Source organism: Pseudophryne corroboree, chromosome 2 (assembly GCF_028390025.1).
Source record: "Pseudophryne corroboree isolate aPseCor3 chromosome 2, aPseCor3.hap2, whole genome shotgun sequence".
In the NCBI taxonomy this organism is placed as follows: Eukaryota; Metazoa; Chordata; class Amphibia; order Anura; family Myobatrachidae; genus Pseudophryne; species Pseudophryne corroboree.
This window is the reverse complement of record NC_086445.1, coordinates 459,594,025-460,747,457: the sequence shown is the minus strand read 5'-3', so window position 1 is coordinate 460,747,457 and position 1,153,433 is coordinate 459,594,025. Positions and strand designations below refer to the sequence as shown.

The 1,153,433-nt window shown below is 43.6% G+C and overlaps 2 protein-coding genes, 1 long non-coding RNA gene and 2 pseudogenes across 6 annotated transcripts in view; 4 read left to right on the top strand and 1 right to left on the bottom strand.

Annotated features, from left to right (window-relative positions):
• Positions 1-19,485, top strand: part of CALN1 (calneuron 1) — a 596,934-nt gene extending 577,449 nt beyond the window's left edge. The window contains exon 6 of the mRNA XM_063953758.1: positions 16,079-19,485. Within this exon, the coding sequence (XP_063809828.1) occupies positions 16,079-16,206 (128 nt within the window). The 3' untranslated portion in view covers positions 16,207-19,485. The remainder of the gene's footprint in view (positions 1-16,078) is intronic.
• A 301,311-nt stretch (positions 19,486-320,796) lies between these two features.
• Positions 320,797-652,401, top strand: LOC135028121 (uncharacterized). Of its 4 annotated transcripts, none has more exons than XR_010224495.1 (5): positions 320,797-320,988; positions 489,044-489,206; positions 533,167-533,332; positions 536,642-536,688; positions 538,361-539,388. It is a non-coding gene; the product is annotated as an uncharacterized LOC135028121 (long non-coding RNA). The 4 variants fall into 4 exon arrangements; XR_010224479.1 differs by lacking the exon at positions 320,797-320,988 and adding an exon at positions 474,310-474,433; XR_010224491.1 differs by lacking the exons at positions 320,797-320,988; positions 536,642-536,688; positions 538,361-539,388 and adding exons at positions 474,310-474,433; positions 652,126-652,401.
• GALNT17 (polypeptide N-acetylgalactosaminyltransferase 17) lies at positions 440,000-1,113,197 on the bottom strand. Its single transcript, XM_063953757.1, has 11 exons — positions 1,111,626-1,113,197; positions 873,589-873,772; positions 866,602-866,768; positions 761,670-761,844; positions 700,713-700,910; positions 597,244-597,361; positions 476,641-476,826; positions 476,411-476,548; positions 468,375-468,470; positions 464,827-464,994; positions 440,000-441,425 (listed from the first exon to the last, which is right to left on the bottom strand). The coding sequence occupies exons 1-11, from the start codon at positions 1,111,861-1,111,863 to the stop codon at positions 441,297-441,299; spliced, it is 1,797 nt and encodes a 598-aa protein (XP_063809827.1). The 5' UTR covers positions 1,111,864-1,113,197; the 3' UTR covers positions 440,000-441,296.
• Positions 463,736-463,854, top strand: LOC135051754 (5S ribosomal RNA; annotated as a pseudogene).
• LOC135052159 (5S ribosomal RNA) lies at positions 733,267-733,385 on the top strand (annotated as a pseudogene).
• Positions 1,113,198-1,153,433: the final 40,236 nt, after the last annotated feature.

The window sequence follows — 1,153,433 nt, the reverse complement described above, 5'->3', positions numbered from 1 at the left end:
TAACTTCCAATGAATTCCAATTATAGCAATATTTATCAGTTGTCTCTTAGATTCTTTGAAGAAAGACATTATTTTCTTTCAAATTACTCAAATTAAAAAAAATTGCATTGACAGTGAGAAATTTGAAGAACAACCAGAAATATTTAATATTGTTTTAGGTTTTTAGAAAGAAAATATACTGAAAAATGTACTACTATAAGTAAGAGAGCATGGAATGTTGATCAAAGGAACTTTTGACTTACAAATAAAGAGATGGCAATATAATGAACAGAACAATACAAAATAGAAACAAATGTAATCTATCCTAAACAAACATTGGGAAACTCTACAACTAGACCCGATACTTAAGGCCCGTATTCACGGGCAGATGTGGGAGAGATGTGTGCTGAGCGAACCGCTCAGCATACATCTCTCCCACCGCTCAGCACAGCGCGATGTGTGCTGAGCGTGCGGGGGGAGACGGTGGGGCCGCTCATTTCACCCAGCGGGTGAAATGAGTGACCTGCTAGATTGACCTGCATGGCAGGCCAATCTAGCACCAGCGATAGTGATGCGCTGGGCTGCGCATCGCTATCACTGTGGGGGGTACACACGGAGTGATCATGCTTAAAATCTAAACAATCTAGTCAGATTGCTTAGATTATCGCTCCGTGAGTACCCCCCTTTAGAGTTACTAGTTCTCTTCCAGTTAATCCCCAAGTATTCATTAGTAGAGTTAGGATATTAAAAAGCACTGTAGCACCAATAAAGTCCGTTTATAGCCTCTAATACATTTAATAATAATTAGTTATGCAACCTAAAGGTTTGTTCCTGTGTTCCTATTGTAAAATATACAAATCTAAAAAAAAAAAGTTTGTGTCACTCTGGCAATTGTAATGAAAGATATATTAAACATTAGAAAAAATGGCAAACATCTTTCATTATTTATGTGTCTGGTTGCAAAAAATATATAAGAAAAACAAAAAAGCAATTTAAAATTAAAATATTAGAGCCCATGTGAAATATTAAGTAGAATATAAATAATGATAGTGTTCCAAGACACTATGCAGCTCACAATCATGCAAATGTGGCGTGTGAGTGTCTAAGATGCATGTGCGCCCCATATGCACATGGTCGTGCCTAACAAGGCGCAATTGTGACATGATATAGCCACAATGAGCATGGCTATGTCTGCAGGTATGGTGAGGACAGGCAGAAAAAAATACTCGGCATACGTAAGTTAGGGTGTCATATCTGCTCTAAGGCAAAGACATAATTGAACAAGTATTGCATGCAAGTTTGGCATCAAATACTCATTATTAGGTATAAACTCCAAGGGGCCTGGGCCTTATCAACATGAAGCTGTGACAAGGCTGACACAGGAAAACCACAAACAGTGGGGACAGAATGATAAGAAATAGATTGGTAGCTGATTCATACAAGTCTGCGTGGCAAATAGCCCAATAGATTAACTCTTAGATGAACAATTGTTACCATTTTGCGAAACAGTGTTCCAGAATGATTCAGGACTATGTTTACAATAAGAGAATCAGAGTACTGGCGTGGCAATGCCAAACTCTTTACCTAAGTTCAGTTGTGCACTTGTGGGTAGACCTAGTGAGGACCCAAAGTACTCAAGTCAGGACACTTTTTTCCTTGCATTATAAAGGGACTGGACAAATATTTCTCAGCAATATGTTATTAACCAGTTGTTGTTGTTGTTTTTTTGTGTTTTTTTTAGTGAATTAGGTGAAAAACATATATTTAAACTTATCCAAAACGATTTTATAAAAAAAATACAGTATATATATATATATATATATATATATATATAATAATTATTATTATTATAATTTTTCTTCAAACATTGGAACATCGGGAACATCGCGACCATCGTGACTATTAGTTTAACAGCTGGGACAGCCACCAGATACACAGGGGGTACTTGGGGGGGGGGGGGAATTTACAGTTTCCCAACGCCTGCTATTGTATGCAGCTGCTGGGTGACTGATCAGCAGTTATTGGTAGCATGGCAAACACTGGGGGTGGGTGCAGGGAGGCAGCTGGACCTTCCAGTCCCTCTGAGAGCAACCTCACATGCTGTTTATCTGACTGGTTGCATCCTGTGCGACTAGATCAGATAAGATACTTGCCGGTGTGGTCGCAACTGATGCAATCTTGTTGAATTTATGCCCCATCTCTGCTACACCGTAGTTTCAGCAACTGGTTCTGTGAAAAAGTACTAGTGCATTTGCCTTGAAATATATGTGTTATTTTGCTGCGGGCTATGTATTTAATGAAAAGTTTTGTACTGTCAAAACACTTATGAGCCTCAGGATAATGGGGGTAATTCTGAGTTGATCGCAGCAGCAAGTTTGTTAGCAATTGGGCAAATCCATGTGCACTGCAGGGGGGCAGATATAACATTTGCAGAGAGAGTTAGATTTGGGTGGGTTATTTTGTTTCTGTGCGGGGTAAATACTGGCTGCTTTATTTTTACACTGCAATTTAGATTTCAGTTTGAATACACCCCACCCAAATCTAACTCTGTCTGCACATGTTATATCTGCCCCCCCCTGCAGTGCACATGGTTTTGCCCAACTGCTAACAAATTTGCTGCTGCGATCAACTTGCCTGCTATACTTAGGATGCCAGTGTCAGTGTCCTGTGTCCCTGTCGGGATTTCGGCATCGACATTCTGACGGGTGTTGGTATTCCAGCGTCGGTATTCTGACTGCCGTGATCCCGACAGCCTGCCTCTTAACCGCATTCCTGGGGAACAACAAAGAAATTTATAGAGAACTATATGCTGTAAGTTTAGGTTGCATTTTTCATATTTCTTGTAAAAATCAATAAAATGATATACCTTTTTAATAAATAATAAATAGGAAATAAAATTGCTCACAATTGACCACTACAGTATAAACTATTTCTAAACTAACAGGACTATTTTGCTTTTCTTCTGCTTTTACCGCTATCATGTAGCATGGATATTTGCCCATGAATCTAATAAGTTGTTTCCACCTAAACTCCTATGCAGAAAAATGTTTTTAATAAAATCATTGTAAGAAATTGAAACCCTTATTTGTGGCTTACACGGCGCATTTGTGGCTTATAAGGTACATTGGGGACCCCACTGCTTTACCTGCCCCCTTTCTTATTTACCCCTTCTTTGATTACTATCTAACCACCCTTCTTTTTTATGCACTGGCTGTGCTAATTTTTTCTTCATAAATATTTTATATGTGATCTTAATTGTATTTGGGACTGTCTTGGGCATACTTGTAGTATCTGTACTTTTATTTTGATTACACCTTATTTATTGGGTGCTGCTAACAGTGGTGGTGTTAACAGTAAGACAGTAAAATGTAAAACAGTACAGGAGACAAGTTACAATAGGGCAAATATATTAACTTGGAGAAGGCATAAGGAAGTGATAAACCAGTTATATGTATAAGGTGATATAGGCACCAGCCAATCAGATCCTAACTGTTAATTTACATATTGGAGCTGATTGTCTGCTGCCTTTATCACCTTGCACATATCACTGGTTTATCACTTCCTTATGCCTTCTCCAGGTTAATACATCTGCCCCACTAAGCCCTGCAACTCTCAATACAGCCACTAATGCAGTGGGCACAATGGAAATATTCAGCGTAAGCTGGAATCTATACCTATTAGTGCGGGTGCAGATAACTGGTCTAAAGACACAAAAACAATGAAGTAGTGGAGTCTGTGGGCAGAGCGCCAGAGGAGGAGTTGTAGAGTTAAACAGAAGCTGGTGTGTAAGAGAAGTAGGTAATGAGAACAGGAAGGAGGAGGATCCTGCTCATGAAGCTTATAACTAAAGGGAAGGGATGACTGTAGTCAGGAGTGTGCTATTGCGGTTATTGAACATACATTTATAAAGCAATCCAGTGTTACATTTTTATCAGCAAAGGCATACCTTTCAAAAGAATATTAGTAAAGAAAACGATGATTTCTGTTTTATGTAAGAAATAATAATATATATGAAATATCTGGTTTGAGCTTACAGTAGGTCCAATACTAAAACATTCAATATAACTCCTACTGAGGAGAAGCATCAGTACTGAGACCAGAGCTGGCATGGCGGTGGTGCGTGATCCATCTGTTTTGGCGGATGGCATGGTGGCGATGGTGGGAGCTGGCGTAGACATGGTGGTGGGACTGGTGGTCATTACCTTATTGCAGAATTTGGCAGCAGACGCCAAACATAAGGGTATGGTTCATTAGGTCGACAAGATTTAGGTCGACAGTAATTAGGTCAACCACTACTGGTCGACATGCATTAGGTCGACAAGGTGACTAGGTCGACATGGTCATTAGGTCGACATGAACAAGGTTGAAATGGAAAAAGGTCGACATGAGGTTTTTTTACTTTTTTTTGGTGTTGTTTTCTTCGTAAAGTGACGGGGAACCCCAATTAGTGCAATGTGTCCCCTCGCTTTGCTCACCATGTCGTAAAGTATGAAAAAGTTAAAAAAAGAAAAAAAAATGAAAAAATTCATGTCGACCTTTTCCATGTCGGCCTTGTTCATGTCGACCTAATGACCATTTTTATCTAATGACCAGGTCAACCTAGTGCATGTCGACCAATAGTGGTCAACCTAATGACTGTCGACCTAAGTCTTGTCGACCTAATGACCATAATAACAGCTGGTGCGGCTTCCAATTTCAAATATGATGCGATAGCACTGTTTTAAAAATTCTAAAGAGCTGCAGTATCTCCCTGCCCACATGTGCCAGATAATATTAGTCAGCGCAAGGCAGTGAGTGTAAGTCCAAAGGAGGAGGAACGAGGAAGTGCTCCTGAAAATAGAATACGCTGAGAAAGTCCTGGATGGGCGGTGGTCATGCAAAAGAACTTATTGGCTGCTGTTCTCCAGGTGAAGATGCCGGGGAAGTTCTGAAGGACTGGATGCCATGTAAAAGAGCTTATAGGCGACTGCCACCCATCCAGGTGAAGGTGCTGGCTAATAAACTTTTAAAACATTTGGTGTCCTGTCTTTATTTTAATATTTCTTTTACAGGGGGTCTATAAAATAAATATCTGTTGGTACTCTAAGTAACTGAATTTGGGGAGACTTGCTGGGACCTGTAGTCCTCATGTAAAAGAAATATTAAAATTTTATTATTATTTCATAAGGATTATCAACTTGGCACCCACCGCCCAGGGGTGCCGGGGATAGCCTTTATTGGGGGTCCCCACTTTCCCCATAAATCCTTCGCCTGGCCTGACTAGGGGGGGAAAGAATGTTTTAGCCATGGGACACCGTCAAGTGTGTCCCCTGGTTGTGTCATTACCCCCTGCTAGAGGAGCCCGGTTCTGAAAATATAGGGGACCCCTACTTGTTTTGTTCCCCATATTTTTAGAACCAGGGCTGACACCAAGGGCCCGGTCCTGGTTCGTTAAATACTAGAGACCCCCTAAGCATTTTGTTGCCCGTATTTTTTGGACCAGGGCCAGCTCAAAGAGTATGGGGCTGGTCAGGCGTTTGGGGGTGACCCCATGCATTTTTTTTGGGGGGTGGAACATTAAAATCCTGTCCCTATCCCCAATGATGTTATTGATTATCCATCCCCCCATTCACCATTAGAATTAAGTAAACTCCTCATTAATAACTCCCCCTTCCTCCACAGCTGGATGTGTTTTTCAGCAGACTGTCTCAACAGATGTAGATTGGTGGTCTGCTGTAAAATTGGACAAGTGTGTAGCGAAGATTGGATGTAGAATCTGCGAGCAGGTCCGCAGTAGGATTGTGTAAACAGTCTGATCTGGAGTCTAATCTGACGAGGATTGGACAAGTTTTTACTCCGTTTAAGAGTACACTTTAGTGGATGTAGAGGGGACCCTCTGTGGGTCATAATGCCTCCAAGGCCCTTGCTAGTCTCCTCACCGGCTTGAGGCACACACTCTGCTCTTAAAAGACCACTGTGGTGGCCTTCTCTGAACATTCACTTGTCCAACAAATGCTCAGTAGAGGCTTCCAGTCTGCTCTTTTTTGAGCATTACAGGGGGACAAGGCCATTACTCAAATTTCCTAGGGGGAACTGACAATGCACTCTTCTGCCCCTTCATAAGAATACATACTGTATAATGATTGCGGTTGATACAAACTATACTGTACAATGGAAAATGTTTTGTAGGTGTAGAAGTGAGGTCTGGTACAATTGCATTTGGCTTAATATCCAAATGCAATTGCAAAGCAGCCGGTAATCACTGAATAGAGCACATGGCATCTAAACAGTGTGGGGAGTTGAGTAGGGGGCTGCCCAGCTGCTCAGGGAGCACTGGGCACGCCCCCAAAGTGATGGAAACGGGGTCATGTGATGAGGCTGCGCCGTCTTCCCTAAGGCCCCGCCCATCTTCTCGAGGCCCTGCCTCAGGCACAACAGTTCCCGTATCCATCGCTACACAAGTTGTGAGGTATGCCATTCTAAGCCTTGTGGTTCTTTAGCTATATAAAAACTATCACCCATGGGCTGCAAAAGTTGAAAAATATGTCACATGTTTACAAACTATAGTTTGTTCTCAAATAACTGGAACAATAGATGACATAGCAGTGTTTAGTACATCTCTTACATCCTCAGGGGCTGGCTGGACAGGGGGGCAGGGTGTCATCTGCCCCCTGGGCCAGTGCAATTTAAATGTTCCAGGGCCATTTTTGCATTGCATTCCCTGTGAAAAGCTAGTTCATTTGCTTGAGTCTGCCCCCCAGGCTGAAAGTTGACAGCCAGCCCCTGTACATCCTGCATGGGTTCTGAAATTATGTTCCATTAAGTTACCATTATACTGTACAGTATATACTGTACTTTACAATATAAACAGACATAGGAAACTCGTTATTAATTAACTGTATACTACAAGCAATAAAACATTTCAGTAAGTACTTGTTTTATTTTAAGATTGTTCATTACATTTAAAACAAAATGAATGCTAAAAAGAGGCTATCTACATTCTAACATGTTCTACTTTTCGGTGAATGTTTGTTATAACAGACTATTACAAAGGGCTGTATTTTTACAGGGTTCTGCTGACTTGATGGATTATTTCATTGTTCTGAAGGTCTGTGGTTAAAGTGATTTTAAATTTTCTTTTTAAAGATCTAATAAAGGCTTTAAATAAGAGGCCAGATAGTGCTGTGATGGAGGACTCAGTGTAAGTAGAACGACACTATTTGATTTGGATGGATGGAACGTATAAGTCACATTGGTAGTGGATAGTTGGTTTAAAAAATATCCTTCATAATCAGATGACAGCAAGAAAACTATTTTTTAGATGATCAACATGACCTTCAAAGAAAGTTAGCAGCAATTCCTTTGTAAACGAACCAGTAGCATTGGATTCTCGTGTTGCATTCACATTGATTACACATAATTGGGACATACGGAGGCATAGTGTAAATGGTTCTGTCCTGTTATCACATCTCAGTATGGTAGCAGTGGCGCCCTTGCCTGCAACTCGTAGGCTATTACATAAGTCCATGATATGAATTCTTATTTACTATGTGCTGTCTGTTACATTTATGTAACTGTTCAACAACTCTTTTCTTCTTCTTTTTTGTATATTTTGTGTTGTATTTGCAAATAGTGCTATATTATTATTATTATTATTATTATTATTATTAACTATATTAACATTCCCTATACAAGTAATATAAATATACTTATTTTTTTTATAAAAAAAATAATATTACCAATTTCGCTTGGTAAAATCTTTTGTCTTCATTATCCAGCACACTATGGGGCTAATTCAGACTGGATCGCTACAGCGGCAGCGGTGGCAGTCTGCAGCCCTATGTGGAGTGCCCGGGGAGATGCTAACAGCATCTCAGGTCGATGATCGCCCCCCGCCTGATTGACAGCTAGAGGCGGTCATGGGGTGGAAGGGGGCCGCTGTGCGATGCTTTTGCACCCTTGTTCCGGGGGGGGGGAGGGAGGGGGGCGTAGGGCCTGACATGCGGGGCAGACTAGCCCTTTGCTGGGCGTCCCCCCACATGTCTGAGAAACTATTCGTAGATGTGCTGAATTTAGCATATCAAGGATCAGATCTGAATTACCCCCTATTTTTTATCTATTGTCTTTTAATATTTTGGTCAGGATTTTTTTAAGTTGTAAGAAATTTAACAAGTTGTACAATAAGTATAGGATGTGGTTACAAACCTATTCTAGAATTTAGTAGACAAACACGTGCGATTCATGTACGGTGCTCACGTCATTGATAGATGCATGGTTTTGGGGTGTTCTCTTCATCATTAGTTTAAGCTCTCATTAAATCATATTTTAACTGCATAAGGTTTGCAATAAACCTGACAAACACTTATTGATATTTGCCTGTAGATACAACTGACTATCCAGCATGATCAAGTGGGCAGTACGGATGGCGTAGTGGTTAGCATTACTGCCTCACAATACTGAGGTCATGGGTTTGATTTCCACCATGACCCTAACTGTGGGGAGTTTGTATATTCTCCCCATGCTTGCATGTTTCCTCCGGCCTCCGGGTACTCCGGTTTCCTCCCACAATCCAAAAATATACTGCTAAGTTAATTGGCTCCCAATTAAATTAACCCTAGCGTGAATGTGTGTGTGTGTACATGTTGTAAGGAATATAGATTGTAAGCTATGCTAGGATAGGGACTGATGTGAATGACCAAATATTCTCTGTAAAGGGCTGCGGAATATATGTGCGCTATATAAATAACTGGTACTAGTAATAAGTAGTTGCTATTTGGGAAGAAAAGCTCTGCATACATTATTGTTTAAACTAAATACATTAACTTTTTTGGTTTCTGTAGTGTACAACTTAAAGGTGGCCATCTGCCATCACCTAACTTAAAACGTTATATTTGTAAAAATATCTTAAGTTGACTAAATAAGAAATGTTGTTAGCCATTCAGGACAAAGTAGCATTTTCAGTACATGTCCAAATAATAGCACTATTGGGAAAAAAATATTAAATAGATTTTATATGCCTTTTAACTCTTTCTGCTGCTATGCTTTGCCAGGTATTTTTTATTATGTGAACGCAAAGATGAATAGACATATGGGAGGCTATAGTCACAACATCCTAGTGCTAAATCAACTGTGACATATAACTAAGGATCTATAACAGCAATCAGTTCAGTACAGAGCATCAATTGTTTTGTGACTTCCAAACATCAAACTCTGACTACTTCTATTTCTAAATATAAAAATAAATTCTGTAAAGTTCTGCCTACCACTTTAGGACCTCCCTTTTAATTAATTTTAACTGTTTAATTTTTATACTATAAACTTCTTGGTTTAGCATTATTTACAGTATGTCTTAAATAAATCATGAACACTAGCTGATGTGCTCGGTTTCAACTGGGTAAAGGATTGTTGGGCGGAACAGTTTACCCCTTTTTACCTCCTTAGGAGTCAAGTTTCGAATACTCCCTGTTTAGTTGGTAGCTGCAAATAACTGTCACTGTTTCCAGCCACCCAGCAGGTCACATGTTCCAGGTCACCCTCTCAGGTGCACAAGGAGAGTTCACCAACTGTCATATTTTCCAGAGCACAGTGGTGATGCAGTATAAACGACAGGGAGACGTTTTGCCACATAACTCCGAAACAAAGCAACCAACAACACCAATATTTTTTTGCAGATATACGAACCAAGACCTTTAGTTTGGTAAATGTAAAGTAAAGTAAATGTGCCCTGCTCAGACAACGGCATCATAGAAATATGTCACTCATAAAAGTCGTCCTTCTGCTATTAGTATATAGATATGGGATCTGCAGTGCCCAATTACAGAGTACATAAATAAGCAAAACAAGAAAACAGTGACTTACAATTCAAGACAATATTGGACAAGTACAGAGAATATAGACATAGCTGTGTCAGCAGATGACACTGAAATAAGTATGTGCCAATTTTCAGGGACTTTCACTAATCAATCCCTTAATCCAGTATCTGGAAGGAGTCTGTAGAATTTGAAAGGAGGAAGTTTGGGAAGATTTGAGGCAGGGTTTTGCTTGTCAGTAGATTTGCATGTTTTCCTAATCTGGAAAATGCCCGTACCGATAAAAGATTACAATTTTTATTTGTGTATTTGCATGTCTATGCAGGGCCGACGACAGGGGTGAGGTCAAAGGGGACAACTGTACCGGTCCCCAAAGATCAGAGGGGGCCCAAAGATATAACACTTAGTGCCCGTCAGGAATGTGAGCCATCTTGTCCAAATAAGGCAGTGAGCTATAGACGGTGGAGGCGCAGCCTTAGAGTGACAGAAGGTTCTCAGGCAGTCATGGGACATGGCAACAGCTCCGCTGGCCAGGATTCCCTAGCCCTGTGCTGGCCTCTTCTGGTGGGGTGTGGACCGCATGGTACCTACCTTAGAGGTGTACAGGTCTGGATAATGGGGAGTGCAGCGCAGGTGAGTCTCTCCCCAGGGTAAGAGTGGGTTGGTGAGGGGATACAGGAAATTGGGATGGGGTGAGGGAGCTGGGAATGCAGCATGGAGTCATTGGGGAGAGACAGGGTGTTGGGTGTGTGGGAGGAAGGAGAGATATATTTATATATGTGTAAAGATAAATAAATATATATATTTATCTATTAACACTTATACAATATATATATATATATATATATATATATACAGTATATATATATATATATATATATATATATATATATGAAATCTGAGGTGGCCCCAGATATATCACTGTACCGGGCCCCAAGATTTCTGTTGCCGGCCCTGTGTCTATGTATAACATTCGTGTGCTTAGCCCTCAAAGAACTTGATACACCCAGATCTTCCCATTAGATTATACAGGCCTGCTACAGAGGTCAACACAGTTGTTTAATCAGATGCAACCAGCCTATGCTTTCAGTCTGCACAAGCATCCCCAGAGAGGCAATTTCAGTGGGCTTTCCTATGAAGTAACGGGCAAAGTAAAGGCAATTGGCGGGCAAGTCACCTGTTACGCCGTTGTTCTGATTTTGGCGGCCTTGTTCAGACTGACTGGTGCAGCTGCATTAGTGTCTACCTCTGAATCCAGTCCACAGACTTTGGAAACTCCTCATGCACAAATACATGCTTTTGTCCTTATAAATTCTGCAAGAGGCGTACATTTACCATTTTCTTATATGATCTTCAATATACGTAATTGATAAATATTAACTTTTTTGCCTAATTTTTTATTGACCAATTTTTTTCAAATATATTTTTCTAGTCCCAATTAAAGTTCTTTAGGTTCATATTAGCCTTAATATATCAATAAGGCATAACAATTCTCTGCATAATCTCTCAACCCACTTATCCTGCCTATCAATATTCTTGACCTTGGTTACCATTCACATCAGCTACTAATCAGTGGTCTTCTGCTGATCATTACAATCAGATGTCTTCCAAGTTGGCTTTGTGATCTGTGTAAATATGCATACACACTGGCCAGTATTTTGGCCGTTCTCTTGAACAGCAGATATGTTGCAGGTCTGTCGGCCACTGTGTACAAGCGATATGTCTGTGAACTCCGTCGTTCAAAGACATATCGCGTCGGCCCTGCTGCACATCCAACGCCGAATATATCGTTAGCTATAGTTGCACGTCGTTGTGTGTGTACGGGCAGTCAGCCGACCGCTGAACTGGACGGGTGTGTGTAAGTGCCCGCCCAGCTCATGACGTCAGTCCCCGACCATTCGGGCAGTATATATGCACAGCACACTGCCCGATCCGGCTTTAGAAATATCTGCAGATCAATTGATCTGCAGATAAATCTGTAGGTGTGTACCCAGCATAAGGGACCATAAGATGACTGTCCTAAAGATGTGAGAGAACCTGCAATAGTGTCTAGTTAAGTGGAGATGTAATTCTTTACTTTTAAACAGAGGTGCAGTGAAGTGGTTTGCGTACAGGTTACTATTCTCTTCATGTGCAGATCAGTGCATGAGATGATGGTTGCAAGATGGGGGTACGTTGTCCCTATATTGTAGGCATGCTGCGGCCATGATCTGCGTTTATGATGCAGACTTCTTGTCCTCTGCTGCATGATTGCATCGGACATCCTGAGTAAGCTGAGGGTTACTTATCGCAGATGATCCAATGCTGCGGCTTGGTACACAGCAGCAGATCAAGGAACACAACAGGAGGAGTCTATTTACAGAAGATACCTCCTACGGTATTAGCATATTTCTGCACAGTAGATGTGTCCAAAGATGCAGCCGCTGTGTGAACGGTGTCCATAGTTGAATCAATCCCAATGTTTTTTACTTACATGAAGCTAAAATTTAATTTGCGGAGTTCAGTGAAACTTTAAGCCTGAACAATGTCATAAAGATTTGTCATGTCTATATAATCAGTTAGGTATTGTCAGCATCAAATATCTAATAGATTGGAAAACAACCAGTGGTTGCTGCTGTCCGTGGGCTGCAGCTCAGACCACATATAGCGTATGTTAGAAAACGTGTGCTGGCAGTCCCTGGGGATCAGCAGTACAGCTGTGTGTATCACAGATACCGCTTCATCGGCCAGAATAAATTTCTCATCTTCTCCTCCCTCTATAACCCACTCCCAGACTCCCATTGGCTAGTTTCGCATGAGTCGGCGGCAGGATATACAGGAAGCAGAAGCTGAGAGCTCTGGCTGCTGAAGAGGTGGCTGTTATACACACATAAGCACTGCTGATTCCTGGATACTGCCAGCAGAAGTTTTATAACAACAGCAGCCACCACAGAAAACAACTCATAGCGGGTATTCAATTGTTTGAAATGTCAGTTGGGCGTCTGTTTTTTCCTATCTAATAGACAGGAGAAAACGGACACCCAATTGATTTTTGAAACAACTGATTATCCCCCATTCTGTTATTTTTATAAAATGTCCATAGAACACACTAAAAATTTCCAAAGCTATCTGACGTAATAATTCACAGTAAGATTTTTATGCCATTTTTTTTTTATTATTATGTGTTGATAGTTTTCTTTTTCTTTAATCAATTTGATAAAATTGTCTAAAAGTTTTCTTTCAGTTGGTTTTAATAAGTACTGTAACAGACCATACTCTTATTTTATTTATTTTTTTAGTCTGTGACAGATTATTTCTCTATTTTTTGCTTTATCTGTTAACGTATTATCCTGATTCTGGCTTTCATTAGTTATCTGCCTTGATTTTAATTAATCTGTCTTTAGCTCAGTTTTATCCTGTGGGATTATCTTTGCTTTACAACATACTGAGACGATCTGTAGCAGTAAATGTGGTAAACCACATACTGTATGATTTGCAAAATGTAGTGGTAAGCAGGGAGAATGTGGTTTTATGATGAAACAAGTCTATTCAAGAAAGAATCTGGTAAATTGAACTAGCTATAATAAATATATTATGCATATGGTTTTCTTTATAATCTGTAGTACATGAATACATTTGATGTTATAGCAGACGTGACATTATTTCAGTGTCAAGTGTGGTTTGTTTTAGAATATTCATGCCTCAACCAGATGCATCTAATGTTTTTTGCTTGACCTGTATATTTAGGTGTTTATCATATAAGGGGAGATGTATCAAGCCTTGGAGATAGATGAAGTTGGGTAGGTGCCCAAAGTAACCATTCAGCTTCTGTCATTTCAAAGACTGTTAGATAAATGACAGAAGCAACATATCCCCCATAGCATTTATTAAAAATTATTGGTGATTTTGATGCCAATTTCTAAAACACCATTTTTATAAAAAATAAAAATAATCATGTTTTACCTGTAATAAGGTTGCCATTTGAACAAAAACAGCAAAATCACAGAAAATATGCTATTTAATAAATAACTGATTAATAAATATAACTATTAATTTTTCCTTTACTGTAATTTTAGCATGAACCAAATATTTTACACATAACCAGCTAATGTTTTAGCATGAAAGGTGAAGAGGTCTGACAAACAAAAAAAAGTTTTTTGTTTTTTTTCAGTTATGACAATATGGCTTTTGTATACATCTACATGCACATGACACTTCATTTAATGTGGCCCACTATCCATGCGGTTATACACTTACTAGTATTTTGGACCTGTCATTGACCGAGTCTCTAGCTATTGTACCTGGCATGGCAGATGTTTGCTTGCCTCTATCTTCTCCTACCTAATCAACTCTGTCCCCCTCTGTCTATCTATGTACTGTATCTCTCATCTCTGTCCCCCATGTCTGTCTATCTCTGACCAATGACTGTATATGCTACATACTTGGCGGTATTCTGGCTGCCCCATGTGGGAGGGGGCAGCCAGGTCGGCACAGGGAGGGGCATCGCACAGCGTCAGAGAGCGTGGCAGAGTCGAATGATGCCTCATAGGGGCGTGGCCATGTGATCGTAGTTACCGCCATTGAGAGGCAGGGGGCAGGGCTATGATGATGCGATTCCATGCGTATCAAGTCATCTGACACCCCTGTACCACCCACTGTGGAAAAGCGGTGTAGGGGTTTGCTGGGTAATGTGGGGGTGGGGGGAGGTTGCATGCTTACAGCACCCAGCCGGGAGACTTAACCACTCTTTCTGGAAGCAAGGAGTGCCACCAAGTTTTTGGGAGCCTGACAGCCATTCTGGATGAGTAAGGAAGTATGATATCCTACCCTAAAATGCACACCACCTTTTACCCTAATACTCACCCCATAAGCTCCAGGCTGGATCTGCTTGTACTATTTATATGTGCCTACCGGCAGTAACCCAAGGTTACCCTGCATATTGTTATCTGCCAGTTAATAAACCAATAAGCCTGCTTAAGTATTCTGCTATGTTAATTGACCCAGTGTTGGACTGGGGCATGGCGGGCACACTGGGGAAATGTAGTGGTAGGTGGGGTGTCCAGCCATCACAGAGGCTTAGCTAACCATTAGAGAGTGAATTGTCTGGGGCCCTTGGTAAATATATGTTGTAAATATACTGCATAGTGCATACATGATAATGTACCAGATTAATGGCAGGAATGTACTGTATAAAATACAACATAGTACTGAGCAGTGTAAATGTATAAGTTAAGTGCATAGTCTGGACCTTGATCCCTAGAGGAGAGGGTGGGCCCACAGGCAGTGGAACCCACCGGGGGATTCCTCTGTACCCCTGTGGGCCAGTCCGGCTAACTGGACTAACCTCCACTGCACACTGCTAACACCTATTACACCATAGGTTTTGACAATAATATATGCTAATATATAAATAAATAAATATATATATATATATATATATATATCTTTTTAAAGCTACCAACTTTCATTATGGCTCCAAATCCAAGTATATGGCTGGTGCAATTGTGTGCTGATAGTATAGTTATAACAGCTTCTTTCACATGGCTCTGCAGGGTGTGGTTCAAAAGGTCAACAGTAAAAGGGTCAATCCCAAATGTTCGACATGCACAAAGTGGACATGTGAATATTGTCGACACAATGAAAAGGTTGACATGGAAATGGTCAACACATGAAAAGGCCGAAGTGAGTTTAAAAAAAAAATTGTGTCAAATTTTAAGCACATGGAACCCCTATAGTGTACTGCGTCCCCTCGCATGGCTCGCAAATTTCGGGCAGGTTACCGTTCCCAATTGTAGTCCACATGGATGATAATGTATGAAAAAATTCTAAAAAATTCCCAAAAAAATGCATGTTGACCATATGATGTGTCGACCATTGTCATGTCGACCATTTGAACCTGTTGACCACATGCATGTCAACCATTTGGTGTCGACCTATTGCCTGCCAATCCTTTGACTGTTGACCTATCATCCGGATACCATGGCAGTGTGGCTGCCAACTCTAAATGCCGGCAGAGATAGGGGCAGTGTGGCTGCCAACTCTAAATGCCGGCAGAGATCTGTTTTCTTTTCCAAGCACACACACAGCCCCATCTTTCAACAACTTGCAATCAGCCCCTTAGCTTTTAAAAAATATATCCAACATTTAATAAATAGATTAGCATTTAAACTTTAGTAGATTTTTGAAATGTCTGAACGATACTTTTACTATCATATACAATTGCATTATTAAGTCTCTATGTAAATGGATTGAACAATGCATTGTTATGTACTGTATTATATTTATATTGCTTATACCAACTCTACTGTTTGTTTGTTTGTTTGTTTTTGCAGTACATTCCCAGAAGCAGAACAGGCAAACCTGTGTACGGAAGAGCCTTATATGTGCATTTGCCATGGCCTTTATTATAAGTGTCATGTTGATTGCAGCCAATCAGATTCTTCGGAGTGGCATGGAGTAGGTCTGTCACTATAGCACTGTGAACACACAATTAACCATGCATGCGCATGCCTAGGTGAACATTTTTATTAATGAATATTTAATGGAAACTGCTGCGAGAAGAATTGTTCTGCAACCCGTACAAAGCCAGCAGTTCTGAAGTGATGTGCGGAACAATTGAACCTTCTCGGCAGGGACACAAAAAGGGCTGTCTTAATGCTTTAACAGTTTTTGTTTCCTAATGCAATAAACCCGCAGGAGTTCTGAATTATTACTTCAAAGTTAAGTGATAAGATCACCGTGCTGAATCTGTGCACAGATGCCTATGAACACTGACAGATAAAATGTGAATGGTGTTTAACTGTGTAAGCATTATTGTCAATCCGCACCTGGCGGAATTTTCCATCCTAGCTGCAACAACTATTTTTCAGGAATACATCAATTTAGATTTTGCACTAAGCTGTTTTAAAATGGCCAGTGGCAACCAAGGAAGCATTGTGTGCAAATCGCTCATAAAAGGATTCCATGTTCTATTTCTGTCCATACCTTAACATAAGTATTTTACTATGTATATAAGCTACTCTGATGAAATGTGGTGTTTGAACTTCTGAGTTAAATCTCTTGGCAGACACTGGACAATGATGAATAGTCTGGGTTAGTGGAACATTCTGGTGATTCAGTAAGTTAATTTTTGAAAATAACATTGTTTTATGTAATTAAATACATTTCTTTCTATAATGATTAAAGCAATAATAACAATGGCACAAAAGATTTGGAATAAATCCATTTTGGAGACATTGTCTTGATCTTATTGACAATATTATCCATCTAATGCATTGACCTCTGGACAGTCATGCATTAGATGCTCATGAAAAACAATCCTCATACTGCAGTAACTAATATTTGTCCATATAATGAATTTAGGAGAGCCAAAGCCATACCAATATTTTTCTGTAATTCCATACCAAAATCAACCATTCTTGAATTTTATCTTTGTACAATTGCCTATTCAAATCTGGCATGTTTTATATTGGAAGCTGGAAGATGAAAGTATTGTCAATTTTTCAAACTTTAGACGTGCATTCTAAATGATTGTTCTGTAAATATAAGAAAACATTTACAATGAGCTATTGAGAGGTTTTTATGTGGACCTCAATCATGTACGTAGTGCGTTGTGCATTTGCACCAGTGGATGGGTCACCCAGCGCACATGCGGGTGTATACTTACCTACAGTAGGTGTGCCAAAAGGTAGAAAAATCTGGAGAGAATCATTGTGCCAAATTGAAACCATCAAATCAATGGTCCATCCTCATACTGCTCTAGTACCATCTCTTTCATTACGTGGACTTTTCAGTTTATCTCTTAAAGTACTGCTTGCTTTAAATTCATTTATGGTATAAGCAAATCACACGTGTGAAACTTTTAATTACATTACTCAGAATGCACCTAAAATCTGAAGTGCAACATGGAAACACCAAATTTGTCCCATTAAAGTAAAGGATGATACAGTACCTAAAGATTATCAAATCTGAGCTGAAGAATACTGCTTTTGTGGAGTGTAAATGAATGTCTGAGCCTCTGCACAACACATTTCTAAAAATGTGACCTCTCCATTAGAGAGCAATAAAGAACCAACCAATCAGCTAATAATTGTCATTTTTTTCAAACAGCCTGTAAAATAATAGAAGCTGATTGGTTAGTGCTTTATATCGCTCTACTTTGTCTCTCTCTAAGCTTTGATAAATACCCACCTAACTGTCATAATCGTGCTCTACCTAAGAATATCTCATTTTTGCACTGCTCTGCAAATTGAGGATTACCAGTGCGCATACTCCGTGTTTTGCAAAGATTAACCTCCCCATGACCAACCGCACCCTCAGACTGTACAACAGTCTGCTTCTTTGCAAAAGCAGCTATGTTTCCCCTCAATCCTATGCCCTTAAGCAGAGAATTGTGCAAATGAAAGTGCACACTGGGACCAATGCTAGTTTTGGATGCGCATAAGTCATTTTGTACTTCGCAATTAATCTCTATTGCGCTTTTTTTAAAGGTTGTTGCAGAATTAATGTCTGCAATAAGCAGATTGTGTTTTTCAGGTATGCTTTCCCTTTTCAAGTATAAACTAAATACACGTTTTAAAAATAAACTATATTTGGTTTACTGGGGAAACAAATATGTTTATTAAACGTAAATGTTGTACTGCTAGTTTCAATTCCCACAAGGTAACTGGCTATTCATAGTCTGCAAACATCAGAATTGTTCTTTTGAATGAAAAATAAAGTGCCAGTATTCTTTGGTAGAACATAAAGAAATATACTGAGTGGTTACAACTGTGCTCACAAAGTAAGAATTCAATGCCAGAAGCTGCTGGTTACTGCTGATTCCTACCCTTTACATTTGGCAGTTAATCTATTGTGATTTTCATTTTCACTTCTACTCTGCATAGTATGAATGTAATAAAGATATATTTGAATACTTTATGCACAAAAGCATTGTAGACTATATAGATTTTTTTCTTTGTCTAAGGCAAAAAAACACACAACAACAATCAACTAATTGTATGTGATTTTGTAGAACATGAGCAGGGTGCTAACTGCTAATGGACATTTGTTCAGAAAGCAGCCGTGGGAGGCGAAGGACTGGCAAGACATATCAATTTTGAAAGAAAAAAAAAATACTTTAAAGCAATTGAGTCACTGTGTTTGTGTGGTAATCTGCGACTTTCTAGATGTTGTTTAGCTACTTTTTTAATTTAAAAGCTTTACTACTGTGCTAGCATTTAGAGGGGACTTAGATTTGAATATTGTAAACTTTAAGAGTTTCTTGATCCCCATTGTATGCCTTTGTCTGTATGACCTAATGTTTGCCTTTACTCTCCAGGTGAATATATATAATTTTGAGTCTAGTCGTTTATATTGACGGGTTCGGTGTGAATTACCGATGTCCATATCCCGACAGCGGCATCCCGCCCACCAGAATGCCGGCAGAGGGGCGAGCGCTAAGAGTCTCCTTGCGGGCTCACTGCGCTCACCACACTCACCACACTGTGGGCTCGGTCGTTTGCTGCTTTCGCCACAGGATCTATTCCCACTCTATGGGTATCAGGATCACCCACAAGTGGGCATAGCCCTGGAGGTTAGGATTCCAGCTGGCGGCATTGTCGGCTGTCAGGATTTTGGCAGCGGACAGCCATTCACTGTATGGCTGCAGGCTGGGAGTCTAGGAAAAGAATGCTGCCTTGCTGCTCTGATTGTGTGACCACAACCCACCACGGCTCAGGGGCCCCTAGAATTCTGGGACCCTGTGCAGATGCAACAAAGGTTGTATATGTATTTGCATTTTCTGTCTATCTAAGAGATGAGTAGGTGGTCCCTCTGCTCAACAAATACATTGAATTAAGGTGCCATAAAAGTCAATAGTATATGGTATAAAGATGCAAGGCACTCCAATGTTTGCAGAAATATACCAATGTGTTTATTAGGCTTAAAGCATAGCCAAAGGCACCAGCAATGTTTTGGGCATAGCTCTGCCCTTTATCAAGCACTGCTTGTAATTGTGTAGTGTACAGGTCTAAATCCCATTATGTAAAAAAGCTAAGAAAGAAACAAATGAGAAGCTGTGAAGTTAGTAGCTTAGAACATTTTTCAATCAACTCTCAACATAGTCGGTGTAAACCAAGTTTTCATCCCATGCTCTCATTTTGCTATTTTTGATTCCAAATATTGATATTTTTAGGAATTAGCATTTATAAGGCCACTGTAAATAATGCTTTGGAAACAGTCAAATGCTGGACATGGACAGAATGGCACCATTCATTAAATAGTTTTTAACATTGCCATATTTTCCCATAAAAATTTGAACTGTGCTGTATATAAAGAAAATTTGGGGGTGAGGCATATTTTGTTAACTTGAGAATGTCAACATTGGCCACGTCAACATTCATCACATCGACACTTATAAAAGGTTGACATGATTAGACTGTTGGCAAAAGGTCCCTGGGGGTCTAGCGTGACTTAACCGGTGCAGCGAGTATGGCAGCTCTTGCGGTGTCTTCTGAGTCCTGTGATGATGTCAGTATGACTTCAGGGCTATCCTGCAGCAGTTCTGGTGGTAAGTATCCCTAACCCTCCCCCTAACACCTAACCCTAACCCTTCCTGCTGCCTAATCCTAACCTTCCCCCTAGTGCATATCCCCAATATGCTCCTCCTGTATCCTAACCCTAATCCTCTGCTGCTACAGCCTAACCCTCCAGTCATTATGAACATGTCAACATATTGCAAATACCGATATAGTCAATGTCGATATTTCAACAATGTCCGCATCATAATTGCCATCATTTGGCGGTATCCTATTATCCCCTGTGTGATTTCGTATGATCAAAATGGCCAGATTAGTGGCTGATGGTCATTATTGCAGTATCCACTTAGAGGTTGTCATGATTGGCTGAAATTGGACCCGCGATCTCACAAAAACACATGAGATCTCATGCGTTATCGCAGCTGTGGCGGCCCCTTATCACATATTATGCTTTGGGTGCCTGAGGTTGACAATACCGCTTTCCAGCTGCTGCAGATGTATACCTTTATACAGTATCTAAGAAGTCAATCAGATGCTGATACAGCAAAGAATGCCCCTAAAAATGTGCCCTCTTCTCCAATTTATATCACTTTAATAATACCATATAGTGAAATGTTACACCCTCATTATATCTAGCTCCTCTCCTTGCCCTATGCAAATATCTGTTTCTCAGCAAACACGACATCTTGCTCTTTCAAGCCTAAAACTAAGCACTCTTGTACAAAGCAAGACAGGACCAAAGCTGATATTACACTCCATACATAACCTATAATGTGTGCACTCTACCTTTACTCCTATGATTTGCCATCTCAGCCCATTACTATAGGCTTTGGCTATGTACAGTGGTGGAATACAAGCCCTAATTTGAAACACAAAGTGTTGTGCCTGGTGCAACTCGACAAACTGCAGTGAGAAGCATATGCCTGATGAAGTTGCTGGGAGGGTAGTGTCTAGTTGCCCTTCGTGGAAAGGACCTTTCCCATAAGCCTCTGGGTCCATGTCACAAACTATTTGGAATAGTTACATGTGGCGAGTGGAGTGTAGCGAGACACTGAGCACGAAGCATGGCGAGCGGACAATGGTACAGAGATAAAACAAAATAACCTCAGACGAACGGAGAAAGGATAAAAATTTTAGGTGTCTGTAAGGGCGGACGTTATCTACTGCCCTCTCATGCTGTCACTTACTGGTCCTGATCACGAAGGGAACATAGACACAACCGTGCTGGGAGGTACTCTGTTTTTAATTTTACACATACTGTAAAGAAAATAATCTCTGTACAACTTTCTGAGCAAAGAGGTTACATGTAAAACCAATCCCCAAAATGCAACAGAACAAAACTCGTTTACAGTAAGTGTTCCAAACAACACTGCTGTATAGTGGTATCATAGTGTAAAGAGGAACACAAGTCAAGTTAGAAAAGGACAGAAACTGTCACTAAATAATTGTAATTTAACCTTAGTATGTATATATATATATATATATATATATGTGTGTGTGTGTGTGTGTGTGTGTGTGTGTGTGTGTGTGTGTGTGTATATATTTATATATATATATAGTATAATATATATTCTGTTATTTCTTTCATAGATTTCTATCTGACAGTAACTTTATGAACAGTAACGCCTACAAGCTTTTAATTGTGGCATCTTAAAGAACATCAGCAAACTTGTAATAAATAGTAATTAGAAAAGATGCTGACTTGTTATGTACATTATGTAACATTTAGAATCCTAGCTCTGTTGTAATCTTTATTAAATGAATGCTACACAACATTTTTCATATACTGTATGCACATAGGATGTATGTGTATGTATTGTGCTACACAGTATACGTTTGGAAAAGCATACAATTCATACAGTATCTGGTACAATACAGTAGTGCTCCAGACTGATTGACTATTGATTATATAGCCTACAGTCAAGTGCATATTAGGACATGTCTGACTACTGACCTACAGAGACAGTTTGGAAAGGCTGCTGTTGCTGCTCCACCTGCTGGATAATAGTGGTAAAGCCATGATGCTTTAAACAAGTCAGTATTGTTCAGTAACTCTACAGATGCAGTATTGGTTTGTTGTGATGAAATTCTCTAACAAGCTTAGTATAAATGGAGACACCTTTGATATTTTAATTTATCTGCAACAATTTGACAATGTTTATTACTCTGTGGATCAGTTTAACATTTTTAATATGTTGTATTTTGTCGAAAAAACCAATGTGTTTAATTATTTACCACTTTTTACAGTTTGTATTTGTAGGATTTCTAAATTGTTATTTATATAACAGTCACTTTTCTATTTTTAACAAGCATCATTTAACTCAACACCTAAAGAAAGCTGCTGTCTTTATATATATATATACTTATTGCTTAGTATCTCAATCACCTTGAAAAGAATGATTTAAAAGATTTGTGTTCATACAGTACATGCACAAAGAGCAAAATGATGTTTAAATATTCTAGATCCTCCAACCGTAAACCAGATTAACAATAATTCTAAGGTGAGGTCATGAGATGTCAAGTGGTGGGTCCCAGCAAGCAAACATCATTTGCAAGGCGTGGAGTTTTAATAATATATGCACTTTTCCATAGTAAATGTGTACAATAAAGAAATAAAATAAAATGGTTCAACTATTTTATAGAGGGGAATCCACAATGCATTCACGGGTGCGAGTAAGTGCATACCGCACTTACAGTACCGCAAACTAGCAGACTTGGTTTTCGAGTTTGATTGCCATTGCTGACGTTTAAATGCAGCCTTCTTGGGGAATATGATTTAAGCTTAAGTTAAGCTTGTCAATAATAAACACATGAGTGTAAACATAATCCAAGGAACACAATGGGTTTATCCAATTACCCATGGTCAATGACAGCGGGTAATTGTATCGCTGGGGGCTATCCTATTAGCCCTGCTGCAGCACGCTCCTCCCCCGATGCCGGCACAGATTTCTAATTATGCTTCGGGTGCCTCAAGCACCTGAAGCATAATCCACGATAAGCAGACTCCAGGAGCTGTGATAACACATGGGATCTGGGACTTATCCCCGATCCCATGTGTGATCGCGCTCCATTTTTGGCCTATGAAAATGGCCTGTAAGAGGATACTGCGTTCCGGCTCCCATGTGATCGGGTGCCTGGTGTGAGAGCTCCGCTGCTACCCCGGCCAGCACGCAGCGCCGCGTTCGCGGCCACAATCCCAGCGGTTCCCGCAGCCTTGGTGAGGGGAAGCTCTTCTCCACCTTATGGAGAAGTTTCTCACCTCTCCCATGCCGGCAAAGCAGCAAAGATCCCACTCTGATCGGCGCCGGGCGGAATCCAACATGGCCGCCGTACTGGACACACTGGAGGGCACGCAGCCACGGGATGATGGATCTCGGCCTGCCTCTCCTGACCCTGCAGCTCCTGTTTCATATGAAGATGAAGTGAAAGCAATCCAGGTAACAATGGGGCCCCTCATGGACGTGCACGCTGCTTAGCTGACGCAGGTGGCACAGGACATTAAGTCTCAGATGAAACAGCTGTCCCAGAGGGTATTATCCACTGAGCAAAGATTGGGAGAAGTATTCCAGGACGTGGCAGAATTAAAAACGAATACTGACACTATGCAGAGATTTTATTACCAAGTTATGAATAAATTAGACGACCTGGAAAACAGGTCGAGGTGGAATAATCTCAGGCTCATGGGCCTAGCAGAATCTCTTAAAGGGCCAGACCTGTATCGTTTTTTACAAGTGTCCCTCCCAGAGTTGTTGGAAATCCAAGACGCATGTGCAAACATAGTAGTGGAAAGGGCCCACCGGTTAGGACTGCCCAGGACGGGTCAGAACGTGTGGTGATTTTTCGCTGTTTAAACTTTCTTCATAAAGAAGCTATTTGGTCTGCTTCCAGGAGACACAGGACTCTTGCATGGGATGGTGGGGACATTCGTCTCTTTCAAGATTACTCTGCAGAAGTATCCCAAGCTCGCAAGGATTTCTCTCAGATTTGCTCTCGCCTGGTCCAGGAGGGCAGGCAGTTTGCACTGTTGTACCCTGCATGTGTTATGCACACCAGTGCCTGCAGGAAAGTACTGGTGTCAGAACTGTTATGCACTCCAGTGCCTGCAGGAATGTACTGGTGTTTGAACTGTTATGCAAAACAAATGGACTCACAGACAGACTGGGGAATATGACATAACGTACACAGAAGGTGATAGGGTAACAAAATACACACAAGGTGAACAGAGAAGCACAGAGGCTAAGGAACTGGGTATCTCCCTTGTATTAGAACTGCTCAGATGGGAAAAGCAAGATGTTGTGTTTTAATACGTAGAGAACCCGAAATGCTGTTGCTAAGGGCAACAGCCAAACCCTAAAGGGTTCCCAACGGGTGTGGCAGTAAACTCCTTGGTCAGAGATGGAATGATAGACACAAGGAGAGTCTCCACAATCCTAATTCTCACTTGCAGTGCACAGGTTCAGCTTACTGCCACTAAACTGACCCCTGACACCTAGCACAGTGAGACAGGATTAGACAGGCAAGTCTTAGAATACAGCCGCAAACTTGCTAAGTTCACAGAGTAGTAACAGAACCCCAGCAAGCTAAACGACTGACTCCAGTCTTACTGCTAGGTCTGGATTGGCAGAGTGTAATACCAAATCCCCAGGCCTATTTGCAGTAAGCAACAAACAAATACAAAGCTACACAGTACTGGTTAACTTTCAGGAACTGACTAACCAACAAAGATTCAGCAGCATCTGCTTACCCTGAGAAGAGGCCTTATAAAGCAGGTGCTGTCCACGCCCCACTCAGACCTCACAGACTGTGAGCACAAAAACCAGCACCGGATCCCCTGCCGTGCACAGAGCCTATAACCACTGCACAGCAAAAGACCCGAACCGGAGTATCAGCTGCGCTCAGGTTACTCCGCTAGCACTTGTCTCCCGGTTGCCATGACGATGTGGCAGCACAGGGCAGGAGACCCTAACAGTACCCCCCCTCTGACGAGGGGTCAAAGAACCCCTACCACCGGGTTTATCGGGGAACTGCGAGAAGAAAGAGCGTATCAGTCTGGGGGCATGAAGATCACAACTGCGCACCCACGACCGCTCCTCCGGGCCATACCCCTTCCAGTGCACCAAAAATGACAGCCGACCCCGAACCACCTTGGAGTCAAGAATCCTTTCAACAACAAACTCCCTCTGGCCACGTATCAGAAGAGGGGAAGGTCTTCCACTGGAAGAAGGATTACTAATCGCCCGTTTTAAAAGGGAACAATGAAATGTTTTATTGATACCCAAAGAACGGGGCAGATCTAACTGAAATGCCACCGGATTGATAACCCTGGTGATCTTATAAGGGCCGATGAACCGGGGGCCTAACTTATGAGATGGCTGTCTCAACTTCAAATTCTTGGTAGACAACCAGACGAAGTCTCCTAATTTGAAGCTGCAGGGTCTTTTCCGCTTATCAAAAACCCTTTTGGTCACTAATGACACAGACACAAGGGCTTTCTTCACTTTCCGCCAAATACCTCTAAGGACCGAAACCACAGAGGAACCACCAGGCGTGGAGTCCAGGGGGTCAAAAGAATTGGCCTTAGGATGATGCCCATACACACAAAGGAAGGGAGAGATCCCTGTAGCAGAGTGAGCCGCGTTGTTATAGGCAAACTCCGCCATGGACAGATGAGCAACCCAGTCAGTCTGACACTTGGAGACATAACACCTGAGGAACTGCTCCAAGGACTGGTTCACCCTTTCAGTCTGCCCATTAGACTGCGGATGGTAGCCTGACGACAAGCTGACAGAAATCTGGAGATCGGAACAAAATGCCCTCCAGAATTTGGCCACAAACTGGGATCCGCGGTCAGAGACCACATCAAGTGGCAACCCGTGGAGACGCACAACATGCAGCATAAATAATTCAGACAGGCGTCTGGCCGATGGCAGCCCAACCAGTGGAACGAAGTGCGCCATCTTCGAAAACCTGTCAACGACAACCCAGATGGCTGTCATCCCCAAGGATTTGGGCAAGTCCACAACAAAATCCATTGAAATGTGGGTCCATGGCTTAGATGGGATAGAGAGTGGATGTAATGGGCCAACAGGAACCCCTCTAGGAGTCTTATTTCGGGCACAGATGTCACATGCCCGAACCCACTGATCCACATCCTTAGCCACCGAGGGCCACCACACCGCCCTAGATAGCAACTCCCGAGTTCTGGCAATACCCGGGTGACCTGCCGACTTCTTGGCATGGAATTCCAGGAACACTCGCTGTCTTAACCTAGGAGGCACAAACAAAAGACCTACCGGAAGGTCTGGAGGAGCCTGCTCCTGTGCTCTAAGGACTAATGATAAGAGGTCCTGGGTAATGCCCACTTTAATACATGATGGGGAAACAATGGGCAACGGCTCCTCGGTGGTCTCCTGGATTGGAGCAAAACTCCGCGAGAGCGCATCAGCCTTCATGTTTTTTGACCCAGGGCGATATGTTATCAAAAAATTAAAGCGAGCAAAAAACAAAGCCCATCGTGCCTGCCTGGCATTGAGACGCTTTGCTGACTCTAAATATGCCAGATTCTTATGGTCAGTGAGAATTGAGACCACAAACTTAGCCCCCTCAAGCCAGTGTCTCCACTCCTCGAGTGCATCCTTAATAGCCAACAATTCCCGGTTACCCATGTCATAATTCATCTCGGCAGGCGAAAATTTATGGGAAAAGTAAGCACAGGGATGAAGGCGATTATCAGACACTCCCATCTGAGAAAGCACTGCCCCAATACCCATCTCAGAGGCATCCACCTCCACCACAAAAGGACGCTCTGGATCTGGGTGTTGCAGCACCTTGGCCGAAACAAATGCCCTTTTGAGACGGGCAAAAGCCGCTTTAGCCTCACAAGACCAGTGAACAACATCCGCCCCTTTCTTAGTGAGTGCCACCAAGGGCGCCACTATAGACGAAAATCCAGCGATAAATCGTCTATAAAAATTCGCAAAGCCCAGGAAACGCTGAAGCGCCTTCAAACTAGTGGGCTGCACCCAATCCAGGACTGCCTGTACCTTGGAACCCTCCATTTGGAAACCTTCTGGGGAGATCATATATCCTAGAAATGCGATTTGCTGAACTTCAAATTCGCACTTCTCCAGCTTCGCCCCAAGCCGGTGGTCTCTGAGTTTCTGGAGGACTAAGCGTACATGCTTCCGATGTTCATCCAGGGAATGGGAGAAGATTAGGATGTCATCTAAGTATACAACTAAGAATCTATCCAAATATTCCCTGAGCACATCATTCATGAAATCCTGGAAGACTGCCGGGGCATTACAGAGCCCAAAAGGCATCACCAAATATTCATAATGCCCTGAGTGGGTATTAAAGGCAGTCTTCCATTCATCCCCCTCTCTTATTCGGATTAGATTGTACGCACCGCGTAGGTCAATCTTAGAAAAAATGGTGGCAGTACGAAGCTGGTCAAACAAGACCGAAATGAGAGGCAGTGGGTATGAGTTTTTAATCGTGATACGGTTCAATTCCCTGAAGTCGATGCAGGGTCGCAACGAACCGTCCTTTTTACCCACGAAGAAGAACCCCCGACCCAACTGGAGACTGTGAAGGTCTGATAAATCCCTTAGCCAAGTTCTCCTGAATGTACTCTGCCATAGCCTGAGTCTCAGGACGTGACAGGGAGTACAACCTGCTCTTGGGAAGCTTAGCATTTGGCAACAAATCAATGGCACAGTCATAGGGGCGATGGGGAGGTAGTACCTCTGCAATTTTTTTGGAGAACACGTCCGCAAAATCTGCATAACACCCTGGCAATCCTGGCAAACTTAGCTGCGAGAGCCTGACTGGAAGGCTCAAGCAACTCCTGAAACAATCAGTACCCCAACTAAGAATCTCCCCAGAGACCCAGTCAAATTGAGGATTGTGGGCCCTTAACCAGGGTAACCCCAACACCAATGGGGCAAAAGTACAGACAGTCACATAAAAGGACAATTTTTCAGAGTGTGTGGCTCCAATAAACAAAGAAATCTGGCTAGTGCAAGAGGTAATTTTACCTTGGGATAATGGTTCCCCGTTTAACCCACAAATCTCAATTTCCGATGCCAAGGGTACTAAGGGAACAGAGTGTTTCAGGGCGAATTGGCGGTCCATAAAAACCCCGTCGGCCCCACTATCCACAAAGGCCTCAGTCTTGACAGTTTGACCGAGGATCTTCAAGGTCACCGGAATGATAAAAGTCTTCTTGGGAAATTCTGACTTCTGGCCTGACAGGATATTTCCCATCACCCTCAGGCCCTGAAGTTTTCCGGCTTTTCTGGGCATGATACTACCACATGACCTTTATTCCCACAGTACAAACACAACCCCTGCTGTCTCCTCCGCGTCTTCTCACGCGAGGAGAGGCGGGTAGCCCCAATCTGCATAGGCTCCTCGGAAAATTCCTCAGAGTCTGAGGTTCCCTTGGGAAGGAAGGAAATCTCAGTCTCCCTTTCAAGCCTACGCTCTCTCAGCCGTCTATCCACCCGGATGGATAACTGCATGAGCTGATCCAAGCTATCAGGCAAGGGATATTGTACCAGTTGGTCCTTTATCTGGTTAGAAAGACCTCTTCGGTACTGGTGTCTCAGGGCTGGGTCATTCCACTGGGTATCATGGGCCAACCTCCGAAACTCCGTACAGTAAACCTCAACTGGCCTTCGCCCTTGCTTAAGGATCGAAATCTTAGCCTCGGCTGAGGCCGTCTTGTCAGGGTCATCATACAACATGCCCAGTGCCGTAAAAAAAGCATCAACACTTTTAAGCGACGGACAGTCAGGCTGCAACCCATATGCCCAGACCTGTGGGTCTCCTTGTAGCAAGGAAATCACTATGCCCACCCGCTGAATCTCCGACCCAGAAGACTGAGGCCTAAGCCGGAAGTATAGCTTGCAGCTCTCCTTGAAACAAAAGAACTGCGAGCGATCTCCAGAAAAACGATCCGGGAGATTTACTTTCGGCTCCTTAACCCCTGCAGGTGCTGCTGCTGCGGGAGCTCCGCCAGCAGCCTGGGAGGTGTGCATTTTAATGGACAAATCATTAAATTGTCGAGTCAGGACCTGCACCTGATCGACCACCTGTTGCAACGTATTTTGAGGGGTATGCTCCATGTTCCCACAAAATTTCAACAGGAGTATTAGGCTGCTGAATATGTTATGCACACCAGTGCCTGCAGGAAAGTACTGGTGTCAGAACTGTTATGCACTCCAGTGCCTGCAGGAATGTACTGGTGTTTGAACTGTTATGCAAAACAAATGGACTCACAGACAGACTGGGGAATATGACATAACGTACACAGAAGGTGATAGGGTAACAAAATACACACAAGGTGAACAGAGAAGCACAGAGGCTAAGGAACTGGGTATCTCCCTTGTATTAGAACTACTCAGATGGGAAAAGCAAGATGTTGTGTTTTAATACGTAGAGAACCCGAAATGCTGTTGCTAAGGGCAACAGCCAAACCCTAAAGGGTTACCAACGGGTGTGGCAGTAAACTCCTTGGTCAGAGATGGAATGATAGACACAAGGAGAGTCTCCACAATCCTAATTCTCACTTGCAGTGCACAGGTTCAGCTTACTGCCACTAAACTGACCCCTGACACCTAGCACAGTGAGACAGGATTAGACAGGCAAGTCTTAGAATACAGCCGCAAACTTGCTAAGTTCACAGAGTAGTAACAGAACCCCAGCAAGCTAAACGACTGACTCCAGTCTTACTGCTAGGTCTGGATTGGCAGAGTGTAATACCAAATCCCCAGGCCTATTTGCAGTAAGCAACAAACAAATACAAAGCTACACAGTACTGGTTAACTTTCAGGAACTGACTAACCAACAAAGATTCAGCAGCATCTGCTTACCCTGAGAAGAGGCCTTATAAAGCAGGTGCTGTCCACGCCCCACTCAGACCTCACAGACTGTGAGCACAAAAACCAGCACCGGATCCCCTGCCGTGCACAGAGCCTATAACCACTGCACAGCAAAAGACCCGAACCGGAGTATCAGCTGCGCTCAGGTTACTCCGCTAGCACTTGTCTCCCGGTTGCCATGACGATGTGGCAGCACAGGGCAGGAGACCCTAACAGTACCCCCCCTCTGACGAGGGGTCAAAGAACCCCTACCACCGGGTTTATCGGGGAACTGCGAGAAGAAAGAGCGTATCAGTCTGGGGGCATGAAGATCACAACTGCGCACCCACGACCGCTCCTCCGGGCCATACCCCTTCCAGTGCACCAAAAATGACAGCCGACCCCGAACCACCTTGGAGTCAAGAATCCTTTCAACAACAAACTCCCTCTGGCCACGTATCAGAAGAGGGGAAGGTCTTCCACTGGAAGAAGGATTACTAATCGCCCGTTTTAAAAGGGAACAATGAAATGTTTTATTGATACCCAAAGAACGGGGCAGATCTAACTGAAATGCCACCGGATTGATAACCCTGGTGATCTTATAAGGGCCGATGAACCGGGGGCCTAACTTATGAGATGGCTGTCTCAACTTCAAATTCTTGGTAGACAACCAGACGAAGTCTCCTAATTTGAAGCTGCAGGGTCTTTTCCGCTTATCAAAAACCCTTTTGGTCACTAATGACACAGACACAAGGGCTTTCTTCACTTTCCGCCAAATACCTCTAAGGACCGAAACCACAGAGGAACCACCAGGCGTGGAGTCCAGGGGGTCAAAAGAATTGGCCTTAGGATGATGCCCATACACACAAAGGAAGGGAGAGATCCCTGTAGCAGAGTGAGCCGCGTTGTTATAGGCAAACTCCGCCATGGACAGATGAGCAACCCAGTCAGTCTGACACTTGGAGACATAACACCTGAGGAACTGCTCCAAGGACTGGTTCACCCTTTCAGTCTGCCCATTAGACTGCGGATGGTAGCCTGACGACAAGCTGACAGAAATCTGGAGATCGGAACAAAATGCCCTCCAGAATTTGGCCACAAACTGGGATCCGCGGTCAGAGACCACATCAAGTGGCAACCCGTGGAGACGCACAACATGCAGCATAAATAATTCAGACAGGCGTCTGGCCGATGGCAGCCCAACCAGTGGAACGAAGTGCGCCATCTTCGAAAACCTGTCAACGACAACCCAGATGGCTGTCATCCCCAAGGATTTGGGCAAGTCCACAACAAAATCCATTGAAATGTGGGTCCATGGCTTAGATGGGATAGAGAGTGGATGTAATGGGCCAACAGGAACCCCTCTAGGAGTCTTATTTCGGGCACAGATGTCACATGCCCGAACCCACTGATCCACATCCTTAGCCACCGAGGGCCACCACACCGCCCTAGATAGCAACTCCCGAGTTCTGGCAATACCCGGGTGACCTGCCGACTTCTTGGCATGGAATTCCAGGAACACTCGCTGTCTTAACCTAGGAGGCACAAACAAAAGACCTACCGGAAGGTCTGGAGGAGCCTGCTCCTGTGCTCTAAGGACTAATGATAAGAGGTCCTGGGTAATGCCCACTTTAATACATGATGGGGAAACAATGGGCAACGGCTCCTCGGTGGTCTCCTGGATTGGAGCAAAACTCCGCGAGAGCGCATCAGCCTTCATGTTTTTTGACCCAGGGCGATATGTTATCAAAAAATTAAAGCGAGCAAAAAACAAAGCCCATCGTGCCTGCCTGGCATTGAGACGCTTTGCTGACTCTAAATATGCCAGATTCTTATGGTCAGTGAGAATTGAGACCACAAACTTAGCCCCCTCAAGCCAGTGTCTCCACTCCTCGAGTGCATCCTTAATAGCCAACAATTCCCGGTTACCCATGTCATAATTCATCTCGGCAGGCGAAAATTTATGGGAAAAGTAAGCACAGGGATGAAGGCGATTATCAGACACTCCCATCTGAGAAAGCACTGCCCCAATACCCATCTCAGAGGCATCCACCTCCACCACAAAAGGACGCTCTGGATCTGGGTGTTGCAGCACCTTGGCCGAAACAAATGCCCTTTTGAGACGGGCAAAAGCCGCTTTAGCCTCACAAGACCAGTGAACAACATCCGCCCCTTTCTTAGTGAGTGCCACCAAGGGCGCCACTATAGACGAAAATCCAGCGATAAATCGTCTATAAAAATTCGCAAAGCCCAGGAAACGCTGAAGCGCCTTCAAACTAGTGGGCTGCACCCAATCCAGGACTGCCTGTACCTTGGAACCCTCCATTTGGAAACCTTCTGGGGAGATCATATATCCTAGAAATGCGATTTGCTGAACTTCAAATTCGCACTTCTCCAGCTTCGCCCCAAGCCGGTGGTCTCTGAGTTTCTGGAGGACTAAGCGTACATGCTTCCGATGTTCATCCAGGGAATGGGAGAAGATTAGGATGTCATCTAAGTATACAACTAAGAATCTATCCAAATATTCCCTGAGCACATCATTCATGAAATCCTGGAAGACTGCCGGGGCATTACAGAGCCCAAAAGGCATCACCAAATATTCATAATGCCCTGAGTGGGTATTAAAGGCAGTCTTCCATTCATCCCCCTCTCTTATTCGGATTAGATTGTACGCACCGCGTAGGTCAATCTTAGAAAAAATGGTGGCAGTACGAAGCTGGTCAAACAAGACCGAAATGAGAGGCAGTGGGTATGAGTTTTTAATCGTGATACGGTTCAATTCCCTGAAGTCGATGCAGGGTCGCAACGAACCGTCCTTTTTACCCACGAAGAAGAACCCCCGACCCAACTGGAGACTGTGAAGGTCTGATAAATCCCTTAGCCAAGTTCTCCTGAATGTACTCTGCCATAGCCTGAGTCTCAGGACGTGACAGGGAGTACAACCTGCTCTTGGGAAGCTTAGCATTTGGCAACAAATCAATGGCACAGTCATAGGGGCGATGGGGAGGTAGTACCTCTGCAATTTTTTTGGAGAACACGTCCGCAAAATCTGCATAACTCCCTGGCAATCCTGGCAAACTTAGCTGCGAGAGCCTGACTGGAAGGCTCAAGCAACTCCTGAAACAATCAGTACCCCAACTAAGAATCTCCCCAGAGACCCAGTCAAATTGAGGATTGTGGGCCCTTAACCAGGGTAACCCCAACACCAATGGGGCAAAAGTACAGACAGTCACATAAAAGGACAATTTTTCAGAGTGTGTGGCTCCAATAAACAAAGAAATCTGGCTAGTGCAAGAGGTAATTTTACCTTGGGATAATGGTTCCCCGTTTAACCCACAAATCTCAATTTCCGATGCCAAGGGTACTAAGGGAACAGAGTGTTTCAGGGCGAATTGGCGGTCCATAAAAACCCCGTCGGCCCCACTATCCACAAAGGCCTCAGTCTTGACAGTTTGACCGAGGATCTTCAAGGTCACCGGAATGATAAAAGTCTTCTTGGGAAATTCTGACTTCTGGCCTGACAGGATATTTCCCATCACCCTCAGGCCCTGAAGTTTTCCGGCTTTTCTGGGCATGATACTACCACATGACCTTTATTCCCACAGTACAAACACAACCCCTGCTGTCTCCTCCGCGTCTTCTCACGCGAGGAGAGGCGGGTAGCCCCAATCTGCATAGGCTCCTCGGAAAATTCCTCAGAGTCTGAGGTTCCCTTGGGAAGGAAGGAAATCTCAGTCTCCCTTTCAAGCCTACGCTCTCTCAGCCGTCTATCCACCCGGATGGATAACTGCATGAGCTGATCCAAGCTATCAGGCAAGGGATATTGTACCAGTTGGTCCTTTATCTGGTTAGAAAGACCTCTTCGGTACTGGTGTCTCAGGGCTGGGTCATTCCACTGGGTATCATGGGCCAACCTCCGAAACTCCGTACAGTAAACCTCAACTGGCCTTCGCCCTTGCTTAAGGATCGAAATCTTAGCCTCGGCTGAGGCCGTCTTGTCAGGGTCATCATACAACATGCCCAGTGCCGTAAAAAAAGCATCAACACTTTTAAGCGACGGACAGTCAGGCTGCAACCCATATGCCCAGACCTGTGGGTCTCCTTGTAGCAAGGAAATCACTATGCCCACCCGCTGAATCTCCGACCCAGAAGACTGAGGCCTAAGCCGGAAGTATAGCTTGCAGCTCTCCTTGAAACAAAAGAACTGCGAGCGATCTCCAGAAAAACGATCCGGGAGATTTACTTTCGGCTCCTTAACCCCTGCAGGTGCTGCTGCTGCGGGAGCTCCGCCAGCAGCCTGGGAGGTGTGCATTTTAATGGACAAATCATTAAATTGTCGAGTCAGGACCTGCACCTGATCGACCACCTGTTGCAACGTATTTTGAGGGGTATGCTCCATGTTCCCACAAAATTTCAACAGGAGTATTAGGCTGCTGAATATGTTATGCACACCAGTGCCTGCAGGAAAGTACTGGTGTCAGAACTGTTATGCACTCCAGTGCCTGCAGGAATGTACTGGTGTTTGAACTGTTATGCAAAACAAATGGACTCACAGACAGACTGGGGAATATGACATAACGTACACAGAAGGTGATAGGGTAACAAAATACACACAAGGTGAACAGAGAAGCACAGAGGCTAAGGAACTGGGTATCTCCCTTGTATTAGAACTACTCAGATGGGAAAAGCAAGATGTTGTGTTTTAATACGTAGAGAACCCGAAATGCTGTTGCTAAGGGCAACAGCCAAACCCTAAAGGGTTACCAACGGGTGTGGCAGTAAACTCCTTGGTCAGAGATGGAATGATAGACACAAGGAGAGTCTCCACAATCCTAATTCTCACTTGCAGTGCACAGGTTCAGCTTACTGCCACTAAACTGACCCCTGACACCTAGCACAGTGAGACAGGATTAGACAGGCAAGTCTTAGAATACAGCCGCAAACTTGCTAAGTTCACAGAGTAGTAACAGAACCCCAGCAAGCTAAACGACTGACTCCAGTCTTACTGCTAGGTCTGGATTGGCAGAGTGTAATACCAAATCCCCAGGCCTATTTGCAGTAAGCAACAAACAAATACAAAGCTACACAGTACTGGTTAACTTTCAGGAACTGACTAACCAACAAAGATTCAGCAGCATCTGCTTACCCTGAGAAGAGGCCTTATAAAGCAGGTGCTGTCCACGCCCCACTCAGACCTCACAGACTGTGAGCACAAAAACCAGCACCGGATCCCCTGCCGTGCACAGAGCCTATAACCACTGCACAGCAAAAGACCCGAACCGGAGTATCAGCTGCGCTCAGGTTACTCCGCTAGCACTTGTCTCCCGGTTGCCATGACGATGTGGCAGCACAGGGCAGGAGACCCTAACAGCATGTTTACGGCTCTTTGAGGGGGACTCCTTTCGTGACTTTTCTAATGTAGCTGACGCAGCTGGTTATCTGTCTGAAGGAAGGAAATCGGGACATTCGTCTTCTCTTACTTCTCCACGTTCCACATCATAGGCCCTGAGCTGGGGGTTGCACGTGTTACTTGATGGATGGCCTGGGAGTTCCTGCCGGGGCTGCTCATATGCTTGCTATTTGTATGGTGCCCATGAATGGGGAAAAATTCTCATCTAGTTTATAAGTACCAGACACCCTCTTTTCCTAAGCCTTAGTTTAATCTGTTCAGTTGGGCTGGGTGGAAGCTGGGAATCTCATTTATCTCTTTAAATGTCGTTATTGGCCGGGGTGTGCTAGGGGTAAGCACGCCAAGCTTGAAGTTAGTCTTACGGATTTCTAATTCTATATGGCTGGAAGTTCCTATTTCTTGGATGGTAAGGCGAGTTATTGCCTCTTGTCCTGTTCTGTCTTTTTTTTCTATGTGTTGTTACCCTCTTTGTACCTTGTCTTGTCCCCCCTGTATGTTTGCTCAAGTGTCGCGGTGGATGGAGCAGCGGTGGCTGGACCACCACTTCCTTTATGTACTCGTCATCTCTTCATTGGGTTTATTTAGATTAGCTGCATGTCGTCTCTAACAATCAGCACATGGAATGTGGGGGGTATAAACTCCCCAGCTAAGAGGAAAAAAATTCTTATGTATCTAAACAAGCTCCGCATGGATATAGCATTCTTGCAGGAAACGCACCTCCTCCCTCTAGAGGTAGCCAAACTTAACACACTTCGGTGGTCAGTATTGGCCTCGGCCCCATACTCCTCTAAGGCACGGGGGGTGGCCATACTGATTAGACAGTCACTATCTCACACTGTTCATTCTATAAAGGTTGACCCGCAGGGTCGGTACGTTATTGCAGACGTCACAGTAGATTGCACACGCTTATTGCTATGTAATATATATGCTCCGAATAACCGCCCCAAAGTGTTTTTCTTAGATATGCTGAACAAACTATATGGTCATATAGACTTCAACATTGTGGTGGGGGATTTAAATTTGGTTTCGTCTCATGTTTTGGATAGGAATGTGGCTTCGAGTCAGGGGAATAGCACCCCGAAAGTGGGTGTTCAGTTTCTAACACGCCGACTGCGGGTGGTGGATGTGTGGAGGGCGTGCTATCTGCTAGAACGAGATTATACCTGCTTATCTGCTGCATATGGTACGCTCTCCCGCATTGACTACCTGTTGTTGTCAGAACACATGTTCCCCAAGGTTATGGACGCTGGGATCAAAGCTATTAGTATTTCGGATCACGCCCTATGTTGGAGTAAACTGTCGGTACACGTAGATAAGGGCACGGTGAGGCAGTGGCGGTTCCCGGCACATCTGGCTAATTCATTGAAATTTCGTAATATGTTGGAAGCGGCATGGCTAGATTACAAGAGTAATAACGCTAGTTGTGAGTCCGAGAAGCCTCTGACGTTCTGGCAGGTGTCTAAGCCCGTCATGAGAGGGGTTATTATGTCTTACTGTGCACACAGGGATAGGCAATTAGACGGCTCATACTTGGAAGCCCAGGCGAACTTGACGACTTCCTTTCAAAGGTTTAAGCAATCACCAAGCCCAACTAATAGGGCTGATTATAATAATAAGAAGGCCGTTTTTGATAATATTCTGAATCACTTGGAAGCCAAGCACACTTTTTATAGGAATGCCTCCTTTCATAGATATGGTAATAAACCGGGTAAATTAATGTCCTTCTTATTGAAAGGGCGCCACTCTTCTTCGATAATTAAATCCCTCTGCACTAGTGACGGTACTAGGGTCCGGACTAATGCCAAGATAACGGAGGTGCTGAGCTCTTTTTATTCCCAACCGTATTCTCAGCCTCCTAGTAATCTGCCCAATAAAGAGGCCTTTTGGGCTAATATGAGTTTACCTCAGATGTCTGACAGCCAGGCCTCATCCCTTATGGCACCCATATCGGGGGAGGAGGTAGAGAGGGTGATTAAGGCACTGAAAACTGGAAAGGCGCCGGGACCGGACGGCCTCTCCAATGATTATTACAAAATCCTATTGCCCCACATCCGGGACACATTGCAGGTATTTTTTAATGAATTACTCTCAGGTCAGGCCCTGCCTAGTTTCTTTAATTCAGCGTTCCTTAGGGTGTTGCCGAAGCCAGGTAGAGATCCAGAACTCCCGGAATCTTATAGGCCTATCTCCCTGCTTAATACGGACTATAAGTTGTTTACCAAGATATTAGCTGACAGGTTGAAACTTGTATTGCCCTCTATTGTCCACCCAGATCAGTCGGGATTCATTTGGGGCCGTCAGGCGGTTGTAAATGTTAGAAAAGTTTTAACAGTGATGCAGAGGTTACGGTACTCCTCATAACGGGCACCAATGTTATCCTATCACTTGACGCCGAAAAGGCATTTGATATGGTGACTTAGGACCATTTATTTGATACACTACATAGGTTCGGGGCCCCGTCTGCCTTTGTAGAGGTGTTGGTCCGCTTATACAAAGACCCTGCCACGCAGGTATTAGGAAATGGCTATATTTCTTCCCCCTTCTACATTCAGAGATGCACCCGTCAGGGCTGCCCCCTATCCCCACTGCTGTTCGCTCTGGCCCTGGAGCCACTGGCGATAGCCCTCCGTGACGCGTCTTCCTTTAGAGGCATTTTTGTGGGCAGGCTGGAGGTTAAGATAGCACTGTTTGCTGATGATATGTTGCTGTTTATTGCTGACCCCAGCAGATCAATAGGACCTATAGTTTCCTTCATTGACAGATTTGGATCCTTTGCGGGTTACAAGGTTAATCTTTCCAAATCGGAACTAATGCCTCTATCTGGAGATGCGTCTTCTTTCAATATGCACCCGGTTTTATCCCAGTTCCCTAGGACCCAGAGGGCTCTTAAGTATTTGGGGATAATGATCCCCACGTCACTGGAACTGTTATATGCAGTTAATGTTGCACCGGTCCTGACGGCTGTTCGGGTCCTCCTAGATGGGTGGGTAAATTTGCCTTTGTCCTTGATGGGTAGGGCCACGGTCCTTAAAAGCGTGGTGTTCCCGAAACTCTCATATGTTTTGCAGATGCTGCCATTTTGCCTTACAAAAAAAGACTGTAAGTCGGTAAACTCCATGTTCTCTAATTTTTTATGGGGAGGGAAGAGACACAGGATTTCTTATGCTAAACTTCAGTTGCCACGGGCAGAGGGGGGGCTGGGGATTCCAAACTTGGAAGCGTTTAGTAGAGCAGTGATGTTCCATTATGTCACGAACTGGTTATGGCAGCGTTCCTGCTTTACCAATTACACATTGGAGGAGGAACTGTTTGCCCCCTTCTCTCCCAGTGCCCTCCTTCACACCCCAAAGAACAAACTGCCAGCATCACTTAAAACGAATATTATCCTTTCTGATACTTATGGAGCCTGACACTATGGCAATTCTAAATTACATAGACACCCGACCTCCTCCCGTTACACAACTTTCTGGGGGAACCCTTGCTTCAGCCCAGGGCTGGAAAATGCTAACTTTAAGCAGTGGCGGGAGCGGGGAATTTCGTCTATTAGAGACGTATTTGACCCTGGGGGACGGCATATGCTGTCCTTTGAGGATTTGAAGTCCAGATATGGTATAGCAAATTCCAATTTTTATATGTACCTGCAAGCCCGTCATTTTGTCACTACTATGGCTGGCCCTATGTCCTCGCCAGACATACAGGATCCGATAGCCATTCTCCTCACTCTCACAAATGCCTCTACTTATCGTCTATCATATTATTATGATCATTTACCGGTGGTGCAGGCGGAAAAGCTATAGAATTGCACGATTTCAAATTGGGAGGGGGATATACCAGATTTCCCGGCGCAATCAATCCTACTGAAATCCTGTCAGTATACATTTAAATATTTACACTCGGCTCAGCTTCAGGAAGTGTATTTTAAGTTATTACACAGGGCCTATGTAGCCCCAGCCCAAAGAGCACATATGATCCCGGACAGGACAAGTGAATGCTTAAAATGTCATGTGTCAAGGGCCTCCTTCTTTCACTGCTTTTGGACATGTAGGAAGATTGCTACGTTTTGGAACAAAGTTATTGTATTCATTAATAAAACTCTCTCATTGGGGGTTGCCAGAGACCCCATAGCTTGTTTATGCAACTGTTTTGAGGGTTGGCCTCTTGGCCCAGATATGAAGCGAGTCACGCCCATTCTCACGGTCATCCTCACGGTGGCTAACAAAGTTATTTTGAATCATTGGACGAAAAAGTCATCTCCCTCTTTAGGGGAATTAAAAAATGTGCTTTTACGGGTTCTCTATTTCGAGCGCCAAGCCACCTTGCCAGACATTGAGAGGGGGGTTGCTCGCTTTTATTTGAAATGGGAGCTTTACATTGACAGTCTAGACACTGCAACACAGGGCCATATTGAAAGGCTCTTTGAAAATACCTCCTGGATTCTTTATAAACGTGTGGATGCTAATTGATATATTTAACTTTGTGTTATACACACCAGTGCCTGCAGGAATGTACTGGTGTCTGAACAGAGAGGGATGCAAAACAAATGAACTCACAGACAGACTGGGAAATATGACATAATGTACACAGAAGGTGATAGGGTAACAAAACCAACACAGAGTGAACAGAGAAGCCCAGAGGCTAAGAAACTGGGTGTCTCCCTAGTATTAGAAATGCTCAGATGGAAAAAGCAAGATGTTGTGTTTTAATACGCAGAGAACCCGAAATGCTGTTGCTAAGGGCAACAGCAAAACCCTAAAGGGTTACCAACGGGTGTGGCAGTAAACTCCTTGGTCAGAGATGGAATAATAGACACAAGGAGAGTCTCCACAATCCTAATTCTCACTTGCAGGGCCCAGGTTCAGCTTACTGCCACTAAACTGACACATGGAGGGCGCATAGTGAGAGAGGATTATGCAGGCAGGTCTGAAAGTACAGCCACAAACCTGCTGGGTTCACAGGATAGCAAAAGAACCTCAGCAGGCTAAACGACTGACTCCAGTCTTACTGCTAGGTCTGGATTGGCAGAGTGTAGTACCAAATGCCCAGGCCTATTTGCAGTAAGCAACAACAAAATACAAAGCTACACAGTACTGGCTAACTTTCAGGAACTGACTAACCAACAAAGATTCAGCAGCATCTGCTTAACCTGAGAAGAGGCCTTATAAAGCAGGTGCTGTCCACGCCCCCCTCAGACCTCACAGACTGTGAGCACAAAAACCAGCACCGGATCCCATGCCTGTAACCACTGCACAGCAAAAGACCCGAACCGGAGTATCAGCTGCGCTCAGGTTACTCCGCTAGCACTTGTCTCCCGGTTGCCATGACGACGTGGCAGCACAGGGCAGGAGACCCTAACAGTACCCCCCCCTCTGACGAGGGGTCAAAGAACCCCTACCACCGGGTTTATCAGGGAACTGCGAGAAGAAAGAGCGTATCAGTCTGGGGGCATGAAGATCACAACTGCGCACCCACGACCGCTCCTCCGGGCCATACCCCTTCCAGTGCCCCAAAAATGACAGCCGACCCCGAACCATCTTGGAGTCAAGAATCCTTTCAACAACAAACTCCCTCTGGCCACGTATCAGAAGAGGGGAAGGTCTTCCTCTGGAAGAAGGATTACTAATCGCCCGTTTTAAAAGGGAACAATGAAATGTTTTATTGATACCCAAAGAACGGGGCAGATCTAACTGAAATGCCACCGGATTGATAACCCTGGTGATCTTATAAGGGCCGATGAACCGGGGGCCTAACTTATGAGATGGCTGTTTCAACTTCAAATTCTTGGTAGACAACCAGACGAAGTCTCCTAATTTGAAGCTGCAGGGTCTTTTCCGCTTATCAAAAACCCTTTTGGTCACTAATGACACAGACACAAGGGCTTTCTTCACTTTCCTCCAAATACCTCTAAGGACCGAAACGACAGAGGAACCACCAGGCGTGGAGTCCAGGGGGTCAAAAGAATTGGCCTTAGGATGATGCCCATACACACAAAGGAAGGGAGAGATCCCTGTAGCAGAGTGAGCCGCGTTGTTATAGGCAAACTCCGCCATTGACAGATGAGCAACCCAGTCAGTCTGACACTTGGAGACATAACACCTGAGGAACTGCTCCAAGGTCTGGTTCACCCTTTCAGTCTGCCCATTAGACTGCGGATGGTAGCCTGACGACAAGCTGACAGAAATCTGGAGATCGGAACAAAATGCCCTCCAGAATTTGGCCACAAACTGGGATCCGCGGTCAGAGACCACATCAAGTGGCAACCCGTGGAGGCGCACAACATGCAGCATAAATAATTCAGACAGGCGTCTGGCCGATGGCAGCCCAACCAGTGGAACGAAGTGCGCCATCTTCGAAAACCTGTCAACGACAACCCAGATGGCTGTCATCCCAGAGGATTTGGGCAAGTCCACAACAAAATCCATTGAAATGTGGGTCCATGGCTTAGATGGAATAGAGAGTGGATGTAATGGGCCAACAGGAACCCCTCTAGGAGTCTTATTTTGGGCACAGATGTCACATGCCCGAACCCACTGATCCACATCCTTAGCCACCGAGGGCCACCACACCGCCCTAGATAGCAACTCCCGAGTTCTGGCAATACCCGGGTGACCTGCCGACTTCTTGGCATGGAATTCCAGGAACACTCGCTGTCTTAACCTAGGAGGCACAAACAAAAGACCTACCGGAAGGTCTGGAGGAGCCTGCTCCTGTGCTCTAAGGACTAATGACAAGAGGTCCTGGGTAATGCCCACTTTAATACATGATGGGGACACAATGGGCAACGGCTCCTCGGTGGTCTCCTGGATTGGAGCAAAACTCCGCGAGAGCGCATCAGCCTTGATGTTTTTTGACCCAGGGCGATATGTTATCAAAAAATTAAAGCGAGCAAAAAACAAAGCCCATCGTGCCTGCCTGGCATTGAGACGCTTCGCTGACTCTAAATATGCCAAATTCTTATGGTCGGTGAGAATTGAGACCACAAACTTAGCCCCCTCAAGCCAGTGTCTCCACTCCTCGAGTGCATCCTTAATAGCCAACAATTCCCGGTTACCCACGTCATAATTCATCTCGGCAGGCGAAAATTTATGGGAAAAGTAAGCACAGGGATGAAGGCGATTATCAGACACTCCCATCTGAGAGAGCACTGCCCCAATACCCATCTCAGAGGCATCCACCTCCACCACAAAAGGACGCTCTGGATCTGGGTGTCGCAGCACCTTGGCCGAGACAAATGCCCTTTTGAGACGGGCAAAAGCCGCTTTGGCCTCACGAGACCAGTGAGCAACATCCGCCCCTTTCTTAGTGAGTGCCACCAAGGGCGCCACTATAGACGAAAATCCAGCGATAAATCGTCTATAAAAATTTGCAAAGCCCAGGAAACGCTGAAGCGCCTTCAAACTAGTGGGCTGCACCCAATCCAGGACTGCCTGTACCTTGGAACCCTCCATTTGGAAACCTTCTGGGGAGATAATATATCCTAGAAATGCGATTTGCTGAACTTCAAATTCGCACTTCTCCAGCTTCGCCCCAAGCCGGTGGTCTCTGAGTTTCTGGAGGACTAAGCGTACATGCTTCCGATGTTCCTCCAGGGAATGGGAGAAGATTAGGATGTCATCTAAGTATACAACTAAGAATCTATCCAAATATTCCCTGAGCACATCGTTCATGAAATCCTGGAAGACTGCCGGCATTACAGAGCCCAAAAGGCATCACCAAATATTCATAATGCCCTGAGTGGGTATTAAAGGCAGTCTTCCATTCATCCCCCTCTCTTATTCGGATTAGATTGTACGCACCGCGTAGGTCAATCTTAGAAAAAATGGTGGCAGTACGAAGCTGGTCAAACAAGACCGAAATGAGAGGCAGTGGGTATGAGTTTTTAATCGTGATACGGTTCAATTCCCTGAAGTCGATGCAGGGTCGCAATGAACCGTCCTTTTTACCCACGAAGAAGAACCCCGACCCAACTGGAGACTGTGAAGGTCTGATAAATCCTTTAGCCAAGTTCTCCTGAATGTACTCTGCCATAGCCTGAGTCTCAGGACGTGACAGGGAGTACAACCTGCTCTTGGGAAGCTTAGCATTCGGCAACAAATCAATGGCACAGTCATAGGGGCGATGGGGAGGTAGTACCTCTGCAACGTTTTTGGAGAACACGTCCGCAAAATCTGCATAACACCCTGGCAATCCTGGCAAACTTAGCTGCGAGAGCCTGACTGGAAGGCTCAAGCAACTCCTGAAACAATCAGTACCCCAACTAAGAATCTCCCCAGAGACCCAGTCAAATTGAGGATTGTGGGCCCTTAACCAGGGTAACCCCAACACCAATGGGGCAAAAGTACAGACAGTCACATAAAAGGACAATTTTTCAGAGTGTGTGGCTCCAATAAACAAAGAAATCTGGCTAGTGCAAGAGGTAATTTTACCCTGGGATAATGGTTCCCCGTTTAACCCACAAATCTCAATTTCCGACGCCAAGGGTACTAAGGAAACAGAGTGTTTCAGGGCGAATTGGCGGTCCATAAAAACCCCGTCGGCCCCACTGTCCACAAAGGCCTCAGTCTTGACAGTTTGACCGAGGATCTTCAAGGTCACCGGAATGATAAAAGTCTTCTTGGGAAATTCTGACTTCTGGCCTGACAGGATATTTCCCATCACCCTCAGGCCCTGAAGTTTTCCGGCTTTTCTGGGCATGATACTACCACATGACCCTTATTCCCACAGTACAAACACAACCCCTGCTGTCTCCTCCGCGTCTTCTCACGCGAGGAGAGGCGGGTAGCCCCAATCTGCATAGGCTCCTCGGAAAATTCCTCAGAGTCTGAGGTTCCCTTGGGAAAGAAGGAAACCTCGGTCTCCCTTTCAAGCCTACGCTCTCTCAGCCGTCTATCCACCCGGATGGATAACTGCATGAGCTGATCCAAGCTATCAGGCAAGGGATATTGTACCAGTTGGTCTTTTATCTGGTTAGAAAGACCTCTTCGGTACTGGTGTCTCAGGGCTGGGTCATTCCACTGGGTATCATGGGCCAACCTCCGAAACTCCGTACAGTAAACCTCAACTGGCCCTTCGCCCTTGCTTAAGGATCGAAATCTGAGCCTCGGCTGAGGCCGTCTTGTCAGGGTCATCATACAACATGCCCAGTGCCGTAAAAAAAGCATCAACACTTTTAAGCGACGGACAGTCAGGCTGCAACCCATATGCCCAGACCTGTGGGTCTCCTTGTAGCAAGGAAATCACTATGCCCACCCGCTGAATCTCTGACCCAGAAGACTGAGGCCTAAGCTGGAAATATAACTTGCAGCTCTCCTTGAAACAAAAGAACTGCGAGCGATCTCCAGAAAAACGATCCAGAAGATTTACTTTCGGCTCCTTAACCCCTGAAGGTGCTGCTGCTGCGGGAGCTCCGCCAGCGGCCTGGGAGGTGTGCATTTTAATGGACAAATCATTAAATTGATGAGTCAGGACCTGCACCTGATCGACCACCTGTTGCAACGTATTTTGAGGGGTATGCTCCATATTCCCACAAAATTTCAACAGGAGTATTGGGCTGCTGAATATGTTATGCACACCAGTGCCTGCAGGAATGTACTGGTGTTTGAACTGTTATACACACCAGTGCCTGCAGGAATGTACTGGTGTCTGAACAGAGAGGGATGCAAAACAAATGAACTCACAGACAGACTGGGAAATATGACATAACGTACACAGAAGGTGATAGGGTAACAAAACCAACACAAAGTGAACAGAGAAGCCCAGAGGCTAAGAAACTGGGTGTCTCCCTAGTATTAGAAATGCTCAGATGGAAAAAGCAAGATGTTGTGTTTTAATACGTAGAGAACCCGAAATGCTGTTGCTAAGGGCAACAGCAAAACCCTAAAGGGTTACCAACGGGTGTGGCAGTAAACTCCTTGGTCAAAGATGGAATAATAGACACAAGGAGAGTCTCCACAATCCTAATTCTCACTTGCAGGGCCCAGGTTCAGCTTACTGCCACTAAACTGACACATGGACGCCCTGCACAGTGAGAGAGGATTATGCAGGCAGGTCTGAAAGTACAGCCACAAACCTGCTGGGTTCACAGAATAGCAAAAGAACCTCAGCAGGCTAAACAACTGACTCCAGTCTTACTGCTAGGTCTGGATTGGCAGAGTGTAGTACCAAATGCCCAGGCCTATTTGCAGTAAGCAATAACAAAATACAAAGCTACACAGTACTGGCTAACTTTCAGGAACTGACTAACCAACAAAGATTCAGCAGCATCTGCTTAATCTGAGAAGAGGCCTTATAAAGCAGGTGCTGTCCACGCCCCCCTCAGACCTCACAGACTGTGAGCACAAAAACCAGCACCGGATCCCATGTCTGTAACCACTGCACAGCAAAAGACCCGAACCGGAGTATCAGCTGCGCTCAGGTTACTCCGCTAGCACTTGTCTCCCGGTTGCCATGACGACGTGGCAGCACAGGGCAGGAGACCCTAACACTTTGCTGTTTTGAGGCTGATGAGTTCATAGGTTGTTTGTACTGTATGTACTCCACGCGACTACGGAGTGAATTGTCTTGTCTTGTCTCCCCCTTCCCACCTCCCTTCTTGTTTTTCCCCTTATTATTTTGTGATGTTTATAAGTGGGTGATAATAGTTTACAGTTTACAGTGTATGAATGCAGGATATGCGGAATTAGGTGGCACAAGTTGCAAGGCACTGCGATACCCGCAGTTCTGCTATAGCGGGGATGTATGTATGTATTCATGCCTTACCTATAATTTTTCATTATGAATCACCACTGTATGTAACTCTTTACATTATGAAAATAAGAAAATAAAAACAGTTTGAAAAAAAAAAAGAGGATACCGCAATAATAACCATCGGTCATTAATTGCGATATCAGGCTGTTTTTATTGTCAGAAATCAGATCGGGGCTAATTGGATACCCCCAATGACTCAAAACAGCACAAGGAAGCACAATATGAAATAGTTCCCAGAGAATATAATAATAGTCGCCTCAGGAAATCCATGAGGAATGTTGTGAGCATCACAGATATCCAGAACAAAAGGAGACCCAAATTAGAACTCACTGAAGTCACTACTGAAAACATTTGTATTACATCAAGTCGTGGAACAAAAACACTGCGAGATATGCTCCTCTTTAGAACTTGACTGAACAGTAATGAAGGTATCCCAGGTATCCAAAAGACACTGAGCGCGGCTCTCCCTCTGCAAGGAAGCCCTATTCCCTAATCTGTAACATATGGAAGTTTTTCCTGAAATATTGCTAGAGTATGATAAGTCTTCTAGACCCACATCTGGAGCACTCTTTTGCATACCACAGTAGAGATTTCTACCATCCTTAAATCCCTTAGCTCTCAAAGTTAGAATGTCAATAATGGCCCAGTCATCTATTAAGAGAAGATAGTTAACCAAATAGTTATTGGTAATTCACCAGACAGTGGTTCAGAACTGCTTAATTAGTAAGTAATCCCAGAGGCAGTGTAGAAGGTCTGCTCTTGGGTATTGACAGTTTTGGCAGGAATAGCCTAGAGGCAATCAGCCAGGTAGACTCAGCAGAGAGCTGCGGAAACTTTTTCCTTTAGAAATGATGGTTAGAAATGATGCCAGGAGACAGAAGATGACTAAGGAATAGGGAGGCCAGGGGCTTAGTCCAATCACAACTTCAAAACATTTTGTGCTTCTGTACATTGCTTTCATTGTGTCGGACCTGTAAAAATGCAAAATTTAATCAGGCCATTACTGTGAAAGCTGCAATCGCTGATTGAAACATGAGTGTTTACATTGCCAAATTACAGGACCATCTTAACAGAATTGTAGGATCTGGGCAAAGCAATGCACTGGGGCTCCTACCAATCCCTTCTAAGGAATAAAGAAAAAAATAATCATAACGTACCCCTCCTGTGGTCACACACTGTCTCCCCACATTCTTCCATACAGTGAATGGCTTTCACCACTCTGATTGTTGATTAGCTCCAGCCATCCACCAATCAGCTTGCTGACAGCCATTAACTGGCTGCAAGCTGGAATGCTGCCTGGCCTCTCTGTGTGTAATTCTCAATCAGAGCCACCAGGCAGCATCCTCTACCTGCCTCCCAAGAAGCTCCATACGCACCAACCACCAACCCAGTCTTTCCCTGCTCTAAGGCCCCTAGAAACATGGGGCCCTGGGCAGCTGCCTATACGTTAAGATTTTCAATGCACAATTGTATGGATACCAGCCTCCTTCCAAAAACACATATTTTAATTTAATATAATCTATGTTCAGTACTCATAGTCTGTGTATTTACTGTATGTATGTGTGTAACAATTTGAGCACTGATGATTGTTGTCCTAATTACTGAGATCTAAAGTCTTTTAATAATCAGTGTTAATACTACAACAAAGAAGTAATCAAGGAAAAGATTATTAAATATTTACTTAAATATTAAGATTAATCTTATTTTAAATATAATGGACAAAAATAGATGATAAATGTTTCTTCATTGAAGCAATTCCATAAATAGAATGAATAAATACAAATAAAGTGAACACTGATTTATCAGCAATATAAGGACTGTCCCCTGGAGGTTGATGAACAAAATTATGTTTTCCTGTATTTAGTCTGACAAATATGCATAGACTAGACCAGGGGTGGCCAACCAGTCAGAGACAAAGAGCCTAAAAAAATGTGTTAGATACATCAAAGAGCCGACATCGAACCGAAGGCGCACATGCAAAGATGGGGTGTGGCCTTGTGCCTTCTAGGCCACGCCCCTGGTATAAAATACATTGAAAAAGCCAGATCCAACATAAAATACATTGAAAAAGCCACTTTCACATAAAATAATTGTAAAAGCCAGATCCACATAAAATATATTGAAAAATCCAGATTCACATAATACACTTCAGCTCCCCCATGTGTCACTTCAACCAGCACCCTCTTATCACTCCAACCAGCACCCTCTTGTCACTCCAACCAGCACCCTTCTGTCACTTCAGCCAGCACCCTCCTGTCACTTCAGCCAACACCCTCATGTGTCACTTCAGCTTCCCCCAATTCATGACATTGCAGCAGCCCCTTATGTGTACTCTGTTTGCTGGTGGATATCTCATCTTTAGTATCTGGCTCCCTCAGTTCTAAGTCCCCGTAGTGCTGCTGCGTGTTGTTCTGGAGAGAAGTGGTTACCAGATCTGTTGTGGTCATGTGACTTTGTGTGTTAGGAGCCACATTTGAAGAAAGAAAGAGCCGCATGTGGCTCAAGAGCCACAGGTTGGCCACAGCTGGACTAGACTGTCAGTGCTATGAGGGATGTATGAAGAATTGTTTGTATACAGTAAATGTTTGCATTGGTTTATAGTAGATAGGTGGATAAGGAAACAGACACAGGAATATTCAAAATTATACTCCTTTAGTATTTTCAAAGTAATTTTCTGCTTTGTACTGTAGACAGTATGCATTGTGTGTTACTCAGTATATGTAAGAAGATAAAATGTATTCTAAATATCCATGTGCATCGAGTGAGTGCATCCTGAAAATAATCCACAGCTCTCCCTCTTAGGAAAATTCTTTAAAGATGTTACTAAATCTTAAAGTTAAAATGGTCATTAATTCTGTAAAATGCGATCTTGCATATTTCATAGGGACAAAAGAAAGCATAATACAGTGGAATTGAGAATTACTATAACCATAACCCTGATTTTGCATTATACAGTATAGTATGCAGATGGATTTTGTTGCCAGCTTTCCATACTACCATAATTATTATAAAAAGATACTGAAATAAGATGGGAGCTAATATTATTTAATAATTTTAAATATTCATACCTTCTTAGTCTAAAGGAGAAACACCTGTTGTTATTTCAATTGATTTTAACTACAGTATTTGCACAGTGCATCAATTGCAAAGTACAGTACACCTTTATTTGTAACTGTCACCATTGTTTAATAAATATGTACTGTATTGGGGATTGTAGTGTTTCCACGTTCTATGTGGATAGTACCTCTTAGAACATGACATCCACCTAACAGCAGCGTATCTCTGGAAAAGTTTATACGTTGACAACAATGAAAAATTCAGCATTCTGCATTGGAAAATGACCTGTGCAATTTAATGTACTGTCAGCATGAAGATAGGACTGATGCCATAGAGATCTGTGTGTTCTCTTTTTCATCATGTTCCCAAGCTGGAAGAAAACGGCATAGATACAGTATGCTGTTACTCTTATATGGGAAATTATAATAACAGTTCACTACAAAATATTCTGACATGCAAAATGTCAGCCTGTTGTTAAATTCTAACATAAAATATTACTAACCTATTCTACATTATTCATTTATTATCAATTATTCTTTTTTCCCTTGTCCACACAGGTAAATGGGAACCTTTTATTTAGGTCTGGCCTCTGGTAGTATCTTTACAGTATAATGCTATTGTATTTTAATAAATCATTGTAGATTAATTTGTTTAAAATAGCACTATATGTAACAGTTCTATATAATATACATAGATAAGGGTGAGCTTTGTGGTAGTAATGGAATTGTATAGTTTAGGAGAACACTAGCTAGAGACACCCCAGCTCTGTTGTGGCCCTCAGCATCATCTACATATCATCTTCAGTCTTGCAGTGTGCTAAATAATGAATGACTCAAATAATGCTTATGTGTGGGTTTGCAACATCCTAGAATTCAGATAACTAGCGGTGTGAAATGTATGGAGGTACCACTGCCATCCTGTAGTGTGAGTGCGGTTGTGAGCGTCATGGAGTCAGTATAATAACCAAGCAACAAAAAACACAAATCAAATAGATACTGTAGCAAAAGCTCTATTGAAATCATTTCAGTAGAAAAGTGTTTTGCTTGGTAGAAGTGTATCGCTAAAGTTTTTGTCAATGTATGGAAATTTGAATTTAAACATTGTTTTATTCACTTTTTTTGGTTTAGAAATCCTAATGTATGACGTGCAACCAGTTTTATTAATTTTATACTGTCATGTTTGTAAAATGTGCAATTTCAACATCTCTGCAACAGTAAGGGGTTAATTTACTAAACAGCGCCATTTCAAACTGCAAAATAGTTCCTTTTCTGCCCTCAGAATTGACACAATACTATTACACACCTGGTTTTGTGCTTAATTGTGCTGATGTTTTTAATTCTGCAGGCTAAAATGCAGTTTACTAAATAAATGCAAAAATCATCTCTTATTATGAATTAGTACATGGAATGTTTTTAACAATTTTATGGACTCCCCTTCAATATGTATGAGTTACTACTAGGAGTTTCTGATGCTTCCACTCTAGCTATGCCATTCACTAATCTCTTGTTGACAATCACTTAATGAACTGATTAACACAGCTGAGTGTTAAAGAAAGGATATGAACATACAATTTTATAGGTTGTTATAAGGGATTCTGTAATGTGCAGGAGTTGTTTTGTTACAGTATTGTATCTGCATTTCAACACGGATTTTGGTTTATCTATGGGAAGTATTATGTACACTGTATAAGAATGGATGCAGTACATTTAACGAAGTAGCACAAAGACATTACTGTTACAACCCATTTTAACAGACATTTTAAAAATAAATGTTATATATTTAATAATAAAAAAGTTGACACAGTCTTGTTTCTCTGACTGTACTGAACCGTATCAAAGGAGAACATAATCTTACATTTCCAGGTTAAGCATTTGTCTTCCTTGGTTGCCTGCAGATCAAATTTCACTTAAATCTGATACTGTATGTATTATTGCTTGTATTAACCTTGGCAAGAGGATTTCAGTGTCATTAGGTGATTTTCTTTTTTAATCTTCTTAGAAAATTGTCTCCTTAGTTCGCTGAAATCGGTAGCTGGAGGACGATTCTTGATAAATATCCCGTCACAACACAAGCTTTTACATTTATTTATATACTGTATTATTAAAGTTTACTTTTGCCATGAATTAAATAATAAGCCTACTGGACGTTGCGGTGGCATGGCGGTTAGTGTTACTACCTTACAATTCCTAACCAAGGCTCTATCTGTGTGGAGTTTGCATGCCCTCTCCATATTTGCCTGATTACTCTCCATGTGCTCTGATATCGGCCTACACTCCAAAAACATACCGGTAGGTTAAATGGCTTTTAAAAAGGAAAAAAATATATATCCTAGTGTTGTTTTTTGTCCATATGGAAGGAAATATAGATTGTAAGCTCCACTGGTGCAGGGACTGATGCAAATGATTATAAGGGGTACATTTACTAAGATGGGAGTTCTATTTGCCCATAGCAACCAATCAGATTTTACTTCTCATTTATCTAGCACCTTCTAGAAGGTAATACCTGGCATCTGATTGGTTGCTATGGGCAACATCCCATTTTAAATAGAACTCCCATCTTAGTAAATTTACCCCTAACTGTCAAGCACTGTAATACGTGTGCACTATATAAAAAATGTTAATAAATAAATAATTTTTTCCCACTTTGGAAGATTTTAGGACAGTTGCTCAGTTCAGACTTTGTAATATAGCAAATTAACCCAATACAATCATATTGAAAGATCAATTTCTGGCATTCAATAGATATTTGACAAATAGAAACCTTGTGGAAATGAAATGTATGCAATGTACGTAAGTGACATCTTAAATGTATTTATGGTATGACTAAGCAAATAATTTTAATTAACAGATGCACTGTGCTTTGATTTAAATAATTAAGAACTCCTGTTTAATAAAAAAAGAAGAAAAAACGCAAATATACAGCACATTTCATATAATGTACATGATGTTATTTACCATTTCATACTAACTTATGTAAATCATTGTTTTTCAGTCATTGTTGCTGCATCCAAAATGAGGAAAATAACTTTCAATTGATTGCCAGCAACACAATACTGTGTACCCCTTTTCTTACAGACTTCTGCAGAGCCTTATTGTCCATAAAGCCTTTTGTGACAGTCTACATGTGCTTACATAGCAGGGATGGGCAACAGTTGTTGCTGGTCTACCCATAGTTAACAGCCACTCGATGACCATCCCTCATGCAAGCTTATTATAGAATAGTTACAAAGTGGCTTTTATGGTTGAATAACTCTTGTGTAAAATAAACATAAATACTCATATGTAAATATTCCCGATAATAAAACTCAGCATGCAACTGTACTTATTTAACTAAACAGAACTATATATAGATATATATATATTTAAAGTATCTCTGCATATAAAGGAAAATATGACTGCCATATGTACTAGAAATTTACTATAACCAAACAATATGTAAATATAGAATATGTATAAAAATTTAATTTTGTCATTATTTCTGAAATAGAATAAAGTTTTTTTTTCTTTTGGATATTGTGATTATTTGTGAAAAACACTGAACTGCTCGGAAACATGTATTGCAAATGTCTTTTAAATGTATTTGCTTTTGTACTTCACCTATCCAAAACCCTATAGATACAATTATACCATATTTTCTCTTTGCCTTGTATACTGTTCACTATTTACATTTACCATTCCCGTAAGATCATACAAACCATTGACATGTAGGAAAAGTTCCTAGCTTTCATTAGCGTACATAGGCACTACAGTGCTCCATTATAGCACTATTACCTTTATACCACTAGCTATATTACACTACCCACCAATTATTCCATAATTGGGGGCCTATGTACTAAGCCTTGTAGATAAATAAAGTGGTGAGAGATAAAGTATTAGCCAATCAGCTCCTAACTGCCATGTTACTGGTTGTGTTTGAAAAATTACATTTTGAGTCCTGTTGGAGAAAGAGCGCTATATAAATAACATTATTATTATTATTATTATTATTATTATAGTAGCTGGTTGGTTGGTACTTTATCGCCGTCCAAATTAACTCTCTCCAAGGCAGAATACCCCCATATTATGTCATGAATTTTCACAAATTTGAAACAGAAGTTTTAATAAGAAATGACAACTGTTTTTGAGAAGGTGGTCTTGCATGGTTGATAAGCAGGAAAAGGGCTTGGTCATTTGAATTGCTTGGATGGGATTTAGACAGTAAAAAATATAACATCTTTTGTTATACCCCACTTAAAAAAAAAGTTTTTTTTATTCTTGTCTTATTCATATTCTATGCATCTACCTAAACACAATGATGTAGATGTATCAAAGCTTGGAGAGAGATACAGTGGGGAGAGATAAAGTACCAACCAATCAGCTCCAGCCTATAAAACGACGGTTACAGATGTGTCCTTATCCAGCCTTGCCACAATGCATACGAATCGCGGCAGGTGACTCGCGACTTTCCCAGCAGAGTGTATACACTGGTACCCGCGATCCATACACATTGCATATGTACTCTGCAGGTGCTTGCGTACGCAGTCGAGCGCACACATTGGGGCAACACTGGAAGAGGACACATCTGTAGGAGCTTATTGATTCATACTTTAAGGGATATTCAATTTGGCCCGAAGAGACATCAGGAGTAAAAAATCCCAATGCTTCTTCGGGTACTGCGGTCGGGCTATCTAATTAGCTCGGCCGGTAACAAGTCCTTTTACACCCGTAAACACACAGGTTCAGTGAAACCTGTGTGTTTTCGGGTGAAATAGCTCAGTTTTCGGATGAAAATGGGGCTGTTATCGGGCATTTTGCTTCGCCTGCTGGAGGCAAGTGAAGCATAACCTTAGATAAGCCGCGTCACGCGCCGGCTTATCGTGGCCAATTAAATAGTTCCCGGTGGCGAGATTTATCACCCGCCAGCTTTGGGCCCAATTGAATATCCATGTTTATGTCTCTCCACTTTATCTCTCTCCAAAGTTTGAAACATCTTCATCTATATATATATATATATCTTATAATATATGCATGGATCCTGGATTGTGGATGGTCTTACTCTCCATTAATGAGAAGATAAATTATATTTTACTTTAAGCCCTCAACCCCTGACATTACAATTTTACAGGACACTCAATAGAGACTCTCTAAAGGTATTGTTTGTCCTTTCAAGACTCCTGGATACAAACAGTTGCTATTTTTTTCAACCAAAACTTACAATACTCTATAAAAGGCTCAGTAAAAGGGGGAAGATATATTCACATGATCAAATAATGTCTCACTTAGTTATTGCAAAGAGCTACATTCAATTTGATATTAGGAGGCGGTGTTTACACTGTGGATGGCCCCAAACTACTGTAGGTAAATCTGTCTAAATGTCTTGAAAGATCTGCATAGCCTCTCTGATCCCAGCAGGCTCTTGAACCCCACAGACAGAGCCTATACCTATCACACACAAATACACAGACATTTCTCTAGAAGAGATTATATTTTGGCTCCTAACCAAATATGCCCAGTTATTGTCACTTTTAATATTAACAGTGTTGTCATCTCAGATCATGCTGTTATCTCTTTTTTAATCAAGATAATTTAACCACTACCTTAATTCCAAATTGGTGGAATTTGTAGACAGTAACATGGACTATTAAAATGTCCCTGTCCTTTTTGTGAAACCTCAGAGGCATTACTTAGGGGTCATATTTTTGAAGATAAAGCCAAGTGGAGAAGGAAGATCAGAACAAATACATAATACTCCATTAAGCCATGAGTAGGGCTTTCATCATCTACAGTATGTGCACAAGTCTGTTCCAAGCTGCATCTTGTGTTCTTTCCACTGAATAGTGTAACTGGGTGGAATCAGCACCTATATGTTTAACCACATAAAGAAAGGTCTTGAAACATACATACATAGGGAAAGATACAGTAACTTAATGTGAGATAGGTGACATCTGATTGGCGTATTGTTATTAATGAAGTGTAAGAGAATAATACTAATATTTAAAGTTGAATTTAAAGTTTAATTGATGCATTAATGTAAAATATATTAGGAGATATTCATATTTATATTTTTATGAATGAGGCATCCATATTTAGGATTGTGGACAACATTATTTATCTAACATCCAGGGTAACAATTGTGGCACTACATGTAATATTATGCACATCCGCCCATGCATGCAAGAACGGTCATGGCCTTGCACTGTATTACTTTTCTTTCCCCGGTACCCACTCTCCATGGGTATCAGGAGCTACTTCCAAGTGCACCTCAGCATTGGCCTGGTACTCTATAGGTCCAAAACCCCATCATTTGTTCTGGTGCCCTCTTGTGGACTAGGTCTTATGTTGGGTGTGCTGAGAATTTTCATAATGTAACGGGTCAAAGTGGAATTTTCCCTAAAGGAATCAGTTATATTATAAATAAAAAAATTCCCTGCTTAAAGGGAGCGTTAAAAAACACACACACAAGCCTGTCAGTTCAAAGACCACGCAACCAAAATGTTATTAAATGGAGGTTAATAAGACAAAAACAGTCAAGATAAATGGTGATAAATTAACATACAGAAATAGTAAAGCAAAATAGTTTTCTTAAAATAAACTAGGGATGTATTGAGGCAACGCTAACAAATGTTGGGATGGTAAACGCCAAAGCGGTCAGCATGCCAATTGCTGGAATCAATATTAATACAAAAGCCATGTGTCCAACAACTGAGACAAAGATAGAGGAAATGAAGGGAGTCCCTTATCAAAGTGCTATTGGAACTTTAATGCATAAAAGCACTGGCACACATTCGGGCATCACGCTGTGAGCCATGTAAACAAAGATACAATTGACTTGTCCTCCAGAACCAAACACCTTGGGTATTTTAAACATATTGCCATTAGACATTTTATCCGTGAGATGGTAGATGGTAATCTAATCAGTGTAAATTATCCTAAACAAAGAATGTATGTATACCACATGTTAATTGTCTTCCTGCAAAAATGTGGACTGGAATACATTTAAAATGTTGATATGTTTTGAGTATCAAAATACCCTGTGTTTTGGTTGCAGGTACAACATCCAAGGTAAGGAAATGTTTTGTTACTGTTACAGTCATGTAACCAGAGAGTCTGGGGTGTGTGAGATGAGGATCTGCTCCGCGTGCAGTCTCCTCTTTGCTTACATTTCTGGCACTGACTGCTGGAGCTGCACCAATGCGACTTCCAACCCCAGACCGTGCTCTGCATGTCTTCTCCTGTAACCTGCAGGGTTTATGGAGGTGCCCCACCAGGGCTGGTGCTAGAGTGTTTGGCGCCCCCCTGCAAATTATAAATTTGCGCCCTCCCATCTGTAAAAAAGGGACAGGACGTGACGCAAAAAGGGATGTGGTCACACAAGAAAGGAGCGCGTGGCCCACAATTCAAATTACACCACACAGTATTACAATCTTATTCACTTTACCCCAAACATAGTGCCCCTGATTCATATTATACCCTCTAGTAGTGCCCCTTATTCATGTTACGTCACACAGTAGTGCCCCTTATACACGTTACACCACACAGTACTTATACACAATGCCCACAGTAGTGCCTCTTATTAGAGGTGTAGATAGGTGCCATGATGCCCGGAGTAAGGGTATGTTTCAGCACCCCTTCCCTGTGTTGAATGTATGTTACATTTGAAAAGAAAAATATATTTTAAAATAGTGACATGGCCTGTTTTAGACCTTGAGGAGCTCAGGGCAAAAGTTTCCTTTGGCGTTAGCTGTGCTCGAGTCAGGGACAGTGCGCCTGAAGGCACGCACCAAAAATATAGGGTTGTGGACACAGAATAGTAAAAATTCAGATTTGACATTACACCGCACAGTAGTGTCCGTTAGTCACATTACACCGCACAGAAGCGTCCGTTAGTCAAATTACACCTCACAGTAGTGTCCGTTAGTCACAATACACTGCACAGTAGTGTTCGTTAGTCACATTACACTGCACAGTAGTGTCCGTTAGTCACATTACACTGCACAGTAGTGTCCGTTAGTCAAATTACACTGCACAGTAGTGTCCGTTAGTTACATTACACTGCACAGTAGTGTCCGTTAGTCACATTACACCTCACAGTAGTGTCCGTTAGTCACATTACACTGCACAGTAGTATCCGTTAGTCACATTACACCTCACAGTAGTGTCCGTTAGTCACATTACACCGCACAGTAGTGTCCGTTAGTTACATTACACCGCACAGTAGTGTCCGTTAGTCACATTACACCACACAGTAGTGTCCGTTAGTCACATTACACCGCACAGTAGTGTCCGTTAGTCACATTACACCGCACAGTAGTGTCCGTTAGTCACATTACACTGCACAGTAGTGTCCGTTAGTCACATTACACCGCACAGTAGTGTCCGTTAGTCACATTACACCACACAGTAGTGTCCGTTAGTCACATTACACCTCACAATAGTGTCCGTTAGTTACATTACACCGCACAGTAGTGTCCGTTATTAACATTACACAGCACAGTAGTACTCTTATACATGTTACACCACACAGTAAAAGCTACTTATACACATTATGCCAGGTATACCCCAACCACGTCATACCTACCACCCTGCTACTGTAAATGTAGTACCTTCTGCTTCATTACTTTGTAGGCATAACTCTGATTGATGCTCTGCCCTGGAACCACACTTGGGCGCTGCTCCTCCTCTACCCTCCTGGAGGCTCTGTTACTCCAGCAGCAGCAGCTCTGGAGGATGTCAGCAGTTTTGGCAAGAGGGGAGGGGGCAGGTACAAATTACGCAGGCCTGGGACTGATGAAGGGGCTCAGCGGGGGCCCTGGTCCACTGCACTCCTTCCTCCCTTCTTACTGGGCAGCAGCAACAGCATAAGTTCTCATCATGGCAGAGTGTGCTGTGCTGCAGTGCCAGAGAGGCTGCTGCTTCGGAGCTTCTGCCTGTTCCTGTATGGGTAGGTGGAGAGTGATCACACTCCCCACTCGAATTACCACTGGCTGAGGGGCTCCTCAAGCCCCCCCTACCCCGCTGGACTCTGCAAAGTTATAAAAATAAAATTCCAAAAGGGGGCACGGCCATGCCTCCCGCGATTAGGCCACGCCCCTAAAGTCTACCCGGCCTGCAAAACGCTCGGAATTTGTCAGCAGCGCTGTGAAGAGGAGCCTGGAGGTGGGAGGAGGAGGATAGGGGAGGAAGCTAGAGGGACCTTGTACTGAGAGCCTCGCTACACTAGTGATGGGAAATCTAGTTCAGTTTGGTGATTAGTTCATTATGCAGAGGTGGAACTACCGCCAGTGCAACCAGTGCATTGCACTGGGGCCCGCCACTGTCCAGGGGCCCAAAGCATGTAATGAGTCAAACTGACTCATTACATGCCGCTGTGTGCTGTGGGCAACCGCTGCCCGCAGCACACAGTTGCCCGGACAGAGAGGAGAGGAGTGCAGCGGTACGGGAAAGAAGGAGGAGGAGGGAGGTGGAGGAGGGAGCCGCAGCAGCGCTTTGCTACTGGTTGAGGCGCTGCTGCTGCTGTCCCGCTGCTTCACTATAGGCTGTCTTCCGAGAACAGCCTATAGTGAAGCAGAGGGACAGCAGCAGCAGCGCCTCCACCAATAACACAGCGCTGCTGCGGCTCCCTCCTCCACCTCCCTCCTCCTTCTCTCCTGCCCAGGAATCGTGATCTGCCAGAAGCTGCACCGAGGAGCCTGAGCCAGCGGAGAGGGTAAGTATAATTCTTTCTTTCTCTCTTTCTTTCTCTCTTTCTTTCTTTCTTTCTTTCTTTCTTTCTTTCTTTCTATGTGCAAAAAGGGGGACTGTCTGCCGCAATGTGTAAAAAGGGGGAATCTGCCTGCCGCAATGTGTAAAAAGGGGGAATCTGCCTGCCGCAATGTGTAAAAAGGCGGAATCTGCCTGACGTAATGTGTAAAAAGGGGGAATCTGCCTGACGTAATGTGTAAAAAGGGGGAATCTGCCTGCCACAATGTGTAAAAAGGGGGAATCTGCCTGACATAATGTGTAAAAAGGGGGAATCTGCCTGACGTGATGTGTAAAAAGGGGGAATCTGCCTGACATAATGTGTAAAAAGGGGGAATCTGCCTGACGTGATGTGTAAAAAGGGGGAATCTGTGTGAATCTGCCTGACGTGATGTGTAAAAAGGGGACAATGTCTGCCGCAATGTGTAAAAAGGGGGAATCTGCCTGCCGTAATGTGTAAAAAGGGGGATGCTGTCTGCCGTAATGTGTAACAAGGGCACGCTGTCTGCCGTAATGTGTAAAAAGGGAACGCTGTCTGCCGTTATGCGTAAAAAGGGCACGCTGTCTGCCGTTATGTGTAAAAAGTGTACGCTGTCTGCCGCTATGTTTAACAAGGGCACGCTGTCTGCCATTATGTGTAAAAAGTGTACGCTGTCTGCCGCTATGTGTAACAAGGGCACGCTGTCTGCCGTTATGTGTAAAAAGGGGACGCTCTCTGCCGTTATGTGTAAAAAGTGCACGCTGTCTACCGCTATGTGTAAAAAGGACACGCTATCTGCCGTTATGTGTAAAAAGGGGACGCTGTCTGTCGTAATGTGTAAAAAGGGGACGCTGTCTGCTGTAATGTGTAAAAAGAGGAATCTGTCCGCCGTAAGGTGTAAAAGGGTCTCTACCTTGTGTAGTGGTGCTAATGTGCGGCGTAATTTGAATAATGGAGACTACTGTGCACCGTTTTATGAATTGGTATTATTTTGTGGCCACACCCCTTCCCCACGAAGCCACGCCACTATGTATTTTTGCGCGCGCCTATGGCGCGCACTGCCCCCGTTTTGCATGCAGGAGTGGGGCTCCGATGACATTTCTTGCACACAGTGCTAAAATGTCTAGTTACGGCACTGTTGCTAGGTATCCATTTCTCTGGCCCTGAGCAGGTCCCCCTCACCAGATCCTCTCCAGGGGTGAGGGGGTGGACTTGGAAGGGATGGGGGGGGGTGCCCAAAGCATTTTGTCGCACCTGGGCCCACCACTAGCTAGTTCCGCCACTGTCTTTATGATCTAGTTCACTCAAAAGATTAGTTCAGAAGATTAGTTCATGTAGTTCATCAATTCACTCACTGACTCTGAGACTGAAAGGAGTGATTAGGAGGGTAATTCCAAGTTGATCGCAGCAGGAATTTTTTTTAGCAATTGGGCAAAACCATGTGCACTGCAGGGGAAGCAGATATAATATGTGCAGAAAGAGTTAGATTTGGGTGGGTTATTTTGTTTCTGTGCAGGGTAAATACTGGCTGCTTTATTTTTACACTGCAATTTAGATTGCAGATTGAACACACCACACCCAAATCTAACTCTCTCTGTACATGTTATATCTGCCTCCCCTGCAGTGCACATGGTTTTGCCCAATTGCTAACAAAATTGCTGCTGCGATCAACTCAGAATAAGGCCCATAATGAATATAATAACCAGGGTGGATGTTTATTACCCGGCAGCAACAGATGCAGAGTAACACATGGTTGATGAAGATCTGATACCTCAGGTATGCACACGGTACTGTGTATGCAGAATACAGATGCAGGCATATGCAGTGTTAATAAAGTGTGCGATATACACAGTGGTGTTAGTGGAATATTAAAATACACAGTAGTGGTGGTATAACTGAATATGCAGATGTTTATATGATATGTAGTTTCCACTATGGTGAGGCAAGGTGGGGCACAGAGCCGGCGCTACCCGCTCAGCAAGGGTATGCAGTGCAGGGAGGCGCTCAGCTGAAGAGGTGCTGAGCTCTCCCTGCTCTGCTACCCTTTACTTTACGCAGAAAACGACACCAAAAAAAGTAAAAAAACTCATGTCAACCTTTTCATGTGTCGACCTTTTATGTGTCGACCATTTTCATGTGTTGACCATTTGTCCATGTCGACCATGCCAATGTCGACCAATAGTGGTCAGCCTAATGAGTGTCGACCTTAACATTGTCGACCATTTGTACCAGAACCATCTTCGGGCATGACCACCATATATGTAAAATGTACCCACATCGCCACAGCCCCTCCACCACTGGTCCAAGACAGAGCTGCACATTTTAATTAGACTAGAGGGTACCAGGTACCACCTATAGTGCATCTTTTAAGCATTCTCCTTAACCGAGGAGGAGATAGAGGAAGAGACCATCTCCCACATCACAGACCAAGGGGTACATTTACTAAGATGGGAGTTCTATTTAAGATGGGATGTTGCCTATAGCAACTAATCAGATTCTACTTCTCATTTATCTAACACGTTCTAGAATCTGATACCTGGAATCTGATTGGTTGCTAGGGGCAACATCCCAATTTAAATTAAACTCCCATCTTAGTAAATTTACCCCCAAGTGTTATCATCAGGTGGTCTCTCCATATCCACTGAAGCTCATGACCCAGGGATACTGGTTGTTTGACATGGAGTAAAAAGTTGTAAAGGACAGAGACGATACCCTTTAAAAGAGAATTACAGTATGAAGGTAGAGTCGCAAATAGAGTCAGAGATCTAGTGATAGAGGGAGAGAGTCAATAAAGTGCCGGGCTTGAATGTAGGCAAAACAACTAATAGTAGGTATCCCAAACTTGCTCTGCTAAGAACTCAGAGAGGCACATTGACCAGAATCGAGAAGGTCAGATACCAAACTAAAGCCTCCATTAATCCATGAGGAGTAGTGAGTTTGACTGAAACCTGGAGATAATTCCTGATTTTGCCAAAGAAGAGTAATGGTAGATGGATTGCAGATGATTTTGTGATGGATTTTACAATGGTCCCAGATAGAGCATGTAACAGCAGTAACTGGGTACTATTACATCAGTTCAGGTTTATCAGAGGCAGATATGCCAACAATGGAAGACATACTGTAGAGAATATACTATAGGTGTTAGCTTCTACAGAGGCACGCTGAGGATGTTAGACAGTTGACCACTCTGTGGTCTGTCTCCATTCCCAGCACTAGAGGCAGCTTCCCTGCTCTAGTGTTTTCCCCCCTAGTGTTATCTCAGTGCAGTAGGAGGTGTTTAGTGCACAGTCTGAGAGAGTTCTTCCTGGGAGAGTCAATTGCACTGGCATGCAGCTTTTGCTCTCCTGAGTGTGTGACCTTGTCTACCCCTCAGCCTCACCCTGTGTGTATACAGCCATATCCTGTGTGTACTGAGACGCTGTGTTACCGGTGTACTGCTTCACATGTATACTGTGAGTTCCTGCTGCTGCAGACCATCTTCTATATACTACAAGCTGCTATCTCTGTTATATGAATAAACCTAACATCCTAGTTAAGTGCCGTTGTGTGGACTAACATCCTTATCCGGCACCGCAATACTTTGCCACCAGAGGAACCCATGAACTTACAAAACAATTTATTGTCTGGCTTATATTGGTTGCATAATAATAAAGATGTATGTCTGGGAACCCATTGCCACCATTGGTGGTAGAGCCAAGATGGATGAGAAAGATAATGCAATGTGGTTTGAGTCTCCAAACAAGCTGGATAAACCATCTGTGTAATTGTAGCAGCATCAATTTTGGGACTGTAACAAGGAGGGTCTGGAAAAGGTAGAGTAATTGTGAGCATGAGGTTCAACTTAACCACAACTATCCTGCCCAACCAAGAAATAATGAGGTCCTTGTTGGCAGAGTGTTCTGGGCTATCTGGTGCAGTAACGTCAGTCCACACACTAGGTGACTCAAACAGTAATGCAGGTTTATTTAGTGAACACAGGTGACTCAGATGTAACACTGATAGTGGTAATCAGGAGCCCATATATCACACAAGGTAACAGCATTAGGTAGTGGTACTTATCAGGAGATGTCTGTGGTAGTGAAGCATGGAGGACTGCACAGCCATGCAGTCTGACTCCTGCTGTAGCTGAGATCCGCTCCCAGTCTCAGCTCTGCACATTTGCACTCCAGGACTCTCAGTCACTGTGTGTCACACTCTCCTCACTCTCTCCCTGAGATGGAGGAACAGGAACTTACAACATACAACTCCACCTCCCAGTGACTCCTGGCATAGACTGGAACACAAAAGGAGACAGGTACAGAGCGCACCATATCCTAACAGTGCTGGCATTGGAGAAGGTCTAATCTAATACATAGTTTTAAGCAAAGGGGGGACATTTTCTGCATAGAAGGAATTGTAACAACTCATTATATAGACTACCAGGTATTTGAGTTTAGAGTAGGCCAGGCAAAGTTATAATTATGGTGCAGCAGATCTATGTATGGTATGTTGAGGGTGAGAGGCCTAATCATAGAGGTTTATCTTATAGCCTGAGAGAGTACTGAAGACAGCCAGGTTCTGAAAGAGTTTGGGGAGAGACGTATGAGGAGTAGTTAGAGTTAAACGTACATTAAATGAGGGACACTTTATATTTTTCATTACCTCTAATATCCGGGTCAAGGCAGATCTGAGCTACTAGTGGTTCTAAGGCCAAATAAATCCGAATGTACCACAATAGTGTGTATCAGGATTCACACAGTATATATACCCATCACAAATGTTGTGATCATTTTAAAAGTCTTAGGGGCCTATTCATGAAGCAGTGAAAAGTGTGGAGAAATGAGCCTGTGGAGAAGTTGCCCATGGCAACCAATCAGCTGCTCTGTACAATTGTATAGTATGCAAATTATAAATGTTACTTCAATGCTGATTGGTTGCCATGAGCAACTTCTCCACTGGCTCACTTATCCACACTTTTCTTCATGAATAGACATCTTAATTCTTTACAAAGACAATTTGGTGGTAGATAAAATCTCTAACACTAGACAGATAATATCGCTGTACTTTTGCATCCAGTCCTCATCAATTACTGTGTTTATCAGATTTCAATGGATGTGGATGCAGATGGTGATCTTTTACAGCTTTTCACTTACAGATTCTTATCACAGATCTGTATATAATGGCAATCTCAAAGTAAACAGAAAAACAAAGCAGCTGTGCAACACTGTTTAACCAGGAGAGTTACACCTTGTTACTCCAACACCCTTATATTTACAACATGTATAAAAAGCCTATAAATCACTATGAGGTGAAAAATCCCCTGGGAATGACATGCTTCTGGTGTCCCTACATCTAACCTAACTGGATGGAATAAGTATGCAGATCTTAGGTCCCGCAAACCAATAACACGGGACCTGAGATCTGCACAGCAATATTCTTTGATCCCAGAGATTTTATCTACTACCAAGCTGACTTTTAAAATGATTTAAAAAAAAATTGTGGTGGTGATATATGCTGTGTCCTAGTACGCACAATTTTGGTACATTCGTATTTTAAGATAATAGATAAAATAACCTTGGTTAGGACACTGAGAGTTCATATAATGGAAGTGACAGCTTAACGTGTTTCTGACCTATTGGTCCTTCCTCAGAAGCATCTGACCATACTTTTTGCAGCAGTGGGTACCTGATTTGTACTTGGGTATCTGGAGCCAATGTCCAATTATCCCTACATATCTAGGATTTACCTGGTGTGTGCTGTGTGCAACTGAGTAGTCTTTATATACGCTTTCTGTATTCATTATATTGTAATGGGGATGTAATTATGTGACCGACAGTCAGGAGACAATTCCTCCCCCTGCATCCCGAACACTGACAATCCCAACAGTCGGTATGCCGACTAAAAATAAATATTCCCACTCGTGGGTGTCCATGATGTGACTTCATTGCGCTCGCCCCGCCACCGGCATTCTGTGGCCGGGATCTGGGCATCGGGGTGCTGATTACCCGGGTCACATACCCAACCCAGTGCAATGTATTATTAAATATTTCCTTTTAAAATGGATTTCTGCATTATTTCTCTTCTCTTCTGCGTCTCCCCTGACTAATGATGCTGGAAAAGTGCATGAGCATGGGTGGACACCATTTTCAGATTATTTGTGGAGGAAAGAGGAGGAGTACATCTAAGCTGCATTCATTAAACCACAAAATACATTTCTTCAAACCTTTATGTAAAGAGTTCTGAGTGGATTGAAACTCTCAGGATTTTAACCTGATGCTGACTATTTCATTTGTGTGAAAACACCGGTAGTGACTGTCATTATACCCTTGAGTCTTATATGTACTTGTGTTTATTTGGAGAGCACTGTACACTGGTGTAAAAAATTAGTTTTTCTATACATTCAAATTTTATTGTGCATGCTTATTTGGGAGATCGTGGAAGCTCTATTTTGTCATCATAGGCTGCCACCTGGGTCTGTTTGCTCACATAGTTTGGATCATTCTTAGTATATTGGTTCAATGACCAAATAAGAGATGACAAAGGTGCCTGTCTGGTGCCATTTGTTATAGAAAAAGGGGATGATAGAAGCCTGTACAGTAAGACCTTGTATGAAGGTATAGAGTATAATGCCTGGACACCCTGGAGATAGTTATCATCAATGTTGAATGCATGCAGTATTTGTAGCATGAAAGGCCAGCTAATCTGATCGAAGCCTCCTCAACATTGAGGGAGAGCACCAAGGCTGGGGTGCGGGTAGTATTAATAGAGTGGGTGAGACTAATCACCCTCTCTGGCCAGCCTCCCAGATTTAAAACCCACATGATCACTGTTTACTAGGCTGGGACTGTGTTCAAGCGATCAACAAGGATCTTTGTGTAAAACTTGATATCAGTCTTCAACAATGAGTTGGGACTGTAGCATGGGTGTACAGTATATCTACAATGTCTGGATCCATTTCCTCTATCAGACAGCACAGGGACTAGGGGCACACTGACACACACACAAGGCCAGGATCAGTGTCAGTCTATACACACATACACATCATTGTCAGCATACACACATGGACGATCACCTTGGGAGCGGGCAGTCCTGCTCCTCCTCAGTCTCTCCTTTGAGCTTCAAGTCACCTCCTCAAACTCCCTGCCAGAGGTGCTCTGCTCTCTGCACTGGGCCAGCTCCTCCATCGCTCCCCCTCCCGAGTGGGTCCCTATGCACTACTTGCATGATTTTGGCTGGGAAGAGAGGGGTAGGGATCCACCGCTGTTGCCACTGGAGAGGGGCACTGTGATGTTCTCAATGGCTCCCTGCTTGCAGGCTGTGCTGGGCAGCTGACTGCCTTCAGTGCAGACCCGCGGTGTGTGGGTGGCCTAATTTGTATGTCTGCGCCCCCATTGAGGCGTCGGCGGTGGGCTGGTAGTACCGCGTACCGCCACCATATTTCTTAATGGTACTCCGTACCACCCTACTTTCAGCACTGGTGCAGCCCCTATATACATTCCTCCATTCATCCACAGAGAGTGCAGACTCTCATTCTTCTATTTATTATATAATTAACTGTAGTTGAAGTTAAAATATACACAGTAACACTGAATTGTGTTTGATTTGTAACAATATCTAGAAAATAAATGTGTTATTGGTTACCAATACATAATATGTACTGTGTATCTTGAGTTAACTATGTATCCAGTATCTATCTATCTATCTATCTATCTATCTATCTATCTATCTATCTATCTATCTATCTATCTATCTATCTATCTATCTATTAATACATTCTGTCTGCATTACATTCTCATAATAAAACAGCATTAGAGAACAAGCAGAAAATGAAGTTACATGGAATGAGGCTAATCAGTGTATGTTGGCACAGAATGGCTATCAACTGATTGCAACTTGACAAGGCTGATTAAATATAATTCAACTCATTTGCATGTGCCGAAAGATGTGGCATGAATAGCAAAGACCTGAGCATTCACATTTTTAAAATAAACCCAGGCATATAGCACAGCGATTCTTCTGATCTGTTGTGTCATTCATGCTAATCAAGTAAATATAGCACTCTACATCAGAGAAATAGTCAAATGGATATAATCGGAGTGTGCATGATGGAAATTATATAATAATAATAATAATAATATTCTACAAAAACAAAAGTGGAAATGTGAAAACACACATACATATATATATATATATATATATATATATATATATATCCAAAATTTGCCCCGGCACTCCTCCTGGTAACTGGCTGAGTTGCCCTTCCTTGTGGACATGCTAGTCCACCAACATGCAGCAAAGAGAAACAGGTGGCACTCACAGACTTGAAAGAAATGTTGAACAAACTCCACTCCGTGAAGCGTTTAATGGAAACAACAGGTGACGTTTCGGGGACACATCCCCTTCCTCAGACATCAAAACAGTGCAAACAAAGTGTATATATAACATAATATGACCCCACTTACCCCCACAGTCACGACTCCCAGCTGCGTGGACCACGGAGTGCCCAGGCGTCTCCCGTCCCGCACTTCCGGTCTCGGCTCCACGGCCCGGCCGGAAGTGACGCAATCAGGCCTGCTGGTTCCTATGGCAACGCGCTGGGAGCCCTGAAGTAAACAAAACAAGACAGAATATCATAGTGACTCCATAAAATAATACCAAACAGGCACACAAAAATGTATTGCGCTCAATAAAGCTGGAGTGTGCCTAATAAAACTAGTTATAACACATGTGCAAAACTACAATAAAGGATGTTATATGTTAAAAGTTAAAATCGACCTGTGTGTCATCCGCAACCCTGGAAACAGCATGATCATAATATCTATAATATTTAAACCCTCTAGTATATAAGGAGAATACATTTTTATGTCAACATCTCTAGAGGCCATTTAATCTGGGAGGCAAATCAACCAAGGGGATAATAAATAAGTACACCGTCCCCTACCTGGTGTAACCTCTCAACTGGACCCTAGCCTGCAATAGATATAAGAAATGATGATGGGGTGAAACTACACAGCATTTGTGGTCCCAACCACTATGTACATAGTTTGTAAACGACACTCTACTATGACACTTATACACGACAGTGCCAGGTGCAGTGGCATCAACAAAATGTTTTTTATAGAAAATTAATGAGTCCCAAGGACTCATTTAACCCCCTAGGGGCCAGACAATCGAGGCGAAAAATCCACCTGGATTCAAGTTGGAGTAATTTTCTCCCCCTGTCGCCCCCCCGTATAGATGCTGGCACATAGTCAATGGCCCTGTATCTCAAACTAGCCAAACTGTGTTTATGTGTGGCAAAGTGTCTTGCCACTGGCTGCTCGCTAGTCCCTGTAATCAGGGCTGCACGTATGGCCGACCTATGTTGAGTTAGCCGTACTTTCAATTGGCATTCAGTTTTGCCCACGTAGTAGAGCCCACATGGGCAAACTATCACATAGACTACGAACCGGGATGTACATGTTAATGGCCACCTGATATATATATATATATAATTATTATTTTTTTCCATGCAATAAATGTAAAGTCTGTAAATATATCAGTAAAGATAGAAGAATTGGAATGCAGACAACACCAACTCATAAGATATTAAAGGGTTAATAAATTGTCAGACGACAAGTGCAATGTATATGCTGGAATGTGGTTGCGGAGCAAGATATATAGGTAAAACTAAACGTCAATTGAAACTTAGAATACTAGAACACACAAGAAATATTCTGAATAGATTAACAACCCATAGTGTCCCTCGACATTTTGCCAGCTGTTGTAACTCTACATTTAAGGCGTTGGAGCATGTAGTTTTAAATGACAGAGGAGGAGATCTTTTAAGTAGAGATGAGCGGGTTCGGTTTCTCTGAATCCGAACCCGCCAGAACTTCATGGTTTTTTTCACGGGTCCGAGCAGACTCGGATCTTCCCGCCTTGCTCGGTTAACCCGAGCGCGCCCGAAAGTCATCATGACGCTGTCGGATTCTCGCGAGGCTCGGATTCTATCGCGAGACTCGGATTCTATATAAGGAGCCGCGCGTCGCCGCCATTTTCACACATGCATTGAGATTGATAGGGAGAGGACGTGGCTGGCGTCCTCTCCATTTAGATTATAAGAGACTGAGAGAGATTTACTGGAGCTGACTAGGAGGAGTACTGTTACTGTAGAAGTGTAGAGACTGAGTGGAGAGAGTTTACTAGTGAGGACAGTGCAGTTTACTTTATAATCCGTTCTCTGCCTGAAAAAAGCGATACACAGCACACAGTGACTCAGTCACATACCATATCTGTGTGCACTGCTCAGGCTCAGGCCAGTGTGCTGCATCATCTATTATCTATATATAATATTATATATATCTGTCTGACTGCTCAGCTCACACAGCTTATAATTGTGGGGGAGACTGGGGAGCACTACTGCAGTGCCAGTTATAGGTTATAGCAGGAGCCAGGAGTACATAATATATTATATAGTGAGTGACCACCAGACACACAGTGCAGTTTATTTAATATATCCGTTCTCTGCCTGAAAAAAGCGATACACACAGTGACTCAGTCAGTCACATACCATATCTGTGTGCACTGCTCAGGCTCAGGCCAGTGTGCTGCATCATCTATTATCTATATATAATATTATATATATCTATCTGACTGCTCAGCTCACACAGCTTATAATTGTGGGGGAGACTGGGGAGCACTACTGCAGTGCCAGTTATAGGTTATAGCAGGAGCCAGGAGTACATAATATATTATATAGTGAGTGACCACCAGACACACAGTGCAGTTTATTTAATATATCCGTTCTCTGCCTGAAAAAAGCGATACACACAGTGACTCAGTCAGTCACATACCATATCTGTGTGCACTGCTCAGGCTCAGGCCAGTGTGCTGCATCATCTATTATCTAGAGATGAGCGGGTTCGGTTTCTCTGAATCCGAACCCGCCAGAACTTCATGTTTTTTTTCACGAGTCCGAGCGACTCGGATCTTCCCGCCTTGCTCGGTTAACCCGAGCGCGCCCGAACGTCATCATGACGCTGTCGGATTCTCGCGAGGCTCGGATTCTATCGCGAGACTCGGATTCTATATAAGGAGCCGCGCGTCACCGCCATTTTCACACGTGCATTGAGATTGATAGGGAGAGGACGTGGCTGGCGTCCTCTCCGTTTAGACACTTGATTTACTAATTTTGGGGAGCATTAGGAGTACTCAGTAGTGTACAGTGCAGAGTTTTGCTGATAGTGAGCAGTGACCACCACTTTTATTTATAATCCGTTCTCTGCCTGAAAAAAGCGATACACAGCACACAGTGACTCAGTCACATACATACCATATCTGTGTGCACTGCTCAGGCTCAGGCCAGTGTGCTGCATCATCTATATATATTATATATCTGTCTGACTGCTCAGCTCACACAGCTTATAATTGTGGGGGAGACTGGGGAGCACTACTGCAGTGCCAGTTATAGGTTATAGCAGGAGCCAGGAGTACATAATATTATATTAAAATTAAACAGTGCACACTTTTGCTGCAGGAGTGCCACTGCCAGTGTGACTAGTGACCAGTGACCTGACCACCAGTATATAATATTAGTAGTATACTATCTCTTTATCAACCAGTCTATATATTAGCAGCAGACACAGTACAGTGCGGTAGTTCACGGCTGTGGCTACCTCTGTGTCGGCACTCGGCAGCCCGTCCATAATTGTATATACCAGTGACCTAACCGTGGTTTTTTTTTCTTTCTTTATACATACATACTAGTTACGAGTATACTATCTCTTTATCAACCAGTCTATATATTAGCAGCAGACACAGTACAGTGCGGTAGTTCACGGCTGTGGCTACCTCTGTGTCGGCACTCGGCAGCCCGTCCATAATTGTATATACCACCTAACCGTGGTTTTTTTTTCTTTCTTTATACATACATACTAGTTACGAGTATACTATCTCTTTATCAACCAGTCTATATATTAGCAGCAGACACAGTACAGTGCGGTAGTTCACGGCTGTGGCTACCTCTGTGTCGGCACTCGGCAGCCCGTCCATAATTGTATATACCAGTGACCTAACCGTGGTTTTTTTTTCTTTCTTTATACATACATACTAGTTACGAGTATACTATCTCTTTATCAACCAGTCTATATATTAGCAGCAGACACAGTACAGTGCGGTAGTTCACGGCTGTGGCTACCTCTGTGTCGGCACTCGGCAGCCCGTCCATAATTGTATATACCAGTGACCTAACCGTGGTTTTTTTTTCTTTCTTTATACATACATACTAGTTACGAGTATACTATCTCTTTATCAACCAGTCTATATATTAGCAGCAGACACAGTACAGTGCGGTAGTTCACGGCTGTGGCTACCTCTGTGTCGGCACTCGGCAGCCCGTCCATAATTGTATATACCACCTAACCGTGGTTTTTTTTTCTTTCTTTATACATACATACTAGTTACGAGTATACTATCTCTTTATCAACCAGTCTATATATTAGCAGCAGACACAGTACAGTGCGGTAGTTCACGGCTGTGGCTACCTCTGTGTCGGCACTCGGCAGCCCGTCCATAATTGTATATACCAGTGACCTAACCGTGGTTTTTTTTTCTTTCTTTATACATACATACTAGTTACGAGTATACTATCTCTTTATCAACCAGTCTATATATTAGCAGCAGACACAGTACAGTGCGGTAGTTCACGGCTGTGGCTACCTCTGTGTCGGCACTCGGCAGCCCGTCCATAATTGTATATACCACCTAACCGTGGTTTTTTTTTCTTTCTTTATACATACATACTAGTTACGAGTATACTATCTCTTTATCAACCAGTCTATATATTAGCAGCAGACACAGTACAGTGCGGTAGTTCACGGCTGTGGCTACCTCTGTGTCGGCACTCGGCAGCCCGTCCATAATTGTATACTAGTATCCAATCCATCCATCTCCATTGTTTACCTGAGGTGCCTTTTAGTTGTGCCTATTAAAATATGGAGAACAAAAATGTTGAGGTTCCAAAATTAGGGAAAGATCAAGATCCACTTCCACCTCGTGCTGAAGCTGCTGCCACTAGTCATGGCCGAGACGATGAAATGCCAGCAACGTCGTCTGCCAAGGCCGATGCCCAATGGCATAGTACAGAGCATGTCAAAACCAAAACACCAAATATCAGTAAAAAAAGGACTCCAAAACCTAAAATAAAATTGTCGGAGGAGAAGCGTAAACTTGCCAATATGCCATTTACCACACGGAGTGGCAAGGAACGGCTGAGGCCCTGGCCTATGTTCATGGCTAGTGGTTCAGCTTCACATGAGGATGGAAGCACTCAGCCTCTCGCTAGAAAACTGAAAAGACTCAAGCTGGCAAAAGCACCGCAAAGAACTGTGCGTTCTTTGAAATCCCAAATCCACAAGGAGAGTCCAATTGTGTCGGTTGCGATGCCTGACCTTCCCAACACTGGACGTGAAGAGCATGCGCCTTCCACCATTTGCACGCCCCCTGCAAGTGCTGGAAGGAGCACCCGCAGTCCAGTTCCTGATAGTCAGATTGAAGATGTCAGTGTTGAAGTACACCAGGATGAGGAGGATATGGGTGTTGCTGGCGCTGGGGAGGAAATTGACCAGGAGGATTCTGATGGTGAGGTGGTTTGTTTAAGTCAGGCACCCGGGGAGACACCTGTTGTCCGTGGGAGGAATATGGCCGTTGACATGCCAGGTGAAAATACCAAAAAAATCAGCTCTTCGGTGTGGAGGTATTTCACCAGAAATGCGGACAACAGGTGTCAAGCCGTGTGTTCCCTTTGTCAAGCTGTAATAAGTAGGGGTAAGGACGTTAACCACCTCGGAACATCCTCCCTTATACGTCACCTGCAGCGCATTCATAATAAGTCAGTGACAAGTTCAAAAACTTTGGGTGACAGCGGAAGCAGTCCACTGACCAGTAAATCCCTTCCTCTTGTAACCAAGCTCACGCAAACCACCCCACCAACTCCCTCAGTGTCAATTTCCTCCTTCCCCAGGAATGCCAATAGTCCTGCAGGCCATGTCACTGGCAAGTCTGACGAGTCCTCTCCTGCCTGGGATTCCTCCGATGCATCCTTGCGTGTAACGCCTACTGCTGCTGGCGCTGCTGTTGTTGCCGCTGGGAGTTGATGGTCATCCCAGAGGGGAAGTCGTAAGCCCACTTGTACTACTTCCAGTAAGCAATTGACTGTTCAACAGTCCTTTGCGAGGAAGATGAAATATCACAGCAGTCATCCTACTGCAAAGCGGATAACTGAGTCCTTGACAACTATGTTGGTGTTAGACGTGCGTCCGGTATCCGCCGTTAGTTCACAGGGAACTAGACAATTTATTGAGGCAGTGTGCCCCCGTTACCAAATACCATCTAGGTTCCACTTCTCTAGGCAGGCGATACCGAGAATGTACACGGACGTCAGAAAAAGACTCACCAGTCTCCTAAAAAATGCAGTTGTACCCAATGTCCACTTAACCACGGACATGTGGACAAGTGGAGCAGGGCAGGGTCAGGACTATATGACTGTGACAGCCCACTGGGTAGATGTATGGACTCCCGCCGCAAGAACAGCAGCGGCGGCACCAGTAGCAGCATCTCGCAAACGCCAACTCTTTCCTAGGCAGGCTACGCTTTGTATCACCGCTTTCCAGAATACGCACACAGCTGAAAACCTCTTACGGCAACTGAGGAAGATCATCGCGGAATGGCTTACCCCAATTGGACTCTCCTGTGGATTTGTGGCATCGGACAACGCCAGCAATATTGTGTGTGCATTAAATATGGGCAAATTCCAGCACGTCCCATGTTTTGCACATACCTTGAATTTGGTGGTGCAGAATTTTTTTAAAAACGACAGGGGCGTGCAAGAGATGCTGTCGGTGGCCAGAAAAATTGCGGGACACTTTCGGCGTACAGGCACCACGTACAGAAGACTGGAGCACCACCAAAAACTACTGAACCTGCCCTGCCATCATCTGAAGCAAGAAGTGGTAACGAGGTGGAATTCAACCCTCTATATGCTTCAGAGGTTGGAGGAGCAGCAAAAGGCCATTCAAGCCTATACAATTGAGCACGATATAGGAGATGGAATGCACCTGTCTCAAGTGCAGTGGAGAATGATTTCAACGTTGTGCAAGGTTCTGATGCCCTTTGAACTTGCCACACGTGAAGTCAGTTCAGACACTGCCAGCCTGAGTCAGGTCATTCCCCTCATCAGGCTTTTGCAGAAGAAGCTGGAGGCATTGAAGAAGGAGCTAAAAGGGAGCGATTCCGCTAGGCATGTGGGACTTGTGGATGCAGCCCTTAATTCGCTTAACAAGGATTCACGGGTGGTCAATCTGTTGAAATCAGAGCACTACATTTTGGCCACCGTGCTCGATCCTAGATTTAAAGCCTACCTTGGATCTCTCTTTCCGGCAGACACAGGTCTGCTGGGGTTGAAAGACCTGCTGGTGACAAAATTGTCAAGTCAAGCGGAACGCGACCTGTCAACATCTCCTCCTTCACATTCTCCCGCAACTGGGGGTGCGAGGAAAAGGCTCAGAATTCCGAGCCCACCCGCTGGCGGTGATGCAGGGCAGTCTGGAGCGACTGCTGATGCTGACATCTGGTCCGGACTGAAGGACCTGACAACGATTACGGACATGTCGTCTACTGTCACTGCATATGATTCTCTCAACATTGATAGAATGGTGGAGGATTATATGAGTGACCGCATCCAAGTAGGCACGTCACACAGTCCGTACTTATACTGGCAGGAAAAAGAGGCAATTTGGAGGCCCTTGCACAAACTGGCTTTATTCTACCTAAGTTGCCCTCCCACAAGTGTGTACTCCGAAAGAGTGTTTAGTGCCGCCGCTCACCTTGTCAGCAATCGGCGTACGAGGTTACATCCAGAAAATGTGGAGAAGATGATGTTCATTAAAATGAATTATAATCAATTCCTCCGCGGAGACATTGACCAGCAGCAATTGCCTCCACAAAGTACACAGGGAGCTGAGATGGTGGATTCCAGTGGGGACGAATTGATAATCTGTGAGGAGGGGGATGTACACGGTGATATATCGGAGGGTGAAGATGAGGTGGACATCTTGCCTCTGTAGAGCCAGTTTGTGCAAGGAGAGATTAATTGCTTCTTTTTTGGGGGGGGTCCAAACCAACCCGTCATATCAGTCACAGTCGTGTGGCAGACCCTGTCACTGAAATGATGGGTTGGTTAAAGTGTGCATGTCCTGTTTTGTTTATACAACATAAGGGTGGGTGGGAGGGCCCAAGGATAATTCCATCTTGCACCTCTTTTTTCTTTTCTTTTTCTTTGCATCATGTGCTGATTGGGGAGGGTTTTTTGGAAGGGACATCCTGCGTGACACTGCAGTGCCACTCCTAGATGGGCCCGGTGTTTGTGTCGGCCACTAGGGTCGCTAATCTCACTCACACAGCTACCTCATTGCGCCTCTTTTTTTCTTTGCGTCATGTGCTGTTTGGGGAGGGTTTTTTGGAAGGGACATCCTGCGTGACACTGCAGTGCCACTCCTAGATGTGCCCGGTGTTTGTGTCGGCCACTAGGGTCGCTAATCTTACTCACACAGCTACCTCATTGCGCCTCTTTTTTTCTTTGCGTCATGTGCTGTTTGGGGAGGGTTTTTTGGAAGGGACATCCTGCGTGACACTGCAGTGCCACTCCTAGATGGGCCCGGTGTTTGTGTCGGCCACTAGGGTCGCTAATCTTACTCACACAGTCAGCTACCTCATTGCGCCTCTTTTTTTCTTTGCGTCATGTGCTGTTTGGGGAGGGTTTTTTGGAAGGGCCATCCTGCGTGACACTGCAGTGCCACTCCTAGATGGGCCCGGTGTTTGTGTCGGCCACTAGGGTCGCTAATCTTACTCACACAGCTACCTCATTGCGCCTCTTTTTTTCTTTGCGTCATGTGCTGTTTGGGGAGGGTTTTTTGGAAGGGCCATCCTGCGTGACACTGCAGTGCCACTCCTAGATGGGCCCGGTGTTTGTGTCGGCCACTAGGGTCGCTAATCTTACTCACACAGTCAGCTACCTCATTGCGCCTCTTTTTTTCTTTGCGTCATGTGCTGTTTGGGGAGGGTTTTTTGGAAGGGACATCCTGTGTGACACTGCAGTGCCACTCCTAGATGGGCCCGGTGTTTGTGTCGGCCACTAGGGTCGCTTATCTTACTCACACAGCGACCTCGGTGCAAATTTTAGGACTAAAAATAATATTGTGAGGTGTGAGGTATTCAGAATAGACTGAAAATGAGTGTAAATTATGGTTTTTGAGGTTAATAATACTTTGGGATCAAAATGACCCCCAAATTCTATGATTTAAGCTGTTTTTTAGTGTTTTTGGAAAAAAACACCCGAATCCAAAACACACCCGAATCCGACAAAAATAATTCGGTGAGGTTTTGCCAAAACGCGTTCGAACCCAAAACACGGCCGCGGAACCGAACCCAAAACCAAAACACAAAACCCGAAAAATTTCAGGCGCTCATCTCTACTATTATCTATATATAATATTATATATATCTGTCTGACTGCTCAGCTCACACAGCTTATAATTGTGGGGGAGACTGGGGAGCACTACTGCAGTGCCAGTTATAGGTTATAGCAGGAGCCAGGAGTACATAATATATTATATAGTGAGTGACCACCAGACACACAGTGCAGTTTATTTAATATATCCGTTCTCTGCCTGAAAAAAGCGATACACACAGTGACTCAGTCAGTCACATACCATATCTGTGTGCACTGCTCAGGCTCAGGCCAGTGTGCTGCATCATCTATATATATTATATATCTGTCTGACTGCTCAGCTCACACAGCTTATAATTGTGGGGGAGACTGGGGAGCACTACTGCAGTGCCAGTTATAGGTTATAGCAGGAGCCAGGAGTACATATTATATTAAAATTAAACAGTGCACACTTTTGCTGCAGGAGTGCCACTGCCAGTGTGACTGACCAGTGACCTGACCACACTGACCACCAGTATAGTTAGTAGTATACTTATATTGTGATTGCCTGAAAAAGTTAAACACTCGTCGTGTGACTTCACTTGTGTGTTTTTTTTTTTTTTATTCTATAAAAATAAAACTCATTCTGCTGACAGACAGTGTCCAGCAGGTCCGTCATTATATAATATATAATATATACCTGTCCGGCTGCAGTAGTGATATATATATATTTTTTATATCATTTATCATCCAGTCGCAGCAGACACAGTACGGTAGTTCACGGCTGTGGCTACCTCTGTGTCTCTGCACTCGGCAGGCAGTCCGTCCATAATTGTAATACCACCTAACCGTGGATTTTTTTCATTCTTCTTTATACATACATAGTTACATAGACATCTTCTCTTTATCAACCAGTCTATATTAGCTGCAGACACAGTACAGTACGGTAGTTCACGGCTGTGGCTACCTCTGTGTCTGCACTCGGCAGGCAGTCCGTCCATAATTGTATACCACCTAACCGTGGTTTTTTTTCATTCTTCTTTATACATACATAGTTACATAGACATCTTCTCTTTATCAACCAGTCTATATTAGCTGCAGACACAGTACAGTACGGTAGTTCACGGCTGTGGCTACCTCTGTGTCTGCACTCGGCAGGCAGTCCGTCCATAATTGTATACCACCTAACCGTGGATTTTTTTCAGTCTTCTTTATACATACATAGTTACATAGACATCTTCTCTTTATCAACCAGTCTATATTAGCTGCAGACACAGTACAGTACGGTAGTTCACGGCTGTGGCTACCTCTGTGTCTGCAGTCGGCAGGCAGTCCATAATTGTATACTAGTATCCATCTCCATTGTTTACCTGAGGTGCCTTTTAGTTGTGCCTATTAAAATATGGAGAACAAAAATGTTGAGGTTCCAAAATTAGGGAAAGATCAAGATCCACTTCCACCTCGTGCTGAAGCTGCTGCCACTAGTCATGGCCGAGACGATGAAATGCAAGCAACGTCGTCTGCCAAGGCCGATGCCCAATGTCATAGTACAGAGCATGTCAAATCCAAAACACCAAATATCAGAAAAAAAAGGACTCCAAAACCTAAAATAAAATTGTCGGAGGAGAAGCGTAAACTTGCCAATATGCCATTTACCACACGGAGTGGCAAGGAACGGCTGAGGCCCTGGCCTATGTTCATGGCTAGTGGTTCAGCTTCACATGAGGATGGAAGCACTCAGCCTCTCGCTAGAAAAATGAAAAGACTCAAGCTGGCAAAAGCAGCACAGCAAAGAACTGTGCATTCTTCGAAATCCCAAATCCACAAGGAGAGTCCAATTGTGTCGGTTGCGATGCCTGACCTTCCCAACACTGGACGTGAAGAGCATGCGCCTTCCACCATTTGCACGCCCCCTGCAAGTGCTGGAAGGAGCACCCGCAGTCCAGTTCCTGATAGTCAGATTGAAGATGTCAGTGTTGAAGTACACCAGGATGAGGAGGATATGGGTGTTGCTGGCGCTGGGGAGGAAATTGACCAGGAGGATTCTGATGGTGAGGTGGTTTGTTTAAGTCAGGCACCCGGGGAGACACCTGTTGTCCGTGGGAGGAATATGGCCGTTGACATGCCAGGTGAAAATACCAAAAAAATCAGCTCTTCGGTGTGGAGGTATTTCACCAGAAATGCGGACAACAGGTGTCAAGCCGTGTGTTCCCTTTGTCAAGCTGTAATAAGTAGGGGTAAGGACGTTAACCACCTCGGAACATCCTCCCTTATACGTCACCTGCAGCGCATTCATAATAAGTCAGTGACAAGTTCAAAAACTTTGGGTGACAGCGGAAGCAGTCCACTGACCAGTAAATCCCTTCCTCTTGTAACCAAGCTCACGCAAACCACCCCACCAACTCCCTCAGTGTCAATTTCCTCCTTCCCCAGGAATGCCAATAGTCCTGCAGGCCATGTCACTGGCAATTCTGACGAGTCCTCTCCTGCCTGGGATTCCTCCGATGCATCCTTGCGTGTAACGCCTACTGCTGCTGGCGCTGCTGTTGTTGCCGCTGGGAGTCGATGGTCATCCCAGAGGGGAAGTCGTAAGCCCACTTGTACTACTTCCAGTAAGCAATTGACTGTTCAACAGTCCTTTGCGAGGAAGATGAAATATCACAGCAGTCATCCTACTGCAAAGCGGATAACTGAGTCCTTGACAACTATGTTGGTGTTAGACGTGCGTCCGGTATCCGCCGTTAGTTCACAGGGAACTAGACAATTTATTGAGGCAGTGTGCCCCCGTTACCAAATACCATCTAGGTTCCACTTCTCTAGGCAGGCGATACCGAGAATGTACACGGACGTCAGAAAAAGACTCACCAGTGTCCTAAAAAATGCAGTTGTACCCAATGTCCACTTAACCACGGACATGTGGACAAGTGGAGCAGGGCAGGGTCAGGACTATATGACTGTGACAGCCCACTGGGTAGATGTATGGACTCCCGCCGCAAGAACAGCAGCGGCGGCACCAGTAGCAGCATCTCGCAAACGCCAACTCTTTCCTAGGCAGGCTACGCTTTGTATCACCGCTTTCCAGAATACGCACACAGCTGAAAACCTCTTACGGCAACTGAGGAAGATCATCGCGGAATGGCTTACCCCAATTGGACTCTCCTGTGGATTTGTGGCATCGGACAACGCCAGCAATATTGTGTGTGCATTAAATATGGGCAAATTCCAGCACGTCCCATGTTTTGCACATACCTTGAATTTGGTGGTGCAGAATTTTTTAAAAAACGACAGGGGCGTGCAAGAGATGCTGTCGGTGGCCAGAAGAATTGCGGGACACTTTCGGCGTACAGGCACCACGTACAGAAGACTGGAGCACCACCAAAAACTACTGAACCTGCCCTGCCATCATCTGAAGCAAGAAGTGGTAACGAGGTGGAATTCAACCCTCTATATGCTTCAGAGGTTGGAGGAGCAGCAAAAGGCCATTCAAGCCTATACAATTGAGCACGATATAGTAGGTGGAATGCACCTGTCTCAAGCGCAGTGGAGAATGATTTCAACGTTGTGCAAGGTTCTGATGCCCTTTGAACTTGCCACACGTGAAGTCAGTTCAGACACTGCCAGCCTGAGTCAGGTCATTCCCCTCATCAGGCTTTTGCAGAAGAAGCTGGAGACATTGAAGGAGGAGCTAACACGGAGCGATTCCGCTAGGCATGTGGGACTTGTGGATGGAGCCCTTAATTCGCTTAACAAGGATTCACGGGTGGTCAATCTGTTGAAATCAGAGCACTACATTTTGGCCACCGTGCTCGATCCTAGATTTAAAGCCTACCTTGGATCTCTCTTTCCGGCAGACACAAGTCTGCTGGGGTTGAAAGACCTGCTGGTGACAAAATTGTCAAGTCAAGCGGAACGCGACCTGTCAACATCTCCTCCTTCACATTCTCCCGCAACTGGGGGTGCGAGGAAAAGGCTCAGAATTCCGAGCCCACCCGCTGGCGGTGATGCAGGGCAGTCTGGAGCGACTGCTGATGCTGACATCTGGTCCGGACTGAAGGACCTGACAACGATTACGGACATGTCGTCTACTGTCACTGCATATGATTCTCTCAACATTGATAGAATGGTGGAGGATTATATGAGTGACCGCATCCAAGTAGGCACGTCACACAGTCCGTACTTATACTGGCAGGAAAAAGAGGCAATTTGGAGGCCCTTGCACAAACTGGCTTTATTCTACCTAAGTTGCCCTCCCACAAGTGTGTACTCCGAAAGAGTGTTTAGTGCCGCCGCTCACCTTGTCAGCAATCGGCGTACGAGGTTACATCCAGAAAATGTGGAGAAGATGATGTTCATTAAAATGAATTATAATCAATTCCTCCGCGGAGACATTGACCAGCAGCAATTGCCTCCACAAAGTACACAGGGAGCTGAGATGGTGGATTCCAGTGGGGACGAATTGATAATCTGTGAGGAGGGGGATGTACACGGTGATATATCGGAGGGTGAAGATGAGGTGGACATCTTGCCTCTGTAGAGCCAGTTTGTGCAAGGAGAGATTAATTGCTTCTTTTTTGGGGGGGTCCAAACCAACCCGTCATATCAGTCACAGTCGTGTGGCAGACCCTGTCACTGAAATGATGGGTTGGTTAAAGTGTGCATGTCCTGTTTTGTTTATACAACATAAGGGTGGGTGGGAGGGCCCAAGGACAATTCCATCTTGCACCTCTTTTTTCTTTTCTTTTTCTTTGCATCATGTGCTGATTGGGGAGGGTTTTTTGGAAGGGACATCCTGCGTGACACTGCAGTGCCACTCCTAGATGGGCCCGGTGTTTGTGTCGGCCACTAGGGTCGCTAATCTTACTCACACAGTCAGCTACCTCATTGCGCCTCTTTTTTTCTTTGCGTCATGTGCTGTTTGGGGAGGGTTTTTTGGAAGGGACATCCTGCGTGACACTGCAGTGCCACTCCTAGATGGGCCCGGTGTTTGTGTCGGCCACTAGGGTCGCTAATCTTACTCACACAGCTACCTCATTGCGCCTCTTTTTTTCTTTGCGTCATGTGCTGTTTGGGGAGGGTTTTTTGGAAGGGACATCCTGCGTGACACTGCAGTGCCACTCCTAGATGGGCCCGGTGTTTGTGTCGGCCACTAGGGTCGCTAATCTTACTCACACAGCTACCTCATTGCGCCTCTTTTTTTCTTTGCGTCATGTGCTGTTTGGGGAGGGTTTTTTGGAAGGGCCATCCTGCGTGACACTGCAGTGCCACTCCTAGATGGGCCCGGTGTTTGTGTCGGCCACTAGGGTCGCTAATCTTACTCACACAGCTACCTCATTGCGCCTCTTTTTTTCTTTGCGTCATGTGCGGTTTGGGGAGGGTTTTTTGGAAGGGACATCCTGCGTGACACTGCAGTGCCACTCCTAGATGGGCCCGGTGTTTGTGTCGGCCACTAGGGTCGCTTATCTTACTCACACAGCGACCTCGGTGCAAATTTTAGGACTAAAAATAATATTGTGAGGTGTGAGGTATTCAGAATAGACTGAAAATGAGTGTAAATTATGGTTTTTGAGGTTAATAATACTTTGGGATCAAAATGACCCCCAAATTCTATGATTTAAGCTGTTTTTTAGTGTTTTTTGAAAAAAACACCCGAATCCAAAACACACCCGAATCCGACAAAAAAAATTCGGTGAGGTTTTGCCAAAACGCATTCGAACCCAAAACACGGCCGCGGAACCGAACCCAAAACCAAAACACAAAACCCGAAAAATTTCAGGCGCTCATCTCTACTTTTAAGTCAACTTAGCAGAAGAGAGGCATTTTGGATCTATAAATTAAATACATTGTCACCTTTCGGTTTAAATGAGACTTACGAAATAACACTGTTCTTACAGGGTTAAACTTGTGCTAATTGTTTAACCTTTTATATGGATGCAGTGTTTATCTTATATATAGGTTATAAAAGATAATGCTCTCTTGTGTCCTCTCCTCTGCCTAGCCTAAAGTCTCTTGATTAATGTAGTTTATTTGTTATCCAATAGTACTTTATTTTAATAATTTCCTTCTTAATTATGAAGTGAACATTTAGATGCTAGTCTCTATACCAATACAGATGGTGAGACGTGATTGTGTGTGTAGCGTTGCCGGTGTCTGATGTGAGGTTGGAGGGGTGGGTGTCCGTCTCGGGAGGCTTTCATCGTTGCGGGGTTATCACTGCGTGAGTAACCTGGGGGGACGCTTGCACCACTGATGCTGCATCTGGCGCTGGTCACGTTGGATAAATCACACCACAAAATGGCTGATGATCTTTTATGTTGTAGATACTTCAATGGGGGATAGTTTAATCTTTAATTTTTAATTATTTTTATATATAGTAATAAAAATTAGATTTTTTAGAAAAATTAAATGTAGAAGTATGTATCATATGGATGACCCCCTTTAAGTGTCTACATATTTGAGAAATGTAGTGACAATGTTGAGTATTTGTAATAGTACAAAATTAAGACTGGCATGTAGATGTATATTATTTGTTGCCATTGTATTGGAAGCATTATAAGTCTTTTTAAAACGTCTTTTAATTGCTGTTAAAATGAAATGGCTTAATTAGAACATTTGCTATAAATATGGATTCTGAATGGTATAGACCACACCCCTGACAAAGTCCAACAGTAACGAATGGACAGTGGAGAATGCTGCTTGCTGCTAGCCGGAGGCGCTGGTGAATTATCCACATGCTTATGCTTGTAAACTGAGATGTATGTGAGGTTGTTACTTTTAGTAAAATTGTCTGATACGTGATCTCACTGAGTGCGCCCTCATTTTCTTTTGCTTTTATGTGCCTTGGAGCCAGAGCCGGATTAAGGCTTCGGGGGGCCCGGGGTACTTAAAAAAAAGGGGGCCCTAAAGTCTAAAATTAAAATCAGAATACATATATATATATATATATATATATATATATATATGTATATATAGTATATATATATTAAAAAAAATGACACACGCTGTACAATTTGAACTAGGGGAGGATTGGGTAGCTTGGATATTTTATCTTCTACATATGATATGTATATATATATATATATATATATATACATATATATATATACGGCTCCGAGGTCTGCCACTCCATAGTTATCATTAATGAACAGTGCCGGTGCCCTCGCAAAGGTAGGTAATAAATAGACTCGGCGGCGCGGCACTCGGCTTCTCAGCAAATGAAAGACGGACAACTTCTGCCTATCTCAACGTTTCATTGTATTGAAACATTCGTCCTGACGAAAATGTGAACAATACATTGAAACGTTGACATAGGCAGAAGTTGTCTGTCTTTCAGTTGCTGAGAAGCCGAGTGCCGCGCTGCTGAGTCTATATATATATATATATATATATATGGTGGGTATTCGGATCGGCACTCTCCCTGCAGGTTCAATGGTGCTCCGGTGCCATCTGGAACTTGGGATGCATATGCTATCAAGACAGAGCAATCAGCGGCACTCAGAGACTGTAGATACCAAGGCTAAGATACAAAAGATTTTTAATCCATATTGGCAAAACAGGGGTGATCCAATGTTTCGGGGCGCGAACGTCCCTTTGTCAAGGTGAACAAGCACAGAGTAAGTGAACAGTGTAAAAGCATTACCTTTATGGTGTAGAAGACCCGGAAGGCGGGAGTAACAGCTGCGTTCAGGAGAGCGTGGTGCTTCCGTCCCGGTGTGTGTGTGATGCAGAAACCTCGATCACGTGGTTCCGGCGCGTCATAGGGATCCGACAGTGCCTTGGCAACCAGGCAAACTGTTGCCATGGTTACCCGGCGATCTGTGGCTTCCCCATCGCGGGGATCCCGTGCGAGTCTGTGATAAGGTGCAGTGTGTAAAAAAACATCAGTGAACAGAGCACGAAATAGGGACATGATATAGGGACATATGTGGCATGTTTTCAAAATAAAACTTATTATGATCCACATATAGTTGTGCAATGCAACAATGCGCCATGCAGTATTGGTGACATTTCATTGATATAACCAGTCCAGATTTAATAGCCGGCTATTGTAGAGCCGGCAAAAAATAGAAAAAGCAAAGTCACAGAATCATGCAGTTTTTTTAGTCAGCTGTCAGTCTGAGGCTTTAAAAGATATTCCATAGGATTCTTTCATTCAGGCCATTCGGTCGTACCGTATTGAGCCTGAACATCCAGGTCGCTTCTCTTTGGAGGAGTGTTCCAGCCCTGTCCCCTCCCCGTATGCTGTGGGGGATATGATCTATAATTTGAAAGCGGAGGTCGTTCAGAGAATGCTGATTTTCAAAGTAGTGTCTGGCCACCGGTTGTTCTGATTTTTTCTGTGTCAGAGCTGCCTTGACGGCCGACCTATGTAGGGCAAAGCGTTCTCTGGCATTCCGTATAGTTTTGCCTACGTACTGATACTTGCAGGGACAGGTTATGAGATAGATGATATGGGTAGTAGTGCAATTTAGCACATGCTTGATCTTGTATGTTTTCCCAGTAGAGGTGGAGATGAAGCTGGGTCCTGGGTTCATGTATTTGCAAGTTTCACAGCCGAGGCATTTGTAGCATCCTGCTGTCTTGGTTAGGAAAGTGGTGGCTGGTGACTGGTCAACGCCTGTGATATCCGTCCGAACGACATTATTTTTAATGCTTTTGCCCCTGGTGTGGCATACCATGGGTCGTTTGTTCCGCAATGTGCTGAGATTGCTATCTGTTTTTATAATTGGCCATAGTGCCTTGAGAGCCCGTGGAATGACTGGGCTCGAGGTATTATAGCGGGAAACAAATGTTACTATGTGCTGGTCGGTCCTGGTTTTCTCTTTTAACAGGTCATTTCTGTCCATCGTCGACACTAATTGTTGCTGCAATTGTAAAGATCTTCTTCTGTATCCTCTACTTTGAAAACGACTGGTAACATCAGTTAGTGCATCATTGACTGAATCAGGATTGCTGGTGATTCTTGCTGCTCTTATATATTGCGACTTCGGTAGGCCTTTTTTGAGAGCTGCTGGATGGTGACTGTTATGTCTCAGTAAAGTATTTTTATCTGTTGGTTTGTGATATACTTCAGTGAATATTTTATTATCTTTAATGATGACGTTTACGTCCAAGTAGCTCAATTTATTGGAATCATACTGTGCTGTGATTTTGATGGGTGAGTCTCTCATGTTGATGCTGATAATTAATGCATCTAATGTAGTCTGGCCTCCGGTCCATAGTATAAAGACGTCGTCTATGTACCTGCAGTAGAACGCGATATGTTGGGCGAACTCGTCGTTGTTGAAGAACATGGCTTGTTCTTCCAGGAACATGTAGACGTTTGCGAAGGATGGGGACACATTGCTTCCCATGGAACATCCACTGACTTGGCGATAGAACTTCCCATCGAATAGGAAGTAATTGCGAGTTAAAGTTAATTTTAATAATTGCAAGAATAACTTATGATCCAGGCTGGACATCTGTGTGTTGGTAAGAAACGTTTGCATTGCTGTCAGCCCTTGATCGTGTGGTATGCTGGTGTAGAGACTACAGATGTCCACTGTGCAAATAATGGTGCCAGTTGGTATGTCGTTGATGGAGTGGAGTTGATTGAGGAAGCTGGTGGTGTCCTTGGTGAACTTGGGTTGTTGACTAATAAGAGGCTGTAAGATGCTGTCCAGGAATTTGGAAATGGGCTGAAAGAGCGCATTATGTGCAGAGATAATCGGTCTGCCAGGTGGACTGTCCATGCTTTTGTGGATTTTTGGTACCAGAAATAATAGCGGCACAGTGGGAAATTGTTGTTTCAATGCGTTACATAATTTGGTAGAAATTAAACCTGTGGTACATGATTTTTCCAACAGGCTATCCACTTCCGCCTTGTATTGTTTAGTTGGATCCCCCTTTAGTGCTTCGTACACAGTGGCATCTGCCAATTGCCGGTAGGCTTCTAATCTGTAATCGGTTAAGTTCATTATGACTATCCCGCCCCCCTTGTCGGCGGGGCGGATGATGATGTCTTTGTAAGATCCCAAGTTCTTAAGTGCTTGGAACTCAGAGCGCGACAGATTATGATGTATATTATGGTTGGCTGCTGTATACTTTGTAATGGACTGGTCCAACAGTCTGGTGAACGTTTTTATCGACGAATTGGTCGAAGTCGGGTCGAATTTGGACTTTCGTGCAGAATTGATGAATGTCTGGTGTGGTTCTGAACTGGCTATGGGTGGATGATTCTGAAAAAATTCTTGTAGACGAAGTTTGCGGGTGAATTTGTTAAGTTCCATTTGCCAAGTGAATTCATCGAAGTGACTGGTTGGTACAAAAGATAAACCATAATTAAGTACTTTCATTTCTAAGTTGCTGAGGTGGCGTTCAGAGAGATTATAGATCACTGTTTCTTCTTTGCGGTTACGTTTCTGGAGCCTCGTGTTCTGTTGGCCCCTGCGGGTGGGCGTCCTTTTGTTTTTGTGCCTGCCCCTGTGGCAGGCGTAGCCACTAAGGGGGGGTCATTGGCTTCTGACGGACCTTCTGAATCTGCCATCATAAAGTCGCTGTCGCTGTTAGATGTAAGATTATCTCTAGCTCTTTCTTCTCTGCGATTGCGCCAAGCATGCTTAGAGCGGTAATTATATGGTTTGTGGTCACCCGGTTCCCCGCCAGAGAGCCACCGATAGACGCGATTGGTTTCGTAGTCCTCTTGGACTATGTGTAATTTCATCCGTTTAAACTTAATCAGCTCTTTCTTGTGATTGTTACATATGGTGTTGATTTTCTGTATGGTGATTTGGTTCTCCTCTTTGGCTAATAGCATCTGATGTTCATGTTCAACGGCTTTGATTTTATCCCGTGTATTTTTTAATTCTTTCCCGGCTTCCTCAACCACTAATAGCATTAGATCCATGCTGCATTTGTTCAAAATGCCGATCCACCGGTTGCAAAAATCTGTGTTGAACCGGCCTATAGTGGGTACATTGCGGACCCGGAAGCCTCTGGGAATCATCTTGTCTCGATGGTAGTTGGACAGGGATATGCCGTGCATGAGAAAGTCTATTTCTCTTTTTTTCAGTTTAATTAATTGATGGTAAATATCATCCATATTGAGCTGTTCATCTACTTCAGTGAGGTCATCAGTGAAGAGTAAGCGGTCTGCGTCAGCGTCGGTGAAACTATAGAGGTTAGTTTGGGTAACCGCAGTTGGTACGTGCTGTGTCATGGCGTCTTTAGAATAAATGACACTTACTGCAATAAAAACAATATAAAGTGCATACGTGCCAGAAATGTCCTGTGGTGCTCCGGTGCCGGTCTAAGGTGCATAAGCTGTGAGTGCAGAAAGGTGACTGGAGCGTGCTGTGACTGACTCCGACGGGTCTGTTCCTCCACAAAGGGGGCTGGTAGTTGAAGGTAAAGATAAAGTGCAAAAGTTGGGGTGCCTTATCCCAGACGGACCACTGTGCCTGTGCAGGGCCACAGTTTCCTGGAAATATGGTGGGTATTCGGATCGGCACTCTCCCTGCAGGTTCAATGGTGCTCCGGTGCCATCTGGAACTTGGGATGCATATGCTATCAAGACAGAGCAATCAGCGGCACTCAGAGACTGTAGATACCAAGGCTAAGATACAAAAGATTTTTAATCCATATTGGCAAAACAGGGGTGATCCAACGTTTCGGGGCGCGAACGTCCCTTTGTCAAGGTGAACAAACACAGAGTAAGTGAACAGTGTAAAAGCATTACCTTTATGGTGTAGAAGACCCGGAAGGCGGGAGTAACAGCTGCGTTCAGGAGAGCGTGGTGCTTCCGTCCCGGTGTGTGTGTGATGCAGAAACCTCGATCACGTGGTTCCGGCGCGTCATAGGGATCCGACAGTGCCTTGGCAACCAGGCAAACTGTTGCCATGGTTACCCGGCGATCTGTGGCTTCCCCATCGCGGGGATCCCGTGCGAGTCTGTGATAAGGTGCAGTGTGTAAAAAAACATCAGTGAACAGAGCACGAAATAGGGACATGATATAGGGACATATGTGGCATGTTTTCAAAATAAAACTTATTATGATCCACATATAGTTGTGCAATGCAACAATGCGCCATGCAGTATTGGTGACATTTCATTGATATAACCAGTCCAGATTTAATAGCCGGCTATTGTAGAGCCGGCAAAAAATAGAAAAAGCAAAGTCACAGAATCATGCAGTTTTTTTAGTCAGCTGTCAGTCTGAGGCTTTAAAAGATATTCCATAGGATTCTTTCATTCAGGCCATTCGGTCGTACCGTATTGAGCCTGAACATCCAGGTCGCTTCTCTTTGGAGGAGTGTTCCAGCCCTGTCCCCTCCCCGTATGCTGTGGGGGATATGATCTATAATTTGAAAGCGGAGGTCGTTCAGAGAATGCTGATTTTCAAAGTAGTGTCTGGCCACCGGTTGTTCTGATTTTTTCTGTGTCAGAGCTGCCTTGACGGCCGACCTATGTAGGGCAAAGCGTTCTCTGGCATTCCGTATAGTTTGACGGCAGTCAGTGGGTGAGCAGGGAGAGCATCGTCGCAGATCGGATCGGTGATAGAGATCCGATCTGCGGCGAGTGACAGGGGGCCCTCTCACAGCATGGGGCCCAGGGGTACTTATCCCCAGAGCCCCCCCCCCCTTAATCCGGCTCTGCTTGGAGCTATAGTTTATGGTTAAACTGCCTGGAGGTGCCTGTATTCAAATCGTTCAGAGAACGGACTTATATTGAAATTGAAAAAGAACGGAGGACGTTGATTGCACAACCATATCCTATATTATATATATATATTGTATACTCTTCCTGCTCACGGAGGATCAGTAAGGGCACCGGACCACTCTTGTTACATCTATCAGTGAGTGCCAGACCATCGCAACATATACAGGAACAGTGTCTTTGCCATACACTGAACCAGGTCGCGGCACCCTGCCTTATACAATGACTGTTTAAGACTTTATCTCTCCTCCATTGATGCAATCCACAAGTTGCATTTAAAGATAGCTTGCATAGCTTCGTTGCTTTTAATTTTACAGCATCTTTTTATGTGCATGGTCTCCGGCTTGTACTCATAACAGGTGAGATACTTTTCACCGTTCAGGTTTAGGACATGGCAGAATCATTACAGACAAACCAGGAACCATTTAACCCTCTACTGATACCTCTCCATGAATATTTTAGTTACTCTGAAACGGAATCAGAGGCTATCCTGCACAAGGAACAGCTTTTTTCTCAAACTGAAGCACTTGCACCTGACATCATTTTCAGGGATTTATTGCGCCTAAAGAAAAAAGAGATCGATTTTAATTATCACGCAATCTCGTTGAGTGACTATTTCCGCTCTAAAAAAATCCCTCGAGGATTTAGAGTTCGGAATTGTCCCACCATAGGCCGGTTTGACCCTGTATTTTGTCGCAAATGGATATCCATTTTAAATAAATGTTCTCTAGACCTTATGGTGCTAGTCATAGAACAGTCCACCAAAGAGGTTGAGAAAATTAAAACCAAGATTGACATCATGGAGACAACTCATCTACCAGTATTAACCACTGATGTGGAGAATGAATGGTTAACCAAACTCACGACCCTATTATCTACTTACAAAAGGGACTTGATTAAATTCAAGAAAGAAAAATTCCTCAAAGTAGAAAGAGATTACGAAAACCATCAGGTTTACCGGTGGCTCTCAGGCGGAAACAACAACGGAGAGAACAGACAGCCGTTCTTTAGACGGCGCAGATATCCTCAGACCAGATTAGACACCGATACCTCTGCTGAGAACTCCAGCACAGGCAGTGAACAAGAACGTACTGGTACACGCCGTAAGAACCCCAAATACCCCTCTGGCCCTTTAGGGGTTACAACTCGCACCAAGGGCCCAAAAAAAGTGGTCCTACTAGACGGGGAGGACAACACAAACGCTCCCGCTCATGGAAGGAAACCACCCGCAACCGGAATAAAGAAATAATATTCAATTTATCCAGCTTTGACCTGACTGACAACGAAACCAGTGTTTTAGCTAAGGGTTTATCCTTTGTGCCCTCCAATAGCTTTGACAAACTGAATTGGCAGGTTGAGACTTATCAATTACAACGCAAATTAAAGCTTAAAGAATTCTTCAGGGACAAACCAGATAGCCAAATCTGTCCTATTCCCGAGAAACTTCAGAAATTTAAACCGCCTTCCTCCTTTGACCCCCTCTCTAACAACTCCAGTATAAAAACGTACATGAGAATTATGGACCAGGAGGTTAAGGCTCTTCATTACGAACCTATACATTCAAATCTATCTAAATCTGAACAACAAGCTCTTCGTTCATTAATGAATAATGATCAACTGATAATTCGCCCTGCTGATAAAGGGGGTGCCATAGTGCTGCAGGATCTCCCTGATTATATAGCAGAGATTCAGCGGCAACTGAATGAACCGGGCACGTACAGCCAACTGAAGAGTAATCCCACCCTCTTGTTTAAACAAGAACTAAAAGAAGCGTTGTTGCAGGCTCAAGATGCTAAAATCATCACGGCTGAGACATTTGAATTACTATTACCATCTCACCCTTTGGTACCGGTCCTATATACGGTGCCCAAAATCCACAAAGGTATATCCCCTCCACCAGGTAGACCGATAATATCAGCTCGTGGATCACTGTTTCAACCAACAGCAGTTCTATTGGACTCCATATTACAACCTTTGGTGTCGGCACATCCTCGCAGCCTTTTGGACACTACAATGCTGCTTAACAAACTAAAATCAATTGGCCCCCTTCCTAGTGGCACATGGCTGGTGACAGCTGACGTCACCAGTTTATATACCATCATACCTCACCAAGAAGGCTTAGCAGCGGTCAAGACAAGATTACAGCAAGATAACCAGTTTGAGGCTGCGCAGATTAATATCCTGATTTGCTTATTAGAACTCATTCTAACCAGGAATTTTTTCCTATTTAACAATAAGTATTACCTACAAGAACGGGGTTGTGCGATGGGGTCATCGGTGGCCCCCACGTACGCCAATCTATATATGCTTGAAATAGAAGAGGACATATTCTTCAGTAATCCCTCTGTGGCAGAACATATAATATTCTACTCCAGATACATAGATGATCTTCTATTATTATGGAAAGGACCCAAGGAACTGTTGGATAAAACTATCATTGAACATAATACATCGAAAAGTCCAGTTAAATTAACTATGAAAATGGATCCAAACACCATTGATTTTTTGGATGTCCGCATCTCTATCACCGATTCTGCCATCACCACTACGGTATATACTAAAGATACGGACCGCAATTCCTATTTACACTGGAACAGCTGTCACCCCAGGAGCCTTAAAGCTGGCTTGCCGTACTCGCAGATGCTGAGAATTCATCGGATTAATAGTGACCAACGGATGGCTGCTCAGCAAATTGACGAACTCATGAAACGGTTCGTACAGAGAGGCTATGATCTTAACAACCTGCAGTCCACTAAACAAAAAGTCCTGCGTCTGGATAGAGAATCTCTTCTTCTCCCTAAAGCTAAAGCCTCTAACCATTCCAAACTTCCTTGGGTGACTACTTACAACACATCCTCTGAGAAGACCATGCGGGTTGCCAAGAAACACTGGCCTATAATCAAGTCTGATCAACATCTACCTCTTCAACAGACGGACCTTATGCCATGCTACAAGAGATCGAGGAACTTACGTGATCTTTTAGTAAAAGCAGATATCTCAGAATTAACTAAATCTTCTACAATAGGCCGTATAGCGCCTTTAAAAACGGGCTGCTTTAGATGTACCTGCGTTACATGCAGCTACATGATTACAGGCAATACATTTTTCCACCCTCACTTAGGTACCAAATTTTACATTAAATATCATCTGACCTGTGATACCACCCACACAATATATCAGATAATTTGTCCATGTGGGTTGGTATATGTGGGTAAAACCACTCGTAAATTCAAAGAGCGTATGACCGCTCACAGGTCCTCCATTAGATTAGGTTTACAAAAAGGCAGCAGTGACCAGCCTGTCGCTCGTCACTTTATACTAGCCAAACATGCCCTGGCAACCATCAAATACAGGATGATAGACCACATACCCCCGTCTCTTAGAGGGGGTGATCGTGGCAGTGCCCTATTAAGGTGTGAATCCAAATGGATTCACAAATTAGATACAGTAAGCCCCAGGGGTCTTAATGATATGGTACCTTTGTCCTGCTTCATGTAATGTCTGCAACATGTAAACTCCACACCCTTATTGTTAACATCATTTAACATTATTTACAGTATGATTTTACTGGGTTTTCTGTAATTTGTCTATATTTTCTGCTTCTCTTTAACTTTTGAACTGCATTTCTATATATGGGCCATGACAAGTCATTTATATTTATATCTGTTGATATATACTTTTACCATGCTGATATGTAATTACCGGCTATATACATTTTTTGAAATGCCCTTAAACATCTGGTCGTATAGTGCAGAATTTCAATGTACCACTAGTATCTGCTTCTGTTATTGTTTACAGCTGGTTTCCATGTCACTTGACGTGCACCGCGTTCAGCGCGATGACGTCACTAGCATGCGCCACAGCTGACGGGAGATTGCCGCCCGACGGATTTCGGAGGGAGGCGGTCCCCGCTCCGGCCCGCGCAACACACACCAGTGGTGAGGGGATATAAGGTGAGTGTTAGTTTGTTATTAATGTATGTCTTGAAGAAAATTAAATAAAATTGAAACGTTGACAGCTACCCAGGGCTCCCGTTCAGTCTACTGTCAGAGTCTGAGTGCCGTACCACGCCAGCTCTATATATATATATATATATATATACACACACACATATATCTTCCAATGGCGGCACCCAGGAAGGGAAAAAAAAGACTCATACAGCAGCTTGTTAGGCAACGTTTCAGCACTTCCTTGCGCTTTTATCAAGCCAATTGATTGCAATACAAACATGCATGGGTTTATATACCCACAATCCCAATTAACCCCACAAAACACACCCACATTTCCTAAACAATTACACAAAAAAACAGGAAGAAAAACCCCGTAACCATAGTTACAGAAAACACAATGGTTTAAAAACAGTGTAAGGACAGAGACACATTACAGTATTAAAAACAACACATAATTATACAGGCTCATGGACATATAATAATCATATATAAATGTCTACGTGTGACTATATATAATAACCTTACATGTTATTACATGAAGAAATCAATGTATTCCATATGTACGAATATATATATATATGGCTGGAGAAAAAGGTACAGGTGCGCTGGTGATCCTATAATGAGAGTTTGTCAGTCCACAGTGAATGAATCCCTGGGCTGTAGCACTGGTGTAACCAACACCGCTGCAAATCTCCAAATGAAGCTCAGAACTCCTTGAGCAAATTGTGTCTTGAAAAAATCAGGAGAATGCGCCCATAGTGCAGATAAATTTATTTCACACATAAATTAAAAACAGGACATTCCATGGATTATAAAAGACTCGTACCATAAAAGACCCACTCTTTGGGCCAGTTAAAACACATGAAACAATCCACCAGGCTATCCACCAAACCTGCTGCAGTCAAAGACCGGACCATGCACCGCGCCAGTAGAAGCCGAACTCGTCAGGTCACTCACAGTGAAGCAGCCGGGATGTGTGAGCCGGGTGGGAGAAGACGCACGTCTGGCAAGCCCCGCCTCTACGCGTTTCGTAGTTACTTCGTCAGGAGGCTGGCTTGTCAGACGTAATAGGAGCTATATATATCACAGCAAGATATTTTACAAGCTGTATCCACTAATTAGCAGCAGTTATATTGGTTCTCCTCAATTACAGCCTTAGCATGAAACAGTAATACACAGATAATTACACAGATAATTAAACATCTACCGGGCAAGCATATATCAATAAATACCCAGTAGCCCACATACTCAGAACATTTTAAGAATGGATTATACATTTTTATCAGTAAAACACACTTATCTAACCTCAATTAAACTAATTAATTTCCACATTGATGTTTAGTTTTTTAATCATTAGGTGTCTGCCAAATAAAGTGCTAGTGCAAACTTCATACAGGAATATGCTACCATCCATCTATGCTAATTATACAGTTTAATAATAATATCTAGTTATGGTCTAGCCCTACATTTTTTCATTTCACATAATATCCGAATGACAGCCAGCCACAATCAAAAGCAATAAGCGGCTTAAGCAAACTGTGAAAAAACATGCAATTATAGTTATAATAGACAGTAATGCAATAAATGTATCTATCAGTTTCAAATTGCTCACAATATGTTGTCAGATTATTCCCATTGATAAACAAAGCTATTCGCTTCTATTGCACAATCCTCCTGCATTTAGAAACCCATTTTCTCACATCAGAAAGATCAGAGTATGACAAAAAATATATATGTAACAAAAAATGTCACTATCAGAGTACCATACATTGTTAATGAGAGTTACATATAGCAGCCATTCTCCTGGAGCCCTGATTAGTGGCTCCCCATATTTGAGGAAATCTATAGACAGAAAAAGTCCAGACAGAGTATATTATCTGTCTCTAATAAACGGAGTGATCTCATAGTTTTCATTGAGACCATGAGGGATCAGCGTATTAAGTGTTAATATCCAGAATGTCTCCCTCTTAAGTAAACGTTCCTCTCTATTTTCTCCCTCTTTAGTGAGTGCCACATGTTCGATACCGGCAAATCTTAAAAGGGACGGATCTGCGTTATGTCGTTCTAGAAAATGCCTTGGAACGCTGTGATTCATAACTCTATTCTTAATATTTCTACTATGCTCAAGTATTCTAGTTTTCAGTACTCTTTTGGTCTTTCCAACATATCTAAGACCGCAGGGGCACATGAGAACGTAAATACAGAAGCTAGTATTACAATTTATAAAAGATTGAATAATGTGATTATGACGTAGGGAATTTTTCTCCATGATCTTTTTGGCCCCTTTATCAGCCAGATTACAAACTTTGCACCCCCCACACTGAAAAAAGCCTTTCACGGGTGCAAGGAAATGAGCATCCTTTTCCACCTGAACCTTCTCAAGTTTACTTTTTGATATCATAGTTTTTAGGGATCTTGCCTTTCTATAGATAATGTCAGGTTTTTTGGGGAGCTCAGGTCCCAATACGGGGTCCAATTTGAGAATCTTCCAATTTTTTTGGGCTATTCTCTCCAAATCCCTAAAACCCGTACTAAATTGTGTAACCAGTGGGCAGAAAATCTTACGTTCTCCTTATCTTTATTCTTATATACCAATAACGAATCTCTGTCCCTATCCCTAGCTTTAAGCATAGCCTTCTGTGTAAGATCTTTAGGGTAGCCCCTCTCCATGAATCTGTCTGAATATATTTCTGCTTGTTCATCAAACTTGGAGAGGTTGGTGCAATTTCTTCTTAGTCGAGTATATTGGGAGTACGGTATATTCTCCTTCCACTGAGGAAGATGACAACTCTTAAAATCCAAATAGCTGTTGCTATCTACCTTTTTAAAATGTGTAAAGGTCTCTATCTGACCTGTATTTAAAAAGTCTTCAGTGGATATGACTAGATCCAAGAATTCTAGCCTATTTGGATCAAACGTACCAGTGAATCTCAAATTATATGTATTCACATTAATTTTTCCCAAAAATTCAAGCCACTCCATTTCATTCCCATCCCAGACAATAATCAAATCGTCTATGTATCTTTTATACATGACAATTTTGGATCTCATCTCACCTTTCAACGTTTCAGCCTCCCATTGGCCCATGGAGATGTTAGCTAGGCTTGGGGCACAAATGCTCCCCATGGCCGACCCGCATACCTGTTGGTACCATTCTTCCAAAAATGTAAAGTAGTTATACTTAAGCACAAATTCTAAACACTGGCAAATTAATTTACACTTTGTATCACTGATCTCAGGGTCTTCCTTGAGTTTGCCCTCTACTGCCAGAATTCCCTTGTCATGTGGAATCGATGTGTAGAGCGATTGAACATCAATCGAACACCATTTATAAGATTCCTGCCATTTTAATCCCTTTAGTAAGTGCAAGACCGCAGTAGTGTCTTGAATATAAGAATCTAGACTAGAAACATATTTCTTAATATAACAATCCACAAACTCAGAGACTCTAGATGTAAGTGACCCAATGCCACTAATGATGGGTCTTCCTGGGGGGTGGGATAGACTCTTATGGATTTTGGGAATATGATAAAAATGTGGCCATCCGTGGATGCCGATTGTATAAATAATTATATTCACTAAGTGAGATGCTATTAGTGGATAGACCATCCTTCAGGATACCCTCCAGGATAGATAAAAATCCAGTCGTAGGGTCATCCTTTAACTTCAAATATGATTCAGAATCATTGAGTAACCTATGTGCTTCTCCCACATAATATTCCCTATCCATAAGCACTATCCCACCCCCCTTGTCAGCATTTTTTATTACTATATCCCTATTTGTGGTTAAACCCTTCACATATAGGCATGGGCCCTACAAATAGTAGCCCAAAATACTGTTTCAAATGACACATCTTCCATTATACAAAAACTTGCATTCCTATGTTTTCATTAAGCCCCCTAGTGGTCAAATAGTCCAGCTGTAAGATCCACTCGGCCTCCCTCTGTAAAAGTTTAGTAGATCTATCCCCACCCCTAACAAGGGCGGGTATATGATCTATGATCCTATATCATAGGGATGAAAGATTGTGTTTAGCTTCTAGGGGTAATAGGTTCTTAAACATGCTAAAAGATCACTACTTGTCTCAGGTAATCGGGGAACCAACTAGGCATAGGGCTATACTGGACATAGTACTAACTAATAAGGAGGAAATAATATCAAATACTAAAGTAGGGGAGACCCTAGGAAATAATGATCACAATATGATCACATTCGATATCAGCTTCCAATATGATCACATTCGATATAAGTGTCTAACTAAAACTTTTAACTTTAAGAAAGCTAATTTCATATTGCTGAAACAAGCAATGAGGGACATCAATTGGGAAATTGTATTGCATGGTAAAAATACTGCTGAAATGTGGGATGTTTTTACAACTATGCTCAATAAGTACACTCATATGTATATTCCCATAGTCAACAAAAACAGGAGTAGGAAATTCAAACTGATGTGGCTTAATAAGATGGTCAAGGAACAAATGGATAAAAAAAGGCGTGCTTCCAAAGCATTTAAGTCTGACGGAATGGTGGAATCATTCCAGTCCTTTAAGGAATGTAACAAAAAATGCAAAAAAGAAATCAGCAGCAAAAATAGAAAACGAAAAACAAATCGCAAAGGAGAGTATAACAAACCCCAGTATTTAAGTACATAAATGGAAAAAGGTTAAAAAGGGAGAAAATTGGGCCTTTAAAGGGCGAGTTGGCTGCCTTCATTAATGATGATAGGGATAAAGCGGATGTATTTGATAAATTATTTTCATTAGTATTCACGAATGAGGACAGGTTGACAAGAGAAGAGCATAACATATGCTATGAAAGCGATCCGATGCCAGGTACTTGGATAAATGAGGATGTAGTCTGGGAGAGACTAAGTAAAATTAAGATAAATAAATCTCCGGAGCTGGATGGACTCCACCCCAGGGTTCTTATGGAACTAAATTTAGAGATATCAAGAGAGTCAATTAGATCAGGAACGATACCAAAGGTAGTCCCAATATTTAAAAAGGGTATTAAAACTCACCCTGGCAACTATAGACCGGTAAGTTTGACATCTATAGTGGGGAAATTATTAGAAGTTATATTAAGGAACAGCATACTTGAGTACTTGGATACCTCCAAGGTTATTACTAGGACTCAGAAGGGTTTTGTGAAGGACAGATCCTGTCAAACTAACATAATAAGCTTCTACGAGAAAGTGAGCGATAATATTGATCAGGGTCATGCAGTGGATGTGATCTTTTTAGACTTCGCTAAGGCCTTTGACAAAGTTCCACATAAGAGACTTATTCTCAAAATAAGGGAGCTTGGGGTAGGGGACACTATTTGTACTTGGGTGAATAATTGGCTGTTCAATAGGGAACAGTGAGTGGGGATTAATGGGCTGTACTCTGAATGTGCTTCAGTGCTCAGTGGAATACCACAGGGTTCAGTACTCGGACAATTGTTGTTTAACATATTCATTAATGACCTAGGAGAGGGCCTGGAAAGCACAGTATCAATTTTCGCAGACGATACTAAGCTATGTAGAGTAATTAATTCAGACAAGGATGTTGAGTCTCTACAGAACGACTTATCTAGACTGGAGGTCTGTGCGGATAAATGGGGAATGAGGTTCAATACAGGCAAATGTAAAGTTATGCACTTTGGGACTAAGAACAATCAGGCAGCCTATAAACTAAATGGGGAAAATGTAGGGATAACGGTAGTTGAAATAGATTTGGGAGTGCTCATTGATAATAAACTTGGTAGCAGTTTGCAATGTCAAAATGCAGCAACAAAGGCTAATAAGGTGTTAGCATGCATTAAACGGGTAATGGAGACAAGGGATGAGAGTGTAATCCTGCCACTGTATCAATCATTGGTGCGGCCACACCTGGAATATTGTGTACAGTTCTGGGAACCTCACTATAAAAAAGATATCTTGGAACTCGAAAAGGTTCAGAGGCGAGCCACTAAACTGGTTAAGGGGTTAGAGGCACTGGATTATGAGGGAAGACTTACAGTAAAAGGTTGGATTTGTTTACACTGGGAAAAAGGCGAATGAGAGAAGACATTATTAATATTTTTAAATACATTAAGGGACAATACAAGGATTTATCAAATGATTTGTTTATAATAAAAAAAAACACTACATAGGACACGAGGACACCCCCTGAGGTTAGAAGAAAAAAAAATTCGATACACAATGGAGAATAGGGTTCTTCACAGTAAGAGCAGTAAAGATTTGGATTTGGAATTCTTTGCCAGAGAAGGTAGTGGTGGACTCAAGCAATAAGTTTAAAAATGGATTAGATAGATTCCTAGCGGAAAATAATATCCAAGGATACAGCATTTAATTAAGATAAAAAAAACAAAACAAAAACATTTATTATACAGGTTGAACTCAATGGACATCTGTCTTTTTATAACATCTACAACTATGTAACTCTGTAACTATCTCAGAGTAAGCTCATGCTGATTGGGGCTCTAAGGTTTCTAGTGAGGAACATCATTCCCTCACTTACCTTGCTGGGCCGAGCATCTTTTGAGTAGGATTTCATTTTTGGGACCTAAAATGCTGGCTCCCATGGGATGTTTTGTTCTGTTCTCATCACTATTTTATATTGCATTAGTCAGTGGTGACAATAGAGAGGAGCAGGGAAAAAAGACTATGGGTGGCAGCTACATGGGGCTGAGTATCTGAGGAGTCATGCCCAATGATCTTGTTGTCATTCAGAGCCAAGTTGTGTGAAATGGGAGTTCAAACACTAGCACTTACAGTTGTGCTGTAAAAATCTTTTTAGCACAATATGTTAGTACATTTGACATTCACAATCTTACTACTACTCATGTACTGTATATATAATACAGGACAGAATTAGTTACTTTCACTGAATACATTGCTAAAAAAAAAAGTAAAACAAATATTTATTTAAGCACACTGGTCGGCAAAACCACATTGCACTGCAGGTGGGGCAGATGTAATATGTGCAGAGAGATTCAGATTTGGGTGTGTTATATTGTTTCTGTGCAGGGTAAATACTGGTTACTTTATTTTTACACTGCAATTTAGATTTCAGTTTGAACACCCCCCACCTAAATCTAAATCTCTCTGCACATGTTACATCTGCCTATCCTGCAGTGCATCATGTTTTTGCCCATTGGTGTTCTCTTTTGGGTTGTTAACAAATCTTAATAAAGCCCTTTATTCAGACATTTTAAAGTACAGGTGAGATTATATACTTTAACTATCGTTATGTGGGAATGAAATTCTATCAACTGCTGTATCTACAGTACAGTTTACATGTGTGCATAAAGTATAATGACATATACAGGGAAATTTGCTGCAGATAGTGGGCCTGATTCATATTTGTAAGTAAAGCAGAAAATCAAGCAACTGGGCAAAACCATGTGCACTGCAGGTGGGGCAGATGTAACATGTGCAGAGAGATTTAGATTTGGGTGGGGTATGTTCAAACTGAAATCTAAATTGTAGTGTAAAAATAAAGCTAACATTTTAGGGCTACATGCAAAAGCAGCCAGTATTCATCAAGCACAGAAAAATTATTAATGTATTCGCTCCACTTCCAAGCCCAGTGTAAGCTCAATATACATAGTACTGAAATAGCCACACCTTACTGTACATCTTCGTACTGTACTGTAGGTTGCATTCCCTTTTGTCATGTTAAACTTTGTACATCAGGAATCTGAATGATGAGAAAACACTTATTGTCAGGTAAAGATATTGGGGCATATTTATAAAAAAATATTTGTGGGATACGCATAGTTATTAAGCATCCCCTGGATGTATATATCTAATATTACTGTGACCCTTCATATTCAATTGCAAAAGCAGCCTCCAAGTTTCTGTGTATCTTCATATGACATTAGCCATTATAACGCGGTACGTACTTATTGCTGGCAGACAGGATCCCGGCTGTCATGATCCCGACAGTGGGATCCCGGCTGCCAGAATTCCAGCAGCGGGGCGAGCATTAGAATGCCCCTTGCGGGCTCACTGCGCTTGCCACGTTGCGGGCACGGTGGCACACTGCGCTCGCCACAGGTTATATTTTCCCTCTATGGGTGTCGTGGACAACCACAAAGGGAGAATAACCTGTCTCTCCGGTATTCCGGTGGCTGCATTTCACCCTCTGTCGGGATTCCGGCATTGGTATTGTAACCACTTCCCATTATAACCTACAGTATGTTCTACAATTGCCAAAAGTTTCCAGTAGAAGGCTCCCACCCCTCTTCACTTGCACACGTGCAGTCTGAAGACCACGCATGTGCATTAGCGTGTCCGTGTCCCAAACCCGGTAGCAAAAAGATGGCACTGTCCCTGAATGTGATTAATTTTCCTTTGTTTATTTATTGCAACAATAAGTAGCAAATAATAAACTACATTTACTGGGATCAGTTCCCGATAATGAATTAATATGTCTCTTGGCATGGGGAAATAAAGGCAACTGTCCTGGGAATATGGAAACTCACTATATCCAGATTATTTCCATCATAATTCTGCTCTTTCTCAGCAGGGATTGTGAGGCTTTTACTGGCTAACTGCGCAATAATTGAATTACAGTGATTGAAACAGCACATACTGTAATTAGCACATGCTTTCCTTCTGAGATCTAGCGGGACCCCGTCCATTGGTCTTAATGCAAGAGCTACCCTCATTAAAATCCTATAGCTCTTTCCTAATAAATAAAATCTACCTGCAGCTATATGAATTTAGATAGCAGTAAAATGTTTCTCTCTCCTGTGTGCTGTCTATGGTTTATTCTCACTACCAGGCTGCTTTTATAGGGAAATAGCCTAACTTGTTTCAAACCATTTTATTGCTTGTCAAGCTGGTCTGAGTCTAGCAATAAATGATTCATGTCTCGTTATAATCAGCCTGTCTTAATTTCTGTCAGGGGGTCAGTTTAATACTGTAAAATGCTGCTAGCCCCACTCTTATTAGAGTACAGAGAAATAGTTAATAGCCCGAATAGTTTGCATGCTAATGAAGCTGTATTTTTACATTTCAAATTCTATGATGCCTGTCAAGTTACCACCTCGGTGGTACTTTTAGACGTCCATCAGTGGAAACCTCTGGAGCTGAAGGAATTGCTTTGCAGAAGGGGTTTTCATTAGACTAGAAACCTTAGGAAATTTGATGTGATGGTTTTTATATGGCTCTTTATGTGACCATAGTGATATAAAAACTACAGCAGCTTTAGAGCTGTTTGGACAGATGTCTTAATTAAACAGTAATTAATTTGTGTCCCCTTGGAATGCGTTTATCGTCACTAGGCTGCTGTTTTAATAGGAAGCAATTGCATATCTATAATGGGTGTATGATGTTCAGTGAACATGGGTCCATGAGACAAGGGGGCACTACCCATTTTGCATGAAGAGCAAGATCCAAAATATGACTCTGGCTGCACAGTCGGGGGTGCCGAGAAGGGTGCGGTACTGCTTACCTGGGCCAGTTGGAGGGGCCTAGCGGGTGAGAAGGACATTGTTCCAATTTGTAGCTTTTGCTGAGGGGGGATATTTTTTCCCCTTTTGCAGTGGACAGTCCCGGTATCATAGTGAGACAGGAGCAAAAGAGGAGAGTGAGATACGCTGTTGCTGAGCTGGCTGGCTTCTCCACATTGGATGGCCAGAGCTGCTAGCATGCTGTCAGGGCCTGGAAGCAGGGAGCCCCATCAGGTGGCAAGAGGATCCAGGAAGGCGCAGAGAGATGGGGCAGAGTGTGGGGGTCCCGAACCCATCAGATTTTTTTTACTACTTTTTTGTTCCAATAAGATTCATTAGTGTAATATATACTTACCTATAAGCAGGGCCAATGGGGCAAATGGAGCTCCACATAAATATAGCATGATGATGACCAGCCACCAGTTGGCCACATGGTTGGCCATAAATTAGAAGTATTAAATTGTATTTGTATTTTCCACACAAAATGATGCAATTTATGTACTTTTACATATTCAGGGAGACAGTACTTCTACATGGCACTGGCCACACCCACACAGCACTGGTCACACCCCCTCTGCTTCTCATAATAGGCCCTTGAACATTTTCAGCCCCAATCCCATGAGGCCCTTAATCCAGCACTGCCTATAAGTATTTACTAGATTTTTATTGGCACCTTCTCCTACATTTATCTTATTTAACTTATGTTTATTTATTGCCTTTATTCTTTGAGGTAGGACTATTACAAACGTACAGTAAGTGGCAGCAAGTTTTCTGGTTACCACCCTTTACTTCATATTCATTATATAGGTATGGAAATAGCCTCCATGGGTGAGGGGGAGAGGGGGGGGGGGAGTGGACGCAGTAGATTGGAAAAAATTCCATGTCCACAACGGGGGAGCATGATCTGTGGAGAAGTTGCCCATGGCAGCCAATCAGCTGCTCCATACAATTGTATAGTATGCAAATGATAATTGTTACTTCAATGCTGACTGGTTGCCATGGACAACTTATACACTGACACACTTCTCCACACTTTTCACTGCTCCATGAATAGACCCCTATGAATCCTGTAAGGTACATTCTTAAGATAGAATAAGGTCAATGGAAGTATTATGTATAGATGAAAAGAAAGTATAATCTCGCTCTTTAGGTGCTTGGCCCACCATTAACATTACATTAAACAGCAAAAATGCTGCCTGAGTGCCTGTGCGGCTGCTTCACAGCTACGATGACCATGGCTACATCTGTATGTTATATAGGTTAAAGTCATCTGAAAGTTTGGAACGCCAAGGAGGGACCCACATTTTCCTGAGAAGGGTGAACAGCAAGTGGATTAGATTTGTAAAAATGTAGGGTCCATGACAAGGTTAAAGTCACCTAGCAGAAAAGATTACCTTTCTTAATTTTTTGAACTGCTTCACACAGAGACCTAAGAAAAGGGACTTGTCTAGAATTAGGGGAATTTAAAAACACCAGGGTAACCCAACTATTGTCAAGTTGGTCTCCTAATATAATAAAATGCTAATTTTTATCCTCAGCTTTAGAGTGGATAGTGAATGAAACCCAATAAATAAAGAGGAAGGACACATCATACCTTTTACAAGGTCATATGGCAGGGGTTGGGTACGAAATACCGGGAGACAGGATTCAGACAGTCAGATGACCAACAGCAAGATCCCGATGTCCAGTATCCAACATTTCCCAGTAAGAATTTCTACCCTAACTCTAATCCTAACCCACACTCCCCCTCCCGCAGCCTAACACGAACCTCTCGTATGCTAATCCTAACCTCCCCCTCCTACATCCTAACCCTAACCTCCCCCTCCTGCATCCTAACCCTAACCTCCCCTTTCCGCAGCCTAACCCTAACTACCCCACCCCACCCCCACAAAGACCCTGAATGCAGAGTCAAACAGTAAACATACTCATGTCTATGTGAGCAAACAGGAATATAGGCCCTCATTCCGAGTTGATTGCACGGTAGCAGTTTTTTGCAGCCGTGCGATCAGATAGTTGCCGCCTATGGGGGAGTGTATTTAAGCATAGCAAGTGTGCGATCGTTTGTGCAGGGGAGCTGTGCAAAAAGTTTTTGTGCAGTTTCTGAGTAGCTCTGAACTTATTCAGCCACTGCGATCACTTCACCCTGTCAAGTCCCGGAATTGACGTCAGACACCCACCCTGCAAACACCTGGATACGTCTGCGTTTTCCACGGCACTCCCAGAAATTGGTCAGTTGCCAGCCAGAAACACCTTCTCGCTGTCAATCACCTTGCGGTCACCGCTGCGATCGCATTCTTCGTAAGGTCCCACGCTGCCCAGCGTTTCCCGTCGCCGGGCAGCGATGCACCTGTGTATTGCGGTTGCGGCGCATGCGCAGTTCAGACCCGATCGCGCTGCTGCGAAAAACTGGAGCCTGTGATCGTGTCGGAATGACCCCCATAGTCAGGCTCACATCTCAGCCATAGGCAACAGTCACAGAGTCAAAAGAGAGATAGTTGGAGGAGAACATTAAATCCAAAGGAAAAGCCCAAGAAACAGTACTCCAGGTACTCGTATAAACACTAAAGAACAGACATAAAGAATCGCCCACTGAGAAATGGGTAAATCATACTGGTATGACCCAGGGACGTGCAGTCAGGGGAGGCAGTGTTAAAATAATACAAAGAAGATAATTATGACACATAATCTTTGTCATAAGTATCTGCTTTGTATTATATCAACCATTTTGGTTGGGACCAGGCAGGGATAGTTGGCATGATGGCAGGCCTGGACCAAAGAGGATCCAGTCCCTGCCGGTCATTTTGCAGAGTTCGGCAGCGGAGCGGAGCGTTTCCTATTTAAAAAATGGTGTTGTTAGCGACATTTTTGAAATCTAAGATGCCACCATGAGCCAATCACTGCTCGCCGCATCATCGTTCTGCTTATAAAAGCCAGTGCAAGGAAGTGGCTGTCAGTCCGCCAGTGGGGAGGGAGCATGCAAGAGCTTCCGAAGACAGAAGGCGCTGGGAATCCCAGGGGAGGTGGCGGCCATGGAAAAGAGCTGTCCAAATGCCGCCGCCCCCTAGGTGAAGACAGAAGACTCCAGAAGTCCTGGGGAGGCGGTGGACATGGAAAAGAGCTGCCCAGGTGAAGACCCTGTACAATAAACTTTTTAAAATAAAGTGTGTCTTGTATTTATTTTAATATTTGTGGTTCTCCAAGTGCCGGCATGCTGGGGCAGGCTTTCTGGGACTGTAGACCATCTTTAAAGAACAATATTAGTATGTCATGAACCCCGCACCCACCGCCACCAGGGGTGCGGGGCATAGCACTGGGCTTTCAGCCCAATGCTGGTTGTTGCTTGGGAGGGGGGACTCTTTTTTTTCTGGGTTCCCCACTTTCCAAGGAATTCCAGCTCTGGGCTGACTGGTTTGGGGGGAGTTTAATGTGATGGCAGGGGGACCCCAGACTGAGTGTCTCCCCTGCTATGGCATTACTCCCCATGGCTGGTTCAGCCTGGTGCTGGTTTTGTTTAAGCATGGGGAACCCCAATTGTTTTTATTCATTCATTTTTCTTCTCCATGGGGGGGGGGGGATCACCCAGTGCACTTACCTCACCGTACTTCACTGATATGACCAGAAGTGGTTGATGAAAAATGTGAAAATAGCTAGAGCCCTCACAGAATATAAATAAATACCCTCTGCCTCTCTGGCAGCTCACAGGATATGTTCTTTGACAGGGAAATCTTGAACTCATAACAGTGTATCCCTAGTGAAGGTGAAAGCAACCTTCTCTCGCCCTGGGAAGTAGGTGGATATGGCCACTGAGAAGATCTCGGTCATCAAAATTAGGAAAAAGGCTGTGTAATAGGATAGCAACTCTGCATTAGCTTTAGTGTCTTGAATACTTCAGATCATGCAAATGTTCTATCAAAGCAGTCTTCCAAATCTGCAAATTTATTACAAAGTGATGGAACCTGGGTCAAAATGCTGTATTTGGCCGAGGTCAAATCATTATCGGAAACCAGCAGCTCCTCCATCTTATGTTCAGCATGCTCACGCAGCACAGATACTTCTGTATGAAGATCTTTAATTGAAGCCCTCATTTCAAACTTGAGATCTGCCCGGAAAGTATTAGCATTTTATATAAGGAGCAACCTACTGTAAATATAGAGGAAAAAGGGGGCACTGGACTGCACACCCTATTTCTAAGCATATTCAGAGGTGCTATCACGCTAAGGCTTGAAGTACTATGCTGGAGAAAGAAAAATGCTGATGCACTCTCTAAGCACTAAGAACACAAATAGTAAAAATAATTTTGATAAACCCTCACAATTAACATGGAGTATAAGTGAAGTTCTTAGCACACATTTACACAAACATCTGGGCCCATGTACCATGACCAGGTGACTTCATTACATGGGTCCCTAACATCTCTAATACTCTTACATTATATAAATGTATCTAGGTCAGCCCTTCAAATAGAGCCCCTATTAATGTGTGGTCATCAATGTAGGAACCTGTGCTAATTAAAAAACCAGAGGGTAAATGGGAGGGGTACCAATACCAGAGTGAAGAAGCTTTACCTTCAAGTGTACAATATACACAAATATAGAGCAGCTACCATAGTTTGTGTTTGCATGTGTGAGAAGGCATTGCATGGAGTAGCATTTGGAAGGCTAACTGGTCCCTGTGGTGCTAATGGGGGATCCCGTGGGTGTCTCCTAAAGAAAGCTAGCCCTCAATCTGGATGTATTTCTGTATGGGCCTTTATCATGAGTTCTTACTAGAGACAATTACATAGCCCTTAGTGGGCACTATTACCATATAGTGTAGGGACTGCCGATAATCAGGGTAGCCATGAAGGGGCTCAGTAGCTTATTGTGTATTTGCAAATTTATGTAACAATTAATTCTTAAATTCTATCACCATAAAATTTTCAATTATTGTTACAAGTATTAGTTGGTGTGCAGGGGGATCCCAGTTTGAAAATGCACCCCCATTTCTGTTTGCTGTGACCCCTCTTCTTTTATGTACCTGATAAGTACTGCCAGAGTGATTGAGCAGCTACCACTCTGTTTGCATATGTGAGGAGGCATTGTATGGGATCAGCATTTGGAAAGAATGCTGGTCCCTGTGGTGTTAATGGGAGATTCCGGGAGTGCCTCCTAAAGTAAATTAGCTCTCAATCTGGACGTATTTCTGTATGGGCTTTTATCATAAGGCCTTACTAGAGACAGTTACATGGCCCTTAGGCACTATTATCATGTAGTATAGGGACTGCCGATAATCAGAGAACCCGTGAAGGGACCTAGCAGCTTATCATGTATTTGCACATATATGAAACAAATACTGTATCTCTGAAATTCTATCAGTATACAGAGACTCTGTATACAGAGTATACAGACTCTGCATATTAATAAGTGTTATTTGACATTTGTAGATAGACTCATTATTGGTTTAAAATGCACAATATACATTTCAATTTTAAATACAGGGGGATATCCAATTACCCATGGGACATTACCACGGGTAATGATATCGCTCAGGGCTATCTTATTAGCCCCAATAAGCTGGCACAAGCTATGGCTTATCAGGGCTTCTGTTGCTGCACCGGTGCTGGCTACGGACAGCTCCCGGTGCAGTGCTGACCTCCGGCTCCCCGGTCAGATGACCTCTCCCCCCGTCATGTGACTGCCCCCGGGTCAGGGGAAGAGGGGTGCTGCGGCACTGCTCCGGATTTCCTTCCGGGGGTCTCGGCACTGAGTGCCGGCTGCCTGGCCACGGCACCCTCACTGCAGTCCCACGGTACCCTCGATGCTGCAGTGGGCATGGGAAACTGGACATCGCTGTGGCTTCTCTGTAATTGGCTAAACTAAATTCCCGGAAACAGCCCTGTTTTCAAGCGAAAACAGGGCTTTTTCTCACAAAAACACACAGCTTTCACTGAACCTTTGTGTTTTCGGGAGGAAAGCTGTTTTTAATGGAAGATCCTAATTGGATAACCTGTAAAAAGAAACATTGGTGAAACATCGGAAAAAACTGACCCGATGTTTCATGTCCTTTAATAGGATACTGCCCTATATAGCTAAATTTACAAACATATTATATGGCATTAATTCTTAATTCAGTGGCAAACAACATTAATTCATACATTTTCACTGATAAATTTATGCCAGAAAATGTATTTATATAGATATGTTAATCACTATCTGCCGAATCCATAATTCTTCTCTTTTGCAGAGTATGTTGTATTGGTCTGCACTGATGGTGGGATTTGTCCAATTCCTTGGATACTCTACATTGGCATCACCATTATGTTAAATTACAACATGTTGAGAGAAGCTGTGTGTTTTTAAACCTATTAGGGCATTATTTCTATAACACTGCTCAAAAAAAAAATTTTTTTTATAATCAAGGATATTTGAATGAATTTAGGGTAATTTGATGGTGCTGAGTCCAAATAGGCTCTATTTATTGAGATATTGCATGTACCCTAAAATTGCATTTTTCCCATATGTGCTTTAGACCTGCTTGTTTTAGTAGTTGTAGTTTGATCTTCATTGTGTACTTACTGCATCTGATTCTTTTAGTTACTTGTTTCTTCGTTCACAAACATCATTAGCGAGCCATTGATTGATCGAGAAAAGATCAATCTTCCACCTCTCCATTTAAAGTTGGGATTAATGAAGCAATTTGTTAAGGCCCTGAATAGAGACGGTGATTGCTTCAAGTATATTTGCAGGTCATTTCCAGGATGAAGCATTGAAAAAATAAAAACTGGTGTCTTTTAATGGTCCACAAATTCGAAAACTTGTGAATGATTCTAGTTTTATAAAATCTATGAATCCTGTTGAATCTTCTACCTGGACCAGTTACAGTTACAGTATGTTTCTGTCATTAAGAATTTTTTTGGGAAATCACAAAGCAGAGAATTAACAAGTATTGGTTGAAAACATGCTAAAAAAAATTGCAGAAGATAATGGAAAATATGAGCATAAAGGTGCACTTTCTTCACAACCACTTGGACAGATTCCCAGTTAATTTAGGAGACTACAGTGAGGAACAAGGTGACAGATTTCATTGGGACATAAAAGTGACGGAGGAGAGGTAGCAAGGTAGATGGGACAGGCATATGATGGCTGACTACTGTTGGGGTTTTATACGTGACTGTGACAATCACTTCTATAAAAGAAAATCATACAAGCAGCGGTTTTTAAAGCAATATATGTCAAAAGTTTATCATGTTTATATGTTGTTTCATCAAATAAATATTAATTTTGACTGTCTTGAGTTTCTTTATAAGTGATTTGTAATAATTTCTACATGCTCAACTGCACAGTTCTGCATATCCAAAACTTAATACTGTATGCGTTTAACTGTTTTTCATGGGGTTCCCAATTATCTCAAAAAGTAGAGCCAGTCTGGGAAAACCAATTATTGACTATAGGCATAGTGTTGACCAGTGTAATCAAGAAATCTTATATCGAGACTTTGTGAGGTACATCTCATATATTGCGCCCCACAGATACAGATGACATATATATAATAAAAGATGAATGACAATTAATAATGCTTCTCTGCTAAATGTACGAGGGATGTGCAATAAGTTTCTGGATGTGGGTAGACATAATCTGTCTGGTTGTGAACTGTATTCTCTGACTAAGGATCTTGTGAAATGTCAAGGCACAGAACCGTATATACGCAGCACTGCACACTGAAGAAGTCAGCATGTTCACTTCCTTCACAAATTTAATATTGAACTCAACAGAGTCCACTGGAGAGCCATAATCTTCTGTGACTACAAGAGCGGTCTGCAACAGCAGGAGAATTTTGACTGACTGTGTGCTTCTGTTAGGGACAAATCACCATCCCAAACCACTGTCTTTGAGTGGTTTGCAGATTTTGGTGCGGGAGATGGTCCCTGGAAAACAAGGAGTGCTGCGGACGACCTGTGTCTGCCTTCACCGAGGACAAGGAGTGCTGCGGAATACCTGTTTCCGCCATCACCGAGGACAATGTTGCTACTGCATGGACCATAGTTGAGGAGGATTCCAGGGTGACCATGGCCCAATTCGAGAAGGAAATATGCATCTAATCAGGATCCACATGCTTGATACTCTTTGAAAAATTGGCATGAGTAAGGATTCTGCACACTGGATGCCCCATCTGCTGACTCGAGAGCAGAAAGAGGCTCAGATGACTTGGTGCTGCAACATGCTGGGCAGGTTTGATGGTGGTCACTCAAACTATCTCTTGGAGATCATCAGTGTTGATGAATCTGGATCTACAGTTTCAACACCTAGAGAAAAGAATAGTTGGCCCAGTGGGCCCCAGTTGGAAATGCATCGCCACAGAAGTTCTGATGTGAGCGCAGCATGGCCAAGCAGATGTTGGCTGTTTATGTGGCCAAGACTGGTCATGTAGCTACTGTACCACTTGGGCAGCAGTGCACTGTCACTTGGTACAGGTACACAAACAAATGCTTGCTGCAAGTGCTGGAAACCATTTCCAGACACTGTTCAAGAATTTGCTTTCATGGTGCCCTTCTCCATCATGACAATTCACCTGTCCACAAATCCAGGAAGTGGTTGGTTTTCTGGCCCATGAACACATCCAGGAGCCTTGTCATCTGCCATCAGTGTCAGACTGGGGCATGAAGGGCCCACCAGCGGAATACAGTTATAGGGTCCCATACTTAGGGGTGTTGCCAGCCTACAAAGGGGGTGTGGCCAGCCTCCACAGAGGCTTGAAATATGCAATAGTTTAGTGCAGTGTAATGCAACATATCTACCATGTATAATACAAGTGCACAGTCTGTAGCCTGATTCCTAGAGGAAGGAGTGGGCCCTCAGGCAGTGGGGCTTACCGGTGGTTTCCCTGGTACCCCTGTGGGCCAGTCCGACTCTGTCAGCCATACAGTCCAGACCTGACCCTTTGTGACTTCTTTGTGTTCCCACAAATAAAGCATTAGATACGTGGTATTAATTTTGAGTCACCAGAAGTGCAGTGGACTTTCACTTAGCATGTACAGATGGAGCCACGCTCATCTATAGTGGCTCCATAGCAAACATGCACTCCCGGCATGACTAGGTAATCTGGCACCTAGGTGCGTTACGGGAGTGCACTGAGATGCTCCATTACACCGAATGGGGCGTGTACACGTCATGGATGTGCACATGGCCCAGACGCTGTGATAGGCGCACCTAGGTGGCCGCGCCCCAGCACAGACAGAGCCACGATTGGAGTGGCTCCATCTGTAGAAGACATACCTGCTTCGGGCTGCTCCAGCTGCTTGAACAAGTGGCTTGAGTGCATGTAACTTTGCGTTGAATCCACTGGTGCATACTTTGAAAAAATGTAATGTTCGCGTTGTAAATAAAGTACTTTTTGTGCATCTGGAAACTTATTGCACAACCTTCACAGTTCCAAGTGAAGATAAATAAAAATGATGGCTATTGCATTTAATATGTTTACTACACAGAAGAAAAGTGCTATACTGCTATTTGTAGCAGCCATTTTTGCCTTTCTGGTAGCTAGTTTAAAGCCTGATCTTCAGATAGCATAGGAAGTCTATATGTTCTAGGCTATTTTTTAGATTACTGCCCTTTGAAAACCTAATCTAGGGTGAACACCTAAACTGGGAGCCAGTACCTTTACCATCTTCAATATAGGGAAGTTATTTCTAAAAATCCATTTAATATTGAACAGCCATTGTTCTTAGATAAAAAACAGTAAACGCTAATAATTGATCTTTCATTTCTGAAGTTTTAGAGACAAATAAAACATCTCTCTCCACCAAGACAACAACACTCAGAGCTTTGTTTTAAAACACAATTTATTGAAAGGTTGACATGCAATAAAATACATGGCAGAGTCACATTATTATGACCACCAGCTAATAGCCAGAGTAACCACCATGTGCAGCAGGGACAGCAGCCGGACGGGCTGAACTGTAATTTTAGATACAAGTCTGGTAGCCCCCATGTTCATTTTGATGGTGAGATGCTCCACTCTAGCCTATCAGTCATTCCTCATGCACTTTTGTAGCCGACGTTCACCTCTAACATCAACGGCACGTGGTGCTCCACAGTTTCCACGTAAGTTAATCATGATGGTGCCATTTGTCCAGTCACGATACACCTTCACCACAGCAGCACGTGAACAGTTCACAAACTGCGCTGTTTCAGAAATACTGCCACACTTGGCCCGAAAGCCGATAATCATCCCTTTTTGCAACTTGGGTAAATTGAACTTTTACCCATGACAGCAATGAGTGATATGTGTGCAGATAGCCTATCGCACACCTTATATACCTATCAAGCCTTTGCACAACACGTGACTTACTTCATGGGCTATGCGCTTCCTGGGCTTACTTCATGGGCGACATCAAATGTAGTAGGTGGTCATAATAATGTGACTCGACCAAGTACAATTGAGTTGCAAGTTTAAAAACATAAAAATAGAATAAAGACATTTCCAGGAAATAGTAAAGTTCACAATGCACATATGAAACCAAAATCAGGGTTAATGAGATCACTAAGTGGAAGGGCAATTCCTGTTTGGAATGGAGTAGAAGAGAATCGTTTGTGGCACAGCGCTTTCAAGGAAAAAGGGTATCAATAAATTGTAATACAACTAAACCAGCAATCCAATGTTATCAGTACTCTCAACAATAGCGTACACATGAGTGATTGCATTCATAGTTGAAACATAGGACCTGATTCATGTTTGTAAGTAAAGTAAATTATCAGGCAACTGGTCACAACCATGTTGCAATGCAGGTGAGGCAGATGTAACAGATGCAGAGAGATTCAGATTTGGGTGGGTTATATTGTTTCTGTGCAGGGTAAATACTGGCTGCTTTTGCATGTAGCCCACACATTTTAGACAGCTATATTTTTACCCTGCAAATTAGATTTCAGTTTGAACACACCACACCCATATCTAAATCTCTCTGCACATGTTACATCTGCCCAACCTGCAGTGCAACATGGTTTTGACCAGTTGCTTGATAAATTGATTATTTACAAATATGAATCAGGCCCACATTACCAAAATATTCAAAAAGGGGTACCATGAGGTAAATTGAAAGCATTTTCTTGTTGATAGAGTATGTAAGTAAGGTAGCCAGGTATTGTTAAGTAGAGAGCAAAAATAGGAATATATGTAGAAGGTAGAGAAGGGTCATTCAGTGCATGTAATATTTCTATATACATAACTTATAAAAATGGAAATAGGGTGATTGTTAATGCAGAGAATTGCTGCTGAAGCTGGGAACGTGTGAGTGGCTGTTGAGTATGAGCATGGAGAATTGATAACATACTGTACCTTAGACCACCCACATGCCAGAGATTAAAATATGGGGACATTCTATTAGGTATAAATGTTATTAGGTATAAATGAAGGGTTACCCCATAACAATAGATAAAGGAGTGAATAACTCGCTACACCACATGTAGTAAGTAGTCATATATTATTTTAAGTGATGTGGGAGGAGAGGAAGGTGAGTGTGTAGAAAAGTCCATGTGTTGAAAGAGGCACAGCAGGGTGACACCAACGCGTTTCGGCACTTGCCTGTCCCTTTATAAAGGCAGTATCAAATTTAAAAAATACCAAAAGTAATCTATTTCAATCGATTTGGAAGATTCATAAAGTCCTTCCTAAAATCAAGTTTTAGTAAATATGCCCCCTAATCTCAATCCAATAGTTCTGTAACACAAGATAGAGGGTGTGATTCAGTGGTACATCTGCACTAACCGCCTTTGCCAGATTTGCAAGTGCAACAATATGCAAATACTAGTTTCTGCTTTCCCTTTGTGCACTAGTGAATTGGGCAAAGTGCAAGCACTGAGACATATATTCTCTACGATCCCACACACAGTAGCACCACCGGTGGTTCTAGATAGCCCACCATCTGTACAGCATCATGTTCACCATCCACACTGGCATCAGCCTAAATATGACTTCTGTGAAAGCAACTATGCATCTGAGAACGCAGCCCACTTGCAATAACATGCCCGCCACACTACCATGACTGAATTTTTTTGTGCTTCCTTCAGGCCACCTTCCACGCATCATCCACAAGAGCCCATCACTTTGCCTCTACAAGCCTTATACCAGTTCTCTGTAAGCAATAGAGCATTTGTGCATACACTCAGGATAACGCATGCACCCATTGGCATGGGCAGCACATTTTATTAAGGCTTGCACCATCTGAGGGGTGTGTCTATCACCATCTATTGAGTGTGTCTAGCTCCACCTATCGGGCTTGTCTAGCACTGCCTATTGGCAGATACATTGTCAGATGTTGTGGTGTGCACCGAACAAAACCCCTCTGGAAAGCACTCACTGCAACACTGTACTCCACCTCAGGCTGGCAGCTAGCATCCCCCCCCTTGCCCTGTACAGTCACCCCCCCAAGGGGCATGGCCACTGAAAATAGAGACATCTCAAAATGACACGCCACCTGTTTCTTGTCACTCTGGGAGAAATTGGTGGTACTGTGTGCGCACACCAAAGGCACCCCCCCATGAGCATGGCCTGCGAAATGGGGCACGTCAACATGACACACCCCTATTTCTTGTCACTCTGAGAACATTCATTTCCATTCCATATGCACCTTACCTATATAGTAGTTTCTCACAACATGGAACCTCTGAAGAAATGTATCCTCCCTGGGCAGACAGTGTCTTCAGTCAGTATTCACTGGTCATGTAGGAGATAGCTATTTGTATAGGAATATAACCAAGGTCACCTGTATCACCTCCTCCCCCTTGCATCTCTCAGCCACATCATCATCTACCACCTGCATCTCTTAACCACACCATAATGTTCTTCGTGTGTTGTCTCCCATCCACACCATAATTTCCTGCTTGCAGTGTCTCTCAGCCACACTGTCATCTCTTACCTTCAACATCTTACAGTAAACTATCATCTCCCCCCTGCATCTCTCATACATACCATCATCTCCCGCCTGCATCTCTCATCCACACCATCTCCTCCCTGCATTTTCTCTCAGCCACACCATCATCTCCCACTTGCATCTCCCTGCCACACCATGATCTCCTCCCTACATCTCTCTGCCACGCCATCATCTCCATTCTGCCTCTCTCACCATCCCCCTCACTTTGTGTCTCTCAGCCTCATCCCTTCACTCTGTGTCTTTCAACCTCCCACCCTTCACTCTGTCTCCCAGCCTGCCCTCTTCATTCTGGGTCTCTCAACATCCCACCATTCATTCTGTCTCTCAGCATGCCCCCCTCACTCTGTTTTTCTCAGCCTGCCCCCCTTCACACTGAGTCCTTCAGCCTACTCCTTCCTTCATTCTGTATCTCTCAGCCTGCTCCCATTACCTCTGTGTCTCTCAGCTAGCCTCCTTCAATCTGTATCATTCAGCCCCCCTCCCTCCATTTCGAGTCTCTCTGCCTGCCCCTTTCACTCTGTCTCTCAGCCTCCCTTCCCTTCATTCTGTGTCTCTCAGCCTCCTTCTCCCTTCATTCTGTGTCTGTCGGCCTCCTCCTCCCTCCATTCTGTGTCTCTCAGCCTCCTCCTCCCTTCATTCTGTGTCTCTCAGCCCCCTCCCCCCTCCCCTTCACTCTGAGTCTTTCAGCATCCGGTAGATCTGTGTGAGCTGGCGGATGGTGATGGTATGGTCAGGAACTGCAAGAAGAACAGAGAAGGGACACTTCTTTGCAGGAGACAGCCCAGGCAGCATGTCGGAATCACATTCCCGCCTCCCAGCAGACGTGGCAAAGTGGGAAGTGGCGGTAATGGCGGGGCAGGTCACAGGTCAAAGTGTGCAATGGGTGATATGGCATAGACACTGCCAAATTCTTAAGGTAATGCCGTACCCGAGCGTACCTGCACACTAGCACCATTGGCGGCTCTCCCCAGGCACACACCATACGCATGCCTACACATCCACCGAAGGGGTCTTCAGAATACTTTGCACATGGTAAGTAACAAATAATTGCACAAGCCACAGCATTGCGTGCAGTTACCATTCACCTCTGATTTAGGCCCAAAATTAGCTATTTTGAGTACAGATCTTAAAGCAACTAAGGCCCTCATTCCGAGTTGTTCGCTCGGTATTTTTCATCGCATCGCAGTGAAAATCCGCTTAGTACGCATGCGCAATGTTCGCACTGCGACTGCGCCAAGTAACTTTACTATGATGAAAGTATTTTTACTCACGGCTTTTTCTTCGCTCCGGCGATCGTAATGTGATTGACAGGAAATGGGTGTTACTGGGCGGAAACACGGCGTTTCAGGGGCGTGTGGCTGAAAACGCTACCGTTTCCGGAAAAAACGCAGGAGTGGCCGGTGAAACGGTGGGAGTGCCTGGGCGAACGCTGGGTGTGTTTGTGACGTCAACCAGGAACGACAAGCACTGAAATGATCGCACAGGCAGAGTAAGTCTGGAGCTACTCAGAAACTGCTAACTCGTTTGTAATCGCAATATTGCGCGTACGTCGGTCGCAATTTTAAGAAGCTAAGATTCACTCCCAGTAGGCGGCGGCTTAGCGTGTGTAACTCTGCTACATTCGCCTTGCGAGCGAACAACTCGGAATGAGGGCCTAAGTGAAAAATGGACAACAATACATGTGCAGCAGTTTTGGTGACTCCGCTGATAGGGAACCATGTCATTGCTAGGTAGGGAAGTGGTTACTCATGATATAAACAATTAAGTAGATTGCAGCTTTTGTAGTTAGAGTATTTTTAAAAACGTCAAACCCAGCTGTATTGCCACTTCACTATAAAGCAAGGAATTTCACCTCTTCTGTTATGATAACATTTAACTATTTTCCTATTCTTAAAATTCTCTTTGAATGCATTTCAACTTGTGTGAATAAATTGTCCTTAACAGAGCTAACAATTTATTAAAAGACCTACTAATAGAGAAACACACAGCTAGGTAAAATAGTTCTTTGTAGTATACTGACCTTGACTGTTGAAAACAAATATGACATGTTCAAATGATTCTGAAGCTACAAAGAGAAAGTCCATAAATCACTTCTGCTTCCAGCGTTCAATGAAACATAATGAATGCTTCTTGCATGTATACTGTGCAATTCCTCAGCTAATATTATCACAGCATTGTAGTTGGAGTGTTTTATTACTGTGGCTGCAGCCCAACAGGGAAAGTCACAGTTAAATTGTTAACTCAAGAGGCTTTTTGTATGGCGCAAATCAATCTGACAAGTTAACTTTGGAGATTCTATTTTTTAACACTCTGGAAAAACACAATACTTTGACTATTTTTACTTCAGCTACTTTTTGCTGGCAGTGTACCTGTTCCATGGGTGTATAGGTGTTCTTGGGACGGTGAAAGGGCTGATGAACTAAAATGATTGTGGTAGCATAAAATGAAAGGACAGAGTCAGGAGGTGATGGGGCAAAAGGATACCATGATCAAGGGCGTAGCTACCATATGTGCGGCCAGTGCAGCTGCTATGGGGCCCAGAGCTGAGAGGGGCCCTCCTTCCTTGTCAAAATTATATATATTTTCCACTATTGTCTGTACATAGTGGCACTTACAAACATTTGCCTTGGGGCCTACAAATATCTACTTTTAGCCCATGGACCTTCTCTTTGTAATGTGGTTTAAAATAAATTGGAGGGCACTATATTGTGGCAAAATATGAACTGGGGCACTCTAATGTGGCATATTATGAACTGGGGACACTATGGGGGTCATTCCGAGTTGTTCGCACGCAAGCTGCTTTTAGCAACTTTACACACGCTAAGCCGCCGCCTACTGGGAGTGAATCTTAGCTTCTTAAAATTGCGAACGAAAGATTCTCTAAATTGCGACCACACACCTCTTAGCAGTTTCTGAGTAGCTCCAGACTTACTCGGCATCTGCGATCAGTTCAGTGCTTGTCGTTCCTGGTTTGACGTCACAATCACACCCAGCATTCGCCCAGACAGACACTCCTCCGTTTCTCCAGCCACTCCCGCGTTTTTCCCAGAAACTGTAGCGTTTTTTCGCACACACCCATAAAACAGCCTGTTTCCGCCCAGAAACACCCACTTCCTGTCAATCACACTCCGATCACCAGAACGAAGAAAAAACCTCGTAATGCCGTGAGTAAAATTCCTAACTGCATAGCAAATTTACTTGGCGCAGTCGCACTGCGGACATTGCGCATGCGCATTAGCGACTAATCGCTCCGTTGCGAGAAAAAAATACCGAGCGAACAACTCGGAATGACCCCCTATGTCATAATGTGAATTGGGAGTACTGTGTGGCATAATGTGTACTGGCAGCACTACAATGTGACATAATGTGAATTAGGGCACTACTATGGCTCATAAAATAAACAAGGGCACTACTATGGGGCATAAAATAAACTAGGGCACTACTATGGGGCATAACATTAACTAAGGCACTACTATGGTTCAGAATATGAACTAGGGCATTACTATTGGGAATAAAAATAACACCTTCTGTGGAGAGTTGCCTCTCTAGCAGCATTGGGACAAGGGCCCCTTCAAAATATTGCTAATGGATCTACAAGGTTCTGGCTACACCCCTGACCATGATATATACCCCTGACCATGATATATATATATATATATATATATATATATATATCTATATATAGCTATACACTCATATATATATATATATATATATATCCAATACAATAAGACCAGCACTCCCACAAACAGCCATACTTGGCTCCGGTGCCCTCAGTTCCAATATTGCAAACAGAGAAATAGAAATACTGCGGCACTCGGAGACTTGAATACAACAAGTATATTTCAGTTTGCATACTGAAATATACTTGTATTCAAGTCTCCGAGTGCTGCAGTATTTCTATTTCTCTTTTTATATATATATATATATATATATATATATATATATAAACGTCCACCAGATGCCGGCACTCACAATCCTTTAGTACAACTTGCTCCAGTGCTCAGAATCCAAAACACAATACTACCATATAATGACGGCACTCGGGGACATCCATGATGCAAAAACGTACTGTGTTGGACAATACAGTACGTTTTTGCATCATGGATGTCTCCGAGTGCCGTCATTATATGGTAGTATATATATATATATATATATATATATATATATTTAATAGAGATGCGCTCGTGTTTTGGATCTGGATTGGGTTTGCCAAAACCACCCTTTCGAGCTTTGGTTTTGGATCTGGATGGCTGGGTTACTAAGCTAAACAACACACGTGTGCGGAACAAACACCTGGCCCATCTAGGAGTGGCACTGCAGTGGCAGACAGAATGGCAGATTTAAAAAACAAGTCCCAAACAGCACATGATGCAAAGAAGAAAAAGAGGTGCAATTAGGTATCTGGATGGCTAAGCTAAGTGACACAAGTGTGTGGCACAAACACCTGGCCCATCTAGGAGTGGCACTGCAGTTGCAGACAGGATGGCACTTAAAAAAACTAGGCCCCAAACAGCACATCATGCAAAGAAGAAAAAGAGGTGCAATGAGGTAGCTGTATGACTAAGCCAAGCGACACAAGTGTGCGGCACAAACAACATGGGATGTGCTTGAATTTGCCCAGATGTAATACATGCACAATATTGGTGGCACAGGAGAGTGTACCCCTAAACCCCACACACACATGGCAAAGCCTGTAAAATTAATTTGCATAATAATAACCCTTTTATTTGCAGCTATTATAATAATATGCAGCACAGGCGAGCATACCCCTACACCACACAGGGCAAACCCTGTAAAAATTATTTGGATAATATTATAAGTAATGTATATGACCTTTTTATTTGGAGTAAATAATAATCAGCACAGGACACCACCACTGGACTGGACTTATACGGCAGTACCCCTGGACTTATACTGCAGTACCCTTGGACATGTACTGCAGTGTCAGACAGGATGGCACTTTAAAAAACTAGTCCCCAAACAGCACATGATGCAAAGAAGAAAAAAAGGTGCAAGATGGAATTGTTCTTGGGCCCTACCACCCACCCTTATGTTGTATAAACAGGACATGCACACTTCAACAAACCAATCATTTCAACGACAGGGTCTGCCACACGATTGTGGCAGAAATGACTGGTTTGTTTGGGCCTCCACCAAAAAAGAAGCAATCAATCTCTCCTTGCACAAACTGGCTCTACAGAGGCAAGATGTACACCTCATCATCATCTTCCGATTCCTCGCCCCTTTCAGTGTGTACATCCTCCTCCTCACAGAGTATTACTTCGTCCCCAGTGGAATCCACCATCACAGGCCCCTGTATACTACCTGGAGGCAATTGCTGGTAAAGGTCTTCCCCGAGGAATTTATAATTCATTCAATGAACATAATTTTCTCCATATTTTGTGGAAGTAACCTCCTACGCCGATCGCTGACAAGGTTACCGGCTGCACTAAACACTCTTTTGGAGTACACACTGGAGTGGGGGCAACTTAGGTAAAGTAAAGCCAGTTTGTGAAAGGACATCCAAATTGCCTCTTTTTCCTGTCTACTTGGATGCTGTAACTCAATCATTCTTTCAATGGTGACAGAATTATATGCAGTGACAGTAGACATGTCAGTAATCGTTGGCAGGTCCTTCAGTCTGGACCAGATGTCAGCACTCGCTTCTGACTGCCCTGCATCACCGCCAGCGGGTGGGCTAGGAAATCTTATCCTTTTCCCCGCAGCCCCAGTTGCAGGAGAAAATTAAGGAGGAGCTGTTGACGGGTCACACTCCGCTTGAGTTGACAATTTTCTCACCAGCAGGTCTTTGAACGTCTGCAGACTTGTGTCTGGTGGAAAGAGAGATACAATGTAGGCTTTAAACCTAGGATCGAGCACAGTGGCCAAAATGTAGTGCTCTGATTTCAACAGATTGATTGACCACCCTTGAATCCTGGCAAAGCGAATGAAGGGCTCCATCCACAAATACCACATACTTAGCAGAATCGCTCCGTATTAGCTCCTCCTTCAATTTCTCCAGCTGCTTCTGCAAAAGCCTGATGAGGGGAATGACCTGACTCAAGCTGGCAGTGTCTGAACTGACTTCACGTGTGGCAAGTTCGAAGGGTTGGAGAACCTTGCACAAGACGGAAATCATTCTTCACTGCGATTGAGTCAGGTGCATATCCCCCCTCCTTTGCCTCGTAGGTGACTGTATAGGTTTGAATGGCCTTTTGCTGCTTCTCCATCCTCTGAAGCATATAGAGGGTTGAATTCCACCTCGTTACCACCTCTTGCTTCAGGTGATGGCAGGGCAGGTTCAGGAGTGTTTGCTGGTGCTCCAGTCTTCGGCATGCAGTGGCATAGAGTTGAAAGTGTTCCGCTATTTTTCTGGCCACCGACAGCATCTCCTGCACGCCCCTGTAATTTTAAAAAAATTCGACACCACCAAATTAATTGTATGTGCAAAACATATGCTGGAGTTTGCCCAGATGTAATGCACGCACAATATTGGTGGCGTTGTCCGATATCACAAATCCCCAGGAGAGTCCAATTGGGGTAAGCCATTGTGCGATTATGTCCCTCAGTTTCTGTAAGAGGGTGTCAGTGGTGTGCCTCTTACGGAAAGCGGTGGTACATAGCGTAGCCTGCCTAGGAACGAGTTGGTGTTTGCGAGATGCTGCTACTGGTGCTGCTGCTGTTGTTGCTGCAGGAGGCAATACATCTACCCAGCGGGCTGTCACAGTCATATAGTCCTTAGTCTGCCCTGTTCCACTTGTCCACATGTCCGTGGTTAAGTGCATTTTTTAGGACACTGAGGACACTTTTTTTCTGACGTCTCTGTACATTCTTGGTATCGCCTGCCTAGTGAAGTGGAACCTAGATGGGATTTGGTACTGGGGACACATTACCTCCATCAATTCTCTAAGTCCCACTGAACTAATGGCAGATACCGGACGCATGTCTAACACCAACATAGCTGTCAAGGCCTCAGTTATCTGCTTTGCAAAAGGATGGCTGCTGTCATATTTAATCTTCCTCACAAAGGACTGTTAGACAGTCAATTGCTTAGTTGAAGTAGTACAAGTGCTCTTCCGACTTCCCCCCTGTGTTGATGATTTACTCCCAGCAGCAAAAACAGCAGCGGCAGCAAAAGCAGCAGTAGGAGTACTACTCAAGGATCCTCCGGAGAAATCCCAGTTAGGAGAGGACTCCTCAGTCTTGCCAGTGACATGGCCTGCAGGACTACTGACGTTCCTGACTGAGGAGGAAGTTGACATTGAGGGAGTTGGTGGTGTGGCTTGCAGGAGCTTGGGTACAAGAGGAAGAAGGGATTTAGGTGTCAGTGGACTGCTTACGCTCTTACCCAAAGTTTCACAACTTGACACTGACTTCTGATGAATGCGCAGCAGGTGATGTATAAGAGAGGATGTTCCTAGGTAGTTAACATCCTTACCCTACTTATTACAGATTGACAGAGGCAACACACGGCTTGTCCGGATTTGTGGAGAAATAATTCCACACTGAAGAGCTGGCTTTTTTGTTTTTTGCCCAGGCATCACAATGGGCTTATTCATCTTATGGACAACAGATGTCTCCCCCAGTGCCTGATTTAAACAAACCACATCACCATCAGAATCCTCATCATCAACTTCCTTCTTATCACCAGCAACACCCATATCCCCATCCTGGTGTACTTCAACAGTGACATCTTCAATTTGAATATCAGAAAATGGACTCTGGGTGCTCCTTCCAACACTTGCAGAGGGCGTGCAAATGGTGGAAGGAGCCACCTCTTCCAATCCAGTGTTGGAAAGGTCAGGCATCGCAACTGCCGACACACTTGGACTCTCCTTTGGGATTTGTGAGCGGGTTTGGTTCTCTGAGAACCGAACCCTACCGGACTTTACCATTCAAGTCCGGATCCGAGTCAGGCTCGGGTTTTCCCGCCTGACTCAGAAACCAGAATGAGGCAAAACGTCATCATCCCGCTGTCGGATTCTCACAGGATTTGGATTCCATATAAGGAGCCGTGCGTTGCGGCTATTTTTACTCCAGTCTCAGAGAGTGTAGTGAGAGGACGTGTCTCCGTCCTCAGTGTCTGTGTGGGCGGGAAAGTGGGGTGGCGATTCTAGTGCATTCTGTGCTGCTCAGTCCAGCTAGTCACAGTGTTGGTGTCCTCTACTGCTATATGTCCTCAGTGCTGCTGATTGCTGTTTAAGTCCCTTGCAGTTTTGCTGTGTTGTCTTGCATCAGACCAGGGGTAGTGTCTCTCTTGTGCAGCATCAGTCCAGTGACCAGTCACAGTGGTGGTGTCCTCTGCTGCTATATGTCCTCAGTGCTGCTGTATAAGTCCCTTGCAGTTTTGCTGTGTTGTCTTGCATCAGACCAGGGGTAGTGTCTCTCTTGTGCAGCATCAGTCCAGTGACCAGTCACAGTGGTGGTGTTCTCTGCTGCCATATATCCAGTGTTACTGGCTTATAATACCAGTGATATTGCCTTATAATTCCCATGATACTGGCGTATAATTACAGTGATATTGCCGTATAATTCTTGGGATACTGGCGTATAATTCCTGTGATATTGCCGTATAATTCCAGTGATATTGCCATATAATTCCTGTGATACTGGTGTATAATTACAGTTATATTGCCGTATAATTCTCGGGATATTGGCGTATAATTCCTGTGATATTGCCATATAATTCCCGCGATACTGGCGTATAATTACAGTGATATTGCCGTATAATTCTCAGTATACTGACGTATAATTCCTGTGATATTGCCGTATAATTACAGTGATATTGCCGTATAATTCCTATGATATTGTCGTATAATTCCCGTGATACTGTCGTATAATTCCTGTGATATTGCTGTATAATTCTCGGGAGACTGGCGTATAATTCCTGTGATATTTCCGTATAATTTTAGTGATATACCCGTATAATTCCAGTGATATTGCTGTATAATTCCTGTGATACTGCCATATAATTCCTGTGATACTGCTGTATAATTCCTGTGATACTGCCGTATAATTCCAGTGATACTGCCGTATAATTCCCGTGATTCCGGCATATAATTACAGTGATATTGCTGTATAATTCCTGATATTGCTGTATAATTCCTGTGATACTGCCGTATATTACCGTGATATTGCCATATAATTCCTGTGATACTGACATATAATTCCAGTGATATTGCCGTATAATTCCTGTGATACTGCCGTATAATTCCAGTGATACTGCCATATACTTACAGTGATATTGCCATATAATGCCCGTGATAGTGGCGTATAATTACAGTGACATTGCTGTATAATTCCTGTGATGTTGCCATATAATTCCTGTGATACTGGCGTATATATATATATATATATATATATATCTATGCAAGAAAAAATGATGTCTAAGGGAGCTGTGTAATTGTAACTTTAGATATAGGTTCTTTTCCAAGATTATTTGACCACAGAATCATTAAAATATATTCAATTTATTCACATATGGTCCTTGAACAGTACATTTGCAGTGAGTAATGTGTACCTGACAAAGTTTAAAATACAGACTTTGATACACAACCTGACATAAAATTTCTAAATGTATTCATCCAATAATGTCTTTCAATGAATGTCTGATGTTCTCACATCTGAACCCACAGCATTACTGGGAACAGCATTACTGATAAATCGGTTATTGATCCCATAGAGCTCTTTCAACATCTATTGGTATGTAAATAATCATTATTCCTTGAGTTGACCGCTATGGCAGTACATACAAATGTTCTTAATATATTTTATTATGTATAATATTTTCATCCAGATATGAACCCCTGATGAAGTCCTTCGGGACGAAACGCGTTGGGTTGAGGTTCAGATGTGAGAACATCAGACATTCATTGAAAGACATTATTTCCAGTGGACTGGAAAATTGTGGGCCACTTTCGACATTCATCCACTGCATGCCACTACTAGATGGGCCAGGTGGTTGTGTTGCTTAACTTAGTCATACAGCAACCTCGGTACACTTCTTTTTCTTCTTTGCATCATGTGCTGCTGGGGGACTAGTTGTTTAAAGTTCCATCCTGACTGCAACTGCAGTGCCACTCCTTGATGGGCCGGGTGTTTGTGCCGCACACTTGTGTTGCTTAGCTGAGTCATACAGCTACCTCATTGCAACTCTTTTTCTTATTTGCATGATGTGCTGTTTGGGGCCTATTTTTTAAATCTGCCATCCTGTCTGCCACTGCAGTGCCACTCCTAGATGGGCCAGGTGTTTTTGCTGCACACTTGTGTCACTTAACTTAGTCATCCAGCTACCTCGGTGCAACTTTTAGGCCTAAAAACAATATTGTGAGGTGTTCAGTGTTCAGAATAGACTGGAAATGAATGTTATTGAGGTTAATAATACCGTAGAATCAAAATTACCCCCAAATTCTGTAATTTTAGCTGTTTTTATGTGTTTTTCAAAAATCATACATACTGTATCCAAAACCAAAACGCAAAAGGGTGGTTTTGGCAAAACCAATACACGAGTGGGGAATTAGAACCAAAACCAAAACACGAAAAGTTTCCGCAGCACATCTCTACTTAGAATGCACAGTTCTTTGCTGTGCTTTTGCCAACTAACCTCTTATCATTTTTCTAGTGGGAGGATGCGGTCTTCCATTGTCATGTGAAGCTGAACCACTAGTCATGAACATAGGCCAGGGCTTTAGTCGTTCCTTGCCTCTCCGTGTCGTAAATGGCATATTAGGCAAGTTTACATTTCTCCTCAGACCATTTAAATTAATTTTTTTGGGTCTTGTTACTGAACTTTGGCTTTTTATATTTTACATGCCCTCTACTATCACATTGGGCATCGACCTTGGCAGACGACGTTGATGGCATTTCATCGTCTATGTCATGACTAGTGTCAGAAGCTTCAGTACTAGGAGGAAGTGGTTCTTGATCTTTCCCTATTTTATCCTCCAAATTTTTGTTCTCAATTATTTTTCTGGAGTTATATAACAATGGGGGTCATTCCGAGTTGTTCGCTAGCAGATTTCAGTTGCAGCGCAGCGACCAGGCAAAAAAAGGCACTTCTGTGCATGCGTATGCGTCGCAATGCACACGTGCGTCGTACTATTACAACGAATGATGTAGTTTCACACAAGGTCTAGCGAAGCTTTTCAGTCGCACTGCTGGCCGCAGAGTGATTGACAGGAAGAGGGCGTTTCTGGGTGTCAACTGACCATTTTCAGGGAGTGAGCGGAAAAACGCAGGCGTGCCAGATAAAAACGCAGGCGTGGCTGGGGAAACGTAGGCATGGCTGGCCGAACACAGGGCGTGTTCGTGACATCAAAACAGGAACTGAATAGTCTGAAGTGATCGCAATCGCTGAGTAGGTCTGGAGCTACTCTGAAACTACACAAAATTATTTTGTAGCCGCTCTGCAATCCTTTCGTGCGCACTTCTGCTAAGCTAAGATACACTCCCAGAGGGCGGTGGCTTAGCGTTTGCACGGCTGCTAAAAGCAGCTAGCGAGCGAACAACTCAGAATGACCACCCATATGCGGTACAGGAGAGTGTACCTCTACACCACACAGGGCAAACCCTGTGAAAATTATTTGGATTAAATATTAATAACCCCTTTATTTGAAGTAATTAATATAGAGCACAGGACAGCACCACTGAACTTATATGGCAGCGCCACTGGACTGGACTTATACGGCAGTACCACTGTTATTATATGTCAGTATCACTAGACTTATACAGCAGTACCACTGGACTGGATTTATATGGCAGTATCACTGGATTTATATGCCAGTACCATTGGAATTATATGGCAGTATCACTGGAATTATACGCCAGTATCACTGGAATTATACAGCAGTACCACTGGATTTACATGGCAGTACCACTGGACTGGATTTTTATGGAAGTATCACTGGGCTTATACGCCAGTACCACAGGTATTATACGGCAGTGTCACTGAAATTATACGGCAGTATCACCTGAATTATATGGCAGTATCACTGGAATTATATGGCAGTATCACTGGAATTATATGGCAGTATCATTGGAATTTTACAGCAGTATCACTGGAATTATACTGCAGTACCACTGGATTTATATGGCAGTATCACTGGATTTATACTCCAGTACCACTGGAATTATACGGAAGTGTCACTGGAATTATACGGCAGTATCACTGGAATTATATGGCAGTTTCACTGGAATTATATGGCAGTACCACTGGATTTATACGGCATTACCACTGGACTGGTTTTATATGGCAGTATCGCTGGATTTATACACCAGTACCACTGGAATTATATGGCAGTGTCTCTGGAATTATACGGCAGTATCACTGGAATTATATGTCAGTACCACTGGATTTCTACGGCACTACCACTGGACTGGATTTATACGTCAGTATCACTAGATTTATATGCAGGTACCACTGGATTTATACAGCAGTATCACTGGAATTATATGGCAGTATCACTGGAATTATACAGCAGTATCGCTGGATTTATATTGCAGTATCACTGGAATTATTCGGCAGTGTCATTGGATTTATACGGCAGTACCACTGGACTGGATTTATATGGCAGTATCACTGGATTTATATGCCAGTACTACTGGAATTATACAGCAATATCACTGGAATTATACGGCAGTATCACTGGATTTATACGCCAGTACCACTGGATTTATACGTCAGTACCACTGGACATATATGGCAGTATCACTGGAATTATATGGTAGTACCACTGGACATATACGACAGTATCACTGGAATTATATGGCAGTACCACTGGACATACACGGCAGTATCACTGGATTTATACGGCAGTACCGCTGGACATATATGGCAGCACAGGGACACCACCACTGAATTGATGCAGCACAACACAGCTCCACTGGACTGGACTTATACAGCAGCACTGGACATATGGCAGCAGAGGACACCACCGCTGTGACTGGACTGATGCAGCACAAGACACTACCACTGTACTGATGCAGGACAACGCAGAACCACTGCAATGGACTGAACTTATACAGCAGCACTTGACACACGGCAGCAGAGGACATCACCACTATGATTGGACTGATGCAGCACAAGACACTACCACTGTACAGATGCAGGACAACACAGCACCAGTGCAATGGTCTGGACTTATACAGCAGCACTGGACACACGGCAGCAGATGACACCATCATTGTGACTGGACTGATGCAGCACAATACACCACCACTGAACTGATGCAGCACAACACAGCACTACTGGACTCGACTTATACAGCAGCACTGGATATATGGCAGCAGAGGACACCACCACTGTGACTGGACTGATGCAGCATAATACACCACCACTGAACTGATGCAGCACAACACAGCACCACTGGACTGGACTTATACAGCAGCAATGGACATATGATAGCAGAGGACACAACCACTGTGACTGGACTGATGCAGCACAAGACACTACCACTGTACTGATGCAGGACACTGAGGACGGAGACACATCCTCTCGCTACACTCTCCAATGCTGGAGTGAAAATGGCGGCGACGCGCGGCTCCTTATATGGAATCCAAACCCCGCGAGAATCCGACAGCGGGATGATGACGTTTTGCCTCATTCTGGTTTTCGAGTCAGACGAGAAAATCCGAGCTTGACTCGTATCTGCACTCGGATAGAGAGGTTCGGGGGGGGTTAAACTCTCAGGGAAACAATCCCGCTCATCCCCAATATATATATATATATATATATATATGTGTGTGTGTGTGTGTGTGTGTGCATGTGTATGTACAGTATGCACGTGTATGCTAACAATTAATTTTTTTTAATTTTTTGCATACTTTTTTGTTATTGATTTTATTATATTATACAATATTTATTTTTCAACTGATAAACAATGTCTAGGGAGTTTAGATGAGAGGTGACTTATGCCCTCGAAAAATCTTAGCCTATAGGTATGCCTCTATCTTTGTGTGCCAATACCTTCTCCTATCTTACACACTTCTGTACTAATTAGGATGCACCGGTGCTAACTCCAGGTGCCATGGCTACACCACATTGCTACACATGGCTACACAACATTGCTGGAACACTCAGGGCCGGTGCAAGGTTTCTCGGCACCCTAGGCAAAACTTTTGCCTACTGCCCCTACCCACCCTTCAGGTGAAAGGCATGCTGCAGCTGTCCCCCACCCCCAGTCTTTTGCATAGCTGCTCTCTTCTCCCCATCTTCCCAGTCTCTATAGCTGCCTGCTGCTCTCACCCCCCCCCCCCCCCCCACTCTGGTAAATGTCTGCTGTTCTATCCCCCCACCATCTGTGTGCATGCTTCTGCTCATCTCCCCCCCCCCCCCCCCCCCCCCTGGAATGAAGAGCAGCTCCACATGTCACCCATGGCCAAGACTCCAGGAGCTGTAAAGGTTAATGCCTGTGCTGAATGGAGGCGGAGCTGAGGGCTGCAATAAGGGAGCTTGGCAGTCGCGGCAACTGTAAGATAAGAGTGCCGAGGAGTTTTGCAGCGGCTGTGAGAGGTAGGACCACGCTAATTTTTTCAGCTAGCTGTAGCAGGCTGCCCCCTCAGGACCCGGCGCCCCTAGGCAGCTGCCTAAAGCTGCCTAGTGGAAGCTCCGGCCCTGGGAACACTGTAAGCACTATAATGAGATGATTTTGAATTGAAGACAAAAGTGCGGGTTTTTGTTGGACGGGGCACCAATGGAGCTTTCATTTTCATTTTATCAGGTTTTAAGGACACGCTAAGGACTTTCATGTTTCACTTGAGGTTTTGCACAGATTGTCGTTTAAAATTTTTCCAGCGCTCTGCAAGAAAATTAAATCAGTAGTGGTTTACAAATAAAGAAACTGTCCAGATAGAATTAGATAGGAAAGGAATGCATCCAAACTGAAATAAAAAGTGCAGTGTAAAAATAAAGCTGTCCAGTAGTTGCAGGCTACATGATAAAGCAGTCAGTATTTTTAGCCTGTATGCAAAAAATAGTTTGTTCCAGATACAAAGTTAATAGCCCTTTTTGATTTGTAACCAAAATCAACCCCTAGGTATGAACCATGTTATGTACTGAGTGGACAATAAAGGGGGTCATTCCAACCCGTTCGCACGATGCTGTTTTTTGCAGCTGTGCGAACGGGTTGGTTCTGCGCATGCGCGATGGCCGCAATGCGCAGGCGCATCGTTACTCAGTGACTGCCGTTGCTGGGCAACAACAAGAAGAACGAAGAAAGAGATCGCTGCTGCGATCACAAGAAGATTGACAAGAGGAAGGCGTTCTGGGGCGTCAACTGACCTTTTTCAGTGAGTGGTGCGGCAAACGCAGGTGTGTCCAGGCGTTTGGAGGGTGGATGTCTGATGTCAGTTCCGGGACCTGCAAAGCTGGATTCATTGCACAGGGTAAGTAACTATTACCCTGGTCTTGTTCTACACAAAACTTTTTTTGCATAACAGGGCTGCACAAGCGATCGCAGCCTTGCTGTGCAAAAATACACTCCCCATAGGCGGCGTCTAGTTGATCGCACGGGCTGCAAAAATTTGCAGCATACGATCAACTCAGAAAGACCACCAAAGTGCATAGAAGTAACCAATAATAGTAAGTGTTATAATACTGTGGTTGAGTAGAAGTATGGGCCTGATTCAGATATGGTTGGAGTAGTGGCGTATGCCACAAAGTACTGATGTTCAGTACTTTGCGCATGCGCTGGGCCCATACTGCGCATGTGCAGGGCCGTCTTAACAGCAGTGTGGGCCCCTTGGCACAGCAATGTACTGGGGCCCCTACCCATCCTCAAAGGGGGGTGGGGGGGCTATCAGCGGCAGCTTTGATGTCCTGCGGGGGTAGGGGGGTTCTATCTTCCGCTCAGCATGTAGAACCTGGAGCAGTAATCTGCTAATTACTCCTTTACTGCACAGATGGGGCAGGATGGAGAACACTAAACTGTAGAAGGTGGCATTGGGCTGAATGAAGGGGCCCGGTACATAACCTCCAGGGTGGCAGGGAGTGTTTAATACACAGGGGAGGTGTGGATAGCGGAGTGGGCTTAATATTCATCATTTTCTGGCGAGAGAGCAGCTTGCATGACTGTAGATATCTCAAGTTCCTGGAAAATGATTTCTTAGATTTGAATGGGATAAAAATGAGAAAGTCTCACCTGTCAGGAGGTTCTGGGGACTTGGGGATCAGAGTTCAGGAGCCAGAGCAATCCACCAATGAAAATATAAAACTGCATCCCAGGCGTGTGGAGCTGTAGCAGGGACCAGCTGCTTGAAGGCTGATATCTCTGGTTCTGGACATAGTAGAGACAAGCTGCCAGTGTCCACCAAAAGTGGAGAGTCCCAGCTTTTGAAGTGTACCCTCAGAAAAACTCTACATCATACAGAGCCCGAGATATCTGGCTGGCAAGAGCAATTAATAGGCTTGGATGGGGACCACTGCTTTGAAGTCGGATATCTCTGGTTCCATATGGCCGATTTTCAAAAATGTGGTACCTCTGGAAAGAGGGGACCCTCAGCTATCAGCCTAGGGCCCTTATACTCCTGGGGCCCTTGGGCAAGAGCCCATTGAGCCCATACAAAAAGACGGCCCTGCGCATGTGCAGTTCAGGTCTGCGATGCCGGTCGCACTATGACATCAGACTGTCAGTGATTGATAGTCTGATGGCATTTGGGCCCAGGGAAGGGTGGCGACGGCCTCCATTTGTCCAAATTATTGGGGAGGGATGAGGCCAGGATATCTGACAGAGGACGGAGATTTCCTAGCCTCTAGGTAGGATTTGCTGCAACCGGCTTGCGCGACCCATGCGTCACACAGCCAGCCAGTGATGGAAGATAGAAGATCTTATATTGTGTCCTTGGTCTCAGTTAGGATCATTAATGCAGCAAGAAGCAAGACGCCTTACCATATTGATTCTATGTAAGCAGCAGCAGTGGCGTGCAGTGAGGTCAGTGGCTGGGGAGGCACAAGCAGCTAATCATCCCCCCCCCCCCATAGAGTGGGGGGGGGGGAATTGTAGCCCCCTCATACATTGGTAAAACCAGCACCAGGCAGAACCAGCCAGGGGAGATAATGCCATAGCAGGGGAGACACTCGGTATGGGGTCCCCCTGCCATAGCATTAATCTGCCCCTCCCAAACTAGTCAGCCCAGGGCTGGAATTCCTGGGAAGTGGGGACCCCAAAAAATAAAAATGGGGTCTTCCTCCCGTGCTGATAGCACAGTGCTATGCCCCGCACCCCTGGTGGCGGTGGGTGTGGGGTTCATTGTTAATATTGTTCTTTACAGGTGGCCTACAGGTCCCAGCAAGCCTGCCCCAGCATGCTGGCACTTGGAGAACCACAAGTGCAAGTATGCCCGGACATAAATGGCCCGCTGGCACCTGTAGTTGACCTGTAAAGAATAGTAATAATGATCTTTACAGGTGGCCTACAGGTCCCAGCAAGCCTGCCCCAGCATGCTGGCACTTGGAGAACCACAAGTGCCAGCATGCCCGGACTTAAATGGCCCGCTGACACCTGTAGTCCACCTGTAAAGAAAATATTAAAATAAAAACACCACACTATCTTTAAAAAAAAAGTTTATTAGTCAGGGTCTTCACCTGGGGGCGGCGGCCTTTAAGCTCTTTTGCATGGCCCCCGCCTCCCCAGGGCTTCCGGCGTTTTCACCTGGGGGGCACCACCTCCCCAGGGCTTGCAGCGTCTTCCTCCGGCGTCTTCACCTGGGAGGTGGCGGCCTTGCTGATACACAAGGAAAAGTGCTAAATATTGCATATAGAATTTAGGATCTACTGCAATAACACTAAAAAATCTTATAGGGAATATACCGAAGGAATGCTGGTTGCACTTTGTGCTAGGAGTAAATGGTTATTATTTATTTTAGGGTCTTGTCCCTAGAACAGTAAATGAAAATATAGTGCTGAAAAATTAATCTAAGCTGTAATATGTCATCAGTGAACAGCATTCATAGTTTCTGTACTCAGACCTTATAGCACCACTGTGTGGTAAATACAAGTATTTACACTTCGCCTGTTCAACTGCTTCTCACTTTAAAACCACAAAGCACTTTCCAGAATATTGCTGGAAAATATGTTGTGCAGTATGCACATATTAATATTTATATGGCAGAACAGCATTTCCCAAATCCCCAGAGCATCCTAACAGTGCATATTTTCCATATCTCCTTGCTGGGGTATAGGTGTATTCATTACTAACTGACAAATATGAAAACACACATAAAACAAAAGAAGGTACCGTAATCTTAGCAGAAAGGAATACATATTATATATTATAGAAATGTATCCAGGACTTACCATTCATAGTGCCTGTGTCAATACGTACATGGGCCCATGTTTGTGGGCAACATTATGAGATGAGATTATGGGGGTCATTCCGAGTTGTTCGCTTGCTAGCTGCTTTTAGCAGCATTGCACACGCTAGGCCGCCGCCCTCTGGGAGTGTATCTTAGCTTAGCAGAATTGCGAACGAAAGAGTAGCAGAATTGCGAATAAATAATTCTTAGCAGTTTCCGAGTAGCTCGAGACTTACTCCTACACTGTGATCAGCTCAGCCCCTTTCGTTCCTGGTTTGACGTCACAAACACGCCCTGCGTTCGGCCAGCCACTCCTATGTTTCTCCAGACACTCCCGCGTTTTATCCTGGCACGCCTGCGTTTTTCCGCACACTCACAGAAAACGGTCAGTTTCCGTCCAGAAACACCCACTTCCTGTCAATCACACTCCGATCACTTCAACGATGACAATTCTTCATTCGGACGTGAGTAAATCTACTAAGTTTTGTGCTAAAATACTTAGCGCATGCGCGCTGCGTACCATGCGCATGCACATTTTTGCCTTAATCGCTCCGTTGCGAAAATCGTCAACGAGCGAACAACTCGGAAAGACCCCCTATGAGAGATGACGTCTCTCCCAGTCTGCCCCCAGCCCAACCACAGTGCCTTGTACTGTGAAGAGCCACAGCATAAGAACAGGTAGGAAGAGAGGACTGGTGTCTGGTCAAAGGAAAGTATAACACTCTCTCTCTCACTCTCTGTAGAAGGCTGACTCTGCTGCTGTAATGTGTCAAAATGGGACTCTGCCTGCCTATGGTGTAAAAAGGGGGACTCTGCTGCCGTAATGTGGAAAAGGGAGCTCTACCTGCCGTAATGTGTAAAAGGGGATTCTGCCTGCCGTAATGTGTAAAATGGGGCTCTACCTGGCGTAATGTGTGACGGGGCTCTACCTGGCGTAATGTGTGACAGGGGCTCTTCCTGGAATAATGTGTAAAAGGAACTCTACCTGGTGTAATGTGTGTAAGTGGCACTACTGTGTGGCATTCGCAAGGTGATTGACAGGAAGAGGACATTTGTGGGTGGTAACTGGCCGTTTTCAGGGAGTGTCAGAAAAAACGCATTCCCAATCATTTTCAGGGCAGGCGTGTGACATCAACTCCGGACCCAATCAGCCTGTTTCTGTCACACTGTAGGATTAAGTATTGGGCTACATATGACTGGAAAAATAATTTGATGGTGAGTGAGTTGCGAACGGATTTGCAGCTGTCTGCTGTCTGGTGGAATTTTTTGCACGACGTACACATGCATTTGCACACTTGCACAGGGAGGGTTATCACTCCCCCTTCGTGGCGACTATCTGATCGCAGGTCTGAATTAGGCCCTATACACACACACACACACACATACACACACACACACACACACACACACACACACACACACACATATAGATAATAGATTAATAGATCGATAGATTGATAGATCGATAGACAATTGGTGGGTGAGAACCAGCACTCCAGACCAATAGATAATACTGTGCTGGAGGACAGAGGGAGCTGCAGTCACAATAGGTGGAGGTGCTATCGGCTTGACAAGGCAGCAGGCGGTGAGTATGGGCTGCAGGAGGTGGGGGCGGGCATTCCAGGCCATCAGCAAGGCTTGTGCTATGCTGACCTTTAACACCATGTCACACTGTGCAGTGCACACAGCTGCACAGCCAGGTGCAGGTGGAGTCAGGCTGCATCTAAGCTGTATGCTGAAGTGGCTCAGACGCTGGCTGGCATTCAAAAATAGCATTGGCCCAAATCCCAGGATTGGAAGCTCCAATCCCAGCCAATTTTAGGCCACCATAATCGCAGAGCCATTATTTGAATCCAATATAGCTGATAGCTGAAAGTGCTGTGCTCAAATAAACCACCTTCACATTGCCACCTTGGATTCAAAACGAGGCTGCCTCTTCCGTGAGAACTGGTTTAGCTGAAGGGAGGAGACAGCAACTGCTGACCAGTAGGGGCAGTAGGAGACAGATAGTTTATGTCACAGAGGAAGAGCATGGATAGTCTAAGACCCAGGAGGTGGGTTTGATTGGGATGCCAAGGGCCCATAGAATTCAGTGTGTATCCCCTTTAATGATATACTCTATTAATCACCTGTGCCTATTTTAACTAGAGATGAGTGGGTTCGGTTCTCAGAGAACTGAACCCCCCCGAACATCTCGCTCGGAGCCAGTTTCTGAGTCTGGCTTGGGCCTTCCAGCCAGACTAGGAAACCAGAACGAGCCAAAATGTAATCATCCCACTGTCAGATTCTCGCGGGTTTTGGATTGCATATAAACAGCCGCGTGTCACTGCCATTTTCACTACGGACTTGGAGAGTGACAGACATCTGTCTCTCCATGGGTGGTGACAATGGGTGGGGTCAGTGTGTGCTCTGTAGGGGTGCTGTTCCTGTCACTGTGGTGTACCTGAGCTGTTAGGGGTGCTGTCCTGGCTGTCACTGGTGTTTCATGTGCTGTTAACGGTGCTACAGCTGTACATGGGTGTTGCTGTCCTGGCTGTCACTGTGTTGTAGAGGGGGCAGGGGCACTGTCCTCCTGTATGCTGTTAAAATACAGGGTTGCTGGCAGTAAATATCTGGCTTGCAGTGAAAATAAATGTACACTGGCCCTGTCTTGCATGCTGTAAAATTTTAGGGGTGCTGCTGTTAAAATAAATGTACACTGGCCCTGTCTTGTATGCTTTAAAAAATCTGGGGTGCAGTGAAGATAAATGTACACTGGCCCTGTCTTGTATGCTGTAAAAAATCTGACATGCAGTGAAAATAATTGTACGCTGGCCCTGTCTTGTATGCTGTAAAAAATCTGACATGCAGTGAAAATAAATGTACGCTGGCCCTGTCTTGTATGCTGTAAAAAAATCTGGGGTGCAGTGAAAATAAATGTAGACTGGCCCTGTCTTGTATGCTGTAAAAATACAGGGGTTCTGTTGTTAAATAAATGTAAATTTTGGAAAAGAGAAAAAGAGTGTATCTGCACACTATACGCACAGTCAGTTATTTGTATCGACTAGATGGACCCCATTGAGATATCTCACTCTAATACTAGAGGTAAGCTGTGGGGGTGCAGCCCATATGCAACTCAATTTAATGCAACCAAAAAAGGGGAAAAATGGGGGGAGGGACTACAAGTAGTTGCTTAGTTGGGCGCAGAAATGAAATTCATATTAATTTTATTACCTTTAAAACTTAGCTTTTATTGCTTCACCTTCTAAAATGCCCCCTTTATATGGGGATTACACAGCAAAACATAGAGGTTAAAATTGATACCAACAAACATAAACGTGAAAAGAAAGAATATAAGTGTGAAAAGATTTAAAAGGCGGTACTTCCACTATTACTCTGGCAAGGTGTAGGAACAGAGTTGTTTATCTAGCACATAAGTGTCTCAAATACATTGAATGGGAAACCCTCTAATATAGTGCAATTTTAATCATGCACGGGACAGGAAATAATTCTCTGGGTGTATATGATGATATTACAGATTTATAAATGCCATATGTTGACAGGTTCAAATGTGAGGACTCATTGTAATAAATCACTGCTCTGAATCCATTGTGTGTTTGTTTGTGTTTTCACTTATGTAATCAAACTTTAGTGTTCATTGCATCAATATAATGCACACATTCAATTGATATTCTGTGTCACCAAAATATAGTGAGATGGACAGAGATAAATATTGTTGGGGTGAGATTTCTTTTATTCAGAAAAGATTCACATATTCATCATACTCCCTGAATTGATATGGGTAACGAGCTAATCAGTCTCGCGGTTGTCAGTGTCTCTAATTACACTACTGTTATCACTGAAATGCTACAGTGGTCTGTATTTCCTGTGCTATATAGCAGGAAAATATCCGTTACAATGATTTTTATCTTTATCTCAGACTCCACCTGTGTTTAGATATATTGTATCAGGATATAAGAGTCAGTACTTTTGCTAAACGTATCCCTGATTTGTAGCAATAGTGCAATGTAACAACCTGTGTTTACTGTTTTGTAGCACAGAATAACTATTCGTTACTAAAGATCTTTCTTCAGATTACAACCATGCTAATTGCGCTATATCAGAATATATTAACCAGTTCCCTTCCTTTGCGTGTCACTAAATCATATACAAGGGCTGGCAATTCTACATAATCATTTGTACCATTTCAGGATATTAATATATGTGTGCAATTAAGAAGCTTAACAGAGCGATGTTATTATGATATTAGTGTTGCATTACCAACTATCATACTAAATCTGACACAATGGCTAGACTCTGCTGACAATCTCACAGTGCTGCTGCTGGCGACAACAGCACGTGTTAATCACTTGGATACAAAGTTACCCAGAGAAATTGTATACAATCTATGTGCTACCTAATGACCTACACTGACACTTGTTTAATTATCCTCACTATGCGAGGGTGCCAGTGGAGGACTGTTAGTATATCTTTCTACATAAATAATTCTACACCATTGCTTAATTAAGAGTGTGGAAGGCCGCCGAAAAAGGCCAATTGCACTATTGCTACAAATCAGGGATACGTTTAGCAAAAGTACTGACTCTTATATCCTGATACAATATATCTAAACACAGGTGGAGTCTGAGATAAAGATAAAAATCATTGTAACGGATATTTTCCTGCTATATAGCACAGGAAATACAGACCACTGTAGCATTTCAGTGATAACAGTAGTGTAATTAGAGACACTGACAACCGCGAGACTGATTAGCTCGTTACCCATATCAATTCAGGGAGTATGATGAATATGTGAATCTTTTCTGAATAAAAGAAATCTCACCCCAACAATATTTATCTCTGTCCATCTCACTATATTTTGGTGACACAGAATATCAATTGAATGTGTGCATTATATTGATGCAATGAACACTAAAGTTTGATTACATAAGTGAAAACACAAACAAACACACAATGGATTCAGAGCAGTGATTTATTACAATGAGTCCTCACATTTGAACCTGTCAACATATGGCATTTATAAATCTGTAATATCATCATATACACCCAGAGAATTATTTCCTGTCCCGTGCATGATTAAAATTGCACTATATTAGAGGGTTTCCCATTCAATGTATTTGAGACACTTATGTGCTAGATAAACAACTCTGTTCCTACACCTTGCCAGAGTAATAGTGGAAGTACCGCCTTTTAAATCTTTTCACACTTATATTCTTTCTTTTCACGTTTATGTTTGTAGGTATCAATTTTAACCTCTATGTTTTGCTGTGTAATCCCCATATAAAGGGGGCATTTTAGAAGGTGAAGCAATAAAAGCTAAGTTTTAAAGGTAATAAAATTAATATGAATTTCATTTGTGCGCCCAACTAAGCAACTACTTGTAGTCCCTCACCCCATTTTTCCCCTTTTTTGGTTGCGTTAAATAAATGTACACTGTTCCTGTATGCTGTAAAAATACAGGGGTGCTGCTGTTAAAATAAAAAAATCCATCGTGCACGTCTTTTCTTTGCCACTTCATTCCAGGGGTGCTGTCCTATATGGGGTGCTGCCCCTCTGCCCTATCAGTCCATGGATGCTGGTCCACTGCCGTTTAAGTCCAGGGGTGCTGTTGCCTGTCTGCTGTGCTATGTAATTCTCCAGGGGTGCTGCCTATGCTGTATAAATTCAGGGGAGCTGCCATATAATTACAGGGGTGCTGCTGTACTTGATCCTAGGTTTAAATGAAAGCCTACAGCAGATATGAAACAAGTTTCAACATCAGAAACAGATCTGTGAAAACATAGCCGCAAAGGTGGAAATGGAAATTGCAATTTTGACGAAGTGTTTTCTAATGAGACCACATTTGTGGCCAAAGTCAGTCAATCTCAGAAAAGACAGAATCATAATCCAGCACAACTGCCGGAGAGGTAAGAGAGAGATTTTCTGCTGGAGCATTAGACAGAGGTTCTTCTCAATTATTTTATGTTAGGGACTCACTCAAATGAATGGCTCCAATTAGGCAACCTTAATTTTTATTTATTATTGATGTTCCACATTTTGGGATTATTTATTTAGAAGATGCGCATTTGTTGTACAGGGATCTTCTTTTCCTAAGGGCTGCTTAGGGTTATCGCAAGACCTTGCGGTGTTAGAAGAACAGAGTTTCAGTGATCTTGCATTGCATCAGCTTTCCATTGCACTGCAGCACTAGATGGGCCAGGAGCTCCAGTGAGGCACAAACAGTTACTGAATAAGGCCCAGTATGGAGTCTAATGGTGGTTTACAGCTTGGAAGATGTCTGGCTTGCCAGGCTGAGGCATGCTTTGTGCACAGAGGTTAGCAATGATTCCCCCACAGTCCTACTTATAGTATGAAATACTTTTTGACTGCTTGTAAGCTCCACTAGGGCAGGGGCTGAATAACAAAAAATTCACTGCACAGTCCTGCTTAGTACTGTACCAAACCCACCCTAACTCAACTTGCCCCATCCGGGGCTACTGTGGGGGCTCAGGAGGGACTGCTTTATTTAAACATTAAATATGATAAAAATAAACAAGACACACAGGTATGCTCACATGCATGTAACTGGGTCACACAGGTATGCCCACATGCGTGTAACTGGGAGCTGTGAAAAACAAAAATAAGGCATCTACCACAAAATATGAAAATAAAAATGTAATAAAAAATGGAAAATAAGAAACACACAAGATTTTCACAAAGTAAGACTCCAGACTCACATCCATGGAGGGGAAAATATCCAATCTTGATCCTGTGGTATACACCAGTTTATTTGCATCCCAGTATTACATCCGAGATTATCTTAATCCCTGAACATGGAGAAGTGGGTACAAATTTGGAGGATTTGGCCCCTAGTTTTTTCAGTTTGTGCAGTAATGTGGTAATTATATATTTGCTCGGTTGAAGTCCTTTCCATTCCACACCAATATAGGAGTGGAGGTGAAAGCCTGTGTGCTGTTCCTGATTGCGTGTGCCTCTCTAATTTTTAATCACCTTCTTGACACTGTCCTCTTCCTCTTGCCTATTCTCATAATGTGAAAAGTCATCAAAGAAGGTGGTATGTTAGTAGCTAGCTATGATTCAGAGAACTTGGCAAGCTTTTTCCAGGGGGACCGCCTTTCGCTGAAATTATGGGTTTATTTAACTGTACATGTCCTGTTTAAACAAAATAAAGGTGGGTGGGAGGGCGGGCCCAAGACAGTTCCATCTTGCACCTCTTTTTTTCTATGCATTATGTGCTCTTTGGGGCCTAGTTTTTAAAAGGGCCATCCTGTCTGCCAGTGCAGTACCACTCCTAGATGGGCCAGATGTTTGTGCCGCCAACTTGTGTCGCTTAGCTTAGTTATCCAGCTACCTCGGTGCAACCTTTTGGCCTATTGTGAGGTGTGAGGTATTCAGAATAGACTGGAAAAGAATGTTATTAAGGTTAATAATACCGTAGGATCAAAATTCCCCCCAATTTCTGTGATTTTAGCTGTTTTTATGTTTTTTTCAAAAATCATCCAGATCCAAAACAAAAACAAAAACCAGAAAGGGTGCTTTTGGTAACACCAATCCAGAACCAAAGCATGAGCGGAGATCCAAAACCAAAACACAACACACGAAAAGTGTCCGCTGCACATCTCTAGTTTTAAATAATAGTAATAATCTGTGCCCCCTTTAGTCTACTAATAACAAAATCTGTGCTTGCCTTTATCAAAAAGATAGTAATCTTAGCTCCTATAGTTAGTAAAATTAATATACTGTATATTCCCTTTATTAGAATATTAATAATCTGTGCCACCTTTAGTTTCTAAATATAGTTTATATTCCCATCAGTATAATAATAAATATAAAGTTCCATTTAGTATACTAATAAATATAATTTGTTGAACCGTTTTTTTACATTTACCTTTCTGATGTACATGTGATGTTTCCTAACTAACTCATTGTGCTTTCATCATACTACACTGTATGCCAGGCATGTCCAAACTGCGGCCCTCCAGCTGTTGTGAAACTACACATCCCAGCATGCCCTGACACAGCTTTAGCATTCTCTGACAGTAAAACTGTGTCATGGCATGCTGAGATATGTAGGTTCACAACAGCTGGAGGGCCGCAGTTTGGACATGCCTGCTGTATGCACTCCCTACAGTACTGTATTTCCTTTGTTTTAGAGATATATATGTGCGCTCCAGCTCCCGTCGGGATGTCATCATCTCCAGTACATAGAAAGTGTCATTCCCCTTTTCTCATTCCCCATGAGTTTTACTTACTGCTGCTTTTTAGAGAACGCGTATCCGCACTGGAGCAATGCTGAATTGCTCCACTGAAAAGAATCCCCTACTGTGAGTAAGATACTTATTCACTTGGGGATGTACAGACCACAATGATGAATTGACCCCTAAATCACAAAACAAACACATGGATAAGCTCATTAACACAGTGCTGGAACTAATGAGTGGGTGCAACAATATGCATTGGGCCCCACATTTTAAATATGGACAGCACATTTTTGGGGTATGGCCTTACTGAGATGGGGTGTGGCCTCACTGAGAAGGGGCATGGCCACGCAATTGTAGCCCCAATTCAAATTACGCCACATAGTAGTGCAACCTTATTCACATTACACTGCACAGTAGTACTCCTTATACACGTTACACCACACAGTAGTGCTCTTTAAACACATTATGCCACACAGTAGTGCTCATTATGCCACACAGTAGTGCTCATTATGCAGGTTACACCACACAGTAATGCTCCTTATACAGGTTACACCACACAGTAGTGCTCCTTAAATACATTCTACCACACAGTAGTGCTCCTTTTACACATTACACCACACAGTAGTGCTCCTTATACATGTTACATTGGTGTATGGTGTGCACCCCAACATTTACTACCAGGAAAGTGAGTGCACTATTTATATCAGTGGTGGGCTGGTCCAGAGGGCAGGGTGCCATCTGCCTCCCAGACTAGTACAATTTTAGTGATCCAGTGCCGCCTGCTGCAGCCGCCATCTATGAGCAATACTGATGGGTCATGCTGGCTGCGGGAGGGAAGCAGAGCGGCAGCGGATGCTCGCTGGACCCTGGCCACTCTAGAAGCAGCCACACAGCTCCACCTCTATCAGTTCCTCTGTGTAGGGATGCATGCCGCTGTTAGAGCATTTGTAGATCAGGAGACAGACAGGTAAGTTTGCTGACTATGCTGGGGATGATGACATGAAGGGGCCAGAGGGGCTGCGAGGTGGACATTTAAGCAGCCGAGGAACCACTGATCCGAGGCACTTCAGGGTGCCATGACACCTACTGTAGTTTGGAAACCACTGGTTTAAACACATTTCTTGAAGGACTGTCTGTATTTAAAAAGTTCTACATTTTGATGCTGTACATTGTAAAATAATTCCTCACAGTCCCGCATGTATTATATTAATGAACCTTATATTAAGATGTTTGGTTTGGGTGTTTATATTTCTGTCTCCAGCTCTGTATTCCACTACTTAGTCCTACAGACTGCATATCTTGTATACATTCTACATTGTATTAACACTGTTCTGAACCCTACCCCTCACCCGTTATCCTAATACCCTAATACTAATACCCTAACCTTTGCCCTTAATCCTAATACCCTAAAACTAATACCCTAACCCTCCTTATACCCTAACACTAATACTTTTATCCTCACCCTTAAGTACCTTGAGTCCTACTGGAGAAAGTGTGCTATATAAATAAATTTATTATTCCTAACCCCAAACACTAATACTCTAAAACTAATACGCTAAACCTCACACTTAATACTCAAAACCCTTACAATGAATCTTACTACTCTAACGCTAACACCCCATTCCTTACTTATTCCGAACCCTGACCCCAATATTCTAATAATAATATCCTAAACCTTAATCCAACTTTAACTTCTAAACCTAATAACTGCATCCTAAAAGGGCAGACTAGATGGGCCAAATGGTTCTTATCTGCCAACAAATTCTATGTTTCTGTGACATTGGTGGTGGGGATGGGGATGGAGGGTAGCTGCGAGGTGGCCATTGGGGGCTCCAGAGGTTCTCAAAATGTGCTCATTATCCTGACTTCCAAACTTTGTTGTAGTCTGGTTTTCTCTTTCATAGGCAGAGGACCCAATATAGTCTCATTTTCTCTCTCCTGTGTTAGGCTGACTACACATCAGAACAATGTGCAACCAGCCAATCTGGTAAGTGTTGGGAACAATCATCAGCAAGTGCAAACACACTAGCTGATGCAGGGGAGTGGCGGAGGATGCCATGCTACATTCGGCAGCTGCCATCGTTAGCGATGTCTTCTGGTTGACCCTGCAGCTAGAGAATCGCGCAAAGATTTGCGAACTTGGTTCGAGAATATTACAAATTCCATGCTGGGATTTGCTTCATTATAATGTGGTTTTCTACTCATCTGCTTATTATACATCTCCATATGCACTCCCAGTAAGGATTATTTTTTATTTTTCCATCATTTTATGCAATTTGCTGAGCTCATCCTATCTGTTCTATTGCCCAGGCCACCTCTGTGTTGCCCTATCCAGCACTTTGTGAAATGTCATTGACATCTTGTTATGGAAACCATAAAGCTTGCCCACAGGACCATGTTTGAAGGCTTTGTCCCCAAATATGGTCACCACCCTTAATAAAATCTACCACACTGGCAGATTTTTTTTCTCTTACACAGATCTGGTATGAATGAGAATACGTATTTTGTATCCATGTACAGCTCTCATTAATGCCCAAAATTACATGATATGGTATGATTCTGTGTCATATTGTACCACACTCCTTTGTGCTTCTTTACCCTTACCAAAATATGTTATGCCAAGTGTGACATTTGTTGTTGAAGCAGCTTTAAGATGTTAGTCAGCAAGTGGTAATATGGAGTACAGCAATAGCACCACATTTCCATGATGTAGCACTGCAAATAATACTGTACATTTGTATAATTTGATTTTTAACACTAGTAAACATTTAAATTTTTTAAAGAAAATATCTTCACAACATGATATTATTTGTTTTGGGGAGGGGGGCGGGGTCCTGAATTCATTCATACAATTTGTCAGTTTTAGGGATGAGTTTGGGGTGTTGGTAGAGTGTTTCCTGTGTATACACAGGAGACAAAGGTACTGAGTGCACTATACTCCAACACCCCCCCTTGCTCAGGACTGTCTCCAGTCACATATAAAAGAACATGACATTTTATCAAAACTTTTCAATAAAGTCATACCTGTAACCGAAAACATGGTTATGAAGCAAAAAACCATAAGAACAAATCAACATCAAATATATTCTAGTCCACATTCTTTCAAGAACACATTTAGCAGGTATGAGGACAGTCCCTTTGTTAACATGTCGGCAACATTGTCCTCGCCACATATTCCACATTCGTGGACTTATTCTACACTAATTCATGAATTAAGTGATGTCTTATGGCAATATGCTTAGACTGTCCATAATGCTTGGTGTTAGAAGACAAATCTATTGCTCATTTGTTATCACATGTAATGTTGATGGTCTCACTGTGACAAAGAAGACCTAAGTCACACAAAGTCTCCTTTATCCATAGTGCTTCCTTTGATATTTTTGTAAATGCCATATACTCCACATCTGTAGTAGAAAGGGCAACATTGGGTTGCTTCCTGTTTGCCCAGCTGATTACTGCACCTGCCAATGCAAACAGATACTCTGTGTAGGAACGATGGTCGTCCTCATCTGACCCCTAGTCGGCATCACAGAAAACTTTAAAGCTGGAATCTTTATGCTTTGTAAATCCCAACTTTAGTGAACTAGTACCTTTAAGGTATCTTAAAATTATTTTAACTGCAATCCAGTTTTGCCTACCAGGATTGATTGCAAACTGACTTGCCCAACTTACTGCATGTGTGAGGTCAGGACGAGTCCCAATACTTGCTTTCATTAAGCTACCAATGGCATTCTAACAAGTAATCTCTTTCATTTCCTCTATCTCTTCCTGGATGCTTGGTGACATGGTCTTTACCATTTTTACACCTTTGTCAATGGGAGTGCTTACTGATTTTGTGTCAGAGAAATGTTCAGATCCATCTAATATATAAATCTCCATATAAATCTCCTCAACTAACTCTCCATTCAGAAATGCAGAATCAAAGTCCAGCTGGTATAACAGTAAATCATGTAGTGTAGCTATAGCAACCACTAACCTTAAGGTGCTGTACCTTGCAACAGGTGAATAGATCTTGAATATATCTCTACATAATCAATTCCGGATTGTTGGGTATAACCCTTGGCAACAAGGTGGGCTTTGTAACCAGCAATTGTCGCATCTGCATTTAACTTCTTGCAAAAGACCCACTTTTTCTTGATCGTTTTACGGATGCTTAACCTATCAACTACAGTCCATGTACTATTATCATAAAGTGCTGACAGCTCTGTATCAATTGCTGACATCCACTCTGTCCAATCACTGCTTGACTTTGCTTCCTGTATGTTTGGGGTTCACAGTAAGCTATGTTTGCATATTCCTCACTGTATTTCTTGGCTGAACACCTTTGTTGCTCCTCATGGAACTCCTGTTTCCTGATTGGTTGTGTACAGTGACATTCTCAGTTTCAGACACGCTTTCTGCTGCCTGTACATCCAATGATACATGTTGTTTTTCTTCTTGCTCCACTGCACCAGTTAGTGGTGCTATTCCATGGAACACTACATCTCTGGATTTAAGAAGACATTTGTTTGTAATATCCCAAAGTCTGTATCCTTTGCTTCCTTCACAGTATCCGAGCATAATACATTCTATGGATTTTGGATCTAACTTTCTCCTTTTCTCCTTAGGTATATGTGCAAAAGCTTTGCTCCTGAAGACACAAAGATGACTGATACTTGTCTTTTTATTGGGCCACGCCTCCAGTGGTGTTTTACCTTTTACAGCTACTGTAGGTGCACTATTTTTTAGGTATACTGCAATACATACTGCTTCTGCCCAAAATCTTTTTTACATGCCCACTTCACTTAACATAGGCCCTCATTCCGAGTTGTTCGCTCGTTCTTTTTCATCGCATCGCAGTGAAAATCCGCTTAGTACGCATGCGCAAAGTTCGCACTGTGACTGCGCCAAGTAACTTTACTATGAAGAAAGTATTTTTACTCACGGCTTTTTCTTCGCTCCGGCGATCGTAATGTGATTGACAGGAAATGGGTGTTACTGGGCGGAAACACAGCGTTTCAGGGGCGTGTGGCTGAAAACGCTACCGTTTCCGGAAAAAACGCAGGAGTGGCCGGAGAAACGGTGGGAGTGCCTGGGCGAACGCTGGGTGTGTTTGTGACGTCAACCAGGAACGACAAGCACTGAACTGATCGCACAGGCAGAGTAAGTCTGGAGCTACTCTGAAACTGCTAAGTAGTTAGTAATCGCAATATTGCGAATACATCGGTCGCAATTTTAAGAAGCTAAGATTCACTCCCAGTAGGCGGCGGCTTAGCGTGTGTAACTCTGCTAAATTCGCCTTGCGACCGATCAACTCGGAATGAGGGCCCTAGTTCGTGCTCTCTCAACAATTGAGCAGTTTGCCCGTTTGCTAATGCCATTTTGTTCCAGTGTGTAGGCAATTGTTAGTTGATGCTTTATGCCATATTTTTTTAAGGAATGCAGCTACCAGCTTGTTGTCATACTCTCCACCATTGTCGGATCTCAAGACCTTTAATTTCAAACCTGTCTGAGTATCTACCAAGTTTTTGTATTCCACAATGTTGTTGACAACTTCACTCTATACATGTCATCCTTCTGGTGTCATCAATGAGAGTGAAATATCTGTAGCCACTGATTGATTCCACCTCCATTGGACCACATACATCGGTGTGCACTAGGGCTAGTGGTGTCTGTGCTCTACTAACTGACTTTGGAAATGGGTTGCAAGTTTGCTTTCCTTTTATACAGCTCTCAAACATAGGTCTTTCATCGTAACTCATAGTGATCCCTGTTACCATTCCATCTAGCAGTTTCTGGATGTTGTCATATTCTAGATGACCCAAACATTTGTTCCACAGCTCGATTGATTAGTTTGCATCAGTTGCCATCATTGCAGAACACTCCTCAGTGTCCAGGACATATAGTTGCTTGCACCAGGTTGCTGAAGCAATTACAGTCTCTCTTTTATTTTGCACCATACACTTGCCCTTTGCAAACTGGACTATATAACCCTTTTTCTCTAGGATGCTGATAGCAATGAGATTACTTCCCAAATCTGGCACGAATAATACATCTTGGATATATGTAACAACTGTTTCTCCTCCAATTCTTAAACGCACTGTGCAGTAAGGATTTTATTTCCAATCCCTTTTACTGTAGTGGGTTCACACAGTGTTAAAGAACTGAACCAATGCTGATTGCAACTGAAATGTCCAGTGGCCCCGGAGTCCATGTACCAGCAATCTTTCTTGTGACTATTTGTTACATTCAGTGCTGACTCGTTTGGTTTGTCATGCTGTTTCTGAGCACCACTGGTATTTCTCATCCTACAATCTGAAACCTTATGCCCCAACTTGTGACACACAAAACTCCTGAACTTGAGCTTTTTGGACTTTGTCCCTTTTGTGAGTAAGGCAGAACCCTCAGCTTTAGTCTTGACAGGAATACATTCTTGGAACTGTAATATCTTGGCCCTTACAATTTTTTTTGTTAACTTGGTATCATTAGACTCCAAAGCAACCACCAAAAAATAAAATTCTGGTCAGATTTTGTAACATTGCCACTTCCTCCTCATCCACCTGTGCCCCCACAGATGCCAACTGCTGAGCTATTGACAATATCTTACCAATGTAATCATTTATGTCCTGGCAGGCACTCAATTTTGTCCCATATAGCATGCAATTTTGTCCCATATATCCTTCTCATCAGACCTCTGTCCTCACATGCCTTTTGTAGGGCTGTCCTTATGTCCTTAGCTGACACTTTCCCACTGATTATAGAATAAACATGCTGCTCCACAGCTAAGCCTATTGTGCCGATGGCGCTGTCTACATCATCTGGGTTAGGACCTGCTCCTGGGTCTATTGTGACATTCCACAATTTTTCCTGCTTAAGCTGCATCTCCATGGCTCACTTGGATGTAGTGTAGTTCTCTGAACCTTTTAATGTGCAAAGTTCATGCTGTGCCCTGTGCTATGCATCTTCTCAGTGTTTTAATAAAATGTTTCTTTAAATTAATCTGTTGTATTTATGTTCTGTGTCCCATATCACTGTGTAGCCCATATCACTTAAATACGTGGGGCTGGGCCCATAACCTGTTGGCAGAGTGTTGCAGTGTTTGACAGTGATGTTAATCTACACAATTGATAGTTAACCAGAATGCTGGTTTATTAACATACAAAGACAACACTTGTTAATGCAGAAGATGTTCTGCAGCAGCAGCAGCAAATCACTAATATATATGACAGGCTGGTACAGTGAAAGCGCGGTACGTATCGCTATACATAATGCGGCTGTGGTAAGGTAGTGACTCTGACAGTATGGGATGGAAGGCTGTACATCCATGCAGACTGACTCTCCATTCCGCTCAGGCAGAGTGACACATGCTACAGGAGGAACTGTCTCTCTCTCTCTTCACTGCAGGAGGAACTGTCTCTCTCTCCACTGCAAGAGGAACTGTCTCTCTCTCTACACTGCAGGAGGAACTGTCTCTCTCTTTCTCTCTACACTGCAGGAGGAACTGTGTCATCAGTCTTCGCCTCCCTGACGCTTCAGCACTAGAGGGTAAACACCGGAGGATGCGCACCCAGTGTAATGTATACACAGGAGACAACGTACTGAGTATACTATACTTCAACATGGGACACAGGGGTCCCCTGGGTTGGTGTGGCCTTGCTGCTGTGGGGTATCACATTGTAATTTTCAATCTAGTAACTTCTATAGGACTTCATTATTTTTATATTTTTACCAATGTAACACCTTTAACATTCTAATTGTTACCTCTCACCTATGTAACACAATTAACACATAGCTTTTGCTTCTTACTTGCATAACACTAAGGGCTAGATGCATGATTGCTTGGAAAGTGATAAAATGGAGTGTGAAAAAGTGCCAGCCAATCAGGTCCTAACTGCTATGTCACAGGCTGTGTTTGAAAAATGGCACTTAGGAGCTGATTGGCTGGTACTTTTTCACTCTTCATTTTATCATTTTCCAAGCGATGATGCATCTAGCCCTAACACTTTAACTTCTCACTTATGTGATGCCTTGGGGTGGTTGGCCTATACTGGCTTTAGCGGTCCTATGCCCTGGACTTGAACCATAGTGTTAGGGACTCACCAGATGAGGATGCCTGTTGTGGTGGGTGGGCTCTGTATTTTTGGCCAAAAATAATGCTAAGCACCTCAGTTTTGCTCTATGTCAGATTGCAGAGTTTATTACAATTATTCTGATTAGCAGTGCTTAGTACTATAGAGTGTGCAACTGCATTTTTATTTTTTTCTTCACATATGCTTTAAATAATGTGAATACATACAGTATATAGTATTTCAAAGCCATTAATTTTTCAGTAATTTAACAATGTTTTATTAGTATCATCATAGGTATCCATTTACATGGTCGACATTTACCATGTTAACATTTGTAATGTAGAAACCACATTAGAATGTCAACTGGATCAACAAGCTAACAGGCACCAAGTTAACATTCTCAGATTGTCGACATGTTCACAATGTCAACATCGAAAAGTCACCATGTGAAATTTTAATGCTGGCACATCAGAATACCCTGATGTAATTCATGATGAATATCGACAAGGACATGTGTCAACATGCTAAGCCTATCGACATTCCGACCATGTTGATATTCTCATGTCAACCTAATGCATGTCAGCATGAGAACTATTGACCTGACATACCAAGTTGAACAAAATACTGTAGTCAGCATTGTTAGTTTTGTTCTTGCTTAAGAATCTTTCCCACCATAACTTTATATCTTCTTTTTATTCTATTTACTTTTATGACTCTTGTAGCCAAATAAATAAAACCAACTGATAAGATAAAATACAAAAACTGAAGTATGTCTGTGGAAAAGCAGATTGTTAGGGTCTCCTGCCCTGTGCTGCCACGTCGTCATGGCAACCGGGAGACAAGTGCTAGCGGAGTGACCTGAGCGCAGCTGATACTCCGGTTCGGGTCTTTTGCTGTGCAGTGGTTATAGGCTCTGTGCATGGCAGGGGATCCGGTGCTGGTTTTTGTGCTCACAGTCTGTGAGGTCTGAGTGGGGCGTGGACAGCACCTGCTTTATAAGGCCTCTTTTCAGGGTAAGCAGATGCTGCTGAATCTTTGTTGGTTAGTCAGTTTCTGAAAGTTAGCCAGTACTGTGTAGCTTTGTATTTGTTTGTTGCTTACTGCAAATAGGCCTGGGGATTTGGTATTACACTCTGCCAATCCAGACCTAGCAGTAAGACTGGAGTCAGTCGTTTAGCTTGCTGGGGTTCTGTTACTACTCTGTGAACTTAGCAAGTTTGCGGCTGTATTCTAAGACTTGCCTGTCTAATCCTGTCTCACTGTGCTAGGTGTCAGGGGTCAGTTTAGTGGCAGTAAACCGAACCTGTGCACTGCAAGTGAGAATTAGGATTGTGGAGAATCTCCTTGTGTCTATCATTCCATCTCTGACCAAGGAGTTTACTGCCACACCCGTTGGTAACCCTTTAGGGTTTTGCTGTTGCCCTTAGCAACAGCATTTCGGGTTTTCTATGTATTAAAACACAACATCTTGCTTTTCACATCTGAGCAGTTCTAATACAAGGGAGATACCCAGTTCCTTAGCCTCTGGGCTTCTCTGTTCACGTTGTGTGTATTTTGTTACCCTACCACCTTCTGTGTACGTTATGTCATATTCCCTAGTCTGTCTGTGAGTCCATTTGTTTTGCATAACAGTTCAAACACCAGTACATTCCTGCAGGCACTGGAGTGCATAACAGTCCTGACACCAGTACTTTCCTGCAGGCACTGGTGTGCATAACATATTCAGCAGCCCAATACTCCTGTTGAAATTTTGTGGGAATATGGAGCATACCCCTCAAAATACGTTGCAACAGGTGGTTGATCAGGTGCAGGTCCTGACTCAAAAATGTAATGATTTGTCCATTAAAATGCACACCTCCCAGGCTGCTGGCGGAGCTCCCGCAGCAGCAGCACCTGCAGGGGTTAAGGAGCCGAAAGTAAATCTCCCGGATCGTTTTTCTGGAGATCGCTCGCAGTTCTTTTGTTTCAAGGAGAGCTGCAAGCTATACTTCCGGCTTAGGCCTCAGTCTTCTGGGTCGGAGATTCAGCGGGTGGGCATAGTGATTTCCTTGCTACAAGGAGACCCACAGGTCTGGGCATATGGGTTGCAGCCTGACTGTCCGTCGCTTAAAAATGTTGATGCTTTTTTTACGGCACTGGGCATGTTGTATGATGACCCTGACAAGACGGCCTCAGCCGAGGCTCAGATTTCGATCCTTAAGCAAGGGCGAAGGCCAGTTGAGGTTTACTGTACGGAGTTTCGGAGGTTGGCCCATGATACCCAGTGGAATGACCCAGCCCTGAGACACCAGTACCGAAGAGGTCTTTCTAACCAGATAAAGGACCAACTGGTACAACATCCCTTGCCTGATAGCTTGGATCAGCTCATGCAGTTATCCATCCGGGTGGATAGACGGCTGAGAGAGCGTAGGCTTGAAAGGGAGACTGAGATTTCCTTCCTTCCCAAGGGAACCTCAGACTCTGAGGAATTTTCCGAGGAGCCTATGCAGATTGGGGCTACACGCCTCTCCTCGCGTGAGAAGATGCGGAGGAGACAGCAGGGGTTGTGTTTGTACTGTGGGAATAAAGGTCATGTGGTAGTATCATGCCCAGAAAAGCCGGAAAACTTCAGGGCCTGAGGGTGATGGGAAATATCCTGTCAGGCCAGAAGTCAGAATTTCCCAAGAAGACTTTTATCATTCCGGTGACTTTGAAGATCCTCGGTCAAACTGTCAAGACTGAGGCCTTTGTGAACAGTGGGGCCGACGGGGTTTTTATGGACCGCCAATTCGCCCTGAAACACTCTGTTCCCTTAGTACCCTTGGCATCGGAAATTGAGATTTGTGGGTTAAACGGGGAACCATTATCCCAAGGTAAAATTACCTCTTGCACTAGCCAGATTTCTTTGTTTATTGGAGCCACACACTCTGAAAAATTGTCCTTTTATGTGACTGTCTGTACTTTTGCCCCATTGGTGTTGGGGTTACCCTGGTTAAGGGCCCACAATCCTCAATTTGACTGGGTCTCTGGGGAGATTCTTAGTTGGAGTACTGATTGTTTCAGGAGTTGCTTGAGCCTTCCAGTCAGGTTCTCGCAGCTAAGTTTGCCAGGATTGCCAGGGTGTTATGCAGATTTTGCGGACGTGTTCTCCAAAAAAGTTGCAGAGGTACTACCTCCCCATCGCTCCTATGACTGTGCCATTGATTTGTTGCCAAATGCTAAGCTTCCCAAGAGCAGGTTGTACTCCCTGTCACGTCCTGAGACTCAGGCTATGGCAGAGTACATTCAGGAGAACTTGGCTAAGGGATTTATCAGACCTTCACAGTCTCCAGTTGGGTCGGGGTTCTTCTTCGTGGGTAAAAAGGACGGTTCGTTGCGACCCTGCATCGACTTCAGGGAATTGAACCGTATCACGATTAAAAACTCATACCCACTGCCTCTCATTTCGGTCTTGTTTGACCAGCTTCGTACTGCCACCATTTTTTCTAAGATTGACCTACGCGGTGCGTACAATCTAATCCGAATAAGAGAGGGGGATGAATGGAAGACTGCCTTTAATACCCACTCGGGGCATTATGAATATTTGGTGATGCCTTTTGGGCTCTGTAATGCCCCGGCAGACTTCCAGGATTTCATGAATGATGTGCTCAGGGAATATTTGGATAGATTCTTAGTTGTATACTTAGATGACATCCTAATCTTCTCCCATTCCCTGGAGGAACATCGGAAGCATGTACGCTTAGTCCTCCAGAAACTCAGAGACCACCGGCTTGGGGCGAAGCTGGAGAAGTGCGAATTTGAAGTTCAGCAAATCGCATTTCTAGGATATATTATCTCCCCAGAAGGTTTCCAAATGGAGGGTTCCAAGATACAGGCAGTCCTGGATTGGGTGCAGCCCACTAGTTTGAAGGCGCTTCAGCGTTTCCTGGGCTTTGCGAATTTTTATAGACGATTTATCGCTGGATTTTCGTCTATAGTGGCGCCCTTGGTGGCACTCACTAAGAAAGGGGCGGATGTTGCTCACTGGTCTTGTGAGGCTAAAGCGGCTTTTGCCCGTCTCAAAAGGGCATTTGTTTCGGCCAAGGTGCTGCGACACCCAGATCCAGAGCGTCCTTTTGTGGTGGAGGTGGATGCCTCTGAGATGGGTATTGGGGCAGTGCTTTCTCAGATGGGAGTGTCAGATAATCGCCTTCATCCCTGTGCTTACTTTTCCCGTAAATTTTCGCCTGCCGAGATGAATTATGACGTGGGTAACCGGGAATTGTTGGCTATTAAGGATGCACTCGAGGAGTGGAGACACTGGCTTGAGGGGGCTAAGTTTGTGGTCTCAATTCTCACTGACCATAAGAATCTGGCATATTTAGAGTCAGCGAAGCGTCTCAATGCCAGGCAGGCACGATGGGCTTTGTTTTTTGCTCGCTTTAATTTTTTGATAACATATCGCCCTGGGTCAAAAAACATCAAGGCTGATGCGCTCTCGCGGAGTTTTGCTCCAATCCAGGAGACCACCGAGGAGCCTTTGCCTATTGTTTCCCCATCATGTATTAAAGTGGGCATTACCCAGGACCTCTTATCATTAGTCCTTAGAGCACAGGAGCAGGCTCCTCCAGACCTTCCGGTAGGTCTTTTGTTTGTGCCTCCTAGGTTAAGACAGCGAGTGTTCCTGGAATTCCATGCCAAGAAGTCTGCAGGTCACCCGGGTATTGCCAGAACTCGGGAGTTGCTATCTAGGGCGGTGTGGTGGCCCTCGGTGGCTAAGGATGTGGATCAGTGGGTTCGGGCATGTGACATCAGTGCCCGAAATAAGACTCCTAGAGGGGTTCCTGTTGGCCCACTACATCCACTCTCTATCCCATCTAAGCCATGGACCCACATTTCAATGGATTTTGTGGTGGACTTGCCCAAATCCTCGGGGATGACAGCCATCTGGGTTGTCGTTGACAGGTTTTCGAAGATGGCGCACTTCGTTCCACTGGTTGGGCTGCCATCGGCCAGACGCCTGTCTGAATTATTTATGCTGCATGTTTTGCGTCTCCACGGGTTGCCACTTGATGTGGTCTCTGACCGCGGATCCCAGTTTGTGGCCAAATTCTGGAGGGCATTTTGTTCCGATCTCCAGATTTCTGTCAGCTTGTCGTCGGGCTACCATCCGCAGTCTAATGGGCAGACTGAAAGGGTGAACCAGTCCTTGGAGCAGTTCCTCAGGTGTTATGTCTCCAAGTGTCAGACTGACTGGGTTGCTCATCTGTCCATGGCGGAGTTTGCCTATAACAACGCGGCTCACTCTGCTACAGGGATCTCTCCCTTCCTTTGTGTGTATGGGCATCATCCTAAGGCCAATTCTTTTGACCCCCTGGACTCCACGCCTGGTGGTTCCTCTGTGGTTTCGGTCCTTAGAGGTATTTGGCGGAAAGTGAAGAAAGCCCTTGTGTCTGTGTCATTAGTGACCAAAAGGGTTTTTGATAAGCGGAAAAGACCCTGCAGCTTCAAATTAGGAGACTTCGTCTGGTTGTCTACCAAGAATTTGAAGTTGAGACAGCCATCTCATAAGTTAGGCCCCCGGTTCATCGGCCCTTATAAGATCACCAGGGTTATCAATCCGGTGGCATTTCAGTTAGATCTGCCCCGTTCTTTGGGTATCAATAAAACATTTCATTGTTCCCTTTAAAACGGGCGATTAGTAATCCTTCTTCCAGTGGAAGACCTTCCCCTCTTCTGATACGTGGCCAGAGGGAGTTTGTTGTTGAAAGGATTCTTGACTCCAAGGTGGTTCGGGGTCGGCTGTCATTTTTGGTGCACTGGAAGGGGTATGGCCCGGAGGAGCGGTCGTGGGTGCGCAGTTGTGATCTTCATGCCCCCAGACTGATACGCTCTTTCTTCTCGCAGTTCCCCGATAAACCCGGTGGTAGGGGTTCTTTGACCCCTCGTCAGAGGGGGGGTACTGTTAGGGTCTCCTGCCCTGTGCTGCCACGTCGTCATGGCAACCGGGAGACAAGTGCTAGCGGAGTAACCTGAGCGCAGCTGATACTCCGGTTCGGGTCTTTTGCTGTGCAGTGGTTATAGGCTCTGTGCATGGCAGGGGATCCGGTGCTGGTTTTTGTGCTCACAGTCTGTGAGGTCTGAGTGGGGCGTGGACAGCACCTGCTTTATAAGGCCTCTTTTCAGGGTAAGCAGATGCTGCTGAATCTTTGTTGGTTAGTCAGTTTCTGAAAGTTAGCCAGTACTGTGTAGCTTTGTATTTGTTTGTTGCTTACTGCAAATAGGCCTGGGGATTTGGTATTACACTCTGCCAATCCAGACCTAGCAGTAAGACTGGAGTCAGTCGTTTAGCTTGCTGGGGTTCTGTTACTACTCTGTGAACTTAGCAAGTTTGCGGCTGTATTCTAAGACTTGCCTGTCTAATCCTGTCTCACTGTGCTAGGTGTCAGGGGTCAGTTTAGTGGCAGTAAACCGAACCTGTGCACTGCAAGTGAGAATTAGGATTGTGGAGAATCTCCTTGTGTCTATCATTCCATCTCTGACCAAGGAGTTTACTGCCACACCCGTTGGTAACCCTTTAGGGTTTTGCTGTTGCCCTTAGCAACAGCATTTCGGGTTTTCTATGTATTAAAACACAACATCTTGCTTTTCACATCTGAGCAGTTCTAATACAAGGGAGATACCCAGTTCCTTAGCCTCTGGGCTTCTCTGTTCACGTTGTGTGTATTTTGTTACCCTACCACCTTCTGTGTACGTTATGTCATATTCCCTAGTCTGTCTGTGAGTCCATTTGTTTTGCATAACAGTTCAAACACCAGTACATTCCTGCAGGCACTGGAGTGCATAACAGTCCTGACACCAGTACTTTCCTGCAGGCACTGGTGTGCATAACACAGATGTGGATGGCAAATGCCTCCAAAATTTGTGGCCCAAGGGATAAAGCTATTCAAATTGGCATGGTGGGATCGAACCCTCATATCAGGACTGTCCAACCTAAATTGAGACAGATGGGAGTCTCACTACTAACTTTACCACACAATCAACAATCTCTGCATATTATCACATCCCACTGTCAGCAGTATGAGCACAATGGGGGGAATTCAATTGTTTCTGCCCACGGCTGCCACTTGATGGCGACAAACGGTGCAATTTAATTGTTGCTCCAATTGAGCGCTCAAGCTGAATTGTGTGAAAAGTGACTTGATTAGGCGTACAAATGGCACTTTTCACAATCATACCCATTAGTTTAGTCATGTTTAGCTAAAACTTGACACTAATGGGCGCAAAGGTTGAGATAAACAGCATCAATTGAATATCGCAACTGCGATCTTCCGTTACTTTAGATGGGAGATCGGGCAGCGATATCAACTGAATTCCTCCCAATGAGTCTTTTTAATTGCTGTCCTGCAAAAAAAACCTCCCTTATTTCTTAATTTGTTCTATCCACTTTTCATAATATTACCTAAAATATCTACATAGATAACACATTCAATTCATACTGCATGTAAAATACTGTTTTATTCTGTTCCCAACTGACCATCAGCGCTGCAAGTATGGTGGTACGGGGTGGTACGGCGTACCGGTAAGAAATTCCCAGCCAGTGCGCCGTGCCATCGGGCCATCCACCATACTTCATCCCGCTGGCTTCATTCTGTGTGAGGGGAGGAAAGCGCAGTGCCTCTCCTGCCCCTCAATTCTCTGTGATGCCCGGTCTCACCATTTCACTCTCCACCGGCGGTGACGACGTCAATCTGAATAAGGCACCGGTTTGCTAGCCAATCAGAGCTTGCGGACCGGCAGCCGCGGGTCCTGATTGGCTGCCGGTCTACGAGCTCTGATTAGCTAACAAACTGGCGCCTCATTTGAGATACCCACCGCCGGAGACCTCACTGGATTTCTGGAGCATTGAGGGGCAGGCGAGGCACTGTGCTCTCCTCCCCTCACATTGAAAAAACAGAGCCAGTGGTGAGGGGAAGGGGCAATGTATATCTGGCACTGTGGGGCATTGTATATCTGGCACAGGGGGACAATGTATATCTGGCACTGTGGGGGCAATGTATATCTGGCACTGTGGGGGCATTGTATATTGTATATCTGGCACTGTGGGGGCATTGCATATCTGGCATAGTGGGCGCACTGTATATCTGGCACTGTGGGGGCATTGCATATCTGGCATAGTGGGCGCACTGTATATCTGGCACAGGGGGGCAATGTATATCTGGCACAGGGGGGCAATGTATATCTGCCACTGTGCGGGCATTGTATATCTGGCACTGTGGGGGCATTGTATATCTGGAACTGTGGGGGCAATGTATATCTGGCACAGGGGGGCAATGTATATCTGGCACTGTGGGGACATTGTATATCTGGCACTGTGGGGCATTTGTGTATCTGGCACAGTGGGGCAATGTGTATCTGGCACAGTGGGGGCATTTGTGTATCTACCACAGTGGGGGCATTTGTGTATCTGACACAGTGGGGGCATTTGTGTATCTGGCACTGTGGGGCATTTGTGTATCTGGCACAGTGGGGCATTTGTGTATCTGGCACAGTGGGGGCATTTGTGTATCTGGCACAGTGGGGGCATTTGTGTATCTGGCACTATGGGGCATTTGTGTATCTGGCACTGTGTGGGCAATGTGTATTTGGCACTATGGGGCAATGTGTATCTTGCACTATTGGGGCCATATGTGTATATGCCCCCCCATATGTGTATCAGGCCCCCATTTTAATTGGCCATGCCCCATGTGGCATTTGGTCATGCCAGTTTTTGGGCGCGCACGCTTTCGACCCGCGCACACAGTACCTATAAGACATTTTTTCTACTTGCACCACTGCTGACCACAAAATCCACTTTATCACACAGCTATCTTTACCATTATCTGCAATCTACAGTATATGCCAATTCTAAATAATTGAAAACATTTAATGGTGGGCCATGGGCAACTTTTCCACTGGCTCACTTCTCCACTCTTTTCTCTGCTTATTACATCTCCCCCTTAACTACAGTAAGCTACATTTGGTCTGCACATGCACTTTGGGAATTGAGCCGTAAGCTTGGTACTCACTAAAAGATATGTTGTCCGATACGGTGAATCAGACCGACATATTGGGTACATCGACTAGTGTGTACTATGATGCGCGGTCCGGCGGGTCGTCAGTGACAGGCGACATTGCTAGTAGAGATGAGCGGGTTCGGTTTCTCTGAATCCGAACCCGCCCGAACTTCATGGTTTTTTTCACGGGTCCGAGCAGACTCGGATCCTCCCGCCTTGCTCGGTTAACCCGAGCGCGCCCGAACGTCATCATGACGCTGTCGGATTCTCGCGAGACTCGGATTCTATATAAGGAGCCGCGCGTCGCCGCCATTTTCACACGTGCATTGAGATTGATAGTGAGAGGACGTGGCTGGCGTCCTCTCCATTTAGATTATAAGAGAGAGAGATTTACTGGAGCTTAGGACTAGAGATGAGCGGGTTCGGTTCCTCGGAATCCGAACCCGCCCGAACTTCAGCTTTTTTTACACGGATCCGAGCGACTCGGATCTTCCCGCCTTGCTCGGTTAACCCGAGCGCGCCCGAACGTCATCATGACGCTGTCGGATTCTCGCGAGGCTCGGATTCTATCGCGAGACTCGGATTCTATATAAGGAGCCGCGCGTCGCCGCCATTTTCACACGTGCATTGAGATTGATAGGGAGAGGACGTGGCTGGCGTCCTCTCCATTTAGATTATAAGAGAGAGAGATTTACTGGAGCTTAGGACTAGGAGGAGTACTGTAGAAGTGTAGAGAGTGCAGAGAGTTTACTAGTGAGTGACCACCAGACAGTGCAGTTTATTTAATATATCCGTTCTCTGCCTGAAAAAAGCGATACACACAGTGACTCAGTCACATACCATATCTGTGTGCACTGCTCAGGCTCAGCCCAGTGTGCTGCATCATCTATATATATTATATATCTGTCTGACTGCTCAGCTCACACAGCTTATAATTGTGGGGGAGACTGGGGAGCACTGCAGTGCCAGTTATAGGTTATAGCAGGAGCCAGGAGTACATAATATTATATAGTGAGTGACCACCAGACAGTGCAGTTTATTTAATATATCCGTTCTCTGCCTGAAAAAAGCGATACACACAGTGACTCAGTCACATACCATATCTGTGTGCACTGCTCAGGCTCAGCCCAGTGTGCTGCATCATCTATATATATTATATATCTGTCTGACTGCTCAGCTCACACAGCTTATAATTGTGGGGGAGACTGGGGAGCACTGCAGTGCCAGTTATAGGTTATAGCAGGAGCCAGGAGTACATAATATTATATTAAAATTAAACAGTGCACACTTTTGCTGCAGGAGTGCCACTGCCAGTGTGACTGACCAGTGACCTGACCACACTGACCACCAGTATAGTTAGTAGTATACTTATATTGTGATTGCCTGAAAAAGTTAAACACTCGTCGTGTGACTTCACTTGTGTGTTTTTTTTTTTTTATTCTATAAAAATAAAACTCATTCTGCTGACAGACAGTGTCCAGCAGGTCCGTCATTATATAATATATAATATATACCTGTCCGGCTGCAGTAGTGATATATATATATTTTTTATATCATTTATCATCCAGTCGCAGCAGACACAGTACGGTAGTTCACGGCTGTGGCTACCTCTGTGTCTGCACTCGGCAGGCAGTCCGTCCATAATTGTATACCACCTAACCGTGGTTTTTTTTTTCTTCTTTATACATACATACTACTACGACATCTCTTTATCAACCAGTCTATATTAGCAGCAGACACAGTACAGTACGGTAGTTCACGGCTGTGGCTACCTCTGTGTCTGCACTCGGCAGGCAGTCCGTCCATAATTGTATACCACCTAACCGTGGTTTTTTTTTCTTTCTTCTTTATACATACATAGTTACATAGACATCTCTTTATCAACCAGTCTATATTAGCAGCAGACACAGTACAGTACGGTAGTTCACGGCTGTGGCTACCTCTGTGTCTGCACTCGGCAGGCAGTCCGTCCATAATTGTATACCACCTAACCGTGGTTTTTTTTTCTTTCTTCTTTATACATACATAGTTACATAGACATCTCTTTATCAACCAGTCTATATTAGCAGCAGACACAGTACAGTACGGTAGTTCACGGCTGTGGCTACCTCTGTGTCTGCACTCGGCAGGCAGTCCGTCCATAATTGTATACCACCTAACCGTGTTTTTTTTTTCTTTCTTCTTTATACATACATAGTTACATAGACATCTCTTTATCAACCAGTCTATATTAGCAGCAGACACAGTACAGTACGGTAGTTCACGGCTGTGGCTACCTCTGTGTCTGCACTCGGCAGGCAGTCCGTCCATAATTGTATACCACCTAACCGTGGTTTTTTTTTCTTTCTTCTTTATACATACATAGTTACATAGACATCTCTTTATCAACCAGTCTATATTAGCAGCAGACACAGTACAGTACGGTAGTTCACGGCTGTGGCTACCTCTGTGTCTGCACTCGGCAGGCAGTCCGTCCATAATTGTATACCACCTAACCGTGGTTTTTTTTTCTTTCTTCTTTATACATACATACTACTACGACATCTCTTTATCAACCAGTCTATATTATTAGCAGCAGACACAGTACAGTACGGTAGTTCACGGCTGTGGCTACCTCTGTGTCTGCACTCGGCAGGCAGTCCGTCCATAATTGTATACCACCTAACCGTGGTTTTTTTTTCTTTCTTCTTTATACATACATAGTTACATAGACATCTCTTTATCAACCAGTCTATATTAGCAGCAGACACAGTACAGTACGGTAGTTCACGGCTGTGGCTACCTCTGTGTCTGCACTCGGCAGGCAGTCCATAATTGTATACTAGTATCCATCTCCATTGTTTACCTGAGGTGCCTTTTAGTTGTGCCTATTAAAATATGGAGAACAAAAATGTTGAGGTTCCAAAATTAGGGAAAGATCAAGATCCACTTCCACCTCGTGCTGAAGCTGCTGCCACTAGTCATGGCCGAGACGATGAAATGCCAGCAACGTCGTCTGCCAAGGCCGATGCCCAATGTCATAGTACAGAGCATGTCAAATCCAAAACACCAAATATCAGAAAAAAAAGGACTCCAAAACCTAAAATAAAATTGTCGGAGGAGAAGCGTAAACTTGCCAATATGCCATTTACGACACGGAGTGGCAAGGAACGGCTGAGGCCCTGGCCTATGTTCATGGCTAGTGGTTCAGCTTCACATGAGGATGGAAGCACTCAGCCTCTCGCTAGAAAAATGAAAAGACTCAAGCTGGCAAAAGCAGCACAGCAAAGAACTGTGCATTCTTCGAAATCCCAAATCCACAAGGAGAGTCCAATTGTGTCGGTTGCGATGCCTGACCTTCCCAACACTGGACGTGAAGAGCATGCGCCTTCCACCATTTGCACGCCCCCTGCAAGTGCTGGAAGGAGCACCCGCAGTCCAGTTCCTGATAGTCAGATTGAAGATGTCAGTGTTGAAGTACACCAGGATGAGGAGGATATGGGTGTTGCTGGCGCTGGGGAGGAAATTGACCAGGAGGATTCTGATGGTGAGGTGGTTTGTTTAAGTCAGGCACCCGGGGAGACACCTGTTGTCCGTGGGAGGAATATGGCCGTTGACATGCCAGGTGAAAATACCAAAAAAATCAGCTCTTCGGTGTGGAGGTATTTCACCAGAAATGCGGACAACAGGTGTCAAGCCGTGTGTTCCCTTTGTCAAGCCGTAATAAGTAGGGGTAAGGACGTTAACCACCTCGGAACATCCTCCCTTATACGTCACCTGCAGCGCATTCATAATAAGTCAGTGACAAGTTCAAAAACTTTGGGTGACAGCGGAAGCAGTCCACTGACCAGTAAATCCCTTCCTCTTGTAACCAAGCTCACGCAAACCACCCCACCAACTCCCTCAGTGTCAATTTCCTCCTTCCCCAGGAATGCCAATAGTCCTGCAGGCCATGTCACTGGCAATTCTGACGATTCCTCTCCTGCCTGGGATTCCTCCGATGCATCCTTGCGTGTAACGCCTACTGCTGCTGGCGCTGCTGTTGTTGCTGCTGGGAGTCGATGGTCATCCCAGAGGGGAAGTCGTAAGCCCACTTGTACTACTTCCAGTAAGCAATTGACTGTTCAACAGTCCTTTGCGAGGAAGATGAAATATCACAGCAGTCATCCTGCTGCAAAGCGGATAACTGAGGCCTTGACAACTATGTTGGTGTTAGACGTGCGTCCGGTATCCGCCGTTAGTTCACAGGGAACTAGACAATTTATTGAGGCAGTGTGCCCCCGTTACCAAATACCATCTAGGTTCCACTTCTCTAGGCAGGCGATACCGAGAATGTACACGGACGTCAGAAAAAGACTCACCAGTGTCCTAAAAAATGCAGTTGTACCCAATGTCCACTTAACCACGGACATGTGGACAAGTGGAGCAGGGCAGGGTCAGGACTATATGACTGTGACAGCCCACTGGGTAGATGTATGGACTCCCGCCGCAAGAACAGCAGCGGCGGCACCAGTAGCAGCATCTCGCAAACGCCAACTCTTTCCTAGGCAGGCTACGCTTTGTATCACCGCTTTCCAGAATACGCACACAGCTGAAAACCTCTTACGGCAACTGAGGAGGATCATCGCGGAATGGCTTACCCCAATTGGACTCTCCTGTGGATTTGTGGCATCGGACAACGCCAGCAATATTGTGTGTGCATTAAATATGGGCAAATTCCAGCACGTCCCATGTTTTGCACATACCTTGAATTTGGTGGTGCAGAATTTTTTTAAAAATGACAGGGGCGTGCAAGAGATGCTGTCGGTGGCCAGAAGAATTGCGGGACACTTTCGGCGTACAGGCACCACGTACAGAAGACTGGAGCACCACCAAAAACTACTGAACCTGCCCTGCCATCATCTGAAGCAAGAAGTGGTAACGAGGTGGAATTCAACCCTCTATATGCTTCAGAGGTTGGAGGAGCAGCAAAAGGCCATTCAAGCCTATACAATTGAGCACGATATAGTAGGTGGAATGCACCTGTCTCAAGCGCAGTGGAGAATGATTTCAACGTTGTGCAAGGTTCTGATGCCCTTTGAACTTGCCACACGTGAAGTCAGTTCAGACACTGCCAGCCTGAGTCAGGTCATTCCCCTCATCAGGCTTTTGCAGAAGAAGCTGGAGACATTGAAGGAGGAGCTAACACGGAGCGATTCCGCTAGGCATGTGGGACTTGTGGATGGAGCCCTTAATTCGCTTAACAAGGATTCACGGGTGGTCAATCTGTTGAAATCAGAGCACTACATTTTGGCCACCGTGCTCGATCCTAGATTTAAAGCCTACCTTGGATCTCTCTTTCCGGCAGACACAAGTCTGCTGGGGTTGAAAGACCTGCTGGTGACAAAATTGTCAAGTCAAGCGGAACGCGACCTGTCAACATCTCCTCCTTCACATTCTCCCGCAACTGGGGGTGCGAGGAAAAGGCTCAGAATTCCGAGCCCACCCGCTGGCGGTGATGCAGGGCAGTCTGGAGCGACTGCTGATGCTGACATCTGGTCCGGACTGAAGGACCTGACAACGATTACGGACATGTCGTCTACTGTCACTGCATATGATTCTCTCAACATTGATAGAATGGTGGAGGATTATATGAGTGACCGCATCCAAGTAGGCACGTCACACAGTCCGTACTTATACTGGCAGGAAAAAGAGGCAATTTGGAGGCCCTTGCACAAACTGGCTTTATTCTACCTAAGTTGCCCTCCCACAAGTGTGTACTCCGAAAGAGTGTTTAGTGCCGCCGCTCACCTTGTCAGCAATCGGCGTACGAGGTTACATCCAGAAAATGTGGAGAAGATGATGTTCATTAAAATGAATTATAATCAATTCCTCCGCGGAGACATTGACCAGCAGCAATTGCCTCCACAAAGTACACAGGGAGCTGAGATGGTGGATTCCAGTGGGGACGAATTGATAATCTGTGAGGAGGGGGATGTACACGGTGATATATCGGAGGGTGATGATGAGGTGGACATCTTGCCTCTGTAGAGCCAGTTTGTGCAAGGAGAGATTAATTGCTTCTTTTTTGGGAGGGGTCCAAACCAACCCGTCATATCAGTCACAGTCGTGTGGCAGACCCTGTCACTGAAATGATGGGTTGGTTAAAGTGTGCATGTCCTGTTTTGTTTATACAACATAAGGGTGGGTGGGAGGGCCCAAGGACAATTCCATCTTGCACCTCTTTTTTCTTTTCTTTTTCTTTGCATCATGTGCTGATTGGGGAGGGTTTTTTGGAAGGGACATCCTGCGTGACACTGCAGTGCCACTCCTAAATGGGCCCGGTGTTTGTGTCGGCCACTAGGGTCGCTAATCTTACTCACACAGTCAGCTACCTCATTGCGCCTCTTTTTTTCTTTGCGTCATGTGCTGTTTGGGGAGGGTTTTTTGGAAGGGACATCCTGCGTGACACTGCAGTGCCACTCCTAGATGGGCCCGGTGTTTGTGTCGGCCACTAGGGTCGCTAATCTTACTCACACAGCTACCTCATTGCGCCTCTTTTTTTCTTTGCGTCATGTGCTGTTTGGGGAGGGTTTTTTGGAAGGGCCATCCTGCGTGACACTGCAGTGCCACTCCTAGATGGGCCCGGTGTTTGTGTCGGCCACTAGGGTCGCTAATCTTACTCACACAGCTACCTCATTGCGCCTCTTTTTTTCTTTGCGTCATGTGCTGTTTGGGGAGGGTTTTTTGGAAGGGACATCCTGCGTGACACTGCAGTGCCACTCCTAGATGGGCCCGGTGTTTGTGTCGGCCACTAGGGTCGCTTATCTTACTCACACAGCGACCTCGGTGCAAATTTTAGGACTAAAAATAATATTGTGAGGTGTGAGGTATTCAGAATAGACTGAAAATGAGTGTAAATTATGGTTTTTGAGGTTAATAATACTTTGGGATCAAAATGACCCCCAAATTCTATGATTTAAGCTGTTTTTTAGTGTTTTTTGAAAAAAACACCCGAATCCAAAACACACCCGAATCCGACAAAAAAAATTCGGTGAGGTTTTGCCAAAACGCGTTCGAACCCAAAACACGGCCGCGGAACCGAATCCAAAACCAAAACACAAAACCCGAAAAATTTCAGGCGCTCATCTCTAATTGCTAGTGAGCCACTCCGTCGTGTGTATGCACTTGCCGATGCCGCCCCACCCCCTCCTGGGTCCCCGCGATGTCGTGCTGTGTACACATTGCTAAGTGTGTACCCAGCTCTACTTTGTAGCACTTATTTGTTTAAACTATCCACCATCTACACAGTATGGTTATGCTGAATTTTTGCTTGAGTATTTTGCCATCTAGTGGTAGTTTCTATTACTTGGTTGCGCATTAAAATAATATTTATGATGAACAATGTGTTTTATTACTACAAATAATATAAATGTGACAGATGTTTGATCTCTGCTCATTATGGGGCATATTCATCTTTAAAAAATTGTGAAATGAGAATTTTTAGTTTTCAATTCTCACCCTCTCATTTCACAATTTTTTCACTATTCATCATGCAGCCCATATAAAAATATCACTTCTGAAAAACTGTTAATTTTGAGAAGCAGTTTTTCGTGAATATGATATTTTCCCCCTGGAGCTAAGGCGTCCATAAAGACTTCCTCACACTGCAAATGCCACAGTTGTCGTCTGTACGACACAATCACGGGGGGCTGTCTGCAGCGCCGTACCCCCAAACCCCCTTCCCCGCCGGGATAATCAGCCAGGTGCTCCCCGCCTCTGTAGTACCAGGCTGGCCGCAGCTGCAACGGCGGCCACCCGAACCCTATTTCCCGCTGCTGGCACTTGTGTACGGGGGCTGGCTGGCTGCTGCATAGGCAGTGAAGCACCCCCCCCCCCCCCGCGCTGCCGGCACCTAATTGGTGTCCCCGCTGCAGAGCCACACCCCCCCTACACAAGCTGCCGTTTAAATCAGGGATGGGGAACCTTCGGCCCTCCAGCTGTTGTTGAACAACACATCCCAGCATGCCCTGCAACAGCTTTAGCATGGCCAAATAGCAAAACTGTAGCAAGGCATGCTGGGATGTGTAGTTTAACAGCAGCTGGAGGGCTGAAGGTTCCCCATCCCTGGTGTAAATGGAAGCTTGTGAAGGGATTAGGATGCAGTTTGTCATCTCATGATGGCGAAATAATTTCACAGAGCAAACTCCAAAAAAATGCTTTTTTCAGAGTTTGAATGTCACAATTTCTACATCTCATGCGGAGTGTAGAAATTGTGACATTTTAGTGATGATCAATAGACCTCTATATCCCTTATTATTGGAAATTGACACTGTTTAATATAAACACTGGCAAAATAAACTTAAGTATGTGAAAATAATACACAAAAAGCCATAAATGAGGGTGGTACAGCAGTTAATATTTCCTCTTCACAAAGCAGGAACCATTTATTCAGTTCTGACTACGGCCCTATGCATACTTACCTAATTATTTTCTTTCCTCCCCAGTAGAAAGATGGAGAGAAGATGATGCAGGCCACTTCAGGGAGAGGAGCTGGACTTTCAGGTCATTATGTCCTGCCCCAACGTGGGAAAATGCCAGTGATTTGCAGGTCTGCCAGCATAGGGCACAGGCTAAATTATTAAATTTGCTTGATTTAGCCTCGTCCCTCCAAAGCAGAACTATGATTCTGGTGAATATCTCCCCAACCTGCCTGCTTCACAAGGGAGTAGGCAGGATGTGGGAGAGCCGCCTATTTTTCCGGCGGTGTTGAAGACTACCCGAGAAACCGTGAGTCTCCCGCAACTTCCTGGAGAGCAGGCAACTGCGTCCATTTCTGTGCTAAGGTTGTACTTTCTTATCATGTTTTCTTCTGTGTTTCGGTTATCCTGCCCAGTCTAAAAACATTCTAATAGGAATGGCTTCTGACAAAATGAACAGTAGCATGTTTGTGTGGTGGAGAATTTAGAGGTACAGTATATTTATCATGTTGATAATAAAACATACCGTATATACTCGAGTATAAGCCGACTTTTTCAGCACTTTTTTTTTTGCTGAAAAAGCCACCTCGGCTTATACTCGAGTCAGTGGCAGTGCAGTGTGACAGGCAGAGCAATGTGAAGGAGGGACACGGAGCGCACAGCGCGCGCCTCTCCTGTGTCCCTCCTGCATCTCCGGCGGCAGCGGCGCCTGTCTCTGAATCTTTTCTAGTTCCAGGATATCCCTTTTGTAGTAAGGTGCCCAAAATTGTGCGCAGTACTCCAGATGGGGCCTCACTAGGGATTTCTATAGTGGGAGTATGACACTCTCATCCCTTGCATCAATACCCCTCTTTATGCATGCTAGTACCTTGTTTGCCTTTTTTCTGCGATCCTACATTGGGTGCTGCTGCTAAGTTTGTTATCTATGTGAACACCTAAGTCTTTTTCCAGTACAGAGTCCCATAATACCACTCCATTTAGTATGTAGGTGTTATTTTTGTTCTTGCTACCAAGGTGCATTACCTTCCACTTGTTTGTATTGAAACTCATTCTCCATTTTGCTGCCCATGATTCCAGTTTGAATAAATCATTCTGGAGAGACTCAGCATCTCCCTACGAATTTATAACATTACATAGTTTGGTATCGTCAGCTAGATCGTTAATCAAAATGTTGAACAATAGTGGTCCAAGTACAGACCCTTGTGGCACACCACTTAGTACTTCAGTACAATTTGAAAAAGATACATTTACCACAACGCGCTGCTCCCTATTATCTAACCAATTTCTAACCCAAGTGCATATTGTGCTCCCTAGCCCCAATTTTTGTAATTTATAGTTAAATCTCATGTGTGTCGAAAGCCGTAGCAAAGTCTAAAAAGATTACATCCACCACCTTACCCTAAATTTGTTTGACATAATCTATCCTTCACAAATCCATGTTGGTTCCTAATAATAATAATAATCTGGTTCAGCTTATTATCGGTCACAGACTTCCTCCTCACTTAAATAAGCAGTTATCAGTGGGATATATCCTTATTGAGGTTGGGTGTAAGTTCATGCATCTGGTGCTATATTGTAAATACCGATGAGAAAAACTCATTTAATTTATCTGCTATGTCGTTATCATTTTTGATTAAGACTCCCAGTTTGTCCTTTAAAGGGCCTATACTCTCCTTCTTTAATCTTTTGCTGTTGATATATTAAAAAAAGGGGTTTGATTTACTTTCCTTTGCTACTAGCTTTTCAGTTTCTACTTTAGCTGCTCTTATTTATTTTTGCATATTTTGTTGCAAACCTTATAGTACTGGAATGACTCCGCCTTCCCGTCTGATTTGTATTTTTTGTATTGCTCGCCTTTTTTTGCCCCTTAGTTTCTTGATATTTTTGTTAAGCGACATTGGTTTGGAGTGTCCCTTAAAGCTTCTCTCATCATGTCAAAGTTGGCTTTGCTAAAGTTCAGCGTCTTAGTTGAACCTATGTAGGACTGCTTATGAAAATTGATATTGAATGTGACTATATTGTGGTCGCTGTTTACTATGGGTTCCCCTACAATAATATTTGATATCAAATCCCCATTGTTTGTCAACAACAAGTCTAAGATTGCATTGTACCTAGTTGGCTCCTTGATTAGTTAAAGTAAGTAGTTCTCATCTAGTGTGTTTAAAAACATATTACCCCTAGCAGTATCACATGAATCGATTGTCCAATTTATCTCTGGATAGTTGAAATCCCCCATCACTATTACGTCACCTACTCCCGCCGCTTTATAAATTTGCTTCAGCAACATTTCCTTGGCAGACACATTAATACCAGGTGGCTTGTAGCATAGCCCCAGTACTATCTTTTTCTTTTCCTTACAGGCTATTCTATTACTGAAAGTTACAAAAAAACTACAAAGCAGTGGAGCAGTGCATATACCCCCAGCCATACTGGTTGGCAGCGGTAAGAAGAAACTGTACCACTTTTCTGGCCAGTTCTGATCTCTTCTGGCTCTGGCAGGTCACATATGTGCAATGCACTAAAAGAAAATAATGTGACAGGAGCTCCGGGCAGGACGGGATGGTGCTAAAAATCTCATAGCATCGGCAAACGCAAGGAGATTGACAGGAAGAGGGCATTTGTGGGTGGCAGCCGACCATTTTTGAGAGGTGTCTCGAAAAACGCAGACGGGATCAGGCGTTTTGAGGGAGGGTGTCTGACGTCAGCTCCGGCCTCGATCTTTGCACTGGAAGATTAAGTCCTGGGTTGCACAGAGACTGCACAAAATTAGTTTGTGCAGTCTCTAAAACACATCTGAATGCGAACTTTACACAGCAATTTCCCCTCCACCTGTAGGTGGAGACTACCTGATTGCACGGCAGCAAAAAACACAACCCAGTTTCTGGAACTACTCAAAGAAATGTTCTCATAAGACATGTGGCCTGATTCAGTGATGCACACATTGTCAAAGTCAGACACAGTGGAGCTTTTTCTTGTCCCTGCTCCAAAACCACACTGCGTATGTGCAGCGATTGATTTGTAATGGAACGGACACATTAAGGAAATTATTTGCAAAGTGAGTGATAAGTATCTTTTGGGGTAGGTAAGAGGGGGTGGATAGAAAAACTCTGAAGCTGGAAAGTCCGCCTATCAGCGGGATGTGGGAGTGTCACCTATCCTTCGGGTGCTACGGGGGACTTCCTGAAAAATTGGGAGCCTCCCGCAGCTTCCTGGAGGGTAAGCAAGTATCTATCTATCTATCTATCTATCTATCTATCTATCTATCTATCTATCTGTCTGTCTGTCTGTCTGTCTGTCTGTCTGTCTGTCTGTCTGTCTGTCTGTCTACCTATCTCTCTCAGTGGTGGAACTTGTGCCGGTGCAAGTGGTACAATACACCAAGGCCCAGCACTATGAAGTTGTCCACAGCTGGCAGCAGTGTAATGAGTCACACTGACTCATTACACGCTGCCACCACTGCACCATGGGCCCTAACACAGAAGGTAGCCTGGACGTAACCCCCAGCGCCAGCAAGTGAGAAGAGTGAGCTCATCAACTTTCATCTCGGCACCTTACTGCTGCTTCTGCAGCTTCCTCCTGGTCTCTGTCACCACTGCATACTGGCAGAAAGGGGAGGGAGGAGGTACAGTCATGGCAGCAGTGTGTGTACAGTAGAGTGAGGAGACGTCGGCTCAGCTGCAGTGAAGAGCCTTGCAGGAGCTAGGAGGTGCAAAGTGTGTTGTACACATGTAAAAAATAAGAATTTACTCACCGGTAATTCTATTTCTCATAGTCCGTAGTGGATGCTGGGGACTCCGTAAGGACCATGGGGATTAGCGGCTCCGCAGGAGACTGGGCACAACTACAAAGAAAGCTTTAGACTACTGGTGTGCACTGGCTCCTCCCACTAAGACCCTCCTCCAGACCTCAGTTAGGATACTGTGCCCGGAAGAGCTGACACAATTAGGAAGGATTTTGAATCCCGGGTAAGACTCATACCAGCCACACCAATCACACCGTATAACTCGTGATACAATACCCAGTTAACAGCATGATAACAACTGAGCCTCTCAACAGATAGCTCAACAATAACCCTTTAGTTAAGCAATAACTATATACAAGTATTGCAGACAATCCGCACTTGGGATGGGCGCCCAGCATCCACTACGGACTATGAGAAATAGAATTACCGGTGAGTAAATTCTTATTTTCTCTAACGTCCTAAGTGGATGCTGGGGACTCCGTAAGGACCATGGGGATTATACCAAAGCTCCCAAACGGGCGGGAGAGTGCGGATGACTCTGCAGCACCGAATGAGAGAACTCAAGGTCCTCCTCAGCCAGGGTATCAAATTTGTAGAATTTAGCAAACGTGTTTGCCCCTGACCAAGTAGCAGCTCGGCAAAGTTGAAGAGCCGAGACCCCTCGGGCAGCCGCCCAAGAAGAGCCCACCTTCCTCGTAGAATGGGCTTTTACTGATTTAGGATGCGGCAGTCCAGCCGCAGAATGTGCAAGCTGAATCGTACTACAGATCCAGCGAGCAATAGTCTGCTTAGAAGCAGGTGCACCCAACTTGTTGGGCGCATACAGGATAAAGAGCGAGTCAGTCTTTCTGACTCCAGCCGTCCTGGAAACATAAATTTTTAGGGCCCTGACTACATCCAACAACTTGGAAGCCTCCAAGTCATTTGTAGCCGCAGGCACCACGATCGGTTGGTTCAGATGAAAAGCTGATACCACTTTGGGGAGAAACTGGGGACGAGTCCTCAATTCTGCCCTATCCATATGGAAAATCAGATAAGGGCTTTTACATGACAAAGCCGCCAATTCTGAAACACGCCTGGCCGAAGCCAAGGCCAACAACATGACCACTTTCCACGTGAGATATTTTAAATCCACGGTTTTCAGTGGCTCAAACCAATTTGACTTTAGGAAATCCAACACCACGTTGAGATCCCAAGGTGCCACTGGAGGCACAAAAGGGGGCTGAATATGCAGCACTCCCTTAACAAAAGTCTGAACTTCAGGTAGTGAAGCCAATTCTCTCTGGAAGATAATCGATAAAGCCGAAATTTGGACCTTAATGGAACCCAATTTAAGGCCCATAGTCACCCCTGACTGTAGGAAGTGCAGGAACCGGCCCAGCTGAAATTCTTCCGTTGGGGCCTTCCTGGCCTCACACCACGCAACATATTTTCGCCATATGCGGTGATAATGGTTCGCGGTTACTTCTTTCCTAGCTTTTATCAGCGTAGGAATGACTTCCTCCAGAATGCCCTTTTCCTTCAGGATCCGGTGTTCAACCGCCATGCCGTCAAACGCAGCCGCGGTAAGTCTGGGAACAGACAGGGCCCCTGCTGCAGCAGGTCCTGTCTGAGCGGTAGAGGCCATGGGTCCTCTGCCATCATTTCTTGAAGTTCCGGATACCACGCTCTTCTTGGCCAATCCGGAACAATGAGTATAGTTCTTCTTACTCCTCTTCTCCTTATTATCCTCAGTACCTTTGGTATGAGAGGAAGAGGAGGGAACACATAAACCGATCGGTACACCCATGGTGTTACCAGAGCGTCCACAGCTATCGCCTGCGGGTCTATTGACCTGGTGCAATATTTTTCTAGCTTTTTGTTTAGGCGGGACACCAGTTTACAATCATTTGAAAGACTTCTGGATGAAGTCCCCACTCTCCCGGGTGGAGGTCGTGCCTGCTGAGGAAGTCTGCTTCCCAGTTGTCCACTCCCGGAATGAACACTGCTGACAGTGCTAACACGTGATTTTCCACCCATCGGAGAATCCTTGTGGCTTCTGCCATCGCCGTCCTGCTTCTCGTGCCGCCCTGTCGATTTACATGGGCGACTGCCGTGATGTTGTCTGACTGGATCAGTACCGGCTGGTTTTGAAGCAGGGTTTTTGCCTGACTTAGGGCATTGTAAATGGCCCTTAGTTCCAGAATATTTATGTGCAGGGAAGTCTCCTGACTTGACCATAGTCCTTGGAAGTTTCTTCCCTGTGTGACTGCTCCCCAGCCTCAAAGGCTGGCATCCGTGGTCACCAGGACCCAGTCCTGTATGCCGAATCTGCGGCCCTCTTGAAGATGAGCACTCTGCAGCCACCACAGCAGAGACACCCTTGTCCTTGGAGACAGGGTTATCAGACGATGCATCTGAAGATGCGATCCGGACCACTTGTCCACCAGGTCCCACTGAAAGGTTCTTGCATGAAACCTGCTGAATGGAATCGCTTCGTAGGAAGCTACCATTTTTCCCAGGATCCGCGTGCAGTGATGCACCGACACCTGTTTTGGTTTTAGGAGGCCTCTGACTAGAGATGACAGCTCCTTGGCCTTCTCCTTCGGGAGAAACACTTTTCTCTGTTCTGTGTCCAGAACCATCCCTAGGAACAGCAGGCGTGTCGTAGGGACCAGCTGTGACTTTGGAATGTTTAGAATCCAGCCGTGCTTTTGCAGCACTTCCCGAGATAGTGCTACCCCTACCAATAACTGTTCTCTGGACCTCACCTTTATCAGGAGATCGTCCAAGTACGGGATAATTAAAACTCCCTTCCTTTGAAGGAGTATCATCATTTCCGCCATTACCTTGGTAAAGACCCTCGGAGCCGTGGAGAGACCGAACGGCAACGTCTGGAATTGGTAATGACAATCTTGTACCACAAACCTGAGGTACTCCTGGTGAGAATGGTAAATGGGGACATGTAGGTAAGCATCCTTGATGTCCAGCGATACCATGTAATCTCCCTCGTCCAGGCTCGCAATAACCGCCCTGAGCGATTCCATCTTGAACTTGAATTTTTTGATATATGTGTTCAAGGATTTCAAATTTAAAATGGGTCTCACCGAACCGTCCGGTTTCGGTACCACAAACATTGTGGAATAGTAATCCCTTCCTTGTTGAAGTAGGAGCACCTTTACTATAACTTGTTGTGGATACAGCTTTTGAATTGCCTGTAACACTGCCTCCCTGCCTGAGGGAGTGGTTGGCAAGGCAGATTTGAGGAAACGGCGGGGGGGAGACGTCTCGAATTCCAGTTTGTACCCCTGAGATACTATTTGAAGGATCCAGGGATCCACCCGTGAGCGAGCCCACTGCTTGCTGAAATGCTTGAGACGGGCCCCCACCGTACCTGGCTCTGCCTGTGGAGACCCAGCGTCATGCTGTGGACTTAGAGGAAGCGGGGGAGGACTTTTGCTCCTGGGAACTGGCTGTATGCTGCAGCTTTTTCACTCTACCTCTGCCTCTGGGCAGAAAGGACGCGCCTTTAACCCGCTTGCCCCTATTGGGCCGAAAGGACTGTACCTGATAATACGGTGCTTTCTTTGGTTGTGAGGGAACATGGGGCAAAAATGTAGACTTCCCAGCTGTTGCTGTGGAAACGAGGTCCGAGAGACCATCCCCGAACAATTCCTCACCCTTATAAGGCAGAACTTCCATGTGTCGTTTGGAATCTGCATCACCTGTCCACTGCCAAGTCCATAACCCTCTCCTGGCAGAAATGGACATTGCACTAATTTTGGATGCCAGCTGGCAAATATCCCTCTGTGCATCCCTCATGTATAAAAGTGCGTCTTTTATATGCTCTACGTTCAGCAAAATAGTGTCCCTGTCTAGGGTATCTATATTTTCTGACAGGGAATCTGACCACGCAGCAGCAGCGCTGCACATCCAGGCTGAAGCTATAGCCGGTCTCAGTATCACACCTGTGTGTGTATATATAGATTTCAGGATAGCCTCCTGCTTTCTATCAGCAGATTCCTTTAGGGCGGCCGTATCCGGAGACGGTAGTGCCACCTTTTTTGACAAGCGTGTGAGCGCTTTATCCACCCTAGGGGATGTTTCCCAGCGTGACCTATCCTCTGGCGGGAAAGGGTACGCCATTAGTAACCTCTTAGAAATTACCATCTTTTTATCAGGGGAAGCCCACGCTTCTTCACACACTTCATTTAACTCTTCAGATGGAGGAAAAGCTACTGGTAGTTTTTTCTCTCCAAACATTATACCCTTTTTTGTGGTACCAGGGGTAACATCAGAAATGTGCAACACATTTTTCATTGCCTTAATCATGTAACGTGTGGCCCTACTGGAAGTTACATTAGTCTCTTCGTCGTCGACACTGGAGTCAGTATCCGTGTCGACATCTGTGTCAACCATCTGAGGTAGCGGGCGTTTTAGAGCCCCTGATGGTTTTTGAGACGCCTGGGCAGGCACAGGCTGAGAAGCCGGCTGTCCCACATTAGGTATGTCGTCAAACCTTTTATGTAAGGAGTCGACACTATCACGTAATTCCTTCCACAGCACCATCCACTCAGGTGTCGACCCCGCAGGGGGTGACATCACATTTACAGGCATCTGCTCCGCCTCCACATAAGCCTCCTCATCAAACATGTCGACACAGCCGTACCGACACACCGCAAACACACAGGGAATGCTCTGACAGAGGACAGGACCCCACAAAGCCCTTTGGGGAGACAGAGAGAGAGTATGCCAGCACACACCAGAGCGCTATATAACACTGGGATCCCACTATCAATGAGTGTTTTCCCTATAGCTGCTTTTTTATATTTATTACATATATATGTATGTATACTGCGCCTAAATTTAGTGCCCCCCCTCTCTTTTTTACCCTTCTGTAGTTTTCTCAGACTGCAGGGGAGAGCCAGGGAGCTTCCTACCAGCGGAACTGTGAGGGAAAAATGGCGCCAGTGTGCTGAGGGAGAAGCGCCGCCCCCTTTTCGGCGGACTTTCTCCCGCTTTTTCTGTGATACTGGCAGGGGTAATTTTACATCTATATAGCCTCTGGGACTATATATGATGTATATTTTGACAGCCAAGGTGTTATCTATTGCCCTCAGGGCGCCCCCCCCCCCCAGCGCCCTGCACCCATCAGTGACCGAAGTATGAGGTGTACATGAGGAGCAATGGCGCACAGCTGCAGTGCTGTGCGCTACCTTGGTGAAGACTGAAGTCTTCTGCCACCGATTTTCCGGACCTTCTTCGTGCTTCTGGCTCTGTAAGGGGGACGGCGGCGCGGCTCCGGGAACGAACACCAAGGTCGGGTCCTGCGGTCGATCCCTCTGGAGCTAATGGTGTCCAGTAGCCTAAGAAGCCCAACCTACCACCTGTTAGGTAGGTTCGCTTCTTCTCCCCTTAGTCCCTCGCTGCAGTGAGTCTGTTGCCAGCAGATCTCACTGAAAATAAAAAACCTAAATATACTTTCTTTCTAGGTGCTCAGGAGAGCCCCTAGTGTGCATCCAGCTCGGCCGGGCACAAGAATCTAACTGAGGTCTGGAGGAGGGTCTTAGTGGGAGGAGCCAGTGCACACCAGTAGTCTAAAGCTTTCTTTGTAGTTGTGCCCAGTCTCCTGCGGAGCCGCTAATCCCCATGGTCCTTACGGAGTCCCCAGCATCCACTTAGGACGTTAGAGAAATAAGAGTGTGTATGTGTTTAGCTGTGTGTGTTTTGTTATGGGGTGTGTTTATGTGTTTTTCTATGGGGGTGTGTATGTATTTTGCTATGGGTGTGTGTGTGTATACTGTATGTGTTTTGCTATGGGTCTGTGTTTGTGTGTATATGTGTTTGCTATGTGTGTTTAGCTGTTTGTGTGTTTTTCTATGGGTGTGTGTATGTATATGTATTTTGCTGTGTGTGTGTTTTACTAAGCGTGTGTATACAGTATATATCCGTATCTACAGATGTAGGCCCGCTCATGACTAGTGTGCCCATGTCTATGAAGTGTGCGTATGTATGCATGCACACCATAGACTTCACGCATTCACTGCAGCTTATCGCAATGCGTATGCATGTGCCTACGCATCGCGGCAAAGATGAGGCTGACTACATCTGTATCTATCTAGCTCACATTCCTGGTAGTTTATGTTGGTGTGCACATCAGGTAGACACCGGCGTAATAACTATAAGGAGCTCCCCCATGTGGTGCTGTAACCTGTATAAGGGCTGGATGTAACAAGCAATTGCGGTACATCCCGCCACTTACCGCATTGATACTAATCGCATATGTGCTAACATATGCGATTAGTATTGCAAAGGACAGCTCTCCCTGAGAAGAGCTGTCCTTTGCAGTGATGGGTAGTTCATGAATGATTAGTTCAAAATGAACTAATCTTCAAAGTGAACTAGTTCGTTCAGTTCACAGCTTTGGCAAAGGTTAGTTCATCAGGAAGGAGGAGTTAGACACAGACAGAATAGAGTCAGCATTAGGCTAGTCACTGTCTCATTCACTGGATTTTCACTTCCTGAATCTGATGCTGTAAAATGAAAGTTAAAAGTACAACACAGCCCAGCAATACAGATGTAATAAATAAATAAAATAGCATCTGCTCTGCCTAGCCAAAGTCTATGGGGGAAATTTACTAACATTCGTATTTTTCGGAAACAGGTCAAAGTTCAATCACGAATGACATCGAAAGTGTAAAACTGCAACTTTTTGAATTTGTTACGATGGATTTACTAAGCTGTCGTATTCGGGATTTTCTTTTGTTCCGATGTCGATGTCATTCGTGGTTTTTTTCTCATTTTTACGGCAGTGATTTGCAAAACACTGCAGACTTTTTTTACAATGAATCTCGGCCGGATCTGTGTGATCCGTGCTGGGGTTCATTTTTTTTTTTTTTTGTAATTAACCAGTGTAAAATTTAAAAAAAAATTGCGTGGGGTCCCCCCTCCTAAGCATAACCAGCCTCGGGCTCTTTGAGCCGATCCTGGTTGCAGAAATATGGGAAAAAAATTGACAGGGGTTCCCCCATATTTAAGCAACCAGCATCGGGCTCTGCGCCTGGTCCTGGTTCCAAAAATACGGGGGACAAAAAGAGTAGGGGTCCCCCGTATTTTTAAAACCAGCACCGGGCTCCACTAGCTGGACAGATAATGCCACAGCCGGGAGTCACTTTTATATAGTGCCCTGCGGCCGTGGCATCAAAAATCCAACTAGTCACCCCTGGCCGGGGTACCCTGGGGGAGTGGGGACCCCTTCAATCAAGGGGTCCCCCCCCCAGCCACCCAAGGGCCAGGGGTGAAGCCCGAGGCTGTCCCCCCCCATCCAATGGGCTGCGGATGGGGGGGCTGATAGCCTTTGTTGTCAAAGAAAAGATATTGTTTTTAGTAGCAGCACTACAAGTCCCAGCAAGCCTCCCCCGCATGCTGGTACTTGGAGAACCACAAGTACCAGCATGCGGCGGAAAAACGGGCCCGCTGGTACCTGTAGTACTACTACTAAAAAAATACCCAAAAAAACACAAGACACACACACCGTGAAAGTATAATTTTATTACATACATACACACATACATACATACTTACCTTATGTTCCCACGCAGGTCGGTCCTCTTCTCCAGTAGAATCCAAGGGGTACCTGTTGAAAAAATTCTACTCACCAGATCCAAGGTCCCAGGGTCCTCGGAGAAATCCTTTGTAATCCACGTACTTGAAAAAACAAACAAACCGCATACACGAGCCACGAACAGAAAGGGGACCCATGTATGCACATGGGTCACCTTTCTCCGAATGCCAGAAACCCACTTTGACTTCTGTCTAAGTGGGTTTCTTCAGCCAATCAGGGAGCGCCACGTTGTAGCACTCTCCTGATCGGCTGTGTGCTCCTGTCCTCACTGACAGGCAGCACGCGGCAGTGTTACAATGTTGCGCCTATGCGCTACATTGTAACCAATGATGGGAACTTTCTGCCCTGCGGTTGACCTAAAGTGACGTCACCGCTGAGCAGAAAGTTCCCATCATTGGTTACAATGTAGCGCATAGGCGCTACATTGTAACACTGCCGTGTGCTGCCTGTCATTCAGTACAGGAGCACACAGCCGATCAGGAGAGTGCTACAACGTGGCGCTCCCTGATTGGCTGAGGAAACCCACTTAGACAGAAGTCAGAGTGGGTTTTCTGGCAGTCGGGAAAAGGGGATCCATGTGAAAACATGGGTCCCTTTTTAGTGCGTGGCTCGGGTAAGCGTTTTGTTAAGTACGTGGATTACAAAGGATTTCTCCGAGGACCCTGGGACCCTGGATCTCGTGAGTATAATTTCTTCAACAGGTACCCCTTGGATTCTACTGGAGAAGAGGACCGACCTGCGTGGGAACATAAGGTAAGTATGTATGTATGTGTGTATGTATGTAATAAAATTATACTTTCACGGTGTGTGTGTCTTGTGTTTTTTTGGGCATTTTTTTAGTAGTAGTACTACAGGTACCAGCGGGCCCGTTTTTCCGCCGCATGCTGGTACTTGTGGTTCTCCAAGTACCAGCATGCGGGGGAGGCTTGCTGGGACTTGTAGTACTGCTACTAAAAACAATATCTTTTCTTTGACAACAAAGGCTATCAGCCCCCCCATCCGCAGCCCATTGGATGGGGGGGGGACAGCCTCGGGCTTCACCCCTGGCCCTTGGGTGGCTGGGGGGGGGACCCCTTGATTGAAGGGGTCCCCACTCCCCCAGGGTACCCCGGCCAGGGGTGACTAGTTGGATTTTTGATGCCACGGCCGCAGGGCACTATATAAAAGTGACCCCCGGCTGTGGCATTATCTGTCCAGCTAGTGGAGCCCGGTGCTGGTTTTAAAAATACGGGGGACCCCTACTCTTTTTGTCCCCCGTATTTTTGGAACCAGGACCAGGCGCAGAGCCCGATGCTGGTTGCTTAAATATGGGGGAACCCCTGTCAATTTTTACCCCATATTTCTGCAACCAGGATCGGCTCAAAGAGCCCGAGGCTGGTTATGCTTAGGAGGGGGGACCACACGCAATTTTTTTAGTAAAAAAAAGCACTTTCCCACCCCTTCCCACTGATATACATGCACGGATCTCATGGATCCGTGCATGCCTATGTTATCACGAATAAAAAAAAAAGGTCTGTTTTTTTTTAGCACTTTTTTACGAGTTGTAATTTTTCACGGCAGTGTTTGTGTTTTTTTTGCTTTGCACTTCTTAGTAAATGACCGAGATTCATACTTAAACAGCCGCGTTTTGACCGATGGTGTATTCATTCGTGATTTTTTCCTAGGACTTCAAAATATTACGAATGCCCTCATCACTGCCGTGATTATTGCTTAGTAAATTACCGAGATGACACTTTGATGAAAAAACGGCATCTCGGTCAAAATCGGGAGCATAGTAAATTTACCCCTATGTGTTTCTGTGAGGGAGCATGTGTGGTCATGCTGCTCACCTTTTTGTGATGCAATCATTGTACTATTAGTCCAGATGTTCAAACACTTGCTACATACCCTCCAACTGTACCTTTTTAATAGGTACAGTACCTTTTTTTCATGGTCTGTACCGATTTTTGGCTCTCCAAACTTCCATTAAAAGTATAGGAAAAGGTGCATGGCCACGCCCCCTTTACCCGCGGCCACGCCCCTTTTTCAGATTTGTACCGATTTGTCTGTGTAAAATGTTGGAGGGTATGTTGCTGCTGCTTCTGGTACTACTGGCTCCAAGTCCTGATCATACTGCTGGGTGTTGTCTAGGTGCTGCTGCAGCAGAACTGTTGTTATTCAGCTCTCATTCAGCAACATTCATGAGTCAGTACATCTCTGCTGCCACAGGGGTCACTGCTGTGCTCAGACATGGAGTGGTGGACTCAATATGTGGAGCTGATTGAGCTACATTGTCCTGATGACTCATGAGTCATTCTCCTTGCAATTAGTTCAGCAGTTCAGTGATTCATTACAGATCACTGATCAGCTCACTGACTCAATGACTCATACAGCCATAAGAGTCAGTGCAGTACTTCTAACCTACCATGTGTGGCACTGCTGTGCACAGGCTTATGCATTGTATGGAGCTGATACTGAACTGCATATAGCCATGATTCCTTCCCCCAGTATATTAGGTGACAAGCTACACTCCCAGTCAGCTAAAGGCACAGTGCTGAGTGCTGCATGTTATCCTGTAGGGTCTGATTACTCCACACAAGATACAGGAGGATACTATGACCCTTCAAGTGACATAAAGTAGAGCAGTTGCCCCTAGCAACCAATCAGCTTCTGTCACTTTATATACTGTTGAAGATAAATTACAGAAACTGATTGGTTACTTAGCAACAGCTCCACGTTATCTCTCTCTAAGGTCTGTTACATTGGGGCAAAGGGACTTTTTTTTCTTTTAATTACTGTATTTTAAAAGCAGAAAAAAATATAAGTGACTTATTACATCACTCTGAATTTGGGTCTTTCACTTACATATTACGAAGTAAAAATGAGTACCAACAATGGTATTAATATTGCAGAGATAAATATGTCACTATAAGGTTGCTATATAACATTGCTTTTCTTAAATATAAAAAAAATCTGACATATTCAACATATCTGATCATTTGAACAAGATTTTAACTCCTACAATGAGCTAGTATTAGAAATACCTACTCTATGTGTAATAGTCTAGACTAGTTCTAAATCTAATCACTCCTTTCAGTCTTAGAGTCACTGAGTGAAATGATGAACTAAATGAACTACATGAACTAATCTTCTGAACTAATCTTTTGAGTGAACTAGATCATAATGAACTAATCACCAAAGTGAACTAGTTTCCCATCACTAGTCCTTTGCGATGCCGGCTGCTGGTGCTGGGGGAGGAAGAAGGCCGGTTAGCGGAGCCGTGTCTCCGGAGATTGGAGGGACACACACGTCGGCTCCACCCCTGCTGCTGTCACTGCAGGCTCCACCAACCAGTGCAGCCTGGTGCCAGGAGACGAGATGCCTGTAACTATGTGGCCGGAGGAAGTGGCGGCTGGCGGGCAGGATGTGGCTGCTGCTGCTGGTCTACACGGCACTGATGCTGCATGAAGACTGGCTGCCTGGCGGGCTGGAGGAGGAGGGTGGCTGGGGCAGGACATCTCGCCGGCGGTGCCCAGAGCTGGACGCCTCCCTGTGGATGGAGCTGTGGATGGAGGAGGCGCCCCACCCAGAAGTACACAGGGGCAAAAGCTGGTGTTACCCTTCACACTGTAAACCAGACGGCCAGGCAGTAGTACATATAAAAATGTGGTAAAAACCCTGTAAACTTTTAAGCGCATTTTCCCTTTAGTACATCCCGCCTATAAAGTCTTATAATATGGTATGCAGAACTCAATGAAAATACAGCACTAAGCACTTATTGATTATTAAGGATCGTTATCACCACCCCTTCAACTCGCTGTTACTATTGTGATTCTTTCTTTTTTGTATGCTGCTAAACTGGGGTCTGAGTGATTTAGATTGGGAGGACTCTATTTTATATGCACGTGAAAGCTACACTAGACGGAATACTGAGTGGTGGAAAGAGCACACAAAAGCCAACATAGAAAATGATGGTACTGTAATTATGGATGCAGACTATTTAGTAACGCCAAGCACCTTATTGTTGGCACTTAACATTGCTCCTTACCCCACTATTGTTGAATTTACTATACTATTGTGAGTTTTCATATTCTATATGCATCGATGTATTGGAACAGTGATGACATCATCCATATCAATTAAGCAATATCATTCAAACTGAAATGTAATATAAATATATATATATATATAAATATATATATAAAGCAAAAAGAAAAACTACTTTTCCTGTGCTAGAAATAAGCAGCACTACTGAAAGTGCCCCTGTTAGTGGGAACTTAAAGCTAGATAAAAAACAATAAGGAACAGAGTGCGCTAAAATACACAATGAATGAATAATATTCAATTTCACAAATCGTAATCGAAGATTTCTTTAGATGTCATTCCTCTTAGTGGCTCCCCAATTCGGGCCTACAGAGAAACCCACTCACCAGAGAAAAGTACACCCGACAAAAAACAACTGATTAATAATAAGTCTTAGTAAAAATAAGTATTTTAATACATGATCTTGTATAACATAGCTTTTTTTTATAAACACATAGTCGATTGGGCACACACCAAATCGCTTAGATGGTATAAAGGAATAACCTCCTCACCTTAACGATGTGAGCTCAAGCGGATTATTTCAAAGCAAATGGGTAGTGTACAATAATCTATAAACCCTACGCGTTTCATCCTAACGGACTTCTTCAGGGGATAAAATAATTAAATGTCTAAAAGATTTTTTTAAAACAAACTGGGGACCACATAAGGAACTGCCCAGGTTATTTCAAAGAGGGATGCGTATTATCCAATCTAAATCTCCAATATAGATTGTTTGTGTCCAATAAATTCGTTCTATTATTCAAATCTTAATGATTTTGGAGGTTGATTATCACCTCGATAAGTGATCCACACTAAACGTCACCGACCGTTAATATATTTCAAACCAAGTGGAATAAGTGTAGGGGAAACCCTTTTTCACTGTAAATAAAAAGAGTCCATGACCATAAAAAGAAAAGTCAACATTGGACCCTGCACAAAATCTAAAGCGAATCTCTCTTCTCCAAAGTAAGGAGAGAAACCAATCTCTCTTCTCACAACAAGAGTGACTGTATGCATACAGGGATAGGTATAAGAAAGGTCCGTTGGCTAACACTTTCACTGCGCCTAACCCTGGGTCTTATGTGTGTATTTATGAAAAAGAAATCCCGGCACTCAGCCTGATAGCGGTGTATAGCTCCGGTGCACTCCTCGGGTATGGCAGCCCAGTAGTATGCAGGAAAGTAGGCAGGCGGCACTCAGGAGTCTCGTAAAGATGCTCACATTTTATTGAAGAGAATCCAACATATGTTTCGGGCTTTGAGCCCGTCATCAGGGATCAACTGTGCATGCCCACCAAACAGACATATATACCCCCCAGGTGCCTCCCACCTCGTCATTTTTCCGTTGATCATACTCAACTGTGCCCACCGTGAAACCATCCCGCTGCGCCGAACTTGCTGGATCCCAACGCTGAGCGGTGTTGTCATCGGCTAGCGTGGTCGCAGGTCAAACGAGTCACCATTCACCATGACAACCCGCCCAAGCCGGAAATGCCTCCTGCCGATTTGTTCGCTCCAGCCATCGTGCACATAACGGTGGTATCTTCAGCGTTCGGGGACACTGGCCAGTCAGATCACGGAACCCATAACAACCTACAACAATAACATTAAAAGACATACATTTAAAAACATATGGGGCCAAATGTAATGGAGTGAGAGTTTCAAAAAGTGAGAGATTTGGTAAGGTTTTTGCAGTTTTTTTAAAGTGGCAATCATTTACACAGCAAGATCAACCTGATTTTGTAGTGTAAATGATTGCCACTTAAAAAAACCTTACCAAATCTCTCACTTTCTGAAACTCTCACTCTATTACATTTGCCCCATATAGGGATCTAAGTAATTACCAAACTCAATCATTAAAACATAACTAGCTGTTATGGTCCTGAATCATTCCAAAATTAATAACACAATGTGATATATAACATATTAAATGCCAAGTAATGGGACTGTTTGCCTACTAATTAATATTAATAAACGACATGTTCTCACAATGGACTAAAGGAAGCTATGTAGGCCTTGTGTCTCATTTAAGCCTCTTGGGGCTAGCGTGCCCAGCTGGTAGATCCAGCGGCTCTCCAATTTATCGTTTGCCCCTATTTCCACCCCTCCTAAGTGGTGGCTTGTGATCGATCATTTTACAATGAATACTGGCCACACTGTGTCCCACCAAGGAGCAGTGTCTCACCACCGGCTGGTCACTGTGGCCACTATTGATAGCTGCCCTTATTGCGGTGCGATGGATGCCCACGTAGAGCAAACCACATGGGCAAGACAGAGTGTATATCACATCTAGAAGTGCACGTAAGTGCATACTTAATGTAAAATTTAGCCCCTGCATATGGATGCCTAGAGTGCCAAGTGCTTTTGAGATACCAGGATATACTCTTCATTCAATCTGATGGTTGAATACTTTGGAGATTATCCTATGCAATTTCCATTGTGAATCTGAACCCTTGAGTATCACAAGATCTTCTGTAGTAAACATCAGGCACAATTGTTCACATGCACGTGGGTTTAATGCCCATCCGGTTGTTGCGAGTGTTTAAAAACACTATCTTATGATAAAATCCTTAAATGATAAACTGCTTAATTAAAATACATATATATTGGTAGATGCTCAATAAGCTTAGTGATATCATTCAGGTGCTCGAAAGGGAGGGGTATTTCTAAGCAAGAAAAAAAGGCATTTGTTTCCCCCAGCACCCTGAATGATAATCGTAACCAGATATAAATTCCACATAATAATAGAATTCAGAGATCTTCGTTCTATTATTCTATTCTATTATTATGTGGAATTTATATCTGGTTACGGTTATCATTCAGGGTGCTGGGGGAAACATATGCTTTTTTTCTTCTTAATTAAAATACACCCTGATGAAGTCTCGGCATGAGACGAAACGCGTTGGATATTCTATCTTGTTTTTGATGTGACCTCCAATCTACATTTATCGGAAGGAGGATATCACAAGAGAAGTTTATGTACATCTATGCTAATTTGTACCCCCATTATATGTGACAGAGGGTTATTGTACCAAAGAGTATTTTCATATGTATGGACATTGCTGCCATTTTTATGAACTTTTAAAATATAACCTGTGTATTGGAACTTACAGTTTTTTCTTACAAAGTACCAAGAAGTTATATTTTACTATTGTCTGATGGTCAGCAAATGAAATTAATAGTTGCTTGGGGTGCCAATTCCACTTCTGCTACATAAATTGTCCACTCTTGTTCTTTCTAACAGGGAACATAGCGGAATAGGGCAGTCCATTAGTCTTATACTATTTTTCCCATTTTCCAAATAGCGCAACCAGGGAGTCTGTGTTATATATATATATATATATATATATATATAAAAACAATCTCAAATACTACATACACTATTAGGCACATGTCCCTTGTCTACCATTGTAGATTTTAATGACTGGTCTACATTACCTGATCATTTTACTGAAGGACAAGCTGCCACCCAAACACCTAAAGGAAAAATGCACCATAGCTTGGGCCAAGAAGCCCCTCTCTGCACACTAGCTCCCATGAGATTGTGTTAACATTGAGCATCTTTTTTGCAAATGCATCTTATTTGTAATGTGATGTTACTAGGTCGCACTAGGAGACAGTGCTGAACAGAACTGTAACTATACTGTGTGGTGCCCTGTATCAGAAAGAGAATTGCCCTGCCAACCCCCCCCCCCCCCCCCCCTCCTAATTTTCCAATAGGTACAAACTGTACAGTGCATGCCCTTGAGGGGAAGGAAGCAGCAGTAATAGCTAGTCCATCTGCACCTGAATTACCCCCTTTTATGCTTGCTGCATCTTGCCCACTCATGCAAATTGTTCTACTTCGAACATTTTTTTAAAAGTTCCATCGCTGTCATTTTCTGCCAGACACACGTTTAACACCAGGTTCACCTTGCACCAAAGCTCACCCTGCCCCTTTACACTCAATACTGAAATCCTGAGATGTTTAAATGCAAATATATTAATAAAAGCTTATTATATTAATGTTATCACAGTGCTCATAATGAAATCCTTGATTGAAGAGTCTTGAGGCCTGATAAGCTGACTGGCAATGTAAAAAAGGGCAAACTAATTAATAATATTTGATTAAATGTTCATAATTCGTCTAGTATAAAAGATGCCTAGAGTATGGGCTGAATTCATTTTAAGATTAAATTGCAAATCTAAAATATACAGTATGTAAATTTTAAACTATTGTTCTCTTGCTTTATTTTTTTAAAGTTCCAATTCAAATTTACCCTAGCACACAGAACGTGTAAGTTACATGGAACGCTACAGCAAAGATGTCAACATCATCATTTTACTGTAGAGGGATTGTAAGGTACCATGGATATACTCTCTGTCAGACTGAGGAGGTAATTCAGATCTGATCGCTGCTGTGCCTTTTTGCACAGCGGGCTATCAGATCCTAACTGCACATGCGTATGCACCGCAATGCGCAGGAGAGTTGGAAAACAGCAACAGGCATCGCCGGCCAGCAATGGGATGGTGCAAAAAAACCAATAGCATGGGCGTTCGCAAGGTGATTGACAGGAAGAGGCCATTTGTGGGTGGCAACTGACCGTTTACAGGGAGTGTTCTGGAAAAATGCAGGCGTGTCCAAGCGTTTTGAGGGAGAGTGTCTGACATCAGCGCCATCCCCGATAAGCAGGAATCAATTGCACTGGAAGAGTAAGTCCTGGGCTGCACAGAGACTGCGTGAACTGATATTTTGCAGCTCTGCTACACATGCGATCGCACACTTGCTTGGCAAAAATACACTCCCCCAGTAGGCGGCGACTATCTGAATGCAGGACAGCTAGAAAGCCCAGCAATCAGATCTGAATGACACCCTGAGTCAGACTGACAACTGGACCTGGTTCAATAAGGTTTCTGTTGTTACTTAAAATTACTGAACTATACAACAATAATTTTAAAGGCCATACAGACAGGGCTGTCTAGCATAATAACATACAGACAAGGGGGGAGCAAGTATGGACCTTGACTGTTAGTGTACCTCGAGGACCGAGGTGGAGTTTGTGTTATCAAAGGTTTGCAAATATTTATTTTGATCTATTTTTTGTTAATAAATATTCTGTTTTTTTCCCCAATATTTGTTAGAAATGGGAGGGATAGACCTGGAAGTCCAGCAGCTGCAGTGCATTGCGAAGGACAGCTCTGTTTGCAAGAGCTGTCCTCTCTGATTGTAATAGCTGTCCTTCGCAACACTAATTGCATATGTTAGTACATATGGGATTAGTGTCGGCGCAATATGTGAAGGATGTACCACAACAGGTAGGTACATCCCACCCTGTTTTTCAAATATGACAGGAGCTGATTGCTTGGTACTGTATCACCGTGCAATTTATCATTCTCCAAGGCTTGATAAATCTGGTCCTTAGGGGTCTATTTACTAAGCCTTGGATAGAGATAAAGTCACTGTAGATAAAGTACCAGCCAGTCGGCTCCTAACTGCTATGCCACAGACTGTGTTTGAAAAATGACAGGAGCCGATTGGCTGGTACTTTATCTCCAGCGACTTTATCTACATCCAAGGCTTAGTAAATAGACCCCAATATATTGTAAAAATTACTATCCTTCCCAAATCCTCTATTTGAATCAAATCTTTCCATTTTGGATGCTGTTGAGGTTCTTTGGGGAATACAGAATACAGGAGTGTAGTCACATAGGACTTGAGATCAATGTAGGCATGCTGAATTGCAGCCTCATTGCGTGCAAGTCAGAATCAGACCCTGCATAATAATGGAACACTGATGTTTATATCCAACACATTTTCACTCTGACAAATGGGGCCCTGTCTAAAAAATGTTAACTTCAAACAGCATTTCCTTCAAAAAAGCACTTGAAAAAGAACAGTACATAGTTTTCTTGCGCCACATTATTAAACAAGAAAGAACTAAAATGGATAGATTGATTTACCTCATGGAACAGAATAAAAATGAATGTTCTAAATGTAACAACAGTGCATGTTGAAGTAAAATACATACATTTTGGCCCTGGAGATGAGCAAAACTTCATATAAATCAAGTTTCTCAACAGAATAAAGCTGCAAAGGTAGTTTGATACAATTTGTATTTGCTTCACATTTGTATGGAATGTCTTTATGCTCTGTATTGTACATTTGTACTTCTCTGAATTTTTAGAGCCGGGATGACAATGTTGAATTCATGGTGTATAAATGTGTGATAATGTTCAGTACCAGATTGTGGCATTTATTTTGGGTGATATCAGAACCAAAATGTCTTTAGTTTACAACAGATAATGAAGTGAGGACATGAATGCAGGGGCACACAGGCCTGTGGGTCCAGGGAAGACCAAACTGTACAACCTGCACCCATACGATTATATTTACCTTTCCGTAGTTCCACAGTATGTGGGCGGCTGGAGACACAGACAGAAGTCACTAGAAAAATGGAGCAATGGCCATATTCCTTGAGATTTGCGTATGCGCATATAGACACGTACCTGGGAACAGGGTGCGGGTGCCATTTTTCAAGAGCCCTGCGTATGCGCAATAGTCTCTGGCACAGAGCCAACTACCAGAGTCTACAGTGATATTGCTGGAGAGGAGGCTACCCACATGGAGCCTGCACACGGTCCCTTCCGCTCTAAACCCCCCCTAAGGAAGGATAATGTGGTACAAAAAATTAGAAAATGACAACAAGAGGAGCTTCTAACACTGAAACTGCTTTAGGAAAACCAATTGGGTTCAAATATTCCAAAGTTCCAGCGGCACAGTAGCATCCATATTATCCACTTTGCAGGAGTTGATTTTCTCATGCTTATGCAAGGCCTTTTTTGCCAGTTTACACAGTGCCCATACAGTTTAAAGTATACTTGTCATCTTTTTCAGAAAATTCTATTAGTCTGTTAATAACCCTGACACAGCAAAGAAAATCTACACAAAAGAATAAAAAGTATTTTTTTATCAAAATTGAAAATAAACTAAAATAAGACATGTAAGTTTTTTTTTAAATACTTTAGAGAAATAAGTTATATTTTTTTGTTTTGCATTACTCTAACTTTCCAAAATAAAATCTGCCCTTGAAAATTGTGATGCATTATTTATGTATTTTGTTGGTTTCCACGCAAAAAAATGTATACCACTTAATTGGTTAATTCTTTTCACAAAACTTCAGATTTAAAAATCCAAATTGTCAATTTGTTTTTTTTTTAAATTAGTGAGTTGGGTTTGGATCATCTATTTCCCAGGCCTGGTTTTCAACAATGTGGAACAGGACTGGTGATACATAGGGGGCCTACTTGCAGAGCCCATTTGGTATACCATGGCGCACAAGCAGCTTCTGCTGAATAAAATGATATGTGGCATGCTTATATTCTGTGTGTGACTGCGGCTATATCTGCACAAAAAATGCTATGTTATAGTGTATTCCTGGAAATCACTGTAACGTAAAGTAGCATTTCATATACAGATACAGCCACAGTCACACACAGAATATAGGCATATCGCATATCCTTTTAATCAGCAGAAGCTGCTTGTGCATCCTAGCCACATAGTAATGCAAATAAGATGCACTTTCATTAAAAAAGGCGACCAACGTTATCAGAGCTGCCAGCTGACTCACACCAGGCATCTACTGCACATCTGTATCCAAGCACAGGCAGTGGTCACAGTGTTAGCGGACATGTGAGTGCTGTGTGCGGGTGGGTTGATTTTACAGTAGTGTTCAGCATATCTGTAAGGGGCACTATGTGTGTCATGTATATAAATGCATTAATAATGTGCAGCATATTTGTAAGGGACACTATGTGTGTCATTATGTGTATAAGTGCATTAATAATGTTCGCCATATGTGTAAGGGACATTATGTGTATAAATGCATTAATAATATGTGGCATATGTGTACGGGGCACTATGTGTGTTATTATGTGTATAAGTGCACTAATAATGTGTGGGATATGTGTTAGGGGCACTACAGTATGTGATATCACCGCCCATCGTCACGATGCTAAGCGCATATGTACTTACATATGCGCTTACAATTGCGAAGGACAGCTCTTTCGATAAGAGTTGTCCTTCATGATCCCAGGGGTCTCCCTGACTTCCGGCCCCCTGTGTCATGCGCATGTGCAGAATGACGGGGGCGGCCACGGGGCATGCTGGTAGGTATCTGATTGGATCCCTCACACCAGCGCTGCAGAAAGAAGCCCATAGGCTTCTATGGGGTATCGCCAGAAAAAGCTGGTGAACCCCTCCACGGCGCTGACCCAGCGGCTTGTGGCTTTGTACATTTGGAAAATGCGGTATACGGGGGTTTACCACATTTTCCATTTAGTACATCCCGCACTGTGTGTGCCATTATGTGTATAAGTGCACTAATAATGTGCAGCATATGTGAAAGAGACATTATGTGTGTCATTATGTGAATAAGGGCATTAATAATGTGCAGCATATGTGTAAGGGACATTATGTGTATAAGCACATTAATAATGTCTGTCATCTGTGTAAGGGGCATTGCTAATGTGTGGTATTATGAGTATGAGGTGCTCTACACTGTGGCGTAATGTATAGAAAGGGCACTACTGTGTGGTGAATAAAGAGCAATATGGTGAGGTGTAATGTGAATAAGGGGCACTACTGTGAGGAGTAACGTTTATAAGGTAAATTGGTACTACTATGTGATATAACGTGACTAAGGGTCACTATTGCATACTATAATGTGAATAAAGTTGTACTACTGTGTGGCATCATTTGAATTGGGGCTACTGTAGTGTAGCCATGACCCTTCCCTGCAAGAACACAACCCTTTTTGGGCTGTGAGACGAATGTGCACACTGTACCTATTTAAAATATAGGGGGTAGGAACACCAAAATGAGGACCGCTAAGGGTGAGGGTGCTGGGAAACGGACACAGTGTCAGAAGTGGAACTAGCGGTGGTGATAGGGCATCATATTGGTTAGTGCTCTGCCTACCTGTTGCCACTTACCTTTATGAAAAGTTATCCAGTTATCTAAATATCCTGTTGTCCTTTGCAGCTCAGCCATTCTACACAGTGCAATGCCCAAGGGCATTGTGATCAGGGCCTGCAGGGGATGGGTGCGGGGGTCATTGTAATCAGGAACAGCATGGAGAAGCATTGCTGTGCTACAATGTTTAACGCAGGCAGGCATGAATGAGGCAGAGGTGCTTCACACAAATAGCAGCAGTGGAGAACCTGGGAATGATGTCACAGATCTCCACTAATCAGAGATTGTGCTATTTTGCCTATCCGTATGTGAAAAAAGGATCCAGCAACATAAGGCAAGTAAAGGAGAAATAGGGTAAAGATCTTTGGGGCACATAAAACTAAATAAGGATATCTGATGGACAAATTGGGGGTATGGGGGCATCTATTGGGCATATAAGGGCCATGGGCATAAAAAGTGCATGAGGAACATGTAATGGGGACATCTAATGGGCAAATAAAGGGCTTGGGGGCATCTGATGGTCACAAAAGGGCATGAAGGGATATCTGATATATAAGGGTTATGTAGGAACTTCTGATTGGCATACAAGAGGCAAAGCGGAAAATCTAATTGGCATATATAAGGCACACGAGATATGCTGGTGGTTGTCTGATGGTCATGTAATGGGCAATTGGTGCTCTCTGATGGTATTTAATGGGCATTGGAAGATGTCTGATGTCATGTGGGGGTTTAATGGGTACCTAAGGGGAATGTGGCAATGTCTAATGGCATGTAAGGGGTATGTTGTCTGGACAGAGCTACCCATACAACTTCCATAAGCTATTCTATTCAACTACCTCCCTTTTATACAGTCCATGCATAACTTTACATGCAGTACTGTATATTGTATTTCTACACTCACACAACCCACTGATCTCATGACAAAGGGGGTAATTCAGATCTGACAGCAGCAAATTTGTTAGCAGTTGGGCAAAACCATGTGCACTTGCAGAGAGAGTTAGATTTGGGTGGCGTTTGTTCAAACTGAAATCTAAACTGTTGTGTAAAAATAAAGCAGCCAGTATTTATCCTGCACAGAAACAATATAAGCCACCCAAATCTAACTCTCTTTGCACATGTTATATCTGCCGCCCCCACACCCCCCCCCTACAGTGCCAGATCTGCACAAAATATATGAGCCAAAGGGTACATGTTGGCATTATACAAAGGTTTAGCAGTATATATTGCTGGAAATTTGGTGAGTTGATTAAAGATGTGGGGAAAAGATAGGCAGGGGAGGCACTGCTTTACCTGCCATAGACTTTTTACTCCAGAGTTTTGACTATAAAAATGATTAGAATAATACAAAGAAGATATTTCTAATATATTCTTTGTATTTTTCATATACTTTATATAATCAAAACTCTGGTATGTACGTTAGTATGACAGGAAAGGCTCTGGCTCACCTCACCACACTTTCCTGGACAAAATTGCGTGGTGACTGGATCATGAAGCAACCTTTTGCAATATACAGTATTGCCCTTATCCTAATGTACTGTATCAAATTTCTATTTCCCTATAGATTGAAAACTTACAAGCAGGGCCCTCATATCTATCTGTCTATTATTAACCAGTCTTATCTTATTAATGTTTTCTTCCCTGTTGTAAAGCGCAACAGAATACACTGGCGCTACTTAAATAATTGTTAATAATTATAATAATAATGTGGGGATTTGATGGCCTGCAAGGCCAGTTGGGAGGTCTGATAGTGTCTGATAGGCATGCCAGGGGACTAGAGGTATTGAGAGATTTTTTGCACAAGGTTATAAAAAAAAAAAGTGGAAGGTGTCCATGTGTAGTGTTGTTCATACCTGGTCTCTGGAGGCTCTTCTTCCTGTCCTAACACGGTAGAGGAATAGAGAACCACCAAATCCTCAATGCAAGGACGAGAGTAAAGTGAAATTTGATTTATTAAACAGGAACGCTCTGTCACTATGAATCTGCTCCAATATAAAAGGGTCAATAACAGACAATGTAAAACAATCTTTCACTTGTTGGACCCAATATCATAACACTGTAGAATACTGGACCTTGGTCATTGCTATTGGCAACACTATAGAGCCTTAATGTTAGTTTAAACTGTGCAATATCAATACCTCTGTAGTATTTAATAAGCTTGATACTGTTAGCTTAACAGTACACTGAGTACTTTAAATAACTGTCACAGGACCAAAGGCCAACAGTAATGTACACTGTGGTCATAATCCACTATAACTGGAATATATGTAATCACATACAGTATAATAAGCGAGAATGTAGTCATACAAAAATATTCTCAATCTATCATAAATAACATTCAATGTAAACAATGCAATATAAGTCAAACAAAACCAAAATATATACACAGGAAAAAAGAGTCACATAATTTGTATAATGGGGCAGCCTATGGGGCAGTGTGTGTGGCTATGATTGCAGACTATGGGACAGTGTGTGAGGCTATGAGGGTAGACTATGGGACAGTGTGTGAGGCTATGAGGGTAGACTATGGGACAGTGTGTGAGGCTATGGAGCAGTGTTAGAGGCTATGGATGCAGGCTATGGGGTAGTGTGTGTAACTATGGGGCAGTGTGTGAGGCTCTGGGCAGTGTGTATGGCAGCTATGGGTGCAGTGTGCATGTGTGAGGCTATGGGGCAGTGTGTGTGTGTGGGGCATATATTTACTGGAAACACTACAGTATGGCATAATAGGTACTACTATGGTGTAGCATGTGTATAATGGATACTGCTATGGTGTAGCATGTGTATAATTTGTACTACTATGGTGTGGCATGTGTATTATGGGTACTACTACTGTGTGGCATGTGTATTATGGGTACTACTACTGTATGTGGCATAATGTGTATAATGGGCACCACTACTTTGTGGCATAATGTGTAAAATGGGCACTAATACTTTCTGGCTTAACATGTATATGGGGTACTTCTTTTAATCTGCAAAATGCATCATGCACTTATCACCGCACTCCACTAAAGCAACCTGACCTGTCCCTTCCCCAACCGTCTGCACAGTGTCCCGTGGGTGGAAACAGTTGCGGTTACCAATCACCGTCGGAGGAATAGATGCCATACACATGTGTACGGCATCTACTCACAGTGAGGGGAGAGCTTAGGGGCAGCCCAGCATGTCCGTAAATCCATTTTTAATCTTGCCCTGGGTGTCAAAAACCCTAGTTATGCCTCTGTACCTGATAACCACTTTAATGATTTAAAAGCCTCTGTTGTATGGTTATTTTCAATTAGCAACTGGCAAACTCCACTCTAAACTGTAGATGGTTTTTGCCAATTTACTTTTTGTGAATTAAATAATACTGTTCACAATTGCTTGGCCCCATCGATGGGTAACAGTTTTACATAAAACATCTTACCTTTCTGCAAATTATGGGGTACTGTAGTTCATCAAATGTTGATTGGCACAATCGACTCCACCGACTGTGATATTATAGTCAACCACAGCCTTTGGTTTGACTGTGGTTGCATAGGTTTTCTGAATTTACACAACTTCTGTGTTGTAGACTGTTGACAAAATGCGTATGTCCTTTTTGTCCTTCCACTTTAGCTTATTTTCTTTAGAGCATCTGAGACTTCTTTCCTGTTCATCCATAGGGTCACTTATGCATCGGTTTGAGAACTCCAAAAGTCAATGTGGAACAATTAACTTTAATAAGTGATGGTTTCATGTGCGTCATGAGTGAAGTTAATGACAACTCTCTGTATTCTTCATTTAATACTGAACCATATAAAGCGTGATTTGGGTCAACAAACCAAATATATTTTGATTCCAAACCAAGCTCTTTCAGAAGAAATTTATTATTTTTACTGTACAGTAATTTACGTATGTACAATGGCAGACTTTTGTAAATAGAGATGTCTCATTCCAACGTCAGCCTTTTTACAAATGTTAATTTAAGTACTCATAAGTGTGACATATTTCTTTTATTAAGATGGACATCTATTTCTGCCTGATTACTCACAAATGTAAATATCTGTGGGACATCACTGACCCATAAATTACATTGCCAGGGAATTCTTCTTCCTCCAGTTACACTGCAGCATGGTTTTTTTTTATCCAACATTAACAGCACTATCAACAAAAATGAATGTTAAAAAAATTGGCAGTCATAATTAGTTGTAGTGCTTACAAAAAAATAAATGAAAGTAGCCCAAAATTTCACTTTGCAATGATGCTGCACATTGTTTGCCTGTTAATACTAAATGCAGTGGCACCACTCCAGTTTTGTAAGTCTATTGTGCAAAACTGGCGCACATCTGCTTAATCAATTTCTTTATCAGAATACACATCCTTCAACATATCTTCTTCCTCACTGGAATTAATACTGATTTTCTGGTATCAGCAATGATGTTGCTAATGTAAAACATTGTTTCAGGTACCGGGAAGTTGATTTGTATGATTCATGAAAGCTGGTGGTAATAAGAAAATAGTGTTCTGAACCTCAGGAGAGGTGGTCCTGTCAACAGAATTAAGTTGCAAGGGAAAGAGCTCAACATCAGGTACTTCAAATCGAGTGATGAGAATACCACTGGAGACGCAGGGCCAGTCTGCTGCCTGATGATTGGACTCTGTCATGTCATCTGTCAGAGGGATGTGTCTTAAGCATGGCTAGCATGTTGACATTGACCATGTTGTCATTGATTTTCAACATGATTAGAATGTCTACAAACCAGTCAATCGATCATTTACTTGGTCTATGGCCATATGGTCATGAGTAATTCCCCTAACCCTAACTGTAACCCCCATTTAATGCATAACCCTAACCCTCTCCTCAGGCAGCATAGCCTTAACTATGCCTCCCACAACCTAACCCTTTTCTGTCCTCTACCACAGCCTAAGCTGAATCCTCCTATTTTGCAGCCTAAACCTAATGTTGGCATTTTGCAGAATGTTGACATTTAACGTTTTGACATTTTGAACATGTCAGCATTCTGCACGTGTTGATGTGCTCCATGTCAACATATCAACTATGACAGACATCATAACTGTCGACATTTTGTCGACATTGTGCCTGCATCTCATACATTGGAATCACTAAAATATGTAAATGTGTGTCAGCTATGCAATGTAAGGTTATGCAAGGGCGGCTAGTAGAACCTATTACCCATACTACATACATTTAAAAAATATGTACTTGCATATCTGCTGCATGTCTTTGTTTTCTGTATGGTAAATAAGTAAGTTGCATCATATATTAGAGATATGCACTTGAAATTTTTCGGGTTTTGTGTTTTGGGTTCGGTTCCGCGGCCGTGTTTTGGGTTCGACCGCGTTTTGGCAAAACCTCACCGAATTTTTTTTGTCGGATTCGGGTGTGTTTTGGATTCGGGTGTTTTTTTCAAAAAACACTAAAAAACAGCCTAAATCATAGAATTTGGGGGTCATTTTGATCCCAAAGTATTATTAACCTCAAAAACCATAATTTCCACTCATTTTCAGTCTATTCTGAATACCTCACACCTCACAATATTATTTTTAGTCCTAAAATTTGCACCGAGGTCGCTGGATGACTAAGCTAAGCGACCCTAGTGGCCGACACAAACACCAGGCCCATCTAGGAGTGGCACTGCAGTGTCACGCAGGATGGTCCTTCCAAAAAACACTCCCCAAACAGCACATGACGCAAAGAAAAAAAGAGGCGCAATGAGGTAGCTGTGTGAGTAAGATAAGCGACCCTAGTGGCCGACACAAACACCTGGCCCATCTAGGAGTGGCACTGCAGTGTCACGCAGGATGGCCCTTCCAAAAAACACTCCCCAAACAGCACATGACGCAAAGAAAAAAAGAGGCGCAATGAGGTAGCTGTGTGAGTAAGATAAGCGACCCTAGTGGCCGACACAAACACCTGGCCCATCTAGGAGTGGCACTGCAGTGTCACGCAGGATGGCCCTTTCAAAAAACACTCCCCAAACAGCACATGACGCAAAGAAAAAAAGAGGCGCAATGAGGTAGCTGTGTGAGTAAGATAAGCGACCCTAGTGGCCGACACAAACACCTGGCCCATCTAGGAGTGGCACTGCAGTGTCACGCAGGATGGCCCTTCCAAAAAACACTCCCCAAACAGCACATGACGCAAAGAAAAAAAGAGGCGCAATGAGGTAGCTGTGTGAGTAAGATAAGCGACCCTAGTGGCCGACACAAACACCTGGCCCATCTAGGAGTGGCACTGAAGTGTCACGCAGGATGGCCCTTCCAAAAAACACTCCCCAAACAGCACATGATGCAAAGAAAAAAAGAGGCGCAATGAGGTAGCTGTGTGACTAAGATAAGCGACCCTAGTGGCCGACACAAACACCTGGCCCATCTAGGAGTGGCACTGCAGTGTCACGCAGGATGGCCCTTCCAAAAAACACTCCCCAAACAGCACATGACGCAAAGAAAAAAAGAGGCGCAATGAGGTAGCTGTGTGAGTAAGATAAGCGACCCAAGTGGCCGACACAAACACCTGGCCCATCTAGGAGTGGCACTGCAGTGTCACGCAGGATGGCCCTTCCAAAAAAATACTCCCCAAACAGCACATGACGCAAAGAAAAATTAAAGAAAAAAGAGGTGCAAGATGGAATTGTCCTTGGGCCCTCCCACCCACCCTTATGTTGTATAAACAGGACATGCACACTTTAACCAACCCATCATTTCAGTGACAGGGTCTGCCACACGACTGTGACTGAAATGACGGGTTGGTTTGGACCCCCACCAAAAAAGAAGCAATTAATCTCTCCTTGCACAAACTGGCTCTACAGAGGCAAGATGTCCACCTCATCATCATCCTCCGATATATCACCGTGTACATCCCCCTCCTCACAGATTATCAATTCGTCCCCACTGGAATCCACCATCTCAGCTCCCTGTGTACTTTGTGGAGGCAATTGCTGCTGGTCAATGTCTCCACGGAGGAATTGATTATAATTCATTTTAATGAACATCATCTTCTCCACATTTTCTGGAAGTAACCTCGTACGCCGATTACTGACAAGGTGAGCGGCGGCACTAAACACTCTTTCGGAGTACACACTTGTGGGAGGGCAACTTAGGTAGAATAAAGCCAGTTTGTGCAAGGGCCTCCAAATTGCCTCTTTTTCCTGCCAGTATAAGTACGGACTGTCTGACGTGCCTACTTGGATGCGGTCACTCATATAAACCTCCACCATTCTTTCAATGGGGAGAGAATCATATGCAGTGACAGTAGACGACATGTCCGTAATCGTTGTCAGGTCCTTCAGTCCGGACCAGATGTCAGCATCAGCAGTCGCTCCAGACTGCCCTGCATCACCGCCAGCGGGTGGGCTCGGAATTCTGAGCCTTTTCCTCGCACCCCCAGTTGCGGGAGAATGTGAAGGAGGAGATGTTGACAGGTCGCGTTCCGCTTGACTTGACAATTTTCTCACCAGCAGGTCTTTGAACCCCAGCAGACTTGTGTCTGCCGGAAAGAGAGATCCAAGGTAGGCTTTAAATCTAGGATCGAGCACGATGGCCAAAATGTAGTGATCTGATTTCAACAGATTGACCACCCGTGAATCCTTGTTAAGCGAATTAAGGGCTCCATCCACAAGTCCCACATGCCTAGCGGAATCGCTCCCTGTTAGCTCCTCCTTCAATGTCTCCAGCTTCTTCTGCAAAAGCCTGATGAGTGGAATGACCTGACTCAGGCTGGCAGTGTCTGAACTGACTTCACGTGTGGCAAGTTCAAAGGGCAGCAGAACCTTGCACAACGTTGAAATCATTCTCCACTGCGCTTGAGACAGGTGCATTCCACCTCCTATATCGTGCTGAATTGTATAGGCTTGAATGGCCTTTTGCTGCTCCTCCAACCTCTGAAGCATATATAGGGTTGAATTCCACCTCGTTACCACTTCTTGCTTCAGATGATGGCAGGGCAGGTTCAGGCGTTTTTGGTGTTGCTCCAGTCTTCTGTACGTGGTGCCTGTACGCCGAAAGTGTCCCGCAATTCTTCTGGCCACCGACAGCATCTCTTGCACGCCCCTGTCGTTTTTTAAAAAATTCTGCACCACCAAATTCAAGGTATGTGCAAAACATGGGACGTGCTGGAATTTGCCCATATTTAATGCACACACAATATTGCTGGCGTTGTCCGATGCCACAAATCCACAGGAGAGTCCAATTGGGGTAAGCCATTCCGCGATGATCTTCCTCAGTTGCCGTAAGAGGTTTTCAGCTGTGTGCGTATTCTGGAAACCGGTGATACAAAGCGTAGCCTGCCTAGGAAAGAGTTGGCGTTTGCGAGATGCTGCTACTGGTGCCGCCGCTGCTGTTCTTGCGGCGGGAGTCCATACATCTACCCAGTGGGCTGTCACAGTCATATAGTCCTGACCCTGCCCTGCTCCACTTGTCCACATGTCCGTGGTTAAGTGGACATTGGGTACAACTGCATTTTTTAGGACACTGGTGAGTCTTTTTCTGACGTCCGTGTACATTCTCGGTATCGCCTGCCTAGAGAAGTGGAACCTAGATGGTATTTGGTAACGGGGGCACACTACCTCAAGAAATTGTCTAGTTCCCTGTGAACTAACGGCGGATACCGGACGCACGTCTAACACCAACATTGTTGTCAAGGCCTCAGTTATCCGCTTTGCAACAGGATGACTGCTGTGATATTTCATCTTCCTCGCAAAGGACTGTTGGACAGTCAATTGCTTGGTGGAAGTAGTAAAAGTGGGCTTACGACTTCCCCTCTGGGATGACCATCGACTCCCAGCAGCAACAACAGCAGCGCCAGCAGCAGTAGGCGTTACACGCAAGGATGCATCGGAGGAATCCCAGGCAGGAGAGGACTCGTCAGAATTGCCAGTGACATGGCCTGCAGGACTATTGGCATTCCTGGGGAAGGAGGAAATTGACACTGAGGGAGTTGGTGGGGTGGTTTGCGTGAGCTTGATTACAAGAGGAAGGGATTTACTGGTCAGTGGACTGCTTCCGCTGTCACCCAAAGTTTTTGAACTTGTCACTGACTTATTATGAATGCGCTGCAGGTGACGTATAAGGGAGGATGTTCCGAGGTGGTTAACGTCCTTACCCCTACTTATTACAGCTTGACAAAGGCAACACACGGCTTGACAAATGTTGTCCGCATTTCTGTTGAAATACTTCCACACCGAAGAGCTGATTTTTTTGGTATTTTCACCAGGCATGTCAACGGCCATATTCCTCCCACGGACAACAGGTGTCTCCCCGGGTGCCTGACTTAAACAAACCACCTCACCATCAGAATCCTCCTTGTCAATTTCCTCCCCAGCGCCAGCAACACCCATATCCTCCTCATCCTGGTGTACTTCAACACTGACATCTTCAATCTGACTATCAGGAACTGGACTGCGGGTGCTCCTTCCAGCACTTGCAGGGGGCGTGCAAATGGTGGAAGGCGCATGCTCTTCACGTCCAGTGTTGGGAAGGTCAGGCATCGCAACCGACACAATTGGACTCTCCTTGTGGATTTGGGATTTCGAAGAACGCACAGTTCTTTGCGGTGCTTTTGCCAGCTTGAGTCTTTTCATTTTTCTAGCGAGAGGCTGAGTGCTTCCATCCTCATGTGAAGCTGAACCACTAGCCATGAACATAGGCCAGGGCCTCAGCCGTTCCTTGCCACTCCGTGTGGTAAATGGCATATTGGCAAGTTTACGCTTCTCCTCCGACAATTTTATTTTAGATTTTTGAGTCCTTTTTTACTGATATTTGGTGTTTTGGATTTTACATGCTCTGTACTATGACATTGGGCATCGGCCTTGGCAGACGACGTTGCTGGCATTTCATCGTCTCGGCCATGACTAGTGGCAGCAGCTTCAGCACGAGGTGGAAGTCGATCTTGATCTTTCCCTAATTTTGGAACCTCAACATTTTTGTTCTCCATATTTTAATAGGCACAACTAAAAGGCACCTCAGGTAAACAATGGAGATGGATGGATACTAGTATACTTATGGATGGACGAGCGACTGCCGACACAGAGGTAGCTACAGCCGTGGACTACCGTACTGTGTCTGCTGCTAATATAGACTGGATGATAATGAGATAAAATTAAAATATATATATATATATCACACTAGTACTGCAGCCGGACAGGTATATATTATGTAATGACGGACCTGCTGGACACTGTCTGTCAGCACTGCAGACTCCTAAAGTAAGCTACTAGTATCAAGAAGATAGAAAAAAAAAAATAAACCACGGGTAGGTGGTATACAATTATGGATGGACGAGCGACTGCCGACACAGAGGTAGCTACAGCCGTGGACTACCGTACTGTGTCTGCTGCTAATATAGACTGGATGATAATGAGATAAAATTAAAATATATATATATATATATCACACTAGTACTGCAGCCGGACAGGTATATATTATGTAATGACGGACCTGCTGGACACTGTCTGTCAGCACTGCAGACTCCTAAAGTAAGCTACTAGTATCAAGAAGATAGAAAAAAAAAAAAAAACCACGGGTAGGTGGTATACAATTATGGATGGACGAGCGACTGCCAACACAGAGGTAGCTACAGCCGCGGACTACCGTACTGTGTCTGCTGCTAATATAGACTGGATGATAATGAGATAAAATTAAAAAAAAAAAAAATATATATATATATATATATATATATATATATATCACACTAGTACTGCAGCCGGACAGGTATATATTATGTAATGACGGACCTGCTGGACACTGTCTGTCAGCACTGCAGACTCCTAAAGTAAGCTACTAGTATCAAGAAGATAGAAAAAAAAATAAACCACGGGTAGGTGGTATACAATTATGGATGGACGAGCGACTGCCGACACAGAGGTAGCTACAGCCGTGGACTACCATACTGTGTCTGCTGCTAATATAGACTGGATGATAATGAGATAAAATTAAAATATATATATCACACTAGTACTGCAGCCGGACAGGTATATATTATGTAATGACGGACCTGCTGGACACTGTCTGTCAGCACTGCAGACTCCTAAAGTAAGCTACTAGTATCAAGAAGATAGAAAAAAAAATAAACCACGGGTAGGTGGTATACAATTATGGATGGACGAGCGACTGCCAACACAGAGGTAGCTACAGCCGTGGACTACCGTACTGTGTCTGCTGCTAATATAGACTGGATGATAATGAGATAAAATTAAAATATATATATATATATATCACACTAGTACTGCAGCCGGACAGGTATATATTATGTAATGACGGACCTGCTGGACACTGTCTGTCAGCACTGCAGACTCCTAAAGTAAGCTACTAGTATCAAGAAGATAGAAAAAAAAAAAAAAACCACGGGTAGGTGGTATACAATTATGGATGGACGAGCGACTGCCAACACAGAGGTAGCTACAGCCGCGGACTACCGTACTGTGTCTGCTGCTAATATAGACTGGATGATAATGAGATAAAATTAAAAAAAAAATATATATATATATATATATATATATATATATATCACACTAGTACTGCAGCCGGACAGGTATATATTATGTAATGACGGACCTGCTGGACACTGTCTGTCAGCACTGCAGACTCCTAAAGTAAGCTACTAGTATCAAGAAGATAGAAAAAAAAATAAACCACGGGTAGGTGGTATACAATTATGGATGGACGAGCGACTGCCGACACAGAGGTAGCTACAGCCGTGGACTACCATACTGTGTCTGCTGCTAATATAGACTGGATGATAATGAGATAAAATTAAAATATATATATCACACTAGTACTGCAGCCGGACAGGTATATATTATGTAATGACGGACCTGCTGGACACTGTCTGTCAGCACTGCAGACTCCTAAAGTAAGCTACTAGTATCAAGAAGATAGAAAAAAAAAATAAACCACGGGTAGGTGGTATACAATTATGGATGGACGAGCGACTGCCGACACAGAGGTAGCTACAGCCGTGGACTACCATACTGTGTCTGCTGCTAATATAGACTGGATGATAATGAGATAAAATTAAAATATATATATATCACACTAGTACTGCAGCCGGACAGGTATATATTATGTAATGACGGACCTGCTGGACACTGTCTGTCAGCACTGCAGACTCCTAAAGTAAGCTACTAGTATCAAGAAGATAGAAAAAATAAATAAACCACGGGTAGGTGGTATACAATTATGGATGGACGAGCGACTGCCGACACAGAGGTAGCTACAGCCGTGGACTACCATACTGTGTCTGCTGCTAATATAGACTGGATGATAATGAGATAAAATTAAAATATATATATATATCACACTAGTACTGCAGCCGGACAGGTATATATTATGTAATGACGGACCTGCTGGACACTGTCTGTCAGCACTGCAGACTCCTAAAGTAAGCTACTAGTATCAAGAAGATAGAAAAAAAAAATAAACCACGGGTAGGTGGTATACAATTATGGATGGACGAGCGACTGCCGACACAGAGGTAGGTACAGCCGTGGACTACCGTACTGTGTCTGCTGCTAATATAGACTGGATGATAATGAGATAAAATTAAAATATATATATATATCACACTAGTACTGCAGCCGGACAGGTATATATTATGTAATGACGGACCTGCTGGACACTGTCTGTCAGACTCAGCACTGCAGACTCCTAAAGTAAGCTACTAGTATCAAGAAGATAGAAAAAAAAATAAACCACGGGTAGGTGGTATACAATTATGGATGGACGAGCGACTGCCGACACAGAGGTAGGTACAGCCGTGGACTACCGTACTGTGTCTGCTGCTAATATAGACTGGATGATAATGAGATAAAATTAAAATATATATATATATCACACTAGTACTGCAGCCGGACAGGTATATATTATGTAATGACGGACCTGCTGGACACTGTCTGTCAGCACTGCAGACTCCTAAAGTAAGCTACTAGTATCAAGAAGATATAAAAAAAAAATAAACCACGGGTAGGTGGTATACAATTATGGATGGACGAGCGACTGCCGACACAGAGGTAGCTACAGCCGTGGACTACCGTACTGTGTCTGCTGCTAATATAGACTGGATGATAATGAGATAAAATTAAAATATATATATATATATATCACACTAGTACTGCAGCCGGACAGGTATATATTATGTAATGACGGACCTGCTGGACACTGTCTGTCAGCACTGCAGACTCCTAAAGTAAGCTACTAGTATCAAGAAGATAGAAAAAAAAAATAAACCACGGGTAGGTGGTATACAATTATGGATGGACGAGCGACTGCCGACACAGAGGTAGCTACAGCCGTGGACTACCGTACTGTGTCTGCTGCTAATATAGACTGGATGATAATGAGATAAAATTAAAATATATATATATATATATATATCACACTAGTACTGCAGCCGGACAGGTATATATTATGTAATGACGGACCTGCTGGACACTGTCTGCAGAATGCGTTTATAAAAACACCACACGACGAGTGTTTAACTTTTTCAGGCAGACAATCACAATATACTGGTGGTCAGCAGACAATCACAATACTGGTGGTCAGTGGTCACTGGTCAGTCACACTGGCAGTGGCACTCTGGCAGCAAAAGTGTGCACTGTACTTAAAATATGTACTCCTGCTATAACTGCTCCCCAGTCTCCCCCACAATTAAGCTGTGTGAGCAGTGAGCACTCAGCAGTCAGATAATGATATACAGTATATGATGCAGCACACTGGGCTGAGCACAGATATGGTATGTGTGACTGTGTCACACTGTGTATCGTTTTTTTTCAGGCAGAGAACGGATTCATTTATTTCATTAAACTGGTGGCACTGGTCACTGCCACTGGTCACACTATCAGCAGCAAGTAGTACTCCTCCTATATTATGCTCCCCAAAATTTGTGTCTCTCTCTCTCTAGTACTATTAGTCACTCTAAACGGAGAGGACGCCAGCCACGTCCTCTCCCTATCAATCTCAATGCACGTGTGAAAAATGGCGGCGACGCGCGGCTCCTTATATAGAATCCGAGTCTTGCGATAGAATCCGAGCCTCGCGAGAATCCGACAGCGGGATGATGACGTTCGGGCGCGTTCGGGTTAACCGAGCAAGGCGGGAGGATCCGAGCCTGCTCGGCCCCGTGTAAAAAAAGCTGAAGTTCGGCGGGTTCGGATTCAGAGAAACCGAACCCGCTCATCTCTATCATATATAAAGGTATATATTTACATACAGTATACAGAGCCGAATTATAGCAGGGGCGAAAGGGGCGGTTGTCCCGGGACCCCACACTTGCACTGCAAGTGTGACACCAAGGTAAGTATACCCCTCCTTTGTAGTTTCCCTCTCTGCCTACGGATCCCAGCGCTACCTCTCCGTCTCCTCTCAGAGTACCCCAGAAGACATGTAACCTCCGTGACCATGTCTTCCGGGAGCAGAGAATGAGGCTGCCAAAGCAGTACATACTTACCTATACGCAAACGCACTCAAGCACCGCCAGCGGGACTCCAGATGTGCGTCACCCACCCTCAGCAGCCGCCAGGCCCCGCACTGCCTGGACCGCCTCCATTTGTCTGCAGTGCGTGCACCCTCACGCTGCACTGCTGTATTACACATAGCAGGAGAAGCGGCCAGCGCAGCTCCGCTCTCCAACAGACACCTCCGGACTCCAACAGCCAGTAAGTGAGATGGAGCAGGTGGGGGAGGCAAGAGGGGAGGGGGGCAGCAGTCATGTGTAGCATAAAAATGTATAGGGGCCCCCACAATTTTTTTGCCCAGGGGCCCTCACAGTCCTTAATCCGGCCCTGACAGTATATATTACATTGCTGTGTCATATGAAAAATATTCATAGTCATGCCCATTACATGTGAGCCACCTATTATGTACCTGAATATACAGTAGATAGTTCTGCATATATAATGTATAAACATAGAATAAATATGTATTTAATTCCATAACGTACTTTTCCTAAAACATTAGAATACATTTAGAGAAACTCCATTATCTGGAATAACAAATGACGCAATACTGCTTTATAATTGACATACAAGGGCATTAATATCTCTGAATATACTATACTGCTATTCATTTTTTTAAATCCATTATGGTATTTTTTTGACAATATCTTCATATTTTAAAAAGAAAACTAGAAAATATATGAACACTCTCATCATATTGGCAGCTATGTAATGTGTGATTCATTTGTTCCATGACCAGTGTGTGGGGGTAGTTCTCAATATGAAAAATAAAAATACCAATTATATTTGTGTGTGGTTAGTGAGAATGTAAAATATATTTCTATCCAGAAAAGATTTATTATGACAGCAGTATATTGTTTTAAGTCATGTACAACACTACTATAAAATCTAAAAATAAAAAAGTTAAATACAACCTTTCCTTTCATTGCATTTTAGGGTCTGATTCAGGAAGTGTCTTAAGTAAAAAGATGGCCACGCAGCATCAGATCATCTGCACGACCATCGGACATCTGAGTAACATCGATATTACCCAGGATTTGCCATGAAATCATACTGCTGAAGCCAGTGAAGCTACAGTACATCCAGAGATGCAGCCATTGACATCGGCATGCCCAGAAAAGGGGGTCGTAACATCCACATTTTCCACAGGAACGCTGCCTGTCACCACCCTTAAACACCAGCTGCATGTCAATCATGCTGCAGTTTTCGGGGTAGTGTGAGTGACATCTCAGCCTGAATATCAGGGCCATCTTAACGTATAGGCACATTGGAAGCTGCCCAGGAACCCACAATTCTAGAGGCCATCAAGCAGTGCTGGTGCCTCCAGAGCTTCTTGGGAGGCAAGTAGAGAATGCTTCTCAGCCACTCTGATTGTGAATTACACACAATCAGAGCAGTCCAGCAGCATTCTCTATATGCCTCCCAGCCAGACAGTGCATGGCTGTCAGCATGACGATTGGTGGATAGCTGGTTATCTATCCACCAGTCAAAGCATGTCGAGAATGCAGGAGGGGTGATTAGTGTTTTTGTTTTTTCCCTTTATTTTTGTGAATAGGTCCCCAGTGCATTGTTTTGTACAGGGCCTTCAATACTGTTTAGACGGCCCTGCTGGATATGCACATGCGCAGTCTGGCTTCTGTCAGATCTTAACAGTTCGATGTTGAGCATAAACATCAAAATTGTTTCTCTTTCTGAATCTGCCCATTAGTCTGTTCCTGACTACCGTGTTTCCCTGATAATAAGACACATAGGGCTTATTTTTGGGGTAGGTCTTACTTTAATTAACATTGACAGCCCTCGTTTTTTACTATATATGCCCCTCAGTCCTGCTTTACAATACGGTACTTTACTTACCGTTTTTTTTGTCTTCACTTTCCTGTACTCTCCTCCGCAGCACAGCTGTAAATGGCGCTGGCACGCACGCCAGCGTCATTCACAGAAAACGAGGGGAGAGTGCGCGCTCATTGTGAAAGAGTGAGATGCTGTGATGTGGTTGGATTCGGGGGGGGGGGGGTTTGAGCTGGGGGCATTGTAGTGTAGCGCAGGGACCATACAAAATGGTGTTTTAGCTAGGTCTTATTTTCGGGGTAGGGCTTATTTTGAACCGTTCTGCAGAAGTAAGGATAGGTCTTATTATCGGGGTAGGTCTTATTATCGGGGAAACATGGTATATAAGCAGCACACTATTACCAGTATCTTTCCTCTCACAAGAGGAGGAATAATATTGTTCCTATTTGGACCATGATTCTAATCTTCTGATATTTTATTTGTATTGTCATTATTGGACATGATATTAATGGGAAGCTATTTTAAATTTGGTCCAGATTTCTTTTTCATCAAGAAACCCAGCTACAGTGTGTGTGTTCTTCTCTATCCCCAGGTTAAGCAACTATTCAGTTTAAACTAGATAATGAACTTCATTTTCTCAATACTGTAACCATTAGTGAAAATCAGTAAACTGTGACTATTTCTGTATTATAAGTCAACTGATCCATTCTGCATTTCCCCTCTTTGATGGTCTGCAGTACTTTGGTTGTGAGGGTTAAAAAATGGGCTCCCTTTGAAACAGAAAATTATAAATATTCCTGTAAAGCAGGAATGGTTATAATTTCTAACAAAGTATCTGAGATTGATCTTCTATATTATTTATTACACATTGGGCCTAATTCAGCACCGGACGCATATCTGCTAAAATCACAGACGGACGCTGTTCGGCCATCTGACCATGCACGAAGTCCGACTTTCACTTTGCAATTGCATCCCTGAAATGTTTGAGTGCATTTTGAGTGACAGGCGGTGGGCGTTCGGGGGCGGCGATGCAGTGTTGGGGGTGGGGGGGGTGGGCAGCAGGAAACGCAGGCATGTCATGACCGTTTTCAGGCGGCCCGATGACGTTGCCTGCTGTTCCTGCAGTAGGAAACATGAGTGCAGCGCCTGCATAAGCAGCCTGGCTACGTATTCAGGGGGCTTTCACAAAAGGCCGATTCCTGCAATACGATCGGAATTGAATTGCAATCGCATCACTGGGTGTCACTTACCATGCTGGGTGGCCTTGCCCTGTGCTGGGCGGACCCAGCATGCGATCGTAAGCAGTAGCAGTTTTGCTGTTTTAACAAAACTGCTACTGAAGCTGAACGAGGTCCATAGTCCCAAAGATCAGATAGATACATTTATAATTCCTTCAACACAAAATCAAAGGAAAGTTGGCAATAAACATTGGAAAATATTGCAGGCTGTTTGTGTATCATTAATCTGGGAATCCCCCGTGATATTAAACTGGAGTGGTCCTGTATGTCAGTGCTGATAATTAAATTGTAAAAGCAAGCAACAATTTCACACATATATGTTTTGGTCTCCTTGTCACTAGTAACAAAGTAATTCCAAGTTTTGTATGTTTGTGTCAATATTGAATACTCTTACAAACTAAACTACACAGAGAAATTGTGCCCTAAGAATTTCCTAAGTAAACACAAACTGACTTGGTAAAGCAAAATGTATAATAAGTAGTAGGGTGTCCAATCCCGGGACATTTTTTCAATCCCGGGTATCGGGATCTTTTTCATGGGCAATATCAAATCATCCACATATAAGAGCAGAAACATCCATTTAAAATTTGAGTATGGATCAGCTTTCCTTGTGAACTCTTGTACCAAATTTTTTTTGTACATTTTACAATCCCCTGCTCTTGCAGATTGCTTTAGACCAGAGAGTGATTTTTGTAATTGGCAAACAAGATGTTCTTGGCCCTTTAAGATTTAACCCTCAGACTGTGTCATGTACAATTCTTCTTCTCTATCGCCATTAAGAAAAGCAGTTTTGATGTCATAATGTCTCACTTGCATATTTATTAAGGCAGCTATGTTGATCAAGGTTCTGAAACAGCTGGAAAGTTGGATCATAATATTCATCATATTTCCGAGAATAGCCCTTTGCCTCTAATATTGCTTTAAAACTTTACCTTCAGAGTCACATATGGGGGAAAATGTAATAGGGTGTGAGAATCAGAAAGTGAGAGATTTAGTGAGAGTTCTCCTGTTTTTTTTTAAAAGTGGCAATCATTTACAATGTACTGTAAAACCTGGTTGGTTTTGCCATGTAAACTATTGTCACTTTAAAAAAACAGGAGAATTCTCACCAAATCTCTCCCTTTCTGATTCTCACACCCTATTACATTACATCCCCCCCCCCCCCCCCCCCCCCAATCTCTTCATCAGCAGCTTTAATCCATTTTTTCCTTTTCATGGGCAGTTCTGCATATCTGTCCTGGATTCTGGCTCAGGTTTCTGTGCTGTCCGAGTAAGATAAGATAACCGCTTTGGTGGTATACTCTTGTTGCAACTAAAAGATCAACTGACTGAAGCAAAGGTGATATTCCCTCATCAGCAATAAATGGATCACTAATAGTAACTTCAATTTAATTTTCCTCTGGTTGTAGTTTTTTAAATTCTTCCTTAACTGTTCTACTTGTGTAGTTTTATGAAGTGATTGATACAATACATTTTTAATCAATAACAATACTTTGTCACCTGGTTAGTTTCTTTATGTAGACTTTTGTAATCCTTTTGTGATTCACTGTAACCTACAATCATTCCTTTCCTTGCACTGATATCCCATTTTGAGCATTTCTCCTTTGCAACATGTACAGTACAAATGGTCTACTTCCAAATATTTGTATATGTTGCAGGACAGGTTTCTTTGCATTCCACAGTTGGGGGGGATGCACTGATTGGTGAGATTGTGGGAACTGGTTTTGGAAAATAGGGGAATCCCATGCCGTTTTTCCACTATTTTCCAATACCATCGCCTGGATATGGATGTGGATGGGTGGGGGCACATTTTTTTTTTTAAACTATTTGTTAACATGAAGCCTGCACAGATCATAATGATTTTTCAGATTTGGTGTTGGATCTGCTGTGGTATAGGGCTTTGAAATCTGATGGGTATCTACCTCGAGTTTTAAATGGCAGTCAAAACCAATGCATAGTCAATACTGGTTCTATTGATGGGTTGGCATTGTGTGACCGGTGGTCGGGAGACCGCCGGTCATCACAGCGACAGCGGGATCACAGCATTTACATGCCCAGCAGGCAGGGCCAGATTAATAATGGGGCAGATGGAGCTCCAGCTCCAGGCCTCCACATAACAATAGGCCCATCATCATGGCAGCATGATTATCACTAGCCACCAACTGGCCACATGGTTGGTTTGAAATCATATTTATTAAGATTGCATTTCTATTTTTCTTAAAAATGTATACAATTTTCTTATATTTTTACATATTTAGAGAGAGATTTGAGCTGATAGTATAGGGGATGCACATGCCGACATGGCTCTAGCCACACCCACACAGTACAGATCACACCTCCACCATTTCTCACAATAGGCCCTTGAATATTTTCAGCTCCAGGCCCATGTGGTCCTTAATCCAGCCCTGCCAGCAGGGAGGGCAAGCGCAGTGAAGCCCCTTGTGGGCTCAGTGGCGATTTGCGCTTGCCACAGGTTCTATTCCTAATCTATGGATGTAATGGACACCCATGACGGAATTAGTCCCTGTTAGCCGGCTTGCCAACTGTCGGGATTGTGAGGGGTGCGGGATGTAGAAGTCAATACTGTGACCGGCGGTCTGCTGGAAAAAGATTTTGCTGATATATTTTAGGATTTTGTGGTAAACTCATTCTGATGCTTTTCAAACCTTGATTCACCTTTTTCTTATAATTCTGTGATGTACCACAAATAGCTGAGGAGGGGGAATGCCATAATCTTTTAGAGTTTCAGAGGAAGATGTACTGTATCAAGCCTTCTAAAGAATGGAACAATATAAGGTTTGTTGGCGCTGTGCAGGCGGGTATATACAGTATCTAAAGAGACCTGTATATCAGCTGCCACCAGGTGAGGAGGTAGCCAACCTCCTCCTTATAGCAAAAACTAGATAATGTAGAATGTATACCAGGTAGGCGCTTGATAACAGAGACAATTAATTAAAAAAATAAACAATTTAGTCCACATTTAAAAACACTTAAACAACACAGTTAAAATAATAATAATAATAATAATAATAATAATAATAATATTGATCAGGTGTTACCCTGAATCGGAATAACAGATCCGAAATGGCACATTTATATGTGAAAGTGAGAGTCCCTGGAGTTGAAAAATAAATATTCAAAGCATGAAAAATAAGTCAAATATAGTTACCACCAATGTTTGTAGCGGGCGGAGACTCTCAGTAATAGCTCAGTCAGTCTCAACGCCAAAGATGTATATGTATATATGGGGGATATTAGATCTGCATGCAGGAATAGATGGTCTGTATATAATTTATCCTTTGTATCTTAATGCACTTAATGGCCCTCATTCCGAGTTGTTCGCTCGCTAGCTGCTTTTAGCAGCATTGCAAACGCTAGGCCGCCCCCCTCTGGGAGTGTATCTTAGCTTAGCAGAATAGCGAACGAAAGATTAACAGAACTGCTAATAAATAATTCCCTGCAGTTTCTGAGTAGCTCCAGACCTACTCCTAGATTGCGATCAGCTCAGTCCGTTTGGTTCCTGATTTGACGTCACAAACACGCCCTGCGTTCAGCCAGCCACTCCCCCGTTTCTCCAGACACTCCCGCGTTTTTCCCTGACACGCCTGCGTTTTTTAGCACACTCCCGGAAAACGCTCAGTTACCACCCAGAAACGCCCCTTTCCTGTCAATCACTCACCGATCAGCAGTGCGACTGAAAAGCGCCGCAGGATCCACAGCAAAACTGCTAAGTTTTGTGTTAAATAACTAAGCGCATGCACCCTGCGTGCCTTGCGCATGCGCATTTAGCAACAAATCGCAGCATAGCGAAAATCGGCAACGAGCGAACAACTCGGAATGACCCCCAATATACGTACCATATAGACAATACGTAACTGATATATGCCTGATGCGGCAAGACAGCCGCTGTTGATGGCCGTTTATATACGTGCAGCGGGTATGGTAATATGGAAAGCTGCTGGAAGTGACTGCTGATGTCTATCCAGCCGCTGCGGGTGTCCGCTGATGAACAGGCAGTGGGTGCGATGTTACAGAGAGCTGTGGAGCGTACACTGGTGTCTAGTAGCGGATCCAGCAGTATTACCAGGCACTCGTAGCGTTGCTGCGACAGGTGTTGAAGTGCAAGGGGCCGCTGAGCACAGCTGTTAAAGATAAATAACAGGTCCAGTAGTCTCCAGAGTTGCTGTAGGTGAAGCCAAAAGGTTTGCTAGTGCAAATAGCCGACACATGCAGCAGCTGGTGTACAGTCTGTACAATAGTCACTCCAGGGATCTCCCCTCTGTTTCTGGATCTAAAGGTTCCATTTGGCAATTACCATCAATAGTTGACAAAATTTGTTGGACTTGTAATAAAAGATGTGCGTAGACTCTCATGTTTTACTTTTGTTTCTAAATCATCATCATGTTTTGGTTTTGGCAAAACAGCCCTCAAGTGTTTTGGTCTTGGATCTGGGTTTCTTCAAAAATGTAAAATTATTTTGTTAGAGATGAGCGGGTTCGGTTCTCAGAGAACCGAACCCCCCCAAACCTAGGGGATCCAGGGCCATCTGAGCCACAGCTTGGATGTCCCTGCCTGCCCCGGATCCCCAATCTAGGCAAAACCTCAGGATTCCACTGTCGGATGCTGAGGTTTTGCCTCGGATGCTGGTCTCCATAGTAACCTATGGAAGGCCACTGATTGGCTGAGAGAGCTGTCTGTCACAGCTCTCAGCCAATCAGCGTTTCCCTATAGGCCACAATGGCCCCAAGAGGGATGCCCCACAGCGCAAATAGCGCTGCCGCCCGCACTGCCGACACCACCGCTCCACCCCCACCACCACTGCCGACACCGCTGCCTGCACTGCTGACACCACCGCCCGCACTGAGGACACTCCCGCACTGCTGACACTGCTGGCACCCCTGCACTGAGGACACTTCCAGCACTCCCATACTGCTGAAACTGCCGGCACCCCTGAACTCCTGCACTGAGGACACTTCCAGCACTCCCGCATTGCCGACACTGCCAGCATCCCTGCACTGAGGACCCTTCCAGCACTCCCACACTGCTGACACTGCCGCATCCCTGAACTCCTGCACTGAGGATATCTCCAGCACTCCCGCATTGCCGACACTGCCGGCACCACTGCACTGAGGACACTTTCGGCACTCCCACACTGCCGACACTGCCGACACTGCCATACCCCTGAACTCTTGCACTGAGGACACCTCCAGCACTCCCGCATTGCCGACACTGCCGGCATACCTGCGCTGAGGACTCTGCCAGCACTCCTGCACTGAGGACACCTCCAGTACTCCTGCATTGCCGGCACCCCTGCACTGAGGACACTGCCAGCACTCCCACGCTGCTGACACTGCCGGCACCCTGCACTGGGGACACTGCCAGCACTCCTGCACTGAGGACACCTCCCACACTGCCGACACTGCAGGCACCCCTGCACCAAGGACACTTCCGGTACTCCCACACTGCCGACACTGCCGGCACCCCTGAATTCCTGCACTGAGGACACCTCCAGCACTCCCGCATTGCCAACTCTGCTGGCACACCTGCACTGAGGACTGACAGCACTCCTGTACTGAGGACAACTCTGGCACTCCCGTATTGCCGACACTGCCGGCACTCCCGCACTGAGGACACCTCCAGCATTCCCGCAATTGCTGACACTGCAGGCATTCCTGCAGTGCCGACACTGCTGGCACTACCACACTGAAAACACAGCTGACAACCCCGCACTGAGGACCCTCTGTCACAGTAAGTGCACTATTGGTGTATCTAACCTGCACTGTATCTGACCTGCACTATAACCCATGCTGTATCTGACCAACACTGTATCCGACCCACATTGTATTTGACCTGCACTGAAACCCATGCTGTATCCGACCTACACTGCACCCGACCCGCATTGTATTCGACCCGCACTGTATCCAACCAACACTGTATTTGACCTGCGCTGTATACAATCCACACTGTATTCAACATGCGCTGTATCCAACCCACACTGAGTCTGACCTGCGCTGTATCCAACCCACACTGTATTTGATCCGCACTGTAACCTGCACTTTATCCGGCCCATGCTGTATCTGACCCACAATATATACAACTCACAATGTATGCGACCCATACTGTATCTGACCTGCACTTTATCTAGCACTGTATCCGACGCGCACTGTATCTGACCTTGCACTGTAGCCAACCCTCACTGTATGCAACACACAATGTATCCAACCTGCACTGTAACCTACACTGTATACAACCCACACACTGTATCCAACCCACACTCTGACCTGCACTGTATCCGACCTGTACTGTATCTTGCACTGTATCTGACATTGCGCTGTAGCCAATGCACACTATATCCAACCCGCACTCCGACCTGCACTGTATCCGACTTGCATTGTGTGCGATCTGCACTATATACAACATGCAATGAATTCCATGTACACTGTATCCGACCTGCCTTTTATCCACCTGCACTGTATCTGACCCACACTGTAACCTGCATTGTACCTGACCCGCTTTGTATCCAACCTGCAGTGTAACCTGCACTGTGTCTGACCCGCTCTGTGGCCCTCATTCCGAGTTGTTCGCTCGCTAGCTACTTTTAGCAGAAATGCAAACACAAAGCTGCCGCCCTCTGGGAGTGTATCTTAGCATTGCAGAATTGCTAATGAAAGCAATTTCCTTGCAGTTTCTGAGTAGCTCCAGACCTACTCCTAGATTGCGATCACCTCAGTCCGTTTAGTTCCTGGTTTGACGTCGCAAACACGCCCAGCGTCCGACCAGCCACTCCTCCGTTTCTCCAGCCACTCCTGGGTTTTTACCTGGCACGCCTGCGTTTTTTAGCACACTCCCTGAAAACGGCCAGTTTCCGCCCAGAAACACCCACTTCCTGTCAATCAGCAGAGCGATTGAAAAGCTTCGTTAGCCTGTGAGTAAAATTGCATAGTTTTGTGTAAATTTGCTTAGCGTGTGCGCCCTGCTGTGCATACGCATGCGCAGAACTGCCGGATTTTAGCCTATTAGAAATTCTGCTAAAATAAGCAGCGAGCGAACAACTCGGAATGAGGGCCTGTATCCGACCAGCACTGTAACCTGGTCAATATTTAACTGTGTGTCCCAAAGTATTCCGCACTGTCCTACGCAGGTACAGAATGCTGTTTTTTGTGATTAGGGAGAATTTGGGGAGCTGCTCGACAAAATGGCTGATTGGGGCTTTACATGGGCACAGGGTGCCAGTCATCAGTGACCCAGGGCCCCCAGGAGAGAGGTACAGACTGGGTACTGAGAATAGGCATGTGCTGAGGGCATGTGCACTTGTGTAGGGGGCATCAATGTCCACTGTTGCTATTTTACACATGGTTTAGGTTTTTTTTTTAATTTGCTGTTTGGTAACTACTTCAGAGCAATGATATTGTACACATGATTCTGACAACATTTCTGTGTTGGATTGTTTTCTATTGGTTTGATTGGTTATTGCTAATACAGTACTAATTTGTAAAATATTTTTAAATAGAAATAACTGCCGTGTGTTTTTGCCGCTGCTCTGTTGCTTAGTTTAGCCAGCCAGGCTTTGGCCTATGTTGGTGAACAATATTGTGAGGTGTGAGGTGGTCAAAATTGACTGGAAATGAGTGGAGATTAATCTTATTGAGGTTAATAATACTGTAGGATCAAAATTACCCCCAAATTCTGTGATTTTAGCTGTTTTTATCAAAAATCATCCAGATACAAAACCAAAACCAAAACACGAGCGGGGAATTAGAACTAGTGATGAGCGGGTTCGGTTTCTCGGAAACCGAACCCCCCCGAACTTCACCCATTTTACACGGGTCCGAGGCATACTCGGATTCTCCCGTATGGCTCGGTTAACCCGAGCGCGCCCGATCGTCATCATCCCGCTGTCGGATTCTCGCGAGATTCGGATTCTATATAAGCAGCCGCGCGTCGCCGACATTTTCACTCGTGCATTGGAAATGTTAGGGAGAGGACGTGGCTGGCGTCCTCTCCGTTATTGTTGAACTTGATTGTGCACTATTGCTTAATTGTGGGGAGGGCTGGGGAGCAGCTGTATAATATAGGAGGTGTACAGTGCAGAGTTTTGCTGATCAGTGACCACCAGTTATCCGTTCTCTGCCTGAAAAAAACGCTCCATATCTGTGCTCAGTGTGCTGCATATATCTGTGCTCACACTGCTTAATTGTGGGGACTGGGGAGCAGCTGTATTATATAGCAGGAGTACAGTGCAGAGTTTTGCTGACAGTGACCACCAGTATACGTTGTCTGCCTGAAAAACACTCCATATCTGTGCTCAGTGTGCAGCTTTATTGTGGGGACTGGGGACCACCAGTATAATATTATATAGGAGGAGTACAGTGCAGAGTTTTACTGACCAGTGACCACCAGTATATAATATATAGCATTACGGTACAGTAGGCCACTGCTGTACCTACCTCTGTGTCGTCATTAAGTATACTATCCATCTAGATTCTATACCTGTGGTGCATTTCAGTTGTGCAGTTTGCTGACACAGTGACCACCAGTATATATAGCAGTACGGTACGGAAGGCCACTGCTGTACCTACCTCTGTGTCGTCATTAAATATACTATCCATCTACATTCTATACCTGTGGTGCATTTTAGTTTTGCAGTTTGCTGACACAGTGACCACCAGTATACTATATATAGCAGTATGGAAGGCCACTGCTGTACCTACCTCTGGGTCGTCATTAAGTATACTATCCATCTACATTCTATACCTGTGGTGCATTTTAGTTTTGCAGTTTGCTGACACAGTGACCACCAGTATACTATATATAGCAGTACGGTACGGAAGGCCACTGCTGTACCTACCTCTGTGTCGTCATTAAGTATACTATCCATCTACATTCTATACCTGTGGTGCATTTTAGTTTTGCAGATTGCTGACAGTGACCACTGCTCTACCTATCTCTGTGTCGTCAAGTATCCATCCATACCTGTGGTGCATTTCAGTTGTGCGCAGTATATATAGTAGTAGGCCATTGCTATTGATAGTTACTGGCATATAATTCCACACATTAAAAAATGGAGAACAAAAATGTGGAGGTTAAAATAGGGAAAGATCAAGATCCACTTCCACCTCGTGCTGAAGCTGCTGCCACTAGTCATGGCCGAGACGATGAAATGCCATCAACGTCGTCTGCCAAGGCCGATGCCCAATGTCATAGTAGAGAGCATGTAAAATCCAAAAAACAAAAGTTCAGTAAAATGACCCAAAAATCAAAATTAAAAGCGTCTGAGGAGAAGCGTAAACTTGCCAATATGCCATTTACGACACAGAGTGGCAAGGAACGGCTGAGGCCCTGGCCTATGTTCATGGCTAGTGGTTCAGCTTCACATGAGGATGGAAGCACTCATCCTCTCGCTAGAAAAATTTAAAGACTTAAGCTGGCAAAAGCACAGCAAATAACTGTGCGTTCTTCTAAATCACAAATCCCCAAGGAGAGTCCAATTGTGTCGGTTGCGATGCCTGACCTTCCCAACACTGGACGGGAAGAGCTTGCGCCTTCCACCATTTGCACGCCCCCTGCAAGTGCTGGAAGGAGCACCCGCAGTCCAGTTCCTGATAGTCAAATTGAAGATGTCAGTGTTGAAGTACACCAGGATGAGGATATGGGTGTTGCTGGCGCTGGGGAGGAAATTGACAAGGAGGATTCTGATGGTGAGGTGGTTTGTTTAAGTCAGGCACCCGGGGAGACACCTGTTGTCCATGGGACGAATATGGCCATTAACATGCCTGGTCAAAATACAAAAAAAAATCAGCTCTTCGGTGTAGAATTATTTCAACACAAATGCGGACAACAGGTGTCAAGCTGTGTGTTGCCTTTGTCAAGCTGTAATAAGTAGGGGTAAGGACGTTAACCACCTCGGAACATCCTCCCTTATACGTCACCTGCAGCGCATTCATCATAAGTCAGTGACAAGTTCAAAAATTTTGGGTGACAGCGGAAGCAGTCCACTGACCACTAAATCCCTTCGTCTTGTAACCAAGCTCCTGCAAACCACACCACCAACTCCCTCAGTGTCAATTTCCTCCTTACCCAGGAAAGCCAATAGTCCTGCAGGCCATGTCACTGTCAAGTCTGACGAGTCCTCTCCTGCCTGGGATTCCTCCGATGCATCCTTGAGTGTAACGCCTACTGCTGCTGGTGCTGCTGTTGTAGCTGCTGGGAGTCGATCGTCATCCCAGAGGGGAAGTCGGAAGACCACTTGTACTACTTCCAGTAAGCAAGTGACTGTCCAACAGTCCTTTGCGAGGAAGATGAAATATCACAGCAGTCATCCTGCTGCAAAGCAGATAACTCAGGCCTTGGCAGCCTTGGCGGTGAGAAACGTGGTTCCGGTATCCATCGTTAATTCAGAGGCAACTATAGACTTGATTGAGGTACTGTGTCCCCGGTACCAAATACCATCTAGGTTCCATTTCTCTAGGCAGGCGATACCGAAAATGTACACAGACCTCAGAAAAAGACTCACCAGTGTCCTAAAAAATGCAGTTGTACCCAATGTCCACTTAACCACGGACATGTGGACAAGTGGAGCAGGGCAGACTCAGGACTATATGACTGTGACAGCCCACTGGGTAGATGTATTGCCTCCCGCAGCAAGAACAGCAGTGGCGGCACCAGTAGCAGCATCTCGCAAACGCCAACTCGTTCCTAGGCAGGCTACGCTTTGTATCACTGCTTTCCAGAATAGGCACACAGCTGACAACCTCTTACGGCAACTGAGGAAGATCATCGCAGAATGGCTTACCCCAATTGGACTCTCCTGACACTGAGGAAGTCGCCGATACTTGCGAGTAGGCGGAGAAACGCGTCTGTTACTAATTTGCCTGTACATCACAGCGGACGAACTCTCACCAGCTGGTCGGTTTAACCACACTACCGTAGAAGGGAACGTCTAAATCATCTTGCATCCACGGACTCCGGATAAGGCCGTAAGTGTGAGCATCGGCCGGGAGGACGAGCAATTTCTACCGTGGTTTAAAGTAAAGACATATGTTCCGCTTCCAACAGGTGATTTGTGGGTTAATTAACCAGGAGGAGTATCACACGCACTGTGATTGAATAGAGACGTTTGCATGTTACAAAACGAATAATTGCTTACCGTCAATTGCATGCTACTGACTTTTGCTTCTAAATCAGAGTTGGCATGAACTGTTATAACAACATATTAAGCTACAAGTAAGGTGCTACCTTTCAAAATATCTTTGGCAGCTACCAATCCCAGCTCATAAGAATTGTTAATGCCAAGCTACAAGTGAGTTGCTGTTTCCAATATTTCTTCTAAAATACTGCTACAATTACTTGTGATGGTAATTGACACACGGACATCTACATTGTAGCAAGATTCTGAAAGGATATTCAATACAGGTGTTACCGTTCCGGATAGGAGACACTGTGTATAATATATGCCCTGTGGGAAATATTGGATCCATGTGAAATTAAATACATCTACAGTCTATGAATAAATTGGGAAATATATATTTTATTATAGTAGAAGCAGACATATTTATATATATGTCCATGCAAATTCTTGTTTAAAAGTATTATCCTGTTTTAGTGTGATTGTGATTTTATGGTGCAAAATTGCTATTGCTGGCATTAAGTATAAATGTTTTGAATTATTGCTATTATTATATATAAAAAATAAAAATCCACATCAAATGTGAATAGCGCTCTCTTGGTTGTTTTTAATTGACTATCAGGAACTGGACAGCGGGTGCTCCTTCCAGCACTTGCAGGGGGCGTGCAAATGGTGGAAGGCGCAAGCTCTTCCCGTCGAGTGTTGGGAAGGTCAGGCATCGCAACCGACACAATTGGACTCTCCTTGGGGATTTGTGATTTTGAAGAACGCACAGTTCTTTGCTGTGCTTTTGCCAGCTTAAGTCTTTTCTTTTTTCTAGCGAGAGGATGAGTGCTTCCATCCTCATGTGAAGCTGAACCACTAGCCATGAACATAGGCCAGGGCCTCAGCCGTTCCTTGCCACTCTGTGTCGTAAATGGCATATTGGCAAGTTTACGCTTCTCCTCAGACGCTTTTAATTTTGATTTTTGGGTCATTTTACTGAACTTTTGTGTTTTGGATTTTACATGCTCTCTACTATGACATTGGGCATCGGCCTTGGCAGACGACGTTGATGGCATTTCATCGTCTCGGCCATGACTAGTGGCAGCAGCTTCAGCACGAGGTGGAAGTGGATCTTGATCTTTCCCTTTAACCTCCACATTTTTGTTCTCCATTTTTTAATGTGTGGAATTATATGTCAGTATCAATAGCAATGGCCTACTACTATATTTACTGCGCAAAACTAAAATGCACCACAGGTATAGAATGTAGATGAATAGTATACTTAATGGATGACGAGTGACGCCACAGAGGTAGGTAGCACAGCAGTGGCCTACCGTACTGCTATAAGTATATATATAGTATACTGGTGGACACTGTCAGCAAACTGCAAAACTGTCTAAAATGCACCACAGGTATAGAATGTAGATGAATAGTATACTTAATGGATGACGAGTGACGACACAAAGGTAGGTACAGCAGTGGCCTACCGTACTGCTGTAAGTATATATATAGTATACTGGTGGACACTGTCAGCAAACTGCAAAACTGTCTAAAATGCACCACAGGTATAGAATGTAGATGGATAGTATACTTAATGGATGACGAGTGACGACACAGAGGTAGGTACAGCAGTGGCCTACCGTACTGCTATAAGTATATATATAATAAACTGGTGGACACTGTCAGCAAACTGCAAAACTGTCTAAAATGCACCACAGGTATAGAATGTAGATGGATAGTATACTTAATGGATGACGAGTGACGACACAGAGGTAGGTAGTACAGCAGTGGCCTACCGTACTGCTATAAGTATATATATAGTATACTGGTGGACACTGTCAGCAAACTGCAAAACTGTCTAAAATGCACCACAGGTATAGAATGTAGATGGATAGTATACTTAATGGATGACGAGTGACGACACAGAGGTAGGTACAGCAGTGGCCTACCGTACTGCTATAAGTATATATATAGTATACTGGTGGACACTGTCAGCAAACTGCAAAACTGTCTAAAATGCACCACAGGTATAGAATGTAGATGGATAGTATACTTAATGGATGACGAGTGACAACACAGAGGTAGGTACAGCAGTGGCCTACCGTACTGCTATAAGTATATATATATAATAAACTGGTGGACACTGTCAGCAAACTGCAAAACTGTCTAAAATGCACCACAGGTATAGAATGTAGATGGATAGTATACTTAATGGATGACAAGTGATGACACAGAGGTAGGTACAGCAGTAGCCTACCGTACTGCTATAAGTATATATATAATAAACTGGTGGACACTGTCAGCAAACTGCAAAACTGTCTAAAATGCACCACAGGTATAGAATGTAGATGGATAGTATACTTAATGGATGACGAGTGACGACACAGAGGTAGGTACAGCAGTGGCCTACCGTACTGCTATAAGTATATATATAATAAACTGGTGGACACTGTCAGCAAACTGCAAAACTGTCTAAAATGCACCACAGGTATAGAATGTAGAGGGATAGTATACTTAATGGATGACGAGTGACGACACAGAGGTAGGTACAGCAGTGGCCTACCGTACTGCTATAAGTATATATATAGTATACTGGTGGACACTGTCAGCAAACTGCAAAACTGTCTAAAATGCACCACAGGTATAGAATGTAGATGGATAGTATACTTAATGGATGACGAGTGACGACACAGAGGTAGGTACAGCAGTGGCCTACCGTACTGCTATAAGTATATTATATAGTATACTGGTGGACACTGTCAGCAAACTGCAAAACTGTCTAAAATGCACCACAGGTATAGAATGTAGATGGATAGTATACTTAATGAATGACGAGTGACGACACAGAGGTAGGTACAGCAGTGGCCTACCGTACTGCTATAAGTATATATATAGTATACTGGTGGACACTGTCAGCAAACTGCAAAACTGTCTAAAATGCACCACAGGTATAGAATGTAGATGGATAGTATACTTAATGGATGACGAGTGACGACACAGAGGTAGGTACAGCAGTGGCCTACCGTACTGCTATATATAGTATACTGGTGGACACTGTCAGCAAACTGCAAAACTAAAATGCACCACAGGTATAGAATGTAGATGGATAGTATACTTAATGGATGACGACAAAGAGGTAAGTACAGCAGTGCACTTTGCACTGTACTCCTCCTATATAATATTAATTATACTGGTGGTCCCCAGTCTCCACAATAAAGCAGCACACTGAGCACAGATATGGAGTGTTTTTCTTCAGGCAGACAACGTTTACTGGTGGTCACTGTCAGCAAAACTCTGCACTGTACTCCTGCTATAGCTGCTCCCCAGTCCCCACAATTAAGCAGTGTGAGCACTCAGCATAGATATATTTTGCAGCACACTGAGCACAGATATGGTATGGAGCATTTTTTTCAGGCAGAGAACGGATAAAAACTGGTGGTCACTTATCAGCAAAACTCTGCACTGTACTCCTCCTAACAGCTGCTCCCCAATCCTCCCCACAATTAAGCAAAAGCAATAAACCAATCAACTTCTAGTTCTACAATAAACAGAGAGGACGCCAGCCACGTCCTCTCCCTATCATCTCCAATGCATGAGTGAGAAAATGGCGGCGACGCGCGGCTGCTTATATAGAATCCGAATCTCGCGAGAATCCGACAGCGGGATGATGACGTTAGGGCGCGCTCGGGTTAGCCGAGCAAGGCGGGAAGGTTCTAACCTGCCTCGGACCCGTGTAAACAAGGTGAAGTTCGGGGGGGTTCGGTTTCAGAGAAACCGAACCCGCTCATCACTAACAAAAACCAAAACACAAAACCCGAAAAGTGCCCGCCGCACATCTCTAGTTTTTGTGCATACAGTACTACTAACATCAATAACATTCATTTCCAGTAATTTCCAGTATGAATTGGCACCTGAAATCAGAAGGGAGGGGAAGTGAGGGGAAGGGATTACATACAATCCATGTGAGAATTGGTTTTGAGATCTGATATACAAACTTTGCAGGATCACCAGAACCGGGATTCTGTTTGACTTGAAATAGCAAAGGGACCCAAGCTGGGACTTGGATCCCCAAAGTTTGGGTATGTTTGATTTTTATCTATACTCATAATTACAGTACAGTACATCACAACTGAAGAACAACTGGTGGCCTTAATCAGGTCCAAAACTTGTAGCAGTTCAGTAGGAGGTGCTAAATGAGCTGCCGCATACTGTGTTTCACAACAGGCAACAGAACTGTTAACAAAAGTGTAATTTATTTATTGCAGAGATTCAATATCAGTCACAAGACCGACAGAATCCTAACACATGCTGGAGTTAAGTACCAAGGTTAGGGTTAGCCACTAGGGGGAGGGTTAGGCTGTGGGGGAGGTTAGGATTAGGCTTTGGGGTGGGGGTGTGAGATTAGGGTTAGGCTGTGGGAGGGGAAGATTAGGGTTAGGCTGCGAGAGGGGAAGTTATGGTTAGGGGTAGGGCTAGTGTAAAAATACTTACTGGGATGTGTCAGGAATCCTGCTATCCTGACACATCCCAGAATCCTGCTATCAGTCCTCTGACTGCCGGGATCCTGACTGCCGGTATTTCGTACACAGCACGTTAGGTGTCACATTCAGTACATGCTGCTAACCAAGGCAGGACAAATCTCCTATCTACTTTCCTCCACTACACTGACACTTTTTTCAGCTGTCATATTCTTTGCTGTTTCAATCAAGTACTATTAGCTTCATAGGGGGATGAGGAGAGGACATATATAAAAAAATATTTGGGCTTGTCCGCGATTAGGCAGCTCTTTTCAGATTAACATTATACAGTAGATGCTTATAATTTTTTTTATCTAAATGTTTTCAGGAGAGCTGGATTCAATATTGAGGTTACAATGACACCCAGAGGATACTTGCATAAAAACAACTGTCAACAATACATACTGTACTAGGAGCTACCTATTCAAAATGTTTATATATGTATTGTACATTACATATTGGGATCGATTCAATTACATACAGTATGATGCCATCAATGCCTGCAGTGCCAGTGATGAAGTGCGCTTGTCATCCATACATGCAGTAACTTTTTCCAGCATTACAGTGCCAGGGCTCAATGATGTGAAATTGTGTCATGTTAAGCGCACTTCTTCCTATACTAATCACAGCATTTTGACACAATGGGCATGGGGCCTAGTGATGTGATATCCTGACCCCCCAAAATGGCCCGCCGTGTCTCCTCTCCGGGCGTCTACTGGAGAGGAGACCTTAAAAGTAGACAAGTATAATACGCCATAGAAACTGACCCTTCACTCTAAGTTTTTTTTATATATTTTTTTAATCTGTCTGTTGCTGTGAGGATTGTACACCATATATTTATGCTTCTGATTTTTATTAATTCAGAATAGTCATTCACAGTGGCAGTAACCAGAGGTTTATACTGTCAATGTTTATTACAAGGTAAATACCTCCAATGAGCAAGTTCCTCTTGTGAAATCTAGTGCATTTTATATAAAAAAGAAAAATTACTCAAATGTAAGATAGCTTGCTGTGAAATGTGATTTTCTCATTGTCAAACACCAATTGTTATTTTCGGCTATTACCAGTGGAGGCTGCAGCGCTGACCACAAAGTGCATGGGGGATGCTCAGCACATATAAACAAGCATGGTATGCTGTATGTAATATACGTGTCGGCTGGTTATCCATGGGATCGGCAGTGCAGTGTCTAGTAAGCCTCCGTGCAGCACCCGGCACTCTCCTTCCAAGCCGACCCCCAGACTTCCATTAGTTACTGTCACAGTTTGTGCTAAGCGCCCCCCCCCCCCCCGCCCCCCCCCCCGGACTGTGTGGGGCTGCAGCCATCGATGGTTATTTTCAGTCATCAAATCTACTCTGAATCATCAAATTTGCCCTGAAGCCTCAGGGCTCAGATCTGTTGGAAGAGGAGTGCTTAGCGCTGTCTTCCTTCTGTTAATGTTCTAAGTACTATTGGAGAGAGACTAACCTAAAAACAGTCTAACTGGTGTCTGGCTGACACTTGATGACGTTCTAAAATAAACACAGTATGAAAGATTATAACATTTCCCCATGTAAAGTCCCAGAAAAGCATACAGGTAAAGATGAGTTTACATTTGAAAACTTCTGGCATAGTTTAAAAAATTGTTTTTAAAGGATGTGAAATCGCATCATGTTAAGCCCGCCCCTTCCTTTTAAATCAGATTTTTGCACTAACTCATTTGGAAAGCAGGTGTCTCTCTGTATTTATTCTTTAAACATTGTGGGGCTTTTATATAAGAAACTATTTAGTGATACCTGCAAAAACCATCTGCCTGGAGACAGGATCTAACACTGTGGGGGATATCCAATTAGCCCCAGTAATCTACAGGGCTAATTGTCCCACCGGGGGCTATCTAATTAGCCCGATAAGCCAGCACGAGACACAGCTTATCAGGGATTTTGTTTTGCCTTCCTCAGGCAGGCGAAACCAAATCCCCGGAAACAGTCTGTTTTTGGGCGAAAACGGGGCTGTTACTGCAGAAAACACACAGGTTTCACTGAACCTGTGTGTTTTCGTGAGAAACTGCATATTTTTTTTTACAGGCGATCAATCTGGATAGCCTGTAAAAAAAAATCGGTGAAACATCAGGAAAAATTGCAAAAAACATACGTTTTTCGGACCCGATGATTTACTGGAGCTAATTGGATGTAATTAATATGTGTCCTCACCATCACCTACAATGTATGCATGAAGTGCAACACACACCTCTTACATAGAGATAGCACATTTGGTCTGGACCAAATTTATCATCTGTTTTATGTCACTGATTGTCATTTGTATCTTTTTGCCCTCAATGTACAGTGCAGAAGACATTTTCGGCTCTTTATAAGTGAATGATAACAGTAATATAATATAATAAAATGAATACAGTATATGCTTCCCTTGAATCTACAAATAATATTTAAAGATCTCGGGGTATACCTGTATTTACTAAAAGTTAATATTGGTTTTCTAGAGATGTGCGGTGGGAACTTTTCGTGTTTTGTGTTTTGGTTTTGGTTCTAATTCCCCGCTCGTGTTTTGGTTTTGGATTGGTTTTGCCAAAGCCACCCTTTCGTGTTTTGGTTTTGGATCTGGATGATTTTTGAAAAAAACATAAACACGGCTAAAATCACAGAATGTGGGGGTAATTTTGCTCCTACGGTATTATTAACCTCAATAACATTCAATTCCACTCATTTCCAGTCTATTCTGAGCACCTCACACCTCACAATATTGTTTTAGGCCAAAAGGTTGCACCGAGGTGGCTGTATGACTAAGCTAAGTGACTCAAGTGTGCGGCATAAACATCTGGCCCATCTAGAAGTGGGACTGCAGTGGCAAGTAGTATGGCAGATTTAAAAAATAGGCACCAAACAGCACATTAGGGAGGCCAATCCCAAGCCATATTTTCAATTTCGGGATTCGGGATTGAAAAACACTCAATCCCGGGATTCCAGGGATCCCGGGACTGCAGTAGGAATCAGTGAAGGGCAGTGGAGAAGGGTGTAGGGAGCAGGGAGGCTGTAGGGAGCAGCAAGTGTGTAGGTAGCGGCGCGGGAGGGTTGGTGTAGGTAGCGGTGCGGGAGGGTTGGTGTAGGTAGCGGCACAGGAGGGAGGCTGTAGGGAGCACTGCAGTGAGGGAGGATGGGTGTAAGTAATACTACTTATTACTACTTATCGTTAGGCGGGCGGCAGCCATGGACACGCGGAACGCAGCGGCATTTCAAATGTAGCGCCGGCCGCCAGCCAACCAGAGCTGGCGGACCGGCAGCCAGTCAGGGAAGCGGCCGCAGCAGTCACTCCTGATTGGCTGCCGTTGCTGCGGCTGTTTCCCTGATTGGTTGCTGGTCCGCCAGCTCTGATTGGCTGGTGGCCGGCGCTACATTTGAAGTGCCGCAGCGTTCAGCATGTGTCCATGGCAGCCACACGCCTAATAGTAGTAGTATTACTTACACCCACCCTCCCTCACTGCACAATTGCACATGCGCAATCTAATCCCATGAATCCCGGGATTGGAGGCTCCAATCTTGGGATTCAAATCCCGGCATTTTTGGGCCAGAATCCCGGGATCCCGCAGATCCTGATCCTGGGATTGGCCTCCCTACAGCACATGATGCAAAGAAAAAAAAAAGTGCACCGAGGTTGCTGTATGACTAAGCTAAGCGACACAACCACCTGGCCCATCTAGTAGTGGCATGCAGTGGCTGAATGTCAAAAGTGGCCTGCAATTTTTCAGTCCACTGACATCTCCTGCACACCCCTGTCATTTTTTTTTAAATCTGCAATTGGTGGACATATACGGCAATACCCCTGGACTAATACAGCAGTACCCCTGGACTCATAAGGCAGTGTCACACAGGATGGCACTTTAAAAAACCATGCCCCAAACAGCACATGATGCAAAGATGAAAAAGAGGTGCACCAAAGTTGCTGTATGACTAAGCTAAGCGACACAAGTGTGTGGCACAAACACCTGGCCCATCTAGGAGTTACACTGAAGTGTCAGACAGGAGGGCAGATATAAAAAAAGGCCCCAAACAGCACATCATGCAAAGATGTGAAAGAGGTGCATGAGGTAGCTGTATGACTAAGCTAAGCGACACACACAATTGGCCCATCTAGGAGTGGCATTGCAGTGTCAGGATGGCACTTAAAAATAACTACAATAGAACCATCAATACTTTAACACAGAGTTCAATTCCTAACCCATATTTATTATAGTCTATTTGAAAATCGACTCAAAATCAACCACAAATGACAATTTTCAATAGAACCATCAGAAATAGTTCTATTTGATTTTTAAATAATGTGGAATTGTCTGAAACCTCAATATGATGAAAAATACATGGGAGACAACCATATCTGTCATTCTGGCTGCATACATCATGGCATTTAAAGACACAGCAATAATTTTAAAAATTGTAGATATGCAAAATTGCATAGGAATGTAGGTGCTTGTGGGTAATACATTACACGTGACAGTGTATGTGGCCAAAAGGAATGCTTTTGTATAATTTTGTCTATTTTGGGTCAAATATTGATAGATTTTAAGATGATTTTTGATGAATAGAACACATTTAGACAAACAAACAATATCACCACTTTATCCTTCGGCGCTTTTAGATCGGATGAATGACAGTTTCTAAACTCTGCCTCCTCAGGTGTTTCTCCAAAGCGGACAAATTCTCACAGCTTCTATATGCTCAAGAAATAAAGAAGAGGAAATCTCATAGTGTATCACCCCTTCAATAATTTTCACACACAGGGTTAGTAATATAGCCTCCTACCGGATTTGGTGGTCTACTGACTAAGTAGACAATAACCCTTTTACTGGAGCGGCTATAGCCTGTTATGAATCCCCTCCTTCCTTTAATATTCTTTCAATACTCCTCCATTGCATATGGAATAAAAGAAAAGCTTCTAATAGTGTAATAAATTTAATAAAATCCAAAAAATAAGAACACAGTGCCAATAGCAAATTATGGATATACTCTCACCCGGTCATATGGTCTACCATGTAAAAAGTAGACATAAGCGTATTATTAAACAGTGTCACAGGCATCCCCGAATACCCACTGTACCATCTGACCTCTGGAGAGCTTCACCAAAACAGTCCTCAACCAACGCATTTCGATACCTAAGTATCTTCCTCAAGGCATGAGGAGGAAGTGCCTTAGACTGCTATTTATATCCAGTCTATCTAATTACAAGTAAATCCTATTTCCAGACATGGAGTTTCTATGCATTCTAAAAACCCATTCCTCTCTATACATATTAAAAACTCTCTCATCCACTTCAGCTTATCTTTAAGCTGCCTTTCCCGCCGATTACCGCGGGTCTGTGTCACTTCCGGTTTTGCGTCACTTCCGGTTTTACATCACTTCCGGTTTCGTGTCACTTCCAGTTTCGCGTCACTTCCAGTTTCACATCATTTCCTGTCCTTTGTTCTTATTCCATCATATTTCTGTGAGGAATTTGTAATCAGACGAAAATGTCTTCAGTACTGGCGGCGGCCATTTTGGGGTTGACAATCTCATTCAAAACCATAGTATACGTCCATTTTTAAGTGGATTACTCTCTAAATAATAAAAATAAGTCAATATATATTAGAAATTGAGACACAATGATCATAAACCTTTCTTAAACTTCAATAATAAAATGTAGAATATTAAAATAATATAAATATATAAGACTTCATAAAAACCATTTTAACTCAAAGTCCTTATTCAGTCCCGACGGTATTAAAGTCTTATACTTATAAATATATTGCATTTCTGTTTTGGCTAAAAATTGTGCACCATCTTTATTTCTAACACTTGATATCACCTTTGTTAAACCATAAAAATTAATTATATGGGTGGTATCACATTGATGAACTTGCTTAAAGTGCATAGATAGTGCATGTGTCTCCACACCTTTTTTAATATTTCTTAAATGCTCTGTAACTCGCATTTTTAATGCGCTACTGGTTCGCCCAATATAAAATTTATTGCAGGAGCATTCAATTCCATATACAATGTTAATAGAATGACATGTTATAAAAAATGTTATTTCAGCTTTCTTTCCATTAATATCAACACTTGTTTTTTTTGTTTCCCAAAAGTATTTTTAATGCTCCTACATCCCAAGCAAGATCCACATCTGCAGAAACCAACCAATGTGATATTACTCTGTTTTGGGGATGAGGGGAAAAGGCTCCTCACTAATTTTGATCTTAAGTTTGGAGCCCTTCTTAAAATACACACTGGAACTGCAGGAAGATCTTGTCCTATTATAGGATCTTTCTGGAGTACTTTCCAGTGTTTTCTAAGGATATTTTGTACCTGCTGGTATTGTGTTGTATAAGTAGTCGTGAAAGCCCATTTATATTTATCATTAATGCTATCTTTATCTTTCTGTTCCCTCCTACCAACTAATAAGTCCTTCCTCTCAATTTTTGAGACGGTTTCTAAAGTTGTCATTAAGGTCGTCTCGTCATAACCACAAGATTTGAAGTTATCCTTCATCTCAAGTGCCTGTGTTTGAAAGACTTCCTGACTTGTACAATTCTTTTTAAGACGTTTAAATTGGCCCATCGGGATTGAGTCAAGCCAGTTTTTATGATGGCAGCTCTCCATATTTATATAGGCCCTTGAATCCGTAGTTTTTACAAAATTTCTGGTCTTAACTTGTCCTTCTTCTATATAAACAGTTAAGTCTAAAAAATCAACAGTTTCTTTACTACTATTAACAGTTAAGACTATATTTAAATTATTATTGTTTAAAAATATACAGAATTGTTCTAGAAGGTCAAAATCCCCTTTCCAAATAAAAATCACATCATCTATATATCTTCGCCAGGACACTAGGTTTGCCCCGTATGGATTATAATTCCATACTGATTATTTTTCCCATATGCCCATAAATAGATTCGCATAACTCGGGGCGAACCTAGTGCCCATGGCGGTACCCCTTTTCTGTATATAAAATTCTTCTTTAAAAATAAAATAACTATTATATAATAAAAAACCAATACCCTCAATTATAAAATCTTGTGTATCTTTCTCTAATGAAGACTCTATAAGTGCTTGGCGTACAGCATCCATTCCCTATTGGTGATCTATAATCGTGTATAAGGAACACACGTCTGCTGTAATTAAAATATAATCTTCCTGCCATTCCATATTCTCTAAAAAATTTAAAACATCTGCTGTATCTTTCAGGTGAGAAGGATAACTTCAAATCTTGTGGTTATGACGAGACGACCTTAATGACAACTTTAGAAACCGTCTCAAAAATTGAGAGGAAGGACTTAATAGTTGGTAGGAAGGAACAGAAAGATAAAGATACCATTAATGATAAATATAAATGGGCTTTCACGACTACTTATACAACACAATATGAGCAGGTACAAAATATCCTTAGAAAACACTGGAAAGTACTCCAGAAAGATCCTATAATAGGACAAGATCTTCCTGCAGTTCCAGTGTGTATTTTTAGAAGGGCTCCAAACTTAAGATCAAAATTAGTGAGGAGCCTTTGCCCCTCATCCCCAAAACAGAGTAATATCACATCGGTTGGTTTCTACAGATGTGGATCTAGCTTGGGATGTAGGAGCATTAAAAATACTTTTGGAAACAAAAAAACAAGTGTTGATATTAATGGAAAGAAAGCTGAAATAAAAGAATTTATAACATGTCATTCTACTAACATTGTATATGGAATTGAATGCTCCTGCAATAAATTTTATATTGGGCGAACCAGTAGAGCATTAAAAATGCGAGTTACAGAGCATTTAAGAAATATTAAAAAAGTTGTGGAGACACATGCACTATCTATGCACTTTAAACAAGTTCATCAATGTGATACCGCCCATATAATTAATTTTTATGGTTTAACAAAGGTGATATCAAGTGTTAGAAATAAAGATGGTGCACAATTTTTAGCCAAAACAGAAATGCAATATATTTATAAGTATAAGACTTTAATACCGTCGGGACTGAATAAGGACTTTGAGTAAAAATGTTTTTTATGAATTCTTATATATTTATATTATTTTATTATTCTACATTTTATTATTGAAGTTTGAAAAAGGTTTATGATCATTGTGTCTCAATTTCTAATATATATATTGACTTATTTTTATTATTTAGAGAGTAATCCACTTAAAAATGGACGTATACTATGGTTTTGAATGGGATTGTCAACCCCAAAATGGCCGCCGCCAGTACTGAGGACATTTCCGTATGTTACAAATTCCTCACAGAAATATGATGGAATAAGAACAAAGGACAGGAAATGGCACGAAACCGGAAGTGACGCGAAACCGGAATTTACACGAAACCGGAAGTGACGCAAAACCGGAGGTGACGCAAAGCCGGAAGTGACACGGTCCCGCGGTAATCGGCGGGAAAGGCGGCTTAAAGAAAAGCTGAAGTGGATGAGAGAGTTTTTAATATGTATAGAGAGGAATGGGTTTTTAGAATGGATAGAAACTCCATGTCTGGAAATAGGATTTACTTGTAATTAGTTAGACTGGATATAAATAGCAGTCTAAGGCACTTCCTCCTCATGCCTTGAGGAAGATACTTAGGTATCGAAACGCGTTGGTTGAGGACTGTTTTGGTGAAGCTCTCCAGAGGTCAGATGGTACAGTGGGTATTCGGGGACGCCTGTGACACTGTTTAATAATAAGCTTATGTCTACTTTTTACATGGTAGACCATATGACCGGGTGAGAGTCCATCCATAATTTGCTATTGGCACTGTGTTCTTTTTTTTTGGATTTTATTAAATTTATTACACTATTGGAAGCTTTTATTTTATTCCATATGCAATGGAGGAGTATTGAAAGAATATTAAAGGAAGGAGGGGATTCATAACAGGCTATAGCCGCTCCAGTAAAAGTGTTATTGTCTACTTAGTCAGTAGACCACCAAATCCGGTAGGAGGCTATATTACTAACCGTGTGTGTGAAAATTATTGAAGGGGTGATACACTATGAGATTTCCTCTTCTTTATCTCTTGAGCATATAGAAGCTGTGTGAATTTTTCCGCTTTGGAGAAACACCTGAGGAGGCAGAGTTTGGAAACTGTCATTCATCCGATCTAAAAGCGCCGAAGGATAAAGTGGTGATATTGTTTGTTTGTGTATTGTTTAGTGGTTTGGGTAGAAGCCACTTCACCTGCTTGTCCATTGGGCTGCTGTTGAGCGCACTTGATCTGGTTACACAAAAATTTGTTCTCTATTGTTGAGTAATTCTTTCTCCCAGTGTTAATTGATTGTGCTGCTAACATGTTTAAAACAAGAAACAATAGGTTAAAAAACTTGATTCTCTATTCCTTACTGATAACAGTGAATGTAATGTGATTGTGTCACACGTCGCAGGCAGCGGCACCCGCGCTTGCCACTGCGTGTGTCTTGGATTACCCGGCGCCTCTCTCCCCCGGCGGTCTCCGGGTTCCGGCGTCGGGTCGGTGTGTCTCCTCGGCGGCTTCCCGGAGCGAGGGCGCCGCCATCATGAGTGTGGTCATGGAGGCGGAACAGGACTGACGTCACCTGCCCGCTCCGCCAATCAGGCAAGGGTGGGAGATTCAAAGTCAGACGCCGGGCAGAGACCCGGCGCCTGAGTATCATCATTCTGCTGTCAGAAACTGTGATCTCCAGAGCTCCCCTGTTCCTGCTAAATCCTGTGTTCTCAAGCATCTCCTTGCCTCCAAGCACCCAAGTGCCTCCATGCACCTCCGTGCCTTCAAGCGTCCGAGTGCCTCCACGCACCTCCGTGCCTCCCAGCATTACCGTGCCTCCAAGCGTCAGAGTGCCTCCACGCACCTCCGTGCCTCCCAGCATTACTGTGCCTCCAAGCACCCAAGTGCCTCTACGCACCTCCGTGCCTCCCATCATTACTGTGCCTCCAAGCATCCGAGTGCCTCCACGCACCTCCATGCCTCCCAGCATTACTGTGCCTCCAAGCACCCAAGCACCTCCATGCACCTCCGTGCCTCCAAGCGCCTCCACGCACCTCCGTGCCTCCAAGCACCCAAGCACCTCCACGCACCTCGTGCCTCCAAGCACCCGAGTGCCTCCACGCACCTCCGTGCCTCCAAGCACCTCAGTGTCTCCAAGCGCCTCCGTGCCTTCAAGCACTTCTGTACCTCTAAACACCTCAGTGTATCCAAGCACCTCAGTGCCTCCAAGCGCTTCTGCGCCTTCAAGCACTTCTGTACCTCTAAACACCTCAGTGCCTCCAATCATCTCAGTGTCTCCAAACTCCTCAGTGTCTCTTAGCACCCAGAGCACTTTAGCGCAGTTTGTGCCTCCAGCATCGGATATTCTTCACTGTTTTATCAACGCCTTTCAAGCTTTGTCTTTCAGGAGACCTTCAGCGTCCACACGTGCCTCCTATTTGCCGTTCTAATCCTGCATGAGAAAAACTTACATTCAACCATCCCTGCTGCGGCCCAGTTGCGGTTCCTCTTCCCGGACACTGGAAGAAACCCCTAGTCCACAACACTCTCAACTCAGGTCAGTGATAGTATACTCAGGCCACATGGACCCGGGGAATCGGAACCCAGAGACGAGTGCCATTCAGGACCTGGCTTCCTGTGTTCAGAGTCAAGAGGCGGCGCAAAGCCAGGTGATGCGGTATCTCCAGGAACTATCCGGCCGGCTGGATCAAATTCAGGCAACCCTGGCTTCAGTAGTTCCGGCTCCAGCTCCGGTGCCCGCTCCAGCAGTTGCTCCCGATAATGTTCACGCTGTGTACGGAACCAGGTCACGTCTTCAGCTCCCCACTCCCTCTCGCTACAGCGGCAATCCGAAGAATTGCCGTGGTTTTCTTAACCAGTGCAAGGTACAGTTTGAACTCCTCGCACACAACTTCCCCACGGATCGGTCCAAAGTAGCATACATTATTTCCTTGCTTGAGGGCTCAGCGCTGGAATGGGTGTCTCCGTTATGGGAGCGATCTGATCCTTTGGTTTCCAGCTACACCGTTTTCATCGCATCTTTCCGCAGGATCTTTGATGAGCCTGGCAGAACGACCGCTGCCTCTTCAGATTTACTCCGAGTCCGACAAGGCTTCCGTACAGTAGGACAGTATGTGATTCATTTTCAGACCATAGCCTCCGAACTGCGCTGGAATAATGACGCCCTACGGGCCGCTTTCTGGAACGGGCTGATCGACCGTCTTAAGGACGAACTGATTAGAAAAGGGATTTGCCAGATTCTTTGGAACAGTTGATCTCACTCTGTGTGAAAGTGGATCTCCGCATGCAGGAATGAGGCGGCGAACGTACTCGGTCTGATCGATCCAGATTCCGGGCTCTTCCGTCTAAACAAACGGTTACTTCAAATCCAGACGAACCCGTGCAGATTAATCGGTCTCGGCTATCTCCAGAAGAGCGTCAGCGCCGGCGTGAGGGTAGACTTTGCCTCTACTGTGGAGCCGCGGATCACTTCCTCAAGTTTTGCAAGTCTCGCCCGGGAAACGGGCTGTCCTAGCTTGTTCCGGGGAAGTCAAGCTGGGTGTGGTTTCTCAATCTTCTCCAGTAGTGGACTGTTTACTCTCAGTATCTTTATTTACAGAAACAGAAGTCAAAACTGTTAAGGCTCTATTGGATTCAGGAGCTGCGGGGAATGTTATTTCTCTCTCCTGCGCCCAGAGTTTGGGCTTGAAGTTACAGTTGGTCGAATGACCTATTACGATAACAGCTATTAACGGTGTCCAAATTCCTAACGCCTTGATTACAAGTCAGTCTGAGTCAATTAAGCTACAAGTGGGAGCTTTGCACAGAGAACAACTAGAGTTCCTTGTAATTCAGGAGATATCTCATGATCTCGTTTTGGGTCTTCCCTGGCTCAGGCTTCACAACCCTCATGTCGACTGGAGGTGGACACAAATAATTTCTTGGAGTCCTTTCTGTCAATTGAATTGTCTTACTCCTGTCTTTCCACTCCGTGCATCGGCCAAGTCGGACGTGGAGTCCTATTCCAGAGGCTTATCGAGAATTTTCAGATGTCTTTTCGGAACAGGCGGCAGATAAATTACCTCCACATAGGCCCTGGGACTGTCCTATTGAGCTTATTCCGGGAAAAATGTCACCCCGAGGTCGCACTTATCCTTTGTCGGTTCCGGAGACACTAGCTATGACAGAGTACATTAAGTCTAATTTGCAGAAGGGATTCATCCGTCCCTCCACTTCTCCAGCGGGAGCTGGGTTTTTTTTCGTTAAGAAAAAAGATGGAGGCCTGAGACCATGTATAGACTATCGTGGTCTGAATGAAGTCACCATTAAGAACAAGTATCCTCTGCCGCTCATCACAGAGCTTTTTGATAGAGTGCGGGGAGCTCGAGTATTTACTAAGCTTGACTTAAGAGGAGCATATAACCTGATACGTATCCGACAAGGGGATGAATGGAAGACGGCCTTCAATACTAGAGATGGGCATTACGAGTACCTGGTAATGCCGTTTGGCCTCAGCAACCCCCCCCGCCGTCTTCCAGGGATTCATTAATGAAGTCTTTCGGGACATGTTGTACCTGAATGTAGTAGTATATTTGGATGACATTCTGATATTTTCGAAGAATCTTTCTGAGCACCGACTACAAGTTAAGGAAGTACTCCTTCGGTTGCGCGAGAACCATCTTTATGGCAAAATCTCCAAGTGCACCTTTGAGGTTTCTTCTATTCCATTTTTGGGCTACATTATTTCTGGAACTGAGTTGCGTATGGATCCGGAGAAACTCTCTGCCATCCAGGATTGGACTCAATCTCTTTCCTTGAAAGCAGTGCAACGATTTCTAGGATTCGCAAATTATTATCGAAAATTTATAAGAGGTTTCTCTACTATCGTGGCACCTATTACTGCTATGACCAAGAAAGGGGCTGACCCAAGCTATTGGCCTTCTGAAGCAGTAGCAGCGTTCAAACAGCTGAAGGTACCCTTTATGTCCGCTCCAGTACTACAGCAGCCAGATTTCCTAAAACCATTTTTTCTGGAGGTTGATGCTTCCACGGTAGGCATAGGTGCCGTACTTTCACAGTATGCCTCAGATGGGAAATTGCATCCGTGTGGTTTCCATTCCCGCAAGTTCTCCCCTGCCGAATTAAATTACACCATTGGAGACAAAGAGCTGCTGGCAATTAAATCTGCTTTAGAAGAATGGAGATATCTTCTGGAAGGTGCTAAACACTTAATTACAATTTTTACGGATCACAAGAATTTACTGTACCTCAAGACGGCCCAATGTTTGAATCCCCGTCAGGCAAGATGGGCGCTCTTCTTTGCTAGATTTTCCTTTATCATTAAGTATCGGGCTGGAACTCTTAACACCAAGGTGGATGCCCTATCCCGTTCAGTAATGGCTTCGGATGAGGAGAATACAGTCGAGAAAGCATTAATCCTCAGTCCCGTCTCTATTTCTGCAGCTTCCACTGGGTTGGGACCTCCTCCTGGAAGAATGTCGGTGCCAGCTAGATTTCGACCAAGACTGTTGCAGTGGGCTCACACTTCTAAGTTTTCTGGTCATCCGGGAGTCCAGAAAATGTGGGAATTCTTGCGAAGATCGTACTGGTGGGACACTATGAAAAAGGATGTCCAAGAGTATATCAATTCGTGTCCTCAATGTGCTCAGCACAAAATTCCACGTCTGCCGCCTGCAGGGTTGTTGCATCCATTGTCCATTCCTAAAAGACCTTGGACTCATATCTCTATGGACTTTGTTACTGAACTACCTCTCTCTAAGGGTCATAACACCATTTGGGTGATTATTGACCGATTCTCTAAGATGGCACATTTTGTTCCGTTGACCGGATTACCATCCGCGTCCAAGTTGGCTCTGTTAATTGTCCGGGAGCACTTCCGCCTGCACGGGTTACCTCTAGAAATAGTCTCGGATCGAGGGGTACAGTTTACAGCAAGGTCCTGGAGAGCCCTCTGTTCAGCTCTACAAATTAAACTCAAGTTTTCATCTGCTTACCATCCGCAGACCAATGGGCAAACTGAACGCGTCAATCAAGATCTAGAGACCTTTCTCCGTGTTTACCTTTCTCCTTCTCAAGATAACTGGGTGGAGTTGTTGCCTTGGGCCAAGTTCGCCCACAACCATCTATATCACTCGTCGTCTGGTGAATCTCCTTTCTTTATTAATTATGGATTTCATCCCCAAGTTCCAGAGTTACCCATTTGTCCTCCAGAAGAAGATCCTGCTGCAGCCTCTACTCTCCGACACTTTAACCAAATCTGGAGTCGAGTTCATGCCAATCTCAAGAGAGTTTCCGGTCGCTATAAATTCTTTGCGGATAGGAAGCGACGAGCAGCTCCTCAATATAAGGTTGGCGACAAGGTATGGCTCTCTACCCGCAATCTTCGTTTGAGAGTGCCTACTATGAAATTTGCCCCAAGGTTCATTGGTCCTTTCCCAGTGTTGCAAGTCTTGAACCCAGTCGTCTGCAAATTAGGATTGCCTTCCCACCTTCGAATACCTAACGCCTTTCATGTCTCTCTCCTCCGTCCCCTCATTCTGAATCGGTTCCACTCAGCATCCCCTAGGCCAATTTCTGTAGTGACTGAAGCTGGAACGGAGTTTGAAATCAAAGCTATTCTTGACTCTCGTTATCTTCATAAAAAACTACAGTACTTGGTAGAGTGGAAAGGTTATGGTCCTGAGGAGAGAAGTTGGATCAATGCTACTGAAGTAACGGCTCCCCGACTGGTTCGGGTCTTCCACTCCAGACATCCAACTAAGCCCGGAAAGTGTCCAGGGGCCACTCCTGGAGGAGGGGGTACTGTCACACGTCGCAGGCAGCGGCACCCGCGCTTGCCCCTGCGTGTGTCTTGGATTACCCGGCGCCTCTCTCCCCCGGCGGTCTCCGGGTTCCGGCGTCGGGTCGGTGTGTCTCCTCGGCGGCTTCCCGGAGCGAGGACGCCGCCATCATGAGTGTGGTCATGGAGGCGGAGCAGGACTGACGTCACCTGCCTGCTCCGCCAATCAGGCAAGGGCGGGAGATTCAAAGTCAGACGCCGGACAGAGACCTGGCGCCTGAGTATCATCATTCTGCTGTCAGAAACTGTGATCTCCAGAGCGCCCCTGTTCCTGCTAAATCCTGTGTTCTCAAGCATCTCTTTGCCTCCAAGCACCCAAGTGCCTCCACGCACCTCCGTGCCTCCAAGCGTCCGAGTGCCTCCACGCACCTCCGTGCCTCCCAACATTACCGTGCCTCCAAGCGTCCGAGTGCCTCCACGCACCTCCGTGCCTCCCAGCATTACTGTGCCTCCAAGCACCCAAGTGCCTCCACGCACCTCCGTGCCTCCCAGCATTACTGTGCCTCCAAGCCTCCAAGTGCCTCCACGCACCTCCGTGCCTCCCAGCATTACTGTGCCTCCAAGCACCCAAGCACCTCCACGCACCTCCGTGCCTCCAAGCGCCTCCACGCACCTCCGTGCCTCCAAGCACCCAAGCACCTCCACGCACCTCCGTGCCTCCAAGCGCCCGAGCGCCTCCACGCACCTCAGTGCCTCCAAGCACCTCAGTGTCTCCAAGCGCCTCCGCGCCTTCAAGCACTTCTGTACCTCTAAACACCTCAGTGTATCCAAGCACCTCAGTGCCTCCAAGCGCTTCCGCGCCTTCAAGCACTTCTGTACCTCTAAACACCTCAGTGCCTCCAATCATCTCAGTGTCTCCAAACACCTCAGTGTCTCCTAGCACCCAGAGCACTTTAGCGCAGTTTGTGCTTCCAGCATCGGATATTCTTCACTGATTTATCAACGCCTTTCAAGCTTTGTCTTTCAGGAGACCTTCAGCATCCACACGTGCCTCCTGTTTGCCGATCTAATCCTGCATGAGAAAAACTTACATTCGACCATCCCTGCTGCGGCCCAGTTGCGGTTCCTCTTCCCGGACAGCGGAAGAAACCCCGAGTCCACAACACTCTCAACTCAGGTCAGTGATAGATTGATGGAGATTTATCATGTTGGATGAAAAAATTAGAGAATGTGTTAATTAAAGAAACAAAAATTTGGTGGAGGTGGCAACACTAGAAAAGTACATCTTTCACCAAATGATCCCTAAAGGTCTAAAAATTTACAAAAAGGCCAGTTTCACTATATCAACAGAACAATTGAAAACTAGATGGGATAATATCATAGAGAATTGTTCATTAGAGTTAATGAAATTGATTGTTGAGGAAAGACATAAGGAACTGAGTAAATTAGATGATGAAATTAATGAGTACAAATCCTTAGTGACCCCATATATGGACCTTCAGGATTTTAAAGATCAAGAAAGATCCATAGAAGAAAAATTAGAAAGATTAGAAAATAATTTGATTATTAAGAAAACTAATAAATTTAAAAGAGATAGAAAATTGATAGAGGAAGAAAGTAGTACCAATAAAAATAGAGATATGCAAGAAGAAAGAGTAGAAAATGAGAATAAGGAACTGAGGAATAACAGAAGAATGAATCCAGGAGCCATTCCCAAAAAACTTGATAGGAGCAATTATAGACCTAGAGAAAATTCTAGACAGTGGGAGGATAGGAGAAATGAAGAATGGGGCCCAACAAAATATCTACCACAAAGGTCTAGATTTAACAACAGAAGACCTATAGAAGGAAATAATCAACAAGATTGGAGACAAGTAAAACCTAGTGATAGAAGACAGAGCCCACAAAAGAGTTGGAGAACCCCATTTAAGGATCATAATAGGTTCGACATATTGGAACAGGAAGAGACCTACAGGTCCCCTTTTTTAGAGAGAAGAAGAAATCAACCCATTCAGAGGTAATTATTCACAGGAGGGGGACCAGGGGTGGCAAACAGAATAAGAAAGTAAGGAACAAAAAATGTAAACGTCAAAATCGTAAAGAATTACAAGAGAAGGGAAAGACAGAGATAACTAGAGAGAAAGTGAAAATTTTTAATCTAAGTACCCATATGCTCTTAGAGGAGGAGAGAACGCTTTTGGAAAAAGGCCTCAAATTTGCTCCATCCACAAGAATAGAACCTTTTGAGATGTTTATTGATGTACAAAAGTTCCTGCGCAAACTAACTCTCATAAAATATTTTAAGCTCCACCCCCAAGATGAATTGATAGTAGAGGTTGAAACCCCGTTTAAGCCCAAATCGACTGTTTACCCTGTCCATTTAAAAGGAAACTTCTTGGAAACATTTAGTGTATTAGTAAAAGATGATTTTGAAAACTTAGAAGGTAAAAGAATTAAATATAACCTGTCAAATAAAGAAAGAAAGGCTCTGAAAAATTTGAGAGATATGGATAATTTGATAATTAAGCCCGCTGATAAGGGTGGGGGCCTGGTACTGCAGGATAAAAATTATTATAAAGCAGAGATATACCGTCAATTGGGAGAGAAAGATACATATAAGAAGTTAAGGGGTGACCCAACACAGAAGATACAAATCCAATTAAAATTGATCATTGATAAATATAATAAAAAGGGTATACTGACTGAAAAAGAATGTAAATTCCTATTTAATGCTAATCCTGTAATACCCACGATATATACCTTGCCAATGGTTCACAAGGATCCTATACATCCTCCAGGAAGGCCTATAGTGGCTGGGATTGTTTCCCCCACAGCAGGATTATCACAAATGATAGATTTTTATTTACAACCCTTGGTCTTGAAAAATCCTTCTCATCTGAAAGATACAGCAGATGTTTTAAATTTTTTAGAGAATATGGAATGGCAGGAAGATTATATTTTAATTACAGCAGACGTGTGTTCCTTATACACGATTATAGATCACCAACAGGGAATGGATGCTGTATGCCAAGTACTTATAGAGTCTTCATTAGAAAAAGATACACAAGATTTTATAATGGAGGGTATTGTTTTTTTATTATATAATAATTATTTTATTTTTAAAGAAGAATTTTATATACAGAAAAGGGGTACCGCCATGGGCACTAGGTTCACCCCGAGTTATGCGAATCTATTTATGGGCATATGGGAAAAAGAATCAGTATGGAATAATAATCCATACGGGGCGAACCTAGTGTCCTGGCGAAGATATATAGATGATGTGATTTTTATTTGGAAAGGGGATCTTAACCTTCTAGAACAATTCTGTATATTTTTAAACAATAATAATTTAAATATAGTCTTAACTTTTAATAGTAGTAAAGAAACTGTTGATTTTTTAGACTTAACTGTTTATATAGAAGAAGGACAAGTTAAGACCAGAAATTTTGTAAAAACTACGGATTCAAGGGCCCATATAAATATGGAGAGCTGCCATCATAAAAACTGGCTTGACTCAATCCCGACGGGCCAATTAAAACGTCTTAAAAAGAATTGTACAAGTCAGGAAGTCTTTCAAACACAGGCACTTGAGATGAAGGATAACTTCAAATCTTGTGGTTATGACGAGACGACCTTAATGACAACTTTAGAAACCGTCTCAAAAATTGAGAGGAAGGATTTATTAGTTGGTAGGAGGGAACAGAAAGATAAAAATACCATTAATGATAAATATAAATGGGCTATCACGACTACTTAAACAACACAATACCAGCAGGTACAAAATATCCTTAGAAAACAATGGAAAGTACTCCAGAAAGATCCTATAATAGGACAAGATCTTCCTGCAGTTCCAGTGTGTATTTTTAGAAGGGCTCCAAACTTAAGATCAAAATTAGTGAGGAGCCTTTGCCCCTCATCCCCAAAACAGAGTAATATCACATCAGTTGGTTTCTACAGATGTGGATCTAGCTTGGTATGTAGGAGCATTAAAAATACTTTTGGAAACAAAAAAACAAGTGTTGATATTAATGGAAAGAAAGCTGAAATAAAAGAATTTATAACATGTAATTCTACTAACATTGTATATGGAATTGAATGCTCCTGCAATAAATTTTATATTGGGCAAACCAGTAGAGCATTAAAAGTGCGAGTTACAGAGCATTTAATAAATATTAAAAAAGGTGTGGAGACACATGCACTATCTATGCACTTTAAACAAGTTCATCAATGTGATACCGCCCATATAATTAATTTTTATGGTTTAACAAGTGTTAGAAATAAAGATGGTGCACAATTTTTAGCCAAAACAGAAATGCAATATATTTATAAGTATAAGACTTTAATACCGTCGGGACTGAATAAGGACTTTGAGTTAAAATGGTTTTTATGAATTCTTATATATTTATATTATTTTAATATTCTACATTTTATTATTGAAGTTTGAGAAAGGTTTATGATCATTGTGTCTCAATTTCTAATATATATATTGACTTATTTTTATTATTTAGAGAGTAATCCACTTAAAAATGGACGTATACTATGGTTTTGAATGGGATTGTCAACCCCAAAATGGCCGCCGCCAGTACTGAGGACATTTCCGTCTGATTACAAATTCCTCACAGAAATATGATGGAATAAGAACAAAGGACAGGAAATGGCACAAAACCGGAAGTGACGCGAAACCAGAAGTTACACGAAACCGGAAGTGACACAAAACCGGAAGTGACGCAAAGCCGGAAGTGACACGGTCCCGCGGTAATCGTCGTGAAAGGCGGCTTAAAGAAAAGCTGAAGTGGATGAGAGAGTTTTTAATATGTATAGAGAGGAATGGGTTTTTAGAATGGATAGAAAATCCATGTCTGGAAATAAGATTTACTTGTAATTAGATAGACTGGATATAAATAGCAGTCTAAGGCACTTCCTCCTCATGCCTTGAGGAAGATACTTAGGTATCGAAACGCGTTGGTTGAGGACTGTTTTGGTGAAGCTCTCCAGAGGTCAGATGGTACAGTGGGTATTCGGGGACGCCTGTGACTCTGTTTAATAATACGCTTATGTCTACTTTTTACATGGTAGACCATATGACCGGGTGAGAGTCCATCCATAATTTGCTATTGGCACTGTGTTCTTTTTTTTGGGATTTTATTAAATTTATTACACTCATGGAAGCTTTTATTTTATTCCATATGCAATGGAGGAGTATTGAAAGAGTATTAAAGGAAGGAGGGGATTCATAACAGGCTATAGCCGCTCCAGTAAAAGTGTTATTGTCTACTTAGTCAGTAGACCACCAAATCCGGTAGGAGGCTATATTACGAACCCTGTGTGTGAAAATTATTGAAGGGGTGATACACTATGAGATTTCCTCTTCTTTATCTCTTGAGCATATAGAAGCTGTGAGAATTTGTCCGCTTTGGAGAAACACCTGAGGAGGCAGAGTTTAGAAACTGTCATTCATCCGATCTAAAAGCGCCGAAGGATAAAGTGGTGATATTGTTTGTTTGTGTATTATTTAGTGGTTTGAGTAGAAGCCACTTCACCTGCTTGTCCATTGGGCTGCTGTTGAGCGCACTTGATCTGGTTACACAAAAATTTGTTCTCTATTGTTGAGTAATTCTTTCTCCCAGTGTTAATTGATTGTGCTGCTAACATGTTTAAAACAAGAAACAATAGGTTAAAAAAAACTTGATTCTCTATTTCTAACTGATAACAGTGAATGTAATGTGATTGATGGAGATTTATCAGGTTGGATGAAAAAATTAGAGAATGTGTTAATTAAAGAAACAAAAATTTGGTGGAGGTGGAAACACTAGAAAAGTACATCTCTCACCAAATGATCCCTAAAGGTCTAAAAATTTACAAAAAGGCCAGTTTCACTATATCAACAGAACAATTCAAAACTAGATGGGATAATATCATAGAGAATTGTTCATTAGAGTTAATGAAATTGATTGTTGAGGAAAGACGTAAGGAACTGAGTACATTAGATGATGAAATTAATGAGTACAAATCCTTAGTGACCCCATATATGGACCTTCAGGATTTTAAAGATCAAGAAAGATCCATAGAAGAAAAATTAGAAAGATTAGAAAATAATTTGATTATTAAGAAAACTAATAAATTTAAAAGAGATAGAAAATTGATAGAGGAAGAAAGTAGTACCAATAAAAATAGAGATATTCAAGAAGAAAGAGTAGAAAATGAGAATAAGGAACTGAGGAATAATAGAAGAATGAATCCAGGAGCCATTCCCAAAAAACTTGATAGGAGCAATTATAGACCTAGAGAAAATTCTAGACAGTGGGAGGATAGGAGAAATGAAGAATGGGGCCCAACAAAATATCTACCACAAAGGTCTAGATTTAACAACAGAAGACCTATAGAAGGAAATAATCAACAAGATTGGAGACAAGTAAACCTAGTGATAGAAGACAGAGCCCACAAAAGAGTTGGAGAACCCCATTTAAGGATCATAATAGGTTCGACATATTGGAACAGGAAGAGACCTACAGGTCCCCTTTTTTAGAGAGAAGAAGAAATCAACCCATTCAGAGGTAATTATTCACAGGAGGGGGACTAGGGGTGGCAAACAGAATAAGAAAGTAAGGAACAAAAAATGTAAACGTCAAAATCGTAAAGAATTACAAGAGAAGGGAAAGACAGAGATAGCTAGAGAGAAAGTGAAATTTTTTAATCTAAGTACCCATATGCTCTTAGAGGAGGAGAGAACGCTTTTGGAATAAAGCCTCAAATTTGCTCCATCCACAAGAATAGAACCTTTTGAGATGTTTATTGATGTACAAAAGTTCCTGCGCAAACTAACTCTCATAAAATATTTTAAGCTCCACCCCCAAGATGAATTGATAGTAGAGGTTGAAACCCCGTTTAAGCCCAAAACGACTTTTTACCCTGCCCATTTAAAAGGAAACTTCTTGGAAACATTTAGTGTATTAGTAAAAGATGATTTTGAAAAATTAGAAGGTAAAAGAATTAAATATAAACTGTCAAATAAAGAAAGAAAGGCTCTGAAAAATTTGAGAGACATGGATAATTTGATAATTAAGCCCGCTGATAAGGGTGGGGGCCTGGTACTGCAGGATAAAAATTATTATGAAGCAGAGATATACCGTCAATTGGGAGAGAAAGATACATATAAGAAGTTAAGGGGTGACCCAACACAAAGATACAAATCCAATTAAAATTGATCATTGATAAATATAATAAAAAGGGTATACTGACTGAAAAACAATGTAAATTCCTATTTAATGCTAATCCTGTAATACCCACGATATATACCTTGCCAATGGTTCACAAGGATCCTATACATCCTCCAGGAAGGCCTATAGTGGCTGGGATTGTTTCCCCCACAGCAGGATTATCACAAATGATAGATTTTTATTTACAACCCTTGGTCTTGAAAAATCCTTCTCACCTGAAAGATACAGCAGATGTTTTAAATTTTTTAGAGAATATGGAATGGCAGGAAGATTATATTTTAATTACAGCAGACGTTTGTTCCTTATACACGATTATAGATCACCAACAGGGAATGGATGCTGTATGCCAAGTACTTATAGAGTCTTCATTAGAAAAAGATACACAAGATTTTATAATGGAGGGTATTGTTTTTTTATTATATAATAATTATTTTATTTTTAAAGAAGAATTTTATATACAGAAAAGGGGTACCGCCATGGGCACTAGGTTCACCCCGAGTTATGCGAATCTATTTATGGGCATATGGGAAAAAGAATCAGTATGGAATAATAATCCATACGGGGCGAACCTAGTGTCTTGGCGAAGATATATAGATGATGTGATTTTTATTTGGAAAGGGGATCTTAACCTTCTAGAACAATTCTGTATATTTTTAAACAATAATAATTTAAATATAGTCTTAACTTTTAATAGTAGTAAAGAAACTGTTGATTTTTTAGACTTAACTGTTTATATAGAAGGACAAGTTAAGACCAGAAATTTTGTAAAAACTACGGATTCAAGGGCCCATATAAATATGGAGAGCTGCCATCATAAAAACTGGCTTGACTCAATCCCAACGGGCTAATTAAAATGTCTTAAAAAGAATTGTACAAGTCAGGAAGTCTTTCAAACACAGGCACTTGAGATGAAGGATAACTTCAAATCTTGTGGTTATGACGAGACGACCTTAATGACAACTTTAGAAACTGTCTCAAAAATTGAGAGGAAGGATTTATTAGTTGGTAGGAGGGAACAGAAAGATAAAGATACCATTAATGATAAATATAAATGGGCTTTCACCACCCTATCCGTTTGATAGATAGACAGTGTCTAGTTAGACAGTCAATAGATAGACACCATATATTAGACAGACATTAGGTCGACATGGTCAAAAGGTCGACATGGTCAAAAGGTCGACATGAAAATGGTCGACATAAAAAGATGGACAAATGTTTTTTATTTTAAATGTAACATGTTTTTGGATTATTTCATACTTTCTCTATCCATGTCGGCATAGAGTTGGTTATAAACCTTGTGGCGAGCGCAGCGAGCCACTGTGCCCGAAGCGTGGCAAGCGAAGCGAGCCCCGCGAGGGTATGCCTTTCTACAATTGGGGGTCCCAGATGACAAAACTATCCACACAAACCACAAAAATGTAAAAAACATGGTGTCTACCTTTTTAATGTCGACCATTTTCATGTCGACCTTTTGACCCTGTCGACCTTTTGACCTGTCGACCTTTTGACTTGTCGACCTTTTCCATGTCGACATTTTGAACCTGTCGACATTTTGACCCTGTCTACCTAATGTCCATCTAACATATGGTGTCTATCTATTGACTGTCTAACTAGACACTATCTATCTTTCATACCGGAACCTTTCACGACTACTTAAACAACACAATACCAGCAGGTACAAAATATCCTTAGAAAACACTGGAAAGTACTCCAGAAAGATCCTATAATAGGACAAGATCTTCCTGCAGTTCCAGTGTGTATTTTTAGAAGGGCTCCAAACTCAAGATCAAAATTAGTGAGGAGCCTTTGCCCCTCATCCCCAAAACAGAGTAATATCACATCGGTTGGTTTCTACAGATGTGGATCTAGCTTGGGATGTAGGAGCATTAAAAATACTTTTGGAAACAAAAAAACAAGTGTTGATATTAATGGAAAGAAAGCTGAAATAAAAGAATTTATAACATGTCATTCTACTAACAGTGTATATGGAATTGAATGCTCCTGCAATAAATTTTATATTGGGCAAACCAGTAGAGCATTAAAAGTGCGAGTTACAGAGCATTTAAGAAATATTAAAAAAGGTGTGGAGACACATGCACTATCTATGCACTTTAAACAAGTTCATCAATGTGATACCGCCCATATAATTAATTTTTATGGTTTAACAAAGGTGATATCAAGTGTTAGAAATAAAGATGGTGCACAATTTTTAGCCAAAACAGAAATGCAATATATTTATAAGTATAAGACTTTAATACCGTCGGGACTGAATAAGGACTTTGAGTTAAAATGGTTTTTATGAATTCTTATATATTTATATTATTTTAATATTCTACATTTTGTTATTGAAGTTTAAGAAAGGTTTATGATCATTGTGTCTCAATTTCTAATATATATATTGACTTATTTTTATTATTTAGAGAGTAATCCACTTAAAAATGGACGTATACTATGGTTTTGAATGGGATTGTCAACCCCAAAATGGCCGCCACCAGTACTGAGGACATTTTCGTCTGATTACAAACTCCTCACAGAACTATGATGGAAAAAGAACAAAGGACAGGAAGTGACACGGAACCAGAAGTGTCGCAAAATCGGAAGTGACGCAAAACCGGAAGTGACACGGTCCCGTGGTAATCGGCGGGAAAGGCGGCTTAAAGAAAAGCTGAAGTGGATGAGAGAGTTTTTAATATGTATAGAGAGGAATGGGTTTTTAGAATGGATAGAAAATACATGTCTGGAAATAGGATTTACTTGTAATTAGATAGACTGGATATAAATAGCAGTCTAAGGCACCTCCTCCTCATGCTTTGAGGAAGATACTTAGGTATCGAAACGCGTTGGTTGAGGACTGTTTTGGTGAAGCTCTCCAGAGGTCAGATGGTACAGTGGGTATTCGGGGACGCCTGTTACACTGTTTAATAATACGCTTATGTCTACTTTTTACATGGTAGACCATATGACCGGATGAGAGTCCATCCATAATTTGCTATTGGCACTGTGTTCTTTTTTTTGGATTTTATTAAATTTATTACTCTATTGGAAGCTTTTCTTTTATTCCATATGCAATGGAGGAGTATTGAAAGAATATTAAAGGAAGGAGGGGATTCATAACAGGCTATAGCCGCTCCAGTAAAAGTGTTATTGTCTACTTAGTCAGTAGACCACCAAATCCGGTAGGAGGCTATATTACTAACCCTGTGTGTGAAAATTATTGAAGGGGTGATACACTATGAGATTTCCTCTTCTTTATCTCTTGAGCATGTAGAAGCTGTGAGAATTTGTCTGCTTTGCAGAAACACCTGAGGAGGCAGAGTGTAGAAACTGTCATTCATCCGATCTAAAAGCGCCGAAGGATAAAGTGGTGATATTGTTTGTTTGTGTATTGTTTAGTGGTTTGGGTAGAAGCCACTTCACCTGCTTGTCCATTGGGCTGCTGTTGAGCGCACTTGATCTGGTTACACAAAAATTTGTTCTCTATTGTTGATGAACACATTTAGAACTTCAAATAAAACTCACATTACCCAGTGATTTTAAAATGGAACTCAAAATCGACTTTTAGTAAATGAGCTATTTGGAATAGAAACACTGGGGTTAATTTACCAAGATGGGAGTTCTATTTAAGATGGGATGTTTCCCATAGCAACCAATCAGATTCTACTTCTGATTTATCTAGCACCTTCTAGAAGATAATACCTTGAATCTGATCGGTTGCTATGGGCAACATCCCATCTTATATAGAACTCCCATTTTAGTAAATTTACCCCGCTGTCGTTGATTTTGTGGGGATGTTAATCCTATTCTGGTCGATTTGAAATAGACCCAAAAATAACTTTTAGTAAATATACTCCACCATGTTTAATCCTTGTCTTTCTTTTCATCGCAATATCACATTCATAGATACATTTGAATTTCATGTATCCATGTATTTGTTTCCACTGATATATTGTACATGTTCATGAACAGAAAATATGAATAAAGAAACTTCCAGATTTTATTCTTCAGAAAGGTGATATATAAAACCGCAGACAGCCTGCACTACTACACACAGAATATTAAACATTCTGTAAAATATAAGAGTTTTTGCCATGTCTATTCAGTGATATGGAAAATGAAAACTAATTGCATACAAAGCTACTTTAAATTTTACAACAGTGTTTAATTACAACTTAATTATGATAAAGAACTGTGACAGAATGAAGTTCTGGGACAATTATTTAACAATTATCTAGCAAGACTATAAAAAAATCTTCAGCACATTATCAACATAATAATGCGATGGGGCTGGCTTGCCTATCATGCATAGAGAACATGTGCTTACCTGTACTCCTGCTCCATAGGGACAAAATCACCAAATACCAGATAGGCTGCCTTCTACAGGATCAAGCATAGGGCATCTGCCAACATTCCAGTGCCCTTAAAATTAAAACATTCATTTTAAACTCTGATACAGTAAAAACAGTAAAAACAACTAGAAATGAAGAGGGGGATGAAGATGACCTAGAACTGAAGGCAAATTGCTGCTAAGGCTTGATTGCGGAGATACACAGTAAGGCTGGGTTTAACCAGATAAAGTACTTCCCCAATTTGGTAATTTCATGTCATTTGATGATGTATTGATGAAGATACTAGTATACACATCAAACTCATAGCTATCACCCACATAAATAGAACCTGCTTTGTAAATACATATCTTTATCTTCATGTTCCATAACTTTAATAACTCTAATACAGGGCCGTCTTACCAGCATTGTAGACCCTGGGCAAAGCAATGCACTGTGTCTCATACACACCCATTTTCGAGAACCAATTAATAAAAATCATAACATGCCCCTCCTGCAGTCCGGCGTCAACTTTCTATATGTTTTCATACAGTGAATGGGTATCAGCACTGTGATTGGTGGATAGCTCCAGCCATCCACCAATCAGCATGCTGACAGCCATTCACTGTCTGACTGTAGGCTGGGAGGCAGGTAGAAAATGTTGCCTCTCCACTCTGATTTTGTGACCACAGGCACCATCCACCATTGCATGAAGGCCCCTAGAATTTTGGGGCCCTGGACAGCTGCCCAGTGTGCATATATGTTAAGATGGCCCTGCTCATTGGCGTTTCTATAATGGGTGCAATGTGTGCGGTGCACACGGGCCCCTGGGTTCGGGGGTCCCACACTACACACACTGCACCCATATTATAATACTCATCTTTCCGGAGTCCAGTGCTGGGTGCTGCTCTCGCAGCAAAAATCGCAGACAAAATGGCCACCACGCATGCGCAGTAGCCAAATTGGTCTCCGAAACATGGCAGGCGCCATGTTTCCAGAGACCTGCACATGCACAGTAGACTCCGGCATATTGCCCCATCCTCTGTTAAAGCACCCCTGGCCCTGCTCTAAGTATTTTTTCACTCCTTCATTTTGTAAACATTTTGCTGCATCGACTTAAATAGTTAGAGAGAAAAATGGATCTAACACTTCATATAATGAGACTACTTTAGCGTAGCAAAAAACAGAATAATGTCCTTATTTTGTATATATATATATATATATATATATATATATATATATAAAATAACAACAACATTATCCTTATCTTGTGCCAAAACTGGAGCAGCCCTACAGGAGAGATCTCTGTTGACAAATCTCAGATATACATAAAACAAAACACAATTCCCAAGTGCGCTATATTGATTGAATGTTTTTTTCACAAATTCTTCCAAGATCACCCAGATAGATATAAACAGCAAACTGGAGAATTCTTATAAATACTGTTACCTGGGGACCTAAAATTAGATATCCCCTTTAACAAGGTGTGAGCTCAAAGGGGAGAATTTTTACAAACTGGATTGATGACTCATGGCTGACAGAACCTACGCATTTCGTCTAATCAATTTCATCAGGGGCAGTTCAGTTTTGAAGGCGGGACAAAATATGAAATAGAGATTAGTAGAGATAAGCGAGTTCAGTTTGTCGAGATCCGAACCCCCCCGAACTTCACGTGGTTTACATGGGTCCGAGGCAGCCTCGGTTCTTCCTGCCTTACTCGCAACACCCGAATGGTGGAAAATGTCATAATCCCGCTGTCGGATTCTCGCGAGATTCGGATTCCATATAAAGAGCCGCGCATCGCCACCATTTTCACTCGTGCATTGTAGATTGAGCGGAGAGGACGTGGCTACGTTCTCTGAGTGGAAAGCACAATATCAGCTCAATATCAGCTCAATGTCTGTGCTCAGTATCAGTGTTGCATTGTGGTGACCAGTATACTACAGTACAATAGTCCATTGCTGCATCTTGCTGCTCCGTGTCAGTTCTAGTATCCTCATCAGTGCTCAATATCTGTGCTCAGTATCAGTGCTGCATTGTGATGACCAGTATATAGTAGTACAGTACAGTAGTCCAGTGCTGTTCTCGCTGCCCAGTGTCAATTCTATTACCCTGAACAGTGCTCAATATCTGTGCTCATTATTATCATTGCTGCATTGTGGTGACCAGTATATAGTAGTACAGTACAGTAGTCCAGCGCTGTTCTCGCTGCCCAGTGTCAGTTCTATTATCCTGAACAGTTCTCAATATCTGTGCTCATTATTATCATTGCTGCATTGTGGTGACCAGTATATAGTAGTACAGTACAGTAGTCCAGTGCTGTTCTCGCTGCCCAGAGTCAGTTCTATTACCCTGAACAGTGCTCAATATCTGTGCTCATTATTATCATTGCTGCATTGTGGTGACCAGTATATAGTAGTACAGTACAGTAGTCCAGTGCTGTTCTCGCTGCCCAGTGTCAGTTCTAGTAACCTGAACAGTGCGCAATATCTGTGCTCAGAACCAGTGCTGCATTGTGGTGACTAAAAGTCCAGTGTCTTGTGCTGCATCTTGCTGCTCTAGGGTGCTGTGGTAGTGTCCTGTCACTGTGCATAGGTCATCATCTTTCCAGTCACAGTGGTATCTGGTATCTATCTAGTGGTATCTAATTCCAGAAATTACTAGTACACCTAGTGCTGAAACTGCTGCCACTAGTCATGGCAGAGACGATGAAATGCCATCAACATCGTCTGCCAAGGCCAATGCCCAAAGTCATAGAGAGCATGTAAAATCCAAAAAACAAAAGTTCAGTAAAATGATCCAAAAATCTATATTAAAAGCATCTGAAGAGAAGCATAAACTTGCCAATATGCCATTTACGACACAGAGTGGCAAGGAACGGCTAAGGCCCTCTCCTATGTTCCTCATGACTAGTGGGTCAGCTTCACATGAGGATGGAAGCACTCATCCTCCCGCTAGAAAAATTAAAAGAGTTAAGCTGGCAAAAGCACAGCAAAGAACTGTGCATTCTTCTAAATCACAAATCCCCAAGGAGAGTCCAATTGTGTCGGTTGCGATGCCTGACCTTCCCAACACTGGACGGGAAGAGGTGGCTCCTTCCACCATTTGTACACCCCCTGCAAGTGCTGGAAGGAGCACCCACAGTCCAGTTCCTGATATTCAAATTGAAGATGTCACTGTTGAAGTACACCAGGATGAGGATATGGGTGTTGCTGGTGCTGAGGAGGAAATTGACAAGGAGGATTCTGATGGAGAGGTGATTTGTTTAAGTCAGGCACACGGGGAGACACCTGTTGTCCGTGGGATGAATAAGGCCATTTACATGCCTGGTCAAATACAAAAAAATCACCTCTTCGGTGTGGAATGATTTCAACAGAAATGCGGACAACTAGTGTCAAGCCGTGTGTTGCCTTTGTCAAGCTGTAATAAGTAGGGGTAAGGATGTTAACCACCTAGGAACATCCTCCCTTATACGTCACCTGGAGCGCATTCATCAGAAGTCATTGACAAGTTCAAAAACTTTGGGTGACAGCAGAAGTAGTCCACTGAAAACTAAATCCCTTCTTCGTCTTGTACCCAAGCTCCTGCAAACCACCCCACCAACTCCCTCAATGTCAATTTCCTCCTTAGACAGGAACGCCAATATTCCTGCAGGCCATGTCACTGGCAAGTCTGACGAGTCCTCTCCTAACTGGGATTCCTCCAATGGATCCTTGAGTGTAACACCTACTGCTGCTGGCGCTGCTGTTGTTGCTGCTGGGAGTTGATCGTCATCCCAGAGGGGAAGTCGGAAGACCACTTGTACTACTTCCAGTAAGCAATTGACTGTCCAACAGTCCTTTGCGAGGAAGATGAAATATCACAGCAGTCATCCTGTTGCAAAGCGGATAACTCAGGCCTTGACAACCATGTTGGTGTTAGACGTGGTTCCGGTATCCGCCGTTAGTTTACAGGGACTTAGAGAATTGCTTGAGGTAGTGTGTCCACGGTACCAAATACCATCTAGATTCCACTTCTCTAGGCAGGCGATACCGAGAATGTACACAGACATCAGAAAAACAGTCACCAGTGTCCTAAAAAATGCAGTTGTACCCAATGTCCACTTAACCACGGACATGTGGACAAGTTGAGCAGGGCAGACTAAGGACTATATGACTGTGACAGCCCACTGGGTAGATGTATTGCCTCCCGCAGCAAAAACAGCAGCGGCGGCACCAGTAGCAGCATCTCGCAAATGTCAACTCGTTCCTAGGTAGGCTACGCTTTGTATCACCGCTATCCATAAGAGGCACACAGCTGACAACCTCTTACGGAAACTGAGGAACATCATCACAGATTGGCTTACCCCAATTGGACTCTCCTGGGGATTTGTGACATCGGACAACGCCACCAATATTGTGCGTGTATTACATGTGGGCAAATTCCAGCACATCCCATGTTTTGCACATACAATGAATTTGGTGGTGCAGAATTTTTTAAAAAACAACAGGGGTGTGCAAGAGATGCGGTCGGTGGCCCGAAGAATTGCGGGCCACTTTTGGCATTTAGCCACCACGTGCCGTAGACTGGAGCACCAGCAAACACTCCTGAACATGACCTGCCATCATCTGAAGCAAGAGATGGTAACGAGGTGGAAGTCAACCCTCTATATGCTTCAGAGGATGGAGGAGCAGCAAAAGGCCATTCAAGCCTATACATCTGCCTACGATATAGGCAAAGGAGGGGGAATGCACCTGACTCAAGCGCAGTGGAGAATGATTTCAACATTGTGCAAGGTTCTGCAACCCTTTGAACTTGCCACACGTGAAGTCAGTTCAGACACTGCGTCAGGTCATTCCCCTGAGTCAGGTCATTCCCCTCATCAGGCTTTTGCAGAAGCAGCTGGAGAGATTGAAGGAGCTAAAATGGAGCGATTCCGCTAGGCATGTGGGACTTATGGATGGAGCCCTTAATTCGCTTATCCAGGATTCAAGGGTGGTCAATCTGTTGAAATAAGAGCACTACATTTTGGCCACCATGCTCAATCCTAGGTTTAAAGCCTACGTTGTATCTCTCTTTCCGGCACACACAAGTCTGCAGATGTTCAAAGACTTGCTGGTGAGACAATTGGCAAGTCAAGCGGAACTTGACCCGCCAACAGCTCCTCCTTCATTTTCTACCGCCACTGGAGCTGCCAGGAAAAGGATAACATTTCTAAAACCACTCGCTGGCGGTGATGAAGGGCAGTCAGGAGCGATAGATGACATCTGGTCCGGACTGAAGGACCTGCCAACGATTACTGACATCTACTGTCGTCTATTGTCACTGCATATGATTCTGTCACCATTGAAAGAATGGTGGAGGATTATATGAGTGACAGCATCCAAGTAGGCATGTCAGACAGTCCGTACGTATACTGGCAGGAAAAAGAGGCAATTTGGAGGCCCTTGCACAAACTGGCTTTATTTTACCTAAGTTGCCCCCCCTCCAGTGTGTACTCCGAAAGAGTGTTTAGTGCAGCCAGTAATCGAAAGTACACAGGGGCCTGTGATGGTGGATTCCATTGGGGATGAATTAATACTCTGTGAGGAGGGAGATGTACACAGTGAAAGGGGTGAGGAATCGAACGATGAGGAGGAGGTAGACATCTTGCCTCTGTAGAGCCAGTTTGTGCAAGGAGAGATTGCTTCTTTTTTGGTGGGGGGGCCAAATCAACCAGTCATTTCAGCCACAGTCATGTGGCAGACCCTGTCGCTGAAATGATGGGTTTGTTAAAGTGTGCATGTCCTGTTTATACAACATAAGGGTGGGTGGGAGGCCCTAAGGACACTTCCATCTTGCACCTCTTTTTTATTTATTTATCTTTGCATCATGTGCTGTTTGTGGACTATATTTTTAAGTACCATCCTGTCTGACACTGCAGTGCCAGGTGTTTGTGCTGCCCACTTGGGTCGCTTAACTTAGTCATCCAGCGACCTCTGTGCAAATTTTAGGACTAAAACTAATATTGCGAGGTGTGAGGTGTTCAGAATAGACTGGAAATGAGTGGACATTATGGTTATTGAGGTTAATAATACTATAGGATCAAAATTACCCCCAAATTCTATGATTTAAGCTGTTTTTGAGGGGGTTTTGAAAAAAAAACCCACCCAAATCCGACAACAATTCTTAAGGAAAGTTTTGCCAAAACGCGTCCGAATCCAAAACACGACGCGGTACTGAATCCAAAACCAAAACACAAAACCCGAAAAATGCCCAGTGCACATCCCTAGAGATTAGTCATGTGACAGCCTGGATATAATTCTTTGTTTTAAAAACCAATTAAGGTTATTTGATCCCAATAGCTTTGGTAAAGCTCATCTACTAATGAATAGTGGGGGTCATTCCGAGTTGTTCGCACGCAAGCGGATTTTAGCAGATTTGCTCACGCTAAGCCGCCGCCTACTGGGAGTGAATCTTAGCATCTTAAAATTGCGAACGATGTATTCGCAATATTGCGATTACACACCTCGTAGCAGTTTCTGAGTAGCTTCAGACTTACTCGGCATCTGCGATCAGTTCAGTGCTTGTCGTTCCTGGTTTGACGTCACAAACACACCCAGCGTTCGCCCAGACACTCCTCCGTTTCTCCGGCCACTCCTGAGTTTTTTCCGGAAACGGTAGCGTTTTTTCCCACACGCCCATAAAACGGCCTGTTTCCGCCCAGTAACACCCATTTCCTGTCAATCACATTACGATCGCCAGAATGATGAAAAAGCCGTGAGTAAAATTCCTAACTGCATAGCAAATTTACTTGGCGCAGTCGCAGTGCGAACATTGCGCATGCGCATTAAGCGGAAAAACGCTGCGATGCGAAGATTTTTTCCGAGCGAACAACTCGGAATGAGGGCCAGTATGCGTAGTGTGCATATATAGATAACTTTGAAAGCACCTGAATCAACTAGAGAGCTTTTATATCCAAATAACTTTAATGGAACTTGAAAAAATGTATCATAATGGTGTATCAGGAGCTAAAACAATTTTATTAGGCAATGAAACCTCCACAATGGGATTCACAAATGGATTAGAAGCATTTGTGCAGCAGACAAGTGTGTGAAGATTTCAGAGTCGAAAAGAGTATATACAAAATTCAGCTAAGTTTCTCATGCATGTACTGTAGAGGGCTGTAAGACATCTGACAAAGTCAGAACGTCATGTGTGTGATACGTGGGCAAAATGTGAATGAAATATACAGTATGAAACTAAATGGAAACATTACAGGTTGTAATAAAAGAAGAAGAAAAAAACTGCAACAGCATGCAGTACAGTGTACAGGAGAAGCATCCAAACCACAATGTTTTCCGTATATACATAGACGAGGAAACAGGGAGCGGGTACATTGAGAGTTATGGTCTAGCTTTATGGTACCACCAGTGATTTCCATGCTTGTTTTGTGGGAATGAATTGAGGACACATCTGCTACATTTAGGACCAAATGTGAATAGGAAGCTATAAAGGGGTGTAGTATGGTATGCCGGCGGCCGGGCTCCCGGCGACCAGCATACCGGCGCCGGGAGCCCGACTGCCAGCATACCAACAGTGTGGCGAGCGCAAATGAGCCCCTTGCAGGCACAGTGTCACACTACGCGCGCCACGCTATTTTATTCTCCCTCCAGGGGGGGCGTGGACCCCCACGAGGGAGAAAAAGTGTCGGTATGCCGGCTGCCGGGATTCTGGCGCCGGTATACTGTGCGCCGGGGTCCCGACAGTCGGCATACTGAAGACCACCCGCTATAAAGGATTGTGCTGTCAGTGGACCTGATTCATTTTTGCAGGGGTGGATAGACCATAGGAATCCCAGGGAGATTCGCGGTGGGTCACTGTGCATGTGGGGCCTGTTTTGTTTGTTGACATGTGAGGGGTGGTGCTGCCACCATGGTTACACAGTATACCGCTGGTGCTGTCCATGTGAGGCCATTTGTACGCATACACAATGTGTTCTGTACAAATACGATGTTTGGGGGTCTGCGCATGTGCAGAATGGGTCTTGCGATGTCACTTGCAGCCCCTTGTCAGCATGCTACAGCATTGGAGAGGGTGGGGGTGGCCTACAACACAGTTCTTCAAAATGGGGGCGTATCACCACAGTTTTGAAGGTCTGACGGTTCAAGGGACTGTGTTGTTGGACGCTGACTTCCTGGACCCAGGTGTCCGGATCCGATGTCCAGCCTGAGTAAGCTTACACGGGCTGGCCGGTGTCTACAAACACTGTAAATTAATGGCTGTGATGGTGATCCGAGGATGCAGGGGCCATCTACAGTATCTTCTACTGACACCGCCTTCTGCCTTTGCATCTTGCTGCTGTGCTGTTTCTTAAAAATATGAATCAGGCCCCATGTGCGACTGATTTTGTTGAAAATGATGTGTGCGCAGGTGTTGATATTGCAGAGCTACTGTATGTAGGCACACACCAGCGAAGACTCAAACTATGAACAGCCCAACTTAATCAGTGGAGTTGGTTTATTGATAGATAGCAGGTACAGCCAGTGTCGGACTGGGTCATGAAGGGCCCACCGGGGGAATGCAGTGATAGGAGCCCATACGGGTGTGGCCAGCCTACAAAGGGGGTGTGACCAACCTCTACAGAGCCTTAAAATACACAATAGTCTAGTGCAGTGTAATGCAACATATCTACCATGTATAATACAAGTGCACAGCCTGGAACCTGATCCCTAAAGGAAGGAGTGGGCCCTCAGGCAGTGAGGCCTACCGGTGGTTTCCCTGGTACCCCTGTGGGCCAGTCTGACCCTGGGTACAGCCATATGCACCATTACACACTGGTTCTCACCAGCCGAAGAGTGTATACTGCACACTAATAGATTTGCAGGGATGCTGGAACAGCTTCATATGCAGATATTAACAGGGTCTCTCATAGGAGCTAAGCAGAAGACTTCTGTACCCAGATTTTACAATATTCAAAGTAAATGTATGTATATATTTATTAATACAAGCACAACGATTTATACATGCAGATGTGTCATCATGATCATACAGTCGTACCAAACAACCCCTCTCGGTGCTCCAGGTCCTGTGAGACTCTTCTAGCATTGGGCATCTTTTTTTGTTGAAAATATGTTTTAGTGGCAATGCGATGCGGCTAGGACACATCAGGAGACTGTGCTGATTCATTTAATATCTGTGTTCAACTGAGTCTCTAAATCTGTATATGAAGTGCTACGATGCAGCAGCTGCGGCTTTTTCTCATGCCAAACGCATTCGCACTCAGATATACAAATTAATCAGCCCAGCATCCTCATGCATTGTAGTCACATCATGTTGTGACTGGGACACATTTTCACCAAAAAATATGCCCAACACTAGCGGAGTTACACAGGACCAGGCATTTCCCACTGCGTGGCATATAGAGGCTAGAATCATTAGATGTATGAGGACATATCTGTACAGCTGAATGCGTATAGCTTTTGTGGAAGCCAAAGTACAGTATATCCTGTTTCCATGAAAACGATATATAAATTAATGAAAAAGTGAAATGATATTACTAGCAAACCTGATGCAATGCAGAAAGCTAAATAGAGTGTAACCTTGTGAGTTGAAGATTTGGCAACTCTCCTCAGAAACAAAAGAGTAGTAGACATTTGCCTCAGTGAGCCGGCAGTCACTATACCGATGGCGGAATCCCCAACTAGTGGTGAAATCCTGACAATGGAATACCGGCGCCACAGGCTATTCTCACTCTGTGGATATCCACAACACCCATAGACGAGAATATAACCTGTGGTGAACGCAGCAATCCCGCAAGGGGCTTTCTAGCATCGCCCACTGCTGGCATACTGGTGGCTGGGATTCTGCTGTTGGTATACTGACAGCCGGCATCTCGGCCACCGGGAATTCATACTGAACCCATTTTATAAGCCTAGCAAATCTACCCCCTTGTGGTTGAAGGCCATTACCTCATTACAGATCTGGACATCAGCTGCATCCACCCATCTCAGTATGAAGTACTGCTGCTGCTGATTGGCAAAACTCCTCATGGATGCCCTTTGCTAAGTCTCCGAAATTTTACCTGTATGTCTTTGAGGTGATAGTAAAATGTTCTTCGGGAGCGGGGGGGGGGGGACACCTGAAAATTCACCTTCTGTAAGTGTGCGACTGCATGTGTATGCTGTGCGAAAATTCCCCTCGGTCAGTGGACAGCTGCAAAACCAGTTGCATCACACTCAACATCAGATGTTTCTCATATGTCCTCGAGGATGCTGAGGTCCACTTCAGTACCATTGGGTATAGACGGTTTCGCAGGAGCCATGGGCACTTTAAGACTTTTCAAGGGTGTGAACTGGCTCCTCCCTCTATGCCCCTCCTCCAGACCTCAGTTTAGAAAATGGGCCCAGGCAGACTGGATGCACTCCAGCGGAGCTCTACTGAGCTTCTCTGAAAGACTTTTGTTAGGTTTTTTATTTTCAGGGAGAACTGCTGGCAACAGTCTCCCTGCTTCGTGGGACTTAGGGGGCAGAAGTAGGAACCAACTCCCTGAATAGTTTCATGGCTCTGCTTCTGGCTGACAGGACACCATTAGCTCCTGAAGGGTACTGAACGCTAGCTGCGGCTATGTGCTCACTCCCACAGCCTGCCGTCACCCCCCTTACAGAGCCAGAAGTCAGAAGACAGGTGAGTGTATAAGAAGAAGGATCTTCATCGTGACGGCTGAAAGGTACCGTGCAGCGGGAGGGAACGCTGCCCGCCATGCTACCCGGTAACACAGACACATAGCAGGGTGCAGGGCGGGGTTGGGGGGGGGGTGCGCCCTGGGCAGCATGAACCCTACTAAAAACCGGCAGATACAAGGACATAAGTTGCTGAGGCACAGTCCTACCCCCGCCAGTATAAATATTAGTATTGAAAAATCTGAGGGGCTTCCTCCTCAGGCAGCCAGCACACTGCTCAGCACCATTTTCTCTCCTACCAGGCTGCAGAGAAGAATGCTGGTCCTCTTCCACTTCTGAACCAAGTGTCAGGGTGCAAAACAGGGGGGGCACAGTGTAATTTGGTTCTATAGTGTGAAATTACCATTATAAAAGCGCTACAGGTCTGTGAGCATTTTGTGTTTCACAGAATATTTATCACTGGCGCTGGATTGTCAACTGTAAAATCCTATCTGTGTCCTTCTGTCAGATTTTACTGTGGGTCTGTCCCCTATAAGTCCCGGAGTGTCTGTGGTGTGGTTGTGCATGTGTGTGACATGTCTGAGGCAGGGAACTCTTCCCCTGAGGGAGCCATTTTAGGGACACAGAGTTGTAATGTGGTGGCGCTGCCGGCACACCATGAGCCTGAATGGGTGAAAGAATTACGTGATAGTGTGAATCATATCAGTAAGAGATTAGATAAGTTTGAGTCTCATGCAGAAAACTGGAGAAAATTAGTGGAAGATGTGATTTTTCATAGTTCTGCCTTTTCGTCCGCAGGCGACCCCTCTGGGTCACATAAAAGACCATTTGCACAAATAGTACAAACTGATACCGACACGGACTCTGATTCCTGTGTCGACACTAGTGATTCCAGGGGAATAGATCCTAAATTGGCAAAAAGCATTCAATACATGTTTTGGAAGTTACGGAAGCCCCTCCTGTACTTCAGGAGAAGGTTTATTTTTATAAAGAAAAGAAAATTAATGTAACTTTCCCTCCTTCTCACGAGCTAAATACTCTTTTTGAAGGAATTTGGGCAAACCCTGAAAATAAATTTCAGATTCCCAAAAGGATTCAGGTTGCTTATCCTTTCCCGGCAGAGGACAGGAAAAGGTGGGAGTCACCCCCAGTTTTAGACAGTGCCCTGTCACGCTTAACAAAAAAGGTGATTCTCCCTGCACCTGGGGCGGCTTCACTAAAGGAGCCGTCAGACCGCAAGTTGGAGACTACGTTAAAATATATTTATGTGGCCAATGGTACACTGCTCAGGCCCACGATTGCTTGCGCGTGGGTGAGTAGTGCTTTCGAAAAATGGTCAGATGACTTGTCATTCGAAATTGACACGACAGATAGAGACGATATTCTCCTAAAGTTAGGTCATATCAAAGACACTGCTGCATACATGCTAGAAGCCATGAAAGATATTGGGCTCTTGGGTTCAAAAGCTGCTACCATGGCAGTCTCGGCTCGGAGGGCGTTGTGGATTCGCCAGTGGAATACTGATGCAGATTCCAAAAGAAATATGGAGGCTCTCCCGTATAAAGGTGAGGCCTTGTTTGGAGATGGGCTGGATGCGTTGGCCTCTGCGGCTACCGCAGGTAAGTCGACATTCTTGCCTTATGCTCCTGCGCCGGCAAGAAAGACACATCACTCTCAGATGCAGTCCTTTTCGCCCAACAAATACAAAAAGGCCAAAGGTTCCCCCTTCTTTGCAGGTAGAGGGAGAGGAAGAGGAAAAAAGTCCACAGCGTCTCCAGGATCGCAGGAGCAGAAGTCCACCCCTGCTTCTGCCAAATCTGCAGCATGACGCTGGGGCTCCCTTGCGGGAGTCCGCTTGGGTGGGAGCACATCTGAAACTTTTCAGTCAGATCTGGGCTCAATCTGGCCTGGACCCATGGGTTTTGAAAATAGTGTCCCATGGATACAAGCTGGAGTTTCAAGACGTCCCCCCATGCCGATTTTTCAAATCGACCTTACCAGCTTCTCTTCCAGACAGAGAAGTAGTAACGGCTGCAATTCAGAAATTATGTCAGGATCAAGTAATTGTACTGGTTCACTTGTCACAGCAGGGAGAAGGTTTTTATTCAAGCCTCTTCCTAGTTCCGAAGCCAGATGGCTCGCTCAGACCAATTTTAAACTTGAAATCTCTGAATCTCTACCTGAAAACTTTCAAGTTCAAGATGGAATCTCTGAGGGCAGTGAGTTCCAGTCTGGAGGAAGGAGATGTCATGGTGTCGGTGGACATAAAATATGCCTACTTGTTCCCATTTATCCTCCACATCAGGCTTATCTGAGATTCGCAATACAGGATTGCCATTACCAGTTCCAGACGTTGCCGTTCGGACTCTCCACGGCACCGAGGGTGTTCACCAAGGTGATGACAGAGAGGATGGTCCTCCTTCGACAACAAGGAGTCAATATAATTCCTTACCTGGACGATCTCCTGATAAAAGCGAGATCCAAGGAACGGTTGGTGCAGAACATTGCACTCTCCCTGCCAGTACTCCAACAACACGGTTGGATCTTGAATTTTCCAAAGTCGCAGTTGGAACCGACGACAAGATTGTCCTTTCTGGGGATGATACTGGACACAGAAGTACAGAGGGTGTTTCTTCCAGTAGAAAAGGCTCTGGAAATCCAGAGAATGGTAAAACAAGTTTTGAAACCGACGAGAGTGTCGATACATCAATGCATTCGGTTGTTGGGAAAGATGGTAGTGGCCTACGAGGCCATACAGTTTGGCAGATTCCATGCCAGAGTATTCCAGTGGGACCTATTGGACAAGTGGTCCGGATCCCACCTACACATGCACCAGAAGATAATCCTGTCCTCCAAAGCCAGGATTTCCCTCCTCTGGTGGCTGCACAGTTCTCACCTATTAGAGGGACGCAGGTTCGGGATTCAGGACTGGGTCCTGGTAACCACAGATGCAAGTCTCCGAGGCTGGGGAGCAGTCACACAGGGAAAAAGTTTCCAAGGAAAATGGTCAAGTCAGGAATCCTGTCTTCACATAAATGTTCTGGAATTGAGAGCCATTTACAACGGCCTTCTACAAGCGGTGCATCTTCTTCAAGATCAACCCGTACAGATCCAGTCGGACAATGTAACTGCAGTCCCATACATAAACCGTCAGGGTGGAACGAAAAGCAGAGCGGCAATGGCAGAGGTGACAAAGAGCCTCCTCTGGGCAGAAAGACATGCAAGAGCTCTGTCAGCAATTTTCATTCCGGGTGTGGACAACTGGGAAGCGAACTTCCTCAGCAGACACGATCTCCATCCAGGAGAGTGGGGCCTCCACCAAGAAGTCTTCGCAGAGGTGACAAGTCTTTGGGGAATTCCTCAAGTAGACATGATGGCATCTCGTCTCAACAAGAAGCTTCAGAGATATTGTTCCAGGTCTAGAGACCCTCAGGCAGTAGCAGTGGATGCACTGGTGACCCAGTGGGTGTTTCGGTCAGTATATGTATTCCCTCCTCTTCCACTAATACCAAAAGTTCTCAAAATAATAAGAAGAACAAGGGTTCGAGCAATCCTCATTGCCCCGGACTGGCCGAGGAGGGCTTGGTATCCAGATCTTCAGGAGTGCCTCTTCCTCCTCGCGAGGACCTGCTGCAGCAGGGGCCGTGCGTATATATGAAGACATACTGCGGCTACGTTTGACGGCATGGCTGTTGAGCGCCGGATCCTAGCCTGAAAGGGTATTCCCAAGGAAGTCATCCCCACTCTTGTTCAGGCCAGGAAAGGAGCAACGTCTAAACATTACCACCGTATTTGGAGAAAATATGTGTCTTGATGTGAATCGAAGAAGGCTCCTACGGAAGAGATTCAGTTGGGACATTTTCTCCATTTTCGTAAGGCAGGTGTGGATGCAGGCCTAAGATTGGGTTCAATCAAGGTTCAGATTTCGGCCTTGTCAGTTTTCTTTCAAAAACAATTGGCCTCCCTTCCATAAGTTCAGACGTTCGTGAAAGGGGTGCTACACATCCAACCTCCATTTGTGCCTCCGGTGGCACCATGGGACCTTAATGTGGTGTTGCAGTTCCTTCAATCAGATTGGTTTGACCTCTGCAGGAGATAGAATTGAAGTTTCTCACTTGGAAAGTGGTGATGCTCTTGGCTTTGGCATCCGCAAGGCGGGTGTCTGAGCAGGGCCGGTGCTAGGGTGTTTGGCGCCTCCCTGCAAACTATTAATTTGCGCCCTCCCTACCATGTGTTTGATGGTGCAGCGGTGGCAGGTCCATGAGGCTACTGCCAGCGGCTCTGTGCCCACAGTGCATATGCACTATGCCAGGCACCACTGGCACAGTGTTAGTTACGGCCCTGTGCAGGGTATCTAGGGGAGGGCGGCACAGTGGCTGTGAGAGAACACGTGGGGGTCGGGTCGACACAGCAACTGAGTGACACAGTGACTCGGACTAAACACAGAGGGGGGATTGTGACACAATGACATAACACAAACTGGGGGAGGGGGGTGACAAAGTGACGTAACAGGTAGTGATGAGCGGGTTCGGTCCTTCGGAATCCGAACCCCCCAGAACTTCACCCATTTTACACGGGTCCGAGGCATACTCGGATTCTCCCGTATGGCTCGGTTAACCCGAGCGCGCCCGAACGTCATCATCCCGCTGTCGGATTCTCGCGAGATTCGGATTCTATATAAGGAGCCGCGTGTCGCCACCATTTTTCACTCGTGCATTGGAAATGATAGTGAGAGGATGTGGCTGGCATCCTCTCACTTTGTTTCAGGGGGCTGCAGTGCAAATATCTTTATTCTGGGGACCAGCAGTATTATAGGAGGAGTACAGTGCACAGTTTTGCTGACCAGTGACCACCAGTATTATACGTTGTCTGCCTGAAAAACGCTCCATATCTGTGCTCAGTGTGCTGCATATATCTGTGCTCACACTGCTTTATTGTGGGGACTGGGGACCAGCAGTATTATATAGGAGGAGTACAGTGCAGAGTTTTGATGACCAGTGACCACCAGTATACGTTGTCTGCCTGAAAAACACTCCATATCTGTGCTCAGTGTGCTGCATATATCTGTCCTCACGCTGCTTTATTGTGGGGACTGGGGACCACCAGTATTATATAGGAGGAGTACAGTGCAGAGTTTTGCTGACCAGTGACCACCAGTATACGTTGTCTGCCTGAAAAACGCTCCATATCTGTGCTCAGTGTGCTGCATATATCTGTGCTCACACTGCTTTATTGTGGGGACTGGGGACCAGCAGTATTATATAGGAGGAGTACAGTGCAGAGTTTTGCTGACCAGTGACCACCAGTATTATACGTTCTCTGCCTGAAAAACGCTCCATATCTGTGCTGCATTGTAGTATATAGCAGGAGTACAGTGCATAATTTTGCTGACCACCAGTATATAATATATAGGAGTACGGTACAGAAGGCCACTGCTCTACCTACCTCTGTGTCGTCAAGTATACTATCCATCCATACCTGTGGTGCATTTCAGTTTTGCACAGTTTGCTGACCACCAGTATATAATATATAGCAGTACGGTACAGTAGGCCACTGCTCTACCTACCTCTGTGTCGTCAAGTATACTATCCATCCATACCTGTGGTGCATTTCAGTTTTGCACAGTTTGCTGACCACCAGTATATAATATATAGCAGTACGGTACAGTAGGCCACTGCTCTACCTACCTCTGTGTCGTCAAGTATACTATCCATCCATACCTGTGGTGCATTTCAGTTGTGCGCAGTATATATAGTAGTAGGCCATTGCTATTGATACTGGCATATAATTCCACACATTAAAAAATGGAGAACAAAAATGTGGAAGGTAAAATAGGGAAAGATCAAGATCCACTTCCACCTCGTGCTGAAGCTGCTGCCACTAGTCATGGCCGAGACGATGAAATGCCATCAACGTCGTCTGCCAAGGCCGATGCCCAATGTCATAGTAGAGAGCATGTAAAATACAAAACACAAAAGTTCAGTAAAATGACCCAAAAATCAAAATTAAAAGCGTCTGAGGAGAAGCGTAAACTTGCCAATATGCCATTTACGACACGGAGTGGCAAGGAACGGCTGAGGCCCTGGCCTATGTTCATGGCTAGTGGTTCAGCTTCACATGAGGATGGAAGCACTCATCCTCTCGCTAAAAAAATGAAAAGACTTAAGCTGGCAAAAGCACAGCAAATCCCCAAGGAGAGTCCAATTGTGTCAGCTGCGATGCCTGACCTTCCCAACACTGGACGGGAAGAGGTGGCGCCTTCCACCATTTGCACGCCCCCTGCAAGTGCTGGAAGGAGCACCCACAGTCCAGTTCCTGATAGTCAAATTGAAGATGTCACTGTTGAAGTACACCAGGATGAGGATATGGGTGTTGCTGGCGCTGAGGAGGAAATTGACAAGGAGGATTCTGATGGTGAGGTGGTTTGTTTAAGTCAGGCACCCGGGGAGACACCTGTTGTCCGTGGGACGAATATGGCCATTGACATGCCTGGTCAAATTACAAAAAAAAATCACCTCTTCGGTGTGGAATTATTTTAACACAAATGCGGACAACAGGTGTCAAGCCGTGTGTTGCCTTTGTCAAGCTGTAATAAGTAGGGGTAAGGACGTTAACCACCTCGGAACATCCTCCCTTATACGTCACCTGCAGCGCATTCATCATAAGTCAGTGACAAGTTCAAAAACTTTTGATGACAGCGGAAGCAGTCCACTGACCACTAAATCCCTTCCTCTTGTAACCAAGCTCCTGCAAACCACACCACCAACTCCCTCAGTGTCAATTTCCTCCTTACACAGGAAAGCCAATAGTCCTGCAGGCCATGTCACTGTCAAGTCTGACGAGTCCTCTCCTGCCTGGGATTCCTCCGATGCATCCTTGAGTGTAACGCCTACTGCTGCTGGCGCTGCTGTTGTTGCTGCTGGGAGTCGATCGTCATCCCAGAGGGGAAGTCGGAAGACCACTTGTACTACTTTCAGTAAGCAATTGACTGTCCAACAGTCCTTTGCGAGGAAGATGAAATATCACAGCAGTCATCCTGCTGCAAAGCGTATAACTCAGGCCTTGGCAGCCTGGGCGGTGAGAAACGTGTTTCTGTTATCCATCGTTAATTCACAGGCAACTACAGACTTGATTGAGGAACTGTGTCCCCGGTACCAAATACCATCTAGGTTCCATTTCTCTAGGCAGGCGATACCGAAAATGTACACAGACTTAAGAAAAAGAGTCACCAGTGTCCTAAAAAATGCAGTTGTACCCAATGTCCACTTAACCACGGACATGTGGACAAGTGGAGCAGGGCAGACTCAGGACTATATGACTGTGACAGCCCACTGGGTAGATGCATTGCCTCCCGCAGCAAGAACAGCAGCGGCGGCACCAGTAGCAGCATCTCGCAAACGCCAACTCGTTCCTAGGCAGGCTACGCTTTGTATCACCACTTTCCAGAAGAGGCACACAGCTGACAACCTCTTACGGAAACTGAGGAACATCATCGCAGAATGGCTTACCCCAAATGGACTCTCCTGGGGATTTGTGACATCGGACAACGCCAGTAATATTGTGCGTGCATTACATCTGGGCAAATTCCAGCACGTCCCATGTTTTGCACATACATTGAATTTGGTGGTGTAGAATCATTTAAAAAACGACAGGGGCGTGCAAGAGATGCTGTCGTGGCCCGAAGAATTGCGGGCGACTTTCGGCATTCAGCCACCGCGTGCCGAAGACTGGAGCACCAGCAAACAGTCCTGAACCTGCCCTGCCATCATCTGAAGCAAGATGTGGTAACGAGGTGGAATTCAACCCTCTATATGCTTCAGAGGATGGAGGAGCAGCAAAAGGCCATTCAAGCCTACACATCTGCCTACGATAAAGGCAAATTAGGGGGAATGCACCTGACTCAAGCGCAGTGGAGAATGATTTCAATGTTGTGCAAGGTTCTGCAACCCTTTGAACTTGCCACTCGTGAAGTCAGTTCAGACACTGCCAGCCTGAGTCAGGTCATTCCCCTCATCAGGCTTTTGAAGAAGAAGCTGGAGACATTGAAGGAGGAGCTAAAACAGAGCGATTCCGCTAGGCATGTGGGACTTGTGGATGGAGCCCTTAATTCGCTTAACCAGGATTCACGGGTGGTCAATCTGTTGAAATTAGAGCACTACATTTTGGCCACCGTGCTCGATCCTAGATTTAAAACCTACGTTGTATCTCTCTTTCCGGCAGGCACAAGTCTGCAGAGGTTCAAAGACCTGCTGGGGAGAAAATTGTCAAGTCAAGCGGAACGTGACCCGTCAACAGCTCCTCCTTCACATTCTCCCGCAACTCGGGGTGCGAGGAAAAGGCTAAGAATTCCGAGCCCATCCACTGGCGGTGATGCAGGGCAGTCTGGAGCGAGTGCTGACATCTGGTCCGGACTGAAGGACCTGCCAACGATTACTGACATGTCGTCTACTGTCACTGCATATGATTCTCTCACCATTGAAAGAATTGTGGAGGATTATATGAGTGACCGCATCCAAGTAGGCACGTCAGACAGTCCGTACGTATACTGGCAGGAAAAAGAGGCAATTTGGAGGCCCTTGCAGAAACTGGCTTTATTTTACCTAAGTTGCCCACCCTCCAGTGTGTACTCCGAAAGAGTGTTTAGTGCAGCCGCTCACCTTGTCAGCAATCGGCGTACGAGGTTACTTCCAGAAAATGTGGAGAAGATGATGTTCATCAATATGTATTATAATCAATTCCTCCGTGGAGACATTCACCAGCAATTGCCTCCAGAAAGTACACAGGGACCTGAGATGGTGGATTCCAGTGGGGACGAATTAATAATCTGTGAGGAGGGGGATGTACACAGTGAAAGGGGTGATGAATCGGACGATGAGGAGGAGGTGGACATCTTGCTTCTGTAGAGCCAGTTTGTGCAAGGAGAGATTGATTGCTACTTTTTTGGTGGAGGCCCAAACCAACCAGTCATTTCAGTCACAGTTGTGTGGCAGACCCTGTCGCTGAAATGATGGGTTTGTTAAAGTGTGCATGTCCTGTTTATACAACATAAGGGTGGGTGGGAGGGCCCAAGGACAATTCCATCTTGCACCTCTTTTTTCTTTCATTTTTCTTTGCATCATGTGCTGTTTTGGGACTATTTTTTTGAAGTGCCATCCTGCCTGACACTGCAGTACCACTCCTAGATGGGCCAGGTGTTTGTGTCGGCCACTTATGTCGCTTAGCTTAGCCATCCAGCGACCTTGGTGCACCTCTTTTTTTCTTTGCATCATGTGCTGTTTGGGGACTATTATTTTGAAGTGCCATCCTGTCTGACACTGCAGTGCCACTCCTAAATGGGCCAGGTGTTTGTGTCGGCCAGTTGGGTCGCTTAGCTTAGTCACACAGCTACCTCATTGCGCCTCTTTTTTTCTTTGCATCATGTGCTGTTTGGGGACTATTTTTTTGAAGTGCCATCCTGTCTGACACTGCAGTGCCACTCCTAGATGGGCCAGGTGTTTGTGTCGGCCATTTGGGTCGCTTAGCTTAGTCACACAGCTACCTCATTGCGCCTCTTTTTTTCTTTGCATCATGTGCTGTTTGGGGACTATTTTTTTTAAGTGCCATCCTGTCTGACACTGCAGTGCCACTCCTAGATGGGCCAGGTGTTTGTGTCGGCCACTTGGGTCGCTTAGCTTAGTCATCAAGCGACCTCGGTGCAAATTTTAGGACTAAAAATAATATTGTGAGGTGTGAGGTGTTCAGAATAGACTGAAAATGAGTGGAAATTATGGTTATTGAGGTTAATAATACTATGGGATCAAAATGACCCCCAAATTCTATGATTTAAGCTGTTTTTGAGGGGTTTTTGTAAAAAAACACCCGAATCCAAAACACACCCGAATTCGACAAAAACATTTTCAGGGAGGTTTTGCCAAAACGCGTCCGAATCCAAAACACAGCCGCGGAACCGAATCCCAAACCAAAACACAAAACCCGAAAAATGTCCGGTGCATATCACTAGTAACAGGGCATAGAGGGGGTGTGTGACACAGTGACAGAATACGGGGGGGGGGGGCACAGTGATAGAACGTTGGGGGTGACAGTGACATAACACGGGTGGGGGGTGACACAGTGACAGAACAGAGGGGGGTAGTGACACAGTGACAGAACACGAGGGGGGTGACGCAGTGACAGAACACGAGGGGGGGGGTGACGCAGTGACAGAACATGGGGGGGAACACAATGACAGAACATGGGGGGATACACAGTGACAGAAGACGGGGGGGGGAACACAGTGACAGAACATGGGGGGGATACACAGTGACAGAATACGGGGGGTGACACAGTGACAGAACACGGGGGGTGACACAGTGACAGAACACAGAGGAGGGGGGGTTACAGCGTGACATCAGGGTGTCTGTAATATCACGAGATCCTGGAGTCTCAGTGGGTATGTTACCCTAGGAGCTTGCAGCCTGGGCCGTACCCTCCCCCTGCCGAATGACCTGACCTGCTGTGCATCGCACAGAGCCGCCCACTTGGGATACCAGATATCTGCCTCAGCGCTGCCTGTCTCTCTCTGCCCACAGCAGCCACCACAATGCTGGTCTACTTACTTGGGATCAGGCGAGCGCATTTCCCCTTGTGCGCAGATCACCGCAGCTGTAAAGACTCTGGGGGGGTGCTTCATGGCAGCAGCAGAGGGGCACAGCGTGGCTGATTGCAGCAGCAGCAGCAAAATGAGGTGCTTGAGGGGGCGGTGCTTGCTGCAATCACACTGGGTGAGCTGGAGGGGTGGGGTTTGCTGAATGCTAACCTGGCACCCCCCCATCCCCCCACACCTTCCCACACACACACCCCCTCCCCCCCACACACACGCACACCCTCCCCCCCACACCCCCTCCCCTCCCCCCACACAGACACACACGCACCCCCCACACACACACACACACACACACACACTTTTTCAATCACTCTCCCCCAACTTACCATGCTGTTTATCCTCCTCTGCAGCCTGGTCCATGTAGCTCCGCCCCCCGGTGCCGTGTAGCTTCACCCCTTTCCGGGCTGGGCCGTGGAGTGTGACGTAATGCTCTCATAGGAAGGAGGAGGCTTCATCATGCTGCCAGCGCCGCTGCCTGTCAGTGTGACAGGCACAGCAGCCGGCAGCAGCAGCAGGGTCCCAGGCGCAGCACGGGGATGCAAAGCGGGCAGAGCGCCTCTCCTACCCGGCGCCTACCTGCTTTACATCCCTTTGCTGAGCGAGTAGCGCCGGGCCTGTGTCTGAGTTGGGGGCCTTGTCTCACAAGAGCCCTTACCTGATCTTCCACGAAGATAGGGCAGAGTTGAGAACTCGCCAACAATTTCTTCCGAAGGTGGTTTCGTCTTTCCATATAAACCGGCCTATTGTGGTGCCAGTGGCTACTGACACCTTCTCTGTGTCAATGTCTCTTGATGTGGTTAGAGCTTTGAAAATTTATGTCGCAAGAACAGCTAGGATACGGAAAACTGAGGCTCTGTTTGTCCTGTATGTTCCCAACAAGATTGGGTGTCCTGCTTCTAAGCAGGCCATTGTGCGCTGGATCAGAGGGACGATTCAGCACACTCATTCCACGGCAGGATTGCCGACACCGAAGTCGGTAAATGCCCATTCTACTAGAAAGGTGGGCTCATCATGGGCGGCTGCCCGGGGGGTCTCGGCATTACAACTTTGCAGAGCAGTTACTTGGTCAGGGGCAAACACATTTGCAAAGTTTTACTAGTTTGACACCTTGGCCGATGAGGACCTCAAGTTTGGTCAATCGGTGCTGCAGGGTCATCCGCACTCTCCCGCCCGTACTGGAGCTTTGGTACTGAAGTGGACCCCAGCATCCTCTAGGACGTATGAGAAAACAGGATTTTAATACCTACCGGTAAATCCTTTTCTCCTAGTACGTAGAGGATGCTGGGCGCCCGACCCGGTGCGTACTTTACCTGCAGTTATTAGTTTTGTAGTTACACAAGTGTTGTGTTACAGTTATTTTCAGCATGTTGCTGCAAAATTGTTCATGCCCGTTGGCATGTGTTGTGTTGAATGCCATGTTGTGCGGCATGCTTGAGGTGTGAGCTGGTATGAATCTCACCATTAATTTAAAAGTAAATCCTTTCCTCGAAATGTCCATCTCCCTGGGCACAGTTCCTATACTGAGGTCTGGAGGAGGGGCATAGAGGGAGGAGCCAGTTCACACCATTGAAAAGTCTTAAAGTGCCCATGGCTCCTGCGGAACCATCTATACCCCATGGTACTGAAGTGGACCCCAGCATCCTCTATGGACTAGGAGAAAAGGATTTACCAGTAGGTATTAAAATCCTGTTTTTCCCCATTCTGTGCAGTGTATGCAGTCGTTATCCAGATGATAGACAGTGACTGTCTAGTTAGACAGTCAATAGATAGACACCATATGTTAGACTGACATTAGGTTGACAGGGTCAAAAGGTTGGCACGGTCAGAAGGTTGACATGAAAAAGGTAGACCAAAATGTCGATAGGGTCAAAAGGTCGACATGAAAATGGCAGACAGAAAAAAAGGTAGACAATTTTTTTCAATTTTACATGTTTTTGGACTTTTTCATACCTTATCTATCCATGTCAGCATAGAGTTGGTCACAAACCTTGTGGCGAGCGCAGCGAGCCACCGAGCCCGAAGCATGGCGAGTGAATTCCTTTCCACAATTGAGGGTCCCAGATGTCAAAACTATCCACACAAAACCCCAAAAATGCAAAAAAAAATAGTGTTTACCTTTTTTATGTCAACCATTTTCATGTTGACCTTTTGACCCTGTCTACCTTTTGACCATGTTGACCTTTTGGTTCTGTCGACCTTTTGACTGTCTAACATGTGGTGTCTAACTAGACACTGTCTATCTGTAATACCACACCCGTGCAGTCTGTGCGTAGCTCAGAAAGCAGGCTGATCGGGGTCGGATCTGATGTCACAAAACCTCCCTGAAAATGCTTTGCAACGCCTGCATTTTTCCAGACACTCCCAGTAAACGGCCAGTTAAAACCCACAAATGGCCTCTTCCTGTCAATCAACTTGCGTACGCCGTGCAAATGAAATTTTCATCCAGAATCATCGCTGCTGTGTGTCACGCATGCGCATTGCGGTGCATGTGCATGCGCAATAGTTCAATAATCGCCTGCTGTGCGAAAACAGGTCTGAATCAGGCCCAAAATTGTAACATTCCGCATGGTGGTGTTTTTTTTTAACTAATGTTTTTACTGCAAATTTCCTTCCCATGGCCTCATTAAGATATACTGAAAATTTGGCGACATTCTGATAAGTAGTTTTTGCTGTAGACTTGGAATAGGTGAACCTTAATTAAACACCCTGTATAAAAAAAATCAGTTGGGTCAAGGCTCGCTTTCACAATACACAGTTTACACTTAAACTCTAACAACTTCTTCATTGCCCACTCTGATATCAGTGAGCTGCAACAAAAATTACCATGTATTCACATATCCTTCTATTAAGAAAAACAGGACAGTTCTATCCTATTAAAAAGCAATAAGACTGTGTGTTAATTACATTTTATATTATTGTAGAGACTGATCAAAGGTCATATGGTGCAGCTTTTCCACTCAACATGTAATTGCAATATATGGAATCAAGAATTCCTGTTTATCAGTATACAGATGGAGCCCTGCTCATCTATCCCTTTAATAGGATTAATTGAGCCAGTGCTGTCGGACTTAATCCCCTGCTGTATTGTTCTCTCTGTATTGTATTGCAGCTGAGAACAATAGATGAAAGGCTTATGCTAATAAACCTTGGTGCACCTAGGTGCAGCAGAGAAGGCCAGATGAGTGAGACTCCATCTGTATGTAAATTATATACTGTAAAATATGTATACATATTATAGTTTAAAATGTTTAATGATTCATAAAATGATTACTATGGGGCAGTGTAGTGGGTTAAATAGTTTTTTTATGTGCATCCAAGTTGGTCAAAGTTTGCAACTTTTTCATTAACCTTATTCTTTTCAGATGAAAAATGAACAAGACTAATTGGATACTGCCCTAAACAGGTAAAACAAGTGTTTGGCCTCACTTCTGAAGTGCTCACAAAGGATCTGCAGAGTGAGCCAAGTGAGGATGTGGTATGTCCTGCTGGAAACATAAGGTATGAGATAGAGAACTACAGAGGTCTGTCACAACTTAGACATCTGGATTCCAACAGACAGGAATTTAGGTGAGCCTTTCACTACAGAGTTACCAAAAGCAGTAGCAACATGGCTGCTGAAACTTCAGGTAAGCCCAGGTGATGATAGGATATGGCCGCTGAAGTGGGCATGGTCCTGTCCCTCAATGAATACATGAATATGGTTCATACTTATCACGGGGCATGACTACAGCATTGAAGGGGGGGGGGGCATGGTTACATCTCTCCTGCACTGCTGTAACCCACCCACAGTGCCTCCGAGTAGCAAGACCAGAGAACATATTACAGATGGACAAGAAGGGTGTAGTACGGCTGACCGGCGGTCAGGAGACCGCTGGTCAGCTTACCGACAGCGGGATCCCGGCAGCATACCGATGCCGGGATCCCGGCGGGGAGGGGCGAGTGCCGCAAGCCCCTTGCGGGCTCGGTGGCGACCTGCGCTCGCTACGGGTTCTATTCCCACTCTATGGGTGTCGTGGACACCCACGAGTGGAAATAGTCCCTGTTGGTCAGCATGCCGACCATCGGGATAGTGAGCGGTCGGGATGGTGGAGAAGGTCATGTGACTGTCGGTCACCCGACAAGAAGTCTCTTCCAGGCCACAGGTGAAATGGAGACAATCAGACTCTGCCAGAATCTCAGGTAATTCGTACGTTTCTAAGAGAGAGTGAAAGAGACTACAGTAACTGGCTGAAGGCTGAACCTCAGGAAACATTATCAGGGCTGTTTAACTGTGTCAGCACTGTGTCAGAGGTAAGCTGCCTTGATGCGTACTGGATAGAGAGTAGTCAAGAAGTGATGCAGTGCTCTGAATTGCAGCTACATATATGTTGTTTCTTGAATACAGTGGTATTTTGATGTACAATTGCTGGTATTTAAAGCTAATTTATTGACACATATCTGAACCTGGTAGTGACACATGCTTTGCACTTAAACACCAGTCACTGACCAACAGCTGTGCAAAAGTGTTTGTAAGCCTCACACTAAAGGCCAACCTCCACTATGTTAGAATCACTACTTCCATTAATTAACTTAAATATTTCAATTACTTACTGTCCCTCATAACACTGCTATGAATAACCTGAGTTGTGGCTTACATTGGCTATGAAAGTGAGATGACAAAATAGTTACTTTTGAGTATTTGAAGTTTGTTTTATAGTAGAAAAAGTATGCCTATAGTATAAATGCACTTCTACAACAAAGTACAAACTGAAAGGGACACAACAGCTCCCATTGAAAACATAGGACAAGACCCAATTCCTTCTAGTACAGAGGTTGCACAAAATGTTAAGATCATATTGATAAACATTATTTTAAATGTATTCAAGTACAATAATCCAAAAATGATCCAAAAATATGTTGTGTTAATTGTTAAAGAATATTATTTTATTGAGGATTATTATTATCAATTTCAGATTCAGTTTACTTACATCCACTAGATGGCAGCAAGAAAGTGCTTTTCATTTTTTAACAAATGCACAAATGTAAGATGATAGCATTCCAGCATTACAGAACGTATCTGCAAACCTGCACACTCAGTGTATGCTAACGTTAGGTTACTAAAGTAGAACGGAAATACCTGACAGTGTAACAGGGCTCACAGCAGTATTACTTTATTCAGTATCCTCACTCCCATTGCCTTGCTTCTACTTTAGGCACAACTGCATGTTGAGTCATGTCTGCTGACATAAACAGGTACTGGATTTATAAGTAAGCCCAATGCTGTTCTTGGCCTGACTTACTTTACTCAAGACTATCTGACTACCCATTACTGACCATATTTGCTCTTAACGTCTCTGCCTGCTGGATGTTAACAGACTGGCTATCTGTTACTGACCTGGCCTTTGTCTGACCAATCCAGTTGGCTAAATACACTAGTTTGTACTGCATCTATGAATCTGTCCTTTGTCCGTCCTGATCCTTACTCTACCTGTAACTTGATCTGTGTCTCTCAGTCAATGTACAGATGGATCCAGGTCAGTCAGACTTAATCCCCTGCTGTAATGACTTAATCCCCTGATGTATTGTTCTCTGTATTGTATTGCAGCTGAGAACAATAGATGAAGATCTTATGTCAATAAACCATGGTGTGCCTAGGTGCAGCAAAGACGTCAAGATAAACGTGGACCCATCTGTATGCTGAATTGCTGTTTAATGAGGTTAGCCTAGACATAACTCCAACTGGGGCTGCAAAAACAACTTTAACAATTTATCTAGGGTACGAGACATTTTATTTTACTTATTTACTTTCATTGTGAATAGTAAACACACAACTATATCCATGATCAAGTTGTTGATGATGACAGCTGTATCGTTACTACTGTTGCATGAAGATTTGGCCACATATTTACAATCTATTTAGATAACCTTTAGTTGCAATAATAATACACTTTTACACTGATATGCCAATTGGTTGAAATGATTTAAAAATGACAAATATTTCCCATGATATATGTCAACCACTACTGTATATTGGACTCACATTTCTTGCAGGAAATTGAAGCTGAAAGTAAATGCCTGCCCAGATGCTCAGAATAAATGCTAAAGATACATTCCAGTAGTGAAACATGTAAAATTTCTTGGCCAAATGTGGAATGAGATGAACACAGTATTTTGCTGAACAGTTTTTAATTATTTTCTTTTCTAATGTTATGCAGATGTTCTCTGATATGGGACATGATATATTGGGATAAGAAACTCTGTGAAGCAATCCATACTGATCCTGACCTGTATTGCATTGGCTGAAATGCTACAAATGGATTCACCTCTCCACGACCAGCTTCAATACAGCTTGGGGTGCATTTCCCCACCTGAACTACCAGGCACACAGTATTATTTGTATTATTATTATTATTATTATTACTACCAGTTATTTATATAGCGCATAACGTATTTCACAGCACTTTACAGAGAATATATGGCCATTCACACATTCACGTCAGTCCCTGCTCCAGTAGAGCTTACAGTCTAACTTCCCTACCACATGTACACGCACACACATTCACACTAGGATTGATTTATTTATTTATTTTTGGAGCCAATTAACCTACCAGTATATTTTTGGATTGTGGCAGGAAACTGGAGTACCACATGAGCACGAAGAGATTATTCAAACTCCACACAGTTAGTGTCATGAATGAAATAAAACCCATGACCTCAGTGCTGTGAGGCAGTATTGCTAGCCATTACTCCATCTGTGGTGCCTTTTAATCATACCTGCCCAGTAGGGCACTTAATTTCCATTGTGGTAACCAATGTTTGTTCACCCTGGTTTTTATCCCAGTCATGAAGGAAGAATAGTTTCAATCAGACATCAATGTGACGTATGATGGGTTGTCTCAGTGCATATCCTTCAGGACCTGCCAACATTCCAGTGTTGTGAGTATTAGTGGCCCCTCTTACCAATAGAGGTATTCTCTGTAGCCCTTGCTCCACTTTTGACCCAGCATGATCACTACTATCAGTATATCTGTTTATACAGCACAGAGTCTCTGTCAACACCTGTTGGTCTCCTAGCAGCTCACTGGCAAAGAACATTAACTATCCTAACAGCAATCATTTCAAACTTCAAAAACAAGGAGGATTTGAAAGATGATTATCCAGGCTGCTACTGCATACATATGCACTTAGTAGGCTCTTATTTTATACTATTGCTTCTTGTGTACTAAGCACTATCTGCTATACAGTTTGCCTGGTAGACTTCTTGTACTCTGCTGTTACTTCTTGCAATTTTACAGCAGCCTTTACTGTTGCAGCTAATTATCTAGTCAACCTCTGACAATATTATTATTTTCATACACAAGATCCCTCAAATACCAATCTCAATCCTTATTACCTATTGATACTATCTATAAACTGCTTCTCAACAAAGATGCAATACCTCCCAAAAAAAACCCTGGCTCAGGGGAATAAACATGCATACTGTGCATTATTTGAACTGAGGGAGTGAAGATCCCGAAGCATAGCATACATATTAGAATTGATGCAGTGTACACAAAGAAGAAGAAAGTATTTCTATTTTGCAGGGGAACAAAAATGTGTAAATGAACCACGTAAACATTATATGCATAGTAGCAACATAAAACTTCATACAAAACTAAAAATACATGTAGAAGAGAAAACAGCTGGCTACAAAATAGAGAATGGTAATAAAGTGGGGACGGCAAAATATTAGTATTTGGTGCTACGATTGTGGGAGAGATATGATTTTTTGGAAACATTGGTTCTTAATTAGATTTTTCTTTAAAAATAGTTTAGCATACGCTAAAAATAATTGAAGGAAAAAACACTCAGTCAAGACAGAAATGAGGGAACATGACAGTTAGAGGATAGATCATTGCTTTCAATATAGATGTCTTTAAAAATATGAAGAAACGTACAGAAAGAGTTGTGATTCGAAATAGAAATGAAATGTGGCAACATGCTGTGTGATATCAGAGCAGAACACATTGCCAAACATAGAATTTGATGGCAGATACGAACCCATCTAGTCTGCCTTAAACACATGTACACACACACACTAAGGTTAATATTTGTCGTTAGCCAATTAACCTGTCAGTATATTTTTGGATTATGTGAGGAAACCAGTACCCTGAGGTAATCAACACAAGCTTGAGGAGGATATACTAACTTCACACAATGGGATTTGAACCCATGACCTCAGTGATGTGAGGCAGAAATTCTAACCATTACACCATCTGCATTGCCTGAAAGGCAAGACTCTATTAGCACAATAAAAAAGCAAGACAAATTAACAGGTGTCACTAAAAATATGCAAACAAATCACATAAACAGTGTATTTGCATAGTAGCAAACATAAAACATCATACAAAACAAAAAATATACTCATGTAAAAAAGAAATTTTTTGGAAACAAAGTAGAAAAAGGTAAAAAAGTGGGGAGGACAACATGTATGTATTACTACTATCGTGGGAGAGAGACAGTTATTCAGAAATGTAAGTTCTTGGTTAGATTTTTCTTTAAAAATATGTACAGGACACAGCGAGGGGAAGGAGAGATGCGTGCTGTGCACTACTTCCCTTTGGCAGACTCAGGGAAGCGGAGGCAGCAGCAACAATGATGTCATTTTAGAAAAGACCTTCAGGAACAGTGTTCCGGAGCATTCTGGCCCAAAATTAGCCCTGGATGTAGGACTGTGCTATTGCCTGACTATGGGCAGCTGCTGATTACAGGAAATATGCATTTGATGGATACAGGTGCAATGCTAGGTCTTGACTCTATGTAGTTGATGATCACAGGTGCTTGCTCCGGGCTCTGGGCAGTTGATTACCACTAAAGTACTATTTTCAAGCAATGGGTGGATACAGGGGGTGTAGTATATGATGCCGGCGGTCGGGCTCCTGGCGGCCAGCATACCGGCACTGGAATCCTGACCGCTGGCATACCGACAGCTGGGCGAGCGCAAATGAGTCCCTTGCAGGCTCGCTGAACTCGCCATGCTATCTATTCTCCCTCCAGGGGGGTCGTGGACTCCCAAAAGGGAGAAAAGCTGTCGGTATGCCGGTGGCTGGGATTCCGGCGTCGGTATGCTGGTCGTCGGGAGCCCGGCCTCCGGCAAACTGAAGACCACCCGGATACAGGTACTAGGCTAGTTCTTTACAGTTGAGGATTACTATGATATATCTTACATAACTTTCATTTTATTTATTTTCTGTTTTCTGTCTGTTCTACACATGCATGTGGATATGAAAGAAAAACAAAATGACCCGGTCCACATAAAAATGACTGAAATCTTCCAAAATTGCCTCACTCTCTATTAAGCACCCAATTTTGCAAAGACACAAGTTTGGTTCAAGTTTCTGCATTCTAAGAAAATTTCATTCGTCCTGACTTTTCTCAAAATACAGTAACAAACTAAAATAATTAGAAATACTTTAAACAATTGTCTGCCTAAATTTAGAATTGTAAAACCAACTGTAAATGACAAGTTCAATATTTATATAGACAGAAAATGATTTAAAATTGTTTAGTAAAATATCACAATGTTTATTGCCTAAAATGGTAATACAATAAGGAAAAATGCAAATGCAAAACATATACACTCACTGTGTACATCTGCCAGCAAGGGAAGTCTAGAAGATCTGGACAATTTATCAGTACAATAATGAGCCCTAAGAACACATCATTTTTTAAATAATTTTAGCCCTTATATTTTTTTTTAACTTAGTAATAGACTTATAGGGGGGAATTCAAACCTTATTACACCCCCGATCTCCTGTATAAAGTGATGGGTGATAGAGGGACGATATTCAAATTCCCCCTGTTATCGCACTGATCGTGCCCATTACAGTCAGGTTTAGGTGCGCAAAGAACCTAAAGCCGACTAAAGTAATAGGTGTGTTCATGGAATGACCCATTTGGGCGCCCAACGGGTCTCCTTATGCGCATTACAGCTCACTACCCCCGGGGGTAGCGAGCTGAAATGAACTTGTCACTCCCGTCGGCAGCAACATTAATAATGGCGGCAGGCGCGATCGCGGTGGGAGGGGGGACATTTCAATCCAGTTCATAGGCTTTGTTTGTTAGCAAGTTTGGTGCTGATGGGTAAGAATGGCAGTTCAATGGGCATCTTTGCTGCATTCGTTTTTGAGGTACGCTCCCCTTCAAAACAGGGTTTAAGTTGATTTCATCCTACTGGAGTCAGCGGCACCTCCATGCAAGATGGGACTGGCATGTGTCATTGGAATGAGAGTTGGATATTTGTTTTCCAATGTTTGATATTAGTTTATTTTCCTTATCCCCGAGGAGAGTGATTAAAAATAGGATTTTGGTTACCTACCGGTAAATCCTTTTCTCGTAGTCTGTAGAGGATGCTGGGGTCCACATTAGTACCATGGGTTATAGACGGGTCCACCAGGAGCCATTGGCACTTTAATAGTTTGAGAGTGTGGGCTGGCTCCTCCCTCTATGCCCCTCCCACCAGACTCAGTCTAGAAACTGTGCCCAAGGAGACGACATACTTCGAGAAAAGGATTATACACAGATAGTGGCGAGAGTCATACCAGCTCACACATACAAGGCACGTCAAGCCATCGTAGCTTGAATATTCAGCAACTGCTGAAACAGTACTTACCAAGTAACAATGCAGTACTCAACTAAAATGAAGTTGTACTGAACAAAATAACATTTGCAGGAGAACGAAGCGCTGGGCGGGCGCCCAGCATCCTCTACGGACTACGAGAAAAGGATTTACCGGTAGGTAACCAAAATCCTATTTTTTCTTACATCCTAGAGGATGCTGGGGTCCTCATTAGTACCATGGCAGAACGGGAGGGAAAACGCTGAGGCTCCTGCAGAACTGATTGACTGAACTTCAGATCATCAGAGGCCAAAGTATCGAACTTGTAAAACTTTGCAAACGTGTTTGACCCAGACCAAGTTGCAGCTCGGCAAAGTTGCACTGCCGAGACACCCCGGGCAGCCCACCTTACGAGTAGAGTGGGCCTTAACAGATTTTGGACACGGCAGCCCTGCCGTAGAATAAGCGTGCTGGATAATGGACCTAATCCAGCGAGAAATAGTCTGCTTAGAAGCAGGACACCCAATTTTCTTGGGATCATAGAGGACAAACAGAGAGTCCGACTTCCTGTGACAAGAAGTTCTCTTCTCATATATCTTCAGAGCCCTTACGACATCCAAGGACTTTGATGTAATTGAGGAGTTAGTAGCCACTGGCACCACAATAGGTTGGTTGATACGAAATGCCGACACAACCTTCGGAAGAAACTGCTGACGAGTCCGGAGCTCAGCTCTATCTTCGTGGAAGATCAAGTAAGGGCTTTTACAGGATAAAGCCCCCAGCTCGGACACATATCTAGCAGAAGCAAAGGCCAACAAAATGACCGCCTTCCATGTAAGAAATTTGACCTCTACCTCCTGTAGAGACTCAAACCAATCGACTGGAGGAACTGCAACACCATGTTAAGGTCCCAAGGCACCGTAGGTGGTACAAAGGGAGGATGGATATGCAGAACTCCCTTCAAAAAGGTCTGAACCTCAGGGAGGGCAGCCAATTGTTTCTGAAAGACAAAAAAACTAAGTTTTTCCCACGAATGGGAAAAGATAGAGGCGCTGATATTAAAATATTAATAATAAATACATCATATACCAATATATATAATTTTGATTTATAATACAAATCTGATAAAAAGATTATTTTTATATTCCACTATTTGAACAATCACATGCCTTAAAATGAAGGAAATAAGAAACTTAAAAAAACTACTAATTGAATGAAAATCTACAGTGTAGAATGTCCTTTAAAGTTTTTGGATATCCAAATACTGATGGTTTATTCCACCTAAAACTTGAGCCCAATATTATTGTTATAATCACTCCTCCCGGCCGCTGGTAGCAGTTCCTATATATGCGGACATATCAGGAGGTCAAATGGAAATGTTTAACTTGTGGTTGTTTAAAAGTTACCAGAAAGTGATATTGGTTCATCAGGTGGTGTTCAATTAGTATTCAGCTGAAGTGGAGCAGTCTCTCAATCAGTATATCATAAACGGATCAAAGATTCTCTTTAAATGAGGGGTTATTTAGCTGATGGTATACGGGCTTTCAAGCAGTGTTCCCAATGGGACGAGGTGTAATAATGAGTGCTCACCTCGTTCTCTGTATCAGGCAACACACCGCACATGGGCTGTGCGGCAGGCGCTGCTTCAAGCGCTGCTCTCTCCCCAGACCGCTTCGTAGCTAACTCCCTCCGTGCTCTGTGTCGGGCTGCATGCCGCACACAAACCGTACGGCAGGCACCACTGCAGATGCCACTCGCTACCTGAGCACCCAATGGTCTCCACTGCATGCAGGTCAAGTTGATCCTCAATGTAATGGAAATGCCGGCTTGTGATAAATAAATAAGAAGGTTTACGCGTTTCTCCACCTTCAAGACAGATCGGCGGCTTCCTCAGAATGAAAGAAAATGGATAGGGCTGAAATCTGGACTTTCCCAGAACCCAAACTCAGGCCCATATCCACTCCTGCTTGCAGGAAGAAGAGGAAATGTCTCAGTTGAAACTCCACCATAGGAAACTTCTTGGACTCACACCAAGAGACATATTTCTTCCAAATACGATGGTAATGTTTAGACGATACCCCTTTCCTAGCCTGTATGAGGGTAGGAATAACCTTCTTCGGAATGCCCTTCCGAGCAAGAATCAGGCGCTCAACTTCCATGCCGTCAAACGTAGCCATGGTAAGTCTTGATAGGCGAACGGCCCCTGCTGCAGCAGGTCCTCTCGAAGAGGAAGAGGCCTCGGCTCTTCTTGCAGTAGATTCTGAAGGTCCGCGTACCATGCCCTTCTTGGCCAGTCTGGTGCAATGAGGATCGCTTGAACATTTGTTCTCCTTATGAGCTTTAGGATTCTTGGGATGAGTGGGAGTGGTGGAAACACGTACACTGACTGGAACACCCACGGAGACACCAGGGTGTCCACTGCCACTGCCTATGGGTCCCTCGACCTGGAACAATAACGTTGAAGATTCTTGTTGAGACGAGAGGCCATCATGTCTATTTGGGGTAAACCCCAAAGATCTGTTATTTCCTTGAACACCTCCGGATGGAGTCCCCACTCTCCTGGATGGAGCTCGTGTCTGCTGAGGAAGTCTGCTTCCCAGTTGTCTACTACCACAATGAAGATGGCTGACAGCGCTAATGCATGCTTTTCTGTCCAGAGGAGTATTCTTGTCACCTCTGACATTGCCGCTCTGCTCTTCATTTTGCCTTGTCGTTTTACGTAAGCCACTGTTGTTACGTTGTCCGACTGCATTTAAATGGCCTGATTTCTCAGAAGAGGGGCCGCCTGTAGAAGACCATTGTAGATGGCTCTTAGTTCCAGGATGTTGATGGGCAGGCCGGCTTCCAGGCTTGATCATCATCCTTGGAAGGTTACTCCTTGAGTGACTGCTCCCCAGCCCTGAAGGCTTGCATCCGTGGTTAGAAGGACACAGCCCTGAATCCTGAACCTGCTTTCCTCCAGAATGTGAGGCAATTGGAGCCACCAGAGGAGTGAAATCCTGGCCTTTGGTGACAGATGAATTCTCTGGTGCATGTGGAGGTGAGATCCCGACCACTTGTCCAGGAGATCCATTTGGAAGGTCAGAGCGTGGAACCTCCTGTACTGGAGATCCTCGTAAGAGGCCACCATCTTTCCCAATATGTGAATGCATTGATGAACCGACACCCGGGGGGGGCTTCAGCACATCCCGGACCATGGCTTGTATCACCAACGACTTTTCCTGCAGAAGAAACACCCTCTGCACTTCCATATCCAGGATCATTCCCAGAAATGACAACCTCTGGTTTGGTTCCAAATGTGACTTTGGAAGGTTCAGAATCCAACCGTGACTCTGGAGCAGTCACGTTGTGAGAACAATGGACTGACGCAGCCTCTCCTTGGACGATGCCTTTATCAGCAGGTTGTCCAGATATGGAATGATGTTCACACCCTGCTTGCAGAGGAGAATCATCATTTCCGCCATCACCTTGGTAAACACCCTCGGTGCTGTGGAGAGGCCGAATGGCAGTGCCTGGAACTGGAAATGACAGTCCAGCAATGCGAAGCGGAGATAAACCTGATGCGGCAGCCAGATCAGAATGTGGAGGTATGCATCCTTGATATCCAGGAATACCAGGAATTCCCCTTCTTCCGGACCTGATTTCACCGCCCTGAGAGACTCCATCTTGAACTTGAACTCCTTTAGAAAGGGGTTCAATGATTTTAGGTTCAGAATGGGCCTGACCAAACCATCCGGTTTTGGTACCACGAAAAGGTTCGAATAATAACCATTGTTCAGCATGTGAGGTGGTACTGGCACAATGACCTGTGCCTCTACTAGCTTTTGGACAGCGTCTTGTAGTACATTGCTGTCTCCAACAGAGTTGGCAAGCCTGACTTGAAAAAGCGATGAGGAGGGAGACTTTGAAATTCCAGCCTGTATCCCTGAGACACGACATCTACCACCCAGGGATCCAGGCCGGACGATACCCAGACATCACTGAAGTGTCTGAGTCTCACTCCCACTGGCCCCACCACCGGGGCGTGCAGTCCACCGTCATGCGGAGGACTTTGGCGTACCTAAAGCAGGCTTTTGTTCCTGGGAACCTGCAGCGGCAGGTTTCTTGGACTTAACCCGACCTCCCCTAAAGAAGGTTTTGGAAGTTTTGGCCTTTCTAGGCTTGTTAGGCCGAAAGGACTGCGTTGCAGATGAAGAGAAAGATTTCTTCGGAGCAGGTGCTGCTGAGGGAAGAAACTGAGACATACCCGCTGTAGCGGTGGATATCCACGCATCTAGAGCTTCCCCAAAGAGAGCCTGACCTGTATAGGGTAGGGACTCCACACTTCTTCTGGATTCCGCATCAGCCGACCACTGGCGCAGCCACAGTCCCTGACGAGCTGAAACATGGAAGATATTCCCGCAGCCATGGAACCCAGGCCTTTCATGGATTCTACCATAAAACCTGCAGAATCATGTATGTTGCGTAAATACAATGCAACGTCATCCCTATCCATCGTATCCAAATCCTCAAGTAAGGTAGCCGACCACTTTACTATTGCCTTTGCAATCCATGCAGTAGCAATAGTGGGACGTAATATGGCCCCTGAAGCAGTATACATTGATTTAAGCATGTAATCAATTTTCCTATCAGCCGGATCCTTTAAGGCGGTAGATCCTGGAACAGGTAAAACCACCTTCTTGAGAGTCTGGACACAGAGGCGTCAACAATCGGTGGGTTTTCCCATTTTTTCCTATCCTCCTCAGGGAAAGGAAATGCCACCTGGACCCCTTTAGGGATCTGGAATTTTTTCTCAAGGTTTACCCATGCTTTTTCAAATATAGCATTCAATTCCTTTGACGCAACCTGCTCAGGTGTGGTATCATTAACATTTAATACATCCCTGATAGCCTCTATCAAATATTTGCACCCCCTTTGCAAGAGATGCGGACCCCAGCAACACATCCCCATCACCATCTGTAGTGTCAGAATCAGTATCCGTGTCGTCTTGTGTGACATGCACAAGCGCACATTTGTGGGGGTATATAATGGGGCATCCTGAGGTACCAGAACAAGGCAATACTGCCAAAGAGCTCTGTAATACCTGGGTTGCAGATTCATTACTTGTAACCCTGTCAGAAATCTTAGAAATCCAAGATTTGATAGAGGAAAACCACTCTGGTTCCCTTGCTGGTATCTGTGCTAAACCAGTGCTATCCTGATTACACGGAATGGGATCATCCTGGGAGGATAAATCCTCTGCAGCATATGACACAGTGTCCCTGGACATAGCTAAAGGAGACCATCAAACACTCCACACACACACACACACACACACACACACACACACACACACGCACGCACGCACGCACGCACGCACGCACACACACACACACACACACACACACACACACGTGGGGCAGACAGAGTTTCCCCAACCCCCCCCAAGAATGGCAAGAGAGACACAGACAGCCTCCCCACCCCCTTCTACAGCCCCCTGGTACCGTGTACTGAGTACTGACAGTTGGAACTGACACATGGAGATGCTGTGGAGGGATCTGTTCTTCCATCCAGCACTATGCAGGCAGGAAAATGGCACTGGAACGCTGCTGGGTCCGCTCTGAGGAGTAGCTCCGCCCCCTTAATGGTGCTGTCTTCCCGCTCTTCATAGATTATACTGGCCTGAGGTAAAACTTGCTGGCTGAGATCCACAGACTCCGACAGATTTGTGGACCAGTGTGGGGGTAAGCGCTGGCTCTGGGCGGCCCTCACAGCGCCGCACCATGTGCCTCTGAACCTTCACAGGAGCGCAGTTAATACTGCTCTCCCTCCCCGTTGCCGCCATCTTCACACCGGCCCCCCGCTTGCTAGGGGGGTCGGTGTCTCAATCACCACTCTTTAGCACTGTAAGGGGTTGGCGCAGATCCCCGTATTTTGGTTTTGGTTCTAATTTCATCCTTATGTTTTGGTTCAGATTTAGCTTTCTTTTCAGTTAAAAAATTATAAAAAAAATCAATAAACATTGAATAAAATCAATAAAAACGGGTACATCCCAGGTGCAACCCAGCTGATACCCCTTTCAGACTGGCAGCCCTGACCCAGCTTACTGTCGGGTTGATCACTTCATTGCATCATGTGCTCTTCCTATAGTGTGAACAGGTCCTGGGTCGCATTGACCTGGCTTACCCGATCACACTGCACCTCGACCTGGATAGAAGCCATGTTCAAACCTGGTTGCCTCCCAAGTTGAAAAGCTTGGTTATTTCAACTGGCCCCTTTCAGACTGCACAGACTGCTCATACATGTGCAATAACCCGGGATATTGCTGGCAGTCTGAAAAGGGTATCAGTATGGCAGAGTGGATCTCTCCCACAATTGAGGAAAGGGTTAACCTGCTATGGAAAAAAAAAAAACACTCCTCTTTTTTTTTCAGTTAAGAGGAGATCAGCTGTATAAACCTGCTTATGTGAGCAGTAACTGGGGTAAGACAGGAGGGTGTGCACCTTTAGCAACGCTCCAGGATGCTGGATACTACAGACCCTGATGTACCTGTAAGCTGCATTTTCATGTTCCTATGTTGCCGGTCATCCTGTGTAAGAAGCCATTACACTGGCTCTGCCTTTACTGTGCTGAAATAAAAGCTTACTTATACCACTTTCAGACAGAAGCTGGGGCTTCATCCCAGCTTTTACCTGGTTTTTGGATCACGGGTTGATTCCTGGGCCAAAATTTACTAAAAAATCGAGTTTGTCCGATTTGTGATTTTTTTTCTAAGTCCCAACACGGGAATTCACTAAGCACAAATCTCGGCAGTGTCTGGTCTATTCATAATGGTTTGAATGACAAAGTTCAGAAATACGAATGAATAGACCATCGGTCAAACGCGGCTGTTATTTCCTACAACACGGGTATTCACTATTCATTCGTATTTGGGTGTTAGTCTCTGAGTGCTCAAGTGCGGGTGTATTTTTTTGCGAATCGTTAAAAAAAGCAGCAAAACAATAGACCTGCTTTTTCCAGTCGAGTTTGGATAACCATGCACGGATCAGTGAGATCTGTGCATGGTTATCTATGGGAAAGGGTCTGTTTAATGTAAAAACTGGGGAAAAAATTTGCGTGGGGTCCCCCCTCCTAAGCATAACCAGCCTCGGGCTCTTTGAGCCGGTCCTGGTTGCAAAAATATGGGGGAAAAATTGCGGTCAGCGGTTGACCGAAAGTAACCTCACCGCTGACCGCAAAGTTCCCACCATTGGATACAATGGAGCGCATAGGCGCAACATTGTATCTCTTCCGTGTGCAGCCTCACTGACACTACAGGAGCACACAGCCAATCAGAAGAGTGCCACGACGTGGCGCTCACTGATTGGCTGAAGGGACCCTCTTTGACAGGAGTCATGGGGGGTCCTGGCAGTCGGGGAAAGGGGTCCCATGTGTAAACATGGGACCCCTTTCAGTGCGTGGTCGGGTTTCCGTTTTTTTTTTTGCCAAGTACGTGGATTACAAGCTCAGAAGAGGACCGATCTACACTGGATTTTTGTGAGTATAATTTTAATTTCAGGTAACCCATGGATTCTACTTGGAGAAGTGGACCGACCCTCGTGTGAACATAGGTAAGTATGTGTGAATGTAGGTGTGCATGTATGTAATAAAGTTGTACTTTCAAGGTGTGTGAGTTCTGTTTTTATTTGGGTATTTTTTTTGTAGTAGTACTACAGGTACCATTGGGCCCGTTTTTCCACCGCATGCTGGTACTTGTGGTTCTCCAAGTACCAGCTTGCGGGGGAGGCTTGCTGGGACTTGTAGTACTGCTACATAAAACAATATTCTATTTTTTTTACAAGGCTATCAGCCCCCCATCCGCAGCCCTTGGATGGGGGGGATAGCCTCGGGCTTCACCCCTGGCCCTTGGGTGGCTGGAGGGGGGGACCCCTTGATTTAAGGGGTTCCCACTCCTCCAGGGTACCCCGGCCAGGGGTGACTAGTTAGTGATTTAATGCCAGGGCCGCAGGGACCTATATAAAAGTGTCCCCCGGCTGTGGCATTATCTCTCTGACTAGTGGAGCCCGGTGCTGGTTCCAAAAATATGGGGGACCCCTACACTTTTTGTCCCCTGTATTTTTGGCACCAGGACCAGGCGCAGAGCCCGGTGCTGGTTGTTAAAATATGGGGGAACCCCTGTCAATTTTCCCCCATATTTTTGCAACCAGGACCGGCTGAAAGAGCCCGAGGCTGGTTGTGCTTAGGAGGGGGGACCCCACGCAATTTTTTTCTTGATTTTTAACACTTTCATTTTTTTTAAAAAGGTGCACAATGAAGCCCTGCATGGATCTCACAGATCCGGCCGGGATTCCTTGTGTTTTGTCAGGCAGTGTTTTACTCATCACTCCCATAAAACACTGCCTGACATTACGAATCACATCGACATCGGAAAAAACGAATGTGGAAAACTCGGCAGCTTAGTAACTGACCGTATCAGGATTCAAAAAGTTGCAGTAAAATGCACCCGATATCATTCGAGTTCAAACACCCTTAAAAACGGCTAAAACACGAATATTAGTAAATTTTGGCCCTGATCTTAGCTTAGTACCTCCTTTCACACAATAATTGAAATTCCCGGGCCAAGCATTTGAATCGAGAATTTGCCGGGGCAAGCTGACTTAAGCCACTGTTACACAGATTGCCGGCCACAGCTCCATCGCTGAGGCCAGGAAATCTCCGTCGGAAGACGGAGACCCAGGCCTTAGCACTCCCACAAAATGGATACCATCATTACCCCCTCCCCACCCCCAAATGAATGCAGGCTGTCTGTCAGCTGATGTCATCAGGCTTACTACATCCAATGACGCAGGATCTGTACTGCACGTGCGCAATATGGGTCTGGTTCATGCACAATGCACCAAACAGCCAGGTATCCTTTCAGATCCCTCCGCCCCTGGTGGTGGTTCGGCGCCATATTTGGGGCAGTCACGTGTCATCACACATGGCTGATGTGATGTGGAAAGTGCTGCGGAGGTAGGGGGGCTTCACTTTCTCAGCAATGCAATTGAATTGTGATCGCATCACTGGGTGCCATTAGCATGCTGGGTGGCCTTGCCCTGTGCTGGACGGCCCCCAGAATGTGAGTGATAGAAGTTGCAGTTTTGCTTTGTGATTGCACCCTCATTTCAATGACTTTTAATATTCTTGTTTTAATGCCATAAAAAACACCTATTTTTCTTAAACATTGTACTAAAAGCTATTATGTGCTAGTGATGAGCGGGTTCGGTTTCCAAAAAACCGAACCCCCCCGAGCTTTACCTTTTTTACACGGGTCCGAGCAGACTCGGATCCTCCCGCCTTGCTCGGCTAACCCGAGCGCGCCCGAACGTCATCATCCCGCTGTCGGATTCTCGCGAGATACGGATTCTATAAGCAGCCACGCGTCGCCGCCATTTTCACACGTGCATTGGAGATGATAGGGAGAGAAAGTGGCTGGCGTCCTCTCCGTTTAGTAGAAGTCAGAAGACAGTTGATTTGATTGCTTGTGCTTGTTTATTACTATAATTGTGGGGAGGATTGGGGAGCAGCTGTTAGGAGGAGTACAGTGCAGAGTTTAGTTTTTTTTATCCGTTTTCTGCCTGAAAAAAATGCTCCATACCATATCTGTGCTCAGTGTGCTGCATGATATATCTGTGCTGAGTGCTCACACTGCTTAATTGTGGGGACTGGGGAGCAGCTATAGCAGGAGTACAGTGCAGAGTTTTGCTGACAGTGACCACCAGTATACGTTTGTCTGCCTGAAAAACACTCCATATCTGTTATCACACACTGCTTTATTGTGGGGACTGGGGACCACCAGTATAATTAATATTATATATAGGAGGAGTACAGTGCAGAGTGCACTGCTATACCTACCTCTGTGTCGTCATCCATTAAGTATACTATCCATCTACATTCCTATACCTGTGGTGCATTTTAGTTTAGCAGTTTGCTGACAGTGTCCACCAGGTCCAGTATACTATATATTGCAGTACGGTAGGCCACTGCTGTACCTACCTCTGTGTCGTCACTCGTCATCCATTAAGTATACTATCCATCCATCTACATTGTATACCTGTGGTGCCTTTTTTTTAGACTAGTTTAGCAGTTTGCTAACAGTGTCCACCAGTTCCAGTATACTGTATATAGCAGTACGGTAGGCCACTGCTGTATACCTACCTCTGTGTCGTCACTCGTCATCCATAAAGTATACTAGTATCCATCCATCTACATTGTATAACTGTGGTGCCTTTTTTTTAGACTAGTTTAGCAGTTTGCTGACAGTGTCCACCAGGTCCAGTATACTGTATATAGCAGTACGGTAGGCCACTGCTGTGTACCTACCTCTGTGTCGTCACTCGTCATCCATTAAGTATACTAGTATCCATCCATCTACATTGTATACCTGTGGTGCCTTTTTTTTAGACTAGTTTAGCAGTTTGCTGACAGTGTCCACCAGGTCCAGTATACTGTATATAGCAGTACGGTAGGCCACTGCTGTGTACCTACCTCTGTGTCATCACTCGTCATCCATAAAGTATACTAGTATCCATCCATCTACATTGTATACCTGTGGTGCCTTTTTTTAGACTAGTTTAGCAGTTTGCTGACAGTGTCCACCAGGTCCAGTATACTGTATATAGCAGTACGGTAGGCCACTGCTGTGTACCTACCTCTGTGTCGTCACTCGTCATCCATAAAGTATACTAGTATCCATCCATCTACATTGTATACCTGTGGTGCCTTTTTTTTAGACTAGTTTAGCAGTTTGCTGACAGTGTGCACCAGGTCCAGTATACTGTATATAGCAGTACGGTAGGCCACTGCTGTGTACCTACCTCTGTGTCGTCACTCGTCATCCATAAAGTATACTAGTATCCATCCATCTACATTGTATAACTGTGGTGCCTTTTTTTTAGACTAGTTTAGCAGTTTGCTGACAGTGTCCACCAGGTCCAGTATACTGTATATAGCAGTACGGTAGGCCACTGCTGTGTACCTACCTCTGTGTCGTCACTCGTCATCCATTAAGTATACTAGTATCCATCCATCTACATTGTATACCTGTGGTGCCTTTTTTTTAGACTAGTTTAGCAGTTTGCTGACAGTGTCCACCAGGTCCAGTATACTGTATATAGCAGTACGGTAGGCCACTGCTGTGTACCTACCTCTGTGTCATCACTCGTCATCCATAAAGTATACTAGTATCCATCCATCTACATTGTATACCTGTGGTGCCTTTTTTTAGACTAGTTTAGCAGTTTGCTGACAGTGTCCACCAGGTCCAGTATACTGTATATAGCAGTACGGTAGGCCACTGCTGTGTACCTACCTCTGTGTCGTCACTCGTCATCCATAAAGTATACTAGTATCCATCCATCTACATTGTATACCTGTGGTGCCTTTTTTTTAGACTAGTTTAGCAGTTTGCTGACAGTGTGCACCAGGTCCAGTATACTGTATATAGCAGTACGGTAGGCTACTGCTGTGTACCTACCTCTGTGTCGTCACTCGTCAACCATAAAGTATACTAGTATCCATCCATCTACATTGTATACCTGTGGTGCCTTTTTTTTAGACTAGTTTAGCAGTTTGCTGACAGTGTCCACCAGGTCCAGTATACTGTATATAGCAGTACGGTAGGCTACTGCTGTGTACCTACCTCTGTGTCGTCACTCATCATCCATAAAGTATACTAGTATCCATCCATCTACATTGTATACCTGTGGTGCCTTTTTTTTAGACTAGTTTAGCAGTTTGCTGACAGTGTCCACCAGGTCCAGTATACTGTATATAGCAGTACGGTAGGCCACTGCTGTGTACCTACCTCTGTGTCGTCACTCGTCATCCATAAAGTATACTAGTATCCATCCATCTACATTGTATACCTGTGGTGCCTTTTTTTTAGACTAGTTTAGCAGTTTGCTGACAGTGTGCACCAGGTCCAGTATACTGTATATAGCAGTACGGTAGGCTACTGCTGTGTACCTACCTCTGTGTCGTCACTCGTCAACCATAAAGTATACTAGTATCCATCCATCTACATTGTATACCTGTGGTGCCTTTTTTTAGACTAGTTTAGCAGTTTGCTGACAGTGTCCACCAGGTCCAGTATACTGTATATAGCAGTACGGTAGGCCACTGCTGTGTACCTACCTCTGTGTCATCACTCGTCATCCATAAAGTATACTAGTATCCATCCATCTACATTGTATACCTGTGGTGCCTTTTTTTTAGACTAGTTTAGCAGTTTGCTGACAGTGTCCACCAGGTCCAGTATACTGTATATAGCAGTACGGTAGGCCACTGCTGTGTACCTACCTCTGTGTCGTCACTTGTCATCCATACAGTATACTAGTATCCATCCATCTATATTGTATACCTGTGGTGCCTTTTTTTTAGACTAGTTTAGCAGTTCGCTGACAGTGTCCACCAGGTCCAGTATACTGTATATAGCAGTACGGTAGGCCACTGCTGTGTACCTACCTCTGTGTCGTCACTCGTCATCCATAAAGTATACTAGTATCCATCCATCTACATTGTATACCTGTGGTGCCTTTTTTTAGACTAGTTTAGCAGTTTGCTGACAGTGTCCACCAGGTCCAGTATACTGTATATAGCAGTACGGTAGGCCACTGCTGTGTACCTACCTCTGTGTCGTCACTCGTCATCCATAAAGTATACTAGTATCCATCCATCTACATTGTATACCTGTGGTGCCTTTTTTTTAGACTAGTTTAGCAGTTTGCTGACAGTGTGCACCAGGTCCAGTATACTGTATATAGCAGTACGGTAGGCTACTGCTGTGTACCTACCTCTGTGTCGTCACTCGTCATCCATAAAGTATACTAGTATCCATCCATCTACATTGTATACCTGTGGTGCCTCTTTTTTAGACTAGTTTAGCAGTTTGCTGACAGTGTCCACCAGGTCCAGTATACTGTATATAGCAGTACGGTAGGCTACTGCTGTGTACCTACCTCTGTGTCGTCACTCGTCATCCATAAAGTATACTAGTATCCATCCATCTACATTGTATACCTGTGGTGCCTTTTTTTTAGACTAGTTTAGCAGTTCGCTGACAGTGTCCACCAGGTCCAGTATACTGTATATAGCAGTACGGTAGGCCACTGCTGTGTACCTACCTCTGTGTCGTCACTCGTCATCCATTAAGTATACTAGTATCTATCCATCTACATTGTATACCTGTGGTGCCTTTTAGTTGTGCGCAGTAAATATAGTAGTAGGCCATTGCTATTGATACTGGCATATAATTCCACACATTAAAAAATGGAGAACAAAAATGTGGAGGTTAAAGGGAAAGATCAAGATCCACTTCCACCTCGTGCTGAAGCTGCTGCCACTAGTCATGGCCGAGACGATGAAATGCCATCAACGTCATCTGCCAAGGCCGATGCCCAATGTCAAAGTAGAGAGCATGTAAAATCCAAAACACAAAAGTTCAGTAAAATGACCCAAAAATCAAAATTAAAAGCGTCTGAGGAGAAGCGTAAACTTGCCAATATGCCATTTACGACACGGAGTGGCAAGGAACGGCTGAGGCCTATGTTCATGGCTAGTGGTACAGCTTCAAATGAGGATGGAAGCACTCATCCTCTCGCTAGAAAAAAGAAAAGACTTAAGCTGGCAAAAGCACAGCACAGAACTGTGCGTTCTTCAAAATCACAAATCCCCAAGGAGAGTCCAATTGTGTCGGTTGCGATGCCTGACCTTCCCAACACTGGACGGGAAGAGCTTGCGCCTTCCACCATTTGCACGCCCCCTGCAAGTGTTGGAAGGAGCACCCGCAGTCCAGTTCCTGATAGTCAAATTGAAGATGTCAGTGTTGAAGTACACCAGGATGAGGATATGGGTGTTTCTGGCGCTGGGGAGGAAATTGACAAGGAGGATTCTGATGGTGAGGTGGTTTGTTTAAGTCAGGCACCCGGGGAGACGCCTGTTGTCCGTGGGAGGAATATGGCCATTGACATGCCTGGTCAAAATACAAAAAAAATCAGCTCTTCGGTGTGGAATTATTTCAACACAAATGCGGACAACAGGTGTCAAGCCGTGTGTTGCCTTTGTCAAGCTGTAATAAGTAGGGGTAAGGACGTTAACCACCTCGGAACATCCTCCCTTATACGTCACCTGCAGCGCATTCATCATAAGTCAGTGACAAGTTCAAAAACTTTGGGTGACAGCGGAAGCAGTCCACTGACCACTAAATCCCTTCCTCTTGTGACCAAGCTCCTGCAAACCACACCACCAACTCCCTCAGTGTCAATTTCCTCCTTACCCAGGAAAGCCAACAGTCCTGCAGGCCATGTCACTGTCAAGTCTGACGAGTCCTCACCTGCCTGGGATTCCTCCGATGCATCCTTGAGTGTAACGCCTACTGCTGCTGGCGCTGCTGTTGTTGCTGCTGGGAGTTGATCGTCATCCCAGAGGGGAAGTCGGAAGACCACTTGTACTACTTCCAGTAAGCAATTGACTGTCCAACAGTCCTTTGCGAGGAAGATGAAATATCACAGCAGTCATCCTGCTGCAAAGCGGATAACTTAGGCCTTGGCAGCCTGGGCGGTGAGAAACGTGGTTCCGGTATCCATCGTTAATTCAGAGCCAACTAGAGACTTGATTGAGGTACTGTGTCCCCGGTACCAAATACCATCTAGGTTCCATTTCTCTAGGCAGGCGATACCGAAAATGTACACAGACCTCAGAAAAAGACTCACCAGTGTCCTAAAAAATGCAGTTGTACCCAATGTCCACTTAACCACGGACATGTGGGCAAGTGGAGCAGGGCAGACTCAGGACTATATGACTGTGACAGCCCACTGGGTAGATGTATTGCCTCCCGCAGCAAGAACAGCAGCGGCGGCACCAGTAGCAGCATCTCGCAAACGCCAACTCATTCCTAGGCAGGCTACGCTTTGTATCACCGCTTTCCAGAATAGCCACACAGCTGAAAACCTCTTACGGCAACTGAGGAAGATCATCGCAGAATGGCTTACCCCAATTGGACTCTCCTGGGGATTTTTGACATCGGACAACGCCAGCAATATTGTGCGTGCATTACATCTGGGCAAATTCCATCACGTCCCATGTTTTGCACATACCTTGAATTTGGTGGTGCAGAATTATTTAAAAAATGACAGGGGCGTGCAAGAGATGCTGTCGGTGGCCCGAAGAATTGCGGGCCACTTTCGGCGTTCAGGCACCGCGTACCGAAGACTGGAGCACCACCAAACATTCCTGAACCTGCCCTGCCATCATCTGAAGCAAGAGGTGGTAACGAGGTGGATTTCAACCCTCTATATGCTTCAGAGGATGGAGGAGCAGCAAAAGGCCATTCAAGCCTATACATCTGGCCACGATATAGGCAAAGGAGGTGGAATGCACCTGACTCAAGCGCAGTGGAGAATGATTTCAACGTTGTGCAAGGTTCTGCAACCCTTTGAACTTGCCACACGTGAAGTCAGTTCAGACACTGCCAGCCTGAGTCAGGTCATTCCCCTCATCAGGCTTTTGCAGAAGAAGCTGGAGACATTGAAGGAGGAGCTAAAACAGAGCGATTCCGCTAGGCATGTGGGACTTGTGGATGGAGCCCTTAATTCGCTTAACCCGTCACCATCTCCTCCTTCACATTCTCCCGCAACTGGGGGTGCGAGGAAAAGGCTAAGAATTTCGAGCCCACCCGCTGGCGGTGATGCAGGGCAGTCTGGAGCGAGTGCTGACATCTGGTCCGGACTGAAGGACCTGCCAACGATTACTGACATGTCGTCTACTGTCACTGCATATGATTCTCTCACCATTGAAAGAATGGTGGAGGATTATATGAGTGACCGCATCCAAGTAGGCACGTCAGACAGTCCGTACGTATACTGGCAGGAAAAAGAGGCAATTTGGAGGCCCTTGCACAAACTGGCTTTATTCTACCTAAGTTGCCCTCCCTCCAGTGTGTACTCCGAAAGAGTGTTTAGTGCAGCCGCTCACCTTGTCAGCAATCGGCGTACGAAGTTACTTCCAGAAAATGTGGAGAAGATGATGTTCATCAAAATGAATTATAATCAATTCCTCCGTGGAGACATTCACCAGCAGCAATTGCCTCCAGAAAGTACACGGGGACCTAAGATGGTGGATTCCAGTGGGGACGAATTAATAATCTGTGAGGAGGGGGATGTACACAGTGAAAGGGGTGAGGAATCGGAGGATGATGATGAGGTGGACATCTTGCCTCTGTAGAGCCAGTTTGTGCAAGGAGAGATTGATTGCTTCTTTTTTGGTGGGGGCCCAAACCAACCAGTCATTTCAGTCACAGTCGTGTGGCAGACCCTGTCGCTGAAATGATGGGTTCGTTAAAGTGTGCATGTCCTGTTTATACAACATAAGGGTGGGTGGGAGGGCCCAAGGACAATTCCATCTTGCACCTCTTTTTTCTTTCATTTTTCTTGGCATCATGTGCTGTTTGGGGACAATTTTTTGGAAGGGCCATCCTGTCTTGATTGACACTGCAGTGCCACTCCTAGATGGGCCAGGTGTTTGTGTCGGCCACTTGTGTCGCTTAGCTTAGTCACACAGCCACCTTGGTGCGCCTCTTTTTTTCTTTGCATCATGTGCTGTTTGGGGAGTATTTTTTGGAAGGGCCATCCTGTCTTGATTGACACTGCAGTGCCACTCCTAGATGGGCCAGGTGTTTGTGTCGGCCACTTGTGTCGCTTAGCTTAGTCACACAGCCACCTTGGTGCGCCTCTTTTTTTCTTTGCATCATGTGCTGTTTGGGGAGTATTTTTTGGAAGGGCCATCCTGCCTGACACTGCAGTGTCACTCCTAGATGGGCCAGGTGTTTGTGTCGGCCATTTGGGTCGCTTAGCTTAGCCATCCAGCGACCTCGGGGCAAATTTTAGGACTAAAAATAATATTGTGAGGTGTTCAGAATAGACTGGAAATGAGTGGAAATTATGGTTATTGAGGTTAATAATACTATGGGATCAAAATGACCCCCAAATTCTATGATTTAAGCTGTTTTTGAGGGTTTTTTGAAAAAAACACCCGAATCCAAAACACACCCGAATCCGACAAAATTTTTTCGGTAAGGTTTTGCCAAAACACGTCCGAATCCAAAACACGGGCGCGGAACCGAACCCAAAACCAAAACACAAAACCCGAAAAATTTCCGGTGCACATCACTATTATGTGCACTTATTTGCAAAACACACTTACTGGGTTAGAAACAGCATTTCATATTATGCAGGAACACTCTGCTTAAATAATCATTTACTTTACAAAACACTAACTTTACTAATGCATTTGTAATTCACTGGACAATGGGGGTCATTCCGAGTTGTTCGTTCGTTATATTTTTCTCGCAACGGAGCGATTAGTCGCTAATGCGAATGCGCAATGTCCGCAGTGCGACTGTGCCAAGTAAATTTGCTATGCAGTTAGGTATTTTACTCACGGCATTACGAGGTTTGTTCTTCGTTCTGGTGATCGTAATGTGATTGACAGGAAGTGGGTGTTTCTGGGCGGAAACTGGCCGTTTTATGGGTGTGTGCGAAAAAACGCTACCGTTTCTGGGAAAAATGCGGGAGTGGCTGGAGAAATGGAGGAGTGTCTGGGCGAACGCTGGGTGTGTTTGTGACGTCAAACCAGGAACGAAACTGACTGAACTGATCGCAGTTGCCGAGTAAGTGTGGAGCTACTCAGAAACTGCTAAGAAGTGTCTATTCGCAATTTTGCTAATCTTTCGTTCGCAATTTTGATAAGCTAAGATTCAGTCCCAGTAGGCGGCGGCTTAGCGTGTGCAAAGCTGCTAAAAGCAGCTTGCGAGCGAACAACTCGGAATGAGGGCCAATGTCCCTCATTCCGAGTTGTTTTGCTTTTAGCAGCTTTGCACACGCTAAGCCGCCGCCTACTGGGAGTGAATCTTAGCATAGTAAAATTGCGAACGAAAGATTAGCAGAATTGCGAATAGACACTTCTTAGCAGTTTCTGAGTAGCTCCAGACTTACTCGGCAACTGCGATCAGTTCAGTCAGTTTCGTTCCTGGTTTGACGTCACAAACACTCCCAGCGTTCGCCCAGACACTAGAGATGAGCGCCTGAAATTTTTCGGGTTTTGTGTTTTGGTTTTGGGTTCGGTTCCGCGGCCGTGTTTTGGGTTCGAACGCGTTTTGGCAAAACCTCACCGAATTATTTTTGTCGGATTCGGGTGTGTTTTGGATTCGGGTGTTTTTTTCCAAAAACACTAAAAAACAGCTTAAATCATAGAATTTGGGGGTCATTTTGATCCCAAAGTATTATTAACCTCAAAAACCATAATTTACACTCATTTTCAGTCTATTCTGAATACCTCACACCTCACAATATTATTTTTAGTCCTAAAATTTGCACCGAGGTCGCTGTGTGAGTAAGATAAGCGACCCTAGTGGCCGACACAAACACCGGGCCCATCTAGGAGTGGCACTGCAGTGTCACGCAGGATGTCCCTTCCAAAAAACCCTCCCCAAACAGCACATGACGCAAAGAAAAAAAGAGGCGCAATGAGGTAGCTGTGTGAGTAAGATTAGCGACCCTAGTGGCCGACACAAACACCGGGCCCATCTAGGAGTGGCACTGCAGTGTCACGCAGGATGGCCCTTCCAAAAAACCCTCCCCAAACAGCACATGACGCAAAGAAAAAAAGAGGCGCAATGAGGTAGCTGACTGTGTGAGTAAGATTAGCGACCCTAGTGGCCGACACAAACACCGGGCACATCTAGGAGTGGCACTGCAGTGTCACGCAGGATGTCCCTTCCAAAAAACCCTCCCCAAACAGCACATGACGCAAAGAAAAAAAGAGGCGCAATGAGGTAGCTGTGTGAGTAAGATTAGCGACCCTAGTGGCCGACACAAACACCGGGCCCATCTAGGAGTGGCACTGCAGTGTCACGCAGGATGTCCCTTCCAAAAAACCCTCCCCAATCAGCACATGATGCAAAGAAAAAGAAAAGAAAAAAGAGGTGCAAGATGGAATTATCCTTGGGCCCTCCCACCCACCCTTATGTTGTATAAACAAAACAGGACATGCACACTTTAACCAACCCATCATTTCAGTGACAGGGTCTGCCACACGACTGTGACTGATATGACGGGTTGGTTTGGACCCCCCCCAAAAAAGATGCAATTAATCTCTCCTTGCACAAACTGGCTCTACAGAGGCAAGATGTCCACCTCATCTTCACCCTCCGATATATCACCGTGTACATCCCCCTCCTCACAGATTATCAATTCGTCCCCACTGGAATCCACCATCTCAGCTCCCTGTGTACTTTGTGGAGGCAATTGCTGCTGGTCAATGTCTCCGCGGAGGAATTGATTATAATTCATTTTAATGAACATCATCTTCTCCACATTTTCTGGATGTAACCTCGTACGCCGATTGCTGACAAGGTGAGCGGCGGCACTAAACACTCTTTCGGAGTACACACTTGTGGGAGGGCAACTTAGGTAGAATAAAGCCAGTTTGTGCAAGGGCCTCCAAATTGCCTCTTTTTCCTGCCAGTATAAGTACGGACTGTGTGACGTGCCTACTTGGATGCGGTCACTCATATAATCCTCCACCATTCTATCAATGTTGAGAGAATCATATGCAGTGACAGTAGACGACATGTCCGTAATCGTTGTCAGGTCCTTCAGTCCGGACCAGATGTCAGCATCAGCAGTCGCTCCAGACTGCCCTGCATCACCGCCAGCGGGTGGGCTCGGAATTCTGAGCCTTTTCCTCGCACCCCCAGTTGCGGGAGAATGTGAAGGAGGAGATGTTGACAGGTCGCGTTCCGCTTGACTTGACAATTTTGTCACCAGCAGGTCTTTCAACCCCAGCAGACCTGTGTCTGCCGGAAAGAGAGATCCAAGGTAGGCTTTAAATCTAGGATCGAGCACGGTGGCCAAAATGTAGTGCTCTGATTTCAACAGATTGACCACCCGTGAATCCTTGTTAAGCGAATTAAGGGCTGCATCCACAAGTCCCACATGCCTAGCGGAATCGCTCCGTGTTAGCTCCTTCTTCAATGCCTCCAGCTTCTTCTGCAAAAGCCTGATGAGGGGAATGACCTGACTCAGGCTGTCAGTGTCTGAACTGACTTCACGTGTGGCAAGTTCAAAGGGCATCAGAACCTTGCACAACGTTGAAATCATTCTCCACTGCACTTGAGACAGGTGCATTCCATCTCCTATATCGTGCTCAATTGTATAGGCTTGAATGGCCTTTTGCTGCTCCTCCAACCTCTGAAGCATATAGAGGGTTGAATTCCACCTCGTTACCACTTCTTGCTTCAGATGATGGCAGGGCAGGTTCAGTAGTTTTTGGTGGTGCTCCAGTCTTCTGTACGTGGTGCCTGTACGCCGAAAGTGTCCCGCAATTTTTCTGGCCACCGACAGCATCTCTTGCACGCCCCTGTCGTTTTTTAAAAAATTCTGCACCACCAAATTCAAGGTATGTGCAAAACATGGGACGTGCTGGAATTTGCCCATATTTAATGCACACACAATATTGCTGGCGTTGTCCGATGCCACAAATCCACAGGAGAGTCCAATTGGGGTAAGCCATTCCGCGATGATCTTCCTCAGTTGCCGTAAGAGGTTTTCAGCTGTGTGCGTATTCTGGAAAGCGGTGATACAAAGCGTAGCCTGCCTAGGAAAGAGTTGGCGTTTGCGAGATGCTGCTACTGGTGCCGCCGCTGCTGTTCTTGCGGCGGGAGTCCATACATCTACCCAGTGGGCTGTCACAGTCATATAGTCCTGACCCTGCCCTGCTCCACTTGTCCACATGTCCGTGGTTAAGTGGACATTGGGTACAGCTACATTTTTTAGGACACTGGTGACTCTTTTTCTGAGGTCTGTGTACATTTTCGGTATCGCCTGCCTAGAGAAATGGAACCTAGATGGTATTTGGTACCGGGGACACAGTACCTCCAACAAGTCTCTAGTTGGCTCTGCAGTAATGATGGATACCGGAACCACGTTTCTCACCACCCAGGATGCCAAGGCCTCAGTTATCCGCTTTGCAGTAGGATGACTGCTGTGATATTTCATCTTCCTCGCAAAGGACTGTTGAACAGTCAATTGCTTACTGGAAGTAGTACAAGTGGGCTTACGACTTCCCCTCTGGGATGACCATCGACTCCCAGCGGCAACAACAGCAGCGCCAGCAGCAGTAGGCGTTACACGCAAGGATGCATCGGAGGAATCCCAGGCAGGAGAGGACTCGTCAGACTTGCCAGTGACATGGCCTGCAGGACTATTGGCATTCCTGGGGAAGGAGGAAATTGACACTGAGGGAGTTGGTGGGGTGGTTTGCGTGAGCTTGGTTACAAGAGGAAGGGATTTACTGGTCAGTGGACTGCTTCCGCTGTCACCCAAAGTTTTTGAACTTGTCACTGACTTATTATGAATGCGCTGCAGGTGACGTATAAGGGAGGATGTTCCGAGGTGGTTAACGTCCTTACCCCTACTTATTACAGCTTGACAAAGGGAACACACGGCTTGACACCTGTTGTCCGCATTTCTGGTGAAATACCTCCACACCGAAGAGCTGATTTTTTTGGTATTTTCACCTGGCATGTCAACGGCCATATTCCTCCCACGGACAACAGGTGTCTCCCCGGGTGCCTGACTTAAACAAACCACCTCACCATCAGAATCCTTCTGGTCAATTTCCTCCCCAGCGCCAGCAACACCCATATCCTCCTCATCCTGGTGTACTTCAACACTGACATCTTCAATCTGACTATCAGGAACTGGACTGCGGGTGCTCCTTCCAGCACTTGCAGGGGGCATGCAAATAGTGGAAGGCGCATGCTCTTCACGTCCAGTGTTGGGAAGGTCAGGCATCGCAACCGACACAATTGGACTCTCCTTGTGGATTTGGGATTTCAAAGAACGCACAGTTCTTTGCGGTGCTTTTGCCAGCTTGAGTCTTTTCAGTTTTCTAGCGAGAGGCTGAGTGCTTCCATCCTCATGTGAAGCTGAACCACTAGCCATGAACATAGGCCAGGGCCTCAGCCGTTCCTTGCCACTCCGTGTGGTAAATGGCATATTGGCAAGTTTACGCTTCTCCTCCGACAATTTTATTTTAGGTTTTGGAGTCCTTTTTTTTCTGATATTTGGTGTTTTGGATTTGACATGCTCTGTACTATGACATTGGGCATCGGCCTTGGCAGACGACGTTGCTGGCATTTCATCGTCTCGGCCATGACTAGTGGCAGCAGCTTCAGCACGAGGTGGAAGTGGATCTTGATCTTTCCCTAATTTTGGAACCTCAACTTTTTTGTTCTCCATATTTTATAGGCAGAACTAAAAGGCACCTCAGGTAAACAATGGAGATGGATGGATTGGATACTAGTATACAATTATGGACGGACTGCCACGGTTAGGTGGTATAAAAAAACCACGGTTAGGTGGTATATATTGTAATACAATTATGGATGGACGGACTGCCTGCCGAGTGCCGACACAGAGGTAGCCACAGCCGTGAACTACCGCACTGTACACTGGTTGATAAAGAGATAGTAGTATACTCGTAACAACTAGTATGACTGACTATGACGGTATAAAGAATGAAAAAAAAAACCACGGTTAGGTGGTATATATTGTAATACAATTATGGATGGACGGACTGCCTGCCGAGTTCCGACACAGAGGTAGCCACAGCCGTGAACTACCGCACTGTACACTGGTTGATAAAGAGATAGTAGTATACTCGTAACAACTAGTATGACTGACTATGACGGTATAAAGAATGAAAAAAAAACCACGGTTAGGTGGTATATATTATAATACAATTATGGATGGACGGACTGCCTGCCGACTGCCGACACAGAGGTAGCCACAGCCGTGAACTACCGCACTGTACACTGGTTGATAAAGAGATAGTAGTATACTCGTAACAACTAGTATGACACTATGACGGTATAAAGAATGAAAAAAAAACCACGGTTAGGTGGTATATATTATAATAATACAATTATGGATGGACGGACTGCCTGCCGAGTTCCGACACAGAGGTAGCCACAGCCGTGAACTACCGCACTGTACACTGGTTGATAAAGAGATAGTAGTATACTCGTAACAACTAGTATGACTGACTATGACGGTATAAAGAATGAAAAAAAAACCACGGTTAGGTGGTATATATTATAATAATACAATTATGGATGGACGGACTGCCTGCCGACTGCCGACACAGAGGTAGCCACAGCCGTGAACTACCGCACTGTACACTGGTTGATAAAGAGATAGTAGTATACTCGTAACAACTAGTATGACACTATGACGGTATAAAGAATGAAAAAAAAACCACGGTTAGGTGGTATATATTATAATAATACAATTATGGATGGACGGACTGCCTGCCGAGTTCCGACACAGAGGTAGCCACAGCCGTGAACTACCGCACTGTACACTGGTTGATAAAGAGATAGTAGTATACTCGTAACAACTAGTATGACTGACTATGACGGTATAAAGAATGAAAAAAAAACCACGGTTAGGTGGTATATATTGTAATACAATTATGGATGGACGGACTGCCTGCCGAGTTCCGACACAGAGGTAGCCACAGCCGTGAACTACCGCACTGTACACTGGTTGATAAAGAGATAGTAGTATACTCGTAACAACTAGTATGACTGACTATGACGGTATAAAGAATGAAAAAAAAACCACGGTTAGGTGGTATATATTGTAATACAATTATGGATGGACGGACTGCCTGCCGAGTTCCGACACAGAGGTAGCCACAGCCGTGAACTACCGCACTGTACACTGGTTGATAAAGAGATAGTAGTATACTCGTAACAACTAGTATGACTGACTATGACGGTATAAAGAATGAAAAAAAAACCACGGTTAGGTGGTATATATTGTAATACAATTATGGATGGACGGACTGCCTGCCGAGTTCCGACACAGAGGTAGCCACAGCCGTGAACTACCGCACTGTACACTGGTTGATAAAGAGATAGTAGTATACTCGTAACAACTAGTATGACTGACTATGACGGTATAAAGAATGAAAAAAAAACCACGGTTAGGTGGTATATATTATAATACAATTATGGATGGACGGACTGCCTGCCGACTGCCGACACAGAGGTAGCCACAGCCGTGAACTACCGCACTGTACACTGGTTGATAAAGAGATAGTAGTATACTCGTAACAACTAGTATGACACTATGACGGTATAAAGAATGAAAAAAAAACCACGGTTAGGTGGTATATATTATAATACAATTATGGATGGACGGACTGCTTGCCGAGTGCCGACACAGAGGTAGCCACAGCCGTGAACTACCGCACTGTACACTGGTTGATAAAGAGATAGTAGTATACTCGTAACAACTAGTATGACTGACTATGACGGTATAAAGAATGAAAAAAAAACCACGGTTAGGTGGTATATATTATAATACAATTATGGATGGACGGACTGCCTGCCGACTGCCGACACAGAGGTAGCCACAGCCGTGAACTACCGCACTGCACACTGGTTGATAAAGAGATAGTAGTATACTCGTAACAACTAGTATGACACTATGACGGTATAAAGAATGAAAAAAAAAACACGGTTAGGTGGTATATATTATAATACAATTATGGATGGACGGACTGCCTGCCGACTGCCGACACAGAGGTAGCCACAGCCGTGAACTACCGCACTGTACACTGGTTGATAAAGAGATAGTAGTATACTCGTAACAACTAGTATGACACTATGACGGTATAAAGAATGAAAAAAAAACCACGGTTAGGTGGTATATATTATAATAATACAATTATGGATGGACGGACTGCCTGCCGACTGCCGACACAGAGGTAGCCACAGCCGTGAACTACCGCACTGTACACTGGTTGATAAAGAGATAGTAGTATACTCGTAACAACTAGTATGACTATGACGACGGTATAAAGAAAGAAAAAAAAATACCACGGTTAGGTGGTATATAATTATACAATTATGGATGGACGGACTGCCTGCCGAGTGCCGACTGCCGACACAGAGGTAGCCACAGCCGTGAACTACCGCACTGTACTGTGTCTGCTGCTAATATAGACTGGTTGATAAAGAGATAGTATACAACAATATACTACTATACTGGTGGTCAGGCACTGGTCACCACTAGTCACACTGGCAGTGGCACTCCTGCAGCAAAAGTGTGCACTGTTTAATTTTAAATTAATATAATATTATGTACTCCTGGCTCCTGCTATAACAACCTGCAGTGCTCCCCAGTCTCCCCCACAATTATTATAAGCTTTTATACATTGATGTGCAGCACACTGGGCTGAGCTGAGTGCACACAGACTGAGTCACACTGTGTGACTGCTGTGTATCGTTTTTTTCAGGCAGAGAACGGATATAGCAGAGAACGGATATATTAAATAAAAGTTAACTTAACAACAACTGCACTGGTCACTGTGGTAAACTCTGTCTGCACAATCTCTCTCTCTCTCTCTCTCTTCTAATCTATTCTAATGGAGAGGACGCCAGCCACGTCCTCTCCCTATCAATCTCAATGCACGTGTGAAAATGGCGGCGACGCGCGGCTCCTTATATAGAATCCGAGTCTCGCGAGAATCCGACAGCGTCATGATGACGTTCGGGCGCGCTCGGGTTAACCGAGCAAGGCGGGAAGATCCGAGTCGCTCGGACCCGTGAAAAAAAAAGTGAAGTTCGTGCGGGTTCGGATTCAAAGAAACCGAACCCGCTCATCTCTACCAGACACTCCCCCGTTTCTTCAGACACTCCCACGTTTTTCCCAGAAACGGCAGCGTTTTTTCACACACACCCATAAAACGGCCAGTTTCCGCCCAGAAACACCCACTTCCTGTCAATCACATTACGATCACCAGAACTAAGAAAAAACCTTGTAATGCCGTGAGTAAAATTCCTAACTGCATAGCAAATTTACTTGGCGCAGTCGCAGTGCGAACATTGCGCATGTGCAATTAGCGGAAAATCGCTGCGATGCGAAGAAAATTACCGAGCGAACAACTCGGAATGACCACCAATGGGCCCTAATCAGACCTGATCGCTGCTGTGCGTTTTCGTACAGTGGGTGATCATCGATAGAATGCGCATGCATTTGCACCACAATGCACATGCGTGTTGGCAAATTCAATAGGCATCACCGGACAGCGACAGGCTGGTTCAAAAATGTCTAACTAACTGCACAGTCAGTCACATGCTGATTGACATGAAGAGGCCATTTGTGGGTGGTAAGTAACTGACCATTTTCTGGGAGTGTCAGGGAAAATGCAGGCATTCCCAAGCGTTTTCTGGGTGCGTGTGTGATGTCAGCTCCGGACCCGATCACCCTGTTTGTATCGCACTGTAGGAGTAAGTACTGGGCTGCGCACAGATTGCACACACTGGAAAAATTATTAGATGGTGAATGAGGTGCGAACGGATTTGCAGCTGTTCGCTGACTGAGGGATTTTTTGCAGCTCAGCCTATACATGTGATCGCACACTTGCACGGTGAATATACACTCCCCTTGGGCGGCGACTATCTGAACGCAGCACAACAAATTTAGCAGCCCAGCAATCAGGTCTGAATCACCCCCAATGTACTTATTATAGTGTGAATGCAAATAAGCTCCCCCCCCAGACTCCCTTTGGCTCACAGGAGTCGGGATGGCAGGCTTCTCAAGACTAATAGACAAGCAGTGTGATGTCTCCTGTGCAACGGCGGCAGGTCAGTGATGCACACAGCGGCAGCTGCTGATCCCTGGGTAAGGCAAGCCAGCACATATATTACATACAACACATACCCTCCAACATGACCCGCCCCACTAGGTACAAAATGCTCTGTTTCTGGACTTTCCTCTTAATTTATTATTGCCATCACCTGTGAAGAAACAGCTTTCTTATCATTTAACTAATTCAACACAGGTGATGGAAATCATAAATTTAGAGGGAAGTCCAGAAACAGAGCATTTTGTACCTAGTGGGGCGGGTCATGTTGGAGGCTCTGACAACATCACATGTACAGTATGTTTATATCAGAGGTTCTCAAACTCGGTCCTCGGGGGCACACACAGTGCATGTTTTGCAGGTCTCCTCACAGAATCGCAAGTGAAATAATTAGCTCCACCTGTGGACCTTTTAAAATGTGTCAGTGAGTAATTAATACACCTGTGCACCTGCTGGGTTACCTGCAAAACATACACTATGGGGTATATTTACTAAGGTCCCGATTTTGACCGAGATGCCGTTTTTTCTTCAAAGTGTCATCTCGGTAATTTACTAAGCAAAAATCACGGCAGTGATGAGGGCATTCGTAATATTTTGGAAGTCCTAGGAAAAAATCACGAATCAATACACCATCGGTCAAATACGCCTGCAATTTGGTAGAAATCGGTCATTTACTAAAAAGTGCAAAACACAAACACTGCCGACAATAGCCAAACACTGCCGTGCTAAAATACAAATCGTGAAAAAGTGCTAAAAAAAACAGACCTGCTTTTTTATCCCGTGTTTGTATAGGCATGCACGGATCCATGTGATCCGTGCATGTTTTTGAGTGGGAAGGGGGGGGAAATGTTATAAATTTTCTAAAAAAAAATTGCGCGGGGTCCCCCCTCCTAAGGCAAACCAGCTTCGGGCTCTTTGAGCCGATCCTGGTTGCAGAAATATGGGGAAAAAATGGACAGGGGTTCCCCCATATTTAAGCAACCAGCATCGGGCTCTGCGCCTGGTCCTGGTTCCAAAAATACGGGGGACAAAAAGAGTAGGGGTCCCCCGTATTTTTGAAACCAGCACCGGGCTCCACTAGCTGGACAGATAATGCCACAGCCGGGGGTCACTTTTATACAGTGCCTTGCGGCCGTGGCATCAAATATCCAACTAGTCACCCCTGGCCGGGGTACCCTGGGGGAGTGGGGACCCCTTCAATCAATGGGTCCCCCCCCCAGCCACCCAAGGGCCAGGGGTGAAGCCCGAGGCTGTCCCCCCCATCCAATGGGCTGCGGATGGGGGGCTGATAGCCTTTGTTCAAAGTGTTTGATATTGTTTTTAGTAGCAGTATTACAAGGCCCAGCAAGCCTCCCCTGCAAGCTGGTACTTGGAGAACCACAAGTACCAGCATGCGGCGGAAAAATGGGCCCGCTGGTACCTGTAGTACTACTACTAAAAAAATACCCCAATAAAGACAACACACACACACCGACACACCTTGAAAGTATAACTTTAATACATCCATCCACACCTTCATATACACATACTTACCTTATGTTCCCACGCAGGTCGGTCCTCTTCTCCAGTAGAATCCATGGTGTACCTGTAGAAAAAATTATACTCACATAATCCATGGTTGAAGGCTCCTCTGCTTGTAATCCTTTTGTAATCCACGTACTTGAAAAAATAAAAAAACGGATACCCGACCACAAACTGAAAGGGGACCCATGTTTTTACATGGGACCCCTTTCCCCGAATGCCAGAAACCCACTCTGACTGATGTCTAAGTGGGTTTCTTCAGCCAATCAGGGAGCGCCACGTTGTGGCACCCTCCTGATCGGCTGTGTGCTCCTGTACTGTATGACAGGCGGCACACGGCAGTGTTACAATGTAGCGCCTATGTGCTCCATTGTAACCAATGGTGGGAACTTTCAGGTCAGCGGTGAGGTCACTTTCGGTCAACCGCTGACCTGAAAGTTCCCACCATTGGTTACAATGGAGCGCATAGGCGCTACATTGTAACACTGCCGTGTGCCGCCTGTCATACAGTACAGGAGCACACAGCCGATCAGGAGGGTGCCACAACGTGGCGCTCCCTGATTGGCTGAAGAAACCCACTTAGACATCAGTCAGAGTGGGTTTCTGGCATTCGGGGAAAGGGGTCCCATGTGAAAACATGGGTCCCCTTTCAGTTCGTGGTCGGGTATCCGTTTTTTTATTTTTTCAAGTACGTGGATTACAAAAGGATTACAAGCAGAGGAGCCTTCAACCATGGATTATGTGAGTATAATTTTTTCTACAGGTACACCATGGATTCTACTGGAGAAGAGGACCGACCTGCGTGGGAACATAAGGTAAGTATGTGTATATGGAGGTGTGGATGGGTGTATTAAAGTTATACTTTCAAGGTGTGTGTGTGTTGTCTGTATTGGGGTATTTTTTTAGTAGTAGTACTACAGGTACCAGCGGGCCCATTTTTCCTCCGCATGCTGGTACTTGTGGTTCTCCAAGTACCAGCTAGCGGGGGAGGCTTGCTGGGCCTTGTAGTACTGCTGCTAAAAACAATATCAAACACTTTGAACAAAGGCTATCAGCCCCCCATCCGCAGCCCATTGGATGGGGGGGACAGCCTCGGGCTTCACCCCTGGCCCTTGGGTGGCTGGGGGGGGGACTAGTTGAATATTTGATGCCACGGCCGCAAGGCACTGTATAAAAGTGACCCCCGGCTGTGGCATTATCTGTCCAGCTAGTGGAGCCCGGTGCCGGTTTCAAAAATACGGGGGACCCCTACTCTTTTTGTCCCCCGTATTTTTGGAACCAGGACCAGGCGCAGAGCCCGATGCTGGTTGTTTAAATATGGGGGAACCCCTGTCCATTTTTTCCCCATATTTCTGCAACCAGGATCGGCTCAAAGAGCCCGAGGCTGGTTTGCCTTAGGAGGGGGGACCCCACGCAATTTTTTTTTTACTTTTAAACTTTTTTTTTTTTTATAACAAAGTGCACAATGAAGCCCAGCACGGATCTCTCAGATCCGGCCGAGATTCATTGTATTAAAGTCGGCAGTGTTTTACAAGTCACTCACGTAAAACACTGCCAAAAAAAAACGAATGACATCGACATCGGAAAACCCGAAAATGCAGAATACAGCAGCTTAGTAAATTAGTCGTAATCAATTCAAAAAGTTGCATATTTACACTTTCGATGTCATTCGTGATTGAACTTTGACCTCAAACGGGAAAATACGAATCTTAGTAAATTTCCTGTGTGTGCCCCCGAGGACCGAGTTTGAGAACCTCTGGTTTATATGTTCTGACTGGCTCCCCCCTGCATTGTGTGGTCAGAGCTGCAGCCCAGGGGCAGCATCCGCCTCTGCCCAGGATGGTGCTGATCTACCCTCTGATCTCCTATTGCTATGGATGGACATCCCTGGCCTCTGGACCCTATGCTAGTCCCCTTCTCAGGCCAGTGGCCACTGCCACCTGGCCTCATGCCGTTGGATGATGGATTCTGCAAAGCTCTGCTCCAGGATCCCTATCATCTAGCCTACTAGTGCTGCAGATGGTGGCTTATTGTTGAACCCACCTTTATGTAGCCTACTTTGGTACACAAGATAGCATTCTGATTTGTTCAAATCTGCTGTTCACAACATGTTGATCTGTTACTATAATTTATCTTTGTTTGATTATGTTGTGTGCCCTGTATGCCCTATGCTGTGATACTGCCTCCTGATGACCCCTACTGCCGCCTCATGGTCTCCACTGCCTCTGTGTCTTCTTGACTCTAAATCCCCGCTGCATGTCACGTGGCTATATTCATACGGGGTATATCATACTGCCACACACGTCTGTTTTCCCATGTATGTCTTGTATGGCTCATCTACCACAGTGTAACCTTCGTAGTGTTCACAACATGGCTGCCTCACCTAGTACACTCATGGATGGGATGAAAAATACATGTATTTGACAGTTATGGTGGGACACTACTCCTAGTGTTAGGTTGCTGCAACCAGCTATTTTGTGTTATCTCTGCAAGACATTTCCTATTCCACCCAGGGTAATCTTACGTATTGTGCCCAAGGTGGCTGCCTCACCTGGTACCTTTCGTGGGGGGAACATGTAACCCATGGAAGTTACTACCCAAAATGTCTGCAACAACCCCGCAATATGCTTATTGTGCTTTCTAGGTTTTTGTTGTTGCTTTTAATAATTTTTGTGTGTGGTCTTCTATTTTCTGTAATACCACAATGAATCATAATGTATTTCTGATGTCTGTAAAGTGACTTTAAATCCTATGGGGCTGATGTATCAAAAATGTGATAAGTTTCGTCACGTGTGTTTTTTGCGACTTTTTGATTTTTTTTCTGAAGTATGTATCTTTTTTTTTATTTTTTTATCGAAAATGTAATTGCAATAAGAGCCCCAAAATGTGATAATTATCGCTCTACTTTTTGGTCGTTTTATCGCATTTTTTATCGCATTTTGAAAAAATGAAATGAAGTGCGGAAATGCACAGTGAGTTCCTTGGTGGCGTTCAGCACATACCTGACCTACAGCAGAAAAGAACGGCTAGTTTACTCAGGGCCGGCGCCACCATTAGGCAGCTTTAGGCAGCTGCCTATGAGCGCCGGCCATTAGAGGGCGGCATGCTCCCTTTAAATCCATTTAAAATATATATATATATTTTTCTATAGTAGGTTAGCCTAAGGGCGGCCGCGGCGAGGGTCTTGTAGCGCTCACATGCCATGCACTTCAAGGAATCATCGTGCATGGTGCCCTCCCCCTGGCCTATCAGACACTTCCCGCTTCACAAAACTAAGCAGCACTGGGACCCGGGACATCCTCCTTGTGTCCTCCCAGCCGGCAGTTCCCTGTCCCTCTCCCTTACTGTTCCTGCAGTGGCCGATCCTGACAAGCACAGCTGAGTTTCTCCTATCTGCTGAGCAGCCGTCACACCAGCCGCAGCTATTCTACCAATTATGTGTTTCCTGTGTAGCGCTGGACACATTACCCCTGCGGATGACAGGGAGCTGCTGCCCGGGCTCATCGCAGCCAGCTGCGCAGTGCGAGGTGACGCTAGGTGAGCACTACTGTGTGAGTGTGTGTGACAGTGGGTGACTGCTGAGTGTGAGTGAAAGTGGCTGACTGCTGAGTGTGAGTGTGTGTGACAGTGGATGACTGCTGAGTGTGTGTGTGACAGTGGGTGACTGCTGAGTGTTACTGACAGTGGGTGACTGCTATGGGTGAGTGTGTGTGACAGTGGGTGACTGCTGTGTGTGTGTGACAGTGGGTGACTGATGAGTATGAGTAATAGGGGGTGACTGCTGAATTTGAGTGTGTGTGACAGTGAGTGATTGAGTGTGAGTGTGTGTGACAGTGGGTGGCTGGTGAGTGTGTGTGACTGGTGAGTGTGTGTGACAGCGGGTGACTGCTGAGTGTGACTGTGTGTGACAGTGAGTGACTGCTGAGTGTGTGTGACAGTGGTTGACTGTTGAGTGTGAGTGTGTGTGTGACTAATGAGTGTGTATGACAGTGGGTTACTGACTGCTGTGTGGGTTACTGCGCCAACTTTAAACTGCCACTGCATCTGCCCTGGTGCTGGGACCTGATTTGAGATGTCAATGTCCCTGCTTGGGAAGGAGCTGCAGTGGGTGAGAAATGGAACTGGGGAGCGGGGCTAGGGGCTAAAGAGGAGGAACTTAGTTATACCCCTTTCATACAGTCTGAGGCGGGTCGCACCCAAGAGCCTGACACCCAGGGTGCGACCCGCCTCAAGAACCTTTCACACCGCAGCCAGCAGCCCGGCATATTGCCGGGTTGCTGACCTCAGCGGTGGCGCGGCGGGAGCAGTGCTTGGAGATGACATGATCGGATCTGAAGATGTATGCTTCAACGCGGAACAGAAAATAATAAATAAAAGTCTTTGTAACTTTTAAAACTAATCAATACTGTAGCTGCCAGCTTACTTAGAGGTCTGGGGGGAGGCTGAAGTTTTGCCTAGGGTACCAAGAAACCTTGCACCGGCCCTGAGTTTACTATGGGACACTCAGTGCTGCAAGTGGGCGGGTATGGGCGGGTACGGCGTACCCTTAAGAGTTTAGCCGCGGGTACGCCGTACCCACTCCGCCGGGCCGCCGCTCACAGCGTTGATGTGCGCAGCGCTCACCAGTTGCTGTGGCCGGCCGGGTACCGCTACTGCCGCTGCTGCGCCTCCCCTTCCCAGTGTGCTAGGAGCGTGATCGTGACGTCATCACGCTCCCGCGGCAGTGGGCGCAGAGGGGGGCTGGCTGCTGAGGCTGCTTGAGCCGATCGCGTTAGGAGGAGGCGGAGCAGGGAGCACATCAGTTGGAGGGGACGTGGAGCAGCCTGAGTGAGGCAATGTATATCTAGCACTGTGGGGGCAATGTATATCTGGCACTGTGTGGGCAATGTATATCTGGCACAGCGGGGCATTGTAAATCTAGCACTGTGGGGGCATTGTATATCTAGCACTGTGGGGTTAATGTATATCTAGCACTGTGGGGGCAATGTATATCTGGCACAGTGGGGCATTGTAAATCAGGCACTGTGGGGGCATTGTAGATCTAGCACTGTGGGGGCAATGTATATCTGGCACTGTGGGGGCAATGTATATCTGGCACTGTGGCGGCAATGTATATCTGGCACTGTGGGGGGAATGTATATCTGACACAGCGGGGGCATTGTATATCTGGCACAGTGGGGCATTGTATATCTGGGACTGTGGGGGCAATGTATATCTGGCACTGTGGGGCATTGCATATCTGGCACTGTGGGGGCATTGTATATCTGGCACTGTGGGGGGCATTGTATGTCTGGCACTGTGGGGGGCATTGTATGTCTGGCACTGTGGGGGCATTGTATATCTGGCACTGTGAGGGCAATGTATATCTAGCACTGTGGGGGCAATGTATATCTGGCACAGTGGGGCATTGTAAATATGGCACTGTGGGGGCAATGTGTATCTGACACAGCGGGGGCATTGCATATCTGGCACAGTGAGGCATTGTATACCTGGCACTGTGGGGGCAATGTATATCTGGCACTGTGGGGCATTGTATATCTGGCACTGTGGGGGCAATGTATATCTGGCATTGTGGGGGCATTGTATATCTGGCACTGTGGGGGCATTGTATATCTGGCACTGTGGGGGCAATGTATATCTGGCACTGTGGGGGCAATGTATATCTGGCACTGTGAGGGCAATGTATATCTGGCACTCTGGGGCAATGTATATCTGGCACAGGGAGGCAATGTATATCTGACACAGCGGGGGCAATGTTTATCTGGCATTGTGGGGGCAATGTATATCTGACACAGCTGCGGCATTGTATATCTGACACAGTGGGACATTGTATATCTGGCACTGTGGGGGCAATGTGTATCTGGCACTGTGGGGCAACGTGTATCTGACACTACCACGCCCCCATTTTGATCGGCCACTCCCCTTGTGGCATTTGGCCACGCCCATTTTCGGCACGCGCACACACACACACACAGTGCATATAAGACATTTTTTCTACTTGCACCACTGGGGACACTTATTAGAAAACTGAAAGAGGAGAGAACCTTTACAAAGTCAATTTGATTGGTTATTCTAATGACTGTTATAAACATGTTACTAAGATGAAATTCCACTGGCCTTTAGTAGCGTGTGCTGTTTACTTCCAACAGAACTATTAAGAGTCTCACAAACAAAAAAAATATAAAATAAAAAATATATATATATACACACACACACACACGCGCGCGCGCACACGCATGCACACACACACACATGTATATGTGTGTGTATATATATATATATATACATACAGTATACACACACATACTGTAAATAATATATATACTAAAGAATTTTTATATGTACAGTATATAATTTAAATCTCAAGCAAACAACATATAGAAAATATTAGTAAATTTTTAGACTAGTTCAATACATATAAGTATAATTTTGATAAAGGTGGAACTACAAGAACAATCATGGCCTATTGCTAAACTCGCCGTATAAGCTGGTGAAAAAAAGATATGAAAAGTTTCAGATAATTTTCACGATAATGCAATGATGCATAAGGTTCCCAATCATTTTCAATAGAGGTTGGAAAAGTTTGAAAAAAAAATGCAAAAAGAAGATTTTTGAAAAAAAAAAAACCCTGAAAAATAAAATCGAAAAACTTACATACATACAGACGATGCTTAAAAAATGCAAAAAGTTTCGAAAATCAAAATTTATCATATTTTTTTACGCAAATAACTGTTGATACATCAGCCCCTATGGGAGAAAAGTGCTATATAAACAAAAATAATAATAATAATAATAATAATAATAATAATAATAATAATAATAATTATTATTATCATTATTATTATTATTATTATTATTATTATTATCATTATCATACAGGGTTGGAGAAGAGGAGGATCTCCAACAGATGTGAATTACTACTTTTGCAATATTTGTTCAATAATATATAATAGTTTAGAAGACTACTGGAGCATTAAAGAACCCAAAAACCATTATGTGTTCTAAGGACTGATTTCCATTCTTTACCCTCTGTGTGGATTAAGTCATAGTTTAATGAAACCAGCCCTACTTTCTACTTCTTGTAGCATTTTCTACTTCTTGTAGCAATAAGCTACGAAGGATTGTGTAACTATACAGTCACATTTAATGTCAATTTGGTTAGAAATGAAAAGAATAATACAGACTTAGCGACCTACTATTTATATGTAATCTCACACTGCCATTTGTGCTAATGTGAAAGGAGTTAATGCAGGAGTGTCTGTTATGTGGGAGCAGATGTACTAAGCCTTAGAAAGTGATAGAGTGAAAAGAGATAAAGTACCAGCCAATCAGCTCCTAACTGCCATGTTAAGCTAGGAACACTCTTGGCTGAACGCCCAATCCGCAGACCTATCTGATGATTGGTCAGTGCATATACACACTCACCAATTGTTCACGCGATGTTTCGTGCCTGATGTTACAACTGGGTGTACATTTAAATGTGCCAACCAATTGAGATGTAAGTCAGTGGTGGGTCCCTGCAGACCCCCGTACAGAAAGCCAGATGCGCAAGAATATATGTAGATATATCGACCATTGGCTGTGCGATATATCTGTGAATGAGAGAGAAGGGGGACCCCAGAAGTATCCAAAGATTTCTGTTGCCGACACTGGTGGGGAGAGGCGGGGGTTGCCATTTCCTCACAAGAAGAGTTATAAATAACAGTGAGGCAAGGAGAGTGAAGGTTGGAACATACCAAATAGACAAGTGAGCATATTGAGTTACCAAATTTATAGTGTTTCATCTCAAAATAACTATCCCCAGCTATCCTGCACTTACTGTAGACCTTCTATTTCTCACTAAGATAGGCTTATAGCATAAATATCACATTGGGCCTGAATCTGATACAGTTGCAGCAGCGCATGGCACAAACTTCTGATGTTCAGTACTTTGCACAAGCGCCGGATCCATCCTCACTCTGCAACGTCGTTCACACTTACACAGTTATTGACAGTCTGATGCTGTTTGGGGGAGGGGGCAGCGACAGCCTCCGTTTCTCAAAATGGAGGCGTGTCGCTACCATTGCCAGGAGGGATGATGCAAGGATATCTACCTGAACTTCCCTCTTCATATATAAGTGGTGTCACCTATGGTGAACTATTTAATTGATAAGAAAGATATTTCAACAGAGGTGAAAGCAATCATAAATTAAAAGGAAAGACTAGGTAGGGAGCATTTTATCCCTCCTGGAATGGTTCATGCTGGGGGGTATGGATTATGTATAGTATATTAGATTTAAAAAATGTTTTATATTAGATTTAATCTAATAGTTTAATAATACCTGGGTACTGTTTATAGCTCCACTAATTGAGAGACAATGATTTTATAAAGTTTCCTGTAGTGGAACAAATACAACTTAACCTTAAAATACACATAGAAAAATAAAATCTTTAATTTATCTTGCAAGAATGCAACAGCCTCAGCCTCTGTGCTACTTACACACTGGGACAGGACCCAGGAGGAATCTCTTTGTGTGTGTCTGTGTGTGTGTCTCTCTCTTTCTAGACCAGAATGCTCTAGCTAACAGGTTACACAGGACCCAGACACCAGGTGGGAAGGAGGAGAAGCTGAGATCCCTGGGTCACTTACAGCTCCCTCTCCCCTCCTATCTCTCCTCTGGTCAGGAAGCCACATTGGTATCTTATTAAACCTTATACTTCTGTGTCTCTGCCTGTACTGTATACTGTCCTGCTCACATTCTGGCTACCTGGGTCTGCTGCTGTGCAAGAGGGAGAACTTGTGAGGTCAGCGTGCTCCTGACGGGGAAGGGGGGGGGGGGTTACAGTATACCCTGCACCCCCTCCCCTTTATCTGGCTATGCAGCATGCATATAATCTGTGTGCGACTGCATATGCATATGAAATGCTATGTTACTGTTTTCCTTTCACTTAGTCAATCAATCAATCAATCAATCAATCACTCATTAATGGCTCGACAATATATAACCCCTGGCCATTCTAGGTCATCTTCATATACTTACCACTGCCTGAGGAAGCAACCAGACACTCGTGTTACAGAAATATAGTGAGACTTTTTTAATTATTTTATGGTTCTATTTTATATATTTTATCTATATCAAGCCAATATATTTTTATTTTGTGATACTGTGATTTAAAAATGTATTTTCTATTCAGTTTTATCTTCCACAAAATTTTATTTCATGTAATGTAATTGGTTATATATGCATTAACATTCAATAATGAGAACAGTGTCAGACCTTTTACTATAACATGACATCATCAGGGCTGGCCCTACAGATAAGCAAAGTACGCGGCTGAGTAAGGCGCCGCACATAGAGGGCGCTCTGCCGCGATTTGAGAGCCAGCAACCTCTGTGAGCTACTGCTGCCTGTTTCAGATGAGGCCTCCCCTTCCCCCTGTGTAGTCGGCGCCGCATCATGCATATGTAATGAGCGGCATGACGTCATGACGCTCCGTCGCTCATTACAATATGCGCAAAGAATGGTGCAGGGGCAGGCCGCCCGCCGGCCGCCGTCACTGTCATGCCTGTAGGCAGAGGCTGGAGTGGAGGAGCGGACACAGCAGAGCGGTAGACGTGATGATGTTGGTGCGGATAGCCCGCCGCCCGCCGCCCGCCGCCGTGCTAAAGCTTGAGTCCAGGGACTCCCAAGAAGACGGGAGCTTGTTCTAATTTAGGTATTCTGTAACTGCTGCTGCCGTCAGAGCTCTGGAGTCAGTGTCACACTCACACTGACTCACTGCAGTAGTGTATTGGTACAGTATAAACCTGCCAGCACTAGGGCCATGTTTAAAATTAATATTATTCAGTATGGTGTGGCTTCATACTGATCCACATTGAGTTTAAAATTGTCCCTGCTGCTAGTTTATAATACCAAGAGGAGTGCACCAAACTGACTAATATCAATTTTAAACATGTCCTTGCTGGCTGGGTTATAATACCAATGGTGATCTTGTCTTATTATAAGCCAGCCAACTGGGGCATGTTTAAAATTAATATTATGTATGAGGGGCTGTACCTGGCGTAAGGGGCTCTGCTCTACTGTGGTGTAAATTGTGTAAGGGACTCTAACATGGAATAAGGGGAACTACTGTGCGGTGTCATGTGACTGACGTACAATACTGTGCGGTGTCATGTGACCTGCAGACACTACTGTGCGGTGCAGTGACGTGCGGTGAGGGCACCGACTGGTGAGGCACGGAGGCACCTTCCTCTCCCCCCCCCCCCCCCAACCAAATACAATCTGTGTGAGGAGGGGCGGCCAGGGCAATATGTATCTGGCACTGTGGGGTAATTGTGTATCTGGCACTGTGTATCTGGCACAGGGGGGGGGAGCTGTGGGAGGGCTGTGTGAGGAGGAGAGAGCTTTGTGTGGCACTGGCGCGGCATCATCTTCACCATTTGGGACACACACACACACACACACACACACACACACACACACACACACACACACACACTACACAGCATTGTATATACACATAAACACACACACTTTGTACAGCAGCACCCACATGGGACCAAGCAGCAGGTAGATGAGGGCAGCAGGCGGGCAGACTGTACACAAGTCCCCTGGGAGCCGAAGCAGCAGCGGCCGTGACATAGCAGCAGCGCCTCCGTCACACAGGCAGGAGCAGGGGCTCCGCACTCCCACCGCCTAGGCACATCCATCACCGCTCTTCTGGCTCTTACCTTCAGCAGGGAGAGCTGGTCCAGGGCGAACCGGGGAGGCCCCTTGTCATTCAGCGTATCCACGCCGCCATTCTCGGTCCTCTCCTGTCCAGCAGTAACTTCCGGGTCCCGCCGCCGCTTCTCCCTGCCGCTTATGTGTAATTGGACCAGCGGATCCAGTGCTGGATCCGCTGTCCAATCACATGTGCCTCGCTGGCAGGGGCGTGCTTTCCCTGCCAGCGAGGCACTTGTATAAGTGCCGCATTCCCCTTCATTTCTAATGGGCTTTTACAGCCCAAAGCTTGGCCCCGCCCCCTGCTTTGTCCCCGTTCCCACAGTCTATGGGAGGCACTAGCTATCAGTGCCTCCCAAACTATTTAAACAGATTAAATTGATTATAATAATATAAAGAGCATACATATGACACAGAATATGTGTCTTATGTATCTTCTTTTTATTATTTTAATCATTTTGACAGGGGAGGCACTGCCTCCCCTGAGTGCACGTCCCTGGTGCGGTGTCATGTGACCTGCAGACGCTACTGTGTGGTGTCATGTGACCTGCAGACGCTACTGTGCATTGTAATGTGACCTGCAGACGTTACTGTGCATTGTAATGTGACCTGCAGACGCTACTGTGCATTGTAATGTGACCTGCAGACGCTACTGAGCGTTGTAATGTGACCTGCAGACGTTACTGTGCATTGTAATGTGACCTGCAGACGCTACTGAGCGTTGTAATTAGTGATGAGCGGGTTCGGTTCCTCGGAATCCGAACCCGCCCGAACTTCACCTTTTTTTTACACGGGTCCGAGCGACTCGGATCCTCCCGCCTTGCTCGGTTAACCCGAGCGCGCCCGAACGTCATCATCCCGCTGTCGGATTCTCGCGAGACTCAGATTCTATATAAGGAGCCGCGCGTCGCCGCCATTTTTCACACGTGCATTGAGATTGATAGGGAGAGGACGTGGCTGGCGTCCTCTCCGTTTATTAGAAGAAGAAAAAAACTGAGTGACTTAGTTTTAATTGTGGGGAGGATTGGGGATGGGGAGCAGCTGTTAGGGAGTACAGTGCAGGGTTTTGAGTTTAATCCGTTGTTTCTCTGCCTGAAAAAAAACGCTCCACCATATCTGTGCTCACTCAGTGTGCTGCACTGCTGCATGATATATCTGTGCTGAGTGCACTGCTCACACTGCCTAATTGTGGGGACTGGGGAGCAGTTATAGCAGGAGTACAGTGCACAGTTTTGCTCACAGTGACCACCAGTCCATTATACGTTTGTCTGCCTGAAAAACACTGTGGTGTTTTTTTTTTCTTTCTTCATGCTAGTTTGTTTAGCAGTCTGCTGACAGTGTCCACCAGGTCCGTTATACAGTATATTATATATATAATTAAGCACTAAGCAGCAGTACGGTAGGCCACGGCTGTACCTACCTCTGTGTCGTCAGTGCACTCGTCGTCCATAAGTATAAGTAATACTATACTATCCATCCATCTACATTGTATACCTGTGGTGTTTTTTTTTTTTCTTTCTTCATAGTCATACTAGTTTGTTTAGCAGTCTGCTGACAGTGTCCACCAGGTCCGTTATACAGTATATCATATATATAAGCACTAAGCAGCAGTACGGTAGGCCACGGCTGTACCTACCTCTATGTCGTCACTCGTCGTCCATAAGTATAAGTAATACTATACTATCCATCCATCTACATTGTATACCTGTGGTGTTTTTTTTTTTCTTTCTTCATACTAGTTTAGCAGTCTGCTGACACTGTCCACCAGGTCCGTTATACAGTATAATATCATATATATAAGCACTAAGCAGCAGTACGGTAGGCCACGGCTGTACCTACCTCTGTGTCGTCACTCGTCGTCCATAAGTATAAGTTATACTATACTATCCATCCATCTACATTGTATACCTGTGGTGTTTTTTTTTTCTTTCTTCATACTAGTTTGTTTAGCAGTCTGCTGACAGTGTCCACCAGGTCCGTTATACAGTATATCATATATATAAGCACTAAGCAGCAGTACGGTAGGCCACGGCTGTACCTACCTCTGTGTCGTCAGTGCACTCGTCGTCCATAAGTATAAGTAATACTATACTATCCATCCATCTACATTGTATACCTGTGGTGTTTTTTTTTTTCTTTCTTCATACTAGTTTGTTTAGCAGTCTGCTGACAGTGTCCACCAGGTCCGTTATACAGTATATCATATATATAAGCACTAAGCAGCAGTACGGTAGGCCACGGCTGTACCTACCTCTGTGTCGTCACTCGTCGTCCATAAGTATAAGTAATACTATACTATCCATCCATCTACATTGTATACCTGTGGTGTTTTTTTTTTCTTTCTTCATACTAGTTTAGCAGTCTGCTGACACTGTCCACCAGGTCCGTTATACAGTATAATATCATATATATAAGCACTAAGCAGCAGTACGGTAGGCCACGGCTGTACCTACCTCTGTGTCGTCACTCGTCGTCCATAAGTATAAGTAATACTATACTATCCATCCATCTACATTGTATACCTGTGGTGGCTTTTAGTTGTGCGCAAAATATGGAGAACAAAAATGTGGAGGTTAAAAAAATAGGGAAAGATCAAGATCCACTTCCACCTCGTGCTGAAGCTGCTGCCACTAGTCATGGCCGAGACGATGAAATGCCATCAACGTCGTCTGCCAAGGCCGATGCCCAATGTCATAGTACAGAGCATGTAAAATCCAAAACACAAAAGATCAGTAAAAAAATGACCCAAAAATAAAAATTAAAAGCGTCTGAGGAGAAGCGTAAACTTGCCAATATGCCATTTACGACACGGAGTGGCAAGGAACGGCTGAGGCCCTGGCCTATGTTCATGGCTAGTGGTTCAGCTTCACATGAGGATGGAAGCACTCATCCTCTCGCTAGAAAAAAGAAAAGACTTGCGGCAAAAGCACAGCAAAGAACTGTGCGTTCTTCGAAATCCCAAATCCCAAAGGAGAGTCCAATTGTGTCGGTTGCGATGCCTGACCTTCCCAACACTGGACGGGAAGAGCTTGCGCCTTCCACCATTTGCACGCCCCCTGCAAGTGTTGAAAGGAGCACCCGCAGTCCAGTTCCTGATAGTGAAATTGAAGATGTCAGTGTTGAAGTACACCAAGATGAGGATATGGGTGTTGCTTGGGCTGGGGAGGAAATTGACAAGGAGGATTCTGATGGTGAGGTGGTTTGTTTAAGTCAGGCACCCGGGGAGACACCTGTTGTCCGTGGGAGGAATATGGCCATTGACATGCCTGGTGAAAATACCAAAAAAATCAGCTCTTCAGTGTGGAAGTATTTCAACAGAAATGCGGACAACAGGTGTCAAGCCGTGTGTTGCCTTTGTCAAGCTGTAATAAGTAGGGGTAAGGACGTTAACCACCTCGGAACATCCTCCCTTATACGTCACCTGCAGCGCATTCATAATAAGTCAGTGACAAGTTCAAAAACTTTGGGCGACAGCGGAAGCAGTCCACTGACCAGTAAATCCCTTCCTCTTGTAACCAAGCTTGCGCAAACCACACCACCAACTCCCTCAGTGTCAATTTCCTCCTTACCCAGGAAAGCCAATAGTCCTGCAGGCCATGTCACTGGCAAGTCTGACGAGTCCTCTCCTGCCTGGGATTCCTCCGATGCATCCTTGAGTGTAATGCCTACTGCTGCTGGCGCTGCTGTTGTTGCTGCTGGGAGTCGATCGTCATCCCAGAGGGGAAGTCGGAAGACCACTTGTACTACTTCCAGTAAGCAATTGACTGTCCAACAGTCCTTTGCGAGGAAGATGAAATATCACAGCAGTCATCCTGCTGCAAAGCGGATAACTGAGGCCTTGACAACTATGTTGGTGTTAGACGTGCGTCCGGTATCCGCCGTTAGTTCACAGGGAACTAGACAATTTATTGAGGCAGTGTGCCCCCGTTACCAAATACCATCTAGGTTCCACTTCTCTAGGCAGGCGATACCGAGAATGTACATGGACGTCAGAAAAAGACTCACCAGTGTCCTAAAAAATGCAGTTGTACCCAATGTCCACTTAACCACGGACATGTGGACAAGTGGAGCAGGGCAGGGTCAGGACTATATGACTGTGACAGCCCACTGGGTAGATGTATGGACTCCCGCCGCAAGAACAGCAGCGGCGGCACCAGTAGCAGCATCTCGCAAACGCCAACTCTTTCCTAGGCAGGCTCGCTTTGTATCACCGCTTTCCAGAATACGCACACAGCTGAAAACCTCTTACGGCAACTGAGGAAGATCATCGCAGAATGGCTTACCCCAATTGGACTCTCCTGGGGATTTGTGACATCAGACAACGCCAGCAATATTGTGCGCTCATTACATCTGGGCAAATTCCAGCACGTCCCATGTTTTGCACATACCTTGAATTTGGTGGTGCAGAATTATTTAAAAAACGACAGGGGCGTGCAAGAGATGCTGTCGGTGGCCAGAAGAATTGCGGGCCACTTTCGGCGTGCAGGCACCGCATACAGCAGACTGGAGCACCACCAAAAAAACCTGAACCTGCCCTGCCATCATCTGAAGCAAGAGGTGGTAACGAGGTGGAATTCAACCCTCTATATGCTTCAGAGGATGGAGGAGCAGCAAAAGGCCATTCAAGCCTATACATCTGCCCACGATATAGGCAAAGGAGGTGGAATGCACCTGTCTCAAGCGCAGTGGAGAATGATTTCAACGTTGTGCAAGGTTCTGCTGCCCTTTGAACTTGCCACACGTGAAGTCAGTTCAGACACTGCCAGCCTGAGTCAGGTCATTCCCCTCATCAGGCTTTTGCAGAAGAAGCTGGAGGCATTGAAGGAGGAGCTAAAACAGAGCGATTCCGCTAGGCATGTGGGACTTGTGGATGGAGCCCTTCATTCGCTTAACCAGGATTCACGTGTAGTCAATCTGTTGAAATCAGAGCACTACATTTTGGCCACCGTGCTCGATCCTAGATTTAAAACCTACGTTGGATCTCTCTTTCCGGCAGACACAAGTCTGCAGGGGTTCAAAGAACTGCTGGTGAGAAAATTGTCAAGTCAAGCGGAACGCGACCTGTCAACATCTCCTCCTTCACATTCTCCCGCAACTGGGGGTGCGAGGAAAAGGCTACGAATTCCGAGCCCACCCGCTGGCGGTGATGCAGGGCAGTCTGTAGCGACTGCTGATGCTGACATCTGGTCCGGACTGAAGGACCTGCCAACGATTACTGACATGTCGTCTACTGTCACTGCATATGATTCTCTCACCATTGAAAGAATGGTGGAGGATTATATGAGTGACCGCATCCAAGTAGGCACGTCAGACAGTCCGTACATATACTGGCAGGGAAAAGAGGCAATTTGGAGGCCCTTGCACAAACTGGCTTTATTCTACCTAAGTTGCCCTCCCTCCAGTGTGTACTCCGAAAGAGTGTTTAGTGCCGCCGCTCACCTTGTCAGCAATCGGCGTACGAGGTTACTTCCAGAAAATGTGGAGAAGATGATGTTCATCAAAATGAATTATAATCAATTACTCCGTGGAGACATTCACCAGCAGCAATTGCCTCCAGAAAGTACACGGGGATCTGAGATGGTGGATTCCAGTGGGGACGAATTAATAATCTGTGAGGAGGGGGATGTACACAGTGAAAGGGGTGAGGAATCGGATGATGATGATGAGGTGGACATCTTGCCTCTGTAGAGCCAGTTTGTGCAAGGAGAGATTGATTGCTTATTTTTTGGTGGGGGCCCAAACCAACCAGTCATTTCAGTCACAGTCGTGTGGCAGACCCTGTCGCTGAAATGATGGGTTGGTTAAAGTGTGCATGTCCTGTTTATACAACATAAGGGTGGGTGGGAGGGCCCAAGGACAATTCCATCTTGCACCTCTTTTTTCTTTCATTTTTCTTTGCGTCATGTGCTGTTTGGGGAGTATTTTTTGGAAGGGCCATCCTGCCTGACACTGCAGTGCCACTCCTAGATGGGCTAGGTGTTTGTGTCGGCCACTAGGGTCGCTTAGCTTACTCACACAGCTACCTCATTGCGCCTCTTTTTTTCTTTGCGTCATGTGCTGTTTGGGGAGTATTTTTTGGAAGGGCCATCCTGCCTGACACTGCAGTGCCACTCCTAGATGGGCCAGGTGTTTGTGTCGGCCACTTGTGTCGCTTAGCTTAGCCATCCAGCGACCTCGGTGCAAATTTTAGGACTAAAAATAATATTGTGAGGTGTGAGGTGTTCAGAATAGACTGAAAATGAGTGGAAATTATGGTTATTGAGGTTAATAATACTATGGGATCAAAATGACCCCCAAATTCTATGATTTAAGCTGTTTTTTAGGGTTTTTTGAAAAAAACACCCGAATCCAAAACACACCGAATCCGACAAAAAAATTCGGTGAGGTTTTGCCAAAACGCGTTCGAACCCAAAACACGGCCATGGAACCGAACCCAAAACCAAAACACAAAACCCGAAAAATTTCAGGTGCACATCCCTAGTTGTAATGTGACCTGCAGACGTTACTGTGCATTGTAATGTGACCTGCAGACGCTACTGTGCGTTGTAATGTGACCTGCAGACGCTACTGTGCAGTATCATGTGACTGACGTACACTACTTTGCAGTGTAATGTGACTGACGTACACTACTGTGCGTTGTAATGTGACCTGCAGACACTACTGTGCGTTGTAATGTGACCTGGAGACGCTACTGTGCGTTGTAATGTGACCTGCAGACACTATTGGGGGTAATTCCAAGTTGATCGCAGCAGGAATTTTGTTAGCAGTTGGGCAAAACCATGTGCACTGCAGGGGAGGCAGATTTAACATGTGCAGAGAGAGTTAGATTTGGGTGTGGTGTGTTCAATCTGCAATCTAATTTGCAGTGTAAAAATAAAGCAGCCAGTATTTACCCTGCACAGAAATAAAATAACCCACCCAAATCTAACTCTCTTTACACATGTTATATCTGCCTCCCCTGCAGTGCACATGGTTTTGCCCAACTGCTAACAAAATTTCTGCTGCGATCAACTTGGAATTACCCCCATTGTGCGGTGTAATTAAAATGGTACTATTCTGTGGCCACACTCTTTCCCCGTGAATAAGGAGTCCCTTACTTTTTACGCGCGCCTTCGGCGTGCTCTATTCCTATTTTAGACTGGGGGGGCGCCAAAATCTACATTCGTTTACCAAAAAATGTAGGCTTGGGCCGGCCCTGGACATCATGTTTCTATATCTTTCAAAGTGCATTTCATGAAATAAAATAATTTGTTTTTAACATCAATTGTTTTTGATCATTTACTGTTTAGAAACAGTATATGGTCACATTATTATGACCACCAGCTAATAGCAAGAGTAACCACCGTGTGCAGAATGGACAGCAGCTAGATGTTCGCTACACTGTCGTTTTAGACATGTCTGGTAGCCACCAGGTTAATTTTGATGGCGGGCTGCTCCACTGTAGCATGTCAGTCAGCCCTCACGCACCTTCGTAGCCAACCTTCACCTCTCACATCAATTGCAGCTGGTGCTCTGCAGTTTCCACATCAGTTATTCGCAAGGGTGCCATTTGTCCATTCACAATAACCTTCACCACAGCAGCACGTGAGCAGTTCACAAACTGCGCTGTTTCAGAAATACTGTCACCCTTGGCCAAAAGCTGATAATCATCCCTATTTGCAACTTGGATACATTTCCTTTTACCCATGACAGCAACGAGTAATATCACACACCTTATAAACCCACCAAGCCAGCGCACGACACGTAACGTACTTCATGGACTACGCGCTGCTGACGTCAAATGAAGGAGGTGGTCATAATAATGTGACTCGACCATGTAGCTTACTTTCAGGTGAGTAAAGGGATTAGTTCCGCCATATACATCTGTAAGCTGTATACAATCATGTATACATTCATGTAATACAGTACATTCATCTGTTGTCAGTTCTGAACAGTCCTGTCTATGTGGCTTTGCCTATTGTGTGCCTATGCTGAGGTAACGATCACTGTTCATACTACCTAGGTCTGTCTGAAAGGAATGCAGTTAATATGCCAGTGGTCGGGATCCCGGCGGTCAGGAGACCGATGCTGAAATCCCGACCGCTGACAATGCCTCCAGCTGGAATGCCAGCTAACAGGGGCTATTCCCACTCGTGGGTGCCCACTGCGCTCGCCCTCAATGCCGGCATTCGCTATGCTGACCTCCAGGATCCCGACCACTGGCATATCAGTCCCAACTCATCTGAAACTACTGACTGGGACTGACTGGGAACAGTCAAAGCTTTTAGCCTGTTGGTGCCTTGGATCAAGAGCCAGCTCTACACCCCGATGTAATTCCCTGTGGAATCACAGTGTACCCCGCTGCAGAAATGGTTTTTCTGTAGAGAATATGTGAAATGTATTAAACCCAAGGGGGGCTCCTACCTTTTTTAGGCAAGGGGTGCTGCCGCCACCCATGCTAAGGAGGAGAGCCCCGTGTCCCAGCACATAGATAATGGAGATGATAGGCACCGGTCCTTGCACTCAAGCGGCGGCTTGGATGCGCAGCAAACCCCTGATCTCTACGGACTGCATCGGCTGCAGGACATTTTTGAAGACTGGTCAACAGTAAACAATGTAACCAACAAAAACTGGTCACATTTTTGTTCTGTTGCAGTTTAGAAAACACGCAAACATATAAATATTTGGTATGGGCTGAAACATCTTTTTCTTGTGCACCAGTTTTCCTCACTGACTGTTTGAGATAGGGATCAAGCATGTATATATAACCATACATGTTGTGGCAAGAATCTGTTTGATTCACACTAAGACAGGGCCTGGCAGAGCAGCTCCACCTCCCGGCGCACTGTTCAGCTGCTCAGCACACTGAAACGTCCCGGGCGAGTAGCTTCACCTCCCGGCGTTCTGCTCAGCTGCTCAGCACACTGAAACGTCCCGGGCGAGTAGCTCCACCTCCCGGCGTTCTGCTCAGCTGCCAGGCACATTGAGACAGGGGCTGGCCAAACAGCTCTACCTCCTGCTGCTATGCCACCGGCTTACAGAGATATGGTGGTATGCTGCTAGGCCAATAAAATGCCAGGACTGTTTGAGCCAGTCCTGGCATTTGAGCCACAGTCTGTCCCTAATCCACAGTGTACTAAGGACTGGAGGATTTTTGCTGGACTTGACACGGGGAACCGTATACTCAAGCAGGGTGCAGGAAAATCCTACAGAACTCTGTGAAGTGGTGAGATTTAGCTGCTGGCTTGACTGGAGGAACTAACCTATTCCATAAACTCATATTCAATTGTTCTTTCCCTGCTAATTTGGGGGGTAATTCTGAGTTGATCGCAGCAGCAAGTTTGTTAGCAATTGGGCAAAACCATGTGCACTGCAGGGGGGCCAGATATAACATTTGCAGAGAGAGTTAGATTTGAATGGGTTATTTTGTTTCTGTGCAGGGTAAATACTGGCTGCTTTATTTTTACACTGCAAATTAGATTGCAGATTGAACACACCACACCTAAATCTAAAGGTGGCCATCCACTACACAGACTTGTCTGAACTGCAGATAGCATCAGATTTCTCTTGAACTCTCCCGGGAATTGGATCAAACCCTGGCTTTAATTTTCATTACATTCACTTCAGATATATTTGATGCAATATATCATGTGCCAGATCGCATCAGATATATCTGATGCACACATGCTACATGTGATTGATCGGATTCTGCTGCTACCGCTGTTCCCACTCTTGGTGGGTGGGAGTGGTCAGGGAGATGCCAGTCAAGTGACGCTTCAGATGAATCTGATCAGATACATCTGAAGTAAAAAAAAAAACAATCCGATGTGCACCTGTTTTCTTCAGATTCAGATAAATAGTTGGGGCAGCCTCAGAGATCTGTAGTTCAGACAAATCTGACACGGGAGTGAGCATTGGATCTGAAGAGCCATCCAATGTGACACTTTTCTTCAGATATGACGGTCAGATGCATCAAAATCTGAAGAAAACTGCCCAAATCTGACTAGTGGATGGGGGCCTTAACTCTCTCTGCACATGTTAAATCTGCCTCCCCTGCAGTGCACATGGTTTTGCCCAACTGCTAACAAAATTCCTGCTGCGATCAACTTGGAATTACCCCCTTGGTCCATGCTAGTTGACTGCATATTTATTACTGGCTATAAGGCTTTTGAAGGGAGATGGTCAGAGGTCTCCACTAAGTGCTGTAACCCGGATAAATAGAGCAAATGTATTATTTATGAGAAAGGAGATTAAGTAAAACTCATATTTATAGTTAAAATCCCCTGTAACCCAAGTTACATCACATGGGCTGATTGGATAAAGTATATATGATAGACACACATGACCTTTATGCATTTGTTTATAATTACCCATGATTTCTGAGTGATTTGATTTATGATTAGTAATTCCCTCAAATTTTGCTAAACAGCCTGTTATAGTTGTGGATGACACCAGCATTTTAGTTAGACTGTGATCAGACACTTTCCCTGTTTATTGTTCATAAGCATAAAAAAGGTTGTTGAAGAAAGCAGCTCCCATTTCTGCAGACCCGCAACCTGTAGTGTCCTATGGCCCATGGAATTAAGTAATGGCCAATTTTGTTAGTTTGTTACTACAGGTTGAGTATCCCATATCCAAATATTCCGAAATATGGAATATTCCAAAATACGGATTATTTTGAGTGAGAGTGAGATAGTGAAACCTTTGTTTTCTGATGGATCAATGGGGGTAATTCCAAGTTGATCGCAGCAGGAAATATTTTAGCAGTTGGGCAAAACCATGTGCACTGCAGGGGAGGCAGATTTAACATGTGCAGAGTGAGTTAGATTTGGGTGTGGTGTGTTCAATCTGCAATCTAATTTGCAGTGTAAAAATAAAGCAGCCAGTATTTACCCAGCACAGAAACAAAATAACCCACGCAAATCTAACTCTCTCTACACATGTTATATCTGCCTCCCCTGCAGTGCACATGGTTTTGCCCAATTGCTAACAAAATTCCTGCTGCGATCAACTTGGAATTACCCCCAATGTACACAGACTTTGTTATACACTAAGTTATTAAAAATATTGTATTAAATGACCTTCAGGCTGTGTGAATAAGGTGTATATGAAACAAATTAATTGTGTGAATGTACACACACTTTGTTTAATGCACAAAGTTATTCAAAATATTGTCTAAAATGACCTTCAGGCTGTGTGTATGAGGTGTATATGAAACATAAATGCATTCTGTGCTTAGACTTGGGTCCCATCACCATGATATCTCATTATGGTATACAATTATTCCAAAATACGGAAAAATCCGATATCCAAAATACTTCTGGTCCAAAGCATTTTGGATAAGGGATACTCAACCTGTATCGATACTCACATAATGTTATGTTTTTATTTAAAATACATTTGTAATATACACACATACATAGCATCAGATTCTGTATATATGCCATTTTTATGTTTGTTCTTCATTGCAATAAACCCACTACCCACTTTCCCTAAATTGAATGGAGTGGATGTGAGAATAGGGAGCACGTATATGGAGTTTTAGGCAGGATTACATTGTCTAGCCTAATCATATTTTATTAGTTTAATTGTAAAATACAGCAGATGATTAGCAATAACCTGAACACAAGATCATTTTCGATGTTTTTTCATATGTGTAATAATCCTTCTAGTTGGGACTTGTAAGTAGTGATGTGCACCGGACATTTTTCGGGTTTTGTGTTTTGGTTTTGGATTCGGTTCCGCGGCCGTGTTTTGGATTCGGACGCGTTTTGGCAAAACCTCACCGAAATTTTTTTGTTGGATTCGGGTGTTTTTTTCAAAAAACCCTAAAAAACAGCTTAAATCATAGAATTTTGGGGTCATTTTGATCCCATAGTATTATTAACCTCAATAACCATAATTTCCACTCATTTCCAGTCTATTCTGAACACCTCACACCTCACAATATTATTTTTAGTCCTAAGATTTGCACCGAGGTCGCTGGATGGCTAAGCTAAGCAACACAAGTGGCCGACACAAACACCTGGCCCATCTAGGAGTGGCACTGCAGTGTCAGGCATGATGGCACTTCAAAAAAAATACTCCCCAAACAGCACATGATGCAAAGAAAAAAAGAGGCGCACCAAGGTCGCTGTGTGACTAAGCTAAGCGACACAAGTGGCCGACACAAAGACCTGGCCCATCTAGGAGTGGCACTGCAGTGTCAGGCAGGATGGCACTTCAAAAAAATTGTCCCCAAACAGCACATGATGCAAAGAAAAATGAAAGAAAAAAGAGGTGCAAGATGGAATTGTCCTTGGGTCCTCCCACCCACCCTTATGTTGTATAAACAGGACATGCACACTTTAACGAACCCATCATTTCAGCGACAGGGTCTGCCACACGACTGTGACTGAAATGACTGGTTGGTTTGGGCCCCCACCAAAAAAAGAAGCAATCAATCTCTGCTTGCACAAACTGGCTCTACAGAGGCAAGATGTCCACCTCATCATCATCCTCCGATTCCTCACCCCTTTCACTGTGTACATCCCCCTCCTCACAGATTATTAATTCGTCCCCACTGGAATCCACCATCTCAGGTCCCTGTGTACTTTGTGGAGGCAATTGCTGCTGGTGAATGTCTCCACGGAGGAATTGATTATAATTCATTTTGATGAACATCATCTTCTCCACATTTTCTGGAAGTAACCTCGTACGCCGATTGCAGCAGCGCCAGCAGCAGTAGGCGTTACACTCAAAGATGAGCGGCTGCACTAAACACTCTTTCGGAGTACACACTGGAGGGAGGGCAACTTAGGTAGAATAAAGCCAGTTTGTGCAAGGGCCTCCAAATTGCCTCTTTTTCCTGCCAGTATACGAACGGACTGTCTGACGTGCCTACTTGGATGCGGTCACTCATATAATCCTCCACCATTCTTTCAATGGTGAGAGAATCATATGAAGTGACAGTAGACGACATGTCAGTAATCGTTGGCAGGTCCTTCAGTCCGGACCAGATGTCAGCACTCGCTCCAGACTGCCCAGCATCACCGCCAGCGGGTGGGCTCGGAATTCTTAGCCTTTTCCTCGCACCCCCAGTTGCGGGAGAATGTGAAGGAGGAGATGTTGGCGGGTCACGTTCCGCTTGACTTGACAATTTTCTCACCAGCAGGTCTTTGAACCTCTGCAGACTTGTGTCTGCCGGAAAAAGAGATACAACGTAGGTTTTAAATCTTGATACTCCGTGTCGTAAATGGCACATTGGCAAGTTTACGCTTCTCCTCAGACGATTTTGATTTAGATTTTTGGGTCATTTTACTGAGCTTTATTTTTTTGGATTTTACATGCTCTCTACTATGACATTGGGCATCGGCCTTGGCAGACGACGTTGATGGCATTTCATCGTCTCGGCCATGATTAGTGGCAGCAGCTTCAGCACGAGGTGGAAGTGGATCTTGATCTTTCCCTATATTACCCTTCACATTTTTGTTCTCAATTTTTTAATGTGTGGAATTATATGCCAGTAATATCAATAGCAATGGCCTACTACTATATATACTGCGCACAACTGAAATGCACCACAGGTATGGATGGATAGTATACTTGATGACACAGAGGTAGGTAGAGCAGTGGCCTACTGTACCGTACTGCTATATATTATACACTGGTGGTCAGCAAACTGTGCAAAACTGAAATGCACCACAGGTATGGATGGATAGTATATTTGACGACACAGAGGTAGGTAGAGCAGTGGCCTTCTGTACCGTACTGCTATATATTATATATACTGGTGGTCAGCAAACTGTGCAAAACTGAAATGCACCACAGGTATGGATAGGATAGTATACTTGACGACACAGAGGTAGAGCAGTGGGCTTCTGTACCGTACTGCTATATATATAGTTATACTGGTGGTCAGCAAAATTCTGCACTGTCCTCCTACTATATACTACAATGCAGCACAGATATGGAGCGTTTTTCAGGCAGAGAATGTATAATACTGGTGGTCACTGGTCAGCAAAACTCTGCACTGTCCTCCTACTATATAATATTGCTGGTCCCCAGTCCCCACAATAAAGCAATTAGCACACTGAGAACAGATATTTGCAGCACACTGAGCACAGATATGGAGCGTTTTTCAGGCAGAGAACGTATAATACTGGTGGTCACTGGTCAGCAAAACTCTGCACTGTCCTCCTACTATATAATACTGCTGGTCCCCAGTCCCCACAATAAAGCAATTAGCACACTAAGCACAGATATTTGCAGCACACTGAGCACAGATATGGAGCGTTTTTCAGGCAGAGAACATAGATATTTGCACTTGCAGCACACTGAGCACAGATATTTGCAGCACACTGAGCACAGATATTTGCAGCCCACTGAACATAAAAACTGAGAGGACGCCAGCCACGTCCTCTCACGATCATCTCCAATGCACGAGTGAAAAATGGCGGCGACGTGCAGCTCCTTATATAGAATACGAATCTCGTGAGAATCTGACCGCGGGATGATGACGTTCGGGCGCGCTCGGGTTAACCGAGCAAGGCGGGAGGATCCGAGTTGCTCGGACCCGTGGAAAAAAAGGGGAAGTTCGGGCAGGTTCGGATCCAGAGGATCCGAACCCGCTCATCACTAGTTTTTTGTAAAAAAACACCCGAATCCGACAAAAAATTTTCAGGGAGGTTTTGCCAAAACGCGTCCGAATCCAAAACACGGCCACGGAACCGAATCCAAAACCAAAACACAAAACCCGAAAAATTTCCAGTGCACATCACTACTTTTTTCAAAAAATCATCCAGATCCAAAACCAAAACCCGAAAGGGTTGTTTTGGCGAAACCAAGCCAAAACCAACACACGAAAGTGGAATTAGAATCAAAACCAAAACACAAAACAAAAGTGCCAGCCACACATCTCTAATTACAATGTAAGCAGTTACTGCTGGGTTTTCAAACATTGGGGCCATTGTGATATCAGCAGTTACTACTGGGTTGCCCAGCAATAGGGCCTTTTACTTGTCAGCAGTGACTGCTGGGTAACCCGATAAGTGATGTCAGCAGTCACTGCTGGATAAATTAGCAATAGGACCATTACAATGTAAGCGCTTACTGCTGGGTTTTCAAACAATGGGGCCATTGTGATATCAGCAGTTACTACTGGTTTGCCTAGCCATAGGGCCTTTGATTTGTCAGCAGTTTCTGCTGCCTAATCAAGCACTCATACCTTTGTGATGTCAGCAGTTACTGTTTGGTAAAAATGTAGCAAAGTGCACCTATATAAAACCAAGTAGGCTTAGAAATAATAAATTAATATCTATAGCTCCTTAATAGAGGTAAGTATTGCCTGCTTCTCCAGTGCAAGGACGCAGGTTGCTTTCCCTATCATACCCTAACTGCTGCTGTTCATCCTCCCAGTATTCTACTGTACCTCTGTGTACTCCGGGTATGGGCAGTGTTGCGGCTAGTGCCCAGGCCTTTACAATTGTCTGGCTGTATTGCAGATGTATAGGCATGCAGTCTGACCTCCTGACCTCCTTTACAAAGTATATTCATGTCAGGAGCCGCCGCAGCCTGTGACTTCCGCAGCTTGCAAACTTTTGGTCCCCGGCTGCCAGCTCCTTGGCAATCGGGGACGCTAGCCAGTGCGACGGCCAGGGTTGCTATAGAGACCTGTGGAACGTGCAGCAGGACAGCTGCACAGAGTATGCAATTAAGGGAGGCTTGGTGATTGGCTTGTGCTCCCTATATATCCTGTGTCTGCCTCTCATTCCTTGCTAGTCATAGTTCCTGGCGGCAGAGAGAGCCCTTGTCTCTTGGTTCTAGCACTAGCCTTTGTCTGGCTACCTCATTATCGTCCTCTGCAGAATTCCTGTGTCCAGTTCTGTGTCTTGTAGTTTTTTAATTATCTTTGCTAACACCACCTTTCGTCTATTTACTATACAGTTTTGTGTTTTCTTTGTGATCTATTTCTTCTGCATATCTTTAGTACTCCCACTGACAGTGGGAGTTTTTTAATTATCTTTGCTAACACCACCTTTCGTCTATTTACTATACAGTTTTGTGTTTTCTTTGTGATCTATTTCTTCTGCATATCTTTAGTACTCCCACTGACAGTAACGCCACCTGTTGGTTCAGAGCTTTCAGTGTTTTCATGTTCTCATTTCTTCTTAATACTTCAGCCTGTATTACACCTGTCTTGTCTTGTTTGGGACACTCCTGTCTTATATCCTTGGCTCTCCTCACAGTTTTCCTGACACTGTCATGTCATTCTCTTTTTCTTGTCTTATAATCTTTGTGCTACTCCTCTCCTCTTTGGGGTCTTTATTCCTATCGGCTTTGAATTAGTTCATTTGGGGTTAAGCTCGTACTATCACCAGTGGCATCCCAATACTTGAAGGCACATTGGCCTTATGGGAAAAAGCCCTGCAGGTGAGTTCTAAAAGTCTTAACCCGGGGTATACAAGGGTCACTGCCCAGAAGATCTCCAGAAGCCTCAGCCTCCTTGGAAAGAAGATTCATCAGTCGTAACTAGAGATGAGTGAGTTCGGTTCTCAGAGAACCGAACCCTACCGGACTTTGCCTTCCAAGTTCAGTTCCGAGCCAGGCTCGGGTTTTTCCGCCTGACTTGGAAACCCGAACATGGCAAAATGTCATCATCCCGCTGTCGGATTCTCGCGGGATTTGAAATCCATATAAGGAGCCGCACGTTGCTGCCATTTTCACTCCAGTCTTGGAGAGTGTATTGAGAGGACATGTCCACAGTGTTCAGTGTCTGTGTAGGGGTTGGAAAGTGGAGTGGCGAGTCTTGTGCTGTGTTGTGCTGCTCAGTCCTGTTCAGTGTAGTCAGTGTATTATACTGCATCAGTCCAGCCAGTCAAAGTGTTTGTGTCCTTTCCTGCCAGTGTAGCTGTATAAAGTGGTGCTATGTTGTGCTGCCCAGTCCAGTGTAGTCAGTGTATTGTGTTGCATCAGTCCAGCCAGTCACAGTGTTGGTGTTCTCTGCTGCCATATATCCAGTGTAGCTGTATAAAGTGGTGCTGTGTTGTGCTGTCCAGTCCAGTGTAGTCAGTGTATTGTGCTGTATCAGTCCAGCCAGTCAGAGTGTTGGTGTTCTCTGCTGCCATATATCCAGAGTAGCTGTATAAAGTGTTGTTGTGTTGTGCTGCATCAGACCAGTGGTAGCGTCCTGTTCATCAGTCATTCCAGTGACGATATATGCTGCTGCTATATGTCCACTGCTGCTGTATAATAATAATAATAACAACAACCACAAGTCCCTTATAGTGTTGTTGTGTTGTTCTGCATCAGACCAGAGGCAGTGTCCTGTTTATTAGTCATTCCAGTGACGATATATGCTGCTGCTATATGTCCACTGCTGCCGTATAATAATAATAACAACAACAACTACAAGTCCCTTACAGTGTTGTTGTGTTGTGCTACATCAGACCAGTGGTAGTGTCCTGTCCATCAGTCATTCAAGTTACGATATACGCTGCTGCTATATGTCCACTGTTGACGTATAATAATAATAACAACAACCACAAGTCCATTACAGTGTTGTTGTGTTGTGCTACATCAGACCAGTGGTAGTGTCCTGTCCATCAGTCATTCAAGTTACGATATACGCTGCTGCTATATGTCCACTGCTGCCGTATAATAATAATAACAACAACAACTACAAGTCCCTTACAGTGTTGTTGTGTTGTGCTACATCAGACCAGTGGTAGTGTCCTGTCCATCAGTCATTCAAGTTACGATATACGCTGCTGCTATATGTCCACTGCTGCCGTATAATAATAATAACAACAACAACAACTACAAGTCCCTTACAGTGTTGTTGTGTTGTGCTACATCAGACCAGTGGTAGTGTCCTGTCCATCAGTCATTCAAGTTACGATATACGCTGCTGCTATATGTCCACTGTTGACGTATAATAATAATAACAACAACCACAAGTCCATTACAATGTTGTTGTGTTGTGCTGCATAAGACCAGTGGTAGTGTCCAGTGTCATCAGTCATTCCAGTGACGATATACGCTGCTGCTATATGTCCACTGCTGCCGTATAATAATAACAACAACCACAAGTCTCTTACAGTGTTGTTGTGTTGTGCTGCATCAGACCTGTGGTAGTGTCCTGTCCATCAGTAATTCCAGTCATTCTTGTGCCGCATATTGTCTTATATAACTCCAAAAAAATAATGGAGAACAAAAATTTTGAGGATAAAATAGGGAAAGATCAAGAAGAACCACTTCCTCCTAGTGCTGAAGCTGCTGCCACTAGCCATGACATAGATGATGAAATGCCATCAACGTTGTATGCCAAGGCCGATGCCCAATGTGATAGTAGAGGGCATGTAAAATCCAAAAAGCCAAAGTTCAGTAAAAAGAACCAAAAAAAGTAAACTAAATCGTCTGAGGAGAAACATAAACTTGCCAATATGCCATTTACGACACGGAGTGGCAAGGAACGGCTGAGGCCCTGGCTTGATATATTACTGGCATAAAATTCCACACATTAAAAAATTGAGAACAAAAATGTGAAGGGTAATATAGGGAAAGATCAAGATCCACTTCCACCTCGTGCTGAAGCTGCTGCCACTAGTCATGGCCGAGACGATGAAATGCCATCAACGTCGTCTGCCAAGGCCGATGCCCAATGTCATAGTAGAGAGCACGTAAAATCAAAAAAAATAAAGCTCAGTAAAATGACCCAAAAATCTAAATCAAAATCGTCTGAGGAGAAGCGTAAACTTGCCAATGTGCCATTTACGACACGGAGTGGCAAGGAACGGCTGAGGGCCTGGCTTATGTTCATGGCTAGTGGTTCAGCTTCACATGACAATGGAAGCCTTCATCCTAACGCTAGAAAAATTAAAAGAGTTAAGCTGGAAAGAGCACAGAAAAGAACTGTGCGTTCTGAAATGGTATCACAAATCCCCAAGGAGAGACCAAGTGTGTCGGCGGTTGCGATGCCTGACCTTCCCAACACTGGACGGGAAGAGGTGGCTCCTTCCACCATTTGTACGCCCCCTGCAAGTGCTGGAAGGAGCACCCACAGTCCAGTTTCTGATATTGAAATTGAAGATGTCATTGTTGAAGTACACCAGGATGAGAATATGGGTGTTGCTGGCGCTGAGGAGGAAGATAACGTTGAGGATTCTGATGGTGATGTGGTCTGTTTAAGTCAGGCACCAGGGAAGACACCTTTTGTCCTTAGGATGAAGAAGCCCATTGTGATGCCTGGGCAAACTACCAAAAAAGCCACCTCTTCGGTGTGGAATTATTTCTCCACAAATCCGGACAACAGGTGTCAAGCCATCTGTTGCCTCTATCAATCTGTAATAAGTAGAGGTAAGGATGTTAACCACCTAGGAACATCCTCCCTTATATGACACCTGCTGCGCATTCATCAGAAGTCAGTGTCAAGTTGTGAAACTTTGGGTAAGAGCGTAAGCAGTCCACGTAAGCAGTCCACTGACACCTAAATCCCTTCTTCCTCCTGTACCCAAACATCTGCAAGCCACACCACCAACTCCCTCAACGTCAACTTCCTCCTCAGTCAGGAACGTCAGTAGTCCTGCAGGCCATGTTACTGTCAAGACTGAGGAGTCATCTCCTAACCGGGATTCCTCCTTAGGATCCTTGAGTGGTACACCTGCTGTTTCTGCCACTGCTGTTGTTGCTGCTGGGAGTCGATCGTCATCCCAGAGGGGAAGTCGGAAGACCACTTGTACTACTTCCAGTAAGCAATTGACTGTCCAACAGTCCTTTGTGACGAAGATGAAATATGACAGCAGTCATCCTTTTGCAAAACGGATAAATGAGGCCTTGACAGCTATGTTGGTGTTAGACGTGCTTCCGGTATCCACCATTAGTTCAGTGGGACTTAGAGAATTGTTTTAGGTACTGTGTCCCCGGTATCAAATCCCATCTAAGTTCCACTTCTCTAGGCAGGCGATACTGAGAACCTACACAGACGTCAGAAAAAGAGTCACCAGTGTCCTACAAAATGCAGTTGTATTCAGTGTCCACTTAACCACGGACATGTGGACAAGTGGAACAGGGCAGACTAAGGACTATATGACTGTTACAGCCCACTGGGTAGATGTATGGCCTCCCGCAGCAACAACAGCGGTGGCACCAGTAGCAGCATCTCGCAAACGCCAACTTGTTCCTAGGCAGGCTACGCTATGTATCACCACTTTCCTTAAGAGGCACACAGCTGACAACCTCTTATGGAAACTGAGGAACATCATCGCAGAATGGCTTACCCCAATTGGACTCTCCTGGGTATTTGTGATATCGGACAGTGCCACCAATATTGTGCGTGCATTACAACTGGGCAAATTCCAGCATGTCCCATGTTTTTTGCACATACAATTAATTTGGTGGTGCAGAATTTTTTTTAAAAAATGACGGGTGTGCAGGAGATGCTGTCTTTGGCCCGAAAAATCTCGGACCACTTATGGCATTCTGCCACCGCGTGCCGAAGACTGGAGCGCCAGCAAACACTCCTGAACCTGCCCTGCCATCAACTGAAGCAAGAGGTGGTAGCGACTAGCGAGGTGGAATTCAACCCTCTATATGCTTCCGAGGATGGAGGAGCAGCAAAAGGCCATTCAAGCCTATACATCCACCTATGATATAGGCAAAGGAGGGGTAATGCACCTGACTCAAGCGCAGTGGAGAATGATTTCCATCTTGTGCAAGGTTCTCCAACCCTTCGAACTTGCCACACGTGTGTCACGATCCGGGTATCTGGACGCCATCACCTGCCGTTTAGGTGTCTTCTGAGACTGGCCCAGCGTTCCAAGTCCGGATCTCATCTGTGTCAACACTCTGCACATCCCTCCTGTCATTCTGAGACACTACCACAGCGGCGCCATGTTTGAAACCAACATGGCGTCTCCCATCCTCTGCGGCCTCCGCCGCCGTTACTGTGTTATTGCTGCAGGTTCTCAGAATCGTGTATCATGCCTGCCGCGGTCTCTACTGCCCTCCAAGTGTCTCAGCATATAACAGTCATCTGGCGTCTCCTGTCCTCCGCGGCCGGTGCCGCCATTATCACTATGTTTGCACATTTCATTTCAAACTAGTTTTCCCTCCAGGTTCCAGCATGGGCGCAGCCATGTTGGATTTGATCACATGCTCCAATTCCTCCAATCCATCATCTCTGGAATCTGCATAATTGCCTAGCCAATGCCTGCATAGCAGCAGGTATAAGTATCCTGTGTCTAGGCCAGATAGATGTCAGTGCTTTGAATGTCATACCTTGTTCCAGTCTCTCTCTCCTGTGGCTTGTTTCTCCAGGTTCCAGTTCCTGTCTCCAGCATCCACAAAGAGACCCGCACCTGCTTTCCATCTTGCAGTGCAGCCTGACTCTACAGCCTTGCGTGGCTGTCCAGTTTCCAGCTATCTACTATCTGCTTCCAAGCAGCCAGCTTCCAAACAGATTCCAGCTCCTACAAAACACTGGTGCTGATCCAGCGGATCCTATCTTACCAGCAGTATCCACTACCACCGGTAATCATCTATCAGCTATTCTGTTTCTACGCTCACTAGCATCTCACATCATCCACTCTGCATTTCATCACCTGGCTGGTTCCATCCAGCACCCACTCCGTGACTTTAGTACCTGGCTGATTCCATTCAGCACCCACTCTGTGTTTCATTACCTGGCTGATTCCATTCAGCATCCACTCCGTGTTTTACCACCTGGCTGGTTCCATCCAGCTGATACAGCAGCTTACTCAAATTACCAGATTCACCTGTTACAACTACTGGCATGTTCCTCGGCTATCTCCACTACTACAACCAGGCCTGGTAAGGATTTCTATCAAAGGACTTTTACATCTGTTCTAACCTACCAGTGCTCTGCAATACCTTCTATGGTTATGTGATCCAGGAACTGTGTTATTTGCCACTGTCTTTGATTTACTATAAATGCTGCTTGTCATTTCACGGAGTCTGTTAAATAAACTTTTATTTTGAATTTTAAACTGGTTGTCATGGTCACACCTTCGGGTAATCAATCTGCACTTACATGTCCAGGGGTCTGATTAAACCTCCCAGGTTTAACTTCATCTCAACCCCTACAACTGAGGCTTCCTCTCGTCAGCCTAAACCCTCAGTTGTGACAGTAAGCACTGACCATATGAATCCAGCCGGAGACCAGGATCAAGCGGCTAGACCTATGCAAGAACTGGCAGCCAGACTCGAACATCAGGAGGCTGCACAAGGTCACATCATCCGCTGTCTCCAGGATCTCTCTACTCGGCTGGATGGGATTCAGACAACCCTCCGTGGACCTGTCACGTCTGATGCGTCCACCACAGTGACTCCAGCTGTAACCCCACCCACCTTACCCATTTCCATACCACGTCTTCATCTTCCAACGCCAGCAAAATTTGACGGATCTCCAAAGTTCTGCAGGGGATTTCTCAACCAATGTGAAATCCATTTTGAGCTTCAACCTGGCAACTTCTCCAGTGACCGTACCAAAGTTGCTTATATTATTTCTCTTCTCAGTGGCTTAGCCCTTGATTGGGCATCACCGTTATGGGAGAAATCTGATCCCCTGCTGTCCTCCTATACTGACTTTGTAGCATCATTCAGGCGCATCTTTGATGAGCCAGGCCGGGTATCCTCTGCTTCATCTGAGATTCTCCATCTACGCCAGGGAACACGTACTGTGGGACAGTATCTTATACAGTTCAAAATCCTGGCATCTGAACTGGCCTGGAACGACGAGGCCCTGTATGCTGCATTCTGGCATGGCTTGTCAGAACGCATTAAAGATGAGTTAGCTACCAGAGACTTGCCTTCTAAGTTGGATGAGCTAATTTCACTATGCACGAAGGTTGATCTACGGTTCAGAGAGAGAGCAACCGAGCAAGGAAGATTATCTGTTCCTAAATCTTCTGCTCCTCCTCCTCGTCAACCATCTCCATCCAAGGATGAGCCTATGCAAGTTGGTCGTTCCCGTCTATCTCCCGCTGAGCGCCGAAGACGCCTCTCCGAGTCTCTATGTCTCTACTGTGCAGCTCCGTCGCACACTATCAACGCCTGTCCCAAACGTTCAGGAAACTCCAGATCCTAGCTCGCCAAGGAGAGGGCTGGCTAGGAGTAATGATCTCCTCTCCATCTCCTCATGATTGTAACCTCCCAGTGTCGCTCCAAATTGCTCAACGTTACAGGAACGTCATTGCCCTCCTTGATTCCGGAGCAGCTGGTAATTTCATAACCGAAGCTTATGTTAAACGGTGGTCCCTACCCACCGAGAGACTGTCCTCGTCCATCTCTTTGACTGCCGTGGATGGCAGCAAGATTTTTGACGCAGTCATTTCCTTAAGGACTCTTCCAGTTCGTCTGAGAGTGGGATGTCTTCATTCTGAGTATATTTCTTTTCTAGTGAATCCAAGAGCCACACATCCAGTGGTTTTAGGCCTTCCATGGCTCCGTCTCCACAACCCATCGATTGACTGGACGACTACGCAAATACTGGCATGGGGTCCCTCCTGTGCTGAGACTTGTTTAGCCAAAGTTCTTCCTGTTTGTTCTTCCTTCCCCAGGTCATCTGATGTTCCACCTCCTCCATATCAAGACTTCACGGACGTGTTCAGTAAAGCCTCTGCTGATATCCTTCCTCCTCATAGAGAATGGGACTGCCCAATCGACCTCATTCCACCGCGAGGCCAAACTTATCCGTTGTCTCTGCCTGAGACACACTCCATGGAAGAGTACATCAAAGAGAACCTGGCGAAGGGTTTCATCCGACCATCTTCTTCTCCAGCCGGCGCAGGCTTCTTCTTCGTTAAGAAGAAAGACGGTGGTCTGCGTCCGTGCATCGACTACAGAGGTCTGAACGACATTAACGTCAAGAACCGATACCCTTTACCCCTGATTACAGAGCTCTTTGATAGAGTTAGTGGTGCAACCATTTTCACAAAGCTGGACTTGAGGGGTGCCTACAATCTCATCCGAATCCGTGAGGGTGACGAGTGGAAGACCGCCTTTAACACCTGTGACGGACATTATGAGTACCTCGTCATGCCCTTCGGATTGAGCAACGCTCCAGCAGTCTTCCAGCACTTCGTGAATGAGATCTTCAGGGACATCTTATACCGCCATGTCGTGGTTTATCTAGATGACATCCTCATCTTTGCTAATAATGTAGAAGATCATCGTTTCTGGGTAAAGGAGGTTCTTTCCCGTCTCCGTGTCAATCACCTCTATTGTAAATTGGAGAAGTGTGTGTTTTAAGTTAAAACCATTCCATTTCTAGGTTACATTGTGTCCGGTTCCGGACTAGAGATGGATCCTGAGAAACTCCAAGCAATCCAGAATTGGCCTATACCCTTAACCCTCAAAGGGGTCCAGAGGTTCTTAGGGTTCGCCAATTATTATAGAATGTTTATACGAGACTTTTCCACCATTGTGGCGCCTATCACTGCATTAACCAAGAAAGGTGCTAATCCGTCCAAGTGGTCCGAAGAAGCTACGCAGGCCTTTCACCTTCTGAAGCAACGGTTCATCTCTGCACCAGTTCTGAAACAGCCCGACACGACTCTCCTTTTATCTTAGAGGTAGATGCCTCCTCCGTTGGAGTAGGAGCGGTGTTATCCCAGAGGGCCAAAGATGGACATCTACATCCTTGCAGTTTCTTCTCCCGGAAGTTCTCCCCAGCTGAGCGCAACTATGCCATTGGCGATCAGGAGTTGCTAGCCATCAAGCTCGCTCTGGAGGAGTGGAGATACCTGTTGGAGGGAGCTTCTCATTCAATCACCATACTTACCGACCACAAAAATCTTTTATATCTCAAAGGCGCACAATGTCTGAACCCTCGTCAGGCCAGTTGGGCACTTTTCTTTTCTAGGTTTGACTTTAAACTCCAGTTCTGTCCGGGTTCTCACAATCGTAAGGCCGATGCCCTTTCCCGCTCATGGGAGCAAGAAAATGAGTCCGAGTCTGTAGACAAGCATCCTATTATTAATCCGTTGGCATTCTCCACGGTAGGGATGGACTCTACGCCCCCACCAGGGAAAAGTTTTGTTAAGCCAGTTCTAAGGAAGAAGCTCATGCATTGGGCCCATGCTTCCCGTTTTGCTGGACATACAGGCATTCAGAAAACCCTTGAATTTATCTCTTGGTCCTACTGGTGGCCAACTCTGAAGAAGGACGTTATGGAATTTATTGCCTCCTGCCCAAAGTGTGCCCAACACAAAGTCTCCCGCCAGTCGCCTGCGGGGCAACTGGTTCCATTATCTGTTCCCCGTCGACCATGGACCCATTTGTCGATGGACTTTGTTACCGATCTACCTATCTGCAACAAGTTTAATACCATCTGGGTGGTAGTTGACCGGTTCACCAAGATGGCACATTTCATCCCTCTCACCGGTCTTCCGTCAGCTTCCAAGTTGGCTCAAGTGTTTATACAAGAGATCTTCCGACTTCACGGTCTTCCTGAAGAGATCATCTCGGATCGTGGAGTACAATTTGTAGCCAAATTTTGGCGAAGTTTGTGTCAAGCCCTCCAAGTCAAGTTAAAGTTTTTCACAGCTTACCATCCTCAGACCAATGGTCAAATCGAGAGGGTGAATCAGGACTTGGAGGCCTTCCTCCGTATATATGTGTCTTCCTCTCAAGATGACTGGGTTCAACTCCTTCCTTGGGCCGAGTTCAGCCACAACAATCAATACCATTCCTCATCTTCTTCGACACCATTCTTCATTAATTATGGATTCCACCCTAAAGTCCCAAAATTTCAACCGCTTCCCGCAACTTCTGTTCCAGCAGTGGATGTCACCTTGCATCAGTTTTCAAATAACTGGAAGAACGTCCGCGCAGCCCTGCTTAAAGCCTCATCCAGGTATAAGAAGTTTGCCGATAGGAAGCGTAGAGCGGTTCCTGCTCTCAAGGTGGGTGATCGTGTGTGGTTGTCCACGAAGACTTTGAGGTTGAGAGTTCCCAGCATGAAATTTGCACCTCGCTACATCGGTCCCTTCAAGATTGAACAAGTCATCAATCCTGTTGCCTACAGATTACAGTTACCACCCTTCTTGAAAATACCCAGGACATTTCATGTTTCCTTGTTGAAACCGCTGATCCTGAATCGGTTTCATTCCGCACTTCCTCCAGCTCCCAAAGTTCAGACTCAACGGGGAGTCGAGTACGAGGTGGCCAAGATTTTGGACTCACGTTTCCGTTACGGTCAGTTACAGTATCTCATTGACTGGAAGGGCTATGGTCCTGAAGAACGCTCTTGGACCAATGCCTCAGATGTCCATGCTCCTGCCTTGGTCCGAAATTTCCACTCAAAGTTTCCTTTAAAGCCTAAGAAGTGTCCTGGGGCCACTCATAAAGGGGGGGGTGCTGTCACGATCCGGGTATCTGGACGCCATCACCTGCTGTTTAGGTGTCTTCTGAGACTGGCCCAGCGTTCCAAGTCCGGATCTCATCTGTGTCAACACTCTGCACATCCCTCCTGTCATTCTGAGACACTACCACAGCGGCGCCATGTTTGAATCCAACATGGCGTCTCGCGGCCTCCGCCGCCGTTACTGTGTTATTGCTGCAGGTTCTCAGAATCGTGTATCATGCCTGCCGCGGCCTCTGCTGCCCTCCAAGTGTCTCAGCATATAACAGTCATCTGGCGTCTCCTGTCCTCCGCGGCCGGCGCCGCCATTATCACTATGTTTGCACATTTCATTTCAAACTAGTTTTCCCTCCAGGTTCCAGCATGGGCGCAGCCATGTTGGATTTGATCACATGCTCCAATTCCTCCAATCCACCATATCTGGATTCTGCATAATTGCCTAGCCAATGCCTGCATAGCAGCAGGTATAAGTATCCTGTGTCTAGGCCAGATAGATGTCAGTGCTTTGAATGTCATACCTTGTTCCAGTCTCTCTCTCCTGTGGCTTGTTTCTCCAGGTTCCAGTTCCTGTCTCCAGCATCCACAAAGAGACCCGCACCTGCTTTCCATCTTGCAGTGCAGCCTGACTCTACAGCCTTCCGTGGCTGTCCAGTTTCCAGCTATCTACTATATGCTTCCAAGCAGCCAGCTTCCAAACAGATTCCAGCTCCTACAAAACACTGGTGCTGATCCAGCGGATCCTATCTTACCAGCAGTATCCACTACCACCGGTAATCATCTATCAGCTATTCTGTTTCTACGCTCACTAGCATCTCACATCATCCACTCTGCATTTCATCACCTGGCTGGTTCCATCCAGCACCCACTCCGTGACTTTAGTACCTGGCTGATTCCATTCAGCACCCACTCTGTGTTTCATTACCTGGCTGATTCCATTCAGCATCCACTCCGTGTTTTACCACCTGGCTGGTTCCATCCAGCTGATACAGCAGCTTACTCAAATTACCAGATTCACCTGTTACAACTACTGGCATGTTCCTCGGCTATCTCCACTACTACAACCAGGCCTGGTAAGGATTTCTATCAAAGGACTTTTACATCTGTTCTAACCTACCAGTGCTCTGCAATACCTTCTATGGTTATGTGATCCAGGAACTGTGTTATTTGCCACTGTCTTTGATTTACTATGAATGCTGCTTGTCATTTCACGGAGTCTGTTAAATAAACTTTTATTTTGAATTTTAAACTGGTTGTCATGGTCACACCTTCGGGTAATCAATCTGCACTTACATGTCCAGGGGTCTGATTAAACCTCCCAGGTTTAACTTCATCTCAACCCCTACAACTGAGGCTTCCTCTCGTCAGCCTAAACCCTCAGTTGTGACAACGTGAAGTCAGTTCAGACACTGCCAGCTTGAGTCAGATCATTCCCCTCATCAGGCTTTTGCAGAAGCAGCTGGAGAAATTGAAGGAGGAGATAAGAAGGAGCGATTCTGCAAAGTATGTGGGACTTGTGGATGGAGCCCTTCATTCGCTTTGCCAGTATTCAAGGGTGGTCAATCTTTTGAAATCAGAGCACTACATTTTGACCACCGTGCTCGATCCTAGGTGTAAAGCCTACGTTGTATCTCTCTTTCCAGCAGACACAAGTGTGCAGAGGTGCAAAAACCTGCTGGTTAGTAAGTTGTCAACTCAAGCTCGTCCTTCAATTTGTCCCGCAACTGGCGCGGCAAGGAAAAGGAGAAGATTTCCTAGCCCACCCGCTGGCGGTGATGCAGGGCAGTCAGGAGCGAAAGCTGACATCTGGTCCGGACTGAAGGACCTGCCAACGATTACTGACATGTCTACTGTCACTGCATATGAATCTGTCACCATTGAAAGAATGGTGGAGGATTATATGAGTTACAGCATCCAAGTAGGCATGTCAGACAGTCCGTCCGTACGTACGTATACTGGCAGGAAAAAGAGGCAATTTGGAGGCCCTTGCACAAACTGGCTTTATTTTACCTAAGTTTCCCCCCCTCCAGTGTGTACTCCGAAAGAGTGTTTAGTGTAGCCGATAACCTTGTCAGCGTTCGGCTTAGGAGGTTACTTCCACTAAATGTGGAGAAGATGATGTTCATCAAAATGAATTATAAATTCCTCCGGGAAGACCTTTACCAGCAATTGCCTCCAGAAAGTACACAGGGACCTGTGATGGTGTGTTCCAGTGGGGACTTATTCATACTCTGTGAGGAGGATGTACACAGTGAAAGGGGTGAGGAATCGGAGGATGAGGTCGACATATTGAGCCAGATTGTGCAAGGAGATATTGATTGCTTCTTTTTTGGTGGGGGCCCAAACAAACCAGTCATTTCAGCCACAGTCGTGTGGCAGACCCTGTCGCTGAAATGATTGGTTTGTTAAAATGTGCATGTACTGTTTATACAACATAAGAGTTTGTGAGAGGGCCCAAGGACAATTCCATCTTGCACCTCTTTTTCTTCTTTGCATCATGTGCTGTTTGGGGACTAGTTTTTTTTGTGCCATCCTGTCTGTAACTGCAGTGCGACTCCTAGATGGGCCAGGTTTTTGTGCCGCACACTTGTGTTGCTTAGCTTAGTCATACAGCTACCTCATTGCACCTCTTTTTCTTCTTTGCATCATGTGCTGTTTGGGGCCTATTTTTGAAATCTGCCATCCTATCTACCACTGCAGTGCCACTCCTAGATGGGCCAGGTGTTTGTGCCACACACTTGTGTCACTTAGCTTGGCCATCCAGCTACCTAATTGCACTTCTTTTTCTTCTTTGCATCATGTGCTGTTTGGGGACTAGTTTTTGAATAGTGCCATCTTGTCTGCAACTGCAGTGCCACTCCTATATGGGCCAGGTGTTTGTGCCGCACACTTGTGTCGCTTAGCTTAGTCAAACAGCCACCTCGGTGCAACTTTTAGGCCTAAAAAGAATATTGTGAGGTGTTCAAAATAGACTGGAAATGAGTGCAAATGAATGTTATTGAGGTTAATAATACCTTAGGAGCAAAATTACCCCCAAATTCTGTGATTTTTCTGTTTTTAAAAAAAATCACCCCGATCCAAAACCAAAACCAAAACACGAAAGGGTGGTTTTGGCAAAACCAAGCCAAAACCAAAACACGAAAGTGGAATTAGAACCAAAACCAGAACACAAAACACGAAAAGTGCCAGCTGCACATCTCACTCGTAACAATTCAGAGATGAAACATGTTGGTAATGTTACATAGCGGCCGGCGAGTCTTAAGCTTCATAGTGCTGAGCAAAGCCACACTATTGCTGTGCCATGGACCCCCTAATCATTCAGCTCAACAGGTCAGATTGCATGCCTATGTGTCCGCAATACACACAGCGATACGATTGGTATGACCTAGAAACCAGCTACAGCACTGCCTATACCCGGAACTTACAGAGGGAGAACACATGGAGGACAAACAGCAGTGGTTAGGGAAAGCAACCTGCATCCTTGCACTGGAGGAGCAGGCAACATTAACCCCTATAAAGCAGATCGAAAAATGATTATTTCCAAGACTGGAAACTTGTTTTTATATATGGTTTTGTTTTTAACCATTGCACTGCCACTTTATTTTTAACTACTGCACTGATGCTTCATTTTGTATCACCAGTTTAGCATATTATTTAGCACTTTATTTATTTGTATGTAGTAACTGCTTGGTAGCCTAGCAATTGGCGTTGTGATGACAGCAGTAACTGCTGGATAGTCCTGCAGTAGCACTATTGATGTTACCAGTTACTGCTGGGTTTCCTGAAAATGGGGCCTTTATGATGTTAGCAGTTACTGCTGGGTAGTCCGGAATACTGTCATTGTGATATCAGCAGTTACTGAGTCATAGTAAAACAATAGTGCTAGTAAAACAATAGTGCCTTTGTGATGTCAGCAGTTTCTTCTGTGTAGCCCAGCAATAGGGCCATTGTGATGTCAGCAGTTACTGCTGGGTTTTCTATAGGCTTGCCATACTATTCCTTTAAACCAGGACACTCATTCATTACACAGGTTCTGTGGCTGGGTGACTTCAAGCCATCTTTTTACCTGGTTTTAATCAGAACCTATGTTATTCTTGAGTGTTCGGATTTAAAGGGATAGTATGGCAAGCCTAATTTTACAGCAATATGGCTTTTGTGATGTTTGCAGTTACTGCTGCATAGTCAATCAATAGTTCCTTTGTGTTATCAGCAGTTACTGCTGAGTAGCCCTGCAATAGTACTATTGTGATGTCAGAAGTTACTGCTGGGTAGTCCAGAATACTGCCTTTGTGATGTCAGCAGTTACTGCTTAATAGTCAAGCAATAGTGGCATTGTGATGTCAGAAGTTTCTTCTGTGTAGCCCAACAATAGGGCCTTCATGATGTTAGCAGTTACTGCTGGGATTCCTATCAATGGGGCATTTGCAATGTCAGCAGTTGCTGCTGCATAGTCATGCAATAGTGTTTTTGCTATGTCAGCAGTTTCTTCTGTGTAGCCAAGCAATAGGGCTGTTGTGTTGTCAGCAGTTACTGTTGGGTAGGCCAGCAATACTGTCTTTATGATGTTAGCAGTTACTGCCGCATAGTCAAGCAATAGTTCCATTGTGATATCAGCAGTCCGTGCTGAGTAGAATTGCAGTGTGTTGTCAGCAGTTACTGCTGCATAGTCTGGCAATAGTATTATTGTGATGTCAGCAGTTACTTCTGGGTTTCCTGTTAATGGGACCTTTGTGATTTCAGCAGTGATTGCTGAGTAGCCCAGCAATATGACCATTGTTACAGTAGTTACTGCTGGATAGTCCAGCAATAGGGCCTTAGTGATGTCTTCAGTTACTGCAGGGTATCCCAGCAATACTGCCTTTTTATGTCAGTATTTACTGTTGCATAATCATGCAATAGAGCCTTCGTATGTCATTAGAGATGAGCAGGTTCGGTTCTCAGAGAACCGAACCCTACCGAACTTTGCCTTCTGAGCCCGGATCCGAGTAAGGCTTGGGTTTTCCCACCTGACTCGGAAACCCGAACGCGGCTAAACGTCATCATCCCGCTGTCGGATTCTCGTGGGATTTGGATTCCATATAAGGAGCCGCGCGTCCCCGCCATTTTCACTCCAGTCTCGGAGAGTGTAGTGAGAGGACGTGTCTCCATCCTCAGTGTCTGTGTGGGGGCGGGAAAGTGGGGTGGCAAATCTTGTGCTGTGTTGTGCTGCTCAGTCCAGTCCAGTGTAGTTACAGTGTATTGTACTTTATCAGTCCAGGCAGTTACAGTGTTGGTGTCCTCTCCTGCCAGTGTAGCTGTATAAAGTGTTGTTGACTGTGTTGTGTTGCATCAGACCAGTGGTAGTGTCCTGTCCCATCAGTCATTCCAGTGACGATATACACTGCTGCTATATGTCCACTGCTGCCGTATAATAAGAATTTACTTACCGATAATTCTATTTCTCGTAGTCCGTAGTGGATGCTGGGGACTCCGTCAGGACCATGGGGGTTTAGCGGCTCCGCAGGAGACAGGGCACAATAATAAAAGCTTTAGGATCAGGTGGTGTGCACTGGCTCCTCCCCCTATGACCCTCCTCCAAGCCTCAGTTAGGATACTGTGCCCGGACGAGCGTGCATAATAAGGAAGGATATTGAATCCCGGGTAAGACTCATACCAGCCACACCAATCACACCGTACAACCTGTGATCTGAACCCAGTTAACAGTATGATAACAACGAAGGAGCCTCTGAAAAGATGGCTCACAACAAGAATAACCCGATTTTTGTAACAATAACTATGTACAAGTATTGCAGACAATCCGCATTTGGGATGGGCGCCCAGCATCCACTACGGACTACGAGAAATAGAATTATCGGTAAGTAAATTCTTATTTTCTCTAACGTCCTAAGTGGATGCTGGGGACTCCGTCGGGACCATGGGGATTATACCAAAGCTCCCAAACGGGCAGAAGAGTGCGGATGACTCTGCAGCACCGAATGAGAGAACTCCAGGTCCTCCTCAGTCAGGGTGTGCCCCTGACCAAGTAGCAGCTCGGCAAAGTTGTAAAGCCGAGACCCCTCGGGCAGCCGCCCAAGATGAGCCCACTTCCTTGTGGAATGGGCTTTTACTGATTTTGGCTGTGGCAAGCCTGCCACAGAATGTGCAAGCTGAATTGTACTACAAATCCAGCGAGCAATCGTCTGTTTAGAAGCAGGAAACGCCCATCTTGTTGGGTGCATACAGGCTAAACAGCGAGTCAGATTTTCTGACTCCAGTCGTCCTGGAAACATATATTTTCAGGGCCCTGACAACGTCAAGTAACTTGGAGTCCTCCAAGTCCCTAGTAGCCGCAGGTACCACAATAGGTTGGTTCATGTGAAAAACAGAAAACACCTTAAGGAGAAATTGAGGACGAGTCCTCAATTCTGCCCTGTCAGAATAAAATTAAGTAAGGGCTTTTATATGATAAAGCCGCCCATTCTGACACACGCCTGGCTGAAGCCAGGGCTAATAGAATCTTCACCTTCCATGTGAAATATTTTAATTCCACAGTGGTGAGTGGATCCAACCAATGTGACTTTAGGAAACTCAAAACAACATTGAGATCCCAAGGTGCCACTGGGGGCACAAAAGGAGGCTGTATATGCAGTACCCCTTTTACAAACGTCTGAACTTCAGGCACTGAAGCCAGTTCTTTCTGGAAGAAATTCGACAGGGTCGAAATTTGAACCTTAATGGACCCTAATTTTAGGCCCATAGACAGTCCTGTTTTCAGGAAATGTAGGAAACGACCCAGTTGGAATTCCTCTGTAGGGACCTTCTTGGCCTCACACCACGCAACCTATTTTCGCCCAATGCGGTGAAAATGTTTTGCGATTACATCCTTCCTGGCTTCGACCAGGGTAGGGATGACTTCATCTGGAATGCCCTTTCAGGATCCGGCGTTCAACTGCCATGCCGTCAAACGCAGCCGCGGTAAGTCTTGGAACAGACAAGGCCCCTGCTGGAGCAGGTCCTCTCTTAAAGGTAGAGGCCCGGTTCTTCCGTGAGCATCTCTTGAAGTTCCGGGTACCAAGTCCTTCTTGACCCATCCGGAACCACGAGTATCGTTCTTACTCATCTCCTTCTTATGATTCTCAGTACTTTTGGTATGAGATGCATAGGAGGGAACACATACCCTGACTGGTACACCCACAGTGTTACCAGAGCGTCCACCGCTATTGCCTGAGGGTCCCTTGACCTGGCGCAATATCTGTCTAGTTTTTTGTTCAGGCGGGACGCCATCATGTCCACCTTTGGTTTTTCCCAACGGTTTACAATCATGTGGAAGACTTCCCGCTGAAGTCCCCACTCTCCCGGGTGGAGGTTATGCCTGCTGAGGAAGTCTGCTTCCCAGTTTTCCACTCCCGGAATTAACACTGCTGAGAGTGTTATCACATGATTTTTCACCCAGCGAAGAATCCTTGCAGTTTCTGCCATTTCCCTCCTGCTTCATGTGCCGCCCTGTCTGTTTACGTGGGCGACTGCCGTGATGTTGTCCCACTGGATCAATACCGGCTGACCTTGAAGCAGAGGTCTTGCTAAGCTTAGAGCCTTGTAAATTGCCCTTAGCTCCAGTATATTTATGTGGAGAGAAGTCTCCAGACTTGATCACACTCCCTGGAAATTTTTTCCTTGTGTGACTGCTCCCCAGCCACTCAGGCTGGCATCCGTGGTCACCAGGACCCAGTCCTGAATGTCGAATCTGCGGCCCTTTCATAGATGAGCACTCTGCAGCCACCGCAGAAGAAAACACCCTTGTCCTTGGAGACAGGGTTATCCGCTGATGCATCTGAAGATGCGATCCGGACCATTTTCCCAGCAGATTCCACTGAAAGGTTCTTGCGTGAAATCTACCGAATGGGATCGCTTTGTAAGAAACCACCATTTTTCACAGGACCCTTGTGCAATGATGCACTGATACTTTTCCTGGTTTTAGGAGGTTCCTGACTAGCTCGGATAACTCCCTGGCCTTCTTCTCCGGGAGAAAACATCCTTTTCTGGACTGTGTCCAGAATCATTCCTAGGAACATTAGACGTGTCGTCGGAAAAGCTGCGATTTTGGAATATTTAGAAACCACTCGTGCTGTCGTAGAACTACTTGAGATAGTGCTACTCCGACCGCCAACTGTTCTCTGGACCTTGCCCTTACCAGGAAAGCGTCCATATTTCTTTTAGGAAGAATCATCATTTCGGCCATTACCATGGTAAAGACCCGGGGTGCCGTGGACAATCCAAACGGCAGCGTCTGAACTGATAGTGACAGTTCTGTACCACGAACCTGAGATACCCTTGGTGAGAAGGGCAAAATTTGGACATGTAGGTAAGCGTCCCTGATATCCAGTGACACCATATCGTCCTGGTTCGCTATCACTGCTCTGAGTGACTCCATCTTGATTTGAACCCTTGTATGTAATTGTTCAAATCTTTTAGATCTCACCGAGCCGTTTGGCTTCAGTACCACAATATAGTGTGGAATAATACCCCTTCCCTTGTTGTAGGAGGGGTACTTTGATTATCACCTGCTGGGAATACAGCCTGTGAATTTTTTCCCAATACTGCCTCCCTGTCGGAGGGAGACGTTGGTAAAGCAGACTTCAGGAACTTGTGAGGGGAAGACGTCTCGAATTTCCAATGTACACCTGGGATACTACGTGTAGGATCCAGGAGTCCACTTGCGAGTGAGCCCACTGCGTGCTGAAACTCTTGAGATGACCCCCCACCGCACCTGAGTCCGCTTGTATGGCCCCAGCGTCATGCTGCGGACTTGGCAGAAGCTGTGGAGGACTTCTGTTCCTGGGAATGGGCTGCCTGCTGCAGTCTTCTTCCCTTTCCTCTAACCCTGGGCAGATATGACTGGCCTTTTGCCCGCCTGCCTTTATGGGTACGAAAGGACTGAGACTGAAAAGACTGTGTCCTTTTCTGCTGAGATGTGACTTTGGGTAACAAAAGTGGATTTTCCAGCTGTTGCCATGGCCACCAGGTCCGATGGACCGCCCCTTTATACGGCAATACTTCCATGTGCCGTCTGGAATCTGCATCACCTGACCACTGTCGTGTCTATAAACATCGTCTGGCAGATATGGACATCACATCTACTCTTGATGCCAGAATGCAAATATCCCTCTGCGCATCTCGCATATATAGAAATGCATCCTTAAAATGCTCTATAGTCAATAAAATATTGTTCCTGTCAAGGGTATCAATATTTTCAGTCAGGAAATCCGACCAAGCCCCCCCAGCGCTGCACATCCAGGCTGAGGCGATTGCTGGTCGTAGTATAACACCAGTATGTGTGTATATACTTTTTAGGATATTTTTCAGCTTCCTATCAGCTGGCTCCTTGAGGGCGGCCGTATCTGGAGACGGTAACGCCACTTGTTTTTATAAGCGTGTGAGCGCCTTATCCACCCTAAGGTGTGTTTCCCAACTCGCCCTCACTTCTGGCGGGAAAGGGTATACCTCCAATAATTTTCTATCGGAGGAAACCCACGTATCATCACACACTTTAATTTATCTGATTCAGGAAAAACTACAAGTAGATTATTCCCACCCTACATAATACCCTTATTTGTGGTACTTGTAGTATCAGAAATATGTAACACCTCCTTCATTGCCCTTAACATGTAACGTGTGGCCCTAAAGGAAAATACGTTTGTTTCTTCACCGTCGACACTGAAGTCAGTGTCCGTGTCTGTGTCTGTGTCGACCAACTGAGGTAAATGGGCGTTTTTACAAGCCCCTGACGGTGTCTGAGACGCCTGGACAGGTACTAATTTGTTTGCCGGCCGTCTCATGTCGTCAACCGACCTTGCATCGTGTTGACATTATCACGTAATTCCTAAATAAGCCATCCATTCCGGTGTCGACTCCCTAGAGAGTGACATCACCAATACAGGCAATTTGCTCCGCCTCCTCACCAACATTGTCCTCCTACATGTCGACACACACGTACCGACACACAGCACACATACAGGGAATGCTCTGATAGAGGACAGGACCCCACTAGCCCTTTGGGGAGACAGAGGGAGAGTTTGCCAGCACACACCAAAAACGCTATAATTATACAGGGACAACCCCTTATACAAGTGTTTTCCCTTATAGCATTTTCACATATGTAATCATATCGCCAAATAAGTGCCCCCCCTCTCTGTTTTAACCCTGTTTCTGTAGTGCAGTGCAGGGGAGAGCCTGGGAGCCTTCCTCACAGCAGAGCTGAGCAGGAAAATGGCGCCGTGTGCTGAGGAGAATAGGCCCCGCCCCCTAAAACGGCGGGCTCTTCTCCCGGAGTTTGTGAGATCTGGCAGGGGTTAAATACATCCATATAGCCTCAAGGGCTATATGTGATGTATTTTAGCCATAAAAAAGGTATAATACATTGCTGCCCAGGGCGCCCCCCCCAGCGCCCTGCACCCTCAGTGACCGCTGGTATGAAGTGTGCTGACAACAATGGCGCACAGCTGCAGTGCTGTGCGCTACCTTATGAAGACTGAAAGTCTTCTGCCGCCTGTTTCTGGACCTCTGGACCTCTTCAACTTCGGCATCTGCAAGGGGGGTCGGCGGCACGGCTCCGGGACGAACCCCAGGGTGAGACCTGTGTTCCGACTCCCTCTGGAGCTAATGGTGTCCAGTAGCCTAAGAAGCAAATCCATCCTGCACGCAGGTGAGTTTACTTCTCTCCCCTAAGTCCCTCGTAGCAGTGAGCCTGTTGCCAGCAGGACTCACTGAAAATAAAAAACCTAACTTAAACTTTTATTCTAAGCAGCTCAGGAGAGCCACCTAGATTGCACCCTTCTCGGCCGGACACAAGAATCTAACTGAGGCTTGGAGGAGGGTCATAGGGGGAGGAGCCAGTGCACACCACCTGATCCTAAAGCTTTTATTATTGTGCCCTGTCTCCTGCGGAGCCGCTAAACCCCCATGGTCCTGACGGAGTCCCCAGCATCCACTTAGGACGTTAGAGAAAATAAAAAAATAACAACAACAACCACAAGTCTTACAGTATTGTTGTGTTGTGTTGCATCACCAGTGGTAGTGTCCTGTCTCATCAGTCATTCCAGTGATGATATACGCTGCTGCTATATGTCCACTGCTGCCGTATAATAATAATAATAACAACAACCACAAGTCTCTTACAGTGTTGTTGTGTTGTGCTGTATCAGACCAGTGGTAGTGTCCTGTCTCATCAGTCATTCCAGTGATGATATACGCTGCTGTTCTATGTCCACTGCTGCCGTATAATATTAATAACAACAACCACAAGTCCCTTACAGTATTGCTGTGTTGTGCTGCATCAGACCAGTGGTAGTGTCCTGTTTCATCAGTCATTCCAGTGACGATATATGCTGCTGCTATATGTCCACTGCTGCCATATAATAATAATAACAACAACAACAACCACAAGTCTCTTACAGTATTGTTGTGTTGTGTTGCATCAGACCAGTGGTAGTGTCCTGTCTCATCAGTCATTCCAGTGACGATATACGCTGCTGCTACATATACACTGCTGACGTATAATAATAGTAACAACAACCACAAGTCTCTTACAGTATTGTTGTGCTGTGCTGCATCAGACCAGTGGTAGAGTCCTGGCCATCAGTCAATCCAGTCATTCCTGTGCCGCATATTGTCTTACATAACTCACAAAAAATAATGTAGAACAAAAATTTGGAGGATAAAATAGGGAAAGATCAAGAACCACTTCCTCCTAGTGCTGAAGATGCTGCCACTAGCCATGAGATAGATGATGAAATGCAATCAACGTCGTCTGCCAAGGCCGATGCCCAATGTGATAGTAGAGGGCATGTAAAATCCAAAAAGCTAAAATTCAGTAAAAAGACCCAAAAAAAGAAATTGAAATGGTCTGAGGAGAAACGTAAACTTGCCAATATGCCATTTACGACATGGAGTGGCAAGGAACGGCTGAGGCCCTGGCCTATGTTCATGACTAGTGGTCCAGCTTCACATGAGGATGGAAGTCCTCATAACTGAGTCCTTGACACTTAGTTGGTGTTAGACGTGCGCCGGGTATCCGCCATTAGTGCAGTGGGATTTAGACAATTGATAGAGGTATTGCGTCCCCGGTACCAAATCCCATCTAGATTCCACGTCACTAGGCAGGCGATAGCGAAATTTTGCCATTTAATTCCAGTGATTTGGACGTATAATTAGTGATTTTGCCACTTAATGTCAGTGATTTATAATTATTAATTACAGTGATCTTGCAATTTAATTCCAGTGATTTGGACATAAAATTACAGTGATTTTGTCAATTATTGTTATTGATTTACAATTATTAATTACAGTGATCTTGCCAATTAATTCCAGTGATTTGGATGTATAATTCCAGTTGGAATTGTTTGTGTCGATTGGCTTAGTCATACAGCTACCTCATTGCACCTCTTTGACATCTTTGCATGAGGTGCTGTTTGGGGCCTAGTTTTTCAAAAGTGCCATCCTGTGTACCGTATGAGTTCAGGGGTATTGCTGTATTAGTCCTGGGGTATGGCCGTATAAGTCCACCAATTGCAGATTTTTTTAAAAGTGACTGGAGCATGCTGGAGATGCTGTCAGTGGACCGAACAATTGCGGCCCACTCTCGACATTACTAGATGGGCCAGGTGGAAGTGTCGCTTAGCTTAGTCATACAGCAACCTCGGTGCACCTTTTTTTCTTCTTTGCATCATGTGCTGTTAGGGGCCTTTTTTTATATCTGCCCTCCTGTCTGCCACTGCAGTGCCACGCCTAGATGAGCCAATTGTGTGTGTCGCTTGGCTTAGTCATACAACTACCTCATTGCAATTCTCTTACTTCTTTGCATCATGTGCTGTTTGGGGCCTTTTTTAATATCTGCCCTCCTGTCTGCCACTGCAGTGCAGGGGTGTATCTACCCATTGGCCAGGATGGCACTCGACAGGGGCGCCAGGCAAGGAGTGGGCAATGCCTGGCAGTGCCACCCGCGGCCAAAGGGTAGCAAAATAGTACTATCAGATTGTATCTAGTGAGAGTCTGTTACTGCTGGAGCGGCGCCGGTGTCCAGCAGCAAAGCACTTGTAATCATACTCAAAATAATCTACAGCTCCCAGCAGCCCTTGTTGCTGGGAGCTCCCGGCAGCAAGGGCTACTGGGAACTGAAGTTTATTTTGAGTCTGATTACAAGTGCGGCACTGCCGGACACTAGTCTGATCACTAGTGCAGTGCGGTGCTGATGGACACGCCGGCAGTAACAGACTCTCACCAGGTACACAGCAATTGTTATATAGCACAGTGCTATAGATCTATTTGTTGTTGAAGATAATAAAAAAGGGGCAGTGTTTGGTAGAAGGGACTGTAGTACCTGGAAAACTACACGATTTTCATGCATGTTAGATGTAAGTAAGTAGTAAGTAAGCGAAAACTTTAACTTGATGAGTGCATTAAAGAAAATACATATCTTACTTATTTCAAGCCCAGGTTCAAGGAAATGTATATCAGTTAATTGTCATTTTATCTTGGAAGTGATGGCACCCTGATGTTTCTTCTGGGTGTGGTTCATCAAATCGACAGTGTCTAGGTCGACAATGTTTAGGTCGACCACTATAGGTCGACAGTTACTAGGTCGACATGGATGGAAGGTCGACAGGGTTTCTAGGTCGACATGTGCTAGGTCGACAGGTCTAAAGGTCGACATGAGGATTTTTTTTTTGGGTGTCGTTTTCTTCGTAGAGTGACCGGGATCCCAAATTAGTGCACCGCGTCCCCTCGCATGGCTCGCTTCGCTCGCCATGCTTCGGGCATGGTGCCTTCGCTCCGCTACCGCTTCACTCGGCACACTTTACCGTTCCAATCGTAGTCCACGTGGATCGTTAAGTATGAAAAAATTCAAAAAAAGAAAAAAAATGTGAAAAACTCATGTCAACCTTTAGACCTGTCGACCTAGCACATGTCGACCTAGAAACCCTGTCGACCTTCCATCCATGTCGACCTAGTGACTGTCGACCTAAACATTGTCGACCTAGACACTGTCGATCTTCAGACCGGATCCCGTTTCTTCTAACAGGAAGCACTTCTACCATCCAACTAATGGTGTTTGGTTAATGGCTGGGTCCATTTAAGGCTCATCTCACAGCATCTCATTAGCATTTCATTCGGGATGCAGTCAAGATGCTGGCGTTTGGCATCCCGGCGGTCGGAAAGCTGACACCAGCATCCCGAAACTGCTTGGAATGCTGATGCTGGCATCTCAACATAGATAGCGATGCAGAATGCCAAAATCTGGATCGAGTTGGTGCCAAAGTCTCCACTGGTAAGCTGCGTGGGAGGGTTAGGGTAAGGCTGCGAGGGTGGGAGGGTTAGTCTGCAGGGAGATTAGGAAGGGTGGGTTAGGGTTAGGCACCACTGAAAATGCTGGGGGGGGCGGTTTAGGGTCAGGCTGTGGGAAAGGTGGGTTAGGGTTAGTGGGGAGGGATGGTGTAACATGAATGAGACACTACAGTGCGGTGTAATGTGAAAAAGGGACACTTTTGTGTGGCATAATTTGATTTGGAAGTACTATTGTGTCCACACCCTTCCCCCACAAGACCATGCCCCATTTCCAATACTCACACCTTATTTCAAATGTGTGTAAGGGGGGCGGGATGCCAGCCCCTTACTTTGCCAGGGGCGCTTGGACCCCTAGATACACCCCTGCTGCAGTGCCACTTCTAGATGGGCCAGGTGTTTGTGCCGCACACTTGTGTCACTTAGCTTTGTCATCAAGCAACCTTGGTGCAACCTTTTGGCCTAAAAACAATATGGTGAGGTGTAAGGTGTTCAGAATAGACTGGAAATGAGTGGAAATGACTGTTATTGAGGTTAATAATACTGTAGGAGCAAAATTACCCCCAAATTCTGTGATTTTAGCTGTTTTTATGTTGTTGTTTTTTAAATCATGCAGATCCAAAACCAAAACCAAAACACGAAAGGGTGGTTTTGGCAAAACCAAGCCAAAACCAAAACACAAAAAGTGGAATTAGAACCAAAACCAAAACACAAAACACGAAAGGTGCCAACCGCACATCTCTAGATGTCAGCAGTTTATTTTGTGTCGCACCGCTATAAGGTCTTTGTGATGTCAACAGTTACTGCTGGGTTATCACTCTGCTTCAAAGTGTACTGTGCATGCGGAGACGTTGGTGTAGGATGGAGTTGGAACAGGAGGATCCCTGTCTGAGAAAATAAGCTTAGTAAACCACTTTACAGAAAAAAATGGCATTGTCATCTGGTTATTTGCTCTTCAGGGAAAAAGATGAATGATGATTTATCTTTGTCAAGCAATTAGCAAACAATAAATATTCTTATATTAGAATTTCACACCCAACAGTGGAGCTGGCACATGAAAAGGTATTGTAGGTGTTTTTAGGTAAGTTTTTTTATTGATATCACCACAAAATCCCCTGCCTCTAAACTACTTAACCTTACATCTTCACATGGTCTATCCCAATGGAATTCCTACCCCTCCCATGTGAATGGGAGCTCACTGGATCTGGTCTTCACTCACCGCTGTGATATTTCTGATTTCTCCAACTCCCCATTTCCCCCCTCAGACCACCACCGGCTCTCCTTTAACTTACCTCTGTCTGCTACTCCATCTCTACCTGCTAAGTCTACCATCACTAAACGCAACATTGAGGCTATCAGCACAACTTCCCTATCCTCCCTACTCGACTCACTTCTTTTTCCTATACTGTCTCTCTCATGCCCTGAACAAGCCACATCCCTATACAATGCTTCCCTTACTTCTGCTCTTGACTCTGTCGTTCCACCAACCACTATTCACCCTCGTAGATCAACAGCTCAACCCTGGCACACCAAATGCACCAGATATTTGCAAAATTGCTCACGTACTGTTGAGCAACAGTGGAGGAGATCATGCTCTAAGGCAGACTTCCTTCATTTCAAACTTATGCTCACTTCATTCAGTTCTGCCCTTTCCCTCGCTAAACAGTCATAGTTCAAGAACCTCATATCTTCCCAGTCTTACAACCCCCGGCGCCTCTTTGCAACTTTCAACTTCCTCCTCTGCCCACTTCCACCTTGTCTCCCCTCCTCACTTTCTGCTCTTGACTTTGCCACTTACTTCACATCCAAAATTGGCTCCATACAGTACATCAGGACATCACATCCCACCAACGAATCAGCAACCAGCCACCTCCTTTCCCTTACCACACCTTCCCTCTTACCAACTCTGACATCTTTCTCCTATGTATCTGGTGAGGAAGTCATGGTTTTCATCCATTCCTCACCCCCTCCACCTCCCCACTTGGCCATATCCCCAAACAGCACATGATGCAAAGAAGAAAAAGAAGATTTTTTTTTAAAAAAATCACCCCGATCCAAAACCAAAACCAAAACACGAAAGGGTGGTTTTGGCAAAACCAAGCCAAAACCAAAACACGAAAGTGGAATTAGAACCAAAACCAGAACACAAAACACGAAAAGTGCCAGCTGCACATCTCACTCGTAACAATTCAGAGATGAAACATGTTGGTAATGTTACATAGCGGCCGGCGAGTCTTAAGCTTCATAGTGCTGAGCAAAGCCACACTATTGCTGTGCCATGGACCCTCTAATCATTCAGCTCAACAGGTCAGATTGCATGCCTATGTGTCCGCAATACACACAGCGATACGATTGGTATGACCTAGAAACCAGCTACAGCACTGCCTATACCCGGAACTTACAGAGGGAGAACACATGGAGGACAAACAGCAGTGGTTAGGGAAAGCAACCTGCATCCTTGCACTGGAGGAGCAGGCAACATTAACCCCTATAAAGCAGATCGAAAAATGATTATTTCCAAGACTGGAAACTTGTTTTTATATATGGTTTTGTTTTTAACCATTGCACTGCCACTTTATTTTTAACTACTGCACTGATGCTTCATTTTGTATCACCAGTTTAGCATATTATTTAGCACTTTATTTATTTGTATGTAGTAACTGCTTGGTAGCCTAGCAATTGGCGTTGTGATGACAGCAGTAACTGCTGGATAGTCCTGCAGTAGCACTATTGATGTTACCAGTTACTGCTGGGTTTCATGAAAATGGGGCCTTTATGATGTTAGCAGTTACTGCTGGGTAGTCCGGAATACTGTCATTGTGATATCAGCAGTTACTGAGTCATAGTAAAACAATAGTGCTAGTAAAACAATAGTGCCTTTGTGATGTCAGCAGTTTCTTCTGTGTAGCCCAGCAATAGGGCCATTGTGATGTCAGCAGTTACTGCTGGGTTTTCTATAGGCTTGCCATACTATTCCTTTAAACCAGGACACTCATTCATTACACAGGTTCTGTGGCTGGGTGACTTCAAGCCATCTTTTTACCTGGTTTTAATCAGAACCTATGTTATTCTTGAGTGTTCGGATTTAAAGGGATAGTATGGCAAGCCTAATTTTACAGCAATATGGCTTTTGTGATGTTTGCAGTTACTGCTGCATAGTCAATCAATAGTTCCTTTGTGTTATCAGCAGTTACTGCTGAGTAGCCCTGCAATAGTACTATTGTGATGTCAGAAGTTACTGCTGGGTAGTCCAGAATACTGCCTTTGTGATGTCAGCAGTTACTGCTTAATAGTCAAGCAATAGTGGCATTGTGATGTCAGAAGTTTCTTCTGTGTAGCCCAACAATAGGGCCTTCATGATGTTAGCAGTTACTGCTGGGATTCCTATCAATGGGGCATTTGCAATGTCAGCAGTTGCTGCTGCATAGTCATGCAATAGTGTTTTTGCTATGTCAGCAGTTTCTTCTGTGTAGCCAAGCAATAGGGCTGTTGTGTTGTCAGCAGTTACTGTTGGGTAGGCCAGCAATACTGTCTTTATGATGTTAGCAGTTACTGCCGCATAGTCAAGCAATAGTTCCATTGTGATATCAGCAGTCCGTGCTGAGTAGAATTGCAGTGTGTTGTCAGCAGTTACTGCTGCATAGTCTGGCAATAGTATTATTGTGATGTCAGCAGTTACTTCTGGGTTTCCTGTTAATGGGACCTTTGTGATTTCAGCAGTGATTGCTGAGTAGCCCAGCAATATGACCATTGTTACAGTAGTTACTGCTGGATAGTCCAGCAATAGGGCCTTAGTGATGTCTTCAGTTACTGCAGGGTATCCCAGCAATACTGCCTTTTTATGTCAGTATTTACTGTTGCATAATCATGCAATAGAGCCTTCGTATGTCATTAGAGATGAGCAGGTTCGGTTCTCAGAGAACCGAACCCTACCGAACTTTGCCTTCTGAGCCCAGATCCGAGTAAGGCTTGGGTTTTCCCACCTGACTCGGAAACCCGAACGCGGCTAAACGTCATCATCCCGCTGTCGGATTCTCGTGGGATTTGGATTCCATATAAGGAGCCGCGCGTCCCCGCCATTTTCACTCCAGTCTCGGAGAGTGTAGTGAGAGGACGTGTCTCCATCCTCAGTGTCTGTGTGGGGGCGGGAAAGTGGGGTGGCAAATCTTGTGCTGTGTTGTGCTGCTCAGTCCAGTCCAGTGTAGTTACAGTGTATTGTACTTTATCAGTCCAGGCAGTTACAGTGTTGGTGTCCTCTCCTGCCAGTGTAGCTGTATAAAGTGTTGTTGACTGTGTTGTGTTGCATCAGACCAGTGGTAGTGTCCTGTCCCATCAGTCATTCCAGTGACGATATACACTGCTGCTATATGTCCACTGCTGCCGTATAATAAGAATTTACTTACCGATAATTCTATTTCTCGTAGTCCGTAGTGGATGCTGGGGACTCCGTCAGGACCATGGGGGTTTAGCGGCTCCGCAGGAGACAGGGCACAATAATAAAAGCTTTAGGATCAGGTGGTGTGCACTGGCTCCTCCCCCTATGACCCTCCTCCAAGCCTCAGTTAGGATACTGTGCCCGGACGAGCGTGCATAATAAGGAAGGATATTGAATCCCGGGTAAGACTCATACCAGCCACACCAATCACACCGTACAACCTGTGATCTGAACCCAGTTAACAGTATGATAACAACGAAGGAGCCTCTGAAAAGATGGCTCACAACAAGAATAACCCGATTTTTGTAACAATAACTATGTACAAGTATTGCAGACAATCCGCACTTGGGATGGGCGCCCAGCATCCACTACGGACTACGAGAAATAGAATTATCGGTAAGTAAATTCTTATTTTCTCTAACGTCCTAAGTGGATGCTGGGGACTCCGTCAGGACCATGGGGATTATACCAAAGCTCCCAAACGGGCGGAAGAGTGCGGATGACTCTGCAGCACCGAATGAGAGAACTCCAGGTCCTCCTCAGTCAGGGTGTGCCCCTGACCAAGTAGCAGCTCGGCAAAGTTGTAAAGCCGAGACCCCTCGGGCAGCCGCCCAAGATGAGCCCACTTCCTTGTGGAATGGGCTTTTACTGATTTTGGCTGTGGCAAGCCTGCCACAGAATGTGCAAGCTGAATTGTACTACAAATCCAGCGAGCAATCGTCTGTTTAGAAGCAGGAAACACCCATCTTGTTGGGTGCATACAGGCTAAACAGCGAGTCAGATTTTCTGACTCCAGTCGTCCTGGAAACATATATTTTCAGGGCCCTGACAACGTCAAGTAACTTGGAGTCCTCCAAGTCCCTAGTAGCCGCAGGTACCACAATAGGTTGGTTCATGTGAAAAACAGAAAACACCTTAAGGAGAAATTGAGGACGAGTCCTCAATTCTGCCCTGTCAGAATAAAATTAAGTAAGGGCTTTTATATGATAAAGCCGCCCATTCTGACACACGCCTGGCTGAAGCCAGGGCTAATAGAATCTTCACCTTCCATGTGAAATATTTTAATTCCACAGTGGTGAGTGGATCCAACCAATGTGACTTTAGGAAACTCAAAACAACATTGAGATCCCAAGGTGCCACTGGGGGCACAAAAGGAGGCTGTATATGCAGTACCCCTTTTACAAACGTCTGAACTTCAGGCACTGAAGCCAGTTCTTTCTGGAAGAAATTCGACAGGGTCGAAATTTGAACCTTAATGGACCCTAATTTTAGGCCCATAGACAGTCCTGTTTTCAGGAAATGTAGGAAACGACCCAGTTGGAATTCCTCTGTAGGGACCTTCTTGGCCTCACACCACGCAACCTATTTTCGCCCAATGCGGTGAAAATGTTTTGCGATTACATCCTTCCTGGCTTCGACCAGGGTAGGGATGACTTCATCTGGAATGCCCTTTCAGGATCCGGCGTTCAACTGCCATGCCGTCAAACGCAGCCGCGGTAAGTCTTGGAACAGACAAGGCCCCTGCTGGAGCAGGTCCTCTCTTAAAGGTAGAGGCCCGGTTCTTCCGTGAGAATCTCTTGAAGTTCCGGGTACCAAGTCCTTCTTGACCCATCCGGAACCACGAGTATCGTTCTTACTCATCTCCTTCTTATGATTCTCAGTACTTTTGGTATGAGATGCATAGGAGGGAACACATACCCTGACTGGTACACCCACAGTGTTACCAGAGCGTCCACCGCTATTGCCTGAGGGTCCCTTGACCTGGCGCAATATCTGTCTAGTTTTTTGTTCAGGCGGGACGCCATCATGTCCACCTTTGGTTTTTCCCAACGGTTTACAATCATGTGGAAGACTTCCCGCTGAAGTCCCCACTCTCCCGGGTGGAGGTTATGCCTGCTGAGGAAGTCTGCTTCCCAGTTTTCCACTCCCGGAATTAACACTGCTGAGAGTGTTATCACATGATTTTTCACCCAGCGAAGAATCCTTGCAGTTTCTGCCATTTCCCTCCTGCTTCATGTGCCGCCCTGTCTGTTTACGTGGGCGACTGCCGTGATGTTGTCCCACTGGATCAATACCGGCTGACCTTGAAGCAGAGGTCTTGCTAAGCTTAGAGCCTTGTAAATTGCCCTTAGCTCCAGTATATTTATGTGGAGAGAAGTCTCCAGACTTGATCACACTCCCTGGAAATTTTTTCCTTGTGTGACTGCTCCCCAGCCACTCAGGCTGGCATCCGTGGTCACCAGGACCCAGTCCTGAATGTCGAATCTGCGGCCCTTTCATAGATGAGCACTCTGCAGCCACCGCAGAAGAAAACACCCTTGTCCTTGGAGACAGGGTTATCCGCTGATGCATCTGAAGATGCGATCCGGACCATTTTCCCAGCAGATTCCACTGAAAGGTTCTTGCGTGAAATCTACCGAATGGGATCGCTTTGTAAGAAACCACCATTTTTCACAGGACCCTTGTGCAATGATGCACTGATACTTTTCCTGGTTTTAGGAGGTTCCTGACTAGCTCGGATAACTCCCTGGCCTTCTTCTCCGGGAGAAAACATCCTTTTCTGGACTGTGTCCAGAATCATTCCTAGGAACATTAGACGTGTCGTCGGAAAAGCTGCGATTTTGGAATATTTAGAAACCACTCGTGCTGTCGTAGAACTACTTGAGATAGTGCTACTCCGACCGCCAACTGTTCTCTGGACCTTGCCCTTATCAGGAAAGCGTCCATATTTCTTTTAGGAAGAATCATCATTTCGGCCATTACCATGGTAAAGACCCGGGGTGCCGTGGACAATCCAAACGGCAGCGTCTGAACTGATAGTGACAGTTCTGTACCACGAACCTGAGATACCCTTGGTGAGAAGGGCAAAATTTGGACATGTAGGTAAGCGTCCCTGATATCCAGTGACACCATATCGTCCTGGTTCGCTATCACTGCTCTGAGTGACTCCATCTTGATTTGAACCCTTGTATGTAATTGTTCAAATCTTTTAGATCTCACCGAGCCGTTTGGCTTCAGTACCACAATATAGTGTGGAATAATACCCCTTCCCTTGTTGTAGGAGGGGTACTTTGATTATCACCTGCTGGGAATACAGCCTGTGAATTTTTTCCCAATACTGCCTCCCTGTCGGAGGGAGACGTTGGTAAAGCAGACTTCAGGAACTTGTGAGGGGAAGACGTCTCGAATTTCCAATGTACACCTGGGATACTACGTGTAGGATCCAGGAGTCCACTTGCGAGTGAGCCCACTGCGTGCTGAAACTCTTGAGATGACCCCCCACCGCACCTGAGTCCGCTTGTATGGCCCCAGCGTCATGCTGCGGACTTGGCAGAAGCTGTGGAGGACTTCTGTTCCTGGGAATGGGCTGCCTGCTGCAGTCTTCTTCCCTTTCCTCTAACCCTGGGCAGATATGACTGGCCTTTTGCCCGCCTGCCTTTATGGGTACGAAAGGACTGAGACTGAAAAGACTGTGTCCTTTTCTGCTGAGATGTGACTTTGGGTAACAAAAGTGGATTTTCCAGCTGTTGCCATGGCCACCAGGTCCGATGGACCGCCCCTTTATACGGCAATACTTCCATGTGCCGTCTGGAATCTGCATCACCTGACCACTGTCGTGTCTATAAACATCGTCTGGCAGATATGGACATCACATCTACTCTTGATGCCAGAATGCAAATATCCCTCTGCGCATCTCGCATATATAGAAATGCATCCTTAAAATGCTCTATAGTCAATAAAATATTGTTCCTGTCAAGGGTATCAATATTTTCAGTCAGGAAATCCGACCAAGCCCCCCCAGCGCTGCACATCCAGGCTGAGGCGATTGCTGGTCGTAGTATAACACCAGTATGTGTGTATATACTTTTTAGGATATTTTTCAGCTTCCTATCAGCTGGCTCCTTGAGGGCGGCCGTATCTGGAGACGGTAACGCCACTTGTTTTTATAAGCGTGTGAGCGCCTTATCCACCCTAAGGTGTGTTTCCCAACTCGCCCTCACTTCTGGCGGGAAAGGGTATACCTCCAATAATTTTCTATCGGAGGAAACCCACGTATCATCACACACTTTAATTTATCTGATTCAGGAAAAACTACAAGTAGATTATTCCCACCCTACATAATACCCTTATTTGTGGTACTTGTAGTATCAGAAATATGTAACACCTCCTTCATTGCCCTTAACATGTAACGTGTGGCCCTAAAGGAAAATACGTTTGTTTCTTCACCGTCGACACTGAAGTCAGTGTCCGTGTCTGTGTCTGTGTCGACCAACTGAGGTAAATGGGCGTTTTTACAAGCCCCTGACGGTGTCTGAGACGCCTGGACAGGTACTAATTTGTTTGCCGGCCGTCTCATGTCGTCAACCGACCTTGCATCGTGTTGACATTATCACGTAATTCCTAAATAAGCCATCCATTCCGGTGTCGACTCCCTAGAGAGTGACATCACCAATACAGGCAATTTGCTCCGCCTCCTCACCAACATTGTCCTCCTACATGTCGACACACACGTACCGACACACAGCACACATACAGGGAATGCTCTGATAGAGGACAGGACCCCACTAGCCCTTTGGGGAGACAGAGGGAGAGTTTGCCAGCACACACCAAAAACGCTATAATTATACAGGGACAACCCCTTATACAAGTGTTTTCCCTTATAGCATTTTCACATATGTAATCATATCGCCAAATAAGTGCCCCCCCTCTCTGTTTTAACCCTGTTTCTGTAGTGCAGTGCAGGGGAGAGCCTGGGAGCCTTCCTCACAGCAGAGCTGAGCAGGAAAATGGCGCCGTGTGCTGAGGAGAATAGGCCCCGCCCCCTAAAACGGCGGGCTCTTCTCCCGGAGTTTGTGAGATCTGGCAGGGGTTAAATACATCCATATAGCCTCAAGGGCTATATGTGATGTATTTTAGCCATAAAAAAGGTATAATACATTGCTGCCCAGGGTGCCCCCCCCAGCGCCCTGCACCCTCAGTGACCGCTGGTATGAAGTGTGCTGACAACAATGGCGCACAGCTGCAGTGCTGTGCGCTACCTTATGAAGACTGAAAGTCTTCTGCCGCCTGTTTCTGGACCTCTGGACCTCTTCAACTTCGGCATCTGCAAGGGGGGTCGGCGGCACGGCTCCGGGACGAACCCCAGGGTGAGACCTGTGTTCCGACTCCCTCTGGAGCTAATGGTGTCCAGTAGCCTAAGAAGCAAATCCATCCTGCACGCAGGTGAGTTTACTTCTCTCCCCTAAGTCCCTCGTAGCAGTGAGCCTGTTGCCAGCAGGACTCACTGAAAATAAAAAACCTAACTTAAACTTTTATTCTAAGCAGCTCAGGAGAGCCACCTAGATTGCACCCTTCTCGGCCGGGCACAAGAATCTAACTGAGGCTTGGAGGAGGGTCATAGGGGGAGGAGCCAGTGCACACCACCTGATCCTAAAGCTTTTATTATTGTGCCCTGTCTCCTGCGGAGCCGCTAAACCCCCATGGTCCTGACGGAGTCCCCAGCATCCACTTAGGACGTTAGAGAAAATAAAAAAATAACAACAACAACCACAAGTCTTACAGTATTGTTGTGTTGTGTTGCATCACCAGTGGTAGTGTCCTGTCTCATCAGTCATTCCAGTGATGATATACGCTGCTGTTCTATGTCCACTGCTGCCGTATAATATTAATAACAACAACCACAAGTCCCTTACAGTATTGCTGTGTTGTGCTGCATCAGACCAGTGGTAGTGTCCTGTTTCATCAGTCATTCCAGTGACGATATATGCTGCTGCTATATGTCCACTGCTGCCATATAATAATAATAACAACAACAACAACCACAAGTCTCTTACAGTATTGTTGTGTTGTGTTGCATCAGACCAGTGGTAGTGTCCTGTCTCATCAGTCATTCCAGTGACGATATACGCTGCTGCTACATATACACTGCTGACGTATAATAATAGTAACAACAACCACAAGTCTCTTACAGTATTGTTGTGTTGTGCTGCATCAGACCAGTGGTAGAGTCCTGGCCATCAGTCAATCCAGTCATTCCTGTGCCGCATATTGTCTTACATAACTCACAAAAAATAATGTAGAACAAAAATTTGGAGGATAAAATAGGGAAAGATCAAGAACCACTTCCTCCTAGTGCTGAAGATGCTGCCACTAGCCATGAGATAGATGATGAAATGCAATCAACGTCGTCTGCCAAGGCCGATGCCCAATGTGATAGTAGAGGGCATGTAAAATCCAAAAAGCTAAAATTCAGTAAAAAGACCCAAAAAAAGAAATTGAAATGGTCTGAGGAGAAACGTAAACTTGCCAATATGCCATTTACGACATGGAGTGGCAAGGAACGGCTGAGGCCCTGGCCTATGTTCATGACTAGTTGTCCAGCTTCACATGAGGATGGAAGTCCTCATAACTGAGTCCTTGACACTTAGTTGGTGTTAGACGTGCGCCGGGTATCCGCCATTAGTGCAGTGGGATTTAGACAATTGATAGAGGTATTGCGTCCCCGGTACCAAATCCCATCTAGATTCCACTTCACTAGGCAGGCGATAGCGAAATTTTGCCATTTAATTCCAGTGATTTGGACGTATAATTAGTGATTTTGCCACTTAATGTCAGTGATTTATAATTATTAATTACAGTGATCTTGCAATTTAATTCCAGTGATTTGGACATAAAATTACAGTGATTTTGTCAATTATTGTTATTGATTTACAATTATTAATTACAGTGATCTTGCCAATTAATTCCAGTGATTTGGATGTATAATTCCAGTTGGAATTGTTTGTGTCGATTGGCTTAGTCATACAGCTACCTCATTGCACCTCTTTGACATCTTTGCATGAGGTGCTGTTTGGGGCCTAGTTTTTCAAAAGTGCCATCCTGTGTACCGTATGAGTTCAGGGGTATTGCTGTATTAGTCCTGGGGTATGGCCGTATAAGTCCACCAATTGCAGATTTTTTTAAAAGTGACTGGAGCATGCTGGAGATGCTGTCAGTGGACCGAACAATTGCGGCCCACTCTCGACATTACTAGATGGGCCAGGTGGAAGTGTCGCTTAGCTTAGTCATACAGCAACCTCGGTGCACCTTTTTTTCTTCTTTGCATCATGTGCTGTTAGGGGCCTTTTTTTATATCTGCCCTCCTGTCTGCCACTGCAGTGCCACGCCTAGATGAGCCAATTGTGTGTGTCGCTTGGCTTAGTCATACAACTACCTCATTGCAATTCTCTTACTTCTTTGCATCATGTGCTGTTTGGGGCCTTTTTTAATATCTGCCCTCCTGTCTGCCACTGCAGTGCAGGGGTGTATCTACCCATTGGCCAGGATGGCACTCGACAGGGGCGCCAGGCAAGGAGTGGGCAATGCCTGGCAGTGCCACCCGCGGCCAAAGGGTAGCAAAATAGTACTATCAGATTGTATCTAGTGAGAGTCTGTTACTGCTGGAGCGGCGCCGGTGTCCAGCAGCAAAGCACTTGTAATCATACTCAAAATAATCTACAGCTCCCAGCAGCCCTTGTTGCTGGGAGCTCCCGGCAGCAAGGGCTACTGGGAACTGAAGTTTATTTTGAGTCTGATTACAAGTGCGGCACTGCCGGACACTAGTCTGATCACTAGTGCAGTGCGGTGCTGATGGACACGCCGGCAGTAACAGACTCTCACCAGGTACACAGCAATTGTTATATAGCACAGTGCTATAGATCTATTTGTTGTTGAAGATAATAAAAAAGGGGCAGTGTTTGGTAGAAGGGACTGTAGTACCTGGAAAACTACACGATTTTCATGCATGTTAGATGTAAGTAAGTAGTAAGTAAGCGAAAACTTTAACTTGATGAGTGCATTAAAGAAAATACATATCTTACTTATTTCAAGCCCAGGTTCAAGGAAATGTATATCAGTTAATTGTCATTTTATCTTGGAAGTGATGGCACCCTGATGTTTCTTCTGGGTGTGGTTCATCAAATCGACAGTGTCTAGGTCGACAATGTTTAGGTCGACCACTATAGGTCGACAGTCACTAGGTCGACATGGATGGAAGGTCGACAGGGTTTCTAGGTCGACATGTGCTAGGTCGACAGGTCTAAAGGTCGACATGAGGATTTTTTTTTTGGGTGTCGTTTTCTTCGTAGAGTGACCGGGATCCCAAATTAGTGCACCGCGTCCCCTCGCATGGCTCGCTTCGCTCGCCATGCTTCGGGCATGGTGCCTTCGCTCCGCTACCGCTTCACTCGGCACACTTTACCGTTCCAATCGTAGTCCACGTGGATCGTTAAGTATGAAAAAATTCAAAAAAAGAAAAAAAATGTGAAAAACTCATGTCAACCTTTAGACCTGTCGACCTAGCACATGTCGACCTAGAAACCCTGTCGACCTTCCATCCATGTCGACCTAGTGACTGTCGACCTAAACATTGTCGACCTAGACACTGTCGATCTTCAGACCGGATCCCGTTTCTTCTAACAGGAAGCACTTCTACCATCCAACTAATGGTGTTTGGTTAATGGCTGGGTCCATTTAAGGCTCATCTCACAGCATCTCATTAGCATTTCATTCGGGATGCAGTCAAGATGCTGGCGTTTGGCATCCCGGCGGTCGGAAAGCTGACACCAGCATCCCGAAACTGCTTGGAATGCTGATGCTGGCATCTCAACATAGATAGCGATGCAGAATGCCAAAATCTGGATCGAGTTGGTGCCAAAGTCTCCACTGGTAAGCTGCGTGGGAGGGTTAGGGTAAGGCTGCGAGGGTGGGAGGGTTAGTCTGCAGGGAGATTAGGAAGGGTGGGTTAGGGTTAGGCACCACTGAAAATGCTGGGGGGGGCGGTTTAGGGTCAGGCTGTGGGAAAGGTGGGTTAGGGTTAGTGGGGAGGGATGGTGTAACATGAATGAGACACTACAGTGCGGTGTAATGTGAAAAAGGGACACTTTTGTGTGGCATAATTTGATTTGGAAGTACTATTGTGTCCACGCCCTTCCCCCACAAGACCATGCCCCATTTCCAATACTCACACCTTATTTCAAATGTGTGTAAGGGGGGCGGGATGCCAGCCCCTTACTTTGCCAGGGGCGCTTGGACCCCTAGATACACCCCTGCTGCAGTGCCACTTCTAGATGGGCCAGGTGTTTGTGCCGCACACTTGTGTCACTTAGCTTTGTCATCAAGCAACCTTGGTGCAACCTTTTGGCCTAAAAACAATATGGTGAGGTGTAAGGTGTTCAGAATAGACTGGAAATGAGTGGAAATGATTGTTATTGAGGTTAATAATACTGTAGGAGCAAAATTACCCCCAAATTCTGTGATTTTAGCTGTTTTTATGTTGTTGTTTTTTAAATCATGCAGATCCAAAACCAAAACCAAAACACGAAAGGGTGGTTTTGGCAAAACCAAGCCAAAACCAAAACACAAAAAGTGGAATTAGAACTAAAACCAAAACACAAAACACGAAAGGTGCCAACCGCACATCTCTAGATGTCAGCAGTTTATTTTGTGTCGCACCGCTATAAGGTCTTTGTGATGTCAACAGTTACTGCTGGGTTATCACTCTGCTTCAAAGTGTACTGTGCATGCGGAGACGTTGGTGTAGGATGGAGTTGGAACAGGAGGATCCCTGTCTGAGAAAATAAGCTTAGTAAACCACTTTACAGAAAAAAATGGCATTGTCATCTGGTTATTTGCTCTTCAGGGAAAAAGATGAATGATGATTTATCTTTGTCAAGCAATTAGCAAACAATAAATATTCTTATATTAGAATTTCACACCCAACAGTGGAGCTGGCACATGAAAAGGTATTGTAGGTGTTTTTAGGTAAGTTTTTTTATTGATATCACCACAAAATCCCCTGCCTCTAAACTACTTAACCTTACATCTTCACATGGTCTATCCCAATGGAATTCCTACCCCTCCCATGTGAATGGGAGCTCACTGGATCTGGTCTTCACTCACCGCTGTGATATTTCTGATTTCTCCAACTCCCCATTTCCCCCCTCAGACCACCACCGGCTCTCCTTTAACTTACCTCTGTCTGCTACTCCATCTCTACCTGCTAAGTCTACCATCACTAAACGCAACATTGAGGCTATCAGCACAACTTCCCTATCCTCCCTACTCGACTCACTTCTTTTTCCTATACTGTCTCTCTCATGCCCTGAACAAGCCACATCCCTATACAATGCTTCCCTTACTTCTGCTCTTGACTCTGTCGTTCCACCAACCACTATTCACCCTCGTAGATCAACAGCTCAACCCTGGCACACCAAATGCACCAGATATTTGCAAAATTGCTCACGTACTGTTGAGCAACAGTGGAGGAGATCATGCTCTAAGGCAGACTTCCTTCATTTCAAACTTATGCTCACTTCATTCAGTTCTGCCCTTTCCCTCGCTAAACAGTCATAGTTCAAGAACCTCATATCTTCCCAGTCTTACAACCCCCGGCGCCTCTTTGCAACTTTCAACTTCCTCCTCTGCCCACTTCCACCTTGTCTCCCCTCCTCACTTTCTGCTCTTGACTTTGCCACTTACTTCACATCCAAAATTGGCTCCATACAGTACATCAGGACATCACATCCCACCAACGAATCAGCAACCAGCCACCTCCTTTCCCTTACCACACCTTCCCTCTTACCAACTCTGACATCTTTCTCCTATGTATCTGGTGAGGAAGTCATGGTTTTCATCCATTCCTCACCCCCCTCCACCTCCCCACTTGGCCATATCCCCTCTCACCTCCTCCGCTACCTCTCTCTCTCTGCGCCATCTTGTCCACCTCAATCACTCCCTCTCATCAGGCACTGTCCCCTCTGTCTTCAAGCTTGCACTTGTCTACCCTTTTCTTAAAATACCTATCCTTGATCCACATACTCCCCCCAACTATTGACCCATCTCTCTCCTTCCTTTTGCCTTCAAACTCCTTGAGGGTATTGTCTATAACTGCCTTACTGCCTTTCTTTCCTCCCACTCACTGCTTGACCCATTTCAGCCTGGCTTCCGTCCTCTCCACTCCACTGAAACTGCCCTCACAAAAATCTGCAATTACCTCCTTTCTGATAAATTCAAGGGTCACTACTCTTTGCTTATTCTCCTTTGCCTCTCTGCTGCTTTTGACACTGTGGATCACCGTCTCCTGCAAATCCTTCACTCCCTTGGTCTGCATGATACTGCCCTCTCCTTGCTATACTCCTACCTCTCAGATTGTTCCTTCTCTGTCTCCTCTCATAGCTCCACCTCCCCCTTACTTCCACTAACTGTAGGTGTCCCTCAAGGTTCTGTTCTTGGTCCTCTCCTTTTCTCTCTCTATACGTCTTCTTTAGGTGAACTCATTAGCTCTTTTGAGCTACAATATCATCTCTATGCTGATGATACTCAAATCTACCTTTCCTCCCTTGACCTCTCACCTGCTCTCCTCACTCTTGTATCCAACTGTCTCTTTGCTATTTCTTCTTGGATGTACCAGTGCTTTCTTAAACTCAACATGTCTAAGACTGAGCTGATCATCTCTCCCCCCCCCACCACCCCCGCAGAACCTCACCTCCCACAATTTAATTTTCTATAGATGGTACTACTATCTACTCTAGCCCCTAAGTGTGCTGTCTACGAGTAATCCTTGACTCCTCCCTCTCCTTCAAATCTCACACTCAGCACCTCTTACAAAACCTGTCATTTTAATCTCAGAAATATTTCCCGGATCAGACCCTTTTTCACCCAGTATGCCACTAAGACCCTTATCCACTCACTGGTCTTCTCCAGACTAGACTGCTGCAATCTCCTCCTGACTTGCATCCCTAACACATACCTCTCTCCACTCCAATCAATCCTCAGTGATGCTGCCCTGATCATCTTTCTTACAAAATGCATTATATCCACCTCCCCTTTCTTACAAGCCCTTCACTGGCACCCCTTCCCCTTCAGAATACGTTACAAGCTTCTCACATTCACTTACAAAGCCTTCACCTACTCCTCTCCCAGTCACATCTCTGACCTTATCTCACTTTACACTCCCACCCATCCTCTTCACTCTGCTAATGCACGCTGCCTCTCCTGCCTACTGATTACCTCCTCCCACTCCTACCTCAACACAATTTTGTACGTGCAGCTCCCTTTTTCTCGAATTCTATAACTCTCCCCCTCAGACAGTCTCTCAAGACACACTTCTTCACCAAACCCAGTTGTCTCTCATCCTAAGCCCTCTGTGGTCCAATCTCACTTTCTACCCCATCTGTGTCACCCCTGTCTGTGTGTCCCCTTTAGAATGTAAGCTTTCACGAGAAAAGCCCTCTTTCCTCATGTGCCTTTACATCTCTTACTTAACCTATCTTCATTTCAATACTCCCATTGATGGCACCAAATTTCTCAGTTTTCTGCCACCCTGATACTTATTTCAGTGTTGTTTACTGTTGCAGCTACAGATATGTCCACATACACTTTTTCTATTTTTCTCAATTTGGCATGCCATGCATACTGTATCATGGCTATGCTTTTTTCTACGAGTAGCGAGTAGATTTATTTTAAAAGTTATGTCTGCCATAATATAATATGTATAAAGTAGCATATTAATGAAGCAAATGGAAAAAAATGTCTATGGCATTCCTATCCATGCTATACATGGCAGGATATAGGAAAGGTGAATGTGGACACATCTTTATGTTTATATAACCTGTACTTGTCCTATATTGTATTGAATTGTAAGTGACTGTCTTCATATTTTGCTTATTTGTTTACTCTGTAATTGGGCGCTGTGGATCCCATGTGATGCCATATAACTAAAGGAGGATAATAATAATAATAATAATAATAATAATTATTGCACTGTATTAATTAAACTACCACCTGTCTATTGCATACATTCTCTTGGGCAGGCATTTCAGTTGGCACTTAAGTGAACTTTCTGACATTCTGGCCTCATTAAGAAAATGCAATAAAATATATAACTGCTCCACTTTCTTTCATTATTGCTTTTCCTTGCCCAGTTGCAAGCCATTGCATGACCCTGTCCTTTTGATAATGAAAAAAGGATGTTATTTAGGATAGACTGAAATAATTTGACTCCTTAATTGTACATTTTGCTGAACAGATTTGTGCTTTTGGCAGAACATCTTGCTTTTACAGCCAATAGAGGTCTGTTTTAAAGGCTACTGACATATTGCTTGCCACTGGCTATTGATTGCCATTTCAACATGTGTGTTATAATTTTTAAAAATAGAAATGTGGGACTCTCTATAACACCACAGTGTAGTTATATACAGATTCCACATGAATCTATTGCATTTATCACAGTCTCTGGTTTCTGTACAATTACAGTAGATAATAATGCAGTGACCTAAAATTTTCTTAAGCAGTCTCTGCATGATAATGTGTAGCTGGCCTCATCAGAATTCAACTTTATTGCAGTACAAATCAAGTGAAATGATTATTATAATGAATATATATTTCTTATACTGGCCCAACAGCAGTCAATTATTGGCCCAATTAGTCAATAATCAGGTGATCTTGCTCATAATTGAAAACTGTTTTGTCGCAACCAAGCAGTAATTATTATTGGTCAGCCACATCTGACAGTATAAGTGCTCCTGTGGCTGACCACCCAACATTTCCCCCATTCCTTTGCTGGGGAAAACCCCAAATATTTCACAGTATATGGCCATGATGTCTGTTGGTGTCAGCATGTGGGGTAGATGTACTAAGCAGTAAAAAGAATGGAGAAGTAAGCCAGTGAAGAAGTTGCTTATGGCAATCAATCAGCACTGAAGTAACATTTATAATTTGCATACTATAAAATTACAGAGCTGCTGATTGGTTGCCATGGGCAACTTCACTCGTTTCACTGGTTAGTACATCTCCCAATGTCTTTTGGTCTCACAGACATTTTATCATTGAGTGTATGGCCAGCATTACTTTAGTGTACTTTTGCTTATTTGTCACAGCAAATAATGCTCCGTACACAAGCTGTTTTTTAGCCTAAGCCAGGCATGTCCAAACTACGTCCCTCCAGCTGATGTGAAACTACATATCCCAGCATGCCCTGACACAGTTTTGCTGTCAGAGAATGCTAAAGCTGTGTCAGGGCATGCTGGGATGTGTAGTTTCTCAACAGCTGGAGGACCGCAGTTTGGACATGCCTGTCCTAATCCTAATGCATACACGCAACTTTATAAGCTCCTTTTTAAATTTATTGTAACAGTACATTTGCCTTATGTACTTTTTTTTTCTACATATACTGTATTTTATTGAGGCATAAACAATACAATGAAAAATGCATAAATCAGAAGGTGACACACAGTCGGAAGGTACATAGCAAAATAGAGTAAATGTAGAAAAGACCGTGTCACCAGTAAGAATCTTTAAATGTTCTTATTTTCTTCCAAAATAGAATATATAACTTAGGATGTCGTTCCAAGGTGAGACATTACACATGAGTATCAGAAACGGAGCCAAGTTATCAGATAGACGGACTCATGAAAAAAAAAAATCCATTAACAGATCTGCCCATATATGCCAAAGTAGATTGCATAGTGTAATGAAATGCCCAAGAAGGAATGGAAGGAAGAAAGAAAGAAAAAAAAAGAAAAACAATGACAAAAACAGAAACATAAACAAAAACATGAACATTGCCTACCAAAATCCAGAGACCGCTGACGTACCCATGTAGAAATCCAGTCAAATGGAAAATAGAAAATGTAGAGGAGATTCGAGAAAGAAAAGGGGAAGAAGAAGGAAAGTGAGAGAAGAGGAAGGAGAAAAGGTGAAGGTATAAAGATGTGGGGTGTGAGGAGCATGTAGGAGCAATGTGAATGTATAAGTGATGCTAGGAGAGGGAAATAGGGGGTCTGTCATCTAAGAACTGATGAGCATACCATGTAGTGGATTGGAAACATTGCTTGATTGCTAATTTATTTGGATGAGTAGGGTACAAATAAATTTACCCCAACACTGAATCAATGCAGGAGCCAAGGTCTCCTTGTTCAAGGATGTTTCCAGCCAATACATGGTAAATAAGAAGAGTAATCTGAAGGCTGCCACAGGAACAGTAGGACTTGTATCAGAGATCCATTGTTGGAGTATGGACTTTCGTTCCACCGCTGAGAGGAGTGTCACCAGTTTTTTGTCATACTTAGACATGTCTGGTTGGTCAAGCAAGTGACCAAAGAGTGCCCAGGAAGCAGTACAGATAAACGGAATATTCAGCACAGAGGCGCTGTATGCCTTTAACTCATTCCAAAACTGTTGAATATGGGGGCAGTGTCAAAAGCAATGCATAATATCAGCTTCTGGTGCAGAGCATTTAATGCATTTCGCTGTTTCGGAGAAAACCATCAAATAACTACGCTTGGGTGAAATATATGCCCAATGTAAACTTTTGTAAGACATTTCCTAATATACACTAGCTTGAATAAGCTTGAAAGATGTAACAAAGTTTCAGGGGTCACAGAGGGAATTTGAGAGGACCAGTAAACTCGGCCAGATCGCATTTCCCATTATAAGTATGGGATATACGATCTGGTTACTAAATAAATTAAAACTGCTCCAAAAGCCCTTTAATGCATTCAGCTGATATTAAAATAATGTAAAAAGGATGTGAAAATACAAATGTTCACATTATTTTACCCCCCATTCACACAGAGAAGCAAATTACTGGGTCAAGAATTTGTACTTGGTAATTTGCGGATCAACAAGGTATTTTGTCTGTGTGAAAGTGTCAGCCTGAGTAGAAATTCCTGGGTCTCCGACCCTGATAAATTCCTGGGTCAAAGCCCCGGGAATTTCAACCTGGGTTAACCCTTTCAGACAGAAAAAGGACCCGTGTTTATAGGCAAATTACCAGGACCCGTGGTTATCGGCAAATTACCAAACTACTTCACCAGGTAATTTTACTTTCTGTGTGAAAAGGATATTAGAGTGTTAAAATATAAGTGCACCTATATTATCTGCTTGGCAAATACAGTATCTGTGAAGCAACTGTACACATTCAACTTATTTTTCCCTATCTACAGTGTTATTTATAGAGTCCAGAATCAAGGTTCTTGACAGATTTATAAAATTCAATTGAATAATATACAGTGAGGATCATTACCAATTTCATTGTCATCTGCTAACATTAAATAGAAGCTTTTCAGTGTAGATTGTTATTGTTGTGTAACATCTCGGGGTTGGCAGGTATGTCTAAGTGGTTGGAAGAGGTATCACAAATGTTCAGTGACTATGTGACAGACCTTTTCCCAAAGTGTTCTCCCCCATACAGTACATTGGGGGTCATTCCGAGTTGTTCGCTCGTTGCCGATTTTCGCAACGGAGCGATTAAGGCGAAAGTGCGCATGCGCATGGTACGCAGTGCACATGCGCTAAGTATTTTAGCACAAAACTTAATAGGTTTACTCAAGTCCGAACAAAGAATTTTCATCGTTGATGTGATCGGGGTGTGATTGACAGGAAGTGGGTGTTTCTGAGCGGAAACTGATCGTTTTCTGGGAGTGTGCGGAAAAACGCAGGCGTGCCAGGAAAAAACACGGGAGTGTCTGGAGAAACGGGGTAGTGGCTGGCCAAACGCATGGCGTGTTTGTGACGTCAAACCAGGAACGAAACGGGCTGAGCTGATCGCAGTGTAGGAGTAAGTCTCGAGCTACTCAGAAACTGCTAAGAATTTTCTATTCGCAATTCTGATAATCTTTCGTTCGCAATTCTGCTAAGCTAAGATACACTCCCAGAGGGCGGCGGCCTAGCGTGTGCAATGCTGCTAAAATCTGCTAGTGAGCGAACAACTCGGAATGAGGGCCATTGTCCGTAGTACCTTACTCAGAGAGGTAGGATAGAGTGATACGCAACAGGAATGTATAGACAGCAATTCCAACAGGATGTCTTTTTAGTGAGCCTCAAAGAACTGGATTTAAACGGATGATTATTTGACAAAAATTAGACAATCACAACAATAAGATGGCATTAAAGAAGATTATCAAATCACAGTTGACCGTAGCTTACAATATGCTGGAACATTTAGTAATTCAATAGGACAATCAATCTAATAACAGATACTGTCTATGCACATTCCAACAACACAACAATAATGACGGTGATAAGGAGAAAATATGATTCTTAAGGACAGCTTCTGTATTCCTAACTTTCCTTGATAATGACGGTTCAATCTTCACGGGCAAATTACGTTGGAGCTCTCTTTTGATCCTGAATTGCCACAGTTGTGTAGTGGAGTGGTAACAGCACTTATAAAGGGGTGTAGTATGTCATACCGATGCTAGGATCCCGGCAGCATACCGACACTGGGATTCCGGCGGGGAGAGGCAAGTGCAGCAAGCCCCTTGCGGGCACGGTGGCGACCTGCAGTCACCACAGGTTCTATTCCCACTCTATGGGTGTCGTGGACACCAACGAGTGGAAATAGTCCCTGCTGGTCGGCATGCCGACCATCGGGATAGTGAGGGGGCGGGATGTCGGTTGAGGTCATGTGACCATCGGTCACCCGACCGCTGGACACATGAAAACCACCCCTTATAAAGCAGATTAAACCTGGGTTTTAATAGAAATGTCACTGTTAGTCAGTTATGCTAAAATGATTTAGATAGCAAAAGTATCCTAGTGTCTCTAACAAAAGCAGCTTACTCTGTAGTAAGGGTTCCATGAATAAATTGACTCAGTCTTACTCTTTACTGCTTAAATAACTCTGTATTCCTTGGATAAATAACTCAGTCCTTTTACTCCTTAAAATAGCTAAATGTCTCTCAAGCTCTTCTTAGAAAGCGTGTCTCTGTACTGAGAACTGTATTTAATAACGGGCTAATTTGTAAGCTGTTGTTTTAGGGCCTAGTGACAACCCTTCTCTCCATACAATAATGTGCAGTGTGTGTAACCAAGGGCAAATTTAACCTGGCACTTGCCTGCTTGCAGCCCACCACACCAACAGTCTCTGTGTACTCGCTCCGATCCTCTGCTTCTAACTTCCATTGGTTGAACTTTTCATAGACCTGGTGGTGTCTGGTGTCATCTCACGCCTGCTCTCCAGTTCACAAAGCTCAATCTTTTCGTAAATCCTTTTTCCATCACCTTAATCATTTCTCTCTCAGGGGTAGATTTATTAAACTATTGTTTACTAAAATAATGTGATAAAGGTTGTCTTCACACCCTTTTCACATAATTTTAATATCACTTGAATGTATTAAAGGGCTAAACTTCTCCTATGCAGAGAAGGCTGTGCGGTGAGCTGGCAGTGTGATCGGCTCTGTGTGTCCGAAATAGAAACATCATACTCACTTACCCAAGATCCAGTGATCGTTGCTCTGGTGCAGGCTGACGGTCATCAGGGCTCCCTGCTGCTCCTGTGACCTCCGGTGCAGTAAATTGATGTTGCAAAGAGGCTGCTCACTTTGCAGCACTGGAGGTCAAAGCAGCAGGGTGCCCCAACAACCGCAGCCCTCCACGAGCTTCGGACATCGATCCCGGTGTTTGGTGGGTATGATCATTAGTGGGAGTGGGGGTTAGTCACAGCAGGGAGGGGGGTGCCTGTGCTGGCTGTAGTGGCAGCGATATTGGTGACGGTAAATGCACAGCCAATACTCTGGGTATTTTCATGAGTAACATCGCAGGGAAAGAGATTTCTCGCAAGTTCTGTCCCCACATGTGATTATTGATTCATCCCTGCAATGTAATCAATAATCACATTGTGGATTGGGTCAATTTTACGCATCATTAGATGTGGATGGTGATAAATCTGCCCCTCAGTATTTTTTCATAAATTATATCACAGAAAACAGCAATGTTGAACAGTTAGGCATATTTCTCTCGAATAGCTGCTGATCAACTACCATTTACAGTATATGATTTCAATTTATAAGTATCACAATAATAAAAATATATTGATTTAATTCAGAAGGGGTACCCGTAAGGGTTACCTGCCATGTGTATGTGATTGTGTGCGAGGGGGTTATGCAAACTCCTCTCTCTCACTAACTAGTAGACCAGCAGTCAGGCGATACTGGGGATCATTCAGGTGCGGCTGTTCTTCCTACTCCTGTTGCAATGATTTGCTGTGTGCAATTGAGATTATATGCTAATATGGGCAGAAGCTAACCCATGGAAAAGGACACCCTCTGCGATCACATCTTCGCACATGGTGCCGCATGATTGAAGAAACATCGGTAACATTGTCACACACTGGGTCACAATGCAGAAGCCTGAGTGCCTCTGAAGATGCGCAGGCTGAGCTGCTCTTCCAGGAATCACAGCCCTCTCCAGTTGCAGGTTTGATCGCAGCTAATATATGCATGCCCAGAAAAAGCCGTCCTATCGGCCATGACATGCCTGCATTCACATGACCACTCCCCGTTACCAACCCCCAAACACTCGCTGCGCATGCACACTGCGGCTTATATGCATGTGCAGTGCGAAACATTGATCGATATGAGTACAACCGTCGCTCTGCATCCTCACTTGAATGACCCACACTACCACTATGGAGCTGCCCAATCCTTGGTGGCTTAGAGCTGTTAGGCAGCATGGAAGTCTTACACTCTGTATTAAATATAAAGGTAATAGGTGTGTTCCAGCACAGGAAAAGAATAAGGATACAATGATATAGACCAACAATCAAAAAGTATACTGAGGCTAAATGTTCTCTATGTTCCTGTTGGCGGTGCACCAAAAAGGTCCAGTAATATCTTACTCAGGGAAGAGAGAGAAAGAAAACCTTTTTTCTGGCGCACTCTTTAGAAGAACGTGAAGTTATAGTGATCAAAACATAACTTTTATTTAAACTCTTGTATAAAATGCAGTTCCCCTAAAAAGTACACCTATGTGATGTACGCGTTGAGAGTTGACACAATGGGGGTAATTCCAAATTGATCGCAGCAGGATTTTTGATAGCAATTGGGCAAAACCATGTGCACTGCAGGGGAGGCAGATATAACATGTGCAGAAAGAGATAGATTTGGGTGTGGTGAGTTCAATCTGCAATCTAAATTGCAGTGTAAAAATAAAGCAGCCAGTATTTACCCTGCACAGAAACAAAATAACCCACCCAAATCTAACTCTCTCTGCAAATGTTATATCTGCCCCCCCCCCCCCCCTGCAGTGTACATGGTTTTGCCCAATTGCTATCAAAAATCCTGCTGCGATCAACTTGGAATTACCCCCAATATCAAAAGGATCAAAAAAAGTTTTTTACTTATCTAATGTCACAGATATAGTGGTACCTCCTATTAAGTGACATCAATTTTTCAAGTATTAAAATACTATACACAAATGTAACATTCAAAGTACAATACACAAATGTAACATTTACGGCAGGAAATTTATATCCAATTCTTCAAGAGACTGGACCACAGTGCACCCGGTTGGTCACTCTATTTTGAGAAATATCTTACTGGAGTTAAAACAACAATACTGGGAAATTATTTCATGGTAAACTCCACTGAATCCAGTGTACTCTGTAAATATTTGATACCATCTATTCTGGATCTTGGTTTAGGAAGGTGAGATAATACATGTGCATTGGAGCAGAATCATAGAAACATAGAATTTGTCGGCAGATAAGAACCACTTGGCCCATCTAGTCTGCCCCTTTTTTTTTTTTTTATATTATTTTTATCTCTAACCTTATTTGATCCTTATTTCTTTGTAAGGATATCCTTATGTCTATCCCATGCATGTTTAAATTGCTCTACTGTCTTAGCCTCTACCACCTCTGATGGGAGGCTATTCCACTTGTCCACTACCCTTTCTGTGAAATAATTTTTCCGCAAATTTCCCCTGAACCTCCCCCCCTCCAGTCTCAGTGCATGTCCTCGTGTCCTATTGCTTCTCTTCATTTGGAGAATGTTTCCCTCCTGGACTTTGTTAAAACCCTTGATATATTTGAAAGTTTCTATCATGTCCCCCCTTTCCCTTCTCTGCTCCAAACTATACATATTGAGATTTCTCAGTCTTTCTGGGTATGTTTTGTGATGTAGGCCATGCACCATTTTAGTTGCCCTCCTTTGTACAGTTTCTAATGTATTAATATCCTTTTGAAGATATGGCCTCCAGAACTGAATACAGTATTCTAGATGAGGCCGTACCAATGACCTATACAGTGGCATTATTACTTCTTTCTTTCTGCTGCTGATTCCTCTCCCAATGCAGCCAAGCATCTGACTAGCCTTCCTCATTGCCTTGTTACATTGCTTACCTGCCTTTAAGTCATCTGAAATAGTGACTCCTAGATCCCTTTCCTCCTCAGTAGTTTCCAGTATAGTGCCATTAATACTGTATTTAGCTTTAGGATTTTTGAGACCCAAGTGCATGATTTTGCATTTTTTGGCATTAAACTGTAATTGCCAGACTCTTGACCATTCCTCTAGTCTACCTAGATCCTCAATCATTTGTTTTACCCCACCTGGTGTGTCTACCCTGTTGCATACCTTTGGGTCATCTGCAAAAAGGCATACTTTCCCTTTAATGCCATTTGCAATGTCACCAATAAAGATATTAAAAAGCACTGGTCCAAGTACAGATCCCTGGGGTACTCCACTGGTAACATTTCCCTCCTGTGAATGCACTCCATTTACCACAACTCTGTTTTCTATCCTTCAACCAAGATCTTATCCATTCAATAATCCTAATATCCAATCCCAAACTTTCAAGTTTATTTAGCAGTCTGCGATGTGGAACTGTGTCAAAAGCCTTACTAAAGTCTAGATAAGCTATATCCATGGCTCCACCTTTATCCATCACTTTAGTCACACAAACAAAAAAGTCAATAAGATTTGTTTGACATGATCTCCCCCCAGTGAATCCATGCTGTTTGGGATCCAGTAAATTGCCGGATTTGAGATAATCTACAACTCTTTCTTTTAAGAGTGGTTCCATCAATTTCCCTACTACTGATGTAAGACTCACTGGTCTGTAGTTGTTTGCCTCTTCCTTGCTTCCACTTTTGTGCAGTGGGACTACGTTTGCTCTTTTCCAGTCCCCTGGAATTACTCCTGTAGCTAATGACTGGTTGAATAATTCTGTCAATGGTGCTACCAGCACCTCTTTAAGTTCTTTTAGTATCCTTGGATGTATCCCATCTGGCCCCATAGATTTGTCCACTTTCAGCTTTGAGAGTTCTGTTAGGACCTTCTCCTCTGTAAATGTACTTGTTTCATTTTCCTGAATATCCCTGCAACTTAACTGTGGCCCCTTCCCCTCTCTTTCAGTAGTAAATACTGAGCAAAAATAATCATTAAGATGATCTGCTATTAAATTGTCTCCTTCAACAAGACTCCCAGTGTCCGTCTTTAGTTTTATAATTCCGCCTTTTGTTTTTCTCCTTTCGCTTATATACCTAAAAAAAGTTTTGCCTCCTTTACCCACTGACTGGGCCATTTTCTCCTCAGCTTGTGCCTTTGCACATCTGATTACCTTCTTTGTCTCCTTCTGTCTAACAAGATATATCTTTTTGTCTTCATTATTTTGTGTCTGCTTATATTTCCTAAAAGCCATCTTTTTTGCTCTCACAATATTTGCTTCTTCTTTTGCAAACCACACTGGCTTCCTTTTCCTTGTGTTTTTCCTAACCGTTTTGATACAAAGGTCAAAAATAAGGAGGAGTAAAGCGAAGAATGAGTATCATTGGATTTCAGAAAAGTGGTGAATCTGCTTTCGGCACTAGACCGGATGGTGGAATACCAAAAACCTACGCCACTGAGCATTCCCTGTGGGTTCCCGTCCAGGTACTGACCCAGCCCAACACTTTTTAGCTTTCAAGATCGGACGAGGGGGGTAATTCTGAGTTGATCGCAGCAGCAAGTTTGTTAGCAATTGAGCAAAACCATGTGCACTTCAGGTGTGGCAGATATAACATTTGTAGAGAGAGTTAGATTTGGGTGGGTAACATTGTTTCTGTGCAGGGTAAATACTGGCTGCTTTATTTTTACACTGCAATTTAGATTTCAGTTTGAATACACCCCACCCAAATCTAACTCTCTCTGCACATGTTATATCTGCCCCCCTGCAGTGCACATGGTTTTGCCCAAGTGCTAACAAATTTGCTGCTGCGATCAACTCAGAATTAGGCCCGAGATTGGGTGATCTGAGTGTGGTTTGGTAGTAGCTTACTAAATGCTCTTCCTGAATCGTTGATGAGAGTTCACAGAAATGTAGCCAGAAGAAAGTGAGTAAGTATTGGGTGTTAGCTAGAGATAAACGAGACGGATCTGCTTTTGGTGTTAGGCAGTAAAGTTGGAGGTACTATTACTGGATCACCAATGAGAGCCCTAAGGATATAAAGAATAGTGGAAATTTTGAAGAGAAATACGTGATACTAAAGAAGGAGTTTTTCAAAAGAGATAAAGACAATTTGCATATGGCATACTGAAGTGTCTTGCTGTTTGCGTTTTGTGATGCACTCACACACTCCTGTATTTGGGTGCTGTCACTTTGAGAATCAAACACATATAGATAATTTTACATTAAATAAATATTTTAGATACTGAAGTGTATAGCTGTTTATATTTAGTGCAGGACACACACACGCCTGTGTTTGATTGCTGTCTCTTTAAGAGTCAAATACATAAAGGTCATTTTACATAGACTTTTTCTTTAGATAGATAGATACTCATAACGCAAGATGGTTTATATGAGAGGCAAATGATAAATTCAAACAATGTATTCAGATATTGTCACTATTTCGCAGCCACTGGTCTCACTTACTGTTTTGTCTGATATTAATGCAATCAAACAAGAGTTAAGGGGTGTAATTGGGTAAGACGGGTCGATGCGACCCAGCACCTGTTCCCACCATAGTAAGAGGCGGCAATTTGAGATCACCTCATCTCCAAGCTCCGTCTTCAGACACGTTGGGTTGCATGTCTGAAAGGGGTCTCGCCGAGTCGCACTTGGGAAGGGCCCATGTGACTCTGCAATAGTGGTGTGAAAGGCAGGGACATAACTAGGTATGTGCAGAAGGTACATTGCCCACAGTGCACTTGCCTGTTGGTGCACCTTCTAGATACACCCTGAGTGGCTGCATATCCCTCCCACTGATGGCCACCCTCCTGATCCAGCTCCCCTGTGCCTGGCGCCCGCAGCAGTCCTGAGCTCAGACCAGCTGGAGCCTCTGCTGATGATCGCTGTGTAGTGTCAGCGGCAGAGCTGGACAGTATATTCCCCCTGTGCTGCTGCACTCCCGCGATCCGCCCCCTCTCTGTCCGTGAAGTATACAGAGGAGTCAGTTCTGTGCAGGAGCTGGCAACAGCACAGGAAGGACGTAAACATCACGTAAGTGCCTACACAGACACTACACTACACTATATTACACTAAACTTCACTACAGTACACTACACTATATTACACTACACTACAGTACACTACACTATACCCTAAGGGTAGGGGGATGTAAGAAGCTCTGCCTGCCGTAATGTATAAAAGGGGACTCTGCCTGCCGTAATGTGTAAAAGGGAGCTCTGCCTACTGTAATGTGTAAAAGGGAGCTCTGCCTGCCGTAATGTGTAAAAGGGGACTCTGTCTGCCGTAATGTGTAAAAGGGGACTCTGCCTGCCGTACTGTGTAAAAGAGGACTCTACCTGCTGTAATGTGTAAATGGGGACTCTACCAGTCGCACTGTGTAAAAGGGGACTCTATCTGCCATAATGTGTAAAAGGGGACTCTATCTACCATACTATATAAAAAGGGACTCTACCTGCCGTAATGTGTAAAACGGATTCTACCTGCCATAATGTGTAAAAGGGGACTCTACCAGTCGCACTGTGTAAAAGGACACTCTATCTGCCATAATGTGTAAAAGGGGACTCTATCTACCATACTATGTAAAAAGGGACTCTACCTGCTGTAATGTGTAAAATGGGGCTCTGCCTGCCGTAATGTGTGTAAGGGGTGCTACTGTGTGGCATAATTTGAATAATGGAGACTACTGTGCAGCATAATATAAATTGGTATTATTTCGTGGCCACGCTTCTTCCCCATGAAGCCACACCGCTATATTTTTGGCACTTGCCCTATTTTAAATATAATGGGGGGGAGCTGTTTGTTGCACACAGCGCTACAATGTATAGTAACGGCACTGGTGAAAGGGGTATAAGTCAATGGTAGGAGGGGATAAGACAAACCCACTTCCAGTAAAAAGTGTACATCCCCTTACACTGAATGCTGGTGACAAATAAAGCAGATGTCAGGCTGATAAAAAAACACTATTTACTTTTTGTTATCTTATTTTATATAGTCTTTATAATAACTGCACAGCCTTATGCTATAATTGAAACCAGTGTACAGTGTTTTGTATGTTCCTGTTCTATGTAAGATCTCAGTATGTAATTTGTTTAGTAACCATGGGTCTGATGCAGTAGCGGATCTTGCCACGGGCAAGCAGGACTTTTGCCCGGGGCGCCACCTTCCGGAGGGCGCCGCACCGTGGCAAGATCTGCTACTGTGCCCCCCGCTGTGACCCCCGCTGCTGTGTCCCCCGCAGGTCCCCCGCTGTGAAGGGAACCAGACGCTATGCGTCTAGTTTCCCTTCGTGGAGGGGACCTTTGCTGTGTGGTGTGCAATGACGTCATCGCGCACCGCACAGCATTGTGGCACAGATGCTAGGGGTCATAATTGACCTCTAGTGTCTATACTGATCCGAGGAGAGGAGTGGCGCCGGCGGCTGTCTGCAGCGGTCTAGAATCAGGAACGGGGATAGTAAGTATACTTTTTTTTAAAAATTCTCTTCCAGCGGCGCTACAGGGTGCACAAATGGGGGCGTAACTGACCATGCCCCGTGTGAAGCCACGCCCCTATAGTTTTGCCCGGGGCACAACAAGAGCAAGAACCGGCCCTGGTCTGATGCAGAGATGAATATTAGTCAACTGAGACTGCTTCCAGAATTGCATGTATGGGAATACATTTCCCCTATACTGTATGTAACATTATAAGCATCTTTGCAGCCAGACTGGCCCTTATCCGTTTGTTTAGTTTGAGAGCCATCATCATCACCAGGGCTCCTCTAGGCCCCACTATGCCTACTTCACAACACAAGAACGTTAGGTGTAATCTAGTAAGGCATGGTCCACTGACTAACAATGTTTTTTTTAACTTCACTGTCTTATTTTATGAAAAATAAATAAATAAATAAATAAAACTATTTATTTTCTATAGACACTTGTAGTACAAAAAGTACCAAACAGTACATTATGGCAATCACACCTACAGTAGCCATTTACAGGAATTCGTTCATGTGTGGGCGATAATGTGGTGGCACATTAGTGATGAGACTATGCAAAAGTCAAACCCAAATACCACTCACACACTAACCATAGCACAGTTTTATACCCTAACTTATCCCATCATGACTGTATTTATTCCCAACTACAGTATACCTGCAACACTGTATTCAATATATTCTTGCAATATCTTATTAGTGTCCCTGCAACTGCTTTAGCCCTGTAACCTACATATGCGCATTTCACGGGCGTACCTGCCCGCTTCATCAGAAACATACAAATGTGTTGATTTTGCAGAGCAGAGCAATCCCCTTGTGTCCACAAAGCGAGCTGCCATAAAGTCACTTAAAGAAAACATGTAAACCAGGTGTATATACTGCTACTTTCTACTAGTGTATATCAGGTGCATATGCTACTGTTTAGTCCTCTCTAACACTTGGCACATAGAAAAAGGAGGCTGGCTACATAGAGTTGCAAGGACCTTGACGCACCAAGAGGAAGGTGTATAAGAAAGGACACATCTGTATGCTACTGTTCTCTGTTGGTGTAAACCAGATGATTATACTACTGTTTTCTCCTGGCATAGAACTGGCACATATTGTATATGAACTTTGCACAGCTGGAAGCTGGGTCATATTTTGCCCAATTTCATATAATTAATAATAATAGAAATTGACCAGGGGCATTTGTGGTTCTTTTATCTATTGTTCCTTAGGAAAATATATATCTGTATTTATTGGTGCATTCAGGGGAATTTACTTTCTTAACATGCAAACATTGATATTCCACAGTGGCTAAATTCTTCTGCTTCTCTTCTAATGCCGGGAAGTTTGGGAACCTTCCACACACATTCATTAAAACCTCTTTTTGTTATTTACAAAAAGCTATTGATGTTTTTATTTTTTATTAACTTTGTGGGATATCCCGAGGTGCAAACACAACAGACTGCCAGAAGTGTAAAGTGGAATGATTTGTTAATTGATTTTCCTTTAAGTCAGCTCCGTGCGAGTAGTCTAATGAAAAATGGACTACAGTGAATCAGTTGGCAGGTGTAGTAAAGGGAACCAAAACTACGGGGATTCATTATGCCATAGATTGATTTGCTGTCATATATATATATATATATATATATATATATATATATATATATATATATATATATATATATATATATATATATATATATATATATATATTTATTTGATCCTTTGCTTTGAAAGCAAACTTAAATAAATGTACATTTTTCACAGACTGTGCTGATTATAATCAGCTCTGTATGCCGAAGTAAATAGGACCTATGTATATTAGTATACAAATATAAATGTAGGAATGAAAGACAATTAAACTTCTTATGCATAAGATTGTTTTATGGTACCAAATCTCCGGCTCACAGCTTATAATGGGGGTTATTCCGAGTTGATCGCTAGCTGCCGTTGTTTGCAGCGCAGCGATCAGGCTAAAATCGGTACTTCTGCACATGCGTATGCGGCGCAAAGCGCACGTACTTTCACAAAAGCCGATGCAGTTTCACACAAGATCTAGCAACGCTTTTCAATCGCACTGCTGGCCGCAGAGTGATTGACAGGAAGTGGGTGTTTCTGGGAGGTAACTGACCGTTTTAGGGGAGTGTGTGTAAAAACGCAGGCGTGACAGATACAAACGCAGGCGTGCCTGAGGAAACGCAGGCGTGGCTGGCTGAACGCAGGGCGTGTTCATGACGTCAAAACAGGAACTAAATAGTCTGAAGTGATCGCAAGCTAGGAGTAGGTCTGGAGCTACTCTGAAACTACACAATCTTTTTTTGCAGCAGCGCTGCGATCCTTTCATTCGCACTTTTGCTAAGCTAAGATACACTCCCAGACGGCGGCGGCTTAGCGTTTGCACGGCTGCTAAAAGCAGCTAGCGAGCGAACAACTCCGAATGAGTGCCAATGAGCAGTTAAAATACTCTGGGGAAAAGTATTATAGCATTATGTATCGTGCTGCTATAACACTTCCTGCTCATTACTGAGGTGAAGCAGGAAGCCACTCTGACAAGTTGTACTAACATCTTGTCTGCTGAAGCGGGAAGGTGTTAACTCCCTTCTCCAGCGATCCCCGCAGAGCACACAACACATTAGCTCAGTGCTGATGTGCTGTGTCTCCCAGTTCGGCCGGCTGCACTGAGCATGCACGAGATCTTGCAAATCACGCAAGATCTCCTGCGCAGACCGGAGTCAAGATGCCTCTACAGCCAGGGACAGCCCTGTCCCTGCTGTGGAGATAGGGCAACACCACCTGCAGCTGTCGATAGCTACAGGTGTCGGAATGGTCAGCCCTGCTGACTGTTCATATATTGCCCTGGGTATCGGCGTGCTATCTTTCAGATAACAGCGCAGATATTGCTCCCATATAACTGAGCCTGCACCGCCAATGCCATACATTGGGGAGAAGTGGTATCAGGGCAGAAATGCGCTGATACCACTTCTTCCCCATATTGACATTTAATACCCATCTGTGTGACTATGGACTCAAACATAATGGATTTCCATTGGACATTAAAAGTTTTGAGCAATATGGACATTTGTTCAAAATGCTGCTGACAGATTTTTTTAATCTGGCTGCACGGTGCTAAGTGTCGGCGTGATATCCTCTCTGTTTTACTTATAGAAGGGAATGGTTCCAAATTGGAGCAATATTTTGTTCCGAAAAAACTATATACAGTGCTATCAATAATAGAGTGAAACAGGGTGGAAAAGAATGCTATTGTATCATACTCAAGTGTTGCCAGTACACCCTACCCATTATTACCAACATCTGAATGCTATTGCTTAGAATAAATGTTAAGGATGGATAGTCAAACTCTCTAGTAATGCACTTTAGTGTACTTACTTACCACATCATCAAGTGCACATCTGGTTAATTTTGGCACAATTTGGGTTTCTTATGTAATTAAATTGATATTAAATACATGAGAAAGACAAGGGACGTGTGAGAAAACAAGGAATGACATTTCCAATCTGGAAGACAATCCGTAACTAATTTCACTACATCTACAATGAAGCATTTCTTTAGCTATCTGTGAATTCATTTTTAAATTGTGTAAAAGTGTAGTCACCTGACAATTCTTTTTCACTTGATCTGTTTGAAGTCAAAGATGCCAACAACAGTGATGTTAAAGTTGATGATGATGGTATTGGTGTTGAAAAGAACAGGAGGCCAAAGATTGTATGGTGCTCCAAGAGGTCTCATACTCCGCTCCACAAACACATTCCATCTGGCCACTTGGAACTGAGTTTTGATATTAATTCCCATTTATTAACACACAAGAGTATTGCCTACTTATGCTGAGCTGCCCATCATCTTGATGTGACATCCGTGTCTGGAAGGTGAAGTGGGCTGTTTTCTTCCACACCACATGTTGCATCTGAATTTGTTGTCTTGACTTGGCACTGGATATGTCCTTCCACCAAATCTTTTGTGATTATCTATCTTTTGAACCCTTGGGTGTTCCCAACTTCTGTGAATTGACCGCTCGCCCAAACTCAGTGCCTGGCCATTCCCTGGATCTTCCTCCTGGGGAAAACCCAATTCCCCACTGTTTTAGTCTCCTGGAATCCAGATGCACTAGACCAGTGATGGGGAACCTTGGCAGTCCAGCTGTTGTTGAACTACACATCCCAGCAAACCCTGCAAATGGGCAAATAGCAAAACTGTAGCTTGGCATGCTGGGATGTGTAGTTCAACAACAGCTGAAGTGCCAAGGTTCCCCATCACTGCACTAGACCATTTATATGGGAGCCAATCTCACAGCCCTTCTCATCACTCTTATGACCAAACCCCTGATCCTTCACTGCCTCCATTATGTACTCCACACTACTTGGTTCATGTGACACAGTTCCCTATCCCTTCATCCCCTGATCGGAATCGATCTCTCAAATCTTTGTGAGCACTGCTCATTGACTGCTCAATGCCCTCTCTGAACCCAACTACTTCCTGTTCTGGGTAAATTAAAGTGAAAGACATATATGGAGTCTGGCCATACTAATTCAGATACATATCAGTTGTGATGTGAACCTGTATATAAACAGTTTCCGAAGTCTATTTATTACTCAGTTCTGAGCTTTAAATATGCAGACACTGCTGTTTCTGCATATATAAGGGCAGAATTAAGTGGTGCTGGTACAGTTTGTACCAATATAGAAAATAGGAGATATCGGAGATACTGGACTGTATCTCCTGCTTTCTGTCTGTGAGCTCTCGCATTAGACACCAGTTGAGATGCAGATACACTATACTGTCTAAGTGTTTCTACACTACATTGTTTAAAGCTATTGACCTTAATGAACAGTGGAGGGAATATAGTGCATTGCAAGAAATACACCATACTGCCTGTTTATTTGAACAGAATAGTAATGACAGGTATAGTCAATGAGTTTTGGATTTGTAACAGTACTGAATTAAATAAAATGATTAGGATATGAAGATTTAGGCATTTTGTACAGTGGAATACAAATATATCAATACATTGTGACTCACTGTAGGGTAAATTGTAAAATAAAAAGGCAAAGGAGTAAATGCTGATTCTACAGGTATATGAAGTTGTATTATGTTATATAACATCCTGGAATCCCAACTGCCAGAGTGTTGTGTAAATCTGTGTGGTGTGTGATCTCCCTCTTGACTTTGATCTTTTGAGTGATTGCCTCCAAAAGAGTCTACAGGTTATGATAGTATGATGCTTTTGCCAGAAGTTGACTTGGAAAACCTAATCGCAATTCTGACAACCTTAAAATGCACTTAACACATCACACAAGTAAAAACTAGAAAAAGGTGTATTTTTATTTAGAATTTCTATATAATATATAAGTAATTAAATATACATCTAAAACACTGATTTTACACACAAACACATTTAGTTATGAAAATTGCAGCTAAGTTAAATGCTGATAATGACAATCCCTACAGTCTTAATAAGAGCTCTCATTGTAGCCATGTTGGCATGTATTTGCCGGGGGGTACTGTAAATACATGGAACATGTGCAGCTTCTAACAGATTAAAGTCCCAATGTGTACAGTACTAATGCATGTTGTTAAGGTTTGTAGCTTAAGAGTGCAATCGTGAACAGGGCTAGGACACATTAAAGAATAGTGGGAATTAGTTTGTATAAGAAGATTCTCCCATAACTCTCTGGCTGCCATTGTCTGCTATCAGCCATTAATACGTGACAAACCAACTAACTGGGACACTAAAAGTCCAGGGCCTTCTTCTCACCCCTCTGTTACAGAGCCAACACTTATGAAAGATCTAGGAAATTAATGCTTTCAGATTTTCAGAGACTGGGGACTGCAAGGAATTTGTTGCCTCCCATAATAACCTCAATATACATTTGAAAATGTCTATTCTCAAAGACAAATAACCAACCTTGGTGACTGTTTTAGAAAAATAGAATCAGTGAAAATTATTCCTGCCAACCAATGATCCTACAGATCCTACAGACTGACAGGATCCACTGCTTACCCAAGCTTCTTCAAGCCCAAAACTGACACTGGAAATTTCTCTAATGATAAGTTTCTCTAGATTAATTTTTCTATATCAAGGAGAACATATTGAGAGGCCCCAGATTCCCAGAGAACTCAGAGCTCCTCAGCAGCCTCCAAAAATATACCAGTTTTTCAGCATTTATGATAAACTTTCTATCGGCAAATGTTGGATCGAATAACATTATGACACAATAACCTTACCTACTAAATATTAACTAAACTGAAATTATCTAGAAATAGCGACACAGACCACTGAAATGCCATTAAAATCAGTCAAATGTTCTTTATTTATTTATAATACTTAAACTAAATATGGTGGCAATAAGAAAAAATGGCCAGATCATCAGTGAGATTACGCCTTATTGGCGCTATACATGTCCACGACATGACTTTATTTATCACAAAGGCCATGCCAATAAATGCTGAGGCTCCAACTCTCTCCCCAATACACCATAATAGGGCCGGCCAGACAGCCAAGCCCAATGACCCCGGTAAGGAAGGCCAGAGTATACAATGTATTGGGCAAAAAGCGCACCTCCAAACAGCAGCACAATAGCCACTGTACTGCCATTCTTTCCCACCACACACCAGCCCGGCCGGTGCCGCCACCATACTCCAAAACTTTCTACCACTACACTACCTGAAACTAAGCACTAAACCAACTCAAACCAAACTATCAAGTACCCGAAAAATGCTTTCCAAAAACAAACAAACACCCTCATAAGTCAAATGGATGTCATCAGGTCTAAATAAATGGGCATCTCGAAAACAAATAAGTGGGTGGGAGACTACTGCACAACCGAGACCCAAACTCTCCCGCCAACATAAGTATTAATCTTGCGCCGGAACTTGTCCAACACAATACCAGGCAGGGGACTACACCAAGCCTGATGCGGGATAATTGCCGACCTAATGATCTGACACTAAGGCCACAGAGTCATAACCTGCTCCAACTCATGCGCCATCCCGTGGCGTAGCTCAAAGGAGGGCAGAGAACCTATGTCGTTACCCCCTAAGTGAATGACCAACACTCCCGGGGTACCATGGGATTTAACGTACATGGTCAAGCAGGCAAAAGTTTCTCCCATCTCATCCCCCTATGCCCTTGCCATCTAATCCATTGTAAAACAGGAAAAGAAGCTGAGTGCCTGGACAGAGGCGAACTAGCCGCCCAATAAACAAATGAGTGGCCAAAGATCCATATAGGGTGCACGTCGAGTGACACGCCTGAAAATAAATGAACACAAAAGGTTAATAATGGGAGGGAAAGGGAAACGACCTGTCCCAAAGTGAACACCTGCAAAACCTACTGCGGAGAATGTCAGACAATAGCACCCCACTTCAGGAGAAAAGCAGGGCAAAATCCGACGGGACCCCCACCGTACAAATGGTGACTAGTGGCCAAAAAGGGCTACAGGTTGAGTCCAGTCGAGAAAAAAAAAAGACGGGGAAACCAGAAGGAGCCCCAAAACGAAAGGAATGCATGCCATACATTGATGGTGACACTTCCAGTGCAAGGAGGCACTTCCTGAATACCCACCAGAATTGGTAAATGGTCAATGGGGACCCATCTAGGTGCATGAGCCACGCTCCGCCACCACGAGGCCTCAAGCCATCATACGCTTGGGCCAATGTTACCGGACATATGCTGGTGGTAGGGCAGGCAGGTAAGGCTACCCAACGCCTGCGCCCCAGCTGATCCATCTTAGACTGGCTCAGTTTGCATAATAATGTGCAAAGGTGAGATGGCAGACTTGAATGGTGCCACCAACTTCCTGATCTGGAAGGCTCTGTGAAAAGCCATCGCAAAGGCGAGCTAGAAAAGCAACACCTCATGGTGAGATACGCAAATGGACGGTAATACATCTATTAAACTACCCAGCATCGTAATGGATATAGGCTGCCTGCGATCCTCAGACCCTGGAGCAGCACGTGCCCAGCCCTGTAGGAAACGGCTCACTAAAAAGCTTTTAGTGAAATCATGCCTACCATACAAATGCACAAAAAAGGAAATTCCTGCCAGCATCTGTCCGACAACAGCACGTGACTTCCCAGCTACGTACAGCTGACAGATAAAGTCTAACAGTAAACGAAAAGAAGGCTTACCTTCCTTCCGCCTGCACGCAATAAATGCCACCCACCAATCGAACACTGCCCAATTTTTCTCCAGTGTGACTGGAGCCACTGGTTGGCTTGCCAAAGCAGTTATCCCTGCCATATAACCTGCCAACAATGAGAGGGGCAAACGTCACTGATGAGAGCCACTGCACGAGTCAATGCGTGATACCTATCCTACTGTCGCCTAGAAAGTGCGTCGGCAATGTTGTTATCTACCCCTGGGATGTGCCGCACAGCGAAGTGCACATTAAGACATGAGAAGCACAAGACCAGGTGAGCCAGCAAGCAAAGAACTGGGAGCAAGGACAACCTCTGACTGTTGATTGCCTGAACCACACCCAGATTGTCACACCAGAAGATCACGTGCTGGTCTCTGACTCGCTCACACCACAGCTCTAAAGCCACAACAATGGGAAAATGTTCCAGCAACAGAAGGTTTCGGGTCAAGCCCAACTGAAACCAGGAATCTGGTCCCTTTTCCGCCACAGATAGGTTGACAAACCCCAACCGGCAAAGAAAAAGAAAAAACGAGTGGGGAAAAAGGTAACTTGGGGAGGGCGGGTGGGAAATCCAAAGAGAAAGAGGAAGATGATACCCCTTCCTCACACAAAATGTCCGCTAGCTCCTCCCTAAACACTCCCACTATTCTAAGTGCTTCCTGTCCCCAAGCCTATTAACTGTTTGATTACTTAACTAAATTGTGTGAGGATCATACAGTCCTACTACCTTGAAGTTTACGATCACTTACGCTTATTTAGCACTCGCTCTTCATTACTGAAAGTCACTTATTTCATCCCATCAAGGCAGCATTAAGATCTCAGGAAATACTTTAGGTGGAGTTTTCCAGTTAAACCTCAAGTCCAGAGGTATAGTTCGACCTATAGTGCATCTGGAAAGTATTCACAGTGCTTCACTTTTTCCACATTTTGTTATGTTACAACTTTATTCCAAAATGGAATAAATTCATTTTTTCTCTCAAAATTCTACACACAATACCCCATAATGACAATGTGAAAAAAGTATTTTTTGTGATTTTTGCAAATTTATTAAAAATAAACTAAGAAATCACATGCACATAAGCATTCACAGCCTTTGCAATGAAGCTCAAAATTGAGCTCAGGTGCATCCTGTTGCCACTGATCATCCTTGAGATGTTCCTACGGCTTAATTGGAGTCCATCTGTGATAAATTTAGTTGATTGGACATGATTTGGAATACTTTCCATATGCACTGTATGTCATTTCTAACTTGGATGCAGGCAACCAATTACACAGCCAAACAAAAAAAATGTGTTTAGTTGCCAACGATATTTGACTGAAATAAGGATATTTTTGGGTTGCTAAATTCATAAATGAAAGTAGTTTTCTTGAATTGGCTCTAGTTCTTTAGATAATGGATACACTCAATTAATAGGGAATTTCACCGTAACATGTGAATATGGGAATCTACCAGAAAATTCTAGATGGTGAGACACACAAATATTCTAAATATTCACTTCTCAATAATTTTTAAATATTCCCCTTCTGTGTATAAATGATCAGTTGACAACTGGCAGTTGAGCGGTTAGCATATATATTTCAGTTCTCGCCCATGTATCCTAAAAATTAGAGTCAATCTAGCAAAACTGATGTCATAAACCCCTGTGTAAAGCCCCTTCTCTCTCCTCTCCCATTTTGTTTTACTCTACCCCATATACATAATCTAAACCTCCTGATTTCCACCCCTTTTTGGGTAAACTTATTTTTAGGCCACCCATCAACATACTACAACACCTTTAAGATACCAATAGTCCTTTGAAAAGAAATGGTATGGTATTGCCAAAAAAAACTTTTGTCCTCAAAACTATAAAAGGGTACCAAAATGTTTGACTGTTACAAACATCCTGGAAAATAAAGAGTTTTATATTGTATCTCTCTACACTCCTAATTCTGGAAAAGCCCCTTCCTCAGATATGCCTGTAAGGAAGTCCAAAAGGTTAGAACTCGTAACCTTAACATCTTGGGAAATTTCAATTTAGTACTACTGTAGATTTAAACATTGACATATCTAGCCCTCCAAAATATCTCTCTCCCCAAAATGTGATCTAAACGGTGTACAGAGATGAATATGCTCCAGACAAAGAGATTACTTTACACATTATTTTTCTGGCAATAATATGGTCAATAATATGGTCAGAACATGCCCCTCTTGTATGGGTATGGGACATGCACCTACTTTATGTAAACATACTGAAAACCCTGAAGATTGCCAAACTACTTACTGAATTCCCTGTAACACAAAAGGCTATGGATGATACATTAGGGTCAATTTAATAAAGAGGGAGTTTTGTAGAACTGGTGATGATGCTTATAGCAAACAATCAGATTCTAATTAACATTTATCTAGCTGCTTCTAGAAGATAATAGATACAGTATGATTGGTTGCTATGAGCAACATCACCTGTCCTGTCTAACAAAAACTCACACCTTAGTAAATTTACCCCATTGATTATATACAGGTGTGAGACTAACAAACTAGAAGATACCTCAATTATCACATTCTATTGTACGTTAAAAGCAGTTCTCTGTTGTACTATAATTCAGACTGGGGTAAGACTGAAAAAAGGTTTTGAAATCTAAATTTGTAGATTTGGAAACTAAACTTTGCAGTTAGAAATGTTAAACTACTGTAGATACATCCTTCCAAATCTCTTAATTAGGAACTGTTGTGATTAGAAATCAACTACAAATATGTTTTTTTAACAGAATGCAAACTGCCCTAAATAAACTAAAGCAGAAATTTTACCTTATAGGAAACAGAGCTATAAAACTTCTCACACTTTAATTGATTGATCAACAGGTAAGGAATAGAATCAAATGTTTAATCAGCCACGTAAGTATAGAAAGCTACACATAGACACAGCTAATACTTTATTTACTATGACCAACTGTATAATATAATGGAGGACATGACTGTCCTCAAACGACCAGCCTTCTCTATTATCTCATTCCTCAAGGAACTTAACATACTGTCAAAGTCGGAAAATATTACAGTACACACATCACGTGCAAACACCACATAGATGGCCTCCATGTGCGTACCTATTCGGCCGTGCGTGCACATATTCGCAATTTGCGTATGGTTGCTCCCGCGGTCCTGCGTATTAGCGCGTGGTATGAGTAATTACGGTAGAATTTGTACTCGCATGGAAAAGCCACAAAGACATATCATATATTTAAATCCATATATTGCATAAATCACCCACTGTCTGCTCACTCTTCTAAAAGCATGAAGATGGGTCGCACATAAATTATCCTCCCAGAGACTCAAATGCAATGTACCAGATGGCCTTATTTACACAAAGCTTTGAAATCCTATGAAGAAGGCAAATACCTTTGGTTACCCCTATTGTTCTAGAGTTTTCTAGTATCTGTCGAAGACAATAAATACTGGATTGTCATTGTCTTATCTGAAGACAGGACAAACAAGAAAGACAATATCCAGGAACCTAGGTTGACTGAAGAGAAACTCAATTAGCAATAGCTAACAAAATTACAAACCAGACATTTAGAAATCTGAGGTAATAACATTCATAGTCTAAACTCTTGGAGATATATATATATATGTATATAAATATACATGGATATATGTATATCTTGAGGATGGAAATAGATAATCATCATGTGTGGGATCATATTGTTCAGAGTCACGTAAACATTAATCTGGTGGGTATAAGAATATTATCATATATTGCAACATTAAGTTACTAATAATACCAGATTTATGTATAATTAATGTGATGGGTTTAACTGGTCATGGGGTGGGAACTCAGATGCAAACAACAGAAATCACATCTCAAGTCTTAGCCATTGCCCACCTCTTGAGCTGACCAATGATCCCCGGTGCACAGGATATGTCCCACCCCCGAACCAATGGAAGAAGAGCACACAGTGTCTATTGTATTATGTTTTGATCCACTGTATAAAAAGCCAGCTGCAGGCCAGGTCACTATCACAGACTCTGAAGGTCATCTACCTTGATGACTGAGGACCAGACTGGGAAGCGCAGGTGAAACTAAAACGTATGTACCATTGACTGTAGCCATTTTTCTATTGTATTGTATTGTTGTTTATTGTAACCCCCTTTCAGCAATTATATGTTGGTGTGTCGGAACCCAGCATCTTAAATACAATCTGGTGTCGTGTCTCTTTTCCCTGCTAAAGGTTATAAGTGTATTTCAGTCACACGTGTAGCTGCAAAGTGCTCACGACATGTCTTTGGGTGTGTACGCACTGCGTGTACTTTGTGCGGCCAGCGCAGCGTTTGTACGCAAAGTGCGTACATGGTACGGGGATTTGTACGCTAATGGTGTCATAAGTATGTAGGCTAAGGTTTGATCACAGCTCCATTTTAAAGTGTATTTACTGTATTTTTTAAAGTCTTGCTTTTAGTCCTGTATGTAAATCAACGTTTACAATTGGGGGCTCCTCCAGTTTTTCACATGCTCACAGCCTAGCAGGTCATAGCAGACTTAATCTATCAGCAAAGGTTGGAAAGTTATCCTACGTAACCTTTTCCTGGTTTGTGGATGTTCTAAAAAACCCTATTTGTGTGCTGTTAGATTGCGTCTGGTCTGCAGAGGTGCTGATGGGACCCGTAAACAGAAAAAAGCTATTTAAAAATCTGTGAATTTTATTTGGCGCCAAAAGCGTACGCAAAGGGCACCGATACTTTGTATACCCTCTCATATTGTTCTGCCACAAGGTTTAGATTGCTAGATTTGTTTAGATCTATGTGAAATCGGATACATTTGTTGCTATATAGTTAAATTTGAAATAAAAGTATTTAAGGAAGTAAGTGTAAAGACACAAACGCAGGTCTGGCCCAGTCATAAAGGGTTACACAGAACAAGTTGTGTCTAGTGGGCAATAGTAGTTAGTATTGCTCACATTTATAGAGTTGTGTGATTTGTTTTATTGCGTACACACATTGGTACACATAGTACGGAATGTGAGGACAGCATGCAAAAACGTGCATGTGGCACGAGGCCGCACACGTGGCATAGGGGTACGCACGGTTGCATAATTACACAAGCTTGCATAGGGTTGTGTGCGTATAATAAAACCACATGATAGTTGTTCAATTAACGTGGGATAGTAGCCATGCTACAATAGCACATAACTATCCGGTTTCAAAAGCAGATTAGTATAAGGCTTTCGTTTAAACTGTATTGTCTCTGGGGGAAAAGCTACCGATCAGAACGAGTGGAAATTTTCTGTACTGAAAAACAAGGTGTATTTGAGTGAGTTAAAGCGGAGTGAGTGGAGCTGAACCCGGGAACTAGGTGGTCTAGGTGATATTCTGGAGTGGTAACTCTGGGTCAGTAGAGGCCCGGTGGTGTAGGGTTCGCTTCCTTGCGTGATTAGAACTTGGTGGTCTAGGTGATCTGAAGTGGTCTAGGTGTCCCATACACCTAGGTGATCTCTAGGTGTTTCAGGTGGTCTACAGCAATCCTAGGGCATATAGATAACTAGTATCTATAGGCTGGGCGATTGCATCGCATGTCCGTGTGTTCTACACAGCACAACGTGATATCATTGTGTCATATGTGCTGTGGAAAAGCATACGCAGACGTGATTGTATAGACAAAGGGGTTTTTCTATGATAACGTTGGGAAATCTCCCTGGTGGGCTTCCACTGCAAAAGGTGAATAATAGTTATCTAATTTCTCTGTTTTTCACCCTACAAAAAATTCCAGTAGAAAGATACCGAAAAGGAATTTTTCGCTGCCTCTCTCAAGAAAATATTCCAACAGAACCTCCACTGAAAGAAATTACGGTGCTGTAAGGTTTGATAGGAGCCCTAAGTTGGATACATTGCGATCCGCTATCAACAGTGTATCGTTGTACTGGCCAGCGTGGGCGAGTGCAAGGTGCTCGGGGATACTTCCACCGTCTACTTGCATTGAGTATTTTGGTATTTGTGGGAATTATTAGTTATTAAAAAGACCCACAAATATGGGAGCCAGTTGCTCAAGTGAGAGACATTTGTGCAGGGTTCAGGCTGAAGAAGAAAGACCAAAAGGGTCAGCAAGGTTTATCATGTTTGAAAAATATGGTTCACACACGGAAGTTTTTTGCAATGAGTGGGTACGTATGACTGACAAAGATAGGGTATCATTCCCTAGTGTGGGCAGCTTTGAACCAGTGGTACTGCAGAATGTAGGTAGTAAAATATGTCTGATTAAATCCAGAAAACAAAGGATTAGACATAACGATTGTTTAAACCTGTGGCAACAAGAGGGGGAGGTGCAAAGGGAACAAACTCGCAAAGAAAGTTCCAACCCTAACAGGAATGAGGGCACGGAGACACCATTATTGACACAGGTCGAAAGGGAAGAGATGGCTACAGTCAATGGTATATCTGTAAATTATAGTAGAATACAAGAGCAATGTATTAACCCTAACTATTGCAAGTTGTATCCTGTTTTGAAGTCTCTCCAAGGTTATAGGTCACAGGAAGATGAAAGACCCAGCCAAATTGCGGCTCTCATTCAGGCAGTCACCTTGCAAGAAACTCAGGTGGGGCCTGTCCATCCAGTTAGAGCAGTAACAATATTCCCCACTGAAAGAACTGGTGAGGTCACAGCTACCGGTAAGTGTGAGACGGGTCATTGCACAGAAACAACAACACCTTACAGTAAACAGATTACATCCTGTCTTGGAAATAGTAACTCCCAATGGGGGAACCGATAGTCAGGGAGAAATCCTCACCAGGAATAATGCAATGTATTGCCCGTGGTCCAGAGCTGAGCTGCGGTCAATCATTTCAGAATTCCCTGATCCCCGGAAGCATTTAGCCAGATGTCAGAAGTTTATCAGAGATCTGGGTAATGCTCATGAACCAGCTAACAAAGATTGGTGGATATTTTTGAAAGCGTGCCTACCCCCTAATACTGACACCCAAAAATGTATCACTGATTGTAAATTAGAGTCGGATGGTCCTATGACTGACGAACACAATCAAGAGAACATGGAGCGAGTTAACATGCAACTAGAGTTGTATTTCCCCACTACTGTTAAGTGGAGAATAATTTTCTCCATAAATCAGAGGGAAAATGAAATGACATCTGAATATTTCCATCGGGCTCTGCAAATAATGGAAAGATACATTGGGGTATCGGATATAGGGAACAATGCGGATTACAGGGAGGTGGCTGTCTCTGTGCTAATGGACGGGCTCAATAAGACAGTAAGGGACAGGGTACAAACATCTTTGCCTAATTGGAGAGGGGTCACAGTAGCTTGTCTTAGATAGTGCGCAATTGAACACCACAAGAATATTGTTAGGCGCAGAGAACAACAGGAGGAGAGGCTGAGGACTGAAAATATACAGGCTCTTGCACCAAAGCCTCATCAGCCTAAACCCCAAAACCCTGGTAGTAGGAGAAGACCAAGAATATGTTACATTTGTAGAAATAAAGGATATCTTGCTAGAAATTGTAGGAGTAGTAGGACACATAATCAATATAGACCCCCTAGACAGAGAAAACAAGCCACATTATTAAACACATAGACGGGATCAAGGGACATATAGTAAGGAATCACGAGCCATATAGAAAACACAGATTCGGTTAATGGGAAGAACGGAATAAATGCAACTTTACTCTTTTGACAAAACTTGCTGGGGTTAAGATGAGGCCTCTAAACTTTTGCTTCTGTCTCTAGCAGAAATGGCCCCTGATTAACTTAACAGGAATTTTGTTAGATATGGTATGCATATAGCGTGCTCCTGCCCAGGAAGTACAAAGTATGTTGGATACCCACGAAGACTAATGTTACATATCACTGTTCTGAATGCATGTCCATCACAGGTAGAGGAAATTATCTCACAGATACCGGGTTCCCTATGAACTTAGGATGGACAGGACACTGGATTGATGGCTGGGATAGTCCCAGTAGAGATACGACACATATAATTTTTTTTTAGGGGTGAAGACCTAGTAGAAAAGTAATTCCCCATAGTGCCCAATCCAGTTGTCAAATTTTTGTAAAATCCTCTTTGCCTCTACAAACTTATCTGTTACTAACCTCTATGTGATCTTTCTTCAAAGTTTCCTCCTCATCTCTTACGTTCACCGACAGGAGGGTACAATACATGGACCCAATTACAGTTCAAACACAATATGCCTACTCGGTCCTTCAGGGTTCTGCCCAAACCCAGTATATCTCACCAGCACAAGGACACCAGTATTATTGCAGTGTGCCTGGTCATGCACAAAGGGTGGAGAATGAGAATACTGGTGAAGGGAGACTGTGTACAGACACCGATATGCATGATGGTGTGACAGCCTGTTGGTGAATGCGAAACCTGACATTTTCTTTTTATTTACTATTTTTCCCCTCTCTTCTCTCATCCAGAGACGGTTTACTTCACACAACTGATAACACACGATAGTAAATTCAAATGCAAAATTTGTGTTCCCTACAGGAAAAGGCAGTCTGGAGGTCAAAGGGGTATGGTCAGGAGTCCTCAGGACTTTGGACAGGTGGACACGGTAAGCCAGTGGCCCCCCAGAGCATATCTTCCAAGTCTAGCTGAGGCAGCACATGGTCTGACTCATCTGGGCAAAGAGGGTATGTGCAAACTGGTAAGAGCCTACTGGTGTGCACCAGGATTCTCTTCTCATGCAGGTAAGAGAGCAATGACATGTTTTACTTGCTTGAGGAAGAATATTGGTAAGACAATACCAACAGAGCCATCCCATATCCCTCCGACAGACGGACCTTTTCAGGTAATACAAATCGGCTTCATACAGTTACCACCCTGTAGGAATTTGACATATGTGTTAGTATGTATTGATGTATTTTCCAACTGGGTAGAAGCATTCCCTGCTGCCACAAATACTGCTACGTTCACTGCAAAGAAAATTGTGCAGGAATTTGTGTGTAGATATGGTATCCCTAGAATGATTGAAAGTGATAGGGGTACCCATTTTACAGGTGAAGTCTTTCAGGTCATGTGCAAACTGATGGTAATTAATAGCAAGTTGCATACTCTGTACCGGCCACAGGCGAGTGCGAAGGTAGAAAGAGTGAACAGCACTATTAAGAACAAACTGAGCAAAGTGATGGCTAAAACTGGATTGCTGTGGCCAGAAGCTTTGCCACTAGTGCTGTACAGCATCAGAACCACTCCCAGGTCTTCACTTAACTTATCACCCTTTCAAATTATTTTTGGTCGACAACCTCATGTAATGATAGACCCCCAGGATGATTTGAAATGCAATAATGAAGTGACTGTGAAATACTTGGTTAGGATGAACCAGCAGCTGATAAATCAACAAAGAAATCTAAAGCTGGTGATTCCTGACCTACCGAACAGTAATTGTCATGACATTGAGCCTGGGGATTATGTGATGATTCAAAATTTCTTACACTCAGGTTGCCTCATAGAAAGGTGGGAAGGACCATACCAAGTCTTGTTAACCAGCACAACAGCATTGAAGGTCGCCGAAAGAGAGACTTGGGTCCACTCGTCCCACTGCAAGAAGGTCGCTGACCCGGAGAGAACTCGTGACAAAGTAGTTTGGTAACTGTGTGTTCAAAGTGAACAGTGTGTTCCAAGTGAACTGTGTGTTCAAAGAGCAAGGCAAAGAGAACCTCGTATCACTAGAGTGTTTGTTCTATGAAAGTTGAGAGGCAGGACTGTTGAAAGGCACCTGAGCACAGAGAGCAACAAGATCTAGGACGGTTGTCGCACCATTTTCTTTTTTCACCCCCCCCCCTGCATTTTCCTTCCTTTTCTCCTCCTTATTTTCCTTCTTTCCCCTAATGAAATGGATCTATCACAAGAGACTGCGTTTCGGGTTCTGCTAGTAATTCTGTTTGTGATCAGGACAATTTGTTTTGGTGAGGGTCCCAGAAAGGTCGAGCAGGGATCTGGAATGGGTTCTGATGGCGAGTACGAATTTGTAGGATCTCAGGAGCAGCACATCACTCGAGTAAAGGCTGGTATCAGTCAGCACTCTGGTAGTCATGGAGCTCGGAGGCAATGTGAAGGGTTATTGTCTGACAAACCAGAGATCGCAGCGCGACTACAAAAAAAGATTGTGCAGTTTCTGAGCAGCTCCAGACCTACTCCTAGCTTGCGAACACTTCAGACTATTTAGTTCCTGTTTTGATGTCACAAACACGCCCTGCGTTCGGCCAGCCACGCCTGTGTTTCCCTAGGCACGCCCGCGTTTGTATCTGACACGCCTGCGTTTTTACACACACTCCCCGAAATTGGTCAGTTACCTCCCAGAAACACCCACTTCCTGTCAATCACTCTGCGGCCAGCAGTGTGATTGAAAAGCGTCGCTAGACCTTGTGTGAAACTGCATCGGCTGTTGTGAAAGTACGTCGTGCGTGAGCATTGCGTCGCATGCGCAGAAGTGCTGTTTTTTAATCTAATCGCTGCACTGCGAACGAAAACAGCTAGCGAACAACTCGGATTGACCCTCACTGTCTTTACATCACCAAACACAACTCTATTATACACTATTTTTTTTAAATCTATATTTTCCAACTTTATTTTTTTTTTCCTGACACTGATTAACATTTGTGTGTATAAACAGTAGATGTCATGAAAATAATAGTAACAAAAAGTATATGCGTTGGAGCTGACTGAGTGCAGGAATGGACATTAATGCCTACTTGTGCTGTGGTGTTATTGGCATTACAAAGGCAAATAGTGAAGTAAGGTTTCTCAAAGTAAAACCCATCCTACTGTATGTGCTTAAAACATAAAAAAAATGAAAGAGTATATAGCAAATGTTTCTGTTAAACTGATACTGCTATAAATCTGCGTGCATTTAGTGCGTAGAATTATAGTGGACATGAAACTCTGCAGCAGCTAATTCTGCTTATCACAAACAGTACAGCTCTGTTTTTTCTTCTTGATTCCTTCGATTTATAAAGTCATTTTTGTTCAAAGGTAAAACATATCAAAGATATCAGTGAGCAGCAGGACAAGGTTGGCTTACCATCTTCTAACACTTTTTTTTTTAATTATTTTTTTTTACCACATACAGTATGTTTACATATGCGAATTAGTCTTGGTTTAAACCTGATTTACATATTTTTCATTTTATATATATTTTCCGATGAATAGCCAATTAACTACTGATATTTGTTTTATGGCATTCTGACTATAGTATGTTTAAATATACTGTATTTTAAGATTAATTAAAATAAATGCGGTAATCAACATTTTTACATGTTTTATAATTGAACAAAGTCAAATAAACACAGTTTAGTCTGAGTTTAAATGAACATGATATTTAACAAGAATAATAACAAATCAACTAACAAAGGCTATTTTTCCCCTATTGGCAGATATTTTGGCTACCCCCATACTGGGATTTATCATCTTGTTAAGGCCCCCATACATCACAAACCCCATTTCCCCAATCCACCGGCACCACCAATCCACTGACCGGATAACAGGATCAATGATGTTACAGCACTTCTAGTAATGATGACACACTGGCACCTAATCAACATTATTATATGACAATTGTATGTCATTTTTTTATCACTGTGCCTTCACAGTCTATCTGACACAGTTATTATTATTATTATTATTATTATTATTATTTATTACAGTGGTGCATAGTAGTGCTGCATCCCACAGTACTTCAGACTGTCTGACAGTTCTTATTTTTATTATTTGTTACAGTAGTGCTACAGTAGTGCTGTATTACACAGTCCTTCACAGTCTGTCTGACACAGTTGTTATGATTATTTTTATTATTGGTTACAGTAGTGCCACAGTAGTGCTGTATGGCACAGTCCTTCACAGTCTGTCTGACACAGTTGTTATAATTAATATTATTTATTACAGTAGTGCCACAGTAGTGCTGCAGTCAAGTCTTTCACAGTCTGTCTGGCACAGTTATTATTATAGTAGTGCCACAGTAATGCTGCACCCCACAGCCATTCAGTCGGTCTGACACATTTCTTCTTGTTCTTCTTCTTCTTCTTGTTCTTCTTCTTGTTCTTCTTCTTCTTGTGACACAGTTGTTGTTGTTATTATTATTATTATTATTATTATTACTACAGTAGTGACACAGTAGTTCGACATCCCACCCCTTCACAGTTTGTCTGACACAGTTTGTCTGACATGGAATATAAATCCAACAAACCTTATAAACATCACATGTATCCCATCTCCCTCCAAGTCACTAAAATGTGCATTATGGAATGCACGCTCTGTTTGCAACAAAATAACATCTATTCATGACCTTTTCATTTAAAAAAACTCAATATGCTAGCTATAACAGAAACATGGCTCACACAATCAGACACTGCCTCCCCTCCAGCACTGTCACATGGTGGCCTCCACTTCACACACACCCCAAGGCCTGGTAACAGTAAAGGGGGTGTGGTGGAATATTACTGTCCAAATCTTACACACCACACCATTTTACTGCCTGTTCCCTCACTCGCATTTACATCATTTGAAGTACACTCTATTAGGATTTTCACCCCTTTCTCACTGCATGTTGCAGCTATCTATCGCCCACCTGGGGTACCCAAAAAGTTTCTGGAAGATTTTTCTGCTTGACTCCCTCACTTTTTATCCTCTGACATCTCCACCACCATTATGGGCAATTTCAACATCTCTATTGACAGTCCACAAACTCCCCATGCGTCTAAACTACTCTCTCTAACCTCCTTTCTTGGCCTCTACCAATAGTTTGACTCCCCTACTCATCAGGACGGCCACTGCCTTGATCTTGTATTCACCAGACTATGCTCTGTTTTTGAACTCACTAACACTCCTTTCCCTCTCTCAGATCACAACATTATCACCTGCATGCTCTCCTCCATTACTTCAAAATCAATGTCCCTGAAGTATACCAAGCCGCCTCTAACCCGCAGAAATATTAATGCTATTAATTTTCAACAACTATCTTCCTCACTGCAACCACTACTCTCACCAATTTCTACATTCACCTCTCCTGAGACTGCTGTATCACACCTTAACCTAACTCTAGAAACAGCACTCGATGAAGTGGCTCCAGCTACCCATCACACTCCACATAAACTTAGATGTCAACCGTGGCACTCTAAATACACAAGACACCTACAAAAACTATCACATAAAGTAGAACGCTAGTGGCGTAAATCTTGTAGTTCAAGTGACTTTCTCACATATATAAGATCGTATACCAGTCTTATTGTAATGCTCTGGATACTGCAAAACAAACATATATCCAATCTCTCATCTCTGCTCAAGCCTCTAACCCCAAGCGACTTTTTAATACATTTAAATAAATTTTTGTCCCTTCCTCACCCAAACCACCAGCCACTATCAGTGCGCAAGATCTTGCTTCCTATTTCAAGGACAAGATTGATAAGATCCAAAATGAAATGGTATGCTCTTCCACAGCCAGTGACCTGCTCAATTTATTTCCAGAACCCTCTAACACCGTCTCTTCATTTGATCCCACAAATGCAGATGAAGTATCTGCACTCTTCTCATCTTCCTACTCTACTACCTCGCCACTTGACTCTATACCCTCACAAATTAGTAAAGCTCTGTCTGCTGTGCTCGTCCCAACCTTAACTAAAATCTGTAATCTCTCTTTGTCTACTGGTATCTTTCCTTCTCTGTACAAGAATGCAGTGATTGCTCCCATTCTGAAAAAAACAAAACTCTGAACCTAACTCTCTCAAACTACCGTCCCATCTCTCAGCTCCAATGCACCTCCTAGCTACTTGAGAGACTTGCCTACACTCGCCTTATACACTTTATTAACTCGCACAGCTTACTGAACCCACTCCAGTCAGGATTTCGTGTCCAACACTCCAGAGACAGCATTGACTAAGGTAGTGAATGATTTGGTCACTGCTAAATCTAAAGGCCATTACTCACTACTTATTCTCCTTGATCTCTCTGCTGCTTTTGACACTGTTGACCACTCTCTTCTCAAACAAACACTACAATCCCTAGGTCTTCAGGACACAGCCCTTTCTTGGTTCTCCTCCTACTTATCTAATCGCTTCTTTAGTGTTCGTTTTTCTGATTCCACCTCCTCTTCACTACCTCTGTCAGTAGGAGTACTGCAAGGCTCAGTTTTAGGTTCTCTGCCTTCCTGTATCTATACCACATCTCTTGGCAAACTAATCAACTCTTTCGGATTTCAGTACCATCTGTATGCAGATGATACTCAAATCTACCTATCCTCCCCAGATTTGTCACCATCTGTACTGGGCCATGTCACTGCTTGCCTTTCTGCCATTTCATCTTGGATGACATCGCGCCACCTCAAACTTAATATTTCCAAAACAGAATTAATTATATTTCCACCGTCCAATACTAGTTATGAACATGATATCTCTATCAGCAATCATCCCTACCCCACAAGCTCGCTGCCTAGGTGTCATTCTTGATTCTGAACTGTCCTTTGTTCCCCACATTCAATCTTTCTCAAGATCATGTTAAATACATCTAAGAAACATATCCAAAATATGACCATATCTTACACTAGACACAGCAAAAACTCTAATCCATGCTCTCATTATCTCCCACATTGATTATTGTAATAGTCTCCTGACTGGTCTTCCCAAACATAGGTTCTCACCACTACAATCCATTTTGAATGCAGCTGCAAGGCTAATCTTCCTCGCTAGACATTCATCATCTGCAGATCCGCTCTGTCAATTCCTCCACTGGTTACCGGTATTCTACCATATTAAATATAAAATACTTTTACTTACATACAGGGCTTTTAACCAAACTGCACCAACATACATCTCTTCACTCATCTCAAAATATCTCCCTACCCGGCTTCTCCGCTCTGCACAAGATCTGCGTCTCTCATCCATATGCATTTCTTGTTCAAACTCAAAATTACAGGACTTTATCCGGGCTTCACCCACTCTGTGGAATGCCCTCCCACGCACAATAAGACTCACCTCTAGTCTCCAAACCCTTTCAAATTCCAGACCCACCCACATAACCTTCAGTGCTTCCCTATCTAATTAAATTTTCTCTGTGCCGTACACATAACATCACATATCTTGTCTTTCTTTACTGTCACACCCTTCTGACCCTTGGCCAACATTGCTGGGTGATCTTATCATACAACTCATTAAGAACCTAGCAATCTGTTGAACCTTTATGCAATAGATAGCATCTATCCTTGTGTATCAATGCCTATTTCCCTATAGATTGTAAGCTTGCGAGCAGGGCCCTCCTACCTCTATGCCTGTCTGCTTTTACCCAGTTTTCTTTTCTATTAATGTTGTTCTAATTGTAAAGTGCAATGGAATATGCTGGCCTATACTGTATAAGAAACTGTTAATCAATAAATAAATAATAAATAGTGCCACAGTAGTGCTACTGTAGCCCACAACCCTTTGCTGACACAGTCACAGTGCTGCGGCCCATAGTCCCACACCCTAACCCTCCGGTGTCCTGTGTGAAATGGTCCATGAGGGAGAGACTTTTACAGAATCCAAAACACGCAAGATCTAACGTTGGGGAAGATGGCATTTTGCTTGTTTTGGATCCGAGTCTGGTGGGAAAACCCGAGCCCGGCTTTGGAACCACTCTGGAATGCCAAATTTGGTTTGGTTTTCAAAAAATTTAACCCACACACATGTATACATAAACATAAAATAGAAAAATTAATATTTGTAAAAAAAATTCTGTGAAGCTTAAACAGTTCTTTATTCAGAATTAGAATCAGAATCAGCTTTTTGGCCAGATAATCTTACGTATACTAGGAATTTTTCTTTGGTTTGCTATACAACAGCCAAGTAGGTAACAGATAAGCAGGTGTGTGTGTGTGTGTGTGTGTGTGTGTGTGTGTGTGTGTGTGGGGCAAGTAAAGTCATACAGATAGGAATACCGTAGGGACACAAGTGAGTTACTTGTGCATCTAGTCAGTCAATGTTCAGGAGTTCAGCAGGCGGACTGTAACACCTGCCTGAAGGAAGCAAGTTAAACATGCTGTGGCCAGGGTGTAGCTGGTCCTTTACTATCTTTGTTGCCCGCTTTTTAGCTCTGGACAGGTACAGGTCCTGGACCGAGGGAAGGTAGGCCCTGATAATCTTCTCTGCAGTTTTGACCACGTTTTGGAGCTTGCATCTGTCCCTCGCGCTGGCGGAGCCGTACCATACCAGTATCGAGGAGCACAAGCTTCTGTGGGATGTTGAACTTCCTTAGTTGCCTGAGGAAGAACAACTTCTGCTGTGCTTTCCCGACAGTGGCGTCAGCGTTGTACCCCATTTAGGGTCCCAGGAGTTTGTGGTCGCTAGGAACTTGAAGGAGTCCACTAGCGATACCACACTGTCAGCAATCGTTAGCGGAGGTGCACACTGGCTGACTTCTTCCTGAAGTCCGCTATCATCTCAAATTGAGCTCAAGGTTTTTGTGGCTGCACCACTGGGCCAACCGGTCTACTTCCCATCTATAAGCCGATTCGTCCCTGTCCTTGATGGGGCTGATGACGGTGGTTTTGTTCAAGTCATTAAGCTTGAGCAACAATAAGTATGACCATCAGGTGTTATAGCTAGGGGAGGCAGTCCATTTTCCAGCTGTTGGGATCCTGGTGGTCAGGATACCGCCCGCTGCCCGAAATTGCCACTTGAGCCCACGAGGGGACATGCTGTGCTCACTGCCAGTATTCCAGCTGTCAGGATTCCTTAATAGGTCTGACAACAATCTGCTTCTTACTCATAGGAGGCCTGGTACTAATTAGAGATGAATGATTCAAATTCCTTGGAATTTCCGGTATCTGAGTCAATCTTAGCCATAGCTCAGGTTTTCTCACCAAACTCGGATTCGAAAGCAAGGCAAAACATCAGCATCCCAGTGTTGGATTCTTTTGTGTTTGCCGGGATTCGGTGCCATCTTACTCCAGTCCAGGCACGCTGCTGTATGCTGCACACTGCTCTGCATTAAATGGCTGTACTGTGTCCATATGAGTAGCTGTGCTGTATCCAGACTCCAGGCAAGTGGCTGTGCTGTGTCCATCCATACAAGTGACTGTGCTTAATCCAGACTCCATATACAAGTGGCTGTGCTGCCTATGTTCATCTAAAGTGGCTGTGCTGTGTTCATTAAGTGGCTGTGCTGTGTCCATCCAGAAGTGGCTGTGCTACATTCATTAAATGACTGTCCAGTGTCCATCCACTCCAGTGCTGCCAATGCCCCTGGCCAGTGTCTATCAGTGACGTGTTTTGGGGTGAGGCTTTCCTGTCATACTAACGTTTGTGCCAGAGTTTTTACTGTATAAAGTATATGAAAAAATACAAAGAATATGTTTGAAATATCTTCTTTGCATTATTCTAATCATTTTTATAGGCAAAACTGTGGAGTAAAAAGTCTATGACAGGTGAGGCAGTGCCTCCCCTGTCTATCTTTTCAGCACATCTCTAATCAAAACTCACAAAATTTTCAGGAGTTTATACTGCTGCACCTGTGTATAATGCCCCCATGCACCCTTTGGCTCATATATTGCGTGTAAATCTGGCTCTGGTGCAAGCCAGTACCTCCTGAGCAATTTAGCTCACCACACGTCCCTGGTGTCTATCTACTCCAGTACTGCCGACGTACCTATTCAGTGTCCATCTGCTCCAGTGCTGACAATGCACATGTCCAGTGTCTATCCTCTTCAGTGCTGCAGATACACCTGTCCAGTGTCTATCTGGAAAGGAAAAATTAAGTTTACAAATATTAATTAAAACTTTTTTAAAAAAATCAAGAAAAGTAAAAAAAAGTTTTATTTATGTGCTGTATCCATAACATACAAGTACCATGACTACTGTGTATCCATAACATATAAGTACTGTGACTACTGTTTATTATAACTACAAGTGCTGTGAATTCTCAGACCATAGTCTACTGTGTATCCAGAACATACAAGTGCTGTGACTACTGTGTATCCATAAGATACATGTAATATAACTACTGGGTATCCAAAACATACCAGTGCTGTGACTTCGTAGACCGTTTCCCACTGTGTATTCATAACATACTGTACAAATACTGTGTCTACTGGGGGTCATTCCAAGTTGTTCGCTCTGTAAAAATCTTCGCATCGCAGCGATTTTCCGCTTAATGCGCATGCGCAATGTCCGCACTGCGACTGCGCCAAGTAAATTTGCTATGCAGTTAGGAATTTTACTCACGGCTTTTTCATCGTTCTGGCGATCGTAATGTGATTGACAGGAAATGGGTGTTACTGGGCGGAAACAGGCCGTTTTATGGGCGTGTGGGAAAAAAACGCTACCGTTTCCGGAAAAAACGCAGGAGTGGCCGGAGAAACGGAGGAGTGTCTGGCCGAACGCTGGGTGTGTTTGTGACGTCAAACCAGGAACGACAAGCACTGAAATGATCGCAGATGCCGAGTAAGTCTGGGGCTACTCAGAAACTGCTACGAGGTGTGCAATCGCAATATTGCGAATACATCGTTCGCAATTTTAAGATGCTAAGATTCACTCCCAGTAGGCGGCGGCTTAGCATGAGCAAATCTGCTAAAATCCGCTTGCGAGCGAACAACTCGGAATGACCCCCACTGTGTATCCAGAATATACAAGTACTATGGCTCTGCAGTGAGTGGTAGTTTTTTTTTAAAAAAGGGTTAAAGTCACTAAATAATACTATTAAACTGTAGTTTTTGTAAAACTTGAGTGTGTTCATCAATATGGATTGTGACGATCTGTCGTGAGACAAGCAGGAGCAACAAGCAAATACTAGAACCACAGCTTCTGCCACCAGTCATGACAATATGAGTCCTTCAACATCATCTACTAAAGCAGATGCCCAAGGGCATAGAGGGTTTAGGTCAGGGCATCTGAAATAAAAAAATAAAAATATATATATTTTCCAGTAGTAAAAAAACAACACCTTTAATAAAGGAAAAGCTTAATGCAGAAAAACATAAAATTGCCAAGATACCAGTCACCACATGCAGAAGCAAGGAAATACTCAAGCCTTGGCCTTTATTTATGAGTGGTAATTCTACGAGTGATGCATTTTCTTACGCCTTTAATGACGATGCAAGACCTTTTCACTCAGAGTCTTGAAGAGGTGTAAAAAAAATTAAAACCCAAGGCAGTAGAACAAATTGTATGTTCAGAACCATCACACAACCCAGAGGAGAGCCTAGGGTTGTCCATGTTAGCTTTGTGTGAGTCTGACATTTTTCACACTGTCCTCATAGAGAAACCTCTTTTGTCTCCTTCCACCATATCTGCACCATCTGCACATGTGGGGAGCAGTACAAATAAAGATGGTGATGAGGTCATAATAGAAATTGAAGATGCTTATGTTGAAGTGGAACTGGATGAGGGGGGTATGTGTGTACTACTACGATCTGTCACTGAAGATGAGGATGTTGATGATGTTGTTTATGTAAATCAGCAACCAGTGGCTGCAGTTCTTGTCCGCGATAGAAAGAAATCAATTGTGATGCCTGGGCATAAGACAAAAAAAGCCACCGCTTGGGTTTGGAATTATTTTTAGCCAATTACTGACAACTTTTGTGAAGGCATCTGCTCCATTTGTGAGGCCAAAGTTAGTAGAGGTAGGTATGTTAGCCATCTAAGCACCTCCTCCATGTTACATAATTTACAGCGAGTTCATGACATTTATTTTATGAGAGTATAATATTAATTAACACCCTCATCATCAAACTTCTCAGTAGTGATAGGAGTTGTCAAAATTATTTTGTGGGGTCCCAAAAAAAAACCAAGCACTTCATCCACAAAGTGTCAGTCCCTTTTGCTGAAGTGCTTGGTTAAACCGTGCATGTCCTTTTTAATCAAACATAAAAGTGGGTGGGAGGGCCCAAGGACAATTTCATCTTGCGCTACTTTTCTTTTCAAAATGGGCTGTAATTTTGGGGAGCATTAGGGATGGTCTTTTTTGTATAGATATTTTTATTGGCTGTATGTACAGTAGTTCTATTTTCATTATGGGCTGCATTTTGGGGGGTCATTGGTGACTGTCTTACTTTTTAATTGTCTTTATGCCCCTAGGCCTCACCTCACAGAGTATATGGAGCATACATTTGCCAGTGCCAACCACAATCAATCAATCAATCAATATTTCTTTGATTCTTATGTTAGGGTTCACTACGATATGTCGGCGGTCGGGCTCCCGGCGACCAGCATACCGGCGCCGGGAGCCCGACCGCCGGCTTACCGACAGTGTGGCGAGCGCAAATGAGCCCCTTGCGGGCTCACTGCTCTCGCCATGCTATGGGCACGGTGGCGTGCTACGCGCGCCACACTATTTTATTCTCCCTCCAGGGGGGTCGTGGACCCCCACGAGGGAGATTAAGTGTCGGTATGCCGGCTGTCGGGATCCCGGTGCCGGTATAGTGTGCGCCGGGATCCCGTCAGTCGGCATAATGAAGACCACCCTTATGTTATTATATTTTTGCTGCTAGGCCTCACAGAGAAAAGTTCATTCACATCAGTGTCTTCCCTAGTGGACCATACAGTTGCCAATGTCTACCACAATCAATCAATCAATCAATCAATCAATCAATATATTTTTCTTCTTTTATTGTTGACATAATACATATAAGTGGGGTGATTCACCGCTGTGAGTTGTTATTTGCTAAAGGAATTGCTCTTTTTAATTGTACAACTTGTATATGTTAAGTTCCTCAATATGGATAATGTGGACCATACAGTTGCCTACCATAATTAATTAATTAATTAATTAATCTTTTTAAATTCTTCTTTTATTGTCTATTTGCCGCTAGGCCTCACCTCACTTTCACTTGCAGTAGCTTACTCAGGCAGCTAGTTCGGTGAAATGAGTGGAAATAAATGTTACTGAAGTTACTAATTCTCTAGGAACAAAAAAAGTCCAAATTATGTGTTTTTAGCTTTTTTTGTCAATTTTTGAAAAAAAAAAAAAATATACAAAACCAAGACCAGTCACAACCGAAATCCAAAACTTAATCCAAAACCAAAGCCGGATGACAAATTAGAGCCAAAACCAAAGTCAGCAAAAATGGTCAAAGGCACATCTCTTGTAATCACATACGATGGATGAGATTGATTAAAAAGCTTTTATAAATGTTAATAAAAAATAATCAAAACACATATTTTATAAAAACACACTAATTCTGAGAATCAAAAATATAGTATTGCAGTTCTGTGATCTAGGTAGTATTCCATCACTTGGATCCTGGACTACATAATATTGATTTAACTCCAATAGTCAAGCACGTAGTATATACAAGCAGTTGGTATTACCTATCCACGAGGAGGCATGCACAGTATTTAGACAATTAGCAGTTGTCCTGGCTGTATTCTGTGGTTTAGTTGGCTTTCCATATAGATGCTGCATCAGTGCAGAGATGGATTCTTGGGAATGTAAATCTTTAGGAGTTTGATGAAACAGAGTCAATATCAAGATTCTTTTTGGTTGATGGAAAAACAAATAATACCGATGACAGGTCGTTGTGCTTAACACGTTTCCCCAGGGCTCGGTCACCTAGCTTTATCAGAAGTGATTCTCTGTGATACCTGTAGTCTATTTAAACCGCCCTAATGGGTAAATAATTAACATGTGTTGTCATTATAATCAGCTCGTCAATAGTTCATAATAACATAATACTAACATATATATTAAGGCAATCCCATTTCATACGCTGCAGTCACGAGTATTTCCCATACAGTACGTTAACAAACAATTGTATTGTCCTTCTCGTGGGTCGTGGGGTGGTTTGGCTCAGGCCACTGTGTAGGAAAAATGTTACCAGTGGTTGACAATTTTATTGTGACCAGTGTGAAAATAATCAATGCTACTGCAACTGTATAAAAAATAAAAAAAATAATAATCTAAAAACCTATTATGGCATATGGATTACACTGTTTATATGCTCAGAGATGCAGTTGTGATTGACACACACAGTATAAGAAATGTACTGGAAATGTGCTGGGTGGTGACTGGGAGGCGGATATTCAGACACATGACGCTGACCCATCTTTTGGGTGTGTTATTGGAGTGTCGCTGAAATGGTTGTGTACACATATGCTATATGCAAAATAACTCACATTGAAGCCATACTTATACAGAAAAAAATGCACTTACAGTAGGGCTGGTACAAATTTGGATTGTGCACCCATTGGTATTACAGTGTCTGGAGAAGTTTAAAGTCCTTGTACATTTAGAGGCACACTTTGTACTCAGGGGAAGGGCAGAAGACACTAATGCGGTTGCAACATTATGTAGAACTACCTTGATAGTTGTCAGTCAATTTTACCTCTGTATTTTCTGATTATCTTTGATTAATCCTCACTACCAGGCAATTCAAATAGCATTACTACTTTACAGATATGTCCTCATACAGCATAATATGCCATATGGCGAGAGACTCCCAGCACGTCTGAGACACTCCAAGAGGAGAAGCATACAGTAATTTACTTTACATTTTATTCACATATCAGACACAGCAAAACACCACTCACAGTGTACTAGAGATGCTGTGCTGTGACTTTAACTGCATCTCAATCAGTTTTAAATATGTACAAAGTCACAGATGAAGCACAACGGAACTTGGTGTACAGAAAAAAGTGACGGCCGCTGCATCACAGCATTTCAGAAACAGATTCAGACTCAGTCGCCCATAAATACATACCTTCCAACTGTCTCGATTTTCGCGGGTCAGTCCTGGTTTTTAGGGACTGTCCCATGCACGGGCCACCATGTCCTGTGGTGGGGGGCAGTTGGGAGGCTCCTGTCACTCACCGCTTTGCTTAGCAGAGCAGCGGTGAATAGACGCTGTGCGCATGCACATAGCGTCTTTATATTCTAGAAAGAGAAAAGAAGACTCTATCTTGGGGGCACTCTTTGAAATATAAATAGGGCCAGATATACCCTTAGGTATCATTAAAATATAACCTTTAATTGTATCTTTAAAATTAATAGGAATTTGAAAAGGAAAAATATAAACACACACACAGGTTTATTCATATACACCTTGGGATCACTTGTCTATCACAAGGAGTTCAAAGAACACTGATTGCTCACTATGGAGCTTATTGGCTCAGAGAACACTGATTGCTCACCGAGGAGCTTGTTTTAATTATTTTTATTCAGATTTTTTTATAACCAATTATGATCTCTCACTGTTTAAACAACCATATCATGAATAGGTATTGATTTACCGGACGTCAGCTCCTATATTCTCAAACACATGTATAATTATAAAAATTCAAAATTTGCCCAAATGGTATATACACAGTGTTGAGAGAAGCAGAATGCCCATCATATTTATATGGTATCTTATGCGCTCATTAGTAGCCCGACATTTATAGTTGGTATAGAGAGAAAAAAGGAAAGAGTAAAAAAGATGATCAGTATGCCATGGTACATTGCTTCTACTGTCTCACCGTCATGAGCTCAAGGTTTTTGTTAGCTCAGCGGCCGGTGGATGAGAGGGCAGCGACCTTGAAATTTCTGACCAGAAAGAGGATAAGTGGCCGTACTGCTTTCCCTGTTAGAGCGGATGGAATGTCTCGATATCCTAGGACATTGCAGGACACTGCACCGCAATCCAGGGATGAGTGTTAACCGAAATTGAGTACAATTCCTGCCTGTTTAATTTTCAGGTAATTGCAGGGAGATGATAGGGAGTGGTTCAATGTTAAACCAGTGCCGTGCACATTCTCACATAGAAATGCATTTATCAAAAAAGCCGTTCTCCACACAGGCTATTAGCAAAGTACTTTCCCAAATTTATTTTCAGGTATACTTTATCGGTATACTAATATTGTTAGGCTCACTTAACATAATTCATTATTTTCTCTAACATTTGACCATAGGTCACTGAACAATATGTGTTGGGCTAAAAAGTAGCAGCAAACCCAGCTAGAATGAAAAGTTTTAATGACCGCAAACCCAGTCCAGCCGCTGAGATCTCTTTTCGTCATGTACTCTGGTCACTAGGACCGGTGCAGCGGACGGCAAATATGAAAACAGCAGCGCTTCGGGTATTACTGGCCGGAAAAAAGATTAGTAGCTGTGCTGCTTTCCACGTTAGAGCGGTTGCAGCGCCTTGATATCATAGGACAGAGCAAGGACGCTGCACCACAATCCGTGGATGAGAGCTAGCTGAAAATAGGAAGATTACCGTTCTAAAGGCAGCAGGACTTCTGGACGGAGCAGCGTATGTTGGTTGTAGGACCAGTGATTCTAACTTTCACAAGGCGACATTGCCATGCTGATTCCAGCTGTGCCAAAACGCGTTTTCACCCGTAGGCTTGCTCACTTCACTGCACTATCTGGCATCCTTGTGAAAGTTAGAATCACTGGTCCTACAACCAACATACGCTGCTCCGTCCAGAAGTCCTGCTGCCTTTAGAACGGTAATCTTCCTATTTTCAGCTAGCTCTCATCCACGGATTGTGGTGCAGCGTCCTTGCTCTGTCCTATGATATCAAGGCGCTGCAACCGCTCTAACGTGGAAAGCAGCACAGCTACTAATCTTTTTTCCGGCCAGTAATACCCGAAGCGCTGCTGTTTTCATATTTGCCATCCGCTGCAGCGGTCCTAGTGACCAGAGTACATGACGAAAAGAGATCTCAGCGGCTGGACTGGGTTTGCGGTCATTAAAACTTTTCATTCTAGCTGGGTTTGCTGCTACTTTTTAGCCCAACACATATTGTTCAGTGACCTATGGTCAAATGTTAGAGAAAATAATGAATTATGTTAAGTGAGCCTAACAATATTAGTATACCGATAAAGTATACCTGAAAATAAATTTGGGAAAGTACTTTGCTAATAGCCTGTGTGGAGAACGGCTTTTTTGATAAATGCATTTCTATGTGAGAATGTGCACGGCACTGGTTTAACATTGAACCACTCCCTATCATCTCCCTGCAATTACCTGAAAATTAAACAGGCAGGAATTGTACTCAATTTCGGTTAACACTCATCCCTGGATTGCGGTGCAGTGTCCTGCAATGTCCTAGGATATCGAGACATTCCATCCGCTCTAACAGGGAAAGCAGTACGGCCACTTATCCTCTTTCTGGTCAGAAATTTCAAGGTCACTGCCCTCTCATCCACCGGCCGCTGAGCTAACAAAAACCTTGAGCTCATGACGGTGAGACAGTAGAAGCAATGTACCATGGCATACTGATCATCTTTTTTACTCTTTCCTTTTTTCTCTCTATACCAACTATAAATGTCGGGCTACTAATGAGCGCATAAGATACCATATAAATATGATGGGCATTCTGCTTCTCTCAACACTGTGTATATACCATTTGGGCAAATTTTGAATTTTTATAATTATACATGTGTTTGAGAATATAGGAGCTGACGTTCGGTAAATCAATACCTATTCATGATATGGTTGTTTAAGCAGTGAGAGATCATAATTGGTTATAAAAAAATCTGAATAAAAATAATTAAAACAAGCTCCTCGGTGAGCAATCAGTGTTCTCTGAGCCAATAAGCTCCATAGTAAGCAATCAGTGTTCTTTAAACTCCTTGTGATAGACAAGTGATCCCAAGGTGTATATGAATAAACCTGTGTGTGTGTTTATATTTTTCCTTTTCAAATTCCTATTAATTTTAAAGATACAATTAAAGGTTATATTTTAATGATACCTAAGGGTATATCTGGCCCTATTTATATTTCAAAGAGTGCCCCCAAGATAGAGTCTTCTTTTCTCTTTCTAGAATATTTGGTTTTCTGACTCTGGGGAGCAACACCAACCCTGTATTATGGTGAATCTACCCGAGTAATCATAGGTATTTGGTTTTCTTTAAAGAATTAACCCCCCTCGTGTGTTCATTTTGTGTGTAACTGTGTCATCCAGGCACAAACAAGGGGGTATCTTGTTGCGGATCATCACAAATGTTTCTTCTTACATAGCGTCTTTACACAGGTAATAGAGGGAGAGGGGGCATGCCAGCAGCTCACAGAGCGCTGGACATGCCCCCCTCAGTGACGAAAATGGGGGGCGTGGTTTGTGATTGCAGAACTACCGCAAAGCCACGCTCCCTTTCACATAGACCACGCCCCTTTTCTGGGTAGGGGCACAGCTTTGCTGAGCAGCAGTTGTCCAGGTCAGTAAATCATAAATGTTGGGAGGTATGCAAATATACAAATGTCACCCATCAAATTGATCAGTGCTGTCTAGCAAAGTATTTTTTGTCACTCCCAGTTATTTTATTTATGTGAATAAGCACTCAAAGATGCTCAGGCAGCCAAGATGCTCGGGACCTGGAGCTCGAAGAAATGCTATTTGCAGTGACTTTAGCTACAGTGTTATAAGGACACATTTGTACTTGGCACAATGTACTCTACTAATAGTGATAATATTCTTTCATCACAGTTATAATGTATACATACAGTACATGCTGAAATGTTTCCTAATACAAACAAATTAAGTAGAAATACGTGTATGTTCTTAAGACCTGTGTCAATTTGTAAAGCATTCAGAAGTAACTTTACTTGTCTGCTTTGTTATAGTTATTATTCTTTTTTATGTGGTAATAAAACTGTGATAGATTGCACATTCCTTGAATTGCATTGCATGCACAACACATTCTGCAGCCTCATGGTGGCCTGCTCTGAGAACAAAGTGTTATGACTGCCATCTGTGTACCTTTGTAGCAGCAAATTCTCTTCCGTTCATCTGGAATAAATAGCAAGTAATGTACAGTACAGTAAGCAACCAAGAACACACTTTCCACTCTTCATTGTAAATAAGTCATTCAGTGAATGCCTTTTTTAGGCTCTGTAGACGAGGGTGTGGAAAAACAATAGCTGTTAAAAGCAAAGACTAATGTTTGACCCCTACTTATAACAGACCATTCAAAGGATGTACTGTACTCAAAGGCAACATTTAAACTGCAAAGTGAGTTAATTCAGTGCTTGGCAGAAAGTGTGCGTGTGCAGGTCCACTTTCTTATTTTTTTGTTTTTTTTACCCCTTGGCTATTCAGCATTATGGGGTATTATGTAGCAGGATTTAAGACCACATTGTCTCATACAAAACAATCCACCCTGCAGGCAGATAAGCACTTTTCCAGAGAAATTGCCTTCCAGGAGTCTGGGAAGTCTCACTCTAATGGTGCCCATACACTTGTGCCATGCCCCGCGACGCGATATCGCGCGGCATCGCACCGGCAGTTCAGGTGCGATGAAATCACAGCTGAACTGCCAAAGTGATTACCATGCAATCATGCGATAGATCGCAAGGTAATCACGTGATGGGCACGTCACTGCAGAGTGGGAGTGGCCTCTATCCACTCCTGGCGGGTGCCCATCGCACATCGCAGTGCGATATATAGCATGTGTTTTTAAAAACACATGCGATCGCACTGCGATTCGATAAATATTAAGTGCAGCACATACTATCTTGAGGTGTGAGATTTGACCAGCGTGCCCGCGCATCGCGTCTCAAGGTACCTAAAATGTGCATACAATCCTTCGATTTCTCTCACAGATGCAGTCGATATCGAAGGTTAGCACCAATTATCTCACAAGTGTATGGGTACCATAAGTCTGGGGTCTCTCAGTCATTAAGGTTGAGTAGGCAACACACAGTCAGACTTGATAGTCATATTCTATATTGATTGCATGTGATCACATTTTGATTGAATTTGTTAATCATCAAGTCTAATGTAAAGTAAACACTGTACAAAGGGTGATAAGGAGGATGGGAAAATTACTGCCTAATGTATATCAATGCTTTGATGTTTTGTAATTTAACTCTGCATATCCTCCTAACGTCAAGAGGGATGGGCAGTTCTTCAAGTCTCCGTCCCCAACAGGGTTTTTTTTCTTACATGAGTGCTGAAGGAAGATTCTTTGAGAATCATGAGACCACCACCAGCTTCGTCCTCTTATAGGACCAGCTTGTAAGAGCCGCCGACCAATCATGGTCAATCATTTCCTAATTTATAATGCAGAGTATGTTTGTTTTCTTTCAGATAAATTAGTGGGTTGGCAAATGATCTATAGGGCAGTTTTACGTACACATGATGGGGTTGATTCAATTAGACGTGTCATACGGTACCACCAGACTTGCAGATTTTTGTTCACCTCCTCACAGGGCTGTGTACAAAAATCCACTACTCCAGGGCGAGATCAGGCTGTGAGTAATGCACGTTACGGGGCAGATGCTGGTGACTGCTGGTGATTCTGACAATGTCAACATTGTGAATGCTGACATTTAAACATGTAGATGTTCTGAATGTAGACATTCAAAACATGTAATTATTAGAGAAGAGCTGGTTCGGTTCTCTGAGAACCGAACCCTACCGAACATCACGTCCCGAGCCGGGACCTGAGTCCGGCTCAGGACTTCCGACCAGACTCGGAAACCAGAACGAGGCAAAACATCATCATCCCACTGTCGGATTCTCGCGGGTATTGGATTCCATATAAGGAGCCACCTGTCGTCGCCATTTTCACTCCAGTCCTGGAGAGTGCAGCGAGAGGACGTGTTTCTCTCCTCAGTGTCTGTCTGTGCGGGAAAGTGGTGTGGAGACCTGCTCTGTCTCTTATGTGTGTCATTCCAGTGCTGTCTTGTGCTGCATCAGTCCAGTGGTGGTGTCTTGTGCTGCATCAGTCCAGTCACAGTGGTGGTATTCTCTGCTGCCATATGTCCAGTGCTGCTGTATAAGTCCAGTTCAGTGGTGCTGTTTTGTGCTGCATCAGTCCAGTGGTGGTGTCCCTGTACTGTTGTATAAGTCCAGTCCAGTGGTGCTGTGTTGTGCTGCATCAGTCAAGTCGTGGTGTCCCTGTGCTGCTGTATAAGTCCAGTGGTACTGCCGTATAAGTCCAGTGATACTGCTGTATATGTCCAGTGGTACTGCCGTATAAGTCCAGTGATACTGCCGTATAAGTCCAGTGATACTGCCGTATAAGTCCAGTGATACTGCCGTATAAGTCCAGGGATACTGCCGTATAAGTCCAGTGATACTGCCGTATAAGTCCAGTCCAGTGGTACTGCCATGTAAGTTCAGTGGTGCTGTCCAGTGCTGTATATTATTTACTCCAAATAAAGGGGTTATTAATATTTAATCCAAATAATTTTTACAGGGTTTGCTCTGTGTGGTGCAGAGGTACGCTCTACTTTGTTGCATTTTGTTATACAACTCCAGAAAAATAATGGAGAACAAAAATTTGGAGGATAAAATAGGGAAAGATCAATAACCACTTCCTCCTACTGCTGCCACTGCTGTTGTTGCTGCTGCTGGGAGTCGATCGTCATCCCAGAGAGGAAGACGGAAGACCACTTGTACTACTTCAACTATGCAAATGACTGTCCAACAGTCCTTTGCGAGGAAGATGAAATATGAAAGCAGTCATCCTGTTGTAAAGCGGATAACTGAGGCCTTGACAGCTATGTTGGTGTTAGACGTGCGTCCGGTATCCGCCATTAGTGCAGTGGGACTGCAGTGCCACTCCTATATGGGCCAGGTGTTTGTGCTGCACACACGCTTAGCTTAGTCATACATCTACCTCATTGCACATCTTTTACTTCTTTGCATGATGTGCTGTTTGGGGAATAGTTTTTTATAAGTGCTATCCCATCTGCCACTGCAGTGCCACTCCTAGATGGGCCAGGTGTTTGTACCGCACACTTGTGTCGCCTAGCTTAGTCATACAGCTACCTCATTGCACATCTTTTACTTCTTTGCATGATGTGCTATTTGGGGCATAGTTTTTTTTAAGTGCCATCCTGTCTGCCACTGCAGTGCTACTACAGGTTGAGTATCCCTTATCCAAAATGCTTGGGACCAGAGGTATTTTGGATATGGGATTTTTCCGTATTTTGGAATAATTGCATACCATAATGAGATATCATGGTCATGGGACCTAAATCTAAGCACAGAATGCATTTATGTTACATATACACCTTATACACACAGCCTGAAGGTCATTTTGGCCAATATTTTTTATAACTTTGTGCATTAAACAAAGTGTGTCTACATTCACACAATTCATTTATGTTTCATATACACCTTATACACACAGCCTGAAGGTCATTTAATTAGAGATGAGCGGGTTCGGTTTCTCTGAAACCGAACCCGCACGAACTTCATGTTTTTTTCACGGGTCCGAGCAGACTCGGATCCTCCCGCCTTGCTCGGTTAACCCGAGCGCGCCCGAACGTCATCATGACGCTGTCGGATTCTCGCGAGACTCGGATTCTATATAAGGAGCCGCGCGTCGCCGCCATTTTCACACGTGCATTGAGATTGATAGGGAGAGGACGTGGCTGGCGTCCTCTCCATTAGAAATTAGATTAGAAGAGAGAGAGAGATTGTGCAGAGTCAGACAGAGTTTACCACAGTGACCAGTGCAGTTGTTGTTAGTTAACTTTTATTTATTTTAATATAATATATCCGTTCTCTGCTATATCCGTTCTCTGCCTGAAAAAAAACGATACACAGCAGCAGCCAGTCACACAGTGTGACTCAGTCTGTGTGCACTCAGCTCAGCCCAGTGTGCTGCACATCAATGTATAAAAGGCAAAGCTTATAATAATTGTGGGGGAGACTGGGGAGCACTGCAGGTTGTTATAGCAGGAGCCCCCAGGAGTACATAATATTATATTAATTTAAAATTAAACAGTGCACACTTTTGCTGCAGGAGTGCCACTGCCAGTGTGACTAGTGGTGACCAGTGCCTGACCACCAGTATAGTAGTATATTGTTGTATGTATTGTATACTATCTCTTTATCAACCAGTCTATATTAGCAGCAGACACAGTACAGTGCGGTAGTTCACGGCTGTGGCTACCTCTGTGTCGGCAGTCGGAACTCGGCAGGCAGTCCGTCCATCCATAATTGTATTACAATATATACCACCTAACCGTGGTATTTTTTTTTCTTTCTTTATACCGTCGTCATAGTGTCATACTTGTTACGAGTATACTACTATCTCTTTATCAACCAGTGTACAGTGCGGTAGTTCACGGCTGTGGCTACCTCTGTGTCGGCAGTCGGCAGGCAGTCCGTCCATCCATAATTGTATTATTATTATAATATATACCACCTAACCGTGGTTTTTTTTTCATTCTTTATACCGTCATAGTGTCATACTAGTTGTTACGAGTATACTACTATCTCTTTATCAACCAGTGTACAGTGCGGTAGTTCACGGCTGTGGCTACCTCTGTGTCGGCAGTCGGCAGGCAGTCCGTCCATCCATAATTGTATTATTATTATAATATATACCACCTAACCGTGGTTTTTTTTTCATTCTTTATACCGTCGTCATAGTGTCATACTAGTTGTTACGAGTATACTACTATCTCTTTATCAACCAGTGTACAGTGCGGTAGTTCACGGCTGTGGCTACCTCTGTGTCGGCAGTCGGCAGGCAGTCCGTCCATAATTGTATTATTATTATAATATATACCACCTAACCGTGGTTTTTTTTTCATTCTTTATACCGTCGTCATAGTGTCATACTAGTTGTTACGAGTATACTACTATCTCTTTATCAACCAGTGTACAGTGCGGTAGTTCACGGCTGTGGCTACCTCTGTGTCGGCAGTCGGCAGGCAGTCCGTCCATCCATAATTGTATTATTATTATAATATATACCACCTAACTGTGGTATTTTTTTTTCTTTCTTTATACCGTCGTCATAGTGTCATACTAGTTGTTACGAGTATACTACTATCTCTTTATCAACCAGTGTACAGTGCGGTAGTTCACGGCTGTGGCTACCTCTGTGTCGGCAGTCGGCAGGCAGTCCGTCCATCCATAATTGTATTATTATTATAATATATACCACCTAACCGTGGTTTTTTTTTTTCATTCTTTATACCGTCGTCATAGTGTCATACTAGTTGTTACGAGTATACTACTATCTCTTTATCAACCAGTGTACAGTGCGGTAGTTCACGGCTGTGGCTACCTCTGTGTCGGAACTCGGCAGGCAGTCCGTCCATCCATAATTGTATTATATACCACCTAACCGTGGTTTTTTTATACCACCTAACCGTGGCAGTCCGTCCATAATTGTATACTAGTATCCAATCCATCCATCTCCATTGTTTACCTGAGGTGCCTTTTAGTTCTGCCTATAAAATATGGAGAACAAAAAAGTTGAGGTTCCAAAATTAGGGAAAGATCAAGATCCACTTCCACCTCGTGCTGAAGCTGCTGCCACTAGTCATGGCCGAGACGATGAAATGCCAGCAACGTCGTCTGCCAAGGCCGATGCCCAATGTCATAGTACAGAGCATGTCAAATCCAAAACACCAAATATCAGAAAAAAAAGGACTCCAAAACCTAAAATAAAATTGTCGGAGGAGAAGCGTAAACTTGCCAATATGCCATTTACCACACGGAGTGGCAAGGAACGGCTGAGGCCCTGGCCTATGTTCATGGCTAGTGGTTCAGCTTCACATGAGGATGGAAGCACTCAGCCTCTCGCTAGAAAAATGAAAAGACTCAAGCTGGCAAAAGCAGCACAGCAAAGAACTGTGCATTCTTCGAAATCCCAAATCCGAATTCCGAGCCCACCCGCTGGCGGTGATGCAGGGCAGTCTGGAGCGACTGCTGATGCTGACATCTGGTCCGGACTGAAGGACCTGACAACCATTACGGACATGTCGTCTACTGTCACTGCATATGATTCTCTCACCATTGATAGAATGGTGGAGGATTATATGAGTGACCGCATCCAAGTAGGCACGTCACACAGTCCGTACTTATACTGGCAGGAAAAAGAGGCAATTTGGAGGCCCTTGCACAAACTGGCTTTATTCTACCTAAGTTGCCCTCCCACAAGTGTGTACTCCGAAAGAGTGTTTAGTGCCGCCGCTCACCTTGTCAGCAATCGGCGTACGAGGTTACATCCAGAAAATGTGGAGAAGATGATGTTCATTAAAATGAATTATAATCAATTCCTCCGCGGAGACATTGACCAGCAGCAATTGCCTCCACAAAGTACACAGGGAGCTGACATGGTGGATTCCAGTGGGGACGAATTGATAATCTGTGAGGAGGGGGATGTACACGGTGATATATCGGAGGATGATGATGAGGTGGACATCTTGCCTCTGTAGAGCCAGTTTGTGCAAGGAGAGATTAATTGCTTCTTTTTTGGTGGGGGTCCAAACCAACCCGTCATTTCAGTCACAGTCGTGTGGCAGACCCTGTCACTGAAATGATGGGTTGGTTAAAGTGTGCATGTCCTGTTTTGTTTATACAACATAAGGGTGGGTGGGAAGGGCCCAAGGACAATTCCATCTTGCACCTCTTTTTTCTTTTATTTTTCTTTGCGTCATGTGCTGTTTGGGGAGGGTTTTTTGGAAGGGACATCCTGCGTGACACTGCAGTGCCACTCCTAGATGGGCCCGGTGTTTGTGTCGGCCACTAGGGTCGCTTATCTTTCTCACACAGTCAGCTACCTCATTGCGCCTCTTTTTTTCTTTGCGTCATGTGCTGTTTGGGGAGGGTTTTTTGGAAGGGACATCCTGCGTGACACTGCAGTACCACTCCTAGATGGGCCAGGTGTTTGTGTCGGCCACTAGGGTCGCTAATCTTACTCACACAGCTACCTCATTGCGCCTCTTTTTTTCTTTGCGTCATGTGCTGTTTGGGGAGGGTTTTTTGGAAGGGACATCCTGCGTGACACTGCAGTGCCACTCCTAGATGGGCCCGGTGTTTGTGTCGGCCACTAGGGTCGCTTATCTTTCTCACACAGTCAGCTACCTCATTGCGCCTCTTTTTTTCTTTGCGTCATGTGCTGTTTGGGGAGGGTTTTTTGGAAGGGACATCCTGCGTGACACTGCAGTGCCACTCCTAGATGGGCCCGGTGTTTGTGTCGGCCTCTAGGGTCGCTAATCTTACTCACACAGCTACCTCATTGCGCCTCTTTTTTTCTTTGCGTCATGTGCTGTTTGGGGAGGGTTTTTTGGAAGGGACATCCTGCGTGACACTGCAGTGCCACTCCTAGATGGGCCCGGTGTTTGTGTCGGCCACTAGGGTCGCTGAGCTTAGTCATCCAGCGACCTCGGTGCAAATTTTAGGACTAAAAATAATATTGTGAGGTGTAAGGTGTTCAGAATAGACTGAAAATGAGTGTTAATTATGGTTATTGAGGTTAATAATACTATGGGATCAAAATGACCCCCAAATTCAATGTTTTAAGATGTTTTTTAGGGTTTTTTGAAAAAACCACCCGAATCCAAAACACACCCGAATCCGACAAAAAAAATTCGGTGAGGTTTTGCCAAAACGCGGTCGAACCCAAAACACGGCCGCGGAACCGAACCCAAAACCAAAACACAAAACCCGAAAAATTTCAGGCGCTCATCTCTACATTTAATACAATATTTTTAATAACTTTGTGTATTAAACAAAGTTTGTGTACATTGAGCCATCAAAAAACTAAGGTTTCACTATCTCAGTCTCACTCAAAAAAGTCCGTATTTCGGAATATTCCGTATTTCGGAATATTTGGATATGGGATACTCAACCTGTACTAGATGGGCCAGGTGTTTGTGCCGCACACTTTTGTCGCTTAGCTTAGTCATACAGCTACCTCGGTGCAACTTTTAGGCCTAAAAACAATAATGTGAGTTGTTCAGAATAGACTGTAAATGAGTGGAAAATAATGTTATTGAGGTTAATAATACCGTAGGATCAAAATTACCCCCAAATTCTGTGATTTTAGCTTTTTTATGTTTTTTTCAAAAATCATCCAGATCCAAAACCAAAACCCGAAAGAGTGGTTTTGGCAAAACCAATCCAGATCCAAAACATGAGCGGGGATCCAGATCCAAAACCAAAACACAAAACACGAAAAGTGCCCGCCACACAGCTCTAGTAATTTTGCTGCCAACATAAATGTTGCTTTCAATATTTTACCCTCTACTGCACTTTCTCCTAAGTGTACAGATTTTGTTTAATTTAATGCAGTGGTGAAATAAAACTATTTGAAACTATAAATATCTCCCCCTCCACTAAGTAACACTCCATGAACATATATAGAACAGTTTGTTGTCATTGTACTACCAGTATATTATGTGCACTGTGTGCTTTATGTTATTAGATTACCCTTATTATGCAATGTTGAGAATGACATTTTATATACTGTAAATCTGTGCAGATATAACTGAACTTTTACAATAAATACTTTGCCAGCAAGAAAATTTTATTAGAAAATTACTAATTAAATTGAAATTGAAACAGTGCATATAAAATATATCTTATAATAAAACAATGTAAAAGTGTTGTCATATAATTGAGTGCCAAATGAAAAACTCTCACATCAAGTAAGACTTCCTCTATTTTGAATTTATACTACCCACTCTTGCCAAGTAACCCAACCTTCTCTAACTAACCAATCTCTAATTTTCATGCAATCTATCCCCTTCCATTCCCACTTTGCCATTATCAACTCAACTGAAATAAATAAGTAATATACAGCACAGTAAGCATCCCAAAAAAACACACACTACCCACTCCTGATTGTAAAGGAGGGATTCAATGGGGGTCTTTCCGACCCTTTCGCACACAGCGTTTTTTTGCTGTGGTGCGAATAGGTGCCGAATGCACATGCGTGGCGACCGCTGTGCACGTGCGCGACGTAGCCCGGCGACAGATGTTGCCAGGTTTTGTCGCGTCTAAAGAAGAAAGCGGTCGCAGGACGGACCGCAAAGAAGATTGACACGACAGAGGCGTGGCTGGGTGGATCCGGACCGTTTGGAGCTGTTTTCGGGGAGTGGTGAGTATAACGCAGGCGTGTCCAGGTGAACGGAGGGCGGAGGAGTGACGTCAAAGCCGGGCCCATCATCGCTGGATCCATCGCACAGAGTAAGTATGTCCAGGCCTAGTCTAGTTTTGCTTGATTTTTTTTTAGATTAGCAGGGCTGCACAAGCGATCGTAGCCCTGCTAAGCTAAAATACACTCCCCCATAGGCGTGGACTATTGATCGCAGCAGCAGCTAAAAGTTGCTGGCTGCGATCAACTCGGAATGACCACCAATAACTGTCTTTTCTACAGTAAGTCCCTGTATATCTTAGAAATGATAGTTACTGAATCACTCTCTTTCCATCTCACCCCTTCCACTACTTTCCTCACTGTTTGTGACTTCCCTAACTACTTCAAAGGGAAAATGGAAACCATCTGCTAAGAAATCTGTTCTCTCCCTATCAATGGGGGTTATTCCGAGTTGTTCGCTCGCAAGCTGCTTTTAGCAGCTTTGCACACGCTAAGCCGCCGCCTACTGGGAGTGAATCTTAGCATATTAAAATTGCGAACGAAAGATTAGCAGAATTGCGAATAGACACTTCTTAGCAGTTTCTGAGTAGCTCCAGACTTACTCGGCATCTGCGATCAGTTCAGTGCTTGTCATTCCTGGTTTGACGTCACAAAACACACCCAGCATTCGCCCAGACACTCCTCCGTTTCTCCAGCCACTCCCGCGTTTTTCCTGGAAACGGCAGCCTTTTTTTGCACACTCCCATAAAACGGCCTGTTTCCGCCCAGAAACACCCACTTCCTGTCAATCACATTACGATCACCAGAACGAAGAAAAAACCTCGTAATGCCGTGAGTAAAATTCCAAACTGCATAGCAAATTTACTTGGCGAAGTCGCACTGCGGACATTGCGCATGCGCATTAGTGACTATTCGCTCCGTTGCGACAGAAAAATAACGAGCGAACAACTCGGAATGACCCCCAATCACTCTAAACCCACCTTCTTCTCCCCACTCCCACTCACCTTCAGTTCTTGCTCTCCTGTTACTGCAAATAAGTTTACACATTTATTTGGGATCAGTACTAAATGCCGCCGGCCGGAATCCCGGCGGTCGAAATACCGACGCCGGAATCCCGACCACACAATCCCGACAGGGGTGGCGAGCGGAACGCAGCCCCTTGCGGGCTCGCTTCGCTCGCCGCGCTGCGGGCACGGTGCCTCGCTACGCTCGGCACACTATTATATTCTCCCTCTATGGGTGTCGTGGACACCCATGGAGGGAGAATATGTCGGGATTGTGGCGGTCGGGATTGTGGCGGTCGGGATTCCGGCGTCGGTATTTTGACCGCCGGGATTCCGGCAGGCGGCATCTTGACCGCATCCCATTTATTTGCCACATCCCTATCAACCTGTTACCTCAATCCTGTTCTGTCCAAAATCCAACCCAGCCCCAGCACACTCACACACACCGCTTGCCTGCACCTTGCTCACCTCTTCTTAAGACCAGTACACTGCTCTTCTCACTCAATTCTCGACCCACCGGAATTACGCTTCCATTCTATTCACTCCACTAAAACTAACAAAAATGACAATTGATCTGTTTATTGAGTCAAATATTTGCTGCTACATACTTAACCTCCTTGACCTCCCAGTCACTTTCAATACCTTGCCCTCTTAGCCTTTACAGTATATTTTTCACAAGATTCCGCCTACATCTCTCATCCCTCATTCAGTATTTCTATTACTGAAACATCCCCAATCCACCCCTTCTGTCTGTTGAGATTCCTCAAGGCCCTGATCTCGGGCCTACATTTTATCATTTTATTCTTCTTCTCTTGGTGAAACGATGCATTACTTTGGCTTCAATTACAACCTCTATGCCAAAAAAGCATATGCAACCTCTGACACTATATATAATTAAGCTGTAAATCTCATATCAGGCCTCCCATTTCAGCTGGTGGCCTAAACATATATCTAGGTAACCTAGTGATTAAAGAGTCTCAAAGAAAGGAGGAGATCATCTTATCTAAGATATCAAAATGTATTATCAGAAACGAAAAGTAATATAAAAGGCAAAAAAACAGAAGAAATTCAAATCATTATCCTGGCAACAGAGACAGTGGTAGGACCTCTCAGATGCATATATAATTTTTCTAGTTAAGTTATTACTAACAGAATTAATATTGAGAGTATTTTAGAATTCTTCTAGACCATTATCTGAAGATACAGGGGGGTATTCAATTAGTGCTGTTTTGTCGATTAGTATCTTCAGATAATGGCACTTTTTGACAATTTATTTGTCGAATTTACATTCGACCTATTCAATGCTTGGCCGTTTTTTTCAACTGAAGCAGCAGACACCAGCTCCTAAACTGGTAAGTATAAAATCCGGGGTGGGGGGCCTCTTTTGTGCGCGGGAGTAGTCGCGACGGGGGGAGAACCCGGCGGTGGCGGCAGCGATGAGCGGCGACGCATGCGCAGCAGGATATCAGGGGTATTTTTTACAAAAAAATACCACGATAATGCTGCGGAGAGGCATCACATGGACAGAGCTTGAATGCAAGCTCTGTCCCTGCATGCGATAATTGATACATCCATGCGATGTACTCAATTATCGCAGTGCAAGTTGGGTCGAGTTTATCATCGTCATCCGCATCATCAGCTGTGGATGGTGATAAATAGACTCTTAAATCTTTGGGGTATCCCTGATTAATTCCATTTTTTGGAGCGGCTATTGTCTGTATATTGCATTACTATTGTATTATCTACAATAGTATTGTATCTATCTATCTATCTATCTATCTATCTATCTATCTATCTATCTATTAATGTAGTACTATTGTTGTGTATGTAAGCATTGCACCTGATATATCTTGTATACAGCACAACATATCTGTAAGACAACTGAAATAATTATATAATGTACTGCATTATTTTACAGTCACACAAACACATCAGGCAACTTTGAAACTTGAGCAAGTTTTATTTATTTGTGAGCTGTGTTCATTGGTGTTCCAGTCCCATTGAAATCATTACATTTATGAATGACATGTTTATAAGACAAAATAAAACATGCTTAGCAAAGCTGTAAATTGAATAGTCATAGTCATTTAGAGTCCCTTTGATATGGTTGTTCCATTAAAACTTGAGATACCTGTGTGCTTTCAGATGCTGACACAATTCAAAAATGTTCAACAAAGTACTTGTCTCTCATATATATATATATATATATATGATCCCCAGTCTGCCGGCACTCAAAAAATCCTGCTCAGCTGCTCCGGTGCCACTCCAAGGAATATCAAATAGTAAATACAATATAGAAGGCACTCAGAGACTGTTCAAATAGTAAAGGATTTTTCAATGTATTGGAAAAAATACATTGAAAAATCCTTTACTATTTGAACAGTCTCTGAGTGCCTTCTATATTCTATTTACTATTTATATATATATATATATATATATATATAGATAGATAGATATATATCTACTACGATATCCCGGCTGTCGGGATTCCGGCGCCCAGCATACTGGTGCCGGGATCTTGACTGCCGGAATGGCAGTGGGGCCAGTGCAAAAGAGCCCCTTGCAGGCTCGCTGTGCTTGCCAAGCTGCAGGCACGGTGGCGTGCTACGCGCACTGCGCTATTTATATTGCCAATACTTCTCAGTGATGCCACACATTACATGCCAGTTGACTTTGGTCTCTATCCAGACCATACATACATAGACTACCTACATCATTACAGCTGCTCACAAGTGTCCAAGTGTTCTGGACACTTGTGAGTGGCTTTAATGATGTGCTACATGAATATATATATATATATATATATATATATATATATATATTACGACATAATAGGTGGCAGAGCTAAACATAATTCTGTCCAAGTACAACCACATCCCAGTTTGAAATGTGTAATACCTTTTGGATATTTTTAATGTTTCATTGCATATTAAATTACATTTGCACAGTTCCCTACAGTATAAAGATGAGTTGGTGTATCTTTATAACAATTACTGCCTCCATATTTATTTAATTAAGAGCACACATTGATTGAGCTTTTTCACATTTTCATTGAACTTGTAACAGTAGTCACACAGTGTAACTGTATAATAAAAATAGAATGATTTATAAACATAAAATACTTTCTTGCCATGTTTTGTGCATGAATTGTGCCATTATAATAATGAATTGCTGATCTTTAAACAGCATAATTGCAGATAAGTATTGCATTTGTGATTTATAAGACCACTTGTGCATTACTTATTCTGGTTTCACCATCCATGGTTAGAACATTTCAGGAGGTGCTAATAATTTGTTTAGAAACATACAATCTAATGTTTCATGATTAAATTTACTTTCATATGAACAGAAAGAGAAAACTGTATTTATCTTTTCTTTGTGCTGATATTTAAAAGGGGCTGTAATAAATGCAAGCCTAGAATGCTTAGAATTCATTTAAACTAACCATCATGCATGCAGAGTGGATGATTCTATACTGGCCTTTTAATGTCCCCAAGAATAGATTCAATGGTTGCTGTTAAATTAAAAGTTCTGACCCGCTCTGTAGTATAAGAATACATGACTTTTCTCCAATGTTTGGTTCTTGGTTAAGTCTCTAGAAATATCTCATAAAGAAGAGATGATGTTGTATCCAATATCTCCAAATGACAGTAGGACACTATAACTGTGTTTACAGTTGCTATTTAATGAAGTTCTTAATAGTCCATCTTTGTCCGGTGCAGCTCCGAAGGATCAAATCAGTCCCCGCATTACCTCTGCCTTCAACCTCTAGGCAACGTCCTGTACCTTTATTCATTATTGCGCCATTCTGAAATGAAAGTAGATAATTTACATATAATAGCACAGTAATGGTCTAACTGCAATAGCTAGATGTATTTATTATCATTCACTTCATGAATTTTATATATTACATTTCAGCGGGACGGACTGGCCCACAGGGGTACAGGGGAATCCCCCGGTAGACCCCACTGCATGGGCCCACCCTCTCTTCTATGGATCAGGTTCCAGACTGTGCACTTGAATTCTACAATATACATACAGTTTGTTACATTGTACTGCACAGGACTATGGTGTATTTTCTACAGTGCATTACTGTTATTAATCTGGTACATTATCATGCATGCACTAGCAGTATTTACTATATACTGTATATATTTAGCAAGGGGCCCAGACTATGCACTCACTAATGGTTAGTCAAGCCTCTAAGCATGGGCTTCTACCACTGCATTTCCCTGGTGGGCCCTTCATGCCCCAGTCCGACACTGCATTCAATAAGGGTTAAGGATATTTAACTATAAGCAAATAAAACAAGTGATTTGAAATGACAATAATTAATAAGAATTGAATGGGACACACTACAGCAATAAAGGCTCTCATGAATCTTGGCTACACAGTCTCACTACTTAGTTATACAGTACATATGATGTTAATGTACATATAAACTTCTGTAAAAAAATGTCTATATAACCAGTGGGCCATGATATTATTGTTTATAATTGGTAAGCTCTAATATCATGAACATTCTTTAGGAAAATGTGTCGGTTATATTTTTTTAAAACTATCCTTATTGCAACAAGGGTCAAGGGGGGTGTTGCTTAGCATGCTGGGTGGCCTTGCCCTGCGATGGGCGGCCCCCAGCATGCAATCCAAAGGATTGCAAATTCTGCTGCTTTGCTGAATTTGCTATCCTTACTGAATCAGGTCCTCAAACGGGTGGTCTTCAGTTTGCCGGCTGTCGGGATCCCATACCGGCATACCGACACATTTTCTCCCTCTTGGGGCTCCACGACCCCCTGGAGGGAGAATAGATAGCGTGGCGCACGTAGCCAGCCACCGTGCTGGCAGCGCGGCGAGCGCAGCGAGCCCACAAGGGGTTAATTTGTGCTTGCCCAGCTGTCGGTATGCTGGCGGTCGGGATTCCGGCGCCGGTATGCTGGCCGCCGGGAGCCCGGCCACCGGCATACCCTACTACACCCCCTCAAACTGGAGTCAGCTTAGGAACTGACTTACACTTGGACCAGACTGGAACTAGAGTCAGCTTAGGAGCACACTTGCACTTGGACCAGACTAGAGCTAGAGTCAACTTAGGAGTACACTTGCACTTTGACCAGACTGGAGCTGGGGCCAGCTTAGGAGCACACTTGCACTTTGACCAGACTGGAGCTGGTGTCGGCAGCACACATAATTGGCACACTGGATAAAGTTAGTAGTTTGATGGAGTCACAGTGCTGGCAATCTGCTAGTTTTACTGAATTACGCCCAGGGTACGGTAGAGAATCTGGATTCTCTTCCTTCGTGTGGATCAGGACTGGCTCGAGACACGTTACTTTAGAGCAGCTGCACAGGGTGCCGGGCTCCTAAGGGCAGCCATCAGTCACCATTCATCTCAAATATGTGGCCGGTTCATCAGCCAATCAGAGCTCACTGACCGGCAGCGGCGGCTCCTGATTGGCTACCAGACTGCAAGCTTTGATTGTCTCATGAACCAATGCCATATTTGAGATGCCTGCAGGGAACCAAAGATGAGAGACTGGACTTAGGGGCAAGAAAAGTGCTCACTTCACTTTTCTCCCCTCAGACACACTAAGGCCAGCTGCAGTAGCAGAAACCAGCAGCACCCATCAGAAGCACCAGTGTCCAGCCTAGCAGCAGCAGAGCCCAGCAGCACCGAGCAAGAGCACCAGAGCCCAGCCCAGCAACAGCACCAGAGCCTAGCCGAGCAGTAGCAGCATAGCCCAGCAGTGAGCACTGGGGGCAGTTTGTGTAAGCAACACTATTGGGGGCATTATGTGTATATGGCACTATACTGGGGGTACTATGTGAATCTGGCACTATTGGGGACAATATGTATATCTGGCACTATAGTGGAGGTATTATTTGTATATGGCACTATACTGGGGGTATTATGTGCAACTGGCACTATACTGGGGACATTATTTATTTATTTATTAACAGTTTCTTATATAGCACAGCATATTCCGTTGCTCTTTACAATTAGAACAACAGTAATAGAACAAAATTGGGTGAAAACAGACAGGCATAGAGGTGGGAAGGCCCTGCTCGCAAGCTTACAATCTATAGGGAAATAGGCATTGATACAAAAGGATAGATACTACCTATTGTATAATGGTCCACCAGATTGCTAGGTTCTTAATGAGTTGTATGATATGATCACCCTGCAATGTTGGCAAGTGTCAGGAGGGTGTGAGAGTAAAGAAAGACAAAATATGTGATGTTATGTATACTTTACAGAGAGGATGTAATTAGATAGGGAAGCACTGAAGGTTATGTGGGTGGGTCTGGAATTTGACAGGCTTGTCTGAAGAGGTGTGTTTTCAGGGAACGTTTAAAGGTTTGGAGACAAGAGGCGAGCCTTACTGTGCGTGGGAAGGGCATTCCACAGAGTGGGTGAAGCCAGATAAAGTCCTGTAATTTTGAGTGTGAACAAGTAATGCGTGTGGATAAGAGACGTAGATCTTGTGAAGATCGGAGAGGCCGGGTTGGGAGATATTTTGAGATGAGTGAAGATATGTATGTTGATTCAGTTTGGTTAATAGCCTTGTATGTCAGTAAAAGTATTTTGTATTTAATACGGTAGAATACTGGTAACCAATGGAGGGACTGACAGAGCAGATCTGCAGACGATGAACATCTAGCGAGGAAGATTAGCCTCGCAACTGCATTCTAAATGGATTGTATTGGTGAGAGCCTATGCTTGGGAAGACCGGTCAGGAGACTATTACAATAATCAATGTGGGAGATAATGAGAGCATGGATTAGAGTTATTGCTGTGTCTTGTGTAAGATATGGTCGTATTTTGGATATGTTTCTTAGATGTATGTAACATGCTCTTGAGACAGATTGAATGTGGGGAACAAAGGACAGTTCAGAGTCAAGAATGACACCTAGGCAGTGAGCTTGTGGGGTAGGGGTGATTGCTGAGTTATCAACAGTGATAGAGATATCAGGTTGGAAACTACTATTGGCCGGTGGAAATATAATTAATTCTGTTTTGGAAATATTAAGTTTGAGGTGGCGAGATGTCATCCAAGATGAAATGGCAGAAAGGCATTCAGTGACACGGCCCAATACAGATGGTGACAAATCAGGGGAGGATAGGTAGATTTGAGTATCATCCGCATACAGATGGTACTGAAATCAGAAACAGTTGATTAGTTTGCCAAGAGATGTGGTATAGATAGAGAAAAGCAGATGACCTAAGACTGAGCCTTGCGGTACTCCAACTGAGAGAGGTAGCGAAGAGGAGGTGGAATCAGAGAAACGAACACTGAAGGAGCGATTAGATAGGTAGGATGAGAACCAAGAAAGGGCTGTGTCCTGAAGACCTAGGGATTGTAGTGTTTGTATGAGAAGAAAGTGGTCAATAGTGTCAAAAGCAGCAGAGAGATCAAGGAGAATAAGTAGAGAGTAATGTCCTTTAGATTTACCAGTGACCAAATCATTCACTACCTTAGTCAGTGCTGTCTCTGTGGAGTGTTGGGCACGAAATCCTGACTGAAGTGGGTCCAGTAGGCTGTGTGAGTTAAGAAAGTGTGTGAGGCGAGTGTAGGCAAGACTCTCAAGTAGCTTGGAGGGGCATGGGAGCTGAGAGATGGGATGGTAGTTTGAGAGAGAGTTGGGGAGAGTTTTGTTTTTTCAGAATGGGAATAATTACTGCATTCTTGTATAGAGAAGGAAAGATACCAGTAGACAGAGAGAGATTACAGATTTTAGATAAGGTTGGGATGAGCACAGCAGACAGAGCTTTACTAATTTGAGAGGGTATAGAGTCAAGGGGAGAGTTATTAGAGTAGACAGAGGAAAAGAGTGCAGACACTTCATCTTCATTTGTAGGATCAAATGAAGAGAAGGTGTTATAGGGTTTAGGCAGGGAATTGAGCAGGTTACTTGCTGTGGAAGAGCATACCATTTCATTTCGGATCTTATCAATCTTCTCCTTGAAATAGGAAGTAAGATCTTGTGCACTGACAGTGGCTGGTGGGTTAGGTGAGGGAGGGTCAAGAAGTGATTTAAATGTATTAAAAAGTCGCTTGGGGTTAGAGGCTTGAGCAGAGATCAGAGATTGAAAATATGTTTGTTTGGCAGTGTCCAGAGCATTACGATAAGAGTGGTACACTGTCTTATATGTGAGAAAGTCACTTGAACTACGAGATTTACGCCACTGGCGTTCTACTTTACGTGAGAGTTTTTGTAGGTGTCTTGTGCATTTAGAGTGCCATGGTTGACATCTAAGTCTATTTTGAGTGTGATGGGTAGCTGGAGCCACTTCATCAAGTGCTGTTTCTAAAGTTTGGTTAAGGTTTGACACATCAGTCTCAGGAGAGGTGAATGTAGAAATTGGTGAGAGCAGTGGTTGCAGAGAGGTAGATAGTTGTTGAAAATTAATAGCGTTAATATTTCTGTGGGTTAGAGGCAGCTTGGTAGACTTCAGGGACATTGGGGGTAATTCCAAGTTGATCGCAGCAGGAATTCTGTTAGCAATTGGGCAAAACCATGTGCACTGCAGGGGAGGCAGATATAACATGTGCAGAGAGAGTTAGATTTGGGTGGGTTATTTTGTTTCTGTGCAGGGTAAATCCTGGCTGCTTTATTTTTACACTGCAAATTAGATTGCAGATTGAACACACCCCACCCAAATCTAACTCTCTCTGCACATGTTAAATCTGCCCCTCCTGCACTGCACATGGTTTTGCCCAACTGCTAAAAAATGTCCTGCTGCGATCAACTTGGAATTACCCCCATTGAGTTTGAAGTAATGGAGGAGAGCATGCAGGTGATAAGGTTGTGATCTGAGAGAGGGAAAGGAGTGTTAGTGAGTTCAGAAACAGAGCATAGTCTGGTGAATACAAGATCAAGGCAGTGGCCCTCCTGATGAGTAGGGGAGTCAGTTCATTCGGATAGGCCAAGAGAGGAGGTTAGAGAGAGTAGTTTAGAGGCATGGTGGTGAGTTTGTGGACTGTCAATAGAGATATTTAAATCACCCATAATGATGGTGGAGATGTCAGGGGATAAAAAGTGAGGGAGCCAAGCAGAAAAATCTTCCAGAACTTTTTGGGTTGCCCAGGTGGGCGATAGATAGCTGCAACACGCAGAGAGAAAGGGGTGAAAATCCTAACAGAGTGTACTTCAAATGATGTAAATGCAAGTGAGGGAACAGGGGGTAAAACGATGTGTGTGTAAGATTTGGACAGTAATATTCCAACTCCACCTCCTATAATGTTACCAGGTCTGGGTGTGTGTGTGTGTGTGTGTGTGTGTGTGTGTGTGTGTGTGCGTGTGTGTGAAGTGGAGGCCACCATGTGACAGTGCTGCAGGGGAGGCAGTGTCTGATTGTGTGAGCCATGTTTCTGTTATAGCTAGCATATTGAATTATGTGTAACTAGCACTATACTGGGGACATTATGTGTAAGTGGCACTATACTGTGGGTATTATAAGTAAGTGGCACTATACTGCGGATATGGGGCCTTATTCAATGTTGATTGCAAAACAACATTTTCCTCTAATGGGAAAAACCATGTGCACATGCAGGTGGGGCAGATATAACATGTGCAGAGAGAGTTAGATTTGGGTGGGTTGTGTTAAACATCTAAACAGCAGTGTAAAAATAAAGCAGACAGTATTTTCCCTGTACAGAAACAATATAACCCACTCAAATTTAACACTCTCTGCACATGTTATATCTGCCACACCTGCTCTGCACATAGGGGGTAATTTAGATCTGATCGCTACTGACGATCAGATCTGAACTGCGCATGCGTATGCACCGCAGTGTGCCAGCGCGTTGGACGGCTACAACGTATATTGCCGGTCAGTGATGGGATGGTGCAAAGGATCTATTCACACGGGTGTTCGCAAGGTGATTGACAGGAAGAGGCCATTTGTGGGTGGCAACTGACCATTTTCAGGGAGTGTCCAGAAAAACGAAGGTGGACTCAAGCATTTTCAGGGAGGGTGTCTGACGTCAACTCCGGCCCCGATCAGCAGTATTCAATCACACTGGATAAGTAAGTCCTGAGCTGTGCCAGGACTGCACAAACTGATTTTTGTGTAGCTCTGCAACACATGCGATTGCACACTTGCACAGCGATTTTACACTCCCTCTGTAGGCGGCAACTATCTGATCGCAGGGCAGCAAAAAACGCAGCCCAGTGATCAGATCTGAATTACCCCCATGGCTTTCCCCATTAGAGGAAAATGTTGTTTTGGAATCAACCTTGAATTACTGTAGGCCAATTATGTGTAACTGGTACTATACTGGGGACATTATGTGCAACTGGCACTATACTGGGAACATTATGTATTATAGTTTAATAAATAGTCCATAATTAGTGTCCACTGGATGGTTTCAGAGGATATATACTTCAAAGTGCCAACATTAGTCAGGGTTAGTAAGCAAGGTTTCCAAGTCTGCTGTTTAGTTAGTATATTGCTAATTAGCAGCATGCAGTCAATTGCAAACTGTTAGAGCTGACAGTAATATTACAACACAGTTTTACCACCTATTAAATTAGTTAGAACTTAATTTCCCATTGATGTTAAATGGTTAGTGTGGTATAATGCTGGTTAGCTACCTGCAGTCACTTGCAAGCTGTTATAACTGCTAATGGTGCTACAACACTGCTTTTATCACCTGTTAAATTGGTTAGAGCTCAATTTCTCATCGATGTGCAATGGTTCCTCCCGGCTCCTAGTGCTTTCAAACCAATCGTGGTGCCATATCTGGAGTGTCCATGTCAGATATGGCACCACGATTGGGTTGAAAGCACTAGGAGCCGGAAGGAACCATTGCACAGCTCTAACAGTTTGCAATTTGTGATGTGTTTGTGATGTGATTTTTATTGTCATATATGTAATGAATTAATTTTTAATTGTGTAAAAATAAAAACACACTTTTTTTCAGGAAGCGCTGTTTTCGTGTGTTTGTATTGTCTGTACCTTAAAGGGCTAAGTATCCCTTTATAAGCAGCAGCTGGAAAATGTGTGTTTTTTCTTGTTATAATTTTAACAAAACACTTTATTGAGCCAAAAGCGCTGAGTCCTATTTGTTTTATCTCTAAATAAGGCCCATTAAGTGCATCTGCTACTACTGTGGGCATTATGCGTAAGGGTCATTACTAGGGCAGTATGTGTAAGCATCTATTACAGTGGGTATTATGGGTATGGAACACTACTCTGGACATCATGTGTAAGGCTGCTAATTGTGTGTGTGTGTGTGTGTGTGTGTGTGTGTATAGAGGCCGGTGTGATAATATATATTTATAGTTTGTTAACGTTATATAAAGTTATGCGGCCACGCCCACTTTCCCAGGAGCTTGCGTGCCTTTGGCGCGCACATTTAGGCTATTGCTCAACATGCTACTAGGCCTGGAGCCAGCCCTGATGTGGATGACTACAGAGTTACCTGACTGACTTACCTTATAACTTTAATCACTACAATTTTAATAAACTCTACTCTAAAACCTTGAATAAGAGCCAGATCTCATTCAATGTTAAATATGTTTAAAACATGGCAGTCTCAATGAGACTTACCTCACATGATTAGCGTCTGCCACTATAATATCATATAGCACTGATTGCTCATAACAGTTCCTAATATGACTGATTACAAATTATACCTTTGTCTACTTGATGGAATACTGATCTCTAGACCTATCTGTCCAAAAATATTTTCAATCTTGCGACACAGACCTGCTTCTAACATATATGTCATCTTTAAACAACAATTTCAGACATTAAGTAAGCCACAAAAACATTGTACAGTATATACACAGTTTGGGATTTTGCATAACATATCATTTATGCAACTGTCAGGGCGATTGCGGACAGTGTCAACACAGTATTACAGTACATGTGGTCTGGCAGACTGCATGTAATACTGTTAAAAATGTCCCTCCCAAAATGGCTGCCACCTCAGAGAAAACAGTATTAAAGGATGCTAGAGGAGGCTGTGGCCATTTTGGGAGGGACATCATTAACAGAGGAGGCTTCATGAAAGGAGGCAGGAGGGAGCAGAGATCGTGGAAAGTGTCGGGACCGATGATCCCCGCACAGGAAGCAGGCGTGTGACTGAGTGTCACTTCAGAATCAGGATGCTGCAGCTGGCGTCGGTGGGAGGAATCAGTCTCAACCCCTGACAATGAGCAGGTAGCGTGGCATTGACCTATTTTACAGTTAAAAGGGGCATGGACATTACTATATGAGGCATAACATTATGGTGTTAAGGGCGTTTCTGTGTGTGGGCATAGCTTAACATGGTGTCGGGGGCATAACTGTGTGGGGCATAATATGGTGCCAGGGGCATTACTGTGTGGGGCATAATATGGTGCCAGGGGCATTACTGTGTGGGGTGTAATATGGTGCCAGGGACATTACTGTGTGGGGCATAATATGGTGCCAAAGGCATTACTGTGTGGGGCATAGTATGGTGTCTTGTGCATTACTGTGTGGGGTGTAAGGTAGCTTTTTCCTGCGAGGCCACGCCCTTTGCAGCAAGGCCAAACCCACGGCAATGGGGGGTATTTTATGCATGTTCGCACTGAGAGCCAAATTGTCTACTGTAGAAACAGCCCTACCAACTGTGCAAGCTTAGTTTATATCTTAATATCTCAATTTCAAGATAGAGAGAGAAAAATTGCTTGGATTTCACTTAAAAAAATAAAATGTTAGGAAGGCAGCATTTTATAATTTATAACATATAGTACACATACGACTTTCCATTCTAAAAATACTTGTACGCTCACATAATTATTAGCCATCAGTTATACACAACACCAGCTATGGGAGGACCAATTCTGTGTTTTTGAATACTAGAGCCACATAAGGTGTGCACAAGCAGCTCATTTTCAGAAATGTTCACATTTTAAAACATTATTTTACATAAGTGACAAAACATTTTTTTTTGTCCTGTTTCAGCTGTATTACTGTGTCATATATGAATGGACAGCCTGCTAAATGTTTTGGATGTGCTATTTCAGCCAAGTCACTTATGTACATATATTTAGCTGACTGTAATTAACCATTTCTCTAACGTCCTAGTGGATGCTGGGAACTCCGTAAGGACCATGGGGAATAGCGGGCTCCGAAGGAGGCTGGGCACTCTAGAAAGATCTTAGACTACCTGGTGTGCACTGGCTCCTCCCACTATGACCCTCCTCCAAGCCCCAGTTAGATTTCGTGCCCGGCCGAGGTTGGATGCACACTAGGGGCTCTCCTGAGCTCTTAGAAAGTTATAGTCTTAGAATTTTTTTTTTTTCAGTGAGACCTGCTGGCAACAGGCTCACTGCAGCGAGGGACTAAGGGGAGAAGAAGCGAACTCGCCTGCTTGCAGCCGGATTGGGCTTCTTAGGCTACTGGACACCATTAGCTCCAGAGGGATCGACCGCAGGCACAGCCTTGATGTTCGGTCCCGGAGCCGCGCCGCCGTCCCCCTTACAGAGCCAGAAGCAGGAAGATGGTCCGGAAAATCGGCGGCATGAAGACATCCTGTCTTCACCAAGGTAGCGCACAGCACTGCAGCTGTGCGCCATTGCTCCTCATACACACTTCACACTCCGGTCACTGAGGGTGCAGAGCGCTGGGGGGGGGCGCTCTGAGGCAGCAATAAAAACACCTTGGCTGGCTAAAATACCTCAATATATAGCCCCTGGGGCTATATATGAGGTAAATACCCCTGCCAGAATCCCAAAATAAGCGGGAGAATAGGCCGCGAAAAAGGGGCGGAGCCTATCTCCTCAGCACACTGGCGCCATTTTTCCCTCACAGCTCGGCTGGAAGGAAGCTCCCTGGCTCTTCCCTGCATTTCTACAATACAGTAAGAGGGAAAAAGAGAGGGGGGGCACTAAATTGGCACTGTATACAGTATAAGCAGCTATTAGGGACATAACTCAGTTAGTCCCTGTATATATATAGCGCTCTGGTGTGTGCTGGCATACTCTTACTCTGTCCCCCCAAAGGGCTTTTGTGGGTCCTGTCCTCTATTTGAGCATTCCCTGTGTGTGTGGAGTGTGTCGGTACGGCTGTGTCGACATGTTTGAGGAGGATAATGATGTGGAGGGGGAGCAGATGCCTTTAGCAGAGATGTCACCCCCTGCGGGGCAGACACCGGAGTGGATGGTATTATGGCAAGAAATGAGTGCACGTATAGACTCCTTACATAAAAAATTTGACGACATGCCGACTGTGGGACAGCCGAGTCTTCAGCTCGTGCCGGTCCAAGGGTCTCAAAAGTCATCAGGGGCTCTAAAACGCCCGTTATCTCAGGTGGCACAAGTAGATGTCGACACGGATACTGACGCCAGTGTCGACGACGATGAGTCAAATTTAATGCCCGTTAAGGCCATTCGCTGCATGATTGAGGCAATGAAAGAGGTGTTAAATATTTCTGATTTACATCCAGGTACCACAAAAAAGGGTATTATGTTTGGGGAGAAAAAACTACCTGTAGTTTTTCCCCCGTCAGATGAATTAAATGAAGTGTGTGAAGAAGCGTGGGCTTCCCCTGATAAGAAATTGGTGATTCCTAAGAAATTACTAATGGCGTTCCCTTTCCCGCCAGAGGATAGGTTACGTTGGGAAACACCCCCGAGGGTGGATAAAGCGCTCACACGTTTGTCAAAAAAAAGGTGGCACTACCGTCCCAGGATACGGCCGCCCTTAAGGAACCTGCTGATAGAAGGCAGGAGGCGATCCTGAAGTCTGTATATACACACTCAGGCATTATACTCAGACCAGCAATTGCGTCAGCTTGGATGTGCAGTGCTGCCGCTGCATGGTCAGATAACCTGTCAGAAAATATTGACACACTAGACAGAGACACGATCCTGTTAACAATTGACCATATCAAAGACTCAGTCTTATACATGAGAGATGCACAGAGGGAAATCTGCCGGCTGGCATCTAAAGTAAGTGCACTATCTATCTCTGCTAGGAGATGCTTATGGACTCGCCAGTGGACTGGAGATGCAGATTCCAAAAGGCACATGGAAGTTTTGCCTTATAAAGGGGAGGAATTATTTGGGGATGGTCTCTCCGACCTAGTTTCCACAGCAACGTCTGGGAAGTCAGCATTTTTACCCCATGTCCCCTCACAGCCTAAGAAGGCGCCATTTTATCAGGTTCAGTCCTTTCGATCCCAGAAAAATAAGCGGGGAAAAGGAGGGTCTTTTCTGTCTAGAGGCAGAGGCAGGGGAAAAAGGCTGCAGCAAACAGCAGGTTCCCAGGAACAAAAGTCCTCCCCCGCTTCCTCTTCCAAGTCCGCCGCATGACGGTGGGGCTTCACAAGCGGAGCCAGGTACGGTGGGGGCCCGCCTCAGGAATTTCAGCGATCAGTGGGTTCGCTCACAGGTAGATCCCTGGATCCTTCAAATAGTATCTCAGGGATACAGGCTGGAATTCGAGGCGATTCCACCCCGCCGTTTCCTAAAATCCGCCTTGCCGATTGCTCCCTCAGACAGGGAGGCAGTGCTAGCGGCAATTCACAAGCTGTATTCCCAGCAGGTGATAATCAAGGTACCCCTACTTCAACAAGGCCGGGGTTACTATTCCACACTATTTGTGGTACCGAAACCGGACGGTTCGGTGAGACCCATTCTAAATTTGAAGTCCTTGAACACATACATAAAAAAATTCAAGTTCAAGATGGAATCGCTCAGGGCGGTTATTGCAAGCCTGGACGAGGGGGATTACATGGTATCCCTGGACATCAAGGATGCTTACCTGCATGTCCCCATTTACAATTCTCACCAGGAGTACCTCAGATTTGTGGTACAGGATTGCCATTACCAATTCCAGACGCTGCCGTTTGGACTCTCCACGGCACCGAGGGTATTTACCAAGGTTATGGCGGAAATGATGATACTCCTTCGAAAAAAGGGAGTTTTAATTATCCCATACTTGGACGATCTCCTAATAAAGGCACGATCCAAGGAACAGTTGTTAGTGGGAGTAGCACTATCTCAGGAAGTGCTGAGCCAGCACGGTTGGATTCTGAATATCCCAAAGTCACAGCTGGTCCCCACGACACGTCTAATGTTCCTGGGAATGATTCTGGACACGGCCCAGAAAAAAGTGTTTCTCCCGGAGGAGAAAGCCAGGGAGTTGTCTTCTCTAGTCAGAGACCTCCTAAAACCAAAACAGGTATCGGTGCATCACTGCACGCGGGTCCTGGGAAAGATGGTAGCTTCTTACGAAGCAATTCCATTCGGCAGGTTCCATGCCAGAATCTTTCAGTGGAACCTGTTGGACAAGTGGTCCGGATCGCATCTTCAGATGCATCGTTTAATAACCCTGTCTCCACGAACCAGGGTGTCTCTTCTGTGGTGGCTGAACAGTGCTCATCTTCTGGAGGGCCGCAGATTCGGCATACAGGACTGGGTCCTGGTGACCACGGATGCCAGCCTACGGGGCTGGGGGGCAGTCACAAAGGGAAGAAATTTCCAGGGACTATGGTCAAGTCAGGAGACTGCCCTTCACATAAATATTCTGGAACTAAGGGCCATTTACAATGCCCTAAGTCAAGCAAAATCCCTGCTTCTACACCAGCCGGTGCTGATCCAGTCAGACAACATCACGGCAGTCGCCCATGTGAATCGACAAGGCGGCACAAGAAGCAGGACAGCGATGGCAGAAGCCACAAAAATTCTCCGATGGGCGGAGAATCATGTACTAGCACTGTCAGCAGTGTTCATCCCGGGAGTGGACAACTGGGAAGCAGACTTTCTCAGCAGGCACGACCTCCACCCGGGAGAGTGGGGACTTCATCCAGAAGTCTTCAAAATGATTGTAAATCAATGGGGTCGTCCACAGGTGGACATGATGGCGTCCCGCATAAACAAAAAACTAGAGAAGTATTGCGCCAGGTCAAGAGACCCTCAGGCGATAGCGGTGGACGCCCTAGTGACACCGTGGGTGTACCGGTCAGTATATGTGTTCCCTCCTCTACCTCTCATACCAAAGGTACTGAGAATAATAAGAAAGCGAGGAGTAAACACAATTCTCGTGGTTCCGGATTGGCCAAGAAGAGCGTGGTACCCGGAACTTCAAGAGATGATCTCAGAGGACCCTTGGTCCCTGCCGCTCAGACAGGACCTGCTACAGCAGGGCCCCTGCCTGTTCCAAGACTTACCGCGGCTGCGTTTGACGGCATGGCGGTTGAACGCCGGATCCTGAAGGAAAAGGGCATTCCGGAGGAAGTCATTCCTACGCTTATTAAAGCCAGGAAAGATGTTACGGCAAAACATTATCACCGCATATGGCGGAAATATGTTGCATGGTGCGAGGCCAAAAAGGCCCCAACAGAGGAATTTCAACTGGGTCGATTTCTACATTTCCTGCAAGCAGGAGTGAATATGGGCCTAAAACTAGGCTCCATTAAAGTACAGATCTCGGCTCTGTCGATTTTCTTTCAAAAGGAACTAGCTTCAGTACCTGAAGTTCAGACATTTGTGAAAGGAGTGCTGCATATTCAGCCCCCATTTGTGCCTCCTGTGGCACCGTGGGATCTCAACGTGATGTTGAATTTCTTGAAATCACATTGGTTTGAGCCACTAAAAACCGTGGATCTGAAATATCTCACGTGGAAAGTGGTCATGTTATTGGCCTTGGCATCAGCCAGGCGAGTGTCAGAATTGGCGGCTTTATCATGTAAAAGCCCTTATCTGATTTTTCATATGGATAGGGCAGAATTGAGGACTCGTCCCCAGTTTCTCCCTAAGGTGGTGTCAGCGTTTCACCTGAACCAGCCTATTGTGGTGCCTGCGGCTACTAAGGATTTGGAGGACTCCAAGTTGCTAGACGTTGTCAGGGCCCTGCAAATATATGTTTCCAGGACGGCTGGAGTCAGAAAATCTGACTCGCTGTTTATCCTATATGCACCCAACAAGCTGGGTGCTCCTGCTTCTAAGCAGACTATTGCTCGTTGGATTTGTAGTACAATTCAGCTTGCACATACTGTGGCAGGCCTGCCACAGCCTAAATCTGTCAATGCCCATTCCACAAGGAAGGTGGGCTCATCTTGGGCGGCTGCCCGAGGGGTCTCGGCTTTACAACTTTGCCGAGCAGCTACTTGGTCAGGGGCAAACACGTTTGCAAAATTCTATAAATTTGATACCCTGGCTGAGGAGGACCTGGAGTTCTCTCATTCGGTGCTGCAGAGTCATCCGCACTCTCCCGCCCGTTTGGGAGCTTTGGTATAATCCCCATGGTCCTTACGGAGTTCCCAGCATCCACTAGGACGTTAGAGAAAATAAGAATTTACTCACCGGTAATTCTGTTTCTCGTAGTCCGTAGTGGATGCTGGGCGCCCATCCCAAGTGCGGTCTATCTGCAATACTTGTACATAGTTATTGTTAACTAAATCGGGTTATTGTTGAGCCGTCTGTTGAGAGGCTCTATCGTTTCATACTGTTAACTGGGTTTCATATCACGAGTTGTTCGGTGTGATTGGTGTGGCTGGTATGAGTCTTACCCGGGATTCAAAATCCTTCCTTATTGTGTACGCTCGTCCGGGCACAGTACCTAACTGAGGCTTGGAGGAGGGTCATAGTGGGAGGAGCCAGTGCACACCAGGTAGTCTAAGATCTTTCTAGAGTGCCCAGCCTCCTTCGGAGCCCGCTATTCCCCATGGTCCTTACGGAGTTCCCAGCATCCACTACGGACTACGAGAAACAGAATTACCGGTGAGTAAATTCTTATTTTTTTCCTACTAACACTTGCTGAATAATTACTAGCTATACTCTTATGATACATGTCAGTACTACAGACAAGTCAGCTATGTGCAAAATTGAATTTTTGAGACAATATTTGTCCCTTTCAGCTGGATATCTGTGATAGGCATCAACTGTAAGTTGCTGTTTTCCTGTTTGATTATTTATTTACTCTGTATTTGGGCGCTGCGGAACCCTTGTGGCGCCATATAAATAAAGGATAATAATAATAATAATAATAATAATAATAGGCATTGATTGCCAGCCTACAGCAGTAGCGCACCCAGGGGGGGTTTCCTAGCACCCAGAAACCCCCCTCCACTAAAAAAATGTTTTTCTTTTTTTTTAAGCTGCATGAGTATTATTAATGGCTGTCTAGCATCCTCTACAGCCTGCTGTCTTCCTGGTGGCACTTGTAAGTGCAATAAAAGTATACTTTATTTTAATTATAGTACATATATATCCATGTGCATACATATATACACATGTATATACATACATATAAACACACACACACATATGATATATATATATACATGTGTATATATACTTCCAGAAACGGCCGGCACTCAAATCCAAAAGACCAACTTGCTCAGGTGCCAGTTAAAGCAATGCAATAGTACTCCAGATGACAACGGCACTCAGAGAACTTGAAAAGGTGAAGAAGTTTAATTCAGGTCATTAACGTTTCGGGGTGACAAACCCCATCCTCAGAATGAACACAGTAATTAAAACAAGGAGACACACTTACCAATTTAAATAGGACCCCGCACCGCCAGAGCCGCCGTCCCTCACTTCCGCCCTCTCGCAGCCCTGCCAGAGTACATCCCCCGCGTCACTTCCGTGTTCACGGCCGATGGTTGCCAAGGGAACGTAACCATGCGTTCCACATCAAACGGCGCTGCATTCCACAGCTACAAGCAGTGTATATATATATATATATATATATATATATATAGATCCCACACGTTGGAGGCACTCGGCGAAATAAACTGACAACACCACAGCCGGTAAAGTCAACGTTTCAGGGACTTCTCCCTTTTATCAAGACACAACCAGCACTATCACAAATAGAAATATATATACATAACAGTATCTTACCAAACACCAATCAATGAGCCGCATCCGCTTTCCCACCCGCACCGGCGCCGAACTCCACAGCTGTCTCACATCGCGCCGAGAGCAGCGTCCGTGCAGGGTGGGCGCGGCCTCCTCCTGCTGAGTACGGGTTGCCTAGCAACAATCACCCTCACGTCCTCCAGCCAACCACCGCAGCCCAAAGCCGCTGACATCACAGGCGCATCACTTCCCCCGTGGGAGCGGCCTGACCAGCGGCAGCTGACTGGCTCTCTCACCCGAGGGGTTGCCTAGCAACCACTCCAAGCAGGAACTGGCCACGAATGCCAAATAACACCACATGTGTAAGTGAACACAAAATAAAACACATATATTACACCCATACCTATGGAAGACGTAGAGGTATTCTGATCGTCCTCCATAATTACATAGTGGAGAGCGGCCAGACAAATAGAAATATCACGGCTGATACATATCGGGCATGTGAATAGGAAGAAACAAATTATTTAGAGCTAATAATACTGTAGCAGCTAGGAATAACATACTAACATTAATAAGATATTCTAAGGTAATAGCATGTCTAAACTATATGGGATCCCCACATAAAGTATATCTAAGATAACAAATCTGACTCTGACTCAGCCCATACCAGCTATATAATATGATTACAAGAAGCAACTAAAGCTCAATGCTTCATTGAGGCCATGGGGATGCACAGTCTGCAATTTGTGTATCCACCATGCCTCTTTCTGTAGCAGGGTTTTTCCCCTGTTACCCCCTCTGATGTTATCCGGGATATGATCGATCATTTTGTAACGAATGGTCGCAAGGGAATGGTGGCAATTCTTAAAATGTCTTGCCACCGGCTGATCACTTCCTTTCCCCTCCAGTGCGGCCCTAATGCTGGATCTATGTAAAGCAATTCTCTCCTTAAACTGCCTCACACTTTTGCCCACATATAGCAAGCCGCACGGACACTTAATGTAATACACAATGAATTTGCTGCTGCATGTAAGGGCATACTTAATCTTAAATGCTTTCCCTGATCTGGGGTGCAGAAACGTATCACCTGTTTCCAGGCAACTACAGGTAGTACATCCTGTACATCTGTAGTTCCCCGGTTGGCGTGTAAGGAAATGAGACGGCTTTTCTGGACCATGCTTAGAGATATCATTATGAACTACAAAGTCCTTCACGTTACGTCCTCGCCTGTATGAAGCCATCAGAGAGGTATTTTTCAATGAGGGCAATTCTTTATCCCTAGAGATCACAGGCCAGATCCTCTTGGCCCTACTATATAGATATTTGCTGGCGGTAGTATAGTCCTGAGTCCACACCATCCGTGACTGGTCATCAGACCGTGTTTTGGTCCTGAGTGCATCAGATCGTGAGATGGCTAATGCTTTTTGCTGAGCTTTTTGTAGTGAATCTGTAGTATAACCTCTGGCTTTGAATTTTTCAGTCATGCAGGAGATCTGTATTTGGGCATCCTCCTCGTTGCTGCAGATTCGTCTTATTCGCAAAAATTGGGAAAACGGAAGGCTCCACTTCATGGATTCTGGATGAAAGCTGTTTGCTCTTAAGACCGTATTTCGGTCAGTGGGTTTGTAATACATACTTGTATTAATACTGAAATCAGCACCTATTGAAACTGCTACATCCAGATAGTGGATTTTATCAAAACAGCTGTTTCTCCACTATACTCATGAATGCATTGGCGAAACTGGGTGCCAAATTGAATTGAATAAGATCTTACAGAAGGCAGTGGATGACGGATTCATCACAGATAAAATTAGGGAGGCACTGAGTGAACAATGGCCCATACTTCCGGTGTTTTACACCATTCCCAAACTCCATAAGGATGTCGTCAACCCGCCGGGACGCCCTATTATTGCGGCAAGGGACTCCCTATATTACAATCTCTCTAAATTTCTGGACTTTTATTTACAGCCGTTGATTCAAAAATTACCACTGTGTCTGAAGGACACCACTGCCTTCATTCAAATACTACAGTCCATTTCACCGTTACCGACTCGCCATTTGCTGTGTACAGTCGATGTAATTAATCTGTATACCAGTATTCCCCATGATAGGGGTCTACAGGCAATGGAAACATTCCTGAGGAACCAACCAGAATATTGTGGTCCTGAAATTGGCTTTTTCATTACTCTGCTTGGTCTTACTCTTGAAAGAAATTACTTTCTGTTTGATAATAAGATCTACCGTCAACGAACTGGGTGTGCCATGGGATCGTGCGTGGCACCCAGTTTCGCCAATGCATTCATGAGTATAGTGGAGAAACAGCTGTTCTTTAACAACCAGGAATACGCTGAGAACATCCTTCTATTTCGTCGCTACATAGACGACATCTTCATCGTCTGGACAGGAACGGAAGCAGAGTTCAAAGGGATGATGACATCTATTAATGCAAAGGACTCTGACATTAAGTTTACGTTTGAATGCAGTTTTGATAAAATCCACTATCTGGATGTAGCAGTTTCAATAGGTGCTGATTTCAGTATTAATACAAGTATGTATTACAAACCCACTGACCGAAATACGGTCTTAAGAGCAAACAGCTTTCATCCAGAATCCATGAAGTGGAGCCTTCCGTTTTCCCAATTTTTGCGAATAAGACGAATCTGCAGCAACGAGGAGGATGCCCAAATACAGATCTCCTGCATGACTTAAAAATTCAAAGCCAGAGGTTATACTACAGATTCACTACAAAAAGCTCAGCAAAAAGCATTAGCCATCTCACGATCTGATGCACTCAGGACCAAAACACGGTCTGATGACCAGTCACGGATTGTGTGGACTCAGGACTATACTACCGCCAGCAAATATCTATATAGTAGGGCCAAGAGGATCTGGCCTGTGATCTCTAGGGATAAAGAATTGCCCTCATTGAAAAATACCTCTCTGATGGCTTCATACAGGCGAGGACGTAACGTGAAGGACTTTGTAGTTCATAATGATATCTCTAAGCATGGTCCAGAAAAGCCGTCTCATTTCCTTACACGCCAACCGGGGAACTACAGATGTACAGGATGTACTACCTGTAGTTGCCTGGAAACAGGTGATACGTTTCTGCACCCCAGATCAGGGAAAGCATTTAAGATTAAGTATGCCCTTACATGCAGCAGCAAATTCATTGTGTATTACATTAAGTGTCCGTGCGGCTTGCTATATGTGGGCAAAAGTGTGAGGCAGTTTAAGGAGAGAATTGCTTTACATAGATCCAGCATTAGGGCCGCACTGGAGGGGAAAGGAAGTGATCAGCCGGTGGCAAGACATTTTAAGAATTGCCACCATTCCCTTGCGACCATTCGTTACAAAATGATCGATCATATCCCGGATAACATCAGAGGGGGTAACAGGGGAAAAACCCTGCTACAGAAAGAGGCATGGTGGATACACAAATTGCAGACTGTGCATCCCCATGGCCTCAATGAAGCATTGAGCTTTAGTTGCTTCTTGTAATCATCATATTATATAGCTGGTATGGGCTGAGTCGGAGTCAGATTTGTTATCTTAGATATACTTTATGTGGGGATCCCATATAGTTTAGACATGCTATTACCTTAGAATATCTTATTAATGTTAGTATGTTATTCCTAGCTGCTACAGTATTATTAGCTCTAAATAATTTGTTTCTTCCTATTCACATGCCCGATATGTATCAGCCGTGATATTTCTATTTGTCTGGCCGCTCTCCACTATGTAATTATGGAGGACGATCAGAATACCTCTACGTCTTCCATAGGTATGGGTGTAATATATGTGTTTTATTTTGTGTTCACTTACACATGTGGTGTTATTTGGCATTCGTGGCCAGTTCCTGCTTGGAGTGGTTGCTAGGCAACCCCTCGGGTGAGAGAGACAGTCAGCTGCCGCTGGTCAGGCCGCTCCCACGGGGGAAGTGATGCGCCTGTGATGTCAGCGGCTTTGGGCTGCGGTGGTTGGCTGGAGGACGTGAGGGTGATTGTTGCTAGGCAACCCGTACTCAGCAGGAGGAGGCCGCGCCCACCCTGCACGGACGCTGCTCTCGGCGCGATGTGAGACAGCTGTGGAGTTCGGCGCCGGTGCGGGTGGGAAAGCGGATGCGGCTCATTGATTGGTGTTTGGTAAGATACTGTTATGTATATATATTTCTATTTGTGATAGTGCTGGTTGTGTCTTGATAAAAGGGAGAAGTCCCTGAAACGTTGACTTTACCGGCTGTGGTGTTGTCAGTTTATTTCGCCGAGTGCCTCCAACGTGTGGGATCCATATACTCGTCGAGAGAGGTTGTGCACCGGACCCGTTGTATGCTTCTAAGCGTGAGTGCCAGACATATTGTACATTTATATATATATATATATATATATGTGTACTGTATGTGTGTGTACATATATATATATATATATATATGTATGCATGTTTAATATGCTATGTATATGTGTATATGTATGTGTATGTGTATATATATATATATATATATATATACCGTATATACTCGAGTATAAGCCGACTTTTCAGCACGTTTTTTTGTGCTGAAAAAGCCCCCTCGGCTTATACTCGAGTCAGTGGAAGGAGGGACATGGAGGGCACAGCGCGCGGCTCTCCTGTGTCCCTCCTGCGTCTTCGTCTCCGGCGAAGTGTGTGTGTGTGTGTTAAATGAACTGCCCGTTCGTGAGCTCTGATTGGCTCACGAACCGCCACTTCATTTAACACACACACGCCGCCGAAGACGGAGACGCAGACGCAGGAGGGACACAGGAGAGCCGCGCGCTGTGCCCTCCGCGTCCCTCCTTCAGAAGACAACGCGGGAGCGATGGAGGGTAAGTACTCTTCCTGGCACTGTGGGGCATATCTGGCAGCATGAGGGCACATCTGGCACTGTGGGGCATATCTGGCAGCATGAGGGCACATCTGGCACTGTGGGGCATATCTGGCATATCTGGCAGCATGAGGGCACATCTGGCACTGTGGGGCATATCTGACATATCTGGCACTGTGGGGCATATCTGGCAGCATGAGGGCACATCTGGCACTGTGGGGCATGTCTGGCAGCATGAGGGCACATCTGTCACTGTGGGGCATATCTGGCAGCATGAGGGCATATCTGGCATATCTGGCACTGTGGGGCATATCTGGCACTGTGGGGAATATCTGGCAGCATGAGGGCATATCTGGCACTGTGGGGCATATCTGGCAGCATGAGGGCACATCTGGCATATCTGGCAGCATGAGGGCAGATCTGGCACATCTGGCACTGTGGGGCATATCTGACACTGTGGGGCATATCTGGCAGCATGAGGGCATATCTGGCACTGTGGTGCATATCTGGCAGCATGAGGGCATATCTTGCACTGTGGGGTATATCTGGCAGCATGAGGGCATATCTGGCACTGTGGGGCATATCTGGCAGCATGAGGGCATATCTGGCACTGTGGGGCATATCTCGCAGTATGAGGGCATATCTGGCAGTATGAGGGCTGTGCACGGCTAGAGCTGCATTTCCCACCCTAGGCTTATACTCGAGTCAATGAGTTTTCCCAGATTTTTGTGGTAAAATTAGGTGCCTCGGCTTATATTCGGGTCGACTTATACTCGAGTATATACGGTATATGTATATATATATATATATATGTGTAGATATATGTATGTGTATATATATATATATATATATATATATACACACACACACACACACAGACACACTAGTTTTACAGACCCAGCATATACTGGGTCACCTCAGTCCCCACCCCCGTGATTGGCTCCGCCCAGTTCTGGAAACCGCCTCATGCAAATCCTGCGTTTGCCACTGTACTGATTTGGTTAAATGTGCTACCACAGGCAAACCCTTTATATATATGTTCAGAGCTGATTGTAACCATTGCTATATTTTTTCTCTAACATTTGTCAGCTTGCCAGCCTACTGATTTGGTGAGATGTGCTACCACAGGCAAGCCACGTATATACATGTTCAGAGCTGATTGCAATAATTGCCATTTTTTTCTAAACACTTGTTGAACATTTGTATACGCTGAATGTGCTGTAGAGTATTCTTTATCAATAGTCTGTTTACCTTGCTCTATGTTTTTTTAATTTTCACACTGTCTCATCCAATAAATGGATGTACTCTGCAATGTTGATATCAACAACAGAGACTTCTCATTGGACAGCAGAAGTGTAACATTTTCTCTTTTCTGATCTTTTTACTTTACTAATCTATATCTCACTGGGATCATATCTGGTTCCATATATCTTATTCATACACTCTCTCATTCAATACGGGTAATCCTAGGCGAGCAGTAGTAACTCTCATCCTCCACCTACAGTCATACCTCAATGGATATGCCCGATATCATCTGATCTTGGAGGCCAAGCAGTGTTGGGCTAGGTCAGTACCGGAAAGGGGGACCTTCTGGGAATACCAGGTACTGTAGGACCCTAGGAAAGCAGAACTACAGAACATACCTGGGAAAGCAGAAGTGTATCTCACTTCCTTTAATACCAGAATATTTGGCGCCTTTACACTCTCTCATTGCTCATTCGATGAGCAAAAGCAGAAGTGTCTGGTACTCTTTCTTCTCTTTGTTCTGACAGATACATCTATGTACAATTGATACTACTGGGATTTGATACCCACAGATAAAGTGAACAACTACAGCATCAATAACTCACAAATTACTGGTTGGGAGAAAAACAGCCTGTCTTTGCTCTCTATAGAAATGATTATGACATTTCAAGACTTTCAGAATAAGAGGACAAAACAATTGAAATTTTCGCTCTGATCATTGTTTCTTGATTAATATTTGATCACTATTTACTTCTAAGTGGTGTATTTGGTTCTTGATATATAGTACAGGTATAAAACGTACCTCATTCTAAGAACATAATTAACCATTACTGAAAGATACTTGGAGTCATCTATTTAATAACCTTTTAATTTTTTGAGAATTTTGTTGGTCGTTCTGAAACTTTTAAGCAGACAGCAATAAACGTTAAGTTTTATTCTGTAAACACGTTTATTATTGTTTTCATCTGCACATTACTAAAAGTGTGCCCCAGATAGACATAGCAGTCTTTTTGCCTCTACGCAAACCCCTAAATAACTATATTTTTTTCTGAACTAATTTCTGGGAGCACCGCCAACCAAACATTTGTATAAGACCTTTAGGGTCAATTAAAATATTTTTCTTTTTATGGTATTAACATTATTTCATCTATTGTATATATAACTTTATGAATATATATCTTCCTAATTCGATACTGCGCAGATCCAAGACCCCTTACCCAACATAAATAGATTAACAAGAGTAATAGGTTTTACAGAACTTACGCTCATTCAAAAGATCATGTACAGTAAGTTCTGCTATTTCTCCAAAGGACAGTGGTTAGCCAGGCACAGTTCTCCTTACCTGTATAAAACTCCAGCGTTTGTGGAGTGTGCTTTTTACTTTATCACAATCCATCAGTTGGGGAAATTTACTTTTTTTGTTATCCACCAAGCAGCGGGTATCAGGTAAGAGAATTGTACTCCCTAGAGTACCAATATGGAGGTATCCTTCTTTTGTATATCTCCCAAGCTGCAAACACATAATGACATCACATTACATCCACATTATTAATAATAACATTGACACATTCTAACGTTATAATGTGACAACAAAATAACATCAGTAATTTGCATAAAACAGCTTCTCCATATATTAAATGTAAAATAAAGAGCTAGTAAAGACTCCTCATTATTTTTCATAATTATTGGACAAGACGATAGGTAGCCACCTCAAAATGTCTAATTACACTCTCTCACTGATAATATATAGTAGCTGCTTTATTATATGAAATTGCAGCCATATACGGAATTACCCTGACTCACAGTGGCTGTGCTGCCAGCATGACATATGTTGCAGAGAGGGCCCCGAGATACTGTTCTCCACTAATGAGCAGCATTAAGATTTTGCAAAGCAATGGTGTTTTTTCACAGGTACAGTATACAGATGACAGGTGACACTTTTAGACTCTGCTGCAACTGCAGGCTAATTGCCATTCTGAGTACTACAATTGTATTTACAGAAAATGCTGTATTGTAATGTATTCTGCTTGTGTCTACAGTAGAACAGGGCGAGTTGGACAGAAAATAATGTACAATACTGTAAATGTAAAATACTGAATGCTAACAAAAAGAGGCTGCAAAATTTGTTTATATTGCAATTGGCGGTCATTTTTGGTCTTTTGATGCTGGATTTGCAAGATGTCAAGTGGAATTAGGTTATTAGGAGCAAGAGAATGTTTAGGGATCTTTATTTCATAAAACATTTTTTAATTTCTTTGTGTGTTTGCCAATCTGTAACACTTGTTTCTGGTGCACTACAAGTCACACTGCTATTCACTAAGACAAATCACCGAGAAAATCTTAAAGTACAGTACAATTCCATACCCAACTGTCAATGGTTGGCAAATAGAAGGATTACTGCAGTGGCAAAATGCTCACATGCTACAGTGAATGACTGGGGTTATGTATGCAGAGTTGATAGCAAACCAAAAAAGTAAGCAATTAGGCAAAACCATGTTGTACTGCGGGGTGGGGTGGGGGTGGAGTGGCAGATGTCACATGTGCGGAGAGATTTAGATTTGGGTGGGTTATATTGTTTCTGTCCATGCTAAATACTGGCCGCCCTGCTGCACAGCCAAGGCATCATACAACTGCTGCAGGCGCCGGCGGTGACTGACCGCTAAACTGGACGGGTGCATGTAAACACCTTCCAGTTCATGATGTTAGTCTCGACAGATCGGGCAGTGTGTATGCTTAACACATTGCCCGGTCTGTCTGTAAATATATATGCAGATATATTATCTACCAGTGTGTAACCAGCATAACTCTCATGGTTTTTTTTTGCACAATCTGAATATCCTCTTGTACTCCTCGTCATGGTAATATGGTAAAGCTAACACCAGGGATTGGTGTAAATATGTCTTCTCCAGCTATTGAATCTTATTTAAATGTCATGGAATCTGATGCACAAGTGCATGATCCTCCAATTAGAAGCAATATATTGCATTCCCTGGCACATAACCTAATCTTAAAATATCCCTACTTGTTGTTTTTACTTTTTGAAGAATAGGGTGTCAGATCTGAAAGACAGCACTAAATGTCGTGCTGGCCAAGCAACCAGAATGCTATGTTCTGCTATAAAGAAAGTTGTTCTTCAACTGTTAAACAAAATGGAGGACACACTGAAGTGTAATGCTATTCAAGCAATTTGTAATGCAACAGTGCCATCTGGTGACAAAATACTTTATTCAGTAAATGGGAAGGCAACTTCTGAAATATATGTTGTCTAAATTAAATTTCATTACAAGTCTTACAACTCACTCCAGAATATTCCAAACAGGGATACTTTAATTCTAACAACCCTGTATATAGAGAGCTGGGCTGGGCCCAGGTACTTTTTGCAAGGGTGTGGACTAGGGACTTAATTCAGACCTGATTGCAGCAGCAAATTTGTTAGCTGATGGGCAAAACCATGTGCACTGCGGGGGGAGGGGGCTCCTCGGGGGCAGATATAACATGTGCAGAGAGAGTTAGATTTGGGTGGGTTATATTGTTTCTGTGCAGGGTAAATACTGGCTGCTTTATCTAAATCTAACTCTCTCTGCACATGTTATATCTGCCCCCCGCAGTGCACATGGTTTTGCCCATTAGCTAACAAATGTACTACTGGGATCAGATCTGAATTAGGCCCCAATTGCAGTAAGTGTGAACATGCCTCTTAAAAAAAAAAAGTGAAAAAAAAAAAGTATATGCAGTGTCCAAAGGGGCGCAGGGGTAAGTTAAACACATGTACATGCACACATTTAAACACTAGGAATCATTTATTTTATCATGAGCGAATTTACCTTCCAGTATATTTTTGCAGCGTGAAAGAAAATAATGGGAATTGAACCCATGACCTCAGTGCTGTAAGGCAGTAATGCTAACCATTACACCATCCATACTGCCCATTGTTGGGGGAGATGTACTACACAGCGATAAAAGTGGAGAAGTGAGCCAGTGGAGAAGTTGGCCATTGCAACCAATCAGCATTGACATAACATTTAGAATTTGCATACTATAAACATATTCAGAGCAGCTGATTGAATGTTACGGGCAACGTCTCCACTGGCTCACTTCTCCACATTTATCACTGTACACTGTACATGTCCCACTAAGTCATCAGTGGTCTCCAGTTGTACAATCTGAAGCTGACACAGACCTGATTGCAAAATGGATGCAAATAACTACCAAGAATACACCAATTTTCCAGAGAAAATAATTCACAACATAATTTATTATGTGTGTTATAAATCTATAAAAACATTTCTTTAAACAAATTATTTCCCCAACAACAAATGATTTATTGGAATCAGAATATGTTTATTAAAAATAGATCCACTGTAGGGTTGGGAATTGGAGGATCATGTGAATGCCTATATGTCTCCCGATTCATAATCATAAATATGATGACAAAATCCTGGCTGACAAAATAAATATAGGATAGATAGATAGATAGATAGATAGATAAATAAATGTTAATAAAATTGCAATACATGAAGTCTTCCAACCAAAAAAAAATGAAAATGAAATAAAATAATAACCATGCTAAACATGAGCACCTGAAACGTTCTTTTAAAAGGGCTGGTAACATGGCTACACTACATTATTTCTGATAGAACTAATGAATTTTTTTTCAGAAGTATTTGATAATTAGATTTGCTGACAAAAGTCAGGAATAATATCACTTCAGTGGTTTTATGGCTGCTACTACTAGATAAAAAAAGCCCCAAAGTAATGCAATCATCACAAGCTTATTACTCTAGAATAACAGAAACTATTACTGCTCAATTATGTAAATCGCTATAATCGTCTACTAGTGACTCTAAATTACGAACTATGAGCCATAAAACAAATAGAAAAATATCAAACCTGAGGGCCCCATCCATGGCACGGGTACATTATAGCTGTATGATTCTCCTGTGGGCCTTGGTCTAGACAAACATCTTTCGCTTTGTTGTTCCGCAGCTGTAGAAACAAGAAAAGAGTTTTAAAGATTTGCAAGGTGTTTTTAATAGCAAACTACTGCCCACTCAACAGGGTCACTTTCCATACTGTACTGTACAATAAATATAATCCTCATATACAGTATGTCACTTCTTATATGGCTTGTGTAACCTCCCAGCAGTCTACAGCCAAAAGCCAGCTCATACTTTATATTTAATACTGGAGCACTCAAATCTGAAGACGCTTAGGAATTCATTAGAGCCTGCAGTATTAGTGCGGCACTTTAGGAGAGAACACTTTGTGCCTCAGTTTACTTGTGAATCAAGGTCTTTTTGTTGTATTATGTCTTTCTGATAGCAGTGGAGGAACCATGCATTATGAGCTCCATGACAACATTTGGGTAGAGGTCCAATGATGTAAATATAACCTGCAGGTCCCCCTGTTCTAGTCTCAGTAATGCAGAGTGGCAGGCTGGATTAAAGACAACATGGGTCAGGGGCTGAAAATATTCAAGGGTCTATAATGAGAGGGAGCTGCGACCAATACTGTGTGGGTGTGGTGTGTACAGTAATGTGCTATCAGCCACATTGACTCCATTTGCAAAAATCAAGAAAAAACATTTTTTCACATCATTATGGGGTATTGTGTGTAGAATTATGAGGGAAAATATGAATTTATTCCATTTTGGAATAAGGCTGTAACATAATAAAATGTGGAAAAAGTGAAGCGCTATGAATACTTTCCGGATGCACTGTATATACCATCTATAGTAAAGTTTGTAGAAAGTTTCCTTAATTTGGTTAGAGATGGAACTCCTAGCTATCTCTTCTCTCACCTCTTCCCAACAGGAATCATCTGGAGGTGGTCCCAGGTCTTTTTCCCACTCCCGTTTGTGGGGGCAGAGGTCATTTTGATCAGAATTGAATATATAGAAGATATCATGCCTTTATGGAGTGGTCCCCTCATACAGATTTGCTCAAAAATATTTCAATACTTTTATGCTTTATGGCTGACCATGTGGCCAGCTGGGTGACTGGTCATCATTGTGCTGCCATGATAATGGGCTTATTTTATGTGGAAACCTTAAACTCTAGCTCCTTCTGCCCCATTGTTAATCTGGCCCTGAGAGTAGGGGTTTTATGCAGGATCTAGGGCCTTTGATTTGCGGCTGACCTATTATTGCCAGAACCCGCAGCAGCTTTGTCTCCTGCATCATGAGTGCCATAATCTATTGTATCTGTTATCTTAATAATTTTTACTCATTCTTACAAACATATTTCCTCTGTTTTTTGAGTTGTTTGATATATTGGGCAGATAAAACATAGATATTGATGTGATCTCTGTAATATTATACAGCATAACACACTGATAAAGTTACTATTAAATGCAAGATAATGTAAAATAGTCAACAGTTACTTTCAAGTAAAATTCCTATCAAGAAGTTAATGGAACATATGCATTATGCTTATAGAGCTTGATTGATATCATGCAGTGCCCCAGTTCAGCAAAGCTTGCTTGGGGCTGGCCTAAAAATTAATAATCATAGTAAAATCAATAACAGTAGAATTCTTAAAACATAATTTTAATTACAGCCTTTTAACAATTTTGAAACAGTGACTTTGATGTTTTCCAGGCCATCAGATCTGCTAAGATGTAAAATGATATGCCCGTTTAATATGTTGCTTTGCTAATTAAAAATAAATTATGGTAAAGTCTCATGGTGAGCAGGGAACACTTACTTTCAGCTTCAGTGTATGCTCCCGTAACATTTTATTATTTGTTTCACTTACAGTGTCTCCTTTTTGAGATACACTAGTGTTATGGAAAAAAGGTGAGATTAATAGTGACATGTAGTTCTTGGCCAGTATTTACTAAAAATCCGAGTTTGGTCGATTTGTGTTTTGGCCGAAAGTAACCTCCTTGCTGACCACAAACTTCCCACCATTGATTACAATGGAGCGCATAGGCGCTACATTGTATCACTGCCGTGTGCTGCCTGACAGACACTACAGGAGCACACAGCCAATCAGGAGGGTGCCACGACGTGGCGCTCCCTGATTGGCTGAAGGAACTCTCTTAGACAGGAGTCAGGGGGGGGTCCTGGCAGTCGGGGAAAGGGTCCCATGTAAAAAACATGGGGCCCCTTTCAGTGCGTGGTCGGGTTTGCGTTTTATTTTTTTGACAAGTACGTGGATTATACAGAGAACAGAAGAGGACCGATCTACACTGGATTATGTGAGTATAATTTTTTCCACAGGTACCCCATGGATTCTACATGGAGAAGAGGACCGACCCTCGTGTGAACATAGGTAAGTATGTATGTTTGGGGGTGTGCATGTATGTAATAAACTTATACTTTCAAGGTGTGTGTCTCCTGTTTTTATTGGGGTATTTTTTAGTAGTAGTACTACAGGTGCCAGCGGGCCCGGTTTTCCACCGCATGCTGGTACTTGTGGTTCTCCAAGTACCATCTTGCGGGGGAGGCTTGCTGGGACTTGTAGTACTGCTACTAAAAACAATATTCACATTTTTTCAAAAAGGCTATCAGCCCCCCATCCGCCGCCCTTGGATGGGGGGGACAGCCTCGGGCTTCACCCCTGGCCCTTGGGTGGCTGGAGGGGGGGACCCCTTGATTGAAGGGGTCCCTACTCCTCCAGGGTACCCCGGCCAGGGGTGACTAGTTGGGGTTTTAATGGCACGGCCGCAGGGACCGATATCAAAGTGTCCCCCGGCTGTGGCATTATCTCCCCAGCTAGTGGAGCCCGGTGCTGGTTTCAGAAATACGGGGGACCCCTACGCTTTTTGTCCCACATATTTTTGGAACCAGGACCAGGCGCAGAGCCCGGTGCTGGTTGATTAAATATGGGGGAACCACTGTCATTTCCCCCCCCATATTTTTACAACCAGGATCGGCTCAAAGAGCCCGAGGCTGGTTATGATTAGGACGGGGGACCCCACGCAATTTTTTCCAGGATTTTAAAGACTTTAATTAACTTTTTAAGGTACACAATGAAGCCCTGCACGGATCTCACAGATCCGGCCGGGTTTCCTTGTGTTTTTTCAGGCAGTGTTTTATTCATCACTCCCGTAAAACACTGCCTGATATTACGAATCACATCGACATCGGAAAAAACGATTGTGCAAAACTCGGCAGCTTAGTGAATGACCGTATCAGGATTCAAAAAGTTGCAGTAAAATGCACCCGATACCATTCGAGTTCAAACACCCTTCAAAACGGACAAAACACGAATATTAGTAAATAAACCCCCTTGTTACTGAAGAGTTGCAAACTAAGTTAAAGCAAAGCACTTTGGGCCTAATGCAGAGATGAAAACAACTGCCCCTTAGTCGCAGGCATAAATTGTGTTTACAAAAAATACTGCAAGTGGCAAGTTGTTGAAGGTTGGCATCAGTAGCATATATGCCTGGTTCAGATGTAGGTAGACTCTGGCACTGCGCAAGACTCTATTATGAATGTGCTGGACTCCAGGAAGATGGCACTCAAACTATGTTCCTGGTTATTTCTGTACTGCACATGTTAAATCTCTGGGAAAATGGCAGCTGCACCACTTTCCTGGTGATTTGCACAGTGCAAGTGTGGGATGCTGGAAAGATTAATATGCTAAATGGGTACAGGGTTTGTGGTGTGGGTTCTCTGGACATTGTACACCTGCACCAGTTATAGACACCCCACTGCACCATTAGGTTTCAATAAACCATAATAAACCTCTCTAATACAGCAGGAACAACTCTACAGCTTGTGGATAAAAAAAAATCTACAAACAAAAAACAATACAGGCACGAGCAACAAAGAACATATCAGTGACAGCAGTTCGCCCCCTCCATCCCCCATCCTACCTCACCAGAAGTAAGCATAAGTGCCAGTATCACACAAATTATACGTTAGTGGACACTTTCCTGGGCATGTACTTGTTAATGCAAGGTATCAGTTAATGCCACCTCTGGATCACTGAGGATGCAGAGTATATTCCCCATAGTGCACTTGGGAAGAGGAGAAGCTCAGGGAGGATGGAGGAGCTGGAGTTGCAGAAGTTCAAAATGAGGTACACACATACAACCAACAGAAAAAGAAATGAGCAATGCTGAGGTGCCATTTTAGGAGAAAAAGAGAGACAGAGAAAGAATAAAGTAGTAAAGGTGGCATTGTAAAGCTGCAATTAGAGCCAGAGTGAAAATGCAGCTTGATAGAGGCAAAGCCATAGAGGACAGAGAGATAGAGAAGCCAATAGAAGGAGTAAAATATTGTCCCTGATTCTGAGTACTGTACTCTGGTTGTTCTGGATCTGTGCATGCGAAGAATGGGTCCTACATTGTCACACACAGTTTCCCGAACCCACAAGATTGGAAAGACAGTTTAGCAAAGATCTGGGTGCAGTGGTAAGTTAAGCAATAAATAAATAAATGGAGAGAGAGAGAGAGAGAGAGAAAGAAAGAGAGAGGCAGAGGCTGTGCCTTATAGTTCAGCCAGTGATCAAACGACAAAGAACTGACAGTCTTGACTCAGTGGCAAACGCAGGATTTCTAGAGGGGGGTTTCCAAATGCAATCCATAATCTCCCACGCTGCGGAGCAAGTGCAGGAGTCTGGGGGAGTGGTAGAAGAACCTAGTAATGACCCTGAGCATTGGTACTTTTTATACATTTGATACTGTATGGAATACAGTATTAATATTTAACGCTATAGATTGTCTATAGTATAGGCAGTATCAAACATATTTAAACAATATAAATAAGATAATTGGTCAGGAAAAGGTTAAACATGCCATACTAAATAAATAAATAAACATAATACAACCAGTAGGCGATCAGATCTGAACTGCGCATGCACCACACTGCGCCGGTGCGTCGCACGGCTGCAACGGGGATCGCCGGTCAGCGACAGGTTTGTGCAAAGGATCTATTCGCACGGGCGTTCACAAGGAGATTGACAGGAAGAGGGCATTTGTGAGTGTCAGCTGACCGTTCTCAGGGAGTGTCTGGAAAAACGCAGGCATGTCCGAGCATTTGAAGGGAGGTTGTCTGACGTCAAATCCGGTCCCGAGCAGGCTGATGTGATCGCAGCAGCTGAGAAAGTCTTGGGCTGCGCAGAGACTGCACAAAATCAGTTTGCGCAGCTCTGCTACACATGCGATCGCACACTTGCACAGCGAAAATACACTCCCCCTGTAGACGGCGAATATCTGAACGCAGGGATGAAAAATCACTGCCTAGCGATCAGATATGAATGACCCCCACTGTTCCTTACTCTGAAGAGATTTTTAGAGTACTTTGTGCTATCCTCTATTGTTCAAACGTAGTGCAACAATTATCTACTTTGGAAAGAGACTTCCAGTTTATTTATTAATCCAAGTTAAAAAGGGTCTCAACATGCAAAGACTTTATTAGTAAAACAGGTTATCTACTTAAATCCAGGCCTACATTTAAGAGCTATTGGGACTTTAAATACTGTCTGTTGGATATTACATACTGAAAATAAGTAAGAGTTTATTTATTTGATAAGTATACATATTGCACTAGAGAGTCATATTGATTGATGAGTACTAATCCACATACAATAAAGTTAATGAATTCATATACTGTTTTGAAGCAAACAGGTCTGTAGTTATATCAGGTCTGTATATTATGTCAGTGTGTTTCATTAAGCATTATTGTTTTATTCAATAATGAATAAATTAAAATTGAGTTCTATATCCTACTGGGTTGAGCATTAGAAAGCTTTTTTTTATGTGAATCTACAGTATATTTTATAGTGAATAATATTGAGAAGTTACTCAAACCCATCATTACTTGATTATCATACTGTAATCCATTTTTCCTTTTTGATTTACAGAATAAATTAAATTATTTTTTGTTTAAAGTCTTCTCTGCGTTTATTGACTGTTTGGGGAATCCTTGCCTCTCCGCTGGGATGTAGTACAGTATAGACCTACAGCAGAAGCAAGAATCTTGTGAACTCCTATACAAGGTAATTCTAACCCATATCACCTATGCTCTCACAGTACCTGACCAGATTACTACACACAGAGCAATTTTACTTCAGCATGGTGAAGGCCTCACTCTGCATCAGCCCCTTATTGTTTGGGTTTCAAAACTATTTAGAAAGTATAAGAGAAAAAATTAGCTGTACTTTATATAGTTCTTAACCTGTATGTCAGTAAACAGTGTGCTGTACCTTTTGGCTATCTTGTAGCAATATTGATTTTACTGGCCCGGATGAGCAGATAAAAGGCAGATTCCTTTACAAAGATTCAAGAATGAAAATGGTTATACTGCAGAATGCAATTAAATGAAGTTTATTATAACCAGCGGCGGATCAAGAGAGAGGACGGCCAGTGTGCAGCTGCCGTTCTGAGCACACACACCACCACTGACTTTTCCCACAGTAGACTCCTGGAAAGTGCCAGAAGTCTACTGTGCATATTTGAAATATTATTCTCTACTGCTTATCTCTTTCTACTGTAACATGGGGCCTAATTCAGGGTTGATCGCAGCAGCAAATTTGTTAGCAGTTGGGCAAAACCATGTACACTGCAGGGTGGACAGATATAACATGTGCAGAGAGAGTTAGATTTGGGTGGGATGTGTTCAAACTGAAATCTAAATTGCAGTGTAAAAATAAAGCAGCCAGTATTTACCCTGCACAGAAACAAAATAACCCACCCAAATCTAACTCTCTCTGCACATGTTATATCTGCCACACCTGCAGTGCACATGGTTTGACCAACTGCTAACCAATTTGCTGCTGCGATCAACTCTGAATTACCCCCATGGTGCCTGTGTCATGTTTCCAAGATCTCTGGAAACATGGTGCTTGCACTATTTTTCCTAGTGATACCTGTGGAGCTGATGGAGAGGTACAGTAAGTATTTTTTATGGGTGCAGGGTGTGCAGTGTGGGCCCCCTGGATTTAGGGGCCCTGTCTGCACTGCACACTCTGCAGTGCACCCATTGTAGATACGCCCATGACTATAACCAATAACTGACTGGAGTTTACTATAAGACTGTTGTAACTGACAGCGCTAAGGAAGCTGATGACTGTGAGCTGAACAGCATTTTGATATCAAGATATATGTGATAGTGCTGTCTAAGAGACTGGTAATTGTATGGATGAACTGCTTTTCATTTTTGCAATACTTTTTCCATTGAGTATTCAGATTATAAAGGGCCAATGTTAATGTAGAATCACACTCTACAAACTTATTGCTTTCCAGTGACGTGTGGTGAGGTGAGGCAGAGCCTTTCCTGTCATACTAACGTGTTTTTTTTTTCACTCTATAAAGTATATGGAAAAATACAAATAATACATTAGAAATATATTCTTTGTGTTATTCTAATCATTTGTATAGTCAAAACTCCTGAGTGAAAATTCTATGACAGGTGGGGCAGTGCCTCACCTGATTTTTTTCCACACATCTGATCAAAACTCACCAAACTGCCAGCAGTATATACTGCTGCATCTTTGTATAATACCCAGATGTACCCTTGGGCTCATATCTTGTGTGTAAATCTGGCTCTGTTACTAGCCAGTGCCTCCTGAGCCATTTACCTGCTGCTCTCTCTCATATTTGAGGCTTATCAGTATAAATGAGGTGTTTTGGACCCAGCATGTGAAGAGCTGTCGACATCTGTTAAATTCATAAAATAATTTAACACTCTTTGAAAAGGGAGTATTGCATACTGTATTTCAATGAAACATAATCCCTCAAACAAGACTTTTGTCAATGAAGCTTAAAAAATGTACAGCTGACTTGCAGCACAATGGTATAACAATCAACATAGCTATAAAGAGTCTGGCAAACAAAAGCTAAAAAAAACAAAAAAACTATATTTGGAAGCAAAAACAATATATAAAAAGGGGCCAATGTACCTGCAAGTAGAGAGATTGCATATTATTGCACCTGAAAAGGGCTGAAAATGCTATGAGACCATTTAGAAATTTTACCTCTCCATAAGCAACAGTGTTATTGTATCTTCTCATTTCTGGATACACGTTATCTAAGTACCACTGAAAGTTCTTGCACTTCAAGCTTTTCCTTAAAGATATTCTTTCTGATATGTCACCAATGTCAATTCCTGGGTTCTGAAAATTATTAAAAACAGTTACTTGGAATGTGTGAATTAATTGTGGCATGTATATTTTAAGTTTAGACTAAAATATATTTTATACCATACCTCTAATGGTAAATTCCATGCAATATAAACGTGTGATTTGTAATCGTCCATCCAAACCTCAGCAACCCGTAAAGCATTTCTCTTTGTGTAGAAATCAATATTATTATTATATGGTTTTCTTTTGCGCTCTATGTGGGCTACTCGTGAACACGGGAGGACTTCCATGCTTCCGCCACACAGCCACACCTATAGCAACACATGAGACAAAATAAGAAATCTTTATTAGTTATCTTTGGCAAATGTAATACAACATTGTTACCTACATTTGTTGTTATCTATGGGGCTGATTCTGAGTTGGCTGAATCTCTGTGCATGGATGCAAATGTAAATGTTTACATACAGTACATGCTCAGATATGAATTTACGCATTTTTGTCATCCTGTTTTGAGTCAGAAAGAATGTGGGATGGATCTGTCTTTCCATGACATTGAATGTTTCGGGGAGTCAACAATACAATTGCGTGGTACCACCATGATTAGTGGGAGTGTCCTGAGAATGTCATGGAAGTGTCATGGGCGTGCAGCAAAAGCTCTGTGCAATTCTGAGTTGTGTGTATGGGAGTTTCTGATGAATCTTTTGCACATTGCATAGAGCTGATGCAAGTACCAATACTAATGATGGCAGATGCGGCGGCAGGCGTAAAATCAATGGGCAGCATGGCTTCCCGCTTGCAGACGCATGAACTCCCCATTAGCCCTAAAGATTCTTGAATTAGCATAAGATACAGACACTTTACGTGCAACTCAGAATCAGACCCATAGTGTCATTTTAATTTAGCATTAGTGTTGATAAACTTTCTTGATGAGATTGAGCTCACTGTTACAGGTAGGACTAGGAAAGAGTTACTACCAAAGCCCCATGGTTAACTATGACCACAACAATTCCATTTGTTATCACTAGTGCTCCTTCACACTGGGTTTGGTACAAAATGTTGACATTGACACTATCAACATGGACGTTATATAGACATGTGACATGCCAACATATTCATACTATATGCTGACAGTAGGTATGTTGGCAAATCATTTTTCTATTGTTAGAGCCCAAACCCTACACTAACCCTAACCACAGCCCAACCTTAACCATAACACTAAACCAAACCCTAGTGCTAAGCCTGCAATGTTGACATGGCAACTGCTGACATTTCCAATGCTGACATAATAACCATGTTGACATATGTATTAATGATATAGATGTGTCCTCTCTGATCTTACATTCAATACGTACACATGTGCATATGCATCGCAAATAAAATTAGCTGTGCCGAGCTGTGGCTAGTCACACCCATGACCTAGCCGTTATAAGCGAATGGGTCATTGTGGGTAGTACGGATGGTGTAGTGGTTAGCATTACTGCCTCACAGCACTGAGGTCATGGGTTCGATTCCCATCATGGCCCTAACTGTGTGGAGTTTGTATATTCTCCCCGTACTTGCGTGGGTTTCCTCCGGGTACTCCGGTTTCTTCCCACAATCCAAAAATATACTGGTAGGTTAATTGGCTCCCAACAAAATTAACCCTAGCATGACTGTGTGTGCGTGTACATGTGGTAGGGAAAATCGATTGTAAGCTCCACTGGGGCAGGGAGTGATGTGAATGGGCAAAAATTATCTGTACAGCGCTGTGGAATATGTGTGCACTATATAAATAACTGGTAATAAATAAATAAAATAAATAAGCATACTCCCGCTCGTGGACACACTTGCCATGGCTATCTTATTGTAATGCGAATGCATTGCATGTAAGATCAGCGAGGACCCATCTGTATTTCAGCCATGGCGACATTCTGGTGATGACATTCTGAGCAATGACATAATAATTACATACCCTACACAGTTTTTACTTTCTTTGATGCCTTTGAAGCCAACATGAAATTTTTTCTTTCATTCGATTTTTGCTAACCTTTAATTATAGGTCTTTTTTCACAATATTATAGTGAATACAAAAAAATCTGCTCAGAGTTCTACCATTTCTGGCACACACTAATTTGTAAGAGTCAACGCCTGTAGCCATCATCTGTATTCAGCCGAGACCCATCTAATTATTACACCTCATAATAAGACTACTGTACTTTTTATATTCCTAACACTTTAACATACTGCAGTCAGATTTCATCCATGCCTTCAAAAGCCTTCTGGAATAGCATTTATCCAGAATCTAGGAAAATGATTCAGTCTCACATTCATGATATTGTATCAACTCATTAAAAAAAAAAATGAATATGGATTGTCACTTGTGTCTGCTAGATTTCACATTCAATCAGTAAGATATTGTATTAGTTTTCAGGACAGAGGATTTACTTTTATTTGTGTTACTGCATCATGTGTCAAATCAGTTATAGTCATAGATTGTGTTGTGATGATTTTAATACACAAGTACTGTCCATGAAACTGTGACCACACATGTTAAATACTTTTCCCAGTTAAAGCAAGATATTGTTTGAGACTAGAAGGGTTTAAGACAGGCATGTCCAAAGTCCGGCCCGGGGGCCAATTGCGGCCCGTGCTCACATTTCTATCAGCCCGCAGTCTCTGTGCTGCCCTCAGGCACACTGCCTTTGCAGACCGCTGCACCCCACCGCACTAACACTCCCCGCCCGTTACTGTCAGCAGCGCTACACGGTGACTGACGGCTATCTTCCCCGTCTCTGCGTGCAGACTATAGGCTGGTCTGCTGATGATCTGGTGAGACAGGAGGGCTGGGGTTGCCTCTCCCGCCGAGACAACCCCAGCCCTCCTGTATGTATGAATCTATAAAAGACACCAGGAAGGATCATCATAGTGGCAATCTTTACTGCAGCTCAACAGCAGTGTGCGGTGTTCAGCTGAATCAATAAGTTCAGTGCTTCACCCTCTCACAGGTGTTCTGGGCTAAAGCATTTTCACTTGTAAGTAGTTCTCCAATGTGTATCTGGCAGCACTGCTGAGGGCATATAATGTGTATCTGGCAGCACTGCTGGGGGCATATAATGTGTATCTGGCAGCACTGTGGGGATATTATTTTATTATTATCCTTTATTTATTTGGCGCCACAAGGGTTCCACAGCGCCTAATTACAAAGTACATATGCACATAATCAAAACAGGAAAACAGCAACTTACAGTTGACGACAATATATGACAAGTACAGGGTAAATAAACATAGCTACATTTGCAGATGACACTGGAATAAGTATCAGGTGGCAGAAGACTGCTGGATTTGGTGCAGTTGAAGATTATTAAAGTAAGACAAAGGATAAGCACACGAGGGAAGAGGGCCCTACTCATGAGAGCTTACATTCTAAAGGGGAGGGGTAGACAGACAGGGGTGACACAGACGGGGTACATAGAGAGCGTGGAACAGAGGGTTAGGATGAGATTTGGCTGGGTTTGGTGAAGAAGTGAGTCTTGAGAGCCCGTTTGAAGTTTTGTAGAGAGGTGGAGAGTCTGAGGGGGAGATGTAGGGAATTCTAGAGAAATGGAGCAGCACATGAAAAATCTTGGAGATAGGAGTGGGAGGAAGTAATCAGTAGGCAGGAGAAGTAATCAGTTGGCAGATATATAATGTGTATCTGGCAGCACTGCTGGGGGCATATCATGCGTATCTGGCACTGGGGGCATTTGTGTATCTGACAGCACTGGGGGCATTTGTGTATCTGGCAGCACTGCTGGGGGCATTTGTGTATCTGGTCGGCCAGCACAAATTTTCACCTCACCAAATCTGGCCCCCTTTGTAAAAAGTTTGGACACCCTTGGTTTAAGAGGTGGATGTTATACGGCCAGTGCTTATGTGGAATTCCCAAACCACCAGATTGGACTGATTTGTGAGGAGTGTTTTAGGCAAACTCTGCTACCTTGTGCATCTACTACAATGGAAGACATTGAGCTAAGGTCCTACCAGGTGGGAAGTATTGAGGATGGTGTGGATCAGCAGCTAGGATTGAAAATTGTAGTGACCAGGAAAGGATACTGGTGAAATACACTAGTATTTGTATTTGCAGAGTGTTAAACCTCCTGCTACTATTACTAACACTGTGTGTCATTTACTCACTATTCACTAGGGTATTTAGCCCACATTGATTTACCAGGAACTGTAGTCCAGGTGCGACACATAAAGTCTGATTTATGGGCACCCCAGTCATAAAACGTCATAACCATCACAGAGGTAAGATCTCTTTCTCCACCCCACCCCCTCCTCAGTAACATCTAATAATCTGTGTTTCTTACTAGCTCATAGATAACATACAATGTACATCCCAGAATACAAGACCCTGCACCCTAGCCGGCAGCTGCGGGCCCTGGTAATTTAAACTATAGTCACCCCCCCCCCCCCCATTCCTACGCCACTGCTGTTGATGGTAACAGATTTTAATATCATCCAAGTATTCTCACAAAAAACTATTTAAAATAGGTTATTTTTTAAAAAAGACACAAGTCTTGATTATGAGTCGCACGCACCGCCCATATCGGATGCAGTGGATTGATTTTTGTTCTGCTGCACAAGCATCTTAGTCACACTGCTCTTTAATCCTTATTGTGTTCATAGAGTTGCAGTTGTAATTTCAGACACATTTACAGAGAAGTGTATTGGAAAAGTAGCGTGCGTTCTTGGGCGGTGACAGCGCATGCATCAGTGGCGTAACTACTGCCCCCGCAGCCCTCGCGGTGGCTTGGGGGCGAGGGGCTGCGGGGGGCGCCACTGATTTAGCACAGATTGACATGCGGACGAGCGTCCGCATGTCAATCTGCTCCTACTAACCCTCCCTGCCGTGTTGGAGGGACACGGAGGGCACAGCGCGCGCCTCTCCTGTGTCCCCTCCTGCATCATCTCCGGCGGCCGCGGGTCTAATAGAAGAAGTGACGGTTCGTGAACCAATCAGAGCTCACGAACGGCACTTCATTTATTAGACCCGCGGCCGCCGGAAATGATGCCTCCGTGCCCTCCGTGTCCCTCCAACACAAACCAGCGGGGGAGCAGCGGCGGCGGCGGCATATATGGCACTGGGGGGGAATATCTGGCACTGGGGGCATATGTGGCACTGGGGGTGGGGGTGGGGGAATCTGGCACTGGGAGCATATCTGGCACTGGGGGGGGGTAATATCTGGCACTGGGGGCATATGTGGCACTGGGGGGAATATCTGGCACTGGGGGCATATGTGGCACTGGGGGGAATATCTGGCACTGGGGGGGGGGAATCTGGCACTGGGAGCATATCTGGCACTGGGGGGGAATATCTGGCACTGGGGGCATATGTGGCACTGGGGGGGGATATCTGGCACTGGGGGCATATGTGGCACTGAGGGGGAATATCTGGCACTGGGGGGGTATATGTGTACCTGGCACATAGGGGGGGGGGCTATATTATGGGGGGGGGGGCTATATTGTGCACTGGGGTCATGTGAGTACCTGGCACCATGGGGTAATATCTGGCACTGGGGACATATGTGGCACTGGGAGCACAGCCCTAGCAACAAGCACTACCCCCTAGCAACGAGCATGACACCCAGTGCATGAAACCCCTGGCAACGAGCATGACACCCAGTGCATGAAACCCCTGGCAAAGAGCATGACACCCAGTGCATGATACCCCTGGCAACGAGCATGACACCCTGAGCATGAAAACCCCTGGCACCGTGCATGGAACCAAGAGCATGAAACCCCTGGCAACGAGCAGGTAATTTAAAGGTAATTAGAAGCCTTACTGTAGTACTTAATGTGTAATGGGCATTACGGTGTGTGGCATAATGTATCACGGACATTGCGGTGTGTGTCATAATGTGTCACAGGCATTACGGTGTGTGGCATACTGTATCACGGGCATTGTGGTATGTGGTATAATGTCTCAGGGTCATTGCAGTGTGGCATAATGTATAACGGGCATTGCGGTGTGTAGCATAGGGTATAACGAGCATTGCGGTATGTGTCAGGCATTACGGTGTGTTGTATACTATATCACGGGCATTGTGGTATGTGGTATAATGTCTCAGGGTCATTGCAGTGTGGCATAATGTATAACGGGCATTGCGGTGTGTAGCACAGGGTATAACGGGCATAGCGGTATGTGTCAGGCATTACGGTGTGTTGTATACTATATCACGGGCATTGTGGTATGTGGTATAATGTATCGGGCATTGCAGTGTGTAGCATAATGTATAACGGGCATTGCGATTCCTGTCATAATGTGTCAGGCATTACGGTGTGTTGTATACTATATCACGGGCATTGTGGTATGTGGTATAATGTATCAGGGGCATTGCAGTGTGTAGCATAATGTATAACGGGCATTGCGATTCCTGTCATAATGTGTCGGGGGCATTACGTGTGGCATAATGTGTCGGGGGCATTATGGTGTGTGCATATTGTGTCATGTGCATTATTGTGTGTGGCATAATGTCTAAGGGCCATTGCAGTATGTGGCATAATGTATACTGGGCATTACTATAAGGAGGAAAATTTACAAATAATGTAAGGGGCATGAATCAGGATTATTTTTCTTTCCAGTGGTGGCTAACGTCTGGGCGTGCAGGTTGGAAAACTGGGGTATAACGTAGTCTTTTCCTGCAATGCCACGCCCCTTTATGTGAAGCCACGCCCATCCCAACGAAGCCACACACCCTATTTTGCGGCGCGCGCGCACATTTATTCCTTTAATAGTGCCAATTATGGGGGATGGGGGTGGGGGGCGCCGAAGAATTTTTTGGCTTGGGGGAGAAAAATTTCTAGTTACGCCACTGGCATGCATGGAGATAGTCTGTCTTATAGTGCTGCTATGGGAATGTCACTGAAAGTAGTTGTGTGCACAGATGCTCATCCACTCATATAGGAGGCAATACTTTACAGAGACACTGCACCAGCCATATTGCTGGTGTAACCGATGGTGTGTCTAAAGTGTCTAAAGTCTCAGACAGGAAGTCACCAATAGATGCAGACATGGATGCAGCTGTGTCTGACTCAGAATCAGTCCCACAATGTTTACGTGCTAGTTTTCCAGTTTGTAAAAAAACAAAACAGTCATAAAAAAAAAAAACACATGTAATTAATTGGATATTATTTTACATTTTTAATTCTAAACTAATAATAATAATAATAATACACCATTTTTCAATACAGTGTTTTCTAAACTTCTGTAATCTCAAATAGGTGTACAGTATGTGAAAAGTATGAATGACTTTCCCAGGAGATGTTCATAGGAGATATGGTCAGCATTCCGGCGCACTAGATGACGGTGGTCAGGTGACTGACACCGGAATCCCAACACAAATCCTGGTGCTGGAATCCCAGCCGCCGGCATACAGATTGTAAGCATTGGGGTAAGGGATCGGGACCGGGGGGAAGTTAGGGTTGGGCACTAGAGGGGGAGTTAGCTGTCACCCCATCCCCAGTCATTGCCCCAGCTGCCACCCCTGTGATTAGCCTTAGCTGACACCCACTACTGTCTTAGCCCTAGTCACCACCCAGGTGGGATAGGGTAAGGGGCAGGGGAGGGGTAAATTAATTACCCTGTTACCTGCCGGCATTCTAAAAGTTGGGATGCTGCAGTCGGTCATGTGACTGCTGGCTTTCCGACTGTCAGGATTTAATATCACAACTGTTCATACAAAAGGTATGCTCTTTAGGAACTTGTGGACATAGAGGAGTTTTACAGTACTTTTAGGCTGCAGTTGCCAATTTCCTTTGCATAATTTATCTTCCTTTGGCAAGACAAGTACACAAATTGGTACTTAGGAAAACATGCTCAAACCAATTACAGTGGACATGATTATGTATAGAATGTGAAATGAAACATCTGATCAGGTGTTGTTATTATCTTTTTCAGGAAAAATGACGGATTTCTATAGGGAAGTTTGCTGATTAATTAATTAATAATAATAACTAAAACATTTTTAATATTAATTTAATACAAGTTCTGTTAAACGGGAGCATATGCCTTGTCGTTGGAGCACCTGGGGTCTCACATCACTCACTGGTGGCCAGGGTCTCTGGACTCCGTCTAGGATGTGGCACATGGATGTCCACTTCCATGCCAGCAGTGTGTCTTAGGCAGGACCCAGCAGGTAGGAAACAACGTGGTTTCAGGGATCTGGGGAGGCCGCAACCTGCAGAGACCAGCGCAGGGTCTCCCGGCTCCGCAGCTCAGGCCCAGGGTGGTCCCCGTCACCTTAGCTGTGCCCAGGAGCTAGGAGAAACCAGGAAAGGGCTAATTTAGGCACTTTTAAGGGAGAACCTAGCAGGAGCTGAGAAAAAGCACATCAGACCCAGATCTGCGCTAGGCCATGCCCTCCCAATATATATATTTTTAAAATCCAGAGTTATGTTTTTTTAAATGCAGAGTAAGGGTAGTACACATCAGTGTGCTGCTATCTCTGGGAAATGGTGGTGAGTCCCGGCCGCGGTGGCTTTTATAGAATACAAGTCCCGCGAGAGTCAGACGCCGGGACCATGGCATTCAACCTTGCAGTGGGATCCGAGTCTGGCTTTAGAGCAGTCCGGATTTCTCAGAATCCAAACTACTTATCCCAGTCTGGACCAAAGCACCATTGATGCTAGAACCATACATATTAAAGGCAGATTGAGGCCATACCAGAGAGAGAGATGTGTGGACAACATACTTTCTGGTTCATCTACCTCTTGCTGAGGTGGTCCAGCGTGGATTGGTTCTGGGTGTATGACCCACATCCACGAAATGGAAAAGGACCTGTAAGCCTTATATATCCAACAGACTTATGAATTCTGGCTCATTTAAATCTGAGTCCAAAAAATGATGATAGTTGACTTTGGAGCTATACTTTAGTGAGCCTTCTGGATCTCCTTGTATTAATCGTAGGATGCATCCTCTGTTGTTACCAATAGTGAAAACATCACCATTACATGATGGCTAGACAGTTCAGTGATTCATGTTGCACTTTCCTACTGTATGCAGGCATGCAGCCACAAGATTGTGCCCAGACGTAGAGCAAGAAAGAAAATGAAGTGATCCACATCCCTTGACAATTTGCTGTGAAACTGCATGACACACACATTGGAAGATGTGGATCTCATGGATGGGACTTAACTCATGGCAGTTGTATTGAAGGTCTCTATGACAAGCATCAGTTGAATGTCAACACATCCATTGCTCAACCATTGACCACCGGTGGCTCAATGGAGCAACATCAAAGAGGAAAACCAAGACAACACCTCCGTTGAAGCGCAAGGCAGTGTTAAAGGCACCACCCAAAATCAGGTTCAGTGTGGGAAATCACTGGCTTAAGCTTACAGATGCAAAACATGGGAACAGATGCCATGATGCAGCTAGTACGCATAAAACAAAGTACATTTGCATGCAGTGTCTTGAGACTTTGTGTATATTCACTCAAATAGCGAGTGGTACGCATGTTATGATGTTATGATTTGTTACTAATAATCAACATCAGTGTACACTTACACATAATCTATACCAAATGCAAAGCTTACTCCTGGAAACAGACAAAAATTCACTTACATCCAACTCTGCTTACTGTAGCTTGTAGTTGCATTGGCATGCCCTATAAATATGGTTGTTACAACCAAGTTATGTCTCTTCAGTTTTAAGTATAGATGCGACTGAAATGTGCACAACTCTGCATTACCCATATTTGCATGCCCTCATTCCTAGCTTGTGCACATTGCAAAAACATGTAAGTTATGCTCCACCAAGGTGCACGTTCAACCCAGCATCAACCCCTATGGGAGCATAAAGGATTTATTTGTTTCCTCCTAAATTATGGATATAATGAATATGTATCAACATTATTTAAATGAATACCTGCCTAGAAAATCCAATCCTTATTTAGTAAAGACTTGGGGGTATGTTTAATAAAGTGCTGGTTTATAGAAGTGGAGAATTTGCCCATAGCAACTAATCAGATTCTACTTATCATTTACCTACCACCTTCTAGAACAGTGGGTCCCAAACTCAGTCCTCAAGGATCCCCAACAGTTCACATTGTCCAGATCACCTACTGTAGCAGGTGCACAGGTGTATTCATTACACACTGACACATTTTAAAAGATCCACAGGTGCAGCTAATTATTTCACTTGTGATTCTGTGACGAGACCTGGAAAACATGCACTGTTAGGGATCCATGAGGACCAAGTTTAGGAACCACTATTCTAGAAGATAATAGCTACAGTGGGGATTGAAAGTTTGGGCACCCCAGGCAAAAATTCATTTTAATGTGTAAAAAGAAGCCAAGGAAAGATGGAAAAATCTCCAAAAGGCATCAAATTACAGATTAGACATTCTTATAACATGTCAAAAAAAGTTTGATTTTATTTCCATCATTTACACTTTCAAGAGAACAGAAAACAAAAAATGGCATCTGCAAATGTTTGGGCACCCTGCAGAGTTAATACCTTGTACTGCCCCCTTTGGCAAGTATCACAGCTTGTAAATGCTTTTTGTAGCCAGCCAAGAGTCTTTCAATTCTTGTTTGAGGTATCTTCGCCCATTCTTCCTTACAAAAGTCTTCTAGTTCTTTGAGATTCCTGGGCTGTCTGTGACGCACTGCTCTTTTAAGGTCTATCCATAGATTTTCAATTATGTTGAGGTCAGGAGATTGTGAAGGACATGGCAAAACCTTCAGTTTACGCCTCTTGATGTAATCCACCGTGGATTTTGAGGTGTGTTTAGGATCATTATCCATTTGTAGAAGCCAGCCTCTCTTTAACTTCAGCTTTTTCACAAATGGCATCAAGTTAGCATCCAAAATTTGCTGGAATCTTATTGAATCCATTTTTCCTTCTACTCGTGAAATGTTCCCTGTGCCACTGGCTGCAATACAACCCCAAAGCATGATTGATCCACCCCCATGCTTAACAGATGGACAGAGGTTCTTTTCATTAAATTCTGTGCCCTTCCTTCTCCAAACGTACCTTTGCTCATTCCGGCCAAAAATTTCTATTTTAACCTCATCGGTCCACAGAACTTTATTCCAAAATGCATCAGGCTTGTCTATATGTTCATTTGCAAACTTCAAACGCTGATTTTTGTGGTGAGGACGTAGAAGAGGTTTTCTTCTGATGACTCTTCCATGAAGACCATATTTGTACAAGTATCTCTTTATAGTGGAATAGTGTACCACAACTCCAGTGTCTGCCAGATCTTCTTGGAGGGATCGTGCAGTCAAACGTGGATTTTGACTTGCTTTTCTCACAATCCTGCGAGCTGTTCTGTCTGATATTTTTCTTGGTCTTCCAGATCTTGCTTTAACTTCCACTGTTCCTGATGACTGCCATTTCTTAATTACATTCCGAACAGAGGATATGGGCATCTGATAACGCTTTGCTATCTTCTTATAGCCTTCTCCTGCTTTGTGAGCGTCAACTATTCTCAGTTTCAGTGTTCTACACAACTGCTTAGAGGAACCCATGGTGCTGATTGTTGGAGCAAGGTCAGATGAGTCTGGGCTTTTAAAACCTTTGAGATTGACATCACCTGGTCTATCCAGATGATGATTGAGAACAATCCATGACACTGACAGGTCTCAGCTGTCCAAATGGGGCAGTACAAGGTATTAACTCTGCAGGGTGCCCAAACTTTTGCAGATGCCATTTTTTGTTTTCTGTTATTTTGATAGTGTAAATGATGGAAATAAAATCAAACTTTTTTTTGACATGTTATAAGAATGTCTAATCTGTAATTTGATGCCTTTTGGAGATTTTTCCATATTTCCTTGGCTTCTTTTTGCACATTAAAATGAATTTTTGCCTGGGGTGCCCAAACTTTCGATCCCCACTGTATAATCTGATTGGTAGCTATGAACAATATCTCCACTTCTATAAACCTGCACTTTGGTAAATATACCCCTTACAGTGGTAGCTTTCTGAACTGTGATGGACAGATATTCACTCTTACAGTATTAGGATTTAACAGATTTGTTTGTACTGTAGTAGAAAGAGTAATTTGACATACAGTACACTAGTTTGTAAATAATATATTGTATTTCAGTCAGTTGTCTTGTTGTAATTACTTTTTCATTTATATACATTTAAATGCTAACTATATGATACTGACAACAGTGGATTTTTCATAAAAGAAATATATAGACATGTCACGTACTTCTTATTTTAGCAGACTATAAAGTGTTCATTGCCAGAAGGCACCTGCCAAGATATGAGCAAGCAGATAATGGGCTGTCTTTTTTCAGCATACATAAAACCTGATCTGTGGTAATCCTAAGAATCAATAATCACATGGTACATTAAGAACATAGAAAATCATTTAAAACAGAGAGACAGTTGAATTAGTGAGTCTCACAACAATAATGTGCAAGTCAAGCAATGTGAAAGCATATAAAAAGGTGTTTGTTTATGCTTCGTATGCACTTTACACACTGTTCGCATCCATTATCATGCCAATGATGCCATCATCTATAATTCACAGATGACATTTTGATTCATTCCAGATGCAGACGTAATCCGGCTGTACACAAAAGTGAAGATTAATCAGAGTACAGTCATAATGATGTTAATGGTGGCAGTGACAAAACTCTTTGACCTTTCCCTTTGATATTTGATGTTGCCAAATATCATAATCAGCTTGCATTTTTGTGACATTTCAATGAGAAGGTAAATATAGCATGCCAAATGTTGTATATAAAAAAAAAAACATTTTTTTACCTGTATGTAAGAATAATAGGCCCCAAGGCAAAGATTTCCATCCAATGCATTTTGATACATCTATGTGCCATGATAGTGTGCTAGATATGTCATTCCTATATTTTATTTGCACTATAAATACAATGGGAGGGCAGATGTTTAAGCCTTGGAGAGTGATAAAGTAGAGAGAGATAAACTACAAACCAACCAACCAACCAACCAACCAACCAACCAGATCTTAACTGTCATTTTTTAAATACATCCTATAACATAACAGTTAGGAGCTGATTGGCTGGTACTTTATGTCTGTCTACTTTATCTCTCTCCATGGCTTAGTACATCAGTCCAGGGGTCATGGTGCCCCCACTGCCTAATTTTATTATTTTCATGTTTTAGTTCTAAGCCCTCATTTGATGATTGGCAATGTTATATAATAATAAAAGAGCTAATAACTATGATATTTTGTTTTATTTTTAATTATATATGTATATTTACAAAGTAGGACAGCTTACAGGGGCAGTCCTACCCATTTACACCTCACTCAAGGTGCTGTCAGGTCAGCCATGTTTACTAATAATTTCAGTGCAGACCTATCACAGCAATGAGAGTAAAGGAAATGTAACAGAATGGACTATCATTTTACTCTTTCCACCACTCCATCCAATAGCCAGGTGTAACTACAGACATTGGTGATTAATACCATGTCTACACTTTGCCCTTTGTCTTCCAGTCCTTAGACCAAGGGCGTAGCTACCACAAGTGCCAGAAGTACAGGTGCTAAGGGGCCAAGAGCTGAGAGGGGACACCTTTCCTTTCAAAGTTACATATGTTTAAATACATTTTTCACCATTGAGTGTTACATAGGGGCCCTTACAAATATTTGCCTTGGGGCCTACAATATGTCTAATTATGCCCCTGAACCTGCTCATAGTAATGTGGTATAAAATTAACTGGAGGGTGTAATGTTGTATAATATGAACTGGGGCACTGTAATGTCGCAAAATATAAGTGGTGGCTCTACAGTGTGGCATAATATGAACTTGGGGCAGCACTGTAATATGGCATAATATGAACTGCGAACACTGTATGTCATAATGGGAATTGGGGTACTGTGTTGCATAATGTGTATTGGCAGCCCTGCAATGTGACATAATGTGACTAAAAGTACTACTATGATTCAGAAAATGAACTAGGGCACTATTATGGGACATGACATTTACAACTGCTGCAGAGAGTAGTCTTTCTAGAAGCATTGGGACAGGGGCCCCTTAAAATGTTGCTGTGGGGCCCACAATGTTCTGGCTACGCCCCTGCCTTAGAGGTTACAACGTAAAAACCCTTGTCTAATAGTGAAAGCTCCTTGCTGTATTTCTTTCACAAATAGCTGTTTCCAAATGAGTGCTCTGAACCGGAGCACTGGTCAGGACTGGAAAGAAAAGGCATCATAGGAGAATTGGCTAGAGGCAATTTAGGTGTTATTCTGTGTAAAAACTGTCCATCTGCTTTATGCTGCTGCTGAAAAGGAAACAATTCACTGGTGGCTGACAGTGAAGAGCCGTTAGTAACCTCCACTGTCATAGTTAATTAGCGCTCAAAAAGACTGGAGTTAAGTGAATGAAAAGCAGCCAGACACAAGTATGACAGCTCTAATTAACAGCAGCTCAATGTTGCATATGGCCCTTTTAATGGTAACAAAATGATTAAGTACAGTACTATTGTACGGGTCACATGATGGGATTTTATTGTTTAGAGGGTTTATGTGGAACTGACTGAATTCCTGTGGGTACAGCTCCCGTTGGAGCCTCTGGCCATGTGTAGCTGCATGCAAATACAGGTAAAACATACCGCTATGGGGCGCAAGAAAAATAATGATGATGATTATATGTCAATTCAAAGCGCAGTAGTATTTCTGCATCAGGCATACAACTTCTTATTTTGACACCCAAAACTAGTGTAGAGATGCACAGAGCCGGCCTTAGGTATAGGCAAACTAGGCAAATGCCTAGGGCATTTGGTATGCTTAGGGGCACCAGCAGCTTCTGCTGATTAAAATGATATGCAGCATGCCTATATTCTGTGTGTGGCTGTGGCTGTATCTGCATACGAAATGCTACGTTGCAGTGTATTCCTGGAAATCACTGTAATGTAGCATTTCGTATGCAGATACAGCCACAGTCGTACACAGTATATAGGAATGCTGCATATCATTTTAATCAGCAGAAGCTGCTTGTGCATCCTAGCCACATAGTAATGCAAATAAGATGCATTTTAATAAACAAAAGGCGCCCAACGATAGCAGAGCTGCCAGCTGACTCATGCCAGGCATCTCCTTCAGAACTAGAGGCGGTGCTAGGGGGCACCAGCCAAAATCTTGCCTAGGGCATCATATTGGTTAGGGCCGGCTCTGGAGATGCAGCACATGTCAATAGCATACAGATGTCCCATTACTTTCTTAGTTAATTTCTCCATAAGGACGCTTAACATTTGCAGGAAAGAAACCATGGGGGGCGATGTATCAAGCAGTGAAAAACGTGGAGAAGTTGCTCATAGCAACTAATCAGCTCTGAGATAGTGTTTTTAAAGTACATTCTATAAAATAAAAGGTAGATGCTGATTAGTTGCTATGGGAAACTTCTCCACTTGTCCACTTCACTGCTTTCACTGTTTCATACATCATTCTCCATATTACAAATGAGACAGCCATCTTGAGCACACTGCAATGGTAACAGAGGGTGAATACAAACTATGAAATACTAAGCAGAAAGCACCCCCAAAATCATCAGTTTTGTGGTGCATTCACCCCAAACACTAGAGTACCAGGCTACGCAGCCATCTTTGTTGCACTACATAGGCTACAATGATTGGGAGAAGGTATACACAGAGATGTGATTAAACTTTGGAGAGATACAAAGTATAAATAAAAGAGCAACAAGATGCAAACATAGGGCCTGATTCAGCGTCAGTTGCTATTTGTCTCTGCACTTCTGTGCATGCGTGCATGCCACTGCACGCATGTACAAGAACTTAGATTGTGATTGCACGCAATTGCAATCTAAGTCCCGGGGGTGGCGTCGTTGTAGCATTTTGGGGGTGGTGACGTGGCTTTGGGGGGGCATGGACAAAAGAGGCGTGTCTGGAACATTTGTGGGGCATCATACGCAGCAGCTGTGACCCAAAACATGATGGACCGGCGACTGCCTTTGCAGCTAGGCTGTGGAGGCAGGTGGCTACCCTTAAGATTAGAGATGAGCGCCGGAAATTTTTGGGGTTTTGTGTTTTGGTTTTGGGTTCGGTTCCGCGGCCGTGTTTTGGGTTCGACCGCGTTTTGGCAAAACCTCACCGAATTTTTTTTGTCGGATTCGGGTGTGTTTTGGATTCGGGTGTTTTTTTCCAAAAAACCTAAAAAACAGCTTAAATCATAGAATTTGGCGGTCATTTTGATCCCAAAGTATTATTAACCTCAAAAACCATAATTTCCACTCATTTTCAGTCTATTCTGAATACCTCACACCTCACAATATTATTTTTAGTCCTAAAATTTGCACCGAGGTCGCTGTGTGAGTAAGATAAGCGACCCTAGTGGCCGACACAAACACCGGGCCCATCTAGGAGTGGCACTGCAGTGTCACGCAGGATGGCCCTTCCAAAAAACCCTCCCCAAACAGCACATGACGCAAAGAAAAAAAGAGGCGCAATGAGGTAGCTGTGTGAGTAAGATAAGCGACCCTAGTGGCCGACACAAACACCGGGCCCATCTAGGAGTGTCACTGCAGTGTCACGCAGGATGTCCCTTCCAAAAAACCCTCCCCAAACAGCACATGACGCAAAGAAAAAAAGAGGCGCAATGAGGTAGCTGTGTGAGTAAGATAAGCGACCCTAGTGGCCGACACAAACACCGGGCCCATCTAGGAGTGGCACTGCAGTGTCACGCAGGATGGCCCTTCCAAAAAACCCTCCCCAAACAGCACATGACGCAAAGAAAAAAAGAGGCGCAATGAGGTAGCTGTGTGAGTAAGATAAGCGACCCTAGTGGCCGACACAAACACCGGGCCCATCTAGGAGTGTCACTGCAGTGTCACGCAGGATGTCCCTTCCAAAAAACCCTCCCCAAACAGCACATGACGCAAAGAAAAAAAGAGGCGCAATGAGGTAGCTGTGTGAGTAAGATAAGCGACCCTAGTGGCCGACACAAACACCGGGCCCATCTAGGAGTGTCACTGCAGTGTCACGCAGGATGTCCCTTCCAAAAAACCCTCCCCAAACAGCACATGACGCAAAGAAAAAAAGAGGCGCAATGAGGTAGCTGTGTGAGTAAGATAAGCGACCCTAGTGGCCGACACAAACACCGGGCCCATCTAGGAGTGGCACTGCAGTGTCACGCAGGATGTCCCTTCCAAAAAACCCTCCCCAAACAGCACATGACGCAAAGAAAAAGAAAAGAAAAAAGAGGTGCAAGATGGAATTGTCCTTGGGCCCTCCCACCCACCCTTATGTTGTATAAACAGGACATGCACACTTTAACCAACCCATCATTTCAGTGACAGGGTCTGCCACACGACTGTGACTGATATGACGGGTTGGTTTGGACCCCCACCAAAAAAGAAGCAATTAATCTCTCCTTGCACAAACTGGCTCTACAGAGGCAAGATGTCCACCTCATCATCATCCTCCGATATATCACCGTGTACATCCCCCTCCTCACAGATTATCAATTCGTCCCCACTGGAATCCACCATCTCAGCTCCCTGTGTACTTTGTGGAGGCAATTGCTGCTGGTCAATGTCTCCACGGAGGAATTGATTATAATTCATTTTAATGAACATCATCTTCTCCACATTTTCTGGATGTAACCTCGTACGCCGATTGCTGACAAGGTGAGCGGCGGCACTAAACACTCTTTCGGAGTACACACTTGTGGGAGGGCAACTTAGGTAGAATAAAGCCAGTTTGTGCAAGGGCCTCCAAATTGCCTCTTTTTCCTGCCAGTATAAGTACGGACTGTGTGACGTGCCTACTTGGATGCGGTCACTCATATAATCCTCCACCATTCTTTCAATGGGGAGAGAATCATATGCAGTGACAGTAGACGACATGTCCGTAATCGTTGTCAGGTCCTTCAGTCCGGACCAGATGTCAGCATCAGCAGTCGCTCCAGACTGCCCTGCATCACCGCCAGCGGGTGGGCTCGGAATTCTGAGCCTTTTCCTCGCACCCCCAGTTGCGGGAGAATGTGAAGGAGGAGATGTTGTTGACAGGTCGCGTTCCGCTTGACTTGACAATTTACTCACCAGCAGGTGTTTGAACCCCAGCAGACTTGTGTCTGCCGGAAAGAGAGATCCAAGGTAGGCTTTAAATCTAGGATCGAGCACGGTGGCCAAAATGTAGTGCTCTGATTTCAACAGATTGACCACCCGTGAATCCTTGCTAAGCGAATTAAGGGCTCCATCCACAAGTCCCACATGCCTAGCGGAATCGCTCCGTGTTAGCTCCTCCTTCAATGTCTCCAGCTTCTTCTGCAAAAGCCTGATGAGGGGAATGACCTGACTCAGGCTGGCAGTGTCTGAACTGACTTCACGTGTGGCAAGTTCAAAGGGCATCAGAACCTTGCACAACGTTGAAATCATTCTCCACTGCGCTTGAGACAGGTGCATCCCACCTCCTATATCGTGCTCAATTGTATAGGCTTGAATGGCCTTTTGCTGCTCCTCCAACCTCTGAAGCATATACAGGGTTGAATTCCACCTCGTTACCACTTCTTGCTTCAGATGATGGCAGGGCAGGTTCAGTAGTTTTTGGTGGTGCTCCAGTTTTCTGTACGTGGTGCCTGTACGCCGAAAGTGTCCCGCAATTCTTCTGGCCACCGACAGCATCTCTTGCACGCCCCTGTCATTTTTTAAAAAATTCTGCACCACCAAATTCAAGGTATGTGCAAAACATGGGACGTGCTGGAATTGGCCCAGATTTAATGCACACACAATATTGCTGGCGTTGTCCGATGCCACAAATCCACAGGAGAGTCCAATTGGGGTAAGCCATTCCGCGATGATCTTCCTCAGTTGCCGTAAGAGGTTTTCAGCTGTGTGCGTATTCTGGAAACCGGTGATACAAAGTGTAGCCTGCCTAGGAAAGAGTTGGCGTTTGCGAGATGCTGCTACTGGTGCCGCCGCTGCTGTTCTTGCGGCGGGAGTCCATACATCTACCCAGTGGGCTGTCACAGTCATATAGTCCTGACCCTGCCCTGCTCCACTTGTCCACATGTCCGTGGTTAAGTGGACATTGGGTACAACTGCATTTTTTAGGACACTGGTGAGTCTTTTTCTGACGTCCGTGTACATTCTCGGTATCGCCTGCCTAGAGAAGTGGAACCTAGATGGTATTTGGTAACGGGGGCACACTACCTCAAGAAATTGTCTAGTTCCCTGTGAACTAACGGCGGATACCGGACGCACGTCTAACACCAACATAGTTGTCAAGGCCTCAGTTATCCGCTTTGCAACAGGATGACTGCTGTGATATTTCATCTTCCTCGCAAAGGACTGTTGGACAGTCAATTGCTTGGTGGAAGTAGTAAAAGTGTGCTTACGACTTCCCTTCTGGGATGACCATCGACTCCCAGCAGCAACAACAGCAGCGCCAGCAGCAGTAGGCGTTACACGCAAGGATGCATCGGAGGAATCCCAGGCAGGAGAGGACTCGTCAGAATTGCCAGTGACATTGCCTGCAGGACTATTGGCATTCCTGGGGAAGGAGGAAATTGACACTGAGGGAGTTGGTGGGGTGGTTTGCGTGAGCTTGGTTACAAGAGGAAGGGATTTACTGGTCAGTGGACTGCTTCCGCTGTCACCCAAAGTTTTTGAACTTGTCACTGACTTATTATGAATGCGCTGCAGGTGACGTATAAGGGAGGATGTTCCGAGGTGGTTAACGTCCTTACCCCTACTTATTACAGCTTGACAAAGGGAACACACGGCTTGACACCTGTTGTCCGCATTTCTGGTGAAATACTTCCACACCGAAGAGCTGATTTTTTTGGTATTTTCACCAGGCATGTCAACGGCCATATTCCTACCACGGACAACAGGTGTCTCCCCGGGTGCCTGACTTAAACAAACCACCTCACCATCAGAATCCTCCTGGTCAATTTCCTCCCCAGCGCCAGCAACACCCATATCCTCCTCATCCTGGTGTACTTCAACACTGACATCTTCAATCTGACTATCAGGAACTGGACTGCGGGTGCTCCTTCCATCACTTGCAGGGGGCGTGCAAATGGTGGAAGGCGCATGCTCTTCACGTCCAGTGTTGGGAAGGTCAGGCATCGCAACCGACACAATTGGAGTCGGACTCTCCTTGTGGATTTGGGATTTCGAAGAACGCACAGTTCTTTGCGGTGCTACTGCTTTTGCCAGCTTTAGTCTTTTCATTTTTCTAGCGAGAGGCTGAGTGCTTCCATCCTCATGTGAAGCTGAACCACTAGCCATGAACATAGGCCAGGGCCTCAGCCGTTCCTTGCCACTCCGTGTGGTAAATGGCATATTGGCAAGTTTACGCTTCTCCTCCGACAATTTTATTTTAGGTTTTGGAGTCCTTTTTTTACTGATATTTGGTGTTTTGGATTTGACATGCTCTGTACTATGACATTGGGCATCGGCCTTGGCAGACGACGTTGCTGGCATTTCATCGTCTCGGCCATGACTAGTGGCAGCAGCTTCAGCACGAGGTGGAAGTGGATCTTGATCTTTCCCTAATTTTGGAACCTCAACATTTTTGTTCTCCATATTTTAATTGGCACAACTAAAAGGCACCTCAGGTAAACAATAGAGATGGATGGATTGGATACTAGTATACAATTATGGACGGGCTGCCGAGTGCCGACACAGAGGTAGCCACAGCCATGAACTACCGCACTGTACTGTGTCTGCTGCTAATATATAGACTGGTTGATAAAGAGATAGTATACTCGTAACTAGTATGTATGTATAAAGAAAGAAAAAAAAACCACGGTTAGGTGGTATATACAATTATGGACGGGCTGCCGAGTGCCGACACAGAGGTAACCACAGCCGTGAACTACCGCACTGTACTGTGTCTGCTGCTAATATAGACTGGTTGATAAAGAGATAGTATACTCGTAACTAGTATGTATGTATAAAGAAAGAAAAAAAAACCACGGTTAGGTGGTATATACAATTATGGACGGGCTGCCGAGTGCCGACACAGAGGTAGCCACAGCCGTGAACTACCGCACTGTACTGTGTCTGCTGCTAATATATAGACTGGTTGATAAAGAGATAGTATACTCGTAACTAGTATGTATGTATAAAGAAAGAAAAAAAAACCACGGTTAGGTGGTATATACAATTATGGACGGGCTGCCGAGTGCCGACACAGAGGTAGCCACAGCCGTGAACTACCGCACTGTACTGTGTCTGCTGCTAATATATAGACTGGTTGAAAAAGAGATAGTATACTCGTAACTAGTATGTATGTATAAAGAAAGAAAAAAAAACCACGGTTAGGTGGTATATACAATTATGGACGGGCTGCCGAGTGCCGACACAGAGGTAGCCACAGCCGTGAACTACCGCACTGTACTGTGTCTGCTGCTAATATAGACTGGTTGATAAAGAGATAGTATACTCGTAACTAGTATGTATGTTTAAAGAAAGAAAAAAAAAACACGGTTAGGTGGTATATACAATTATGGACGGGCTGCCGAGTGCCGACACAGAGGTAGCCACAGCCGTGAACTACCGCACTGTACTGTGTCTGCTGCTAATATAGACTGGTTGATAAAGAGATAGTATACTCGTAACTAGTATGACTATAAAGAAAGAAAAAAAAACCACGGTTAGGTGGTATATACAATTATGGACGGGCTGCCGAGTGCCGACACAGAGGTAGCCACAGCCGTGAACTACCGCACTGTACTGTGTCTGCTGCTAATATAGACTGGTTGATAAAGAGATAGTATACTACTAATATTATATATACTGGTGGTCAGGTCACTGGTCACTAGTCACATTGGCAGTGGCACTCCTGCAGCAAAAGTGTGCACTGTTTAATTTTAATATAATATTATGTACTCCTGGCTCCTGCTATAACCTATAACTGGCACTGCAGTGCTCCCCAGTCTCCCCCACAATTATAAGCTGTGTGAGCTGAGCACAGTCAGATATATATATACATTGATGCAGCACACTGGGCTGAGCAGTGCACACAGATATGGTATGTGACTGAGTCACTGTGTGTATCGTTTTTTTCAGGCAGAGAACGGATATATTAAATAAAACAAACAACTGCACTGTCTGGTGGTCACTGTGGTCGTCAGTCACTAAACTCTGCACTCTCTTCTACAGTATCACAGCCTCCGGTCAATCTCTCTCTCTCTCTCTCAACCCTAATCTAAATGGAGAGGACGCCAGCCACGTCCTCTCCCTATCAATCTCAATGCACGTGTGAAAATGGCGGCGACGCGCGGCTCCTTATATAGAATCCGAGTCTCGCGAGAATCCGACAGCGTCATGATGACGTTCGGGCGCGCTCGGGTTAACCGAGCAAGGCGGGAGGATCCGAGTCTGCTCGGACCCGTGAAAAAAACATGAAGTTCGTGCGGGTTCGGATTCAGAGAAACCGAACCCGCTCATCTCTACATAAGATGCGAGCGCATCGCTGTTTTGAGGCACATTTTGGGGTTAATATTGTTGAGTTTAATCCAATTTTTCTGTAAACTTGTCTTACTCAATTTCCTATTACTCTCTATAAAATGTTGGGTTACTGGCTACAATACTTTGCACAGTTACAAACTGATGTCTTATTCACTTATAATGACATGGGTAGCATCAAATATGGCCCAAATGGAATATATGGATACAGGCAGACGCCAGTGAAGAGTCATCTTCAGGGTGGCCAAGCTGAGTTCTCTGGCCATATCCACTTCTACAGACAGCATATTGCAGATCCATGGCTATATAGAAGGAGCAGATTAACAAAATTGTGTGCCTTTTTTGGGCCTTTCATCAAACCCTGGCCCCAATCTCTTTCTTTAAACATAACAAACATTCACAAATTATTAGTAATGAAAGCTCTCAATATGATAAAAGACATTATATTATTTACTTTGATATATTTGCATGTTTCAATTGGTACGTCTGATTCCTAAATAATTGTATCTAAAGAGGGCATGTGAAAAGAACTAATGAAGATATTTATTCATGTATTTATGTATTTATTTGTTTGTTTGTTTGTTTGTTTGTTTGTTTTTGGTACAGAATAGTACACCACCTGCTAATGTTGTAGGTGGGAACAAGTCCAGTATAACATAACAAATACGTTTTTTCAGAGATCACTAGCTGAGTTAAATAACCCATTGATATGTTTATTCTGGAAAGCGCTTAAAGTACCGCTAGTCAGGATCGCGCTGGTCACAATGCTGACGCCGGGAGCCTGACTACCGCTGAAATGCCGGTACCGGAATACCGGCGACACAGCCTATTCTCCCTCTGTGCGTGTCCACGACACCCATAGAGGGAGAATAGAACCTGTGGTGAGCACATGAAATATAGCTCCTATAGGTTCGCCTCAGGTTCTAGTATCCCTCTATAGGTGTCGTGGTACCTTGCCCACAGTGTGGCGAACGCAGCAAGGGTCTTTCTAGTGCTTGCCCTGCTGCCGGCATTACGGCGGATGGGATCCCACTGTCGGGATCATGACAGACAGGATCCTGTCTACCGGCATTTCATACTGATCCCACTCATTTCAACACATTGGGACCTAAAGTAATCACCTTTACCTTAGGCAGCCTTTAGTGGATGGGTGTATGGGACAGTGTGAAGGATCTGAGGGCCAGTATGCATTATAAAGTGTGTACAGTATGGGCTACAGTACTTGAGGTGTGCAGCTGGGAGCTATGTTTCATAAACAACTGGGAATGGCTACTAGTATTAGCAAAATAAAATGCAGAGCTTTAGGTAATCGTCGTGGTCTATGGAATAGAATTGGACAATGATCACATACATTAGTAAGGCGGTGCTCCTCTGAGTAAGAGAAAGTATTTCAATTAAATGTTTTACTAGTGAGATGGTAAAAGCAAACGTTTAGAAAAAGTGTTTATTTGGTAACGAATGCAGTCATGTCCCCATCCATTTTGTTTTAATCCAAATTTACATTTGTCTCTTTTCAAATAGTCAACATGTTTTGCTACCCAGTAATTTGCAAGGCTCCACTACGGAACTTGATTAAAGTGGACAAATGAGTTTCGATGCTCACTGATTACATTTTGCTTATGCCTCTCTCCCTACTATAATTATTTCAATCATTCAGGGCAATAGTAAACTTTAAGTGACCCTGCTATTCAAACCCATATTAGGTTTTAAATCACGTAAATATCCTATTGCATTCCATCAGTTGATTAAATATATTCTGGTCATCTACATGAAATGGTCAATAACAAACATTTAACTGGCTTGAAAATTGAATTTATTTATAGTACCTATTTTTATTTGCAGGTAATTACTGTACATCTGCATGACCTATTTAATTGCATATAATATATATGAAAAGACATATGGCTGCCATTAATACACCAAATACGATAACCAAAAACTAACATATTGAAGTATATACTTTAGCATACAGAATTATGATGATTAGATATTGTTACGGATGTGGTAATCTGTGAACCCGGACTAAGCTTAGATACTGCGCTGTGACTTGGGGTCTTTGGGCAGAATGTTGCTGCTTGATGTAGACTCTCCTCATCCACAGATGGGACAGAAATAGACAGGTATAGGTGTCTGGAAAGAACCAGTAGTACATACACTAGAGTGACGCAGGTCAGCTACTCAGGATGACTATGATACTTGTTCCCGGTATGCCAGGCACTGGGATGAAGCGGATCAGGTTAGCAGGATCACTGGAATAGTAGCAGTACCAGCTACGGAAGATTTCTGGACTATACCTGTACCAGGTATGCGGAGCACTGGGATATGGAAGGTTCAGTAGAGCAAGATTGCTGGGATGGCTGCAGTACCAGCTGTTCGGGAATGCTGGGATAGGCTGTACCAGCGAATTAGGAGATGCTGCAATGGAGTTGCAGGAGCAGCTTTTCAGTACTAGTGAATTAGGAAATGCTGCAATAAATTTGCTGTAGCAGGTTTTCTGAATAATTGGGATTGGCTGTACAAGCTAATTAGGAAATGCTGCAATGAAGTTGCAGTAGCAGGTTTTCTGAATTATTGGGATTAGCTGTAATGGTGAATCTGGATTTGCTGCTAAGGTGGAGCAGAGCAACCCTTCAGGATCACTGGGATTAGCTGTAACGGTGAATCTGGATATGCTGCGATGGTGGAGCATAGCAGCCCTTCAGGATCACTGGGATTAGCTGCACCGGTGAATCTGGATAAACTGTGATGGTGGAGCAAAGCAGACCTTCAGGATGACTGGGATTAGCTGAACTGTGAATTTGGATATGCTGCGATGCTGAGCTGAACAGCAGGACTGGATAGCCTAGGAAGCCAGGGAGTGCTAAAGATGGAAACTGCACTTTGCCTGGAATTCAACAAGCGAGCCAGGAGCTCACAACGGGTTGATAAACAACAAAGCACTGGCCATTTGCCTGTGCTGGGATTCAGGATTTATACTGACTTGAGGAAGGAATCACCTGACAGAAGTTCAGTTGCTGATACCCGACAGAAGTCCAGCTGCTGATTAGATCCTGAGCAGTCAGCTGACAGAGACTGTCATGGGGACATCCGTCATCCATAGGTGTTTTTATTTGGGGAACTCCGGCATGGTGTGTGCAACGTGCAGACAGTAATGTCCACAGGCTCTGAAAACGCAGGGAGCTGTGTCTGGTGACCACTGGAGTCAGAGAGGTGGGTAGTGCAATGACAGCATGGACAAACCTCAATGATTGCTGTGCAGGCACAGCATGAAGAGACTTGCTGAATTCGGCATTCACACAGGTAAAGCCATGATTAATGTGGATACAAAACACAGTGTATGTCGTTGTGTATTGCTCCACGTTAGAGGGATAATAGCTGTAACAGAAGCATAGGTGCTGGGCAAGGGGGTATATTGGAGAATACATTCTGGGCATGGAGGCATATTAGAGAATAGGTGCCGGGCATGGGGGCATATTAGAGCATAGCTGCTGTGCACTGGGGAATAATAGAGAATAGTTACTAGGTGTTGAGGAATAGTAGATAATAGGTGCTGGGCATGGAGACATATTAGAGAATAGGTGCCGGGCATGGGGGCATATTAGAGCATAGCTGCTGTGCACTGGGGAATAATAGAGAATAGTTACTAGGTGTTGAGGAATAGTAGATAATAGGTGCTGGGCATGGAGACATATTAGAGAATAGGTGCCGGGCATGGGGGCATATTAGAGCATAGCTGCTGTGCACTGGGAAAGAATAGAGAATAGTTACTAGGTGTTGAGGAATAGTAGATATTAGGTGCTGGGCATGGGGACATATTGGATAAACATTGCTGAGCATACTGCAGTAGGCATGTTTGAGAAAAGTTCCTGGGCATGAGCATCATATTAGAGAATAGTTGCTGGGCATGGAGGGCAAATTAGAGAAAAGTTGGTTGGTATGGGGGCATATTACAAAATAGTTGGTGTGCATGGGGGACATATTAAAGTTTCTGGGCAATGGCAGCATGTTTTAGAAAATTCGATGGGCATGGGGGTCAAAGGCTACTCGGCAGGTGCATTTGGTAATGGATATATGTGTTTGTCGAGGTACCATATACTTCATACAGTAGATGGATGGGTAAGAAGTATATCATTAAGTGGGTGGTGTATTTGGTGAGGAATATCTGTGGTGGTACCTTCAGAAAAGAAATGTCAGTGTTTACAATGATGACATAAGTTTTTAAGCAGTACTTTATGGCAATCAAATATTGTGGTTGAAAGGTTATGTGGTACATCAAATGCTAAGTAAATTGGGATCTTATGTCGAAATTCAGTCATGTTGCTAAAGTGGCGTGATATGTTCCACCACCAAGACTAACTACCAGGGCAATTAAGACATTCTGCAGGTCTAAGTGATAGCAAAAAAATAAATAAATGGCAAATACTATGAATGTTGGAGCTCACCATAGAAAGGAACAATTCTCTACCTCCACAGCTCCCCAGGCTTCTGAAACCATCCAGTGGTACAACCATCGATGATTGTACTGTGTGCATTTGCAGAAGCATTAAGTGCCATCAGAGGGCAAAGCAAAGCTACAGCTGATGTCTGACAACCATGAATACCCACAATTTGATTGAATAAGTACTTCCATCGCATCAAGAACATTAATGGTTGCTATCCATCGTCTTCCAATGTCCATCCCACTAGCTGGCTACATCACATAATTACATTTCTACATGTTTTAATTAGTTGCAGGCCTGGCTAAAAAATCTGTGTGTCATGCCTGGAATATATCTGCTCAGCCCATCTCCACAGTGTCACAACTGAGGGCTGGTGCTGACCAGGGGGAAGCCTCAGTTGTAGGGGCTGAGGTATATGTGTACCTGGGAGGCAGTACAGGGTTCTTGGACATGCAGGGAACCTTTAGAACAAATGCCCGAAGGCGTGACCAAGACAACGAAGGAAAGTTCAAAGGTTTTATCAAACACAGTTCAGAGGAATACTGATGACTTGGTACTGGTAATAGGAAACACAGTTCAGAGGAATACTGATGATAGCAAACCGATGGTGACTTGGGATCGATGGCGGAACACCGATGGTAACTTGGGATCGATGGCGGAACACCGATGATGACTTGGGATCGATGGCGGAACACTGATGGTGACTTGGGATCGATGGCGGAACACCGATGGTGACTTGGGATCGATGGCGGAACACCGATGGTGACTTGGGATCGATGGCGGAACACCGATGGTGACTGGAGATCGATGGTGGAACACCGATGGTTACTGGCAGGGCAGAGCACTGCTGGAAGCTGGTGTCGGTAACTGCCAGTCACAGGATGCAATGATGAGACACTGCAGAGTCAGGCTGTACTGCAGAGAAAGTCCATGGGAGAACTGCACACTGGAATCACTGTAGACAATTGAAGCACTGACATCTTTCCACCCCAGGAACAAGATATTTATACCAGCTGGGAAACAGGGATTGGCTGGCTGATTAACCAGAGACCAGAGTGCAGCTGCTGGGTAATCAGGCTGAGAGCAGAGTGCAGCTGATAGGCTGAAAGGTAACATGTGATTAGGAAAACATGGCTGCGCCCATGTTAGCTTTTGGAGGGAAAGATTGTTTGTAACTTGCATGTGAAACTTAACCCTGATGCTGCCAGAATCACAGTAAAGAGATTAGAAACAATGAGATGCAGCGTGCTGCACACAGACAGTGCAGATGGAATCCAGGCTTGGAACGCTGGGACAGTCTCAGGAGGCATTTGGAAGGTAAATACTGATAAGGAATTACCTGGATCGTGACAGCACCCCCTCCTTTAGGAGTGGCCCCAGGACACTTCTTATAAATTCTTTACCTGAACAAACGGAAGAATCTAGATTGAATCCTGATGAACTTGAACTGGCTGGAACCAGATGAGACTGTACTGGACCTATGGACGAGACCAGATTGAGTCCAGACAAACTTGAACCGGCTGAGACCGGCGGAGACTTTGGGCCGACGGATAGGACAGGATTGAGTTTGGAGACCGTTGAATCAGCTGGAACTGAAAGAGTCAGAATCCGGTTAGAACCGGAATGAGTGGTATCTGAGTGTTCAGTTAGACCATCCTGGACCTGGTCCATGCTGGATGCCAACAGGGTGGTGCTCTCTGAAGACGGCCAACAGGAGTTCATAACTGCATCTGTAGCACAAAAATTTCCATCTGGGAACTTGGCTCTGGATACTTCCCTTGGGGCTGAAACTTTGGTGACCGCTCCTGGGGTTGACGAATCAGACACCTCTCTCAGGGTTGTTTTCTCCAGCACCCCTCCTGGGGTTGACAGATCAGAAACTCCTTTTTGAGAAGACTCATATGCCCCTACTAGAGCTTGAACATTGGATACCCCTCCTGGGGTTGCAGAAACAGACGCCCCTTCTTGGGCTGCAGAAACAGATGCCCCATCTTGGGCTGTAGACACAGACGCCCCTTCTTGGGCTGTAGACACAGACGCCCCTTCTTGGGCTGTAGACACAGACGCCCCTTCTTGGGCTGTAGACACAGACGCCCCTTCTTGGGCTGTAGACACAGACGCCCCTTCTTGGGCTGTAGACACAGATGCCCCTTCTTGGGCTGTAGACATAGACGCCCCTTTTTGGGCTGTAGACACAGACGCTCTTCCTTGGGCTGAGGAAAGTTCGGACACTAGGATCTGGTACTGTACCAGATATTTACCGACTGTTTGTGTCCCCTGACGTAGCCGGAGGATATCAGAGGAGGCTGAAGTCACCCGACCAGGTTCATCAAAGATGCACCTGAAGGTTGCCACGAAGTCTGCATATGAAGAGAGCAGGGCATCAGACTTCTCCCATAGAGGTGATGCCCAATCGAGGGCGGAGCCACTGAGGAGGGAGATGATGTAAGCAACCTTGGTGCGGTCAGTTGGGAAACTGCCAGGCTGTAACTCGAAATATATCTCACACTGATTTAGTAAACCCCGACAGGCTTTTGGGGAACCATCAAACTTAGCAGGTGTCGGTGAATGGAGACAAGGAGCAGAAACGGGAATGGTGGGTGGGGATACCACCAAAGGTACTGCAGTAGGCACACTGGACGCCCCTAAACCACAGAGGGTTACTTGGATTCCATCCAGCCGGGTGGAAAGGTCCTGAAGACAATGAATCACATGGCCCTGTGCAGCCTCCTGACGTTCAAGGCAGGCGCAAGTTCTTGCATCAGCCTGGTCGCTTGGACCTGGTCTCCGGCCGGATCCATTTGGTCAGTGCTTACTGTCACAACTGAGGGCTGGTGCTGACCAGGGGGAAGCCTCAGTTGTAGGGGCTGAGGTATATGTGTACCTGGGAGGCAGTACAGGGTTCTTGGACATGCAGGGAACCTTTAGAACAAATGCCCGAAGGCGTGACCAAGACAACGAAGGAAAGTTCAAAGGTTTTATTAAACACAGTTCAGAGGAATACTGATGACTTGGTACTGGTAATAGGAAACACAGTTCAGAGGAATACTGATGATAGCAAACCGATGGTGACTTGGGATCGATGGCGGAACACTGATGGTAACTTGGGATCGATGGCGGAACACCGATGATGACTTGGGATCGATGGCGGAACACCGATGATGACTTGGGATCGATGGCGGAACACCGATGATGACTTGGGATCGATGGCGGAACACCGATGGTGACTTTGGATCGATGGTGGAACACCGATGGTGACTTGGGATCGATGGTGGAACACCAATGGTGACTGGAGATCGATGGTGGAACACCGATGGTTACTGGCAGGGCAGAGCACTGCTGGAAGCTGGTGTCGGTAACTGCCAGTCACAGGATGCAATGATGAGACACTGCAGAGTCAGGCTGTACTGCAGAGAAAGTCCATGGGAGAACTGCACACTGGAATCACTGTAGACAATTGAAGCACTGACATCTTTCCACCCCAGGAACAAGATATTTATACCAGCTGGGAAACAGGGATTGGCTGGCTGATTAACCAGAGACCAGAGTGCAGCTGCTGGGTAATCAGGCTGAGAGCAGAGTGCAGCTGATAGGCTGAAAGGTAACATGTGATTAGGAAAACATGGCTGCGCCCATGTTAGCTTTTGGAGGGAAAGATTGTTTGTAACTTGCATGTGAAACTTAACCCTGATGCTGCCAGAATCACAGTAAAGAGATTAGAAACAATGAGAGGCAGCGTGCTGCACACAGACAGTGCAGATGGAATCCAGGCTTGGAACGCTGGGACAGTCTCAGGAGGCATTTGGAAGGTAAATACTGATAAGGAATTACCTGGATCGTGACACACAGCTGGCTGGGTCACATAATTTAAAAAGATTTGTTTTCATTTTTTTCCCCTGTAATCAAGCATATGGAAACCCCCTTTTCAAAATCCTGCATTGCCCCTGGAGGTGGAGGTGCCAAGAAAGAGTAGCTGTCAGATGGTGGTGGGAGCAGGTCAGGGCTTCAGGTATGTAAGTGCAGAGCTGTATTTATGTTGCATAATGTGTAAAGGGCACTACTGCTGTAGGCATTGCGTGTAAGGAGCATTACTACTGTATTACATGTACAAGGGCACTACTGTGTGTTGTAACAAGAATAAGGGGCACTACTGTGTGATGTAATGTGAATAAGGGTCACTACTGTGTGGCATAATGTGAATAATAGATAATATTATGTAGTGATATGTGAATCAGGGGCACTACATGCAGTGTAATGTGAATAAGATTGCACTGCTGTGTGGGGAAATTTGAATTGAGGGGTGCTATTGTGTCGCTCTGCCCCTGCCTTACAAGACCACAAACCTTTTTTGCAGCACTGTGCCTTTATAAATTACTGATGGGAGAGCACAAATTTCCAGTTTGCAGGGGGGTGGCAAACACATTAGCACCGGCATTGGTTAGGGGTAGGGTTAAAATACTTAATGGGATCCATTGGTATTTTGATTGTCAGGATGTCACTGTCAGCATCCTGACTGTCAGGATACTGACTGCCGGGATTTCGTACCAAACCCATGATGTTTAAAGATTCCAAAATAAATTAAATAATGTTCCTCTATTATCCTATGAAATGATCAAAGGTTCTTTAAAAAGAACAACAATACACTTAATAGAATAGCAGGATGAACAGAGTGCTCCAGAAATCCAATTGTAGAGATCACCAGAAGAGGTTATATTAAAACCCTAAATACAAATCTAGAACTTGTACTGTATCTGTAGTGAGACGGATACCATACAAATACAGTACGATAGTATTCAAATATTTAACCTTAACTCACAATTACCTTTTCCATATGTTGAGAAAATACTAGAGATGAGCGCCTGAAATTTTTCGGGTTTTGGTTTTGGGTTCGGTTCCGCGGCCGTGTTTTGGGTTCGAACGCGTTTTGGCAAAACCTCACCGAATTATTTTTGTCGGATTCGGGTGTGTTTTGGATTCGGGTGTTTTTTTCCAAAAACACTAAAAAACAGCTTAAATCATAGAATTTGGGGGTCATTTTGATCCCAAAGTATTATTAACCTCAAAAACCATAATTTACACTCATTTTCAGTCTATTCTGAATACCTCACACCTCACAATATTATTTTTAGTCCTAAAATTTGCACCGAGGTCGCTGTGTGAGTAAGATAAGCGACCCTAGTGGCCGACACAAACACCGGGCCCATCTAGGAGTGGCACTGCAGTGTCACGCAGGATGGCCCTTCCAAAAAACCCTCCCCAAACAGCACATGACGCAAAGAAAAAAAGAGGCGCAATGAGGTAGCTGTGTGAGTAAGATTAGCGACCCTAGTGGCCGACACAAACACCGGGCCCATCTAGGAGTGGCACTGCAGTGTCACGCAGGATGTCCCTTCCAAAAAACCCTCCCCAAACAGCACATGACGCAAAGAAAAAAAGAGGCGCAATGAGGTAGCTGTGTGAGTAAGATTAGCGACCCTAGTGGCCGACACAAACACCGGGCCCATCTAGGAGTGGCACTGCAGTGTCACGCAGGATGTCCCTTCCAAAAAACCCTCCCCAATCAGCACATGATGCAAAGAAAAAGAAAAGAAAAAAGAGGTGCAAGATGGAATTATCCTTGGGCCCTCCCACCCACCCTTATGTTGTATAAACAAAACAGGACATGCACACTTTAACCAACCCATCATTTCAGTGACAGGGTCTGCCACACGACTGTGACTGATATGACGGGTTGGTTTGGACCCCCCCCAAAAAAGAAGCAATTAATCTCTCCTTGCACAAACTGGCTCTACAGAGGCAAGATGTCCACCTCATCTTCACCCTCCGATATATCACCGTGTACATCCCCCTCCTCACAGATTATCAATTCGTCCCCACTGGAATCCACCATCTCAGCTCCCTGTGTACTTTGTGGAGGCAATTGCTGCTGGTCAATGTCTCCGCGGAGGAATTGATTATAATTCATTTTAATGAACATCATCTTCTCCACATTTTCTGGATGTAACCTCGTACGCCGATTGCTGACAAGGTGAGCGGCGGCACTAAACACTCTTTCGGAGTACACACTTGTGGGAGGGCAACTTAGGTAGAATAAAGCCAGTTTGTGCAAGGGCCTCCAAATTGCCTCTTTTTCCTGCCAGTATAAGTACGGACTGTGTGACGTGCCTACTTGGATGCGGTCACTCATATAATCCTCCACCATTCTATCAATGTTGAGAGAATCATATGCAGTGACAGTAGACGACATGTCCGTAATCGTTGGCAGGTCCTTCAGTCCGGACCAGATGTCAGCATCAGCAGTCGCTCCAGACTGCCCTGCATCACCGCCAGCGGGTGGGCTCGGAATTCTGAGCCTTTTCCTCGCACCCCCAGTTGCGGGAGAATGTGAAGGAGGAGATGTTGACAGGTCGCGTTCCGCTTGACTTGACAATTTTGTCACCAGCAGGTCTTTCAACCCCAGCAGACCTGTGTCTGCCGGAAAGAGAGATCCAAGGTAGGCTTTAAATCTAGGATCGAGCACGGTGGCCAAAATGTAGTGCTCTGATTTCAACAGATTGACCACCCGTGAATCCTTGTTAAGCGAATTAAGGGCTGCATCCACAAGTCCCACATGCCTAGCGGAATCGCTCCGTGTTAGCTCCTTCTTCAATGCCTCCAGCTTCTTCTGCAAAAGCCTGATGAGGGGAATGACCTGACTCAGGCTGGCAGTGTCTGAACTGACTTCACGTGTGGCAAGTTCAAAGGGCATCAGAACCTTGCACAACGTTGAAATCATTCTCCACTGCACTTGAGACAGGTGCATTCCATCTCCTATATCGTGCTCAATTGTATAGGCTTGAATGGCCTTTTGCTGCTCCTCCAACCTCTGAAGCATATAGAGGGTTGAATTCCACCTCGTTACCACTTCTTGCTTCAGATGATGGCAGGGCAGGTTCAGTAGTTTTTGGTGGTGCTCCAGTCTTCTGTACGTGGTGCCTGTACGCCGAAAGTGTCCCGCAATTTTTCTGGCCACCGACAGCATCTCTTGCACGCCCCTGTCGTTTTTTAAAAAATTCTGCACCACCAAATTCAAGGTATGTGCAAAACATGGGACGTGCTGGAATTTGCCCATATTTAATGCACACACAATATTGCTGGCGTTGTCCGATGCCACAAATCCACAGGAGAGTCCAATTGGGGTAAGCCATTCCGCGATGATCTTCCTCAGTTGCCGTAAGAGGTTTTCAGCTGTGTGCGTATTCTGGAAAGCGGTGATACAAAGCGTAGCCTGCCTAGGAAAGAGTTGGCGTTTGCGAGATGCTGCTACTGGTGCCGCCGCTGCTGTTCTTGCGGCGGGAGTCCATACATCTACCCAGTGGGCTGTCACAGTCATATAGTCCTGACCCTGCCCTGCTCCACTTGTCCACATGTCCGTGGTTAAGTGGACATTGGGTACAACTGCATTTTTTAGGACACTGGTGAGTCTTTTTCTGACGTCCGTGTACATTCTCGGTATCGCCTGCCTAGAGAAGTGGAACCTAGATGGTATTTGGTAACGGGGGCACACTGCCTCAATAAATTGTCTAGTTCCCTGTGAACTAACGGCGGATACCGGACGCACGTCTAACACCAACATAGTTGTCAAGGACTCAGTTATCCGCTTTGCAGTAGGATGACTGCTGTGATATTTCATCTTCCTCGCAAAGGACTGTTGAACAGTCAATTGCTTACTGGAAGTAGTACAAGTGGGCTTACGACTTCCCCTCTGGGATGACCATCGACTCCCAGCGGCAACAACAGCAGCGCCAGCAGCAGTAGGCGTTACACGCAAGGATGCATCGGAGGAATCCCAGGCAGGAGAGGACTCGTCAGACTTGCCAGTGACATGGCCTGCAGGACTATTGGCATTCCTGGGGAAGGAGGAAATTGACACTGAGGGAGTTGGTGGGGTGGTTTGCGTGAGCTTGGTTACAAGAGGAAGGGATTTACTGGTCAGTGGACTGCTTCCGCTGTCACCCAAAGTTTTTGAACTTGTCACTGACTTATTATGAATGCGCTGCAGGTGACGTATAAGGGAGGATGTTCCGAGGTGGTTAACGTCCTTACCCCTACTTATTACAGCTTGACAAAGGGAACACACGGCTTGACACCTGTTGTCCGCATTTCTGGTGAAATACCTCCACACCGAAGAGCTGATTTTTTTGGTATTTTCACCTGGCATGTCAACGGCCATATTCCTCCCACGGACAACAGGTGTCTCCCCGGGTGCCTGACTTAAACAAACCACCTACCCATCAGAATCCTTCTGGTCAATTTCCTCCCCAGCGCCAGCAACACCCATATCCTCCTCATCCTGGTGTACTTCAACACTGACATCTTCAATCTGACTATCAGGAACTGGACTGCGGGTGCTCCTTCCAGCACTTGCAGGGGGCATGCAAATAGTGGAAGGCGCATGCTCTTCACGTCCAGTGTTGGGAAGGTCAGGCATCGCAACCGACACAATTGGACTCTCCTTGTGGATTTGGGATTTCAAAGAACGCACAGTTCTTTGCGGTGCTTTTGCCAGCTTGAGTCTTTTCAGTTTTCTAGCGAGAGGCTGAGTGCTTCCATCCTCATGTGAAGCTGAACCACTAGCCATGAACATAGGCCAGGGCCTCAGCCGTTCCTTGCCACTCCGTGTGGTAAATGGCATATTGGCAAGTTTACGCTTCTCCTCCGACAATTTTATTTTAGGTTTTGGAGTCCTTTTTTTTCTGATATTTGGTGTTTTGGATTTGACATGCTCTGTACTATGACATTGGGCATCGGCCTTGGCAGACGACGTTGCTGGCATTTCATCGTCTCGGCCATGACTAGTGGCAGCAGCTTCAGCACGAGGTGGAAGTGGATCTTGATCTTTCCCTAATTTTGGAACCTCAACTTTTTTGTTCTCCATATTTTATAGGCAGAACTAAAAGGCACCTCAGGTAAACAATGGAGATGGATGGATTGGATACTAGTATACAATTATGGACGGACTGCCACGGTTAGGTGGTATAAAAAAACCACGGTTAGGTGGTATATATTGTAATACAATTATGGATGGACGGACTGCCTGCCGAGTGCCGACACAGAGGTAGCCACAGCCGTGAACTACCGCACTGTACACTGGTTGATAAAGAGATAGTAGTATACTCGTAACAACTAGTATGACTGACTATGACGGTATAAAGAATGAAAAAAAAAACCACGGTTAGGTGGTATATATTGTAATACAATTATGGATGGACGGACTGCCTGCCGAGTTCCGACACAGAGGTAGCCACAGCCGTGAACTACCGCACTGTACACTGGTTGATAAAGAGATAGTAGTATACTCGTAACAACTAGTATGACTGACTATGACGGTATAAAGAATGAAAAAAAAACCACGGTTAGGTGGTATATATTATAATACAATTATGGATGGACGGACTGCCTGCCGACTGCCGACACAGAGGTAGCCACAGCCGTGAACTACCGCACTGTACACTGGTTGATAAAGAGATAGTAGTATACTCGTAACAACTAGTATGACACTATGACGGTATAAAGAATGAAAAAAAAACCACGGTTAGGTGGTATATATTATAATAATACAATTATGGATGGACGGACTGCCTGCCGAGTTCCGACACAGAGGTAGCCACAGCCGTGAACTACCGCACTGTACACTGGTTGATAAAGAGATAGTAGTATACTCGTAACAACTAGTATGACTGACTATGACGGTATAAAGAATGAAAAAAAAACCACGGTTAGGTGGTATATATTGTAATACAATTATGGATGGACGGACTGCCTGCCGAGTTCCGACACAGAGGTAGCCACAGCCGTGAACTACCGCACTGTACACTGGTTGATAAAGAGATAGTAGTATACTCGTAACAACTAGTATGACTGACTATGACGGTATAAAGAATGAAAAAAAAACCACGGTTAGGTGGTATATATTGTAATACAATTATGGATGGACGGACTGCCTGCCGAGTTCCGACACAGAGGTAGCCACAGCCGTGAACTACCGCACTGTACACTGGTTGATAAAGAGATAGTAGTATACTCGTAACAACTAGTATGACTGACTATGACGGTATAAAGAATGAAAAAAAAACCACGGTTAGGTGGTATATATTGTAATACAATTATGGATGGACGGACTGCCTGCCGAGTTCCGACACAGAGGTAGCCACAGCCGTGAACTACCGCACTGTACACTGGTTGATAAAGAGATAGTAGTATACTCGTAACAACTAGTATGACTGACTATGACGGTATAAAGAATGAAAAAAAAACCACGGTTAGGTGGTATATATTATAATACAATTATGGATGGACGGACTGCCTGCCGACTGCCGACACAGAGGTAGCCACAGCCGTGAACTACCGCACTGTACACTGGTTGATAAAGAGATAGTAGTATACTCGTAACAACTAGTATGACACTATGACGGTATAAAGAATGAAAAAAAAACCACGGTTAGGTGGTATATATTATAATACAATTATGGATGGACGGACTGCCTGCCGACTGCCGACACAGAGGTAGCCACAGCCGTGAAGTACCGCACTGTACACTGGTTGATAAAGAGATAGTAGTATACTCGTAACAACTAGTATGACACTATGACGGTATAAAGAATGAAAAAAAAACCACGGTTAGGTGGTATATATTATAATAATACAATTATGGATGGACGGACTGCCTGCCGACTGCCGACACAGAGGTAGCCACAGCCGTGAACTACCGCACTGTACACTGGTTGATAAAGAGATAGTAGTATACTCGTAACAACTAGTATGACTATGACGACGGTATAAAGAAAGAAAAAAAAATACCACGGTTAGGTGGTATATAATTATACAATTATGGATGGACGGACGGACTGCCTGCCGAGTGCCGACTGCCGACACAGAGGTAGCCACAGCCGTGAACTACCGCACTGTACTGTGTCTGCTGCTAATATAGACTGGTTGATAAAGAGATAGTATACAACAATATACTACTATACTGGTGGTCAGGCACTGGTCACCACTAGTCACACTGGCAGTGGCACTCCTGCAGCAAAAGTGTGCACTGTTTAATTTTAAATTAATATAATATTATGTACTCCTGGCTCCTGCTATAACAACCTGCAGTGCTCCCCAGTCTCCCCCACAATTATTATAAGCTTTTATACATTGATGTGCAGCACACTGGGCTGAGCTGAGTGCACACAGACTGAGTCACACTGTGTGACTGCTGTGTATCGTTTTTTTCAGGCAGAGAACGGATATAGCAGAGAACGGATATATTAAATAAAAGTTAACTTAACAACAACTGCACTGGTCACTGTGGTAAACTCTGTCTGCACAATCTCTCTCTCTCTCTTCTAATCTATTCTAATGGAGAGGACGCCAGCCACGTCCTCTCCCTATCAATCTCAATGCACGTGTGAAAATGGCGGCGACGCGCGGCTCCTTATATAGAATCCGAGTCTCGCGAGAATCCGACAGCGTCATGATGACGTTCGGGCGCGCTCGGGTTAACCGAGCAAGGCGGGAAGATCCGAGTCGCTCGGACCCGTGAAAAAAAAAGTGAAGTTCGTGCGGGTTCGGATTCAAAGAAACCGAACCCGCTCATCTCTAGAAAATACATTATATAACAACTGAAAAGCAAATTAACAAAAAGTCGTAAGTGGGGTACACACGGAGAGATCCGTGCTTAAAATCTAAGCAATCTGACTAGATTGCTTAGAATTTAAGCACGGATCTCTCGTGTGTATGCCCCACAGCAATAGCTATGCGCGGGGCTATTGCCGATGCTAGATTGAGCCTGCATGCAGGCTCTATCTAGCAGGTCGCTCACTTCAGTGCTATGTGAAGTGAATGTCCCCCCGTCGTCGTCCGCCTGAGCGGGGGGAGAGATGTGTGCTGAGCAATCTGTGATAGATCACTCAACACATATCTCTTTAGTGTGTACCCCCTCTAAAGATTCAACAATAAAAGATAACTATATCTTTACAGGAATAATTGGCAAGAGTATCACTGGCATAACCCTTATTACAGAGGTGCAGACTATAAACGTAATCTAAAAACACAATTTATAGTAAACAATTAATGATACAGTTTCATCCCCTTGTCATACAGTACAAGGGATTTAATGGCATCAGTTTCACATACAGTATTCTCTATAGTATGATATGACATATCAATCTAGTGTGAGTTTTTAACAGCAAGTACTTCCTCTGATTGAAAGAGTCACTTGAAACTCTCACTATACCACGGGAACCACATTGGTTAACAAGGTGATATTCTTCCACAAACATCAAAAGGTGATTAAATGAATTGCTACACTACAAATAAACAGTAACAATGTATCGCTGTTACTGTCTGTTTACTGGACCAGCAATAAAATTCTGTAACATGGTATATCAGAAGAAATCAATGTGAATAATACACATTCTACTGATACTAAACCAAAGTGAGACAGTAATGATGCAATGTGTTAAACAACTGTAATATAACAATGCAATTGTAGCAATAGAGAAAACCTCAAGAAGCAGAGAGCAAATTAAGGTAGAAGTAACATACTGTATTGTACAGTAACGGCAGAAGATGTGTTTGGGCCTGCGCACAGGGCCGTCTTTTCATATGGACTCAATGGGCTCTTGCCCAAGGGTCACAGGAGTATAAGAGATTTTTGAAAATCGGTCATGTGGAACCAGAGATATCTGACTTCAAAGCAGTGTTCCCATCCAAGCCTGTTAATTGCTCTTCCTAGCCAGATAGCTCAGGTTCTGTCTGACATAGAGTTTTTCTGAGGGTATACTCCAAAAGCTGGGAATCTCCCCTATTAGATGACACTGGCAGCTTGTCTCTACTGTGCTAGAACCGGAGATATCAGCCTTTCAGCAGCTGGTCCCTGCTCCAGCTCCACCCATCTGGTATGTGGTTTAAAATATTTGTGTAAGGATTGCTCTGGCTCCTGAACTCTGATCCCCAAGTCCCCAGTACCGCCTGAAAGGTGGGACTCTCCCCTTTCAGTAGATACTGGCAGCTTGTCTCCACTATGCCCAGAACCAGAGATATCAGCCTTCAAGCAGCTGGTCCCTGCTCCAGCTCCACACGCCTTAAATGCAGTTTTATATATTTGTTGGTGGATTGCTCTGGCTCCTGAACTCTGATCCCCAAGTCCCCAGTACCACCTGAAAGGTGGGACTCTCTATTTTATTTATCCCATTGAAAGTTAAGAAATCTATTTCCAGGAACTGGAGACATCTATAGTCAAGCAAGCTGCCCTCCCACCAGAAAATGATAAATATTATGCCCACTCCACTATCCACCCCTCCCCTGCGTATTAAACACCCCCTACCTCCCTAGAAGTCATGTACCGGGGCCCCATCATTCAGCTCCAGGTCCTACATGCTGAGCGGAAGATAGAAAACCCCCTACCACCCGCAGGACATCAAAGCTGCAGCTGATAGCAACCCCCACCCCTACTACTGGAGAATGGGTAGGGGCCCCAGTGCATTGCTTTGCCCAGGGGCCTACACTGCTGTTAAGATGGCCCTGCTTGCGCAACCCCATAAGTCACATAGCCGGCCAATGGCGTCGCAGATGATGTAATGCTGTGTCTTAGGATGCAGCTCAGATCACTAATGCATGTAGGTGGTGTGATGCCTCCTGCTGCATTACCACATTAGTGCTTCCGTGTAAACAGCAGTATTAGCTACTCCAACCACATCTGATTCAGGCTGCTGTACTGGGCTTGTTGTGCCAAGTGGTGGTGGAAGCCGGTACTGGTATTATATAAATACAATTATCTCTTCAGTACTAATAGTAATCAAAAATGCCAAATACTACTTATTTTAAGAGATACTACAACATAACCTCAAGTACAAAACTTTAACAAAACATGCATTCAATAAAATGTAATTAATCACTTGTTTTTCTTACTATCGAGAGAAAGTACAATATTTTCTATAGATATTATAATAATAAAATAGGAAAGCTCTGCTCTTATGTCTTATACTGTCTCTAAAATACACTGTAGACATTTACTGAGAATCTTTTGTATTTGTAAAATAGGACAATGCCCAGTGAAGCTTCTTGCAATCATGAATATTCTATTAGCAGCTAACACAGCATTATGGCCATGCAAATCAGTTGAAAAACAGTCAAGGGGAACATTTGGAAAGTTAATTTACTTGAATAAGGCTGTGGAAGCACATCTCTCATTTGCCCCCTTTTATTCAGTATCTTTGATTATGTGCTCTACAATGATATCTCTTTTGGAGTCTCTGGGAAAATAGATCTTCTTGCACGTAACTATTCAAACCATTTCTCAAAATTATTATGAAAGCTGTGAAATTAACATAACAAAATGAAACATTTGCTAGCTTCAAAAAAGGATTCCGATCTGGCTCCTGCTGCTTAACCTGACATAACAATTTACCCTGTATAAGTTTTCACCCTTTTGAATAACATTGATATTGTGCTGTAAACCTACATTGTAATAAGCAGGCAGCAAGATAGCGTTTAGAATAGAACCTGTTTTGGTTTTATGCAATTTTTTCTAGTATGTTGGGGTTTACAAAACCAAAAAAAAACAATTTAGGCAATTGTAAGGAAATTAGTGATGAGCGGGTTCGGTTACTCGGAAACTGAACCCCCCCGAACTTCATCCATTTGACACGGGTCCGAGGCATACTCGGATTCTCCCGTATGGCTCGGTTAACCCGAGCGCGCCCGAACGTCATATCCCGCTGTCGGATTCTCGCGAGATTCAGATTCTATATAAGCAGCCGCGCGTCGCCGCCATTTTCACTCGTGCATTGGAAATGTTAGGGAGAGGACGTGGCTGGCGTCCTCTCCGTTTATTAATTGTTGAGTTGATGCAAATATTTGTGCTAGCTTATATCATTGTGGGGACTGGGGAGCAGCTTTATATTAATATAGGAGGAGTACAGTGCAGAGTTTTGCTGATCAGTGACCACCAGTTTTATCCTTTCTCTGCCTGAAAAAAACGCTCCTTATCTGTGCTCAGTGTGCTGCATATATCTGTGCTCACACTGCTTAATTGTGGGAACTGGGGAGCAGCTGTATTATATAGGAGGAGTACAGTGCAGAGTTTTGCTGACAGTGACCACCAGTATACGTTGTCTGCCTGAAAAACACTCCATATCTGTGCTCAGTGTGCTGCATATATCTGTGCTCACACTGCTTTATTGTGGGGACTGGGGACCACCAGTATAATATTATATAGGAGGAGTATAGTGCAGAGTTTTGCTGACCAGTGACCACCAGTATACGTTGTCTGCCTAAAAAACACTCCATATCTGTGCTGCATTGTGTAGTATATAGTAGTACAGTGCATAATTTTGCTGACCACCAGTATATAATATATAGGAGTACGGTACAGAAGGCCATTGCTGTACCTACCTCTGTGTCGTCAAGTATACTATCCATCCATACCTGTGGTGCATTTCAGTTTTGCACAGTTTGCTGACCACCAGTATATAATATATAGCATTACGGTACAGTAGGCCACTGCTGTACCTACCTCTGTGTCGTCAAGTATACTATCCATCCATACCTGTGGTGCATTTCAGTTTTGCACAGTTTGCCACAGCTGTACCTATCTCTGTGTCGTCAAGTATACTATCCATCCATACCTGAGGTGCATTTCAGTTTTGCACAGTTTGCATTTCAGTTTTGCACAGTATACTGACCACCAGTATATAATATATAGCATTACGGTACAGTAGGCCACTGCTGTACCTACCTCTGTGTCGTCAAGTATACTATCCATCTAGATTCTATACCTGTGGTGCATTTCAGTTGTGCAGTTTGCTGACACAGTGACCACCAGTATATATAGCAGTACGGTACGGAAGGCCACTGCTGTACCTACCTCTGTGTCGTCAAGTATACTATCCATCTACATTCTATACCTGTGGTGCATTTTAGTTTTGCCGTTTGCTGACAGTGACCACCAGTATATATAGCAGTACGGTACGGTAGGCCACTGCTGTACCTACCTCTGTGTCGTCAAGTATACTATCCATCTAGGTTCTATACCTGTGGTGCATTTCAGTTGTGCAGTTTGCTGACACAGTGACCACCAGTATATATAGCAGTACGGTACGGAAGGCCACTGCTGTACCTACCTCTGTGTCGTCAAGTATACTATCCATCTACATTCTATACCTGTGGTGCATTTTAGTTTTGCCGTTTGCTGACAGTGACCACCAGTATATATAGCAGTACGGTACGGCATGCCACTGCTGTACCTACCTCTGTGTTGTCAAGTATACTATCCATCTACATTCTATACCAGTGGTGCATTTTAGTTTTGCAGTTTGCTGACAGTGACCACCAGTATATATAGCAGTACGGTACGGAAGGCCACTGCTGTACCTACCTCTGTGTCGTCAAGTATACTATCCATCTAGATTCTATACCTGTGGTGCATTTTAGTTTTGCAGTTTGCTGACAGTGACCACCAGTATATATAGCAGTATGGTACGGAAGGCCACTGCTGTACCTACCTCTGTGTCTTCAAGTATACTATCCGTCTACATTCTATACCTGTGGTGCATTTTAGTTTTGCAGTTTGCTGACAGTGACCACCAGTATATATAGCAGTACGGTACGGAAGGCCACTGCTGTACCTACCTCTGTGTCGTCAAGTATACTATCCATCTACATTTTATACCTGTGGTGCATTTTAGTTGTGCAGTTTGCTGACACAGTGACCACCAGTATATATAGCAGTACGGTACGGAAGGCCACTGCTGTACCTACCTCTGTGTCATCAAGTATACTATCCATCTACATTCTATACCTGTGGTGCATTTTAGTTTTGCAGTTTGCTGACAGTGGCCACCAGTATATATAGCAGTACGGTACGGAAGGCCACTGCTGTACCTACCTCTGTGTCGTCAAGTATACTATCCATCTAGATTCTATACCTGTGGTGCATTTCAGTTGTGCAGTTTGCTGACACAGTGACCACCAGTATATATAGCAGTACGATACGGAAGGCCACTGCTGTACCTACCTCTGTGTCGTCAAGTATACTATCCATCTACATTCTAAACCTGTGGTGCATTTTAGTTTTGCAGTTTGCTGACAGTGACCACCAGTATATATAGCAGTACGGTACGGAAGGCCACTGCTGTACCTACCTCTGTGTCGTCAAGTATACTATCCATCTACATTCTATACCTGTGGTGCATTTCAGTTGTGCGCAGTATATATAGTAGTAGGCCATTGCTATTGATACTGGCATATAATTCCACACATTAAAAAATGGAGAACAAAAATGTGGAGGTTAAAATAGGGAAAGATCAAGATCCACTTCCACCTCGTGCTGAAGCTGCTGCCACTAGTCATGGCCGAGACGATGAAATGCCATCAACGTCGTCTGCCAAGGCCGATGCCCAATGTCATAGTAGAGAGCATGTAAAATCCAAAAACAAAAGTTTATTTAAAATGACCCAAAAATCAAAATTGAAAGCGTCTGATGAGAAGCGTAAACTTGCCAATATGCCATTTACGACACGGAGTGGCAAGGAACGGCTGAGGCCCTGGCCTATGTTCATGGCTAGTGGTTCAGATTCACATGAGGATGGATGCACTCATCCTCTTGCTAGAAAAATGAAAAGACTTAAGCTGGCAAAAGCACAGCAAAGAACTGTGCGTTCTTCTAAATCACAAATCCCCAAGGAGAGTCCAATTGTGTCGGTTGCGATGCCTGACCTTCCCAACACTGGACGGGAAGAGCTTGCGCCTTCCACCATTGCACCCGCAGTCCAGTTCCTGATAGTCAAATTGAAGATGTCACTGTTGAAGTACACCAGGATGAGGATATGGGTGTTGCTGGCGCTGGGGAGGAAATTGACAAGGAGGATTCTGATGGTGAGGTGGTTTGTTTAAGTCAGGCACCCGGGGAGACACCTGTTGTCCGTGGGATGAATATGGCCATTGACATGCCTGGTCAAAATAAAAAAAAAACATCTCTTCGGTGTGGAATTATTATTTCAACACAAATGCGGACAACAGGTGTCAAGCCGTGTGTTGCCTTTGTCAAGCTGTAATAAGTAGAGGTAAGGACGTTAACCACCTAGGAATATCCTCCCTTATACGTCACCTGGACCGCATTCATCAGAAGTCAGTGACAAGTTCAAAAACTTTGGGTGACAGTTGAAGGAGTCCACTGACAACTAAATCCCTTCCTCTTGTAACCAAGCTCCTGCAAACCACACCACCAACTCCCTCAGTGTCAATTTCCTCCTTACCCAGGAAAGCCAATAGTCCTGCAGGCCATGTCACTGGCAAGTCTGACGAGTCCTCTCCTGCCTGGGATTCCTCCGATGCGTCCTTGAGTGTAACGCCTACTGCTGCTGGCGCTGCTGTTGTTGCTGCTGGGAGTCGATCGTCATCCCAGAGGGGAAGTCGGAAGACCACTTGTACTACTTCCAGTAAGCAATTGACTGCCCAACAGTTCTTTGCGAGGAAGATGAAATATCACAGCAGTCATCCTGCTGCAAAGCAGATAACTCAGGCCTTGGCAGCCTGGGCGGTGAGAAACGTGGTTCCGGTATCCACCATTAATTCAGAGGCAACTAGAGACTTGATTGAGGTACTGTGTCCCCGGTACCAAATACCATCTAGGTTCCATTTCTCTAGGCAGGCGATACCGAAAATGTACACAGACCTCAGAAAAAGAGTCACCAGTGTCCTAAAAAATGCAGTTGTACCCAATGTCCACTTAACCACGGACATGTGGACAAGTGGAGCAGGGCAGACTCAGGACTATATGACTGTGACAGCCCACTGGGTAGATGTATTGCCTCCCGCAGCAAGAACAGCAGTGGCGGCACCAGTAGCAGCATCTCGCAAACGCCAACTCGTTCCTAGGCAGGCTACGCTTTGTATCACCGCTTTCCAGAAGAGGCACACAGCTGACAACCTCTTACGGAAACTGAGGAAGATCATCGCAGAATGGCTTACCCCAATTGGACTCTCCTGGGGATTTGTGACATTGGACAACGCCAGCAGTATTGTGCGTGCATTACATCTGGGCAAATTCCAGCACATCCCATGTTTTGCACATACATTGAATTTGGTGGTGCAGAATTATTTAAAAAACGACAGGGGCGTGCAAGAGATGCTGTCGGTGGCCCGAAGAATTGTGGGCCACTTTCGGCATTCAGCCACCGCGTGCCGAAGACTGGAGCACCACCAAACATTCCTGAACCTGCCCTGCCATCATCTGAAGCAAGAGGTGGTAACGAGGTGGAATTCAACCCTCTATATGCTTCAGAGGATGGAGGAGCAGCAAAAGGCCATTCAAGCCTATACATCTGCCCATGATATAGGCAAAGGAGGGGGAATGCACCTGACTCAAGCGCAGTGGAGAATGATTTCAACGTTGTGCAAGGTTCTGCAACCCTTTGAACTTGCCACACGTGAAGTCAGTTCAGACACTGCCAGCCTGAGTCAGGTCATTCCCCTCATCAGGCTTTTGCAGAAGAAGCTGGAGACATTGAAGGAGGAGCTAAAACAGAGCGATTCCGCTAGGCATGTGGGACTTGTGGATGGAGCCCTTAATTCGCTTAACCAGAATTCACGGGTGGTCAATCTGTTGAAATCAGAGCACTACATTTTGGCCACCGTGCTCGATCCTAGATTTAAAACCTACATTGTATCTCTCTTTCCGGCAGACACAAGTCTGCAGAGGTTCAAAGACCTGCTGGTGAGAAAATTGTCAAATCAAGCGGAAAGTGACCCGTCAACATCTCCTCCTTCACATTCTCCCACAACTGGGGGTGCGAGGAAAAGGCTAAGAATTCCGAGCCCACCCGCTGGCGGTGATGCAGGGCAGTCTGGAGCGAGTGCTGACATCTGGTCTGGACTGAAGGACCTGCCAACGATTACTGACATGTCGTCTACTGTCACTGCATATGATTCTCTCACCATTGAAAGAATGGTGGAGGATTATATGAGTGACCGCATCCAAGTAGGCACGTCAGACAGTCCGTACGTATACTGGCAGGAAAAAGAGGCAATTTGGAGGCCCTTGCACAAACTGGCTTTATTCTACCTAAGTTGCCCTCCCTCCAGTGTGTACTCCGAAAGAGTGTTTAGTGCAGCCGCTCACCTTGTCAGCAATCGGCGTACAAGGTTACTTCCAGAAAATGTGGAGAAGATGATGTTCATCAAAATGAATTATAATCAATTCCTCCGTGGAGACATTCACCAGCAGCAATTGCCTCCAGAAAGTACACAGGGACCTGAGATGGTGGATTCCAGTGGGGACGAATTAATAATCTGTGAGGAGGGGGATGTACTCAGTGAAAGGGGTGAGGAATCGGAGGATGATGATGAGGTGGACATCTTGCCTCTGTAGAGCCAGTTTGTGCAAGGAGAGATTGATTGCTTCTTTTTTTGGTGGGGCCCAAACCAACCAGTCATTTCAGTCACAGTCGTGTGGCAGACCCTGTCGCTGAAATGATGGGTTCGTTAAAGTGTGCATGTCCTGTTTATACAACATAAGGGTGGGAGGGCCCAAGGACAATTCCATCTTGCACCTCTTTTTTCTTTCATTTTTCTTTGCATCATGTGCTGTTTGGGGACAATTTTTTTGAAGTGCCATCCTGCCTGACACTGCAGTGCCACTCCTAGATGGGCCAGGTGTTTGTGTCGGCCACTAGGGTCGCTTAGCTTAGTCACACAGCTACCTCATTGCGCCTCTTTTTTTCTTTGCATCATGTGCTGTTTGGGGAGTATTTTTTTGAAGGGCCATCCTGCGTGACACTGCAGTGCCACTCCTAGATGGGCCAGGTGTTTGTGTCGGCCACTAGGGTCGCTTAGCTTAGTCACACAGCTACCTCATTGCGCCTCTTTTTTTCTTTGCATCATTTGCTGTTTGGGGAGTATTTTTTTGAAGGGCCATCCTGCGTGACACTGCAGTGCCACTCCTAGATGGGCCAGGTGTTTCTGTCGGCCACTTGTGTCGCTTAGCTTAGTCACACAGCGACCTTGGTGCGCATCTTTTTTTCTTTGCATCATGTGCTGTTTTGGGACAATTTTTTTGAAGTGCCATCCTGTCTGACACTGCAGTGCCACTCCTAAATGGGCCAGGTGTTTGTGTCGGCCCTTGGGTCACTTAGCATAGTCACACAGCTACCTCATTGCGCCTCTTTTTTTCTTTGCATCATGTGCTGTTTGGGGACTATTTTTTTTGAAGTGCCATCCTGCCTGACACTGCAGTGCCACTCCTAGATGGGCCAGGTGTTTGTGTCGGCTACTTGGGTCGCTTAGCTTAGTCACACAGCTGCCTCATTGCGCCTCTTTTTTTCTTTGCATCATGTGCTGTTTGGGGACTATTTTTTTGAAGTGCCATCCTGCCTGACACTGCAGTGCCACTCCTAGATGGGCCAGGTGTTTGTGTCGGCCACTAGGGTCGCTTAGCTTAGTCACACAGCTACCTCATTGCGCCTCTTTTTTTCTTTGCATCATGTGCTGTTTGGGGACTATTTTTTTGAAGTGCCATCCTGCCTGACACTGCAGTGCCACTCCTAGATGGGCCAGGTGTTTGTGTCGGCTACTTGGGTCGCTTAGCTTAGTCACACAGCTACCTCATTGCGCCTCTTTTTTTCTTTGCATCATGTGCTGTTTGGGGACTATTTTTTTGAAGTGCCATCCTGCCTGACACTGCAGTGCCACTCCTAGATGGGCCAGGTGTTTGTGTCGGCCACTAGGGTCGCTTAGCTTAGTCACACAGCTACCTCATTGCGCCTCTTTTTTTCTTTGCATCATGTGCTGTTTGGGGACTATTTTTTTGAAGTGCCATCCTGCCTGACACTGCAGTGCCACTCCTAGATGGGCCAGGTGTTTGTATCGGCCACTTGTGTCGCTTAGCTTAGCCATCCAGCGACCTCGGTGCAAATTTTAGGACTAGAAATAATATTGTGAGGTGTGAGGTGTTCAGAATAGACTGGAAATGAGTGGAAATTATGGTTATTGAGGTTAATAATACTATGGGATCAAAATGACCCCCAAATTCTATGATTTAAGTTGTTTTTTAGGTTTTTTTTTTTAAAAACACCCGAATCCAAAACACACCCGAATCCGACAAAAATTTTTCGGTGAGGTTTTGCCAAAACGCGTCCGAATCCAAAACACGGCCGTGGAACCGAATCCAAAACCAAAACACAAAACCCGAAAAATGTCCGGTGCACATTACTAAAGGAAATAGAATAACCAGTGCTTTCTATGTACTGATCGGGATTTTAATCTCCTTAAAACCCTCTATGATTTCATATAATTCTGTAATTTATAATGACAGATAATTTCCCAATCTCTGATCACAACTAGAGTATGGCATGAGTATAGTTGTATACAGGTACACATTCATATGGATTGCACTGGTCACAAAGTGAATCCTATTGGGAAATAATTTACTTGTAGAGCTTCAGTCATACTTGAAACTGAGATACTCTTACTACACATCACTATTTCTCACTGCTGGAGAACAACCTTGATGTGTTCTGGCACACTGTAGTTACTGAATTAGCCAGAAAGCCCCTACATTTATTCATTGCTAATGTCAAGATTCTTGTGACCATCACTGGTTGGGAAAGTACTTTGCCTACGAATTATCAGAGATTCTTCTTTGACAAAGGGCCTATTTTAAAGTGCATAAAACAGCCAAGGCACGATGCAAAACCCTTTAGGAGGTACCAAATTATTTTTTATGCAAGTGCCCCTAGATTTCTGCCAAAAGCATAATCTTACTGCAATACACAGAGACATTTGTGGAGCAGCAGGAGTTCATACCAGTCAATGGGGAGATGGACAGACATTCTTGTGAAGTTTGAATTAGGCACATCTGTCTATTTAGCTATAAAAGTAAAGGCAAGGTTCCATATGAATATATGGAAATTAAATAAAGGGGTGTAGTGAATACATTATTAGGGGCATAATATGTTATGTGGAGTAGCTCATATACTTCTAGGCTGTGTAAAAGGCTTTGCTTTTTGCACCAGCTCTAAGGTGATGGGGATTTAGTCACACAATATACTTTCATGACATTGAAGTATTGAAGCACTTTATCCAATGTAAAACAAAGCTTAGGCAATAGTGGCACTAGTGATAATGACAATGTCAATGACTCTTCACTATGAAGATGAATTTAATCCATACATGATGCTGAATAAAGCTCTTTGTTATGATAACAGGATAAGTTATATTTAAAACTATACAGTTTTGTATAATTTACCTTGTCAGGGATCCCACTCGGTATTCCTGGTTGGAGCTGACTATGGTCAGAGCCAATAACCTATCACCCTGACAAGTACTACACTAGCAGCAGGACTGCGATGGCGCAGATCCCCAAATCCTAATGTTGCGAGGGAAGAGCTTAATATAATGCTCACAAGTAATATTTTAGCACCCTGCCCATTACACTATACACCTCTCTTAACTGCCACCACCTAATAAATAACAAGGAGCCACAGGTCCCCTATCACTCTACAACAATTGTGCAGTCTCTGCAACTGAAACTACCAGTCAGTTAGTTGGTCTCCCTCTGCTTCTAGCAATCAATATTAGTGTAACCTTAGTGATATAATAGCTATCTTAAAGGCAAGGGGCCTAATTCAGCATGGATCACTATTACTACTAAAAGTGTGATTTTTTGCAAACTCAATTGCAAGGAATCGCACAGGTAATTACCGCCCAGAAAAGGACAAACGCACACCACAGTTTTGCATTTGCATCGCAATCCATATGCAAAATTGGGAACATCGAAGGGGTAAATTCAATCTGCACCAAGCCAGAGCATCCACAAATCTGCACATGCTGTGGCGTGCAAGTGATCGTAGATGACAACAGAGACCTGCCCACTAAATGGCCATGACACGCCTGTGTTTTTGCCACCACTCCCACAAAATGCCATGTTACCACCCCAAAATGCTCACTTTCTGTCAATCAATGTGTGATTGCATCGCTTAAAAATTGCAAATGCACTGCAATCACAATGCGGCTCTGATACATGTGCATTGAATATGCAGTGCATGCGCAGTCCGTAGATAATTGATCAAATTGCAAAATCTCTAAATTGTGATCCATGCTAAATTAGGCCCTAGGGTCTGGAGCAAATATGAAAATAAACTAATAAAGGAACACATTAATAATGTAAAGGGAGTACAATGCTTAGATAGAGTAATGCTATAAATAAAAACAGTTACAGATAATGTAAACAAATGTGTGTTTCAATATCACAATAAAAAGGAAAAAAACACAGAATTACACTCAGCTTTTCTGGACCATGCGGCACAGCTGGAAATACAGGACCAGGTTTCAAATAAGAATTGATCCTCCAAGATTTGACAAAAGGCAAAATACTCCCATACCTTTCATCATCTGTTCCCCCCAAAGTGATGTCATAACTCAGTCACTGGCTGGAGTTTTTATTAACCCAGGGTCCCTGTCTGGACTGCCCACATAACTTTTCACTTATGTACAGTACAAATAACGTACATAATTTCCCCTGTGTAATAGCCACATGAATTATAGTATGTTCAAATTAATCTTTTTTAAGCTGTAAAATTATTTAAAAGAATAAGATCTTTCACTAAGAGCACGTGACAAAGAAGTAAAACCTACAGTATACTTCAAATAATATTCAAATAATACAAGCTAAATATACAGTATCTGCCTGGGTTGCACTTGAAGAAACAGGAATTCTTCCTTTAAAATATATATCCTACTATTTGGCATTGATACTTAATGGATAATTCCTATTCTGATTGGCTAGTAATCCATATTATTATTTGTTGGACAAATTATGATACTGCATCTGAAAATATCAGAAATCAAAGATACAAATATCTATTTAAAAATTAGTTAAGCTTGTTTGGCTATTCTACAGCCAAACTCTTGTTTGGCTATAGAAGGAGAAAAATCTGTGTGTAATATACACAATACAAAAATGATGGGATAGGGACCAACTGGTGGCGCAAACAAATGTCAAATGAGAAAGGGCAATTACCTATACACAGCTGATACTATGCAATGTCCTTATAATTCAATGAGAGTCCAATTTACTGGGAATTCCCAGAAAAACTTCTCACGAGTGTCCAAGTCCAAATGGTACCATGTAAGAAAACACAAGTGGTATATTCTAGTTCAGAAAAACATCCAAATGGTGGCAATATTCAGTGTTAATACTTCTTCCCGGATTCCTTATATGAAGGTGTCTATGGGAGGTGGTGATATAGCCGTACGGGTTCACCTCGGTGCAGAAGGTTATGTCGGTTCCTCACATGTATGCTTACTTAAAATACTTGTAAACAGACTTATATGGGTTTCTTTGGAAATCTGGACATATTAACTATATGTCATACACTCATCAAAATAGTAGCTCACATTCAGGCTTACTTCAACAGATGTCGTTCTTCCATGTAGCGGTTTCTTTACAGGTTACTGCTCCTGCTGTCCTCAGATGTCTCCTCGCTTCGTGATGTGCTCGATCAACACAGATGTCCCCAATCAACTCAGGCTTCAGATTGACATCCCTTAGAACAGCGCTCATAACAGAAGACAGGAGCTCATCGGGTGTTGTTTCCTCAGCAGGAAGCTGGTGCTCTGAGTCAGACTCAGAGCACCAGCTTCCTGCTGAGGAAACAACACCCGATGAGCTCCTGTCTTCTGTTATGAGCGCTGCTCTAAGGGATGTCAATCTGAAGCCTGAGTTGATTGGGGACATCTGTGTTGATCGAGCACATCACGAAGCGAGGAGACATCTGAGGACAGCAGGAGCAGTAACCTGTAAAGAAACCGCTACATGGAAGAACGACATCTGTTGAAGTAAGCCTGAATGTGAGCTACTATTTTGATGAGTGTATGACATATAGTTAATATGTCCAGATTTCCAAAGAAACCAATATAAGTCTGTTTACAAGTATTTTAAGTAAGCATACATGTGAGGAACCGACATAACCTTCTGCACCGAGGTGAACCCGTACGGCTATATCACCACCTCCCATAGACACCTTCATATAAGGAATCCGGGAAGAAATATTAACACTGAATATTGCCACCATTTGGATGTTTTTCTGAACTAGAATATACCACTTGTGTTTTCTTACATGGTACCATTTGGACTTGGACACTCGTGAGAAGTTTTTCTGGGAATTCCCAGTAAATTGGACTCTCATTGAATTATAAGGACATTGCATAGTATCAGCTGTGTATAGGTAATTGCCCTTTCTCATTTGACATTTGTTTGCGCCACCAGTTGGTCCCTATCCCATCATTTTTGTATTGTGTATGTTCTCTAGGTGTGTAAGGTGACACATCAGGGTATAGGAACCACTAAAGGCAGCAAATAGAGTGCGCAGGTTTTTACCTTAAATTCCAATTTTACGTAGTCTGTGTGTAATATGTCTATGCAATAAATTGCTATAAATACCACCACTAAATTATTGCTCTCACTTGATATAGGATCAACATTTCTCTTGTTATACTATACATAATCTTCCTGGGAAATTCCATCAATAAAATAATTTTCACTCTATGTCAAAAGGTCTATCACTGTGTTCTTATAAAAAAAAAAGACTGTGCATGGATAAAACATATATTTACCAATTCATATGATTTTATTACCGCAATAAGCTGCGCACAAATGGATAAATAGAGATACCACAATAAACATATATACTTGATGGCAATAGAAAATCTTATAATCACCAAGGTCCAGATGTATTGCACCGCGGCAATTAAATTTATGTATTAGAGATTGATTGTATGCATAATAAAAATAAAATATTGCCAAGGTGGCATATGCCTACTTTGCAGATACATGAGTATAATGTGTACAGGTCTATTCCCATTGCTCCAGCTGCCTCTTCTGCTTTTGTCTTTAAGAAAAAGGTGAAAATTTTTCTTTAAATAATTTTTCTGGGACATGTGATTAAGTTTTATATATATATATATATATATATATATATATATAGTTCCAGAGGAGGTCGCACTCGCACATAAAGATATATGACATCAACTGGGGTGACTCCCAAGAGGTCCAGAGTATCAGTCCGGGCATCAACTTATAGAAAGGCAGTATAAAGGGGCACTCACCAGAGTATTGCACGTAAAAGCGTTAATTTTTAATTCATACTTATCAAGGCGATTTCAAACAAGAGACACTGGTGTATATGAACAGATGCAAATCTCTGTACTTGCTGCTATCGCTGTATTTTCCTGACGATGATCCTGAGGGATCGAAACGTTGAAAGAACTCTTGTTTGAAATCGCCTTGATAAGTATGAATTAAAAATTAACGCTTTTACGTGCAATACTCTGGTGAGTGCCCCTTTATACTGCCTTTCTATATATATATATATATATATATATATATACTGTCCGTACTTTGCATCCGCAGGTGAACCAGAGAGCCACACCTATGCATCTATAGAGCCTGATTGATTATGAAGGCACTGGTGAAGCTAAGCTTGTTAACGGGAGTGCTATACCTGAGAACGCTGTATATATATATATATTTATATATATATATATATATATATATATATATAGAAATCGGTGGACAAGGCACTCCAAAAAGCTTATACAAGTCGAAAGCCGGTGCCTCCGTGGAAATAGAATAATAGCAAAGGAGAACAACGTGGCACTCACGGCAAATTTCAATGATCACAACCACAGCGTTAGAATAACGTTTCAGTGGCACCCCACTGTCGTCAGGCTTTATTAAGCCTGACGACAGTGGGGTGCCACTGAAACGTTGCTCTACTCTAACGCTGTGGTTGTGATCATTGAAATTTGCCGTGAGTGCCACGTTGTTCTCCTTTGCTATATATATATATATATATATATATATATATATATATATATATATATATCCAAATCAGCCGGCACTCACACACTAGGAACTAACTGCTCCAGTGTCCTTTTCAAATGAATTCATACCACTCCAACATGAACAGCACTAGGAGACTGTGCAAGTTTTCAAGTTGTATTAAGTTAAGTCAAACATTTTCGGGGACACAGCCCCTTCCTCAGGACCCCAGACAATAGTAATTAACCAGCATCCCTTTAGGCAGAGGTATCAGGGGTGGCATGGATCTGCAAGCCATTCTCCAACCCGCCAGGGGGGCCAAAACCAGAGGGGGACGAAAAATCCAAGAGAACAAGAAGATTTAATCTTCAATTTGTCGCATAGATCTCTGAATCCTCTGGAATTGCAAGTGCTAAATTAAGGACTGAGTTTTGTCCCCACTAACAGACATAATGAATTCAACTGGAAAAGATATGCTCATAAATTTTCTAGGAACTTAAGGCTGAAGGAACACTATCAAAACCAGCAAGAAACATCTGATACCACCATCTTGGATCCTTTTTTGAAATTAACATCTATCTCCAAGTATGATCCAACTTCTAACAATGCCTCATTAAAGATCTTTGGATGATTACTGGATGGAGCTGTCTCCAAATTTACAACAGAACCTGGTGCAATTCGGCATGATTTATCAAGAGAGGAGACTAAAGCAGTACAAGATCTTGCCAGTTATGATATCATTATTAGGCCCGCCAATAAAGGCGGGGCCATCTTCATTCAAGATATAGGAGATTAGAGAGCAGAAAAAATGTTGCAATTATCAGATGAGCAGGTTTATTCTAAGTTACCTAGAGATCCTACTGAACACTATCAGATAGAATTAAAAGGCATTCTCAAAAAAGCATGTGATAACCAGTTGACTTCCACTAAAGTCTTTAATAAATTGTGGGTTCAGCACCCTAAGATCCCCGCCTTATACACTCTGCCTAAGGTGCATAAGGATAGGATGAAACCTCCGGGTCATCCTATCCTTTCAGCACGTGAGTCTTTAAATTTATAGAGAGGGGTTATGACAGTAAAACCTTAAATGAACAGAAATTAAAAGTTATGGGTATGTCACGTGCAGATCTTCTATGTCCTTAAAAGAAAGACAAGCATGACATTCTACCAATGGTAACAGATTACACTTGGCCAGTCCCATCATTAGAAGAGCAACTCAAGCTCTATGGCCAATTGTTAAATCTGACCCTGATTTCCATGGATGCATTCAGAAGAGGTAGCAATCTGCGAGATCGCCTCGTGCATGCAGATATTACAGGTTTGGGGGTGCCCAAACCAACTAATTTACAAACAAAACCACCAGGGTGTTACAGATGTGTTAATTGTGCCACCTGTAGCCATTTGATAGCATGCAAATCTTTAAAACATCCACATAATAACAGATCGTATGAGATCAGACATATTCTTACTTGTAGTACTTCCTTTGATGTTTATGTAATATTCTGTCCCTGTGGTTTATATTACATTGCACAGATGATTTGCAAATTCAGTGAGAGAATGGAAGCACATCATTCCACCATTATTCTTACGTTGGAAAGCAGGTATATAGATCAGCTGGTGGCCAAGCATTTTAAGGAGATGGGTCACCACCTATCGTCTTTAAAATATTTCATGATAGATCATGTCCCAGCCTCATTGCGGAGAGGGAATTGACCTAAAAACCTTATAATCAAGGAATCACAGTGGATCATGAGACTTGTGACTATTTATCCCATGGGTCTCAATGAAAAAAATAATTGGAATACTCTATGATTAAGTCCATTTTGTAATGGGTGCTATCTTTTAATGGTGCAACTAATTCTGCATTAGGTGCCAATTGTTATTCTATATATGTAATTCTGTTTTGTATTATGTGTATTTTTTTCATAGTATGTGTATATATTTATGTAAATGTACAATCCCTGCTTCATCCTACTCAGGCTCGGGGACGCCGGTCATGTGGAGGGCGTGTCAGACCAGGAAGCAGGTAATCCGGTCATGTGGAACGCATGTCAGCAGTCACCATGGATATGGTTTCTGTCTCCACGGGAAGCGCGTCATCGCGGCTAGCCGGTGCTGGGATCCCTGATGAATGGACGTGGACAGGTGAGTAGCGGTAAAAGTATTTAAGTGTGTGTTTGTGATTCATGTTTTACTATTGTCTGTGGTCCTGAGGAAGGGGCTGTGTCCCTGAAAACATTTGACTAGACCTAATACAACTTGAAAACTTTCACAGTCTCCGAGTGCGGTTCGTGCTGGAGTGGTGTGTGTGTATATATATATATATATATATTTATTTGGTGGACTATTCTCACAGTTGAATAGCTAAGAATTTCCAGTTTATAGAACTGGATTTAATTTGATGCATAAAGAGTTAAATATTCACCATCACAATATTAAGCATTTAAACCTATACATTTTATATGCATATAATTTGTATTAAGTGATACTTAAATTGAAAATTAAAAAAATTTATTTATTGTGTGTATAAGAATATGAGTGACACATCTTGTCAACTCACAGAAGGAATAACCCTTACTATTATTTTCGTGGGTATATAATTCAAGTTCATCTTTAATATTACTTATTATACCATACAATTTGTTTTTATTTTTTTGATCTAAAGTATGCCCTCAAAAAGAGTTTTTTCTTTTCTTTTTTTTTGCATCTTGCAAAAGCTCCCCTTTTGATGTATTCAATCTCTCAAGATCATGCACAATTCATGCAGACCCAAGTTGAACAATAGAACTGAGTTTGGTAGTACATTTGTCCAGTGCTGTATTTACAAGGGTTCAGCATGATTTATTGATGGTCAGGATGCTGCCCATCAGTATACCGACAACAGCATCCCAGCCGTCAGTATGCCAGCAGCGGGATGAGTGCAAAGAGTCCCCTTGCAGGCTTGCAGTGCTCACCTCACTGCACTTGCCACAGGTTCTATTCCCACTTTATGGGTGTTGTAGACACCCAGGAGTAGGAATAGCCCGTGAGCTGGGATTCCGGTTGTCGGTATTGTCAGCAGTTGAGATTCTGACATCGGCATCCTGACCGTCGGGATCCCGACTCCTGGCAAATTGACTGCATCCCATTTACAAGTGGCAGAGTCAAGATAGTGGGCACATGCTGAGAACCACAAAAATACTTCTTCATTAAAGCAGTCATCAAGACCCTAAAAGGTGTAGTGGACAGGCATGGAGAAAAGATGAGGAGAATGGAATACAGGTTGCTAACCTCGGAGAAGGACGGTAAATGGCTTGTTTGTACCCCTTTAGACTACAGTATAGATGGACATGATCAGTTAAGACTGGCCACTCCAGGGATTTGGGTATTGAATGGCATCCCCTTCGAGTTACAATTTGCGTCCAAAATGTAAAGTCTCAGCAGAAACTGACTGGGGCCCACATAGCTGCCTGGTGGGTGATCTGGGCATGATTGTGAGCAACAGCAAAGAGAGGGGAGTAACAATCACTGAAATAAAACCTAGTGCAGATAATAGAGATGACAAAACCAGAAGAAACAAGGAGTAAAAGCAGATACAGACCCTGATTCAGAGATGTATGCAAATTTGATGGTTCACGTATATATCCGATGGTGGGAAGGATGCTCATGCACAGAACCTGTTATGCCCATGTGCAGCATGACCACATGCAGTGCCCCCAAGCCACAGACTGATTGACAGGCTATTGGTGTTTGGGGCAGTGGAGTTGGCCAGCATTCCTGAAAATGGTGGCATATCGCACCAGTATTTTAGGAGTGGAGAGGCCAAGATGACCAGTTCCAGTGGCCATTCTGAGTAAGCTGAGACTTAATAAAATAGAAAAGAGCTGTGACCATCATGGCAGATGGTTGCGATCAGTGGCGGATTCTACCTATGAGCAGCAGTACTGCAGCTACCCCCCCCCCCCGGGTAAAATCCACCACCTAACCTAGGTGAGCCAGATGCACTCCGTGAGACTGCACAGGCTTCACTGTGCCTTTCTATTGGATGTCTTACCTGCCAGTCACCCGCAGGACAGGCTGTCCCATTGGGAGGTGTTTCCTCTGGGACAGCCAGAGCGGGCTGCGATTGGCAGAGAGCTGGCTTCCTGTAGCGTTTACGCATATGCACTAAAGCCACTGCTTGTGAGCATGTGCCGTGTCCTGGCACCTGTCATCTCTATTGTGCAAGTGCTAGGAACTGGGATACGGGAGTCTGACTGTCCTCACGGCAGCCCCCCTACCTAAAAAAGGTAGGAGCCATCGCTGGTTGCGATGGTAATCTAATACCATACAATAATGAATCAGGCCCATTTGGAGTATGCCCACCTACAGTATATCCCATCAAAACAGAAGTAACTTTTAAAATATATAAGTCAATTACAGCAGGATATTCTAAATTAAAATTACCCTTTACTTTATATGTAAATGGCACCAGCATAAATTCAAGTTGGTCATATAAAGTCACATATTCTATTTTTGTACAGTAAATGAAAAAATGTTTAATATAATGTAACTTGTCTGTTTCTGTGAAAAAGAAATATCCTTCACTATAAAACACCACAAAATAATTACATAATAATGTTCTTGTAATTACTACTTATATATGGAAACAAAGTTTTTATTTCTTTGTTGCATGCAGATTTTATTAGTTTTCTCAAAAAATTTGGTACACGTGTTAGAAGGCTAAACTCTGAAGCAAAAGACATTCCATTTGATTATGTGTTATCCAGATGTCTCTAATCAGACACACATTTCATATTTATGCATGATATTATGCCTTTGTTTTACAATCTCTGTAAAATTATGGCTCTGGTCCTCAGATGGAAAAAAAACGAGAGTACTTTTGGCCTAAGAACCTGCTTTATCTTGAAATAGTGTTTTAATTAGATGGCAATTGAGCACACAATGATGTGAGAGACATATGATTATAATTTGGCTAAAATGTGAAAATAGAATACAAAAAAATGTGTAGAGTTGCCTATGCAATATGAGTAAGAATGTCAACAGTAAAAACAAAGTAGGTCAAATAATACAGCTAATAAAATAAAAAAACAAAGCAGAATTTAGTCATCGCAATTTATTTAGACATTTTCAGTACAGCACAAAACTAAAACAATTTTGCAAAAGCCATATATTTAGACAGTGATAAGAAGTGACTCGTTTCCAAGATACAGTGATTTAAAGCAAGTGAAAATCACAGTAAATAGAGGTAGTACATTTTTGCCTTTCATAGTATAATTTCTCCTTATTTCATTTTCAGTATATGCATCATGGCATCATCATTAACAGTGATAAGCCTTTAAAAATAATAAAAAAGAAAAAATCCTAATCACTCTTTGCAGTGCTAATTATATCCACAAGTTCCTAATATCCGGTTGTCAATGTTTGTAAATACTACACTGAGTCTTAATATTTGTGTTTTCTGTGTTAATACAGTTCACTACTATTGTCGGTTACGTTTCACATGCAGAAGTAACCTTTCAGTAAGTATGTGTAGCACTTATTCAGAAGTCATGTTCAAAGCTAAACTGTTAAGAAGCTATGTACTTACAAGATTTGGGGTATATTTATAAAAAAATAAAAATGATCCAATATCATTTATATGCACTTCGGGATGTAGTTAAAATGCTGGACAGGATCCCAGTAGTCAAAATACCGATGCCGGAATTCCGAACGGAGGTATAATGCTGGCATCAAAATCCTGATGGTGCTCAAGATCCTGGAATCAAAGTACTGACACCTGGAATTCAGAACATTCTCTCAGCGGGATGCGCTCGCATCCTGCTGCAAGAGGTGTGAGTTTAGGTTTAGGCATTAGAAGGGGGGTTAGGGTTCAGGGACGGAAAGGGGATGGTTAGGTACTGGGGAGGGGGGTTAGGGTTAGGCAGCCGGGAAGGGAGGGTTAGGCACCACCGGGAAGGGTTACGGTTAGGCACCACCAGGGAGGGTTAAGCACCCACAAGGGAGGGTTGGGTAGGGGCCAGGGGAGGGTTAGGATACTTTCTGGGGTGCTGTCGAGATTCTGATGGAGAGGATGCCGCTGTTGGTATTCTGACCGCCGGTATCCTGTTTATTGGTATATCATACCGAATCCTGCACTTCAAACATCAGATTTACTGCCTGATTCTGGGTTGAGAGTAAAAGATAAAAAGCAAATACAGTAACTGTGCACCTGGACAAACCATGCAACACTGCAAGGGGTACAAATACAATAATATTTTTGCATGTAGCCCACAAATGCTGGACAGCTTTACTTTTGCACTGCAGATTAGATTTGAGTTTGGACATACCTCTATCAAACCTAAATTTCTCTGCATGTTACATCTGCCCCACCTGCAATGCAGAATGGTTTTACCAAGGTGCACAGTTTTTTTTTGGCATTACTCCAACCTCAGAATCAGGCGCGTGATGTAATAATCAAGAGACTCCATATTCAAGGATTATTTAAAAACTGCATTTGCAGTATGGTGAATTTGCACTTTATCACAACAACTAAAAATAAATTACTGTAACTTTTATCTTTTAGAACAAGCTAAATCAGTGGTTTTCAAACTTTTTTTGAATCATGGCACCCTAAAATATCAGATTTTTTTTCACTAATAGGCCAAAAGTTTTTTATTGAGAAATTTAGAAATAAATATTAAATTAAGTCAATTGTGTTTAAATGTTATCCTTAGGGTCAGTTATGTGGTGAGGGACAGGATTCACTTCTGGTTGTCAACATATTTTATGACTGGAAGCCACATGCACTGGTTTTATCTATTACATTGATTGCACCCCTCCAAGTGCCCCGAGCCGCGTTAGGGTACCACAGCACCCAATTTGGAAACCACAGAGTTAAATAATGAAACCAGATGTATTATTAGTGGCTATAGCTTACAGCATACCTCCCAACTTTCTAAAGTTAAACTGGTATGAAGTTTTCACACATATTAAATTTGTGTTGTGCTGCACTGCAGTGCATTTTACTGAACATTTCTTCTGTGATTTCAGTGCCACTCTTATACACCAAAAGAGCTACAAACGTACATCTGTTTCAATAGGAGTGCAGAATAAATACAATAATAAGATGTGAAGAAACATTTGCAGATGAGTTTTCCACATGCCGTGGTTTGAATAAAATACAGTAATTTCCATATTTATTTATTTTTTTAGGAATGATTAGTCTGATCTGATGTGGACCAAGGATTTAATGTGCTTTAACCTGTCCGAAACTAATTAAACCCTCTGACATGAATCATCTAGGTTGGTTCCGGACATGATCTGCAAAAGCAATAAAAATCACCCTACACGCCTACACTGGAACTAGATGCTATTCAGGTTTTCACAAATACTTCATGATGAACTAGATAGGCTCTTGGGCATTCAAATTTGGGATTGGATAGTGTATTAAGAATGGACCTTGCTGTTTCAGCTGATTCTATTTCAATTATATAGCAAAGCACTCATCGGACTAGGAGAGGGGTGTAATGGAGCAATCTGAAGCTTTGCTCCATAGAAGAATAGAAGACATGTATCTTGTCAGGATTGGTATTATCATTGCGTTTACACAGTTACCTAAGGTGAATACATCTACATACTATTGACAGATCTTATGATGTTAATAGGTGTCAGCTGTGTACGATGGAGGTTAGTAAACATGGTAGATTATTTAACCAGGGATTGGTAAATTAGCTGATAGAAAGCAGATGCAGAGTAACAGGGTTAATCAGTATGCAGCAGGTTTAGAATGCAGAATCTCCAGTTGCAGCCAGGAATGTATGGGGTCCATCAGGGCCGGTGCTAGTGTGTTCGGCGCCCCCCTGCAAATAATAAATTTGCGCCCTCCCATCCGTAAAAAAGGGATAGTGCGCACTGCAAAAAGGGGTGTGGTCACAAAAGGAAGGGGCGTGACCACAATGGTACCCACAATTCAAATTACGCAACACAGTATTACAATCTTATGCACATTAACCCAAACGTAGTGTCCCTGATTCATATTATGCCACATAATAGTGCCCCTTATTCACATTTAAAATCGATGACAGGGCCGGTTCTAGATCTTGAAGAGCTCAGGGCAACAGTTTCCTTTGGCCATGCTCAGAATAGGAACAGTGTGCGCCGAAGGCGCGTGCCAAAAATATAGGGCCACAGAATAGTACCAGTTCACATAACCCCACACAGTAGTGTCCGTTAGTCACATAACCCCGCACAGTAGTGTCCATTAGTCACATTACACCACACAGTAGTGTCCGTTTGTCACATTACACCGCACAGTAGTGTCCGTTAGTCCCATTACACCGCACAGTAGTGTCCGTTAGTCACATTACATCGCACAGTAGTGTCCGTTAGTCACATTACACCGCACAGTAGTGTCCGTTAGTCACATAACCCCGCACAGTAGTGTCCATTAGTACATTACACCACACAGTAGTGTCCGTTTGTCACATTACACCGCACAGTAGTGTCCGTTAGTCCCATTACACCGCACAGTAGTGTCCTTTAGTCCCATTACACCGCACAGTAGTGTCCGTTAGTCACATTACAACGCACAGTAGTGTCCGTTAGTCACATTACACCGCACAGTAGTGTCCGTTAGTCACATTACACCGCATAGTAATGTCCGTTAGTCACATTACACCGCACAGTAGTGTCCGTTAGTCACATTACACCGCACAGTAGTGTCCGTTAGTCACATTACACCGCACAGTAGGGTCCGTTATTCACATTACACCACACAGTAGGGTCCGTTATTCACATTACACCGCACAGTAGGGTCCGTTATTCACATTACACCGCACAGTAGGGTCCGTTAGTCACATTACACCACACAGTAGTACCCTTATACACCTTACGCCATACAGGAGAGCCGCTGTTACACATTACGCCAGAGTAGAGCCCATTATGAAGGTCATTGAGACCCCGCTGTAATAGCGGCCCTCAGCGCAGTTTGCCAGTGGCAGCAAACTGTGCATGTGCAGTGGGTATGAGGCCACACACATTGCGGTCGCTTCCCCAATGGATGCGACCACAATGTGATTGATAGGCGACAGCGTAGCGGAGTTAAGGTGTTGCGGGGGTGACGCTGGTAAAAAAGGGGGCAGGCCGGGACGTCACACACAGCCGCTCCCATAAAAAAATGGCTGCTGACCAGGCTTCACTGCCAGGGGTCAACCTTAGATCAGATGCGTCCGCTATCAAATTGCGGATGCATCGGGAGGCGGCGCCACACATGCTGGGCGGCCTTGCCTTGTGCTGGGCGGCCCTCAGCATGTGCAGAGATGAACGCAGATCTGGCTGCATATACACTATCTGCATTCATCTTTGAATAACCCCCTATGCCAGGTACAGCCACTCATTCCCTCCACAGTGCAGCCCCGTTACCTGCAGGAGGTCCCGGCGCTGGCGCTGCTCCTCCTCTCCCTTCTCCGCCTTCTTACAGGCTCCGTTACTTCAGCGGCTGTAGGATGTCGGCAGTGATGATGGGGGGGGGGAGCGGGTACTAATTACCCAGGCCTGGGACTTATGGAGTGGCCCAGCATGGACCCTGGTCTGCCACACTCCCACCACCATCCCTCTTTACTGGGCAGCAGCATATTGCTGATGCTGAGCCTCTGCCTGTTACTGTATAGGTGGGGTAGGGGGCGGAGGGTGCTCACACTGTTCATGTTTCTACTCCGAATTTACCCTGCCGGAGGGCTGGCCAGGGGCTCAGGGATCATCAGGCGCCATAAAGATTAAAAAAAAAAAACTTTTTCCATAAGGGGGCGTGGCCACGCCTCCCGCGATTAGGCCACGCCCCCAATACAGTTCGGAACGGGGGATGGCGGCGGCAGCAGAGTTGTGTGAGGGGTGAGTCTGCACAGTGCCTGCAGTCTCACTGGGGAGGAGGAGAGGAGGGAGCCACGCTACCCGCTGCCAGCGCCGCTACCTGTCATCCAGACTGACAGGCGCAGCGGCAGGGTAGCAGAGCAGGGAGAGCGCCTCTTCACCTCAGCGCCTCCCTGCAATGCATACCCTTGCTGAGCGGGTAGCGCCGGCTCTGCGGTCCATGCTGGTGTTGTAGCACAGACCTGCACATATGCTGTATGTATTCATCCAAGAAGAAAGAAAGAGGACTCTTTTGATGGGCACACTTATCCTCTTTCTTTCTGCTATGATAAATATTTCTGGTGGTGGTGACACAGTCATGGATTTGGGGTCTTGGCTGTAATATACAGTCTCCATGTAGAAGATGCTCAGGCGCATGTCCTTCCCAGGACAGAACAAAGGAGAGCAGATACACAGAGCGGCATGCATGCACAGTACCGCATTTGGTCAGGGTCAGAGGTTGCACCTCTGGTAGTCCGGGGTCCTAGTGACGGAACAGTGCAGAGCGCTCTTCTCCAACACACCCATCACATATATATATATATATATATATATATATATATATATACTGTATCTATATACTGTATATAGGAAGATGCAATTATAGTTATTTTATAAGGGATTTAACAATAAAACTTGTTAAAAGTGTTCGTATCTATATACTGTATATAGGAAGATGCAATTACAATTATTACTATATATAATATATATAAAACTTGTTAAAAGTGTTCACTAAACCTTATACTTTGTCCTTTCTGTATCTCATAAGTGCTTTGAGTTCTATCTGATAAAGTGTGATATATATATATATATATATATATATATATATACACTGTGTGTGTATATATATATATATATATATATATATATATAAAATTACTACTACTATTATTATTATTATTATTATTATTATTATTTATCTGCAGTACAATGTACTAAGTTAATGATGTGAGAAAGTGTATGTGAACTGGTCCATTTCCTTACATTAACAGAATCAAGACACAATTAAAAAGCAGCAAGCACACGTTATGTGTTTAGTACATTTATGTCACAAAACTACCTTGCTAGATAAACACTGTATACCACAAAAAACAAATATACTTCTAAATAAAGGTCTGTAAAAATTAATCATTAACTTCAAAATGTACAGAGTGAATTTTTCTGTAATAAATTAATATTTCAACATAGAAGCCAGACAATAAAAAGCAGTGAAATGTGAAAACTTCACATCTGTAGGCTTCTAACTTTTCATTATGTTGCTTAAATGCCAAATGTTTAAAACCTATGTAAAACGCAAAATTGGTGTGACGACGCTGCCGGCCAATTCCACAAATACGCCAATTTGAGAATTGCCACATGCGATGTGTGGGGTCACTTTTGACACACGGGATTACTTAAATACTTTCAGCTGCCACCAGCAAAGACTTTCCAACGTATTATGGACGTTGCAGGTGTCTTTAGCTTTATCTGTCACACACACACACACACACACACACACACACACACACACACACACACACACACACACACACACACTGCAATACTTAGAACAATAGGTAGACGTGAGCCACACAGGCCCTGAGTTCAATGTCCAGAGCTTGCAAATATCTGCTTTTGATGTAGAAATGTAATCCCCCTTTACAATGGTCATGTCATGCACATGTCACCTCAAACTTTATGGTCTGCAGATCTCCCCTAACCTGGATGGATGGAGGTTCAATGTAGGTCATTGCCTGTCAGCCATTTTGTCACATCTAGGCTGAAAGAATAGAAAATTATATATATACAGCCACTTGAAAACATTATTGGTGATTATTCCTGCAGGTAATCACCACACCTTAGATCAAATATATAATTTGTGATCCTCCTTTCTGTATTTAAACATGACAAATGAAAAAAAAAAAAAAAAAAAAAAATCTATCATCCTTGGGATGCAATACTAAATAAGTATTCTTTGGGGATTTCTGTGCAGCTTACTGTAGCTAGTCTCTATTCACTTTTAATCAAGGCAGATGGGAGAATTGGCTTAAGGCCCTCATTCCGAGTTGTTCGCTCGTTCTTTTTCATCGCATCGCAGTGAAAATCCGCTTAGTACGCATGCGCAAAGTTCGCACTGCGACTGCGCCAAGTAACTTTACTATGAAGAAAGTATTTTTACTCACGGCTTTTTCTTCGCTCCGGCGATCGTAATGTGATTGACAGGAAATGGGTGTTACTGGGCGGAAACACGGCGTTTCAGGGGCGTGTGGCTGAAAACGCTACCGTTTCCGGGAAAAACGCAGGAGTGGCCGGGGAAACGGTGGGAGTGCCTGGGCGAACGCTGGGTGTGTTTGTGACGTCAACCAGGAACGACAAGCACTGAACTGATCGCACAGGCAGAGTAAGTCTGGAGCTACTCTGAAACTGCTAAGTAGTTAGTAATCGCAATATTGCGAATACATCGGTCGCAATTTTAAGAAGCTAAGATTCACTCCCAGTAGGCGGCGGCTTAGCGTGTGTAACTCTGCTAAATTCGCCTTGCGACCGATCAACTCGGAATGAGGGCCTTAGTACTGTATGTTACAACAGACTGTCCTTTTCCTAAGGACAATAACATGATTTGGACAACTAAATAGCTCAAAGCTAACTGCTAAAATAGAAAGACTATGTTGCTTACCTTTATTTTTGATATGTACATAATTATTGAGTAGATTTAACCTCACTAACTTGTGATTAACATTTTTGTATTACAATAAATTTATGAATTAATTGCCCCTACATATCATACAAAAGGGATGCGGTCATGTGAACCCCACTCAGGATCCCGGTGGTCACCATGCCGATGTCGGGATCACGAGCGATAAAATGACCGACAGTCGGCATGCCGACCAACAGGTACTATTCCCACTCGTGGGTGTCCATGACACCCATAGAGTGAGAATAGAACCTGTGGTGAGCCCGCTGCATGGCAAGCTCTGTTGCGCTCACCCCGCCGCCCCCCCCCCCCCCCTACCCTGCCAGTATTCTGCAGACGGGATCCCGGGGTCGGTATGCTGACCCCCGGGATCCCCACCGCTGGTCTCACAGCCCCAACCCCTACAGAAGGCCCTTAATAAATATCTTTGCTATCAGCATCTCAAACTTATGTAAACACTAAGAAAATATTTCTAAATATAATGAAATTGCTTGCAGGATTAAATTTAAGAGTGGAGCTTTCATTGCCACATAAAACTATTAGCACCATTAACATATCACATACAATTTTAATACAGAATGTACCCACTGGCATCATAAACCATGTTTAAAACCATGACTGCTTAGTATATGAACATATCTCTTATTTGCCAAATTTTTTGGACTTACTCTCCAAGAGATGTGGAGGCAAGATACATAAAGAGGGGAGTGTGTAGCTGTTTCAGTTATTTTTGGAATGTTGTCTGCAGTACCTGCAAGTTTTACATTTTAGCAGGCGGCTCATTTGTTATTATTAATAAACTCAGACCCTCTCAGCTCTACACCCACATTTGCAAATACTTCTGGCAAACGATGAATAGTTTGTTTTTCCAGAAATCCAAATGAGGAACTTTGTGGATCCAAACCAAACCCAAACCTCATCTGGAAGGATTCCCTGAGGAGATCTAATCTGAACCAAGTCTCAGTTCGAATCTTATCGCGGTTCAGAATTAGACGTTTTGGATTGCAAAAATGACATTATTTTAGCTGTTTTTATTGATTTTTTTTTAACATAAATTTTAAACCGAACCGAAATCTGGATTCGAACCAAAACATTTGAGGGTGTTATTTTTTGGCAAAACACAAACAATATGAGGAATTAGAGCCAAAACTAAAACACGGTGGTGTGCGCACATCTCTGCTTCTGACCCCACTGCCTGATACTCATCTTAGAAAAAAGATGCACTGCACCTTCAGTATGTATGAGCAATGTATCCATTATCGGCTTTCATGTTACTGTACCTGATGTTCATAATGATGACATAACGGGGATCCTAGGAAAAGCCTGGGGCTTCCCTAGGTAATCTGGGTTTTTCCATGTTTTTTGAGATACCCGCAATCAGAGGAGATCAGTAGCCATCAATATGTGGATTGTAATTATTTTCAGGTGCACATAAAAAACAGATAGGCCATTCAATAAAGCCATGGGCCCAAAGTGTACTCTTTCTTCATTGTGTAAGCAAGGGTGTTTCATGAGATTTGATAAAATATAGAAGAAATACATTACATAGAATAAGTATTAGAAAGAATGTCCACTTCAAACAGCTGCTCTATTTAGTTAGTAACATCCCCCCAACCCTCATATAACAAATCAATTGGGAATCCTCCCCTTGCTACAGTATTACTAGCTTCTTTTCCACACGTCTGTTTTATTTGTATGTGCCCAGATTTGAGTTTATAGTTTTCAAAGAAGCTCAGATCAGTGGTGATAATCAGTTAATAGAGGACATCCCAGGCAATGAGAGAGGGGCGAACCATACGGCGCCTGCACAGGGCACCTTCCTCTCTTGAACCTTTTCTGTGTATGCACCGGTTTTACCCCTGGAATGAACAAAAGTAATACACATGAGTAAATATACCTGCATTTCTCCTGGAGAGCACTATATTAAGAATATCTGATAAAGTTACATAAATGTTCTAACGGCTGATGATGCCCCAAAGTCCAACTGTATAAACAAAGACCTAAACATTAGAAATTGGTCATCTTTATAATTTTAATAAAACTCGTAGTATGGTGGTGGAAAAAAGAATGGTCAGGTAATCAGTAAAGCCACTAAACACAAGTTCACTTCAAACAACATCTGCATGGGCCAATTGCCCTAACAACAAGAGCAGAGAAGTGAGACTTCACCAATTTCCATACCAATAACATACCAAAAGCTCACCCAGTCAAGTATGGCTGCTGAAACCAATAGGGTAAAATGGGCCTACCCACTGCTTACCAGTGCAGTAACATGACTACTGGACTGCTTTCTTCCCTGCTAACAACTCACCAAATCAACAAAATAACATATTGAGAAATATAATGAGAGGAATAGAGAGAGGAAAAGTCAGGAAACAAAGAGGGAGATAACAAGCCAACCATCCACTAACAGAAGACATACGATGTCCACCTCCATATAGCTATAGGCTGAACAATCTGACACCACAACACAATCCCAAACTGGGAACCAAACTAATGACATCTTGCACACCACCTGTCCCAGCCTTGACATTTAAAGACCGTCACACTTACTTCGGCACTTTGCTATTTTTTGGCCTGTGAAAGGAAAGACGAAAAAGATGAAAATGCAAATAGTAGCTACATTTTTATCATGCTCACAACAATACACATGCCATGTGTTAGGGTCTCCTGCCCTGTGCTGCCACATGGTCATGGCAACCGGGAGACAAGTGCTAGCGGAGTAACCTGAGCGCAGCTGATACTCCGGTTCGGGTCTTTTGCTGTGCAGTGGTTACAGGCTCTGTGCACGGCAGGGGATCCGGTGCTGGTTTTTGTGCTCACAGTCTGTGAGGTCTGAGTGGGGCGTGGACAGCACCTGCTTTATAAGGCCTCTTCTCAGGTTTAGCAGATGCTGCTGAATCTTTGTTGGTTAGTCAGTTCCTGAAAGTTAGCCAGTACTGTGTAGCTTTGTATTTGTTGTTGCTTACTGCAAATAGGCCTGGGAATTTGGTACTACACTCTGCCAATCCAGACCTAGCAGTAAGACTGGAGTCAGTCGTTTAACCTGCTGGGGTTCTTTTGCTACTCTGTGAACTTAGCAGGTTTGCGGCTGTATTCTCAGACTGCCTGCCTAAATCCTGTCTCACTGTGCAAGGTGTTCAGGTATTCAGTTTAGTGGCAGTAAGCTGAACCTGTGCACTGCAAGTAAGGATTAGGATTGTGGAGACTCTCCTTGTGTCTATCATTCCATATCTGACCAAGGAGTTTACTGCCACACCCGTTGGTAACCCTTTAGGGTTTTGCTGTTGCCCTTAGCAACAGCATTTCGGGTTCTCTACGTATTAAAACACAACATCTTGCTTTTTTCATCTGAGCATTCCTAATAATAGGGAGACACCCAGTTTCTTAGCCTCTGGGCTTCTCTGTTCACTTTGTGTTTATTTTGTTACCCTATCACCTTCTGTGTACGTAATGTCATATTCCCCAGTCTGTCTGTGAGTTCATTTGTTTTGCATCCCTATCCGTTCAGACACCAGTACATTCCTGCAGGCACTGGTGTGCATAACAGTTCAGACACCAGTACATTCCTGCAGGCACTGGTGTGCATAACAGTTCAGACACCAGTACATTCCTGCAGGCACTGGTGTTCATAACATATTCAGCAGGCTAATACTCCTGTTGAAATTTTGTGGGAATATGGAGCATACCCCTCAAAATACGTTGCAACAGGTGGTCGATCAGGTGCAGGTTCTGACTCGACAATTTAATGATTTGTCCATTAAAATGCACACCTCCCAGGCCGCTGGCTGAACTCCCGCAGCAGCAGCACCTTCAGGGGTTAAGGAGCCGAAAGTAAATCTCCCGGATCGTTTTTCTGGAGATCGCTCGCAGTTCTTTTGTTTCAAGGAGAGCTGCAAGCTGTACTTCCGGCTTAGGCCTCAGTCTTCAGGGTCGGAGATTCAGCGGGTGGGCATAGTGATTTCCTTGCTACAAGGAGACCCACAGGTCTGGGCATATGGGTTGCAGCCTGACTGTCCGTTGCTTAAAAGTGTTGATGCTTTTTTTACGGCACTGGGCATGTTGTATGATGACCCTGACAAGACGGCCTCAGCCGAGGCTCAGATTTCGATCCTTAAGCAAGGGCGAAGGCCAGTTGAGGTTTACTGTACGGAGTTTCGGAGGTTGGCCCATGATACCCAGTGGAATGACCCAGCCCTGAGACACCAGTACCGAAGAGGTCTTTCTAACCAGATAAAAGACCAACTGGTACAATATCCCTTGCCTGATAGCTTGGATCAGCTCATGCAGTTATCCATCCGGGTGGATAGACGGCTGAGAGAGCGTAGGCTTGAAAGGGAGACCGAGGTTTCCTTCTTTCCCAAGGGAACCTCAGACTCTGAGGAATTTTCCGAGGAGCCTATGCAGATTGGGGCTACCCGCCTCTCCTCGCGTGAGAAGACGCGGAGGAGACAGCAGGGGTTGTGTTTGTACTGTGGGAATAAAGGTCATGTGGTAGTATCATGCCCAGAAAAGCCGGAAAACTTCAGGGCCTGAGGGTGATGGGAAATATCCTGTCAGGCCAGAAGTCAGAATTTCCCAAGAAGACTTTTATCATTCCGGTGACCTTGAAGATCCTCGGTCAAACTGTCAAGACTGAGGCCTTTGTGGACAGTGGGGCCGACGGGGTTTTTATGGACCGCCAATTCGCCCTGAAACACTGTGTTCCCTTAGTACCCTTGGCATCGGAAATTGAGATTTGTGGGTTAAACGGGGAACCATTATCCCAAGGTAAAATTACCTCTTGCACTAGCCAGATTTCTTTGTTTATTGGAACCACACACTCTAAAAAATTGTCCTTTTATGTGACTGTCTGTACTTTTGCCCCATTGGTGTTGGGGTTACCCTGGTTAAGGGCCCACAATCCTCAATTTGACTGGGTCTCTGGGGAGATTCTTAGTTGGGGTACTGATTGTTTCAGGAGTTGCTTGAGCCTTCCAGTCAGGCTCTCGCAGCTAAGTTTGCCAGGATTGCCAGGGTGTTATGCAGATTTTGCGGACGTGTTCTCCAAAAAAATTGCAGAGGTACTATCTCCCCATCGCCCCTATGACTGTGCCATTGATTTGTTGCCAAATGCTAAGCTTCCCAAGAGCAGGATGTACTCCCTGTCACGTCCTGAGACTCAGGCTATGGCAGAGTACATTCAGGAGAACTTGGATAAGGGATTTATCAGACCTTCATAGTCTCCAGTTGGGTCGGGGTTCTTCTTCGTGGGTAAAAAGGACGGTTCGTTGCGACCCTGCATCGACTTCAGGGAATTGAACCGTATCACGATTAAAAACTCATACCCACTGCCTCTCATTTCGGTCTTGTTTGACCAGCTTCGTACTGCCACAATTTTTTCTAAGATTGACCTACGCAGGGCGTACAATCTAATCCGAATAAGAGAGGGGGATGAATGGAAGACTGCCTTTAATACCCACTCAGGGCATTATGAATATTTGGTGATGCCTTTTGGGCTCTGTAATGCCCCGGCAGTCTTCCAGGATTTCATGAACGATGTACTCAGGGAATATTTGGATAGATTCTTAGTTGTATACTTAGATGACATCCTAATCTTCTCCCATTCCCTGGAGGAACATCGGAAGCATGTACGGTTAGTCCTCCAGAAACTCAGAGACCACCGGCTTGGGGTGAAGCTGGAGAAGTGCGAATTTGAAGTTCAGCAAATCGCATTTCAAGGATATATTATCTCCCCAGAAGGTTTCCAAATGGAGGGTTCCAAGGTACAGGCAGTCCTGGATTGGGTGCAGCCCACTAGTTTGAAGGCGCTTCAGCGTTTCCTGGGCTTTGCAAATTTTTATAGACGATTTATCGCTGGATTTTCGTCTATAGTGGCGCCCTTGGTGGCACTCACTAAGAAAGGGGCGGATGTTGCTCACTGGTCTTGTGAGGCTAAAGCGGCTTTTGCCCGTCTCAAAAGGGCATTTGTCTCGGCAAAGGTGCTGCGACACCCAGATCCAGAGCGTCCTTTTGTGGTGGAGGTGGATGCCTCTGAGATGGGTATTGGGGCAGTGCTCTCTCAGATGGGAGTGTCTGATAATCGCCTTCATCCCTGTGCTTACTTTTCCCGTAAATTTTCGCCTGCCGAGATGAATTATGACGTGGGTAACCGGGAATTGTTGGCTATTAAGGATGCACTCGAGGAGTGGAGACACTGGCTTGAGGGGGCTAAGTTTGTGGTCTCAATTCTCACCGACCATAAGAATCTGGCATATTTAGAGTCAGCGAAGCGTCTCAATGCCAGGCAGGCACGATGGGCTTTGTTTTTTGCTCGCTTTAATTTTTTGATAACATATCGCCCTGGGTCAAAAAACATCAAGGCTGATGCGCTCTCGCGGAGTTTTGCTCCAATCCAGGAGACCACCGAGGAGCCGTTGCCCATTGTGTCCCCATCATGTATTAAAGTGGGCATTACCCAGGACCTCTTGTCATTAGTCCTTAGAGCACAGGAGCAGGCTCCTCCAGACCTTCCGGTAGGTCTTTTGTTTGTGCCTCCTAGGTTAAGACAGCGAGTGTTCCTGGAATTCCATGCCAAGAAGTCGGCAGGTCACCCGGGTATTGCCAGAACTCGGGAGTTGCTATCTAGGGCGGTGTGGTGGCCCTCGGTGGCTAAGGATGTGGATCAGTGGGTTCGGGCATGTGACATCTGTGCCCGAAATAAGACTCCTAGAGGGGTTCCTGTTGGCCCATTACATCCACTCTCTATCCCATCTAAGCCATGGACCCACATTTCAATGGATTTTGTGGTGGACTTGCCCAAATCCTCGGGGATGACAGCCATCTGGGTTGTCGTTGACAGGTTTTCGAAGATGGCGCACTTCGTTCCACTGGTTGGGCTGCCATCGGCCAGACGCCTGTCTGAATTATTTATGCTGCATGTTGTGCGTCTCCACGGGTTGCCACTTGATGTGGTCTCTGACCGCGGATCCCAGTTTGTGGCCAAATTCTGGAGGTCATTTTGTTCCGATCTCCAGATTTCTGTCAGCTTGTCGTCAGGCTACCATCCGCAGTCTAATGGGCAGACTGAAAGGGTGAACCAGTCCTTGGAGCAGTTCCTCAGGTGTTATGTCTCCGAGTGTCAGACTGACTGGGTTGCTCATCTGTCCATGGCGGAGTTTGCCTATAACAACGCGGCTCACTCTGCTACAGGGATCTCTCCCTTCCTTTGTGTGTATGGGCATCATCCTAAGACCAATTCTTTTGACCCCCTGGACTCCACGCCTGGTGGTTCCTCTGTGGTTTCTGTCCTTAGAGGTATTTGGAGGAAAGTGAAGAAAGCCCTTGTGTCTGTGTCATTAGTGACCAAAAGGGTTTTTGATAAGCGGAAAAGACCCTGCAGCTTCAAATTAGGAGACTTCGTCTGGTTGTCTACCAAGAATTTGAAGTTGAGACAGCCATCTCATAAGTTAGGCCCCCGGTTCATCGGCCCTTATAAGATCACCAGGGTAATCAATCCGGTGGCATTTCAGTTAGACCTGCCCCGTGCTTTGGGTATCAATAAAACATTTCATTGTTCCCTTTTAAAACGGGCGATTAGTAATCCTTCTTCCAGTGGAAGACCTTCTCCTCTTCTGATACGTGGCCAGAAGGAGTTTGTTGTTGAAAGGATTCTTGACTCCAAGATGGTTCGGGGTCGGCTGTCATTTTTGGTGCACTGGAAGGGGTATGGCCCGGAGGAGCGGTCGTGGGTGCGCAGTTGTGATCTTCATGCCCCCAGACTGATACGCTCTTTCTTCTCGCAGTTCCCCGATAAACCCGGTGGTAGGGGTTCTTTGACCCCTCGTCAGAGGGGGGGTACTGTTAGGGTCTCCTGCCCTGTGCTGCCACGTCGTCATGGCAACCAGGAGACAAGTGCTAGCGGAGTAACCTGAGCGCAGCTGATACTCCGGTTCGGGTCTTTTGCTGTGCAGTGGTTACAGGCTCTGTGCACGGCAGGGGATCCGGTGCTGGTTTTTGTGCTCACAGTCTGTGAGGTCTGAGTGGGGCGTGGACAGCACCTGCTTTATAAGGCCTCTTCTCAGGTTAAGCAGATGCTGCTGAATCTTTGTTGGTTAGTCAGTTCCTGAAAGTTTGCCAGTACTGTGTAGCTTTGTATTTGTTGTTGCTTACTGCAAATAGGCCTGGGGATTTGGTACTACACTCTGCCAATCGAGACCTAGCAGTAAGACTGGAGTCAGTCGTTTAACCTGCTGGGGTTCTTTTGCTACTCTGTGAACTTAGCAGGTTTGCGGCTGTATTCTCAGACTGCCTGCCTAAATCCTGTCTCACTGTGCAAGGTGTTCAGGTATTCAGTTTAGTGGCAGTAAGCTGAACCTGTGCACTGCAAGTGAGGATTAGGATTGTGGAGACTCTCCTTGTGTCTCACTCTTTGTGCTCAACAGGTATGATTCGTTGAACTACACATCCCAGCAAGTTGTACTGCATTTGCTGATTATGTCAAAAGAATTTCATGTTTGAATAGTCTAGGTATGATTCGTTGAACTACACATCCCAGCAAGTTGTACTGCATTTGCTGATTATGTCAAAAGAATTTCATGTTTGAATAGTCTAGGTATGATTCGTTGAACTACACATCCCAGCAAGTTGTACTGCATTTGCTGATTATGTCAAAAGAATTTCATGTTTGAATAGTCTAGGTATGATTCGTTGAACTACACATCCCAGCAAGTTGTACTGCATTTGCTGATTATGTCAAAAGAATTTCATGTTTGAATAGTCTAGGTATATTGAATACGGGTTTTTTTTTTTTGTTTTTTTTTCTTGTATGTTTTTCTCTTTGTAGAGATATAGTTGGCTGCCTTATTGGCATGTAATGTCTGTTTTTCTAAGCTAATTTATGGCCTTAGTTTAAAGGGGGATGGTCTTGGGTGGAGTTTGCAATCATTGCATTCACATGGATATTGTTCCTATTTGAAGTCTAGTATACGGCTGGATAGACGTCGGCTGGCAGTGCTTTCATAGAAGTGCTGACATAAAAGTGTTATTATAAAAATAGCGTTATACCTGCGTTAAACCGAAGAAAACCAGAAGGAAAACATCAACACACCAACACTACCACAAAAGGACTGCCTTAATGCTCAAAAGTATGTAATTCATCTTATGCATATCATCCGTTTTTACAAAACCGAAGAAAAGGCATGCCCAATCTGCTCACTACAGTTCTCTCTTATGCAAACTTATGTATGTTTCTTTATGTAATGATTTCTTGAAAATGTCATTGCATGTGTGGGGAAGTTGCTCAGTGAAACAGTTTAGTATTGCATACTAACTGGTGATTACCTCTTTTGAACATTAACCCATTGTGGTAAGGTATAGTCATGGTGTAAAGGACAGAGTATGATTACTGATTAGTAAAAGAAAACAAATACTGAGCAACATCCCCAAACAGGTAATTTCAACTTTAAACTTGTCATTTATTTTGTACGCTCTGGACATGGCTACTAATAACAAATGCACAGAAACATTTTTTAAAGCTATGTCTGCAAATGTTAGGAGCTTAGGAGACAAAATTCCAGAGCTAATTGCGATAATGACAAGGGATAACCTGGATTTTGTGGCAATTACAGAGTCTTGGTGCAATGAGAATCATGACTGGGACTTAACTATACCAGGATACAATTTATTTAGGAAAGATAGAATAGGAAGAATAGGAGGAGGGGTAGCAATGTATGTGAAAAAAAGCATAAATGCCACTTTAATACAAAATATTGAAGCCAAAACTGAGGCCCTTTGGGTCACCATAGAAACTGGGAAGAAGGACATTATTCGCATTGGGGTGATCTATAGACCACCAGGCCAGGGGCAGGATTTGGACAGGAACCTATTGTTGGACATCTCTAAAATGGCTTTTAAGGGAGAAGTCATAATCATGGGAGACTTTAATTTACCTGATGTAAATTGGGAGGGGTCTTTTGCAAGTTCAGCTACAAGTGGCAAATTTCTACATTCCTTACAGGGAGCATCTCTCAAGCAATTGGTGAGGGAGCCCACTCGCAAAGACTCAATATTAGATCTAATTCTTACAAATGGTGAAAGGATATCTGATATATATGTGGGTGAGCACCTGGGATCCAGTGATCATCAAGCAGTATGGTTTAGTATAAAGACAGGATCCAACTCCTCTCACACAAAAACAAAGGTGTTGGATTTTAGAAATGCAGACTTTGCTAAAATGGGGAGATGTTTAAGTGATTCATTGGCAGACTGGAGAAACTTGGAAGGGGTGCAGGAGAGGTGGAAAAAAATTAAAAGTGCATTACTAAGTGTAACAGACCTTTGTATCAAAATGGTTAGGAAAAGCACCAGGAAAAGGAAGCCAGTGTGGTTCACAAAAGTAGTATCAACTAGTGTGAAAGCAAAAAAGATGGCTTTTAGGAAATACAAACAGACTCAAAATAATAACGACAAAGAGGAGTATCTGGACAGACGGAAGGATGCTAAGAAAGTGATCAGACGTGCAAAGGCAGAAGCTGAGGAGAAAATGGCCCAGTCAGTAGATAAAGGGGGCAAAACTTTTTTAAGTATATAAGTGAAAGGAGAAAATCAAATGGAGGAATAATAAGACTTAAGACAGAGAGTGGGCATTTGGTGGAGGGAGACAAGGCAATAGCAGATCACCTAAATAATTATTTTTGCTCAGTATTTACTACAGAAGAAGGGATGGGGCCACAGTTAAATTGCAAGGACATTCATAAAAATAAGGTAGATGAAAATACATTTACAGAGGAGAAGGTCCTAACAGAACTTTCAAAACTAAAAGTGGATAAATCAATGGGACCAGATGGGATACACCCAAGGATACTCAAAGAGCTAAAAGATGTCCTGGTTACACCTTTAACAGAATTATTTAACCAGTCACTAAATACAGGTGATATTCCAGAGGACTGGAAAAGAGCAAATGTAGTTCCACTGCACAAAAGTGGAAGCAAGGAAGAAGCAAGTAACTACAGACCAGTAAGCCTTACATCAGTAGTAGGGAAAGTAATGGAAAAACTATTAAAAGAAAGAGTAGTGGAATATCTTAAATCAAACAACTTACAGGATCCAAAACAGCATGGATTTACTGGTGGGAGATCATGCCAAACAAATCTTATTGACTTTTTTGACTCTGTGATGAAAATAATAGATCAAGGGGGAGCTGTAGATGTAGCATATCTAGACTTTAGTAAGGCGTTTGACACTGTCCCACATCACAGACTGCTAAATAAACTTGAAAGCCTGGGGGTGGATTATAAATTAGTGAAATGGATAAGAACCTGGTTGCAGGATAGGAAACAGACAGTTGTAGTTAATGGAGTGCAATCTATGGAGGGAAATGTTACCAGTGGAGTACCCCAGGGATCTGTACTTGGTCCAGTTCTCTTTAATATCTTTGTTGGTGACATTGCAGATGGTATTGAAGGGAAGATATGCCTTTTTGCAGATGATACAAAGATATGCAACAGGGTAGACACACCGGGAGGGGTCAAACAAATGATTGATGACCTAGGTAGGCTTGAGAAATGGTCAAGAACGTGGCAACTACAGTTTAATGCTAAAAAATGCAAAATCATGCACTTGGGTCTCAAAAACCCAAAGGCTAAGTATAGTATCAAGGGTACTATAATGGAAACTACTGAGGAGGAAAGAGATTTAGGAGTCACTATTTCAAGTGACTTGAAGGCAGGAAAGCAATGCAACAAAGCAATGAGAAAGGCAAGTCAGATGCTTGGTTGCATAGGGAGAGGAATCAGTAGCAGGAAAAAAGAAGTGATAATGCCACTGTATAGGTCATTGGTAAGGCCCCACCTGGAATACTGTGTCCAGTTCTGGAGACCCTATCTCCAGAAGGATATAAATACATTAGAGAGTGTACAAAGAAGGGCAACTAAAATGGTGCATGGCCTACATCACAAAACTTACCCGGAAAGGCTAAAAGATCTTAACATGTATAGTTTGGAGGAGAGAAGGGAAAGGGGAGACATGATAGAAACTTTCAAATATATAAAGGGTCTTAACAAAGTTCAGGAGGGAAACATTCTTCAAAGGAAAAGAAGTATTAGAACTCGAGGGCATACATTGAGACTGGAGGGGGGGAGGTTCAGGGGAAATTTAAGGAAAAATTATTTCACAGAAAGGGTAGTGGATAAGTGGAATAGCCTCCCATCAGAGGTGGTAGAGGCTAAGACTGTAGGGCAATTTAAACATGCTTGGGACAGGCATATGAATATCCTTACAAAGAATCAAGATTAAAAAAGGGTTGAGATTGCCTAAAGGATAAAATAAAAAAGGGGCAGACTAGATGGGCCAAGTGGTTCTTATCTGCCGTCAAATTCTATGTTTCTATGTTTCTATGTTTCTATCATTCCATCTCTGACCAAGGAGTTTACTGCCACACCCGTTGGTTACCCTTTAGGGTTTTGCTGTTGCCCTTAGCAACAGCATTTCGGGTTCTCTACGTATTAAAACACAACATCTTGCTTTTTTCATCTGAGCATTCCTAATAATAGGGAGACACCCAGTTTCTTAGCCTCTGGGCTTCTCTGTTCACTTTGTGTTTATTTTGTTACCCTATCACCTTCTGTGTACGTAATGTCATATTCCCCAGTCTGTCTGTGAGTTCATTTGTTTTGCATCCCTATCCGTTCAGACACCAGTACATTCCTGCAGGCACTGGTGTGCATAACAGTTCAGACACCAGTACATTCCTGCAGGCACTGGTGTGCATAACAGTTCAGACACCAGTACATTCCTGCAGGCACTGGTGTTCATAACATCATGTTCATCATCTTCCCCTTTAAATCATCATTTGAAAAAATGCTCTATTCATGTGTAACATTTGCTAATCTCACTGTAACAATGTAAATAAATTACAGCATCAACATTACTAAAGTTTTAGCATAAGTGGGAGTGATCCCGATGCAATCAATCAAAAGTGTATGCCAATTGTCATCACATTAGCTTGTATCTTTTTCAGGGGTTAAGCACCCGTAAATTATATGCCTTCAAACAAGCACATCTATTCCTTTTTTGTTGTATGCATTTGCCATATTATATATTATACTGAAACCATACTGTACTTTCGTTGTAAGATATAAGACCAAATCTGTCTCATTTGGAATGAGTATACAGTAGATGCATAAGAGTTTTTGGTTCACATGTGCAGTTGAAAAACACACATAAAAGTGCAAGTTACATTTATGCCCAGCTCTGCATGAGCCTCTATACATGCATGGAAAGAATACAGATGGTACATTGAATAGTATAAATAGCAACAAATAAAGAGTAGCTCCTTAATTACACACTGTTTAAGTTTACAGGTCCTGTCTGTAATTAAAGTGTGAGGCAGATAAATGAAGATGTAATCAACCTTTTCCTGAATCTCCTATGAGATGCAGTCTGAGTGCAGTGTAAAGTAAGGAATAAATAAGATAGGCTTTTCTGCTCCAGTCAGCAGTCTGTTGTGAAAAATGAAGTCAACTGTTAGCGACGAGGATGACTGAAGCAATGCAGTTCACCTTATTAAGAAAGGACTTATTCATGGGTTGTTGTTTCATTCATCAACTAGCAGACAACCATGAAGCTCACTCTTACCAGCCAAAGCAGCCTTTCCACCTGATATAACTTAGACACCCTAAGTGCACAATTACACTGTTCAGTATTCAATGATCATCCCAAAACAACTATTTGTTCCTATTAATTGGTGGCACCACTCTCTGTGATCAACACAATTTTGTGTGCAAACATCTTTGCATTTTGCAGTATACCCAGAGGTGGATTAAGGCTCCCAGTGGTCAGGGGCACTAAAGAGCTGGGGTCCCCATGGACTAAACTAAAAGTTTATATATATATATATATATATATATATATGCAGCGACAGACTGGGGCTTTAAATCGGCCCTGGCATTCGGCGCGGGCGCTCGTCATGGGGGCGTGCTGCCACAATGTATGGGGGCATGCCGTGAGTCATGAGGGTGTGGACTCATGGCACGACCCCGTTACCGTGGCGACTCTTGGGGTTGGGGGCGTGCCGCAAGTGGTTCCGGTATGAATGGTCAACAATATTAAGGTCAACACTCATTAGGTCGACCACTATTGGTCGACATTGACATGGTCAACATAGACTAATGGTCGACACACGAAAATGGTTGACACATGAAAGATCGACACATGAAAAGGTTGACATGAGTTTTTTACCTTTTTGGTGTCGTTTTCTGCGTAAAGTGATGGGGAACCCCAATTAGTGCACCGTGTCCCCTCAAATGGCTCGCTTCGCTCGACAAGTTTCGGTCAAGGTGCCTCTCCGCTACTGCTGCGCTTGGCTCAGGTTACCATTCCCAATTGTAGTCCACATGGATTGTAAAGTATGAAAAAGTTCAAAAAAAAGAAAAAAACCTTTTCATGTGTTGACCTTTCACGTGTCGACCATTTTCATGTGTCGACCATTAGTCCATGTCAATGTCGACCAACAGTGGTCGACCTAATGAGTGTCGACCTTAACACTGTCGACCATCTGACCGGATACAGCCGTGAGTCTGGGGGCGTGGACTAGCGGCATGTCCCCATCTCCATGGAGACCGGTGGGGGCGGCTAAAGCAGAGAGCCAGAAGCTGCGCTACACGCGGCCTTCCCAGCTCTCTGAGAGACTGGATCGGCCCACCTGCCCATCGGCCCTTCTGGCATGTGCCAGAAGTGCCAGATGGCCAATCCGGCACTCATAGGCTGAAATGGATATGCTACACACAGCAACTTATGCCAACGTTTCAAAGTCCATTTACTTTTTCGTCAGGGATAATACAAACAGTGACACACTTCCCCTTAAATCAGGTGCAACAGTTGAGCCCCTCCTCTTGGCCAGGGAATATTAGCCCCGCTAGTTAATTCCCATTATACACGTCATCACTCCAGCTGTGACCAGACAACTGCAGCGGACATGTACAGAAACCACCATAATAAAACTACTTGTGCAAGATATAAACATAAATATAATTAAATAACATGTAGCAAACAAGAACATATTAATACATTACACTACTTACAGAATTTTCAATAGAAACAACTAAAACTCAGTTTGTCATTTAATCCTTTAGGTGATAGCGTATCTAAATGCATAATCCATCTATTTTCACATTTTAACAATGACCCTCTGTCTACACCCCTCATATTATATGGAATGTGATCAATCATTCGATAACATAAGAAATGACGGGATACTGGCTGATCACTAAAGCCTGTATTAAGGGCTTTTCTAATAGCGGAACAGTGAGCTGTCATACTTTCCTTAATGGTACACTTAGTTTTTCCTATGTAGGACAAGCCTCATTGGCATACAATCTGTTACACCACATACTTTGAACTACAAGTAAAATGGTGTCTGATCTTATACGTTTTACCAGTACGTGGATGTTGGAAAGTGTCCCCTCTAATTAAAAAACCACATGTGGTACAACCACAACTGAAACAACCATTATTTTTTGCCAACATTTTTTATGTTTTTTTAACCACTGCTTCTGTGATATCAGATTTAACAAGATAATCTCTCAAATTTCGTACTCTCTTATAACATGGCATGAGACTTGTAGACTCCAATCCCAAGGCTGGGCCTGATTTCACCACAGGCCAGTATTTATTAGAGATCTTATTGATATTTTCACTACAAATCGAGTAAGTGATTACCCATGGCAACACCTCATCTCTTTTTTTGCAAGTAAGACAGACACTTCTGTGTGTCTGTGTCTAATTAAGTAAAACTGTCTGTCTTACTTGCTGTATCCTTACGAAAGAGTTCAGAATCACTGAAATAACTTGCAATGGTAAGGTACCTTATTTATAAAGACATCTAGAGTGCCATCCTGGGTACACACACTAGCACATTTTATTTATATATATATATATATACACATAGAGGGTACCGGCTCTCCCATGAGCACTTTGCAGCTAAGCGCCGGGTGCCTGTGCAGTAAGACGTATGTACATGCAGAGAATGGCACAGCACTCCAAGGCGGCTTTGAAAATAATCACTCAGACAGCAGGGATACAGCAACGTTTCAATGTATTAACATTTTCCTCAGGCTTAACAAATACAAAGATAGTACTTACATATATAGCAGACTCTCACCAGGTGCAAGACGCCGTCCTTCCGGATACGGGACAAGTACCCGCCCAGCGGCGTGAACGTCTAATATGACGTCATCCATGTGCTCCCCATCACCATGGTAACCATATGCAATGCACTTGAACACAGTTTAGCTACAAGAATATCAATCATAGTCCAATATAACTGATCGTGGACCCTGTATAAAACCAATACAAATGGATAAATGCATAATTAGTACAATATAAAGATATCTCCAAACTACGGCAAATATCATGTTTATCTAAAATGACTGAGAGTTAGATATTCATTTAAACCTCGTGGAGCCACAGTGTCCAATCTCTGGATCCACTGGGCTTCCCTTTGTAGCAATTTTAACCCTCGGTTGCCACCTCTTAATGAAGGTAGGATTTGATCGATCATTCTGTATCTGACCGTGGTTAACGGATGGCGTGCAATACTAAAGTGGCGTGCGACAGGCTGTTCACTTTTACCAGTATTAATGGCTGCCTTAATTGCTGACCTATGGGCTGCCATACGTTCCTTAAATGTTCTTTCGGTTTTACCGATATATGACAGCCCACAGGGGCATATCAGTTGGTACACCACAAACCTGGACCCACAAGTGAGTCTATGTTGGATGTGGTAGGTTTTACCTGTATGAGGGTGTTGGAATTTGTCACCTGGTATTAAAAACTGGCATGTCGTACATGTACATCTATAGCATCCCTTTCTCATGCCGTAATAAATCGATTGGGGCCTAGGATCATATATATCTGTTCTGACTAAAATGTCATGTAAATTTCTAGTTCTTTTATAACAGGGCATGATTCTAGAATCAGACAACTTCAAATCAGGATCTGACTGTATGATATCCCAATGTTTTTTCACTGAAGTCTTAATAGTTTCACTTACTGCATTGAATTCCTGTACCCAAGGGATACAAGACTCAGATGCTGTATTATTCTGGGGATATAATAGTTGGTGTCTGTCCAATGCCAAAGCCTTAGTTTTAGCTGCTTTGAGCAATGTAGGGTGGTAGCCCCGATTTTTAAATTTATCAGACATATTGTCAATTTGCTCCGCCGCTTTTGCTGGATCAGAGGTAATGCGCTTGGCCCTAATGAATTGAGAGTAGGGGAGACCGCGTTTCAGAGGATACGGATGACAACTTTTAAAGTGCAACGTCTGGCAAGGTTCCAGGGAGTCTCTGACATCTATTATTGAGATCCACAATCAGAGGGAGCATCCTATTAAACTTACCTACTCAATATCTGTAGATACCATCCAATATCTAGATGTTCAATTGACCGTTAAAAATGGTAGATTAATAACATCATTATTTTCAAAACCTTCAGATAGGAACAACCTGTTGCACTTTAAAAGTTGTCATCCGTATCCTCTGAAACGCGGTCTCCCCTACTCTCAATTCATTAGGGCCAAGCGCATTACCTCTGATCCAGCAAAAGCGGCGGAGCAAATTGACAATATGTCTGATAAATTTAAAAATCGGGGCTACCACCCTACATTGCTCAAAGCAGCTAAAACTAAGGCTTTGGCATTGGACAGACACCAACTATTATATCCCCAGAATAATACAGCATCTGAGTCTTGTATCCCTTGGGTACAGGAATTCAATGCAGTAAGTGAAACTATTAAGACTTCAGTGAAAAAACATTGGGATATCATACAGTCAGATCCTGATTTGAAGTTGTCTGATTCTAGAATCATGCCCTGTTATAAAAGAACTAGAAATTTACATGACATTTTAGTCAGAACAGATATATATGATCCTAGGCCCCAATCGATTTATTACGGCATGAGAAAGGGATGCTATAGATGTACATGTACGACATGCCAGTTTTTAATACCAGGTGACAAATTCCAACACCCTCATACAGGTAAAACCTACCACATCCAACATAGACTCACTTGTGGGTCCAGGTTTGTGGTGTACCAACTGATATGCCCCTGTGGGCTGTCATATATCGGTAAAACCGAAAGAACATTTAAGGAACGTATGGCAGCCCATAGGTCAGCAATTAAGGCAGCCATTAATACTGGTAAAAGTGAACAGCCTGTCGCACGCCACTTTAGTATTGCACGCCATCCGTTAACCACGGTCAGATACAGAATGATCGATCAAATCCTACCTTCATTAAGAGGTGGCAACCGAGGGTTAAAATTGCTACAGAGGGAAGCCCAGTGGATCCAGAGATTGGACACTGTGGCTCCACGAGGTTTAAATGAATATCTAACTCTCAGTCATTTTAGATAAACATGATATTTGCCGTAGTTTGGAGATATCTTTATATTGTACTAATTATGCATTTATCCATTTGTATTGGTTTTATACAGGGTCCACGATCAGTTATATTGGACTATGATTGATATTCTTGTAGCTAAACTGTGTTCAAGTGCATTGCATATGGTTACCATGGTGATGGGGAGCACATGGATGACGTCATATTAGACGTTCACGCCGCTGGGCGGGTACTTGTCCCGTATCCGGAAGGACGGCGTCTTGCACCTGGTGAGAGTCTGCTATATATGTAAGTACTATCTTTGTATTTGTTAAGCCTGAGGAAAATGTTAATACATTGAAACGTTGCTGTATCCCTGCTGTCTGAGTGATTATTTTCAAAGCCGCCTTGGAGTGCTGTGCCATTCTCTGCATGTATATATATATATATATATATACATGCATACACAGTATACACACACGGTGTACCATAATGATGCGACACAGTTTAAAAACTAGTATCTATGACTGGAACAAGCACATTTATTAAGGACTGTGTGTAATACATGACCGAGGTACAGTAGTTCATAGCACTGGTTAAGGTTTGAATAATACATTACTTAGTTGGTCACTACTCAATGAGAACTTTCTCAGGCTCTCTCTGTCATGAACACCATAGAGTGGTGCAGCACAACAGCAGGAATGGCCGCTATCAACTTCCAGATGCTTTGTTTGAGTTCCAGAGTTGTGCTTCCAATGCATTTTGATCTAATCTAGAGCTTTTTCAAGGCCTTGAGAAAGATCTAGATTAGATCGAAATGCGTTGGAGCAGATGGGAGCATATTCATTGTTTTATGTAAACATCTCGCCTCTTGGGAACTTTTGGACCATTGGGATCCTGGTAAAAAAGGACTATCCAGACTTACATTTTTCAGGTTAAATGTACTTAATACCCATAGCCCTTTCCCTTGGTGAGATTATGTAAAACTCCCATTTTATGTATTTTTTATGTATTTTTTTATTCTATTTTTAAGAACTTTGTATTAATTTCTGGAAACAAGAAAAATGTTCTAGAAGGTGGAACTATCTTTATTAGATTTTACCTACATACAGTAGAAGGGAAGGTTTGGTTATGTCTCTTTTTAAATGTTAGTGCTTGGTGTCATGATGATACCTATCTTTGTGTATTCAGTATTGAAGAAATGTGGTGAAAGTTTAATTAAGGTCAGTACAGACATAGGAGCTTATTGCACCTGAGAGAGACATACTCTATTTTTGTTTACATTAGAGGATAATGACTGGGCTGAGATTCAGAAGAATGCAGCCTCTATATGTGTTAACTAAAAGAGAATGCATATAAACTGCTCATCAGATGGTACTATGTGCCCTCTCGTTTCATAAAAAACTACTCGGATGCATCAAAAATGTGCTGGAGAGGTTATCCTTCCAGAGGCATGTTTCTACATAAAATAACCCACCCAAATCTAACTCTCTCTGCACATGTTATATCTGCCTCCCCTGCAGTGCACAAGGTTTTGCCCAATTGCTAACAGAATTCCTGCTGCGATCAACTTGGAATTACCCCCAATATTATTATTAGCAGCAACTAATTTAAAGATAATTATTCTGAATCATACAAATATACAGATTTTATTATTACCAGACATGAAAACGTTATGGTTTTAGCAAATCCAGGCAGGTGGTTTTGGAGCCACCAAAAAGTTTAAATTTAATAGAAAAAAATTAACTAGACTCATTTTGGTGCATAATTATATAGATTTGTAATGTAAATGTGTATATTTACATGCTAAAAATAAACTGACAGTAATTCAAACTCTAAAATAGGTCATAGAGGATAAAACACACTGCCCAACCTTGCTTAAATATCCCTACAAATTTGAAACACTGTCCTGCTGCAACATTCAATGGTTTGCTTTGGGGAAGTACCACCTCTGACCACCAGTGATAAAAACTGTCTCTTTCTGACCAGTACAGAATTTTAACTGCTCAATGATTAGACCAAGAATACCATGTTACCTATGCATGGGATTCCAGGATATATAGAATGCTTATAGAATTTAACAGTACTACAACACCTAGAAAGTCATAATCCTGGGCTGGCGGAAACCAAATATTGCAATATGCTGTGACAATGATGTTTTGCCTTACCTTGTGAGGTGTACAGTACAGTAATTTCATATTTGTCCAAGGCTCAGCCTTTTTATGTAATATTAATCCAAATAGCTCATTAGAATTTAAATCATAACTGTCAGAGGTTTGTCTGGCGTTATTTCTTTGCTTTATGCCACAGTACCTTGTGCATTATGTTGAGGGCGACATATCTCTGTTTTACTACTTGGGGGAATGATGATTATCAGTATACAGTAGGAGACTGCGCTATTAAGAAGTCTGTTTCTCAATTGTAAAATATACCAATGAACAACTGGCTGCAAAGCATCTTAACTGCTAAGTATGTTAGTGTTAAGTATGAGGATATGAACTTTGGAGATACACGGACATGCTTCAGCTGATGTGACCCCTATCTTCTCTTTGTCTTCCTCAGGTAACCTGCAACTTTATCTCACTCCTGCAACAATCTCTCACTCCTGCAACTTTACATGCTTATTTGTATTGTGCTAGGTAACCTGCAACTTTATCTCACTCCTGCAACAATCTCTCACTCCTGCAACTTTACATGCTTATTTGAATTGTACTAGGTAACCTGCAACAGTGCAACTTTATTTATAATTAGTTATTCTAAGCCACTACTAAAGTAGGAAATCACTGTGTACTAGTGGGGGATGTACTGGTCTGTTGATGTTCACACCTAGTGCTATCCTTTTGTTGTGGGTGGAGTTTCAGAGGGTGGGTGCTGTTAGCAATCAAGCCTGTATCCATGTGTGCATTTATATTTTATTAGTACATATTTGGCTGCAAAGCCACTGGCTGCAAAGCATCTTAGCTGCTAAGTATGTTAGTGTTAAATATGAGGATATGAACTTTGGAGCTACACGGACATAAACAGGAGAGAAACAGAAGGACAGCAGACTATCTTCCCCACCTCCACAAAAGAACTGCAAACAAAATACTAGAGCGTTACCTAATCCACTACCACCAATGCCTGCAGACTGCATAGCCTGGACACTGACCTCCCTGTCTGATTAAGTAACAGCCCTACTGCACTCACATGCTTTCTGAATCTCATTTATATTATCTACAACCACTGTGTAACAATCTCAGCCTTTCTGATCCTTCCATTATTTTCCAAAAATCCTGTTTGCACTGTCTCTGCTCTTTCTACACCCCCCTTCTCATTGTTTGTTCTATATTACACCCACTCCATTCTATATTATTCCTCTGAACAACACTACTGTACTGTTGTGGCTGCTCGATCCTGTTCTATACCAAATCTCCCTGCTAGGTCACATCCCCCAATTTCCAGACCACTCTCATTCAGAACCCATCAAACCTGATCCACATCTTCCCTGTCCCCTCCCTTCCTTTCTCCTGTGCACTCTGGAATGCTAGATCAATCTGCAACATGCTGCCAACTATCCATGACCTCTTCATCTCACACTCATTTACCCTTCTTGCCGTCACTGAAACCTGGCTCTCCTCCTCTGACACCACCTCCCCTGCTGCCCTCTCCTATGGAGGCCTCTCCTTCACCCACACAGTCAGACCTGATGAATGCCAGGGTGGAGGCGTAGGCATCCTTCTCTCCCCAAACTGCACCTTTTGTGTTATCCCACCTGAGCCCTCCCACCTTTGAGGTCCACACTATCCGCCTCTTCCACCCCATTCACCTCCATGTGGCTGTGATCTATCACCCTCCTGGCCTCTGTTCATCTTTCTTTGACAACTTTGCTGCCTGGCTTCCCCACTTTCTCTCCTCTGACCTCCCCTCTATCATCCTCGGTGACTTTAACATCCGTATTGACATCACTAATACAGCTTCCAATAATCTTCTTGCCCTTTCCACCTCCTTTGGACTTTCTCAATGGACCTCCACCCCTACTCACAATCTCGGCCACTCCCTCGATCTTGTCTTCCCCCACTGATGTGATCTTTCTGATTTCTTAAACTCTTCCTTCCCTCTCTCTGTCCACTATCTGCTTTCTTTCTCCCTCTCATCTTCCCCTCTCCTCTCCACACCCAGACCCACCATCAACTGATGCAATCTCAGGTCTCTCAATCCCGCTATCCTGTCCTCCCTCGAGACTTTCCTCTCTCCTCTTTCCACTATGACTTGTCCCAACCAGGCAACCTCCTTCTATAACTCTTCCCTTACCACTGCTCTCGACTCTGTGGCCCCCCCTCTCCTCTGCCCCCCTCCACTGCTCCAAACCCCAACCCTGGCACTCCAAACTAACATGATTCCTACAAAAATGTTCACACTCCGCAATGTTCCTGGAGGAAATCTCACTCTCTGGTTGACTTCCTCCATTTCAAGTTTATTCTCTCCTCCTACAGCTCTGCTCTTTCTCTCGTCACGCAATCCTTTTTGCAAGTACTCATCCTCCCCTCCCATCCTCCCTCACTGCCACTGACTTTGCCTCCTTCTTCATCTTCAAAATTGAGGATATCCAACATGACATCTCCTCCCATCACCCCTCTGCTGCCCCCCTGCCCCCATCATCCCTCCCCTCCATTTATCCCATCCTGTCCTGCTTCTGTCCCACATCAGACAAGGAAGTACACACCCTCATCTTATCCTCCCCCTCAGCCTGCCTTCTGGAGCCCCCTCCCGTCTTCTCTGCTCCCTCTCCACCACTGAGAAGAGAAAGAGAAATACATCTGCACACTTGATGATCTAACTTGAAGATTTAATGTATTTACAAGACCCCAATGTGCGTGTGTCTTAAATTAGACTTTAAGCCTCTTTGGGGGTGCGACCCTAGGTGGGGAAGAGATCTCAAACGTGGTATTCCACAGATCCTACCGCATCTTTATACTAGATGCAGTAATAATAATAAAGCTGGGTTAAGATGACAGATATTCATCAAGTCTAACCAGGGACGTGTAAACCCTATCGAGTTTGTGTCCTGAGTGGTTCCTGTTTCACACAGAAATTAATTATACTAGTTGCAGGAGTCATTGTGGTGATCCCACTTTTTAGAATCTATTTCACTTAACTTTCTTTTCTTCACCACGTATATGTTTGTATATGTCATATTTTAACCTCTATATTTTGCTGTATGTGTCCCATGACAAGGACCCTCTGAATATTAATAGAAGCAATAAAAGCTACGTTTTATTTTTGATAACTAATCCAACAAAATTGACACAGTGCACCCAACTCAACAACCACTTCTTTAGTTCCCTCTCCACCACTGCCTGCTCCCACCTTGCTCTCCTCTTTAACCTATCGCTCTCTACCATCATCTTTTCCTCACCATTTAAACATGCTCTGGTCTCACCTATTCTAAAAAACCCAACCTCGACCCTTCATCACTAACTAGCTACTGCCCCATTTCTCTTCTCCCATTCGCCTGCAAACTACTTGAATGACTGGTATACAGCTGTCTCATAAGCTACCTCTCTGACAACTCCATCCTTGATCCACTACAATCTGGCTTTCACCCACTCCACCGAGACAGTCCTGGTGAAAGTCACCAATGCCCTGCTTTCGACCAAATCCAGGGGCCACTTCTCTCTGCTCATCCTTCTGGACCTCTCTGTTACCTTTGACACCATGGATCATCCTCTCCTACTCTGCACACTCCAAAACATTGGCCTCTCTAGCACCATCCTTGACTGGTTTACCTCTTACCTCACTAATCGCTCCTTCTCTGTGTCTGCCTCCACCACCACATCACACCCTTCCATCCTTCCTGTTAGTGTCCCTCAGGGTTCTGTCCTAGGCCCCCTTCTGTTCTCCCTGTACACTTTTTTCCTGGGTGCGCTTATTAACTCCTTTGGCCTTCAATACCACCTCTATGCTGATGACACACAACTCTACCTCTCCTCTCCTGATTTGTCCCTCTCTGTCTTCTCTCAGATTTCCACCTGCCTAACCGCCATCTCCTCCTGGATGTCTAAGTACTCTCTGAAGCTCAACGGACAAAACTGAACTCATTATCTTCCCCCAGCCAGAGCAACACCCCCTACCAATATCTCTATCACTGTTGACAACACCATCATCTCCCCATTCCCCAACTCCACTGCCTGAGTGTCACTCTTGACTCCTCCCACTCTTTTGCACCCCACATCCAAGTTCTGGCGCAATCCTGTCAGTTCCAACTACGCAACATTGCTTGCATCAGGCCATTTCTCTCCCAGAGTGCAACTAAACTTATCATCCACTCACTTGTCATCTCACGACTGGACTACTGCAATGTTCTCCTCACTTGCCTCCCTTGCTCCCATCTCGCTCCCCTCCAATCTGTCCTCAACTCCGCAGCTAGGCTTATCTTCCTTTCCCACTGCTCCACATCTGCAACTCCCCTTTGACAAAACTGGCTCCCATTCCCCTACAGAATCCTCTTCAAACTCCTCACCCTCACATACAAGGCCATCTCTAATTCCACTGCTCCCCATATCTCCAACCTCCTCTCCCTTCATATTCCCTCCCACCCAGTATGGTCGGCCAATTACCATCACCTCTCCTCTGCCCTGGTCACTGCTTCTCATGCATGAGTTCAAGATTTTGCCCTTGCTGCACCCCTTCAGTGGAATGCACTACCCTGCTCCATATGACTCTCCACGACCTTGCAAAGCTTCAAACGGGCACTGAAAACCCACCTATTCATCAAAGCGTACCCTTCCAATGCATAACTTAGTCCTGAGGCTGCTCCTCCATCCCCCTGCCTCATGCCTTGAACATCTATGCTTTGATTACATACTGCCATCAGGCTACCTCCCGCTTGCTTGCACCTCATGTCATCTGTCTGTTGCTCCCCTTCCCACTAGATTGTTAGCTCTTCAGAGCAGGGCCCTCTCTCCTCTTGTTGTCAAAGCCTTCTTCTTGCAGCTCTCTCCTACTCAGTGACCATCTTTACACATTTTCTCCTACTGGTAAAGGCTCTTCTCTATCTATGGCTACCAGCCCCAAGTAGTACGATGATTACTCCCTCGCTAGTTACATCTTAGCGGTATTATGTTTTGAGAATTGTGGTGCTCTTTGTTACCTGTACTCTATTTTTGTTATTTATTTACTGTAATGCTAAGTTTTGTCTCCCTGTACTGTCCTTTGTACGGTGCTGCAAAACACTTGTGGCATCCTATAAATAAAATGTAATAAAAATAATAATAATAATATGAAGTTAAACAGACTAACAACATAGAACAGTCTGACGATACTTGAAACACGGGAAAGTTTACTCTATTCTTTAAATTAAGAAACACATATGGCTAGATTTTGTTTTTATCAGTAATCAACAGCCCTCCACAGTACCGATATAGAGGATATATTGCTTTTTCTATAGCCCCTAATAAGCTTTCATTGATACTTGGTGTTAAAGTGTAGACTGTTTTATCAGTAAGTGGTGTTATAAAGAAAAGACTATACTACTGGTGCTTAAAATGTTTTATTTTCAATATAAATTTTATAAACACCTAAGTTTGATTTTAACAACACTCTGCCTTGAGTAAAAGAAGATCCAGTGAAACATGCCTTAATATAACAGCTGGTTGGGTTAGTGTTTTTCTATTGTTTTGGAATAATGTTCAGTTAAAACTTAGAAGCTACTGGTTTTTATCAAGAAAACAAGGCATGGCTACTCTAAATTGAGGTGTAGTTACATCAAATAAGGCAGCATGTCATGATTTCAGGGAATTTTTTAAATTCATCTATCAAGCTGTTAATACCAATGATACTGTAGATCTGTTTTGGTGATAACCAACCCTGGTGAAATGTGTCACTAAGTTTTACTGGTAATTGCATCCACTAGCTATTTAACAAGTGGTACCTGGTCTGCCACAATCGTTCTTCTGTTATTGCCATCTTGGCATTTTGTTATTGACATTAGGCAATAGTAAAAATTGTTGTGTTGTGTCAATAGACAGCGTCAAGAGAACATCATCATTATTTATGTTTTTATTAATAGTTCTGAGTGGATTTTTACATAGAGAACACACATATAAAAGATCTCATATAAAGAAAAAAGATATTTCTTTGTTGAGTTATATTTAAAATGGCTTTCATGGCAAAAGTAATGATTGAGGTAATGCACATTTAAACCATGTTCCTGTTTTGACACTCAACTTGACATGAAGTAGTTATTTAATTGTATAGGGAGTGAATAAGTGGAGAAATGTGTAAAAAAAAAGGCTTTGTGTAGTCTTCATTGTTGAAAGCCCAGTGACCCTAAAATTGGGATGTGTAAAATAACAAAAATATCAACTAAATTGTTTTTTAATCAGAATTTGCCCATTATTACATCAGTTGATCATCTTTTTAGAATATAATTTGTTAGAATTCAACATAGCCTTAGAAAAGCTAATATAACAAAAAATGCTAATACAGTATATATTATAAATAATATTATTTATAATAATAATTAATTATAGAAAGTGTGACACAAAATACACACCACTGCTTATATCAAAAATTGTGCCTGTCTCAAAATAAAATAACCAGTGAGTTAGGAAGTTATTAAGAAAACCATCACATACAAAGGTCTAAGCATGATAGAATTAAGTTATTTCATGTTCAGTCCATTCCAAAAGCTATTTTGGTGCTCTTATATCACCTTCATCTTGGGTTGCCACGTTACGTCATGTATGACAAACCTCCACTATTCTAACATTTAGTGAATGGCGATTTTTAGTAAAACATTATGGATGTTTCTCCAGAAAGTGAACATAAAGTCCAGTGCATCACACGATTTTACTTTTTTTTTACTTTTAAACTGGTCTGTTAAGAAATTGTTGTTATATGAAAAATTAATTGCTTAGTAGCAATGCCTTACCCTATAACTTACGACCCACTAAAATCTTGACATTTTGGAGAAGTATGTCATTTGAATTTGTGTAGCTGTCCCGTGCATCATGGAAAATCGCCCTTATAGGAAATTGGAGATCTTTCACATTGCATTTTGCAACTGTACAATGTACAAATGCTAAACTGAAATAAACTATGTACTGTATGTAGTCGAACATACTGGTGCTGTAGCATATAAATTTTGTTTTACCTTACTGAAAACTTTGCGTAGTCTAATCTATTTTTTTTACAAATAGACACTGCAGTTAATGCAATATTTTAATTATAAAAGTTTTGTGATAGATTACAGTAAATTTTAAATTGTAATTAGTTAGTTGTCACAGAGGTAGCAGGAACAGTGTAGCCAATATTGAATTTTGGAGACAACTTGCAATAAGAGGATTTTCATAGACAATTGAAATTAAAGGATTACTTAAAAGAAATTAAATCACAGAGTTATTTAATGAGGCATAAAGTACCATGTACTGGTTTGGGGTGTTTTTTTTTTTTTTTAAGTACTTTCAACCCATCTTTACAAAAGGTATTTTATTGATACAGTTCTTTATATGATTAGTTCAGTTAGACACTTTTCCTTTCATTAATACAAAGAAAATATTTTCAGTAACATAAACATTGCGATTTTGGGATGCTTTAAAATCTCTCAATAATAATACATCTTTATCCTTCCATCTGATAAAGGGGCAAGGGTTGTCTCCTTTGATCCTGAAGGTTATTTAAGAAGGATTAGGAGGAAAATTTTTTGATAACAGCTGGTACAATATATTGAAATTGAACCTACTATGTATGGGGGGAATTCAATTAGCCGCAGTAAAGAAATAAACATTATTTTCAGTTAGGGCTAACTAATGGTTGGCTATAGGAAGTTATTCAGTTTTTCATGAAGGAATTTCCTAAATATGTATTATATATGTGTTTGCAAAAATGCATAAAACCATCATCAAGCATCTTGGCAGATCAGTGATTTTAGCACATGGTATTTAATAAAAACATGTATTACATGCTTTTTTTCTGATTTGCTTTCTCTGTTAATGGTGAAAATTTCAATGAAAACCCCTCAAGCGAAAGATTCCACTTTCACAGCTTTTACAAATGGTATGTATTGGGGCCAGTAGCGGAACTTGTGAGTGGTAGGCTAAGGTGCAAAAATATAATTGGGCCTCCCTCCTCTACCCCAAAGCAAGGTCACAATATGCCGCATGGAAAATGGTGACAGTGAGAGGCATAGGATGACAGCACAAGGCAGAAGGTGACAGGGGAAGACAGTGGGTTCCAGAGGTACAAGCACAATGTCCTGTGCAGTGCGAAGAAAGCGAAGAAAGGGAGCGATTACTGTACTTTGGTGGGGTCTGGAACACAGCCCCTGCTGTCTTTGTGACAGGGTCCCCTGCCCTTGATTGTGCTTTCCTCAATTTGGCACTCGGTCAGGCAGACTCTGACAGTGCCAGTCACACTGCCTTTAATTCACAGAATCAGTGAATCAGAAAAAATGTACATCTGTCTGTTAAATATAGGCAGTGTGTGGCTGTGATCATCAGCACTGATAGATGGCAGAATTCCTCTATCAGTCTGGCACAAACTAGGTCAGCCCTGCCTCCCAAAAGTAAGGCACATGTCCATCAGGCAGTGGAAGGGGCAGTCTGCTCTATGCACTTGACTATTAACCTGATATTGCTCAAAATGGTCTGCGGGGAGGACAGGGGATTGGTCTTGGCAGGGCAGGCCCCATAGTCCTCAGGGGTCATGGTGCAATGCACCTGCTGCCCCAATGGTAGTTCTGCCTCTTATTGTGACTAATTTAGATTTGTTTTCAAAATGGGCATAAATTACTCAAAATTAAATAAATAAAAAAATGCCATCCATATGCAAGGCAGTAGGCATCACAAGATGTGTCTGTCTCTGTATATACACCTGGTTCAGTCAAAGTCATCAACCTCAGATGAAAGCATAAAGTATGTGTGTGTTTCTGCAGGTCTGCATGGTGCCGCATTTATGTAAACTCATACTGTACTTTGCCTAGGTAAAATGTATCAATGAGTTGAACCTAGTGCTATTATTTACTAATATATATATATATATATATATATATATGTACAGTGGGCAGCGACAGTATTTCACCACTTCTACTGCTTTGACTGTAACAATATACAACTCCACTCAGTTACATCTTTCATACCATTCAATACAGCTATTTCTAAATTAGCATATTACCTCTCTAATATTCCCCTTTAACAATTATGTAGAACTACAATATCTATTATCTTTCTATCTATTTATCTGTCTATCTATAGAGAGCATTGACACTCAGCAAAATAGTTGTTCTAAACATATTTCATTATTTCCTTCAATACATAATCATTACATAATGAAAGACAATTAAACCATGAGTGCAGATATGATGTAATTCCCATGACTAATCAAGTTAGAGGAGAAAATGACTTCTTATTCCAGCTGTGTTATGAGAGGTCGGGTACACTGAGTGTTCTTTTATACAACCATTTATTTGCCTCCCATGGGCCCAGTTGTTCTATATGGGCCTCCCTGTCTATACTTACCTGCATGGACAACTTGTTTATTTGTGGATGCCACCAAAACAGCAGCAGAGTCAACAGGAGAAGCAGTGAGTGAATACCAATATTGCTGTTATGTCTGTGGACCAGGTAGTGGAACCTCCTGCCTCACCCCCTCTATTTCCCAGCTGCAGCCACCCACTCATGCTATTACTGTACTTAAAGGTTATGAAAGCAGTGAAAGAGTCTATGATCCCCTTGATGTGGGAACAGCAGCTCACACAGTGTGTTTTATCCAAAAAACAGACTGTATCCAACAAATAGACTGTGGGTGAAGCGTTATCATACAAGTAAATTTTAAAAAGTCCACAACCGAATGTGGAACAAATTGGATGATCTTGAGAACAGATCTAGAAGATATAACCTTAATTTCCCAAATAAAACAGAAACCAATAAATACCATAATAAGTCTGGAATTCATGTAGCCTTGACAGAACCAGAAATTCTTAAACTGAATACACTCCAAAGATTAGTGGAAGCTTCAGTGTCAGAATGTCTACAGTAAATAATTTTTTCAACGTTTCTAAATCTACAGTATTCTGATTATTGTTAGGGACTTAACAATTTGGATAGTGAGCAGCAAGATTCTTCCCTATTTTGGCAGGGTTCTTAACCAGTTGTTTGCTTTATTTTATGTATTTGCAAGTTCAACTCTTTGCGTTGTCTCTGTCTCCACAACTTATAACCACATGAGTCTGATCCAGTGCGGTCTTTAAATGACCTTCATAAAGACCAAACTTTATATGACTAAATCTAAATCTCCTTACTCAGACTACAAATGTGTTTAGGCCTCAACTATGTTCCAAGATGGATATGGACATTCCTGGTTTGAATATGACAGATGATTTAGTTCAACATTTTGATATAATTATGAGCTTCTGAACTCTGCATTGCTTTTAGAGAAACATTTTGGAACCATATAAAGGGCATATATACTGTATCCCAGTCTCACAGAAAGCATTTGGTAGAAGGAGAAACTGTTTTTGTCCTAAATGCAGGTACTCTGTGGCCAACTTTTACCATAAATTTAGGGAATGTTGGGAAATAAAAAAATGTGGCAAAATGATTTTGTTCATTATTCCCCCCCCTACATCCTGTTAGGGCTTGTCAAAGTCGAAAAATATCATGATGCATATGCCTTGTTCTAACCCCTCATGCACACGCGCGCTGCTCACGCACTCGGTCCCCCGTGCGTACACATCCTCGCAGGTTGCGTAAGCGATGCACCAGCGTCTTGTGCGCATAAGATGTGTATTTACGGCGGAGTTTGTGAGCGTCTAGCGTGCAACTCGATCGTAGCATATTTAACCCATATAGTGCATTTTGTAGTTAATATTCCCCTAGACTATGTCAGCGAGTATGATTAGTTTAAACTGTTCCTGGACAAAGGGATTCCTCTTTGCATGATAGGAAGAGTCAGATAAAGGTTGAAAGGTGCTTTGAAAAAGATACTGGGAAGTATCGAAACGCGTCGCACTGAGGTTGAAAGCAGGAGTCTGGACTATCACCAGGTTGGATAAGAGCTTGCAGGGACGCCTGTTTTGTATCATCTTATATCTGTTTGTCTACTTTTCGGAGTGGACTAATCCACAGGGTGAGAGTCTAGTACGACTGCCTTTTCTGCACATTTTATATGTTTTATTGTGATTAAATTTTATTATGCTATGGTGGCCTTTTTCTATTATTTTTGAGGAAATCCAGCCGAGCACCTATGGTGGGGAAAACCATCTAAATACATCTGTGCTATTGTCTACTTGTATGGTAGACCAATATACAGGGTAGGAGTCCATTTTAACAGTGTTGATGCCCATACATTGGAAGATGTTTGTTTGCCCTATGATGTGTTTCTATTGTTTTTGAGGATACGCGGCTACCAATCCATGGTGGGGATACCCTCTCAATATATCTGCTTATCTGTCTACTTTATTGTAGACTAGTACATATGGTAGGAGTCCATCTTACTATTGATATTCTGGTCTTTTGAGAATAAACGGTTCTGCCCTATGAAGTGTTTTTTCTTCCTCTAAGGAAACGCACAGGATAAAGGGAACACTTTCATGGGACAAGAATTCTTGCTCAACAGAGTTCTCTAGCGCAGAGGGATACAAGATTGGTGAAATTGTTGTTCATTGTGTATTGTTTTGGGAGTGTTGGTGACACTCTTCACCAATTGTATCACATAGGCTGCTTGTTGCGCAGGAGTGGGGCTCATACATTTTTTTTAAAGGTTGAAAGGTGGTGTCTAGTATCCTGCTGTAGGGTATTTTAAGGGTAACATTCCGATGTTAGTTAGGAAAGGATCGCTCACTCCTGCATATAGTTATGTACAAAAGTAGTTTATGAACATTAACTGTATTTGTATGTAAATTACACATGCAGCGGGAATCCTGAGGATACCTCCCACCAGAGCAGTTGGGGAAAGACACAGCCCACCTGTTCAAATCCACCTATGACCTTTGCTGTAATGTAGAGACACATTCCTGTGTCCAATGAACAATGAGATTACAAGGTACCATTGTATTGCGAATGTATGTTGTGTATATAAAGACCACCGGTGCCTGGTCAGTCTGATCTCTCTGAAGGCTTTCTCTCTGAATGCTGAGGACTGGACTCCAGGTCGCGCTTGCGAAAGATTCCCCACGTATGTATTATTCTCTGTAGCCATTTTGTTCTCATTTGTTTGCTTTTGTTTGCGATTGTTCGCCATTGTTCATATTACTCTCTGTTATTCTGTTTAGATTTCTCTGTTAGTTTGTAGTGTATAACTTGTATTGTTTTTCCCTTTTTCTCTAAACCATCCACGGCGGTGTTAGAGCTGCTGTGGTTTTTAAATCCAAATACGGTGTTGTGTCTTCAGTTTACTGCAAAGGGCTCTCTTAGAGTCTTAATCGCTCAAACAGCATACACATTGTTAAAGGTTTTAAGCGTTACATCGTTACAGTATTTGATTATTAAGGTTTAGAGTATAAGCATATTCTTACTGTGTTTAGTTAAACAAGGTTTACTGTATATCATTCTGTGAGCGTCTACACCGCTCGTGTTTCATTCTCACGGTGCAGCGTCTGCTACGCTGATAGCACAGCAGTACGGTACTCGGTACGCCAATAGCGTGCTTGGTACTAAGTGTGAATCCGTGAGCGTACATGTCGCTCGTGCGTCGCGCCCATGGCCTAGCGTCTGATACGCTAAGTGCGTACCCCTACGGTACTCAGTGCGCAAATAGCATACGTGGTCCGTAATAGTATATAGTTTTAGGTTTAAAGGTAATATTTGACATTATCAATTGGGGGCATCGTCCGGTTCTCCTCATATCCACAGCCTAGCAGGACAAGGCAGACTTTTATCTATCAGCAAAGGGCGGGAAGGTAGTATCCCCTGTTAGCCGTTTGGTGGTCGGGGATACAGTAGTGCTGATTAGATAAGCGTCTGCTCCGCTTGGTTTGTAGGGATGCTGGTGGAATCTGGATCCGGAAGGTAAGAACGTAAAGCTATTGTTTTTAAATCTGTTTAATTTCTGTTTGGTGCCAACTGCGCACGCAACACACGTAACACACGCACACATTGGTATTTCATCGGTGTATTTTCACATATCTACCCTTTTGTTTGCCATTAGCATTGATCACGTGCTGAGAAATTTGTTGCTATTTCGTTATAAGTAGAAGTAATATTTAAGGGAGTAATTGTAAAACACACACGCAGCCTGACCCAGTTATAAAGGTTTATACAGGAGATACTGTGTGGTGCTTGGTAAGCGATTATAGTTAAATATCGTTTACATTTATAGAAGCGTGTTATTTGTGTTACTGCGGGCGTATCCGGCCTGTGTACACGTGTCTCGTACCACGTGCGAGACTGCGTACGCAACGCAAAGGCCTATACACGTGGCGTATATTATGCAACGTGCGTACAGATACGCCCACTGTATACAAATCACACGATAGCATTGTTTTAGTTTAAGTGATACGGTAGTCACGCGATAATAGCACAAATGTATTCAGTTTCCAAAACTTAGTTTAAAGATCCTTCTCCTATTGCATTATCTCTGGGATTAGCCTGCTTCACCTGAATGAAAGTAGTTTTCTGTACAGTAAAATCAAAGTGCATATGAGTGAGAAAGAGTGAGTGTGCAAATAAAGGTTTTGTGAACCCATAATTCGGGATCCCGTAGGAGACCACATCAGGTGAGTGGACACTTGGTGGCGTGGGAGTGGCTTTTTCACGTTAAGATTGTATAAGGTATAAAGGAGCAAGGTAGAAATTACAGCAGACCAAAGGTCGGCGAAAGTCAGAAAAACCGCTTAACATACCCAGCAAAGTTCTGAAAACCCTGGCCTGAGAACGGTCAGAGGTAGTGAGCGCAGCCCCAGGGGTTTGCGTAGTACCCATATAGGCCCGTTTTGAGAATACGCTCTGGCTGAGGTTTCGCAGCCTAAACAACCGATTCCGCTGGTCGTACGGTGGTTAAGTAATAGTTACTTATACGCAGTGCGACTGTACCGCACGCTACTGTGTACATTAATTAGTTCACCTTGATACCCACTAAATTTGCTGCGGGATCATAGACGCTAATTGTACAGGTAAACGTGATTTGTGTAGGTTTTTTTTATTTTAAGGGAGTTTTGCTGTTCACTCAGGAAATCTCCAACAACTGATAATTACTGGGAGGGGTAGCATACTCCCACATGCTCTCAGTAAATAAAGGTTACAAAAGATCCCGAGATTGGGTACAACCGGCACTGGGCACAGGGCTTGGTGTATTGGCCAATAGGGGCGTGAGTGGGTTAAAGCTCTCTGAGAACTTTCACCGTCGCCTTACCACTGAGTAAGTTGGTTTTTGTAAGGGTTCGCTGAGAAGGCAATACCTGCAAAGAATGGGGGCCAGTTGCTCAAGTAGGGGACGATCAACAAGGGTTCACATTGATATTTGTCGGCCCAAAGGGTCGGCGAGGTACATAATGTGTGAGAAATATGGATCACACGCAGAGGTCTTATGCAATGAGTGGGAATGTATGACTGTGAACGATAGGGAACTGTTCCCTAGGGAAGGCAGTTTTAGCCCTGAGGTGTTGCAAAATTTAAGGAGAATGATACGTCTGATAAAATCCGGAAAGCAATGGATTAGACATTATGATTATTTACAGTTATGGCAACAGGAGGGTGAGATACAACGGGGATTAGCTAAAGCAGCTGGTTCCAACCCTAGCAGGAAACTGATAGCAACAGCACCACCACCACCATACATAACAGGAGAGAAAATGGCTACAGAGAATGGCATACTGGTATATGATAAAAGTGCACTTAATAAATGTATTGATGATAAAAGTAAAGTAGATAAGTGTATTGATGCTAATGCTAACCCGTGCAAGTTGTATCCCATCTTAAACTTCCCTCAGGACTGCGACCAGGAAGATGAGCCCACAACGATATCGGCACTCTCTTTAGCAGCCACCATACAAGAGACTACAGTGGGCACGGCCCAATCGGTAAGAGTAGCAGCGAAGGCCCCTAGTGGAGGGATAGGTGAGGTCGTGTCCACGGGTAAGTACGGAACTGTACATTATGCGGAAACAATTACACCTCACATTGTAGAAGAAACCCAGAGTGATGTAATTGAACTTAATCCTGTCAGGGTGATCGCAGTCCCAAATGGAAAGACTGACGCTCAGGGAGTCACTCCCGTCAGGAACATAGCAATGCATTGTCCCTGGTCCCGGACAGAATTAAGGACAATTATGTCTGAATTTCCTGATCCCAGGAAAGATCTAGCAACATGCCAAAGGTTTATTAAAGAACTAGGTAATGCCGCCGAACCCACGAACAAAGATTGGCGGACAGTGTTGCGGGCATGTTTGACCTCTATTGACCCTGTGAAATTCATTGCTGATTGTAGGTTGGATGTAGAGGTACCCCTCACTGATGAATACAATCAGGAGAATGTTAAACAGATCAATCTGCAGTTAGGAGTGTATTTCCCAACTGTTGTCAAGTGGAACAAAATTTTCTCCATTAGACAAAAGGAAGGGGAAACTGCTTCTGATTATTTCCACCGAGCATTAGAGGAAATGGCTAGATTCACTGGGATTGTAGACATAGAGCATAGTATGCATCACAGGGAGGTGGTGGTGTCCGTATTAATGGACGGTTTAAAGGAAGTGTTGAAAACCAGGGTACAGACCACTCAACCTCACTGGAGAGGTATCTCGGTGGCTGCACTAAGAGAGTCCGCTGTCGGGCATGATCGGAACATCCTTAGACACAGGGAGTCACAGGGCGATAAGCTGATGGCAGTAAGTATACAGGCCCTCACAACAAGGCCACCTCAGCCTAAGCCCCAGACCCCTGACGGTAAGTTGTATGTGGTAAAATGTTATAAGTGTCAGAAGGAAGGACATTTCGCACGGAACTGCACCTATAGAGACCCACATAAGATATATCGACCCCCTAGACCGGAACATAACACACAGTATGGCTCACGCAAATGGGATCAGGGACCGCAGAGGAGGAGTTATGAGCCACATACAGGGGAAAGAAAAAGGTACCCACCAAAGAGAGACTGGCAGGTCTCTGAAAATTCTCTGTTACCCCCCTCACATATTGTAGCTGCCAACGCGCTGCGGGAGGGTCACAACTTACAATAGGGGTCAGGCCACACCTGTAGTCTGCAGCCAGTGAAATTAATTGCGAGCCTTGGAAGTGAACCCGAGGTCACAATTGATGTAGCTGGTAGATCACTACCTTTCCTTGTAGATACGGGGGCGGCCAAGTCAGTGTTAAATTCAACAGTGGGTATGAAGACAACTGGTAAAACAATTCCAGCAATGGGAGTAACAGGAGTAGTACAACACTACCCTTTAAGCAAACCAGCAGAGATTACGATAGGGCCATTGCAGACCAAGCACTGCTTTTTGCTAGCTGCATCGGCTCCGACTAATCTACTTGGGCGAGATTTACTGTGTAATATGGGGTGTGTCATATATTGTACTCCTGAAGGTGTTTTCTAAGATATACCTGAGAATCACGCTCAGGAAGTGCAGGATATGCTAGACTCCCCTCAAAGGTTAATGTCACACACTGCTGTTACAGACAGCAGTGTGTGACATTTCCAAGGTAGAGGAAATTATTTCCCAGATACCGGAGTCACTTTGGACAAAGGATGGACAAGACACTGGATTGATGGCAAATGTAGCTCTTGTAGTAGTTCAAGTAAAAGATGGTAGGATAGCTCCAAAAATCCCACAGTATCCTCTGAAGCCAGAGGTGGAGTTTGGAGTCTACCCAGTAATAGAGCGCTTGCTACAACAGGGCATTCTGGTTAGGACATCCAGCACTGCCAATAGTCCCATTTTCCCTGTGAAAAAGAGTGGGGGGAGGGGTTACAGGCTAGTGCAGGATCTAAGGGGGATCAACAAAATAGTTGAGAGCCAATTCCCCGTAGTGTCAAATCCAGCTGTCATCCTTATGCAAATCCCTCCCACTGCGAAATTTTTCACTGTTATTGACCTCTGCTCCGCTTTCTTTTTAGTCCCTCTGCACCCTGACAGCCAATACTTGTTTGCATTCACATACAGAGGAGTACAGTACACCTGGACTCGCTTACCCCAAGGTTTCATTGACAGCCAAAGTATTTTCTCACAGGCTTTGCATGATTGTTTATAATCCTTTCAACCTGAGAGCGGATCAGTATTAATACAGTATGTAGATGACTTACTGCTGTGTTCTGATTCACTCGAATCGTCCTTGAGAGACACGAAACAGCTTTTGTTTCATCTTTCTAATACGGGACACAAGGTTTCAAAGGATAAGTTACAGTTATGCCAGACCAAGGTAAAATATTTGGGACATTGCTTGACACAAGGACTGAGACACCTCACCGCTGATAGAATACAGGCGATTCGCGACATGACTCTGCCACAAACCCAGCAACAGATTCGCACTTTCCTAGGAATGTGTGGGTACTGCCGCAACTGGATCCCAGGGTTTTCCATACTAGCCTTACCTTTACAAGAGATGGTCTCATCAAACAAACCAGATCGGATTTCGCACACAGATGAGTCCGAACTGGCATTTGAGAGACTCAAACAGTGCCTATCGCAGGCACCAGCATTAGGTATGCTAGATTATGGAAAACCCTTTGAATTGTACGGTACGGAAAGTGCTGGGTGTGCGGCAGGTGTTTTAACCCAGAAACATGGTGATGCCAGCAGGCCGGTAGCCTACTACAGCGCTCAGCTAGACACCATAGCACGATCCCTCCCCACATGCTTGCGAAGTGTTGCAGCGATAGCATTGCTAGTGAGTAAAAGCGAAGATGTAGTGTTAGGACACAACCTGACCATCCATACACCTCATGCAGTGTCAGCCTTACTGAATTCTGCCCAAACCAGACACGTCTCATCTGCATGGTTTACAAGGTGGGAATTAGCACTAATGGCCCCTGTAAACATCACCATAAGGAGATGCAGCGCACTAAATCCTGCAACGTATCTCCCAGGTGTGCCTGGACAGGCACAAAGGGTGGGGGGTGAGAGTGATGGTGAAGGAGGATTTAGTACAAACACTGACACACATGATTGTATGGAATATTTGACCTAAAATTTCACTGCAAGGCCCGACATCAGTGACAACCCACTGGAAGGTGTAGATTTTACTTTTTACACTGATGGTAGTTGCCACAGACAGACGGACTCGGGAGACTTGTGTACTGGATACGCAGTCGTAGATGACAAAGGTACCATAGAAGCGGAACCCCTGGGCCCACCTCACTCAGCACAAGTTGCTGAGCTGGTCGCCCTAACCAGAGCGTGTGAATTGGCTAAGGGTAAGTCAGCCAATATCTACACGGATTCTAGGTATGCCTTTGGAGTAGTGCATGATTTCAGGGCCCTATGGCGCCTCAGAAACTTCATGACGGCAGCTGGCACACCCGTGGCGCATGCGACCCACATCAAAAGACTTCTAGCAGCGATACAGGAACCTGACAGAGTGTCTGTTATCAAATGTAAAGCCCACACGTACAGCCAAGACCCAGTGTCACTTGGTAACAGCCGGGCAGACGAAGCTGCTAAATCAGCAGCCAGTACCCCCATACAGGCAGACATCACACAACTGATGGTATTCAATACCGTCAACACACAGAAATTGAGTGAAATGCAAAATGTGTGTTCCCCACAGGAAAAGGCAGTCTGGAGGTCAAAAGGATATGGCCAGGAGTCCTCAGGACTCTGGACAGATGGACAGGGTAAGCCAGTGGCACCCAGAGCATACCTTCCAAGTTTAGCTGAGGCGGCACATGGTCTGACTCATCTAAGCAAAGAAGGTATGTGCAAGTTGGTAAGAACCTACTGGTGCGCGCCAGGTTTCTCTTCTCATGCAGGTAAGAGAGCAATGACATGCCTCACCTGCTTGAGGAAGAATATTGGAAAAGCAATACCAACTGAACCATCCCATATCCCGCCAACGGACGGCCCTTTTCAGGTGATACAAATTGATTTCATACAATTGCCACCCTGTAGAAATATAAAGTATGTATTGGTTTGTATTGATGTGTTTTCAAATTGGGTAGAAGCTTTCCCCACTGCCACAAATACTGCTACGTTTACTGCAAAGAAAATTGTGCAGGAATTTGTGTGCAGGTATGGTATCCCTAGGATAATTGAAAGTGATAGGGGTACCCATTTTACAGGTGAAGTCTTTCAGGTAATGTGCAAATTAATGGGAATTAATAGTAAACTGCATACTCCGTACTGCCCACAGGCGAGTGCGAAAGTGGAAAGAGTAAACAGCACTATTAAGAACAAGTTGAGCAAAGTGATGGTTGAAACTGGATTGTTGTGGCCAGAAGCTTTGCCACTTGTATTGTACAGCATCAGAACCACTCCCAGGTCCCCTTTTAATCTGTCACCCTTTGAGATTCTTTTTGGTCGACAACCCCACGTAATGATTGACCCCCAGGATGATTTGAAATGTAACAATGAAGTAACTGTAAAGTATTTGGTTAAGATGAGCAAGCAGTTGAGGAATCAAAATAGCAATCTAAAGCTAGTGATTCCTGATCTGCCAGACAGTAATTGTCATGACATTGAACCTGGGGATTATGTAATGATTCGAAATTTTCTACGCTCAGGTTGCCTGATTGACCGGTGGAAAGGACCGTACCAAGTCTGACTAACCAGCACGACAGCATTGAAAGTTGCCGAAAGAGAGACTTGGGTCCACTTGTCCCACTGTAAGAAGGTCGCTGACCCAGAGAAAGCCCGTGACAAAGAGCAGAGTGTGGAAGAAACCATATCACTGGAGTGTCTGTTTCGGGAAGGTTGAGAGGCAGGACTGTTGTCACGGCACCTGAGCACAGAGAACTACAAGATCAGAGGCGGTTGTCGCACCAGTTTTCTTTCCCTTTAACTATTTTCTTTACCCCCCCATAACAACTTTTTCTTTCTCCTCCTGTAAGATGGACTTACCCCAAGAGACTGCATTCCGAGTTTTCCTGTTGACCCTGTTGTTGACCAGAGCAGTCTATTTCGGTGAGAGTACCAGAGAGGTCGAGAAAGGATCTGGAATGGGTTCTGATGACAAGGGCGGATTCGTAGAATTCCAAGAGCAACACAATCACCGAGCAAAGGCGAGTATCAAAAAACGATCTGGTAGTCATGACACTAGGAAACATTGTGAAGGATTGTTAGCTGAAGAGAACTGTATCTGTAGGAATTGTGACAACATAGTTGAGGACGGGTGCATCCAGAGATGTCAGTCCAGCCTTAATATCAACATGGACCGACATCCATTGAGTGACTAACACTCATTAGTGGGTAAGGTTTTAAACCAAACGGAATACTGGGTGAGCTCACAAGTACCTCAAGGTCATAGAAAGTCAGGACTAGTGCCATATCCTTTAACAATAGATGAGGTACTTGAATTAAGGGGTGGGAGACTGGTGGACAAGAAATTTAATATTTCTAGGCCTCCTAGTTTGAAGCTCCACCAATATCATGTGGATAGGTCCTTAGTATGTTTTAACATTTCCAATCCCCGAAAGCTGGGAAATTGGGAAGTGATATGGAACAATCAAACCATGGCATTTTCACACAGAGCTGATAGAATGCCCGTAGACTCAGAGCTTATACGCCAAATAGCCAATGGTGGGAGATATTTTCAGTATAGGTATACTCTAGGAAGTAGGATCATGCGGGTTGGAGAAGTATCACCAGGATACTGTGTGCATATCATACTGCCTGATACGTGTACTGAACAGATGAAAGAGTTAGGGATAGGATTTTTCACCTGGAAGGTTTGTAATATGGTGATGTCATATTCTGTCCCATATGTCCTCCCCGATGATGCATATTTCATATGTGGGAGGAAGGCGTATAAGTGGCTTGCCCCAAACTCAGAGGGATTGTGTTACATTGGAAGAGTGTTACCGGAAGTAATGACCATTACCCATGAAAAGATGAAAGACGTTCACCGCAATGCTCAAGCTCCTTACACTCACACCCATTATGAACACATTGTTAAGAGACACCTTATAGATAGGACAGAGCACGCAGCCTCTGATTTGATCCACGATTCCACCGGGATTCAACTCCTACTCACGCTAGATATCACCCGTACCGCCAGAGGAGTAATAAATTTTAGGTATATTACTGCGCTAGCGAACCTGAAAGACAATATCACCGAGATGTATGATGACACCTTCAGGTATACCGGGAGGGAATTGCAAGCTTACAAAACGGAACTGATCCAGCACAGGATGGTTCTCAATTACATCACAGCAGTGACAGGCGGGTATTGTGTCACCCTAGCAACTCAGTATGGTGTGAAGTGCTGTACATATATCACAAACAGCACTGAGGATCCAACCGAGGTCATAGATCAAAAGATGGACGATATCTTGCAATTGAAATGGGAGTTCTGAAGGAGGCACAACCTTACCCTTACTGCTGTGAGTAATGAACTGACCGGCTGGGTATCATGGTTGAACCCACGCAATTGGTTCTCAGATTTAGGAGAATGGGCTCAAAATGTAATCGTTAATGTAGGGAAATTTCTCTTGTGTATCCTAGGAGTTGTCATAATGATTGGTTTGATATTTAGATGTGTTCGGATCTTAATGCATTGCAAGCGCAGTACCAAATTGATGAGTTTGAGGAGCGAGGGCATTGTTACAACAACTGGTTTAATTTATGACGCATCAATCGAGACAATGTTGTGATAAGGCGTGATTCCATGGTCCGTTTCTTTCACCCGTTTCTCCTTTGTTTTTCTCCAAGGTAAAAAGACATCCACTCGGAAGAAGATTTTGATGCTCACTTCTACAGACCATTGATGAACTTTTTCACGGACACTTGATGAACTTTTAGAGACTTTAACTTTCTATGGACACTTGAAAAACTTTGCTTACCATTTACAGCAAAGATACAGCAATCCGGACAAGACTTTAACAAGACGCCCAAGGACAATCACACACATTACCATATGAATGTATTTATAACACATGTTTCTTATCTTCATCTCTGCGATCTTCAGGTAGTGACACACATAGTCGACAGGTGATATAGGTACATATATTAGCACTCACATATTCTCCCCCCTCCATGTGTAATCAACTAATGTGCACCCCATTTGTTGGAACAAAGAAGCCGAAAAGAGCTCGGTAGTGTTTGTTAGCTCACTTACAGACCCTTAATACGGGATAAGGATTCAATGTATACTTCGCAATACCTCGAAGCTTATTTAGAACATGTACGGCACGATGATACATGGCCCCTCAGACATGAATTTCATACATACATGCTTTTACTATCTCACTAGGTCATACATTTCCCACCTTCTCCTCTCCTCCCTACTACCAATCATATATAGGTATTTCATTGTATTATATATTTTTCTGCTTAATTGTTTAGATAGTGGCAGTTATTGTTGACTGCCAAAGGGTGGACTGTCAAAGTCAAAAAATATCATGATGCATATGCCTTGTACTAACCCCTCATGCACACTCGCGCTGCTCGTCCACTCGGTCCCCCATGTGTACACATCCCCACAGGTTGCGTAAGCGACGCACCAGCGTCTCGTGCGCATAAGATGTGTATTTACGGTGGAGTTTGTGAGCGTCTAGCGTGTGACTCGATCGTAGCATATTTAACCCATATAGTGCATTTTGTAGTTAATATTCCCCTAGACTATGTCAGCGAGTATGATTAGTTTAAACTGTTCCTGGACAAAGGGATTCCTCTTTGCATGATAGGAAGGGTCAGATAAAGGTTGAAAGGTGGTGTCTAGTATCCAGCTGTAGGGTATTTTAAGGGTAACATTCCGATGTTAGTTAGGAAAGGATCGCTCGCTCCTGCGTATAGTTATGTACAAAAGTAGTTTATGAACATTAACTGTATTTGCTGTAAATTACACATGCGGCGGGAATCCTGAGGATACCTCCCACCAGAGCAGTTGGGGAAAGACACAGCCCACCTGTTCAAATCCACCTATGACCTTTGCTGTAATGTAGAGACACATTCCTGTGTCCAATGAACAATGAGATTACAAGGTACCATTGTATTGTGAACGTATGTTGTGTATATAAAGACCACCGGTGCCTGGTCAGTCTGATCTCTCTGAAGGCTTTCTCTCTGAATGCTGAGGACTGGACTCCAGGTCACGCTTGCGAAAGATTCCCCACGTATGTATTATTCTCTGTAGCCATTTTGTTCTCATTTGTTTGCTCTTGTTTGCGATTGTTCGCCATTGTTCATATTACTCTCTGTTATTCTGTTTAGATTTCTCGGTGTTGTGTCTTCAGTTTACTGCAAAGGACTCTCTTAGCGTCTTAATCGCTCAAACAGCATACACATTGTTAAAGGTTTTAAGCGTTACATCGTTACAGTATTTGATTATTAAGGTTTAGAGTATAATCATATTCTTACTGTGTTTAGTTAAACAAGGTTTACTGTAATCATTCTGTGAGCGTCTACACCGCTCGTGTTTCATTCTCACAGTGCAGCGTCTGCTACGCTGATAGCGCAGCAGTACGGTACTCGGTACGCCAATAGCGTGCTTGGTACTAAGTGTGAATCCGTGAGCGTACGTGTCGCTCGTGCGTCGCGCCCACGGCCTAGCGTCTGATACGCTAAGTGCGTACCCCTACGGTACTCAGTGCGCAAATAGCGTACGTGGTCCGTAATAGTATATAGTTTTATGTTTAAAGGTAATTTCTCTATCGTCCTAAGTGGATGCTGGGGTTCCTGAAAGGACCATGGGGAATAGCGGCTCCGCAGGAGACAGGGCACAAAAAAGTAAAGCTTTACTAGGTCAGGTGGTGTGCACTGGCTCCTCCCCCCATGACCCCCCTCCAGACTCCAGTTAGATTTTGTGCCCGAACGAGAAGGGTGCAATCTAGGTGGCTCTCCTAAAGAGCTGCTTAGAGAAAGTTTAGTTTAGGTTTTTTTCTTTACAGTGAGTCCTGCTGGCAACAGGATCACTGCAACGTGGGACTTAGGGGGAAAGTAGTAAACTCACCTGCATGCAGAGTGGATTTGCTGCTTGGCTACTGGACACCATTAGCTCCAGAGGGATCGAACACAGGCCCAGCCGTGGAGTCCGGTCCCGGAGCCGCGCCGCCGACCCCCTTGCAGATGCTGAAGCGTGAAGAGGTCCGGAAACCGGCGGCTGAAGACTCCTCAGTCTTCATAAGGTAGCGCACAGCACTGCAGCTGTGCGCCATTTTCCTCTCAGCACACTTCACTGGGCAGTCACTGAGGGTGCAGAGCGCTGGGGGGGGGCGCTCTGAGAGGCAAATATAAACCTTATACAAGGCTAAAAATACCTCACATATAGCCCATAGGGGCTATATGGAGATATTTAACCCCTGCCTGACTGGAAAAATAGCGGGAGAAGAACCCGCCGAAAAAGGGGCGGGGCCTATCTCCTCAGCACACGGCGCCATTTTCTGTCACAGCTCCGCTGGTCAGAACGGCTCCCAGGTCTCTCCCCTGCACTGCACTACAGAAACAGGGTAAAACAGAGAGGGGGGGCACATTAATGGCTATATATATATATATTAAAGCAGCTATAAGGGAGCACTTAATATAAGGATATCCCTTGTATATATAGCGCTTTGTGGTGTGTGCTGGCAGACTCTCCCTCTGTCTCCCCAAAAGGGCTAGTGGGTCCTGTCTTCATTAGAGCATTCCCTGTGAGTTTGCGGTGTGTGTCGGTACGTGGTGTCGACATGTATGAGGACGATATTGGTGTGGAGGCGGAGCAATTGCCAAATATGCAGATGTCACCCCCCAGGGGGTCGACACCAGAATGGATGCCTTTATTTGTGGAATTACGTGATGGTTTATCTTCCCTTAAACAGTCAGTTGAGGACATGAGGCGGCCGGACAATCAATTAATGCCTGTCCAGGCGCCTCAAACACCGTCAGGGGCTGTAAAACGCCCTTTGCCTCAGTCGGTCGACACAGACCCAGACACGGGCACTGATTCCAGTGACGACGGTAGAAATTCAAACGTATTTTCCAGTAGGGCCACACGTTATATGATTTTGGCAATGAAGGAGACGTTACATTTAGCTGATACTACAGATACCGTAAAACAGGGTATTATGTATGGTGTGAAAAAACTACAAACAGTTTTTCCTGAATCAGAAGAATTAAATGACGTGTGTGATGAAGCGTGGGTTGCTCCTGATAAAAAGTTGATAATTTCAAAAAAGTTATTGGCATTATACCCTTTCCCGCCAGAGGTTAGGGCGCGCTGGGAAACACCCCCTAAGGTGGACAAGGCGCTCACACGCTTATCCAAACAAGTGGCGTTACCCTCTCCTGAGACGGCCGCACTTAAGGATCCATCAGATAGAAAGATGGAAGTTATTCAAAAGAATATATACACACATGCAGGTGTTATACTACGACCAGCTATAGCAACTGCCTGGATGTGCAGTGCTGGAGTAGTTTGGTCAGAATCCCTGATTGAAAATATTGATACCCTAGATAGGGACAATGTTTTACTGTCGTTAGAACAAATAAAGGATGCATTTATCTATATGCGTGATGCACAGAGGGATATTTGCACACTGGCATCTCGGGTGAGTGCTATGTCCATTTCAGCCAGAAGAGCCTTATGGACACGACAGTGGACAGGCGATGCGGATTCAAAACGTCACATGGAGGTTTTGCCGTATAAAGGGGAGGAGTTATTTGGAGTTGGTCTATCAGACTTGGTGGCCACGGCTACTGCCGGGAAATCCACTTTTTTACCTCAAGTCACTCCCCAACAGAGAAAGGCACCGACCTTTCAACCGCAGCCTTTTCGCTCCTACAAAAATAAGAGAGCAAAGGGCTTGTCGTACCTGCCACGAGGCAGAGGAAGAGGGAAGAGACACCAACAGGCAGCTCCTTCCCAGGAACAGAAGCCCTCCCCGGCTCCTGCAAAAACCTCAGCATGACGCTGGGGCCTCTCAAGCGGACTCGGGGACAGTGGGGGGCCGTCTCAAAAATTACAGCGCGCAGTGGGCTCACTCGCAGGTAGACCCCTGGATCCTGCAGATAATATCTCAGGGGTACAGGTTGGAATTAGAGACGGATCCTCCTCATCGTTTCCTGAAGTCTGCCTTACCAACCGTCTCTTCCGAAAGGGAGAGGGTGTTGGAAGCCATTCACAAGCTGTACGCTCAGCAGGTGATAGTCAAAGTACCCCTATTACAACAAGGAAAGGGGTATTATTCCACTCTATTTGTGGTACCGAAGCCGGATGGCTCGGTAAGGCCTATTCTAAATCTGAAGTCCTTGAACCTCTACATAAAAAAGTTCAAGTTCAAGATGGAGTCACTCAGAGCAGTGATAGCGAACCTGGAAGAAGGGGACTTTATGGTATCCTTGGACATCAAGGATGCGTATCTACACGTTCCGATTTACCCCGCACACCAGGGGTACCTCAGGTTCATTGTTCAAAACTGTCACTATCAGTTTCAGACGCTGCCGTTCGGATTGTCCACGGCGCCTCGGGTCTTTACCAAGGTAATGGCCGAGATGATGATTCTTCTTCGAAGAAAAGGCGTATTAGTTATCCCATACTTGGACGATCTCCTAATAAGGGCAAGGTCCAGAGAACAGCTGGAGACAGCTTTAGCACTATCTCAAGAGGTGCTAAGACAACACGGGTGGATTCTGAATATTCCAAAATCCCATTTAATCCCGACAACTCGTCTGCTGTTCCTAGGAATGATTCTGGACACGGTTCAGAAAAAGGTTTTCCTTCCAGAGGAAAAAGCCAAGGAGTTATCCGATCTGGTCAGGAACCTCCTAAAACCAGGAAAAGTGTCAGTACATCAATGCACAAGAGTCCTGGGAAAAATGGTGGCTTCTTACGAAGCAATTCCATTCGGCAGATTCCATGCAAGAATATTCCAAAGGGATCTGTTGGACAAATGGTCAGGGTCGCATCTGCAGATGCACCTGCGAATAACCCTGTCACCAAAGACAAGGGTGTCACTTCTGTGGTGGTTGCAGAAGGCTCACCTATTAGAAGGCCGCAGATTCGGCATTCAGGATTGGATCCTGGTGACCACGGACGCCAGCCTGAGAGGCTGGGGAGCAGTCACACAAGGAAGAAACTTCCAGGGAGTATGGACGAGTCTGGAAAAGTCTCTTCACATAAACATTCTGGAACTAAGAGCAATCTACAATGCTCTAAGCCAGGCGGAACTTCTCCTGCAAGGAAAGCCGGTGTTGATTCAGTCGGACAACATCACGGCGGTCGCCCATGTAAACAGGCAGGGCGGCACAAGAAGCAGGAGTGCAATGGCAGAAGCTGCCAAGATTCTTCGCTGGGCGGAGAATCACGTGATAGCACTGTCAGCAGTGTTCATCCCGGGCGTGGACAACTGGGAAGCAGACTTCCTCAGCAGACACGATCTTCATCCGGGAGAGTGGGGTCTACATCCAGAAGTCTTCAACATGTTAATAGACCGTTGGGAAAGACCAATTGTAGACATGATGGCGTCTCGCCTCAACAAGAAACTGGACAAATATTGCGCCAGGTCAAGAGATCCACAGGCAATAGCTGTGGACGCACTGGTAACTCCTTGGGTGTACCAGTCAGTGTATGTGTTTCCTCCTCTGCCGCTCATACCAAAGGTATTGAAGATCATACGGCAAAGAAGAGTAAGAACAATACTAGTGGTTCCGGATTGGCCGAGAAGGACTTGGTATCCGGAACTTCAAGAGATGCTCACGGACGAACCGTGGCCTCTACCTCTGAGAAGGGACCTGCTACAGCAGGGTCCCTGTCTTTTTCAAGACTTACCGCGGCTGCGTTTGACGGCAGGGCGGTTGAACGCCAGATCCTAAAAGGGAAAGGCATTCCAGAAGAAGTCATTCCTACCTTGATTAAGGCACGGAAGGAAGTCACCGTGAAACATTATCACCGCATTTGGCGAAAATATGTAGCGTGGTGCGAGGATCGGAGGGTTCCGACGGAGGAATTCCAACTGGGTCGTTTCCTACATTTCCTGCAATCAGGATTATCTATGGGTCTCAAATTGGGATCCATTAAGGTTCAAATTTCGGCCCTGTCAATATTCTTCCAAAAAGAATTGGCCTCTGTCCCTGAGGTCCAGACTTTTGTCAAGGGAGTACTGCATATACAGCCTCCTGTGGTGCCTCCGGTGGCACCGTGGGATCTAAATGTAGTTTTAGATTTCCTCAAATCCCATTGGTTTGAACCATTGAAAAAGGTGGATTTGAAATATCTCACATTGAAAGTGACTATGTTACTAGCCCTGGCCTCTGCCAGGAGAGTATCTGAATTGGCGGCTTTATCTTATAAAAGTCCTTATCTAATCTTCCATTCGGATAGGGCAGAACTGCGGACTCGTCCGCATTTTCTCCCTAAAGTGGTATCAGCATTTCATCTGAACCAACCTATTGTGGTGCCTGCGGCCACTAGCGACTTGGAGGACTCCAAGTTGTTGGACGTTGTCAGAGCCTTAAAAATATACATTGCAAGGACGGCTGGAGTCAGAAAATCTGACTCGCTGTTTATATTGTATGCACCCAACAAGTTGGGCGCACCTGCTTCTAAGCAGTCGATTGCTCGTTGGATTTGTAACACAATTCAACTTGCACATTCTGTGGCAGGCCTGCCACAGCCTAAAACTGTAAAAGCCCACTCCACAAGGAAGGTGGGCTCATCTTGGGCGGCTGCCCGAGGGGTCTCGGCATTACAACTCTGCCGAGCAGCTACGTGGTCGGGGGAGAACACGTTTGTAAAATTTTACAAATTTGATACCCTGGCAAAGGAGGACCTGGAGTTCTCTCATTCGGTGCTGCAGAGTCATCCGCACTCTCCCGCCCGTTTGGGAGCTTTGGTATAATCCCCATGGTCCTTTCAGGAACCCCAGCATCCACTTAGGACGATAGAGAAAATAAGAATTTACTTACCGATAATTCTATTTCTCGGAGTCCGTAGTGGATGCTGGGCGCCCATCCCAAGTGCGGATTATCTGCAATACTTGTACATAGTTATTGTTAACTAATTCGGGTTATTGTTAAGGAGCCATCTTTAAGAGGCCCTTTCTGTTGTCATACTGTTAACTGGGTTTAGATCACAAGTTGTACGGTGTGATTGGTGTGGCTGGTATGAGTCTTACCCGGGATTCAAAATGCCTCCCTTATTGTGTATGCTCGTCCGGGCACAGTACCTGGCTGGAGTCTGGAGGGGGGTCATGGGGGGAGGAGCCAGTGCACACCACCTGACCTAGTAAAGCTTTACTTTTTTGTGCCCTGTCTCCTGCGGAGCCGCTATTCCCCATGGTCCTTTCAGGAACCCCAGCATCCACTACGGACTCCGAGAAATAGAATTATCGGTAAGTAAATTCTTATTATTTGACATTATCAGGCTCAATTAGCCTACTTTTGCTCAATTTTAGAAACTGGGACCTGGGACCACAAAAAATGTAATATACTTCCCCTTCTTACCACTGTTATTGCTGTATTCAGAATGCCATTCTCCCTAACTAGACTTTAAAGTTTTTCTCCATTCTTTCTGCATAGTATTAAAAGTTCTCTCCTCCAACTACTATACATACTTCGATAGGTGGCTCACATTCCTAGAAAGGATGTTTTGTGCTTTTACAAAAAAATGGAGCATCCAAGTTATACATTTGTATGACATAACTCTGGCTCATATTTTCAAATTATTCAAATCTACAAATTGGTATCTCTATCATCCCTTTTATACAGCACTTTCTAATTACTTGAAATTTGTTTGGCGTTTCTTGATTGTTTTTTATCCTCCACACTATTGACCACCATCTTCCATAGAAACCTACATAATAAAACTAAATGGACAGTATTGATAGTCTGTTGACTATTTATTTATGTCATTAGACTACTGGCTTTATTTACACATTTATTGCATCTATCTATCTATCTATCTATCTATCTATCGATCTGATTTTGCCGACGTGCCACAAGTGCACGCAACCAAATACTGTAGATGACATTCATAGACTGGAAAACTATAAAACTCTTAATTTTAAATTTCTTATTCTTTCCACAGTTGTGAAGTTTGTTTGTAATTAGACATTTATACAATACAAAGATGTTATTACTCATTAGGCTGTTATTGTAAGCTATACCTTTAAGTAAGCTAGAAGCCAAGGAACTATTATGCTTAATATTAAGCTTGTGACCTTTTCTAAAAACAATTATAGGTTTATCAAGTAAAATCCAGTAAAAAATAGTGCACAATTATTCACCATTATTTTAACTAAAATATTGCACCTTATGGATGCTATTCTTTAATCCTACTACACAAACACATAAACAAACACAGACGCACACAAACAAACACACACACTCACTCACACACACACCATGTATATTACCACAGTCCATCACTAATTACTTTGTTTCCTAGAGAAGAATCATTGTTGACATTTTTTGTAATTATTTTATTTACATACAGGCAAAGTATAAAATGAAGAAATTCGATATAATATAAAAATTTAATAATAGTATAAACATGATGACATCGTGACAAATGAGACAAACTGAACAATATTTTCCCCAGAATTATGTATGACTTTCACCTTAACCACATGTGACTTTTGAACCCTATTTCACCAGAAAATACTACAGTTAATTTTGTCAGCAGTCAGTTAACCTACAAGAATGTTTTTGGATTGACACAGGAAGTCTATGCAAACAAAAAAAGAACATACAAACCCCACACATGTGTTTCCCTGGCTGCAATCTAATCCATGTACCATGATTAAATTTTATGTATTCTGAACAGCTACAGCATAAAGTCATCTGAATCATACAAGGCATATGACAAAAAAAATGGAAAATTACTAATGTGAATAATAATATCCCAACTTTGTTTCTGGGAATAACTACAGAATAACTTAAAGTATATTTAAAATACATTCATACTGTTTAAATATCTAGTATTCTTATACTCAGAAGTAGATTCTGATTGAACTTTAGGGTAACCTAATGGAGCTGTGCTTTTTATCAGAACTCTTTTGACAAGACTCCCCGTACTCCGCTGTAAAATTAAATCTCTTTTTGGTTCTGCCAGCATGTATTTTATGCTGCAGAACTTAAAAAATATATACAGTATACAAAATTCTGCCTTGTCTGCTTGCTATAGATAAAATGGCTACAAAATGCCCAAAGTTTTATTCACAGCTTCCATGGAGGACCGTTAAAATACTATACAATCTAGCCATTTTAAGAGTGAATGAAATGTTCAAACTGACTGGCACGTTACTGTTATTATCTTTTATTTACCATATTAGTCACCACAAGGGTTATGGTGCATTATACAAAGGGATAAAACTAACAATAGGATATATGAGTACAGACTGATACAGGCAGTATTTAAAATCACATGGATACATAATCAAAGTGTAAAGTTACTGCAGCATAATTATGCAGAGAAAATAGGGGGGATAGGGCGCTGCTTATACAAGCTAACAGTAAAGTGTAAAAGAGGAGCACACCAGGGCCGGAGCTTCCACTAGGCAGCTTTAGGAAGATGGGGAAAAGAGAGCAGCTATGCAACAGACTGGGGGTGGGGTATAGCAGCAGCATGCCTTTCACCTGAAGGGCGTGTAGGGGGAAGGGGCAGTAGGCAGAAGTTTTGCCTAGGGTGCTGAAAAACCTTGCACCGGCCCTGAGCACACCCCTTTCAACGTGGAATTGACCGCCGGCTATTACAGGGAACCCGGGGAGAAGAAGATCAGATATGAACTCTAAACACCTGCACAAATAGGGCTGTAAAACATTGATTTTTTTAACCCATCAATTTTTTCCCACAGGTTTTAACACTTTCTTATACATTTCAGCGCTCCTTTTTTACACTTTACTATTAAAATTATTTATAGGAGCTGCTTGCATATTCACAAGCGCGGGCATCACCCATTTAAAGTTATACAAGCGTGGGCATCACCCATTTAAAGTTATACAAGCTTACAGCCTATAGGGGATGGTATCCAGATAATAGCTCTACAAAGTCTAAGTAGACAGTCAACAGGTCAACACTATATGGTCGACATTCCTTAGGTTGATATAAACAAAAGGTCGACAGGTAAATAAGTTTGACAGTGCTTAAGGTTGACAGTTACAAAAGGTCGACATGACAATGGTTGACATACAGTTGGTCGACACATTTGTTTTCGGGTTTCACTTTTTTTATCAACAGTTGCTTGATTTACTATCCACGTGGACATCTATTGTCAGTAGTAACCTATGACAAGTGCAGCAAATCAAGTCTGGATGGGTACACATTTGTACTGAAGGTAGTCACATAACTTGGACAATACAGGATGTGAGCCACTGTAAAAAAAACAACTTGTCGAACATTGTTATGTCGACATTTTCACCCTGCTGACCTTTTGTACCTATCAACCTTTCCCATTGTTGACCTTTTATCTGTTGACCTTTTCTGCCTGTCAACGTAATGCATGTCAACCAGAAGTTGTTGGCCTATTGACTGTCTAGCTAGACATTGTAGATGTATTACACCACACCCAGAGGGGATATGTGTGGATACAATGGAAGAGGAGGACAGAGACTTCACAGTCAGTTGGAGAGGTGGTAAGCTAAACCTGATCAAATTTAACTTGCATTGTTTAGTCTAAATAAAGGTTGGGATTTTATTTCACATTTTCTTTCAGTTTAGATCTTATGAGAGATCTACTTTGTAATAATACTTTGTGCATTATATAGTGTATGCAAAAGTTGTATGCGCTATGTAAAATTGCCTGTTTGATTGAAATGTCTATGTTAAAATAATTAAACACAACCCCTTTAGGGCACAGAGAAGATATCTTTCTGCATATTTTAAAGTTTAATTGCGATTTATTTGCTAAATTTAACAGACTGACAAAATAAATCAGTGAAGGTAGCATGTGCAAAAGTTTATAATTAGCAGGAAATTAGAATTACTAAACAGAAATATAAAATTATTTCCGGTGAATTTGATACAACACAATTAAATGAAATTAGTTTGGTAATTGAGGTATTTCATTATAATGTGACTCTGGTACCATAATTTGCCACTGCCCTTAATTTTTTTGTGTATTCATCCATTTTATCGTACACAATATAGATAAGCATGAGGCTAAAAGTAGTTTCACAAACCTTTATACCGAGTTCAATGTTTTCTCCCCCATATACATCCATTCCGGGATCCAGTAGGCCAATCTCCCCAAAGAACAGTCTATTCACAACAAAAGAGCAGCCAATCATGGCAGGTGTTCTGTATACAACAAAAAAAGAATGAGATACATTATCAGCAACACTGTAAATGTTGTTACATATTGTCAAATATACTGAAGTTTAACTTAAGAGTCTTCAAATAAATGTTTTTTTAAAGATGTTTAAATCATTACTTTATGCTAATATTTCATAAATATATACAATATTCAGCCATTATTAGTACTCATGCTAGTGATCTTCCCATTATGTGTGTGCGTACATAGGGTTTCAAACAGTATATTTGCTTTAACTATGCTATCTGTAGCAGATGCAAAGTTGGATGTTTGCCAGATTGCATAGTTAACATTAAGCAAATTGGTTCTTTGCCCACCCCCACAAAACAGGCTCCAGAATTATGTGTATTTGTGCCCATTTACTGGTATGTGACACTTGCGCTAGCTTTCAACTGGAGAGGCGAGGCAAGACAGGGAAGGGATAGTCAAATGTTGGGCGAGCACAGCAAAACCACATAAAAATGAATAGTGTATATGCCTTTCACAGCCATATCAATTAGGGGCGCCTGAGGACAGATGCAATCACAGACTGATTATGATCACAGTCACAATCAGTAGGTAGCAGTTTGTAGCCATTATGTTGACTTGGGTGCAAAAGATCTGGCTGAAGCAGGCATCCCTAGTATCTATAATGGATGCAGGGTGAGTGCACACAGGCTCTGGGTCCAGGTGGGCCCAAACTGCACCCATACATTATATTTACCTCTACAGAGTCCCACATTGGCCCATGCTGCAGAGTACTGTAGCAGCTATCTCCATGTGAAAGGCAGGAAAATTGCGCAGTGGCCTTTTTCTCAGTAAATTTGCACATGCGCAGTAGAGAAGTCTTCAGGAACATGGCACGAGATAGCAGAGATACATGACTTTAAGTCACATTACCCTACTTTTAAATACTAACGATATAATGAACTGTCATATACACACAACAGAATAGTTTCTTCACAATGTTAATAAATGCCCAAACTGCATTTTCATTATACTATGTGATTAAATAGGAAAACAAATATATAATACAAATACATATGATATTTTAATTAAATTAAATGGATTACAGCAGCTGTTTTCCCTATAAAATCTTCTGTGTATAAGTACGTGTCTAATTGTATCATATTAAAGTAAATTACATTAATTGTACTCAGCCGAAACTTGACCACCTCTTTTATGCTGCTCTCCAGGTGTTAGCAGACGCAAGCCAACACTACTCATATGTATTGTTACACAGTTTTGGATGTGCGCTCCACTTGAATGTGTATAAAGTTATAATTAATAGCATTATGCTAATGCATACCTCTCAACATGTGGAGATGGCAATGCTGTACTCCCATGTGCGACGAAGACACGAGTGGTCAAACAGGGGGTGTTGCTTATTGCAAAGAGGTGTGGCCTATTGGGAAGGGGTGTGTTTTTATCGAAAAGGGGCTTGGCTTCGTGGAGTGCCATTATCACAAATGACACCCCCATTTCCGTCACTGTGGGGGCATGTCCAGCGCTTTGTGAGCTACTGGCATGCCCCCAGTCCCTCTATCTCCCATGAATAGACCCCATACAGTGAGCTACAGGAGCATCCCAATTGCCCAACCTCCTGGGGGGCACTGTGGCCTGTGGATGGGACAGCGAGACAGTCCCAAAAAAAGTGACTGTCCCACAAAAATTGTGACAGTTGGGAAGTATGCTAACAGTAATAACCATATTATATTTAATATACTGTAGTTAAAAGTCATTGTATTTCTTCACTTTGGTTTTAGATACAAGTTTGAACATTTGTCAAACAATTATTTGTTTCAAAAGTCACCTTATCAATATCAAGCAACATATCTTTTCTAATTAACTGCACAGTGATGTGCACATCCTGGTAAACCAATGAAGAAAACTGCTAAGGTAATTCTCAGCCACTGATATAATCTTTTTTCTCTTGATTTTTTACTAATCAGAGATAAGATAATCATAAACAATGAAGTTTGCAGAATATATATTAATAGGCAAAGAGATCTTTTGCTTGCAACTGGAAAATTAAAAATAGATGGGACAAAGTATTCCATGCTGTAAATTATATGTGTGACTTCTAATATCTGTAATAAAATACAGCAGGTGTGCATTAATACCTATCAAATCTTACTGCTTAAAAGCAATGACATAAGTTTTTTTTTATTATTATTTATGCTGGGCATACATGATACAATTACCTGGCTGATCCACCTGATATCAGTGGATCAGGCACATAATTGAAGCATTTATGTGGCCAACCGACCGAAAATATTGATCAATCATGCATACCGGATTGTCTAGCATGCCCCACTGATTCAATATTTTTAAAGTATCATGTCCGCGGCATTGGGTAGTGTATGCCCTACCGCGGGGCATACATTGCCCAATGTTTATTCACATGGGAAGGTACGGGGATAATGCTCCACCCTGGGAGCAGAGCGCTGATATCAGGTGACATGCACTGTGAGAGATCTAACAGTGTATGTCTCGGATATCGGCAGGGTCAGATAAAATGCCTGGTTACCTGACAATGTATGCCCAGAATTACAAACGTTAATAGATACATTACAATATTTTGATGGTCCATAACTGATTTCCCCTTGCTCACAGGAAACCAACACCTTTTTAAAGTCTAAGCTCCTCCCCAGCATTATACACATTATTTGGCCTTAAACTCATTTGTTCCTTTTCCAGTTTCATGCCCCCTACAGTGTATACAGTAAAGCTAGTTGAGTTGCTTTGTTTAGCTTGCATGGCTGCAGCAAGGAAAGCTGAATCACCTAGAAAAGCATTTAGTGAAAAGTTCACTTTGCCACTTTCTCCTTACCATCTAATCACCATTATATTGAATAATACCACATTCTTATTTTCATCTAAATAGCAAACTTATTTAACAACAGTAGCTGCTCTTTCTTCTTATCTTTGCATAATGGAACTAAGTACCTAATTCAGTAAGGATTGCAATCCTTAGTAATGCAAATGCAGAGGAGGTGCAAAGCACCTCCTTCCTGCAGTTGCTATAACAATACTGTGATTGATGCGATTACAGGCAGGATGAAGGCTGTGATGTTTATCTTCGACGGCAGGCTGAGTAAGCCTGAGCTTACTTAGACTACCTGTCCCAGAGCGACAAATCCCCCATCCCTCCCCCGAAATCCCCTGCCTGCCTCTGTTTGTTTTGCAATCGCTGGACCCGTTATGCACGTTCCTATGTGTCCACAGTTTCCTGACTATCAGGAAACAGCACATTGGATGGCAAAAGCTATCCAACCTAATTTAGGCCCTAAGTCCCGGTATAGCAACAAAATGAACTGAATACAGAACATATATGTGCCTGTTGCTTTATAGTAAATTACATTTAAATATTATTTAATAAGATTCTAATCCATGAACATTTGTGCCTTAAATATTGACTGTCAAGCACAGATAAACAATCAGTGATGTTGGGCATATACTATATAATTATCTGGCCCATTGTCTGGAAATAGCAGATTGACCAGATAATTGTACAGTGTATGTGCGCAACCGATCTGAAACTATCAATCGGACCGTCAAGTCAGATGGTTCATCTTGTCTGTCCAACGCAATATATTAAGGTTACAAATCAGCCGCATCAGGCAGTGTATGCAATGCTGCAGATGACCAACCAACATTTGCCATGCACATTGGGGAGGGATGGGGAAATGTCTCCTCCCCAGGGAAGGAACCAAAATATGTTGTGGCCATACATTGTTAGATATCTCACAGTATATACCCATGATACTCTACTAGGTCACATACATTTTAACTGACTTTATATACCCAGCTTAAAATTAATTTTTATATTGCTACCCAAGACATGAATTGCAACAAGTATCACTAACTATAACTTTACTTTTGAAGTAATAAATGCTCAGCAGAACAGTATAAGCACAGCATAAGTGCACCAGGAGCAGTCATTTCCTTGTCATGCACGTCTCCTCTTGTACAGTATAAACTTGAGTCTTATAGCTGCTAAATGTAATTTCACATCCATAGATTATACCACTTACGCATTTCTCCACTTTGTATTCGTACTGTTTCTTCAGAGGAAAATAAAAAACTTAAAAAAGTTCACAAAAGTGGACTGAGTCTTTTAAGCATTTCCTTTTAACTCCACGGAGTAGATTATAGTCTTCTTATCCACTTGAAAATATAGCAACTTAATCATTTGAGTGTCATGATTGAAACATATTTATACTGGTGACACTTACTTACACTATATCTTCAACTTTTATTGTTGTATTATAGAGATGTGCGGGTTTGGTTTTACTCGGATTTACTCAGGTTTTTCGGGTTTTGCTTAGTGGCTATCCAAAATGCATGACATCCGTGATCCAATAAGATGCCGTTTCGAGACCCGAGTAAATCCGAGTAAAACCGAACCCGCACATGTCTATTGTATTATTTTATGTTCATCAAGTAGTGAAAATTTATGTTTAATTACATATCAATAAAACCACAGTTAAAGGTGTAATTTTAAAATTTAGATTTAAATTTAAAGATGCTAAAACTGACCTTAACAGTTAAAGACATTTTAATTATTATAAAAAATAAATGGTTGTTGGCAAAAAGTTTATAGTCCAATGAGGTCTGCATACCTTATAGTAAAGGCATTATTAATAACTACTCATTAGTCTGTGAAATCTGTTGGAATACTAAACACTAAGCAGTTACAGAAAGGGAAAAATGACAGGGAGGGCACCATGGCAGAGGAAGAGAAGGGAGGATGTAACCTGCGTGCGCCTCCTGGAAAAGTGTGCATGGTCTTGCAATGAGGGCATGATCTCGCAGCAAGGGGAGTGGCCTTAAAGGGAATGCCATAAACATATGATGGGAAGAGGATGACACCTTGCAAAAGGCAGAGGGTGACAGGAGAGAGAGGATGATGGGGAGATAGCAATGCAGGGGAGAGGCAGTGAGAGCAGTGGGTGACAGGGAGAGGGTGACACCAGGGATAGGGTGATGCCAGGGAGAGGGTGACAGCAGTGAGTGACAGGGAGAGAGTGACATCAGTGGGTGACAGGGAGAGGGTGAGAGCAGTGGATGACATTAAGAGGGTGACTCCAGGGAGAGTGACAGCAGTGGGTGACAGGGAGAGGGTGATAGCAGTGGGTAACAGGGAGAGGATGACACCAGGGAAAGGGTGACAGCAGTGGGTGACATTGAGACAGTGACATCAGTGGGTGACAGGGAGTGGGTGACAGGGAGAGGGAGACAGCAGTGGGTGACAGGGGGAGAGTGAGAGCATTGGGTGACAGGAAGAGCGTGACAACAGGCAGAGAGTGACAGCAGTGGGTGAAAGGGAGAGGGGGATGCCAGGGGGAGAGTGACAGAAGCGGCTGACAGGGAGAGGGCGACAGGGAGAGGGTGATTCCAAGGAGAGCGTGACATCAGTGGCTGACAGGGAGAGGGTGAGAGCAGTGGGTGACAGGGAGAGGGTGTTAACAGGGGAAGAGTGACAGGAAGGGGGTGACGCCAGGGCGAGGGTTACAAGAAGGGGGTGGCAAATATATAGTATTACAATATTTTTTACCTGGGCCCAGAACTGCAGTGCATGGATTGTGGCACCCCCATTGGGTAGTGCCTAAATCCCCTTTGCCAACAGTAACGTGTTGCAGGAGAGGCGAGACACCAGGCCCAAAACATGGGGGCAAAGTGAGCCTGTGATGGTACAATGGAGTCTAAATACAAAAAAAATAACCTACAACTAACCTAGATTGAAGAAAAAATAAAAATGCTCTCAGGGAATAACAGAACTTCCATCCTCACCTTATGTCAAACCAGGAACTGTTTGGCAAAGGGTTTATAGATTCTACTTGATTCCTTTGTTATAACGCTGGGGACAGTCACAAGTTCACAACATCAGATCCGCAGCAACAGGCGCAAGGACGACAGATCCACAGCAACAGGCGCAAGAACATGAAGTCAGGGTCAGAGCAATAGGAGCAATAGGAAGAGGAGTGGGGATTGTGGCTCCTACTCCGGCAGGACCGCACTCAGACAGCAGCTCTACTGCTTGTTACTGGGGGACAGACAGGCAGGCAGGCAGGCAGCGGCCTTCAGTATAATGAGTCAGACTGACTCATTCTAATGCTGCGCTGGCCCACTCTCATAAACAATGGGGGGGGGATCTTTCACTGGTTCCAGATAACAAAATGTCTAGAAACACAAGTGAATATATCAGTGCTTGAAATATTCAAAGTTAAAAACAATATGGTGTTGAACACTCTTTAAATAATTGTAGATGTTTCTCTGTTAAAAGTTACATTTGAAACTGAAGTTATTTTCCATCAATAAAAATAAATAATATCTAGCACAATTACAGTATAATGAAATACTGAACATTAGATTCAGAATAAGCATTTTTGTCCTTTGAGGCAATAATGCCGAATATATTTTCTTCTAATGCAAAACCAATTAGCCTAATGTGAATAACTCATCTGCCAGTTCCTACATTAGCAGAGACAATCTCTCCAGCTTGGTATAGAGACAAGAATTAATTAAAAAGATATACCAATGTCTTATACTTGATATTTCCCAATAAGAAGGCATCTTTTCCTAATAGGCATCTTTTTCTTTTTCAGTCTGTATTTCACAAGAGAAGCATTCTGTAGTTAAATAAATCATCATTTTCTTATAGCTTCAATCTTAAAATAAGCTAAATACAATATAAGAGTAACATAAATGTCATGACACATCTATAGCGCACTCTTTTCTTTTTTCCTTTAGACTAAATGAAAGTTAAAAAAATGTGATTAGTGCTGAAATCCCCTAAGGAATTAGTGGATTCTTCATTTCAATCACAGAAACATGGAAAATCCATTTTTATACACTCATCATACTTTATAATCACTTAATTACTTTTTCATATAAAAATTAAATGGGCACAATTTGAAGTACTTGAACTTTTAAAAGTATACCTTGAGTAATTACGGAGATATTTTATCGCTGTGCTACCCTGAGATGCCCTTCACTCTGAGCTTTATAATTTCTGTTAATTTATACCAAGATCAGGTAATTAAAGCAATTATGCTGATATTTTCACGGTAAGATTAAAAATGACAAAGGTATAAGACCCACACAATAAAAGATTAAAAATACTGCAACAAAGTTTTACGACCTACACAATAAAAGATTAAATATAAAAAAGTATAAGACCCACACAATAGACTTGCACATACTCCAAGTAACATTTTCATCAATATACACTTTACAAAAAGCTGTGGTTCTTATTAATGTAAACCAATTGTGTATCTTAGCAAAACCCATGCCTCTGATGCAACACAGCATTGCTTTAGATTATCTAGTACATTTTTTATTTTCTTAATCATAAATTCTGAAACTGAAATGGACATTCATGTGGAATGTTTCTTATTCATTGGGCCACAAGAGATTAAAGCATATCTTCCTAAAATGCACAATATACTGGATAAAAACAGGTTTTGTGATGGAGCTGTATTACAATAAGTTCTGTCTTACTTATTGTTATGCATAGGAGAGTAATAATAATAATAATTAAAATATATTTATATACTGTAGCACTCTTTCTCCAATAGGACACAAGGCACTTAATAGATAGAATGAACATAATACAGAACAGAAACAATGAAGTATAATTAAGTATTTTCATAAAATATAGAGAGCATGGAGATACTATAGAGACATTAAGGAAATGCTTGAATAAACAGGAAAGTCTTGAGTCTGTTTCTGAAGGATTCTAGAGTGGGGGTCTCTTGAACTGTGCGGGGAAGTGAGTTCCATAGAGTCGGAACAGAATTGCTAAAAACTCGACCCCCAGCTGAATTACGGGAGACTCTAGTTACAACTAAAAGTCATTCATCTACAGATCGCTGTATCAAGTGGGACAGTAAGGACTCAGAATCTGCTTCAGATACCTAGGGTCCTGGTCATGTAGGGCTTTGAAAGTCAGAAAGCCAATCTTGAAAGCAATTTCCATCTTACAGGCAGCCAGTGGAGGGAGTAGAGAATGGGTGTTATGTGGCTGGAATGAATCTGGTTGGTTAACAGCCTGGCAGCTGTCTGGCTATGTTCCTCAGATGAAAGAGTGAGGTTTTCATTGTGACTGATATCTGATATTTAAGTGTCAAGCCACCATCCATGATCCAGGACAATGCCAAGATTCCACACATGATCAGTATCTTGTAATTCTGACCCCCCCAAGTGTAAGTCCAGTTGGTTGGCTATGCTGCAGTCTTGTCCTTTGATTTTAAGGTCCTAGCATAAGGACCTCTGTTTTATCTGTATTCAGTCTCAGCCAGCTGGCACTCATCCATTCCTGGAGCTCAGCTAGACAGCCATTTAGGGTTGTTATAATGTTTCTCAGTACCTGGGGCAAGGACAAGTAAAGTTGTAGTGGTACACCAGGCCATGGTGCCTGATTATTTCACCCAGTGGAAGCATGTATACTGTAAAAACCAAGGGTGATAGCATAGAACCTTGTGGGACACCACATGGCAGTGGAAGTAAGGTTAAAAAATAGAGATAGTTTCATGAAGCAGTCAAAGGTCAGCCATGTACTGACAAGTCTATTCTGGCTTAACCTAAAGTCTTACTGGAATCAAGAAATATTTGAGTTTTATTAAATCACAATTACAGATGGATATTACTTTATTTGTCATTATTTTGCTTAAAAAAAGTTGTCATCATTGGGTTTCATTCAGTCTAGGATACATTGGTCATGAAAGCCAGATTGCAGTCCTCACAGTTTATTTAGTGAATTAACGTTTTTCCATTACAATTGTTGTGTACTGATGATACCCTTAGCTTTATTAAATTAGTTATGCCTGCTCAATGCAGCCATGTTTTAAAAGTTCTAAAGACAAATTGTGCAAAAGAGACCCAACCAAATTTTTGCTCATTTGTCTTATTCTATTTTTTTTTTGCCATATATAGAACATTATATGAAGAGAACACTGGCCGGGAAGCATGCTGGAGATGTGAATCTGCTCCATGCAATAATTTTTATGAAGAAGGAAGAGGGGTTTCTTCCTTACTCTCCTTACTCTCCCAAGCCAGGCCAGTGGTGCATGTAACATAGTAACATAATTAATGAGGTTGGAAAGAGGCAAATTGCACATCAGGTTCACATGTATACTGTATTAAGCTGTGCACATTATACTGCACCAGCTGAAGTAATGGTTTAGTACCAATTGACAACTATATTTTGTACCTCTCCCACATATTTAATGTCAATATATTAAATGCTAAACAGATGGAGCTTCTATCATCTTTGCCTGCCTAGTCGCAGGCGTGCACTCCCAGCATGACTAGGTGATCTGTCTGCCTTGTCACGCTGGGAGTGCACAGAGACGCTCCCATTCAGAGCGTCTCTGTCCGGGTGCGCGGATGGAGAAGCTCTTCATTCAAATGAATGGGGCGCGTCTCCGTCTGGGCACAGAGACACTCACAGTGACTAGGTGCGCCCAGGCGGACATGCCTAGTCACAGAATAAGGACAGATAACAGAGGCTCCATCTGTAGTCTTGGATACTTTTTTCATCTACAAAAGTGTCCAATCCGTTTTTAAATGCATTTACAGAGTCCGCCATTATTACCTTCTTCGGCAGGGAGTTCCAAATCTTTATTGCCCTTACAGTGAAAAACCCTTTCCTACGATTTGTACGGAATTTTCTCTCCTCTAGCCTCAGTGAGTGCCCACGTGTCATATACAGAGTTCTATTAATATACCACTCCCCTGCTAACTCCTTGTAATGACCCTTTATATATTTGAAGATATTAATAATGTCTCCTCTTAGACACATCTTTTCTAGTGTATACATATTTAACCTAGTAAGCCTTTTCTCGTACACCAGTGTCTCTAACCCTTTAATTAGTTTAGTTGCTCACCTTTGAACTCTTTTGAGTTCCCTGATATATTTTTTATAATATGGTGACCAAAATTGAACACAATAATCCAGGTGCGGATGTACCAATGATTTGTATAGCGGCAGGATTACATCCTCATCCCTTGTCTCAATACCTTGTTTTATGCATGCAAGGACTTTACTTGTCTTCTTTGCTGCATTTTGACATTGTGTACTGTTATTGAGCCTATTATCTATGAGCACCCCAAAATCTTTTTCTACTACTATTACCCTATATTTTCCCCATTAAGTGTGTAGGATGCAAGTTTGTTTTATATCCCAAAATGTAGACCTTTGCATTTTTCAATATTGAACCTTTTTCTCCAATTAGACGCCCAGGCTTCAAGTTTAAACAAGTAATTCTGTAGAGCAGGGGTGGGGAACCTCAGGCCCAAGGGCCGTATAAGGCCCGCAGAGTCACTTGATCCGGCCCAGCCAGGCTCACCTAGCCGGTCGCCCGCTGAGATTTTGTTACTAGCGGGCGCCCGGCTTCTTCCCCTCAGCAGCAGCTGGAGGCAGGAGCTCACTCCTGAGCTCCGGCTTCCGGCTCCGGCAGTGTGCGGCTGTGCGGTGCTATGGGAGAGATGTCATGACTTCTTTCCCATAGTTCTGAGGAGCGAGCGGCCAGGTGGAGGGCAACGGTCCGGAAGCAGGAGCGGGGCTGGTGAGTAATGTGAAGGTTTTATTCTTTTAATATGTGTGTGTAAGTGTCGCTACAAGGGGGCATATCTAATGGGGCATAACAAGTGACTGGGGGCATATCTAATGGGGCATAACAAGTGACTGGGGGAATATCTAATGGGGCATAACAAGTGACTGAGGGCATATCTAATGGGGGCATAACTACTGACTGGGGTATATCTACTGGAGGCATATCTACTGGGGCATAACTACTGGGCGCATATCTACTGGGGGCAGGCTCATTTCTAAGTTGATAATTTTTGTATGGCCCCCAAAGGATTTTATAAATATCCAAATGGCCCTTGGTAGAAAAAAGGTTCCCCTCCCCTGCTGTAGAGACTCCACATCGATTTCTGAATTAATTACCTTATGCAGTTTAGTAAGATCTGCAAAGATTGACACTGTGCTTCCCAGGCCTATTCCTAGATCATTAATAAATATATTGAATAGTAGCGGACCCTTGTGGTATTCCGTTGACTACTGGTGCCCAGCTGGAGAACATCCCATTGACCACTACTCATTGTACCCTGTTATCCAGCCAATTACCAATCCATGTACAAATAGTATTTCCTAGGCCAAGTTCTCTTAATTTGATGATCAGTCTCCTGTGAGGCACTGTATCAAAGGCTTTGGCAAAATCTAAATAGACCACATCCACTGCTTTTCCCTGGTCAAGATTATCGCTCACTTCCTCGTAGAAGCTAATTAAGTTAGTTTGACATGATATGTCCCTCACAAACCCATGCTGACTCTTGCTAATAAACTTAGTATTCCGCAGATAATCCTCTATGCTATCCCTCAAAATCCTTCCAATATTTTACCCGCTATGGATGTTAAACTAACTGGTCATTCATTCCCAGGATGATTTTTAGATCCATTTTTAAATAGTGTCACTACCTCAGCTATACGCCAATCCTTCGGTACCATACCTGATTTAATTAAACTATAGAAAATCAAGTATAAGGGTCTTGATAGCTGTGCCCTAATCTCCATAATAACCCTCGGGTGAAAACCATCTGGACCTGGAGATTTATTAATCTTTATGTTGCTTAGTCTCCAGGACTACTTCCTCACTTAAACAAGCATCTAGCCAAGAATCATTACCTTCACTGACATTCTGCACTACTATCAACATCTGATCCTCCCTGGTGAATACTGCCGAAAAGTGGAATGATAAACAACAATTGAAACATCCAGCTAAAGTGATATCCATGTTAGTAATATATTTTTGTTTTACTGAGCTCTGAGTAGAGATTTCTGAGGGTCCAGTATTAGTAGACTTTGCCATTTACTAAATATCTGAAATAGGGTAATAGAAATACTAACCAAACCAGTACTAATTATACATACATAGGGAACTTTTCTTCAGTCAGTAAAACTTAAAATATTAATAGCAGAGGGCCTGGTTTGACAGCCATTCTAGTAGATTGTTTCCATGCACAGCTATGAACATTCGCCAATTTGAAAATTTCCAAGAACAAACTACCGTAGACTATAGAGAGCCACGCACTATAGGAAACCAACATGCCAAGATGGACACTGGACTTCAGTGAAAGAAATTTCCTACAACTTCATCACCAGTGGAAAACAATGCCTTCCCAAATATGTTTAAAGTACAACAAAACTATTGAATATTAATTTCTAATTATATCTTCACACTTACAGATGAAGCATATGTTATCTTTGCTGTTTCTCCACCTAAAAGGAGGTTTAGTCGCACCTAGGCGATAGCTTAGGTTGCCAACTGTAATCACAGATAGGCGTGTTGAGGCACAACTACATACTCAGCATGCAATACACATCTCCACCACTGGGTGGCTAATGTTTCACTAATCCAGTACTTTAGAGCGAATAGCGGCAGAATGATCTACAGTACAAGCTCTGGCAAATGGACAGTGATGACTGTATTGTTAATGTACACACAGACCAATGGTCAGATGGAGTGGGTCAATTTAAAATATATATATATATAGTTTATACAGAAGCAAACTAATGTATTAAAACACTTGTCAATTGCCGTGTTACTGCATGTGAGTGTCCAAGTCCTGTAAACAAAGCAATAGAGTAAAAATGAATATACAGTAGTGTATTCAGACGCAACTAATGTGTGAAAGCAATAATGAAGTTCATTGACGTTAAAGTATGTACAGTATACTGTATGTTTTGCACAATATGAGCGTCCAAGTTCCTTAATGGCATAAACAAACACCAATGGGAAGGAATCGCTGCTTACAATACTTTTACACATGAGCTTGTATATCTTCCATGAAGCGGCATGGGCAAGCGGTGAAGTCTTCTGTCTCCCATGCTGAGAGTCCTGGGTTTGATACCCAAAGTGCGAGAGTATTTTTTTCTGACACTCACCTTATTAATTTTTTCATTTTTTTTTATTGTAATATACCTTCACATTCAATAGAAGTGTGCACACAGGTTTTACATAAATCAGGGTAAATCTTCAGGCGCAACTCATTCCGCTATCTAAAATACACAGCAGCAATGAGGACCTGTAGACATACCAATTAATATAAATTAGTGTATTCTGACGCAACTAACTTTTTGAGCAACACAGTACTGTAGATCGTCTGCATTAGAGTATCTGTGTTGCACTTTATGAGAAGGGATCACTGCTTCTGTACCATTTACACATCTACTGTATCAAAGTGACTGCAGTTCTCTATCTGATTTTCATAAACAGTATTGTGTTGTACATTTATTGCAACAGAACCTCCCTCCCTCCCTGTCTACTGTATGAACTGTGCAGGCTTCTAGAGGGTAAGAGGGAAGTGGGATGGGGAAGGTGGTGGCTAAATACCGTGTTTTGCAATATGAGCGTCCAAGTCCCTTAACGGCATAAACAAACACCAAAGGGAAGGAATCATTGCTTATATACTGTTATATACTGTATGACATACTGCAGCATATTATAGCATAATGAGATGCACCAGTAAAAGTAGTTCTTACGCTGCGCAGTGGTGATTTTAAAAAGCGACATCTGGTGGAAGATTGCAGGTATTACACTCAAAGGTAACGCCAAACGCTCTGTGCACCTCCTTACGACCAGATGCGCCTCCTTGCCCCCAGGCACGCGGCATATGCCTGATCGTGACTAACACCTCTGCCAACCAAGATAATGGAGGCTCCATCTGTATATTAAACAGAAGTTTCAATGGGGAAAGATAAAGAAGATGTCATACAGTAGGAGAAGCAACAAGGAAAGATAAAGTAAGATCCCTTGCAATAACTAAATTTGAAATCTAGAATCAGTCACTACTATGTAAAGCTTATGCGCAAACCAACAATGTCACTTTGAGGAGAACCAGGAGATATCATCTTGGGTCTCTGTGCACTATACCAGCATTAGCATTAGATCAAAGACTCCAGGAAAGATTGAGGAACATAACCAACCTAACACAAGTTGCTAAATGGCTCACAGCATTAGCAGACTCAAAGAAAATAAAATAAAAGAATATTGTGCCAAAATACACAATACCATACATCACCAAGATAAATTCAATGAATATTAGGCAGTCTAAATAACTGAGGAAGACAGAACACTGTAAGAATTAGAGGAATTCCGAAGGACACCTCATCTCAAGGTACAAAACTGGTGTGCTCCCCAAAAATTATCAAACAGAAATGAAAAAAAGGGGTGTTTTCAATGATATGCGCAATATACACGGAGTGCAGCTAATCAAGTGCAAAAAGAGGTGTACCCCACACTTCAACAATCTAACAATGGAAAAGGAAATTTTTACACATGACAATAGCGCTCACCAAGTGACATGCAAAAGTGTATAATCAACTGGTATAGAATGCATTCACCCTTAATTGAAAGATATTCCTCATAAGCTGATGAATAGAGGATGAAGATTCACTCTAGAAGGTCCTCATTACAAACATCAATATTCAAATTGAACGGATGATATCCAGGAGGAACCTAAAAAATAAGTGCCTCTTTCCCCAATATATATGGGTATGCAATAAGAGGCACCATTAAACACAGACCATAGTGTAGTATTTTTGATAAAAACACGCACTGGTTTTAATGCACAGATAAAACTTACAAGAGGATAAAAGAACAAAAGCATGTCATATAAGACTCCACGGGATAACACAGATGGTATATCACCCAAAGATTCCTTGCAGCCACAGCAGGTGGTGTTGGAAGATGTGCACGATCTCTCCAAGTGTCCAATAGCATGCTGGGTAACAGAGGGTGGTTGTGTCCAGATGTCCCAGGGTCAGTCACACATTAAAAGCAAGAGCCACGCTTAACGCGTATCGGACCAAGTGTCCTTCATCAGAAGCGTGGATTATTGGCTCCAAAGTTGTGCTTTTAAACCTTATTAATTAATGGTCCCAGCTGTCTCCAATTGCCGTCCACGCATCGCGCTCCGTGCAGCGCACATGCGCGATGACGACCGGAAGCCGGAAGTCGTCACTGCGGGTCACCTGCGTTCCACACACCCGGAAGTCGTCAGATCGGCTTCATACTCCGTGGATATCCTTGCTGTTTACATGCGTTCTACTGACCAGGAAACGCACAGGACCATCATCCAATCCTCTCAGTGAATCGTTCCTTTGTGATTGAATCTCATATCAGATATGATCACAGAGTCCCGGACTAACATACATCCATATATGTAATACATATAAAAGAGAAAAAAATGTAGCAGCAATTACCAATGGTATAAACACAAATCCTCCAATATAATTGCGTTGGAAGGAAAAAAAATTAATTTATCTGATAGATCCTTAACCACCCACGAAGTGAAAGTACTACAAAAAGGTTTGAATTTTGCACCTTCAAGTAAGCCCAATCCCTTTGACGTCTTTTTAGACGTTCAAAAATTCATTCGTAAACTTACAATTAAGAGGTTTTTTCAAAATAAAGATAATGCAAATCTGGATGTGGAGCATAGTGGGTGAAGTGTCTCGATTTAAAGCACCCTCAACATTTTATCCCATTCAATCTAGAGGGAACTGCCTAGAGGTGTTTAATAAAGTCGTTTGCAGAGAGATTGAGAAAGAGATACAGAAAAATGTCAAAAAGAACAAGCCTAATCTGACTAAAAAGGAATTTGAGGCTATTCAATCCTTGAAAGACGACAAGGACTTGATCATCAAGCCGGCAGATAAGGGTGGAGGGGTGGTCCTTATGAAATGGGAATCATACATGGAGGAAGTATATAAACCGCTTAATGATGGAGGTACCTATCAGAAACTCAAAGCAGATCTAACGGCGCGTATTGCAAAGGCACTTTTGGATCTTAGCACACAAGCTTTGGATAATAAGACAATCACAAAGAGTGAATATGAGTTTCTGAATATTAAGGACCCCACCATACCTACCATGTATGTCCTCCCTAAAGTTCATAAGGATCCCCTCCACCCCCCGGGCCGACCGATAGTGTCTGGGTGTAATAGTCTGACTAGCAACCTCTCAGCAATGGTTGACCACTATCTACAGCCGTTGGTGGCAACCACAAGATCCTTTGTGAAAGATGCTGGGGATATCTTGAGGGGCTTGACAAGCTATAAATGGGAAACAGGAGATTTCCTCTGTACAGTTGATGTGTGTACTCTGTACACAATCATAGATCTGGAGAAAGGCCTTATGGCGGTTTCTTACTTTCTGGAAAGGAGTAGTTATAGTGGCCCTACGAGGACGTTCATTATGGAGAGTATTAGATTTATTTTATTAAACAATTATTTTTTCTTTGACGGAACATTCTATTTACAGTGGATTGGCGCCGCCATGGGCACCAGGTTCGCCCCCAGTTATGTCAATTTATTTATGGCGTACTGGGAGGACACCCAGATCTGGCGTGAGGGGGTCCTGGTGGCGGGTCTGGTGTCCTGGCGGCGCTATATCGACGATGTACTTTTTGTTTGGCGTGGGGACGAAGAGTCGCTGCGAATGTTCTATCAGAGACTAAATTTGAATGATATGAATATTAAATTTACATTTACTCAAAGTCAGAATGAGGTGTCCTTTCTCGATCTGAGTATTTACATCCAGAATGGTGAAGTTCAGTCAAAAACCTATAGGAAAAAAACAGACTCCAACAGTTTCATTGACAGAACAAGTCAACACCATGCGCACTGGCTGGATGGGATACCTTTCAGCCAGTTTACACGGGTCAAGAGAAACTGTTTGGATGCAGTAATATGTGACCAACAATTAGATGAACTTACAGATCGATTGGTACAAAAAGGGTATACACCTAATATTCTTGATTCAGCCAGAAAAAGGATAGATGGGGTGGATAGGTCCCAATTACTGGCAATAAAGGATAAACCCACTAATTCTGATGATAGATTTAAGTGGGCCTTTATTAGCCAGTATAGTAGTTCTTTTAAAGGTATAGAAAAAGTCTTTATTAATAACTGGAACATCCTTAAACAAGATATTGTGATTGGCGACTTATTGCCGGATAGACCTACCTTTATCTACAGGAAATCCCAATCCCTTAAGAACCAACTTGTGAGGAGTAGCCTTGATATGGAATTGAGACAAAGTGTGAGGACTAAAGGCTTCCACCGTTGCGGTGATTGCCTAATGTGCAAAACTGTTAAGGCTCCAGTGAGGAAATTCACGGAATACACTGTTAATGGTCACAAATATCCCATTCGTGATTTTATCATGTGTCACACTAAGAATATCATATATGTGCTCGAATGTGTATGTGGCCTTGCCTATGTTGGTAAAACAGGAAGGAGTGGCAAGGTGAGGTGGGCCGAGCGCATATATAATATCCGGAAAGTTCTTGAATCACACAGTGTTTCCTCACATTTTAAAAGGATACATAATTCCAATACAGGTGCATTAAGGAAATTTTGGGGTATACAAGTAATACAACAGAAGTGGAGAACTAGGGACCTAGACAAAAGACTCTCCCAAGCACAAATGAAGTCAATACACCGTTTAGGTACCCTAAGCCCAAGGGGACTGAACGGTGAATTTGAATTAAAATGTTTTTTGACCTAGTTCATTTATTTCTTCTTAGCACCTATCCTTTATACTGTCTCTTATTGTGGATTTGTGTTTATACCATTGGTAATTGCTGCTATATTTTTTTCTCTTTTATATGTATTACATATATGGATGTATGTTAGTCCGGGACTCTGTGATCATATCTGATATGAGATTCAATCACAAAGGAATGATTCACTGAGAGGATTGGATGATGGTCCTGTGCGTTTCCTGGTCAGTGGAACGCATGTAAACAGCAAGGATATCCACGGAGTATGAAGCCGATCTGACGACTTCCGGGTGTGTGGAACGCAGGTGACCCGCAGTGATGACTTCCGGCTTACGGTCGTCATCGCGCATGTGCGCTGCACGGAGCGCGATGCGTGGACGGCAATTGGAGACAGCTGGGACCATTAATTAATAAGGTTTAAAAGCACAACTTTGGAGCCAATAATCCACGCTTCTGATGAAGGACACTTGGTCCGATACGCGTTAAGCGTGGCTCTTGCTTTTAATGTGTGACTGACCCTGGGACATCTGGACACAACCACCCTCTGTTACCCTGCATGCTATTGGACACTTGGAGAGATCGTGCACATCTTCCAACACCACCTGCTGTGGCTGCAAGGAATCTTTGGGTGATATACCATCTGTGTTATCCCGTGGAGTCTTATATGACATGCTTTTGTTCTTTTATCTTCTTGTAAGTTTTATCTGTGCATTAAAACCAGTGCGTGTTTTTTTTTTTTAAACAACAATTTCTTTATTATTATTTAAGATAATCAGCATGACAGCGTATACATTTACAAGGAATACAATGGTGAAGGCAATACAGGAAAATAGGTATAACAAATTAGAAGTTCTGTTAGAGAAGAAGTATAGTTCCCATATAAGGGAATCTAAGGCAAAACAAAGAAAAATAAAGTAACGAAGCATATCCCTCAATATATGTTAGAACCCTCCACAGTTTGAAAGGGATACTTGACCAAAATGAGATCAGCATCCACAGGAGAGCTAGTGAATATGTAATAATTTTGGAGTAATAAAAAACATATACCTTTATGAAAAGCCATACCTGACTAAACTTAGTTAGAGAAGCCAACATCGCAGTTCTCACTATAAGATCACACAGAAAAATAAAATAAAGCAAAGTAAAAGAAAAAATAAAGAATAAAATAACAACAGAATAAAAGTACAAAACAGGATATGGGAGGGGTTTTGAAGGGGGGTAGGGAAGGTAGATATTCGTGACACCAGATAATTACCGTTTAGAAAACTCTCAGTTTGTCCTGAACCCAGACTGAAACCAAACATATCATCAAATTTAGTAGCACCTATCAGGGGGTTATAAAAGTTGTGCGCGTGAGTATACCTAAGTAAGGTTACGCAAAAGTTGCCATTCCGTGTTTTCAAAAATTTCCATGATGGTATTTTGTGTGGAGAGATCTAAGGATGAAATAAAAGGTTCCCATTTCGAATGAAATTTCTCTACATTTTTGTTTAAATCTGGAAAGGTATCCCTCCTATCAAAATACATTAATTGAAGTAATTTTTGTCTAACTTCCAATATGGATGGAGTAGTCCTGGATATCCAATGAACTAGAATAATTTTCTTGGCTACTGTGACTATAATCGATAGTAAAGGCAAAATGGTTGACTTGCGAGTACCCAGGTCCCAGTCCCTAAAATCGGCTAAGAGACAAGCAGAAGGATTCGGGAGGAGATTGAGATCGAACAAAAAGTTTATGTAATTGAGTAATTTACACCAAAAGCGTTTGATTTTCCCACAACTCCACATGCAATGGAAAAAAATCTGCCTTAGAGGCACGGCATTTCAGACAAGAGCTATCGTTGTCAGGGAACATGCGGGCTCTCTGATATGGAGAAATATATGCTCTGTGTAATGTTTTTAGATGTACCTCTTGTAAATATTAGGATTTCAAATGCTTCAGTGTTGTTTCAAAATGATTAATAACGTCGGCGCCGGTTTGTATAGTTACTATATCAGAATGCCATGCTTTTAAAAGCTTTGACCATGCCGGTGATGTAGCGGTAGGGGAAAGAAGAGAATAAAGCATTTTAGTGTGGTATGGCATAGATTTTAGAGCAGTAAATAAACTATTTAGAGGGTCTGTGGAAAGGGTAAAGCGCGTGGATGGAGTCAGGGATAGTGCATAGTGTCTAGATTGTAAGTACATAAAAAATGTCCGATCAGATAGCTGATACTTAAGTTTCAGTTCTGAATAGGTAAGTATAAGCCATCCCGGGTCAAAGATTTGTGAAGCTAAAAACAGACCTTTCTGTTTCCAATTCAGATAGTCAGCATTTGTTAGTGAGGGTGGAAATGAGGGGTTTCCCCATAGAGGGACGTAAGGAGATGAGAGGTGATTTCTGAGTAATTTTTTGTTAATGGATTTCCATGCCAAATAAACATCATGAAACAGTATGTTCTGTAAAATGTTGGGTGGAATGTCCCCTTGTTTAGAGTGAAGCAAGGCACTAGGAGCGAATGGAGAGAAGATGGCACAGTCTAATGCTAGATCAGTGTAAGTGGAAGAATTTAGTATCCAATCATTAATAACCCGAAATTGTACAGAAAGAAAATATCTATGGAGATTAGGGGCGTTCATTCCTCCTTTGGAGCGAGGAGATTGAAGTTTATCTAGGGCAATTCTAGGACGTTTTTGATTCCATAAAAAACGTGAAGTGAGACTATCAAATTTGGAAAAATCTGATTTGGAGAGTCCAATTGGAAGCATTTGAAGGGCATAGAAAATCTTCGGAAAGATTATACTCTTAACAATTGCTAGACGGCCAAGAAGGGAAAGGGGTAGATTCATCCAGGCGTCATTTAAGGTCGATATTTTTGTAAGGATCGGAGAAAAATTTAGTTTGTATAAGGAAGAAAGGTCAGAGGGAATATTAACACCTAAATATTTGATACTGTCAACTTTAGTAAAATGGGATTGCGTTGAGGAAGAAGAGGGTTTGGCTGACCGAGGACTAGATACAGTAAGTAGTTCAGACTTAGCGATGTTAATCCTGAAGCCCGCCACGCTCCCAAAGGAATGTATCAGGGACATTACATTGGGGATCGTGATATCAGGTCGGGAAAGAAATAATAACACATCGTCCGCGAAGAGAGCCGTCTTCAGAACAACATCGCCAATCCGAATACCATCAATAAGTGGAGAATTACGAATGGAAACCACAAGGGGTTCAATTGCCAACGCAAACAGCAAGGGGGAAAGTGGACACCCCTGCCTCGTGCCTTTATATATGGTAAACGGAGTAGAGGAGTAACCATTACATATAAGTTGGGATTTTGGGGAGGTATATAAGGTTTTTAATAGCAAAATGAATGAAGAAGGGTAACCGAATTTCTCTAAAGTCAAAAATAAATGAGGCCATGTTATGAGATCGAAGGCCTTTTCTGCATCTAAAGTTAAAACTACATTGGGGGAGGAGTCACGAGTATTAGGAACAGTCAGATGTTGAATAGTAGCCAATACCCGTCTAACATTCCGAACAGAGTGGCGTCCGCAAATGAAACCTGTTTGATCAGGATGGATAACTTGTGGTAGAGAGAACTTCAATCTATCGGCCAGAATTTTTGTTAGGATTTTGTAATCTAAATTTAAGAGGGAAATGGGACAATATGATGCGGGGCTAGAAAGATCTCGACCTTGTTTTGGGAGTACCTTGATAATAGCTGAATTAAAATGAAGGGGAATCGTGTTAGTATCCATAATATGGTTATAGAAAGCAGTCAGGTATGTGTCAATTTTTGGAGCTAGGTGTTTATAGAATTCTCCTGACAATCCATCAGGACCGGGGGCTTTGGAGGGTTTTAACTTAGAAATCACCTGTCGGACTTCATCACAAGTGATCGGGGCCATCAAGGAGGGAAAATCTTCCGCCGAAAAGTGTGGAAGGTCTGGGAAGTCCCAAGCTGGGGAAGGGGATTGAATGTTGAAAGGAGAGGGGGGTAAGGCAGAATGAGGAGAATAAAGGTTTTCATAATATACTTTCATCATATCTGATATTTGTTGAGGATCAGTGGTCAATGTGCCCTCAGCAGTCGTTAACGGGTGTACTGTCATAGGAGTGACAGTGCCTTTTAAGAGGTTTGTGAGCATCTTGCCCGTTTTATTTCCAAATTTGTGGAATTTATAGTCAATTTTAAATTTGTATTTATCTCCCATAGATGATAAAAGTTCATTAAAGTGCAATTTTTGTGTGAGATAAACGTGTTTATTAGCAGGGGATGGATTTAGACTATAGGATTGATATGCATTCGTAAGAGCTTGTTGAGCAGATAAATAGGATTGTGCATATTTTCTTTTAAGTGCCGAGGTATAAGAGAGAATTTCTCCTCGTAAAACCGCCTTGGAGGCGAGCCAGAATAGGGACGGGTCGGAATCTGCATGAGATTCATTAGTATGAGAATAAGTATCCCAGGCAGCGTCTAACATATCACCAAATTTAGAGGACATTATCAATTGAGATGGGAATCTCCATTGGGGGGGGGGGGTTTGTTTACAGGCCGTATGAGGAGTGAGAACCAAATCAAGGCATGATCGGAAATTGCTATTGATTCAATGTCAGAGTCCGTGATGTTTGGAAATAGTTGGTGAGATATAAAAGTGTAATCAATGCGTGAAAGAGTGCTGTGTACAGCAGAAAGGCAGGTATAGTTTTTATCCATAGGGTGCAAGGCTCTCCATATATCTACTAAGTGTAGGGATGAACATAAATGTGAGATACCTAGTTTGGGGAAGTGAAGGGGAGCTCCAGAGGAGTATGAGCAGTCTAAGTAGGGAGAAGTAATCAGATTAAAATCTCCACACATTACCAGATTATTATGGGCATGAGGAATGAGTTTGGAAAGCAATTGTTGAAAAAATGTTTTGCTATAAGTGTTGGGCGCATATACATTGCAAAAAATATATGGGATGTTATATAAAGTGAGTTCAACAAGGAGGAGCCTACCAGCAGGGTCTGCGTCAATTCGTGTTACCACAACTGGTCTGTTACGTTTGGCAAGTATGACTACTCCGCGTGCTTTAGAGGTAAATGGGGCATCTGCAATCAGGGACCACTGAAGCATTTGAAGTTTAAGCGTTTCTATGTGAGTGAGATGTGATTCCTGTAGGAAGATGACGTCTACATTTTGTTTATTCAAATAATGAAGAATTTTGCGTCTCTTCTGCGGAGAATTTATACCCCCAACGTTAAGGGAACCTATTTTGATTTCAGTCATTTAGAGCATAAAGCATAGTAATAGTGAGTAACTGGGAGCAACAAACAAGCAATAGATCAGTACAAGTGTATCTACGTATGTGGAATGGGGGGAGGAGGAGGAGGGACATAGGTAAAACAAAACAAAATAGTAACAAACCAAAAAAAATGATGAATGATGTCTGTATAATACAGACGGAAATCCGGTAAACAAATTTCAAGCAACATTAAGCACGAATACTGTGAAATTTCGACATAGTGCTCCGGCAGACAAAACCACCACATAATATTTGGTATACAGAATAGAGACCAATAATCAAAAGGCCGAGGCCTTAACATTAAAGTTGAGGAAGAGCAGTTATATTAGTTTTATGGATAGAAACATATAACTACAACCACCTATAATAGAGGTAAGATGTAAGTAAATTAAAGTAGCATTAAGGTGAACAGAGCACCTCCAAAAATAGTCCTGCAATTAGGAAAAAAAAACCCTGAAAATATAAGTATGCAGTCAACATCTTACGACCATCACATCGCAGCGGTGAGTCTGTCCTGTAGTGAATCATACATCTAGAAAGCCTCAAATCGACCATCTAGTGGGATCTTTGTCAGGAGAGATTTATTTAGAAGATACAAGGGAAGGGGCATCCAAAATATCCTCCTGGGCTTCTGAGACTTCATCATGAAGATAGGCCATGGCGTCGTCAGGAGAAGTAAAATCCAGTGGTTTGTCTCCCCCATAAATTCTGAGCTTAGCAGGATATAACAGAGATAATTTGCGTTTGTCCTGAACTAATTTAGAGCACACTGGGTTGAAAGCTTTTCTAGCTCTGGTCAGTTCAGCAGAAAAATCCTGGAAAATAAACAGGCGAGAGTTGTCCCACATCACGGACCTCTGTTTGCGGGAGGCTGTCCAAAAAGCCATTTTGTGCAGATAATTAAGACAGCGAAATAACGTGACCCGCGGGCGACTGTCGGGGGTGCGTGGAGGAGGGCCCACTCTATGTACCCTTTCAATTACGAGATCTTTGCAGGCGTCAGAAATATTAAGAGGGACGGCCGGGTGGTCTGTACAAATGTAGCTAGGTCAGCACCTTTTACAGATTCAGACAAGCCCACCAATCTAATATTATTCCGTCGCGAGCGATTTTCTGCATCCTCTAGACGGTTCCATAGTTGGTGATTCTCTTTTTGTAAACGGAGAATGGAGCATTGAGTGGACGCCATATCATGGCTTAAAACCCCAATTTGATTATCATGCACAGACACCTTGTGTGTGAGGTGTTGCAACTGCTGTGTAATATCAGTCACAGCTTTAGACAGCAAGGGACCCATAGTGTTTGTGATTGCAGTGGCTAGGTCAGAATGCGTTATTGGGGCATCTGATGAGAGACTGACCTGAGGGGAGTCTTTCTGAAAGAGTTCAGTAGCCGTCTTTTTAGCTGCGGGAGACGCCGGTGGGGTGCTGTTGCTCGGCGCCATATTGGGATTGGCACGCTTCTTCTCCTGTCTGGGCGTCTGCGGGAGAGCGGAGGGCTTCGGCGCGGCTCCGGAGGCAAGGTATTTCTCCATAAAGCTTCGGCTCCCAGCGGCAGTGTGAGAGGATCTCTGTGGAAGCCTTGAAAACGGCTTTTAAAAACTAAGTGGTGTCTTGGTGCACGGAGCGACGCTGAGAGCTCACCTCACAGCATCAAGCCGGAACCGGAAGTCCTCACCAGTGCGTGTTTTTATCAAAAATACTACACCATGGTCTGTGTTTAATGGTGCCTCTTATTGCATACCCATATATATTGGGGAAAGAGGCACTTATTTTTTAGGTTCCTCCTGGATATCATCCGTTCAATTTGAATATTGATGTTTGTTATGAGGACCTTCTAGAGTGAATCTTCATCCTCTATTCATCAGCTTATGAGGAATATCTTTCAATTAAGGGTGAATGCATTCTATACCAGTTGATTATACACTTTTGCATGTCACTTGGTGAGCGCTGTTGTCATGTGTAAAAATTTCCTTTTCCCCAAAAAAATTATCAACAAAATTCTGGAGCATAAACCAGAAACTGATAAAAAAAAATCTCTGACATAGCCTATAGAGCACTTAGGCCAAATAATTCCCATCAGTATAGTCCCAAAGATATAATACAATGTTTAGACTTAATTACCACACCGGTTGACATATTTATCAAAATTATTCTTACTAAAATAATGTGAAAAGGGGAGTTGTTTTTGCATTATTTTAGTACCACTTGAATGTATTGCAAAAAGCTACTCCAAGCCCATTAATTAAGTACTGTAAGCAGATTCTTGGAATTCAGAAATACGTTCTACGCAAATTTACTAAGGGGAATTGTGTGAAAATACCAGGGGTAAGCCCTGTGATAGCAACGCTATCTGGAGATTAAGATTGGTGTTAAGCAGGCTCCCCCATCCTCCGCTGCTCTGATTGGTGATTGCTGAGTCTCTCCTTCAGTCAGCTGGTCACCGGGCTCTGCTCTGTCACCCCGGTCAGCTGTGTTCTACCCGGCATCTCATTTTACAGCATATGAGATGGCGGATTACAGAATAGCTGATTGGGGTCAATGACCAGGAGTCCAGCAACCAGCTGCTCAGAGGAGAGACTCACTGATTACTGGGCTGATAATTACAAGCAGGTGTGTGTGTGTGTGTGTGTGTGTGTGTGTGGGGGGGGGGGGGGGGGGGGGCTTACCCGGCAGTGGCGCATGCGCTGTGTAATCTCAGGGTATATGTCACAAAACATACCTTGATAATTGTGGTAAATGGATTCATAGGGACAGAGCTTTCCTGCAAGCTCTATCCCTACATGCAGTAATTGATACATCCCTGCAATTTATTCAATTAAGATGCAGATTGTGATAAATATGCACTTTTGAGATAAAACAACTTACAGAAAACAAGAAGCTTGCTGGGCACAGACTTTAATCGTAGCAGAAATCAAATATACCAAGACTTATTTTGTTCTACACTTCAACAACAGAGATTGAAGTGGGGATAGATGGGTGAGGCAATATGCCAGATGGGAGGAAGTTGTAGTAATCAAGGCACACCGGTCCCTAGACAATACTAGACTCCATGATTAGTGTGTGTATAGCAGGATGAATACAGCTGGCTATAAGGATGCAGCTGTGCTCACCCAGGATGTCAGTGGTGAGATATTTTGGCATTTGGTACCAAGATAAATAATGTTTGCTACACCTTAGTCTCAATACAATACTAATGAAGGTCTGTAATGGATACTTGCCATCAATAAGCTCATAATTGCTAACACTGATGTCAAATATATAATAGACACAGATTACAAGATTAATTACTGCCGCAGACTGCGACTGGTAAACTAAGAGTATAAAATAAACAACAACCGAACGGATCCTGCTGATGAGAAGAATAAACATCATAGAAAGTGCTTTGTACAAAGCGATATAGTGAAATCAAAATGAAATTATGCTAAATAAATAAATGGATTGAACATTGAGGGTACATGCAACAAAACTAAACAACCTTAGTGCTATAGTAAACTTATGTATTATATAATACTAACATTTTCAACTAATGTTTTTATACAATTCTTACTGCTGCCAAAAAACTCCCATTATAAAGAGATATTAGTCCATCAGAACGCACATCTTTCAAATACTGTAACTGTATAAATCCACATAAGATTATCATATTTGTGATGTGGTCTGTTCATACCTGATGTTCATAAATATAAATACATCTCTCTCTCTGTCAATATATATATATATATATATATATGTATATATATATATATATATTTATATATATATATATATATATATATACATACATGCATTAGTTCACATGCATTCATTGCATAAAAAAATTATCTGATAAGAAACTTTAAATTGACAATATACCATTCACGACACAAGGTGGCAAGGAAAGGCTAAGGCCTTGGCCTATGTTCATGACTGGTGGTTCATCTTCTGATGAAGATGGAAGCCCTCCTCCCTCATGAAAATAAAATAAAAATAAAGCTTTTTAAAGCACAGGAAAAAAACAACTGTGCGTTCAAAGATATCACAAAAGGAGAGTCCAAGTGTGTCCACAGTTGCGATGTCTAGACCTGACCTCCTACCACCATTTGCTTGCCCCTGCAAGTTTTGGGAGGAGCACCGTCAGTCCAGTTGCTGATATTGAGAATGAGGATGTCATTGTGGCACTGAGGAGGAAGTTGACGATGAGGATTCTGATGGTGATGTGGTTTGTTTGAATAAGGCACCAGTGGAGACAGTTGTTGGCCATGGGATGAAAGCCCATTGTCATGCCTGGGCAAAGTACCAAAAAATCCACCTCTTTGGTGTGGAATTATTTCTCTGTGAGGATGAGGATGTAAACACTGAAGGGAGAGGAATCGCAGGATGAGAACAACATCTTGCCTCAGTAGAGCTAGTTTGTGCCAGGAGAGATTAATTGCTTCTTCTTTTTTGGTAGGGGCCTAAACAAAGCAATCATTTCAGCCACAGGCATGTGGCAGTCCCTGTTGCTGAAATGATTGGTGTGTTACAGTGTGCATGTCTTCTTTATACAACATAAAGTTGGGTGGGAGGGCACAAGGACAATTCCATCTTGCACGTCTTTTCTTAGTCTGCCACGTCATTCCAGGGGTGCTGTCCTATATGGGGTGCTGCTCCTCTACCCTATCAGTCCAGGGGTACTGCCGTTTAAGTCCGGGGGTGCATTTGCCTGTCTGCTGGGCTGTGTAATTCTCCAGGGGTGCTGACTATGCTGTGTAAGTCCAGAGGCGCTGCCTTATAAAACCAGGGATGCTGCTGTATTTGATCCTAGGTTTAAATGAAAGCCTAGAGCAGAATATAAAACAAGCTTCAACATAATCATAATGCAGCGGAACTTGAAAACATCTCCTACTTCATTTTCTCTGGCAACTGCCAGAGAAAACTTGATTTTCAAACACACCTATGTCTATATATTTGTCATATAATTCCAAGGGTGCCCTGTCTGAACCCACACATCTCTAGTAGATATATCTTCTGGTGTGCACTGTGTACCCAGTATTAGAGAGAGGTTCTTCTCAATAATTTCATGTTAGGGACTCAAATGAATGGCTCAAATTAGTCAATCTTAATTTTGATTTATTATTAATGTTCCATATTTTGAGATTATTTACAAGATGCACATTTGTTGTACAGGGTTCTTTTCCGTTATCTTGTAAATGTTTTCTCCTTAATAATTGTAGAATGTAAGGGCTGCATAGGGTTATCGCAAGACCCCGCGGTGTTAGAAAAACAGAATGATATTGCATTGCATCAGCTTTCCATTGCACTGCAGCACTAGATGGACCAGGAGCTCCTGTGAGGCACAAATAGTTACTGAATAAGACCAGTATGGAGTATCCTGGTGGCTAACAGCCAGGAAGATGTCTGGCTGAGGCATGCTGGTGGCACAGAGGTTAGCATTGCTTCCTCCCACAGTCCTACTTTTAGTATGAAATGAGTTTTGACTGTAGAGTGGTAAACTCTACTAGGGCAGGGGCTCAAAATAAAAAAATCACTGCACAGTCCTGCTTAGTACTGTACCAAACCCACCCAAACTCAACTTGGCCGATCCAGGGCTGCTGTGGGGGCTCACGAGGGGCTGCTAAAACATCTAAGGGGCTGCATTATTTAAAAATAAAATATTAATAAAATAAATGATACACACAGGTATGCTCACATGCGTGTAACTGGGACACACAGGTATGCTCACATGTGTGTAACTGGGAGCTGTGAAAAATTAAAATAAGGCATCTGCCACAAAATATGTAAATAAAAATGCAATAAAAAAATGGAAAAAGAGAAACCCACGAGATTTTCACAAAATAAGTCTCCAGACTTCATATAGGGAAAAATATCCAATCTTGATCCTTTGGTATACACCAGTTTATTTGCATCCCAGCATTAAATTCGAGATTATCGAAATCCCTGAAAATGGAGAAGGGTGTACAAATTTGGAGACTTTGGCTCCTAGTTTTTCAGTTTGTCCAGTAATGTGGTAATTATATATTTGCCCGCTTAAATTCCTTTCTGATCCACACCAATATAGGAGTGGAGGTGAAAGCCTGTGTGTTGTTCCTTATTACATGTGCCTCTCTAATTTTTAATCACCTTCTTGACACTGTCCTCTTGCCTCTTCTCATAATATGAAAAGTCATCAAATATGGAGGTGGTATGTTTGTAGCTAGTTCTGATTCGGAGAACTTGGAGAGCATTTTCCAGGGGAACCACCTGTCACAGAAATGATGGGTTTATTAAACTGTGCATGTCCTGTTTAAATATCATAAGGGTGAGTGGGAGGGCCCAAGGGCAATTCCTTCTTGCACCTCTTTTTTTTCTTTGCATTATGTGCTCTTTGGGGCCTAGTTTTTAAAAATGCCATCCTGTCTGCCACTGCAGTGCCATTCCTAGAAGGGCCATGTGTTTGTTCCGCCCACTTGTTTCGCTTGGCTTAGTTATCCAGCTACCTCTTTGCAAACTTTTTGGCCTAAAAACAATATTGTGTGGTGTGAGGTGTTCAGAATAGACTGGAAATGAGTGGAAATGAAAGTTATTGAAGTTAATAATACTGTAGGGTCAAAAATACCCCCAAATTCTGTGATTTTAGAGTGATTCTGTGGTTTTTATGTTTTGTTTTTTGTTTTTTTAAATCTAGATCCAAAACCAAAATCTGAAAGGGTGGTTTTGGCAAAACCAATCCAGATCCAAAACAGGAACAGAGATCCAGATCCAAAACCAAAACACAAAACCCGAAAAGTGTCCGCTGCACATGTCTAATTTGAAATAACAAATTATTAGAGGATTTGTGGGCTATTCTACCACATACAATAAGACTCTCCTCTAGTCTTCAAACCTTCAAGCGTTCCCTGAAAACTCACCTATTCAGACAAGCTTGTCAAACTCCAGAACCGCTCACATTACCTACATAGCTTTCCTATCCAATTGTATCCCTGCAGTACAGTACACATCTAGTGGACAACTATGCAATAGATAGCACCTATCCTTGTGTATCAATGCCTATTTCCCCATAGATTGTAAGCTTGCGAGCAGGGCCCTCCTACCTCTATGACTGTTTGTTTTTAACCAGTTTTGTCTTCTGATTGTGTCTAGTTGTAAAGTGCAATGGAATTTGCTGCGCTATATAAGAAACTTAATATATAAATATTCATTGGCACTTAGATCTTCTTTGCTGGATGCATGTCGAAAGAATCTTTATTTGAATTAATGGCTGATTCTTCAGTAGTAATGTCCCTGGAATCAATTTTTTTAGTGAATACATACAGACTTTTCATTTTACAGGGCATAGTTCTCACATGAGAACAGTAGGTTCACCTGGGTTTCAGTTTTCCTGGTTTTTGGCAGTGTATATCATGTGTGGTGTGATACAGTATGTTGACATCTATAATGTTGACATTCATTGTGTGGACAACATAATGTTGACAGATTTAGAATGTAGACATATGACATATTATCTGTTGACATTCTAAACATGTTAACATGCTGAATGATGGTATTCATAACATGTCACTCCATGTGCCACCTTCCTTAATCCGGCTCTGGAATGTCTTCATTCTGAATGTCCCATCCTATAACTCAGAATGTATGAATTTAGCTTACCATAATAATTATATATTAAGCCCCAGAATGTCTCCGCTGTAGAATGTGGAAATATTTGAAATGGAGAGTTTTATTCTTATTCATTTACAAAATTGAGAACTTGCAGATATACAAGACTTAAGTTGCTCTCTGTAAATAAAATACACTTTGAATAAGAGGATTAGGTAAAATTGGCTACAATCATTGTCAATGTATGTACTGTATTATACTTTTATTAATCATGACTTATTACCAAATTTTTATTTAATCACAGTATTTGTTTTTAATTATCCTAAATTATTCTTGGCTTATTTTAGCAACATAATCTTTCAGTTAGGTAGCAGTGAAAGTCTAAGTAAGACCAGATTAATTGGCATGAGACTCTGGTCCTTCCTTTTGGAACAAGTTCACAAAATAAATTAGCTTCCATGGCTCTAGTCTTAGCCTACAAGCACAGCCAGAGAACAAAGTGGGAGGATATAAATCTTTTACTTCTCATGAGGAGAACATCCAATTCTTTTCACAGATGACATTCATTCTTTATTGGAAAACATATTTTAAAGCGCTATGTTAATATTTCAGGACAGAAATTTGTCTATGAAAGTGAATATACTGGAGTTAAATAAAGCAGCATATATGAAAATGTGCCTGCACTATATATGCTTTGGGATGAGGGAGATTTACCTAAAAAATGTACCACAATATACTGTACTAAAAAGGTAAAGATTTCAGTAAGTAATTGATAAAATATATTAATAAAGATAGAAAATATAAAAACAAATAATAACACTGGGTACATAGTGCTAAATAAACTAAAAATTAATTAATCATAAAGACCATCACAGTGTACACCTGTTTTTTTCTGTCAGATGCATTTCCATACTAAAAGAAATGTGATTAATTAAAAGAATCAACAGAACACCTGACCACTAGAGCTAGAGTAGTAGTCTGTACATAACACCTTATAAGTGATTGAATTTTCTGAAATGGACTCCCTTTCAACGCAAACCTTACAATTATTTAATAGTATTTCACATTAAAAAAAGAAAAAAACAGCAACATACATAGTGTACATACATCATATATAAGTCCACCATTTGTGTAGAAAAAACAATTTTGGTGACAAATATCCTCTACCAGAAGAAAAAGTGAGGAGTTATCCAGGCATATATTGGTGTGCTTGAATTTAAAAAGAAGAAACCATATCAAGGTATCTTTCTATCCTCTTAAAGGATTCATCAATGGATGGATAATCTAAACATGAAGGAATTAAATAAAAAGGACATCTAGTGCAACACCTCCATTATCAACAGAAGATTTTATATTTTAATTCTATCCACTTACATACACTATATAAAAAAAATGTTAAAAATATAGCCCATCCTAAAAGGGTCCATATCAGAAAGACAATGGATTGGAGCCTATAACAAATACCACATAGATGTTCAAAGAAGGAATACAGCATTGTTATGATTGCCTTTACGCTAGTCCTGGAGAGTCCCTTGATTTTGTATATCAGGGAGACCTCTCTAGTCCTGTTTCGGTGTGAATATTCTGGCTAAAATTCCTTTTAAATTGGACTTATCCATATTAAACTCATGTGACTCAAATTTACAAATGCACATTACAAATGCATAAAGCAAATATTATTGACTTTTCAAGGTAAGGGAACCCACATATTATTTTTATCCCTTCCCCATTATTACTTTGTACTAACATTCTCCCCTCTTCTCCTCTTCATACTTTTTACACTGCATCTCCTTCTATTGTCTATGTTTTGTAGTGAACGTTTATACCTGTTTTAGTGATCGCCACTACTTTTATTATTATATCTTACTATGTAATATAAACTATGATTTTTGAACTGTTGAGACTCTCAAATTATACTTGTTTTGCAACTACATTTTTAAAGAACCTTCTCTCCCTATAATTCATTTGCTATTTTCTGACAATTTATAAACCTAAAACCTTAATACTGTAAACTCTATTTAAAAAAACAACAACTATAATTTAAAGCAGTGTATACACATTTGAAACATACTTATATAAAGATTTTTTTTTAAGAGATCCACATCTCTATAGCAAAAATGAAATATAAAAGGTTCCTATTAATACTGTAAGTGACCTCTTTATTGATATTACCAAACTCACAAAAAAAACAAAGTTTCATTAAAAAAAAAACTGTTTTATTAACTTAATACTTCACCAGATAAACCCATAAAGAACCACATTCCAAGCTGCTTAGAAGGGAAAAAAACAAAATTGGGCGCTGATGTTTTAAATCAAACGCTAGCCGCACGTTCCTGGGGCCTGGTTCTTCTGCCACCAATTAGATACAACAAGAAAGAACAAAAAAACTTGGAACTGCGCTCAGCATTTAATCATAGCTTTTTATTCTTTACCACAATAAAATATAAAAAATATATAAAAATTTATATAATTATACAATTACCGGCCGTATTTCTTATAATATACAAATCAAGACATAAAACATTTAGTGTATATAAAACACACATCTATTTCACATAGAGAAATTTTCCTCCTAACAGCATATATTTAAATCTTAATGCACATAAGGGAACTCCACTAATTGAGAACAACTGCCTTTGTAACTCCTATGACCTCGCAGGCGTCCCTGCAATATAGGATATCTCGTAAACTGTCCGTTTGATTTTAAGATGGAGAGAATATGGTAATTTATTACCTCAGTCACTCTTTATAAGCTGTCCTAAAGATCACAGGTGTCAGCGCAATATTTGTTGGACAAATCTTATATACTATATCCTTCCTTTTAGCATCGGAGTATTTCAGCAGTCTCTGAATGCAATGTAGGGGAGCTCAGGTGTAAGAGTGTCCATATATCAGCAAGACGACATTCTCAATGTGGTTATATCAAGCTGATCATGTGATCTTTCCTCTAGCACCAGGGTACCGCATCTGCCTCCAATTAAGATGTAAATTAACTCAGATATGGGAGCGTACTCCCTATTCCCCCTTAGCACTGGGGTCCGGGTATCCGGGTACTGAGTAGAGTAGTAAATTGGAGACAGCAAGCACTTCCTTGAAAAGTTAATTTAGCCGGCCGGCTATAAACTCACTTGTTCACATACGCGTTTCTCCGCCTTCATGTGTCCTCGGCGGCTTCCTCAGAGTGTATGGAGCCTCTTGATGATTAACCGGCTTATAAGCCGGGTCCGTCTCTCCGTCTTCCTGTTTTACTAACTCACGCATAATGCGTCGCGTGCCAAACCTCATTATGATTTCTCATTATATGCCGCAAGTCACTACCTGCGATCTCAATTAAAACCAAGCCTCTTTATAAATACCGGAGGTAGTTCAATCTAGGTTCTAGTTATGTTATGATATAACAATACGAGGATTGTTCACAATTAGTGGAGTCACCCACATCATAATAACCTCTATATATGTACATAATTAATCTCAAAATTCTTAAAACATATTGCCAATTATAATTTAAACACATCCCCAGATATTTCATATTCCTTTTGTACTTTACACATCACAAATACAAATTTCTCATCACTTTCTTATACCGGAAATTTTATCCTGTTGTTGATCAATAGGTATACATATTAAATTTTAATTCTCTCTATTTTCCTTCGTTGTTCTTTAAAAATAATCATACTTAATAATAATATTTAGTTCTAGTTTTCAACTTGCAAGGTTTAATCCAGCAGAGTTAATTCGATAATATCTTAATAAATATATACTGAACATAATGAACACACATCCTTCAATCCTAATACCCTATTTTCCTGTTTAAACATGGACAACTATGCAATAATTGGGAATAATAACTCGTAGTGTACTCCCATAATCCAATCACAACTAAACCCCATTCAGTTCGACAGTGTCGTTTATTCCATTTTGTTATGATACCAGTACGTCTGACCAGTGGTGATCTTATGACGGAGGTCAGAGTACTGGAATGGAATGCTGGTTACGGGAGCAGGAAAGCCTAGTAACCCCTGGCGCCCTAACTCCGTTGTCTCGCCCGTGTTATCAGAAATCCCCTGCGAGACTATGGTTGCTTGAGCCCATGGCAGCCGCGTTTGAAGGGCGGATTATGTCTGCCCAACTCCGATGCCCCCTCAGGTCTTAATGGGAGACAAAGGGAAATCCGAGACAGGGTGATAACAAGGGGCCCTCTGACTAAGCAACCAGGCCATGGGCTACAAGCTAACTAACATAAACCAGAAGTATGTGCGGACAAACCGCCAGGGAAAAGGACAACCAAAAATCCACGAATCCGTTACTCCTATCCAGCACCGCTGGATACCAGAGTGGATTTGTGGGAGCGGAATCCTCCGCAAAAGCTCCGAAACACAATATAACCAAATAATAAATAGTAAGCAGTCAAGCCGCAACACACGGCTACGCCGCGACTCATGAACACCACAGGATGTTAAAGGTGCTCGGTCAGGACTCCAGGAAAAGATGACAACTTCCGAGTATTGGACCACTGAGGACAGGAACGACCGGATAGACAGGACTGGAAAACTCTCTGCAACAGACACAGCAAACAGGAAGCTATTACCGGCGTCTGTGAGAAGTCCAGAGAGTGCTTTTAACTGGGAGCTCTCCAATCAGGAGCCAGACAGGGTAATTAACAATCATGCCGTGCAGCTGCATGCTGCACGGCCAGGATACCAATGAGGTGATTAATCTAGACCCAGCAACGGGGAACGCGGTCCGACAGTGGCGTCCCCGTTGCTAGGGTCTGAGCGGCTCCGTGCGCCCGGCGTCTAGCGTTGCTAGGGAGCCGGTGGCTGTCCGCATGCGGCGTCCCTAGTTGCTAGGCGCCGGGCCGCATTGACGGGCGGACCCTCGGCGCCTAACAGTACCCCCCCCTTGAGGAGGGGTCAAGGAACCCCTAAGGCCAGGTTTCTGAGGAAATTCTCGAAAAAATGCCTTTTTGAGCCTCGGGGCATGGAGATCCTCATCCAGGACCCAAGATCTTTCTTCTGGACCATAACCTCTCCAATGTACCAAAAAATAAAGCCGACCCCGGGACAACTTGGAATCGAGAACCTTCTCCACCAAGAACTCCTGCTGACCCTGTACATCTATTGGTGATTTCCCCTGAGAGATCTTCCGAGGAAATCTACTGGAAGAAACGTATGGTTTCAACAGGGAGCAATGGAAAGTATTTCCGATCCGGAGAGTTCTTGGTAAACGTAACCGGAAAGCAACTGGATTGATTTTTTTTATAATATGAAATGGTCCAATAAATTTAGGGCCCAATCTGGCTGAGGTTTGTCGAAGTCTAATGTTGCGAGTCGACAACCACACCCTATCTCCAACTTTAAAAGTGCACGGCCGCCGGAGCCTGTCAGAAAAATTTTTCTCCCGAAATGCCGCTTTTCTGAGAGCAAGGTGCACTTTTCTCCAAATGAGTCTGAGATGAGCGGTCAAGGTCCGTGAGGAGACAGAGGAATGTTGAAAAAAGGAATTAGCTCTGGGGTGAAAACCAAAAACTGTAAAAAATGGAGACACATTGGTGGAGGAATGACAGGCATTATTGTAAGCAAACTCCGCCAACGGAAGAAACTCGGACCAGTCATTTTGGAGTTTGGCCGAGTACAAACGCAAATATTGTTTTAATGATTGATTAACTCGCTCAGTCTGCCCGTTGGATTGGGGATGGTAGCCAGACGTTAAAGACAATTTCATCTTTAAAGAAGCACAAAAAGACTTCCAAAATTGTGCAATGAATTGTGGACCCCGATCAGAAACAATATCAGTGGGTAACCCATGGAGTCTGAAAACATGGCGGAGGAACAAAACTGCCAATCCCTGGGCAGATGGCAATCGGGGAAGAGCAATGAAATGGGCCATCTTGCTAAAACGGTCAACTACCACCCATATGACTCGGCATCCGGCTGACAGAGGGAGGTCCACCACAAAATCCATGGAAATATGAGACCATGGCCTGAGAGGAACATTCAAGGGCATAAGTTGACCGATAGGCAAGGAACGGGGAACTTTATGCTGTGCACAGACCTGACACGAAAAAACAAACTCCTTAATGTCTTTGGAAAGACCAGGCCACCATACTGAGCGGGAGACTAATTCCAAAGTCTTAGCGATCCCCGGATGCCCGGCAACTTTGCTATCATGAAACTCCATCAAAACAGTTGCTCTCAAAAACTCAGGGACATAAAGACGACCAGCAGGAGTATTTCCAGGAGCTTGATGTTGAAGCTGCTTTAACTGGGTAAATAAATCTTGTGTGAGGCCTGCCCGAATGACTGAAGACGGAAGTATGGGAGTAACAGGACTGTTATCATGAACTGGAAGAAAACTGCGTGACAGGGCATCCGCCTTGGCATTCTTGGAACCTGGCCTGAAGGTGATAATAAACTTGAAACGAGTAAAAAATAAAGCCCAACGAGCTTGCCGGGCATTCAGCCGTTTAGCTGATTCAATGTACTGAAGATTTTTGTGATCAGTCAAAACTGAAATGGTATGTGTTGTTCCCTCAAGCCAATGCCTCCACTCCTCGAAAGCCCATTTAATAGCCAGTAATTCCCGGTTACCAACATCGTAGTTGGATTCAGCAGATGAGAATTTCCTGGACATAAAGGCACAAGGATGTAATTCTAGAGAATCCGGATCCTTCTGAGATAGGATAGCCCCTACTCCAACCTCCGAGGCATCAACCTCAACAATGAAAGGCAATTCTGGGTTGGGATGTCTGAGGACCGGGGCTGAGACAAAGGCTTGTTTCAAGGCCTGAAAAGATAACTCAGCTTCACGTGACCAGTTGGTTGGATCCGCTCCCTTCTTAGTCAGTGCCACAATGGGAGCAACTAGGTCGGAGAAAGAGTGAATAAATCTTCTATAATAATTCGCAAACCCTAAAAAGCGCTGAATTGCTTTTAAGTTGGTGGGTTGCGCCCAACTAAGGATGGCTTGGAGCTTCTTCGGTTCCATACAGAATCCCCGAGGGGAAATAATGTACCCTAAAAAGGATACCTCCGTGACATGAAATTCACACTTCTCCAGCTTGGCATATAGGTGATTTTCACGTAATTTCTTTAGAACCTGACGCACCTGGGTAACGTGTTGTTCAATAGAGTCAGAATATATCAAGATATCGTCTAAATAGACTACTACGAATCTTCCAAGAAAATCACGGAGCACATCGTTAATGAGATCCTGGAAAACTGCCGGAGCGTTAGACAGGCCGAATGGCATAACCAGATACTCATAGTGACCCGACTGAGTACTGAATGCCGTTTTCCACTCATCCCCTGACTTGATTCGGATGAGGTTATATGCTCCTCTCAGGTCAATCTTAGAAAAAATCACAGCCGAACGTAGCTGATCAAAGAGGACAGAAATCAGCGGCAAAGGGTAAGTATTTTTACTGAGATTTTATTCAAGGCTCTAAAGTCAATGCAAGGTCTGAGTGATCCATCCTTCTTCTCCACAAAGAAGAAGCCTGCACTTAAAGGGGATTTAGACGGCCTGATAAATCCTTTCCCTAGGCTTTCTTTAACATATTCATTCAAGGCCACAGTTTCTGGTCCGGACAATGCATATAATCTTCCCTTAGGCAAAGTGGCACCAGGAATTAGCTCAACAGCACAATCATAAGGCCGATGGGGAGGCAGAATGTCCGCATTGCCCTTGGAAAATACATCAACAAAATCCTGGTATTCCACAGGAATGGGTGCGGGAATGACAGCAGCTATTCTGATGGGAAGCGTAATACATTCCTTATTACAGATGGTACCCCACTGTGAGATCTCCCCCGACTGCCAATCAATGATGGGATTATGAAAGGCCAGCCAAGGGTGACCCAGAACCACTGGAACTGCTGGGCAATGGGTAAGGAAAAATTCAATTTTTTCGGAATGAAGAGCTCCTACCGAAAATAGTACAGGAGGTGTACAGAGAGAAATAACCCCATTGGACAAGGGACTCCCATCTAAACCATGCATGGTGATACACCTACCCAAGGCTAACTGAGGAATACCTAAGGCCTTGGCCCACGTTAAGTCCATAAAGTTCCCTGCAGCTCCACTGTCAACAAAAGCCGACACTGAGGAACAGAGGCTGCCAAAGGAAACTTTAGCTGGGACTAACAGTGAATTATTTGAGGAGATAAGCTGCAGACCAAAGTGAACCCCCTCACAATTCACTTGGTCGAGGCGTTTCCCGACTTGTTCGGACAATTACGGGCAAAAAGTCCCTTACTCCCACAGTACAAACAAAGACCAGAATTTTGCCTTCTGGTTCTTTCTTCAGGAGACAGCTTGGAGAGACCTATCTGCATGGGCTCCTCTATGTCCACAGGAATGGAAAAAACACCAGGAGTAGACCCGACAGATGCTCCTTTTTCAGCCCTCCGCTCTCTGAGACGACGATCAATCTTAATAGAAAGCTCCATGAGTTTATCAAGAGTCTCAGGAGCGGGATACTGAAGGAGACTGTCTTTTATAGACTCAGATAAGCCGAGGCGAAACTGACTGCGCAGGGCTGGGTCATTCCATCCACAGTCGTTCGACCAACGGCGAAACTCCGTACAATAAATCTCTGCGGGATTCTTACCCTGTCTGAGAGCACGCAAATGACTCTCGGCGGATGCCTCTCTATCAGGGTCATCATACAATAGCCCTAAAGACTCCAGAAAGGCGTGTACAGACAACAATGCCGGATCGTCAGTTCTTAAACCAAAAGCCCAGTCTGGGGATCCCCCTGAAGTAAAGACATAATAATTCCGACCCGCTGAGATTCCGTACCTGAGGAGACTGGTCTTAAACGAAAATAAAGTTTACAAGACTCTTTAAAATTAAAAAAATGCTTTCTATCCCCAGAAAAACGGTCAGGCAAATGCATTTTTGGTTCAGGAACGACCCTCGGGGAAGTCCGTAACAGATCTTCCTGTGACCTCACCCGAAGGGATAGATCCTGAACCATCTGAGTAAGTTCTTGAATCTGACTAACTAGAAGCTGGTCAGGATTTGGCCCTACACCAGTGGGATTCATGAGGCCGACAAATCTTCCAAACTGAAATAAGGGAAAAAATCAAACCCTGTTTAATTTTAAATTTTAGTCTGGCCGGTAATAATGTTATGATACCAGTACGTCTGACCAGAGGTGATCTTATGACGGAGGTCAGAGTACTGGAATGGAATGCTGGTTACGGGAGCAGGAAAGCCTAGTAACCCCTGGCGCCCTAACTCCGTTGTCTCGCCCGTGTTATCAGAAATCCCCTGCGAGACTATGGTTGCTTGAGCCCATGGCAGCCGCGTTTGAAGGGCGGATTATGTCTGCCCAACTCCGATGCCCCCTCAGGTCTTAATGGGAGACAAAGGGAAATCCGAGACAGGGTGATAACAAGGGGCCCTCTGACTAAGCAACCAGGCCAGGGGCTACAAGCTAACTAACTTAAACCAGAAGTATGTGCGGACAAACCGCCAGGGAAAAGGACAACCAAAAATCCACGAATCCGTTACTCCTATTCAGCACCACTGGATACCAGAGTGGATTTGTGGGAGCGGAATCCTCCGCAAAAGCTCCGAAACACAATATAACAAAATAATAAATAGTAAGCGGTCAAGCCGCAACACACGGCTACGCCGCGACTCGCGAACACCACAGGATGTTAAAGGTGCTCGGTCAGGACTCCAGGAAAAGATGACAACTTCCGAGTATTGGACCACTGAGGACAGGAACGACCGGATAGACAGGACTGGAAAACTCTCTGCAACAGACACAGCAAACAGGAAGCTATTACCGGCGTCTGTGAGAAGTCCAGAGAGTGCTTTTAACTGGGAGCTCTCCAATCAGGAGCCAGACAGGGTAATTAACAATCATGCCGTGCAGCTGCATGCTGCACGGCCAGGATACCAATGAGGTGATTAATCTAGACCCAGCAACGGGGAACGCGGTCCGACAGTGGCGTCCCCGTTGCTAGGGTCTGAGCGGCTCCGTGCGCCCGGCGTCTAGCGTTGCTAGGGAGCCGGCGGCTGTCCGCATGCGGCGTCCCTAGTTGCTAGGCGCCGGGCCGCACTGACGGGCGGACCCTCGGCGCCTAACACATTTGGCATCATTGTATCTAATTGGAAGATCCAGTATGCTTCACGTCTACATAATGACCCATACCTATTCCCCCCCATTTGGTTTGTTTAATTTGTTCTATAGCCACCATGGTAATACCTTCAAATCTTCCTTTACAGCACAGAGTTATATGATTCGACACTGGGTGCTGTGCATTTTTCCTTATGTTTCGCCTATGCTCCATAAAGCGCACATGCATTGTACGTGTAGTGCGACCTACATATTGTCTACCACAGACACACGTTAATAAATAAATAACGTATGTGGATAGGCAATTAATAAATTCTTTTATTTGAAATTTCTCTTTAGTCACAAATGACTGAAATTCGGTACTTTTTCGAGGAAGATAATTACACGATAAGCAATAATCTTTCCCTATCCATCTTAGTAACATCGTTCATGGCTTAGATGGATAGGGAAAGATTATTAGAACCTAGAACTATTGAGGTAAGAAATCAAGAGGAGAGTAAGAATAAGGAAAAAAGTGGTCTCTTCTCAACAAAATATAATTGTTGTGCACATCAAATTGGGCGTATTATTAAAAAGAATACATCAATGTTACTTTCTGACGAACTAATAAAAGCAGATGTAGATCCTAGAGGTACAGTCATTTTTAGAAGGGCCGAAAATCTCAAATCCAAATTGGTTATTAGCCATTATGAAAATAAAAAGGTTGAGAATACTGATACAACTTGGCTGCCACAAAAACCTATTGGTTTTCATAGGTGTGGTAAATTAGACTGCTTATCGTGTAATGTATGCGTTTGTACTTTTTTAATAAATCTTTATAAATTAATAGTTCATTTTTATATTTTAAAACCTGTTAAGCTTAAACTGTGTAATAGTTTGAGGTTCTTTTAATAATCTGGGGTTGATATAATCCATGGGCTCCCAATTCCTCTATTTTTCACTCTCTCTCTATATATATATGCATATGTGTATATATATATATATATATATATATATATATATTTGAGTATAATATTGACAACAACAGAATTCTAAATTGTTTTATTAAAAAAAATTGAAATCTGCCATTTCTGGGAAATAAAACAAGGGGCCTGGGTGTTGTAAGCAGTCATGCTATGGTTAGACCAAAAAAAGCCATTGTCAGTTCTTGCACACCTGCAGTGATATAGTGATGTCATTGTTTGCAAGGTTTTTTTTTTCTTGTTGGATAAAAGAAGGAGTCAGCTCAATGCAAAACGTCCTCTTTCTGCTTTGACACAAGGTGATAATTTCAAGCAGCACCCATGGAGCTCTCCGTTTGTTTGTAAAGGACGCTATCACTGCATTTCTGCCACCACATACAGTATCACTGACTAAATTGCAGGGACCATGTGTGACCTGTATTATTGTACATAAAAAAAAACTTTATTTATACTGTAAAGCTTTACAATACTTACATTATAAGTGACTGGCCTGCTTGTCAGTGCCTGCTATTTTATACAGTAGTATTCTGTAATGCCGTATCCTCCCGCTGCTATTGTTTTCAGCTCTGTAGTTTTCATTAGTGGAGAAATTGCCACCCAGTCGTGAAGCTGTGTATTGCATGCTGTGGATACTCTTCTACCTTAGTACGCCTTACCATGCAAACCTGCGTTATATTTATGCTGCAACTAAGATGCATGTATGGTGAAACTACAGCAACGATGAGTGTAGCTACATCTGTATACTACTTTTTAAATATATGGCTATTAGAAATAAAGCCTATTTCAGTTTTATTTTGTAGCCAAAAAAAGCTGCAAATGAAAAAAATAAATACATTAAAAAATACTTAAGCTAAAGCAAACACAAAATTACAAAATGTCAGTGACATGATAAAAAGAAGACATTGGTCATTTTGCTAATACACAGTGGGCCTGAATCTGTTTTGGAAGTAAAGCAAAAAAAAGCAAGCAATTGTGTCTGGAACAAACCATGTTGCAATGCAATGGGAGCATATACATTAGTATTTTTTCTGTGCAGGCAGCTTTTGCATGTAGCCCAAAAATGTTAGACATTTATTTTTACACTGCAATTTAGATTTCGGCTTGGACAATTTTTTTTAAATTCTCTGCACATGGTAAATCTGCCCCACCTGCAGTGCAACATGGTATTGCCCAGGTGCACAGTTACTTGCTTTTTTTTTTTGCTTTACATCCAAATCAGAATCAGGTTTTACATGAATAATTAGCAGATAACATATTGCAATAACCTATCTTATTATTCGTATGTCTATTGCTTTTTTATATATATATATATATATATATATATTGTTGAATATTTGAGGTTAATACCAACTAATGAAAAATGGCCACTATTGGTAATAAAAAAAATAACAATCAGTATATATTTATATTTTTATGCAGACAGCAAAATCTTAATTGAATTTAAAAAAAGGTACAGTAAGTCATTATAATGTTTTATACAAATGTATTTTTTTAGAACAATTTTATATGCAAATACTATTTAACTGACCTGCTATAATAGCCTTATTCTGTAAGTTTGGTTGCTTTCAGGGATAATATCACAACAAAATTTGAGCTGTATGTAACGAATGAGGGCACTATTCTATTCACTCGCTAGCGTAATGAGTTGGAAAAACATCAGTTACTAGGGCATAACACTCTTCAAAGCAATTTTAACGTCCTTTATTTTTTGTCTCCATTGTTGCTGTAAAAAGCTGAAATACTATAAAATCACATCAATTGAAATGTGTTTTATAATAAAATGTGTGGGTTGACTGCTTTCAGGAACTTTAAGTTATAAAGACAACATTTTCATCAAATCTATTTATTACCAATGTCTCAGTTGGATGGGAATCAGGCATATCTTGCTTCTGAACCATGTGCATGGAAAAAAAAAAATATATTCATCTATATGAAGAATTGTACATATCCCCCTATGTCTTGTTTGCTACAAGTCATCCTTATCAGTGCATACTTGCACCTATACATGTGGCATCCTTAAGATGCAACACAGCAAGTGAATCATGGCATAACGGGTCAGGTGTATGTGTCATAATGCTCCAGCTATCCATTACAGTCAATAGGGCCAGCAGTGTGACGTAGTGTACACATCGTGGTGCTGCTACTATACAATGGAAAATGCAGAAACAAAGCAATAGGACACATCTTTACCCTAAACTACTGTAGGTGCTAAAGATTTGCATCTAAACAGGCATATTTAGGCTTATGGTCAAATCTGCATAACTTGTTGAAAGGCCCTTACTGAACCATGCCTATGTGAGAATGCCCCATTAGCCCAGTTTAATGTTCCTGATATTTCAGCCACCCCGTCCTGGAGGAAGGTAGCCAGGTGGAGATCTAGAGGGGGTGTGGCACAGCCAGATGGAAGTGTTGGGAGCATAATGCAGTGATTGTGCCATTGTGGCCCCACCCATCTATACAAAGCTGTAATACCTGACTTTGTAAAATGGGGCCATAATGATGCAATTTGTGTAGAATCATAACATTAAACTGCCCAGACATGGATTGCCAACCCACCCACCCCCACTCCATACACACAAACTTCCGGGGTGAAGTAGACAGGGGGACTACAAGTGATCCATGTCCTGGAGACTTGCCAACTCTTCCCAGAGTACAGGAGAGCCACCTAAAATTTGGGATTCTCTGACCGTTCCAGAGAGGAGGTAAGTACAGCCCAGTTACAGCTCTTTAAATTGGAATTGTTGATACAAAATGCTTCACCAACTCTTGCACATTTCCAGAGCATGGACAGTGAGAAACACACAAGTTATGCTCGGCCAATAAGTGTCCATTCAACTCTGCACTGACCCCCATGTAAGTGGCATTATATTGATTTATGAGCCATATCTATGAAAATGTATATTTTCTAGCAAATAAAGTCATATCAACATTCTATTGCCAGAAAAAATTACTTCCAAATGAAAATAAAACTGTTTACCCTTTATGGATAGCATCGCTGCCTCACAGAGCTACAGTAGGATGTAGGCTTTATTAAGAACAAAGCCCAGGGGCTTATGTAATAGCCTGGGAGATGCAAGCTTTGCTGGAATTACGGCGAGTATGCCCCTATTTTGTATGTGGCAAACATTTACAAGGCAAAACTAGGTTTGTTTTGCCTTGACAATGTTTGCCACTTTAAAAATCCCAGCAAATTTGCCACAATTCCCACACAGCCTGCATCTTGCAGGCTATTCAGTGTTGGACTGGGCCATGAAGGACCCACCGGGGGAATACAGTGGTAGGAGCCCAAGCTTATGGTTGAAGCCAGTCTCCAGAGGGGGTATGTATAGCCAACACAGAGGCTTGGATAGCCATTGCCTTTCTAAATATATTCCATCCATGATAAAGTACAAGATTAATTCACTACAGAAAATACACCATAGTCCTGTGCAGTATACGGTAACATATCTATGTATAATGTATAATGCAAGTGCACACTCTGGAAACTGATCCCTAGAGGAGGGGGTGGACCCTCAGGCAGTGGGGCCCACTGAGGAATTCCCCTGTACCCCTGTGGGCTAGTCTGGCCCTGAGGCTATTACATAAGACCCCTGTCTGTTACACATTGGATGACCAAGAATTTAGGCTGTAAGTTCCGATGAGGTATAAATGATGAAACATTCTTTGTAGAGTGACACTTAATATGATTGCTCTTTACAAATACATGATAGTAATAAACTATTAATTGTGACATCTACTGAGCTTACAATTTGCTGATAGTTTATAACAAATATAGTTTTCTATTACATAAGTGCAATTGAGTGCGATCAAAAGAGATGCTAGTCATTATCACATGCTGTGTTTCACATTAGACTGCATATCACAAGGAAACATCACAATAGTAGGCAATACAGACAGTATATTTTGCAGTGCCAGAACAGTAGCAGGATCATTTCTTTCATCCGTTAACATGACAACTGTCACAATTAAGTACAAGTCCCATCTGTTTAAAATACAGAAAACCTGCTGCATTGGGTTCCCACTAATCACAGATCAGGAATGGAGCAGGCTGCCTTTAGAGTAGAGGACAGAAAACAATCTATGTGAAAAGGGGCATGCACTATGTGCATTTCATATTTTAATTTAAAAGTATAAAACTAAAAAGTTGTTCTGCTATTACAGTACAGCTGGCACCGTGATTATGTTTGCATTTACTCAATAGATTAGATATAATAAATTCTTTGTGTTGAATTTTATTAATTGAATTATCTTTATCCATTTTTATGACTCAGATCAATAAAGTGTTCTATATTGATAAATAGAAAAACTGCACTTTTTTGGTGTGCTTCATTCAATTTGGTTGACTCCAGAAAGATAAGAGATGTCTCCATTGTTAACCTAGGGCCTGATTCAGATTTTGTATGTATACAAATCTGAATCAGGCTCATAGTTATTGTTGCTTACCAACATCTCTATAGACCTCTAAAGGGACAGTGACATCATTCACTTAATGGAAAGATATGTTGTTTTTCACTGAAATAAGTGCCATCTCAGGATGGTTTTAGGCACTTTTTACGTGAGACCCAGTGCTGTAGGAGGGGCTTTCATTGGATCCTTGGAAAAGAGAAAAGTAGTAAGTTGCACGACACATATGTTAATTTTTGTAGCTATCCAAGGAACTACAGTATGCGCATAATATTTTTATGATATTGGAATCATTTCTGGTGGATAAATGTTTGGATAATAAGATAAGGACATGATGGTAACCTGAGATTATTTGCTGTGAGGATGTATCTTATATTATCAATATATTTACAGCAATAATTCTAGTCAATAGCTTCACATATACTATAGTAAAATAAGCTCATACCATGAAACACACATTACATTTACCTCTCACTAGTCAGCAATGAGTTTTTCTTATTTAAATCCTCCAATGCTTTCCTATTTGCTAGTCTGTAAATCCCAGCTTGTATTCTAATATCTCCACACCTACATGACTTCAATTTGTCTTCACAGAAGGGAAAATGGTCTTGGCTGCTGTGGTTAAACTAATGTTTTATCTCAGTTGTGAGAGAACAGAATCATTGCATACATTAGAGTTACAATATTTATGCCTCCTCAACTACAACAATTAAAGTACAAAAAAAAGAAGTCAAACGTGTAAAATATAGCTTGAAACATAAAGAATGATGCATAATTTATGTTTAGGTTGCATCCTCGACATGACAATTGCAATTAAACATAACACGATACTTAAAACTTTCTATTGATTCAACTATTTTTTCTATTACTCACACAGGAAAACACACACAGACTTATTTGTGTAACATTTCAATTTAGTGGTCAGTAGTTAATGCTAAAGTTTTTTTTTATTAATTTTGTTCAGTATATAGTTATGGCCTTCACCCTTTTGTGTTAAAAATGCAATTGAAAACCATATTACAAACTACATTTATATCCAATATGCATTTGTGTATTTCATAAGCGATTTGTATTAGGTTGTTCTACAGTTATGTGCTAATTGCAAAGAGTGTCAGAATACAAGTGACACATAGCTTTACCCATTAAGTTTAATATCTCATTTGTTTCCATGGGAATTTCAATATGTGTGCTACACAAAGCAATAGGCTTATGAATTTAACTGAAGATTCTCCCAACAATAAATAAATAAAAGCATAAGAAGAGTATAAGCCTCTTTCCTTAACCCAGTGGTAGACAGCTTGAGCTTGGAAGGTCATAGAAAACATGTTGTCAATGAGCACAGTGGATACTAGTCTCAGAATACACAGTATAAACTGGTTCTAACTTGAACAACAGTTAAATGAGCATGGAAAGGGAATCAGCTGTGGAGCTCTACCTGGCTGTGGTGCAGTGTCATATTGAGGTCGGGCAAGTGAGTACTCTGGACACCAATGTAGAATTGCAACAGGGTCAGGGGCTTACTGTAGGTTCAGACTGGTCATAAAAATCCCAGTTGGCCCCACTAGATGTGATCCTCACACCTTACACCTGCACAGGTGCAGATTGGGAAGGGGGCATACTATTTCCTGACTGTCTGAAGAGGTGTCTAGAATGGGTGTCTGGAGAAAATTATGGTAATTACTGATGGGAGGGGGGATTGTCTGCAGCACATTATGGTAATTACTGACCTGGTGAATACATCAAAGAAGTTAAAACACACATGAGCGGAGTGGTGAATTGAATAAAAAAGAAGTTGGGAGGTTCTGAGAAACACAATTAGGAACACATGGGGGGTGAGGAGCAAACATACAGACAGAAGTAGTCTGGAGAACATTAATTTAATTACTGATGGGAGGGGGGCATATTAAAGAACATACAGATGGAGGTGGAGCGGTGAATTGCACAACAACAAAAAAACAATAGGGTGATGGGGAGCAAAATAGGGAACATAGAGGGGAGGGGGTAATGAGCACAGTAAAGAACATACTGGTCTAGTGGGGGTAGCTGCAAGTAACAGAACATAAAAACAGACAGGGAAGATGTTGAGCACAGTAAGAAACATAAGGAGGGAGGATGAGAGTCACAATACAAAACATACAGAAATGGGCATTGGAACACAATACAGAATATATAGGGAGCGGAACATACAGATAGAGGGGTACATATAGGGCACATACAAATAGAAGAGCGAATTTAAAGAAATACAGTGCAGGTGCGCATAAGAGATGGAGGTGTGAATAAAGACATAGTGGGGCATATGCAGAATCCCATCATAGCCGAGCTTAGAAAGACTGCAATAATGTCATTATACGATCAGCACACTTTGCCATTTGAAGAGCAGAGCAAAATCTAATAAAAACAGATAGATCATTTTCTTTTTATGTGGCCTAACATTGCAATCTCAGCTGGTGGCGGTAGTTACAAAGCATCTAAATTAATATTAAAAACTAAAAATAATAATTTAACACTATCAAAATCCCTAACGCCATTCACTTAATTTTCTTTCCACAATGGATTGAGCACATAGTAATCAGCACTGTGGTAGTTATATTTTTTTGCTTGCTCTTTTGTTTCCTTAATTTTGTGTTTCAAGTGTTTGCTTATTTGAGTGCCAATGTAAGAATTCAGACATCATTTTTCAGGGGTTTTGAAGGCGCCCCATTTAAAGAAAAAATATTCTGGGCACATGTGGTTATTCCTCCGTAACTGGTCTGTGGTGACGACGGTTAGGGAGGAATATTGGGCTATTTTCCTACTTTGTCCTTATTCTAGAAATCCTTGTTCCATTAAAATAGTAATAAAATGTACATAGAATACATACATGTTACAGCGATGACTCAGCTGTCCAATACTGTGTGAAATAGGCAGCCTGCGACTCAGTCATTAGCTGGGTGCGCGGGCTGCGGGAAAGGAGAAGCAAGGGATCCCTGGTGATGCATGGAGCCGAGCCAGTGCAGGCGGAGGTCCAAGTTTGCAAACTGCTTGGAGGAGAGGGAGAGATAAACGAGCTCTCCCTCTCCTGTTGTGTCAGGGGCAGAACAAAAATTAAGCCTGGCTGAATTAAACTGCTGCTGTAAGTTAGGGTCTGACTATGTGTATATATATATATATATATATATATACTGTACTGGTGCCTTCACAATAATAGTAGAAATATTTCTTAGAGGGTGCGGCACTCAGGCTGAATAATAACACAAAGAGTCCAAGGCGATTGAAGTTGTGTTTGTGTTATTATTCAGCCAGAAAGCCGCACCCTCTAAGAAATATATATATATTCTTTTTTATAAGATAAGTCATCTATCTGCCTCTTTATTAGGGGCCCCACAGTCAGAAGTGCCCCAGGACCCCCACAGCCTTAATCCGGCTCTGGTCCGATCCGAGCCCGGCTCGGAACTTCCCACCAGACTCGGAAACCAGAACGAGGCAAAACGTCATCACCCCGCTTTCGGATTCTCACAGGTTTTGGATTTCATATAAGGACTCGCGTGTTGCCGCCATTTCACTCCAGTCCTGGAGAGTGTAGCAAGTGGATGTGTCTCCTCAGTATCTGTGCGGGAAAGTAGTGTTGTGTGTCGGGTGACGACCTGCTCTTATGTGTCATTCCAGTGCTATCTTGTGCTGCATCAATCCAGTGGTGGTGTCTTGCACTGCATCAGTCCAGTCACAGTGGTGGTGTCCTGTGCTGCTATAAGTCTAGTGCTGCTGTATAAGTCCAGTCCAGTGCAGTGGTGCTGTGTTGTGCTGCATCAGTCCAGGGTTGGTGTCTTGTGCTGCCATAAGTCCAGTGGTGCTGCTGTATAAGTCCAGTGCAGTGGTGCTGTGTTGTGCTGCATCAGTCCAGTGGTGGTGTCATGTGCTGCCATAAGTCCAGTGGTGCTGCCGTGTAAGTTCAGGGGTACTGCCGTATAAGTTATGGGGTACTGCCGTATAAGTCCAGTCCAGTGGTGCAGCTGTATAAGTTCAGGGGTACTGCCATAAAATTCCAGTGGTACTGCTGTACAAGTCCAGGGGTACTGCCGTATAAGTCATGGGGTACTGCCGTATAAGTCCAGTCCAGTGGTACAGCCATATAAGTCCATGGGTACTGCCATATAAGTCCAGTCCAGTGGTGCAGCCGTATAAGTTCAGGGGTACTCCCGTATAAGTCCACCAATATTGTGCGTGCATTACATCTGGGCAAATTCCAGCACGTCCAATGTTTTGCAATACAATTAATTTGGTGATGCAGAATTTTTTGAAAAATGACTAGGGCATACCGGAGATGCTGTTGATAGCCTGAAAAATTGTTGCCCACTTTCGACATTCAGCCACTGCGTGCCACTCCTAGATGGGCCAGGTGATTGTGCCGCACACTTGTGTCGCTTAGCTAAGTCAGCCAGCTACCTCATTGCACCTCTTTTTCTTCTTTGCATGATGTGCTGTTTGAGACCTAGTTTTTAAAAGTGCCATCCTGTCTGCCACTACAGTGCCACTCCTAGATGGGCCAGGTGATTGTGCCACACACTTGTGTCGCTTTGCCATCCAGCTACCTCATTGCATCTCTTTTTCTTCTTTGCATGATGTGCGGTTTGGGGCCTATTTTTTAAATCTGCCATCCTGTCTGACAGTGCAGTGCCACTCCTAGATGGGCCAGGTGATTGTGCCGCATACTTGTGTTACTTAACTTAGCCATGCAGCTACCTCATTGCACTTCTTTCTCTTCTTTGCATGATGTGCTGTTTGAGACCTATTTTTTAAATCTGCCATCCTGTCTGCCACTGCAGTGCCACTTCTAGATGGGACAGGTGTTTATGCCGCACACTCGTGTCACTTAGCTTAGCCATCCAGTTACCTCATTGTACCTCTTTTTCTTCTTTGCATGATGTGCTGTTTGGGGCCTATTTTTTTAATCTGCCATCCTGTCTGCCACTGTAGTGCCACTCCTAGATGGGCCAGGTGTTTGTGCCGCACACTTGTGCCGCTTAGCTTAGTCACCCAGCGACCTCGGTGCACCTCTTTTTTTTCTTTACATGATGTGCTCTTTGGGGCCTAGTTTTTAAAAGTGCCATCCTATCTGACAGTGCAGTGCCACTCCTAGATGGGCCAGGTGTTTGTGCTGCATACTTGTGTCGCTTAGCAAAGTCATCCAGCTACCTTAATGCAACCTTTTGGCTTAAAAACAATATTGTGAAGTGTGAGGTGTTCAGAATAGACTGGGAATGAATGTTATTGAGGTTAATAATACCGTAGGATCAAAATTACCCCCAAATTCTGTGATTTTAGCTGTTTTTATGTTTTTTCCCAAAATTATCCAGATCCAAAACCCGAAGGGATCCAGATTGAAAGTTGACAGTAACTAGGTCGACAATGTCTAGGTCGACCACTATTGGTCGACAGTAACTAGGTCGACAGGGTGTCTAGGTCAACAGGGTCTTTAGGTTGACATGTTCTAGGTCGACAGGTCAAAAGGTCGACATGAGTTTTTCACAATTTTTCTTATTTTGAACCTTTTCATACTTAACGATCCACGTGGACTACGATTGGAACGGTAATCTGTGCCGAGCGAAGCGGTAGCGGAGTGAAGGCACCATGCCCGAAGCACGGCGAGCGAAGCGAGCCATGCGAGGGGGCACGGTGCACTAATTGGGGTTCCCGGTCACTCTACGAAGAAAACAACACCAAAATAACATTAAAAACTCATGTCGACCTTTTGACCTGTCGACCTAGAACCTGTCGACCTAAAGACCCTGTCGACCTAGACACCCTGTCGACCTAGTTACTGTCGACCAATAGTGGTCAACCTAGACATTGTCAACCTAGTTACTGTCGACTTTCAATACCACACCCAAACCCGAAAGGGTGGTTTTGGCAAAACCAATCCAGATCCAAAACACTAGCAGGGATCCAGATCCAAAACCAAAACACAAAACACGAAAAGTACCCGCCACACATCTCTACTTGTAACTAAGGGAAAAATCTGCAAACCTAGTCCTTTTTGTTATAATCCATAAGAGACTTTTTTAATTTATAACCCAATGGGAAATGTTCTTTATTTGTAACCCAAGATACTGTATATTGTTTTTCACTCCACAATACATTTTTATTTCTTAACCCAGTGGTTCCCAAACTGTATGCGGTGGCACTCTGGAGTGCCTTGGGGCATTTGCAGGAGTGTCTTGGGTTGGTGGTCCAGGACCAATTGAAATTATTTATGGCTAATGTTATAGGCAGTGCTTGTGGATCCCTACCATACATTATATGGACAAAAATAAGTGAATCCTGACCATCACCACATAACTGAACCTAAGGATAATATAGAAACAAAATGTACATAATATAATATAGTCTTTTGAATTTCTCAATGAGAAACTTTTGGCCTAGGGGTGCTGTGAATAAAATCTGATTTTATAGGGCACCATGATTCAATAAAGTTTGGGTGTCACTGTCTAAACCCACAGAAAAATCTTCTTTTAATACACAGGAAATTTAAAATAAAACTGTAATGGTTGTCAAAAACTGCTCTACTCAGGGGATGCAGTCAGTTTGCCGGTTGTCGGGATCCCAGAGGTCAGGATAACGACGCCAGAATCCAAACAGCCGGCAATGCCACCATTTGGAAATGTAGTGCAACAGGACAGGGCCGAAACTAGGATTTTCGTCACCCGGGCCAAGGCAGTAATTTGGCGCGCCCCCGTTCCCCCCAAAAAACAAAGCACAAAAAAATAAAAAAAAACCTATCAGACTAACATTATCAGATTATCAAAAATTTGGAAAAAAGGGGATACTACTGGACAATATTCCCCTATGTGCCTCAAATGCCCTATATGTGTTACATGCCCCACGAGCGTGTTCAACTACATGCTCCTCTGTGTGTCCCCATACATTGTACTATATCATAACACTTCATCACTGCACTACATTCCTCTATCCACTGCACTACATCACTGTACTACAGGGGTGGCTAACCAGTCAGAGACAAAGAGCCAAAAAATCATGTTAGGTATGTCAAAGAGCCGGCATCGAGGCGAAGGTGTGCATATAAAAATGGGGTGTGGCCTTGTGCCTGCTAGGCCTTGCCCCTGGTATAAAATACATTTAAAAAACAAGATCCCCATAAAATAAATCTTTAAAGACGATCCAACATAAAATACATTGAAAAAGCCACTTCTATATAAAAGAATTAAAATAAGACAGGTCCACATAAAATATATTGTAGAAGCCAGATTCACATAATACCCTTCAGCCAGCATTCTCCTGTCACTTCAGCCAGCACCCTGCTTTGTCACTCCAGCCAGCTGCCCCATGTCTCACTCCTGCTAGCACCCTCCTATGTCACTCCAGCCAGCTCCCCCATGTGTCACTCCTGCTAGCACTCTTCTATGTCACTCCAGCCAGCTCCCCCATGTGTCACACCAAGCAGCTCCCCCTTCTGTCACTACAGCCCACCCAAACCAACTCATGCCATTGCAGCAGCCACTTGTGTGTCTTCTGTATGTCTCACCTTTAGTATCTGGCACCCTCAGTTCTTAGTCCTTTTAGTGCTGCTGCATTTCTGGCTAGAGTGCAGTGGTTTCCAGATCTGTTGTGGTCAAGTGACTTAGCGTGTCGGGAGCCACCTTTGAATAAAGAAAGAGCCGCATGCGGCTCAAGAGCCACAAGTTGGCCACAGCTGCTATACTACATCTCCTACACACTGAACTGCATCACTACAGTACATACCCCTATGCACTGCACTACATACCCTATATGCTACACTACATCGCTACGCTACATCCCCTTATATGCTACACTACATCAGTGCACTACATGCCCCTATATACTGCAATACATTACTACACTACATAAACTATATGGTACACTACATCACTGTACTACACCCCCCTATAAGCTACACCAAATCCCCACATCTGGGAGGCAAAGCGGAGGTTGATACTGCTAACTGTGAGCACAGTGCGCTTCTACAGCTTGTACGGTGCACTGCACGCTAGTAGCAGCACTGCATGGCAAATAAGAGCATCTAAGACAAAAGCCAACATAGGAGAGATCCCAGGTACTGGAGCTCACCCGCACAGCATCGGAGCCATCTGTGGGCAGACAGGAGGGTTAGCTACATTGCCCTGGGAGCTGTCTACTGTCTCACTGGAGCAGCACAGCACTGCCGTTAAAAAAAACAACCTAAAAAATCCTGCTCCTCTGTAACTCCTTGCCACCCCCTCAAATCCTGCACCCGGGGTGCATGCCCCCTTAGCTCCCCCTAGTTATGGCCCTGAGCAGGACTAGTCCCGCTTGTGGGTGTCCACGACACCCATAAAATGGGAATAGATCCTGTGGCGAGCACAGCGAGCTACTGAGCCCATAAGGGCACTCTTTACTCTTGCGCCGCTGCCGACATGCCAGCGGGTGGGATATGCACACCCGGCATCCCGTCCGCCGGTAAATCATTCTGATCCCCTATTCAGAGCCTTACTTCAGTATGAGAGTGATCTAAATTGGCCAGGACTTTCTGTAGTCTCTCAGCCTATAACAACCAGTGTCCCATGCTAACTGTGATTGCCCAGTGGTGAGGGCAGTGCTTGACATATCGTTCTTTGATCACAAATCAATAATTCATTAAGTATATGACACCTGCTTGATAGCGCTGTTTCACCTGGAGGCCTGTGGTTTAGTATTATTATTATTATTTTTATCTTTTATTTATTCTGCCCCACAAGGGTTCTGTAGCACTGTACACTATGCAAAATGCAAAGATCTACAGAGTTGTTACCTACATCTTTATTGGTATATGAATCAGCTCAGAGATATGTAGAGCACAAGCTTTTCAATTGATGTACAACATGATTTGCAAGAGATGGATATAAGGCACTTATTTATAAATGCAAATGTCTGTTTTACAGATCTTCACAAAGAACAGACATTCATTATAGCATGAAATGGACTCAAAAGAAAAATGTTCGGTTGGAGATATCAGGAACAACATGCAGATGGTAACAAACATACAAAAATGTAAATAATTCTTGTCATAAGCAGTAGGAACATACCTAGGGGTGGCATTTGGATGCTTGTGTTGGTACTCTTCAGACCAAAAAGTACCAGTAACTTCAAAATATTTCCACTGTACTGTACCATATGCCATTTTGAAAGGAGTGTAACCAGGCAGGACATGCACATACTGCCCCTGTAGGCTGTCCTACTTACTAAATATGTTATACATAATTAAAAATATATATATATTTTATAGTTAGTGGCTTTTTATTATTCTATTTGGCTAATATCTAATGAGGGCTTATAACCATTCAACAAAAATAATAATTTAGGGGGAGTGGGTGCCATTACTGATGTGTCAAGGGGCACAATCACCACTAAATCTGCCCTTGGGCATAAGTGTAAACTGTTGAAGCTAATGTAAATGGTTACTTATGACTGTTACATAAAACACATAATTTTAACCTTTCACCTTGTGTGGCAAAATTTAGACTGAAAGCTACATTTGTGAAAATCACAGTGTACTACAGACTTACTGATGCAATAATGCTAAAATTTGTCCAATATCTTCCCTTTCATCTTAGGAGATGTATCACTGTGTTTAAGTAGGACATTTTTTCTTACTGTTTAATTACAAATCAGCAAGTTAATAATGCCATTTGCCTCATCTTTGTTCAGACAAAACCCTTTGGTCAACTAATTCCTAACTAAGCAATACTTACTGTATACAGTATAGTACTGTACATACAGGGGATGCGTTCAGCGAACGGGATGCCGGCAGTCATGTGACCGACACCGGAATCCCAATACAACACAGGAGGCCAATGCTGGCACACCAACACAGCCGACATCCCAAAGGTAAGAATCATGTGACTGCCAGCATCCCGACCACCACGATATCATACTGACTCCATATACAGTAGTAGAGGATAATTCTACATCTTTGGTGGCATATTGAACAAGCTTACCCCCATACCATCTGACTCCTAATACCTCAACTGTGTGGTCCCTCCTCTTCGCTCCTTATCCTCTGGCTGTAGGGATTGCCAAAATAAAAGAGATCACCATTAGAGACCACTGTTGAAGTCTTAAGTCCCAGCGGCAATAATGATTTATCTGGAACTCTAACATCAGGGGCATGAATTGCTACAATTACAAAGAGGCATACCCAACATAGGCCCTCATTCCGAGTTGTTAGCTCGCAAGCGGATTTTAGCAGATTTGCTCATACTAAGCCGCCGCCTACTGGGAGTGAATCTTAGCATCTTAAAATTGCGAACGATGTATTCGCAATATTGCGATTACACACCTCGTAGCAGTTTCTGAGTAGCTCCAGACTTACTCGGCATCTGCGATCAGTTCAGTGCTTGTCGTTCCTGGTTTGACGTCACAAACACACCCAGCATTCGCTCAGACACTCCTCCGTTTCTCCGGCCACTCCTGCGTTTTTTCCGGAAACGGTAGCGTTTTTTCCCACATGCCCATAAAACGGCCTGTTTCCGCCCAGTAACACCCATTTCCTGTCAATCACATTACGATCGCCAGAACGATGAAAAAGCCGTGAGTAAAAATCCTAACTGCATAGCAAATTTACTTGGCGCAGTCGCAGTGCGGACATTGCGCATGCGCATTAAGCGGAAAATCGCTGCGATGCGAAGATTTTTACCGAGCGAACAACTCTGAATGAGGGCCATAGTGCTATGCTTTTGACATACAGATGTGTCAACATACATCTTTGCTATATCCCGTCACATATGGCATGGTTTTGCATGCAATAGTCTCAGAGATTTAGCCATGCCTTGTGATTTTTCTTAATTTACTTTTTTAATATGTTACTTGATACATATTCTATTATGGCAACCAAAAATATTAAAATTCATCCACTCGCTGCTCGTGAAAAACAGCTTAGCCGTGTTTTGCATGTTGTGCCAAATTGGTAAAAAAAGCAAAGATGTAAGTGGACACATCTGTACTTCAAATTGGGAACTTCTTTGTCGGGATTCCCAATTTCTTCCTGGATCAATATAATAAAGAGGTTGGCGGTCAACGGTAGGGACTCCCACAGCTGCATTGAATTTGAACAGTGGAGTGGCTTAGTTTTTGAATCTTTCCATCCAAAAGGTAGAAATACCCTTTAATGTAGTGCTTCTCAAATCCAGCCCTGAAGATCAACTAAAGGTACATGTTTTCCATATCTCCTTGCGGGAGTACTGGTGTATTTGTTACTCACCCACACATTTTAAACAGATCCACGGGTGGTTCTAATTATTTTACATTCTAATTTTGTGAGGAGAAATGTAAAACATGCCCTGTTAGTGTATCCCGAGAACTAGATTTGAGAAGCACTGCTTTAATGAATCTGATATATGTGTGTGTAAGTATGCATGGCTTAGCCTATTCTACAAACTAGAGATGAGCGCCTGAAATTTTTCGGGTTTTGTGTTTTGGTTTTGGGTTCGGTTCCGCGGCCGTGTTTTGGGTTCGAACGCGTTTTGGCAAAACCTCACCGAATTTTTTTTGTCGGATTCGGGTGTGTTTTGGATTCGGGTGTTTTTTTCAAAAAACACTAAAAAACAGCTTAAATCATAGAATTTGGGGGTCATTTTGATCCCAAAGTATTATTAACCTCAAAAACCATAATTTACACTCATTTTCAGTCTATTCTGAATACCTCACACCTCACAATATTATTTTTAGTCCTAAAATTTGCACCGAGGTCGCTGTGTGAGTAAGATAAGCGACCCTAGTGGCCGACACAAACACCGGGCCCATCTAGGAGTGGCACTGCAGTGTCACGCAGGATGTCCCTTCCAAAAAACCCTCCCCAAACAGCACATGACGCAAAGAAAAAAAGAGGCGCAATGAGGTAGCTGTGTGAGTAAGATTAGCGACCCTAGTGGCCGACACAAACACCGGGCCCATCTAGGAGTGGCACTGCAGTGTCACGCAGGATGGCCCTTCCAAAAAACCCTCCCCAAACAGCACATGACGCAAAGAAAAAAAGAGGCGCAATGAGGTAGCTGTGTGAGTAAGATTAGCGACCCTAGTGGCCGACACAAACACCGGGCCCATCTAGGAGTGGCACTGCAGTGTCACGCAGGATGTCCCTTCCAAAAAACCCTCCCCAAACAGCACATGACGCAAAGAAAAAAAGAGGCGCAATGAGGTAGCTGTGTGAGTAAGATTAGCGACCCTAGTGGCCGACACAAACACCGGGCCCATCTAGGAGTGGCACTGCAGTGTCACGCAGGATGTCCCTTCCAAAAAACCCTCCCCAAACAGCACATGACGCAAAGAAAAAAAGAGGCGCAATGAGGTAGCTGACTGTGTGAGTAAGATTAGCGACCCTAGTGGCCGACGCAAACACCGGGCCCATCTAGGAGTGGCACTGCAGTGTCACGCAGGATGTCCCTTCCAAAAAACCCTCCCCAATCAGCACATGATGCAAAGAAAAAGAAAAGAAAAAAGAGGTGCAAGATGGAATTGTCCTTGGGCCCTCCCACCCACCCTTATGTTGTATAAACAAAACAGGACATGCACACTTTAACCAACCCATCATTTCAGTGACAGGGTCTGCCACACGACTGTGACTGATATGACGGGTTGGTTTGGACCCCCCCCAAAAAAGAAGCAATTAATCTCTCCTTGCACAAACTGGCTCTACAGAGGCAAGATGTCCACCTCATCTTCACCCTCCGATATATCACCGTGTACATCCCCCTCCTCACAGATTATCAATTCGTCCCCACTGGAATCCACCATCTCAGCTCCCTGTGTACTTTGTGGAGGCAATTGCTGCTGGTCAATGTCTCCGCGGAGGAATTGATTATAATTCATTTTAATGAACATCATCTTCTCCACATTTTCTGGATGTAACCTCGTACGCCGATTGCTGACAAGGTGAGCGGCGGCACTAAACACTCTTTCGGAGTACACACTTGTGGGAGGGCAACTTAGGTAGAATAAAGCCAGTTTGTGCAAGGGCCTCCAAATTGCCTCTTTTTCCTGCCAGTATAAGTACGGACTGTGTGACGTGCCTACTTGGATGCGGTCACTCATATAATCCTCCACCATTCTATCAATATTGAGAGAATCATATGCAGTGACAGTAGACGACATGTCCGTAATCATTGTCAGGTCCTTCAGTCCGGACCAGATGTCAGCATCAGCAGTCGCTCCAGACTGCCCTGCATCACCGCCAGCGGGTGGGCTCGGAATTCTGAGCCTTTTCCTCGCACCCCCAGTTGCAGGAGAATGTGAAGGAGGAGATGTTGACAGGTCGCGTTCCGCTTGACTTGACAATTTTGTCACCAGCAGGTCTTTCAACCCCAGCAGACCTGTGTCTGCCGGAAAGAGAGATCCAAGGTAGGCTTTAAATCTAGGATCGAGCACGGTGGCCAAAATGTAGTGCTCTGATTTCAACAGATTGACCACCCGTGAATCCTTGTTAAGCGAATTAAGGGCTGCATCCACAAGTCCCACATGCCTAGCGGAATCGCTCCCTTTTAGCTCCTTCTTCAATGCCTCCAGCTTCTTCTGCAAAAGCCTGATGAGAGGAATGACCTGACTCAGGCTGGCAGTGTCTGAACTGACTTCACGTGTGGCAAGTTCAAAGGGCATCAGAACCTTGCACAACGTTGAAATCATTCTCCACTGCACTTGAGACAGGTGCATTCCACCTACTATATCGTGCTCAATTGTATAGGCTTGAATGGCCTTTTGCTGCTCCTCCAACCTCTGAAGCATATAGAGGGTTGAATTCCACCTCGTTACCACTTCTTGCTTCAGATGATGGCAGGGCAGGTTCAGTAGTTTTTGGTGGTGCTCCAGTCTTCTGTACGTGGTGCCTGTACGCCGAAAGTGTCCCGCAATTTTTCTGGCCACCGACAGCATCTCTTGCACGCCCCTGTCGTTTTTTAAAAAATTCTGCACCACCAAATTCAAGGTATGTGCAAAACATGGGACGTGCTGGAATTTGCCCATATTTAATGCACACACAATATTGCTGGCGTTGTCCGATGCCACAAATCCACAGGAGAGTCCAATTGGGGTAAGCCATTCCGCGATGATCTTCCTCAGTTGCCGTAAGAGGTTTTCAGCTGTGTGCGTATTCTGGAAAGCGGTGATACAAAGCGTAGCCTGCCTAGGAAAGAGTTGGCGTTTGCGAGATGCTGCTACTGGTGCCGCCGCTGCTGTTCTTGCGGCGGGAGTCCATACATCTACCCAGTGGGCTGTCACAGTCATATAGTCCTGACCCTGCCCTGCTCCACTTGTCCACATGTCCGTGGTTAAGTGGACATTGGGTACAACTGCATTTTTTAGGACACTGGTGAGTCTTTTTCTGACGTCCGTGTACATTCTCGGTATCGCCTGCCTAGAGAAGTGGAACCTAGATGGTATTTGGTAACGGGGGCACACTGCCTCAATAAATTGTCTAGTTCCCTGTGAACTAACGGCGGATACCGGACGCACGTCTAACACCAACATAGTTGTCAAGGACTCAGTTATCCGCTTTGCAGTAGGATGACTGCTGTGATATTTCATCTTCCTCGCAAAGGACTGTTGAACAGTCAATTGCTTACTGGAAGTAGTACAAGTGGGCTTACGACTTCCCCTCTGGGATGACCATCGACTCCCAGCGGCAACAACAGCAGCGCCAGCAGCAGTAGGCGTTACACGCAAGGATGCATCGGAGGAATCCCAGGCAGGAGAGGACTCGTCAGAATTGCCAGTGACATGGCCTGCAGGACTATTGGCATTCCTGGGGAAGGAGGAAATTGACACTGAGGGAGTTGGTGGGGTGGTTTGCGTGAGCTTGGTTACAAGAGGAAGGGATTTACTGGTCAGTGGACTGCTTCCGCTGTCACCCAAAGTTTTTGAACTTGTCACTGACTTATTACGAATGCGCTGCAGGTGACGTATAAGGGAGGATGTTCCGAGGTGGTTAACGTCCTTACCCCTACTTATTACAGCTTGACAAAGGGAACACACGGCTTGACACCTGTTGTCCGCATTTCTGGTGAAATACCTCCACACCGAAGAGCTGATTTTTTTGGTATTTTCACCTGGCATGTCAATGGCCATATTCCTCCCACGGACAACAGGTGTCTCCCCGGGTGCCTGACTTAAACAAACCACCTCACCATCAGAATCCTCCTGGTCAATTTCCTCCCCAGCGCCAGCAACACCCATATCCTCCTCATCCTGGTGTACTTCAACACTGACATCTTCAATCTGACTATCAGGAACTGGACTGCGGGTGCTCCTTCCAGCACTTGCAGGGGGCGTGCAAATGGTGGAATGCGCATGCTCTTCACGTCCAGTGTTGGGAAGGTCAGGCATCGCAACCGACACAATTGGACTCTCCTTGTGGATTTGGGATTTCGAAGAATGCACAGTTCTTTGCTGTGCTGCTTTTGCCAGCTTGAGTCTTTTCATTTTTCTAGCGAGAGGCTGAGTGCTTCCATCCTCATGTGAAGCTGAACCACTAGCCATGAACATAGGCCAGGGCCTCAGCCGTTCCTTGCCACTCCGTGTGGTAAATGGCATATTGGCAAGTTTACGCTTCTCCTCCGACAATTTTATTTTAGGTTTTGGAGTCCTTTTTTTACTGATATTTGGTGTTTTGGATTTGACATGCTCTGTACTATGACATTGGGCATCGGCCTTGGCAGACGACGTTGCTGGCATTTCATCGTCTCGGCCATGACTAGTGGCAGCAGCTTCAGCACGAGGTGGAAGTGGATCTTGATCTTTCCCTAATTTTGGAACCTCAACATTTTTGTTCTCCATATTTTAATAGGCACAACTAAAAGGCACCTCAGGTAAACAATGGAGATGGATGGATTGGATACTAGTATACAATTATGGACGGGCTGCCGAGTGCCGACACAGAGGTAGCCACAGCCGTGAACTACCGCACTGTACTGTGTCTGCTGCTAATATATAGACTGGTTGATAAAGAGATAGTATACTCGTAACTAGTATGTATGTATAAAGAAAGAAAAAAAAACCACGGTTAGGTGGTATATACAATTATGGACGGGCTGCCGAGTGCCGACACAGAGGTAGCCACAGCCGTGAACTACCGCACTGTACTGTGTCTGCTGCTAATATATAGACTGGTTGATAAAGAGATAGTATACTCGTAACTAGTATGTATGTATAAAGAAAGAAAAAAAAACCACGGTTGGGTGGTATATACAATTATGGACGGGCTGCCGAGTGCCGACACAGAGGTAGCCACAGCCGTGAACTACCGCACTGTACTGTGTCTGCTGCTAATATAGACTGGTTGATAAAGAGATAGTATACTCGTAACTAGTATGTATGTATAAAGAAAGAAAAAAAAACCACGGTTAGGTGGTATATACAATTATGGACGGGCTGCCGAGTGCCGACACAGAGGTAGCCACAGCCGTGAACTACCGCACTGTACTGTGTCTGCTGCTAATATATAGACTGGTTGATAAAGAGATAGTATACTCGTAACTAGTATGTATGTATAAAGAAAGAAAAAAAAACCACGGTTAGGTGGTATATACAATTATGGACGGGCTGCCGAGTGCCGACACAGAGGTAGCCACAGCCGTGAACTACCGCACTGTACTGTGTCTGCTGCTAATATAGACTGGTTGATAAAGAGATAGTATACTACTAATATTATATATACTGGTGGTCAGGTCACTGGTCACTAGTCACACTGGCAGTGGCACTCCTGCAGCAAAAGTGTGCACTGTTTAATTTTAATATAATATTATGTACTCCTGGCTCCTGCTATAACCTATAACTGGCACTGCAGTAGTGCTCCCCAGTCTCCCCCACAATTATAAGCTGTGTGAGCTGAGCAGTCAGACAGATATATAATATATATAGATGATGCAGCACACTGGCCTGAGCCTGAGCAGTGCACACAGATATGGTATGTGACTGACTGAGTCACTGTGTGTATCGCTTTTTTCAGGCAGAGAACGGATATATTAAATAAACTGCACTGTGTGTCTGGTGGTCACTCACTATATAATATATTATGTACTCCTGGCTCCTGCTATAACCTATAACTGGCACTGCAGTAGTGCTCCCCAGTCTCCCCCACAATTATAAGCTGTGTGAGCTGAGCAGTCAGACAGATATATATAATATTATATATAGATAATAGATGATGCAGCACACTGGCCTGAGCCTGAGCAGTGCACACAGATATGGTATGTGACTGAGTCACTGTGTGCTGTGTATCGCTTTTTTCAGGCAGAGAACGGATTATAAATAAAACTGGTGGTCACTGGTCACTATCAGCAAAACTCTGCACTGTACTGAGTACTCCTAATGCTCCCCAAAATTAGTAAATCAAGTGTCTCTCTAATCTATTCTAAACGGAGAGGACGCCAGCCACGTCCTCTCCCTATCAATCTCAATGCACGTGTGAAAATGGCGGCGACGCGCGGCTCCTTATATAGAATCCGAGTCTCGCGATAGAATCCGAGCCTCGCGAGAATCCGACAGCGTCATGATGACGTTGGGGCGCGCTCGGGTTAACCGAGCAAGGCGGGAAGATCCGAGTCGCTCGGACCCGTGAAAAAAAACATGAAGTTCTGGCGGGTTCGGATTCAGAGAAACCGAACCCGCTCATCTCTACTACAAACATTATCTTAAGCAGTTACAAAAGCATATAAAGGATTTTGTTTTGCTTCTCCATCATATCTGCACATATCTGAAGTGCACATTATATTCAATAAAAGAGGAATCAGTTTCCAGCTTATGTTGAACATAACCAAAAGGTTTTGCAATAAACCACAGGATTCAGCTGTTCATATGAAATGCAAATGTACAGATGTGTCTTTGCTCATCTTACCTACGGATGGGTTGCATGTGTGGCTGCATTGCGATTGAGACTACCCGTGCCTGTTAGCGACACGTTCACGGGAGTTTACACACCTATGCAATCCTGTGGATCGCAGGTGCATATGCATTGCATGCGCATGGCCACAGGCAAACTAATCTCAAAAGCAGTGAAAATTTCAAACATGAATTGCCACAATTTGCCATCCCAGTATCTTCACTATTTTGAAAACAGTTGAAATCGTTGAATACCGTACTTTTCTTGATGTACAGTAGGTACTCACATGTACCTTTTTTTTAGCCTAATATCCAAGGGCCTGATATATTACTGATGACTACTGTGCGTTTTCCCTCAGCAGGCATACAGGTGCTAACTGCGCATGCATATGGACCACAATGAGCACATGCGTCAGACAACAAAAAAGACCATCGACGGGATGGTGCGAAAAATTTGATCACACGGGTGATTGACAGGAGAAGGTCATTTGTGGGTGATAACTGAGCATTTATTGGGAGTGTCCGGAAAACCGCAGGCGTGCCTAAGTGTTTTCAGGGAGGGTGTCTGACGTCAGCTCTGGCCCTGATCAGCCTGTTCTCATCGCACTGTAGGAGTAAGTCCTGGCCTACGCACAGACTGCATACAGTGGACTTTTGCAGCTCGGTGTACACATGGGATCGCACACTTGCACAGCGAGTTTACACTCCCTCTGGAGGCAGCGACTATCTGAATAGCAAAATTTGCAGCCCAGCGATCAGGTCTGAATCACCCCTTAAGTTTTATAACTAGTTCCAGAAACAGGAAGAAATGAGTGAAATAATTAAAAAAATTCATAAAATATGTATCTGCACACTTAACCAGCATATGGAAGTTACCATAAATCTTGTATCACCTTGTAACTTTAGGTGAGTGCTGGTAACTTTTTTTCAGCTGGCATGGCAAGCAGTATTATACATACTGTATATACCAAGTCATTGTTTGTGAAATTAATTTGTCTATATTAATAGTCTCCATCATCTATTTTGTGTTTTCATAATGTCCATCGATGTAGATTGTGGGAACATAAAAAAATAACCCCCCCCCCAAAAAAAAAATAATAATTGGTGATATAAAATTACTGAGAATGGGGGAGCTGGCAGTGTGCAAAGAGATGCATTCCAATGGAGCCATTGTAATTCACTATCCAAATATTTCTTATTTGTGATGTTCTCTTCATAATGCATATTTATAGTCACATTTAGCGTCAGAGACAAAATAATGGAGAATGATTACAGAGAGATGGGTGATACAGGTACAACATCGTTTATCCGGGACTTGATAGTCTAGCATCTCTTTTAAACTGAAAGTTAAGCTGCGGGTGGGAGTCAGGCTGTGGAAGGGTTTAGTTAGGCTGTGGGGGGCTTAGTTAGGCTTCGGGGCTTAGTTAGGCTACATCTGTAGCCCTTCCTCTTTGGTATGAGATCATTGATGATTTTGTGAGAGTGACAGGTTAAGAGATTGAAAATTAAGAGTAAGGGTAAAATAAACCCATTGGTTATCTTATACTTTTTTTTATTATAGAAGGATGGCATCAAACTATATCTATTGTATGGATATCTCTGTTCTATGCAGAATCTAGCAGTATAATGTGTGTAGTTAAAATGCCTTTTAACTAAATATTATGCACCTTTATGCCCCCTTTCTTAGACAGATGAAAAGGGGGCGTCTCTTATGGACACCCCCCTTTTGAATGGACATGCTCCTTTTCCAATGCATTCATGATTTGGCGTGCACCAACATTACAACCTGTAATAACCACTAAATCCCTTTAAATTGTCAAAATTCCTACTTCAACCAATAATGTAGCCAAACAAAAATAATTTCACGGATGATTTAATTGAGCCTCCATTTTTCGGAAGCTATTGTACATTTTATATGTCCAGCATTTGCATGCACAATATCTAACTTATTCTTACATTTTCACACTGACATTTTCAGAGTTGGCCTCATTACTGGAAGATTGGATTTTTACATTAATACTAATGAAATCTTGTTTAAGATGATTCTCTTAGCATGAGTCTAATGGTATAAGTCTTTACAGAGCTAAGAGCTTATATACAACTTCAGAAGTGCCACTTAACTTGTGCATTAAAAGCCTCTTCACTTAATACTGCTTAACTAAATTACACAAATAGAAAGCTGAAAAGTTTATGTAAAGGCAAATAATGAAATGAAATACATAAATAAAGTGAGTAAATAATTACATAGTTAAAAAAGAAACTTAGCTTAATCATGCTACTTTACAAAGTAAAATATATCAACAATTATAAGCAGAAATAAAATGTGTAAAACTATTTAATCATTTAGTAACAGTTATTTATATAGCACAAACATATTTAGCATTACTTGAAAGAGAATATTTAGTCATTCACACCAGTTCCTGTCCCAGTGCTTAGTGGTGTTATCTTTATTGTATATTATAATTTCAGAATATGAACCACAATTGTGTAAAGGACAGTGGAGGGTTAAATTCTGAGATCAACCTGAATCAAAACCAAGCCCCACAGGAGCAAAGTAGAGCAACTTGACCAATTGAAGAAAATATTTTCCCTGGCCAAATATCTTCAAGCTCTCCCATCAACAGTCCCACTCCATTGAGTTGAAGAATTTGGCTTAGGGTTGCTATGTTATCTCTGTTGTCAGGGACACATATGAAATGTACAAGTTCTGTGGCTGAGTGACTTCAAGTCTGTATTTCACCTTGCTACAATCAGCCACAGAACCTGTGTAATTTATATGTGTCACCGATTAACACCACTATTCATTTCAGGGCACCGTGAGCTATCTGGAGATGAGAAAACAATTGATGAAGATTTAGGTTCTTAGATTTTCCAGACATAAACCTAGTTTGGTCAGAGTGCACAACTTGTCCAAACACAATATTTAGCATAATGACAAAAAATCTTAACCAGCACCTTGAAATCTATTGAATTTTTTAATTTCCACCATATTTTAAATAAAGGTGCCTCATAGGAAGGCCTGAAAAGAATTTCACAGAACAACCATATTGTTGTTGACTTCATCAGCAAAGTAGAAATCCTCCCAGGAAGATATTCATTCAAAGTAACAGCACTTTAAATGTAACCAAAAGGGCTTGTGCTACCAGAATCTAAATCCCTTTCCCAGGGATGAAATTCCCATTGGAAAGTTTTCCATCTTAGAAACTGAATGGATCAACACATGGGATATTTACATAAGGACAATATGGTGGAGTTCATGGTACAAGGTACAAGACTGACATGAAAATTGGCTTGATGTAAGATAATGAAGCCTCCAGATATCTACAAGGTCCACTTCATCAAACTAATTTAAAGTCAGAAATAAAGTCTAGGGAGTCTGGGGAAGAGATCTCCCTCCATCCTTTGAGGGTTCTATCCATAATGTTATTAAAGTCACCCAAGCAGACCACAGGGTTTCCTGGTGAAAAAAGGGCAATAATGCAAACTGCTTTCTGAGGAACCACATTAACCAAAGTAGGGGGTTGTGAGGATACAGGGTTCCAAATCACTCAGTCATGGTGGTAGATGAAAAACCAACAGTGGTTTATTGAACAGAATGACCAAATAAACTGCATATACCAAATATAACAGATAAAATATAACTGTACAATATAATAACCACACAATACAATACAATATTGCCTAACATAGAACTAATAACATATTGGCAATTGGTGAAGTCCATGTGTAGGACCAGGGCTAGGAAAGTAACCATGTGTCTTTTACCACTGTGCGACACGACGCGCCGGCTGTGTCATCACGTGTCGTCACAGGGGTGTTTAAACAACCTCTATATAGAAATGCCCTAAGGAATTAATGTATACTGTAAGGAGGGACCTCAACCAGCTCCTGATTAAAAATAAGCTATTTCTTTAACAAGACAGTAACCCCCAGAGTTGTGTAAAAAGTGGAATAGCACATCAAGCCCTTCAAAGTTTCTTTAAGGCCAGCCTTCAATAGACAAGTCATGAGCTATGCTTCTTGACTTGAGTCAGTACCAAGGAGCACTTAAAGCTATCATTGAGTACCCTCACATTCCACATCAGCAGATGGACTCCCCCCACAGCAGGTTTATTCACAATCATAAGGAGTAGCTAACAAGTAATGCAAAACTAAGGGGAAATGTGCCCCGGGAGAAACCCAAGGCCTCACCCAAACTCCAGCAGCTAGCCACACACACCTCAAAGCCATAGGAGATAGATTTACAGGATGATAATCAAACATTTAAAACTCATATATAACCAGAGGAATTACAATAAGAAATAACACTGCACAAATAAATGGTATATGGTCAGGATGCTGGCGGCCAGAATGCCAGTACAATGGTATTGATGTGCAAAGGAGCACTGCTGCAGACACTCCGGAATGGAAGCCCAAATCCATTGGATAAAAACATGAATTGGCAAACATTTCCATCCCAATATCAAATGTAAAAAGCACGTCCATCAAATTGGGGGCATCAATGGTTGTCAACCGTAGATTCTGATAGCCATCACTAGCAATTAGCATTGAGATCCTCACCAGGCTATTTTGGGGAAGAAGGTCTATTACCTGAAGGAATACAAATGCATTGTTGATGCTAATAGGTTGTTTGCTTGTGTGTATACCCAGTGTATACCCAATATTTGCCCTCCCTCCGGCTCATCCCTGGCCTCATCCCCTCTCTTCTGTTCACCTGCCCACCCACTCCATCACCATAGTGACTCCTTCCTGATGCCCAGCTCCATCCTGCCACTCCATTTCACGTCCGTCCTAACCTGCCCGCCCAACCATCCCCCCACCGTGACTTTGTCCCACCCAACCCACCCCATTCTTTCCCCAGCAACTGGTCTTACTCTACAACATCTGCCCTGTCTCACCCACAGTGGGAACCATTGGCACATGCGCTCTGGCTTCGACAGCAAAAACACTGAGTAGATGGGACAGACCTTACACAATTATTATGTAGATATCATAAACTTCATGAAGAAAGCTGAACAGGTTGCCAGCTGCAAATGTATATTACACATATCTGTTTCCTGAGTATTGCGATAGATAGAAGAAGAGATACGATATACTGTAAGGCACAATAAGGGTTGGACTGGCCCAGAGGGGCACAGGGGAACCCCCAGTGGGCCCCACTGCCTGAGGGGGCCACTTCCTCCTCTAGGGATCAGGTTCCAGACTGTGCTCTTGAATTATACATTATACATGTTACCTTATACTGCACAGGACTTTCTACAGTGCACTGCTGTTATTAATCCGGTACATTATCATGCATGCGCTAGCAATATTTACCACAGAATGTTTATATATATATATATATATATATATCTATCAAGGGGCCCAGACCATGCACTCTCTAACGATTAGTCCGGTTGGCCCTTCATGCCCCAGTCCGACACTGGGCACAATAGTTGAGTGGCATTTCAAAGTTGAAAGCTATGTCACTTACTGTAGCACCTACTGTAGCTGTTTGATTCCTTGAGGGAAATTTTGGTATTGCCATACTGCTTTAAAACACTGTGAAGACTTGCCAGAATCACGCTGATGCCTGAATTTCAAAGGCTGTTACATTTTCTCCCAAGACTTGAACATATCCATAACAAATATGTTTTAAACTAACCTTTTTTAATACATTTGAGAAAAGTGGGCATAAAATATCTGGCTAAACTATTGTGCTGGGAAAACGAGGCTTTCTGAATTTGGTCACAGCTTACTATAGTACAATTTCATTTTCCAGAAACTATTATTCAATCTTATTAAATATTTACATTAATGTATAACTTTGGACAATTTACTATTATGATGGCCTAATTTTCAGGTTATAACTAATATTTTATTTACAACCATTGTAATACATTTGTTTATATAAAATGTTTTAAAGGTTCATAATTCACCATTTATAAGTTCACTTCATCACAAATGTCAGTAATCACTTCATATAACACAAACTATCGATGACATTTAGTGTACAGTAAATGTCAATTCTACAGAGATGTGAAATAATTCCTCATCTAAAAATCAGACTAAAGCATTGTTGTTTTCCTTTTGTGACATGATAAAGCAAGACAAAGAACTGTAAGTGGAGCATCAAAAGCTGCAGTAAAATGTAGAAGTACTGTATGAGAAAGATATAATGCTCCCTTAACATGATGTACTTACTGTACTGTATGTTAAGACTCTCTGTGGATTGAGTTGACAGAAAAGGAATTAAAGGTATAAGAGGTGTCATTTTAGTAACTTGCACAGTAGAGGACTACTGTACATACTGTAAGTAAAATACAATGTCAGCCCACTGATCTCCAGGGTGGATGGTTTGACCCAAGTACTAGCAGGAGGGCAATTTTTTTCTACCCTTTTCCTACTGGTTCCAGGGTAGAGAGTAGACAGAACCTTAGAATTAGGCTCTGGAATGTAACTGTGACCTGGTAATAGGACCGTAGCAAGGCTAAATACTCCCAGTGTCATTCCCAAACTCCCCATGTAAAAAGAAGTAGTTGAGCACATAAGGACACTGGGCTGCTCTGTGGCTTGCCTCTGGGACCAGGGAGAACTTTATCATCTTAAGGATGCTCCAGGTTGTGCTGAAAATATATGTAGAACTGCTAATTACTGTAAGTCTGATAATAACTATAGTACACTATTAGAAACAACATCTCCTCTCCAAGTTTTCAGTTGGTCTTAGATATAGAAGTACTACATTGGGAGCTATGTAAGAGGGAAATTACGTCATTTACATTGGCAAGTATATGAACACCACTACAGTATAAGTTAAACTACTGTTTACCATTATTGTTCTACTTTAGTTTAAGGTTTATTTAGTTATATGCATTGAAAACACAGATTGTCTTTGCTACGTACCACGGCTATAGAAAACCAGCAATCACTGTAATTTACTTAGAGAAGTCCTCTTAACCACTTCTTCAGCTAGTCCTGGAAGCCTTTGTACAGCCTAAGATAATGGGCCTGGTTCAGAGATGGGCACAAAGTGCCCGAAGATGCATCTATTACCAGTCAGAATTACAACTGAGACTCTGTATGGACACAATCAGGATGCATGCATGTGTCCTGTCATTGGCAGTGCGAACACCTATGAAATAGGCCAGGTGATTGCAATAAAAGGATTGTGGTGCTACATGTACTGCCATAATCCTTCTTAAATACTGTAGGATTCCCCATGATTTGCATATGTTGGAGCTCCTGATTCATCTACAGACTCTAATAGTGGAGACCTTAACCAGATACACTCTGTAAAATCGTTTAGCATTTATTTTTTAAGCATTAGTGTTACACTGATTCCACTCAACAAGTATATAACAAGTTATCAGCTACAGTACTTTATTTGAAATTCAAAGTTTCACTCATTTAGTGACACACTATATGGGCAAAAGTATTCAGACGTCTGACCATTACACCAAGAGTGGCGGTAGTAATATTGTATTCAAATACATATACTTTAATATGGAGTTGGTCCCCCTTTTGCAGCTACAGTATAACAGCTTTCTCTCTTCTAGGAAGGCTTTCCACAAGATTTTGGAGTGGCTCTGTGAGAATTTATGCCCATTCATTTTGGAGAGCATTTATAAGGTCAGGCACTGATGTTGGACAAGTAGGCTTGGCTTGCAGTCTCCGTTCCAGTTCATCTCAAAGGTGCTTGATGGGGTTGCGGTCAGGGCTCTGTGCGGGCTAGTCAAGTTCTTCCACACCAAACCATGTCTTTATAGTCCTTGCACTGGGGCACAGTCATGTTGGAATAGAAAAGGGCCTTCCCCAAGCTGTTGCCACAAAGTTCGAAGCATAGCATTGACCAAAATGTCTTGGTATGCTGCAGCATTAAGATTGCACTTCACTGGAGAGAAGGAGCCTAGGCCAAACCCTGAAAAACAGCCCCATACCATTATCCTCCTCCACCAAAACTTACAGTTGGCAAGTCAGACAAGTAACACTCTCCCGGCATCCGACAAACTGAGACTCGCCCATCCGACTGCCCAACAGAGAAGCATGATTCGTCACTCCACAGAAAACATTTACTCTGCTCCAGTCTAGTGTCACCACTCCATTCTACGCTTGGCATTGGCCTTGGTGATGTGAGGTTTGCATGCTGTTGTTCGGCCATGGAAACCCATTCCATTAAGCTCATGCACAGTTTTTGTGCTTACATTAATGCCAGTGTAAGTTTTCAACTCTTCAGCTATGGAATCAACACAGAGTTGGTGACTTTTATGCACCATGCACATTGGCAGTCGTTGACTCCACTCTGTAATTTACGTGGTCTTCCACTTCATGGCTGAGTTGCTGTTGTTCCTAAGCACTTCCACTTTCTAATAATATGACTTAATCTGGATACACACTATAAAATTATCTGCCCAATCTGGCTGGTTGGAACACAATCTGGTAAAGTCTGGGAGCAAATGACAATCAACCATTTGCTCCCAAATTCGGGAAAATGGACAAAAACGTTTGTTTGGATAAATTGGTTAAATCAAATGGATTTAACCAATTTGTCTGAAAGACCATATTTGTCTGTTGTGTTTGGGAGCAAATGGTAAATATTTGTTTGCTCCCATACATACTGATTTTTGTCCCCATCAGAAAGATTGGACAGATTATTTTATAGTGTGTAGCCATCTTTACAGTTGCCCGTGGAATATCCAGCAGGGATGAAATTTCATGACCTGTCTTATTGCAAAGGTGGCATTTTATCACAATTCCAATCTTGAATTCACTGAGGGGAAGATGTATTAACCTGGAGAAGGCATAAGGAAGTGATAAACCAGTGATAAATGCAAGGTGAAAAACGCACCAGCAAATAAGCTCCAATATGTAAATTAACAGTTAGATGCTGATTGGCTTGTGCATTTATCACCTTGCATTTATCTCTGGTTTATCACTTCCATCTGCCCCTGAGTCTTTCAGAACAACTCATTTTTTATCACAAATGTTTGCAAATGGATACTGCATGGCTAGGTGTTTGATTTTATACACCTGTGACAATGGGTCTGATTGAAACATCTGAATTCAATAATTAACATTTGTGGCCAAATACTTTTGTCCATATAGTGTACAGTACATTTAGTAGGCTTTTCCTACTGTTAATCACTTCTAGGTATACAGACTTTGGGCTAAATTTAGCTTCCATCATTTTTTTAAAGCTGAAGGATTTAAAGCAGCAACAGAAAAAAATGCTTAACCAGGCTGGTTTTGACAAATCGTACAAATCTACTCCATTGTTTAGTATGGCTGTGTTTATATTAATATGCATTACTATATTTATTTATTAACATAGGAAATTCCTTTGCGCTTTACATTTGGATAATTAGGAACATTATTAGAAAGAAGTTTTTAAACTCATATGACCCTTATACAGCGTTCTATTAGCAATTACTGATTAAAGCAATTAACTTTGACTATATCAGTATGGGTTGCATTGTTATTTTTAATTATTGGTGCAGCATTTTAGCTTGTACCATGTACTGTAGGTGCGTAGCATTAATGTATCATAATACATGCTTTACTCAGTTGCTTGTTTTCAGTTTGATTGTTTTTTACTGCTGCTAGATTAAAAAAATATTTTATATTTTACTACTGGTGCTTTCAAGGATATACAGTATACCACAGTATTTAAATTGAGCATATTGTTATTTTTAAGATGGTTTATGCACAGTCTATCATTACTAAAAACATTAATAAGAAATTTTGTACCACATAAAAAGGGACAAATTGGAAATTAAAAATTGATGATTACACGGAATATAGACAGAAAAGAAACTAATGTGGCTAGCTGATTTTGAATATCTTTCAGGAAACCAAAGTAAATGTTCTTCATCTCAAAAGGCATTAAATTCATTATTCACATTTATATTATAAAAACAGCTAAAAGCTAAATATGAAAAATATGTAATAGGAAATATTTATAAAAATATATAATTTGTGTTTCATTCAAAGTCCTAATGGCAAGTGGCATAACATGCAAAAAAGTACTACATTTTCCAATCTGCTGTTACTGTTTTAGTTGCTGTTAATGACCTGAATAGTCACACAGCATAACCATATATTTACTCATATCTGGCAATATATTTAAAGTTCAGTGTTGCACCTCTCCAGGGGGGGATATCTGCCCACCCCAACCCCACCCCCTGCTTTAGATCTCCATGAGGGCGGAACACATAAAGTGACTGAATCAATGATGGGTGCCATCACCCATGTATCTATACATTGCACAATAAAGTCAGGGTTTGGGCCTGACAAGAGAAGCAGAGAAGAACCCAGGAAGGGGTGAGCATGATTGCAGAAAGAAATGAGACCCTAACTAAGTAATAAAATACTGAGGAGGTTCAAGAGAACAGGTGGGGGGAAAGGGAGGGAGGAAGAGGGGGTTGGGGTTTCAATGTAATAGAAAATATGGGGAAATTATTTTTGGAATAAAGGTAGCAATATAAAAAAAAAGTGACACTGATTATTTATTCCTCTATTATCAGCACTGTTCTGCCTTTTTTATAATCAGTACAGACCCTTCCAGCTTCAGCAAACTGGTAATATCCACACACCTTGCTGGTTATTTATTAAACTAAAAACTTTGTACATTGTACATTGACTATTTTACACCAACAATTTGACAGATTCTGTTGGATTTTCCACTTCATAGTGGTTTTGACCTATTCCCAGGTGTTTTTGCATGGTTTCCCTTTTACCCATATGTATATAATTGCATTGGTTGTATTTTATGAAATTACATGTATATGTATTACTATTTTAACTCAATAACCAGGCTGTAAGTGTAAGGCTCCTGAGACAGATCCTCTGTGTATGTCTAAAATGAACCAGTACTCACACCAAGAGACCTTGTCAGATAGTGTCAACTCAACTGAAGAGGAACATATGAAGAATCCAGAGGAGTGTTTATTTCAAGCTGATATTCTTGTAGTTATGCACAAAACAGCAGGTGAAAAGATGATAATTTACCAGAGCTAGTCAGGAAGTTAACATGGCAGACACACATGGAGCTGGGAACAGGATGAGGGAAGGACTAATGACAGCTTATGTAACACATATATCATGGGACATGACAATTACATTTGTAATTTCATAATTTACATCAGTATTAAATGAGTTTAAAATGAAACTAAGCTATATATGCTCTCCATGTGGGTCTGCCATGTTAACTTCCTGACTAGCTCTGGTAAATTATCATCTTTTCACCTACTGTTTTGTGCATAACTACAAGATCCCTAGGTTGAAACCAGGTTGATTTTGCCAAGTAAATGATTGGCACTTTAAAAAAACAGGAGAACTGTCACAAAATCTCTCACTTCCTGATTCTCACATCCTATTACATTCCCCCTAATATCCTAGTTCTTATGCATGAAAAAAAAAATCACAATTTTACATATCATACTTGCTAACCTTTGAAGAGCAGCTTTCTGGAATGTTTCAGAGGAACACGAGTGAGCTGAGGCTCTGTTAGGAGGCAGGGAGAGAACCTAAATGTGGGACACTGTCTGCCGTTCCAGGACAGTTGGCAAGACTGACACATTTTTATAATTTATAGAATACAGTGCTAAAATGTCTAAAATAGTCTTAGTCTAACTGGGCAACTAACTAGGGAGTGCTGCAGTGTGCCTTAAGTTTAAATGCAGAAGACTATCATGCAAAGTATGAAAAGGCATACAATGTAGTTTGTTTTTTACAACAGTAGGCATTGCTGGTGAGCCACATTTTTTAGATTGTACGTAAATATATTCACAATATATTCAAGATGTATTTATTACAGTATTTTACTTAGTTTCTTTTTATGACTGAAGATAATCTCTAAACCAAAGAAAAAGCACTCTGAGACCATGCACAATGTTATAGTATTCTAGACTTTTAGGATTTTTTTCCAGCACTAAATGACTCACTGGAAACATATCTGGCCAGCCGCTATTATATTTCTATTCAACTTCAGCTGAATTTGGCAATCAAACAGCTATAATATTTTGGAGAAATACCTAAAAAGTATATGTTTCACCTTTAAACTTTTCATGCCTGGGATTATTTTATAACCTCATGATGAGATGACAGTTCATAATCTTGATATGTCTGAGTTAAACCAAGAATAATCCGTAACTGCTTTGACAATTACCCATTTTCTTATGTGACATACAGTATAGAGCCTTCCTTTGGTATCACATTTTAGCCAAAATGAGCAAAAACAATATATTTTATCAAGGAGATTGTGTTAGGGCCCTCATTTTGCTAGAATCAGTAGACCGTGATCAGACAACATCTGACATTTTATCAACTGTTAAATGCAGTTTATGTTCGATCTACCAAGTTTCTGAGATGTCTGCTGACATTTTCTGGGCTTTCCTATGGTCAAGTAATTCCATGTTGTCATCACTATTTTTCAAAGGGCTGACCAGCATTCAAATCACATAGAACTGAAAAGCTACTGTTTCATCACTGTACCCTGAAAGACAGCTGAGTTTTGTATGTTGGGTCACCACTGCAATTTGTGGGGAAAGCATAGCTTTGACTGGCAGACGGGATGCCGGCTGTCACTATACCTACAGTAGCATCCAGTCAGTCGGAATCCCAGCAGCGAGGCAGCAAGTCTGCTCACCACCCTTCAGGCCCGGTGGCTCGCTTGGCTCACCACAGGTTATATTCCTACTCATTTGGTGGTGTGGACCCACCAACCGAGTGGGAATACCCCACGTTTGGCAGGATTCCGGCTGCCGGCATTTCACCAGCTATTGAGATTCCGGCGTCGGTCTCCTGAGTGCTGGGATCTTGACAGCTGGTATATTAACTGCATCCCGTTTGTGGATGCCATAATGAAACCACGTTTATTAATATTCCCCCAGCACAAAACCCACCTCCTTCTGGACTTTATGTAAAGATGACAGGTTGGGACAGGTTAAAGTTAGAACATGCCCCAATTTTTCCTTTTCTTCACAGTTCTAAGACCTTTCATTATATCATTAACCATTTTATCAATGTTCCCCTAAAACTGAAATTACAGTATTAAAAACGTAAGTAGTAAAATCATCTATCTATGTAAATTACAGGTTGAATCTCCCATATACAAAATTAGAAAAATACGAAATATTTCAAAATACAGAATTTTTTTGAGTGAGACTGAGATAGTGACACCTTTGCTTTTTGGTGGTTCAGCATACACAAACTTTGTTTAATGCACAAAAGTATTAAAAATATTGTATGAAATTATTTTAAGCTGTGTGTATAAGGTGTAGATGAACATAAATGCATTATGTGTTTAGACTTGGGTCCCATCCCCAAGATAGCTTATTATGGAATACAAATATTGTAAAATATGGAAAATCTGATGCCCAAAATACCTAGGCACTGGTCCAGTGGCGTATCTATAATGGGCGCGGAGTGTTTGATGCACATGAGCCCCTTGGTCCAGGGGGCCCCACACCGCACACCCATTTCTTCAATACTCACCTTTCCGGCAAAATCACTGGGAAATCTATGCAGCAGCCATTTTCCCAGCATTCTGCGCATGCGCAATAGGGAAATCACTGTGATAATGACCAATGTAATATTTCTACAGAGAACTGTGCATACTGTGCTCCTAGTGCTAAGAGTCTACTGCGCTGCCGGCTGGAGAAAAGGGGGCCTGCACACTCCTGCTCTGGTACCATGCTTTTTGGATATGGGAGTCTCAACCTGTATCTATAACTATCCTAATATACTTTACTGAAGGAAATTAAATTAAATTGAATTGAATTGAATTGATAAACTGTAGTACTGTCAAAAATACATCTCACATATTTTGTATAATGAAGTTATTACTTTCACATTCTCACAAAAGTGGTTCAAGGAATGGAATTTCATTCCTATATGCTTTATCTTCTTGCATAATGAGCCAGAACATTGCTGTAATATCAGTGGTATTACAATGGCAATTTGACAATCTTGCTCAAGTTATTTACTGTATATAAATTACTTGCACATCCTAAAGTCAAGATACAGCTCAGTAGATTTATATTTAATCTATTTTGGATTTTCTGCAACAAAGTAAATTAATTTATCTTCAACCTATTACAGCTGAACATGAAACCTTTGATAGTTGTTTTCTAAAGTAACATTTATACTGATTCCATATCAGGTAGTTTTTAGAAATTACCCTCACCAATTGTATATATCTTTTCTTTTGATAGTTGGGCTATCACAGTCTTTACATCATCACACATAGGCCAATCCTGCCGCTTGAGTTTAGTGACAAGAGTATTGTTCAATTTGAGACATAAGAGACCAACTCAGATGTTGAACGAAATGTAACAGGGTGCTGGTTTGTAAAAGGTGCTAGTTTACCACTAAAAACGTGCAAGTTGCAAACTCGCACATGTAATAGGCTGCGAGGATATGCAAACTTGCATTGAACTTGCATTTCCACTTTTCGCACGGCCCAAACTTGGCAATTAAATGTTTTCCATTTAAAACATACAAATACCTGGATGTAATAGGCCGTGAGTTTTAAACTTGCACAAAACTAGTAAAAACAAAATAGAAAATAATAGACTAGCTTCAGGCTGGCAAATTCAATTATTATTTATTAACAGTTTCTTGTGTAGTGAGGCAAATTCCACTGCGCTTTACGATTGGAAACAGTGATAACATTAAACAAAACAATTGCAGTGAAAAAACAAGAGTGGGTAATAACGGACAGTCATAGAGGTGGGAAGGCCTTGCTCGCAAGCTTACAATCTATAGGGAAACACACATTTATACACTAGGATAGGTGTTATCTATGGCATAAAGGTTCACCAGACTGAATTATATTGGTACAGTTAAAGGTAAAAATTTGGTACAGTTAAAGGTAAAAATTTGTTTGGATACTCCCCAGGTGCTACTTGTGATGCTGGACGGCCAGTGTCCTCTATATGGGTGCCAGGCAGGCTTTCCGGTGGTATTACCTGCTTGAGCTCCTCCTCAAATAATATAGTAACACAGAAACTCACTTGCGCTGCACTCTCCATTACCCAGACCCGAACACCACACAGCAGACCCTAGAAAGAAGAGACAGGTGCAGGGCACTGGAATCCTGGTCAGCAGAGCTGCTGCCGTGTCCTGTAACTGCCTGCAACAGAGCTGGACCCGGAAGAGCAGGCGCACACTTGCACCACACAGTCACTGCTTGTGTGTGAGAGTCACTTCTGAGGCTGTGCCCATACCACCTACAGCTCACTGCTCTATTAGCACAAGATGGCTCACATCCCTGCTGAGCACTAAGTGGCATATCCTTGGGGCCCCTCTGATCCTTGGGGCCCGGTACAGGTGTCCCCTTTGACCCCCCTGTCTCTGGCCCTGATGATTCCTGCAGTTTCTCTGTCATCTTAGCCTTCAATACCCTTTTCACATCATTAAAACGCTTTTTGCAGATCTCAACTGTGCATCTGCAACCTCTCACTGCATTCACAGCATCACAAACGTCTTGCCATAATACATGCACCAGTGCACAGTTCTCTTCAAAAGTAAAGCGGACATTCCGCGCTCCTTTCATCTTCCCTGGAGCAGGACCTGCAGGCTCTTCCTCCTCCTAACCACCGTCCTCCTCAACCTCAGGCTGGGTCCCTCTCACCCATTCCTCCTGACTCTGCTCACCCCCACCTCACAGCCTAAAAGACAAGCTGCTGCCAACTACAAACACAGACAAACAATTCCGCACAATGCTGTTCCTCACTCCTACACTGTCCTCTTCACAAACCCTCAAAGGACAACATGGCAGTGGGGCTACTTATAAAGAGCCAGTGAGGTACAATTCGGGCTACTTTTTGGAGTCTTTAGCTCCCTTTGTTTCAAACTAATGTGAAACTCACATTCCGATTTGCAAGATTTTTGCAGGTTCCACCACTGGAAATTTCATAGAGTGTCGCAAGCAAGTTACATTGGCACTTTGAAACTTACAGTCTATTACATACTGCTAGTTTCAGGGCAAACTCACACCAAACTTGCCGCAAATGCGAGCTTGCACTCAAAACCAAACTTGCACCCTATTACATTTCGCCCATGATGTAATATTTCAGCTCCTTCGACCAGTCGCCACGTACCAACACTATTATGACATTCCAAACATGGGCATTACCAGAAATTAGTGGATCCCATAACAACATATTGCTTCTTGAGAGACACCTCTCCGCAGCACTGTTCCAATGTTTCTTGAGAGACACCTCTCCGGAGCACTTATTCATTTTATACCCCTTAATAATGCCTTATTACTTCTGAACCATAGTAGTGCCCTAGTTAATATTATGCCCTATGGCAGTGCCCTAGTTTTTTCATGACCCATCATAGTTCCTAAGTCTACATGATGTCACATTGTAGGGTTGCTAGTACAAATTATTACACACAGTATCCCCAATTCACATGACATACAGTGTCCACAGTTCATACTATGCCACATTACAGTGGCCCTTGTTCATACTGTGGCACATTAGATTGCCCTCCAAATCAAATTATACCATGTTACAGTGCCCCAGTTCATATTATGCCACACTATAGTGCCTCCATTGTATATTGTGCCACATTAAAGTGTCCCAGTCCTCATTATGTAACATTATAGTACCCTCCACATTACAATGAGCAGATCAGATTGACACAGTACAGTGACTCCAGTTACATTACAGTGGTCTCAAGTTCAAATGATGCCAAATTACACTGCCCCTTTACCATTATAACATCGACTACACACTCCCCCCACTGAAAATGTATTGTCACACAATTTAGTCTGGGGGTTAGATCCAATTAATGAGCAGGCAGTAATTGGATTTTTAGTTCCTCTGAGAACTAATTATGATCTTTTTATAAAAATCAGATGCAGAAAAATTCTTATTCTTATTCCTATATGATTTAGAATGTCAATAGAAGAAAGTTCGATTAAGCTGAAAATTGGTGCTATCAAGATGAGATAAAAACAAATAAACAGACAGCATTAATATGTTATTTGCAGTGCAAGGTTGCTTCATATGACTGATGACAGAATCCCGACACCACTCAGATAACCGGCGCCGGAACACCGACAGCCAATGCTAGTCAGGATAATATTATTAAAGCTAAAGTATGTTTCTGTATTATGCATACGATGTTATACATATTACACTAGTGTTGGGAGCTGAAAGCTATTATGTGCGATGATGTTTCTATTACCAGGAATACACAACTGTACAATTCCATCAGTATGAATGATAAAATGATAGCTGTGCATGCTTCCTTACAGCCATTATGTTTTACCCACAGTTGGCTGCTAATCTTGATAATTAATGATAGTCCATTTCTCTTTCCAGTAATATACTACACACATTTTATTGCCTCAACATTAAGGAAATACTGTAAACCCTGTTTCTTGTTACTTTTCACTAGTGATGAGCGGATTCGGTTTTACTCGGTTTTACTCGGTTCTCAAAACCGAATCTTATTGGCTATCCAAAACACGTGACATCAGTGAGCCAATAAGATTCGGTTTTGAGAACCGAGTAAAACCGAGTGTAACCGAATCCGCTCATCACTACTTTTCACACATAAAGTGTAAAGTATACAGTAGCAGCATTATACATGGAGTTTAAAAAGTTCCTCCGCAGTGAGTGCTGTCTCTGGCTTCAGATCTCCTCTGTACAATAAGTATAGAATTACTTGCATATCTATAATGAATGCGACGTGTGCACTGCACATGTTCTCCTGGGTTCACAGGCCCTCCACAAACTACACACCCTGCACCCATATAATTATACTTACCACTCTGTCGGCCTGGCGCTGGTTGCAGAACCTCAGATATCACTGGGAAATGTCCGCCTCAGCCATCTTCACGGTGATTTGCGCATGCGCAGTAGAGATGTCTCCAGGAATTCCTCTCTTAAACCTCCTCTGTATATAATAGTGGTAATATACCTCCAAAACCAGGACCAACCCTTTTTTGTCCTTTATTTCATGTAAATAAAGTGTTTAAAAACAATTATGTTGTCATATTACTTTACACACAGTCTCTGTGTGGAGACTTGCTTAGCACACAGTCTCTGCAGAGACACTTTTTAAACTCCCTATACATATTCTTATTCATAGGTTCTCAAACTCGGTCCTCAGGAATCTCAAACAGTGCAGATTTTTCAGGTTACCTAACAGGTGCGCAGGTGTATTCACTACTCACTGACACATTTTAAAAGATCCACAGGTGGAGCTATTTATTTCACTGTTGATTCTATGAGTAACCCGGAAAACATGCACTGTTTGGGGGACTGAGTTCTATATTCTAGTTTATATTAAAGCATTGGTGAATTATTGCAGACGCATGATTCATTGATTGGACCATCAGTGTATTACAAAACTTTTCCAAATACTGACGTGTAAAAATGATTTAAGAGTAGATCTGCAGTATATGCTTACATAATATCTTTTAGGCAACTTGACTTACATGTAACATTTTACCACTATCATGATTCAATCAGGATATTTTCAGTCCCTATTGGCATCTAAAAAATAATTACTGAGTCACTATCAATTGGATCACTGCAGCTAGTCACAGTATAAGAACAGCAGCCTAGGAGGGGGAGTTTACTCAGGAAACAATATGATTACAGACAGTACATTGCTGTTTACTTTTGATTACAAGTGTGCTGGAGCAGTCAATGTAGAAAATAGCTGGCAAGAATAAAGTGTAAAACCTGCAACGGTTAGAAAAGAGACACAGAACACTAGATGAAAGTAGTGTTTTTTTTTCTGTATTGGAACAAATGGAAAATAGAGGCTCATGAGTAGATCAGTACAAGTCACATCTTAAGTAACTAAACCTGACCCTCACAAGAGACAGGAAAAGCCAGGATGAATGCCAAGGGGAAAAAAGAAGGTAAGCAGATGTGTTCAAATGTCAGATAAAGAGTATTTAATCTATGGTCATATTTGGAGCCCATCACATTGAATCAAGATGGCTTATTCTTTATGTTTAGATAGAAATTCTCCAATGCCACCAATTCAGGTGTGTACAAACTAGCCGATATATCGGCTGTTCAATTCAATGCCCAATATATCAGTCGTTCAATTGAACGGTCGATATATTGATGGTCTGTCGGCCAGTGTGTACCACCGATACTGTATGTCTGTGAACAATGTCAGTCACAGACATATTGCGTTGGCCCTGCAGCACAGCTGATATATCTACAGAGTGTATAGGTACACACTCTGTACAAGCCGGCATTGATTGACATCTGCACATATATCTATAAGTGTGTACCCAGCATTACTCTTACTAACATGTAGATGTGAAAGCTCTTTTCAGCTAATGATAAGGAAACCAGGAGAAACCTCTACAGACAACTTCCAGAATGCCTAAACAAAATGTAGCCGCTAGAAATGACTAACAATCTCTCCCAATGCATCTTAGCCCTTGGCTACAATGCTGGTACTGTATATTAAAGGCTTATTTACCAGTACTTATCTTTCTCTGAATTTTCTGCTTTTCTCTCCAGTAGAAAAGTCATCTTTCCTCTGGTATTTACTATTTATTAAGGATGGACAGCCCAATGATCTCTGGTGAAATCCCACCTCTTCAGTTGTAAATTGCTCCAGTGAGATATTTCTCTGTGGTCCTTTTTGTAGACTGCACAGATCATGCAAAAGTGACAGGTCTGCACATGCTCACTCCACTTGTCAGGCAGACATACTGCCTCCCACTGGTACCCAGTCCTGTGGGCAACCCTTGGGCTAGATTTCCTCAGTAGTATATGATGGACTGCGTCCCTGAATTACTTAGGGGTTGATGCACATTATTAGTGATGAGCGGGTTCGGATACTCGGGATCCGAACACCCCCCAACTTCACCCATTTTACACGGGTCCGAGGCAGACTCGGATCCTCCCGCCTTGCTCGGTTAACCCGAGCGCGCCCGAACGTCATCATCCCGCGGTCGGATTCTCGCGAGATTCGTATTCTATATAAGGAGCCGCGCGTCGCCGCCATTTTTCACTCGTGCATTCAGGGCCGGACTGGCCATCTGGCACTTCTGGCAGATGCCAGAAGGGCCGATGGCCACGTGGGCCGGTCCAGCGGTCACTGAGACGCGCTGCCGCTCAGTCCGGCGGCAGCGCGTCTCAGCTGTCAGGCTTGGAGAGCTGTGAGGGACGGGGGTCAGAACGCCGGGCGCCCGCCAGCACGGCTGTGTCTGGCGCGGCGCGTATAGCGGACTTCAAAGCAGCCGCCGGTTCGTGAGCCAACCAGAGCTCGCGGACCGGCAGCCAATCAGAAGCCGCCGGTCCGCGAGCTCTGATTGGCTCACGAACCGGCGGCTGGTTTGAACGCTATACGCTGCCGCGCCAGACACAGCCGTGCTGGCGGGTGCCCGGCGTTCTCACCCCCGTCCCTCACAGCCCGGAGGAGGAGGAGCAGCAGCAGCAGCAGCAGCAGCAGTGCAGCAGCGGTAAGCAGCTGCAGCACTGGCTGCTGTGGGGGCAATTGTATACCTGGCACTGTGGGGGCAATTGGCTGGCACTGTGGGGCAATTGTATACCTGGCACTGTGGGGGCAATTGGCTGGCACTGTGGGGCATTTGTATACCTGGCACTGTGAGAGGCATTTGTGGATCTGGCACTGTGGGGGCAATTGTTTACCTGGCACTGTGGGGGCAATTGGTTACCTGGCACTGTGGGGGCATTTGTATACCTGGCACTGTGGGGTCATCTGTATACCTGGCACTGTGGGGGCATCTGTATACCTGGCACTGTGGGGGCATTTGTATACCTGGCACTGTGGGGGCATTTGTGGATCTGGCACTGTGGGGGCATTTGTATACATGGCACTGTGGGGGCATTTGTATACCTGGCACTGTGGGGGGCATTTGTGGATCTGGCACTGTGGGGGCATTTGTGTACCTGGCACTGTGGGGGCAATTGTTTACCTGGCACTGTGGGGGCAATTGTTTACCTGGCACTGTGGGGGCAATTGTTTACCTGGCACTGTGGGGGCATCTGTATACCTGGCACTGTGGGGGCATCTGTATACCTGGCACTGTGGGGGCATTTGTATACCTGGCACTGCACTATCGGGGGCATATAATGTAAATTTCGACTCATACCGGGTGCTGTAATGTGAATTTTGTCTCATACTGTGTGGTATAATGTGAAAGGGGCAGCAGTACTAGATAGTATAAGGGGTCCTACTATTGTGGTGCATAATGCGTATAAGGGGTGTATGGTGTGGTAAATGACACTGAAGACCACACCCCCTTTTGAGTGACCACACCCCCTTTGAGTGGCCACGCCCCCTTTTCCAGAGCGCGCGCGCCTTCGGCGCACGCTTAATTACAAGCCTCACATTTCCATACCCCCACTTAAAAATTTCCACTTCAACCACTGGTTGTGTATATTTTAATAGAGAATGATGTACGCCTGTATGTTGTTAGAATATTAATTATATTTGTAAGAACATAGACTAATAAGTGGGAGGAGTCAGCAATAGTAAGGGGAGGAGTCACAGAGGTGGGCCTGTGTGCTTAAAAAATGCCAGGGCCTATTTTTAGTCCCAGTCCGGCCCTGCGTGCATTGGAGATGATCGTGAGAGGACATGGCTGGTGTCCTCTCAGTTTCTATGTTCAGTGGGCTGCAAATTGCGCTGCAAATATCTGTGCTCAGTGTGCTGCAAATATCTGTGCTCAGTGTGCTGCAAGTGCAAATATCTACGTTCTCTGCCTGAAAACACTCCATATCTGACTGTGCTCAGTGTGCTGGAAATATCTGTGCTCAGTGTGCTAATTGCTTTATTGTGGGGACTGGGGACCAGCAGTATTATATAGTAGGAGGACAGTGCAGAGTTTTGCTGACCAGTGACCAGTGACCACCAGTATTATACGTTCTCTGCCTGAAAAATGCTCCATATCTGTGCTGCATTGTAGTATATAGTAGGAGGACAGTGCAGAATTTTGCTGACCACCAGTATAACTATATATATAGCAGTACGGTACAGTAGTCCACTGCTCTACCTACCTCTGTGTCGTCAAGTATACTATCCATCCATACCTGTGGTGCATTTCAGTTTTGCACAGTTTGCTGAACACCAGTATATACTATATAGCAGTACGGTACAGAAGGCCACTGCTCTACCTAACTCTGTGTCGTCAAGTATACTATACATCCATACCTGTGGTGCATTTCAGTTTTGCACAGTTTGCTGACCACCAGTATAACTATATATATAGCAGTATGGTACAGTAGTCCACTGCTCTACCTACCTCTGTGTCGTCAAGTATACTATCCATCCATACCTGTGGTGCATTTCAGTTTTGCACAGTTTGCTGACCACCAGTATATAATATATAGCAGTACGGTACACTAGGCCACTGCTCTACCTACCTCTGTGTCGTCAAGTATACTATCCATCCATACCTGTGGTGCATTCAGTTGTGCACAGTTTGCTGACCACCAGTATATAATATATAGCAGTACGGTACAGTAGTCCACTGCTCTACCTACCTCTGTGTCGTCAAGTATACTATCCATCCATACCTGTGGTGCATATCAGTTTTGCACAGTTTGCTGACCACCAGTATATACTATATAGCAGTACGGTACAGTAGGCTACTGCTCTACCTACCTCTGTGTCGTCGAGTATACTATCCATCCATACCTGTGGTGCATTTCAGTTGTGCGCAGTTTGCTGACCACCAGTATATAATATATAGCAGTACGGTACACTAGGCCACTGCTCTACCTACCTCTGTGTCGTCAAGTATACTATACATCCATACCTGTGGTGCATTTCAGTTTTGCACAGTTTGCTGACCACCAGTATATAATATATAGCAGTATAGTACAGTAGTCCACCGCTTTACCTACCTCTGTGTCGTCAAGTATACTATCCATCCATACCTGTGGTGCATTTCAGTTTTACACAGTTTGCTGACCACCAGTATATACTATATAGCAGTACGGTACAGTAGGCTACTGCTCTACCTACCTCTGTGTCGTCAAGTATACTATCCATCCATACCTGTGGTGCATTTCAGTTGTGCGCAGTTTGCTGACCACCAGTATATAATACATAGCAGTACGGTACACTAGGCCACTGCTCTACCTACCTCTGTGTCGTCAAGTATACTATCCATCCATACATGTGGTGCATTTCAGTTGTGCACAGTTTGCTGACCACCAGTATATAATATATAGCAGTACGGTACAGTAGTCCACTGCTCTACCTACCTCTGTGTCGTCAAGTATACTATCCATCCATACCTGTGGTGCATATCAGTTTTGCACAGTTTGCTGACCACCAGTATATAATATATAGCAGTACGGTACAGAAGGCCACTGCTCTACCTACCTCTGTGTCGTCAAGTATACTATCCATCCATACCTGTGGTGCATTTCAGTTTTGCACAGTTTGCTGACAACCAGTATATAATATATAGCAGTACGGTACAGTAGGCCACTGCTCTACCTACCTCTGTGTCGTCAAGTATACTATCCATCCATACCTGTGGTGCATTTCAGTTTTGCACAGTTTGCTGACCACCAGTATATAATATATAGCAGTACGGTACAGTAGTCCACTGCTCTACCTACCTCTGTGTCGTCAAGTATACTATCCATCCATACCTGTGGTGCATTTCAGTTTTGCATAGTTTGCTGACCACCAGTATATACTATATAGCAGTACGGTACAGTAGTCCACTGCTCTACCTACCTCTGTGTCGTCAAGTATACTATCCATCCATACCTGTGGTGCATTTCAGTTTTGCACAGTTTGCTGACCACCAGTATATACTATATAGCAGTACGGTACAGTAGGCTACTGCTCTACCTACCTCTGTGTCGTCAAGTATACTATCCATCCATACCTGTGGTGCATTTCAGTTGTGCGCAGTATATATAGTAGTAGGCCATTGCTATTGATATATTACTGGCATATAATTCCACACATTAAAAAATGGAGAACAAAAATGTGGAGGGTAAAATAGGGAAAGATCAAAATCCACTTCCACCTCGTGCTGAAGCTGCTGCCACTAGTCATGGCCGAGACGATGAAATGCCATCAACGTCGTCTGCCAAGGCCGATGCCCAATGTCATAGTAGAGAGCATGTAAAATCCAAAAAAATAAAGCTCGTAAAATGACCCAAAAATCTAAATCAAAATCGTCTGAGGAGAAGCGTAAACTTGCCAATGTGCCATTTACGACACGGAGTGACAAGAAACGGCTGAGGGCCTGGCCTATGTTCAAGGCTAGTGGTTCAGCTTCACATGAGGATGGAAGCACTCATCCTCCTGCTAGAAAACTTAAGAGTTAAGATGGCAAAAGCACAGCAAAGAACTGTGCGTTCTTCTAAATCACAAATCCCCAAGGAGAGTCCAATTGTGTCGGTTGCGATGCCTGCACCTCTTTTTTCTTTAATTTTTCTTTGCATCATGTGCTGTTGGGGACTATTTTTGGAAGTGCCATCCTATCTGACACTGCAGTGCCACTCCTAGATGGGCCAGGTGTTTGTGTCGGCCACTTGGGTCGCTTAGCTTAGTCACACAGCTACCTCATTGCGCCTCTTTTTCTCTTTGCATCATGTGCTGTTTGGGGACTATTTTTGGAAGTGCCATCCTGTCTGACACTGCGGTGCCACTCCTAGATGGGCCAGGTGTTTGTGTCGGCCACTTGTGTCGCTTAGCTTAGTCACACAGCTTCCATCTTGCACCTCTTTTTTTCTTTGCATCATGTGCTGCTTGGGGACTATTTTTTAAATCTGCCATCCTGTCTGACACTGCAGTGCCACTCCTAGATGGGCCATGTGTTTGTGTCAGCCACTTGGGTCGCTTAGCTTAGCCATCCAGCAACCTTGGTGCACCTCTTTTTTTCTTTGCATCATTTGCTGTTTGGGGACTATTTTTTAAATCTGCCATCCTGTCTGGCACTGCAGTGCCACTCCTAGATGGGCCAGGTGTTTGTGTCGGCCACTTGGGTCGCTTAGCTTAGCCATCCAGCGACCTTGGTGCACCTCATTTTTTCTTTGCATCATGTGCTGTTTGGGGACTATTTTTTAAATCTGCCATCCTATCTGAGACTGCAGTGCCACTCCTAGATGGGCCAGGTGTTTGTGTCGGCCACTTGGGTCGCTTAGCTTAGTCACACAACTACCTCATTGCACCTCTTTTTTTCTTTGCATCATGTGCTGTTTGGGGACTATTTTTGGAAGTGCCATCCTGTCTGACACTGCAGTGCCACTCCTAGATGGGCCAGGTGTTTGTGTCGGCCACTTGGGTCGCTTAGCTTAGTCATCCAGCGACCTCGGTGCAAATTTTAGGACTAAAAATAATATTGTGAGGTGTTCAGAATAGACTGAAAATGAGTGGAATTTATGGTTATTAAGGTTAATAATACTATGGGATCAAAATGACCCCCAAATTCTATGATTTAAGCTGTTTTTGAGGGTTTTTTGTAAAAGAAACCCCACCCGAATCCAAAACACACCCGAATCCGACAAAAAAATTTCAGGGAGGTTTTGCCAAAACGCGTCCGAATCCAAAACACGGCTGCGGTACCGAATCCAAAACCAGAACACAAAACCCGAAAAATTTCCGGTGCACATCACTACACATTATATGTAGGGAGTATTTATTCATCTCTAATCCTTGTTTTCTTCCTGTTCTCTATTTTGGGTCTATTATCCTTTTCATTGACGACTTCTGGGTTCATGTGACAGATCGATAAGATCCCCTTCATCCTCTCAAGTCTCCAAAGACTTGAGAGGATGATGATAATAATAATAATAATAATATCATCATCATCATCATCATCATCATAGATATATAAGCTTAATATACTAATATTTCCATTTAATCATAATATCCTTCCCTGATACTATAGGGGTTATATATGTAGTTTATTGTTATGAACAATATTGGAATTTGTTAAAAATACATAGGGGGTTAATCAGTATGGATTGCAGAATCTAAAAATCCTTTCTTTCACATGCTGGGGGCCACCCATCGCAGGACAAGGCCTGCCCAGCGGCTGTGACTGTAATTTAATTGCGGTCGCAGCAACTGTGGACAACCGTCTGCATCCGCAGCTAGGCTGCGTATGCAGGACGTCTACCACCATTTTTTACATCGGAGCGGCTGCGTGTGATGCCACGCAGCTACCCCGAAAAACTAGCCGACCCTCCTCTGTTTACCTTGCAATAATCCATTGCTGCCCCAGCCCGCTCCTATGAACGCTTCTGCCTGTCAGTCAGGATGAGGCGTTCACACTCATTGTGCTCCAATCACACTTGATGGCCTCACACGCACAGGATGGTGCCTGCGCGTTCGATTTGGCACCGGGAATGGGGTTATTGTAGTCGTATCACTTAGCGATGCAACCTGAATAACCCCCATAGCTCTGTCTGATTTATTAACAATGTAAACATTATGATGGGATAAATTGAAACCTTATTACCTTATTCAATGTATATAAAGTGGTGAAGGAAGCTCTGCTCATTGGATTTCTAGTGTTAAATGACAGGCTGTAAGATGCGAATTAGAAACGCACAGGCATAGACACAGATTGGCGAATCAGCTGTGTGTTATGAAATTAGTGTTAAGGTGGAGGTTTTCAATGTCTTTTTATTTTTTAACATCTTTTTACCAGAAAATGCATCTTAGTTGCAATGCAATGCAACCAGGATGCACAAGCAGATATGCTGATTAATGTAATAATACTGTACTTGTATATATGTGTACAACTGAGTCTGTATATGTAGTACAATGGAACATGGTGTGGAAAAATGCTGCAGTGGCTGCATCGTAGCACTTCATATACAAAGTCAGACTCAGTCGCACACTTATATATATTGACATTGACACAGCAATCAACTAGAGAGTATTTAAGTAGTCCAGAGACACAGTCCATCTTATGTTTCTGAGGAAGTTGTGGGGATGCCACAGCGAAATGCATCACACACATTGGTTGACCAGGACATTGACCTAATTGTGCATTCACTAAATACTGTATCAGACACTTACCATCACGCCACCTACTCCAAATCATAAAACATTACTATATTGAGGAGCAAGGAGAAAACATGTTTGGTGAATTCTTCATTGCTTGCTTTAAACACATGTTCACATTCCCACTAATCAAGGAATAAATTGGCATACATAGGAGCACAAGCTTCTCCTACTGTATTACTGTTTCCCTACTTTGCATGTAGAATTTGTCAGTGAACATGAAATAATTCCAGTGTAATGTGAAATCAATCAGATTGATGAGACATCAGATGTGTCCTTTAGGTAGGATGGTAAACTGGGAACATGCGGGTAGATCTATGAAGCATTGATATGGGGCAGAAGTGATATCAGCGCACTTTATGTGCACTGATACCGATTCTCCCCCATGCATTACAGCGGCGGTGCGTAGCACATGAGAGGGGCATTATGCGCCCCTGTTTTCTTTGGTGCTGCTATCTAAAAGATCAGTGGGTTTGAATTGTTCCTGTTGGTAGCAGTTTTTACAACAGACTTGCAAGTATATGTAACAAGAGTAGGGATCAACATTTTAAACAGTTTAAAGATTCAGAATTATATTGCTATCAGGTTTAGTGGACTCTTTATTACCAGCAACCAGTTGCTATCTACCACTCCCCCCAACCTTCACCCCCATTCTTCTTGAGATGTAGATTCACAACCTTTAAGCTTTAAGAGAAGGGATAATCTATACAGGTCATTACGTAAACATCAAAAGAGGCAAACTCCCCCACCCCCCAAAAAAAAAAAAACCTATGTTGACCTTAACACACACTACACCATTAAAGAGAGGCACAAAACATAAAATGCAAGTCATAGCTTACCAGGATTGCTGTAGTTGTGCATCAGATTGTAGGCAACAAGACCATTTCTGGTGTATGAGGTATATAATGCCCTGTAAAGAACAGTCGCTGGCTCAGATGGCACAGGTATACACGGGATATAGTTATGATCCTGGTGGTCGGGATCCTGGTGGTCAGCATGCCAACACCGAGATCCCGGCCACCAGAATGCCGGCAGGGTGCCCAGGACTATTCCCACTCGTGGGTGTCCATGACACCTATAGAGTGGGAATAGAACCTGTGGCAAGCCACCAAGCCTGAAACTTGGTGAGCGCACTGCTTAATATTACATGTAAAAAAGGGGATGTAGTCGGGATCCCAGTGGTTGAAATCCCAGCAGTCAAAATCCCGACGCTGAAATTCTGACCGCCAGAATGCCAGCAGCAGCGCCACACCTATGCCCTCTCCTGGGTGTCCACGACATGGAGGGGGAATAGAACCTGTGGCGAGCGATGGGTGCGACCGAGCCCACAGCACAGTGAGTCCACAAGGGGTTTCGTAGCACTTGCCCCCCTGCCGGCATTCTGGCAGCTGGGATCCCAGGATCGGTATGTCGACTGCCGGAATTCCAACCATTCCCAACCAGTATGCACGGCTTGTCCTTCACATTTAAAGCAGTCTGAAGTTAGAACCATCTTCCAACTACTGTATCCCTGTATTCAGTATTATGGAGTCTATTTACTAAGCTTTGTACGGAGATAAAGTGGACGGAGATAAAGTACCAGCCAATCAGCTCTTAACTACATTGTCACAGGCTGGGTTTGAAAAATGACAGTTAGGAGCTGGTTGGCTGGTACTTTATCTCCATCCACTTTTTCTCCATCTAAGGCTTAGTTAATAGACCACTAAATCCTGAAAGTACAGTCTTCCAAAATCAGGACAGTTGACAGAGCTGTTCTTGCAGCTTTGACTACATGCTACAGTATAAATCCTCTCCTAAAAGGCCAAGCATTTGTGAAAATATCCCAACTTTAAATCGATAGTTCCCACATAGGACTCTCCCAAATATATGACACAGACAAAGTTCACTGTACAGTGTAAAACCTGCTTTGGGCTTGATGTGCAGGTGATTCTGGAATAAGATGAAGAGAAGCAGAGAAGCAAAAGTAAGCAAAATGGGGAAATGAGCAGAAAAAGGCTGCTCCTATAAAATATGCACTTTGCTCTGCAGGAAGGTGCACTGCCATTACCACTCTGCAAACATCTTGAGTTCTGCAATAGCTCAGAGCTGGCAGTCTGGAATTCATTTTCTGAAAAGTGAGTAATGAAAAGTGTCACACACAAAATTGCTAGATCCCCTCATGATTAATCTAAGGCCAAACTGAGCAATAACAAGTCATAAAACCAAAAGTGTTAATTTAATTGTAAGGGTTGGTACTAAATTAATACTAGAGTGATTTTAAGGATTACATTTGTGCACAGTGCCCATCATAGATCCTACCTCTCTGCCCTACGTATGTACACTTGTGGGTTGCACCTTGATCATACTTGTCTATTCACCTGGAACATCCAGAAAGGTAGAGATCAGATCATCCTTCCACATCCTGCCCATATCTTAGTAAAATGGGCAGGACCGGGGGTGTGATGATGCAACAAGACAGGCATATCAAAGCTGTGCCCTCTCAGCGTGATGCCAATTTGTAACTTTGCAACACAGGGGGTAGGGCCAGAGTAACACTATTTAATCCATTTCTTCCCCACAATGGCCATCTGCATCTCCCCTATGGGAACTCTCCTCAAAAGTAGGCATATACAACCATTTTAGGTCTGGCCCACAGGGGAAATCCCTGGTGGACCCCACTGCCTGGTGGACCCCACTGCCCAAACCCTTCCTCGAATGCTAGGTTCCAGACGGTGCACTCAAATGATACATTGTTACTCTATTGAAGGGTCAGTTGAATGGTCTTTAATGGCTGGTCAAGCATCTGGGGGGATTGGTCAAACCCCCTGCATTAATTGTCTACATCCCTTAAGCATGGGCCCCTACCACTACATTCCCCTGATGGGCCCTTCCTGCTTCAGTCTGACAATGGATATAATTTGGGGTAACCATTGAGGAGCAGTGAGGCAACTGTCAGGCATTTTGTTGTGGGTATGAAATACATCCATGGAGTTTTATTGCAGTGACCAACATTTTGTATCATAAAGCAGAAGATTTCTCCCTTTTATATATAAAGATTTAGTTTCATTCTTTGCGTGTACTATAATATGCAAGTCATATTATCATCATCACTAAATACAAGGTTTAAAGTAATTAGAAAAAAATCTAATTTTGGATGAATAATTCATTTCCACTTGTGAAGAAATTATTGCACAGATATAAAGAAGCAAGTAACAATCTGTGAGCACAAAACAAACCATTATTAGATTTTCCATAGCAACCACATGTTCTTGGTTTAAAACTCAAGAATGTGGTTTAATTTTGCAAACCTTATTACAGTTTAGTAAGTGCATTGCTGCAGTCTGCGCTAGACAGCAGATGTTCAACTCTACTCCCTCCCCAATATACAGTATATTTGTGCTATCATTTTATATTTATACTTGCTAACATACATCAGCAAAAGAAAACACATTTTTCTCTCTTTGTAAACAATTTGAGATAATTAATTACAAAAATTAAATCTTGTTATACAGCTATTTCCTGGGGTTAACTAATATACCAGTCCATTCCATTCCATAATTAAATCTATGATGTTACTACGTGTAAATAAAAAGGTGAAACACATTTCTCTTAATGTGGAAATTTATATATTTTATCTAATTACTCAATTAGTTAATAGACCATATTATGCACCTTCAAGCTCTAATTCGTTGGAAATATTAGTTTCTAAGTCTTTTTCAAAGAATTTAAAAATAATGAACACCAATAGAATACAGTCACAATTTTCCCTCGCTCATTGGTACATTTATGTAATTGCGGTGATGGTAAGGAGGTTGGGGCTTCAGCCCCAATTAACGATCCTCTGCCTAGCTAAAGCTGTGTACACACGGTAAAACCGAAAGATTGAAAGAACGAAAGATAAAATCTTCCACTTTCAACTCCCTGCTCCTGACTCAACGATCTAGAGTGTACATATGGAAAAATCTATCCATTTCTTTCAGTCTTCCAAAGATCTTGCCTAGATGTTTTTTTGCTCCAAATTTAAATATTTTCTTAGTGGCTAGATGACATCATCTAGCCAAAATCGTTCATCGTTCATACACACTGTGTAGACAGTGAACGATCATGAACGATCTAGCCAAAATTGACCTTGCTGCACAGCCTATCAACGATTTTGACGTTTACCCATAAGAGCGTGCCTAGTGAACGATCTAGCCTGTACACACTGAACGATATTATTGTTCAACGACCTATCTAGCCAAAATAGTTGGCTACAGTAGATCGTCCCGTGTGTACCCAGCTTTAGAATTATTGCGGGCAGGTATAAGTGACTTCACGTACAGAGTAGGATGTGTTCCGTGGTTCGCACTAATCCAGGTTATGAAAGCAGCAAGCTTTTGTTGGAGGGGCATGCACAACCTGAGAGGAGTATGAAACAGCCAATCCAGTGGGGCACAATGTACTGTAGATCAGTTTCCACAAACACCTTTCACACCACTACCTGCCATTGTTCGCTTGTATATTATGCATTACTTGTTCCCCACACGTTTTGTCAGATCATAAAATCTTTTAGACAAGGCCACTTGTTTGTCTAAAGATCCATGCAATGTACAGTACTACTAAACAATGGCTGATGAAGATATTTCTAATTATAATATTATTATGAAATAATGGGCTTGATTCATGTTTGTAAGTAAAGTAAAAGGCAAAACCATGTTGCACTGCAGGTGGGGCAGATGTAACATGTGCAGAGAGATTTAGATTTGGGTGGTATGGCACTCTAGGGTGTCGTGGGACACTTGCAGGACTGCCACAGGTTGTGGTCCATGACCAAATCAAATTATTTATGACCCATATGATAGGCAAAACTAGAGCTGATAGCTGTCAATAATAAAATATGTGGATAAACAGATTTGCAACCCTGTCCAATATCCAGGGCTGCCATCGGAAATTGTGGTGCCCGGTACTGACAAATTAGTCATGGCCTAGCCCCCACCCCTGCCTCACCGCTCCACCCCTATGTGATGTCACACATTGTGACCTTACATATACTGTAGGTGGAGCATTGCGGACCTGCAGGAATGATTCACAGAAATCGTTTGCACAGGAGGTCTTGTTTTAATAAGTCCTCCCTGACCACCAGCCCACTGTTGTTGCACAGCCTGATACAGCTCTCCAGGTATCCCTGCAGTTCCCCCCTGATGGCAGCATTGCCAATACTACATACAGTACATTAACCTAAGAATGACATATAAGCACAATTTACTTATATTAATACATTTTGCAGAATTTTACAATAAGAAAATTTGGCCTTGGGTGCAATGGAAAAATACTGATAATCTAGGCACCATGATTCAAGAAAGTTTGGGAACCTGGGACTTTAATATTCTCAGCAAAAAATGATATACTGTAGCTCTTTTACTATTGTTACAGTACATTGGAATATTTTATACTTGGTTTTGAAACACATTTAAACTGTTAACCATTTTTCTTGCCCAGATCTTATACTTTTTACACTAAATCAACCTTTTAACTAGAGATGAGCGGGTTCGGTTTCTCTGAATCCGAACCCGCCCGAACTTCATGGTTTTTTTCACGGGTCCGAGCAGACTCGGATCCTCCCGCCTTGCTCGGTTAACCCGAGCGCGCCCGAACGTCATCATGACGCTGTCGGATTCTCGCGAGACTCGGATTCTATATAAGGAGCCGCGCGTCGCCGCCATTTTCACACGTGCATTGAGATTGATAGTGAGAGGACGTGGCTGGCGTCCTCTCCATTTAGATTATAAGAGAGAGAGATTTACTGGAGCTTAGGACTAGGAGGAGTACTGTAGAAGTGTAGAGAGTGCAGAGAGTTTACTAGTGAGTGACCACCAGACAGTGCAGTTTATTTAATATATCCGTTCTCTGCCTGAAAAAAGCGATACACACAGTGACTCAGTCACATACCATATCTGTGTGCACTGCTCAGGCTCAGCCCAGTGTGCTGCATCATCTATATATATTATATATCTGTCTGACTGCTCAGCTCACACAGCTTATAATTGTGGGGGAGACTGGGGAGCACTGCAGTGCCAGTTATAGGTTATAGCAGGAGCCAGGAGTACATAATATTATATAGTGAGTGACCACCAGACAGTGCAGTTTATTTAATATATCCGTTCTCTGCCTGAAAAAAGCGATACACACAGTGACTCAGTCACATACCATATCTGTGTGCACTGCTCAGGCTCAGCCCAGTGTGCTGCATCATCTATATATATTATATATCTGTCTGACTGCTCAGCTCACACAGCTTATAATTGTGGGGGAGACTGGGGAGCACTGCAGTGCCAGTTATAGCAGGAGCCAGGAGTACATAATATTATATTAAAATTAAACAGTGCACACTTTTGCTGCAGGAGTGCCACTGCCAGTGTGACTGACCAGTGACCTGACCACACTGACCACCAGTATAGTTAGTAGTATACTTATATTGTGATTGCCTGAAAAAGTTAAACACTCGTCGTGTGACTTCACTTGTGTGTTGTTGTTTTTTTTATTCTATAAAAATAAAACTCATTCTGCTGACAGACAGTGTCCAGCAGGTCCGTCATTATATAATATATAATATATACCTGTCCGGCTGCAGTAGTGATATATATATATTTTTTATATCATTTATCATCCAGTCGCAGCAGACACAGTACGGTAGTTCACGGCTGTGGCTACCTCTGTGTCTGCACTCGGCAGGCAGTCCGTCCATAATTGTATACCACCTAACCGTGGTTTTTTTTTCTTCTTTATACATACATACTACTACGACATCTCTTTATCAACCAGTCTATATTAGCAGCAGACACAGTACAGTACGGTAGTTCACGGCTGTGGCTACCTCTGTGTCTGCACTCGGCAGGCAGTCCGTCCATAATTGTATACCACCTAACCGTGGTTTTTTTTTCTTTCTTCTTTATACATACATAGTTACATAGACATCTCTTTATCAACCAGTCTATATTAGCAGCAGACACAGTACAGTACGGTAGTTCACGGCTGTGGCTACCTCTGTGTCTGCACTCGGCAGGCAGTCCGTCCATAATTGTATACCACCTAACCGTGGTTTTTTTTCTTTCTTCTTTATACATACATAGTTACATAGACATCTCTTTATCAACCAGTCTATATTAGCAGCAGACACAGTACAGTACGGTAGTTCACGGCTGTGGCTACCTCTGTGTCTGCACTCGGCAGGCAGTCAGTCCATAATTGTATACCACCTAACCGTGGTTTTTTTTTCTTTCTTCTTTATACATACATAGTTACATAGACATCTCTTTATCAACCAGTCTATATTAGCAGCAGACACAGTACAGTACGGTAGTTCACGGCTGTGGCTACCTCTGTGTCTGCACTCGGCAGGCAGTCCGTCCATAATTGTATACCATCTAACCGTGTTTTTTTTTTCTTTCTTCTTTATACATACATACTACTACGACATCTCTTTATCAACCAGTCTATATTATTAGCAGCAGACACAGTACAGTACGGTAGTTCACGGCTGTGGCTACCTCTGTGTCTGCACTCGGCAGGCAGTCCGTCCATAATTGTATACCACCTAACCGTGGTTTTTTTTTCTTTCTTCTTTATACATACATAGTTACATAGACATCTCTTTATCAACCAGTCTATATTAGCAGCAGACACAGTACAGTACGGTAGTTCACGGCTGTGGCTACCTCTGTGTCTGCACTCGGCAGGCAGTCCATAATTGTATACTAGTATCCATCTCCATTGTTTACCTGAGGTGCCTTTTAGTTGTGCCTATTAAAATATGGAGAACAAAAATGTTGAGGTTCCAAAATTAGGGAAAGATCAAGATCCACTTCCACCTCGTGCTGAAGCTGCTGCCACTAGTCATGGCCGAGACGATGAAATGCCAGCAACGTCGTCTGCCAAGGCCGATGCCCAATGTCATAGTACAGAGCATGTCAAATCCAAAACACCAAATATCAGAAAAAAAAGGACTCCAAAACCTAAAATAAAATTGTCGGAGGAGAAGCGTAAACTTGCCAATATGCCATTTACGACACGGAGTGGCAAGGAACGGCTGAGGCCCTGGCCTATGTTCATGGCTAGTGGTTCAGCTTCACATGAGGATGGAAGCACTCAGCCTCTCGCTAGAAAAATGAAAAGACTCAAGCTGGCAAAAGTAGCACAGCAAAGAACTGTGCATTCTTCGAAATCCCAAATCCACAAGGAGAGTCCAATTGTGTCGGTTGCGATGCCTGACCTTCCCAACACTGGACGTGAAGAGCATGCGCCTTCCACCATTTGCACGCCCCCTGCAAGTGCTGGAAGGAGCACCCGCAGTCCAGTTCCTGATAGTCAGATTGAAGATGTCAGTGTTGAAGTACACCAGGATGAGGAGGATATGGGTGTTGCTGGCGCTGGGGAGGAAATTGACCAGGAGGATTCTGATGGTGAGGTGGTTTGTTTAAGTCAGGCACCCGGGGAGACACCTGTTGTCTGTGGGAGGAATATGGCCGTTGACATGCCAGGTGAAAATACCAAAAAAATCAGCTCTTCGGTGTGGAGGTATTTCACCAGAAATGCGGACAACAGGTGTCAAGCCGTGTGTTCCCTTTGTCAAGCTGTAATAAGTAGGGGTAAGGACGTTAACCACCTCGGAACATCCTCCCTTATACGTCACCTGCAGCGCATTCATAATAAGTCAGTGACAAGTTCAAAAACTTTGGGTGACAGCGGAAGCAGTCCACTGACCAGTAAATCCCTTCCTCTTGTAACCAAGCTCACGCAAACCACCCCACCAACTCCCTCAGTGTCAATTTCCTCCTTCCCCAGGAATGCCAATAGTCCTGCAGGCCATGTCACTGGCAATTCTGACGAGTCCTCTCCTGCCTGGGATTCCTCCGATGCATCCTTGCGTGTAACGCCTACTGCTGCTGGCGCTGCTGTTGTTGCTGCTGGGAGTCGATGGTCATCCCAGAGGGGAAGTCGTAAGCCCACTTGTACTACTTCCAGTAAGCAATTGACTGTTCAACAGTCCTTTGCGAGGAAGATGAAATATCACAGCAGTCATCCTGCTGCAAAGCGGATAACTGAGGCCTTGACAACTATGTTGGTGTTAGACGTGCGTCCGGTATCCGCCGTTAGTTCACAGGGAACTAGACAATTTATTGAGGCAGTGTGCCCCCGTTACCAAATACCATCTAGGTTCCACTTCTCTAGGCAGGCGATACCGAGAATGTACACGGACGTCAGAAAAAGACTCACCAGTGTCCTAAAAAATGCAGTTGTACCCAATGTCCACTTAACCACGGACATGTGGACAAGTGGAGCAGGACAGGGTCAGGACTATATGACTGTGACAGCCCACTGGGTAGATGTATGGACTCCCGCCGCAAGAACAGCAGCGGCGGCACCAGTAGCAGCATCTCGCAAACGCCAACTCTTTCCTAGGCAGGCTACGCTTTGTATCACCGCTTTCCAGAATACGCACACAGCTGAAAACCTCTTACGGCAACTGAGGAAGATCATCGCGGAATGGCTTACCCCAATTGGACTCTCCTGTGGATTTGTGGCATCGGACAACGCCAGCAATATTGCATGTGCATTAAATATGGGCAAATTCCAGCACGTCCCATGTTTTGCACATACCTTGAATTTGGTGGTGCAGAATTTTTTAAAAAACGACAGGGGCGTGCAAGAGATGCTGTCGGTGGCCAGAAGAATTGCGGGACACTTTCGGCGTACAGGCACCACGTACAGAAGACTGGAGCACCACCAAAAACTACTGAACCTGCCCTGCCATCATCTGAAGCAAGAAGTGGTAACGAGGTGGAATTCAACCCTCTATATGCTTCAGAGGTTGGAGGAGCAGCAAAAGGCCATTCAAGCCTATACAATTGAGCACGATATAGTAGGTGGAATGCACCTGTCTCAAGCGCAGTGGAGAATGATTTCAACGTTGTGCAAGGTTCTGATGCCCTTTGAACTTGCCACACGTGAAGTCAGTTCAGACACTGCCAGCCTGAGTCAGGTCATTCCCCTCATCAGGCTTTTGCAGAAGAAGCTGGAGACATTGAAGGAGGAGCTAACACGGAGCGATTCCGCTAGGCATGTGGGACTTGTGGATGGAGCCCTTAATTCGCTTAACAAGGATTCACGGGTGGTCAATCTGTTGAAATCAGAGCACTACATTTTGGCCACCGTGCTCGATCCTAGATTTAAAGCCTACCTTGGATCTCTCTTTCCGGCAGACACAAGTCTGCTGGGGTTGAAAGACCTGCTGGTGACAAAATTGTCAAGTCAAGCGGAACGCGACCTGTCAACATCTCCTCCTTCACATTCTCCCGCAACTGGGGGTGCGAGGAAAAGGCTCAGAATTCCGAGCCCACCCGCTGGCGGTGATGCAGGGCAGTCTGGAGCGACTGCTGATGCTGACATCTGGTCCGGACTGAAGGACCTGACAACGATTACGGACATGTCGTCTACTGTCACTGCATATGATTCTCTCAACATTGATAGAATGGTGGAGGATTATATGAGTGACCGCATCCAAGTAGGCACGTCACACAGTCCGTACTTATACTGGCAGGAAAAAGAGGCAATTTGGAGGCCCTTGCACAAACTGGCTTTATTCTACCTAAGTTGCCCTCCCACAAGTGTGTACTCCGAAAGAGTGTTTAGTGCCGCCGCTCACCTTGTCAGCAATCGGCGTACGAGGTTACATCCAGAAAATGTGGAGAAGATGATGTTCATTAAAATGAATTATAATCAATTCCTCCGCGGAGACATTGACCAGCAGCAATTGCCTCCACAAAGTACACAGGGAGCTGAGATGGTGGATTCCAGTGGGGACGAATTGATAATCTGTGAGGAGGGGGATGTACACGGTGATATATCGGAGGGTGATGATGAGGTGGACATCTTGCCTCTGTAGAGCCAGTTTGTGCAAGGAGAGATTAATTGCTTCTTTTTTGGGGGGGGTCCAAACCAACCCGTCATATCAGTCACAGTCGTGTGGCAGACCCTGTCACTGAAATGATGGGTTGGTTAAAGTGTGCATGTCCTGTTTTGTTTATACAACATAAGGGTGGGTGGGAGGGCCCAAGGACAATTCCATCTTGCACCTCTTTTTTCTTTTCTTTTTCTTTGCATCATGTGCTGATTGGGGAGGGTTTTTTGGAAGGGACATCCTGCGTGACACTGCAGTGCCACTCCTAAATGGGCCCGGTGTTTGTGTCGGCCACTAGGGTCGCTAATCTTACTCACACAGTCAGCTACCTCATTGCGCCTCTTTTTTTCTTTGCGTCATGTGCTGTTTGGGGAGGGTTTTTTGGAAGGGACATCCTGCGTGACACTGCAGTGCCACTCCTAGATGGGCCCGGTGTTTGTGTCGGCCACTAGGGTCGCTAATCTTACTCACACAGCTACCTCATTGCGCCTCTTTTTTTCTTTGCGTCATGTGCTGTTTGGGGAGGGTTTTTTGGAAGGGACATCCTGCGTGACACTGCAGTGCCACTCCTAGATGGGCCCGGTGTTTGTGTCGGCCACTAGGGTCGCTAATCTTACTCACACAGCTACCTCATTGCGCCTCTTTTTTTCTTTGCGTCATGTGCTGTTTGGGGAGGGTTTTTTGGAAGGGCCATCCTGCGTGACACTGCAGTGCCACTCCTAGATGGGCCCGGTGTTTGTGTCGGCCACTAGGGTCGCTAATCTTACTCACACAGCTACCTCATTGCGCCTCTTTTTTTCTTTGCGTCATGTGCTGTTTGGGGAGGGTTTTTTGGAAGGGACATCCTGCGTGACACTGCAGTGCCACTCCTAGATGGGCCCGGTGTTTGTGTCGGCCACTAGGGTCGCTTATCTTACTCACACAGCGACCTCGGTGCAAATTTTAGGACTAAAAATAATATTGTGAGGTGTGAGGTATTCAGAATAGACTGAAAATGAGTGTAAATTATGGTTTTTGAGGTTAATAATACTTTGGGATCAAAATGACCCCCAAATTCTATGATTTAAGCTGTTTTTTAGGGTTTTTTGAAAAAAACACCCGAATCCAAAACACACCCGAATCCGACAAAAAAAATTCGGTGAGGTTTTGCCAAAACGCGGTCGAACCCAAAACACGGCCGCGGAACCGAACCCAAAACCAAAACACAAAACCCGAAAAATTTCAGGCGCTCATCTCTACTTTTAACCTGTTATTTCTTCATTTCATTTAGAAGACATTGTTCTGTCCTACAAATTACTGTTCATCCATCTAACATAGCTTTCAAGGCTACTCTCTTCAGGAAATCTTTTTATTTCCCACAGACTGTTATATCCAATTAATCCTCTGGGACATATTTTTCCCAAGTCTTTGAGGACATGAAGAAAGGAAGGACAAACACTAACACCAACAGAGCTATTATATCCTATACATACAGTATTCATGCCAAACATACAATGTATATCTGACAACTTAAAGGGAGTGATGACATTTCAACTCATAATAAGATCATGCTATGACATCTTCACAAACTTTGTTACAATCAAAAATTAATACTTCAACAGTGTTGGGCATAAATGCGACTTCCTGCAATACAATTTGAATTGGGGCAGTTTTAAAGTGCACTGCTTTATATTACATGTAAAAAAAACGTGCATGTTTTCAGCTTTCCTATATATTTATATAATGGTAAAATACATCCATATCTTTTTATAGTTATTAGCTTCCACTGACCTTATAGGCAAAGATGGATCCCCAGCATCCCACCAGTCTTTAGGAGGACTTATATACATGCACCAAAGTTCCCAACTGTATCCATGAGCTGAATTTTCATATCTCTGTACTTCAAATGTGTCCTGTTTGATGTTGTCTATTGAAGGCAAAATTACTCTTCTCCGGTTTTCCTGTATCCGAGACAGAACTGGCTCAGCCCTTTAATAAAACAGAGCGGAAAAATAAAATATAAAAAGTAAATAAATCACAAAATGTATTCATGCAATGGTCATTGCAAAAGTTTGCATGACCTATATTAAAACCAATAAAGAATATAGTTAACATTCCATGCAAGAAGGAGCAAAAAATAAATAGAAAATAAAAAAGACACTACTGAACATAAAACAAAAAGCAGTAAAAATGTTATACATAATTTAGTAATTGTATTTATGAAACACTTTAATATTGCACAATTGAGGCTTTTCAACAGTACAAAACAATGCAGTTATAACAAACAGTAACTAGCAATTTTTTGTAATCTGCATGAGAGACACATAGTTTCCCTAAGGTAAGATACAAAATAAATATAAGGATATTTAACAAACTATTATCACAATTTATTGTTACTAATATTTTACATCACCAAAGTTTATTTATAGGGTATGATAAATTCTATGGTTCCAAAAATCACATAGCATGAATACAATAAACAACACAAAAAACCTAATCATAATAACACAAACACATACTGTACTGTATGTGGATAGTCATGAGCTAGTATGGCACGGGTGTAGTATGTTATGCCAGCGCTTGGGATCCCGGCGCCCAGCATACCGCGCTGGGATTGGATCCCGACAGCTGGCATGCAGGCAGCGGGGTGAGCGCAAAAGAGCCCCTTGCAGGATCGCTGCGCTCCCATGCTACAGGCACGGTGGCACGCTACGAGCACCACGCTATTTATTCTCCGTCCAGGGGTGTCGTGGACACCCCAAGAGGGAGAATAATTGTCGGTATGCCGATGTCAGTATGGTGAGTGCCGGGATCCCAACAGCCGGCATATCAAATTCCTCCCGTATGGTACAGTTAGTATGGATACAATTTAGAGATGAGCGGGTTCGGTTCCTCGGAATCCGAACCCGCCCGAACTTCATGTTTTTTTTCACGGGTCCGAGCGACTCGGATCTTCCCGCCTTGCTCGGTTAACCCGAGCGCGCCCGAACGTCATCATGACGCTGTCGGATTCTCGCGAGACTCGGATTCTATATAAGGAGCCGCGCGTCGCCGCCATTTTCACACGTGCATTGAGATTGATAGGGAGAGGACGTGGCTGGCGTCCTCTCCATTTAGATTAGAAGAGAGAGAGTGAGATTGATTTGAGACAGAGACACTTGATTTACTGGAGCTTAGGAGTACTGTAGAGAGTGCAGAGTTTAGTAGTGACTGACCACAGTGACCACCAGACAGTGCAGTTTTATTTAATATAATCCGTTCTCTGCCTGAAAAAAACGATACACAGTGACTCAGTCACATACCATATCTGTGTGCACTGCTCAGCCCAGTGTGCTGCATCATCTATGTATATATCTGACTGTGCTCACACAGCTTATAATTGTGGGGGAGACTGGGGAGCAGTGCCAGTTATAGGTTATAGCAGGAGCCAGGAGTACATATTATTAAAATTAAACAGTGCACACTTTTGCTGCAGGAGTGCCACTGCCAGTGTGACTGACCAGTGACCTGACCACACTGACCACCAGTATAGTTAGTAGTATACTATATTGTGATTGCCTGAAAAAGTTAAACACTCGTCGTGTGACTTGTGTGGTGTTTTTTTTTTTATTCTATAAAAAACTCATTCTGCTGACAGACAGTGTCCAGCAGGTCCGTCATTATATAATATATACCTGTCCGGCTGCAGTAGTGATATATATATATTTTTTATATCATTATTTATCATCCAGTCGCAGCAGACACAGTACGGTAGTTCACGGCTGTAGCTACCTCTGTGTCGGCACTCGGCAGTCCATCCATAATTGTATACCACCTACCCGTGGTTTATTTTTCTTTCTTCTTTATACATACATACTACATATCTTTATCAACCAGTCTATATTAGCAGCAGACACAGTACAGTACAATAGTCCACGGCTGTAGCTACCTCTGTGTCGGCACTCGGCAGTCCATCCATAATTGTATACCACCTACCCGTGGTTTTTTTTTCTTTCTTCTTTATACATACATACTACATCTCTTTATCAACCAGTCTATATTAGCAGCAGACACAGTACAGTACGGTAGTCCACGGCTGTAGCTACCTCTGTGTCTGCACTCGGCAGTCCGTCCATAATTGTATACCACCTACCCGTGGTTTTTTTTTCTTTCTTCTTTATACATACATACTACATCTCTTTATCAACCAGTCTATATTAGCAGCAGACACAGTACAGTAGTCCACGGCTGTAGCTACCTCTGTGTCGGCACTCGGCAGTCCATCCATAATTGTATACCACCTACCCGTGGTTTTTTTTTCTTTCTTCTTTATACATACATACTACATCTCTTTATCAACCAGTCTATATTAGCAGCAGACACAGTACAGTACGGTAGTCCACGGCTGTAGCTACCTCTGTGTCGGCACTCGGCAGTCCGTCCATAATTGTATACCACCTAACCGTGGTTTTTTTTCTTTCTTCTTTATACATACATACTACATCTCTTTATCAACCAGTCTATATTAGCAGCAGACACAGTACAGTAGTCCACGGCTGTAGCTACCTCTGTGTCGGCACTCGGCAGTCCATCCATAATTGTATACCACCTACCCGTGGTTTTTTTTTCTTTCTTCTTTATACATACATACTACATCTCTTTATCAACCAGTCTATATTAGCAGCAGACACAGTACAGTACGGTAGTCCACGGCTGTAGCTACCTCTGTGTCGGCACTCGGCAGTCCGTCCATAATTGTATACCACCTACCCGTGGTTTTTTTTTCTTTCTTCTTTATACATACTACATCTCATTATCATCCAGTCTATATTAGCAGCAGACACAGTACAGTACGGTAGTCCACGGCTGTAGCTACCTCTGTGTCGGCACTCGGCAGTCCGTCCATAATTGTATACCACCTACCCGTGGTTTTTTTTTTCTTTCTTCTTTATACATACTACATCTCATTATCAACCAGTCTATAATAGCAGCAGACACAGTATGGTAGTCCACGGCTGTAGCTACCTCTGTGTCGGCACTCGGCAGTCCATCCATAATTGTATACCACCTACCCGTGGTTTTTTTTTTCTTTCTTCTTTATACATACTACATCTCATTATCAACCAGTCTATATTAGCAGCAGACACAGTACGGTAGTCCACGGCTGTAGCTACCTCTGTGTCGGCACTCGGCAGTCCATCCATAATTGTATACCACCTACCCGTGGTTTTTTTTTCTTTCTTCTTTATACATACATACTACATCTCATTATCATCCAGTCTATATTAGCAGCAGACACAGTACAGTACAATAGTCCACGGCTGTAGCTACCTCTGTGTCGGCACTCGGCAGTCCATCCATAATTGTATACTAGTATCCATCCATCTCCATTGTTTACCTGAGGTGCCTTTTAGTTGTGCCTATTAAAATATGGAGAACAAAAATGTTGAGGTTCCAAAATTAGGGAAAGATCAAGATCCACTTCCACCTCGTGCTGAAGCTGCTGCCACTAGTCATGGCCGAGACGATGAAATGCCAGCAACGTCGTCTGCCAAGGCCGATGCCCAATGTCATAGTACAGAGCAGGTCAAATCCAAAACACCAAATATCAGTAAAAAAAGGACTCCAAAACCTAAAATAAAATTGTCGGAGGAGAAGCGTAAACTTGCCAATATGCCATTTACCACACGGAGTGGCAAGGAACGGCTGAGGCCCTGGCCTATGTTCATGGCTAGTGGTTCAGCTTCACATGAGGATGGAAGCACTCAGCCTCTCGCTAGAAAACTGAAAAGACTCAAGCTGGCAAAAGCACCGCAAAGAACTGTGCGTTCTTCGAAATCCCAAATCCACAAGGAGAGTCCAATTGTGTCGGTTGCGATGCCTGACCTTCCCAACACTGGACGTGAAGAGCATGCGCCTTCCACCATTTGCACGCCCCCTGCAAGTGCTGGAAGGAGCACCCGCAGTCCAGTTCCTGATAGTCAGATTGAAGATGTCAGTGTTGAAGTACACCAGGATGAGGAGGATATGGGTGTTGCTGGCGCTGGGGAGGAAATTGACCAGGAGGATTCTGATGGTGAGGTGGTTTGTTTAAGTCAGGCACCCGGGGAGACACCTGTTGTCCGTGGGAGGAATATGGCCATTGACATGCCTGGTGAAAATACCAAAAAAATCAGCTCTTCGGTGTGGAAGTATTTCACCAGAAATGCGGACAACATTTGTCAAGCCGTGTGTTCCCTTTGTCAAGCTGTAATAAGTAGGGGTAAGGACGTTAACCACCTCGGAACATCCTCCCTTATACGTCACCTGCAGCGCATTCATAATAAGTCAGTGACAAGTTCAAAAACTTTGGGCGACAGCGGAAGCAGTCCACTGACCAGTAAATCCCTTCCTCTTGTAACCAAGCTCACGCAAACCACCCCACCAACTCCCTCAGTGTCAATTTCCTCCTTCCCCAGGAATGCCAATAGTCCTGCAGGCCATGTCACTGGCAATTCTGACGAGTCCTCTCCTGCCTGGGATTCCTCCGATGCATCCTTGCGTGTAACGCCTACTGCTGCTGGCGCTGCTGTTGTTGCTGCTGGGAGTCGATGGTCATCCCAGAGGGGAAGTCGTAAGCCCACTTGTACTACTTCCAGTAAGCAATTGACTGTCCAACAGTCCTTTGCGAGGAAGATGAAATATCACAGCAGTCATCCTGCTGCAAAGCGGATAACTGAGGCCTTGACAACTATGTTGGTGTTAGACGTGCGTCCGGTATCCGCCGTTAGTTCACAGGGAACTAGACAATTTATTGAGGCAGTGTGCCCCCGTTACCAAATACCATCTAGGTTCCACTTCTGTAGGCAGGCGATACCGAGAATGTACACGGACGTCAGAAAAAGACTCACCAGTGTCCTAAAAAATGCAGTTGTACCCAATGTCCACTTAACCACGGACATGTGGACAAGTGGAGCAGGGCAGGGTCAGGACTATATGACTGTGACAGCCCACTGGGTAGATGTATGGACTCCCGCCGCAAGAACAGCAGCGGCGGCACCAGTAGCAGCATCTCGCAAACGCCAACTCTTTCCTAGGCAGGCTACGCTTTGTATCACCGCTTTCCAGAAAACGCACACAGCTAAAAACCTCTTACGGCAACTGAGGAAGATCATCGCAGAATGGCTTACCCCAATTGGACTCTCCTGTGGATTTGTGGCATCGGACAACGCCAGCAATATTGTGTGTGCATTAAATATGGGCAAATTCCAGCACGTCCCATGTTTTGCACATACCTTGAATTTGGTGGTGCAGAATTTAAAAAAAAACGACAGGGGCGTGCAAGAGATGCTGTCGGTGGCCAGAAGAATTGCGGGACACTTTCGGCGTACAGGCACCACGTACAGAAGACTGGAGCACCACCAAAAACTACTGAACCTGCCCTGCCATCATCTGAAGCAAGAAGTGGTAACGAGGTGGAATTCAACCCTCTATATGCTTCAGAGGTTGGAGGAGCAGCAAAAGGCCATTCAAGCCTATACAATTGAGCACGATATAGGAGGTGGAATGCACCTGTCTCAAGTGCAGTGGAGAATGATTTCAACGTTGTGCAAGGTTCTGATGCCCTTTGAACTTGCCACACGTGAAGTCAGTTCAGACACTGCCAGCCTGAGTCAGGTCATTCCCCTCATCAGGCTTTTGCAGAAGAAGCTGGAGACATTGAAGGAGGAGCTAACACGGAGCGATTCCGCTAGGCATGTGGGACTTGTGGATGGAGCCCTTAATTCGCTTAACAAGGATTCACGGGTGGTCAATCTGTTGAAATCAGAGCACTACATTTTGGCCACCGTGCTCGATCCTAGATTTAAAACCTACCTTGGATCTCTCTTTCCGGCAGACACAAGTCTGCTGGGGTTGAAAGACCTGCTGGTGAGAAAATTGTCAAGTCAAGCGGAACGCGACCTGTCAACATCTCCTCCTTCACATTCTCCCGCAACTGGGGGTGCGAGGAAAAGGCTCAGAATTCCGAGCCCACCCGCTGGCGGTGATGCAGGGCAGTCTGGAGCGACTGCTGATGCTGACATCTGGTCCGGACTGAAGGACCTGACAACGATTACGGACATGTCGTCTACTGTCACTGCATATGATTCTCTCAACATTGAAAGAATGGTGGAGGATTATATGAGTGACCGCATCCAAGTAGGCACGTCACACAGTCTGTACTTATACTGGCAGGAAAAAGAGGCAATTTGGAGGCCCTTGCACAAACTGGCTTTATTCTACCTAAGTTGCCCTCCCACAAGTGTGTACTCCGAAAGAGTGTTTAGTGCCGCCGCTCACCTTGTCAGCAATCGGCGTACGAGGTTACATCCAGAAAATGTGGAGAAGATGATGTTCATTAAAATGAATTATAATCAATTCCTCCGCGGAGACATTGACCAGCAGCAATTGCCTCCACAAAGTACACAGCGAGCTGAGATGGTGGATTCCAGTGGGGACGAATTGATAATCTGTGAGGAGGGGGATGTACACGGTGATATATCGGAGGATGATGATGAGGTGGACATCTTGCCTCTGTAGAGCCAGTTTGTGCAAGGAGAGATTAATTGCTTCTTTTTTTGGGGGGGTCCAAACCAACCCGTCATATCAGTCACAGTCGTGTGGCAGACCCTGTCACTGAAATGATGGGTTGGTTAAAGTGTGCATGTCCTGTTTATACAACATAAGGGTGGGAGGGCCCAAGGACAATTCCATCTTGCACCTCTTTTTTCTTTTATTTTTCTTTGCGTCATGTGCTGTTTGGGGAGGGTTTTTTGGAAGGGCCATCCTGCGTGACACTGCAGTGCCACTCCTAGATGGGCCCGGTGTTTGTGTCGGCCACTAGGGTCGCTTATCTTACTCACACAGTCAGCTACCTCATTGCGCCTCTTTTTTTATTTGCGTCATGTGCTGTTTGGGGAGGGTTTTTTGGAAGGGCCATCCTGCGTGACACTGCAGTGCCACTCCTAGATGGGCCCGGTGTTTGTGTCGGCCACTAGGGTCGCTTATCTTACTCACACAGTCAGCTACCTCATTGCGCCTCTTTTTTTCTTTGCGTCATGTGCTGTTTGGGGAGGGTTTTTTGGAAGGGCCATCCTGCGTGACACTGCAGTGCCACTCCTAGATGGGCCCGGTGTTTGTGTCGGCCACTAGGGTCGCTTATCTTACTCACACAGTCAGCTACCTCATTGCGCCTCTTTTTTTCTTTGCGTCATGTGCTGTTTGGGGAGGGTTTTTTGGAAGGGCCATCCTGCGTGACACTGCAGTGCCACTCCTAGATGGGCCCGGTGTTTGTGTCGGCCACTAGGGTCGCTTATCTTACTCACACAGTCAGCTACCTCATTGCGCCTCTTTTTTTCTTTGCGTCATGTGCTGTTTGGGGAGGGTTTTTTGGAAGGGACATCCTGCGTGACACTGCAGTGCCACTCCTAGATGGGCCCGGTGTTTGTGTCGGCCACTAGGGTCGCTTATCTTACTCACACAGCGACCTCGGTGCAAATTTTAGGACTAAAAATAATATTGTGAGGTGTGAGGTATTCAGAATAGACTGAAAATGAGTGTAAATTATGGTTTTTGAGGTTAATAATACTTTGGGATCAAAATGACCCCCAAATTCTATGATTTAAGCTGTTTTTTAGGGTTTTTTGAAAAAAACACCCGAATCCAAAACACACCCGAATCCGACAAAAAAAATTCGGTGAGGTTTTGCCAAAACGCGGTCGAACCCAAAACACGGCCGCGGAACCGAACCCAAAACCAAAACACAAAACCCGAAAAATTTCCGGCGCTCATCTCTAATACAATTACAGATTTCATTCAGGTGAATAAACAAACAGCAAAGATTCAGCATAAGACAAAGCATTTACAAATTTGGAACAACTTGTGATTGGCATATGTGTCAAATTGTGCTATATGGTTTTGACATATTGATGGTATTTTGTAATTGGGCAGCACAACTAAGTAATTGATAGATGTTTTAGATGTTTACAGCAAACATGGATTTTACCCAACCTGGTTCTTTCAGGAATATTTGCTTGTAAATTGTGTTGAAAATTAAGGAGAGAAAGAGAGTAACAATACAGCACTCATTAAAGGAAGAAATAAGCTTTACATTTTATGGGGCAGATGAATTAAGCCTGGAGAAGTGATAAAGCAGTGATAAGTGCAAGGTGATAACGCACCAGCCAATCAGCTCCTAACTGTTAATTTACATATTGGAGCTGATTGGCTGGTGCGTTATCATCTTGCACTTATAACTGCTTTAATCACTGCTTTATCACTTCTCCGGGCTTAATACATCTAACCCTATGTTCCTTGAACATGCTCAATGTGTGTTTCCGTACTTGTCAAATTTCTTCTAAGTTCCTGAGCATGCTCATTTTCTGATCACCACACTCCAGCTGTCGCTACTTATCCCTGATTGTTACCCACTGAAATGTGTCATTGTGTATTAGAGCATTGTTAAGTCATGACTTTCTACTTCCACTACAATTTCTAAACCTGCTGCTAAATATCCAAACCAAATTTTTTTTTAAATAAAAATTTTAGTTTGCTCTGTTGCTTTGCTCTCCTGACATAGGTCCTAATTCAGTAAGGATCACTAATGAGACTGACACAGCGATTGTCTCAAAACTGCTACTGATACAAATCGCATGGGAAGAGCCGCCCAGAAAAGGAAAAGTCGCCCACTGCTGCATTTGCAAATTTGTGTATGCAGTTGCAGAAATAGAGCACCATCGACAGTTGTGGTTGACCCATGCCTACTGAAAATAATGCAATTGCAGTTGCAACGGGCACCATGTTTTTCATCGCAGCTGACATCAGATGCACGCCCCAAAAACGGCCATGACATGCCTGTGTGGTTTCCCAATGCCATGTTGTCTCCCACATACGATCACTTACGGTCAATCACTTTGTTGTCGGATTTCACTGGGTATTCAATTGCGAAGCAAACATACTGTGGTCTTTGCACACGTTCAGTGCGTTCACATCGCAAGCGTAGTCAGCTGATAATTGCCTATTTTGTGATTTTGCTATTTAGTGATCCTTACTAAATTAGGCCCATAATCTTGTACCCGTTCCGGATGTGACAGCTTGCAATTACGTGGTAAATATTCTGCTCCTGGCCCACTGACATCATTTACTATTACCGAGCAAGTCAGTTTCTGCTGTCCTGTACCTCTGCAGCCTCATTATATCAATGTCACATCAGTCCTGGTCTCTTTCTCTCTAGTCCTGTTACTAGTGCATGGTAATAGCATTGTTTATATATCTTGTTAACTGCACAGCATTATGTGTTATACAGTATCGGGCATAGGCCAGTTCTTGTTCGTGTGTCTTCAGTCCTGCTTTCTGCTTAACCTCGGTACCTGCAATATTACCCGTCCCAACTGAATTCTATCCACTGAAGTCCATTGTCTAAACGTAATATACTGTACAATTACTTATGTACTGTACATGTGAGCAATTTGTAATACAGTGCTTGCTACAAACATATAGCCTTCCAGTGCCATCCCAGCATCTGGTCTCCAGTTTTGTGCAGAGTAACATTATCCTCTTAGTTTCAAATGACTCTGCAACATCTGCTCAATTAAACATTATTTGGTGTAATCCAAACTATCAATGTGTTCATGAGGATGAATTTTAACTGCCTCATTGGAATCCTGTTTTGCTTTCTGTGGAGCAACAATGCTAGAACATATAAGACTATTTTGAACTTGATGTGCAGCTGTTTTTTTCACCTACTGTATGCAAACTATAGACATGTCCTCTTACAGCTAGCATCTATATGCCATACAGTGGCCATATGCCATATGCTATCTGGCCTGGCGTGACTGAGATGCTTCAAGAGGTGAAGCACCCTGTCTTTTTCTTTAAACTTTGCGTCTTATTCACATTGCAGAGAAACAACACTCAAAGTGTACTAGAGATGGTGGACAGCGACTTTTAACTGCAAAGAATTAGTTGTGAACATGTACAAAGTCGCAGATAAAGCACAATGGAACTTGGCATGAGAAAAGGCACTCGTAGCACTTAGTTTGCAATTTCAGACTCAGTCGCACACAAATGTACACACTGTACAAATGATGCACATCAAATTGATCAGCAATGTAGTTTTGTTTTATTTGTGTGAAGAAGATGCACATTTTGAGAAAAAAGACACTTGATGTGGCCAAGTCACCCAGGACATTGCTCCAAGCAGGGACGGACTGGGATCCGAATTCGGCCCCGGCATTCGCATGCATGCTCTTGGCGCGGGGTCGCATGCGCATGACAGAGGAGATGCACGGGCAGAGCACATGGATGTGTGCTGAAAGTAAGGGGGGGCATGGACTCACAGCCCGTCCCCATTTTGGTTATACTGCACAGTATGGGTGGTGGCACGCAGGGGCCAGATAGGCAGTCCGACCCTAACTCACTCCAGGAGAGGTTATATGCCCATGCCAGACATTAGCAGCAGCTGGAGAAATGTAAAGTAGTCAGTGCTGATATACATATATATATATATATATATAACTCCCAGCAAGAAACAGCGGCACTCGAGGATTTGTGCAATCACAAACGTGTACCTTGAATACACGTTTGTGATTGCACAAATCCTCGCGTGCCGCTGTTTCTTGCTGGGAGTTGTACGGATTGTCATCTGAGGGCACCGGGGTACGTCAGCCATGTTGGGATGAGTGCCGGTCTATACAGACATTATTCATTTTATATATATATATATATATATATATATAGAAAGAGAGAGAGAGAGAGAGAGAGAGAGAGAGAGAGAGAGGTTCAGTATGATTTAACGGTGGACAGGATGCCGGCTGTCCATATCCTGGCAGGGGCATCCCACCCGCCAGAATGCCGGCATCGGGGTGAGCACAAAGAGTCCACGACACCCACAGAGTGGGAATAGTCCTGTAATGCCGGGATTCTGGCTGGCAGTATTGTCGGCTGTTGGGATTCAGGCCTCGGTATACAGTTTAAATAGTCAATGTAAGGTTAAATAAAGTGAAAATGCACTTGACATACCACAACGCAGCATATGACCAGGACAGATGGACAGGGGTAACCAGGCGTGAGTGTCTTGATCGTTTGCTTGTTTTGCCTATGTGTGCTGCACCAGTTTTTAAATCTACCGGTCTGGTAGACACCAGAGAGGACAATTTTGGAATAAGGGGGAGGTGACAACTAGGAAACAGAGAGGGCGGGGGGGTGGGTGAACTAGGTAACAGATGCTGTCGATTATATCTAAAACACGAGTGACCAATCACTGAGGAAGTTATGCGACCCTCCAGACCCCAACCCAGTGATACTAATACACCCTCCTGCCCACGAAAGAGCAGCCTGCCCACACATTCTGCTGCAGCAATCCCTTACCATCAATGCGTTTAAGTGAAGAACGTGCCGCTGATCTGCTCTCTCTCTGGTCCCAACAAGCAGTCCATGAGCTGGACCGCCACAAAGACTACAATATCCAGCAGCAACATGCAATACATTCAAATGCTAGAAACTTTATTAAATGAGAGAGCATTGAGGGCCGAAGTAGCGGCATTAGTGGTGAAGCCCCACCCACTCCCACTTTGCTGCAGCTTAACCACTGTTAAATCACTATGAGGTGTCACAGCCCAGTTTTGTGCACCTGACACCTGGGGTCCCTGTAAAGCTCAGGGTCCGGGGTGGGGGTACCGGGTACCCTTTGTAGCTGGTAGAGATGAGCGGGTTCAGATTTACTCGATTCTTTACGCCAGAATTATCAGCATTTATTTTTTTCTGGATTTTTCTTCTTTGCCAACCAAAACACGTAACGTCCGATAGTCAATAAGGAGATTGGGGTAAAACCAAACCCGCTCATCTCTAGTAGCTGGGTCTGATTGTAGTACAAGAAAATATGCTATAAAAAATGAATATCTATTCTTTTTAAGGATAATTTTATAAAATGAATGCCAACATATTATTGGCTGCTAAGGGATAGCATACTGTTTCTTTACCAGTTTTTGAAAATATTCTGGACTGATTAAGAACTAAAGCCTGTACTCATTACTTTTTATTATTGTTTATGTATATACCTCAGAACTTATGAAAAAAACATACAATACAAAATAAAACTCTGAAAACCGTTCCAGTTGGGATGGTTTCTTTGTGTTTTCTCAATTTCAATGAGTGGCATTTTTCTTCTGAATCTATTCTTTAGTTAAGCTGAGGGAAATATGCATTGTAACAACTTTTTGTGAGAGGACTGTGATTGGCTATGAGTGTATACAGTAGGCATGCAGAGAGTCTGCAAGCAGAGCTAGTGGGCCTGATTCTGAATGGCACACAGAAGTGCAGGCTGCAGCATCTATTGGTGGTCACCTCTCAGAGAATTTATGCAAATGCCCCTACAAAATCCTTCCCTTTGTATCTGTGCACCAAAATGTCCAAGGACCGAGACAGTTCAGCATCTGAACACATAGTATTACTGCTTGATGCTTCCTTAGATGCCACCATTGCTCACACCATCTAAACTTACACCCGCCCTATGCGTAGGTTCAGTTTCTCCATCTGACTATTGTATCTTATGTCTGCGGATGTATGTCTACGTACAAAGATGCTTTCACTGACATGTCCGCAACACTCCCATAACATGCCCATAAACAAACCATTATTTTTATGTGCATTTTTAGTCATAGGAATGGCCATCACTTTCCCACAACATTTTTGATGCCATGTGACTCCATCACAACAGCACTTTTCACTAAGCCTAGCATCTCAGATGGTGGGGTGGCTGCGCATGTGCAGGACTCATTCTGTGCGTGTGCAGAATGGGTCCTGCATCCTCACACACAGTGCCCTCAAGCCACAGCCTAATTGTCGGAGGGGGCTAGGTGTAGCTGGCCAGCGTTCCTGAAAACGGGGGCATTTTTACTTGCATTTTCAGGGAGTGGTGAGGCCAGGGCCTGTGTTCCTGGCCCTAGATGGCTGATGTTCATGCTAGTGATACGTCCGAAGACACAGTTACTCTATGAACTGCATCCAGCTCTAAATCAGGCCCTCTGTGTATAACACAAAGTCATATGAGTTTGTAAGGAATTTTCACGCATGTGCAGTTACACACAAAAGATCCACTACTGTATGTGAACATCAGCATTGCATGCAGCTCCGAATCAACCATTGTTTTTACTTATGGGCAGATGACTAGGATGGAACATGACCAAAAATTTTAGTTACATGCTTATTGTGACCACTACTGAAAAATAATGTACACTTAAGAAATTATCATAAAATAATAAATGGCCAGAACAAGTAATGTGCCTTTTATACGCACAAAAGATATCTATGGATGTTCCGGGCGGTCAGCTACTTCCTCAACCGGGATGTCCTGTTTTCTCAGGGCAACTTCATTATGTCCCATTTTTACGGGTGGGTCAGTGCATGCCATATTATTGCACTGCTACAGCCCTCTTATTGACACATGTATCAGTCATCTGCTGACCTGACAACACAGAACTGCATAACCAGATCACCACTATTACCAGAACATTTGATTGACAACAACCCAACTATTTTATTTCATGACAAAGCACCTTTACTTCAAAAACATTAATTACAGGGAAAGTAACTGCACGTAGTTGAAATTAGCAGACTTCATTTTTTTGACCCATTGCGTCTAGAATCTAGACGCAATGGGTTAAAAAAAATTAAGAAGAAACAACTATAAAATATAATCAAAGAGATGTCAAGTATCGTGAAGAAAACATTTACTTTAATGCAGTGGTGCAAGTATGAAACATTTCTTACCAAAGGCCCCCACAGTGCCAGACATACATATACTGGCACCATATGCTCCCACAGTGCCAGATACACATACACTGGCACCATATGCCCTCACAGTGCCAGATACACATATGCCCCACAGTGCCAGATACACATATGCCCACACTGTGCCAGATATACATATGACACCACAGTGCTAGATATACATATGCCCCCACTGTGCCAGATATATATATTCCACCACAGTCCCAGATATACATATGCCCCCAAAGTGCCAGATACACATATGCCCCCACAGTCTCACTTTTCATATGCCCCCAATGTGCTCACCGCCGCTGCTGTCTGGCTGTGTGTGAGGGCAGGAGAGCGCAGCACGTGCCTCTCCTGCTCCTCAGTCCAGTCTGTGGTGGCGGTGCGGGTATCTTAAATCAGGCGCTGGTTCATGAGACAATCAGTGCTCGTGGACCAGCAGCTCCTGATTGGCTGCCGGTCCACGGGCTCTGATTGGCTCACGAACCAGCTCCTGATTTAAGATACCTGCGCCACTACCAGAGTCTGGACTGAGGAGCAGGAGAGGCGCGCACTGCGCTCTCCTGCCCTCGCTGCAAGCAAGGCGGTCGGCCCGCAAAAGGACCCTTGCCAGCGGGTTGAAAAAGAATGCGGTAGGGGCCGCGACTTTGACACCCTTGATCTAGATGGTTCAACCATGCAGTGCAAGCTTCTTACCACTTCCACTCCTGTGACATGCCTTGACAATTAGAAGTGTGCATACAGTACATTTGCAGAGAAGTACAAAAATGTTAAATGAACCCCCTTTTATTATACTAAATCTTTATATTGGAATATCTGGAAAGTAAGTTTTTTTTACATTAGAATAAATGAGCCTAAAAATTTGCAGTAAGTATAATTGGAATGCGCAAAATGTGTCCAAATAAATCATAGAAGACTCAAAAAGCTCAAACTTGCTGCAAAACGTAAATGATCTCTCTGCAAAATAAATTTGTTTTTTTTACTGCTCTGCACATCGTGCTCTGCAGCTCCTCCCAACTCTGCCTATCGACTGCTGCAACTTAAACTACAGTACTCCCATTTGCTCTGCAAATACTTGGGCCTGGAAAAAGTCTAGGCTCCATTGTACAAATTTAGGAATACAGAGCTGTCAAAAATGATTTTGTGCTATACTTGCCTGCTCTCCTGGCATATATGGGGGATTGTCTAATTTTGGGGCGACTCCAGTGACGTCTGGAGTAGTAGACCACCCACCCATATCCTGCCTGTTTCATTGTGAAATGTGTGGGAATGGGGGCACAATGATGAGATTCTCATAGAATTATGGGGTCCATCCACTAAAGGGAGATCAAAAGGGCCAAACTGAAGAGGTAGAGAAAATCCCGGTACATTTCAGATCTCAATATGTACAAAAGTTTTTTCTGCCTCAGAGTGCTAGTGCTAACAGTAGGCTGCAATATGGCACCCATGGCAGCGCTAAGTGAGCCAGCTGTTAATATACTGTACATAGGAGAGAGGTCACTTAGGGGGTATCCAATTGGCCATGGTAATTTGGCGTGGCTAATTGGTTTGCCAGGGGCTATCCAATTAGCCCCAATGCGGTGGGCTCTACCCCCGAAGCCAGCACTTATTGGGAATTAAAGCTTAAGCCATGATAAGTGCCCCCTAGACCCGCAATCAGTGCTGCGAAAATACATAGGTCAGCGGCTTTTTACAGGTCCTATGTATTTTCGCGTGAGAAACAGGTATTTTTCGCGTGACCTGACTGCATAGAGCGATATAAAAAAAACATGAAAAACACCTGTTTTTCTCGCCCAGCTGTCTTCTCTGGAGTTGGAATTGTCACCTCTAGCTGCCGTTATGTGCTTCTCCTCACTTGAGAAAAAGGAAGTGAGCTCTGTCCATTTGGCCTGCTGTCACAAGGTTGTTTGAAAAAAAAAAAAAAAAAAATCTATCTGCTGTAGGGAATGACATCAGAATTCTACCAAATGGCTGGGTTTCCTCCATCAAAACTTTCAGTGCAGTATTAACTAACCATTTCATCAAAAGAATTTGATAGAAATGAACAGTAATATTATTTGCACATGCGAAAAAATCTATATGCGCATTTGCAATACCCCTGCAATGCAGCTGGCTATGGACAGGACCAGGGACTGAATCGGGAGTGAGACGTGGCAACCATAGGAACACCATCGAATGGTTACCATTTGATGGTGGCAAACATTGGTACATCACCATCAAATGGTAAAAAGACTACCATCAAATAAGAACATCAATGGTTTTAAACCATCGCATTCCGATGTCATTCCCTACTCTGCTGCAGCTGCACTGCACAGGACTCGGGAAAGAGGGGAGTCACATACAATGCAGAGGCAGTATATGTCTGTGCAGTCTCCGCCGAGAGAGGGACTTTTCATTCACTCTCCTCCGTGGGGCTATTTTTAATAATTATTGCAGTAGCCACCTCCTGCTTCGCACCGATAACTGGCAAAGCAGGAGCGGCTTTTCCTCCATGCTAAGTGGCATCTTAGTAGATGGACCCTTACTGTATGTCACTTAGCCCTGTTCCTTCACCACAGGCTCACAATTTGCAGCATTATGCTGGGAGAGCGACCTAGAGAAGTGCACAGTCCCTCTCTGTACTGTGATTAGATGCAGAGGTGTAGCTAGGTGCCATGGTGCCCGGAGCAAGGGTATGTTTCGGCGCCTCCTCCCCTGTACTGAATTGGGGGCATGTTACACTTGAAAAGAAAAAATATTGAAAAATCCTAGATTGGTGACAGGGCCGGTTCTAGACCTTGTGAATCCCAGGGCAAAGGTTTCCTTTGGGCACCCCACATGTTTAAAACAGGGACAGTGCGCACCAAGTGTGTACCCCCTCTGCTTTTCCTCCTGCTCTGCGGCTGCCTGTACAGCTGGTCGCGGTCTAGCGGACAGAAGGAGGAGGTGGGCAGGTGGCAACGCGCCCTCTATCTTTTCCAGCGCCCGGAGCTCGCGCTCCACTGGAGCCATCCTCGTTACACCCCTGATTAGATACATCTCCCCACCTGGCACTCTTCTTAAGGGAAACAAATAAAAGTTGGTAAGCATGTTTTGTGCTAATCCTCTGCTATTTTTTACATCATAAGTTACCTTCAATAACTACTAAGCTTTCCACCATGCACTAAGCGCAAATTGGCAAAGGCCTGTTAATTATTTAATTATGAGTTAAAGAGAAGATGAACAAGCTCAGGTGCTTCTCTCCTTAGGTAAAACACATACTGTACAACTGATTCTAGTAGCCTGATTAACATTGCGGATAGCTTAAAACCTTTTACTTCACTAAGGTTAAAAAATAGTAACACTACTGCTTGCAAATGAATTCACTGCATACATTGTATATTATTATGTATGTGTGTTTAATTTATTTTATAAATACTCGGCAAAACTGAGCAAGTACGGTGAGATTATGAATTTCCATCTGGAAGCCACATAACAAAGGAAGAGCTTTTTTCCGCTTTCCAATTAGATAAATCAGACTGAAATTAGCCATCTGGGACCTTTTCTAAAGAGGACAAATCAAGTCTATATGGCAATGATTAATATTCTTCCACGTAGCATATTCATTGTAACAAAATTTCAGAACTGTGACATATGTTGCAGCACTTACTTCTTATGAATAACTTTCATCCACACTCTTAGTTCTTCAGTAAGTTTTATATCCACATTTGTGTGTGCATATTAACCATTTACGTGCTTATGACTGGAATATTTTCCGGTCTCTGGTTCATGGCTGCCATTTTGCCTGAATGTGTGGCCAATCTAGCAGCAGCGATAGCGACGCGCGGGGCTGCACATCGCTATCGCTGTAGGGGGTACACACGGAGAGATCTTGCTGAAAATCTAAGCAATCTAGTCAGATTGCTTAGATTATCGCTCCGTGAGTACCCCCCTAAAGATATGAATGGTATCTCGTTCATTAATGAACGAGATCGTTCATATCTTGGAGTATTATCGCCTAGTGTGTAGGGCCTATAAGGCTTGGTACACATTACAACGACATGGTTCGCAGCCAACATGACAACAGATGTAAAGATACTGTACATTTGTCACCCGTACACAGAGAACAATATAACACATGATGGTGCCAAATACTGATCAGTGGGCACATCCATGAGCATGATGTCGCCTGCTGGGTTGTTAAATCTGATTACAAAAACATCAGATGTGACATCATTGATGACCCATGGGAGCACGCAATTGAGGGCACACACTAGATGATGTGGATGATATGACCCTCTATTTGCGTTATTGGACAACATATCGTCTAATGTGTACCTACCCAGAGACATTTATTTAATTGTAGTTTATGTATTGTTGCCTTTTTGCTGACACACATGTAAATACATTGTGTATAGAGCATTATCATACTCATCCAGGCCCAATGTATCATAATAAACTATTTCCACTGACAATATTTGCTAATATGATAACATTTAGCCACATGAGAGCTCCCGTATTTTCGATTTACTGCTACTAACCTGTGATGGGCCTTTGCACCTGTCAGTAACAAATACAGGATCCCGACTGGACAAACACTAGCTAATATTCAGCACCAGGGGCATCCGCTCAGACAGACCTACTATAAACAAGGCCTTGGACAGAGTGAAACGTATGTCACACATGGTGTGCATATGGGTCCCAGCACTCTACATAATGAGAGTATTGCCACTCTCTGCAGCACACACTGGAATAAACCAGCATTATCCACAGCTCCCCTACATCTAACAGGTATTCTCCATCTCTTTAGCGCTCTCTCATTCGGGCATGTGCGAATGGGACTGCCTGCAATGTCTTCATGATATCAGGGGACTCTGACTGCACACAATGCCTGCAACAATAGAAGCGCCACTACTTTCTTCAAATCAGCCTCAGCCCAGAGAGACTCTCTCACCACTCATTCCCTATTGATTTCAATACATGAGAAGGCAGTAGAAGTACCTGGACTGATTCTATACCTTTTATTCTTAGTGGATACTTATGCACCTGACACAATTAGGTATCTGGAACCAAATATTCTACATGCATGCATTGCTCAGGTACAATCACTGTGTATTTACTAAAAAAAGATTCTACAGTTTGATAAATGCTTATTGATGTAAGAGCTAACATTCAGTTGGACACATTATAGGCAGGATGTAATGACGTCCAAGATTGCTGGAAGTGCGGGGTCCTGGCCGATCTCAGACTTTTTTTTAAAGGGGCAATCACTTACAAGGAAAGGTTTTGCCTTGTATGTGATTGCCACTCTAAAAAATTGTCTGAGATAGTCCGGCATCCCGTATCTCTGGTGACCTCAGATGCCACTGCATCCTGCCGTATAACCCAACTTTTATTATTTTAAAATTGTGTATTTTTATTCCTCTGAAAGACAACAGAATTGTTACTATGTGTATGTTGCTATATAGAGCTCTGAATACATGCAATATAAAAATCAAAACTCCTCCATGAGAATAATACCATGAGTTTAACTTCTTATTTTACCACTGCTCAAAAAGGAGTTGAGTTAAGGGTACCACACTAGACTATGTAGTATTAGTAAGATAACCAGTTTATTCACATTTATTTCTGAGAAAACCAGCAAGTAGACTGACAGTCTAGAATATATCACTGTCTACCAGCGATCCCTGATCTCTTAGGTAGACTTAATAGTGATTGCCAGTGGTTCTTCCATAGGTTAATGGGCATAATATGATGAAGAGATGAGAAAAGAAAGAAACAACCTTTGTTGGGAGCACTCACTCTCGGAAATATTTATATATTAATTATTTATTATTTTATTTATTTATTAACAGTTTCTTATATAGCGCAGCATATTCCGTTGCGCTTTACAATTAGAACAACAGTAATAGAACAAAACTGGGTAAAAACAAACAGACATAGAGGTAAGAAGGCCCTGCTCGCAAGCTTACAATCTATAGGGAAATAGGCATAGATACACAAGGATAGATGCTATCTATTGCATAATGGTCCACCAGATTACTAGGTTCTTAATGGGTTGTATGATGATACCCCGCAAAACTGGCCAAGTGTCAGGAGGGTGTGAGACTAAAGAAAGACAAGATATGTGATGTTATGAATACTGTATAGAGGATGTAATTAGATAGGGAAGCACTGAAGTTTATGTGGGTGGGTCTGGAATTTGATAGGCTTGTCTGAAGAGGTGAGTTTTCAGGAAACGTTTAAAGGTTTGGAGACTAGAGGCAAGCCTTACTGTGCGTGGGAAGTCATTCCACAGAGTGGGTGAAGCCCGGATAAAGTCCTGTAATTTTGAGTTTGAACAAGAAATGCATGTGGATGAGAGACATAGATCTTGTGAAGATCGGAGAGGCCGGGTTGGGAGATATTTTGAGATAAGCGAAGTGATGTACGTTGGTGCAGTTTGGTTAATAGCCTTGTATGTGAGTAAAAGTATTTTATATCCAATACGGTAGAATACCGGTAACCAATGGAGGGACTGACAGAGCGGATCTGCAGACGATGAACGTCTGGCGAGGAAGATTAGCCTCGCAGCTGCATTCAAAATGGATTGTAGTGGTGTATGTATCAACAATGGTGTAATGATGTAACTATTAAAACATAACTTTTAATGTAAGAAATATTTAAGATATACAAACAATCGGACAGAATTAATTTTAATTAATAAATAGTAAATAGGTGATAGAAACTATCTTAATCGTGAACCAATTACCTGTGTCTGTGAAATTATGATGAAATAATATTTTGCATGTCTGCTGGGCCCATATATGAATTGAATACAAATTTTAAACTTGTGATGATAATAGAAATGACCTACAACACCTGGTATTCCCTGATGGTCTCCCAATCAGGTACTAACCAGGACAGTGTGGTATGGTAATAGGTTATATATGACCATAGATATGCAATGTCATTGCTCAAAGATATTAGCACCGATGGTCAATCCAATACCCTTACAGGGTTGAAAAAATGACCACCATTTTGCCAATCTGTAACCCAAGATTGTAGGTATGCATGGGTTCAAATCATCTGGTCAATGCACATTTTGAATACAAAAACCCATATAGTTGTTGACATAAAGATGTCTGTATTACTGGTCAGATAACCTTATTAAAGGATTCGAGCATAGCATATGAAACATACAGTGGTTATCAAAAGGTCCTCGATATAGATATGGAGCAGCAACTTGGAGCAATGGAAGCTGAAACTGTACCAGTCTAACCCTTCTACTGTTCTCCCGTCATACCAATCTATTATTTTACCACTGCTGACAGGTTCAGGATACTGGCTGGGATGATCCACAATTTCTTAAATTACAATAATTTAATTTGTGTGGACTGTACCTCCAAATACACTTGTGCATATCTCTCTCTCGCTTACAATTTGTAGATATCTTGTGATTAAAGCTATTAATCATACACAATTTTGCATGCTATTCACAGTATATAAAGATATGTTATACCATATATGCTGATTAACTCATTTGGGGAATATTCCAGGGTAATTATAAATTCCATATGGATCCCCTTTTCAATATTTTCGGCCAAAAACATTTCTCTGTGATTTATAAAGCATATTTTCTCCACTAAATGACGCACCTATGAAAAGGTCACAAGTCAAATACTGTTTGTAAAAGGAGATATCACAGACCAATAAGGAGATAAGATCTTTTAAGCTTTATAATTCACTTAGGCGGTAATATACAAACACTGTCAGACTTATGCAAATAATTTTTAAGCTATAACCAATTAAAATGCAAGTTTTAAACAATAAGTATACTAGGAAAGTGTGCCTCCTAAAAAGAGGTTTTTCTCATTTTTTTTTGCCTCTTGCAAAAAACTCCCTGGTAATACGGTTGTATTTAACCTCAGGGGAGCAGCGCAAACATCTAAAAATTTGGAACAATAGGAAATCCCATCCTATCATCAATATTTATTGTTGGTATATATAATCTCTCTTTGATTATGTGAATACTGGTGCAGGATGAATCATTTTCTTCTCTCTCAATACTGTAAATGGGAGAGATTATGAGATATCAATATACAGTACAATATTTTTATTTGATGAGATGTTGCTGTAAAATTGCAGATGGGCAAACTATTCATAACTTTCTTAGTAGAGCCAGGGAGAGTTGTCCAAACAGTGATGATGTCATAGTGTTTTACAACTACTTGATAGGTAGAAGGCAACCATTTGCCAAGAGTCAGGCTGTAAAAAGTCAGAATCAAGCTGTTGTTCAACATATTTTTGCCAAGACTTACTGTAACTAGGAAGGATTTCAGAGAAGGAGCGTTTTCATTGCTTTTCCTTTCTTAAAGAGCTTCAAACAGAAGTAAACTATTATACTTCGATAGCCCCTCCACCCAAGAAGCAGTAAAACATAGGTCCTCTGTTTAGGACATTGACCATTTATGAGATGCCTAGCACTGGGGCCAAATCAACTTTCATTTTCTTGCCAGAGGAGAATTATGCTTTTCAGGACTCCACAGCTGTTGTGTTAAGATCTGACTGAGCTGATGCCCAGCCATCTATAATCAGTGCTCTCAGCTGTATAACACTCATAGGCCAGCAGAACTGACAGTTGCTTATGTATCAAGCAGTATGGGAACAGGTATGGACAGGCCACAATTGTTTCAAGCTAGTCTACAAAATAAGTAATTCTCTCAATTTTTTATGTTATTTTTTTTTTTTCAATAAACTTTGAAAATTAAGAAAATTATTTTTCTTTTTATTTCCCTGGTAACTTTCTTTTTCTTTCTTTTTTTTTTTTTTACAAATGTTTTTACCCCATTAAAAAGTGGTGCTACACAACATACATTTAGGTAACAGTTTTATGAAGTTGAAATATATTTTACTGTGAGATTATATAAGGGGGTGCTTACTGAGCAGCTGATAGACACACACCTTAAAGCATTATGGGTCCCATGTACTAAAAGAAAATAAGGGGGCAAAATGAAAAACACAGAGTAGTTGCTAAATGTTATAGCCTGCGAGTTGCCAGAGGTGCAGAACTTTGTGTGAGTCTGTGTGAGATATCTTTGTGTGAGATATGTACTAAAGGTATTTGTCTGTCTTTTGCCTGCAACAGTATTAGCAGGCTAGAACATTTGTGCTGCGATAGACAACTTTGGCAGCGCTAAGTGACCCAGATTTATTAAGGAAAGCAGGCGCTTACCATCAGTTGGGGTATTTCCTATTAGCAGTGGCACTTTACTGCTGCTAATGGGTTCACCTGGGGCTATCCTATTAGCCCCAATGCTGGTGTCCCTTTCCCCCAATGATAGCAATTATCGTGAATTATGCTTCGCATGCCTCAGACGTGCAAAGCAAATTCCAGATAAACAGCTGCCAGAACCGTAATAACTCATGGGATCAGGAACTTACAGTATCCCTGATCCAGGGCCGGTGCTAGGGTGTTCGGCGCCCTCCTGCAAAAAAATGAATTTGCGCCCTTCCTCACATACATCTAATATGGACAGATGCGTGCCGCAGGCACGCACCGAAAATTTAGGGGTGTGGCTTCATGGGAAGGGGCGTGACTACAGAATATTATATTATCTGTCCCCAGTCCTGGCACCTGTGCTACCACATTACCTGTAACCAGCCCTGGCGCTTGTGCCACCTGATTAGTTGTCCCCACTGTCACCCCATAATTTGTCCCCAGTGTTACCTCATTATCTGTCCCCTGTGTTACCTCATAATCTGTCCCCTGTGTCATTCCATAATCTGTCCCAAGACTCAGCCCCTTATCAGCCCCCTGTGTCACCGCATGATTAGCCTGAGGCACCCTGTAAATGATGCAGCCCTGGGACGCCGTGCCTGTGTTCCCCAGCAGTTGCACCCCGGCTGTGAGTGCCGCAGGCTCCACCCCCATCTGCCGGATTGTTAGGGTCTGGTTGACAGCGCAACCTGTCCTCAAGCAAGGCTCCACCAGCAGAATGGAGAGCGGCTCCCCCTCCCTGCCTCCTTACCACTGCACTGCATGTCATGAAGCTGCCCTCACGCAAGGCTCCAGAGGCAGGGAGGGGAGCCGCTCTCCATTCTGCCGGCGCCGCTGCCTGTCACACAGAGTGATAGGTGCAGCGGCAAAAGGCAGCACCATCGCACATCAGCAAGGTCTGTAGAGCAGGGAGAGTGCCTATCCAGCACGGCGCTTCCCTGCATTGCAGACCTTGCTGAGCGGGTAGCGCCGGCCCTGGTACTACCCCTGCCCCCCTTCCACGCATATTACACTGTAGCTGTTACCCTGAACCACACTCCCCACACACTACATTGCCACTACCCCGCATCCCCCTCCCCTCACACACGAAACTCCCACCGCTACCCTGCACCCCACACACTACATCGCTGCTAGCCTGTATCCCCCTCCCCGCACACATTAATTTGAACCCCCTCCCCAATACAATGACAGCTCTCCTTCAGCACACATTAATAGGACACCCCCTCCCTTCCCAGCACACATTAGTATGACCCCTTTCCCCAGCAAACATTAATGACCCCCATCCCCAAGCACAGAGTAATAGGGCACCCCTCCCCCTCCCACATTAATAGGACCCCCTCCCCAAGCTCAGATTAATAGGACACCCTCCCCCTCCCTAGAACACATTAATAGGACCCCCCTCTCCAAGCACACATTAATAGGACACCCCTCCCCCTCCCACAGTAATAGGACCCCCCCTCCCCAAGCACAGCTTAATAGGACACCCTCCCTCCCCCAAGCACAGATTAATTGAACACCCCTCCCCAGCACACAGTAATAGGACCCCCCCTCCCCAAGCACAGGTTAATTGGACACCCCCCCTCCCCAGCACACAGTAATAGGACACCCCTTCCTTCCTCCCCAGCACACAGTAATAGGACACCCCTCCCCCCACCCCGAGCACACAGTAATAGGACACCCCACCCCCCCTTCCTAAGCACAGGTTAATAGGACACCCCCCTCCCCAGCACTCAGTAATAGGACACCCCCCCTTCCTAAGCACAGGTTAATAGTACACCCATCCACCCTTCCCCAGCACACAGTAATAGGACACCCCCCTCCCCCTTCCTAAGCACAGGTTAATAGAACACCCCTCCCACTCCCAAGCACACATAAATAGGACAGTTTCTCCCCCCTTTGTTTATCTGCAGCAGCACTAACCTGAGCCTTGGCTCCTCGTGTGGCTGGCTGTTAGTGCTGCTTCTCTTCTCATGGCTGCTTGCTCCTCCCCTACACACAGGTCAGTGTGCATCACGTCTTCCTGTGTAGTGGTTGCACTGCCCAGACTAAATTCCACCACTGACGGACAGGGAGTTGAGAGAGGTGGGCGGTGCTGAAGACTGTGCTGTGTCTTCAGTCACAGACGGGAGGGAAGAGAAGTGGGCAACACAAGTGCAGTGGGGAGGAGCAAGCAGGAAGGGGGGAGGGCCCGAACGCAGGAGGAGATTAAGAGCCTCTGTGTACGGCTGGCAGCCTGGCGGCGCCGCAGCCAGATACAATACTACAGTGTGACAGGCGCTGCGCGTCAGCATGGTTGCGGAGCAGGGACAGCGCCTCTCTACCCCAGCACCTCCCTGCTTTGCAGACCTTGCTGAGCGGGTAGCGCCGGCCCTGCCCTGATCCCATGTGTTATCGTACCATCGTGGGTCCATTTTCGGCTGTTAAAAATTGCCTCTAATTGGATACAGCGATAATGACCATTGGTCAGAAATCGTGATATCCGGCCCTTTTTTAACAGCCAAAATGCATCGGGGCTAATGGAATAGCCTTGTAAGTCTTCTCCAGCACTGATATCGTCAGTTGAAGGTCCTGTTATCTGCCTCCAGTTGAATAGAAGCAAACTGTACACGTTTGATGGTGAAGACGTGCAGTGCATCTTTGCAGAAACTGCAGAGTTGGTGAATTTATGTTCAGCCTCTTCGGCAAGGCACTTGCAGAAACAGTGCAGTAGATGCTTCTTACTTAACAGGTGTAGCCGAAACAGCTTTTCTCTAACGTCCTAAGCGGATGCTGGGGACTCCGTAAGGACCATGGGGAATAGCGGCTCCGCAGGAGACTGGGCACAAAAGTAAAGCTTTAGAACTACCTGGTGTGCACTGGCTCCTCCCCCCACGACCCCCCTCCAAGCCTCAGTTAGATTTTTGTGCCCGAACGAGAAGGGTGCACACTAGGTGGCTCTCCTGAGCTGCTTAGTGAAAAGTTTAGTTTTAGGTTTTTTATTTTCAGTGAGACCTGCTGGCAACAGGCTCACTGCATCGAGACTCCGGTCACTGAGGGTGCAGGGCGCTGGGGGGGGGGCGCCCTGAGACGCAATAAAAACACCTTGGATGGCAAAAAATGCATCACATATAGCTCCTGGGCTATATGGATGAATTTAACCCCTGCCAGAATACATAGAAAAACGGGAGATTAAGGCCGCCGATAAGGGGGCGGAGCCTATCTCCTCAGCACACTGGCGCCATTTTCCCTCACAGCTCCGTTGGAGGGAAGCTCCCTGGCTCTCCCCTGCAGTCACTACACTACAGAAAGGGTTAAAAAAAGAGAGGGGGGGCACTAATTACACGCAGTATTAAAGATACAGCAGCTATAAGGGGAAAAACACTTATATAAGGTTATCCCTGTATATATATAGCGCTCTGGTGTGTGCTGGCAAACTCTCCCTCTGTCTCCCCAAAGGGCTAGTGGGGTCCTGTCCTCTATCAGAGCATTCCCTGTGTGTGTGCTGTATGTCGGTACTTTTGTGTCGACATGTATGAGGAGAAAAATGATGTGGAGACGGAGCAGATTGCCTGTAATAGTAATGTCACCCCCTAGGGGGTCGACACCTGAGTGGATGAACTGTTGGAAGGAATTACGTAACAGTGTCAGCTCTGTATAAAAGACAGTGGTTGACATGAGACAGCCGGCTACTCAGCTTGTGCCTGTCCAGACGTCTCATAGGCCGTCAGGGGCTCTAAAGCGCCCGTTACCTCAGATGGCAGATATAGACGCCGACACGGATACTGACTCCAGTGTCGACGGTGAAGAGACAAATGTAACTTCCAGTAGGGCCACACGTTACATGATTGAGGCAATGAAAAATGTTTTACACATTTCTGATAATACGACTACCACCAAAAAGGGGTATTATGTTCGGTGAGGAAAAACTACCTGTAGTTTTCCTGAATCTGAGAAATTAAATGAGGTGTGTGATGATGCGTGGTTTTCCCCCGATAACAACTGATAATTTCTAAAGTGTTATTGGCATTATATCCTTTCCCGCCAGAGGTTAGGGTGCGTTGGGAAACACCCCCTAGGGTGGATAAAGCGCTCACACGCTTGTAAGAACAAGGGCTCTACCCTCTCCTGAGATGGCCGCCCTTAAGGATCCTGCTGATAGAAAGCAGGAGGGCATCCTAAAAGGTATTTACACACATACTGGTGTTATACTGCGACCAGCAATCGCCTCAGCCTGGATGTGCAGTGCTGGGTTGGCGTGGTCGGATTCCCTGACTGAAAATATGGATACCCTAGATAGGGACAGTATATTATTGCCTATAGAGCATTTAAAAGATGCTTTTCTATATATGCGTGATGCACAGCGGAATATTGCCGACTGGCATCAAGTCTAAGTGCGTTGTCCATTTCTACCAGTAGAGGGTTATGGACACGACAGTGGTCAGGTGATGCGGATTCCAAACGGCATTTGGAAGTATGGCCTTATTAAGGGAGGAGTTATTTGGGGTCGGTCTTTCAGACCTGGTGGCCACGACAACAGCTGGGAAATCCACGTTTGTACCCCAGGTCGCCTCTCAACATGAGAAGACGCCGTATTATCAGGCGCAGTCTTTTCGTGGGCAAGCGGGCAAAAGGTTCCTCATTTCTGCCCCGTGACAGAGGGAGAGGAAAAAGGCTGCAGAAATCAGCCAGTTCCCAGGAACAGAAACCCTCTCCCGCCTCTGCCAAGCCCTCAGTATGACGCTGGGGCTTTACAAGCAGAATCAGACACGGTGGGGGCCCGTCTCAATGAATTTCAGCGCGCAGTGGGCTCACTCGCAAGTAGACCCCTGGATCCTTCAGGTGATATCTCAGGGGTACAAATTGGAATTCGAGACGTCTCCCCCTCGCCGTTTCCTAAAGTCGGCTTTACCGATGTCTCCTTCTGACGGGGAGACAGTTTTGGAAGCCATTCACAAGCTGTATTCCCAGCAGGTGATAATCAAGGTACCCCTCCTGCAACAGGGAACGGGGTATTATTCCACACTGTTGTGGTACCGAAGCCGGACGGCTCGGTGAGACCGATTCTAAATCTAAAATCTTTGAACACTTACATACAGAGGTTCAAATTCAAGATTGAGTCACTCAGAGCAGTGATTGCGAACCTGGAAGAAGAGGTCTACATGATGTCTCGGGACATCAAGGATGCTTACCTTCATGTCCCAATTTACCCTTCTCACCAAGGGTACCTCAGGTTTATGGTACAGAACTGTCACTATCAGTTTCAGACGCTGCCGTATGGATGGTCCACGGCACCCCGGGTCTTTACCAAGGTAATGGCCGAAATGATGATACTCCTTCGAAGGAAGGGAATTTTAGTTATCCCTTACTTGGACGATTCCCTGATAAGGGTAAGATCCAGGGAACAGTTGGAGGTCGGTGTAGCACTATCTCAGGTAGTGTTGCGGCAGCACGATTGGATTCTCAATATTCCAAAATCGCAGCTGATTCCGACGACTCGTCTTCTGTTCTTTGGGATGATCCTGGACACAGTTCAGAAAAAGGTGTTTCTCCCGGAGGAAAAAGTCAGGGAGTTATCCGAGCTAGTAGGGAACCTCCTATAACCGAGCCAAGTCTCAGTACATCAATGAGATGGTTCTGGGGAAAATGGTGGCTTCCTATGAAGCAATCCCATGCGGCAGATTCCACGCAAGAACTTTCCAGTGGGACCTGCTGGACAAATGGTCTGGGTCGCATCTTCAGATGCATCAGCGGATAACCCTGTCACCAAGCACAAGGGTGTCTCTCCTGTGGTGGTTGCAGAGTGCTCATCTTCTAGAGGGCCGCACATTCAGGACTGGGTCCTGGTGACCACGGATGCCAGCCTGCGAGGCTGGGGAGCAGTCACACAGGGAAGGAATTTCCAGAGCTTATGGTCAAGCCTGGAGACATCACTTCACATAAATATCCTGAAGCTAAGGGCCATTTACAATGCTCTAAGCTCAGCAAGACCTCTGCTTCAAGGTCACCCGGAGTTGATCCATTCGGACAACGTCACGGCAGTCACCCACGTAAACAGACAGGGTGACACAAGAAGCAGAAGGGCAATGACAGAAGCTGCAAGGATTCTTCGCTGGGCGGAAAATCATGTGATAGCACTGTCAGCAGTATTCATTCCGGGAGTGGACAACTGGGAAGCAGACTTCCTCAGCAGACACGACCTCCACCCGGGAGAGTGGGGACTTCACCCAGAAGTCTTCCACATGTTTATAAAACTCGACAAGTATTGCGCCAGGTCAAGGGACCCTCAGGCAATAGCTGTAGACGCTCTGGTAACACAGTGGGTGTACCAGTCAGTGTATGTGTTCCCTCCTCTGCCTCTCATAACCAAGGTACTGAGAATTATAAGATGGAGAGGAGTAAGCACTATATTCGTGGCTCCGGATGGCCAAGAAGGACTTGGTAACCGGAACTTCAAGAGATGCTCACGGAGGATCCGTGGCCTCTACCTCTAAGAAGGGACCTGCTCCAGCAAGGACCCTGTCTGTTCCAAGAGTTACCGCGGCTGCGTTTAACGGCAGGGCGGTTGAACGCGGGATCCTGAAGGAAAAAGGCATTCCGGATGAAGTCATCCCTATCCTGATCAAAGCCAGGAAAGATATAACCGCAAAACATTATCACCGCATTTGGCGAAAATATGTTGCGTGGTGCGAGGCCAGTAGGCCCCGACGGAGGAATTTTCAACTAGGTCGATTCCTACATTTCCTGCAAACAGGAGTGTCTATGGGCCTGAAATGGGGGTCCATTAAGGTTCAAATTTCGGCCCTGTCAATTTTCTTCCAAAAAGAACTAGCTTCAGTCCCTGAAGTTCAGACGTTTGTGAAAGGGGTACTGTATATACAGCCTCCTTTTGTGCCTCCAGTGGCACCTCGGGATCTAAATGTAGTTTTTGGGTTCCAAAAGTCACATTGGTTTGAACCACTTAAATATGTGGAGTTAAAATATCTCACATGGAAAGTGGTCATGCTGTTGGCCCTGGCCTGGGCCAGGTGCGTGTCAGAATTGGCAGCTTTATCCTGTAAAAGCCCTCATCTGATTTTCCATTCGGACAGGGCGGAATTGAGGACTTGTCCTCAGTTTCTCCCTAAGGTGGTTTTCAGCGTTTCACCTGAATCAACCTATTGTGGTGCCTGCGGCTACTAGGGACTTGGAGGACTCCAAGTTGCTAGACGTTGTCAGGGCCCTGGAAATATAGGTTTCCAGGACGGCTGGAGTCAGAAAATCTGACTCGTTGTTTATTCTGTATGCACCCAACAAGCTGGGTGCTCCTGCTTCTAAGCAGACTATTGCTCGTTGGATTTGTAGTACAATTCAGCTTGCACATTCTGTGGCAGGCCTGCCACAGCCAAAATCTGTAAAAGCCCATTCCACAAGGAAGGTGGGCTCATCTTGGGCAGCAGCCCGAGGGGTCTCGGCTTTACAACTTTGCCGAGCAGCTACTTGGTCAGGAGCAAATACGTTTGTAAAATTCTACAAATTTGATACCCTGGCTGAGGAGGACCTGGAGTTCTCTCATTTGGTGCTGCAGAGTCATCCGCACTCTCCCGCCCGTTTGGGAGCTTTGGTATAATCCCCATGGTCCTTACGGAGTCCCCAGCATCCACTTAGGACGTTAGAGAAAATAAGAATTTACTTACCGATAATTCTATTTCTCGTAGTCCGTAGTGGATGCTGGGCGCCCATCCCAAGTGCGGATTGTCTGCAATACTGGTACATAGTTATTGTTACCAAAAAATCGGGTTATTGCTGTAGTGAGCCATCTTTTCTAGAGGCTCCTCTGTTATCATGCTGTTAACTGGGTTTAGATCACAAGTTATATGGTGTGATTGGTGTGGCTGGTATGAGTCTTACCCGGGATTCAAAATCCTTCCTTATTGTGTACGCTCGTCCGGGCACAGTATCCTAACTGAGGCTTGGAGGAGGGTCATAGGGGGAGGAGCCAGTGCACACCAGGTAGTCCTAAAGCTTTTACTTTTGTGCCCAGTCTCCTGCGGAGCCGCTATTCCCCATGGTCCTTACGGAGTCCCCAGCATCCACTACGGACTACGAGAAATAGAATTATCGGTAAGTAAATTCTTATTTTTTTTTCCATGGCAAGTGGAGTATTAGTAAATGGAAGTGATCAAGCCCGTGTTACGGGTGAAGCGCGTCTTCCGCTTGTTTACCGACTGTCCCTTTTGCTACTGAGTGCCGCACATCAACTGTTACCAGCCGCTGCCCCGCTGCCCTGCATTCGTATCAGCTCTGCCGAGCTGCACCACTTCATCACTGGGATTATCCTATTTCCAGTCTGCCCTGCATGAGCCTCACCGCTTCATATCAGGTGCCTGAGACTCTCTGCGGCACGTGGACCTTCATTATACCACGCTGCTCATTTTGGGTGCCCAATCACCATTCCCGAGACTGTCTGCGACACGAGGACGTCCACCATACAGCGCCGCATGTCCTGCAGTGTGGCCACACCATACGGGGATCCATTACCACATATCAGGACCGTCATCTTCGTCTGAGACTTTCCCTCCTTTGACTTCCTGGGACATCTTACATTCACTGCGGGTAATATCTGAGCAATTGTTAATTTACCCCCAGCAGTGCAATTTACATACATTTCTCCCCATTTTTTGTTTCCAAAAAAACCCTGTGATAATATAAGTTCGATCTAACTATCCCATGTTAGGACATATTCAACTGTTTTAGTATTATCTAATATATTATTCTTTCCCAGTGGTTACTATTGTTATTAAATGTGATGATACTGAGTATCCCACAAATACCTGCATATGGGATGTTTTGAGCCATTGATCTATTTTGACTATTGGAAGACTTTTAAGATATACACATAAGCAGATCATATGGTCTCTCAGACTGAGTATCAGCAACATTGTTAATATTTTTTTTTTTCCTTTTTCTGGGCTCAACTATTGAGTATCAGCAACATTGTTAATAATTTTTCTTTCCTTTTTCTGGGCTCAATTATTGAGCACTGGAAACATTATTGTTACTTTTCAGATCCTGATACTATGTCCTTTTCATTTGTGTGAAGAATCTCATCACAACCTAGTCTGTTGATTTTTATTCAGCATTTCTAGCTGTTTAATTTTTGTGAGATATTTTCAACGGTTGATATGCATACATCACAATGAAACTTCCTGTGGGGAACTAATATATCTCTCTGGCACATTCATCTACTTTATTCTTCTCTCTTTTCATACCTACCTCTTTTCGTGGACTCTCACCATTGATTCAGGGTGCATCCCTGTCTAACACTGGCAGCAGATCCACCTTTTCTTCTTACTATTTATTTAGTGAACTCTCATCAGTGATTCCAGAGCTTTCGCCATCCTCTACTATCATACCACACTGGAAACGCCCGAAGCCGTCCGATCTTGGAAGCTAATCAGTGTCGGGCTGGGTTAATACTCTAGTGGGCGACCATTGAGGAATACCCGGTGTTGTAGAGTTCATATCGGTCCATCACGCTCAGAGTCTAACACTGACAGCAGAATCACACTGCTATCTCATTTCCAACTACTCTGTCTTCTGTTTAATAGTGTGAAAATTACTATTCAAAATACACTTCGGCTCTGCACGGATACAGGGCTAGCCTGTATTATAGAAACATAGAAACATAGAATTTGACGGCAGATAAGAACCACTTGGCCCATCTAGTCTGCCCCTTTTTTATTTTATCCTTTAGGCAATCTCAACCCTTTTTTAACCTTAATTCTTTGTAAGGATATTCATATGCCTGTCCCAAGCATGTTTAAATTGCCCTACAGTCTTAGCCTCTACCACCTCTGATGGGAGGCTTTTCCACTTATCCACTACCCTTTCTGTGAAGTAATTTTTCCTTAAATTTCCCCTGAACCTCCCCCCCTCCAGTCTCAATGTATGCCCTCGAGTTCTAATACTTCTTTTCCTTTGAAGAATGTTTCCCTCCTGAACTTTGTTAAGACCCTTGATATATTTGAAAGTTTCTATCATGTCCCCCCTTTCCCTTCTCTCCTCCAAACTATACAAGATCTTTTAGCCTTTCCGGGTAAGTTTTGTAGGCCATGCACCATTTTAGTTGCCCTTCTTTGTACACTCTCTAACGTATTTATATCCTTCTGGAGATAGGGTCTCCAGAACTGGACACAGTATTCCAGATGGGGCCGTACCAATGACCTATACAGTGGCATTATCACTTCTTTTTTTCCTGCTACTGATTCCTCTCCCTATGCAACCAAGCATCTGACTTGCCTTTTTCATTGCTTTGTTGCATTGCTTTCCTGCCTTCAAGTCACTTGAAATAGTGACTCCTAAATCTCTTTCCTCCTCAGTAGTTTCCATTATAGTACCCTTGATACTATACTTAGCCTTTGGGTTTTTGAGACCCAAGTGCATGATTTTGCATTTTTTAGCATTAAACTGTAGTTGCCACGTTCTTGACCATTTCTCAAGCCTACCTAGGTCATTAATCATTTGTTTGACCCCTCCCGGTGTGTCTACCCTGTTGCATATCTTTGTATCATCTGCAAAAAGGCATATCTTCCCTTCAATACCATCTGCATTGGCAGCTTAAGTATTATTAGAAGGATTTATTTCGATTTCCTAAGGCATTCTTATTATATTTAGCAATCGGGACCCATTTTGCTAATTTCAGCATTTATTTGCTATTAATTGAACACTTATTTAGTTCATATTATATGTTGTGTTATCAAGTACTAATATAATCTTGTGCAAAATATTTCATTATATATTGGATTGTTACCACTGTATATTCTTTTACTCCAAGATGTTAATTAAAGTTACATTTTACATTTATATCTCTCATTAATATTTTACATAATATCAGTATTATTAAAAAGTAAAGAGTGCGCCCACAAAAGAGTCTTTTTTTCTTCACTGTTTGTGTAAATGGAGCCTTGTATAACAGTTAGTGCAGATTCTACTGTCATAAAGAGATTGACAATGTTTGTTTGCTGCAGCAGCATGAATTATTTTCTATCTAGTGAGGTTACTGTATGTATTTCTTATTACAGTATCAAAAAATGCATACTTTTAAACTCAGCATCACATTTTCATAATTTATTAGCAGCTGTTATATACTGTATTAATATAATTAATATTTACTTACATAACACCAGAATATTCTGCTTAAAAATTGGGAATACAACAGTAATAAAATGAGACTACAGTCAAAATGTAATAAACGGTGAGTTCTAAATCCCTGTGGTTCATCAGCGGCTTGTTGGTGGTATCGCTATTTGCCAATTTACTAAGATTAAAACTGCCGCAAAACCACAGAGAAAGCACACTTTGTTGGTGGTATCGCTATTTGCCAATTTACTAAGATTAAAACTGCCGCAAAACCACAGAGAAAGCACACTTTAGAATAGAAGAGAACAGAATTGGATATCAAAGCACCATTGATGTTTTAGACCATAGAAAGATTAGAATACAACTGTCAAAGTCAGAAAAATATCTCTATGCACACTACCATATTTGCACCTCACACAGGTCCGTGCTGCGCATGCGTACGCTCTCCCGTACGTGCGCATACTCACAGTCGCGGGCACCCGCAAGCGCACGGTATGCGTATTTACGGTAGAGTTTATGTGATCGTAGCGTGCGACTCAATCGTTACATATTTTCACTATATAATGTATTTTGTAGATCATGGTCCCTTTGATAGATTCTGAAAGTTTGGTTAATATAGAATGTTCGTGAACAGAGAAATCCCTCTTTGTTTGATACGAAGGGTCAGACAGGAGTAATACAGTGGTGTTTAGTACCCATTGGAAGAGTATTTAATTAGCAATATTCCGGTGTTGGTTTGAAGCAGATTAATCGCTCGTGCGAATAGTTATGGACATAAGAAGTTTATGAACATTTACTGTATTTGCACTTACTTATCCATGCGGCGGGAAACCCAGTTTCCCTCCCACCTGAGCTGTTGGAAATAGTCACGGCCCACCTGTATGAATCAACCTATGACCTTTTGTTATAATGCGAGGAGGAATTCCTGTGTCCAATGAACAATGAGATTGTAGGGACCATTGAATTGCATTGTGTGTGGGGCATAAATAGAAAGGCCGATCACATCCAGCTCTCACTCTTCAACGGTTATCATTGCTGAAAATCAGGAGCTGGATGTCCAGAGGCGCATGCGATCGTTTCCTTTGTGCGTAAGTTTTTCTCCGCAACTATATTGATCTTCTTGTTATTGTGGGCCAATTTCTCTCTCTCTCTCTCTCTTCTCCTTTTTCTCTCTTATTTTCCCTTAAATAGTAATTGTATTGTATTTCCTGTGTAGTTATCTGGTTAGGTAGTCTATGTTATATTGTAGTGTATGATTTGTATTTGTATTAATTCTTTTGCAAGTATATCATTCATAATATATATATATATTAGGCGTTGGACCCTAAGCCAAGGTATCTGTGTATTTCTTATAGTGTTAAGTACTCTCAGAGCGTCGGTGACGCTCAAACAGCTTTTGAGTTAATAAGGTTACACTGTGTTGCATCTACACCCTATCTCTACACTAAGGTTTTACAGCATATTACATTGTTTAAGGTTTAGATTAAAAGGTTTAACATTGTGAGCGTCAGCGCCGCTGGTGATCTCCTCGTGATCCCGAGCGTCCGCTACACTATAGCGAATCATTAAGTTAGTCGGCAGCCAATAGCGTGCCTGCCTGTGATCTCTTGGCCGTGAGCGAACGTGACGCTTGAGCGTCTCGACTATGGCTAAGCGATTGTTACGCAACGTGCGTACCCTTACGGTACTTCATACATAGATAGCGTACAGTGTTCTTAGACCTCATAAAGGGTATTATATAAGATAAATATTTAGCTTTATCAATTGCGGGCTCGTCCTGTCCTTCACATATCTGCACTAGGTAATTTCAGCAGACATTATCCAGCAGCAAAGGGCGGGAGAGATCATATTCCTCGTAGTGCTGTTTGGATAAGCGTCTGCTTCTCTTAGTAAAGGGTGCTGAAGGAATCCAGGAACCGGAGGTAAGAACAAAACGATAGTGTCCTTTTAAAACTGTTTATTTCTGTCTTGCGTACACACGCACGCATATCTGCATTTCTTTTCATTTCATTCGTGTATTTTCGTATATCACTCTCCTGTTTGCCATTGTATAGTTGATAAACGTGCTAAGAGAGATTTGCCGCTATTTCATAGTGTAAAAGTAAAGGTAATATAGTTAAAGTATAGACAAACACACAGCTCTGCCTGAAAGATAAGGCGAAGTCAGTGTGGTGCGCGGTAGATGATCAAGGATCATCTACATTGATAAACGTATAAATTGTGTTACGGTGGATCTTTATTTTGCGTACACGTGTCTCTAACAAAGGACTGAGACTTGCGTACGCAAACCAAAGGCCGACGCACGCAGCGTATATCACGCAGCGGAGCGTCCGGGTACGCCCACGTAACTCAAATCACACGTTTTTTTTTTTCTCTTCTCAACGCGATAAATAGCGCAACGCGGTAAATAACGCAAGGCGATAAATCGCGCAAATCTATTTTAACATTCGAAATTTAAATTAACAGATCCTTCTCCTAATTAGTAACACATCTGGTCTAAAGAAAATTTCTGCGCAGAAATAGAAATAGAAACAAAAGTGTATATGTGGTGAGTGAGTGTTTGTTTTTACAATTTTTGAGGTTGAACCACAAGAAAAGTCGAGTTCTCGTGAGGTACATGCGTGTAAGTGACGTACATGGTGGCTAGGGAGGCATCCCTGGTTAAAACATACAATTTGAGCATTAGAGTGTAGCAGACCTGGAGGTCATACTGTAACAGACCAGGAGGTCATAGCAGACCAGCAGGTTTAGGTACAGCAGACAAGGAAGTCCGCTATACAGTCCACAGGCACAACACCTAAAAGGGTTGGTGCAACACCCATATAGGCCATACAAGCTCTGGCTGAAGGAATTCGCAGCCGTAATTTTCGATTCCACTGGTCGCTCCGTACATAAGATTAGTTGCTTATGTGCTGAACGATTGTACCGCACGTAATTGTGTACATTAGTAAACCTGACCGGTACTATTTGTGTACGAAGGTCATAAACGCTATTTGTACATTCTAACGTGATTTGTGTAATTTTTTTTTATTTTAAGGGAGGTTCGCTGCTCACTCAGGAACTATCCAACAACCAATAGTTACTGGAAAGAGTAAGTGTTCTTCGGATCACCCTCACAGGTTCCAGTAAATAGAGGTTCAGGTCGCAGGGGCCCTGGGTCGAGTACGCCAGCACCATATCGGTGTGATCAGGTCGTATTGGTCGGCGTGGGCGAGTGAGTGGGGTACTCGGTAAACCGCCACCTTCAGCATATTTTGAACATTTTGGTTTGCGTAAGGGTTGGCTGAATAAAGCAACACCTTCGAACTATGGGGGCCACTTGTTCAGGTAGGGGGCGATCAACCTCGGTTCGGGTTGATTCAGTGAACCGACCAGTCGGGTCGGCAAGATACGTAATGTGTGAGAAATACGGAAGTCACACAGAAGCTTTATGTGATGAATGGGAGAGAATGACGGTACATGACGGGGAGAAATTCCCAAGAGTAGGTAGCTTCAGCACAGAAGTGTTAACGAATTTAAGGAGAAGGATATGTCTCATTAAATCAGCAAAGAGACGAATCAAGCATTATGATTATTTACAGTTGTGGCAACAGGAGGGTGACATACAGAGAGGATTGGCTCAGGCGGCGGGATCTGGCTCGATCAGAAAACTGATAGCCACGGCCCCACCGCCACCATATATATCGGGAGAAAAATTGGTTGCGGAGAATGACGCACTAAGGTGTAACAAACAAACACTTAGCAACTGTGTAAATGTTAAAGATAATGTTAACCAATTAACCAATGCAAGTATTAACCCGTGCAAGTTGTACCCTGTTTTGAACTTTCCTCAGGAGTGTGATCAAGAGGACGAATCGGCAACAATTTCAGCGCTCTCTCTAGCAGCCACCATAGCAGAGACCACAGTAGGCACAGCTCCACCCCCGAGATTAGTAACAAAGGCCCCTAGCGGAGGGATAGGTGAGGTCGTATCAACGGGTAAGTACGGCACCATACACTATGCTGAAACTATTTCACCACAGCCTGTAGAATCTACACAGAATGAGGTTGTTAGAGTTAATCCTGTTAAGGTAATAGTAGTTCCAAATGGGAAAACAGACACTTCAGGAGTCACTCCTGTTAGGAACATTGCCATGTACAGCCCATTTTCCCGAATGGAATTAAGGACCATAGTGTCGGAATTCCCTGACCCTAGAAAAGACTTAGTTGCCAGCCAAAAATACATCAGAGACCTAGGTAACACTGTAGAGCCCAACAACAAAGACTGGCAGATATTGCTGAGAGCATGTTTACCCTCCAATGTCGACGCAGCTCAATTTTTAGCTGACTGTGGATTAGATCAGGATGTACCTCTTACAGAAGTGTACAACAAAGACAATGTAAAAAGAATAAGTTTACAGTTAAAGGAGTATTTCCCAGCCGTAGTTAAATGGAACAAAATATTCTCCATTAAACAGAAGGAGTCAGAAACAGCTGCAGAGTACTTTCACAGAGCATTATCAGAAATGGCAAAATACACAGGCATAGAGGACATTAAAACAAACATAAACCATCGAGAAGTAGCAGTATCGGTACTGATGGATGGTTTAAAAGAATCATTAAAGACTAGGGTACAGACCACACAACCATGTTGGCGAGGTCTGTCTGTGGCTACTTTGAGAGAGGCTGCTATTGATCACGATAGGAACATCACCAGACACAGGGAACAACAAGGTGATAAGTTAATGGCAGTAAGTATACAGGCCCTGACCACAAGGCAGCCTTTGTTTATATCACCAAACCCTGTGGGTAAGTCAAATGTGGTTACTTGTTATTCTTGTCATAAACAGGGACACATGGCACGAGATTGTAGAGTGAAGAATTCACGAAACTCATACCAACCCCCTAGACAACGACACGACACACGACATTGGGATCAGGGTCCGCAGAAACGGAGTTATGAGCCACATGCAGGGGAAACAAAAAGATACCCCCCGAACAGAGACTGGCAAGCCTCTGGTAGCTCCCAATTAACTCCATCACAAGTAGTTGCTGCCAGCGGGATTCAGGGAGGTCACCATACCCAATAGGGGTGTGGCCATACCTGTAATCTGCAGCCAGTAAAATTGATTGCAAGCCTTGGAAGTGAACCAGAAATTGCAATCAATGTAGCTGGTAAATCATTAAACTTTCTTGTAGACACAGGGGCGGCCAAATCAGTGATAAATTCGACAGTGGGCATGAGAACCACTGGTAAGACAATTCCAGCCATAGGGGTAACGGGAGTAGTCCAGCACTACCCTGTTAGCAAACCAGCCGAGATTACAGTAGGGCCTTTACATACCAAGCATTCCTTTTTGCTGGCTGCATCGGCACCGACTAATCTCCTGGGAAGAGACTTACTGTGTAAAATGGGGTGCGTCATTTATTGTACTCCTGAAGGTGTATTCTTGGACATACCTGAGAATCACGCTCAGGAAGTACGAGACATGTTAGACTCCCCATCAAAATTAATGTCACATACCATTATGACAAATAGGACTCCCTCCCAAGTAGAAGAAATGACATCTCAGATACCAGAGTCACTTTAGACTAAAGATGGACAGGACACTGGATTAATGGCAAACGTAGCTCCGGTAGTTGTACAAGTAAAAGATGGTAGGATAGCTCCAAAAATCCCACAGTACCCTCTGAAGCCAGAGGTGGAGTTAGGAGTGTATCCCGTAATAGAGCGCTTGCTACAACAGGGCATTCTGGTAAGAACGTCCAGCACTGCCAATAGTCCCATCTTCCCTGTTAAAAAGAGTGGGGGGAGGGGTTACCGGCTAGTGCAGGATCTAAGGGGGATTAACAAAATAGTTGAGAGTCAGTTCCCCGTAGTGCCAAATCCAGCTGTCATCCTAATGCAAATCCCTCCCACTGCGAAATTTTTCACTGTTATTGACCTCTGCTCCGCTTTCTTTTCGGTACCTCTGCACCCTGACAGTCAATATTTGTTTGCATTTACATACAGAGGAGTCCAATACACATGGACTCGATTACCACAAGGATTCATAGATAGCCCAAGTATATTTTCTCAGGCTTTGCATGATTGTTTACAGTCTTTCCAACCAGTGAGTGGATCAGTATTAATACAGTACGTGGATGAGCTACTACTGTGTTCTGATTCATTGGAAGCATCCCTGAAGGATACGAAACAGCTCCTGTTTCATCTTTCAGACACAGGACACAAGGTTTCCAAAGACAAGTTGCAATTATGCCAAACTAAGGTAAAATATTTGGGACACTGTCTAACACAAGGACTGAGACACCTGACCGCTGATAGAATTCAAGCAATTAGAGACATGACTCTGCCACAAACCCAGCAACAGATCAGAACATTTTTAGGAATGTGTGGGTATTGCCGTAACTGGATCCCAGGGTTTTCCATTCTAGCGTTACCCTTGCAGGAGATGGTCTCCTCAAACAAACCTGATCGGATTTCGCATACAGACGAGTCTGAGACAGCATTCGAGAGACTTAAACAGTGCCTAACGCAGGCACCAGCATTGGGTATGCCAGACTATGGGAAACCCTTTGAACTATACGGAACAGAAAGTGCTGGTTGCGCGGCAGGCGTACTAACCCAAAAGCACGGTGATGCCAGCAGGCCGGTAGCATACTACAGCGCTCAGCTAGATACGGTAGCGCGATCCCTCCCCACATGCTTGCGAAGCGTTGCTGCGATAGCATTACTAGTAACGAAAAGCGAAGACGTCGTGCTAGGTCACAACCTCACAATTCATACACCACATGCAGTGTCAGCCTTGTTAAATTCTGCCCAAACCAGACACGTCTCATCAGCGCGGTTTACAAGATGGGAATTGGCACTAATGGCCCCCGTAAACATCACCATAAGGAGATGCAGTGCATTAAATCCTGCAACATATCTCCCAGGTGTGCCTGGACAGGCACAAAGGGTGGAGGATGAGAGTGGTGGGGAAGGAGAATTTAATACAAAGGAAGACACACATGATTGTATGGAATATTTGACCCAAAATTTTACCGCAAGGCCTGACATCAGTGACAACCCACTGGAAGATGTAGAACTTACGTTCTACACGGACGGTAGTTGTCATAGACAGTCAGACTCGGGAGACTTGTGTACTGGATACGCAGTCGTAGATGACCAAGGCACCATAGAAGCGGAACCGCTAGGCCCACCTCACTCAGCCCAGGTTGCTGAACTGGTCGCCCTAACCAGAGCATGTGAATTGGCTAAGGGCAAATCAGCCAATATCTACACCGATTCTAGATACGCATTCGGGGTAGTCCATGATTTCGGAGCCCTATGGCGCCTCAGAAATTTCATGACGGCAGCTGGTACACCGGTAGCGCATGCAGCTCACATAAAAAGGCTTCTAACAGCGATACAGGAACCCGACAGAGTGGCTGTTATCAAATGTAAAGCACACACATATAGCCAAGACCCAGTATCACTTGGTAACAGCCGAGCAGACGGAGCGGCTAAATTAGCAGCTGCTACCCCCAGACAGACAGACACCACACAACTGATGGTATTTAATACCATCAACACACAGAAGTTGTGTGAGATGCAAAATTTGTGTTCCACACAGGAAAGGGCAGTCTGGAAGGCAAAAGGATATGGCCAGGAGTCCTCAGGACTCTGGACGGATGGACACGGTAAACCAGTGGCCCCCAGAGCATACCTTCCATGTTTAGCTGAGGTAGCTCACGGGCTGACTCATCTGGGCAAGGAAGGGATGTGCAAGTTGGTGAGAGCATATTGGTGTGCCCCAGGATTTTCATCTCATGCGAGTAAAAGAGCAATGTCATGCCTTACCTGTCTGAGAAAGAACATCGGAAAGGCAATACCTACAGAACCATCTCACATCCCACCTGCCGGCGGCCCTTTCCAGGTAATACAGATTGACTTTATTCAATTACCCCCTTGTCGAAATTTGAAATATGTACTTATTTGTATAGATGTTTTTTCAAATTGGGTCGAAGCATTTCCGGCGGCCACAAATACCGCTATGTTTACTGCTAAGAAAATTGTGCAGGAATTTTTATGTAGATATGGTATCCCTAGAATAATCGAAAGTGATAGGGGTACCCATTTTACAGGTGATGTCTTTCAAGGAATGTGTAAATTGATGGGAATTGATAGCAAGCTGCACACTCCATACCGTCCACAGGCGAGTGCGAAAGTGGAAAGAGTGAACAGCACTATTAAAAATAAACTGAGTAAAGTGATGGCAGAGACAGGATTGACATGGCCAGAAGCTTTACCCATTGTACTGTACAGCATCAGAACCACTCCCAGGTCCCCTCTTAATCTGTCTCCCTTTGAAATCTTGTTTGGTCGACAACCGCATGTTATGATTAACCCTCAGGATGATTTGAAGTGTAACAATGAAGTGACTGTAAAATACTTGATTAACATGAGTAAACAGTTAAGGAATCAAAATGATAATCTGAAGTTAGTGATTCCTGATTTACCAGATAGTAATTGTCATGACATTGAACCTGGGGATTATGTAATGATACAGAATTTTCTACGCTCAGGTTGCCTTATTGACAGATGGGAAGGACCATACCAGGTCTTATTGACTAGCACTACAGCATTGAAGGTTGCTGAGAGAGAGACTTGGGTTCATTCGTCCCACTGTAAAAAGGTTGCTGATCCAGAGAGGCCCCGTGATAAGGAACAGACGGTAGAGGTTGTATCACTGGAGTGTCTGTTCCAGGAGGACTGAGGCGGCACCTGATCATTGAAAATCACAAGACCAAAAGCAGTTGTCGATCCCCTGTTCCCTTTTATTGTTTTTCTCCAACTTCCCATCCCCTCTCCCTCAAATTAATTTTTTTTCCCCCTTCTCATTCTTCTCCGTTTCCTCCTACAAGATGGACTTGCCCCAAGAGACTGTGATCCGGATTTTCCTGTTGACCATGATGTTGACCAGAGCAGTCTGTTCCGGCGAGAGTACCATGGAGGTCGAGAGAGGTTCTGGAATGGGTTCTGATGACAGAGATGGAGGCGTAGTTTTCCAAGAACAACTTAACCAACAAGTAAAGGCGAGTATCAGAAAACGATCCGATAGCATTGACCATAGAAGGAATTGTGAAGGATTGTTAGCTGAAGAAAACTGTATCTGTCGGCTCTGTAACAATGTCATTGAGGATGGGTGCATAAAGAAATGCCAATCCAGTTTTAATATCCATATGGACCGGCATCCATTGAGTGACTATCACTCCTTAGTGGGTAGTGTGTTAAATAAAACAGATTGTTGGGTATGCTCTCAAGTACCTCAAGGTCATAGCAAGTCAGGGCTAGTACCATTTCCTTTAACGTTAGGGGAGGTACTTGAGTTAAGTGGTGGGAGACCGGTGGACAGGAGGTTTAATATCTCCAGCCCTCCTAGTTTGAAGCTCCACCAATACCATGTGGATAGGTCCCTATTATGTTTTAACATCTCCAATCCCCGAAAGCCGGGAAATTGGGAAGTGTCATGGAGTAATCAAACCATGACCTTTTCACATAGAGCAGATAGAATGCCTACAGATACAGAGCTTATACGCCACATAGCCAGTAGAGGAAAATCTTTCCGGTATAGGTATACCTTAGGAAATAGGATTACGAGAGTTGGAGAGGTATCACCAGGATACTGTGCACATATCGTACAACCTGATACGTGTACTAAGCAGATGGAAGAATTAGGGTTAGGAGATTTCACATGGAAGGTGTGTAATATGGTTATGTCCTACTCCGTCCCATATGTTCTCCCCGATGATGCATATTTCATATGCGGGAGAAAGGCGTATAAGTGGCTTGCCCCAAACTCTGAAGGATTGTGTTATATTGGAAAAGTACTGCCTGAAGTAATGACTGTATCACATGACAAAATGAAAGACATACACCGTGTTGCCCAAACTCCTTATACTCACACCCATTACGAGCACGTAGTTAAACGGCACCTGATAGAAAGAACAGAGCATCCGGCCTCTGACATGATCCATGAATCCACCGGGATTCAGTTTCTAATCGCGTTAGACATCACTCTCACCGCCAGAGGAGTGTTGAATTATAAATACATTTCTGCGCTCGCCAATTTGTTAGATAATATCACTGAAATGTATGATGACACGTTTAGGTATACTGGAAGAGAACTTCAGGCTTATAAAACAGAACTGGTACAGCATAGAATGGTTCTTAATTACCTCACAGCAGTGACAGGCGGATATTGTGTCACACTGGCAACACAATACGGCGTGAAATGTTGCACATATATTACGAATAGCACCGAGGACCCGGTCGAGGTCATAGACCAAAAGATGGACGATATTCTCCAACTGAAGTGGGAATTTCGCAGGAGACACAATCTCACTCTTGCTGCTGTAGGTAATGAGCTGACTGGTTGGGTGTCATGGTTGAACCCGCGAAATTGGTTCTCTGGTTTAGGAGACTGGGCTCAAGGAGTCATAATGGATGTTGGGAAGTTTCTCCTATGTATCTTAGGTGTTATCATAACGATTGGTTTGATATTTAGATGCGGTCAGGCTTTAATGAGGTGCAATCGTCGTACTAGGGTAATGAGTTTAAGGAGTGAGGAAACTGTAATTCCAATGGACTTGATTTATGACCCAAATGTAGAAACAATGATGTGATGAAAATGCGATTTCTACGGTCCGTTTCTTTCACCTGTTTTTCCGTTTCCTCCAAGGTAAAAAGACCCACTTGGACGAGGAATTTGATGAGCCGATATACAGACAACAGATGGATTAAAGAAGAAGTTTTGACAACCTGATACACAGATTTTTGATGAACTATGCCATGGATCCCCAGTTTCCCTAGAAATTTTAAAATTACGCTAGCCCAACACTTTTGTAAATCTATGGACATTGACAGCTTTTGCTCGCACCTTATGGGCAAAAGCACAAAGAAGACTGCATTCAACAGACACCAAACAAGACCTCAATCGACGAATGTACATTTACCTGACATAGAATACCACCGCATTTACCGTAATTATGTCTTTTCTTCATTTCTACAACCCTCAGGTAATGACACACATAGTCGATAGGGAATACAGGCACAGATATCAGCAATCACATATCTCCCCCATTCATGTATCATCAACTAAAATGTGCTCCCCCATTTTGTTACAACCAAAGCCGAAAAGAGCTCGGTAAAGTTTGACAGCCCATCCACAGACCCGTACCACGGCATAAGAAGGAATTCAAATGTATACTTCGCAATACCTCGAAGCTTGATTTAAAACACGTACGGCATGATGATACATGACCCCCAAGCACGGATTCATACACACATACTTCTGCTATCTCACTAGGTCATACCCTTTTCCTACCTTCTCCTCTCCTCCCCTACCCAACCATGTAAATGTATTAACCCCTGACATATATTTTTCTCTTTTTGAAATGTTTTAGAAGGTGGCAGTTATTGTTGACTGCCAAAGGGTGGACTGTCAAAGTCAGAAAAATATCTCTATGCACACTACCATATTTGCACCTCACACAGGTCCGTGCTGCGCATGCGTACGCTCTCCCGTACGTGCGCATACTCACAGTCGCGGGCACCCGCAGGCGCACGGTATGCGTATTTACGGTAGAGTTTATGTGATCGTAGCGTGCGACTCAATCGTTACATATTTTCACTATATAATGTATTTTGTAGATCATGGTCCCTTTGATAGATTCTGAAAGTTTGGTTAATATAGAATGTTCGTGAACAGAGAAATCCCTCTTTGTTTGATACGAAGGGTCAGACAGGAGTAATACAGTGGTGTTTAGTACCCATCGGAAGAGTATTTAATTAGCAATATTCCGGTGTTGGTTTGAAGCAGATTAATCGCTCGTGCGAATAGTTATGGACATAAGAAGTTTATGAACATTTACTGTATTTGCACTTACTTATCCATGCGGCGGGAAACCCAGTTTCCCTCCCACCTGAGCTGTTGGAAATAGTCACGGCCCACCTGTATGAATCAACCTATGACCTTTTGTTATAATGCGAGGAGGAATTCCTGTGTCCAATGAACAATGAGATTGTAGGGACCATTGAATTGCATTGTGTGTGGGGCATAAATAGAAAGGCCGATCACATCCAGCTCTCACTCTTCAACGGTTATCATTGCTGAAAATCGGGAGCTGGATGTCCAGAGGCGCATGCGATCGTTTCCTTTGTGCGTAAGTTTTTCTCCGCAACTATATTGATCTTCTTGTTATTGTGGGCCAATTTCTCTCTCTCTCTCTCTTCTCCTTTTTCTCTCTTATTTTCCCTTAAATAGTAATTGTATTGTATTTCCTGTGTAGTTATCTGGTTAGGTAGTCTATGTTATATTGTAGTGTATGATTTGTATTTGTATTAATTCTTTTGCAAGTATATCATTCATAATATATATATATATTAGGCGTTGGACCCTAAGCCAAGGTATCTGTGTATTTCTTATAGTGTTAAGTACTCTCAGAGCGTCGGTGACGCTCAAACAGCTTTTGAGTTAATAAGGTTACACTGTGTTGCATCTACACCCTATCTCTACACTAAGGTTTTACAGCATATTACATTGTTTAAGGTTTAGATTAAAAGGTTTAACATTGTGAGCGTCAGCGCCGCTGATGATCTCCTCGTGGTCCCGAGCGTCCGCTACGCTATAGCGAATCATTAAGTTAGTCGGCAGCCAATAGCGTGCCTGCCTGTGATCTCTTGGCCGTGAGCGAACGTGACGCTTGAGCGTCTCGACTACGGCTAAGCGATTGTTACGCAACGTGCGTACCCTTACGGTACTTCATACGTAGATAGCGTACAGTGTTCTTAGACCTCATAAAGGGTATTATATAAGATAAATATTTAGCTTTATCACAACTGAAACCCCTGATTCATCAAGCAGGGGTTTTGAAAACCGATGAAAAACCCGCTCAAACATAAGACTTGTCTGTGGCAGGTGAGTTTCTGTGAAGCAATGCACAGATCACTATGATCTATGCATGCTTCATTTTATATAAAAGGATATAAACATATATTTTGTAAAATACATGGACATCCCCCTACCTCCACCCCTCCCCCCCCAAAAAAAAAAAAAAAAAAGACAATAGCCAATCCCTGGGCCTCTGAGCATCATCTGGAAGTAGTAGAGAGTAGGGGGAAAGCGTTGCAGAGTATTTCAGGCACATTCATGCACCAGCATGCATTCAGACATGAAAACCTGGATACAACCAACCCATTTCTTAAGAGGAAATGGCTGGGTCAGAGCAAAAGCAGATGACACATTTTGCACATAAACTTTACCAGTCTGATGCACAGTTCAATGTGCATCCCACAAAATGGTAACATTTGCTTTCTGTTGTTTGATTCTCCTTTTAATCTGATTTAAATATCAAGTCCTGTAAAATAAAATCCCACAATTGCACATGAGTGCAACGCAAGGGACAGTACATTTACATGCACACAATGCTTTTATTTAAAAACACGTAGATCTACAGTATCTAACTCCTCCCATCAGAAGAACTAAACTTTTGCAAAAATGGGTACATTTTTCTGAAGAAAGGAGCATAATATTATATAATACAAATTAACTGCTGGATTGTTTTACATGTTTTACACCATTGGTTATGGGTGACCGGCGACCGGGATCCCGGCAATCAGCATACTGACGCTGGGAACCCGGCTGCAAGAATACCGGCATGGGGGCGAGTGCAACAATGCCCCTTGCGGGCTCGGTGGCTCACTGCGCTGGACACCCACGAGTTGGAATAATCCTCGGCCCCCTGCCAGCAGTCTGGCGGCCGGGATCCCGGCATTGGTATGCTGACCGCCGAGATCCTGACCGTCGGGTTGGTGACTACATTCCGGTTTACATAACCTCTTAGTGCTACTGTAAATAATTAAACTCCAGTAGCCATTTATACACTGTAAAAAAAAAAAAAAAAACTAGCATGCAGCGCTGTATAGTAATTTGTTTAGCACGTTCAATATTTCTAAAGCATCATACACACTGGGTGACACTCTAGACTATGTATACGATAACAATCTTTTTTAACAGATCTATTGTTCATATGGCCTAGTGTGTATGCCTGAACGATGAACGATGTGCGGACCCACGGGTTGTTCTCATTCAGGCATTATCTTCATTGAGCTGCATGTTCAGCGAGTGCGGGGGATGATGTCACTGAACAATATTGTTTCATTGATATCGTTCAGTGTGTATGCACTGGCGATCTCCCCTAATTAGCAATCAGCGATATAGCACTGATTGCTAACTAGGGGAGGTCATCCTGTGTGTACCCAGCTTAAATCAAGTTCCTGCACACATTACTTGCCCATTTATTTTAAACTTTATTAACAACAACTGTACTTTACTGTATGATACCTCAATGTTTGTGGAGTTACAGGGTTCAACCCTCATTAATATATTAAACAACTCAAGTCATATTTTCAGTTTCACTGTGGGTAGCTGTGCACTTGTTTTACTTTATGTACTGTACTTCAACAAAGCATAACATTTCTAAGGTAAAGTAATGATTACTTACACCAGTGTTTCTTTACTCCAGTCCTCAACAGCTCACAATTTCAGGATTACTTTAATCATGCACAGTTGAATTTACTCTACTTGGCTGGGTCAGTAATTATTTTTACCTGTTTACACAAAGAGAAATCCAAAAATCGTAAGCTGCTGGGAGTGGACTGGCATTAAGAAAAAATGACTTACACTATTTCAGTAGCTGTAATGACTTCCCTTGAGTTCTTTTAAATCATGGTATGGCTGTCAGTTTTCTATGTTCAACAACTGCTACTCCTCAAGAGAGACCATGAATGAGGATTTGACCCACTATCACATCAATAAGCATTAAGTGTGCAAGTAAATCAGGATGTGCTTTCAATAAAGAATTATATTTCAATAGAAAACAAAAGTTAGTTGCATTTGATGGCTTTAAGTGATGAGCAGTAAAGGAAGATAAAAGAAGATGGTTGCTATAGAAACCATGCACAGGTGTGTCTTTTCTAACCTGCTAATAAAGAGAAACAGCCCTGAGTAACATGAAGACCAATTAAAATAGTTTATTTTTATTTATGAGGCACCACAAAGTGTTCACATAACTGTACAAAGGTGTAACCATAAAATCATGGCAAGAGGGTGGAAATGTGACAGAGGAGTGTGTCCAGTGAAGAGGAGGAAAGGGTGGAGTTAAGGGCAGCAATGTTTTTGAAAGACTTTAGGAGGAGGTGAGGTGATAGTTGAATGGAAAGTCCTGTCACATCGTCACAATAGTAAGTGCTGCTATGCTCCACAGGATTTAGGGATCTATTTACTAAGCCTTGGATGGAGATAAAGTGCACACAGAGAAAGTACCATCCAATCAGCTCCTAACTGCCATGTCACAGGCTGGGTTTGAAAAATGACAGTTAGGAGTTGATTGGCTGGTACTTTATCTCTGTGCACTTTATCTCCATCCAAGGCTTAGTAAACAGACCCCATAATTCTGGTGGGTTTGTAAACTCCTGACCTGCAGCTTTTTCAGTTGATCCACAGCAGCTCCACTTCAGTTAAGTTCTTGCTATGGTGGCCAATCCCGGGATCGGGATCGGCGGGATCCCGGGATTTAGGCCCAAAAATGGCCGGGATTCAATCCCGGGATTGGAAGCTCCAATCCCGGGTATTGAGGGATCAGCGTTGAGCGTCCACAGGATGCTCAAACGCTGCCCGGCTTCCTGCTTCCGGGTCCCCAGCGCAGCATGAGAGGTCAGCTGCTGGAAGGAGCCACCAGCAGCGTTCAGAAGATGTTCCCCTCCCGCCCGCCCGCCCAGTATATGGTGAGTTAAGTGCGGGGCGGGGTGGGGCGAGGGGGCGGCCACCTAGGAAAAAGCCAATCCCGGGATTGGCCATTTTTCAATCCCGATACCCGGGATTGAAAAAATGGCCCGGGATTGGCTTCCCTAGTTCTTGCTCTGTAATACTAAAACATCAATGATGTCCCTACTATCTGCCCACTTCTTAGCCATAGCCAATTCCTTGCTGTTTGTGGGTATTTAAGGCTGGAGAGTAATAGCTTCAAAGTTTGATTAACATGCTAAACATGCTAATCTACTGTAGATATTCCTGGTTCTTGACTCTTGGCTGATTTGAATTCTTGGACTTGACCTTTGGCAGGTCTCACTTCCACTCCTGCTCTTGTTTCACTGGCTACACTCTTGAACCTTTTGCATTACTTTCTGGTTGCAAACCACAGACTCTTGTTTGCTTATATGTTGAATGTTCAGTACAATAAACAATGGAGGAGGTCATCATGGTGCGGTATAATGAGGAGGTGAGGGAAATCAGCTTAGAAGCAGCATCTATAGGCTTGTTGAGTGTGATATTGAAATCAGCAATGATATCAGTAGGAAGGTTGAAGGAGAGGACGTGATAGAGGCAGGTGGCAAAGTTGGGTAGAGTAGCCAGGTGGTGGTACACCAAAACATGAAGGTGGGTGTAGTGGAAGAAATATATAGAGTGAACCTTAAAGGGATATAAAGAGAGGGTGGGTAAAGAGAGTAAAGCATGCAAGGGAGAATAACTCCCATACCACCGCCTTCTCGGCCATCAGTGCAAAATGTGCTGCATTGAGGACAAGGAGCAGTTTATCTAAACTGCTATATTGTGGGGGAGAAGGCACAAAAAATATATATATAGTCCCAGCTTAGTAATGTATGTTTTACCTGGTTTTATATGATGCATTATAGGGCTTGGGCAATTTGCCCCATTGTGTGAAGATAGTGTGATCAAATAATAGTCCTCGTCTTTCTAGTTCTATATGTTTTTCCTAAGGCTATGACTGAGTTTTATTTGCTGCTTACATTTAACTGGTGGTAATTCTGCAGTTAATCATTATTTGCATGGGTACATATACTGGGATTGTTGCCTGCCAGTTCTCAATAAGAAAATATAATACAAAACAGATTTTCTATATACAAATTTGAGGGTAATTTTGATCCCATAGTATTATTAACCTCAATAACCACAATTTCCACTCATTTCCAGTCTATTCTAAACACCTCACAATATTATTTTTATTCCTAAAATTTGCACCAAGGTCACTGGATGACTAAGCTAAGCGACCCAAGTGGCTGGCACAAACACCTGGCCCATCTAGGAGTGGCACTGCAGTGTCAGACAGGATGGCACTTAAAAAAATTAGCCCCAAACATCACATGATGCAAAGATAAATAAAAAGAAAGAGGTGCAAGATGGAATTGTCCTTGGGCCCTCCCACCCACCCTTATGTTTTATAAACAGGAAATGCACACTTTAACAAACCCATCATTTCAGCAACAGGGTCTGCCACACGACTGTGGCTGAAATGACTGGTTGGTTTGGGCCCCCACCAAAAAAGAAGCAATCAATCTCTCCTTGCACAAACTGGCTCTACAGAGGCAAGATGTCCACCTCCTCCTCTTCCTCCAATTCATCACCCTTTTCACTGTGTACATCCCCCTCCTCACAGAGTATTCATTTGTCCCCACTGGAATCCACCATCTCAGGTCCCTGTGTACTTTCTGGAGGCAATTGCTGGTGAGTGTCTCCACGGAGGAAATGATTATAATTCATTTTGATGAACATCATCTTCTCCACATTTTGTGGAAGTAACCTTGTACGCCGATCGCTGACAAGGTTACCGGCTGCACTAAACACTCTTTCGGAGTACACACTGGAGGGGGGGCAACTTAGGTAAAATAAAGCCAGTTTGTGCAAGGGCCTCCAAATTGCCTCTTTTTCCTGCCAGTATACGTACGGACTGTCTGACGTGCCTACTTGGATGCTGTCACTCATATAATCCTCCACCATTCTTTCAATGGTGACAGAATCATATGCAGTGACAGCAGACGACATGTCAGTAATCGTTGGCAGGTCCTTCAGTCCGGACCAGATGTCAGCACTTGCTCCTGACTGCCCTGCATCACCGCCAGGAAATCAGATCCTTTTCCTGGTAGCTTCAGTGGCGGGAGAAAATGAAGGAGGAGCTGTTGGCGGGTCACATTCCGCTTGACATGACAAGTGTCTCACCAGCAGGTCTTTGAACATCTGCAGACTTGTGTCTTCCGGAAAGAGAGATACAACGTAGGCTTTAAACCTAGGATCGAGCACGGTGGCCAAAATGTAGTGCTCTGATTTCAACAGATTGACCACCCGTGAATCCTGGTTAAGCGAATGAAGGGCTCCATCCACAAGTCCCACATGCCTAGCGGAATCGCTCCGTTTTAGCTCCTCCTTCAATCTCTCCAGCTGCTTCTGCAAAAGCCTGATGAGGGGAATGACCTGACTCAGGCTGGCAGTGTCTGAACTGACTTCACGTGTGGCAAATTCAAAGGGTTGCAGAACCTTGCACAACGTAGAAATCATTCTCCACTGCGCCTGAGTCAGGTGCTTTCCCCCTCCTTTGCCTATATCGTAGGCAGATGTATAGGCTTGAATGGTCTTTTGCTGCTCCTCCATCCTCTGAAGCATATAGAGGGTTGAATTCCACCTCGTTACCACCTCTTGCTTCAGCTGATGGCGGGGCAGGTTCAGGAGTGTTTGGTGGTGCTACAGTCTTCGGCATGCGGTGGCTGAATGCCGAAAGTGGCCCGCAATTCTTCTGGCCACCGATAGCATCTCTTGCATGCCCCTGTCATTTTTTAAATAATTCTGCACCACCAAATTCAATGTATGTGCAAAACATGGGACGTGCTGGAATTTGCCCAATTGTAATGCATGCACAATATTAGTGGCGTTATCCGATGTCACAAATTCCCAGGAGAGTCCAATTGGGGTAAGCCAATCTGCGATGATGTTCCTCAGTTTCTGCAAGAGGTTGTCAGCTGTGTGCCTCTTATGGAAAGTGGTGATACAAAGCGTAGCCTGCCTAGGAACGAGTTGGCATTTGCGAGATGCTGCTACTGGTGCCGCCGCTGCTGTTCTTGCTGCGGGAGGCAATGCATATACTCAGTAGGCTGTCACAGTCATATAGTCCTGAGTCTGCCCTGCTCCACTTGTCCACATGTCCGTGGTTAAGTGGACACTAGTTACAACTGCATTTTTTAGGACACTGGTAAGTCTTTTTCTGACGTCTGTGTACATTCTCGGTATCGCCTGCCTAGAGAAGTGGAACCTAGATGGTATTTGGTACTGGGGACACACTACCTCAAGAAATTCTCTAATTGCCTGTGAACTAACGGCGGATACCGGATGCACGTCTAACACCAACACAGCTGCCAAGGCCTGAGTTATCGGCTTTGCAACAGGATGACTGCTGTGATATTTCATCTTCCTCGCAAAGGACTGTTGGACAGTCAATTGCTTACTGGAAGTAGTACAAGTGGTCTTCCGACTTCCCCTCTGGGATGACGATCGACTCCCAGCAGCAACAACAGCAGCGCCAGCAGCAGTAGGCGTTACACTCAAGGATCCATCAGGGAAATCCCAGTCAGGAGATTACTCATCAGACTTGCCAGTGACATGGCCTGCAGGACTATTGGCGTTCCTAAGAGGGAAATTGACACTGAGGGAGTTGGTGGTGTGGTTTGCAGGAGCTTGGGTACAAGAGGAAGAAGGGATTTAGTTGTCAGTGGACTGCTTCCGCTGTCACCCAAAGTTTTTGAACCTGTCAATGACTTCTGATGAATGCACTTCAGGTGGTGTTTAAGGGAGGATGTTCCTAGGTGGTTAACGTCCTTACCCCTACTTATTACAGCGTGACAAAGGCAACACACGGTTTGACACCTGTTGTCCGCATTTCTGTTTAAATAATTCCACACCGAAGAGGTGATTTTTTTTGTAACTTGACCAGGCATGTCAATGGCCATATTCATCCCATGGACAACAGGTGTCTCCCCGGGTGCCTGACTTAAACAAACCACCTCACCATCAGATTCCTCCTTGTCATTTTCCTCCTCAGCGCCAGCAACACCCATATCCTCATCCTGATGTACTTCAACAGTGACATCTTCAATTTCAATATCAGGAACTGGACTGTGGGTGCTCCTTCCAGCACTTGCAGGAAGCGTGCAAATAGTGGAAGGCGCCACCTCTCCCCATCCAGTGTTGGGAAGGTCAGGCATCGCAACTGACACAATTGGATTCTCCTTGGGGATTTGTGATTTAGAAGAATGCACAGTTCTTTGCTGTGCTTTTGCCAGCTTAAGTCTTTTCATTTTTCTAGCGGGAGGATGAGTGCTTCCATCCTCATGTGAAGCTGAACCACTAGCCATGAACATAGGCCAGGGCCTCAGCCGTTCCTTGCCACTCCGTGTCGTAAATGGCATATTGGCAAGTTTACGCTTCTCCTCAGACGCTTTTAATTTAGATTTTTGGGTCATTTTGCTGAACTTTTGTTTTTTGGATTTTACATGCTCTCTACTATGACATTGGGCATCGGCCTTGGCAGACGACGTTGATGGCATTTCATCATCTCGGCCATGACTAGTGGCAGCAGCTTCAGCACGAGGTGGAAGTGGATCTTGATCTTTCCCTATTTTACCCTCCACATTTTTGTTCTCCATCTTTTAATGTGTAGAATTATATGCCAGTAATATATCAATAGCAATGGCCTACTGTACCGTACTGCTATATATATATATATATATATATATATATATACATACTGGTGGTCAGCAAACTTCTGCACTGTCCTCCTACTATATACTGCGCACAACTACAATGCAGCACAGATATGGATAGTATACTTGACGACACTGAGGTAGAGCAATGGACTACTGTACCGTTCTGCTAAATATATATATATATATATATATATATATATATATATATATATATATATATACTGGTGGTCAGCAAAATTCTGCACTGTCCTCCTACTATATACTGCACACAACTACAATGCAGCACAGATATGGAGCGTTTTCAGGCAGAGAACGTAGATATTTGCAGCACACTGAGCACAGATATTTGCAGCACACTGAACACAGAAACTGAAAGAACGCAGCCACGTCCTCTCGCTGTCATCTCCAATGCACGAGTGAAAATGGCGGCGACGCGCGGCTCTTTATATGCAATACGAATCTCGCGAGAATACGACAGCGGGATGATGACGTTCGGGCGCGTTCGTGTTAACCAAGCAAGGCGGGAAGATCCGAGGCTGGCTCGGACCCGTGTAAACCACGTGAAGTTCGGGGGGGTTTGGATCTTGAGGAACCAAACCCGCTCATCTCTATACAAAAGTATTGCTGGAGTTAATAGTTTTAAATTGATGATGTATAATATACAATAAAAAGCTATACTTATAATTTCAAATGCTAATATGATTTTGAGGGTTTAATTATAATAATCCACACAGAGGCAACTGATTATTATTATTATTATTATTATTATTACCAGTTATTTATATAGCGCACACATATTCTGCAGCGCTTTACAGAGAATATTTGGACATTCACATCAGTCCCTGCCCCAGTGGAGCTTACAATCTATATTCCCTATCATATGTACACACAGACACATTCACACTAGGGTTAATTTTTGTTGGAAGCCAATTAACCTACCAGTATATTTTGGATTGTGGGAGGAAACCGAAGTACCCGGAGGAAACCCACGCAAGTACGGGGAGAATATACAAACTCCGCACAGTTAGGGCCATGGTGAGAATCGAACCCAAGACCTAAGTCCTGTGAGGCTCTAATGCTAACCATTACACCATTTGTACTGCCCTAATTAGGAACACCATACTATAGAAAATGTCCTAACTGCCTAATGGATTTGCTATAGCATCTACATTAAAACATTACATGCAGACAAGGCACCTTTAATCTGCTTACAAGATTCAGGTGTCTAAAGCTGGGTACACACTACAGCGAAATGTCATCCAAGTTGCTGTTGTGCCAACTGAGCTGCCGATTAGGTAAGCATACACAATTACCAATTGGACACTCAACATATCGGGCAATACATCACAACTAGACAGGTATTTAAATTTGCCCACGCAGCTGTGATGTAAGTCCCTGCAGTCAGTGTATATCTGCTAGATATAATGGCATCGGCTGTGTTGCAGTGGTGATGTGATATGTCTGTGAACGGCGTCGTTCACAGACATATCGGGCTTACGCAGTCACTGACTTGCTACAGATACAGTGGTGCTTGAAAGTGATAGTATTAGAGAAGGTACCTGGTCGCTGTACATGGGCCCACATATATATACGCAAATGTGTGCTAAGAACTTCACTTATAGGGGGTCATTCCGAGTTGATCACAGCCAGCAACTTTTTGCTGCTGGTGCGATCAACTAATCCACGTCTATGGGGGAGTGTATTTTAGCTTAGCAGGGCTGCGATCGCTTGTGCAGCCCTGCTAAGCTAAAAAAAGTTTCCAGCAACCTAGGAGTAAGGCAGGATCTACTTACCCTGTGCGACGGATCCAGCGATGTTCCTCCCAGCTTTGACGTCAGACATCCACCCTCCGTTTGCCTGGACACACCTGCGTTTTCCTTACCACTCCCCGAAAACGCCCGCCAATGGACAGGTGACACCCTGGAACGCCTTCCTTCTGTCAATCTTCTTGCGGTCGCCGCTGCGACCGCTTTCTTCGTATCCAGCGTCGTTGCCCAGCAACACCTGTCGCCAGGCAACGACGCGCATGTGCAATGCACACGTCATGCATGAGCATTTCAGACCCGTTCGCACCGCAACGAAGAACCGCTGCATGCGAACGGGTCGGAATGACCCCCATAATCCATGTTAATAGTAAAGGTTTATCTAAATTATTTTCATTATCAGTGTTCTTAGTGCTAGGAGTGTGCATCATTATTTCTCTTCCTCCAGCACAGTTTTTGAAACATTCAGAATTTTCTATATTTCTGCTGGAATTTGGCCTAAAACTACCTCAGGTTACCCACAAGTCCTAAAAGTAGATAAGGAAAACCATATTAAACAAATGCGACAAAAAAAATTAGACTTGCTCATTTTTTTTATTGAGGAAGATGATCCAATATCACATATCTGTTAGTGGCAAAAGCATGTGAACCTTTAGGCTTAGCAGATATTTTGAAGGTTAAATTAAATTAAATTAAAGTCAGGTATTACCAATCTGTGGGATAACAATCAGGTGTGAGTGGAAAACCTGTCTTTTTTTAAAAGAACATGGATCATGTTTGTGGGATTGTGTGTCATGCCACAAACAAAGGAGATTTCTGAGGATCTCAAAAGAAGAGTTGTTGATACTCATCAGGCTGGAAAAGTTACAAAACCATCTCTAAAGACTTTGGACTCCACCAATCAACAATCATGCAGATTGTGTACAAATGGAGGAAATTCCGGACCATTATTACTCTCCCCAGGAGTGACTGATCAATAAAGATCACTGCAAGAGCAAGGCATCTAATAGGTCACAAGGTCACAAAGGAATCCATGGTAACCTCTATGCAACTATAGACCTTTCTCACATTAGCTAATGTTAATGTTCATGAGTCCACCATCAGGAGGACACTAAACAACAATGGTGTGCATGGCAGGATTGCAAGGAGAAAGCATCTGCTCTCAAAAAGAACATTGCTGCCCAACAGATTTTGGATTAAATGAGAAGAGTTATGTTTGGAGAAAGGAGAACACTACATTCCAGAATAAAAATCTCATGCCATCTGTGAAACACGTTGGTGGTGGTATCATGGTTTGGACCTGTTTTGCTGCATCTGGCCCAGGACGACTTGCCATCATTGATGGGACAATGAATTCTGAATTATACCAGAGTATTCTAAAGGAAAATGTCAGGACATCTGTCCATGAGCTGCATCTCAAGAGAATGTGGGTCATGCAGCAAGACAACACAAAGCACACAAGTCATTTGACCAAAGAATGGTTAAAGAAGAATACATTTAACATTTTGGAATGGCCAAGTTAAAGGCCTGACCTTAATCCAATAGAAATGTTGTGGAAGGACCTGTAAAGAGCAGTTCATAGGAAGAAACCCACCAACATAACAGAGTTGAAGCTGTTTTGTACGGGGGGAACGGGGTACAAATCCTTCAAACCAAGGTTTAGGACTAATCAACAATTACCAGAAATGTTTACATGCAGTTATTGCTGCACAAGAAGGTCATACCAGATACTGAAAGCAAAGGTTCACATACTTTTGCCACTCACATATACTGTATGTGATATTGGATCATTTTCCTCAATTAAAAAATTAGCATGTCTCTTGTTTTCATTTTATTTGTTTGAATTGGTTTTCTTTATTAATTTTTAGAATCTGAGGGGCGATTCTCTGTGATGCACGGGACAGCTTCACAAATTCAAACAACATGCTACTGCAAAATACCAAGACTTTAGTGGGTCTTAAGATAAAGGGTAAGGCATTGCAACCAAGCAATTAAGTTTCCATTTAACAACAATTTCTTAACAGACCAGTTTAAAAGGAGAAAAAAATTAAAAGCATGTGATGCACGGGACTTTATGTTGACTTTCTGGACAATCACCTTGAGGTAGTTTTAGGCCAAAGTTCAGCAGAAACCTAGAAAATTCTGAAGTGTTCGCAAACTTTCAAGCACCACTGTATATTGTTTGTCACTTGAAAGAAAAGTATATCTGTGTAGTGTGCACCCAGCTTTAGGGATCACTATAACAATACCCTTGCATGTTTACAGTTTAACACATTAATATTTTTTACATCTAATTGAGTTTATGGAATATTTCCAGCCTTGGACTTGACACTTGCTAAGTTATGAACAGATTTAAGAATCCATAAGACATCTGCTTTATACAAACTGTTCTAATGTTACATAAACAGATGTCTAAGGCAAATGAACTTAAAGTGCCTTATCTCAGCATTGACCTGAATGAGCTATGAAACATACAGTTATAAAACAAAAGTGGCGGTAAAAAAATGCTACAGTGTTTTACATCACTCATTTACACATTGTAACATGTGTCCAGGGCCGGACTGCCCATCTGGCACTTCTGGCAAATGCTAGAAGGGCCAATGGGCTTGTGGGCCGGTCCTGTCAGACAGAGAGCCGGGAAGGCCACACGCAGCGCAGCCTCCGGCTCTCTGCTCTGGCCACTCCCCCACCTCTCCTACCATCTCCATAGAAAATGAGGCGTGCCACGAGTCCAGGCCCCCATGACTCACGGCACTCCTCCGTGTGCTGATCGAGCACCCCCGCCCATCTCCATGGAAATGGCAAAATCAAGCCTTGTAAGTGATTGCTCCTTTAAAAAAGTGTCTGAAAATGAACAGTATCCAGCACGTACAGTGATCTCGGACTCCATTACATCCCACCAAATAGATGGCCTTTAGTATAGGTTGTATCAAAAAAGGTTAAACAAACTAAAATAAATACACAAACTTAATAGAACCAGTACTGTACTTTATAACACATTTTCCCACCTTTGGGTAAGGCGACTATTTCTTCCTCCCGGCTGCTACTCTCTGGTCGAGGACACTGACTGAGGACTCCACACACAAAAAAACCTGGTACTGGGCATGTGCAGCAGATCTGCTCTGTCCCTTAAACTGCATGATTTGGTAGCAGCTCTAAAAATCATATTATATACCATTGCTATTTTTATCATAATTTGAGCCACCTGTTAAGAGGAGGGGGATTTCCGGGAAACCGGCTCCCTCTCATGCATTTGTCTATGTGTATGGCACTGCCACACATGTCACATACAAGCAGGGAAGGTGTGTAGGCTCCTCATTGTCAGAACAGCCATAGGAATTAATGAAACTCAACTCCTAAATTGTTTATGTTCTGATTATTGTGATTTTTGTCTGAATGTTAGCAGATAATGGTTGCTCTTTGTAAACACCGAAAACCAAATACTAGAACAGGTTCAGATGTGTTCATTTACATTGTTGCCCTATTGCATACACATCGCGTCATGTGACCTGCAAGAATTCTGGGGGCAAGCGTACGATTGCCTCCGCAATCTATATACATTGTATTGGAAACTTGTGGGTGCGAGCGTACGTAGCCTGTAACAGCATAGCATTGGCGCGATGTGTATGTCCATGTGCCTCGCCGCAATGATGTCACAGAACACATCTGCTGACTTCAATAGTGCAAAATGCATACACTTGTAACAGTAAATGCTGCAAAATAGTAGATAATTACAATGCTGCAACCATTGCTTACATTAAACAGATCAGCATTTTGCAGAATCAGATTGAGACCCCCTGTAGTTTAATTTGCCCTTTTAAGAATATCTGTATAACTTTAGCCATTATTCTTAGTGCACGGGGGTTTCAAAAATAACTAATGAATTTCAATCATTAGCTCTGTAATAAGTGAAAATACAGAAATGAAGATATGTTATAGTGATATTTTAATGTGCACTGTGCAAATTTAAATAAACCAGTTCCATTTGTTCAAATATGTTAATTTCAAAGTGATTATAATTGTGTTAAGTAAGTTACATTAAATATGCACAGTAAATAAAATATATACTCATTAATGTACAAAAAAGTCATAACTATAGAAGATGCGAAAAGATTGTTGACATTGCAACAAATTAAGTACTTACGAAAGATTTTGCAGCCAAATCATTTCTTGCAGTTACACATTTAGAAATTGCTTGCAGTTGAAACTACAGTATCTTGGCAGAGTAATTACATTTATACTCTTGTGTTTACTGTTTATACTGTAGCTACTGCAGTTTCGCTATATATATGAATATGATTAACAAAATGATTATTCTGTTTACCTACCAGCCAGCAGTAAATTCAACGTGTGCATCAAAAAATCCAGTGATTTGTCCAGTGGCAACTTTCCAGCCTTCTATCCGAGCACGAATCAAGCCCTCTCTTTTATGATTCCTGACTACTTTCACCAACCCAGGATATCTCTTGTGAACATATTCTTCTAACGGTCCTTTAAGCTCCTCTGGGGAAAAACACAGTTATAAGGGTGTCATTAAGTATATATATACAATTAATCATTGACATTTTTATAGTTAATACTGGAAATATGTACATACAGTAGTACATTCCTATTGAACACTAACACCCTGGAAGATATGTTGGATTCAGGAGCGGTTCTTGGAGTGGGCAAGCAGTGCCTTTGCCCGGGGCGCTGCGGCCTGGGGGTGCGGCCGCAGTCACCCCGCAGGCACCGCCGCCTACCCGCATCCCGCTCCATGGCTGCAGCAGACGCCGTGGGCTGTGTGGGCGTCCGCTGCAGCCGGCTCCAGGCACAGACACTAGAGGTCGTTATTGACCTCTAGTGTCTGTGCGGCGCTATGGGAGAGACGTCATTGACGTCTCTCCCACAGAGAGGAGCGAGCGGGCGGCCAGACTGATGGAGCAGCAACAGAAGAAGCAGCAGGAGCGGAGCAGTGGTAAGTATTGTTTTTATTATTTTGTGTGTGTGTGTGTGTGTTTGTAAGCGGGGGGCACAGCGACAGGGGGCAAATAAAGAGGGGGCACAGCTAGTGGGGGCAAATAAAGAGAGGGCACAGCTACTGGGGGCAAATAAAGAGGGGGCACAGCTACTGGGGGCAAATAAAGAGGGGGAACAGCTACTGGGGGCAAATCAACTGGGGGGCACAGCTACTGGGAGCATAACTGGCCACGCCCCTCCCCTAAGAAGCCCCCCCTGCACACTTACTGTTTTGCAATAGGGGGGGGGGCGCCAGTGGAATCTCTCGCCCTGGGCGCCACAAGGGGTAGAACCGGCCCTGGTTGGATTGTATAAATTATATTTAGAATTGACCATTTTTTGTCACTATCACACAAGGGTGAGAGATAAGCTGTCTGATCCTGGAACACTGTACCCTTACCTATAAAAGAGTTGCTTGAGCAAGCCCATGTGTGGAAATGTAACTCCTGGAGAAATCATGTTTCAGGAACTTTAGGTCCTATAAAATGCAGACTAATTCTAAACATTCCTTTTTGGAACACTTCGATATGAAAAGTACTATAGTCAGTTAAGAAAGCTAGCTGGAAGTGAGAGAGAAAACACAGCTATACAGTGCATCCGGAAAGTATTCACAGCGCTTCAGTTTTTCCACATTTTTTTATGTTACAGTCTTATTCCAGTATGGAATAAATTAATTTTTTCCCTCAAAGTTCTACACACAATACCCCATAATGACAATTTGAAAAAGTTTCTTTGATATTTTTGCAAATGTATTAAAAATAAAAAATAAGAAATCACATGTACATAAGTATTCACAGCCTTTGCTCAATAATTTGTTGATGCACCTTTAGCAGCAATTACAGCCTCAAGTCTTTTGAATATGATGCCACAAGCTTGGCACACCTATCTTTGGGCAGTTTAGCCCATTCCTCTTTGCAGCACCTCTCTAGCTCCACCAGGTTGGATGGGAAGCATCGGTGCACAGCCATTTTCAAATCTCTCCAGAGATGTTCAATCAGATTCAAGTCTGGGCTCTGGCTGGGCCACTCAAGGACATTCACAGAGTTGTCCTGAAGCCACTCCTTTGATATCTTGGCTATGTGCTTAGGGTCGTTGTCCTGCTGAAAGATGAACCGGCATGCCAGTCTGAGGTCAAGAGCTCTCCGGGATGTCTCTGTACATTGCAGCATTCATCTTTCCCTCTATCCTGACTAAACTCCATTTTCCTGCCACTACCATGCTGCACTGTAGGGATGGTATTGGCCTGGTGATGAGCGGTGCCTGGTTTCCTCCAAACATGATGCCTGGCATTCACGCCATGCAGTTCAATCTTTGTCTCATCAGACCAGGGAATTTTGTTTCTCATGGTCTGAGAGTCCTTAAGGTGCATTTTGGCAAACTCCAGGAGGGCTGCCATGTGCTAAGGATTGCCTTCCATCTGGCCACTCTACCATACAGGCCTGATTGGTGAATTGCTGCAGAGATGGTTGTCCTTCTGGAAGTTCTCCTCTTTTCACAGAGGAATGCTGTAGCTCTGAAAGAGTGACCATCTGGTTTTTGGTCACCTCCCTGACTAGGGCCCTCCTCCCCCGATCGCTCAGTTTAGACGGATGGCCAGCTCAAGAAAGAGTCCTGGTGGTTCCGAACTTCTTCCACTTACGGATGATGGAGACCACTGTACTCATTGGAACCTTCAAAGCAGCAGATATTTTTCTGTACCCTTCCCCAGATTTGTGCCTTGAGACAATCCTGTCTCGGAGGTCTACAGACAATTCCTTTGACTTCATGCTTGGTTTGTGCTCAGGCATGCACTTTCAAGTGTGGGACCTTATATAGACAGGTGTGTGCCTTTCCAAATCATGTCCACTCAACTAAATTTACCACAGGTGGACTCCAATTAAGCTGTAGGAACATCTCAAGGATGATCAGTGGAAACAGCGTGCACCTGAGCTCAATTTTGAGCTTCATGGCAAAGGCTGTGAATACTTATGTACATGTGATTTCTTACTTTTATATTTTTAATGAAGCTGCAAAAATCACAAAAACTCTTTTTTCACATTGTCATTATGGGGTATTGTGTGTAGAATTTGGAGGGAAAAATGAATTTATTCCATTTTTGAATAAGGCTGTAACATAACAAAATGTAGAAAAAGTGAAGCACTGTGAATACTTTCCAGATGCACTGTATGTCATTTCTACCTTGGATGCAGGCAACCAATTACACAGCCAAACAAAAAAAATGTGTTTAGTTGCCAAGGATATTTGACTGAAATAAGGGTATTTTGGGGTTGCTAAATTCATAAATGAAAGTAGTTTTCTTGAATTGGCTCTAGTTCTTGAGATAATGGATACACTTAATTAATAGGGAACTTCACCGTAACATGTGCATATGGGAATCTACCAGAAAATTCTAAAAGGTGAGACACACAAATATTCTAAATGTTCACTTCTCAATCATTTTAGAATAATCCCCTTCTGTGTATAAATGATCGGCCACTGTCAGTTGACAATTGGCAGTTGAGCGGTTCACATATATTTTTAATTTCTCGCCCATGTATCATAAAAATTAGAGTCAATCTAGCAGAACTAATGTCATTAACCCCTGTGCAAAGTCCCTTCTCTCTCCTCTCCAGTATCTAATTTGGATAATATTTGTAACATACAGTCACCCCATCCCCCTCTCGTCAAGCCCAGGATTAGCACTGCAGCTGCTTTGATGGGAAGAGGGGTCGTGGATTGCTGGTGGGGGAGTGGTAAGGAGGCAGAGGGTATCTGCTGCCGGGTACCTGGGACCAGGACCACACTGACCACTATACGCCTACACATCACACACACACACACACACACACACACACACACACACACACACACACACACACACACACACATACTGTACAGGGATGGGGGACCCACTGATGCACACACACAAACACATTGTACAGGAACCAGGGGCACACTGACACACACACACACACACACACACACACACACACACACACACACACACACACACACATTGGCAGGGACTTGGGGCACAGTGACACACACACACACACACACACACACACACACACACACACATTCTACATGGACTGGGAACACACTGGCACACACATATTGTACAGGGATCATGGGCACACTGACATACACACATACATTGCACAGGGACCAGGGGGCACACTGAAACACACACTGTTCAGGGACTGGGGACACACTGACTGACACACACACACACACACACACACACACACACATACACACACACACACACACACACACACACACACTGTACAGGGACCTTGGGCACACTTACACACACACACACACACACACACACACACACACACACACACACATTGTACAGGGACATGGGGCACATTGACACACACACACACACACACACATTGTACAGGGACCAGGGGCACACTGACACACACACACACACACACACACACACACACACACATTGTACAGGGAATAGAGGCACAGTGACACACACACACTGTACAGGGACTGGGGACACACTGACACACAAACATTGTACAGGGACCAGGGGCACACTGTGTCACACACACACACACACACACACACACACACACACGCATTGTACAGGGACACAGTGACACACACACACACACACACACACACACACACACACACAAATACACACTGTACAGGGACTGGGGACACACTGACACACACACATTGTACAGGGACCAGGGGAACACTGACACACACACACACACACACACACACACACACACACACACACACACATTGTACAGGGACTATGGGCACACTGACAAACACACACACACACACACACACACACACACACACACACACATTGTACAAGAAAAAGGGACACACTGACAGAGTGTGTGTGAATTCTAGAGTTTGAAGTTATTACAAATGCGAGTTTAAGCTACAGATGGAGGCGCGCTCATCTGAGGCGGCTCTATTGCAGGAGTGCATTCCCGGCGTGACTGTGCAATCCATCCGCCTAGCCCCACCAGGAGTGCACAGAGACACTCTCCCATTCTACTGAATGGGGCGCGACCCCAGCACGGACGCGTGCCCCAGACGAAGAAGATCTTCCATTTGGCGTTAGGCGCACCCAGACACAGAATCTCTATATTGTTAGTGGTTAAACTTGCACCTTGTAATGGCGGTTTCATCACAAGGTGGAAGTTGTACAGGGGCATGCATAGATCAGTGAGATCCGTGCATGCTTCTGTGTGTAAATGTAAAAATAAAAGTATAGTTCTATTGCAATAGCTACAGTGCTTCAATATTATTACCACTATACAATTCATCTGCTAATACTGCTATTGCATTCGCCAAAAGAGTAGAATTATTATGCTTTTTGAAGTCTAATGATGGAATGGACACTTTGGGTTGTCTGTCTGTGTATTAATATGACTATTGCTAATTGATAAACCTCTTTAAAAACAGTGATATAGGGATTAATTTCTCTAGTGTTCTAGAGGACTGTTAGCACAGCCAGGGGCAACTGAATTTAGTAATCTGTCTGGTTTACTAATATCAGTACCTGTTAATTAACCAGTGTCACCACTACAAACTTCATCTGCTCAAATATTGAGCTAGAGCTAGAGCTGATTTATAACTTTTGTCTTTGAAGTCTGGATGTGTGATGAACACACCTATGATAACTTATGTACTAATATGACAGAAATTACTAATCAATAAACCTCTCTAAGAACAGTGATTTAGGGGGAGGGGGGGGAGAATCTCTGGTGCTCTACAGGATTGATGATATAGCCAGATGACTGAATTGTATAATCTGTCTGGTCGGATAAATATTACTATCTGCTGATTAATTTACACCTAAGCCTAACCCTGTCTTGAATTTACATTTTATATCACAGACACAGGTGAATATTTGTACTACACGTATAGTGTGACAGTAACAACCAATTGTATAACGCTCTGCTCTAAACTTAGAATATCTAATTGAGATATAAGTTGGTGTTGAATAATTTCATCATTGACAAATACACACACTAATATATATTCACTGTATACTAATTACTATATTTCTGTTAGCGTAAATAATTCACAGGGAGTCTTTGTTTGGTTTTAATTCACATTTTTATTATTTATTTACACAATTTGTACGTGTTTCTATGTATGCTGTCTTTTAATCATATTTTGCTGGATATATTTTATTGAGATTTATTAAAAGTTATATTTTATATACAATTTGGGCACAATATTAGACAATCCTTTTTTCCCTGTCCGTTATCATATGAGGTTACAGAAGAAAATGCCTGATTTTGTTTGGCCCCATATTTACAATATACAGTACATTGTTTTTGTAGATGTGTAACAACAACCTCAGGACGACACTTGCAGCATCAGTGTAATACAGGTCTTTACTCAGCATGAGCCAGACTCCAATTGGAAGTAATAGGAGACAAACAGGAAGTGAGTCACCTTGGCATGACATCATCTCCCATGATGCACAGCATGCATTTACACCCCCCTTTCAAACTGGAAGGATGCAGAACATATATGAAACCAATACAACAATGTGACAATGTTAGACATGAACAAAAGAAAAGACATTATACAATAAAGTCTTGGAACTTTGGGTTGGGTTTGGACACACGGCCCGATCTGGTAATGGTACACTGGGAACCCATGGGCATGTCCGCTGTGGCACCAGAGGGCTCTATTGAAGTAGTCTCTGATGAAGAACTGTCCATGCAATGCGAATCATCACTGATATTGGTTGCAGCTGTGGTAGAAACTGATGAGTCCGGCTGTGTAGGTACACTTAACAGATGGCGGCGGTTGCATTCATAGAGGGCATTATCAGACTGTACCATGTAGCTATTTGGACGACCTTCAGGATGCTGAACCACCACCATTCTGATCCTTGCTCGGTTTGCATGCGGATAGGCTGGCCTGGAGACAGTGGTGGCAGGTGGTATGCTGATCTGTCAAAAGAAGCTTTGGCAGCCATTCTGCTCCTGCTAATGTTCTCCCGTACCTGTGGCTCTACTCTGGGTTGCAGGAGCTGCTTTGCAATTGGGATGCCTGTGCGGGTGCGCCGTGCTAATAGGCACTGTGCAGGGGATGGAAGTCCACCTTGGGGCATGTTTCTCAAGTTTAACAGTGCCAAGTATATGTCCGATCCATCTCGTGCACACTTCTCCATTAGGTGCTTTGCAGAGCGGACTGCATGCTGTGCCAATCCATTTGACTGTGGGTAGTGTGGACTACTAGTGATGTGCTGGAAGTCCCATGTATTCGCAAAGTCCTTGAACTCTCTACTCTTGAATTGCATGGCATTATCAGTGATCAGCTGCTGTGGGGTGCCATGTGTGGCAAAGTGTCTCTTCAGCTTTGCAATGACCATTTGACTTGTGGTGCTGGGCAAGTAGTTTATCTCGAACCATCCTGAATAGGAGTCAACTAGTACCAGCTACTCCTTCCCCTCCATTCGAATAAATCAGCCACAAGAATGGACCACCGAAGATCAGGAATGTCATGGAGCAGCATGGGCTCCCATGGCAGGTGTGGACGCAAGGCATTGCAGGGTGCACAAAATGAGACAGCATGGTCAATGTCACCGTACATGGAGGGCCAGAATGCAGTTTCATGGGCCCTACACTTGGTAGCCTCCAGGTCGGCATATCCCTGGTGCATCTGCTGGGTGTAGAAAGTCTGAAGGGCAGCCAGAATCACGGAGCGATGAACCTGCAGGATGACACCATCAGACACGGTGAGCTCATCTCTCATACAGTAGAAGAAGCGAAGGCAGTGCGGCAGTTCCTTGGAAGAGGATGGCCAGCCATTAATAATCACAGCAGAGAGGTGCTGGCAAAGATCATCTGCAAGTGTAGCAGCACGCAGCTCTTCCAGCCGCTTGGTAGGGAGCACCTCCACAGCCATGACCTCATAGTCGTCCTCAGCAGCGTTCATGTCAGTAGTTGGAAGGAAGGGTCGAGACAGAGCATCAGCAACGTACATTTCTTTGCCTCACTTATATACGACATCCAGGTTGTACCACTGCAGCTTGAGCATCATGCCCTGAATACGGGAAGAAGCAGAGTGGATGGGCTTCTTCAGTATGGTGATGAGAGGCTGATGGTCAGTTTCCACCATGACAGGATGGCCATAGATGGAGTCATGGAAGCGGTTGCAGGTGAACACCAGCGCCAACAGTTCTTTCTCAATTTGTGCATACCTGGTTTCAGTGTCAGTGAGGGCCCTGGAAGCAAAAGTCACTGGTCTGCGGTGTTGGAGGCACATGGCCTCGAGACCACTCTGTGAAGCGTTGGCCGAGTGGACTACCGGATCACGCACATTGAAGTATTGCAGGACCGGTGAATTGGTTAGCATGGTCTTTAATCGATCAACAGCAGCTGTGTGTGTGTCCAGCCAGCACCATTCTGAGTCCTGGTGGAGTAGCTGCCGCAAAGGTGCCGTGGTTTCACTGTATTGCGGAACAAATTTAGACAGGTATTTGGTCATCCCCAGGAAACGTTGCAGTGCCTGTTGGTCAGCCGGAAAGTGGCATTTGCTGGATGGCAGTGATTTTATTCGGGTCCAGTTTGACGCCTTGACTGGTGAGCATGTGGCTCAGGTATGCCACTTCGGTGACTCTAAACTTGCATTTGTCTGGGTTGAGCTTGAGATTCCAAGCACGGGACCATTCAAGTACCTGGTGCATCCACTGGTCTTGTACTTCCTTGGTGCGGCCCCATATCAAAATGTAATCGATGATGATTTCACAGGGATAGCCTGCAAACAGTTGCTCCATGCAGCACTGGAAGACCTCACTGCCCATAGTGATTCCATAGCGTATGCAAAGGAAGACATACCGCCCTATCGGGGTCATGAATGCAGTGAGCAGGGACGAAGCTCTGTCCAAAGGGATTTGCCAGAATCCATACTTTGCATCCAGGGTACTGAAAACTGTGGCACCTGGCCTGTCAGCAATCACTTGCTCGATGGTGCGGAGAGGGTGATATGGACGCAGCAGTGCTTTGTTCAAGTGTACTGGATCAATGCATAGACATACAGTCCCATCTTTTTTTGATGCGGCCACCACGGCGGACACCCACTGTGTTGCTTCCTCTATTGTGGCAATGACACCCAATTGAGTCATTCTGTGGATCTCTTTAATGATTTTGTCTTTCATTGCGACAGGAACCCTCAGAGGGGCACAGACAGTAGGTACAATGGAGTCATCCAGCCTCATATGGTACACAACAGGGAGCTTGCCAAGTGTACTGCAATCAAATAAATCCTGAAAGTCTTTTATTTCCGGGATGGTCATCTGTATTGCATGTACCTCAGGCCCCAATTTGAGAAGGCCTAGCTTCATACTGTCAGGGAGGACTAGCAGTGGTTTAACCCTTTGATCCACAATGTGGAATAGCAGATCAGCACAGGTAAACTTTAGCTTTGTGGTACCTAGGGTGGTGATGATCTGGCAACCATAAGCTATCAAGTTGATCTTGTCTCGTGGGTTTCTCTGTGCAGTTGGATCTACTTCACGTAGTTGTTTGAATGATATGACATTGCACTTCACTCCTGAGTCTATTTTGACTATGGCCACCTTGTTCGTATGCTTTGTTCTCAGTTTGATAAATATTTCGCCCTTCTCATCCAAGTGGTCTACAGTATCATAAACTATCATGCAAACTGATTCACACCCTGGCTCCATTTAAACCTGGTTGATACGCCGGGGTGAGCGGCTATAACGCGACTCAGACTGACACTTCATGGAAGTTTGATTTTTGGAGCGGCAGCACCTTGCAAAATGATTCCATTTGCCACATGCATTACATTGTTTATCATATGCGGGGCAGCGTTGTTTGTCAGGAGGGTGCTGTGCCGCGCAGTTCCCACACATGGAGGATTGGTGCAGAACGGCCACCATGACACACACCTCAGCGTCCTTTCTTAGTTCCCTTGTGCCCTTTTCAGACTGCTCGTTTAACGGGGGTCATTCCGAGTTGTTCGCTTGCTAGCTGCTTTTAGCAGTATTGCACACGCTAAGCCGCCACCCTCTGGGAGTGTATCTTAGCATAGCAGAATTGCGAATGAAAAATTAGCAGAATTGCGAATAAAAATTTCTTAGCAGTTTCTGAGTAGCTCCAGACCTACTCACAGATTGCGATCAGCTCAGGCCGTTTCATTCCTGGTTTGACGTCACACACACGCCCAGCGTTCAGCCAGCCACTCCCCCGTTTCTCCAGACACTCCCACGTTTTTCCCTGACACACCTGCGTTTTTCCGCACACTCCCAGAAAATGTCCAGTTTTCGCCCAGAAACACCCACTTCCTGTCAATCACACTCCGATCACTTCAACAATGAAAAATCTTAATTCGGACGTGAGTAAATCTACTAAGTTTTGTGCTAAAATACTAACCGCATGCGCACTGCGTACCATGCGCATGCGCATTTTTGCCTTAATCGCTCCGTTGCGAAAATCGGCAACGAGCGAACAACTCGGAATGACCCCCAACATACAGATATTTATGGAAGTTTCTAATGTGAGGACCTTCTCCCACACCGATTTTACAACACAATTCCTGAACCTGAACAACACACACAAGTTTTTGTTTTGTTTTGTTTTTACACACTGTGACTCTCAGCGCTAAAGAACATTATTTTTTAACAATGAATAAATGGCACAGAGTGCCTTTAGGTATAGTAACACAGAGCTTCTACTGTCGTTTAAAAAAAATGATGACAGTGCCCTTCTAATACAGTGCTCCTACTGGCTTTTTTTTTTTAAATCATGATTGACAGTGAGGTGACAGAGTGCACCTTTACTGGTTTGTAGTGCTCCTGCTCCAGTCAAACTTCTAGCCTAACTTAAGGCATTAATGTATACTTTATGGGGTATATTTAATTGCAGTCGAAAACTGCCGTCTGTCGAAAAGATGTCAGTTTTTGACTTTTTAAGGTCGAATCCTGATTCGAACTATTCAGAGCTTTTCGACAAGTTGAGGCATTCGACTTGTCGAAAAGCACGTGGATCGGATGAATAGCTGCCGATCCAAATGTTGATGTCGAAAACGGGGCCAAATCCGACAGGTTTTGGCCCCCTCTTCGACTATCTCAATCCGACATCAAAATGATGTCGGAATGAGATGGACCCGGAGGAGGCGAGGGGAGGGGGAGCCGCAGGGAGACGGGGGGACAGCCAGCGGGCATACAGGAGATCAGCGTTATGATCAGCACTGCAGCTGGATGTCACTCACCCGCCCGACCTCACGGCAGCTTCCACCCAGCTCCAGCACGCTGTTGGAGCCGGGTGGAAGCTGCCGTGAGGTTGGGCGGCTGAGTGCTACGGTAGCGCTGATCATAGCGATGATGTCTCCTGTATGCCCGCCGGCTCTCCCCCCGCGGCTCGCCCCCCTTCTCCCCTGCTTCCCATCATAATTCGACTTGAAAAAGTCGAATTAAGATGGGGATTGAATAGGGGTTGTCGGATCCATTCCGACAAAAACATGTCGTAATGGATCCGACTTTAATCGAATATACCCCTATATATGTCTATGCCTCCCCTGTTTTTTGCTGCCCAAATATAAGTTTAATTTAATTACAGCCTTCACAGACAGCACTGCCCACAGTTGCACACCATAACCCTCCGTCATCCTTTGTGAAATGGCACTTAAATCATCAAGTGAAGGACTTTTATGGAATGCAAAACACACGTGATCTGGCATTGGGAACATGAAATCCGATTCTGGCGGGAAAACCGACAGCGCTCAGATTCACTTGGATACAGCAAGTTAGTGTCGGTTAGGTTTTCAGAAAACCAAACTTGCACATCTCTATGCAGAGTACAGGGATATTTGTCTTTTTATACTTTTTAATGGAATAGCAAGGAACATACAAACTACAGTAGCAATCAACAGAGTAAGCATTGTTAAATGATAGAAGATGTCTAAACTAATGTACCATCATTACAGCAGTGTGAAAGCTACAGTTTAGTTTTACAACTTGCTTTTTCAGACTCTTATTTAAATCTGTGACCCAAATAGGATTACAAATAAGGAAGAAAAAAAGAATTGATAACCTGCAAAAGCGGCTGAGATGTAGCCATTGTCCTAACTCAAGTGGCAAACACACTAAACTAAATCTTTCAATTACAGTCAGATTGTGAAAACAGAACTCAAAACTGTCTCTCGGAGAATCCTTTTGGTTTAGCTAATGACTGTTAGAAAGCTTTTTGCACCATACACATGCTCAATATCTCTTTCCCTCAGGTATCATATCCATCTAGTTAGAAGTGAGTGGGGAAAATCCAATTTACAGGCAGCAGTTTCAGATGGATATTATTATTGTTATAACGGCAATTTTCCATGTGTATGTGTTCTGCAAGAGTCACTGGTTTGCAGAGGATACAATTGCCCTTGAGGTTCTTTTTCTTGTCTAATTGAAGGCTTTTAGGTAGCATTCTCTGCATTTTACAGTACCTTTAGACAACTCTAAATGGGTTTAGAGTGAACCCTACAGACAGAGAAAAGTCATAAAAAGGAAATTACCATCAAATCATTTTCCAGCTAAGTGATAAATCACTGCCTGCAAAACCATTTCGACTTCATGGGCAGCTTTTTGGTTAACCTGCTGTGTACACTGGTTATTGAGACTGACATGGAACATCTCCATAATATGGCAATGTGTGTGTCTTCTGTGTTCACCTATGCAATAGTCAGAAAGTTCTTTTTGGGGTAGGTTTTAACAAACATACTATTTAGTCATTAAACAGTAGCATTTATAGCATTTTAATGACGGGCAGCATTTAGCGTCCTCAGGATGCTGAACACTACCCGGCTCCCTCTTTCCGGCTCCCCCTGCGCAGTGTGACCTCTGGCTCTGAGGTCAAGCAGCGCAGTCACCAGCCCGTCACCCGCCCTAGCCTGGAAAGCCGTCTGTCACCTGCAGCGAGTATGAATAGAAGATCCCCACTCCCCGTCCCTGCAGTGAGGTGAGATATGTTTTCGGGGTGGGGCAGGGCAGGTGGGGAGAGGTGGGGTGGACACAAAGTAAAAAGGCCAATCCCGGGTATCCCATGAATCCCGGGATTGACCATTTTTCAATCCCGATACCCGGGATTGTCCTCCTTAATACAAATATACAGCACCATAAAATAGACGGCAAAGCCATATTATACTTTCCATTTTAATTTCTCCCCTAAAGAAGAGTGCCTGTAGGAGAGACAGAGGCGGAACTACCGGCAGGGCAAGCAGTGCGTTGCACTGGGGCCCGCCTCTGTCCAGGGGCCCAAGCATGTAATGAGTCAAACTGACTCATTACATGCCGCTGTGCGCTGCGGGCAACCGCTGCCCGCAGCGCACAGCCGCCCACAGAGGAGAAGAGCAGCGGCACGGACGGGGGAAGGAGGAGGACGGAGGTGAAGGAGGGAGCCGCAGCAGCGCTTTGTTACTGGTGGAGGCGCTGCTGCTGCTGCCCCTCTGCTTCACTATAGGCTGTCTTCCGAGAACAGCCTATAGTGAAGCAGGGGGGCAGCGGCAGCAGCGCCTCCACCAATAACACAGCGCTGCTGCGGCTCCCTCCTCCACCTCGTCTACTGCCCGGGAATCGTCAAGCTGCACAAGGAGCCTGAGCCAGCGGAGAGGGTAAGTATGATTCTACTTTCTTTCTTTCTCTTTCTTTCTTTCTTTCTTTATTTCTTTCTGTCTCTTTCTTTCTTTTTTTATTTGTTGGGACTGCCTGCCGCTATGTGTAAAAATGGGGGACTGCCTACCGCAATGTGTAAAAAGGGTGGACTGCCTGCCGCTATGTGTAAAAATAGGGGACTGCCTGCCGCAATGTTGAAAAAGGGGGGACTGCCTGCCGCAATGTGTAAAAATGGGGAATCTGCCTGCCGCAATGTGTAAAAATGGGGAATCTGCCTGCCGCTATGTGTAAAAAGGGAGAATCTGCCTGCCGCAATGAGTAAAAATGGGGAATCTGCCTGCCGCAATGTGTAAAAATGGGGAATCTGCCTGCCGCTATGTGTAAAAAGGGAGAATCTGCCTGCCGTAATGTGTAAAAATGGGGAATCTGCCTGCCGCTATGTGTAAAAACGGGGGACTGCCTGCCGCAACGTGTAAAAAGGGGGAATCTGCCTGTCGTAATGTGTAACAAGGGCACGCTGTCTGCCGTAATGTGTAACAAGGGCACGCTGTCTGCCGTAATGTGTAACAAGGGCACGCTGTCTGCCACTATGTGTAAAAAGTGTACGTTGTCTGCCGTTATGTGTAAAAAGTGTACGCTGTCTGCCGTAATGTGTAAAAAGGGGACGCTGTCTGTCGTAATGTGTAAAAAGGGGGACGCTGTCTGCCGTTATGTGTAAAAAGTGTACGCTGTCTGCCACTATGTTTAACAAGGGCATGCTGTCTGCCGTTATGTGTAAAAAGTGTACGCTGTCTGCCATAATGTGTAAAAAGTGCACGCTGTCTGCCGCTATGTGTAACAAGGGCACGCTGTCTGCCGTTATGTGTAAAAAGGGGATGCTGTCTGCCGTTATGTGTAAATAGGGGGACGCTGTCTGCCGTAATGTGTAAAAAGGGGACGCTGTCTGCCGTAATGTGTAAAAAGAGGAATCTGTTCGCTGTAAGGTGTGAAAGGGTCTCTACCTAGTGTAGTGGTGCTACTGTGCGGCGTAATTTGAAGAATGGAGACTACTGTGCACCGTTTTAGGAATTGGTATTATTTTGTGGCCACACCCCTTCCCCGCGAAGCCACGCCACTATGTATTTTTGCGCGCGCCTATGGCGCGCACTGCCCCTGTTTTGCATGCAGGGGTGGGGCTCCGATGCCGTTTCTTGCACACAGTGCTAAAATGTCTAGTTACGGCACTGTTGCTAGGTATCCATTTCTCTGGCCCTGAGCAGGTCCCCCTCACCAGATCCTCTCAAGGGGTGAGGGGGTGGACTTGGATGGGATGGGGGGGGGGCAAAGCATTTTGTCGCACCTGGGCCCACCGCTTGCTAGTTCCGCCACTGAGGAGAGATGCTGCTGATCACTGATGGGGGCAGGGCTAGGTGCTTCTCATGATCAGACCTGACCCCTCACAGCATAATGCTGTGTATCGTAGTTTCCAGAAGATTTGGGTGGGGCCAAAATGATGCGATTCTCTGAAAATCACTTTAAAACACCTGCCATGTCCATTTGGCATTTGGTATTTCAGAGCAGCTACCTGTATAGCTGGAATGAGAAAAGTCAGTTTGAAGTATAGGTAAAAAAGATGAATTGTTCATTGTCAGGACAGTAGTTGCTGGAAACCATTACTGTCCCTATTTATTACATTTATTCCATTGCATTTCCCTAATGTCATTGACAGTTTTTCTCAACTGAGTCTCCTTCACTTCTGGTTCAGGGAAAGTCTTTCACTTTTGTGCTGCATGGACACTACTCCAAATTTCTTTTGCTTCAAGCTTTCTTCTGGATACAGAGCCTGGGCACTGGTGCCCCTTTGTGGCACGAGATATATCTGTTTTTGCTATCACCAAGTTGGCAGCAAAGATTGTTATAAAGGCCCCCATCCACTAGTGAGACTTGTCTGAACTGAAAGTTGGATCCAATTTCCCTCCAATCTTCCCGGCAGCTTCCCGGGAGTCCTGAGATTTCGATTTGCAACTGAGTTGTTTTTCTTACATCTGATTAATCGCATCCGATTGTGTACAAATGCATTCCAATATGCACCTTCTCCTCCGATTGCGATAAATATTCATGCTAATCATGCCGATATGTGCTCCAATCTGAGCAGCACGGGAACGCACCTCGGATCAGAGTTGGAGGAAAATTACATACAATGTGACACTTTTCATCCGATTCATTAAACAGAAAGCTTGGAATCGAATGAAAATTGGTCATATCGCACTAGTGGATGGGGGCCTTACTAAGAGTAACAAAGAGGGCAGCAGCAATGATAATTAATGTCATGGGTCCAAGAGATGAACTGAGATGGTGTACAGTATATACAGCACAGTACCAGCAGGTTTAGAATAAAACAGTGTCCTAGATGTGATGATACCTTGATACCGCTGTGTCATTTTCCACCACTGTCACAGATTTTTAACTGTTTTATTTTTATGCAACGACAATTATGTGGCAGACGGGCCGCAGAAATTATGACACTTGAGTCATCTCTAAGATATTACTTAGTTTTGTGAATATTCTATATTTAAGTAAATTCAAACTAGTGACATATGGCTACTGGAATAGTGTGCCAGATACACTCTATAGTAGGGGTATTCAACATAAGGCCTTCCAGCTACTGTGGAACTACACATCCCAGCATGCCCTGCTCCCTGCACTGACTGTGACATGCTGCAAGTATATGATGTTTACCCTGAGTCAGGTTTATAACTATATTCATGCTGCTATATGTTTAAGATGCTAACAGGAACATTAAATAAGTGTTTGGCTATGTGCAAAGGTGTGCTGGTTAATCCCTGCAAGTTCCAGGAAGTGGACTGTTTGGAGTTTTACACACACACACACACACACACACACACACACACACACACACACACACACACACACACACACGCACGCACGCACACACACACACACACACACACACATATATTCTAAATAAACACTACTGCTTTCACAGAAAAAAAAAAGTCTTGGAGTGCCGTCTATCTCTACTGGCTATCGTTGTGGGTGCACCCACAGAGGAGGGCACACGAGCGAGTAACTATACGTGCAGGATTCCAGACGTAGCAGAAGGAATGCCAGAGTATATGCATGGAGATATATACATACATATATATATATATATATATATACACGAAGGGTGGAAGGCGGCACTCAAGCAGACTGATTTAGCAGGAATGAAGAAAATGGGCAATTTTATTTGGCCGAGTAAATTGGCCATTTTCTTCATTCCTGCTAATCATTCTGCTTGAGTGCCGCGTTCCACCCATCATATGTATTGAGGAATAGCAAGTTTCTCCAGGAAGGCACCGCAGCATTACTTTTTGAAGAGTCGAGTGCTGGGTCATTTGTGTGTACCTATATATATATATAGATAGATAGATAGATAGATAGATAGATATATAGATATAGATAGATATATAGATATAGATATATATATTTATATAATCAATATGGCATTGGGCTGCTCACAAAGGGCCTAATTCAGACATCATCACATCAGCAAAATCTTTCTCTAATGGGTAAAACCATGAGCACTGCAGCAGGGCCGGCTCCAGGCATGTTCCACTTGAGCAGCCGCGCAGGGCACCACCCTTAAAGGGCGCCGCTATTTGTGGCCGTCATATTGTGTCCACACACCTGGAGCCGTCCCTGCCCTGATCACAACTGTCCGCCTTGGCTCTCAGCAGTGGCCGCAATGATGGGTGAGTGTGGGTGGGCCAAGGCCGGGCTCAGTGAATTTGTGTGTGGCGCCTGGCCAGCCCGAGCAGCCCTGCCAACCTCTCGACACACCCACCACCTATCTCCAGCCACTGTGCTCTCCTCATCCCCCTCTCCTCCCCAGAAAGCCGGTGCGGGCACAACATCATTGCGCACGGCAGTCTGGGAGAGGCAGCGTTGGTGAGAGAAGAGAGAACTGAGGAGCGGGAAGATTGAGGAGCAGCGGCAGCCTCAGCGACGGTGCATCCTGTACTGCATGTGCCCGCCCATCCGCCTACAAGCACCAGCAGGTCTGCAGTCTGCCTGCCTAAGCCCCTGGCCCCGAGGAGGCATCCTCCCAGTCCAGGATCCCGGCAGCAGCACAGCACAGCACATGGCCAGCATGAGCACTTCAGGGAGAGTGCTGCCCCCCAGCCAGGGTGAGTCCGGATGTATACATATATACATCTCTCACTCTCTGTCATCTCTCTCTCTGTCCTCACCCCCCTCTCTCTCTTTTCTTGTCCTCACCCCCCTCTCTGTTTTATATTCACTCCCCCTTTCTCTCTTTTGTCCTCGCCTCTTTCTCTTTTGTATTCAAACCCTCTCTCTCTCCTGTACTAACCCCCCTCTTTGACGTTAACCCCCCTCTCTATGTTGTTACCCCCTCTCACTCTTTTGTCCTTACCCCCTCTATTTTGTCTTTACCTCTCTCTCTCTTTTGTTGTTACCCCTCTCTGTCTCTTTTGTTGTTACCCCTCTCTGTCTCTTTTGTCGTTACCCCCTCTCTCTTTTGTCCTTACAGTACCTCTCTCTTTGTCCTTACAGTACCTCTCTTGTCCTCCTCTCTCTCTCTCTTTTGTCCTCACCTCTCTCTCTCTTGTCCTCATCTCTGTCTCTCTCTCTTTTGTCCTCACCTCACCTCTCTCTCTACAGTATCTCTCTCTCTTTGTCCTTACAGTACCTCTCTTGTCCTCATCTCTCTCTCTTTTGTCCTCACCTCTCTCTCTCTCTCTCTCTCTCTTGTCCTCACCTCTCTCTCTCTTTTGTCCTCACCTCACCTCTCTCACTCTTTTGTCCTCACCCCTCTCTCTCTCTCTCTCTCTTGTCCTCCTCACCTCATCTCTATCTCTCTTGTCCTCACCCCCCTCTCTTCTGTCTCTTTTCCTCCCCCCTCTTCTTTTGTCCTTACCCCCTCTATTTTGTCTTTACCTCTCTCTCTCTCTCTTTTGTTGTTACCCCTCTCTGTCTCTTTTGTTGTTACCCCCTCTGTGTCTCTTTTGTCATTACCCCCTCTCTCTTTTGTCCTTACAGTACCTCTCTCTTTGTCCTTACAGTACCTCTCTTGTCCTCATCTCTCTCTCTTTTCTCCTCACCTCTCTCTCTCTCTCTCTCTCTCTCTCTCTTGTCCTCATCTCTGTCTCTCTCTCTCTTTTTGTCCTCACCTCTCTCTCTACAGTACCTCTCTCTTTGTCCTTACAGTACCTCTCTTGTCCTCATCTCTCTCTTTTCTCCTCACCTCTCTCTCTTGTCCTCACCCCTCTCTCTCTCTTTTGTCCTCACCTCTCTCTCTCTCATCCTCACCTCTCTCTCTCTCTCTCTCTCTTGTCCTCCTCACCTCATCTCTATCTCTCTTGTCCTCACCCCCCTCTCTTCTGTCTCTTTTCCTCACCCCTCTTCTTTTGTCCTTACCCCCTCTCTTGATCTCTCTACCTCTCTCTCATCCTCACTTCCTCTCTTTTGTCCTTATCCTATCTCTTATTTGTCCTCACCCTCTCTCTCTTGTCCTCACCCCCCCTTTGTCCTCACCTATCCTCACTCTTGTATTCACCACTCTCTCTTGTCCTCAACTCCCCCCCATTTTGCCCTCGCTTCCCTCTCTCTCTCTCTTGTCCTTACCCCCCTCTCTCTCTCTATCTCTCTCATCATAGCGCACAGCAGGGAGAGAAGTCCTAGGAGCAGCAGCACGGCGTTGAGCAATGTCACGTGGTACTATATGCAGCTGGCCGCCCACAAGCACCTGATCTGCAGCCTGCCTGCCTGCCTGAGCCCTTGGTCCTGAGGAGGAGTCCAGCCACCCTTGCGGTCCGGGATCCCAGCAGCAGCACAGCACACAGCCAGCATCAGCACTGCAGGGAGAGTGCTGCCCCCCTGGCCATGGTGAGTGCGGATGTATACATGCCCTGGCTGACTCTCTTTGTCCTCATCCACTCTCTCTGTTCCTTTGACCCCCCTCACCCCCCCTTTCTCTTTTTTGTCCTTACCCCCCTCTCTTGTCCTCACCTCTGTCTCTTGTCCTCACCCCCTCTCTTCTCCCTCTTGTCCTCACCTCTCTCTCTTGTGTTCACCCTTATCTCTGTTGTCGTCACCTCTCTTTTTATTGTCCTAACCCCTTCTCTTCTCTTTTTTGTCCTCACTCCCTCTCTCTTTTGTCATCAGTCCCTCTCTCTTTTGTCTTCACCTCCTCTCTGTATTGTCTTCACTCCCTCTCTTCTCTCTCTTTTCCTAACTTCTCTTTTGTACTCACCACTCTCTCTCTCTCTCTTTTGTACTCACCTCTCCCCCTCTCTCTCTCTCTCTCTCTCTCTTGTTCTCTCTCTCTCTTTTGTTCTCTCTCTCTTTTGTCCTCTCATCCCTCTCTCTTTTGTTCTCTCTCCCTCTCTCTTTTGTTCTCTCTCCCTCTCCCTCTCTCTCTCTTTCTCTCTTGTCCCCACTCCCCTCCTTCTCTCATCCTCACCCTCTCTCTTTTGCCTAACTTCTCTTTCTCTTGTCCTATCTCTTTCTCTCTTGTCCACAATTCACAGCTACTTCCATAGCGGCTCTACTGTGGTGTAATCTATATAATGAGCTCTACTATGACATAATGTGTGTAAGTGGCTCTGGTGTAATGTGTCTAAGGGTTCTGATGTGGCGTAACATGTACAGTATAAGTGGCTCTACTGTGGTTTAATGTGTATAAGGGACATTACTCTGTGGGGCATACTAAGGTGTAAAGGGCATTAATGTGTTGTCATATTAATGTGCAAGGAGCATTACTGTGTGGGGCATGATACGGTGCAAGGGGTATTACTGTGTGGAGACCAATAGAACCATACTTCAGTTATTGTCTGCTGTGCGGATTTGAAAAACGGTCCCCACTGAGTATGTCCGAGAACTGGGATTGTATATAAGAAAATTTTTACAAGTATCTGCTATATGATTTTAAGCAATATCTTGGAGTTTGAAGGGAATTAATTAGGAACAGCGCTGTGTATTCCTTTTTGCTCTGGTATTTTCAAATATGTGTATCTGCCACTACTGGGGTCATTATGTGTCTGGCACTGCACTAATGGAGTCATTATGTGTATCTGTCATTATTGGGGCATATGTGTATATGGCACTGCACTACTGGGGTCATTATGTGTATCTGGCACTATTGGGGGCATATGTATATCTGGCACTGCACTACTGGGGTCATTATGTGCACCTGGCACTGCACTACTGGGTTCATTATGTGTATCTAGCACTGCCCTACTGGGGTCATTATGCCTATCTTGCACTCTACTGTGGTCATTATGTGTATCTGGCACTATACTAGAACGTTATGTGTATCTGACAGTATACTGGGTACATTATGTGTAAGGAGCACTTCTGTGGGCGTTATGGAGTGTAAGGAGCACTACTGTTATGGCGTGTAAGGATGCTAATTTTTTGTGTTAAGGGTGGGGTGAAAATATACATATTTATAGTTTGATATCATAATATAAAGTTGCGTGGCCACACCCACTTTCCCTGAAGCGTGCGTGCCTAAGGCGCACGCATTGAGAGGGGGGGGGGCTTCAAAATTTCTCACTAAGGGTGCTAGTAGGCCTGGAGCCGGCCCTGCACTGCAGGGGGGGGGGCATATATAACATGTGCAGAGAGAGTTAGATTTGGGTGGGTTATTTTTTTCTGTGCAGGGTAACTACTGCCTGCTTTTTTTTTACACTGCTAATAAGATTTCAGTTTGAGCACACCCCACCCAAATCTAACTCTCTCTGCACATGTTATATCTGCCCCACCTGCAACTGCACATGGTTTTGCCCATTAGAGAAAAATGTTGCTGCTCTAATCAGGTCTGAATTAGGCCCAAAGTTAATTGCCCAATATGAACCAAACTACAGTATAATGTTAATTTGTGTAAAGGTTGATATTATTCCGTAAAGGTTGATATTATTCCCAGGACTTGTGCAATCCTTATAAATTTATGGCACTATTAGTTCACTTGACATTTCTACAAAAATGAAGCAAATGTAAATCCTATTTATAAATATAATGCTCATTTATATCTTACTTGGATACTGCTGTATGCAACCAGAATTGTTTAGTATAAGATATACTAGAAGCTCAGCAGTACAAAGAGTTATGATGGATAGTGTTAAATCCAGGTTTTCACCTTCAACGAATCAACACACTTTCATTATTAAGTCTCAGAAGGAATGCCCTACTTTATACAGGAAGAATGAGTTAACCTTGTGGATCTCTGAATATTGGAACTGTGACAAGAGCGTTGGAATCATTGTTGTTCATCTTGTTATACAGATAATTAGTTACATTTTTCATGCTTCTTTCTAAACAATTGGCTATTCCGGTGTTTTACAGCTCTGCTAAGGAAGAGACACAGGAGGGAGCAAAATCGTATACTGTATGCCCCTGTCAATTAGTTAGCAATAAAACATGACAGGACATACATTAGGTAAATAAAGATAAACAACACAGTGTGAATCAGACAATTTAATTAAATGTGTTCTTTGAGACAAATTGTGAATTAATACACAAAGAATGACAGCAGGTGTAGCCAGTCAACTTGGCAATTAAATGTTGGGGACAGTTAAGTATCAAAATGAATGTTTGTTTTGAGTGAAACATAGTTAGGTTCCATGCAACTCATAATCATGGTATGTGGGCCATTTAAATTAATTGGAACATTTATTAATATTTCTCTCCATTGCTTGATATACTGAGGGTGAAATAATAAACAAATTCTACTAAAAACTCTTGTAAAAGAAAACTTAATTGTTGGGGAATTAAATTTGCATGCAATTAAAAAACAGTATCTTTCTTGACTCCACCTTGTGCCATTCTAACCCTACTTCAAAGATTATTTTTTACAGTTGCATATCTTCCAAACACCCTGGGACATGTCCCATCTTGTTCAGTGTCCATGTGTTTGTAAAATGAGAGAACTGCGGCAGGATATTGGATAAACCTCAGGGCAGTGCACTGGGGTAGTGTGCAATTTATAATTTTAAGAAAAATGAAAACAAAAAAGAAATAAAAAGTTAAGTGTGCTGCATCAGTGGACATGGGGCATTATGAGTTGTGATAAATACTACCATAATCGCATTGCAATAATTGAATACATCGCAAGGCTGTATCAATTATCGCATGCAGGGACAGAGTTTATGAGAAAGTCCTGTTCCTGTGAATCTGCTTCACAAACTTTTGCCTGTAATTTTCCCAATAAATACAGTTTGAAGGTGTCCACGCATGCACCACCACCGGCTAGAACTACTGATCCCAGGGGCCAGCTCCCAGCTCTGTCAGAAGTGCTGGTATTAGGGAGGCGGGATCCCGAGATTCTGGCCCAAAAATTCTCAGATTTGAATCCTGAGATTGGAGCCTCCAATCCTGGAATTCACAGGTTTAGGTTGTGCACGCGCAGTTATGCCAGGCAGCGCTGAGCACTATAGCACAGCCCTGCCTGGCTGTGCGGCCCATGTAGCAGTGGGGTATTCAAAGCTTAGGCAGCCAGCCATGGACACACTGACCACATCGGCAGCATTTCAAATGTAGTGCTAGCCGTCAGCCAATCAGAGCTGATGGATGGGCAGCCAATCAGGTAAGCGGCCCACAGCAGCAGCTCCTTATTGGCTGCCAGACTGCCAGTTCTGACTGTCTGCCAGCCAGCGCTACATATGAAATGCCTCTGATGCTGTTAGTGTGTGTCCATGGCTGCCCACCTAATAGTAAGTATTGCTACCTACACCCACCCTCCCTCACTGAATCCTACATCCTTCCTCCCGCACTGCTCCCTACATCCTCCCTGCTCCTTACACCCACCCTCCCTCCCCCCTACACTTACCCTCCCATGCTGCTCCCTACATCCTCCCTGCTCCATACACCCACCCTCCCGTGCTGCTCCCTACATCCTTCCTCACTGTCCTACACATCCACTCTCTCTGATCCCTACACTGATCCCTACTGCGATTCCTGGGAATCCCAGGACTGAGCATTTTTAAATCCGGAATTGGCCTCCCTAGCTGGTATGTCACGTATTTATTTATTTAGTTTGTAAAAAATAAACATGCTTTTACTCTTTTTATTGTCTTATTTACTTTTTTTATGTTTGATGCTTTTATGCTACTTTTCTAAGAATAATTGCTTTTTGGATTTGTACTTTTATTGAGTGCTTTCATTGAGTGTAGGAATTATGTTTTGATATTGATTCTTTTGTATGCTTGAGTGCTTTGGAAATAATGTATTAATTCATTGCTTTTGAAATGAACTTCATCCTAGTACAGTCATTTGCTGGGTCATAAGCATGCAAAATGTTTAGAGAATGTGAATTACATGGTTACTTGTGATCAAACAAATAATTCCAAAAGCTTTTTCTAAAGACAAATAAAGTGTGCACCCAGGGCAAAGAATGTGGACCCTCTTCTGTGTGTTGCCCCAGAAGTTTTGGAAGAAATTTTTAGCAAATGCTCGGTCGTCCTGCATCTTCATCAGTTGGTAAAACATTGACTTGCTGAAAGGATTTTGTTTAGGCAACATAAAGTTGCCCATGACTAAATACTAGAGTTTGTAAATGTATGCCAACAAAGTATAAAGATTGGGCTTGTCTTTTATTTATGGTCATCATGCAAGAAAGTCTGATAGGAAACTGTTTCTTCTTTAATGTAGAGGTTAGGTCAGGGTTCCTTGGTGCCAGTACATTTCTAGAGACAAATACCATTCTGTCCTTTGAAGATCATGTAAAGACTTCACAGTCAATCAATCTAGTGCAATTACACAGTGCATTGGTACACTAAAATTTTTGAAATAGAATAACTACTGCTCTATATACATTTATATGGTGGTATTCCTCACTTAGAAAGGCTGTTAAAATTGAACTAGGTAGTTATTTTTAGAGATGCACTCAAACTTTAGGGATATGATTTTTAACTGAGTTCCAGCTTGGATCACTTTTGGGGATCCAAGTAGACTGAGTCCCGAGTCAGGTCTTCCCTTGAGTTCTGAACTCAGATTTGGAAACAGAATCTCAGGTTTTATATTGCATGCAAGGTCCTCCCTTGTAATTTCAGTGGCCAATTCACTCAGAAGAGTGTATTATGAGGAGGGCAAAAGTTACTGGAAATAACTGGAAACTGATGTTATAGATGTTTAAAAATCATTTAGGAACAAAAGCAGGTCCAAGTTACATGATTTTATTGATTTATTTTTTTTATCCATTTTTAAAGAAATCCAGATCCAAAACCAAACCCAAAACACTTGAGGCTGGTTATGACAAAATCCAAAACCAATACTTGATAATGATTTACTGTAGATCCAAAACACGGTGGTCTGCCCACACCTCTAGTTATTATTGATCTCAGAACCTGCACTATGTCTTAGTTCATTATCATTCAACTTGTTTATCTTCACTGTTTCCTTTACAATCTGTTCCATGAGTTAGATTTTTATAAAATATATTTTTATTTGCAGGTTGTCGCAATATAACAAAACAATCATAAAGAGATAGAAACATTAAACTGTTCCAAACAGTACAAAAGCAGTAATCACTGTACATGGAACCACTTAACTGACAATTTTTCCCTTCAAAAGCGTTAACAACATTGTTTTTTAAAATGTATTTTATTTAATAAAGTTGAAAAAGTATTTTTTCAATATTTAAACATTATATTATGCACATCTGCAGAACAGATCTCCTCGTCAAAAACGGGGGGACAGGGTGGGACGGCGCAGTTGCATGAAATGTGACCATGCCAGTTAAGTGGTTTTAATATAAAGATACTACAGTAATTATACCTAAACAAAAAAAAAATGTGGCCCATCTGCCCAAACAATTGATTTCAAAACATAAGACCACTAGTAGGCATAGCCATATTATACCACAAAGTCATTAGGAAACATTGTTGAAGGGATAACTTGACATCAGAGTAGAGAGTGTGTGTAATGATGGCAGGAATCAAAGAATTTCTCCACTTTATCCATTGTAAATAGAAAAGAAATATGGGGAAGCACTACCCAGTGTCGTAGTAGAGACCCATTGAGATACATTGTCTGTTTGTTGTTGCCACATTGGAAAATAGTTCCGCACCTCAAGAGAGCCCATGGCCATTGTCCGATAGTTTGGGGGTGTGTGTAATGTAATGTTGAGCCAAGAACGAAAAATGTTGCACTTTGTTACATACTGTAGCTATAAGCAATGAAAGAGGTCAGCCCTTAGGTTGGTGACACTTGTAGCAATTAGAGTCAGTGCCCTCTCCAATGACACATTTCAATTTAGGGGAAACATATCCCTTGTAAAGAACCTTGTAAGGCAGGGGTTCTAGACTTCCATTCTTGAATACCACTAACAGGTCATGTTTTGAGGACTCCTTTAGTCTTACACAGGGGAGAGTTAGTCTATTTTTCTTTGCCAGTAATTATTCCACCAGCTTCCACAGACAGAAATCCTGTCCATGAACTGTTGAGAGTTCTTGAGGGCTGGATTTGGGAACCACTGTTATAAGACATTTGAGAACCACTGCTGTAAGACAACATCCTGATCACTGACCGGATAAGACAGAGTTTCCCTATCAGACTCAGAAAATTAATATAAATCATCCTGAAAAAATTGCGTACCAAGGCACAAGCATCTTCTAACACAGTATAAAGAGATTCATAATAATAAGTAAATGCCTAAGAGATCTGTGAGGGATCTAAAAAAGAAACGACAGGGGTAGAGTTGATGACAGTGATATGTTATGGGGCAGTTCTCACCTTAATGAGGTTATCTTTGTCAGATCCATTGCCCCAGCAGAAGTATTTATTTTGCTGGCGATTTATATCAAGTTGAACCTAGTTGGTGCACAATGCATCATAGAGGGCTTTAAACTCCTTAAACTTCCACCTGTTGGAATTGGAGGAAAATTGAACCAGCAAGGAGTAAGCTTTTGGTAGATCATTACCTGATGTTTGGAAGCAGTGCAACGGAGTCTTGCATTTCTGAACAACATATGCTATAATGTGTCCTAGCCATACTCGCTTAGAAGCTGGCCAAAATAAATTAAAATTATTCTCCTGGGAATGTGTAAGATTGCCACCTAAATTGCTCATAAAATTATATTCTAGATGCACCTTAAGATCATACCAAATAAGCTGGGAATCTTCCTTTATAATAGGTTTGAAAAGGGTCCAGCATTTTTTAAGTAAACCATATAGAGGTGTGGTGAAATATGGCTATGTGTTCATGCCACAGTAAACTATTCTAGAAAAGCAAACTGGTTGTAAAGAGTTACTGAATATGCTATTGAGTTAAACATTGTCTTAACTGTGTGTGTGTGTGTGTGTGTGTGTGTGTGTGTGTGTATATTATACAGTATAAGGGATTTGCCTCTGGAAAAGCATAGAATACCTCACATATGGTAGCATACATAAACCACTGATCAATTCCTGTAACAGCAATCTGATGAATAGACACAGTATATTTTAATAGATTTGCAGCAGTGCTGTGGCATGGCTATTTTCTGCCCCATGCCAGCCATGCACACAGCCACACTCCCTGACCAGCAGCATCACTAAGGAGGCAGGTTCATCGCCGACGGGACTTGTGATGCCATTGAGCAGACAGGGCCATTGACACCGTAAACTGCAGCATTTCCCCGAGAGTGCTCAGGATACTCTGGGTGGCTGCAGAGACTGTAGAATGCCTGCATGAAGCATCTAAAAGATGCCCCGACCAACTCTGCAACATAAATCCTGGCTGCAAAGTGCCATTCTAGGCACCTAGCTTGCCAGATACAAGGACCGTGGGGCAGCGCTCTGTGCAGCAGCACCGCTCACACATCCTTAGTTACAGCCCTGATTTCCAGTGTTTACACAATTTGTCTTTGTTCAGTACTTTTGAGAATCTACTTTGTAGATATAAAGGTGTATGTAATTTTTCTAGTTTGGATTATTTTCCTATGTTTAATCTGTACTACACTTAAAAAATGTCTCCCAATACATACATGTAAAAGTAATTATGATCTTATTATCTGGGCCTTGGCTTCTTGGTCCTGGCAGGGGATCAACCTGGGTCAGCTACTAAGGGGGGCATTGTAATGCCTTTGCAGTGCTACTGATAAGGACAAATGTACACCTATGCGGCAGCTGGCTGGAAAACTATATATCATTTTGTTCCAAGGGGTCGTTGACAAGTCTCCCCAGATTTGGCCATGCTCCTCAGTACCCACGCATGTGTCTGATCTCAGTTGCCCTGGGGCAGAGCAACCATTGCTAACAAGTTTAATTTTCAACACTATAATTGCTAGAGAACAAAGCCAAAAGGTGACAGGTTTCTGCAACTGTTACCATTATTCTGTATGTTTTCATTACATATTGCAATCAGTAATCTAATAAAAACGTATTATTCTCTCTTGTAATGCTGTAAAAATGTATAGTGCCATATAAAAATAAGGTCAATTCTCAACTGAAAACAATTTACAAAACACTAAAAAAAGAGTCGGCATTTGTAGAATATACACTCCTAGGATATTATTGCTAAAATGTTCTGAGACTCATTTACAGCACAAGGCACCCTGCCATACTGTAGCTGTATAATAACTTGGATGCCATCCAAACAAATGTGGGAGCTTAGATATTAATTTACTGAAGAATAAAAATAATTTTGTCTATAAGTTAAAATGTACAGCCGAAGAATGCAAGTTTATTTAAACATGAATGTAGGCTGCTTTCTATTGGGAAATATTCATTTGTTACATAAGAGTACTACACTCTCTCTTGAAATGAAGTATTCTAATTTTCTATTGAAGTCATATTTTTTTCTGGCTGCTATTGTTTAATGAATGCAGTAGCATTATACAGTAGCATTGGTCTTGAAAAGAAATCCATTTAAATGTATGCATGCATTTTGTAATGTGTTTTATTGTTTACCCAGGGGGTACCTTCAGAAGGAATAATCTAAAACTTAGACAGAAATAAATTTTCATGTTCAAAATAAATATTTAAAGCATAAAAACATCTATTTTGTTCTTTAAAATATGATATATCATCATGATGTATTCTTTTATGATAACAAATGATAGTGACCTTTAAACAGAATGCATAAATAAGTCTTGATATTTTGTTTTTATGTATAACATGGTCAGGACCACCAAGACATTTGCTGGGCCCCACAATTAGAAGGGGTCCCTCTTTGAAGAGGCGGCACAAGCCTAAGGAGGCTTTGCAAGGAAAAAGCGTTTCAAAAGATGCTGACATTTTGGGGTCACGGTAATCTGTACTTAGTACTCCCCTCATGGCGCCCCTGAACATGAGTAGCTATTTTAAGATGAGTTTATATATATATGAGATAATGCATACAGTTTAAGAAGGAATTTATTTACAATTTGTAAGGTTCAGCTAACAAAATGAAGGTAATAATGAAGGTAATGTATCTTAAAAATAAAACTGTAAAAACACTTAAGGACATACTGTATAATGCATAACTGCAAAGAATGGATATAAATCCGTTTGATTTTTTAGGTGGTCAGGATCACTATTGTATACGCTAATACTAAATCAGTTAATTTTTATGCAATATTAAAAGTAATTAAGCAAAATCTGAATGATTATTGGTTTATATAAGATATTTAACTACATTATGAATGCTTAGTAGGGAATTAAATTAGATGCAGTAATTTACCTCATGTGAAAAAGAGTGGTAGCCTCTGGTTTTAACGCCAGGGCTATTCAATTAGTGCCCCTTATCCTCGCCAGTTAAATTACCGTGTTAACGGGTGTTGACCCATAATATCCGGTATAACTTCCAGGACCTATGAGTTACCATGATCGCGACACCTGAAAACAGTCTATTCAGGAAGTTCTTTTCGAGCTCAGGCTAAAAAAAAAAATCCCTGTTAACTGGAGACAGGAATTAAATAGCCCTGCTGCTTCAATTAGCCTGCGGTAAATTACTGCATCTAATTGAATTCCTGCTTTAATCCATTACAGTTTACATATTAAACTACTGAAGTCACCAGTGATGATTACCATTATTGCTTGAGATAATGTACTTGTATAATATGTTTGCAACTCCAGTTATATTTTACGACAAAATAAAATAACACTTCAAAATAATTTTCAAAAAATGAATTACACAAAGTTCAATTCATGTATTGATGCCTGGTACTGTGTTTAAATGAAAAAAGATCTTTGACGATGCAAAATATAAAGACCCATAGTTCTTACAGTAGAATTGCATATTATACTCATTTGATCCATCTCTCTGTAGAAACTACAGGGATTTCATTCACTTCCTTAAAGACAATCTTTTAAAGTAAGTAGCAAGATACAATGCATAGTTATATGTTTAAAGAGTTTCACAACATTCTAAGTGCATTGACTGAACACTGTATTTTTGTAGAATTATGGGGCCAATTCAGTAAAGTTAGCAAATTCTGCTAATCAGCAGAATTTGCTAACCATTTGCACGCATGCTGGGGGCCGCCCAGCGCTGGGCAAGGCCGCCCAGCATGCTGACCAGCGCCTCCCCCCCTGCTTCAAGCAGAAATTGCGAACACCACGCAGTTTCTGCTTGTTAGCAGAAATTAAGGATGACTCCTGCCGGCGCAGTAGGGACTGCTGCGCATGCACCCGTGGCCCCTCAGCAAAAATTCCATACGAATCGCTACTTGCAATGCCTACTGAATTTGCCCCTATATTAAGAAAAGGGACAAGCACTATTTACAGGCAAGATCACCCTTGCCAAACTAGACATGAATATAGGACCTAATTCAGACTAGATCGCACCAGCAAATTTGTTCTTTAATAGGCAAAACCATGTGCACTGCAGGTGGGGCAGATGTAAGAGTGTGCAGAGTTAGATTTGGGTGGGGTGTGTTCAATCTGAAATCTAAATTGCAGTGTAAAAATAAAGCAGCTAGTATTACCCTGCACAGAAACATTATAACCCACCTAAATCTAAATCTCTCTGCTGTTATATCTGCCCCACCCCTGCAGTGCACATGGTTTTGCACATTAGAGAACAAATTTGCTGCTGCGATCAGGTTTGAATGAGGCCCATAGTCTAGTCACGTACCTTAGCTAATCATCTCACTAGATTATATAAATCAGTCTTTACATTGGGGTGGAGAAACCTTTAATAATTGCCACATAGATACTATGGGGTATATTTACTAAAATTCGTATTTTTCAGAATGAGGTTAAATTTCAAACACGAATGACATCGCAAGTGTAAATTTGCAACTTTTTGAATTTATTACGACTAATTTACTAAACTGTCGTATTCTGCATTTTCGTGTTTTCCGATGTCGATGTCATTCGTATTTTTTGGCAGTGTTTTACGGGAGTGAATAGTAAAACACTGCCGACATTAACACAATAAATCTCGGCCGGATCTGTGAGATCCGTGCAGGGCTTAATTGTGCACCTTTCATAAAAAAAATAACATTGTTACAAATCTAAATAAAAAAAATGCGTGGGGTCCCCCCCTAAGCTAAACCAGCCTCGGGCTCTTTGAGCCGGTCCTGGTTGACAAAATATAGGGGAAAAAATGACAGGGGTTCCCCCATACTTAATCAACCAGCACCGGTCTCTGCGCCTGGCCCTGGTTCCAAAAATACGGGGGACAAATAGCGTAGGGGTCCCCCGTATTTTTGAAACCAGCACCGGGCTCCACTAGCCAGGTACATAATGCCACAGCCGGGGGACACTTTTATACTGGTCCCGGCGGCCCTGGCATTACATACCCAACTAGTCACCCCTGGCCGGGGTACCCTGGAGGAGTGGGAAACCCTTAAATCAAGGGGTCCCCCCCTCCAGCCACCCAAGGGCCAGGGGTGAAGCCCAAGGCTGTCCCCGCCATCCAAGGGCGGCGGATGGGGGGCTGATAGCCTTTTGAAAAAAATGTGAATATTGTTTTTAGTAGCAGTACTACAAGTCTCAGCAAGCCTCCCCCGCAAGCTGGTACTTGGAGAACCACAAGTACCAGCATGCGGTGGAAAACCGTGCCCGCTTGTACCTGTAGTACTACTACTAAAAAAATACCCCCCAAAAAACAGGACACACACACCGTGACAGTATAAGTTTATTACATACACGCACACCTCCAAACATACATACTTACCTATGTTCACACGAGGCTCGGCCCTCTTCTCCATGTAGAATCCTAGGGGTACCTGTGAAAAAAAATTATACTCACATAATTCAGTGTACCTTCTGTTCTTTGTATAATCCACGTACTTGGCAAAACAAAAAAACGGAAACCCGACCACGCACTGAAAATGGCCCCATGTTTACACATGGGACCCCTTTCCCCGACTGCCAGGACCCCCACTGACTACTGTCAAAGAGGGTCCCTTCTGCCAATCAGGGAGCGCCACGTCGTGGCACCTCCTGATTGGCTGTGTGCTCCTGTAGTGTCTGAGGCAGCACACGGCAGAGATACAATGAAGCGCCTATGCGCTCCATTGTATCCAATGGTGGGAACTTTGCGGTCAGCTGTGAGGTTACTTTCGGTCACCTGCTGACCACAAAGTTCCCACCATTGGTTACAATGGAGCGCATAGGCGCTACATTGTAACACTGCCGTGTGCTGCCTGACATACACTACAGGAGCACACAGCCAATCAGGAGGGTGCCACGATGTGGCGCTCCCTGATTGGCAGAAGGGACCCTCTTTGACAGTAGTCAGGGGGGTCCTGGCAGTCGGGGAAAGGGGTCCCATGTGTAAACATGGGGCCCCTTTCAGTGCGTGGTTGGGTTTCCGTTTTTTTGTTTTGCCAAGTACGTGGATTATACAAAGAACAGAAGGTACACTGGATTATGTGAGTATAATTTTTTTTCACAGGTACCCCTAGGATTCTACATGGAGAAGAGGACCGAGCCTCGTGTGAACATAGGTAAGTATGTATGTTTGGAGGTGTGCATGTATGTAATAAACTTATACTGTCACGGTGTGTGTGTCCTGTTTTTTGGGGGGTATTTTTCAGTAGTAGTACTACAGGTACCAGCGGGCCCGGTTTTCCACCGCATGCTGGTACTTGTGGTTCTCCAAGTACCAGCTTGCGGGGGAGGCTTGCTGGGACTTGTAGTACTGCTACTAAAAACAATATTCAAATTTTTTTCAAAAGGCTATCAGCCCCCCATCCGCCGCCCTTGGATGGCGGGGACAGCCTTGGGCTTCACCCCTGGCCCTTGGGTGGCTGGAGGGGGGGGAACCCTTGATTTAAGGGGTTCCCACTTCTCCAGGGTACCCTGGCCAGGGGTGACTAGTTGGGTATGTAATGCCAGGGCCGCCGGGACCAGTATAAAAGTGTCCCCTGGCTGTGGCATTATGTACCTGGCTAGTGGAGCCCGGTGCTGGTTTCAAAAATACGGGGGACCCCTACCCTTTTTGTCCCCCATATTTTTGGAACTAGGACCAGGCGCAGAGCCCGGTGCTGGTTGATTAAATATGGGGGAACCCCTGTAATTTTTTCCCCCATATTTTTTCAACCAGGTACGGCTCAAAGAGCCCGAGGCTGGTTTTGCTTAGGAGGGGGGACCCCACACATTTTTTTCCTGACAATTTAACACTTTCACACCCCTTCCCACTGATAGGCATGTACGGATCCATGAGATCCGTACATACCTATCAGAACACGGTACAAAAAAAGCAGGTCTGTTTTAAATCTGCTTTTTTTTACGATTTGTATTTTTTCACGGGAGTGTTTGGCTATTGCCGTCAGTGTTCGTGAAATACACTTTTTAGTAAACTACCGAGTTGTATAAAAAAACAGTCGTATTTGACCGATGGTGTATTCATTCATATTTTTTTTCTTTGACTTCCAAAAAAATACGAATGCCTTCATCACTGCCGAGATTTGAGTTTAGTAAATTCCCGAGATGACACTTTGAAGAAAAAACACCATCTCGGTCAAAATCGGGAGCTTAGTAAATATACCCCTTTGTTAGTTACAAGGCAGAATACTAAAAATAAGTAAACATGCATCTTTCTTTGCATGAATCAGTTGAACCATTTGACCAATAAATCTATTTTTATTTGTAAAAATCTAATTTTATTTAAGCCAAAAAATAAAAAATGTTCAAGATAAAACCTTTGAATGTTCAAATTAACTTCTCAAATCCATTTGTTCATTACACTACATACCTGGAAGAACTCATACTTAAGTAAAAGGGACTAGCTAGCATAGTTGAAGGGAGTGCAGTTGCTATGGGGCCCAGGGCTGAGAGGGGCCCACCTTCACTGTGTTATATACTGTACTGTACATTTTTCACCATTGAGTAGTACATAGGGGATCTTAATAATTTTTGCCGTGTGGCCTACATTATCTAGTTATGCCCTTGGACCTGCTCATTGTAATGTGGTATAAATGAAGTGGAGGCACTATAATGTGCCATACAATGAACTGTGGACTCTGTAATGTATCATAATATGAAGTGAAGGCACTATAGTGTGCCATAATATGAACTGTGGACACTGTAATGTATCATAATATGAAGTGGAGGCACTATGGAGTGGCATTTGAGGCATTGTAACATGGCATAATGTGAACTGGGACACTGTGTGTCATAATGTGAATTGGGAGTACTGTGTGACATAATGTGCACTGGCAGCTTTACATTGTGACATAATGCACTACTATGGTTCATAAAAAGGAGATTTATGGTAGACTTACCATAGATAAATCTCTTTCTGCGAGGTACACTGGATTCCACAGGGAATAACATCGGGGTGTAGAGTTGGATCTTTATCCGGGGCACCAACAGGCTAAATCGTTGACTGTTCCTAAGATGCATTACACTGCCTCCTCTATAGTCCCGCCTCCAGGCTCTGGAGCTCAGTTTCGTTAACCAGTCCAATGCAGTAGCAGGTAAAAGAGAGACGGTAGATGTTAGCCACATAGAACCACATTCTCACAACAGGAGAAGGTGCCAGCGGCTAATGCCATACAAACCCAAAGAACTTAAGTGCATCAAGGTGGGCGCCCTGTGGAATCCAGTGTACCTCGCAGAATGAGATTTAACTATTGTAAGTCTACCATAAATCTCCTTTGCTGCAGCAGGGTACACTGGTATTCCATAGGGAATAACATCGGGGATGTACTAAAGCAGTTCCTCATGGGAGGGGATGCACTGTAGCAGGCACAAGAACCCGGCGTCCAAAGGAAGCATCCTGGGAGGTGGAAGTATTAAAGCCATAGAACCTAAGGAGCGTGTTCACTAAGGTCCATGTAGCCGCCTTGCACAATTGTTCGGTGGACGCACCACAGCGGGCCACCCCAGAAGGTCCAACAGACCGAGTAGAATGGGCTTTGATAGCAGCAGGAGCTGGGAGTTAAGCCTGCGCATAGGCCTGTGCAATCACCATTCTAATCCATCTGGCCAAAGTTTGCTTATTTGAAGGCCAGCCACATTTGTGAAAACCAAAAAGCACAAAAAGGGCATCTGACCTCCTGAGAGAGGCAGTCCTCTCCACATAAATCCAGAGAGCCCGTACCACATCCAAAGACCGCTCTTTGGAAGACAAACCAGAGGAGATAAAAGCTGGAACCACAATCTCTTGGTTAAGATAGAAAGATGACACCACCTTAGGGAGATAACCGGGGTAAGTTTAAGAACTGCCCGGTCACGGAGAAAAATCAGAAAGGGTGGACGACAAGACAAAGCTCCTAAGTCCGACACCCTCCTAGTAGAGGCAATAGCCAACAGAAAAAATTACCTTAAGCATAAGGCATTTAAGGTCTACAGATTGAAGAGGCTCAAATGGAGACTCTTACAGAGCATTCAAAACAATCGATAGATCCCACGGAGCCACAGGATGGACATAGGGAGGTTAAATCTGTAAAACACCCTGAGTGAAAGTATGAACATCAGGAAGAGATGCAATTTTCCTCTGAAACCACACCGACAAGGCAGAAATATGAACCTATAGGGAGGCCAGATGAAGGCCTAAATCCAGGCCTTGTTGCAGAAAAGCCAAAAGTCTGGAGGTTTTAAAAGTATATACATCATACTTCTTACCAGCACACCAGGTAAAGTAAGAATTCCAGACCCTATGATAAATCCGTGCAGAAGCAGGTTTACAGGCTTTCAGCATAGTTTGAATAACCACCTCAGAAAATCTCTTGGCCCTCAGGAGTAAAGCTTCAAGAGCCACGCCGTCAAAGCCAGTCTGGCCAGGTCCTGATAGACACAAGGGCCCTGAACGAGGAGGTCTGGGCATTGAGGAAGTAGAAGAGGACGCTCTATCGAGAGACCCTGCAGGTCTGAGAATCAATGCCGTCTGGGCCACGCTGGAGCGACTAGGAGTAATATTCCTCTTTCTTGCTTGAACTTCCGCAGTACCCTGGGCAGGAGTGACACTGGAGGGAACACATAGGGCACCCGAAAGGTCCATGGAATTGCCAGTGCATCCACGAATGCTGCTGGTGGATCCCTTGTCCTTGATCCAAAGACCAGAACCTTGTGATTGTGTCGAGAAGCCATCAGGTCTACACCTGGTAGGCCTCACTTGTCCAATAGGAGTTGAAATACATCTGGATGAAGACTCCACTCTCTGGCGTGAAATTCCTGATGACTGAGGAAGTCTGATTCCCAGTTGGGGACACAGGGAATGAACACTGCCGATATCGCTGGTAGATGGCATCCCAACCAACAAAGAATTTTTTACACTTCCATCATTGCCATGTGGCTTCAAGTGCCACTTTGATTATTTATGTATGCCCCCGTGGTGGCATTGTCTGATTGTACATGAACAGGACTGTTCTGTTCTAGAGGCAGGGTCATTGTCAACGCATTGAACACTGCCCGCAATTCCAGAATGTTTATTGGGAGGAAATTCCTCCCTGGTCCACCAACCCTAGAGAGAGTGTTGCTCCAACACTGCACCACCACCCTGCAGACTGGCATCCATCGTTAGGAGGACCCAGTAAGAAATCCAGAAGGGACAGCCCCTGCTCAACTGTTGGTCCTGTAGCCACCAGCTCAGTGACAGACGAACCTCCGGAGTCAAGGATATCAATTGAGACCTGGTCTGTTGAGGCAAGCCATCCCACTTGGAAAGGATTAACCTCTGCAGAGGGCGGGAATGAAATTGAGCATACTCTACCATGTCAAAAGCCGATACCATAAGGCCTAGTACGTGCATCGCTGAGTGTATTGATGCTCTTGAGCAAGAGAGGAAGTATCTGATCCTGTCCTGAAGCTTCATGACTTTGTCTGGAGACAAAAACAATCTCTGGTGGCGTGTGTCCAACAGTGCCCCCAGGTGCACCATGCTCCGAGCAGGGACCAGCAAGGACTTCTTCCAGTTGATGAGCCATCCGTGGGCTTGTAGGAATTGGATCATCAGTTCCAGATGACAGATGAGAACCTCTTGGGAGGTCACCAGGATTAGCAAGTCGTCCAGGTACAGCAGGATCCTGATTCCCTGACGGCAGAGAATGGACGTCATTACGGCCATGATCTTGGTGAGGATCCAAAGAGCCGTGGTCAATCCAAAAGGCAAGGCCTGGAATTGATAATGTAGGTTGCCAAAAGCAAACCGCAGATATTGCTGATGTGAGATGGCAATAGGTATGTGTAGGTAAGCATCCTGTATGTCCAAGGATACCATATAGTCCTTGGGTTCCATGGCCAGCACAACAGAGCGCAGAGTTTTCATACAGAATTTGGATACTCTCACAATTTTGTTCAAAGATTTGAGGTTGAGTATAGGCCGGAAGGACCCATTTGGTTTCGGAACTAGAAACAGGTTCAAATAATAACCCTTGCCTCTTTGAGACAGAGGTAGCGGCACTACCACTCCTGTGTCCAGGAGGGATCGGACAACCAAGTGTAGAGCTTGTGCTTTTAATGGATCCGATAAGATAACCAACGTGCAGAACTAGTGAGGGGGACGTCTCTTGAAAGAGATTGCGTACCTGTGAGAGACAACTTCCCACATCCAGGTGGTTGAAGTGGTCTTTAACCAGGCCTTGGTGAACTGCAAAAGTCTGCCTCCCACCCTGGAGTCCCCCAGGGTGGAGCCCGCACTGTCATACAGCAGGCTTGTCTTGTTTGGAAGCAGGCTGACTGTCGGCCCAAGATTGCTTAGACTTGGGCTTAGTCTTGGTAGCACAAGCCTGTCTCGGGTACGCCTGACCTTTTGCTTTCCCTGGAGGTCGAAAGGAACGAAAAGTGGTACTTTTAGCCTTCGGAGCAGAAGGATTAGTACTTGGGAGAAACACAGTCTTGGCAGTTGCCAAGTCAGTCACAATCTTGTTCAGATCCTCTCCGAATAATATGTCTCCCTTAAAAGAGAGCACCTCCAATGTCTTTCTAGAGTCCAGGTCCACCTTCCAGGACCTCAACCACAGAATCGGGCAAGCCAGAATAGATGTAGATGCTTTGGCTGCCATGACACCTGCATCAGAGGCCGCCTCATGAATATAGTGGGAGGCTGTGGTAATATAGGACAGATACTGTGTGGCAGTGTCAGAAAAATCCTGAGGCAGATCATCCTCAATTGCCTGAACCCATGCTTCAATTCCTTTCGCAGCCCAGGAGGCTGCCATAGTGGGTCTATGTACAGCACCAGTAAGGGAGTAAATAGACTTCAGGCAACCCTCCACATGCTTATCCATCGGTTCTTCAGTGAGGTGATGGTGGTGACAGGCAGAGCAGAAGACACCACAAGACGGGTGACATGAGAGTCCACCGGCGGTGGAGTTTCTCACTTGTTACTCAACTCCGCAGGGATAGATAATGAGCTAGCATCTTTTTAGACAGGGAAAATTTCTTTCCTGGAGAAGACCAGGATTCCTGACGTATGTCAATTAAAAGGTCAGAATGTGGTAAAACTACTTTAGTAACCTTCCGACGTTTGAACTTGTCAGGTTTCTTAGAAGTAACAGCAGGCTCAATGTCATCATCAATCTGGAGAATCAGCTTGATAGCCTCCACTAGTTCAGGAACATCAACCTGTGTTGGAGAATCCTCATCAGAAGCAACTGTATCAGTGTCTGATGGATCAGTATATTCCCCATCCTCATCAGAAGAATTATCCAAAATATTAGTGGATTGTGAGGAAGAAATGGCCTGCTTAGATGACCCCTTGGCCCAGGTGGGCGTGGGGTAGACTTTTGTCTAACCAAGAATTGATTTAATTGTTGTAATTGGGTAGACAGCGTAGCCGCCCAGGGTGGATTAACTACAGGGACAATATGTGGCTGTAATGGCACAGGAGGTCTCACAGGGGGCGTAAGATGTGTTACAAGTGTAGTCAGCATACTTGAAAACGCTGCCCAAGGTGGGTCCTGATTGGCCACAGGTGCTGCAGGTGTACTAGGAGATGTATGACACCCAGTGCCTGAGCCAGCAGTTAACACTTCCCCCACCGGTAAATCCATGGTGACGGCAATGCAGGATGCAGAAGCGTCAGCGGATTTCCCGCCCTGTGTGGCAGACATAGGGAATGTAGCCTTAGAGCATAACAATGTACAATGCAGCCAGACAATATATACAATATAGCCAGACAAACACAATACCTGCAAATAACCCCCTGCGGTATGTGACAGTAAATACAGAACACAAACAGAGGATTTAAGGTATGAGGTGACTGAAATACACAGTAAAAATACAAACAGTATATGCTGTATAGCACTATATATATATATATATATAGTGGGGGGATAAGGGTACCGGCGACTTCTGTTGTGTGAGAGTGCAAAGACTAATGCTAAAATTTACGATTTATAAGCCAAAAAATATAAAATTGAACAAACAGTTTTAATAGCACATATAAAATAAGATACATAATTTTTTTTTCAAAAGAATAGAAATAAAAATCCAAGATCAGATAAAAAGGTAAAAAGGTAAGGACTTAGCTTTAAAATAGGCAAGGGTGTCACTGCAGGGAACCCAACGTGTTTCGTCACACCAGACTTCTTCAAGGGGTAGGGACAGAGTGAGATTGCATGCCTATTTATAGCCCTAGCAATACTTGCTCTGGGTATGTGATGTCACAATTGATCATATGATACTATACATCGATGACATTTTAATCATTTGGAACGGCTCTGCAGAATCTTTTAATGAATTTTTAAGTGCGATGGGAAATAATGATCTCAACTTGACCTTCACTTCGAAACTCGATGACAAATCAGTTGAATATCTGGACTTGATTTTAACCGGTGAAAATGGAGGGATCACCACTAAGAACTTTATCAAAGAGGTGGATATGAATAGCTATTTGCACTACCAGAGCAACCACCTCCGGAAGTGGAAGGACAACATACCGGCATCACAGTTTTCAAGGATAAAAAGGAACTGCACGAATTCCAAGGACTGTGATGACCAACTGGAGATCTACAGCAAAAGGTTCAAGGACAAAGAATACCCGCGGCCCATTCTGGAGGAAGCCCTAGCAAAGACAAGGAGAGTGGACAGAGAGGACCTCCTGAAGTATAAACCAAGAGACACCAGTAAGAATTCAGTTGCCTTCATCACCACCTATAGCCAACACGAGAAGACCATCAGGAACTCGCTTAAGAACCACTGGAATATCCTTCTCATGGACCCAGTACTTAAGGACATCCTACCGCCCGAACCAGTCCTTATTTTAAAAAAATCCAGAAACCTGAAGGACCATCTTGCACCAAGTCTTTTGAAGGAGAACCACACCAGGAACACCCTGATGCCCAAGTGTGTGGGGTCCTTTAAGTGTGGGAAATGTAACGTATGTAAATACTTGCATCCAAATCGGAAAACTTTCAGTGACACGGATGACAAAAAGCAACATACCATAAAAGACTTCATGAACTGTAACACTATGTCCGTGATCTACCTACTCGAATGCCCTTGCAAAAAGAAGTACGTGGGCAAGACTAAAAGATCATTAAAAACAAGGATCCAGGAACACATAAGGAACATTAAGAACAAGGTGGAGAGCCACACTGTTTCAAGACATTTTACGGCACGACACAACTCCAATCCAGAGGATCTCACGTTCAAGGCTATTGAGCATGTGTGTCTGGGAGAGAGAGGAGGTGACCTTGCGAACAAACTCTCGAGAAGGGATATGTATTGGATATTCCAGCTACAGACCTTGCAACCAATGGGTCTGAACGAGGGACATGAGATTGCACCCTTCCTATGAGGTGCTGTATCCACTCATGTCTCTCCTTTCACAACTTATTCTTGTCCTTGTTTTTGTGGTCCAATGCACACTTTAATAAAGATTTGTTTCAAGTATCGTGCGATCGAATACTGGTGTTACGACATCTATTTTCGCGTACAGTAAAACCACACTGGCACGCTCCAATCTCGTCCGATCTTGGAAGCTAAGCAGTGTTTTGGGCCCGACCAGTACCAGAGAGGGGGACTGTCTGGGAAGATCGGGTACTGTAAGGACTGACAAATGACGTCAAGCCAACCAGTGACCGGTCTGTTATCACTTGATACACACTAGGTTCACATTATTCACATGTCACTTTATTGATTCAAAAATGTCACTCATGGAGGACACACTCTATTTATACCTCCCTTATAAAACATATATAATTTATATATTTATATACTATACTTATATATTTACTATATTATCTTATTCTGCACCTGGTTCCTTCTCCACACTAAATTCTAATCTCCTCACTTCTAGCTTCATCATATAGCATGTCACCAAACACTGTATTCACTAACGACATGTTACATTCTTAGGCAAAAATATTGCAGAATTTCTGCAGTTCATAATATCATGTGGGCCATCTAGACATTTCCATCTCCGCATGTAATAGTTCCCAGCATCTGTGAAAAACCATTACATAGATTTCACCATGTTTCTGTTTGTTCTATTTACATGGGATCGTTGCCATGGATACCGCAAAGTCACAGTATTTGAGTCTCCTTAGACTCCTGAAAGATGGCCGCCGCAATTCCTGTATTTCTTATGGAGTTTCGCCCCAACAAAATGGCCGCTACAGCACCTGATGGGATGGACATACAGCTCACTGAGACCTGAACTACGTCTGCTGTTATCCTGAACTGACTGCGGGCACATGCGCAGTGAACGGGGAGCGCCGCCGGCGCATGCGCACTAGCAAACCGGAAGTGGGGCGGAAATACCCGGAGTCACGTGACGCGCTACCTCCGTCACCGGAAGTGTGGCGGAAGTGCCGCAATTTACTATCTCCCAGCATTTCTGAACACTTTTAGAGATGATTGCACTACTTTGAACACTCGTTTTTCACTAGGAATATACTACTGTGACCCCTATTACCTTGGGCCATGTTTTGATTAAATGTCCTGATTGTTTTCATGTTAAATATTTTTAATTGATCATATGATCAATTATGACATCACATACCCAGAGCAAGTATTGCTAGGGCTATAAATAGGCATGCAATCTCACTCTGTCCCTACCCCTTGAAGAAGTCTGGTGCGACGAAACGCGTTGGGTTCCCTGCAGTGACCCCCTTGCCTATTTTAAAGCTAAGTCCTTACCTTTTTACCTGATCTTGGATTTTTATTTCTATTCTTTTGAAAAAAAAATTATGTATCTTATTTTATATGTGCTATTAAAACTGTTTGTTCAATTTTATATTTTTTGGCTTATAAATCGTAAATTTTAGCATTAGTCTTTGCACTCTCACACAACAGAAGTCGCCGGTACCCTTATCCCCCCACTATATACTTTTTTGGCAGCACTGTACCAGTATTGCAATCTTAAGGGGTGTTTTTAGTATCTTTTAGCAATTTTTTATTACTGAGATCATACCCCACAAGTGGCGCTGTATCATCTTTTGCAACAGCACTATATATATATATATATATATATATATATATGAGAGCCTGACGCACCTAGCCCCCCAAGGTACAGAATATAGTGATAGCAATTGTGATACAGGAGATGACATCCGCACAACAGCTACAGGCACACTCAGTCACAGGTACAATGCAGAAGTTATTACATATAAACACTAAAACTGTACTGGACTAGTAAAACTACATATAAATATGTATGAATACAGATATAACAATGCACAATAAATACTGGATGTATATCACAGAATACTTGTACTAAATATTCAGGTAGTAGTGCACTTGTTCTTAACTAACACTGTCTAAAATGACATGTGCTTGTAAAAGCACAGCGCAGTTGAGGCAGGCAGCTTTACAGTGGAAACAGAGCCCTGCAGTCCCGGAGATCAGCCCAGCTAGTAGTGAAGATGGAGCCAAAATCTCAGTCAGGGAGTGAGGGAGAGAGAAATGCAGCTCCAGGGTGGGAACACCAGCAGTAGATGGCACTCAGAGCTGGGGGAGAGGCTACAGGTCAGCGCCTTATCCCCTCTGCTGGACTTCACCACCGGGTACTGTGGAGCTTATTGCAAATGGATTTTAGTAAATCTGACCTGTGCTCCCTACCCTGGTGGATATAGTGGGGTCCCTCGGCAGTACAGTGTCCACGCCAGTGGCACGATCCGTCTGCTGGGACCAAATTACCGGCGGGTCCCACCTGGCGGACCCTCTTACCTCCTCCCTGAAGTGCAGCCACGCGATCCAGGAGGGCATCAGCGGTGTGCCTGAAATCCGGTGGGCCTCCGCTGCAAGTAGCCAGGAACCAGCCCGCGTGAGTATGCAGTGTTGGAGCCGCAGCACAGCATGTCATAAAGACATAACCAGTGCTGCGGCCCTTGAAGTCCTCTAAAAAAGCTCTTTTCAGGGCTGCCTAGTGCAGCACCCCTGTTAGTAACCTGCACTGCAGGCACCAACTTGCAACTGAGCTCCAGTGCCTGGAGACGGGGCTATAGAGGAGGCGGTGCAATGCATCCTGGAAACAGTGAAAACTTTAGCGTGTTGGTGGCTCGGATCAAGATCCAACTCTACACCCCAATGTTATTCCCTGTGGAAAACCAGTGTACCCCGCTGCAGAAATAAACTAGGGCACTAGTATGGGGCATAAATTTAACAACTGCTGCAGAGAAGTGTCTCTCTAGGATCAATGGGACAGGGGCCCCTTCAAAATGTTACTATGGGGCCCATAAAGGTCTGACTACGCCTCTGCTTAAGTAGAATATACCTCTCCAACATTCGACAAAAGAGCATGTGCATAAACAGTATACGTAGATTAGCATTACAAAGTCACTGGAATAAAATATGTAAATATATAAAGTAGAGGAGGAAACAACTTAGACGTTGGATTCCTGAGACACTGCCAGAAAAGTCTCCCCTTGAGATTTTACTGAGTCCTAAGATTGAGTATTCAACCCCAAGGGCATCCACTGAATACAATGGCTTAATGAAAGAGTACATTGTAAGCATCATTTTGTAAAACTCAATTTTATAATAAAGAATATTAACACATGTAGTTGTAAAAAAAGAATATCTTAATGTCTGTTTAGCTCAGCCTGGACAAATATATTCAAACATTAGGAGTAATAAAATATTTGAGAGCCATGTAAGAGTGATAAAAGTGTGGTGTAATGCACATTACCACAGTCAAAGTGTCACTCCTAATAATGACTTGCAAATTATTGTGTTAATAATTGTTTTGTTCCCAAAATACTTTGTGTCAGTCTCTGTCCCTTAGATGACTACACCTGTCTCTACCCCCAAAAGTAACTACATTCCTGTTAAAACTATCACATGATACCCAATGTCTCCCTTTGCCTCCACACGACCACTAACATTGGGTACTGGCTGCAGTGCATTTCAAAGCTGGCAGCAGGCGCCAGCCAATCCCAGCTTGCGGTTAGACCGGCTGTCAATCTGAAGGAGGGGAGTTTTTTTTTTTTACTGGCGTGAGCCAATCACATCTCGCGGATTGCCAGCAAAAGAGAAGCTGGGGGTAAGATAGAAGCAGAGGCTGAAGGGGCAGCAGGGAGTGAGAGGTGTAGGGAGTAAGTAAAGGAGAGAAAGATTCAGGTGATCAGACACATAGGAGAGTATATAGGGAGTGAGAGGGTTACTAAGAATTGTGGGCATTGTGTGTAAGTAGCATTGCTACTGTGGGCATAGTGTGTGTAAATGGCACTAATATGTGGGACAATGTGAACAAGATTGTGCTACTGTGAGATGTTATTGTGAATTGGGGGTAATATTTTGTATCCACGCCCCTTCCCAGTGAGTCCACACACCCTTTTTGCAGCGCACGCCTTCGGCAGACGGGTGGCGGTATAGATGAGTTCCCCCACCTCTCCAGGACCACTTTAAGCCCTGACACCAACCTACAGTATGCCGCTAGAAGAACATAACACAACTGCTTACCGAATGTCTACAGCAAATCAGTATACGCCAGGCTGTGACTAACATAAATTAAAGAGACCAGGACTTCTTCTCAGATGGAAAGAACACCAAGTGTGTGTCTGCAGGTAGAGAACACACTAGTAATCTGTGTCTCCCAAAATTAATATTCTGTATTCCCCCTGAATACTTTCCCACCTTTAGTGACTCTGCAAAATAGTTTTAGAATGTGCTCCTGATATTTTGCGCTCACAGATTAAATGTTTAATTTACTGATCTACCATTGCTACTACGACAGCCAGAGCTGCTATAACTTTCTTATTAGAAGCCCTGATTTTGTCATAACCGGAGTAAACTTCAGAAAAAGTAATAGCGGTGACCATTGCTAATGGATCCCAGCTGGAGCATTGGAAATGGGCTTGTTACCCATAGCTTTCCTCAGTTGCAGGAGAAGGGGGAGCATATAGAGCAAGTCAGGGCAGCCATCAGGGGGTGCTGGGTGCACAGCTGTCCCAATCCCAGCCTCTCTGACAGACAGTGGAGGGCCCAGGATGCTCATGCAGCCACCTGCCCGCCGCCACCGCCGCCTTGTGGTCGTCCCCGCTGTTCTGCCACTATCCTCCGACCCTCCAGTATCTCCGAGCCCTCTAGTATCTTGAATAACTGTCTCCTCTGAGGCGGCAGCCAATTTGGGAGGGATGTTTTCAATACAGCTGCAGGAGAACGGAGGGGAGCAGCAGAACAGCGGGGATGGAGATGGGCAGGCAGCGGCATCAGCATCCCGGGCCCTCCCGACAGCGGCACATGTATGTATGTATGTATGTATGTATGTATGTATGTGTGCGTGCGTGTGTGTGTGTATATAATACACAAACACACACACGCACACACACACACACACACACACACACACACACACACACGTTAACTGGTGCAATTCTAAAGCTGACTGCTCCAGTGGGGGGCCCTGCCTATTTTGTCAGTCCCAGGCCCTGCAATTTCTGATGGCAGCCCTGGAGCAAGTTGACATTCTGAATAAATAGCTATTGCACCTAATAGCTTATGCAACAAAGGAATGCATACTTTGTCTATGTTCATACCTACAGTGTGTGTGTGTGTGTTTGTATGTGAATATATATCTATATATATCCTTCTATATCTGGAGCCGGGTCCATTCTGCGCATTTGCATTCAGCAGACCATGCATTTGTGGCTGTTATTGCTGGGGAGGGAACCGGAGAAAACCTCTCCCAGTAGTTTTTGGTAAATACAGTAGTAGCCCATAGTCTGCGGATGGTATTATCCTATCAAAGCCAAGCTCTGGATTTTTTCACATTTCGGAGCTTGGGTAATCTGACATCTTTGCAGCCCCCATGGGGGTTGTGGCTGTTGATGAAAAAGGAAGCCTCCCATCAGAGGTGGTAGAGGCTAAGACAGTAGAGCAATTTAAACATGCATGGGATAGACATAAGGATATCCTTACAAAGAAATGAGGATCAAATAAGGTTTGAGATAAAAAAATATGGTGTAAAAAAATAAATAAAAAAAAAGGGTAGACTAGATGGGCCAAGTGGTTCTTATCTGCCGTCAAATTCTATGTTTCTATGTTAAGGAAATTTGGGGATCCTATATATCTTTGGGTATCCCCTGAAAATGTGTGTGTTCGGGGAAATATCCCGCAAATATTATTTGATACATAGTCCCCCAAGAAACTTAATACATGTGCTCCTGTACTTAGAAACATATTATTATTTTCTCCTTTTATTTATTAAAATGTTAAACTACATTGCTTTATGTCAGGGGTGTTTTAACAGAGGAGGGCCAGTGTGCACCTCCGGGTGGGTCCCCTCCTCGGTATGGAGCAGTAATCTACGGCATGGTGCCGGAGTCTACTGCGCATGTCTCCAGATACATGGCACCCACCATCTTCCAAAGTCCAAACTGACTACTGTGCATACGTGGCGGCCATTTAGGCTGCGATTTTTTACGTGACTGATACAATGTACTGTAGTCTGAGGGAATACTGAAAAGCAAACCTCAGCAAGCGACCAGATTACGCCGTATTTTCCAGGTAAAAATGTGTTAAAATTCACAAGCCTACCAACTTTATGTAAGGGGCCAATCAGAAGCTGTGGATATCAAGAAACCACCAGCAGCTTAAGTTTTCAAACTTAATGCAAATATTCATAAAGGAATGGTGAACTGCTATAAAATCCTCCAAAGTGATAGAGACCAAAATCACCAATGTTTCGCCATGATTTGCATGGAGTATGAAGTTGCCAGCAATATTGCTCTCCATTACATTTCCTTCATCATGTTAGACAAAAGTTTTGTCTGTTCAGTATAAGTCTAACTTGCTGCTCTTGTACCCCTCCCCCATTTAAATAAGCAGATAGTATTTCCCACAATGTAAGCTGCTAGTGTCCCCATACACTTTCAATGCGACATCTGTGCTATAACCAGGATGCTAGTAAAACGCACTTATTGCCTTTACTTGAGCCTTGATGGCATACATTTAGTTTAAACATTCCTAAAATGATTTTGTCAAGAGGAATATTTACATTTTGAAATGCCAAACAAATCATTGGAGATACACAGAAGACAGGTGGTGAGCAATTCTACATTAATTAACATTTCAGCAACTTTTGGGAAAAAATTGGTAAAGAAAATTGCTAGTATTATTTTTATCAGATATATATGTGCTTTGCCTAAACTTACTATAATCTTCTTCACAGAGGACAGTGGAGTCAGAGCCGGCATCAGGTCTACTAGTACCCTATGCAATAACCTTTGGAACACCCCCATCCAAACCAACTGTATCATAATAAATGCATATATTAGCCAGAAATCCTATTCTTTAATTAAACAATTTATTCCCCACATTGACTGGTCTCCGCAGGACAACACACATTGACCCCCACAGGAAAACACACACACACACACACACACACACACACACACACACACACACACACGTACAAAGAAAATTAATTCACTGCGCTGTTGGTGTAAAAAAGCTGCTCCAATATAGTCTTGCAATAAAAGACAAAAAGAAGCACTAAAAATAATAACGCTAGTACCTGTAAGTAAAATCATTAAGGGGTGAGGGTTAGTATTCAAATGCTTACAGCCCTTTTGTTGAAAGGGTTAATGGAGTCTGTGAAGCCAAAGGTTCCAAGCAATATGTGAGCGAGTCATTCAAGGTGTGCAGTGGAAAACTAACTGTCCCTATTTCTACCTGACGGGATGGTCTCCTCCGTCCTGCGCCTCCGACTGGTCTCCGGCTGGTATCCTCTGCTGCGGCACGTCCACCTGTGTGTCCGGCGGCGCTTAGCTGTTAACATCACTGCTATTTGCCTCTCTCCGCTTCCAGCACTCTGTCACAGCGTATCCACGCTGCATCAATGTGTTTCGGGTGATCACGCCCTATCTCAAGGTGAGAAAGGGCAGCTAAGCGCCACCAGACACACAGGCGGACGAGCCGCAGTAGAGGTTACCAGCTGGAGACCAGTCAGAGGTGCAGGATGGAGGAGACAATCCTGTCAGGTAGAAATAGGGATAGATAGTTTTCCACTCCATGCCTTGAATGACACGCTTACATATTGCTTGGAACCCTTGGCTTCACGGACTCCATTAACCCTTTCAACAAAAGGGCTGTAAACATTTGAATACTAACCTACACACACACACACACACTGGCTCCCTCCCCTCCCCAGAGAAAAACCATATTGGCCACAACAGGAATAAACACACATGTATTCTCCCCACAGAAGGTAGACTCTTTTAGAGGACTTTTGGAAGATGTTGACATTGTATAACCTCCAGAGCTTCCAGTAGTAGAGGAACTTGCAGTAGCTCCCTCCCAGTCCCTCCCTCACAATCAGCAGCAGCTTGCAGAAGCCTCAGTAAGTCAGACACTGCAGTCACCATTTATAGGTCATGGTCCAGGTCACATCCAAACTGCCCAGAAGATGAGCCCAAGTAAAAAGTTAGTTTATAGGCATTGCTGATTTGCGGTCATGGTGATGACGGCTGCAGGCGGTTGCCACCAGGCCCGCCAGTTTTCGGTCCTGGGCCCTGGTATCAGTGGCTGCAGTGGGCCACCTATTAGCCCTGGAGCAGGCCCTGAGTGGAGTTGTGCTATTCACCATGGTATATTTTTTACTATTTCTTAACATAATGAAAAATGCTATTTCTTTTTTCCTTTTTTAAATCCATGGATATTAATCTATATTAGTATTTCCTAGTGTAATATTTTTCTTTCTATTTTGTTCCTACTGTTTACTATTCTTGCCAATTCCATGACAGATCCCATGGCATTTGGGAGGTTAGCTGTATAGAGTTGATTGGGATGCTGTCAGCACTAGGGCTAATGGTCTGCTAACCGCACCAAAGTTTGTTTTTGGCCATGCATACATACTCTAAGAACACTTTCAGAAGTTTTTCCAGGAACACTTTAAATTTGCAATCCACCCCTGCTCCCTAGTATACTGTAAAACATTATACTATTGTGGTATTTAGTTCCCCTTTGCATTCTCTATTTTAATTTGTGTTCTCAAAGCTAAGATTATTTTCTTAATGGTATTGAATTACCAAAAACTGAAAAACATTGCTCTACAAAGATTCTTGCCTAGGCATTACAAAAAAAAAACAACCTTATCCAAGTTGTCTGTCGAGTTCCAGCTTTGCCCTTTGTGTTCTTTTGAAAGCACACTTTGCCACATTGATTAGATTAGCATCGAAGACATACAGTTTTTTAACCTCTGTGGTGATTTTCTCTTGATCTCTCCATGGCGATATTGACTAAACAGTAGAACGTTTTATGACTGGAGACCAGCAGTGCGTCAAAATAAGCACAGTATGATTCACTTCAGATCAGACAGTAAAATGTATTGTGCCCACTGATTTCTCCTTACCATTTCAGTGCTCGTTACAGTCTCAGTTTTTGTCATTGGATTTAGACACGGGAAGTCCTGAAAAGTTATTTAAGCCATAGGCAAAAAATTCTATTTATCACCATTACCGAGATAATATCAGTATTACCTAGACATGATTGGCTAATTAAAAATATGGAGAAAAAATAAACCTACAGTACTGGTGCCCTGGACACATCAGGTTTTTAACATTACATGGAACGTTTGTATCAGCTGAAATGTATATATAATATAAATCGCTAGACATTATTTTATTATTTTGTAAAGCTAATTTTTATTTGATGGAGTTACCATGTAGGCTGGCTATATATTTAAAACTATATATTTAAAATCATAATATTGTTGTTTTATTTATTTTATTGTTTACAAAAGCAAGTGTTTGACATTAATATACTTCAAAGACTGTGTATTACTCAATTAGAAAATATGCCTGACTTAAATGAAAGTTTTATTCTTAATGAAATAGGTCTATCATGCTCTTTGTACTTCTTTGTAGCAAGTTGTCATGCTAGGAGAGAAGTGGTTCGATAACAAAACAGGTAGATAGTGACTGACAGGTTTGCAAGCTTGCTCTGCACCAATGCACTTTTGTAGATGTTATGGTAACTTAAATGGATTGTAGTTTCAGCCTTCAGAATTGTTTCAGATGCCATTAGGATGCTTTAACTGTCTTTAAGTATAGAGAAATCACTTTCAACATGGAATGTCAGAACAACATATTTTACCTTCATGGTTCATAAGGCCAGATAATAGGAGGGGGGGGGGGGGTTTCCTCAGGCCCCCACACACACATAAGGATCACCCATGCACTCACCACAAATATTACATTAATGGAGGACAGGACAGCCTTTCCCTTCCTGCACCCTAGTTCTCCTCTGCAGCTCAGCTGTTTGGTGTACTGACAGTCCCTGTCCCTTCCCCAGTAGCAGCTGCGGTGGCTAGTGAGTGGAGGGCTGATATGCCACAGCACACACTCATCCATGTGGTGTCTTTGACCTCCGTGCTATCCATAGCTCCCTGATGCTCTCAGCTAATGACAGAAGGTGAAGAGTCTACGTTGTTGGTCTGATGCTGTCCCATGGTCAAGATACCTTCCCCTTACTACTGCAAATATCTTCCCATGGCATAGTGCTGGGCAAAGGAAGCGGACTCGCTGGACAGACTGGAGTATGAGCAAGAGGAGAGGGAGATCACACTTATCACTCCTCCCAATAAAACAGAGAGTATCCTGTACGCGCTTCATGCTTTGTGTTATATCTGTTGCCCTGGAACACCCACTCCCAGCACTTACTGTCCATGCAACCCTCCTGTAGCAGGTCTCTTACACAGGGTCAAATTTAGGGATCAGGCCGCCCATAGACACATTATTATATGTTGTAATGATGAAAAAAAAAATCATCTAGCCCTTATCAGCCAGTTGTGCTGCCTAGTGGGAAATTCGCTACTGCTCTTACATACTGTAGATAGATAGATAGATACATACATAAATACATAAAGACATACATCCATAGAAAAAATCCATGTAATACAATTATATTAATAGGGGCCCACAAGTTTGTTGCCCAGGGGCCCCCATAAACTTTAATCCTGCCCTGATGGTTCATATATAAAAATGTTAATTTAAAAATTAGCTGCTTCTTTAATACCTACAGTATACTTTGAATTTATTATATTTACTTTAACTTCAGTAACACTAACGGAAAAGATTAAACAAAGCAACAGTAATTCCCAAAAAGTATATGTATGCAAAATTTAAACCATACTTACAAAACAATGGAATCATTGTTTGTTGGTGGTATTGTGAAATATAATTTATGACCAAAATGTTGACTTGGACATGGACTTCATTGTATAACATTTAAAACCTTGCCTTATAGATCTGAGATCTGGTTAGTGCACCTTTGTTTTTTTATCCTTTGTATGCTGTATATATATATATATACATACACAGGGATCATGGCAGCTCTCACGGATCTTGAATAAATAGACTGAAATACTGTAGACTAAAAGTCATTCAACGTTTCAGTGTTTCAACCTTTATCAAGAACAAAAGATGTTCTTGATAAAGGTCAAAAGACTGAAACGTTGAAAGACTTATAGTCTGTTTGAGTCTCTTTATACAAGACCCGTTGTGTGCCGACATGATATTTGTATGTATTTGGGCTTTTCATGACCCAGGAGAGCACCAGGGCAAGCTATAATAGTGTGGATGGAGATCTAAAGGAAGTCAATGAGGGTTGCACTCACCAGACTTGGGGCTACTGATACCTTGGAGGAGACACAAATATTACGCTAACCATTTAACCTGAGAAGGGACCACTGTCAGAGAGATTGAAATTGCTAATGTGGTAATCTAGAGATCCAGGGCCAGATGTAATGACGCTCGAGATCGCTGGAGGCGCGAGATGCTGGCAAATCTCAGCCATTTTTGTAAAGGGGCAATAAATTACAAGGCAAAACAATGCCTTGTAAGTGATTTCCCCTTAAAAAAAATTATGAGATTGGCCGGCATCTCGCACCTCTGGTGATCTTGTGCGTCATTACATCCGGCCCCCACTGTCCATATTAGACTACTTTACACAATCACAAATAAAGCATTAAAAAAAGCTACAATTGCTTGGACTGTTTTCTTGAAAAATATTTTATATTCAGACCTACATTTCCCAGTAATATCTCCTAACAATAAAGGAATACATAAAACACTCCTACGAATGTTTGAGTTGATGCTTCCATTCACAATAGCCCCGAGGCAGCATGTGACACTTGAGACAACACATGCAGCCTAACCCATAAATGATTTATCTTGAAGCTTATGTCTTTTTATATATCTTTTTTTTCTATTGTGTTACCATGCTGTGATTCTTTTCAAGGTAACCTAATGTTCTTATTGCATTTATTTTTCTGTTACAGTATGTTCTGTTGTTTTTTATTTACTGATCCATAAATTATTAGTTCTTTATGTTCTTATGCATAAATTCAAACACTTAATCCAAATAAGTATTGCATTTTAAATACATAACGACACAAATGACTATGTTTATATATGTCAATCAATTCCCTGTGAATTATTGTCCCCATGATGAGATGAACAATCTCCCACATAATTAACACAGTTATTACAAATACTGTAGGTATATTATCAGGCTGGGAAATAACATTTGAAACATAACATACACATGTCCAGGAGCACATCTAGGGCCAGATGTACTAAGCCTTGAAAAGTGATAAATTGGATGATGATAAAGTACAAACCAACCAGCTCCTGACTGTCATTTTTCAAACCCAGCCTGTAACATGGCAGTTAGGAGCTGGTTGGTTTGTATATTATCACAGTGAAATGTATCACTTTTCATGGCTTAGTACCAGGGGTGCTTTAACCACTTAACTGACGATTCCCCCCCCTCCCCCCACACACAAAAAGCTCAGAAATTGTTTTTTTTTTTTAAAGAGTGAATTAGGTGAAGAACATGAATTTAACCCTATCCAAAATGATTTTAGTTAAAAAAAATTGTTAACATTTTTTTATATAGGTATTTTTCCGAAACATCGATAGGGAACATAGTGACCATCGGAACATCGGAAACATTGCGACCATTGTGGCCTTCATCTTGAAAGCCGGGACAGCCTCCAGGCCCACAGAGGGGTCTTGGGGGGGGGTTACTTTACACTCCCCAGCAGCTGCTATTGTCTGCAGCCGCTGGAGGTGGGGGTCCTACCATGCTGACCAATCAGCCATGATCAGCAGCACGGCAATCAGTGGGGGAGAGTGCAGGGAGGCAGAGGGACCACTGTCAGTGGAGGGAAGTTTTCCTTCCCTGCCGCTGCTAACACAGTTTATCTGACTGGTCACATCCTGTGCAACCAGGTCAGATAAAACACTTGCAGGCATGGTCGCATCTAATGCGACCATACCAGGCAAGTGGAGAGTAGGAGGCCCGGGTGCAGCCTCCTCCGTTCGGACTTCCTCCTCTCTGCCAGCAGCGCTGAGAGTCTGAGCACTAGAGCGTCCAGACTCTCCGGGAAAATGTCACGGTGGCCATTTTTCCAGTGATTTTTGTACTGCGCATGCGCAGAACTCCGTGAAAATGGCCACTGCGCCATTTTCACTGAGTTTTAACACCGCCGTGGACATCGGAGCGGACTCTGGAGGGTTGAGTATTTAGAAAATAGGTGCAGCATGTGTGGTGGGGGCCCCCTCTGGACTCAGGGGCCCATGTGCACCACACACACTGCACCCATTATAGAAACACCAGTGCTTAGTACATCTCAAAGTAATTGTGAAACATGCAATATCACAAGAGAGCGCTAGATACCGATCATTACTAGATAAACATTTTATTCAATCACATAAAATAAAAGCATAAAAAATGCAATGCATATTTTCATAAAATAATTATTCTCACTGCTGATGTTATTTATACGCTGCCATATACTGTATCCCAATTGTATATTGCACAGATGTCCACATCCAAAAGACCAGTGTGGCTGGTTCACTCCAAAGCAAATTATAAAGTCCCAATTTGTTTTAGGGAATGTGAATGGTGTTCACTAGATGGTGAATGTTCAGTTGTATAAACGATGGGCGCTATGCTACTACCTCCCCTGACCGCCAAACAATTTTGTGCTCACCACTTATTCCTTAGAGTCTCATGTGAGGCTGGCTGTCAGCATGCGGAATCCGTTGTGGTTGGTGGTAGCGGCGGTGTTCTATTCAGTTCACCGGGGAGGGAGGGCGCCGTTTGTAGCTGCAGAATTCAGGCAGTTTGCCGTGTGCTGGAGACCGGACTGTGGTGCTGTGCTTATGTAGATCTCAGGAAACCCCAGCAGCGTGAGATGTCCTTAACATGTTTCTCCGTGAAAATCAAACCATGGAGCTCTATTTAAGCTCCAGGGTAACCAATCATAGAAGCATTGTGATTGCAGGTTCTCAGGTGCTTGTTCACAGGTGTCTCGATTAGATAATCAGCCGGTGTTTTATGCTGTTAATGGACCAGGTTTCAATCACCATACTTAACATTTTATATATTCACCAATACACGGATAAACTGTATATATAGAGCTGTAGGCAGCACAACTTATCACATTTCATATATAATAAATATATACATATACAGGTTGAGTATCCCATATCCAAATATTCCGAAATACGGAATATTCCGAAATACTGACTTTTTTTAGTGAGAGTGAGATAGTGAAATCTTTATTTTTTGATGGCTCAATGTACACAAACTTTGTTTAATACACAAAGTTATTAAAAATATTGTATTAAATGACCTTCAGGCTGTGTGTATAAGGTGTATATGAAACATAAATGAATTGTGTGAATATACACACACTTTGTTTAATGCACAAAGTTACAAAAAATATTGGCTAAAATGACCTTCAGGCTGTGTGTATAAGGTGTATATGTAACATAAATGCATTCTGTGCTTAGATTTAGGTCCCAACACCATGATATCTCATTATGGTATGCAATTATTCCAAAATACGGAAAAATTCGATATCCAAAATACCTCTGGTCCCAAGCATTTTGGATAAGGGATACTCAACCTGTATAATCATTTGTAAAATCATTTATAAGAATTATATGGAGAAACATAGGAGTGTTGATGTTTTCATTGTTAATTATGATCTTTTGGCTATAAGGGTCAGAAAAATCTTGCCAATTTCCGAGGTGCTGGTGGCCTAGTGGGCTAATCCCCTGCATCTATCAGCGGCTCAACCAGTGTTCGAATCCCACTCAGGGATAATTAGTGTTCATTTTTAATATTAATATCTATAATCACTATTTCCATATTTAAGAGAATAATTTTAGTTATGAATAGCTTTAGAATAATTTTAATTTGATTTTAATATTTATATTTTTAAATTTTAAGTTATTTTGAAAACATCTGTGTATGAGGCAATTGAAGACCAAGGAATACAATACACCTAAGATAGAATGAGGAGAAGCGGAACTGGATAGTCTTCTATTAACCCAGTTCCAAATAAATAAAATATATTTTGAGAAGAAAGTATCAATTGCTTATTAAACAAAACATAAGACAATATAGCTCTTCGGAAGGAAACCAGAAAAAATAATTCTGTCCCATCCAGTGATTGGTCTCACTTGGGGCACCTCACTGGATGACAGAAAAATGAATATTTCGTAAGAAATATAAAACCTTATTATTAACAGTAGTTCTTACACATAGGATTTATTTAATATATATGTTGTAAACTAAGCATTGGTTGATACAAATTATGATTAGAAAAATTTATATGAGACTGAAAGTGATACAAAAAAAAAACACTACAGTCTATTCTTCACAGTAAGGTTATCTCATTATGGCAGATGTATCTACCTTCTTAGAGCTATAAAATTCAGAAGTAGGCTGTTCATGCTACTAGCACATGCCCTTATAATCATGATGTTAAACAGAGAATACATATAACTCATCACAGTATGGACCACAAAAGAAAAAGGGGAAGAAAAGAAAATAAATCTATATATTATTCATCTCAATGCAATCATTGAGACCATTTGGGGACAGAGTACCTAGAGAGAATATCCAAAAGGCTTCACGTTTACATAGGAGATTGTAACGATCTCCACCTCTTGTGGTCTCTCTAATATGCTCTACACCTTGTATACTAAGAGAATTGATATTGTTTTGATGTTTTCAGTTGACATGTCGAGCTAAACTATGTTTACTCTTGCCCCTCAAAATAGTGCTTTTATGTTCTAGAAATCGGGTGTGAAGCATCCTCATTGTCCGCCCTACATACTGCACCCCACAAATGCAGTTAATTACATAGACCACATAAGAGGTACGGCAATTTATGTATTCCATTATATCAAAGGAAATGCCCAACGAATGAGATCTAATTTGACTAGTTTTATCCATCGTGTACTTACACGTAGTACATCTAGGTTTATAACATTTATAATTCCCTTTTTTTCTTTGAGTTTCATGGAGCCAGGTAATCTTCCTAGTTTGTGACTTGGTATCAGATTTATAATGGCTAGGGGCAAGGAGGTTCTGCAAATTTGATGCTTTCCTAAATGTAATACATGGAGTTTCCGCTAATTCCCCTGAGAGGATATTATCCGTTTTAAGGATAGGATAATTCTTTTGAATTATATTTTTAAGTTCCCTAGAAAAGGAATTATATTTAATGATAAATCTAGGTTGATTATCCGTATTGTTCTCTATTGTATCTTTTTTCGATTTGGATGTTAGTAGTGCTTCTCTCTCGCATCTCAGTACCTCAGAGAAAGCTTGACTTGTTAGATCTGCCTGATAATTTTGTTCATGGAAAGCTTCTGTCAATTCATGAGCTTGGGCTTTATACTGTTCCGTATAAGAACAATTGCGTCTAAGTCTAAGGTATTGGCTTTTTGGTATGTTATTCAGCCAGGGGCGGGGGTGACAACTATAATAATTGAGAAAATTGTTAGTATCTACCTCTTTGCGAAAGGTGGATGTAATGATGGATCCCTTGTTTATATCGAGGGCAATATCCAAGAATGTGATATGAGATTTATTGATAGTGCTAGTGAAAGATAATCCAAATGTGTTGTCATTTAAGTGGATCAAAAATTGAAAAGCTGAGTGCATATCCCCATCCCAAATAATGAACATATCATCGATGTACAGATGTAGCCACCTTTATCTTGACCGATTCTCCGCCAAGACGGACGTTTAGTCACGCTAAGGCGATAGCTGAGTTTAATCACAGGCAGGCGCGTTGAGGCGATTCTAGATACTCAGCATGCATTACACATCTCCACCACTGGGTGGCTAATGCTCCACTAATCCAGTACTTTCGATCGTACAGTATAGTGGCAGATTGATCTACAGCTCTGGCAATTGGTCAGTGACGACTGTAATGTTAATACTGTAGGCGTAACGGGAGGCGGTGGAAAAAGATGGTGACCTACACTGTGCTTTTAAAATACATGTACAGTACATGAGCGTCTGAGTTCCCTAAGGCATAATGGGAATGGTGGGCTAGCGGGAGGCGGTGGAAAATACTGTGCTTTACAAATGCGAGCGTCTGAGTGCCCTAAGGCATAAACCAACACCAATGGGGAGGGGGCCGAGCGCTGTTTGCTGTACTTTTACACATGAAATTGGGAATCTCTCATGAGGAGTCGTGGGCTAGCGATGAAGGCTCCCACCTCCCACGCTGGGGGTCCAGGGTTCGAGACCTGATGTGCCTTTTTTTTTTTATTGTAATAATATACTGTATTATTTTATTTTCATTGTAAGACAGTCAATGGAAAGGTGCACACAAGTTACATATAAATCAGAGTACATCTGCAGGAGCGATTCTTTACGCTAAATGCAACTACACAGCGGCAATGAGTAGAAATGAGTGTATTCTGACGCAACGAATTGAGCAAAACAGTACAGTAGATCTTCGGCGTTTGTGTATTGCACAGGACCTGAATTCCCTCCCTGTCTACTGCATGATCTGGGCAGGCTCCCAGGGGGGAAGGGCGATGGGTGTAGGGGGAGACGATGGAAAATGCCGTGCCTTTGAAATGCAATTATATGAGCGTCCGAGTCCCCTACGGCATAAACCAACACCAATGGGAATGAAGTGCCAACCTTTTTTTTTTTATGTGTTCCCGTGACATTCACTTTAATATTTTTTTTTCTCTCTAATACATCCAATGGAAGGATGCACACAAGTTTCACATAAATCAGAGTAGATCTGCAGGAGCGATTCTTTACGCTAAATGCATCTACACAGCGGCAATGAGTAGAAATGAGTGTATTCTGACGCAACGAACTGAGCAAAACAGTACTGTAGACCTTCGGTATTTGTGTATTGCATAGGACCTGTGCAGGCTCCCAGGAGGGAAGGGCGTAGGGCAAGACAGTGGAAAATACCATGGTCAAAGAAAGGGCATATTCAAAACTAAGAGAAACTGTCACACAGTAACAACGTTGATTGCCTGGAACGCACGACGTCTGAGACGCACGACGTCTGAGACGCTCATTGCGCATAAGGACGGTGTCATGGCTGCTGTAAGGGACCGTCCTTATGCGCTCGGAGAGCTCTGTCTCCTCATTCGCTGGCGGGACAGAACTCTCGCCAGCAACGAGGAGCAGGTGAGGGCTTACAGGAGGGCCAGCAGGGAGATCCTCCGGACATACAACCGGAGGAGAACAGTGAGGTCACTGCAGAGGAGGTGGAGTGACCTCGTCCGGAGGACTCCAAGGCGCTTGCAGGCCATAAGGGATTGTAAGTACAGTACATTACCTTAGATTACTGTACTTTAAGTTACTGTAGTTACAGGTACAGTACACTATAGCACGGGCTGCTGTAGCAGCAGGTATCCGGTATATACAGCACTGTATCTGTGGTAAACAAATGGTTAAACAAGGCCCAAACATTAACCAGGGTCAAAAGGTCAATTTGTTTTTTTTTACACTTTTCCAATTTTTTTTACATTTACTATCCATGTCAAAAGCGACACAATCTAGGTCGACACACCATGTCAACCTATATCTGGTGTCAACCAATTGGTGTCGACATAGAAGGTGTGGCTTTTGAAATTGGTTGACACCAGTTACAGTATACTGTAGTTTGACATGGCCGTTAAGTTGACATGGAAAAAGATCGACATGAGTTTTACAAAAACATTTTTTTTTTAACTTGTATATATAGTTCTTTACAATCCACGTGGTCTACGATTGTGCAGTGTATCATGCAGTGTACAGTATATGCAGTGTATCACAGTGTATTGTGCTGCGTAATTGCAGCGTGTCATGCAGTGTACATTCAGTATATGGTATTGTGCAGTGAGTGTAATGCATAGTGAATCACATCGTGCAGTATACTGTATACACATGTGGTAATTGCAGTGTTTTGTACAGTGTACATTGTACCATATTTTGCAGTGTAACTCTCACTCCATATCCGAGCGGTGCCACGTGCTGGGGGTTCACGGTCGGCGGCCATTTTGTCAGGTTGCTATGCGATCGAGCTCGGTGTAACGTAATGTGCATAGACCTCGCTTATCCCGGTGTATTTTAGCTAGGGGATTGTGACGCTCCTTCAGCATTGCCCCATGGCCTGTAAAACTCATGCCATCTCTCACTCCATATCCGAGTGCTGCCACGTGCTGGGGGTTCACGGTCGGCGGCCATTTTTAATATGCATAGAACTCGCCTATCCACATAGGCCCCTGTGTTTTTTAACTACCATATTGAGATGCACATTTCTAGGCCTACAGTATTTAATATACAGTAAGCAGCATTGTTGTTAGGCAATAATTTAAGAATTTACATACAGCACTGACATGTACTGTATGTAATGCTTGTACATCATGTCAGTAGCCCCTTATGCTGTACACTACTGTAAGTCTCACAGGGCCCATGCACTTCCAAGGAGGGTTATTTACTGTATCTGTTTTATACAGGAAACTAATTGCAGTCCATAACACTGATGTGGTATTTTCAGTACTGTACAGTATACATTACTAAATTTTGAACATCAGGTACTGTATAGTAAACATGTACAGTATTAACTTTTATCATAAAACTTTTACAAATTTTCAGATGTGTAAATTTTAGACTACAGTATTCACAAATGTTTTTTCTCCATACAGGAATTACAGTTGGACAACATGCCAGTAACTATCAACAAAACAATGAGCAAGATAATCGCCAACATGAAAAAAGAAAATAAAACCATCATAGAGATCCATGCATGGCTCAAGGAAAGTGGCATTATAGTCACTTTAGAAACAGTGCGCTATCATGCTTTCGAGAGAACAACGCCTAGATTTGTATTTCCTACAAAATGCACATGGTACGTACTGTACACTACTGTAATGTTTAAATGACTTGCTGTATACCATAGACAATTTTTTGGAAATAAAAAAAAACACTTCATCTAACTCTGATTGTGCTGTTCATTAATTCATATTTTTCATACTGTATTGTACTGTAGGAGAGTGCAACAAATTGTGGAGGAACTAACTCGTGAGGATGATGAGCGTACTGCTTTGCAAATAAAACGAATTCTCCATTCCAAGTATGACCTGGACATATCGGCCACCAGTGTCAGAAGGATGCGACGGAAAATGGGATGTACCTTTGGCGCAACAAGGTAAAATACTGAAAGCAGTATAAACCATACAGTAGATGCACACTTATTCACTGTTAATAATCCCTTGATAAGTGATATAACAATGCCATAAATCATTATACAGAGTGTGTACTTTATACTATATACAGTATGTGTGTGTGTGTATGTATATATATATATATATATATATATATAATCTATCCCAAAAGAGATACCTACTGTATAGGTACTCAGAGACAGCAATGAAGCATTGCCGGCTTATTGTGATGATTACATACTGTATACTGTGTTTGTTTGTGTGTGTGTATGTATGTGTGTATGTATATATATATATATATATATATATATATATTACTCTGTATATACTGTAATGTATGTACAGTTTAATGTATACAGTAGGTATATAATACAGTATACTGCACATACAGTCTATTGTATATACAGTAATCTGTAAATCAGTAATTTCATTACTGTATCTGATTTCATTATTTTTGGCTCTTCACAGGATATCTCCCATGATAAGAGATGTGAATAAAGAAAAGAGAGTGGAACAGGCACGGCGATGGATTGAGAGTGGTGAAACATTTCATGATGTCATTTTCACAGATGAATCGTCTGTTGCCCTTGAGCGGTTCTCCAGAATGTCATTCCGGAAACGTAACCATATCTCATTAAAACCACGCCCAAAGCATCCATTGAAAGTCCATGTATGGGGAGGCATAACACGATTAGGAGCTGGTCCCCTATTATTTTTCGAAGGTACAGTACTATACTTTATTCTGTCCCTGTGTTCTGTAAAAATGCATGCTGTACTGTAGAGTACATGTAACTGCACAATAAAAGGAGTTGCTTTTAATGAACAACATTTTTTTATTTCTGTAGGGATCATGGATAAGAAATTTTTCCAAGAAACAATAGTAGAGGGATGTATGGTGCCATTTGTGAATAAATATTACCCAACTCACCATAGGATATTCCAAGACAATGATCCTAAACACTCCGCCTCACCCAAATGTATGGAAGAGAAAGGTATGAATTGGGAACGCACACCACCAGAGTGAGTATTCTTTCAACAGTGTACAAGTAAAATTTTGGATAGCACTCTAGTACTGTAAATATATTTTTTGTTTTAATAAACAGTACAATACCGTATGTTTAATTTTCTCTATTTAATGTCATTAATTGACTAACTTTTTTTCTATACATTAGGTGTGTTGCGAAGCCAACAACAAAACAGCAGCTCTTGGATGGGATAAAGAAATTTTGTCTAGAAGTACTCACACCTGAGCATTGTAATAATTATTTAAATCACCTGTATAAAGTATTACCTGTTATAGTTGAAAGAAATGGTCAAGCCACAAATATGTAGTTCTGTACTGTATTTTCTGTTTAAAATGTTAAATTGGTGCATTATTAAAAAAAATGTTTATAAAATTGCCTTTGTCTGATTATTGCATAAACTAATGTAGAATATTATACAGTAGTAATGTTATTGATGTGTATGAACAGTTATTTTCTGTTTTATAAGTCCTGAATAAGAGTACTGTACATTTTGATCAGTACAGTACATGCAATCGGATGTTGTAATAAAAATTTTTTTTACATTAATATTGATGCTTTTCCAAAAATAATTCCATTAAGCAGGCAGAGATCCGCATAGGCTCGAAGCCACATAAACACCCTGAATTTTTCTGACATGTGTTGAGGATAGGCAGGGCTAGCCTTAGTGATTGACAGTTGTGGTCAGGTGACAGATGGGTGCCTATTAGGGATATGTAGGAGGAGTATACACAGGGGTATATAGTTCTGGGATTGGCAGCCATCTTCATCTTGCCAGTTTTTTCCTGGATAGGGTAAGGTGTTTTGCAGTATAGCTGTAGTGTTTGCTTCCTTGCACCCTTTAATTTAATTGTACACTGTGCCTGTTGTTTTCAGTTCACCTTGCTGCTGCTATGCCCCGTCCTCGTAGGTCAGCGCCCCCTCCCCGCCGCCTCGCTGAGGCCGCCCGCCCGCTTGCAGCGGCTGGCTACCGCCGGACGCGTGTACGCAGAGTCCCCCCTCCCGCTGCGCCGCCCGTTGGAGATATGGTGCTGCTCTCCATGGGCTGCGGGGTCTCGCATGCGCCTGGCGCGCCCGGAGCCCGGCGTGGCCGAAGTGCCGCGCGCGGCGGGTCTCCGGCCTCTAGGGACGGTCAGGCGCTTCTTATCACGGCCGCGGTGAGCGCGTCCGGGGACCCGCCGAGCGGGCCCCGCGACGCCGCTCACGGGTGTGTGCAGCCGGGTCTCTCACCAGCCGGCTCCCCTGCGGGGGCATGGCTGGTCCAAGATATAGTCTCTTTGCCAACGGGGTCGGGGTTATTTTGGGGGGCGGGGCCCACGCGGACACGCACTTATGGGGGTGGTCGGGATACCCCTTTTCCCCCTGCCGTTCCCATGGTTTCCACCGCAGCGGTGGGCATGGGGGCGCCGGGGTTAGGCGGGCAGGCATCTGGGATTTTCGCGGGGGCGCTCCCTGTGTCCCAGATCTTGCTGCCGCCGGGCAGTGGCATGTGGCCCAGTGAGGTGCCGCCATCTGCTTTCCAACTCTTGGTACAGCAGATGGGGTTAGGGCACATTTCCATGGCCGGTTCAGTGGCATCCCGGGGTGGTGCGTTTTACGCGGCGCCCAGGGTTTCCCTGCCGGCGGCATCGGTGGCGGTTGCATTGTCGGGTACGATGCAATTCCCGGTCATGACGTCCGGTGCGGCATCTGATGGCCGAGGGGGTCGGGTCCCTTGGTCGTCCCCTTACCTGCCACCGGCTTTTACGCACTCGCTGGGCGGGGTAACATCTTGGCCTGCGCCGAGTGGTCCGGGTTTTGCCCCGTTTGCAGGTTCTTGCGCCGGCGGTTTTGCTCCCGGGGCTCGCCCACAGACGGCTTACTGGGCGGCGCAGTTTTCTCAGGCGCCTTTAAACTGGCATTCGGGTTGTACCGCCCCGGACACATGGCCTCCGGCTTGGGGTGCTCCCGGGAGCTTGGCGAGCGCAGCGGCGGTGGACGTGCCCGCCCCCCATTCCTGGACCACACTTTATGCTTCCCCACCTCCGTTGCCTCCGGTTCCCCCCCGTAGGCTGCCGTTTTTGTACCCCCCCTTCTTTTTCCCCGTCAGGTGGTGGCGTGTCCAGGGGGATATCTCCCCAGGGCGGATCATCTGGAGCCAGGGCAGCAGCAACGTCCAGCGAAGCGCAGATGGGAATGGTGACGCAGGCCGAACAGGTTGGAACGGGCGCAGCTGGTGGAACTCGCGACCCGGAAGAGGTGCCGTCCGGCCCCGCCGCCACATCCGAAGAGGTGGGCGATCCTTCTGGAAATGGTGAGACAGTTAATTTTTCTACTGATAGTTCTTCTTCCAGCTCTTCTTCTGATACTAGGTCTTCCGGGTCCCCTAGGCGCCCGCGTAAATTAGCCAGGCTCATTGCGCATCGCTTGCATAAAAAAGATAGGAAGGCTAAGGGAGCGGTTTCCGCGGTCCCTCCGGACCCTCCGCGTTTTACGGAAATGGTGCACTGCGCAAACAGGGCTGTCACCAGTGGGTTTTGCGTAAACGGATGAGGGAAAAAATTAGGAAAGGTAAATATGTCGACATGTTCACCCTTACGGATGACATGAGGAAGGCCTTCGATAAGGCCAAGAAGGTCGGGGGTATTGGTGAGAATGCATTTCGCAATTTTCACCAGTGGCTCTGGGGTTTTTTTAGTGTTCACAGCGTGCTACGCCGAGTCGAGGCCTACGGAATATCACAACACGGTTAAGTATTTGCACCTGGTGCACGAAATGTACTTGACCTCCAAGGGTTACGCGTGGCGGGATTACGATGAGAAATTCCGTCGTAACCAAGACGGTAACCCGACACTGCCCTTGGGGTTCAAGGACGTTGAAGTTTGGTTAGAGGTCACGCAACATAACAAGCCCCTTTATGAAGCCCAGGGCGGCATGCCGGGTTTAAGTGTCCGGCCGAGCCCACCTATGGGGAATAAAGGGAAATGCTTCACTTTCAACGAGGGCAAGTGTTCCCGGGGGGCTATGTGCCGTTTTCGCCACTCCTGCAAGGTGTGCGGCGGGGGGCACCCGGCCAAAGATTGCCAGTCCCCTTCCGGGGCCAGGCCCTCTGATGCTGCCGAGGTGCCCGGAAGTGGAAAGTAAGGCGTTTTCCCCCATCAACGTCCCCGAATTGACTAAATGGTTGGGCATTTACCTCGACGTCACTTCGGGGTTGTTTTTGTTGGACGGTTTCCGTAGCGGTTTTAGGCTGCCCATCCCGGATTCAGTCCTCGTGGTCTCCAGGCGCAATTTAAAATCTGCACGCGATTTCCCCTCCGTGGTCGCCCGTAAGGTCCAGGCGGAAATCACTTTGGGGCGCATGTGCGGCCCTTTCCCGTCCCCACCACTGCCCCGGCTGTGCGTCTCACCATTAGGGGTGGTCCCCAAGAAAGTTCAGGGTCAATTCCGCCTCATTCAGCATTTGTCGCACCCCCGGGGCGGCTCGGTCAACGACGCCATCCCAGAGGAAGCTTGCAGGTGCGATATCAATCGTTTGAGGAGGCCCTGCGGTTAGTACAAAGGGCGGGTCCCAGGGCCCTCATGGCCAAGCTGGACATTGAGTCCGCTTTCCGCCTCCTGCCCATTCCCCCCGATTCCCTGCGTTTCCTGGGTTTCAGGCTAGGGGGGGGGGTATTACGTAGACAGGTGCTTGCCCATGGGGTGTTCCATTTCTTGTGCCTACTTTGAGAAATTCAGTTCGTTTTTACATTGGTGCGTAGTGTCGGCCTCCGGTCACCCGGGGGTTGCCCACTACCTAGACGATTTTCTCTTCGTGGGTCCAAGGGAGGGGCCGGTTTGCGGGGAGGTACTGGGTCTAGCCCAGAGTTTGTTCGGTCGCCTGGGCGTTCCAGTGGCCGCGGATAAGACCGAGGGGCCCACGGTGTGTCTCAGTTATTTGGGCATTGAAATCGATTCGGAGGCCGGTTGCTGCCGGCTTCCGGCCGATAAGGTGCACAAGTTGCTGGGTCTCATAGAGCAGTGCCTCCTCGCGTGCAGGGTCAGATTACAACGGGTCCAGTCGTTGCTTGGGTCTTTTCATTTTGCGTGCAGGATCATACCCATGGGTCGGGTTTTCTGCCGTAAGCTTGAGAGATCCATGTCGGGGGTGCGGAAACCTCACCATACGGTTTACATTTCACGCGAGATCAGGGAAGATTTGAGAATCTGGTCCACTTTTTTGGTTTCTTTTAACTGGGAGGTGTTGTGGCCAGCGAAGCGGTGTTCCAACGCCGCGTTACAACTTTTTACCGACGCCGCTGGGGGTTCGGGCTTTGGGGCTTTTTTCAGGACAGAGTGGTGCGCCGCGCCTTGGCCTGCAGCATGGGTGACCCGAGGTTTTACAAAGAACTTGCTGCTTCTAGAGTTATTCCCCTTGATAGTGGCTGTCGAGTTGTCGGCGCCCAGCTTGTCGGATCGGAGTATTGTATTCCGCTGCGACAATCTGGGCATCGTGCACGCCGTTAATAACCAGCGCTCGTCCTCTCCTGAGGCTCTGCGCTTGTTGCGTTATCTGGTGCTTAAGTGCTTGAGGCATAACATTCATTTCACAGCTGTGCATGTCCCGGGGGTTGACAATAGAATTGCTGACGCACTGTCGCGTTTTGAGTTCGCTAAGTTTAGGGAGCTGGTTCCTGATGCCGCGATTGGGGGTCTATTGGTGCCGCCCTTCCTGTGGAGAATCGTGGACTAAGGCCCTCCCTGGTGAGTGGGTCTTGCCTTTGCGGGCTGGATACCGTTGGGGTATGGCAGCCCGGTATCAGTTGGCTAGGTTTGCGCCTGGTCTAAGGAATAGGTTAAGTGTTTTGTTATTGCGCCTGTTGCGCGAACCCGGAAACGTGTTTTACTCGTCGGTTTTTGAACGGCTAGCGTTCAGAAATGGAGGGTGTGAAGTGAATTTTTACATTTTCCTCCGAGGGGACCGAATTACAATTGGCATCACACACGGTTCACGGGAGGTTTCTTGAGTTTTCTCCTTCACTCGGGTTCTTAATTACATGTTTTAAGTTATTTGTTTTTCGGTATGTTATAGTAAGTCTGACGGTAGGAAATTTTCTTTTGCAGCTACTTTGGACGTCTCGGATCAGATTTGGCTCATTGGCCATTCTTTTATTTTTTGGGCGGAGAGGCATCCAATGGCAGGACGAACAGGCGAATTTTTTGGGGACAAGGTAGTTAGATGGTTAGGAGTTAGAGGCTTGCGTTGGATGGGTTTACTTCGCTTGCTGTTTCGCCATGAGCGAAGGTGGGGGCGGCCCGGCTGGGTTGTCATTCACCTCGGGGGGAATGATATGGGGCGGGTCAAAGGCATCAATCTCATCTTGAGTATCAAAGCGGATTTAGTGGCGTTGCGGGCATCCTGGCCCCGGGTGATAGTTGTGTGGTCTGACATGGTGCCCCGCTTCCATTGGCGGGGTGCCGTTCGTTTTTCTGCTATCGAGAAAGCGAGGAAGAAAGTTAATTCCGCGGTGTCAGTATACGTGCAGGCGATAGGAGGTTTAGTGGTTAGGCATCCGCTTTTGGTGCTGCACAATGTACAGTTTTATAGGGAAGACGGTGTTCACCTTTCCCCTGCGGGTATTGGTGTGTTCTTGGAAAATATTTTTAGAGTGCTGTCTGGTTGAATAGCTTCTTCGGTTTGGTTGGATGGCGGTCTGCGGTTTTTTGTTAAAATCCTTGTGGCGGAAAGTCGCTACCAGCCAGCGGTCAAAAAGTTACATAAGTGGTCACTGTGGGGCACCCCCTTTTGATTGAACAGCGAGTATGCCCTCCCCTTGCGGGTGGACTACGGATGTTCCCGTGCGGGTTCGTCCACGGCTCTGCTAAAGTAAGGGGGGTGAGTCCTGCGCAGTGCGGGTTTTGTTAAGGAGGCGATCGTGAGGCCCCTCCTATTTTATTGTTTATTATAGTTGACTGGTGCTGGTGAGTTGGTAGCGCCTTTTTCTTGCCATCCTCCAATATTCTTAGTTTAAAACGACAGGTCACCAAACAATAAATATCTGTTTGACCTTTTAAATCTAGCAGTTGGTGTCCGTGTGTTTATTTCTTAGTGATAAGCTAGCTAGTTATAAATGTTAAGTTCGTCGGAATAAAGTCATGGGTGGTTTAAGCAGGCAGAGATCCGCATAGGCTCGAAGCCACATAAACACCCTGAATTTTTCTGACATGTGTTGAGGATAGGCAGGGCTAGACTTAGTGATTGACAGTTGTGGTCAGGTGACAGATGGGTGCCTATTAGGGATATGTAGGAGTATAATACACAGGGGTATATAGTTCTGGGATTGGCAGCCATCTTCCTCTTGCCAGTTTTTTCCTGGATGCCCTCCCACCCTCCCTGTAAGGTTGCTTGAGGCTCGCTTTTCGGACCTCTATTTCCATTTCATAGCAGGCTTTGATAGCCAGATGGGCGGAAAGTCGCTACCAGCCAGCGGTCAAAAAGTTACATAAGTGGTCACTGTGGGGCACCCCCTTTTAATTGAACAGCGAGTATGCCCTCCCCTTGCGGGTGGACTACGGATGTTCCCGTGCGGGTTCGTCCACGGCTCTGCTAAAGTAAGGGGGGTGAGTCCTGCGCAGTGCGGGTTATGTTAAGGAGGCGGTCGTGAGGCCCCTCCTATTTTATTGTTTATTATAGTTGACTGGTGCTGGTGAGTTGGTAGCGCCTTTTTCTTGCCATCCTCCAATATTCTTAGTTTAAAACGACAGGTCACCAAACAATAAATATCTGTTTGACCTTTTAAATCTAGCAGTTGGTGTCCGTGTGTTTATTTCTTAGTGATAAGCTAGCTAGTTATAAATGTTAAGTTCGTCGGAATAAAGTCATGGGTGGTTTATACAGTATGGTACGGTACAGTACATGGGGGTAACTGTACAGTATGATGTGTCGTTATGGGGGAGAAATACTGTATCCACTAAATGTACAGTAAAATGTTTTTTTCTTATTACAAACACACAAATGCATCCCAGATGGAAATCTGCTATACACAGCAGACAGCTTATGGTGACAGAACTTACCTACTGTATCCCCACCCATAGTCGTGGTATATTTTAGATTGCCTAATGAGACACTCCTGCAGCATTGCCAATGAGTCATGTAAAACCTGTGTGCAAACAGTATCTCTATTGAATGCAAAGTACAGTAACAGTACAGTATACAGTATTACCAGAGCCGTCCCTAACCAACATGATGCCCTAGGCTACATTTTGGCTGATGCCCTCTTGCACAGATGCTAGTTCCGCCTCTAACCCTGCACCCCTTTCCCAGCACCATCACCCATTTTGGCGCTCCTACCCCCTATAATTTAAATAGGAACAATGTGCACATTTAGTTCCAGCCCAAAACAGTGCATGTTCTGGCTGGGAAGGGGCATGGTAACACAATAATACCCCCAGATGAAATGACAAAACACAGTACTGCAACTTTATTCACATTATATCATGCAGTAGTGTCTCTTATTCTCGTTACATCATATGATAGTACCACATTACTCCTAACAGCATTGCCCCTTATTCACATTACACCCCACCACATTGATCTTTATTTACATTAGACCACAGGTTCTCAAACTCAGTCCTCAGGACCCCACACAGTGCATGTTTTGCAGGTCTAACAGAATCACAAGTGAAATAATTAGCTCCACCTACTGTATGGACCTTTTAAAATGTGTCAGTGAGTAATTAATACAGTACACCTGTGCACTTGCTGGTTTACCTGCAAAACATGCACTGTGTGGGGTCCTGAGGACCGAGTTTGAGAACCACTGCATTAGACCATGCAGTAGTGCCCTTTCCTTATGTTACGCCAGAAAATATTGTAGCACACCTTATACACATAATGCCGCACATTAGTAATGCATTTCATATTTATTTTTTCAGATTTCATTTCATAGAGCAGCAGTCACACACAGAATATAGGCATGTACTGTAGCATCTCATTTTATTCAGCAGAAGCTGATTATTCCCGTTTGGCTAGTTTGCCGCCTATGTATATTACAATAGAATACAATAATAGTGTCAGTGAAAAAAACACCTCATGACAGATACTGTACACAAGCTCATGTCACATGGTATATGCAAATGCTGTCGAATTCCATCTGGAATTCGACCGTTTTTAAATTCGACACAATTCGACAGTCGAATTCCGGCCCCCGGGGCCGGAATTCGACATATTCAATAAAAAACGGATTCGACAGTCCCGCTGTCGAAAAACGGACCAATTGACGGATATGTGCGTCCTGGATTCGACTTTTTGGACGGCACAAAAGTTTTTAAAAAACCCCGAAAAAAAATGCGTGGGGTCCCCCCTCCTAAGCATAACCAGCCTCTGGCTCTTTGAGCCGGTCCTAGTTGTAAAAATACGGGGACAAAATTGACTGGGGATCCCCCGTATTTTTAGAATCAGCACCGGGCTCTGCGTCCGGTCCTGGTGCAAAAAATACGGGGGACAAAAGACGTAAGGGTGCCCCGTATTTTTAACACCAGCCCTGGGCTCCAGTAGCTGGAGAGATAATGCCACAGCCGGGGGACACTTTTATACTGGTCCCTGCGGCCGTGGCATTAAATCCCCAACTAGTCACCCCTGGCCGGGGTACCCTGGAGGAGTGGGGACCACTTAAATCAAGGGGTCCCCCCCTCCAGCCACCCAAGGGCCAGGGGTGAAGCCCGAGGCTGTCCCCCCCATCCAAGGGCTGTGGATGGGGGGCTGATAGCCAGAGTGTAAAATATTATATTGTTTTTTGCAGCAGAACTACAAGTCCCAGCAAGCCTCCCCCACAAGCTGGTACTTGGAGAACCACAAGTACCACCATGCAGGGGGTAAAATGGGCCCGCTGGTACCTGTAGTTCTACTGCAAAAAAAATACCCAAATAAAAACAGGACACAGACACCGTGAAAGTAAAACTTTATTTCATTCATATAGCCTCTGTGTACTGTTATTTTAGCAAAGGTATTGTGACGCTCATTGCCTTCAAGACTACTGCTATCTCTCACTCCATCTCCGAGCGCTGCCTGCTACATGGTGGGAGTTCAGGGGAGACTGCCATTTTGACAGTGTGCTATGCGATCGAGTCCGGTGTACCGTAATGATAGACCTCGCTTATCCCTATCGCCCCTGTGTATTTTAGTGAGGGGATTGTGACGCTCCTTCAGCACTGCCCCGTTGTCCGCAAAATCTATGTCATCACTCGCTCCATAGCTGAGGGTCTCCATGGGGCAAGGAGTCACAGGCAGTAGCCATTTCGATTGAGTCTGCCCTGCTACAGAATTGTATGTGTACCGTATGGTGCATAGAACCTTAACAGTACATCTGCTCCTGCAGCTTTGCCCTGGTTTATGTGAATAAAAAAAAATTATAAAGTGTCTGGAAAAAACTAACATGCATTCGTACTGTACAGTACTGTACTTTAGGAATCGAACACGGGACTCTAAATATAGGAAGCGGAACACTTCACCACTTCGCCGCAGACAGATGAATAAATCCATTAGTTTTGATTAAGCCATAATGGCTACGGGATTAGGATGCTAACATACTGTACAATATTCCTAATATCATTAGGCAATAATAAACTTCTAACACGTCCATTTGCGTCAGTGTACGCTACTGGTTTTATGTTGCTTTGTCTGCGGGATTCAGCGTAACGAGATGCACTAGTAAAGTAGTCCTTACTATACAGTATACAGTATTTCAGTATTATGTTTTACGGGAGCCCACACGCATGCTCAGTGGTGATTGTAAAAAGCGACATCTGGTGGATGATCTCAGGTATTACACGTAAAGGTAACGCCAAATGTCAAACATCTGTCTCCGTGCGATTAGATAGCCTCTCTGTGACTAGGCGCGCCTCCCTATGCCCCAGTACGCTGCGTATGCTCGATCGGGACAAACGCCTCAGCCACTCAATATAAAGGTGGCTACATCTGTAGCGTCCATAGAGCACCAGGTTTGCCCTAAATGGACCATCCCACACATAGCATTCTTCCAGGTGGCCCATGTATAAGTTTGCTAAGCTGGGGGCAAACCTGGTGCCCATGGCCACACCGAGAAACTGCAGATAATACTGTGCATCAAAAGTAAAATAGTTGTGGGTCATAATAAAATTAACTGCATCTAAAATAAACTTACATTTGTTGTGTCCTAATGATGTGTCCGTAGATAGAGTTGTATTAAGTGCTTCCAACACTAATCTGTGAGGAATATTAGTGTACAGGGATTCCACATCACAAGTCATCAATAGATAACTATCTTTCCATTGTATATCTTTGATCAAATTGATGAAGTGCGTGGAATCCCTAATATAGGATTTGAGTTTCAAAACATGTGGCTGCAAATAATAATCAACAAAAGCCGATAGGTTGGATGTTAGGGAACCCAAACCCGAAATTATAGGTCGCCCAGGTGGTGCAGATAGAGATTTGTGAATTTTGAGGAGGAGATAATATGTGGGTGTGATAAGATGTGCAACATAAAGAAAATTAAATTCAGTCTTGGATATTGCCCCCTCTGCAAAAGCTGTATCGAGCAGACTATTAAGTTGTTTTTGATAACTTGCTGTAGGGTCTGCTGTAATTTGGGTGTAGAAGCGAGGATTATCAAGCTATCTATGTGCTTCTAACAAATAATATTTCGTGTTTTGTACCACTGTCCCTCCCCTCTTATCCACAGCTCTGATTATAATGGATTTATCACTTAGTACATCTCAACCCTAGAGCGGAGGAAGCCTGTGTGCAGGCTCCAACTAGGCCCTCTCCTCTCTATCTGGCAGTGCTGTAGCTCTGGGCACTAGGTGACCCTAGCGGTGGCTATTTTCCCAGTGATTTCCTTATTGAGCATGCGTGAAACAGTGAGAAAATGGCACCATGTCATTTTCCTGGTGAGTTCGGCAACCATGCTGCTGCAACAATCATACTGGTGAGTTCTGCAACGCTGCTGCTGCGATGCAGGACTCCAAAGGGTAATTATTGAAAACAAAAGGGTGCAGGGTGTGTGGTGAAGACCCCCCTGGACCTCGGGTCCCATGTGCGCTGCACACACTGCACCCATTATAAATATACGCCAGTGCACATGTCTATATAACAAGGCTTGCAATGAGAACAGTTACTTTGTTTGCATAGTTTTTTTATTTTAAATAAAACTAAGCTCCACCTAGAGTAATACATTAGTGTGCATTGGGATCAAATTAAATACATTTTAAAAGTAATTGGCAAGCAATAATTGTCTTTCATATTTTTTTGTTTTATTATTATGTGTTGTTGCTCAATGTGTATACAGTATGACAATCATACTGAGCAAACGTACAGTATATATAACCCTTCAAGAAAGGCCATGTTGACTCAAACTGGTCAGAAGATTTAGGACCTGATACAGAGAAGTAAGACATACTGTAGACTTGATTGAAAGAAGTGTCCACAGAAAAAATATGAATATTCCTTGTATGCATCTCAAGGTGCAACTGCATCGGCGTGTGCACCAGCAGTAGTTTGCTAAAAGTGATCATCAGTGAGCTCTTGCTACTGTAGATGCAAAAGATATCATATTCTTACTTAAGTCCAGATCTGCATAGTCAGTACTGTATTTGTATGATCATGCCCTCAATGAACTTTGCCTGTGTGAAAACACACCATTACAACCAGTTCCTCCTCTTTGATCATGCATGTAAACACAATTATTTAAAATGTGTATAACTCTGCTTTGCACATACAGTACTTGGCAATACATACTTGTGCAACCTCTGCTATCAACTACTTTCCCACTGCTCAGGAGTGCGGGTGGTATCTCCGGGCTTCAGCCCAGCCCTGGGGTACACTGGAGAGAGGGACCGCTTCATTGGGGGTCCCCACTTCCCCAGCTATCCCCAGCCTGGGCTGACTAGTTAGGGAGGAATAATACTTTGGCCAAGGAAACCCGTGAAGTGTGTCACCTGGCTGTGTCATTACCCCCTTGCTAGTGGAGCCCGGATATGGTTATAAAAATATGAGGGACCCCTACTCATTGTTTCCCTCCAGATTTTTAGAAACAGAGCTGGCTCTAAGAGGCGGAGGCTGGTTTAGTAAATGCAAGGGTCCCTTACACATTTTTACCCTGTATTTTTTAACCAGGCCCTGGGATGGTTATGCTTAGGAGGGGAACCTCATGCATTTTTTATTAGATTTTTGACTAGAGATGTGCACCGGAAATTTTTTCGGGTTTTGTGTTTTGGTTTTGGATTCGGTTCCGCGGCCGTGTTTTGGATTCGGACGCGTTTTGGCAAAACCTCCCTGAAATTTTTTTGTCGGATTCGCGTGTTTTTTTACAAAAACCCCTCAAAAACAGCTTAAATCATAGAATTTGGGGGTCATTTTGATCCCATAGTATTATTAACCTCAATAAACATAATTTCCACTTATTTCCAGTCTATTCTGAACACCTCACACCTCACAATATTATTTTTAGTCCTAAAATTTGCACCGAGGTCGCTGGATGACTAAGCTAAGCGACCCAAGTGGCCGGCACAAACACCTGGCCCATCTGGGAGTGGCACTGCAGTGTCAGACAGGATGGCACTTAAAAAAATAGTCCCCAAACAGCACATGATGCAAAGAAAAAAAGAGGTGCACCAAGGTCACTGGATGGCTAAGCTAAGCGACCCAAGTGGCCGACACAAACACCTGGCCCATCTAGGAGTGGCACTGCAGTGTCAGACAGGATGGCACTTAAAAAAATAGTCCCCAAACAGCACATGATGCAAAGAAAAAAAGAGGTGCACCAAGGTCGCTGGATGGCTAAGCTAAGCGACCCAAGTGGCCGACACAAACAACTGTCCCATCTAGGAGTGGCACTGCAGTGTCAGACAGGATGGCACTTCAAAAAATAGTGTCCAAACATCACATGATGCAAAGAAAAATGAAAGAAAAAAGAGGTGCAAGATGGAATTGTCCTTGGGCCCTCCCAACCACCCTTATGTTGTATAAACAGGACATGCACACTTTAACAAACCCAACATTTCAGCGACACGGTCTGCCACGCGACTGTGACTGAAATGACTGGTTGGTTTGGGCCCCCACCAAAAAAGAAGCAATCAATCTCTCCTTGCACAAACTGGCTCTACAGAGGCAAGATGTCCACCTCCTCCTCATCCTCCGATTCCTCACCCCTTTCACTGTGTACATCCCCCTCCTCACAGATTATTAATTCGTCCCCACTGGAATCCACCATCTCAGGTCCCTGTGTACTTTCTGGAGGCAATTGCTGATGAATGTCTCCACGGAGGAATTGATTATAATTCATTTTGATGAACATCATCTTCTCCACATTTTCTGGAAGTAACCTCGTACACCGATTGCTGACAAGGTGAGCGGCTGCACTAAACACTCTTTCAGAGTACACACTGGAGGGGGGGCAACTTAGGTAAAATAAAGCCAGTTTGTGCAAGGGCCTCCAAATTGCCTCTTTTACCAGCCAGTATACGTACGGACTGTCTGACGTGCCTACTTGAATGCGGTCACTCATATAATCCTCCAACATTCTTTCAATGGTGACAGAATCATATGCAGTGACAGTAGACGACATGTCAGTAATCGTTGGCAGGTCCTTCAGTCCATACCAGATGTCAGCACTCGCTCCAGACTGCCCTGCATCACCGCCAGCGGGTGGGCTCGGAATTCTTAGCCTTTTCCTCGCAGCCCCAGTTGCGGGAGAATGTGAAGGAGGAGCTGTTGACGGGTCACGTTCCGCTTGACTTGACAATTTTCTCACCAGCAGGTCTTTGAACCTCTGTAGACTTGTGTCTGCCGGAAAGAGAGATCCAACGTAGGTTTTAAATCTAGGATCGAGCACGGTGGCCAAAATGTAGTGCTCTGATTTCAACAGATTGACCACCCGTGAATCCTGGTTAAGCGAATTAAGGGCTCCATCCACAAGTCCAACATGCCTAGCGGAATCGCTCTGTTTTAGCTCCTCCTTTAATCTCTTCAGATTCTTCTGCAAAAGCCTGATGAGGGGAATGACCTGACTCAGGCTGGCAGTGTCTGAACTGACTTCACGTGTGGCAAGTTCAAAGGGTTGCAGAACCTTGCACAACGTTGAAATCATTCTCCACTGCGCTTGAGTCAGGTGCATTCCCCCTCCTTTGCCTATATCGTAGGTAGCTGTATAGGCTTGAATGGCCTTTTGCTGCTCCTCTGAAGCATGTAGAGGGTTGAATTCCACCTCGTTACCACCTCTTGCTTTAGATGATGGCGGGGCAGGTTCAGGAGTGTTTGCTGGTGCTCCAGTCTTCGGAACGTGGTGGCTGAATGCCGAAAGTGGCCCGCAATTCTTCGGGCCACCGACAGCATCTCTTGCACGCCCCTGTCGTTTTTTAAATAATTCTGCACCACCAAATTCAATGTATGTGCAAAACATGGCGTGCTGGAATTTGCCCACATGTAATGCACGCACAATATTGGTGGCGTTGTCCGATGTCACAAATCCCCAGGAGAGTCCAATTGGGGTAAGCCATTCTGCGATGATGTTCCTCAGTTTCCGTAAGAGGTTGTCAGCTGTGTGCCTCTTATGGAAAGCGGTGATACAAAGCGTAGCCTGCCTAGGAATGAGATGGCGTTTGCGAGATGCTGATACTGGTGCCGCCACTGCTGTTCTTGCTGCGGGAGGCAATACATCTACCCAGTGGGCTGTCACAGTCATATAGTCCTTAGTCTGCCCTGCTCCACTTGTCCACATGTCCGTGGTTAAGTGGACATTGGGTACAACTGCATTTTTTAGGACACTGGTGACTCTTTTTCTGAGGTCTGTGTACATTCTCGGTATCGCCTGCCTAGAGAAATGGAACCTAGATGGTATTTGGTACCGGGGACACAGTACCTCAAGCAAATCTCTAGTTTCCTGTGAATTAACGGTGGATACCGGAAACACGTTTAACACCGCCCAGGCTGCCAAGGCCTGAGTTATCCGCTTTGCAGCAGGATGACTGCTGTGATATTTCATCTTCCTCGCAAAGGACTGTTGGACAGTCAATTGCTTACTGGAGTTAGTACAAGTGGTCTTCCGACTTCCCCTCTGGGATGACGATCGACTCCCAGCAGCAACAACAGCAGCGCCAGCAGCAGTAGGCGTTACACTCAAGGATGCATCGGAGGAATCCCAGGCAGGAGAGGACTCGTCAGACTTGACAGTGACATGGCCTGCAGGACTATTGGCGTTCCTGTCTAAGGAGGAAATTGACACTGAGGGAGTTGGTGGTGTGGCTTGCAGGAGCTTGGTTACAAGAGGAAGGGATTTAGTTGTCAGTGGACTGCTTCCGCTGTCACCCAAAGTTTTTGAACTTGTCAATGACTTCTGATGAATGCGTTCCAGGTGACGTATAAGGGAGGATGTTCCTAGGTGGTTAACGTCCTTACCCCTACTTATTACAGCTTTACAAAGGCAACACACGGCTTGACAAATGTTGTCTGCATTTCTGTTAAAATAATTCCACACCGACGAGGTGATTTTTTTTGTAATTTGACCAGGCATGTCAATGGCCATATTCGTCCCACGGACAACAGGTGTCTCCCCGGGTGCCTGACTTAAACAAACCACCTCACCATCAGTGACATCTTCAATTTGACTATCAGGAACTGGACTGCAGGTGCTCCTTCCAGCACTTGCAGGGGGCGTGCAAATGGTGGAAGGCGCCACCTCTTCCCGTCCAGTGTTGGGAAGGTCAGGCATCACAACTGACACAATTGGACTCTCCTTGGGGATTTGTGATTTAGAAGAACGCACAGTTCTTTGCTGTGCTTTTGCCAGCTTAAGTCTTTATATTTTTCTAGTGGGAGGATGAGTGCTTCCATCCTCATGTGAAGCTGACCCACTAGTCACGAGGAACATTGGAGAGGGCCTCAGCCGTTCCTTGCCACTCCGTGTCGTAAATGGCATATTGGCAAGTTTACGCTTCTCCTCAGATGCTTTTAATTTAGATTTTTGGGTCATTTTACTGAACTTTTGTTTTTTGGATTTTACATGCTCTCTACTATGACATTGGGCATCGGCCTTGGCAGACGACGTTGATGGCATTTCATCATCTCGGCCATGACTAGTGGCAGCAGCTTCCTCACGAGGTGGAAGTGGATCTTGATCTTTCCCTAATTTACCCTCCACATTTTTGTTCTCCATTTTTTAATGTGTGGACTTATATGCCAGTAATATATCAATAGCAATGGCCTATTGTACCGTACTGCTATATATTATATGCTGGTGGTCAGCAAAATTATGCACTGTCCTCCTACTATATATATACTGCGCAAAACTTAAATGCACCACAGGTATGGATGGATAGTATACTTGATGACACAGAGGTAGGTAGAGCAGTGGACTACTGTACCATACTGCTATATATTATATACTGGTGGTCAGCAAATTTATGCACTGTCCTCCTACTATATATATACTGCGCAAAACTTAAATGCACCACAGGTATGGATGGATAGTATACTTGATGACACAGAGGTAGGTAGAGCAGTGGACTACTGTACCGTACTGATATAATACTGTTGGTCACTGGTCAGCAAAATTCTGCACTGTCCTCCTACTATATACTAAAATGCAGCACAGATATGGAGCGTTTTTCAGTCAGAGAACGTAGATATTTTCACTTCAGCACACTGAGCACAGATATTTGCAAGCACACTGAGCACAGATATTTGCAGCACACAGATATTTGCAGCACACGGATATTTGCAGCACACTGAACACAACTGAGAGAACGCTGCACACGTCCTCTCCCTATCATCTCCAATGCACGAGTGAAAATGGCAGCGACGCGCGGCTCCTTATATAGACTACGAATCTCGCGAGAATACGACAGCGGGATGATGACGTTCAGGCGCGCTCGGATTAACCGAGCAAGGCGGGAGGATCCGAGTCTGCCTCGGACCCATGTAAAATGGGTGAAGTTCGGGGGTGTTCGGATTCTGAGGAACCGAACCCGCTCATCACTACTATTTATTTACTTTTACACGTAGAGAAGCAAGACACAGATTAAACTGATCTGTGCAGGCTTCTCCACCAGGCTAGCCTTTGCAATTTACAGTCTATTACATCCGGAAAATTGCATATTCTACATCGGCAACACCTTGATCGTGTGTTTTGCCGTGTAAGAATGGTTTTTGTGAGTTAATTCATGTTCTTGATGCCGGTTACATAGAAACATAGAAACATAGAATTTGATGGCAGATAAGAACCACTTGGCCCATCTAGTCTGCCGCTTTGTTTTTTACCATATTTTTTTTATCTCAAACTTTATGTGATCCCTATTTCTTTGTAAGAATATCCTTATGTCTATCCCATGCATGTTTAAATTGCTCTACTGTCTTAGCCTCTACCACCTCTGATGGGAGGCTATTCTACTTGTCCACTACCCTTTCTGTGAAGTAATTTTCCCTTAAATTTCCCCTGAACCTCCCCCCCCCCCACTCCAGTCTCAGTGCATGTCCTAGGGTCCTATTGCTTCATTTCATTTGGAGAATGTTTCCCTCCTGGACCTTGTTAAAACCGTTGATATATTTGAAAGTTTCTGTCATGTCCCCTCTTTCCCTTCTCTGCTCCAAACTATATAAATTGAGATTTTTTTAGCCTTTCTATGTATGTTTTGTGATGTAGGCCATGCACCATTTTCGTTGCCCTCCTTTGTACAGTCTCTAATGTATTAATATCCTTCTGAAGATGTGGCCTCAAGAATGGAACACAGTATTCTAGATGAGGCCGTACCAATGACCTATACGGTGGCATTATTACTTCTTTCTTTCTGTTGCTGATTCCTCTCCCAATGCAGCCAAGCATCTGACTTGCCTTCCTCATTGCTTTGTTACATTGCTTACCTGCCTTTAAGTCACCTGAAATAGTGACTCCTAGATCCCTTTCCTCCTCAGTAGTTTCCAGTATAGTGCCATTAATACTATATTTAGCCTTTGGATTTTTGAAACCCAAGTGCATGATTTTGCATTTTTTGGCATTAAACTGTAATTGCCACACTCTTGACCATTCATCTAGTCTACCTAGATCCTCAATCATTTGTATTATCCCTCCTGGTGTGTCTACCCTGTTGCATACCTTTGTATCATCTGCAAAGAGGCATACTTTCCCTTTGATACCATTTGCAATGTCACCAATAAAAATATTAAAAAGCACTGGTCCAGTACAGATCCCTGGGATACTCCACTGGTAACATTTCCCTCCTGTGAATGCACTCCATTTACCACAAATTTCTGTTTTCTATCCTGCAACCAAGATCTTATCCATTCAATAATCCTAGTATCCAATCCCAAACTTGAAAGATTATTTAGCAGTCTGCGATGTGGTACAGAGTCAAAAGCCTTACTAAAAAGTCTAGATAAGCTATATTTACGGCTCCACCTTTATCCACCACTTTAGTCACACAGTCAAAAAAGTCAATAAGATTTGTTTGACATGTGACATATGACAAGTTGAAACGTGTACGTTTCTAGCAAAAAACTTGCACATTTTTCAAACTCAGACCCTATTACATTCCGCCTTAAGAATTAAGTTGGAATAATCAATGAACAAGCTTAATCGGTATTGTATTTTTGTATACTTAACTAAAACTGTATGTTTTATATAGTAAACACTATCAATTTATGTAGGTTACGCTCTACATTTCAAAAGGTTTAGCAATTTCAAATGAAAGCAACATTTACTGTATCAAAGAAACAAACAAGGTAACTTAAATTTAACACATTTAGCTGTCAGAATTTATGTGTTTCGAAGGGAAAAAAACATTTGAAATCATGTTCACAGCTATTAGCCTGTGGCATATAGCTGACAAAATAACTGGTAATCAAGAGGTAGCAGTAAAATGCTTTGTAGAATTGGAAACACTCATCTACATAATTGGATAGGACATGAAATGCACATATTGTATCAAAAAGATGACTCCTTAGACATTTACACATCCTCTTATTGTTTCTTTAATGTTCAATCAACACTAAATTTTACATAATCATTCTGCATAAGAAAACAGGATTTTGGTAATTACCGATAAATCACTTTCTCCGATTACACAGACACTCGACGATGGTGTAGAACCAACCTCACCATCTTCTGTATGGATGAAACTTTTTCCGGAGGGGGTCATACCCTCTACAGCTCTGTGTCAAGAATCATCCCCAGGAACTGCAGCCTTTGCATTTGTCGCAGATGAGACTTTGTAAGTTTAGGATTCACCTATGTCGAATAAGGAGCCTGTGAGTCACTTTGATGTTCTGAAGCAACTGGCCCCTGGAATGTGCCTTCAGGAGAAGATTATCCAGATAAGGGACAATTGTAACCCCTTGTGTCCAAAGTAGAGCCATCATGATGGCCATGACCTTCGTGAGCACCCTGAGGCCTGAGGACAGGCCGAATGATAAAGCCTGGAATTGGAAGTTTCAGATTCAAATGGCGAATCTGAGAAACGCCTGAGGCCAAATGGGAATGTGCAGGTAAGTGTCATTGATGCTTGTTTTGTTCTGGTCTTGCTATAGCCAACTGAAGGGACTACATCTTGAATTTGAGTACTCTCAAGAAAGAATTAAGATCCTTCAAATTCAGAATTGGTCTGGCCAATCCGTCCAGCTTTGGCACGAGGAATAGGCTTGAGTAGAAGCACTGTTTCTGCTGATGTGTGGGGACTGAGACCAACAACCTTGCTGCCAGTTTGTCCATAGCTTCTTGCAGTGCGACAAGCCTGTCATCTGAAGCTGGCAAACCTGTGGTAAAGTACCAATGAGGTGGTTGAATTTGGAAATCTATTTTGTACCCCTGGGTGACGAGGTCCTGAACCCAGGCATCTGGATTGTATTCTGTCCACATGTCCCTGAAATCTCGTAGATAAGCTCCCACCCTGTGGTCCTCCAGGTGAGAGGGAAACCCATCATGCACTGGGCTTGTTGGTGGACTTACTGTCCTGGTGGGTGGAGAGCGCTACTCCTCTGGAATGGCCTCTGAACTTGGACGGTGCACGAAAGGACCGAAAAGAAGGTCCTATGTGTGACCTCCTAGAAGCTGGAGCAGCTGAGGTGAGATAAGTGGATTTACCTCCAGTAGCCTGGGAAATCCACTTTTACACCTCTGGATCAGTCCTGTAAAGGGCAATGCCCCTACCGCCCTTTTAGATTCCACATCCACCTGCCACTGATGCAGCTAAAGAGTTCTTTAGGCAGATATTGCAAAGGCAGAAATCGGACTGCCGAGGGTACAGACATCATTGGATGCTGCCCCCAGATAGGCGGCAGATTCACGGATGTGTTCAGCTACAGTGATCATTTTCTCAGCGGCGAGACCTCCATGCAAGCCTGTGGACAGCTGTTCTGCCCAGGCTTCGATAGCCTTGTAGACCCAACGCCCTACCTGCATAGGGCAGTGCAAAACACCTGCCGCTGAATAAATGGAGTTAAGGGTAGTTTTCTAATTTTCTTACGGTTCCTTTAAAGAGGTGGCCCCAGGAACTGGCTGAACTGTCTTTTTTGACAGACGAGACACTGAAGGATCCACTGTGGGAGGAGTCTCACATAATTTTCTGCTATCTGCAGGAAAAAGGTAGGATGATATAAACCTACAGGACACCTGAAATTTTTTATCCGGGTGTTCCCAGGCTGCATTTAGGGATGAATCCAGTTCCTCAGAAACGGGAAATGAGGCTGCCACTTTTTGCTTAATGCCAAATAAAGAAGGCATGCCCTGGTCAGGGTCCTCAACCTTTAACACTAGATGCACTGCAGCAATAAGCACCTTTATTCCCTGTGTAACATTTTCAGATTCCTCTGAAACCTGTTCCTTCCCTAAGTCGTGAGCAAACTCACCATCCTCTAGGGGGGGGCATGCCTTCTTCCTCAGAGTCCTCAGACTGTAATAATGAGGGCAAAGGTCTATTTTTTGAGACCTGGGGTCAGAGGCGGGCTGGCCTGGGGGGCAAGGTGCCATGTACCCCCTGGGCCACGCTACTGCCAAGGGTCATGGGCCGGCCGCCACATTCCACTATACCAGCAGTGGCAAACCCACAGCTCTCGAGCCGCATGCGGCTCTTTCTATCTCCGCATGTGGCTTGTAAGCTCCAGCAGCATCTCCCGCTGCCCTAGTCTGCAGCGCCATCCCGTGAGCCAATCAGAGCTCATGGACCGGCAGCCAATCAGAAGTCTTAGCTGCCAGTTCACAAACTCTGAGAGTGGAGACTGAGGAGCAGGAGGGGCGCATGCTGCACTCTCCTCCCCTCACAAGCAGCAGACTGAGCAGAGCAACAGCATGGCGGTGAGTAGCACTTGGGGGGACGTAGTGTGGGGACATGTCTTTCTTACACTGGGGGCATATCTGGCACTGGGGGATGTGTGTTTTTGGCATTGGGGGCATATCTGGCACTGGGAAGATGTGTAGCTAGCAGTGGGGGCATATCTGGCACTGGGGCATATTTGGCACTGGGAGCATATCTGGCACTGGGGGGACATGTGTATCTGGCACTGTGGGCATATATGGCACTGGGGGGACATGTGTATCTGGCACTGGGGGCATATCTGGCACTTGGGTGACATGTGTATCTTACACTGGGGGCATATCTGGCACTGGGGAAATGTGTATCTGGCAGTGGGGGCATATCTGGCACTGGGGAGATGTGTATCCGGCAGTGGGGGCATATCTGGCACTATGGAGACATATATGTATCGGCACTATGGAGGCATATATGTAGATGGCACTGTGGAGGAATATATGTATCTGGCACTTTGAAGGAATATATGTATCTGGCACTGTGGGGACATATATGTATCTGGCACTATGGGGGCATATATGTATTTGGCACTGTGGAGGCACCCATTTTTTGGTGTTTTTATATGTATGTGGCACTGTACAGGGGCTTTATTTGTATGTGGCACTGTACAACATGACTAAAAATGGGGTTATGACACAAGGTCATACTCCTACAAACAAGCAGCAGCGATAGGGTCCAGCGATAGGGTCCACCCTGCAGCTCCATCATATCAGACAGGCAGGGGCAGATGCTAGTCACACTTCTAGAAATATAAAGTGCCAGCTCCCGGTTGCAACCTCCTATATCCCCACTGTAGGGAGCACTCAGGTGTCCCCTAGTGGATGAAGTAGAAATAACTTACATATTTAATATAATATTAAGCCCAAAGGTGTGAAATTATTGCTGTAAAAAGAGTGCATCAACATGTTTATTTTGAATTGAACATTTCTTATCATATGTGCAATTAAAAAAACTAAATTAAAAAAGACACATAAATGGGTCCGCATGATGATATGTTTAAAGCACATTGATATATACTTTAAGCATATGATCATACAGCAGCCTCTTGGAAACATTATCACTGTCAACTTGTTGAAGATATAGTTTATGGTGTTTAGTTTAAAAGTGTTACCAGTACCAGCGCTCTGAGCTTGGACTGGTAGCAACAATTGTGTGGACAAATAATGTGTGAGACACTCCACAGAATCAGCTACCAGTACTCATATGGCTTATTTCCAATGAATTAGCCAGAATTATTCATTTTGTCTGCTTGTTACACATTTAACATATGTATCAAAATATACACTAAAATATATCATGTACTAAACAAAAAATAAATTCTAAAAGCATTTGTAGAAAATATACTGAATATATTTTGACATGGACTTCAAGACGATACTCATGATGCTATTTTGGTTTTAACAGATTGGCCAGATGGGCTGGCATCAGTTGCCCCATTCACAAGAAGCAGTAACTCTTTTGAAGCGCCTTCCCAGCTCTTTTCTAATTAGCTGATTTTAAACTCATGTAATTTTGTCTCTGAATGTGAGAGGTTTTTTTTCTTTCCTTTATAAGGTTGTTTAGTCCAAATGCTCTGTTTAGCTTGTTGGACTGCAGCTCCACCCTGCAGCATGATAGTAAAGAGAACCATATTCCCTTCAAATGCATATAGTAAATAATTTACTCTGCCATAGATCCATGCTGGAGGAAGAGAGACGCAGATGCACACTCTTAGCACTAAGAACACTGATAGTAAAAATAATTTAAATAACCCCTCACAATTAACATGAGTATAATTGAAGTTCTTAGCACACATTGTGAGGGTTTATTTAAATTATTTTTACTATCAGTGTTCTTAGTGCTAAGAGTGTGCATCTGCATCTCTCTTCCTCCAGCATAGTATTAGAAGCCTCAGCATGATAGCACCTCTTGATATCTTTAGTAATAGGATGTGCAGTCCAGGTCCCCCCTTTTTCTGCCATAGATCCATACCATAGCATTTCCCTACTAGGTGGCCCTTAGATTGGTGCACCCAAGAAAAGAAGATATTTCGAAATTAATCCGGTGTCTGCCTTTGGTTTCTTTGACTTGGAGACAAGCCGGATCCACTGGGATTGCCAGATTCTTTGTCTCCAAACCTTACTGCTACTCAACTTTCCTCTTGCCAGATTTTCAAGAGATTACCATGACACATTGGATTTATTTCCCTTTCCCCTGTCTGACATAGCTTATAACTTATTCACCATGCTCTATCACTGTACTTCATAGTGTCCTTGTCAGTAAGCAAAAATCTTGATGTTTTTTGTATGAATAAAAGCAAAACTTTGTCATCCGGTTTAAATGACTGGACTACTGCTATTCTATTACAACTTTCTTATTGCCTCCCTTGAGCTTTGGCATGGTTTCCAGCAAACATGCTCAGAAGGGAACTAGGAGGCCATATTGGTAGGTCTAGGACAGATTTTCCTACAGACCGGACAAAACCAGCAATATCTCTTGATTGCCACATAGAACTCCGGTCAGTAGAATCTATGTAAGGACAGATTACTGTTTTCTTCTCTACATAATGCCTCCCACATAAATGAGAATATGCATTTCTAGTACCAAAAGAATCACTAGCTAGTCTATATGTTCTCCCTGAAAGGTGTTAACAATAAGTCATTTTTAACTACATTCTATAATAAACTGTGTCCCTTGCAGGCTGGTAAGGGCTCACTACTTTTTTACCGCCAAATGCATTTGCTAAAGTAATATAATACAGCATGTCCCAAGCAAGATTACATAGGGGAAACTGTCCTAGTATCAAGTTACTTTCCTGATCTCTTACTCCATCCATGACCAGGGGCGTAGAGAGCCATTCCAGGCCCTGGTAAGGGGAGGGGTTGTGGCTTAAAAAGTGGGCATGAGGATGCCCGTTAATATTACATGATGAAAAAAAGAAAATACAACAAGCCCATATACCCTATGGGGGTGGGGGGAGGCATTTTAACACAGGGTGGGGGGAAGAGGCACAGTGGCTTTTCCACTATTTGTCCTCACATTTCTCAAGTTAGAGTCTTAGAAGGGCAGCTTGTTCAGACTAGTTTCAGCTTTCTTCACTTTCTCATGGAAGATTTTTTTGGAGAGTGTAAAGTCTTACCCTAAGATGTGGGGATACTGTGGTTTTGGCGCAATGGTTGGTTCTGTCATACACCTCAGTGATTCTGTGAATAAATCTAACTCAAATCTTAGAAAAACATACAGCGGCCAACTCAGGTCGCATTGTGCTGGAAAATAAGAGTCCAAACACTTTGTATCCTGCTCCACAGTGTCCTGAGACAACCAAACATGCAAGGTAAATCAGCCCAGCACCATACAAGCTGATTGCCTTAACCAATACATTCTGGCCTGGTTATATAATTTGCTGGCCCCTTTTCTGTCATGGTGATATAATGAAACCAATCGCCGTTTTCATTGTGGCACAACCTTTGACTCAAATGATTAGAACTTACACAGTCCTTCATAGCCTCAGATCTCCCCACAGTGATGGCCAGAACATGAAATGTTTGTGAACCACTATGCAGAACCTGCCCCTGCAGAACTCTGTTACATATAATATTGCATTACTGCTGTGCTCCTAATATGATATTAAGTTCAGATTTGTTATCTACATATGGTATTTATGTTGTGCAATTGAATATTTATCTTTGAATACTAGGTGTGGCTATTAAATAATGAGGCTGTACTTGTAAAAAACAAAACCATACTACATGAGTTAAAAGGGAGTAGGGCAACATTGACCTTGGACTATTCCAAAAAGATTTAGCAAATTCCACCCCTCTCGCACAGATAGTTTGCTGTCAGACAAGGTTTGAAGAAGTTGTGTTTTTCTCATGTGTCATAAAAAAGCTTGACACAAAAGTAGAGCAACACATTAACGTAAATTTGTAGTTAAATTGAACAAAACACCCACCAAATCTGTCTGTATGCTGACCAAGGACAGACTGTTTGTTTTGAGTTGCACAAAAGATTTAGTGATGGTTGATGAAGAACGTCTCAGAAGGCCTTGCACATCAAAAACAAACAAAAATGTGGATTTTTTTTTTTAAATTGTTCAAATTGACATTCGACTCAGCATCCAAATGATAGCAGAAATGGTAAACATCAACATCTTAATATGACAAAAGTTTGTGCTAAGATGGTTCCAAGGCTTCTCACTGCCAAAGAGAAAGAAAATCAGAAGTGAATTTGTACAGACATTTTGGAACAAATTCAAGCGGATTCACATTTTTTAGATAAAGTTATTTCCTGCGATGAAACATGGATCTTCCGGTACGTTCCTGAGATAAAATGCCAGTCCATGCACTGGAAAACACTATCATCACCAAGAATGATAAGCACATCAAAGCAAATCCAAATCTAAAGCATGTTGGTTTTTTTTATATCAGCGTTGGGATGGAGTCCGATATCACTGGAGATGCAGGATACCGGCCGATCTCAGATGTTTTTTTTAAAGGGTAGGTCACAAGGCATGGTTTTTATATAGATACATAAAATAAACTCAGGCGGCACTCCACAGTCTTTTTAAGAAAAAACAGCGTCTTTTATTCCAACGGTGTTTCGAAGTTAAACCCCCGTCTTCATGGACAAACGTACATACAAGGAACAAAACATCCAAACACATATATACCCTCCCCCAACTGAACAATTAAAAGTGGATCCATTTCACCTGCCTGCCGCCACCATCCGAGGCTCCACTGCGCACCTGCATAACGCGTCACGGGGGAAAAAAACCATCACCAGGCAATGACAGTCTGGTGAGGCGATGTGAGCGGTCTGGTTGCCTAGTAACCTAACCAGTACATATAGTTTTATCCAAATCACATTATAAAGCAAAGAACATCTCATATTATAATCACGATGCATTGTTAAATATCTCACTCACTATAGGAGATCCCCATAAACAAATAAACATACATTGTAAACACATATAAATACCAGCTAATAGTTTCCCTTTTACATAAGTACTGACAATATATATTTAAAGTCCAAATCGGCTAAAGATAATAATAATAATAATAATTTTATTTATATAGCGCTCTTTCTCCAATAGGACTCAAGGCGCTTAACAGATACATAGCATAATATAGTACAGAAAATAATGAAGTACATTTTCATAAAATACAGAAGCATGAAGATACTAAAAGGGACACTATGGAAATGCTTGAGTAAACAGGAAAGTCTTGAGTCTACTTTTGAAGAATTCTATTGTTGGGGCCTCTCGCACTGTGCGGGGAAGTGAGTCGGAGCCGCATGACTAAAAGCTCGACCCCCAGATAAATTATGGTAGATTCTAGGTACTGCTAAAAGTCCTTCATCTACAGATCGCAGTAATCGAGTAGGGCAGTATGGGGTCAGAAGCTGTTTCAGGTACCTTGGGCCCTGGTCATGTAATGCTTTGAAACTCAGTAAGCCAATCTTGAAGATGATTCGCCATTTTACAGGCAGCCAGTGAAGGGAGTAGAGGATGGGTGTTATGTGGCTAGAACGGGGCTGGTTGGTTAACAGTCTGGCAGCTGTGTTTTGCACCAGCTGTAAGCGTTGCAATTCTTTTGCTGGGAGACCAAGGTAGAGGGCATTACAGTAGTCTAATCGAGATGAAACAAATGCATGTATGACTTTTGACATATCATCTGAAGGAATTAAGTGCTTGATTCTGGCTATGTTCCTCAGGTGAAAGAATGAGGATTTGATTGTGGCTGATATCTGATGTTTAAGTGTCAAGCCACCATCCAGGACAACGCCAAGATTCCGCACACGATCACTGGTCTGTAATTCTGAATCCCCAAGTGTAATTCCAGTTGGTTGGCTATGCTGCAGTCTTGTCCTTTGATGTTGCGGTCGTATCATAAGGACCTCTGTTTTATCTGGGTTCAGTCGCAGCCAACTGGCGCTCATCCACTCCTGTAGCTCAGCTAGATAGCCATTTAGGGTTGCTATTGGGTTATCAGTGCCCGGAGCAAAGGACAAGTACAGTTGTGTATCATCTGCATAGCAGTGGTAGACCAGGCCTGATTATTTTGCCCAATGGGAGCATGTATACTGCAAAAAGCATGGGGGATAGTATAGAACCTTGTGGGACACCACATGGCAATGGCACTGGTGGTGATGAGTATAATCCAGACGATACTCTCTGTGACCTGCCTGTGAGAAATGATTTGAACCAGCTTAGGTCTGTGCCATCCAGACCATAGAAATGTATCAGTCGCTCAATCAGAAGCAGCCCATGGTCCACGGTATCAAATGCTGCCGAGAGATCCAGAAGGATTAATATTGAACAGTCACCTCTGTCTCTTGCCATCAGAAGATCATTTAACACACACACCAGGGCTGTTTCAGTGCTATGTCTTCTCCTGAATCCTGATTGAAATGGATCATATACACCTATCAAGATACACCTATAGAAAACATTGTAGCCCTACTGTCTCATTAAGACCTTTTGGAGCTACAGTGTCAAGTGAGAATATCCATCTACTCTCCTTCTGTAACAAAATGTTTGCTCTATTCCCACCCCTTAATGTTTGTGGTACATGATCTATTATAATTGCTCTAAGTGATGCTATTCCATGTCTGGCTATAGCACAATGTCTAGCTACCAGTTGGTCACTAGTGCCTGTAATAAGAGCTTGTTTAATAGCACTTCTGTGGAGGGCCACGCGTTCTCTAAATTGCCTTTGGGTTTTTCCCACATATGTTAGTTCACATGGGCATATATTTAAATAACATGTGTTGTAGTGCATGTCACAGTGTGCTTAATTTTAATCCTTTTTCCTGTTTGTGGATGGCCAACTGTCTGTCCCATTATTAGTGTGTTACACACCCTAGGCAACTATAGCAACCTGCTTTTTTCCTCAAAAATGTACTGTTTTCTTCTTTGTTAAATCAGTGATGTCCAATTTAACTATTTGATCACGTATATTTTTACCTCGGGTATAACTAGGTAATATTCTGCTATTATGCAGTGAGGGTAAATCCTGATCGGTATTTATTATTGGCCACCACTTCTTTACCTTCTTAGTGGCTATATCAGTGCCAACTGTATATTTGTTGACCCATGGAATACGTTTATTTTGTATCTCTTCAGTATTTCTCTTATGTTTACTGGGTAACAATGTATAGGGGTGTTTAAAACCCTTACTTTAGTTTTTTTCCAAGAGTCTCCTTTCGTACCACCTATCTACAAATTTTTCCATCATATTGTCCAAAGCCTCTGTTGTGGCTTCTGGGTCTGAAGTAATTCTTCTAACTTGCAGTAACTGCGAGTAAGGTAAGCCTCGTCTCAATGCCAGCGGGTGGAAACTATCATTTTGTAAGAGACAATTCCTATCTGTTTCTTTTACATATAGGGGTCATTCTGAGTTTATCGCTAGCTGCCGTTGTTCGCAGCGATCAGGCTAAGAATCTCCATTTCTGCGCATGCATATGCACCACAATGCGCACACATGATGTACGGTACAAAGGCTTTTGTGGTTGTGTACAGGTTCTAGCGACGTTTTCACTCGCACTGGCGGCCGCAAGAAGATTGACAGAAAAGGGGCGTTTCTGGGTGTCTACTGACCATTTTCTGGGAGTGCTTAGAAAAACACAGGTGTGCCAGGGAAAACGTAGGCGTGGCTGGACGAACGCTGGGCCGGTGTGTGACGTCAAAAGCCAACCCTCCCACGTTAGAATCAATGCACACAAACAGTAACTACAGGGCTGGTCTTGTTTTGCACAAAATGATTTTGCAGGCACTCTGCTGCACAAGCGTTCGCACTTCTGCAAAGCGAAAATACACTCCCCAGTGGGCGGCAACAATGCATTTGCACGGCTGCTAAAAACTGCTAGCGAGCGATCAACTCAGAATGACCACCATAGAGAGGAAGATAATTTACCTTCCCTCACTATAATATTGACCTCCAGTAAATGTACATTCTGATTATTTACTTGGTAAGTTAATTTAACTGGACTGCATGTAGGGTTATGATTTTCCAACATTGTGGGGAGTTCTTCTTGAGTTTTTGACCAAAATATTAGTAAATCATCTGTATAGCGGAGATATAATTTTACACCATCAATAAGAACAGGACCATCGTAAAATAACCTTCTCTCAATGGAGTACACATAGGCATACGATGGGGACACTGAGGACCCCATCGTACACCCTGTCCGCTGTAAGTAAAATTCTCCATTATATAAAAAATTATTTCTGTTCAATATCAGTGTTAACAGTTCCAAGAACAATTCAACTGGTGGACCATTATAATGCGGATTATCCGTAATCAAATTCCTTACAGCCTCCACACCTGCATCATGTGGGATGCAGGTGTAGAGGCTTGTGACGTCCAAACTGCATAAAGTAATCCCTTCTGGGAGTTCCCCCATGTCTCTCAAACAGATCAATAATGTAGTTGTATCTTTAAGATATGACGGAATCATCTGTATACTGTACATGGATTTAATATTGCATCCAGGTATACAGATATTGGACGGTACAATGATTCACAAGCTGAGACTATGGGACATCTCGGGGGGTCTCTTAATGCTTTATGTATCTTAGGGACCATGTAAAAGAGGGGTGCTTTGGGGAAATCCACTGTCAATGCTCTTAACAGTTCTGATGTTATAAAACCTGAATTCAATGCAATAGACAAAACAGAATCCAATTCACATTTAAACTTAACTGTTGGATCTCTAGACAACTTTTCATACACATTAGTGTCAGATAGTTGTCTAGAGCATTCAGCCTGATAGGCGGTTAAGTCCTGTATCACCATAGCCCAGTGGATTCCAAACTTTTTTGAATCACGGCGCCCTAGAATATCAGAATTTTTTTCACGGCACCCCTAGGCCAAAAATTTATTATTGAGAAATTTAGAGAGAAATATGACATTAAGTAGATCGCGTTTATATGTTATCCTTAGGGTCAGTTGTGTGGTGAGGGACAAGATTTGCTTCTGTTTGGCCACATATTTTATGACTGGCAGCCACCAGCACTAGTTTTGCCTATTATATTGACCATGAATAATTTGAATTGGTCCTGGACCACCAACACAGGGCACCCCTGCAAGGGTCCCGAGGCACCCCAGGGAGCCATGGCACACAGTTTGGGAACCTCTGCCATAGCCCCTCCCTTATCAGCATTATGTATTATAATGTCAGTTCTTTCAGTTAAAGATTTAAGTGCTGATTTTTCATCAAGGGATAAATTATTATTATACTGGAAATGTCCCTTTGTGTTTTCATGATCCATCAATCTAGAAAATGTTTTGATAGATGAATTATACGTTACCAGGGTAAATTTTGATCTAGGCGCAGTCTTCTTTACCTGTGGTGGAATTTCCAAGTTCATAGTTTTATCCATAGTTGTATTTTTCCCAAAATGTTCTTTGATACATAGGAGCCTGAGTTTATTTCATATATTGGACTATCCAGAGTCTAGGAAGACTAGGATATATATTGTGCAATATACAGAGTGTCGGGCTATCTGTTCTCTCTCTCTCTCTCTCTCTCTCTCTCTCTATATATATATATATATATATCTATCCGCTCATCTCTAATATATACATGTATATATATTTATATATATATATATGTACATATATATATATATATACATGCACCGTATATATACAGACACACACACAAACATATATACATTTTCTTTTCTTTACAAAGAAGCAAGTTCAGCTTTTCACTATACAATAAAAATCCAGAACAATATTTTACTGAGCCCTATATAAACTTTCACCTTGTCTGGTTTAAGCTGCGCTGACAGCTATACTGACAGGTCCAACCAGCCATCACTATGAAGAGGACACATTGACAGTTGGCAAAGAACTATAATTTTTTGGACTCTAAAATAGATATTTCCATGGTTTGTTAAAATCTTTTTTTAAAGCAATGCTATACATTTACACTGTACTTACAGTGATGACAGCATGATGTAATCACATTAATAACTGAAATTCATTCCGAACTAGTCATAAATAAAATGACACTCTATTTAAATAAGCACCTACTTTTCTATTTATATATGTAGATGGACGGATAGAGATTTTTTTCTCTTTGTAAAAACAAAAATGCTATTTCTCTACACTTAATATTATATATTTAAAAGTAATTAAATAAACTTGCTCAGAATGGAGGGTATTATGCAGGATGTTGAAATTGTTTATATTATGCTTATGACTACAATTGGGAAATGGATTGTATCAATAACTTCCTCTATGGCCACCCCATGTCTTTCCACAGCATACGTGTTTGAGATATCAGCTTTACAATAAACTACGAGCTTACGCTCTCGTATTTCATGAAGCACAGGTGCAACACAATTTTATGGTGATATGGTTAATATTGAAGGCTGAAAACTATATGCCAATTGGACATGAAACCATACGTTAACGCTATACATTTATGGGTAAAGCATAACAGTATGTACTGTAGTACTGTATACACTTCAGTTATTCACTAGAATCCCACTCAAAAATGCTGAGTCCAAGCCATCATGTGGTGTTATTATTATTATTATTATTATTATTATTATAATAATAATAATAATAATAATTATTATTATTATTATTATTATTATTACTACTACTACCATTTATTTATACATATATTCTGCAGTGGGTTACAGTGAGATTATTTGGCCATTGACATCAGTCCCTGCCCCTGGGGAGCTTACAATATATTCCTTACACACACACACACACTTACACACTAGGGTTAATTTTGATGGGAGACAATTAACCTACCAGTATATTTTTGGATTGTGGGAGGAACCTGGAGCACCCGAAGAACGCAAATCCGTGGAGTATGTACAAACTCCACACTGAAATTATTATTATTATTATTATTATTATCCTTTATTTATATGGCGCCACAAGGGTTCCGCAGCGCCCAATTACAGAGTACATATGCACATAATCAAAACAGGAAAACAGTGACTTACAGTTGAAGAAAATATAGGACAAGTACAGGGTAACTAAGCACAACTACACCAGTAAATGACATAGAGATAAGTTCCAGGTGGCCAAAAAACTGCGGGATTTGGGCAGTTGAGGATTATTAAAGTAATAAGGCCATGGTTGGAATAGAACCCATGCCCTCAGTGCTATGAGGCACTAATGCTAACCATTACACCATCCATATTGCAATAAATGTGTGTAATACTGTATGTGGGACTATGTGGTAGTGGGCCTGACCTCAGGGAGTTACTTTTTTAATGACTCCTTGATATGAATCTACTGAGAAGGGAGGGTCAGTTGATAATATGCATTATATTAATAGTAAACTAAAAATGTGATGAAAGAGAATTTGTAAGGATCATTTTCTCATTACATAATTACAAATACAGAAAGACGTAATTACATAATAGATATTCCATTCAAACTTAGGGGGACATGTACTAAGCAGTGATAAAAGTGGAGAAGCGAGCCAGTAGAGAAGTTGCCCATGGCAACCAATCAGCGTTGACTAAATATTTATAATTTGCATACTATAAAATTATACAGAGCAGCTGATTGGTTGCTATGGGCAACTTCTCCACAGGCTCACTTCTCCACTTGTATCACTGCTTAGTACATGTCCCCCATAGTTTGCAGATAGTTGAAAACCATTCACACTATGATTTGCACTTGCCGTCCAAAATACACAGTCAATGCTTTCTAGCATCACATTTGTTTTATGTGAAATTTCTCAAGCACTTATTCTTATGTAGACAATGCTGATCCCTCTAATACTCTTCAAAATGTCCTGTGCTTGAGTAAATCTAGCTTTACTGACGTAATACTGTACTGCACAGTTCTAAAATATTTCACCACTGTAAATCATAGTTTCATTGATGATGAATTTTCCAGCTGGAAAGTCACCCATGCTTGCCAATGTGGAGATATATGCGTTTGATCATCACATGACAGCAGGGCAAGGCAAGTACTGTAAGTTAAAGTAAAACACAACTACTCATATATACTCAAACAATCCAGAAAAATGAAATTATATAAATAAAAACTATAATTGGCATTGGATATTCCAATGAATAAATGCAATGAGAGGGCTGCTCCTAGCTGAGGTAAATTCTGTGTTTACCTTTGTACTAGAGAAATAGCAGACACTGCATTGCTTCTCAATGAAAAATATAATTATTTATTATTATTACCAGTTATTTATATAGAGCAAACATATTCCGCAGCGCTTTACAGAGAAAAATTGCCCATTCACATCAGTCCCTGCCCCAGTGGAGCTTACAATCTAAATTCCCTACCACACGTACACGCACACACATTCACTCTATGGTTAATTTTGTTGGGAGCCAATTAACCTACCAGTATATATTTTTGGATTGTGGGAGGAAACCCACACAAGTACGGGAGAATATACAAACTCCACACAGTTAGGGCCATGGTGGGAATCGAACCCATGAGCTCAGTGCTGTGAGGCAGTAATGCTAACCATTACACCATCTGTACATATAAGTCAGATAAATACTGCAATAATTAAAAGAAAATGTATTTTAAATCTGAGTCGCACTACAGGTGTCCCAATTGTCTGTGATTAGAGGTGCAGTGCAGAATTGGACGGATGGCCTGTGAATTTTAGTGTCGTTCCTTGGTAGTAATGGGTGTGGATGGACTCAGATGGAGAAACTTCAACTGCCATAGGGCTGATGTAAGTTTCCATGGTGCGTCTGATGGTGCCTCTAAAGACGCACAGTGATTAAAATGAAGTCGATACTCTGAAAGTGGGTGTCTCAGTTTGAGCTCAACAGCTAACATATGGCGTCATATAGCATGGAAGAGGAAACAGTCTCTCTCTATCACAATAACAGGAATCTGCTCATAGCAAAATGAAAGCCTTGTTTACGTATTGTCGTACTGTAGCATTACTTTATTCTGTCACTGCTGTAGCAGTTATGCAGTAAAAAATTCCACCCTTGTCTAGGTCGAGTGTTACCATGTGACAGTACTCTAAGCTAGACTATACATAAACAAATGGCAATTAATTCATTTGAACCATTTTGGTTGCATTTAATAGCTGAAAGAGCACATTTGGTTGCATTTAATAGCTGAAAGAGAACATTAACTAACAACATTGATCACACAAAGTGGTGGAAAATACAAAAATAAATAAAAATACTTCTTTTTTTCCCCCAAATATATTTTATTGAGGTACATGAATAAACCAAAGTGAGCAATACAAGTAATAGGTACAGAGCCTAGTATACAATGTTAAGAATATATGAGCGAGGAAATATAGAGCGGCCGCTGTATAATCCCAATTAAACCTCACATTTTCCATTTTCAAATATAAAACATATGGACTAGAAAGAAATGACCAGTATGTCGTGCGATAGAATGATAGGAATAGGTGTAGAAGTGAAGATACCCCTCTACAAAACCATGACAGGTCCAATAGTATTGCAAGCTATATTTATATCAAGGTGTCCTTCAACATGGAGGACACATAACCTAAAGAAAGAGAAAATAAAAATAAAAGCATATAATAAAAATAATAAATTTAACTAAAACATTGTCCGCCAAAACCAGGGGGTCCTCAACCCATCCATGAAAAGAACATCAGGGCAGAGAAAGAAAGAGAAGGAAAAGGATATGAGTACTGGAGATCAAAAAGAAATTAGAGAAAGAATTATGTGAGATGGGGGGGAGGTGGAGTAAGAGAGAGAGAGAGAGATCGATAATTGGTCCAGAGAGTAGAGGGAGAGCACTCATCGTACCTAGTTATGGAAGAGAAATAGGGGGTCTATGGTCTAAAAGTTGGTGGCAGTACCATGTACTGTGGTGAAAGCTTTGTTGAATGGCTCGTTTAGTGGGCGTGGGTAGTGTGTGAATATACTTACCCCAGCAGAGGAATAATGCAGGGGTAAGAGTCTCTTTATCAAGGGAGGTTTCCAACCAGTCCATAGTTAAAAGGAAGAGCAGTCTGGAGGTGGCCATGGGTAGAGAGGGGGGAGTAGTGTGAATCCACTACTGGAGAATAGCTTTTCTTCCCACAGCTGATAAAAGGGTCACTAATTTCTATATCGGTGGAGGGTATGGTTGGCTGGTCAAGGAGGTAACCAAAAAGAGCCCAAGAGGCGGTGCAGTGAAAATCAATACCTAATGAGGAGGAGCTGTATGCTTGCAGTTCACCCCAAAATGTTTGTATGTGAGGGCAGTGCCAAAAGCAGTGCATGATGTCGGCTACTGGTGCGGAGCATTTAACACATGCTGCAGACTCCGAGAGGCCCATCAGGTGACTTTGTTTTGGGGAGTTGTAAGCCCTATGTAAGATTTTATATGACATTTCCTGATAGACACTCGCAGGAATAAGCCTCAAAGATGTGTTAAAGCAGTCTAATACTGCTTCCGGGGATAAAGAAGGAATTTGGGACGACCATTTTGTAAGTTGTAGAAGATCAGAAGAGGGGATGATGTCTGTGCGTATTCGAGAGTATATAGTTGATATAGAGTATGTGCCGGAGTGTAGGAGCGTATCAAGGGGATTGAGAAAATCCTTAGCATCAAGTCGTGTCAGGACTGAACGTATATAATGAGAGGCCTGAAAATAATAAAAGTCATGATTAGGGTTAATGTTATATTTGTCTATAGCTTCGGCGAAGGTGAGTGGTTCATGTGAGGAGTTGAGAAGATTGCGAATGTGTGTGATTCCTGCCGTATGCCAGCTGGTGAAGGGAAAAGAGGCCCGTCCATTGTGAAAGTCTAAGAAACGGAGGAAGTCTAAGAAAGGAAGAAACGGAGAGTGGAGACAATGTATGTCTAATGATTTCCTAGATCTTTTCCATGCTAAGATAGTAGAGGTTAAGAGGGCATTGTCAAGTTGAGGCATCTTCAAAGTAGCATTGCTGGCATGTAGAATGTAACTAAGGGACAGGGGGGCACATAGTTGAGAGTCCAGCACCGAGTCAGTGAAGACAGTCGTGGAGCTGAGCCAGTCCATGGCTATGCGGAGAAGGCAGGCCCTATTGTATTGCTCTATATCAGGCAGGTTTAGCCCCCCATTTTACACTGATTGGGACAGCTTGAGGAAGCTTATCCGAGGCCGTTTGTTGGCCCATATAAACTTAGATATGTGCGCATTAAGGAGGGATAGGTCTGATTTGGTGAGTAGTATAGGGACCATTTGCAGTACATAGAGCAATTTGGGAAAGCTAGCCATTTTGACAAGGTTACATCGTCCTAGGAGGTTGAGGGGGAAATTTTGCCAGAGGCCTAGTTCAGTGTGAATTTTAGTAAGAATAGGTTGGACATTGTAGGAATAAAGAAGAGAAGGGTCTGCAGGTAGTTGAACACCTAAATAAGTGAGATGGGTGGGGGCCCAGCGAAACAGAAAGGAAGGGTCCCAGCCTATAGTGGCTTGTCGAAATATAGCTAAGGCTTCAGATTTATCAAAGTTAATCTGCAAAAGAGGAGAAGCGGGTTATAGCTTCTTGTAGTGCCGGGATTGATTGTTTGGGATTTGAAGTAAGAAGAAGGATATCATCCGCGAATGCTATAATTTTCAATTCCTGAGTACCAATCAAAATGCCCCTGAAACTGGTTAAATTGATAATGTGGCGTATAAAGGGTTCTAAGGCCAAATTGAAAAGGAGGGGAGAAAGGGGGCATCCCTGTCTAGTTCCCCTTTCGAGGATGAAAGGAGACGAGGGAATATTATTGCCCATCACCTGCGCCGAAAGGGTTGTATAGAGGGAGCTGACAAGACTACAGAACTTCTCTCCGAAATGTTGATGGCACAGGACCCGATCGAGGTGAGGCCAGTCGATTTTGTCAAAGGCCTTTTCTGCGTCTAGGTTAATCAGGATGTTGTCTACTAAGTTATGAGAGCGAGAGTAAGTAATAGCAGCCAGAGCTGCTCGTATGCCTTTCACGGATTGCCTTTGTTTAAGGAAGCCCAACTGAGCTGGTGATATGATGCGGGATAGACAAGATTGTAAACAAGTGGCCATGAGTTTAGTTAGGATTTTAAAATCTTGATTCAAGAGGGATATTGGTCTGTAGGAACCAGGAAGGGAGGGGTCTTTGCTGGGTTTTGCTATGACAATGATTTTAGCCTCATTGAATCTAATAGGGGTTAGTTTAGAGGAAAGAATGTGATTTTAAAGAGAAGTGAGAGTAGGGGCCAATTCATCACACATCATTTTGTAGAATTCTGCGCTATAACCATCAGGGCCAAGGCTTTTATTATTAGGCAAGCTTTTAATAGTGTCTATGACCTCCTCAGTAGTGATTGGGCTGTCTAATAGGTCCCTTTCTTCCTGAGAGAGGATCGGAAGTTCAGCGGATTCAAGAAAAGAATAGTTAGCAACAGGGTCGTCAGGGCCCTTGGTGTATAAGGAGTGGTAGAAACGCATAAATTCGGTGCAGATAGATTTGGGGTCTGAGACTAATTTATCCAAGATGTTGATGGCATTGATCCAAGTGCGGGATTTGGGGCCCTTAATCAAATTGGCTAATAATCTGCCCGACTTATTGCCCCATCTGTGGAACTTATTCCTTTGATAGTCATAGGAGAGTTGGGTCTGTTCAGTGAGGAAAGTGTCATATATGAGCTTTGCTGAGAGATATGCCTCTTTACAGGCTGGGGTATCATGTTGTTTGTATCTCCGATATGTGGAGGTGAGCGACGCACTCAGAGTCTGCAGCTGCGAGAATTTTTTCTTTTTGGCGTGAGTATAAGACATAACATGCCCTCGAAGGACCGCCTTAGCAGCACCCCAAAATATGGGGGAATCTAGCGTTTGGTCACTATTGTCTAGAGTGTAGTTAAGCCAGGACTGTTTGAGGTGAAGAAGAAAGTCAGAAGAGTGTTGGAGATATGTTGGGAAACGCCAACATGGGGGGTTACGAGGAGACAGAGTCATGCGGATATCTATGGATATAGGGGCATGATCAGAGATGATAATGTCTGCAATAGACGTATGTGTAACCTTGGGGAAGAGAGACGTGGAGGTGAAGACATAGTCGATGCGAGAGTGGGAAGAGTGGGGATGAGAGTAGAATGTGAAGTCTTTCTGGGTTGGGTAAAAGATGCGCCACGGGTCAAGTAAGTCGAGTTGTGTGCAGAAAGAGGATAACAGTTGAGAGGTGGGAAGAGAGGCTGAAACACTTACCCGAGATCTGTCCATGGATGGGTCGATCACCAAATTAAAATCGCCACCTACAACCAAGTTCTGACCACCCCATTGTAGGAGTGTCGACAAGAGAGCTGCAAAGAAAGAGTCAGGGGAGACATTGGGAGCATATACATTAAGGAGGGTGTACAGGATGCCATCAATCAATGCGTCAAGTAAAATGAATCTACCCTCAGGGTCAATGTGTTTCCTGCTGATCGAGTGTTGAAAATTAGCATGGAAAATGATGGCCACTCCCCAGGATTTAGTATGATATGGGGCCGCTATGCATTCCCCTATCCAAGGAACCCGCAAGGAATTCCGAGAGTCATCTAGCCAGTGCGTTTCCTGAAGAAATACTATCTGAGGAGCCATACGGTTTAAATGAGAGATTACTTTCTTTCTCTTAACAGGGTGATTAAGACCTTCTACATTCCAGGAAATTATACGCAGCGGGGTATTATTAGAAACTCCAGTACTATGAGAGGGTGGGGAGGCCACAGAAGCCATATCAACCCACACCTACAGTTGGGAACAACATGTGAAATATGTGAGAGGTAAAATGGGGTCCCACCCCGTCCCAGCGAGCGGGGGGAAGACAACCTAGGAGGGGCCTGAGTCCCCGGGTCGGGCAGACAAACCAAACCAAAAAACACAGAAACAGTAATATGAACAGTAAGAACTGTAAACAATTGAGGAGTAAACTAGAAGCAGTCATGCTTCACATATATGGCACTCCGCAAGCGAAGCCCGCAAAAAAAGAATCAACACAATGATAAGCAGTAAGGTAGTATGCAATAGTCAAAGTCAAGTATCAGGTAAAGAGAAATGTAGTTTCGCCTCTCCCGGGTCGTCAAAGAACAGTGGTTTTCCATTTTCGAAAATCCGGAGGCGGGCTGGGTAGAGGAGAGAAAACTTGACTTTAGTGTCAAAGAGGTGTTTGCAGATGGGGGCAAACTCTCTGCGCTTGGTAGCTACGAGTGCTGAGAAATCTTGAAAGATGAGGAGGCGTTCTCCGTTGTAGGATAAGGAAGCCATTTTACGATAGTGGTCAAGGAGTCTCATCTTATCAGCATAGTTCAAGATTCTCATTATGACTGCACGGGGACATCCAGCGGGGTTCCTCCGCTTCGGTCCGAGCCGGTGAGCTCGCTCAATCATGAGTGGGACTCCTTTAAGGCCCATACCTAATTGCTCCGGGATGCCAGAGGAGAGGAGATCCATGAGCTCATGACCCTCGACCGATTCTGGGATGCCAATGACCCTCAGATTGTTAAGCCTGCTGCGATTTTCAAGATCATTGATCTTCTCTGATAGGTCAGCATGTATGGTTTTCTGGGCTGAGGACAGGTCATCTTCCAGCGTAGAGATTTGCTGTTCTGCTTCATCCAAACGTGTGGTATGGTGGTTGAGTTGAGTTAGTGTGGATTCAATGGCCTCCTTTATACCCGCTAATTTTTTGTCTAGCAGGGGACCCAGGACAGCCACCAGGTCGTTATGCTTCATTTTCGTCTGTTTAACTGGTGGTCTGGATCTACGTGTGCGTTGGGACGCAGAGCGTGAAGTTGAGCAGTCTGAGTCAGAGGAGTTACCCCCAGGGGTTCCATCACAGGATGGCAGTGAAGCCCCCACAGAAGTCATGGACGTAGGAATCAAGAACTTTTCCATGCAATCGTAGATTAGTAACCGCTGTGGAGGTGCGCAGAGAGTAAGAAATGTCAGAGGTGTGTCGGGTCTCACACGCGAAGTGCCAGGCTAATTTGGTGTCATATCACCGTGGAGGTAAAGTGCGCATCAAGGTTCGGGGCGAGCTCATTCAAAGGGTAGGATGGTACGATTACAGTCCGCCCAAATCCTGAGGAGGGTTGAGTGAAGGGTGGGTAATATGCAGGAAGGAGGGCAGCAAGCTGAGTCAGGTATATGGCGGTTCTGTCTCGAAAGGGGGTGGAGAGTTCCTCACCTCACCACTAGCATCGGACGACACCAATAGTGCAGCTCCCATCTCCCACCGCATCACGCCCCGGCACAGCCTAGGTACGGTTATGTGTTATGGCCAGCAGCCTATGCAGTGCACGAAAAGTGCAGGCTGTATCTCTTCTCCCCGAGGGTATCAGGCGTGGGGGGGGGGGGCGCGCGGGCTATATGGGTGAAGATCCCGGTAGCGTGTTAGCAAGAGATGGTGTGTAGGAGCCGCACAGGGAAGGACACCTTACCAGTTATATCGCTGGCTGCGTAGTGTTGGTGTTCTCTCCCCTGTATCCTGCTCCGTCTCAGGCAGCCGCAGCAGGAGGGGTGAAGAAGCCGCCGGGTCCCGCCGCCACATCCAGGAGGCCGCCCGCAGCACCACCAGCCAGAGTCTCCCGCAGGGTCAGTGATCGCGGGTCAGATGGCGTCAGGTCCGGGGTCCGTCAGGAGGCAACGAGCGTGGCTCCGTGTAATTGCAAGATGGCCGCCGCTGTGGAGTACCTTCATCCGGAGGTCCCGAGTGCTCTGCTCCCGCCGGCTTCACCCACACAGAGAGGGCCCAGATGGTAAAAGGGAGCGGGGAGGTAAGAGCTGGCGAGCAGCCCGCCAGTGAGGACAGACCCGGTCACCCGTGCGCTGCTCCGTCACCCGTCCCGGATCTCCTCCAAAATTTAGGCCCCGGCTTCGTGGAGGGGAGAGGGCCGCAACCCGCAGAGTCGGCCTAAGCCTCCTCCCGATTCCGCGGCATGCTTCCTCAGAGACAGGAGTACAGGGTGAGAGATTGGGGCACAGCTGCAGGGGGAATGGGGGTGCAGAGAAGGGTAAAAAGGTTTTTTTTGCACGGATGCAGGCAGGAGCCCTCAAAGAGTGCAGCTTTCCCCGTTGCTAGCCAGGCCACCATGAAAATACTTCTTAACATTATGCTATATCTCTTTAGGACCATACCTTCAACGAACAGAATCTTATTTCACTAAGATATCCATATCAAACATGATTATAATTACTCAGGGACATACTTGTACAGAGTGTGAAAGCTACTGTACTAAAAACTTGTATTAATCCATAACCTCAGGTGAGTCTCCGCAACTTTCTTCATAAAAAAGCACAAAAGCCATGATTATATATATATATATATATATATATATATATATATATACATATTTATTTATTTATTTATTTATTCCACTGAAGACATACACCAATTTAAGATCTCTGTCCTCAGATTATACAGGCTATCTCTGAAAATACAATATTATAATACATTGTTTCTTAGTTGGTTTTCTCATGTTTCCTTAAACTTGGGATGCACTTAAAAAATAAAACAACTTGTTTATATGAGCCCCTACAGTGTAATTAAACTTGCAAAACAGCATTTTTTTTATTATTTTGGGATTTTGTCTGGCTCTACGGTATGCTGTACTACTGTAAAATATCAATCAACATATGCTTTAGTACAAGACAGAGGGAATCAGTATCTGAGGGATCCTGAAGTACACTTTAATGGCACTTGATATTTTCAGATTTTGATTTATGAGCTATATTTTATGTATAAAAGGAATGTGTCATCCTCAATCATATGGATATATGTTCCCCAAACCCTGTTGCCACCCTTCCTAACAAATGACAAGACTGGCATTGCTTTATTGTATGTTATCAGCAGTGGTAGGCAAAAGTCTTATTATTCTCCATTATGTCTCTCTTAGTGACATACAGAGCCAAGAAAACCCAGATTGAAGAACTGAAGGAGAGGAAATGATTCTCCTTGGCCTATATCTCATGTATGAGGCTTCCTTTTCAGCAAGCAGAAGGATGCAAACAGTGCAAACAAGAGGGATTCCATTTCTAAACACAAATTTTGCTAAATCCCCAAATTTTAAACATAAAATGAAAAATATTGATCAATACTACACTGACTTTCCAAAGCTGACCTGGTAAAAAGTAAACTACCCAGTTCAATGCATACGGCTGAAATTGCTCCCCTATCTTTACATGTCTCATACAGGTGAAAAAGTTGAAACTGTACCATTGCTGACTCTTCCCTTGTTTATAAATGAACTAATCCCAACTGTCCCAACATATACTCTTGGGAAACCAATTTCCGGTGTGGAAGCTTGAGCCCCCCAAATATTTGTGCTGCCAGTATCCATGTCTATACATGTCATTTTTATTTTATTTTCATCTTATGGAGTAGCACCACAAAACATTTAGAAAAATTGGCTCTGATGGGTATGGCCATGTTTCGATGGGCCATGGCCATGCACCAGTAGCAGCTGGGCCATCATCCTGTACTGTTGCCATGCCCTAAAACCTCAATTTGCATCTCCTGTGCACCATTGCTGATGCACATGGAACCAGCTCAGTACCACTCTACAGGCTGTCCCAATGGGGAAGGAGAGGCAGAGCCCACAAATTATGGCTGCCCTGGCTAAAGCAGGATAGATGTGAGGTGTGGAATCCTCATCTGCAGAGCCAAGCAAACTTACAATTAACTGTTTAGAGCATAAGTTCTCAAACTCGGTCCTCACACAGTTCATGTTTTTCAGGTCACCTGTAGATTTTTAAAATGTGACAGTTGGTGGTAAACAGTGCACCTGCTGGGTGACATGGAAAATGTGAACCGTGTGGGGTCCTGAGGACCGAGTTTGAGAACCACTGGTTTAGAGAAATTCCTTCTTTTTCATAACATGAAAACCTGCTGCGCAGGAGTGATAGAGAGCATTGTGAACTGTATTTATTTAAGTGTGGACACATGTATTTTAATATGTTCTGTACTATACAGTCTTTGATATATTACTAATGTTGAATATCTTCTTAACATTGCATTTTTGTTTTCAGCCATTTTGTCTGTTTTGTTTTTATGTCTTGTTTGTAGCTGGGATTTCAGCTTAAACTTTAAAAAAACATATAAAAAGGCACATCTGAGTACAGTACAATATAATTATCAACATGTAATTCCAAACATTATTACTTTATATAAGGAATATTTAATAATCTGAAAGATTACAATACCTTCATCACTGTTGTCATCCACTAGGATAATTTCCTTTAGAAGATGCACAGGTGTGTGATTCACTGCACTGTGTACTGATCGGAGAATCACTGACAAGGCTTCGTTTACAAAGATGAAAATTATTGAAATCTGAGGAAGTTCCTTAGGGTATTTTAACGTCTTGCACCTTAAACAAAACAATATATTGCATATAAGATACAGTATAATAAACAGTATATGGGATATATAATATACAGTATATAGGCTACCCACCAAGAAACATGAAATATATAAAACAATGGGGGTAATTCAGAGTTGATCGCAGCGCAAATTTGTTAGCAGTTAGGAAAACCATGTGCACTGCAGGGGGGGGGGGGGGCAGATATTAAATTTGCAGAGAGAGTTAGCCTTGGATGGGGTGTGTTCAAACTGAAATCTAAATTGCAGTGTAAAAATAAAGCAGCTAGTATTTATCCTGCACAGAAACAAAATAACCCACCCAAATCTAACTTTCTCTGCACATGTTATATTGCCCCCCCCCCCTCCCACACACACACACACACACACACACACACACACACACACACACACACACACACACACACACACACACAGTGCACCCAGAGCAGGAATATGCAGGAAGCCCTATCTGGATGCTTTTGGGGTTGAGGAATTGAATGTAGAGGGTGAAAGTGATCTGAAAGGAGCAGGACCCTTCCCACAACCCTTCCCACAGCAGCTGGAACCTATGGGGATAGACTTCCTTTAGATTGCACACTTCTCCTTGCATTTGTGCAGGGGGCACAAGCAGCACAGGGGGACCATGTCCCCCGTAGCAGATGATCAAGGCTTGACCCCTCTAACAGCCCGGGCCCAGGTAATTAGTAACCACCCCTCTACCACCTTGGCACCGCTGGAGAGAGTGTGTGTAAGCTATTGTTACTTCAGTATTTTTTTCAGTGGGCTATCCAACAGGCTGTGGAATGACATACAGTAAGTATAATCGACAGTAATTCTCAGTCCTCAGCCTGTCATAATCTTGTGGAACATGCTTTTGCGCACATTTAAAAAATATTATGGTTTAGAAAACAATGTTTCTTTTTTAAAGAGGCAATGATTAGTGCCAGTAACATCCTGCAAAGATACATAATGCAAGGCTCCAATAGGCCTTCAAGTTTCATTGAATCTGCTTCTATAACTCACATGAAGCATGACAAAAAATTCTTATTATTACACGTGTATGATATTCTGATAAGTTGTGTTCATCACTATTAATCTTAATAAGAGGGGTAGTTATGTTCATATTTGCGCACATTAATGGCCACCTCCCAGTCACAGCATGAAAAAACATTTCTCATACTGTACATATAAATCACAAATGCGCCTTTCTTTGTGCAGACACACTATGTGATGCATGTATCGTACGAGGTCTTAGTGATTTTTGCACAATTGCAGTTGCAAAAAGTCACTCAAATACATGTACTTAGCATTGTGAGCAACTCTGAATCAAGAACCTTATAATGTGAAGTAGTAGCCAGACAATTCATCACTAATCTGATGGGGTGAGGTGTAAGGTTTCCTAAATTTTCATACAGAAGGCATTTTTAAGTTTGCCTCCCAGCAATGTCTATTTTAATTATCCGAGTTAAGGTACCTTTTCATAAAACTTCTGATTTAGCCTTCTCGGGACAATATGTGTATTTTTGGTGAGGGAAGGATTAGTTCAATTCTAGTTGTGAGTAATCTGGTATGCGCTTGTCAGCAAACCTTTAAAGAGTAGATACTTTCTTACTCAGGTCTCATATGTCACTTAGCCTCTGATTTTATTGCAGGTTCTTAAAATAGCACAATCCTGGTTATTTTCTCAATCTACTCTAGACGGCAGTCTTTGGAATACAGAGGCTATGTCTACTTTGGGTTCAAAATTGTATCAAAATCAACCACAAATGCACCCTCATCTCCAAGTCAACATCATGTGAGCTTACTACTAAGGGGCCAATTCAATTAGCGGTGATATGCCACTACTGCTGCTTTGACCGGCTGCTCATATTTCCATCATATACAGTAGATGTAACATTGGCATTTTTATTGCACACCTCTCTGGGGTACCAGAATATACAAGTGATGTTACTTCTTATAGCTAATTCTGCAATGTGCTGTTCTAAAATGCGATATTGTGGCCTTTGCCACTAATTGAATTTACCCCTAAGTATTTAGAAAACATAAAATGCAAGCAGGTGCTCATTAGGAGCACACACATGTTCACCAATGTGTTCACCATTAGTATGAGTTATCTACCTTGTTGATTTTATTTATCTGTCAAAATCCAAAGTAAATAATGAGATACACAGACTTTTATTGTATAACATTATGTGCGGTATGGTAATGTATGCTTGGAAATGTATGCACATATTTTTGCATATAATATAATCATAATTAAGTTACTCATGTTTATATAAATCTTAAAGCTTTCTTTGGGGCATTTAAAAGAAGAATGTAAAACAAAGAAGCATTACTGTTGATATTTAAGCTGTGTAAAATGTATTTGGGTCAACTATCCATACTGGAAATGAGCAAAATAATTCATGTTACAAGATTTATTGGATTTGGTTGATTTGTGTCCCTGAACATTCTGAAAAACTAGGGTAAAGTCAAACATAATGAAGCAGTGAGTTGCTATATGACATGTATGTTACAATTTTTCATTAGGTTGCTTCAAAGTCAGAGAAGAATTTGCAGAGGGAGGGGGGAGGGGAACTTGGGTAACTTTTCCTATTACAACCACTCACTGGAGGACGTTTACAAAGCACACCCTGGTTAAAACACAGAGGAGCAAATGTAATAAGGTGAGAGAAGCCGGCGGTACAAGAGTTTATGTAAGAATGCCCAACTTGGTTTTGCCTTGCCGTTTTGGATTGCTGCTTTAAAAATATGGGCATACTGGCACAAAGTCCTGCACCTCTGGCAGCCTGCAGGCTATTACATTTAGTCCAAAATGTGCATACTAAGGAGTAAGTTTGCATTACCACAAGGGAAGAATAACAACTTTAATGTTCTATGCTGGACACACAGCACAGTAAAAAAAAACCAAAAAAAAAACAACAACTTGTACACACAAAGTGGCATATTCCATATATGTTGACTTAAACATTCTGGGTCAGCACTGGAGTTCTAGGTGGTCCAGTGGAATAGGTCACTGTGGGAATGGGCCCATTATACAGAGCCTGTGTGGCTGTATCCTTAACTGACATAGTATAGGTTCTACAGGGATCTCACAGCCTACGAGAATGTAGCAGGGAAATATATTGTGTCAGCGAATGACATGGACGCATCGGGTAGCTGTCCATATTTGTTTGGCCATATGTCATGTACAGAAAGTGTGCATTACAGTATCAGTTCTAATGTCTGAGAAAGAGAAATTAATTTGCTGAAATATAATACTTAATTTGCTGGAAAAAGCTACACTAATTATTTTAGCTATGCCCTAACTCAGTGCATGAAAAACAGATGACCCTAGGACCAATGATGCCCTCCAAGCCTTTACCTACATCTCCGAGCTCCTTGCTGCTTTATGCTCCATCAGTCTTTTCCTCTATTTTAAATTTGTCAGCCACCTCTTTTATTTTTTACTGTATACCAATGTAACTTAATCTGCAGCTCCTGGTTTTATTAACCTGGGGGCAGCAGGAGAAGCTCAGCAGACAACTTACCAGAAAAAAAAGAATGAACTTGATTACAGGGGAAACTGCTGACCTCAGTATCCCATGGCCTCACAAGCACTACATGACCTCTTGACCATGCAGCACCAGCAGCACAACTGAAACCATGAGGAGGGCCATGCAGTCTACAAAATGATACCCCTCCTTCTTTCACAGGACAATGCTTCATGAATCCTGCTTACATCTTAAAGACTGGGTAAGGGATTTCTAGGCCCTGTTACACACCATTGTCCAGCCTTGCACCAAACTTGCAATTACAGTTTGAAACTCACATTGAATTGTTAGATTTATTTATAATAACTTGTAATACTAATTTATTTTAAATTAAAATGCCAGTTGATGCTATTCTATATTAATATATCTTTCTTTTAGTAAATGTACTGTTATACTTGTTACTTAAGGATAATGTGCGCCTCTTCTGAAGGTTAGAGAGCAGCACATTTTCAACCCCTGAAGATGGCCGTCATTGCCCTAACTAGTTACCCAGTCTACCTATTCATGAGATGTTGATTGTTACATTGTTTTTGATCCCAGGAATAGGTGAAGGATAACCTGTCTTACAAAGAAGAGTCATCATTACATAATAATTAATCTTTCAATACTGACATTCTTCCTAGTTATAAAATCCTCCTCTTCAGTGAACAGCTGCCATGCCTTGGCTGACAGAAACATTTTCCACTTGAATACGCTGTAAGTATTTACCAGTTCTGTAAGCTGTGTCTTTCTGTAGATTTCCTTGATATGAACTTGAATTCTCTTGTTAGTTTGTCTCCTATCTATTGTTACATTTAGTGGCAGCGTCTCACCTTCAATGGTGAAAGATCAGGCTCAAACAAATGTTTCAATATTTCCAGCTCCTTTATTTCTACAGCAATTAAAGATAACACTGCTCTGCTGCAATGTAAAGGCATCTGTGTCTGGTATTTTAGCAGTGTACATGGTTTGTTTGATAGCAAGTAAAGAACAGAGAACAAACTGTTCTTATCAAGAGACTTACAGTAAATTAGCATCTGCACATGAACTGTTTGCAAAGTCACCATTTGTATCCATGAACATGAATCTCTGTCTTACTCAAGCCCACTATATTTATGAATTATCCTTGAATTTACACTGTTTTTAGCTGCATCTTATAGAAAAATCTTTTTAGAGGTTGGGTATAAGAATTAATTTTAAATTAAAACAATGATCTCAAAAAATATGTAGTGACTTAGCTTTGCTACTTAGATGACATACTGTACTGATGATCTGGAGTAACAGTGATGATGATCTTAAACACTGTTCAGTTCTTGAGAGAAAAATACTCTAAGTCTAAGAATTACAACAGATATAAGGGCCCATTTATCAAGGATCACATATTGAATGTAATCTGGGCGGGATCTTACTGCCTAGGATATCATTGCAATATGCAATCCCATTGGGTGAATGTATCACCCAACACCCACCCGCCCCTGTGATGTGCTCTGCAGCTTTCCGGGGGTCCTGATGCATTTCTGGTGGAGGGCTCACGGAGAACCCAGCCAGATCTACTTTCCTTGATCTCTAACCCATAGGCTACAATTGGCTACAGCAATAAAAAGATTGTAGTAGCTGTGGGGAACAATGGGGGTCATTCCGAGTTGTTCGCTCGTTATTTTTTTCTCGCAACGGAGCGATTAGTCGCTAATGCGCATGCGCAATGTCCGCAGTGCGACTGCGCCAAGTAAATTTGCTATGCAGTTTGGTATTTTACTCACGGCATTACGAGGTTTTTTCTTCGTTCTGGTGATCGGAGTGTGATTGACAGGAAGTGGGTGTTTCTGGGCGGAAACTGGCCGTTTTATGGGAGTGTGTGAAAAAACGCTACCATTTCTGGGAAAAACGCGGGAGTGGCTGGAGAAACGGAGGAGTGTCTGGGCGAACGCTGGGTGTGTTTGTGACGTCAAACCAGGAACGACAAGCACTGAACTGATCGCACTGGCAGAGTAAGTCTCGAGCTACTCAGAAACTGCACAGAGAAGTCTTTTCGCAATATTGCGAATCTTTCGTTCGCAATTTTGATAAGCTAAGATTCACTCCCAGTAGGCGGCGGCTTAGCGTGTGCAAAGCTGCTAAAAGCAGCTTGCGAGCGAACAACTCGGAATGACCACCAATATTGGAAATGCATTGCATTCCCAATATTGGTACATCAGGCTGCATCACATACCCCATAGAAACCTATGGGGGATGCGGCTGCGTTCGGAATTACAGGGATCGCTGTGATCCCCCTTCCTACATTCCAGGAATACTTAATATTTGTGGCTAACACCCCAAAACAGGTGTTTTCAGGGACCTAGCAGCAAATATTATTTGATAAATGGGCCCATAAACTGAGAGAACTTTACCTTATTGGACCATAAGATTTCTCAAGGTCATGATGTTAAATTAATAAACTGATCTATTGACATAGAGCACAGCAACCAAAAGGATAGTTTCCATTTCCCACTCAGAGTTATGAATATATTTGTAAAGCGGCAATCATTTACAAGACAAAATCAGGTTGGTTTTGCCTTGAAAATAATTGGCGCTCTAAAAATATGGACATACTCACCAGTGTTCCTGCACCGGCATTACTGCACAGCCTTCATCTCGCAGGCCATTACATAAGCAGCCAGTTCTAGTTTGTTGGTGTGAATGGGACTATAGTACACAGGTTTTGCAGTCCGGCTCTGCGACACTGATTTTGGCCAGGGTTTTACCCAGGTCTGCTGAAGTTTGAGAGGGTATTCCCAAACTACTCTACCCAGATTATGTTAAAAAGAGCTCAATGAACTTCTTTTAAATAACCCTTTCCCAGCAAGTCATGGACCCGAGAAAAAACCCTGGTCACAACCAACCAGTGTCGCGCAGATGGAACACAAAACCTGGGTAGACCCAACTGACACCAACACACCTGAGTTTTTCACGGGTCTTTGTCTCAGTGTCAAAGAGGTATCAACATGAGTTGAAACTATAATAATTTTCTGAGCTTGGACCTGGAATTTTGGTGAGAAGGTGGTATAATCTGGTTATTTGTCTATCCTACATAATTCTGGGGAAAGGAAGTATGAAAACTACTTATTTTTTATTTATAATGTCAAATAATGTTTCCAAAATAAGGAATAAATATAATACTAATAATAAATTGATTAAATTTGTATTCTAGACCTAACAGAAGACTAGATGTGCAATAGAATAAATGTGACACTGTATTGTATTTTATTTTGTATCAGCTACTGTTTAACATTTGCATCTGACAGTGGCATGTGTGCTAATTCTGTCCCTGTTACTTACTTTGTTGGTCTATAGTCTGGTATAGCACGATCCAGTGAAATTTTCTCACTGAGGTAGGAGTTGTAGCCATATTTTTCATGTGGTCCTTTAGCTTTTTCTTCTTCATCAGGAGTAAGTGTCGCTGGAAGTCCACCTTTTCCCCGTCCACCATATCCTTCAATAAGACCAAGTGATTTGGATAAACCTTAAAAACGGTAAAAAGAGGATGTTACTCTAAACTGTGTGTGTAACACAATATGAAAATGTTTATTCCCTTTGCTTTATGCAATATACGAGTTAGTTAAACAACTAAAAGTTTGAAGCAAATTCTGTGGTATATGATGTATCACTGTGTTGTTGATTGTGCATCAGTAAATGGTAGCATGCTTGGTTTCACATTAAAATATAATATACATTATTCTATCTAATTTCTTCAATTTATCTTTATAGTTTGACTTTATCATACTTTTACAGTGGCAAGTATTTGTTTCACAATTTTGCCATTGCCTGCAGCTGTCACAACCATTAATCCTTGACATAATATAACAGAGAGCTATGAGAAGACTCATTATGAAAACAGAACACTGTGATGTGCAGGAAGGCTAAGGGAACACGCTTCTACACTTTTAACAGGAATTGTTTTTCATTGACCGTGTAAGTGAATATTTAATGTCTAGAACAGTTTATGTGTTTTTCTGCTGTACTGCAATAATGATTTTAGTTTTAAACTTGTAAGTACTACTTTTATATATTTTGTAAAAAAAAAAAAAAGATTTGACTTTCATTTGGTAGCACATTGTACGGGCTAGATGCATCATCGCTTGGAGAGTGATAAAATTGAGAGAAGAAAAAGTACCAGCCAACCAGCTCCTAACTGCCATTTTTCAAGCACAGCCTGTAGCATGGCAGGTAGGAGCTGATTGGCTGGTACTTTGGGGTCTATTTACTAAGTGGACAGAGGTAAAGTATCATCCAATCAGCTCCTAACTGCCATGTTACAGGCTGTGTTTGAAAAACGGAAGTTAGGAGCTGATTGGCTGGTACTTTATTTCCATCCACTTTATCTCCATCCAAGGCTTAGTAAATAGACACCTTTATCCCCATCCAATTTCTCACTCTCCATGCAATGACGCATCTAGCCCTAGTAGTCTTTAGATGTTTAAATTCAGATAAAATGTCCCCCAAAATTTTCTTGCACATTTTTCACAGTTACTGTTTTAACAATTATTCAACTTTTAGAAATAAACCCCAATAGTTCTCTCTTTATTTTCACATCAACAAAACAATTGCAAATTGTGTGTATAGTAAGCAATACAACATCTCTTAGCATATTTGTGCACGGGATTTATTAAGATGCCTTTGCATGGGAGTCCAGAATCAGTTTCCCATGCATTTACCAGGACCTTTCTGGAATGTGTGAAAAGCCTGTATGGAAATCCATGGGAGCTCACATGCATAAAAGTTCAACATTTGGTATACTGTATAGTGCCAAATGGCAAATACAGGTTGAGTATCCCATATCCAAATATCCGAAATACGGAATATTCCGAAATACGGACTTTTTGAGCGAGAGTGAGATAGTGAAACTTTTGTTTTATGATGGCTCAATGTACACAAACTTTGTTTAATACACAAAGTTATTCAATATATTGTATCAAATGACCTTCTGGCTGTGTGTATAAGGTGTATATGAAACATAAATGAATTGTATGAATGTAGATACACTTTGTTTAATGCACAAAGTTATAAAAAATACTGGCTAAAATAACCTTCAGGCTGAGTGTATAAGGTGTATATGAAACATAAATGCATTCTGTGCTTAGATTTAGGTCCCATCACCATGATATCTCATTATGGTATGCAATTATTCCAAAATACGGAAAAATCCGATATCCAAAATACCTCTGGTCCCAAGCATTTTGGATAAGGGATACTCAACCTGTATACGGTACCGAGCAATATCCCTTTTTGTGATGCACTTTTATTTCCATAAGTGTTTACTGTAGGTTTACAGAGTAGGCTGGTGGCATTTGTGGAGGAATAGGAATGTGCAAATCATTGGAGATAGACAGATATAGAGAATATCTTACTTCAGCAGTGTACATAGTTTTGCAATGCAGTGCAAATACAAGATTTTATTTTGAAGGTTTAATTTTATAGAAATTAGATAAAAGGGGAGAAGAGGGTACATTTTAAGATGAACATGGCCTTACAGTATATATTTGCCCAATGTAAAAGTAAACATCGAACACAGAAAAATGACACATGCAATACAGGTGGTCCTGGTGTTCCCTCACAATCACATACCTCCCAACATTTACACAGACATTTCGACAAATATGTCCCAACTTGACATATACAAACTCTTCTTGACCACCTAGGTCCCATCCACCCAGATACATCCTCTTTTTGATTGAAACCCCTCCTCTTTTGAAGTCCACAGGGTACCTCCAAAATCAGTAAAGGTGGAAATAATCCGCTCTTTATTACAGTATAAAAGCCATACATGGGGATGAATCTAGCAATATTTTAGCAGGAAAATGTAAACATTTTATTTATTAAAAGGTGATGTTCTAGACTGGTATAAGTTTGTACTTTGTTATGACATTTAACATTTGTATATTGCCCCTATTTATATCTACTCAACACAAAGGTTTACTAAGTAGTTGCCTGAGTAGGAGTGCACCTTGATGTGGGCAGGGCAGACCATTTACTGTAGGTACAGTACACTGTGCAAAACATACTTAAAGTGCATAGAGTATATTTTAACTTCTTGCTTACTGTTCCCATCATTAAATACTGTACCTAGCTGACATTGGTTCCAATTTTAAAACGTATACAATACCACTTAAATAAACTAAAGCTGCATACATACACGGTGCGATATGAACTTCCGATATGGACTATATAGTCCATATCAGTAGAAAACTTGGTACATATTGCACCATGTGTATACAGCTTGTGATGACGATGCACGCTCCCACGGGGTCAGCATCGCAAGAAAAAATAGACTGTGCAGGCAGGTCAATATTGACTAGAAAGTGCACAAACTAGTTTCTAGTATAGTCAAAATTGTACATAGCCAAAATTGCACTGTGTGTATAGTCAATATCGGTGGTTCTGTACTCTGGGGAGTTCAAGAGAAATCACAAAGTCAAAATCGGCCTTTAAGCAGAATCGCACCGTGTGTATGCACCTTTAGTATGACCAGTTACGAACATAAATTCTGTACATCAACAGACTGAACCTAATTTTGGTAAAAGGTTAATTTTTTTTTATTATTATTATTAATATTAAAAAAATGATAGTAATAATAATAATAATAATAATAATAATAATAACAACAACATTAATATTTAAGTCACATAGAAACAATATGACTATAAATACGTAATAAGAAGGCTAAAGTAAGAGTATCAGCTGTGCACTAGGGATGAGGGGAGGCCCTGCACTCCCTTAGAGCTCTTAGTGACATAAAGTGATGTCCCACCTCCATCTGCAGGTAGTGTTTGTAAAGAAAACATTTTCCTGCTGATTTGTGTATGTGTAATAGATATGTCGCCAGGACAGTGGCAGAACTACCGGTGTTGCGGCTGGTGCAATGCACCAGAGCCTCTAGTGACCAAAGTGCCCGCAGCTGATGGATAAGACAGGCCGCCTCGCAGGAGCCATACTAGCCGAGCTGTGCGAGAGTTAATGTTTGTGGGGCCCATCTCTGCCTTCTCCTCTCACCACCACAATGTTCAACTGCCGCCAGCAGTAGAAGAAGCAGTAGAAGCAGAGCGAGCTCTGTAGCTTCATTACCATAAATCCTCCTCTCTGTGCTGGATCAAATGTGGGGCAGCGGCTGTCACTGGCGCTGAGGGAGAAACATCACCCAGTAAGTGCCAGTGCCGGGTGTGGATGTACTGTAACCAGAGTGTGTGTCACTTTACCCAAGTGAGGGTCTGTGGAGGGATGAGGGATGCTAGAAAATTATTCTAGTAGGATTTTGGTGCTGTGTGGAATTCAAATTATGATCTGCTAAGCTTGATCTCCATCACTCACTAAAACCCTCCCACCTGTCACCCACAGCCTCTTCTGCTGTCATCCACAGCCTCTTCTGCTTTCATCCACTGCCTCTTCCACAGTCACCCACTGCATCCTCTTCTGTTACCCACTGTGACTCCTGCTGTCACCCACCCCATCTCTCCCGCTGTCACCCACTACCTGTCCCTATCACACTCTGCCTCCCCTGTTACCCTCTGCTCTCCTCCTGCCAGCATATGACTTTTGTTGTCACATACTGACACCCTCTGCCTCCCCAGTCACCCTCAGCCACTCCATCACCACCTACCCCCTTCTGTCACCCACTGTCTTTTCTGCTGTCATCCCTTGCCTCTCCTGCTGTGACCCACTACCACCCACAGCATCTCCCATTGTCTCCCAATGCCTCTAATGGTCACACCCTGTCTCCCTAATCACCCACTGGATACCCTTGTTTCTCCCTGCTACCCACTGCCTATTGTTGTCACCCTCTGACACCCTCAACCTCCCCACTCACTCTCAGCAACCCCTCGCCACCTACTACCACCCTCTGTCACCCACTGCCTCCAGGTGTCACCATCTGCCTCTGCCCATTGCCCTCTGCCACCCACTGCCTTTTTCTGCCACCCACTCTCTCTCTCTCTGTCACCCACTGCCTCTTTCTGTTATCCTTTGCCTTCTCAGTAACCAACTGCCTTTCTCTGTTACACTCTGCCTCCCCAGTCACCCAGTACCTCACCATGTCATTAACTGCCTCTCCCTGTCACCCACTGCCTCACCCTGTGGGGCAGAGGAGGGAGGCCAAAGGCATATTTTTGCACCTGGGCCCACCTCCGCTCCAGGAACAATATACGGGTGATATGTTGCCAGAGTCTACTGCCGGAGAGGAGGGGGCCTGATTGGAGCCTACACACAAAGTCCACTCCTCTCTTAAACCACCTCTGCACAACGGTTCACAACGTTATATGCATGCACAGATGTTAACAGTTGCATGTGCACAGCTAAACAAGAATGTGAATAATCACTTCTTCATTCTGGCATAGTTTTAATTCTGCAAAATCAGATAGTGAATTTGACAAATAGTACTATGTGATAAAAAGCAGTGGAACTATATTAAGTAAGACTGTGATATGCAACAATGCATAATTATAGTAGCCACAACCCATTAGTAGGCAAAAAAGTAAATAAGGTTAATTTATAAACCACTGGAGCACATATATGACTACCAAGCACATTCCACTTCACAGTTTTTGGAATTTGTCACACTGAAGTCCTCCTTGTCCAGGCAAGCAGTTCATAAAAAACTAAAAAAAAATACAAAACTGGCACATACATAAAATGTACTGTAATTCTCCACAATTTTTGCATATTTCAAGATATCCAATCAATCTGTGCATGTATTACTAGTTTGGCAGATGCTGTAATGATTGTAATCTAAAAAAGGTGCATGGTGCAAACAGTGAAAACATTACAACTAAGTACAACCTGGCAGTACGGATGGTGGAATGGATAGCATTACTGCCTCACAGCACGGAGGTCATGGGTTTGATTCCCACCATGGCCCTAACTGGGTGGAGTTTGTATATTCTCCCCATGCTTGCATGGGTTTCTTCCCACGATCCAAAAATATACTGGTAGGTTAATTGGCTCACAACACAAATTAACCCTAGTGTGTAAGTGTGTGTGTACACTAGATGGACCAAATGGTTCTTATCTGCCTTCAAATTCAATGTTTCTATGTTACTTCTACTTTAGGACCAATCCAAAACATTTGTCTCTGTAGATACTACTTAGTTTAAGTTGTTTAACTTAATAACTATCTATTATTTAAGCATGACAGATTTTGCATTGTTTTTTGAATTGTGCCTACAAATTTATTTTCTCATAAAATTGCATCCTGAAGATCTAAAATGCAAACCTCCAAAGAGAGATGAGGATGGGTTTCCAAAATTCCCCACCACCTGGTAAATTCAGGTCCTTTTGTGGAGAAAGAAAAACAAAGCTGTGCATCTATTCGTGAAATGGGAATTGCTTTCTCTTCTCTGCCTTCTCCAGCACACTAAGATATTCCAGTCCTGCCAAATTAACCTTAATGAAGAACTTAGCAAGGAATGTCCGTAATTATTCCCAACTAATTGAAATCTGAATCATAAACTTCTGCACCCCACAAGTACTATCACTTGTAAGTTGGGTACAACTGCAGTGGAAGAGTAACATCATAAAAGAGCATTTGCTCATATTTTTAATAGCCTTTAATGGCACAATATTACAGTATATACACAAATTTGCACTGTCCTTGTCATTGAAGGTCACTTATTTTCCTATTTACTCTACAGGTCAATCAATACTGATCTTATGAAAATGTAAAATTAACAGGGTAAGATGATGAACGTTGCATTCTATTACATGTATGCATGAAGATTTTCAGATGACGTAGTCCCTGGGCATCAAGTAAAATATAGTATTCATTTACATTGTAATCTGGTTAACATATTTAAGGAGCGATAAAGCAAGCATTGGATAGAGTTAAGGGGGGTACACACGGAGCAATGTTCAGCTCATTTCTAAGCAATATGACTAGATTGCTTAGAACATCGCTCCATGTATAGGGGTGTCGGCGGCAGCGATGCGCAGTCCCGCGCTTCGCTATTGCCGGTGCTAGATTGGCCTGCATGCAGCCACAATCTAGCAGGTTGTTCATTTCACCGCTGGGCTGCCCGTGTCCGTTCCCCCCCCCCCTCGCTCTGCACACATCGCGCTGTGCTGAGCGGGGGGAGAGATGTGTGCTGAGTGGTCTGTGCTATAGACCGCTCAGCACACATCTCTGGGGAACTCTCCCCATCAGTACGGCCCTTTAAAGTGGAGAAGCTGCCCAAGGTAACCTGCAGCTTCTGTCATTTCAAATACTGTTCTAGAGAAATGACAATTATAAGCTTGCTGGTTGCTTTGGGAACGTTCTCAACTGTATCTTTCTCCAAGTCTTGATACATCTCCTTCTTGGTATTGATTTGCAATGGAAACTCTTCATAACTGTACAATGTACTGTCTAAAATGTATACTGTGAATGTATGCATGCTGCAACATTTAATAAAAATGTATTTTCCTGTAGAACATACAGTATGTGGCAGTGTTATAGTGTATGATCATTGCTGTTCCACCCTTGCTAGTGGTATGTATTTTCTTACTGTTCAGAAGATAATACAAATCAGATGTTTTTCACTAGAAGGCTAGAAGCTATTTTCACTTCAGCAGCCTGTAGAAAAAGATTAGTAATTTGTTTTGATGATCCCTTTAGCCAGTAATATAGTTTTTCTATTTAGTAATATAATACCATTGGTTATATGTTGAAATATGAATGGTTACAATTACCTTAGATAATGCTTTATTTCCAAACAGAAATACGCTATTAAATTAAAAGCTGTAAGACTACACTTCCTCTAAACCATTTCATTAAAATAATGACATACATTTCTTAAATATATCGCAATCGTTATCTTTATATATAATAGTGTTTAATACAAAATAATATTACCACTGATAATTATCATAAGAATTAGATAGCTGAATGGAAGACAAATAAAAACAAAACATTACATAAAAGGCCTCAATACTGTATGATGACATAAATAAGCAAAGCCGGCCATAGGCATAAGTGAACTAGGCAAATGCCTAGGGCATGCATGCAAAGCCTCGGGCCAGCTGAGCATGGCGGGGGTAGTGGCGGTTTTGCTTGGCACCTGACCAGTGGTGTAACAGGGGTGGGACAAGTGGGGAATGTGCCCTGGGTGCCAGCGCGGGGCTTGGATTTAGCGTTGGACCTGACATTCTGCATACTATAATCCTGCAGATTGCGTACCAGTGCTGGTGCCAGGCTGCTGTTCCCATTGTTACTGTGGTTGACACGCTGATGATTGGGGAGGGTTGGATATGTGTCCCACTCTGTGCTGCTACCAGTAGTTGCTGGTTTCACATGTGTAGCCCGCCACCGCCAGGGCATGGGTGCTGCCAATTGCCTTCAGTCATGTGATCCCTTCCCAACCAATCCTGGACATTATTCCCGCACATGACTCCTGTGGCCTATCAACAGCCAGGATACCCTATATAAATCTCTTCCTGGTCATGTTTTATTCTTGCAAGAACAACTTCTGCTTTAATCTGCTTTCTTGCTTCCAGAGGGTTGTTGTTCCAGAGTTTGATTCACAGTTCCAGTGTACTCCTGTCTTACTCTCAGCACCAGGCACCATTGCTGGACGCTCTCCACAGTTTCCAGTGTGCTCATGTGTTACTCTCAGTTCCAGTCATCATTGCTGGGTGCTTACCACAAACTCCAGTCACTCATTGCTGCTTGCCGTGTGCACACTCTATTGTGCATAATAATGCATATATGACTCTTATGGCTTCCAGCTTTCTGCATTCCTTGCTATGCTCAGAGTTGCCCTGCTACACCAGATTTTCTTTTTCTCAGCAGTCTCAGCTACAGCCTATGGCCTAACATGTGCATATCATCATCAGCCTGCAATCTCACCTACAGTCTAACTAGCACACATTGTTACCAGTCTGCAGGGGTTGGGTATGAAATGCCAACAGCGGCATCCTGACAGTTGAAATACCGACAAGTGCCAGTAAGTAGTCTAAGCCTCCCTCTGCCCTACCATAACCCTCTCTTTAAGGTGCCTAACCCTAACCCTCCTCCCCTGCAGCCTAACCCCTCCTGGTGGTGCCTAAACTGAACCCCCCTACCTGCACCCTAAACCTAACCACCCCTCCACCACAGCCTAACCCTAACTCCCCCTTGGTGGTGCCTAACCCTAAGCCTCACCTTCCCCACAGCCTAAAATTAACCCTCCTCCGCACCCTAACTTTAAGTTCCATGGGGTCGCCTATATTTAACCCTCCCCCATCCCTGGCACAGTACTTACCTACCTGTTGTCTCTACGATAAGGATCCTGATGGATGTGATACCGGCGTCGATGCCCTGGCCTCTTTTGGGATTCCGACAACAGCATTCCATTGCATGTCGGGATTCTGATGCCGGTATCTCATTCGTCAGGATCCCGACCATTAGGATTGTACCCACATCCCCGCTGCAGTACCCATTACACTCTACAAGTATGCTTTCCATTATACACTCGTGTAACTATATTACAAGCAATGAGCTCCATTTCATCACCGACTGCTACCAGTCCTGTACTCAGTGCCACTCCATTCACACCAGTGTGCTTCCTGCTTTCAGCCGGCATTATTGTGTGCTATCAGCTACCATCATGTGCTGCTAGCCCCAGACAGCTCACCATCGTGCAGCATTCATTACAGTCCGCTTATCATTCTGTGTACCTACTACTGCTCTCACACTTTAGGGTGTTGTTCCTATTCATAGTTACTTGTGTGCAATACCTGTCTCCACCAGCAGTCAACACTCATTGCAGATTACACATACTGTACATCTAGTGTTTAATACATATAGAAGTCATTCTCTTTCATGTCATTGTTCTTGTCCTTCTCCTTTATTCCTTGTGTTCTAGGTGTTATGATTCCAGTACTTCTGACCAGAGGAGATCTTATGACAAAGGCCAGAGTACTGGAAGGGAATGCTGGTTACGGGAGCAGGAAAGCCTAGTAACCCCTGGCGCCCTAACTCCGTTGTCTCGCCCGTGTTATCAGAAATCCCCTGCGAGACTATGGTTGCTTGAGCCCATAGCAGCCGCGTTTGAAGGGCGGATTATGTCTGCCCAACTCCGATGCCCCCTCAGGTCTTAATGGGAGACAAAGGGAAATCCGAGACAGGGTGATAACAAGGGGCCCTCTGACTAAACAACCAGGCCAGGGGCTACAAGCTAACTAAACTTAAACCAGAAGTATGTGCGGACAAACCGCCAGGGAAAAGGACAACCAAAATCCACTAATCCGTTACTCCTACCCAGCACCGCTGGATACCAGAGTGGATTTGTGGGAGCGGAATCCTCCGCAAAAGCTCCGAGACTCAATATAACAAATAATAAATAGTAAGCGGTCAAGCCGCAACACACGGCTACGCCGCGACTCACGAACACCACAGGATGTTAAAGGTGCTCGGTCAGGACTCCAGGAACAGATGACAACTTCCGAGTACTGGACCACTGAGGACAGGATCGACCGGATAGAACAGGACTGGAAACACTCTCTGCAACAGATACAGCAAACAGGAAGCTATTACCGGCGTCTGTGAGAAGTCCTGAGAGTGCCTTTAAATGGAAGCCCTCCAATCAGGTGCCAGACAGGGCTAATTACAAACATGCCGTGCAGCTGCCATACTGCACGGCCAGGAAACAAGTGTGGTAATTAACTTTGGACCCAGCAACGGGGAACGCGGTCCGACAGTGGCGTCCCCGTTGCTAGGGTCTGTGCGGCTCCGTGCGCCCGGCGTCTAGCGTTGCCAGGGAGCCGGCGGCTGTCCGCGTACGGCGTCCCTGGTTGCTAGGCGCCGGGCCGCACTGACGAGCGGACCCTCGGCGCCTAACAGTACCCCCCCCTTGAGGAGGGGTCAAGGAACCCCTAAAGCCAGGTTTCCGAGGAAATTCTCGAAAAAATGCCCTCTTGAGCCTCGGGGCATGGAGATCCTTATCCAGGACCCAAGACCTTTCTTCTGGACCATAACCTCTCCAGTGTACCAGAAAATAAAGCCGACCCCGGGACAACTTGGAATCAAGAACCTTCTCCACCAAGAACTCCTGATGACCCTGTACATCTACTGGTGATTTCCCCTGAGAGATCTTTCGAGGAAATCTACTGGAAGAAACGTATGGTTTCAACAAGGAGCAATGGAACGTATTTCCGATCCGGAGAGCTCTTGGTAAACGTAACCGGAAAGCAACTGGATTGATTTTTTTAATAATATGAAATGGTCCAATAAATTTGGGACCCAATCTGGCTGAGGTTTGTCGAATTTTAATGTTGCGAGTCGACAACCATACCCTATCTCCTACTTTAAAAGTGCAAGGCCGCCGGAGCCTGTCAGAAAATTTTTTCTCCCGAAATGCCGCTTTTCTGAGAGCAAGGTGCACTTTTCTCCAAATGAGTCTGAGATGAGAGGTTAAGGTTATCGAGGAGACAGAGGAATGTTGAAAAAAGGAATTAGCTCTGGGGTGAAAACCAAAAACTGTAAAGAATGGAGACACATTGGTGGAGGAATGACAGGAATTGTTGTAAGCAAACTCCGCCAAAGGAAGAAACTCGGACCAATCATTTTGGAGTTTGGCTGAGTACAAACGCAAATACTGTTTTAATGATTGATTAACTCGCTCAGTCTGCCCGTTGGATTGGGGATGGTAGCCAGACGTTAAAGACAATTTCATCTTTAATGAGGCACAAAAAGACTTCCAAAATTGTGCAATGAATTGTGGACCCCGATCAGAAACAATATCAGTAGGTAACCCATGGAGTCTGAAAACATGACGGAGGAACAAAACTGCCAATCCCTGGGCAGATGGCAGTCGGGGAAGAGCAATGAAATGGGCCATCTTGCTAAAACGGTCCACTACTACCCATATGACTCGGCATCCGGCTGACAGAGGGAGGTCTACCACAAAATCCATGGAAATAAGAGACCATGGCCTGAGAGGAACATTCAAGGGCATAAGTTGCCCGATAGGCAAGGAACGGGGAACTTTATGCTGTGCACAGACCTGACAAGAAAAAACAAACTCCTTAATGTCTTTAGAAAGACCTGGCCACCATACTGAGCGGGAGACTAATTCCAAAGTCTTAGAGATCCCCGGATGCCCGGCAACTTTGCTATCATGAAACTCAGTCAAAACAGTTGCTCTCAAAAACTCAGGGACATAAAGACGACCAGCAGGAGTATTTCCAGGAGCTTGATGTTGAAGCTGCTTTAACTGGGTAAATAAATCTTGTGTGAGGCCTGCCCGAATGACTGAAGACGGAAGTATGGGAGTAACAGGACTGTTATCATGAACTGGAAGAAAACTGCGTGATAGGGCATCCGCTTTGGTATTCTTGGAACCTGGCCTGAAGGTGATAATGAACTTGAAACGAGTAAAAAATAAAGCCCAACGAGCCTGCCGGGCATTCAGCCATTTAGCTGATTCGATGTACTGAAGATTTTTGTGATCAGTCAAAACTGAAATGGTATGTGTTGCTCCCTCAAGCCAATGCCTCCACTCCTCGAAAGCCCATTTAATAGCCAGTAATTCCCGGTTACCAACATCGTAGTTGGATTCAGCAGATGAGAATTTCCTGGACATAAAGGCACAAGGATGTAATTCTAGAGAGTCCGGATCCTTCTGAGACAGGATAGCCCCTACTCCAACCTCCGAGGCATCAACCTCAACAATGAAAGGCAATTCTGGGTTGGGATGTCTGAGGACTGGGGCTGAGACGAAGGCTTGTTTCAAGGCCTGAAAAGATAACTCAGCTTCACGAGACCAGCTGGTTGGATCCGCTCCCTTCTTAGTAAGTGCCACAATGGGAGCAACCAGGTCGGAAAAAGAATGAATAAATCTTCTATAATAATTCGCAAACCCTAAAAAGCGCTGAATTGCTTTTAAGTTGGTGGGTTGCGCCCAACTAAGGATGGCTTGGAGCTTCTTTGGTTCCATACAGAATCCCCGAGGGGAAATAATGTACCCCAAAAAGGATACCTCCGTGACATGAAATTCACACTTCTCCAGCTTGGCATATAGGTGATTTTCACGTAATTTTTGAAGAACCTGACGCACCTGGGTGACATGTTGTTCAATAGAGTCAGAATAGATCAAGATATCGTCTAAGTAAACGACCACGAATCTTCCAAGAAAATCACGGAGCACGTCGTTAATGAGATCCTGGAAAACTGCAGGAGCGTTAGACAGGCCGAATGGCATAACCAGATACTCGTAGTGACCCGACTGAGTACTGAATGCCGTTTTCCACTCATCTCCTGACTTGATTCGGATGAGGTTATATGCTCCTCTCAGGTCAATCTTAGAAAAAATCACAGCCGAACGTAGCTGATCAAAGAGGACAGAAATCAGCGGCAAAGGGTAAGTATTTTTTACTGAGATCTTATTCAAGGCTCTAAAGCCAATGCAAGGTCTGAGTGATCCATCTTTCTTCTCCACAAAAAAGAAGCCTGCACTTAACGGGGATTTAGATGGCCTGATAAATCCTTTCCCTAGGCTCTCTTTAACATACTCATTCATGGCCACAGTTTCTGGTCCGGACAATGCATATAACCTTCCCTTTGGCAATGTGGCACCAGGAATTAGCTCAATAGCACAATCATAAGGCCGATGGGGAGGCAGAATGTCTGCATTGCCCTTGGAAAATACATCAACAAAATCCTGGTATTCCACAGGAATGGGTTCGGGAATGGTAGCAGCTATTCTAATGGGAAACGTAATACATTCCTTATTACAGATGGTACCCCACTGTGAGATCTCCCCTGACTGCCAATCAATGATGGGATTATGAAAGGCCAGCCAAGGGTGACCCAGAACCACTGGAACTGCAGGGCAATGGGTAAGGAAAAATTCAATCTTTTCGGAATGAAGAGCTCCTACCGAAAGTAGAACAGGGGGTGTACAGAGGGAAATAACCCCATTGGACAAGGGACTCCCATCTAAACCATGCATGGTGATACGCCTACCCAAGGTTAACTGAGGAATACCTAAGGCCTTGGCCCACGTTAAGTCCATAAAGTTCCCTGCAGCTCCACTGTCAACAAAAGCCGACTCCGAAGAACAGAGGCTGCCAAAGGAAACCTTAGCTGGGACTAACAGGGAATTATTCGAGGAGATAAGCTGCAGACCAAAGTGAACCCCCTCACAATTCACTTGGTCGAGGCGTTTCCCGACTTCTTCGGACAATTACGGGCAAAATGTCCCTTACCCCCACAGTACAAACAAAGACCAGAATTTTGCCTTCTGGTTCTTTCTTCAGGAGACAGCTTGGAGAGACCCATCTGCATGGGCTCCTCTAAGTCCACAGGAATGGAAAAAACACAAGGAGAAGACCCGACAGGTGCTCCTTTTTCAGCCCTCCGCTCTCTGAGACGACGATCAATCTTAATAGAAAGCTCCATGAGTTTATCGAGAGTCTCAGGAGCGGGATACTGAAGGAGACTGTCTTTTATAGACTCAGATAAGCCGAGGCGAAACTGACTGCGCAGGGCTGGGTCATTCCAGCCACAGTCGTTCGACCAACGGCGAAACTCCGTACAATAAATCTCTGCGGGATTCCTACCCTGTCTGAGAGCACGCAACTGACTCTCGGCGGATGCCTCTCTATCAGGGTCATCATACAAAAGCCCTAAAGACCCCAGAAAGGCATCTACAGACAACAATGCCGGATCCTCTGTTCTTAAACCAAAAGCCCAGGTCTGGGGATCCCCCTGAAGTAAAGAAATAATAATTCCGACCCGCTGAGATTCCGTACCTGAGGAGATTGGTCTTAAGCGAAAATAAAGTTTACAGGACTCTTTAAAATTAAAAAACTGCTTCCTATCACCAGAAAAACGGTCAGGCAAATGCATTTTCGGTTCAGGGACGACCCTCGGGGAAGTCCGTAAAAGATCTTCCTGCGACTTCACCCGAAGGGAAAGATCCTGAACCATCTGAGTAAGTTCTTGAATCTGGCTAACTAGAAGCTGGCCAGGATTTGGCCCTAAACCAGTGGGATTCATGAGGCCGACAAATCTTCCAAACTGAAATAAGGGAAAAAATCAAACCTTGTTTAATTTTAAGTTTTGGTGTGGCCGGTAATAATGTTATGATTCCAGTACTTCTGACCAGAGGAGATCTTATGACAAAGGCCAGAGTACTGGAAGGGAATGCTGGTTACGGGAGCAGGAAAGCCTAGTAACCCCTGGCGCCCTAACTCCGTTGTCTCGCCCGTGTTATCAGAAATCCCCTGCGAGACTATGGTTGCTTGAGCCCATGGCAGCCGCGTTTGAAGGGCGGATTATGTCTGCCCAACTCCGATGCCCCCTCAGGTCTTAATGGGAGACAAAGGGAAATCCGAGACAGGGTGATAACAAGGGGCCCTCTGACTAAACAACCAGCCCAGGGGCTACAAGCTAACTAAACTTAAACCAGAAGTATGTGCGGACAAACCGCCAGGGAAAAGGACAACCAAAATCCACTAATCCGTTACTCCTACCCAGCACCGCTGGATACCAGAGTGGATTTGTGGGAGCGGAATCCTCCGCAAAAGCTCAGAGACTCAATATAACAAATAATAAATAGTAAGCGGTCAAGCCGCAACACACGGCTACGCCGCGACTCACGAACACCACAGGATGTTAAAGGTGCTCGGTCAGGACTCCAGGAACAGATGACAACTTCCGAGTACTGGACCACTGAGGACAGGAACGACCGGATAGAGCAGGACTGGAAACACTCTCTGCAACAGATACAGCAAACAGGAAGCTATTACCGGCGTCTGTGAGAAGTCCTGAGAGTGCCTTTAAATGGAAGCCCTCCAATCAGGTGCCAGACAGGGCTAATTACAAACATGCCGTGCAGCTGCCATACTGCACGGCCAGGAAACAAGTGTGGTAATTAACTTTGGACCCAGCAACGGGGAACGCGGTCCGACAGTGGCGTCCCCATTGCTAGGGTCTGTGCGGCTCCGTGCGCCCGGCGTCTAGCGTTGCCAGGGAGCCGGCGGCTGTCCGCGTACGGCGTCCCTGGTTGCTAGGCGCCGGGCCGCACTGACGAGCGGACCCTCGGCGCCTAACACTAGGCATTAGTTACTTTGCTATCAGAAGGTAGCATACTTCCTCCTCAGCCCAGAGTTACTCCAGACTTTCCTGTTCAATATCCAGAAGATAAAACAGTGTGGAGAAGCATCACTTGTTCACATATTTAGTCCCTCAAGTTCTATCCAGACTTGCCATTGTCCTTTTTTGTCCTAATTTTGTCTCTGTAGGACACCACAATTGATTTTAAATTAAGCAATGCAGATTGAATTGCAAACTTTCAGCTTTAATTCAAGGGGTTTGGAAATTTTAACCAAATGCAATTGGACATAAATAATTATAAATAAAATGTTCATTTTCAATACTTTCTTGAGAATCCTTTGCAGGCAATGACTATACACTTACACTTCAGATTTCATCCGGCTGCTTCTGGCTTCTGTCACATCATCAATAAGCACTAGTGACCCAGTGCCACTGGAAGCCATGCAGGAACATGCCATTCCACTACCTCTGTCATGTTTTACAGAAGATGTTATATGCTTTGCATTATGAGCCATTCCAAGTTTTCTCCATACTTTTTTATTCCCTAATAATTTGATACAGTTCGATCTTAGTTTAATTTGTCCAAAGATTGCTGTTCCAGAACTGGGCTAGATGTTTTTTTTTATCAAAGTGTAATCTGGTTTTTCAATATTTGAGTCTTATGAATGGTTTGCACCTTGTGTTGAACCTTCTGTATTTGCTTTTGTGAAGTCTTCTCTTTAAGGTTGACTTGAAAACTAATATCCCTACCACTGTCTTAGTGTTCTTTACTGGGCTGGATGTTGTGAAGTGTTTTATTTTTTTTACAATGGAAAGGATCCTGCAATCAACCACCACTGTTGTGACTGTCTAGGCCTTTTTGTGTTGACAAGCTTACCACTATGTTCTTTTTATGTCAGAACTGCTGATTTGCCAACTACTAAGGTTTCTGTTTTCTCTCTAATGGATTTTTTATATTTGCAACATAAGGATGGCCTGCTTTACTTACTTTGAGAGCTCCTTTGACTGCATGTTGTGGGAGCACAGAAACATGCAATCAAATGCAAATTCCACACTTGGAACCAACACCAGACCTTTGCCATGCTAACTTGATGAAGAACAAACAAAGGAATAGACCAGACGTGTCTATGAAACAGCTTTTGAGCCAATTGTCCAATTAGTTTTGGTCCCTTGAAAAAGAGGGGACTACATACTAAATTGCTGTAATTTCTAAATCCTTTCTCCAATTTGGAAGTGAATACTCTCAAATTAAAGCTGATAGTATGCATAAATCCATATTCATTATATTACTGTAACTTAAATGTTTTGGTAAATAGCTAAAATTACACAAATATTGTCAGCATTGACATATATATGTACCTAAGGATTAGAGATTATCTATGATGAAACCATTTCCAACTGCCATTCACAAGCTACAGGAGTGAAACATTTTAGCGGGCACTAAAAAAAGTTTTTCTCTTTCAGTAGTTGAGTTCCCACTTGTTGAATGAAATCATTATTAAACCTATGTTTCATGTAAAAACAAAAATATGGTCTTTATTTATAATCAAACAACAATTATTTTTCCTTTAATCTAAATTCATAGTATATTTTTCTTTTTTTCTTTGTAAAAGATTTGTCTCTACTTCGATTGCCTCCCAATTTACTGCAGTGTGGTGATACCCATAAAATACTTCACTTTAATTTTCTTCAACCTTGATCTGTAGTAATCCAATGACATAAACCCCCCCACCCCCCCCCCAAAAAAAAAACCACAATGAAGGACACTGATTGGCTCCTTGACACAGTGTGAGTTAATTACCAGGTGCCCACCCATACAGTATGATGAGCAGTTGGCAATAAGGAGTGGTTTCTCATCTGTCAGAAATGAGAAACATCTTTTTCATGGTCTGCTATTTACATAGAAACAGAATTTGATGGTAGATAAGAACCACTTGGCCCATCTAGCCTGTCCCCTTTTGTAACCAAATTCTTACCTCAAACCCTTTTGATCCGTTTTTTTTAACGTTAGCCTTATGTCTAAACCATGCATGTTTAAATTGTTCTACAGTCTTAGCCTCTACCACCTCTGATGGGAGGCTATTCTACTTCCCTTTCGGTGAAGCAATTTTTCCTCAAATTTCCAATGAAACCTCCCTCCCTCCAGTTTCAATGCATGTCCTTGTGTCCTAATACTTCTCTTCATTTGACGAAAGTTTCCCTCCTGGACCTTGTTAAAACCCTTGATATACTTGAAAGCTTCTATAATGAAAAACCCTTTCCCTTCTCTATTAAAAATTATACATATTGAGATTTGTTTGTCTTTCCAGGTAAGTTTTATTATGTAGGCCATGCACCATTTTAGTTGTCCTTCTTTGTATAGACTCTAATGAGTTAATATCCTCCAGAATTGAACACTGTTTTCTAGATGAAGTTGTACCAATGACCTATACAGTGATGCCTTTAAGTCACCTGATATAGTGACTCCTAGATCCCTTTCCTCCTCTGTAGTTTCCAATATAGTGCTACTAAAACTATATTTAACCTTTGAATTTTTGAGACCCAAGTGCATGATTTTGCATTTTTTGGCATTAAACTGTAATTACTATGCTTTTGACCATTCCTCTAGTCTTCTTAAATCACCAATCATTTGTTTTACCCCTCCTGGTGTGTCTACCATGTTTCATACCTTTGTACCATCTGCAAAAAGGCATACTTTCCCTTCTGTAATATCACCAATAAAGATATTAAAAAGCACTGGTCCAAGTACAGATCCCTGGGGTACTCCACTGGTAACATTTCCCTCCTGTGAATGTACTTTATTTACTACAACTCTGTTTTCTATCCTGCAACCAAGATACAGTACTACCCATTTAATCATTTTACTATTCAATCCCATGCTTTCCAGTTTATTTAGCAGCCTTCAATGTGGGACAGTGTCAAAAGCATTACTAAAGTCTAGATAAGATATAGCTATGCCCCTCCCCCCCCTTCTATTACTTAAGCCACCCAGTCAAAAAGTTAATAAGGTTTGTTTGACCTGATCTATCCCAACCCCCCCCCCCCCCCCCGGTTAAGACATGCTGTTTGGGATCCCATAAATTGCTGGATTTGAGATAATCTACAACTCATTCTATTAAGAGTGTTTCCATCAATTTCCCTACTACTGATGTAAGGCTCACTGGTCAGTAGTTGCTTGGCTCTTCCTTGCTTCCACTTTTGTGCAATGATACTACTTTCGCTCTTTTCTCTAGTCCTCTGGAATTACTACTGTAGCTACTAGAGACTGCTTGAAAAATTCTGTTAACGGTGCTATCAGTACCCCCTTAAGCTCTTTTAGTATACTTGGATGCATCCCATCTGGCCTCAATGATTTATCCACTTTCAGTTTTGAAATTTCTTTTAGGACCTTCGCCTCTATAAATGTAATTGTTTTATTTTTCTGAATATCCCTGCAACTTTACTGTGGCCCCTTCACTTCTCTTTCAGTAGTCAATCTTGAGCAAAAAATAATAATATTAAGATGATCTCCTATTACATTGTCTACCTCTACAAGACTTCCAGTCTCTGTCTTTAGTCTTATTATTCTGCTTTTTGTTTTTCTCCTTTTTCTTATGTACCTAAAAATAAAAAATTCCTCCTTTACCCACTGACGGGGCCATTTTCTCCTAATCGTGTGCCTTTGCACATCTACCTTCTTAGTCTCCTTCTGTCTAAAAAGATAAATTTCTTTTTCTTCATGATTTTGCATCTGCTTATATTTCCTAAAAAACAGCTTTTTTGCTTTAAGAACACTTGGTGCTTCTTTGACATACCAAACTGGTTTCCTTTTTCCTTGTGTTTTTTCTAACCCTTTTGACACAAAGGTCTGTTGCCTATAGTATTGTACCTTTTAATTTACCCCACCTCTCCTGCACTCCTTCCAAGTTCCTCCACTCTGCCAAAGAATCACTTACATATTTTCCCATCCATTTAGTGCAGGGGTGGGGAACCTGCGTCCCGCAGGCCGTATAAGGCCCGCAAAGCCATTTGTTCCAGGCCACCCGCTTGTTTGCCAGCGAGACACGCTGCCGCTCAGTCTGGCGGCGGCGTGTATCAGCAGTCAGGGCAGGAAGGAGAGCGCAGCTACTATGTCCGGCAATGGCGAGTATGATCTCAAACCAGCCATCTGTTCGTGAGCCAATCAGAGCTCACAGACCGGTAGCCAACCAGGACCTGCCCCTGCTGGTCCGCAAGCTCTGATTGGCTCATGAGCCAGTGGCAGGTTTGAGGCCCTACACGCCGCCGCCCGAAATAGCCGTGCTCTCCTCCCTGCCCTGACCCGACAGCTGAGGCACGCCGCCGCCAGACGGAGCTGCAGCAGCGGTGAGTGGTCTGGCACTGTGGGAGCATTTGTGTGTCTGGCACTGTGGGGGCATTTGTGTATCTGTCACTGTGGGGGCATTTGTGTATCTGGCACTATGGGGGCATTTGTATGTCTGGCACTGTGAGGGCATTTGTGTATCTGGCACTGTGGGGGCATTTGTGTATCTTGCACTATGGGGCATTTGTGTATCTGGCACTGTGGGGGCATTTGTGTATCTTGCACTGCACTGGCATGTATCTTGCACTGCACTGGCATATGTGTATCTGGCACTGCACTGGCATATGTGTATCTGGCACTGCACTATTGGAGCATATGTGTATCATGTCCCATTTTAATTGTCCAACCTATTTTTGGCGTACACGCGCACTCAGTACCTCTAAGGGGCATAACTACTGTGGGGCAGGGTAATTTTTAAGATGATAATTTTTATATGGCCCCTGAAGGATTTTATAAACAACCAAATGGCCCTTGGTAGAAAAAAGGTTCCCCATCCCTGATTTAGTGGCTTCTGAAAGTGATGCAAAGCATTTGTTGAGTAACTGTAACACCAACTGATATTATTCAATTTAATTCATTTTTGTATGTAATTAGATACAAGAGGGGGGTAGCATTCATATTATAGAGTTGTGTTTTTTCCAATATTAAATTTTAAGATATTTGAAAACATTGAGAGGAGAAAGGGTAACAGAAAAAAGAAAGTAAATGCATAATCCAATAAAAGAAACGGTGATGCAATGATCTTTTTTTTTTTAAATGTACAACTTACAGTACTTTTATTGTCTAACATATGTAATTATAATCATATACACGTTTCAAAATGTACTATTATTGATGCAATTTTTTTTTGCTTCGTTCTGAAATGTACCTCTTAAAATCTTGTGTTTACCCTTTATTGCTAAGGGAAGGAGAATATCATTCTGATTGATATCTCTATAAATTGGTGGAGAAGAAAATAGTGTCAAAGGCATATTCCTGTTATTCAGGTGCCAAAGAGATCTTTCAGTAGCTTAAACTGAGGTTAAGGTTGATTAGGTTCTTTATGTCTTCCGTTTGATGTAGCAGTTCATTTATATGAGGCATCAAGTAAGTGTCTGTCAAGCACAAAACTATAAAGTCACATCAACCAATACTGTACATCCAAATACAGTGGCTATAATTCAGAGGAAAAAAATGGAAATTTGTTACCACCAATATATTATATTTGAAATTAATTCTTTAATGTTATCTAAATAAAACATTGATCAAGCAATTTGACAACTTTAATATATAACTTTAATATATACTGTATATATGAACAAATTGTCTGATTTTATGAAAAAAAATATACTGCAAAACAGAGGTATTGCTGATAAAAATAACCTAACAATAAAATCTTCAAGAAGTATCAACAGGTTTAACTCAGAACTCACATCTCCAAACCATAGAAACACATATTCAAAGGCACTTTTATGACAACTGGGGCCCATACAGCTGCAATGGATTGCCACAATTTCTTATTCTGCTGATGGAAGGGTTCGGAAATCGTGGAAATTCAACTTGTTGGAAGTTCCTTGATTCGCTGTTTCCGACTAAAAAATTATCATGCTGAATTTTCTCAATTCCCTTTCGAAATTTCCGATCATCAATGTCTGCTGATTGATGGAACGGATCGGTGCTAGGGAATCAGAGGTTTGTGGCACATGAGGAACCAGCTTGAGATATTAATTTTTTAATAGTTATTTATAAAATCAACAGAATATGCTGGCACCATATACACAGGGCCGGCGCCACCACTAGGCAGCTTTAGGCAGCTGCCTGTGGGCGCAGGCATTTGAAGGGCGGTACTGAGTGAAATCAATAAAGGAAAGCTATGTGCGCTGCACTCCCCGCGAGGCGCCCGCTCCATGTTCACCCATGTTGGATCTGCCAGGCCAGGGTTGGAGCCGCATGTCCAGGGACTTCCCCCAGCCTCCCCTCCTGCATCACTAGCTCCCTTCCCCGACCTGATGAATGAAGACAAGATCCGCTCTTTCCGCCGGGATCGCAAGCCGTGCGGGGAGTAGCTGGAGTTCAAGGAGGAGGCCACGACCGGGGGTGGCACCTTCACACGGGGCGGTCCTTAATCACAAGCTGCTCCACCTCACAGTCGGCGGTAACATGGAGTGCATACCCGGCAGCCTCTACATCATGCACAGTTCTTCAGAGGCAGCATTCGCCAGCTGTCCTCCCTCATACAGAGCCACAGCATCAGCCAGGTCAGTTCCTCGCTGGCTTTAATTCATGTGAAAGGCAATAGGTTCTGCAGCAGCTGTGCCTCTCTAGTGCCTGAGAGGTGTCAGCTGTCTGTAGGTGGCCACAATAACCTGCCACAGTAACATACACATGTATGTATGTATATATATATATATATATATATATATATATATATATATATATATACACACACACACACACACACACACACACACACACACACACACACACACAACACAGTATATCCATCTATATATAAACACAATATATCTATCTTGATGGATCTTTATATATATATATATATATATATATAGTAACATGTGTTTCCCCCGTCACTCCATAACCCATGATGGATAGCCTGCTCCGGTGCCCTCCTGAAGGGTAAATGCTCACATGTATATGGTATCCAAATAGCTGGCGGCACTCAGATGCTTGTACAAAGTGAAAGAAAAAACCTGATAGGGGAATGGGATACGGTCCCCGAAACGTCACATTTAATAAACATACCACCTTGCAGAGGGTGGGGGAAGGGGGACTGGGGAACTGGTGTAGCGGTGTTGGAGGATGTGTCAAAATAACTATGTACGTATATACTGTATATGTGTATATGTGTATATATATATATATATATATATATATATATATATATTATATATATATATTCTCCTGTATTTATGGGTGGCACTCCACATGTTTCAAGGAAGTACAGTATGCACATACGCGGAAATAGCTTATCAACTTTTCAGATGCTTTAATGTTGCATCTTTTAACAAAACATCCAATATTAAAGATTCAATATCAAAGCATCCGAAATGTTGTTAAGCTATTTCTGCGCAAGTGCTGCGCACAAGTACAGGAGTATATTGTGTATATTTATAAAGCTTAGAAGGAGCTTAGAAGATGCTACCTACGCACTGTTTCACCTGAGAGGCTGGGCATTGGGGGGGGGGGGGGGGGGCGATGAAGATTTGCCTAGGGTGCTGAGGAACCTTGCACCGGCCCTGCATATACATTAAGTAAATGTTGATAAATAATGCACACATATTCCGCAGTACTTTACACATACAGTTTTTGGCTTTCACCTATGTCCTTGCCCCAGTTGAGCTTACAATCTATATTCCCTAATATATGGACACACACTGGGGTTTTTTTTTTTATTTAAATTAACCAACCAGTATTTTTGGTTTGAAGGAGGAAACTGGAGTGCCCAGAGGAAACTCACACAAGTATGAGGAGATTTTGATGATTATGTAGACCAACATGGGATGCGGTCATGTTACCGGCACTTGGCATCCCAGTGGTAACCATGCCGACGCCGGTATCCTGAGCGATCACAATGCCGCCCAACGGAATGCCAACACACAGGGTCTAGAGTGGGAATAGAACCTGTGGCGAGTACAGTGAGCCACTGAGCCCGCTTTGAGCATGCCCCCCCCCACTGACATTCTGCTGCCAGAGTCTCACAGTCGTTATGCTGACCGCCGGCAGCTAGTTACCAACCATCCAATATGATATCAGTTCCACCTGCTTTATCAGAAGAAGAGTTTGCTCGGTATTTAAAAGAAAATTCCATTTTCTAAAAACTATTAAAAAACAACTACCCACCACTTGGGAAATGGTTCATCTGTTCATAAGAGACCCTTGATGAATGAAACAAAATAACATTCAATTCTCTATTTTATTTGTTTAATATGTATACCAGAGGTTCTCAAACTCGGTCCTCGGGGCACACACAGTGCATGTTTTGCAGGTCTCCTCACAGAATCACAAGTGAAATAATTAGCTCCACCTGTGGACCTTTTAAAATGTGTCAGTGAGTAATTAATACACCTGTGCACCTGCTGGGTTACCTGCAAAACATGCACTGTGTGTGCCCCCGAGGACCGAGTTTGAGAACCTCTGATGTATACTATTATTGTGCTGCCTGTCTGAAGCGATTTATAAAGTGGAAAGTCTCTCGCTGTCTGCTTAGCTAAAGGTCAACGGAGAAGTACAGATACCGTACTGTACGTCAGCATAACTGTAAGTCATTTGTTTCACTGCTACTTCATGTCTTAAATTGTGGTTAAACTGCTTATAATTAGTGATGAGCGGATTCGGTTTTACTCGGTTCTCAAAACGGCATCTTATTGGCTATCCAAAACACGTGACATCCGTGAGCCAATAAGATGCCGTTTTGAGAACCGAGTAAAACCGAATCCGCTCATCACTACTTATAATATTTGTATCCCTTATCAAATGGCATGCTTTAGACAATGTTTAATACCTTATACTGCATGTAAGTAGTATCCAGCCTTTGTTCTCTGAAGGTACAGTATATAAGTTAGGGAGCTGCATTAGAATGTTCTTAATCAAAAAGGCCTCAGACTTGGGGCATATTCATTATCCTTTATTTGTCACAATTTCTACGCTCCCCGTACTGAAGTATGTGGAAGAAGAAATTGTGACATTTGTCAGACTCTGAAATGCTTTATTTGAAAGTGAAAGAGAGATTTACCATCCTGAATCTCTTCACAAGCTGCCATTAACATGGTCTCTGCAGCCCTGGCAATAAGATCCTGGGGATGGGGTGGAGGGTGCGGCTACAGTGCCAACTACAGCCCTGGAAATAAGGGGGCAGTGGCTGAGCGTTCACCTCCGCAGCTGAGCAAATACAGAACTGTCAATCCCAGCAGGGAAGGGGATTAGGGGTCTGCAGCAGAGCTCACCTCACAAATCCTGTGCGGCCAGAAAGCCAGAGGGAGTTAAGCAGCCTGCAAGCAGGAACTGGCCAGGAAGACGTAGACTCAAGTAGCAGGGGAGGATGGGGGACACACGTAGCCTGTCTTAAACTGTGCATAAACAGTGTGAGGCAGCAGGAGGAAAAATATCCCTTTTCCGAATAGCTGCTTCACAAAAGAAGCAGTTTTTCTGAAATGATAATTTTATAAGGGAGGCTTCATAAATAACGATAAAATTGTGAAATGAAAGAATGAGAATTGAAAACTAAATATTCTCATTTTACAATTTTTTCATGATGAATATGGCCTTTGGTGTTATATGCAGTACCCAGTTAAACTGTTGACATCAGGACCTGATTGTATCCAGCCTGGAAGTGAGGATAGGGTCCTGGATTTCTTGACCACTTGGGCATATAGTGTGAAATAATATGTAGGTAAGTATATTTGATAATTGAATAAAGCAATTTTGAATTGATATGCTGTTTTGCCTGCTTTCATTAACTCCATGCAATCCAAAGAACATAGTTCCACTGGGAACACTTGATGCTATCAGACCTTTGCATTGGAGGACCTGATGTACAGAGTTTGTGGGGCCTGTTCTCTAGAATGCCATTCCACTGCTTTAGAGATACAAAATTGTACAATTTAAATCTCAATGTAATTACTAAGGGTTCTAGGATTTTCGGACATTAATGGGTCAAGCTGTAATTTTGCTATAGTATGTAAGATCAGATTTAAATGAGATGAAAGGCTGGATCTTTTTGCTGCATTGAAAGGCATTTCTATGACATATTGATCAATGTTACATGTAAAATGTAAAAGTCACATAAGATATTAGACTCATAATAAAGACAGTTTATTTTCATGTCATTTATTTAAGAGAATTTAAAATTAGCTAAACAGTATTGTATTACATTGCAGCAGTATTTTCTAGATTGTAACATCTTGCAAGCAGGGCCCTCTCTCCCATTATGTGCTTTCATTCCCTGACTTATTTTTGTCTCCTTCCTACTGCCATCAATGGCACTAAACCTCTGCATTCAGACGGCACTGCTTTTGTGGGTATTTTTACAGCAGTGATTGTATAGATTGTATCCTATATTCTGCAATGTTTTTTACTGTGAGAATTTTGCTAATTTTTTTGTTTTGTTTGCGCTGCTTCTGTTTATGTACTATGTAAGGTGCTGCGGAGCCCTTTGTTGACATGTTAATAAAGATTATTTATAATAATAATAATAATTATAATAATAATTGGGAAAAAGTAAAAATTGCAATTAGTGAAAGAAGTCGTCATACAGTGGAAATACTGTAGGTGGAACCTTCAATGTTTTCAAGGATTCCACTGCATTTCCCAAAGTATCAGTATCACCACAAATGGAGCTGCTTAAAGGACTGTGAATTAGGTGTGGACCTTGCAATTGACTTGGCAAAAAAATACAGTAGATGCTGTATACAGAAAATGCACTGCAGGTAATGATTTTTTAGAGCCTAATGCCGATGTGTATGTAGTTGAGCGATTTTCTGCAACTGCGCATGTGTGAAAACGCCTAAAAAGTTGTAGTGCGCATGTATCCCAAAAGACAAAAAAAATGATTCCGGTGCATTCACTAAGAAAAGTTAAAGTAATTATGGGGAGCAACTGGGTGGTGACTGGGAGGAGACAAGTAATGCATGCAAAAATGGTCCATCTCGTAGGAGTGTCACGGATGTGTCGTTGAAAGCGTTTTCATATAGAGATGCTAAGCCATTCACATATGGGGCCAAACTTAGAGAAACTGCATCTGCCGGTGCAAGTTTTCATGGTGCGACCAATGTTTGTGGCTCTATGCTACAGACGGCAATGCTGCGTGCATAGATGCTGAATGTGGGCATCTCAGTACTTGCACATTCAGAGACATGCATTTGCACAGGGGAAGGGCTTCATAGCGGCATTAGTGTAAAACAACAGATGCGTCTGCAACAAAATATGCAAATACGGATGCCGCTGCGTACATCTCTGAATATGGCCTTTAGTTTATTGTTTTCGATCACAGAAATTTTAAGAACTATTAGTAAAATTAACGCTACCATAATATTAGTGATTAGTAATAGCTAGCACTATTTTCTTTGGAAAAAGGTACTTGTACTTAGAAAAGAATTAGAGTTAGATATCTATTCATGAAGCAGTGAAGAGTTGAGAAGTGAGCCAGTGGAGAAATTGTCTATGGAAACCAATCAGCTGCTACATATAGTTTTATAGAAAGCACTTGATAAGTGTTCCTAAAAAGCTGATTGGTTGCCATGGACAACTTCTCCACTGGCCCACTTTTCCACTGTTGTCACTGCTTCATAAATAGACCCCTTAGTAACCTACAGTAGATACAATATTCATAATAGCTTCCATATTTTGGACAGGTTTTCAGACAATGATATTAATTTTGCAAATCATTTAACTGATTTCTTCCATAATATGGAACTGTCACATTCAGCAATACTGTAACTTACGAATGAGTAAAGTTTCTTTCTTATAAATTTTTTTTTTATATGTTTATAGAGTAGCTCTTTTTTAATACTAGTATAACAATGTTCAGTTGTTATCTCCTTTGGGGGAAGAGTTATCAAAGCTTGGAGAAAAGTACCAACCAATCAACTTTTAACGTTCATGTTTCAAACACAGCCTTTAAAATGACAGAAACAGATTACTTAGTACTTTATCTCTTTCCAAACTTTGATAAATCTAGCCCTGCCAGTTTATAGCTCTATTGCAATGCTCTTAGTTTTGTGCTCTAATACAGTATGTATTGTACAGTAGCTAAGTTTTGCTTGCATCTGTATGCCCTTACAATGCTGCATTTGTCTGTTACCACCCCAGATCCAACTCTGAAAGATAAAAAAGTCACAATTACACAAACTCCTTAACGACAATTGCAGTCTATTAGATATCAGTCAGATACCAGAATGCCAGCTGGGGCGGTGTTTCTAGATGCAATAGCAAGGCTACACAATACCGTCCTATACATATAGTCCCGAAGCAGATCGCACTCTCACTTCCAATGTTCACATCAGCTGGGGTGGCATCCTCCGAGTCATTGAAAATTCTTTATGTCTCCATACAAACACAGGGAAAGAGGGCACTCACCAGACTTTTCAGCACGTATAAAACTTGAAGTTTATTCCATAATAGTTAAAAAAGGTCAACATTTCGGCCCACTGAGGAGCCTTTATCAAGACTAAAAAAATTGCAAACAGGCAATAAGACAAAATCCAATCCATGACACTCCAACCTAGGGTCATATATATATACCACCTCTCATAATTACCTCAATTAACTACATCAAACGCCACCGGAAGTGATGTTACCCATCATTTAATGGTCAAAATATACTTCCAAAGTACTGTACAAGTATAATCATAAGTTAATCTTATACTAACTTAGTGTGCTATCTCCTGCTTTAATCAGCTCCACAAATATCATCTCAAAACCATTAATAAAAGTCACATCCCAGCGGCAAGCACCGCCGTTCAAACCTACTTCCGGTTACAGACTTCCCGTCAGTGGTACGCACAAACCGGAAATGTGTGTTCCACAGTATCACACTGAGCGGCAGCCGCTGCCGTTCCCATCCATTCACAGCCTCTCACCACCAGACAGTGGAGCGCAGAAGCTGTAAGTATGCATCCCATGGCAATACCATAGAGACGCAGCCACAACAACTCATTCATCTCCACTGATTAGCTGTCATAAGAGCTAAGTATAGTGAAACATGTCTCAACCTCACTATACACAACTTTTACAGCAAAGTGTCGATTATAGAAACCAGGAGTTAAATACACAATATTACAAGAATGCTATGAACGTTTTCATGAACGTGGTTATAAAAACTCCACTATAAAGAGGTGCCTCACCAGGACTAGAGCACGTTTTGCAAGTAGACAATCCCGAGCGATCCAGAATACTAACGCAACTGAACGCATGATTTTGGGTACTAGATGTGATACCAACTACAAAGTGGTACATGGGTCAAACACAGTGATCATTGGTAACAACAGACCCTGCATTTAAACAACTGAAGAAAAGTAAGCCTTTACTCAGTGTGAGCAGGGGACGTAATCTAAAGGATATATTATTACGCCCAAATATGCGCCCGGAAAGGGAGTCAGTAGACAACTAATTATTGCAACAAAAGGGATGTTATCACTGCCTAGGCTGCACTACGTGCAGAGCAACGTTGATTGGAAATTTTTTCTGCCATCTGCACAATGGCAGGAAGATTTATTAGAAAGACTACTTATCTTGTCAGATAGATCACATCGTTTATATCCTCATATGTCCATGTGGACTCAGTATGTTGGAAAGACTATTCAAACTTTCCATGAGTGGATGAACCAACACAGGTCCTCCATTAGGTTGGCATACTCCACTGGTAGTACATACAAATCAGTGGCACACTTTTTGAAGGAAAGGCACCAATTAGCCAGTCAGATACATGGTAATAGACTGGGTACCACATATGGAGGGAGGTGGTGATCAGGCATTGGCACTTTTGAAATGAGAAGCCAAGTGGATCCATTTCTTGGGCATGGTAGCCCCTAAGGGGCTTAATGAGTGTAACTTGTTTATGTTTATCTGAGGAAACTGGGAAGGCTGTGATCGTTTTATGACTCTGCACTATAAAAGCAGGGTTTTGCTTGATATTTCACCAACATAAAGTTTTTAATGTATATTTGATAAAGATGGAGCCATGCTCATCTTGGCTTCTCTGCTGGGCCTAGTTGCACCAGGGTTTATTAGCATAAGCCTTTTATCTATTGTTCTCAGCTGCAATACAATAGAGAGAACAATACAGTAGGGGATTAAGTCATTACAGCAGGGGATTAAGTCCAACTGCCCTGGCTCAGTTAATCCTATTAAAGGCAAAGATGAAGAGGGCTCCATCTGTATGTTTGTGACTATTTAGACCGTGTCAGCTACCTCCTCGGTATACTCACCTCCTATTCTATATTCTATTCTCCTGTTTTCTATAACGGACACATTGCTCTAAAAGTTGTGTATAGTGAGGTTGAGACATGTTTCACTATACTCAGCTCTTATGCCAGCTAATCAGTGGAGATGAATGAGTTGTTGTGACTGCGTCACTATGGTAACACCATGGGACGCATACCTCCAGCTTCTGCGCTCCACTGTCTGGTGGTGAGAGGCTGTGAATGAATGAGGATGGCAGCAGCTGTGATACTGTGGAACACACATTTCCAGTTTGTGCGTACCACTGACGGGAAGTCTGTAACCGGAAGTAGGTTAGAACGGCGGTGCTTGCTGCTAGGATGTGACTTTTATTAATGGTTTTGAGATGATATTTGTAGAGCTGATTAAAGCAGTAGGTAGCACACTAAGTAAGTATAAGATTAACTTATGATTATATCTGTACAGTACTTTGGAAGCATATTTTGACCATTAAATTATGGGTGACATCACTTCCAGTGGCGTCTGACGTAGTTAATTGAGGTAATTATGAGAGGTGGTATATATATGACCCTAGGTGGGAATCTTATGGTTTGGATTTTGTCTTATTGTCAGGGTGCCTGTTTGCACTCTTTTTGGTCTTGATAAAGGCTCAGCAGTGGGCCGAGACGTCGACCTGTTTTAACCATTATGGAACAAACTTCAAGTTTTATACATGCTGAAAAGTCTAGTGAGTGCCTTCTTTCCCTGCGTTTTATATATATATATATATATATATATATATATATATTTCTGGACTTCATCTAACATCCTGCATCTCTGCTTCTCTATCTTCTCTGCCTTCTGAATAAGTGATAGACTCAACTGATTAGATTGCACTATGCTTGTTGTAATATTATTGTGACTCTCTACTACTGAAATTCAGGGATTTATTTACTAAGGTAGCAGGTAGCAGTATGGAATGTAGGCTGAGGTCAAGGGGCAGGGGCATGTAACAGGATGGCAAGACAAGCCAAGGACAAGGGCTACAGGCAAGTAGCAGAATCATAGCCAGGATAAGCAGGCGTCAATGCACAGACAATGAAGCAAGGTGATGCAATGATACTTGAATAGTGCCCAGAGCCTTCCTTAAATAGAGAGGGGATTTTATTATGGTTCCAATGTGATGTCACATTTACGCGCACCTATGCTTCAAGGGCTCAGAGGAATCAGCACCCGTGTCTCTCTGGGAGATGCTGCCACTGGGGGAATAGAGCCAGAGCCATTCTGCAGCAGCCAGGTAGCGGGGACGCTGGGCAGAAACTCACCAGCAGGGTGAGCAGGCTTCCTGGGGACCCCGCTGGATCCTGTAAGTCAGCACTGCATGCCATCTTGTTACAGGCCTCAGAGTTTAACCTCCTTTCTGTTTAAAGATCAGTTGAATATGTCCAACTGTAAATATGGATGCAAATTGTGGCAGCTTAACTGACTGCCACATGTGAGCAAGGGGCTAACCTCCTGGTGTTCAGGAGATGGTTTTACCTCTTCCTCCTATGGGTGGAGTTAATGCCTATTTAAGGTTCCATGCACATTTCAGTGGTAGCTAGTGTTTTGTGAGATTGTTATAAACCACACCTCTAAACTGACGAAACCGTAACTTGTAAATTCTGAGCCAATCCGATCATGTATGCTGCTTTGTCTTACTGTGCTGCATTCTCAGAAAAAAGTGCCCGCTGGACTGGAATACAGACTTCTGCCTGGTGACTTGATTAGAGATGCATAAAACCTTCTAAGGTGGAAAAGCAACATTAACTCAAAGCTAAAAACTCAGACTTGTACGTGATAATGATTTTTTGCGGCAATTATACACACTACCTAATGGCCACTGAGGTACAGGAGTTCAGAAAGTCCCTCTGCAGTTAGCGCTGCCTCTAGCTGCAGATCTCTGCAGCAGTAGGAGGCCAGATAGGGATAGACTTTCTGAACTTATTGTATATTGATTTGTTTAACCACTTAATTGGCTAATATGTTCATCAAAAACGATTCAGAAATTGTCTTTTTTATGATGACTGAATTAGGTTAAGAACATTTATTTAAAACTAATTCAACATTATTTTATGTAAAAAAAGTACTTGTTTTCTGTAAACAAAGTTTAAAAAAAATAAATCTAATTTTAAAACACTGGTGTCCAATTAATTGTATCTTCGATGCTCAGAACATTGTGCAGCTGCCGAGTGAGGAGTGCTGCCGAGATGCCTAATCAGCAGTGATCGGCTGCAAGGATAGGTACTGTGGGAGTGAACAAAGATGCAGACAGGAGGATGGGAGGTCCCTCTGAGATAGGCGGCTGCTGGAAGATTATTGACTAGTGGGCAACCCAACGTGGTCCCATCTGATGCGACCACTCAAGGCAAATGCTTAAGGTCAAAGTAGTGCTCAATCAGTTTTCTCAACAATATTCTGCTGTTACTGACTGTTACCTTCAATCAAGTCACCTGTTTTTTTTCTTTTGGGTTAGTTGTCTAGAATAATAATTAAGTCACAATTTTTAATGTATTATATAATTGCGGAATAGAGTGCAACATTGCATCATAACAGGAAAACTAATGGCGCTTGTCTAGTACTTTCAATTCTATTGTGAAATTTTAGCCCAACGCTAAAACCCCTTAAAGACTGCATATAACCCTACTGCAGTCTAACCCTAACTCTCCGGGAGGGGTGTTTGCCTAACCCTAACTCCACCACCCCGCAGCCTAAATTTAAACCCCAGGGGCCACAGCCTAACCCTAACCCTCCCCCCGCACCCTAAACCTAACTCCACCCCCCCCTCCCCAGCCTTACATCTCTAGAGTCCCAGCACTTTCTCATACGGAATCCCGGTGGTTGTGCAGGTGACCCTATGCAGGATGCCGGTGTCTACATTCCGATGCCTGTATTTGGACTGCCAGGATCCTGACCGCCGGGATCTCAACCGTATCCCTCAAAAAGATACAAAACTGTATTTAAATAAAGTAAAGATGCATAAATGTTTGCAAACTTCAGTTATATTTAATATTACATATAAAAATTATTCTTCTCAATGGTTTTTCATATTATCTTTGATTGTGATCTTAATTTTAACTGCAAAAAGAAATTGTCTGAAATTGATACAATGAATTTACTGTCAGCAATGATAGGTATTGCTGAAAAACATGAATGTACTAACTGAGATAAGTATCACTTTGAGCCCTAAACACTGATTTTAAGATCTGTCAAAACACAGCTATGTTTACAAAGTTTTGGCTGTTGACCTTTATGACACCTTGTATATAATCCATATGATTTGTTCTACATCAACAGTACTCACATACCAATTATTTATTTCACAATGCCTATTTTTTCTATAAGCATCGCCTGTTATTACTTCTATGATTTAATCCTTGAGTCAGTTGTTCAGCATTCATGCCTCAAGGACATATCTGCTCTTACTTCTTATAAAAAGAAAAATACCCTTCAAGAAGTTAACCTCTTTTACTTGTCCACAGTTATTTTGGGAATGCCTTATGGGAGGATTGGGATTACCCATGTATGGTCACCAGCAAAGACTATACCATCTGAAATAGTTGGAGTTGCTTCCAGTGAGTCATACTCTTTACTGCTATATGTTGCAAGCTTGCAAAAAAATATGATCTCGCACTGGGAGGATAAAAAAAAGTGAAGAATCCATTACTGGATAGCTGAATATCTTTAGTAATTTTGTTTTAGCTCAACTCATGAATACATTTATTACCAAGAGGAGGTGAGTTACAATAAAATAGCCACCACTCTTCAGCACACAAGTGGATTAGTACCGTATATACTCGAGTATAAGTCGACCCGAATATAAGCTGAGGCACCTAATTCTACCACAAAAACCTGGGAAAACTTATTGACTCGAGTATAAGCCTAGGGTGGGAAATGCAGCTCTAGCCATACACAGCCCTCAGTGCCAGATATGCCCCCACAGTGCCAGATATGCCCTCATACTGCCAGATATGCCCTCAAACTGCCAGATATGCCCCACAGTGCCAGATATGCCCTCATGCTGCCAAATATGCCCCACAGTGCCAGATGTGCCAGATATGCCCTCATGCTGCCAAATATGCCCCACAGTGCCAGATGTGCCAGATATGCCCTCATGCTGCCAAATATGCCCCACAGTGCCAGATATGCCCTCATGCTGCCACATATGCCCCTCATGCTGCCACATATGCCCCTCATGCTGCCAGATATGCCCCCTCATGCTGCCAGATATGCCTACTCATGCTGCCAGATATGCCCCTTCATGCTGCCAGATATGCCCCCTCCCCAAGTGCCAAATATGCTCCACAAGTGCCTGTTACTTACCCCTCCGTCGATCCCGCACTGTCTACTGAAGGAGGGACACGGAGCGCACAGCGCGCACCTCTCCTGTGTCCCTCCTGCATCTCCGGCGGCCGCGGCGGGTCTATTAAAGGAAGTGCCGGTTCGTGATCAGAGGTCACGAACGGGTACTTCCTTTAAAAGACCCGCCGCTGCCGCCGGAGATGCAGGAGGGACACAGGAGAGGCGCGCGCTGTGCGCTCCATGTCCCTCCTTCACACTGCTCTGCCTGTCACACTGACTGACTCGAGTATAAGCCGAGGTGGCTTTTTCAGCACAAAAAAAAGTGCTGAAAAAGTCGGCTTATACTTGAGTATATACGGTAATTTAGGGGAAGATTTATTAAGGCTGGTGAAGTGATATAGTGGAAGGTGATAAAGCACCAGCCAGTCAGCTCCTCACTGTCATTTTTCAAACCCAGCCTGTGACATGGAAGTTAAGAGCTGATTGGCTGGTACTTTATCACGTGTAATTTATCACTTCACCAGTCTTAATAAATCTGCCCCTAAATTCTTCACACAGTGAGAGAGATAAATGAGTTACAAGGATTGTGAGTAGAGAGATGGAAGGCAGGGGAGGGAAAGGCGATAAGAGAGGGGAAGAGAGAGATAAAAAAAATAGGTAACAGAGACAGAGTGGAGGACGGTAGCTGAGAGAGTTGCTGAACTGGATATAAAAAGTGGTGGTATGAGGAATGTAAGTAATTGGCATTTTATAGTTTTAGTGTCAAAGCAGCAGGAAAGGTAGATCCACAGATGAAGCTAGGCCAGTCATTCGGCTCCCACAAAGATACATGCACAGTAAACCTGAATTTTTTTAAATAAAATTAGGTAAGTATGATGTACATTATGGCCAAATCAGTTATATTTTTCAATTGATCAAGGTACAGTCTCTTCAGTTTAATGTGCCAGTGCTTGGAAAGCAATTGTTATCAAGGTCTGTTTGTATGTGTGCCAATCATCCACCAGAAATTATTTGTTTTACCCAAGACTATGGGCAGCCTTGCTGGACGTCCCCCAGCATGTGAATGCTAGAAGTTGCCGTTTTGCTTAAATTAGCAAAACTGCAACTGAAGCTGAATAGGGTCTTTACTCATTGAGCTATATGCCCTATGAGGAATCTGACCTGTCACCATGCATGAAATATAAAGAAGTAGCCCCTGCAACAGTGAAGGAGAGGAAGCTGTTAGGATGAAATATACTACTGTTACAGAACAGTATCAGAGGAGATATGAAGTGTGTGGGATTATTTACTATAGCTCTTACAAGTTAAGCCCTGAGCTGTTATGGGAAAACCTACTCCTTAAACAAATTCCCCCTTGTTTTATGCGTCCTAGCCCTGTTCATGATTGCGATCGTAAGCCCAGGGATGTGCGGTGAGGTAAATGGCGGGGGAGGCACTGGCTAATACTAGACCCAGAGTTACATACAATATATGTGCCCAATACACAGGTACAGCAGTATATACTGCTGGATATTTGGTGAGTTTTGTTCAGAGATGTATAGAAAAGATAGGCAGGTAAGCACTGCCTCACCTTTCAGACTTTTTACTCTAGAGTTTCGACTATAAAAATGAGTAGAATAATACAACAAAGATATTTAGAATATATTCTTTATATTTTTCATATACTTTGTATAATCAAAACATATACTGCATATACTGCAGTATGACAGGAAATGCCCTGCCTCAGCTCACAGCACGTTGCGCCACAAAGTTTAGCCACATGCATAAGTACTGTACCCACTGGAAGGAAAGCAGTTAGCTTCCCGAAAAACGGGATCCCGGCGGTCGATATACTGAGACCGGGATCCCGAGGGAGGACACAATCCCGGCAAAACACCACCATGGATGGTTAGGGTTAGGCACCCACAAGGGAGGGTTAGGGTAGAAAAAGGTAAGGGTTAAGGGGCTAATGGGGTGCTGTCAGGTTTCTGATGGACGGCATCCCATCCATCGGTAAGCCATACTGAACCCCACTGGAAATATGAGCTATTAGCAGCTGCTCATGTCCTGTGTATTTACACCCATGAAAATACATGTCAAAGAGAACAACTTTTGAGACTGCGTCCATTGCCATTCTCAGCATTTTACTAATCTACAATTTGCATGTTTAAATGTATTTGTGTGTGGAATTAATGTTTTAGATGTATATTTAAATACAGTACTTATTCTATATTATAGAAATACAAAAAAAATATGAAAACCTTTTTCTACTTTTTACTTTTGTGATGTGTTAAGTGTGTTTGAAGTAGAGATGAGCGGGTTCGGTTCCTCGGAATCCGAACCCGCCCGAACTTCAGTTTTTTTTACACGGGTCCGAGCGACTCGGATCTTCCCGCCTTGCTCGGTTAACCCGAGCGCGCCCGAACGTCATCATCACGCTGTCGGATTCTCGCGAGGCTCGGATTCTATCGCGAGACTCGGATTCTATATAAGGAGCCGCGCGTCGCCGCCATTTTTCACACGTGCATTGAGATTCATAGGGAGAGGACGTGGCTGGCGTCCTCTCCGTTTATAGAGATTCGAGAAGAGAGTGAGACAGAGAGAGACACAGTAGTAATTTGGGGAGCATTAGGAGGAGTACTACTACTACTAGTACTTGCTGAAGTGATAGAGAGAGATAGTGTGACTGTATTATCTGACTTGTGGGGGAGACACTGACAGTGGGGAGCAGTTAGAGTCTGAGAGCAGGACTCAGGACTCAGGAGTACATATAACGTACAGTGCACACTTTTGCTGCCAGAGTGCCAGCCACACTGCCATTGTTTGTGACCACACTGACCACCAGTATAATATATATTGTGATTGTCTGCTTAGGACTCAGGAGTACTACTTGCAAGTTGCTGATAGTGTGACCAGTGACCTGACCACCAGTTTAATAATCACCACCAGTTTATGAGTTTAATATATATATATATATATATATATATATATAATTGTATATAATATATATATAATATTGTATACCACCTAGCACCTACCCGTGTTTTTTTTTTTCTTTCTTTCTTCTTTATACATACTACTATAGTAGCTTACTGTAGCAGTCTGCGGTGCTGCTGAGCTGACAGTGTCCAGCAGGTCCGTCATCAGTCATTACATAATAAATATATAATATATACCTGTCCGGCTGCAGTACTAGTGATATTATATATACATATATATTGATTTCATCTCATTATCATCCAGTCTATATTATCAGCAGACACAGTACGTTAGTCCACGGCTGTAGCTACCTCTGTGTCGGCACTCGGCAGTCCATCCATAATTGTATACCACCTACCCGTGGTTGTTTTTTTTTTCTTTCTTCTTTATACATACTACTATAGTAGCTTACTGTAGCAGTCTGCGGTGCTGCTGAGCTGACAGTGTCCAGCAGGTCCGTCATCAGTCATTACATAATAAATATATAATATATACCTTTTTCGGCTGCAGTACTAGTGATATTATATATACATATATATTGATTTCATCTCATTATCATCCAGTCTATATTAGCAGCAGACACAGTACGGTAGTCCACGGCTGTAGCTACCTCTGTGTCGGCACTCGGCAGTCCATCCATAATTGTATACCACCTACCCGTGGTTGTTTTTTCTTTCTTTCTTCTTTATACATACTACTATAGTAGCTTACTGTAGCAGTCTGCGGTGCTGCTGAGCTGACAGTGTCCAGCAGGTCCGTCATCAGTCATTACATAATAAATATATAATATATACCTGTCCGGCTGCAGTACTAGTGATATTATATATACATATATATTGATTTCATCTCATTATCATCCAGTCTATATTATCAGCAGACACAGTACGGTAGTCCACGGCTGTAGCTACCTCTGTGTCGGCACTCGGCAGTCCATCCATAATTGTATACCACCTACCCGTGGTTGTTTTTTTTTTCTTTCTTCTTTATACATACTACTATAGTAGCTTACTGTAGCAGTCTGCGGTGCTGCTGAGCTGACAGTGTCCAGCAGGTCCGTCATCAGTCATTACATAATAAATATATAATATATACCTGTCCGGCTGCAGTACTAGTGATATTATATATACATATATATTGATTTCATCTCATTATCATCCAGTCTATATTAGCAGCAGACACAGTACGGTAGTCCACGGCTGTAGCTGTGTCGGCACTCGGCAGTCCATCCATAAGTATACTAGTATCCATCCATCTCCATTGTTTACCTGAGGTGCCTTTTAGTTGTGCCTATTAAAATATGGAGAACAAAAATGTTGAGGTTCCAAAATTAGGGAAAGATCAAGATCCACTTCCACCTCGTGCTGAAGCTGCTGCCACTAGTCATGGCCGAGACGATGAAATGCCAGCAACGTCGTCTGCCAAGGCCGATGCCCAATGTCATAGTACAGAGCATGTAAAATCCAAAACACCAAATATCAGTAAAAAAAGGACTCCAAAACCTAAAATAAAATTGTCGGAGGAGAAGCGTAAACTTGCCAATATGCCATTTACCACACGGAGTGGCAAGGAACGGCTGAGGCCCTGGCCTATGTTCATGGCTAGTGGTTCAGCTTCACATGAGGATGGAAGCACTCAGCCTCTCGCTAGAAAAATGAAAAGACTCAAGCTGGCAAAAGCACCGCAAAGAACTGTGCGTTCTTCGAAATCCCAAATCCACAAGGAGAGTCCAATTGTGTCGGTTGCGATGCCTGACCTTCCCAACACTGGACGTGAAGAGCATGCACCTTCCACCATTTGCACGCCCCCTGCAAGTGCTGGAAGGAGCACCCGCAGTCCAGTTCCTGATAGTCAGATTGAAGATGTCAGTGTTGAAGTACACCAGGATGAGGGGGATATGGGTGTTGCTGGCGCTGGGGAGGAAATTGACCAGGAGGATTCTGATGGTGAGGTGGTTTGTTTAAGTCAGGCACCCGGGGAGACACCTGTTGTCCGTGGGAGGAATATGGCCATTGACATGCCTGGTGAAAATACCAAAAAAATCAGCTCTTCGGTGTGGAAGTATTTCAACAGAAATGCGGACAACAGGTGTCAAGCCGTGTGTTGCCTTTGTCAAGCTGTAATAAGTAGGGGTAAGGACGTTAACCACCTCGGAACATCCTCCCTTATACGTCACCTGCAGCGCATTCATAATAAGTCAGTGACAAGTTCAAAAACTTTGGGTGACAGCGGAAGCAGTCCACTGACCAGTAAATCCCTTCCTCTTGTAACCAAGCTCACGCAAACCACCCCACCAACTCCCTCAGTGTCAATTTCCTCCTTACCCAGGAATGCCAATAGTCCTGCAAGCCATGTCACTGGCAATTCTGACGAGTCCTCTCCTGCCTGGGATTCCTCCGATGCATCCTTGAGTGTAATGCCTACTGCTGCTGGCGCTGCTGTTGTTGCTGCTGGGAGTCGATCGTCATCCCAGAGGGGAAGTCGTAAGCCCACTTGTACTACTTCCAGTAAGCAATTGACTGTCCAACAGTCCTTTGCGAGGAAGATGAAATATCACAGCAGTCATCCTGCTGCAAAGCGGATAACTGAGGCCTTGACAACTATGTTGGTGTTAGACGTGCGTCCGGTATCCGCCGTTAGTTCACAGGGAACTAGACAATTTCTTGAGGTAGTGTGCCCCCGTTACCAAATACCATCTAGGTTCCACTTCTCTAGGCAGGCGATACCGAGAATGTACACGGACGTCAGAAAAAGACTCACCAGTGTCCTAAAAAATGCAGTTGTACCCAATGTCCACTTAACCACGGACATGTGGACAAGTGGAGCAGGGCAGGGTCAGGACTATATGACTGTGACAGCCCACTGGGTAGATGTATGGACTCCCGCCGCAAGAACAGCAGCGGCGGCACCAGTAGCAGCATCTCGCAAACGCCAACTCTTTCCTAGGCAGGCTACGCTTTGTATCACCGCTTTCCAGAATACGCACACAGCTGAAAACCTCTTACGGCAACTGAGGAAGATCATCGCGGAATGGCTTACCCCAATTGGACTCTCCTGTGGATTTGTGGCATCGGACAACGCCAGCAATATTGTGTGTGCATTAAATATGGGCAAATTCCAGCACGTCCCATGTTTTGCACATACCTTGAATTTGGTGGTGCAGAATTTTTAAAAAAACGACAGGGGTGTGCAAGAGATGCTGTCGGTGGCCAGAAGAATTGCGGGACACTTTCGGCGTACAGGCACCACGTACAGAAGACTGGAGCACCACCAAAAACAACTGAACCTGCCCTGCCATCATCTGAAGCAAGAAGTGGTAACGAGGTGGAATTCAACCCTCTATATGCTTCAGAGGTTGGAGGAGCAGCAAAAGGCCATTCAAGCCTATACAATTTAGCACGATATAGGAGGTGGAATGCACCTGTCTCAAGCGCAGTGGAGAATGATTTCAACATTGTGCAAGGTTCTGATGCCCTTTGAACTTGCCACACGTGAAGTCAGTTCAGACACTGCCAGCCTGAGTCAGGTCATTCCCCTCATCAGGCTTTTGCAGAAGAAGCTGGAGACATTGAAGGAGGAGCTAACACAGAGCGATTCCGCTAGGCATGTGGGACTTGTGGATGGAGCCCTTAATTCGCTTAACAAGGATTCACGGGTGGTCAATCTGTTGAAATCAGAGCACTACATTTTGGCCACCATGCTCGATCCTAGATTTAAAGCCTACCTTGGATCTCTCTTTCCGGCAGACACAAGTCTGCTGGGGTTCAAAGACCTGCTGGTGAGAAAATTGTCAAGTCAAGCGGAACGCGACCTGTCAACATCTCCTCCTTCACATTCTCCCGCAACTGGGGGTGCGAGGAAAAGGCTCAGAATTCCGAGCCCACCCGCTGGCGGTGATGCAGGGCAGTCTGGAGCGACTGCTGATGCTGACATCTGGTCCGGACTGAAGGACCTGACAACGATTACGGACATGTCGTCTACTGTCACTGCATATGATTCTCTCACCATTGAAAGAATGGTGGAGGATTATATGAGTGACCGCATCCAAGTAGGCACGTCACACAGTCCGTACTTATACTGGCAGGAAAAAGAGGCAATTTGGAGGCCCTTGCACAAACTGGCTTTATTCTACCTAAGTTGCCCTCCCACAAGTGTGTACTCCGAAAGAGTGTTTAGTGCCGCCGCTCACCTTGTCAGCAATCGGCGTACGAGGTTACATCCAGAAAATGTGGAGAAGATGATGTTCATTAAAATGAATTATAATCAATTCCTCCGTGGAGACATTGACCAGCAGCAATTGCCTCCACAAAGTACACAGGGAGCTGAGATGGTGGATTCCAGTGGGGACGAATTGATAATCTGTGAGGAGGGGGATGTACACGGTGATATATCGGAGGATGATGATGAGGTGGACATCTTGCCTCTGTAGAGCCAGTTTGTGCAAGGAGAGATTAATTGCTTCTTTTTTGGTGGGGGTCCAAACCAACCCGTCATTTCAGTCACAGTCGTGTGGCAGACCCTGTCACTGAAATGATGGGTTGGTTAAAGTGTGCATGTCCTGTTTATACAACATAAGGGTGGGTGGGAGGGCCCAAGGACAATTCCATCTTGCACCTCTTTTTTCTTTAATTTTTCTTTGCGTCATGTGCTGTTTGGGGAGTACAGTATTTTTTGGAAGGGCCATCCTGCGTGACACTGCAGTGCCACTCCTAGATGGGCCCGGTGTTTGTGTCGGCCACTAGGGTCGCTTATCTTACTCACACAGCTACCTCATTGCGCCTCTTTTTTTCTTTGCGTCATGTGCTGTTTGGGGAGGGTTTTTTGGAAGGGACATCCTGCGTGACACTGCAGTGCCACTCCTAGATGGGCCCGGTGTTTGTGTCGGCCACTAGGGTCGCTTATCTTACTCACACAGCTACCTCATTGCGCCTCTTTTTTTCTTTGCGTCATGTGCTGTTTGGGGAGGGTTTTTTGGATGGGACATTCTGCGTGACACTGCAGTGCCACTCCTAGATGGGCCCGGTGTTTGTGTCGGCCACTAGGGTCGCTTATCTTACTCACACAGCTACCTCATTGTGCCTCTTTTTTTCTTTGCGTCATGTGCTGTTTGGGGAGGGTTTTTTGGAAGGGACATCCTGCGTGACACTGCAGTGCCACTCCTAGATGGGCCCGGTGTTTGTGTCGGCCACTAGGGTCGCTTATCTTACTCACACAGCTACCTCATTGCGCCTCTTTTTTTCTTTGCGTCATGTGCTGTTTGGGGAGGGTTTTTTGGAAGGGACATCCTGCGTGACACTGCAGTGCCACTCCTAGATGGGCCCGGTGTTTGTGTCGGCCACTAGGGTCGCTTATCTTACTCACACAGCTACCTCATTGCGCCTCTTTTTTTCTTTGCGTCATGTGCTGTTTGGGGAGGGTTTTTTGGAAGGGACATCCTGCGTGACACTGCAGTGCCACTCCTAGATGGGCCCGGTGTTTGTGTCGGCCACTAGGGTCGTTTATCTTACTCACACAGCTACCTCATTGCGCCTCTTTTTTTCTTTGCGTCATGTGCTGTTTGGGGAGGTTTTTTTGGAAGGGACATCCTGCGTGACACTGCAGTGCCACTCCTAGATGGGCCCGGTGTTTGTGTCGGCCACTAGGGTCGCTTATCTTACTCACACAGCTACCTCATTGCGCCCTTTTTTTTTCTTTGCGTCATGTGCTGTTTGGGGAGGGTTTTTTGGAAGGGACATCCTGCGTGACACTGCAGTGCCACTCCTAGATGGGCCCGGTGTTTGTGTCGGCCACTAGGGTCGCTTATCTTACTCACACAGCTACCTCATTGCGCCCTTTTTTTTTCTTTGCGTCATGTGCTGTTTGGGGAGGGTTTTTTGGAAGGGACATCCTGCGTGACACTGCAGTGCCACTCCTAGATGGGCCCGGTGTTTGTGTCGGCCACTAGGGTCGCTTATCTTACTCACACAGCTACCTCATTGCGCCTCTTTTTTTCTTTGCGTCATGTGCTGTTTGGGGAGGGTTTTTTGGAAGGGACATCCTGCGTGACACTGCAGTGCCACTCCTAGATGGGCCAGGTGTTTGTGTCGGCCACTAGGGTCGCTTATCTTACTCACACAGCTACCTCATTGCACCTCTTTTTTTCTTTGCGTCATGTGCTGTTTGGGGAGGGTTTTTTGGAAGGGCCATCCTGCGTGACACTGCAGTGCCACTCCTAGATGGGCCAGGTGTTTGTGTCGGCCACTAGGGTCGCTTAGCTTAGTCATCCAGCGACCTCGGTGCAAATTTTAGGACTAAAAATAATATTGTGAGGTGTGAGGTATTCAGAATAGACTGAAAATGAGCGGAAATTATGGTTTTTGAGGTTAATAATACTTTGGGATCAAAATGACCCCCAAATTCTATGATTTAAGCTGTTTTTTAGTGTTTTTTGAAAAAGACACCCGAATCCAAAACACACCCGAATCCGACAAAAAAAATTCGGTGAGGTTTTGCCAAAACGCGGTCGAACCCAAAACACGGCCGCGGAACCGAACCCAAAACCAAAACCCGAAAAATTTCAAGTGCACATCTCTAGTTTGAAGTGGTCGGAATTGCGAATGGGTTTCCCTGGACACCTCCTGGCAAAGGCATCATACTACCATGGCAACACTTCAAAGACCAAAGTTGAGGAAGATATCCCACCCACACTGTACAGATTTACATCCTGGTGGTTGGTATTCCAGGGTTTTATACTGTATAACAGAATTCATCTTCATTTTTATGTTCTGTTCAACACTTGGTATTTTGTAGAAAATCAGTGTATTGATGTTTGTATTCTATTGTACAAAATGCCTGCATCTTCATATGCTCATCATTTATTTAATTTAGTAATTTAACTAATCCAAAACCCATTGAGTACTGTATATGTCTCTGCCATTACTTACGGTATATGTTTACATAAACAGGCCGTATGGTGTATGTCATGTAATACCTTCCCTTCCCAATCTGTTTTCCCTCTGCCCATTAGTGCCATTAGCTATATACAATAAATGTAGAAGTGTATATCTGCATCTAAACTGGTGTATATTTTTATAATGTAATGATTGCTGCAAACCTGTCATTAGTGTTATTTGTTCTTTACCTGTAAGCAGTAAATTGCTACCTCATCTAGTGCATGTTTTGCATTACACTGGTGTAAAAAATATATTTTGCAAGTATAGCTGCACAAGCTACAGTATCCAGCTCTACATAAGCAATGTAGAAAGGGCCACAATGCACATCAACATCTCCGGCAGCCCACTGGAGTAGGATCACAAGATCCTTCTCTAACAGGACAGCTCCATTGCAGTTAATGGGCTGAAGATGGTGTGACGGTAGTCTACACATGCAAGATCCACACTTTTTCCCTTTTTGCATAGTTTGTCAAATACCATCCTTGTAGAAAACTTTGGGCTGATGCAAGAGCTGGTGGACAGATATTGGTACCCACTGTACTAGCAATAGTTAATTCTGTGCTTAAACATACGGTGTCATGATTCTTGGATTCTTTAGATCCGACTCAGAATCCTGGGTATGAGCGGAGACATACAGAAAAATGAGAGGCTTTATGTTATTCTGACACAGAGGAACCACAGACTGGTGATCAGCAAGGATACTGAAATGGAGCCAGAGGAATCAACCAGGTCACCAGGCATCCCCTAGCCTAGTGTCCAACAAGGCCAGCAAGGCTAGCAACACACTCCAGAAGTTAAGTGACCCCCTGTAACTCAAGGCAGCATAGTATTGCCAAAACCGAACCCTGATTCAAATCAGGAATCGTATTCTAATGTAGTCAGGGATTAACTTGTGGAAGCTATATACCTGGTACTGCCCTGACACAAGACCTGGCCCTGGAACCCAATGAGGAGTCAGAACATAGAAGCAGAGGAGGTTATGCAGCATTGAGCACCGGCATGTACAGACTGTGGGCCTAATTCTGAGTTGATCGCAGCAGCTAATTTGTTAGCAGTTGGGCAAAACTATGTGCACTGCAGGGGAGGGGCAGATATAACATGTGCAGAAAGAGTTAGATTTGGGTGGAGTGTATTCAAACTGAAATCTAAATTTCAGTGTAAAAATAAAGCAGCCAGTATTTACCCTGCACAGAAACAAAATAACCCATCCAAATCTAACTCTCTCTGCAAATGTTACATCTGCCCCCCCCCCCCCTGCAGTGCACATGGTTTTGCCCAATTGCTAACAAACTTGCTGCTGCGATCAACTCAGAATTACCCCCATGTGCACTGCAGGAGAGGGGGGGCAGATAAAACATGTGCAGTGAGAGTTAGATTTGGGTGGGGTGTGTTCAAACTGAAATCTAAATTGCAGTGTAAAAATAAAGCAGCCAGTATTTACCCTGTACTGAAAAAATATAACCCGCCCAAATCTAACTCTCTCTGCACATGTTATATCTGCCTCCCCTGCAGTGCACATGGTTTTGCCTAACTGCTAACAAATTTGCTTCTGCGATCAACTCTGAATTTCCCCCAATGACCTAACCCCAAACTCCAGCCCTGGAACGTTTACCTTAATGTTAGGAAACACCTGTATTCTTGAAGCAGACACCAGGTGGTTGGCGCGACTCAGAACAGGGGTGCGGAGTCTAACACACTGGGGGGTGTTCACCAGGGAACCCCGCAATGGGATATGGGCTTTGCTGCCCCAGATGTGCTGGTAGTGGCCCCCTACCTGGGTCACCTGGTATCTGCACAGGAGTCCACAAGGTATTAACAGAATAATTTACCTGGAGACATGCAGCTGGTAAGTTAGGGGTAAATTGTAGAGTGACTGACACAGCAAGGCTAATGGCAAGCAGGATTGATGAGAGATGAGCTGGATTACAGAGGGACACTTGCACTTGCAGGCTGTATAGTCTGGATATCAGAGCTGGAATTTGTCAAGATTCACAAGAGTTTGTTTAGAGGCTGGAGACAAAGTTGCAGGTACTGAATGAAAATTAACTTGCAGAAAGGTCTGTGTGATTAGACTGCCGTTTGCAAAACTGGACAGGGGCTGGATGACTGGGGCAAGGTGCAAGATGGCTGAAATTGTGCACTAATGACTTGAAGCAGGGATTCCAAGGCAGAAGTACACACTGGATACAGGATTGCAGATACAGGTCCAAGATGAACTGGGTGCAGGATTTGCAGGAATACTGGGACCAGTTATCAAGGCACAGGAGACTGGTTACTTGCACAGCATGCAATGGCCACTGAGCTTGCAGAAACAGGTTCACACTGGTTCTGACTCTCTGTTACTGAAACTCTATCACTGGCAAGGTGGAGTACACAGACATCAGCCTTATTGGATGGCTGACCAATAACAGGAGAATCAGGTTTGATTACAGTTAATGAGGTCCAGGTGATCAGTTGCTAGGAAACAGTATGAACAACAGAAGGTAGCAGCAGCTTCCAGGTGCTGATTAAGGCTGAAAGCAAAACTGACAGATTTGCAGCTGCTGCACACAAAACACTTATTCAGACAGCCCAGGACAATAGCACACAGTACAGGGAAACCAATATAGAGTTAGCAAAAGGAATGCCATAACCCGAGTAAACCAAACAGTACTAATACTTGCGATCACATTTCAAGGTAATAGCCCACACAGACGAAGAGCGGAATCCACGAGAATAGTAAGCAGTGAAATACAGCAGCAGGTGGAACGAACCACAGGTACACCAGCTAGGCTGACGACGAATTGGCTGAGAGCAAGTCTGTGTGCAACATGGAAGCCACAGCACTGGTGGATGATATTCAGCAGCAGAATACCGTTCACTGAATACTGGCAACATGGAGGCTGCGATGCTGATTGATGGAAGTAACAGTGGCAGGTGATATTCAGATAATGACTGTAATCCAGTAAGTCTGGAAGCTGTTTGGAAGCCGCGGCGCTGACAAGTGGTAACACAGTGATGGTAAATACAGGGCCGTCTTAACAGCAGTGTAGGCCCCTGGGCACAGCAATGCACTGGGCCCCCTACCCATCCTAAAGGGCAGGCATTCCCAACCACGGTCCTCAAGGCACACTAACAGTGCAGGTTTTAGTGATATCCAGGTTTCAGCACAGGTGACTTAATTAGTAGCTCATTTATTTTGATTTAACCATCTGTGCTGAAGCCTGGATATCACTAAAACCTGCACTGTTGGTGTGCCTTAAGAACCGCGGTTGGGAATGTCTGCTCCAGGGGCAGGGAGTGCTATCAGTTGCAGCTTTGATGTCCTGCGGGCGGTAGGGGGCGTTCTATCTTCCGCTCAGCATGTAGGACCTGGAGCAGTAATTTCTGATAATTACTCCTTTACTACACAGATGGGGATAAACTGTAGAAGTGGGCATTGGGCTGAATGAAGGGGCCCTGGTACATGACTTCCAGGGTGTTAGGGGGTATTTAATATGTAGGGGAGGGGTGGATAGTGGAGTGGGCTTAATATTTATAATTTTCCGGTGGGAGGGCAGCTTACTTGACTGCAGATATCTCATGTTCCTGAAAATATATTTCTTAGCTTTGAATGGGATAAAAAACTAGAGAGTCTCACCTTTCAGGAGGTGCTAGGGACTTGGGGATGAGAGTTCAGGAGCCAGAGCAATTCACCAACAAACATATAAAACTGCATATTAGGCGTGTGGAGCTGGAGCAGAGACCAGCTGCTGGAAGGCTGATATCTCTGGTTTTGGGCATAGTACAGACAAGCTGCCAGTTTCCACCAAAAGGGTAGAGTCCCAGCTTTTGAACTGTACCCTCAGAGAAACTCTAAGTCAGACAGAACCCGAGATATCTGTCTGGGAAGAGCAATTAACAGGCTTGGATGGGGACCCCTGCTTTCAAGTCGGATATCTCCAGTTCCCCAGGGCCGATTTTCAAAAACCTGGTACCCCTGGACAGAGGGGACCCTCAGCTATCATCCTAGGGCCCTTGCACTCCTGGGGCCCTTGGGCAAGAACCCATTGAGCCCATACGAAAAGACGGCCCTTGGTAAATAGCAGTAATTCTCAGAAGAGCAGAGCATTCACTGGAATCACGATCACAGGGCACATGGAGATGAGACCTGGAGCCTGGAACGATCCTTGGAGGAATGCGGTTGTTCATGCAATGGATTGCATGAACAACTACATGTACTTGCATGAACATCTACCAAATGCTAGTTGATATAGGGAGTGGTGTCAGTTCATTCTTCAGGCTGACCAGATGAAACAGATAGTCATTGAACAAGTCTGAGAGGAAATCTGAAAACAGAAATTAATGACTGTTTAACCGTGTATGGGCAGCTAAGACCACGATTCGTGGCATGCAGAAACAGCAGTTTCTGCATAAGTTAAGGGCAAAATTGATTAATAAAGAGGCTCCTAAATCTGTTTATATACCGGTTCACACCACAAATTACATTTATTTTAATTAGTATGGCAAGGATCACTATATGTCTTTCACGTTCATTTGGGTCCAGAGAGAGCAGTGGCTGCTGATCAAGGCAACAGGTGGAAGTCTTTGCCAGTGACTCAAAGCAGGTCAATGAGCGGTGTTCACAAAGATCAGACAGACCCTCTCTGATCAGGGAACAAGGAGATAGGATGCCAAAAAAAGAGGCTTTTATCACCTGGGTATAGTTATGTGAAGTAGTGTGAGACTGGCTCCTGACAAATGGTCTAGTGCATCTGGTTTGCATGAGACTAAGCTGTGGAGAACTGAGGTAGTCCCCAGGTGGAAGATCCAGGGATGGCTGCAAGTAGTCAGATCAGAGGAGTTGGGTACAAAGTGTTCACTCTAGATGCCAGAGTGCTGATCAGGGAGGAGGGCATATTTACATTTTGGAGGACAAAAGTTAAGATGTGATGTATCACTACAGATACTGTAGCTATAGCGATACATCATGTCTAAATTGTTGCCCTCCAAATTTAAATAAGCCTTCCTCAATGATCAGCATCCTGCACCATAAGTGAGCACTAGGTGCACCCATAGGATCAAAAGACAGCTAATCACAGAAGATTTGGTGGAGGGACCTAAAAAGTCAGCTTCCTCTCACAGACATGTGTCAATTTTTGCAGATGATACCAAATTGTGTAAAGTTATAAATGCGGAGGGGGATGCTGAGTCGCTTCAGAATGACTTAGTTACATTAGAAGCTTGGGCAGCAAAATGGAGAATGGGCTTCAATACAGACAAGTGTAAGGTAATGCACTGTGGTAACAAGAACAAAAATAACACCTACCTACTAAATGGGGTAATATTAGGGGATTCTGTACTGGAAAAGGACTGAGGTGTCCTCATAGATAGCAAACTAAGCAGTAGTACCCAAAGTAGGACTGCAGCAAAGAAGGCTAATAAGATATTAGCATGCATAAAATGGGTAATTGATGCTAGGGACGAGAGTATTATACTCCCGTTATATAAATCGCTTGTGAGGCCACACCTTGAATACTGTGTACAATTCTGGGCACCTTACTACAAAAAGGATATCCTGGAGCTAGAAAAGGTTCAAAGGCGGGCTAATTAAGGGTATGGAGACGCTGGAATACGAGGAAAGGCTTGCAAGACTAGGCATGTTTACACTGGAAAAGAGGAGATTAAGAGGGGACATGATCAACATTTACAAATATATAAGGGGACAATATACAGATCTTGCGCAGGACCTGTTTTTGGTTAGATCAACACAGAGAACTTGTGGACACTCGCTCAGGTTAGAGGAGAGGAGATTCCACACAATACGGCGTAAAGGCTTTTTTACGGTAAGGACGATACATGTTTGGAATTCCCTGCCTGAGGGAGTTGTAATGGCCAACTCAGTCAACACCTTTAAGAATAGGTTAGATAAATTCCTAATGGATAAGGATATCCAGGGGTACGGGGCATAGTCACGCACTATGGTTATTATAAAAAAGAGGGGTTAATCGGAACGGCAGTCAGCAACTTCAGTCAAAATTTTATACAAAATAATCGTGCATAGGAGACCACAAATAGGTTGAACCCAATGGACAATTGTCTTTTTTCAACCTTAGATACTATGTTACTATGTTACATCACATCAAGATGATGGGCAGCTCAGCACACGTAGGCAATTCTCCTATGCGGCAATAAATGTGAATTACTACATCTTTCACATCATTGTTTTTGCCATCTTTGAGTTCAATACTTAAAAAAAAAAATCAATTGAAGAATTGTCGCTCACGTCACATTTATACTATTTAGAAATTAAATCACATACAGCTGAAGAAATTATTCATTGTGGAAGTAGTGAAATTGAGTACTGACTGTCTTCCAGACTGGACATATCATATCTAACAACGGCTCAAAAAGGAACATTTTATGGCTGGAACCATTTCCACACATACTGGTTTTTCTCCTGCATTTATTATTAATTTCGCCTAATAAGAAACCCAGATGGCACTAAAATCAAGTAGAGCAAAATGAATAAAATGTTTTGAAGTCAATCGTGGGTACACAAGTACAGTAACTGTGACTCTCAGGAATATCTATGTAACCATCCGGGAGCAACCTTGTGTACAGTTGAATGAGTCTGTTCAGCAGCGTGTTGTTACATACGGTAAAAGTAATGGCTAAGATGTACACTTGATGAATACATTGTTTAACCAAGGTGGTATACTAAGGACACTAAAGTGCATTATTACAGAGTATGAATATCCATCATAAACATTTATTTTAAGGAATTGCAAAATTATTGTATTAATGGATTTGGTGTACTGGCAACATTGTAGTGTATGATAAAATAGTGTCCTTTTCCACACAGTTACACTCTATCATTGATAGTACTGTATATAATTTTTTCTGAACAAAATATTGGTCCAAGTTGGAACCATTCCCTTCTATGAGTAAAAGAGGATGTCACACCAGCACTTTTAAAAATCTGACAGCAGCGTTTTGGACAAATGTCCAAATTGCTCAATACTAATGATCTCCAATTGAAATCCATTATGTCTGAGTAGTCTCTGTCACACACAGTATTTTAAGCACTCATTATAAGCTGTGAGCTGTAAAAGCATAATACTTTCCAGATGTGAAAAAAGTTCCTATAAAAACTTAAAAAGTAAGTAAGAGCATTTCTAAAACTGGAAATTAGGTAGCTTTGTCCTGGTGACAATCCCTTTTGTATATAAAGTCTAATTGTCTTACATGTCTACATTTGTTTTGAATACTAATATACAAAGATGCTATTTACTTTACAATATCGACCTGATAATAAGCAGCACAGTCTGGGAAAAATTGACATTTATCTAAATTTGATTTAAAACAAAGAAACAATGAAATTATATATATATATATATATATATATATATATATATATATATAAAACACCAGATATGACCGGCACTCCTACAGCAGATAATAAATACCAGGGTGCCTTCCCGTGGCACTACAAGGCCCAGCAAACAGAAATAATGTAAAGGGCGGCACTCCAATGGATTTTGAAAAATAAATAGCTCACCAAGCCAGCTTCATTTCAACGTTTCAGGTGTCTTTATTTACACCTTTCGTCAGGATACAAAATTACAAGACCACATACCTTATATAACACCAGCGTGTGTTATATAAGGTATGTGGTCTTGTAATTTTGTATCCTGACGAAAGGTGTAAATAAAGACACCTGAAACGTTGAAATGAAGCTGGCTTGGTGAGCTATTTATTTTTCAAAATCCATTGGAGTGCCGCCCTTTACATTGTTTCTCTCTCTCTATATATATATATATATATAGCAAGGTGAGGAAATGGCACTCAGGAGGTCAAATGGTTTAAATATGGTCATATTGCTATTTGACCTCCTGAGTGCCGTTTCCTTACCTTGCTATCTATCCTTATGATTAGGGCACCAGGGCCAGCTGTCTCAGTATTGGAGTGCCGGACACCATTGCACTTTATATATTTATATATATATATATATATATATATATATATATATACATATTTATATATATACATATATATATATATATAAAATAGTATTTGTAACTTATGAAATAAACATCACAGTCAGCTTGCCCGGTGCCCTCTAAATCAACTTTGCAGGTTGAAGATATAAGCACAATGAAGCCAGGACTTAATTCTAATAAACGGATCCAGTCTCCCGATTTTCCGGTGATGTCATTTTCATCAAACTCGCGTCTTCGCGAGTTTGCTTATATATATGTGCAACGTTTCGGTTTTAATCACAAACCTTCATCAAGCATATACGTATATGCCTGACGAAGGTTTGTGATTGAAACCGAAACGTTGCACATCAAAATCGGGAGACTGGACCAATTTATTTGAATAAAGTCATGGTGTGCCGCTTCATTGTGCTTATTTATATATATATATATATATATATATATATATATATATATATATATATATATATAGGGAAACTGCAAGGACCGGCACTCCCCCTCCTGGACTTAGTGCTTGGGTGCCATCCCGAATGAGACTGGATAGTAGATAACAAAGCAGGCGGCACTCCAAGTCTGTTGAAAATTCAAGTGTATTTCACACACAAAACATGATCCGACGTTTCGGGGTCCAAGCGCCCCTTTGTCAAGGTGAACAATGACAAGTGTAATAAAATTCATACCTTATATTAGAGAAGAAAACCCGCCAAGTGTCCTGTTCACGCCCGCCCGGCCGTTTGCGGTCCATCGCTTCTTCCGTCTCCAATGTGTGACGTCACGCACTGTGCGCTCCGTACGCACGTCGTTGTCCTGGTTACCCGACGCTGGAGGCGGCCGGGCTGCGGCGCTAATGAAGGAAAACATAAGGTGCAAAAACCTTAGCAAGTTACAGAACCCCACACCAAAATGATTAAAGAATTAAAAAGATGTAGTGTAAACATTTGATTTGACTAGGGTGATACCTGAAGGTGCACTCAAAAAAACGGTGCATGTAAAAAATGGAATAAAAAAGGAACCCCTGGCTGCCCGCTGAGGTCATACCCTCAGTAAGGCGGACCTGGTGTTTAGATGATGTTAATTGAAATGAAGCCTGAAAAAAACTTTCAAAATAATTATAATGAGGATATACTCTATCACGTTCCGGATTTACTCCGGCTGGATTCGGCTAGGTTACTTCAGGTATCACCTTCGTCAAAAACTAGGGAAACAACTGCTGTTTGAAATATGTCATGCATAACTCAAGCTTTCCTATTGGATGTTACTGCAGAATATGTTAACACTCTGTAATAAATCAACTATTCTAAACGTCTAATATTTCATTTAAAAATATTCCAGCTCAGTTTCTCGTTCAGTCCGTGGGGATTGGTAGTGTTTAACTCAAAGATCCATTTGGCTTCTAATCGTAAGAGGCTGCCATCTCTGTCCCCTCCTCTGATGTGCTTGGGGACATGGTCGATAATCATATGTCGCAGGTCATTCATAGTGTGGTGGGCTGCCGCAAAATGCCTTGCCACCGGTTGCTCTGACTCCTTACCCGCCACTGCCTGTTTGATGGCCGAGCGATGAAGTGCCATCCTCTCTCTCAATGTTCTAACTGATTTGCCCACATAATGGAGTCCACATGGGCATTTTATGAGATACACAATATGGGTGGTAGTGCAGGTAAGTACAAAATTGATCTTGTAGAACTTCTCCCGATGTGGGTTGATGAAATTGGGACCAGTTATCATATTCTCGCAGGTAGTACATTTAATGCACTTATAACATCCAGGCTGTCTGCCCAAAAAAGTTCCAGGGGTCTGTTTTTGATGTTTCATATCTTTGAATCCAGTAATGTCGGAATGGACTATTGTATCCTTAATGCTTTTGCCCCTTGAAAAGCACATCATTGGACGCGTCCCCCTTAAAGTTGGTAAGGATTGGTCAGAGGCTATAATGGGCCATAGAGCTCTCGTTGCTCTCTGTACAACCGGGCTCGTGGTGTTGAACCTAGAGATGAAAGGTATGACTGGTCTCTTTGGGCGATCACTGGGATGCAGGAGAGATTCCCTGGATAACTGCATCACCTCCTGCTTCTGTTTGATCAGGAGTGGACGGCCATATCCTCGCTCTGTAAATTTCACAATCATCTTGTCCAGTTCTGACTCCAACTTGTCACGGTCACTGATCAGGCGCGATATCCTGATCATCTGTGAACGTGGTAGGCCCTTTTTAAGGGCTTTAGGGTGATGACTGTTGGCCCTCAACAGGGTGTTCCTATCTGTGGGTTTAGTATATACTCCTGTGTGTAATGCCCCCTCCTTGATTGAAATCTGCACATCCAAATAATGCGTTGAGCTGGTGCTGGTCTGGTAGGTATATTTAACACCTATCGGTCTGGAGTTGGTGGTAGGCATTAGTTGTTCAAATTTTTCCACGCCCCCTGTCCATAAGAGGAACAGGTCATCTATATAACGGGAAAAAAATAAAATATGTTGGGAGATCGTCTCATCCTGGAAAAATACCTTTTCCTCCTCTTCGAACATATAGACGTTGGCGAACGACGGGGAGACGTTGCTCCCCATCGCACACCCCGTCTTTTGACGGTAGAATCTGCCGTTAAACAAGAAATAGTTCTTTTCCAAAGTCATTCGGAGGAGATCCATAAACAGTGGGATGTCCAACCCCTTCATATTTTCCTTTTTCAAAAATGCCTCCATTGCCGATAGACCTGTCTCATGTGGTATGTTTGTGTAGAGGCTGACTAGATCAACCACACACATGAGAGTACCCCTTGGTATCTGTTGTATCTCTCTTAGCCGATTAAGAAAACTTGTGGTGTCTTTTATAAAGTGCTTGTGCTTTAGAACCAGAGGTTGCAGTATGCTGTCCAAGAAAACTGATACTGGCTGGAAAATTGATTCTCTGGCAGCAATGATAGGTCTGCCTGGTGGAACGTGTGGATTCTTATGTAGTTTAGGAACCGTGAAGAAAATCGGCACTAAAGGATGCTCCTGAAAAAGTGCCTTGTGCAGTTTAGTGGTTAATTTCCCATTTTCTTTGGCTGTATCCAAAGTGCTCTTCAGTGCTTTCTGGTATTCAAGGGTAGGATCACGGGTCAACTCCTCATATACCTCGGTATCTGCTAGTTGGTTCTGAATTTCTTCCACATAGTAGTCCAGGTCCAGAACCACCACCCCTCCCCCCTTGTCCGCGGGACGGATGACTATGTCCCTATAGTTGCCCAATTGCTTTAATGCTGCTTTCTCCGCTTTAGATAAATTATGGTGTGTGGGAACAGTGGCCCCTGCATTGTTGTATTTGTGAACAGAGTCATCCAGCAGTCTGGTGAAAGCTTTGATAGAAGCATTGGTGGACGAGGGGTCAAAGGTGGATGCTGACCGTTTATTAAGAAAGCTTTGGTGCAAATGATCCAAGCTGGTGGGTTAAGGCTCATTTCCCGGTGAGTTTTGAAAGAACTCCTGGCGTCTGAGTTTACGTGCATAGTGGTGTAACTCAATGTGCCACCTAAAATCATTAAAGGTGTTGGTGGGAACGAATGAAAGGCCCTTTTCCAAAACACTCTGCTCAGCTTCAGAAAGTGTTCTTTTGGAAAGATTATAAATCAACGTTTTTTGTTTGCCGAGGCACCTCTGGTTCCGCGTGCATTGGCCGCCCCTGCGGGTGGCCTGCCTCTTCGTCCTTTTTCTGTTTGAGGTGCTGTTGGGGTCCCTAAAGGGACACTGGACTCCCGCACGGGTCCTTCAGAATCACAAAGGCCAAATTCGCTGTCGCTGTTGGAGGTGCCGGCTGTGCTCTGTTGCATTTCTCTTCTCTTGCGCTAGCTATGTCTACTTCTGTGGTTATATGGGCACGATGCTGGTGCATTTTCTCCCATCAGCCCTATTATGTGGGCAAATCAGTTAGAACATTGAGAGAGAGGATGGCACTTCATCGCTCGGCCATCAAACAGGCATTGGCGGGTAAGGAGTCAGAGCAACCGGTGGCAAGGCATTTTGCGGCAGCCCACCACACTATGAATGACCTGCGACATATGATTATCGACCATGTCCCCAAGCACATCAGAGGAGGGGACAGAGATGGCAGCCTCTTACGATTAGAAGCCAAATGGATCTTTGAGTTAAACACTACCAATCCCCACGGACTGAACGAGAAACTGAGCTGGAATATTTTTAAATGAAATATAAGACGTTTAGAATAGTTGATTTATTACAGAGTGTTAACATATTCTGCAGTAACATCCAATAGGAAAGCTTGAGTTAAGCATGACATATTTCAAACAGCAGTTGTTTCCCTAGTTTTTGACGAAGGTGATACCTGAAGTAACCTAGCCGAATCCAGCCGGAGTAAATCCGGAACGTGATAGAGTATATCCTCATTATAATTATTTTGAAAGTTTTTTTCAGGCTTCATTTCAATTAACATCATCTAAACACCAGGTCCGCCTTACTGAGGGTATGACCTCAGCGGGCAGCCAGGGGTTCCTTTTTTATTCCATTTTTTACATGCACCGTTTTTTTGAGTGCACCTTCAGGTATCACCCTAGTCAAATCAAATGTTTACACTACATCTTTTTAATTCTTTAATCATTTTGGTGTGGGGTTCTGTAACTTGCTAAGGTTTTTGCACCTTATGTTTTCCTTCATTAGCGCCGCAGCCCGGCCGCCTCCAGCGTCGGGTAACCAGGACAACGACGTGCGTACGGAGCGCACAGTGCGTGACGTCACACATTGGAGACGGAAGAAGCGATGGACCGCAAACGGCCGGGCGGGCGTGAACAGGACACTTGGCGGGTTTTCTTCTCTAATATAAGGTATGAATTTTATTACACTTGTCATTGTTCACCTTGACAAAGGGGCGCTTGGACCCCGAAACGTCGGATCATGTTTTGTGTGTGAAATACACTTGAATTTTCAACAGACTTGGAGTGCCGCCTGCTTTGTTATCTACTATCCAGTCTTATTTGGGATGGCACCCAAGCACTAAGTCCAGGAGGGGGAGTGCCGGTCCTTGCAGTTTCCCTATGACATTTGGAGTTATTGGCAGTTTGGCTCTCATTACTCCATCTCGGGTCAGGGCACCCCCAAAAGTTATTTAAGCATACCTTTGCTTGATGAGTTATTCCTCTGGCCAAGAGTGAGCATTATTTGCACAGCACCACAGCACTTTTGCACCAGCACTTTGCACTAAGCACTTATGGAGTCGGTGGTTACAGATGATTCCCCGGGCTGCAGAGGGATGTATCCCACGCTGGGAGAATCCTTCAGTTACACGGACGATGATGCGGAACGTCTCCGATTTAAAGAACAGCTGGACCCCCTAGGCACCGAGGGCGGCATTGAGGACTTATACCATCAGCTTCTCAAATTAAAACGAAAAGAAGTAGATTTCCTACTGCATGGGATCTCTTTGTCGGAATATCACAGGCAAAAAATGATCCCCCGGGGCTTTCGTGTCAGGAACGTTCCCACAATAGGTAGACACAGCCCAGAGTTCTGCAGAAAATGGGTAGGGATCTTAAACAAATGTAGTTTAGATCTCATACTTCTTGTTGTGGAAGAAGCAGGCAAAGAACTTAGTAGAACACGAGATAAAATACAGGCTATGGAAACTGTGCACAAATCGGTGTTACAGAGTGATACAAACAAGGAATGGCTAATCAAGCTGCAGCATCAGATAGAGCGATACAAGGGAGATCTGATAAAATTTAAAAGGAATAAACAACACACGGTGAAGGAAGATTATGACACTAATAGGGTGTATAGGTGGCTGATGGGAGAAAATGCACCAGCATTGGGCCCATATAACCACAGAAGTAGACATAGCTGGCGCAAGAGAAGAGAAATGCAACAGAGCACAGCCGGCACCTCCAACAGCAACAGCGAATTTGGCCTTTGTGATTCTGAAGGACCCGTGCGGGAGTCCAGTGTCCCTTTAGGGACCCCAACAGCACCTCAAACAGAAAAAGTACGAAGAGGCAGGCCACCCGCAGGGGCGGCCAATGCACGCGGAACCAGAAGTGCCTCGGCAAACAAAAAACGTTGATTTATAATCTTTCCAAAAGAACACTTTCTGAAGCTGAGCAGAGTGTTTTGGAAAAGGGCCTTTCATTCGTTCCCACCAACACCTTTAATGATTTTAGGTGGCACATTGAGTTACACCACTATGCACGTAAACTCAGACGCCAGGAGTTCTTTCAAAACTCACCGGGAAATGAGCCTTCACCCACCAGCTTGGATCATTTGCACCAAAGCTTTCTTAATAAACGGTCAGCATCCACCTTTGACCCCTCGTCCACCAATGCTTCTATCAAAGCTTTCACCAGACTGCTGGATGACTCTGTTCACAAATACAACAATGCAGGGGCCACTGTTCCCACACACCATAATTTATCTAAAGCGGAGAAAGCAGCATTAAAGCAATTGGGCAACTATAGGGACATAGTCATCCGTCCCGCGGACAAGGGGGGAGGGGTGGTGGTTCTGGACCTGGACTACTATGTGGAAGAAATTCAGAACCAACTAGCAGATACCGAGGTATATGAGGAGTTGACCCGTGATCCTACCCTTGAATACCAGAAAGCACTGAAGAGCACTTTGGATACAGCCAAAGAAAATGGGAAATTAACCACTAAACTGCACAAGGCACTTTTTCAGGAGCATCCTTTAGTGCCGATTTTCTATACGGTTCCTAAACTACATAAGAATCCACACGTTTCACCAGGCAGACCTATCATTGCTGCCAGAGAATCAATTTTCCAGCCAGTATCAGTTTTCTTGGACAGCATACTGCAACCTCTGGTTCTAAAGCACAAGCACTTTATAAAAGACACCACAAGTTTTCTTAATCAGCTAAGAGAGATACAACAGATACCAAGGGGTACTCTCATGTGTGTGGTTGATGTAGTTAGTCTCTACACAAACATACCACATGAGACAGGTCTATCGGCAATGGAGGCATTCTTGAAAAAGGAAAATATGAAGGGGTTGGACATCCCACTGTTTATGGATCTCCTCCGAATGACTTTGGAAAAGAACTATTTCTTGTTTAACGGCAGATTCTACCGTCAAAAGACGGGGTGTGCGATGGGGAGCAACGTCTCCCCGTCGTTCGCCAACGTCTATATGTTCGAAGAGGAGGAAAAGGTATTTTTCCAGGATGAGACGATCTCCCAACATATTTTATTTTTTTCCCGTTATATAGATGACCTGTTCCTCTTATGGACAGGGGGCGTGGAAAAATTTGAACAACTAATGCATACCACCAACTCCAGACCGATAGGTGTTAAATATACCTACCAGACCAGCACCAGCTCAACGCATTATTTGGATGTGCAGATTTCAATCAAGGAGGGGGCATTACACACAGGAGTATATACTAAACCCACAGATAGGAACACCCTGTTGAGGGCCAACAGTCATCACCCTAAAGCCCTTAAAAAGGGCCTACCACGTTCACAGATGATCAGGATATCGCGCCTGATCAGTGACCGTGACAAGTTGGAGTCAGAACTGGACAAGATGATTGTGAAATTTACAGAGCGAGGATATGGCCGTCCACTCCTGATCAAACAGAAGCAGGAGGTGATGCAGTTATCCAGGGAATCTCTCCTGCATCCCAGTGATCGCCCAAAGAGACCAGTCATACCTTTCATCTCTAGGTTCAACACCACGAGCCCGGTTGTACAGAGAGCAACGAGAGCTCTATGGCCCATTATAGCCTCTGACCAATCCTTACCAACTTTCAGGGGGACGAGTCCAATGATGTGCTTTTCAAGGGGCAAAAGCATTAAGGATACAATAGTCCATTCCGACATTACTGGATTCAAAGATATGAAACATCAAAAACAGACCCCGGGAACTTTTTTGGGCAGACAGCCTGGATGTTATAAGTGCATTAAATGTACTACCTGCGAGAATATGATAACTGGTCCCAATTTCATCAACCCACATCGGGAGAAGTTCTACAAGATCAATTTTGTACTTACCTGCACTACCACCCATATTGTGTATCTCATAAAATGCCCATGTGGACTCCATTATGTGGGCAAATCAGTTAGAACATTGAGAGAGAGGATGGCACTTCATCGCTCGGCCATCAAACAGGCATTGGCGGGTAAGGAGTCAGAGCAACCGGTGGCAAGGCATTTTGCGGCAGCCCACCACACTATGAATGACCTGCAACATATGATTATCGACCATGTCCCCAAGCACATCAGAGAAGGGGACAGAGATGGCAGCCTCTTACGATTAGAAGCCAAATGAATCTTTGAGATAAACACTACCAATCCCCACGGACTGAACGAGAAACTGAGCTGGAATATTTTTAAATGAAATATTAGACGTTTAGAATAGTTGATTTATTACAGAGTGTTAACATATTCTGCAGTAACATCCAATAGGAAAGCTTGAGTTAAGCATGACATATTTCAAACAGCAGTTGTTTCCCTAGTTTTTGACGAAGGTGATACCTGAAGTAACCTAGCCAAATCCAGCCGGAGTAAATCCGGAACGTGATAGAGTATATCCTCATTATAATTATTTTGAAAGTTTTTTTCAGGCTTCATTTCAATTAACATCATCTAAACACCAGGTCCGCCTTACTGAGGGTATGACCTCAGCGGGCAGCCAGGGGTTCCTTTTTTATTCCATTTTTTACATGCACCGTTTTTTTGAGTGCACCTTCAGGTATCACCCTAGTCAAATCAAATGTTTACACTACATCTTTTTAATTCTTTAATCATTTTGGTGTGGGGTTCTGTAACTTGCTAAGGTTTTTGCACCTTATGTTTTCCTTCATTAGCGCCGCAGCCCGGCCGCCTCCAGCGTCGGGTAACCAGGACAACGACGTGCGTACGGAGCGCACAGTGCGTGACGTCACACATTGGAGACGGAAGAAGCGATGGACCGCAAACGGCCGGGCGGGCATGAACAGGACACTTGGCGGGTTTTCTTCTCTAATATAAGGTATGAATTTTATTACACTTGTCATTGTTCGCGCTCTTTTGTATGTATAGATTTGGCGGAAGTCCTTCCAAGTGGATATATCTTATACAATGGGAAATTCGGTTTCTTGGGTTCCTGCAGTGGATAACCCTCACCAGAAAGTCACCCAAACAAATGGCCCAAGGCCAATTAGAATAAAAATATTTAATGCAACGAAATTCATAAAAGAGTCTTTAGCATAAGAACTTTACAAAGTGTTGTACATAAAAATTTATTTTTAGTAGCTCTGACAATGGAGAAATCTAGTAAGTAGATGTATGACCTCCCTCACCTTAACAAGGTGTGAGCTTGGCAAAGGGAGTATTTTCACTGACTGGATCACTGACTAATGACTGATAAATACAATGTGTTTCATCTGTTTGACTTCATCAGGGGTAACTTGTTTGGGAACAAAGAAAATACCGTTTGGGGTTTTATTTTATATAATTAAAATAATAACAATTTAGAGAAGTAAATGAGTACTAAGTACCTACCCAAAAAAATTGTGGAAACAGATATAACGTCTGTAATTCTGCATAAAGAATATTATGATCAACCTAAGTGAAAAGAGACACAGGGGCTTTAAAGGAGTGTGTCTTCCTTAGGTTTGACAAACACCATTATGAATAAAAATAAAATGTAATACCTTTATGTGATTAAGCTCATTGCATAAAAAAGTGGAATACTCCTTTAAAAATTGACTTCATATTCAGACTTTACCAAATCCGCCTAAAACAATTATGATGAAATAGGGATGGTCACATGACACATAGTTGACTGAGAGAAATTGTCTTTGATGTATAGATAGAGTGAAAATACTCCAAAGACACACATACCTGAACATGTGAATTAGTTTGGTATACTTGATTAGAATGCTTATTTTTAAAAGAAAGTACAATGGTGTATCTACAAAAAAGGGGAGAACCAAAGTTTAATTGGCATGAGGTGTATCAGCCATCGCAGTTTACATAGATAAATTGCAGAAAACACAAAAAATACAGAAAGTACATACCAAATGGTATATCCAGACACAGAGTCAATAATTGTTATAAGTACTGGAACTCCCACAAAGGACCCACAGTTGTATCTTTAAACTCAGAAAAACAATTTATCCATTTGTTAATATATACACTCCAGTAACAAAATTACAACTGCAGCCTTTAAACACAAACACTACCAGGATGAATAACACACTTACCCAGAGGATTTCCTAAACTGCAACCATGTGTGTGGAAGTTTCAGAATGAAATACTTCTCACACTGGCTGCTATTTAAGCTGGTAGTGTGATTACATCACTTCCCTTAATTAGTGAGATGTATATTAATACCAGGTAATAAAAGGTGCCTTTTAGTTAACTATAACATGGCTAAATGGCCCAATGGGATTATTTACATGACCATGCCTGATGAGGAATAATAAACTGTAACTAAATATCGAGTTAACACCAAAAAAAGAAAAAATTGATTACAGCTGAGTAGGAAGTAGGAACTGTTAGTTCCGGTATGCGTTCCACCGGAGCGCATCACGTGTGCGCAGTATATCTTACTCTATGTAGGATAGTGTTAAGGTGACTTCCTCATATTAACTCCTCTCCTGGCTGCGCCCCCCAACGAGACCCGCGCTGACGTCACGGACTCTGTCAGCGCACCGGGCTTCGCGTCTCCGACGTCGCTTGCGACAGAGACCCTAGCTCACGGCGCCGCCTCCAGAGGCTGGACTCTCCCGCGGTCTCGACAGTCACTGGCACTGCATCATCAGGAGACGCCTCCATACATCAGTTGGAACGCTTATCGGAAGTAGATGCGTTCCACCAATACCTCCTGGCTGTCCATAATTGATTTATAGAGAGAGAAATACGTATATCAGGTGGAACGCATACCGGAAGTAGATGCGTTCCACCGATATCAACTTGTATTTGTATTATAAGGCTGCACTTTTACAGAATACAATAAATCTACAATATAGTTATTACAATACTGCACATATGACATAACTGCAAGGTCAATTCCAAATTTTCATATGGAGAGCAAGGTCCTCATAGAAAGCATAACATTGTGTGTATTGTTTTAATATATCCTCCACCTAGTGTCAAAAAAAGTGAAATAATCTTTCTTATACTTAAACTTATTATCTATACTATAATTAATGAGTTCTCTTAGCTCGTGAACAAAAAGTGCCTAATATAACCTAAATAAATAGCCACATAGGGGCTAAGAATAATTTCTACTTATATTTACTTTAATTATTACTTGGTGATGTGATATTTTCTCACTAAAAATGATTAGAGGAAAACTAAAATGGTTTCTAATGGTAGTGAAGACAATGAGTTACACTTCCATAATCTCATATTGGAAAATATCTCACTGATATGTAGACACTTATTAATTGATAACTTAAAACTAATTGAACCTCAATTTAAACTGATTAATCTCCTACACGTAGATACTGAAATTATAAAAATGACACAATGTCTATGCTTTCATTCAGACCTTTGGGGGAGAGAGTATCAAGAGTAAATATCCAGAAGGATTCCCTTCTAGATAACATGAGTTCTCTATCACCTCCTCTCGGTCCCAATTTGACTACTTCAAGAATGGTGAACTTCAAATCCTTAGGATTGGATTCATGTATCTCTAAGAAATGTCATGGTAAACTATGATTATTCACCTTATTTTGTATGCCTCGTACATGTTCTTGTATTCTGAGTTTAACATTCCTTTTGGTTTTGCCCACGTACATTAAGTTGCAACTGCATGTGATTCTGTAAATTACGAATTCACTATTGCAGTTTACCCTTTCTCTTAGAGTGTACTTAGAGCCATTTTCATAAATCCATGAGAAAGTAGTTTTTTCCATGAACTTGCAGCATATACAGTGATTGCAGGGAAAACACCCTGCATTTGTTTTTAAAAAAGAAGAACTATTATCAGACTGTTTTGTTGTATTTTCAGATCGTAACATGCTTGGGGCTAAGATATTCTTTAAGTTACTTGCCCTTTTAAATACTACTTGAGGTTTAGGAGGTAGGGACGGTCCAAGTATAGTGTTTTTTAATAGGATTGGCCAATGTTTCTCCAACGCTTTCGCAATTAATCGATTTTCTCTATTGAATTGTGTTTTAAAGGGTTTACACTTATTGCTCCTCTTTTCCTTTGATATTCTATCCTGGTCTAAAAGGCTTGCTCTATCCACATTGCTTGCTTTGTGTAGGGCTTCTTCCATCTTACTTTGATTATAGCCTCGAGCCAGAACCCTGTCTTTAAGGACCTCTGCTTGTACTGTAAATTCACTATATTCACTGCAATTTTTTCTTAATCGAAGAAACTGAGAATATGGGACTCCATCTATCCAGGTGGGATGGTGACAGCTAGACACCAGAATGAAATTGTTTGCGTCGACATCTTTGAAAAAAGTAGATGTCTTTACTGTTTTGCCTATTACGCTTTCCAACTTGAGGTCCAAATAATCAATCTTACCAGAAACTGTTTTAAAAATGAAATTTAGATTGAAAGAATTTATTTGAAGGTTATTCACAAATTGCTCCACACTTTGTTCATCTCTTTTCCATATGATGATCAAATCGTCAATATATCTGCAATAGAATCTGATATGTTCTTTCTCAAAATTTGTTCCATAAATAGAATTTTTTTCCCACACCCCCATCAGCAGGTTTGCATACGATGGGGCAAATTTCATCCCCATCGCAGTTCCCTGCTGCTGCAGGTAGTGGGAGTCCTGAAATTGAAAATAGTTATGCTTTAAAATAAAGTCTATACTATTCAGAATAAAACATTAGTTTCTGCCTGAGATTTATCAGGGTCAGCCAGCAAGAATGATTTTACTGCCTCCATTCCTTTGTTATGAGGAATGGAGGAGTATAATGCTTGGAAATCAATAGTCAACCATCTTTCATCTTTAGACCATGTATATTTGTCCAACCATTGTGACAAACTTGTGAAATCCTTTAGATAAGAGGGTAAAGTTTTGACATAAGGTTGGAGCTTTAGATCGATAAAATGGGAGAGATTTGCAGTAAGAGAGTCCACCCCCAAGATGATTGGCCTTCCTGGGGGTGACTGTAGGCTCTTATGTACCTTTGGGAGGTGGTAGAAAATGGCCGTAGTGGGATGATCTACCCATAAGTAATCCATTTCCTTTTTACAAATTATTTTATTTATTTGGGCATCGTATAAAAGGACTCTTAGATCTTCCTTAAATAATGCTGTGGGATCCTCCTGTAGCTTAATATACGTAGACTCATCGTCTAGTATATTATAAGCTTCTCTAAGGTAATCTGTTCTCTCTTGAAGGACCATGGTTCCTCCTTTGTCCGCAATCCTAATCACCAGATCCTCCTCCTTTTTAAGTTGTTTCAGGGCCTTTTTTTCCTTTAAATTGAGATTTGAATTAAATGTATTATTTTTAATTTTTAATTCATTGAAATCATCCTTAACAGACTCGTAAAAGATATCGATATTGCTTCCTCTCGATTCGACCGGGTAGAATTTGGAGGGTGGGGCCACTAATGGTTTTTCCCCCCGCTGGCTGTAGATGGCATAGGATGTTTCAAAAAATGACGTTGTAAAGTGAGAGATCTGATGTATTTATTCAGATCTATGTACAAATCAAATTTGTTTACATGCTGGTCTGGTGCAAACTTGAGACCTCTATTTAATAACGTTGTTTGTGGCGAACAGAGTTCTCTCCCTGAGAGGTTTTTGTTAGCAACATGCCTATTTTTAAGGATAGAACATCTAGATCACACAAGTGTAGACATTTATTTTCTGATGACACAGATTGTGTAGTAGCCATGAATATTGAAGATGACTACTATACACAATTAAACATGATAGAGAAGTTATATGTAAAGGAAATGAAAAATTGGTATGATGTATTGACATTAGAAAAGTATATTGAAGTAGGAAGGATTCCTAGGGGCTTGAGAATAATGAAAAAACCTACCTTTGGAGGCCAAAATGAGGCTTTCATGAAAAATTGGAATGATATTTTAGGAGATTGTTCCCTAAAGTTAATGGGGCTGTTAGTGACTGATAGAAAGAGAGAATTAAACAAACTAGAGGAGGAATTGACTAAGGTTGAGTCATCAGTCGTTAAGTTTGAAACTAGTGATGAATTCAAACACGATGTCAGTAGACTTCAATATAGTCTAGATGAAGTAGAGAAAGAAATCATCTCTAGAAAACAAAATAAATTCACTAGAGATAAAGCAGACTATCAAAGAAATGAAATTTATGATTGGTCAAAAGTGGTTAGATCAAATGATCCTTCTGTTCCAAGATTTGCATAAAAAAGGAACAATTGGCATTCTCAAGACCACTCAAGGTATCAGGATAACCAAAGAGGTGATTATATATATTTAGATGATCGAAGGAGACCTTTTGCCAAAAGAGCCAACTACCAGAAAAATTACATTAGAAGAAGGTCTTCCCATTACTTTCCCTACCCAACTAGACAAAGAACGAGACTTACCTCCTATCGTGGACAACGTAGAAGGAGGTTTTCATCTGATAGATTTGAAACCTTTACGTATGGCAACAAATTTGAAATTCTTAGATCTCCCTCTCCAAATACCACAGGTGATCATTTTTTAGAGGAAGGTACGGATATGCGTACCCCACAAGGTACAAAGAGAGGTTTTGGTAAATGAGGGGCAAACAAGGGGGGAGAAAAATCCCCCAAAAGATGGTGGCCACTATTCCATATGAGAGTTTGACAAAAACCGGGGTTATCAACCTCTCAGGGAGAGAACTCTGTTTGCCACAAACAACATTATTAAATAGACGTCTCAAGTTTGCACCAGACCAGCATGTAAACAAATTTGATTTGTACATAGATCTGAATAAATACATCAGATCTCTCACTTTACAGCGTAATTTTTTGAAACATCCTATGCCATCTACAACCAGTGGGGGGAAAAAACCATTAGTGGCCCCACCCTCCAAATTCTACCCGGTCGAATCGAGAGGAAGCAATATCGATATCTTTTACGAGTCTGTTAAGAATGATTTCAATAAATTAAAAATTTAAATAATACATTTAATTCAAATCTCAATTTAGAGGAAAAAAAGGCCCTGAAACAACTTAAAAAGGAGGAGGATCTGGTGATTAGGAGTGCGGACAAAGGAGGAACCGTGGTCCTTCAAGAGAGAACGGATTACCTTAGAGAAGCTTATAATATACTAGACGATGAGTCTACGTATATTAAGCTAAAGGAGGATCCCACAGCATTATTTAAGGAAGATCTAAGAGTCCTTTTATACGATGCCCAAAGAAATAAAATAATTTGTAAAAAGGAAATGGATTACTTATGGGTAGATCATCCCACTACGGCCATTTTCTACCACCTCCCAAAGGTACATAAGAGCCTACAGTCACCCCCAGGAAGGCCAATCATCTTGGGGGTGGACTCTCTTACTGCAAATCTCTCCCATTTTATCGATCTAAAGCTCCAACCTTATGTCAAAACTTTACCCTCTTATCTAAAGGATTCCACAAGTTTGTTACAATGGTTTGACAAATATACATGGTCTAAAGATGAAAGATGGTTGACTATTGATGTCCAAGCATTATACTCCTCCATTCCTCATAACAAAGGAATGGAGGCAGTAAAATCATTCTTGCTGGCTAACCCTGATAAATCTCAGGCAGAAACTAATTTTATTCTGAATAGTATAGACTTTATTTTAAAACATAACTATTTTCAATTTCAGGACTCCCACTACCTCTAGCAGCAGCAGGGAACTGCGATGGGGATGAAATTTGCCCCATCGTATGCAAACCTGCTGATGGGGGTGTGGGAAAAAAATTCTATTTATGGAACAAATTTTGAGAAAGAACATATCAGATTCTATCGCAGATATATTGACGATTTGATCATCATATGGAAAGGAGATGAACAAAGTGTGGAGCAATTTGTGAATAACCTTCAAATAAATTCTTTTAATCTAAAATTCACTTTTAAAACAGATTCTGGTAAGATTGATTATTTGGACCTCAAGTTGGAAAGCGTAATAGGCAAAACAGTAAAGACATCTACTTTTTTCAAAGATGTCGACGCAAACAATTTCATTCCGGTGTCTAGTTGTCACCATCCCACCTGGAAAGATGGAGTCCCATATTCTCAGTTTCTTCGATTAAGAAAAAATTGCAGTGAATATAGTGAATTTACAGTACAAGCAGAGGTCCTTAAAGACAGGTTTCTGGCTCGAGGCTATAATCAAAGTAAGGTGGAAGAAGCCCTACACAAAGCAAGCAATGTGGATAGAGCAAGCTTCTTAGACCAGGATAGAATATCAAAGGAAAAGAGGAGCAATAAGTGTGAACCCTTTATAACACAATTCAATAGAGAAAATCGATTAATTGCGAAAGCGTTGGAGAAACATTGGCCAATCCTATTAAAAGACACTATACTTAGACCGTCCCTACCTCCTAAACCTCAAGTAGCATTTAAAAGGGCAAGTAACTTAAAGAATATCTTAGCCCCAAGCATGTTATGATCTAAAAATACATCAAAACAGTCTGATAATAGTTCTTCTTTTTTGAAAACAAATGCAGGGTGTTTCCCTGCAATCACTGTATATGCTGCAAGTTCATGGAAAAAACTACTTTCTCATGGATTAATGAAAATGGCTCTAAGTACACTCTAAGACAGAGGTTCTCAAACTCGGTCCACGGGGGCACACACAGTGCATGTTTTGCAGGTCTCCTCACAGAATCGCAAGTGAAATAATTAGCTCCACCTGTGGACCTTTTAAAATGTGTCAGTGAGTAATTAATACACCTGTGCACCTGCTGGGTTACCTGCAAAACATGCACTGTGTGTGCCCCCGAGGACCGAGTTTGAGAACCTCTGCTCTAAGAGAAAGGGTAAACTGCAATAGTGAATTCGTAATTTACAGAATCACATGCAGTTGCAACTTAATGTACGTGGGCAAAACCAAAAGGAATGTTAAACTCAGAATACAAGAACATGTACGAGGCATACAAAATAAGGTGGATAATCATAGTTTACCATGACATTTCTTAGAGATACATGAATCCAATCCTAAGGATTTGAAGTTCACCATTCTTGAAGTAGTCAAATTGGGTCCGAGAGGGGGTGATAGAGAACTAGGTGGAGGATATATTAAAACAATACACACAATGTTATGCTTTCTATGAGGACCTTGCTCTCCATATGAAAATTTGGAATTGACCTTGCAGTTATGTCATATGTGCAGTATTGTAATAACTATATTGTAGATCTATTGTATTCTGTAAAAGTGCAGCCTTATAATACAAATACGAGTTGATATCGGTGGAACGCATCTACTTCCAGTATGCGTTCCACCTGATATACGTATTTCCCTCTCTATAAATCAATTATGGGCAGCCAGAAGGTATTGGTGGAATGCATCTACTTCCGATATGCGTACCACCTGATGTTTGGAGGCGTCTCCTGATGATGCAGTGCCAGTGACTGTCGAGACCGCAGGAGAGTCCGGCCTCTGGAGGCAGCGCCGTGAGCTAGGGTCTCTGACGGGAGCGACGTCGGAGACGCGAAGCCCGGCACGCTGACAGAGTCCATGACGTCAGCGCGGATCTCGTTGGGGGGCGCGGCCAGGAGGGGAGTTAATATGAGGAAGTCACCTTAACACTTTCCTACATAGAGTAAGATATACTGCGCACACGTGATGCGTTCCGGTGGAACGCATACCGGAACTAACAGTTCCTACTCAGCTGTAATCAGTTTTTTTCTTTTTTGGGTGTTAACTCGATATTTAGTTACAGTTTATTATTTCTCATCAGGCATGGTCATGTAAATAATCCAATTGGGCCATTTAGCCAAGTTATAGTTAACTAAAAGGCACCTTTTATTACCTGGAATTAATATACATCTCACTAATTAAGGGAAGTGATGTAATCACACTACCAGCTTAAATAGCAGCCAGTGTGAGAAGTATTTCATTCTGAAACTTCCACACACATGGTTGCAGTTTAGGAAATCCTCTGGGTAAGTGTGTTATTCATCCTGGTAGTGTTTGTGTTAAAAGGCTGCAGTTGTAATTTTGTTACTGGAGTGTATATATTAACAAATGGGTAAATTGTTTTTCTGAGTTTAAAGATACAACTGTGGGTCCTTTGTGGGAGTTCCAGTACTTATAACAATTATTGACTCTGTCTCTGGATACACCATTTGGTATGTATTTTCTGTATTTTTTGTGTTTTCTGCAATTTATCTATGTAAACTGCGATGGCTGATACACCTCATGCCAATTAAACTTTGGTTCTCCCCTTTTTTGTAGATACACCATTGTACTTTTAAAAATAAGCATTCTAATCAAGTATACCAAACTAATTCACATGTTCAGGTATGTGTGTCTTTGGAGTATTTTCACTCTATCTATACATCAAAGACAATTTCTCTCAGTCAACTATGTGTCATGTGACCATCCCTATTTCATCATAATTGTTTTAGGCGGATTTGGTAAAGTCTGAATATGAAGTCAATTTTTAAAGGAGTATTCTCTTTTTTATGCAATGAGCTTAATCACATAAAGGTATTACATTTTATTTTTATCCATAATGGTGTTTGTCAAACCTAAGGAAGACACACTCCTTTAAAGCCCCTGTGTCTCTTTTCACTTAGGTTGATCATAATATTCTTTATGCAGAATTACAGACGTTATATCTGTTTCCACAATTTTTTTGGGTAGGTACTTAGTACTCATTTACTTCTCTAAATTGTTATTATTTTAATTATATAAAATAAAACCCCAAACTGTATTTTCTTTGTTCCCAAACAAGTTACCCCTGATAAAGTCAAACAGACGAAACACATTGGATTTATCAGTCATTAGTCAGTGATCCAGTCAGTGAAAATACTCCCTTTGCCAAGCTCACACCTTGTTAAGGTGAGGGAGGTCATACATCTACGTACTAAGTTCTCCATTGTCAGAGCTACTAAAAATTAATTTTTATGTACAACACTTTGTAAAGTTCTTATGCTAAAGACTCTTTTATGAATTTCGTTGCATTAAATATTTTTATTCTAATTGGCCTTGGGCCATTTGTTTGGGTGACTTTCTGGTGAGGGGTTATCCACTGCAGGAACCCAAGAAACCGAATTTCCCATTGTATAAGATATATCCACTTGGAAGGACTTCCGCCAAATCTATACATTCAACAGAACACGCTCTGGATTTATCTTTCTATCTTATGTATTTTTGAGATTTGGCAACGGAGGTCTCGCCTGTGGTGCTGCTGTTTCTGTGAGCACAATATAAGGATATTTTTGTTTTGTATATATATATATATATATATATATATATATATATATACTTCATAGGCTACGTTACTGCCAACATCAAATGTAGGAGGTGGTCATAATAATGTGACTCAACCATGTATATACATATGACAACAGATTAATCTGTGGCAAAATAAATCTCCATAGATTTAGTTCCCTTTACTACACCTGCCAACTGATTCACTGTAGTCCATTTTTCATTAGACTACTCGCACAGAGCTGACTTAAAGGAAAATCAAGTAACAAATCATTCCACTTTACACTTCTAGCAGTCTGTTGTGTTTGCACCTTGGGACACAAAGTTAATAAAAAATAAAAACATCAATAGCTTTTTGTAAATAACAAAAAGAGTTTTAATCAATGTGTGTGGAAGGTTCCGAGCACTAGAAAAGAAGCAGAAGAATTTAGCCACTGTGGCGTATTAAGAAAGTAAATTTCCCTGAATGCACCAATACAGATATACATTTTCCTAAGGAACAATAGATAGATTTAAGAACACACAAATGTTCCCTGGTCAATTTCTGACTATTTATATTAAATTAGGCATAATATGACCCAGCTTCCAGCTATGCAAAGTTTATATACAGTATGTGCCAGTTCTATGCAAGGAGAAAACAATAGTCTAATCCACTGGTTTACACCAACAGAGAATAATAGCAATCAGATGTGTCCTTCCTGATAAACCTTGTTCTTGGTACAGGGGCGTAGAGAGCCATGCAGGGCCTCAGTAATGACCTGTGAGGTTTGGCCTAAAAAGGGTGTGTTTCTGTCTACACCCCCTAATATATAGAACTTTAAAAAATACATAATTGTGGGCCTGCAGAGCCTCCACTAGGGGAGCTATTCTAATGCAAAAAGGGGGGGGAGGCAGGAGGGAGTGCAAGGGAGGGCACCTACCTTACTTGTGGGAAACAGGTCCCACCTCTTCAGCCGGCGCCATCTTCACAATAATATTTGGGAAGATTGCGCATGTGCACTAGAGAGGAAAGACAAGAGCCATTTCCCGAGATATCACTGGGAAGATGGTGCCGGCCGTAAGTATAGGTATACTCGGGAAATGAGGGGGGAAGCAGACCCAGGCCCCTTCTGTTGCCGGGCCCAGGCAATTAGTACACACTACCCCCCTCTCTGTGCCACTGTCTTGCACCAAGGTCCTTGCAACTTAGCCGCAGCAAGCATCCTTTTTGTAGCATATGCGCCTGAAGAAAGTATTGTAGTAGTATATGAACCTGGTTTACATGTCTCTTAAGTTACTTTATGGCAGCTCACTTTGTGGACACAAGGTCATTGCTCTGCTCTGACTGCAGATATACATCTGTATATCTGCAGTCAAGCACCTGCCCTCCCACCAGATAATGATGAATATTAAGAACACCCCACTATCCAACCCTTCACCTGTGTATTAAACACCACCTACCACCCTGGACGTCATGTACCAGAGCCCCTTCATTCAACCCAATGCCCCCTTCTAGAGTTTAGTGTTCTCCCTTCTTCCCCATCTTCTACAATCTGTACCATAAAGAAGTAATTAGCAGAAATTGCTGCTCTAGGTCCTGCATGCTGAGTGGAAGATAGAACACCCCCTACCTCCCACGGGACAGCAAAGCTGCCGCTGATAGTACCACCACCCCTACTGCTGAAAGATGGGTGGGGGCCCCAGTGCATTGCTTTGACCAGGGGTCTTACACTGCTAAGATGGCCCTGGAATAAGCACAGTATCACCTGACTGCTGGTCTACTAGTTAGTGAGAGAGAGGAGTTTGCATAACCCCCTCGCACACAATCACATACCCATGGCAGGTAACCCTTCCGGGTAACCCTTCTGAAGTAAATAAATATATTTTTATTTCTGTGATACTTTTAAATTGAAACAATATAAATGGTAGTTGGTCAGTAGCTATTAGAGAAATAAGTCTAGCTGTTCAACATTGCTGTCTTCTGTGATATAATGTATGACAAAACAATGAAAGAGAAAACTGTTGAGGTGATGGAAATAGGATTTACGAAAAAACTGAGCTGTGTGCATCAAGTCTATCAGACAACAATAACAATCTACAGTGAAAAGCTTCTATTTGATGTTAGCAGATGACAATGAAATTGGTAATGATCCTATATTATTCAATTGAATTGTATACAATCTGTCATCCACCTTGATTCCTGACTCTATAAATAACACTGCAGCTAGGAAACAAGAAGATGAATGTGTGCAGTTGCTTCAGAAATATTTGACAAACAGATATTATACAGTAGGTGCACCTACATTTTAACACTCTTAGCACTCTACTGGAAATACATCATCTACCCATTGAGAACTAACTGTTGCTGTGTATACTAAAATAGTGTATGGGGTCTAAAGCAAGAGTTTTAAGTCTAATCCTCAAGGGGATCCAGCCACCATACCGGCAAGCAGGATGCCGGCAGTGGGAATGATGACCACAGAATCTTGATACTGGTTAGAACGAAGATTGGCACTGGAGTTTAGGTTTAGGCTGCGGGGGGGGGGCGGTTAGGCTGCAGGGGGGTGGAAGGTTAGGGTCAGGCTGCGGGGAAAGGGAAGGGTTAGGGGGTAGGTGGTTAGTGTTAGTATACTTACCAAACAGGTATCAGGATCCTACACGTCAGGATGCTGCTGTTGGTATTCTGTCCGCCTGCATCTCAAGCGCTGAAATCTTGATACCAACCCTCCTCAAGTACCCCATACAGGTACTGTTTACAGAATTTGTCTATGGAAGCAGATGGGATAATTACTTATCCAGCTAAATTATTTAAATACCAGTGTATCAATAAACAAGTCTAAAAAACATTGCCTGTTGGGGGTACTTTAAGACTAAAAATCCATGGTCTTAAGTATAGAAGCTTCCCTGCTAACATTTAGACTAAATAAGCCCTGCCTTTTATTTACCCACACCCCACCCCAACCCAGTGGCAAACGCAGGATTTCTAGAGGGGGTGTTTCCAAATGCAATACACAATCTCCCACTCTGGAAACTGGAAATAGTTCGATCACTATCGAACTATTTCCAGTTTCCATCATTCATTCATGCGCTGTTTGGAACTGTTTGGCCATGGTTCCATTGTTTTCCGGTAATTACCCCGCATTTACATGTTAACAGGAGCCTACTGGTGGAATACTTGACACATTTTATGTACAATTTTAAACAAGTTCATTTATATATTAAACAAACTTCACTATTGCTACCTTTGTTTTATTTCCCTAAGGTGAAACCGAGTGTTATGAAAATGGAAGTTTGAGGAAGATTTGAGATAAGAACCGCATTCTTACAGCGCCGGCTAAGTTTTACACTCTGTTTCATTTCTATTGTATCACTTTGGTTACTGATATAAATTTTGCTATCTTTATACCATAATAAATAAATACACAAACATAATAGAACCAGTACTGCACTTTCTAAGCACACATTCTCCCACCTCATGGTAAGTCTCCTGTCTCTTCTTCCTGGTAGCTACTCTCTGGTCCAGTGCACTGATTGAGGCCTCAGAAGCAGAAGAAGCTTCTACCCCTGGGCATGTGCAGAAGCTTAAACTGCATGATGTGGCGGCAGCTCTAGTAATTGTATTATATACCATTGCAATGGTCATAATTTGACCCACTTGCCAAGAGGAGGGGGGTTTCCAGGCAGCCGGAAACCCCCCTGCGTTTGCCTATGCAACCTACCTGCCAACACCCACAATTGGTGAAACTAAGGGGTTTATTCATGAAACAGTGAAAAGTGTGTAGAAGTGAGCCAGGGGAGAAGTTGCCCATGGCAACTGATCAGCTGCTACATATAATTTTATAGAATGCACTTTATAAATGTTACCTCAAAACTGAATCACTTCTTCACTTGTTTCACTGCTTCATGAATAGACCCCACAATCTCTTATTGAGATTCAGACTGTAGGGATGTATATGTCAGTACTCTCATGAGTCAAGTGGCAGAGCTTTATGACATTTTTTTTACCTCCTACTTGTGAATAGAAACATTACAACTAATTTAACATACAGGCCCAGATTTATCAAGCCTTGGTGAGTGATAAATAGCACGGAGATAAAATACCAACCAATCAGCTCCTAACTTCCATGTCACAGGCTGTGTTTGAAAAATGACATTGTGAAATGGCCCCTGTTCCAATGCTTCTAAAGAAACACCTGTCCACAGCAGCTGTTAATTTTATGCCCCATGATAGTGCCCTAGTTCACTTTAGGAGTGTCCTAGTTGATGTTATTACCCATAATAGTGCCCTGCTTCATTTTCTATACCATAGCAGTGCCCTAGCAGATGTTATGTACAATAGTAGTGCCCTAGTTTATTTTATGAACCTTTAACATTAGTTCACATTATGTCACATTGTAGAGCTGCCAGTAAACATAATGTCACACAGTACCCCACACAATATGACATACAGTTTTTTTAGTTAATATTATGCCACATTATCACATTAAAGTGCCCCCTGTTCATATTATGTCATACCATAATGCCTCCAGATCATATTGTGCCATATTACAGTTCCCTCCATTTCAAATGACACTACATTACAGTGCCCAAAGACCATGTCATCCCACATTATAGTACCTCCATTTCATATTGTGCTATGTTACAGTGGGGTTGGTAATGCTTTGTTGGCACCCGGCGGTCAGCATACCAACCGCAGGATCCTGGCAGCAGAATACCAATGGGGGGGGGGTTAGCGCAACAGAGCCCCTTGTGGGCTTGCTGCGCTCTCCATGCAGCTGACTCGGTGGTTCACTGCGCTCGCCACAAGTTCTATTCCCACTGCATGGGTGTCGTGGGCACCCACAAGTGGGAATAGAGCCTGTGTGTCGGCATTCCATTGTGTGGCATTGTGATCGCTCGGGATTCTGGCATGGACATGGTGACCACCGGGATCCTGAGTGCCAGTCACATGACTGCATCCATACAGTGCCACAGTTCATGTTATGTAACATTATAGTGCCCTCCAATTCATATTATACCACGTTGCAATAAGAAGATCAGATTATGCCGCATTACAGTGACCTCCAGTTCAGATTATGCCACAGTGCCTCCTTACCGTAATAATACACACTACACATACCTCTCACTGAAAATGGGATGTCACACCATTCAGGCTAGGAAATGGGGCAGATGCAATTGCTTAGCAAGCAAATCTGGGAAATTGGTTCGCAGCTATATAATATAACCTGGGTCTGGGCCCCCTAAGCCTATGGGCCCTATAGCAATGGAACCCCCTGCACTCACTATAGCTTCACCCATCGGTATATGCCAATACTTTGGTGTTATATAGAGTCCGTACATTTCTATTTTGAAAAATTCTAAAGCACCTGTTGAAATGGCAATAAATAACCAGTGGCAAGCAATATGTCAGTAGCTTTTAAAATAAACCTATATTAGCTGCAGAAGCAAGATGTTCTGCCAAAAGTACAAATCTGTTCAGCAAAATGTACAATTAAGGAGTCAAATTATTTCAGTCTATTCAAAATAACATCCTGTTTTCATTATCAAAAGGACAGGGTCATTAAAGTGCTTGCAACTGGGCAAGGAAAAAGCAATAATAAAAGAAAGTGGAGCAGCTATACATTTTGTTCCATTTCCTTAATAAGGCCAGAATGTCAGAAAGTTCACTAAAGTGCCAATTGAAATGCCTGCTATGCAATAGACAGCTGGTAGTTTAAGGCAATACAATGCAATAAAAAACTTACACCTACAATACCTGCCCATGTGCCAGCTCCCATGTTGGGTGAGAAATTATAACATATGAATATGTATTACTTGTTAATTGCTTGACCAATTTAAATCAACGTTCTCTTTACCTGAAGAGCAAATAACCAGATGACAAATACCATGTTTCTTTGTAAAGCGGTCTACCCAGCTACTGTGCCCTCCAGATCACTCTCCGTCTTCCCCCAATAACACATGTGCTAGCTGACGGCCCTGCATGCACAGTACATGCACCGACACTAAACGTGGAAGCAGAGTGATAACATAAACTATCACTCTACTACCGACTCTACGCCAGAACGGGCTCTTATCAAAGCCTGTTTCCTAGCAAGAGTTTACTACAAAATTTGTGTGAAAATTTTCATTTTCAATTTGTGAATTTAGTCAATATTATCAAATCAAGACCACATTAAAAATGCGGGATATAATAAATTGGCCCCTAAAGGCCCATACACGCTAGGAAATTGCTCCAGGAGCAATATCACCTAGTGTTTACCTCTATGGGCTGCCCACAGTGTGCATACACACTGTGCAATATCGCTAGCGATATGGCACAGTGATGTCATGCCCCGTGCGACCCAAGCATGCAGCATCTGACGATATCATAAGATTGAGCTGCATGTGCAGACAACAAAGGGGGTTGTTAACAGACCCCTGGGAGTGCGCATCGGTCAGCTGTCAGCAGCATTCACACTGGGCGATATTGTAAACAATGTCGCTCAGAAGAGTAAAAATTAGCAATATCGCTTGCGAAGTAAACTAGTGTGCACGGGCCTTACATCTGGGAGACCTGCAACTGTAGACATCCTGGCTGGAAGGCAGCAGCATTATATAATAACGAGGGCCTGGAAACACTCGGCTCTGTACTGGTAGGAAATTCCCAGCCTCCTAACAACAAACAGGGAAGAGTGTGGCTGCCAATATATTGCTACAAACATTTGGAAAAGCCTCTAATAGTCACAAAAACCTGGACAAAACTAAACTGTACCCCAATAATAAACAAGCATGAAGGAAATGAGTCACATCCACTCCTCTTTGGAAATATACTAGCAGGCAAGGAGAGTGTAACATTAGTTTAGAAATCCCACCGATGTAGAAATACAACTGCACCAGAAACTAATTTAAACTTGTGTGTAATTTAGCGTAAAGGAAGAACACTTCTATACACTATAAAAATATTCAAAACTATCATAAATAAAAGTAACTTGAATTTAATTAAGTAAAAGTATGAACATATAAATTCAACAATTCAAGAAAAAGACAATCATAGGCTTGATTTCATGGCATCATCATTATCAATGCACAGTTGCACCAGCCGTAGCCTTGGTGCTAATCATGCTGTGGATTAAAAGGCACTGAGTCCGTCGTCGCAGACACAGTTCTGTACATGCACAGTACAGATCCTGTACAAGTGCAGATCTGAATACATTGGGGATGTGGCAAATCACTGAGTTTGCGTATATCTCTGAATCTGCCCCTTAGCCCAATTACTCCGTAGTTACGCTCCAGTTGCAATTGGATTTATGTATCACCCACAGATGGGTGCGCTCACTAAATACCATATGCATCACGAAAACACATAAGATTTGTTTGCAGAATGGACTTGCGTTCCACTCTGCATTAGGCATATTGGGTGGGATGCACCATGGTTAAAAATGTAGCCAAACCTTAAAAATGTAGCCAAGCCAAATATAGCCATTTGGTCACTTACCTCATAAGTACCATGTCCCGGAATTTAATAGATTCTGGGTCTTGGATGCGGTGGGTAATGCCATCTTTAGATGGCGTTACCCTATAGAAGTCTATGGGCTTCTATTGCGTTTCCTCATTGAGAGGGAGCCAATCGGATCTTAAAAACTGTTTCTTTCTGTTATCTTTCTGAACAACAATAGTGCACTGAACTAAAGATTTTATGCAAAAATTGTATTCTTAGTTCAGGATTGAAGATTTGCACATATATTTTGTTAACAACTCATGTATGTGAATTTGCTCAGTGATAACAAAGCTGAATTAATTAATAATGAAATAACGTCTCACTTTGCTCTTTCCAATATCCTCACACTCTTCATAGATAATGGATTCAATCCTCAGTGGATTGTGATACACATAAAAAATATACAAAAACTGCAATGTGTAAAACTGTTTTAAGATTCCAATATAATAGTTCCAAATGTGCAGGAAGCAGAAAGGTGATGAGTCCTCTCCCCAGCATGCACCTTAAAGATCCCTCAATAGGTATTCCACACCCGAGGTGTATGACAGATATCAAATCAGTGCTCATATGTATGCTTACATGGATATTGCGGGAGCTTGCACATAAAGGTTTCTTTCAAAGTCCCTTTTATTATTTAAGACATCCGATTAGCTCCACCATAGGTCTCAAAACAAAAGGCAAAGAAACGTATTTGTAGTTTCCGTTAAAAAACAATATTTATTGAAAAATTAAAATAGGAACCATCTCTACCCTGACAACACGTGTGAATGATGGTACCCGGGTAAATTACACAATGTTGATGGGGAATGGATGGCATCTGCACTCTAATACAATGCGTTTCGATGCACTGCGGCGTCTTTATCAAGTAGAGAGCTTGAAATTAAAACTCTATAAAGCACATTATCAGATCAATATAAATGTCCAACTTATTATAATTGTCATTTAAAAAACATATACGATTGTCCAGCAGAGCAAACACAAGCTATACAAAACTATATGCTCATCACTCTTGTCACATGCTGACAACCTATATTCAGTCCAGCAGCTTCCTGCTATGCTGAGAATCAAATGGCTTCACCCTCCTCTACCCATGGTATATATAGGGAGGTAATTGATTAATTGCTGTCCTAATTACGGATCAGATAAAAGTATTTGTGTGTTTAATTTGCTATTCTTTCACACACAAACTCCGGATTCCTATTAATAATGCACAATGTAACTAAACTTGCTTGGATCATCAATCCTAATGTAGTGAAACAATAACTTATTTAATTAGGAGGCGTCTGACGTCAATATACCCCGTCAATATACACTCGTTGCTATGACTACCATCCAGAGCTTCCCTCCGTGGGCAATCACTTGTTTAATTCGAAGGCAACTGACATCATTATGCCCCGCCAGTGCACCATCGTTACCATGACAGAGCTTCAATACGTACACAAGGGACGCCTCCAGTGCACGTCATCTCTGGCCGTAGTTATGGATGGTAGAACATCCACGATGTAACCTGCCCCCACTTCATAAGGTGTGCACCTGTCACCGCAGCTACATCTCACGTCATCACCGCACCGCGTCCTTAATGTGATGTGGCTAGCACAGCATCTTTGATATGACATGGCGCGCTCTGCCCTCATATCACAGTGGGCGTCTATTCCCTCGGGCATTACTAGTGTATGGGTTGTCATGGAAACAAAGCCATTTACATATACCCTCGCATATACCATGGTTGAAGATGGAGGGGGAAAAAACCATAGATAGTACAATAGGTTTAATTAATGCATGGAAACACATATCAATATCTCCACTGAAAACCATTAATACAAAGCTATTAACAACTGAAATGGGGCATTTAAGTCGGATTAAAACAGGGTGTAATTGAAAAACAAAAAATACCAAAACCCTGAATGGAGTGTCGACACACCCACTGCCCTATAAAAACCACTTAAGTTCGAACTCATGGTTTAACCCTTGAGGGCTCAAAGTATTAAGGTAATGAATGAATCGCATCTCCATCCGGGCTAATCTCACATCTCTATTATTGGTTCTCCGATTATTAGGTACCCGTGCAATGCCACAAAAGTTCTTTATTCCCTGCGTCGACATCGAGTGTGCCTCCTTAAAATGTAATGAAAAAGGGTGACTATCATTCCCTTTTAAATTGTTACAAATATGTTCAGAACCTCTAATTTTGATGGACCTTTTAATTTTTCCTACATATGCTAAATTGCATATACAGACTATAATATATATAATATAACTGGCCTGACGTGTTATGAAATCTTTGATTTTGAATTTCACTTTGTTCACCTCAATTTCCGTTATTTTAGATACTGATTGTTTACAGGATTTGCACATTCTGCAGTCACCGCATCTATAAAAACTTTTATTTTGAGGTTAATAGCCTTTTGTTGTCCATAGGCAATGCACTGGAGATGATCTTATTTTTTATTGTAGGTGCCCTCCTGTGTATGAACTTAGGATGTGCGGGTAAAAGTTTGCTTAGGGTCTCATCTTTCAAAAGTATTCCCCAATTATTTTGTATGATCTTCTCAATTTTCTTATGATTTTTATTAAACTGAATATTGAATGAAAGTGAAAAAGTTATTATTTGAAACACCTCTCTTTGTTTTCGACAGTAATTCTGACCTAGGTTTAATGGATACTGTTTCAATAGTGTTCTGTAAAGCTATAGAATCGAAATCTTTCGCCTCAAAATCTAATTTCAGGGATTCAGCTTGTTTTATCATCCAAACAATTTCTGTGCAGTATCAACATTTGTCCCTTAGGAACATTATTCAGCCATGATGGTAAATGGCAACTATCTTGTTCAATGAAGGTGTTACAGTCCATATGTTTCTTGAAATTACTGGTATTAAGGACCCCATCTATGATTTCTATATTGAGGTCTAAATAATGGACCAACTGTTGGCTAATATCAAACATGAGAACAATGTTGAGATCATTTGAATTTAAATAAGTGCAACATTGTTCAACTCCTCTATCTCCCCCTTCCAAATGAACAAAATATTGTCACCATTGCAACAGGCTCGTGCCCCAGCCATGACCTGTCCATACCTGTTGTTCTTCCCATCTGGACATGAATAAATTGGCATAACTGGGAACGAGCCTGGTGCCCATGGTGGTACTGACCACTTGCTTATAAAACACACCATCAAAGTTAAAATAATTATTATTTAAAATTAATTTAATACCTTCAATGATGAAATTCCTCATATTAACATCAAGGTCAGTGCGATCTAAAGTTTCTTATATATCTTTGATTCCATCTATATGTGTGATAAAGGAATATAAAGAAGATACATCTACAGTACAGAGATAAAAATCATTCTCCCATTTGAGATTCGACAAATGATTTAATATGTCCTTGGTATCTCTTAAATGGGACCTTTACAAATTGACCAAAGGTTGTAACTTTGAATCAATGTAAGCCGAAAGATTGGCCATTATAGAAGAAACTTTAGATCATACTGACCTTGATGTAAATATGAGGAAATTCATCACTGAAGGTATTAAATTCATTTTAAATAATAATTATTTTAACTTCGATGGTGTGTTTTATAAGCTAGTGGTCGGAACCGCCATGGGCACCAGGCTCGCGCCCAGCTATGCCAATATATTCATGTCCAGATGGGAAGAACAGCAGGTATGGACTGGTCATGGTTGGGGCGTGAGCCTGGTGCAATGGTGGCAGTACATCAACAATATTTTGTTTATTTGGAAGGGGGAGAGAGAGAAGTTGAACAATTTTTGCGCTTATTTAAATTCAAATGATCTCAATATTGTTCTCATGTTTGACATTAGCCAACAGTTGGTCCATTATTTAGACCTCAATATAGAAATCATAGACGGGGTACTAGTAATTTCAAGAAACCTACGGATTGTAACACCTTCATTGAACAAGATAGTTGCCGTTTACCATCATGGCTGAATAATGTTCCTAAAGGGCAAATGTTGAGACTGCACAGGAATTGTTTGGATGATAAAACCTTTAGAAAACAAGCTGAATCCCTGAAATTAGATTTTGAGGTATAAAGTTATGATTCTAGTGTTCACTCTAGGATTTTTTTAGGGCAGGGTGCTGAGAATTGAAGAGGGCACATTTTTATTTTGAAGGGCACATTTTTGATGTGACGCTTTGTGCACAATGCATAGCGCATATGTTTATAGTTTTTGTACATACATTTTGCCCTTAGTAAATCATATACCCATGCATACATATAAGACACCTAACATCTGTACTGAGAAACATACTGTATATGTCCAGTCTTCTTGAAAGATTGGCTGTAGCATATACATAAGTAGATTATAAATGTATTTTCCAGTGCTAAAGTAGTAATAATCCGTATGTGTTATAAAACAGAAAAGTTAAACAATGGGTTAAAATATATAGGAAAAAAATAAGTCTGTTCTACTAGAGAAATACTGTAAGCAGTACATGCTCACTGCTTACCCTGTTCTTTCCCTCTTTATCAGAGTGCTGTGTTATTTACAGTGCCTCCTCTGCCATCCAGTTGTCTAAGGATATAAATTGTGTTCCAATTTCAGAGGTGGGCAAGGAGTAGACGACAACATTGTAACATGCACTCTGACTGTTGCATTCTGTATACAAGGGGGCAATTTATGGTCCTGCAGGGTGCACTGAAAAAGGGCAGGGTGCTTTTTCACATTTCAAAAATGGGCAGGGTGCAGCACCCTGCTGAAAAAGCCTAGAAGGAACACTAGATTATATAGCTTTACAGAACACTATTGAAACAGTATCCATTAAACCTAGGTCAGAATTACTGTCGAAAACAAAGAGAGGTGTTTCAAATAATAACTTTTCACTTTCATTCAATATTCAGTTTAATAAAAATCATAAGAAAATCAAGAAGATCATACAAAATAATTGGGGAATACTTTTGAAAGATGAGACCCTAAGCAAACTTTTACCCTCACGTCCTAAGTTCATACACAAGAGGGCACCTACAATAAAAAGTAAGATCATCTCCAGTGCATTGCCAATGGACGGCAAAAGGCTATTACCTCAAAATAAAGGTTTTTACAGATGCGATGACTGCAGAATGTGCAAATCCTGTAAACAATCAGTATCTAAAATAACGGAAATTGAGGTGAACAAAGTGAAATTTAAAATCATAGATTTCATAACACGTCAGACCAGTTATGTCATATACATTATAGTCTGTACGTACAATTTAGCATATGTAGGGAAAACTAAAAGGTCCATCAAAATTAGAGGTTCTGAACATATTCGTAACAATTTAAAAGGGAATGATAGTCACCCTTTTTCATTACATTTTAAGGAGGCACACTCGATGTCGATACAGGGAATAAAGAACTTTTGTGGCATTGCATGGGTACATAATAATCGGAAAACAAATAATAGAGATGTGAAATTAGCCCGGATGGAGATGCGATTCATTCATTACCTTAATACTTTGAGCCCTCAAGGGTTAAACCATGAGTTCGAACTTAAGTGGTTTTTATAGGGCAGTGGGTGTGTCGACACTCTGTTCAGGGATTTGGTATTTTTTGTTTTTCAATTACATCCTGTGTTTATCCAGCTTAAATGCCCCATTTCAGTTGTTAATAGCTTTGTATTAATGGTTTTCAGTGGAGATATTGATATGTGTTTCCATGCATTAATTAAACCTGTTGTACTATCTATGGTTTTTTCCCCCTCCATCTTCAACCATGGTATATGGGAGGGTACAGTATATGCCCGTAAATGGCTTTGTTTCCATGACAACCCATACACTAGTAATGCCAGAGGGAATAGACAACCACTGTGATATGAGGGCAAAGCGCACCATGTCATATCAAGAACGCTGTGCTCACCACGTCACATTAAGGACATGGTGCAGTGATGACACGCAATGTAGCTGGAGTGACAGGTGCACACCTTCTGACGTGGGAGCGGGTTACATCGTGGATGTGCTAGCATCCATAACTACGGCCGGAGATGACGTGCACTGGAAGCGTCCCTTGTGTACATAGTGAAGCTATGTCATGGTAACGATGGTGCACTGGTGGGGCATAATGACGTCAGTTGTCTTCGAATTAAACAAGTGATTGTTTCACTACATTAGGATTGAGGATCCAAGCAAGTTTAATTAAATTGTGCATTATTAATAGGAATCCTGAGTTTGTGTGTGAAAGAATAGCAAATTAAACACGCAGCTATCCTTTATCTGATCCGTAATTAGGACAGCAATTAATCAATTAACTCCCTATATATACTATGGGTAGAGGAGGGTGAAGCCATTTTATTCTCAGCATAGCAGGAAGCTAATGGACTGAATATAGGTTGTCAGCGTTTGACAAGAGCATATAGTTTTGTATAGCTTGTGTTTGCTCTGCTGGACAATTGTATATGTTTTTTAAATGACAATTATAATAAGTTTGACATTTATGTTGATCTAATAATGTGTTTTATACAGTTTTAATTTCAAACACTCTACTTTTTCAAGACGCCGCAGTGCATTGAAACACATTGTATTAGAGTGCAGACGCCATCCATTCCCCATCAACATTGTGTCATTTACCCGGGTACCATCATTCACACGTGTTGTCAGGGTAGGGATGGTTTCTATTTTAATTTTTCAATAAATATTGTTATTTTATGGAAACTACAAATTCGTTTCCTTGCCTTTTTGTTTTGAGATCTATGGTGGAGCTAATCGGATGTCTTCAATAATAAAAGGGACATTGAAAGAAACCTTTATGTGCAAGCTCCTGCAATATCCATGTAAGCATACATATGAGCACTGATTTGATATCTATCATACACCTCGGGTGTGAAATAACTTTTGAGGGATCTTTAAGGTGCATGCTGGGGAGAGGACTCATCACCTTTCTGCTTCCTGCACATTTAAAACTATTATATTGGACTCCTAAAACAGTTTTACACATTGTTGTTTTTGTATATTTTTTATGTGTATCACGATCCACTGAGGATTGAATCCATTATCTATAAAGAGTGTGAGAATATTGGAAAGCGCAAAGTGAGACCTAAACTTTTTGGTTTGTATGTCTACATTTGTTGATAGTTTGGTGACTCCATCTGTTTGCTTCTCTGCAGCTAATCATTGGCAGCGCCATTTTGTGTTGTAATTTTGTTTTATCTAATAATGAAATAATAATTGTTACTGAATCCATTATTGACTTTAGTGTCAGTGTTACTGGATCCATTGGTGGCCTTAGTGCTGTTGTTAGTGGGAGTGCATTGATGACCTTAGCGTCAGTGTTAGTGGGGTGTGTTGGTGACCTAAGTGTCAAAATTACTGCGTCCATTGGTGACAGTAGTATTAGTATTAGTTAGGTCTTCTGGTGACCTTAGTGTCAGTGTTACCAGGGTTGCCATCATAAATTGTGGGGCCCAAAGCTAATCATATAGACAGCCCCCCCCCCCTACATACACCCCCTTTTCCTCCCCCCACACACACACAAGCACACACTCAGGATTTGGGGCTGTTGTAAACAGGGCAGCTACAGGGGGAGGTGAAAAGGGAAACATTAATGGAGATCTGATTGGGACACTTCAGGGGAGAAGGGGTGGATTACCTAGCAGAGGGGTGGGGGTGGCTGGCTAAAGCACTGGGAGAGAAAGGGGGAATCTTCAGGGCACCAGCATGGTGCTCTAAATGGGCCACATTTTTCCTCTCATCTCTGCCCAATGCTCTCTTTCCTACTCTTCTCTCTCCTCACTGCTGAGCTGACTGGCTGGCTGGTGTAGCTGGTGTGGAGTAGCTCCACAGAAGCGCACACTGTACAGTGTGCAGTCATGCATGCAGGCAGACGGGAGATGGACAGAGCTTTGATAAGGGGTGTCACAGGCGGCCGGCCCCTGCTTACTTCGGGTGTTGAAGACTGAGCTCACTGTACTGTATATGTGGCTGCAGTGGCAGTCCACTTGCCTAATCCCCCTGCCCAGAGCTGCAGCTGAGTTTTAGACCCACCCACCACCACCTGGATCAGCCATTGCCAGAAGGGGGCCAACCTAGCTTTCCTGGACCAGGACGCCAGTCCCGGCAGCTCCGCCCTTACTAAGCCTCAGGTGGAGATAAAGTGGCCGGAGATAAAGTACCAGTAAACTGCATGATAACATGGTCAGTTAATGTGATCGATCATTCTGATAATTTTCAAGGTACTGTATGATGATGCTGAATGTGACATGCTTCAGTATTTTAACATCTTAATTTACTTTTATTTAGGCTACAAATGATGATATAAATAATGATACTATGTTCTTCATTTTAAATTACATGGAGTCCTTAATTTCCCGGGACATCCCTAAAGGGCCCATTCCTCATCGGGGGCTGTATGATGATTAAGTATCCAACTCTCAACGGGGGATACTTATCACTGGAGCAATTCAGCATCATTCCGATATGGGGACTGCTCCAAAACGCAGCTGTCACTGCGATCAGTAATACTGCTACTTCTGTAGAAGTACTTTCAATATCCGTTGCCGGCTTCTGTGCATGTGTGACCTGTGGTCACACATACACAGACCCGCTGGTCACACAGTGTGGAGGCGATGGAGGGATCTCTCTCGCATCCCCAGAACTCCTTTCCATAGGAAGGAGCGTTGCTCTGAGAACAACGCCATCTGGAGATAGTGTTTCTTCTCAAAAGGAAAATGCCAAAAAACTTAACATTTTTGGACTTTGGAGAATATCATGTGAATCTATCAGACCTCTAATGATGAATGGCCCGTTATCTAAAATAAGCGGAAAATAGCATCTCCGCATGTGTAATGGGCAATTTAACAATGATGAATACATGGTGGGCTCAGCCATTCCTTTGATATGCAACACAGAAGTCACTACAGCCTGGCACAGAGAGGTCTAAAAAATGCTGTCGAAACAAAGGTGGTGATTCAGACCTGATTGCATGCAGGCTTTTTTTGCAGTGCTGCGATCAGGTAGTTGCTGCCTACATGGTGAGGGGGTAGTTGATGTGCAGGGGTGCGAAAGCTTGTGCAGAGAGATGCACAAACAAAAGTTTGTGCAGTCTCTGCATAGCTCAGGACTTTATCAGCTGCTGGAATGATCCGGCCAGGAGCTGACGTCAGGAATCCTCCCTCCAAACGGCTGGGCACACCTGCGTTTTTCCAGACACTCTCTAGAAACGGTCAGTTGACACCCACAAACGGCCTCTTCCTGTCAATATTCTTGCGATCTCCTGTGTGATTGCTTTCTTCCTTAAACCTGTTGCTGTCCGGCGATCCCCGTCGCCAGGTGGCGACGCTCCTGCGCATTGCAGAGCATACGCATGCACAGTTCTGACCTGATCGCAGCGCTGAAAAAAAGTAGCTTGTGATCAGGCCTGAATGACTCCCTAATCCTCCTATAGACTACATCACACCCACCTTGGCTCATCAGCTTTCTCACTAAGACCAACATGCTGTACACTAATATCCAGTTAATTAAATTATGTTTACGTGTTCAAAAGCTGCTGTTTTTGTTTACCTGCAAGACAGCCCTGTTCACACTGATCTCTGCATACACTTACTGCTGAATAGTCTACATGCCCATGACACGCCCATGAGATGCTTCTTTTACATGCAAATGGCTGTAGTCAGCCAGTAATGCCCATTCAGCCATATGTGAGAAGTGACAAAAATGTCACTGTAGTTTACTATGATGTATGTTTGCACTGAGAACACACTTAACAGGCATTTTTTTTAATGCCCTGGTTTATGAAACCTAATAATTAAAAAGAGTTATGGAACAAGTGTTAAATGTTTCTTAGTTTAAATTACTTTAAACAGAATTCATGAAGCATATTTTAATATATGAAAACAGCACAAATTTACAACACTATAATGAAATCATATATCCATGACACCTCCCATTTCATACATTTTTAATCACGAGTCATAACAATTCTACTAAAGGGAAAGGGGATTTTGCACATCATAAATGTTTAAGTGTTCTACACAGGTGGTTCAATAAATAAGGTAACAAGACTTCTAATTGCGTAAATGTATTCAACTCACAGAGCCGTAACTAGATATTTTGGTTCCCTGTGCCAGAAGGAGAATTGCTGCCCCCTTATAACTAAAATAGGGACAGTGCGCACTGAAGGTGCGCAGCCAAAATATAGGGGCATGGCTTCATGGGGTAGGAGCATGGTCACAAAATGTGTGTGTGTGTGTGTATGTGTGTGTGTGCTAGGTTATACTTACGTTGCTCCGGAGCAGCAACTTCCACCAGCCTCCTCCTGCCCAAACACTGCAGCTCTTCAGATGCTATGGACACAGAAGGGGAAGCAGAGAGCGGTAGAGAGCACCAAGGAATGGGAAGCTACCTAGCAGTGTTTGCAGAAAGGAGAACATTGTATTCAAGCATAAAAACATGGTTTGGGCCTGTTCTGCTGCATCTGTCCCAGGACGACTTGCCATCATTTACAGGACAATGAATTCTGAATTACCAGAATTTTCTAAAGGAAAATGTCAGGACATCTGTCCATGAGCTGCATCTCAAGAGAACGTGGGTCATGCAGCTTGACAATGACCCAAAGCATACAAGTCAGTCGACCGAAGAATGGTTAAAGAATACATTTAAAGTTTTGGAATGGCCAAGTCAAAGTCCTGACCTTAATCCAATCGAAATGTTGTAGAAGGACCTGTAGAAAGCAGTTCATTGGAGGAAACCCACAAACATAACAGAGTTGAAGCTGTTTTGTACGGAGGAATGGGGTGGAGTTGTGTTGGTGATTGTCTTACCTTTAAAAGCCAAAAGTTTGTTGGCAGGTGAGCTTTATACCAGGTAAGCACATTTCCTCCTATTGGATAGCAATTGCAGGTTTCCAATAAAACTCTGAGAAAAATGTATGTGATAGAGTAGGACTTGCAGTGAAATCGGGTCCTGTGATGTGGGCTGCAAGCTTACAGTATATGCATTGTACAATTCATGAACTCCTCAGCACTGAGATGTAATTTCCCACCGATGTCCCACTAATTTCCCGCATGTATCACTGTGTAATATCAGTGGGAAGATGAGGCTGATGTGAGGCACGGCCACCAGCAACTGCCATCACCAACTGCCGCCCGCATGTCACATAAGAATTCTCCATGGTATAAAAACCCAGTGCACAGCAATATCACTGGCATTTCTTGAGTTGAAGCTGTTGCTGACACATGAGAAAGAGCCTCCCAAGAGAGATCACGTTTGCTCACTAGTATTTGCTGCCAGTGATTCACAGTGACCAGATTTCAGCGCACAATCACATCTGTGTTTTCTCTTACACTTTTTATTTATTTATTTTTTTACAGCTACTGTCAGCAGCTACAGTGAGTTAGCCCAGCTGCTTGGAAATGGAGGAACAAACTATGACATCAGTGAGCTGTGGCTGAGGTCAGGACACCTCAGACCATCCAATGGTGGACCGTGTTAAGGAAGAGGTATAGGTGGACTATCATCTGGAAGAGGAAGAGCTGGCCCATCATCAGGAAGAACAGCACCATCATTGGCAAGAGAAAGTGCTGGACCATCATCGGGAAGAGGAAGAAATAAGCACAGTGCGAGTGAAAATTGGGCAGCTGCACGGAGGAAAGCACTCCTGAGGCTGGAAGACATCTTGAGGCCCATTCTGCCCAGTATTCCCACCTACAGCAGACGCACTGTTGCAGAAGAAGGGGAGAGTACTGTACCATCTGCATGTCTGACATTGAAGTTGGAATGGAAATGGATGCATCATCCTGCCACCAAACCTTCCATGTCCCTTGCCTGACAGATGAACAGAGTTTGACCTGTGTGCCACACAAGGTGCTATACCTGTACATTTTTTCCCATCTAATCTGAAAGGCACCAAACAGAAGCAAAAGACCCACTCTAAACATCAAAAGTATATAGCGGTGAGCTTGTTCCTTTTTTTCTTTGCTTCAGATCAATAAACATTTTCTTTGTTTTAAGATCAATAAAAAATTACACACGCACACACATATATATATATATATATATATATATATATATATATATATATATATATATATATATATATATATATATATATAAAAACACAAATTCCCAAGTGCGCTAAAGTGGAATGTAATTACACAGTTCTTCCAGCGTTATTTTCGTTGTAATGTAGACTGGAGGGTATTTAAATCTGGGGACCTGTAACAGACACCCCTCACCAAATAGTCACCCAAACAAGAGGCCAACAGGCCAATTAGTAAAAAGATGATAAGACGATAAGACCAAACGCGTTGGGTTTGTCAGTCAGAGAATCACAACCTAGTCTGTAAAGATACTCCCTGTCGAGCTCGCATCTTGCAAAAGGTGAGGGGATATCTAGATTCCACCTTACAAACGTGTTGGCTGTGTACTCTTTTAGTTGCATTTTATTGACACAATTTTATACTTTGAACTGTGTATACGTTATTAAAATAACTTTTTACTAATTGGCCTATTGGCCTCTTGTTTGGGTGACTATTTGGTAAAAGGGGTGTCTGTTACAGGTCCCCAGATTTAAATACCCTCCAGTCTACATTCCAACGAAAATAATGCTGGAAGAACTGTGTAATTACATTCCACTTTAGCGCACTTGGGAATTTGTGTTTATTCTTGTATGCTTTTGAGGTCTCCCAACAAAGATCTCTCCCGTGGTGCCGCTTCTAGGTTGGCGCGAGATAAAGATACTACTGTGTCTTTATATTTATATATATATATATATATATATATATATATATATATATATATATATATATATATATATATATATATATATATTTATATATTAGCAGCAAGGGTTAATAGCACAAGATTCAAAAAGAGTCCATACATTTATAAAATATTCCAGCTCCTGAAAAGTCCTTATTAGAATCCTTTGTCCTCTGTCACTTCCTCCAGGTAAAGCAGTACCACAGGCGTATTAGTGCACATGTAAAAAAGAACAAATGAGGAGCGTGAGGTATGAGTATATGGTTGTAAGCACTTATTTAATATAAGTATATGTAAACATACATCTCAGTTAAGATCAAGCAGCTTAGTGAATCAAATAGAAGCGCCTCCGGATAGCAAGTCCATGTGATGAAACGCGTTGGGATGGTAACGAGACACTGGACGTATCTATGTCACTCTTGCTGACCTGATTGTGTGTGGTTCTGAGCCAGGGATCGGTTGATGAGCGGTGGCTGACGGCCTATGCTTTGGTGCTATCCGAGGGCGCTACTGTATGATTCACTAAGCTGCTTGATCTTAACTGAGATGTAGGAATATATATATATCTATATATATATATATATATATACTTATATTAAATAAGTGCTTACAAACATAAACTCATACATCACACTCCTCATTTGTTCTTTTTTACACACACACACACGTATGTGTATATATAAATATATATTTATATACTGTATATATATATATATATATATATATATATATATATAATACAGAGTACATCCACAAAGAGTGGAAGACAGATAGCACTCTCCAGACTTGCGTGATTAATACCAGAAAAATTTATTCAAAAAAATGGTTCCTTATGCTTCCATAACAAACAGAAAATGAAAGGGCTCACCAACGTTTCGGTCCCATGCTGGGACCTTTTTCAAGGTAGTAGCAAATTAGAGAAAAGTCCAATGCAGTCACAACGTCATCAGAGATGTAGACAAGGAACCAGGAGCACTGCAATGTGCCTCCCAGGTCCCCTATATATGCCCACATGTAAATCTGTTAATTCTATTGGGACGGCCGCGTCCGGTTGCGTCACTTCCGGTCAGGGCCGGAAGTGACGTTGCGTCAGCGTCCGTCTAACATTACAGCACCATGGTGCTTCAGCGGTGCTTAGCAGCTAATGGGTGATGCGGTTCAAGCCCCATTGATAAAGTAGTGATCGTGCTACAATAATGAATACATCTAGAATTATGTAACTAACGCGACGTCTCATAGCCGCTACATCACTTCCGGTTATACCGGAAGTAGCGGTAACCATGGTGACGTCGCCGTGTGTATTTTTTTAAACCGCATCTACATATGTACATAGTGTCAGAAGTTGTGTAACTATAGCAACGTCATGTCTGTATACATAAACAGTATCCTGGTCTGTTTATGTATACAGATGCAGTTTAAATACACACAGCGACGTCACCAAGGTTACCGCTACTTCCGGTATAACCGGAAGTCATGTACTGGCGACATGACGTTGCTATAGTTACACAACTGACCGGAAGTGACGCAACCGGACGCGGCCGTCCCAATAGAATTAACAGATTTACATGTGGGCATATATAGGGGACCTGGGAGGCACATTACAGTGCTCCTGGTTCCTTGTCTACATCTCTGATGACGTTGTGACTGCATTGGACTTTTCTCTAATTTGCTACTACCTTGAAAAAGGTCCCAGCATGGGACCGAAACGTTGGTGAGCCCTTTCATTTTCTGTTTGTTATGGAAGCATAAGGAACCATTTTTTTGAATAAATTTTTCTGGTATTAATCACGCAAGTCTGGAGAGTGCTATCTGTCTTCCACTCTTTGTGGATGTACTCTGTATTGTACTATGAGTCTGACCCCATACAGGGCCAGGCTTTGATTGGCACCCCAGCAGTTACCTGTGTTGGGTGAGAGTGCGGGACTTCCCTGGTATATATATATATATATATATATATATAAATAATATCCAATTTCAAACATAGTTTGTTTACTGAACAATAATTAAGAGCATAGCTAATACATTTTTCTTTAGATATATCTGTATATTTACACTTACAGAACATACAGTACAATATTACATTCACTGCTTTCTCCATTCTCTGAGGTAACACATGCATCAGAACTGGCAAGATTACAGCCGTCACTTTTTGTGCAGGGCCTTTATGGGACTACACAGAATACCTCAGCAAAAAAGGAAAATTTTGGCTGCGGATGCCAACGGGCGCCTACATATAATAAATGTTCAAAGTACTTACATGCATAATGTATACATAAAAGACAAATATACAACCCTTAAAGTCGCAGTGAAAGTCCTATTCTTGCTCCTCTCGCTTCCTCCTCTTAGTATGGTAGCATGAAAAATAGAGGGGAGAGGGAAACCACATGTGCAGTACAGTAATTTTAATAACATGTAAACACAAACAAGAAGTATGGACAATCACATTAAAAATGTGCAGAGTATTAAAATCCAAATGTGACAGCCACAAGGTGGTGTTCAAACTAATTACCAGAGAGTTTGAGAACTCAAAAAAGTCCTCAAACAAGTTCTTTAATCTCCAAAGTCCACCCGGGTAGGAGCTGGAAAAATCCTCTGGTCCTTAGGAATGTAGACCAACAAAGGGGCTGACCGCAAATGGAGTACGCCGACGCGTTTCAACCCCTATTCCTGGAGTCTTTTTCAAGGCTGAATGATAGCTGCACATACAACATCCGGTTCTTAAATGTTCCTATGGCCAATCACGAACAATCTTTTAACAGGTTTCACCTGTTGTCATGCACGCACGCTGCCGGTTCCCTTGGCAACTGGAGGCTCCCCTCCTTTGCTCCCGCCTCCGGAGATCGTGGTGCTGTTCCTATAGTAACCTGACGCCGACGGGACGTCACTTCCGGCTGCGGCGTCCTCCGTCATGTTGTCATGGTAACCGGCCGCACAGATTGTCTCTCCCGGAAGTATGTTATATCCACGTCCCGGCCGCACGGGTCATCTCTCCCGGAAGTATGTTATGTCCAAGTCCCAATAGACGCTGCCATGGTTACCACATCAACCAATCTTTTATAAATGACTACAAATATCTAGTGCACATCCCAATAATATGTAGTCAATGAAGTAGATACAATGATTCTATAATAAAAAATACAAAGAATAAAACACAAAATACAATCTAAAATACAGTATAAATATATAAATAACCTAATTAAAAGTGGCCTGATTAAAAAACTTACATGAACCACTTCAACTCAAAGTCACTGTTAAGACCCATAGGATGTAAAGTATTGAATTCATAAATGCACTGCATCTCATTTTTGGCTAATAATGTAGTAATGTCCCAATGCCGCGGCCCACATTTCACCACCCTAATGGCTCCAATCCTAACTATCCCTCTTGTGGAGCTCTTGTGGTGCATTTTAAAATGGTTCGACAGAGCATGGGACTCCAAACTTTTCTTAATATTCCTGCAGTGCTCACTTAAACGTGTCTTAAGGGGTCTAGTGGTACGGCCTATGTACTAGAGGTGACAACTGCATTCGATTAAATAAATAACATTTTTAACATTGCATGTAATAAAATCCTTAATCCTAACGCTTTTACCATTAATACACACAGACTCAAGTTTTTTGGTCCCATCACTTGGTACTTCTCTACAGCAGATACACATTCCACACCGGTGGAAACCTTGAGTTAAAACCCTAGCCCTTGAGGGTATCCAATAAAGAGAGATTTGAGTGGGCATTTGTTACTGGGTATAACTCCCAACACAGAGCCCTGGAGAAATCAATGAGACGTAACTGGAAGATCTTAAAAAAGGATCCTGTTTTCGGGTGTTTATTACCTGCCCACCCAACCTTTATATATAAAAAGGCCCCCAATCTAAAAAATGCTTTGGTGAACAGCTATATACCGCCCAAAAAAAGAGAAGGTAGGGTTTTAACTCAAGGTTTCCACCGGTGTGGAATGTGTATCTGCTGTAGAGAAGTACCAAGTGATGGGACCAAAAAACTTGAGTCTGTGTGTATTAATGGTAAAAGCGTTAGGATTAAGGATTTTATTACATGCAATGTCAAAAATGTTATTTATTTAATCGAATGCAGTTGTCACCTCTATTACATAGGCCGTACCACTAGACCCCTTAAGACACGTTTAAGTGAGCACTGCAGGAATATTAAGAAAAGTTTGGAGTCCCATGCTCTGTCGAACCATTTTAAAATGCACCACAAGAGCTCCACAAGAGGGATAGTTAGGTTTGGAGCCATTAGGGTGGTGAAATGTGGGCCGCGGCATCGGGACATTACTACATTATTAGCCAAAAATGAGATGCAGTGCATTTATGAATTCAATACTTTACATCCTATGGGTCTTAACAGTGACTTTAAGTTGAAGCGGTTCATGTAAGTTTTTTAATCAGGCCACTTTTAATTAGGTTATTTATATATTTATACTGTATTTTAGATTGTATTTTGTGTTTTATTCTTTGTATTTTTTATTATAGAATCATTGTATCTACTTCATTGACTACATATTATTGGGATGTGCACTAGATATTTGTAGTCATTTATAAAAGATTCGTTGATGTGGTAACCATGGCAGCGTCTATTGGGACTTGGACATAACATACTTCCGGGAGAGATGACCCGTGCGGCCGGGACGTGGATATAACATACTTCCGGGAGAGACAATCTGTGCGGCCGGTTACCATGACAACATGACGGAGGACGCCGCAGCCGGAAGTGACGTCCCGTCGGCGTCAGGTTACTATAGGAACAGCACCACGATCTCCGGAGGCGGGAGCAAAGGAGGGGAGCCTCCGGTTGCCAAGGGAACCGGCAGCGTGCGTGCATGACAACAGGTGAAACCTGTTAAAGGATTGTTCGTGATTGGCCATAGGAACATTTAAGAACCCGATGTTGTATGTGCAGATATCATTCAGCCTTGAAAAAGACTCCAGGAATAGGGGTTGAAACGCGTCGGCGTACTCCATTTGCGGTCAGCCCCTTTGTTGGTCTACATTCCTAAGGACCAGAGGATTTTTCCAGCTCCTACCCGGGTGGACTTTGGAGATTAAAGAACTTGTTTGAGGACTTTTTTGAGTTCTCAAACTCTCTGGTAATTAGTTTGAACACCACCTTGTGGCTGTCACATTTGGATTTTAATACTCTGCACATTTTTAATGTGATTGTCCATACTTCTTGTTTGTGTTTACATGTTATTAAAATTACTGTACTGCACATGTGGTTTCCCTCTCCCCTCTATTTTTCATGCTACCATACTAAGAGGAGGAAGCGAGAGGAGCAAGAATAGGACTTTCACTGCGACTTTAAGGGTTGTATATTTGTCTTTTATGTATACATTATGCATGTAAGTACTTTGAACATTTATTATATGTAGGCGCCCGTTGGCATCCGCAGCCAAAATTTTCCTTTTTTGCTGAGTTATTTACAGTGTTTTGGAGAAACACTGCTCTTGACTGCGGGGACTATAGGCAGCCTTTCTATAGACTGCGCGACACGCAGGACGACTAGACAGATTCTTTGTTTACACAGAATACCTGATTAATGTGTGTAAGTAAAGCAAAAAGTAAGCAACTAGGTTAAACCATACTGCATTGCAGGTGAGGCAGATGTAATATGTTCAGACAGATTTAGATTTGGGTGTTCAAACTGAAATTTAAATTGCAGTGTAAAATAAAGCTAACATTTGTGGGTTACATGCAAAAATAGCTAGTATTTACACTGCAAATAAAAAATATATACAGTACCAGTCAAAAGTTTGGACACACCTTCCCATCAATGGGTTTTATTTATTTTAATTATTTTCTACATTGAAGATTAATACTGAAGACTTCAAAACTATGAAAGAACACATATGGAATTATGTTGTAATCAAAAAAGTGTTAAACAAATCAAAATATGTTTTATATTTTAGATTCCTCAAAGTAGCCCCCTTTTGCTTTGATGACAGCTTTGCACACTCTTGGCATTCTCTCAATCAGCTTCATGAGGTAGTCTCCTGGAATGGTTTTGAATTGTCCAGAGTCAATCTGTGGAATTACTTGCCTTCTTAATGTGTTTAAGACCATCAGTTGTGTTGTGCAGAGGTAGGGTTAGTACACAGTGGACACCCCTATTTGACTGCTGTTGTAATCCATATTATGGCACAAACCACTCAACTCAACAAAGAGAAATGACAGTCCATCATTACTATAAGACATGAAGGTCAGTCGATACAGAAAATTTCCAGGAAAGGAAGACCAAGAGTATCCTCTGCTGCAGAGGATAAGTTCATTAGAGTTACCAGCCTCAGAAACCGCTACTTAACAGCACCTCAGATTAGAGCCCACATAAATTCTTCACAGAGTTCAAGTAGCAGACAAATCTCAACATCAACTGTTCAGAGGAGACTGCGTGAATCAGGACTTCATGGTCTAAATGCTGTGAAGAAGCCACTACTGAGGATGAACAATGAACAATGGGGGTAATTCTGAGTTGATCGCAGCATCAAGTTTGTTAGCAATTGGGCAAAACCATGTGCACTGCAGGGGGGGTAGATATAACATGTGCATAGACAGTTAGATTTGGGTGGGTTATTTTGTTTCTGTGTAGGATAAATACTGGCTGCTTTATTTTTACACTGCAATTTAGATTTCAGTTTGAATACACCCCACCCAAATCTAACTCTCTCTGCACATGTTATATCTGCCCCTCCTGCAGTGCACATGGTTTTTCCCAACTGCTAACAAAATTGCTGCTGCGATGAACTCAGAATTAGGTCCAATAAGAATAAGAGAATTGTTTGAGCCAAGAAACACAAGGAATGGACATTAGACCAGTGAAAATCTGTACTTTGGTCTGATGAGTCCAAATTTGAGATTTTTGGTTCCAACCGCCGTGTCTTTGTGAGACGCAGATAAGGTGAGCGGATGGTTTCTGCATGTGTGGTTCCCACTGTGAAGCATGGAGGAGGAGGTGTGATGATGTGGGGGTGCTTTGCTGGTGACACTATTGGTGATTTATTAAAAATTCAAGGCACACTTAGCCAGCATGGCTACCACAGTATTCTGCAGCTCCATGCCATCCCATCTGGTTTGCGCTTACTGGGACCATCATTTGTTTTTCAACAAGACAATGACCCCAAACACACCTCAAGGCTATGTAAGGGCTACTTGACCCAAGAAGGAAAGTGATGGAGTTCTGCATCAGATGGCCTGGCCTCCACAATCACCTGACCTAAACCCAATTGAGATGGTTTGGGATGAGTTGCTCAGCACCTCTGGGAACTCCTTCAAGTCTGTTGGAAAACAATTCCATGAGACTACCTCATGAAGCTGACTGAGAGAATTCCAAGAGTGTGCAAAGCTGTCATTAAAGCAAAAGGGGGCTTGGGATACCCTAAGAGGGAGAACAGTTGTCGTATGCCAGCTGTCAGGGTCCCGGTGCAGGTATGCTGTGTGCAGGGATCCCGACAGCCGGCATTTCGAATGCCTCCCAAAAGCTTAAAAACATAATATAAAAAGGGAAATAGAGCACTTTTTTCAGATAAAATATTTACATTATTAGACATAATATGTTTTGTCACAAATATAAACGTAAATAACCTATAAAAATGTAGAAATTCCCAAATGGAATTTTGTTTTAGTGCCCCATATTTCCCATCAGAGTTGTGTCCCATATGCCCTTCCACCACAGTGCCCAGGGCAGTTTAAGAGAGGAGATGGAGTGTGTGCAGACTCGTTGTGGGCACCCTAACCTTTGCATTGCAATAGATGCTGGCATTTGTGCCCGAGTCTACTACGCCAGTACAGCTCTCTGAAAACATGCGTTCCCAGTGGGTGATACGAAATTCTGGCGGTTTGGATGTCGGCGGTCATAAAACCAACACCGGCATCCCGATTGTCAGAATCTCAACAGGGATCAGGTAAGTATGCTTACCCTCCCCCCTACCCCTAACCCTCCCTTCCCACAGCCTAACTCTAATCCCACTCATGCAGCGTAACCCTAACCCTCCCTTTCTATAGCCTAACCCTCCCCCCAGAGCCTAAACCTAATCTTCCCCTGTGGCTAAAATGTAAAAGACCCCAGCATGCTTACATTCGGGATGCTGGTGATCAGGAATCTGGCATCAGTATACTTATTGATGTTGGAGTTCCAGTGCTGGGATTTTGGCCATGTGTCAGGATTCCGGTTACGGCATCCTGACCGCATCCCTTCCCAGTCACTTCTATAATGCAGATGAGCAAAATCACCAAGCTGCTGCTGCTGTGCCAAAATAGGACTCAGTCTCTGAAGAGGTACTGTAAGTATTAAACTAGAGATGCGCGGGTTTGATTTGCTGAAAACAGAACCAACTGAACTTGCCATTTCCAAGACTATCCTATTCCCTAGGGATGAGCGGGTTCGGTTCCCCCGAGAACCGAACCCTACCGAACATCACGTCCCAAGCCCGGCTTGGGTTTTCCCACCAGACTCAGAAACCAGAATGAGGCAAAACATCATCATCCCACTGTCAGATTCTCATGGGTTTTGAATACCATAAAAGGAGATGCGCATCACCACCATCTTCACTCCAGTCCTGGATAGTGTAGCGAGAGGACGTGTATCCTCAGTGTCTTTGTGGGAAAGTGGCATTGCACATGGTGTAGCGACCTGCTCTTATGTGTCATTCCAATGCTGTCTTGTGCTGCATCATTCCAGTGGTGGTGTCTTGTGTTGCATCAGTCCAGTCACAGTGGTGGTGTCCTGTGCTGCCATTAGTCCAGTGCTGCTGTATAAGTGCCATCCAGTGGTGCTGTCTTGTGCTGCATCAGTCTAGGGGTAGTGTCCTGTGCTGCCATAAGTCCAGTGGTGCTGCTGTATAAGTCCAGTGCAGTGATGCTGTGTTGTGCTGCATCAGTCCAGTGGTGGTGTCTTGTGGTGCCATAAGTCCAGTGGTGCTCCTGTATAAGTCCAGTGCAGTGGTGCTGTGTTGTGCTGCATCAGTCCAGTGGTGGTGTCCTGTGCTTGCCTAAGTCCAGTGGTGGTGTCCTGTGCTGCCATAAGTCGAGTGGTGCTGCCGTATAAGTCCAGGGGTACTGCCGTATAAGTCCAGGTGTACTGCCACCAGTGGTACTGCTGTATAAGTCCAGAGGTACTAACGTATAAGTCCAGTGGTACTGCCGTATAAGTCCAGGGGTACTGCCTTATAAGTCCAGTCCAGTGGTTCTGCAGTATAAGTACAAAGGTACTGCCATATAAGTCCAGTGCTACTGCCATATAAGTCCAGAAGTACTGCCATATAAGTCCAGTGGTACTGCCATATAAGTCCATAGGTACTGCTGTATAAGTCCAGAGGTACTGCTATATAAGTCCAGTGGTACTGCAGTAAAAGTCCAGTGGTACTGCCGTATAAGTTCAGTGGTACTGCCATATAAGCCTAGAGGCACTGCTGTATAAGTCCAGTGGTACTGCCGTATAAGTCCAGTGGTACTGCCATATACATCCAGTGGTACTGCCATATAAGTCCATTGGTACTGCCATATAAGTCCGGTCCAGTGGTACTGCCATATCAGTCCAGGGGGGGTACTGCCGTATAAGACCAGTGATACTGCCATTTAAGTCCAGTCCAGTGGTACTGCCGTATAAGTCCAGTGGTACTGCCGTATAAGTCCAGTCCAGTGGTACTGCCATATACAGTATGTCCAGTGGTACTGCCTTATAAGTCCAGGGGTACTGCCGTATAAGTCCAGTGGTACTGTCATATAAGTCCATTCCAGTGGTACTGCCATAATACTCCCGTGGTACTGCTGTATAAGTCCAGTGGTACTGCCGTATAAGTCCAGAGGTACTGCCGTATAAATCCAGTGGTACTGACGTATAAGTCCAGTGGTGCAGTCCTGTGCTGTATATTATTTACTCCAAATAAAGGGGTTATTAATATTTAATACAAATAATTTTTCAGGGTTTGCCCTGTGTGGTGGAGGAATACGCTCTCCTGTGCCGCATATTGGGGGTCATTCCGAGTTGTTCGCTCGTTGACGATTTTCACTATACTGCGATTAGTCGCATACTGCGCATACGCAAGGTTCGCAGAGCGCATGCGCTTAGTTATTTTACACAAAAGTTAGATATTTTACTCACGGCATAATGAATCTTTTTCATCGCTGTGCTGATCGTAGTGTGATTGACAGGAAGTGGGTGTTTCTGGGCGGAAACTGGCCGTTTTATGGGAGTGTGCGGAAAAACGCAGGCGTTCGAGTTGCAAAACGCAGGAGTGTCTGGAGAAACGGGGGAGTGGCTGGGCGAACGCTGGGTGTGTTTGTGACGTCAAACCAGGATCGAAAAGGACTGAGCTGGTCGCAATGGCTGAGTAAGTCTGGAGCTACTCAGAAACTGCGGGGTAATCGTTACGAGAAAATTAGCAAAGCTTTCGTTAGCAATTCTGCTATGCTAAGATACACTCCCAGTAGGCGGCGGTGGCTTAGCGTGTGCAATGCTGCTAAAAGCAGCTAGCGAGCGAACAACTCAGAATCACCCCCATTGTGTTATATAACTCCAGAAAAATAATGGAGAACAACAATTTGGAGGATAAAATAGGGAAAGATCAAGAACCACTTCCTCCTAGTGCTGAAGTTGCTGCCACTAGTCATGACATACACGATGAAATGCCATTAACATCGTCTGCCATGGCCGATGCCCAATGTCATAGTAGAGGGCATGTAAAATCAAAAAAACCAAAGTTCAGTAAAATGACCCCAAAAAAATAAATTTAAATGGTCTGAGGAGAAATGTAAACTTGCCATTTACAACACAGAGTGGCAAGGAGCAACTAAGGCCTGGCCTATGCTGGTGAGACAATTGGCAACTCAAGTGGAACGTGACCCATCAACAGCTCCTCTTTCATTTTCTCCCGCAACTGAAGCTGTGAGGAAAAGGATACATTTTACGAGCACACCCGCTGGCGGTGATGCAGGGCAGTCAGCAGCAAGTGCTCACATCTGGTCCGGACTGAAGGAGCTGCCAACAATTACTGACATGTCTACTGTCACCATTGAAAGAATGGTGGAGGATTATATGGGTGACAGCATCCAAGTAGGCATGTCAGACAGTCCATATGTTTACTGGCAAGAAAAAGAGCCAATCTGGATGCCCTTGCACAAACTGGATTTATTTTACCTAAGTTGCCCCCCCTCCAGTGTATACCCCGAAAGAGTGTTTAGTGCAGCCGGTAACCTTGTCAGCGATTAGCAAAGGAGGTTACTTCCACAAAATGTGGAGATGATGTTCATCAAAATGAATTATAAATTCCTCCAGGAAGAACTTTACGAGCAATTGCCTCCAGAAAGTACACAGGTACCTGTGATTATGGATTTCAGTGGGGACAAATAAATACTCTGTGAGGAGGATGTACACAGTGAAAGGGGTGAGGAATCGGAGGATGAGGATGACATCTTGCCTCTGTAGAGCCGGTTTGTGCAAGGAGAGATGAATTGCTTCTTTTTTGGAGGGGGGATTAATTGCTTCTTTTTTTATGGGGGCCCAAACAAACCAGTCATTTTAGCCACAGTCGTGTCTCAGACCCTGTCGCTGAAATGATTTGCTTGTTAAAGTATGCATGTCCTGTTTATACAACACAAGGGTGGGTGGGAGGGCCCAAGGACAATTCCATCTTGCACCTCTTTTTTTCTTTGCATTATGTGCTGTTTGGGGCCTAGTTTATAAAAGTGCTATCCTGTCTGACACTGCATTGCCACTCCTAGATGGGCCAGGTGTTTGTGCCGCCCACTTGGTTTGCTTAGCAAAGTCATCCAGCTACCTCATTGCACCTCTTTTTCTTCTCTGCCTTATGTGCTCTTTGGGGACTAGTTTTTAAAAGTGTCATCCTGTCAGCCACTGCAGTGCCACTCCTAGATGGGCCAGGTGTTTGTGCCGCACACTTGGGTCGCTTAGCTTAGTCATCCAGCCACCTCGGTGCAACCTTTTGGTCTAAAAACAATATTGTGAGGTGTTCAGAATAGACTGGAAATGAGTGGGAATGAATGTTATTGAGGTTAATAATACCGTAGGATCAAAATCACCTCCAAATTCTGTGATTTTAGCTATTTTTATGTTTGTTTTTTTAAATCATCCAGATCCAAAAACAAAAACAAAACCTGAAAGGGTGGTTTTGACAAAACCAATCCAGATCCAAAACACGAGCGAGAATCCAGATCCAAAACACAAAACATGAAAAGTGTCTGCTGCACATTTTTAGACTTTTCCCTACAGGTTCTGATATCAAACTTAGGCAAAAAGTAATCTTTCCAGTATTGAATCTTGTGTGTTTTGGATTCTATAAAAGTCCCCCCCTTAGTGATTCGGGCGCCATTTTAGACAAGATGAAGATTAGGATGTTGGGCTATTGGCATCACTGTCTGTGATTGTTTAAAAACTTATATGGCATCTCAAAGTGAAGGACAGGAGGCACATCCATATTTTATACTAAACACCTTAGTTACTGTAGAACCCTTAGACATTAGACTGAACCTGAAGTAGGAGCACTTAAGGCATGGGTCTTCAACCTGTGGCCCTCCAGCTGCTGTGGAACTTCAGATCCCAGCATGCCTTGCCTCAGTTTTAGCATACCGTAATAGCAAAACTGTGGCAGGGCATGTTGGGATATGTAGTTTCACAGCAGCTGGAGGGCCACAGGTTGAAGACCCATGACTTAAGGCAAATCCAGTGAAGGTGCACTCTGTCACTGTCAAATCATTTCCTAATATTATTATTTAAAAAAAAACCACCAGTAGGGGCACTGTGTCATCATTTATTAATAAAAAAAATGCCTGTAGGAGCTCTGTATTACTATACTTTAAGAGGCACTGTGTCTATTATTTAAAATAACACCAGTAGGAGCTCTGTATTATTATAATTTAGAGGAGCACTGTGTCATTAAAAACCAAACAAAAACAAAAAAAAACAAAGAGCCACTGTGGGCTTCAGCACTCTGTTGTCTATTCAGTGTAGGCCCTGTGTTAAAAAATTAAAATAAAGCTGTGTTTAAAAATAATGTTCATTAGGTGCCACCATTACTAGAAATTATGTGTGTCGTTCAGTTTCAGGCATTGTGTTTCAAAATAAGCATGTTCATCAGGTACCAGTGTGCCACCATTACTAGAGGCAATGTGATTTGCAGTGTGTAAGAAAAATAAAACTAAAAAACCTGTGTGTATTGTTCAGGTTCAGACACTGTATTGTAAAATAATAACATGCATTAGGTGTCAGTTTGCCACCATTACTATAAGTGCTGTGAGTCGAGATGGATCAGTTGATAGAACAGCAGGAGCACCAACCGAGTACCAGTGCTGCGGCTGCTGCCAGTCATAATAGTACTTCAACATCTACTAAATGTGGTCCAGGGGACATAAAGTTTAAAAAAGGGCACCTGAAATCCAATCAGTTTTTCACAATGTTAAAGAAAATATCACCTCTACAGGGAAAATTTACTGACGAAAAACTTAAAATTGCACCCATACCATACACCACACGAAGTGACAAGGAAAGGCTCGGGCCATGATCTTTCTCTGCTAGTGCTACTGCATTTCATGCTGTAGAAAGCCTATTGCAGAAGCCGGGCCCAAACACAGTCATGCGTCTTCTTCTGTAACCTTATATGATGATGCAACAACTTCTCGCTCTGAGTATAGTAGAGGTATCACCTTTAAAACTAACAAATCAGTTCCCCCCCAAAAAAGAAGAACACTAAGGCTGAAGATCAAACTGTGTTTCACAAATCACTGAATAGAGCCTAGGGGTGTCTATGTGTGAGTCTGACATTTCTAACACTGTACATGTAGAGAAGCCTCCTTCCACAATTTCTGCACCCTCTGAACATGTGGGGATTAACAGTAAATATGCTACTGTGGAAGTACAAAATGATGAGAAGGATATTTGTGTACGGTATCTGACGCTAACAAGGATGTTGAGGATGAGGATGTTGAGGATGTTGCTTATGTCAAAGTAATTCACCCACCACTGGCAGCAGTTCATGTCCATTATAAAAAGAAAACCATTGTCATGCATGGGTATAAGACCTAAAAACCCACCTCCTGGGTGTGGAATTATTTTTACCCAAATCCTGACAGCATTTGTGAAAGCATGAGTACCATTTGTAAGGCTAAAATTAGTAAAGGTATGGACTTTAACCATATAACAACCTGCTCTGTTACATCATTTGCAGCGAGTTCATGCAAGTTATTTATCAAAATTGGAAAAAATCCTGTAAAATAATAACAAACACTCCAGTATCAGCTACCAGCAGTTTGAAACAGCACATGCAATCTCCACCACCAACACCCTCATCATCAACCTCCTCATTCATGATTGGAGGTAGTCCTTCCAAAAAATTATTCGTGGACCCAAACAAATCAAGCACTTCAGCCACAAAAGTGGCAGTCCATGTTGCTGAAGTGCTTGGTTTGTTAAACTGCTTATGTCCTTTTTAATAAACATCTTAAGGGTGGGTAGGAGGACCCAGTGACAATTACATCTTGCACCACTTTTCTTTTCATTAAGGGCTGTATTTTTGGGTGGCATTGTTGACAGTCTTTTCAGCATAGATACATTTTTTTGGTTATTGCTATAATACATTAATAACTTTCAACACATTTTTAAACTAATAACTGCCATGTGTTTGTGCTGCTACTCTGTTGCTTAGTTTAACCATCCAGCCTTTGGCCAATATTGGTGAACAATATTGTGAGCTGTGGGGTGGTCAAAATTGACTGGAAATGAATGTTGAGATTTATAATACTGTAGGAACAAAAACTAGTCCAAATTGCATGTTTTTTTCTTCTTATAGCAATTAAAATAAAACTCAGATCCAAAACCAAACCACGAGGGTAGTTTTGCCAAAAAACAGAAACCAAAAACACAGAGGGCAATTTTGGCAAAACCAAAACATGGGGATCTGTGAACAACTCTATATTAAACTAGTGATGTGCACCGGAAATTTTTCGGGTTTTGGTTTTGGATTCGGTTCCGCGGCCGTGTTTTGGATTCGGATGCGTTTTGGCAAAACCTCCCTGAAAATTTTTTGTCGGATTTGGGTGTTTTGGATTCGGGTGTTTTTTTTTACAAAAAAAACTCAAAAACAGCTTAAATCATAGAATTTGGTGGTCATTTTGATCCCATGGTATTATTAACCTCAATAACCATAATTTCCACTCATTTTCAGTCTATTCTGAACACCTCACACCTCACAATATTATTTTTAGTCCTAAAATTTGCACCGAGGTCGCTGGATGACTAAGCTAAGCAACCCAAGTGGCCGACACAAACACCTGGCCCATCTAGGAGTGGCACTGCAGTGTCAGACAGGATGGCCCTTCCAAAAAACACCCCCCCAAACAGCACATGACGCAAAGAAAAAAAGAGGCGCAATGAGGTAGCTGTGTGACTAAGCTAAGCGACCCAAGTGGCCGACACAAACACCTGGCCCATCTAGGAGTGGCACTGCAGTGTCAGGCAGGATGGCCCTTCAAAAAAATAGTCCACAAACAGCACATGATGCAAAGAAAAAAAGAGGCGCAATGAGGTAGCTGTGTGACTAAGATAAGCGACCCAAGTGGCCGACACAAACACCTGGCCCATCTAGGAGTGGCACTGCAGTGTCACGCAGGATGGCCCTTCCAAAAACACCCCCCAAACAGCACATGACGCAAAGAAAAAAAGAGGCGCAATGAGGTAGCTGTGTGACTAAGATAAGCGACCCAAGTGGCCGACACAAACACCTGGCCCATCTAGGAGTGGCACTGCAGTGTCACGCAGGATGGCCCTTCCAAAAACTACTCCCCAAACAGCACATGACGCAAAGAAGAAAAAAAAGAGGCGCAATGAGGTAGCTGTGTGAGTAAGCTAAGCGACCCTAGTGGCCGACACAAACACCTGGCCCATCTAGGAGTGGCACTGCAGTGTCACGCAGGATGGCCCTTCCAAAAAACACCCCCCAAACAGCACATGACGCAAAGAAAAAATGAGGCGCAATGAGGTAGCTGTGTGACTAAGCTAAGCGACCCTAGTGGCCGACACAAACACCTGGCCCATCTAGGAGTGGCACTGCAGTGTCACGCAGGATGGCCCTTCAAAAAACTACTCCCCAAACAGCACATGACGCAAAGAAGGAAAAAAAGATGCGCAATGAGGTAGCTGTGTGACTAAGATAAGCGACCCTAGTGGCCGACACAAACACCTGGCCCATCTAGGAGTGGCACTGCAGTGTCACGCAGGATGGCCCTTCCAAAAACTACTCCCCAAACAGCACATGACGCAAAGAAAAATGAAAGAAAAAAGAGGTGCAAGATGGAATTGTCCTTGGGCCCTCCCACCCACCCTTATGTTGTATAAACAGGACATGCACACTTTAACCAACCCATCATTTCAGTGACAGGGTCTGCCACACTACTGTGACTGAAATGACGGGTTGGTTTGGACCCCCACCAAAAAAGAAGCAATTAATCTCTCCTTGCACAAACTGGCTCTACAGAGGCAAGATGTCCACCTCATCATCATCCTCCGATATATCACCGTGTACATCCCCCTCCTCACAGATTATCAATTCGTCCCCACTGGAATCCACCATCTCAGCTCCCTGTGTACTTTGTGGAGGCAATTGCTGCTGGTGAATGTCTCCACGGAGGAATTGATTATAATTCATTTTAATGAACATCATCTTCTCCACATTTTCTGGATGTAACCTCGTACGCCGATTGCTGACAAGGTGAGCGGCGGCACTAAACACTCTTTCGGAGTACACACTTGTGGGAGGGCAACTTAGGTAGAATAAAGCCAGTTTGTGCAAGGGCCTCCAAATTGCCTCTTTTTCCTGCCAGTATAAGTACAGACTGTCTGACGTGCCTACTTGGATGCGGTCACTCATATAATCCTCCACCATTCTTTCAATGGGGAGAGAATCATATGCAGTGACAGTAGACAACATGTCCGTAATCGTTGTCAGGTCCTTCAGTCCGGACCAGATGTCAGCATCAGCAGTCGCTCCAGACTGCCCTGCATCACTGCCAGCGGGTGGGCTCGGAATTCTGAGCCTTTTCCTCGCACCCCCAGTTGCGGGAGAATGTGAAGGAGGAGATGTTGACAGGTCGCGTTCCGCTTGACTTGACAATTTTGTCACCAGCAGTTCTTTGAACCCCAGCAGACTTGTGTCTGCCGGAAAGAGAGATCCAAGGTAGGTTTTAAATCTAGGATCGAGCACGGTGGCCAAAATGTAGTGCTCTGATTTCAACAGATTGACCACCCGTGAATCCTTGTTAAGCGAATTAAGGGCTCCATCCACAAGTCCCACATGCCTAGCGGAATCGCTCTGTGTTAGCTCCTCCTTCAATGTCTCCAGCTTCTTCTGCAAAAGCCTGATGAGGGGAATGACCTGACTCAGGCTGGCAATGTCTGAACTGACTTCACATGTGGCAAGTTCAAAAGGTTGCAGAACCTTGCACAACGTTGAAATCATTCTCCACTGCGCTTGAGACAGGTGCATTCCACCTCCTATATCGTGCTCAGTTGTATAGGCTTGAATGGCCTTTTGCTGCTCCTCCAACCTCTGAAGCATATAGAGGGTTGAATTCCACCTCGTTACCACTTCTTGCTTCAGATGATGGCAGGGCAGGTTCAGGCGTTTTTGGTGGTGCTCCAGTCTTCTGTACGTGGTGCCTGTACGCCGAAAGTGTCCCGCAATTCTTCTGGCCACCGACAGCATCTCTTGCACGCCCCTCTCGTTTTTTAAATAATTCTGCACCACCAAATTCAAGGTATGTGCAAAACATGGGACGTGCTGGAATTTGCCCAGATTTAATGCACACACAATATTGCTGGCGTTGTCCGATGCCACAAATCCACAGGAGAGTCCAATTGGGGTAAGCCATTCCGCGATGATCTTCCTCAGTTGCCGTAAGAGGTTTTCAGCTGTGTGCGTATTCTGGAAAGCGGTGATACAAAGCGTAGCCTGCCTAGGAAAGAGTTGGCGTTTGCGAGATGCTGCTACTGGTGCCGCCGCTGCTGTTCTTGCGGCGGGAGTCCATACATCTACCCAGTGGGCTGTCACAGTCATATAGTCCTGAGCCTGCCCTGCTCCACATGTCCGTGGTTAAGTGGACATTGGGTACAACTGCATTTTTTAGGACACTGGTGAGTCTTTTTCTGAGGTCTGTGTACATTTTCGGTATCGCCTGCCTAGAGAAATGGAACCTAGATGGTATTTGGTACCGGGGACACAGTACCTCCAACAAGTCTCTAGTTGGCTCTGCAGTAATGATGGATACCGGAACCACGTTTCTAACCGCCCAGGATGCCAAGGCCTCAGTTATCCGCTTTGCAGCAGGATGACTGCTGTGATATTTCATCTTCCTCGCAAAGGACTGTTGGACAGTCAATTGCCTGGTGGAAGTAGTAAAAGTGGTCTTACGACTTCCCCTCTGGGATGATCATCGACTCCCAGCAGCAACAATAGCAGCGCCAGCAGCAGTAGGCGTTACACGCAAGGATGCATCGGAGGAATCCCAGGCAGGAGAGGACTCGTCAGAATTGCCAGTGACATGGCCTGCAGGACTATTGGCATTCCTGGGTAAGGAGGAAATTGACACTGAGGGAGTTGGTGGGGTGGTTTGCGTGAGCTTGGTTACAAGAGGAAGGGATTTACTGGTCAGTGGACTGCTTCCGCTGTCGCCCAAAGTTTTTGAACTTGTCACTGACTTCTGATGAGTGCGCTCCAGGTGACGTATAAGGGAGGATGTTCCTAGGTGGTTAATGTCCTTACCCCTACTTATTACAGCTTGACAAAGGCAACACACGGCTTGACAAATGTTGTCTGCATTTCTGTTAAAATAATTCCACACCGACGAAGTGATTTTTTTTGTAATTTGACCAGGCATGTCAATGGCCATATTCGTCCCACGTACAACAGGTGTCTCCCCGGGTGCCTGACTTAAACAAACCACCTCCCCATCAGAATCCTCCTGGTCAATTTCCTCCCCAGCGCCAGCAACACCCATATCCTCCTCATCCTGGTGTACTTCAACACTGGCATCTTCAATCTGACTATCAGGAACTGGACTGCGGGTGCTCCTTCCAGCACTTGCAGGGGGCGTGCAAATGGTGGAAGGCGCATGCTCTTCACGTCCAGTGTTGGGAAGGTCAGGCATCGCAAACGACACAATTGGACTCTCCTTGTGTATTTGTGATTTCGAAGAACGCACAGTTCTTTGCTGTGCTTTTACCAGCTTGAGTCTTTTCATTTTTCTAGTGAGAGGCTGAGTGCTTCCATCCTCATGTGAAGCTGAACCACTAGCCATGAACATAGGCCAGGGCCTCAGCCGTTCCTTGCCACTCCGTGTGGTAAATGGCATATTGGCAAGTTTACGCTTCTCCTCCGACAATTTTATTTTAGATTTTTGAGTCCTTTTTTTACTGATATTTGGTGTTTTGGATTTTACATGCTCTGTACTATGACATTGGGCATCGGCCTTGGCAGACGACGTTGATGGCATTTCATCGTCTCGGCCATGACTAGTGGCAGCAGCTTCAGCACGAGGTGGAAGTCGATCTTGATCTTTCCCTATTTTTGGAACCTCAACTTTTTTGATCTCCATATTTTAATAGGCACAACTAAAAGGCACCTCAGGTAAACAATGGAGATGGATGGATACTAGTATACTTATGGATGGACGAGCGACTGCCGACACAGAGGTAGCTACAGCCGCGGACTACCGTACTGCGTCTGCTGCTAATATAGACTGGATGATAATGATATAAAAAATATATATATATCACTACTGCAGCCGGACAGGTATATATTATATAATGACGGACCTGCTGGACACTGTCAGCACTACAGACTCCTAAAGTAAGCTACTAGTATCAAGATAGAAAAATAAAAAACACCACAGGTAGGTGGTATACAATTATGGATGGACGAGCGACTGCCGACACAGAGGTAGCTACAGCCGTGGACTACCGTACTGCGTCTGCTGCTAATATAGACTGATGATAATGATATAAAAAAATATATATATATCACTACTGCAGCCGGACAGGTATATATTATATAATGACGGACCTGCTGGACACTGTCAGCACTGCAGACTCCTAAAGTAAGCTACTAGTATCAAGAAGATAGGAAAAAAAAAAAAAACACAACAGGTAGGTGGTATACAATTATGGATGGACGAGCGACTGCCGACACAGAGGTAGCTACAGCCGTGGACTACCGTACTGCGTCTGCTGCTAATATAGACTGGATGATAATGATATAAAAAAAATATATATATCACTACTGCAGCCGGACAGGTATATATTATATAATGACGGACCTGCTGGACACTGTCAGCACTGCAGACTCCTAAAGTAAGCTACTAGTATCAAGAAGATAGAAAAAAAAAAAAACACCACAGGTAGGTGGTATACAATTATGGATGGACGAGCGACTGCCGACACAGAGGTAGCTACAGCCGTGGACTACCGTACTGCATCTGCTGCTAATATAGACTGGATGATAATGATATAAAAAATATATATATATCACTACTGCAGCCGGACAGGTATATATTATATAATGACGGACCTGCTGGACACTGTCAGCACTGCAGACTCCTAAAGTAAGCTACTAGTATCAAGAAGATAGAAAGAAAAAAAAACACAACAGGTAGGTGGTATACAATTATGGATGGACGAGCGACTGCCGACACAGAGGTAGCTACAGCCGTGGACTACCGTACTGCGTCTGCTGCTAATATAGACTGGATGATAATGATATAAAAAATATATATATATCACTACTGCAGGACAGGTATATATTATATAATGACGGACCTGCTGGACACTGTCAGCAGAATGCATTTATAGAATAAAAACACCACACGACGAGTGTTTAACTTTTTCAGGCAGACAATCACAATATACTGGTGGTCAGTGTTCACTGGTCAGTCACACTGGCAGTGGCACTCTGGCAGCAAAAGTGTGCACTGTTAATGTACTCCTGCTATAACTGCTCCCCAGTCTCCCCCACAATTAAGCTGTGTGAGCAGTGAGCACTCAGCACAGTCAGATATACATAGATGATGCAGCACACTGAGGCTGAGCACAGATATGGTATACTGTGTCGCTGTGTATCGTTTTTTTTCAGGCAGAGAACGGATTATATTAAATAATAATAAAACTGCACTGGTGGTCACTGGTCAGTCACTAGTAAACTCTGCACTCTCTGAGTACTCCTAAGCTCCAGTAAATCAAGTGTCTCACTCTCACTCTCTATCTATTTCTATTCTAAACGGAGAGGACGCCAGCCACGTCCTCTCCCTATCAATCTCAATGCACGTGTAAAAATGGCGGCGACGCGCGGCTCCTTATATAGAATCCGAGTCTCGCGATAGAATACGAGCCTCGCGAGAATCCGACAGCGGGATGATGACATTCGGGCGCGCTCGGGTTAACCGAGCAAGGCGGGAAGATCCGAGTCTGCCTCGGACCCGTGTAAAAAGGCTGAAGTTCGGGGGGGTTCGGATTCCGAGGAACCGAACCCACTCATCACTACTTTGAACCTCTGCAGACTTGTGTCTGCCAGAAAGAGATCCAGCGTAGGTTTTAAATCTAGGATCGAGCACGGTGGCCAAAATGTAGTGCTCTGATTTCAACAGATTGACCACCCGTGAATACTGGTTAAGCGAATTAAGGGCTCCATCCACAAGTCCCACATGCCTAGCGGAATCGCTCTGTTTTAGCTCCTCCTTCAATGTCTCCAGCTTCTTCTGCAAAAGCCTGATGAGGGGAATGACCTGACTCAGGCTGGCAGTGTCTGAACTGACTTCACGTGTGGCAAGTTCAAAGGGTTGCAGAACCTTGCACAATGTTGAAATCATTCTCCACTGCGCTTGAGTCAGGTGCATTCCCCCTCCTTTGCCTACATCGTAGGCAGATGTATAGGCTTGAATGGCCTTTTGCTGCTCCTCCATCCTCTGAAGCATATAGAGGGTTGAATTCCACCTCGTTACCACCTCTTGCTTCAGATGATGGCAGGGCAGGTTCAGGACTGTTTGCTGGTGCTCCAGTCTTCGGCACGCGGTGGCTGAATGCCGAAAGTGGCCCGCAATTCTTCAGGCCACCGACAGCATCTCTTGCACGCCCCTGTCGTTTTTTAAATAATTCTGCACCACAAAATTCAATGTATGTGCAAAACATGGGACGTGCTGGAATTTGCCCTCATGTAATGCACGCACAATATTGGTGGTGTTGTTCGATGTCACAAATCCCCAGGAGAGTCCAATTGGGGTAAGCCATTCTGCGATGATGTTCCTCAGTTTCCGTAAGAGGTTGTCAGCTGTGTGCCTCTTATGGAAAGCGGTGATACAAATCGTAGCCTGCCTAGGAACGAGTTGGCGTTTGCGAGATGCTGCTACTGGTGCCGCCGCTGCTGTTCTTGCTGCGGGAGGCAATACATCTACCCAGTGGGCTGTTACAGTCATATAGTCCTGAGTCTGCCCTACTCCACTTGTCCACATGTCCATGGTTAAGTGGACATTGGGTACAACTGCATTTTTTAGGACACTTGTGACTCTTTTTCTGACGTCTGTGTACATTTTCGGTATCGCCTGCCTAGAGAAATGGAACCTAGATGGTATTTGGTACCGGGGACACAGTACCTCAATCAATTCTCTAGTTCCCTGTGAATTAACGGTGGATACCGGAAACATGTTTCTCACCACCCAGGCTGCCAAGGCCTGAGTTATCCGCTTTGCAGCAGGATGACTGCTGTGATATTTCATCTTCCTCGCAAAGAACTGTTGGACAGTCAATTGCTTACTGGAGGTAGTACAAGTGGTCTTCCGACTTCCCCCTCTGGGATGACGATCGACTCCCAGCAGCAACAACAGCAGTGCCAGCAGCAGTAGGCGTTACACTCAAGGATGCATCGGAGGAATCCCAGGCAGGAGAGGACTCGTCAGACTTGCCAGTGACATGGCCTGCAGGACTATTGGCTTTCCTGTCTAAGGAGGAAATTGACACTTAGGGAGTTGGTGGTGTGGTTTGCAGGAGCTTGGTTACAAGAGGAAGGGATTTAGTAGTCAGTGGACCGCTTCCGCTGTCCCCCAAAGTTTTTGAACTTGTCACTGACTTCTGATGAATGCGGTCCAGGTGACATATAAGGGAGGTGGTTAACGTCCTTACTGAACTTATTACAGCTTGACAAAGGCAACACACGGCTTGACACCAGTTGTCCGTATTTCTGTTGAAATAATTCCACACCGACGAGGTGATTTTTTTTGTAATTTGACCAGGCATGTCAATGGCCATACTCGTCCCACGGACAACAGGTGTCTCCCCGGGTGCCTGACTTAAACAAACCATCTCACCATCAGAATCCTCCTTGTCAATTTCTTTCCCAGCGCCAGCAACACCCATATCCTCATCCTAATGTACTTCAACAGTGACATCTTCAATTTGACTATCAGGAACTGGACTGCAGGTGCTCCTTCCAGCACTTGCAGGGGGCGTGCAAATGGTGGAAGGCGCCACCTCTTCCCGTCCAGTGTTGGGAAGGTCAGGCATCGCAACCGACACAATTGGACTCTGCTTGGGGATTTGTGATTTAGAAGAACGCACAGTTCTTTGCTGTGCTTTTGCCATCTTAACTCTTTTAAATTTTCTAGCAGGAGGATGAGTGCTTCCATCCTCATGTGAAGCTGAACCACTAGCCATGAACATATACCAGGCCCTCAGCCGTTCCTTGCCACTCCGTGTCGTATATGCCACATTGGCAAGTTTACGCTTCTCCACAGACGATTTTGATTTAGATTTTTGGGTCATTTTACTGAGCTTTATTTTTTTTTATTTTACATGCTCTCTACTATGACATTGGGCATCGGCCTTGGCAGACGACGTTGATGGCATTTCATCGTCTCGGCCATGACTAGTGGCAGCAGCTTCAGCACGAGGTGGAAGTGAATCTTGATCTTTCCCTATTTTACCCTCCACATTTTTGTTCTCCATTTTTTAATGTGTGGAATTATATGCCAGTAATATATCAATAGCAATGGCCTACTACTATATATACTGCGCACAACTGAAATGCACCACAGGTATGGATGGATAGTATACTTGACGACACAGAGGTAGGTAGAGCAGTGGCCTACTGTACCTTACTGCTATATATTATATACTGGTGGTCAGCAAACTGTGCAAAACTGAAATGCACCACAGGTATGGATGGATAGTATACTTGACGACACAGAGGTAGGCAGAGCAGTGGCCTACTGTACCGTACTGCTATATATTATATACTGGTGGTCAGCAAACTGTGCAAAACTGAAATGCACCACAGGTATGGATGGATAGTATACTTGATGACACAGAGGTAGGTAGAGCAGTGGCCTACTGTACCGTACTGCTATATATTATATACTGGTGGTCAGCAAACTGTGCAAAACTGAAATGCACCACAGGTATGGATGGATAGTATACTTGACGACACAGAGGTAGGTAGAGCAGTGGCCTACTGTACCGTACTGCTATATATTAAATACTGGTGGTCAGCAAACTGTGCAAAACTGAAATGCACCACAGGTATGGATGGATAGTATACTTGACGACACAAAGGTAGGTAGAGCAGTGGCCTTCTGTACCGTACTGCTATATATTATATACTGGTGGTCAGCAAACTGTGCAAAACTGAAATGCACCACAGGTATGGATGGATAGTATACTTGATGACACAGAGGTAGGCAGAGCAGTTGCCTACTGTACCATAATGCTATATATTATATACTGGTGGTAAGCAAACTGTGTAAAAATGAAATGCACCACAGGTATGGATGGATAGTATACTTGATGACACAGAGGTAGGTAGAGCAGTGGCCTTCTGTACCATACTGCTATATATTATATACTGGTGGTAAGCAAACTGTGCAAAACTGAAATGCACCACAGGTATGGATGGATAGTATACTTGACGACACAGAGGTAGGTATTGCAGTGGCCTACTGTACCGTACTGCTATATATTATATACTGGTGGTCAGCAAACTGTGCAAAACTGAAATGCACCACAGGTATGGATGGATAGTATACTTGACGACACAGAGGTAGATAGAGCAGTGGCCTACTGTACCCTACTGCTATATATTATATACTGGTGGTCAGCAAACTGTGCAAAACTGAAATGCACCACAGGTATGGATGGATAGTATACTTGACGACACAGAGGTGGGTAGAGCAGTGGCCTTCTGAACTGTACTGCTATATATTATATACTGGTGGTCAGCAAACTGTGCAAAACTGAAATGCACCACAGGTATGGATGGATAGTATACTTGACGACACAGAGGTAGAGCAGTGGACTACTGTACCGTACTGCTATGTATATAGTTATACTGGTGGTCAGCAAAATTCTGCACTGTCCTCTTACTATATACTACAATGCAGCACAGATATGGAGCATTTTTCAGGCAGAGAACGTATAATACTTGTGGTCACTGGTCATCAAAACTCTGCACTGTCCTCCTACTATATAATACTGCTGGTCCCCAGTCCCCACAATAAAGCAATTAGCACACTGAGCACAGATATTTGCAGCACACTGAGCACAGATATGGAGCGTTTTTCAGGCAGAGAACGTAGATATTTGCACTTGCAGCACATTGAGCACAGATATTTGCAGCACACTGAGCACAGATATTTGCAGCCCACTGAACATAGAAACTGAGAGGACGCCAGCCACGTCCTCTCACGATCATCTCCAATGCACGAGTGAAAAATGGTGGCGATGCGCGGCTCCTTAAATAGAATACGAATCTCGCGAGAATCCGACCGCGGGATGATGACGTTCGGGCGCGCTTGGGTTAACCGAGCAAGGCGGGAGGATCCGAGTTGCTCGGACCCGTGCAAAAAAAGGTGAAGTTCGGGCGGGTTCCGATCCCGAGGATCCGAACCCGCTCATCACTATACTATACTAAACATGCAGGCAGTGTGGTGTGGGCCCCCCTGAACCATACCATACACCATGCACCCATTATAGATACAGCAGTGATGGTATCCCATATACCCCCACCACAGTAGTACTTCTTATTCCCCCACCACAGTAGTACCCTTTGGTAGTCCCTGTTATGCTCCCACCACAGAAATGTTGCATGTGGTGGGGGTATAATGGGGGGGGCAGGAATAAGGCCAGCTCAAGCGGACAGGGCTCTGGAGGGTTCCATAATCACAGCTTTCCTCACCGATTACATGTTAGAGAGTAGTGAGGAGAACCCAAATCTATTATACATCATCGGTGGAACTCAGCCACAGTGGTCAAGGAGCACACAGACGGAATCACATAGCCAGTGCTGATATCTGGGAGAGCAGTGCTTGGATACTGAAGGAGCAGTCAATCAGCAGTACCAACATAATAGGAGGAGCACATGGAGAGATGCAGCCTGTACTCCTGAGGAAGTTGGATGCTGTATAAATATCAGAGTCCTCACTATTCTCTCGCCCTGTGTCAAACTCCTCTATTGCTGCTGCTGGAGTCAGATGGTCTGAGCCATTTAGTCAGTCCTGAATTATCTGTTTTCAATATGAGCATGCAAATCCAGTCCACCCCTGGGTGTCCCCTTCTGAAACTAGGTTGTCCTAGGCAAATGTTAAAATCGCAAATACCCTGGGCCTGCCCTGGGGTAGCCAATTGAAAATGTTTGAGAAGCATTGTCTTAGTGTGAGGTATGGAAGTTCTATCTTGGCTCATAGATATCGGTTTGAAGCACATAGCTTGTTCAACTTAACCTTTCAAGGAAGAGGTTGAATTCTCAAACCAGAAATCTTGACAGCAAAGAGTGTGTATTATAGAAGCATATATAACAACATTTTAAGGACTATTTTGGCTAATTGCATTTAAAAATCTACTGTCATGAAAATGTACACATGATTTAAGTTTGTCAATTAATAGAATTTCTCGAGAGAACCACAGGTTATAAGATTAAAAGAAATAACGGAATTGTGGGTAGGCACATAAAGGTATTCACATTTCACTGTGTATAATTATACATACATTTATAACAGCAGAATACAGAAACTCTATTTTGCAATAATGATATCTAATAAAATCAAACCAGCTTTCTAAGAGTTTGCACATTTGCTTGTATCTGTCTTAGTTAGAATGTCTCATTTTTTTTCATCCTTATGTATTTAACGGGCTGGGAATGAAATGCCGGCAGTCGGGATTCCAACAGTCAGAATACCGACCACAGCATCCCGATGTTGAGAATCCCGACAGGGATTAGGACCACCTAACCCTCCCTTCTAACAGCCTTAACATAACCCTCCCCCCTGAAGTCTAACCATCCTTGGTGGTGGCTAAATGTAACCCCCCTCCCCGTAGCCTAAAAAATAACCTCTCTGCCACCCCATTACCACAGCCTAAGACTAACCCTCCCAGGGGGTGCCTAAACCTAACCACCCTTCACTGCATCCTAAACCTAACACCCCTTCCCGCAGCATAACCCAAACCCTCCCCCCACAGCCTAAACCTATCCCCCAGCGGCTTACCTCTCAGATTGTCTGGCACACACTCAATCGGGATCCCAGCTGTTGGGATTCCGGTGCCGGGCTAACCCTGTTTGGGATGCTGGTGTCGGCATTCTGAGTAGTATCAGTATATCGACTGCCGGGTTCTTGACCACCGGGATCGTGACAAGATCCTGTATTTAACTGACCTACTTTTTGATGTGTACTCCAAGTGAGATACATGAGGGGAAGTACATAGTTTAACTCAGTGCCGTAACTAGGCATTTTAGCGCAGTGTGCAAGAAACGGCATTGGCGCCCATCCCCCCATGCAAGATAGGGGCAGCGTGCAAAAAATATATAGAGAGTCCCTTTTTTACACATTACGGCAGACAGCGTCCCCCTTTTTATACATTACGGCAGACAGCGTCCTCCTTTTTACACATTACGGCAGACAGCATCCCCCTTTTTACACATTACGGCAGCCAGTCCCCCTTTTAACACATTGCGGCAGACAGAATAGAGAGAGAGAGAGAGAGAGAGAGATACTTATCATCTCTCCTCGGTGGCAGTCAGGCTCCTCGTGCTGGCAGCTCCGGATGCAGGGGAGATGGAAGAAGAGGGAGAGGGACTGGAGCCGCAGCTGCGCAGTGTAATTGGTAGAGGCGCCGCTGCAGCAGTCCCCTCTTCTTCCATATTGGCTGCCCGCCGCCGCTGTGAATGCTGGGATGAAGGAACCGCATCCCAGCATTCACAGCAACCAATACGGAAGGAGAGGGGACTGCTGCAGCGGCGCCTCTTCCAATTATATAGCGCTGCTGCGGCTCCAGTCCCCATCCCTCCTCCTCCTTCTCCGCTGACTCCGGCGCTGCTGCTCTCCTCCCCTGCCTCTGGATCAGCTTCTTCAGCGCGGCGCACACAGCAGAGGCAGCTTGTAATGAGTCAATTTGACTCATTACAAGCCGCTGGCCGTTGCGCCCTCAGGGAAACTGCGCTGTGTGCCAGGCACACCTGGCACACACGTAGTTACGGCACTGGTTTAACGCCTTCCAACTTGGAAGAGAGTTATGTGATTCCTACTTTCTCCATTAAAGTAAGGTATGGAATTTGTAGGATGACCCTGTAATGCACATTTGTTTGCATTTATTTTTTAGTTTCACTTATCATGAACATTAAAAACAACAATTGCAACTGGCTACAGAATTGTGTTGTGTTTAATTTTGAAACTAAAGGTGCATTCACACAGTGCGATATTGACTAACAGTATGTTCAATTTTGACTATGCCATATTGTCTACCTGTGCTTGCGATTTTGGCTATGTGTGATTTTGGCTATGGCCAGTTTTGACGATACTTTGTACTAGATAGTCAAAATTGACATGCCTGCTCAGTACATTTTTTATTGCGATACTGACCCCGCAGGACCGTGCATCGGTATCGCAAGCTGTGTACACATGGTGCGATTTGCATTAACTTTATTTGCGATTTTGAAGGATATATCGCACCGTGTGTATGTACAGTACCTTAACTGTCAAGAGCTGATGGAAAATCTAGAACTGAGATGTCAAATTTGTTGTTATAGCTTGTGACACTTTTCTGTTTGACATTAAATGCTTGCAGAATATCATTATAGATTGGTCTCTTTTCTTTTACATATACTACTTTATTTATGGTATTAAAAGTAGTATGTCCTCCTTTTGAAGGTTAGAGGACCACCGATTTGGCCCTTGATGTGTATGAGACCACCTATCCATATTTGACTACTTTTGAAAAAGCATTTCAGGTATTTCATCAAAGCAGCACCAGAGTCATGAAATTTTCATCATAACAAATCCTTTTGCACAAAGCCACTCCTATATCCATCAGTCTGCTGAAGTGCTGTGCCATTTTCTTGCAGCATACATTCTCCTTATTCTTCTTCTCAGTATGTCCTCCTTGGTGGGCGAAGTGTGATGACTTCATGACTGTGTTGTGCCCACCCAGCCCTGTCTAGCGGAATTGCAAGACTATTTAGGTAATCAGGAAGATCACCACTGCTTATTTGTGTCTGCCTGACATTCAGAGAAAGTGGCAAGTATGTGCCCATCACTGATAACTGAGTGATACTAGACTAAGGTGTCTATTTCTAAAAACAGGGCTTTTCTTTGCTTTGGACTATTCACAAAACGGGTTACTGTGGAGAAGTTCTGAATTCTCCAGCAGCACCCCACTCCGTGCCTGAATTGCATCACCATAATTAAGTATGGTGAGTTCGATTTATGAAGGAACGGAAAACGCAGCATTCTGCTTCATCATGGAGTTCAGGTTCACCATCTCTGGATAGCGCAACCTGAACATCAGTGAGGAGATGGCAGGGAAGCTCAATGCTTCCCTGATCTCTGTCCGGCACCCGTGTTGGCTCCACCCTCCTGATCTCCCAGCAGTCCCTGCAGGCTCCCGGGAGGTCAGCCAGCGGCGCATGTGCAGCCGAACTTGTCGGCTGACTCCATGCATCGCAGAGTGGACCGCCTGGAGAAGATCTCACAGCTGGACAACAGGATACCACATCACATTGTCAGAGAGGTGAGTATACATGAATTGCTACTTATTACAGCTATACATCAAATCGAACCGATGCAATGTATAGTAATAAGTAGCAATTCATTTTTCATTGTTTACATGAATAGACCGCTAAATATGCTTTCTTGACTTGAGAATTCACTCTAGTATATAAAGGAAAAGCATTTTCATTAACTATTATTATAAACAACTTACGGAAAAAAATATTGTGAAAGTCCTTCCCTGGTCTTTTAGCTTAACCTGTCTCATATATTCAAATTACTGAATATCTCAGGTGTAACAATGCAGTTAATATGACAGATGTAATAATAAATGGGTGCTGAAGGCTCATTCCTTTATTGAACTACTCCTGTGCATACTTAGTAGTTGTAAGAAGAAGTGAGTGTCCACAAGTGCTACACAACAGCTGACCCTCAGCTGGGGAGGGTTACTCTTTTTCTGACTTCTACACTGTTCTCAGCATTTCTCAAACTCATGTCTCTCCACTTGTCCCTGGTTAAGTCCTACTGGACACAGGAATGTTACCCAGCTTATAGGTACAGGTACAACTTATTACTTATCTTAGGTGTTGTATACTCCACATGACATGTCCTGCTCTTTATGCAATGGAATTGATATGGTCGCTTGGCGTCAAAGCATGCAAAGAGATGCACTTCATGTATCTTCAGGTTTGCATAGCTCTTGCTAGTCTTCCACTTGGAACAGTAGCTAGCATAACTCTGACTTATTTCAATACTACTGTCGCTGTCCACATACAGATTCTGCTCTAAATTGGTTTGTGTTTATATACTATATCTAAATGCATATTTCAATGTGCAAATTTAAAATGATAAAAAAATATATTAGTTTCTGTCTTGGCAAAATAGTCTATAAACATTTTACAAATATACACAACATAATGGTTGAATAATTCACTGTTTTTGTTACTCAATGTTTTTCCCCAAAGAACCTTACTAAGGATTCATATCTCTTCTATTATTGAAAGGAAGGTGCTTTAACACAGCAGCACATCTAAAATTGAAGAATTTAAACTCAGGTGTTTTACTCAAAGTAGGTCAATATCAGGAAAAAAAATTCAGTTTCAATCAGTTGCAGTTGCATTTAAATTGCCATTCATCAAACTTTCATTTGTATATTTATATTGTATGTAAACATTTCTTGCCAATGTGTATTTTGTGTGTGTGTGTGTGTGTGTGTGTGTGTGTGTGTGTGTGTGTGTGTGTGTGTGTGTGTGTGTGTGTGGCTAAGAAAAAAAAACTTACAATGGTTGTCTTCAGGTTAAAAGATATTACAAAAATTAAACATACCTTTATACAGAAGACATCACAGCACATGCATGTTGTCTTCTCAGATCGGGTCTGCACACCTGCCCGAAGGCGCTCACTGATAATGTCATCCTATCGTGTGTACCATGTGTCCCTATCGTATATACCATCACCATAGCAACAATGCACATCTATGTAGCAAAACATAAGTACAATATAAAAAAATAATTATACAGTAACTATAAAAATTTGAAAAATGCAGCAGTGGAGCAGCACAGCTAGAGATATGGACATATGAAACAATGGACATCTCTGAATACAACTATACAGCACAAGAGGGATATTATCTATATCTATCTATCTATCTATCTATATATATCTCTATATATATATATATATATATATATATATATATATATATATATATATATATATATATATATATATATATATATATATATATATATATATATAACAAATTTAAATGAAACTACCACAAGAGATGTTGTCATTAAGACCCCTTGGTTGAATCACACCTAACTGTACAATCCACCTAGCTTCACACTATAGAAGCTTAAGGGAACGTTTACCTCCTCTCTTGGATAACGGGATCTGGTCAATAATTCTATATCATTAACTGGTTAAAGGGTGATTTTTCTCTGCAAAATGTCGAGCAACTGGTTGCTTGCTTATACCTTTTCTCAATGCATTGCGGATAGCAGATCGGTGTGCTGTCATCCACTCCTTAAATTTTCCTTCTGTTTTTCCGAAATATGTAAGTCCACAAGGGCAAGAACTTTGGTACACCACAAAACTAGAATTGCAATTTAGTTGGTGGTGAATCTGAATATTTTACCCTGCATGAGGGTGTGAGAAGGGAGCTCCTGCAATCAGATATTGACAAGTGACACAAGAGCATTTGATGCAACCCAGTCTCGAGTCCTCGAGATGTCTGTTTTAACCAGAAAATCACGCAGATTTCTGCCCGGTGAATAACACGGCATTAAGGTCAAATTTAAAAGATTAACATTTTGATCAGATTCATTGATAAGTGAATAGCATTTAGAAAATCTGTTAATTATTGCAAAAGCTACATTATACTTATTAACCCATGAAAATTAGTGGATCTTTTAATCTAGAATGTAGCCTGATCCAGGGTAAGTACTTTAGTTTTTAATTCCAATAAAGAATTTCTGGAATATCCCCTTTTCATAAATTTTTCTATCAATTGATTAATCTGCCTTGCATCAGTCTCAGGGTTACTATTGAAATGTTTTAAACATATCATCTGGGAATATGGTAATCCTTTTAATAATCTTTTTGGATGGTAACTTTCTGCCTACACTAATATGCTTCTATCTGTAGGTTTGGAAAAAAGGGGTGTGATAATCTGGTTACTGCTAATTGTAACCTTTACATGTATCTCTTTCTAGTGGATGATGACATAAGTGAATTTGACTGGGCCATCTTTAAGATTATACGAGTGTACAAAATTAGTGAAGGAGTACACCGCACCTCTCCAAATCACAAATACAGTAATTTCTCTATAAATCTTGCGGACATTATGATCTGAGATGACACCTCAATATCACTAGAAAAGAGTTCTTCCTCTATAGCAAACACGACTATGTTGGCATAAGCCTGAACTGCGAAAGAATCCATCACACAGCCCTTAGTCTACAGGAAAAACTGATTATCAGAAAGGAAATTTTTTGTGACGATCAATTCAAACAACAATAGAATGATGTCTATAACTGCTGAATCATACAACTCCCTCTTGCATAAAAACTTTTTTTACGGGGAATCAACATACTAGCTATCCAGCAGCCATTTGGAACTGTACTAGTTACATTAAATTTATTCAAGAATGTTGTGTCCAATAAGAAACTCGGTTCCTTCTGGAATAATGGTTGCAAAAGAGTATCCAGAAATTTGGCCAATGGCTGCAGTAAAGAGCCTCGGGACGAGATTATTGGATGGCTCGGGGAAGAGTTCAAATTCTTGTGGATTTTGGGGATGGTATAGAAAAGTGGACCCATCAGAAACTCTTGTATAAAGATGTTCATAATTTTATATGTAATGAACCCCAAATCCACTGCTTGTTGAAGAATATTCTGCAATGTATTTATTTTTTACAGGCCATAGTAGGATCACTGAGAAATTTTATGTATATCTGTTAATCAGAGAGTTGACATTCTGCTTCACATTTAAAGTCTTTTAAATCCTGATTAACTATGGCCCCACCTTTTTCTGCCGGGCGGATAATCAGGTTGTCATTTTTAGATAATGATTCTAGAGCTTGTTGTTTTAGCAATGTTAAGTTTGGATAATAGGTTTACTTCTTTTCTGAGACCTGAACATCCTGGTCCAAAACCCTCATAAAGGTCTTCATACTTGGATTATTGGACAGGGGATTAAAAATGGAACGTGGGCAGATTTGTTTCAACTGTCGTGAGATAATGTTGTAATTTCCTTCCTGTTGTGAGTCTTCCCCAAAATATTCCCTTAGTTTTAAATTCCTTTGTAGGGAATGTTTTTTTATGTTCCATTTATTATTAAAGGGAATCGACGGCACAAAAAAAATCATTTGCTTTATAATTAAAGCTTACTAGTTGAACGTTCATTTGATGACATATTGAAAATCAGGTCCTTCTTGCAAGAGGAAGTCTTCCTCCTCAACCCCTGCCTCTAGTTCTGGCGACCTCTTCTCATATATTTTCTTTTGGCCCAATTTTTGATGCCCTTGTGGAAACCCCTAAAGGGGTGGCAGTTTGATCTAATTTCTTGATTCATTGTTGTAACTCCCTGCATTCTGGGAAGACTGTATCAAATTGCGTAATGGTTTTCTATTTCTTCTAAAAAATGGACACACAGGTACTGTATAAGCAAACAACTGGTTGCTTGTAATTTTGCAGAGAAAAATCACTCATTAGTCAAATTAAGAATGATTGACCTGATCCCGTTATCCAAGAGAGGAGGTAATCGTTCCCTTAAGATTCTAATGTAAAGCTAGGTGGATTGCATTGTTAGGTGTAATCCAACCTAGGGGCCTTAATGACAATAAATCTGTGGCAGTTTCATTTAAATTTGTTCTATATACTGTATATCTAATATCCCCCTTGTGCTTTACAGTTGTATTCAGAGATGTCCATTGTTTCGTATGTGTCCATATTTCTAGTTGTGCTGCTTTGCTGCTGCATTTTTTGAGATTGTTACAGTTATAATCAGTTTTTGGATTGTATTTCTGTTTTGCTACATCAATGTGCATAGTTAATATGGTGATGGTAAGAACAGGTCACATACTGGATACAGAAAGGGACAGTCTATAAACAGCTCACTATAAAATAGAGATGTGCACCGGAAATTTTTCAGGTTTTGTGTTTTGGTTTTGGATTCGGTTCCGCGGCCGTGTTTTGGATTCGGACGCGTTTTGGCAAAACCTCCCTGAAAATTTTTTGTCGGATTCGGGTGTGTTTTGGATTCGGGTGTTTTTTTTCAAAAACCCCTCAAAAACAGTTTAAATCATAGAATTTTGGGGTAATTTTGATCCTATAGTATTATTAACCTCAATAACCACAATTTCCACTCATTTCCAGTCTATTCTGAACACCTCACAATACTATTTTTAGTCCTAAAATTTGCACCGAGGTCGCTGGATGACTAAGCTAAGTGACCCAAAAGGGCGGCACAAACACCTGGCCCATCTAGGAGTGTCACTGCAGTGTCAGACAGGATGGCACTTAAAAAAAATTGGCCCCAAACAGCACATGATGCAAAGAAAAGAGAAAAAGAGGTGCACTGTGGTCGCTAGATTGCTAAGCTAAGTGACACAAACACCTCAATATCACAGGAATTATTCGTTCTAATCAATGGTATTATTGGTCCAAATCACTGGAAGAAAATGACAAAATCACTGGAATTATTCATTCTAATCAATTGTATTATTGGTCCAAATCACTGGAAGAAAATGACAAAATCACTGGAATTATTCGTAAACATTTGTAGAACGTCGCTGCTTTCTGATTACAGAAATGCTCAGATATTCCTGCGAATCCACAATCCCTTCCCAGAGGAAAAAAAAAATTGAGAAACCGTTGTTTGAGAACGCTTGTTCTCTTTCCCTTACAAAGGAACAAACCACTTTCCAAGAAGACTGACGTTTTTGGGATTATGGAGACATAATGTTTTTGAATATAAATCCTAAAGCAGGTGGAGCAAAAGAGTGCAAGAGACCAGCCATGCAGTTTCTGAAATATTATGACAAAATGTTACTGTATTTCATAAGCACTCATTCCTAACTCTGCTAAGTACTGTTTGGTATACTGTATCTGGCTTCCATGAGGTAGTTGTCCATTATTTCAGCTTCCAATTGACCTTGTTGAAAGCGGTAGAAGTTATCAATTCTTTTTTTTAATGTTTATTTTCCCCTATTTTTAATTTTCTCCTGCATAGCCCAGTAAAATGTTGCAATGTTAAGTATTGACTTGTGCCTTCTGGGGGTCCACTTCTTCACCAAACCCAGCCAAATCTCATCCTAACCCTCTGTTCCACGTTCTCTATGTACCCCGTGTCACCCATGTCTGTCTACCCCTCCCCTTTAGATTGTAAGCTCTCATGAGCAGGGCCCTCTTCCCTCATGTGCTTATCCTTTGTCTTACTTTAATAATCTTCAACTGTACCACATCCAGCAGTCTTCTGCCACCTGATGCTTATTCCGGTGTCATCTGCTGATGTAACTATGTTTATTTACCCTGTACTTGTCCTATACTGTCATCAACTGTAAGTTGCTGTTTTCCTGTTTGATTATTTATGTACTCTGTAATTGGGGACTGCGGAACACTTGTGGCGCCATATAAATAAAGGATAATAATAATAATAATAATAATAATAATAATAATAATATAGGGTGTATAATCCCCAGGTGTATCTCACACATCACACAGTACAGTATATAGGGTGTACAATCCCCAGGTGTATCTCACACATCGCTCAGTACAGATTATAGGATGTATAAAATCACCAGGTGTATAACACACGTCGCACAGTACAGTATACATACTGGTCACAACAATGCAGCAGATATTGAGCACTGATCAGGATACTAGAAGTGACAAAGAGCTGCAAGATACAGCAATGGCCTACTGTACTGTACTATATGTATACTGCTGGTCACCAAAATGCTGCACTGTCCTACTATATACTGCTCACAATAATGCAGCACAGATATGGATAGTATACTTGACACAGAGCTGCAAGATACAGCAATGACCTACTGTACTGTACTTTATGTATACTGCTGGTCACCAAAATGCTGCACTGTCCTACTATATACTGCTCACAATAATGCAGCACAGATATGGATAGTATACTTGACACAGAGCTGTAAGATACAGCAATGGCCTACTGTACTGTACTATATGTATACTGCTGGTCACCAAAATGCTGCACTGTCCTACTATATACTGCTCACAATAATGCAGCACATAGATAGTATACTTGACACAGAGCTGCAAGATACAGCAATGGCCTACTGTACTATACTGTACTATATATGTATACTGCTGGTCACCAAAATGCTGCACTGTCCTACTATATACTGTTTACAATAATGCAGCACAGAGATAGTATACTTGACACAGAGCTGCAAGATACAGCAATGGCCTACTGTACTGTACTACTTTATGTAGTGGTGGTCCCCAGTCCCCACAATGCAGCACACTGAGCACAGATATTTGCAGCACACTGAACACAGATATGGAGCGTTTTCAGACAGAGAACGTAGATATTTGCAGCACACTGAGCACAGATATTTGCAGCACACTGAGCACAGATATTTGCAGCACACTGAGCACAGATATGGAGCGTTTTCAGGCAGAGAACGTAGAGATTTTCAGCACACTGAGCACAGATATTTGCAGCACACTGAGCACAGATATTTGCAGCACACTGAGCACAGATACGGAGCTTTTCAGGGAGAGAACGCAGCCACGTCCTCTCCGTTCAATCTCCAATGCACGAGTGAAAATGCCGGTGACGCACGGCTCTTTATATAGAATAGAATCTCGCGAGAATCCGACAGCGGGATGATGACATTCGGGCGCATTCGGGTTAACCGAGCAAGGCGGGAAGATCCAAGGCTGCCTTGGAACCGTGTAAAATAGGTGAAGTTCGGGGGGTTCGGATCTCTGAGAACCGAACCCGCTCATCTCTACTATAAAACTAGTATATTCAATACAGAGTAGTTTGTAAACTGACCCATTCTACCAGCAATTTGCATAGGAATGGATTGTTTGTAGCAATTTATGCGCACTGAGCACTAGAGGAAGAAGAAAGAGTTGGAGGTTGAGGAGTGCAGTGAGCAGGAAAATTGGGCACTGTGTCAAAATGAAATGTGTGTAATAATGTGAAGCACTGTGTGGCATAATATGAACTGAGGATCCTGCACTGGCGTTTCTATAATGGGTGCAGTGTGTGCGGTGCACATGGGCCCCTGAGTCCAGAGGGGGCCCCCACTGCACACAGTGCACCCATTTTTAAAATACTCACCCCTCCGAAGTCCAGTGCTGGCATCCGCAGCGCTGTTAGAACAGGGACACGGAGTTCTGTGCATGCGCAGTAGAGAAATCTCAGGGGAAATGGCCACCGCACCATTTTCCCGGAGATCTGCGCATGCATAGTGGAGTCTGAGCCCTCTAGTGCTCAGACTCTACAGCGCTCCGGGCAGGGAGGAGGGGGCCCGACGGAGGAGGCTGAACATGGGCCTACTCCTCTCTTAAAATGCCCCTGGGAACCTGTATGGTATAATGTGGACTGGGGACTAGGGGCTTCATAAAATAAACTGAGTATATTATATTGCATAATGAATTGTCCCTAATTATATGTTGCATAATGTTAACTGGGGGCACAACAATGGGGCATAATGTATACTGGGGGCAATAAAATATGACCTGGGGCACTGTGGCATAATGTGAACTGGGGGGCACTGTAACATAATGTGAACTGAGGTCACTACTATGTGGCATAAAATGAACTGGGGGCACTGTGTGGCATATGAACTAGTGCAATACTGTGGGGCATAAAGTGAAGTGGGACACAACTTCGTGTTATAAAAATAACTAGGGCACTACTATGGGGCAAAAAATTAACAATCACTGCAGAGAGAAGTATACTTCTCGAACAATTAAGGGCCCCTTTGGAATGTTGCAATGTTGCCTGCAAAGTTCTAGTTATGCCCCGATTATTTTGTCACAAGATGATATTTTATAATACCTGTATACTTTACTATTGTTAGGTAGAGGCATTAACAGTATCTCAGAAATAAGAGCTAAAAAGATATACTGAAGTAATTAAACTGTATTATCTTGCTGCAAGAGTCTAATGGAAGAGAATGGCGCCACTCTAGCTGCTTCCTCGGCATATAATTTGTGTTACATTTTATACAATATTTACCATTTGTGAGCTACCTGTACAGTAACTGAAAATACTAATCAGTAATTCATGGTAAATAAATATTTATATTTAAACATCTAGAACTGTGTGTACCTGCCAGTTATATGTCATAAATTCTTAGTTATTCTTATTGTAGCAGTTACCTATAAAAAAGACTAAAAGTAAAAAGTTGACAATCTGTGGTTCTCATGGGGATGATGCAGTGTTGAATGGAAGTTGTCTCTTATTGTTCCCACAATCTGTGCATGGAACGAAATGCATATTTTCACCTGTATTCAGTATTGTACATATCTTTGTCCCATCCAGAGGCGTAACTGTGGGAGACAACGGAGTCGGCTGCCGCCAGACTCCTGCTCAGTAGGGGGGAACCTCTCCTCCTCTTCCGTGTGTTCAGTGACACCATTCAATGAAATTAGTTGACAACCGTCGCTATCTCTTCCTCCATGCACCTTACTAGTCACACCCTCTTTATTATAGAAACACATTTTATAAGTGTCATACCCAAGATTAAATACCACATGAGAATTCTAACTATATGAAGTTACTTCTCTGACAGTTACAAGTAACTTCATAAGGTCAGAATTCTCATGCTTCCTAAACAGGAGCAAATAGTTCCATCAGTAAGGTGCATGTTTCCAGTGTAATAGGATGTGGGTTCTAATCCTGGGTATGACACTTATAAAATAATTGTCAGAGGAATAATAAGCATTGTGAGTGACTGAGCAGATCTATGTAGTGTGTAGCTGTACACTATATAGATCTGCCTAGTTTCCATGGTTTGGAACTGACAATTCTCTGCAGCAGCTTCATATAGTTAGAATCTGTATTTTTGCAGGAAAAAACAGCTCTATCAGTAAGGTGTCTGCCTCTGCCTTCAGTGTAACAGGTCATGGGCTCTAAACCTGGGTATGACTACTAGCTAAAAATTTGTAATTTCAAAAAATATATATATATATGGGGGGTGGGGCACCAATATTTATCTTGCCTGCAGGCAACTGGGACAAGCTTACGCCACTGGTCCCATCAGTATGCATTTGAAAGCCATCATCATCATCATCATCATCATCATCAGTGTTTCTTTGCACCAACACATGATGCTTCTGAACTGTCAACAGTGTGATGTCATTATTACTACATCTCGTGATACAGTATAGCTGTATGTGCAAAGACGGTAATTAATGAAGTAATATATAAATATTTTCAGCAGTTTTCAAAGCTATCTTGAATTCAGTTGTTACTTTGGGTTATTAACAAGCAGTGCATCTTGTGTAATAGGGGAGTAAACAATTGTTTGTAAAAATTTGAAAAACAATGAGAAATAGTCATTAAAATTGCATGTATATGCACTGAGAACTAAGTGGGTCATTCCGAGTTGATCGCTCGCTGCCACTTTTCGCAGCTCAGCGATCAGGTGAAAAAACAGCATTTATGCGCATGCGTATGGGCCGAAATGCGCATGCGCGTCATACAGGTACAAAGCCCGTTGTGGTTGTGCACAGGTTCTAGCAATGTTTTTCTTCGCTCTGACGGCCGCAAGAAGATTGACAGGAAAGGGGCGTTTCTGGGTGTCAACTGACCGTTTTCAGGGAGTGTTTGCAAAAAGGCAGGCATGTCTGAAAAAACGTAGGCGTGGCTGGGCGTTCGCTGGGCAGGTGTATGACGTCAAATCCGGACACGACTAGGCTGAAGTGATCGCAAGCGCTGAGTAGGTTCAGAGCTACTCTGAAACTGCACAAACTGTTTTTGCAGAGCTCGGCTGCACAAGCGTTCGCACTTCTGCTAACCTAAAATACACTCCCCAGTGGGCGGCGGCATTGCATTTGCACGGCTGCTAAAACTAGCTAGCGATCAACTCGGAATGACCCCCAAACACCGAAGCTCCCTTTGCCTCACAAGTGTCTCACTTCGTAATACAATACAGGGCAATTGGATTCAGGTCAATTGGATTAATTCAGCTTCTAGATCACCTCAAAAGGCGAGTACCATCATTTACTACTAGCTTACTACTACACAGTGGCTTGCCACTGCTGAGATTTTTTTATACTGATAATAAACATTAAGGAAAATAATAAATTTTTATAGGAAAATAAGAACATTAAGGAAATTATGCAAAGTATAGGAAAAATATACGCAAATGAAAGAACTCCAAAGTGCCGCATGTGAAGCCCTTACAGCCTACACCACTGGCCACATACAAATAGTAAATTTAACTTTGGACACAGCTGTATGTAGGGTAAATAAAGCTGAGTAAGATGCTAACCAGGGCCGGATTAAGCCTTGGAGTGGCCCGGGGGCACTTAATACAGGAGGGACTTTCCTCTCGTTAGCTTGGTCCCCCACTCGTCATTCAACTCACCTCCACTTCTCTTCAGGCCTGCCACCACTTGTAAACTAATAAAATTTTTGTTGTATTTATTTGATTTATTTCTGTTTCACACACACGTGTATGTCATACAGTAGAGGAAGGGCCTTATTCACCAGACAGCAGAGGAGGTCATTCAGTGTACCCGGCAGCCAGTGCTAACTAACACTCCCCTCCTGACAAAGGCACACACTGGGCCCTTACTCCTCAATGAGACCCTCCCTCACATTAAGGTTATAAAGTGCACAGTGTATAGAGAGGAGAGAGAATGCTAAGAAACGCCGCCCACACCCACCCCAGCAGCACCGCGCCGGCATATTATATCCTAGCATACATTATAGGGGTCGGCACATGTTGCCGACTGCTGGGATTCCGGGGGTCAGCATACCTACCCCGGGATCACAGCAGCAGCATGCCGGCGGGAGGGGGGGTGGGGTTGGGGGCGGAGGGGCGGCGAGTGCAACAAAGCCCCCCTCTATGGATGGCGTGGAAATATACCCTGTGGGTAAGCATTCTGACTGCCGGCATTTTGAGCTCTCGGGATTCCAGCATTGGATCTCGAGCGCCGGTCACATGACCACATCCCCATTACAGCATGGGATATCATGCTTGTACATACTTTATACAAATAAACTTAACAAAGGTTTTTATTTCTAGTATACTGTAGGTAAAAAATAAATCCTATGAGTATTATAGATGAGCAAGAAGCATCAACAAATTGAGGGTTTCTTCAAATTTCAGTGTTCCACAGCCAGAAAATCATGTTTTGAAGTGGTGTGCTAATACCATATTGGAAGTCAAACTGTGTTTAAAATTATAATTTTTTTGGTCAAAAAAATAATACTATCAACAAATTAAACAAATGTCAGTTTGTGAACCAAACTATTGCCAAATAATATTGCATAAATAGGATTTTAATTACCTACCGGTAAATGCTTTTCTCGTAGTCCGTAGAGGATGCTGGGGTCCACATTAGTACCATGGGGTATAGACGGGTTCACTAGGAGCCACTGGCACTTTAAGAGTTTGAGAGTGTGGGCTGGCTCCTCCCTCAATGCCCCTCCTACCAGACTCAGTTTAGAAACTGTGCCCGAGGAGACGGACAACTTCGAGAGAGGGATATAACACATACAAGGCAAACTAAGCTAACTAGCTTGAAACATCAGCAACGGCTGAACAATGGGGGTCATTCCGAGTTGATCGTAGCTGTGCTAAGTTTAGCACAGCTACGATCGTTAACTCAGACATGCGGGGGGACGCCCAGCACAGGGCTAGCCTGCCCCACATGTCTGTGCCGGTTTCCCTGCACAAATACAAAAGCATCGCACAGCGGCGATGTCTTTGTTTTTTAGGAGTAACTCCCGGCCAGCGCAGCTCCTGCGGCTGGCCGGGAGTTAATCGTCGCTCCCGCTGGCCACAGCGGCCCGCCCCCCCAACGGTCCGGCCACGCCTGCGTTGGCCGGACTGCTCCCCCTAAACGGCGGCTCAACGCCACCGTTCATCCCCCTCCCGCCTAGCGACCGCCTCTGTCTAAGAGGCGATCGCTAGTCAACGATGACTGCCATGTGCCAGCGCACTGCAGCGTCGGCGCATGCACAGTTCTGACCCGATCGCACGGCTGCGAAGAAGTGCAGCGTGCGATCGGGTCGGAATGACCCCCAATATTACTTAACCAAGTTACAAACAGTACTAAACCTAGAACTAAGCAGTACTGAACAAAGTAACCACTGCAGGTGCCCAGCATCCTCTAAGGATTTACCGGTAGGTAATTAAAATCCTATTTTCTCTTATGTCCTAGAGGATGCTGGGGTCCACATTAGTAACATGGGGATATACCAAAGTTCCCAGAATGGGAGGGAGAGCGCGGAGGCTCCTGCAGAACTGAATGACCAAACTTCAGGTCCTTAGCGGCCAAGGTATCGAACTTGTAGAACTTTGCAAACATGTTCGACCCCGACCAAGTAGCCGTTCGGCATAGCTGTAAAGCCGAGACACCCCGGGCAGCCTCCCAGGAAGAACCCACCTTCCAAGTAGTAGTGGGCCTTAACAGACGTAGGACATGCCAATCCTGCCGTAGAATACGCATGAACCTGATTCAGCGAGAGATCGTCTGCGTAGAAGCAGGACACCCAAGTTTCTTGGGATCATACAGGACAAACAGAGAGTCCGATTTTCTGTGACGAGTAGTCCTCTTCACATAGATTTTCAAAGCCCTTACAACATCCAAGGACTTTGATGAAAATGAGGAGTTAGCAGAAACTGGCACCACAATAGGTTGGTTGATATGAAATGCCGACACAACCTTCGGAAGGAACTGCTGACGTGTCTGGAGCTCAGCTCTATCTTCATGGAAGATCAAGTAGGGGCTCTTATAAGACAAAGCCCCCAGCACCGACACACATCTAGAAGAAGTTAAGGCCAAGAAAGTGACAGACTTACATGTGAGAAACTTGACCTCAACCTCCTGTAGAAGCTCGAACAAATCCGATTGAAGAAACTGCAGCACCACGTTAAGATCTCATGGTGCCGTAGGCGGCACAAAGGGAGGCTGGATGTGCAGAACCCCTTTCAAAAAGGTCTGAACCCCCGGGAGGGAAGCCAGCTGTTTCTGGAAGAAAATGGAAAGGGACGAAATCTGGACCTTTACGGATCCCAACCTCAGGCCTATATCCACACCTGCTTGCAGGTAGAGGAGAAACCGTCCCAGTTGAAACTCCACCGTAGGAAACTTCTTGGACTCACACCAAGATACATATCTTTTCCAAATACAATGGTAATGTTTAGACATTACTCCTTTCCTAGCCTGTATCAGGGTAGGAATAACCTTGTTAGTAATGCCCTTCCGAGCTAATATCTGGCGTTCAACCTCCATGCCGTCAAACGTAGCCACAGTAAGTCTTGATAAGCAAATTTCCCCTGCTGCAGCAGGTCCTTCCGAAGAGGAATAGGCCTCGGCTCTTCTAGCAGTAGATCCAGAAGATCCGCGTACCAAGCCCTTCATGACCAGTCTGGAGCAATGAGGATTGCCTGAACTCTTGTTCTCCTTATAAGTTTTAGAACTCTTGGAATGAGTGGAAGTGGAGGAAACACGTACACCGACTGGAACATCCACGGTGTTACGATTCCTGTACTCCAGACTGGAGAAGATCTTATGGCAGAGATCTGAGTACAGGAATGAAATACAGGTTGTGGGAGCTGGAAAGCCTAGTAACCCCTGGCACCCTAACTCCGTTGTCTCGCCCGTGTTATCAGAAATCCCCTGCGAGACTATGGTTGCTTGAGCCCATGGCAGCCGCGTTCGAAGGGCGGATTATGTCTGCCCAACCCCGATGCCCCCGCAGGTCTTAATGGGAGACAAGGGGAAGTCCGAGACAGGGTGATAACAAGGGGCCCTCTGACTAAGCAACCAAGCCAGGGGTTACAAGCTAACTTAACTAAATCAAAAGGTATGTGCGGACTAGCCGCCAGGGAAAAGGACAACCAAAGATCCACTGATCCGACACTCCTATCCGGCACCGCTGGACACCAGAGTGGATCTTGTGGAAGCGGAATCCTCCGCAAAGCTCCAGAACACAATATAAACAAAATAATAAATAATAGCGGACAAGCCGCAACACACGGCTGCGCCGCGACTCACGAACACCACCAGATGTTAAAGGTGCTCGATCAGACTCCAGGAACAGATGGTAACTTCCGAGTACAGGATCACTGAGAACAGGAACAAACGAACAGACCGGGACTGGGAACTCTCTCAGCAGCAGAATCAGACAAACAGGAAGCTATCACCGGCGTCTGTGAGGAGTCCTGGGAGTGCTTTTAACAGAGAGTCCTAATTAAACAATCCAGAGCAGCTGGCCCACTGCATGATTCCAACTGACAAAATGCAATCAGCAGCCAGGTGAGGCTGAACACATGGAACAAGCTGCAATTACACAGACTAACCAGCGGCAGCAGACAAGAGCATACTAAAACAGAGCAACAGGAAATCCTGGCATGCAAGACAACTAATAAACATGAAATACCTAACAAAAATGCAAAACAGGAATGAGCCACAGCCGTGGCTCATAACAGTACCCCCCCCTTGAGGAGGGGTCAAAAGACCCCAAAATTCAGACTATCCAGAACAAGGGATACAAAAAAAAAAACCTGACACATTGGTCTAACAGACCAGAAAACAAAAAACAAGCTGTAGCAACAACTTGTAACAGTGCCCTCCCCTTGATGGTGGCCACTGGACACAAGACAAGGAGAAAAAAAAAAAATCTCTCTTTTTTTTTATCAAGGCAAGAGTCAAAAATTATTTCTTTTTCTTCTTCTTCTTTTTACAAAGCTCTTTAGGTCTGACCAAGGTAATTCCCCAAACATTGTCTGAACTGATGGTACCACCCAGCAAGGCTGCGTTCAAATCAGAGACAGGTCTCTTACCCTTGGGAGCTGAACTTTCTGGTAAAGTACTATTATTAGAAGAAGAAGTCAGAAAAGCACATCCTGCAGTCAAAGCAACGGGCTGGGACTCTTGTGCCGAGTTTACAGTATTTGGTGGACTCTCAGCAGACAAGACGGGTGACTTAGAGGAACCTGAACCAATTTCTTTGAAACCGTATCTTTTAACAATTGCATCACAGAATGCTTGGGGATCCTGAAGAATGGGATCTTCAGCTTTCATTAGGCTGGTTGCCCACTCAGAAGGCTCTCCTCTAAAAGAATAAATCAGATAGAGCCCAAGGTTTTCTGAAGTGATGCCCAGAAATGGTCTAGACAACATAATAGTGTAATAGTGTTTGAAAAGCGCCATAAATTGGGCGAAGTCCCCATCAAAGGTTATGGATGTTGAAATATCAGAGTCAGGATCTGTTTCCTTTTCATCTGACTGACTGGAGTGCTTTGCTAGGACCTGGTCACTATTGACCTTACTCGAGGCTGAGACTCTCTGAACCCCACCCGGGGCTGAGACTTTCTGAACCCCACCCGGGGCAGTGACTTTCTGAACCCCACACGGGGCAGTGACTTTCTGAACCCCACACGGGGCAGTGACTTTCTGAACCCCACCCGGGGCAGTGACTTTCTGAACCCCACCCGGGGCAGTGACTTTCTGAACCCCACCCGGGGCAGTGACTTTCTGAACCCCACCCGGGGCAGTGACTTTCTGAACCCCACCCGGGGCAGTGACTTTCTGAACCCCACCCGGGGCAGTGACTTTCTGAACCCCACCCGGGGCAGTGACTTTCTGAACCCCACCCGGGGCAGTGACTTTCTGAACCCCACCCGGGGCAGTGACTTCCTGAACCCCACCCGGGGCAGTGGCCTCCTGAACCCCACCCGGGGCAGTGGCCTCCGGGAACCCCGCTGGGGCAGTGGCCTCCGGGAACCCCGCTAGGGCAGTGGCCTCCGGGAACCCCGCTGGGGCAGTGGCCTCCGGGAACCCCGCTGGGGCAGTGGCCTCCGGGAACCCCGCTGGGGTCAGCACCTCGGATTCTTTTACTGGGACCGGGCCGTTGGCCTCCCTGACTGGGATCGGGCCACCGGCCTCCCTCTCTGAGTCGATAATTATCGAAAGTTCTTCCGTGACTATGACTTCCGGGACTTTTGCTGAAGCAATAACGTTCAGATCCTCCACTAATGCTATGCTTCTTAAGTTCTTTCCTGGGGAAGCGACTTCTAGACCCTTCTTTGGGGCTGCGTCTCTCGAGACCCCACTTGGGGATATTACTTCAAAGATCCCTTCTGGGGTTTTGCTTCTCGAGTTCCCTTCAAGAACTATGGTTTTAGATACCCTTTCTGGGGTTGCGCTCCTCAAGTCCCTACCTGGGGTAACAGCTTCTGAGACCCCTTCTGGTATGGAAACCTGAGCTACAATATTTGATTTCCCTCTATAAGCTTGGGTATCGGGTACCGCTCCAGCACTCTGGGCATCGGGTACCGCTCCAGCACTCTGGGCATCGGGTACCGCTCCAGCACTCTGGGCATCGGGTACCGCTCCAGCACTCTGGGCATCGGGTACCGCTCCAGCACTCTGGGCATCGGGTACCGCTCCAGCACTCTGGGCATCGGGTACCGCTCCAGCACTCTGGGCATCGGGTACCGCTCCAGCACTCTGGGCATCGGGTACCGCTCCAGCACTCTGGGCATCGGGTACCGCTCCAGCACTCTGGGCATCGGGTACCGCTCCAGCACTCTGGGCATCGGGTACCGCTCCAGCACTCTGGGCATCGGGTACCGCTCCAGCACTCTGGGCATCGGGTACCGCTCCAGCACCCTGGGCTACGGGTACCGCTCCAGCACCCTGGGCTACGGGCACCGCTCCAGGACCCTGGGCTACGGGCACCACTCCAGGACCCTGGGCTACGGGCACCACTCCAGGACCCTGGGCTACGGGCACCACTCCAGGACCCTGGGCTACGGGCACCACTCCAGGACCCTGGGCTACGGGCACCACTCCAGGACCCTGGGCTACGGGCACCACTCCAGGACCCTGGGCTACGGGCACCACTCCAGGACCCTGGGCTACGGGCACCACTCCAGGACCCTGGGCTACGGGCACCACTCCAGGAACTTGCAACTCCGCTTCCACAGGAACCTCAAGAGAGGAGAGAAACATTCTCTTTTGATTCCTGAATCTATAATGGGGCTCCCTTGCCCAAGGACCCCAATTATAGGACAGAGAGCTTTTTTGTGTGGGTTGTGTGACAAGTACCTCTGCCACAGTAGAGACAGGAGTAGGTCTTGTATCATGACTCAACTTGGACAGAGGGCAAGACTCGTCACCACACTTTGGCTTGCGCAACTCACAGGTCTGCAGATAATGGCCTAAACCCCCACAATATAGGCATAAGTTTAAGTTTCTGCGACGCAGACGCTCCTCTTCTGAGAGCCTGGGCCGCAGAAAACTTTTAAACTTTTTCTCTTCAATTAAACCAGAGGATTCTCTTGTCACCATACTGTGAACAAGAGTCTCTTTAGAGATAGATGTACTCTCAACGACTTCTGGCAAAATAAGCAAGATTTTAGTCAGAAGGTTTTGCAGTTGCTTTAGGGATTGCTGAAAAGCTTCTAGTCGCTCTGGTCTCAAAGCACTGAATACAGAGTTCAGGGCTGCGAGAGATGCCTGCAGGGCTTGCATAGTAGACATAGGAGGATTTAAAACTAGACAAGACAAGACAAGGCAAGACAAGGCTAGGCAAGGCTAGGCAAGGCAAGGCAAGGCTAAATTTTGCTAAACAAATCAAGACTTTTTTTTTGTATTTTTTTTTTTTTTTTAAAACACCGGACTGGATTCTAAACACCGGACTGGATTCTAAACTCCGGACTGGATTCTAAACTCCGGACTGGATTCTAAACTCCGGACTGGATTCTAAACTCCGGACTGGATTCTAAACACCGGACTGGATTCTAAACACCGGACTGGATTCTAAACACCGGACTGGATTCTAAACACCGGACTGGATTCTAAACACCGGACTGGAGTCTGCACACTGAATTCTATACAGGACTGGATTCTAAACACCGGATTGGATTCTGCACACTGAATTCTAGACAGGACTGGATTCTAGACTAGACACTGGACTGGGCCAAAAAAGAAAAAAAAGTTTTATTTCTTTTTTGTGGTATGGCCGGTGATAATGTTACGATTCCTGTACTCCAGACTGGAGAAGATCTTATGGCAGAGATCTGAGTACAGGAATGAAATACAGGTTGTGGGAGCTGGAAAGCCTAGTAACCCCTGGCACCCTAACTCCGTTGTCTCGCCCGTGTTATCAGAAATCCCCTGCGAGACTATGGTTGCTTGAGCCCATGGCAGCCGCGTTCGAAGGGCGGATTATGTCTGCCCAACCCCGATGCCCCCGCAGGTCTTAATGGGAGACCAGGGGAAGTCCGAGACAGGGTGATAACAAGGGGCCCTCTGACTAAGCAACCAAGCCAGGGGTTACAAGCTAACTTAACTAAATCAAAAGGTATGTGCGGACTAGCCGCCAGGGAAAAGGACAACCAAAGATCCACTGATCCGACACTCCTATCCGGCACCGCTGGACACCAGAGTGGATCTTGTGGAAGCGGAATCCTCCGCAAAGCTCCAGAACACAATATAAACAAAATAATAAATAATAGCGGACAAGCCGCAACACACGGCTGCGCCGCGACTCACGAACACCACCAGATGTTAAAGGTGCTCGATCAGACTCCAGGAACAGATGGTAACTTCCGAGTACAGGATCACTGAGAACAGGAACAAACGAACAGACCGGGACTGGGAACTCTCTCAGCAGCAGAATCAGACAAACAGGAAGCTATCACCGGCGTCTGTGAGGAGTCCTGGGAGTGCTTTTAACAGAGAGTCCTAATTAAACAATCCAGAGCAGCTGGCCCACTGCATGATTCCAACTGACAAAATGCAATCAGCAGCCAGGTGAGGCTGAACACATGGAACAAGCTGCAATTACACAGACTAACCAGCGGCAGCAGACAAGAGCATACTAAAACAGAGCAACAGGAAATCCTGGCATGCAAGACAACTAATAAACATGAAATACCTAACAAAAATGCAAAACAGGAATGAGCCACAGCCGTGGCTCATAACACACGGAGACACTAGGGCATCCACCGCCACGGCTTGCGGCTCCCTCGACCTGGAACAATACAGCTGAAGCTTCTTGTTGAGACGAGAGGCCATCATGTCTATTTGAGGTACACCCCAAAGATCTGTTACCTCCGTGAACACCTCTGGATGGAGTCCCCACTCTCCTGGATGGAGATCGTGTCTGCTGAGGAAGTCCGCTTCCCAGTTGTTTACTCCCGGAAAAAAGATTGCTGACAGCACCAACGCATGTTTTTCTGCCCAGAGAATGATTCTTGTTACCTCTGACATTGCAGCTCTGCTCTTCGTTCCGCCCTGTCGGTTTATGTAAGCCACTGTCGTTACATTGTCCGACTGCACTTGAATGGCTTGATCCCGCAGAAGATGGGCCGCTTGGAGAAGACCATTGTATATGGCTCTCAGTTCCAGAATGTTTATTGGTAGGCCGACTTCCAGACTTGACCACCTTCCTTGGAAGGTCTCCCCTTGAATGACTGCACCCCAGACCCGGAGACTTGCATCCATGGTTAGACGGATCCAGTCCTGAATCCCGGACCTGCGGCCCTCAAGAAGGTGATGTAATTGTAGCCACCAGAGGAGTGAAATCCTGGCCTTTGGCAACAGACGTATTCTCTGGTGCATGTTTAGATGAGATCCCGACCACTTGTCCAGGAGATCCAGTTGGAAGGGTCGAGCATGAAACCTCCTATACTGCAGAGCCCTGTAAGAGGCCACCATCTTCCCCAGAAAGCAAATGCACTGATGAACTGACACCCGGGCTGGCTTCTGGACATCCCGGACCATTGTTTGTATCACCAACGCTTTCTCCTCCGGAAGAAACACCCTCTGCACTTCCGTGTATAGGATCATTCCCAGAAAGGACAACCTCCTGGTTGACTACAAATGTGATTTTGGAGGATTCAGTATCCAACCGTGTTCCCTGAGTAGATGGGTCGTGAGAACAATGGAATGTAACAGCTTCTCCTTGAACGATGCCTTTATCAGCAGATCATCCAGATATGGAATTATGTTCACCCCCTGTCTGCGGAGAACCATCATCACCGCCATCACCGCCATCACCTTGGTGAATACCCTCGGTGCTGTGGAGAGGCCGAATGGCAGGACCTGGAACTGAAAATGACTAACAGTGCGAATTGGAGAAAAGCTTGATGCGGCGACCAAAACGGAATGTGGAGGTATGCATCCTTGATATCCAGGGATACCAGGAATTCCCACTCTTCCAGACCTGATATCACCGCCCTCCATTTTGAACTTGAACTCCCTCAGAAAGGGGTTTAACGATTTTAAGTTCAAAATGGGCCAGACCGATCCATCCGGTTCCGGTACCATGAAAAGCTTTGAATAGTAACCTTTGTTTTGGAAATGGGGTGGAACTGGTACAATGACCTGTGACTCCACCAACTTCTGGATGGCTTCCTGTAGAATCAGTGAGGAGGGAGATCTTGAAACTCCAGCCTGTACCCCTGGGACACAATATCTTGTACCCAGGGATCCAGGCCGGATGACACCCAGACGTGACTGAAATGCCTGAGTCTCGCCCCCAGCGGCTCCACCTCCAGGCCGCGCTGTCCACCATCATGCTGAGGACTTTGGCGTACCAGAAGCAGGCTTCTGTTCCTGGGAAGCCGCAGCAGCAGGTTTCTTGAATTTTGGCCGACCTCCTCTAAAGAAAGTGTGTGACGGCTTATCCTCTCTTGTTTTAGTAGCCCAAAAGGACTGTGATGCAGCTGAAGAAAAAGGTTTCTTCATAGCAGGTGCAGCTGAGGGAAGAAAAGGTGACTTACCCACTGTAGCCGTGGTAATCCACGCATCCTACGCTTCCCCAAAGAGAGCCTGACCTGTGTAGGGTAGGGTCTCCACACCTCTCCTGGATTCCGCATCGGCAGACCACTGGCGCATCCAAAGTCCTCTACGAGCTGAGACAGACATGGAAGATATACCTGCAGTCATTGAACCCAGGTCTTTCATGGATTCCACCATAAATTCTGCAGAATCCTGAATGTTACGTAAAAACAATTCAACGTCACTTTTATCCATTGTATCCAAATCCTCAAGTAACGTGCCTGACCACTTTACTATAGCTTTGGAAATCCATGCACAGGCAATAGTAGGACATAGTATCGCCCCTGAAGCCGTGTATATGGATTTGTGTGTAGTGTCAATCTTGCGATCAGCCGCTTCTTTTAACGCGGTAGATCCGGGGACAGGTAAAACCACCGTTTTTGAGAGTCTGGATACAGACATGTCAACTATGGGTGGGTCTTCACATTTTTTCCTATCCTCCTCAGGGAAAGGGAAAGCAACCAGAACCTTTCTAGGGATCTGAGATTTTTTCTACGGGTTTTCCCAGGCTTTCTCAAATATAGCATTTAATTCCTTAGACGCAGGGAAGGTTAGCGAGGCTTTCTTATTGTCAGTGAAGTAAGCCTCCTCAACCTCCTCAGGTGTTGTATCAGCAATATTTAACACATCTCTAATGGCCTCTATCATCAACTGCACCCCTTTTGCAAGAGATGCCGCCCCCCCCCCCCCCCCCCCGCAGCACATCCCCATCACCGTCTGCCGTGTCAGAATCGGTATCCATGTCATCTTGCATAATCTGGGCAAGAGCATGTTTTTGGGAGCGTACATTAGAGGGCCCTGAGGTAACAGAACCGGACCAAACTGCCATACAGTTCTGTAAAACCTGAGTTGCAGACTCATTGTGTGCAACTCTAGTAGATATCTGAGAAATCATACTTTTAAGAGAGGCTAACCACTCAGGCTTCCTTGCTGGGACCTGCGCTAACACAGTCCAATCCTGATTACATGCAATAAGATCATCCTGAGAGGACATATCCTTTGCAGCATATGACACAGAGACCCTGGACATAGCTGAATGGAGACCACAAAAACTCCACACACACACAGGGAAGGGCAGACAGAGTTTCCCCCAAGAATGGAAAGAGAGAGACAGAGATTGGAGCCAACCCACACACAGCGCTACAAGATAGGGAGACCCCTAACCAGCGCTTACTGTGTACCTTAATAGGTTGCACAGTACAGATATACAGCCCCCCCCCCCCTTCTACAACCCCCTGGTACCGTATAAGATAGCTGGAGTTGATCTGGAGGGACAGCTCTCACTGACAGCGCTTCTGCAGGCAGGAAAATGGCGCTGAACGCTGCTGGGTCCACTCTGAGGAGAATCTCCGCACCCTTTCACAGTGCTGCTTCCCCCTCTTCTGAAGATTATACTGGCCTGAGGAAAAGTGCTGGCTGCGATCCTGGGACCCTGACAGGCTTGGTGGTCAGTGTAGGGTGTAGGCGCTGGCTCAGGGCGCCCCTCACAGAGCTGCACTATGTACCGCTGAGCCCGGAGCGCAGTTAGTACTGTGCTCCCTACCCTGTTGCCGCCATCTTCATACCGGCTCCCTGCTTGCCAGGGGGGCCGGTGACTAACTCGCCACTGATCTTCTGGCTCTGTAAGAGGGTGGCGGCATGCTGCTGGGGTGAGCGATCCCCTGTGGCGGGGCACGTTCAATCCCCTCAGGAGCGCAGTGTCCTGTCAGCGGAGATAGTGGCTCAGACCCCACAGGGCGGACACTACTCACCCCCCTTAGTCCCTCGAAGCAGGGAGGTTGTTGCCAGCAGCCTCCCTGTGCCTAAACTCTATTTAAAATATTAAAACTAAAAGAACTCCTATGGAGCTCCCCTAGCTGTGACCGGCTCCTCCGGGCACATTTTCTAAACTGAGTCTGGTATGAGGGGCATAGAGGGAGGGAGCCAGCCCACACTCTCAAACTTTTAAAGTGCCAGTGGCTCCTAGTGGACCCGTTTATACCCCATGGTAATAATATGGACCCCAGCATCCTATAAGACGTAAGAATAAAGATGATTTAATGTGGGCAGTACGAGAGGAGAGAAATTGGGGAGAAATTTCATGTGAATTGAGTTTTGTTGCAGAACAGACTAATTTCATAGGTGAGAAGTTCTGGTAATACAATCTGCAAGTTGCTATTCCATAACATAATTGTAAATTCACATTTCACATAATTTAGAGTTTTTGAACAGAACTGCAATGACAACAGCAAATTTCTTCCACTATGTTGTGTGGTTAGTGTAGCATACACTGTTCCATTTTGGTGTGCCTTACACTCATTTATATAATTTGCTCATTAATATTGCACGTAGCTTATGAATCCTACTTGGATGAAGTGTTAAATTAGAACAAATGAGTAACACATTATCATAGTACAAGCTTGTGCTTTAACACAGGCAACTCCATCCAGATCAATTCTTCATGATTCAGTTCGATCAGTGTACATGCCAAGTAAGCTTTAATGATTTTAGATCAAAAAATTACAGTATTTTTATGCGTATATTCTCACTTTGTCTTAATTAGCTTTTCTCTTCTTTATATGCTGCCTAGAGTCTAGACCAGTCCCTTAGCAACTGTCAGAAATGTAACACTTGTTATCATTTCATTGCACATGATTTAACACTAGAATAATTCAAAGAACTAAAGCTTTTAAGTCTAATGTAGTCTCTTTTAAATGTGTTTTTTCTGTCCAAAATATCAGTTCTACGCAATAAAAAAATCATTGGCCTACATACAAAAATTTAACACAGCCTACAGTGTACAGTGCAATGTTTTTTATTGAATAAAAAAAGATTTTGTGAAAAATATCATAGAAAATACTCAACAAATATACAAAGTTGTTCTTTGGTTCGTAAGGTGGATCTCTCATACAGTAATACTGGAATTTCATAAACAAGAAAGTAATTGAAGAGTACTTTTTCAGGTGTTAGCCCATCCATTTTTGTAGGTATTTCAGAACTTTAAAATCTGTTAACTCTCACTTATTTCCATAAAGGCTCATCTCATGATCCATGCTCCTTTTATAACTACAGTATAGGTACACCACCGATTATCCGGCACCTGATGGTCCGGCACCTCATTCAATCTGGACACATCAGGTGCCGGGGGGCAGTTAGGATGCTAGTGTGAGTTAGGAGGCGGGAGGATCTAGAGAGGCTGCGGGAAGCACTTAGATAGGCAGTGGGATGCTTACTTAGGCTGCGGGTGGGGGGTGTCTGGCTGTGAGCAGGTAGTTGGACTGCGGCAGGGAGTCGTGTAGTGGGCAGGGAGTCAAACTGCAGGCGGGGAGTCAGGCTGCATCACTGGAATTAGGATGTGGGAGACACGCTTGATAGGATTAGGCTGCAGGGGAAGGATGCCACCGACACCACTTTCAGCAATACCACCCATAATCCGGAAAAACCACTAATCCGGGACAGTGTTGGAACAGAGGGTGCTGGATTATCAGTGGTGTACCTGTATCAGCCGATTACTGTTCAGAGCGAAAAACCCATCACTGCATAACCATATGTAGTCAGCAATTGATGGTGAAGAAACATTGGAAGTCTGCCATCAGTGGCAAAACATTGACCATTGGAAACAAACCAGCGATGCTTGCTATACATCTAAACATCTACTATACCCTATGTTCCTGTTCTGTGTATGGTCTGTTTTTTCTACTGTGCTGCAGAGCGGTACGTTAACTTAAAATAACAATAGTGACACAAATCAATTGCTTTTCCCTCCGTGATTGCTTTTCATAAATCAATATATATATATATATATATATATATATATATATATATATATATTAGAGGTGAGCGGGTTCGGTTCGTTGAGATCCGATCCCCCCCGAACTTCACCTATTTTACACGGTTCCGAGGCAGCCTCGGATCTTCCCGCCTTGTTCGGTTAACCCGAGCGCACTCGAACGTCATCATCCCGCTGTCGTATTCTCGCGAGATTCGTATTACATATAAAGAGCCGCGTGTCACCGCCATTTTCACTCGTGCACTGGAGATGATAGCGAGAGGACGTGGCTGCGTTCTCTCAGTTTCTGTGTTCAGTGTGCCTTAAATATCTGTGCTCAGTGTGCTGCAAATATCTGTGCTCAGTGTGCTGCAAATATCTGTGCCTAGTGTGCTGCAAATATCTACGTTCTCTGCCTGAAAACGCTCCATATCTGTGCTGCATTGTAGTATATAGTAGGAGGACAGTGCAGAATTTTGCTGACCACCAGTATATATATATATATAGCAGTACGGTACAGTAGTCCATTGCTCTACCTTTGTGTCGTCAAGTATACTATCCATCCATATCTGTGCTGCATTGTAGTTGTGCGCAGTATATAGTAGGAGGTCAGTGAAGAATTTTGCTGACCACTAGTATATATATAGCAGTACGGTACAGTAGTCCATTTCTATACCTCTGTGTCGTCAAGTATACTATCCATCCATATCTGTGCTGCATTGTAGTTGTGCGCAGTATATAGTAGGAGGACAGTGCAGAATTTTGCTGACCACCAGTATTTATATATAGCAGTACGGTACAGTATTCCATTGCTCTACCTCTGTGTCGTCAAGTATACTATCCATCCATATCTGTGCTGCATGGTAGTTGTGTGCAGTATATAGTAGGAGGACAGTGCAGAATTTTGCTGACCACCAGTATATATATATAGCAGTACGGTACAGTAGTCCATTGCTCTACCTCTGTGTCATCAAGTATACTATCCATCCATATCTGTGCTGCATTGTAGTTGTGCGCAGTATATAGTAGGAGGACAGTGCAGAATTTTGCTGACCACCAGTATATATATATAGCAGTATGGTACAGTAGTCCATTGCTCTACCTCTGTATCATCAAGTATACTATCCTTCCATATCTGTGCTGCATTGTAGTTGTGCGCAGTATATAGTAGGGGGACAGTGCAGAATTTTGCTGACCACCAGTATATATATATATATAGCAGTACGGTACAGTAGTCCATTGCTCTACCTCTGTGTCGTCAAGTATACTATCCATCCATATCTGTGCTGCATTGTAATTGTGTGCAGTATATAGTAGGAGGACAGTGCAGAATTTTGCTGACCACCAGTATATATATATATATATATAGCAGTACGGTACAGTAGTCCATTGCTCTACCTCTGTGTCGTCAAGTATACTATCCATCCATACCTGTGATGCATTGTAGTTGTGCGCAGTATATAGTAGGAGGACAGTGCAGAATTTTGCTGACCACCAGTATATATATATATTTATCTCTGCATCATGTGCTGTTTGGGGACTATTTTTTTAAGTGCCATCCTGTCTGACACTGCAGTGCCACTCCTAGATGGGCCAGGTGTTTGTGTTGGCCACTTGGGTCGCTTAGCTTAGCCATCCAGCGACCTTGGTGCACCTCTTTTTTTCTTTGCATCATGTGCTGTTTGGGGACTATTTTTTTGAAGTGCCATCCTGTCTGACACTGCAGTGCCACTCCTAGATGGGCCAGGTGTTTGTGCCGGCCACTTGGGTCGCTTAGCTTAGTCATCCAGCGACCTTGGTGCAAATTTTAGGACTAAAAATTATATTGTGAGGTGTGAGGTGTTCTAGACTGGAAATGAGTGGAAATTATAATTATTGAGGTTAATAATACTATGGGATCAAAATGACCCCCAAATTCTATGATTTAAGCTGTTTTTGAGGGGTTTTTTAAAAAACCCACCTAAATCCAAAACACACCCGAATCCGACAAAAAATTTTCAGGGAGGTTTTGCCAAAACGCGTCCGAATCCAAAACACGGCCGCGGAACCGAATACAAAACCAAAACACAAAACCCGAAAAATGTCCAGTGCACATCACTAATATATATATATATATATATATATATATCAATGCAAACAAGATCCCTGGCACTCCCGACTTATGTACACCTTACTCCAGTGCCCTCCCTGCAGATCAGTATCTGTAAATATGTCCTTTGTATGGGCGGCACTCAGAGACTTTCACCAGGCAAGTTAAGTGCAAAAAAGACCCCACCGGGCCGATTTAATGGTGACGTTTCGGGGTATTATCCCCTTCCACTTACGGCATAAGAAAGACAGACGGCCAGTCTGGGTGTCTGTCTTTCTTATGCCATGAGTGCCACCGTACCAAGTTCTATAATACAGGTCACAGTACCACTGTCAGGGCACCTGCTGTTCCGAACAAAATTGTAAGTATATTGAAACTGGTAGTGCCGTAGACTGCTCTCTCTCTCTCTCTCTCTCTATCTATCTATCTCTCTCTCTATATATATATATATATATATATGTATACACACAGAAAAAAACACAGCACTCACCACACCAGAAGCGGGGCACAGCTATGCACTTGCCACTCACAGGGTGGGGTGCATGTAACACAGCACTCTCCACCACAAAAGCGGGGTACACAGCTGTACTTACCACTCACAGGGCGAGGTGCATGTAGCCCATGAAGACATCGCTCTAATAAATACAAACAAAGAACCCAGCACTAGAGATGAGCGCCTGAAATTTTTCGGGTTTTGTGTTTTGGTTTTGGGTTCGGTTCCGCGGCCGTGTTTTGGGTTCGAACGCGTTTTGGCAAAACCTCACCGAATTTTTTTTGTCGGATTCGGGTGTGTTTTGGATTCGGGTGTTTTTTTCAAAAAACCCTAAAAAACAGCTTAAATCATAGAATTTGGGGGTCATTTTGATCCCAAAGTATTATTAACCTCAAAAAACATAATTTACACTCATTTTCAGCCTATTCTGAACACATCACACCTCACAATATTATTTTTAGTCCTAAAATTTGCACCGAGGTCGCTGTGTGAGTAAGATAAGCGACCCTAGTGGCCGACACAAACACCGGGCCCATCTAGGAGTGGCACTGCAGTGTCACGCAGGATGTCCCTTCCAAAAAACCCTCCCCAAACAGCACATGACGCAAAGAAAAAAAGAGGCGCAATGAGGTAGCTGTGTGAGTAAGATTAGCGACCCTAGTGGCCGACACAAACACCGGGCCCATCTAGGAGTGGCACTGCAGTGTCACGCAGGATGGCCCTTCCAAAAAACCCTCCCCAAACAGCACATGACGCAAAGAAAAAAAGAGGCGCAATGAGGTAGCTGTGTGAGTAAGATTAGCGACCCTAGTGGCCGACACAAACACCGGGCCCATCTAGGAGTGGCACTGCAGTGTCACGCAGGATGGCCCTTCCAAAAAACCCTCCCCAAACAGCACATGACGCAAAGAAAAAAAGAGGCGCAATGAGGTAGCTGACTGTGTGAGTAAGATTAGCGACCCTAGTGGCCGACACAAACACCGGGCACATCTAGGAGTGGCACTGCAGTGTCACGCAGGATGTCCCTTCCAAAAAACCCTCCCCAAACAGCACATGACGCAAAGAAAAAAAGAGGCGCAATGAGGTAGCTGTGTGAGTAAGATTAGCGACCCTAGTGGCCGACACAAACACCGGGCCCATCTAGGAGTGGCACTGCAGTGTCACGCAGGATGTCCCTTCCAAAAAACCCTCCCCAATCAGCACATGATGCAAAGAAAAAGAAAAGAAAAAAGAGGTGCAAGATGGAATTATCCTTGGGCCCTCCCACCCACCCTTATGTTGTATAAACAAAACAGGACATGCACACTTTAACCAACCCATCATTTCAGTGACAGGGTCTGCCACACGACTGTGACTGATATGACGGGTTGGTTTGGACCCCCCCCAAAAAAGAAGCAATTAATCTCTCCTTGCACAAACTGGCTCTACAGAGGCAAGATGTCCACCTCATCTTCACCCTCCGATATATCACCGTGTACATCCCCCTCCTCACAGATTATCAATTCGTCCCCACTGGAATCCACCATCTCAGCTCCCTGTGTACTTTGTGGAGGCAATTGCTGCTGGTCAATGTCTCCGCGGAGGAATTGATTATAATTCATTTTAATGAACATCATCTTCTCCACATTTTCTGGATGTAACCTCGTACGCCGATTGCTGACAAGGTGAGCGGCGGCACTAAACACTCTTTCGGAGTACACACTTGTGGGAGGGCAACTTAGGTAGAATAAAGCCAGTTTGTGCAAGGGCCTCCAAATTGCCTCTTTTTCCTGCCAGTATAAGTACGGACTGTGTGACGTGCCTACTTGGATGCGGTCACTCATATAATCCTCCACCATTCTATCAATGTTGAGAGAATCATATGCAGTGACAGTAGACGACATGTCCGTAATCGTTGTCAGGTCCTTCAGTCCGGACCAGATGTCAGCATCAGCAGTCGCTCCAGACTGCCCTGCATCACCGCCAGCGGGTGGGCTCGGAATTCTGAGCCTTTTCCTCGCACCCCCAGTTGCGGGAGAATGTGAAGGAGGAGATGTTGACAGGTCGCGTTCCGCTTGACTTGACAATTTTGTCACCAGCAGGTCTTTCAACCCCAGCAGACCTGTGTCTGCCGGAAAGAGAGATCCAAGGTAGGTTTTAAATCTAGGATCGAGCACGGTGGCCAAAATGTAGTGCTCTGATTTCAACAGATTGACCACCCGTGAATCCTTGTTAAGCGAATTAAGGGCTGCATCCACAAGTCCCACATGCCTAGCGGAATCGCTCCGTGTTAGCTCCTTCTTCAATGCCTCCAGCTTCTTCTGCAAAAGCCTGATGAGGGGAATGACCTGACTCAGGCTGGCAGTGTCTGAACTGACTTCACGTGTGGCAAGTTCAAAGGGCATCAGAACCTTGCACAACGTTGAAATCATTCTCCACTGCACTTGAGACAGGTGCATTCCATCTCCTATATCGTGCTCAATTGTATAGGCTTGAATGGCCTTTTGCTGCTCCTCCAACCTCTGAAGCATATAGAGGGTTGAATTCCACCTCGTTACCACTTCTTGCTTCAGATGATGGCAGGGCAGGTTCAGTAGTTTTTGGTGGTGCTCCAGTCTTCTGTACGTGGTGCCTGTACGCCGAAAGTGTCCCGCAATTTTTCTGGCCACCGACAGCATCTCTTGCACGCCCCTGTCGTTTTTTAAAAAATTCTGCACCACCAAATTCAAGGTATGTGCAAAACATGGGACGTGCTGGAATTTGCCCATATTTAATGCACACACAATATTGCTGGCGTTGTCCGATGCCACAAATCCACAGGAGAGTCCAATTGGGGTAAGCCATTCCGCGATGATCTTCCTCAGTTGCCGTAAGAGGTTTTCAGCTGTGTGCGTATTCTGGAAAGCGGTGATACAAAGCGTAGCCTGCCTAGGAAAGAGTTGGCGTTTGCGAGATGCTGCTACTGGTGCCACCGCTGCTGTTCTTGCGGCGGGAGTCCATACATCTACCCAGTGGGCTGTCACAGTCATATAGTCCTGACCCTGCCCTGCTCCACTTGTCCACATGTCCGTGGTTAAGTGGACATTGGGTACAACTGCATTTTTTAGGACACTGGTGAGTCTTTTTCTGACGTCCGTGTACATTCTCGGTATCGCCTGCCTAGAGAAGTGGAACCTAGATGGTATTTGGTAACGGGGGCACACTGCCTCAATAAATTGTCTAGTTCCCTGTGAACTAACGGCGGATACCGGACGCACGTCTAACACCAACATAGTTGTCAAGGACTCAGTTATCCGCTTTGCAGTAGGATGACTGCTGTGATATTTCATCTTCCTCGCAAAGGACTGTTGAACAGTCAATTGCTTACTGGAAGTAGTACAAGTGGGCTTACGACTTCCCCTCTGGGATGACCATCGACTCCCAGCGGCAACAACAGCAGCGCCAGCAGCAGTAGGCGTTACACGCAAGGATGCATCGGAGGAATCCCAGGCAGGAAAGGACTCGTCAGACTTGCCAGTGACATGGCCTGCAGGACTATTGGCATTCCTGGGGAAGGAGGAAATTGACACTGAGGGAGTTGGTGGGGTGGTTTGCGTGAGCTTGGTTACAAGAGGAAGGGATTTACTGGTCAGTGGACTGCTTCCGCTGTCACCCAAAGTTTTTGAACTTGTCACTGACTTATTATGAATGCGCTGCAGGTGACGTATAAGGGAGGATGTTCCGAGGTGGTTAACGTCCTTACCCCTACTTATTACAGCTTGACAAAGGGAACACACGGCTTGACACCTGTTGTCCGCATTTCTGGTGAAATACCTCCACACCGAAGAGCTGATTTTTTTGGTATTTTCACCTGGCATGTCAACGGCCATATTCCTCCCACGGACAACAGGTGTCTCCCCGGGTGCCTGACTTAAACAAACCACCTCACCATCAGAATCCTCCTGGTCAATTTCCTCCCCAGCGCCAGCAACACCCATATCCTCCTCATCCTGGTGTACTTCAACACTGACATCTTCAATCTGACTATCAGGAACTGGACTGCGGGTGCTCCTTCCAGCACTTGCAGGGGGCATGCAAATAGTGGAAGGCGCATGCTCTTCACGTCCAGTGTTGGGAAGGTCAGGCATCGCAAACGACACAATTGGACTCTCCTTGTGGATTTGGGATTTCAAAGAACGCACAGTTCTTTGCGGTGCTTTTGCCAGCTTGAGTCTTTTCAGTTTTCTAGCGAGAGGCTGAGTGCTTCCATCCTCATGTGAAGCTGAACCACTAGCCATGAACATAGGCCAGGGCCTCAGCCGTTCCTTGCCACTCCGTGTGGTAAATGGCATATTGGCAAGTTTACGCTTCTCCTCCGACAATTTTATTTTAGGTTTTGGAGTCCTTTTTTTTCTGATATTTGGTGTTTTGGATTTGACATGCTCTGTACTATGACATTGGGCATCGGCCTTGGCAGACGACGTTGCTGGCATTTCATCGTCTCGGCCATGACTAGTGGCAGCAGCTTCAGCACGAGGTGGAAGTGGATCTTGATCTTTCCCTAATTTTGGAACCTCAACTTTTTTGTTCTCCATATTTTATAGGCAGAACTAAAAGGCACCTCAGGTAAACAATGGAGATGGATGGATTGGATAGTTTACTAGTATACAATTATGGACGGACTGCCACGGTTAGGTGGTATAAAAAAACCACGGTTAGGTGGTATATATTATAATAATAATACAATTATGGATGGATGGACTGCCTGCCGACTGCCGACACAGAGGTAGCCACAGCCGTGAACTACCGCACTGTACACTGGTTGATAAAGAGATAGTAGTATACTCGTAACAACTAGTATGACACTATGACGACGGTATAAAGAATGGAAAAAAAACCACGGTTAGGTGGTATATATTATAATAATAATACAATTATGGATGGACGGACTGCCTGCCGACTGCCGACACAGAGGTAGCCACAGCCGTGAACTACCGCACTGTACACTGGTTGATAAAGAGATAGTAGTATACTCGTAACAACTAGTATGACACTATGACGACGGTATAAAGAATGGAAAAAAAACCACGGTTAGGTGGTATATATTATAATAATAATACAATTATGGATGGACGGACTGCCTGCCGACTGCCGACACAGAGGTAGCCACAGCCGTGAACTACCGCACTGTACACTGGTTGATAAAGAGATAGTAGTATACTCGTAACAACTAGTATGACACTATGACGACGGTATAAAGAATGAAAAAAAAACCACGGTTAGGTGGTATATATTATAATAATAATACAATTATGGATGGACGGACTGCCTGCCGACTGCCGACACAGAGGTAGCCACAGCCGTGAACTACCGCACTGTACACTGGTTGATAAAGAGATAGTAGTATACTCGTAACAACTAGTATGACACTATGACGACGGTATAAAGAATGGAAAAAAAACCACGGTTAGGTGGTATATATTATAATAATAATACAATTATGGATGGACGGACTGCCTGCCGACTGCCGACACAGAGGTAGCCACAGCCGTGAACTACCGCACTGTACACTGGTTGATAAAGAGATAGTAGTATACTCGTAACAACTAGTATGACACTATGACGACGGTATAAAGAATGGGAAAAAAACCACGGTTAGGTGGTATATATTATAATAATAATAATACAATTATGGATGGACGGACTGCCTGCCGACTGCCGACACAGAGGTAGCCACAGCCGTGAACTACCGCACTGTACACTGGTTGATAAAGAGATAGTAGTATACTCGTAACAACTAGTATGACACTATGACGACGGTATAAAGAATGGAAAAAAAACCACGGTTAGGTGGTATATATTATAATAATAATACAATTATGGATGGACGGACTGCCTGCCGACTGCCGACACAGAGGTAGCCACAGCCGTGAACTACCGCACTGTACACTGGTTGATAAAGAGATAGTAGTATACTCGTAACAACTAGTATGACACTATGACGACGGTATAAAGAATGGAAAAAAAACCACGGTTAGGTGGTATATATTATAATAATAATACAATTATGGATGGACGGACTGCCTGCCGACTGCCGACACAGAGGTAGCCACAGCCGTGAACTACCGCACTGTACACTGGTTGATAAAGAGATAGTAGTATACTCGTAACAACTAGTATGACACTATGACGGTATAAAGAAAGAAAAAAAAATACCACGGTTAGGTGGTATATATTGTAATACAATTATGGATGGACGGACTGCCTGCCGAGTTCCGACTGCCGACACAGAGGTAGCCACAGCCGTGAACTACCGCACTGTACTGTGTCTGCTGCTAATATAGACTGGTTGATAAAGAGATAGTATACAATACATACAACAATGAATATACTACTATACTGGTGGTCAGGCACTGGTCACCACTAGTCACACTGGCAGTGGCACTCCTGCAGCAAAAGTGTGCACTGTTTAATTTTAAATTAATATAATATTATGTACTCCTGGGGGCTCCTGCTATAACAACCTGCAGTGCTCCCCAGTCTCCCCCACAATTATTATAAGCTTTGCCTTTTATACATTGATGTGCAGCACACTGGGCTGAGCTGAGTGCACACAGACTGAGTCACACTGTGTGACTGGCTGCTGCTGTGTATCGTTTTTTTTCAGGCAGAGAACGGATATAGCAGAGAACGGATATATATTAAAATAAATAAAAGTTAACTAACAACAACTGCACTGGTCACTGTGGTAAACTCTGTCTGACTCTGCACAATCTCTCTCTCTCTTCTAATCTAATTTCTAATGGAGAGGACGCCAGCCACGTCCTCTCCCTATCAATCTCAATGCACGTGTGAAAATGGCGGCGACGCGCGGCTCCTTATATAGAATCCGAGTCTCGCGAGAATCCGACAGCGTCATGATGACGTTCGGGCGCGCTCGGGTTAACCGAGCAAGGCGGGAGGATCCGAGTCTGCTCGGACCCGTGAAAAAAACATGAAGTTCGTGCGGGTTCGGTTTCAGAGAAACCGAACCCGCTCATCTCTACCCAGCACTCACCAAAGTAAACTCACTTATCCTCAACAATTCAATAAATAAATGATGGGGGTTTAGTTGGTGGATTGGCCAATGCACGGAAGCCTGCATACCGATTTTCAAGGTACCCCACCTTCATGCAGGTCCTACACTATCACAGAGTCTTAAAACCTGACTACTTCACTGCTGTTACACACATCATCTGCCTGCTAGATTTAATGTGTACCTGCCACAGACTTTATGGCTTTTAAAGGTACACTAGTCACCTATTGCACTGGCTCAACGATGATTGCTAAGGAACAGCTGAGACAGGTTCAGTATAATAAAGTCCACACAGGGGTGCATGAGAAAGCTAGTGGCCACGGTTAATAAGAGCTAACCATAGATTAACCCCATCGTATACACACAGAAAAAACCACAGCACTCACCACACCAGAAGCGGGGCACAGCTATGCACTTACCACTCACTGGGTGGGGTGCATGTAACACAGCACTCTCCACCACAAAAGCAGGGTACACAGCTGTACTTACCACTCACAGGGCGGGGTGCATGTAGCCCATGACCACATCGCTCTAATAAATACAAACAAAGAACCCAGCACTCACCAAAGGATAAGTGAGTTTACTTTGGTGAGTGCTGGGTTCTTTGTTTGTATATATATATATATATATATATATATATATATAAAAATAAATAATATATTGTTATTAAGGGCACTCAAATCTTTAATCAACTTATTCAATATTCAATATCTTAATGTCAGGCAATAAATAGTAAGAAAAAGCATGGCTCATACAATATATCCATACTATCACAAGATAAAAAAAAAAGTCTCGACTAAAACACATCCAGTGTCTTTTTGCTTCAGCATGATTTAGAAAAAAAATGATGGTATAATTAAGTCTCAACGTCCTGGTCCGTCGACCTCTGTCCTTGCTGGACCGTTCAAAGACCCATACATCTAATCATACCGCCAGCTTTGTGGTTCCTCTACAAGGAAAATGGAAACCACCTTTCATCCAAGCCTCCAGATACTCAGGGTACATATGTTTAAACCCCTTTTTTCTTTTTATGGGTTCTGTGAAACTATGACACAATAAGTGAATTGCTGTATCACCATTTGGTGTTAATATAATGTTCTAGGTTCAAGAGCTAGCACTTTTTTGCACTGCATGCCAGCACAAGTCACTATTATATTTATTATTGAACTTTATTTATCTACCCCAATTTTATTTCTGTTACTGGATACCTATACTGCCTGCTGGGTTGTGGAGCATCGCGAAGGAGGAACAGAGAAAAAAAAGGGGGCCTCACAGATATTATTATGAGCATTGATCTTTCACAGTTCTGGTAAGCATATCAACCACTTTATATTGTATTTATCCTGAGCACTTAAAACGCAGAGTTCTACTAGTTTTAGACATTTTCTCTTTGACTATTTGAATTATTAGTCACTTTGAGAACTCTTTCAGCAGCCACTTTAATTAGGATTGCTCCTGTTACACTGATTCACATTGAATTGTTATCTACAGTATGTTTATGTTGTACATATTTTTTTTTTGCATATCTGGTAGTAGCTCTTGCTTTTACACTATATATATATACATATATATATATATATGCAAAAGCACTCACTCACTCACTCACTCACTCACTTATCAATAATTCTCTTACTTCCTGATATGTTAGGAAGCTGAAATATAACATAGGTATTCTTCAGGTGGGAAATAGGAAAACAACGTAATTCAAATTTTAATAAACCTCCCCTAAGGGGATGAAAAGGGGGTTGACATAATGACGTAATTACCGATGTGTGGCTTGCATTGTGTAAATGATAATGCCTATATGGACAATCGGATCACAATTTGAATTGCATCTCCAGTGGGTAGAATTTAATAAACTACAAAAATGTTCCTGTCACTTTTTACCATATCTGCTATGGGTGCTCCTCGGGTAACGCCAAGAACTATGGATTAATATTTGCTTGCATTAAGATGTCTCAAATTTACAGCTCTATAGATTTACCAAATTTTTAACACTCATTTATACTTAATACCATGAAAATCAGAAACTCCCGTGCAAAGGACGGGTAGAACAGCTAGTGTGTGTATATATATATATATATATATATATATATATACAGATCCAAATAGCGGAAAAAAGGCACTCCAGAGGCTTAATGATATTAAGGAAATTGTATTGACAAGAAGCGACGTTTCGGGGCAGTGCCCCTTCCTCAAGGCATACCAATGGTATGCCTCAATTTGCACCTCAAGTCACACCTCAAATTCCACCAATACTGTACATTCGAGCCTGCTGGTTCCACTGTTCTGTTTATTGCTCCTGGGCCCTTTCATTCAGTTGGTACAGCCCACATGAAATTACTGCCTGCCAGGGCCGGCAACAGAAAAATTGGGCCCGGTACACTTATGTCTCTAGGGACCTCCCACCCCCTTCCTTCCCACCCCACCCCCCTCGAACTTGAACCCAAGAAGGATGTTGCTTTTCTCCATCTTATCTAAGCAGTAGGAGGAAGAAAGAGGTGGAGGGTATCTAGCAAGAGTGTTGTATGGCTGTTTACCCTGGTGACAATGATATCACAGGGTGAGGGCGCCTTTACACCTGTTGAGCATGCGGTACCCACTGGAGAGTAGAGAGACTGAAGGGAAACTCAATCTGTGATTATCCTGTTTGGTGGCTTATGTGGCCTTGGGGGCAGCCTGATGTCTGTCTGTGCCACTAAGCAGGTTGCAACAGGAGGAGTGGTCCTGAGGTGCCAGGGACCTGGGCGGGGAATGCTGGGATTAGTTACATGTGTGCCCATGTGACTCACTGATGTGCAGTGACGGGGGTTGCCAGGGAGGAATTCAGTGTGCAGAGGTCAGCGGGCACGGGTGGGGGCAACCTTGGTGTCCCTCTTACATCAGGGGGCCCGGGATGGTTGTAACCTTTGTACCCTCCTGTCGCCGGGCCTGCTGCCTGCATCCAGGCTACTCCATAACATGCCTGTGCAGTGGCTGAGAGCAGAAAGTGAGTGCTGCAGGTAACTTCGTGGGCTTTTATTAGCATTCTGATTAAGGGGGTAATTCAGATCTGAGTGCTGCTGTGCGTTTTCGCACAGTGGGTGATCAGGTCCAAACTGTGCATGCGTATGCACTGCAATGCGCAGGAGCATCAGACAGCTACAACAGGCTTCGCTGCTCAATGACGGGATGGTGCAAAGGATCCATTCACACGGGAATACGCAAGGTGATTGACAGGAAGAGGCAGTTTGTGGGTGGCAACTGACCGTTTACAGGGAGTGTCCAGAAAAACGCAGGCGTGTCCAATCGTTTTGAGGGAGTGTGTCTGACGTCAGCTCCGGCCCCGATCAGCATGATTCAATCGAACTGGAAGAGTAAGTCCTCGGCTGCGCAGAGACTGCACAAACTGATTTTTAGCAGCTCTGCTACACATAGGAATGCACACTTGCACAGCTAAAATACCCTCCCCCAGTAGGCGGCGACTATCTGATCGCAGCACAGCAAAAAATGCATCCCAGCGATCAGATCTGAATTACCCCCTAAGTCTTAGTTTTCACATGTTGCTTTTGAAAGTGGTGCATTGAGGTGCATTTTTTGTGTGATTTTGGTGGGTCTTATGGGAAAAAATGGTTCTCACATGTCAACTCACTCAAAAAACCCATTGCATTGATTTCTTGTATTGAGATGCAATTTTTATGTAATTTTGATGCAAATTCATGCGCATTTCCAAAGATGTTTCATAGTAAATTTGCAATTTCCACTGATAACAATGGTATTTTGACGATGTTTATACCAATGGTGATGTGTAATTATTTGGAGTGTGAAGTTGCATTTAACATGGGAGTTCCATGCAAATGAATCCTTAGTAAATTTGCAATTAGCGAAATTGCATCTTTTTGCAAAAAAAAAGGCAAAACGACCAAGGTTGACCTTTAGAACATTTCCCCCAATGGTTTACAGATGACTGTTTGATGAAACTAGTAAGGTGAGCTATATATAAACAGGAAATGTCCAACAATTGATGTTAAAAAATCTGTATATTCTTTGTAAAAAAGTGCACTTTCAGAAATGCATAGCATGCTGTCATCTAAAGGACTAATACTGATCTCATTATTGCTGACACGGAAATGCATATACAACAAGTTACATTAAATTTTTTTTAGTGGAAGATAAAAATAATTGGCTTGATATAGATAAAACATAAAACAATAAACCATAGAATAAATAAAAAGGACTCACTGGTGGAAATTTACTAAGGTCCCGATCTGAATCAAGATTGCATTTTCATACGAAAATGCAACTTGGAAATTTACTGAACACAAATCTCGGCAGTGTTGGCCCAATTCGTATTGAGACACACTGCCGTCTACACAAATACGAATCAATAAACCATTGCTCAAGCACAGTTGTTTATTCACATAAACCTCATACAACATGGGAATTTACTAAAAATTTGTGTTCTCGATCACTGCTGACAATAGCCATACACAGCCAGAAAAGCATGGAATTCGTACACAAATAGAACTTTCAAATAGACCTGTTTCAGAGGTGTTTGGAGAATCATTCATGGATCAATGAGATCCGTGCATACCTCTCTATTTTAAAATATAGTAAAGAGTTAAAAATATAAATTGCGTGCAGTCCCCGCTCCTGAAGACAACCAGCCCTGGTTGTTAAAATATCGGGGGGGGGAAATGCATAGGGGTTCCCAGTATTTTAAAAACCAGCACTGGGCTCTTGGACCGGTCCTGGTTCTAAAAATACAGGGGGGGGGGGGGCGGGAACCGTATGGGGTCCCCCATATTTTTTAATCCACCCTGGGCTCCACTAGTCCGGGGGACACATTTATATAGGTCCCTGCGGCCATAGCATTACACCCCCAACTAGTCACCCTTGGACTGGGTAACTTGCAGGAGTGGGGACCTCCCCAATAAAGGGGTCCCCCTCCAGGTACCCAAGGGGTCAGGGATGAAGTCCGGAGCTATGGCCGCCACCCCAGGGCTGTGGGTAGCGACTTCATAGCTTTAGTGTATAAAGAGAAATAAATAATTGTCTTTTGCTGTGGAACTACAAGTCCCAGCAAGCCTCCCCGCATACTTGGAGAACCACAAGTACCATCATGCGGGGCATTAAAGAGTCTGCTGGTACCTGTAGTTCCACAATAAAATAAATATAAAAAAACAGAGTACACACACACACACCATGAAAGTATAATTTTATTTAAACACACATGCACACTTACACACTCACACATACTTACCTAGTGTCCCACGGAGCCCCTCAGTCCCCTTGTCAAGTAGAATGCACGGGGTTCCTGTAAATAAAAAAATTATACTCACTTATTCCGGTGTAGATTAGTCCTCTTCAATCCACGTAGGCATCCAGGGGTTAAAAAAAATAAAATAAAATAAAAACCCGGTCCACGCAACTTAAAGGGGATCCATGTGTACACATGGATCCCCTTTGACCAAATGCCGGGACCCCTCGTGACTCCTGTCACTTGGGGACCCGCCAGCCGATCAGGGAGCACCATGTCATAGCGCTCTCCTGATTGGCTGTACGCTCCCAGCCTGCCAATCAAGCGGAGTGCATAGGCAGTAATGGGGAATTAAATCCCCATTATAGCCTATGGTGTGAACCTGCGATCTGCAGTAGACCGCAAAGTTAATTGAGGTCACCCACAAGAGTCCTTTAGAGTCCAAGAGTCTAAAGGCCCCGAACGACACATCGTGAACGATGGGATCCAGCAGGGTGCCGGCAATCGGTAAGTGCATACAAACTGGCCGATGCTGGCAGCGATGAGTGACGGTGGAGGGGGGTCGTTCTCCACCTCCTCAGAGCTTTCTGCATTGAAAAGATAAGAGGAGATGAACAATAGCCCGTGGGTGCGTGCATCGGCATCATTATCGTCCGTAAACGCGGCAGATTTAAATGGTGTGTCATTCTGATCGATCTGAAATGTCCACATCGTTTAAAATATCATACGGTGTGTAGGGGCCTTAATGGGAAAAATGCTGCTTCAATTTTAGAATAGATTTCTCTTCTGAATTTCAGATTCATACAAACAAAAAAGTCCACACTGTCCTCTGCCTGATTGTCACTAGAGATGAGCGCCTGAAATTTTTCGGGTTTTGTGTTTTGGTTTTGGGTTCGGTTCCGCGGCCGTGTTTTGGGTTCGACCGCGTTTTGGCAAAACCTCACCGAATTTTTTTTGTCGGATTCGGGTGTGTTTTGGATTCGGGTGTTTTTTTCAAAAAACCCTAAAAAACAGCTTAAATCATAGAATTTGGGGGTCATTTTGATCCCATATTATTATTAACCTCAAAAACCATAATTTCCACTCATTTTCAGTCTATTCTGAATACCTCACACCTCACAATATTATTTTTAGTCCTAAAATTTGCACCGAGGTCGCTGGATGACTAAGCTAAGCGACCCTAGTGGCCGACACAAACACCTGGCCCATCTAGGAGTGGCACTGCAGTGTCACGCAGGATGGCCCTTCCAAAAAACACTCCCCAAACAGCACATGACGCAAAGAAAAAAAGAGGTGCAATGAGGTAGCTGTGTGACTAAGCTCAGCGACCCAAGTGCCCGACACAAACACCTGGCCCATCTAGGAGTGGCACTGCAGTGTCACGCAGGATGTCCCTTCCAAAAAACCCTCCCCAAACAGCACATGACGCAAAGAAAAAAAGAGGCGCAATGAGGTAGCTGTGTGAGTAAGATTAGCGACCCTAGTGGCCGACACAAACACCGGGCCCATCTAGGAGTGGCACTGCAGTGTCACGCAGGATGTCCCTTCCAATAAACCCTCCCCAAACAGCACATGACGCAAAGAAAAATAAAAGAAAAAAGAGGTGCAAGATGGAATTGTCCTTGGGCCCTCCCACCCACCCTTATGTTGTATAAACAGGACATGCACACTTTAACCAACCCATCATTTCAGTGACAGGGTCTGCCACACGACTGTGACTGATATGACGGGTTGGTTTGGACCCCCACCAAAAAAGAAGCAATTAATCTCTCCTTGCACAAACTGGCTCTACAGAGGCAAGATGTCCACCTCATCATCATCCTCCGATATATCACCGTGTACATCCCCCTCCTCACAGATTATCAATTCGTCCCCACTGGAATCCACCATCTCAGCTCCCTGTGTACTTTGTGGAGGCAATTGCTGCTGGTCAATGTCTCCGCGGAGGAATTGATTATAATTCATTTTAATGAACATCATCTTCTCCACATTTTCTGGATGTAACCTCGTACGCCGATTGCTGACAAGGTGAGCGGCGGCACTAAACACTCTTTCGGAGTACACACTTGTGGGAGGGCAACTTAGGTAGAATAAAGCCAGTTTGTGCAAGGGCCTCCAAATTGCCTCTTTTTCCTGCCAGTATAAGTACGGACTGTGTGACGTGCCTACTTGGATGCGGTCACTCATATAATCCTCCACCATTCTTTCAATGTTGAGAGAATCATATGCAGTGACAGTAGACGACATGTCCGTAATCGTTGTCAGGTCCTTCAGTCCGGACCAGATGTCAGCATCAGCAGTCGCTCCAGACTGCCCTGCATCACCGCCAGCGGGTGGGCTCGGAATTCTGAGCCTTTTCCTCGCACCCCCAGTTGCGGGAGAATGCGAAGGAGGAGATGTTGACAGGTCGCGTTCCGCTTGACTTGACAATTTTGTCACCAGCAGGTCTTTGCACCCCAGCAGACTTGTGTCTGCCGGAAAGAGAGATCCAAGGTAGGTTTTAAATCTAGGATCGAGCACGGTGGCCAAAATGTAGTGCTCTGATTTCAACAGATTGACCACCCGTGAATCCTTGTTATGCGAATTAAGGGCTGCATCCACAAGTCCCACATGCCTAGCGGAATCGCTCCCTTTTAGCTCCTTCTTCAATGCCTCCAGCTTCTTCTGCAAAAGCCTGATGAGGGGAATGACCTGACTCAGGCTGGCAGTGTCTGAACTGACTTCACGTGTGGCAAGTTCAAAGGGCATCAGAACCTTGCACAACGTTGAAATCATTCTCCACTGCACTTGAGACAGGTGCATTCCACCTCCTATATCGTGCTCAATTGTATAGGCTTGAATGGCCTTTTGCTGCTCCTCCAACCTCTGAAGCATATAGAGGGTTGAATTCCACCTCGTTACCACTTCTTGCTTCAGATGATGGCAGGGCAGGTTCAGTAGTTTTTGGTGGTGCTCCAGTCTTCTGTACGTGGTGCCTGTACGCCGAAAGTGTCCCGCAATTCTTCTGGCCACCGACAGCATCTCTTGCACGCCCCTGTTGTTTTTTAAAAAATTCTGCACCACCAAATTCAAGGTATGTGCAAAACATGGGACGTGCTGGAATTTGCCCATATTTAATGCACACACAATATTGCTGGCGTTGTCCGATGCCACAAATCCACAGGAGAGTCCAATTGGGGTAAGCCATTCTGCGATGATCTTCCTCAGTTGCCGTAAGAGGTTTTCAGCTGTGTGCGTATTCTGGAAAGCGGTGATACAAAGCGTAGCCTGCCTAGGAAAGAGTTGGCGTTTGCGAGATGCTGCTACTGGTGCCGCCGCTGCTGTTCTTGCGGCGGGAGTCCATACATCTACCCAGTGGGCTGTCACAGTCATATAGTCCTGACCCTGCCCTGCTCCACTTGTCCACATGTCCGTGGTTAAGTGGACATTGGGTACAACTGCATTTTTTAGGACACTGGTGAGTCTTTTTCTGACGTCCATGTACATTCTCGGTATCGCCTGCCTACAGAAGTGGAACCTAGATGGTATTTGGTAACGGGGGCACACTGCCTCAATAAATTGTCTAGTTCCCTGTGAACTAACGGCGGATACCGGACGCACGTCTAACACCAAAATAGTTGTCAAGGACTCAGTTATCCGCTTTGCAACAGGATGACTGCTGTGATATTTCATCTTCCTCGCAAAGGACTGTTGGACAGTCAATTGCTTACTGGAAGTAGTACAAGTGGGCTTACGACTTCCCCTCTGGGATGACCATCGACTCCCAGCAGCAACAACAGCAGCGCCAGCAGCAGTAGGCGTTACACGCAAGGATGCATCAGAGGATTCCCAGGCAGGAGAGGACTCGTCAGAATTGCCAGTGACATGGCCTGCAGGACTATTGGCATTCCTGGGGAAGGAGGAAATTGACACGGAGGGAGTTGGTGGGGTGGTTTGTGTGAGCTTGGTTACAAGAGGAAGGGATTTACTGGTCAGTGGACTGCTTCCGCTGTCGGCCCAAGTTTTTGAACTTGTCACTGACTTATTATGAATGCGCTGCAGGTGACGTATAAGGGAGGATGTTCCGAGGTGGTTAACGTCCTTACCCCTACTTATTACAGCTTGACAAAGGGAACACACGGCTTGACACCTGTTGTCCGCATTTCTGGTGAAATACTTCCACACCGAAGAGCTGATTTTTTTGGTATTTTCACCAGGCATGTCAACGGCCCTATTCCTCCCACGGACAACAGGTGTCTCCCTGGGTGCCTGACTTAAACAAACCACCTCACCATCAGAATCCTCCTGGTCAATTTCCTCCCCAGCGCCAGCAACACCCATATCCTCCTCATCCTGGTGTACTTCAACACTGACATCTTCAATCTGACTATCAGGAACTGGACTGCGGGTGCTCCTTCCAGCACTTGCAGGGGGCGTGCAAATGGTGGAAGGCGCATGCTCTTCACGTCCAGTGTTGGGAAGGTCAGGCATCGCAACCGACACAATTGGACTCTCCTTGTGGATTTGGGATTTCGAAGAACGCACAGTTCTTTGCGGTGCTACTGCTTTTGCCAGCTTGAGTCTTTTCATTTTTCTAGCGAGAGGCTGAGTGCCTCCTTCCTCATGTGAAGCTGAACCACTAGCCATGAACATAGGCCAGGGCCTCAGCCGTTCCTTGCCACTCCGTGTGGTAAATGGCATATTGGCAAGTTTACGCTTCTCCTCCGACAATTTTATTTTAGGTTTTGGAGTCCTTTTTTTACTGATATTTGGTGTTTTGGATTTGACATGCTCTGTACTATGACATTGGGCATCGGCCTTGGCAGACGACGTTGCTGGCATTTCATCGTCTCGGCCATGACTAGTGGCAGCAGCTTCAGCACGAGGTGGAAGTGGATCTTGATCTTTCCCTAATTTTGGAACCTCAACATTTTTGTTCTCCATATTTTAATAGGCACAACTAAAAGGCACCTCAGGTAAACAATGGAGATGGATGGATACTAGTATACAATTATGGATGGACTGCCGAGTGCCGACACAGAGGTAGCTACAGCCGTGGACTACCGTACTGTACTGTGTCTGCTGCTAATATAGACTGGTTGATAAAGAGATGTAGTAGTAGTATGTATGTATAAAGAAGAAAGAAAAAAAAACCACGGGTAGGTGGTATACAATTATGGACGGACTGCCGAGTGCCGACACAGAGGTAGCTACAGCCGTGGACTACCGTACTGTACTGTGTCTGCTGCTAATATAGACTGGTTGATAAAGAGATGTAGTAGTAGTATGTATGTATAAAGAAGAAAGAAAAAAAAACCACGGGTAGGTGGTATACAATTATGGACGGACTGCCCAGTGCCGACACAGAGGTAGCTACAGCCGTGGACTACCGTACTGTACTGTGTCTGCTGCTAATATAGACTGGTTGATAAAGAGATGTAGTAGTAGTATGTATGTATAAAGAAGAAAGAAAAAAAAACCACGGGTAGGTGGTATACAATTATGGACGGACTGCCGAGTGCCGACACAGAGGTAGCTACAGCCGTGGACTACCGTACTGTACTGTGTCTGCTGCTAATATAGACTGGTTGATAAAGAGATGTAGTAGTAGTATGTATGTATAAAGAAGAAAGAAAAAAAAACCACGGGTAGGTGGTATACAATTATGGACGGACTGCCCAGTGCCGACACAGAGGTAGCTACAGCCGTGGACTACCGTACTGTACTGTGTCTGCTGCTAATATAGACTGGTTGATAAAGAGATGTAGTAGTAGTATGTATGTATAAAGAAGAAAGAAAAAAAAACCACGGGTAGGTGGTATACAATTATGGATGGACTGCCCAGTGCCGACACAGAGGTAGCTACAGCCGTGGACTACCGTACTGTACTGTGTCTGCTGCTAATATAGACTGGTTGATAAAGAGATGTAGTAGTAGTATGTATGTATGTATAAAGAAGAAAGAAAAAAAAACCACGGGTAGGTGGTATACAATTATGGACGGACTGCCCAGTGCCGACACAGAGGTAGCTACAGCCGTGGACTACCGTACTGTTCTGTGTCTGCTGCTAATATAGACTGGTTGATAAAGAGATGTAGTAGTAGTATTTATGTATAAAGAAGAAAGAAAAAAAAACCACGGGTAGGTGGTATACAATTATGGACGGACTGCCCAGTGCCGACACAGAGGTAGCTACAGCCGTGGACTACCGTACTGTACTGTGTCTGCTGCTAATATAGACTGGTTGATAAAGAGATGTAGTAGTAGTAGTATGTATGTATAAAGAAGAAAGAAAAAAAAACCACGGGTAGGTGGTATACAATTATGGACGGACTGCCGAGTGCCGACACAGAGGTAGCTACAGCCGTGGACTACCGTACTGTACTGTGTCTGCTGCTAATATAGACTGGTTGATAAAGAGATGTAGTAGTAGTATGTATGTATAAAGAAGAAAGAAAAAAAAACCACGGGTAGGTGGTATACAATTATGGACGGACTGCCGAGTGCCGACACAGAGGTAGCTACAGCCGTGAACTACCGTACTGTGTCTGCTGCGACTGGATGATAAATAATTATATAAAAAATATATATATATATCACTACTGCAGCCGGACAGGTATATATTATATAATGACAGACCTGCTGGACACTGTCTGTCAGCAGAATGAGTTTTTTATAGAATAAAAAAAAAACACCACACAAGTGAAGTCACACGACGAGTGTTTAACTTTTTCAGGCAATCACAATATAGTATACTATACTACTAACTATACTGGTGGTCAGTGTGGTCAGGTGGTCACTGGTCAGTCACACTGGCAGTGGCACTCCTGCAGCAAAAGTGTGCACTGTTTAATTTTAATAATAATATGTACTCCTGGCTCCTGCTATAACCTATAACTGGCACTGCAGTGCTCCCCAGTCTCCCCCACAATTATAAGATGTGTGAGCTGAGCACAGTCAGATACGAGTGTTTAACTTTTTCAGGCAATCACAATATAGTATACTATACTACTAACTATACTGGTGGTCAGTGTGGTCAGGTCACTGGTCAGTCACACTGGCAGTGGCACTCCTGCAGCAAAAGTGTGCACTGTTTAATTTTAATAATAATATGTACTCCTGGCTCCTGCTATAACCTATAACTGGCACTGCAGTGCTCCCCAGTCTCCCCCACAATTATAAGATGTGTGAGCTGAGCACAGTCAGATATATACATAGATGATGCAGCACACTGGGCTGAGCAGTGCACACAGATATGGTATATGTGACTGAGTCACTGTGTATCGTTTTTTTCAGGCAGAGAACGGATATATTAAATAAAACTGCACTGTCTGGTGGTCACTGTGGTCAGTCACTAGTAAACTCTGCACTCTCTACAGTTCTACAGTACTCCTAAGCTCCAGTAAATCAGGTCAATCTCTCTCTCTCTCTCTTCTAATCTAAATGGAGAGGACGCCAGCCACGTCCTCTCCCTATCAATCTCAATGCACGTGTGAAAATGGCGGCGACGCGCGGCTCCTTATATAGAATCCGAGTCTCGCGAGAATCCGACAGCGTCATGATGACGTTCGGGCGCGCTCGGGTTAACCGAGCAAGGCGGGAAGATCCGAGTCGCTCGGACCCGTGAAAAAAAACATGAAGTTCGTGCGGGTTCGGATTCAGAGAAACCGAACCCGCTCATCTCTAATTGTCACCCATGGATTTTGCCTATTTTAAAAAATGTTGTGTTTTTAAAACAACCGGTCTGATGTCATTATGTCATTATGTTAAGATAAAGCAACTTTTTGTCAAAATCAAAAAGCAGACAGGCAGCGAAGATATGTCTCTCATCTAAAACCTGAACATAAAATTTGTCTCCTGACGAAAATAAATTACTCCACCATTCATAGATCCTTGTTAAATTATTATAAAGGTGCTAGTTACCAGCCTGTCAAAATGACAGAACAATATAACAGCAATGTCAGCACCGGCGACTATGTGAGCCTGAACAGAGCACCATCTAGCACCGGCGTGCAAAACACTTGAATTCCCCCCAGTGAGGTGAGGAGCAGCGTCATCCTTTTATTATAACGGATTGTTTTTTGTTTTGATTTCACATTCCCTTTGAAAATCATCAAAGTTCTCATATCTCCCCAACAAAACATTTTATTGTCACTGACAAAACATAGGCTTTTGGTAGAATATTGTCACCAACCTCCCAATTGCACATTATAAAAAGGTGCTCCTAAATCATCTGAACAATGTTGAACAAGAACAGTAATTCATGTCTGTTGGAGATCCTCCTCTTCTCCAACCCTACATTGTTTACTAGTCTTGAGTAGTTTATGAGCATGTTAGATATATACTGATCATGCAGCAGATAGTTGACGATAGTTATTTAATTAACATTAATGGGGCACCACAATCTTGTGGCGTTACAAGATTGAACGGTGGCCATGTGTATGCTGACACCTTGAAGTGCCACAAAAGCATGCACTATAGTCAAAAGAGTTTAACTCTGGCTCTTACTGCCATGGGTACCAGGAGCGGCCCACTCAGCAGTGGGCAGCCCTTATCATTCTTTCAGCCCCCATCTCTGATGCTGAGAAAATGTAAGGAATAAAACCAGATGTACTGTATCCCATCTCGTATTACTACAGTATGTGGTTTGTCCTGAATGGAATGCTATTTAGGGGCTTGCAAACCGCAACACATTTAATGTGGTTTGAGTTTTCACTTTCCAAACAGCAGGATAGTGCTGTAAATGTTGCATATCTGTATGTGAAAGCCACATCTGATGTTTGATGGTTTACAAACTGAAAAAAGACAAATAAAACACTGCATAGTAAATCAACCCTCTAGTTTTCAAAATTAGCTTTACTGACCCTATACCACTTAGAATTCTCCAGCGCATTCAAATAAAACTCACAAAATAGTATAATACAGATGCTATTAAAACAATAATATTGTTAAACACATGCTGTTCCAAAGTAAAGTAAAAGTTACTGTAGCAAACATTCCCACTATAATAATTACACTGTCCGGAGAATTAGAAACCTGAACTTACTCAAAATGCATTACTGTTAGTGTATTGTAAAGTAAATGATTATTTAAGTACAGTGTTCCTGAATAATATTAAATTCTGTTTTTAGCCCAGTAAGAAATATAAAACACCTACAGTACAAGCCACTCCCTAAGCGCACATAATAGCTTTTAGTACTATGTTTAAGAAAAGAAAGTGTTTTTTATGACATTAAAGCAAGAGCTTTTAAAACCCTTGAAGTGAGCGTGGAAAGACAAATCTAAAATCATAGATTAGGTTGAAAAAAATGGAATGTTTTGGCCAATTTTTATCATACGTGTCTATTATTAAACCATAAGAGAGATGTGTGAATTTATTTAAAAGTGGCTCTCAAACCAAATTAAGAAATGATCCTTAATGTTTCAAATTCACAGTACAATTACTACAGAATATTCAAACAAGGCAGACCTTTTCATAGGATGCAGTCAGGATCCGGACAGTCGGGACCCCAATAGTCAGAATCAGGGGCAAACGCAGGATTTCTATAGGGGGGTTTCCAAATGCCATTCATAATCTCCTGCTCTGCGGAACACTGGAGCAAGTGCGGGAGTCTGGGGAGGTGGTAGATGGGATTACATACGTAATACCGGCGGACGGGATGCTGGCTGTCAATATCCCGACAGCGGCATCCCACCCCCCAGAATGCCGGCAGCGCAGCGAGTGGTAAGAGTCCCCTTGTGGGCTCGCTGCGGGCTCGGTGGCTCACTGTGCTCGCCACAGGATCTATTCCCAGTCAATGGGTGTTGTGGACACCCACGAGTGAGCATAGCCCCGGTGCACTTTGATTCTGGCTGGCGCATTGTTGACTATCGGGATTTCGGTGTCAGCATCCTGAACGCCGGGATCCCGTCAGCCGGCATTTTAACTGCATCTCGGTAGATTAACCTAGTACCAACCTTGGACATATTTGTACACATTGGTCTTTTTATACACTGAATATATAGATGGTCTATAGTACTGTATATTCTTTATCAAACATATTTAATCTAAAGAATATACTGTAAGTGGTATACATACACATACATAATAGAACCTGTAGGAGACAGAACTGCTCTTTCTAAGCACACATTCTCCTACCTCATGGTAAGGCACCTGTTTCTTCTTCTTGGTAGCTACTGTCTGGTCGTAAGCACTGATTACATGTTTAGATCCACACGCACAGCAAACTTGGTAAAAGATGCTGCTACGACTGAGCATGTGCAGCAGCTCCACTCTGTCCCTTAAACTGCATGTTGTGGTTGCAGCTCCAGTAATCGTATTATATACTGTTGCTATTGTGATTATAATTTGAACCACTGGACAAGAGTACAGGGATTTTGGGACAACCGAAACCCCCCCTGCATTTGCCTATGAGAATACAGACAGCGGAATCCCGCTGGTCAGAATACCGGTGGGTTAAGCACTAAGTGGAGGGACAAGTAGATAGGCTGTGTTAGGGTTGCACTGGGGAGGCGCGGGGTGTGGGTGTGAGAGACGGGGACGCTGGGTGTGGGAGACGGGGACGCTGTGTTAGGGTTAGGCTGTGGGAGAATGGGGTAGAAAGGTTAGGCTGTGGGGGACTAGTTAGGGTTAAGCTGCAAGAGGGGATGGTTAGGGTTAGACTATGGGAGGGTTGGCTTAGGGTTAAAATACTTACCAGGATCCATCAGGATTTTGACAGTCAGGTTGCCAGTATCGGCATCCTGACCGGCGAGGTGGTTACTACTGGGATTTCGATACGATCCCCTTTTCATGATCAAGATGGTTTAAATTTAGCCTGGGATGCAATTACACCACATTCACCCATGAGCTGCAGTCCATCTCTGGTAGTGGGCAAATTTAATAAATTCTGCCCTCAAAGGCAAGGGGGTGAGATGCCATTGCAATGGCATATAAATGCCAGCAACAGTGCCCAAACTCACCCCTGTCACAGCCCTTTCTCATGCCCGACCAACATATTATTGTATGTTGTCCCATGGTGCGGAAAATAAAAATATGCGAGTCTGGCAGTACCGTAAGTGCTTACAGATGGAGCCGCACTCATCTAGTGCAGCTCCATCACAGACGTGCACTCCCTGTGGGACTAGGCGATCTGGCGTATAGCCCCGCTATGGGAGTACACAGAGACACTCCCATTAAAGTGAATGGGGCACATGCGCATTATGGATGCGCGTGTGTCCCAGACGCCATGATGGGCGCGCCCAGGCACAGACATAGCCACAATTGGCGTGGCTCCATCTGTATATGCTTATAGCAGCACTTACTCCCAGGTGGAAACAGGTGTGAACCTGTTCTCACCTAACTGATCCCTTACAGGTAGTTTTAGACAGGGGCAGATTTTACCTAGAACAGCAGTAAAATTCACTGCTGCACAGGAATTGAAAAATGGTAGGAGCTGTCACTGTTCTTAGATAAAAAACTAAGCGGCTGACTTATCAAAATCTCTATTGCAGGAGAAAACTGGTATTACTGTCCCCAAAATGGCTTGTTTTAATTGTGCCATATATTAATGGGAAATCATCAATGGGATATTATCTCTATTAGGAGAGCCCATTAACCATACATTAAGCTGGTACAACCTGTTCTAATAACATCCCTGTATAGTACTGCCAGAATTTAGTTAGTTTTAAAGTAGTACTGTTTAAAATATTATATTTATTTTATTTATTTATTACTTGATTTAAAAAAAAAAAAAAAAACATTATTAATCTGTGCACAATTATTGATTTAAAATGCAAGCAATGTAGTTGGCGTTATGAGTGTCGACATATCATGCCACACCCATTAAAAGACATACAGTCATTTTTGGAGATCTGAAGGGGAGTATTACTTGGTTTAAAACTTTAAACTTCATAAATTAAAGCATTATGGATTTTTTTTTTTTTTTAATAAAATGCCTGTTTTTTTCTTAAATAATGCCATAATATAATTATACATTAAAACTGAATTACCTACAGTATCTGAAAATTGGTTGGCATGGATTGAAAACATCCTATCTTGAATGGATTAAAACATTAATTGGCAGGAGCGGAAAAAACATGTGGATCGGCGAATCCACGTGTTTTTAGCACCTGTGCTGGTGAAAACACGGGCCATTTTTGCTGATTTTGAGGCCTTTTTCGCCAATGCCTTATCCCTAAAAAAAAAAGAAGTGAAAAGGCATTGGCGAAAATGCATTAAAAACGGGCGAAAACAGGCAACAATTGAATACGCAGCGGAGTGAATTTGAAAGCTCTGAAACTGTAGGAGCTACTTGATTATCCAACTCTGCGTTCTAAAAAGAATTGTATTGTTTTGTATTTTTACCAGCGCACTGAATCCAAGCACAACATTAGTGCCTTACATTCATTGGTTTCAATAATGATTGCTTCATAAAAATGTAATTTGCTATATAAAGCATATATTTAGTAGATGATTAAGTTATATTTTGGTTGCAATTAAATTACAATTGGAACAATGTATTATCTATACAATCTACTAACAACATTTTGCAAAGACTAGATTGTACTTATAAATATTTAAATATTTATCCCTGTAGATAGAATTACTGTATATATTTTCAGGTGAATTTTCAATACTGCAAGGTATTAACACCCCTTCTTAAGAACAAAGGAAGCACTTTGTATACAGTACTTCACCAACAGAGAAAATAATGGGGTTGCTGCGTGCTGCATGAAATTCAAAGGACCTGTAGTGAAATTCACAGGAATGAGGGGTCTATTCATCACTCCTTGATTTCTACAAAAGTAGGTGAAAATTACCATTTTCACCTATTTTTGCACAAATTAAGGTTCAGGGCCATTCATTAACTACTAGTTACTAGCCAGTCAAAATGTCGATAGAACATAACAGTAATGTCAGCACCTGTGAGAAACACATGCAGGGGAGGTATCTTACTGAGACAGTTTCAGTCTTTGTGAACTGGTTTAGTGGCTTCACGGTGACTGGCAGTGATTTCCTATTGCCAATCATCTGCAAGTCAGGCAGTTACATTGGGAGGTGTTTCCTCCCTCCAGGACTGCCAGACTGGGTTTCGATTAGCAGAGAGCTGGCTTTCTGTTGGAAGCCACTCCCTGCCTGATTGTCAGCCCCATCTGGCTTCTATGGGCTGCAGCCGATGCAGTCCATAAAAGCCTGGGGGTTTGTGCGTGTGCACTCAAGCAGCTGCTTGTGCACTTGTGCATGTCCTGCCAGATCCATTGCACAGGTGCCAGGATCCAGCTGTCCAGGGGCCAGCTCTCTCCTCTCCCTCTCCGGCATGTGCAGCAGAAGCCCCCTTGCCCGAAAAAGCTAGAAGCCACTGCTAGAGATTTAAGATATATATGAATGAGTTCTTGATGGCTTTATAGGTAATGGTGAGTTGTTTGAATTGGATTATAGAGGACAAGAAAATCTTGTGCAGGAATTTGCAGGTTGGTGCCATTGTTGTAGAGCAGCATGAAAGAATACAGTATATTGTCATGATTATGGCCTAATCAGGAGTTAGTGAAATAATATATAAAGTCATCATGATAAAGATCAAAGATATGAGTTATTTTAAATCATGTGAACCAGGATTTTATATTCTTGTAATATATTTTAATGTTACTTCAGACTTCTGCTTTACAGTATGTCACTTAGCTGTAATGTTGGAGGGTCACGGAGGACCATTCACATATGGTTTATGACCCAGCCTAGATACTGTGACAGTGAATACAATCATTGTGGTACTGTAATTAACAGAACATTATACTATCTGCAGGCAAAATACATTAAAATAATGCTTTTCATAATCCATTTGATAATTAGATAGTGTTACTTAGAGCATATTGTGATGGATAGAACGTGTATTTAATAATGACCCTTTACTGCTCTCCTTTACAGGCTTTTAGAATGGAGAGTATTGAAATGCATCAATCAGTTAAAAGGAGGAATGCCACAACAACTACCGAAGGTTTACCATCTGAAGAGATGGGTCAAATATTGCATGGTGAAGCCCAAGACAAGTCCAAGTTTTTATGTACACATCTTCCGCTTTTCTTTAGCATGGAATTGACCATTTTGAATGTTTTATTGAAATTTTGGGATGTGTTTGAAAATTATATTTTAATTGTAGGTGCATTTTATTATTAAGTAAAAAAAAATCGTAAACATGGTTTAAAAAGGGCTAAAATTATTTTAAATACAGTATTCAGTTCTTGAGATTCTACAATTGATACATTGCCCAGATCCTCTAGACTTTTCTGGATGGCAGATTTACATCATGAGTACATGAGTGTGTTGTGTCTGCCCTGTTTTAATTCCTTTTTTTACTTTAAGAACTATGTTTTATATTTGAATTTGTCATTTTTGTATACCCATGTTAGTCAATAAACACTGTTATGTTTTATCAAACAATATTAAATAACTTTCTGTCTATGTGTTCTTAAATATTAAACTTGTCATATACAATTGATTTTACAATTCAACTTTAAGGCAGAGTCATTTCAGCACTTTAAGGAATGTAACAAAATTTGCAAAAAGGAAATAAGAGCCGCTAAAGTAGAAACTGAAAAACTAGTAGCAAAGGAAAGCAAAGCGAATCCCAAAAAATTCTTTAAATACATTAATAGCAAGAGATTAAAGAAGGAGAGTATAGGCCCTTTAAAAGACAAGTTGGGAGTCTTAAGCAAAAATGATAATGACATAGTGGACACACTAAATTAGTTTTTTTCAACAGTATTTACTAGAGAGGACCCAATTCAGGGACTAACATATAATCTCAATAATGAGAATATCCCACTGATAGGTACTTATTTAAGCGAAGAAGTAGTCTGTGACTGATTAAAACATTTAAAGATTAATAAGTCACCAGGTCCCGATGGTATTCACCCAAGGGTTCTAATGGAGCTTCATTCTGAACTTGCAAAACCGCTATTTTTGATCTTTAAGGATTCAGTAATATCAGGTATGGTTCCCAAAGACTGGCGTATAGCGGAAGTAGTGCCTATATTCAAAAAGGGAAGTAAAGCTGAACCAGGTAATTATAGACCAGTTAGTCTTACATCTATAGTGGGGAAAGTATTGGAAGGTATTCTAAGAGATAGTATTCAGAAGTTCCTTGAAGTCAATAAGGTCATTAAAAGGAATCAACATGGGTTTATGAAGGACAGATCCTGTCAAACCAACTTACTTGGCTTTTATGAAACAGTAAGCGCAAACCTAGATCAGGGTAAAGAGGTGGATGTAATCTTTTTAGATTTTGCCAAAGCGTTCGATACTGTACCACACATGAGACTTATCTACAAGCTACAAGAATCAGGGCTAGGAAGCACAATATGCACTTGGGTCAAAAACTGGTTAGATAATAGGGAGCAGCGCGTTGTGGTTAATGGATCTTTTTAAACTTGGACTGAAGTGCTAAGTGGTGTGCCGCAAGGCTCAGTATTAGGACCGCTATTGTTCAATATTTTCATTAACGACCTAACAGAAGGTCTAGAGAGCATGGTGTCAATTTTTGCAGATGATACCAAATTGTGTAAAGTTATAAATGCGGAGGGGGATGCTGAGTCGCTTCAGAATGACTTAGTTAAATTAGAAGCTTGGGCAGCGAAATAGAGAATGCGCTTCAATACAGACAAGTGTAAGGTAATGCACTGTGGTGACAAGAACAAAAATAACACCTACCTACTAAATGGGGTAAAATTAGGGGATTCTGAACTGGAAAAGGACTTAGGTGTCCTCATAGATAGCAAACTAAGCAGTAGTACCCAAAGTAGGACTGCAGCAAAGAAGGCTAATAAGATATTAGCATGCATAAAACAGGGAATTGATGCTAGGGACGAGAGTATTATACTCCCGTTATATAAATCACTTGTGAGGCCACACCTTGAATACTGTGTACAATTCTGGGCACCTTACTACAAAAAGGATATCCTGGAGCTAGAAAAGGTTCAAAGGCGGGCGACCAAACTAATAAACGGTATGGAGACGCAGGAATACGAGGAAAGTCTCGCAAGACTAGGCATGTACACTGGACAAGAGTAGATTAAGAGGGGACATGATCAACATTTACAAATATATAAGAGGACAATATACGGATCTTGCACAGGACCTGTTTTTGGTTAGATCAACACAGAGAACTCGTGGACACTCGCTCAGGTTAGAGGAGAGGAGATTCCACACAATACGGCGTAAAGGCTTTTTTACGGTAAGGATGATACGTGTTTGGAATTCGCTGCCTGAGGAAGTTGTAATGGCCAACTCAGTCAACACCTTTAAGAATGGGTTAGATAAATTCCTAATGGATAAGGATATACAGGGTTACGGGGCATAGTCACGCACTATGGTTATTATAAAAAAGAGGGGTTAATCGGAACGGCAGTCAGCAACTTCAGTCAAAATTTTATACAAAATAATCGTGCATAGGAGACCACAAATAGGTTGAACCCGATGGACAATTGTCTTTTTTCAACCTTAGATACTATGTTACTATGTTTACAATATATCTAATTATTTTAGTTTGTAATTGTATTTTGAAAAATGATAGGGAGAATGAAAATGTATTAGAACGCCGTCACATGAAAAGAATTTTGTGTTGGCAAAATTGGGTGCTTAATAATTATATAATTTTGGTGGATTTCAGTTATTTTTATGTAGAGTGGGTATTACGGTTTTCCTTTCACTTTTATAGGACATGTATGTTAGAACTAGAGATGAGCGGGTTCGGTTCCTCGGAATCCGAACCCGCCCGAACTTCATGTTTTTTTTCACGGGTCCGAGCGACTCGGATCTTCCCGCCTTGCTCGGTTAACCCGAGCGCGCCCGAACGTCATCATGACGCTGTCGGATTCTCGCGAGGCTCGGATTCTATCGCGAGACTCGGATTCTATATAAGGAGCCGCGCGTCGCCGCCATTTTCACACGTGCATTGAGATTGATAGGGAGAGGACGTGGCTGGCGTCCTCTCCGTTTAGAATAGATTAGAGAGACACTTGATTTACTAATTTTGGGGAGCATTAGGAGTACTCAGTACAGTGCAGAGTTTTGCTGATAGTGACCAGTGACCACCAGTTTTATTTATAATCCGTTCTCTGCCTGAAAAAAGCGATACACAGCACACAGTGACTCAGTCACATACCATATCTGTGTGCACTGCTCAGGCTCAGGCCAGTGTGCTGCATCATCTATTATCTATATATAATATTATATATATCTGTCTGACTGCTCAGCTCACACAGCTTATAATTGTGGGGGAGACTGGGGAGCACTACTGCAGTGCCAGTTATAGGTTATAGCAGGAGCCAGGAGTACATAATATATTATATAGTGAGTGACCACCAGACACACAGTGCAGTTTATTTAATATATCCGTTCTCTGCCTGAAAAAAGCGATACACACAGTGACTCAGTCAGTCACATACCATATCTGTGTGCACTGCTCAGGCTCAGGCCAGTGTGCTGCATCATCTATATATATTATATATCTGTCTGACTGCTCAGCTCACACAGCTTATAATTGTGGGGGAGACTGGGGAGCACTACTGCAGTGCCAGTTATAGGTTATAGCAGGAGCCAGGAGTACATAATATTATATTAAAATTAAACAGTGCACACTTTTGCTGCAGGAGTGCCACTGCCAGTGTGACTAGTGACCAGTGACCTGACCACCAGTATATATAATATTAGTAGTATACTATCTCTTTATCAACCAGTCTATATTAGCAGCAGACACAGTACAGTGCGGTAGTTCACGGCTGTGGCTACCTCTGTGTCGGCACTCGGCAGCCCGTCCATAATTGTATATACCACCTAACCGTGGTTTTTTTTTCTTTCTTTATACATACATACTAGTTACGAGTATACTATCTCTTTATCAACCAGTCTATATATTAGCAGCAGACACAGTACAGTGCGGTAGTTCACGGCTGTGGCTACCTCTGTGTCGGCACTCGGCAGCCCGTCCATAATTGTATATACCACCTAACCGTGGTTTTTTTTTCTTTCTTTATACATACATACTAGTTACGAGTATACTATCTCTTTATCAACCAGTCTATATATTAGCAGCAGACACAGTACAGTGCGGTAGTTCACGGCTGTGGCTACCTCTGTGTCGGCACTCGGCAGCCCGTCCATAATTGTATATACCACCTAACCGTGGTTTTTTTTTCTTTCTTTATACATACATACTAGTTACGAGTATACTATCTCTTTATCAACCAGTCTATATATTAGCAGCAGACACAGTACAGTGCGGTAGTTCACGGCTGTGGCTACCTCTGTGTCGGCACTCGGCAGCCCGTCCATAATTGTATATACCACCTAACCGTGGTTTTTTTTTCTTTCTTTATACATACATACTAGTTACGAGTATACTATCTCTTTATCAACCAGTCTATATATTAGCAGCAGACACAGTACAGTGCGGTAGTTCACGGCTGTGGCTACCTCTGTGTCGGCACTCGGCAGCCCGTCCATAATTGTATATACCACCTAACCGTGGTTTTTTTTTCTTTCTTTATACATACATACTAGTTACGAGTATACTATCTCTTTATCAACCAGTCTATATTAGCAGCAGACACAGTACAGTGCGGTAGTTCACGGCTGTGGCTACCTCTGTGTCGGCACTCGGCAGCCCGTCCATAATTGTATATACCACCTAACCGTGGTTTTTTTTTCTTTCTTTATACATACATACTAGTTACGAGTATACTATCTCTTTATCAACCAGTCTATATATTAGCAGCAGACACAGTACAGTGCGGTAGTTCACGGCTGTGGCTACCTCTGTGTCGGCACTCGGCAGCCCGTCCATAATTGTATATACCACCTAACCGTGGTTTTTTTTTCTTTCTTTATACATACATACTAGTTACGAGTATACTATCTCTTTATCAACCAGTCTATATATTAGCAGCAGACACAGTACAGTGCGGTAGTTCACGGCTGTGGCTACCTCTGTGTCGGCACTCGGCAGCCCGTCCATAATTGTATACTAGTATCCAATCCATCCATCTCCATTGTTTACCTGAGGTGCCTTTTAGTTGTGCCTATTAAAATATGGAGAACAAAAATGTTGAGGTTCCAAAATTAGGGAAAGATCAAGATCCACTTCCACCTCGTGCTGAAGCTGCTGCCACTAGTCATGGCCGAGACGATGAAATGCCAGCAACGTCGTCTGCCAAGGCCGATGCCCAATGTCATAGTACAGAGCATGTCAAATCCAAAACACCAAATATCAGTAAAAAAAGGACTCCAAAACCTAAAATAAAATTGTCGGAGGAGAAGCGTAAACTTGCCAATATGCCATTTACCACACGGAGTGGCAAGGAACGGCTGAGGCCCTGGCCTATGTTCATGGCTAGTGGTTCAGCTTCACATGAGGATGGAAGCACTCAGCCTCTCGCTAGAAAAATGAAAAGACTCAAGCTGGCAAAAGCAGCACAGCAAAGAACTGTGCATTCTTCGAAATCCCAAATCCACAAGGAGAGTCCAATTGTGTCGGTTGCGATGCCTGACCTTCCCAACACTGGACGTGAAGAGCATGCGCCTTCCACCATTTGCACGCCCCCTGCAAGTGCTGGAAGGAGCACCCGCAGTCCAGTTCCTGATAGTCAGATTGAAGATGTCAGTGTTGAAGTACACCAGGATGAGGAGGATATGGGTGTTGCTGGCGCTGGGGAGGAAATTGACCAGGAGGATTCTGATGGTGAGGTGGTTTGTTTAAGTCAGGCACCCGGGGAGACACCTGTTGTCCGTGGGAGGAATATGGCCGTTGACATGCCAGGTGAAAATACCAAAAAAATCAGCTCTTCGGTGTGGAGGTATTTCACCAGAAATGCGGACAACAGGTGTCAAGCCGTGTGTTCCCTTTGTCAAGCTGTAATAAGTAGGGGTAAGGACGTTAACCACCTCGGAACATCCTCCCTTATACGTCACCTGCAGCGCATTCATAATAAGTCAGTGACAAGTTCAAAAACTTTGGGTGACAGCGGAAGCAGTCCACTGACCAGTAAATCCCTTCCTCTTGTAACCAAGCTCACGCAAACCACCCCACCAACTCCCTCAGTGTCAATTTCCTCCTTCCCCAGGAATGCCAATAGTCCTGCAGGCCATGTCACTGGCAATTCTGACGAGTCCTCTCCTGCCTGGGATTCCTCCGATGCATCCTTGCGTGTAACGCCTACTGCTGCTGGCGCTGCTGTTGTTGCCGCTGGGAGTCGATGGTCATCCCAGAGGGGAAGTCGTAAGCCCACTTGTACTACTTCCAGTAAGCAATTGACTGTTCAACAGTCCTTTGCGAGGAAGATGAAATATCACAGCAGTCATCCTACTGCAAAGCGGATAACTGAGTCCTTGACAACTATGTTGGTGTTAGACGTGCGTCCGGTATCCGCCGTTAGTTCACAGGGAACTAGACAATTTATTGAGGCAGTGTGCCCCCGTTACCAAATACCATCTAGGTTCCACTTCTGTAGGCAGGCGATACCGAGAATGTACACGGACGTCAGAAAAAGACTCACCAGTGTCCTAAAAAATGCAGTTGTACCCAATGTCCACTTAACCACGGACATGTGGACAAGTGGAGCAGGGCAGGGTCATTACTATATGACTGTGACAGCCCACTGGGTAGATGTATGGACTCCCGCCGCAAGAACAGCAGCGGCGGCACCAGTAGCAGCATCTCGCAAACGCCAACTCTTTCCTAGGCAGGCTACGCTTTGTATCACCGCTTTCCAGAATACGCACACAGCTGAAAACCTCTTACGGCAACTGAGGAAGATCATCGCGGAATGGCTTACCCCAATTGGACTCTCCTGTGGATTTGTGGCATCGGACAACGCCAGCAATATTGTGTGTGCATTAAATATGGGCAAATTCCAGCACGTCCCATGTTTTGCACATACCTTGAATTTGGTGGTGCAGAATTTTTTAAAAAACGACAGGGGCGTGCAAGAGATGCTGTCGGTGGCCAGAAAAATTGCGGGACACTTTCGGCGTACAGGCACCACGTACAGAAGACTGGAGCACCACCAAAAACTACTGAACCTGCCCTGCCATCATCTGAAGCAAGAAGTGGTAACGAGGTGGAATTCAACCCTCTATATGCTTCAGAGGTTGGAGGAGCAGCAAAAGGCCATTCAAGCCTATACAATTGAGCACGATATAGTAGGTGGAATGCACCTGTCTCAAGTGCAGTGGAGAATGATTTCAACGTTGTGCAAGGTTCTGATGCCCTTTGAACTTGCCACACGTGAAGTCAGTTCAGACACTGCCAGCCTGAGTCAGGTCATTCCCCTCATCAGGCTTTTGCAGAAGAAGCTGGAGGCATTGAAGAAGGAGCTAAAAGGGAGCGATTCCGCTAGGCATGTGGGACTTGTGGATGCAGCCCTTAATTCGCTTAACAAGGATTTACGGGTGGTCAATCTGTTGAAATCAGAGCACTACATTTTGGCCACCGTGCTCGATCCTAGATTTAAAGCCTACCTTGGATCTCTCTTTCCGGCAGACACAGGTCTGCTGGGGTTGAAAGACCTGCTGGTGACAAAATTGTCAAGTCAAGCGGAACGCGACCTGTCAACATCTCCTCCTTCACATTCTCCCGCAACTGGGGGTGCGAGGAAAAGGCTCAGAATTCCGAGCCCACCCGCTGGCGGTGATGCAGGGCAGTCTGGAGCGACTGCTGATGCTGACATCTGGTCCGGACTGAAGTACCTGACAACGATTACGGACATGTCGTCTACTGTCACTGCATATGATTCTCTCAACATTGATAGAATGGTGGAGGATTATATGAGTGACCGCATCCAAGTAGGCACGTCACACAGTCCGTACTTATACTGGCAGGAAAAAGAGGCAATTTGGAGGCCCTTGCACAAACTGGCTTTATTCTACCTAAGTTGCCCTCCCACAAGTGAGTACTCCGAAAGAGTGTTTAGTGCCGCCGCTCACCTTGTCAGCAATCGGCGTACGAGGTTACATCCAGAAAATGTGGAGAAGATGATGTTCATTAAAATGAATTATAATCAATTCCTCCGCGGAGACATTGACCAGCAGCAATTGCCTCCACAAAGTACACAGGGAGCTGAGATGGTGGATTCCAGTGGGGACGAATTGATAATCTGTGAGGAGGGGGATGTACACGGTGATATATCGGAGGGTGAAGATGAGGTGGACATCTTGCCTCTGTAGAGCCAGTTTGTGCAAGGAGAGATTAATTGCTTCTTTTTTGGGGGGGGTCCAAACCAACCCGTCATATCAGTCACAGTCGTGTGGCAGACCCTGTCACTGAAATGATGGGTTGGTTAAAGTGTGCATGTCCTGTTTTGTTTATACAACATAAGGGTGGGTGGGAGGGCCCAAGGATAATTCCATCTTGCACCTCTTTTTTCTTTTCTTTTTCTTTGCATCATGTGCTGATTGGGGAGGGTTTTTTGGAAGGGACATCCTGCGTGACACTGCAGTGCCACTCCTAGATGGGCCCGGTGTTTGTGTCGGCCACTAGGGTCGCTAATCTTACTCACACAGCTACCTCATTGCGCCTCTTTTTTTCTTTGCGTCATGTGCTGTTTGGGGAGGGTTTTTTGGAAGGGACATCCTGCGTGACACTGCAGTGCCACTCCTAGATGTGCCCGGTGTTTGTGTCGGCCACTAGGGTCGCTAATCTTACTCACACAGTCAGCTACCTCATTGCGCCTCTTTTTTTCTTTGCGTCATGTGCTGTTTGGGGAGGGTTTTTTGGAAGGGCCATCCTGCGTGACACTGCAGTGCCACTCCTAGATGGGCCCGGTGTTTGTGTCGGCCACTAGGGTCGCTAATCTTACTCACACAGCTACCTCATTGCGCCTCTTTTTTTCTTTGCGTCATGTGCTGTTTGGGGAGGGTTTTTTGGAAGGGCCATCCTGCGTGACACTGCAGTGCCACTCCTAGATGGGCCCGGTGTTTGTGTCGGCCACTAGGGTCGCTAATCTTACTCACACAGCTACCTCATTGCGCCTCTTTTTTTCTTTGCGTCATGTGCTGTTTGGGGAGGGTTTTTTGGAAGGGACATCCTGCGTGACACTGCAGTGCCACTCCTAGATGGGCCCGGTGTTTGTGTCGGCCACTAGGGTCGCTTATCTTACTCACACAGCGACCTCGGTGCAAATTTTAGGACTAAAAATAATATTGTGAGGTGTGAGGTATTCAGAATAGACTGAAAATGAGTGTAAATTATGGTTTTTGAGGTTAATAATACTTTGGGATCAAAATGACCCCCAAATTCTATGATTTAAGCTGTTTTTTAGTGTTTTTTGAAAAAAACACCCGAATCCAAAACACACCCGAATCCGACAAAAAAAATTCGGTGAGGTTTTGCCAAAACGCGTTCGAACCCAAAACACGGCCGCGGAACCGAACCCAAAACCAAAACACAAAACCCGAAAAATTTCAGGCGCGCATCTCTAGTTAGAACAGATATAAAAGAGAAAAAAAATAACTTAAATACTGTAGATATTAAAGATGTATAATAGTAATCAACTATCAGGAACTAGCCTAGTACCTGCATCCACCAACAGCTTCAAAATAGTGCTTTACCGGAACTCATCAACTATCCAGAGTCAGAAGCAAGCATTCTACCTGCAGTCAGAAGAACTAGCATCGCACCTGTATCCACCAAATGCATTGAGCAGGAACTAGCATGTTACCTGTAATCATCAGCTGCCCTGAGCCAAGAACTAGCACTGTACCTGCATTCAAGAATATGTCTCCCCATACTTAGCTACAATTGTTATTCTGCTACCCTATGGTTTAACAAGTATACTCTGCACCTTTATATAATAATAATAATAATAATAATAATAATAATAACAACAACAACTAGCATTTGGCCACAGCTTCGCTCATGTGGATGTCTGTTATTGCTCAGCGGAACTAATTTTAAAAGACAGTAGTGCCATCTTATATTGTGATGTATATTTATATTGTACACATTGATCACAAAATTTCTTTGTAAACAATATGTGCAGTTTTTCCTTGGATTAACACAAAAAGATGCTTGGGGCTTCATAAAGCTGCCCATGGGAGAAGCAGCTGGTCCTGAGATTTATGTCTGCATCCCTGAGCATATGCCCTGAGTGTCAAGCATCTGCTCTTTCCTTCATTGCGCCCCTCCCTGATGTCACATTGAGATCATACATACCTCAATTCTTTCTGGGTCACAAAGCTATACAATAGTGAAAACGCAATCCAAATTCATCCTGTATTTTTTTTGCATGGTGCAGAAGCCAACAGACAACAATTCCCAAATTATTATTTTTTTTGTCTCCATAGTTCATAAACAGTCCCTAGAAGTATAATCCACGCCTTGAAAAAAATCATGAAAATAGAAGTGCTCAAAGGTTTACCTTGAGGTGCAATCCTGTAAATATCACATCAAGGAATGACCTCTTGCCATTTCAGAACCATATCTTTCAGTAAAATATACTTCCATTATTCACCTACAGCTACTGTAAATCCAATTTCTGCACTGCTCTGAAAACAGAAGTGCTCCAGTTCACCCTCTCTCTCACAGAATACCTTCATTATACTCAACTTCGGAATGGCTGTGCAAGCTTCCTCTGTTTACTGTATCACCTGTCACCATAAAACCATGTATAAGTATAGAAATGTATTCATACTTGAACAAATTAAGCCACCGACTATCCAAAGTAGCTTTCGCATTGTGCAGCGGATGATTTGCACCTGTAGTATTATCATGGATATTAGTTAGATTTCAATTCACCTTTGGGTCATCATAGCTGTATATTAAGTGGCAAATTATTATTTACAAGATTTACTTTGTTGTATTCATAATTGTGTCAATTTCATTCAGTATTTGTTTCAGATTTTTTTTTATCTTTGTCCATATTATTTCTTTATGCATTTGGCAATGTGCTGTGCTCTGCTCTGAGCATGTTGCTGCATTTCAATTCTATTTTGATCACAACTATTTCTGCACATTTCATTGCAGCCATCTACAGTATATTGAAAGAAATGATCTTGCCTTTAACTTTGTCATGTGCCCTCATTTGTGTCTTGACTGGGTGTTTTTCCCTTCGTGTTTCTTCTAGGCGTATGCTAAAATATATTGTTTTTAAAAAGTCTAAACTTAGACCAATTTTTCCAAATAATTGTCTCTCTCCCACGAGTGTAGTACCACATACATTTATACTTTGTCCTCCCCACTTTATTACCATTCTCTATTTTATCCAAATATTTTCTCTTTTACATGAGTAGTGGATGTTTTCAGTTTTGTATGTTTTTTTATGTTTGCAACTACCCATACAATGTTTATGTGATTCACTCCACTCCTATGTGATGTCAAACACTGTGATGCTAAATATAGGTGGAGTGTTGCAGACCAGCAGGAATGATTCACGGAGGGTTGATTCACAGGGAAGGCTTGTTATAAGATGTCTTCCCTGCGCATCAGCACGCTGTTGTTGCGCAGTCTGGTAATCTCTCCAGGTATTGGCGGTAGGAGCCAGGGGTGGTCCCCCTTCGCTGTAAGGGCCTGGAACTTCAGTCCCCACAGTCCCCCCTGATGGCTGCCCTGCCAGCAGTACAACTGGAGCTGTAGTCCTATATAAACAGTTCTGCTCCAGGGCACATATATTTTCACTTTATTTATCACATATTTAAACAGCACTCGTTTTTACATTTTCTATCTATTGTAATTGAGCTGCATTAACAGTGCAAGTGCGGAATACTTCCAATACTAGTATTAAGGTTATGCTTTCGGATCTACACTCCCTTAGTTGTAATCAAGGGCGTAGCTGCCATAGGTGCAGAGAGTGCAGATGCTATAGGGCCCAGAGCTGAGAGGGGCCCACCTTCCCTGTCACAGTTACATGTGTTATATACATTTTTCACCATTGGTAGATATATAGGGGCCCTTACTAAGTTTTGCCTTGGGGCCTACAATATATCTAGTTATGCCCCTATTCCTGTTCATTGTAATGTGGTATAAAATGAACTGGAGGACATGGTTATGTAATATGAACAGAGGAACAGCAATGTGGCACTAGATAAAGTGGATGTATTATAGTGTAGCATACAGTGATATGAACTGGGGGAACGTAATGTGGCATAATTTGAACTGAGGGCACTGTATGAAGGAATGTGAATTGTGGGTACTGTGTTGTACTATGGTTCATAAAATAAACTAGGGCACTACTATGGGGCATAACATTAAGTAAGGCACTAACTAAGGCACTACTATGGTTCTGAAAAGGAAATAGTGCACTATTCTGGGGTATAACAATAACAACTGCTGAAAACTTTAATCAAAATGCATAAAACCGCAGCTTTGCGTCCGCACCTTAATGACCCCCTGTGTGCATGGTTAAAAAGTTTAATCACTTGTCTGGCGTGGTTGCATCAGATGCAACCACTGCAGACTGGGCTTTCACTGACATGGTCGCATGTGATGTGATCTGTCAAAAATGCCCACTGTGCAGCTGCTAGGAAGATAATCTTCCAGCAGCTGCCAGTCTTAGTGGTCTACCTGCTCTGTCCTGGCAGGAAATTAGAATGAAATAGAGAACATTACACACATGAGAGGTCTTGTTACCTTACTTATTGAACCACCCTTATATTTACTATTTTTATTCATAGAGTTTTCATGTTATAATAGGATTTTAATAAAAGTCTCTGAAATTAGCAATCATTATAAGTGTCAAGGAAAAGCATATTCAGCATTATCATTGGAACAATAAGATATCAATTACATGTTTTATTAACTTGTGACTAGAGATGGGTACAATTGTAAATGCTGGACTGTGAAATATTCACTTTGTACTACAGTATATTTGGCTTGAAATGTTTTTATTACCATAAATGTATCCAGTCCTACATTATCCCATCTCCCTTTTTAGGATAACAGTCTCACTAAAAGTTAAAGTACAAATACTGTTTAAAATGGCAAATCAAACGGAAACCTCAAAAGCTGCACTATTAGAACTTTGCACCTCTGTGAAACAACTTGTTGATTTGCATTACATTTTTGGCATAATGTTAGGAATCTCTACATCATACGCAACACGATACCAGCTAATGCTAGTTAATTAAACACAAATCTGCTTTCCATCTTTCCTTACATCTGGAGAACAAACTAGAATAACCAACAGGTGTCTCTAATAATCTCTTTTTGAGATTTCATAATAGAAGCAGAAGAATATTCCGTGGAATGCACAAAGGAAATGGAAAAGTCCCTTCTGAAAAAAAACAAGAAACACTGAGAGTACTAAAGGAAAAATAAATATACAACTTAATATGCAATTGTTGTACAACTACAGTACATACACTATAAATTATTATACACTAAACCAAAAACTACAAAATCTGTTATTATTAGGTATGAGCGGGTTCGGTTCTCTGAGAACCGAAACCTACCGGACTTTACCATTCGAGTCCGGATCCGAGTCAGGCTCGGGTTTTCCCGCCTGACTCGGAAACCAGAACGAGGCAAAACGTGATCATCCCGCTGTCGGATTCTCGCGGGGTTTGGATTCCATATAAGGAGCGGCGCGTACCCGCCATTTTCACTCCGGCATTGGAGAGTGTAGAGAGAGGACGTGTCTCCGCTCTCTCAGTGTCCTCAGTGTCCGTGTCTTGTGCTGAATCTGTCCAGTCACAGTGCTTGTGTCCTCTGCTGCCATATGTCCAGTGCTGCTGTATAGGGTGCTGTGTTGTGCTGCATGAGTTCAGGGTGGTGTATTGTGCTGCATCAGTCCAGTGCTAGTGTCATGTGCATCAGTCAGTCCAGTGACCATTCACAGTGGTGGTGTCATCTGCTGCCATATGCCCAGTGCTGCTGTATAATTATCTGTGTTGTCCTGCATCAGTCCAGTGGTAGTGTCCTGTGCATCAGTCAGTCCAGTGACCAGTCACAGTGGTGGTGTCATCTGCTGCCATATGCCCAGTGCTGCTGTATAATTTTCTGTGTTGTCCTGCATCAGACCAGTGCTAGTGTCCTGTGCATCAGTCAGTCCAGTGACCATTCACAGTGGTGGTGTCATCTGCTGCCATATGCCCAGTGCTGCTGTATAATTTTCTGTGTTGTCCTGCATCAGTCCAGTGCTAGTGTCCAGTGCATCAGTCAGTCCAGTGACCATTCACAGTGGTGGTGTCATTTGCTGCCATATGCCCAGTGCTGCTGTATAATCATCTGTGTTGTCCTGCATCAGACCAGTGCTAGTGTCCTGTGCATCAGTCAGTCCAGTGACCATTCACAGTGGTGGAGTCATCTGCTGCTATATGCCTAGTGCTGCTGTATAATTTTCTGTGTTGTCCTGCATCAGTCCAGTGCTAGTGTCCTGTGCATCAGTCAGTCCAGTGACCATTCACAGTGGTGGTGTCATCTGCTGCCATATGCCCAGTGGTGCTGTATAATTAGCTGTGTTGTCCTGCATCAGACCAGTGCTAGTGTCCTGTGCATCAGTCAGTCCAGTGACCATTCACAGTGGTGGAGTCATCTGCTACCATATGCCCAGTGCTGCTGTATAATTTTCTGTGTTGTCCTGCATCAGTCCAGTGCTAGTGTCCTGTGCATCAGTCAGTCCAGTGACCATTCACAGTGGTGGTGTCATCTGATGCCATATGCCCAGTGGTGCTGTATAATTATCTGTGTTGTCCTGCATCAGTCCAGTGCTAGTGTCCTGTGCATCAGTCAGTCCAGTGACCATTCACAGTGGTGGTGTCATTTGCTGCCATATGCCCAGTGCTGCTGTATAATTAGCTGTGTTGTCCTGCATCAGACCAGTGGTAGTGTCCTGTGCATCAGCCATCAGTCATTCCAGTGACTAGGCAGTCACAGTGTTATACGCTGCTGCTATATGCCCACTGCTACAGTATAATAATAATAATAACAACAACAAGTCCCTTACAGTGTTGCTGTGTTGTCCTGCATCAAACCAGTGGTAGTGTCCTGTGCATCAGCCATCAGTCATTCATGTGCAGCATATTGTGTTATATAACTGCAGAAAAATAAAAGAGAACAAAAATTTAGAGGATAAAATAGGGAAAGATCAAGAACCACTTCCTCCTAGTGCTGAAGTTGCTGCCACTAGCCATGACATAGATGATGAAATTCCATCAACGTCATCTGCCAAGGCCGATGCACAATGTGATAGTAGAGAAAATATAAATGGTCTGAGAAGAAACGTAAACTTGCCAATATGCCATTTACGACATGGAGTGGCAAGAAACGGCTGAGGCCCTGGCCTATGTTCATGACTAGTGGTTCAGCTTCACATGATGATGGAAGCCCTCATCCTCCCACTAGAAAAATTAAAAGAGTTAAGCTGGAAAGAGCAAGGAAAAGAACTGTGTATTTTGAGATGGTATCACAAATCCCCAAGGAGAGTCCAAGTGTGTCGGCGATTGCGATGTCTGACCTTCCCAACACTGGATGGGAAAAGGTGTATTCTTCCACCATTTGCACGCCCCCTGCAAGTGCTGGAAGGAGCACCCACAGTCCAGTTCCTGATATTGAAATTGAAGATGTCACTGTTGAAGTACACCAGGATGAGGATATGGGTGTTGCTGGCGCTGAGGAGGAAGTTGACGATGAGGATTCTGATGGTGATGTGGTTTGTTTAAGTCAGGTACCGGAGGAGACACCTGTTGTCCGTGGGATGAAGAAACCCATTGTGATGCCTGAGCAAACTACCAAAAAAGTCACCTCTTCGGTGTGGAATTATTTCTCCACAAATCCGGACAACAGGTGTCAAGCCATCTGTTGCCTCTGTCAATCTGTAATAAATACGGATAAGGATGTTAACCACCTAGGAACATCCTGCCTTATACGTCACCTGCAGCGCATTCATCATAAGTCAGTGTCAAGTTGTGAAACTTTGGGTAAGAGAGTAAGCAGTCCACTGACACCTAAATCTCTTCTTCCTCTTGTACCCAAGCTCCTGCAAGCCACACCACCAACTCCCTCAACATGAACTTCCACCTCAGTCAGGAACATCATAGTCCTGCAGGCCATGTCACTGTCAAGACTGAGGAGTCCTCTCCTAACCGGGATTCCTCGGGAGGATCCTTGAGTGGTATGCCTGCTGTTGCTGCCACTGCTGTTGTTGCTGCTGGGAGTCAATCGTCATCCCATAGGGGAAGTCGGAAAACCACTTGTACTACTTAAACTAAGCAATTGACTGTCCAACAGTCCTTTGTGAGGAAGATGAAATATGACAGCAGTCATCCTGTTGCAAAGCGGATAACTGAGACCTTGAAACTTATGTTGGTGTTAGACATGCATCCAGTATCCGCCATTAGTGCAGTGGGATTTAGACAATTGATGGAGGTATTGTGTCCCCGGTACCAAATCCCATCTAGGTTCCACTTCACTAGGCAGGCGATACCGAGAATGTACAAAGACGTCAGAAAAAGAGTCACCAGTGTCCTACAAAATGCAGTTGTATTCAGTGTCCACTTAACCATGGACATGTGGACAAGTGGAAGAGGGCAGATTAAGGACTATATGACTGTGACAGCCCACTGGGTAGATGTAATGCCTCCCGCAGCAACAACAGCAGTGGCAACAGTAGCAGCATCTCGCAAACGCCTACTCGTTCCTAGGCAGGCTACGCTATGTATCACAGCTTTCCATAAGAGGAACACAGCTGACAACCTCTTAAGGAAACTGAGGGACAACATCGCAGAATGGCTTACCCCAATTAGGCTCTCCTGGGGATTTGTGATATTGGACAATGCCACCAACATTGTGCATGCATTACATCTGGGAAAATTCCAGCACGTCCCATGTTTTCCACATACAATTAATTTGGTGGTGCAGAATTTTTTGAAAAATGACATGGGTGTACAGGGGATGATGTCGGTGGCCCCAAAAATTGTGGGCCACTTTCGACATTCTTCCACCGCGTGCCGAAGACTGGAGCGACAGCAAACACTCCTGAACCTGCCCTGCCATCAACTGAAGCAAGAGGTGGTAACGAGGTGGAATTCAACACTCTAAATGATTCAGAGGATGGAGGAGCATCAAAAGGCCATTAAATCCTATACATCCACCTACGATATAGGGAAAGGAGGGGGAATGCACCTGACTCAAGTGCAGTAGAGAATGATTTCTGTCTTGTGCAAGGTTCTCCAACCCTTCGAACTTGCCACACGTGAAGTCAGTTCAGACACTGCCAGTGTTATGAGCCACGGCTGTGGCTCATTCCTGCTTTGCAGTTTTGTTCTGTATTTCATGTTATACTTCTGTTTATGTTCCCCGTGGGTGTCATGGGGTGCTCGGAGCTCACCCTTAAGGAGGGGATACTGTTATGAACCACAGGTAGTGGTTCATTCCTATTTTATGTTATAAAGTTGTCTTGCATGCCAGGATTTCCTGTTGCTCTGTTTTAGAATACTCTTGTCTGCTGCCGCTGGTGAGTCTGTGTAATTGCAGCTTGTTCCCTTGTGTTCAGCCTCACCTGGCTGCTAATTGCATCTGGTCAGTTTGGAATCATGCAACAAGGCAGCTGCATGGGATTATTAATTAGGCCTCTCTGTTATATGCTGGCTGATTGCAGTTCGCAGATGCTGGTGATATTCCTTGGTTTGCAGTCTGCTTGAGTTCTGAGCTTGGTTCCTGCTAGTTCCTGAGCTTCCTGTGTCGATTCCTGTGTCAGTCCCTGTGTCGATTCCTATGTCTGATCCCGTGTCCTGCCGTGAGGCGTTCCTGTCCTGAGGTCCAGTACCGTTGCCTGTGCAAGTTTCTGGCTTCTTGGTGTCCACCGGTCTGTCGTTTGGGATTCTGCCTGTCCTCCAGTTCTGAGAGTCTGTGTCAGCAGCATTGGGAGTTCCTGTCCGTTTGCCAGTATTCGTACCGGTTCCGTGAGTAGCGGCACGGCCGCGTCCGTCGGCCTAGGCCGCTGTATTCCCTTATTATTTCTGTCACTGGTGTTTTGCAGAGGGTTCTTCTTATGCTGTCACCGCCGGTACACAAAAGTATTGTGTCGGTGTGTGGTCAGCATTTCCTTTGTTGTTCTTTTCCTTTGGCGGCAAGCCGCACATACTTTGGTTTTAGGTTTGTTAGTAGCCCCTGGCCTTGTTGTTTAGTCAGAGGGCCCCTTGTTATCACCCTGTCTCGGTTCACTCTTTGTCTCTCATTAAGACCTGAGGGGGCATCGAAGTTGGGCAGACGTAATCCGCCCTTCAAACGCGGCTGCCATGGGCTCAAGCAATCATAGTCTCGCAAGAGTGTACTGACAGCACGGGTGAGACAACGGAGATAGGGCGCAAGGGGCTATTCCCTTTCCATTCCCCTTTCCCAGCATTACGTCCTGGTGCTCTGGACTCGCTTCATAACATCTCCCTTGTTCTGAGCACCAGGAACCTAACATTATCACCAGCCATACCACAAAAAAGAAATAAAACTTTTTTTCTTTTTTGGCCCAGTCCAGTGTCTAGTCTAGAATCCAGTCCTGTCTAGAACTCAGTGTTTAGAATCCAGTCCAGTGTTTTAGAATCCAGTCCAGTGTTTTAGAATCCAGTCCGGTGTTTAGAATCCAGTCCGGTGTTTAAAAAAAAAAAAAGTCTTGTTTTGTTTAGCAAAATTTAGTCTTGCCTTGTCTTGCCTTGCCTTGTCTTGCCTTGCCTTGTCTTGCCTTGTCTTGTCTTGTCTAGTTTTAAATCCTCCTATGTCTACTATGCAAGCCCTGCAGGCATCTCTCGCAGCCCTGAACTCTGTATTCAGTGCTTTGAGACCAGAGCGACTAGAAGTTTTGCAGCAATCCCTAAAGCAACTGCAAAACCTTCTGACTAAAATCTTGCTCATTTTGCCAGAAGTCGTTGAGAGTACATCTATCTCTAAAGAGACTCTTGTTCACAGTATGGTGACAAGAGAATCCTCTGGTTTAATTGAAGAGAAAAGGTTTAAAAGTTTTCTGCGGCCCAGGCTCTCAGAAGAGGAGCGTCTGCGTCGCAGAAACTTAAACTTATGCCTATATTGTGGGGGTTTAGGCCATTATCTGCAGACCTGTGAGTTGTGCAAGCCAAAGTGTGGTGACGAGTCTTGCCCTCTGGCCAAGTTGAGTCATGATACAAGACCTACTCCTGTCTCTACTGTGGCAGAGGTACTTGTCACACAACCCACACAAAAAAGCTCTCTGTCCTATAATTGGGGTCCTTGGGCAAGGGAGCCCCATTATAGATTCAGGAATCAAAAGAGAATGTTTCTCTCCTCTCTAGGGGTTCCTGTGGAAGCGGAGTTGCAAGTCCCTGGAGTGGTGCCCGATGCCCAGGTTCCTGGAGTGGTGCCCGATGCCCAGGTTCCTGGAGTGGTGCCCGATGCCCAGGTTCCTGGAGTGGTGCCCGATGCCCAGGTTCCTGGAGTGGTGCCCGATGCCCAGGTTCCTGGAGTGGTGCCCGATGTCCAGGTTCCTGGAGTGGTGCCGATGTCCAGGTTCCTGGAGTGGTGCCCGATGCCCAGGGTCCTGGAGTGGTGCCCGATGCCCAGGGTCCTGGAGCGGTGCCCGATGCCCAGAGTGCTGGAGCGGTGCCCGATGCCCAGAGTGCTGGAGCGGTGCCCGATGCCCAGAGTGCTGGAGCGGTGCCCGATGCCCTGAGTGCTGGAGCGGTGCCCGATGCCCAGAGTGCTGGAGCGGTACCCGATGCCCAGAGTGCTGGAGCAGTACCCGATGCCCTAGCTTATAGAGGGACATCAAATATTATAGTTCAGGTGTCCATACCGGAAGGGGTCTCAGAAGCTGTTACCCCAGGTAGGGACTTGAAAAGCGCAACCCTAGAAAGGGTCTCTAAAACCATAGTTCTTGAGGGGAACTCGAGAAGCAAAACCCCAGAAGGGATCTTTGAAGTAATATCCCCAAGTGGGGTCTCGAGAGACGCAGCCCCAAAGAAGGGTCTAGAAGTCGCTTCCCCAGGAAAGAACTTAAGAAGCATAGCATTAGTGGAGGATCTGAACGTTATTGCTTCAGCAAAAGTCCCGGAAGTCATAGTCCCGGGAGAACTTTCGATAATTATTGACTCAGAGAGGGAGGCCGATGGCCCGATCCCAGTCAGGGAGGCCAACGGCCCGGTCCCAGTAAAAGAATCCGAGGTGCTGGCCCCAGCGGGGTTCTCGGAGGCCACTGCCCCAGCGGGGTTCTCGGAGGCCACTGCCCCAGCGGGGTTCTCGGAGGCCACTGCCCCAGCGGGGTTCTCGGAGGCCACTGCCCCAGCGGGGTTCCCGGAAGTCACTGCCCCGGGTGGGATTCAGAAAGTCACTGCCCCGGGTGGGATTCAGAAAGTCACTGCCCCGGGTGGGGTTCAGAAAGTCACTGCCCCGGGTGGGGTTCAGAAAGTCACTGCCCCGGGTGGGGTTCAGAAAGTCACTGCCCCGGGTGGGATTCAGAAAGTCAGTGCCCCGGGTGGGGTTCAGAAAGTCTCAGCCTCGAGTAAGGTCAATAGTGACCAGGTCCTAGCAAAGCACTCCAGTCAGTCAGATGAGAAGGAAACAGATCCTGACTCTGATATCTCAACATCCATAACCTTTGATGGGGACTTCTCCCAATTTCTGGCGCTTTTCAAACACTATTACACTATTATGTTGTCTAGACCATTTCTGGGCATCACTTCAGAAAACCTTGGGCTCTATCTGATTTATTCTTTTAGAGGAGAGCCTTCTGAGTGGGCGACCAGTCTAATGAAAGCTGAAGATCCCATTCTTCAGGATCCCCTAGCATTCTGTGATGCAATAGTTAAAAGATACGGTTCCAAAGAAATTGGTTCAGGTTCCTCTAAGTCACCCGTCTTGTCTGCTGAGAGTCCACCAAATACTTTAAACTCTGCACAAGAGTCCCAGCCCGTTGTTTTGACTGCAGGATGTGCTTTTTTGACTTCTTCTAATAATAGTACTTTACCAGAAAGTTCAGCTCCCAAGGGTAAGAGACCTGTCTCTGATTTGAACGCAGCCTTGCTGGGTGGTACTATCAGTTCAGACAATGTTTGGGGAATTACCTTGGTCAGACCTAAAGAGCTTTGTAAAAAGAAGAAGAAGAAAAAATAATAATTTTTGACTCTTGCCTTGATAAAAAAAAAAAAAAAAAGAGATTTTTTTTTCTTGTCTTGTGTCCAGTGGCCACCATCAAGGGGAGGGCACTGTTACAAGTTGTTGCTACAACTTGTTTTTTTTTGTTTTCTTGTCTGTTAGACCAGTGTGTCAGGTTTTTTTTTTTTGTATCCCTTGTTCTGGATAGTCTGAATTTTGGGGTCTTTTGACCCCTCCTCAAGGGGGGGGTAATGTTATGAGCCACGGCTGTGGCTCATTCCTGTTTTGCAGTTTTGTTCTGTATTTCATGTTATACTTCTGTTTATGTTCCCCGTGGGTGTCATGGGGTGCTCGGAGCTCACCCTTAAGGAGGGGATACTGTTATGAACCACAGGTAGTGGTTCATTCCTATTTTATGTTATAAAGTTGTCTTGCATGCCAGGATTTCCTGTTGCTCTGTTTTAGAATACTCTTGTCTGCTGCCGCTGGTGAGTCTGTGTAATTGCAGCTTGTTCCCTTGTGTTCAGCCTCACCTGGCTGCTAATTGCATCTGGTCAGTTTGGAATCATGCAACAAGGCAGCTGCATGGGATTATTAATTAGGCCTCTCTGTTATATGCTGGCTGATTGCAGTTCGCAGATGCTGGTGATATTCCTTGGTTTGCAGTCTGCTTGAGTTCTGAGCTTGGTTCCTGCTAGTTCCTGAGCTTCCTGTGTCGATTCCTGTGTCAGTCCCTGTGTCGATTTCTATGTCTGATCCCGTGTCCTGCCGTGAGGCGTTCCTGTCCTGAGGTCCAGTACCGTTGCCTGTGCAAGTTTCTGGCTTCTTGGTGTCCACCGGTCTGTCGTTTGGGATTCTGCCTGTCCTCCAGTTCTGAGAGTCTGTGTCAGCAGCATTGGGAGTTCCTGTCCGTTTGCCAGTATTCGTACCGGTTCCGTGAGTAGCGGCACGGCCGCGTCCGTCGGCCTAGGCCGCTGTATTCCCTTATTATTTCTGTCACTGGTGTTTTGCAGAGGGTTCTTCTTATGCTGTCACCGCCGGTACACAAAAGTATTGTGTCGGCGTGTGGTCAGCATTTCCTTTGTTGTTCTTTTCCTTTGGCGGCAAGCCGCACATACTTTGGTTTTAGGTTTGTTAGTAGCCCCTGGCCTTGTTGTTTAGTCAGAGGGCCCCTTGTTATCACCCTGTCTCGGTTCACTCTTTGTCTCTCATTAAGACCTGAGGGGGCATCGAAGTTGGGCAGACGTAATCCGCCCTTCAAACGCGGCTGCCATGGGCTCAAGCAACCATAGTCTCGCAAGAGTGTACTGACAGCACGGGTGAGACAACGGAGATAGGGCGCCAGGGGCTATTCCCTTTCCATTCTCCTTTCCCAGCATTACGTCCTGGTGCTCTGGACTCGCTTCATAACATCTCCCTTGTTCTGAGCACCAGGAACCTAACAGCCAGCTTGAGTCAGGTCATTCCCCTCATCAGGCTTTTGCAGAAGCAGCTGGAAAAATTGAAGGAGGCGCTAATATGGAGCAATTCCGCAAAGTATGTGGGACTTGTGGATGGAGCCCTTCATTCGTTTTGCCAGGATTCGAGGGTGGTCAATCTGTTAAAATCAGAGCACTACATTTTGGCCACCAAGCTCGATCCTAGGTTTAAAGCCTATGTTGTAACTCTCTTTCCGGCAGACACAAGTCTGCAGAGGTGCAAAGACCTGCTAGTGAGTAAATTGTCAACTCAAGCGGAACGTGACCCGTCAACAGCTCATCCTTCAATTTCTCCCGCCACTGGGGCTGCAAGGAAAAGGATAGGATTTCCTAGCCCACCCGCTGGCAGTGATGCAGGGCAGTCAGGAGCGAGAGCTGACATCTGGTCCGGACTGAAGGACCTGCCAACGTTTACTGACATGTCTACTGTCACTGCGTATGATTCTGTCACCATTGAAAGAATGGTGGAGGATTATATGAGTGACAGCATCCAAGTTGGCATGTCAGACAGTCCGTATGTATACTGGCAGGAAAAAGAAGCAATTTGGATGCCCTTGCACAAACTGGCTTTATTTTACCTAACTTGCCCCCACTCCAGTGTGTACTCCAAAAAAGTGTTTAGTGCAGCCAGTAACCTTGTCAGCAATCGGTTTAGGAGATTACTTCCACAAAATGTAGAGAAGATGATGTTCATCAAAATGAATTATAAATTCCTCCGGGAAGACCTTTACCAGCAATTGCCTCCAGAAAGTACAGAGGGACCTGTGATGGTGGATTCCAGTGGGGACGAATTAATACTCTGTGAGGAGAAGGGTGTACACAGTGAAAGTGGTGAGGAATCAGAGGATGAGGATGAGGTTGACATCTTGCCTCTGTAGAGCCAGTTTGTGCAAGGAGAGATTGATTGCTTCTTTTTTTGGTGGGCGCTGAAATGATTGGTTTGTTAAAGTGTGCATGTCCGGTTTATACAACATATACAACATCTTGCACCTTTTTTTCTTCTTATAATCAAGTGCTGTTTGGGGACTATTTGTTTAAAGTGCCATCCTGTCTGGCACTTTCGTATATGTCCAGTGGGACTGCCATTTAATTCCAGTGATTTTGCCATTTAATTGCAGTGATTTTGCCATTTAATTCCAGTTATTTGGACGTATTATTCCAGTGGTTTGGACATATAATTCCATTGATTTTGCCATTTAATTCCAGTGATTTGGACATATAATTCCAGTGATTTGGACGTAATATTCCAGTGGTAATTGTTTGTGTCGCTTGGCTGAGTCATACAGCAACCTCATTGCACCTCTTCTACATCTTTGCATGAGGTGCTGATTGGGGCCTAGTTTTTGAAAAGTGCCATCCTGTCTGACACTGCCGTATAAATCCAGGGGTACTGCTGTATTAGTCCAGGGGTACTGCCGTATAAGTCCATGTCAAAGTCAGAAAAATATCTCTATGCACACTACCATATTTGCACCTCACACAGGTCCGTGCTGCGCATGCGTACGCTCTCCCGTACGTGTGCATACTCACAGTCGCGGGCACCCGCAGGCGCACGGTATGCGTATTTACGGTAGAGTTTATGTGATCGTAGCGTGCGACTCAATCGTTACATATTTTCACTATATAATGTATTTTGTAGATCATGGTCCCTTTGATAGATTCTGAAAGTTTGGTTAATATAGAATGTTCGTGAACAGAGAAATCCCTCTTTGTTTGATACGAAGGGTCAGACAGGAGTAATACAGTGGTGTTTAGTACCCATCGGAAGAGTATTTAATTAGCAATATTCCGGTGTTGGTTTGAAGCGGATTAATCGCTCGTGCGAATAGTTATGGACATAAGAAGTTTATGAACATTTACTGTATTTGCACTTACTTATCCATGCGGCGGGAAACCCAGTTTCCCTCCCACCTGAGCTGTTGGAAATAGTCACAGCCCACCTGTATGAATCAACCTATGACCTTTTGTTATAATGCGAGGAGGAATTCCTGTGTCCAATGAACAATGAGATTGTAGGGACCATTGAATTGTATTGTGTGTGGGGCATAAATAGACAAGCCGATCACATCCAGCTCTCACTCTTCAACGGTTATCATTGCTGAAAATCGGGAGCTGGATGTCCAGAGGCGCATGCGATCGTTTCCTTTGTGCGTAAGTTTTTCTCCGCAACTATATTGATCTTCTTGTTATTGTGGGCCAATTTCTCTCTCTCTCTCTCTTCTCCTCTTTCTCTCTTATTTTCCCTTAAATAGTAATTGTATTATATTTCCTGTGTAGTTATCTGGTTAGGTAGTTTATGTTATATTGTAGTGTATGATTTGTATTTGTATTAACTCTTTTGCAAGTATATCATTCATAATATATATATATATTAGGCGTTGGACCCTAAGCCCAGGTATCTGTGTATTTCTTATAGTGTTAAGTACTCTCAGAGCGTCGGTGACGCTCAAACAGCTTTTGAGTTAATAAGGTTACACTGTGTTGCATCTACACCCTATCTCTACACTAAGGTTTTACAGCATATTACATTGTTTATGGTTTAGATTTAAAGGTTTAACATTGTGAGCGTCAGCGCCGCTGGTGATCTCCTCGTGGTCCCGAGCGTCCGCTACGCTATAGCGAATCATTACGTTAGTCAGCAGCCAATAGCGTGCCTGCCTGTGATCTCTTGGCCGTGAGCGAACGTGACGCTTGAGCGTCTCGACTACGGCTAAGCGATTGTTACGCAACGAGCGTACCCTTACGGTACTTCATACGTAAATAGCGTACAGTGTTCTTAGACCTCATAAAGGGTTTTATATACGATAAATATTCAGCTTTATCAATTGGCGGCTCGCCCGTCCTTCACATATCTGCACTAGGTAATTTCAGCAGACATTATCCAGCAGCAAAGGGCGGGAGATCATATTCCTCGTAGTGCTGTTTGGATAAGCGTCTGCTTCGCTTAGTAAAGGGTGCTGAAGGAATCCAGGACCGGAGGTAAGAACAAAACGATAGTGTCCTTTTAAAACGGTTTATTTCTGTCTTGCGTACACACGCACGCATATCTGCATTTCTTTTCATTCGTGTATTTTCATATATCACTCTCCTGTTTGCCAGTTTTATAGTTGATAAACGTGCTAAGAGAGATTTGCCGCTATTTCATAGTTTAAGAGTAAAGGTAATATAGTTAAAGTATAGACAAACACACAGCTCTGCCTGAAAGATAAGGCGAAGTCAGTGTGGTGCGCGGTAGATGATCAAGAATCATCTACATTGATAAAACGTGTTAGTTGTGTTACGGTAGACAAAGGCTTTGTGTACACGTGTCTCTAACAAAGGGCTGAGACTCGCGTACGCAAAAGCCGATGCACGCAGCGTAAATTACGCAACGGAGCGTCTGGGTACGCCCACGTAACTCAAGTCACACGATAGTGTTGATTTTTAAGTAGCGCAACAGGCGATAAGTAGCGCAACAGGCGATAAGTAGCGCAACAGGCGATAAATAGCGAAAATTTATTTTAACATTCGAAATTTAAATTAATAGATCCTTCTCCTAATTTGTAACACATCTGGTCTAAAGAGAAATTTCTGCGCAGAAATAGAAATAGAAACAAAAGTGTACATGTGGTGAGTGAGTGTTTTTACATACAATTTTGAGGTTGAACCAAAAGAAATCATCGAGTTCTCGTGAGGTACATACGTGTAAGTGACATGCACGGTGGCTAGGGAGGCATCCTTGGTTAAACATCAAATTTGAGCATTAGAGTATAGCAGACCAGGAGGTCATACTGTAACAGACCAGGAGGTCATAGCAGACCAGCAGGTTCAGGTACAGCAGACAAGGAAGTCCGCTATACAGTCCACAGGCACAACACCTAAAAGGGTTGGTGCAACACCCATATAGGCCATACAAGCTCTTGCTGAAGGAATTCGCAGCCGTAATTTTCGATTCCACTGGTCGCTCCGTACATAAGATTAGTTGCTTATGTGCTGAACGATTGTACCGCACGTAATTGTGTGCATTAGTAAACCTGACCGGTACTATTTGTGTACGAAGGTCATAAACGCTATTTGTACATTCTGACGTGATTTGTGTAATTTTTTATTTTTACAAAGGGAAGTTCGCTGGTCACTCAGGAATTGTCCAACAACCTCACCTTTACTGGAAAGAGTAAGTGTTCTGCGGATATCCCTCGCATGTTCCAGTAAACAAAGGTTAAATAGGTGCCCTGGGTCGAGTACGCCAGCACCATATCGGTGTGATCAGGTCGTATTGGTCGGCGTGGGCAGAGTGAGTAAGGTGCTCGGTAAACCTTACCGTCAACCTATCGTGAATATCTTGGTTTTTTGTAAGGGTCCGTAACACCTGCAAATTATGGGGGCCAGTTGTTCAGGAAGGGGGCGATCAACCTCGGTTCGGGTTGATTCCATAAACCGACCAGTCGGGTCGGCAAGGTACGTAATGTGTGAAAAGTACGGAAGTCACACAGAAGCTTTATGTGATGAATGGGAGAGAATGACAGTACATGACGGGGAGAAATTCCCAAGAGTAGGTAGCTTCAGCACAGAAGTGTTAACGAATTTAAGGAGAAGGATATGTCTCATTAAATCAGCAAAGAGACGAATCAAGCATTATGATTATTTGCAGTTGTGGCAACAGGAGGGTGACATACAGAGAGGACTGGCTCAGGCGGCGGGATCTGGCTCAATCAGGAAACTGATAGCCACGGCCCCACCGCCACCATACATATCAGGAGAGAAATTGGTTGCGGAGAATGACGCACTAAGGTGTAACAAACCAACACTTAGCAACTGTGTAAATGTTAAAGATAATGTTAACCAATTAACCAATGCAAGTATTAACCCGTGCAAGTTGTACCCTGTTTTGAACTTTCCTCAGGAGTGTGATCAAGAGGACGAATCGGCAACAATTTCAGCGCTCTCTCTAGCAGCCACCATAGCAGAGACCACAGTAGGCACAGCTCCACCCCCGAGATTAGTAACAAAGGCCCCTAGCGGAGGGATAGGTGACATCGTATCAACGGGTAAGTACGGCACCATACACTATGCTGAAACTATTTCACCACAGCCTGTAGAATCTACACAGAATGAGGTTGTCAGAGTTAATCCTGTTAAGGTAATAGTAGTTCCAAATGGGAAAACAGACACTTCAGGAGTCACTCCTGTTAGGAACATTGCCATGTATAGCCCATTTTCCCGAATGGAATTAAGGACCATAGTGTCTGAATTCCCTGACCCTAGAAAAGACTTAGTTGCCAGCCAAAAATACATCAGAGACCTAGGTAACACGGTAGAGCCCAACAACAAAGACTGGCAGATATTGCTGAGAGCATGTTTACCCTCCAATGTTGACGCAACTCAATTTTTAGCTGACTGTGGATTAGATCAGGATGTACCTCTTACAGATGTGTACAACAAAGACAATGTAAAAAGAATAAGCTTACATTTAAAAGAGTATTTCCCAGCGGTAGTTAAATGGAACAAGATTTTCTCCATTAGACAGAAAGAGTCAGAAACTGCTGCAGAATATTTTCACAGAGCATTATTAGAAATGGCAAAATACACAGGCATAGAGGACATTAAAACAAACATAAACCATCGAGAAGTAGCAGTATCGGTACTGATGGATGGTTTAAAAGAATCATTAAAGACTAGGGTACAGACCACACAACCATGTTGGCGAGGTCTGTCTGTGGCTACTTTGAGAGAGGCTGCTATTGATCACGATAGGAACATCACCAGACACAGGGAACAACAAGGTGATAAGTTAATGGCAGTAAGTATACAGGCCTTGACCACAAAACAGCCTGTGTTAATATCACCAAACCCTGTGGGTAAGTCAAATGTGGTAACATGTTATTCTTGTCACAAACAAGGACACTTTGCACGAGACTGTAGATCGAGAAATATACAAAAATCTTATCAACCCCCTAGACAACGACACGATACACGACATTTGGATCAGGGTCCGCAGAAACGGAGTTATGAGCCACATGCAGGGGAAACAAACAGATATCCCCCGAACAGAGACTGGCAAGCCTCTGGTAGCTCCCAATTAACTTCATCACAAGTAGTTGCTGCCAGCGGGATTCAGGGAGGTCACCATACCCAATAGGGGTGTGGCCATACCTGTAATCTTCAGCCAGTAAAATTGATTGCAAGCCTTGGAAGTGAACCAGAAATTGCAATCAATGTAGCTGGTAAATCATTAAACTTTCTTGTAGACACAGGGGCGGCCAAATCAGTGATAAATTCGACAGTGGGCATGAGAACCACTGGTAAGACAATTCCAGCCATAGGGGTAACGGGAGTAGTCCAGCACTACCCTGTTAGCAAACCAGCCGAGATTACAGTAGGGCCTTTACATACCAAGCATTCCTTTTTGCTGGCTGCATCGGCACCGACTAATCTCCTGGGAAGAGACTTACTGTGTAAAATGGGGTGCGTCATTTATTGTACTCCTGAAGGTGTATTCTTGGACATACCTGAGAATCACGCTCAGGAAGTACGAGACATGTTAGACTCCCCATCAAAATTAATGTCACATACCATTATGACAAATAGGACTCCCTCCCAAGTAGAAGAAATGACATCTCAGATACCAGAGTCACTTTGGACTAAAGATGGACAGGACACTGGATTAATGGCAAACGTAGCTCCGGTAGTTGTACAAGTAAAAGATGGTAGGATAGCTCCAAAAAATCCCACAGTACCCTCTGAAGCCAGAGGTGGAGTTAGGAGTGTACCCAGTAATAGAGCGCTTGCTACAACAGGGCATTCTGGTAAGAACGTCCAGCACTGCCAATAGTCCCATCTTCCCTGTTAAAAAGAGTGGGGGGAGGGGTTACCGGCTAGTGCAGGATCTAAGGGGGATTAACAAAATAGTTGAGAGTCAGTTCCCCGTAGTGCCAAATCCAGCTGTCATCCTAATGCAAATCCCTCCCACTGCGAAATTTTTCACTGTTATTGACCTCTGCTCCGCTGTCTTTTCGGTACCTCTGCACCCTGACAGTCAATATTTGTTTGCATTTACATACAGAGGAGTCCAATACACATGGACTCGATTACCACAAGGATTCATAGATAGCCCAAGTATATTTTCCCAGGCTTTGCATGATTGTTTACAGTCTTTCCAACCAGTGAGTGGATCAGTATTAATACAGTACGTGGATGATCTACTACTGTGTTCTGATTCATTGGAAGCATCCCTGAAGGATACGAAACAGCTCCTGTTTCATCTTTCAGACACAGGACACAAGGTTTCCAAACACAAGTTGCAATTATGCCAAACTAAGGTAAAATATTTGGGACACTGTCTAACACAAGGACTGAGACACCTGACCGCTGATAGAATTCAAGCAATTAGAGACATGACTCTGCCACAAACCCAGCAACAGATCAGAACATTTTTAGGAATGTGTGGGTATTGCCGTAACTGGATCCCAGGGTTTTCCATTCTAGCGTTACCCTTGCAGGAGATGGTCTCCTCAAACAAACCTGATCGGATTTCGCATACAGACGAGTCTGAGACAGCATTTGAGAGACTTAAACAGTGCCTAACGCAGGCACCAGCATTAGGTATGCCAGACTATGGGAAACCCTTTGAACTATACGGAACAGAAAGTGCTGGTTGCGCGGCAGGCGTACTAACCCAAAAGCACGGTGATGCCAGCAGGCCAGTAGCATATTACAGCGCTCAGCTAGATACGGTAGCGCGATCCCTCCCCACATGCTTGCGAAGCGTTGCTGCGATAGCATTGCTAGTAACGAAAAGCGAAGACGTCGTGCTAGGTCACAACCTCACAATTCATACACCACATGCAGTGTCAGCCTTGTTAAATTCTGCCCAAACCAGACACGTCTCATCAGCGCGGTTTACAAGATGGGAATTGGCACTAATGGCCCCCGTAAACATCACCATAAGGAGATGCAGTGCATTAAATCCTGCAACATATCTCCCAGGTGTGCCTGGACAGGCACAAAGGGTGGAGGATGAGAGTGGTGGGGAAGGAGAATTTAATACAAAGGAAGACACACATGATTGTATGGAATATTTGACCCAAAATTTTACCGCAAGGCCTGACATCAGTGACAACCCACTGGAAGATGTAGAACTTACGTTCTACACGGACGGTAGTTGTCATAGACAGTCAGACTCGGGAGACTTGTGTACTGGATACGCAGTCGTAGATGACCAAGGCACCATAGAAGCGGAACCGCTAGGCCCACCTCACTCAGCCCAGGTTGCTGAACTGGTCGCCCTAACCAGAGCATGTGAATTGGCTAAGGGCAAATCAGCCAATATCTACACCGATTCTAGATACGCATTCGGGGTAGTCCATGATTTCGGAGCCCTATGGCGCCTCAGAAATTTCATGACGGCAGCTGGTACACCGGTAGCGCATGCAGCTCACATAAAAAGGCTTCTAACAGCGATACAGGAACCCGACAGAGTGGCTGTTATCAAATGTAAAGCACACACATATAGCCAAGACCCAGTATCACTTGGTAACAGCCGAGCAGACGAAGCTGCTAAGTTAGCAGCTGCTACCCCCAGACAGACAGACACCACACAACTGATGGTATTTAATACCATCAACACACAGAAGTTGTGTGAGATGCAAAATTTGTGTTCCACACAGGAAAAGGCAGTCTGGAAGGCAAAAGGATATGGCCAGGAGTCCTCAGGACTCTGGACGGATGGACACGGTAAACCAGTGGCCCCCAGAGCATACCTTCCATGTTTAGCTGAGGCAGCTCACGGGCTGACTCATCTGGGCAAGGAAGGGATGTGCAAGTTGGTAAGAGCATATTGGTGTGCCCCAGGATTTTCATCTCATGCGAGTAAAAGAGCAATGTCATGCCTTACCTGTCTGAGAAAGAACATCGGAAAGGCAATACCTACAGAACCATCTCATATCCCACCTGCCGGCGGCCCTTTCCAGGTAATACAGATTGACTTTATTCAATTACCCACTTGTCGAAATTTGAAATATGTACTTGTTTGTATAGATGTTTTCTCAAATTGGGTCGAAGCATTTCCGGCGGCCACAAATACCGCTATGTTTACTGCTAAGAAAATTGTGCAGGAATTTGTATGTAGATATGGTATCCCTAGAATTATCGAAAGTGATAGGGGTACCCATTTTACAGGTGATGTCTTTCAAGGAATGTGTAAATTGATGGGAATTGATAGCAAGCTGCACACTCCATACCGTCCACAGGCGAGTGCGAAAGTGGAAAGAGTGAACAGCACTATTAAAAATAAACTGAGTAAAGTGATGGCAGAGACAGGATTGACATGGCCAGAAGCTTTACCCATTGTACTGTACAGCATCAGAACCACTCCCAAGTCCCCTCTTAATCTATCTCCCTTTGAAATCTTGTTTGGTCGACAACCGCATGTTATGATTAACCCTCAGGATGATTTGAAGTGTAACAATGAAGTGACTGTAAAGTACTTGATTAACATGAGTAAACAGTTAAGGAATCAAAATGATAATCTGAAGTTAGTGATTCCTGATTTACCAGATAGTAATTGTCATGACATTGAACCTGGGGATTATGTAATGATACGGAATTTTCTACGCTCAGGTTGCCTTATTGACAGATGGGAAGGACCATACCAGGTCTTATTGACTAGCACTACAGCATTGAAGGTTGCTGAGAGAGAGACTTGGGTTCATTCGTCCCACTGTAAGAAGGTTGCTGATCCAGAGAGGTCCCGTGATAAGGAACAGACGGAAGAGGTTGTATCACTGGAGTGTCTGTTCCAGGAGGATTAAGGCGGCACCTGAGCATTGAAAATCACAAGACCAAAAGCAGTTGTCGATCCCCTGTTCCCTTTTATTGTTTTTCTCCAACTTCCCATCCCCTCTCCCTCAAATTATTTTTTTCCCCCTTCTCATTCTTCTCCGTTTCCCCCTACAAGATGGACTTGCCCCAAGAGACTGTGATCCGGATTTTCCTGTTGACCATGATGTTGACCAGAGCAGTCTGTTCCGGCGAGAGTACCATGGAGGTCGAGAGAGGTTCTGGAATGGGTTCTGATGACAGAGATGGAGGCGTAGTTTTCCAAGAACAACATAATCAACAAGCAAAGGCGAGTATCAGAAAACGATCCGATAGCATTGACCATAGAAGGAATTGTGAAGGATTGTTAGCTGAAGAAAACTGTATCTGTCGGCTCTGTAACAATGTCATTGAGGATGGGTGCATAAAGAAATGCCAATCCAGTTTTAATATCCATATGGACCGGCATCCATTGAGTGACTATCACTCCTTAGTGAGTAGTGTGTTAAATAAAACAGATTGTTGGGTATGCTCTCAAGTACCTCAAGGTCATAGCAAATCAGGGCTAGTACCATTTCCTTTAACGTTAGGGGAGGTTCTTGAGTTAAGTGGTGGGAGACCGGTGGACAGGAGGTTTAATATCTCCAGCCCTCCTAGTTTGAAGCTCCACCAATACCATGTGGATAGGTCCCTATTATGTTTTAACATCTCCAATCCCCGAAAGCCGGGAAATTGGGAAGTGTCATGGAGTAATCAAACCATGACCTTTTCGCATAGAGCAGATAGAATGCCTACAGATACAGAGCTTATACGCCACATAGCCAGTAGAGGAAAATCTTTCCGGTATAGGTATACCTTAGGAAATAGGATTACGAGAGTTGGAGAGGTATCACCAGGATACTGTGCACATATCGTACAACCTGATACGTGTACTAAGCAGATGGAAGAATTAGGGTTAGGAGATTTCACATGGAAGGTGTGTAATATGGTTATGTCCTACTCCGTCCCATATGTTCTCCCCGATGATGCATATTTCATATGCGGGAGAAAGGCGTATAAGTGGCTTGCCCCAAACTCTGAAGGATTGTGTTATATTGGAAAAGTACTGCCTGAAGTAATGACTGTATCACATGACAAAATGAAAGACATACACCGTGTTGCCCAAACTCCTTATACTCACACCCATTACGAGCACGTAGTTAAACGGCACCTGATAGAAAGAACAGAGCATCCGGCCTCTGACATGATCCATGAATCCACCGGGATTCAGTTTCTAATCGCGTTAGACATCACTCGCACCGCCAGAGGAGTGTTGAATTATAAATACATATCTGTGCTCGCCAATTTGTTAGATAATATCACTGAAATGTATGATGACACGTTTAGGTATACTGGAAGAGAACTTCAGGCTTATAAAACAGAACTGGTACAGCATAGAATGGTTCTTAATTACCTCACAGCAGTGACAGGCGGATATTGTGTCACACTGGCAACACAATACGGCGCGAAATGTTGCACATATATTACGAATAGCACCGAGGACCCGGTCGAGGTCATAGACCAAAAGATGGACGATATTCTCCAACTGAAGTGGGAATTTCGCAGGAGACACAATCTCACTCTTGCTGCTGTAGGTAATGAGCTGACTAGTTGGGTGTCATGGTTGAACCCGCGAAATTGGTTCTCTGGTTTAGGAGACTGGGCTCAAGGAGTCATAATGGATGTTGGGAAGTTTCTCCTATGTATCTTAGGTGTTATCATAACGATTGGCTTGATATTTAGATGCGGTCAGGCTTTAACGAAGTGCAATCGTCGTACTAGGGTAATGAGTTTAAGGAGTGAGGAAACTGTAATTCCAATGGACTTGATTTATGACCCAAATGTAGAAACAATGATGTGATGAAAATGCGATTTCTACGGTCCGTTTCTTTCACCTGTTTTTCCGTTTTCTCCAAGGTAAAAAGACCCACTTGGACGAGGAGTTTGATGAGCCGATATACAGACAACAGATGGATTAAAGAAGAAGTTTTGACAACCTGATACACAGATTTTTGATGAACTATGCCATGGATCCCCAGTTTCCCTAGAAATTTTAAAATTACGCTAGCCCAACACTTTTGTAAATCTATGGACATTGACAGCTTTTGCTCGCACCTTATGGGCAAAAGCACAAAGAAGACTGCATTCAACAGACACCAAACAAGACCTCAATCGACGAATGTACATTTACCTGACATAGAATACCACCGCATTTACCGTAATTATGTCTTTTCTTCATTTCTACAACCCTCAGGTAATGACACACATAGTCGATAGGGAATACAGGCACAGATATCAGCAATCACATATCTCCCCCATTCATGTATCATCAACTAAAATGTGCTCCCCCATTTTGTTACAACCAAAGCCGAAAAGAGCTCGGTAAAGTTTGACAGCCCATCCACAGACCCATACCACGGGATAAGAAGGAATTCAAATGTATACTTCGCAATACCTCGAAGCTTGATTTAAAACACGTACGGCACAATGATACATGACCCCCAAGCACGGATTCATACACACATGCTTCTGCTATCTCACTAGGTCATACCCTTTTCCTACCTTCTCCTCTCCTCCCCTACCCAACCATGTAAATGTATTAACCCCTGACATATATTTTTCTCTTTTTGAAATGTTTTAGAAGGTGGCAGTTATTGTTGACTGCCAAAGGGTGGACTGTCAAAGTCAGAAAAATATCTCTATGCACACTACCATATTTGCACCTCACACAGGTCCGTGCTGCGCATGCGTACGCTCTCCCGTACGTGCGCATACTCACAGTCGCGGGCACCCGCAGGCGCACGGTATGCGTATTTACGGTAGAGTTTATGTGATCGTAGCGTGCGACTCAATCGTTACATATTTTCACTATATAATGTATTTTGTAGATCATGGTCCCTTTGATAGATTCTGAAAGTTTGGTTAATATAGAATGTTCGTGAACAGAGAAATCCCTCTTTGTTTGATACGAAGGGTCAGACAGGAGTAATACAGTGGTGTTTAGTACCCATCGGAAGAGTATTTAATTAGCAATATTCCGGTGTTGGTTTGAAGCGGATTAATCGCTCGTGCGAATAGTTATGGACATAAGAAGTTTATGAACATTTACTGTATTTGCACTTACTTATCCATGCGGCGGGAAACCCAGTTTCCCTCCCACCTGAGCTGTTGGAAATAGTCACAGCCCACCTGTATGAATCAACCTATGACCTTTTGTTATAATGTGAGGAGGAATTCCTGTGTCCAATGAACAATGAGATTGTAGGGACCATTGAATTGTATTGTGTGTGGGGCATAAATAGACAAGCCGATCACATCCAGCTCTCACTCTTCAACGGTTATCATTGCTGAAAATCGGGAGCTGGATGTCCAGAGGCGCATGCGATCGTTTCCTTTGTGCGTAAGTTTTTCTCCGCAACTATATTGATCTTCTTGTTATTGTGGGCCAATTTCTCTCTCTCTCTCTCTTCTCCTCTTTCTCTCTTATTTTCCCTTAAATAGTAATTGTATTATATTTCCTGTGTAGTTATCTGGTTAGGTAGTTTATGTTATATTGTAGTGTATGATTTGTATTTGTATTAACTCTTTTGCAAGTATATCATTCATAATATATATATATTAGGCGTTGGACCCTAAGCCCAGGTATCTGTGTATTTCTTATAGTGTTAAGTACTCTCAGAGCGTCGGTGACGCTCAAACAGCTTTTGAGTTAATAAGGTTACACTGTGTTGCATCTACACCCTATCTCTACACTAAGGTTTTACAGCATATTACATTGTTTATGGTTTAGATTTAAAGGTTTAACATTGTGAGCGTCAGCGCCGCTGGTGATTTCCTTGTGGTCCCGAGCGTCCGCTACGCTATAGCGAATCATTACGTTAGTCAGCAGCCAATAGCGTGCCTGCCTGTGATCTCTTGGCCGTGAGCGAACGTGACGCTTGAGCGTCTCGACTACGGCTAAGCGATTGTTACGCAACGAGCGTACCCTTACGGTACTTCATACGTAAATAGCGTACAGTGTTCTTAGACCTCATAAAGGGTTTTATATACGATAAATATTCAGCTTTATCATCCACCAATTGCAGATTTTTTTTAAAAATGACAGGGGCATGCTGGAGATGCTGTCAGTGGACTGAACAATTGCGGCCCACTCTTGACATTCAGCCACTGCGTGACACTACTAGATGGGCCAGGTGGTTGTTTTGCTTAGCTTAGTCATACAGCAACCTCGGTGCACCTTTTTTTCTTCTTTGCATCATGTGCTGTTTGGGGCCATTTTTTTATATCTGCCCTCCTGTATGTTACTGCAGTGCCACTCCTACTGTAGATTGGCCAATTGTGTCGCTTGGCTTAGTTATACAGCTACCTCATTGCACCTCTTCTACATCTTTGCATGAGGTGCTGTTTGGGGCCTAGTTTTTGAAAAGTGCCATCCTGTCTGACACTGCAGTGTCACTCCTAGATAGGCCAGGTGTTTGTGCTGCACACTTGTGTCACTTGGCTTAGTCATAGAGCAGCCTCGGTGCACCTCTTTTTCTTCTTTGCATCATGTGCTGTTTGGGGACTAGTTTTTGAATAGTGCCATCTTGTCTGCAACTGCAGTGCCACTCCTATATTGTGCCAGGTGTTAGTGCCGCACACTTCTGTCGCTTAGATTAGTCATCCAGCCACCTTGGTGCAATCTTTTGGACTAAAAACAATATTGTGAGGTGTGAGGTGTTCAGAATAGACAGGAAATGAGTGGAAATGAATGTTATTGAGGTTAATAATACCGTAGGAGAAAAATTCTGTGATTTTAGCTGTTTTTATGTTTTTTTCAAAAATCATCCAGATCCAAAACCAAAACACGAAAGGGTGGTTTTGGCAAAACCAAGCCAAAACCAAAACACGAAAGTAGAATTAGAACCAAAACCAAAACACAAAGGGGGTCATTCCGAGTTGTTCGCTCGCAAGCTGCTTTTAGCAGCTTTGCACACGCTAAGCCGCCGCCTACTGGGAGTGAATCTTAGCTTATCAAAATTGCGAACGAAAGATTAGCAGAATTGCGAATAGACACTTCTTAGCAGTTTCTGAGTAGCTCCAGACTTACTCGGCATCTGCGATCAGTTCAGTGCTTGTCGTTCCTGGTTTGACGTCACAAACACACCCAGCGTTCGCCCAGACACTCCTCCGTTTCTCCAGCCACTCCCGCGTTTTTCCCAGAAACGGTAGCGTTTTTTCGCACACACCCATAAAACGGCCAGTTTCCGCCCAGAAACACCCACTTCCTGTCAATCACATTACGATCACCAGAACGAAGAAAATACCTTGTAATGCCGTGAGTAAAATACCTAACTGCATAGCAAATTTACTTGGCGCAGTCGCACTGCGGACATTGCGCATGCGCATTAGCGACTAATCGCTCCGTTGCGAGAAAAAAATAACGAGCGAACAACTCGGAATGACCCCCAAAACACGAAAAGTGCCAGCCGCACATCTCTAGCTTATTATATGATGAAGCAGAATATAGAATTCCACAGTCCTGTGTTGACCTTCTCTGATTCCAGAAACAAAAGCAGCTAGAGATTAGCATAAAAATACAGAACATTTTGGTTTTCAAAATATAGAAAACCAGATAATTGGAGATTATTTGTAAACTTGAACCAACTTTTTTGAATAAATTATGTTAACAGGAATTATATGAAACCTTGTGTTCATATTCTTAATTGAGGAGAAGTGGAACCCCCCCCCCCCTACCCTAGTTGATGGACATATCAGGAGGAGTTTCTTGCAGTAGCAGTCCCCAAAATAGCATTGGTGCCATAAACTGCAGTTTTTAACTTGCCTAATGTGCTAGGACTCAGGGTGTGATATTACCAATTAGAGCTAATTTGTAGCCATAATAAGAGCAAGTGAAGGACAGTGGCAAAGGAGAAGGCAGGTGTCATAGTGATGCCCAAGCAAGTGCATACATACAAGCTGTTGAGCCTGGTGAAGGGAAGAGAATGCCCAGTGTGTGTGGATACTAGGCCTGCTGCAGAGATGGACGCAGAAGGGGGGACACCCAAAAATTCACGATTATCTGTGAGCTGCTGGCCATTCTCCCAGACCAGGGTTGGACTGGCCAACAGGGGTAAAGGGGAAAACCCTGGTGGGCCCCACTGCATGAGGGGGCACCTCTCCTCTAGGGAGCAGGTTTCAGACTTACCTTTATTTTGCACATGACTAAGGTTCATTCTCTACAGTGCATTGCTGTTATTAATCTGCTACATTATCATGCATGCACTAGTAGTATTTACTTTATATATTTATCAAGGGGCCCAGACAATGCATTCTCTAATGGTTAACCAAAACTCTGTGGTGGCTGGAAACACCCCTCTGGAGACTGGCCACACCCCTAAATATGGGCTTCTACTGCTGCATCACCCCGGTGGGCCATTCATACCCTAGTCTGACACTGTCCCAGACCCTCTATTTATTGCTGCATAGCAGTGGGTGAGAGAGGTCTCCCAACTGTCCCCTCACCACCACAGGATACTGCGACCCATGGATGGGACAATGGGACTGTCCAAGTAATTCGGGATTGTCCCACCAAAATAGGGACAGTTGGGAGGTATGGTATTTCTTCATATGCGATTAATCTCCAGTTTTCCTAGAATTGAGTATATTAAGGAATTCAGACATGGGTTAGCCACCCTCCAGTACAAAATAATTAAACAGGCCCGCTGTCGCCTAGAGGTGGAGACAGAGCTAAGGCTCTGCTTCTCCAATAGTGCAAACACAGGGACGGGTTAACAATGTGCCACCATATGGCTTGAATGAGACATTGCCTCTGTTTATAGCTTGTATCCTATGTTGCAAATGTGTTGTGTTAGTGCAAAATCCTATGTTGTGTAATGTGTTTTGCACTTTTTGCTAGGTACTTGCATTCCTTCTGTGTATGTAGTCTGTAATGCATTGCAGACCCCCCTGTGGTGCTATTAAGAATAATGTAAGGCTGAAAAATGACAAGTGCTTACACTCTAGACTAGCTGTTCCTGACGGCTGTCTTGGCTTTACTATTTGACCTTCTGGATTTTGACCATTGGCTTCATCTCACTTCCACTTTAGCTCTTATTTCCCTGGCTTTGTTCCTGACCATGTGCCTAAATGATCCCTTAGCTACCAGTGACAGATTCCTGCTTGTTTGTGTACTGAACTTTTAGCCTTCTCTCTGATTCCAGCTCCATTTAACTCCTCAGCTATCCTCAACTTTAGTCTAACTTCTGATTGTACACCACTGTATCTCTGAATTTAAGTTTATGCGACAGGAATGGGCAAGTCTAAGCTGAGTAGAGTTATGGATTTTTAACATAAGCGCAACATTAGACTTGGCCGCATCTCCGGGTACGCCTCTTAGGAGCTTTATGGCTGGTTCAAAATACATGGTAATTATTATGATAACAACAGCAACATTATCAATGTCTTTGTTGTTTGCATATTGACTCATTCAGCTAATAGTACTTAATTTATTAGTGTTGCTGCTATTTTATATCTAGTCGCAGCCATCTATTCACATTACATAATTAAATTAATTCAAACTAATGTAGAATTTAATTTTTTATGTGGAAACAGTATTTGTTCTTCTGTAAGACAACTAACTTATTATAGTTTGTACAAACAGGCTAATGCAACATTAGTATTTACTATTAACACTGTCAAGCTTCATCTTCATACTATAGTGGTAACATTTGTATGCCTGATTACATTAAGTTCGAAATTAATACTATTATTTATGAGATCTACCTGACTCAACATATGCACATGAATACACTTCTCTTGCATACGTCTTTTTCCAAATATATATTTAAAGAACAACTATGTCCATGCCTGAGGTATATAACTCTCAGTCTATAATTCCCTTCTGCCTCCATTCCCATTATACAGTAAATTGATTGTAATTTCGGTTAAATAGAAGTCGGCAAAGCAGTAGCCATGCTTTACTATAACCAAATGCACAATTGTGTGAGTAATACAGTCCTTGTAGTGGTCACATTCCACGTGACCATAACCCATCGGCACCCATTGGAAAGCAATCTCTAGTCGGCTGCCCTGCCCAGCACAAAGTGCCCACCCCTCAGCTTGATATGACTGGAAGTGAAACAACCATCCCCACTCACCACCTCATCTCACACTGAAAGGTTCTATGTGGGGAGATGGGTGGAGTATCAATGGAAAAAAAAAAGTTTTACAAGTACAGCAGTGGTAGAGGGTAATGGTGATGTGAGGAATTAGGACGTCAGTATGTACACACAGTAATATATAGTATATATATATATATATATTTATATATATATATATATATAATGCAAGGTTAAGCATTTTGGGACTAAAAACAAACTTGCATCCTACATATTAAATGGGGAACGCCTAGGGGAAACAGAGTTGGAAAAAGATTTGGTGGTATTCATTGATAATAGGCTTAATAACCGTACACAATGTCAAAACGCAGTAAAGAAGGCAAGTAAGGTGCTAGCGTGCATAAAAAGGGAAATTGAGACAAGGGACTCGGATGTAATCATGCCGCTGTATAAGGAATTGGTACGTCCGCACCTGGAATATTGTGTTCAGTTTTGGGCACCATTGTATAAAAAAAGACATCAGTGAACTCAAAAGTGTTCAAAGGCGAGAGCTACTAAATTGATTAAAGGCCTAGAAGGACTGGACTATTAGGAAAGACTTTCTAGGCTGAATATGCATACACTTGAATAGAGGCGCCTAAGAGGAGATATTATTAATATCTTCAAATATGTAAAGGGACATCACAAAGAGTTATCAGAGGAATTATTTATTAAAAGAACACAGTTTAGGACACGTGGGCACTCGCTGCGACTGGAGGAGAGAAAGTTCAGAACGCAACGGAGGAAAGGGTTCTTCACTGTTAGGGCAATCAGGATGTGGAATTCCCTGCCAGGGAAGGTGGTAATGGCGGACTCTGTAATTGGATTTAAAAAAGGAATGGATAAATTTCTGAATGAAAAAGCTATCCAAGGTTATAATACTTAAAATATCAACATGGTTTATCCGGTGGTAACATGAGTTATAGTAGCTAACTAGTCATAAAACATTATTTAGCAAGTATGTAGAATCATCACAACTTAAAACAGGTTGAACACGATGGGCAATTTGCCTCTATTCAACCTCAAATACTGTGTTATGTTACTAAATGCATATACTATATACAGTAAATTGTTTACAATTTCAGTCCAATAGACGTCTGCGAAGTAGTAAACATACTTTCATGTAACTGGTCGTACAATACTGGGAATACTGCCACCAACAGTCCTTGCTTTGGTGATACGGTTACATCACACGTGAAGGCAATCTTTTAGACTTAAAATGGCAAGACTCTATTTGGGGTGATGGGTGGAGTGGTGACATGGTTGCATCCCATGCAACTGTGTCGCTCCTGGCAGCACTTTGTAGCAAGTACACTCTAAACCAGTTAAAAAAAATGATGCATTGGATAATAATAATAATAATAATAATAATAATAATTACATGATGAGCCAGTTAATACTGTATGTTATGTGTGTCTGCAGTACTAACAATTATGTCACAGTCTCTGTGCCACTAATACAATATAAGAAGCAGAAATACAAAATCTTTCTACAGTATTTCTGCGTTTGTTTGTCTTAGGATGCACACAGGGAGTGTAACCTAAATTTAGTGCTCCTACCTGCATCATTTAATCTCATGAAGGGTCATTTATCATCTCTGGTTAAATACCAAAATTGTGTACTATATTGTACAACTGTGACTTTGTGACCAATTTTATGTTTCTGGTATGACATACAAAAATACCTTTTATTCTTATATTTGTTCTTGGATTGCACTACACATACTGTGTACTGAAATAATCTGGCTTAATATGTACCTACAATAAATGCCTTCATCTTGTCAATAATATCCTTTACCATTGAACGCACCTTGAGATATGTCTGACTATACATACATACATACATATGTACGTACGTACGTACGTACGTACGTACGTACGTACGTACGTACGTACTGTATGTATGTTACCATTTTTATTGTCTTTTTCATTATACAGTACATTCAGAGCACAAATGCATACAGCTCTGAATTAACCCTGTTGTGTTTGTGAAGACACAGTAGAAGAAAGAGCATTTGCTGTTTCAGAACCATGGATAGAGGGCCTAGGGGGTCATTCCAACCCGTTCGCACGCAGCGGTTTGTCACTGCAGCGCGAGCGGGTCCGGAATGCGCACAACGTTGCCCGGGTGACAGGGGTCGCCAGGTTGCGTCCAGGACAACGAAGAAAGTGGTCGCAGAGCCGACAGCAATAAGTTTGACAGAAAGGGGGCATATCTGAAAGATTGACAGAAAGAAGAAGGCGTTACCGGACCGTTGCCGTCCAGGACAACGATGAAGGAGGTCAAAGACCGACCGCAAGAAGATTGATAGAAAGAAGGCGTACCTGAAGATTGACAGAAAGAAGGCATCACCGGACCGTTGCCAGCCATTTTCAGGGAGTGGAGGAGAAAACGCAGTTGTGTCCAGGAGAATGGAAGGCGGATGTCTGACGTCAAAGCCGGCCCCAGCATCGCTGTGGTCGTCTTTCAGGGTAAGTATGTCCAGGGCTAATATTGTTTTACTTGAATTTTTTTTAGCTTAGCAGGGCTGTACAAGCTATCGCTGCCCTGCTAAGCTAAAATACACTCCCCCATAGGTGTGGACTAGTTGATCGCAGCAGCAGCAAAAAGTTGCTGGCTGCGATCAACTCGGAATGACCACCCTAGGACCTTATTCAGTTTCAGTTGTAGTTTTGCTAATTTAGCAAAACTGCAACTGCTTGCGATTGCATGCACAGGGCAAGGCCGCCCAGCATGCAAATGCAGGCCAGCAATGCAAACGCTCGTCAATTGTGATCGCATTGCTGGATGCCCACATGCGCAGCCTGGGTGTGAAAGCAGGCACAGGGCGGTCATGTTTTCTGTCGCTCTGAAAATTTCCCCTACCCTCCCCAGTTCTCACCACCCCCACAAAGCTGTGTCACCGCCCTGCGAACTCCTCTGTTTGTCAATCAGGGGAATTCGCTGCACTGAGATGTGAACGCATCGTATCACTCTGACCTGGTGGAATGCGTCTGCTGCTGAATGAGATCTCTAATTCACTAAGGACTGCAAATGCATAGCTTTACAATTGCAGTCCTTAGCAATGCAAATACAGAAGGCGGTGCAAACCACCTCCTCCCTGCATGTGCAATGTGATCGCATCTCAGATGGAATGTTCATCTGCGACAGCAGGCTGAATAAGCTTGAGCTTTTTCAGTCTTGCCATTGCAATGTGGTTTCTGAGGCTAAGGTAACTGTATCTTGCAGTGCAGTCCTTGGCCTCCCAACTCCCCGAAAACAGAGGGTGATACCGCCCATTTTCCCCAACGCCGGCCATCCCTACCCCTGTCCATCCCCAAGAACACTTATACCTGTCAGTCAGGCAGAGGCATTCACATATCTGCACCATAATCGCAGGACTCATTGGGGTCCTACGCATGCACAGGACTTAAACAATGCAGTAAGGATTGCATCAGCAGTTTACTAAGAATCAATTTTGGGTGAGATTACAATACTGTTGGTATATGTATTTTGGCATTTGCGATTTGCGTCAATTTTGTAGCTTTCACATGGGAAATCACATTTGTGCTATAATTTGCAACAGAATGTCTCATAAGTCGCATGCCAAAACAAACCAACTCACGCCTTAATTTGTTCCACAAGCCGCTCTAATGCAACAAAATCCCCAATCAGTCAGCTGGTGCAGGACACATGAAATCAGTGTCTGGATGCAGGCTACAGCAAACCCTGCCTCAGGCATGGTTGAGAGTTGAAAGTGAGTGCGGCACGTAACTTGGTTCAGCTTTTATTAGCATTCTGGTTCAGGGCAGGATTCAGACCTGATCACTGTTGTGCAAAATCACATAGCGGATGATTATCGAATGACTGAGCATGTGTATGCACTACAATGCGCAGGCGCGTCACCAAACACCAACAGGATGGTGCAAAATTTAAAATTGCACGGACGTTCGGAAGGTGATTGGCAGGATACAGACGTTTGTGGGTGGTAACTGACCATTTTCTGGAAGTGTCAGGAAAAACACAGGCGTTCCCAAGCGTTTTCTGGGAGGATGTGTGACGTCAGCTTCGGCCCCGATCAGCCTGTTTGTATCGCACTGTAGGAGTAAGTCCTGGGCTACCACAGACTGCACAGACTTGAAAAATCATTAGATGTTGAGTGAGTTATGAACAGATTTGCAGCTGTCCGCTGTCTGGCGGAATTTTCGCATGCCTTAAACATGCATTCGCACACTTGCATGAGCCAGGTTTTCTCTCTGGGCGGCAACTATCTGATCGCAGACTTCTACAAGGAGGAGCGATCAGGTCTGAATTAGGCCCTTAGTCTTAATTATAATGGTTTGCACTTGTTGCTTTTTAGAAGTGGTGCATTAAGGTGCATTTTTGAGTGATTTTCATATGACTTTGACTGGTACTTGGGCAAAAAAATGGTTCACACATGTCAACACTCTCAAAAAAAGCAGTGCACTGATTTCACGCGTTGATGTGCAATCTTGCAGTGAGTTTGGTGTGAACTGGAACAATTTTGCAAAGACAATTCTTAGTTTATGTGCAAATTCCACTGATACCAATGTTATTTTAACAATATTTGTAGCGATGGTGATTTGCCGCTATTTGGAGTGCACATTTGACAAGTGACTTCCATGCAAATTAATTATTAGTGATTTTGCAATTAATAAAATCGCAGCTTTTTCACAAAAAAAGATCAAATTGACCAAAGCCGACTTTCAGTAAATTTCTCCCAGTGGGTAAATTTACTGAGACTGGAGTTCTATTTAAAATGGGATGTTGCCCATAGCAACCAATCAGAATTTACTTCTCATTTATCTAGCACCTTTTAGAGGATAATACCTGTAATCTGATTGGTTGCTATAGGCAACATCCCATTTTAAATACAACTCCCATTTTAGTAAATTTACCCCCAGGTCTTCAAAAGATGTAAAGTGCTCTTTGCGAACTACTGTAGTCTTTTGAAGATGATACTTAGCCTTTTTGATAAGGCAATCTTTATTTAATATCAATATTCAGAAACATTAGCTGCATATTCAATTACATCTGTAGCATTTTCACAAAGACATAACAAACGTTTTAAGGGGAATTTAAAAAAAGATATAAAGAGATGGGATACAGAGAAAGTGGAAGAGAGCAAACGAGTGGCTGGAGGGAAAGGATAGGGGATATCTAATTTTTCTTCTGATTTATTGTCACAATAGACTGCATATCCTGCGTGCTTGTAAATCTTAGGTTCATCAGGTACATAGTAATTTAAACTGCTGTTAAGTATACAAGTTCCTCAGTATGGGCGCTATATAAGTGGTCAGCTGGAGGCTCTACAAAATTGATCTACTAGGGAGCACACATTTTTATTTTCTAAACTGTAGCCAGTGGGACCAGGTTGAGATGAAATCCATGCATCATCTTGTGGTAGTTACCTTGTAGAAATCAAGTATTTTAAACCACGCTGGCATACATGAGAGAATCCCAGTATACTAGTATAACACATTCGGCTGCACTAACGGGCATATTCATCATAAAAAAATTGTGAACTGAGAATTCTTAGTTTTGAAATCTCAGCCGTCCCATTCACAATTTTTTTCGTATTCATTATCCCTGCATATTAAATTTATCACTTCCAAAAAAGTGCTCCTTTTGTGGAGACAGCTTTTCAGAAAGTAATATTTTTCTCCTGAGCTGCACAGTGTTTTGCCTTCTATTTCACTACTGCACATGCTCAGTCCAGTCCCCCTTGATCATACACACTATGGCCTGGTCTGTCAAGCTGCAGAGGTCTGCTGCAGCCACACCAACCCCCCACCGACGCCATATTACTGTGTCCAGCTGCAGAGGTCTAAAAGAATAGAAGACAGCTTATCTGAGAATCAGCATACAACCAGTACCCAATGCGTTTCGTCCAGGTGGAACTATGGGGGTCATTCCGAGATGATCGTAGCTATGCTAAATTTAGCACAGCTACGATCATTCACACATACATGCGGGGGGACGGCCAGCACAGGGCTATCCCACCCCGCATGTCAGTGCCGGCCCCCCGCAGAAGTGCAAAGGCATCGCACTGGGGCGATGCCTTTGCACTTCAAGAGTAGCTCCCGACCAGCACAGCTTTAGCGTGCTGGCCGGGAGCTACTCATCACTCCCTGGCCCAATCAGGCAGAGGCGATCGTAGTGGCCCGACATGCGCAGTTCTAACCCGATAAACTGCAGCGTGCGATTGGGTCAGAATGACCCCCTATGTCTTCACCAGTAGACTTCCTCAGCTGTAATGCTAGTCTAGAGGAGAAGACATAGTTCCACCTGGACGAAACGCATTGGTTACTGGTTGTATGCTGATTCTCAGTTAAGCTGTCTTCTATTTGTTTTAATGCACGAGCATTTACTTGTTTTATGAGCCTTCGAGATTTAAAACTGTTTTACATTATGTATGTTTTTATGTCTATACTTTTATATACTTTGGAATAAATTGTTGAAAAAATCCCACTGGTGTCAGGAAGCTTGTGAGGATCATACCAAAGGACATGAGATAAGCTGTCATATTATCATGTACATGGCACGGGTTCACTCATCACCCTCCTCCTTTTTCACACATGTTGTGTTTTTATTGTTTTAATGCACTAGGAGGTGCCCTTGTCCTTATTGTGTTTCATATCAAAGGAGTTAGTGTGCTTGACAAGAGCCAGTATCATGCGCGCGCCGAAGGCATGTGTGCAAAAATGGGGGCATGGTCTAGTTTTCACAAAGCCACACCCCATTTTGTGCGCACACCTTTCGTTATGACGTTTGTAGGAGTATGACCTTGTGTCATAACTCCGTTTTTAGTCATGTTGTACAGTGCCAAATACATATAATGCCCAGGTGAGGTATGGTATGCCGGCGGCCGGGCTCCAGGCGACCAGCATACCGGCGCCGGAAGCACAACCGCCGGCATACCGACAGCGTGGCGAGCTACGCGCGCCACGCTATTTATTCTCCCCCCAGGGAGGTCGTGGACCCCCACGAGGGAGAAAAACTGTCGGTATGCCGGCTGTCGGGATTCCGGCGCCGGTATACTGTGCGCCGGGATCCCGATTTATTGTGACAATAAATCAGAAGAAAAATTAGATATCCCCTATCCTTTCCCTCCAGATATCCCCTATCCTTTCCCTCCAGCCACTGGAAGGGCCTGGCAGGAGCTGCGTTCTGGAGCTCCCCCTAGCTGTAGCCACAGCCAGCTCTCTGTATATACTAGGACAGGGGTGGGAAACCAGTCAGATGCAAAGAGCAAGAAAAGATCTGTAGTCAAGGGCAAGAGCCAGTATCATGCGCGCGCCGAAGGCGTGTGTGCAAAAATGGGGGCATGGTCTAGTTTTCACAAAGCCACACCCCATTTTGTGCGCACACCTTTCGTTATGACGTTTGTTGGAGTATGACCTTGTGTCATAACTCCGTTTTTAGTCATGTTGTACAGTGCCAAATACATATAATGCCCAGGTGAGGTATGGTATGCCGGCGGCCGGGCTCCAGGCGACCAGCATACCGGCGCCGGAAGCACGACCGCCGGCATACCGACAGCGTGGCGAGCTACGCGCGCCACGCTATTTATTCTCCCCCCAGGGAGGTCGTGGACCCCCACGAGGGAGAAAAACTGTCGGTATGCCGGCTGTCGGGATTCCGGCGCCGGTATACTGTGCGCCGGGATCCCGATTTATTGTGACAATAAATCAGAAGAAAAATTAGATATCCTCTATCCTTTACCTCCAGCCACTCGTTTGCTCTCTTCCACTTTCTCTGTATCCCATCTCTTTATATCTTTTTTTAAATTCCCCTTAAAACGTTTGTTATGTCTTTGTGAAAATGCTACAGATGTAATTGAATATGCACACAAGGTGCTTTGGCCGTCCCATACCAGTGGATTCTTACTATGCACTTTATACGGATCATTGGATCTCCTGGAATGGACTGAATCATATATGCATTCATTTATTTGTTTATATTTACTTGAAATACTGGATTATTACAATTAAGTGTTATAAACACTGCCCTTGCACCAAAATTGGTTATATTTGCTTTATATACTGTATGTAGATAGATAGATAGATAGATAGATAGATAGTAATAATAATAATAATAATAATAGTGTGTCTACTTCTTATCAAGTGAGGATACACAGGCTCGAAAGATGTATGGTTAAACCATGTAAAACATATAAGTTTGGGCAGTAAGGGTAGTGTAATGGTTAGCATTACTGCCTCTAAGCTCTGAGGTCATGGGTTTGATTCCCACCATGGCCCTAACTGTGTGGAGTTTGTATATTGTCCCCGTACTTGCGTGGGTTTCCTCCGGGTACTCCGGTTCCCTCCCAAAATCCAAAAATAAACTGGTAGGTTAATTGGCTTCCATCAAAAAAAATGAACCCTTGTGTGAATGTGTCTGTGTGTACATGTGATATGGAATATAGATTGTAAGCTCCACTGGGTAAAGTAAAGTAATGGTTAAAAGGTAGTAGAATGTGTTTAGCAAGAAACCGTGGAAGTAAAATGATATACAGTACAAATACTCCAACGGAGATGATCCGACAGTTCAACAGTACCAATAAAACAATGGAGAGTATTCAATGCTGACCGCAAACGGCCAGCATTCAATGGGGGGAATTCAAATGTTTGAAAGGTCAGTTGGGTGTCTGTTTTTTTCCTATCTAATAGACAGGAAAAAACAGACACCCAACCGACTTTTCAAACATTTGAATTCCCCCCAAACAATGCAGATTTGACAAGTCGAATCTGCATTACCCTTAAATTGTCGGAAACAGCCATGCTTCCGACACAAACACGTGGATCGGCGAGTAATCGCCGAGCCACGTGGTTTTCGACAAGTGATGGTTTTTCCGACAGTTGGAAAAACGGCACTTACATTGAATAGGTTAAACAAAAATTCAACCTATTCCTGTCGGAAAGTGCCTGTATTTTTGACTGTCGGAAATACCGGCACCAATTGAATAGACCCCTATATGTTTTGTTATTAGCGTTGCTGTAATTCCCATGTAGATGGAGTTGCCTTACAAGTAGATCTATTGGTTAGTTGGGTACTCTAATTATTTACATGTGCTTGTAGTTGTAAATTCTGAGTAATTGCAACATTAATATAAAGTTATCTGAATAGCCAGCAAGGCTCTTAAGACACTCTGGGGGGAATTCAATTACCTGCGGTCAGTGACCGCCAATGATCGTCGCGCCCAGGGCTATTAAATTATCCCCATTAAGCTAGCATGAACCGTGGCATATCAGGGAGGGAAGCGGTTAAAATACTGCTAGTCAGGATCCCGGTTGTCACAATGCCGACACCGGAATCCCAACTAGCGGTGAAATCCTGCCAGCAGAATACCGGCGCCACAGGCTATTCTCCCTCTGTGGGTGTCCATGACACCCATAGAGGTAGAACATTATATAACCTGTGGTGAGCGCAGCGAACAACCATACCTGCAGCGTGCCCGCAAGGGTCTTTCTAGCACTCACCATGCTGGTGGCCTGGATGTCACTGTTGGTATACTGGCCGCTGGTAATTCATACTGAGCCCATCAGGGATTATGTTTCTCCTGCCCAGTGGCGTAAGTTCGCCCCAGTCGCCCAGAGGCATGATAAATGTTGGTGCCCCCCCTACATACTGTATACATACACACCCTTCATATGTAGCTATCCGGCACTCATGTTGAACAGTAGTAGCGTGCTCAGGTGCCTTTCCAAATAGTAATATAGATACACATACAAAGTGGACGGCACTCCAAGTCAGTCATAACAATAAAATAGACACCAGCATACCTTTATAGCACACCTACAGTACTCCCTCACCCAACAGTGTGTCACAATGTAGATGCTTTGGCGCAGTGGTGTGCACAGTATATATATATATATATATATATATATATAAACAACACACAAACGCCTCTTTCACTTACACACACACACCTCTCACTTACACTCACACCTCTTACTTACACACGCCTCCTTAGCTTAAACACACACATGCCTCCTTCGCATAAACACACACAATCCTCACTTACACACACGCCTCTCACTTACACACACACCTCTCACACAAACGCCTCTCACTTACACATGCTTCCTTCACTTAAAATCACACACACACACGCCTCCTTCATTTAAACTCACACACACACACACACACACACACACACACACACACACACACACACACACTTCCTTCACTTAAACACACAAACATGCCTCTTTCACTTACACACACATGCCTCTCTCACACATACACATACACACACACACGTCTCCCTTACACGTACACATGCCTCTTTCACTTAAAAACACACACACACACACAAAAACAAACACATGCTTCCTTCACTTACACACACACACACACACACACACACACACACACACACACACACACACACCTCGCTTAAACATGCACACATAAAACACAGTGCTGCCAACATTCATTAAAGACCCCCCAGTACCCCTCCCCTTTCCAACTACACACACCCCCACAGTGCAGCTTGAGGCAAGTGCTGCCAGTGCCTACCTGCTGCTATCAGCCCAACGGAAGAACAGAGAGCATCACTTGGCAAGCTCATCTGGAAGGGCCTGGCAGGAGCTGCGTTCTGGAGCTCCCCCTAGCTGTAGCCACAGCCAGCTCTCTGTATATACTAGGACAGGGGTGGGAAACCAGTCAGATGCAAAGAGCAAGAAAAGATCTGTAGTCAAGGGCAAGAGCCAGTATCATGCGCGCGCCGAAGGCGTGTGTGCAAAAATGGGGGCATGGTCTAGTTTTCACAAAGCCACACCCCATTTTGTGCGCACACCTTTCGTTATGACGTTTGTAGGAGTATGACCTTGTGTCATAACTCCGTTTTTAGTCATGTTGTACAGTGCCAAATACATATAATGCCCAGGTGAGGTATGGTATGCCGGCGGCCGGGCTCCAGGCGACCAGCATACCGGCGCCGGAAGCACGACCGCCGGCATACCGACAGCGTGGCGAGCTACGCGCGCCACGCTATTTATTCTCCCCCCAGGGAGGTCGTGGACCCCCACGAGGGAGAAAAACTGTCGGTATGCCGGCTGTCGGGATTCCGGCGCTGGTATACTGTGCGCCGGGATCCCGACAGTTGGCAACCAGAAGACCACCCATAATGCCCCTGTACAGTGCCACATACATATAAAAATTTCAAAAAATGGGTGCCTCCACACTGCCAGAAACATATGTCCCCACAGTGCCGAATACATATATGCTCCAAAGTGCCAGATACATGTATGCCCCACAGTGCCAGATACATATATGCCTCACAGTGCCAGATACATATATGCCTCATAGTGCCAGATACACATGACCCCCCAGTGCCAGATATACATGTCCCCCCAGTGCCAGATATGCCCCCAGTGCCAGATATATATGTCCCCACAGTGCCAGCTATGCCCCTAGTGCCAGATATATATGTCCCCAAAGTGCCAGCTATGCCCCCAATGCAGTGTCCCCACAGTGCCAGATATGCCCCAGTGCCTGATATACATGTCCCCACACAGTGCCAGCTCTGCCCCCAGTGCCAGATATACATGTCCCCCCAGTGCCAGCTATGCCCCTGTGCCAGATATGCCTCCAGTGCCAGAAATATATGCCCCCACAGTGCCAGCTATGCCCCTAGTGCCAGATATATATGTCCCCAAAGTGCCAGCTATGCCCCCAGTGCCAGATATGCCCCCAGTGCCAGATATATATGTCCCCACAGTGCCAGCTATGCCCCCAATGCCAGTGTTCCCAGTGACAGATATGCCGCCCAGTGCCAGATATATATGTCCCCACAGTGCAAGCTATGCCCCCAATGCCAGTGTCCCCACAGTGCCAGATATGCCCCCCAGTGCCAGATATATATGTCCCCACAGTGCCAGCTATGCCCCCAATGCCAGTGTCCCCACAGTGCCAGATATATATGTCCCCACAGTGCCAGCTATGCCCCCAATGCCAGTGTCCCCACAGTGCAAGATATGACCCCCAGTGCCAGGTATACATGTCCCCACAGTGCCAGCAATGCCTCCAGTGCCAGATATACATGACCCCCCCATCCCTTGTGCTGCTCACCGCGCTGCTGCTGCTGCTGTCTGTGAGGGGAGGAGAGCACAGTGTGCGCCTCTCCTGCCTCTCACTCTCCGTGGCTGTGTCCCTCTTCAATTATGCACCGGTCCATGAGCCAATCAAAGCTCGCGGACCGGCAGCCTTAGCTGATTGGCTCACGGACCGGCGCTGAATTGAAGCGCGCCGCCGCCGGAGAGTGAGGGCCAGGGGAGGCGCACGCTGCGTTCTCCTCCCCTCACAGACAGCAGAAGCGCGGTGAGCGGCAGTGGGAGACAGTGGAGGAGATGTGCCCCCTTGAGGCCAGGAGCCCGGCGGCAGCCGACTCCACTGCCTCCCAGAGTTCCGCCCCTGCTCCTGCCTCAGGCATGAGAATCAAATCCCCTAAAACACTTAACCTGTGTGTTTTTGGTAGAAAATATATATTTTTCTGAGTCGCTAAATTGGATTGCTCTAAAAAAGATACAGGAGGAACATCAGGAAACATCGCGAAAAATTTATCATTCCTGATTTTTTTTTATCAGTTATTTATATAGCACACACATAATTCTAACTGTCCCAGGACAGTTCAGTTTTTCTAGGACTATCCCACTGTCCCACCCACGGGTCGTAGTGTCCCGTGGTTGCTGTGGGGGGGGGGAGCCAGTTGGGGGACCCTCTCTTACTCGCATGCGCACAATGTCTGTTCTCTGGAAGAGAGGGATAGGGGGCATGCCAGCTGCTCACAGAGCGCTGGGCATGCCCCGCAGCGGCAAACACAGGGTGTGTCCCACAATCACGGCACCCTCCCTGAGGCAACGACGCCTAATTTTGGGGCGCACGTCTCTGTCCCTCCTCACAACTTTAGAAATTTGGGAGGTATGCCTATACTCCATCACTCTGGTGTTTGAATGTGGTAATTATGGGGTCTATTTACTAGGCCTTGGATAGAGATAAAGTGGACAGAGATAACGTACCAGCCAATCAGCTCCTAACTGCCATGTTACAGGAAAAAATACAGTTATGAGCTGATTGGCTGGGACTTTGGGGTCTATTCATGATGCAGTAAAAAGTGTGGAGAAGTGAGCCAGTGAAGAAGTTGACCATGGCAACCAATCTGCATTGAAGTAACATTTATAATTTGCATATTATACAATTGTACGGAGAAGCTGATTGGTTGCTGTGGACAACTTCTCCACAGGCTCAATTCTCCACCCTTTTCACTGCTTCATGTGCTTCATGAATAGACCCTTTAAATCTCCATCCACTTTATCTCCATCCATATGACACAGGCTTTGATATTTATGCCTGTATTTGACAGACTTGCTAATATCCTACACCAAATCCTACACCACCTCAGCTACAGTACATTTTTAGTGTAATATTACATATAGTGTAATTATTGATGTAGTCTAACTGATCTACTTCTAAGAGGAAACTTCTGCACCTATAATACATTTCTCTGGTGCTTGGATGGACAATATACCCAATAGTCACTACTAGTGACACGAAACAGGATAATTTCAATTTATCAACAAAAGAGGGATAGCAAACATATAATTTTAATAAATTTCAATAAATCAATAAACCAAAAATGTGGATGTGGAACAGCTGCCCCGTTAATTAAGCTCTGACGACTTTGACTTGAGGGGCTCTCACTATATAAATCATTCCTTGCTTCTGACAGGCCAGCCAACTGACAAAGTACTATATGAAACGCGTTGGAACATGGCCTGCCAGACGCTTCAGTCTCCATTCAAGCTGCTCACTCCATTGATCCCCCGGCACGGTGTCCTGACGGGTCACGGCTGTAATCCACAGCCAGCGGCGCAGTGTAAGGTCCTGGGCAGCGGACGGCGGTATGCAGCACTTGCCTTTTGGAGTATATTACACCATGTGGTAACCAGCCCAAAGTGTGGGTTTTCAGGGTACGAGTCCTACTAATGTCATTTTGACCTGAGATATTGTTTTTAAAAATACAAATTGATCTGAACTATGAGCACATTCTACTTTCATCCTTGTTTTTAGAAATATATATATATATATATATATATATATATATATACACACACACACACACACACAGAACCCTGCACTCTTCTTGGCAGCTTCATTCACCTTAATGCTTTAGTATACATCTGAGTAAACAATATATATACTGTATGATATATACTGTGTGATGGATAGAGGCGTAAGTGGTGATTGACGGTCCGGCTCTACTAAGGCTTATGGGGGCTGCTGCAGCTGCACATGCACAGCAGCTCCGCCAGTGGCCATTATAGTTTTCAGTGAACACTGACGCGATCAGAGCTGAGCTCCGATCGCGGCAGCTGGCTAGCATGTAGGATGACGGGCGTGTACTGAGGGGACGACCGGACCAGCCAAACTGAATCTGGTCCGGCGTCCCAGTGTACCAATCCGCCTCTGATCGACCTAAACAGCTATTGCTTCAATGCTTACAGACACCAGATAGTGATACATTTCTCAAGTGTCTTCAAATATAAAAACAGTCTCAACTTTTTCATATGTACTATTGAGCTGTCAATTTTATATGTCAAGTTTCTCGTAGAGACTTTTTAATAGGGGAACTTTTCAAGTGTCTTTTACATACTGTACTGCTGAGCAGCAAATTCTATGTGCTTAATATATATAATTAGATTCTTGGAAACACTTTATTAGAGGGAGTAATCCTGGTATTTCCTATTAATTATATCTCTTTATCTTCAAATTACCTAATTATACTACATAATAGCCTTGCTGGCTATTCTACTCAACATAATACTAATATTAATGTTACAATTAGTCAGAATAGTTATTTTACAACAACATCTACAAGCGCATTTACATAATTAAAGCACCCAACTAACCCATAGCTCTATTTACAAGTTACCGTATATACTCGAGTATAAGTCGACCCGAATATAAGCCGAGGCACCTAATTCTACCACAAAAACCTGGGAAAACTTATTGACTCGAGTATAAGCCTAGGGTGGGAAATGCAGCTCTAGCCGTACACAGCCCTCAGTGCCAGATATGCCCTCATAGTGCCAGATATGCCCCCACAGTGCTGCCAGATATGCCCCCACAGTGCTGCCAGATATGCCCCCACAGTGCTGCCAGATATGCCCCCACAGTGCTGCCAGATATGCCCCCACAGTGCTGCCAGATATGCCCCCACAGTGCTGCCAGATATGCCCCCACAGTGCTGCCAGTTATGCCCCCACAGTGCTGCCAGTTATGCCCCCACAGTGCTGCCAGATATGCCCCCACAGTGCTGCCAGTTATGCCCCCACAGTGCTGCCAGATATGCCCCCACAGTGCTGCCAGATATGCCCCCACAGTGCTGCCAGATATGCCCCCACAGTGCTGCCAGTTATGCCCCCACAGTGCTGCCAGTTATGCCCCCACAGTGCTGCCAGATATGCCCCCACAGTGCTGCCAGATATGCCCCCACAGTGCAGCCAGATATGCCCCCACAGTGCTGCCAGTTATGCCCCCACAGTGCTGCCAGTTATGCCCCCACAGTGCTGCCAGATATGCCCCCACAGTGCTGCCAGATATGCCCCCACAGTGCTGCCAGATATGCCCCCACAGTGCTGCCAGATATGCCCCCACAGTGCTGCCAGATATGCCCCCACAGTGCTGCCAGTTATGCCCCCACAGTGCTGCCAGATATGCCCCCACAGTGCTGCCAGATATGCCCCCACAGTGCTGCCAGTTATGCCCCCACAGTGCTGCCAGATATGCCCCCACAGTGCTGCCAGATATGCCCCCACAGTGCTGCCAGATATGCCCCCACAGTGCTGCCAGTTATGCCCCCACAGTGCTGCCAGATATGCCCCCACAGTGCTGCCAGATATGCCCCCACAGTGCTGCCAGTTATGCCCCCACAGTGCTGCCAGATATGCCCCCACAGTGCTGCCAGATATGCCCCCACAGTGCTGCCAGATACGTTCCCTCCCCAAGTGCCAGGTATGCCCCACAGTGCTGTTACTTACCCCTCCGTCGATCCCGCGCTGTCTTCTGGAGGGACACGAAGCACACAGCGTGCGCGGCTCTCCTGTGTCCCTCCTGCATCTTCGGCGGCCGCGGCGGGTCTATTATAGGAAGTGCCGGTTCGTGATCAGAGGTCACGAACGGGTATTTCCTGTAATAGAACCGCCGCTGCTGCCGCCGGAGATGCAGGAGGGACACAGGAGCGCCGCGCGCTGTGCGCTCCATGTCCCTCCTTCACACTGCTCTGCCTCTGCCTGCACTGACTCGAGTATAAGCCGAGGTGGCTTTTTCAGCACAAAAAAAAGTGCTGAAAAAGTCGGCTTATACTCGAGTATATACGGTAACTCCATCTACTGTACATGTGAATTACAATGCTAATAACCAAAACAAAATATTCATTCAATATTTAAGATGGCACATTGAAACACACTATTATTATTTATTATTATCCTTCATTTATATGGTGCCACAAGGGATCCGCAGCACCCAACTACAGAGTACGTAAACAAATAATGAAAACAGGAAAACAGCGACTTACAGATGAAGACAATATACTGTAGAACAAGTACAGGGTAAATAAACACAGCTACATCAGCAGATAACACTGAAATAAGTACCAGGTGACAGATAACCGCATAATTTGGTGCAGTTGAAGATTATTAAAGGATAAACACATGAGGGAAGAGGGCCCTACTCGTGAGAGCTTACATTCTAAAGGGGAGGGGCAGACAGACAGGGGTGGCACATATGGGGTAGACAGTGAGCGTAGAACAGGATTAGGATGAGATTAGGCTGGGTTTGGTGAAGAAGTGGGTCTTAAGAGCCTGTTTGCAGTTTTATAGAGAGGTGGAGAGTCTGAGGGGGAGAGGTAGAGAATTCCAGGGAAAGGGAGCAGCACATGAGAAATCTTGGCGGTAGGAGTGGGAGGAAGTAATCAGTAGGCAGGAGAGTTGGCATGCATTAGCCTATTGAGAGATGGGAATCAAGTTAAATTATTGTAGATACTATGCGGGCAATTCAATTCAATGCAATGTTGCATAGCTCCGGGAATGAGTGTCCAGAGCTATTCAATTGTTTGCACTGTGCACTTAAGCCGGGAGATGCAGTGTACCACGCCTAATACCCGATCTTTAGTTGCGGTAAACAGTGCCAGATACAATGCTGTTAGCACATGCGGTAAGGCTGCAACTAGTATTGCAGCACTAATTTTGTCAGATTTCTGCTCCCACCTCAGGAGGATGCAAGCAGAAATTCTCTAGTTGCGGGTTTACAGCATGGACCATTGAATAGCTCCAGCCATTCATTTCTGTCCGTATTTAATATCGCATTGAATTGCCACCTATCTAAGGTGCGAATTGTTAGCATTAGCAAAAAAAAAAATAGTAGATAGGAAGAGTAAGGGTGGAGACAGTAATATGGTTTTATGGTTATAATGCTGGAGATAAAGGTTCTTTGTCCTCTCACTGAAGGTATTTTTCAAAGTCAAACTATAGCACTTGGTTCCTTTCAAAGGAAAGAGAGGGTTCCAGTACCTTTTGCGGTTAGTTTGGAATAAAACAGGTCCTTTACAGCACAGGTACAGTACTACCAATTGAAAAATCAGTACCACTTATTTATAAATGGCTTTAAAGGTTATTTATAAGTTCATCTCAACAGGTTCAAAATATCACAATGTTGAAAAGTGAATTTTCATCTTGCATGGGTACACTGCCCGCTTCTTCTGACTTATTTATAAAAATATAAGTTGCCAAGTAGTCTCCTGTATGGAGTAATAAGGGGCTGTATAGTACTACAACAATTTGTAGGCAAACTCTGAGCCAGTGTTTCTGGGACAGGAAGTTAAACATGTCACTGAAAACTGAAGCACTATAACCAGTGCTGGATAAAAGGTGGGTGTATAGTGAATAGTGCATACAGAGCGGCTCCTCCTCCTGAGTCCCTTGAGCATTACGTCATGCCCGTGACACTGAAGGGACTCAGGCGCCGCTCTGTAATCAGTGCACTATGCAGGATGACCTAAAACCTCACAGTAAGATTATTTAGGTTTTCTGACCTTTTTCTTTTTATTTACTTGAAATCCATCTGTGCATATCATAATCATGTATGTCTTGCATATTTACACCTGTTTTTCTGTATAACTTAACTGTGGAGATATTTATCGCTAAATCTTACAAATTTATCAGTGTGATCTCTGTGCCCTAAGAATTTATGCACCTGGAAAAGTCCATGCTACATGTTTGTAATAACTTTGGATCTTGTACATATGCTTTAAGTGTCTGGCAAATGCAAGAGCACCTTTCTAATACTCTTTATGGTGACGGCTTGAGTAACACCCAAGTCATGACTGCCCACCTGCATCAGGTTGGCATATCTGAGTGCAAGCTGGGGCAGTGTGCTGTGACACTTGCCTCCCAAGTTTTTGGGAAGTACCATGATGGAGGTCTTAATAAATGCTTGTCAGTAAATCACACCATAGCTAGCCCTATCTATGTGATGCCACAGTTTGTGACATTGTGCTGAATGGGTCCGCAATGACACAATTCACCCCTCGCCCTATGGTGCCTGCATTACCCTTTGTGAATTCTGCCAGGGGCAATGAAAATAAATCAAACAGGTTTGGTCTTTCTCCAAGTATTAACAAAGAGGTAATTAACAGTACAGCATATAATATATATATATATATATATATATATATATATATATATATATATATACATATGACTGTTAGAACATAAGGAACATATAATGAGACTTGGAGAATAAAGCAGTAGTGAAAAAAATACATACATTATGACCTTAGCAAGAGGTGACATTTGCAGTGGTGTAAAAATCTGCCCGAATCACTTTCAGAGTATAATTGCCTATGCAGATGCTCATCTGCATGTTACCTCCCAAAATGACATCTGCATGTTCCTAGGTAATTCAAACATTGAGATAAATCAAGTGGTAACAGCCACAGAGCACTGACAGTAAAATGAGATGTGACTGAGCATGACTTATCACTAGAATTCTTAAGGGTCTAGCACAGTCTTCATTCACTTGTGATACAGAATTACATTATTCAGACCATTGTGCTTTTTAATTACACCTTGACAATCACATACTATTAATTAGAGTGATGGGAACTGGAATGTACAGGCAAGAAACATGGATGAATGCATTGATTATTTTAGAGCTGGAACTGAGCAGTGCAGTGATCGATCGGTTTTGACCATCAACATTAAGATCTTAAAACACATCAATGAACAATGCATCAAAAAGACAGCTCACCAAGTAGTAATACAGTATGAAGCTGATTCCATTTACAGAAAAACCCAACCACAATCCATTTTTCTCCTCTTTTATTTTACAAGTGATTGGTAAATTGATAACTACCAGTTAGTATTATTAGTTTGCTTTGATTTACTACTTGATGAAATATCTGCACTTGTTCCATGCTTACAGAAGCGCAAAAACATTTTCACAATTACATTTCCCATTGTTATACAGTAGTATTTAACATGGAATGGCATAAAAAGTGTTCGTTTGTGTTGGTTTACTGTATTTGAGACACATTAACAACTAAAAAATATATATATTTATATATAAATTTACAGACACCACATAAAAGTAGTTATCCTGGGTTGTTCTAAAGTGATTGTGAATATTCTAGGGAACATTGTATTTTTATCACAGTTACCTGTGAGACAGTTTTGACAACAGAACGCTGCAATGTTTATGTTAAAGTTAATGAGTCTTATTTTTGGCTGCACTCTAAATGTTGCTCTTTATTGAAACTACAAATAAAACTAATAATAATAATAATAATAATAATAATAATAATAATAATTAAAACAAACAACAACAACAACAACAACAACAATGAAATAACCAACACATCTGCAGTAGAGGCCCAAACAATTGTGGCTATATCCATAGCAGCCAATCAAATATATACTTTCATTTTCTTACCTCAGTAGCAGAATGAGAATCAGGATCTGATTGGTTTGGTTATAGCACCTTTTTCATATATACTCATTATCTATTTTGTATTGCAAGTTAAAATTTCACTTAAAAGAAGCAAATGAGCACAAAAGGGATACAACACAAGATACAATAATGAGCTCAGCAGCTTACGGACGAAAGCACTTGTATGTTATGCAAACAATATCCAGAGAACACAATGGGGGAATATAATAAAGAATGATTTGTCAAAATCACAGATTCTCAGCGATTTTTGTAGCAGGATTTAAAGCTGCAATGTTAAAAAGGCAAAATTAGCTTGGGTTTACCTTTAAAAAAAACACTGCTTTAAATCCTGAGCCCAAAATCATAGAAATTCTGCAATTTTGACAAATCACTCTTTATTATATTACCCCTCATCCAAAAAGTTTTCTTGCACCCCTTTAACACATGCAGCTATATCCCGGGGTTTTGCACGTGAAGGCTCATCAGTCCCGGATTTCTGCATGTGTGAAAGGAAACAACCTAGGACTAATTTCCTGGTCCATGACCCTGCTCAGACCAGGGTCATGGAGCTGAGACCTGGGAATTTGCCAGCTTCCTAGAACCAGCACATTACCGGGTCACATGTCTAAAAGCGGCATTACATTTGTCCTTTTTATTTGAAATTCAGTGAACATCCTCATAAAAATAAGAGATCATTGGATAAATTGATTTATATGAGCACAAATACAATGCACATTCTGGTCATCTTCATTAAAAACAGTGCAGTCTCCGCAAATTAATACACTAGATTGAATTAGTTTTACAGATATGGAGAAACAAGTCAAACAGAGTAATCCAGCTGATTGTAATGATCTACTTATCTTCACATGGTTAATTCCAGAACATGCAGACATAGCAACATGAAAGTGTACATTTAATGATGTTCAGAGTATAAGAAAAAAGTTTATTACAATATCGAAGTAACATTAAAGTAGCATTATTATTGAGTTTAGGAAGAACCCTACATGAATATTTCATGATAATATGCTTACTGATTGCACCTGCAGCATATTCTTCCTGGGATAATTTAAGGTATAAGCAATTTATCTGCTACTACAGAGACTTGAAATGTATTTTAGCATAAACGTAATTACTATGGCCAAGCATTCTCATTGGATTTCAATGGTTACAGTTTAGTCAAAAAAACAAAGTAAAACACACAGCACTCTTTTTTAATTAGTCCATCATAAAAATGATACTTAAACTACTGGGCTGTGGATAAGAACGTTATTATATAGCAATATGTTAACTGATAGTAAACACTGATCATTCTATCCTATAATGATGTATATCATAGAATCCCCAATGCAGGTTCAGGAGGATTGTAGATAACTGAAGTTATGAGCATCAAACATGTCATAGAACCAGGGTTACAAATAGCAGAAAGCAATAACAACTGGAACATGCCAATCAGACTCTCATTAGATAATATATTGTTACAATGCAAAGTTTAAACTTTTATTACTACTGTATGTCCCCAGGTCCAATGGCATATTTGCCTTTCTCTGTCAGCTGGTGAGGTTTGAGGCTTCTTAATTTTATGGTACAACTGTTTACTCCTATCACTGTTAAGAACTGATTTTGGTGAAAAATGTGCCCACGTGAGTTGACTTATAATTCAGCAATAATACATTCAAAATATAAAATGTCTCATTGTTATATTAAATACAGAGTGAATACATCAGCATGCTTTTTCTAAGACTAAGTAATCCCAGTGCAGTAAATGATCAAGGCATCTCATTTTCTATATTATCTCATCTTACATTACCACATTTTCTTAATGGTTGCCCAATATGCAATACATAACATTCAAATTTGTGTATGCATATATATTATACAGTATTATATTGCCATTCACTCCTACCATTGAGTTGTCTGTAGACTATGTCCTCTAATAGGGAGAGCCGTTTCAGCACTGCTTCCTGGATAGGGCTGACCACATGAGTGGTAAAGTTAGTCACCTCTGCCCTTGGATGGATCTCATGGAAGGACTCACCACCTTTCACAGTAATTGGTCTACACTTAGCCAAAAACAGAACAAATCCAGCAACAGCTATCAGGTTCAACACCAACAAGATTTTAACTCTTCTCAGAGAAGCCATCAACCTCCACAATCTTGAGTCTTCAGTTTTTCTTTGAATATCTGAAATTTTTGCCAAAGTCTAAATTGGTTTGGAAGCAGTTAAACATCCCTGTAAAAATAAAAATGCTAAATTCCAAGTAGAGATATTCAGAACTAGTGTGACCGGTGACAACAAAAACTTCTCAATACTACTGATGACAACAGAGGGAAGAACACAATTTGATAGAGGGAATTGACTTCAGATCTTGAATCCAAAAATGCCCGACCAATCAAAGTGCAGTGTTTTTACAGGTGCCTGTAAAAACATTTGTAGAGGAGAACCTGTACCTTCAGCATGTCCAGGAGGCGATACAATGAGCAATTGCAAACTGGGTAACAATCTGGAACTTCCCAGCATGCAGAATTCCCCTAAGATAGTTTGCTATGTATTATATCCAGATGATGGATAGAAGCCAATCAGTATTCCATATGGGAATTGTTGCCACTGTAGCATATGTATCTTAATTGTGCCTGGCTGAGTCCAACAAATGTCCAGAGATTTTAATTATTTACTTACAAGGTCCAGTGAGAAGCAGTCAAAACACAAGTTGGACTTCAGTAATATCCAGTACTATACAGCAGCAATGTGGATGAATAGAGACATTTTAAGCACAACATTGGAATCCTATTAAATATTTTCACTGCAGATAGATGCAAAGCAAAAGCCACACACGTCACCAGAGTCTTAAAAAATACATTAGCCTGTAAAGTTACTCATTGGCTGCAGCAAGGTAAATGCAACTGTTAATAAAAATGATAATAATGACAAGTGTTCTTACATATGAAGATTCCCTAGCTGCAATATATTTGCAGAGGACACATAGTAACTAGCAAGTGATAGTCAGGCATATAAGTCAGTATCAGTCTTCATCACAGCACAGAAGGACAAGTGTGAATGTGGGAAGAGAATATTGCAGAGGGAATTGACAATGCGGCAAAGCTTTGCTGACCGCACTTCCCTGAACTCCTGATTCCAACCTAAGCACAGCAGCAGCAGTAACGGTCTTAGGATCTGATTCCTCCCATCACATCCCACTCTTGTCAGGCTCCAGCAGCAGCAGCAGAAGCTCTCCCCCCAATATACAGTCCATGGAAGGAAGCAGAGTCTCAGGTGATGGTGATGGTGCTTCTTTGGTCCTGGTGCTGCTGCAGCTGGGGAAGCTTTCTGCTTGTGCTAGAAGAAGAAGCTGCTCTCTCCTGTGCTCCCATTTCTCTTAGCTGGTTATTTCTGTACAGAGACATTCTCCCGTGTGCTGCCTGAATCCCAGGCTACATGCCTACAGAAGGGCTGCGAGGAAAATGTGGTCTGGATTTATGGAACTGCAGCTGGATACATTCAATGCTCAGAACAAGGCTTTACTGTCCTGTTTACACAATTTAAGTGCTCATTCCTCTGCAAGACGAGGGAATTACCACCTCAAAGAATTAATGCATGGTGCTGAATAATGCAACAATAAAGAATACATTTTAATATGCTGTAGAAATGAAATTAATATTGTTTGGATGCACATGCAACATGATTATACACAGTAGTCATCAGTCAATATTATACTATAGCTTGACTTCATTTCAAAAATTAAATAAGGAAAAAATGAGCAATACAACTATTTGCTATTGCTACAGCCATAAAAGCAGCCGCCATTCATACTAAAAATTACATAATCAATTTTTACCACTATGACACTGTTTATATCGGTGAAAATATTAGACATAAAAACATTTTTTTTGTTTACAATGAGAAAGGAAAGTCAGTAGAGGCATTATAATTTATTTTTAAAAAAGCCATTGATCACAAAACAGATTTAAACCAATTAATTGAGATTACCACAGCAGTGTGATGAGAAACGACTTTCTGCAAAATACAAATGTAATGCATTGGTGGATTTCACGTATGCCACTGCAGTCAGCCAGATACAATAGTGCCTTTTTGGAAACTAAAATACCAATAATTGCTCTTCTGTAGATAGATAAATTGGTTCTGGATGATAGATTGACAGTCATTAGGCCAACATCATATGCTAAAGGTTGATAGGTACAAAAAGGTCAACAGGTTCAAACGTTTGACATAACAATGGTCCACACGCAGATGGTCGACACAAGTTTTTTTTTTCTTAATTTTTTTTATAACTTTTTTATCATTAATTTTCTACATGGACTACGAATGGGAATAGTAACCTCGCCCGAAGCATGGCAAGCGACGTGAGCCTGCGAGGGTACATGTTTCCAATAATTTGGCTTAGATATTGTTATATATACAAAATGACACCATAAAAACTTGCGTCAACCATTTTTGTGTCGACCACTTCTTGGTTGACCTTTTCTAATGTTTACATTTTGTACCTGTCGACCTTTTCTAATGTTTAGCTTTTCCATGTTGACATTTTCACCCTGCTGACCTCATGCATGTTGACAATATGCTTTCATTCTAATTATTGTCGATCTGATACACACCACGATAAAGCAGCTTGCTGATCTGAGCATAGTCAGTAACAGCAGCAGCTAGTGAGGGGAGCAATAGAAATCCTGTAAGGAAACTGCAAAAACGGGGACCTTATGATGTTTATGGTTGGGGGGGGGGGGGGCATAAAAAAATTAATTTTGGTGCTCCCTCTGATTATCCCATCCCCCCTCCCCATGCGGGGAGCGCTTACCACGGGATCCCCGCGGAGACTCCTACTTTAAAAAGTGTGCCTCTGTCCTGTCCTAATCGGCTCTTCACTGATGCATTACTGGGAGGAGGAGTGACCTTGCTGAGCCTGCTGGGACATCCCCGCCTCCTCCCAGTAATGCATCAGTGAAGAGCCGACAAGGACAAGACAGGGGGCAGCACGCTGCAGCAGCACAGAGCACCTTTTAAATAAGAAGTCTCCGCTAAACACGACCTCTATGAGCACGATATAACAATTGAATATCGCCTAGTATGTCTTACACAAAGTAGATACTACACACATGCCTGGTGACAGGAGGGTACTAGAGGGACACCTGTCCTGGGCCCCGAGACGCAGGTGGACTCCAGCCACTCAGGAGTCCGCAGTAGGCAACCCAGTTCCTAGCTGCTGTCACATGCCCAGCAGGGCACAAGCTTGCAGTGCAATAAAGTTTTTTTTCGTGGTGCAGTTCACATGATGTCACCTCACACTGCTAATGGGAAGAGGAGCCACAAAGAGGAGCAGCAGCAGAAGGCAGACATTGTCTCGGTCCTGGGCCAGAGAGAGGGGTGTTTGCTGACACAGGAGAGACAAGGAGGGGGGGGTGAGTGCTGGAGAGACTGAGAGAGTGATTGGGGGTGGGGTTTCCGGTGTTGGAGAGTCACAGTTATATAGGCAGGGAGGTGTTGGTGTCACAGAGCCACAGTGATGAGGGGAGGTTTGCTGGTGCTAGAGAGACAGAGTAGATGGGGCGGAGGTTTTCTGGTACAGTGCGAAACTCACTCTGCGTTGGAGCAGCACTTTTTGGGGGCGGCACTTGGATGCTTGTGTTGGTACTGTCAGCCCAAAATGTACCAGTAACTGCAAAATATTTCCACTGTACTGTATCATATGCATTTTAAATGGAGTGTAAATGGGTAGGACATGTACTGTACATACTGCCCCTGTAAGCTGTCCTACTTAGTAAATATGTATACATACAGTAATTAAAATAAAAAGACTAATGGCTTTTTTATACCCAATCAATGAAATAAATAAAATTAGGCAAGTGGGATGGCAATTACTGTTGTGCCTAGGGGTTCCGTCAACCCTTAATCCGCCCCTGCTGTTTGCTCTATCTAAATATGCCCAGAAACAAATACAGTATCCCACACCTTCTTCATTGAGAAGTAGGGATATATGAACAATAGAAATAAAGAACTTTTCTAGGAAGGATAGGTTGTCAGCAAGTCAATAATGACTTTGTGGTAACAGACATATGTCAACACCAGATTATAAAATCTTAATGGTTAAAATGTCGACACCTGCAATATGACACGTCTATATATAGATGTGGCCTCATACACTTTTGCCAAACAGCCCTTCTTGGTGCACCAGGTCCTGTGCGACTTGGCTTCTTCCAAATTTTCAATTGAACTAATGAATCAGTGCAGTCTTTGTTGTGTCTCACTGCAACAAAGACACAGACCCAGCCGGAAAAGACGCAAAAAAAGATGCTCAACTCGAGCTGAGTCACACAGAACCTGCCTGCTCACTTGTGCCAGGCTTCACATGTCGCATGGCATATTGAGACTAGGTAGTCATAATGACAACAGAAATCTTAGGGTTGGCGTCACTCTTAGGGTAATTGTTTGGGTTAGTGTTAGGGACAATATTGAAAATAGGTGTTGACATTGTGAACATGTTGACTATATGTCAAAAATTATATGTTACAAGTTGATATCTTACATGTCGACATAATGCAAATCAGATGTATCCTCAAATACTGTGTCTTCAGTTGTGCCAAACAGCCTCTCTTTGTGTACCGATCTGGCCGACTCGGCGGGGCCCGGCATATTTTTCAAACAAATCAACTAGAAGAGACAAAACTACTCTGTGCATTGACGCTAGGTGTGTGAGGACACATCTGTACTTGTCGACATTAGGGGCACAAAAGTATGAGTGTCTACATTTTGATCAACAAATCATACTGAACCCCCTGGAAGATAGTAGACATTGCAAAAGCTAAATCATACTTGCCTACTTTGAGGTACGCCTCTCTGGGAAAAGCCCAGAGAGGAGATGCAGCAGGCAATGTCGAGGGGCTGGGCAATTAAATAATTAGGCCCCTTGATTTGGGGTAATTTTTCCCGGCCTCCTTAAAACAAAGCAGCAATTCCTATTTTTTTCCCAGCATCCTGCCCGCTTCACTAGGAAGCGGGCACGATGCGGAAGAGCCGGCTATTCTTCCATAGTTGTGAGGGACTACCCGAAAAATTGTGAGACTACACAACATGTGGGACAGTAGGCAAGTATAACGTAAATAAATATTTTCATATTTACATTTTTCCATCGAGAATTAACAGACTAATTAATAAGAAATGGTCTGAAAGTGTAGAGCTCCTTTAAATTGTTGCATAATTTTCTGCTCTAATATTTCAACAACATATTTCCAAATCTATATAGCCATGTAATTTACACTAACCATAGAAAATTGCACTATACAAAATAACTTGAAAACAGACAGTCCCAATAATTGCTAAAGTTGGTAGATAATCGCTATAGCCAGTGTGTCCAATAATAATCTTGGCTATTATATATTTACTTTTTTGTATTGAGAACAAAAAATATATCTTACATGTGAAGTTCCCCCATAGATAATTCTATCATCCCAGTACATAGATTTGTTTATCTTATCTAGGAAATGTGTATACAGTTGGTGATTTGGTAGAGTTAATGTACACACCATTGGAAATATAAAGTCCACCATGGCTTAACCAAGTAGTGTGTGGATCAACTGGTATAGTCACCCTTAACTTGATTGAAGACTCTCATGATGCTGGATAAACCCTGCGCTTGCTCTCTCTATCAGGATCAACATCAGCTTCACACTGCTCACAGCTTACTCTGCCTGTTGTCACATTCTACTCTGCAACGTTTAGAGGATGTCTCTCTCTGCAAATCTGCTCATCAACAGCATTTCTAATATGACCCTTCTCCCAGACAGTATTGACTATGCGATTGCAGTCAGCCTCATCTATCACTGTTTGCTGCTCCAAGTACAGTGTTTGGCGCCAAAGGCAGGGCATTTTATATCCTCTGCATCTCTGTTTCCCACTGGCGCCAGTTCTGCACAGTCTATGCTCTTGTTGCCATCACTGCTCCCTGCTTCAGTCCCAGATGGAGCAGTGCAGACCTTAGTGTCTGTTTCGTGTCCATGCTGGGTGCCGCCATTTTTGGTAAGCCCATTAAAAGTCTGTGCCTACCGTTGCCTGTTAAAGTACTGTATCAAGCAGACCAGGATGCTATCTATCTATCTATCTATCTATCTATCTATCTATCTATCTATCTATCTATCTAGCTATCTAGCTATCTAGCTATCTATTCTCCCCAAATAGTAGCTCCAGCCTGCTTCCTGGACCTTAAAGTTGGGCTGATTGTGTATGAGTTGTCCCGATGTTGTGGTCCTTGGCGGGCAGCTTTGCTCGGTCTACCCAGAGCTGCTGTGAGCTGATAAATGCTTGCTGTTCGCTTAATACAGTTATACAATGATCTTGTGAGGACTTCTGTAACACGGTTGTTGGAGGCAGGCTCAAGGGAGTGTCTGTTTGCTGCATACCGATTCCTAGCCCTACTCATTTACCACCACCTTATAGGAGACTGGTTGAATTATCAGTCCATGGACGCCCACATCATAGAAAGGGGGCAAGGCTTTGTGAATATTTTAATGAAGATGTATTTGCAGCATCTGTTGTGGTAGTGTCTAGTCAGGGTTCTGCTGGCAAACAGCCTCTCTTGGTGTACCAGGATCTGGCCGACTGTGTTGGGCAATGTAAATGTTAACAGTGAGCATGTGTCTACAAAAGGGGGCCGGTACAGTTTTATTCATACAGGTCAGAGAACATTGGCCCTCATTCCGAGTTGTTCGCTCGCTAGCAGATTTTAGCAGCATTGCACACGCTAGGCCGCCGCCCTCTGCGAGTGTATCTTAGCATAGCAGAATTGCGAATGAAAGAGTAGCAGAATTGCAAATAGAAAATTCTTAGCAGTTTCTGAGTAGCTCGAGACTTACTCCTACACTGCGATCAGCTCAGGCCGTTTCGTTCCTGGTTTAACGTCACAAACACGCCCTGCGTTCGTCCAGCCACTCCCCCATTTCTCCAGACACTCCCGCGTTTTATCCTGGCACGCCTGCATATTTCCGCACACTCCCAGAAAACGGTCAGTTTCTGCCCAGAAACACCCACTTCCTGTCAATCACACTCCAAACACTTCAACGATGGAAATTCTTCATTCGGACGTGAGTAAATCTACTAAGTTTTGTGCTAAAATACTTAGCGCATGCACACTGCGTACCATGCGCATGCACATTTTTGCCTTAATCGCTCCGTTGCGAAAATCGGCAACGAGCGTACAACTCGGAATGACCCCCATTGTTAGGTCAGATGGTGGCCCCTGATGCTATCTTGCTTCTTCCTGCATCTATTGAGCATCTTTTCGAGATGCGTCAGATTACAGACTCAAGTAGTTGGGTGCCAAGTTCTTTAAAAGTAGCTGATGCTTTGTGCAAGAGAGTACTTAATTGCATGCATCCTGTGTCCTTGTATGTTACAAAGAGGGACACTTTGCTGCCCCCCAGAGCTATTGTTGCCGAAACTTGTATGGGCCAATACATTTTGTTCTAAAAAGTTTATTTTACCAGAGAACTATTACATAACACCCCTCTTAGGATAGCTGTATAGAAACATAGGGGTACATTTACTAAAATGGGAGTTCTATTTAAGATGGGATGTTGCCCATAGCAACCAATCAGATTCTACTTCTCATTTATCTAGCACCTTTTAGAAGATAATACCTGGAATCTGATTGGTTGCTATGGGCAACATCCCATCTTAAATAGAACTCACATCTTAGTAAATTTACCCCATATTGTATACATGGAAACCTGCTTAGAGATCAGCATATTCATTCATTCAATCAGTCAGTATGCTAGTGAAATTGAGATTTTAAAAAGAGAAGATATAGAGAAAAACAAGGCAGTTATACTCAACCATCTCTTTAGTGATTCCCCAATCGCTTACTGCTAACCTTGAGCTTTCAATCATAACTATTTAATTGGTTTCATCAGTATTTCTTACTTATATTGTCAAAATAAATTCTCAGAGATGATAGTCATTATTTTAAAATCTTTCTTATGCTCCATATTCTAGTTATAAATGTGATTTAATATTCAGCTATTGTCAATGAATTGATTACCAAGTGGTGGCAAAACTGACAGACTGGGACATTTTAATGGGTAATTGGTAGGTTTCTTTTGATGTGCAAGTACAAGACACCAACCAAAGGGCACAAGCAAGGCCATCTCATATTAAGTGTGGTGGGATTTCACGAATATGTAGCATTTACTACAATTTATTTTTGAATGTCAGTAAGCATGATGTCTTAAAATAGCATGCCAACATACTATCAACATTATTGTATATAATCCATTATTATTATCCTTTATTATATGGCACCACAAAGTACTGTATACATAGTGTCGTGCAAGGAGGTTATAAGAAAACAGACAAGAAAAATAAGTTCAAATGTGTAGTACATTGGGGAGAAAACACACTGGGGAGATTTATCAAAATTTGGAGAGAGAAAAAGTAGAGATAGATATAGGGATACATTTACTAAAGCTTCTAAAACAGAGAACTGGTGATGTTGTCAATACCAACCAATCAGATGCTATCATTTTATAAAAGGCAATAGAAAAATTATAGACAGCATCTGTTTACCCCTTTGTATCAACCAATTAGCTCCTGTCTTTTTTTCAAGGACACCCTGTAAAATGGCAGAAGATGATTGGTTGGTACTTTATCTCTCCAAACTTTTATCTCTATCCAAGTATTGAAACATCTTCTCCACAGTGATATTTCTATACACCTTAATAACCAGTGCTTGAAGTGGGCCAGTATACACCGGTATGACATACCGGCACTTCAAGCACTGACAGTGAACACCCACACTGCAATTTTTTCCAATTTGTCGCTATTCACATGCCAATTGGAGCTCTTGAACTGGCAGCCAATCAGGAGTGGCTGCTCCTGATTGGTTGTCAGTCCACGGAAGACTTGACAATAGTGGCGGTCATGGGATCTGCGCTGAAGGTCGCCGACCGCAGCCTTCTCATCCACGCTGGCTCCCAGAGCCTTCTCCACGCCGCAGACGCCCACAGCCTCACCTCCTCTGCACCGCCACGGCCCAGGGCCTCCTCATTCCCTGTACCACTGACCACAGCCTCCTCCGCACAGCCTCTGCTCATTAGGTAATCTCTTACCCTGCTGCCTTTCTCTCTCCCTAGTCCCTACTGTACGTCCTTGCTGTCCCTCTCTTTGTCACTCTCCCTGTCCCTGTTGTCACTATCCCTGTCCCTATGTCACTGCTGTCACTTTCCCTGTCCCTATGTCCCTCTGTCACTATCCCTGTCCCTGCTGTCAATTTACCTGTCCCTATGTCCCTGCTGTCACTCTCCCTGTCCCTATGTCACTGTCCCTATGTCCCTGTTGTCACTCTCCCTGTCCCTGCTGTCACTTTCCCTATCTCTATGTCCCTGCTGTCACTCTCGCTGTCCCTGGATTTTGTCTCATTCAGTGTGGCATAATGTGAATTTTGTCTCATTCAGTGTGAATTGTGGCTCATACTGTGTGCCATAATGTGACTTGTGGCTCATACTGTGTGGCATAATGTGAATTTTGGCTCATTCCGTGTGGCAAAATGTGAATTTTGTTTCATTCAGTGTGCATTTCGGCTTATACTGTGTGGCTTAGTGTGAATTTCGGCTCAGACCATGTGGCATATGTGAATTTCGGCTTATACTGTGTGATATAATGTGAATTTTGGCTCATACTGTGTGGCATATGTGAATTTCCGGTCATACTATGTGATATTATGAGAATTTTGGCTCATACTATGTCGCGCAATGTGAATTTTGGTTCATTAAATGTGGTGAAAGTTGCACCAGTACTAGATAGTATAAGTGGTCCTACCATTGTGGTGAATAATGTGTATAAGGGACCCCTTTTCCCGGAGCGCGCATAGTTACAGCCTTTACTTTTCCATACCCCCACTTTAAAATTTCCACTTCAACCACAGTTAATAACAGAAAATGGCTGTAGCAGTTAGTAACACAATGCCCTGGCTGAGCATATATACAGGAAAAGAGCTACTAAGTAACTGGGGGATCCACTAGGACAAGGATAGATTGTCTCTGTTGCACCCCATAATACTGTCCATATTTATAATACTGTGAGCATTGTTATGTTTTTTTCAGATTCTCTGTACCTTCTTTATACATAATACACTAACCCTCAGCATCAAATTGCATGACTGCAACATGCTGTAAACTTGCTACCGTAACTTTACCTTGCACAGTTAGTTCTTCTCCCTCGCCGCAGTAAGACAACAAGCAAAGTTTAGGGTTTTAAAGTGATTGGGAAGTGTTAGTGTGTACTGACATCATGTTCTTCATATTCTCTAAAGATAACAGAGACCTGTGTGCCTCTGACATCTGTGCTGACTCCACGTCAGTGCTGAGCTAAATTATCTGTCCACCCCAGGCTTAGCTGATCTGTCTGTCCATTCTCCACTGCAGTTCTGCTGAACTGACCTAAGTGTCTACTCCAGTTCCCTCAGTGTAATATTGGCTGAGCTAGATATACTGTACAGGCAGTTAGCAAGTCATTGTTTATTATTTTTTATAGTTCAGGAACTTGGAAGTTACATCTATTGTCTAACATCTTGTCTTACATCTATTCTAATGTCTTACATCTATTCTAATGTGTGGCATAACGTGTAATGGGCATTACAGTGTATGGCATAATGTGGAATGGGCATTATGGTGTGTTGAATAATGTGTAATGGGCATTACGGTGTGTGGCATAATGTGTTACCATAAGGAGCAAAAATGACAAATAATGTAAAGGGGATGAATCAGTATTTTTTCTCTGTGTTTTTGTTTTTCCTGTGTTGTATAGGGGGCTCTACCTGGCGTAATGTGTATAAGGGGTACTACTGTGTGGTGTAATGTAACTGATGGACACTACTTGTGGTGTAATGTAACTGATGGACACTACTTGTGGTGTAATGTGACTGACGGACACTACTGTGTGGTGTGGTGTAATGTGAAGTGGTACAATTCTGTGGCAACGCCCCTTCCCCACAAAACCACACCACTATTTTTTGACGCACACTAACTCTTTCCTTTTCCATACCCCGACTTCAAAATTTCCACCTTGGCCACTGTATATAGGTGGTCATTCCGAGTTGTTTGCTCGCTAGCTACTTTTAGCAGCAATGCAAACGCAAAGCCGCCGCCCTCTGGGAGTGTATCTTAGCATAGCAGAATTGCTAACGAAAGATTAGCAATTCTGCTATTAAGTATTTCCTTGCAGTTTCTGAGTAGCTCCAGACCTACTCCTAGATTGCGATCACCTCAGTCCGTTTAGTTCCTGGTTTGACGTCACAAACACGCCCTGCGTTCGGCCAGCCACTCCTCCGTTTCTCCAGCCACTCCTGCGTTTTCTGCTAGCACGCCTGCGTTTTTTTAGCACACTCCTGGAAAATGCTCAGTTACCACCCAGAAACACCCACTTCCTTTCAATCATTCTCCGATCAACAGAGCGACTGAAAAGCTTAGTTCGCCCGTGAGTAAAATAGCATAGTTTTGTGTAAAATTGCTTAGCGCGTGCGCCCTGCGGTGCATACGCATGCGCAGAACTGCCGGATTTTAGCCTATTAGCAATTCTGCTAAAAATAGCAGCGAGCGAACAACTCGGAATGACCACCATAGATAGATAGATAGATAGATAGATAGATAGATAGATAGATAGATAGATAGATAGATAGATAGATAAATATGTACCGTATGTGTGTGTGTATATATATATATATATATATACTTAAAAATCATACAAATTCAGCACTCACCTAATATTAACACTTGAAACTGTAATTCATCTGCATTCAGGGAATGTTGGTTCCAAAATATTGCAATAGTTTGTTAAGCTGACCAGCCCCTTCATGACCATTTATTTAAATGGTGTGGTCACAAATACCACTGGCACTGCAGATGTATTAGTGCTGCGGATTCTAGCCTATTGTTTATATAAAATTTTTGTGGTCACACTTTTTCTAGCACCCCTATTGTCCATATGTAAATTAAATATTAAGAAATTCCCCAGGTGTTTATTAACTGATATGCTTGGGTGTGGTTCCTATCTCTTTAAAAGAGTGAGACATTGCCTACCAGGGGTAGGGAACCTTTGGCCCTCCAGCTGTTGTTGAAATACACATCCCAGCATGCCTTGCTACAATTTTGCTATTTAGCCATGCTAATACTATTGCAAGGCATGCTGGGATGTGTAGTTCAACAACAGCTGGAGGGCCAAAGGTTCCCCACCCCCAGAGCCGGCCCTAGGCATAGGCAAACTAGGCAAATGCCTAGGGCATTTGGTATGCCTAGGGGCACCAGCAGCTTCTGCTGAATAAAATTATATGCGGCATGCCTATATTCTGTGTGTAGCATTTCGTATGCAGATACAGCCACAGTCGCACACAGTATATAGGCATGCTGCATATAATTTTAATCAGCAGAAGCTGCTTGTGCATCTCAGTCATATTGCAATGCAAATTAGATGCATTTTCATCAAAAAAGGCACCTAACGTTAGCAGAGTTGCCATCTCCATCTGCATGGCATATTGAGGCAAGATATATGAGAACACACCTGTATCCAAGCATAGGCAGAGGTCACAGGTTAGTGGCCGTGTGAGTGCTGTGTGTGAGTAGGTTTGTTGTGCAATAGTGTTTGGCATATGTGTAAGGGGCATTATGTGTGTAAGGGCATTACTAATGTGTGGCATTATGTGTATAAAGGTGCTCTCCTGTGTGGTGTTACGTATAGAAAGGGCACTATTGTGTGGTATAATGTGAATAAAGAGCAGTATGGTGTTGTGTAATTTGAATAAGGGGCACTACTGAGAGGAGTAATGTTTATAAGGTAAAGTCGTACTACTGTGTGATGCAACGTGAATAAGGGACATTGATAAAATATAAATAAAGTTGCAGTACTGTGTGGTGTATTTTGAATTGGGGATACTATTGTGTGGCCCTGCCCCTTCCCAACAAGAACACGCCCCTTTTTGGGCTGTGCGCCGAATGAGCGCACTGTTCCTATTTAAAATATAGGGGGTAGGAACACCAAAATAAGGACTGCTATGTGTGAGGGGTGATAGTGCTGGGAAAGGGGTGCAGGGTCAGAAGCGGAACAAGTGGTGGTGCTAGGGGGCACCAGTCACAATCTTGCCTAGGGCATCATATTGGTTAGGACCAGCTCTGCCCACCCCCCTGGCCTAAACCCATGATAGAAGCATACTGTGGTCACAAATACCACTGGCACCGCAGATGTAAGAGCGCTGTGGATTCTAGCCTATTGTGTGTGTGTGTATATATATATATTTATATATATATATATTAGTGATGAGCGGGTTCGGATCCTCGGGAACCCCCCCGAACTTCACCCATTTTACACGGGTCCGAGGCAGACTCGGATCCTCCCACCTTGCTCGGTTAACCCGAGCGCGCCCGAACGTCATCATCTCGCGGTTGGATTCTCGCGAGATTCGTATTCTATATAAGGAGCCGCGCGTCGCCGCCATTTTTCACTCGTGCATTGGAAATGATCGTGAGAGGACGTGGCTGGCGTCCTCTCAGTTTCTATGTTCAGTGGGCTGCAAATTGTGCTGCAAATATCTGTGCTCAGTGTGCTGCAAATATATGTGCTCAGTGTGCTGCAAGTGCAAATATCTACGTTCTCTGCCTGAAAAACGCTCCATATCTGACTGTGCTCAGTGTGCTGCAAATATCTGTGCTCAGTGTGCTAATTGCTTTATTGTGGGGACAGGGGACCAGCAGTATTATATAGTAGGAGGACAGTGCAGAGTTTTGCTGACAAGTGACCAGTGACCACCAGTATTATACGTTCTCTGCCTGAAAAACGCTCCTTATCTGTGCTGCATTGTAGTATATAGTAGGAGAACAGTGCAGAATTTTGCTGACCACCAGTATAACTATATATATAGCAGTACGGTACAGTAGTCCACTGCTCTACCTACCTCTGTGTCGTCAAGTATACTATCCATCCATACCTGTGGTGCATTTCAGTTTTGCACAGTTTGCGGACCACCAGTATATACTATATAGCAGTACGGAACAGTAGGCCACTGCTCCACCACCCCCTGTGTCATCAAGTATACTATCCATCCATACCTGTGGTGCATTTCAGTTTTGAACAGTTTGCTGACCACCAGTATATACTATATAGCAGTACGGTACAGTAGGCCACTGCTCTACCCACCTCTGTGTCGTCAAGTATACTATCCATCCATACCTGTGGTGCATTTCAGTTTTGCACAGTTTGCTGACCACCAGTATATAATATATAGCAGTACGGTACAGTAGGCCACTGCTGTACCTACCTCTGTGTCGTCAAGTATACTATCCATCCATACCTGTGGTGCATTTCAGTTTTGCACCGTTTGCTAACCACCAGTATATAATATATAGCAGTAAAGTACAGTAGGCCACTGCTCTACCTACCTTTGTGTCGTCAAGTATACTATCCATCCATACCTGTGGTGCATTTCAGTTTTGCACAGTTTGCTGACCACCAGTATATATGATATATAGCAGTACGGTACAGTAGGCCACTGCTGTAGCTCTGTGTCGTCGAGTATACTATCCATCCATACCTGTGGTGCATTTCAGTTGTGCGCTGTATATATAGTAGTAGGCCATTGCTATTGATATATTACTGGCATATAATTCCACATATTAAAAAATGGAGAACAAAAATGTGGAGGGTAAAATAGGGAAAGATCAAGATCCACTTCCACCTCGTGCTGAAGCTGCTGCCACTAGTCATGGCCGAGACGATGAAATGCCATCAACGTCGTCTGCCAAGGCCAATGCCCAATGTCATAGTAGAGAGCATGTAAAATCCCAAAAAATAAAGCTCAGTAAAATGACCCAAAAATCTAAATCAAAATCGTCTGAGGAGAAGCGTAAACTTGCCAATGTGCCATTTACGACACGGAGTGGCAAGGAACGGCTGAGGGCCTGGCCTATGTTCAAGGCTAGTGGTTCAGCTTCACATGAGGATGGAAGCACTCATCCTCCTGCTAGAAAACTTAAAAGAGTTAAGATGGCAAAAGCACAGCAAAGAACTGTGCGTTCTTCTAAATCACAAATCCCCAAGGAGAGTCCAATTGTGTCGGTTGCGATGCCTGCACCTCTTTTTTCTTTCATTTTTCTTTACGTCATGTGCTGTTTGGGGACTATTTTTGGAAGTGCCATCCTGTCTGACACTGCAGTGCCACTCCTAGATGGGCCAGGTGTTTGTGTCGGCCACTAGGGTCGCTTAGCTTACTCACACAGCTACCTCATTGCGCCTCTTTTTTTCTTTGCGTCATGTGCTGTTTGGGGACTATTTTTTTGAAGTGCCATCCTGTCTGACACTGCAGTGCCACTCCTAGATGGGCAAGGTGTTTGTGTCGGCCACTTGTGTCGCTTAGCTTAGTCACACAGCTACCTCATTGCGCCTCTTTTTTTCTTTGCATCATGTGCTGTTTGGGGACTATTTTTTGGAAGTGCCATCCTGTCTGACACTGCAGTGCCACTCCTAGATGGGCCAGGTGTTTGTGTCGGCCACTTGTGTCGCTTAGCTTAGTCACACAGCTTCCATCTTGCACCTCTTTTTTTCTTTGCATCATGTGCTGTTTGGGGACTATTTTTTTAATCTGCCATCCTGTCTGACACTGCAGTGCCACTCCTAGATGGGCCAGGTGTTTGTGTCGTCCACTTGAGTCGCTTAGCTTAGCCATCCAGCGACCTTGGTGCACCTCTTTTTTTCTTTGCATCATGTGCTGTTTGGGGACTATTTTTTAAATCTGCCATCCTGTCTAACACTGCAGTGCCACTTCTAGATGGGCCAGGTGTTTGTGTCGGCCACTTGGGTCGCTTAGCTTAGTCACACAGCTACCTCATTGCACCTCTTTTTTTCTTTGCATCATGTGCTGTTTGGGGACTATTTTTTAAATCTGCCATCCTGTCTGACACTGCAGTGCCACTCCTAGATGGGCCAGGTGTTTGTGTCGGCCACTTGGGTCGCTTAGCTTAGCCATCCAGCGACCTTGGTGCACCTCTTTTTTTCTTTGCATCATGTGCTGTTTGGGGACTATTTTTTAAATCTGCCATCCTGTCTGACACTGCAGTGCCACTCCTAGATGGGCCAGGTGTTTGTGTCGGTCACTTGGGTCGCTTAGCTTAGTCACACAGCTACCTCATTGCGCCTCTTTTTTTCTTTGCATCATGTGCTGTTTGGGGACTATTTTTTTGAAGTGCCATCCTGTCTGACACTGCAGTGCCACTCCTAGATGGGCCAGGAGTTTGTGTCGGCCACTTGGGTCGCTTAGCTTAGTCACACAGCTACCTCATTGCGCCTCTTTTTTTCTTTGCATCATGTGCTGTTTGGGGACTATTTTTTTGAAGTGCCATCCTGTCTGACACTGCAGTGCCACTCCTAGATTGGCCAGGTGTTTGTGTCGGCCACTTGGGTCGCTTTGCTTAGTCATCCGGCGACCTCGGTGCAAATTTCAGGACTAAAAATAATATTGTGAGGTGTGAGGTGTTCAGAATAGACTGAAAATGAGTGGAAATTATGGTTATTGAGGTTAATAATACTATGGGATCAAAATGACCCCCAAGTTCTATGATTTAAGCTGTTTTTGAGGGTTTTTTTGTAAAAAAACACCCGAATCCAATACACATTCGAATCCGACAAAAATTTTTCAGGGAGGTTTTGCCAAAACGCGTCCGAATCCAAAACACGGTCGCGGAACCGAATCCAAAACCAAAACACAAAACCCGAAAAATTTCCGGTGCACATCACTAATATATCCTGACGAAGGGGGAGACCCCGAAACGTTGATATGCACCATTACAAGTTTTAGTTGGTTTAAGACTCTGAGTGCCACCTCATTTTTTCTTGTAGGTATCCATTCGGTTTTCATACCTGAAGGAGGGCAACGGAGCAAGTCAGCCCCATTGTCGGGGCAGTGCCCAGTGCCGGAGCACAGAATAGGTTTTATATATATATATACACAACAAAATATAATCATGGCAGTTTAGATGTGAGTTTATTCCTGTAGTTGCAAAAACAGAAGTATGTACAGTAGCTTGAAGTCACTAACTTTTTAATTTTGTAGATTTGAATTTCTGTGCTTTGTGCTGAGTATCAGTTTTATTTAAGACTAGTATTTGTGTGCGGCTTCACTTGCATGGATGTGTTCTGGAGAAAAGAAATATCGCTATAGTTCATAAACAGTCCCTAGAAGTATATTTCTCCCCGAAAATGTATATTATATACATATAGTCATTTTGGACTTGGGGAACCTGCACACTGCGACGAGCGTCAAGCATCTATTTTTTCCTTTATTGCTCCTCTCCCTGTCACATTACGTTAATACTGTACATACATCCAATTCTTTCTAGGTCGCTAATTTATCCAGTAGTGAAAACGCTATACAAATTCATCCAGTATTTTTGTATGCCAGGAAGGAACATACAAACAGATAAAACAAAAATTCATATATTTTTTTTTTTTGTCTCCATAGTTAATACACTGTCACATGGAGTATATTTCTCTATAAAAAAAGTCTATGTACAGACACAACCCTTATAACTTTGTTATACTGTAAGTATAGAGACAGGTTTGCTGCTAGTCTAAAGCCCAGTACTCACGGGCCGATCAAGGAGAGATGCGTGCTGAGCGAACCGCTCAGCACACATCTCTCCTGCCGCTCAGCACAGCGCGATCTGTGCTGAGCGTGCGGGGGGAGACGGGGGGGCCGCTCACTTCACCCAGCGGGTGAAGTGAGCGACCCGCTAGATTGGCCTGCATGCAGGCCAATCTAGCAGCGGCGATAGCGATGTGCGGGGCCGCGCATCGCTATCGCCGAGGGGGCTACACACGGAGCGATCCTGCCGATATTCTAAGCAATCTAGTCAGATTGCTTAGAATATCGCTCCGTGAGTACCCCCCTTAAGGGGACCTTCTTTTGCTAATTTCACAGGATAATTAACATCTCTTTTTGTTGCTTTTCACAGTGATTAGAGATGCTAGTTTGCAGCAATTAAGAAACTCTAGCCAAGGTGGTAGAATTATTACTGTATTGCAGGGACAGTAGTGGTGGTAGTATTGGTCTAGCATGGGGTTGGTGGTATTGCTATGTGGTGGGATTGGCAGTATTGCTGCAATGTGGTGGTTGGGTGGTAATATTGCTGTAGGGTTTAGCAGAGGTGTATTTAAGGGACCGGGCGCCCTTGGCAAAGTAAGGGACTTGCGCCCCCCCCTTCCCCCCATATTTGAAATAGGGAAGGTGCATGATCTTGTGGGAAAGGGGCATGGCCACACAATAGTACTCCCAATTCAAATTACATTACACAGTAGTACCCATTATACACATTATGTCACACCATAGTGCCCCTTACACATCATGCCCACACAGTAATCCTTGTCTCACTGTGGAGAAATCAGCAGTGCCTTGCCAAGAAGAGGCGCTGCCCAGCGATGTTTCCTGCAGTCAGCTAGTATAATCAAATATATCTCTGCGCACTACCTAGTAGTGGTGATGTAATGATATATTAAGAATAGCATTCTAGTAGTTTATTTTGAGTTTCTTCACTGTGGTGCATTGTGGTGCCGAACACCGGCGCCAGCTCTTGGCTGCTGTGCGAACCACCAGCCCAGGCACTGCCACTACTAAGTGATTCCACTCCCTGTGGAGGTGTGGGGGGGGGCACTTTTTTATGTCATGGGGGGGCGCATTTTTAAATCTCGCACTGGGAGCCAAATTGGCTAGAAACAGCCCTGCTCCCTGGCCAAGGGTGGCACCACCAGGCAGCGCCCCCTTCTCGGCCAGTGTACCTGGTGAGTGCCATCCTAGCCAATGGGTAGATGACCTCCTGCCCCAGTGCATAGCCATAGTCCCCACCCCCTCCTAGCACATAGCCATAGTCCCCACCCCCTCCCAGCACATAGCCATAGTCCCCATCCCGCTCCCAGCACATAGACGTAGTCCCCATCCCACTCCCAGCACATAGCCATAGCCCCCATCTTCCTCCCAGCACATAGCCATGGTCTCCCCCACCCTCCCTACACATAGCCATGGTCTCCACCCCCTCCCTGCACATAGCCATGGTCTCCCCCCTCCCAGCGTATAGTCTTCTCCCCTCCCAGCACAGAGTCTCACCGCTTCCTGCATAAAGTCCTCTCCCCTCCCAACACATAGTCTCCCCCATCCCTGCATATGGTCCTCTCCCCTCCCAACACAAAGTCTCCCCGCTCCCTGCATATAGTCCTCTCCCCTCACAGCACAGAGTCTCCCCCCTCCCTCCATATAGTCCTCTCCCCTCCCAGTACATAGTCTCACCCCTCCCTACATATAGGTGGTCATTCCGAGTTGTTCGCTCTTTGCCGTTTTTCGCAACGCAGCGATTAGGTTGAAAATGCGCATGCGCATGGTACACAGCGCGCATGCGCTAAGTTATTTAACACACAACTTAGTAGATTTGCTGGTGTTCGTGCGGCGCTTTTCAGTCGCACTGCTGATCGGTGAGTGATTGACAGGAAAGGGGCATTTCTGGGAGGTAACTGAGCGTTTTTCGGGAGTGTGCTAAAAAACGCAGGCGTGCCAGGGAAAAACGCAGGAGTGGCTTGAGAAACGGGGGAGTGGCTGGCCGAACGCAGGGCGTGTTTGTGACGTCAAACCAGGAACTAAACGGACTGAGGTGATAGCAATCTAGGAGTAGGTCTGGAGCTACTCAGAAACTGCAAATAATTATTTAGTAGCAGTTCTGCTAATCTTTCGTTCGCACTTCTGCTAAGCTAAGATACACTCCCAGAGGGTGGCGGCCTAGCGTTTGCAATGCTGCTAAAAGCAGATAGCGAGCGATCAACTCGGAATGAGGGCCATAGTCCTCTCCCCTCCCAGTACATAGTCTTCCCTCTCCCTGCATATAATCCTCTCCCCTCCCAGCACATAGTCTCCCCCCTCTATACATATAGTCCTTTCCCCTCTCTGCATATAGTACTCCCCCCTTAAAGCACGTATCATTTAATATGTTGCAGTACCTAATGTGATGAGCTGGGCATTGCCTGGGCTGGAGGATTGCACAGTAGGCAGGAACACCACACTTCATGAAGAAAGTGAAAGTAAACTACAGCTCCCAGCAACCCTTGCTGCCAGGAGCTCCCGACAGCGAGGGCTTCTGGGAACTGTAGTTTACTTTCACATTCTTCACTAGTGCATTGCGGTGCCGAACACCGGCGCCTGTTCCTGCCTACTGTGAGATCCCCCAGCTCAGACGATGCCACTACTAAGTGATTCCACTCATTGGTTGAGGGTGGCACTACCGGGCGGCTCCCCCTCCTCGGCTGGCGCCCCTGGCGAGTGCCATCCTGGCCAATGGGTAGATACACCCGTGGGGTTTAGGTGGGATGTTATTAATAATGTAGTACCAGTGGATGTTGTGCAGTGTGAAAGGGGTATATAACACCCCCTAACTGAACTTTGCTTACATGATAATGCCCAAACAAAAAAATAGTTCCGCCTTTTTGGTCTTAAGTGTAGATGTGATTGAAATGTGTATGACACTGCATTACCCACAGTTGTGTGAACCCATTTTCGAAGCATGTACAGTGTGAATTTATACAAGAGGTGCTCCACAAATGGTGAATGTTCAACTCTGAACCAGCCTCATATTGTATAAATATTTACAGCACACTAAGGGGCATATTCATTCACATATTTTTTCTAAAATAATGTGAAAATTGTATTTTCACACTCTTTTTACATTATTTTAATATCACCTGCATGTATTAAAGGGCTCGTGAAAAACTGCTTCAAACCATTTCATTGTATTATTTTTAGTAACCAGATTGCATTTCCCATTCTTATAATTGGAAATGCGATCTGACCAAATTAACTTAAAAAAAAAAGTAAACAAATACTGCAGTGAGCCCTGTGATAATTACAGCATCTTCAGAAAGCATAATTACAGGGATCCTTGTGAATCATGTACCCATGCACAGCTTATTCTACCCGTTGACAAAGAAAGCTGTGCAGGGTTTCGGCCAGTGTGATCAGTTACGTGTGTCGAATGGACAAACAACCTGATCACAGAGAAAAAAAAAATCATACTTGCTTACCCCGGGATTGGTGATCGGTGCTCTGGTGAGGGCTGATGGTCATCCAGGCTCCCTGCTGCTCCTGGGATACCTGGTGCAGTAAAGGGATGCTGCAAAGTGGCAGCTCACTTTACAGCAATGGAAGTCTCAGCAGCAGGTATCCCCGATAACTGGCAGCCCTCCAGGAGCACCGATCACTGATACCTGCCTCTGGTGAGTATGATCAGCGGTGAGCGGGGTCGCGGTGCGGGTTAGCACGACGGGATGGCAGGTCAGGTGACTACGGTAGCAGTGAATCTTACAAAAATACCCTGATTTGGCTGCGGAGTGGCATCGCAGGGACAGAGTTTTCTCACATTCATGTGATGTAATCAATTATCGCATTGCGGATTGGGTCAATTTTATCACATCCCATTTGAGTCCTCAGATGCGGATGGTGATAAATCGGCCCCTAAATGGCAAAAGAGCATGTAGAAAGAAGCATATTTTTGTGTTGCACCAAATTTTGGGCTTGTGCATTGTGATAGAGGTGTGCATAGTGTCCTACTGTAGCTGGCAGTAAAGTGATAATGATATCTACTGTATCAGCTTGCTACCAACCTCTGGAAGGGGATGCTCCTATTAGTCATCATCCCAGCAAGAGGATATTTATTAAATACCCCACAAAAATAATTTCTTATTGCCACTATATGCACAATAAGAAATTATATATTTTTGAGACACCATTGCCATCAATAATAAATTGTCCCTATATCTGTAATTGCAACTGTGCTGTAAACTGTAAAAAAATTCAGTTAATCAATGATTTGCCCATTATCCAAAGCAAATGCTGATAAATGTGAGCTCTCAGGGAATGCTGATAAATGTGAGCTCTCAGGGAAAGCTTTCTGAGCCTTATGCCCTCTGTCCACAACGCCTACCCATTCACATGGGTTGGGTATGTTATGCTGACTGCCGAGATCCCGGCGGCCAACATACGACACCGGGATCCTGGCAGCAGAATGCTGGCGGGGGGGCGAGTGCAACAAAGCCCCTTGTGGGATCAGTGGCTCGCTGCACTTCCCACAGGTTCTATTCCCACTCTATGGGTGTCGAGGACACCCACGAGTGGGAATAGACCCTGTGGGTCGGCATTCCGACTGCCGTCATTTTTAGCGTTCAAAATCCTGGCATCGGCATGCTGACCACCGGGACCCCTTGCACCAGTAACATTCATACATTGTGTTCTCTTTAACTATTAACTCATTATGGGCCTCATTTAACTCATTAACTCATTATGGGCCTCATTTATCACCATCTGTATCTGAGGATGTAAATAACAGATGATAAAATCGGGCAAACCCGTAATGTGATAATTGAGTACATTGTATGGATGTAGCAATTATCACATGCAGGGACAGAGCTCACGAGAAAGCTCTGTCTCTGCTATATTACTCTGCAGCATTATTGGGGTATTTTTAACAAAAAATACCCTGATGTCCTGCTGTGCATGTGCCGCTGTCCATTGCTACCACTATGTTCCCCCATCTCAACTACCCACGTGCCGAGACCCCCCCCCCCACCGGCAATTTACTTTCTCATCCAGGAGTGACTGCTGCTTCCAGATGGCTGCCGGGCGCTAAATCCTGCAACTATGCTGTGACCCCCAATGCTGTAAAGTGTGCTGCTGCTTTACAGCATCACTTTACTGCACAGGGGTCACAACACAGCTGTAGGAGGTCCCAATGCCCGGCAGTCCTCATCAGAGCATCGATCATCAGCTCCTTGATGGTTGGGTATGATTTTCTTTTTTCTCTTTTAAAGGTGATCACATAGCTGATCATACTGCCAGCTCCCCTGCCTGGAGGCAGAGAAAGCTGTGCAGAGGTACTCATATCACAGTGCTGCCATGTGATTACGCCAGCTGAGGCTGGCATAATTATCACAGGGCACACTGAGGTTTTTTCAAATTTTTTGTTTAATTTGGCCAGATCACATTTCTCATTATATACTATTTAAAGAAATTAACCTTTAAATGTAGATCAGGAAATACTTACACTTTTTAAAGTGGCAAATACTTAATCAATATATGTGATTTTTCATAAGCAGTCCTATACTGACTCAACTAGGACTCTAAACTTTAGCAAAGCCAACTTTGACATGATGAAGGAAGCGTTAAGGGACATTGAATGGGAAATTCTGTTTCAAGGAAAAAATATTACAGAGAAATTGGATGTATTAAAATCACTGATAATTAATAATACTCATAAATTTATTCCTACCAGCAGCAAAAAAAGGAATAAAAATCCCAAACCAATGTGGTTTAACAAAAATATAAAGGAATTAATGGACAAAAAAAGACGAGCATTTAAAAAATACAAATCTGAGGGGATGCAGAGTCATTTCAGCACTATAAGGACTGTAACAAAATATGCAAAAAAGGAATAACGGCGGCTAAAGTAGAAACTGAAAAACTAGTAGCAAAGGAAAGCAAACGAATCCCAAAATTGTTTTTAAGTACATCAACAGCAAGAGACTAAAAAAGGAGAGTATAGGCCCTTTAAAGGACAAGAGGGGAGTCTTAATCAAAAATTATAATGACATAGCAAACAAACTAAACAGGTTTTTTTCAACAGTATTTACCAGAGAGGACCAAATGCTGGGTCTAACACAAAATCTCAACAAAGATAATGTCCCACTGCTAAATGTTTATTTATGTGAGGAGGTAGTCTGTGACTGATTAAAAAAGTTAAAGATTAATAAGTCACCTGGTCCCGATGGAATTCACCTGAGGGTTCTTATGGAGCTGCACGCTGAACTAGCAAGACCTCTATTTTTGATCTTCATGGATTCGGTTAAATCGGGTATGGTTCCCAAAGACAGGCGTATAGCGGAGGTAGTGCCGATATTCAAAAAGGGATCAAAGCTGAACCAGGTAATTATAGGCCAGTTAGTCTTACATCTATAGTGGGGACAGTATTGGAAGGTATTATAAGGGACAGTATACAAAAGTTCCTTGAAGCAAATAAAGTCATTAAAAGGAACCAACATGGATTTGTGAAGGACAGATTATGTCAGACCAACTTACTTGGCTTTTATGAAACAGTAAGTGTGAACCTTGATCAGGGTAAGGAGGTGGATGTAATCTTTTTAGACTTTGCCAAAGCTTTCGACACTGTACCACACATGTGTCTTATCTATAAGCTACAAGAAATAGGGCTAGGGAGCACAATATGCACTTGGGTCAGTAATTGGTTAGATAATAGGTTGTGGTCATTGGATCATTTTCAAATTGGACTAAAGTACTAAGTGGTGTGCCACAAGGGTCTGTACTCAGACCACTTTTGTTCAACATTTTCATCAACGACCTAACAGTAGGTCTAGAGAGCATGGTGTCAATTTTCGCAGATGATACCAAACTGTGTAAGGTTATAAATACGGAGGGGGGTGCTGAGTCTCTTCAGAATGACTTAACTAAACTGGAAGCATGGGCAGCAAAATGGAGAATGAGATTCAACACAGACAAGTGTAAGGTAATGCACTGGGGGGGGGGGGGGGCAAGACCAAAAATAACACCTACATACTAAATGGGGTAATATTAGGGGATTCTGTACTGTACTGTAAGACTTAGGGGTTCACATAGATAACAAATTAAGCAGCAGTGCCCAAAGTAGGAGTGCAGCAATGAAGGCTAATAAGATATTAGCATGCATAAATTGGGGAATTGATGCAAGGGACAAGAGTATTATACTCCCATTATATAAATCACTAGTGAGGCCACATCTTGAATACTGTGTGCAATTTTGGGCACCATATTACAAAAAGGATATCCTGGAGCTAGAAAAGGTTCAGAGGCAGGCGACCAAACTAATCAAGAGCATGGAGACGCTGGAATACGAGGAAAGGCTTGCAAGGCTAGGCATGTTTACATTGGAAAAGAGGAGACTAAGAAGGGACATGATCAACATCTACAAATATATAAGGAGTCAATACACAGAGCTTGGGAGGGACCTGTTTTCTATAAGATCAGCACAGAGGACACGTGGTCACTCGCTTAGGTTAGAGGAGAGGAGTTTCTGCACATTGAGGCGAAAAGGTTTTTTCACAGTAAGGACAATACGTGTTTGTAATTCCCTGCCTGAAAGAGTAGTAATGGCGGACTCAGTCAACACCTTTAAGAATGTGTTAGATAAATTCCTATTGGATAAAGATATTCAGGGTTATGGTGCGTAGGCACGCATTATAGTTAATATAACTAGTCCTAACATAAAAAGAACTAGTCCTATAATAAGACTGCATAGGAGACCACAAATAGGTTGAACTCGATGGACAATTGTCTTTTTTCAACCTTAGTTACTATGTTACTATGATCTGAGTTACTAAAAAAAATGCAAATTTAACAGGTTTGTAGCAGTTTTTCACGAAAACTGCTCCAAAAGCTCTTTAATACATTTGAGTGAAACTAAAATACAGGTTGAGTATCCCATATACAAATATTCCGAAAATCGGAATATTCCGAAATACGGAATTTTTTGAGTGAGAGTGAGATAGTGAAACATTTGTTTTTTGATGGCTCAATGTACACAAACTTTAATACACAAAGTTATTTAAAATATTGTAATAAATGACCTTCATGCTGTGTGTATAAGGTGTATATGAAACAAATGATTTGTGTGAATGTATACACACTTTGTTTAATGCACAAAGTTATTACAAATATTGGCTAAAATTACCTTCAGGCTGTGTGTATAAGGTGTATCTAAAACATAAATGCATTCTGTGCTTAGACTTGGGTCCCATCGCCATGATATCTCATTATGGTATGCAATTATTCCAAAATACGGAAAAATCCGATATCCAAAATACTTCTGGTCCCAAGCATTTTGGATATGGGATACTCAACCTGTAATGTGAAAAGGGTGTGAAAATGAAAACATCCTTTTTCACATTATTTTAGTAAAAAAAAGCTTGACAAATTGGCCCTTATGTGTTTTGAATGACTTGCACATGCTCTGAATTGTATGATTATCTGATCTGAGAATTAAACTTATTCTCTTAGACTATGATGATGATAAAATACACACCTGAAAGTTCAAATCAGTAAATACCAGTCTCAAATCACTCAAAAACAGCCACATCATAATATAGAACAAAATGTGTTTTATGTGGCGCCATTCACACTTTTGTTTGCTTTATACTTAAATTTCCTTCTGTCCTTTGGGTTTAGTAATCTAAGTAAGCACTAGCTACAATATACTACTATTATTAGAGATGCTGTTCCACCTGATTTATCGATAATTCATGTACCGATTTAAATGTAAATTTATTTAAGCAGAATCAGTTTATATATACAAGTTAGAAGAACAGGCCCTTTAAAGCAGGGTCATTTCCATATGCTTTACCAAACAGTCATAAAAATGTAAAGTTAAGATAAGCTCCCTTCATAAATATTTTTCTCTTTAAAATAAAAAATCTAATTAAAAATCTAATTAGTTTAGTTATCTTTCAACAATTTTAATATCATGATACCAGTTGTGAAATTGATACTGCTCAATGTGCACTACCCATCGCATGCACAGTTAGTTATTAGCCACCTTCCATTTGTACCTTGCCTAAGGGAATTGGTTTGTTTATCGCAAGCACAGAACATATCATCTGATATTCCTGGTGGAATCTGTATATAAACTTGTACAATAGCATGGTGCATAGCTTACTAAACCTTATTTTATTTTTAACACTCTTACAATTAACCTGCAATGTCATTACTGATTATGACTAATTTATGATATTGTCAGAATCCAAACTGAGAGAACATAGGGGGAGATTTACTAAGCAATGATAAAAGTGGTGAAATGAGCCAGTAGAGAAGCTGCCCGTGCAAACCAATCAGCAATGACGTAATATTTATAATTTGCGTGCTATAAAAGTATACAGCGCAGTTAATTGGTTGTCATGGGCAACTTCTCCACTGGCTCACTTCTCCACTTTTATCACTGCTTTGTACATCTCCCCCATAATCTCAGAATGTAAACTGTACTGGGTAATCTTGGATATTACCATGTAAAGTATATTTTGAGTGTTTTCAATGTGATATTCAGTTCAGTAATTCTGTGAAACCCTTTTCACACCTAAATCCTGTTTCCAATCCTGGTAAAGTGAACACTTTTCAAACCCCTTTCTTACCGCATGTTGAACCTGTGTTTTTCCTGGATCTGTACTTTCACACTGCACCTGTATCTACCATGCATGTCACTTCTTTTAGGCGGGCATCTGCAGACACAGCCAATCAGAAGCATTTAAACCCGGATCGTACCTTTTAAAGCAGCATATCTGGGTTGGTCCTGGGAATAATCCTGGTTGACCCTTACACACTAAGCAAAGGTCCAAGTTGCTCCGGCAATATCCTAGGTAAGAGGTTCAATGTGAAAGGGGTATAATAGATGAGGATGAACACTTTCACAGGTCCAATACTAAAAAGACCAGATTGATATTTCCATAGTCCCTGGCACAGAACCGGCTCCAGCAGTTTACTTTCCCAGTCTCACCATGTTCACATGTGGGTAAATCTATTTCTCTAGAGGGATGCAAACTGTATTTGTATGGAATTTGGCCATATGCTTAGTTTATGATCACCTGAATGTATTAAAGGGTATTTGGAGCAGTTTTCATGAAAAAATGCTCCAAACCCTTTAATTAACTTTTTTTTTAGTAACCCACTTCGCATTCCCCATACTTCTAATGGGAAATGTGATGCGCCCAAATTTACTAAAACAAAAAAGTGAAAAATACCGCAGTGTGCCCTGTGATATTCTCGCCAGCTCAGGCTGGCAAGTTCACAGGGCAGCACTGCGATAAGCACCCTTTTGCCCAGCTTTCTCTGCACCTGGCAGAGTAAGCTGGCCGGGACCCATCTTCAGTGATCAGCTATGTGTGTCCGATGGACACACATAGCTGATCACAGTGTAAAAAAATATATAAATTTAAAAAAAAAAACCATACTCACCTGTCCAGGGAGCCGGTGTCCACTGTTCCGGTGAGCGTTGCCGAGCGCCGGGTCTTCCATATGCTGCAATTTGACCCCGGTGCAGTAAAGTGATGCTGCAAAATGGCAGCGCACTTTACAGCACTGGGGGTCACAGCTCAGGAGAAGGACCCAGCATCCGGCAGCCTCCTGAAGCAGCACGGACGGGCTCCCTGGACAGGTGAGTATATTATCCTGCTGGGGGGGGGGGGGCGCAACACGCGGGGGTAGTCGCAACAGGGGTGGGGTGTGTCCAGGGTCGGACTACCCCACAGGGGTAGAGGGGAAACCACCGGTGGGCCCCACTGCCTGAAGGCCCACTCCTTCCTCTAGGGATCAGGTTCCAGACTGTGCACTTGTATTATACATGGTAGATATGTTGCATTACACTGCAAAAGACAATAGTGTATTTCAAGTCTCTGTGGAGGCTGGCCACTCCCCCTTCGTAGGCTGGCCACTCCCATAAATATGGGCCCCTATCACTGCATTCACCCGGTGGGCCCTTTATGCCCCAGTCTGACTCTGGGGGTGTCGACCGGGCGGCTGCAGTAGCAGCGATGTCAGTGGGGACGGAGCATGCGCAGCAGGACATCAGGGTATTTTTTGCGAAGAATACCCCGATGATGCTGCGGAGTGTCATCGCAGGGACAGAGCTTGACCGCAAGCTCTGTCCCTGCATGCGATAATTGATACATCCTTGTGATGTAATTAATTATCGCAGTGTGAGTTTGGGCGATTTTTTCACCTGTCAACCGCATCCTGGATGCGGATGGTGATAAATAGGCCCCTTAGTCTTGTGTGTTTACAAACCTGTATGTGATGTAGACACTATAGTCCTGATTCAGATGCATCTGCATTCTGCAGACAAATTTTATGACAGCTTGCTTAATAGTTTATGCTAAAGGCAGAATTTGCCTTTGTATACAAGAAATCCATGCAATAACCAATTCCGTCTATCATTAGTATTGGGAATATTCTGGCAGAAACAAATGACCCGTCTGCATCCATACACTATGATAAAGCGTGTGCATGCCCATGGCACTCCACTGACACTCCCACAAGGCAGAATAGTTCCATGCAATTGCATGGTCGCCACGCAGAACCTGCCCAAAAACACCAGTTCATGGAAAGTGTAGTCAGTGAGATCCATGTGCATTGCAAGTTGTGTGTGACTCAGAATCAACCCCTATGATTAGGCAATTTGTTGTGTTTTTACAGTTTAAACACCACTGTAAGCGGCTGATTAGCTGATTCAGCGTTGCTCTCAAGTCTGTTTTTATGCCTAGATCTTTCGATTTTAAGCACTGCAATTTTGAGCAACTATGGTATTAGTCATACACATCTCAACTGGATTTCACTTGTGGCTGAGAGGGTGTTACTGGGCGCCAAGTGGGCATTCGCAAGTAGGATGAGTGTTCTGAGACAGTGAAACGTAGGTGGAATAGTGGGCTAGTCATAGGTGAGCATAGGCATAGAGAGAGTGGTTGTGGGGCAAATGCACCATGATTGTAATGGCAACTACAGTACTTTCACAAGCAGAAGGAGAGAGAGGAAACAGCAGCACATATATGGCCAACTCTGATTACAGACAAAGATCTGCATTTATTTATTAGAATACAATGCGGCTTCACCTCAGCCAACTTGCATGCAAATCTAGACCAGCTTCTACGTTAAAAAATGACTGTCATGCATGGTTACACCAACCGTGATTTGTGTGTTACTCAGCGGGCTTCCAATATTGTGTGTTACACATCAGACTTCCAACTTTGTGTCTATGCTGCAATTTGTATGATTCTGACGGAGGCACATCTTGCAGATATCTTTACATTGATACTCATTAGGCTAAGCTCCATTTAGCTGACTATGGGGGTAATTCAGACCTGATCGCTCGCTAGCTTTTTTTGCAGCGCTGCAATCAGGTCAGAACTGCGCATGCGTATCCACCGCAATGCGCAGGTGCGTCGCACGGGTACAAAGCGGATCATTGCTGTGCGATGGTTTTTACGAAGAATCCATTCGCACAGCCGATCGCAAGGAGATTGACAGGAAGAAGGCGTTTTATGGGTGTCAACTGACGTCAATTCTGGCCCCGGACAGGCTGAAGTGATCGCAGCAGCTGAGTAAGTTCTGGGCAACTCAGAAACTGCACAAATTTTTTTTGTACCACTCGGCTTCACATGCGATCACACACTTGCAGAGCTAAAATACACTCCCCGGTGGGTGGTGACTATGCGAACGCAGGACTGCAAAAAACACTAGTGAACGATCAGGTCTGAATGACCCCCTATACCTCATAGTCATGGAGAGAGGATCAGAAAAAAGTGTCAGTATTGGATGATTTCAAAAAGTCCCTCTTCGGGTCAAATTGATTTTTAGGATTAGGTAGTTCAAAGTCCTACCCTAGTGTCCAGTCCAATTCAATTCTATCTTTATAGCCTTTACCTTTTCTAGTAGTCAACTGCGGTAGTGTGATGCGAGGAACAGCCAGAGAGCTAGGGTCATATATAGCAGAGCACTTGAAGTGCAGAGACACTGAATACATTACTGGCATGTCTGGGGCCAGTAGTACACCAAGCTCAGAACTGTCAACCTGTTAAGTTAAGTAAGTAAGACTTTGGAGTCATTGAATCTAGGCATAATAAATAAATTCAGAGCCCACAGTATAATGAAAGCAGAGCTGTAACTAGACTTTTTGGTGCCCTGTGCCAGAGAGAGAATTGCCCCCCCCCCCCCCCCATTTTTGCAATGTTGACATAAGGCACATGCCTAGCAGGGAAGGTTCATGACAAGATTGATCCCAGAGAAAGCCCATGATATGATGCTTCTTCCCACATTTTATATATATACAGATGTGTCCACATACATCTTTGCTATATCCGGCCATGTATGGCTTGGTTTAACATACTATAGACTCAGAGATTTAGCCATGCCTTGTGATTTTTCTTAACTTGCTTCTTTAATATGTTACTTTATACATATTCTATTATGGCAAACATAAATTTAGAAATCCATCAACTCGTTACTCATGCAAAACACCTTAGCCATGTTTTGCATGTTGTGCCAAATTTAGCAAATTAGCAAAGATGTAAGTGGACACATCTGTATATATATATATATATATATAAGAAAAACTCAGTGGCACTCACAGACTTTATATGAAACAAGACTCGAGATCACTCAAGCAAATCTTGGCGGCAAGAGCATTGACCAACCTGTAGCCAAGCACTTTAAGCAACATCAGCATGGATTAGCCACCTTACGTTATAAAATGTTGGAACAAGTGCCATTCTCCAAATGGGGGGTGAAAGGCACAGGATATTATTACAAAAAAAGGCCCGCTGGATACACCGGCTTAATATGGTGGCTCCAAACGGCCTCAATGAGACCTTATCGTTTGCATGTTTTTTATAAGAATATTTTTATAAGTATAATTTTGTGGAGATATCTTTATGAACATTTTGTAGAGTACAATTATACTATTTATTGATTATAAACAGCATAACCATAATGTGGATTTAGCTTTCGTTTTGATAGATGTGGCTTTTTTCTAACGAGCTGCTTTACAATAACAGATCCTGTGGTAATCCGACATTGGAGCCTCTTTGTGTGTTGTTATGGTGATGGGGATACACACATGCCGGTAAGCGACATCGTCAGGGCAGGATTGTCCATGAAAGATGACGTAACCAGAAGTTGATCCTTGGGTGAGCCAAGGACGCTGCATGAGTGGTGATTTCAGTATGTATAAAGGTAGGATTGTGTAACACTGTTTTGTGACTTCTGATGATGGTTTAATAAAAAACTGAAATGTTAAGCTAACCAGATTGAGTGATCTTGAGTCTTGTTTCGTATAAAGTCCGTGAGTGCCGCTGAGTTTTTCTTATCTACACATCTGCATCATTCCGAAGGGCACCCGGTGAGCTGATTGATTTATTTAACGGGAGTGCCGAATACCTTTTTTTTCTATATATATATATATATATATATATATAGGTAGCAAACTGTGTTACAAACAGCGGCACTCAGAGACTGACACAGCGTGAATAAAGTGCTGGTGCTTTTAATTCATGGCTGGTATCAGTTACCAGCCATGAATTAAAAGCACCAGCACTTTATTCACGCTGTGTCAGTCTCTGAGTGCCGCTGTTTGTTACACAGTTTGCTACCTGCATTAATTCCTCCAGATGGCACCTGAGCAACATATCCATCGCTAGGAGAGTGCCGATCCGACAATTGCAAGTATATATATATATATATATATATATATATATATAAAATCACTCACTTTCTCATAGAGAAAAAAATGCAAAAACCAGCACTCACGATTCAGTTGAAAGAGGAAGAGGATTTATTCTTCAATACAAATCCATTAGTGATACATCCAACAACTGTGGCCCGGCAGCTGTTTCAACGCATACAGGTTTTCTTCAGGGGCTGAAACAGCTGTCGGGCCACAGTTGTTGGATGTATCACTAATGGATTTGTATTGAAGAATAAATCCTCTTCTGCTTTCAACTGAATCGTGAGTGCTGGTTTTTGCATTTTTTCTCTATGGGAAAGTGAGTGATATTATAATACTTTTTGACCTGGCACCACACTAATTCTTAAACGTTTTTTTTGGACTGAGTGCTGTCATTTTCTATGTATATATATATATATATATATAGATGGAAAGGAATACAGTGGCACTCAAAGTCTTGATGAAGATTATTTGTATTAGAAAAGCATCAAAATGCCACCAATGTTTCGGGGACCAATGCGCCCCTTTGTCAAGGTGAATAGATAAATGAACACAAAGAGTTACTTACCTATATAGTGAGAAAGCCCGCCACCTATGTGTGTATCCAGCTGGAAGCCGCAAGGAGAGCGGCTCCGAGCTGATGCAGGGAGATGGCGTCAGCACGGCCAGGAATACGGGTTGCCATGGCAATGGCAGCGTGTGCGTCCAGTCGCCTAGGCAACTGTATACGCCCACCAAGTGCTCGGTTGTGCGTCTCTGCAAAAGGGAGAAACAAAGCTCTTATTAGTAACGAGTACCACATTGCATAATAAGAAATAATAAAGAAGAATGCCCCCATGAACAGTGTAACATTTAAAAACAGTTATACCACCTGCAATAATATATGATATACAGCAATCAATACATGACCACTATGACACACAAGTGGGAAGGCTGCAGTGGATAAAAACAAAGTCCTCGAAGTAAGGGATATATCCTGCCCTATTGTTAGTATTCATAAACAGATATTATAGGAAATCAATGTGATCGCATCATGCTTGTTTAAACTAAATGAGAAATGGAGGGATTGTTTAACTGCTGCAAGCTATGGAAAAGCAAGTGATAGAAGCATAGACCTAATTGTTGGTGGATGTACCAGCTTTCTGAAACTGGGAAAATAGCGGCAAAAGATAGTGAACTATGAGTCGATAGAGAATCTGTACATGTTGAAGTATGGGCATAGTAGGTATGCCCAGAGGGAGTTGCTATGCTTGTGCTATTAGCTAGAAGTTAGCATAAAATCTACACAGATTAAATTAAGCTAAGGGCCTCATGACTGGACCCTAGGGGACCTTCTGTGTCTATCCCATCCAGGGTAGAGTCAGCCAAACACATTCCAAGGCATTTTTTCGTTCAGGCAGTGCGCATAGATGGTGCTCAGATTATATATCCACTTTGCTTCCAAGCGGAGCAGTTGTCCGGCCCTGTCTCCACCCCGCAGTGATTTGGGGATGTGTTCTATGACGATGTGCTTTAAATCTGTAAGGGAATGCCCCAATGCTGCAAAGTGTCATTACACTGGTTGATCTGACGAGGAGTTGAATAATGCCACCTTGATTGCCGACCTGTGTAGAGCCATGCACTCTCTTACACTTCTGGTGGTTTTGCCAGCATAGTATAGATTGCATGAGCACTTAATCAGGTAGATGATGAAGGTTGATATACAAGTTACAACTTGGTTGATTCATAACATCCTGTCTGAGTGCTTTAAAGGAGTGCCTATGAGCATGTGGTTGCATGTGGTGCAACCGAGGCACCTGTAGCACCCTGATTTCTTGGTTAAAAATGTAGCTGGTTTGGCTTTCTTGGTCATGTCCGTGATGTCTGTTCGCACAAGAAAGTCCTTCAGGTTCCGCCCTCTTCTATAGCAATCAGCATCACAATCTATCATGTACTGAATGGCGGGTGCTAAAGGATCTCAGTTCCTACTACGATATCATCATCTGCCCCACCGATAAGGGGGGCTGAATTGTAGTAATGGACTTGGTGACATACAGAAATTATGAGACAACTTTTAGACCTCAATACCTACCTGCCTCTCACCAAGGATCCCACAGATGAATATAAAACAGAGCTGCATACCTTGCTGGTAGAAGCAAAATTAAGCAGTAGCATCGCCGATAAATTGCACCAAGTATATCACAGAAACACCCAGTGGTCCTGATATTGTTTTCGGTAAGCAAGATCCACAAAAGCATGTCAAATCCTCCTGGAAGGCCCATCATTTGGGCAAGCAACTCCCTATACCAACCCGTCTCCCGATTTCTTGATAGCATACTACAACTACTTGTCCTCAAACAGAGCTCCTTTATAAAAGACACAACTAGCTTTCTAGATTTATTGAATAACTTTAGATCTGTCCCACCTGGCACTATCATCTGTACCATGGACGTATGTTGCCTATATAAGTGCATCCCCCATATCGTAGGACTTGCGGCTGTAAGATCCTTCCTAATCAAAGAATCAATGAACGATCTGGACCTTGGATTTATTTGTGAACCTGTTAGACAGGGCCGAAACTATGGTTTCTGTCACCCGGGGCAAGACAGTCATTTGGCGCCCCCCCCCTGTTATACAGAAATACATCCTCCCATACATGTACACACCATCAATAATCAGCCCCTGAATATACACATACTGCCAAAATTAACATATATACGTGCCCCTGTATATACACATACCCCAATATACTGTGATTAATTACACCCTTCCTATACATACAAATGATGTACGCACCCCGGGTACTCCAGCATACACACACAACACCGGGTTACGCTGCACTGCTCCAGTACACACACACAGGGTTACACTGCACTGCTCCAACACATGTGCACTCACACACACACACACACACACGGCTACACTGGACTGCTCCAACACATGCACATACACAAAGGGTTACACTGCACTGCTCCAACACACATACACACAGGGTTACACTGCACTGCTCCAACACATGCACACACACACACACACACACACACACACACACACACAGCTACACTGGACTGCTCCAACACATGCACATACACAAAGGGTTACACTGCCCTGCTCCAACACACATACACACAGGGTTACACTGCACTGCTCCAACACACACACACACACACACACACACACACACACACACGGTTACACTTCACTGCTCCAGTACACACACAGGGTTACACTGCACTGCTCCAGCAGACACACACTGGGTAACACTGAACTGCTCCAGCAAATGCACACACACACACACACACACACACACACACACACACACACAGTTACACTTCACTGCTCCAGTACACACACAGGGTTACACTGCACTGCTCCAGCAGACACACACTGGGTAACACTGAACTGCCCCAGCAAATGCGCACACACACACACACACACACAGTTACACTGTACTGCTCCAACACATGCACACATACACACAGGGTTACACTGCACTACTCCAACACACATACACACAGGGTTACACTGAACTGCTCCAGCACACACAGGGTTACACTACACTGCTTCAACACACATACACACAGGGTTACACTGCACTGCTTCAACATACACACACAGGGTTACACTGCACTGCTCCAACACATGCACACACACACATAGGGTTACACTGCACTGCTCCAACACACATACACACACACACAGGGTTACACTGCACTGTTCCAACACACATACATACAGGGTTACACTAAACTGTTCAAGCACACATACACACAGGGATACACTGCACTGCTTCAACACACACACACACACACACACACACACACACACACTCAGGGTTACACTGCACTGCTCACACACATTAGGTTAAAGTACACTGCACACACACATATTGTACATATATAGCTGCCCGCCTCTCCCTACCTACTTTTAGTGCTGATCTGCTGTGTCAGTCAGGGCCCCCTCCTCTCCATTTCCGAAGCGCGCTGTCACAGTCACACACACCTCGCTGGCAGAAGCGACGGCTGTGTTTCTTATCAGGAAGCAGCTCTGACTAGCCTCTACGCTACGGAAGCGTCCTGGTGCAGTGGAGCGGGACGGCGCCTCTTCAACCCTGCGCCGTCCTGCACTGCTCGTTCCCGATTACTGCCTCGCACCGGCGCCCTCTCCTTTTCCGCGCCCAGGTCGCGTGCCCCCCTAGCCCCCCCCCTAGTTTCGGCTCTGTGTTAGAACTGACGCTCATCCACAATTATTTTCTCTTAGACGGCAAATTCTATCTGCATCGTACCGGATGCGCAATGGGGAGCAACGTGGCCCCCTCATTCGCAAACATCTTCTTGTTCCATGAAGAACAACAAATGTTTTTACAGGATTCCAACACCAAGTGCCATATATGCATGGTACATCGATGATCTCTTCCTTTTATGGACGGGGGGTGAGAACAAACTGATCCAGTTATGCGAATCCATCAACCGGAGATTGTCACCAATTAGAATTACCTTCCACTATTCCACCCAATCATTACACTATCTGGACGTTTTAATTTCATTAGTGGATGGAAAATTGAGCAAGGAGGTATATTCAAAACCTACCAACAAAAACACACTTCTAAGAGCCAACAGCCATCATCCAAGAGCCCCCAAGACCGGCTTACCCAAATCTCAGATGATCAGGGTAGCTAGGATCAACAGTGAATCATCCAAACTAGAGCTGGACAAAATAGTCATCAAATTTGAGGCCAGAGGTTACGATTTAAAGTTGCTGAAAACTCAAAAAGAACAGGTCACCACGATGGACCGTATGTCCCTATTACAACCGAAACACAGAAGTGCAAATCAAGTGATCCCCTGGACTAGCACATTTAACACAGCGAGCCCAGAACTTCCAAGAGCCACGAGGGCCTTATGGCCTGTAGTTTATCCAACAAGAAGCTGGAGTGCTTCCAGAACAGAAGACCTATGCCTTGCTATAGAAGAGGGCAGAACCTGAAGGACTTTCTTGTGCAAACAGACATCATGGACATGACCAAGGCAGCCAAACCAGCTACATTTTTAACCAAGAAAGCAGGGTGCTACAGGTGCCTAAGTTGCATCATTTGCAACCACATGCTCATAGGCATTTCTTTCAGACACCTGCACTCAGACAGGATGTTACGGATCAACCACTTTGTAACTTTTACATCTACCTGATTAAGTGCTCATACAATATACACATAGGGGGTCATTCCGAGTTGATCGTAGCTGTGCTAAATTTAGCACAGCTACGATCAGGCACTCAGACATGAGGGGGGATGCCCAGCACAGGGCTAGTCCGCCCCGCATGTCAGTGCCGGCCCCCCCGCAGAAATGCAAAAGCATCGCACAGCGGCGATGCTTTTGCCTCTCAGGAGTTACTCCCGGCAAGCGCAGCTCCTGCGGCTGGCCGGGAGAACCTCTTCGCTGCCCCGGGTCACAGCGTTGCCGGGGCAGCCCCCTAAACGGCAGCTTAACGCCGCCGTCCAGCCCCCTCCCGCCCAGCGACCGCCTCTGCCTGTCAATCAGGCAGAGGCGATCGCTAGGGACCATTGGCCTTTGTCCATCCTGCATGCGCCGTCGCACTACTGATTTAAATCTCAAGTTAATCTCAAATTAAGTTCATAAATGTTGCATAGGTATTAGGAAGGGGTCAGAGTAGGAGACAGGGGCGGTCAGGAGATGCTGGGCTTCAAAAACAGGGGAAGCTGCAAGTGAAAGTAATTAAAACAGATAATTGACAAGTGCCACCAACAGCACCCCCTACCCTGCAGTGCTGTGTGCGGTGCCCCGTCCACACACACTCTGAATGAGTGACTGAACTACTGTAGATTGTATAAACACAAAGCAAGATGTTGGTGTTCTTGAGACAGGAATGTTACACATCACTAATATTCGGGATACGTCGTTAGGTCGACACAACTTAGGTTGACAGTCATTAGGTTGACCACTGAAGGTCAACATGGACATTATGTTGACTTGCACTTGGTCAACATGGGCATTAGGTCGACATGTACTATGTCGACAGGTCAAAAGGTCGACATCAGTTTTTCACGATTTTTTTCAATTTTTGGACTTGTTCATAATTTACGATCCACTTGGACTACAATTGGGAACGGTAACCCACCCGAAGCATTGAGAGCAACGTGTGCCATGCGAGGGGACACGGTGCACTAATCGGGGTTCCCCATCACTTTACGACGAAAACATCACCAAAAAAAGTCCAAAAACTAATGTTGACCTTTTCACCTGTCGACCTAGTACATGTCGACCTAATGCCCATGTCAACATAGTGCATGTCGACCAAATGCCCATGTCGACCTTCAGTGGTCGACCTAAGTTGCGTCGACCCAACGACCCATACCCATAATATTCTCGTATGTGATCTTATAGGGGTCTATTCATGAAGCAGTGAAAGGAGTGGAAAAGTGAGCCTGTGGAGAAGTTGCCCATGGCAACCAATCAGCTGCTCCGTACAATTGTATAGTATGCAAATTATATATGTTAATTCAATGCAGATTGGTTACCATGGGCAACTTCTCCACTGGCTCACTTCTCCACACTTTTCAATGCTTCATGAATAGACCCCTTAGTCTCAATGAGTTCTCAGATTTCTGAGTAAGACCCAGAAAAATGGCAGTGTTGGAGAGTATATCCCTGTGTCGGATCACAGTTACGTTATGTGCAGGAGAATAGTATGTGTACTGCAAGTGCAAAAACTGCTAAATTTATCTGTGTGTCACTAGTCTTAGTTACAATAATAAGTTACAATATTATCTGGGGTAAACAGTAAAGAAATGTAAGTTATTTATAATTGCAATATAGTGTAAAGCAGACATGCAGTAAATGAAAAAAAAAGTTTATTATGTCTAGAATTTATAAATCCAAGTGTAAAGTTGAAATAGTTCTTGGCACACAACTCGGAATGCAGTCAGCTGCACATACAGTAGGCTCGGTATCTTGAATATACAATAGAACAAAATGAGACATCTGCAGATAGAGTTTTAAGTTCAGAGCAGTTCTTAGTTCAGCTGTTTTTCTTGTAGAGTTTGTAACTCTGAGGGCTCATTCACACCAGTGTTTGCTAGTTAGTGCTTGAAAACAGCATTATATTTAAAATGCATGGTTCTTAATGAAGCTCACTTATGTGTTAAGTGCACAGAAACCCTACAGTGTATTAAGAATCATGTGGAATGATGCCGTTTTTATTCTGTAATGCACCAAAAAATACGTTTTCTTTTTTATATGCCTGTTTGATGTGTTTGTGATGAAAGATCAAACACATTTGCATATCTGGGCCCTAATCATCACGAAACTGATTAAAATACTGAACTGTAGCATAAGTTTAAAGGTTTGTTGAGAAGAACTCAGACTTAGCTTTCATGATATTGAAATGAACATTGGACGATCCTCGGCAACTAAGTGGATAACCTTGTAAGAGGTGGTAAAATATTAATAACATTTATGTTTGCAGCTTTAATTATTAAGTAGATTTCATACTCTGTTATAGCTTGTGTGCTGTGTTCTTGATGTACTGTAGCATTTCCAATTTACTTGCCCCACAGATGTGGTACAAAAGCTCAATAACACCAGAGAGGCATCTAAATGAGTAGGAATCATTAGCAAAGACGAATGAAGGAAAGATCTACAGTTTTCTGAGGTTTGAGCAAGATGTAAGAATATGGCAGCAATAAAAAGAGAGAGCTGTGAAAAAGCAGCAACCAAGCAGAGAAAGCCTGGGTGAAAGACAGGGAAGCAGAACAACTGAGAACAGACAGATAGAAGATTGCAGATCCACACCACCATTATTGTGCCATCCCTGCTATGTATACTGTATATATGGGTTGGGTTCAAAATGCCTGTGCTCACAATCCCGACAGGTTTTGGCATTTTAACCCTAACCATAACCCTAACTCACCTCTGGAACCATTTAATTATTGCATATGGCAGGATGTGTTTAGCTGTAGTAAATTCTAGTTCATCAGTAAAGGGGGGAGATGAAGGACACATTGTGGTAGCATTTTTTACCATAAACAATGTAATCTTGTTACCTTGTTATGCTTTTATTGCCATGATCCTTGCACTAATACATAATTACCTTCTGTGCAATCATTCTTAAGGGGAAATTTAATTATGGGTGAATGGTTTCAGCCAGCCGAATCAACGCGGCAGCAGTTACACTTTATGGCAGCCTGATCTCGCATAAAACTGTTTCCTACCCTGTAGGGTAGCGAGCACTTTTAAGCAAATTCTGGATTCGTCAGGGCAGGCGAAGGGTGTGAGATGCGCTGCTGTTACCGGCATTAAAATGCTCTGATATCAGCAATTCGCACCTTTCGTCTGGAATTGAATTCCCCCTAAGATCCAGAGGCCTTACCAAAACCTTCACCAGTTCAGAAATGCACTCCTCTCTACCATAAAGTTTTTTGAGTGACATAGGTCAGTGTGAATATTAATTCAAGAAAGAGGTGCAGTGACACTAAGAGGGTCATTCCGAGTTGATCGTAGCTGTGCTAAATTTAGCATAGCTACGGTCATGTTCCCAGACATGCGGGGGGACGCCCAGCACAGGGCTAGCCCGCCCCGCATGTCTGTACGCCCCTCCCCCCCGCACAAGTACAAAAGCATCACACAGCGGCGATGCTTTTGTACTTATTGAGTAACTCCCAGCCAGCGCAGCTCCTGCGGCTGACCGGGAGTTGCTCGTCGCTGCCCCTAGTCGCAGCGGCTGCGCGTGACATCACACAGCCGCTGCAGCCCACCCCCCGCACGGTCCGGCCACGGCAGCATTGGCCCGACCGAGCCCCTAAAACGGCGGCCAAACACCGCTGTGCCACCCCCTCCCGCCCAGCGACCGCCTCTGCCTGTCAATCAGGCAGAGGCGATCGCTAGGGAATGATGGCCTTCGGCCATCCGGCATCCGCCGGTGCACTGCGGCGCCGGCATATGCGCAGTTCCGACCCAATTGCTGCGCTGCGAACAACTGCAGTGAGCGATCGGGTCGGAATGACCCCCATAATCTGAAAAAGTTCCACTATAATAGGATAAATAGGTACAATGACTTATGTCAACAGTATTGGAATGGAGGATTACTGCAACAATTGTAGGTAAACCTGCAAATTTTCATTTCATAGTAAACCTTAGTGAATTGGACTCAAACTAATTTTTTATTATACTAATTTTTATTTCAGTTAACCATTAGGTACATAAATATTCAATATAATATATTTATTTATTTATTAACAGTTTCTTGTATAGTGCAGCAAATTCCGTTGCACTTTACAATTAGACACAATGATAAAACAAAACTGGGTAATAAGTAACAAACAGGTAGAAAGGTCCTGCTCACAAGATTACAATCTATAGGGAAATAGGCATTGATACACAAGGAAAGGTGCTATCTATTGCA

What these genes read in the sequence shown, in the direction of transcription:
- GALNT17 (XM_063953757.1), bottom strand. Translation starts at nt 1,111,863, where the DNA reads ATGGCTTCTCTGAGAAGAGTTAAAATCTTGTTGGTGTTGAACCTGATA. An exon ending in GATCCATCTTTGCCTATAAG is followed by an intron (nt 597,362 to 700,712) that starts GTCAGTGGAAGC and finishes TGTTGTATACAG; the next exon opens with AACACCTGCCATGATTGGCT. An exon ending in ACATTGAACTCGGTATAAAG is followed by an intron (nt 476,827 to 597,243) that starts GTTTGTGAAACT and finishes GTGTTGCTATAG; the next exon opens with GTGTGGCTGTGTGGCGGAAG.